Source organism: Falco peregrinus, chromosome 5, assembly GCF_023634155.1.
Source record: "Falco peregrinus isolate bFalPer1 chromosome 5, bFalPer1.pri, whole genome shotgun sequence".
Classification (NCBI taxonomy): Eukaryota; Metazoa; Chordata; class Aves; order Falconiformes; family Falconidae; genus Falco; species Falco peregrinus.
In genome coordinates this window covers 86,543,922-87,492,585 of record NC_073725.1, presented here as the reverse complement: position 1 = coordinate 87,492,585, position 948,664 = coordinate 86,543,922, and the positions used below count along the sequence as shown (strand labels likewise).

General features: G+C 51.6%; 36 protein-coding genes and 4 long non-coding RNA genes across 99 annotated transcripts; 19 read left to right on the top strand and 21 right to left on the bottom strand.

Annotated features, from left to right (window-relative positions):
* Positions 1 to 8,318: 8,318 nt before the first annotated feature.
* On the top strand, positions 8,319 to 12,774 carry B9D1 (B9 domain containing 1). The gene is made up of 7 exons (XM_055803626.1): positions 8,319 to 8,447; positions 8,825 to 8,893; positions 9,011 to 9,122; positions 9,192 to 9,288; positions 9,760 to 9,822; positions 11,069 to 11,136; positions 11,325 to 12,774. The coding sequence occupies exons 1-7, from the start codon at positions 8,382 to 8,384 to the stop codon at positions 11,468 to 11,470; spliced, it is 621 nt and encodes a 206-aa protein (XP_055659601.1). The 5' UTR covers positions 8,319 to 8,381; the 3' UTR covers positions 11,471 to 12,774.
* A 7,112-nt stretch (positions 12,775 to 19,886) lies between these two features.
* Positions 19,887 to 84,393, bottom strand: EPN2 (epsin 2). Of its 4 annotated transcripts, XM_055803623.1 has the most exons (10): positions 67,590 to 67,745; positions 56,412 to 56,521; positions 45,260 to 46,033; positions 34,948 to 35,060; positions 33,346 to 33,438; positions 32,925 to 33,081; positions 29,678 to 29,851; positions 27,981 to 28,073; positions 26,834 to 27,049; positions 19,887 to 24,430 (listed from the first exon to the last, which is right to left on the bottom strand). In XM_055803623.1, exons 3-10 carry the CDS (start codon positions 45,852 to 45,854, stop codon positions 24,093 to 24,095), a joined length of 1,779 nt encoding a protein of 592 aa, XP_055659598.1. In that variant the 5' UTR covers positions 45,855 to 46,033; positions 56,412 to 56,521; positions 67,590 to 67,745; the 3' UTR covers positions 19,887 to 24,092. The 4 variants fall into 4 exon arrangements, with proteins under 4 accessions (XP_055659598.1, XP_055659599.1, XP_055659597.1 ...); XM_055803624.1 differs by lacking the exons at positions 56,412 to 56,521; positions 67,590 to 67,745 and adding an exon at positions 84,256 to 84,393; XM_055803622.1 differs by lacking the exon at positions 56,412 to 56,521.
* An 85-nt stretch (positions 84,394 to 84,478) lies between these two features.
* On the top strand, positions 84,479 to 91,429 carry GRAP (GRB2 related adaptor protein). The gene is made up of 5 exons (XM_013295538.3): positions 84,479 to 84,700; positions 85,899 to 85,996; positions 87,263 to 87,385; positions 88,690 to 88,858; positions 90,584 to 91,429. The coding sequence occupies exons 1-5, from the start codon at positions 84,623 to 84,625 to the stop codon at positions 90,767 to 90,769; spliced, it is 654 nt and encodes a 217-aa protein (XP_013150992.1). The 5' UTR covers positions 84,479 to 84,622; the 3' UTR covers positions 90,770 to 91,429.
* Positions 91,046 to 132,402, bottom strand: SLC5A10 (solute carrier family 5 member 10). Of its 3 annotated transcripts, XM_005229017.3 has the most exons (15): positions 132,292 to 132,402; positions 131,512 to 131,583; positions 130,559 to 130,663; positions 129,873 to 129,932; positions 129,578 to 129,682; positions 123,305 to 123,410; positions 121,810 to 121,890; positions 118,008 to 118,213; positions 115,531 to 115,666; positions 96,044 to 96,151; positions 95,440 to 95,590; positions 92,957 to 93,125; positions 92,381 to 92,596; positions 92,114 to 92,203; positions 91,046 to 91,851 (listed from the first exon to the last, which is right to left on the bottom strand). In XM_005229017.3, the coding sequence occupies exons 1-15, from the start codon at positions 132,400 to 132,402 to the stop codon at positions 91,768 to 91,770; spliced, it is 1,800 nt and encodes a 599-aa protein (XP_005229074.1). In that variant the 3' UTR covers positions 91,046 to 91,767. The 3 variants fall into 3 exon arrangements, with proteins under 3 accessions (XP_005229074.1, XP_005229076.1, XP_005229075.1); XM_005229019.3 differs by lacking the exon at positions 96,044 to 96,151; XM_005229018.3 differs by lacking the exon at positions 121,810 to 121,890.
* Positions 100,393 to 118,012, top strand: FAM83G (family with sequence similarity 83 member G). Its single transcript, XM_055803621.1, is given in 6 exon segments — positions 100,393 to 101,045; positions 107,626 to 107,793; positions 111,409 to 111,533; positions 112,365 to 113,811; positions 117,483 to 117,503; positions 117,505 to 118,012. Coding segments are annotated over 6 exon segments (2,655 nt in total). The 5' UTR covers positions 100,393 to 100,550; the 3' UTR covers positions 117,904 to 118,012.
* Positions 132,403 to 134,937: 2,535 nt separating the features above from the next.
* PRPSAP2 (phosphoribosyl pyrophosphate synthetase associated protein 2) lies at positions 134,938 to 156,304 on the bottom strand. Of its 9 annotated transcripts, XM_055804622.1 has the most exons (16): positions 154,252 to 155,385; positions 154,006 to 154,115; positions 151,979 to 152,029; positions 150,859 to 151,429; positions 148,520 to 150,749; positions 148,320 to 148,439; positions 147,577 to 147,727; positions 146,389 to 146,441; positions 146,202 to 146,268; positions 145,053 to 145,225; positions 143,976 to 144,091; positions 140,358 to 140,413; positions 137,839 to 137,987; positions 137,002 to 137,072; positions 136,147 to 136,293; positions 134,938 to 135,625 (listed from the first exon to the last, which is right to left on the bottom strand). In XM_055804622.1, exons 7-16 carry the CDS (start codon positions 147,693 to 147,695, stop codon positions 135,467 to 135,469), a joined length of 1,110 nt encoding a protein of 369 aa, XP_055660597.1. In that variant the 5' UTR covers positions 147,696 to 147,727; positions 148,320 to 148,439; positions 148,520 to 150,749; positions 150,859 to 151,429; positions 151,979 to 152,029; positions 154,006 to 154,115; positions 154,252 to 155,385; the 3' UTR covers positions 134,938 to 135,466. The 9 variants fall into 9 exon arrangements, with proteins under 9 accessions (XP_055660597.1, XP_055660595.1, XP_055660594.1 ...); XM_055804620.1 differs by lacking the exon at positions 154,252 to 155,385 and adding an exon at positions 155,400 to 156,304 and having other exon boundaries at positions 148,520 to 151,429; XM_055804619.1 differs by having other exon boundaries at positions 148,520 to 151,429; positions 154,226 to 155,385.
* Positions 156,305 to 158,533: 2,229 nt separating this feature from the next.
* On the bottom strand, positions 158,534 to 162,698 carry LOC101921941 (chemerin-like receptor 1). Its single transcript, XM_005229120.3, has 2 exons — positions 161,447 to 162,698; positions 158,534 to 160,882 (listed from the first exon to the last, which is right to left on the bottom strand). Exons 1-2 carry the CDS (start codon positions 161,492 to 161,494, stop codon positions 159,779 to 159,781), a joined length of 1,152 nt encoding a protein of 383 aa, XP_005229177.2. The 5' UTR covers positions 161,495 to 162,698; the 3' UTR covers positions 158,534 to 159,778.
* Positions 162,699 to 162,785: 87 nt separating this feature from the next.
* On the top strand, positions 162,786 to 169,513 carry SHMT1 (serine hydroxymethyltransferase 1). 6 transcript variants are annotated; one of them, XM_027780144.2, is made up of 12 exons: positions 162,786 to 162,855; positions 164,390 to 164,514; positions 165,031 to 165,176; positions 165,499 to 165,614; positions 165,704 to 165,864; positions 166,027 to 166,108; positions 166,299 to 166,511; positions 166,785 to 166,901; positions 167,263 to 167,385; positions 167,680 to 167,796; positions 167,981 to 168,091; positions 168,596 to 169,513. In XM_027780144.2, the coding sequence occupies exons 1-12, from the start codon at positions 162,801 to 162,803 to the stop codon at positions 168,763 to 168,765; spliced, it is 1,536 nt and encodes a 511-aa protein (XP_027635945.1). In that variant the 5' UTR covers positions 162,786 to 162,800; the 3' UTR covers positions 168,766 to 169,513. The 6 variants fall into 6 exon arrangements, with proteins under 6 accessions (XP_027635945.1, XP_027635939.1, XP_055659566.1 ...); XM_027780138.2 differs by having other exon boundaries at positions 162,786 to 162,870; XM_055803591.1 differs by having other exon boundaries at positions 162,786 to 162,885.
* Positions 169,361 to 179,277, bottom strand: SMCR8 (SMCR8-C9orf72 complex subunit). 3 transcript variants are annotated; one of them, XR_008747165.1, is made up of 3 exons: positions 176,597 to 179,277; positions 171,599 to 174,393; positions 169,361 to 171,419 (listed from the first exon to the last, which is right to left on the bottom strand). XR_008747165.1 is itself a non-coding variant. In XM_005229119.4 (2 exons), the coding sequence occupies exons 1-2, from the start codon at positions 178,936 to 178,938 to the stop codon at positions 173,940 to 173,942; spliced, it is 2,796 nt and encodes a 931-aa protein (XP_005229176.2). In that variant the 5' UTR covers positions 178,939 to 179,277; the 3' UTR covers positions 169,361 to 173,939. The 3 variants fall into 3 exon arrangements, 1 of the variants encoding a protein (XP_005229176.2); XR_008747164.1 differs by having other exon boundaries at positions 171,603 to 174,393; XM_005229119.4 differs by having other exon boundaries at positions 169,361 to 174,393.
* A 44-nt stretch (positions 179,278 to 179,321) lies between these two features.
* Positions 179,322 to 191,161, top strand: TOP3A (DNA topoisomerase III alpha). 2 transcript variants are annotated; one of them, XM_055803590.1, is made up of 20 exons: positions 179,322 to 179,503; positions 179,916 to 180,156; positions 181,314 to 181,373; positions 181,790 to 181,863; positions 182,470 to 182,545; positions 183,105 to 183,213; positions 183,517 to 183,660; positions 184,200 to 184,370; positions 184,598 to 184,698; positions 184,835 to 184,909; positions 185,027 to 185,109; positions 185,228 to 185,435; positions 185,607 to 185,792; positions 186,224 to 186,353; positions 186,770 to 186,883; positions 186,964 to 187,129; positions 187,565 to 187,708; positions 187,999 to 188,121; positions 188,414 to 189,132; positions 190,180 to 191,161. In XM_055803590.1, exons 2-20 carry the CDS (start codon positions 179,971 to 179,973, stop codon positions 190,356 to 190,358), a joined length of 3,048 nt encoding a protein of 1,015 aa, XP_055659565.1. In that variant the 5' UTR covers positions 179,322 to 179,503; positions 179,916 to 179,970; the 3' UTR covers positions 190,359 to 191,161. The 2 variants fall into 2 exon arrangements, with proteins under 2 accessions (XP_055659565.1, XP_005229069.1); XM_005229012.4 differs by lacking the exon at positions 179,322 to 179,503 and having other exon boundaries at positions 179,741 to 180,156.
* A 1,143-nt stretch (positions 191,162 to 192,304) lies between these two features.
* Positions 192,305 to 196,800, bottom strand: MIEF2 (mitochondrial elongation factor 2). 3 transcript variants are annotated; one of them, XM_055803594.1, is made up of 4 exons: positions 196,782 to 196,800; positions 196,246 to 196,398; positions 195,584 to 195,761; positions 192,305 to 194,723 (listed from the first exon to the last, which is right to left on the bottom strand). In XM_055803594.1, the coding sequence occupies exons 2-4, from the start codon at positions 196,390 to 196,392 to the stop codon at positions 193,705 to 193,707; spliced, it is 1,344 nt and encodes a 447-aa protein (XP_055659569.1). In that variant the 5' UTR covers positions 196,393 to 196,398; positions 196,782 to 196,800; the 3' UTR covers positions 192,305 to 193,704. The 3 variants fall into 3 exon arrangements, with proteins under 3 accessions (XP_055659569.1, XP_055659568.1, XP_055659570.1); XM_055803593.1 differs by lacking the exon at positions 196,782 to 196,800 and adding an exon at positions 196,541 to 196,775; XM_055803595.1 differs by lacking the exon at positions 196,782 to 196,800 and having other exon boundaries at positions 195,584 to 195,780; positions 196,246 to 196,375.
* Positions 196,801 to 196,919: 119 nt separating this feature from the next.
* On the top strand, positions 196,920 to 207,168 carry FLII (FLII actin remodeling protein). Its single transcript, XM_055805676.1, has 30 exons — positions 196,920 to 197,048; positions 197,832 to 197,942; positions 199,122 to 199,193; positions 199,369 to 199,449; positions 199,950 to 200,035; positions 200,194 to 200,355; positions 200,460 to 200,563; positions 200,669 to 200,844; positions 200,927 to 201,084; positions 201,197 to 201,281; positions 201,580 to 201,727; positions 201,836 to 201,969; positions 202,088 to 202,300; positions 202,382 to 202,561; positions 202,634 to 202,716; positions 202,795 to 202,869; positions 203,109 to 203,192; positions 203,261 to 203,432; positions 203,516 to 203,620; positions 203,849 to 204,040; positions 204,182 to 204,370; positions 204,471 to 204,610; positions 204,696 to 204,921; positions 205,103 to 205,257; positions 205,372 to 205,432; positions 205,531 to 205,659; positions 205,757 to 205,863; positions 206,108 to 206,213; positions 206,320 to 206,385; positions 206,545 to 207,168. The coding sequence occupies exons 1-30, from the start codon at positions 196,986 to 196,988 to the stop codon at positions 206,677 to 206,679; spliced, it is 3,798 nt and encodes a 1,265-aa protein (XP_055661651.1). The 5' UTR covers positions 196,920 to 196,985; the 3' UTR covers positions 206,680 to 207,168.
* Positions 207,169 to 207,298: 130 nt separating this feature from the next.
* LLGL1 (LLGL scribble cell polarity complex component 1) lies at positions 207,299 to 220,007 on the bottom strand. Of its 2 annotated transcripts, none has more exons than XM_055805678.1 (23): positions 219,680 to 220,007; positions 216,829 to 216,926; positions 214,607 to 214,688; positions 214,390 to 214,520; positions 213,834 to 213,992; positions 213,593 to 213,755; positions 213,368 to 213,503; positions 213,225 to 213,279; positions 212,912 to 213,069; positions 212,613 to 212,830; positions 212,468 to 212,535; positions 211,994 to 212,147; positions 211,465 to 211,569; positions 210,955 to 211,247; positions 210,729 to 210,882; positions 210,496 to 210,649; positions 210,116 to 210,399; positions 209,590 to 209,854; positions 209,363 to 209,477; positions 209,162 to 209,256; positions 208,926 to 209,049; positions 208,751 to 208,830; positions 207,299 to 208,514 (listed from the first exon to the last, which is right to left on the bottom strand). In XM_055805678.1, exons 1-22 carry the CDS (start codon positions 219,758 to 219,760, stop codon positions 208,752 to 208,754), a joined length of 3,171 nt encoding a protein of 1,056 aa, XP_055661653.1. In that variant the 5' UTR covers positions 219,761 to 220,007; the 3' UTR covers positions 207,299 to 208,514; position 208,751. The 2 variants fall into 2 exon arrangements, with proteins under 2 accessions (XP_055661653.1, XP_055661652.1); XM_055805677.1 differs by having other exon boundaries at positions 214,405 to 214,520; positions 219,680 to 219,864.
* Positions 220,008 to 221,286: 1,279 nt separating this feature from the next.
* Positions 221,287 to 240,179, bottom strand: ALKBH5 (alkB homolog 5, RNA demethylase). Of its 5 annotated transcripts, none has more exons than XM_055805293.1 (5): positions 239,865 to 240,175; positions 238,821 to 239,643; positions 232,224 to 232,304; positions 227,738 to 227,893; positions 221,287 to 226,032 (listed from the first exon to the last, which is right to left on the bottom strand). In XM_055805293.1, the coding sequence occupies exons 2-5, from the start codon at positions 239,540 to 239,542 to the stop codon at positions 225,849 to 225,851; spliced, it is 1,143 nt and encodes a 380-aa protein (XP_055661268.1). In that variant the 5' UTR covers positions 239,543 to 239,643; positions 239,865 to 240,175; the 3' UTR covers positions 221,287 to 225,848. The 5 variants fall into 5 exon arrangements, with proteins under 5 accessions (XP_055661268.1, XP_055661267.1, XP_055661270.1 ...); XM_055805292.1 differs by having other exon boundaries at positions 238,821 to 239,640; XM_055805295.1 differs by having other exon boundaries at positions 238,821 to 239,640; positions 240,104 to 240,126.
* Positions 240,180 to 240,308: 129 nt separating this feature from the next.
* MYO15A (myosin XVA) lies at positions 240,309 to 264,511 on the bottom strand. The gene is given in 65 exon segments (XM_055805291.1): positions 240,309 to 241,231; positions 241,312 to 241,452; positions 241,789 to 241,922; positions 242,404 to 242,537; positions 242,622 to 242,755; positions 242,857 to 243,017; positions 243,102 to 243,198; positions 243,474 to 243,551; positions 243,950 to 244,044; positions 244,186 to 244,316; positions 244,532 to 244,614; positions 244,698 to 244,771; positions 245,004 to 245,076; positions 245,236 to 245,302; positions 245,381 to 245,514; positions 245,586 to 245,791; positions 246,184 to 246,258; positions 246,408 to 246,519; positions 246,785 to 246,926; positions 247,031 to 247,149; positions 247,233 to 247,348; positions 247,719 to 247,794; positions 248,048 to 248,107; positions 248,228 to 248,349; positions 248,606 to 248,702; positions 248,787 to 248,877; positions 249,245 to 249,383; positions 249,487 to 249,550; positions 249,671 to 249,732; positions 249,891 to 250,017; positions 250,112 to 250,200; positions 250,297 to 250,391; positions 250,546 to 250,737; positions 250,913 to 250,985; positions 251,109 to 251,287; positions 251,731 to 251,966; positions 252,059 to 252,154; positions 252,893 to 253,023; positions 253,113 to 253,194; positions 253,378 to 253,431; positions 253,721 to 253,805; positions 253,875 to 254,050; positions 254,140 to 254,257; positions 254,509 to 254,633; positions 254,749 to 254,794; positions 254,955 to 255,109; positions 255,504 to 255,581; positions 255,755 to 255,880; positions 256,327 to 256,458; positions 256,550 to 256,645; positions 256,734 to 256,857; positions 257,123 to 257,181; positions 257,293 to 257,406; positions 257,502 to 257,663; positions 257,874 to 257,987; positions 258,074 to 258,137; positions 258,671 to 258,774; positions 259,109 to 259,114; positions 259,241 to 259,331; positions 259,536 to 259,610; positions 259,847 to 259,956; positions 260,063 to 260,126; positions 260,350 to 260,432; positions 261,403 to 262,218; positions 262,220 to 264,511. Coding segments are annotated over 65 exon segments (9,870 nt in total). The 5' UTR covers positions 264,494 to 264,511; the 3' UTR covers positions 240,309 to 241,129.
* A 7,287-nt stretch (positions 264,512 to 271,798) lies between these two features.
* On the bottom strand, positions 271,799 to 281,730 carry DRG2 (developmentally regulated GTP binding protein 2). Its single transcript, XM_055806191.1, has 13 exons — positions 281,575 to 281,730; positions 279,782 to 279,942; positions 279,236 to 279,325; positions 278,022 to 278,082; positions 276,945 to 277,035; positions 276,463 to 276,535; positions 276,246 to 276,336; positions 275,956 to 276,053; positions 275,275 to 275,351; positions 274,764 to 274,852; positions 273,760 to 273,818; positions 273,284 to 273,337; positions 271,799 to 273,199 (listed from the first exon to the last, which is right to left on the bottom strand). The coding sequence occupies exons 1-13, from the start codon at positions 281,636 to 281,638 to the stop codon at positions 273,113 to 273,115; spliced, it is 1,095 nt and encodes a 364-aa protein (XP_055662166.1). The 5' UTR covers positions 281,639 to 281,730; the 3' UTR covers positions 271,799 to 273,112.
* A 373-nt stretch (positions 281,731 to 282,103) lies between these two features.
* Positions 282,104 to 292,133, bottom strand: GID4 (GID complex subunit 4 homolog). The gene is made up of 6 exons (XM_055806185.1): positions 291,780 to 292,133; positions 289,160 to 289,219; positions 288,103 to 288,210; positions 287,373 to 287,474; positions 286,179 to 286,309; positions 282,104 to 284,937 (listed from the first exon to the last, which is right to left on the bottom strand). The coding sequence occupies exons 1-6, from the start codon at positions 291,990 to 291,992 to the stop codon at positions 284,874 to 284,876; spliced, it is 678 nt and encodes a 225-aa protein (XP_055662160.1). The 5' UTR covers positions 291,993 to 292,133; the 3' UTR covers positions 282,104 to 284,873.
* A 209-nt stretch (positions 292,134 to 292,342) lies between these two features.
* ATPAF2 (ATP synthase mitochondrial F1 complex assembly factor 2) lies at positions 292,343 to 299,463 on the top strand. Its single transcript, XM_055806171.1, has 8 exons — positions 292,343 to 292,529; positions 294,324 to 294,368; positions 294,708 to 294,853; positions 295,675 to 295,772; positions 296,325 to 296,405; positions 296,539 to 296,651; positions 298,100 to 298,215; positions 298,837 to 299,463. Exons 1-8 carry the CDS (start codon positions 292,409 to 292,411, stop codon positions 298,972 to 298,974), a joined length of 858 nt encoding a protein of 285 aa, XP_055662146.1. The 5' UTR covers positions 292,343 to 292,408; the 3' UTR covers positions 298,975 to 299,463.
* Positions 299,464 to 299,597: 134 nt separating this feature from the next.
* DRC3 (dynein regulatory complex subunit 3) lies at positions 299,598 to 316,820 on the bottom strand. 2 transcript variants are annotated; one of them, XM_055806170.1, is made up of 13 exons: positions 316,709 to 316,820; positions 315,184 to 315,357; positions 313,687 to 313,803; positions 312,053 to 312,219; positions 311,308 to 311,454; positions 309,998 to 310,117; positions 308,993 to 309,105; positions 307,533 to 307,707; positions 304,657 to 304,788; positions 303,320 to 303,390; positions 302,398 to 302,521; positions 300,796 to 300,927; positions 299,598 to 300,634 (listed from the first exon to the last, which is right to left on the bottom strand). In XM_055806170.1, the coding sequence occupies exons 2-13, from the start codon at positions 315,338 to 315,340 to the stop codon at positions 300,425 to 300,427; spliced, it is 1,665 nt and encodes a 554-aa protein (XP_055662145.1). In that variant the 5' UTR covers positions 315,341 to 315,357; positions 316,709 to 316,820; the 3' UTR covers positions 299,598 to 300,424. The 2 variants fall into 2 exon arrangements, with proteins under 2 accessions (XP_055662145.1, XP_055662144.1); XM_055806169.1 differs by lacking the exons at positions 307,533 to 307,707; positions 308,993 to 309,105.
* A 408-nt stretch (positions 316,821 to 317,228) lies between these two features.
* Positions 317,229 to 376,120, top strand: TOM1L2 (target of myb1 like 2 membrane trafficking protein). Of its 4 annotated transcripts, XM_027780072.2 has the most exons (16): positions 317,229 to 317,323; positions 337,402 to 337,486; positions 338,178 to 338,256; positions 339,937 to 340,086; positions 344,526 to 344,660; positions 345,637 to 345,795; positions 346,574 to 346,690; positions 349,374 to 349,507; positions 352,072 to 352,120; positions 353,232 to 353,355; positions 354,458 to 354,575; positions 356,498 to 356,573; positions 359,781 to 359,846; positions 367,131 to 367,190; positions 369,876 to 369,912; positions 370,439 to 376,120. In XM_027780072.2, the coding sequence occupies exons 1-16, from the start codon at positions 317,272 to 317,274 to the stop codon at positions 370,585 to 370,587; spliced, it is 1,590 nt and encodes a 529-aa protein (XP_027635873.1). In that variant the 5' UTR covers positions 317,229 to 317,271; the 3' UTR covers positions 370,588 to 376,120. The 4 variants fall into 4 exon arrangements, with proteins under 4 accessions (XP_027635873.1, XP_005229065.1, XP_013151396.1 ...); XM_005229008.4 differs by lacking the exon at positions 359,781 to 359,846 and having other exon boundaries at positions 317,237 to 317,323; XM_013295942.3 differs by lacking the exons at positions 359,781 to 359,846; positions 367,131 to 367,190 and having other exon boundaries at positions 317,237 to 317,323.
* Positions 376,121 to 380,244: 4,124 nt separating this feature from the next.
* On the top strand, positions 380,245 to 391,075 carry SREBF1 (sterol regulatory element binding transcription factor 1). Of its 5 annotated transcripts, none has more exons than XM_055805236.1 (19): positions 380,245 to 380,504; positions 384,364 to 384,747; positions 384,892 to 385,061; positions 385,130 to 385,264; positions 385,350 to 385,568; positions 385,655 to 385,769; positions 385,864 to 386,075; positions 386,381 to 386,585; positions 387,195 to 387,379; positions 387,474 to 387,735; positions 387,823 to 387,989; positions 388,091 to 388,259; positions 388,334 to 388,442; positions 388,531 to 388,640; positions 388,735 to 388,867; positions 389,057 to 389,219; positions 389,473 to 389,658; positions 389,743 to 389,854; positions 390,064 to 391,075. In XM_055805236.1, exons 1-19 carry the CDS (start codon positions 380,399 to 380,401, stop codon positions 390,285 to 390,287), a joined length of 3,366 nt encoding a protein of 1,121 aa, XP_055661211.1. In that variant the 5' UTR covers positions 380,245 to 380,398; the 3' UTR covers positions 390,288 to 391,075. The 5 variants fall into 5 exon arrangements, with proteins under 5 accessions (XP_055661211.1, XP_055661209.1, XP_055661208.1 ...); XM_055805234.1 differs by having other exon boundaries at positions 388,528 to 388,640; XM_055805233.1 differs by having other exon boundaries at positions 385,130 to 385,270.
* Positions 391,076 to 391,502: 427 nt separating this feature from the next.
* RAI1 (retinoic acid induced 1) lies at positions 391,503 to 468,629 on the bottom strand. 4 transcript variants are annotated; one of them, XM_055805229.1, is made up of 7 exons: positions 468,451 to 468,629; positions 434,288 to 434,455; positions 432,819 to 432,899; positions 395,477 to 401,114; positions 394,206 to 394,299; positions 393,854 to 393,903; positions 391,503 to 393,454 (listed from the first exon to the last, which is right to left on the bottom strand). In XM_055805229.1, the coding sequence occupies exons 4-7, from the start codon at positions 401,096 to 401,098 to the stop codon at positions 393,440 to 393,442; spliced, it is 5,781 nt and encodes a 1,926-aa protein (XP_055661204.1). In that variant the 5' UTR covers positions 401,099 to 401,114; positions 432,819 to 432,899; positions 434,288 to 434,455; positions 468,451 to 468,629; the 3' UTR covers positions 391,503 to 393,439. The 4 variants fall into 4 exon arrangements, with proteins under 4 accessions (XP_055661204.1, XP_055661203.1, XP_055661205.1 ...); XM_055805228.1 differs by lacking the exon at positions 434,288 to 434,455; XM_055805230.1 differs by lacking the exons at positions 434,288 to 434,455; positions 468,451 to 468,629 and adding an exon at positions 455,634 to 455,764.
* A 23,537-nt stretch (positions 468,630 to 492,166) lies between these two features.
* On the top strand, positions 492,167 to 535,719 carry PEMT (phosphatidylethanolamine N-methyltransferase). Of its 3 annotated transcripts, none has more exons than XM_055805539.1 (8): positions 492,167 to 492,324; positions 495,178 to 495,285; positions 515,616 to 515,731; positions 523,928 to 524,073; positions 528,381 to 528,492; positions 532,639 to 532,713; positions 533,466 to 533,526; positions 534,285 to 535,719. In XM_055805539.1, exons 2-7 carry the CDS (start codon positions 495,193 to 495,195, stop codon positions 533,518 to 533,520), a joined length of 597 nt encoding a protein of 198 aa, XP_055661514.1. In that variant the 5' UTR covers positions 492,167 to 492,324; positions 495,178 to 495,192; the 3' UTR covers positions 533,521 to 533,526; positions 534,285 to 535,719. The 3 variants fall into 3 exon arrangements, with proteins under 3 accessions (XP_055661514.1, XP_055661515.1, XP_055661517.1); XM_055805540.1 differs by having other exon boundaries at positions 534,282 to 535,719; XM_055805542.1 differs by lacking the exon at positions 492,167 to 492,324 and adding an exon at positions 492,471 to 492,624.
* LOC129784541 (uncharacterized) lies at positions 527,316 to 532,632 on the bottom strand. Its single transcript, XR_008747396.1, has 2 exons — positions 530,892 to 532,632; positions 527,316 to 528,172 (listed from the first exon to the last, which is right to left on the bottom strand). It is a non-coding gene; the product is annotated as an uncharacterized LOC129784541 (long non-coding RNA).
* Positions 535,720 to 535,937: 218 nt separating the features above from the next.
* LOC114010835 (uncharacterized) lies at positions 535,938 to 542,275 on the bottom strand. Its single transcript, XR_008747397.1, has 2 exons — positions 537,525 to 542,275; positions 535,938 to 536,666 (listed from the first exon to the last, which is right to left on the bottom strand). It is a non-coding gene; the product is annotated as an uncharacterized LOC114010835 (long non-coding RNA).
* Positions 542,276 to 543,835: 1,560 nt separating this feature from the next.
* Positions 543,836 to 545,862, top strand: RASD1 (ras related dexamethasone induced 1). Its single transcript, XM_005229006.3, is given in 4 exon segments — positions 543,836 to 544,239; positions 544,517 to 544,644; positions 544,646 to 544,735; positions 544,737 to 545,862. Coding segments are annotated over 4 exon segments (837 nt in total). The 5' UTR covers positions 543,836 to 543,953; the 3' UTR covers positions 545,070 to 545,862.
* An 899-nt stretch (positions 545,863 to 546,761) lies between these two features.
* MED9 (mediator complex subunit 9) lies at positions 546,762 to 552,427 on the bottom strand. Its single transcript, XM_055805886.1, has 2 exons — positions 552,243 to 552,427; positions 546,762 to 548,518 (listed from the first exon to the last, which is right to left on the bottom strand). The coding sequence occupies exons 1-2, from the start codon at positions 552,380 to 552,382 to the stop codon at positions 548,302 to 548,304; spliced, it is 357 nt and encodes a 118-aa protein (XP_055661861.1). The 5' UTR covers positions 552,383 to 552,427; the 3' UTR covers positions 546,762 to 548,301.
* A 15-nt stretch (positions 552,428 to 552,442) lies between these two features.
* On the top strand, positions 552,443 to 555,417 carry LOC129784574 (uncharacterized). Its single transcript, XR_008747457.1, has 2 exons — positions 552,443 to 552,525; positions 553,535 to 555,417. It is a non-coding gene; the product is annotated as an uncharacterized LOC129784574 (long non-coding RNA).
* Positions 555,418 to 578,822: 23,405 nt separating this feature from the next.
* On the bottom strand, positions 578,823 to 587,960 carry NT5M (5',3'-nucleotidase, mitochondrial). The gene is made up of 5 exons (XM_005229004.4): positions 587,335 to 587,960; positions 583,802 to 583,902; positions 583,270 to 583,330; positions 582,747 to 582,861; positions 578,823 to 582,551 (listed from the first exon to the last, which is right to left on the bottom strand). The coding sequence occupies exons 1-5, from the start codon at positions 587,596 to 587,598 to the stop codon at positions 582,394 to 582,396; spliced, it is 699 nt and encodes a 232-aa protein (XP_005229061.1). The 5' UTR covers positions 587,599 to 587,960; the 3' UTR covers positions 578,823 to 582,393.
* A 1,619-nt stretch (positions 587,961 to 589,579) lies between these two features.
* Positions 589,580 to 601,512, top strand: COPS3 (COP9 signalosome subunit 3). 2 transcript variants are annotated; one of them, XM_055804689.1, is made up of 12 exons: positions 589,580 to 589,739; positions 592,229 to 592,358; positions 593,992 to 594,104; positions 594,207 to 594,256; positions 595,124 to 595,216; positions 595,936 to 596,115; positions 597,350 to 597,490; positions 598,638 to 598,811; positions 599,697 to 599,783; positions 600,133 to 600,246; positions 600,827 to 600,907; positions 601,161 to 601,512. In XM_055804689.1, the coding sequence occupies exons 1-12, from the start codon at positions 589,685 to 589,687 to the stop codon at positions 601,212 to 601,214; spliced, it is 1,272 nt and encodes a 423-aa protein (XP_055660664.1). In that variant the 5' UTR covers positions 589,580 to 589,684; the 3' UTR covers positions 601,215 to 601,512. The 2 variants fall into 2 exon arrangements, with proteins under 2 accessions (XP_055660664.1, XP_027635797.1); XM_027779996.2 differs by lacking the exons at positions 589,580 to 589,739; positions 592,229 to 592,358 and having other exon boundaries at positions 594,017 to 594,104; positions 595,056 to 595,216.
* Positions 601,513 to 605,542: 4,030 nt separating this feature from the next.
* On the top strand, positions 605,543 to 617,804 carry FLCN (folliculin). 4 transcript variants are annotated; one of them, XM_055806780.1, is made up of 12 exons: positions 605,543 to 605,700; positions 606,544 to 606,822; positions 607,633 to 607,779; positions 608,440 to 608,661; positions 609,155 to 609,315; positions 610,921 to 611,012; positions 611,751 to 611,941; positions 613,099 to 613,212; positions 613,551 to 613,674; positions 614,023 to 614,154; positions 615,464 to 615,569; positions 616,377 to 617,804. In XM_055806780.1, exons 2-12 carry the CDS (start codon positions 606,574 to 606,576, stop codon positions 616,576 to 616,578), a joined length of 1,740 nt encoding a protein of 579 aa, XP_055662755.1. In that variant the 5' UTR covers positions 605,543 to 605,700; positions 606,544 to 606,573; the 3' UTR covers positions 616,579 to 617,804. The 4 variants fall into 4 exon arrangements, with proteins under 4 accessions (XP_055662755.1, XP_055662756.1, XP_055662753.1 ...); XM_055806781.1 differs by lacking the exon at positions 605,543 to 605,700 and adding an exon at positions 605,727 to 605,825; XM_055806778.1 differs by lacking the exon at positions 605,543 to 605,700 and adding an exon at positions 605,885 to 606,023.
* Positions 617,805 to 619,254: 1,450 nt separating this feature from the next.
* Positions 619,255 to 621,051, top strand: PLD6 (phospholipase D family member 6). Its single transcript, XM_055806783.1, has 2 exons — positions 619,255 to 619,693; positions 619,762 to 621,051. Exons 1-2 carry the CDS (start codon positions 619,270 to 619,272, stop codon positions 620,001 to 620,003), a joined length of 666 nt encoding a protein of 221 aa, XP_055662758.1. The 5' UTR covers positions 619,255 to 619,269; the 3' UTR covers positions 620,004 to 621,051.
* A 7,380-nt stretch (positions 621,052 to 628,431) lies between these two features.
* On the bottom strand, positions 628,432 to 710,404 carry MPRIP (myosin phosphatase Rho interacting protein). 8 transcript variants are annotated; one of them, XM_055806771.1, is made up of 25 exons: positions 709,857 to 710,404; positions 698,582 to 698,659; positions 696,356 to 696,421; positions 673,898 to 674,049; positions 670,792 to 670,876; positions 666,085 to 666,295; positions 664,555 to 665,071; positions 658,657 to 658,798; positions 657,978 to 658,094; positions 655,433 to 655,489; positions 654,057 to 654,125; positions 653,743 to 653,832; positions 653,208 to 653,317; positions 648,181 to 648,766; positions 647,142 to 647,258; positions 640,275 to 644,156; positions 637,220 to 637,367; positions 636,517 to 636,634; positions 635,637 to 635,796; positions 635,396 to 635,515; positions 634,837 to 634,923; positions 634,004 to 634,166; positions 633,501 to 633,586; positions 632,284 to 632,349; positions 628,432 to 629,585 (listed from the first exon to the last, which is right to left on the bottom strand). In XM_055806771.1, exons 1-24 carry the CDS (start codon positions 709,974 to 709,976, stop codon positions 632,317 to 632,319), a joined length of 7,314 nt encoding a protein of 2,437 aa, XP_055662746.1. In that variant the 5' UTR covers positions 709,977 to 710,404; the 3' UTR covers positions 628,432 to 629,585; positions 632,284 to 632,316. The 8 variants fall into 8 exon arrangements, with proteins under 8 accessions (XP_055662746.1, XP_055662747.1, XP_055662748.1 ...); XM_055806772.1 differs by having other exon boundaries at positions 632,288 to 632,349; XM_055806773.1 differs by lacking the exon at positions 632,284 to 632,349 and having other exon boundaries at positions 664,555 to 664,824; positions 664,912 to 665,071.
* Positions 710,405 to 719,851: 9,447 nt separating this feature from the next.
* Positions 719,852 to 727,678, top strand: TNFRSF13B (TNF receptor superfamily member 13B). The gene is made up of 5 exons (XM_005229001.3): positions 719,852 to 719,982; positions 722,012 to 722,152; positions 723,411 to 723,527; positions 724,152 to 724,403; positions 725,807 to 727,678. Exons 1-5 carry the CDS (start codon positions 719,856 to 719,858, stop codon positions 726,079 to 726,081), a joined length of 912 nt encoding a protein of 303 aa, XP_005229058.2. The 5' UTR covers positions 719,852 to 719,855; the 3' UTR covers positions 726,082 to 727,678.
* Positions 727,679 to 733,131: 5,453 nt separating this feature from the next.
* USP22 (ubiquitin specific peptidase 22) lies at positions 733,132 to 844,069 on the bottom strand. Of its 3 annotated transcripts, XM_055804915.1 has the most exons (15): positions 843,818 to 843,955; positions 823,672 to 823,748; positions 802,973 to 803,105; positions 789,462 to 789,575; positions 788,882 to 788,926; positions 783,917 to 784,018; positions 760,515 to 760,684; positions 753,563 to 753,710; positions 746,218 to 746,323; positions 744,367 to 744,525; positions 742,060 to 742,186; positions 739,187 to 739,278; positions 737,627 to 737,689; positions 735,621 to 735,770; positions 733,132 to 733,750 (listed from the first exon to the last, which is right to left on the bottom strand). In XM_055804915.1, the coding sequence occupies exons 3-15, from the start codon at positions 803,082 to 803,084 to the stop codon at positions 733,708 to 733,710; spliced, it is 1,431 nt and encodes a 476-aa protein (XP_055660890.1). In that variant the 5' UTR covers positions 803,085 to 803,105; positions 823,672 to 823,748; positions 843,818 to 843,955; the 3' UTR covers positions 733,132 to 733,707. The 3 variants fall into 3 exon arrangements, with proteins under 3 accessions (XP_055660890.1, XP_055660891.1, XP_055660892.1); XM_055804916.1 differs by lacking the exon at positions 823,672 to 823,748 and having other exon boundaries at positions 843,818 to 844,068; XM_055804917.1 differs by lacking the exons at positions 788,882 to 788,926; positions 823,672 to 823,748 and having other exon boundaries at positions 843,818 to 844,069.
* A 19,170-nt stretch (positions 844,070 to 863,239) lies between these two features.
* On the top strand, positions 863,240 to 876,683 carry DHRS7B (dehydrogenase/reductase 7B). 3 transcript variants are annotated; one of them, XM_013296123.3, is made up of 7 exons: positions 863,240 to 863,296; positions 869,664 to 869,839; positions 871,436 to 871,551; positions 872,212 to 872,422; positions 873,110 to 873,202; positions 874,685 to 874,837; positions 875,189 to 876,683. In XM_013296123.3, the coding sequence occupies exons 1-7, from the start codon at positions 863,277 to 863,279 to the stop codon at positions 875,392 to 875,394; spliced, it is 975 nt and encodes a 324-aa protein (XP_013151577.1). In that variant the 5' UTR covers positions 863,240 to 863,276; the 3' UTR covers positions 875,395 to 876,683. The 3 variants fall into 3 exon arrangements, with proteins under 3 accessions (XP_013151577.1, XP_005229055.1, XP_055660886.1); XM_005228998.4 differs by having other exon boundaries at positions 863,281 to 863,407; XM_055804911.1 differs by lacking the exons at positions 863,240 to 863,296; positions 875,189 to 876,683 and adding an exon at positions 875,005 to 875,182.
* Positions 876,684 to 879,766: 3,083 nt separating this feature from the next.
* TMEM11 (transmembrane protein 11) lies at positions 879,767 to 888,799 on the bottom strand. Its single transcript, XM_055804912.1, has 2 exons — positions 888,648 to 888,799; positions 879,767 to 880,684 (listed from the first exon to the last, which is right to left on the bottom strand). The coding sequence occupies exons 1-2, from the start codon at positions 888,710 to 888,712 to the stop codon at positions 880,168 to 880,170; spliced, it is 582 nt and encodes a 193-aa protein (XP_055660887.1). The 5' UTR covers positions 888,713 to 888,799; the 3' UTR covers positions 879,767 to 880,167.
* Positions 888,800 to 888,909: 110 nt separating this feature from the next.
* On the top strand, positions 888,910 to 890,821 carry LOC129784514 (uncharacterized). Its single transcript, XR_008747346.1, has 2 exons — positions 888,910 to 888,956; positions 889,282 to 890,821. It is a non-coding gene; the product is annotated as an uncharacterized LOC129784514 (long non-coding RNA).
* A 676-nt stretch (positions 890,822 to 891,497) lies between these two features.
* On the bottom strand, positions 891,498 to 904,073 carry NATD1 (N-acetyltransferase domain containing 1). Of its 2 annotated transcripts, none has more exons than XM_055804914.1 (3): positions 903,853 to 904,073; positions 895,769 to 895,887; positions 891,498 to 894,964 (listed from the first exon to the last, which is right to left on the bottom strand). In XM_055804914.1, exons 1-3 carry the CDS (start codon positions 903,947 to 903,949, stop codon positions 894,848 to 894,850), a joined length of 333 nt encoding a protein of 110 aa, XP_055660889.1. In that variant the 5' UTR covers positions 903,950 to 904,073; the 3' UTR covers positions 891,498 to 894,847. The 2 variants fall into 2 exon arrangements, with proteins under 2 accessions (XP_055660889.1, XP_055660888.1); XM_055804913.1 differs by lacking the exon at positions 903,853 to 904,073 and adding an exon at positions 897,902 to 902,536.
* A 4,388-nt stretch (positions 904,074 to 908,461) lies between these two features.
* Positions 908,462 to 941,074, top strand: MAP2K3 (mitogen-activated protein kinase kinase 3). 3 transcript variants are annotated; one of them, XM_055805900.1, is made up of 13 exons: positions 908,462 to 908,580; positions 927,693 to 927,725; positions 928,143 to 928,212; positions 930,047 to 930,095; positions 932,869 to 932,982; positions 933,476 to 933,595; positions 934,076 to 934,192; positions 934,349 to 934,400; positions 935,215 to 935,342; positions 935,987 to 936,064; positions 938,177 to 938,316; positions 939,053 to 939,098; positions 939,548 to 941,074. In XM_055805900.1, exons 1-13 carry the CDS (start codon positions 908,565 to 908,567, stop codon positions 939,629 to 939,631), a joined length of 1,047 nt encoding a protein of 348 aa, XP_055661875.1. In that variant the 5' UTR covers positions 908,462 to 908,564; the 3' UTR covers positions 939,632 to 941,074. The 3 variants fall into 3 exon arrangements, with proteins under 3 accessions (XP_055661875.1, XP_055661876.1, XP_055661874.1); XM_055805901.1 differs by lacking the exon at positions 908,462 to 908,580 and adding an exon at positions 909,643 to 909,670; XM_055805899.1 differs by lacking the exon at positions 908,462 to 908,580 and adding an exon at positions 922,312 to 922,673.
* The last annotated feature ends 7,590 nt before the right edge of the window (positions 941,075 to 948,664 follow it).

Below are 948,664 nucleotides of genomic sequence, written 5' to 3'. Positions count from 1 at the left end.
TGTCTCAGTGGGATAGCAAGGAATTCCAGAAAAGCACCATAAAAGTAATTATTAATCGCGCTTTGGAGATGATGGCAAACTCCTTTTGTTGCAGTCTAAGCAGCAGACTGGAAAGGAGGAGAATCCTCCGGGCTGAATCCTGCCTGGAGGCACGTGGGATGCCCTGGCGCATCCCTCGGCTGCACTGCGCAGCTGCTGGTGGTGTTACTGCTGGAATTCTTTGGCTTTGCTGGGAAAGGCAGCGTCCCCCATGCCCAAATCCCCCCTCAGAGCTGAAGGAAAAGCCGCTTGCTGCAGGGCGGGTGGCCACCGATAGTGACTCCCTGCGCAGGGATGGAGAGCTGGTTTGCAGGACACGTCAGAAGGGCTTGAGGCCACGGCAGGGTGTCAGGGATAGTTCAGAGGTTTTGCTCCAGTAGCCCCTGGTCCTGGCTCTGCGCCAGCCCCAGGCCATGGGCCAGCACCATGTGTGAGGTGGCCAAATACTGGGGGCAGCGGGATCCAGGTACCAAAGCCTTGATTTTGCAGCAGGAACCGCAGCTTGGGAGTGCACTAAATGAGGCTCCAGCAGACTAAAAAGTAGCCAAGGTTTTTTTTTATTTTATGCTAGCAGAAATGTAAAGGGAGGAAAAGAAGAGGCTCCCTCTGCCTGTCACCTGGCCAGGATCAGGATGGGACAGGACACACAGCACCTGCACCACTGTGGCAGGAGCCCAGCACAGCTGCAGCCGGAGACATAGGAGAAACCCGTGGAGACCACCCAAAATACACAGTGAGTGCTGGGGGTGGGGGTTATGTTATGAACCGTCTCCTTTGTAAAGAGGTTATTTGTCAAAAGCAACATGTTCCATGGAGTAGGAGCTTTGGAAAAAAACTGCCACCAGGAAGGGGGTTTATTACGTTGGGAATAAACCGTGGCCAAGTCCCGGCCAGAGGAGTGCTGGCCCAGCACAGCCCCGGGATGCCGTGGGCAACCATAGGAAAGTCAGGCAGCAATTCCAGGGGAGCTGCCCCACTACCAGGGGGAGCAGAGGAGGGAAAGCCTCTTATTTTTCTTAAATTTCAATTATAAAACGTTTTTGTATATATAAAAAAAGGAACAACTTTAGAAGGCATTTGTACCTGTCTGCTTTGGAGCAGGGACAAAAGGGAAAGAGCCTTTTCCCATCTTCCCAAATTCCCTGGGGTCTGAGGCACCGCCGAAGGGTGGGAGCTGCATCCACAATCCAGCTTCAGCAGACGGCTGAGCCGTGGGAATGGCAGTGCTGTCCCACATCATGGGAGCAGTGTCACTCCAAATCGAGTCTCTCTGCCACTTGTCACCTTCCCAACTAGGGGTTTCCAGCCAAGGAAGGAAAAATCCAATCTGAGGCAGGAACCTCTGCTGTTAGAAGCTTTTTTGGCAAAGCTGTGCTTTATTAGGCTAAAAATAAGCCTAAATCAGACCATTTAATTACAAGCAGGAGCATGAAGCACGGGGGACTGGAAAAAGGCTTTCCTTGCCCATGGTTACAGCTTGCGGTAGCTTCAGGAGCACTGGGGTTGGGCTGCTCTGGGAATCATCCCTTTCCCGGGACACCTCCTGGGATCCCACAGGTAAAAACCCAGGAATGAAACACGTCAGACCCATGACATGGTTGGCCCAGGCTGACAGCATGGAGAGGCCACACCATGGGTCTTTACTGGCCCAATCCACACCACGACGACAGCGCCGCTCTTGGGTACCAAATGCATCGGCTAAGGGGCATCAGCAGAGCAAAATAGCCTTTTCCTTTCCTTATTTGTGACCTCGGTCAAAGCACAGGCAGCTTGCCAAGACTGGAATATGGCCTCCATCCCACAACGACGCTCCTGCAAGGTGTGGGGCATCCAGACACCACCCATACGCCAGGCACAAGTGTCAGCTGGGAATTGCAGGTTCAGAGCTGCTTCAAGCCACAAGGAGAAGGAATTGAATGGGCTCTGCTGCCTCTGCCCAACTGGAGAGGCTCACCGCCTCCCGGGGACCTGGCCTCCCACCGCAGCTGCCTGCGGGACACAGCCATCCCCCGAGATGACACTGCAGCTGTGACATCTGGATCAGGTACCCACCAAGACATCCCCAGGGTCTGGGGACATGGATCAGGCTCTTGGAAAAGCGGAAGGACAAGGCAGGAGCCTGGTACTGAGAGCAATTAGTGAAGACAAGGTGGGTTTTGTAGTTTGCTGGGTGCAAAACCCTGCTGGTAAAGAAGATGCTGACGGGGATGCAGCTGCGCCTCTGGCGTGAGGGCACGGGTCCTTACCGTGTGTCAGACCCCGGGGAACTCGTTCACCTGCAGCAGATCGAATGTTCCCAGCCAAGAGCATCTGAACGTGCCCTGTGGCTTCAGGACCCTCCTCTCCCTCCCGGCAGGCGCTGGTCCCAGGGCTGCAATGTCATCACAGCTCTGTGATGCCTCCCGGGACATGTGGGGGTCCTGCCGCAGGCCCACCAGGCTCCTGCTCCCTCCTTCCCTGCCGGCCTCCATCCCCAGGGTGCAGGGAAGCCCTTGTCACCTCGGAGGTGGCCACAAGCCTTTGCATTGTGGCTGCAGGGCAGGGGACTCACCTGTCCCCTCGGACAAAGCCACATGTTCCCAAATCCAAATGGAGCTCAGCAGGACCCATAACAACTCCTTCCAGGAGCCTGCAGGAACATCCTGGCCGGGTGGGGAGAGTCAAGCTCCGACTGAATTTCCTAAGGCCAGACAGTGACTGGGAATTGCTCCCTGACATCTCTTTTGGGGACGGTCACCTGGCTGAACAGGTGCAAAGCCCCTGGAGCTGGGTCCTCAGCCCAAACCTGGCTGTGCCCAACTGCACAGAGAAACAGTTTAACATCGCCCGGCATTAATTTCCCAGCTGATCGAATCTCTGCAACGTTAAGCAATTTCCACCGGGCTGTCTGCAAGGGTTGCATTGCTCAAGACCAGAAGTGAAAAGCACCGGGTAAATGTGAGTCATTATTATTTAATTAGATCGATTTCTATTTTGCATTTTTAATGATAATTCAGTCGTGTCCATTTGTCAGCCAGCCTCTGCCCCACTGCTCTCCATTTCAGCAAAACCACAGCCCGCAGGGACAGCAGCGCCGCGTCGGCCTGGGCTTGCCCAGAGCTGCTCTGGCAGCCTTTGAGGAGCGGGGATCAAACAAGGATTAAAACCCACCATGTTGAGGAAGGGGCAGAGGAAACTATCACAAAGCAACCTGAAGAGCCTCCAGATGGTCTCTGTTTCAAGGTTACATCTCGGATGGCATCGATCTGAAACCCTCTTTGTCAGGCTGGGGAGAAAAAAAAACATTAAAAAAAAACCCCAACAACCAATTCTGAATCCATCCCCAGAGTAATTAGATAAAACCTTTAATCTGTCAGTGTTGCGAGATCATACAGGTTGCATGAATACTAATAAGCATTTGATATTTGTACAAGCTTTCTTAGGATGAATAATTAAATTGACTTTATCCATTAAACCTTCCCTATTAAGCTTTAAACACACGGCTGTGTTTTAACGGCTGGGGCCATCTCTTCTTCCATACAAGGGGGCTTAATTAGAAATTTTAGCATAGCCTGCTGGAGCCACAGCACCAGCAGTGCGGGCTGAGGGGCTGAAATCTCCATTTCTGTTTTTTTGGCTTCTTTAAGCAGCTCAACACGTCTATATCTGCTGCAATCCCGCCGGGGCTGTGGAGTAACTCACGCTCACACCAGGTGAGTGCTTGATCCTTTTCCAGCAAAATGGTGTTAACGTAGGCAGCCCCATTTCTCCCATGGCAGGATTTAGCCCTTTTAGCCAGGCCAGTCCCAGCACCAGCTCCCTGTGGAGGCTGGGAGGTGCAGAGGGGTTGCTCTGGGCTGAGGGACATGCAGCAGCACAGACGTACTCCCTGGTTCAACACTGATCCAGGCGGCAATGTCACCCGGAGGGTTTCACACCCAGGCTGGGGCTGTGACCAGGCTGGGCTGCTCCTGGTGCGGGGACCCTTCACTTGTAGGTCAGGATTGGGGTTTTTCCCAGCTGTGGCCATTGGACTATTCAGTGGAAAAAAAAAATATCTGTTCATGAGGAAAGAGAGAAAATGCCAGCAATCCTCATCATGTCACACCACGGGAAAGAAACCAGATTAATTATTTGACTATTTGATTGAAATCCCCTGGAGCAGCTTTTTTTTGATTCTGCTTTGCCCCACTCAGAGGCACAAGCTGCGGAAGGCCAGTGGCAATGTCTCCAGGGTTTGCCACAGACACACGAGCAGAGACCAGCTCTCCCACCCGAGTCACCCCCCAAAAACACGGCCACCCCCGGGGCAGGGGGCTGAGAGCAGCAGGGCTTTGTGTCCAGTGAAGGAAGGAGCTCGCTTCCCTTCCCCTCTTCTCCCCAGAGCCTGATGTCCTTATCAAATCTGATGGCCCCGCTGGGAACCAGCTTCTCCAGTTCTCCTCACCCTCTCCCCCCTCCTGCCTGCACATTAATTTATTCTGACTGGCTTAGACCAAGGCACTAATTAATTTTCCTCATTAACAACAAAAAACAAACACAAAAAAAATCTCACCAATGGTAACAAGTTCCAATACAAATTAATTCTTCATAGAAGACCAGGCATTTCACAGCTCGTTGGCAGCAACACCTGCCCTCCCCAGCCGTGCTCTGCCTGGCACAGGGCTGGCAGCCACATGGCCAGGGGGGTGTCAGAGCTGGACCCCAACCTGCTAAATTACCCAGTGTAACGAGGGGGAGCAGAACACCGAATAGCGAAATGCCTGCTTTGGCTTTTTGCCCTGCTTTTCTGCTCAGGGGGTATATTTGCAAAACGTGTTTGGGCTGAGGATGGAGCGAGTCTCCCCAGGTTCGCGCCTGGCCTGGTTTACACACAGTGTGTGTGTCCCTCCCAGCAAAGCCCCCTCCCCGCTGAGCCCAGGGTGACGAGGACCCTCTTGGTGTAGTCGCGACCCCTTGGGCCTCATTCCTGGCTGGCTCACAACATTCAGACACATAACGCAGAAGTTTACCCCACCTGTAACCCCAGTTACCTTCCTACCACAATAAACCTTTGGGTAGATAAATTCAGCAAGAATGACAACAGGAATGTGCTCCCCCTGATATGACGTTTGATGTTATGAGACTATCCTCCTTCCGTGCTGTTTGATTTGAGCAGCAGGTGGGAAGAGCTCTGAGAACAGAAGTAAAAGGCTGTTAAGACAAAGGGCAGGGAACCTCTCTGCAGCCTCCTCACAGAGATAAAACGCAGGCAGGGATGAGTCAGGCTGGCAACGTTGTGCAAACACTCTAAAAATAAAACTGGTTTATTGCAGATTAATGACACCATAAAACGTATTTCACTGGCCATTTAGCAGGTGTTGATCATAAATATTTGGGATTAAAAATAAACTTTTCTGCCGAGCCACTGTGCTGTCATTTCTGTCTCACCCACCTTCCCCGAGCACCTGTTGGAAGCAATGATTCAACCCCAGGGTTGGTTTAATCAAACTTGAAAATGTAACGGTGACAAAGTACCTGCTCTCTGGGTATCTCCCTGCAGCACAGGGCTTTTAAGCGCTTGCTCTCCGAGGCAGCAGTGAGCAGCAGTGCCCAGACCTGCCATTCACATCCAGGGCTCTACTATTGCTATTGCAATTACCCTGAAGGAGCCCAGAGATGGGGCCATCGATGGGCACCAGGTATGGCACGAGATACACACCACAGGCTGTGTCACCTCCGTCACAGGGCCACTGCCTGACAGCTTCTCCCAGGACGAGATGAGCCTCCACTTGCTCCCCCTCTCCCAGCAGCTAGCTCAGCCCTCACCCATGCGAGTGCGGAGTCAGTCCCTGCGGAAACAGACAGTGACGGCACACGAACCCCTCTGAGAGCACCACCACACTCCGGCCTCCCTGGGAGCCCCTCGCCCCGGGAGCCAGGGAAGCAGCCTGTTCGGCTCTGGGCATCAGGTCAAGGTACGCCAGCTTGGTTCAGAAGCTCTTAGCGACAGAGTTCCAAGCAATTTGGATTTTTCCAACCCCTGGCTCTTTCTGGGAATGAAGAAAACGTAACTCCCTTAGTCGTTTAACATGCCTCGTGCACAGAGGTCGGTGCTGAATGCACACTGGTGAGCTCACTAGGCCAGGAGTCAATCTTCTGGAGCCAGGACTCGACATGGGCACAGCATCTGCAAGAGAAGACAAGTCAGCGAGCAGCAGGCAAGTGCCCTTCCTCCCCACGACAATGGCTGCGGCCCCAGACTCCCCAGGGAGGCTTCCCATTAGTCCCTTCACATATCACAGGATCAGGGCAAGTCCAAGGGAAGAGGTGAATGTTTTACGTGGCCAAGAGAAACAACAACATCGTTAAGTAACACCCATGGAGTTGGTGTGACCCCTGAGTTTTCATTATGCTTGGAAATCAAACTCTCTGATGGATCATTAATTAAGTTTTCCAGCAGGGTAAAAATGCTTCCTTGCTTGGGATTTCAGTCTACTCACAAAGATCAAAAATGCAGCTAATTAGAACAAGACTGGCATGCAAGAGAGGAAAGAAAAAATGGTCTCTTATGACTGGGAGGGGATAGAGTCCTTCCACAAGCAGGTACAGACGACTCATAGCTGCTGAAAAACCCTGCTGCCTTCTCTCTGTCATGGGGAAGGTCTCCTGGGGCTGATAATAACTCCTCCAGCAGCTGTATATCACTTGCCAGGCAAGAAAAAAATCCTTAAATTGGCTCTTAGCTGGCTCTGAGGTAGCTGGTAGCCAAGTGAAGCATTGGACAGCTGGTCTAGAACTATTTTATTTCCCCCCCCCCCGATAATTTTCAGTTCAAATAAATTATTTTCTCTCAGGCATTCTTGAGGGGGAGGAGATAAAGGATAACATTTCAGCCATTCCCTCCCACCCCTCTTGCTTTCCTCTCATTCTTCTCTTGGCCAAATTTGTTCGCTGAATGTTAAAAAAAAAAACAAAAATACAAAAACAAAACCAAAAAAAACCTCAAAACCTAAAAAATGGAGTTGAGGTAAGATACTGACAGAGACAATGTCTGTTGGAACATGGAAGATATTTTTTGGTGTGAAGTGCAATGGTAGTTTACTTTCAGTCCAGTATAAAACACACCACCTCTTTCAACAGGTGGTATCTTGGGGTGTCCCTTGAGGAAAGACACCGGCCACGAAGTTCACCGTGTGGCACCGCAGCGAGCCAAAGCAGCAAAGCCATCTCCACCAGGTCTGCCAGAGGGGAGATAAATGGAGCTAGTGGATGAGGACAAGGACTGAGGCATTGTCCCAACCATGCTCATCTGCATCTCTGCTCAGCCCATGTGTGAAAGGTCTCTGCCTTGAAACCACAGCACGGGAAACCCACACAGGCGCCGAGCCAGGTCTTCCTTCATCCCTCCACCCTTCCCCAGAGTGTCTGGTGGCAATTAAATGCCCCCGGATCGCTCTCAAAAAGAGGAGCATGGTCTAGGATGCAGAAACGAGGCAAGGGGATGCACCGCAGCAGATGGTGACTGAGGCACCAAGCCTCGGTGGCACCGGCATGCGCGTGTGTGACAAAGGTTCCTGGCGTGACGGCGGCATCAGTGGGCCCAGCGCCGGTATGGTGCAGCCTCCGTGGGGGAAAATTAAGTCCCAGTCAGCAGATTTCAGTGGTTTCAGCTCTGCAGGGCCCCAGCACATTCATTTGCCTCATTTACACACAAAATTTACCCTCTCCTTTTAATTAGCACAGGCTAATTAAAGCAGCACCATCCCACTTCCCCTCCCGCGGGATGCAGGGCCACATCCGGATGGGGTACGGCACGGCGAGGGGATGACCCCGGCCTCCCGCAGCAGCGCGGCTCGGGAGGGCGACCCTCCGCAGGCCACAAAGCCCATTTTCCCACCGATCCCAAAGGCTTTTCCTCCCTGGAAAACACGTGGCGGCTCCGGCCCGGCCAGGGGCAGACGGAGCCGAGTTGTCCCAGCCGGCAGCAACATCTAGTGGCCACGGAGCAGTCGCCGTCCCCGGGCTGTGCTTCGCAGCGAGCTCGCGGGGGCTGAGCTCATGTGAAAATAATAACGATAAAAATAAATCCGGACAGTTCAGGCTACGAGGTGGCGTGCGAGGGGCCCCCCGGGCCGGGCCGGGCCGGGCCGAGCCGTGGGGAGCGGCGGGGGGCGCCGGGCGGGTCCCTGGCGGGGGCTGCCCCCGGGGCGGGGTCTTCCCGCGTTTCGGGGCCGCCCGCCCCGGGTTGGGGAGCGGGGCCGGCCTCCGAGCGGCAGCTCCGCGAAGCGCCGCCCGCCGAGGAAGGCTGTCCCCGCCGCCGCGCCGTCCGTGGCCATGGCAACGGCGGGAGCGCGGCCCCTGGCCCCGGGGCGGGCCGCGTCATGGCGGCCGCCGGCAGCCCCAGCGTGTTCCTGCTGGCGGTCACCGGGCAGATCGAGAGCGGGCAGGTGAGCGCACCGCGGCCGCAGGGCGGGGAGGGGGAGCGCGGGGCCCCGCCACACAGCCCGGCCGCGGCCTCAGCAGTGCGGCCCGGTGAGGCGGCCGGGCCTCGGGCGCCAGGCAGCGCTGCCTCCGCCCGGGTGGCCGCCGGGCCCGGCCTCTGCGCCCTCAGCCCCCTGAGCCGGGGCCCCGCCACACAGCCCCCGGCCTCAGCCCCCTGACCCGGGGGTCCCCCCATCAGCCCCCGGCCTCAGCCCCCTGACTCGCCCACCCCCCCTCAGCCCTGACCCGCAGTCGTGGCGGTGCAGGCCACCCTCAGCCCCCCGACTGGGGCTGGCCCTCAGCCCCAGCATCCCCCCACCAGCACAGCCTCTCTCTCCGGCAGTTCCCCGGATTTGACGACCTGTACTGCAAGTTCTGCTTCGTCTATGGCCAGGACTGGGTTCCCACTGCGGTAAGGCGCCACTGTGCGGCCCTGAAACCCAGCCCGCCTGCCAGGCCCGCTGGCAGCGTGGCATGTGTGTAACGGACTTTGTGCCAGCCCCCCGCTTATGCCACATTCTCCCCGCAGGGCCTGGAGGAGGGTATCTCCCAGATCACCTCCAAAAGCGACGTCGCGCCCACCACACTTGTCTGGAACTTCCCCATCGACATTACCTTCAAGAGCACCAACCCGTCCGGCTGTGAGTGCTGGGGGTGGTGGGATGCAGCTCGCAGACCAGGCACACCTCTCACAGACGCTTTGTTTGCAGGGCCACAGATCATAGTGAGCGTCTATGGACCTGACTTTTTTGGAAACGATGTGGTCAGAGGTTATGGAGCTGTTCATGTTCCCATCACACCTGGAAGGTAAGGTGACAACCTGTCTTTCAGGACAGAAACAGAGGGGGGGTTTTCTAGTCACTATGTTGTTTCAGAAACAGAAATGTTCCCCTATCTCCTTATCGTGTATTCTCCATCTGGTACAAAGAGCATGGATTTTCTAGCAGCTGCCCCTGGTTATCAAATAATTTTTGGTAATCCTGTAGACAACTGTAAAGTCAAAACTGGCATGTAGAAAGCTCAAGTATGAAGCGCAGTATGTTACCTCTCCTCATCTGTCTCAGCACATGCTAAGCTTTCATTCCTACCACTGGAAATGAAGGAAGATACTCTTTTCCTATGCAAACAAACCCTTTCTTTGTGGAAGGGAAGGTGCTATAATGAAGAACTTCAGTGGTCTGATGTGTCTGAAATTCTGGTACCTTTATAAACACGGGAAATCTTGCCAGTGCTGTTTGGTTAGTTTCTTAAGTTATGCACATCTTGTGTTTGTTTTAGGCATACAAGAACCATTGCTATGTTTGTTCCAGAGTCCACCTCTAGGCTGCAGAAGTTTACAAGGTAATAATTAAAAGACTTTTTCTTTTCTTTTTTTTTTTTTTAAGTCCTTTTGCTCTTAGTCACAAAGGTATATGCAGCTACTCACTGGTGCATACATGTGAATACTTTGTATCATAACCAGATAGTTTTGAGTTTTGTAAGTAAAATCACATTTTTAGGTGTCTAGATCTTCTGAGGAGCTTTCTTAAAACATGCTAACTACCTGCTTGCAGTAATGCTGACTCATCTTTTCTTCATCCTCACATTTGAACACTGATTTCAGCAGAGCAGACTGGTACATGAGTTCCTGTACTGAGTGGTAGCTCTATGTTCCACAGGTCAATTCACGTCAGTGGTGTGACTTGCAGAGGCACTACTTAAAGCTCATTTTACTGAGCATTTTAGTTGCCACTGGACTCTAAGGAGGCATGCTGCAGTCCATCCCTAAATCTTACTGTAGCTGGGGGCTTTTCTTGAAAGACAGCCACATTAAGAGCAACCTGGAAAGCAGAGGCAACATGGAAAAACAATTCCCAGTTCTACCTTTTCTTCCATCTGGAATCCATTTTCTGCAGCCTTTGTCTTGTTTACACACACACCTTCCAAAGTAGCAGTCTATACACAGCAACTGAGTGTATTAAGTTTTTTTCCTTCCATTGTATTGAGTACAGTCTGAATGACCTGTGAGCTGATTGTTCGGTGGTGGATTGCCAGTACCAGCAGAGCCTGCCCTTGCAGAGTTGGTCCTGTGGTACTTGAGCACTTCGGGTCAGAGGCAGCATGGGAGTCTGTGCCTGATGGTCAGGATTCCACTGATTTACTTCTCTTTACGATGTCCTTTTTGTAGATCTACACTCTGATCTGTATTGTATACAGATATATATTGTAATACTCACTTTTGTATTACGTGCGCCTCTGATGTATCGAGAGTATCCAAGCCCCTCCATCACTCTGGGTAATCAGGAGCTGAATTAGTTTCAGACTTCTTTGCCATAAAAAGATTCTGTCTAGCCCAGAAATAACTTGAATTTAACATAATGTGTGTGAAATTGGTTTAATATTTTTCTCCTTAGAGAGACAAACTTATCTTTGATCAAAGTAGATCGGCAATAAAGTGAGTCAGTCTTCAAAACCCTCTACTGCAAACAAAAGCTGGGAGTTTCATTAAACCTTCCCTTTGCTTTTTTAATATGCATATCATGAACTGTATCAAATCCAAACACTAGCGAATGTATCCAATTAATTATTTTCTATTTTCTTCTCCAAGCTGGTTCACAGGGAGACGTCCAGAATTTACTGACCCCAAAGTGGTAGCACAGGGAGAAGGAAGAGAAGGTAAGTCCCTGGGAGCTCCTGACTGCAACCCTTGCATGACAGCAGGCCACAGCTTGGCCACCCATCTTCTGCTGATAAAAAAGACAAGTTGTTCCTGCTGAGAAAAGTCCTACCTGGATGTATAAGGAGTTCAACAACTACTCAAAAACATCTCTTAACCGGTTTTATTCACGTCTTCCTTCTTCTAGTAACGAGGGTGCGATCTCAAGGCTTTGTGACCATTTCCTTCAATGTAGTGACCAAAGACATGAAGAAGTTGGGCTATGATGTGAGCCCGAGCGACATGCAGAACTCTGCTCTGGTGCCTGTTACAGAAGGGATTCATAAGTACTGAACTTGGGTGTGAGATACTCAGAGGCTCACAGAGAAGTTAAGCACATTGGGGCTTTTTGTGGCAATGGGAAATGAGTATCTGACTAAACTGAGAAAATGTCAGTGGGGACCATTATTCCAAAAGAAACACAACGCCTTGATGCTTTGGAATAACTACCCAAGTGTAATCCTTTCAGTAAGCAAACAGGTTGAAGTATTGTGTAAATTAATGTCATTGGATAATATTTAGCATTTTTTGAGTAATATCAGAGTATCTCAAAGTAAGACCTGTAAAAAATTTTTTGTAACAGCCTTTTGTACACTCTTTATATACTTCAGAACAGGTAAGTTTATAGTTGTAGCAGTTTTCCTGTGTTTAAAACATCATTGCAAACTCAGTTCTTTTTACTAATGTTTTTTGTGGTAGAAACGGGAAATTGAAATTATTGCACCTTCTTAAAAGGAAGGGAATATGGAAATGTTCCAGTAAAATGTACATGTGTTTCTCTGTGCCATGTGCTTCCCTCCGCAAAAGCAACAGCAGTTTTCTTTATAATCCCACATAGTCCTTTAGAGTTCATGCAACTAATTAAAATAGCTTATGCACTGTAGAAACAAACCTTTCCACAGTTTTCAGTGAAGCAACCTGGGTTTTTGCATTTAGAACAAGATGACAACTCTTCCACTTCCAGATTTTATTTCTGCATCAAGCTTCAGTAAGGGCCAGAGGGGAAGAGGACAGCATACTTTAGAGGAGTTAGAGAGACCGTGGTGTTAAACAAATCTTTGCTGCATGGTTTTAACTTCTGCTAGAACAAATTACGTTTTAAATGCAGATATTAATTAAAAAATAAGCTTTAGAGAAGGCTCTGCAAAGAAAGTAGAGTCTTACTAAGCCAGCTCTGTGTGCAGTCACAAGCAGCACCGAGTTCTGTGCAGGAGCGTGGGGAGGAGCAGAAAGTACCATCTCCCTTCAGTGAGTCCCTCCAGCCATCACAACACCATGGCTTCCCTTCACTGTTTTTTTGGGTTTTTTGTTTTTAATCAAAAGAAAGGCAGTAAAACAGCAGCATAGTGATGATCTAGTCTGCTAGACTCGGGTTTTCTTTCCCGCTGCACAATCTCAGCTAAGGACCGAAGCGCTGCTGGTTGTTAGCAGTGTGCGACAGGAGCCCCAGCGCCAGTGTGTGCTCTCGGATAGCTGCAGCGTGAGGCAGGCCGAGCTGGCCACCATCTGAAGAGCTTCTGATGTCTTATCGTGGCCTCAGTGAGTGCCCCTCTGAGCGAGTGTCTTCTAGGCTGAATAAACCCAGTTGCCTAAATATATCTGTTTGTCTTTCTGCTGCTAGGGTTTTTATTTGTTTGTGCCAGAAGGGATGCTTCCAAGGCCTAGATCATCCCAGATCTGCTATTCTTACAGGTACAAAAGAGAGAGAGGTGTATGCTACAGTGAAATGACTAACTGCTTAGTCATTTTCATATTTAAATTTGGGCATGTAATCTCTTGTGTTGACTGCGAACACCAAGAGATGACTGTAAGAATGACTTAACACGATACCAAGACCTTGAAACTGTCGAGATACAAGTAGTAACACACAGAACTGCAGAGCCTCCAGGACACCTATCAAGTAGAGCATCCGGTTAGGGGCAGTCGTTATGTCACGCTGAGCAGTATGATTGAATAAATATAATTTCAGGAAAGATAATGCGATCACTGTGAGCATTAGCAGCTTTTATACTATTTATAAATACCTTTCCAAACGTGGTTACAGATGACTTTTCATCTCTTTCTTTTTTTCTGATCTTGTTTTTGTTGATTCTATGCTTCCAGTAAGCTCCTCCACCAGTTGTTTTGGCAAGTGTTGTAATCTCTGAACTGAGTCATGTTGGAATCCAAATTAGTAAGTATTTCCTGTTGGCTCAGAGGAGACACAAGGAATTTTGTTTCCTTTTCAAAAGCATTTGGGAAGCTGTTACCTACAGTAGCAGGATAAATATCTGTGTTTGAAATACTTGAAAGGCAAACATTAAACCTGCTACCATTTAAATATCTTTTTTCCCTTGAGCACAGTTACCTGCCCCCATTCCAATTGCAGCCCAACTGCACAGCAGAGTTTCTAGCCATGAGAAACCTGTTAAACCCAGATAAAGCCCAGACTTTGTGCCCACAGGGGTGCAGTGAATTTATTCATGTGCAGCTTTGCAGTGTGGTGCTACAACTGATCTCCTGAATTGCACCGATTTCGAATGAGCAGTTGGATGCTTAACACACTGAGACTGAGCAAAACCAACACGTGTGTTTGCTCAGCTTCGCTGTTCACAGCTGAGCTGCAGGGACCCTCAGAAGAAAGGTTAAAAGAAAACTGAAAAGCAAGGGTTTAAAAAAAAATTTAAAACCCCAAAGTCCATAGAACAGTATTGAAGATATGCAAGTCTATAGATCCCCGCCGCTGCTACCTGCATTAAGAGGGCTTTTTGCCTGTTTTCTCTGGTTTGGTTGGTTGTTTTTGGTGGGTTTGTTTGGGGGTTTTTTTGACTCCTCAGTGTCCCGATCATGTTTATGAAGAACCTCACATACCTTCTTCAAGGCCTTAATGTGTTTAGCTTGTGAGCATTTCACTGCAGGAGCTTTTCAGTCTGATAGTTTGCTCCTTACACAAGGGCACGTGTGGGGGTGATGTTTTCAGTGTGTTTCCTGAGTTCAATGCCATTCCTTTGTTCCAAGGCAACTGTTGATATCTCTCACAAACACACTCTTCTCCCAGAGACAGGCTTGCTGCTGCCTTTATAATTTTCTGGAAAGCTGTCTCTGGTACTTGGGCATGGCAGAGCATTGGCAGCTGTTTCACCCTGCAGAGAATCTCTACTCATGGCAGAGGAGTACGGATAGACATGACACTGTGCTGCTGAGACCAGGTGACATTCATAAGGAAGGGATTTATGACACGTAAATGGTGGTTGCAGTTAGTGTTAAAGGTTAAAAGAACCCCAGGCTTTAAGAACAGCCAAAACCCAGAAAAAAACAGCCCTGTTACAGTGGAGGCTCAAAGTAATTTCCTTTCACCCACTCTTCAGGCAGCTGTAACCACCCTGCTCGTTTACTAGTTAATCATTCTCCCTTTTATTCAAAACTGAAGTTCCCAAGCCCTTGTAGCACAGATGGCAGCATGAGGCTGTCAGCTGGCACTGTAGCTTCTGTTTTGTTACGCTTAAGTTTCTCCCAGACAGTGAAATTGGCCATTAACCTCCTAATTCAAGATGGGCAGAGGAAAGAAAATAAAATATCTTCATTCAGAACATGTGTCCTGACACAAGATGAGGGTTCAAGGCCATCAAAACAAGAGAGACCTGTTAGAGGAAAATGTGAGATAGTTGGGGGCTTTGCAGAAGCCCTCCTCTGCTCCCCGGCTCTGGAGGAGCTTTGGAGCGAGCTGCCCAGCAGGACCGTGCTCGCTTCATGGCAGAGTTTTCCTGCCATCACTGTGGAAGCCACCCTGGGAGGGAGACGGCCAAGGACACGGACTGAGCAGCAGCTTGTGAATCACACCCTCCAGAAAAAGGAAAATCGTTTGGATAGTCTTTAGGAACCGGTATTTGCAGCCCTTTCTACCAACACTAGAAATAGCAGCATCAGCTCCTGCCCTCTCGTGGCAGTTTGCAACCTTTAGGAAGACGTTGGAGGTTACTAGTAACAGCGGGCGAACAAGGTTGCATGAAGGACACCCAAGTTTTTCCTGTTCCCACATGGAAATCGCTCAGTGCAATGGTACCAGCGTCCCTGCCACTGCCCCTTGTCCCGAGCATGGGGCAAGCGCCTCCCAGTGCTACAAGCCACCGAGCTGCCTCACAGGGAGTGGGACCGAGCCAGAAACTGGCAGCAGCGAGCACTCCAGAAACTGCCCTGGGGCCCACCAGGCTGTTTACAGCAGCAGTATTGCAGCAGCTAGAAGGTGTCTCCATCTGAAAGTGAGTCTTGCAAATGGATTAAAGCTGACAGCAGCTGCTCGCCGGCAGCAGTGTCGGTTTAGGAGCAGGAGCCTCCTGTGAAATACTCCAAAGGAAAACAAAAGAGGAAAAAAAAAGTAAACACAAAATCACAGAACAGCCAGATTTGAAGAAAAAGCAGAGCTTTGGCTCCAGCATTACCGAGGCTCATCACCAGCAGCGTATCAGCCCATTGCAGACCAGCCCCAGGATGACCCGTCTGTGCCAAGGTCACCGGAGCATCATGCCAGGACCTGATGCCAGGAGATAAGGGGGGCTGAACGCCCCAGACCCGCAGTCCCGGACATGGGGCTGTGAAGTAGCAGGATGGGGCAGCTGGGTGGGAGATGGGGGTCACACAGAACAAACAGCATCAGCGGTGACAGAGCCGGGCTGGCACCTAAGGCTGCAGTGCAGAGCCCGTGTCTGGCCAGGCACCGCCAGCTCCCCAGTGTTGGGGGGACACGGGGCCTTGCAGCACCAACAGGAGCCACCGACCCCTGGGGCTCTTCCATTTTGGCAGGGAGCAGCAGCTGGGCAAGCGGGTGGCTGCGGCAGAGCCCACGCAGGACGTCTCCAGGGTGCCCCTAAAACGTGCTCCAGGAGGCGAACCCCCACGAGAACATGATGACTCCCCCCTCCTGCACCCACCACCCAGCCCAGCTGGGACCCAGGGTCCAGCCGCACAAACCTGTGCCGGTCTGGAGCAGCCACCAGCAATTCCCAGTGTCTCCCAGGCCCCACAAACCCCTGAGCAGGAACCAGCAAGGAGCAGACCAGAGGCTGCCTGCCCCGCAGGGGACGTTCAGTCCTATTCATCCACGGGGCACACGCTGCAGAGGGGACCCACGAGGATTTGTCCATCAGGTGGGGAGTCCTCTGGGAGGCAAATGTGGCTGAGCTCAAAGCCCAAGAGCCGAGGCACTCATGGGTGTTTGCAAACCCAGAAACAACGTCCGCAGCACCCTCCGCAGTGAACCCAGTACCCTCCGCAGCACACCAGAGCGCACCCAGCACCCTCCACAGTGCACCAGAGCACACCCAGCACCCTCTGCAGCACACCCAGCACCCTCCACAGCGCACCAGAGCCTGCCCTGCACAAGGACAGCAGGTTACAAGGGCTGGGCTCGAGACAACAAATTTCCAGTACGTGGCCATCTTTAGGGCACAAATCCTGTTAGAAACCGGTCCTTCGGCCACCAAACCAGGCCCGAGCCCCCAGGAGGGAGGCTGCAGAGAAGCGAGAGTGCAACAGAACCTGCTCTCATGGCGGGGTGCAAGGGATTCAGTCTCGTCCTTCAGAGGGATGATCAGCAGAAGCATGTAACTGCTGCAGGTTTCTATTTTTATACCTCTATTCAGGCCAAGATATTTAAGTACCTAAATTCACCTCAGTATCACCACATTTAGTGCCAGACTTGCTAACGAAGGCATTTAAAAAAGCAAAGAAACCCCCACCGCCATCAGCCAGCACAACCCCAGCCAGCCCACGGTCTCCTAGGCCGTGTGTGCTGTTACACCGAGGCAGAACTGGCTCCCTTCAGGCTTGGTTAAACCACCCAATTTTCATTCCTTGGCCAAAAAGCCCTTCAAGGGGAACAGGGAGCACATTGCCTGATTTTCACGGGTTCCACATTCCCACCCCGGTGGGACACAAGCAAAGCATCTCACGATTTTCCATCTTAGAAATTACTAGAGGTGGCTCGGCCACAGCGCTGCGGGGAATCCCATGTGGGGCAGCAACGGCACAGCCAGTGGGGCAGCTCCACGCAGAGTCGGTGTCCCGCAGGGGCTGTTCGGCCCTCACCTCTGCCCGTGCATGGCGTTCTCCAGCCCTGCCCGACGCAGCCGTGTGCCACGCTGCTCCCACAGCCCACACACGGCGGTTTCACAAAGGGCCCGTCCGACAGCTGTACTGGTGGCTACTGGCCACAACGCCTTTGCTCTACGAAGGGCTCTACGCCAGAAGCAGGACCCTGAGCTGGATCGAGCCCCGATCGGATCTACAGCAGCTCCAGATGTTTAAACAGGGCTTAAAACCATGATACTGGCTTGTGAGGATCTCCTAGAGCATATTTAAGCAATCAAACTGCAAAGCTGGGAGTGCTGATGTCCCAGTGAGGCTTCACGTCAGGCAGCAGCAGGCAGGGAGCTGAGAAGACAGACTCTACCTTATACTACAGCTTTATTCTGTCTATTTGAAATGTCATTTATTTTCTTTCATCTGAGAACAGGAACACATTTGCTCAACACGTTGAGAACGGATCAAGCAGAGAAGCAGCCTGGACGTGCTAAGTGCTGCTCAACAGCCACAGTGGCTGACAGACACCCGCTCCCTCCAGCCCAGCATCTCATCCACCTCCAGCAGCACACGCTGCCTGCGGCCCTCAGCACGGCACGGCAGGATCCGCGCTCTGCTGGCCATGCAGACGTTCACATGCTTTAAGCAGCCTTTTTGAGCCGAGTTTCAATGCACATCACACCAAACAATCCTGCTGGTCACCAGTTTACTTGTGGATAAAGTCTGCACCGCCTCCTTGTCCCACCCATTAAACAGCTGTTGGGGGAAGGACAGATTATCTCCTTTACCACGGATCTGAGGGTCCCATTGCTCACTCCAGGTTTGGTACAGCTCTGGGCTCCCCCTAGCAAAGCCAAAGGCCACGCTATCTCCCCGCAAAGGCATCACCATGCTCCCCCATTCATCAATTACTACTTCAACCGCTGCAAATCACTAGGTTGTGTTACACGGGTAGGATGCCGATCCCCTATCGATCGCCAGACTGCTGCCAATTAACCGCCCTAATGGGTAATTGACAGGGATGTCTGAAGCACCAGAGGGAACCTTGACTCATCAAAACCCCAATTCTTCACCCATTACAGGGTACAATCGACTGACAGCAAAGACAGGATCATTACTGCAGCGTACAACCCCGGCTCCTCACCATTTATAATCCTGAGCTCCCAAACGTTTGCCTTTATGAAATCCGCGTTCGTCCATGTCCCAGCTCCCAGGACAGGGACTACCCGGGAGGTGGATGACAGCTAACTTCAACAAGGCAGAAGTTTTAAACACAAAGGGCTCCATAAATCACACTGGTTCTCTGCAATGTAGATGGCAGGCAGTTGCAAAAGTCTTGCCAAAGCCACGGCACAAGCCGACTCAAACCATTTTCTCACAGTTCGACGAAAAGGAGCGGAAGAGCCAAGTTACGTCACTCGGGCCAGCACAAACAAGAGGTAACGGCAACGTACGCATTCAGCAGAAACACTCTGGCAACACTGGTGCGGATGAGGGCAAGGCTCTAGATAATGCTTCATCCAGCCAGCCTCTTCCTCCGCAGTGGGCAAACACCGCCCCACTTCACAGAAGAGGAAGAGGAGAGCCGGGTCGGGGCAGCGCAGCTTGCCCAAGGCCAGAGGAAGGCTCGGCCGCAGCCAGAGCTCCCAACAGGCCCTGTCAGCTCCGGCTCCCTCCAGCAGCCCCTCGGCCAGCCCAGCCTGCGGCATTCAGCTCCTTTTGAGGAGCATCACAGAGTCATCACCCACGTTTCCACTTTGAGTCCTTCCTAAACCTTTCCTGTAACCAGCAGCTTTATTTAACGTGCGATGTCAAGAGGCCAGAGTAAACCAGAGCAGAAGTGCTGATCACACAGGAAGAGCGAGCAGCCAGAGCAACACACACGCACAGGAGCCCCCCACCCCACCCCCCAGCAGCGGAAAGCATCCTTCTGTAAAAATGAGAGGTACAAAAAGCCACAGGTATCTGGGCTGCCACCCTGGCAAAGGACGTTTTTCCTCTTTTTATTAGTGGCCCAAACACAGAAGCAAAACGAATCAAAGACCTGACCAGAGCCAGCCTCGTTCTCCAGGGAAACTGGCATGCTACTGGGGCGGCCGGTTTGCACAACACCCCCAGCCAGCTCCGTACCACGGATCGGAAACCAAAACAGATGTTTTTTTCCCTGTGGCCACCTTTCTGACAGTCGGGTCTTTAGCACCACTGCAGTGTCAGCATTAAGAAATTAACTTTTCAATTAGTGATCAGCCTGATTGGCAGCAAACTACAGAAAACCTGGAAGGGCTCTGGAGAGGTAGCTCTTGAAATAGCCTGCTAATTAAGCACCCTTCAACTTAAACCGTCCAGAATTAGAAGCTGAAATCACTTCCCTGCTGGAGCCAGGCTCCCTGTTACCCATCTGCCGGGCCACTTGACCGAGGGGACGGAGCCAAGCCTGCAGGAAGGGCAAGACTGAACTACTGCAAACTTGGGAAGCGAAGACGTTTTGTCACAGTTCCCCAGCCCTTACTCCACAAGTGCTGGCTTTAAGTCACACCTTCCCCAGACTTCTGTCTTCACATAAACACAGAAGCCTCCATGAGACAGTCCTTGCTTACCCCTCCAAAAGTGCTGTTTAAAGGGTTATGTGGTTTAAAGAAGCAATTCAGTCACCTGCAACACAAGTCTTCATTTTTATTGAGTTAGTAAGGTCTCAACTGATTCCGATTTAAGTGACCTATAAGAAACCCTCCTTTCTCATAGTAAGAGCAGGCCTGCCCCAGGAAAGTGATGAAAGCATCGAAGAAATCACATTGACAATGTACAAGAAGCATTACTCTCCGTAACGGTTAGATTTCTCCTAGCACCTAGGACTTTTAGCACAAACCTTAAATTATCTCAACCAAGCCATCAACTTGCTCGAAAACCAAACCAAGCATGGCAGTAACAGTTTTTTTGAATGGGATTATAAACACTACGCAGAGTCTTGAAGAAGCAACACGGCTGGAATATAAGCAATACAATTTTAATTCTGACCAGTCACCTACAAACCCCTTGTCTTTCCACTGTTCTGATGGCATTATTAAATATCACATCTGTGACTTCGCTTGGGAAAAATGACACAAAGATACAGACATTATGATACAATAGTACAAATGATAAATTATTTATACAGTAAATAATGTCAATAGTCAGCACAAATTCATAAAAAGCAGCCGGCTCCCAGTATTATGAAAACAGTTTGGTAAATATTTAAATTGTAACAGTTGTAAAGGAAGCAAGTCTTGTGAGATTCTGCTGTGAAAAATAAACCATATATTTCTCCACAATTTGTGCAATATTAATACATACAGTACACATTAGAAACCGTAACAGCAAAAGGGAAGATGGATAAGAATAGTTGTCTTAGCTATGGGACTTCAAAAAGACTGTAAACACCACAACCCACCATGGTTTTCCTTCCCTGTCCCCTCAATGTAGTTTAGTTTCTATATAGTATAAAACTGAATAAATAACTGAGCTTATTTTGGGTTTAAAATTATGCCAAGATTTTTTTTTTTTTTTTTTTACAAAATATTTAACACTTTATCTTTGGTCAATTTGACCAGTAAGGCTATTTTGGGATACTAACATTTTAAAAATCAAAAGCACTTTTAGTATTTGCAAGTGAGAGAAGAAGGGGGAGAGGGAAATGCATTTGGAGAAATATGCCAGAGCAGATGTGATCGGATACGCACGTGTCCTCCATGCAAAAAGAAGTGGGAGGGCGAGGAGGGAGGAAGAGTTATTCTGGAAAGCAGTTAAATCATCGCGAAAAGAGATTGACCGTTCTGGACACAACTGAAGGTTCACCTGGCTAGGACAGCAGCCACCGTTCAGCGTCACTGCTACAGCGCCCCACACCTGCACAAGCTGCGACACGGGCGCACCTCCAGCCCAGGAACCAAGCACATTCACCAAACCAGCTCGTATCGTCTTCGACTCGTCTCCTGCCACAACCCCCACGCCAGGCTGGGAATCTCGGCACAGTCAGTCCTTAGCCTAAAGCTTTACAGCACCACAGTCTGGGCCGATCGCTCTTCAGAGTGCCCTGTCCTGGTTTATTGTGCGATATATATCTATACATAGATAGGTATAAAGTAATACAGCTCTTACAGAAGTGGCTTGGTGAAAGCAACAATTTGCCATTCAGCAGTTTCATTAAGCTAGGGCTCCCTACCAGACCAACAGCACAGTTTTATCATTCACGGTGACAAATCGTGACTCTGAACCGTAGATAACTTTATCATTTTGAATACTTACTATCAAACTCCACCTCGCCTCCAAAATGTTACCTAGTGTTTAACGACAGGATGCGGTTACACATTTTTGGCTGAACAGACCATGCCCCATCTAACTGTTGCAAATGCATTCAGGTGACAGACCAAGGGAAAAACATCAAGTGACCTCAATTCCACTGTTGATAAAATTAAATTGGAAAAATAATGATGGATAAATCTTGCCACAGATCAAGTGGAAATCACTTCCCCACCCCCCACCCCCCCTCCATCTGCAAGAATCACACCCTTCCTGGTCTACACTTTTCAATAACTTCAACAACAACAAAAAAGTAAAGTATTTTTCCTTATTCTGAAAGGCAACATGAATGGTTTTTTGTTTTGTTTTGTTTTTTTTTTAAAGACATACTGGGTGTGGACAGCAATTCTCTTTCCTCCTATATAAAAACAAGAGCAGATGAATATTCTGAATCCTACTTGCAAATTCAATAGTATTCAAGAGGATAGAACAATCTGCATAGAAACATCCACACACTTAGCATTCCGTACACTAATAGAGCTACACTGACCTACACAGCTAAAATCTGTGATTGTACCCTAGATTTGATAGTCTTTCAGCCTCCCCTACCCACCAAAAGATATAACCCAGTCCCTTCCACGTCAGCCAGCCCCTCTCTCCTGTGGCACACAACCCTAGACTGGCACAGTCCCACACAGCATCACTACACCAGAACACACAACTCTGACAACTTCTTTCATCTTCTTTGTTTTGTTTTGTTTTCCCCTCCTTGTCATTAGGGAAAGGCCACCAAGATGCATCAGTTCATTCACAGAGACGCCCTCAAGGCAGTAGCAAGCACGGGAACATCCCTTTCCACATGCTCTGCGGGTGTTTGCGTTGCTTGTGAAAGCAGAGCTCGGACACGTTGCCATCTGTGAGAAGGCCAGGTTTCCACCAGAAACACTGGCTGGAACCTGAGCGTGGTTTAGTGCCGATGAGTCCAGGCATGCAAGTTAAAATGTAATAGTTCAGCTTACAATTAATAGTTGTAAATGGAACCGGTTATCAATATGGAGCGCACCTTTCATTAAGAAAAATTAGTCAATAAAATTAATGAGTCGTGTTTGTACATTAGAATTTTTAACATCTCAAGTATTACAAGAAAAAACAGCCTCTCTTCCGACAGTCATAAAGGCTAAACGTCTGTCCATTTTGGTAACTGGAAAACGGGAACAAATCAAGGGAAAGGCGACTTTAGTGTTTTTTCTTTTTAATGCAGTCTTAAATCATGTTATGCTCAAATTTAATTCATCTAAAAATAATTAGTCACGAGAATTTGTTTTGATTTGCATTATGAATACTTCATTTAAAAGTAAATATTTTAGTGTTAATCTTCCCTTTTAAACTCTCTTTACAGAAACAAAGAGCTAAAACCATAAATAAGAGGGCATTAAAACCATAAAAATGACATTTGCCAATATCTTAATTTTTCAGCCAGACTTGATAAATCTATCAAAACCAGACAGTTAAATAAGAACCACATTATAAAAATTAGCAAAAAAAGGACTATTAGGTAACTCTGCAAACTCAAATATGAAACTGTACTAAACAAAATATGTGCAAAAGTATACAAGAGTAACTGCATATAGCAAGGTTAAGCCTGAATTAGTTTTAAAGCTTGCCCCGGTGAAATTGAATTCAGAGTTGTCCCACTGTATTTCTTTTTTCTTTCAACTCACATTGTAAGTCAAATAAAAACAAAATACACGTTAACTTCCAAACGAAGCTGGTACTGGACAAGCACAGAGCAGGACACTCACTCAGCACGAGTGCAGCATGCCACTCACAGAGAGTTCCTCAGGAGTCCTTAAAGAGTAGTGTACAAATTCAACACTGCATACAACAGCACACGTTATACTTGACAACTTGAGAATGTTCTGGGGGTTTTTTGTCTGGGTTTTTTGGGGAAGTTTGGTTTTTTTGTTTTTTTGCTTTTGAGACAAGCTTGCTTTCTCGGTCAAACCTCTTATACGAAAGCAGTGTGATTTTGCGTTGCAACGTTTAATGCATAAAAACCAGCCACCTGGGCCCTCCGAATCATTCTCTTCTAGAGTAAGGACTATGGGTGAACCAACAGTCTAGAACTGTGTATAGTTATGTGCAAAACATTCACTAGCACTCTGAATCTCAGGTCTATCATATGGGCATAAGAAGTGACATATGCAGGTAAATAGTAATTTCAGGATCCAGCACATCATCTGACATCTACAAAATAGCCCACGGAGTTTAAAATGGCAGGTTCTCCCTAGAAAGTGTATTGAAATGATTAACAAAGTAACAAAATGGGCAGAATCTAACTTTGGTGAAAAGTCTGAACATTTCACATAATGCTCAACAAGCCAAAGTAAGGTACCATCTGTAGCAAAGACTAGATTTAGATTAACTGGTAAGTAGAGACAACTCTTCAAAGATCATAACTGTAAACTGCAAATCTACTTCCAAGTCTCTTACACACCGTTCAGTCCACACAGGCCACGTTCATTTTGCTGTAAAGACTTCAGCCTGGAAACACTATGAAAAGAAAGTTCCTTTAATTGGGTCTTTATAGGAGAAAAGGGTTAGTTGTATTTGTAGACTGGGATGCTGACGGCGGGATTCCTGTACTGTGAAGAGGCTGGGTCATTGATCCTGCAATGCTCACGTTCAGCCCCTGGCCCATCCTTGTTATAGAGGCCACAGTGCCCATAGCTGGTATCGGTGCCATTCCCACAGGCACTGGGGCCATGGAAGACAGAGGTATTGGCTCCATGCTTATCGGTGGCACAGCACTGAAGGAAGGGCTGGTTCCCATCACAGGACTCGCTCTCATCTGATTTAGAGTGAGTGGCTGAGGCTGATTCACTTGGAAGGGGTTGATTGGAGTTGGTGCTGTAGCGGCGCCTAGTTTTGAGAGAAGAAGCGGGAAGAGGGAAAGAGATCGCACACCATAAACACAAGATTTTGGAGATCATCTTTTCTGGCAAATCCCCTCCTGGCCATCTCCACGTGCTCCCAACCCCAAAACACCCTGCAGAGAAACCTGCGTGGACGCATTCAGCAAACTGGGGCTGCACTGGTGCACAAGTACAGTCTGTTTCCTTGAACCTATCAATCAGAGAATCATTGAATCATTTAGGCTGGAAAAGACCTTTCAGATCAGAGTCCAACCGCTAACTCAGCAGTGCCAAGCCCACCCCTGAACCACAGCCCTAAGCACCACATCTACACACATTTTTATTACCTCCAGGGACAACGACTCCACCACCTCCCTGGGCAGCCTGTCCCAGTGCTTGACAAACCTTTCAGTGAAGAGATCTTTTCCTGGTATCCAACCTAACTCCCCCAGTGCAACTTGAGGCTGTTTCCTCTTGTCCTATCACTCATTACTTGGGAGAAGAGACCGACCCCCACCTCACTACAGCCCCTGTCAGGCAGCTGTAGAGAGTGATAAGGTTCTCCAGGCTAAACCAGCCCTGGTTCCCTCAGCTGCTCCTCCTAAGACTTGTACTCCAGCCCCTTCCCCAGCCCCCTGCCCATCTCTGGACATGCTCCAGTCCCTCAAGGTCTTTCTTCCAGTGAGGGGCCCCACACTTGAACCCAGGGTTCAAGGGGCAGCCGCACCAGTGCCCCCAGTACAGGGGGACGGGCACTGCCCTGGTCCTGCTGGCCACGCTGTTTCTGACACAAGCCAGGATGCTGCTGGCCACCTTGGCTACCTGGGCACACTGCTGGCTCCTGTTCAGCCGGCTGTTGACCAGCACCCCAAGGTCCTTTCCCACCAGGCAGCTCATCAGCCCCTCTGCCCCCAGCCTGTCACGCTGCCTGGGGCTGGTGTGACCCAAACGCAGAACCCGGCACTGAGCCCTGTTGAACCTCATACAAATCAGCCTCAGCCCATCAGTCCAGCCTGTCCAATGCCACAAAACATCCCTTTGCTGACCAACAGTTTCCACTTCTGATAGTGGTCACTGGAGAGCCAGGTTCTAAATTTGGTTACATCCAGATCACCAATTTATATTTTTTAAAATGCTACTTAAAATTTGCATTGCAGAAGAGAACTGCAGGCTCTCTGTACTCCTTTACTGCAATCTGACTACTGCAGATTTGTGCGTTTGCTTCAAGATCTCATCCAGTCAACTCCATTTAGAAGTTGTACATGTTTCTGGCACTGAGTTTTGACAAGAATTCGTAAAGTAAACAAGTTGTTTCCGAATTACAGCGGTGCTAGAGAAATCAGAGAATAACTTTCCCAGCGTTTGAGGTTCTCTGGACTGCTGCCAACACTACAAATTCCTTTTACCATATATGTATAGTGTTATTTGGATGGCCCAGTGACCCCTTATAAACTTCTTGTAGTAACCGGTAATGGCAGATACACAGACTTCCTCTTGCTAAACACTGCCAAGGTTGTCCAGAATTACTGGTTTTTTCCTACCCAAGGAGTTTAATAAACCGTCTTTTTTTTTTTTTCATTGGAAGAGTGAAGAAAATAAATACTGAAATAGCACTTTATCTGCCCATGCTAGTATCACATAGACATGTCAGTGCATACAAACAGCTTTTAGAAAATACATACATCTTCCATGTGCTCAGTGTCACTATCTATGGCTGCTCTAAGTACAAGCTCACTTTATCACACAGGCCAACTTACAGAACTGTAACAACCTACTTTTTTTCTTTTTTTTCTTCCCCCCCCCCCCCCCCCCCCCCAAATACATTGAGAGTGGGTTTTGATCAAAACTAGTTTATCAAGCTAGCCTAAAGACAGCCTAACTAACAACCCACTAAATTACACTGCAGTTTGCTATCTGGAACCTCAGGCTGCAGTCAGAGGTGCTACTGCGCCTGCTGCAGCACAAGCAAAAGCACAATTCCTACCTGGTTCCACAGGAACCTACCACCTATTACCTTCCCAAGGGATTCTCTGGTGGCCCAACTTCACATCTTACCTGTTTTGCAATGTCAGCTTTAGCTCAGTCATTTTTAATAACCCAAAGTCTTCTAACACAAATAATTTTGAGAGAGCAAGGGTAAAAGTGGAAGAGAAACTGCTTGAACAGAGCTCAGCCAGCAGATCAGCTGCAGAGGCAAGAGCAGAAACTCTGTGCTTTCAAGGTCCCGCAGTATGCCTTGAAACCACGATGCCTTGCCCTCCTGCTCACAGTCATGATCTATTGGCTGAAGTAATCAAGAAAAACATGCCAAACTAACTTACATTAAATCAAATAGGACTGAGTTATGCAGAGTTTTCCTATAGGAAGGGAAAGCTACAACAGAAAACTGAAGGAATGTGCAGGAACAGACCTGGTGCCAAGAATGGATTCAGTGAAGTAACAGGTTGCGGTGGCTTAGACACCAGTGAATCCAGGTTTACCAAAGCAGCATTGGGGCCCAAAAAAGACTCAGGGGTTTTCCGAGCTGCACTTTGTTTGCTTGATGTCATGCTTGAGTGCTGGGAATCAAAGAGATCAGGACTTGTGGTACCGCTATGCTGAGATGGCAAAGTGGAACCTGATTCAGCTGAAACAACACAAAGAGAAAAACAAAATTTACCTCATTAATCTACATAGTCAAGCAAAGAAACCCTGAAGCCTCTGACAAGAGAAACGTTTTAAAACCTATTGTTTGTATTAGTCAGATTTATACATTTCAGTACACATTACACCCTTATAGCATGCAAGCAGATAAATGTTCTTTAGAAGAGTATGAAGAAGCTACAGTTAAGAGTTGCAGTGCTCTACTGAAGGTGCTACCTGATTTGCCCTGACAAATGTTCTCACAGCTATGCTGCAACAGATGGGACTAAGAGTCTCCAAGGAAAAGATATTCAAACACCTTTGCTTCTGCCCTTGCACTACACCACTGCTGCACCCTTCCTAGCTAAATTCCACCCAGTTCTCTCTTTTGTGTTAAAGAAGCCTAGCCCAGCTTTGAATTAGTCACCATTCTTTCAGGCAGAACCATCCTGAAAGAACACAGCACTTATATGTTAAGGGCTGGCAATTTTTATTGTAGTGCCTAACAACCAAATAAAAGATAAATTAAAGCATTCATAGAAGTGTATTTTCTCATCTTCCTGCTATTGTTACACACTAGAATTTACACATTTGACAAATTCAGTCAACATTGTTCTGTGTGACACTCTGAGCATGAGCCATGCTACAATCACACTGGATACTGTAAATTTAGAAGTCAAACAGATTTCTGGGTCAATGCAGCAAAAGGTTACAGAGTGAAATTCTATGGCCTACAATGCAAAAGGCCTATTCCCTGTAAGTTCATGCACAGGCCAAAATGCTAACAAGCTTTTACTGCTGCATCATCACCAGTTTTAGTCTCTTCCTTTGTGAAAGTCAATTTTTATTTTTTTAAAAATAAAATTTAAGAGTAGAGACATTTGTTGCTGAGACTATCACCCAAACTGTCCGCATGCTAAGAATTTGATTCATACCTGGCTTTTTGGAAGTTCGAAGTGTGTCAAATTCAGAAAAATCATCTTTAACTGTACCATTCAAATTACTGAAGAGGTCAAAAGATGTACTTCCTGTTCAAAACAACAAGACAGCCCTGTCATTAACAGATCTTCAGTTGCATCACACACCTGATCCTACTGAAAGGAATTGCTAATCCATTCACGTTACCAAGAAGCCGCTCTGTCAGGATCCAGGGCAGCAGTTCAGATCAGCTCCTACTCTTACCCAGGACCAGGGAGAAGGATAACATCAGAGAACTGTCCTTTCTTACAGTATTAGCCAACTAATTCAGAGCAATGTGCTTTTAAATCACAATGCGAGGCACACCTTAGCATGCTGGGTTTTTACTGAGTGTCTGCACTAGAGAGACTTATAGGCAGGCAGATATTGCTGCAGAGAAAGACAACAGCAATGAATTTACAGCCTAAACTATAAAGTGTTAAACAGCCCTCAAGTAAAACACACTCCTGAATACGGTTCCAAGGACAAATCTAGCATTGCTACAACTTAAGCAATGATTTGACTTACGCTTCCCAAGTTAAAAGGAGGAGTAATGCAACAGAAAAGGTTATCTATGCCATGTAGAGACAGTAAGGCCCTGTTAGCTAAAGCACCAGAACTTGCCCATAGCTTGCAACCAATGAAAAAGTTAACACTTTCAAAACGTGGACACACTCACCTCAAAATGGAGGAAGAAAAACCACACCTAAATGAACAGCAATCACCATCCTGAACAGCTTTAAAGTTTGCTGGGTTTTTTTAATTAGTTGAAATGTTTTTCTAATTTAGTTTTAACCTCCACCACATTTCAAGCAAATGGAAGTACCGCTTAGCTCCATAAAAAGGGCAAAAAGACAAAACCCCAAGAGAATGAGTGAAGATTGTGCATCACTAATACTTCTTATCAAGAACAAAGACCCACCATAGTTCAAGAATCATTCTCATAATGATCTAGTTATTGCCCTTTGCCCAGTGAAAAGCTGATGAGAGAACCTTTTGCAGTACTCAGATTCCTTTGTTTATTATGCACTGAAATGAATGACTAGCAGAAAATGCATTTAGGATGCATTTAGCCACGGTGCCAACATGAAAATACCAGGTATTAAGATTCATCAAGGTTGCATTAGTTACAGAGCATGAATAGACAATTACATCAGCACCTTCTGCATCTTGCTACACAAGGACTTAGGGATAGCTTTCACACCCTCAGTCTGAATTAACATTTGCACCTCTAAAAGTCTCCTCAGAGCGTGAAGCTGTTCAACCTGTCAATCTATGTGTGCAGAGACATCCATCTGCATAGCTATTTATCATGATGAAAGGTAAAATTATAGTATCATTCATTTCCAGAAATTAAGTCCTTGTCTAATTAAAGATAAAACCCATTTAAAAACCAACAGCAGCAGCAGCCGTAAGTGCTCAGCATGCATCCACACATACCAATGAAAGAACATACAAGGGACAGAGCCTGAAGAAGTAACAAGGATTCAGAGCTCCAAGTCAGAATAATTACATCTTAAGTTCTTTTTGCTGCTAGCCATTACAACTCCCATTTATTATTTTACCAACCAGTTCTGCAAATTGTTCAGCACACAGCTTCTTTTAACCAAGCAATGCAAGAAATTTCACTTTCATTACTCAAATAATATGGATATGGGATGAGACCATTTCTCACCAGAAGTAGACAGAGGTTTGTTTGCAGGTGCTGGTCCCCAAGGATCCACAGATGATTTTGCTGCAGTAGAAGATGGCTGAGCAGGGGCCCAAGGGTCAACATTTTTGGACAGAGACTGAGCTGTGGATCCTGCTGGTGCTGCCCAAGGGTCAACAGAAGCAGCTGGTTTGGCACCTGCAAATAAAGCCAACAGGAATACAAGTCAGCACAGTTTCATTTTGGAAACCTTTCCTTGGAGATTAATCTCTCTTATGAGCCATTACTGCCAATTAATACTAAACATAAATAGGCGAAGCAGTTCAATATTAGGAATACTGATGTCTCAGCATTTCTGTCCTACATACTAAACAACAAGCACAAGTAAATTCTGTGCAAGAAATTAATAAAATCTCCCATTTGAAGCTGAATAAAAAAATCTGCAGTTCCAACAAGAAAACTTGCTTTTTTTACGCTGCCACCACAATAGACAACATCTGACTGAAGATGACCTAAATCACAGGGTGAATTTATGAACTCATGGGAAAGGAGGTTTCTAAAAAGTCTATATGTAAAAGGTATGAAATACACAACATTAAGGCTTGGACAAAGAACAGAAATATGTAAGATTCAAAGGGAATATTTTTCAAACTCTTTTAACCATACTGTCATTTTATAAAAATATAATCAGCTTCCCTGAGCTAGTTGTGCTTTTTATTCCCATTTGTAAGACTCCTCCTGGCACAGATCTAAGCTGTCCACTAATACCTCTTCCTGTATTTTTCTTTTAAACCTCATGCCTTTATGTTCAGGATTCCCATTTTTATTGGAAGATGCTGAAAACTCTTCATTCCTACAAATTCAGGCTACCAAACTGCTCCAGGTTCTGCACAAGATTAGGTCTTCCTAGTGGGAAGTAGAAAATTAAGGCAGTAAAGGGAGAAGGAAAGAGAAAGAAACTTGCCTCACTACATAACAATTTCCTGCCAGTTTTTTCTTCTTCCTCCTTAGCCTACTAATTTGTTGCTTTTCAGCTTAGGTGATGACTTCTTCCTTCCACCATTAAATAACACTGTTTTGGCTTAACAAATTACATTTCAGATTTGCAGTGGGCCAGGCCTCTGTCAGAAGGTATCAGTCTTGCTTTGCTCCCATGTCATTCATCCCCGCTGCCCCCCACCCACCACAGTGCAGGAATGGGAACCCAGTACTTGAAACGCACAGCCTGAAAACTCTGCGGTGATCAATTACCTTCAAGTCAGATAGCACATGCAAACACATTCCCCCATCCCAATGAAACTTCCCAACTAGTCATGGCTTAGTTACTAAAGGAGTGCTGTATAATCCATGAGTAGGACAGAATTACCCATGTAGTACATAGCTATTATCTTTAACCACCATGTGGGTTTCAAGTTACAAATGAGTACTGTTTTATTTTTTAAAAATACATACAAACCCCCCAGCATCACAATTTTCTTGAAAAATAATTCAATGCTATACACAGTGGCACAAATTCCAGTTTGCAATGTGGTCTTTGTTTCATCAACAGGCAGCATGGTCTTGCTACAGCTTCAGACGAGGCAACGCTAAAATTCTCCAAGCAAGAATTCTCGTAGGAAGTCCAACTATTTGTAGCAATTGCTATTCATAGCAATTCTCATAGCAAGTCCAACTATTCCCACACCAGTACTTACATTTCCTTTATCTACCCTTAGTGCTGAGTTACGAGCAATGTCACACAAGAAATGCTAATGACAGCATTCCCATAAACGGAAGCTTTCAAAAAAAAAAAAAAGAAAAGTCTTTTCTTTCATAAAAAAAGAGTGCACAGAATTAGAGCACTTGGGAAGATACCTTCCCGTAGCTTCCATTATCTCTACTGAAATGCCAAAACACATGCAGGATTTGAGAAATACAGTTTAATGAGCCACTCTTTTATTAGCAGTCCAATTCATAAATCTTACATCTTCAAGCTCCCTCAAGTTACTTGGGAGCCAAGTAACCAGCAAGCTGGAACAAGGGGTTGTTCTATGGCGTTAATAAAGCTGGGAGCCATGAGAGGAAATGCTACAGCTGCAACTGATACAAGAAAAATCTTGTCAGAGGATGATAGATCGAGCACGGTATTTGAAGAAGGTGGGTTTTGTTTGTTTTTTAACCACAGAAAAAAACTTGGGCTTTTCTGATTTCACTTAGAACAATGAACTGTAGTTGGCCCAGTAACTATGTAGGTGCCTTTAATGCCACCAGGGGGGAAGAAGCAGCATTTCATTACTAAACTTCAAAATTTTCATCAGGAATCTCTATAGTGGCGTGCTGAATGCTAATGCAAATGACTTCAAAGCACTTTATAGCAGAGCTTGTAGAATCACCAGCATGAAACAAGACTTGCAGAACTAAGCTGTTAGTCCTCATGAAATAGCTTCCATTGCACAGAAACCCCCTGTCCCTCCAAAAAGAAAAAAATCCAAAGCCAACAAAAATTAGATCCAGCTCCAATTCCACAGATATAGCAAGTTTAACAAGTACTGTGAGGAATCATCAACTTTCTTATGCAAAGGAATTAACTCCTTGGACAGACCTTGGCTAACCTATAAAACAGCACACTACACAGGCAGCAAAACACACACAAACACGCAAAAAACTGGGTTTAATTGCTCTCTAATGTGTGAAGGACTGGATCTTTCACTTCAGAAATAGATTCCATTAATTTAGCATCAGAAGCTTATGGAACACAGTAAGTATTTAAAATAGGAACCTCAATTTTGTTCAGTATAAAAATCTCCATTTAAAGAATAATCCAGTTGGTACTGACAGTATACACATCATATTTCACCAGGAGCAATTAAAGACACGGTAATTCAGATCTATGGCCTTCTTAACTACAGCACCTTGTGCCTAAGTACTCTTACGTACTGACAAGAGTCTAAATCCATGACACTGGACACAACTAGCAGTCAAAGCATGAGTATGCTCCCGCTGAGACAAATTTTTTTGCTGTATAAAGATGACAGAAGCTTCGCTCTTTTCCTCTTTAAGATTCAAAATGCACATACAAAAACCCAGCTGCTTAAAAAGAGTGCAATTTCCATTTGTTTCTGCTTGGAAATGCGTTAGAGGAACGTTAGTTCTAGAGTATGGGAAACAAACAAAATGGACTAACACACCATCGTTATCAAGCATGACATTGTACCTTGAGAAACTTCGAAAAGCTCAACATTAAAAAGCAAAAACTTTTAAAGAAGCATTCCTTCTGGCAGTTTATACTTACCAAATGATTGCCATGGGTCAGAGGCAGTAGCTGCAACTGTGGATCCTCCCCAGGGATCAGTTTGGTTTGCAACAGCAGGAGGTCCCCAAGGCTCCGTTTTCTGCGGGGCCGGTGCCGACGAGGGCAGGGCATCCATTAGGTCCAACAAAGTGGTATGCTGAGGGCAGGAATAATCTGAGCTTTAATCAAGAGCATTACCAGTCTGAAGTAAAAACCCATGAGAGTGAAGAAGCAATTATTTTTTTCCTTTTATACACCTGCATTGACTAGTATTTTGAAATTTAACCCACATGGAAGAAGCTTTAAGCTATACAACAAAGCAAACCCAAAAGCATAAAAGAGCTCATTATTAAGCTATTTTGTGTTACTGTATTTCAGCTTTTGGCAGCATAACCAGGAATTTCTTAGTCGAAGGCACTACCTCCTTCTTTTTGGGAATTTTAATTGTGTCTCTGCGACTCTCCTCCAGAGCCATCTGTAATCTCAGATCATCTCCGCGTCTGAGGCGCTCCTCCTGCAAAGGAAATCAACACTGTTGATATAGACCATTAGCCTAGACTGTGCTGCTTGCTCCCTCCAGGTCCTAGCCCCCTTGGCAGGACACTGCCAGGGAAGGCCTGGGCAGTAATCCCTGCCACCCTAGGAGCGATGTGCACCACAGGCACGCGCAGTGGGATTACCAGGGTTATTTGCTGTAACTTGTACATAGCACAAGTGTGGGGGGGGAAATTTTCTTGTGATTCTTGCCTCAAACAGAGGTCAGGAGCACGCTGACCCTGTAACACCGTAACATCTATTTTGCTGATTGAAATTTACCCTCGTGTTTTTACTTCTAATGGGAAAGCTATAAATGAAATGTTCTTTCCAAAATTCAGTTACAATGCTAGAAACACCACTGAACTTAAAGACAAAGTAAATATCCCACCTCTAAATTACTGTAACGTTTTTAAGCATTCACATCACCACTGAAGTATGTAGTGATTTAAACTTTAATTTTCCTGGCTTTTCTCAGCTTCCCTCCACACTCGATGCAACTGTTGTAAAGAATGCTAAGTGAATTAATCTAGCCAACTCCACGTATATTATGTAGGTTTTAAACATCTGTAAACTACCATGTTTGTGGTACATTCAACTACTTTAAATATCTTTGTTTGCATCATCTTTCAGAGGTTGACTAATCCCCCAGCTGGTATTTCCCTTGTGATTTTTTTTTAAGCCATTTCAATCAATAAGATTCTGATTTTTATTTTCTTTAACTTTATTGCTCAACAATGACAAAGTTTACTGGGTGACAGTCTCCCCTTCCAAGCATAGGGATACTAATGCTTAATATACAGCAGTTAGCTAAAGTTGTCACAGGAAGCCTCTAAAATATTACATATACTCAACACTGCTGACTTGAATTTTCACTCATAGCTGAGATTCAACAACTTTGTTCCATATTAACATGCAGTAAATCTTATCGACCACTACAGCATTCACTCCAGATTCAGAACGAACCTCCTAAGAATTATCACAGTAACATAACCCATGTGATAGATTAGGAGCCAAGTTACTTAAACCAGGTTCTTTACATATTCCAGTACTTTGCATCAGGTCACCCTTCTGTTCCAGACAGTCTTACCAAATGAACACATCATTCCATTTCACTGCAATCAGAATTCACTGACATTTCTTATGCTGTCCCCATTAATGAAGGTTTTAAGGACTAGTAATGTTTTCAGTTCTTCCTAACTGAAAACATCTTCAGTAATGTGATGATTAACATCCTCCCACACAAAGTCTTCTTGCAAAGTGATTGTCATCTTCCACTAGCCTCAACAGCTCGGAGGCTGAAGTTACTTTAAAAAGAGATTTAAACAAAAAAAATAAAACAAGTATCTTCCAAAATGGCTTTTCTCTCCCCCTGTTCCACCTGGAACAAAGCCAAGCTGCCATTGGAAAAGAAAAAAAACAACCAAACAGGATTGTAGTCTCAACTATCAAAGCATGGAGACTTTGGAAAACCTACACAGGAACTAACCTGCTCTGCTACTTCCCGGCTCATAGCCAGCGCAAGCTGCAGTTGGAGTTCCTCTTCCCCACTTGTCTGAGGCCGGGCCTGCTCGAGCTCCGAGGAAACTCGAGGGGACGTAGCTGTTGGAGAAAAAAAGATCAGCAAATTTAACACACCAGAACCCCAGAAGATATAGGTTTCATTATTTCTCTGACCAGACCACCCCACTTTCAGACAGCCATTCTCAAAGGTCCCCAAGCCCAGCAACGGGCTACCTGGGAGCCAGAGGTCAACAACTTGCTGACCACCATCAGCTCCCTCAACTGTCAAGGATAAAGCCTGTACCAAGGCTGAGGTTAACAAGCCAGAACAATTAAGCAGGAAGAACTCTGCAAGACAGTTCAATTCTTTAAAGGAAAAACATTCCTGGAAAACAAAGGCTTTCTGTGTCAGTGTGGCTGTAATATCAAGAAGTATTACCAATAAATGCTGGGTACCATGTCTCAGCATATCAGAGTTTTGAGGGGCAGGACACTGATTTAAAAAACTACAGAATTAATCATTCAAGAAAATATTTGTTGATATTTCTTACATCTTCCAATGTTGGCAAGGATTTGCTGGGAGTTGGCCAATACCAGGGTAAAATTGGATACCACCCACTTTTCTGTAAAATAATACCATCTTAATGGGACAGATAAAGAACTATTCTTAACTGCTAAACAGGCTCAGAGACAAACAAGACAGCTATTCATACTCCAAATTTACAAAAAATACTCTACCATTCTCCGTTTAAAAGAAGTTTGGTATATAGGTTGAAAGGGTTGTTTGGGTTTTGTGGTTGGTTGGTCTTCCTTTGGATGAAGGCCTCTATTAGCTGAGAACTAGCTGGTAATCTGCCCTACTCCTCCTCGAGTAACAGTCCAGCTTAACAGCTAGAATACACAGTTTCCTAATACACAAATGTTCTTTTACTGATGTTTTCACTACGGTAGCAGGCAGAAATTCCCATCTCAATGGGACAACACCAGCAGGTGTGTAACTACACAGTATTTAAACAACTTTTGTGCTCACTTGCTCTCTCAGATAATTCTCTACCATCCACATCATTTACACAGAAATTTTGTCTTCCTTTGGCAAGGAAGTTTGTATTTAATGGTTGGAATGAAAATCAGTTTGGCAAAATATATATTGACATATTAATAAAGAGGAACCATATGTCTGAACTAGCATGTCAAGCTCAAAGAAATCAAGTTCCTTCTTGATAGGTCAGCTGGGCATGTAAAAACTAGAGTGCCAAACTGTAATTTTAAAAACCTCTATTTCAGTCACTACGTTCATCCTCCAAATATTTCCCAGACTTGTTCTTGTTCTTCCTCAGTTTTAGGCCAAAATGATATTACAAAATAAAAAGTGCAACCTTCTCTCTCACCTGGCAGGCCAGAAGAAAGGTGACACTCCGTAAATGAGGAATGACCTTCCTTTCTACCATACACCCAGTGTGACATCCCATCCCACTCCATTTCTAAAGGGACAAATTAATTGCCCAGAACAATTCTTCCAGGTTGTGCTGATCCTGTAGTTTTCAAGCCAACCAGACAAGCTCCTTACTTCACATAAAGATGTTACTTGTACTTCAACTCTATTACTTTTTCAAACTTTCACATATAAGTTATCTAAATTAAGCCTGCTTCATGAGTACTTTTTGCTCCAACAGTCTCAGACAGGCCCTCCAATACATTATATGGACTATCAGAGACTTATGAGTAGGAATAAACAGGGCATCAGATAACAGGATGTCTGACAGCACAGAAAATACAACCTTAAAATGCTTGTAAAATTTGAATATTCTTAAATATGAACATAAAGAAAATTTTAAACAGGATAAAACTCAACACAAAGTTACCAAAAGGTAGCCCATGACAGAAAAATGGAGATCCTTCTCCAATTTGACAGTTAAAAGGAAAAGCAGTAAAGTTCATTTATGTGGACTCAGCACAGCATTTTTTGATGCTCAATAGCATGTTACTGTTAAACAGAGGGTAGTATAAGAACTGAAATGTACAAAACCAGCTGAAGGGATTACATCATGCTGCCTACCACCAAGGAAGTTTAGTAACAGTTTCTCAAGAACTGGCTTCAAGACCAATCTTAAGAAAAAGTATGTAATAAACAAATGCAGGATGTTATGGGAAGGTGCAAAGATAATGCTAAGAAGCATTGTTGAACTAGCGGGAGAAACAGGAATATAAACAAACAACCAAACAAAAAACATGAAAAGGCAAATGGAATGATACAGAGAAAGAAAAATATCTCCTTTGACGACCACCTTCTACTAACTGGGAGCATCAATTGCAAGTGACAGAGATGTAGAGAACATTCTTTAGTACATGGTAACTCCCAGCCACCAACCTAAACCAGCTATTGCTAACATCAGCACTACTGCATCAAAGCATTAGATGGAATTCAGACGTACCAAATCCAATTCTAGTCATTCAAATCCGCAACAGACTATTTCAAAACAGAATGTACGTAGAAACACTTCCCTTCTGAGCACAGAGAATATTTTACGTGTTTATCTTCACCAAAGGAAGATTGAGCAGTTTATGGTTGCTAAATACATCAGGCTTGCAAATACTATGGAGTGAGAAAAGCTATTTAAGATAAAGGGGCAAGAACGAATGACGGTAGAAATTGACCATGAGTAAAGCTGAGTGACAAATAGAAGCAGCTTTCCAGCAGGAATTATAGAAGGAAAGAGTCGTAACTGGTTTAAAAACCAAGCTGGATAAGCGTACATATGGGACACCAGCACAGTCACCTGAGAACAGATGGCAACTGGGCTATGATCAAGCAGGTACCCTCCAGTCTTCTGTTTCTTGAACTGCAATTGTGAGAAAGAATGTGATTTCCTGTACTTTCTGCATACGAGTTTTTCCATCTCTGTTGACAGAACTACATTCCATAACAACTTAGAAGCTGATAGTAGAATGACTTTAAGATGATGTGAAATGGGTTAACTCAATGTTGATTTTCCTCCCATTTCCACAAGAAGAACTGCTTACTCAAAGTGCTCATCAGTTTCATCTTTTAACAGCGTGCAGCTTTTTTGCACTCAAAAGCTGCAAGAAGCAGGGACCGCATCCTGCTCCAAGCATCTCACTCGCCCTCCCACGGTGGGTCCTCGCCTCCCAGCCGCGCAGGGGAATCGCAGGCTTGCTTTGGCAGAGAGCTACATTACCTCACAGCTCCCAACAGAGACCAGCATTCAGTGGCTCCAGGATCTGAACACAGATAATAAGGGGTCTCACAGATATAGCTTATTGATTTTCACTTTTAGGCTTTTCAGCAATTCATTCTACTTGGTTTTATTAACTCTAAAGGCACTTCAGAGCTCCTTTTACCAAAAAAAAAAAATTTTTAAAAAAATGGCCAATTTTACATTCTTCCTTGGGCCTCACACTACAAAGAAAAAATGATAAAAAATTTTCCTATTTTACATTTAAACTTCCACAGTGGTTATAAAACCATCTACATTAAATAGCTGCCAGCATATCTTTTGAAAAAGAATTAAGGGAAATTCTAAACACTGTCCTTGGTAGTAATCTGACATGTTTTATCCAGCACCTTCACTCCTAAATTCCTGCAGTATTATAACTACCCTTCTGTATTGGCCCCATCCTGCACTAATGTTTAGTTGCGAGGATCTAGCATAAAGGTTATTGCCTTAGTAACAGTATCGCCGCCACACAAAGAATCTCTTATCCCACAGCACATGACAGTTAACTCAGATGTTTATGTAAGATGGGACTCAATAGATCAATTCTGACCTGCTAAGCCCTGCTTTGTTGCTGCTTTGAGAATTTGGAGATCCCAGCCTGCCTAGGCTGCTCAGAAGCAACTGCGTGGGTATCTGCTTCTGCAGGGAGACAAGCCACCGGGCTGTCTTCTCACCAAGACTCTAGCTGCAGTGCAAGGAAATGATTTCCAAACTCAGTTAATCACTAAAGCAGGATTCTGCTCCACCATCTGTCTCTAGTACCAGCTATGACGTCTTTGATACATATCTATGGGTAATCTACTATATTTCAACTATATTAAAAGCCCTCTGTAGATGTCTATAGGTTTGGTTAAGTTAGTGAGTTGATGTGTATATACAGTGCACAGCTAGAAAGCAGAGTCCTTGCCTACATTAATGATAAAAATCAGTCCCAGTATAAAAATCAGACTGGGTATTTTCATTCAGAAGCATCTGTTTGGGTTTTTGAGTTGGTTTTGGGTGGGTCTTTTTTGTTGCTGGTGGTGTTTTTTAGGGTTGTTGTTTGTTGGTTTGGGGATTTTTTTAAAATGTCACTCTAGACCATGTGATGGCACAGAGCACCATGGAAAATAAGCCCCAGCAGGTGGCATTCTTAAGAATTAAATTCAGTTCTTAGTCACATTTGTTCAGAAAGAAAAGTTGCCTCCTCACTCAACTGGTACACCTACAAAAGATAAGCAAAACCAAGGCTGACTTAAATTAGAATGATACAAACCGACAGCAATTCACTTGGGAACCAAGTGGAGATCCCATTTGTTAGTCTTCAAATGAAAGACTATTCAAATAAAGATAGGGTACTTCAAAAAGCCAAACTAACCTCTCATATTATGAAAGAGCATGTGCAAACTGCTTAATCTTGGAATTGTGTAATCCACCTTTCCACTGGGAATTAAAGAGATCTTTCAAATACAAGAAGAGAATTAATTGCACCTATTAAAGTGACACAGTGGAGCTGATCAGCTTTACTGCATGATTTTCTAACTGCACTGAAGCAGACACCACTTTTGAAATTCATTTAATACTGAAGAAATCCTTAAGGCTCATTTTGGTTAAAGAGCATTTTTTCTCTCAGGTGATCCCTATGCTCATCTTAATAGACTTGGGTAATTTATTGCAACTATAGGAGCCGGGTTACATGAATGGCATCTCCCACCTTTACTTAGAACACCAGAAAAAAGTATGATGAGAGGATTAACTCAAGTTGTCAAGTGACATCTGACAGCTAACACAGGAGTCTACCACGTTCTTCAGCACCTCAAACTACAGAAATTATCCATACAGCTCATCTAGATTCATTACTGGATGATATGCCGAAGGCCAGAAATATATTCCAACCTCCAAAGATGCAGAGCAGATTATAAAAAAAAAAAAATAATGTTAAAGACAGTAGTGTTATGAATCTCCTATAGCGTCAAACCCACATCAGTATTTCCTCTGAATTATTTTCTACTCCAAGCAAAAGGGGAGACAAAGCTGAAAGAGATGAGTGAACACAAACTTGCTGACGCTTCACAGAACTGCTTCTAAATGAGTCAACTTAATGTGAATAATGACTGGAAATATAAAACCTCATTATTTCAGCTAAAGAAAATTGCTCCCAAAAATCTTTATAGGTAAGGTTAACAGACTGCATTTCACAAGATCCATAAAAACCCTTTTCAGTCCATCTTTCACCAATCTTTTATGAAATAGGCTGTATGTATAATAAATATGATTTCTCAGCCAACCAGCCTACCTCCAGGCAAAGTGCCCCTCTAAAATCAGGTCACACTGTGCACGTTGCGTTGTTCCGTACTCTGCTGCATTTGTGTAAATGAAATCAGGACATTAAAACGCACACCAGTCTTGCTCTGCCAACATTTCTAAGTGCAATCCAAACCCAAGGCAGCAGATGGCTAAAGCAAACGACATGTGTACAATGCCAAATAATAAGGTAGGTCCTCATTTAGGCATAAGAGGACTGGACCTATCTAAAAAGTGGGGCTTTAGTGAACTTGGTTTTAAAAGATGAAGGCAGTCCAGGGAGAGGACCAAGCACTTTCCAGGGATCCTTCAAAGCTGAAACTAATTCAAACGCACTATCTTCTGGGGGGCAGGGGTGCCAAGGAATTGGCTTTGTCAGTCACTTCCCTCTAGGTAGAGTATTTTTCCATAATTTTTCCAACTTCTGCAACCATCCCAGCCACAAGCAGCTGCAGCAGACTACACTGCTCACTTCACGAGCGGCCATAGCTCAGGTCTGCTAAAGACCACACCACTAACCTGCTCCCAAGACAGTGAGAAAGAACAAAGTAATCCGAGTCCCTACACTCTTGCCCCCTCTCCCAAGTGCTTCTGCAGGCCCAAGGTGCCCAACCACAGCATCTTGCAGGTACTCTGAACTGTCTGCCACACAGCAGGGACTGTGGGTTACAGTTCTGCCACGCTGACCCCTCCAGTGTAGCGACAGAGTAATACTCCTGTGTAAGCCTCTGCTGAAAGAATACTTAAAAGAGAGTACATGAACGGCTTTATCAAGACCAATAAACTGCAACAAATGCACTCCAAGGCTTGAAACAGTATAATAGTTCAGACTTAAGAGGTCTATATTAAGAACACCCTACTTCTCCCCATGCAGCCACAAATCCAGAATCCTATTGGAAGTGGTCATTGGCAGCTGCAGATGAAACAAGGCTAGGAACAAGTTTTCAAAATTGGGTGACTGATCTAGCATAAAGACAGTATTTCAACAAAAAGACAGATTGGGGTAGGGAACTACTGTTTCAAAATACTTCAAATATTGACCTTGCATTCCTTCCTCTCCTCAGTAGGTTTAGTTTCAGCACCACATAAGAACATTCCCTTAACGCAAAATAAAACAATTTACATATTTTCCAAAATAAATAAAAATTTCTATGTATTTTGACATTAAATACTTAATAGCTCATAATCTGAACATTAATTGCCCCTGGCTTAAAGCTGGAAGACAGCCAATTGTCCCCAGTATCAGATATTGTTGACAAGATGGAGGTTGGGAGGAGCTTTATTTTTGCTTTAGCTTTACAGTACCTCTCTTGGCTTCCATTTACAGATCATGAGTCTAGATAGCAAAACCATACTAATACTTTTATAAATGTTTGCATCAATACTCAGTAATATTCACATGCTTAATGTATTCCCTAGAATTATACAAGCTTTACAGCACAGAGATCTTCAGGGCCAACAAAGCCATTAAGGCAAAGCTTTGGGGGAAAGGATTTTATTAAAAACTATTATGCTTCACCATTTCACTTTCCACAGTTTCTAAAGGACTGTTAGAGATGAAAATATCTGCAAGGGAACAGGGAAGAATGTCCTTATTTGCCAGTGTGTCTTGCCTGTATCAGAGGGATAGTGGTACATCAGTCAAGAGATCCTTTTTCCATCTTGAATGCTCTCATGCTACACAGGCTATCAATACTGCTTTTATTTTTTTGTAAAGGATAAATCTGGAACACAAAGACCTGTAGCTCTACAAGAAAAAAATTCTGGCTCAACATCAAAAGCAAAACCCAATTCTTACATGCACTGTCAGATACAAACCTACACCCATGCTTAAGAAGCTAGGTTAGAGTATTGCAGTGTTTACAGTCGATGCTGTAGAGCACAGCTAATTCAACATTCTGAAGAAACTGAACAAAAAAGGGTCCACTGAGTTATCCAATATGGCACTTTCACTAACTGACAGAAGGGGGAAGAGATCCCTCATGCATAATCCAGACACATTATCTACTGGAAGTCACTTTTCCCCCTAGTGATCTGTCCTGGAGTAACTATTAAGCTCTCTCAGCCATCTCAGACCTCTTTTCTTCTGCCAGAAAGTATCAAAAAATGAGGAGATTTTATAGCCAAACACAATTTTTTCAAGTAAGTGGAATGCATTCTCAAAATCTGCAATCCCTACCCATTGCATCTAGCAAGGAACAAAAGTAAAACGCATTAATACCAAAACACTGGGAGATTAAACACTTCATTTAGGTATGTTGATAAAAAGGCTGTTATGCTCTCCCAAACTTTATTTATATTTGAATGTTAATAAGACATGTTAAATATTTAGCAAAGAGGGTGGATGTACATTTTTAATAGGCAAATCTCATGCTATAGTTTGCAAATCTAAATGCCTCTGATCTCCTCTTCAAAGGCTCAGAGGAATAAAAGACAATTCTACCAGAATACACAGCACAGCAACTGCATCTTAAAACTGTTAAGGAGAGTATTTCCCAGGAGTTAAGCATAACTTAATTCCTTTTACATATTTTACCAAGTCTGTATTTTCAGAACAAAAGGGTATCGTTATAGAATAAAAGAAAATATGATGGATACAATCTCTTTCACTTTAAATAATGAAAATCATATTTTCCATTAAATTTAGAAGGCACAAGAATAACCCTACATTTATGTAACAGATTAAATGTCTGGATTTTGATGAAACTCCTTCCTCATTTCCTAGGATAAAGGACAAAGCTCTCCACAAAGTTTTCCATTATCAGAAGCACTTAGCACAGCTGCTTCGTAAGGTGGTGTTGCTTCGCTATTACTCAATTAAATCATACAAGATAAAGCTTCAAAAGATACAGATCATAAAAACTAACAACCATCTGTATTTTTGCTGATGATAATTAAGTCCACAAAAGTCTACAACAGAAGAAGATCCTAAAGAGAAAAAAAAAAGAAAAAGCAGCCTGAAATTTCTGCAGCCTGAGATTTCTAAAGCTTCTTAGGTACATGCTTATGGGGGAGGAGAAAAAAAAGATTAAGAAATCATTACCTCAAAAGCAATCCTGCAAATAGAGATATACAGCAAAGTCATATGCAGGCAAATAAGAGCATCCAGTAAATCAACACTTTGTACTGAAAAAATAACCAAAATTGCTTCTTGATATCTAGTCCCCCACGAAAATTCTTGAAGTGTCCAAGGAACTACAATTCAGAAACACAGCCTGCATTGCTCAATCCTTGCTGTGAGGAATAGTTGGAAACTTCTGGTAGCATTTAACATGACAAACAACAGTGACATGCGCTAATTAAAGTTAAGAGCTGGTGAAGAAATAAATAACCCTGTGGAACAAACCAAAGATGTCACTAAGGTATGCTGAGCATTATTATTTCAGTCCATCAGCCTAAATTCAAAACAACAACATTTCAAGCTATCTCATAAATTAAGAATTTTTGTTGTAAAGGAAGAATGGCTGTTGTGATAACAACATATATCTTGTTGATCGAAAATTCACACTGAATCAATGCTCAAGTACAGTTACTACAGAAAAATTAAGATATCTGTTATTCCACTGCTAATTAAGAGACAAGATAAAATTTCTCATACCTGGAAAACTTCATGCACTTTTTTTGAACCCTGAATCCTAAAAATATTTCCTTTTGAAAAAAAAAAAAAATTCCTGCTCTTCTCCATAGCTTTAAATGGACAGAGATTTTCTTCATCCTAGCTTGATTTGTCCTGCTACCTCCTACTGCCTTCCACAGAAAATGTCTTTACACAATAGGGGTACTGACACCATTCTCGTATTTATAATTTGAGAAGCTCTTTAGGACACAGGACATGACAAACTTACGAATCTTAAAACTGGTGCTCAATCAATTCACCACACTGGCTCAGTTACAGTCCTCCACACACTATAAGCATTCATTTAAAGAAAAGATTTTCCTTCAGAATTAAACCACAAACACTGACATTCCAGCCAAAGCAGCTTTCATCAGATCGTTACTTATATTAAGAAGGATTTAGTGCCAAATCAGACCTCTTCCTAACATGACAGGGAGTTCCCCCAAGCTGTGGTATAAAGAATCCATTCTTTCCACATCACTGTATTATTTTTTTAAGAATGAAATACAGTATTTAGTACTGATACTTGCATACCATATGCTGATAGTATAAATATTTAGGCACAGGCATATTCAAAGCATTACTACTCTAAGAACTACTGAGCAAGCAATAAACAAAATTAAATACTAATATTCTTCCCAAAGTGAAATAGCAGCAACATAAAGTAGCAAAATGATCCAGGAAATACTCTGGTGTTTTTTTTTAATACCCTGTATTATTTTTTTTTACTTCTATGTAACAAAAAGCTCAACACAACAAATTTTCAAGCACTTCTTTTAAAACTAGAAACAAACAAAAAAATCCATTCACAACCTCCCTACTGAGACTGGGGGCTTATCACGTCAAACATTGGAACATGTTCACAAAAGCAGCTTAACAATGCTACCTTTGGGAATCAACAGTAAACAACTGCTTTTTAAATTGATTTACGTAAATACTCACATCCTCTCCAAAACAAACATTTAAGCAGTCATTCAAAGAGACATTAGTGCCACAGAGCAGACCTACAAAGACTGGGCCATTGCAAAAAAGCTCCTTGCAGTCAGCGTATTATGCAGCGTATATGCAAGCAGGTACCACTTACTCTCACATCTAACAGCAAATCAGAATACAAAATCTCTCAAAAGAAAAGGAACTTTTTATGTGTGTTTGCTTGTACTTACAGCCATGGTAAGATGCTGGGGATCCTCCAGACTTTCCATATTCTTGCTCTGAGTAGCTGGTGGATAGGTTTGGCTGACTGGAGCCTCGGCCAAAGGTGATCTGATTGCTACCCACTCCTGTGGCCACCTGAGCCATGCGTTCTTTGGTCTTCAGGGCTTGGGCCCTCTCTGTCTTGAGTCGCTCATCATCCTTCAGAAGAGACACTAGTTGCTTGGATTTCTCCCTCACATTAATGCCCTGGTCTTTACCATCTCGATCAATATACTGAAAATCTTTCAACGTCTGGATAGCAAAAATATTCTCTTTACACTGCTGCGCCACTCTCTCGGAACCAGTTTTGATCAGGTAATCTAACAGAGTAAGGGCCTTGTATACATGTCGCCAGTTCTTGCCGTGGTCATTCAGTCGTTTCCAGATCATGCTCATAATTTCAGAAAAGGCCACAACATTGTAAGTCAGATCTGCTATTTCAGTCATTAATGAACTGGAGGGACCCCAAGGGTCATTAGAGGTTGCTTCCCGAACTTTTATTTCAGCCTCTGAATAATTGTTCACAATGTTCTTCATCTGCCGTCTAATAGATGAAGTCGTCATTTTTATTTCCCTTTTTAACAAGACAGATTCCAGAACACAAACAAAAAAGGGCTATATTTGCTCTTCTGTGAACGTTTCTGAACTGCAAAGGCTCCGTATCTGTGGCTTATTTGTAACACGTTCCACTACAATCATTTCCCCTCTTCGAGAGAATGACACGAGAAAATGAAAATCATGACCTGAGAAAGGGAAGAAAACAAAGCATGTTAGCTGTCTTTAATTATTCCTACATGGAAAGCATCTACATACACTTTTGAGAAATTCTTCTAAAGTTATCTGATGAATTTTCTCCCTGAATTTCCTCAAGACATCTGATTTTGAAAGTAACTTGGTCTTCTCACAAGTAATATTAAACACTACATATCAAAAACCTAAACTGCTGAACTAGACAAAAGCAAGAACATATTCCCACTGATGCAAACGCAAAATTTTAACAGCAAAACAGAAACAAAGTCCAAGAAATAACTTACGGGTTTAGTTTCCAACAAGGTAAAACCTACCTAGAATTTTAAATAACAGAAATTACAATGCTAGCTTGCAGAGCTGAGGTGAAACTAGAAATTCCATGCTTAGCAGCCATTAGCTTCCCTCTAACAGCTGACCACTGCAGATTGCTACCATTGCTGTGGGAATCTGCATACTAAGAGAATAAGCAAACTTCCTTAAAATTTAATCAAGCTACTTCTGAAACCTCAGGTATATTTAAAGTACACTTAATTGTAGGCAGGGACCTTAAACAGTGTTCTGCATTCAGTCAAGGCCTAGGGAAGAGAAATGAGCACCAGAACAACACAATCCAACTCAGGGTGACCTTTAATGTTAAGCAGATTAGATGGAAATATTTTTTTTCCAAATGCATTTACTTTGTACGTTTGACAACACTCATCAGATCCACAGTTTCTGCTCTGTGTGTCTTTCACACAGCACAGAAAAATTTTTAATTATATGAAAATGGAATTGTAAAATCAGAATGACTGGCAAGAAAACCCAAGGACAAGCTCTGGAGCTGGAAAGCTGTTTCAGTTATTTATTTAAGGTCATTGTCTCAAGTAAACAGAGAGCTATTAAGCTCAGAATACATTCCTAAATGGCAGATTTTGCTATTACATTAACACAGTTGGAATAGTCTTTGATATTCACCAGTTGCATGAACACTAAGCACTGATTCCATAATGGAACTTGACATGTTAATAGAGATTGCATATTCAAGATGTCCTCTAATAATGTTTCTCCGAACGCTCCAAGGAAGCAACAGTTATCACAAAAGACACTAGAGAGAAGTAAAGCACAGATTTCAAGCCTAAAATTGTTATAATTCTTCAAATTATTGTGGTGCAATTTAGAATGAAAGCAGAACTAAGAGTCAACTTGGACAACGAGCAGCTCTATCACAATTTTCCCAGCATCAAGGCATATACCCTTCCTAGAAAACCATCCTGGGCAAGTTAAAACTACCACAGAGCAGGTCCAATGCATTACTGTATTTTATCTTGCTCCACTAAAGCTTAAGTTTTGACAGGATAAAAAACTCCTACGACATCACGGAAAATTAACTTTAAGTGAGATCAACACTGAACTTCAGGTAAACTGTACCATCCTGCTGTTCTTCCCAATATTTAAAGCCAGCTGTAGAAGAATGTTGATCTGTTGTCAGATGGTTAGTAGCCAAAGGAATAAAAAAGGGGCATCCTCAGGGTTGTGCATTATAAATCCAGAATTTGGAAAGGCTGATCCTATATAAACGTTTCCAGGTATCCGTGATCGCTGCTTCACTCCCGAAGCTAACACTGTCCAAATCTGTGGTTCACCTGCTCTTGCAATCACTCTGATGCATTACTCAAAAGGTAAGGCACCAATTAAAAAAAAAAAAAAAAAATTACCACGACCACCCTCAAATACATGCATCTTGTTTAATCTAAACCATTTCTTTTTGTCAATAACAGATTAAAGTAAGTTCACAGACAAAGCTGAAACAAATTACCGAAGGATGTGGCAGCATCTGGTAGAAAGATGGTGACAAAAAACTAAGAGCAGGCTGCAGGCAGTAACTTCTTTAGCTGGTAAAGCCAGAGCCAGCAGCAGTACAAATACCAGCCTAATCATGACACAACTACACTGATGATACGGATCCCAGATCAGAAGAATACAACACCCCCATAAGGACTGAGTGTGTCACCCAACCAGAAGAGCAGTAAGTAACATGAAAAATCAAAACCATGAGAACTACAAAACCTCCTAAAGCACTCTGATAAAAAGTCCACCAAGCCCAACATCCTCAGCCACAAATCCTCATGTAAAGTGTATGAGAAAAGAATATATACATTCCCTTGCCTTATATTATCATCAGCTTAGGCATCTTAGGTGCAACCTGTGGTGGAGGCTCTACAGCCAACAATGTCTCTACCAACCCCTTTTTTGAAGCCACTTCTATTTCCTTTTTCAGCCTCAGCATCTATGCAGCAGCGGTTGCAGCGACCACACAACACAAACAAGTACTTCAGCTTATTTTAACCTTGAACATTTGTTCCCCAAGCTGTAGACAGGAGGCATGCTTTTGAAGAAAGAACAAGTCACCTTCAGCTTCTTTATGTCACTCATGATTTTATAGAAATTGGCCATCTCCTTCTGAACCAAGGATCTCCTGAAATTGAATCCCTCTATTTAGAAGCTGCTGCTGCAAAACTCCAATCAACCCTGATGTCTTCCCATGCATGCATTACATTTCCATTTCTTGAGAGATACATAGTTCCAAGCACTCTACATTTCAGATTTGGCAGTAACAAAAGTTTGTATAAAAACATGGTCATTTACTGCTTAGGATTTCCCATTCTTTATCAAATACTTTCTAAAAATATTTGCCCTTTGCTAGTTGTGCCTCTACCCCTGCACATGAAACCAGGGTCATTTCTTCTCCCTATGTCAGTCGTTGAAGCTATTTCATCTGCTATTTTATCACTTAGGTGGTCTCAATCTTGCACCCCTCCTTTCAGTTTAAGATTCGTTTCAAATTTGACCGATTTGGTTCAACTTGGCCACCTTATTTAGAAACGATCTAGGAAATGGAGCATTTTGCAAGAGCACTGATCTTTGACAGGACACTTCACTGTGAGAACCAGCCATTTAACCCTAACCCAGTTTCCTGTCTTTTAACCTGCTGTAAATTATGAAAAACATTCTTGTCTTGTAAGAGTTTTGTTTCTCTAAAGGCCAGGGATGAAAGGCCTTATCAAAATATTTTTAGAAGTACACTATACAAGCAAATGCCTCACCTACATGTACCTCCCCAACCAAAGAAAAAACAAAGTTAGTTTTATTACTTCTTACAACTTCACGAGATTTTGAAAAAATTTTAATACCAAACAATATATTGGGAAAGGTAAATTTTACAGTACATGGGAACACCTAGTAGTCCTAAACATCACCAATTTTTGCCAAAGAAATAAATATCTAAAGAACTAATCATAATCACAATATAAGCAGGCACACAGACAATCAGGGTGCAATTTCTCATGCCTTGCCAAGCTAATTGTAAGCCAGCACCAAACCCAGTGGCCTCGCAACCTTTCAACCACTTCCCCTTTCCCTCTCTTGCATCAAATCTAGCAATTACACAACAGCACAGTAGAACTAATCAACCTAAAACTCTCACAGAAAATTAACTTTTTAGCACTGGATTGTTTTCTGTCACATCAGTGAGGTGACCAGGCTGCACAGCCACACGGTCACAAGCTTTGCTCTAAGTCAGACTTGCGAGAAGAGTAAAAATGACCCAACCCCAACCTCACATTTGAAGCAGCCTATTAAACACAACCTAAAGCTGTCAAGCTCCAAAAAAACAGCACCAGAAAGTGAAGAGTCCTCATTCCCGTCCAATGACACCACACACACTAGGAACCCGCGTGCCTGGTTTCAGAGAAGAAACCAAAAGAACAAAGGCAGAACCCAAGGCCCTGCTGTGCTCTCCAAACAGGCTGTAGCTAAATGAAGGAAAAATATTCATGGTTTTGCTGTAAAGCATAAGCAAGAAGCAGAATAAGAAGTATAGCCTCACCAAATGCAGAAATGGTTTGGTGAGAACCCTGTATTTGGGAAATGCTTAGGTTTACATTTAGGACTTAGTTGAATTACCAACAAAGGTGCACCCCAAAAGCAAGTGAACTTGGAGTACCTACATGTGCAGGAGGCCCCGGTTATGGCAGCACCATTCCCCAAACTGGAAGCTTTGCTAGAGTGAAGCTTTCAAAGAAGGCTACTAGCAGAGACTGTCTCGAGTAGTGTTTTGGAAAAACAAACATAGAGCAAGCATTTCAAGAAGAGAACGCACTGGATTAAGTGAAATGAGCATTTTTTTTTTACTCTTCCAGAAAATTAAAGACTTCACTTGTCATTCTGTAACAGACTTGAAGACCATCAATACATCAATGCTGCCATGATTCTTTAACTTTGTATCTTTGATTCATGAAAACAAAAGCATTTAATGAGAATCATACTAATGTCTGTTCTTTCCTTTTTTTGATATAAAGATATGTTTTCTAAATCTATTCTACTTTTAACCCGCTGAAGGCAATCTGTTCTAAACTTCATATTACACTATTTACTCCATTAAAAACACAAAGCATGACTGGAGTGAAAAATGATGGCATTTTTATCCCCACCCCCCAGTTGTACCAATATTCGAGATAACTATTTTGGCAGTGGCAGTAACTTCCACTAAGAACTCTGTATGCTTTTCTGTATCTGCTTTACAAACTCTCTGCTTCCACACCACAGAAAAGAAGCATTTTACTTGATTATTGCAAGTCTTGGAGCACCATAACAGCCTACATTATGATCAAAAAGACGAATATCCCTACTGCATAAAAGTGAGAAACCATTTCTAACACATGAACCTGCATAGAAAGTTTAAGAGGTTGGTTTTTTTTTTTCCAGAGACCTCACTGAATTAACTTCTCACAACAAACCACATGAAGTAAAATGCACTTGCAACTTCAGCAAAAATCCAAGTTTGCATTTTTAACACAAGTTGCAAAGAACACAGAAAAGACTTAGTTGATTAAAGCTGCTATTCCTTGCTAACAACAGGAAAAAGCCTATCAGCTTGAACAGATTTCTTTAAAAGGTTAAACAAAGAGGGGAAGAGGGAGTTGTTAAGTCTTGTTCAGTTTAGGTGAGCCTTCCTCATTTTGTCTTCCTTGGTCCCTACAAGCCATTGTCCCTGTTTTATAAGTAGTTTGTCATCTTTAAATAGATACAAAAGGAAACATACAATTCTGTAGACAAGATGGTGAAGCTTACCTGTGCTAACAAAGGTAACCTGGGGGGAAATGTCCCATTTCCTTTTTCCTATTCCAATAGTTTCATTATACAAATAGCCCTGATGAATTCTCATGGTGCTTTTCTAGATACAGTGTACAGACAGAACGAATTCTTGTCTGAACTTCTCAACAGCTCTCTCTCACAAGAGATTAAATTCAGTAAAAGAAATCTACATGAGGAAACCATCTTTAATTTGCTAAGACTAACCCAGAAATGAGGCCAAGCCACAAAGTCCTTAATAAACTTAGTTCAAAGAAACAACCATACAAATCCACCTATATACAGGCTTTCAGCAGAATTCATTCAGATCTCTGGAATGTAGAACTCAAACCAGGGTTTGTCTGCACTGATAAAATGCCCTTTATATCAAGCCTGAAGGTAAATATATACATAGTCCAGCTTAGTATGGACCAAAAATACATGAAAAGCCTTTAAAACCTAGTGGGCAATAAAAAGTGTGAAAATTAACATTAAACATAAGTAGTTCACCAGATATTTGCATAAAATAATGAACAGTGTTACAGACAAAATATAGACGTTAGATTAGACAAGTAACTGTAAGTAACATGCATAAAAAGTGAATTTTGGAAAACTTCTTAATTTATTCTGTGATTTCAAGGCAGTCTCTACAGACATCTTAATCTACATAAAATTATCCCTCCCTTTCACAAAATACTGAGAAAGATAACTACAAGTTTACATCCTGAGATTTATATTGCAATTACACAAAGAGATTTTTCTGGTCATCACTAGGAAATATAATCAAAAGCTCAGGCAGGTTCCCTTACTCAGATCCTAGGACAGTCCTCAACAGCTATGCTGGCAACCGAGACCCCAAAATGCTGCAATACTGGGGGCACAGGCAGGCTATCTCAGGCCAGCCATGCAACTAGGCAGCCCTGTATTATGAAAGCACATCCTCAGTATCAAGGATTCGAACAGCACTATCCAGGATATTTGCACCCCATTATAATTTCAAAGGAACGCAAGTGAAATATAAAGCCTTAAAGAGACACCAAGAGCCTCTCCTACCCAAGAAGTGCTGAAGCAGCTGCTATGAGACCTTCCAACATGTTACAAAGCCAAAGCATGTGCCTTACCTCTAAGACATGAATACATAAAATAGCTAGAAACTGCTCTCCTTGCTCTCAGGGTGGAATGAGAGAGGCAGATAATCCTCAGGGACCTGTACTCCAGGATAAATCAGGAGAACCCAGCGCCTGGAAAGCGCTTCTTGCCAGTCTGCAAAGAACCAGGCTAACGGAAAAGCACTGCCAGATTCTGACTAAGGAAGAAGTTCCCCCAGACAGACACCGACACCGCACCTGCACAGAGCAAAAAGCACACGCTCAAACATAACCCCAATCTTAAGAGTAAGTCAGCTTCTATTTATGGCAAAGAAAAAGGATTCCTATTGCCTGACACTGTAAATTCACATCCTAGTTTTCTTGTGATAGCTCGTTACATGTACAAACCCAAACCCGCTGTGCTTTTAGAAAGTCTCATTTTCCACAAAAAGGAAGCAGAAATCTTTGACAAAAAAAACTGAGCACAAGCCTTTATTTAAAATTCCGGAATATAGTAATCCAGAAAAAATTACAGCAGAGACATTTTTCTGATGCTGGATCCCACACTGCTAGAGACATTTTCAAACTTAATTAATTCTCTTTCACATCCCTCTCCCCCTCCCCATTCACAAATAATTCTTACAGAACTGGACCACCAGAGGATATCATTATACTGCCTACAGTATAATATCCTACTGCAATACAAACTTTGTTCCCAAAACGAAACAGGAAGAGGCAACTGTACATTGTGGTCACTTGGAGAAGAGTACTAAGAGAAATGAAGCAGCTTGGCACTATACATAAAAGCCAACAAACAGCATACTTATTAGCTCTCTCTTGCTATTATATGGCAGAAAAAAAAACAGCAGTTCATGTGAATAAAACCGTAAAATGAAGACACTGAAATTACCATCAATGTCCTTCCTCAACCTTCAGAATTATTTAGGAAATGAGTTACAAATACAGACTGGCAAATGGTTTGAAGAACAGGGTTAACTCCAGAAGAAAGGTTTAATTTCCATTTTTCACAGCTTAAATGCTTGTCTTCTTCAGTGTAATCTCTGAGAAGAGGAAATGGTTCAAAATTAAAAGTTTTGGAAGGTTTCCACTCCCTTTTACAAATGAGAGAACAAGGTCAGCTTTCACAGACAGCAGGTGGCCAAATTATTTCTTTATTTAAAGAGTTAATGCTGAAAGATAACTCTCCTTCAAATTTATGCACATTCATGAATCCCAAGGTTAGATTCTACACTGATTTTACAGTCGTGCCTCAGACTCACAGAGAAAAACTAACTCCAGCTTGTATGGCCATTTAGCCATGTAACAGATTTACAGACACAAATTTGCTCAAGTTCTCTCTGTAACACCTCTTCTTACTACATGTATACTTAAATTACCAGGGCAGTATTTGAGCTCAGTGGAGAGCTTACCTCTTTACTCTCAGAGTCTACAGGAAGGGGGAAGGGGGGCGGGTAAGAAGCAGAAATCTAACTTTCAGCTTGCAGCCAAGAACATGGCAGCATTACCTGGCCACTTTATCTTAGGACCCGCCAAGCCAAAGTTGCTGGTGCTTTGACATTTGCAGTTACATTTGACTCTACGGCCCATAACACAGCTGGAATTATTGACAGCGTGGGAAGCAGCTGCAAATATGCTTCTGAAGTGCTGCGAAAGGGGACAGCCTCTGTAAGAGCCATACAGATCACCACAAACAATCCAAATCCGACCTACACTGGAGATCTAATTTTAGGATTACAAGCTTTGTCAACATCTCTTTAAAAATAACACATTCCTCCTTCTACAGCTAGGTCAAATGTCATTGACAGTACCACCTGCATTTTACGCAGCAGATCTCAGTTTATTTTTCACTAGTAATACAGCAAGTGTTATTCATTACACACCCAATACAATATTGCAGAATTACAAAACAGCATAAGGTCAAGCCATTATGCACTGAACCAGAAATTTTAAATGCAAATTAATCCAACACGGCAGTGAAAATACCTACCCAAACTCTCAAAAGGAATTTGTTCGCTGGGGTTTACCTACTTGAATGAAAGCACTTAAGTCTTATTCTCACAAACAGAGTAGAAAAAAAAATTATCACCCAATGTGTGCCTTACAAAAAGGTAACAATCTGGAATAAATTCAGTTTATCAGGTATATTTGAGTAGCGTTTTCAACTGAATTAAAAACAGCAGGAGACACTACTCTCCTTCCACATTTTCATTTTGGAAGGGAGGAAGACATCTGATATTCTTGCCAGAAGGTGTGTCAATTAGAAAAGTCCAGCCTTGTCACTTAGGCTGCTTACTTGGTGACAGACAACTACCAAAGGGAAGCCATTATATCCTCTCTCATAACAGATCAGAGCCCTGATTGATCAGCTTGAAGACAGGAGGAACTGTAAAGAATACAATGTAAAAGCTTGCAAGACCACAAAATGTTAGCTATATTCTTTATGCCACAGTGCTTTCCTATACAAATGCAATTTTTAAAATTCAAAGCTGACAAGAACTACTATATTCATATATATCTGTGTTCACGTATCAGACAATGTTTTGAGAAGGTACCTGCTACTTACAATTACCCAATGATTTTATTAACTAAATTCAGTTTGCATTTTATTATTATGAAGCAGACATCACCATGTGCAGTTTCTCCTATCCGCCTACACACTACAGACACGAAACCACATTAATAAACTCAGTAGGCCAAAGGCAAATGCTCATCATTACAAAGATTAGGGGTACAAAACAACAGTTTAACTCTCCATGTTACTACTGGTAGAAGCAGAGAGACTAATTAATACTTTTTCACCAAAAATTCATGTTGTAAAATAAAGGACTGTTTAAGGAACAGTGCAAGATCTGCAAAGCCGTATCTGTCCTACATCCAAAACATTACTATTTTCTTCAGTTTAAATTGTTAAGCATACTGGTTGCTAGCACAAACTATAAGCCTGTAAGGAAAATGAAGATTGATTTAATATCCTACCTATATTCATCAACGCCCATTCATGGTATAAAACTTCAAGTGCCATCCTGCATTCATCTTGAAAAGTCAACACATGGTCTTAACTATCACAACTGGTAACAGTTAACATAAGGTTACTTTAACACTCAGAAATTAAGCAACATGCAGTTGTATGTTCATGACTAATTAAGTTGCCTTAAAACTATACAGTGGGAAACATATATCCTAAAATCCTCTATGCAACCCACCGGAGGAACGTTTTGGCCAAAACCCAGGATTTTACACTAGGCTTTACTATTCAGCAGTCGGGCCGCAGAGGAACAGAGGATGTGGCTTCACGTTACACTTCATTCTCAGATGGCTGAGGGCTGCTTCTGAAGGCAGCAACCTGCTCCTACCTGCTCTGCTGTCACATGCCACCTCCCTGCCCCTCATGCCAGATCTCAAGATAGAATCGGTTCAGAGAGCTGATCTGACAAACCGGGGGAGGTGAGGGGAAGATGGATAGCTGGCATTTCTGACCGATCAGGTCACCAAAGCAATTAATCCCAAGGTCACTCTAATTACCTTAAAGTACACCACAAATAAGGGAAGTAACATCCATTTCAACAGCAATCTACAGTTACATTTCACCAGGCAAAATGTAAAGCTGCACCTTGAAAGCTCAAATTGATGGTAAAGTTAAATACGATGGTTTAGATTTTGGGCTTCCTTTCAGCAGGTGACAGCACAAGAACTGTAAACAGCAGGTTTTCTGGGAAATCACCTTTTACTACCTAGGTGCCAGTAACACCAATACAATCATTTTGTTTCATGTTGAAGAGCCATATAAATTTGGTCCTCTACTCTTTCAAAATTGGCTAACAATTCAAAATCTTGGCCCTGTCCACTTTACACACTGATTTTAGCTATCTGTCCTGCAACACTTGCTGTTCAGCTTACCTTCTTATTCCTCCATATCTTCTACCTTTTTTTTACATTGCACACACCACACAGTTTACAAATTTTTTTCCAAACAGTCCTACTTCTTTTCCCTCTTCCTAAAAGAGCTGTCTAATGTACTTCTAGCATTACCACCTTGGAAGGAAAAGCATTTCCATCCAAAGGAGCTCTGCTGGGCAGAAAGTACGTGCAGCCAGAGGAGAGGGCACGACAACCCTGCCATCAGCAGCCTGGATTTAGACTGGGTTATGCTTACCATGAAACAGCACTCAAAAATACTGCCAGCCACTTTGGTCTACTTCCGTGCTGCCCCAGTTCCTGATTTTGAGCTATATTCCTAAGCTCATCTTTGATGGAAATGAATCACTGGAAGACAAAAAAATAAAAATAAAAATAAAATAATTTGCTATAAGGACTTTTTTCCACATTATGCTACTCAGAACTTTTCAATTCCTTCATTCAGGCATTAATAAGAATCATCCCTATTCACAAATGCAAAGATTTGTTATTATTTTGCTTTATTATTTTGTTGATTTTTGTGCAATTAGGGGGAAAAAAATGGCTTGAAGATGCCAGTGAATCCCACATTCTCCCGTGCAGATATACACAAATTTTCAGCTGTCATTGGAACAATTCCTCAAGTTTCTGAATCCACCCTTCAGCAGTAATATTCTACCTACTCTCTCATCTATTCTGGATATTTAGACGGAAAATCATTTGAGTGGGAGTTAGCTTGCTCTTCTCGAAGAGGATGACAAAGACTTGTTACTCAAAAGCATCTGTGCCTGATCCATTATTAAAGGTCATTTTCTTCCACTCAGCTCTTGCAGAGAACATATATAAAGAACAAAGCGCTTTTAGCTTCGATACTCTACAACCAGCAACTCCATGTACGTCCTCAGAACTCCGTATGTCCTGTAAGGAGTCCACATGCAGGAGACAATACCTATGGTATGTAATCCAAAACTCAAGCCTCTGAAGCAGCTGATTACAGCTTGGGGACACGTAAAAAAAATGGAAATAAATTCCCTGCGTAGTACTACTACTATCTGTACTCCCATAGCTGCCTGGTATCCCTGCACTGCTGATGATTCTTTTAACCACTATTAATGCAAGTCATTAAAAACATTCTCTCTGTTTAGATTTATAAACAGAGCAAGAAAGTGACTTAAAAACTCACCCACTCCATTTTCTAATCTTTTTTCAAAAGCATTCCATCTAGCCCAAATGCACAGAAGAAATTCTAGCCCATTAACATCCATTAGCTAACAGAAGGGTAATGAATTCATCAATACTGCTAAAATGCGTGGGTACAGTATCATGCTGAATCATTTAGTAACTACATTTGCAGCAAGAAGAGCTCAAACAACCTGCCTTACACTGTCAGCAACCATCTTCCTGAAGGAGGAAAAATGAATGTATTAAGATCACCCTCAATTTCGTTATCCCTCTTGACAAGGTTGGTAGTGTCTCTACACACCAGTATTTCCACACCAATCAAATCCTGTCTGATATTGCTCCCCTCTGGACATCAGCTTCCTTTGTCAAGCCACCTGCACATTTGTGCAAGAAGCCTTCATTGCTCATTTTTCTGCAAATGACTTAAGGACCTGCCTTTTCCCTGCCTATTAACGTTCAGGTCAAATATGTTAAGTATTGCAGTGAGTTTTCGTTTTGCAAAGAGCAAAAATACAAAAGACCCACACAGACTGTTTCCTCAACACCAGGCTACTGCAACTGTTACAGTGCTAAGGACTTGACTGATTTTTTCTCTGTTATCTATTTACAAAGCTATGGAGGAACTGACCACATTCTTCCACCAGCAAGAAGTTTTCATAACAGTGACAAGTTCTAAACGTAAGAAAAGAGAAAAGCTACCAAAATCAGCCACTCTTAAGAGAAAATACATTATGAACTAACATGAGAGCATAGCTACCAAAAAAACCCCACACCTACAGGCAGAGTATCATGGAGTAAAAGGGAAGGGAAGAAACCTTATTATGGAGTACACCGGTATTAAGTTACCACTCTCATAACAGTGAAAGGAAAAGGTATTTATTCATATATATATATATATCTCAATCAGACTTAATAATATAAAGAAACAAAGATATCCTTAAAGTGTAGATTAGAAACTACTTTGCTTGCTTTGCCTTGTTCAGGTATGCCAAGTCCAGTCTTCTCTGCTCCACTGCAGTTTTTAAAATGATAGTAAGTACACTGCACTTTTGTTTACACTTTGAGTTATAATGGCATCTACTCTAATTAAGTCCGAGAATAAAAAGGTTTTTGTTAAGGTAACCTTTATAAACCAAGTACAATTAATTCAACTCTCAATACCTTAGCTTCCTTAATATAGATAATGTCTTAGAATACATAACACTTACACATGTGTCTACATATCCTTAACTCCCACGGCTTAATTCAATTAATACTATTAAATCTTTAATGCTTAGCTTCAAAGGCTTTTTTTAATTTTTAGTAGCTCTTATAGGTTAGCACAAATGTTTTAAGTCTTTCTACCATATTTTAAATAAACTCTTTTCTTTCCACTTTGATGTTTGCCTTTCTGACAACCCTATACTCTGTGAAGCTGCTGGAACTTTGTTTTCTGTGAAATGATGACATTACAAGCTCCAAAAGATATGTTAATCACTGAGCTGTAATCAGGGATTTTTTTCCTCTCACCTGCCCTCTGGGCTGGGAGTTGGCAATAGAACTGCTTTAATCAAAACAATGTAGAAACCCATGAGGAGAAAGGATTCAACTTGGAGGGAGGGGGCTCTTATTTGCATCTGTTTAGCATGTAAGCAGCAGGCGGGGCTTAATTCTTTTTTACTCTTGTTTCCCATGAAAGGAGAAAATGCAGAAGTCACCATATTTTTAATAAAATAGTTAAAATTGTTTTGACAAAAGATGAGTTGAGCTTGATGGAAGCATAAGCCTTGTAGCATCTAGAGACACATCCATTTCACACGTTGATAGGCACTGAACGTGGTTTTACCTGTGAAGTTTTGCCTGTACCAACGGCATTACCATCATAAATTCAGTCAGCTAAAGCTCCAGTTTATATACACATGCATCCACACAGACACAGACGTACATGTAATTTACTAGTTCTGCTACCCAGTAGAAGTTCTACTGTGAGCATGTTGTGCTACTACCAAGGCAACTTACACCAGCGTGTTTCTCCCCTTTTCTTTTCCAACTACTTCAACACCAACCACTACTCACCTTCCCCTGCTCAATCTCTAAACTTTGAATTTCTGAGACAAAAGAGACAAAGTTTTGACAGCATATTTCAGACCTTCCCATAAAGTGTAAGAGAAAAAAGAAAAAACAGAAAAAAAAAAAAAAAAAGAAAAAACCCGAAGCACACTTTCGCTTTCTTAAAGTTTATTTTTCTTTGGAATAAGAAAGAGAAATCCCTTCTCAAAATGAAACTAAAAATCAGCATTTCCAGGGACAGGAAAAGGCACTATAGTATTCTATACACTATGCAAGCTGACCAGAAAAAAAGAAAGGGGGGGGAGATTAAAAACCTAGCTCTGTCCCAAGGCATCCAGACACGATTTTGTGTAGACACATACATAACAAAAATATTTCTGCATTCAGGATGTCCAAGCATGTTTCTTGCATTTACACCTGGAAAGCTAACAGTACTAAACAATGACTCGCCATGCTCGGCACTGACTGCAAGTCAATGACCAGTTCCAGATCAACAGATCCCTCACACATTCAAGGCGAAGTACTCGCTGACATACTTCGCTTGATCCAGACCATGAAGTGCAGAACAGAAACCCCTCAGAACGCATATTAGAAACAGTATTATGTAGACAGCCTACAAAATTATCTTGCTGTTCTTCACCTCTCCAACATTTCAGCAGCCTGCCACATAAGCAGAGTTCCTGCCATGCACTCCCCAGTATTACACATCTTCAGTTGTATAACATGCTCTGTCTTTTAAAGCCCATGTAAATACTCTCTTGGAGGCATCATATATTCATATTATTGTGAAATTAAATGTACGTAGACATTATTAGTTGGCAGACAGACACCAAAATGTTAGTTATACTATTCAGTGTGCTTAAACCAGCAGGCCAGGCAAAAGAAGATTATTCACTAGGTAGTCAAACGTTAAAAAAAAAAAAAAAAAAAAAAGAGCCAGACATTTCAGTCTGTCCTAATGTTTCACAAAGGAGTCAGCGACTTGTAAATTTTAAATGCAACACTTAAGCAGTTTTGCAGACTAAAAAACCCTCGCATCCTTTGATGACATACTTCAGTGCTCCTCTGCAATAAACCAGTTTAAAAGTGAATTTGCCATCACACGAGCTTTTAAACTTCAGTTTCTCTAAAATTTAAGAATTCTGAAAGCCAAGTAAAAGCAATTACAGACTAAAAATTACAGTACTTCCTTATTAAATCTTCCCAAAAGAATCAGTAAACATATAAACACAAATATCTTTCAGAGGAGTCACCCATGTACCAATCTTTTTAAAATCTTCAGAAAGCAGTTGCTTTGCTGAAAAAGTATAAAAAAATATGGGCTACATAACTGCAGTCCTGTGCAATGACAGTCTTCCTGTTCTTCTGAAGTAGCATGCAGACATTTCTGCTTTAAAAATACACAGAAGCAGGTTGTATAGATTCTAAAAAGTTACAGTTACAATATTAAATATTGATTTCTGATCTGCATTTACATACTTCTAAGGAAAGTACATGGTGCCACCTATGCTATTTATCTAAAAACATTCCAACAGAGGCATTATCTTACTTTCTGAGAAACACTCTCCTAAATTGGTAGACAAAGTTTAACTAAACGAACTCTGCTCAACAACAGCAGCAAAAAAATAGTAACACTTCTCATCAGTAATAAGCAATCCAAACCCTTAAAAAAAAATAATGATTAAAAAATCACTGCAAGGAGCATAGTATTACAAGAAGTAATCATAAAACCGTGCAATAAGCCAATATGGGCTCAGAAGGCAAATATTTCATTAGATAACAGAGTAGATGTGAGTCCTATGCTTTCAAATGGTCATTACAGAAAGAGGTTTTTAATCAAATTATGAAGTATCTGGACAGGGTCATTTTAAAGATTGACCAGATCTTCCCTGAATATTGCTGGTAATGCACAATTCAGACCTCTCTAAACAAACATTAGTAGTCACATTCCAGCAATGTCACAAAATGGTAGGGTGTTTCACTGATTAATTAGCTAACTGAATAATTAAAAACATTAAAGTTCTGTTTTTCAAATAATAATTGAAGCGCTTTCCTTTACATATAGTACATGGCAGAGTCATTCTGCTTGACCATCCATCAGAGAACAGGCAGGCGTGTTAAAATAGTTCTATTTAGAACCAAAGGATAGGAATTAATTAATGATCTTAAATTTTGGCTGATTTCATAGGGTTAGATCAAACATCTGTGCTTTACTGCTGTTGTCGCAAGCCTCATCCCTGTCCAAACAGAGCTGAAAGTTAGCAGAAAGGCAGCTGCGGCAGCAATTGGGTCAACAGATTTAGTTGAAGAAATCCTCACTACTAAAAGGGGGAAAAAAAAAAAAAAAGGCAGGAGAACAACAAAACTAAAATGCTGTTTGTGGCCTGTTCACCCAGCAAGCAACACACAACTAGTCACTTGCGAACAGATTTCCTACCTACAAGGAAACATGTTTGAGGGAGTCTTTCGTGCCCACGTCTCAGGGGAGGAAGTTACCTTTAAAAATACTTTGTTTTGCCTTTCCCTAAGGAATACTAGAACTTTACGTATCAGTTATTTTAGCGTTTTTGTCCATGAGGTCCTACAAAGGTCTTATCTGTGAACTATACAACCCTTACACCAGTGAGCAACTACTCATGCAATTAGTCCCAATGAAGTCAGAAGAACTGTTTGAGAAAGAAATTTCTTGCCAACCTAAGAGTTGCACAATCAGAAAAAAAAAATGTAACAAAAACACAGAGGGGGGTAAATTGCATCTGACAAAAACTACAATCAAGAAATAGCTGGTGACAGATTGTTATTTAAGTACAAGGAAGTGATTTAAACAGTCAGGAGCAGTTGTAATAAGATTATACGATTCTCTATTAAGATTCTTAAAATGTCTTTGTTCTAGCAAAGCTATGAAAAGACCGTTGCCCTTGTAAAGGTTCAGAAACTACCAAATTGATGTTAAGTCTAGAAATTAATATGATTTCAAAGCAAGTAAAGAAATAAATGTAAAAGAACATCCCTGACATCATTAGTGTCTTTGTCGCCCATGCTGACATTTTCAACTAGCATGAGTACAACGTGTATTACAGCATTTCTCAGTGGCAAAACTCAACCAAAGAGAACAGCCCCAACAAAGTACTGAGCTCGGTCTGCTTGGGTTTCTGCTTTTAAACAATGAAAACTACCAGTTTGATTTTAGAAGACATTACATTATGCAAGTGACATCTTCAGAATGGCAGGAAAGTCTCCATAAGGTTATACTGCAGAGAGATTAAATCAATGTCTGGCTGTTGAATTTCTTTGGAGAAACAGATGTGGCATTTTAGCCATGAGCCCCAGACTGCACCATCTCTAAGTAGTCCCTTCTAGAACAACAGGCCCAAAAACTGGCCATGAGTGTAATAACTATGGCTACACTGAACAACAAACGAGGCAAGCAAGTCTTCTGATTTCTATCTTGAAGGATGGACCTAAAACATCTCTAGGTAAGGTGTCTGGTATGTTTCTAAACTAATAAGCAGCTTCGAACTTTGAAAAAAAAAATTACTTAATTTGTAAAAGTATCATTCATTGAGTGCTGCACTGTAAGCATGAAAAAGCAAATGATTCACAGATTAATGTTTTACCGTAAGCGATAACAGAAATTTCCACTGAAACAGAACATCCACCAAAGCATTTGGTCTAAAGGTGATCAAACCTGTGCCATAGGAAACACGTATATGACCCGACCAGAGAGAGGAACCAGGACTGTTATTCAAATCAACACTAAACCAGATTATACATGTGCGAAGTACAAGGTAATTATGAAGGCAAGAAAGTAGGAGGAGACAGAAGTCTAAAAGACAAAAGACAGGTTTGTAGCATGCAAGTGTTCTCCTGCGTGGGTCACCCTCCAAAACCATTTTACTTCTCACGCTTTGTATATTTAGTCTTTATTACACAGCTACATGACAGAAGACTCAGCAACTGCAGACAACATTAATAAAACAGCACTTGGAGGAAAGACAGGAGCAGCCAACAATGTTGAAGAAAACTGCAGAGGCCTCATGCAAAAATTTCAGCTAATTACTTTAGGCAGCTCTGGGAGCTCTCCTCCTGACTGTGGAAGGAGAATTATTGCTCGAAAATAAATTGCATGCATCAGGACAACAAAACATACTGCATTTGAGATTCTTTAAAACTTTACCCAGCTACCTCCACCGTAAAATGTAGATAAGGGGAGCCTCCAACACAGATACCTATCTAGTTCTGGGCTGGGCCTGGTTTTACCCAGTCATACTGCTAGAACCAGCCGCACTCACACTGCCAGTGGGGACCTGTTCATGCCTGAGCTCTCCCCTGCTCTGCACTCGTGTTTCCCCACCTGGGAAGAGCTGGCTTTTTGAAGTCAGCATGCAAGCCAAGGCACAGGCAGTGCGAACAGACCAAGCCTGACCTTGAACACAAGCTCAAGGCACTAGTTAGAGGTATTTATGTTAACAGCCCTGGATGACATGTAAACAGATAGACACACTATTAACAATTAACACAGTACAGGGCATTGGTTCTGAGATCAATTTTTAAATTCAATTTTTGTAATACTACCCAAAATATTGATCAAAAAGTTACCCATACAGACAAAAAGCATTTCGCCAAGTATAGTGATTCAAAGCAGTATTTCCATATAAAAATGCACGACAGACCAAATTCTGGTAAACATCCCCAGCTGCCAGTGACACTGCAGCTAGAAAACACAAAATACTTTTTTATAATAGTTTTCTAAACAGTATAATCATATCATACTAGATATTTACACACATTTAATTTCTTGTGATACACACTACAGTTTGAAGGAACTCAGTCATTTAGTCTACTCTCCTTAAAAACTGCCTACAACCTTCTAGTTACCTACAAAACACATCTTAGAACTGTCTGATCCAACTATTTTGCCTTTTATCAATCATTTGGAGCACTGTCATAGAATCAACCAAATCCCAAATTTGAAAACGAAAGACAGAACTGTGATTTGCAAAATGATAAATAAGCAGTACCAGCTTTTCTGTAGCTTTCTACCTCCTGCACTACTCACCGAGAGGCTCAGTTGCAACAACCTAGTTCTAGATTCATCCTGAAGCTTATGGTCTCTGAATTCACTTATTATGACATACAAGCATTCTAAATTCCACACACACGCGCGTCCCTCCCGCCCCGAACAGAAAAGCAACCCTGTAACAGCCACCTAAACCGATTAATTCTGGGACTTTTTATGGTCTACTATGCAGCACGTACCAGTATGTAACCAAACTGAAGTATATCAATGCTAGCAGACCTACAATTAGACCTAGCAGGTTTTATTCTGGAGGACAGCATACATGTTGCTCTCCTCCACAGCATCTCATGCCTTCATAATGAGCAGCCAGGCTACTGAAATACACAAAAAAACCCCGCTGTTCTTTGAAGCACTTAAGACAGCAGGATACTAGTACGTTTCGATACTTTCTCTGCATAGATCAGAGTAAGGCAAAGTGGAAAAAGAACATTACAGACCTTCACACAAACCAGGCACCTTTCATTTTCTATTAGCAAGATCCCAAGAGACAATTTAGCGCTCTGCAAATGTGGCACTGGAAGACTGGAAAGTTGCTTCCTGAGTACCAGTCATTAAATAAAGATTTTACAGTAACTTATATTCTTCTAGACCAGGCAAAACCAATAGCCATTTCCCCATCCTACGTACACGACCTAAAAAAAGCAAGATCATGAATATCGTAACTACTCTGTAATGTATTTCTCCTAAAACAGATTATTATTTAATGATTTCTCTCACAAAAAAAATAAAAACACAAACCAAAAAACAAACCCACAAAAACAAAACACCGATTTCTGTATCAAGAAAGAAAGACTATCAGCATTTTTATGAAGTAGCAAATTAGGCCTTTGGCATTTCACAGCAGTGATCCAAGATTTGAGGCTTCTTAAAAGCTCCAAGTTTTAAAGCAATCAAATGGCTGACAGCTGGAACAAAATTAGCATGATTAACCAGTTATGTAAATAATGATGCGGTCAGTACAAGCTGAATTCATTTATGCTCATTGCATTATACAGCACTGCTTGTACTGGACATCAGATGTTTGTCAACTATTCATTAAAAATGACTGTAGGAATAATGGACGTGAAAAACAACGCGAACATTACCATCCAGGCTACCCGACAGCCAGGTCTCGGGTATCTCTTCTCCTATTAGGACGGGACCATGAGGCAACTTGCAGATTGGACTTTTCTTGCCCAAATATTATCCAATTCTACTTAGCTCCTACCTAAGCAACAGGTCAGTTATCTTTTCTAAAGACAAGAGTTCCATCATGTAAGTACCTCATTTTATTTCATTTCTTAAAGGCAGATACTAATTTTCATTTGTCAGTCCATGTAAAAGTCGAGCTACCATTTAGGAGAACCCTCATCACAGCAGGATGATGTCGCATAGTTACTTTATGGCATCAAGGAAGTTACAATCAGCACCCATAAGTCAAACTTCCTGAAGTATAACTTGCAGTCAGTCCAGCCTTATCAGAATTCACATTCAGGAATGCATACTCATGGTTAATTTGCTCTTGATAATTTCTGATAACATAGTTAAATATTTAATATACGGAAGATTATCTTCAAAATTCTATCTAGCTAGTTTACCATTACTTTGAGTTTATAATAGAAAATTTATCAGAAGTTCTGACTCTTCACAATATAACATTAAATATGTTTGTTCAAAAATAATGTGTCTGAGAATCAGCCAAGACAAACATATTTAGAAGTACTTCCTAAATTTTGCAGTATTTTGGTACAGATATCATTACAATATCTTTATATTCTTAATCAAAAATCATTCTAACATCCCTTATTTTACATCCTAACAATCCATTCTTCTATGACCTTGTCTCACACAAAGCACAGCAATACACTGGAATTATCCAAGAGTTCCATATTACCATAAAACATGTGTTCCAGTGAAGAGAATAAGAAAACTTAATCTTGTGGCCTGATTTGCATGGTGAACCCCCAAAATCAGCCTCGACAGCCAGTAACATCCGCAACACAACTTAATAATCCAAAGAAGTATTTTAGGCCTCCTGTTGAAAATGTGTATGTATGTATATCATTCAGGGTATTTTCTTAGTAGATGAAGAAACACATCCAATCCGTGTAAGTTTTAAACAGACCTTGCCTTTCAGATCACTGATGACACGGTACTTACGAAGGGGGAGGGGGGAAGCATTACATACCCCTTGGCCAGATAAAGCTGAGACCAAACGTTATCAATAGACTTTATGGCTTTAAAATTGGGAACTTCCTCTGTGGGTAGCCTATGATAATTCTTGTTTCAATATGCTTCACAACAATAATGCTTAATATAATGCAGCACACTGACTTCCCAAGACCAATCTGTAGCATCAAAGGTACTGCAGGTGAAGATTTAAATAAATAAATAAATAAATAAATAAAAAGCCCTTTAAAAAATAATTAAAAGCACTACTACACATCTTCCAAACCGACTACGTCGCTGAAAAAAAAAACAAACCCACCCCGCAGCACTCCACCTCTGGTCAGTAAGGCAGAGGGGAGGCGGCGGGCAGGGCCCCGCGGCCGGGGACCCCCCCCCGCCGGAGCAGGCCGCCATCCCCCGCAGCCCCGGCCCAGGTGGCTGGCGGGGACGCGGCCGGCCGGGAAGCCAGGCCCAAACTTTCGGCCGGAGGCTGGCGGCCAAAAGCCTTCCGGCGGCCGCCGGCCCCCAGCAGGACGGAGCCCACGGCCCAGGAGCCGAGGCGATCGCCCCCCACCCCCGGCAACACCGGCCCGGCGGAGCCCCGGAGGCGCGCCCCCTGCCCCCGCGGCCGGGCTGCCACGACGGGCAGGAACTGTTGCTGCCCCCCCAACGGAGACAACAAAGGCCACCCCGGCCCCCCGCCGGGGCTGCCCCGCCGGCCCCCAGCCTCCCCTCACCGCCGCACCGGCGCCCCCCGCCCCGCCTGCCCCGGGCCCGTGGCCCACCAGCCGCCGCCCCACAGCCGGCCGGCGGGCCCGCTCCCTCCCCGCGGGGAGGCCCGGAGCCCCGGGGGGCCCTGCCCGCGCCCACCCCGCACCCCGCTGCTGAGGGGAGAGGCGGGGGGAGGCTCTTCCGCCGCCGCCGTCAGCCCGTCCTCCCCCCCGCGCCTTGCCCGCACCCGGCGGCTCCCGGACTGACCTGGCGCTGCAGTGCAGGCGGTGCGAGAAGCGCGGAGAAGGGGCCGCGGGAGGCGCGGAGGGGGGTGTCCCGCTGCCCGGCCGCCGCCGCCTCTGCCTGGGTTTGACACCCACACGCACCATCCAACATGGCGGCGGCCGGGGGGAGGTGGCGGAGGAGGCGGAACCGGCTGCCGCGCGCGCCCCTCAGGCGCGTCCCCGGCCCGGGCGCGGCGCGGGCGGGAGCGGCGCGAGAGGATGCGGGGAGGGGAGGGCGGAACGGCGGCCTCCGCGGGGGCTGCGCGCCCTCCCCGCCCGCCTGACGGCCTTCGCCATGGCAGGCCGCTGCCGGGGCTCCTCGCAGCCCGGCCCGCCGCCCCCCTGCGCCGAGGGCTGACGCCAGTGGGGAGCACGGCAGGATCGGGCCCAGGAGAGGGCCCCTCTCCTGCTCCGGCCCGCGGCCACGCCTCGGGGGAAGGAAAATGCCTGGGAAGCCGAGGGGAGCCCCCTCCTCCTCACACCTCAGGGGAAACCCCATATTCCAGGCGGGAGAGGGGACCCCTCCCCAAAAAAATAGAGCCCCCAAAATACAGAGCCTGGGGTCACCAGGCACTCCCATCGCCTCACACAGCACCATTGCTGCGCCTTTGCCGCCCGCCAACACAGAACAACAGTGTTTGCAGGTGGCGGGAAGCTGGGGATGGCGACGGCGATCTGAGGGGAGCTGGGCCATCTGGGTGGGATGGCAGCCATGTCCTTCCCTCCAGGGATGACTAACCTGCGTCCACAGGGGTGGCAGGTTGAAGAACTTCAGTGGCCTCATAGTTCATCCTGAATATCTCTGTTCCCCTCGTAAAATGGTGAGACAATTCAAGGAAATGGGACATGCCTGATGGGGAGACGGCCAGGGCGGGTGAGGGAGAAGCTGGCTAGCAGAGCTCTACTCCTGTAACAGCTGGCTCTGGGTAGTGCTACTGGTCATTTAAAACCCAAATTCCTGAGGAATGTTGCCTTACTCAAGCATAACAAAACAAAGGAGACTCAGAGCAAAATCCACTTCGTAAGGTGTTGCTTTTCAAGCAAAAGGAAGGTCAGACCAAGTGCTGCAAACTTAGGACCCAGCCCTTTCTCCTGTGGAGCCGGTAGGAAAACTGCCACGGAATCATGGTTTAAATACAGGAGAACAGGGACTGCAGTGAAATACTGAATAAGCTGCGTTAAAAGCGACTTGTTTAGAAACGCTGCAAGTTCAAATGCTTTGAATACCATCTGCTAGCTGGGAAACCAACTCTTCTGCAGCTAGTTATGATGCTGGCCTAGCTGTTAACCTTGAGCTCAGAGAGCTAGGCAGAATTAAATTATAGGTGAAAAACATACAGAATTGGCATGCATCTGATTCTATCAGTAGGAGCTGAAAGAATACCTCCCTCTCTTCTGCTTTAGAAGAAAATGGCTATGATGGAAGCCTAATGTTTCTGTGCATGTTCATTAATCCTAATGATTAGGTGCTGACAGCTCTAAAGAACGAGAAGAAAGCTTTTGGTTAAAATAAAATGGGAAGAACAAGATTGTTCCTGGTGTCTTCCTTCCAGGTCTGGACAGACAACTCTCCAAAGCAGGAAGCAGCTTCCTCTTCATTCCCACTTCCATCTCAGGTGTCTGCATCTACAGCAATAAGTGTACAAACCAATAACCCAGCAAAGAGCTCCTATAGCTAGCACACCTCTATCAATAAAACTGTATTTTCCATCAACCTGATCAAGCCACTTAGTGCAAACAAAACAAGCTAGCCTGGTAAAATTACAAATATTTTTTTTTTTTTTTTTTACTACATTCACATTAATGCCTTAAATCACAGTGTTCCTGTTACACTGGTCAGGTACCTGATTGATACAGCCACACCAGCAGAGATCTGCTCAGGCTGCAAAGGGGCCATCCCTTCTGGTGGTCCCATGACGACACCCACAGTGAGGGGGGACTTGTGGCAGTGAATCTATAGCCCTTGTTTCATATTAGCAACAGAAGGCCACTGCTATTTGTTCTGTGATTTTAAACCCAGCAGTTAGTGTAGGAAACCTGTCCACATCCTGCTCCATCCCTTTTTTGAGCAGGCTGTACCACGCCTTGGATGTTGACCTGAGCCACCCTATCAAATCATTCCCAGCCCACAACATTTCAGCTGCGTTGGCAGAGCCACAGTTCAAGGCCATTATTTGCAGTATGAGTTTGGCATCAGAAGCAGATAGCCATAGCACGTCCCCAGTAGCCACACTGGCAACAGAGCAGTCCATACAGAGAAAGCAGATGGCAGCAGCAAATTCAGCAGGTGGGAGTAGAGGGATTGTTGCATGGCAAGGAGCAGTAGTGCAGTGCAACGTCTGGTATGCAGGAGACACTGCCTGCAAAAATAAGACAGGCATAACCTCCTCCAGCTCTGCCCAGCCACAGCTGCCCTCCCAACTAACCTAGTGAAGAGCAGCTGCCAGGAAGCCACAGGAGGGCCTGTTCCGCAGCCATAATGTGAATATCGCCCACACTGTGACTACTGCCACGTGGGGCCGAGCACACCACTAATTAGCTAATGAGTTTGTTCCAAATGTCTGGCCACAGTGTGAGTGACAACAGGAACAGCACTTGAAAAGCACTGAAAAATGACAAGTACATTCATCTCTTCTTGCTGACCCCAGCCTTGCATTAACAAATAGGTCACAAACAACAGTGCTTTACAGTGATCTAATCCTCCAGCCATATGTTGGCTGACCAAAAAAGATACAGAAAAAAAAAAGCTGCACAGAGAACACCAGAGAGCTCTGCAAAAATTCGAAGGAAAACTTGATAAATATATCCTTGCAGTTTGAAATTTGATTTCCTTGCTCTATTGTTTCTCATTTCCTGAGAGCTGGCTTGGTGGATCACGTTTTCTGCTTCTGCCTCCAGTGCTTGTAACCAAACAAGACTGAATCTTATTATCCTGATGCATGGCTCTAGCTGGATGCAATCCGATCTCTAAATCGCAGTCATTTTTGCTCCATTACCGATTTTCCTTCCCACTCCTAGCCTATAGGTCTTCAGAGGAATCAATTCAAAAACAGAGACCAGCATCATCTAACGAAGGTGTGTTAAATGTTCAGCACTTCGGTCTGTATTCAGTAGCTAAGTGAGAACCTTCCTCATGTCTCAGGAGGCTGGGCACCCTCCACTCGCACTGACTCCGGTGGGAGCCAGCATTTCTCAGCCTCCCTGGGAAGCCACATGCTTCCACATGGGGTAAGTGGGGACTTAAGGACTTAAGTGCCCAATTTTGGAAATCTGCTAATTAAATGAGAATCTGGGCAAATGCAATCATTATTGTCCTTAAAGCCAAAGGAGTGAGACATTTCTCAGCAAGCTCAGGCCCTCTTCTGAATTTTCTGAGCCATCTGCGCATTGCCAATGGTGATACAGAATATATTCAGATTTGTACAAAGTGATGTGTCCGATTTCTTCTAACACCTTTAAGTGTAGTTACAAGGAACAAAATCAGAAAGATGGTGAATAGGGAAGAGTACAGCCCAGTAAGCCTGTGCCTGAGTTCAGCTGGAATTGACCCAAGTTTCATCAGAATAGAGCATGCTTGTGGCCAGCATGAGGGTTTTAGTTTTGTTTGTGATGCAGACAAACTTGTAGAACCATTTCCAATGCAAGTGTTCATTTTGTCAAGTTCAAAATTAATACACCTCTAACATGGGCTTTCAAAACAGACCTTTTCTGAACACGTTAGCAGATTCATGAAAAGAGAGAGACTGCAACCCCAGCACATTGTTTTTCTCAAAATGAATATGCACTGACAGTGCAAGAGGCAGGGACGTTTGAAACACACTTAGTTCTAGTAATTACCAAGTGTTGTGCTTCTTTAGAAGTTAGAGCCATTCTCATCTGTGGGCACCTTCCCTCATTCCTTTCTCCTTACTGCTCTGTAGGTGCAGTTTCTCCCCATGCCACATGGAGAAGCCAAGGCTACTGCATTGCTTACATTAAATCCCACTAAAGCCTCAGGGTGAAATTCCACAACAGCTTTAATTGACCTCCACCATCCATTCCCATTCCCTCCCTACCATCAACACCAGCTTATACCATCTGTGATGAAGACTAATCACTTTTTTTGGGGGGGAGGGTTACTTCTCAGCCAGTTTAGCTCTCTGAACCAGCTCACCAGGAGGTCAGATGAGCACACACACCAGCAGAAAGGAGGGGACGGGACCACTGCAATGCCTCACTGGCTGGTGAGGAGGTATTTTTCTTGTCTAATAAGACAAACAGCACATTTGGCATAAAGAGCCTGGATTTGCTGCTTGTTCCCAGGCTGGGAGCACTCACCCATTGGGACGGTTTCGAGCAGCAGGCTCCCAGGGCATTTGTAGTGAAGATGGGCTTGTTCAGCATTGCCATCTGGTTCCCCAAAGCAAATCACCAAGTCAGAGCCCATAAGCCTATGCTGGAGGACAAGAATTCGCTTGCGGTCAGTACAGTTTGTACTATCCCTCTTGACTTCCTCCTTGCCATGACAAGAGGACTTCCTGCCAGGAAGGAGCTCATGGACAACATCACCCATCAGAGTTCCTCTTCATCATTCCTGCAGCCACCCAAAGAATGTCTCCCAAATAATCAGGCCCTCCCTTTCGCCCCAGGCCCATCATCAGACTGATCAAGGCTTCGTAATAACAGCCAAACCTCAGGATGACTTGTGTTGTTGCACAAGGATCTCACATGGCCAGGGATTATCCTCACTCCTCCCAGCTGTTTCTCACCTTGGAGGGAAACCGCCCTGTGGGGCTCCCAATGAGGAAAGTATCAGGAGAGCAAGAGGACTTGTGCTTCTAGCTCTGTAGCATCCTCTGGAAATTGGGTCTGCTTTCCTCCTGGGGGCTGGGGCAGCAGTTTAGTCTGGTCCTATCTGGCTGGAGAGGGAGGCAAAAGACTTTGTAGATTAACAGGAGGAGGGAACAGGGGAAATGAAGCATACCTACAACCAAGCAGCCATCCAGTGGTCACCGCTACCACAGGACATGGTGCGTTCAAATACAAAGAGTTTCACATTTAAGCACAAAAATTCAGGACCCAGGAGAAAAACACCACCTGGCCCACAGGAGGTGGGTGCAGTCATTCATCTACCACTTAGCTGGGGTGAATCGGGTACCAAGACTGAAATCAGCGTTATCACACCACACAGAGACATGGGGCATCATCTGGTCAACAGGAGCTTCCTTCATGTGCATGCTGCTCCCAGAGCACCTGACAGCAAGCTATGCCTGAAAAGCCACCTCAGTTTATAACCCTGGGAACTAAACTGTATAGCTACAGCCTTTTTTAGCTCAAGTTTCACAACACTGTTCTCAGTCATAGTAGCAAAGACAGGACATCCCTGAAGCAGACCAAGTGCTGGAAGCTGCAGGCATTTTGAGCTCTGTCTCTTTTAAACCAAGGGACTGGTAACACAGTGCTGCCATGTCCCTGGATTACAGCTGGATGCCCACCACTGATTATCACAGCTGAAAAGCTAGTTGTTTTTCCCCTTGACAGATGAAAACTGAGGGCTGTCTATTTGGTTTGTGTTTTCACAGCACCCAGCCAGTCGCTTAATTACTTGGCCCGGTTTCTAAGTTTCCGATTCCCACTTCTGCAAGTGACTTCCTCCATTCCCAGGCTCACAAATCCTGTTGCAACTTTCATATCTGCATTCATGGTCGTGACTCTGAGCTTGTCGCTGCTGCCCCATCACAAAGAGCACCTCATCCTCAACAGGGCTTTCCAGGTGTTTTCATAATGCAAAAAAAAAAACCCTAAACAGCACAAAGCTGTAAATACATGGTCCCTGTGTGATCAACAAGCAGATTAAAAAATTCACCAGCTGGACTAGAAGAGATTCACAACAAGCCATCAGGACTCCACAAAGCAAACAAACTGCACAGCACTGCAGGCAAGAATTTCTCAGGAACGTGTTCCATTCTAACACTATTTAACCAAGCTGCTCCACAGATCAGTCCTGCTGGACTGCTCTGCGAGCTCCTCAAAACCAGAAGGCTTCCTTGGTTGAAGAAAAACATCCATCTTCAATGACAGCAGGTTTCAGTAGCCATTTGAGCATCTTGGCTAGTCGAGCAGGTTTTAATTGGCTGTAATTAATACTCCTACAAGCTTCCACATTCTTATGGACTGAATGAGATTGAGAAATACAAGATTGCTCCCTGACCTTGTGAACATTAGAACAAATCAAAGGAACTCATTCCCTTCTGATCTTTAGAAATGAAACATCTCTGCAATCAGAGAGGTAAAAGGCAAACACCAGCACTGCTGGGCACTGACAGTGCACAGCCCAGTTTCTTCTGGGGCACAAACCACAACGGCCTCAACCTCAATCAAAAATAACTGCACAGCAAGTTGCTACAGACAGTAGGTTTCCTCTGTCCCTCAAGAATCCACTTTTTATGCTTGCACGTCACTCAGAGCATGTTGAGGTGTATGTGTGCAAACCATGGTGCACCCACAATAGATTTTTAGCAATACTGAAAGTGGCCTTCGGTGAGATGCGTAAACTGAATAACCCCATCAGTGATGGTGAAAGCCAAATAAGCCTGAACTGTCTGATGTATTGAAAACACTCCATCTGTCACCAGTGGGCCGGAAAAACAGTTCGTGACACCTGCACAGCTAGGCTTACAAGTGCTTTACACTCAGCAGGATCTTAACCACTTGGAAAGGAAGGGCTGTGCAGATGATTTCCTCCACTGAAGCCACCAGTCTGACCCTCAAAAGAAAATTGACAGATGCTTCCACACAAACACCTTGCGCATCTTGCTCTCTATTATTCTGCTTGCAATCCTTCATTACAGGCATGTTACAGAAGTGGGTCTGCATCAGCCTTTCCAGCTTGCACTTGGTTGTCATGAAACAGAAACTCCAGTATTTTCCCTCCAGGCAGGGCAAGACCTCCCATTTTGCTCCGAGATCAGAACCTGGCAGGGAAGTCAGGAAACTGCAGATGCTATCGTTCATGGCCACCTCTTTCAATATGCATCTACAGACATAGCTGTGGTTCAGGAGGTGTCCAGGCCCTACGCTGCCAGGTCCTAGGAGAACATAACAAGGAAATCTGTTTGCTCTCCCACTTCCAGAAGTTGTCCTCCAGCGTTCACTGTCAACCACTACTGGTGTTGGGATTCTGGACTGCACACCCTTGGTTTTAAGCAGGATGGATGCTCTTATCTTCCCACATGCTGGCTCCCAGTTCCATGCTTCAAGCCTGCATGTATATCATCTTTGAGAGCAGAGGCCAAGTGCAGCACTCACATGCTGTTTCTCAGCTCTTCTGAACAGGCTGTCATGGTTTTCTCCCAAAAGCTCCATCCTTGTGTGCCTTTCCCTGGAATGCTCCATTAACTGGCATGTTTTACACACTTGAGGCCAAAGCCTCTACTAAGCCTTTAGGCAGGTAGCATACTTTTTAAGCCTTCAGCACCCACGGGTGCTCAGAGCCTGTCCTACACCAGTAGATTTAAACATACACTAAAATGATTTACTGAACCAGTAAATACCTCTGCCCCAGGGAGCCAAGGACAGTACGGCTGCAGACCACTGGAGGTGGCATTGCTGATCCCAGCTAAGGAAGCAGCAAGCAGATACCAGCTTGGGCTGCAGATCTTGACTTCATCCCCTGGTCTCCAGAGGAGCAAGACACAGGTGCCCAAGCTGGAGAGGGGCTGTACCCCTTTCCTGAGCTGTCTTTGAGGATCTCCCAGAAGCAACTCCAGTCCTTTGTGCCCAGCACTCTCAATCCTGGCAGTTCCTGCTGTTCCACAGGTTCTCCAATCTCCTTCAGCCACCTCGCTATGCTGCCTCTTCCTCCACATTGCTACCAGGGAAGGACAGCGGCCAGCCCTGCTCTCCTGCACACTGCTCTGCCTGATCCACTTAGGGCTGGAGCTTGCCCAGGATCACACTTTTGCCCTAAGTGCTCATCTAAGCCCTTGCAAGGAATCCAGCGCCCTGCAGTGCCTCCAACACCCTGCTCCCAGGCAATACCAGAGAAGCTGAAATCCCAGTCCCTGCAGCAGGGAGGACTGACAGGACCATTCAGTGTGATTCACTCAGGATCCCCCTCCCAAACCAGTCTCCAGTGCAGCAGGACATTGTCACGTAACATTAATATGACAAGACAACAAGAGGACATAACACACCATTACATCCTGCTGCAGCTTAACAGTTAGCTTCACGAGGTGGCAAGGTACTCAGACCTGCAAAAGCCTGTAGTGACCAAGATTGGCAACCAGCCACAGCAACTCAGCAAAGCCCCAAAGCCAGCAAAACCCAAACCCAGTTCCTCTTTCAGCCTGAGAGAAGGAGGGAAGGAAGACAGCAAATCTGCCTTTCAGATGCTTGCTGAAAAAAAAACCACTACATAACAGTATTTTGCTAGGTATGGCAAGAACACCTATATGCATGCACCATACATACACCTACATGGGAAAAGGTTTTTATTACCTGTGTTAATGTTAGTACCTTACATCACTCAACCCATGAGCCCTGCCGGAGCCACACTGTTTCTTTGCCATCACCTTCACAGGGAGGTGGCCCAGGTCCCCAGTTTCCTGGGGATCTCAAACTCTTTCATTGAAAGAAATACTGTCATTTCCAGCACTGCATGAATGTTTCCAAAGCAAGCAGTGCCTTGACTTTCCATTTAAATATGAAGAATTGCCTTGTAGGAGTGCTGCACGCAGCATTTGCCGAAAGGCAGAAAGCAAGAGCATGCATCTTTGAGCTAACCCACAGGCAGTGCTTCTTTAAAAGAGTAAGGCCAGATCCTGATCTCATTTACGCAGGAGGATATCTGGAGAGGCCTCAGTGAAATTACCCTGCATTTCCACAGCTGATGTGTCAGAAATCACAGTCCAACACAGCCCCAGGGCAGTTTTATTGCAGCCTCCCCAAAAAAAGTCTTTGCTCACTCCTTCCTCTTGCCTTGTACAGGCAAAAGCACCACTCAGGAAGATGGCAAGAGAGCATTATGCCGCCAAAGCAGTGACAGCAGCTCTATTTAGCCTGGTTTTCTAGAGAAGGGAAGCAGATGCAGTAGCACTGTGTGGGTAGGGACGGGCGAGGCCATGCATGTGGGTTCCCCCTTGTAACCTTTGAAGCTGTTTGCTCATTTCAGAACAAGCTGATGGCAGGCTGGGCAGAGTTTTTACAGCTACGTAATTTCTAAATATTTCCTGAGGATGGGCAGCTGGGGAGGGAAGAGGGGTCATAGTAATGAGGAACAGCTCAACCCTGTATCAGACTTCAGAGAATCCACACAGGCCTGCCACTTCAGGGCCTAGCTCTATAGGAAAAAAGGCCGTACTGGACACTGCAGTAACAGGAATAAATCAGAGTGCAAGCTGAACTGGGGGCTCTGGGAGCCTGGGGGGGACTCCTGAGCACATCTCCTCCTTCCCTGCAGGAAAGGGCGGTGCAGAGCAGCCAGAGCATCCGGGGAATCTGCAGCTGCACCTGCATCCGTCCTCAGCCAGACACAGAGGGCTTCAGTGCTCCATCTTCCCTCCGCTTCCTCCCTCTTTTCTTCCCCATCTTTCCCCTGAATAGGCGGTTTCAGGAGGAGCACAGTGCCCAGATTCTCTCGGGTTTTACAGCACATCCGGCGCTCCATGCATTATCCCGGCGGGCCTTGCTCCAGCAGCCTCCCTGCCTCCTCCCCGCTGCCCGGCGCATCGCCAGCCTGCCCAGGGATGCAGCAACACGCACATCCTCAGCCCGAGGAAGCAGCAAGCGAGCGAGCCTCCTCCCAGCCACTGGCCCTCCGCCCTGGGCTGTCCGCACGGCTGACTCACACCATCTGCCCTGGCACTGACCAAAACCCTGCCACACAGGGCTCCTCTTCCACACACCCGCTCCCCTCAGTGCCACGAGCTCAGCCAAAGGGAGCCAAACACACTACAGCCAAGTCCCAAGTCACCTCTGCACTCGTGGCCCCCCCCACATCCCTGCCTGGGAAGTGTCACTTGGGCACATGCCGCGCAAGCAGCCCTGTGGTGACAAGACACCTGCCCGAAGAAGGCCCCCGCACGCCTCCAGCCCAAGCAGCAGGGTAGGTACAGTGCCAAAGGAGGAACCGCGGACACTTGCCACAATTCCAGAGGAAAGCATGACGTGAGTTCTGGCTTAATTGGTTATTAATAACTTCTTTGTTAACAAGCCAGCCCTAAGGAGGAACTGAAATTTGACTACTTCTCTGGTAGAGAGCTCAGCCACCCCTCCGCAAGCAATCATTCACAATTTCTCCCTACATCATTTTTGTTCTCGGAAATTGCAGACCTCCCCAGTGAGTCACAACGGTGACAGCATGGTCCCCTCACCTACACACAGCGTTGCAAGGCTGCTTGGTTGGCTTCTTCTTTTTAAATCCTAGAAAAATAACAGATGCTGTAGTTGAGGGGGAGCTTCTCGGAATCTGTTCAAGCACCAGGCTGTGTCTGGATATGACCAAACAGTTCCCTAGAACAAGCCCTTTGGGAGCTGCAGAGCTCCCTTGCCCATGGGTGGTTACTCATGCCACCCCATGCTGCCTGCTCAGGGTGAGGAGCCTTCCTCCACAGCAAACACTGCCAGCAAATAGCCTCCACACCCAAACCCCACGCCTCCCTGCCTGATTTCTTTGGAGCTTTCAGTTAAAGGGACGCTTCTGATTTCTCTCCTGCGCAAATCAAAGCAGTGATGTGACCCTCTTCACCTTCATGCTGTGCTCACGGCATGCAGCACAGTGGGTTTCCAGCCCCAAATATCTGGGGATGGCTCCAGAGGACCCAGAAGAGATAGCAGGGAAGTCCCTACTCCCGTACATGCCACAGCATCATTCTACCCAAATAATGATGTTATGGAGACCTTGCCTTCCCCATAACCCATGTAGACAGCCCAACACCAAAGAGGAAGATTGGAGACCGTATGCCAGAGCAGTTTCTCACTACAGAAGCCTCCATCAGATGTTTCCAGAGCAGCACTCGGCAGGTTCAGCAGAAAACATTGCTCACACAGCCTAAAGCAGAGCCTGGGTTAACTTGCATCAGAGCACCCAGGAGGTCTCAGAATTCCCCCCAGATACGTCAGTGGCCACAGTAAAACCCCAGGACCAGCATACCGCAACCATGGAGCACAAAAGAACTGCTTCCAGCTAAGCACCCAGTGCCTGATCCAGGTCAGCCTGAGCAGCTCAGTCCTCTCCAGGTCACACACAAGGAAGCCACAGGCAGCAGGAGGGAGGACACCTTACAGAGGGACAGCCCACCTTCTGCTCTTGGGGTGTCCCAGGCTGCCATGGTTGAACAGTCCCAGAGAACAACAGGACCTCACCAACATCTCCAAAACACAGCCACAAACAGAGCACTCCTCAAACCTAGCCTTGCTAGCGGCCTTCATGTCCTTTTGTAGGGCCCAGGGAGCTGAGTAGCCTTCAGCTGTTGCTGGCCCTGATGATTAACACATTAATGGTTAACATCTCTGTAAATGATCCTCACCTGAGTCTCCAGGACAGCCATGTCCCTGAACCAAAACAGGGGCAGTGCCTGCCCCCAGAGCCAGGCACCGGCACCGCTTGCATCCATCAGCCCAAAAGGGAGTCCTGGGAGCCTTGTGGGAAGCACTCTATGTCAGTTCTCCTCAGGCTGCTGCTCGTGTGTCTGGGCTTTCCCTCCTCATGAAAATGCTGTTTGGCCCTTTCCCAGGAGGTTGGTCCCAAGCCACCGTCCAAGGCTGCACACCCCTTGAGGAGGCTGTTTGGGATGACCTGCCTCCTCAAGTGACCCTTTCCTGCAGGTTTGGGGGTTGAATTGCACACCTGAGACTTCAGGATTTCCAATCCTTTTTCCAGAGCCATCAACAGCCCCGCGTGTTGACAGTGAGGTCCCACCACCAGCCTCCTGCCCTCAGGCTTCCCCCACAGGAGCTGGGGTGCACATCCCACCTACACCATGGGCAAACAAGACCCGCTCTGATTTATTCACCTAGAAAACCTAATACCAGCCTCAGCCACCCATGTTGACCCCAAGGAGATGTGGCTCCATGGCTGGATGCCACCAGCGCTTCATGGGACCTCTCACAGCCACGTTGGGCCGAGCATGGCCACCTGGCTCTGGGTCTCCTAGCCGCCCCTCCTGTTTTTCTATGGGTCCTGCAGGATAATGAGAGGTTCAGAGGGGTCTGACCCTCCCAGTGCCAACCATGCTCTGCTCTCAGTTACACCAGGGTGTAAACAGTGATGCAAGCTCCTCATTGTGGGCTGGGATTTGTAGAGAAGTAGGGTTACGCACAAGGACAAGTCTGATGCTCAGGAGTCACTGATGTGGCCTCTGCTCCAGAGGGGAAGTGCTGACTCTGAAATCCTGTTTACAGGCACTGACGTGGCATTTTCTAGCCCAGGATGTTGCTTCCTCTCCATGTGGGGCCTCAGCGGGGCACCCGCTTCCTTGAGAGGCAGAGGATCCCCATCACATCCCGTGCCCCAGGCGTGGGTCGAGGCTGGTCCCCAGGCACACAGGCAGCTACCGGTGACGTGACAGCCCTGCACAGCGCACGTGTCAGCGGCGCCGGCTGCTGACCTGTGTGCCTGGCTTTATCTACATGCAGCATCTCAGGTGTGAGCTTAAAGTCGGGCTGAATCACCACAGCCACCCCCAGGCCAGCCCTGCTGCCGGGGTGCACTGCCCTGTTGCCTCACTCTCCATGCCCCAGCACTGCTGGCAGCCCCGGGGAGTAGCTGGTTGCCAACAAGCAGCCCAAGGCCAGTATTCCTACTCTGTCCCCACTCTCTGTGCCAGTGCAGGGCATTTATTCTGGTCTCCAGGCACTTGCTGGGGGGCAGCTGGTGGTCAGTGCAGTGGATCAGCCGTTCTCCTCCCTTCTTCACCTCATCTTCCCTGACCCTTCCTCCCCATCACATCATCTCGCCAGCTCCATCCCCAGCCAAATGCAGACCCAGCAGCGCTGACTCAGCAGGGCCGGAGCTGCCTTCCCAATGTGGCAAGAGGAGCTGCCCCACGCCTGGTGCACAGACTGTGTGCGTGGGTGTGTGGAGAGCGTGGCAGCCACCGCAGCCAGCCTGCCGTACGCTTTGCACAGCCCCTCGGCTCGGCAGGCAGTGCTTTGCTGCCAGGGACGGGCAGAGCTGGAGGCAAACGGGCTGCAGGGTTTCTTCTCAGGAAAACTACCCGTAGCGTCACAGCAGCCCCTTTCTCTGCAGCTCACTCAGGGTGGTGTCATGCTGTGGGTTTCCTTGTGCAGCGGTGAGAGAGGAAGCAGGGTGCGTGCTGGGCTGTGCTGCATTGCCGACCTGCGGGCACAGCACTGTGCGAAGGGACAGGACCCGTCCCTTTGCCTGTTGACTGCCAGGAGCGAAGCCCCTGGACACACTGGGGTCTGCGGTATGAGCCAGCTCGCATTGTCCAGCCCTGCCACCACCCAGGCCCAGCTTACAGCCCCTCTATGGGAGCCAAAGCCAGGCTTGAGACACACACCCCCCTCCTGTCCACCCCAAACAGCACGGTGGGCCATGGCGCAGCGAGGAGCTGCAGGGGGCACCGGCCGGAGAGGAGCTGGGGAGCCCCTGGTCACCTCCTTAACAAAGCTCCTCAGGTCTGCAGTGGAAGGGGAAGAGGCTCCCCTCCTTCCTCTTCCTCCCTCCTTCGCCGGGATTTTGCAGCCAGGTAAACACAGGATGTTGATGAAACGAGCTCCGCAGACTGGGCAACCCTGGAGTCAGCAGGACTCCCAGCGCCCACCAAGCAGCCCAGCGGCGGCTGTACAGAGGGGAATGGGTGATACCAGAGCTGGCTGCACCCCCTTCTGCCATCCCCAGGGTCACAAAACTACCCTGCGTGGAGGGAGAGGCAGCATGGGCTGGGGTCAAACCCAGGGCAGGGTGAGCTCCCTGGTTGTGCGCCCCTGGCTGAGCCCCTGCACCTCCATGGCCCTTGGGATCTCCTGGCAAGCTGGGCTGATGCTCACAGCACAGCACCAAGCACCTTACTCCAGGCTGCAGGCTTTGACACCCAACCAGCAGCAACCGTGTGGTACCTCCTGGGCCTCTCAGAACACTGGCGACACAGAGGAGGCAGGGGTGGGGGTACAGACCCCCTGGGATCACACCCTGCCAGGCATCAGCTCAGTACCTGCCACTCATGGCTGGCACTGCAGGAACAGGCTCCGGTACAGCGTGTGCTGTACAAAACATGGCTACTTGACAAGGCACAAGAGGAAAGATGGGGAGGGGGGGGGGGGAAACTTGTTTTTGTGTTTCTTGGATGTCTCAGGCCAGTGGTTAGTCAGCCGTTGGCTCCCAGACCGAGCCTTGCAGGGCTCTGCAGCACAGCCTCATGGCTGGCAGCCGGGTATCAGGGCAGTCCCAGGCTTCTTCTGAGGGCTCTGGAGAGCATGAGATGGGGTGGATTTGGGGCTGCTCATGAATAAGCAGAAAGGTTTTCCCAGGGAATTAAGCAGCTGGAGGACAGGATCTGATGGGCATCTCTGGTTTTGCAGTACCAGGATGCTTGTGGTCCCTTCGAGGGTTACCTGGAGGCAGCATGACGCTGCACGGGTACCAACCACCATGCTGGGCTCTGTTTCCCTCCTGGTATCGGGGCATCCCATCCCGCTCCATGGCAGTGAGTTGGGATGGGGCATCCAGAAACCAGCTGAATGCAGGAGTCTTTGGCTCACAACCCTGAAATGGGGCTACAGACTGCTCCGCCATCCCGCCCAGCTCACTTCTCAGGTGCTGGGTGCTGCTGTCACCCCCGCAGTGACCACATGTGCTCAGCCAATAGCCAGAGACAGCAAGCCATAAGCAGACCACAAGGAGCCACGAGCACGAGCAAGCAGAAGGGACCTGGCCCCTTGGCAGGGACGTCAGCCAGGGCAGCGGGAAGGATGGAGGTGAGGGAAGAGGGGACAGGGAAGGGGATGTGATGTAGGAGGTGGCAGGAGAGAGATGCCAAAGGAGCTGCCTGCTTTGGTAGAGCATGACTAGATGGGGCATGTGGCACTGTCCCCAGTGTCCCCAGTGTCCCTGTGCTGCCATCTGCTGGCAGGTCCCAATCCTGCTCTGGTCCTGAGTCCAGGCACTGTGCCAAGGCCTGGGGACCCCCTGTCACCCCACTGTCCTGTGGCCTGCTCCCGGGCACACAGGGCAACATGGCACCATGCATGGCTCTTGGCCAGACCCCCCAGGGTGCCCTTCAAGCTTCCCTGCAGCGAGCCCAAGGAAGCCGAGCCCCAAAACTGCTCCCGGCGTCCACCCAAAGCACAGCAGGTCCTCATCCCACTCTAACCTGCTCACTGGGCTGCTGGTTTCCCCCACACCACCCCTCTTCCAGTGCTCAGGCACCTCTGTGCCCAGCTCACTCCCCACCTTATCATACACCCTTCACAAGCAGCCTGCCTGAGCACGGGCTGAGTATCATCTCAGTTGTGCTGGCAGACGCAGGGACAGGATCAGACCCTTGGCTGGCAGCAGGTTTGAGCAGCAGCGCTGCTGGGGCTGGTTTCTCCAGGGATCATCCAGCTCCGCTTCTCACCCAGGCTGCCCAGCAGCGGAGGAAGCTCGCCCCGAGACAGCCCAGGGTCTCGCTGGGCCACAGAGATTTGCTGAGTCCCGTCCTCCTCGTGACAGGCATGCACATACTGAGCCTCTTCCCACGGCCCCCCCTGCCCTCCCCAGCCTTCCCAGCATCTCCATTTCCCCTGGGACCAGCAGGTCTTGGGGCCATGCTGGGGATAATGGTTGGGGACCAGAGCCTTGCCAGGTCTGGGGACACCTAGGCCCACCCTACACATTCCTCTCTGCTTCCTATGGGCACTGGGACCCTGAAAATAACCTTGGTGGGGTGTTAAATGGCATTTGCTTTTCAGATACATTTGGGAAGCGAGGTTAGGGAGGAGGCAAATGACAGAGATGGTGTCCCCACAGAGGCCCTGCAAGTACCACAGCTCATCCCTCCCCAGGCAGATGGCAGCGTCCTGCTCCTTGCTGGAAAATGCCCAAATCCATGGGCAGGGATTGAGCTGCAGCTGTCCCCAGTTTAATTCCTCACAGCCAGGCAAAGTCAGTGTCCAGCGGATTTTCTGTGCGCTTCATGCCCCGGCCCACACGCATGACGGGAAGGCTGCACAGCATAGCAGACCTTGCTGTTGGGAATGATGCCCTGCGTGCGAGCCCTGCAGACTCAGTGCCTGACTTCCACGAGAGCTGCAGGAAGTCGTTTTAGACTAAAAGGGTGGTTTTTTTGCCACAGCCCTGCAAAAGAGAGCTGGAAAAAATCAACCCTCTGAGGGCCACAACCCAAAAAGCCATTAACAATTTTGCTGAAACCTCGCTGTTCAGAGCTGGGACCTGGCATGTAGGTTTTGGTCAGATTTCCAAACAAACCAGGTGTGTGCACCCACCCTGCCTCCCTGCACCTCTGCCCATGCCACCCTCTGTGAGGTTTTTTTTTTCCCAAAACAGCCATTCCCACCAGGCCACCTTTCAAAGGCTGTGCTGGCTGCTCAGCCCTTACAAGACATCAGAGACTCCCCCATCAGCACTACCACCCTGCTAGCCATGCTCTCCAGTCATGCTTCACCCACATCCTCAACCTGTGTGTCCAACCCCATCTCCACCTTACCCTGTGGATGCCCATGCTGCTGCCCACGGCAGAGGTGATGCCAAACTGTGCTGCCAGCCGACGTGCCTGGGTCCTTTTCCAGATGGGGGGCCCTGGCATCCAGGCAGGCTGGCAAGGCTCCCCCCTCCTCCCAGCACATCTGGGCAGCTGTGCCCGCCAGCAGCATCCCTGCGTGGTGCTCACCGTTTCGCCCCAGTAGCTTGCTGACATCAGCGCGGTTTCCTGCCTGCCGGCACCTCTGCACCGTGTGCTCGCCCTGTTACCCCCACAGCCGCACGCCGTGGGGCGGCGAGCCCCAGGCAGCCCCACACCTCTGGCACAGTGAGCCCCCAGGACCTCTTGAAACCACCCTGTGACAGCCAGGACCATGGAGTCAGTGGCTCTGTACAGCTTCCAGGCAACGGAGAAGGATGAGCTCCCCTTTCAGAAAGGGGACACCCTGAAGGTAAGAGGGCAGGGGGGTCACCAGCCATGGAGGGGGTCAGATGCTGCTGCTTTGGGGGACAGAGTGGTCACACAGCATGGGGGTGACACCGGCCCTTTCATTGCACCTTTGTTGCCTCTTTGGGACTTTCTGTGCCGTGTAAGGAGCCATCCTTGAGGTTTTCAGGGTGTGGGGCAGCATCCCCAGCAGCAGTAGGTACCGCTTGTCTTTGCCACCAGTCACATCTCCAGAGAGGACCCAGCTGGGACATGGCATGTGGCCTCCCTGGCCATCAGTGCCACCAGCTGTGCTCTGCAGCAGCCCCGCCAGGGCTGGAACATATTTTCCCCACCCCACAGAGGCACTGGGGGCCGTCAGGAACCAGCGGCAGGGAGCATGTGCCCAAATGCCCACCCATGTGCTGGCATCGGGACAGGCTCTTGGATGCCACCTGGGAATCCCAAAAAGTTGCATTGGGGCTCTGAACATCCCCAGGGGACTGCAGCCCTGCGATGGGAGTGAGGGCCACCTGGCCCACGCTGCCCAGCCGCTCACCCTTCTCCATGGAGCTGATGCTGCAAAGCCAGCAGCTCTTCCTGGACCCCCAGCACCCTCCAGCCCCCCAGGGGTACAGCCAGCCCTGGGGAGGGGGAGGGCATGACCCAGCTGTAACCCAGGGCCCCAGACCCGCCATGCCCGTCCCTGCGTGTTTTCCCCACGGCCCTGGCGCTGTGCCCCGGGGTTTCGGATCCTGTTTGCACAGCTGTGCCGGCCCGCGGGCCCCTGCGTGGGAGGCTGGAAAATGGTGTCGCACAGAAACGGGTGTCAGTGCCCCTGCTCGCACCAGGGAGCTTCCTCCCACGGAGCACCCAGCTGCCACCACCCCAGGGGGACACAGGGGCCTGGCTGCCACCCCAGTTCCTCCAAGGACAGAATTTACCCTCTTCCCTGGCCAGGAGTTTGGGGTAACACTGGGCACCCCCCAGCTGCCAGCACCCATGTTGAGCCAGACTGTGAGCCGAGGAAGGCTGGAGGGAGAAGCCAGCTTGGTACAGGTGCCCCAACCACCCCCAAAACATGTTACCTTTGTCAGAGTCCCCTTTTCCCCAGGTTTCAGTGGGGGGTGTGAGGTCTGGGGCAGCAGTGGGGGTCCCACTTGGCCTCTCTCCCAGGGAGACAGCAGCTGGGCTGACCCCTCCCTGATCCTCTCTTGCCTTAGATCCTCAACATGGAAGATGACCAGAACTGGTACAAGGCTGAGCTGTACGGCTGTGAGGGCTTCGTCCCCAAAAACTACATCAAGGTCAAGCCGCATCCGTAAGTAGCATCCCACTGTGGGGAAGGGTGGCTCAAAGCCCTGCTCTGCTAGCACCCACCAGCTCCAGGACATCCTCTCCCACCACCCAGGCAGCGATCCCAATGGTGCATCCCGATGCCCAAAGGTTTGCCACAAGCCAGGGTAGTCCCACACATGGGGAAACTGAGTCACAGGGCAATGCAGCAGCAATGGGGTCTGCCTGCCGGGTCATTCTGCCATTGCCACCACAGCCAGAGGGGATGGGAGACAGCAGCATGCCCATGTACCCCCAACACACAGAAATTCAACCCTTACGCTGGGCTGCCCGCTAAACAAATGATAATTGGGGAACAACAAAGCATTATGGGATTACGACTGCATTAGACACAATCCTATTACTGTGTTATTAAAGCCCAGCATAATCCACCCCTGTTTTAACCTGTGTTTTATGTATCATTATCCCTGGTAAATCACATTTAAATGCCATAGCAAAACCTGCTCGGGGCTGCGGCTGGGGAGCAGGAATGCTGGGCTCGGGGCAGCCTGGGGCAGATCCCATTGCCTCTCCCAGATCCCATTGCCTCTCCCAGATCCCATTGCCTCTCCGGCTTCAGTTAACAAGCCGGGATGGGCAAGACGCGACCTCTTCCTGTGCAGCACCTGGAGGGCTGGCACTGGGAGCTGCTCTGTGCTGGAGGCCATGCCTGATCATTCACGAGGCTATTTTAAAAGAGTCTCCATGGCCTGGGGCTCCCAAATACACCAGCTCAGCCTTGGCAGGGACAGGAGGTGGGGACTCTGCTCCTCCACTTCATTTTGGCAGCTGCCAGCAATGCAGGCAGGAAGGGTTTCATCCTGGCACAGAGGGATTCCTGCTCTGTGAACCCCCCTGTAGCACCTGCAGGGCTGTTCTCACAGTCCCCGTGGGACATGTGGGAGGAGTAGGGGGAAAGGCAGCCAAGTGGGGGATGAGGCATGTGGTGCGGCAAGGTGGGTGACAGGATGCGGTTGCAACTGTTGGTGATGCTGCACTCGCCCAGGCAGCGCATGAGGACACATCTGCACCCACAGCACCCTGTGATCCACCCCTGCAAAAGTGCTGTGGTAAATCGGGGAGGAGGGGAAGGGAGAAACCGCTGCCAGGGGGTCCCAGCCCCATGGGGAACCCGACAGGGACCCCGCTCCCACCGGCACCGGGGCTGTTGGTGCCTCCATCCCGCGGGGTGGGGATGCAGCACTGGGATGTCGAGGGGTGGCTGCATGGCTGAGCCCGGTGCCCCTGGCAGGTGGTACGCAGGCAGGATCTCCCGGCACCTGGCAGAGGAGCGGCTCCTCGAGCGCAAGTACCTGGGAGCCTTCCTGATCCGCGACAGCGAGAGTGCCCCAGGGGAGTTCTCCATCTCCGTCAAGTAAGTGGCCACGGGATGCAGATGGGCACGTGGCAGGATGGGCAAGGGACCCCTGCAGCCCCTGCTTTGGGGACCAAGGGAATCAGGCCACCCTTGTGTGTGCTCCCTGCTGCGGTGCCGAGGAAGGGATGAACGCCCTGCCCTGCTCCGGCTGCTTTGAAGGGGTTGGGGGCTGCAGAGCCGTGTCCCCCAACACGTCCAGGCACAGTCTTGCACAGGGCCGCCTTCTTCCCTCTGCAGCCTCATGCTCTGCCTCCACCCCCACTGCTTCCTGCTCCCTTCCTACACCAGTGGGCTGCATCGCTGCTTTGCCCAGTGTCCCTCGCTGGGGCGCCCCTAAATACAGCCACACGGGTAACGGTGGGGCTGGGGCCAAGCCGCCAGCACAGCCCAGGGGGCGTGGCCTGGAGGAGCAAGTTACCCAGAGCATCCCCAGGGACCAAGGGCTTCGGCATCCCAGTGCAGTGGGGCAGATGGTTTCGGCATCGACGGCCAGGGCTGTACGAAGGCAGCGTGCCCCCCGGGCAGAGCGTGCCCTCTGGGCTTCTCACCCCACCGCTGCCCCTTCCCTGCCCGGGGCCAGGGTAGCAGGAGCCAGCCCCAGGCCAACCAGGCACTTTCTCACGCTGCTAATCTCTAATTAAGTGTTTAAGGAGGTTCTTGCCCATAATGAAAGGGAGAGTGTTCTGCAGTGCGTCACCAGCATGGCCAGGTCCCTGCCCCTGCCCGGGGGCCTGGCAGCAGCCAGTCGCTGCAGCAGCCCCATGCCAGTGCGGGCACCCCAACCTGCCACCCCCAGGCACACACCGAGGGGTGCCAGCATGCGGGGCTGACGAGGGAAATCCCCACCTACCACGTCCTCCCGTGGCTTGGGGGTCCCCAGGGGTGCAGCGGATTTAGGAGCCTAAGCCCAGCCTTTGCAGTCCCCTCCTGGTACGTGCTGAGCTGAGACCTGCAGCTCTCACCACACTTTCCTCAGATATGGCCCCTGTTTGCTCCCTGGACAAAGCCACCTGCCCTACACGGGACCGATGCTGCCAGCCCCAAGCCCACAAGCATCCTGCTGTGCCGGGGCTGGGTGCTGAGCTTCAGCTGCATCTGGGATGAGCTGTGGCAGGTCTCAGCTGTGGGCTGTTGTATGTGCTGAGGACCCCCTCGGGCTGACTGTCACCCCTGGCTATGGCAGGATGGGTGTAGTGGGACCGGTGGGCGCAGATGGACCCCGCACAGCCTGACCAGCTGGAATGGGGTCTCGATGCTGCCAGCATCCCAAGGCTGGAATAACATCTGTCCTCTTTCCACAGTTATGGGCAGCATGTCCAGCACTTCAAGGTGCTCAGGGAGAGGAACGGCAAGTATTTCCTCTGGGAGGAAAAGTTCAACTCCCTCAATGAGCTGGTGGATTTCTACAGGACGACCACCATTGCCAAAAAGCAGCAGATCTTCCTCCGGGATGAGGACCAGACCCAGGAGGTACCATCAGGGGATGGGGCCGTGGGGACACACGGAGCTGGGGTGTGGGGTGATGGCATGGCTGGCAGCAGGGCCCAGCTAGGAGCTCATTTCTGATCCCCTTTGGAATCCCACATTGCTCCCCTGGTACCAGGGTTGCCACCACCCTGCTATGGTCCATGGGGAAACTGAGGCACGGGACAGGCCGGTGGGTCAGCAGCACTGCCATGGTCTCGCTTTGCCCCGGACTGTGCTCGCAGGGAGGCGTCACGGGGCTGCAGCTCCTGGGGGACAGGGGTTTCCTCCTGCCTGAACCTTTCCTGCTCCTCCCGCCTGAACCTTTCCTGCTCCTCCCTGCCAGCCACGGGACACTGGTGACAGCTAAGAAACAGAGAGGGACAACAACATAGAATCACAGAATCATTTAGGTTGGACAAGACCTCTAAGATTACCAAGTCCAACTGTTAACCCAGCACTGCCCAGCCCACCACTAAGCCCTGTCCCCAAGCACCGCATCTACGCGTTTTTTGAACACTTCCATGGATGGTGACTCCACCACCTCCCTGGGCAGCCTGTCCCAGTGCCTGACCACCCTTTCCGTGAAGATATTTCCCCTAATATCCCATCTAAACCTCCCTGGTGCAACTTGAGGCTGTTTCCTCTTGTCCTGTCGCTTGCTCCCTGGGAGAAGAGACCGACCCCACCTGGCTACAGCCCCTGTCTGGGGAATGTGGAATGGAAGCAAATGGCCCAGCTCTGGGACTGGTTCCAGCCCCTGGGTGCAGGCTTCCCCTCACACGAAGCATCCTGGGGTTCCGGACCCAAACCCCTCCGTGAGCCCCCTCAAGGCTCAGCTCCCCCTGGCTGCAGTGTCCCCACCCAGGGGGACAGGGACATCCCAGGTGCCTGGCTGGCACTTGTCCCTGTGCTCAGGCTTGTTTCAAGGTGGTGTCAAACAGGAGAGGGTGCGACAGCAGGTGACAGGCAGTGCTGCAGGGAAGCCATCAGGGTGGAGAAAAGCCACCCGGTGCAGCTCAGCAGCACAGGGCAGGGCAGCTCACCTCGGGCTCATACCACTGTCCCTCGGGCCAGGGGTGATGCCCAGGGCGGGTGACAGAGCCCGACCAGCTTGGGACAGGGCGCAGGCAGCTTCAGGCAAGCTCCAACAAAGCCAAGCCCTGGGGCAGTGGTGGTGGAGCTGGTGAAACTGGGCCCTGGGAGCTGGGCTGGGGGCAGCTCCAGCACCCAGGGGGGCCCAGGAAGGACCTGGGAAGAAGAGGGGTGCCAGCTGCCTCCGCGGGGCAGGGCTCCCCCGGGCACCCATCTTGGCTTTCCTGGGAAGCAGGAACAGGGAGTCTTGTGCCCTGGGATGCTCCTCTGCACCCCAGGCTCTGCCCTGTACCCCAGGGTGCTCCCTGCACCCCAGGCTCTTCCCTGCACCTCAGGGTGTTCCCCCACACCCCAGGGTGTTTCCTGCACCCCAGGCTCTGCCCTGCACTCAGGGCTGTCCCTAGCACTGTGGCTTTTCCCATGGCAGGATTTCCCTAGCTCCAAACCCTCATCCTCAAAGCGGGCACCTCAGGCCCCCCCACACCTACGTTCTGGCTGCCCAAGGCTGGTCCTTGCCACGCAGTGGCATGACATCCCTGTCACACTGGGGACACCAGCAGTGCAAGGCATTGCAGAGGGGCTGGTGGATGGGGAGACCTCTCCCCCCACCAACCCCTGCCCTCCACTTCCCACCAGGTGAGGAGACCCAAATTCGTGCAAGCCCAGTTTGACTTCTCAGCCCATGACGGCTCCCAGCTGCCCTTCCTCCGTGGGGACATCATTGAGGTCTTGGACTGCCCCGACCCAAACTGGTGGCAGGGGAAGATCTATGGGCGCGTCGGCCTCTTCCCCCGCAACTACGTCCACCCCATCCGCAAGTGAGCTGCCGCCAGCGCTGTGGGTCCCCCCACTGCCCCCCACTCACCGGAGCTGCTTTGTGCCTGCCCGCGGACTGCACTGCATCCCCACGAACGGTGCCTGTCCCCACGCTGGGCTGCCAGCGCACCAGCTCCTGGTGCCGTGTGGGCTGTACTGGAGGTAGAGGCCAGGCTGGTGGTGATCCCCATCCAGGGCTGCCCAGCTCTGGTGCTCTGAAGCATCAGCGACGGCTGAACCTGCTCCCCGACCCAGGAGACCCCCACCGCTTCCAGCCCAGGCATTGCCTCTTGCTGCAGGCTGGCAGCGGCGCTCCCCTGGGAAGGAGCACAGAGCATCAAACCAGGGCCATAAAAACTTTTCCAGAGCCACAACCCAACAGGTGGCAGCAACGGAGGTGAAGAGCATGTACCCCAAACCTTTGCTCCTCGCCAGACCCGGTAAGTGAAGCCCGGGCTCCAGGGAGGGCTGCAGGCAGCCAGGGTACAGCCGGGCTTGGTACCTCCTCAGAGGGGTGCTGGGGCTCAGGGCACCAGGGGGAGGCTGATCCGGGGGGATTCAGTCCTGTGGGTGCTGTTCATAGCTGCAAATTGTGGCTCTTCTTAAATATATATATATATATATATTTTATTTAGAGCTAGTAAAACATGTTTGGGTGACACCCTCGAGTGTGGCTGCTCCTTTTCCACCACCAGCTCGGGGATCCTGTGGTCGCACTCACACACCTGCTGCTTTGCTGTGGTTTTGCTTCCCCTGCAGCCCTTATTCACCCACCCCAATACTTCTCCCCAGACCCCCCGCGGGACTCAGTGCCCCCGCAGGTGCCCCCCACATCTCACAGCCCCATGGGATGTATTCAGGGTCCACACTGCTGAGAACACCCAGCTCACTGCACCAGTGGATTTAAACATCCTGTATCCCAAATGTGAGATAAAAACTATCACCCAAATTCCCATCTCTCTCCCCTTCCCAGCACCTTTCCACCCCTGGGGGCTGGCAGGCCGCTAGGCAAAATAGGCATAGCAGAAAATATTGATGCACATGAGGATAACGGCATTGATGCTGCAGATGCGGGCCCAGAAGGGGGGCTCCGTCGCATCCTTGAGGATCATGGCCGAGGATCCCTCTGCCTTTGACGGCTGCTGGCTGCCCGGGGTGGCTGAGCAGGAACCTGTCACAGAAGGACGGGGAGTGTGGGGAACGGAAGGCCACGGGGACCAGCCACCTCCTTGGGGGTGGCACAGTCCCGGAGAAACTGAGGCACAGGGCATCCATGGTGTCCTGCTGCCCATCGCAGGCAGGGAGCTGGGGGCACTGAAGATGTCTCCCCTGTTAGACACCCCCAGGGACACACTCACCATCAGGGGGTCCCTGGGATATGCCATCCACAGAGGGCTGGGGGGGCTTCCGCGAGAGGGTCCACCAGGTGAGATCCTTCAGCTAGAAACCAGGATGAAATTTGGTGAGAAAACACCCACAGGCCAGACCCCTCCACGGGGACCCCTCTGGCCGAGCTTGGGGTGCACGTGGGTGACACCAGTGTCTCTGGCCAAGGAGGTCCAGTGGGTGGATGCAGCTGTGGGGGCCAGGGTGAGGGGTCTTGGGTGCCCTACTGACCTGGGCCAGAGGTGGTGGGGAGGTCAGCAAGCTGCCCCCCACCACGATGGTGCCCGTGGCGGCGCACAACAGCATGGCAAAGTGCAGGTAGTGGATGTCAGCAAGCAGCCAGGGCCGCCTGTCAGGGACTCCGCAACGGGGTGGGGGGTGCACCAGCTCCAGCCCCATCCTGGCCAGTCCCAGCACCAGCCCTGCCATCAGGCCCCAGAAAGCTCCCTGCAAAGCAAAGGTCTATGGGGGGATGTCTGGAGCAGGAACAGTCACTCTGCACCCCAGCTGGCTGAGCCATGGCCTAATCCTGCATCCCCTCCGCAGGGGATGTCTCCATCAGCTGTGCTACACTTGGTGGCCATGCATGGTGGCACCTGCCTCCTCCTCCTCCTCCTCTTCGTCACCCACCAGCTCCCTGGGGAAACACCAGCCAGTCTCAGTTCCTCTTTGCAGTGCTTCCAGCATCACCTCTCTCCTTCCAGCAACCCCCCGAACCCCGCTGAGTCCCTGGGAGCAGGGTGGGCAGGGAGGTGTTGGCACCACCCCATGTACACAAGCATCCCCAGGGCCACCCCGACCACATACCTGCTCGTTAGCTCGGGGCCAGAAGACAGCCAGGATGAAGACAGCAGTGACAGGGGGAGCCAGGTAGCTGGTGACAGCCTGGATGTAGACGTAGAGCTGACCACCACTGGAGCTCTGCAGGATGGGGATCCAGACCACGCTGAGAGCCACCAGCACCACCGTGACCACCCTGTGAGCAGCAGCAATGCTCTGCAGGGTGATGAACCTGTCCCACCTACACCTCCTTGCACCCGCGGCATCACCGTGGTGGTGGGGGTTCCCCAGGGTCAGGGGTTGGGTCCCAGCACCGGTGAAGAAAAGCTGGCCAGGGGATGCAGGTGGGTCAGCAGGAGGATGCTCACTGCCAGGTGACATCCCCAGGGCTGTGGAGGATGCTAATTATGCCAGTGCAGGCTCCATCCCAGGCAGGTGAGTGTTCCCCAGGCCCCCATCCACCCCCAGAGGCTGCAAAGTTGGACCCCCATAGGGAGACACCGGGCAATGGGTGCTTTTGCTATGAAAAGTCCCCAGCTGTGGAGGCTGGGTGCTCTGGCCAGATTTGGGTGATGCCCTCAGCACCCCCGCATCCAGCCAAAGCACCCAGCTGAGAGCCAGGGACGTGGGCTGAGCTGCCTCGTGCTCAGCTCCCCCCAGCCTGGCTGCAACGGAGGGGTGCGTTTGTCCCCCAACACCATCCTGTCCCCATCCTCACCCAAAGCCCAGCCGCATCTTGCGGCATCACCCTCCTCCGAAGCGGGAGGCGCTGGCCAGACCCCAGCTTTTTGGGCCCAATCTGAGCAGGCTGGGCAGGACATGTCCTGCAAGCTGCTGTATTTATAGCTCTGCCTGGCTTGTTTACAGCTTTGCAGAATTACCTATATCTCCATCTGCTCACCTCGAAAAGCAGAAGTAGAAAAAATAACATAAAATAAAATAAAAAAAAAAGCAATGAAAGCATCTCTAGTCAGAACCCCCGCTGCCTGCCTGGTGCTTTGGAAAGAGGAAGCAGCCTGAGCACAGAATGCGTGTCCTGACCCAAGGGCAGGAGGAAACCCCTGTGCTTGGTATGTCTTTAAGCCACAGAAGATGCTAAAAGGTCATGGGAAAAATACCGGAATGTCTGAGCATGGCGGTGAGCTGGGGGTGCTGCGTGGCCGTATCCCGCTCTGCACACAGCCTGAGGTGGGGATCCGGGCAGGGATGGGGGCAGAGCCTGGCACAGCCTGGGGGGGATTCGGGCAGGATCGGGTGTTCTCATCACTGTGCCATCACCTGAGCACAGAGCATGCATCAAACACCAGCAGGGTTTTCCAGCTGATGGCACAGCCATGGCAGGAGCTCAGGCCCCCAGGTCCAGGAACTGGGACCTCTCTCCAGGTCCATGATCAAACCCCTTCCCTCCCTGTGCTGAGCCCCAGGGCACCCCCACCCTGGCAGGTCCAGGGGATGGTTGGGACCCCCCGGACAGCTACCCAGAAATAACCCCACGCCACCTATCCCTGTGCTGGCAGGTGGAAAAACCTTAAACAACTTAAGCAGCTTTTTTTTTTTTTCTTTTTTTCCTTTCCAAAACATTTATGGTTGGCTGCGTCCCTGCAGGGCCGTCTGGCAGCGATGCGCAGCGCCCTGCTTGCACAAATCACCCGATGCACTAATGCATCACCCGGGATCGGCCGCAGCAGCGGCTCCCGCCCAGGGCAGGCAAAGCCCTTTGCAAATACTCATTAGCCATCCCCGGGAAAGCTCTCCAGCGTTATTACACCCCTTGTCACAGCACCAAAGCCAGTGTCAGGGAGGGGCGAGGTAGGCCCCGAGACACGCACCCCACCGGTTCCCACGGGGGAGCCGTGCAGGACTGCAGTTCCCCGGGATCGCTGCCCATCCCCTTCCCACCCTGCGGAGACGGAGGATGCCAAGGAACGGCTGCTCCTGGAGCCGCCAGCCCAGCCAGCCCTCCCCGCAGCCCCAGCAGAGCCCAGCCAAAGCCCTGACCCAGATTCCCTCCTTGTTATTGTCTGCCCTGCGCCGAGGACACTCCCGCGCACCCCGGCACCACGCCGGGCATTCCCCAGCGCTGACTCCACCGCCCCGAGCGTGGCACTGCGGGCAGGGTCCCGGGCTCCCCGCTGGCACCCACCAGCCCCCGGAGCAGCTGGGCATGTGCAGGCAGCGCTGCGCTTTGTGGCTCGGCCGAGGTCTCCCATGTGCTTCGCTTGCAACCCCGGCGGGGAGCAGCCCCTGGCTTCCCCTGGAGAACGGGGTGGAGGTGGCGAGGGAGAGACTTCACGCCGGGCACAGCTCAGCCCCCCCAAGCGCCCCGAGCACCCCGTCTGCCCTTCCAGCGCTTCCAGACGTGCGTTAATCCCAGGGCTGGCTTTCCTTTCATAAGCCAGGCTGAGCACAGGCACTTTGCAGGCTCCCAGGCGCAAAGGCACGTCAGAGGGCCAGCCCAGCCCCACCAGTCTCCCTGAAACCCAGGGGCTCTCCCAAACCCCGCTCCCTACCTGCCCACCAAGAGCAGCTCTCGCTCACCAGCCCCTGGCCTAAGCTTCCTCCAGATGTCCATGGTGAAGAGGGTGCTGCTGCTGTTGAATATGGAGGTCAGGGATGACATGAGCGCGGCCATCATCACCGCAATCATCAGACCCCGCAGTCCTGGGGAAGAGAGGGACTGTCAGGGAGCAGCTGAACTGGGGGAGGGGAGGGGATGGGATGGGATGCGACCGCCCCACTGCTTCACCCAGGGGTAATGCCTCCCCCTCCGCATGCACACACTGGGATTCTCCCTGGGGTAAACACAGGGTTTGGGGACACCCAGCAGCACCTCGGGATGCTGGGACCCTGCGCTGCCCCGGGGTCACCCACATCCCCTGACCTCACTTCAAGAGTCACCCTTGGAGAGGCTGCATGGGCCACCCCAGGCACAAACCCACCCAGACCGTCCACGGGGTCATCCCATCCCTCCCCCGCCCTCCCCGACATCCAAGCTGCGACGAGCTGCACGTCATGTATTTATAATATAAACTTAGCACATGACATTTCATAGGTTACACAAACATTTGCAGCAAAGCCTGGTGGAGGCAGAGCCGCCCCTTCCCACCCACCTACCGCTGGGCATCAGCTCCACCACCAGCTTGGGGTAGGCGATGTTGGAGCAGCCCACGGCCGTCCCGCACACGCGGGTGCACTCCTCAGGGTCCACGCAGGCCACGGTGTCTAAGGGACAAAGGCAGGTGAAGTGTCAGGACCCCTCCTGGGGCAGGGGCCAGCCCAGCACCCCCTCCCTCCCCTGGCAGCCCCTTCCACTGGGGCAGATATTGCCCCTTTGCTATGGTCACAACGTCCAGACCTCGGCAGAGGACTGGGTGGAGGAACAGGGAGCACATCCCACATGGAGATCCACTTCTGCCTCCCCCCCAGCCTGGTTCCCCTCCATCATCCTCAACACAGCCAGGATCCAGCCCAGCAGCACCACCCTCTTGCACCCAGCCCAGCTCCAGTCCCACCTACCCCCACCGAGCCCTCTCCACATTAAAGCCAGCGACAGCCACCCCGGGGGGGGGACCTCCAGAGCTGAGATGGGCCCCACCAGGACCTGGGGCTCCGGCCGGAGGTGGCAGAGCCCGGCGGGCAGGCGCTGCCCTCCCCACGCACGGGGCCAGGCGGGTTCATGCACCGTTGCAGCAATTACCCCAGCATGGGCAGCACCCAGCAGCTTCGCAGGACGCGCGTGGCAGCTGGCCAGGATCGTCAACGCCCAATTACTTCTATGTCTCAACGAGTGCTGAACCCTTTTTTTTTATTGTTATGCTCATCAAATATTGAAATGGATGGAAATTAATGTCAGGCATAAATATGGATGGGCTGCCTGGCTCTCCGGTCGGCAAGCTCCTGGCGAGGAGCACAGGGAGCAGCACAGGTGATCTCTGCACGCAGCTGGGACCGTCACCCCAGCCCCCCTGCATGGTGGCTGCTGCCAAAGTGGGGTGCAGCCCTCAGCCCCCCAGCAGCAGCGTCTGGGGAAGGCAAACACTAGCTGGGAACACATTGGGGCTTTCAGTAAAAAAGCGCGGGTTGCGATGGGGATGCGATGGGAATGCAGCACAGGGTGCAGGCAGCAAACCACAGGCAATGCTCAGCACGTCCCAAGGACGCTAAAAAAGCCCAGCTTGGGCTGTCTTTCCCCAGGGTTAGAGTCAGCACTGGGGCTCCAGCGACTCTGCCCTCCAGCAGCTGAGTAAAGCTGCCATCACCGCTCTGTGCCTCAGTTTCCCTCTCTCTAAAACACCACGTTGCGTGCGGCTGCATGCAAATGGCTGGCGGCAGGCAGGTGGAAGATGCTTCAGAGGACAAAGCAGTGTCTGGGCGTTATAGCCCAGCTGAAACACCCACTCCAGGGCTCAGCTCTGTCACTGAACCCCTCAGTGGGACCGGGAGCATGCAGGAAGCAGGAGCCAAGCCCAGCAGGGCAGCCGGAGCCCCTGAGCCAGGAGCAGGACCCAGCGTCCTACCCCGCTGCTTTGCTTTGTCATTAGGCCCTCTGCTAGAGATGGGAAATTAATTAGGAGCTTGTAATTAATGCTTCCATCTGCAGCCGGGAGGAGCCGGCCCTGGTGCTGGCTGTGGGAGCAGGGCTGTGTCTGCGCCAGGTGCTGCCTGTCCGGCTGGGTCAGCTGGTGGCGGTCGACTGGGGACACCTGTGATGGCAGGGACCAACCTGCTCAGCCACAGCAACCTGTCCCTGCAGATAGGCAGGGGATCACAAAGGACCTGCCGGCTTTTCCCCTGCACCGGGCTTCATGCAAGCCAGGGGCTGAATTCCCCACGTGGGGTGAAGACTTCTGGGTTCTCCATCCTAGGGGACTGGGGACAGGTGACCCCGGCATCTTCACCCCACCCAGGGTCAGGCGATGCTCCAGGCGTGGGCTCTGTGGTCCCAATCCCCGCCCAGCAGCGCAGCTGTAGGAGCCAGCACATCGCACGATGGATGGGATGCCACATTTATGCCGCTGTGTAATAAATCATGAGCACACACCCCCCACTAAAGAGACCATAAATCTCCTTGCACAATGAAAATGGAGCCAGGGCAGTCAGTGGTGGCTGAGGTGGGTACAACCGCAGCACGCTCCAGCCACGCCATGCACACCCACGCTGGAGGCGCCTGCCCTGATCCAGGGCATCTCCCAACCTACCGGGGCTGGGCCACCCAAGGGGGACAACAACAGGGGATGAGGTGCCGGAGCTCCCCTGTGGGTGGTGGCTGGGCGCTCGGCTCTGTCACATTTGCTGTCCCAGGTGCAACCCCATCAGCCAGGGGGGAAGGGGCCCTGCCAGCTCAGCAGGGCTGGGACCTCACCCCAAATACCCAGGTTTGGCTCTAGCACCCTCGGTCTCTGCTGCACCCCTCGCTGCCCAGGCCACCATGTGGAGGTGACATCCCACCACGGGGGCAGCGCAGCCTTTACATAAAGTCATCAGCTCCATCTCAAACACCTCCTGAACTGATAGGCAGCAGGAGCCGAATGCTTCGCTCCTCTTCATGTTCTGATCCCAACACACAGCTGTCGCATCCCCATATCCCGGTGTGCGTCCCCGCCTCACTGCCACCTCCCGCACACAACAGACCGGGGCTAAGCACAGCCCAGTGCACAATTCCACACCGGGGGGTGGGCAGGGGGTGATTTTGCCAGCCTTTGCCGTGCACTCACATAAACCCCTTTAATCCAATGCAAGGGGAGAAAAGCCAACGGCTCCCCAAAGCAGCCCATTACTGCAACTTAAAGCTGAGCGGGTGTCAGCCCCTCCTCATCACAGCCTAGCCTGGAGAAAGACTCCCTGGAGTTTCTCCCCTTTCTGCATGTTTCTGACTCGGCTTTTCTTCTAAACCCACCCTGGGCTCGGCACTTCTCCACTCTGCGAGCCCCAGCTGGGGACGGGGTGGCCAGGACACTGCATGGCCACCGTGTCTACCGAGAGCAGCGCTTTGATGGCCAAGCACCCAGGCCAACGGGTGGCTTCGCCTCAGGAGCCTGACTCAGGCGGGGCTCTCATTTACACAGCTGCAAATCCAGATGAGCTGCACCAACGCCAGGGAGCGAGACGCAGCCCCTGGCACTTACCTTTTTTGCATCGGTGCAAGAATCTGACCCCGATTCTTGAAACTCATTTTTATCTGAGCTTTCAAGCAAAAAGCTCCATGTTTCTGGCTTGTGAGCACCAACTGAGGAATGCAGGGTGGGTTTTTTGCCCACCTCCCAGTTATTAACAGTCTGCCATAGCAAGATCTAGCGACGTGACCATGTCCATGCTGCAAATCTCATGCCAAAGGAGAGGGGTGTTTAGAACAGAATATAATATTTTCAGTTGGAAGGGCCCTACAAGGATCATCTAGTCCAACTACCTGACCACATCAAGGCTGATCAGAAGTTAAAGCATGCTATTAAGCACATTGTCCAGATGCTTCTTAAACACTGACAGGCTTGGGGCACCAACCGCCTCTCCAGGAAGCCTGTCCCAGGGTTTGACCACCCTCTCAGTAAAGAAATGCTTCCTCATGTCCAGCCTGAAGCTCCCCTGGTGCAGCTCTGAACCATTCCCACGGCAGTTCTGACCCAGTGCTGCCCCCGGGACTCACCTGGGCTCCGAGCTCGGCACCAGCACGGGGTCCTTGCACTCGGCATAGGAGGGGTTAACCACAAGGCAGAGCTGCTTTCCTGGAAAATAGTGACTTACCAGCTGCCATAGCAGGAGGGGGGAGATTTCAGGGCGGAGCCACTTTTGGGTGTTTTTTTAGACAAACACCCAACCCCTCCCCAGCCCCCCACTGACCTCCCACATGGTCCCAGGGGGATGCTGGGGCCAGGGAGAGGTGTGAGGATGGCATCAGCCGAAAGAGTTAATGTGCAGGCAGGGCTGGGAATGTGTGAAGGCAGCATGTGACTGCAGGTGGGGCAGGGCGGAGTGATGAATCACTCTTTTGCTTTTCCTCTTTTCACTTCTTGCTGTTACCTGTCCGGCCCCAGCACTGCGCTGGCAGGAGCCCACGATAACCCGCCTGCCAGCCAGGGCAATGCACCGGAGGCTGACGGAGACATTCGCCGCCACGAAACCCACCGGCTGACCCAGTTCTCCAGGAACGATAACCAGGGACGGCGTTTGGGCCGAGAAATCCTGCTTTTCTCTGCCCTTTATTAAGCTGGGGTTTTGTTCGTTTGTCTTCCACTTCTTATTTTATCCAGTATTGTTGTTACGTTGAAAGAGCGGAGGATGAGCAGAGTGTGGACCCGGAGGTAGAGGACCCTCCCAGCGGTGCACATTTGCCCCGGCGGTGGGAAGCTCCAGGTTTCCCTTGCCTGGAGCCCTCTTGCCACGCAGAGCTGGGAGCGAGCAAGAAACGGAATCCTCCTCCCTGGCAAAGAGCTCCGGCGTGTCGGGAGCAGGCGGAGAAGGGAGCGGCGTGTTTCCCCAGCTGTGCATCGAGCCAGGGAGGGCAAAGTAAAGCAAAACGCGTATTTAAAGGCTGGGGAATAATTAAGTCCTTCTTTACTGTCGACATCCAGCGCTCGCTGGGGGTACACAGCTCCCTTCGGAGAGAGGACTGGCACGTGCGGTCACCATGGCTTTCTCCCAGGTGCAGTGCCTGGATGACAGTCACGTCAACTGGAGGTCCAGTGAGTCCAAACCAGAGTTCTTCTACAGCGAGGAGCAACGCCTGGCCCTGGAGGCACTGGCTTCCCGTGGCCCCGATGCCTTCTATGAGGTCCTGAAGAAGGAGAACATCAGGGACTTCCTTTCAGAGCTGGAGCTAAAGAAGATCCTGGACACGCTGGAGACGTATGACCCCGGCTCCGAGTACATCCCGCACCACGGCAGCAACACGGGGGAGAGCGAAGGTGAGCGCAACAGCCAAGGGGACGAGCAGGACGTGGCTCCCTCCCTGGAGTACTGGCCCCAGAGGTCCGACCGCTCCATCCCCCAGCTGGACCTCGGCTGGCCCGAGACCATTGCCTACCGCGGCGTCACCCGCGCCACCGTCTACATGCAGCCGCCCATCGAGGGGCAAGCACACATCAAGGAGGTGGTGCGGAAGATGATCTGCCAGGCTCAGAAGGTGAGGTGCGCTGCGGGACAGGGCAGGATTAGCCCCGCTCTGTCCTGCCGAGGACAGATCCTAAGGTCCTGCTCAGCCAGGCGATCCCTCTTCTGTGGGGAGCTCTGCCCCTGCAAAGGCATCGGGGTCGAGCGCTCAGTTTTTTCCATGTTCATTCAGTGTTTGGGGATCAGGTTTTGCTGAATATGCCGTCAACTTGGTACGACACGCTGGGAGCAGCGCGACCCTTCCCATGATCATGGCAGCATCGTTAATCCCAGGGTCCCTATGGGGCTGTGGGGAAAATCACAGGGAGAGAAATGAGTTGAGCTGCTTCCCAGCTGCGAGCCCATGGTCCCAGGCAGCCCACGATCGTTATTCCCAGAGCCCTGTGTGACTGCATGTGGCAACACGCAGGAACCGGAGCCGCCAAACTCAGCCCTGGGGCGAAGCAGCCAAAGCCACCGGCTGGTGCTGACGTATACGAGGGTCAAGTTTGGCCTGAGATTGCTGTGGTGCTCCGAGCTGGCCTCATCCTGCCTTTAAGAGGAAAACCATGAGATGATGGGCAGGACAAGGCTGCGGAAGTGCCAAGGGGATTTGGGCTGAGACTTGCTCTCCTTGTGGCATCAAACCAAGAAGCAAGGGAGTTGGGCTGTGTGAGCGATGGGGTCAGGCTGGTGTCATGGGCAGGAGGGCCAGGGAAGGAGGAGAAGGATGACATGCATTGAAGGCCAGCAGTTGCTGGTATTTTGCAGTGACCCAGTCCCAGCTGGGAAGGACGGGAAGGGTTGGTACATGTCAGTCTCGCAGTGATTTGAAGCCCTTTGAGCTCTGTGTGTCCACTCCCTTGAGAAATCCAGATCCAATGGAGAAACGACCCAACCCTGGGGATGCTCCATCAGGAAAATGAGGAGATCCTTACCAGGGTGGCTATGGAGCAGAGGGAGACAGGCTAGGATGCGGTGGGTCCATGTGGCTCCAGAGACCACTGTGCTGGGGTTCGCAGATCCTGGCAGGAGCGAGGGAAGCCTGGGGCATGCAGCCATCAGAGCCTCTCCAGGACCAAAGGGACGGGGGTCTGAGCACAAAGAGCCCCAGCTTAGGCAGCAGAACTGATGTCCCGATGCATCCGAGGCAGCCAGCTCACGTGGACGGCTGATGCGGGGTGCTGGGGCTGCAGGCAGGAGCCATCTCTGGCCACTGTCACCTTGCAAAAGTTGAGGTGACCTGTCCTTACCTGTCACATTTTCCGACCAAAGGGCTTTGCAGTGAGGGCAAAGGGAAGAGAAGGCTGAAATCCCATGGGATGGAGGATGGGAGAACTCCCCCACGACAAATAATGTCTCATCTTCGGGTTTTTCCCAGCTGCCTCTGACCCAGGCTTGCAGCTCCTGCCTGGCTTTGCCTACTCACCGCTTCCCACCTGCCCCCACGCAAATGGTATCTCCTGAGTCATCCTGCCTCCCTCCTCCTGCTCAGCAGAGCCAGGGGCTGAGTCAGGCAGCTGCCCGGCCCTACTGCCTGCACCATCTCCACCTCGCCTTGGAGCATCTCCAAGCTGCAGGGATACAGCCACAGCTGATGCTGCCGTGCTTGTCACTGGTACCTTGATGTCCCATGAGGAGGGCTGGGCTCTGCCTCCTAGTCCAGGTGGTCCCTGTCAGTGGGATGAGACGTGGTGACACCACTGGTGACATGCAGGAGCCTGCTTGGAGCTTGGGACACCCCAGGAAATGTAAAGATGGGTGTGTGCTTCAAACCTGCAGTCTGCAGGGGCTGGGGGTGGCAGGAGTTAGGGGGTCTGACAAGTGGGGCTCTTCCAGAGGTCTCCCACCCCGTATATGAGGACCATAGCTATTGCAGCTGAATCTGCTGTCACACAGCTGAGCCCAGGTGACTGGCTGGTGTGGGTGCCACTAAGTGGGGACACTGGGCTAAAGCACCCTCCTCTGCACCCAGAGAGTTCAGCCAAGGCTTAAGGTCTTCAGGGCAGCTCGGAGGTGAAGGGGTTTGGCTGAGGAAGCCAAGAGTGGACAGAGGAGCAGTCCAGCTGCCACCCCCTCAGATGTTATGTAGGCTGGCCATGTGCCCTGTCCTTCTGCAGTATCCCTTGGGTCATCCTGTGGAGATCCCTGTCCCATCCCACCAGGCAATGGCCATGCTCTTCATCTGCCTGCGAAGGAGCGTGGGCTTGGGAGAGCTTCAGCGTGGCACCCCAGAGGATGACCCTTGCTCCAGCCACTATCAAAGGCACTTGGTCCAAAATGTTCTCAAGATGACAAACACCAAACAGCGCCGTGCAGGTTGCTGTCTCGTGGCCAGAAGAGCAAAGTTCACCTGAAAGGCAGCCTGGCCGAGGAGAGTTCAGAGCCCACGTGAACGCTGCTGACGCTGGGCAGGCTCACGGCAGCTCAGAGCTGGGGCGAGGAAGCTGGGAGCTGAGATGTGAGGCCCCTTTGATGGTGCAGATGAACCTACTTGCTTGCAGGAACGAGGCCAAACGCTGCTGAGTTTGAAGCCTCTGCTTTGCTCTGCAGAGAGGCAGCCCCAGGCGAGCCAGAGCAGGGGATGCAAATGATCCCCTCCTCTTTCTGGGAATAAAAGGGAGAGAAGAGAGGCAGGATCCTGCAGCCACGTCCCTGCTCTCCCACCAAATCCCCATCTTTGTGGCCAACGAACGGAGGTGGTCAGGGATGTGGTGCACCACCGGGCTTCACCCTGGAGACCTTCACCAGGTCCAGCCATTGCACGGCTGTCTCTCCCTTGACACGGATCCCCTCGGGCTGCAAAGCTCACAGGATGGGTAGGGAGGAAGATCTCCGTCCTCTCCTCTTCTCTAGATTTTGGCTCTATCTGACCAGAAACCAGAGCAGGCTGAAAACACCGACCTTGGCCAAAGCCACCAGAGACAGCAGTGAGTCTGACCTCTTCTCTGCACTTGAGGTTCCAGGTTGGGATTGTGGTGATATAATTACCTTGAGCAACTTCCAGCAAAGGTTGGGAGGCCCTATTAATTACTGTTTACAAAACCTTCTGCCGTTCCTGGATGAAAGGGTCGTCAGGGGAGAGCAATTATTAATGTTACTTGTCCCACCTCTCCCTCATCCCAACACGCTTCCTCTAATTGTGCCTTGGTGCCTGACTAATTTATTAGATGCCCACGTGGTGCGCCCCAAAAGTCATTATCTGATGATTCAGACTGAGCTAATAAAGAGCTGTAATTTCCTCTATAAAACATGATCCTGCAGTTTGTCTGCTCATCAAAGCTGTTCAGAGGGATCCCAATACCATTTGCCCAGGGTCCAAGGGGCTGCAATGCTCATTGCTCCTCGAGGTGTTGGGACCCGGCACCTGCACATCCACTGCGTCCAGCAGAACTTGGCAGCTCCTGGGATCCTGGGAAGGAAAGCATCACCTGCTTGGCCTCTGGGAGCATCTGGCTGTAGATTTGGGGCTGGTTTTCTCCACACCCTCCAGATGAATGGCAAAAGGACAGCAAAGCTGGGATGATGCAGTGGCAGAGGGGCTTTGGGAAGAGATGCATCTCTTCTTCTGCCAAGGACCTCCCCGGCACCGAGCACATGGGGCACTGAGTGCTGCCCTGGTAGAGGTGATGGGGACAAGGACGCCAGATTCACTCCCTGCAGCACGGTTTGCTCCAGGCACTCCCATTCTCCAGGCTGGGAAACAAGTAGCACACAGGATTTCACTTCTCCGGAGCAGATCGACCTCCATCCTTTGCAGATTAAACCCTCTACCTGGGTTTGGCACAGACGCAGCCGGTCCCAGCCGAGGTTGAAGCACAGGCAGCAGCAGATTTCACCCCTGCGGTCCCTGGACAGTCACCGCACTGGGAGCGCTGCCAGCACTGTCCTTGCTTTCACCGGTCCATTCTGTGCCAGTGCAGCGCGTTGGCACACTGGCATGAGATCCAGGTGACAAACCAAGGCCAAGCCTGTCCCGCAGGCAAGACGCGGCGGGGAGAGAAGCAGAAGCGCTGAGTGGCAACAGGATGCACCAGCCCAGCAGGAGGAATCGGGTTGAAAACGTGGGTAAGCGGGTGAAAGCCGGGCTGCCTCCCCAGTGCCCGAGCCAGCCACCCTGGGCAACTGCCCGCAGCGTGCTGCCTGCTCGCCAGCCCCACCTGAGCGGTGCTTGGGATGGGGGACATCACCGTGCCCTGCCCTCGTCCCCGCAAAGCACCTTCCTGTCTGCACAGCCATAGCAGCAAGCCAAGGTCTAGGGAATGCCAGGACCGCAGTGGGAAAATGCTCTTTTCCTCCCCAAATGAAGGCCAGTACTATTCTCATCCCCATTTGAAAAGCCCTCAGCTTCTCCTGGAGAAAACGTGGTGCACAGGCACAGTGACACCACCAGAGCCACGAGGAGCCAACCTGCCACCAAACCCACCTCCTTGAGCTGCGGAGACGCCATCCCAGCTCAGGTGCCCCTCACCCGGGACTTGCAGCAGCACAGCTCCAAACCAGCTACTTGCTGTAAATGGAAAAGCCAAGCCCTGAGCTTCCAGAGTAGCTTTGAACCTGTCCCGCTTCACATCACTGGTGAGGCAAGCAGCCCATGCAAAGCTGGCACCTGGTTTTCTGCCTCAGTTTCCCCACCAGAACAACAAGAATGGGCAAAACACAGGAGCAGGTGCACAAGGGAGTGAGGATTTATCCTTTCATGGCAAAGCCTGCTGAGAGGCCCTCAGGTGAGGATAAATGGGAATTCAGTTAAAATCGAGTGGCAGAGACGTATTGTCCCCTCTCAAATGGCTCACTGGCACCTTCCAAAATGCTCCCCTGGCGTTGGGAAGGTCAGGGCAGCATCAGAGACAGGCTAGGGCTCCCCACGCAGCCTTGCTCCTCACCCCATCGCCTGCAGAAAAGGAAGAGCCAGCAGTGTCATAATGCACGATCCTCTTCTTAATTAGAGCTCTCCACCTCCTGTGGCACAAAACTAATTAAAAGGCAGCTTGGCGCTTTGAGAACCCCAGACTGGACGTGCCTGAGTGTGCAAGTGCCCGGCCCCATCCCAATCTCTTCCCTCCTGAGGGAGGAGCACCCCAGGGTCTCCCTGTGTCATCCCATGGCATGCACACTCCCATGCTGGTGTCCTCGGGGCTTGGCCACATGCTGTGGCCAGCAGAGCCCCCCTGGAAAGGTGATGGGCCAAGAGCACCCACCTCCCCCTGACCCAGGGCACCTTCCAGGGACAGCCACAGAGATGGGGGCACCGATGGGTTTCCAAGCATGGGATGATGGATGACATACCAGTGCCCTGATGACAAGCCACTTTCCTGCATGGCTGTTGCCACCCCGTGTGGGATGAGGGGAGGCAGACATGCTGTGGGGCTGCGCTGCCCTATTGCTACCCCAGGGGCTGCAGCGAGATGCTCAGCTGGGCTACGAGCAGCTGCCTCCAGCCCCTTCGCCTGCACCTGTCCCGTGCTGCACCGCTGCTGCTCACTGTCATGGGCAATGCCATCCCCAGGAAGGCAAAATCCATGGGCATGGAGTGAATTTTGATGCTGGGACAGCCATCCCAGCAAAACCCCAGGGCAGCTGGATGCAGCACAGATGCATCTTCCTATTGCATGTGGGACTCGCCCCAGCAACAAACACCCTGGGTACAAGGCAGCTCTGCCTTGCAAAGAATGGTGACACTGCCACGTGCCAAACCCTACCGGCGCTGCACAGAGCACTGGCACTGTCAGCCCAGCTCTGCCCTGCTTTCACCAGCCCGGCAGGAAGAAGCAGAACCCCAGGCACCCACCAGGCTCCCAGCCATGCAAGGGCTAAGCAGCGAGACAGAGAGAGATGTCAGCAGCCCCGATGACAGAAACATTGCCTGCCCCCGGTGCTCTGCTTCGGCCTCACGGTGGAGAGCTGACTTTGAACGCAGCCACATCGCTGCTAGCAGCAGCCTGGACTTGGAACAGCAGGCAGTCGCAGGTGCTGGGAGCTGCAAACTGCCGGCTGCTTTTAAGCAACCTTGTCAGCTCCCACCCAGACCTGTTTTTTAAAAGTCGTTTTAGCTCCTGAATGCACCTCAGAGGTATCCGGGTACTTTCTACCAAGTTTAGCATCGCTTTCAGCTATTTTTTATACCACTTCTCTCATCACAGCATGCACGGTAACCCCAGAGACAGCAGCCACCCCATGCAACGTGCCCTCGGACAGACAGACACATCATTGCACTGCAGGTTTCCCCTCCTGGTGCTCCCTGCCATGGGGCCAGGGGCAGCACCAATAGCAAAGGGACACCAAACTTCTCAGCCCAAAATGGGACTCTAAAATTTGTGGAGCTTGTTAAAGGCATGAAAGTTAGATTCACCCTCATAAATCAATTTTTCACATGTATATGTTACAGGCCACTAGCAGAAACCAAACCTCCCATAGTGACAGCACAGGGATGGGTCTGGGGGCTCCTGCTTTCCACCCTCAGGCTGGCCAGAGCCAAGGGGGGAGCCCAGGCTCCCCCACACCAAATCCTGACCTTCTAGAGAAAGAAGCTCCTGCAAAACAAATGCTGGCTATATCTTGGGGTTGTCACTGGGCCATGCTACCAAGACTCATGTCTCTCCTCCCCTCTCCAGGTCATTGCGGTGGTCATGGACATGTTCACCGATGTAGACATCTTCAAGGACCTCCTGGACGCAGGCTTCAAGAGGAAAGTGGGAGTCTACATCATTTTGGATGAAACCAACGTGAAGCACTTCCTTCAGATGTGCGAGCGAGCCCAGATGCACGCTGGACACCTGAAGGTAAGGCTGGCCCGAAGGGCCGGGGCTGGGTAACCCCCTCCACACAGGGAGATGACCAGATCTACCAGCCCTTCTCCCTGAGAAACAGGGCTACCAAGTCCTGCCTTGGGGGGATCGCAGCCCCCAAACTTTGGGCAGTGCTAGATGAGTTTAGTCCATTTTCCTATAGCCAAAGCTGAAAGTGATGCCCAAAGCCAGAAGCAGCAGGATGGAGGGGAACGGATGAGAGACTCAGACGTGGATTTCCACCCAGCAAAGCTGGCTGCGGAGAGCCCAGGGGGCTACTGGTACCCAGCCAGAGCTTTGGGGCAGGGGGCATTCAGGGAGCTGCAGCCCCACGGGGTGAGGCAGGAGTCAAGCAGGGCACTGCAAAGCCCAGGGCAGAGCTACGTGCTCAGCTCCTTCTGGTGAACAAGCCAGGAAGAGGGAAGGCACGAGGCAGATGCTCTGCCAGGGTTGGATCCACGTTGTCACCAGCCCCACGCTGGCTCCCGCCCCAGGGGCAGGACTGGCAGGAGCAATCGCTGGCCAGTTCTCTTCCTTTCGGGCTTTCCTGCAAGTCAGAGGCAGGAATTAAAAAACTTGATTTTCCCCTTTTCTGGAGCCTCCGCCCCAGCACAGGGCTCGGAGCAGAGCAGGGAGGCACCCACGCTGCCCGCGGCCCCGGCAGCTGCCAAGGATGCCCACACCGGGCAGCGCAGTCGTGGGACTGATTTGCCCGCACATGCCGCATTCACCTGGCCCCGGGGGTGCTGGCAGCTGCACGTGACATTGCTCCTGTGCACGAATCCTGCTTGAAACAAGGGAAGATAGAACAGCACGGAGGATGCCTGGCAGCACAGGGGCTCCATCGCCAGCCCAAAGTGCCCCAAAGCCCTTACATGTCCCTGTGCATGATGGGGTGCAGAGAAAATCACCTGGCACGGTGCTTGTGCAAAGGCAGAAGACGACAAAGGGGCAGAGGAGAGGGTGGGGGGGTGTATCAGCCACAGGAGCAACAACAGGAGCAAGGACCCTCGCTCCAGCTGCAGGACAGAGTCCCAGGCTCTCCGCTGGGCGAGATGCTCCCATCAGCGGCATCGGATGCAAACACACCGGAGCAGCCCAGCAGTTTCACTCTGGGGCTTGCAGACACCCCTCTCGCAGCTGTACTTCCCCCGCCGGCTGTGAGTCGCTCAGCCTCGCCTGTTGCTTGGCAGAACAGTGATGGTTCCACGCCTGACGTCACCCAGCTGTGTGCTGGCTGCCAAATGGCCGGCAGGGAGGCCCGTGCCTGGGCAAGCTCGCCAAATGTGCTTACAGTGAGGGCAAACCCCCAGCTGAGCAGGAACACGCAGGAGCCACGACACCCTCACACCAGCCTGCGGCAGGGCTGGGACAGAGTGGGGCGCGGGGACCCCCACCCCAGGGAGCCGAAAGCACCAGCCACCCGAGCCGCATGCCTTGCCCAGCCACCAAGCCCGCCAGCCCAGCTTAATTGGTGCTCACAACAAATTAAAGCAGACTCAGCTGAGTCCAAACTCCCCGGAGAGTCTGGTATGCTGCAGACTGCTGTGGCTCCGAGACCAGAAAAGCCAGAGCTGACGCACACCGGTGTTTTAATGCATGAGCAGCCCAGCGGCAGGACTGGAAAAGCAGGAGAACATCTGCAAAGCTCGGCAAATGCCTAGAAGTTAGGATTTGCCGCATATTGCAGCCAATTTGCTGGCATGGGATGCAGCAGGGCAGGAGGCTGTGAGGAAACTAGGGCAGTGTCTGGGAGCTGCTTTGTAAGCCAGGAGATGCTAACAAAACCTACGTCGTTATCTCAGCGCCTTCTGCACTTCGCAATTAGCAAGCTGGCTCGGGCAAGGCAGTCGCTTCGTTGAGCAATGGCAAGTGCTTGGGGAGTGATTCACCCTGTCCCGGGCTCGGCAGCCCGCTGGGTGCTTGCTTGCTGCGCGTTCGTCTTGGGAGAGATTAAATAAACAGATCTTACTTAACAGCAGCGATACGCCAGGAGCAAGGAGGAAGGGAAAGGTAACTGGCATCTTGCTTCTAGGGAGCTTTGTTCCCCTGGGTGTTACCTGAGAAAAACCCATGGCTGCTGCGTGCCTTTGTGCGAAGGTTCAGCTCCAAGTGGGGGAGATTAGAGCCCTGGCAGAGCTGCTGGGGGTGCCCAGGCTGGCGACGGGCAGGGGGCTCAGCCTTGGGTGCAAGCGGTACTCGACAGCAGGCCGGTGTGCACCCCACCACCGCCCTTGGCAGCCTCATGTGTAGGGACAACAGGACAGGGATGGGAATTGGCACCCCAACCTGCTTGCCAGCACCTCCCAGCACCCCCAGTGCTGCCCACTGTGGTGCTCAGCACCAGTTTCCCCCCAGCCACACCAGGCAAAAAGGCAAATGCTAGAAAAAAAGTAAAATGAAATGCACAAAAAGAAACCCCACCCAAACTTCCCCATTCAGTGTGTAAAACTTCCCTGGAAACCCGATCAGGAATGCTTTTGCATCGCGCTAAAACCAGTGCTGAATCACCGTCCCTCCTGCCAGGCACGCAGGAGTGGGGACCAGCCTTAGGGCTGCACCAGGGCATGGCCTGCAGGGAGAGGGGAGACCCCAGGGAAGCAAATGAGGAAAGCTGGAGGCCAGGGAGACAAATACTTTTCGTGCTTTTTTTTAAAAAAAAAAACAAAACCAAAAAATAACCAAAAAACCAAACAAACACAAAACAACCAGCCATGGAGGGCATGACCCAGTGACGACACAGTGCCTTTAGCAACAGCATTACCAACATCCCAGCAGGAACAGGAGGAATGCAGGTACTTTCACAAGAAAATATTTTCTCCCCACCCAGGGGAGACCATTTGCGGTCAAAGATGCTATCTCCACTGAAAAATGTGCCCGTGCCCTCCACAGAGATGCACGGAGGCATGAGCCAGACTGAAGACAAAACCCATTTTCTCAGAGCTGGAGCCTCTCCTCCTTGCCTGGTCTCCCTGGGGGGAGGACACGCCGCTCCCCAGCCACCTCCGCAGGGACCTGCTGCCTTTTGGCCCACATCCTCCAGTTTTGTTTCCCAGGGGTGAAAAGATGTTGCCCCACTGTCTTTTTTTCCCCAGCCACCCCTACAACCAGGGCTGGATGCTCAGGTTTAGGAGCACAGCAAGGAGGGAGCCCGGTGGAGGACAAGCCCACTGCCATTGGGTCCCCGTGCGCTGTCCTGGGGTCACCACCTCCCCCTAAAGCCCCTTGTACGTCTCCTGCCAGGGAGGAGGTGAAGCATCACCTCTCCCACGGTGGCATTTGCATAGATTGCAGGAGGTGGAAAGCATTTGGCAGCGCTATCACACACTGCTTGCCCATGGATGCAGGCAGCGCTGAGTGCAGGACGTAGGAAACACTGCCCAACACCTGGGCAGAGCAGGAAATCCCTGAAGTCCATGGCTTGCTGGGTGACCTCGGGCAAGTTATCTTCCCATCGCTGTGGCCAGCTCTGAGCTGGCCATGAAGAGTGTTCCCCAGTCCTCTGAGGGGCTGTGGAGCATCCACGGGGGCACCGATGCTGGTGAATGATGCTCTGAAGACCAGCCCTTCGCTCCTGTGCCTGCTCACCCTTGTGCTTTTGCTTTGCAGAACCTGCGAGTCCGGAGCACAGGGGGGACAGAGTTTTTCACGCGCTCGGCCACCAAGTTCAAAGGGGCTTTGGCCCAGAAGTTCATGTTTGTGGACGGGGACCGGGCCATGTGTGGATCCTACAGGTAATCAGTGGTGTCTCCTCTTACCCACCCCATGGAGGTGTTGGTCAAAGGGCCGAAATGGACCCACATGGTCCAGCTCCTGGTCCTGCCCAGCATGGCCCCAGGACCCTGTCCCAGGCATGCTCCCCTCCTCCTAAACCAGGAGATGATTTTGCAAGGCTCCACCTGAGATCTGGAGTAGGACCCAAGGGGTCTCCACCACCCCACAGCCAGGTCGAGGACACCCCTTCCCTTCTTCTCGGAGGTGGTGGGACACACCAAGTGCTTCTGCCAATGGATGTGATGAGCACAAGGAAGGACAAAAGCACCCAGTTGCAGCCAGTCCTAGCTCTTACATTGACCTCAGCTTTTCCAGTTAAACATTCCCAGTACAAAGTATTTTCCAATTTGTCCAAATGAAAATTTACTTTGGTAGAGATAGTCAGTCTTGGTAAGCTTTTCAACTCTAAAGAACAAGTTTCACAAACATGGAACTGAAACATTTCCTGCTTTCTGGCCACAACAAAAACTACGTCCGTTTATGAGTCGCTTTTCTTAACGAGCCCAAACTGAGAAAGGAAAAGTGGCCAACAGTAAAGCAAAAAACTACCTGGCCAACAGCAAACACCTTCTACTTTTACTTCAAGTTCCAGGGTGCTCAAGACTTCAACCCTTCATTCTAATTTGGAATGAGAGCTATTTCTTCGATCTCATTATTATTAATGTTTACAGTGAGATCATGTCCCTGCTAGCACGATCAATCCCTCGGGGAAAGCCGAAAGCCAGGGCTGGGGAGAGGCGTGTTATTTACCAGTGAGCACTCAGAGAGTTCCCAATGTGTTTCTGTTCCAGTTTCACCTGGTCTGCGGCGAGGACAGACCGAAATGTCATCACAGTCCTCTCAGGCCAAGTGGTGGAGGCATTTGACAAGCAGTTCCAGGAGCTCTACCTCATGTCCAAGGGGGTGAGCCTCAAGTCCATCTCCATGGGTGAAGAGCCTGAGCCTGAGCCCGTAACGCTGCCCTCCGTCGTGCCAGTGACCCCTGCCAACGCTGTGGTGAAGAAGCTGATAAACCCTAAATACGCCCTGGTGAAGGCCAAGAGCGCCGACCAGATCAGCAAGACTTCATCCGAGAACCAGGACAAGAACCAGAAGACAGACAACAAAGGCAAAGCCCTGCCTGAGGGCCAGGGAGGCGACAGGCACGGCGACATGGCAGACCTCTCCCTGCTCATCCACCCCGGCCTCCTGAATCTGGAGAAAGCCAACATGTTTGACTATCTGCCCACCTGGGTTGAGCCCGACCCTGAGCCCGGGAGCGAAGTCTTGGGTTACATCAACATTATTGACCCCAAGATAAAGAACGTGAAGCTCTCGCAGATGAACCGCATCAAAGTCTGTGATGTCTCCCAGGCCAGCGCCCAGCACCGGCAGATGCTGAAGAACAGGGAGATGGAGACCAAGAAAAACTCAGACCAAGAGCCACCTCTGGTGTCCCCCTGCCAAAGACAGACCCTACAGACCACCATGGAAGCTCCTGCAGCCCCTGCTACCAGCCCCGTCGAAGGCACCAGCTGGACAATGAGGCAAGCAGGAACATTTACTGCTTCACCATTGGGCCACCGCTTGAAGCCACCAGAGGAAACAACAGAAGACATCAAGCCACCAGTTCCAAAGCCAAGGACTGTCCCTGTTGGCATCCTTATGACCAAAGTCATTACGCCCTGTGACAGTGGCGTTGCCTTGGAGGGTGACACACAACCACCACCAGCTGACCAGACAGCTGCGAAGCAGGAACCGGAGGAGAACCCCAACAGAACTTCAATTGACACCTGCTATCTGCAGCCAGACCAGCCAGTGGCAGGGCCACAGGAAGACAAAGGGCCTCCCTGTGCCCACAATGGGCTGGGAGAAGAGGAGGAGGAGGAGGAAGAGGAGTACATCACTCTCAGTGACCAGGAGAGCTACTCCAGCAGCTCTGCTGACCACAGCTACCGACGCTCCAATGCCTCCTCCATCTCAGATGAGTACTTTGAGGTGAGGGATCGCTATGGGCCACTCCGACGAACCAACTCAGATGTCACCCACAATGGGGAGATCCTGCCCATGCAGAGGAAGCTCAGCGACCCTCACATCAGCCGGGGCACCTTCCTCAGCCCCCTGGGGAGCCTCCCGTCCCTGAAGCATGTCCGCATGGAGGACGTGACGAAGAGGAGGAGCAACGCTGTGGAGATAAGGTGTGTGCTGCCCCGCACCATTCTGGATGGCAACAGCTCCTACCCCAGCAGTACCACGCAGGTAGGACTTTTTGCTATAACCTTCCCTGTTTCTCCACCCTACAAAGGTTGCAAACCTGGAGGTGACCCAGCCAGCTCAGCCAAGGTGTGGCATCATCCCTAGCTTTGGTGTCACGTCCTAGATGCTGAGATCAGGCTTCCTATGCGGGAGAATAACGCCCTACGCGTGGCGATGGCAGGAGTCACCCAAGAGGTGCTCTTGGTCAGGAAGGTGGTGTCCGTATTGGTGTCTGGGAGTGCAATGGGAATGGCTAGTAAAGGGGAGATTTTGAGAAATTAAAGATTATCCCATGGCATCAGGCTATGGGATGGAGCCCAGCAGCTCCAGGCACAGCTGTACAGCTGAGCCTGGAGCTGCTGTGCTCTGTCCCACAGCCCGTCAGCGGTGGCATCATGCCCAGCCAGGGAAAGACTGTGCGTGCAGGCGTGTCCTTCTCAGGCTTGTTTTCTAGCTCCTTGCAAAAGCGATTAGTATCAAAGTAAAAGCACTCGGACACACAATTAGGCAGAGCAAGACAGCAGAGGAACAGGGACAGCAGCCTCTGTGGGCGAGCGCTGCAGTCAGCAGCTTTGTGGCTGATCCACGAGTGACGCCAGACCTTGTCACCCCCACGGGAGCATGCCAGCACCACACTGACAGACCACAGGGTGCATGCCACCGTCCCCACTGCTAGAGCAGGGGGTGAGTGCCACCGTCCCCTGCCATAGCAGGGGCATCACCCTGTCCAGGCAGGGGGATTGCAGGGTCAGTCCCCTGTTTCCACCCAAGCGCTGCAGACTGTTGCACCACGACGAAGCATTCTCAAGGCTCCCCCAGCCGCTGTTTTGGGGGCATTCAAACCCCCAGCACTAAATCAGCAGCTGAAATCACTGAAGCCACCTGAGGTTACCCCAGCTGAGCGTCTAATCTGTATTACAGGGAATTAAATTTACTAGCCCAGAGTCCACTTGCTTCTCCCTTCCCAGCCAGTGACACAGATCTCAAAGCAGGGTTTTAATCCTTTGCACATCAAATGTCCCCTCATGCCCTGCAGAGCTGCGCAGGGTGAGAAGCACCGAGCCCTTTGATGCTCTGTCACCCAGGTCCTGGGTGCCACCTTGCTCAGGGTGGCCAGGTATGTTGGTGTTCCTGCAATAACTTGTTCTGGCCCTTTCATGAAAGGCAGATAATTAACACGCCGTCAGGGTTAGGAAAAACCAGCACTCAGCTGATGCAAATGCACAGAGAATAGTTTCTCCCATGTGTAAACCCAACAAATATAAGCAACCTTTGATTAACTCTCTAGAAACCTTGAATCCAACAGGAACCACCATCAACCCCCACCAAACACTTTTATTCTGGGTCCACGGTTCCCACACGCTGGCCCGTAGCCCAGCGCAGCCCAAGCCACAGGCGGAGGCTCACGCAGGGCAAACATCACATTTTCCATCACACTGAGAACACAGCACCCAAGTTACCCCTGGAGCATCGCCTTGCCTAAACACACGCAACCCTGCCCACACCTGGCTGTGTGGTTAATAGTGTACAGTAGCGTTGGCTGACGCACACCAGGCACAAGGAGCACGCCCGGGGACACTTGGGTCCTCTCCTGTCCCTCTCCCTCCTGCAGAGCCCCCAGGTCTGTGCAGAGCAGAAGTTTCCAGACAAGTCCCCCTCCCATTCAGAGACAGGCAAAATACCCACGCTGCCAGCTCCACATCCACATAGAGGGGCTCTCACCTGGGTACAGGACCCTGCTGATCATCCCCGGCATGATGATAACGAACAAGGGCAGCATCTTCAGGTAGCTGGCCAAGATGGAGCCAGCCTTGGCGTGACCCAGGCTCTTTGCAGAGAGCGACCGCTGGACGATGACCTGTGGGAGAGTCAGACAGGACAGCTGAGCAGCCACCAACATTTTGTATTCCACATCAGCTTTCTCCTTACCAAACTGCATCCCAAGCATCTCCAGATGCTGGAGCCACTGGGCATAGGGCCCGAACACATCTCCCAAATGCGGTGTAGATGTGTACCCAACTCACGGGCTGGGTTTTCTCTCCAGACCAGCAACCGCTTGGTGTGATGCCATAGCACCACAAAAGCCCAGCGCACCCACAGCAGGGTGTCCTCCCGCCAGTGTCAACCATTCCCCACCAAAACCCTCTCCCCCTCTTGCCCCTTCTATTCCATCTCCTCCCCAAAAGAGTGACCACAATGAAATGGACACCGAGCCCAGCCTGCTCCTACCACAGCTCCCACCACTCACACTGCTCAAACCATCCCACCTCAAAGCTCTGGCCAAGCGGTTCATCCACCGCGCAGCCAGCCTTTGGGCTTTAAGGGCAATTTCCCTTAAATAGGCAACATCCGTAGGAAACGCTGACTTTAAAAGAGCTTAGACCTCTCCCCAAAGACTTGCAAAGAACTGCTCAGCACCTGGCAGGATTCAGCCACTCCTGAGCCCCCTGGCTTATGCCGCTGGTGGGCAGGAAGGACAAGGTGCCAGTTCCTAGGGGTGGGATGTTCAAGGAAGCTGTGGTTTAACTTCTGCCTGAGAGTTAGAAACATGTCAGGAGCCACAGGACCCACCACCCAGCTCAGGCACCATGTGCACCACATCAGACACATGATGACCTCGAAGAGAAAGGAGCTGAATCACCCCTACCCCTTCCCACCTGAAGACATCTCAGACTTTAGCACTGATTTTAAGGAACCTAGCATTACCTAAGCTAAACTGCTTTAATGCAGCCCTCCCGGTCAAAGCAGGTGTCTGCTCGAGGACCAGAGAGGTCATCAGGACATCGGGATTAAATGACTAAACGCCAAGACGATGCCCACAGCATGGTGGAGATGTGGTGCTGGCAGCACGCGGCAGAGGCAGGGCAGGTCGGTGCAGCCAGCCCCGCAGCCTCCCAGCCCCAGCTCATCCTGCCCTCAGCACCTGCGCTCGCCAGATCCAATCTCACCCGGGTACATCTGCACAGGGTGCAATCACACCTCCAGACTGCGGTGCAGACACACCCAAGGGAGGCAGATAAATATCTGGTGACCACAGCCGTGCATTAAGGCCTTACCCCAGTCCAAAATTAAGATTAATGGTGCTCAGACCTGACCCAAACGTGTGTCTCAACCCAGCTAATCAGAGCCACTCCCCGCAGCAGTGTTGCAGCTCACTGTTGTTTCCTGATTCCCACCTCGTCTCCCAACCCTCCCTCCTTTCATCTGATCTCAGCGGCCACCTAATCCCGCAGGTTGGGTCTGGATGACTGAATGATCTTTGGGCCTGAAATGAGCACTTAGATGATTTAGACAGGTGTTCAGGCTGCTGCTGGAGAGAAGGTGTTGAGATGCCGCTCGTGTCCTTGGTCCTGGATCTCCAGGCGGCAGTGACCTGGCTCAGGACACTGAGCTGTTGGGCTGCCTGGGCAGCAGCCGCTGAGATGCTGCGATGTGCGGGACAGTGCCTTGCCAGAGCAAGAAATGGGAGGAGCAGTGACGGTTAAGACTTGAGGCAGTTTTGAGCTGTCACCCAGTGTCAGAAGGATTTGGGCAAGGGCGTACCCCAAGTGGCAGAGGGATTTGTCCATGAGGAACAAGTCTGTGGCACAGCCATGCGAAGGGGTGTCCTTGCAGGGCAGCAGCACCTTTACGACAGCAATGGCTCATGTCTTTCTCTGCTCTCTAACAAACAGGGGACACACATCTACCGCTACCCGACCCCGGAACCCCGTAGGCAGAGAACAAGTCAAGGAGGTTTCCTGCTCCCCAACGCATGAGAAACCCCCCGGGGCCACCAAATACAGAGGGGATGGAGCCGAACCCAAAAAGACCATTGCAGGCAGCCAGCCCTACTGGCAGAGCAAAGCATTCAGCCCCAGCAAGCCCACACAGCCCGGCCACCTCTCACCAAACAACCCCAGAGCAACCAGCAAACGCTTGACCTCCCTGCCGGAAAGCCAGAAGACAACTGAGGAGATGAGGACACCCCTCGGCATCCCGCTCTCTAAACTGTCCCAGTCCAAGCACCTCAAGAACAGGGTTGCGGGAACCCCAGGTGCTTCTACTGACTCCAAAAAGAAGCCTCCCGAGACCACCAGCCAGAAGGAGCACTAGGCACCGATGAAGGTGGACTTCCAGGGCAAGAGCAGTAGTAGAGCGTGCCTGGACCCCAGGCAGCGCTGTGTTACATGGGGCAGGGGATTCTTGTTTACATTTACCTGGTCGGTGCACCAGTACCACGTGGCCATGATAGACAGCCCAAAAGTCATCCCAGTCCAGGGCAGATCTCCAGAGACTGGGTCTCGGAAGAGGTGCATTGCATCCGCTCTGGGCAGGTGGCACGTAGTGTTGGGAACAATCTTGGATGGTATGGCTTTTAAATAGGCCTCTTCCAGGTTGGGGTAACCTCCGATCTCATTAAAAGCTGGAAAGCATCATTGGGAGACGCTGGTTAGAGTCGAGCAAAACCCGGTGGCCTGTGAGATCAGCTGGCAAAACACTTGCCAACTTGTTAACTCAGAAGTGCTGCCCAGAGAGGGAGGGCTTGTTCGTGAACGTGTTGTCTTCTAGTTATTTAAGAGACTCTTCTATTAACATTTTGCACAGCAGGTCCCACTGCAGTCCGCCCTCCCTTCAGAGGGTGACCTGTGTCCTGGGACAAAAGCTCAAGGGACCCTCCTCTTTTGACCTCGTACTGTAAAAGCAACCTGTTCATTAAAGCTCCCCAGTCCCAGAACAGGGGAAACTCACCTAGGACTATTAAAATGCAAGATTAGGTAGCCTTTGACTTGATATACAACAGCTCAAGGTGCCTTGGCACAAGTGTCCGGCCAAACGTTTTCTACCCCTTTCAGTGCTTCCGCAGCACCCCCCACGCAGCTCCATCCCCCAACCTCCAGCAAGCAGTAAAAACAAAAACAATACACAAAAAGAGACCCTCTTCACGGCATTTTTCCTAGGAAATGGGATCCAAGGTCTGGGTTTTAGCCTGAGGAGTACGTGCCATGAACAAGCCCTAGCAAGCGAGCCTCTGAGCCCTTGGCAGCTGCCTTGGTGCTCCTCCTGCCTGCGCCGCAGCTGCCAGCAGCTGCCAACCAGCCCCAGGCTCTGCCCTGACCCACCATCGCCTCCCTGCTCCTGGGGGGCACTGGCTCAACGCTCCTTGCAGCTCCCCCGCTAACTCCAGCAGGAGAATTTTGGAGCCAGAGGCATTGCTTTTTGGAGGAGGGAGGGATGGGAGGCACCCACCCCGCTGCCCCCACGTGCTGCGGCCACCCATGCAGTGGCTGTGGAGGAGATAAGCAGGGAGGTGCATTGGCACCCCCATACCCACAGCAGCTGCAGGTGCTTGGGAGAAGAGAGGAGGCTCTGGGGCCTCTATGGGTCTCGTGGAGGGGAGAATCAAACCAAGACCCATAAGCATCCCTCAGTGGCATTCCCCATCTGGTCCAGCTGTTGCATCCTGCATCCCTTCCACCACTGCCCATGGGCCACAGTCCGGACCCTCAGCTCGGCCCCCTCCAACACAGCAGCGTGAGGTGGGAACACGCTCCTGAGAAATTGCCCTCCCGCAGGACGGCACTCCTGCGCCCTGCTGTCTGAGACCAAGAGCAAATCCCTCAGGCATCAGATGCTGGATGCTGGGATCACCATCAAGCGCCAGCTTGAGCAAATCCCAGTTTCCAAGACAGCCACCCCGCTTTGTTGTCCCCTCCTGCCTGAGGACAGCTGTTTTCCCTGCAGCCCTTCCGTTTCCATCGCTGACCTGCAGCCCTTTCCCCACCACAGGGCACCCCTGAGCTGAGCGTTTTGGGGAGCTTGCAAAGGGGCATCACGCACTGTGCCCCCCCTTGGCAAACCGGCCCCTCGTATGCCACGAGGAGCCAGCATTTGTCAGCTCCTCCCGCTCTTGTGCAAGCAGCCCTGGCCTCCCTCCAGCACCCGCTTTGTCCGGGCACCAGCTACTCCCAAGCTTTGCATGGGCGTTGGGCACCAACAAAGGCTCTCCAGAGGCAGAGGGCGAGCACCGAGAGCGGAGATTTGTGCCCAGGGGTGTGGGCCTGCTCCCTTCCCAAAGGTGTTCGCCGGCAAGTCACGACACCTACGCCTACCGAGATGGAAGAGCGGGGAAAAAGCTTCAGGGCAACGGGAGCTGAGCCTGCGGATGCCAGGCTGCAGCCCGCAGGCTCCGCCGGGATTAACAGCCCCATGGTGGATGCCAGGTGGGGCGTAGGGTGGCACAGTCTGTTATCTGTGATGCCGGAGCCAGCAGAGCCACCGCCGGCACTGCCACCCGCCAAAACAGCCACCGAGCTCTCTGTTAAGCAAAGTCATTTGTCTACAGCTCCTTGGTTGGCACCCGCTTGTTGTCAGACTCAAGGCTGCTCTGCCCAGCGTTGCATCCGACAGGATTTGCACGAGCCTCCTGCTCTCCCTCAGGAGAGGCGAGTCCGGAGCCCAGCGATGCGCTTCCTCATCCCTTCAGCAGCAGCAGAGAGGCGATGGCACAGGCAGAGGGGGTCCGCAGCAGCTGCAGTGCAGCAGGTGAGTGTTAGCATCGCTGCTGCAGCTGTCACGGTCTGAAGATATGAACGAGGTAAAACATGGCGAGTATCCTTTATTACCTGAGCTTGGCAAGAGCTGGAGAAAACCGAGCATCCTCAAGCCATACCAGCCTCCAGGTGCTGAGGTCTCCAGACACCCGAGTTAAAAAAAGCCTGTGTGACCAGCACCTCGTCTTTTGGCTCGCCTGGATCAGCCCCTCTCCTGGGCGCCCTCACCTCCCTGCACACACCTTGCCACGCTTGCAGGTTGGCAAAGCCAAGAAAAACTGGGCTCTGCTGCTGCTGGCGGGGATCTTCCAGACCTTGCCTCCCTACCCTCCTACTCCGGCCCAGCCAAGCTCACCAGACACAAACCTCAGCGAGCCCCATGGGCAACTGCAGCGTCAGACAACCCTCAGCACCGCCCCAGCACCTCGCCCAGCACAAAGGCTGCAGCCACCACTCAGATCTGCTTGCACAGGCAACGTGCTCCTCTGCCTGCCGCAGCTCCTGGCTTTTGCTGGGGGAGCTGGTGTTATTGTCCCTTCTCTAGGAAGTAGCTGTCCTTTCATTTGGGTTTTGTAAATATATCTTGCTGCACACCGGCCTCGCCCAGGAGCCAGCTCTGCGTTCACACAGGGGAGCAGCCGCAGGACCGGGCTGGCTGCAGGTCTGGAGCTGCTCCATCCCCATAGCAGAGCTCCCGTGCAGCACCGGGTCAAAGTCTCTCCCACCCACCTGCTAAGCAGCCTTCTCCAGGAGATGGTGGAAATCATTTCAGGAGTGCCTCTGGAAATCCTCCTCTGTAGTTAAACACCTGCCTTTGAACTGGGACCTGACTTTTTGCCTCCTGCTCCTCAGGGCCAAAGCCCCGATGGCAGAACAAGGCTGATGAAAGCTCCCAGCCTCACCAGGGTGCTCTGCGGCGAAACGCACCAAGACACAACAGCACCAAGCGCTTAAAAAGGGCTGGTGATGAACCGTGCTCACCCCAACCAAGAGGAAAGCACAGCACCAGGCTCTGGATTCCCAGGCCACCCCCTCACACCACGCACATCCCCGTGCAGAGGGATCCCATCTGAAGAGCCCGACACAACGCTGCTGCAAGTTTCCCGGAGCAAAACTGGAAATGCTGCTTTGGTGTCAAATGCTTCATCAGTCTCTTGGAGTTCATGGACTAGAGGCAAACATGCAGAGCAGTGATGACCGCAGGAAGGTCACCAGTGCTGGGGACAGCCCCACATGGAGGACCAGAGGGATGCTTCATGGCATCTTCACCCAGAGGAACAGCACAGAGGGGAAGCACAGCAGCAGATGGGACACAGGGGGACCACAGACATTCTTCAGGTGATTGCTATAGGCCAAAGTCCTGCTGGACATCTTGGCCACTGAATTCCTTTTTATTTATTTCCCAGACCACTCAAGTGGGGAGAGAAGGTCCCCCTGGAAGAAGGATCTGTGCAGTCCCAGCTTTTACCTTTCACCGCCAGCATGATGGCTCCAAGGACCATGATGAGCGTCTGCAGCGCATCGGTGTAGATGACGGCTGCCAGCCCCCCTGCACAAGAACAAGGCACAGCATCAGGAGCACCACTGGCTTCGGGCTCGCTCGGTTGTTGTCATGGTTCAGCCCCCGCTGACAAACCCAGCAAGTTCCAATAAAGCTGCCTGCGCTCGCAGGGATGTGCCTGCCACCAGCCTCGTCCTGCCAACACTGCGGCGATGGGGGGGCTGCAGCGGGAGCGTGCAGGGGGAACAACCTCTCGGTGGGTCTGGTGTCAAGGGGTGACAGCACCCCCACAGATAAGGTCAGGGGAGCAGCCGATAGCCACAGCAGCTGCAGTCTCACCCGGGGCAGGGAAGGGGAGCTGAGGGATGGCAGGGCGGGAGGGATGCAGCCCCACATCCCCACGTAGGCAGGACCTGCTTACCTAGCCAGAAAGCAATTACTCAGCACATAAACAAAAGCATTAAAAAGTAGCGGAGCTAAAGCAAATGGGTCAAAACCTGAACCGGTTTCAACTCCAGTCACCGACTCACATCCCAGGAATTCAGGGCTGCACACTCCCTGGCCATGCCTGGGATTTGGAGGGATGTTCTCAGGATCAGGGTGACGCAATGCTCACACCCTCTGCCTGAGCTCACTCCAAAATGCCTTACGTCACAACAAGCCTTGTGGGCAGGAAAAAAACCCGAGATGGGATTTGCTTAAAACCAAAGTCTTGCAAAATCCACCATGTTTCCGATATACTTAAACTGTTTCCCATTTGGATGGCTGGGAGGAGATAGTGAGGGAGAATTTGCTGCTGAGTGTCTCCACTGGCACTACCAGGGAGGGAATGTCCCAGCCCAAATAAAAACTGAAGGGTCTGGCAGGGATACACAGTCCCACGGTCTCAGAGTGGGAACCCGCAATTTCCAACTCCAGCTCCAGCATCAAAACCTCATCATCTCCAGATCACAAAAGAGCCGTACAGATTGACCCTGTGCAAGAATAGCTGATCCCACAATGGGGAAGCATGGGCAAGAAATATTCCTGAGAGCAGGAAGGATGGCAGCAAGCTGAATTGCAGGCAGGGCAAGTGGGAGGGAAACGAGTTGGGTAAAGGACACTCAGACTGTAGATTCCATAGTAATAGTCCCGTAATAGGAGAAGCCCTGATTATTGCTCTGACAAATAGGTACACACACAAGAAAGCATTTAACTATATGATGGAGGAGGAGTTATTACAAATGAAAAGCTGTAATGACACGAGAGAGGTCATGCACTGAGTCATTGCCTGAGCTGACACTCAAGAAGGATGCTCAGATACTGGCTGGACAGGCATCGAGAGAATATAAATGCCATTAGTATAAATCCCCAAAGACCTTCCAGGAGAAAAAACAAACCAAACAAAACAAATCAGGAGCGTAAGTGGTGTGGTTCAACCAAAGAAGAAAGATTTGAGGCCAGCAGATGCCGAACAACCTACCTGCGATGGTGTAGAGGCCCGTGACCACCAGCATCAGGACGGTGGAGAGGTAGAGGTCCCAGCCCAGGCAGACTTGCACGAAGAGGGCCCCCGAGTACAGGTCCGTCTGTGCGGGGAAGAAGAAACACAGGGGCTGGGACAGGTGACATCCACTTGGCCAGGCAGCACCCAAGGGCTCCTGCAAGAGGGCACGGCAGGGAAAGGGGCAGCACTGTGGGTGCAGCGAGGACATTGTACTGCACATGCCAGGAGGACACCTCCCGAAGCCAGCACTGCAGTCCAGGGCCCCATGTGAGTGGCCGTGTCCCCACTGCAGGTGGGTGCCACAGGCCACCTTCCCCCAGCCCCCAAAGAGCAGAGCAAGCAGCTCCAGCAGTCACTTGGAGCTGGGCTCAGCTGGATGCAGACAGTGGGATGTAAGGGTCAGAAACGGGATGTCCCAGGGCATCAGTGCTGCCACAGCCTTCAGGAGCAGAGCAGGGAGCCAGAGATACCCAGCCCTGTGCAGGATCAGACCCTGACCTGAGCTACCTCCTTGCTGCCCCAAGCGTGCCCAGTTCCCTCCCCCACTGGCACTGCCCTGCTCTCCAGGTGGCATCTCACCATGCTTTCTGCAGAGCCCTGAAGGTGGGGCACCTGGTACACACAGAGGGGCTGTGCTGCCCCCGAACACCAGCACCCTTGGGTGCTCCCCAGAGGCAGCCCAAGCCCACCCCCACCCCAGGCAGCGTACCCATGCTGTTGCTGCACCCCAACAGCCCCGGCTGGGCCGATGCACGGGGGTGGCTGTAGCTGGTATTTCACGTTCTGCTTGGCAGGACTCTCCCTCCTGGCAGCCATGCTGCCGGCAAGGAGCCTGCCAGGGACCAGCTCCCCCTCCCCAGCTGCAGCTCAACAGCCTGGCCCGTCCGACCAGTCAGGAGGGTGGCAGCAAGCCTAAAAATGCTGCTGGGGGTAGGAGGAGACCTCCTCCAGGGTGAAGGGACTTTTCAAGGTACTCGCTGATACCTGACATGCCTTTAGCGATGGATGGGGCTGCTCTGTGCCATGTCACTTGAGCCATTCCGCGGTGCTCGGGTGGGTGCTGGTGGGGCAGAGCAGGGTGCTGTCCTGCTCGCTGGGGGCTGCAGCAGCATTGCAGCCTCTGCAGCCCCTCCGCAATGAGGAGCACATGTGGGCAGCCCCAGGGTGGAGCACAAGACGCCAAGGATGCCGTTCCTGAGCCTTGCTCCAACAAGCAGCCACCTCTTTGCTGAGCACCCCTGGAAAAATATCTCCTCCTGGTTTTGCAGAGATGGGGAAACCAAGGCATGAGCAAGCGGCAGAAGCTTCTTTTGGCCCCGAGAAAGCAGCAGCAGCCCAGGAGTCCTACACCCCACCACGGACCAGCACAAATGCATCCTCCAACGTGTCCCCTGACCTTTGCAGCCCCCCTTGCAAAGGCCCTGAAAGAGGCTTGGGGTTTCTGCTTGGCCACAGAAGGACAGACTCGCTCTGTGGTCAACACGCTGCCTCCAGCATCTCCTGTCCCCGCACCATGTCCCACAGGGACGCTGGGAGCACGCCTCTGCCCGGAGGAGCGTGCGCAGGCCTGCAGTTCGCTCAGCTGCCAAACTCCCTCAAGATGACCGACACCCCAAAGTTACCAACTTTTCCCACCCGTGGGAGGGCCGGACCCACAGAGGGAGGCCCGGCCACGGTCTTGTGGGAATGAAATGTAAAGCAGAGACTCCAAGTGAGCTGGGGCAGCTCCTCCAAGAGCAGCGATGCCGCAGGAGGAAAGGACATGGTGCAGCAGGCAGTGCCCATGCCACCACCGTGTCTCCACCCACAGCTCAGATCCAGCCATCCCCAGCGCTCGGCTGGGCCATCTTCACAAAAACCCTGTTTGGAGAAGGAAACGAGGCCAGAAGGGGCAGGAAAAGGCAAGATGAGCTGGCTCCGCACCCTCGCCCGGAGCCGTGACAGCTTCCCACAGCCAAGACATCAGCTCAGATTTGACATCTTTCTTCACACACCTCCCAGAAACCATCCCCTAGACAGCAGGGCTTTCTTGCCCAGTCATGTGGGAGCAGTCGCTTGGGATTAGTAACGTGGAGGACTGGTGCCATTTCCCATATCACACTTCCTTCTCCCAACTCTTCCCTTCCTCCTCCCAGCGCTGCTCCAGCAAGCTCGCCCTGAGGAGCTGGGGATTGTCATCAGGTGATGGAGAGGGGCCATGCAGGATCACACAGTGGCAGAGCCAAGGTGTATGTTCCCTAGCAGGGCTCCATCAGCACAACCCCAGTAGGTGAGCACACAGCCAGCTTCAGCACAAGGCGAAAGCCCGTTCCCTAGCAGATGAGTCCACACCGTTAGGCATAAGGTTGATTAAATCACAAATCAAACCAACCAGAGGAGCACTTACACCATGATCTCGAGTATCCTACTTCAGAGACTGTTCCACAATATCTGGACCAGGCTTTACACCACAGTCATGCCTGGCATTCCCAAGGGAGTCACTACCTGTCCTCAGCTGCACCTGGGCTTGGCCATGTCTCTAGGAGAGCCCTTGCCAGCACCGAGAATTCAGTCCTGGAATGTCCTGCTGAAGAGGAACCAGCTCACGGGCAACCACACCAAAACCTCTATCAGTGGCTCCTCTGATGCAATCCAGCCACAGCCTGATACCACTGAGACCACCAAGCAGCCCCACAGGAGGACAACTAAGCCATTTGCACAGTGCAAGCTTTGGCTACAAGGCACCAAAGCCCCAACCAGGGGCCCTCAGCCATCTCCTCCCAATGCAACCTGAAGCAGGAACCCAAATACTTTGAGCCCCCCTAGCACAGTGCCAGCCAAGCATGTGACATCTTCTGGAGCTCCCAGTGTCCCTTGGAGGGATCCATCACTTGTCATCTCAGCGCCAGCCAGAAAGCAGTGCCCCCTGTGACTGCCTGCTCCTCCGACAACTCTTGCACAGAGGCCAGCTGCGAAGATTCAGCCCTGGACAAGATATTTCATAATGTGCTTCTCCTGACTTTCTCAATGCTTAATCATTTTTGCAGTCGTCTGCAAATGAGTCTAAGCCTTTGCTATGAGGAAGCAGAGGTATCTCCACCTCCCTTCCTGGTAATTTTGCTAGGGTGGGAAAAAATAAAAGTGCATGTGACCAAGTCGTTAATAAGACATCCCAAATACAAAAACAAGCTAATTAAAACCAGGCATGACCTATTCATAAAATAAGTCCTTTCAACTGTAAAAGGAGAGAAGAAGCCTTTGAAGTCAGGCCTCATAATCCAGTGAGATCCCTGCCTCCACCAGTGACCTCACTTGGAAACTCGTTCTTACGCAACATCATTGATGCTTTCCCAATGAAAGCTGACTTTAGAGACAGCTTAGATTTAAAAATCGGTGAAGCCAAAGCCTCAGTAGAACAAGTTGCCCAGGGTATAGAGGAGTCTCCAGGGGCTCTTCGCCAAGGCTAGGATGCCTGTGTAACCCCTCAGGTGTTCCTAGCCAGGAGGAACACCATGTCTCAGCGGGACTTTGGGCTGCCCTGCTGCACCCTGCCATGAAACATGGAAGGTTGGGGTCCACCAAAGGGGAAATTCCAGGAGAGGAGGGACTGACATCCCCCCTGCCCCAAAAGAAGGGCCAAGAGAGCAACACTGATGCCACGTCTCAGCTGGGGAGAACATGAAGTAGAGATCCATCCATAAACACAGTGTCTGCAGGGAGAGGGGGGGCAGGAAAAGCCCAGCTAGTCCCAGGGTTTGAGGCAGCCCCCAGTGAGGACCAAAGAAAACCCCCACGGGGAGGACAGCCCTGCTTAACTGCTCTGAGACTCTCCTCCCAGGCTCCCGGCTGCAGTCACCACCAGGGACGGGACATTGGGCCAGTTTGGCGACACCCTTCGTGTCCGCAGACATTCACCCCAACCCGCTGCTGGAAACAACCATTGTTTGTGCGATTCACCCTGAATGGAGCCAGATGCCAAGATAATCCCCTTATTAGGCTGATTCCTCTTCTGTTGCATCCTGCGTGACTCAGAGATCAGAGAAAACTCAGCAGACCAAAGAAACTCCAGCAGTGGCTGAGAAAAGGCACAGGAAGAGGCATTTGGGAGTGTCCACCAGGCTCCAAACACAAGGTTGCGCTGAGAAGGGTCAGGAGAGCTGCAGAGGTCATCTACAGGTTGATCTGGTGCTAGGCAAGGGGTGATATCACAACGGTCTCCCAAGCTAAGAATGAATTTGTAGGACACCCGTCCCTTCTGGGCAAAGCCACGGAGACTGGAAACCCAAGGGAGCAAGCACATCCATCCCCATGGCATGCCAGGGCACTGTTTTGTAGGAGAAGTGACATCTGTGACAGTCTGGAAGGAGACTCAAAGAAAACCAGCCCTCAGTAATTTCTTTCTTCAAATTCAGACCAGGAAGAACAAGCTACCCCACCAGAAATCCTAGTCCAGCTTCCAACCTTTCCTTTTAAATGCCAGCAGGGATTCACACAGATCCCGGGGACCAACACCACAGACACAGATGCTCCAGCATCTCTCTCAAGCTCCTCCTGGGTCTTCATCAGGAGCAAGGGAGAGATGGCCTTCCTGAGCGGCACAGAGGAGCGGAGTAAGTGACAATGGTTTGCTGGACATTAAAACAATCAGGGAACAATCCAAGTGTCACAGCCCAAACTTGCAAACTGAACTGGCGCTCCAGGAGCCACCAGGCTAACTTCAGAAGAAATGCCATAGGATATTCAACACCATAAATGACAAAGGTATAAAGAATATCAGTTTTGTAAGAAGAATGCCCTCCAGCATGACAGGCTACGGTTTTGTGGGGGGAAATAGGGGCGGCAGCTGCACTAACGGAGTCACCAGCATCACCTCCACCACACTGAAAGCTCTGCACCGGCAGGAACACGGGAAGGGCTGTCATCTCCCCTGCAACCTGCTTTTACAACCCGAAGCATAGTGTCTTGCCCAAGGTCAAAGAGCAGCTCCCAGGAATGAGACAGGGATCTCCTGGAGCCGGGGACACCACACCACGCAGCGCTAGGGTCTGTCTGAGGCGTGTGCAGCCTCTCCTTTTGCATTAAGCGCTGACGGATGGGCACAGCAAGCACTGTTTGCAGGCTGCTCCATCCCCTGCATCCCTTGGAGGGAGATCCAGAAGATCCCCCCCCCCCCCCCGCCGCGCCCCCCGCAGCTCAGCCCAGGGCACGGGGCTGTGAAGCCACCATGGAGGAGGCAGAAACCCCGTGCAGGGAGCGATGCTGCATCCAGCCAAGCTGGTGTTTGTGGAGCTGGCAAGCGCAGAGGCAGGTGCTGAGCGCCTCGCCGTGGGGAACGGGCTCCAGCACCGGCCCTCCTGCTCTGCAGCCAGCCACTTCTTGCAGCCAGCCACATGCAAAAGCACATTCCTTGCAGCCAGCCACCTACAAAAGCATATTTCTTTGAGCCAGTGAAATGCAGAAGCCCCAGCAGACCCCAGGTCAGATCCACCTGCTCCATCAGAGGCGATGGTGCAGGATTGCTCCCCCCGGCAGGTTTTCTTCTCCAGATTGTTTCTGAATTGTTCGCTCTTGATCTCTGCCTCCAGCTCCCCAGGGCTGTCTGTGCCCAGCTCTCCTGCTCGCCCTAGGCTTGGTGTCACAGGCTTTTTAGCTGTGTTACCTCAGATAAACTCTCCAACAGTTACCAAGTGGGCAGCAGGAGCAGAGGCTGCACACAGGGAACTGCGAATGAGGCCAAAATGGGCGGAAATTGTGGAAAAGTCCCTAAAAACCAGGCACTTTTCTGTACAGGCTTGGGCATCTTACAGCTGCAGCAAGGCTTCCTTTCCTCAGAAAACTCGTGGGCCCTAAAGCAATGAATGCATTCCCAGTTCAGTCCCCAGCTCTGCCAGCTCCCTCAGGGATGCCGGAAAGCATCGCTGCTGGAGCACAGAGAAAAACCCAGACAATGCAACCCAGCCTCTGAGCACGTTTCAGTTTCACCCACAACTGCTGCTACAAGGCAAGTGCACCATGAGTTTGGGAATCCTGACACGCAGCCCCACATCTGTTGGGGCCCCCTGGATATAAGCATCGCTGCTGGATCTACCCACCTGCTGTCGCAGGCAGCATCTGCCCACAAATCCCTACCTCTCATCTTGCTCCCTCCTGCAGCATCCTGCAGCAGCTGCTCTCCCCTGACTTGGCTACACAAGGCTTGAGCCCCAAAATAACCTTTGAATTGCTGGAAATCGGTTGTGGATTTGTCAGAGTTGTGTGGGAGCTACTCACAGAGATTTTGGTGAAGACTGAGAGCAGGAGCGACAGGCTGGAGAGGTACATCCGGATCCTCTCTCCTCCAAACCTCCGCTGGAGATACTCTGGCATTGTGACGATCTGCCAGGGGAAAAGAGAGCGATGGCTGCCCTATCCAGGCCTCCTCCCCCAGGGAAGGCAAGGGGACAGCTGTATTCCCAGAGCAGGGCTTAGGAGTCTCAAAGGAATCTCAAAGGACAGTGGTGACTCCCTCCAGGGAGCAGGGGACCTGGCTGGGGCCACACAGCAGGCTCAGGGCAGCTGTACGTACCCCAGAGGCGATGTAGACCGGCACAAACACCCAGGCTAGTGCCAGAAGAGCGTAAGTCGCCTGTTGGGAAGAAGGAACATGGCACAGCCAGAAAAAACACTCATCCTGCTGCGGCCCAACACTGACTGCAGTGCTGGACCCCGTCCACCAGCCCTGACCCAGCCCTGGCTCACCCTCGAGTGCACATTTACATCCCCAAATGGCTTCAGACAGCAGGCACGGGTGCACGAGGCCATGGTGGAGACCCCCCCGACAACCCTGCCAGCAGAAACCCACTCCCCTCAGCCCTTCAGCTCCTAACCAGACATTTCCCACTAACTCCCTGAGCACCAAACCAGTCAAATGCCGTATTTTTGCTGCAGAACCCAAGGACTTTGGATACAAGGTGTGGGGAAGTGGGGAATGGGTGACTTATTCAGCCGTCTTACTGGTGGGGTCTGGACTAGGAAGCTGTGCTCTGAAATGTCCGTTTCCCTGTGCACGTGGACTTGTGTTGACTCTAAACTCACCATATGTGCACTAGACACGAGCTGGAGAAGCTGAGTTAGCAGGGTTGTGTTAATTACCCCCTGCACAGCTCCTCCCAAGCCTTTTCTAGACGTTGCACGACGCTGCTGCGAAATGGGCCATCTGCTATGACACAGCTCGAGAAACTAATTTCCTTAATAACACGACACATTTCTTACGTTCCACTCGAAGCCGGTGACAGCAATTCCCCCAGCAGCACCAGTCCCAGCCAGCCCAATGAAGAGCCCCGAGCCTTCGCTGCTGGCAAAGAGAGAGGCGCCGATCTGCGGAGGGAAGGAGGCGCTGCAGGTGCCGGCAGGTGGGGTGCCTGGCCGCCGGCCCCCCCTGCACGGCACAGCAGTTGTGCCAGCTGGACCAGCTTTGGTACTACCCCAGCAGCTCAGCCCCAAGGGGGCAACTCGGTAAAGAGGAGGCAGCAAAACCAATGTCTGAACGGGAGCAGCAGAGCGCAGACCTCCTGCCACTGCTAAAAGCAAAGTGGGACCAAAGACACACCACGTGTGGTGAGGGACGTGCATGTATTTTGCAAGAAAAACCCTTGACAGGCTCTGAGCCAGGCAGCCATGCGCCCCACAACCAGTGCTCCCACGTGTTCTGCTCATCCGGGCAGCCCTGGTGGGTTTGGATGGACTTTGTCTTCAGGGAGTATGAGGAGGAGCCACACGATGCTGCATCTGCCACAGTGACCACGCACCCTGCCCAGAGGTGACCCTGTGGCAAGGAGCCAGGGCCAGACACAGGAAGGACCTACAACCAGTTTGTCAAGATCATACCAAAATAAGAGGAGGGAAAAAAGGAACCTTGGGACACCCATGTCTTGTTGAAGCCACCAGGAATACACAGGGCCGGTGAAGATAGACATTTGACCCCAATGACCCCTCCCCAAGTTCAGAGCAGCCTACGAGGAGACCCAACAGCCAGGTGGGCTCTAGCATCCACCGTGCAGTAAGAAGGGAAACAGCTCTGAGGACACAAATCCTGGCAGGAGGGGGTATACAGCATGGGCGTGGTGGAGAAAGCAGGGGTGTGGAAGAGGGAATTGGGTGGGACAGTGGTGCCACGTGTCCCTGCTGACCAGGGTGTCACAAGAGGGACAGAGGTCTCTACTTACTGGCCACCACGCCATGTCTCTGCCAGCAAGGAAATAGCCACTGATCGTGTTCCTGTTCACCCTGCACGAAGACTGGGAGGAGAAAAGATCAGCACAGAGCACCCTTTCCCTACAAACCCAGACAAGACACCCCAAGAAACCAAGACCCAAGTCTCCCAGACAAGAAGCCAAGAGACAGGAGACTCTGGATAATTAATGGGAGCTCTGCAACACAAGCTTAATTACACGGAACAGCGGCTGCCACCCCAAGTACCTGGAGCCATGAATAGCAAAGGAGGCACCCCGAGAGGGGGAAGCATGGAGGATGCGCCCAGCCTACCGCCATCCTGAGCAGACAGGATGGCTAATAGGGCCTGGCTTTGGCTACGATTTTTCTGCAAGGCAGAATAAATGGCTTTGGAGAGCCTTTGTCTGGAACCGTGGGTAGCCCAGGGCTCTCTCTGTTACACAGGGCATTTGTCTCAGCACCCTTTAATAGACAAGCAGCAGATCTGCTGACACCCAGCAGACTGGCGGCCGGGGGAGAGGTTTGTGCCGTGGTCGATTCCAGCTCGTTCTCAGGCTACAGGAGTCCCTCTATAGGGGGTGAGAGGCAGAGGGTTTGTACAACAGCACAGAGCAAATGCAGCACAACACACAAAATACCCAAACAAGCGCAAACTACAACAAGAAAATAAAAGAGGCTTTCAAAGTATTTCACACAGAAAAGCCAGCCCTGAAAAGAAAAAAATAACTATTAAAAAAAGGAAAGCAGAAAGGAACAAGAGGAAATACTCTTACCCATATTCCCACTGCAACATTTAAGGAAAAATAAACCACTATGACGACAAGGTCAGCAACACTGAACTGCTGCGAAGGCGTAAAGGATCCAGCAGTGGAATTGCCCTCCATCATCCCTCTGCCTCCCTCTTCATCCTCAGCCTCACAGTCACTGAATCAGTAACTCGTCAGTGGCTCAGGGGCATTTATCATTAAACAAGTCGGCAGCAGCTTTCCTTCCAGAGGCGCTTGGGTGGGCAGCCAGGCTGTCCGCTGCCTCCCTCCCCTTGTAGCCTCCCCACCGCCCTTCCCGCCAGCACCCCAGGCGCACACAGTTCAGGCGAGCATCTCTTGATTTTAGTGTCTCACAAACAAGCAGCTACTTAATCCCCATTTCCTTGGGGGTTTCTGTTCCTTCTGCACTGACCCCAAAGAGCAGCGGCTGCAGCCCAAGCCACCAACGCGTTTCTGCAATGCAGGCTCTCGGGACACGGGCTCCCAGCAGCCTCTTGCAGAGGAGCCTTAAATCCAGCTATTGCTGGACAAGAAACTGCTAAGGTTTGCCTTCTATGAACTGCAAACCAAACCCCAATATTTTCCTTGCAGATGCTAAATCTGGAAAGAATTTGCACGATCCTCTGACTTGTGAATTACTGTAGAAATTGCTGAATAAAGCAGAGGTTTTAAAGGGTTCTCTACATTTGAAGGCTCTCAGAGAAATACCTCTAAGAATAGCTAGCATTTCTGGTGATCTGATTTTGCTTCTGAAAAAAGCATGTAGAGATCAGGTAGCTCTGCAGTTGTATGCTGCAATGAAAGGGGTGTGAAAAACCGTCCAAGTGAAGATGCACATGCTTTGCTCTTCAACCACTCCCAACACCATGAAAAGCCAAAGGACCAACAACCCCGTCTCAGGAGTGCAACTTGTTCCCAAATTCTTGAGTTCTAAACAACACAGTAATCACACTGCACAAAACCAGGCAAACCTGGGGGGGTTCTACGTGCTAAAGCAACGATCGAACACAGGAGTTACACGGCGGAGCCTCAGCATGCCAGTGAGGGCTGGCCAGCAGAAATGCTTACAGAAGAGATGAAGCTGTTCCTCCAACAGCCAACACAAACCAAGCAGCCGGAAACTACCTTTCAATGTCATGGTTTGGGGTATTTAGTAATGATACTATTGGCTGCACTGGATGCTTGGCTGGCGCATTTTCAAGTGGCAGCACGCTTTCCAACCATGTATCACAAGGTCTCACTAACAAATAAAGACACTGCAACTAATATGCCCATCACCGAGACAGCTCAGCATATTTCTCTCTGAAACAGCCGCCGACGCACCAAGGAGCAGGTCTGTACACTTGGGAGAGGAACTGAAGGTCTCCCTCACTGCTCAGCTGGAATTTAACCTGCATTAACACTTTCAAAGTACATACAAGTGTTAATACATCAGCTTGGTATATCTATTAACATCGCTGAATGGTTTAGTAACTGACTGTCATTGAAGTACAACCAGGTACAGCCTTGCATTTGGTCATTTCAGAGAGGCAGAACATACCCCTCTGGACAGGACTCTGCAAAAATCAAAAAATAACCTTATGAAAAATAAGTTCACGGAATGAAGAACAGCATTATCTGAACAGAAGCGTGCAGCTGCTTAAACAAAATCACCATCTCACTTGCTGAATGCACCAAGATCAAGTATTATAGATCTACTAGCAATATCTAGCTCTTCAGACACACGCCTCCACTGGGCCCGGCGCTGTACCAAGACAGACAAGGGAAGGAAGAAAACCCCAGGTTTTACCTTCAAAAGCAAATGAACCTTCTGAAGCCCTTGGAAGTTTGTCTCAAACAGAGAGAAATCGTGTCAAAGGTTAATTTTCACTTCTGGCTTTGAACATGGCAAAAGTTTTATACTAATTTCTAGGCCATTCTGATGGAGAGATTAGACCAAGCCACCCCTAAACGCCCGTTAATTCCACCATTGGTTTCTCCACAACAGGTCAGGAACTTCAAGTCTCTGAGGCTGGAAGCTCAGTCTGGCAGCTAGCCGGCCACTCCACTTGCACGTACGTAAGGACGGTTGGAAAAACAAACGTGAACAAGTTCAGCACTGCACTATGGCCATATTTTTTAGCTCATTCATGCATTAAGGCCAGGCCAGAAACCTCTGAAAAAACAGGTTTACCTGTGATGAGCCGATTCGGATTTTACCAGCTGGGACCTCTGCCCCACCAGTATTCCCAAGTCCCCATTGCTCCCTGACATCCAGCCACAGATTTCACTCCCTCCCACATTCCCCAAAGCAAAGCAGTGCCGTAACTGCCAAATTACAACTAACCTAAAACACTTCGACAGCACCTGCAACTGGATGGTGAAAGGTTGCATTTTGCATTTTACAAGACTGTTCAGCAGAAGACAGGTTGAAAAATGGCCACGAGTATCAGTTTTAGGGAAAAGCAGCCTCTACACCTCCTCTGCAGGCATTTCACTGTAACAACAAGCAAAACACACATTACTCTCCTTACTGCCAAGAAGCCTGAAACCTGTTCGTACTCCAAAGTAACACATTAGCATAAAAGAATCAATTCACCTCAAATTCTTTCATACCTGCAAATCATTTTTAAGGGGACACACTTTATAAGACAAGTGACCAGTACATGAAGATTTTTAGAAAGCTCACACAAAACAAGTCTTTATTCTTTGTCGCAGAAAATAAATACAGGTGCATATTTCATATGCTTTTCTATAAAAGCACTCCTACAAAATCACTGAACTGCATACAACAGTACAACCTTTTTGGCTTTTAAAATGCAAATATTATACAGTCACTTCATTTTATTATCTTTTAAAGCACTTGTAGCAAGCAGCTTTGGAAAAGGAATGCTTAATTTAGAAGCCAAATTCTTGCCTCAAGTGTTTTGTGGATTTTTTCCATCATGTATATAGTGCAACTAACCTAAAAGCAACTAGAACAGTTTTTGTAAAATGTTTATTCCCCACCCACCCACCCCAAAAAAATAACCACCTGCAAAGAAAAAAAAAAAGCTCTTAAAAACTGTTCTACCTTGATACTTAAACCAAGAGAAAATAAAAAGTGGCTCAATAGAAATATTAAGGTAAGCATGATGCTTCACAGCTCATTATCTGTTCGCTTCCAGTTTGGCCCGGGATGTTTCTTTAGACTAAAGAGGCATTAATCATCCAGTCCTATATTTCTGAAAAGGTACGACATGGACTCCCCATTATGGATCCTGCGAATGGCTTCTGAGAGGATCATGCTGATATCCACCGTCTTGATTTTAGGGCACTGGAGTTTTTGTATTTCGTGTGGAATTGTGTTTGTAACAACCACCTACAGAAAGAAAAAATGATTGGAAAGTTCTGTTATGTTTTCCTCCTCCCCATATTAGAACTGCAAAAGGGCATGTACACGCACCAGATCCTGTGAAGCCACCCTTGCTGGTAAAAGAACAAGATTTTACATTACTGTCAGGGTCAAAATCTTAGGAAGAACCATGTGTTGCTATAGGATAGCACATATCCATGGATACTAATGGCACTGTCCCTTCCTTCCATTCATTCTGCCGCGCAGGCCCAAAGGAAGGTATGAAAAATATCCCCTGCACTGAAGAGAAAAGTCTGCTAATCCTGGCATCTGTCAGCTCACTACTTCCCTGGTTTCCCATCGCTATAGTTTAAGGACACGGAGATGCTAATACTCTTAACATGCAATTCCTTGGTAAAAAAGCCTGAACCCAGGAATCTCCCAGCTAAATTCTTAATACCAGTACATTTTAATAATCAAGTCAGGAGAAAACTGCTTGCTTAAAAAACACTGAATCATTGGACCAGAAACTCAGAATCCGTGCTTACTTCATCAATTGCAGATTCCTCTATCAGCCTGGGAGCATCTGAAGATAACAGGCCATGCGTGGCCATTACAAAGATCTTGTAAGCCCCCCTCTCCTTGAGGGTCTCAGCTGCAGCAAGAAAGCTGTCAACGTCGTCTATAATGTCATCCTGTCAAAGTAAGATTGAGTCAGTGAAGATTCACCACGTCTTCAGACAGATCAGCACAGCACACCCAGACCGATATCACATCTTCTTCAAGTGTAATGGTTTACAGCCGATGCAAAACAGACATTTTTATTCATGCTGTTCTTGAGACCTGAGCTAGATGGTGAGGGCGAAAAAGCACAAGCGTGTCCTAAACTACTGCAACATCAAGGGGCCAAAGGATTGCTCCATGAGGGGAAGAGGGAAAAGCCAAAATAACCAACACTCATTCAAAAACCAGACTCACAGAAAATTGCCCTTTTCTGTGACAAGCCCAGAGATTACACTCTGCTTTGGAGAAACAGTATAACTGCATCATCTCTACTTCACTGGCATTTCTAAATTCACAGAATAGAAACATGGTAATTTCCCCCTAATCTGATGTGTAAGCACCACCTGAAACTTCTCACCTTCAGGCAAGAACTTGAACAGAATTTCATCTGGTCTATTCATAGCAACAAGGCCCAAATGCTGGTTTTCAGCACGGATCACTTCATAGTTCACACAGTCAGCTTCAGTGACTGCAGAATACTGCCTCACGGTACAAAAAGCGCAGTATCAAAAGTCCACCATCAACAAAAGTTTAGCTGCTGATACAGCAGAGTACCTACTTGATTCCTGCAACTTTAACATTTTAATATAATTTATCAGAAGTGACAGCATCTTACTTACCACAATGATAGCTATTCTTCCTCCTACATCTCCCACAACTGTGATGGGTGGTTTTTCCTTGGGAATCAGCACTGATTCATGGCAAATTTTTTTAGAGGGGTAAAAAAGAGAAATAAAGAGAGAGTTTATACAATTTACTTCAAGCATGGAAACATACACTTTGTGTTGGTCATCACTGTTACAGACAGAAAAGAAGCAACAACTATTTCAATCATCACAGCATTACTGGGAAAAATCAGCAGGATTTTAATACATAAATGATTTAGGCTTAGCCAAAGTATTAACTACATTCATTTATACCCACATTCTTCAACCAATTCAATTAATTTTTAATTTTAGTTCAGAGAATATAGCAGCTTGCAGATACAACCAGTCTGCAGACCCTACTGAGATCCATGCTAAGGTTTATGCAATGAAGTTTTACATGCACAGCTATAGATCCACGTTCAGCAAAGTTACTCTGTCAAGGTCCACGACACTATACAGCTACAGCCACACGCAAAAACAGTTTCAGTTCAGCTTATTAGCTCTGTGTCCCAGAAAAATTCCAACAGGAAAAGTAAATGGCAAAAAAGTGGGACCCTCTGCCAAGGGCTTTTCTGACTGCCTGTAATGACACAGCGCCTCCTGCCCAGGGCACAGAACTCACATACAGCCTAGCACTAAAACCAAGGATAAAGCATCAAAAAGGAATCTTTTTTTCTCCCTATTAAGAAAAAAATAATCTTCTTTTCCCCCTAAAGAACCACTCATTTTTGATGGTCCATCACTGCCAGTCCCATTCCCCAAACCCACAAAATACAACAGGTGAAAACTTTCACACACAAACTTACTTACTGGGTATCTCCAAACTGGGATGAATAGCAGCTACATTTTTGGCCGTAGGTGGTGAGTGCCGACCATCCACCATGTCAGACTCTGCATCTTGAGCTTCCCCATGAATCACAGCAATTCCCAACCGTAAGCGCTCAGCAAATGACTGTGCCCTGTAGGGAAAGGGTTAAAAAAGAAAACCACAAAACCAGAAATACGTTACATTTAAAATAATTCACATACATGCAGTCCTAACCTATTTCCATTTTATTTCTCATGTTTCAGAGGAAAAATGGAATGATCCTAAAATTTTAGGAACACACACAGAAGAACCCACCTGCCCCTTAGTATCTTGTTTTCACCAGGCTTGTGAGAGTCAGAATAACCTTGAAAGGACCCATACTGGCCTTGAAGCAAAAGGATAAATGCTGCAAGTCACATAATTCTGATTACTCCCTTCTGTTTTGCCCAGTCAGAAAAACATTTCCTAGCCTTCAGCATTCTTGAGATTTCACCCACACTTTAGCAGGTCTCATCTAACAGTAGCCAAGAATAGCCTAGATGCCTGGATTGTCTACATTTAATAGGAAAAAAATATTCACATGAAAACAGAAACAAGTGTCCACCTATTTATTTTTAAGCAAGACGGGCACTAAGGACAGTATCCCTGAACTTCTGAGACATAACCTTAGAAATCCTACAGAAAAGAGAATCCAGACGATCATTTTGCCACACTTGACAAACCACACTTCAAAGTTAAACAGCCTGGATTTTTACAAGCTTACAAGAAGTTCCTTCACCATGTTGTATTTCTTCAACTAAAATTAGAAATCTATGTAAAAAAGTGTAAGGTTATCTGGGGAAGTAGGGAAAGTAGAGTCAGGAAAATAGGAATTGCACAGATAGAGCTTGTATCCCAAATACTGGAAGCAGCAAGTAAAAATTAGCAGATTCATCCTACCTTACCTTGCACACCAAAGATTTTGGTATCCAGCCTAAGCCAGCCAGCCAGCCAGCCTCTATTATGTCTACAGTGAGTCACTCCATTCTAATATCAGCATTTAAGACCTGTGGCCTAAATCACCTCCTTTACACTTAAGCCCTGTTTCACTATCCAAACAACTCGAAGTCCAGAGAATAATTTGCCCATCATGATGCTCAGTTAATTAAACATGAAGAATCTTCTGCCCTGTGGTTATCATACAGTTAGGATATTTTTTCCAAGTAGTTAATTACAGATAAACTATGATTCAAAACAGTAAGTTATAACTTAGAAGTCATAATCCTATCAACGAAACTATAATAATTACTTTAAAATGCAGCATTAAACTGAGTAAAGTTCAAATGTTGTAAAATGATTTATTCATTTTCCAGTAAGCTCAGAAACTACAGAAACATTCTGAACTTCAGCAAGCATAGGTTCTCTTTCACAAGTAGGCATTCATCTGAAAAGTGTTTTCCTTGATTAGGCTGAAACATTCAATCACCCTTTTCCAAATACAAAATACCTCCTCAAATACTGCTCTTAAATGCTCACATGTACACATGAAGAAGCTAACAATACAGCTCTGGGATCCTCTCCTACACAAATCAGTTACGTGTGCAACCTATCTGTCTGATCAAAGGTTATGTGTAGACTATTTGCTGGCATGCACAATTACTTGACGAGTATGAAAATGCCTCAACAAATGCCAGCCTACACCCAAGAGGCAATACGGACACCAAGTAAAAGAAACCATCAAAGACAAGCAAATGTAAAATAACTGGTCAAAAGAAAAGAAATCACATTAAAAGTACTGCTGGAAAACAAAGATGACAAAGACTGTTCCCCTCACTATACTTCTACAAATTAAAGTATCTCTGATTTGTTATATAAAATCAACAAAAACCTTTCTTACAAAGAGTACCCTGATTCCTTGGCAGGAAAGTCTAGATAACTTTTCAACAAACTATTGGTTTGTCACCACAGCAAATACAGTATCTCTTAAACCATCATCCAACTCTTACACCACCTGCTGAGAGCAGTGTAATCCCAAAGAGTTTAGGAACAATCAACCAAAAAGCTTCATGGATTAATAACAGTCGTTCAGCCAACAAGGACTTCACAGTCAAAATAATCTCCAACATCAAATCCTGTTTCACCACGCGAAATGGTAAGCCATCTGTATTTAGGGTCTGATCAACCATGTTCCAAGTTACGACCATGTTAAGCAAATACTTTGGATTAATGGCATTATACTTCCAGCAATTTTTCTTCATTTACAGGAGGAAATTTATAATGTAAAAGCACAGAAATATAATATGACTAAATACCTCCTTTATCCTAAGAGCCAAATTGATCTACCTCATCCTTTCACTTGTTTGGTTTTTACTCTCCTTAGATTTATTATAACAATGATGTAAGAACTACACATCTAACAGTATTGGGAGGGATTTGAAGGCTGCATCTTCTAATTACCAGGTATCTGTCCTTCACTTGATCCTAAGAACAAAATCATGATAGAGATTTCCTGCTCTAACACAAGAGAGCAGATCTTACCCACCTCTTTGCAGACGCAGGTGATTTGGCCACAATTACAGCATTCCTGTAGTCTGGTATCTGTAGTAAATAACAGATAGCAATGTCTACTTCATATCTTTAGACAAATTTAAACTCAGTAAGAATCAGAGAACTTTATTTTGCCAGAAGAATTTTAAGCATCGAACATTCCACCTAACATAAGAAAGCAACCTCAAGAATCCATGGTACATGATCAGAGTTCACAGCTCAGTAAAAACAGGTATTTAGGAAATTCAGGTATTAACTTAAAAACTGTACCTTTCACAAACACCATGTTATATTGTAGATCACACGAAAGTAACTGCTTTAAAAGAACATCAGGGCTACACTGACAAGTGTTAAAAGAAACAGGAAACCATCAAAGAAAGAAGTTTCCAGTTCAACTTAAATTGTCTTGTGTGCACCCATGGCAGTCTTTAATCACTTGAAAACACAGCATTTCATCTATTTCCTATTGATTTTCAGAGTACACCAAAAAAAGTAATGCCTATCCATCACATCATAGTGACTCTTCATATCGACTATCAAAAGGGATAAAAATCCCCTATTTGCTGCACTGATCCTGCCATCACAGTCTAACACTGCTGCAAAGCGGCTTCCGCACCAGCCAGCACTAGAGGATGCTGCTGCAAACGCCAACAGCAGCAAAGTGGTAAGGCCAAGAAGTCAAGAGTTTCATTTCAAGGTCTGATGGGTCCTTCAGTCAGTCTTCACAAGCACAATCCATTCCAAAGTTTGCTGCTCCTGTCCTGCCCCATTCTCACACTGGCTTTTCACTCCAGACTCCTCATCTCCATTTAGCCACCATTTTAGTCTCCTTCTCTCAAAAGTTCATCTCCATTTTCCCTGCAAACACTGATTCCACATCTTCCACATCAGACTCATGTTTCCTTGTTCCCTAAACTCTCAAGTATTCCACCATTTGCCCTGTCAGTCCTCCTTTCCAGCAGCAATCTATGCTCCCTCTAATCTCTCGTCTTACCAATATCTCCTCTTACCCCCCTTCCTTGCAAACTCAGTGTTGTTCTTCACTGTGCTGCCCTGAGACAACCTGTCTGCCACAGAGCGTACAGAGAACCTCTCTGTCCTTTTATCAGTCACTGTAACGATAGTTCACAGCCACTCTCAGCTGCAATAGCAAGCAAAGTCCTACAGAGCAGATCCAATCCTCAGAATCCCAGTGTTAAGGGACAGAAGACTCTTTATTAAATACCTGCAGATTATCTGTTACAAATGTAATTTCACAGATTTTTGAAGATGATACCCTGACATGCAGTTCGTTGCCTTGCTGTCAGATGTCAAATACCAGATCCAGAGCATAGAAATACTTGGGTTTTGTTCAAACACAAGCAAGGTAAATTCTTCCACAATCTTATCGTCAAACATACAAACCACACTGGCTGAGTATTTCCAAAAGTACTCTACCTGAAATACATTGTGGGAAAAGTTCTGAACTTGGGCATGGGCCTAACCAACTGAAAACAAGAGCTTTTCTGAGGACATGTCAGGCAACATTAATAATCCCGACTGTTACTAACTCCACCTATAATACTGGGAATTCAGCATGCTCTGTCCTTTACAAACACTTAGTTATACAACAGGCTATAAAGATTAACATGATGGAAGGTATGGACAAGGCAGGGCCTGTCACTTGACATAATAAGCGCTTTGATCTTGTTCAGACAGTTGCCTCATTTTTCCCCTGCCAAATTATCAAATTTGTTCTCAGCTCTTCAAAAATGAAGTCAGAACGCTAGAAGTGTCATCCAAAGACAGTAAGACATCAACAACTCCTTGTAACAAAGAGCTACATCACTCTAAGATTAACATGTACACATAGAAGAGAGAAGTCACTAAGTATCAAACATTAGCTAAGCATACAAAGGAGAATCACCAAATTATTTTTACACCACATTAATTTCACTGATTGGCCTGTCTTCATCCCAGAACACCAAGGAATTCTCTTTACACCTATGCATAAATTTCCAACAGGGAACAACTACAAGCCCTCATCCTCTTACCTTTCAGTTAAATCCCTTTTAAGTGACCTTCATTCTTATCAAGCTGGACTCTATTTCATGCTACTCAATATACCCCATCACAACTCCTATTAGAAACATTTTTCATGCTTTGGCATCCACAGTGCAGGACATACAGCAAGCTGCTGCCACTGTGAACTTAAGATAAACACTACATTCTTCCTGAGCAGCGCTGGATGAAACTTTTAACAAAAGATATGACCTGTCTGGTGAAGGTACGTACTTGCCAATATAGATCCCAGGTGATCGATACATTCAGTCAACTCTAGTTTTAGCAAGTCGTCTCACGGACAAGCAGAGGAACAAAGAAATTAAAATGTGAAAGGATCTTTTAAGACCTCTCTACACATACCTCAGCAGATCTCTACAAATGTTAATTTGTTAGACTGCACAGCAGTGCCAGACTCAAAGCTGCAACAATTCTTTGGAAACCATTAAGAGTTCATGTATCAAAATGTGCTTCCAGACTAAACCAGGACCATGATGTTGTGAACAACCATACTCCATACATTCAAGCAACATATAAAGGCACAACTTGCTTGTGTCTGCATACTTGGTTTTCCACTATTCTTTTTTTAACTTCTGAAGTGCTTACAGTGTGCAATACTCCTCTCTCCTGGTATACATGATGAATGACTGTGGCAAAGGCAGAGCCTGGAGTTTTTTTCTATCATCCTCTTTGACTCTTATTACCAAAAGAAATTGTAACAATGGATTCAAATGGTAACTGATTCCCCAAACAGATGTTAACACTGTCATAATAAAATCATGTTGCTTTGGGTTTGGGTTTGGTTCTGTTTGTTTGTTTTTAAATTGAGACATTAATATCTCTATAGAAATAAATAACCTGGATTCAAGTGTGAGCTAAATGTTTTCTCTCACCAGGAAAAAAGCATTTGCTTTATTCCAAGTTTTCATTAGTCAGAAGTGTAATACGCATCTTATACCTACAATTATCACTTGCACAATTTGTATATATGAATCTACCGGTGGCACTTCTCAAAGTACTTATAAAAATAAAATGGAGAAATGGACGTATGGAACATCAGAAGTTAAGCTCCTCAAGTCAAGGCATGCTGAACAAACAGCACGTGTAGATTTCCACACAAGAAGTCATCTGTTCTTTCTTTCAGAGCATGACCGATAGGCCCTCTCATAGTTTACAGCTTTACTTTCAAAGTGTTTTCATAATGCAGTATAAATTACACCTACACAAGCAGTCCATCCTATAAATGTCAAGGAAACTGGAAACAGGAAAGGAAGGGGACATCAAGAGCAAGAAAATCCCTTTTTTTTTTTTTTTTTTTTTTTTAATACTGGTTAGGGGAATATATGTAAGAAGACAGAACAGCATCACTGCATGGATAAGAAAATGCCAGTTCTTCACAAAAGCAAAACTTAAACCTGTGGGGAAGAAAAGAACCAGTTACCCCAACATGACCATTCCCCCTTTAAAATTCTGTTTGAAGAGTTAGTCTTTTCAGAGGACTTTGTTTCAGAAGCCTTGAGACATGACAAAAAAATGATTTAGAAAAGCAACTGTAACAGCAGGCCCTCCTCACCTCTTCTTGGATGTACTGTAGTAAAAATGGAGATGCTCTCAAGTTATCAACTGGAATATTGAAGAAGCCCTGTATTTCCTTCTGATGTAAATCCATGGTAATAAGATGAGTCAGTCCTTTTAAAAAAGAAATTAAAAGACATATGGAGAAGCTCGTCAAGAAAAGTAAGAGAGAACAATAGATACACTCTGTTTCTCTATAAAGTTTCACTGAAGTTTGCCCAGAACAAAATCTCTAAACTGCATTAGAACAAGAATACTATACTTAGTGAATGCATGTACCATATTAACTGTGTGCCTCAAGTACAGCAGCATTATCACATTTCAAGATTTCTACAGTGCTGCTTTTAAAAGAACCTCAGAACACTACGTAACTGACTCAGTAGTGCCACACTGAGGCAGGTAAGATCTTTCTCCATTCAACATATGACAAAATGGAAGCACTAGTAAGATAAATTGTCCTATGCCACATAGCAAGACCCCAGCACAGCTAGCATTAGAGTTCTGAACTCCTGAAAAATGGGCCCAAATCATAATCATCAAAACACTTCTCTCCAAATAAGAAACCAGATCCCAGTGTCCATTGTAGCTGCCCATTTTTCCCAGGGACAGGAGCAAAAGGAAAGGAGCAGAAAACGTGCTAGAAGGCTGTGAAAATGAATCATCCCATTCTCCCATGTTATCTCAAATGTAAAGGATGGAAACAAAGTGCATTCACCCAATAGTTTAAAAAAAGAATAGATATGACAAGGCACAACTGTTTGAGAGTGTCACAAAGGCAGACAACAGTATTATGAGAGATGGATACCATGGCCCAAAGCAGCAGAGTCCAGCAGACTGATCTTGCCAGCTTAGTGGGACACAATGGAAGATGGCTGTTACAAGTTTGGTTTTTTTTACAAACTTGTAATTTGGAAACATTTCTAATTACATTCTCCTTTCTTATGTGGGTTTTAAATGCACAAAAAACTTGGCAGTTATTTTTAAACAACCTCTCTGCAGAGACCTCTCAAAACCTGCAAGGTGACAGCGGAAGCCCCCATTGCCCTGATTATTTCGTAACAGCCTGCATTCTTACCAGCTTTGCACATCATTGAAGCCAGTAATTTAGAGACAATGGAGCCCCTTTTCCTCATCTTGCATTGTTTGCTGTACGGGAAGTAAGGAATCACTCCAATAATGCTTTTGGCACAGGAGGTTTTACAAGCGTACACCATGATGAGGAGTTCCATGATCGTAGTATTCACATCCCTGGAACGAGAAGCATCTAGTTCTGTATCTCGTGCATAAAAATCCTGTATTCAACACAGTACTTATACCCACTCCAGGAATTTCACTCCTGGGTAGTGGAGCCTACAGTAACTGAGCAATCTTCACTAAGAATCCAGCTGTGCACCTCAGGATGGTAATTGCCCTGGGCCCAGCATTTTAATTCTTCACTAGAATTACACTTCATTCACTTTTTCATTTGGCTACTTTGGGCAATTCAGCAGTTTTTGTTATACTGTGTTGCTGTAACAAAGTAGTCTGTAATTTATCTCCAACATCTCCTTGTACCGTGCACAAACCAGTATGTATGTATTTTTGATATAGATAAGCTTTTTTTAAAAAAAAAAATTTTCACATTTTACAACACATTCCTCTTATTCAAGCCAACAGCAGGCTAAATAGTTACTATCCATTTTCTGCCCTAAATGGAAAGATTGAGAGGGTATCTTTTCAGATAAGAACTAGTCATCAACTAAGAGACCTGCTACTTCTGTTGCCATTTAAAAAAAGACTTAGAATTTGTAAAGTTCTTTTCACATTAAAAAAAAAGTTTTTTTCTGAATCACAGGACACATTGCCTAGGAAATGCTCCTCCTATATTTAGAGTTTTGTAATGGTGCTGGAGACGGGTAGCTGAAAAGGAAAGGATTTAAAGAGAGTAAGATAAGCAAAAGCATGCACTTAACAAATGAATGCAGAGACCCAGGAAAAAGTTTCATTGACACAGTCACTGAAAACTAAAACAAGAGCAGTTAGCTTATGCTGAAGTCTTCATTCTGAACATATAAAAAACCCCAAAACACCAAAACAACAAAAAAAACAGAGAAGCCTCTATCTAGGTAATCTAAGCTTATTATACTGCATCATATACATAAAATGCGAAGAAAATCTAAACCAGAAGCATTCCTATGTACAGTCCATGTCAAAATGCTAGCACAGTGTCTAAACAGTTACTCACTTTGAAACCGTTTGGATGATAAATACATCCTTTCCTCTCACAGACTCCTGAATCTGCACTCTTGTTTCTGCCAAGAAGAGAAATATGTAATATCTGCAATAGCAAAACTCAAACTCTTAAGAAAAGGGTAGCCAATACATGCACATCACAGTTAGGCAAGTTCCAGGTTTGCCAGTTAAATGCTCACCTCTGTTTGGCTCTTGATAAACCTGAACCTTCCCCATCTCCACTCCTAAGCGCCTGCAGGAGCACAAAAAAGAAAAGTAGAAGTCAATATGGGAATATGAAGAGCAAAACAAATGCAAAGCCCGTACAACAAAACAATTACTGAAAAGGCTGTATTTCATACAAGAAAACCAAGGGAAGAAAATCCCACACCATAAAACCAGTAATTATAGTGAAAACCTCTTAATAAAGCAGCTACAATTTCCAGAAGCTCCACTGCAGGCTAAGCTAAACTCGTTATCAAGTCAAGCTCAGAAGAACAGGCAGCAGAAAAAAAATAATGAATACTAAATCATGTAACAATTTCTATTTTTTAATACATATTTCTATATATGTTGCCATAGATATGTACATATGCATGGCAACATACACAATGCTTAAAAGACCATTTCTACATCGCTCTTCTCTATAGAAAAAACATCAACATAGAGAATAGGAAATACTTTTGAGCTCTACTAGATGAATAATGGAAGACTAATGTCTGCTGTATTTATTCCACTTTAGTACTAGAACAGACCCCCATCACTAAACAAAGGAGACAGCCAAGTATGCTGTGCACTTATGCCCAAATCCTTGCCATGCGTAACCTGAGTTCCTTGGCACTCTCCTTTCTCCTCCTATCTACACCTAGCCATGGGTACATAAGCCTCAGGAAGAAACTATCACGTGCAAGACTCCTGGTTATGTTATGCATCCTAATACCATTACAGTAGCATGGTAAAAATTTACTTACATCATAAAAGTTTTGCTGAAGCTATTCATGCATTTAAAGCTCAACAAATGTTCCCACCTAAAATACACAGTGAGCAGGATGCAGTTTTGCCATCTAAGAAAATTCCGCTATATAGAATAAGTAAACGATAAAAACTTCTGCCATGACTATTTAACGCTATCCAAACATTAGCCTTCCCATGTGTCTAAAATACTGCAGCCAATCACAACCTGCCATCAAACAATTTAAACACAAGTTATTTCCTTTGTTATTGACCTGTTGAAACACACTGTGCAATACAGCACACTAGATGTTCTTGCAAACCATGGCAGTTTCCCCATGGAACTGTCCTTAAACAGATAAATCAGTCTTTAGTAAAATTAGTCCCATCATAACAACACCAAGATCCTAAGCTGCCCTGCAGGAGATTTTACTTACTCAGCAATCCTCTTCGATAGTTCCATGCATGACGAATTGGAATTAGCTGAAAACAGCACCAGTCCACCCTTGGTTATATTCATGATGGCCCCAATTTCAGTCGATGACACACAAAACATCAAACCTAAGTTGTTTTTCCGCTTCTAAAAGACTGCAAGAGATCAAAGGTCTGTTAGAGCCACATTGTTAAAAACAAAAAACAAATCTGCTCTGTTTAGAAAGTGATGAGTTTCTCATAAGCCTGTATTTTCCAGCACCTTTAATATCTATCACCACTTTAACAGTACCATGAATATATCCAGACAGAATGTTGTGACCTACAAGCCATACTGTTTACTGACCCAGCTCAGCGTACCCAACAATAAGGCACAAAGAAAGGGACTCCAGCCTGCCTTGCCTTCCTTCTCCTGCCCCCAAGCTTTACATGCCCTCCACCAGAATGCCTCCCTCAAGGTCTCCAAACCCCACCCTAGACAACCTCTGAATTTCAACATTTTTTCCTTTTTTAAAATGTTTTCCTCAGCCTACCATCTAGTAATACTGTTTCTCTTTTCCATCAACTTGTCCAGTTCATTTTCCAAAACACAGCAACATTTATTGACTTTTTCAAGATCACAAAGCCAGTCAGAGGTAGAATTGAGCTGAACAGAGCTCCTGGGTCCTGGCTCTGCTAAACTGGCTACAAGAGTCTATTTCCATAGCTGCATATCTTTCCATCACTTTGCAATAAATTATAAACTTACAAATAAGGATGAAATGTAAAGAAGAGTTCAATAAAGCTGGTAGCTGTAAATAATGACCTCTTGCACAATGCATCCACTTGGTGAAGCAGTAGCTGTCATTCTTTGATACTAATATTTCTCCTGTGAAAACAGGAGAAAAATATCAAGAGGAAATATATACAATTTTTTTTCCAAATAAAGGCACAAACCACTAATCTCACCAAGGATTTGATGGGATTCCATCTTGACACCTTTTATCCTTTGTAACATCACATTTTCATGACTTCTTCTACTATAACATTTTATTCAAATAAAAGAAAAAAACCAACACATTGACCAGCAGCCACTGATAGATCAAAGTAACACTCCACTCAAAAATTCCTAGGCTACTGCACTTCACTTCTGCTGTATAAATAGCCCACTCCTTCATCATCCATTTCAGCATTACGTGTGAAACCGAAAATATCAAATACAAGTGGCATAATTCAAAACAAAGTGAAGTTAGATAAACCAATAGCTTCTTTCCTGGTAAACATCCCCCTGCTGAGAAATATAATTATCCAATAGTCACAGGTTATCTGTTATAAAAAACTGATGGTACTATTACGTACTCCAAAACAGCATCTAAATGGAAAACAAGTTTTCATACTTACAGGAACAGCTGGCTAGCTCTATATAAGAAACTCATTCAGCCCACCTTTGCAACTACACACACTCTTGCTCAGTTTGACCTTGCCACAGAAACTGCACCCGATTCACTCTCAATTAAGAGCCAAAGCGAAGTCAGGAACGTCCTAACAACAAATCTCTTCATGAAGAGGCTGAGCTACACTCAACTGCTGTGTACGAAAACCTGCTTGTCATCAAAACTTCCAAAACGCGCACAAAGAGAGCATTAGTAACAGAATTTGAACACCTAGATGTTTCAGCTCTACTAGAACCTGGTGGCACCCCCTATACCACTTAAAGCAAGACTCTACCCCTTTCACCCCTTTCTTTCAGACAAGACAATTTAAAAAAAAAAATCCCAGAAAGCAGTTATGGTTACAGGCATCCAGTCTAAAGCTCAACTATATCACTATATCCCCCCCAAACTAAGTACCCAACAATTTAAGGAGAAACCCATCCCTTGGCTAGTGTTTCTTCCTTTGTTCTGCTGCACACTTACTCTCCATAACTCCCAGCTGTTAACTAATGGCCATCACTCATCAAATATTCATAATGGTGTTAAAGACACATCTTAAATCCAACGAAGTGAGTATGCACTAAAAATGCATTTAGGTCTCAAAACACCACCTGAAAGCACCCTGCTTGTGTGGTTACATGGGAGCAGCATAGAGACAACTTCCAATGTTACTAAAAACATTCATATGGTGTTTTGGAGACAGTTTTTTCCAACTGTGTTACTGTCTTTGCTCCATGGATTAGGGAAATGAGGAGAATTAAGAGATCTGCTGAAAGACAAGAGTTGTCAGTTCCTGATTATTGTTCAGGGTGCATTTTACACCACAATAAGATACTGACATATTCACAAGCAACACTGAACATAGCTCTTCAGATAACCACAGGCCAATGACCACCTCGTGGATGTACTTCAGCAGCAACAAGCGGGCTACAGATGGGGGCGGGGGAAGAAGTGGCATTTGTAGAGTAATATTGATGTATCAGCCTTGAAACAGGTGTTGGGATGATGGCAAGCTCAAAAAACTTTATTAGATGTGTAAAGACATGACTCCACAAGGGTACATGGGACCATAATCCTCTGGTTTGAGGTGGATAAATCTTCCAAGCCTGCATCAAATCTGGGAGAACACATGCACCAGAGCAGGCTGCAGCCCACGAACTCCTATGCTTTCTTTTGAGCTGCAGTTACACAGACACATCATGATAAACATGACAATTACTGGACTGGGTACGCATGATGCCCTACTCCTACTGGCTTTTACACCTCCATGAACGGAGCACATTCACACAGAAAGCAACAGAGGCAGGAATAACTACAGGATAACCCTGGTACTAAAGAATTGATGCCCACGGGCTGGAGGGAAGCTCAACCCTCTCACCCATCTTTCCACAGGGAACTTCCCTGGCCTTGAAGGGCCCTCCACACTAACCTGTCCCCCTGGGCTAAACGGAGAGGGCAGACCCTTCCACCCCACACCTCCCTACAAGTCCTTCAGCTGCTCCAGGTGGGATACACAGCCCTGGGAGGGGAAGCCGGCCCTGGCTCCCCGAGGTACCTGACAATCCGCTCCCTCCTGCGAAGGGAGAGGCCTGGGCACGCCGCAGCCCCCGGCGTGGCTCCGCGCACGCCGCTCCCCTTCACCTGTAGGGCTGGCGGCCGGCGGGGAGCCCGGAGCAGCCCGGGAAAGGGGCCGCCAAGGAGAGTGCCCCCTCCCACAAGGGCCCTGAGGGGAGGGCGACGAAGCCCGTTCCTCAGGCGGCGGAAACCTGTGCGGGGAAGGGGAGAGAGGCGCTGAGGAAGGGGGATGGTCCTGCCCTCACACAGCCGGCTGAAGTGGGCTGTGCGGGCGGGCGTGCCCCTTTCTGAAGGCCTTACCTGCCGGCTCCGGCCCCCCGGCCCCGGGAGAAGGCAGCCCGGCCGGAGGGGAGGGGGAGAGGCAGAGGCAGCGGCGGAGCTCAGCCCCTCCGGTTGTCTGCTTGCAAGATGGCGGCGAGGGCGGGAGGGAGGGCGGGCACGCGAGGGGCGGGGGCGACGCGACGCTCTCCTTCCCCCCCCCCCCCTCCCCCCCGCCCCGCTTCCCGCCCCGGCCCCGAGGGGGCTGAGGGGAGCCGCCGCCATCTTCCCCCGGCCTCCGACCTGCTGGGGGGACCCAGTACCAGAGCCGCAGTTCAGCTTTCCCACCTCCCCCCCCCAAAAATAAGAAAAGAGCACGATGGGTGGGTAAGGCCCCCCAGCAGGGTTGGGAGAGCTCCGATGCAAAGTCTATACGGAGTAAACCAGTCTGCGGGGTGCCGGGGAGCGGAGGTCCCACATCACGTCCCTGTCAGGGACAGCCGAGCGCCGCGCTGCTCCGGGCACCGCCACCACAGCGGTGGGTCCTCACCAGCCCCGCCGAGCACCGCCTTTGCCATCGGGCCCAGCGGTGTTTGTGGAGAAGGAAGCTTTTCTGGAAAGAAAGAAGAGAAACAAGCAGTGGTCTCAGTTGTCAAGAGCATACGTAATTTGGCCCTGATACATATCAGGGCCCTCCTTGCAATATACATAGGCTAAACTGGATGAAGATGCATTTGACATCTGCAGCAAGACACTTATTTTAGTTGCCCTGTTTAAAAGCCCAGCTATACGCAGGACAGCACCCACGATAAAAGTTGGGTCCTTTCACTGCTTTGACGAAGTTACAGTCACCCTGCACAGACACAGGAGGACAAAGCTCTTGCCAGGGCCCACCACCTTCTAAATAAAAAACCAAGCACCATGTTTTCCCACTACCTGGGTAGCTAGAAGCTGTTTTAAATTACACTTTTCAGTATGCCCAAGATGAACAGCATGTTATGGATCAGAATTTTAACATTTAGCGTAAAGGTACAAATTGGGTACTTTCTGTTGCAGTTTTTCTGACAAAAAGCATTTAAGCTTAGTTATTGCCGGACTGCAAGGTGCATTGGAGCAAGGCCTTGAGCACCCCCGTAGAGAGCCCTGTTTGTGCTGGTCATACCGTGAAAGAGGAAGAAATGCCACAGCTGCCGGGACTGCTCTCCAATCTTGCCTGCAAAAGGACCACGTTTATATTCATATTTTGAAACTGCGGTTTCTGCCATTATGAGCTGCATTTTCCATTTGAGATATTCACAGGCCAGTGTTTCCCCGTATTTCACAATATTTGCTTATTGCTTCATGCCTTCCAAGACTGCATGAATTGTCTCCTGTTTTGCTTTTTCAACAGACTCAGAGATGGGGAAGGAGAGCACTTTAACCTGGAGCTGCGGGGCAGCTGCCAGATGTAGAGCACTCCACTTGCAGCACTCATACAAAGCAAAGACATCTGTTTGAAATATGTGAGCAGAGAGGCCATAAGCCTCTTTGTACCCTCACAGAGATGCAACAACGATCCTCTGCCTTGCCTAGAGTCTCTTCTGAACTACGCTTAGGTGTAAGAGAGCAGACCTCTCTTAACACCTCACCACCCCTACCCTTCTCAGTCTGTATTTTTCTGTTTATGGCTGGTGCTTCCACAGTTGATTTGGGGTCATTGACCCTAGTAAGTTCTTTTTTGTTTTGTTTTGGGGGTTTTAGGACAAAGGGAAAGGGTGTTTTGAACTTTTTGTTAGCAGAGATTTCTCTCTTAGCATCAGTCTTCATCACAGGATTTCACTACAGGCTGGTATGGCAGAGCAGTTTAAGGCAGAACAGCTAGAAACAACACATGGTGAAGCACTGACCCATAATGCAATTAGCAGCCTTCCCCAGAAGCATTTTTCAATACCCTAGGGCACCCAAAATTTGCTGACTATTTGATTTGTGCTGCCCCAAATTCCTGACATTGCTTAAGCAAACCACAGAACTAGGAACTAAAAGATTCTATCCTCTGATCCTTTTTATAAGGCTACTGCCTTTGTTTTCTCAGAGCAAATCAATTTCTTTCCCACCTCTGTCTTCCTGGTCAGAGGAATGTGAATTTAAATCTCCACTCCCAAGGGAGAGGGATTTGTTAATTTTACAATATGCTATCCAAATGCTAGGAGTTTAAGAAATAGTTGCTTCGAGTGAACACCCAGATTTTACTTTATTTACAATGAATCAATTGGTCATCTAAGGAATTCTGAAAATTTGCTGGGTGTGAATATACTGGCTCTTGTTCTTAATCCAGATGCAACCCTGGCAAGCAGACTTGTACAAAACAAGCCCCTGCACCTAGTCCAGCCAAGGTGAAGGGCACTGCTCATCCAGTGCTTGGCTGGACGACAGCCTGCATCTGTCACCTGAGAGAAGACAAATGTTACTGTCTTCCAGTTTCCTGAGCTCCATCCATCACACTGCTCAGCCAGATTGGCTTTTTTGTTTGTTTCGGGCTGGGAAGCGGGGGTTAAAAAAAAAAAAAAGTGGATTTATTTTTTTTTTTTTTTTACCAAACCACCTGATGGTGAGAATTATCAGACAAAGTACACTAAAGAAATGTTTTTATTTAGTCCAACAGAGCTGTGTGAATAGGTCTGGTCTCTCTCAACGGTTGATCCTACGAGGTATCCTAAAAGTGTCCTCTACCCTACACAGCCCCTCTGAGCCTGCTGGGGGATTCTGGAGCATACTGGCACCTCCACGATGAGCACAGCCTAACAGCCACCACCTCCCTTCTTCCCTGCATTGAGCTTTACTGTCTTGGGAACAACTGGGTCTAATTTCTAGATGACGGCTTGGATATTATCCAGCTAGGGAGGCAGAACTCAAAGCAGCTATAAATGCATTTCTGAATCAAGGGAAGGAAAAGTAGCTTTATCATTTCTTAAGAGTCAGCTGGAAAATAGCATTCCCCATGTCTGGGAATCTAAGTGCCTTAAAAAAAGGCCCTGGAGCAGAGAACATGTCTTACCCTTGTGAAGGGCTCGGTAAGCAGACAGCACTCTCTTATTGTTTTATCAAATATTACTGCCTAGCCATGGCTTGGCTGTCTGCAGTAAATAGGCACAGACTTACTCTGTTACAGTCTGTTCCTCCTGAGTCATAAGGCTTTGACCAAATACTCACCAAGTTCAGTTTATTTTCCTGTTTCTAACCACGCTCTCAGTTCTGGGTCAGTCTGCAGTGACTAACAGATCTGCCGCATCAGCTTCAACACGGGGTTATCTCCAACCAGCCTTCAAACAAAGAGACAAGAGGCTTGTTAGAATACCCAGCATTTAACAGGTCACTGCACAGACAAACCTCTCAGGCTGGGTGAGAGGGCAAGGGTTTGAACAAACACTACCCTGAAACAAGAACCAGCAGTAGCACCTCTTGCTTTGTTCAGATTCTCTGCTTTGCTGCATCTGTGTGCCGTTCTGTCCTGCAAAGTCTGTATAACATCCAGTTAACATCCATCACCTTCCGTTCACGGATATGGTTTGCCATTAGTCAAAAGCAGTTGAACTGGATGGCGAAGTCATGTCGTTTTAGGGAATTTGAACAGCTACACAGCTAGAGCCAAACACTAGGTTAGTGCCCTGTTCCTCTCTGCTCTACCTACTGGGTCCCAGCATTGACTTTCCATTTACTGCACTAAGCGACAGTTCCTTTATGAACAGAGAGCACACATGCATCATGCCCTGTACGGGCATTTAGCAAACACACAGGAAGGGCCTGAGTTCATCACTGGTCACTGTACAGCAAGCTTGCAAATTAAACCAGAGTTCAGGAGCACGGGAGAAAAGATCCAGTGCTTTACATGCACACAGACAGACTAGGGAGCATAAAGAAAGATTTGGTACCAACTCTGCCCTGTACAGCTCAACAGAAGCTGAGTGAGGTGCAGGGAAGAAGCAAAGTGCAACCAGCAAAGAGCAGCCTGTTCCCTTCCCGGTTTGGTGCCATCAGGACCGATCCTGGATGAGTGATAGCAGGTTAACTCCCATGCTGGGTGGGACCCTCACCCAGCTGCTACACCAAGAAATGCTGTAGAGACCTGGGTAACACTTGGCCTGCACCACTTACTAACACTATTATCAACATCTCTCCTTCATAGAGAAGCTCTTTACTAATATCAGTCCTCTAATTTGCCATATTGTTACCTGACTGATTTCGGCAAGATCTGGAAGAGGTTCTGCTGTCAGACCTTCATGCACTATCTTTTGCTTGACCTTACCTAGCAAGTTGATTCCCCAAGCTCAAGAGTAGGACACTTAAAAGTTTTACCTACTAGGAGAGCTTCACCAGAGGAAAGGCAGGGGAACTACTAGGTTTCACAAAGGCTTTTATTGTCTCATTAAGTTCTCCTTAATGAGAACTTCCTCATCTGCTGCAGTCTCCCTCCCATTCGTTAGCACCCACCATCATGCTGCTGGTACTTTCAAGGCTGTCTCAGCTCCCACTCCTTCCTCCCTCTTTAATGTTCTAAGCCCAGTTTCTATTTCCGTGCTTTCATCCAGGTTCCAAGGAGAAAATACCTTCTCCTCTTGAGCTACTGCTTGCCACGTCCTTCTTGGCTGGTTTCCTCCCTGATACCTCTGCTGCTTCTCCCAGCTCCAGAGTCACCTGCTGCGCTCTCTCCTCCAAAGCGAGGCAGCAACAGCTCCTGTTGAGATCCCTGACTTATGTGCTTGCTAAAACAGCATAGAACTGCCAGACGTAGCAATAATCCACAGAGGCTGAGGACCCACTATGTGCTGCGATTCACCCAAGGACTTTAACTCCTTGAGATTCTTCATACATCATCATCTAAGATCCTGTCTTTGTTACAGAAGCAGCTCTGTTGCAAGATCCACTTACACCATGGTTGTCCCTCAGCATGATTAAAAAACACAGTTACTTTCACTTGCTTAAAAGTATAAGAATATCTTACCATCTGCTAGACCCTAGTCTGACCAAAAGTGTAACGCTGATCCAGTGCCACTTAGGTCTGTGATTGAATCAGTACAGGACACAACCAGTCTGTAATTGGATTCTGCAAATTCTCTTTTCAGCATACAAAGTTCTGTCATCCATCACCCGAACTGGCCCCATGACGTGATTCTTCTCATCTGTGCCAGCTAGTGAAGTGTCACTGTCCCTTGCCACCTTTCTTGGAAGGTAGGTCTGGACCACAGCTCCAGCCAGCGCAGTTTCTGCACTCAGAAGACACATCCTGTGACAAAACCTCTAGCCAAAAATCACCTGCCAAGTCTTTCTGAGCTCTTCCCCAAGATGTTTTGGTGATTCCATATCTACCTTGCTCAATACCAAAGTATTAAAGCCTGCTAATTCATACCAAATGCTCTGACTATCAAAACTTGCTTATTCTGTCAGCTGAGGCTCTGCCGTGCACAGCCTGAACCCCGCATGCCCCAACAGCTCTGCACATCCCTGCCCGCAGTTTGTATGAGCGGGGCAGTTGGATCGGCCCCTCAGCGGGACCAATGAGGGCCTCACGCCAGCGGGGCAGCAGGTTCAGCACCTTTCCCAATGACTGCAAATACTGGGGGGTTCAGGCTGTTCCACCCCTCCGATCGCATCTGAAAGAGCCTTGAGAGCAAAGCTGCGTCAGAGGGGGGCACAGCTGCCAAAAGAGTCATTCAACCTCTTTGGATTGTTTGCATGCCTTTGGAAAATATTTTCCTCCTCTTTTTTTTTTTTTCTTTTTTCATTCAAGCTTTTCTAGATAAGCGGATGACATGCACAAGTATCAGAGAGAATGAACAGCCTGCCTCCTGGTTGGGAATAAGGGACTATCACAATTATTGCTGTGATAATGAGATAGTCAGAATATGAGGGAATTCAGTACAATGGGGGATTTATCTTGGAACGACTCCCTTGGCAGCCTGACCCTGCATTGATGTCAGCACGGTTTCTCACTGCACAAAGGCTAGAGATCAGACCCGGCATGGCAGACCCATATCTCAAGTGCATCCTGTAATACAGCAACGGCCATTACCATCGATAAAAGATTTACTTCCCTCTTTTTTTCTCCCAAAAGTATTTTGGCAAGCGTTCTCAGGAATGGCTGTTTAAAAGCTTTCTCAGCCCCTTCCCCATCAGGCAGAGAGACATTCAGCTTTGTACAGAATTGCTGTTTCGCTCAGCCATAATAACATGCCACTTAGAGTGGAAGTAACTTCTGGGAGGGTTATTGAGGGAGAGAGAAAGAGCAGCTTGGTCTCAGGTCTGGAGCTGAATGGGGTGAGCTGATGAAACAGAGCTGCGGTGCAGGAGGCATGCTGCGCTTGGCTAGGATACCAGGGAGGAGATGGTGTTCTGTAGTTAATTACCTACTGGTATTCCAGTGGTAGTCCCTTAGATCACCCAGACGCTCTGCTGCATTCAAGTCATGTTGTCTCATGGAAATCCTGTACCCACCTTGGATGTCCATATGACCCAGAAAATTATTTGCTTTCCTACCACAAACCATGTCAATACTTCAAGTCCTGACCTTCAAGGGTGCTGGGGTGAGGAGAGAGGCATGGCAGGAGTCCAAGGCCTTGGCGCAACACTCTCAAAGGCTCTTGTCACAAGGAATTACGTGGGCTCTGCAAACAGACAAGGAAAAACAGAAAGAGCAAACGTTGGTCTGCACAACCTTGACATGGTAATCGATATTGTAGTTTACCACCAGGAGCAAGTAAATAGCCCTAGAATTGCATGCTGCATAGCAAACATTGCAGTTTTATCTGATGACAGGCAGTAATTTGTGGCAAAAGGTAAATCTCTCTCCTCACTCATGCTTGACATATGGATGGTCTTGTTACATTCCCTGTTCTCAGCAGGCTTATGCATGAATTTAAGGTTAAGTGCATGCATGCCTGTAGGATCATGACCTTCATTTAATATTGCATGGCCCAACAGACCCATAATTAATCCCTAACACATTCAAATGATAGCTTTCACTCAGTAATGTCATCCATGCAGAACCGTGAAGTACTTGTAAATTTGTACATTCCGGCTGGGAGTCAGAGATTTTCCAGCTATCGGAGCAGTAAGGCTCTGGGGCAGATTTCTGGCAGGATGAATGGACAGACGGTAGCTTGGGCCATTTTACAGGCGGATTGGGCAGGCCAGGAGAGGGAGGTGTGATACAGTTACTGGCTTGTTCAGCTGCCTGGGATGGGCTGGGAATGGCAGCACCTCAACACTGCCATTCCCTTTTATGTGACCAACGTTTTCTGCTTAATAAAATCCAAGAGTTTCAGAGGCTGGCAAAGCCTGGAAAGAAAACCCCCACCATCTTCATCCTGAGCAGTCTGCAAATGTGAAGCTTGACCAGGCCCAGCTCAGCCACACTTGCTCTTCTTTCTTCTCTGAACCACTGGATTTCAAATGTACCAGAAGGTCTGAAACCCAACGATAAGCCAAAACTGCAGTCTGGCAATCAGGCTCACGTGGACAGAGTGCCCCAGGCAAGTCCTCACATCCAGGTCGAGTCGTGTCTGCTTCAGTCATTAGAGTTGCTCCTAATGCCAGTGGTTTGTTTCCAAATTCTGGGTATTTTATCTTTTTATCTAATTGTTCTGTTACCAAGGATGAGCATGCTCAGTCAGGTTAGATCAACAAGTGTTTTATCAGACAGGCAACACAACAGGCTGGGTATGTTTTACATAAGTTTATTGGGATTTAATATTCATTCACCAGCAGTACAAAATGTCAGATCTCCACTGTTTGAGGGCCGGAAACATTGTCAAACACGAACACAAAGCATTGCTCAGAAATAGTTATGCTGTACATCAAACCTGAGTAACTGGAGCACAACGAATAATTTGTCCTACCACACATCTGGGGAGAGAAAAGGTGAGGTAGCTATTCCAGACTCTACAAAAATATGTATAGCCATTTCCTTTAACCCTATATCTTTAAAAGATACTAGTGTAACAGTGCCTCTGGATGGATCCCACTGCACGTTCAAGCTGCTTTTTTTTTTTTATTATTATTTTCTCCCTAAGCATTAGCAGCCCAACATGGAATGATAGATGGGATACTATTGTATTTTCTTTACTCATTTAACTACAAGGGATTTATGGAATATCATTCCCCTCCCTCCTTTTCCCCTCTGGACAGCCAAAATGCTGGTGCAGCTGTATTCCTCCAGCACAGCCATATGCCTCCAGTGCAGCCGTACACCTCTGCCACAGCTCTACTCCACCTGTGCAGCTGCACCTGATTTTGTCCCCAGTGGAACCCCAGGAAAGATGAGCTGCCAGGAAGTCTGGTAAGGGCAGGGAACAGGTCTCCCCACGGCTCGCCATGTGCAAAAGCGCTGCAGGCAGGTGAACCCAACAGACATGCAAAAAGAATTTCTCCCCAGATGCCTCCCCCTGGAGTGTACAAAGTGACCCTGGGCTGGGGGGCAGTGTGGAGAGCACCTAAGGGCTCCCTCCTTGGGAGCCAGGAGGATAGGAAAGCAAAGGGAGCTCTGCCAGTGGAGTCACAAACCCAGCAAATTTTATAAAGGATCCCCTGTTAAAAACTGGAAGTTGGAACAGATCAGCAGCACTGAGGCAGCCAAGTCTGATGACGCAGCCACCCCCCAGGCTGTGGTTGCCCTCTCAGCACGGCCAGCCGGGGAGACATTTTTCCAGGTGTGACGGATCATAGAGGATGGAAATGGTACAGGGAAACAAGGCAGCCAAGGAAGTGGCACAAGGAGTAAAATGCTGCTACTTCAACCCACCCTGCTGCAGCTCCAGCAAGTTGTTTCATTTCCATAGTGTATTAAGTCATAGTATATCTGAGATACCTCTAAACCATCAAATCTTCATTAGCATGCACAACCCTTTGCTGCCCAAAGTCCTGCGATTATAGCTCTGGAATGAGGGGAAATTGCAGAGAAAAGAACTGCCCCCTGCACACCAGTGCCCACTCAGACCCTCGGGACCTCCGCTTCCGAAGCAGACCTGGACTTTCGCCTGCTGGTCAGGCTGCCCAGGACCGACTCCTCGCTGAAGGCCCCTTCAAAGGTCGACAGGATGGACTGGCGAAACTTCTCCTTGAAATCCGGCCCCACAAATACGTACAGGATGGGGTTGATGCAGCTGTTGAAGAAAGCAAGGCTGGAAACCAAGGGGATCCCTATGTAAAGGGCCATTTTCATCTCATGACTGGAAGAGTTTTTGGATATTTCCAACAAGGAGAAGACATGATAGGGGAAATAACAGAGGAAAAATGAGACTGTGACAGCAATGATAATTCTGTATGGCTTCGCAGAGCTGGCTAACTGCCTCTTTTTCAGCTTGACAGCCACAATGCTGTAGCAGATGAGAATCACCATGAAAGGGATGAGGAACCCAAATAAGAATCGTGTTACAATCATCACTTTATGCCGCATCCTCCACAGCCTCCGTGTTGCCTCGGATGTGTAGTCATCCGACAGTGCAAAATTATTATAGCAGCTGGTGACGTTCCTGGAACTGACCACAGTGTCCCGAAAAACAAGGTATGGGGAACTGAGAAGGAGAGCCAGGACCCATGTCCCCAGCGCGATCCTGGCTGCCAGCTCTGGACTCCTGCGGTTGTGAGACCAGACGGGAAAGGTCACAGAAACACAGCGGTCCATGCTGATGACCATCAGAAGGAAGACACTGGCAAACATGTTGAGGAAAGCGATGGTGCTGTTCAGCTTGCACAGGAGCTTCCCAAACGGCCAGTGGAAGCCCAGGGCGGTGTAGGTGATGCTGAGGGGCAGGAAAAAGGTGAAGATGAAGTCAGCAATGGCCAGGTTGAGGAACCAGACAGAGTTCACTGTCTTCTTCATCTTAAAGCCTGCAATCCAGATGACGAGGCCGTTCCCTGTCACCCCCAGCAAACAGGCAATGCTGTACACCACCATGGAGAGGATGTGCATGCTCTTCTGGAGGCCAGAGTAGTAGTCCTCGGCAGTAGCATTCTCAAACTGTGTGGTGGGGGAGCTGGCAGAGAAGGGTGAAGGGGAAGAAGAGACACTGTCCATCGCTTGCAAGCCAGAGTCCTGAAACCATAACAGTACACACCGCTGTTACCTGCAGCTCCTACAGCTCAAAAGAGGTGAAAATCTTTGCTAGCAACTGCACACAAAATGTATACACAAAGTCAGATATATAACAATATATAATTAATATTAAGTCCTTCTCTATAGGATCTGCAAGTTAAGAGAAACCAGCACTGCCAGAGAAATGACCCAGGTGTTGCTGCTGGTGTGGGTGCAGTCAGAGCATCTCCATAAAGGGCCTACAGCTGCAGTCTGATGTGAGCCAGCAGGACAACCATGGAAACACAAATGCCACAGCTGTGACCAGTCCTCATCAGATGACCAATGACAAATTAAGATAGCAAAAACCATCTAGACTGATAAAGATTAAGTTTAAAGACTACTCCTTCAACAAGTTCCTTCCTGGGTGGTGCGCTCTACCAGCAGGACCATACCCGAGGTGTGTTCTGGTGTAACCCTCAGCCCTTTACCCACAAACCACCCTCCTGGCCAGCCCACGGTTCTCCTCTCCTCACCTGCTGCATGCCCCAGCACCCTGCCTTAGCAGGTCCTGGCAGCACTCACCGCGGCACCGTGCTCCTTTGCTGCTCTGCCCGCAGTAGGTGGTCTCATCTCCTGGCTGATTCCCCTTTGAGACGCTGCTCCTCCCTGGAGTGATTCATGCTGCCTCGTCCCATTTTCCCATGGCTTGGGATCACGAGGAATTTAGTAGGATCACTTTATTCCCTAATCTTGTTCCTCAATTTGTGGTGCATTGATTTAACCCCTGATGCCCCAGCGCTCGCAGGCTCCCTCAGGCCGGTTGGCCAAGCCCACCCACTAACCCAGATTCAAAGTAGGAAGCAGACATGGCCCCTCTCTTGCCTGCACCACTCAGCCCCCCGAGGCAGCTTCCTTCCTCCCCAGCACCGGGACACCCCACTGGGTGCAGGGGCTGCCCTGCTGCAGCTGGGGGACGGGGCAGGCTCTGCTCCCCACGGCAGTGGTGCCATGCCGGTGCCACCAACCTGTGCCGAGGCCCAGCACACCTGCTCGCCTGGAGACATGGCTTCAGCCAGCAGCCCGGCCAGGGGGGCCTTGGGGTGGCTGGAAGTGCTCCCTGCCTGGCACAGGGCAGGGGGTGCTCCTGGTCTCGGCCCGGTGGGAGAGCGAGAGGCACCCCAGGGCTGGGAGTGCAGGGAGCATCCCGGGGCTGGGGAAGAGGTCCCCTGGGGTGCACAGCAGGCAGTGGCAGGCAGGGCCGGAGAGCTGCAGGGAGATGGCAGCAGGGTGATGGCAGAGGGGTGATGGCAGAAGGGTGATGGCAGAGGAGGGGTAATGGCAGAGCAGTGACGGCAGAGGAGGGGTGACAGTGGAGGAGCAGCAGAGGGATGACGGCAGAGGAGTGACAGCAGAGGAGGGGTGATGGCAGAGGAGTGACTGCAGAGGAGGGGTGACAGCAGAGGGGTCACAGAGGGGTAACAGCAGAAGGGCGATGGCAGAGAGGTGATGGCAGAGGGGCAGCAGAGGGGTGACAGCAGAGGGGTGATGGCAGAGGAGGAGTGACAGCAGAGCGGCCACAGAGGGGTAACAGCAGAGGGACGACGGCAGAGAGGTGATGGCAGAGGGGCAGTACAGGGGTGACAGCAGAGGGGTGATGGCAAAGGAGGGGTGATGGTGGAGGGTCGATGGCAGAGCGGTGACAGCAGCCCAGCCCCTGCCGGCCGCCCGCCCCGGCCAAGGTCACCAGCGCCCCGACAGACACGTGCGGGCAGCGCCGCAGCCCCGCCTCAGTGCGGACCAATAGGATGCGGGGAGGGGGGAAAGCACGACGCTGATTGGTCCAGGCACTTCCGGAGCGTGTTCCCGCCGCCGGCCTACAGGGGCGGAGGGAGGCGCTGATTGGCCGAGGCGCGGAGGGGGCGTGTCTGAGCGGTCTATGCTAGGCGCGCGGACTCCCGCGCGGTGTGCAGCGGGATTGGGATCCGGGTGCGGTGCGGTGCGGTGCGGTGCGGTGCGGTGCGGTGCGGTGCGGTGCGGTGCGGTGCGGTGCGGTGCGGTGCGGTGCGGTGCGGTGCGGTGCGGTGCGGTGCGGTGCGGTGCGGTGCGGTGCGGTGCGGTGCGGTGCGGTGCGTGGAAGGGCAGGGTAGGAGCCAGGCACGCTGCTGCAGGGTGGGAGCCGGGCAGACAGCGCTGCTCTCCACCACCGGTGTCAGGGCAGGGGGAGTGCGTCAGTGGGACCCTCTCAGGGATGGAGAGGGTGATGGAGCCGGGATGGAGGGGAGTGATGGAGCCGGGGTGTTGGGGGTGCAGAGATGGGTAGGGTTGGAGCTTCTGGGGTGGTCTTCACCCCTGCAGCGGGGAAACTTGCAGGGCTGGAGTGGTGTCCCACCATGAGGATGAAAATGGATGTTTCATCTTGGCTGGGGAACAGGGAGCTCTGTCCCCCCGCAGCCTTCTGCAGGTTTGCCAGAAGTGCTGGGTGCAAGTACAGCTGCGACCTGCAGTGAAGGGACAGACTGGACCCAGGCGTCCTGCTCCAAGCCAGAGCACTGTGCTGTGCCCTGTCCATTGCAGCGCTTTCCCCATTCTAACCCAGCTTTTCTGGCAATGGGAATTCCCACCCTGCCAGTGAGGCCCTGGGCTTGGGCAGGAGGGCGGCCAAGCATCCCTGTCCAGCAAGGGCAGCACACAACAGGCCCATGCTGAACGGACTTCAGCAGCTTGGCGCAAGCAAACAAAGTGCAATTGCTTAACAACCTGCTCACGGCCCATTGCTGGCCTTGCAGGGTTAATGAGTAAAAAGGTCCATTGTTTTCAGCCAAGGCAGTAGCTGCGCTGTTCCGGCTGCCTGGGAGCAGCAGTCCTACTGATGGAGCTGGAGGGCTGCTGCCAGGCCTGAGCATCATGCTGAAGCAGAGCTGCTGCTCCACAAGGCGTGCTTGCTTCAGTTAGGGTTTGGGGCAGGACCTGCTGGGGTTTGCCCTTGTAGCTACACACAAGGAAAAGGAGCTGAGAGGTTTAAGTGTGCTGGGGAATGCAAGGTGCATTAAAACTGAGGTCTATGGGTATGAGTGCTTCATTGCCCTTGAAAGGAAACAGCACTTTTAATGAGACACCTTTCTGTCTGTGAGGACATTTGCTAGAATTTCCTAGAAGCCCTAAGACTCACAGATATATGGGAGAGAGAAGGAAAGGCATTGCTCATGTTGCTGACACAGTCTGGTCCGTGCACAGGTTCACCACGTCCCCAGGTGTCTGGCCAGGCACTGCAGAACTAGGCAGGGCAGGGCGGTGATGAGAGAGTATCAGAAATAATCAAAGCACTATCATTAATGAACTGGTCTTAGATCAGTGGGGGAAGCCTGACAATTATCTGTGTTTTCCTCACGCAAGGGGCCCCAGCCTATGGCTGGCCCCTCTGTGTTTCCAGGGAAGACACAGGATGGGAGCAGGCAGCACTGAGGGATGCAGTGCAATGGCATCCAGCCCTGCTGCCATCCCAAAAACTCCCCTCTCCACTGGCAGGTGATCTTGGACCCACCAGAAGGATGGCAAACTCAACATTGGGTGACAGGGGCCTCCCCAGTGCAGAACTCTGGTGCTCCCATAACAGGATGGTACTGGAGCCACTTGACACCAATGACCCAGAGGTGAGAGCCCCTTCTGGCCCCTGCCCAGCAGCTGCTTCATCCATCTCCCGGACAGCTGTGGGGATGCTGACTTCCTTGAGCCAGGGATGTGGCAGGCAGACAGTCCTGCAGCAAGAGGTGGAGAGGGAGGGCATCCTCCAACCATCTGCAGATAACATAGTCATAACTTTGCATCTATTGCTCATACCCCTCTGCCTGAAGCTCTAATGTCTACACCAGAGCAGCCAGCCCACCAGGCCATACAGCAGTTGCCCTTGACTCTCAAGCACAAATGACAGCTGAATTATCTGGCAGCTTCCTTCCTGGCAGGTAGAAACCCAAAACATGGCCTGTGACTGGACATATGAACTGTTTGGAATCACCTGTACCAAGAAGGGATCTCGTCTCCCTTCTCCAGCACCTTTCCAGGCCCCTCTCCACACTCTGTGCCCTCTGAGGGTGCATCCCCTGTGGTGGAACATCCACATCACTGTGCAGAGCCGGCATGGATGAAGCTGCTTTTCTCCCCTCCCAAAGGTGCACAGCATCATCAAGAAGGAGAAGCAGCGGCAGAAGATGGGGTTGGAGTTAATCGCGTCAGAGAACTTTGCAAGCCGAGCAGTCCTGGAGGCCCTGGGGTCCTGCCTGAACAACAAATACTCCGAGGGTTACCCAGGACAGAGGTATGGGGCTGGGGCTGAGTCCCACTCAACCCAAACCCTCACAGGGAGGGAGAGGAACCATCCATGCTGCCAGACCTGGACCTCTGCGAAGGAAGCAAAGTGCTTGTGCTGGGAGCCAAGCTCCTCCAGGGCAGGATCTGATCATCTCTGCTTCTGCCCTTGGCCACACATGGGATAAGCTCAGAGGTTCATGTCTGCCGCAGCTTCTCTCCCAGTGGCTGCCACAAACATGGCACCACCCTGGTTTCTCCCCAGCTTGGTCACCTGGACCGTTCTGAGTAACGAGTTTGGTTTTAACCCCTGCCCCATCCTTTATTGGCAGGTACTACGGTGGGACAGAGTTTGTAGATGAGCTGGAAAGGCTGTGCCAGAAGCGAGCCCTGCAGGCGTACCGGCTTGACCCCCAGAAGTGGGGCGTCAATGTCCAGCCTTACTCAGGTAATGGGGCGCTAAGGAGAGCCAGGCCAGTTTCACTGGCCTCCGCACATCCCAGCACTCATAACTGTCCCCGTGTGCTCTCGCTGCAGGGTCACCCGCAAACTTTGCGGTGTACACGGCCCTGGTGGAACCCCACGGCAGGATCATGGGGCTGGACCTGCCCGATGGGGGCCACCTCACCCACGGGTTCATGACAGACAAGAAGAAGATCTCTGCCACCTCTGTCTTCTTTGAGTCCATGCCCTACAAGGTACAGAGAGCTGCTCCAGCTGGAGCCAGCAGGCGGTTGTCATAAGTGTTGGTGCCTCTTAAAGTACTGGCATCGGGCTCCTGGCACCCGCTTCTGCACGATGGTGCTGCAGCTCATCTTCACCCATACCAAGGTGGCTGAACCCTCCTCTTCCTCTCCCAGGTCAACCCCAAGACTGGTTACATTGACTATGACCAGCTGGAGGAGAATGCCCGCCTCTTCCACCCCAAGCTGATCATAGCAGGTAAGGATCAAACCTTTCCTGACCGCTCTGGTGACACACCCTGGTAAGCCCGTGGATGCTGCAGGAGACCTCTAACACATCCACGCCGGCAGGAGCTCCTGTGTGTCCCCGTTGTAGGGCTGGACCCGGGGCTGTCTGAGGGTCCTTGCGCATCTGCTCCTGCCCCGTCCCCCCCCCCATCTCCCTGCAGGTGTCAGCTGCTACTCACGCAACCTGGACTATGCCCGCATGCGGAAGATTGCCGACGCCAATGGTGCATATCTCATGGCTGACATGGCCCACATCAGTGGGCTGGTGGCCGCCGGCGTGGTGCCCTCCCCCTTCGACCACTGTGACATTGTCTCCACCACCACACACAAGACCTTGCGGGGCTGCAGAGCTGGCATGATCTTCTACCGCAAAGGTGCCTGACCTGGCCACGGAGCTAGGAGAAATGTTCACCCCAGGCCGGGGGGCTGTGAGTGAAAAGCTCCTTCCTGCTTTAGCTGGGAAGGAGGGAGGGCTGGAAGGTCTGAGGCCTCCTGGGAGGATCTGGGGAGCTTCCCAGAGCCAACTGTGGCCCAGATTTGAAGAGGAACAGCCACCATCCCTGCTGTGTGGCCAGGGGGTGAAAGCAGCTCACGGGAGAAGGGCAGCCATGCTGCCTCACGACCGACCCCACCCTCCCCTCCTGCAGGCACCCGCAGCGTGGACCCCAAGACAGGCAAAGAAACGCTCTACAACCTGGAGAGCCTCATCAACCAGGCAGTCTTCCCTGGGCTGCAGGGAGGCCCGCACAACCATGCCATCGCAGGTACGCATCCAGGCTGGCCAGCAGCTCCAGGATGGCAAAAGGAGCTGGCAAAGGTGTCCTGGCTGGGCTCTGAGCCCCAGCAGCAGTGCAGGGGGCTCCCGCTGCCCTGAGGGGCCTGCAGCCTGGAGATGCCATGGCAAAGAGCAGCCATCTTGGTCTAGCATTGCCCAGGGAGTGACCAGGCTGGTCCCATCCTGCCTCCTGGCTCACAGTGCCACTGCCAGCCTGGTTAGGGGAAGGGACTGTCTGTCAGTTTGCTCAGCTTCCAGGATGACTTCTGCTGGCGGTGCCACACATCTCTGCCAGCTCTGCTGCTGGTGGGAGCCCCCCAGAAGCTCACGCTGTCTGCCTTCCCCCCCAGGGATTGCTGTGGCGCTGCGGCAGGCCATGACGCCCGAGTTCAAGGCTTACCAGCAACAGGTGGTCGCCAACTGCAAGACACTCTCGGCAACACTGATGGAGCTAGGCTATGACATCGTCACGGGTGAGGACAGGTCTCGGTGGCAGGACGGGGCTGACCCCTGTGTGTGGCCCAGGCTCCGACCCAGGCTGTGAGGGCAGCACATGCAGGGAGGTGACAGGCAGGGCTCTGCCATCAGTTCCTCAGGGCATCCACACGACTATTTTGAAGCAGCCCTTCTTCCCAAGGGCAGGCACCCTTCTGCCCCCAAAGCCAGGGGGCAGGCCCCAGCGCAGTCCCAAGCCTTCTGCGCTGGTTTCCCATGGGAGCAGCATTTACCCCCATCCCACGTCCCCCACCAAACCCCTCTCTTTGCAGGGGGCTCCGACAACCACCTGATTCTCTTGGACCTGCGCAGCAGAGGCACAGATGGAGGCCGGGCTGAGCGGGTGCTGGAGATCTGCTCCATCGCCTGCAACAAAAACACGTGCCCTGGTGAGGGATCCCACAAGCTCTGTTGTGTCCTGCCCCGCACGCTGGGCATCTCCCGCGGCCTGTGCAGAGCTTCCCGTGGGGCTCCCAGCTCTCGGTCCACTCCAGATGCTGGGAACCAGGTTGAAATCCCATGCATAGCAGTTTTGGTACTGGGTTTGGTCACACGTGACTTGTTCTGGTGTAGGTGATGTCAGCGCCCTGCGCCCCAGTGGCTTACGGTTTGGGACACCGGCTCTCACCTCCCGCGGTTTCCGACAGGATGATTTCCGCATGGTGGCTCAGTACATCCACAGAGGTGAGGCCAGGGCCAGGCTCGGGCTGGGGCACGCAGGGCCAAGTCAGCTCCAGCAGCACCCCAGGGCCAGGAGGCACCAGTTGAGCCAGGCTGGGTGGCTTCCCCAGCAGCTGCCAAGGGAGCGCACACGCACAAATGAGGAGTAACTGTCCCACTTGCACATCTGGATGTGGGAGAGAACATCTGGCCACAGCTGGATCTGGCCAAACCCTCCCCACTGCACAGGCAGCGGGCTGAAAGCCTGCACCTTTTGCAATCTTGTTCCAGTTGTCCTCAGGAGTCCCATACTGGTTTCCCGGGGCAGCAGGTCCCTCTCAGCCCTGCTCCTTCCCTCCCACATGCCTCGGGGCCAGCCTCAGCCCTGTTGCGGCATGTGCAGGGCTAAGCCCGCAGCCCAGGCTCCCTGCAGCAGGGCTGGGAGAGCCGTGGGATGCGGCAGCTGCAGTGTGGGATGCAGGCAGAGGTGCTGCCGCTGCGAGGGCTGACCATCTCCCATCCTGGCAGGGATCGAGCTGACGCTGCGCGTGCAGAAGGACATGAGCCCCAAGGCCACACTGAAGGAATTCAAGGAGAAACTGGAGGAGGAGAAATACCGGAGGGAGCTGAAGTCACTGAAGGAAGAGGTTGAGGCCTTTGCAGCGACCTTCCCACTCCCGGGGCTGCCTGTCCTGTAAGGGGAGGTACCCCTGGCTGTGCCAGGAGCCGAGGAAGTACCCAGGATCACGGCACACTCGCACCCCGGTGCTTCCTCTCCCTGCTGACACTGGCTGCAGTGCAGCAGCAGCTCCTGGTTTGGCTCTTACTGACCTCTCCCCTCCCGTTCGGGGCACAGCCCCTCCCCGCAGGGAAACCAGCCCTTTCACCACTCAGTGTTACAGTTGGAACCAAGCACCAGGCAACCCTCAGCCCCACAGCCGGCTCCGACGCGGCGCTGGCTGGGGAAGCAGCAGACAAGGTTTAGGCAGGCCTGCCCACGGTCACCCGGACACCCCTGCCCGCAGCACCGGGATGGTCGTGGGGGCCCACCTCCTTGGGCGTCCTTGGCTTGCAGTCCCACACACTGTGCTCAGCTGCACAAGAGCTGCTGAAAGCCTCCCCGGTTTCAGCCTTGAGGATTGCCTTCATGCGCACAAGCCTGCTCTCCTTTTGTCCCTTCCAGCCTCCACAGGCTTTGACAGGGACAAGGTCTGGCCTTAACAGCCCTCCTGGGATCACCATCCCATCCTAGCCAGCAGCTCTGGTATTTCCTCACACCTCTGAGCACAAAGCTTAGGTAGAACCATTTTTTAATAAGCACGGTAAAATTAAGAATTTAACCACAATGTATGACAAGAATTATAAGCTTTAAAAAATACAACCAATTTTTTTTTTTGTATTTCAAAAATATCTGAACCCAAATAAATAATTTTTTTTTAAAAAGTACATTTCTCAGACTAGTCATTTGGTGTTAACATCTGTTAAACTCTTGTGCAGTAACACTTACAGCACGACACTAAGACATGCTTCTTTGATTTCTCCCGGTCACACTCGCACTAACTACTGACGCAAGCATTCGGCACGCACAGGCACACACACGTAACTCCACATGCAGTAATAGGATACAGTGCTTTAAAATAAGATGAGAATTCATCACAGCCTCCTCGCACCCCTTGGAGGCAGCGCTTTGCCCAGCCCCATCCCCGTGCCGGCAGCGAGGCGGCCAGCGGGACCAGGTACCCTGTGTTTCTGCCTTCCAGTTAAAACACATCTCGGGGACCAGTGTGCAGTGGGTCTGTGACCCTTCCAATACTGGGGTACAGTCTGTTGCTCTGACGTTGTGCTACCAGGGCACCGTGCGGAGCAGGCACTCCTTCAGCCTGGGCCGCTCCCTGCATTTCCCATTGCACCTTCTCACAGGAGCTTTTTCAAAGTGCTGCTACAAGCCCCAGCTCCCCGAGACGCTGAATCCGCAGCATGGGCTGTCACCAACACCAGACCGGGGGCTCAGGGCCTCCTAGCTCGATGAAAATGAAAGAACTGGCCTGGGGTTACGGAGCTGTCAGCTCGCACCCCTCAAGCGCCTCTCCCACCCCTTACAAAATGGTGAATATTGCTAGAGTATAGGCAGTACTTCCCTAGTCAAGGCAAGGCAGCTTCGGAGCTGCTTAGAAACGATTGCTACTGGATGAAAGTAAATCCGAGCACTATTCTCTGAGAAATGAAACCTGTGTAGGGTTAATATTGCCTACTCCTATGGCTGACCCTCCTCAGGGTGGGATCGGAAAGCAGCACTAGCTAGAGCACAGCAGCACAGGAAAGCGGAGGAGTAAGAAAAGGGAGCCCTGCCCTCCTGGCCAGGCAGCAGACAGCTGGGGGAGACTTTTGCTCTGATGAATTCTTGGTCAGGCTTGAAGCCTCCTCTCCTTGGCAGCCAGCAGGGAGAGGAGGGAGCCAGAGCCAGCCATGCGGGAGGCGGGAGCATGCTGGTAGCACTCACAGAAGCAGGCGACAGCCATGCACAGCACCGCTGGCTCTGGCAGCTTGGTGCAGGAGGGCTGGTGAGTATTGCACCGCCGCTGCGAGGAACCCGCCCTGCTTGTGGTGGAAGGACGGTTGGACAGCAGCGCTCGGGCGGTGCAAGCCGACAAACACACATGCCAAGATTCATTGCGGGAGCTGTTAGTGCGAAGATCGTAACTTGTTGTAAGTCTGCTAATATCAGAAACTAGTGAGGTAACACAGTGAAGATGAGGAAAAAGTCTTAAAGTGCCAATACAGGGATCTTTACTGTACAGGAGCAGAAGATCAGACCGAGAAATTACTGAGCAAAGAGGAATTCAGCTCCCAAACCACCAGCTGTGCTCAGACTCCCCCCGATTTCTGCTGCCATCATGGGCAGCACAAGCAGCAAGGGCAGGCCGGGCTCCGGCTGCACCGAGGTGCCACAGCCTGATGTAACTCCCTCCTCCCAGAGTCTGAGCTCAGAGGTTACCCTGCCTGAGCCAGCTTTAGGAGGATGAGCGCTCCAGGGCATGTTTCCCCACAGCTCCTGCTTAAGAGCTGAGCTGCAGATAACACGGTTTTGAAATGGGTGATGTCCCAGCAAAGCCCCCAGGGCACCCTCCCAAATCAGAGCTGCTTTGTGGTGAAGAAATGAAGCAGGTCAGACAGGTGATATAGTGCAAGTATTGCTCAACACAGCCTCGAATATCAGATACTACAGGTTTGATAGAAGGAGCAACAAGAATTGAGTTACTTATCAATTTCTGAATGCAGCTGAACACCACAGGTTGAGACCACGTGTGTCTAAGAGACCATCCATCCCGCTCCACCGCCCTGCGCTGTCAGCCTGGAGGAAGACATCAGTGAGGCAGCAGAAAAAGGTTCGCCCCTCCCTCCTCAAACCCCCAAACAGCATCAGGTTGTTTTGCAGCAGGAAACAAGCTCCCATGCTGAGCACTTCTCCAGAGCTGTGTCAGGCAGGACGCAGGGAGCTTTCATCTGCCCGGTGTCACCTGCATTACTCACTTACTGGGATGCCTCTTCCCCCAGGGAATCTCTCCTCAGCTTTAGTGTGGAAGCCATCTGGGTGCACTTGAATCGATAAGGAGACACCTCAAGTCACCTCAGAAAGCAGGTGTTTTGGATGGACACTGAAGTCTTTCACCAGCATACCTAGTTTGCATGCGACAGGAGGGCACAGTTATGAAAGGAAAAGGCCTTAAAAACACGCTTTAAAAGTGCGCAGCCCCACGCACAGGCACACTGCTCACCTTCTGTGAGGGTGATGCCACACTGCTTCCCAACTGCAACCTAAAACCACCATCACAAACAACCCCTGACCTTGGAAATCCCGCTGGACCGTACCACGAGCTCAACTTGCCCAGCTGAGCTGGCCTCACCGTACGCCACCAGAAACAACAGTAACATTTAAAACAGCCTTTCTGCCCAGTTGGTTTGTACCTCCTGCGCTACCCCAGAGGGCCCTTTCCAGGGAAGAGAAAGGGGCAGCAGCAGCAAGGAAGCGCAGATGCTGGTGCCAGACAACAATGTCCCCACAGAGCCTCCTTGCCTTCAGGACACAGGTTTCAGAGCAGCGTGGCTCTCACAGCAAGTTTCAGTGGGGTCTCAGCCACGCTGATGCACCTGTCTGTACACAGGAACTTCCCTGGGCACAGAAGGAACATCATATTCATCTCCAGCACTGCCTCACATCATCAGAATAAACAGAAGTTTAAAAAAAAAAACAACCACAACCCAACCCAAACAACACATTGGCTCATCTTGTACAATCTCAGCTGTTCTCACTCCATAATCAGAAGAGTGCTAAAAACAAATAAAAACAAGGCTATCTTTCCTAGCAAGGCTTTTCTTGCTTAGAAGTACCATGGGGACTGCTGCTGCCACCTGGCACCGGGCAGAGCAGCCCGCAGCCCAGGACGGGTGGCCAAGGAGCAGCATCTCCTATGAGACTCCAGAGGGAAGCACTGTGCCTGGGCACAAAGCTTTCAGCACTGCCAGGAACAATCTGGGAGTGTCACCATGCCGGTAGCACAACCTTTATGGCACAGGCAGCAGCATAGAAGCTTTGAAAGGAAACTTCTTGGCATCCAGGCTCAGAGTGTCAGTTCTGCCCCATCCAGAGCTACCCAGGAGTGCCCTGGGAGAGGTAGTTGAGACACGACGAAGGCTTGGCCAGAAGCAGCATGCAGCGATGCTGACCCTGCTTTACCACAAAGCACAAAAGTCAACTCTCTGACCAAAAAAAAACCCAAAAACAAAAACAAACAAAAAAAAAAAACTAAAAAGAGAAGAAACTTTACGGCTACAACGCGGAATCCACTACATTCACCCCCGATCTCTCCTGAGTGCTAGTATCTCACCAGGCAGGCAGCCTGCTCTAACAGCCTGCTGTCTCACCACGTAGCTTCAGCTGAATTGCACTGTTTGTTTCCCCATCACAAAAAGCACCTCCAAATGAGGGGTCAGTTCCTCTCTCTCCTTAAAAGGCCACCCTCGACCTCACACGCTTTGAGGATTCCCAGTCTCCCACCCCCCCTTCTCGGAGGTGGCCCAGCAAATAGGACATGACAAATTAACAAGGCACAGTGCTCTACATTCACAGCAATGGGTGCCTCGGTGTTCGCTAGCATTAAGGAGTCCTTCCACGTTCCAGATTTTAACAAAACTGAGAGAAACTGGCAAACACCTCCTGGAGAGAAGCACGTGTGCCTCCACTGCACTCCCACCCACCCAGGGACAACCTTTTCCTGGGAAGCACCAGGAAACTCAGAAAAATGCAGGAAGGGACACCATCCGCTACCACTGTGCACAGACAGGTAACTGCAAGCTGCCACCCTGCCAGGGAGCTTCCAAGAGCTACACTCATGTGAGACACCAGTGGATTAAAAAACTGCACGTGGCCTTTACATCTCCCCTGTAGTCTCCACCCTGGTTCCACAGAAGGGACCATCAGTTCAGGGTTCTGGCAGAAGCATGCAGAGCACTGTGTTATTTCAGGGGCTGCACACTAGTATTGATCCCCAAGACAGCCCACCTCTCTCTCCATGCCATAATCCCCCTGGGATGCTGCCATGATACTCTTCAAATGTTATTAGCGCCCCTTCTAACATTTAAAAAAAAGAGTGCCCAGTGTTTTATGTGATGGAACATCTACATTCTTGGCTACAGGGAACCACACAGAATTGGTGTCCCTCAGACACCGATTTCTGTGGAGCAGAGACTCTTGCGAATGCATTAGCTTCTTCACCCCTTCCCGACATATGAGAGCTACTGCGGACAGCGTCAATGTCAAGCATGGATGAGCTTTGTCAGACTCCAGGTACGCAGGCACACAGCCTGCGCAAGGCTAGATTTTGTACAAAAAGCTGGGAACATAGTCAAATCTGAGCATAGGGTTCACCCCCTGGCTGGGTTCCTGAATGTACTGCAGCTTCAGCAGCTCAGCTAAATACTGTACAATTTTGATATCTTCATTGGCAAGGCCCAGCTGAAGCTTCAGGAAGTTCATCCTGCGATTCACAATGGATTCTTCCGATTCCCTTTCGCTAATGGGAAGGTGCAAATGATGGCAGAAGGTGAAGAGGAAGGCTTTTGAACACAGCTGGGTGAGAATACTTTGGACGTGCATATAGTAGGTGCTTCCTCGTTTGATCTGTGTGCGGTGGTCTGCCAGCCGGGACACCAAGGTACCTTTGTAAAGCGGGCAGCGGAGAGTCTTACTGTCAGCGTCCAGAATGCTGACATACCGGCTGTATCGGCTCAGGGTGTGCAGCACATTCACCCCAGCAGGCGACACCATCCTGAAACAGCAAAGAGAGAGGTCACAGCTGGAGGCAACCCGACAGTTAAGCAGCAGACTGTGTCCATGCCCCTGTATTGCACTTATTTTCCCTTTAGCTCATGAGATGATGCGAGAGCCTCTGCAGGCAAATAAAGCCTAGCATGGAAGAGAATGGCCAAATAGTCTCTCCAGCCTGCCAGATCCAGGGGATCAAGGTTTCTTTGGGATCCCCACATGCACTGATCCACACCATGTGTGCACTACTGCATAAACCACCCCGCTTCGGGGCAGCTTCCTCCCTCAGTGACACGGAGAGGGAGTGACAGGACATCTCTGGTGAACAGAAGCAAATCTTGCAGCAGCTGGTAGCTCCTGGATGTGACAAACAGGCCTCAGAAACCCAAACCAGCTCCCCCTTGCCAAGAGCTCCACTTTCCCCCCATATCGCTGTTTCGGGAGGGAGCTGCTCCGAGGTGGTCGAAGTCCCGAGTAAAGCAAAACCTTCTGCCCTTCCTTTAACAAAGCCATCCTTAAACCAGAACATTCCCTGGCTGAGCCTGGGCATTTTTCACTCAGGTGCAAACCCACAGCATGTTCACAACATACGATTATCCAACAAGTCTAAATTAATGTTATTTAAATGCAAATTACAAGCCTACGCAAACTCTACCTTCTGCTCCTTGATTCTGCGTGGTTAAGGTCGCTCAGATGAGACACAGCTCCCAGCCTCAAACCAGGAGCCCAGCTGCTGGTGTAAGGGCTGTCCCCATGCCCAGGCAGCGTCTGGCCTTAGGAAATGCAGCACCCTTACCAGAATAATTAATTCAGCCTGGAAATTCCTTTCCAAAGCCCTTGTATAAATGGTTTGCTGCGAGCACCCACATTAAACTCAACACTTAACATTCCATAGAGGAGTCTGAATGACTGACACATCTCACAAGCAGTTCTTAAAAAAAAATACCCAACAAAACTTTTGTTTATAAAAATTGCATCTAACCACAAACACTGAGCAATGACTAAACACTCTGGGCTTTTAAAAACCTCACCGACAGACAGAGAAGTTTAGGAGCAGCTGCTGGCAGAGCTGTCATCCTGCCTCACGAGCACAGGAATGAGGGTAAACTCACAGCTTTGGATAATTTCATCATCCACAACCTCCAACAACACAATACCCAGCAGCCCAGAAAGCAGATGTCTGTATTTTGATTTTCATGCCACTCAGAAACACTCTTTCAGGAGCTATTCCAGCTTGGCTCTGAGCAATGGGCTGCCACTCTGACTCATGTTCTCCACACTGGTGACAGCAATGGCCATTCCCTGTCATACCTGCACCCAAAGTGCCAAACACATCCTGGTAACACACAGAGAAAAACCTTTTCATAACAGCAACAAAGGCAGGGCCAAAATCTTGAGAGCTGAGCAACTGCTATTTGCAAACTATGAAGCCATGTTTCAGGATTGGGTGCTTGCTTTTGTGATGGTCCTCACCCTGAGCAGAAGTTTCCTTTGCATCTGAACTGCAATCCCAAGACTGCAGCCTGCACAGCTCCATGGACCTTTTTTTCTGCACTAAGGCTTGTTATAAATAAGTGTCTGTCCATCCACACCTCCTTGAAGAGATCCCAGCAGCTCCACAGGCTCTGCGCCTCTGCCCTTCCCCACAACACCCAGCCAGCACACCAACACAGCCCAAGGTGCTGGCACTCCAATTTTGGAGCTACCAATCTCATCAACAGTGCATCATCACTTCCTCAAGGTCCAGAAGGAAAAATACTCCCTATATCAAAGCATCCATTTAAAAAACGAAATTCTAGCTAGAAATCCAGAAGAGTTTCAGCAGGAGATGGGGGGAAAGCAGAGCACACAAGGGACTCCAGGAGCACTCTTTATCAAATCATCCATGAAACCAGCAGGACTCCTGCTTGCCAGGCTAAGGCTTAAACCAGAAGGAAACCTCCTGGCCAAATAACTAGCATGAGCCAGGCAGCAACCTCCTAGCAGATGTTTGAAGTATTCTCTCTCAAGTGAGGCTAGATATAAAGAGACAGACAAATCTATCCCCTTTCAAAATATATCCCGTAAGCAGAAATTCACAGCAGCTGTGTAGGTAATTAGACAGAGACCCCCGCTGCACACCCATGCCCCTCTGAAATTCCCGCTTAGGAGATGAGGTTTTTATCATACATCTTGACACCAATAAAGCACAAAGATCCTTGATTTACCTCTGGAGTCCGATCAGCTTCCACTTCTGGAAATCCACAACGTGCAGAGGGGAAGTGACCCAGTGCTTCACAGGCTTGGCGTAAATGCCGCAGTTCGGCACAAAAATGGAGAGCGCCGTCACAAGCTTCTTGACTATCGCTTCCTCTTCCCCCAGCACGATCAGGGTCCTCCCACTGAGCAGGGAGTAGATGGCGGGGTGAGCGAAGGGGTACTGCCTGATGAACCGCAGTGCGTTCTGGCCAGCCTTTTTTTTGTGCCTTTCACTCGCCTGGCAGGCAAAGTGAGCAGGAGAAGGGGTCCTGTCGGAGCACGTGGAGGCGGCGCTGCTGATATAGCTTGTGGAGTCCGAGCACTCGTCCAAGCTGCTCCTACTGACCTCCCTGCTGCCCGTCAGGTAGCGAGGGTCAAGCTCGTAGGGAAGAAGCCCCCCGGAGATGCCATCGTGGGAGGGGAAGCCCCCAAAGCTCCCACGCAGCCCCTGCTCAGCCTGCCGGTATGGCTGTGGGGGGATCCTGACCACCCCGTCGTCATCGCAGGGCTTCTGTCCCAGGTCAGGCAAAGGCTCAAGGAAGTTGGGACTCTCCTTCCCGATACAACAGGCAGAATCCACCTGCACTAAGTTTTCCTGTTTTGAAATGTCTTCCTGCTCATCAGCATTGTCAGGGTTTAGTTTGGGGGTGAAATGAAGGCCTCCCTCTTCATCATCCACATAAGGTTCCTCATTAATGGCACTTGGGTAGCTCGCTTTGAAATCTTCCGGGATGAGTGACTCTGAGGGACATGTACTGAGAACCTCGATGCTGTCCTCGCTGACGGTCCGCCGGCTGCCCACCTTGCTCCTGCCTGCCTGGGGACTGGGGCTGACAGGCAGGCTGGCCTGGCTCTCCGATTTTGTCAAGCCAGGTGCAGACTTCTCCGTTCCGAGAACCTCAATGCTCTCACCGCTACTGATGCTGCCTTTAATATCTGCATCGAGATAGTCCAGGTTCTCCTGGTGTTCGAATGTCACAGACTCAGTCATTTTTGGTTCTTGGGAGTCCTCGATTTCCTGCTCCATCTTGATGGGCACGCACTCCACACTGGACTTGTAGGATCCCAGGCTGATGACCACTTTAGGAGCGGGGGACTCTTCTGAACACTTCCTATCCATGGCATCTTGACTGAGGCCCTGGCAGCCTCTGTACTGTTTTTCATCCAGAAAAGATACATCCTCAAAGAGGAAGTTAGTTACGCTTTGTTGCTTTAAAAGTGCCCTGCTGATCTGCTCTGTCAGGAGGTAGCACACATCCCCTCTGAAAGTCCTCTCGATCTGATGCAACTGGTCAAGGGTTTGGGTGAAAAAATAAATATCGCAGAGTTCTTCCAGTGTCTTCAGCTTCTTGTCAAAGCATTTGGCAGATTTTGCTTTGATGAGCTTGGGGGTATAGGATGGCATGTGGGTGTAAAGGTGGGTTTCGCCAGGCTCAGCAAGGTCGGAGGTAGTCAGGTCCTGATCGCAGCCCACGTTGGCGTGATCCAGCGCACTCTCCGGCTCGTAGGGGTGAAAGTCAGACTCCTTCAGCTTCCTGTAGGGATATGACCTGATTTGTTTTAGCAGATCTTGGTGCTCAATGATAGACTTTTCCACACTGGCCAGCTCATTGGCCTTCTCGATGGCTTGGGTCGTGTAATACCCTTTGTCATTGGCTTTCTTCTGTATCTCAGTTTCGTTGTGCAGGACAGTCCTGGTGTAGTCAAGATCTTTCAGTTTCTTTTCCAGTTCATTAGCAAAAGCTTTCCTGTTCCCCGTCTTTAGGCATTCAGAGGCTTTGGAGAACTCAGCGGAGAGCTCCTGAAACTGCTGCATGATTTTGTGCTCATCAGCAGAAATATAGGCCATGCAGAAGGGCCTCACAAAACCCCTGGCTTCGAGGTCATACAGAGTCAAGTGGTGCACATACGCAAAGGCTCCTTCCTTTGAATCCCCCAGTACCACTTTGGAATCCTCCACAAAATTCAGCTTCGGGTAGGCAGAGCCGGGAGGGTGACCCACAAAGGAAGCCTGGTAATCCACAGACATGATTCGAAGGGAAAAATAATTGAGATCAAAAGTGCCTGACACTTTGGCGTCATCAGGGATGGTCAGGAGGGGCTGAGGCCCCACTTGCTCCGAGAACTCGGAGATGAGGATGAAGTCTCGGGTGAACTTGGAGCTGGCGACCTTGGCCCAGGGGTTGGCGCCGTGGCCGGCAAAGGGGAAGAGCGGCACCGAGTACTCCTCGGGCAGGGGCGGCTCACTGTACAGCTCATCCTCCAGCTCCTCCTCTCTGGTGAAGGCCACCACGTCAGGGGCGCTGATCATATTTCCCGCAGGAGGGGACCGACATGGAGCAGCGAGGCCCCCCCAGCCCCCCCCGCCACCGCCGGGCCCTGCGGGAGGCCCCGCCGCAGCCCCGGCCCCGGCCCGCCCGCCGCCGGGCCCCCGCCGTCGTCCCTTCTCCCGCTGCCGCCGCCGCCTCACGCCGCCGCCTCACGCCGCCGCCATGGCCCCGCTGCCCACCGGGCCCCGCTCAGCCGCCTCCCTCACGGACGCCGCAGCCCCGCAGCCATCTTGGGGTCACATGACGCCACGACCTCTCACCCCGACACCCGGAAGCGAAGCCGTCACCTCCTCTCAGCCCTCTGAGGTTGTTTTGGGTTTATTTTTAAACATCCCCATCCCCTGACGTTACCTAACCCGGGGCGAGCCCGGCGGCGGGGGCCAATGGCAAATGGTGGCGGGCCGGCGGGGGGGGCGCTGCCGAGCGGCGCCTTGGGAGCGGTAGTTCTCTCCCGCCACGGTGGCGCTTTATGGCAGGACGTAACAGTGAGGGAAAGCGCGCCGCGTCCCGCCGCTTTGCGACAGAGCGAGCGTAGGAGTGAGGGCGGTGGGTGAGGAGAGCCCTGCCGGGGGTCGGGGGGGAACGGGGCGAGGGAGAGCCCTGCCGGGGGGGACGGGGCGGGGCAAGGGAAAGCCCTGCTGGGGGGTACGGGGCGAGGGAGAGCCCTGCCGGGGGGGGTGGGGCTGCCCCGGGCGAGGGGGAGCACGGCAGCGGCCGGCGGGAGGCTGCCCTGCGGCCTGAGGGAAGGGCCCAGCGGGGCGGTCGGGCAGCACCCGCCGGGTGGGGGTTTCTGGCGGGGGGAGAAGCCGCCTCTAGCTCCTGCCGCTCTGAGGGGGCTGCACTGCGAATGGCGCCGGGGCAGCCGGGCAGAGGGTGCCCAGGGGCCTCCCGCGGTCAACGGTTAAACTCAGATCAGGGTCCTGCGGGACATTCAGCGATCGCTTTGCACCCCCGGCAGGATCCGGCCCCAGCAGCATGCCCTGGCTCCGCGGGAGCTGTCACCATCCCTTGTAATGAACTTTCAAGCCAGGTTCTTCGCTAGCTGCAGGGTCAGGATGCTGCTGCAGCCCTGGCGTCTCTACTCCCGGGCTGCAGATGATATGGCTTTGCAGAGGATCCGGAAGGTCCTGTGCGTGGCTGAGAAGAATGATGCTGCCCGAGGGATTGCAGATCTGCTCTCCAACAGCAGAATGCGACGGGTAGGAATGCACCGCATCTCCTTACAGGTTCCTGATAGGCATACGGGTCCGGCTCAGCTGGCTGCAGAGGGTCACCAGGGTCACTGTGCAGCACAGTCCAGGTCTTGGGTGTAGTCTGTGTCTTGTATGGCCACACCAGCACACTCGGCAGTGCTTGGCACGGGCATCTCACATCGGCATGTGCAACATCTCACGCTGTTTTTGTCTCTGGCCACTTCTGTCTGCTTAAGGGTACAAGAATGGCTTTTTTTCGTGGACAAACACCACTTGCCCAAATGTATTTGAGAATCTTGGACCCCTTTTTCCTTGTGACTTAATTCCTGTTGGAATTCAGCTCCCCGGCTGCACTTCTGCTGGACTCCACCGTGAGGGCTCCCAGTGTCATTCCTAGATTTGCAGTGTATGCAGAAGGCTTTGGGAACTGAAACCATCTGTTGGCGTGTATCTCCCAGTCAAAAAGCACTGCTTCTGCAGCATCAGCAAGTGTCAGAGGTTTGCTGAAGTTCACATAATAAAGCCAAGATGGTCTGTGGTTTGGAGAAGAGGAGTTCGAAGATCTCTTGCTTTTTTGGGTGACCTTTAACAGTTTGCATAATTACTTGGTATTTCCAAGCTAAGGAGCTCGAAGATGCTTCTAGACCAGAATTGTATTTGAATGGAAGGTGTTACTGAGAACCTGACTGCTGACAGTCCCAGTCAAGGAAGATATCATCCTGCTTCTGCAGTAAAAGCAGCAAATACACAATCTAGAAATTTCCACAAATCTCAGTTATGTGGAACGTAGTCTTGGGGACCTGGAGCGGGCACACTAATTGTCATTTGGAGCAGGACATTTGTTTATTGGGACTGTAACTGGCCAACCCCATGAAAACAAATCTGTTCTTCAATGTTGTTGCTATCCATGGGGAGTTAACCCTGGCATCCCCTTCAGACAAGTTTAAAATACTCTTACGTTGTAAAGTGCCACTTCAATGTCTCCATAAACAATACAGGCAATTTCCATTCATCCTGCTGTAATTTCCATTAGCTACAGTACCTGGTTTTCACTTGCCCCACACTTCTCTGTGCTCTGTCATAAGAGCGTGTATAAAGTGAGGCGAAATGCATTTGGTTTCTGTTAGAAGCCAGAAACTCAGCAGTTGTTCTTTTCCTTCTAGCGAGAAGGGTTTTCCAAGTTCAACAAGATCTACGAATATGACTACCAGATGTTTGGCCAGGTAGAGTTTTCTTTCATTCTACTGCTGGATTAGAGACATGCAAAATACTAATTATTAAAAGCCATTTGTCAGAAGTTACGAAACACATATCCAGTGACGGGGAAGTCAGATGTTCTTTTCTTGGGTCAACCACTGACCTGTTTTGTTGCTTTAAGTCTTTGAATATTCTGGGTTCAAATGTCAAAATTTGTCAAATTCGTCAAAAATATGTTGCTATTTAGAACAGGGTACCTCCTACAAAAATTGAGGATAAGGCCATAGATTTAGCTGTCAGTAGAGAGAAGAGCTTGTTACGATGCATTAGCAGGAGGAAGGTGTCACTGGTGGTGTAAATTGAGAACTGCATGAAGATCTTGGGGCTGTGGGCAGTTTTTAGCAAATGATAGGCACTAATTACCTTGCTCTGTCTCTTGTAGAACGTTACTATGGTGATGACATCTGTGTCGGGACACTTACTGGCTCATGATTTTAAGATGCCATTTCGCAAATGGTTAGTACTTACTAGCCCCTCACAGGAAGGAGGGCTGTCATCTTCCGCTTTCAGCCCTAAGATGAGGGGGGCACCGCGAGTTCGAAGCGTTGGGTCTCTGACATCACTTGCAGAGCAGCGTGATGAGTACCAAATTTTACACTGAATAGCTATAATACTGTTTCAAATTACTGTCTTCAGAGCACTAAAAAACCCCAAGGTCATAATACTGGTTAAAATACATTAAGGCAGATGCAAGGAATTAAACTGATTCCAAAACTTGATTGATGTTCTTGTGTTCTTTGTTCAACCAGGAGTTGTCCTGGGATATGAGGTGCTTTCTCTAGCTTCCCTCCCATTTGTTCTCTATGCTTGGAATAAGAGAAGTTGCTTGTTCAGGGTGGCCTTGCAGATCTGCTGTTTTCTCTGGTTGCGTTTTGGTTCTGTTGCTTTTAAGTGTAACTTGGCATTTGATCTGAATCCTGAGTTGACTAAGACGAGACCTGTAATAAAACATTATGAATTCCAGTACTTGAACAGCACTTCCTCACAAGACAGCACCAGTTAGTGTCTCACAACGTATGTTTTCGCTTTTGTTATTCACACTGTTCATCCTCTGTTTACCAGGTATGGCTGCAACCCTCTAGCTCTTTTTGATGCTGAAATCGAGAAGTATTGCCCTGAAAATTACATGGCTATCAAGGTATGTTGTTTTTGAAGAGTTTTCCTGAAACACTTGAGTTCACAGGTTAGTTCTACAAATATTGTCTCAGACAGAAGGACAACTGTACCTTTGTCCTTAACGTCTGAGTTTCTAGAGTTTAGCAAATTCCTCCTGCGTTTCCTAGGTCTACATATGCTGTTCATTTGTGACATTGGAAGTCTCCTGCTCATGTAAAATTAGCACGGTAAAGGAACAACTACTTTGCTAAAAGTAGAAATGTTTTTTTTTCAACAAGGTGGAATTGCTAATTGCATCTCAATTTTACAAAAACCCGACACTTTCAGAAAACAGATTGTGGTGCAATCCAATCCAAGCCATGCTTTTTTGCAGAGTTAGATGTACTCATATGTACACAAATAAATGACTCAATTCTTCTGAAAGCTGCCTAATCTCATGAGACACACAATTACAAAATGTTATTGCAACAATCTATCTCTATGGATACACGTTGCATTTCATGTTCAATTAGTGAGTCATTCTAAAATAAAATGACAGAGTGGCCTGGTGCGTCTCACTCTGCATTGTTTTCTCATCTCAGAGAACCCTTGAACGAGAAATCCAGCAGTGCCAAGCTCTGGTGATCTGGACTGACTGCGATCGAGAAGGAGAGAACATCGGCTTTGAGATAATTCATGTTTGCAAAGCTGGTGCGTAGACATCATATTCATCACCCTGAGTTCCATTAAAGTACTGATTTAACAGGTATCACTGCTCAGAGGTCTCTTAAGAGAGGCATACTCTCAATCTTACTGTGTCCAGGTTAAATATATTTAATATAGTTCTGATAAATACGTGGCTCTGATAGACCAGAAGTATATTCAGCTATTGGAAAGCTACAGAATAGGTTGACAGCATGCTCTTTTGAAGATAGCTATTTATTAATTATTCCTTTCCATTGGTGTTTGAGTTGCTCTTTGATTTTTTGTGGGGTTTTTGTGTGCATCTGACAGTAAAGCCAAACCTCCAGGTTTTCCGAGCCCGTTTTTCAGAGATTACACTGCATGCCGTCAGAACAGCCTGCGAGAACCTCACCCAACCAGATCAAAAAACAAGTGATGCTGTTGACGTCAGGCAGGAGCTGGACCTCAGGATAGGTATGTAAACACGTGCTGGGGGTAACAGCAGGCTGCCAAGCCTGAGCTGCTGCATACTCCTCTCCTAAAAGGAAGTGAGGAAGAGTGTGGTAGGCAGGGGACAGCTTTGTTCTCAGTGTATAGCTTACTGTCTATAAATACTCCCTTAGACTGCTGTACAAATGAGATGGCCATCCATCAGGCTCTTCCTCGCTTCTCGCCTAACCACAATGAATGCACATTGTTAAAGCTCAGCGAGGGGTGTTTAGAAATCATCTGTTTCTGTATCCTCCACACAAGACAGGAATGTCCTCTGTAGTGTCATAAATCGGATTTTTAGATCAGATGCAACTAAATCACATCTCGTGTTTTACTGGAAATGTGCTATTTGAAGCAAATATTGGGTTTATATCTCATGCAGCACTGACAAGTTTCTGCAACCGAGTATTAAACTTAAGAGTAAAATCAACACTCAGAATGCTAAAAAGAACCATCTGAAGCGTTGTGTTTATTGTTCAGTGTTGTTGTATTCAGTTCTAGTGCCCATTTTGTTTTCTTAGGCGCTGCCTTCACCAGATTCCAAACACTGAGGCTCCGGAAGATCTTTCCCAATATTTTAGCAGATCAGCTGATCAGCTATGGTAGCTGCCAGTTCCCAACACTGGGGTTTGTAGTTGAACGCTTTAAAGCCATCCAGGCCTTTGTTCCTGAAGCCTTCTATAAAATAAAAGGTATGCTTGGGGAAAACGAGTCCTGCGCTCCATCTTAAAGGGCTTGATGTGCATAGAAAGGGAAAACATCGGGGCAACAAACAAATAATGCTGCAGAGGTGTTTTCGTCTTCCTTTGCTTTGACCACTAAGCAGGAATTAAAGGTTTCCCAACAGTGTGGCCCCACTGACTCTGCTATATTTCCACTGTATTACTGCTTTATCACTGAGATCTGTTGTTCAACACAGTGACACATGATCATGAAGACGGCAACGTGGTCTTCAACTGGAAGAGGAACCGGCTCTTCAATCACACAGCATGCCTGGTCCTTTACCACATGTGTATGGAGGTAGGAAAGCTTGTGAATAGTTATATAATCCAGTATCAGCCAAACATCTCCTGCATCTGTCTTGCTCAAGATGTTTCAAGAACAGTTTACATAAACTCTTAAAGGAGATTTTGCATTTTCCTTACTCTGCATTTAGGATCCAGTAGCAACTGTTGTTGAGGTTGGGAGCAAGCCAAAAAGCAAATGGAGGCCCCTGCCCCTGGACACTGTGGTACGTTTGAACTATGCTAAAAGGACTTATCTGAAAGAAACTTTGAACAGATATTTTACTCACCACTCTGAATTATGCACAAATACTTTCTTTTTTCCCTGGCTTCTCTCAACACAGGAACTTGAGAAGTTGGCTTCCCGCAAACTGAAAATAAATGCAAAGGAAACCATGAGAATAGCAGAAGTACTCTATACTCAAGGGTAAGAAAGCAAGACTTGGCTTGGTAAACTCAATTCTTTCAAGAGTAAAGTGCCTTTAGTTCAAAATGGGAAGCATCTTGGAGCGCACCTCTTAAAGTGCTCTTCTGTCTTTCTTAAGATTCATTAGCTACCCCCGAACTGAGACCAACATTTTCCCCAAGGAGCTGAACCTCTCTGCTTTAGTACAAGAGCAGATACAGGACCCAAACTGGGGAGCATTTGCACAGAGGATTTTGGATCAGGGTGGGCCAACCCCTCGGAGTGGAAACAAATCGGATCAGGCTCACCCTCCCATCCACCCTACAAAATACACTGCTAACCTGCAGGTGAGTTTAATGAAGGCAGAGGTAACTGGATGGTTTGTATTGCTTGATAAATAAAAATAGAAGTCTTAATAGTATGGTCATTACACAGTATACTCATCTGAGATCTCACTAATATTTCTTGATATCATTAACACAGGAGGACACTGACTCTTTTTTACTGTTTGATATTAGGGCAATGAGCAGAGACTATATGAATTTATTGTGCGCCATTTTTTGGCTTGTTGCTCTGAAGATGCCAAAGGACAGGAAACAACTGTGGAGATCGACATTGCTAATGAGCGATTCATTGCTCAAGGACTAATGATCCTGGCCCGAAATTATCTGGAAGTCTATCCTTATGAGAAGTGGAGCGATAAGGTAATACACGTGAATAACATAGATAGGAGAGGCTAAAATACCTGGAGTTTGAGACAGCACTTCACTGCCAGCTTCAGACCCCTGTACAGAAGGTCCTTTGACAATTTCTGGCCCACTGGCTGTTTCATTCAGAGCCTTCTCTGCTAAAAACCTGTGCAGCTTTATTGTGCCAGCCTTGGATAGATTCTTCCCCTTCTGATACCAAAGCAGAGACCATACAGGGCTGTGGGGTTGGCTTTACTCACTAGGAGCTGAAATTTCTGTTCCGTGGTCTGGGAGCTCATTACTAGCTAATCCCAAGGATCCTGGGACTGGATCTCCTCCAGAACAGGGTGCTGCTCTGTTACTGCACGGGCCTGTCGTTAGTGTGACACTTTGTCTTCAGTGAATGAACTAGAAGGCAGTTTCAAAGAGATTCTCCTTCCCTTCAGGTTATCCCACTGTATCAGAAAGGGTCTCGCTTTCAGCCTACTACAGTGGAGATGGTGGATGGGGAAACCAGCCCTCCATTGCTCCTTACAGAAGCGGATCTCATTGCTCTCATGGAGAAACATGGCATTGGTCAGTATTGGCAGTGTGGCCTCTTGCTTTTGGGAGAGCTTTGTTCATAAGCTTCTCAGCTTCTTTTACACCAGTTCTGTCCCACACTCAAGAGCAGGGAATGCTCTAAATGTCACTTCAGGTAAAAAAAATCACTTAAATGCACAGAACAAAGGGTTAGTAGAGGCCTGTAGGCAAGGTCCGGAGATCCTGAGGAGTCTGCAGTGTCTCCAGTATCTAGGGAGACATGCAGTTTAGGATCTGTGGTGTGCCTGCCAGCACCTTGTTGGCCTCAGTGCCAGTGGGAGACATGAGGGCAGTGCTGCCTCTCACCGTAAGTTGGCTCCTTGTCCCTTTACCACCTTGCACTCTTCCCTAGGCACAGGGGAAATCACTTCTTGGCACCTAATTCGACTAAATAACCTGTCTGCTTTCAGGGACGGATGCCACTCATGCCGAGCACATTGAGACAATTAAGACGCGGATGTATGTGGGCCTTACAGCAGATCAGCGATTCCTCCCAGGCCACCTGGGCATGGGGCTGGTTGAAGGTAAGGGCAGTGCCCACAAGGAAGATGGCAAGGTCCTTACCTGCTCCTTCGTTTCGCTTACCATGCACTATGTTCCTCAGGCTATGATTCCATGGGCTACGAGATGTCCAAGCCTGACCTTCGAGCTGAGCTGGAGGCTGATCTGAAACTGATCTGTGAGGGGAAGAAAGACAAATATGCAGTGTTGCAGCAGCAGCTCCAAAAGTACAAGCAAGTCTTCATCGAAGCTGTGGCTAGAGCCAACAAGTGAGCCCTGCCTTTGCCCTCTTCTATTTGCTTTGCTGCTCTGGGAGGTACTAGCTTCTCATCTGAGGCTCAGCCTGGAGTGGGATCCTGTCACACTTTCCCTGGAGCTCTGCCCAGCGTGTGTAGGCACTTCATGGGAAGGGATGACTCGCAGCCTGGCACATAACACAACAAGTTAGGGTTGGTGCCAACTAACTGCTCATCTTGGTTTAAATCCTTAAGATTAAATCCAGAGCTGACTGAAGGAGATGGCAGCATGCACTGCCTCCTTTCACGTTGAACCCGCACCTAGCCTGTTCCAGAGACATGGTACTGAATCAACATACTCATGCAGAAGCTCAGAGGGGCTGTGTAGAGAGCAGCAGGCACTAATTCACTGCCCTACCTGATCACTGCAGATGAGACACACAGGATGCTCTGCTTGTTTCTTCATAGGTTGGACCAGGCCCTGGCTCAGTATTTTGGAGAAGCCACAGAAATTGCAGAGCAAGAGGAGGTCTACCCAGCAACGCCCTTTTCTGTTCGGAAGTGTCCACAGTGCAACAATGACATGGTCCTGAAGACCAGGAAGAATGGCGGGTTGGTGATCTTCCCTGTTGTAAAAAATAGCCTTCTCTGCTGGTTTGTGTGTTTCTAGGCATTTTTAGTTTACCTCCCCTCTGCAGCAAGCATGAAAACTTGGGCTGCAGTTAGCTGACTCCACCGGCTACATAAGGTGTGTGGACTCAGCTGAACCTCTCTCTCAAGTACATATTTGCCCTTAAAAATTGTTGTTTTGACAATTTCTGATGGCTGAGAAGACGGCAGAACAGATCACTGACTGTCTTGACTTTGCCTCTTCCTCATCCGGTGCTTTTGCCCCATGGCAGGTTCTATCTGAGCTGTATGGGTTACCCAGCTTGTAAAACTGCCGTCTGGTTTCCTGATTTCGTGCTGGACGTGGCCAGGGACGAGAGCATCTGTGCTGTGTGTAATCCACATCCAGTTCACAAGTAGGTCCTACCAGTTGTCCTTTGGGGAAATGCAGCTCTTCAGACACTGTGTGTTAGCCTTCAGGGTTGGAAATGTCCATGGGTTAGGCTGGGCAACCATTTTCCATTCCAGTCTTGGAAAGCTGGAGCAGCACTCATGGCTTGGGGATAGAAAGAAGAGGGGTTGGGGAAACCGGTGTAAGTATAGCAGAATTTAAAAAAACAACCAAACATAAAAATGCAACTCCAAATCAAGGTCTGATGATGAGAAGTTATATAAACTGGGATACTTTTATTCTTCCTTTCCTTTTAGACTGAAGTTTAAATTCAAGAGAGGCAGTGTTCCACCCACTATGCCCCTGGAGTTTGTTGGTTGCATTGGAGGCTGTGACGACATGCTAAAAGAGCTCTTGGACCTGAAGTATTTACACAGGTCATCCCAATCCACATCATCAGCCAGCCAGCAAGCTAATCACGTGCAGGTCAACAACTCCTTTCACAGAGGTAGCGGTGAAACCAGGCATGTGCGGGGGACCACAAACCCGGCACCGGGACATCTATTCTCCTTGAGCTCAACGAGAACACCCAGGCCTGCTCCAGATGATGGGAACAACGCAGTGGTGTGCAACTGTGGGAACGAAGCCCTGCTGTTAACTGTGCGCAAAGAAGGGCCCAATCAAGGCAGGCAGTTTTACAAATGCAATGCCGGTACCTGCAACTTTTTTCTCTGGGCTGATCAGCAGTCAGAGGACAGAAGTAACATGGCTCCACAGGGCTCTGCACTGCCCCAGCCCTTTGCAGGAAGGGACCCAGCAGGATTTCAGCGCCCAGGAGGAAGGAGAGGCCCAGAACTCTTTGGAAGCAACAGCTCCAATTCAGGAGGCGGCGCAGTCTGCAAGTGCAACCAGCCAGCCGTCACACGCACGGTCCAAAAGGATGGGCCCAACAAAGGACGGCAGTTCCACACCTGCTCTAAACCCCGAGAGCAGCAGTGTGGCTTCTTCCAGTGGGCAGATGAAAATGTGGCACCGGGTAAGACTGGGCTTGGGGTGAGACACAAGGGTTGGAGGCTATTCTTGAAGCTAAACTGAACACACTTTTCACACATGTGGAATGCTTCCACGGTGTGAGAGCTCTTGTAACAACTCATATATTTAACAGACTTCGTTTGTCTTAGAACATCTGTCAGCAGCATTATAGCATTTCAAATGTTGCTTGTAACAACTGAGTCTGGCTTACCTTTCCAAGTGTTAGCAGGATATGTCCTCATAGCACACATCTGCTGAGCTCCGAGTAGGATGCTTTGCTTCCATGTGCAGTAAAGCTCAAGTGTCTGTCCATGACTACTTGGGTGAAGCCCAGCACTCTTTCCAACAGTCTCTTTGGGAGTTTGTCCTCCCAAATTAGAGTAACAGCTCTCACAAAGCCAAGCACTGACTTGGTATAGAGTTGAAGTGGTAGCACCACTTCTGGAGATCTTAAACCCCATTCTGTCATGCCAAGGAAACGGTGCTACTCCCTCTGCCCTAGGTTCAGGAATGCAGTGAAAGGCCAAGCCTTTCTGATTAGAGCTGAGAAACTGAGTGTGGCTGCTGTGGAAAAATGCTGAAAAAAAGTACCCATTAAAAAATAAATAATCACAAAATAAGGATGTGAAAGAAAGAGCTCTGACACAAAGGGACAGTAAGCAAAGCACAGAGGTGGAGATGTGGTCTGAGAGAGATTTTCAACACTGCCTCCCCCTCAGACATTTGAGCCTGAAAGGGTAGAATCAAGTTTTCAAAACTACATAAAACCCAAGTTTTCCTCTGGCATATTTTGTTGTTTCTGCTTCAGCTGTAGACCAGAGCATGCAACCAGGCAGATCAGTTTCCCCTGTTCCGTTCCCACTTTTCTCTAATGCTGCAAGACAGATGGGTGAGATTTAACTGTTCAGACAAATCTGAAGCTGTTGTAACTTCAGGAATAATCTTAGAGGGTGGGATAGTAAAATCCTTGATCTGCCATTTTGAATTTATCTTCCATTTGTCACCCACTTATATTTTCAAAGGTACTTACACACAAGTTGTTTCTCTCTAGGCCCTTTTGGAGATGCCTCTTTGAACCACTTTGGCAACAGTGAATACTCAAGAGAGCTGGGAAGTAAAGCCAAGAGACCAAACAGTTTCTCCTCAGGAGCCACTGCCAAGAAACCACGGACCTGTAGCATTTGCCACCAGCCTGGCCACACTAGAAAAACCTGCCCTCAAAACCACTGAGCCTGGATGGACATCTCTTGAGAGCCTGAAAGGTCCAGGGCTGTGAGCTGCTACAGGAGCAACTCCTGCTGACAGGAACTGGGGTCTAGAAACAAGTCTGTCCAGTGCTTTCTGGAAGGGCTGGTTGCAGGCTGCTCCTGCCAAGGGGTACCACCCTCACACACGATTACGTGCCAGGGCAGCAAGCGTTCAACCAGCTTTGAAAGGTGGCCCCACTACCCGTTAGCCTTTGTTTTCAGTTGCTCTTCTGCTGAGCAAGTTGGGATAGTCTGAACATTGCAAGGAAGCATTTGGAAACTGAACCTACAGAGAAAACAGCACTGGATCTAGTCCACCTGCAGCTCCCGCCACAGCGGTGGCTGTACGCAGCCTTTCTACGCGAGGCAGAAGTGGATTGTCGCCACAAGGACAGACACCAGCACTGCTGAGCACTTCTCAGTCCCTGGCTTTCCACAGTGTGGAATTTCATTTTAAGTTCTTTTCTAAGTTAACATTACCTGAGCAACATTCCCCTTTCTTTTTGGTCACAGCGTCTACCCCTTGCCTTGGTTGTCCCTGCCTGTGGAAGAGGGCCAGTGCAGAGCAGCTGGGTCTGGTGCTTGCCCTGACAAGGAAGCTCAGCTGCAGTGCTGAGGAAGAGCATTCACTTCAGACAGTTCCTGAATTTGAAACCAAGCAATTCCTCAAACCTTGAGACATGCCTCTGTGATGCTGCTAGCTAATGCAAGTTACTTTTGTGAAACTATTAAGTTTCTTATTAAAAGATTATTTTAATAATAATTAAACATCTTAACCTTGCCGTATTATTTCTTCTTACTTAAAATAGTTAGGCTATTACTGTAAAAGCATTCACCTAAATCTTGCTCTTTCCACTCACTCATTCAAACAATATGGAAGCTTTCTTGGCAGAAACTCCCTGCAGTTATTTAGAAGCGAGCTGCAGAGGAGTAGGGAAAGTGGTTTTATCTCCTCAGCTGCATCTGCTGTAGCACTGCTGCCCAGAGACAGCCAGCCAGCTGGCTGAACTGAACAGAGGTTCTGTTTTCCTGCGCTTCGTTTAGACAACTCCCTGGGAAGCCAGGCTACCTCCTCCCTCTCTGTTGGAGCTTCCTCTGTACATCAAAGAAAGTAGACCCACAAGATTCCTGTGTCCTCTGCTGCCAGGGGACAGCATTCAGTTTTTCCCTGGGGCCTCTGATGCTTGGGACCCTACTTCTGGGCACAGAGCAGTTCCCTGGGTCAGTACTGAGGTGACATGCAGCAGATGGAGCCAGGGTGGGCAGGAGCCTGAAGCACATTCTATAGAGGCTAGCTTGAAGCAAAGGAGACCACAGAAGCACCAGTTCGCTTTAAGGTCTGCATGAGAGAGCCTTTAATTCTGCAGCAGACAGTTGCCATCAGGCCTAAATCTATGGAGTGAGGTCAGGAGAGCTCGGATTGCATTTCCCTGTACCCCTCACTCCCACGATTAACAGCTGTGGCCTAAAAATACAGCCCTACAGGCTAAAATAACAGGATTATGAGGCTTTGTAATGCAATCACTGAGCTGGCAAAAGCCCGGGCAGCAGCCTCTGAACGGCAACAGCAGGAGAATGCAGTTGTGTAGCATACAGGCAGCACGTTAAGCATTGCTGATGGCATCAGCTGTTACCAGCTTTACTGGTCTAACCCTGGTCAGCATTCAGGCAGCTGGTTACAGCCACTGGGTCAGCGGCACAAGCTCAGTGTCCCAACAGCTCACGTACTGCAGCCAGGCACTCTGCAGCCGTAGGGGTCTGGAAGAGGAGGAAGACCTTGCGGGATGGGGTCTGACTGCCACCAAGCTCTCCACGCAGAGCGGGGGATGCCCTGGGCAGTGCTGGGTGGTTCTCAGGCATGCCAGCACAGCTGGGGGATCGCTTCAGCCTGATCACAGGAAAGCAAACAAAACAGAGGTGACACAAGAGAACCAATATACACAGGGAAGGTTTATTCTCATCACTAACACCTCGGAAGTGGTTTGGAGGAACAAAGTAAGCAATCCTCAGACTGGGAAGAAAAGCAGTGCGTTTTTTCCTCCCATAAACAAGATGATAGCTGTAAAGAAAAGTAAACCGCAACAGCTGCTCACATTGAAGTCCACAGGACTTCTCCACCTCCACCACTGTGCAAACCTAGCTCTTCCCATTAAATACATGAATACATTTCATCTCCCTGGGGCTACGGCCAGAACCAAAGCTTACTAGCAGCCACTCAAAGGAAAAAAAACAAAACAAAATACCCAAACAAAACATACCTTCTTAATAAAAAGCATGAACAGTTTCAGTTCTTGCAAGTGCTCTGCTCAGAGCATCGTTTCTGTCCTACTTTCCTGCCCCATACCCTGGAGCTCCAGGACAGGACCTCAAGACAGCAGCGATACATGTGTGAAAAGGTCACTGGACAGACTGGAAGGGGACACTGCAGAGCAGCGAGTACCCCCAGATGGGCGCTGGCAGCAACCTACCTACCGGGGAGGGGACACACAGCACTGCTGCAGCCTCCACTAAGGGACCAATTCCAGGAGCCTCCCAGGAGTCAGCAGCTCTCTTCCTGCCTCCGTCTTTTTCAGGACATCTTCCAGCAAAACACCGTGTGGGACAAGGGCCACGAAGCCCCAGGTCCGTGCTGGAAGCACGCCCCTTCCTCGGGACAGAGCCAATACTGGCAGAATGAAGAGGTAGGGCTCAGCTCGCCCCTTTTGGCAGCTGAAAGGGTTTCCAAAGAATAAACCCCCAGCCCCGCTTGCTATGGCTGTACCTTCAAGTGCCCAGACAACCACCCAGGTCATCGCTGGGGCTTTATTTCAGATTGGCAACATGCTACAGAAGGATAAGGCTCCCACCCTGTCCCAAAGGCTGGCTTGAGGGGATGGCACAGTAAGACCGGTTGGGTGCTGGTGCAAGGACCCACCCAGCATGCTGCAGAACACAGCAGCAGCAAGGAACTGCTCTTCTCCAGTTCCAGCTGGTCTCAGAGCACAGGGGAACCTGACGGCTGGGACAGGCAGGGGACACTGGGAACCAGAGACCAAACATGCTTTGTGTTGGCTCGCAATGCCCAGTGGATGGGACTCACCTGAAGGTGCTCGAGGTATGGGCTGCACCCACCCCGGGTTTGGCGGAGCCTCCCAGCCAGAGGCTCCATACGCCAACGCTCACCTCCACTCAGACACATTTTATTCAAACATTAAATATATTTTTTTTCTCTTAAAGTGCAAGAACTTTGCCTCTTACTGACTACTCAACTAGAACCATCACAATCCTCGCAGCGAGGAGCAGCAGATGGGCGAGGAACACCCCATGTTCGGGAGCTCTCAACACCCCAGTCATTTCTCCCTCAGCAGGAGCTCTGGCTCCGATATGGCCCTGTAAAGCAGGAAGCCCATCTCATCGATTTCCTCTTCCAACAGCTCACAGAAGAGGTTGATTTTGCAGTTGAAATAGGAAGGCAGGACCCCTTTCTCCAGGTAGCCTACCAGCTCCTCAAGCACCTGCTGGAACCTGTCAGCAAGGCTTTCTTCTGCCCAGTCTGAACTGGTGGCACTGAGGTGAAGAATGACATGGGTCAAGGGGCTGCCGCTCAGTTTGTGCAGGGCAGGATGGCTCTTGCAGATGCCGTTCAGGATGCGGAGGCAGTGCTGTCGAGCCCCAGCATCAGCTGCATCCAGCTCCTTCACCTTTGAGACCTCTGCCTTGTAAAAGCTCTCAAGCCAGAGGTTTTCCACCAGTCCTTCAGGAGGAACAGCTAGAAGAACCTTGCCCTCCATTTCCACCACTGGGAAGAGGGTTATGCTCAGCTCGACCTGATCATGTTTGACTTCCAGCCTCAGCTCCTGGGAGGCCACGACCGGGTAGATGACGCTCCCCAGCAGGTTACCTATGGCAGGCCAGTTGATGGAGGCCACCAGCATCTTGTGGAGGGTCTCATTAAGCACATTGGAGGAGAGGTACTGGCCCACGATGAACCTGTCCCAGGGGCTGCACCCACGAGGGAAATACTCCAGATCAGTCCTCTTGATCAGCCAGTACTGGGGGTTCCTCACCACGGTGTCCTCTCCCGGGATAAGGCTCCACAGCGCGGTGTCGAGGACCACCGGCAGCATGAGGTGGATATGGTCAGCTGCCAGAGCTCCGAGGCCATCGAGCAGAGGACCGCTGAGGAAGAGTCTGCCAAAGGGCATCTCTGGGCACTTGCTCCACAAGAAGTTCTGCAGTTGGGTGCCGATGCTCCTGGCCAGCTGTGGGGCGATGGACACCTGCACCTCAGGCACGGCCAGCCAGCTGCTGTAGTGCGAGAGGAGCTTCTCCTGCAGTGTGAGGCAGATGGATTTGACCTGAGGAGTCTCTGGAGAGGTAGAGCAGACGATGGGGCAGAGGGAAGAGAGAAGTCACAGCTCTGAGCAGATCGTCTACAACCTACAGCAGCAGCTTCTCCTGCCACGGCTGAGGCAGAGGTGTGAGCTGGGCGCCCAGCTCTCAGCCCGCCTCTGGACACAAGACTGACCTTGCCAGGTGGTCCTCTGATGTTAACAGTGATTCTCAGCCAAGGCAGAGCCCAAACTAACCCCAAAACCCAACAGTGCCCGGCCTTACCTCCCAGCCAGATGGGTAAATCAGGCTAAGCACCAGCAGCTGGGCAAGGGACTCAACTCACTGCCAGGGTCCCTACGAGCCTCAGCCCCACAGACTGCTCAGGCTGATCCAGCCCACCCCAATGCCTGCCTCATCGCTCAAGTCCTGCAAACAATCCTGCTCCTGGCCCAGAATCTCAGGACCTGCACTGCACTGAGTTGGGCTGCTTTCCCACTTGGAAAAATGCCGCCTTCGTAGGCAGCCGGACAAGGCAGCCTTTGTCTGCAGCAGCTCCTGAGCACACCTTCCTCCAGGCAGAGCTGACCCAGAAAACGAACAGAGCAGACACCGCTTCAGAGGAAACAAAGCCCCGACAGCCTCCACCACACCACGGTGGCCGAGACGCCTTGGACATTATCAGAAGTGCTGTTACCACAGGCATTGCCTAAAAAGGGGCCGTGGCTTATTGAGCCTGCCCTCCTGGGAGGCTCACCAGGTCGGCTTTCGGGGCACTCAGCTAAAAATAACGCAGAGCTCCAAGACCGCCACAAGCAGCGGTGCAGCCAACCCAGAGCACATCAAGGTGATCTTCCCGACCGCGGTGGGAGCTGGCACATACACCATGAGCCTTACCTGGTGCCGGTGGCTGAACCGGAGGGAGTAGAGGCTGGCTGAGGTCTTCCCTTCTCTGCTTCTTGGGGGGTTTTGGTGTTGCCTTGATCAAGGCCAAGTCCTGCCAGCTCTCCTCCAGCATCTTCTGCTCAGCCTTAGGGTCGCCTTCATCGCGAGGGCTGGTGGCTCGGTCTATCAGCTGGAGGAAAGAAAAACCCCTGTGGACAACTTACTGCCTTTGTGGCATTTCTCCAGTCATACCCTGAACTAAGGGGGACAACAGCCCCTCTGGTACACACATGGGGTAATACAGCCCCATGCGGTGCCTCTGCTTGCAAAAACATGTATTTTATGGGACCACAAAGGTGCATATTTTCTTCCTGTAGGCTTTTAAGCCGAAACCAGGCGTCCAAATGTAAATTAAGCCCAAAATGCCTTTCTAGGTGGGTTACTGTACCCCAAGCACGTGCTGCTTTGGGCTAACGGGGCGTGGGGCTGTTTGTGCCCCTGCAGGGTGGGAGTGGGCAGCTCCATGCCCCCAGCACCAGCCTTCCTGATTCACAGCACCAGCTCTGCCGCACGGTGAGGCCTTGGGTGCATCTTCCCCTGCTGCAGCCGTGACCAAAGCAGCTCCCCTCCGTGGGATGGCCGGCTGCCCCCCGCCGCCGAGCCCCCAGCCTTACCCGCTTGACGGCCAGCGTGGCGATGGCGAGCACAGCCCCACCGCTGACACCCAGCACCAGCCTGGCGTTGGCCAACAGCACGTCGAGGATGCTGCCCAGCCCGTTGCCCGCCTGCCGCTCGCCCCGCGGTCGCCCGAGCCCGGCCATGGTGCCCTGCGGAGAGGAGAGCAGCAGAAGGTGGCACCGGCGCCGGGACCAGCCGCCCCGGGGGGCGCGGAGCCCGCCGGCTGGGAGCTTTTTGGGGAACTGGGGTTTCTCCCGACCCTACGGAGCCCGCCCCGCCGCTGCCCTTCACCTCCAGGGCAAAGGGTCCCGCCGGGACGCGGCGGGGGAGCGAGGGTCACCCCGGGCAAGAATCACCGGCTCCTCGCCCGGCCCTGCCGCAGCCGTCTGGGGGGCAAGCGGCGGCGCGGGGGGGGACAGTACCGCGGCCCGTGCCCCCGGGAAGGGCTGGGGCGGAGAGCCCCGCGCTGTCGAGGCCACGGGCGGCCCCCGAGCCGCTCAAGGGCAGGGCCGACTCCCGGCCCCGCACTCACCCGCTGCCCGGCCACTCCGCCCCGCCCCGCTCCGCCGCCCCAGACAATTGGAGCGCGGCGCGGCCCCGCCCACCGGCACAAGGAAACAGAACCTGGCTCCACCCTCCCCCGCAGGGCATCACCGCCGGGGCGGGGCCAGGCGCGGGCGTGGTCAGGCGGGGGCGTGGCCGGGCGGCCGCCGGGTCCCCCCGCCCTTCCGCCGCCATGGCGGCCACCGGCGTCTTGCCCTTCGTCCGCGGCGTCGACCTCAGCGGCAACGACTTCAAGGTGCGGGGCGGGGGGAGTGGGGGGAACGGGGGCCGCGGGAGCCGGGGGCAGCCCGGCCGCAGGCCCCGAGCGAGCCCGGGCACGGAGGCCGCAGGGCTTGGTTAGGCCCGGCCCCGGCGCCGCGGGGCGGGGTGATCTCGGCCCCCGGGCGGGGGTGTCTGCCCAGGGCAGCCCCGGAATCTGACCGCACCCCACAGCGCTGTGGGGCCTGGCGGGCCCTGGCCCTCGGCCTCTACGGCTGGGCAGCCCCTGGCTCCCAGCCCGCGGGGCCCCGAGAGCCCGCACAGCTCCCGGTCCCACAGCCCCGGGCGATCCCGGCCGCCAGGTCCCAGTCCCTTAGGACCAGGTGGTCCCAGACCCCCAGGTCCCAGTCCCATAGGACTAAGCAATTCCAGCCCACCAGGTCCCAGTCCCACAGGGCCAGGTGATCCCAGACCCCCAGGTCCCAGTCCCATAGGACTAAGCAATCCCAGCTCACCAGGTCCTGGTCCCATAGGGCCAGGTGATCCTGGACCCCCAGGTCCCAGTCCCATAGGACTAAGCAATCCCGGCTTACTAGGTCCCAGTCCCATACGATCAGGTGATCCAGGACCCCCAGGTCAATCCCAGGCTCCCCCAGGTCTCAATCTCATGCGACTGGGCAATCCCAGCCCCCAGCCCCCAATCCCATAGGGCCAGGCGATCCCAAACCACCCCCTGACCATGCAGGGTCAGTCAGACTCAGGTCCCCAGACCCCTCACCCTGTGGGCCAGGTGTTTTCCTCACCTTCCTCCTCCTCACAGGGCGGCTACTTCCCAGAGCACGTGAAGGCGATGACCAGCCTGCGCTGGCTGAAGCTGAACCACACGGGGCTCTGCTACCTGCCCGAGGAGCTCGCTGCCCTCCAGAAGCTGGTGAGTGGCACGTTTTGGGCAGGGGATGGGTCGCAACGGCTCACAGTGGGGCTGCGGGCTCGGATGGGGCCCTGCACGCCAGTGCCGAGAGCCTGGTGCCTGCCAGCCTCGTGGCTCATCAGCGGATGCTCTGGTGTCTAATAATAGGGCTGAGCTACGTGTGGTTGAAATTGGATGCAGGAGCTGTTGGGAGTAGGGCTGAGACAGGCTTGTACTCGGTTTCACCTTGTTTTCCTAGAAAACCAGACTAAAAACCATGCTTAGATCCTCTGCCCTTTAATAGAAGGGGAAGGTGAAGGTTTAGTAAGGGGAGGATTAAGGTTTTGGGGCTTTTTTTTCTCTCCTCCTTTGCTAAAGATACAAAGAGCAGTAGCTGGCAGTTGCCTGGCTTTGTTTTTTGGGTGGCTCGAATTTTGTCCACGACCAGGCCCTTGGTGGAGTCCGTGGCTAAGCTTTGCTTTGGCAGTGTCCTGCAGCACGTTACGGACGTTGTTCAATTGGTGTAGACAAACGCAATGCTTTAAATGCTGCCAAAAGTCCTCATCACCGTGCCTGGTGCGCCCTGCTTAGTGGGAGCAAGCGGGGAAGCCCTCCGTGCTGCTCGAAGCCACGCTCCTGCCAGCCCTGCCAGATGCTCAGGGGCCACGGCTAGACTTAAAGCCTGGCATCTTGCCCACAGCCTGACAGTTCCTCCTTTTCCAGAGCAGGTAACAGCTGGGCTGGTGATGTCCAGAGGAAAAAATTTCCCCTGGGCCCTCCTCCCACCCTGCTGGTCCCCACACATTTGCCCATTTGCAGATCACCCAGTGAGAAGTGTTCCCAAGAACTGGGGTCTGTTTGCTCGGGGACTATACGGGAGTGCTGCGAGCTGGCTCGGCAGCGGCTCAGAGCACCCCAAACCCTGCAGCAGGGCTGGGGTGTCTCAGCCAGCTCTGCCCCAAGTTACGAGGGGTGTGGAGGCAGCGTGGGCATACTGGGGCCAACCAACCAGTTTGAGATGGAGAGTGTCCCAGCAGCCACATTGTGTGGGTCAGGGCTGAGCTCACCCCATGCCTCTACAAGGCCCTTACTCTCCTGGGATCGAGGAGCCCCCATGTTGGTGTGGGGGCCCAACCGCTGCCTTGGGCAGCCCCGGCTGCTCTTTCTGCTCACTGGAGCTTGTCTGGGGCTTCCCTGCAGGAACACCTCTCCGTGAGTCACAACAGCCTCACCACACTCCATGGGGAACTCTCCGGCCTGCCCTGCCTCCGGGTAAGTGTCCCCCTTATGTGTCCCAACTGCATCGGGGCTGGTGTCCCTAGGCACCTCCTGGCCAGCCCCTGGTTCTGGGGACACGTGAGGATCGTGCCTGGCCACCCCCAGGGGCTCAGCAGGCATCGAGCTGGCACCAGCTGCAGTCGTGCCTCTTTCTCCCTCCCCTTTCCAGGCGATCGTGGCTCGTGCAAACAGCCTGAAGAACTCGGGAGTCCCCGATGATATCTTCCAGCTGGATGACCTCTCAGTGCTGGTAGGTGCAGAGCCTCCTCGGCTAGCGCAGGAGCCAGCTCAGGCTCTGGGGTCCCATTCCCACACCTTGGTGGCCCCTCACGCTTCTTGGGGAACTCAGTGGGGCTGAGGAGCGTCTGGGGGAAAGGTGCAGCGAGTAAATCAGGGCTCAGTGCTGCCTGGTCCGCTTTGACTTTCAGGTGCCCAGGCCATACCTAACTTCCCTGCAGCAAGAGCTCCTGTGCCCCTTCAGCGCCAGTCCCGGCCCCGTGCCCAAGCACTGGGGAAGCTGGCTGCGGGCAGGATAACCCTGTGGCAATGTCTCCTCTAGAGGCTGATGCCACGGCTGGGTTTCCCGCACACTCGTCCTGCTCCTGCTGCTGGGCACTGGTCCGCAGGGCAGGGCGCAGTGTGGCTGCAGGCAACCTCGTCCCTGGCGGTGCCCCTGTCCTCAGGTGTGGGTGCCGGTTGCTGCAGGCAGGTCAGAGGGGGATCCTTCCTTTGCTTTCTCATTTGTCCCAGGACCTGAGCTACAACCAGCTCACAGAATGTCCCCGGGAACTGGAGAATGCCAAGAACATGCTGGTCCTCAACCTTGGCCACAACAGGTAGGTCCAGGCCAGAGCAGCCATCCCTCCCCAGCCATGGCCACTTCCATTCCGCCACCTTCCTCTTCACTCCGGATCCTGCCGTCTGCCCTTCTTCAAGGGAGACCTGGGGCTGGTACAGGTCCCAGGCAGCCCTGACGATCCCCATATCCCCACAGCATTGAGACCATCCCCAACCAGCTCTTCATCAACCTGACAGACCTGCTCTACCTCGACCTGAGCGACAACAAGCTGGAGAGCCTCCCACCGCAGATGAGACGCCTGGTCCACCTCCAGACTCTCATCCTCAACAACAACCCTCTCCTGCACGCGCAGCTCCGGTAAGGCCCCTTTTTCCAGGCTGGATCCCATGATGCCGGGGCTGGGCCAGGTGCCTGCTCCAGGCCTGATGTGTCTCTGCCCCGTGGTTCTCCATGGCCCACAGGCAGCTCCCAGCGATGACGGCCCTGCAGACCCTCCACCTCAGGAACACCCAGCGAACACAGAGCAATCTGCCCACCAGCCTTGAGGGTCTGGTGAACCTGGCAGGTAGGGCTGGGGTGCCCAGCCCCACGGTGCGTGGGGCCCTCCACAGGCTCTCTTAAGCCCTGGCGTGGGTCCGGCCGGCGGTGTCACTCTGTTGTCCTCCCCCAGACGTGGACCTGTCCTGCAACGACCTCATCCGCATCCCTGAGTGCCTCTACACCCTGGGCAGCCTGCGGCGCCTCAACCTCAGCAGTAACCAGATCATGGAGCTGTCCCTCTGCATCGACCAGTGGACCCAGCTGGAGACCCTCAACCTGTCCCGCAACCAGCTCACCTCCTTGCCTGTATGTCCCTGCCCGTACATGGTGTCCCTGCCCATGCTTCCATGCCACTGGGTGTCCCTCACCCCGCTATCTCCTTCCCCAGTCAGCCATCTGTAAGCTGACCAAGCTGAAGAAGATGTACCTGAACTCCAACAAGCTCGACTTTGACGGGATCCCCTCAGGCATTGGCAAGCTCGCTAACCTGGAGGAGTTCATGGCGGCCAACAACAACCTGGAGCTCATCCCCGAGAGCCTGTGCAGGTAGAGGACAGCCCTCAGCTAGATCTGCTCTGTCCCCAAGAGGGGACGCGGAGGCTCTGTGGTAACAGGGTGTCACCCAGCCTGGCCCTTCACCAGTGTCTCTGTCCCACAGGTGCTCCAAGCTGAGGAAGCTGGTGCTGAACAAGAACCGCCTGGTGACGCTGCCAGAAGCCATCCACTTCCTGACAGACATGGAGGTGAGAGCCCAGTGCCTGCTCCACCCTGGCTGGGTCCACCAGAGCCCCAGCATGTCCCTGGGATCCCAGGGCTGTAGGGTGGGATGGGTGAGGTAAGGACAAGGGGGTCTTGGGGCCAACACATGCAGTCTGGCCCCCGGTGTGGCCTGGGCAGGCGGTGGATTTGGGGCTCCCTCTGCATCCCCTCAGCAAAGCCCGGGGTGCTCCAGAGGTCTCCTGTCCAACCCCACATCTTCAGTGTCCCCACGAGCCCATGCTGCAGAGCAGTGAGAGGTCTCCTGTCCCCTCTCCTTGGCAGATCCTGGATGTGCGGGAGAACCCCAACCTGGTGATGCCCCCGAAACCGGTGGATCGGACGTCGGAGTGGTACAACATCGACTTCTCCCTGCAGAACCAGCTCCGCCTGGCCGGAGCCTCCCCGGCCACTGTTGCGGCTGCTGCAGCAGGTGAGCGTGCAGGGATGTGGGGGGCAGCACCTTGGGAGCAGCTGGGAAATGAGCTGTGCCCCACGCAAGGTGTCCTGGCTGCTTCTCACCCTGTCCCTGTGTCCCCAGGGAGCGGCACCAAGGACCCGCTGGCCCGCAAGATGCGGCTCCGGCGGCGCAAGGACTCTGCCCAGGACGACCAGGCCAAGCAGGTGCTGAAAGGGATGTCAGACGTGGCCCAGGAGAAGAACAAGAAGATAGAGGTGAGTTCTGGGGTGGGAGAGGGGCCCCGAGCAGCATCACAGCAGTGCCCCCAGCCCACCCAGGTGCTGGCAGGGACCTAGTTGCCCCCAGCTTGGTGACCTGTCCCCATCCCCACAGGAGAGCGGGGAGGCGAAGGCACCAGACCTGAAGACGCGCCGCTGGGACCAGGGCCTGGAGAAGCCACAGCTGGACTACTCTGAGTTCTTCAGCGAGGATGTGGGGCAGCTGCCTGGCCTCTGCGTCTGGCAGATCGAGAACTTTGTGCCCACGCTGGTGGACGAGGCTTTCCACGGCAAGTTCTACGAGGCCGACTGCTACATCGTGCTCAAGGTATGTGGGGAGGACCCAGGGTCCCTCACATCCCCAACCCAGGGCTGCAGCCATCCCATCTCACACCCTGTACCTCCCCAGACCTTCCTGGATGAGAACGGTTCCCTCAACTGGGAGATCTACTACTGGATCGGACAGGAGGCCACTCTGGACAAGAAGGCCTGCTCCGCCATCCATGCCGTCAACCTCCGCAACTACCTGGGGGCTGAGTGCCGCAGCATCCGCGAAGAGATGGGGGATGAGAGCGATGAGTTCCTCCAGGTGAGGCTGACCCCTGGCCCCACATAGCCCCCAGCCCTCCCTGTCCCACCTTCACACTGTCCCTGTCCCTAGGTCTTTGACAATGACATCTCCTACATCGAGGGTGGCACGGCCAGCGGCTTCTTCACTGTCGAGGACACGCAGTACATCACCAGGTACCGCTGGGACATGGGGCTGGGGGATGTGTGGGGCAGGGGGTGCCCCGTGTCCTACCGTGGCTGTCTCTCCCCCAGGCTGTATCGTGTCTACGGGAAGAAGAATGTCAAGCTGGAGCCGGTGGCACTGAAAGGGACATCGCTGGATCCCCGGTGAGCAGGGGGAGCAGCCAGGGAGCACAGGGTCCCTGCGGGGGGACGGGGTGCTGGCAGGGTCCACCTGAGACTTCATAGCTGCAGCTCCATGGTGAAAATTGGCCATGCCAGCACCTTCCTACAAGGATGTGGGTCCAAACCCCACTTGGCAGCCCCAGCAGCTAAGGACCCCCTGGGTGGGGAGCACACTCGGTGCACCCCGTTCCTGACTGTCCTCTCACCTCCGTATCCACCAGGTTCGTCTTCCTCCTGGACCATGGCCTCAACCTCTTTGTGTGGCGCGGGAGCCAGGCCACGCTGAGCAGCACCACCAAGGCCAGGTAGGGCCGGTCAGGGGGCTGGGGGTGTGGGGAGCCCCCACCTGCCATCTCACACGCTGCTGCCGCAGGCTGTTTGCTGAGAAGATCAACAAGAATGAGCGGAAGGGCAAGGCAGAGATCACGCTGCTCACCCAGGGCCAGGAGACCCCCGACTTCTGGGAGGCGCTGGGGGGGCAGCCCGAGGAGATCCGGCCCTGCGTCCCCGATGACTTCCAGCCCCACAAGCCCAAGCTCTACAAGGTGGGGAGCTGCCACCTGTGGGGCTGGTGGAGCTGCCAGCGCCCCGCAGGCCCCCCTCACCCGTGTCTCCATCCCCTCCGCAGGTCGGCCTGGGCCTGGGCTACCTGGAGCTGCCCCAGATCAACTACAGGCTCTCGGTGGAGCACAAGAAGAGGCTGAAGGCTGATCTGATGCCGGAGATGCGCCTGGTAGGATGGGGTGGGGAGGTTCTCCCAGTCTGACGAGTGAGACTGGTTTCATGCCCCCTCTGCCTCCAGCTGAGCCCTGGGAGAGGCAGGTTTGGCCAGCGGGGCCCAGCTGGGGGATGCTCTGCTCTTCCTGGCTGTTCTTTGGGAGCAGGCAGGGCGTTTTCCAGGCAGGAAAGCCTGCAGGTGCCTGACCGCCCCTTCCCCCCCTTTTCCCTGCGGTGCCCGCAGCTGCAGAGCCTGCTGGACACCAAGAGCGTGTACATCCTGGACTGCTGGTCTGACGTCTTCATCTGGATCGGGAGGAAGTCGCCGCGGCTGGTGCGGGCGGCAGCGCTGAAGCTGAGCCAGGAGCTGTGCGGCATGCTGCACCGGCCCAAGCACGCCATGGTCACCCGGAACCTGGAGGGCACAGAGTGCCAGGTAGGGCAGCCCCCGTACCTGTGAAGGGGCACGGACCCCTGGGCAGCAGTGCCAGGGAGGCAGATGACGGCACAGACCCCTCGGATAGGGTGCTGGGGAGGGTGCTGTGGCCCCAGCGGTGTTACCTGCTCTCCGATTTAGGTGTTCAAGTCCAAGTTCAAGAACTGGGACGACGTCCTGCGTGTGGATTACACCCGCAACGCTGAGACGGTGCTGCAGGAGGGCGGCCTCGCCGGGAAGGTCCGCAAGGATGCTGAGAAGAAGGACCAGATGAAGGCCGACCTCACGGCGCTCTTCCTGCCCCGCCAGCCCCCCATGGCCCTGAGCGAGGTAGGGCTGGGGACCATCCCGTGCGTCCCCCGCGGTGCTGGGCCGGATGCTGACAGAGGGGCTGGGTGGCCGCTGGCTGATGCAGCACGTGGGGCCACAGGCAGAGCAGCTGATGGAGGAGTGGAACGAGGACCTAGACGGCATGGAGGGCTTCGTGCTGGAGGGCAAGAAATTCGCTCGCCTGCCCGAGGAGGAATTTGGCCACTTCCACACCCATGACTGCTACGTCTTCCTCTGCAGGTGACAGCCACCTCGTCCCCTCGACTTCCTCCCCAGACCCCCAACCTCCCCCATCACTCACATCATCCCCTGTTCCTGCCCTCAGGTACTGGGTGCCAGTGGAGTATGAGGAAGAGGAGGAGAAGAAGAAGAAGGGTGAAGGCAAAGCAGGGGAGGAATGTGAGGAAGAGGAGGAGGAGAAGCAGCCTGAGGAAGATTTCCAGTGCATAGTCTACTTCTGGCAAGGCCGGGAGGCCTCCAACATGGGCTGGCTCACCTTCACCTTCAGCCTCCAGAAGAAGTTTGAGAGTCTCTTCCCCGGCAAGCTGGAGGTGACGCCACTGCACGCTCCTGGGGGGTGACACAGGGGTCCCCCAGCTTTGCCTCACTGCTCCCCCATCCCCTCTCTGCCCCCCAGGCTAAGGGCAGGGGGTACTGGCAGAGGGGTGCAGCTGGGCTTGGGGTTGTGTTTGGGCCCCCCCCCCGGCCCTGCTGACACCCACCCCTGGCCAGGTCGTGCGCATGACCCAGCAGCAGGAGAACCCCAAGTTCCTCTCGCACTTCAAGAGGAGGTTTGTCATCCACCGTGGCAAGCGGAAGGAGAGGACCAGCCCGCCTCAGCCCAGCCTCTACCACATCCGCACCAACGGGGGGGCCCTCTGCACCAGGTCAGCCCCCGGGGGCCACGCCGGGCCGGGCAGCACCCATGGGTGCCAGGCTGCTGGTGGGGTACAGCGTGCAGCTGCCTGGTCTCTGGCTGACTCTGCCTCGTGTTTCTCTAGGTGCATCCAGATCAACACAGATGCTGGTCTGCTCAACTCGGAGTTTTGCTTCATCCTCAAGGTAGTGTTTGTGGCTGAGCCCCCTCGGGGATGCTCAGCCATTTGCCCCCCCCCCCTCCCCCCCAACCTGGGCCACCCTGCCTCTCTGTGTTCCCCCAGGTGCCCTTTGAGAGCACGGACAACCAGGGCATCGTCTACACCTGGGTGGGCCGGGCAGCCGACCCCGATGAGGCCAAGCTGGCTGAGGACATCATGAACCACATGTTTGATGACTCCTACAGCAAGCAGGTTGGGAGCACAGCGGGGCTGGGCCCTGGCTTACCTGGGTGGCTGTGACCCCTGCAGCAGGGGACAGCCGCGCTCAGCCCTGTCCCTGCTCTTGCAGGTGATCAATGAGGGAGAAGAGCCTGAAAACTTCTTCTGGGTGGGCATTGGGAGCCAGAAGCCCTACGATGAAGACGCCGAGTATATGAAGCACTCCCGGCTCTTCAGGTGGGTCCTGGCCCAGGAGGGGCTGCTCCGATCCGTGCTGTTCCCTATCCTCCTGCAGTGTCCCAGGCCATGCTGGCCTTTGCCAGGGGCTCGGTTCTCCCAAGCTAGCCAGGGCAGTTTCCCACATCTCCCAGGCATCATCCAGCCGAAACAGAACTGCTCCATCATCTCCCTTCCTTCTGTACAAGCTGAGTCCTAACAAACTCCTGTTATCGATGCCACCACCTTCCACCTCTCCCCACAGGTGCTCCAATGAGAAGGGTTATTTCTCCGTGTCAGAGAAGTGCTCTGATTTCTGCCAGGACGATCTAGCTGATGACGACATCATGCTGCTCGACAACGGGCGGGAGGTGAGCAGAGGGTGGCAGGCTGTCAGGGGACCAGGGACAACGCAGCGGGGGGCCAGGTCTGCCGGTGGCTCCATCAGCTGAGCGTGGCTGCACATCCTTCCCACAGGTCTACATGTGGGTGGGCACGCAGACCAGCCAGGTGGAGATCAAGCTGAGCCTCAAGGCGTGCCAGGTAGGGCCTCCCTCCTGCCTGCTGCTGCGGGGTGAGGATTTGGGCATCTCCATTGTTCCTCGGGGCCCTCATCCTGCCCCCGTGGACGGCGGTGCATGGGAGCACCAGCCCTGGAGGTGCGCAAGCGCTGGGGACCGCCACAGCTGTGCTCTGCCCTAGGTCTACATCCAGCACATGCGCTCCAAGGACCCCACGCGTCCCCGCAAGCTCCGGCTGGTGCGGAAAGGCAACGAGCCTTGGCCCTTCACCCGCTGCTTCCACGCCTGGAGCGTCTTCCGCAAGCCGCCTGCCTAAGGGCTGGGGGCACCCCGTGCTCCGGCCACGGCCCCCCTGGCATGGCCGGACCCCCCAGCACCCTGCACACACGCCTGCTCCCAGCCAAGCACCACTTGGAGCCACTTCTCCCCCGAGCTGGGGCCAGCAGGCAGCACTGGGGCTAAGCCTTTGTCCCCCCCTTCTCTCAGCCCAGGGTCCAGTTCAGCCCCTTCCCTTCCTGGGGGCGCATACATGGTGGTGTGGGCCCCTGTTACACCTTGCTGGGATGATGCTGCCCCAGGCTAGTGCTGAGCTCCCCCTACAACTGGGGGACAGGAGTGTTTCCCAGTTTGGGTGGGAGGACGCTTTGCTAAAGAGCACTGGGGGGGGCGAAGGGGGCTCAGCCCTGGGCCTTACAGCTGGCCCTGCTGTCCTGCGGGGGCACAGACCCCCAAGGAGGGGCCCAGCCTGTCAGTATCATATCAATAAAGGCTGCACTTCTCACGCTGAGGCCGTGCCAAGCTCTGACTGCGCCTGTCTCGCTCCGAAGTGGGGGTTCCCCCACCTCAATCCTGCCCCTCCACAGCTCAGGGGGCACTGGCGCCCACCCCGCTCCTGGCCCACGGCCCAGGCTCCCCGAACAGCTGCAGCCCGGGCAGTTGATATTAAATGCTTTATTTTCAATATTAAAAACCAGTATTTTTAATATCTAAACAATGCTAAATTCATCTTACCAAAAAAAATGGATGGGGGGGGGGGGGTTCTACCAGGGACACTACAGCCCCGGCCTCAGCAGGCAGCGCCTGCACCCAGGGCAGCACTGCCTTGCCTGGCCCCCACCCCCCGCCACACACGTACCGCAAGAGAGCCTGGGGGGTCCAGAATGACCACAGGTCCCCAAAAAGGAGAGGGGCAGGTGCCAGGCTGAGCCCCAGAGCCACATAGGGACAGCCGCCATGGGTTGGGGGACAGCTGGCATCACCACAGCCCCCTGTGAGGGGAGCCCAGGGGGGATTTGGCACAGTGACACCCTGGGGTAAGGGGGGGGGGGGGGGGCGGGCAGCCCGGCCTGGGGCAGCCCCATGCCCCATCCACACACCCCCCAGCACCAGCACGGTCCAGGGGCAGGAGCTGGCACGTCCCCCGCAGCACCGTCCCATCCCAAACCCACCCGTGGCAGGAATTAGTGTCAGAAAGGAGCAGCAGGCACGGAGCCCAACCTGGAGAATAGCCCTTGGAGAAGCCACTGAGAAAAAGGCCACCTGTGACCCCCCACCGTGCCCCTCCCCGGGCTGCTCAAGCCCTCCAGTGCCCACCTGGGAGCCAGGGGGACCACGCTGGGCTCCCCTGGGAAGGGGACAGTCCCTGTGCAGCAGCCAGAGCCTCCCGGCGGGCAGGGACGGGGCTGTAAACTGCAGGGAGCCGGGCATGTAAACACAGACCAGGGTAGTGGGGGCCGTGCCTGGGGGCTCCCAGCCCCCCACCTCCCCGAGGGACCAGAATCAGGGGACAAGGAGGGTCCTCGAGCCCCAGCCCTCCTCACGGAGCCAGGGAAGCAGCAGCATCCCGCGGGAAGGGGGTTCTGGAGCAGGGGACAGTGACACTCGACCACGTATAAAAAAGAAAATTATCTTCCCCGGGAAGAGTTTGTGCATCACGACCCTCGGCTCGGGGCCAGCAGGGGGGCCGGGGCCGGCGGCCGGGCAGGGGGGCGCAGGGGGAGTGAGCCAGAGCCGGGGCGAGCCGGCAGCCAGCGTGGATGTTAGACAAGAGGCGCGTCTACGTTACATGGGGAGGGGGCGTGGGGGGGGTCCAGTCGAGTCGCGCGTCCCGGGAATCCGAGCACTGAGATGGGTCGGGGAGGCCAGCAATGCCTGCGGGTGACACAGCCCTTAAGAAGGGGCTGGGGGGCCCCAGGGTATAATCCCCCCCCGCTCCCCCTTCCTCTACGAGTCCCAGGGACCACCGCCCCATCCTCCCTGTGATGGACGGGGATGCCGGGGCGCTGCATTGGGGTCCCAGCTCCGAACCCCAACGTGCCCCAGGGTTTGCAGCCAGAGCCATGTCCCCGCCCTGTGCCCACCCTGGGGACCACCGGCCCCTCACACACCTCACTTGATGAGAATCCCCGTGAGCCGGGCTTCATCCTCGCTGGCGTTCCTCAGGTTCCTCTCCGCTTCCTCTGAGGACCTGGGGCAGAGCAGGGTGAGAGGCAGCCGGGGACACCGCTGCAGCCCCTTGCCGCTGGCCGTGGGCACTGGTCCCACCATTCCACCCCCACTCACGCCAGGAAATCCTTCACTTCCTCCACAGTGATGTCCCCGGTGGTGTCCAGCGGGTTCTCCATGCTGCTGTTGGGAGAGTCGATGGGGCCGGGCGAGAAGGTGTCTGGGTGCTCCTCGGGGGACCCTGGGGAGCCACAGGGACAGAAGTGTTGCGGGGCAGCCACGACATGGGGCAACCCCTGGAGCAGGGCCCACGGGGATGCAGCGTGCATGGCTGGGACAGGGTGGTCACTCACGGTCACTGTCGGTGGGGGAGTGCTGGCCCTCAGGGCTGCGTGGGACGTGGGTGCCATTCGCCTGCGGCAGCTTCGGTGTGACGGTCAAGCTGTTGCTGGAAGGAAAGACAGGGAGAAGTTACTGCTGGAGCCGGTGCTGCAGGGCGGGTGCACAGGGGTGCTGCCACAGCAAAGCCCCCATGCCACCACGGCACGTCCCACCTGAAGCAGGAGGTGTCCTGGAGCCGGGCGATCTCCAGCCGGCACAGCGGCTCCGTCACGTTCCTGGCACTCAGCGAGAAGCGCTCAAACTCAGACGGTGAAATTAAGTAGAAACCTAAGGAACAGGGACAACAAAGAGCCTCAGGGACCCCCTCGTGGGGCTGCAGCTGGAGACAACGTCCCATCTACAAGGGATATCACCCCCAGCGCCGGGCTGGTGCCCTCACCCTGGCCATGCTTGGTGAAGACGCAGGAGGCAATGCCGCTGATGTCCTCCTTGCGGATGCAGCCGTAGTGGACCTGGGGCCGCAGGCTGGGCACGGTGAAGATGTGGATGTCACCCAGGTTGGTGAGACAGGCCAGGCAGTTCTCCAGCCGCTCCTCGGAGCCGGCGCTGGCCAGGCTCACCAGGGCCACCTTCCGCACCCGGCAGCCCTCGTGCGCCGTCAGCTTGAACTTGGTCTTGGCACTCACTTTGGGCAGCGTGAAGACCTGGGGGGGCAGGAGGAGCCAGGTGCTGGGGTGAACAGGAACCTGCAGAGTTCTGGTTCTGGGGGACACCCGAGCAGCCTCCCGCAGTGGAAACCCTTGGCAAAGGGCAGCACCCTGGGGACAGGCACAGGGGTGCCCGGGACCTGGCCAGTCACCTCCAGCCCCATTGCTGCACCCAGAGGACACCCAGAGAGGACATGGGACACGTGTGCGTGGTGGGCCCTATCCCTGCCATGGCACGGCACTGAGCCCCACGCTCACCTTGAACTGCTCCTCAGAGGAGATGAGCATGGAGTGGCTGCCCTGCATGTCGGGGGCCTTGGCCAGGTCCCGTGAGACCTCGTAGGGCTCGGGCAGGGGGTTCCCTCGCCCATCCAGCACCGCGATGGCCACCACCGGTGCCCGGTGCATCAGCTGGATCTCCTTCCCTAGCACCGCCTCCACTGCCCGCTCCGAAAACTTCTCCTGCGACGGCACCTCCAGGGCGTAGGCGAACACTGAGCCGGAGTTGGTGCCTGCCCACATCGTGGGGCCGTGGTGCGCGGCTGCAGCGACGGGAGCGGCGTCAGAGCCCCCTCCCCACAGCGTGGCACCGGCCAGACACAGCCTGGGGGCTTTTCCCGGGGAGGGGGGAGCCTCACCGTCTCGGAGGAAGGTGTCGGCGAAGTAGAGGCACCGCACCACCCCTGAGAGCGAGTCGTCAGCTGAGCGAGGCTCAATCCGCCGCTGCACAGGTGTCATCTCCACCTCAGGGGGTCCTGCCTGCTCTGCCAGCTGCGCGTTGGCCTCCTGCACCTGGGGAGGGGGACACGGGGGTCAGCCCCTGCCCAGCGGGGATGGGGGTCAGCCGTGGCGGCCCCCACTGACTGCCCACCTTGCTGGAGGGGCTGCTGGCGTTGAGCCTCTTCTTGCCCGACACCCGGCTCTTGCGGATGCGGCGGAAGGACTGGCGCAGGGACTTCTTGAGGGACTTCACGCGGGACAGGGGCCCCTCCATGGCCAGCGAGTCATTGGGGTGCAGAGTACACCTGCAGGCACCGACACCGCTCAGCACCCGGACCCCCACCACGTCGCCCCCCGGCACCGAGATCCCCCCTTACCTGGCCAGCACGGGGTTGCGCCGGTAATAGTCGAAGAGTCCAAAGCCGTGGCTGGTGCCAAAGGCCACGAGGTTCCACTCGGAGTGGAGGGTGACGGCGGTGACAGCGGCGGGGGGCACGCACTGCACCAGCACGCTGGGCTGGAAGCCGGGGGCAAAGGGCAGGGGGCCGTTCCTGGGGGCCAGCCGGTCATGGCCCTTCCAGGTGAAGCCCTCGCGGTCCTGCAGCAGGTCCACCGTGGCCACGCTGACCGCATGCTCTGACTTCTCGTCACTCAGCTCCATCACCAGCACCTGCAGGGGACAAGCACGGATAGCGGGGGACACATGCCAGACCCACCCAGGACAGCCACTCCACTGCAAGCCAGGGGCTAAACCCAGCAGGGAGGAGCCCTTCGTGGACCGGCGTGGGGTTCTGCAGGGTCTGTAGCCCCCCGTTGTCCTGTGGGTCCCAAGGTGGGGAGCCAGGAGGTGCCCAGCAGCCCCCCTGCTCTGCGTCCCAGCACCCTACCTGCCCTGCCGTGCCGGCCACCACCATCTTGGCTGTGTACTTGCAGAGCGCGATCTTCTGCACGCCCAGGCGTGGGTCGTCACTGTAGGGATCAAAGCAGCCCACCTGCGGAAGGGATGGGGGGGGGGGGGGGGGGGGCGTTGGCACCTTCACAGAGCTGTGGGGCAACCCCCCGGTGCACCCCCACATCCCCCATCCCCCCACCAGCTGGCAAGTACCGGCTGTGGCGCACGGGCTGCTCCGGGCATCACACCCAGGAAAGGTCTGTCCCCACGTGTCCCCCAGCTCTCCCCCCGTGCCGGGGCAGACCCGGCAGGACAGGGCATGTGGAACAAGTGTCCCTTGTGTCCCCACGGGGCATCACACAGCAGCTGTGCCCCGAGCCCCAGGACACGTCCCCGGGGCCCAGCCGGGATGGCTCCGGCAGGTGCATCCTCTGTGCCCGCCTCCGGGCTTGTGCCCCCCTCCCGGTGACGGCAGAGGCAGGGGGATGCTGGGGTCCACAGCAGTGTCCCCCCAGGGACCTCACCTTGCGGAAAGGCGGCCACTCCTCCTCGCCCGCTTGGTTGAGGCTGTCATTGTGCTCACAGTCCATCTGGAAGATGCTGGCGGTGCCCAGCTTGTAGAGGGGCTTCAGGGAGACCCCCGAGGCGTCCCAGAACCGCACCGTGCCATCCTCGTGCCTGGGGCGGGGGGGAGGCCCTGTGAGCGCAGGGCCCTGACATCTGCCCAGCTAACAAGAGCCGCCTGTGTGCTGGCGGCCACCGTGCCAGAAGGGAGGGGGACAAGGGGGATAACGCAGTGGATGACACACTCCTGCCCAGCCATCAAGCTGAACAAGAGCGGGTCAGCCCACCCAGCACGAGTGGCTGGACACACACACACACCCCCCCCAACCCCATCCCACTCCCCACCGCAGGAAGGGGCTGAGGATGTGCATCCCCCCACCTCCCCGGCACATTTTGGGCTTCCCAGGCCCCTTCCCCACTGCCAGGTCACTCACCCAGTGAGGAGAAGCCCCCTCTGTGTGGGCTCCTGGGCCAGGTTCTTCCCCCCATCGATAGGCCAAGCCTGGAGGGAGGGATTCACCAGTCAGCCTGTCCTGGGGGGCTTGGGGATCCCCCCTCCCCGCCATGCCCATCACTCACGGCAGAGGAGAGCCGGGGGCTCTGCTGCTCGCCAGCACTGATGATCCTCTCCCAGAGCTTGAGGGGCACGTTGGAGACGTGGCAGGAGCAGGTGATGGCAGAGGAGTGGAGCGGCGCCAGGTACGGGGCAGGGATGGTGGGCCAGCCCGGTGTCTGGAGGTCGATGGCCACCAGCTCTTCCTCCACCAGCACCACGAGGGCACGGGGGTTCTCAAAGCCTGGTCAAGGGGGAGACAGCTGCTGCTAGCAGAGACCCCCCCGCACCGCTCGCTCCCCAGGGCCGCCCCAGCGGGACGTACCTCCCTCGGGCACCTCGGCACTCTGCACGGTGAAGAAGTCGATGACACGGGAGGTGAAGTCAAGCGTGGCCAGGGTCTGGCCCTGCAGCACGCTGACACAGTGCCGGTCGCCGTAGCTGGCCCGCGGCATCCCCCCGCTGAAGATGATGAAGGGGTTCCTGGGTGGGATGAAGCAGCTTCCATCAGACTCCAGACCTCACACGGCACTTTCTCTGCAGCCCACGTGCCCCCCGTCCCCATGTCCATCACCAGCCCACCCTGGCTGCTGGGGAGGTGCCCACCAGAGCATCCCCCCCATGCTTCAGGGACATACCCCGACTCGCAGGTCCGCCAGAGGATTTTGCTGATGGCTTTGCAAGGGAACGGACCTGAAACGAAAACATCCACCCTGTGTTACAGCACCAGGACAGGGCAACCGGCCCCCAACCCCACGACTCCCCTAGCTGACCCCCATACCATAGGGGATGGTGGACATGACGGGCTGCTGGGTCCTCTGGCCGGCACCGCTCACCGCCCAGACCATGTACCCACCGTCGCTGTGGGAGCTGACGATGCTCTTCCCGCTCTGCTCCCAGGCCAGGCTCTCCAGCTGCTGCGGGGGCAGACAGGGGGCTCGATACCCAGGATGGGGGACACAGACACGAGGCCGTGTCCCCGCCAGCCCCCTGCCAGCCCCGGTACCTGGTTCCCCAGGAAGACGTGCTGGACGGCGCGCGTGCTCTGCTCCCAGAGGACCACCAGCCCCCGGCTGTACCCGATGAGGAGCCGACTACAGTCGCGTGGGTGCTCCTGGATGGACTCCACCGGCCCCAGCGCCTTCCCGCAGCGGTAGTCATCAGGAACACTGAAGGGGGGGGCAACGCAAGGAGGTGAGGGGGCGCTGGGGGTGGTGAGGAGGGGGTGTGGGGCTGGCAGGGCTCACCTCTGCAGGATCTCATCTGGGAAGAGGGTTTTGTCCTCCAGCAGCGTCAGGGCAGGCAGGGCGAGGAAGTACACTGCACCGCCTTCGGTGCCCAGGCAGGCCACTGCGCCCGTGGACATCGGCAGGACCACCGTCACACGAGTGATGCCGGGGGAGCAGCTGGAAGGGGGAGCGGGGGGCTGCGTCAGCCCCAAGTTGGGTCTGGGGCAGGGCAGAGAGACCCCAAACCTCCCCTGCCCCGATGCTGCATCCCCAACCCCCCTGCCCCAGGAGGACAGGGACAGCCTCAGCGCTAATAGCAATTAGAGCCATTAATCACCCTCAGGCCCTGCCAGCACCTATAACAGTCCCGGGGCTGTGTTCCCCCGCCCCCCGCAGCATCCCAGTCAGGATCAGAGGAGCGTCCCGGTGAGGAAACTACCGCCACCAAAGGGACCTTGGCCACCATCCCGTCCAAGCAGGGACAGCTGCTCCCACGCGCCATTCCCAGCCGGCATCAGTATCGCTCCCAGCCGCAGCCCCGCGGGGGAGCGGTGGGGAACCCCCAGGCAAGTACTCAGCGCTGTCGGACCCTGGGCGTCCCGGGAGGCCGAAGCTGCGGGTCTCTTGCAGGTGGGAGCAGCCCTCCTTCTGGCAGACCTCCCAGAGGTGCAACGTGTTGTCGTCCAGCAGCGAGAGGAGCCAGCCCTGGGGGTGTGGGGGGGGACACAACAGTGGGGTGGGTGGGGGAGTTGGGGGGCTGCTGCTAGGCCCCCCCAGGGACACCCACCTACCTGGCCATGGAGGAAATGCAGCTGGGTGACAGTGGCCGTCTCCTTGTGCAAACCCGTCAGCTCCACGCCCGGCGCACCGTATCTGGGGGGACCGTCAAAGAAATAACGAAGGTAGAGCCCACCCCACCCCCCAACCCTCAGCAAACCCCCAGACCCCCCCAAAATTCCCCCAGGACACAGCTCTGCCAGCAGGCACCAGTTCAGCCCCATGGCCCTCGGGAGAGGCAGGGCTAGAGCATCCCTGGCGGCATGCCACGCCGGAGCCGGCTTTGGTACCACCATCCCAAGCTGGGATCCACCCAGCACCTCCGAGCGCGATGCCCCGGGTCAGGATGCGGCCGACACGTGGCCGGGGTGGGTGTGCAAGGCCAAGCTGGCTCCTGCCCTCTGCCAACTCCTTCTTCCCGGCCGCGGGGCCATGGCTGTGCAAAGGCGCCAGCAGCCCCGGCCAGCCCGGCACACGGGCAGCAGGGTGGGGTTCGGCATGCACCGGCACAGCCTCACTCACCCGACTGGTCCCAGCTCCTCCGCCGGCAACGCTGCTCAGCAGGAACTGGGGCAGGACCCGTGCAGCAGCTCCAGCACCCCACTGTGCACCCCAACCTGTCACCCCCCCGACACCCCCAGGTCTAGCCAGCTATTTCACCCAGCCCGGCATCACCGGTGCACTGCACAGCTATGGCTCGGCACACAGTGTGCCGGGGGCTTCTGCCAGCCATGCCAGCCAGCCCCTGTGGTCCTCGCCACCAAGAGCCACCCCGGTGCCCTCGGCGCAGGGAACCAGCCCGGCAGCTCTGCCCAGACCAACAAGCAGGAGCTGGCTGGCCGTGCCGGGCCAGAGCCACAGAGGCTTTGGGAAGGCCAGATACAGAGCACCCGAGGGGGAGTGCACAGGGGGCTCTGGGCACTATGGGGGCAGGGGATGCCACCCAGCCTCGCTCGCCCTGGGGTCCTTCCCCACCCAAAACGGTGCCACAGGCCAAAAGGCAGGCAGCCCTCAGGGCAAGTGGCCAGGGAATGCTGGTGGCACCAGCTCACTGCAATGTGGGTCCAAGCCCAGGGACCCCCAGATGCTGCAGGAGATGCCTCAGGCGCTGGCAGCCCTGTGATGCCAGGTTGTCTGCAGCCAGATCCACCCAGCCCGGCTAGGGAGCACCCATGGGTGCCCCCACTAACCAGTAGCACCAGTCAAGCCAGCTCCAGCTGCTGCCTCGTCTGGCCCCGGCACCATGAGCCTCCAGAAGCATCTTCTTAGTAGCAGCCGGCATGGGGCCAGGTGGGCACCAGCTGCAGTGCCACGGGCAGGACAGTGCCACCCCACTGCCAGCCCCGAGCCGGGTACCACCCCAAAAAGCATCCCCGCAGAGGATGCTCAGGGCACGTAGCTCCCCAAAACAGCGGCTCCGCAACCCCCGAGGGGGTTTAACGGGGGGGGGCGGTGGCTGGAGCCAGCGTCCCACGGCGAGGCGGCCAAGCGGAGCAGCCGGCGACATCGCGGCCGGACTGGCACTGGGGCGGCCCAGGCAGGGGGAAGAAAAAAAAAAAAATCGCCATCTTTGTGCTCAGAAGGCGGCGAGCTGCTGGCCTGGGGGAGGGGGAGCGCAGCGGGCCCCCCCCTACCCTGACCCCAACCCGGGCACAGCCGCCCCCGCGCCCCCCCGCACGCCCACCCCGCATTCCTGCGGCGCGGGGCCCCCGAGCGCGGCCGCATCCAGCCCTGGCCGCCCGCCAGCAGCCCTCTGAAGTCTCCCTGCACGCCGCCGGCAACAAAGCCCAGCCGGGCCCTGTGTCGTCGTCGTCCAGCCCCCCCGAACCCCCCACCCGGGACCAGGCTCTGCGCCCACCACAGCCCCCCACCCCGGCGCCAGGCTGGCCAGAGGCCCCGCTGCTCCCCCCGCCCCGCTCCCCAAAGGCTGCACGGAGGAGGCCAGGATGGACACGAGTCTGGTGGGAAAAGGGGGGTGACAGTGGGAAGCACCCCCCACCTAGGATGCCCCCCGGGGTGGCCGAGCCCCTTTGCTCCCCCGGCGTTTTGGGGTTTCCACTGGCCACCCCCTCCCCAGCTGCAGCCCAGCTGGACGGAGGGACAGCAGCCAGCAGAGTTGGGGGACGGCGCTGCTGGATGGGCCGGCAGGAGCATGGCCACATCTCCCGGCATCCCCCAGGATGGGGGGATCTGGGGGGGGTCCTTACCTCCTGCCCTGGCAGGGGGAAAAGGATACAGCTTCACGGCTCCCGCCTTGGTGCCAATGGCCATCACACGCAGGACAGGGTCGTAGGCCAGGGCGCTGGGCTGGCTGGGGAAGCCGTGCTCCACCGTCTGCCACGGGGACAGGCACGTCAGAGCCGGGACCCCCAACCCCTGACCCCCCCCCAAGCCCCCCCGGCCCCAATCCTGCACCAGCCTGAGCTTCACCCCTGCGGTGGATAACCCTGAGGATGCTGCCTCGTGCCCCACTGCCACCAAGGGGGTCCACGGGGAGGGGGGGACATCACTCCTCCCCCACTTTCCACCTGACACCCCAAACCAGACCAAACCCAACAGCCACACCGCGAGCACATGCTGCCACTTTGTGGAAGGGACCCCCTACTCCAAACCCCCTGCCCCAGGCACGGGTGCCCCAGGACGCGGTTAGCAGGGTCCAGCTGCCCCCCACAAGCAGGCAGGACCCCACTGCACACATCCCCAGGGGTCCGCAGTGCAGGGTGGCAGAACCAGGCAAGCGGGACCCACCAGCGCCAGGGACATCCCCGCCGGAGCCGCATGCGGCCCGCAGGCACCTTCCCAAGGAAGTCCCGGCCGGTGACGGCGTGCCCGGGCTTGCCGGCTGGGGAAGGGCTGCCCGCCTGGCAGCAGGGGGACGCGGGGGGCACCCACCGCCCTGGCCCGCGGCGAGGGGACCGCGGGGCTCCCGGGGGCAGCTACGCTGAGCAGCCGCGGCGCGATCAGACGATACGGAGGCCGCTGGAGCCAGACTGGCCGGATCCTGACCCGCTCCCTTTGTCTGGGGCGGCTGAGAGGCGCAGCGGGGTGGCTTTTCACACCCGCCGGCACAGCCACCATCACCCTTGTGGCTCCCCGGTCCCCTCCGAAGGGCCACCTTCAGGAGCGTGCCAACATCCCCAGCCCATCCAGGGGATCCCAGCCAGGCTGGGGGGCAAGTCAGTGGATGCTTGTGGGTGCCGATCCCTGTGGCAGCCCCACACAGGGTCACCCCGAATCCCCCCGGGGATGCACGCTGCGCCACAGGATGGCGGCAGGAGCTGGGACAGCAGCAGCAGCATGGGGACGCCCTGGTGATGCTTTAGGCTGGGGACCAACACGCCGATGATGGCGAAGACCCAGCAGCACTCCCCTAAAAGCATCTTCCCCACTGCCCTGCACCCCCAGCCCGGAGCGGGGAGCCGGCTGGCAGCCCCCCACACGCAGCCCTTCCTCCGCCCGGCAGCGGGGCCGCATCCGGCAGGCTGTGCCGGCCCAGCCAAGGCGCGCTGCCGGCCAAATTACAGCAAATCCCAGGCAGATCTGGAGCTCGGGAGGAAAAACAACTGTTAATGGGAGGCAGGTGGGCAGCCAGCGGCCCCAGCGCTGGGCCGGCCGGAGCTGGGCTGCTTCCCGGCCCCCCCGGGATGCCCCCCAGGGTGCAGACCCCCCAGAGCGCCCGCTCAGGCAGGATCCAACCGTGGGACCCCGGTCCCCAAAAGCAAGGGGGGGCTCCGGCTGGGCTGAGCATCGCACCGCAGCTGGACCCTTGCCCACAGCGGTGAGTGTGGGGGGACAGGGCTGTGCTGAGGCAGTGGGTGCCGGCTCTGACCCCCCACCCACCCCCGGCACACCCGAACATCTCCCGGCCCGGCTGCGCTGCAGGGGATCCGGGGGTCCCTCCGGTGCATGCCACAGTTCCCACCGTGAGTTTGGGCAAGCGCCCGACGCCGGTGCCAGGATGCTGCCGAAGGATGGACGGACACGGGCTGGGCTCAGCCGGGGCCGCGGCCAGTTCCTCTGCCCCGGGGCCAGGGCAGGAGGGTGGTCCCAACACCGCGGGGCTCCCGGGACGGGGCGCACCCAGCCCCAGGGGGGCACCCACCGCTGTGCCAAGGCGCCGAGGGAAGGGTCCGGCACCCGAGGGCTCACAGGGTCCCTCCCTGGTTGTTTGACAATCCCGGGGGGGTCCCCAAAACACATCATGGGACTTGAGCAGGAAACGTCCCCAGTGCCAGCGGCAAGGGGGGGCCAAGCTCTGGGCTCTCAATGCCTCCAGCCCCCCAGAGACACATCTTTGGGGTGCAAGGGGATGCCCCAGCCCCAGACCCCATCACCACAGCCCCTCCTCTGGCACCAAGGGTCCAGCCCCACCATATCCCACCCCTGGAAGGGCTGTGGTGAGGGGCTGAGCCCCCCTCCCATAGGGGTTGCAGCCCGGGGTGTTCCGGGGCCAGACAGGGCGGGGGGCCGTGGGGCACCCCAAAACACTGCTGCCGGCGAACGATGCCTGGGGAAGCCCCGGGGCAGGGGCAGTGCGGGCACTGGGGTGCTCAGGGGAGCCCCCGCCCCGGGGGGGCTGGAGAAGGGGGGTGCTGTGCCAGTGAAGGGGTCACATCCTGCCCCTGGGAGCCCCCCGGGTACAGGAGGGGCTGCACCCTGCAGCGGGGGTGCCCACTGCGCCCCAGAGGAGGAGGGCAGCCCCCCAGCGCGCCCCCCCGGGGGTCCCGGTACACCTCCGGGGGGGTGCATCCCCCGCGGGGCGCCCCTCCAGCCTGCAGCCGGGGGTCCCCCGCAGCCGGGGCGCTGCCCCTCCAGGGGGTGGCCGCTGCCCGGCCTCAGAGCTGCTCCCGGGGGAGCTGGGGGCCCGGTGCGCCGCGCCCCCCTCCCGGCGCTGCACCCCGGTACCGGGGGGGGCGGTGCCCCGTGCGCTGCTCCCCTCCCCGGGTACCGGAGCCTGCGCCACCAGGGAGCTGCCCGCACCCCGCTCCCGGGACCCTGCCCGACCCCCCCGGTGGCTCTCGGTGGGGGGGGGCGTGTGTGTCCCGCAGCCCGGGCTCCGGCACCGTGCCCCCCCGCCCCGGACGCACCTTGCTGAAGGCGAAGAGGTCGTGGCGGAGGCGGTCGCGGTGCGGGTCGGCACCCTGCCGCCGGAACCGAAACTTCATCATGGTGGGGCCGGTGGCGGCGCGATACCGGGCGGGGCGGGCGGGGCCGGCGATCCCGGGGCCGGTGCCGGGGCGGTGCAGTGGCGGGGCCGCTCCCGGGACGGGCGGGGCCGCTCCCGGGACGGGCGGGGCCGGGGCGGGGGGCGGGGCCGGGCGGTCCCGGTGCGGGTCCCGCTCCCGCTGCGGGGTCCCGGTGCGCGCGCCGAGCGCCGAGCGCCGCGCGCCGAGCCCGGGCAGGCACCGCCGCGGCGGGGCGGGGCACGAACTTGATTGACAGATCGAACCACCAATCAGCGTAGGACTACGCACACCGCGCGGCGTAGCCCCTCCCTCCCGCGCTGCGCATGCCCCGCCGCGGGGGACGATGGGATATGTAGTTCCCACCCTGAGGCGCCCTCTGTGGGCGCATTTTTTTTTTTGTTTTTGGGTTTTTTTTGTTTTTTTTTTTTTGTTGTTGTTGTTGTTAGCTCTTTTTTCCGCTTTTTTTTCTCTCCGGGATGGTGTTGACGTACGGGGTGGGGCGGGCCAGAACAGCGAGGGCACCCCCAGGCCATCGCTCCCAGCCACAGGGCCTGCACAGCCATGAGGTGTCGGGGATTCAGGGCCTCATCCTGCCCCACGGGCCCCAACGCCATGGGGCGCCTCAGTGACATGGCGGCACCCTGGCTACGGGGCCCTGTGCCAGCAGACGTGCTGAGCGGGGCCATGCTCAGCACCCTGCTGGCTCCCACCATTAGTATTCGGGCCCTGTCCCCTGGCTGGCACCTGCTTGTTCCCACCACAGCGGCTGGCACCGCCATGCCCTGCTCTCCCACAGCAGTGGCCCAGGGTTGGGGAGCACCCTGCCCTGCGCCCGGGTTTGGGGTGAGTCACCCCAGGCAGGGCAGGGCTTCCCCTCCCTGCTGACTAACCCCAGCCCCAGGGAAGATGCCACACTGGGGTGACGCAGCCTTTGGGGTGGGAAAAGAGCCTGGGGGGAGCAGGGGATGCCCTAGCAATGGGCTTCCAGATGGATGGAGGGTAGGGGGCTAACCCCACATGCAGCACTAGGGCTCCAGGACAGGAGCTCATTGCTGGCAAACAGAAGGCCACCATGCCAGGTCAGCAGATGCCATCCAGCCATGGCATCCCCTCTCTGGCACCCATCCACTGCCATCTCCCTCTTGCAGGAGGAAGGTGCAGGGCAGGGAGGGCAAGGAGCTCCACATGGGATCAAAGCATGGGGTGCAGTCCCCCCTCAGCGAACTGGGGCCGTTTGGGCACTTAGGCACCAGCTACGGCAAATATCCACATTTGCTCCCCAGCCCCTGGGGAGGGAGAGAAAAGGAGAAGAGCCAGCAGCGAGCCCCGTCCCCGCTTTCTAGGGCAGTGCAGGAGGAACAGACATTGCATTTGGCCACCCTGTCCCCTGGGAGTCAGAGACTCCCTTTATTTAGAAGCTGTTCCCCACTCCCCGCAACCTCATTTCTGCCAGCAGTGAAGCGAGGCACACATCCCAGCCACCAGCACCACCACACAGGCAGGCAGAGTGATGCTTTCTGCTTTTATTCAATTAATGCAGCAATCTATACAAGAAAAAAAATAATAATAATGAAACCATGAAATTCCAAACCCTGACAGTGAAGAACCAAATTCTTCCTAAGAATCAACCAGAATTAAAAGATTCCCCCCATGTCAGACTGTACATAAAATAATCTCTGCCCCATTTACAGCGTTTCACACAGTACTTCTCGTATCTCAAACTTCAGAACTGTACAACTTTGTTACAAACCACGCTTTTTCCTAGGAAAAGCTTACAGAAAAAAATATTGCCACTTTCTTATTTTTTTATTTTTATTCGTAACAAAAAAAAAATTAGAATTTTTAAAAAACAAAATTGAAGTCAGCCGGAACTTGTAAGTGTGGGCAGGGGCACGGGAAGGAGCAGAGACACACTTCTAGGCTGAACATTTCTCCTGACTGGGAAAGGGAACGCTTTCGGCAGATAAAAGACTATTTGCCACTGGCAGGGGTTCAGACCCCGGCCCCCCTCAAAGCATGGCAGCCATTTCCACCCATGGGCCTCGGACCAGGTAGTGGCGAGCGCTAGGTACTAACAGCACTGAAAGCCAAAGGCCTGAGCTCTCACCCCGGCAGAAGCCGGCTCATGCTGATGCCGGCTCACCCGGAGAGCAGGTTGGCAGCGCCGCGCCCCAGCAAACCCCCCGACCTCTGCGATGAGCCAAGCCTCAGTATCGGGATCACAGCTCCCAGGCACCACGGCTCCTGCCTGACTAAACAGCAAGATGAGAGCTGCGTGGAACCAGATGTGGCAACCCATGCTCCCCTGCTGCGGGCAGCTGGCCTGCCAAGCCCAGCCGGGCACCGACCTGCTCGCAGACCAGCAGCCCCTCCCTAGGCCAGCTCACCTCTCACCGCCAGCAATCAGCCTTTCCTTCTCTTCCTACGGATTTATTGAGCCCACAGGACTGATGCAAGAGCTTTAGTTCAATCACTGAGCCTTCCTGAGATACGGGCAACAGTAACAAACCCAAACTCCTCCTGCTCTTGGCAGAAAAGCAGGGACAAATCCCACCAAAGCAGGGCTGACCCTTCCTCCTGCTTCCTTAGGAAAGATAGTTCTCATGGTCTGGGCTGTGGGTCTGGATGCATGGGATCGTCACGTCGGACATAGCCTTATTCCCAGTTTTGGGCTGAGCAGGTTACACGAACAAAGCCGGTGGGGTGGATGGAGAGGAGGTCGGACCGCACCACTGGACCAGACACGACAAAGCCAACAGGGTCAGGTTTGTGCATGAGCCCATCCCATGGAGCGGATGGGGAGTTCTGCCTCCGAACCAGAGCTCACCACTCTCCATCCTCTGCACCAGGCCCATGCCACCAGCCTGACCCGAAGCCTGCAGGCAGCCCAGTGCGGCCGGTGACAGAGAACAGGTACAGGCATTGCCAGTATTTTTGTGCCACAGTTTCACCAGACAGGTTACAGTAAGGGATCTAGACATCTGGATCCACATGTAAAATGTGTCTTCTGGTTTCAAATCAAGGTTTCACTCCGATGTTGTTCAGTGCAAAAGAGTTAAAAAACCATGTTATCTACACATATACATCCGTGTCTATAGAAAATGTCTGTACAAGTGGGGGAGATGGCCTGCCTACATGCTGGGGACTCCTCACCCAAGAGATGCCATGGGTCAGACCGGTTGCGTCCCACTCACTCTCTAAAGTGTCAAGCCCCAACCAGTCAGGTTAAAAACCAACTGCACGCAAGAACAGACAGTGACTGGAGAGCGGCTCTGGTGAGGAGCTCCTCCTGCCTCTCCAGCCATGGCTGCCAGCTCAGACACACTGCACCGATGCAGGGCAGGCAGGAAGGCAGGAGGGGAGAGCTCCCAACCATGGCATGCAAGAATACCAAAATAAACTAGGAGAGGAAGGATACTGGCACACATACAGACCGCACAAGGACCAGAATGAGATGATGGTTGGTACCAGGCTAGAGATAAGACCTCATGATGCTTTTGTTCAGCCTTCAGTGGAGATAGGGCCAACACCTTGTCCCATGGGAGTCCTGCTCTGGGAAGCAGCCCCGGAGCCTGCCTCCAGCTTCATTTTGAGTTGATAGCAGGGTACGGTATCCGTATTGCAGAGGTAGGCGTAACATTGGGAGCTGGCAGGGGAGAGGGGGAGAGCAGGCTGCGCAGAGCTGAGACCTCTGGCAGTGACCACTGCCACCATCAGCAGCATCCACAGCAGAGCCCGACACCATGGAGGGCACGGGGCATGTCCAGGGTGAATCCAGAAAGACAATTAGAAACAGCCATTGCTAGGCATCCTGCTAGCAGGTCTCTAGCTTGCTGGAGATGTCTGCACCAGCCTTAAGGAGGAGGAAGAGGGATCGCTGCTCCCTGCACCAGGTTTTGCTATTAGGGGAATGCCAAGCCTTCCCAAACAGGGGGTTTGAGGCTAAGAGCTGGCCCGGAATCTGCAAAACGCTGGGAGAGTGAGGAACAGCACTTCAAATGCTAAGTGTGATCTGAAAATGGCTTTTTAAAGGTTTCAGAAGCAACAGAAGCATGAACTTTCAGATTTCTGGGCAGACAAGAGGTTCCTTTGAAGCCTGGCCGGGAGGCTGTGCCTGTACTTCCGCACAGAGCCAACGAGCAGCTCTCACCAGGAAAGCAACTGGATAATCACAGACAGGTACTGGGGGACCTCACCTACGACCCCCCACAGCCAACACTGTTCTGAAGGTGACTGTCATTTCCTTTGTACTGATGCGACTGCTAGATCCAGCCTGAGCAGTAACCCCAACAACAGATGAGTGGTGGGAGCTGCATAAGTTGGTGGTGAAGGAAAAGTACATTGAGACCCAGATGTCAACAAACGTGCTCAGTCACCAAGGAATGGCGCTCCAGGGAACAATGCCTGGGGTTGGGGGGTTTTTTTGTTGTTTTGTTGGGGTTTTTTTGACCAGGAGCCCCCCAAGACAGCAGCAAATGGGTTTCAAAATATATTACATCTTTTTATTGCCAAGCGTGCAGACTATGAAGTGTGTGGGGGACACAACACTAAGAAAAACTACACTTTGAGGGAGGGCAAAGCAGTAAAAATTTTAAAATAAGAACTACTCCTTACAACTGCCAACACTTGGGTTCAAAGTATCAATTGGAGGAACTTTCCTAAAAGTATGGTTCTAAATATGCTGTTGGGCCCCAAACTTTGAAAATGCCGAGGCTTTGGTCTGGGCTAATGCAAACCGGGTGGGAGAAGAGGAGGAAGAAGGCAGGCTTTCTAACACTAGCTCCACAAGGCCGAACGCCCAATTCTTCTCAGCATTTTCTGTAGCAACCAGAAAACTCCTTACCCCAGGAACGTGGGCAGGAAAAAGCCAGGAGGAGGCGGCAACCACTGCAGCACTAGCTGCTGAATGCACTGCACTGGGGCCACACTAGACCCTTGCAGTGTCCCCACTCCCAGAGCCAGCCTCGGAGGGGACTGGCTGCCCGGCTCCCCCAAGGCCACGGCAGCATCCGTTCCTGCTCTGGCGGAGTGCAGCCAAGTCCCTCGGATGGCATGCTGTGCCGGGATGCTGCGCAGTCTCAAATCTCTATACCTAGAAAGGGCAGCGGCCAAAAGCCAGTCCCCCCGGCTCTTCTCAGGGGGTCCCAAGGCAAGCATCCTCACAAGAACAGCATCACTCCTACTCCCCTTTGCTACCTCCAGCTCTGGGAAGCAGCACGTACTCAATGCGATCGCTCACTCGGCAGCCCTGAAGCTCCAGTATGGACCTCGGGTGGATGCTGGGCCAGCCTCTGAAGCCAGTCACATTTCCTCCCTCCTCAACCAAAACACGTGCCTGGCCAGATCAGCACTGAGAAACCAGAGCTCAGCTCAAGTACATTCTTTTCGGAGAGGGCAGCACAGGGACACAAGCCTGCGAGCCCACGCTGGGTTGGGAAAAGGGACTGGAAAGGAAACCTACGGCATTTAAAACTGGTACTAAAGTGCAACAAAAACGTCCTAAATCATTTGAAATCAATCGCAGTAAGAGGGGTCTGCAAAGCTTTAGACTTCCAGTTACTGCAGGGCACCCTTAAAACAAACCCAACAACAACTAGGTAAGAACAGACCAAGGAGCCCTTTGGTGAAACAAGGAATATGAGGCCACCACAAAGTTTCAGCTCCTGGGGTCAAACATCATATTTAGAACATTTGGAAAGGAAGAAAGTTAAAGCAAAAAAAACAAAAATACAATTCTTGAACCTTGCGCAATGAAACAGTTAAACTTTTTGGTGTTCTTAAAAGAAATCCCAACAGACAGCCTGGCATAACTTTATCTGCTTCCTAAGGGAGAGATGCCCGTTTGACCCATGACTCAGGACACCATGTGCACTGGACATGTTCCATCCTTACATATGTCTCAGCATTCCTCCATTCATAAAAACAAATCGCTAGATCCTTCCTGTTTACTCTTCAGCCTGAAAGGAAAAACCAAAACTGAAGCTAGATGGAAGATAGCCAGAGGGAGGAGAAAGTCTTCACAGACTGGAGGCCAATCTCATCAGCTCCACGATCCTGGAAAGTGCAATCCTCAGTGTCGCCTCATTTTAACTTTCCTGGCTGGGCTGCCATCCTCCTCTTCCTCGTCACAGTCCTCTGTGTACTCATAAGACCTTCGCCAATAGTTCTCGGAGCTGAAGTTGCTCCGTCTCCTATGTTTTGGTAAGAGGACTGAGCGCCTGTTCTCCTCTTTATCCATTTCCAGAATCCGTGGCCTAAGGAGAGGGAGAAAGAGGGAGTGAGAGTACATTCACAGCAGGATTTAGACCTTCCTTGTATGGACAATATCTGTAGTTTTGCCTACTTTGAGCGATATGACCAACTGCTTCCACATTGCTTTCCCAGTGCTGGGCACTCAGCAGAGCAGGAACAGATCACCAAGCTGCACCTCCCGTGAGGAGGCTGAGAACTTTGCTTTCCATGGCGCAAGTCCTTCCCCTTTCCAGTGCAAGCTTTGGTCTTTACCTCCACCAGGAACACTTCCTAACAGCCCAGTCACCTATTTCTAAGTGCAGCTGGTGGCCCCAAGAAACATCCCTTGGGCAGAGAGGTCTGTCTCTCCTACAGCAGAATTTGCAGCACAGAGCTGAGCTCCTCTTGAAGCTGCTGAGGTGCTTGCGGTGCAGGATCAAACCACAGCTCCCAACTCCTTTGTCCTCTCGCTAGTTCTCTCAAACATGAGCACACTGCAATTGTTACTTCTGCAAAGCTGCCTCTGCCCACACCTGTGATCCCTTCGCAGGACTGGGCTGGTGGGCTGCACAGACCACTTATTTTATCCTAGGTGGCAACTGCCAAGTTCCTCTAAAGCTGTTTGCCTATGTTATACTGGAGTCTTTGAGGCCAAAGGAAGAAAAAACCGTGGTTTTGATACCTATCTGCTGCAGGAGTCTATGCGATTTCCCCCACCCCGTAAGGTCACATCAAGCTGAAAAACAGCTCTCTCAGATCTGCAAATTTGTCCTGCATGATCGCTTCTCTACTCAGACACCAGCCCACTGCGTGCTCAGAGGTCAGCTTCCATTTGCAGGCTACCTTCCCTTCTCGATCTATCCTCCCAGCCAGCCCGAGTCCAGGTGAATGAACACTGCTCATAAACAAGCCATCCCCACCCTCCTCCCTCCAGGACAGGTTGAAACACGGGCTGGGACCGCACTGCAGCCAAGCCCCAGGACCAAGCCAACTTCTGGTTTTTACATGATGTGCAGAGAACAGTCTTGATCCTTGGGAAGCTTTGGAATTGGAGAATACCAGCAACGCTGCATGACAGCTGGCAGGCTGGCTATCGCTGACAGCTATCAGTACGTTCACACAGAGCAAGGTGGTGTTTAAGGGAAGCCTTGCTGCAGAGCTCAAGCTGTCCGAAACCCCAGCAAGGAGCAACCCTGAAGGTCACGCTTACACATTCACATGGTCTGGTTACACACACAAAAATATACACAGGCAGCTCTGGAACCAAAACAGGTCTAAGAAGCTTCCCAAGGCGGCCTTCACCTTTCCCAGATAGCAAAACCTCACGTTCCTTCCCAAGACTGTTTTCATAATATAGTTTAACGCAGCTGCACAGGTTGCTTGGCAATAGAGGTCAAAAATAATTAGCTGCAGGGAAACTATTGTTCTGAATGACTGCATTATCAAAAGCCAGCCAAATCTATTGCTTCTTCATTATGCCACTCACAGGATAAACAATGTAAGCTGCTTACAGCCAGAGATTAGCCTCCACAAGCCTAGGAGGAATATATAAGGAACCTCATTCTGATAAAACAGATCTGTACCCCACAGAAAGCACCTCAGAGGTGCAAGCTAATGTGTTTTTAAGTGTGCTGTGCAGCCTCTTGTCAGAGGCCAGGAACCTCAGATACACACTGACCTAGAAATACCATCCAAAACATGGCTCTTTGGAGAGATCATCTATCCTACCTGTGAGCAGCATCAGGGTCTGCTTTGCGATGGGACCGCTTTGGTTTCAGGATCTGGTCCCGGTTGCTTCCTGATAGACGGTCAGAGTTATAACCTGGTGGCAACACAGAGCTACTCAGGGATTTTGTTTCCAATCGAGGTGCATCTAGTCTTGTTCTGCAAATATTTAAAGAGAAAAGAATTTGCAAGGAGTTTCGACAGAACTATTAGCATGCTGCAGCAGACGTCTGTCCTAGATGTGCTGAAGCAGAACCCTCAATCCCAGCCACACAGCTCAGGAAGCAGGTCAGGACTATTACACTCAACAGCAGAACAAACTGCAGCTTTTCTGGTACCTGAAGCTTCAGCTTTAACCTTTGCTGCCTCAGTTAGAGGGAAGAGGAAGGTTTAGGGACATAGGTAGTCATGAGGCAACCGCAAACGGCGCTAGGCTCACTGCAATGCCAGTTATGGGATACAGAGTAGAGGCACTGAGCACCTGTGAAATCCTATGAAATCACAGTGACTCGTCAGTAACTCGTAGCTCCAGTTAAGCCACCTGGGAGATGCCCTGCAAAATCCATCATCACCTACAACAGTAACAACCGCTTCTATCTGGAAACTCCCTACTGCCTAGAGATCTCATGGGGTCAGGCATTTCTCAACTTGACTAAGAGGTTTAAAGAGTTGAAGTACGAGTCAGAAGGTCTGGCAAACCGAAGCTGTACCACATCCCTTCCAGCAGTGCAGCACACACTCAAGGTACACCAGAGAGCAAGCACAGCATGTCCCAGAGCAGAACTGTCACTGGCCCAGGCACAACTGTAGCCATGCACACGTGGAGGGAGGCAGCAGGCTGAGCAGCAGCAACGAAAACTCAACAGCACAGCATCTTATCGCAGTGCTATCACCATCTCCAAGCACAGCACAGTTACCAGTCTCAACTTACAAGCTCTGCTAAATGTCTATTTTAAAACACAGACTGAAGCCTAAGAATGGGCAAAACATGCTAAAAGGTGGTGCCGGTGCTCCAGAGCTGCTGATCTCAGGAGGATTCAAGCCACTTCCCAGAAGGAAAGGCACCCTGACATTGTTGCTGCAGCCTGTCTCCGTCCTTGGGATCATGGGTGAATATGAAAGCGGTCTGGGTGAAAGAATCACTGCTTGCTCTCTAGCACTGAACTCCTGAGGGAGGTTTCCACAGGAGAATCCCAACCTAAACTCCCATTAGGAAGCAGACCCAGCTGCCAGGCTTCCTCTCCACCACCACCTCTTCAGTTAATCAGGACAATGCCAGGCTGGCACACGCGAAGCTGGGCAGGGCAGCCAAAGTCTGCCCAGCGTGCCAGAAATAAGGAACTTCCACAGGCAGATACCAGGCTGGAGGCTGCACAAGTCCACAGTGCTGTTGTCCTGAGCTGTTCTCAGCTCCAGGACTGGACCCAGTCCAGCTACAACACCGAAGGCATTGTGGATCCTGCCCTGGACAAGTTAGGTGGTTTAAACACCTCTCAAATACAACAGCAACTACAGGCCTGCAATTAGAACAAACAAACCACCAAATATACTGCAAGGGCAAGGGAACACAAGCCACACTCACTCTGTCCACAGAGCAATGCAGGTATGAGCTGCAGGAGCAGGTACGAGGAGAGGCTCTACTAAAATGGAAAGCCGATTACCTATCAAAGTTCAAGTTCAATAGAGTAACTCCCTGATGTAACTGCTTACAAAGACGTGCTTACAAATGGCAGCACAAGCCCTCTAAAATGACTTTCAAGACCCGCTTCAATAGGTCTCATTTCTGTCCCCACCTCCCACCTCTTTCAGCATCTCATGAAATCGAGAGCACCATTCTTCCCCCCTCCCAGGCTCTTGCTCCAAGCGCTTCCAAACCTTGCTGGCTCCCCGCAGTCCTGCACTCCGATACGCAGGAAACACTGTAAATATCGCCACGCTACAACACTGAAGTGTTTATGACCTACTTGGTAACCACGCCGCTCTCAAGCATCCTGCGAAACCCAGCCACTTCTCCAGCTCGCCCAGCTTTGTTCTCCTGCCGCTGCCAGCAAAAACTGTCTCTAGAATCACACAGAGTAGAGGCAAGAGCAGATTCAAACGTCTGGGACTCAGCAGGCTCTGGCAGCCTGTTCAGAGCTGAATATCTCAGCTCCAAGCTGCAGCAAAGTTTAGGCTGCTCTATGACCCAGCTGATCTGATCCTGCTGGAAAGCTCAGGGCTGAGCCTTACCACGAAGATGAGGAAGCGGGGTTTTACACGGCCGCTGGCTGCTCCCAAGCCTCTCGTGCTAGCAGGCTACCAGCGGAAGGAGCTGTTTTCCTGGTTGCATAACACACTATTTCAGACTACACAAAGTCGCATGATACAGGGCTAGGGAATGGCATTGGCTGCAGCAATACATGCCGCGGGGATGCAAGCACAGACAAAGGTCACCGCAGCCCTGCTGTGCATGCATGCATGCACATGGGACTCGGCAAGGAGATGGCTGCCGTCACAAGGGATAAGCAGCAATTAATAAGCTCTATTTGGCAGCAGAGTGCACCCTTTGGCAAACGGGCAATTGCCATGTATTCACCAGGGCTGCTAAGCTCTACGGAGATTACACAAAAATAATTACCAGGGGGTTTCCACTTTGCTCAAGAGAAAAAAATCCTGTTGTGGTTTCATTCAGCCTGCCAGTCAAGTCAGCCCATTGCTGTCTGCATATGACTGGGCAGAGACACTTCGGCTCAAACACTAAGCAAATCCGGCCCCTAAAATCAGGGGAAGACAGAAGGACACGCTGCCACAAAAGGATGGCTAAGCAAACAGCCAATGCAACTCTGCTAGGAGCTAACAGGCTTTGTCTCTTCAGCAGTGATGCACCAGGTCAGCCAGGTGCATCTGAGCCAGAGCTAGGTGCTTGCCCAGTTGCATTTTGAGGGCAGATGGGCTAGGCTGAAATAACTCAACAGCCTCAGCTTACAGAGGCTGGCAAAAGCAAGAGATATAGCCAGTTTAAAGGAGTATGTTAGACATCTGCACCAGTCTGGGCAACTTTGGCTTATTTAGCCAAGTCTGTCTTTCCTAGGAAACTCCTCCACAGCCTAGGACAGGCAGCTTCTCTACCCCAAAGCCCAACTAAAGCAGCTACAGGACTTGGAAATGCCTTCCACTCATGCTCGTCAGTGCCCACGCTGCTTTTTGTTGGCTGCAGTAAACAACAATGTGAATGTAACCGCCTTTTAGTTCTTATCACAACTCTCACCTTAAGCCTCACGTGGCAATAACCAGTGACTGGGTGGTTTGGTTATAATCTTTCTTTCATCCCACTCTATCACCTGCCACATCTCATCCTGGCTCCCTGGGTCTGAGCTGATTTTGCCTGGCTAACGCCTCAGGGCTGCTGGTTTTGCTACCTTCATTTCATGGGTCTCTCTAACCAGATGTCCAACTCCACTCCACTGGCTTTGTGCCATATCTTCGTAACGTTGCCAGACTTGTTTTGAAACGAACTAAGCCACCTGAAAGCTCAGCAAATCTGAATTTAGACCGCTTGCCTGCTAGCCTTATGCCAGCCTGGGCCACACCTTCAGCCCTACCACCAATGCCCATGCTTTCGGCTGGGTTTACAGGACTCAAGTTGTGTGATTTCACTTGCAAAAAGGTTTCTTGACAGCAGAATTACTGTGCCTCAGAAAGTGTTAGCAATCGACATGGGTCAACGTGTGGTAGTCACAGTTTTTGGTAGCCTAGTAGAAGGAACTGATGAGAGAGGCTGTCTCTCAGCAAACAAAAGGTTACACTGAGGGAGTTTGGGATGGGGTTAGTTTATCTTTTTCTCCATTTTCTTAAGAGCTTTAGGAACAAGCACTAGCTGGTAAGATGCCATCAAGACAGCGTAATCTTTTAAAACAGCTCACAGAGCTTGACATCCCAACACCAACTTGAAGGACACGCTCTGTAAAGTGATCGCTAAATTCACTGCATTCGCTTCCCTTCGAAGCCAGCATCTTCCTCTCCCTCCCCAGGAGACAAAAGCCATGCTACAAAGAAAACTATCTGCTTTATAGGAGATTCTTCATCATAAGCATCAGCTTCAAAGGACTGTCCAGGTAACTCACGCAGCATGTGGGTATCATATGATCATATGATCATGACACCTGAATACACAGCCCAAAACAAGACAGTTTGAAACCCTAGACGTTTGGAGTTCGGCAGGCAGTGAAAGCCAGGTGTTTGGACATGAACAGGGCTTGCAAACCCAGACATTACAATGAAATGCTGCTGCACAGAGCCAAGAAGTGATTAACTCTGCAGTAACAAGTTCCTTCTATTTCCACGGCAAGACACAAGTAAGCATCAGAATGACACCTAAATCAAGATAGAAGATTGAGCCAGCAAATTAACAAGCAAGGCAGTTTTGAAGTGTTTCTTCAGAAGCACATTGGGAAACACCACAATGCCACATCCAAGGTTATCTTACTGTCTGGAGGGCTTCAACACTTACTTTCGAAGGATGATGACAGCTCTTCTCTCCTTTATGTCCTGTGGTCGAATACAGTGTGTAATTTCATCGGCTGCATATCCACTGACAACAAAAACAAAAAGCCACTGTGAGAAAGATGACAGGCAGAAGTAGAAAGTGGTTGCCATCCTCAACAACTCAGTTTGGCCAGTCACCTCCTAACTTCCACCAGGAATTCCTCCTCCAAACACTGTTCCCCAGGCACATGGGAGCTAGACTTATAGGAAAGAAGAAGCTTCACAAAGAATGAGGACAATCAGGACTTTTTTTTTTTTTTTTTTTTACTCAATTTTTTAACATACACCAGAGGAAACTGCCACCTGCCACAACACCGTGAAATAAGACCTCTAGGAAATAAGTTTATGAAGTGTAAATTCAGCCGGTTCACTTATCAAGAAATTAGAGAGCAACAGGGGAAAAAAAATCAGCACATTGCACCAAAGCATCTTTTCATGCGTGTTCTTGACAAAAACCATCTCTCATGGCTGAGATACCCAGATACAAACATGTACCAGGATCGATGAAACTTGTTAGTTGAGGAGGGGGCTAGCGGAGGTAAGAGTTGAGTGTGTCGCCCCCCTCACCTGGGCACAGATGCTGCCATCTCAGCATGCTCACCCTCCCTGCCACCCCCCACGTGGCACGTCCTCAGCCACCACACAAACATCACCCCCCGGCACAGCCCAACCCCAACACAATGCATGCGGGGTAACCTTCACATTCAGACCTGCAAACCAAGCTGCACCCCTAAAACCTCCCTGCCACAGGGCTCACAAGGCGAGACAGCCACCTGGGCCAAGGAAAACCACACCAGGCTTGAGCAGCTACACAGCCACACAGCAGCTGTTCTCGGCAGGAGTGTTTCATTCTATGAGATGACTTCACCCACCCCAAGTTCCCAGCAGAAAAGCCACACCAATGAGGGCCCCAGCTGCCCACAAAACACAGGAGTGGTTTTCTTGTGGCTGCTTCTGTTGTTCAGCACAACTCCTGGGGTCCAGTGCAGCACATGAGGTCACGGCGGGTCCGTGGAGAGCTGCTATCACAGCTGCTCCAACACAGAAACCACCCTGCCAGGAGCACATCTGAGCAGGTCCGAGAGGTGGTCCTGCCCTCTACCTGCTGTTTGGAGAGTGTCTGTTCACAAAAGAGCCTTCTAGAGTCCAGTATGGGGAAAAGAGAAGTTAAACACCTTCAGAGCCTCCTGAAACAGCTGACAAAGACAGGAATACCTTTGAAGGGACTCGGGGGAAGGCTGGTCAAGCCACACAAAGCTAGCACACCCCCACGCTGGTTTAACCTGAAGTGGAGATCACTGAGCCCACTCTCCCCACGAGGCTTTACCGTGAAGCTACCACCATGCCAGCTGCCAGCCAGCCCTCCCGGGGCACAGCCCGGGTCACCGGCTTGCTGGTTATTCAGGACACTCAGAGCAGAGAACAGATCGCTCACATGCAAGTCTTCTCTGGGGAGGGGACCGGGTTTCCTTTATCTGGTTAGATAACCCACCCACTCGCTGAGAAATGCACACCTCTCAAAGACAGATTTACTGCTTTGAGAAGAGGTAAGAGTCTAAGACCTGATCAGTTAAAACAGGGGCTGATGTCCACCACCACCCCCCCGGGGCACTGCAGAACAAGACAGTGTTATGCTAAGGGGTTTATAATGATGCTCTATTATGTTGCAGGAATCTCCGTGTCAAGCTCCAGCAAATTCATTAGTATCACCCACTTGTTAACATTCAACTCAGCACATCCTCAGCAACACCCTGAACATCAGGACGAGGTCTGCTTCCAGACCTGCGCTCTCCATCACGAGATGTCAGCCTGGCCACTCATTCCCATTCCCCAGGCAAGAACCTGCCTTCTGGCTCACCTGCAGAGCGGCAAGAGGCAGAGCACACGGGCAGCACCACAGCAACAGCCCCAGTACTCCAGTCTGGGGCCCTAATGGGGACCCACTGGTCTGCACCAGTGCCATGCTGGTGTGGAAAAATTTAGCATGCACCACATCAGATATAGTTATGCAGGGCCCTCCAGCAAAAGGGTGTGCACAGACACCAGGCAGAGAAATGGAAGAAAAAGATAATTTGGTTGTGTCACGCTTGTTCCACTTCATGCCAGCATGAACTTCTTGCCCACTGCCTGGCCTTGCCGCATCCTGATGATGGGTGATGGGGCAGAGGCTGGAACAAAACACCCGTAATGGTACCAAGGGTCTACCCCAGAGATTTCTTGCCCAGAGAACAAACCCAAAACAGGAGGCGACAGCTAACTTGGTAAACAAAATCCTAAATTCCTGCCTGAGAGAACACCTGAGCATGTCTCCACCTTAGAGTATTTTCCAGAAGAACACAGGGAGGTGCAGATGCTACCCACACACTCCTCAAACTAACACCCCAACTCCTAACTAACCTGTGGGATCTTACACCCCCATCTCCTCCCCAAGTCTCTTCCTCAGTCCAGAAGAGCTGCTGCTGAGCCATAACATAACCGATGCACGTGAAGATGAAAGTAGATGTTTTTGTACAAACATCACCAGAAAGGAGGCCCTGAAGTTCTGCAGAGTCTCTGATGAGAAATATTTCTAGGGGTTGACGACAGCCAGGGCAGCTCAGAGGCAGAGAGCCCATCTCTCAAACAGGGTTTGAGCAGCTCGAGGCTTTACTTGTTCAGGAAAGCTGCTGCCACAAACCACGGATGTGACACCGACCAGTTCAAGCAGAGCTTGAAAAAATCCATTTGCCTCATCACCACTGGCACGCACATGCAGAACTTCCTCTGCACCAACGGCCTGTTCTGAAGGACCAGGCTCTTCTGGAAAAGCATCTAATTCAGGCAGCTGCAGAGAGATTCCTCCAGCTGGGAAGAAAGCAGGTTCACCCTCCAGAGACTCCAGCCAGCTCAGATTATGCTACCATCGGGCATGCCTCGAGACAACAGGAGAGACAAACATCACGATGTTTCCACTGCTGTTACAAACAATGGGGGGACAACCTGGAGCACTCACCAGCTGCAGAAGGGATGCCCGTAGAGCATGCAAGCTCTCAGAACCTGGGAAACGTTCCCTTTGGTCATTCGCTCCTCTGGCTACCTGCAGCTGCACTATTTCCAAATTTCCAACGATGGTGCTGAGACGTAGCACCTGGCAGTTATACAAAGCTGGCTCGGTGCTGAGATTTGCTACCTACGACAGCGCCTGTGGGGCACAGTAAGCTGCAGGGGTCTGCCCTGGCTAGCTCTGCACCCCCCCTCAGCTCCCTCCCTTTTTTCCAGCCTAAGCATTTGTCACAGCACGTATTCCCCAGCTGAATGGGCAAATTCCTCCCTCTCCTCCCTGCTGCTTCTATCGATTGATGCTTATCAAATTACTGTTAAAAAAAGAAACCCCATGAGCACGGTCCAGCCAGCAGCCCCCAACAGAGAGCTGCTGGCCCACAGGACTGAAATCCAGCTTAACGCCAAGTGCCTGAGAGGAGCAGCACAGACTGAGGTGCTGCGGCTGCTTTCTCCTGGCCGGGCTGGCAAGCAGGACAAACCTGCAGGAGCACCCACCTGCCGGGGCTGCAGCAGAAGAGGGGACCAGAGGAGGTCAAAACCTCCAAGGCCAGATCTTCACCGCAGATGCATAAGGAGAGGAGTAAGTGCCTGGCTTGAAAACCGAAGGGCTCATCATCAGGCCACAGGGTGGCTCAGCCTCTGTCCTGCTGGCAGAGGCGCACAGCCCAGCCAGGAGAATCTCCATTCCACCTTTTAAACACTAACCTGTGTCCTTTGAGGTCTGAGTATTTTCCAGTGAATTCGAGGTGGGTTCAGTGTTTGCAAACACCACAGCCTGCTTCACGGTAGGCAATGAAATCAAGCGGAGGACATGGGGAAAGCCCCTCTGCAAACTCCCTGCTGGGTAGGTGGTTACAAAACCGGGAGGACAATGTGGAACAGGCTGCTGAGAGCAGGAACAGGACACGTGTGATCTGGGGACAACCCAAGAACAACGTGGGGGCAAAGAGGGAGATCCAACAGCTTTCTTCAGGTCCTCACGATTTCCACAAGGTAACCAAACACACGCAGCTCCCCTGACTTCCCCAGAAAGGCAGCACGCCAGCAGCAGCCACTGACCCAGCAATATTTGAATCACAGACGTTGCAAGCATGCTGGTTCTATCTGCGCCGTTTCCCTATCTCCAGGGCAACTGCCTTCAGCAACTGTTTACTGAGAGGAGAAAAAGGCAAGTTTGGGGAGTTAACTTAAACATGACCAAGGGCTGGATTTTGGAGGTACATCCCTGAGGGCCTACCAAAGTCTGCACCTCTCCCTGCTCCTCCCAGAAGATCTGCAAAGTGGAGTCGAGGAACTAGAATCCAGCCAGCATCCTATCATCACAGAACAATCGCTTCGGCAGAATCTCTCTTAAGCAAGTGCTAAGTATCTGCTAACTGCTGTACCAAAACTGAAATAATCCCCGTTTTAAAGTCCATTATCTGCTAGAAAGCAGAACATCTAACCGTGGATTAAGCTAGAAAATGCCTGGGGCAGGTCAGTCAGAATGCAACCCTTCTATTTGGAGGGGAAAGGTATCTTCGTTTGATTTGTAGGATTACTTCGTATGATTGCTTCAGCCACATTAATAAACCGACTACTGCACCCAGGTGATGCCGGCCAACAACCCAAATGCACAGGCCCAAGAGACACCCCACTGCGATTCCCGGAGCCCTGAGCCACCCACGTCTTCCCGGCAGTTTTGAGGGAAGAGTGAGTGTCTGAGACAAGAGAACATCATTCTCACCTCTCCCTCTCTCCCTCCTCCCACCATCCTCCACTGCAAAGTCCCAATCCTCCTTCAGACATAAGGCCACAAGTTCTCCTACTGGCTTTGACTACAAGACTTCAGGCTGACCCTGCATTAAGGGCTCTGCCACCATGCTTCTGAACAAGCAAAAACTCTCAGTCCTGAAAGAAAAAAAAAAAAAAAAGAAAAAAAGAAAAAAAGAAAAAGACCTCTGGCTGTGAAAGGAAGCACAACTATTTACTCCAGGCCTGCCACGGAAAGGCAGCACAGGGGTTCACATCACCAGCAGGAAAATTAGGGTAGAAAGTTTCTCTCCTGGCGATTAAGGAAAGTCAGCGAGCGGCTCCCTCCCAGCAGTCTTCATCCCTGGGGACGGAGCTTGCTCTGCAGTAAAAGGACACAGGGCAGGACAGGTCCCACCCGGTCCCATTTCACAAAATCACCCTGACCCCGACACCCCGACACACTCCCTGCCCCAGCCAAGCCATCAGAGAACAAGAAAACGTCCTCAGTGCCGCTGCCGCTTCCCTCCGCAGCCTCCCTCACCCCTCGCTAATCCACAGAAGTTACCTAACGCCGGGGGTACGGCAAGGATTAGTTAATGTTTGTGCAGCTTTTCCAAGATAAAAGCTACGCGAGATCTCAGCATTTATTATTGATGCACTAGTCAACGGTGTGAGGCTGTGTGTATGTGGGGGGAAAAAATTCCTTCCCGAACCCTGCGGCGATCACTTTACAAGCCAAAGCAGGGGATTGTGTTACGGCCTGGGAGCCCTGAAAACCAGCCTGGAACTTCACCGATCCAAAAAATAAAACCCCAAATGAGGATACAGTTGGTAGTGCAGAGCACTGCTGGCAGAGTCCAGCCGATCCCCATGCCTGGCAGGCAGCACTCTGACCTTCAGGGACACGAGGGACTGGTGCTCACCGAACCGGGCAGCGCCAGCGCTGGGCTTCGAGCTGCCTCCCCAAGAGCCTGACGCCAGTGGGTCCGTGCGTACCGGGCTGCGCGCACCCTGCCTGCCCCCTTACCTGCCTGCTCTGCCTGCCCAGTGCATATCGGGAGGCAGCCGGGATTAGGAAGCAGGCGTTTCCCAGTGCCAATCCTAGCTTTGCCACCGACCAGCTGCATGACCTTGGGCAGGTCATTTCACCTCCACAGCTCTTTCCCCGCTTGCGAGAATACATGTCAAGTCCTTTCTCGTGCCTGTGACCCGCCATGCTTCCAAGTGACAGTCCCGCAGGGCTCTGCACTCTGGTCTCCCTATCAGCGTCGGGCAGGGGAAGGTTTAGTATTCCCAGTTTACAGACTGGGAAGACGAGGCCATTCACACCTCCTCTCCATGCTTAAGGTCAGGTCGTGGAGGCACCGGCCGGCCGAGCTAAGAATAGACCCAGGAGCCCCGTCCCAACCAGCTGCTCCGCTCTGACCACTCCTGGGCAGAGGATCCATTTTGTGTCTCAATGCGTTATTTTAACTGTTTATAGGAACTATGGCAAAGCCCGGCTCCGCAAGTGGCCACGCTCCCGCCAGACTCGCCTTGAGCCACATGGAGCGGGCACCCCCCCAGAATCAATCATCCACCCAAATCGCCATCCACCGCAGCGGCACGACTCCCCCTGCCAATCCCTCCTTCACCCCTTCTGCTGCAGCAAGACCCTGCACGCCTACAGGCGGGTGAGATCAAGCCCGAGCCACCGTCGGGGTGTGCAGCCGCGTGCCTCACAACCAGCGTTACACAACCGAGCCCCGGCACGTTGGCCGAGGCCTTGGCGATGCGGGTGAGTTACCTGAGCACCGTGACGCTTCCCCTCTTCACCGGCAAGAAGAGAACGGGCTCCGAGACCCTTATGGGTTTGAACTGGAATTTACACCCGAAGCAGAGCGCCGAGTCGCTGAAGAAGGAGACGGAGACGATGGGCCTCTCAAAGATATGGATGGGGTCCACGTGGGAGACAATGCAGCCTCCCGGCTGGTAGTCGTTGATGACGGCACTGTTCACAAAGCCCTCGGGAATCACCCGGTGCTCCACCAGCTTCCTGATCACCAGGTCGTGCACCCACTCGGGGATGGCGTCCACCTCTCCCCGTGGGTACAGGCGCTCCTGGCCGGGGCCTCGTCTCTGCAGCTGGGACCCGTAGGTGTAGCCCTCCCCGAAAAAATACTTGTTCCGCAGAGGTGCCCGGTCCACCGTGTGCTCCTTGTAGAGCCCCTTCTCCGCCCGGGACACCACGTCCTCGATCCGAGCTTCGATCTTGGCGCACTCCTCGGCACTGAAGAGGCGAAGCTGGCGGATGCCGCTTTTGACTTTCCGAGCTTCCTCCTCCTCCTTCTGCTCCTCGTAGTCGCTGGGCTCGGAACCGGAGTCCTCCTGGTGCCGGCGCTTGCGATCGTAGGGGGGCTCGGGGGGCTCCCGCGGGAGGCTGCCGCCGCCGCCGCCTTTGTGGCCGTCCCGGTAGGGCATCATGGACTTGAGCTTCTCCCGCAGGTCCGTGTAGCCGCTGCCGGCCATAGTGCGTCCGCAGCCCCCGCCTCTATCGATCCCGGCGCTGCAGGCGGCGGCGGGCGGCGGCGGGGGACGCGCAGCTGCTATTCATGGCACCCGCCGCCCTGCTGGGAGAACCCCGGAGGAGCGGGGAGGTGAGGACCGGACCCCCCCCCCCCACCGGCACCGCGACCCGGCCCGCGGGAGCTCCGCTCGCCTACCCCCCCCCACCCCCGCGGAAACGGGACCCCCCCTCCCGGCCGGCGGCACGGCTCCCGCCCGCCCCCTCCCTCCCGCCGCGACGCCTCTCCCGTGGGGCTGGGGGCGGCCCGGCGGACGCCACACTCACGGCTTCGCCCGGGGCGGGCGCGGACAATGCTGCCGGTGCCGGCGGTGGCGCTCACGCGGCGGCCGGGCCTGGCACATGCCCAGCGGCGGCCCCGGCGCTGCGCGGCACCCTGCCCGCTCCCGCCGCCGCGGCGCTGCCCATGGCGGGGGCGAGGGAGGGTACGGAGAGGGGGAGGGGGCCGGCCCGGGCGGCGGCTGCCGGGGGTCTCGCGCGGCCCTTCCCGCGGCGCGCTACGTCACCAGGAGCCAGCCCGACATCCCGGATCGCCGCGGGGCCGCCCACCGCGACCGCCCCGCCCCGCCGCGCACGCGCCCCGCCGCCGCCGCCGCTGCCCCCCTCGGTCCCGCCCCCCGGACGTAGCGTACGTCCCCGCCCCGCCCCACCCGGCTGCCGCCACCTCCGCCCTCGCCTCACGCCGTTAACGGGTACCGGCAGCGCCGCCCCGCCCCGCCTCCCGGCGCGGCGCTCATTGGCCGAAGGGGCGAGCGCGAGCGGCACGAGACGGCGGCTGATTGGTCGGCGCGGGGGCCTAACGGGAGGGGCGGGGGGCGGCGAGGGGTCGGGGTGGCCGCTGAGGTGCCGGCGGGAGCGCGGAGGCGGGGCGCCAGCGCCCCCTGGCGGGCGGGAGGTGCAGCACAACTGGTTGGGAATCGCCGCCGGTACCGAGACCCCGGGCGGGGAGACGGGGCACTGCAGGGGCTGGGGCACGGGGACACTGAGGCACGGGGACACAGGGACTTAGGGACACTGAGGCAGGGAGAAACTGAGGCGCAGGAACATGGGGACACTGAGGCATGGGGACACGGGGACACTGAGGTATGGTGACATAGGAACATTGAGGCATAGGGACATGGGGACACTGAGTCATGGTGACATAGGGACACAGTCATGGGGACACTGAGGCGCAGGGACACAGACACTGAGGTCTGGGGACACAGGGACACTGAGGCATGGGGACACTGAGGTATGGTGACATAGGGACACAGTCATGGGGACCCTGAGGTGCAGGGACAGAGATACACCGAGGTCTGGGGACACAGGGACACTGAGGCACGGGGACACTGAGGCACAGCGGACAGCAGCCCCCCCCCAGCAGCAAGCACAGCACAGAACCACCAAGGCCGCCCCGGGCTGGGCTGATGGGTGTATAAAAGCCAAGAACAACAGCGCGGGGGTGAGCAGCGCCGAGGGGACGGGGGACGGCAGCCACCGGCCCAGCTGGGGCCACCCCAGGATGGCCGCCATCGCCGTGCCCCGCGGCAGGCTCAGAGCAGGGTGATCTCGCTGGGCGGCAGCGTCAGCCTCTTCTCCCGGGCACCCAGCAGCATCTCCATGTGCGCGGCCACTACGCGGCACAGCTCCAGGCCCTGCCGAGGGGACACACTGTTGGTGGCCGGGCAACCGCTGTGGGCTTCCCGGCAGGGGGTCCCCCATGGGTCCCCCCCACCTGCTCCAGCTGCAGCTGGGTGATGCCCTGGGCCAGCAGGTCACCCAGCGTGATCTCCACGTAGGGGTAGCTGGATCCGGCTGTCGGCCGCTGCGTCCGCGTCGACTGGATCTCCTTCAGCGAGAACTTGGCGATGGGCTCCTGGGGATGGGGGGACAGGAGGGGTGGCCCGAGTGCCCCAGGGACCCCAGCGAGGGAACTGAAGATGGGAGCGGGTGCGGATGGAGGCAGGATGGAGGGTGCTGGTGCTGCAGCCCCGTGCACAGGGTGGGCGCGGGCAGGCAAAGCTGGCCAGCTGGGGCCAGACCTGGGACCCCTGCCCGCTTTGGCGAGGGACAGCACTCCCCCACCTGCTGTCACACCCCATGGAGTGCCTGGCTCTGTCCCCGCAGTGAGATCGGGGTGGGGGCAGGAGCGGGGGGTGCCCTGGCCAGGTGGTGCCCACGGGACCCCATCCCCGACACAGCCCCCACCTACATGGGTCTCCTTGCTGAGGAAGTGGAGGCCGTTCTGGTTGACGGCCAGGATGCAGGGTGAGACGATGGCGTTGTTGCTGCAGCTCTGGATGTAGAAGAAGGACGAGCCAAACATGGGGTAGGCGCTCAGCAGCCCTGCGAGGTGGAGGATGGGGGCTCAGCGCCTGCTGCCACCCCCTCCTGCCCGGGCCCCGTCATGGGGGCTCTGCCAAGGGTCCTTGCCATCCCTATGCCTGGCAGCAGCTGGGTCAGCCCCCAGAGCCTTGCACCACTTCAGGCTCTGGATCAGGGACAGGATTGGACCCAGGAGCAGTCGAGGGGTCCTGGGAGCTGCCTGCCCTGTCCTGCCCCTGCAGTCCTGTCCTCCGTGTGCAGCATTCCCCTGGCCATGCAGCGACCCAGGCTCCACATGGGGCCAAGGTCTGCCTGTCCCAGGCTCCCCACGGAGGAGCCACCCAGCAGCATCACACCCCAGGCAGCATCTCGTCTTCGTTAGCATTGCCTCCTGGGCAGCACCACATCCCCAGCAGCCTTGCATCCCTGGCAGGACTGCATCCTCAGCAGCATCGCTTCGCCGGCAGCATCACCTCCCTGTCCCCGTCCCATCCCCACTCACCCAGGAACTGTGCCCTGGCCTGATGGGTGCTGAGCGCCTGGGCTTGCTGCATGTGCTGGGTCACCATTTGGAGCCAGGATTGGGCCTTCAGCAGGCGGAAGAGCTGCGGGGGGACGTAGTCCTGCACCTCCCGCCTGCAGGGAGCCAGGGGTCAGGGCCGGCGCCGGCCAGTGGGTCCCACACCCCATGGGATATGCCCCCCCAGACCCTAGCCATACGCAGTGGGGAGCTGGTGGTGGTCCTTGGCGCGGTGCTGGAGGGCAGCCAGCTTGGCCACGTGCGGGAAGTGCTGCTCTCCCGGCCTCGCAGGCGGCAGGACAGTGAACAGCCCCTTGAGGTAGTCGGGGAGCACCTGAGGGAGGCAGAGCACAGCGACACGGCTTGGGGATGGGGCACGCTCTGGGGGGGGACCCAGGGAGGTGGCTCCGGGGGAGTCTGGAGGGGTGGCCCGACCTGGTTGTAGTGGACGGTGACGTAGAGCTCATTGTCAAACTTGAGGGGTTGGCTCCAGACCACCCGGCGGCACCAGAAGGTGTAGGTGGCATCCCGGCGCTCCGTCTCGGCGGCCACATCCAGGACGTACTCCCGGCGGGTCAGTGGCCGCACGCTCTGCCCTGCGCCACCCGGGAGCCTGAGCACGGCTGCCATACATGGAACCCAACAGTGGCATGGCCATCCCGTCCCCACCAGCCCCTCACCTCTGTCGGTCACCACAAAGAGGATGTACTCATCAAAAGCCTCGGGGTGCTGCAGCCCCATCTCATAGCACAGCTCCTCGATCACGTCCAGAGCCACCTGGGCACGGGGACAGGCAGCTGGGACGTGGCCACATCCCCCTGCCACGCTCTGGGACGTGGCCACATCCCCCTGCCACGCTCAGGGCCACCAACGGGTCCTGCATTGCAGCTCATGCCATGCAGGTCCCCAGGGAGGGATCTCCCATTCCCAGAGAACAAAGTCCCCCAGCTCAGGGACAGCCAAGGGGTGCAGCCCCCCAGCATCCACACCCTCGGGGCGCCCACAGCCAGGGGTCACCAGGTGCATCGAGCCTCTTGCTCCCTCTGACTCACCGAGCACGTCTTGATCTTGAGGTGCCTCTCGATGCCACCGGGCAGGAGGAAGAGCTGGCGCTTGGCACTGCGTCCAGCCTGCGTGGGGAGGACACGCTGGGGTGCAGGGGGGCCCTTCACACAGCGAGACCCCAGAGGACACCCCGAGCCCCTAAGCTATCCCATGGGGACCATCCCATGGGGATCATCCTGTATCTTGCCCACCCTGCTCGAGTGAGCCATCATACCCCACACCCCATGTGCCTAGAGCTGCATCCCCACTGGGGACCCCAGAAAGCTCAGGGCACCCCCAAAGCGGTGTTCCTGGAAAGCAGACCCCAAAAAGGACTGTGCTCCCCGTGCCAGCAAGCTCAGCTCCAGGGCGCTGTCCCAGGGGGATCCTGAGCCCATGGGGGGATCCAGAACCTCCGAGGGGATCCGAAGCTGGCATCAGCCCTGCCCCACGCCCATGGGCACCCATGAGCACCCAGCCTCACCACCATGGCCCTGAGCTCCATGCTGCTGGGGAAGATGCTGCGGCCACCGAACTGCAGGGTTTTCCGCAGGTTTTGCTCACAGGCTTTGGCGATGCCTGGCAGGGACAGGGACCAGGGTGAAGGACGGGGAAGAGCTGTGATGCTGGCTCTGCTAAAGCACGTCCTGAGCCCCATGACAGCCCTGGGTGTCCTCCTCCATCATGCACCCAGCACCCTGGGGCATGCACAGCCCCTACCATGGAAAGGCAGCTCTGGGTGCTTGCTGGCATCCTGCAGGAAGGCCAAGAGGAAGGGCCTGAACACCTCGGAGCACTTGTAGTAGGCAGCGAGGATGTAGAGCAGCCTCCAGCCCTTCTGGCAGCTGTCCCTGCCGGGAAGAGCTGAGGCTGAGCCCCCAGGGAGGGCAAGGGTGCCTGCGGTGGGCTGCAACAGCACCCATCGCCCCAGGGAGCAGCACAGCCTGCTGCCAGGATGGGGGTCTCTGGTCTCCCCCCACGCTGGGGCAGCTCAGCCTGGGCAGGGACACAAGTGCCAGCCTCTGCTGTCCCAGCTGGGGTGGATGGCACGGGTGCAGGGACTCACGGCTTGGAGCTGGTGTTGTTGGTGATCTGCTTGATGATCTGGCAGTACGCCTCATCCCGCAGGACCTCGTGCTCTGCACACAACTGGGGGACAGGCATGGCTGCCACATGGCTGCCATCCCCTGCCCAAGCCACCCCCAGGCGCACCGCCCCAGTGGCGGATTTACCTTGAGGATGGTGCAGACAGCATCCAGCTCCGTCTGTCCCCGCAGAGGGTGGTCACCCATAAACTTCATCACGGCTGGGGACAACAAAGCCACACGGTGACACAGCTCACCCTGTTACTTCCCCAGGGACATGGTCCTCTGAGTGGGGGCAACAACTCGGCCACATAGGGCGTGGGATCAGAGGAGCTAAACCCCCCCCCAGGCCACCCCATCTGCCCACCCTGGTCCTGTCCCCACCCTTCTCCAAGGATGGGGCTGGGGGTGGCTTGTGGGACAGGGGGTCGGGGCACTCGTGCCCCCGCCTACCTTGGAAAGCCTCGGTGGCCAGTTTGTTGATGCCACCATCCACAAATTCAATGAGCGACTCCTGGATGGGGATCTGGGGATGGGGCAAGAGGGTCAGCTCCTGGGAGCAGCCAGAGGGATGGGCTGGCTGTTGGGGTGGCGTTCGGGGAGCTCTCGAGCACGCTGGGACCTCAGGGGGACTTGCAGGTGACAGCAGGGCAGGGGCACCCCGAGGTCCCCTGCTTCCCCATACCTTGGTGAATGTCAGCATCTCCAGCACACCTGGCACGTCTCTCCTGGCCTTCATCTCGCCCAAGTCCCTAGGAGAGGGACAAGGGAGCAGCTGGGCACAGGTGTCCCCACCTCGGGGTGTCCCCATCCCACTACTGGGCACTCACGTGGTCCCGTGCTGTGCCACGCGGAAATACTGCCGGGCAAAAGCCAGCATGGGCCGGGTCCCTGCGGCATCCCTGAGCTGCTCGCCCCCATCTCCCCCTGGACCCTCCACGAAGGCGGTGCTGGCCTGGGATGCCTGTGAAGCGGGGCCGTGGGCGCCAGGCACAGCCGGTACCGTGTTGGCAACCGCCCCAGGCCAGCACCCACCTCGGTTTTCCGGTCCAGCTCCTGGGCCACGGCGGTGGAAGCCACAGCCACGGCCACGGCCGCCGAAGCTGCCACTTTGCCCTGCTTGTCCCTGGGCTCCTCTTTCCTCTCCACCGGCAAATGGACGAAGTCAGGGGCCGCGACGGGCTGGACATACTCAGTAGGGAAGAGCCCTGACCTGCCATGGATGGCTCCGAACTTCCACCCTGTTCCAGGCAGGTGGTGAGGATGGCCCCAGGCTGGCAGCCCCGTGGGTCACCCCCTAAAAAGCCTCTGCTCCCCGAGCCCTTTCCAGGGGTCTGGCTGCAGGTTTTGGCTGCAGACGGCTGCGGTTGAGCATTGCTCGAGGTAAAGGTGCAGACCAGGGGCCACAAAGCCCTTTGCCTGCCCGCACGTGGGGCAGCACCCGGTGCCACCCAGGGTGGGGATGGCAGGGGAACATCCCTCTGCATTGGATTGGTACCAAAAGGAGCCCAAATCATCCTGCTGAGGGGTGACAGAAACAGGATACTGCCACATGCCCCAGCCCCAGGAAGGGACATGCCTGCGGGCAGTGTAGATGGACCAGGGACACACGCAGGGACAGCGTGACACCCACCAAAATCCTGGGTGCCTGTCTTCAGCTCCTCCAGGTACATCACCTTCTTGCGGACCACACAGCCATAGTAGTGGTCTGTTGGGACATCATGGGGACACAGGGTGTCCCAGGATGCGAGGCCAGGGCACAGCCACCTTGGGGGCTGGTGAAGCCACCAGTCCTGCTGCCCCTGTGCCCCTCATCAAGGGTGTTTTGGCACAGGGGGCTGTGGCAGGGCTGCTCACCTCTCTCTGGGTGCTCCAGTGGCTGCAGGTGGATGATGTCCCCTTTGTGGAAGCTGAGCTGGCGCCCGTCCTCCGGGCTGTAGTTCCTCACGGCCACCACGTACTGGGAGTCCTGGGCACAGCAGGGGCTGGCACAGCCCGTGCACGCGGGCACATGCATGCACACCCACGCACGCCTGCATCCCACCAGCACTGGGGTTTCAAGCACCCATGGCTGCAGGACCACCCCAGGGTGCCCATGCCCACCCCAGACAGTCCCACTGGCAGGGTGCCTTTACTGCTCACCGCAGCCCCCCAAATGTGGGCACACAGGCAGGGTACAGCCCCCAGGACGTGCCCCCCGCCAGCCCCCTGGCCCCGGGGCAGCCCCTCCCCACCTTCCTGAGCTCCGTGATGAAGTGGTCAACCATGGCCTTGACCTGGGGGGCTTTGGGGGAGAAGAGGATGAGCTTCTCGCTGCGCAGGTTCAGCTCCAGCATGTTCCTGGACGGGGTGGTCACGAACAGCACGTCGGCATAGCTGGGGCAGGGTGAGGGGAGGCTGTAACACCTGGCACCCACAGCACCCATCCCAGCACCCACAGCACCCATCCTACCCTGACCACCCAGGCTCCTCATCCCTACCTGTACACCCGCAGCACCCGCAGCTGCTCCCCAGGGACATTGGTGCCCTTCACCAGCCGCAGCAGCTTGATGCCAGCGTGGGACACAGCCAGGATCTGCACGCCTGTCCCCACGCTGCCCTGCGGGCCGGCACGCTGCCTCAGCTGCGGGCTCGGGGCTGCGGTGCCCCCCACCCTGCCCTGCTCTGTAGCTGGACCCTCACCGTGGCGGGGAAGAGGCGTGAGAAATACACCTCACAGCTGTCCCGGGCTGCAGCGATGATCTCCCTCTTGACGCTCTCAGTGGCCACGGGGCTGAAGGAGTCCAGTTTGTTTTCCGCTGTGGGGAGAAATACCCACTTCGTGAGCATCCCCCCTCCCCAGGAGGGATGCAGACACAGGGTTCACAGTGAGAGCAGGGATGCTCATCCCCTTCCCAAGCCTGGCAGGACCATGATGGAGAGCCAGGTGTCCCCCTCGGTGCAGCAAGCCTGGCTGAGACCTGACACAACTCATGCTGTTGTGGAGCACTAAACCACAGAGGGCTCGTTGTATTTGGAGGCAAAACTACCCCAAAACAGCAGAGCCAGCTGTGGCTTGGAGATACGCAGGAGGTGAGGATGGGCAGGCGGGGGAGCTGGGTGTGAGTCCCCCAGGTTTGGGGTCCCCAGGTGTGAGCCCCCAGCCCAGGAGCAGCAGGCGAGGGTTACCAAAGAGGGCTTTCAAGCGGAGCCGTTCCTCCTGGCTGATGCGGATGCAGGTGCCGGAGAGTGTGTCATTGAAGATCTAGGGAAGGGGGTGAGGAGCAGTGGGGCAGTGTGGGGGGAGCAGTGTGCCCTCCAGCCCCTCTGCCCTGCCTGGCCTCCCCCCCACCCCCAGCTTGGGACAGCCGACAGGGACACCCTCTGCTCCTCCACCGCAGCTCAGCAGGGGAAGACAGGACAGCCATAGTGGGATGAGTAAACCATCACCCTGGTGGGGGGACCCCCCAGCTCCCGGGGGACCCCAGGGGGGCTTTGGGGCCAGCTCGGTGCCTCACCTGCCGGAAGATGAGGTCGAGCAGCAATGGGTTGTTAAAGTTGTCCTTGGGGTAGAAAACCTGCCAGGAGCGAGACCAGTGCAGCATTACTGGCGTTACCCACTCTGCAGGGGCTCAGGCTTGGCGAAAAGCCTCTTTTATCCCCCTTGGACACCAGCCTGTCCTCCCCGCACCCCGCACCTCCTTGCGGATGTATATTTTCCAGGGCACATTGTGGTAGGTGTAGAAGTCCTCGCTGCAGCTGCGGTGCAGCTGGGTCTGGACCTGCTGTGCCTCAGATGGGAGCTCCCGCGAGACAGAGACTGTGAAGGGACAGAAAACCCTGCACATCCCTGGGGGGGACCATGAACAGCCCCCCTCCACCAGGGTAAACAGACACAGGGTCCAGCTGTGGGGCAGGGAGGGTTTAGCTGGACACAGCAGTTATCCCATAAGGATGCTGTAGAGCCAGACCCACATCTGGCTGCATCAGGCATCGCCCGGTGCTGTTGGGGAGGATGAGGGGCATCAGTTTGCCCTGCCCGCCCCGCCCAGTGCTGCAGCTCTGCCCTGCAATACCTGGGGGCCGAGTGGCTGCCAGACGCCCTGTTGGTGCTCGCAGCTGGTACCTGCCGCTGGTGACCGGCTTCACCGCAGCCACCGGCTCCTTGGGCCCCTGCGAGGCAGAGAGCTGGCTGCCACCAGGGCCGGTGACTCCCCCAGCCCAGCACAGGGGACACGAGGGTGGTCACATCCCTACCACAGCTGCCGGGACCCGGGCTGCAGAGAGCTGCTCCTTCAGGATCTGCATGGCTTCCTCATGGGGGTCCAGCTTCTTCCCAAAGAGCTTGCTGCAAAGACAGCACCCCACATTGCCTGCATCCTGGCACCACCTGCACCCCCAGCATCACCTGCACCCTGGCATTGCGCGCACCCCACTATTGCCTGCATCCTGGCATCACTTGAACTCCATCATCACCTGCACCCTGACATTGCCTGTACCTGGCAACCCCTGCAACCCCACCATCGCTTGCACCTCCAGCATCACCTGCATCCTGATGTTGCCTGCACCCTGGCATCACTTGCACCCTGGCATCACCTGTGCCTGGCATCACCTGCATCCCCAGCATCACCTGTGACCTGGCATCACCTGTACCCCAGCACACGCACCCACAGGCAGGAGAGGCCGGTGGCTCAGCTGGGGGCTGGGGTGGGTACCTGGGGGGCTGGGATCCACGCGGGGCTGGCTGGCACTGCCGGATGATGTTGCGGATGTCATGCGTGGGCCGTGGGAAGTGCTCAGAGTTGAGCCGGGAATGCTGCACCAACTCACCCGGCCACTGTCGGCCCACCGGCACTGTGGGGCCAAGCACACATCTTGGGCAGGGGCCAGGCATGCCTGGGGCCTGGCTCAGTGCCACAAGTCCCCATTGCCACCCTGTTGAGCTGGGACCCCTTACCAGCTTTCTGCAAGTAGGGCCGGGGCTGGGGGGCACGGGCTGGCGTCCCCTCCGCTGCTCTTCCCTGCAAGGGACACTGCGCTGTCAGCATCTGGCACCCCCCAGATGCCCCCATCCCTAGGGAGCTGCCCTGCAGTGGAGACTGCAAGACTTGACACACACACACCCTGCCTGCCCCACTGACCGAGGGCCCAGGCAGCTGGTTGGCATCTACCCGGCGCTGCGGGGATGGGGCTGGCTCCGGGGCTGCGACAGCAAAGGAGGAGAGCTCAGCCGGGGCGTCCTGCAGCCCCATATCACAGCTGTGGGGTGCTGGGTGCAGGGCTGTGCCTCACACCAGGGACCAGGTGGGGAAACTGAGGCAGGGAGCTGCGTCGGGATGCAGAAGTGATCAAGGTGCTGACCCCTCGGCTGACGCATCTCCACAGGCACAGGGGGTCCGCTCCGCTTGGCATCACCACTGCTGTCCCCACCTCCCACGCCACCTCTTCCCTTCATCCTCTGTGAGAGGGCAGCCGGCTTCTCCAGCTCCTGGGGGGCAGGTGTCAGGGGATGGAGGCCAAGCCCCCTGCACCCCCAAAACGCTGGGCTCCCTCTGCCTTAGGCAGGGGGATGTCCCCCTCACCCCATTGCCGCAGGAGAGCACGGGGTCGAAGAGGCTGTCCAGATACCGGTCCAGACCCTTCTGGCTGCGTGGCTCCCCAAATTCCCCGTCTGCTGGGGGACGAGGAGTGATGAGCTGCCGGCAGCAGGGCTTCACCGGCAGAGCCCTGCCAGCAGCTCCGAGGGGCCGGCAGGGTGATCCCTTACCATGGGGCTGGTATGCTTCCGTGGATGGCAGCGTGGGGGCTTTCACAGCTGGGGGAGGAGGCACATCATCCAAGTCCAGGCTGTGTCCCAGCACCCTGCAGAGAGGGAGGATGCGCTCATTGCGCACCCACTGGGTGCCAGACCCCCCTGGACCCTGCCCCACACCTCTGCCAGCACCCATCCAGCCTGGTGCTGGTGTTTCCCTCAACAGCCCCGCAGCAGAGGACCAGTCCCTTCCCGGGTACCTACGCCCAGCTGTCCCCGCCGTGGCTCTCGGCCCCCTCCCATGCGATGAGAAAGCAGGACTTCTGTTTGGGGAAGCCCCGGAGCAGCTCAAGGTCAGAGATGAGGTCCAGGACATAGTCGTGGCCGGCCAGCTCGGCCCACTGGGCACCCGCCTTCATGGCCACGGACCAGCCACGCCAGCCTTCTGTCAGCCCCCTGCCAACAGCGGGACGCTGGGGACAGGCACGGGCTGCCAGCGGTGCCCTGGCTCTGGGGGGACACCCTGCCCATGAGCTGGGCATCCCGGCTCCCAGGTCCTGAAAGAGCCCCAGGGTGATGCTGTGCCCGGTGCTCACTGTGCTGGCTGGGTGGGTGCTGATCCAGCGCTTACCTGTGCTTCAGGACATGCCCTGCCAGGTCTTCGCCCGTGCTCCAGGAGTGGATGGGGCAGGAGAACTGGTCACCTGTGGAGGGACAGGTGACGAGCCAGTCCCACCAGTCCCCTTCTGCCCATGACAGCGGCAGGGTGGTCAAGCTGGGACCGACCCTTGCTGCCACCGTGCCCTCAGCCCCGTGCCACCCCGCACCGTTGAAGCAGTGGAGGTCGAGTGCCATGCTGGCTTGCTGCCGGTTCGCCGTCCACTCCAGCAGTGAGGGGGGGAAGGCACGGGCAGCCGCAGCACCCAGCTGCGACTGTGCCATGGCGTGCATCAGCTTGCGCTGGCACACTGGCTTGTAGCCAGCAAAGGCGTAGTCGGAGACGAACCTGTGGGGAAGGAAGAATGCTGCAGGAGGGACATGGGTGGCACTCACAGGCACGTGTGCCAGGCCAGGTCAGGGGACCACAGAGAGACTAAGAGCATCCTTGGAGGGACCTCAGCAGCATCCTGGGCACTTGTGCCAGGCTGGCCAGAGGAATCGTGGAGGGACCTGAGCATAATCCCTGGCCGCATGTGCCAGGCTGGCCCTGGGGCCCACGGAGGAGCTCAGAGCATCCCCAGCAGGACCTGGGTAGCATCCCTGGGTACGTGTGCCACGCTGACCCAAGGGAACCTGGAGGGACCTGGGCAGCATCCTCAGGCACATGTGCCAGGCTGGCCCGGGGAGCCCCTGGAGAGCCCCCACAGCATCCCCAGGCAAGAGTGCCAGGCGGTCCCTGAGAGTCCCAGCCAGCCCCGGTCCCCGTCCCTGTCCCCAGCCCCAGCTCACTTGAGGAGGTACTTCTCGAAGGTGGCGGACGGGGGGAAGGCGCTGAGGCAGGCGGCCAGCAGCAGCCAGCCCCGCTCCTCATTGTTGACGTTGGTGTTCCGCCAGACCTGGTTGGCGGCTTGTGCCAGGAGCTCGTCCCGCAGCCCCGGCACCGACAGCCCCTTCTGCACGATGTAGTTGCCGAAGAGGGTCTCCTGTGGGCCGCCCAGCCCCGGGTCCCCCATGAACCGCAGGATCTGCCGCGGGGACAGCGAGGTCCTCCCTCCAGTCCCGGCCAGGGAGCGGGCAGGGGACCACAGCCCCGGATCCTGCGCTGGACCCTACCTACCAGTTGGAAAAGGCTAAGCGCCTCGTGGCGCAGCTCCTCGTCCAGCCGGGTGAGGGGGGCTGCCAGTGGGGCCGTCAGCATCCCGAACGCCGGTTCCTGCGGTGACACCCGCACCCGTGGCTACCCAGGCCCCGGGGACAGCCCCAGGAAACGAGGGGCCGGCCCCATGGCGCTGAGCATGGCGTTGGTGCCGAATGGGGACTATGGGGCTGCAAAAGGGCTGGGGTGCAGGATGGGGCCGGCAGCCTCCTGGCAGCAGGACGGGGACGGGCTCTAGCTGTGCTGCCAGCACCACAGGTGCCAGCACCTCGGCGAGGCTGAGAGCAGGATCCGGCCCCAGTGCTGGCATTGGGGATGCCAGGGACTGGGAAACACACGGCAAAAATAGGGGGCAAGGAGGAGGAAGGGGGTAAAGCGATCGTTGATGGGGCCGGGGTCCCAGGAGCAAAGCGACCTGGTCTCCCGCCCCAGCGTTTCAGGATCTGCCCCGCGTCGGGCGTCCAGGAGGGCTCGGCGGGTCTCTCTCCGATAACCTCAGCGGGGTCCCCCCGGCCTCTGGAGACGACAGGAACCCACGGGGAGGGAGGGAGGCGGCGGCCGGCTCCCTGCAGCACCACAGCCGCCCCGGATCCGGCCCCTCTCACACCCCGCGGCATCCCTGGGGCCGCAGCCGGGGCAGAGAACAGTGGGATGGTGCGGGGAGCCGCCGGGCAGAGCCACTGCGGGGACCTTGAACCTAACCGCTCAGCCACGACCGAGGCATCGAGGACCCCCCGAAAGCTGGCTGCCCCTTGGGGCAGGCTCCCCGCCGCCAGCCCGCGGCGCCCACCTTACCTGGAAGTGGCCCCGCACGTACTTGGCCATGGGGTAGTCGTTGATGTCGAGTGGCAGGGTGAGCTGGGAGTCGGGCTGCAGCGCCGGTGGTGGCACCAGGACCACACAGCCGGCATTCACCTCCCGGGCAGCTACGGCACAGCGGGCAGCTATGGCACGGCCGCAGGGATGGGGACAAGGGGCTGGGAGCGGTGCCGGCGGCGGTGCAGGACACACTCACCTGCAGCGGCTTCCAGCAGCCCCATCAGCTCGGCTGGGATCTCCAGGTGGGTGACATCCACCACCTCCCTCCTCGTCAGCTCCTGGTGGCACAGCGCAGGGATGTACCCACTGCCACGCTGCTCCCTGCCCCAGCACCCATAGGTGCCTCAGCTGGCAGCATAGGGATGGGCGAGCACATGGCAGGGACCAGAGCACAGCAACACGTGTTGCAATGTACATCACACGTGTGCTCACCCCCATGCTGCCCGCCTGCACCCCATTACCTGCTTCATCCTCTCCTTCTCCTCCTCTGCCCGCCGGCGGGCATCCTCCTTCCTCTGCAAGCAGAACAGCCACACTGAGCCCCAGATGGGAGCAAAGGAGGGAGACCCAGAGGCAGCAGGACCCCCCTGGGTGCCATTGCCCCCTCCAGCATTGCCAGGCTTTCACCCCAAAGAGGCACTGCCCATGCCCCATGGGGCATGGAGGAGGTGGTGGGGATGGTGTCTGGGGGGCCTCAGGGTCTGGGGGTGCCACTGTGCCCTCTCCAGACACACCACCACACATGCAGCAGGGTGGGACTGGGTGCCCGGGACCCCCCTGGGATGTGCCAGCTCCCCACCTCACCTTGAGGTACCGCCGGCGGTTGACATAGATGTGCACCAGCGACCTGAACTTGATGAGCGTGCGCCGCATGCGCCGGTACCGCCGCCTGTGGAAGGGCACTCATCACCCTCTGCCACCCACCAGTGCCCACCCACTGCCCCCCCAGGACCCCCACCTGGCCAGGTAGCCTCGTGCCCGGCTCTGCAGGAGGATGATCTTTCGGCGGAGGGAGCGAAAGCGTCTCTTGATGAAGAAGGTGCGAGCGTAGCGCTGGAGTGTGAGTGCGGCCAGGTGATGGGCACGGGCTCGCTTGCTCTCCAGCGCCTGGTACAGCTGCTCCTTCAGGAAGAGCTGGGAAGGTGAGGGGGGGTGATGCTGTGAGCCCTCCACTTCAGCCGCCCTCCCCTTGGGCATCACCAGAGCCAAGCGTGGGACAGTACCTTGGTGACACCAACATAGTACATGCTAGGGCTGACGGGGCAAAGGTTCCTCAGCATCTCCACGCAGTTGGCCCCATTGGGAATAACGCTGGACCACATATCAACGAGGCAGCGGTACCTGGGCGAGCCCATGACACTGTCACCATCACCACAGGGGATCTCCCCCGGGACACCGGCATGGACCCTCCCTGCAGTGATGAGCACCACGCCTGGGAAAGCACCTTCTCCCAGTGCTGTGCACCAAAACAGGCGGCTCCCAGTTCCCACCATGGGGGAACCCTGGGCCAAACACCGCCCCATAAAACATCCACAAGCTCTGTGGTGTCCCCATGCCAGGATGGTGGTACCCGACCCACATCCCCCAGGCACCTGTCGATGAAGACGAGGAAAGGGATGCGTATGGGGAAGCCCTCTTTGCGGATGCGGATGGTCTCCAGGATACCCGAGTACCGCAGCTGGCTGCTGACCACGTCTGCCTCAAAGAGCCCTGGCTCCTGGGGAGAAGATGGGGAGAAGCATCGGCAGCCGTGCAGGCAGATCCCTGCCCACCACACACCCCCAGTGCCAGCAAGGGCAGGCAGCACTGGCATTGCCACTGGCAGCTCTCACCTTCTTGTTGTTGGGTTTGAGACAGCGCACGAAGAAGGGGTTACACCTGTGTCAAAGGTACCCACCCCATCAGCCATCAGGGACAGGGGACAAAGCCAGCCTGGCCACCTCGGGCTTGGGTTTGGCTGTCCACCCTGCTCCTGCCAGCTCCAGTGCATGGCCTGGCTGCCCAGCCTGCCCGCACTGCCCACCCTGCCTGCCCTGACCTCTCCATCTTTTCTACCAGGTCCAGGAGTGACTGCTGGAACCGAGCAGCCACGGTGGGGGCCTTGTACCGCCGCGTCCTGGTGCTGCTCCTCCTGACCAGGCTCCTCTGCCGGGCTAACACCTGGGCATGGCCGAAGAAGAGGTTGGCCACCACCTTGGGGAGATGGCGAGGGTTAGGGAGGAGGAAGGTGACCAGGATGGTGCAGCTCTCCTGGCTTCCCAGACCAGCTGCTGCCTTTTTGCCCAGCCCTGAGCGAGTTGTATCCCCTATTTGTGGCTGGATTCCCCGAACAGGGATGGGGATAGGGATGGGGGAGCACAAGGGCAGCCCATGTGCCCATTTGGTGCCAATGCTTGAGGGGTCAAGCCTAGAAGACCCTGTGGGAAAAGGGCACAGGGTGAAGCTGGAGGCATCCCCTGCTTCTGGTCCCCCTGGGCTTCACTGGCCATGGGGCACATGCCTGGGGACATAAAAAGGGATGTGTACGGCAGGGGGCTATCAGTGCCTGGTGTCCCATCAGCAGAGCCACCACCAGGCAGGGCCCTACCTTGGTCCTGCTGCTGATGAACAGGTCCAGCACGTCCTGACGGACCTGGTCATAGTTTTTATCCAAAAACTTGTGAACCTGGCAAAGAGCAAAACCTCATGGTGAGGAGCCTGGTGGCGTGGTGGGGGGAGGCAAGGAGCTCCAGGCCAGGATAAGGGGCCCCAGCTGGACCCCCTGCCCCAGGGATCAACCCCATAAAGCTCTTTTTAAGCCTCCTTAAAACCCCAGCTGGGTACCCCACTGCCACATACCTGGTAGGTCACCTTCCCTGCGTAGTGCTTGATGGTGAACTCAGGCAGTGGCATCTTCGGCTTGGTGTACAGCGGGTTCATCCCATGGTGGTAGTGACACTTCTGGAGGAATGTGTGGTCGGTGGCCTGGGGACGGGCACAGGGGTGAGACATGGCTCAAGCAGTTCAGCAGCCTTGGGAATGTAAGCACCGGGATGGGGATGCCTGGACAACTGTCCAGACCCTGCTGTCAGCTCTGCCACCCAGAAGCTGCACAGTCACGGGTATCTGCTGCTCTGTGCCTCAGTTTCCCCATTGTCAGAGAGGGTGCAACCACCCTTCCCTCTTTTACAGGGCAGCTGAGAGGGCTTTTTTCATTAATTCCTGCAAAAGCAAGTCCTCTGGGGGATGCTGCTCCTGTGGCACCAACCTGGGACCTCTCAGGGCTTGTCCAGCCTAGAGAAACCCAGAGCGTCTCCCAGGTTGTCCAGGACAGCACAGGAGCGGAGCAGCCCTTGTCCATAGCGATTCCCCAATCACAGTGACTGCCTAGTGCTGCCATCCTCACCACCTCACCACCAGCAGCCCCTCACCTGGGGGAAGCAGCTCTGGTCATCGAGGATCCGGAGGATGCCGTAGGGCTTCTGGGAGATGAGGTCGATGCAGGGCTGGTTGTCGCTGAAAGGGATCTCCTTCCACTCGATCTGCTCCCGGATATATTCCTCCTGCGGGGCCAGCACCCAGTCAGCCCCATGCCCCTGGCCCCGTGGAGATGCTCAGCGTGGGGGCAGAGCCCAGCACTGCTTGCTGGCTCACCTGCTCCTCCTGGAAGACGATCTTGTTGAAGAAGAACTGCAGGTACTCATTGGCATAATTGATGCACAGTTGCTCAAAGCTGTTGAAGTTGAGGTCCTGCGAGAAGGAAGGTCCGTGGAGCCCAAGAGCCCACAGTCCTGGGGCTGGCAGCCGGGGGGATGGAGCAGGGATGGATCCTGCTCACCTCGAAGCCGTAGATGTCCAGGATGGCGATGGAGAGGGCCTCCTGACGTGGGTACACCAGCTTGTTGATGCGGTCTGTGAGCCAGCCGAAGAGCAGGGCATAGAGGGTCTTGGCAATGGCATCCCTGGGAAGAGGCGGGATGAGCAGAGTGCCGGAGCTCCGGCGTGGCACAGCATGGCACGGCACCACATACACCCCCACCCTCCGTGGCCAGCACTCATCACAGCCCCATGTAGTGCATGGGGCAGCCCTTAGAGCTGCAGTTTTAATCACTAGAGAGCCTAATCTGCACTGGGGGACCTGACCATCCCTTTTCCCAGCCTGGCATTGCCCCTCCCAACCATTTCCCAGGGGCGCCCCACCCCCAGCACAGCCCCCTTCCCCTCTACCTGGCATCCACGGCACTTTCCACAGTCAGAGGGGTAAAAATCTTCTCCCGCAGCGTTTCCTGTTTGGAGCACACAAAACCAACGGCACGATGGAGTTTTGGCAACACCAGCCATGGTCCCTAGGGGCCAGGGACCCCCACCACCACCACCTGTGCCCCCCCTGCACTCACCGTCACCTTGAAAGTGATAGCTTTCTGCAGGCCCTCAGGGGAGACCTGCAGCAGCTCAGCTACTGTCCCAATCTCTGTGGCGCTCACCACTGTGGCGATCTCCTGGCAGTCGGTCTGCAGGAGATGGTGAGGCGGTGGGATGCAGTGACCCCCCTCCACCACATCCCAAATCAGGCCCGAGGAACGTGGCTTGGCTCCCCATAGGGTACCTCGTATTTTTCAAAGTAGACATTGCCCAGGTGAAGGACAGATGAGAGGATGCAGAAGATGCTGTTCTGCTCCTCCACGCTGAAGCTCAGCACCTCCATGGTGTTGAGCAGCCGACGGAAATCTTCCGCGTCGTCCTTGCCGGGGATCTCACAGTTCCCACCCTGGCATGGCCCCCTCGGAGCATCAGTGGGTCCCGGGGAGCAGCACCCAGGGGCAGCACCCAGAGGTGGTGGGGGGACACCCCACCCTGAGCACCCTCCCCATCCGCACACCGAATCCAGGAGAACTCAGGAACCCACTGGCACCCTGAGCTTGGCCAGCCCCTCCGAAGAGGAGGCAGCAGGGGGGGGATTGGGCAGGGGGCTTGCTACCTGGTTAAGGTAGTAGTAGGTCTCGGCGCCCTGCAGGCAGTACCGCTGCCGCTGCTGGGCGGGCAGCCCTGCCAGCATCTCGTAGAAGATGTGGTAGTTGCGCTCGCTCTTGGCCTGGGGAGCAGAGGACCAAGCTGGGGCGGGGGCAGCAGAGGGGGCAGTGGTGGGGGGCAAAGCCTGGGACCCCTCTCTCCACCCACCTGGAAGACCACACGGGACTTCTCCAGCAGGTACTGCGAGGTTATGGCACCGCATATCAAGCCACTGCGGGAGCAAGAGCAGGCACCCAGCTGGCAACCTTGGCACGGGCAGGGTCTGTGCCCGCTGTCATGGTGCCCACCCCTGCCCCGATGCTCCCCCTGGAACTCTGGGGTCAGTGCTGGTCCCCAGGTGCCCCGCACTAGGGATGGCAGGACAGGGAGAGGTGCCTGCACCCAGGTCCCAAGCAAGGGCTGGAGCTGCTGCACCCCAGCGTGAAATTGGGCACCCCCCTAAACTGGGATCAGTGGGGCTGAGTGAGGGTGGGACAGGCCATGGGGACAGGGACTGGGAGTGGTCAGGCTGTCAGCCCAGGGCACAGCACCCCTGCCCCAGGGACAGCAAACGCTGCCCATCTTCAGGTGATGTCGCTTTTCAACCACAAAGGTTTGTCCCCAAGTGTCCCCACGTGTGTCCCACCCCAGAGCCGAGGGGCAGCCTGGCAGCAGGGCTGGGGCTGGGTTGGGCACCCCTGGGGCAGGGGACACACACAGGGGGTGGGGGCCGGCTGCACGCGGGTGTCGTTCAGCATTACTTACTCCTCCAGAAAGATTTCCACAAATTTCCCAAACCTGCTGGAATTGTTGTTCCTCACGGTTTTGGCATTGCCGAAGGATTCCAGCAAGGGGGTCGCCTCCAGGATCTGCCGCAGTGATGGGGAGAGCCAGGAGGTCAGCCCGGCCACCCCAACGCACCACGGGCTGTCCCCATGGCAGATGAGCCCCCCTTGTGACCCTGCCACCCTCCCTGCCACCCCCTGCCCCATGCAGACACCCATGGCTGCCAAAATTCGAGGTGTGCACTGCAGCCAGGATGCACAAGGATGTGGGAGAGCGCAAGGACCCCATGCACGTGCATGCACCGAGCTCCTGCTGTCCATCCCTGCCATCCCCCCGCAGCTGGGGTGACGTGACAGAGATGCCATCATGATGCTCAGTCCCCTTGAACCGTCCCAGCCCACGTGTCCCCCCCGGTACCTCTATCTGCCATGGTCCGGGTGGAAGCGTGGGGACAAAGAGAGAGCAAGACCATGAGCAGGGGGTGAAGGAGAGTGCAGGGAGGTGGGACAAGGGGATGGGGACAGTGACATCCCCAGGACAGCACCCTACCTGTGGGGCTGTGCTGCGTTTCTGGCTGACAGCCGCCAGGTAACGCAGGATCAGCTTGGTGGCTTCAGTCTTCCCTGAGCCGCTCTCCCCACTGAAATGCAGAGCAGGAGCATGGCCGGGGCCACCACCAGCTGAGCAGGGTGCACCCACCCCAAACCCACCCAGCGCCCCATCCCAGGGCCACCCGTCGGCCCCAGGGTGGCAGCAGCATCCTGCAACCGGCCATTAGGGCAGCTCTGGTTGGGGCCACCCCAGGGAGAGCTGAGCGCTGTGTGTGGGGACAGCCCTGTCCCACCTGATGACGATACACTGGTTGTGTTTGGCATCCATCACTTTGGAGTAGGCGACGTTCGCGATGGCAAAGAGGTGCCTGGGGGGGGGGGGAAGCAGAGGTGGGGGGGGTGGTGCCACGTCACCCCAGCACAGGGACCACTACTGCGCCCCGAGCATCCCTATGCATGGACACAGATGATCCAGCACCCTGCAGCCCAGGGTCCTCGAGGGCCTGGGACCACCCGGGGGGCTGCTGTAGGACCCAGGGGTGGGTGATGGCGGGTAGGGGTGCCCTTGTCCCCACAGAGCATTTGGGGACAGCCTGGTACTCACGGCGGGTTCTCGCCCAGGGCTCTGCCTTCGTACTGCAGCACCTGCTCCGTCCCGTAGATGTTGTAGAGACGGTACGGGTTCACTGACACCAGGATGCTGCCGATGTAGGTCTGTGGGACAGCGGGGGTTGGGGCTGTGAGCTCCTGGAGTGCGATGACCCCCCCAAAGTCCCTACGCCCAGGGTCTTCAGGGGATGCTGTGCACCCCTAAGCTTACATAGATGAGCTGGCGCTCGAACCGCGTCCGGATGTTGCTCAGCACCGCGGCCTCCTGGAGGTCCCTGGCATGGAGCAGAGGCTGCCTTAGGGGGTGGCAGGGGGACAGGAGGTGTCTTCTGTCCCCAGGAATGTCCCCAGCCCCACAAGGCCAGAGCAGACTCTGTGTTGGGACCAGATAGGGTGGGAGCAGTGGGGGCTGTAGGGTGCCTGGGCAAAGGGCACAGCCCTGCTGGTCCCCGTGGCACTGGGTCACGGTGGGTGGGCAAAGGGGATGGGGACACTCACTCCAGCTGGGTCATGTCCTCCAGCCCATCCTCCTCCTGTGCCTCCTGGTACCGCACGATGGGCAGGCTGCACAGCGACTGCATCTGCACAGAGCAACCCAGCCCAGCTTCGTCACGGCAGGGCTGTGCCAACACCCTCTGGCATCCCACCCCGTCACCGTCACCACCCCAAAACCACCATCTGTGACAAAGCCAGGGATCCCACAGCCAGTGACGGCAGGGACCCTGAGCAAGTATCACACGGCCCCTAAACAGGTTCCCCACCGAGAGTATTGTGTGTTAGGGGAGAGCAGCAGTGCTGAAAGGGGGGACGTGGGGCCACCAAGGCATCTGTGGGGACTGTCCTGGGAAAGGCTGGTCCCAGAGACCCCCAGTCCCACTCACCATGGGCAGGTGGGAACAGGCAGAGGCGGCTGTGCCACCCCCCACCGCAACACGCCACAGTTCACCCCTACCCCCACAGGGTGCTGCGAGAGGTGGGTGGTGGAGACCCCTGGGCAGGGTGGCACCTCTAGGGGAGATGACAGAAGGAGGCTGAGCTGTAGGGCTGGGAGCTGCTCCTCACGACCGTGCCCCACAGCCATGTGCAGGGGGGACACCGGGTGGGTGGCGTGCAGGGGGGGATGCCGGGTGGGTGGCATGCAGGAGCCCATGCTGGCAGGTGGCCAGGCAGCCGGCAGGAAAGCGGACACCCGTCGGGTCAGCGTGCCACCCGCACCCGCCCCAGCCAGGGATCGGGTCTCAGCATTTCCATATGTGAGAGTCAAGTGTCCCCAAGGGGGCCGTGCATGGGGGGGACACACAATGGGCGATGACTGTCCCCCCCCAGCCTACCTCCTGCGGCAGGACCCCCAACAGCACCCAGTGCACCCATACCCACTTACCCCCCACCGCGGGTGCTGCCAACCCCCCAGCACTGGTGGTCTTGTGCCGCAGCGAGCCAGCAGCCACATCAACATGCCACCCACCCTGGGTCCCACCAGCTGCTGGCTCGCCCCCTGTCCCCGTCCCACCGCCGGCCCCCACAGTGGGCTCCCCTCCCCGCCAGCATTACCTTGCTGTGCCAGGGCTGCTTGGTGCCCAGGTACCCGTCTGCCCAGGGGTGCCTGTCCCGCCAGCCGCCCGCCGCCTGGCTCAGGTACCGGGTGATGCCGGCTCCCCGCTGGCTCGCCCACCGCCGGCTGCGCTGGGAGGGCTGCCGGGGGGAACCCTGCTCAGCCGTCCAGGCGTCCGGCATCTCCCGCACCCGCACGACGTGCTGCGTGGACCAGTGCTGCTTGTACATGCGGGACGCCCGGCGGAAGGAGCCCAACCTCTGCACCTGCGGCGTCACCACCGCGTAGCGCCCCGCGCCCTCCTCCCTGGCTGCCCCATCGCCCTCGATGGCCTCCGCTGGCCCCAGGCCGCGGGCACCGTGGCGGTGGGTGGCCGGCGAGCCAGGGGCTTGGCCACGGGGTGCTAGGAAAGTGGGGCGACGCTGGGGTGAGGGGCTCCGGTCACTGCACGGGATGGAGGGGAGGGTGGAACGCCCAGTGTCAGCCCAGCCCTGGCGCCCCAGCGGTGGGCTTGGTGATCTGCCAGAGCTGCCATTCCTCTGGGACGGGTGCCGGGGCAGGGAGGGCGAGTGGGAGGAAGGTCGGCGGGCAGGTGGGGGGGACGCAGGGCTTTCAGCAGGGGCCATGCTCTCCACCAGCAGTGATGCCAAGGACTGCCCCACGGGGCGGCTGTGGCCCCCCGCTTCAGCAGCAGATGGCCTCACCGGGGGGGAGCGGGGGGCCATCCCAGCAAGGGGCTGCCCAATGCGCTGGATGAAGCTTTTAGGGGTGCTAGGAGCGGGGCTGGGGGGGGGGCGGCACCCTGGCACGACCCCGTGCAGCACCCTGCCAGGGGGGCAGGTCCTGGTCCCAGGAGAGGCCTGGGGGGCTGAGGCGGCGGCTGCCGGGCCGGGGGCTGGGTGCCAGGAAGGGACTCCTCTGCAGCGGCTTCACAGCCTTGGTGGGGGGCTCAGGGAGCCGGGGCCAGGCCTGGGGGAGCGGCAGCCCGGGGGGACTGCTCCGCCGCGATGACAGAGGCCTCCCCGACCCCGCCGCCGGCACCCCCAAACGCCTCCCCACGGGTCCCGGGGAGCGGGGGGAGGCTGGCGGCGGGGTAGGGGGCTCGGGGCCAAGCTGCCTGAGGCTGGTACCGAGGGAGGGGGATCGCCGCAGCCCCTCGCCCCGCACACTGCTGGGGCGCTGCCGGGCTGGCGGCAGCGATGGGGAGCGCCCAGGGTTGGCAAAGGGGTTACGGAGCGACAGCCGCTGCGCGGCCATGCCACCAGCTAGAGATGCTCGTGGCAGGGGATCCCGGCCCCCCAAGCCAGCGCTCTCCATTCCCGCCAGCCTGCGGGCAGAGCGCTTGTAGGAGGGCTGGGGGGCGCGGGGGTCCCGGAGTGCCCCCGCACCCCGTGGCAGGCGGCTGGGCGACTGCGAGAGGGAGCGCTGGAGGAACTGCCCCAGAGGGCTCCCGCACGCCCGCGCTGCTGAAACCCAGCGGCCTGAGGGTGCCGTGGGGCTGGGGGCTGCTGGCGGTGGCTCGTACTCATCGTAGTCATCCTCATCGTGGGCGGCAGGCAGGTGGGGAGATGGAAGGAGGGGGACATCCAGGCGGTCCTTGCCAAAGATCTTGACCTGGGGCCTGGGGAAGAGCCTGAATTTCCTATTGAGGGAGAGCTTGGAGGAGAGCGTCTCCCGCATGCCCCGGAGGGAGGAGGCACTGAGGATGGAGAGGGGATACTCCTTGTCTTCCTCCTCCTCTTCTTCCCACTCCTCGGGCTCCTCGGCCTCAGCGATCTCCTCCAGGGCCAGAGCGTAGGGGTTGCAGGAGGACTGGGCATGCGGTGCCCACTCCCCCTCGCTGTACTGGATGCGATGCTCGGGGTATTCACCCCCAGGGTACCCCCCAGTGAGGGGCTCCCCAAAGTCCTCATAGGGGTCCTCCCTGTAGCCGAAGGGCCCCGCCACCTCCTCGCCATACTCTGGGTCACTGCTGTAAGGGTCGTAAAGGGTGACGGGGTACCCACTGCCAAACGGTCCCTCATCCTCGAGCTCCGCATAGCTGTAGGGGTGCCCCAGGGGGTCATCCTCCTCCCAAACCCCCCTGTAGAAGCCGTACTCCTCATCTGCCTCGTAGCCGGGGTAGTCAGCGTAGGGGGTCAGCACTGCATCCTCAAAGCCGTACCCTGGTGGATAGGCTGGGGTTTGGATGTAGCCTTCCTCCTCCTCGGTGTAGCCATGCTGGGGGCCGTAGGCTCCATCCTCCTCCTCAGTGTAGCCACGCCAGGGGCTGTAGGCTCCATCCTCCTCAGCGTAGCCATGCTGGGGGCCATAGGCTCTGCTCTCCTCCTTGGCATAGCCACGCCGGGGGCCATAGTCTCCATCTTCCTTCTTGCAATAGCTGCGGCGGGAGCTGTAGTCTCCATCCTCCTCCTTGGCACAGCCTCGCCGGCGGCTGTAGGCTCCATCCTCCTCCTCAGCCCACCCGTAGCGCGGCACCGGTGGCTCCGCAGGCGCGTGCCGGGAACGCCGCCGGGATGGACGCTGCACTGTGCTGCTGCGTCTCTCCTGGACGTGCCGCGCAGCACCAGGGGCTGACAGCCCGCTGCCGCTGGGGATCCGCTTCATGTTGGCCCGGTGCCTAAGGATCTCGTCTTCTGCAGGGAACGGCAGCTTTCTGGCACCGATACGGGAAAGCCAGGCTGCATCGGCTGCCCGGCCACCCCCCACCAGCCGTCCGCGCCGGGACAGCACCTTCCTGGCCAGCCAGCCCGTGGTGGCAGCCGCCTTGCTCAGCACCTGCGCCCGCGGCTTGAATTTCCTTTCCGGGCGCCGGCGGAAGAGGGACACGCCGTCCTCGGCCGCCTGCCCGCCCCGCCGCAGCAGCAGGAAGGATGGCTTCGCCAGTGGGGCATCGCTGGCTGCCTCCTTCCTCTTCTTGCCCACGCGCTTGAAGCGAACCATCAGGTTGGATGTGGACTTGAGCACCGCCTTGTTCTTCTTCTTCCGCCGCCCCTTGGTGCTGTGCTTCTGCAGCCCCCAGAAGAAGCGGGACGTGTTCTTGAACTGCCCTTTCTTGGGCCCACGCAGCCCCAGCTTCTTGAAGCCCATGAAGAGCTTCGAGGTGCTGCGGAGACCCGGGTGAATCGGAGCCTTCGGTGCTGCCGCCACCGCCTCCTCCTTGACCACGTCGGGCTCTACAGATTCTTTGGGCTGGCCCTTGGCCCCTTTCTTCTTGTTGGGCGCCAGCCCCATCAGCAGCTTGGAGGTGCCCTTCAGGTTCTTCTTGGCTGGTGCGGCATCGCTCTCGCTTTCCTCCGCCTCTGGCTCCAGCTGCACCTTCTTACCCCGGCCTGGCTTCTTTGCCATGCCCTTGAGCACCCCTTTCTTCTCCTTCTCCTTCTCCTTCTCCTTCTCCTTCTCCTTCTCCTTCTCCTTCTCCTTCTCCTTCCCCTTCTCCTTCTCCTTCCCCTTGCCCTTGCCCTTCTTGGGCTCCTCTGCAGCTGCCTCCTCTGCAGCTACCACCTCCTCCACAGCCGCCACCTCCTCATCCTCCTTCTCCTCCACCGCTTCTGTCTCCCCGTTCTCCTCCACCTTCAGCAGCTCCGCATCCGAGGTCTCCTCCGACTCGCTGGGTGCCTCCTTCTTGCCCTTCCTCCCTTTCCCTTTGCCCCCCGCATCCTTTTTGGGTTCCCCCTTCTTGCCAGCCATCCCGGTGGTGGTGGGTGCTCATGCTCCAGCCCCGGCGGGGCCCTGGGAGATGATGCCCCGCGCCGGCACGAGGCAGCTCCCGGCACACCGGCTGGCTCCCGACCCCGCAGCCTGCCCCAGGAGGGTATTTACCTGCACTGGGTTGTGGCGAGGCACATGCCCGTGCGTGGCTCCTTCGGCCACTGGCGGCCCCCAGCTTGGCATGGCGCTGGGGCGGCAGGACGGCAGCCCTGGTGCAGCCCGGCGGGAGCTGCCTCCTGCTCCCGCGGCACCCCGCGAGTTGGGCAGCGCAGTGCTGGCAGCTGGGCTCTGTCTGTAACCCAACCGCCGGGGCTCGCGGCGGCATGAATAATGTAAGGGATGCGCCACACCGGCCGGAGACTTTTCCGAAGCAGCAGAAAGGGGCCTCTGCTGCTGGGAGCATCCCCCAGGGGGACAGCACACGGTACCATCACACCCCAAAACCAGACCCTGCCACCTCCCTGCACCATGGTGCTCCCTGTGCTCTCCTCTGGAGAATCAGCCTCTTCCTCTGGTCAGCGCAGAGGAGGATGAAGCCAAGGACACACCAAGCATCAAGGGAGAGGAGACAATTTTGCAGAGCCCAAGGCATGCGCTGCCCCAGCACCGGGAGCATGGCCAAGGGGAGCACCACTGGGGAGGAGCCCAACACCACAGCAAATCCCACAGCCGCACTGGGAAGCGGAGAGGAGCTGGGAGCCCACAGGGGTCCCCCCCATGCCAAGCCACACACGTTGCGTATGCGTGCAGGATGCCACACATGCCCACATGCAGCCGGCAAGGGGAGTCGCATGTGCCACACGTGTCCCCCATGGCAGTGCCAGCAGCGTGTTTGCACACACACGTGCCCAGGCGTGGGGTGACCGCATCAAATGTTAATGCCAGGGCTGGATTCCTGCTGCTGCAGGTTCATAAAAGTTTAAGCAGAAGCGGTGGGAACTGCTGCCCTGCACGCACCACCTGTGGGCAGCAGCAGGACGGCTGCGGGCAGGGGCTGCCAGCAGGCAGGGGCAGCACCCGCTTCACTCCCTTGCAGGGGGTATTTGGGGAGACACAGGGGAGGAGCAGCAGCAGCATCCAGCTGTGCAGCAGCTGGGGAACCCAAGAATCAGCAGCAGTTGTTGGACTGAACCCACTGGCCCTCTCCAGGACCAGGAGAGCCCCCCGGCTGGCACCCTGTGGCAATGTCTCCTCTGAGCCTGGTCCCTCCCTGCCACATTTGCAGTGGGGGTGGGGTATCACCATGATCTGATGGTTTCGGCCCCCTCCCTGCATTAATTTCTGGGCTGGAAACACCCCAGCACGGTCTGCACGGAGGAGGGCTGCCCTGGAGCTGCAAGGAGAGCAGACGGACGGAGCAGGAGGAGAGGCACCCAGCAGGTCCCAGGAGAGGGTCTATGAGGTGACGCAAACATGGGATCAGTGGGACAGAGCATCAGCAGAGCCTGAGCCGTGTGGGGAGCGTTGCCTCGCAGAAGCCCCACCACAGCACCAGCATGGGCCACGCACAGGTCTGCCATCACCACTGTGCCTTGCGGGGCTGATGCCACCTGCTCTGCCCACGCCACCACACCATCCCTCCTCCCAGCATGGATGCCCAGAGCAACACCTGGGCACCACGATGTGGCAAGGAACCACCTCGGACACGGACACAGTCCCTCCCTTGGAGCACAGGGGTACCCAGCTGATGAGAAGCTGCTGCAAGTCCCCACCTCTGTCCCACCACCCGTACCATCCCCATCTCCATCCTACTGACCTCAGTGGTCCCTACCTTGGTCCCCGCCCTCTTCAGCCAAGCTGGGCAGGGCAAAGGAGGGTCTGGCAGTGCTCTCCATGCCCTGCGCCACTGGCATGGCTCTCTGTGCCGTTGCCATGGCTGTGCCTGCCTGTGATCAGGGCTCTCCAGGGAGAGCAAGAGCGAGGGGGCAGCCTGGTGTCTGCCCAGCGCTTCACCCACGCAGGGGCTGCCTGCCATGGTCCCAGTCCCCATACTGGACCCCCACACACACCTCCCCGGGTTCTTCATCCATGGGCACAGCGATCACCTGTTTTTGCCTTGGCAGAGCTGGGGAAGGGGCATTCGTGCCCAGGCACAGTGGCATGGTGGCAGATGCTGGGGGTTGGTGGGGGAACCCACGACCATGAACCGCAGACCGTGGGGTACCCACACTTGGCAGCTGTTTGCAGGGTGTCTGGGCACAGCTGCATCCAGCAGCGGGACAGGGGAGGGACCCTGGGTGCAAAACCTGGCAGTAAGGGCACTTCCCTGGGGTGGTGATGGGGACCAAGACTCTGGGAGAAGGTGCCTAGAACATCCTCTGATCCAGTCACCCCTGAACAGCTCCAGCCACATGGATGAGCCAGGAAAGCCCCTCGTCCCAGGGATGTGGTCCAGGGCAGCCCCTGTCCCACCATCGCAGCTCAGGGCTGTGCCACAGCTGGGTGCAGAAAGGGGAGGGACACTGGCCACCAGCGTTCTGCTTCGCTTGCCCCAGCCTGGCACAGCTGCCTGGGACTGTACCTTTGGAACACCGGCATCGGCAGGCAGAGCTCCCAGGGTGGCAGCTCTGCCGTCTCCAGGCAGGTCTGCGGTCACCAGCCAGCCCTGGGTCCGCTTACATCCTGTTTCCAGTTACAGCTAGAGCAGGGCTCTGTGCCACCACATCGTGCCATGCCAGCCACATCACACCATGCCACCTCACCACTGCTGTGTCTCACGAGAACTCTGCATCCCAGCCCCAAGGAGCCAGCCCAGTTGGCCAGGCACCTCCCAGCTGCGGCACCTCTCATCACATCCCCTTCCCGTCACCAGTTCTGCATTGCTGTGCACCCACCAGTTCTGCATTGCTGTGCACCCACCTCCAAGCACCCACGTGCCCAGCGGGCAGCCCCACCACAGCTCTCGCTGCTCCAGCCATGAGCCGCTGGGACGCTGGGAGCACGTGGACAGGCTGGACACCTCCAGCAATGGGCAGTATGACAGCAGTGTGGCCCTCCAAGCCCCCGAGGCACTGCAGGGTGTCTCCCCTTGCCCCTCCCCGAGCACCCATCACCCCCCTGAACTGGCCAATTTCCACCCTCCACACCAAGGACAGGGACCCAGCACCTCCCAGTGATGCACACCACGTCCCTGCCTGCCAGCTGCTGCCCGACACCGAGAGCTGCCCGCAAGGGAGGTGTTGTGGAAAGGAGAGAGGATGGAGCAGATGCTGGAAGCAGAGACCAGCTGGGCATGACGCGTCCTGGGCTCAGTGCTGGCGTGCACCCAGGAACGCTGGCTGACAGCCCCGGAGCCAGGTCACAGCCCCATGCCACCACCTTGGCCCCGGAGCCAAGCCCAGGGGTCCTGCAGAAGCTCAGCTGCGGGGCCAGGCAGCTGTCCTGGGGTAAAAGAGCCCCAAGGTAAAAGGAATTTGGGGACAGGGTGGTAGAACACGTGGGGCAGAGGCTCCTGGGGAAAAAGGGGTGTTTAGGGCGGGAAGCTTTGCTCTGGAGGGCAGTGGGAATGCGGGGACTGTCAGGAAGGTGCAAGTCAGAAGGTGAGATAAGGGACCTAAAGGCAGCGAGCAGACAGGCAGGGAGAAGCAGAGATGAGGACACCATACACTCGCACCCAGAGGACCAAGCCCCACGCCAGTGTCTCCGTAAGGACCAACCCTGCACACCAAGGTCCCTCCCTGGTCCTTCCCATCACAGCCTCCACGAGCCCAAGAGACAACGTGCTGCCCAGCTGGGGGGCTCACAGCCACTCACCTGGGGTACCCTAGCTCACCCGCATGGCACCGGCTCAGCTCGGCGCTGCCCAAAGCCCCCCCGCTCTGCCAGCGCCGTGCTCTCGGCCTCGCTCTCCACCGGGGACCGTCACTCCCCCGGCAGCCACGGGACCATATTTGCTGCGTGGCAGCTGCAGGCTGCTGCCATCCAATGCATATTTGATGACTGCTATTATTCTCATCTCCACTCATGAGCGGAGGGATGAGAGCTAATCTTCCCTCTGCAGAGCCAGGAAGCATCAGGGAGGGAGCGGCTGGAGGGGCAGCCAGCTCTGGTGCCCCCCAGCCTGGTCCTCATCCCTTGGTGATGTGGCTGGACAGCCCTGCAGCCCCTTTCCTCCCAGGAGGTAGAGCTGTGCCACCTCGCAGCGTCACGAGCCCTCGATGTGAGCAGCTGGTGAATGGCCCTGACCCATTCCTGCCCTCAAACGGGTGCAAGTTTAGGAGAAGAACTCACAGGGACATGGGGGTGGACACACAGACACCCCCCCTCCAAAGTAGGGCTGGGACCAAGTGGTCCTGAGGCCAGGCACAGAGAAGGGATCTAGACACCCTCCATCCCGACACCACCGGACTGCCCTCTCCTCCTCGGATGTGCAGGGCATCCCCGCCTCCCTTCACAAAGCATCCGAGTGCCTCGAAGCTTCCTCCTCCCCAGCATGGGGTTCCCACCCCACCCCAACCCGGGGACCGTTTTCCAGCAGCGATGGAGCCCACGGCTCTCCCAAAGCCAGGGGCAGTGAGAGCATCCTGCCGCAGGCGCTGCGCCACCCGACCCGGGAAAACCTCCGCTTCCTTCTCCTCCGTGCAGACACGTCCCTGCTGTAATGCGGTGGGTATTTATTATGCTGATTCCTCAGAAAGCAAGGGCTTAACTGCAAATTACAATCAATACCCCCCATCCCCAAGGGGCAGGTTCATCATTTAGCAGGCGCAACCAGAGGAATTCAAAACTATTTGCCAGCCATAAATCCTCCTCGCCGCAGCCTCCCCAGCCAGCCCCGCACAACACGCGATGGCTGGTTGGGGTGACCCTTGTCAGCATTTGAAACAATTAAGCTGTCACTGCGGATCGTGACTCTTATATACAGCCCTGAGCAGCACTTTGAGATGTCAGCGTGATGGGGTGAGGGAAGCTGGCTGAGGCAAGCCCGCCGCAGTAACTGTCTCTCATTGAATTAAATGAATGTATTTGGAGTCAGAGTCTCTTTTTATTACCTTGCAAACGATTCCTGACTAAATTAAATTATAAAAGGAGTGTTCAGCCAATCAAACCTGCTTGATTGCCTGGAACAGGCATTTTAAACAGAGCACGCCTCGGGCCATCACCGTTTCCAGGGCTAGATGGAGGGTGGCTGATGGGCTGCATCGCAGCCGATCCACCCCGCTTCACACCTGGAGTGCCGCCCAGGAGCGACGCACGGCCGCACTCCGCCAGCAAAGTGGGACAGGGCAGGATCCGTGCAGCCCTCTGGGAGCGGGGTACGGCGCTAATGGAACCCGAGTCAGCTGAAAGAGCAGAGGAATGGCAGGGGGCTGCAGAGCAGAAGAGCAGACCGCCAGCCAGGCTGCCGAGAGCAGCTTTCTCCGAGCATCACCCAGCCAAGCCTTCCCTCGTACAGCGGAGAAAATGCAGCGTGCTGCTCTTTGCGGGGCAAACCCACAGCTCCTGCCTGCAAACCAGAGGCAACACCTGCCTTTCTCCAAATGTGCTCAGCAAGGAGGCTCTGAGCCCATCTCCCTTCGGGAGCTCCTCCACGGAGCTAACAAGGGGTCTGACCAATTCTATAGACCACAGGAGGCTCCGGCACAATCCTAATGCTGCAGTAGATTTCCCCCCTGCCCTTATGATCTTGCTTTCTCAGGATTCAGAGAGATCTTCAGGCAAACCTGCTCCAAACTGCAATGTTTGCAGCTTTTAACGTCAGTGCAGAACAATTAGGGAAGCCGTCTGGAAGAATGAATACTGCAATTAAATGCATGCATTTTCAAATACAGCTATAAACTCGCTTGCAAAAAAGCTGCTCTCACTAAAAAAAGAAGTTAGCTTCTTCTGGCTTAACTATTTTTACTTCATCCCTATTCCAAATTTAATCATGTATCAGTTCATTTTAAACAGGATAAAATGTCCAGTTTCCTAAATGAAGAGTAAGGCTAATTAGGCAGAGGGTTTTTTGAACGATGGCAGACTAGACTAGACAATTTGCAACCTGAACGCATTGAGAGGTAGGCACTCACTGACCGAGGACATGCTTTAGCAGGCAATACTGTGCACTTCGGCCTCACACAGCACCAGCCACTTCCCCGGCCCCACACACTACCTGGCCCAAGGACCAAGCCCAGTCAGCAGTTCTGGCTGCCCGTCCATGTGCCACGGCTTGGCAGGCCTCTGGGTTTGAAGTGAAAAGTCAGAAACTCAGGGACAAAATGAAACTAAAAGACCTCTTTGTGCGGGCAACCCTGCCTGTGCAACCTTCACAGGAAATCTAAAGGGCAAGTTAATGTGCTGGAACGGCATCCCACCCAATTCACACAGAGAAGTGCCTGCTTTCCGCAGCCAGCTCAGGCATAATGCGGCTAATTTGGAGCTCATTCTCCGCTAGCTGCCTCCGTGGTCGAGATTTGCTCTGCACTCCAGCTGTGAACAAAGCCAGGAACAGGGAAGGGAACTTACAGAGTTCAAAGTCACCTTCTTAGCTTGGGTACTGTGTATAGCATCTATTTATCTCCCATCGCACCTCATCAAGTCCCCTCCAGCCACAGAGCCCTGCTTTGCAGCCATTCCCTTCACAATCTATTCCCCGCTACAACCTCCTGCAACAGCATCCAGCCCTCCTCCGGCAGCCAAAGGTAAAAAAGAGAGTTCGAAAACACACCAAACCATTTACCCACTGCAGGCAGACAGCTACAGTTCACATGAAATAGCAACTTTTATTTTCTCAAATAAAATAATCCTTCCATTTCTGCTCGATCAGTTTGTGAGGGGTGGGGAGGAACACAAAGGAGAGGGAAGGAGCCCTGCTCAGACAAGTTTGCCATCAGACCTGTCCTCACAGTTAAGAATCCACATCAGATCGAACCCTTTTTCAATGAAAGAAAATAAAAGCTATTGGCAACTCTTGATCCCAGAAGGAAAGAGCTGTTCTCTATCAGGCACTCTGAATTTTTTTAGCATCAGTATTCAATGAAAAAGCATGATTAGAAAAATCCCAGATTTCTGATGAAAAATATCCAGACAAGCAACAATGTTTAACAGGGCTGGGCTAAAACCCACGGCATGGGATGGTACCTGGAGCTCAAAGAGCTGTTACTGGAATTTAGGGGCATGATTGAGAAAGGAGATCCCAAGCGATACTCTTGGGGACTAATGGGAAGGATGAGAGCAAAGGAGAAAACTCCCACGGTAGCTCCTCGACGAGTGATATGCCAGAAGGAAATCTTCACTGCAGACTATGGCTCGTTCATCGTAACCTGCTGCAGTTCAGCCAGGTTAATCACTCACTAAAAATTTCATTTCTCATCTCTCTCAGTACCAGTTGGACCAGGATGTCCCACAAACCCTACTGCAGAGCTAAGGAGAGGCACAGAGTGCCACATTTTAGCGTTAATTGAGGTGGGACCATTATAAATTCACCAGGGGTTGTCTCAGATGCAGAGACCAACATCTCCAATGGTGAAAGCTGCAAAGACGTGTCCAGTGAGCAGGGGAGGGAGAACCTGTTTCAGATCAATACTTAAATTAAGTGAATGGATCAGCAGCAAAGCATCAGCAATGTTCTCTCAGCCCTGGCTTCCCTGTCCTCAAGCACAGGGCCATATTTGTTCACACAAACCCATAAACGGCCCACTGGTTAAGCAAGCCACTGGTAGGTTAACACATGGATCTGTATGCAAACCCTACGAGGCAGGATTTTGCTGGCTGTGGGAACTGTGTCCTAGAAAAACTGGCTCCTCTATTTTTAAGAAACATTACTTTGCCTGAAATGCTGCAAGATGGAAACTCATCTTCCCCATCCCCACCTGCAAGTACAGTAGCCTCATTTTCTGCCTTTCTCCAAGAGAAGGAACTTCATGGAAGCTTTCTTGCTTTCTTGGCTGTAGAACACATCTCCCTTTTTCTTTTTCATTTTCTTTTTTTACTCTTTTTTTTTTGTTTTGTTTTGCTTTTATGTGGTCAGTTCCAATTCTAGTGATTAAAGACAAGGCCAGGCACCAGCAAAGAGGGTTACTTCTTTACGATCTGAATGACATCTTCATGCTCCATCATATGAGTTAAGCCCACTCTTTGAGGGCTGTATTTTGTGCTTGTCCCCTTTAAAGCAAAAGGGGGAGAAAGGTTAGGAGAAGATCACTCAGAGACACCTGAGGACAGATTTCATTTGCTTTAAACACTTACCCACACCAAGGCATATTTGAACTGGCTGGCTAACGATCTGTGAATCCGATGGCACTGCAAGACAGACAGACAGCGTGTGAGGCAGTTCAGTGGTGCTGCTTTGCAAACAACTGGCTCAATATTCAGGAACTAGGAAAAACTCAGGCCTATGTTAGAAATTACAAAAGTGACTTTAGGAGCCAGTTAACAGCACTTGAAAGAATACAGAACAGACACAGGAATCACCAGTCCACATAAAGCCCCATTCCACTGCTTCCATGCGCTTTTTCACTGGACTGCATTAAGTAATTTTTTTTTAACCTTTTATAGCAGCTAAGAAAGCAACCTAAAGCAGACAGAATCAGTAAAGGTAACAAAAGGAGAAGCCCAAGTAAACACTGACATGTCCCAAGCTTTATGAAGCACAAATCATAGCAGGCTCCAAGAGGAACTTGCCTTCTACAGACAAGGAAACATAAAAGATGCAGAGAAATTACCACATGCTCCACAGAGGCCCCTTTCCGTAGAATAATGGCATCTGTAAAGTCTGGTCTCTCTGTGGAGAAGCAGGAGGGGGGGGAAAAGCATTGGATTTCCATCAAGTGTGTTCTAATATGCTGACACCATCTCACATTGCCTTGTGCTTACTAGTCCCAAATTCCTCCTCCCGTTACACTTGCCAGCTCCCAGACAGAACAGGTATCCATGTACTTGAGAACACCAAATCAGTTCTGTAGACACTCCAGTACCCACAAGCACAGTTACCCACGCCACACAGTCAACAGCTTCCTCACAATCCACCTCCTCCAATGCCATTCCAAATACTCGACTTATGACAAACAAAACCACCCAAGTCAAAACACACCTGCTCAAGTAAAACCAAGCCACTCTGCATTTTTCTGTAAAATCCCCATGATTTCACAGCTTAACAAGCTCATAGAAAGCTCCTTAACCTCCTCACATCCACCCAAGTTCAGTCACAGCTGTGCACAACCAAACAGGCACAAGTTATAGACATGCCTTCATCACTGAGAGAAGCTGCAAGTGAATTATAAAGCAAAAGGAGGATCAAAGGCACTCCTGAGCCTTCAGGAGCCTGGCATGGGAATCACCAAACCTCTTGCAGTAGGAACCAGAGACCTATTCTGGGTAGTGATGGGCTGAACAGTTCATCAGAGAGCATGCATAATAAGGAAAAATGTTGCGAACGTGCACACTTTATTTCCTTATATCATCCTGAAAAGTCTTATGAAAATTCAGCTCTTCTAGTGCCAAGAGAATGGGAGGGTTGTGGCGGGATACATGCATGGCTGGATCAGATGGAACAGAAAGCATTTCCCAAGAGCAGAAAGCTGGTTAGGGAGAGCACAACTGCAGCGTTCCAGGACACAAGAGACCGCTGACAGCCAGGCATCCAAGCCCTGCTGGCAGCCTGTCTGCCTTCGATGAGCAGCAGCCCTTTGTGCCTTTCAAACCTTCTGTTCAGCTAACGGTCACTTACGTCCTCGTTTTTTGGTGTAGATGCAGGTAAGTGCCAGGTATTCCCAGAGCTTCTCCAACAAGTAGTCCAGGTTCAGTTTCATGCCACAGCTGCAAAACACCAGGAACATCTCCATGGTTACTGCTGTTGTGATTTAGAGATCCAGAAGAACAAGGTTAAACCTCTTATTAAAGTACCAGGGAACAAGGAGAAAAGTCTTTTAACAAGGCTGGCAAAGGAAAAACACAAGCAGCTTTGAAGCAGCAAAGCCCCAGTCAGATATATCAGCACTTCCAAGGAAACAAGCTAGACTGGCTTACTCTGGCCTGCAGACAGCGTGGAAAAGCCAAACAGCCTGCTGTGTCAGGGGAAGGAAGCCTGGAAAAAGCCGCACAGCGGCTCCGCTTCTCACCCCAGCAGCTGCAGACAGCACTGTGAGAAGCCCCTTCTTGGGAGAAGCTGGTAAAAGGGGTATGAAATAAACCACCACACCATCTGGCCCAGCACATCAGGCAGCGTGAGAGGCTCCTACCTGATTACAACGCTGTGAGGTCTCCGAGCGAGACGATCCACTTCCTCCATAGATATCTGGTCAATCTTGTTATAAACCTAAGTCAAAGGAAAAACAACATACCCTTTAGGAAGTCAGTTCAGCAGCACCACAAGAAAAACAGACAGGTCATGTAGGTATAACAAGGTAGTTCCAGCTTCTGAAACAGAAACTCAGATCCTGTCAGCCAGAGGACCAACCAAGGCTCTTAGTAAAACAAAGTTAAAATTCAGAAGCCCAAAGGTAAGTTTGGGCCTTTTAAAGTTCTCCCTTTGGGATGACTTGCAACACATTCTCCAGGACCTTTGATTTCACACCCAGTCACTATCAAACACAAATCTTAAGTGACCTTTGGCACAAGGGACCAGTGATGAAAACCCAAGTGCAGAGCTGGCAGCGCAGGACCCGAAGGCTCCAGGCCGGGGGAGCAAACCCCATGCCACCAGGACAGCAGCGCACGCAGGCAGCCACAAGATGGCACAGGGAACACGCACACAGTACTGCCGCACCGAAAAGCTTATAAAAATCTCCCTGTCGAGTTGTGCTTTCCAGCTCTTAAACCCCAAAGCATTACTGCCCGAGGAACCAGGAGCCCAGTTCTCCTTCAGCAAAGGACGGAGATGCTCGGCGCGGCAGAAGGCAGGCTGTTTCCGAAATACTCACGTAGAGGCACGGCATGTAGACCCTGTTGCCTACAATCACATCAATGAACTCATCAGGGGAACAATCCTCTCTGAAGAGGACCTCAGCGTTGAAGATTTCTGAGGTGAGCACTGTCAAGGCCCAAACCCCAACACACCTACACACCACGGTGAGCCAACGGGCTGAGCTTGCTTGTGAATGCCTGCTGTCAACCCAGCGAGCGCCCAAGACACCAGGCTGTCCCACAGCAGGTACCACTCAACTCCTGAACTGCTGCTGGCTTAAGGGTCTCCCGTTTTAGGAAAGGATACTGTATTCGTGGAGGATGAGCTGCACCAACTTCTCGGAGCACTGAGTCAACGTGACAGTTGAGTTGAAGGAGATACCTCCACCCTTCTTCGGCTGCAGGGAGGCAACAAAGCAACTTAAGAACAGCCTGCAAAATCTACAGACTCCCCTTCAGTGACCTTCATCTTTGAGCACACAGGGGGACACAAGCTGTGCTTGCAGCAGTCCAGGAAGCCTCACCTTGAAGTAGATATTTGGTTTACTTTTGTTCAGCCGGATTCCTACAGATTCCAGTTCTTTCTCCAGCAAGGCCCTGCAGGGACACTGCACATTAGCACCTGTGAGACTGAGCGCAGTTAGGTGACACCCATGCCCTTTCCTTTCTGACTATCATATCGATAGAGCCTCGCCGTAAGCTTTCACTGCAACCTGAACACCACAGCTAACGCAGGACAGTCTGCAGTGGAAATCTAGGTTGAAATCCCCATCTCTGAACAGCCATCCTGTGGGAATGATCCTTCAGCTGAGAAGCCCAAGCCAGTTAGCTAGCATGCTTCTAACGGAGTACAACCTCCATCTTATGCTCAACAGCTTAAGTACTGGTACCCCAATGTGTACAGGACATAACACTTCAGGGAGCTGGCATGTTTTCTGGGCACGAGGGACCCCCTGAACCTGGCCCACCACACCACAGTTCCACATGCCCACAAGCACACGCTCACCTCTGTACTTCACCCTTTGTGGCATCCAGCATCATAATAACAACGTCTGCCGTCCTGGCCACAGCTATCACCTGCCGACCTCTGCCCTTCCCTGAGAAGAGAGGAGACGGCCATACATCAGCAAGAGAAACCAGCTACGAGTTCTGCGACAGACAGGGACTCCTGCACTGCTCAGCTGCTTGGAAGCAAGGAAAAAGATCCCGCAGTGCTGTACTGGCTGTAGTCAGCTGCTCAACGGCCCTGAGCAAGCACATCTGGTCCACCCATATTGTCTTATGTCCAGCACAAATACTCTTTGCTGCTGCTCCTCCACCACAGGTTACACGAACTCTTGTGTGTAAAGCTGAGTACGGCTGCATGGGTGGAAATGACATCTCTGCCATCAGGACAGACATCCCCAGACATGTGCAACAGCAGCAGCTCTAGGCAGCAGAGACAGCTTACCCAGACCAGTGATGTGGGTCTAGGGCCGCTGTGCAGAGGCGTTCCATAAACTTTCTGGCCAAAAAGGAGAGAGATGCCAGGCCATGTTCCTCCAAGAATAGACCATTAGGAGATTTTCCTAAGTTTCCCAAGGATTATGGAATCTGACATGATTTTCCTAAGCTTCATAAGGCATCTTCTGACATGACCAGCCAATCAGGACAAGGATGAAGCAGAAGGACAAAGCCAACACCTCTTCCCAGAATCAGAAGTCATGGGAGGACTGGCAGGAACCCAGGAAATTAGTCAAAAGAGGTTACTGTTTAGCTGTAATTTCCCCCTCCGCCTCTCCAGCATCTTTCTTTAGATTTCCTCAGTACCAGAAAACAGATGAGCAAGATAACACTCACGCAAGAAGGTGAGAAGTGACTGGCTTGCTTTGGCTCCCACCTCCAGAAAAGCATCTTTCTGCTACATATAGAACCTTATGTGGGCTCAGGGATAAGAATCGTGCCTCACATAAGATCAAGGACTCTAAAATTTGGAAAACCAATGTGGGAACTATTGGCCCAGGAAACCTGCTAATGTTTGAGACACCCAGGTACACTATTGAGGGCAAATGCCTACTTTACATGAACACAGAGATCAGTCAACCTTGTGCCGCTCCTTCGATGATTCCAGGCAGATCCAGCAGCTGAATATTGGCTCCTTTGTACTGAAAAGGAAACAGAAGGATGGGAAGTTGAAAGCCTTGTGCAGGGCATCTGAGCTGCCTCAAAAGCCCCAAGCATGCGCTGGGGTCCAAAGCCTGCAGAGAGTGGAACTGAATGAACCTGACAGAGCAGGACAATTTTGCACAAAGCTGGTGGCTGTTTTGTCAAGGCAACCTCCAGTGTGTTTCCTATGAAGCTGCATTAAACACCACATACTGCAGTACGTTAGGTCCTGACCTCCTAAAGCATCACATGATTGCAGTGTGAGAAAGCACCAGGAAAACAGCACGTTATCCTGGGTGGGTGAAATGGAAAGAAAAAAAACACCTTACTTTCTTGGTCTAACAAGAAAGCACAGTAACAGGCAAGCGCCACCATCTCTTACTGAGATGGATCAGAACTATTCAGACGTGTTGCGGGTCTTACCAGGAAATAACAGGGGACTTTCATCCAGCACATCTGCAGGGGCATTAGTTTTCAAGCTATTGTTGCAGCAAAGTCCTCAGTGACAGCTTTAGTGACTGACTGCAGCTCACAGCTGCATTTGGATGCATTACAATATTTGTGTTCTTTCTAACACCAACACAGTTACTGCCATTATTTAACTCCGCTTTCAATTCTGACCCAGATTTTCTCATTACTCTTGGACACTTTTCAGTTTGATGCCCTTTATCATTTGCTTTACTGATGGATGCTTAGGCCACCACTAATAAAACTCCTCAAGGACAGGAGTAGTTGTATTTTCTTTCAAAACTGATCACAGTACAGATTGCCTCTTTTAAAGCTTCATTAAAAACAAATCTGTCAAGGTTTCCAGCCATCTGGTCAATGGCGCCAATAGCGGTTATAAAAAATTCAGCTGAGAATTGTCGTATTGCTCTGGTCAGTCGAACGGCAACATACGAAACCCTGTTCAGGATTGACTGCCTGATGAGTTATGCAGCCCAGGGAAGTGCTAAATCAGCACTGCAGGCTGCAAAAGACCTGATACCACAAGCACTCAAGACTTCCCAAAGTTTAAAGCAGAAGTCAGCAGAGACCTTTGGGTAACAGTGCTTCTTAACAGCAGCACAAGTGTATCTGGTGCAAACAGACACATTTATATGTCTGGCTTTCTTACCACTGCTATGCCAAAGGGAGGAGAATCCTACTTACTTCTATGACTCCTGGGATACAGGTCAGGGTTGTGAACTCGTAAGATGCAGCTTCGCTGGCAGTTGAGGTCATTAAACTCAAAAACGTGGACTGAAATGCAAGAGATCAGCATCACTAAATGAACTGCACTAAATGAAATTACACTAATGAAAGCACCAGTGAATGTTCAGCAACACAAGTAACACCAGTGTGTTCCTCAGCTTTTAAAAGTCGTGTTGTGGCTGTTCCAGGCACAGAGACTGAAGCAGTGATGGGACAGCCAGCAACTCCACCAAACAAAGGTAAATCTCATCCTCCCACCTATTTCCTCAGCACTGCCATGGCTGAGCAAGCCCAGGTTTCAGACTGTTACCACAGCACACCGCACACAAGATGAAGGAGTGTCTTCCCCAGCTCTAACTTTCACCCCTCAGCATACAATAACCTTCTGCTAACTCATGGCAAGAAGATGAAAGATGAGGAGAGGGTGGATATCCACTTTACAGCCACTGCTAACCACAAACTGGAAACACACATGCCACGCAGTTAACATAGACACTCACTGACCTTACCCACAGAAGGAAAACCGATCAGTGCCACCCGGGCATCTCCAGATTTCATCACATCAAAGCCTTCTCCTTTAGCAGCTGAGGACTTGGAGGGTTCTAGCAACTGAGCTCTGTATTTTGCAAGCTTCGCCTTCAGCAGGCCGAGGTGGTACTCAGTGGCTGGAATAAGACAAACACAACAACTGGTTGACAGAATATTGCCGATAACTCACTTCTAGAAATAAGAACTTTTCGGTCAACGTCTTAACCACTGTCACATGCACGAGCTACCCCCCTGCTGTTCCGTAACCTTTTAAAATACTGGCCATGGAAAGCAAAGCTTCTAGGGACCTGCACAGAAAGTCAGACTCAAAAGAAGTAAGCAGCCAAAAACCTCCCAAGTAAAAGGAGCGAGCCAGAGGGAGAGCAGGTGAAGGAATGAACAGGTGAAGGGAGCCAGCTGAGAAGGGAGAAAACACAGGGGGAGCGGCCACTCCTCAGCAAAGGTCCCTCCTTACACCCGGTCGCATCCAGCACTCTGAAACCACAAGGTTTTTTCCCTCTGCTCATGTCAAGTTTTAAAGACATGTTCAACTGGGACCTCACATGCGTGAAAGTACTTTATTGACTTATTCTTAACAAAACACCTGAATTTACACGATAGAGGGGAAAAAAAAAAAAGGTACTTATTTCTGTAGAAGCTCTCTTTGTAACAGAGAAGGGCAAGAAACCCAAGCATTTATGGCATTTACTGTTTTTACACTTTCCATTATTTACCACGCCTAAAGCCTCCAGAAGGAGTGAGGTGCTGGGCACCACCAGCAGAACTTGTGGGGAGCTCTGCTCCCCAGTCCCCCCTTTAGGTTAAGGCATTCAAACACCAGCTTGGGGACCCTGCAGCAGACAGCGCCGGGCCCTTTGCACCAGTAGCACTTGGGGTCCTCAGCCCAGCTCTGAGGAGTCAGGGGTGCCACCAGGGCTGCAGCCCGCCCCTTCTCCAGGCGTGTGGCCCGAGGCTTCCCACCCACACAGGCCAGGGCATCAACAGCATGGAAAGGGGGCGGCTGGCAAGAGGGGCAGCCCTCCACACCCCCTCCCAGGCACCCTTCTCCCCCATACACCCCTCTGCCATGTACTCTTCTGCCCCATACAGCCCCCCCCCCCAAGCACTCTTCTGCCCCATACACAGACACCCACACACAGACACCCTTCTCCCCCATACAATCCCCTCCAAGTACCTTTCTCCCCCACAGCCCCCCCCACCCCAGACACCCTTCTCCCCCATACAGCCCCCCGCCCCCTTCTCCCCCATAAACATGCCCCATCCCAGGTACCCTTCTTCCCCATACCCACCTCTGCGCAGACACCCTTCTCCCCCATACTGCCCCCCCCTCCCCAGCCTCTCGGCCCACCCTGCTCCCCAGCCTGCCCCAGCCTCCCCCCCAAGCCGCTCAAGCCCCCCGATCCAGCCCCTTGTACCCCCTCACGTCCCCCAGCTTCACAAACCTCCCCACAGCCCAGGCCATCCTCTCTTCCCCCGGTTTCCTCCCAGCGCCCCCATAACCTGGCAGCCATACCCCCGCTGCCCCTCACACCCCCGACCACCTCTTCCCCCGCCAGGGGCTCTGCCCCGGCCGGCATCCCCAGGTGCCTCAGCCCCCCCAGCCGCCCCTCAGCCCCCCGGCCGGCATCCCCAGGTACCCCGGCCCCCCCTCAGCCCCCCCCGGCCGGCATCCCCAGGTACCTCAGCCCCCCCCGGCCGCCCCTCAGCCCCCCGGCCGGCATCCCCGGGTACCCCGGCCCCCCCCGGACCTTTGTTCTTCTGCGTGCGTGCGATCTCCTTCTCGATCTCGGAGATCTTCTCCAGGATACCCATGGCGGGGCCGGCCGGGCCCGCTCCCCAGGCCCCGCACGCCGCACGCCGGAAGCGCCGCCGGCCCCTCCGTCCGTCCCCCTCAGGCGCCCGGCGCTGCGCTCCCGCCGCGCCGTCCGGCGGCCTCCCGCGCCCGCCTTCCGGGTTCCGCCCGCCGCCAGCCCCGGGCACGGCCCGGCGTCTCGGAACGGGGTCGCGGGGGGGCGGCTGGTAACGCCAGCTGCCGGGGAAGGGGCTAACGGGAGCTGCTGATAGGGAAAGCTATAAGGAACCAGGCAGGCTTCAGAGGGAGCCCCCCCCCACAGGCCTTGCCCCCCCTCCTGCTCCTCTAATTAAGGCCGGATCCTGCAGTGAAGGCAATCAGCAGCTTAATGGATTCCTGGAGAAGTCCTTGAGGGAGATGAAGCACAGCTCTCCCCCCCAGAATCAAGACGCGCTTTGCTCGACAAACACAGGCAGACACAGATCTCTTAAATACATTTCATGTTTAATTTGGACATCGATCGCTCCACAAAACGCCTCCTCAGCCCCTGCTCTGCCTGCCCACGGTACCCCCCTTCTGCAGCCAGCGCGGGTCAAAAGAGACATCGCAGCCTATTCCAAGGCCAAACACCCCATCTCTTACCTCTGCACCCCAGATCCTCCCCCGGTCGGCTCTCTCTCACCACACCACGACATACGTAACATCTCTCCTTAGCTCAAACAACAGGTCAAAAGAAAACAAAAACCAAAACAAAAGCCTTAGAGGAGGAAAGCTCTGAACACCAGCCCCGGCAAACCTCTCTGCTCCACGACCTGCTCTGCACCCACCAGACACGTCCCACGGGGCAGCATCACCCCGGCAGTTTTGGATTTCAGCCAAAATTGGCTTTGGAATGGTGGGAAGGAGACAGGCAGAGAGCAGGATGCTCCTTCCCCACCCTTCTCGCAACATATCAAGTCTCAAAAGAAAAACGTCAGAGGGTTTGGAGTAGTTATACACATTAAACAACCCCAGGACCCTTCCTAACCCAGCTTCTGCCAACAACCACAGTGTTAATTCAACTAAATCACGTCAGAAACCCAAGTGTCACACTGGCATTGACAGCCCTGGGGAGCCAAGGAGACCAGTGCCCGCCACCAATATTGCACACAGACGGCTCCGGAGGGCTGTGAAGAGCCGCTGGGAGCTGGGTCCCTGCGCCCACACAGCACCTGGGAGGAGGCTTTGCCCCCACACTTGGTCACAGCAGAGCAGCACCACCGGCTTTCACCACTAAAACCAGGATGTCTCCCAGCACCCCCGCAAGGAAGCTCCTCTCCCCACTGCCAAAGGGAGAGTTTCTCCAAGAAGAGCTGAATAAAACGGGAATCTGCTTCCCAACTGCTGTGCTCGTAGCTGCTCTCCCTCCACACCTCGAATCGCAACCCCACTTGCCTTCACACTACTCTACAAATCTACCTGCCACGGCCAGGGCAATGACACATGCTTCCCTCATTGCAGGGGGCCACCAAGGGCCAGGTGTCCCCCCATCTGCTGTAGCAGGTGTCTCTCCGTTTGTGCTGGGGAAAAGGATTCATCTGCAGCAAACAGCACACAAGGCAGGTGACTTCCACATCACCTCCTGAGACCAGCCCTGCCGCTTCTCCGATCGTGCAAGATCCTTACTTACTCGGAATAGAAGAAATGGGCTCACCGAGACCTGAATACTTTCTTGTTAAGGCTTAAACTAGCAATTCAGCTGCTGCAATAAACCAGACAGACACTATGCAGATAGGAAGAAAAGTTAGTTAAAAAGAAGAAAACCCAAACCACCTTGGCGCTAGGCAGGCAGAGGCTTCGCTTTCCTCTCCCAGGCAGCAAACCCGCCCTCAACACCCACCAGGTTAGCGCATGACACAAGCCAGCTTCAATGGGGTTCTTTTTAAAACAGCCAGGAAAATGCAAACTAAACTCTTCACAAAAGCCCTGCAGGTGGGACTGTCACATTAAATATACAACCAAGGCCAATTTTTAAAATGTCTTAAAAAAAAAAAACCACACGGCCATACACACGCACTTTGGCACACAAGCCTTAAGTTATATCCATTGAAACGTTTCAAAGTCAGAGGAGAGCTACTGGGGGGGGGGGGGGGGAGGGGGAGGGCGGGGGTTGTCGGTTGTTGGGTTTTTTCCGGTTTTTTTTTTTTTCTGCCTTGTAAAAAGGTATCAAGCAGTGGTGTTGGTGAAGTATGAAGAGCAAGTACAAATGCTGAACATTCCCAGAGCTTGTCCCTGCAATGCTGCTCAACACTTGCACTCCCATTACTTTCCCAAAGCGGCTAGCTGATTACATACATGTATATAAAAACTAACACAGACATTCCTGGTTTTCAATGTGAAAAACGGTAAAATGTAGTCGAGTACTTGTGCACTTGCCATAGGGTCCTTTGGAAAAGGAACCATAAAAATATATATTTTTTTTAATAAAAGTCTTTTTTTTTTCCTTTTTTTTTTTTTCTTTTTTACCCTTAACTTAAGTAAAGAGCAAATATACACCTATAAGCAGAGTTCAGATCCACTTTACTGAGAGCCTGGAAGTCCATACGTCAAATTAATTCCCAGTGGCGTATCCAGACACCGGAACAGCTCCCAGCTCCAAAGGGCCGGCGTTCCTGAAAGATCTGCAGCTCCGGCTAACCTCATTAGCCAGCGCAAAGCAAAGACTCATTCAAGCCTTATCTGTCTCAGCCAACACTCCCCCAACAGACTCTGCAGCCGAGCAGCTCTCTGCCAAGCAGAGCCTCACACATGGGTCCCGGCTCTGGGAGCATCAGAGCTGGCAATCTGGGCCACAAACCTGAGTCCTGGCGATTTCAACCCATTATCAGGCCGTAACAATGAAAATATAAGCACCGAGCTTATATTTTCTTATTACTTGGAGGACAGACCACTGATTCCAGCTACTGAGAAACAGCTTCCAGAGGAGAGCCGGGAGAAACTTCAGTGATAGAGAAACTAGCTGTGCAATAAGAAAGTGCATTTAAAGGTAGCTTAAAACCAGATTAAAGATCAAATCGCCACTCGACAGGAGGGAGAATCAAGCTCCAGCAGCCACACTCCTCGGGCTGAGTGAGTTAACATTCAGGCTCTCTCTCGTGAGTCCGAGGGGCAGGAGAGAAGCGTGCATTCCCGTGCTCCAACAGGGACACAGTTCTCCTGGCAGGCCATGCTCTCCTGCCCGGTTTTCTTCTGTGCAGTATCAGTTCTGGACAGCTGTCATCGGAATTCGTAGATAGGAGCACTGTGCTCAGGAACGTGAGTTAAATTCAATGACTGATACCTGGGACGGAAGGAAAATATGGATAAGAGGATTACATAGAGCAAGAGAACTCCCCTAGCACTAATGGCTCCTGTTTGGCAGGCCACAGTGCAGACATCCTGGTGGCTGGCTCTTCTCTCCCCCTATACAGTCCTCAAGAGTCAAACCTCGGACGTGTTCATCGCACCCAACACCCACTTACCCACAGTGCCAAAACCCTGTGAGGACTCGGCATCGCTCCTCATTTCCATTCCCGTGCCTCTGAGCTACTTGCAGCCAGGCTGTGTTTGAGGTGGGCTGACTGTGGTTTTTGGACACCTTTTGAAGTTCAATGACTTTCATGTTCAAACAGTGTTTGCTACAACTGCAAATTGCACTCAGGTCTTTCAAAGCTTAGCTTGAGGGGATGCGTCTGAAAGCCTCCCAGGTAGCTTCCCTCCCCGCCCCCCCCCCCCCCCCCCCCCCCCCCCCCCCCCGAGAGCTTCTAGCCACCCCACAGATTCACTTGCTGTGTAAGACAAATATCCAAGGCTGTCAGAGGGAAAAGAGCTTTCCACAGCTACTTGTCAGATGGCTGGTTCTAACAAGAAATCAACCAATTAACTTGGACCATTCCCTTGTCTTACAGCAACACCCCAAGGACCTTGGACTACAAAGCACTGGCCTAACAAGATTTCTGCCTGAAGGGAACAACAGCCAAGCTGTTACATGTGAGGGCCAAGTCATGGAGAAGCTTGAAGCTTGAATCACTGAGCAGAGCATAAGCTGAGGGAGTGCAACCCTGCTCACTATATCAAGCTGCCCTACACTTGCCTATCCTCACAGGAGGGCAGAAGCAGGCAAGCCCTGCGAGTGTTTGCACTGGAGACAAGGCTTCTGGAGGGATGCTTCTAGTGAACCACAGCTGGTGTCTGCCTCCCAACGTACCTCACTGCTGCACCAGACCATTGCTTCGCTGGGCCACAACGCACCTCCAGACCTTGCATCTCTCCTGCTCCACCTTGCCAGCCCAATTATTCCCCGCCATGTAAAAAGGGCAGCACTTCAGAGCACACAAATGGACTGCACTAGACTGCTCTGGCCAAGCGTGGCACAAAAGCCCTCCCTTCTGCCCCGAGGTCCAGCCACCAGACTGAATCTCCTTCCCAGCCCAGAGAAGCACTGCCTGGACACTCCCAAGGCTGCAGACAAACAGAAGAGGAGTCACGGCTTGGTTTGAGGAGCCACCCTTCAGTCCGCAGGAGGAAGGAAAGCTTCCTTACCATTCTGAACTCCTATGGTAGTAATAGCCCTCTATAGATGCTGCTGACTTCTGGAAGCAGATGTAATAGAAACCAGCAAAGGAAGCACCGCTGATGTCTTTGATAGTGTGATCTGGGACTAGGAACTGTTCCTGTACACAAAACAGACTGCATTTTAAAATGTTGGTCAAATACAACCCCCCTGCCCTGCCCTCCCAAACTGACTACTGGCACCCGTTAACACGAAGGCATTCCTGCCCCAGCACTCCCTGCACTCGCAGCAGCCCAAACCACAGACCAGCATGTTCTTTCACCACCTGCCACTGTAGGCATCTTACAGGGAAACAGACAACTGAGAACAGAACCAGTTTTAAGAGTGCACAGGATCAATTTCAGTTCAATACCTTCCCCCTGCAAATCAGAAGCCAATTGCAAAATCAGGAATTGGAGCTGCCCGATGACGAAGAGAAGGCTCCAGGGAGACCTTATTGCAGCCTTTCAGTACTTACTTATAGGGGGCTTATGAGAAGGGTGCAGAGAGACTTTTTACCAGAGCCTGTAGCAACAGGACAAGGGGTAACAGTTTTAAACTAAAAGAGGGCAGATTTAGATTAGATGTAAGGAAGAAATTCTTTACTGTGAGAGTGGTGAGGCACTGGCACACATTGCCCAGAGAGGTGGCAGATGCCCTGCCCCTGAAAATATTCAAGGCCAGGTTGGACAGGGCTCTGAACAACCTGGTCTAGTGAAAGATGTCCCTGCTCATGGTGGAGCAGCTGTACTAGACAATCTTCAGCCATTTCTTCCAACACAAACCATTCTGTGACCCTACAACTTCCTCCCCTGGCAGCTGCACAAGGCTCACATAAAGAGGGAGGAACCAATCCAGCTACAGTACAGAAATGTGCAGACTGTCCAGTTTGCATCAAACACCCAGGCCCTGCACAGGGACTGGAGACACCAATTCTCTCATCCTCTGGATCACCACCGAGCCAGATTTTCCTGTTGTGTTTTTAGCCACGACTGCAGCCCTTAAGGATGCAATTAGCTGGCTAGACAGGAGTCACATTGGAATTTGCAACTATGGTGGGTTACGAGGTTGGTAGGGTGAGATGTGTCATTAAACCATCATTGCTGAAAAAGCTTTCAGGCACCACAAGCCTCTGTCAGTCGTTTGTAAGCAGCACATCAGAGAAGGAGTCATGTGGAGTTTACCTTCCATCTCATGAAGACATAGTCCCCATTTTTCAGATCCTCATAATCAAAGTCATCAGAGTTAAATGTTTTTGCATACTGGTAAAAAGCCTGGAACTTCCCCTGAAACAAAAAAGAAAAGAAAAAACCAGGATGCTTATACCAGTAGAGCTCACTAGTGCCAGCTGCTATTTAGGAGGGAAAAACTGCTACAGAAAAGGACCATCCTCACCAAAGGGGTTGCTCTTCCCTCAGAGCAGTGCTAAACGCACACCCAGGACTAGCACAGGGCAGCTCAAAGGACTGCCAGTCACCCACAGCCATATCCAGCCCAGCTAGAGAAGTTCCTACACTTCCAGAGGAAGATATTTTGACGGAAACATAATAAACATCAAAGTCTGGCAAAAAACAGTAAAGGTCAAGGCAGCCAGGCAACCAGCTGGCTGCTGCAGCCCTGATCCTGAGCACATTCTCCTAAGGGGGTCAAGAGATGGGGATTGCTCCTGCTCCCTTCCAGCCCCAGGGCCAGCAAGTGGAAAACAAGATGCCCCCTCCCTCATCACGGATCACAGCCAACAGCCTCCTGAAGGGTGCTGCAAAGATCCCAGCGGTGGAAGGAGGGAGACACCCAAAAAGGAGAGGTTTCCAGGCCCTTCTGGCAGCTCTTGCATGGGCACACGCTGCACCTCACCTCCAAACCAGCTGCTCAGCCAGAACTGCAGACACCTATCTGCCCCCCAGATTTATTTACCCAGTGTTTACGATCCACATCTTCATCAGCATCCCACTTGCGCGTTAAGAAAGGATGCTTTTTACTGATTATTTCGCCTTCAAAGAAAGTGGTGAGGGTTGGGTACTCCTAGGAGAGAAGAGACACACAAATGAGAGGTCAGAAGGTTTGTCATCTAGAGACAGAAACTCAAATGCAGATGAGGTGCATGCGCTCAGCAAAAAGCAGCATCTCAGAGCGAGAGCTTCAGGCAATCCCAGGCCAGTGCTCCCATGCCTCCAAGCAGCACACTGACTCGTCCTGCCCCACACCTTTTAAAAGTCTGACTCGCATGCACAGCCTCCACCCTCTTATTCCAGCCTCTCTATTCACGTTCATGAAACCAGCAGGAGCCGCACCAGAGCTGGACTGCAGGGAAGCTCCCAGCTGGACAATCACAAGTGACCATTTACAGCCAGCACTGCCCCTCAGCCATTGCTGCACAAGTGCTACAAAGCTCAAGAGCTGGATTAAGCCACCCCACCACAGGAAAAGGTGCTTCACATTGGCACCGAATTAGGAGAACACAGGCAGGGAGCAGCAGACTCAGCTGGAGAGAGCAAACCTCTCCAAGCACTCCCATGTAACGACAGACATGTGGTGCGCTACAGCTGAAAGCATCATCACCCCTGGGAGACAGTTCTCACTGACTGTCTGACATTACCAGCAATCTTAGAGGATGGATAGCGAAGGAAGTATGCAAAGATCTGACTGTTCAGGTCCTGGTTTATTTACTTTCAGCAACACACCACCACTGGTAGAGTGCCTAAAGCTCACTGCAGGGTCAGATTTGGTTCTGCTCAGACCTTAAGGTATGCCAGATAAGCCTTCCTTGTTCAGGACTCCCATCAAGGCCCACCGTACTTGCTTGACATGCCAAGAACAACAGACTGAAGCTATTAAACAATTTAGTGGTTAAATCTACTGTACGCTCAATCCCTCCACTTCCTATTTCTGGTGGCAGCTTCTCCCACCCCACCAGGAAAAAGAAAAGCCTTTACACAGCACCTTTTCTTGTTGTTTTGCAGTTAACACTCACCTCTGTAAGGCCTTTAATCTTCAAGTATCCACAGAGATAGGAATTTTCCATATCCACATGCTAGAAAAGAGCGCAAAGTCCAACCATGAGCATAAAGGCACCCCACTGATCCAAAACAGTTTCTAACCCCTCCAAGGCTGATTTCAGCTTCAGCCAGTACAGACAGTGCAGCTTACTGCCCAATGCTCACAGGGGCAGCCCTTCCCCACACCTGGGAACCACTCAGAAAGATCATTTACAGGTCAGCTCACCTCTGAAAGCCCCCACATCCCAGGCCTGACAACACCCTGCCTGCTTCCAGCTCCAGCACACCGAGGCAGCACCCTCTGCCCAGAAGTCCCCAACAGTAACAACCCCCGGCTCCCCACTCACAAGGAAGCAGACTCAGCTTTCTCCAAATGAAAGCACCACTGGCAGAATCACACATAAGCCCAGCCCTCACACTTACCAGTCAACTGCCACCAGCAAACTGGTGTTCAGGTGAGAAAAAGAGTAAAAAGCATCTATTTACTGGAGATAATTCAGGCTAAAGGAAGCAAGGCCCTAAGCTTTGCCATCTGCTTATTTAACAGGCCTGACCCATGCCTCTCTAACATGCTACCTGTACGCTCTGCCTAGAACCCAGTCTGGCGGCACAGCACATGCCAAAGCCTGCTCAGAAGCCAGACGATGTCTCATACATTCTGAAGGAAGCCCAGATCGAACGCTTTTATGACACCCTTGAAAGAGTTACAGGGCTGCATCTCGCTGCTTCTGTTGTGCAGAAACTAAACAGGGGGCTGTGTCTGTTCCAAGCAGGGAATTTAAAACCAGGGGATTTTCCAAGCTTTTCCCCGACATCTCCAGATCCATTATCAAAACAAGAAGTGACTTATTTGGGGAAGCACAAACATCAACTATGAAAAGATGGATCTTCCCCACCTGTGATCAAAGAAAAGCAACATTTCTCTGCGCTCAGCACAGGGAGAGAGGGCAGCCACCTCTTCTCAGCTGACACCCATGAAACAGCAGCATTTTTAGCACAAAGCACAAAGCCACCGCCAGCCCCTGTGAGAAGGCAGCGTGCAGTGAAACTGATCAGCCATAGGATGTCCCCACCACAGCAAACCAGGTATGCTTGTGCTGTTGACAAGCGCAGGACTGGACATGAAAACACAGTCCGGTTCAAATGCTGCCCCATCTGCTGACCCTGGGGCTCTGACACTACTCCACAACAGCAGCACATGTGTCAAGCTTCATCACTGCACTCGCTACATGCTCAACCACGGTTCCCCAGATCCCATGCCACCAAACTGGGAACAAAGCTGTGACTCGCAGGGTGCTCTATAGGAAAGCATGTATCAGATGTCTGGCTTGCCCGCATACTAATGACTCCACACCTCGCCAGCTCTGCCCAAAGTTATTGTGCCAATGCCTAGGACTAAAAATAAAGCACACAGTGTGACAATGACTACAGGGAGGAATGGAAAAGCCACACAAGCCAGCATCCCGACTCCCCACCACAGCTGGGCACAACAGCTGTCTGGCTGCATTCCTGCCACAGACAAACCACTGCACTTTGTCCCAGGTTCCCTGCTCAGCCTAGGGCAGCCTCCAGCACCCCAGGGATAGGGAACCCTGGGTCCCTGGGCCAGCTGAGCCATGCTCTGCCAGCCAGCCAGGGACTGGGATCCCTGCTGATTTCCAGCCAGGACTGAAATGCAGGCTGTCCCGCTGGTAGAGACATCCCCGGACACCACCCACTCTTAAGCTGGGCTCTTACCCTTCCACCCTGTGGCATGGAGGTGCACGGCCACCCCATAGCCCGAAGGGAATGAGGGAGGAATCCCAGGTTACAAACCTTGCCAGGCCCAGTGGGAACAGGGAAAAAAGATGAGGGGGAACAGCTTGAGTGCAGTGGGCCCTTCGCAGGGTTTGAGGGGAAGGGAGCAAGGGGGTGGCCTTGGACTTCACTGGGTCTGAGAGCAAGGAGTCTCTCCTGGGGTCTGAAGGGAAAAAGACAGGGTCTTCTCCCCAGTGATGAAAGGAAGGCAGAGTGCACGGGGGGCAGAGATATCGCCAGAGCCTGAGGACCCGCAGTCATTACTGGGCTTGATGGAACCAGAGGTATTGCAGGGAGGCACTGCCAGGTCAGAGGCGAGCGGGGCAGGTACTACAGGCCATTCCAAGCCTGGGGGAAGCCTCCTGCTGAGGCCTCCGCCACCCCGGTCCCACCTTGCTGGGGCTGAGGGGAAGTGGGATGCTGGGACTAAAGGAAAGGGGTCTCCCCACCTCCTCCACAGGCCTCGCTAGGACGCTGGGGATGGGACACACACCAGGCGCTGGTCCTGAGGGAACCGGCGGAGGGCTGGCAGCGACCCGCGCCGGGGGAAGGGGGGCACAACTGGGGCCTGAAGGGAAGGAACGCAGGGAGGCCGGCGGCAGCCGAGGGAAGAGAACCAGCGTCCGGACCTGAGGGGCCGGGAAACCGGGCGGCGGCGGTTTTAGGGCCTGGGAGGGAACCGGCGAGGCGACCGCGGCCTGAGGGGCCCGGCGGGACGGACCCGGCGACCGCGGCCTGAGGAGAGCGGGGCCCCGTCGGGCCCCGGGGGGTGTGGGCGGCCGCCGGCCGGCCCCTCACCTGCATGACGACCTCCACCTCGTAGGCATTGCCCTTGCTGCGCTGCTGCCCGCGGAACTTGGCGCCGCTGTAGAGCAACGAGGTGGCCACGCCGGGCTGCGCCGTGTTGATGGGGGGCGGCGGCACCAGACTGCTGGCGGCCGCCCCGGAGGACGCCGAGGAGGCCGAGCCCGCCGCACCGCCCGCACGGCACCGCTCGCTCCGCACCGGCATCTCGGGAGGGTCCCCGGGCGCCAGCGTGGCCGGGGCCGAGCGCGGCCGGGGGCGCCGCCCGCTCGGCTCCGCTCGGCTCCGCGCACGCCGAGGCCGCCGCCGCCGCCGCCTGGCTCAGGGCCTCCCGGCAGCGCCTCCGCGCGCTCCCATTGGCCCTCGCGGGCGCCGCGGAGGGGCGGTACCGAGCGCCGATTGGCCGTCGGCGCAGGGCACGCGCTTCCTCCCGGCAGGCGCGGCCGCGGGCGCTGCTGGGAAGCGCAGTTTTGTGGCCCGCCCCGCCGAGGATGGGACGGGGCGGGCGAAGGGGCAAAACGCGTTCGCGGCGCGGATTGGCTGCTGCCGCGGTAACATGGCGGCGCCCGCCGAGCCGCGCTGAGGCGGGCAGGGAGGGTGGCGGTTCCTCGTTCCTCGGTGCGATGTGGCGCGGCTGCTGCCGGCTGCTGCGGGGCCGCTCCCCGCTCCCCCGCCCGCTTCCTACCCCTGTCGGGAGCGGCCCGCTGGGGCCGGGTGGGGGCCGGGCCTACGCCCCGCTGGGAGGTGAGGGAGCGTCGGGGCGACTCCAGCCCCCTTCGGGGGGCCCTGCCCCTGTCCCGTTGGGGACCCCTCCGCGGCGGTGACACCTCCCAAGGTCACCCCGGGCCGGGGAGGGGCTGGGCTGAGCGCCCTGGGGGCGGGTGGGAGCGCGGGAGGCGGGCGGGCAGCCGTTCCAGCGCAGCCCCGCGGGGCCCGGCGCCCCCAGGCCCGTCAGCGCTTTGGGTGGCTGGGTCCGCCCCCCCCCGCGCCCCCTTCTCCCGGCCTTGGCGGGTGCTCAGCGTCGGGGCTCGCTGGCGGCGCGGCCCAGCCCGCAGCGTGGCGGTTGGCTGCACTTGCTTTTGTGTTTTGCTGCTTTTCAGGGATTGGGGGGGGATGGGACCCAGCCAGGGCGGTTCAGGCACGTTCTGGGCCACGTATCCCTTCCACAGATATTGCTGGAAACGTGTGGGTTTGAGGACAGTAAAATTAGGCTGGTTCTCTCTGAGGTGAGGCTGCAGAGTCGCAGTGACTCATCACGGGGTATTGGGAGCCCACCAATGTGACTCAGGACTCCTCTGGGGTATGCATACATTAATCTTTTTTTAGAGCTGTTCCTTAACAGCGTGGTGTTTTCTGAGGCCCTGAAGCTTGCAGGTCTTTGAGCCTGAGCAAATCCTCTTCCATTTCTCCAGGGGGAATGTGCTTTTTTTAGCCTAGAATAACAGACCTGCAGCCTGGCCTGCTTGCCTCACCCTTCGCGAGGCAGATTTATGGGTTCAGGATTTATGATCTGGTGGCTGTTGTCAGGGGAATGGCTTGTAGATTCTTCCTGCCTTGTGTGAGGGATATGAGCCTTCGCATCACATGTAGTCTGGCTCTCAGGTGTTGGGAGTGCACGCAACAGTGCTGGTAGGAAAGGAGGCTGCTCTTAAAACAGAGACCTGCGGTTCCCTCAGGCTCACCTTGCTGGTGGAGCAGGCATACTCCCCAGCTGGAGCTGGGATGTGTGGGCTGGAGGCAGCTGCAGGAGGTGATTCCTGCCCTGGTGACTCAGTGGCATGCTGCAGTGTGTGCACCATGTCCCCAACACCATCCAGCTGTTACTGTGTGTGCCGGCAATGAACTTGCCTCTGTGGGCAGTCACGGTGGAGGGAATGGCATCCTGGTCCTGCCCCTGCACACACCGAGCTGGCAGCTGTGATTCTTTCAGTGGGTGCATTAGCTGCAGGTCAAAGCAGAGAATGAGTGAGATGCACTGAGGGAGAGTGTGTGGGCTGGCACAGGGTGGGTTTGTCATCATCGGGGGTGGAAAGAGGTTGCTGTGCCCTGCCCTGCCTCTAACTTGGCTCTGCTGGATTTCTTACTGCTCTGAAATGGAACAAGCAGAGAGAGAGTTAGCCAAGGCAGTACAAAGATTAATTTGTCAAACGTGAGTACAGTGGGAGAATCTTGAAAGACTGACTGCAAAGCAAAACTCCAGGAGTGCTAGGGCAGGTCCGCTCTGGAAACCGCTCCTGCCAGGCTGTAGAAACTTGGTGCAGCCCAGTTCACAGGAAGCTGAGACCCCAGCCTGGCAGAAGGCAAACTGGTCCCGTTCACTTGCTGATTGTGCACAGCAGCACTGTGGTTTTCACCAGTTTCATGACGCTTCCCCTGTACGGTCGGAGCTCACTGAAGTGGTGGTGTGCTTGGACTGGGCTGGATTTTTGCACCTCAACAGCACCAAGGGCTCCATGTGCTCTGGGCTGTGATGGGGAGCAGGGGAAGGGACCAAACCTCCTCTGACTGCCCTCTGACTGGCTCTGTTTTTGTCCCCAGAGAGGAAACGGTTTTACCAGAATGTGAGCATCTCGCAAGGAGAAGGTGAGTATGGCTGCCAGGAGAGGATGGAGGGGCTGGTCCCCCAGATGGGCGTTACCACCCCACACTGCTTCAGCAGGAGCAACACCTGTAACCCAGGCTGTGCGAGTTGGGTATTTGTCACCAGACTGCTGTGCTCTTTCCTCATCTGTAGCAAAGCTGTGTGGTGGGAAACAGCTTCCAAGACCAAGTATGTCCAAATCATGGTGGAAAACTTGAGTATCTCTGGTCCCTGGCTCCCATCAGCTCCAGCTCTGAATCTGCTCCCACTGTGGGGTTGTCTGTTGTTCCTTAGTGCCTGCTCCTCTTTGATCCCCCAGGATTTCTACTCTGATTCCCCAGGAGGCTTTGAAATAAACCTGGACCACCGAAAGCTGAAAACACCCCAGGCCAAGCTCTTCACTGTCCCCAGTGAGGCCTTGGCCATTGCAGTGGCAACAGAGTGGGACTCCCAGAAAGACACCATCAAGTTCTACACTATGCACCTGGTGAGCATGGCAGGTTGGGACACCAAGGCCTTGGCAGGGCAGAATGCAGTGTGCTGGGAGCAGTCAGGTCAAGGAAATCAGGATTAAAGACTGGGAATAGAAATACTGGGGGCTAAAGGTGGGTTTGCAGGCCACTGCCACCTGGTGAGGGCTTTTCCAGCTGGCAGAATGGATTCCAGAGCAAGGGTTGAGAACAGCTTTGGGGTGTAAGCCTTGCACTGGGATGCATGAGATGAGATTCTCCTGAGAATGCTTCCTTCTGCATCGTGCCCCCAACCCAGCTCTCCTGAGTACTTGCAGTAGAGTTGGCATGGCTTACTCTAAAATAAGCGTGACTGTGTAGGTGTGAGAACAGTCTCCAAACGGAGAACATGGTGAGAGCATGGTTGTCCTAATGCCCAGGGAAACAGGCCCAAGAGGTCGGGACTTCTGCTGGCCACTGGGGAGAACCTTGCAGTTGTGAGGGCAGTTAGATACTGGCTGGGTGACTGTCTAGGGGGAATCTGTGTCACTGGGAGGACTTTAGAAGAGGCTGGACAGTGTTATTTGGGATAGCAAGGGGCAAGAGGAAACTATGAGCTCTGGAGCAGTCTGTGAGCCCTCTTTCCTGGCGCTTGATACGCCAGCTCTTGAGGCTTCTGAAACCAGTGAGAAGATTCCTGTTACACAAGCCATGTTCTGGTCCTGCACCTTGCTTTAGTTGCACCCCTCGGTTCTTTGTCTGCCACAAATTCCTCTGCTTCTTCCTGGCATTGTGCAATGGGAGCTACTGCTTCCCCAAACCTTGAGTAACAGCGGTTTAAACTGCCTTTATCCTGCAGACCACACTGTGCAACACAGCGCTGGACAATCCCACGCAGCGAAACAAAATGCAGCTGATCCGTGCAGCTGTGAAGTTCCTGGAGACTGACACTGTCTGGTACGAGATGGGGGCCCCACTGGCACAAAGGCGAGGTTGTCTTGTTGCAGTGTTGTTTTCAGAAAGGTGGTTGGGGGAAGTGAAGGAAAATGTCTACTGTAACCCAGCTATGGCAGGAGCCTGATCTGTTCTCATTTTGGCCTGAGGATTTGAATTACTTTAGGACAGTCCTACATTTGCAAACCTAGTAGAAGTCCATGCACCCACGAGGGAGAATGGGGTTCTGTTGAACTATTTTGGATGCCTCCATGCTGGGCAAGGGCAGGAGCAGCAGGAAATGAAGATCTCCTTGGGGAAAAGAAAGTATCTTTGAAAGGGCTCAGGGGATCTGTCAGCCCAGTCCCCAATGCTCCTTTGCCTGAGTTCAGGCAGCTCAGATTACTTAATCTGGGGAAGAGTGAGGGGATTGTTCCCAGTCACTGCTGCCACTGCCTTTGTTCCTCTTGCTGTGGTCTGGTGGCAGGCAGCTTCCATCCCAGAGGTGTCCCCCAGCCTGATAGGGAGCAGCCTGGGAGCGAATATCCAGAGTGGTTTTGTCCTGCAATGTCCTAGCTATCGTGTGGAGGAGCCAGCCGCCTTGGCAGAGCTGCAGAAGAATGAATGGGATCCCATTGTCACCTGGGCTGAGAAAAGGTAAGAAGTCAGAGATGTTTCTGTCTGCTTGTACCCTGCCCTGCTGAGGCCAGGAGCTATAGTGCTTGTGCCTGTCAGAGCCGCAAGGTCCATGAGCCCTGTGCTTTTCTGAGGGGCTGGGTGATCGTTCCAGGTACAATGTGTCAATTGGCTCCTCAACCAGCATCCTGGGGCCCAACATCCCAGCCAGCACCAAGGAGACCTTTGTCAGCCATCTGGCATCCTACAACATGTGGGCCCTGCAAGGTGAGAGGGGCTGGGCTGGGGAGCCATCTGCTTGGGCTGTGCCAGTGGAAGAAGCGGTTCCTCTCCACCGGGCCAAAGAGTGACTACTGGTTTTCCTCTCCAGATGATGTGCTGAGATAATCAGAGTGTTGAGGTTTACGTTTTAAATCTGCAGGCCAGTCCCTCGGCTGTATTTGTCATGGGTAGGGGTTCTCCTTTTAGTGCCACTAAGTTCACAGTCAGTTCAGGATCTGACTGCGCTGGCTCGCAAGCTGTTTGCTCTGCCCTAGCACAAATAAATTCCTTAATGCCAAACCTTCTAGTGACTTCATCCCCAGCTTTCTTACCAGGAAAAGAAATGGGCTTTAGTACTCCAGGTGCTCATGGTTCTGTGCAGTGTCCTCACTCTTTCACCCTTGTAGCCCACTTGATCTTATCTGATACTGGTGAATGACACTGAAAGAAATGAAGTAATGCTTGCTTTGCTCAAGTCCTTAAATGCAAGGCTTGAATGAGCAGCAGACAGTGAAACTCATAAACCCCCCTGGCTCTGCAGCTATGGGAAATTAAGTGTTGATTCCTGGGACAGGGCTTGCAAAACCCCATTTTTTTTTTCCTCATGATTTATAATGCTCAGGCAGGCTGGAAGGGAAAGGCATATGCCTCCCTGGGGAAGGGGAGCCTCTGGGCAGCTCGTTGACTTTAAACCTGAAATCCAGGGTCTGGCCTAGACCGGTAGTGTCAAGCAAGTCTGATTTCAGTTCGTTCCTTCCTTAGACCCTGTCCATGTGCGGGCATCTCCATTTCATGTCAGCTTGAGCTGAACCATGAGTACTCAGCAGCTCAGAGTTTTGAGCCCTTTCCTCCTCCTGGCTGTGTGTGCCTGTGGGATTTGCTCAGGTCTCTCAGCCATCAGGCACTTGCTTTTCTTCCCTGAAGACGGGTGTCTTGCAAGCCAGTAGCTGGTGGTATGGCAGAAAAGAGCTCTGTTTTATCAGCTGAGCCCAGCAGCTGTGTCCTTTGCTGGCACAGTTCTCCCAGGGCACGGCACACCACACACACTTGCACAGTGTTTTTCTAGGAGTGGTTGTAGATGTGGACAGCTCTTTTAGCACCAAGTGTATACAAGTCCCTCTCACCCTGGACTTTGAGCTGAGCTCCAGAATATTCGGGCCTGGATGTGTATCTCTTCCCTTTGCACAAGGAAGGTTTGTGGAATAAAAGGAGGCGGTTTCCAAGGCGTAACCTTTGTCACTGCAGTGACGGTGGCCAGAACAGTGCTTTGTGTTTGCTGTTAACTGCAGATCTGACGTGTAAGTGCCCAGATGCAAGTGTGAGGATCACTGGCCCCGTGACCTCCCTAAGGAGGCACCACACCCTGACTGGCTCTTCAGAGCATGTGAAGATGCTGCTGTAATGCTGCAGAAAACAACCATGAATCTTGTTTGTTTTGGGTTATTCCCTTCCAGGTATAGAATATGTAATCACCCAGCTGAAATCTCTGATTCTGTCCATGGGTCTGATTGACAGGCACATTACAGTAGAGAAAGCTGTGCTTCTGTCTCGCCTGGAGGAAGAATACCAGGTAAATTTTATTACAAAACAGCCCTATAATTCAAATAGCAATAATCTCAGCATGACAAATGCATCTCCCACCACAAGTAACTGGCAAGGGAAGTGTATTGCAGGAGAGGTTCCACTCTGCCAGTCTCCCCATTTGAGAGAGTTTGGAGTGTGCCGCTGTAGAGTAATGTCACGGGTGCAGCAGCCCAGTGTGCTCCTGGGGCTGCCAGTTTCTTTCTGCAGAACCCAAATGGCTACTTTTCTTCCTCTCTGATCTGAACTGCAAAGTCGTGGCTGGCCTCTCTTGCTGTGGGTTATCCAGCCTGGAGGCCTTAGTAGACACCAAGCTAATAACTTGCTTGCTGGAAATTGGCCTGGCGTGAAGCTCTCCCTGACCTCAAAGTGGCTGAAGTTGATGAGAATCTTTTCATCCTCCCTTTAAGGGACGCTGCCTCAGACCCCAGTACAGATGAAGCATGTCATTCCACTGAACTCGTCTGGAGATCCCCCTGCCCCAGTAATCAGTGATCAGCACAGCTCCTGGGGGGCTACCCATGTTTCATAAACATGAAAAGGCAGGCTGAGAGTTGCTGAGCAGCTCTATGTATAATCCAGTTCTGAACCGACTGTTCCTCCTTTCCAGATTCAGCGGTGGGGCAGCGTGGAGTGGGCCCATGACTACGATCTGTGTGAGCTGCGTGCTCGCGCAGCAGCTGGGACTCTCTTTGTTCACCTCTGTTCAGAGAGCTCGACTGTAAAGCACAAGCTGTTGCAGGACTGAGACGGCTGGGCACAGGAGGAAAGTGCCCAGCTGTGAATTGCTGGCATGACCCAGCAGATGGTAACCACCCTCCTTCCACTGTGTCTTTCCTGGCATCAGCCTCGCGCTGAGAAGCTGCGACTTTGTGGGCAACTCCTCGCTTGGACTGACTGCCACAGCGCAGCACCAGCAGTTTTGAGCCCACAAGGAGGAAGGGTCAAGGTGAGCTTCCTCTGCATCCCCAAGACAGCAGCTCTGTCCATTACTGGTGTCTGTAACTCATCAGAGGAGCTCTCACGAAAGAAACAGCTTCCTGGGCAGGGCGCGGCACAGACATACCCAGCATATGCCACATGTCTTCATAGCTGCCAGCTCCTGACACACACTTGTTATGGAAATCTGAAAACAGACTCCATTGCATCTGTTCTTCATCCCTCAGTGTGCCTGTATGTAACACCAGGGTCTCTCTGTCTGATTAAAGGCACATCCCTGCTAGATTCTGAAAGCCAATGCTGCTGAGTATTTCTTTGTTTTAATCATCAAGCTGTGGTCTAGGTCCTGAGCTGCCAGGCTCTAGGCAGGTGCTGGGTTGGCTACAGGCAGAAAAATATGATGGAGCAGAGCAGACAATAACTACCAAACAGATCTGCTCCCTCCGCATCTCTGTGTGAGCCTCGCCGTGCCAGGTGCTCTGTCCTTGTAGCCAGGGAGTAGCAGGGAGACAACAGTGCGGTCCTGGAGCAAGAATGGGGGAACCTGGGCTCCAGCCATCTTCAAAAGCACAGAGCACTATGAGCTAAATCTGTGTATGATGGGCAGCACCAGCCACAGGGCTTTCTGAGAGACCCGGTCTCCCCAGAGCGCGTATGCAGCCACCCTCTCGTTTAACCTTCCCACCTTTCTACTCTCTGCTTGCCTCCAGCAGTACCGCCCCGGCCAGCATTATTCCTCAGAAGCTGCCCACAAGTGAGCGTAGCAGCTGCTGTCACTGAGCAAGGAAGGGAATTAATGACTCCTCATCTGGCTGTTGCGAGCGGCAGTGTGTGAGCTCCTGTGGAACCATTGATTTCCCTTCCTGCTAGCTGGGGGCTGCTCTGTTCACGCTGCAGAAAGCTGCTTTTGCGAGAGGCGGTGAGCAGACAAGGCTCCTGGGCACGCAGAGCCCCCACCAGCCCTGTGCTTGCTGAGCTGGAAACCTGCTGTTATCTTGGGGGTGTTTTGATGGAGAGCACTCCTCTCCCAGGCTGCTGCCACGTGCCCTCGGCTCACAGGTTCCTGCCACTGTGCTTGCAGGTACCAAAGCTCTCAGGCATGATCTGCTACGATGATTTGGTTCAATCAGTTCACAGCTGATCCATAACCCCTTGTGACCAGGTCTGAGCTCTGTCTGCAGGGGCTTCATGCCAACATGATGGAAGAGGCAGAGCTTTGTACGCTTTTCCAGAGTCAAGTAGTATCTTTTATTTGCAGTTCATGGTGGGATGGAAGAAGTAATGCCTTCGACCTGAAGTATCCCAGGCAGCTCAGGCATAAAGAGGCAGCCATCCCTGTCGGGGGCTGTCTTGCATGCCTGCATCGGCTCCAGGATCTCTACGTTATCCAGCTCCTCCTGGAGACGGTCAATGTATTGAATGATCTCTTTGACACGGTTGCGGTTTCTGTCAATCTCGTTTTGGAAAGCCTGAACAGATTGAAGCCAAGCAGTGAACCTGCAGGTTTGTCAGGGTCCCTGGCGCACAGAGGGCTCCAGCAAAGGCTACAGAGCATCCTTCCTAGCAGTGTCCCCACCACCTGGGCCAGATCCATCTGTGCCCCATCCCCCTGAGCATGAGGGTCTCTTACCTTCTCTGTCACAGAGGCCTGCCAGCGGTAGGTATTGCTGAGGATGTTGCTCTCTCGCTTATCAATCTTCAGCAGGCGGATGCCATGGGACGCGTTGACTGCATCGACAATGGTGGTTTTGTCCACAAGAAGCTAGGAGGTAACGTGACAGGATGAGAGGAGGGGGTGGGCGTGCAGCGAAAGCAGCAGAGCTCAGAACTAGCAGCACAGTAACGGCAGTGCTCAGGGGGAGAAAATCAGCCCTCTGTTTGACTGACAAAGCCCCAGTCATCGGGATGAATCCAGTGCTTTACCTTTCACAAGGATGTGTCTGGGCCTCCCTAGGGAGTAATGGAGTATTATCCCTAGTACAGGTGGGGGAAACTGAGGCAGCACCCTCGGCCTCACCTGCTAGAACTGGGAGCAAATGCCTGCTGCTGAGTGCTCCGCTGCAGGCAGTGCTGCCTTGCAGCACATGTCAGGGTCCTGTGGGCAGCTGGTGCTGAAGCAAGGCTGCATATGCTCCAGCACGCCTGGGCCAGCATGTGTGGGAAGTGGAAAATTGCACTTGGAAAGGTCTCTTGCACTGGTGGTGCTGGCTGTAAATCTTCATTTTTGGAAAGTCCCAGCTCCTAATCGAAGCAGTAACTTCCCCCTGCGGCTCTCAATAGAGGGTGGCTTCGCTAAACCATAATGACTCTCCTCCTGCAGCCAAGTGCTGCTGCTGAACAAATGAAGATTGCTTCTCCCTGGAAATGGATGGCAGTGAGGCAAAATGGGTGCACAGCAACGGTGCGTAACTGCAGCCATCTGCACAGGCCATAAAGCAGGGAGGTCCCCCAGGGAGGGGGCTGAGGGGTCTGTTTTGTGTCTGTCAGCTCTTGATTACCTGGAGTAACGGGGGGCTGGGATAATCTGGACAAGAGTAAAACCACTGTGAATGCAAAACTCGAGTCATTTAGTCACTAAATGAAGGAATAACAGAGGCGAAAAGGTCAGCAGTGTTGCTGACTGGAGCACTGCAACAATCTTTTGTGCTTTCTGAAAGGCTCCTGGGATCTTTGCTATCACAGCAAGACTGAGGGCTCAGCGGAAGGCTCCGTATAAAATGTCATGTCCTGCCTTCAGATCAGCTCATGGGCTGGGGAGCTCTAGGAAGGGCTTTTGAAATCACAGAGGCAAACAGAGCCCCAATGCAAGAAAGTCAGAGTGGTGCTTGGATTCTCCTGGGGGAGCAGGGACAATCGGAAGAAAACCAGCTGTGAGTGTAGCAAAGATGCTGCTTAAGTGCCGACTGGGTTGGGGCTGTCTGGAAATCAGCCAGGGAAGTGAGTTGTGCTGGAGGCAGGAGAGAGACTTGCTCAGCACCTCTTCTGGGCTGCTGCCACCAGCTCTGGCAGCACCCAGGGAAACCTGCAGTGCAGCTATCCTCTGTTCTAGTCAGCAGAGATGTCCGGTGGCACTGCAATTCAGCCAAGTGGCTGGAGCCTCTTGGGAGGAGGTTATGCTCTGGTTTAGGCATGGCTCTACCAGTACTAAGCCTCCTGGAAATCATGTCCCTTCAGAGAGAGACTGTGGCCTTGCTGACTGTCTAGCAGAGATGGACTTTTTTGGTGCCCTCACCATTTGAACATCAGCTGGCAAATCCTTATCAAGCTCATTCTTGACTGATTTCTCCAGTGTCATGATGCAGATCTCCAGCAGCTTTTCATGGTGACGGTTTTCCAGGTCCCGGCACTGGGTCATCGTACAGAAGATGGTTAAGGCAAAAAGCTGACCACACCACTCACTTAAATTGATTAAATGATCTCCTGTAACTAGAGACCGAGTGTGCACCCAGTGGGCCCCCGCAGGAAAAAGCCTGGCTGCTGCCAGAAGCTGCTGTGATGTCAGGATATGCACTTTCTGCTCTTAATCACACACCGGGTCTCATCCTTACTGCCATATATTATACAGAACTGAGAGGGGGCCAAGGTTTGCAAAGGAAATTGAAGGCGGCTTCCCAGGATATAAGCTAAGCTCTGAATACGGTGCAATTATTTGCACCAGGCTAACAGATTTCTGTATTTAGTGTAGCCTGTCACTGAAGCACTTTGGTATTCTCATCTCACTATGTTTGAGAAAACTTCAACAACACAAAAATGAAGGCCATTTACAGAAACTTTAATAAGAATTGTAGGTATTCCATTGGCTGCTGCGGCAATATATATAGGAGACAGACTAACCAGATCTTCCCAGGGTTTTGTCATGGCTGTATGGAGAAGAAAGGGAGATTCAAGATTCCCAAGTGGGAGAAAGCTGGTAAAGTCCTACAGACTTCTAGCACAGAAGAACTTAGATCCTTTTGTGCTCTCCAGAGTATCCACAGAAAGAAGCTGGGCACCTTAAATGACCATTCCGAGAAAGCTGGGAGAAGACATTTTCCGTTGATTAAAAAAACCCAACAAACCACCATCAAATTCTAAACTGATGGCTCATTTCTGGATTTAGAAGCAAGGTATACGTACGTCACTGGGAAGTCCAGGCCAACGTATCAAAAGGATATATCCCTTTAACATTTTCAATCAATGTTGATGCTGTGACAGCAATGTTTCCTTTAAAATCCTTTATTTGTTCCTTAAGAGAGGGAAAAGGAGGAAATATTACAATGAAAACTTGCATAAACATAAAAGGGACTCAGGGAGTCTAGGAGGGGTCTACAATTGATTATAATTTGGGCTCACTGCTGTTATTAGCACATTCAGAAACAACTGTCTCAAACATTTGAAGCGTTTTGAAAGTGCTGCAAGATTTTCTTTCCTCCTTCAGGGAGAGAAAATCAGAATCAATTTATTGGAGGGAAGCTGACTGAATTATACCTTTAACTGGTGTCCGGAGCAAGCCAGCTGACCCTTTTGTACCCTCACCTAAGCAATGCATGGAGAGGGCTTACTCCCGTGTACTGCCATGCTGCAGTCTCCTTGTGTGCATGAAGAGCCTCTTGTCAGAAGCATAACCAATGCCTGGGCTCACTGCTGCTTTTCTTTTAGTCCTCAGAAATTAAAATTGCTGCTGCCTATTACCTCTCTCAAAGATGGCTGATGGAGAATCTGTGAAGTGTTGCCCTTAGATGTCTCGATAACAACAGTTCAAATACAGCCACCCGAATCCTGCAAATCCAGAAAGGCACGCAGGGAGAAATGCTTCTGCTCAGTCCATCAGTGACTGCAGATATGTGAGGACCAATTCAGAAAAGGCAAGATCCTAATGCTGTGAGGAATCCATTTTAAGCTGCTGCTTTCTGTCATGCACATTCACAAAAGTAAACTGCTGCATCTGCTTGCACACAGGCCACAGCTCCTGCCTGCTAATTTTTAATTTTTATTTTATTTTTTTAATGAAGATGCACATTAGCAGCCCTGCCCTAGTTTTTGAGGAAAAGTCTGGGGAGAAAAAAGGCAGCTATTATGCAAGCAAATGCAGTAAGCTGAGCAGGAATGTGTGTAATCTTATTCATAGCAAAGATCAGCTTCAAAGAGTTACACCTTTAGAATCCCAAATGCATATTCCATGTTATGCAGCGACTTCTGTATGCAGACCTATAAAACAACTGAATGACTTCAAGTCCCTTTCTCTAAAGTCGAAGCAGTCAGCTTGGATAGATGTGAGGGACATACCCTGCTCTGCTCTGAGAAACAGAAATCTGTTGCAATGTATCAATGGGGCTTGATCTCACCCAAGATCAACTTTGAACAGAGAAAGAATAAGATGGAGACAAAACATCAGCCTGACAGGAGCCCCCTCTTTGTGCAATGAGCTACGAAACAGAGGGCTGCAGCAGCAGAAGAGTGACCCCCTCACATTCTGGATGTGAGGTCTCACAGGTATGTGCTTGACCCTTACCTCCAGATGGTCAGCTATCAGCATTTCCAAGGTCATGAGTGCTTCTGACAGCTGAAGTATGTCCTCCTTGTACTTGGCTCGTTTAGACTCAGCAATATCATAACTACTGGCATTATGAATCTCATCCAGCCTCTAAACACAGAGATACATAAATTACTTATAGTTTGTGTTCAGCATTCCATTGCAATTTAATTAACTTGTTACATATTTGAGAAAAGTTCCTGCTGATGATTAGCTGAAATGAAATGTGATGATTCAGGAAGTCTCCAGATTTACATACTGGGTAGTCAACAGTGCTGAGGTGTGCTACTGCACTAACGATCCAGAGGCAATGCAGTGGAATTGGTGAAAACGTTTCCTCATCCTCCAGTCAGCAGAAGACTGTGCCCCTTCTATGCTTCCAACTTTGGTTCCCCTTCTAACACATTTCAAGTAAAAAAAATAAATAAATATTTGATTCTTGACATCGCTGGCCGTGAAGAAGAGATTAACTATTACTTCATAGAAAGAAATGCAGGGCTAAATCCTGATCCCCTTCATGTCAAGGAGAATCTTGATTGACTTCCATAGGGTTGGGAGTTAGTATTCTGAATATGGAATACCTATCATTGCCTGCCTTCCTCTTACAGCAAGGATTTATTGCCCTTCAGAATTAAATATTGACGTCAGGTTTGTATCAGGCAAGATTTATGATTTCTTGGATAAAAAAATCCTCTTGTGCTGAGCAATATATTATTTTCAAGTCTGTTCAAAATAAGTTAACAGTCAAGTGTTAAAAGGAGGGGAAAAAATATGCATTTAAAGATGTCTAATCCACTTCTGAGAGTGAATGGAATGAGCTAGAACTGAGAATTCTGATGAAAACCATTGCCAAGACTTGTGTCTGAAAATGGACTAGATTACCCAAACTTTGCAGAGTTAACAGGAGGGAAGGGGAAAGCAAGGCATCTTCTTTTCTAATCTAAACGAGCTAGAAGGCTCAAAAAGCTCCACAGCCGTTCAAGCCATGCTGCTGGGAGCAGTAACTTCAGACTTCAAGGCCTTTAATGCTTCTTCGTTCCTTAACCAACTTCAGAGAGCAGAGTTATTTTACAGGTTACCCAAGCTTACGTGAAAGGATTACAGTGACACAAGCAGCCCCTAAGGATGGCTTACAGTCAGCCTGCTGGGACCTCTGCACCTCTAGAACTCCTCCGGTAATTTTAAATGAATGGGGAAATGCTGTTAAAATACACTGTTCAGTTTTGACACCAATTTCTCCAGTATTTATATGAAAACTGTTAAGGTGACCGCTGTGTCCTGTTCTTGCAGCTCAATCCATAGCTGAGCCTGCAGGTCCTCAAAGACAAAAGGCCAAAATCTGGCCTCAGCCATGTTTCTTTGGGTTTGATTTTTGGGGGGTTTTGTTGGGGTTTTTTGTTTGTTTTAGTGGGGTTTTGGGGGGTTGTTTTGTTTGTTTGATTGTTTTGGTTTTTTAATGTGAGATGTATTGGGAATTCAAGTGCAAGTTAACCGAATGTGCATCACCATCTTTCTAAGTTGCCTTCTGGTAAGGCTGCAAATTCGTGTCCGACTGGAGTTGATGGAGTTAATTTGCCAACATGAGTCAGCAAGGTTCAAGGACCTGGGAGCAGAGTGACTCAGCAGGCTGCCAGCATGTGACAAGGCACCTAAATAAAAGTGACCTGGTTTTCAAAGGGAGCCAGCGCTCGTGACTGCCTGGTGTCAGTTGTCAGGGACTTGCTCTGCTCAGCTGAAAGTGTTACCAGGCTTTAGCCCCCTTCCCCCACTCCCCCCTCCCCCTTATTTTTTCTGTGAAAACAAAATAATGATCCAGCTATTATACATGGTTAGAAAGGGATCCAGCTAGAAGCTACGCCCTTAGCAGCCACAATGGGTGGCTGTAGTTGAGCGGAATGAAAAAAGATAGTTTCTACTTTAAAAAGACTAGAAATACATTACAATAACTTTATCTAATTTTTTTGTTAAAGTTCTTTGAGCTGTTGATGACAAAATGAACTGAAGCAGAAAATTACTTGGGAACAAACTGAATACCCTGCAATCTCCTTCCTTTCTTCCCCATTTTTCAATGAAGGAAGAGCTATTGGAGGCCTCAAAAAGAAGGAGAGTGGCATTAAATCTAATAAATCTATTTATGTATTTTAAATCGACTTCAGCAGAAATATTTAAACTAAAAGAAAGGTTGAGCATTTCCATTTTCTTAAAGATTGGTAATTTTTCTGGATGGCAAAAAAAAAAGTACAAAACCCCCACCACATTTAACCACTTTTTTCCTACCTTTGTGGACAGTAAGATAACACTATGACATGTTAGTTTTGTCCTGCACTGAATTTCCAGTATAGAAAAGGGCTGTCAGTGTTAGCTGGTTATGGTTTACCCAAAGGCTTGAGATGTCAATCCCCAAATTCTTTTCCTACATAAAGTACTAAAACTCTTTCAACATTATGTTAGTTAATGACATTATATTAGCTAACACAACAGTTTTTCTTCGTATAGGTTTATATTCTAAGAAACATGCAAAGAAAGTGAATGAGCACTGGAAGAGGCTGCCCAGAGGGGTTGTGGAGTCTCCAACCTTGGAGGTATTCCGTAGCTGGCTGAATGTGGTCCTGGGCAGCCTGCTGTGGGTGGCCCTGCTTGAGCAGGGGGGTTGGACCAGGTGACTGTCTAGTCCCTTCCAACCTCAGCCTCTCTGATTCTGCCATTAGGGACCAAGTACTGATTCCTATTACAGCAGTGTAAATCCAGAATCGTTTTCCTAATTTTACTTGAGTTACCATTACTTTCAGTGAAATTAAAAGCTGGGATATGATGTAGAGAAATCATGTCTCAAACAAACAAAAGTATAACATTACCCTTTTCTTCCGATTTTCAAAGTCTAGGATTATTTTCCTGCCTTCTTGCTGGTTGGCTGTTAATGCTTCATGAAGGCTTTTGTAGAAATCAGAGACTTCAGCTTCTCGGTTTTCATACTCTTTCAGACCGTAGTTGAAAAGGTTCTCACAAACTGAGACAAACTCCTTCCTGTACGTGACACCAGAGTCAAGGTATTTTGCTTGTTCAGTGGAGCAACATGCTATGTTCCTTCTACCTCTGCAAATCTGAGCAACAAGAGTTACAAGCTACTGTTTGGTAACCTCTGTGGTTTCTCACCAGGAGCAGCCTGCCAAGTGTTCTGTCTGTGGCAGGCCTGGGTCACCCATTCACATTTTAGGCGTAGGATTTTGCTACCTTAAGGGTATGGAGAAAGCTATAGCAACTTGAGGGAGAAAAGGCCTTGAGGAAGAAAAGGAAATACATATCCTTCTCTGACTTTTCTGACATAACAGAGGAATAAAGCATACAACCCTATCTGTCTTCACAAGTGTGAATACAATGCCTGCATAGTTAATAAATACAGCTCTGGAGCCTACAGCCAGAGCACAGAATAAACTACTGACTTGGTAGCATCACAAAAATAACATCAATTTTTCTTCTGCTATTATCTTGGCAATGGAATTGTTTCTAGAGTCTATTGTAGTTAAGCTGTGATGCATTTTTCCCCAACAGTGTAATGCAATTTTAAGGAAGGTCAAGTTACTGGCCTTGACAATGCTCTATTAATCTGAATGAGAAAAGAAAAAAGAAAAAAAAGTGTCTGCTTTCTGATCTCCCGTGTAGGAGCAATGATCACAAAGAAGTGCTGGCCTGAAAACTTCAAGTTGCCAGCTTTGGCAGGTTATGAGATATGCGGCTCATATCATTCTGATTAGTCTGTTCCTATCTCCTACCACTTCAATTTCAACACGAGTTTAGCAACTGCGCTCTCACAATCTAACTGACAGAGATTTATCTTATAGCTCATTTTAAACTTTAAGTGGATTGCAGACTTAAGGAAAGTACAAAGCCTTGATTCTTGAAGGGTCAGGAAAGGCAGCTACCGAAATTGTGTTTGATTCAAGCGAAGGAAAAAGAATATGGTAATTACAATGGTGAGAATTTAAAACACTGGAATCTCATGACCTATTGGTGACAGAAACGAGTGGTTTTACAAATGGGATATTTCAAGCTGGGCTGGCCAGCTTGCCAGTAATATAAACCATTTGTTTGTAACCCTCATATTTCATGAGATATCAAGCATTACAGCTGTCAGTGGTCTCACGGTCTTGCAGTGGTTTTTTTGGTACCGTTCCAAAATTGAACACAGACCATCTCAGATCTTAGATCAATGTGCCCTGGACAAAAGCAACGGATGAAGAGTCCCTCTGGATGCACCTCCTTCTTTTCTCAAGGCATTACGTTTTAGCTGTAGGTATTCTAAACCCAGGAAGGATATGCTTGCAGCAGTTCACCCACTCCAGGGAGGCAAGTCAGTTTGGCAGCTTCTGTATCCTCTGCATACATACTGTCAAACAGGAATGATCCATTCAGGTACTCAACAAAGGCTGTCTTTGAAGAGAATCAGAGCAAAATAAGTAAAATAAAGACTCCCAACAGGCTGCCAGTCCTCAGGATGTGTCTCTCTTCTAAGCACTTTACCAGTGGAGGGACACTGCTGCAGGTACAGTTACACCAACATGAGTCACAAGAGGACCCTGAAACTGGATTGAAAAGCATCCTGGTGGCTTTGCTTCTAGAACTCTCTAGCCTAAGGATAGAAACCACTGTTTAATCTTACATACAACTGCATATTGCAAGGCTATTAGGCCTTTCAGATAAGGAGTCAGTGGACTGTGCGGAGGGATGGAGGTAAGAGCTGCAGGTGTCCTCCCTGTCACTGAACCTCCTCCTGCTCTTCAGTCGGTCTGATCTTCTGGAGGTCTGGAATAGACAGCCAGACCATAACTGCAAGCATCATTCTGCCTGGTCTTGTTTTCAGTCTGTTCACAGGGCTACAGTGGTCTCAGAAAGCCCTGAACAGTTTAACCATAAAAATAATGGAAAGCATTAACTTTGTGTGAAGGAGAAAATAAAAAGTCACTGCCCATGAAAATGCTAACAGTTCCCTCAGACCTCTAATTTTCTTAATTCTCATGTCTAAATCTCATGTCAGGCTGATAAAATCCTCGGCTATGATTTACTATTTGGCTTCACAGGATCTGTATCTGTAGTTTCATTGTTCAGCCAGAACTACGTTCCCCCATGTCGTAGGTATTCCACAGAAGTTGCTGTTTTCATTCAAGAGATGAGATTCAGAGATCACAGAGATTAATCCTAGCCTTAGTTTTAGCACAGTTTATGTTAATCTCTCATTAAATCTTCAAGCAGGTAAAAAGAGAAGTCAATATGTGTTGCGCTGCTTTCTCCTGAGACAATATACAACCAGCCAAAGAAAACATACCTTGTGGTACTCCAGCTCTTTCTGCTTTGCCTGTTTTTCCTTCAGCTGAGCCAGGGCCTGAGCCTCCTCACTTTCCAACAGCTCAGTAAGATCTTGATACTTTAAAACTGCGACTTCTCGCTGAGAAATGCAAACAGAGAAAATATTTTTATTAGATTATCAAGCATCGCTTTACAAATCTGGGCATAAGCATTTGATCTTTTCAGAACATGCACTTGAGTGACATCTGCATCTCCATTTCTTTGTGGGCTTTTTATTAAACTACTTAGAAAGTTTCTGATCCATTCCTCATCCCATTTTTTGTTGGCATATTACTCTGCATTCAATAGATCTGAACTGATACAGTCCCAGGAAAATTTTCTCTCCCCATTTCCTCATCTTTAGGGTTGTTTTTATTTTTTTAGCAGAAGGCCATGTTTAACTTCTAAAATTTGAACTTTGATATGATCAGCTAGCGTGTTTAACACACTTACTAGGGAGAAGACAGCTCTTTGGAGGAGTGGATGGCAAGATAGTAGCAGGGACATGAACCTAATTAGCTTGAAACTGAAGCCTGACAAATTTAAGTATGCAATTCTATGATGTACTGTCTGTATGAGCAGGGACTGGCCTCAATGACCTGGACAGCCCTATCAGCCCTATGGTAGGAGTAATGTGTATTCCAGGTACAGCTCTTCTCCGTGCCAAGCAAATTTACAATCAATCATGTTCTTTGGTTACTAAAAAAAACCAAACCCAAACAAAAAAACCCTTCTTTGTTCCTTTGAGCCCTGGGATCAAAAAGCAGTCCCATGTGTCACCAGTGCAGATGCACTGTCCTGTTCTCAGGAATCAAGAGCGGGAAGTGCATTTGATGACACCTGCTTGCCTGGAGAGCCTGTCAGCCTGCTACTGAAACAGATTGCTCAGCAAGCAGCAGGACCACCAAGCTTCCTTTCCCCTGGATCTATATCTCAAGACTGATCTCCTCTGAGATTTTCTGATCTCTAAGAAGGCTTGCACTTACACTGCAGCCTCTCTGTGGCAACATTAACCAGGCCCCTCTCCCACACACAGCTGCTGATTTTCACAAAATCTGTGAAGACATCATGCCTCTGACACCTCTACCCTGCTGTCAGATTTGATAGAATTTGGCCTACAGGTTCACAGCTGTTAGGTGGAGGCAGAATAAACACTGTGTGTTTCTGTAAGCCTAATTTCTGCAGAGAACCTGCCCCAAATGCTAGAACATTGCTGGCATACCAACAAAGCAAACGCTCTGTAAGATGCTGTTGCCCATTTTCACAAGCAGGGAATGCAGAAATGCTTACCATGGTGTCACACACGAGCCTGAAGTCCAAGTATACTAGGTCTGGAAGGTGTGCAACAACAAATAGCGTATACTGCTCATCATCACAAAGAGGGTTCCCAATGAGATTCAGTGTCCGTAAGTTTTTAAACCTCCTGAGATAGATCACCTATGCCATAGGGAAAGAGACACTGTACTTCCTAGAGCTGGGGAAACCACAGCCTTAAAATTCATTGCTCTTACTACAATTATGTTACAATATATATCCTGCCCTGCTGCGAAACAGCAGGCATCATTAAATCAGTTTCTAATGCTTTCTGGAAAGGAAATGCTTAAATTTACATTGTGAATATATAAATGAAAAGTGTAGAGAGAAGGCAGATAGGGTGGACAAATCATGGGTCTTAGATTGGGAAATGGCCCTCAAAAGAACCCCAAATAAATCCTACTCTTCACTCCCTCCTTTTCTCAGATGTTGCTACTTACTCCTTTTCTAGCTTTCATGGGAACCAATAGGAGTTTTGCCACAGCTGATGGCAGTAACAGAACCAGGCCCCCATGAGTCAATAATCTAACAAGAGAATTAGCTGTAGTATGTACTTTAACACCAGGACAGCTTACCAAAACAATAACTTTTACTACAGAGGCAGTGAAATCCTAAGCAGAATTTTCTACTCTAAGGAGGGGCTCGGACACAGTGGCAAATATCAGTTTTAGAATATTTGATCCCTTGACAGGGAACATTTGCAAAGACAGGGAGCACTCACATCTTGCAGAGTGATCAGGTTATTCTTTCCTATGGAGAAAATCTGTAGCTCTTGCAACATGTCCATGTGCTCTATTTTAGATATTCTGTTATTGTAGAGACTGAGGTCTTGCAGTTTGACAAGGGTATCCAGGCCCTCAATTACTTCAATATTGTTGAAGGACAGGTCTAGGGAAGAGTCCAGAGATCCAAAGTTTAACTATTTCTAGCAGAACACCCCGATTCAGATTTAGCCTGGCTCTCAATTTAGAAGTTTACGTAATACGTATTTTCCTCAGGTGCATTCAGTGTCCCACAGGAAAGGCTTGACATTAAATCATCATTCATTCACATCTCCTCCTTGCAACTGTCCATGCAACTTTTAAATGAGAGGAACAGTTGGTATTCCATGCAGAGTCCACATACGCAACCTGAAAGTGATTTCTACCTTTATGGGGAAACCCAAAATACCAGAAAGGAGGTGGAGAACTGCCCTAAAAGGGCGATAATTCTGTGACAAATTTGACACTCTTTGCCTTGTTTCTTGCAGACTCTTGCCTGCCACACCAATGCCCACTGTCATGGTCATTCCCACAGGACTAACATATGCCAGTTCCACACTTGCAACCACCCTGTTGTCAATGGAGGCATGCAAAGGCATATACTCACTTTAGTGATTTCACACACTGAAATTTCCTCTTATCCTGCCAGAACATCTATCCTAAGACCTACATTCATTGCCCTCAGGCCAGTACTGAGTAATTCAGGAGTCCAAAGACAGTTGATGAAGTTACCAGCTGTCTGCACCACCCCAGCCCCTGGATGGCCAAGACATTCATGCAGCAGCTGCTGAACCCCACAGCCTTTGGGCAAACGAAACCCATGAGTGTGCTTCAAAACACTCTGCTTACATTGTGGTGATCAGCTGTTGATTCACAAGTGCATGTCATCCGTGCAGCAGAACAGTGCAGACAACTGGGCGGAAGAACCCTTTAGACATTTCAAGATGTGCTTATGAACTGAAGCCCTGCATGCCATTTTCAAAGACGGCTGGATATATTTATACTGCCAGCCAGCAACGTGGCTGCAGTTCCCACATCCATAGCAGCAAGCTCACCAATCTGCCTAGCATCAAAACCTGCACCACTGTGGGATGTTGCTATCAGCATTCTGAGTTTTTAGTTGAAAGTACTCACCTAAGACTACAAGGATGGTCACTTCTTGGGACAACAATGATGACGAGCCCTTAAGCATATAGGGATAGAGGCAGTGGATTCTAGGCTCTGAAATGCCTGTGTTAACTTTGAAAACAGAATACCAGCTTCTAAATCACAGATGTGTTTCTGTAAATATTTCTGGAAGTCACCTCCAAATACAAGTACAAACCCTGGAAACAACCTTGAAATCTCAACTTCCTGTTCCTGCCACACCAAATGGATTAAAACCAGCTTGTAAACATTTGAAGGATTGTTTTGCAGCTCTGATATTCAAGCATTTTGATAGCTGACAGTCAAATGAGGAAACACACAGGCAGCCGACAGCCTTCCATGGGAAAGCTCCTATAAGTTGTGTTTGAGGAGGAATGCAACACCCTGGCTTTATTGCAGATTACTTTATACCTGCGAAGGCATCCAGCCTCATATGCCTGTATCTTACCGAGCCATACAAGGTGAACCAGACTGTCCAGAGCTTCTATCTTCTCAATGACATTGTTGTCCAGCTGCAGTTTAGTCAGATTCTCAAAGTGCCACAGATTATCAATCTGTAGGATATCTAAAGCCACAGAAAAAAAGTAAAAGAAAACTGTTTTTCATGTGCTTTCAGTTTAGCAGACACACTATCTTGCACAAGGAAAACACGTCCAGTTTTACCTCAGAAATGATTTCCAGCAGATTATGATAGCATGTGATGACTGCCCTAGAGAGCTGAGAGGTCCACTGGCTGGACAAGATTTCAATGAAACAGCCTAGTTAACCTCAGTGTCCTGCTCCAGCACACACTGCTCATCAGCAATGCCAATGAGTCACTGAGGGGATGCTGACTACGGCCCAGCAGTCAAGAGTGGCTTTATGAATCCACTACTAGGAGGTCTTGACCTTCATTTTCCTTTCCAGCTCCAAGAGGGAGGTTTGGGATGAGTGCTTTTCTCCGCATTTGCAGGCTAGTGTTGGCCAGCTACTGCTTTTGTAAATTACTCCCCTGCTCCTGGGATTTTCATCACAGGAGAGTAAGTTGGGGTCTACTCTTTCTGTGAAGGCTGCAGTTTAGAACTAATCAATATCCCCGCATTTAGCTTTCTCCAAAAACAGAATCACAAGGGCAGGCAGTTTGGCACAACAGCAAAACATTAGCACCAAGGTGACAGAAAATACAGAACATTCTCTTTACCCCCTCAATGGCTTCCCAGAAGACTTCATTAGCTGCTCTGCTGCTATCGTTGTTTAGTGAGTTCAGAGTAAAGCAAGGAATTGCACATCCAAAACACTCACAGAGTTCTGTATTTTCTATTTGCAAACACACACATGCAGGATCAGGTAACAGGGAGTCTCTCCTAAGGAATTGAACTAATACACTTACTATTTTACTGGAGTACACAATGAATAATCAAAAGCAGATTTTTGCCCATGAAATTACATATCCTCAAAATATTCAAATATTGACCCAAATGTTCTTCCTTTTCATTTTCTGAATGCAAGTTTACGACTGGTTTGACAGCAAGAGGCAAGCTGCGATAATGCTACAGATGACCAGAGGAAGCCACTGAATTGGACTGTAATCACCACAATCTACCAAATAGCTCTCACATAATCGCTGGCTATGACGGAGCCTGCCCAGGGTTTGATTTGTCCACGTAGAGAAGGGCCCAATAGGCCTGTGGCCTGTAGGTGTCACCACAATATAAATGTTAAATAAGAATAGCAGTGAGTAATAGCGCAAAGTTAAGCAGCTCTAAGTTACCCATCAGCAAAAGCACCCAGCTCTCTGTAATGAAACTACTTCATACAGGTATGACTAAAAATGTAAGTTCAGACGTCACTTTTCATGTAATAAATCCAAGCTAATCATGATTGTTTAATTGCCAGTTAGCCACTTCATGCTTAATTCTATTACCCTCTAACAAAAGAAGAGGTAAGTATATATTCTGCTACTCACTTCTAAAACTAAGCTGTAGCTCCGTCACATTCTTAAAGTTAATATCTTCCCTTTTGGCAAGCTTTCTTTTGTCCTCTGGGTACTGTTCTTCAATGGCTTTCTGAACCATTTCATCATCAATAACGTTTGGCTCAATGCTATTGTATAAGTGACTCATTTTCAGATGGTAACAGCCTTAAAGGACAGAAAAGAAAAATAAATAAAATGACTGCCTGGCTACTATTTCCAACATCCATTGAACAGGCATGACAATTCCAAGGAATTAAGAGCGCAGCTGAGCATCAGGAAGATTAATACCTCACAGCTGCTATCAAAGCCTTGACTTTTATCATGACATCATTGATTCAACTTTAAGCACAGCTTTACACCCGCAGCACTGTAAAATGGCCAGGCATGCTCCACACCACATTTGAGTGTTTGCCATGAAAAATGCCAGAATTTGGCCAGAGAAATAGACCAGGAAACGAGGCCCTGTGCAGCACCTATGAACAGCACTGGTCCATCGCATGGCAATCACCTGCTGCTGAAACCCACCTTCATGAAGAGGGCATGTTCAAGGCCCTGTGCACCATGTAATCTAGTTTTAAAATGTAAATTTGTCATTATAAGCAAGTTTGATTTATAGAGTAAGAGGCATGTATTTTTAGCGCAGTAACAGCATATATACATATATATATATAACACAAGAGCAGGTCACTAAATTTTAAACACCAACATCATAATAAAAGTGAAAACAAATTTGAGGAAGGAGGAAAATTTATAAACAATAACAGCAATTTTCTGATGAAGGCACTTAAGGCAGATCCATAGCAAAGGCTGTCTAGTTCAGTCAATACACAGCACTGCACACAAACACATTCGTTTTGAGAAACATACAATTCTGTCAGTCAAAACTTTCTGTCCTGGCTTTGTCATTTAAATATCCCTTAAGGTTGCCCAGGAGGCAATGAGACTACTCATCTTTCTGAAATTGTGCACAGATAATGAATCAGTATGAAGGACAGGAATTGTCAAACTTTTGGTTGCATGAGATGGCTGTAATGGAAGTTCTGCTGACTTTTTTGCACAGGAGGACAGTAAGGATAAACATCTGGGTTTAGAGCGTTCTTTCTTTGTCATGGCTTTTAATTTACAAACGTAACCTCTCTCTGCCTGCGTGCAGGACAGACCGAGGAGTAGCAGGTTCTGGGTTTATTCATCCGTGATCTGCCGGATTTTCTGCTTTCCTTGTATTTGTCCATCCTTTCCTGAGCCAGTGCCGGTTGCACAGAGCAAATCACAGGGCGAGGTCAGCACCCCGCGGTGGCCACAGCGCGGCCCTCGGTGCGACAGCGGCTCGGCCACCGGGACCAGAAGTCGCCGCTGAGAGCGAGCCGCGGCCCAGGCCCGGGCAGCAGCGCCACGTCCCCGACACCCCTGGGCGCTGCCGGGCCAGGGGCGGGGACCCTGACTCTGACCTGGGTGGGCTGCCGCCCTCCCCCCGGGACCCATCCAGGCCCAGATCCCGGCCCCTCAGGCCTCTCACCCCCGGGTCCCCGAGGCTCCAGGCCCGCTCCGCTCCTCCGGCCCTGCCTCCACTCGCGGCTCGGCGCCGGCTGCTAAGGAAGCCCAGGCACGTTGCTAAGGGAGACCACGTGACAGGTTCAACCGCCAATGGTCAGGGAGTGGGTGGGAAGGCTGGCGACTAATCAGAGCGCGAGAAATCCGTGTCAGCCAATCAGCTCCGGCACAGTGCCCTCGGGGCGGGAGGAGGCTCGTATGATCGACGTTTCTTTTGCCCAATAATATTAGCGAATGGTTTGGCTGTTGCCCAATGGAGAATGGCACTAGTGGTGTCTCTGCTATCCATCAACCGGAGGGCGTGGAAAGGGCCGGGATTACCGCGGAGGCGGGCCCCTCACTTGACAGTGATGGGCACGCTCTTTAACCTATAACTCCTTGGGGCGTCCCGCTGCCGCCCAATCGAATGCAAGGAGGCGGGTCACGCTTGGCAAAACAAGTTGCGGTTGGTGCGTGTGGCTGCCCGTCAGGGCGGCGTGGGGGAGGGGGGGGGGCGGCCGCCGGGCCGCTGTTTGTTGTCATCCCAAGATGGAGTTTCTGCTGGGGAACCCGTTCAGCACCCCGGTGGGGCAGAGCCTCGGTAAGGAGGCCCAGCGGGTGTAGGGGGCTCCGGGTGGGCTGGAGAGCTAGCGGGGCTTCTGGAGGGAGCGGGGGCCTCCAGGCACGGGGGGCTTGGGAGACAGGGGAGTGCTCTGGGGGTCGGTGAGATACAGCGGGGGCTCTGTGAGGGCCCGCGGGGGGCTCTGGAGCCGGTGGGAGGGGGCATAGTGGAGGCCCTTGGGGGCTGTGAGGATCTCTGGAGGTTCGTGGGGGGCTCTGGAGGTGGTGAGGCATCTGTGGGGGGCTCTGGAGGTGAAGGAGGGCCTCTGGAGGTAGCAGGGATTTCAGGGTTGGTGGGGGGTCTGGGGTGGTGGTGGTATTTCAGAGTTTGGGGGTGCTGTAGCCTTAGTGGGGTCTCGGGGGGTTAGCGTGGGTCGTGGTGGTCTCTGTGGGGACAGTGGTGGCTTTGGGCAAACTGTTTGCCATGAGGAGGGGGCAACTCCAAGATGGTTGACAGATGAAGGAAAGTTGTTGTATCTCCCAGCTCCTTTTCCCACGTGTGAGCGGCCTGTTAACAGGGCAACCCTGTCGTCCAGCCACCTTTTTCCCAAAGTGCTGAACCCCCCAGGGCCTGTGCGTATGCAGGGAGGGTGACGTGGTGTAAAGATACACATATGTGCTCAGTCTTTAGCCCAGAGCTTGAATTGTGGTTTTGCTAATGTTTTGGTGACATTAGGCAGGTTATTTTGAGCGCACTTTCATTGCGTGGCTAGCCAAGGCCTTCCTGGGTTGCTGTGTCTACTCCCTCATTCCTGCAGGTGTGTTCTCTCTTAATTGTGGCAAGTGTGATTTCAGCCTGGGTTGCCGTGGCCAGGGTCATGGGAGAAAGCCCGAGTGCCATTTCTGCAGAGTTTGGTAACTTGCCCACAGTTGGGTGGGCTGGTATTGCCTCCTGCTTGCTTCTCTTAAGCCCTGAAGGAGATACAAGATCTCCCCCATTGCGGTGGGGAAGAACAGAGTGGCTCAGGCTCCTGCAGTTTGGGGGCTGTGGCCTGTGGTCCCAGAAGCCAAGTCGATGTTCAGTTGAATGCACTTAGGCTAGCATCCCTTTCCAGTGAAACCGTGCTCTTAGTTTTGTTGACTTGTTTCATAAATGGCAGTAATTCTAATGCTATTTTTAGGGTTTATGTATAGTATAACGTATAGCTATGTATAGTCTCGTCTATAGCTATTCTACATTAATTTATGGAATGACAAAAGACTTGTGTCTTCGGAAATTAAAGTGGAAAAAATTTTGCAGAGTACCTGGTCATGGCCTCAAACTGCAGAATTTCTTTTATAGTTGTATCCTCACCCACACGTGCAGAGGTAAAAGGCCCTTAAATGGGTAAGTCTCATACTGTGCTTTGAAGATGGCTGGACTCTTGCTTTGTCAGACTATATGGAGCATATGTATAGCTTGCTGTTTTTCTTTAGCCATCTGGGGTGTTTATTTCTTCTGCTCAGGGAGAGAAGTGTCGAGAGTTGGAGGATAATAACGAGAACAGTGAAAGCTAAACATGATTTTAAAGTGAATTTGCTTTGTTGTGTTTGGCCATCTGACCACATCTGCCAGGACAGCTGGCTGCTTTGCTGCTTGGACAAGCCTTCTACAAATGAGCACTGTTAAGGGAAGGCAATAATTTCTCATCTATTTACTGTCACTTTCTGTTAGCATCAGTACATGGTTTAAAGGGGCTTCCTTAAGAACGTAAGAATTGTTGCAGGGGTTAGCAGTAAAATCTGCTTTTCTACCCTTCTGCCTTTCTAGCTCAGGAGTGCAAAGATTTTCACAGCTTTACATCCCCTTGCTCTCTTTGAATGAGCAGTTGCTGCCAACTTAGAGGCTTTGAACACAAAGCTCTGAAGGAGCTGCTTTCATCAGATAAGGTTAGGTGTATGTGAGGGGCTTATAATGCAACTTCCCTTCATGCACAGTTCAGCTGCAGTTTAAGAATGTTTTTTTATTCCCAGGGCAAAGAGATAGCTGCAGATTTTATTTTGGAAGAATTTTTTTTTTCTGCTTCTCATATCACTGCCAGTTACCTCTTTCTAACAGTAAAACAAAAGCATGCCTTGTTCTCAGACGGTGTTATTTGCCCAGTGTTTCCACAGTTGGTTTTTTTTTCCATGAGCTTGTAGAATAAAATTCTCACTTATGTTTCTCTTCATTCTTTAAAAGGAACTGAATAATTTTGTATTTCTGCGTAAACATATTGTGTTGAACACAGTTGTGATGTTTTCAAGCAAGGCCTAACACTCACCATAAGGGAGAAGTGCAGAAAATTATGTAGGTCCATCAGCACACCAAGAATGCATGTTCACTGCCAGGAAGTAGCAGTGGTTCACATGAAGATTTAATTAGGGCTAGACAATGTCTTCAGATAAATGCCAGGTCTGAAAGAACAAAGATATCAGAGAAGGTTTGGGGAGAGCTCAGAGAGGTAATACAAGGGATTTTCTCTTTTCTCCTCTTTATCTGGATAATGTCTGAAGCTAGACAGGCTTTTTATGTTAACTCTTTTGCTTAACGTGGGAAAGTAATGCTAGGATGAGCTCAGAGGATTTGTAATGGAGATGGATAGAGTCTCCTGCATCTAAAATGCCAGTTTAAATGGCAGCCAGGTTCCTCACTGTTGAAAGCTACCTGTTTTTTGGACTGGCTTACACGGTAGCCTATAGTTAGTTTCCAGTGGTGGCATAAGAGAAACTGTATAAGCCATCACCATGACTACTAATTACATACCTCACTTAATTTTTCTTTAATGCTTTGATTGACCTGTGGACGGTGAACTGTCCTTGTGTCTCTAGCAAGTCCCTCTCCTGAGCAGAGCGGGTAGTTTTTGACAAGGCTGTTGTGTGGAAGGCAGTCAGCTGCTGCAGTGTGCCTATGACTCCTGAACTTTTTATTCATTCCGTATTGCTTTTTACCTGGAGGTTGCAGTGAAGGGAGGTAATAGCACCATTTTACATATAAACTAAATAAAATCTCACCCAGGATTTTGTGGCAGAATCCAATACTTCCCAAAGGCTTTGTGAGCAAATGGTGCTTTTCAGCATCCCATGGGACTTGGAAGAAGCCTTCACAGTGCCTTCAGCCCTTCACAATGTCGCTTTTGTTGGTGGTCAGCGCTTCCTAGCAGGCGTCCTTGGGAAGATCCCTAGGCAAAGGTTTGTGTGTTGCGGCTGGTGTGCTTCTGGTGTTTTTAACTGGTGCTGCCTGCTCAGCACCCTGCAAATTCAGCAGCTGTCAGCAGCACTGGATGAGGAGCCCAGTGAGGCCACTGGAGCTTTCAGTGCTGGCTTGTGCTGCGTGGCTCTGGCCAGCTGAGGGTCATGCCACCAGCCCTGGAGAAGGTCTTTGTGAAAGCTGGCAAGAGTCTAGAGGGTGGAACTGGGTGCCACAGGTTTCAGAGGCTGCCAAGTATGTCGGGGCTGGCAGGAGCCTTTGTGGCATTGGGTGTTGGTCTGGTTCTTACAATTGAACTGTCTAGTTTTTCCAGTTAATTCTGTATATATGATAGAATGGATCCTTAGGGGACTGTTTTGAAGAATACTCCTGACCAGTGAGGAGGAAAAATACAGGAAGATGTGTAGTAAAATGGTGGAGGCAGACTGGTTGCTGTCTGGAGAGGGGCTGGCCTGCGGAAAAAGCCGCAATTCACAGTAGTGGGAATTTGCCTTGAGATTCAACATCCTGCCATAAATTGCATTTTTATCTTTCTTTGTTCAAGGGAGCCATCTTTAAAGTGTCACCACTCTAGTCAAGGTTATTAGAACAAATACCCTTACTGTAGGTTAGTGAAAACATCTTGGATGATTAAAGCTGATTGAATTACAAGAATGTGGAGTACTGGTGACTTTTTTTGCTCTTTCTGCTTATTTGATATAGGCCATATGGCTTACACAGGAAAACCAGTTACATTTTGTAGTGGTTTTGTTTGGGATTTTTGTTACTCTGGAGATTTTGCAAAGGCTTTCAGGAGAGTGTGTGTGTGTTTGAATCCAATGCTGCTGACACCACCCCCACCCCCAAGCTCCCTCAGGTGTGAAAGGCTGGGTCAGGGCAGTGATGTGTGAAATGGGCTCCTCCTGGGGTGGTGATGGGAGCATCGAGGTCCATTTTGGTAAGGGCTATGGTCAGAGCCTAAGTGTGTTGAGGTCATCCTTTCTTGCTGCAGCCTGAAGTTTGCTTGGCTTGGAGTCAAAGACCTTGGGGGAGTGAGGTCCAGAACGCACAGAGACCTGCAAGTTAATTTTTAACAATATAGTAGAAATCAAGGTGTCCTGCATAACTGGAGGTGGGGGTGTTGATCAGGTGATGCTGGTTTATGTCCCTGGTCCCTGTTGATGAAGGAAGGTTTGAATGAGGGGTGCCGGTCTGGGCACTGGCTGCGAAGTCTGGTTTTGGAGGAGGAACAGTAGGATGATTTAATACAGAGTATTCTTTAAGGAGACTACAAAAACAAGGTTTCAGCAAAAGATACGGAGGCACTTTATTGAAGCAACAGTGAGGCAGACAGCTTTTCAATTGATTTTATCAAAGCACTCGCAGTTTCTATTCAAGGCTGTTAAATTGATAATAAATATGGTGGACAGAGTCTGTTTCCAGAGCTGCTGTTTGTTCCTCCCTCTTCCCCCCCCACCCCCTTTCTTTTTCTTTTTTTTTTTTTTTAAGTAACAAAGTGCCTCAGCTTTGGGGTGTATAAACACCTCTTTATTTTCTTTCCACAAGAAGCACTTAATAACATTCTTCAGGTTTCTTATATCTTAAGATTTTTGAGTCTCTGAATAAAAATGGTTCCTAAATAGATGAGTTGATGGCCCTACACAGGAATAGAAGTACATTACAGTGAGCAGTCCATGGTAATCCTGCAGGATGAATTAACCCAGGCTTTCTTGTTCACATACACAATTTGCCTAAGTTCCCTTCAGAATAAACTTACTACTTTGCTGTGCTCTAATTCAAACATTTTTTTAACGACAAACCTTTTCCCAAAACCAGAAGTCAGTGTTCAAAGCGCACACTGTAATCTTAGGATCTGCTACCAATAAAATTACATGTTTGCAGCATGCTGTTGTGGTCTGAATCATCTCTCTTTTCATTCATTGCATTCTAATGAAATAAAAAGTCCTTTGCATTTACCCATAACCACTGAAGTATTGTACCCTGTTCTAAGGGAAGTTTTTCCCAGTACAAGGTAACAGTAACTTTTCTTGCTATATCAGAAAGATTAATTTTGTATTTGCCTGCAGTGAAGAGGGCACAAGAAGTGCTTTCCTCAGAGTTTAAGTACTTTTATAGGTACTCCTGTAGCTGGTCAGTTAAAAATCCACCCTCCACTGTTCATATAGAATTGTGCTAGTCATGCAAAAGAGAGTCTGATGAAGTGCTTCTAGTTTTATAAGATTATTTGGATCTGCTTTCACTTCATGACAATGGATTATGTTGTAAGGAAAATCTCCATGAAGTATGGAAATGGGTATCTTTGCTTTTAAAGGAGCAAATAAATACTGAGTCGTGAATCTGGCAACTTGGAGAAACTACATATATGTGTGAAGCTGGATAATTAGTATAATACCGTTTAATACTAGGTTTCTAAGACTGGATTTATTTTACAGGCACAAAAGCAGATTGTAGTTCATGAAGGTATTATAGCATGTATTTTTGAGTAAGGCAGTTTTATCTCTTCCAACACAGTACGCTTAAATGTATACTCCATATGCTTCTAATATAAAACTATATGTGAGAGGTTGCAGTGTGAGGACAGCTCGTTCCCAGTTTGAAACTGCTCTGTTCATGTACTCAGCAGATTTTTTTTTTAAACTGAGTGTTTAAAATTTGCTTGACTAAAAACAGTTAGAAAATCCTCACAGACCCTTCCAACTGATTTTGTTTCATCCAAAACCATTTTCACCAAAAAAAAGTATTGTGTGTTTTCCTTAGTTGAATTAAGAACAGTTTTAAATTAGACTTCCCTTTGATTTTGTAAACTATGTTGCGTTTTTAATTAAGTATTCTTTGAAGGTGATCAAGGCGTTGGGTAGTATCCTTGGTGATAATGGTCGGTGGAGGAACAACCAGCCATTTTTGCAGAAGTTTTGGTGAGATGATCCTTCATGGGGAAGGATGCTGCATAGTACTGCAGGGCTGGTGCTTTTCTCTGGGTAAATAATTTGTGTTTTGGTTTCAAAATCTGTGCAAAGTATAGGCAATGGAAAACACAAGTGTTTGGAGAACACAGGGAAGAAAGAAGTCGTGTAGGAGCCCTGAGAAGTTAGGAAGTGACCTAGAAGGCCAGCCTGTCCATGAGTCTCCACAGATCATCCAGAACTAGGGGAATTACTAGTTTTCTATGTAAAAACACTCGTTGCAGATATAAAAATCCTATCTAGGATAGGTAGGCCTCATTTTCTCTATTTGCTTAGTCATTCTGCTGATGGTTCTCCACAATTGTTTTGCTCATTTGTTTCAGTTATTGTCAATGGGAAAAGGCTCTTCTAAAATTGATGATTCTTGAGCACAAACGACACTGATCTAAAGGCTTTGCTAAAAACTGGTCTCTCTTCCCTTAGGAGGAGGTCCATCGCTACAGGTAAACATGTCTTCACATAACTCGTTAAGCCAGGTCTGCCAATATGTGGGTACTCTTCCTGTTGCTCAAGAAGGGGAAAAACAAATAAATTCAGCCTGGCTGTTATTGGCAGCAGTGTCTTTAGATTTAAATATACACTCTATGATTGTTCTGTACCTGCCAGAATTAGAAGGTAGGTCCCACAATGTAGTAGTAATTTCAAAATCAAGGATTAAGGAAGGAAAAAAGTCCCATGTATGTATATACCCTGTCAGTGTTTGGGCAATTCCTGGCATGGCTATATTTAGCTGTTTACCTGTGCTTCTGTATCTCTCAGTTCACCTAAACCCTTTGGCAGCTCAGTGTTTGCACTGTAGTCTCAGAGAGCATCAGGAGACTCAGAAATGAGAAGATATTCAGAAGAAACCTGTTGAATAATTTGATTAGTTCATAAGCCTGCTTATTCTTTGAGAGTAAGCCAGTCTGTTCCCCAGCTGGTCCTCAAAAGCTGCCTGGGTTAGATTACTTTGGGAAGAAATTCTTTGTTCAAATTCAGATCAAAGGAAATGTACATAAAGTGAAGGCACAGATTGGTGTTATAAACTGTGTTTGAACCCCAAGAACTTTGCAGAACATTGGTTTCTTAAGGCAAGACTTTGTTGCATCCCAAATGCAGTCAGGAATGTTGAGGATATTGTGAACTTGGACATGTTGCATCCTCTGTACTTCTTGGCTACATCTATTGCAAGAAGTGTGACCAGCTTTGTATTTGACCCAGGTAACAAAACCCTCACATTTCTTGCATAGCTGAGTAAAACCAGAAAGTCTCATATTTCCTGATTATTATTATTTTCTTTAATAGTTTTGTCTCAATTATTGCTTTCCTCATGCATTTTCCTTGCGGAAGGAAAAGGGCATCCTTCCTTGCCTATACACACAAAAAGCTACCTTGAGCAGATTAAACAAATTGCAAGCTTCAGCAGCTTTGCCAGCAAATTTTAGGTCTCTGTGCTGTACTAGGCCCATAGACTAGCAGTATTTCATAGGTTCCAATCACTTTGTCTTTTGAGACCAGCAAATTCGTCTGTATGTTTTAATAGAGGCATTTTGCTTAAGCTGTGATGACCAAATACTGAAATACAGATTATTTTTTTTCTAGACATCTGCAAGGCTTTAATAAATAATTCTGTTCAAAAAGTCAAGCCTGAAGTAAGTTTTTGACTGAGGTGATCCAGAGACGAGATACTACATTATGGCACTTACTTCTAAAACGTCTTTCATTGCAGTTGGTGCAATGGACATCTGTTGGGCTCAGTACAAACGGTTTTCCTTTTTTTATGTTAAACTGTCAAGGATCAAGGGTGTTCACCAAAAACCGCTCTGATCGATTAACAGTGTTAAGGAATATAACTAGTTAGTTAGTCCCTAATTTAAGATTAGGAGGGAGAATATGCAAACTTTATTGGAATATTTCATCTGGAGCGAGTCTTGAAATTGGTCTCTGCATTGTCACCAGTTATTACCCAAATGTTGTCCAGTGTTTTTCTGAGCAGTTGTTGTGGTGTATAGGTATGATAATGAGATGATTGACAGTGAAAGGTAGGGGTTAAACAGGGTACAGCATATATTTGGGTTTGGGGTACCCTTATCTCATGTTTAAGCTGTTGTAGTAAATAGCTTGTTTTTTCATTATCTTTGAGCTGCCCTTTCTCTACTGAGTTTTGGTTCTTCTAATTAGAAGGGTATTTTAGTGAAAAGAGCGATCTCAGACCTTTGTGAAATTTTCTGCTAGTGCAAATAATGGTAAATCTGAAATCACTTATTAGACCAGAAGTTGTTATGGCAACTATAAGATGGCTGGCTAATCAGAGAGTGAGATCAGTTTTTATTTACAAGTGTAATGAGCAATTAAGTTTGAGCAGCTGTCAGACTTGGAAAGTGATTAAAGTTCAGCAAACAACCCAAATGGGTCAGTGTTCAGTTCTGGTGGGTTTCTGACACCGCAGCTTGATCATGTGTGAGTTTTACCTACTATAATTAAAAATGCCTTTAAAATCCCCATCTATGCCAATAACTTGGCATAGTCAGTCAGTAATGAAAAATCCCTCTTCCTATCAGGTTCCTTAAAGGGTATTGGGCTTGAGTCTTGCTGCAGATAATGAGGTATTTCATGTGTAGCATCCCCTAACACAAACCTTACTTTGCATGCCGACTTACAGAATCATCTCCAGGCTGTTGACGATCACCAGGAGAGAGCTGAAATAGTGCAGCCCTGCTCAGGCAAGCTTTACACCTCTAAAGGGCACTCTTTCATAAAAGGCATCATTATACTCCTGTTGGCTGCTTAGGAAGCTGCTGCTGGGCTCAGAGGAAGGACGTGCACAGTGTACATGAACATTAAATGCAATAGAAGTTGAAAAAGTCTAGATTCACCCAGAAATAGAAGGGAACGCCCAGGAGAGGCTAACCTCAGCTGGAGCTGGTGAAGTCAAGTCATTGAGCTGGCCACCAGTGAATGGGGCCAGGCTAGTGCTATTGCTGATTCTGCTTTCCCAAGCAGAAGCAGTGACGCTACCATATATTAGTGTCATGTTGCCAAAAAGGCTTCAGTACGTTTTGTGTTTGTTGTTTGTTATTTGGTATCCTGTGACGTCTCCTGTGTTGTTGATTAACAAGCTGTAAGCAGCAAAGACTGGAGAGCTGGTTCTCTGTAGATTCCATAAGATTGTATAAGCTCACACTAGGAAAATTACCTTCCCATCCATACTCTGCAGTTCTTGGAATGCACTAGATCGGCCCCTTTCATTTGCTGGGATTTGCCTCCCTTCTACCTATGGTAAATAAGCCAAACTGTAAGCCATGCTCAGAATCTGTGTTCTAGTTGGAATTTTAACTGTCCAAGGACCAATATAGTTATTTTCCAAAAGTACGCTGCAATCCCCTGATACATTTATATTGTTTTTAATTTTACCACAGTAATAGTATCATGTAATGTAGGTGATTGCAGTGGAATGTGAAATTTATTGGTGCAGTTGCTGACCTGAAGAATGTACAAAGTCAGATGACCAGGTAACGCAAGTTGGTGAATGAGGAGGGTTTATGGGAAAATTAAAATGCCAGTCTCAGAAATAAACATTTGCATACTTGATCTAAGCTTCTAGTATTTACATTTTCTATTTATCAGTCTTTTTTGGGCTTATCTATGGCAGTGGCACGTGAGAAACAGGGCTGAAGAAATCAAGCAGAATTTTTAGTAGGGTTATGGGACACCAGGAAATCTGCACTTCTTAGCCCATACAAGACAGAATTGCACATGTGTCTTGTTATTATTGTTGCCTAATTTGCCCTCAGGTTTCCTGAGAAGATTGTTTGGAAGTGTTTAGCCACTAAGCTTTTGAAGGCATAGTAAGCTTGGCTTGTTGGAACGGGCAGCTGGCAGTAGAGTCCTTCAATGACAGCAGCGTTGGCAAAAGTAATTGCTGTTACCTAGTGGAACAGGAGCCAGCTCTCTCCTCTTCCCGTGGTGAAAACGCTTAGTGTTTTCCAGACACTGATCTTCAAGCCGTGGAGGTACTGGAGAACTTGAATGGGATCAGAGCTAGCTGCCTCTTGCGCAGGCCTGCTGTCATCTTGTAGAGCGGTGTGAGGGAAGGCTGCAAAATTGAAAAGCAAACTGAAGCATTTCACACTAGAAAACGTGAGCTGTCAGCCCTCAAAAGCTGCAGACTCCTCGCTGTCTAGTTCGCTGCTGCGTGTAGGATAATCGTGGTTTTCCAGAGGACACAGCTCTCGTCTTTGTAGTTGCAGATACATAGGAGAGCTGGGTGTGGGAACACGCGCAGGAAATAGCCTACTGCAAGTGTTGTTTCATTTCGTTCGTAACACGTTTTAATTATCATGTATGAACATTTACTTAAAAATCTGTTGTAGCCTGTTGCAGCTAAGGAGTAAACTTGTTCTTGTAACTGTAGGAATTAAAGATTTTTGCCTTCCCTGTGCCCCCCCCCCCCCCCCCCCAATGCAATTAGTCTTTTCAGTTTATTTTAAGCATGTGTGAATGTGGGCAATTGACTTTAGGAGTAACCTTTAAAAAAAAAAAATAAAGCCCCACCAAACACCAAAACAAACAAAAACAACAAAAAAGCCTAAACTAATGTAGGAGCCTGATAGATCATCATTGCCTTATAGTTTGTTTGCAGCAAACACAGTGGTACAAGTGAGTGGATGGGAGGGGGAGTCTTAAATACATGGGGATGGATTTTTAGAGTTTGCAGCTGACTTGGATTAAAGATTCTTAGACCATTTCATCCATGAAAGGCAATTAGTTTTGTTTTATGAATATGAAAAGCACGTAGCTTGTAAGTACTGGAGTGAAGTCCCAAGTGAGTTATTAGAACTTGCTTTACTCATGTAGTACAAAATTAGCCATCAAGAGCTGATAGATTTCAAATATAGCTCACTGACACACTGATCATCCATAACTTTTCATAAAGGCAATTTTTCTGTCTCACCTGTAATTACTGGATGCCTTTGAAGTCCTGAATGGGGCAGCTAGATTGGGATGCCTTCTTGCTCTTGATGGTGCTTGCAACATCCTGTGCAGCTGGGATACCAAATTGTAATACCATTCTGCCTGTAGTTCTGGGTGGTAAAACTGCATCTGGATGCATAGAATATTCCTCTCTCTCTCTCTCCCCTACCTCCTAGTAGTATCTTACTGGTTATATACATTCTTCTGCTTTGTACGGTGATATTTTTTTTCTGCATTTTGGAGGGAATGTTTTAAAAAGCAATTTGCAACAATTTATTTAAGGAACTGTCATACTGGTTCTGTGTGACTTATAAATATCAAATCCACTGTAATAGAGGTTTTAGGCATACTTGTTAATGAAGAAGTTGAGAAATAAATCACTACTTCCAGCTGCCTCTTCTCTCAGATTTGTAAGTTAAGGCTGATAAAATTAATGGAGTGTGCTTTTTTTCTCAGGTTTTTTTTTGGCATTAGGACAAATTCATGTGTTTGTATTAGTTTAAGAGCTTTTTTTGGCATATTGGGGTTGTCTGTTGTGAAATCTTTCTGGTGATAAAAGCTTCTTGGCTGCTAAGGGGTGTTCAGATTATTTCTCCAGCTTCTTTGGCTAGTTTCTTTGTCTGGGGTGCTTTTTTTGGGTGAAGGAGAGCCAAAGACTCAGCTATTAAGAAATTTTGTATTTCTAGTGTGGGTGAACAAGCATTATTCATCCAGTATGCCAGTGTTTTAGTACCTGAGTTTCTCAGTTAAGGAACAAGGTAGCACTCCCCAAATTATCCAAGTTCCTTGGAGAAATTAAAACAATATAAAACCTCTTTGGCAAGTAGGAGACTACAAGTCAAGTTCTGCCTATGGAAATGACTAAATGTCAGTGTGATTCGGTATACAGCACTAGCTGCCTTACTGTGGTCAAAGGAGGAGGAGATTTGGGTAACGATCCCAATGCACTGACCTTGCAAAGTGATGCTGTGCTGATAAATTCTCCCATGCAGAGTCTTATGGGCAAGTCATAGCAGTCACAGTCAAATTCAGAAAAGGCAGATCTGAGGGAGAACGTTTTGTCACCCAGAAGGTTTTAATTTATGCTTTTGTGCCTCTCATCTAGAGAAGAAAGATGGACACTCAGAGTGTGATAATATTAGACTACTGAAAGTGTTGCCTAATAGATCACAGATGTTTGCGAAGCGGTGAGCCATTGTCTCCGCCAATACAACTGTACAAGGGACAGTGTCATGAAGATGTGATGTGTCATAAAGGAACATTGATTTGTTGCTCCCCTACAGTAAATCACACTGTAAACATCTCCATTCAAATCCATTAATACAGGATGTATATTTAAAAACTGCCTTGACATTTCTGATTGCAGGCTTTAGCATACTGATTTCTGATGTGAGCAGGTTTTTGTCTGTCAATTGTAAAGTAGCACCATACTTGGAATATTGTGGGTTTGCAGTGAGATGGGAATCGAGCCAAAGTCACCACTGAAAGAGGTGAAGAAATGTGCGGTGCAGGCCGAGTTTTAGGGATGATAAGTGCCTCAGAATCGTGCAAATGGGTTGGTGAGCTGGGAGCTGCTGCTGTATGACCTAGCTCTGAAGGACAGCTATTTACAGAACATGGGTCAACACGTTAGCTTTAATGAGTGTACAGCGCATAGGAGGAAGGAGATTTTTTGCGTTTTGTTTTTAAAGCTGTGTAGAATGAAGAAGTCAGAGGGATATCACTTTGTTTTAAAGAAGCAGTAGTCTTTCTGCCATCTGTTTTGAAAGGGAGTAACTTATATACACCTGTCATTCAGTGGAGCATGCTGTCCGCAGCAACAATTTCTGCTGACGGGGGAACTTCAGTGAGAAGATTCATGAATAAAGTCTTTATGGTATAGAAACACACCGTTCTGCTTGGGATCCAGATTTCAAATGCTTTTAAGGACAATGACTAAACCATCGTTTGTGCCTGAGATGAATGACATCTGAGTACAGAAACTGCCTGGACTAGGTTATCCTGTCAGGCCATTTCTGTACAATACAATAGCATAGTACTGGAAGGTCCATCTGGTTTTACAACCTGCAAATGCATCCAGAGCTATGAGATGTGATTAAACTGAGTCAGGCTGATATGCTCTCTTGCCTACTCTGGTATTATTATAAGGATTTCTGTTTTGTTCTTCTTTTTGTTTAGGAGAAGCAAGAAAAATCTTTGTTGTACAGCTGTTAATTCTTGTTTAATATGTATTAATCCATTCACCTTGCTCTGCTTCGGAAACTGCTGCACAGCTATGCTCAGTTAATCAGCTGTCGTTTCCGGCTCCTGAGATGCTGAATTTGTGGGAGATGTTGGGTGATGTCTTTTCTTTGGCATGTCTAAATCACAGGAACATTGTAGCATAATTCTGAATACCATGTGGTCCTTAAAAAGACACGATAATTGCATATGACATATTCATGATTGCAGGTAAGTATGATCTGGAAGGCAGCTTTGCAGAAGTTTGGCACTTGGGTAGCACCTTCAAAAAGACCTGGAAGTTAGGTGGAAAAAAAGGCAGTTCCCAGTTCAACCACTGTGCCTTCAAGCAGCATTTGAGCTAAATACTAGTTATGATTGCACCTGTGTGTGTCCACAGCTTCTCTTGTTATTTTAATGTAGACTCCATGGTCAGTACAAACTATGATTACTGATTTATTCAGCACCAGAAACTTTAGCAAAACAATGAGTGGAGGATAAATTACTTCATCCCAAAGAGTTTCAGTGTAAGCATAGCTAAAATCAGTTGAGAAATTACAACGGTCAAAATGGATGACCAGTGCTGCAGCAGTGCAACCCAAATCACGTTTTTCTGTGATGCCTTGCAGTTCAGATTGAGCCCGTTTGTTCTAGCTGACTGCCTTTTTCTTTGGAAGTGTGAAGCTCAGCATTTTCAGAGCAGTGTGAAATAAGGAATGTAGAAAAAGGACTTGGAGCAGTGAGGTGGCTAATTGAAAAATGCTATTGGAGCTGTGCTTTCTAACAAAGAAACTGGCAGGTTTTTATGAGGAAGTCACTTCAGAGTTGAGTTTTGATCTTGAATTTTGAATGAGTCCCATTTCCTTTTTATCAAAATGCTGCTATTAAAAAATAAAAAGCCTCCTGTTGGTTACCATAATGTCTAAGTGTCTGTGACTGTCTTTTTAAAAGATAATCTAAAGAAAGCAAGAATAGACTATTAGGTCCAGACATATCCAAGTGTGTTATTCTGGTGTATCTCCGTCTTGCAAGTGAGATGTCTTGAACTCAGCAGCTACGTGAATGCTGAGGATCTTTAGTCTTATATTCATTTTGCTTGGACAGCTGAAATATGTTTCCGTGGCCTCTGTATGGTCTTTCCCCAGATCTTATTGATGGTCCCATGCAGGTCACTGATTTGTTGAATCCAAGAGAGACAGTCACAAAACATGATGCTTTAAAGCTAAACAATTCTATAAGCAGCAGCTTGGAGGAGAGATGTTATAGTCTCATTCAGTGGCTTATCTTCCCTTGTGAACTATCTTGTCTGTTTTGCATTACCTTGCAGAACTCTTTCTTTTATTTTCCTGAAAGACCTTTGTCCATTCTGTAAAAGCATTTTGCATTTGACCTCAGCTGATAGCCCTTGCTTCTGAGAAGGCTTCACTGTGCAGAAGGGAGGAGGACCAGTAGGATGGAAGTAAAAGCTTGCTAATACTGTGGCTTTTGTTCCCTGTCACAATTTATGCAGAGTGAAATATAACACATCTGACTGTTTGATTTGCTAATTTCGGTCTTGGAGCACAGCTGGTAGGCAGGTGGACTGTTAAGAGGCAAGACAAAGATCTAAGATCCACAATCCTCTGAACTTCCAAGGGGGGGAGGGGGGGGGGGGGGAGTTTTATGCTGTTGGAACACCAAACATTATTGGAGGGAAGGGGAGAAATTTGCAATTGGACCTTTCTTGCTTTTGTGTCTAATACGGTACACTGATGTGTATGCTTCTTGCATAAACAGAAGGTGATTATTTTTTTTCCTGCATAATTCTTCCCAAATGTATGAATCAAGAGTCTCTGAAGCAACATGTGGAGAAGTCCCAAGAGAGAAAAACTGATTTCTCTGAACACAAAGATCTGTTCATTCACAAGATTTTGGTATTCAGACAGAAAACAGTGCAGCTCTCCTCCCATTTTTACTTCATGTGATTTCTAGCTAGTGCAAGATTTAACTTTCCCTTTTCCCGTGTCTTCCAAGAACATTATGCAGCATGACAATCACTTATTGGTACTTAGATAGACCTTTCAGGGAGATTTTTACCCTGTCATGCCTGCTGTCATCATTCAGCTAGAGTAGCTGTTCTCTGTGCCTCTAGCAGTCAGTTTTTCAGTCTCGGCTGCATAAACACGCACACTGCATGTGAGTTCAGTAGCATTATAGCCTTGAACTTGTGCAGTCACAATCCTAACGCAAGTCTCCAGGCTTGCGGTTCAGTATAATGGGCAGAGTCCCCATCAGCAGGTTCAGTATAATGGGCAGAGATGCACGTTGGAAGGAGGTTGTTGTCATATCTGTATGTGAACAAAGTCGAATTTTAAGAGCGTCATCAACGTTGAACTGTAACTTTGAAGCAAAAGTAGTATGGACTGAAAAGGGCTGTGGAAGTGGTTTCTTGAGGACAACCAGTGTTAGCATTTCTTTGTTAGGTAACTTTTGAGCTGGGTTCAGGATGGCTTGTAAAGGTTGTTCCGTTTTTTTCCTTCATTTAAAATGGCATTCCTGTCCTGCCTGGCAGAGCCTGTTTATTATGTGGCAGTTTACATGGGCATTTCTGACTTGATTTCCTTGTGGTGACATCTCTCTGGTCAGAGCAGCTTGCTTGGGAAGAGGCTTGGCTGGGTGTGTGTATGCACTGAGGCTTTTTAGACTGAAAACTTTATGCTACTGAACAGTGCCTTATGAATGCCATAAAACATACACAAATTCAATGTGAACAGGGAAATACTGATATTGCCATTTGGCAGAGTGTGGAAATGTGGCCAGAAGAGTTAGGTCTCAGAGAGAAGGTGTGAATGAAAAAATAGCACAATTTTTTCTCCTTTTCTTTGCAGACCAGAGATAAGCTAATGCTTGTGTGTGCATATGCAGTGTCCAAGGTCTGCAGCATGTCAAGTGTGGAGTGCCAGATTGTCTTCCTTTCTACCAGAACACTGATGCTTTAAATTAGGAAACGTGGTGGGAACTGATAGCATCTTGTTTCTGAGAGAGACTTTCTGATAATCTTACTGGTGGTACTGTGTCTCTGTGTGAGACACTAACTCCTGGCCCTGCTGCAGTGACAAACTCGGCAATAACACAGCACTGGGAGTTGCTTTCAGGTCAGAATTCGTGCAAGGCACCCTCAGCACCCAGGCTGGGAGTTGCCAGTCCTTGTTACGCGATTAAACTATAGCATAAACCCTTCAGTTCAGTGAGGGGAGGGGCAGGAGGGACTTCTACTCATTGCCTTTTTCCTTGTCTGATGTAACATTTCTTATGTCACCCTGGAATCCTTTGGTCGTGTTCCAGAGTCCTTGTGTGGACTAGTGCCATTTAAATGCCTTCTAATGAGCTTGAAAGGGACTGAGGAACTGGTGACACTTTTTAAAAGGTATTTACATGCCATTCCTTTGCAATTCTGTGGTAGTTTGCAAAATCTGTTTAATTTTGTCAAGCATATCTATTTGTTTGAAGAGGTGCCTCAGAGAGATGCATGGCTTCCAAAATGTCCAATAAATACTGGACAGGTTATTGAGCGTTTTTAATTTACTACATTTTTGATGTGTTGGGCAGGGATTCCCTTAAGGAAGAGTGCAGGCAGAAGTGTTTCACCAGAAATCCAGAACTACATCCTGCTGTGTTTTGGTTCTAGAGGAGCTCTACAGGCTTTCAATTTATTGTGGTGTGATACTGTTTTTTAAACAAATCCACACAAACTCATGTGCCTTCTCTGCAGTCAGTCTACTCTTTTGTCACAGTTGAAAGAGCACTGCAGCAGCAAATCTGGGTCACACACCCTACAAAGGACAAACGACTACAGATTACAAGTCTTGTGTGCTCTCTTTTGCTGAAGAAGAGACTAAAATTAGCTTCCAACTCTTTATTTGAATTAAAAATTACCCAAGGGGAAAAGAACTAATTCTCAAAAAGACAACTGTTACGTCTTAAACCTACACATTCTCAACCACATATTACTCCAACGTAAGAACAGAAATGCAAAACTGAAAAGGCAGGAACCAAACTTTGTGGAATAAAGGGGATTTTGTTTTCCCTAGTGTATCTCAGAAGGAAAATACAGGTGAGGTTATTGGGGACTCCAGACGAATATTCCTGTGCTACCCTCCATACAGTGCAGCAGCAGCAGCATCTCTTCACCGTAATCTCCAAAATACCACTTTTTAACTGTGGAGTACTGCCATACACTCATTTTGTCAAAATCAACCTTAACTAAATGGATTTTACAAGACCAATGAATGAATTGGCTGGTAGCACAACTTTTGTGCAGGGTCAGCATTTTCCACAATCATTTATAAGAAGTGATTATAGCAGACCAAAGTGTATGAGCGCTGCTAAGGTGCTGCCTGATGCCAAATGCTGTCCAGAACACACAAATTGGTTAATATAGTTTTAGATTAAGAAACCAAATCATATGCCCAGCTTAAGGAATACCCTGTACTTAAGGTGTAATCCCTCATTTTTCAATACTGTGCTTATAAATCCTTTGCAGCTTTGGGTATCACCTTATCCAGCAGAGCAGATGTAGTGATTTTCTTTTTTTTAATAGCTCTGAATATTAAGGGTTTTTTTCTAATGTTAAATAAAATGTTTTCCTAAGCAACAAGGACTATGTGGAGGTGAAGGCATTCTATACATTCTATATATCACATTCTATAGTAATAAGGCCTTATGTACAGTATAAGAACAAAATGCAACTAATAAAAGTGATTGTTGCAAGTCGCTGTGCACAAAGATGAGTTCCTGTATCCCAGAAAACATCAAACAGCTCTGCCTGCACTCTTCCTTGAGAAAATCCCTGTCTAATATAGCCTAAATGCAATAAATTAAAAATGTTCCATAACCTGTCCAGTATTGATTGGACATTCTGGAAGCCATGCATCTCTCTGAGGCTCCTTCTCAAATGGAAGGAGTTTTTATTGCCAAAGTGAACTCTACTGTGATGCGGTGATGGCTGAGAAAGACCCCGCAGTGAAGGTGGCACATCGGGGAGTTCTGCAGCCTCCATGTCCTCCTCGGTGGGTGAGACCCTGCGCAGTGGTCTGCGTGCTTTGCAGCACCGCCTCTCTGAATGGGAAACAAGGCCTGCAAAGAATGATCTCCTGTTCCGTAATCTCCTTTTCCATGGCGTCCTCTCCATTCTGGAGAGACATGGCTTCTTGTCAGCACTTTCTGCTTGGGTTTTGCCTAGCTGTTTGGTTTGTCGTAGACTTCTGTAGTTACTGTCCTTGGTGGAGCTGCATTAGCCATGATTCTGGTGTAGACAGATCACTGAAACTTGAATTACCCAGGCACATAGTCTTTTTCCAAATAATGTCCGATAATTATGGCCTGTGGGAATCTGTGTCCTTAGTCACAGCGATAGAAATGTTAATGGGAAAGACATTGTTGGTAAACAGAGATGTGTGAAGTCCTTGGAGCCTAGTGTTCTCAAACAAAAACTGCCTTGTTCTGGGGGCCAGATTGATGTCTGATGTAAAGACGGAAGAATGATTGGTGAAAATGGTACCTGTGTCTTTGTTTCTGCTTTAAAATGTTTAAAAGTTGGCTTTTTTCTTGGTTTATTTTATGTTTTTAAAATGCTTTGTTTACCCTGTTTGCCTTCCAACATTGGATGCCAGGGATCTGTAGGAAGAACCAGGACTAATTTAGAGGAGAAGGTCGTGGTTGGGCTCCAGGTTGCCCTTTTTAGGTCTTTCTGGTGGTAGACGATAGCATTTCTGACTGTGGGTAGTGTAACGCAGCTAGGGTTTGAATGCTGCAAGTGAGAAGTGTGAAAAATTCAGGGGATGTTCTAGGCACCGCTAGACAGAACTATATTGATTTAGGAGGAAATCCCAAGGAGGAAATAGTTCTTGTCAACTGATTACTTGAAGTTATGGTTATGCTACTCTTGCAGATGTCTGTAAATTAAACTGCCAGCAGTTGGCATCTACCGCTGTCATAGTGCTATAGGTCATCCATGCTGTAGGATTTAGTCTGATGCTGGCGTGACTTACCTGCCACGCAAATAGTGAGGGAGTATTTAGGAGTCAGGAGGAAGGCAGATGGTGCTTGGGAAGATGTGTACATAGCCCCCGTGTGGAGAGGAGATGGGGGACATGGTGTGGGACAGAGGGAAGCAGTGCCCAGCCCCTGGCAAGCAGATACTGAGGGACTGTGGTATAGGAGTATGAGTCCTGGGCAAAAAGGGGTGCCTGTAGATGATACTGTGACCTGAACTGTCACGTGCTAAATGCTTTCACGTGCTGGTGGTTCTTTTCAAGCTGAAATTCTGGACTTCCTTGAATTCCACCTCCAAGTTGCTCTCTTTCCTCCCTCAATTCATGTGGAGGTATTATCTCCTAAAACAAGGAGGTCATGTTCATTTTGGGGAGATTTTCCTACCTCATAGCTTGCCAACAGTGCAGCAGCTGAGAAGTTTAAATTGGAATTAGCTGACATTTTCCTACTCTCCCAGGAATTCAGGAATCTTTGAAGAATGGCCCATCTATGTGGGCTGAAGATAGTGAGCTTGAGTGATAATTGATTCTGTCTGGAAACCTCTGTGCTGATCCCTAAAACCAGGAGGGAATGTTTGACATTGCTTACAATCAGTGGGGACTTTCTTTGTGTGTGTCTTTCTTTTACTGGATAGTTTCAGCTCAGAGTAACTGAAGATGGATTGAAGTGTAGCACCTAATCAGGAAGATGTGAAAAGATTTATTTTTCTTTACTTTACAGAAAAGGCCACAGATGGCTCTCTGCAGAGTGAAGACTGGACACTTAACATGGAGATCTGTGACATTATCAACGAGACAGAAGAAGGGTATGTGCTATTTCAGCAGACTTTGAAAGGTTCTTGAACACAATAATCACCCAGTTGTACTCAGCATGTGAGGAGGGGCAGTGAGTCTAGGGGCAGATGCTCATACTTCGAATGCAGTTTGCATATGGGTTGCTTTGTTTTCCTGCTCCTTAGACATTTCAGAAAATACTATATGATACAGCACTTTCTGTGGTCAGTCTCTGCTTGGAGGGCTGGCCTGAAAAACATATTTTTGGAGAGGGTACCGAATTTGTATTTCTGGGGTTCTTGTTTTCAGCAGGTGTATCTCTTTGCAGTGCTGCAATACTATTAATTTCAGCCATTTGAATAGAGAGCTTCTCTGATACATTTCCTTCAGCATCAGAAAAGCTGTGCTGCTTGCAGTTTGCTGGAGAGCTGATCACTGGTCTTACACCCTGGGCTTTTTTCTGAGTGGCTGTCAATCTCTCCTGCTTGATCAACATCCTGCCTTTTTGAAAGGCCTCGGGCGTTGCTCTGGTCTTGACTTCTGTGATACCTTGTCTCCTCACATAATTCTACGTGACCCTAGTTTGGTTGTAGTCAAGTGCTCTGAACTTAACATGCATACTTATGTCCAGCTGGAAATTGTAAAGGTTTCCTTTTCCCACAGTATATGGCATGTGAAAAGCATGTCTGGGCATCTTTTAAAAATGATCTGTTTCTCCTTCAGTCCAAAGGATGCCATTCGAGCACTGAAGAAGAGGCTGAATGGAAACAAAAATTACAGAGAGGTCATGCTGGCACTGACGGTGAGTGGGGGCAGGCTGGAATTCCTCAAAAGGGCAGAACCCTTTTCTTTTGTCATTTTCCTTTTCCTGGCACTCTCCTGAATGTACATGCTACTTGTTTTAACAGCCACTGTTCTGCCCTTTTCTTCTCTCCAGTTGCCTCTTTGCTTCCTTGGAGAGAGTTGCTGGAAGCTTTGCATAGATTTTTTTTCCTGACTCAATTGATTCCTGCTTATTCTGGGACTCTTATTCATCCCAGCTACTGACTGAGGAAAGTTAAAGTAGCCCAAATGAGGCTGTGTACCCTTTGGGACTTTCCCTTCTGTTCTCATTGCCATGTGTCCAGCCATTTCTCGCCCCCAGGACAACAGTTGTGGGCATATCTGCAAGCGAGGATGATGAACTTGCCATATTTTCAGCTTCATAAGTAACTGATGCACAAATTCCCATGTGAATAGATCTCTGTAGGAGAGTCACATTAATTTATGCTGATCTATTTTAATTCAATAAAGTATAAATTATATTCTGTGCATTTAGGCAGCACTGCTAAGGTGTGAGATAATTTGCCAGTGACCTTTCCTCCTGATGACTTTAGCTAGGGGTTTCCTGGGTAATGCAGCACTCCTGAAGACGTGGTGCTGGGCAGGCTCTGCACCACAGCAGTCTGAGGAATGAGCAGTAGCAGCTAGATCGAGTTATACTGCTGTGGGTAGGTGATCTGTAGGTTTCTTTCCCAGAGCTCTTGTTGCATCTCCCTGACGAAGCATAACTGTACTTTCTGTCTTCTTGCCGTTTCCTATCCTGGATTGTCATTTTGACAGATTACCAAAGACCAAACCATGAGATTATCCATTGTGCAGGAAAGAGTGAAATTCATCAGGAATGTGTCTGTGTCATCATGGCTGATGAAGGTAGCTGGAGTAGAAGAGTAATTACAGGCTCCTCAGATACAGAGTCACAGTGGTTATTAGGCATGGCTGTAAGGAGAAGTGACGCATTGGATTTATCTCCATGCTAATCATGTTCTTCAGAGAAAAATCAACAGCTGTTCTTCCATGGCAGTTGAATGGCAAGTGGAAGGTGCCTCTAGCTAGGTTGCAGGGGGAAAATGTGTCAAAGTATAACCTGTCAGGGCATTCACAAGGGAGTGTTTTGAATGAGTGAAGATCATTCACCTGAATTCCCAGCTCTAAAACATGGCATACAGCTCAGAGCAACTGGCTCCAGCTGTGTTCCAGGTACATAGAAAGTAGAGTGCCACAGCATGATAATATCTCACTGTGACAGGATGTCCTCTGTCTTACCTGCTCTTGATGTGATGCTGTGTACTTAGCTGTTCAGCTGTGCAGGTTGGAAAGCTCTGCATTGAAGAGGAAGAAACTTTGTATTTCTTTACCTTGAAAACAGGCAAAGGTAGATGACAAAAGTGCCCAGTATGTTAATGTGGTGGGTGAGGTACATCTAAATGTATGTGCAGAAGGGAAGCTTTTTGCTAAAACTGGGGAAGAAAAGAAGAATTGAAATACAAATGTAACATCTTTATCTCCTCTCCCTCCCATCAAAAGTTTTAAAATTAAAAAAACCAAACCAAAACAAAAAAACCCCACAAAACCCCCCACAAAATTGGAAATCAACCACATTGGTGTTCTGTGTGTGATCAAGCTTTGCTCCAACAATGAACGGTTTTTTTTGTGTGTGTAGGTGTTGGAGACCTGTGTGAAGAACTGTGGCCATCGCTTTCATGTCTTAGTGGCAAACCGTGACTTCATAGATGGTGTTCTGGTGAAAATCATCTCGCCCAAGAATAATCCCCCCACTATTGTACAGGATAAAGTACTAGCACTGATTCAGGTACACAGCTTGTCTCTGCTTCCATATGTTGCTGCCTGAAATAAGGACTGTCTGCTTCAGTGCTACGCATCGCTAAACATGCTGTCATCATTACAAATGTGGCAAGTTTTTTATATGTAAAAACAAACAATATATCCAGATTGGCAGGGAAGAGCAGACATGCACACGCATAGATATTTCATCCAGGGATAAATGTCTGGATTCTAGTTAGAGAGGTACCACTCTACTGTAAAGCAAGAGGACTTAAATGAATGGCTTTGCAATTTAACAGTCACATCTAGAAGCTGGAGACCTGCTTCTGTGATGGGCTTGTCAGCTGAGGCCAGGAAATTTTAGAGGATTGTGCTTTTGCTGTCAGTTGCAGAACGCTTAACTTTCTGTGCCTGTTTCTCTGACCATAAAATGGAGCTGTTTCCCTCCATTAGAAAGCATTCTGATTCCTTTTAAAGATGGCTATGGAAAGTAAATGACCCTATTGGATTAAAATGTTTTTGGTGCCTCTTTTTTCTGGTTACTGTGCAGTAAAAGTACACTGTCAGATCCTCGTCTGCAGTGAGGAAGTTCAGACATAGGCCTGACAGCCACTTCTCCTTCTGTGCAGCATAACAATAAACAGCCATGTTAATTCCACAAACCATTAGCAACACATGAGGAAACATTGGTGCCTGCCTGGAGGAAATCTGACAATTATAGGAAGCTTTATCACGAAGCTCCTACAGGCTATTGCATACACCAGAGACTAAAAGACACTGTGTATTTAAAATGATATAAACCTGCTCTAGTGTTTCTTGTGGGAAAGTATTTACAAATGCGCAGTATAGTTTTCACAATATACTTCTGATTTTTGTGGCAAAGCATGCATTTGAATTTCTGCCAGTTTGTTTGTTATTTGGATACACAGATAGGACATTGTTAGAATGTGACAAAGTAAGTGATTTCCAAACAGGAGATAGGCTGGGTGGGGGAATTAGGTGGGCATTGCACTGGGGTCTGTGGGGTCCCTTTATTTCTGGTCTCAAGGCCTTTTTAATTTTATTTTTTTTTTAATCAGTGAAATTATTAAAAGCAATTCTTGTGCATCTGACTGAGCCCTCAGGTGTCTGTTTTGGTGGGAGAGCTGATGCATGCAGTGACCAGCAGATGAGGTTAAATACTGTCCCATAAAGAGAAACTATGTGTGTTTCCATACTGTTTGCCCTGCTGCAGTGTTTTAGAGAACATTGGTTACGCTGGGTCCTCAATTTAAGTGGATTCCCAGTCATCAGTGTAACCAAGATGGAAGTGTTTGTAACATAACCAAAAAGTGTAGTCATTGCCTCAGTGTATTAAACAGATTTATCTGAGTAGACTTAATGCAGTAGAACTAAAAGCCTTACTCTGGGTACTAACTGCCTTTTGGTATAAAAAGCCTGAGAATTATGAAAGTTGCCTGTGGGTGGGTTCTGTTAGTGTCTCTTTAGCTGGAGGTGGTAGGAGACTTTGTTTTCCAGATTGCCTAACGAGTTTGGAAAACTGATTGCAGCCACTCATTTCAGGTGCCCTATGGACAGGCTCACCCAAAATACCCCGTACGTCATGACCACTTTGCTCAGCTTAGACTTTGCTCTTTAGAGCTCCCTGCAGTTGGCATTAACCCTGTTCCAGGGGGCTGATGTCTTCTCAGCTCTGCTCCACTAACATTGCGTTTATCCCCTTCTGTAGGCTTTTTACAATTTGATTTTGGGGAACTAATAAGAACAGGAATGAGAGGATTAATAGTGCAGACTTGGAAGAATGGGAAGAGAGCTGTACAAACAGCATGTGTCTTCAGCCCTACAGATCTTGTACTCCTGTGCCTTTCCGTAGCAAGGGGAGATAAAGCTGCCATCCAATGCCTTGTCTAGAGACTTGACTGTTTTGAGATGTTGAGCATCTTGTGTCTCGCTTTCTCAGCCTATTTCCCAGCGTATGTGAATTAGCACGTATTACATATTGCTTCCTTCTTCACCTTGCTAAAAGGCCTTGGAAATACTCCTTACTGCTGCACCTCTGGTAAGAACTGTATTGCATCAGAGTTTGTACCACCTTGCTGCCCAATAGCTGAGCACTGTCATCAAAGATGAAGCATGGGGAGGCTTTTAGTGGCATGGCAGATTCTTTTGAGGTGAAGGGTACATCTGTTAGAAAGTGTCTGACACTGGAAAAGTTGTCTTGGGATGAGCACTGATTTAGGGGCCAGATTTGCAATGGTATTTCATTAACCTGTTTGGGCACACTGAGGTGCCCAGTGGGATTTATACAGCAGCACCCTTCAGTATCTACCTTTGATAGTCTGGCCCGAAGTCTTACAAGATTTGAATTCCATCTCCCCTCTGTGTGCGCTCATTTGCGCAGCGGGCAAGTCTCTTTAAGCTCTGTGTGTAGCTCCTTATCCATAAAGTCGAGCTAATGTTACTGTTGCCTAGTTGAATTGTAAGCTGTCTAGGACAGGGATTGTCTTACAATGTGTGTAGACAGCACTTAGGACAAGAGCACTTTGTCCTGCTTGTGACCTCTGAGACGCACAGTAACACAGATAGAACCATAGAATGGTTTGGGTCAGAAGGGACCTTAAAGATCACCTGGTTCAAATCCCCCTGCCATGGGCAGGGACAATGCTTCCAGCTCAGGCAAAGAAATCTCTAAATGAGTGTCTCCTTTTTTCCAGGGAAGAGAATTGCAGAAGAGAGAATATATTAAAAAGGTGGAGTGCTAATGAAGTGAGTTCACTGTCATTAGTGCCTACAACAAAATCTATAGGAATCCAGTAAAAGAGAAGATGCATTAGTACATCTCCCTGGACAAACAAGGCTCCTTGGAAGTTGGGGGCATACTTTTGCCTCTAAAGTTTCTTTTGAGTGATTATTAAAACATCCTTTGCCTAACACTTTACGCTCTTACTGGCAAATAGAATTGAAGTGGGGAGCACCCATTATGTAGAAGCATCATTCAGATGACTACTTACGTAAATTGAAAACGCAGAGAAAGCGCAAGGGTAGAGTTACTTGTAAAGTCAATATCCATCAGAGTTGGGGGTGGTTTGGAAGGTCAGTTTCAGGGAAACAGAATGGCTGTTTGCAGTTGGAGCTGTTTTCTCTCGCTCAGATAGGGCTGTTTGGACTTGTACTACATCAGAACCGTTTTTTACTGTTAATTTACATTTAACAAAGCTGAGTAGCAAACCCAGAATTGCTACTTTGCAGCTGATAATGGATGGTCTCCTGGGCATGTAGGGTAGGAAATGCTTTTTCTTAGGATTGAACAGAACAGGAATGTAAGTTAAATATTAATATTATTTCTTATCTTGCTTTTCTATCTTTGATGTCTCTCCTCTCAAATATAAAAAGTGGTTAAAAACAGCTTTTAAAGTAAAAATAGTCAAAGAACGAGTGTAAAGATGGTGACTAAATGAATTAAGTTCAGAGCCCACACATGCGTCTCACAGTACTTATGAATCCAGCACACTGATACTCTACCTCACATATGTGGGGGTTTGTGGAATGCTTCATTTTTAATTGAGTCATAATATTTCAATTTTTCCTTCCTCTAAATTTTTATTGGCTAATTTTACTTGGCTAATTGCCAGTAAAAGTTAAAGTGGGTAGAGGCTTTGAAGATACTCGGCTCCCTAGCAGCTTCATGAGTACGGGAGGCTGGCTAGCAAAGAGAAATACTTAGTACTCCCACTGAAGGGAAAGCTCAAATGTGAACTGAAGTCTCCTCAGACACCAGAGAAGTCATGCAGGAGAGATATGAGTGTTCTACCTGTGGGAAATTCTCCCTCTAAACTTGTTCTTTCTGACACACCAGGGTGTCTTAAGTGTTGGATACGCTCTGTAAGCACCCAGGCTTCGTTAGTTTTGCTGCTCGTGGGACTGCATGTTTCACTACGTAAGAACCTTAGAAACTACCTTTTTTATTTAAGTTTGGTCCAAATGAAATACTGAAGAAAACTTGACAGCTGTGTTTTTTTCTTTGGCAGCAAATGAGGATATTTCACAAATTAAATTGAGATTATTTAAGATTATTGTATGACTTTATGAATTTTGCTTAGATCAATTTAATTTCACACAGACTATTTCTGGTGGGTCACTGCCATGCAATGTGGAAGAAAAGATCAGCATGTGATCACCGCTAAGTAGAGGAGATTGGAAGTGGCTTTCATTTGCATTTACAGATTTTGATGATGTCAGGGACTAGACATAGCTACTGTGCACTGAGCTCCTGTCTACTTTATATTTCATTAAAATGTGTGTGTGACTGTCTTAATAATACTTGCAAGATATTTTAGACCAGGTCTAATGATTATAGCTTCTCTTTGAAGCTGAAATATATGAAAGCTTTTGTAGTCAGTATCTGAAGTCAGGATGGATCTGGAACTTCATTTGGAAGGTTCATGGATAATCCCTTATGTTTTCCAGGCTTGGGCTGATGCCTTCCGAAGTAGCCCTGATTTAACTGGAGTAGTGCATATTTATGAAGAACTCAAGAGGAAAGGTATAGAGTTTCCCATGGCAGATCTTGATGCTCTGTCTCCAATACACACACCGCAGAGGGTAAGCTGCAGCATTTGCAGTTCCAGGGGTATTTTCCCAAGATGTCCAAGTAGTTGGATAACTGCTCTTCTTTCTCCTCCTGTTTCTCTGAATTTGGCTCATTGTCTCACTCCTGGAAGGACATTTTTAATAGTGAAAGGGCATGTAGGAGAAGAATAATACAGCTGCATTTGACAGGCTGATAAGCTAATGGTCTCTCCTTCCTTGAGCTAAACATCAGTGAGCAGAGAAAAAAGTTTGGAGGAGATTTGTATGCTTGTCTAGTACCACAAAAATACCAGGCAAATGCAGCTAACTTGTTCAAAGAGAGTCCATCAGGATATATGGTTGAGACTTAATTCTTTTGCTCAAAAGTATGGTTGGTTGAGTTGGTGATAACCCTAAACCAAGGCCTGCCCATCTTTTTAAAGGTGTAGAGTCTAAACCTCCCACTGATCCCATAGTAATGTGAGGTTTTTACACCTCTGAACAGTTAGATCTAGAAGGTTGACAGAACTGCTGCTAGGAAGTAACTTAATGATTGCAGGTGTTCTGATTATTTACTCTGAGAACTGAAGTTAATGAATCTTTGAAGTGGTAAATGCAAGTGATGAAGGTCTGAAAGTTTACAATTCTTGTGTCAAGATTAATTAAATTTGGTAACTGCGTAACATCATTTTTTGTAAGCGTGCAACTTAATTCCTGGTTTAAAATAATTTATAATTATTTATCTTTGGATCTTGTTTTTATTTTTCTTCTTGCTTTTCTTGTAAATTGACTAAAATGCACGTGGGTTGGGTCGAAAGACATGGGCATGCATTTTCTGTTGCAGCTGTCCGTTTATGGGCTGGCCTGCCAGTCTGTTCTCGTAACGACACTGACCTTTTCCACAAGGTGCAATTATGTTCTATATTTGAGCACATTTGGCTTGAGGTTGCTTACAAAGCAAGTGTTGTCACAGTTCAGCTTTTGAATTCCTGTCTTTCTGATGTGGCAGAGTGTTCCTGAAGTTGATCCTGCAGCAAATATGCACAATTCACAGTCTCAGCAAAGGATGAGCACCAGTTCCTATTCTTCAACTTCTCCGACGACGTATTCTGCTCCTCAGGCTCCAGCTTTGAATGTGACTGGTCCCATCACTGCTAATTCTGAACAGGTATTGGGGTGATGGTGTTTTTGGTTTGGTTTTTTGTTGGTTTTTTTTTTTGAGTTAGACTCCTTCAGCAGATGAAATTAGAAAACAAATTGCAGAGGAAATTTCGCTTTAACTCTTTTGACTTTGATTGCCTCCTCGGTCTGGTTTTGCTTGGTAATCTTTCCTTTTATTATACGCTGAAATCTAGGCCTTCAACAATTTCCTGGCCATCCCTATCTGATATACCAGTCCACTCGGTGGTTATGCAGTAGGTTGACAGTTATTCTTGTTAGCCTCCCTCCTTTAAAGGCACAGAATGTCCAGCAGATGCAGGAAGTCGTAACAGGGAGTTAAGTCTGCATTTCTAAGACCTTTGCAATTGCTCTAATATAGGATCTTCTTTTCCCTCTGCAAAAATAATAACTTCAGAGCCGAAGATCCTACTCAAAACTTATACATATTTCTCCACGCTTGAGTGAGACACACAAGGTATACTGGAACTGAGGTCTGTTTTTAGCTGCTGTTAAATTGCTTCGCTTCCATACAAGCACAGCACATCTGGGTTTGCAGTGACAGTGAATGGTTCTACAAAGTTCTTTTCTTTTTGCTGTTGCTTTTCTAAAATTCTCTCCTGGGTAAACTTTTTTATCTTTGCTTCCCACCCCCACCCGCCCTGAATGTCTGGAGCCTCAAATATCAAGTCAGACAGAACCAGAAGTATCACAACATCAGCTCTTGAAAATGATCTGCAAAACCAAAAGATTATGCAGTATTTTGCTTTCTTTTTATCTGAATCTAGATTGCCCGGCTGCGCAGTGAATTGGACATTGTTCGTGGGAATACAAAAGTGATGTCTGAAATGCTGACAGAAATGGTACCCGGACAAGAGGATTCCTCAGACCTTGAGTTACTCCAGGTAACAGCTTCCTAGCCAGTATGATTCTGATCCTTTCTGTGCTTGAGTTTGTCAGCGGGGGGCAGGGGGTGGTGTTTGTTCTGGTTAACTGCTTTGGTTTGCTCGGTTTATGTAATGAATGTGGGCTGTGCTTGATCCTGGTTAGTCTCATCACTTGATTTTCTTCATTTGTTAAAGCTTCCAGTAACAAGGGTTTCCTAACACTCCTTGAAACTTGTTCTAGTGCTTTCTTCTCAGTGTAGCTAGAAATTTTTCCCAACGTCGAATGTAAGGTCTCCTTTACCACAAAGCAGCTTAGAATTGCTATAGGCTCTGTAAGCCCTGAGCATTTCTGCTTCTTTTACATCCTCCATCATCACTCGTACAGTGTCAAAACATTCCCAGTCACCATGCTGGAAAAAAACAGTCCATGTCTCCAGCTGGACTAAATATTGCCAAGGGTCTGTGGATTCTCTGCCACTTGAAATGTTAATTATATATGAACTGGCTTTCCAGAAGATGTGCTGTAGCTTCTCCTGAAGGCTGTGTTTTAAGGCAGATGCTCAGACTAAGTTTTGTGCAGTCTGGAGGGTTAGACTGGGTAATCAGAAGGGATTTCTTTGCTAGAAAGTCTCAGTCCTGTGCAGCATTTTCTATCTCCAGAGGGAAAATGATGTAAGTTGAGCTCATGTCTCAGGCTTCATAGCTGGTTCTCTAAGCTAGCGATAGCAGGGTGGCCTTTTGGCTGAGGAAGGTAATACAGTACCACATGCAACACAGATGAGGAATAGTGTGATCTAGCATTCCAGCTGCTGCCCTTAACATGGTATTTGCCTTTCCACAGCTTCAGAAAAAGGCTTCTGTTTTGATCCTCCAGCAGGGAGGATGGGCTCCCACAGCAGTACATTTGGAGGAAGACAGGGAATTGCTCTCTGATACATCAGAGTTTGAAATCCATCCAAAAACTGGTCTCTCCCATGCAGCGGTATTGTGTTTGTCTCAGAGCCATCATGGCAGCTGATGAGAGGCTTTGCAATAAAGAGCCTTTCAGTTACTGCCCATTTGGGTCAGACTGCTGAAAACAAAAGAAGCTTCCAGGAAACCATGACAGACTAGAATAGCGTAGAACAGTTTGCTTACATTCAGAAACAAATACTAACATCTTGACAGCGTAACCTTACAGCATAAGCTTTAAGGTGAAAGAACTTGATCATAAAATGGAGTGACAGCAATGATTCTTTGTTCCAACTGGTTCCCTTCTTTGACTGATGCATCTTAAATCTGAATTACAAGAGCTGGGGAGAACCCGTTTTTTGATCACAAAGGATGGTTAGTCTTTTGAAAGCTGAGAGCTGAGTGCTGCATGCAAGAACTCCTTGCTTTGAGGTTTATATAGGCCTTCTCCTTAAATAATTCCTGACATTTTCTCCAACAGTCAAATGTAAACAGCTTGCTAGAGAGCCAGCTCTGAGCAGAATAGATAGGTACTGTCAGCCCTCTCGGAAAGGCAGCAAACAAACCTCTGAAATGTCACAATCTGCTTCTAAAGTGATGGGATCAAAACTGACATTGGAGAACACATTCCTCAAGCTGTTAAGGCAGCTGGATTGCACTAGGTGAAATTTATCCAGAGCTTAGGTTGTCAGACCAAGCAAGGAAAACAAACACATTTTTGCTTTCATCCCCAAGGTTGTGTACCAACAAGTCATCCTTGTTTAGCGCTGAATTTTTGCTCTGAAGTGGAGCTGGGGGAAGGGGGGCTGTAGAAGATGACAGAGGGACATGCTTTAGTTGGAATGTCAGTGCTTATTGAAGTAAAACCGTGGGCCTAATCAGTGGCACCATGCCATATGTCACATTTCTTGTAGTTCCTCCTCAGCAGACTAGTTTTGACCTTTGGTCTTGAGGCCTTTCAGGAGTAAAGAATTCTGCTAAGTAATTTGGTGTAAGAGATGTCCTGGAATCATGAGAACTCCTGGTTTAGGCAAACTCAAATCTAGATTTCTCAGCATGAGAGATTTCTAAAACAAAAGTCCTTACCCTATGTTGTTTACAATTTTCTTCTGAAACTTCCCACTGCCTTTTTGCAGTCTGTTGTCTGTGGACTTGATCAGTTGAAGAGAATGTTTGTGTGTGTAGTTCAGTACTGAAGTGTGTGTGGAGTCCCCATCTTTTCATGCTCCTGCTCAGTCTTTTGTGTTCACCCTCATGCTCTCAGTAGTTAGTAAGTTCTGTGTCCCCAACATTTCTCTTCCTAGCACACGCTCAGCTACTTGTGGTAGCCCTGATGAACTATGGGCCCCCCCCCGCCCCAACTTGTTCTGCTTTTAGTTTTCAAGGATGATACTGCCAAAAAGAGCAGATTGAATTTTCCTTGAAAGCTCTCTTCTGGAAAGCTGTTGTATTAACATGTTTTATTCTTAAAACAGATCACTAAAATACAGGTATTTATTTTTTGAAGTACTCGGAGTTAAAGAAGAATCAGGATGTTGAATTGTAAATAGGCTCTCAAGGTTTTATGCCGTCGTCTCTTGAAGGGTGTTTGATTAGATGTGCTTTTGGGTGACATTTAATCATGCAAAGATAAACTTGTCTTAGTATTTCTCAGCTGGGGGACGGTGTTTGACTGTGAACAGGGCTCAACTAAGATCTACTTATTGCTAGCTGCTTATCAGAATGTGTGTGCACAATGCATTCCCCCTAGGAACTGAACCGAACCTGTAGAGCTATGCAGCAGAGAATTGTGGAGCTTATCTCACGAGTGTCCAATGAAGAAGTCACAGAGGAACTGCTGCATGTGAACGATGATTTAAACAATGTCTTCCTCCGATATGAAAGGTGGGGCACCTTTTCCATTAACTATTTACGTTCGTTCTGGGTTTTCACTTAAGTGTAAAACAGGTCAGTTGACAAGAGTTGGTCATCTGGGCCAGTGGTCCTGTGTAACAAAGTGCAGAGAACCAAACCACAGAAAGCATTTACAAAGTCTTTCTATGGTTTTTATGGTAACATTCCTGTTTCAGTGGTTTCCTTTAATACTGTGATTTTAATATTTTTTTTGTGTGTGTGTCCTAGCCATTGATTTTTTTTGTGGGGCTTATCCCTAAAATGCAGGGCAACCTTGTGCAAAACCCTCTGAACTAGCAGAGGCTTGAGTCTGCAAGTCCCTGGTATGTGGTGCTGTACAGATGTAGGGACTTGGGACCAAAAATAGCACAGCCACGGTCACTAGTTCTGCTTGGTAGCTTGGGCTCTGCACACGTGCTTGTGCTGCTTCCTGCCTTACTTAAGCAGGCTCCCATGAGCTCTCTCTGTCTTCTGGTATCTGAGCTTTCTAGTTCCAGTACTGGTGCGAGGGAAGCTGTCTGAGGTGGGCGTGACCTTTGTGCACCTAAGGGTTTTGTTTGTAAGCAACACATAAAATCTTGAAAAAAGCCTGTCTTGCACCGAGCTGAGGTTTTGAAGAGCTGGTCTGCGGGAATCATCCCCAGGGGTGGGACTTGGGTCATAGGACTTTCGACATGTTAGACAAAGGCGCTGTCAGCCACATCTGCTGCAGTAGGTGACACGTGATACAGAGTCTTGGGAAAGTTTAATCTTCCCCTTAATGACAGGCCTGGGGAGTGAGGCACTAAGAGTACCCTTTGTTCCTTGCTCTTAGCACAGGGCTTTGTTTCTCAAGCTTTTAAAAATAAATTAGACTCTAGATCTGTGAATCTGTGCTGTCATGGCACAGGCTGGAAAGAAGGCTCAGTGGCCTCGATTTTGCCTTTGATTTAGTTCTTCAGAGAAGATTGGGGCAAACTTTGAAACAAATGCTGGCTTTTTATGTGAAATGTTTCATGCACGAGCATGATTCTACAAGTAGCAGAGTGTAACTGTCACTAGGGCTTAGTCTGGCCACCCTTAATATTTTTTCTGTTTTCCTCCATCTGCAACTTTGCTGACTCGAGCTAATGTATTTGTAGTCGTTATACCCTGAAAGGTGAGCCGAGTGATGTTAGCAAGCAATTTGTGGTAGAATAACTGCACTGGTCTGAGCATTTCCATAAATTCCATTCCTCCTCTGCTATTCTAAAAGCTCCACATTCATCACGCCTGTCTCTCGTATGGGTGCCGAGCTCTGTCAGTGACTCAAGCAGGAGCTCTGGCCTTCACTGTGAAGCTTTGGATGGAAATGAACGTGTGGTTCATAAGCCTTTTGGTGAGAAATATGAGGTGGGAGGTGTCTTAGGTTTCCAGCTAAAGGAGCTGGATTTCCAATAATAGTAGACACCCACAGTTTCCTAAAATTGAAATTTGGGCCTGAATTTGGTTTTGCTGCCTTTTAAGTCTGCATTTTTCTCTGTTACATTAAGAAAACATTTTAGTTCGCTTGAGATTCCCTGTTGTATTTTGTCCATATGGGAGAAAACCCACAGGGTCATATGAATATTACGGGCTTTTTACTGAAAAGAGAGGTTACACGTGAAACTACTTTTAAATGAGGAGAAATTCTAACCTCAGAGAAATGACGGTGATTTTCTTCATGAGGGAGGAGGTTGGACTGACCTCAGACAGGCATTGGGAGGAGGTGGTTCCCCCTGCCCTTTTGAGTTCCTGAAAGCTGGGTGTAGGTTTGCAGTCCCAGATGCACATGCGTTCGGGGAAGGAGTAGAGACAGCATCTCAACTAACCAGGCTTCTTCCCCTAAGAAGTATGAGAATTTTGATCCACTGTCATTACTTTTCATTCTTGGAAAGTACCAACCTATTTGAACATAGGTTCTGGCGATCTTTGGGTTGACCCAGAATGTTTTAAGAAATGAATCTGCTAATCGTTGTTTCCCTTGCCATGTGCTGCCTGGGTAGGGCTGTGCTAGCGTGCATATGGCTTCTAATTTACGTGTATTGCAGCAAGAGGGAGCTGTTAAGTGGGAGTAAGAGTTGCTGCGGTGCTCAGCTTATTTAGCTGGGACCATCAATCTTGCCACAGTTCCTCCTGTCCCTTGGCTAACAGAATAGTCTTATCACAAAGCACTTAATAAAAAAAAAACAAAACAAAACAAAAACAAACAAACAAAAAAAAAAACCCAAACAAAAAAACAACAAAAAACACCAAACCCAAACCCGAAACCCAACCACAAAACAACCCAAAGACAAAACCTACAGTGTTTTTCAGGCATGTGTGTGCTGCAGGATCAGATTAGTCAACTTGATATCTACATTTGCCAAGAATGCAACTTCTGCAACTATCCTTTCTTTGTCCTGGCTTGGAATTAAAGCTTTCAGGGTTCCCCCTTGAGCCAACAAAATCTTCAGTGGCAAGCATGTCGTGGCTTTGTTGTAAACTTGTGGTTTTCATTGGTTTTTGGTGGCTTTGATAGCCCATGTTGGGTGGTTTTTTTGTTTTTGTTTAAACAGATTTGAACGATACAGATCGGGACGTTCAACACAAAATGCCAGCAATGGAGTAAGTACCAAATTCCATTTATTATATCAGCAGGTACACTGTACTAGCTGGACTAATATCACTAGTATCAGACCTTCTACCTGTTTAGCCCTGTGTCCTGCCTGTAGCAGCTAATAGTGCATACCAGGAAAAGAGTGTAAGAATGTGGCAAACAGCAAATGACAACTTTAGCTCAGAAGACGCTACACTGAAACATCTATCTGTGTTTACAATCCATGATGGATTTTCTTTCCTTTAACTTTTTTGATTGATTTTGAGTCCATGTGAGCTTTAGGAATTCACAGTGTCCTTGAGCAGTGAGTTCCACAGTTTCACTATGTGTGCACACACTTATGTGAGTATTTATATGTAATAAATATTTTGTTCGTATTTGAGCAAGTCACTTAATGACTTTTATTTGCTCCACCTTCTTCACCGTGTCTTACCTAACCACTGTTCAGGTTAATTTTCTTCATGCCACTCATAATTTTAGGAAGCCCTTTCATCTCCTTTTTCAGCAACCCCTTTCCAAGCTGAAAAGTCACAGTTTTAATTACTCTTACAGTGAAAACTATTTTATAGTCGTTTCATAATGTTCAAGATCTGAGTTCATAATGAATTCATATGTAGGACTATTACATTTTCTGTTCTGCATTCTTCTAACCATTTCCTCTCTACTTTGCCTGTTTGATTACCACTTCTACTGCCAGTGTGATGCAAACCTCAGCACTGGCTCTGCATTGTAACTTTAGTCAAAACAAAGAAGTTTTGTTTCTGAAAACAGTTTATGCCTAATGTGGAAGATGGTAGCAAATTCAGTTTGACTTGGATCTGATGGTCTGTTGGTCCAGTGTTAAAAGGTGGAGAACACAGACACATTAGCTAAATCTGGAGAGATATCAGTGACCTCCAGGAGAGCTTCCTGTGGTGCTGAGCAGTCGAACTTGATGGTTTTTTGGTGCCTGACCCTTTTTGTCCTGTGCTTATCACAGTAGTATCTGAGAGACTGGTCCATTTGGCAATATGCAAGAGATATCTTTTTAGGAAGTACCCATTATTTTTTGGCTAATGTTGCACTGCAACAGGAATTGTCTGGCATGTGTAACTTGCTGTGTTTCTTGTGTCCCAACAGGTACTGAATGAGGTGACAGAAGATAATTTAATAGATTTGGGTCCTGGCTCTCCAGCTGTAGTGAGCCCAATGGTTGGAAACTCAGCACCCCCATCTTCACTTTCTTCACAGCTTGCAGGGCTTGGTGAGTACCTGATCAAACAGTGCTGATGAACGTGAGGCTGCGATGCATGGACTTTTTCAAGCCTAACCAGCATGTGGATCTTGAACAGCATACAGGGGCTGCTAGGCAATCCAGGTGTGTGGTTGTGGGAGCAAGTCTGCGCGGTTGCTGAGGTCCCTGTGACCAATCTGAGTGCCCAGTACAAGCCCTTATCACAGTGGGCTGTGGGGATTTACAAGGAGCCATTTTTCACTTGTGGGTCAGGGAGTTCTGGCTCCCTTTTGGCTCTCCACTGCCTGGTTAATGCAGTCGTGTCGGTAGCCTTTGGAAGGTTTGGGTGTGTGACTTACAGGATTAGGAAGGCTTTCCCACTCCTCCGCACTGGAATGATCTGTAACTGGGAACTAGGCTGGCACAGAGGGAGGGATTTATTAACCAAAGGGGAAACGGAAGGAAAGGGTGCAAGTTCTTGTTCATGGTAAAATTTGTACTACTACTTTTATTTCTTCTGAGGTATAGCTCTCCATGAAATCAGTCTGGTGAACATTCTTGATTCCCCTTCTACAGATAATATTTCAAATCTTTGGATGAAAAGTATTATGAAATTGTTAGCTGTTCTACATTAAATCAAACCAAAGCAGTTTGATAGGATCACTTGATTTGACTGAAGGTTCTTCACCTCTTTTAGCATGGTGCCAATATCATACCGCTTGATTTGAAACTGTTGGTTTCACAGTCAGTAGCTGAGAGACAACGTTGTGGGGAGGACTGGTATCCCTGCCCAAAATTTTAGACCATGTTAGTGAATAGTAAATATCTCAGAATGAGATGGCAGCGGGTGCTCACCAATTACCAAATGCTGGTTTCTTGATGAGGAGTACTTATGGTGTGGTGCTTCCAGGAGGAGTAAGACAATCTCTACGCTTGTCTTTTAAGAAATGCACGATTAGCAGCCTCCAGCCTCTTCTGGCCAGAACTGTGCTCAGTGCTGCAACTGTTGACTAGATATCTATAGCTGTCCTGTGGTTGTTAATGACTTTCTCTGTAACCTACATAGTCATGGCAGCGGTGCTTGCATGTGATTTGCTATTTCATTGGTTTGCTTTTTTGCCTCTGGTTGCAGACTTGGGTACGAACAGCGTCAGTGGTACGCTCAGCTCTCTACAACACTGTAATCCTCGTGATGACTTCGACATGTTTGCACAGACAAGAGGCAGTTCCTTGGCTGAGCAGCGAAAGAAGTATGTTGGAGTTTGTCTTTAGTGCTGGTTGAGTCACGATATTGCTGTTTTCTAAAAGCATAAATCTGAAACTTCTTGACTTCATTCCAGACTAAAAAAGTAGTTTTGATGTATGTTTTTGTGCTTTTAATGCAATCCCTATCCTCTTGGTCATTATCAGTATGAGCCAGTGGAGAAGTGCTGGCCAGAGCAGGCTTACTGAGTAATGGTATTTGACTGTCTCGGATAACGAGCTCACTGGAAACTTGAAAATGCACTTGCCTTTACTTCTGTAGATGCTTCCTTTCTTAGAGGTTTGTCATCCTATCCACCTGGCCCGTGCTTGAGATACCGGAGCATAAGGTTCCTTCACCTGAAGGTCATGGATATGCTTTGGTGACTGAATTACTGTCATCAAGGGCTAGGAAACAGAGTTACCATCCAGTTAAACTCTCCCTTTGGCCCAGCAGTCAGGCTCTCGCAGGCTGTCAAGGCAGTGCAGCTCATCCAGCTGCCATGCTATCCCTAACTTGTTTATATGCATAGGGCTTGCATCTCTAGAGCTGCAAATCTGAAACTTTCAAGGGCATTTAAAAGACCAAATTATTTTAATGTAAAATAAATTACGCACTTATTAAGAAATCCTTTGATACCTGTCAAGTGAGATTCACTGAAAGATACACTTAGGTATTTTTCTTTCATATATTATTTCTTGCCTCTTCCTGGTTTCAGATGCAGTGGCTACCAGCAGTTGGCACATCATCAGTGTCTTGTTTCAGACTAAGAAATTTTGTTAAATAGTTTTTGATAATTTGCTAAGGTCCAAGCTAAACTTACCAGTCCTGGAAAACTCAAGCCAGCTCATTTATTTAGGATCTTTTGTTTGCCATTATCAATATAGCTATTGGTACTGCCTCAGCAGTGTTCAGGAGACATGCTCTACTGTTGAGGCATACGTTACCACTGGAGATTTCAGGCTGAAAGCCCTAACGTATAGTCAGAAAGGAGAATCATTGCAGAGAGATCTAATAGAGGTCCCTCTGTCTCTTGTGCTAAATGAAGCATGAAACTAGTCTTCCCACACTGCACCTCTATCTCATTCTGTGAGCTAATGGAGCAAGGAGCACATATCAGTCCATGATTTCACAAGAGAGGATTGCTATATCTTCCTTGGATTGTACGCTGTATAAATGGAGCAGCAGCAAGGCAGTAAAGATGTGAGTGTGACTTACCGTGGTGCGTAGGTGAGAGTCTCTGGGAGCTGTGCTCAGAGCCTGGGAGAAGCCAGCACCCTGGAAGAGAAGGTGCTGCTCCTGCTCAGACATACAGCTCCTCCCAGGGGTTGATTTATGGGCAAGTGTTGGCATCTGCTTCAGCTCATGGTTCACCACAGTGCTCTGAGAAATGATGCTGTTGCCTCTGTCACCTGACTGCTGCATGTCCCTCTTGCATAGCAAGTGAAGAAGCTTTTAAAAAATTCAACCTCTGTAAATAATGCGTTTCTTTGTATGCTTCGCTGTAGTTGCTTAGTTATGTTTCATCTGTCTTTGAGTCTCCCTCTGCCTTCCCCCATGCATGCATCAAGGTCAGGCTTCCAAATGTCATCTTCAGAGCTTTGCAAAACGTAATCTGTGCTCAGGCCTCTTTTCATAGTCCCCTGCTAGCTCTTGGACATGCTTATGGTGTCTCGTAACCTATTTGCCTACCTTTCATAATGCTGATGTTGCTCTTCTTGCTTCAACATGTTTACTGAAACTGATGGATGGTCTTTATATAATAGAGCACGCTCCTCCTCTTGGAATACATTAGTACACTTGAAGTCTGGTTAAGAAAAAAAAATGTGCTTTCTGATTTCCAGGGGAGTAAATCAGAGTAGCAAGTGTGTTCTGCATGGGTGACTGCTGGACTTCCTTCTAGTTCTGTGGTTTGTTCCTTTCTTTCAGCGTAACGTATGAGGATCCACAGGCTGTCAAAGGACTAGCATCTGCCCTGGATGTTCGAAAACAGAACACAGGAGGGGTAGGTCGTTGCTCTGTGTTTTGTTATCTGAAGCCATGCGTGGGATCCAAGCTGTAGGCAGCTGCTTTGACCAAGACTTCTCATTCTGTATTCCAGCAACACGCTAGTACTGGCGATTTTCAAATTGATATCTAGGAGCAAGTACTTGCTCAGTAATGATCTCTAAAGAGCTGCTACTTAGCACATCAGCCTAAAAGACTTTAGAATCATAGTGGGTAGATTCTCCTGTGTTCTTGCAGCTTGCCTGGGGGGTCCAGCTCTTTGACTGGAATCACTGCTGAAAAGAATGTGGGGAACATCTTGTGAACACTAGTATGCATTTGTTTGGTTTGGTTTTGCTTATGAAAGTTGATGCAGTCTTAATCTACTAGACTTTGCTCTAAGTGCATGGATACACAAGCAAGTTACAGGGGGAAAAAAATTACGTAGACTTTTAATGCTTCACAGGCTTTGCCATAACTCGCCTTGCACGTAGTCTGTTCTGTCTGTCCCAGGGCAGGCTCCTGCTATCTTGTGTGGGCAGAAGATGCCCATGTGCTGTCACCTCACAGCAGCTGATGCTAGAAATATGTTTGAGAGTGTGAGCTTGGCCAGCTTTGTCTGCATATCTTGATGAAGGCAGAAGTGAAAAGAGCTTTCAGATCATCCGTCAACCCCTTTCTACCCACACTGCTGTTTAAAACTGTCCTGCTTTTTTTTGTACTCAGCTGTGTCTTAAGTTTTTAGATGACAGAGCAAGTTTAGAGCCTTTTCCCAGCCTGACTTCGGTCTGTGCTGACCACTAGAGAGCATGGCAGAGCCAGCCGAGCATGTACATGCCTCCCTCCTCCATGGAGAATTAGCTCCCCATGCCTTGGCTGATCCCGCCCTGGTTCTTTCATAAGTTGAAATGGGAGTGCTCAGGGCAGCTGGCATGCCTGGCAGCTTGTGCTCTGAGCCAGGGAGAATTTGCATTCAGAGCCAGCTGGGGTCAGATCACAGCTGCCTGCCTGCCTGGGCCATAGTTCAGTGGTAGCAGGGCTTCAGCAATGATTTTTTTTTATTATTTTTTTTTTTAATGGAGCATCCCTCTGACCCACAAATCTATCTGCTTATTCCTGTCCCTGTCCTCTTGCAAAAAGGGCATTTTGTAACCCAGGTCAGCCCCGTGACCAGTTTCAAGCTTAACCCCACAGCAGCTCATGGCAGCAGTACTGAGGGAAAAGGGGGAAGCGTGGGGAGGCAGGGGCAGAAATATGTTAAGGGGGGTGCAAGAGTAATTCCTGAGGCCAGTGTGACAACCCAAGCCCCCAGTACCACTGAGCTGTGTTATTGGCAGGACCTGGGAAAGGATTTGAGATTCCGCTTTTTGTTCGTGGCTAATCAAACGCAAGAGGCGTGCATTTAGCTCCTGGTCAAGGGGGCTGTATTCCCTGGTGGCCACGGGGTCATGTCCTTATTTATTAACACTTTTGTTCTCAGCCAATTCTGCTTGAGGCGCCAGTGCGACGTGTCATTCACACCCGCGTAGCTGCTGCTCTGCCCGAAGTGTTGTCAGTTCAAAGGGCTGTGTCTAAGCTAATCTGACGGTCAAAGTTTTTTTGGGGCAAATGCTTTATGGGTTGTGGAACTTTGGGCTCGGAGATGTTGGAGAGACTTTCATCTTCTTTTCAAAGGTCCTGATGACTATATCATGTAATCAGAATAGCTTGTTTTGCAACACAGTCTTTCAGTAGTCAACTGAATGCTATTTTGTCAAGTGTTGTGAGGCTTCTGGGTGTCTCTTCTTAAAGGAAATAAAAATTAAACTCTCCTAAAGTTACCAGCCGCAGCATGTGTAGCAAAAAAACTGGCAGTGCTCAGTAAATGAAACACACGTGTTAATTTGGGTAGAGAGCTAATTTAAGAACAGCTCTAGGGAGGAGCCAAAAGCTTTGCAGCACATTCTTCACACACATCTTGTTCCAGCACAGTTGTCCAGTGGTAAAATTCAGCACATCCGACATTTCTAATGTAGTCATTCTCAGAATGGTCTGTAGAGAGATGGCTGATCACGTGGCATTAGCTGTCTTAATATGATTTAGCAGCTGGAAACAAGATGAGCTAAAAATACACTGTTTTCTTGATATTGCTTTTCCATGTTGGGAATTGCTTTTGTTGCCACAGAGCTGTAGCATGATCACAACTGGGAGGAGAGGTGTCCAAGAAACAATTCTCTAGTGTTACACAGATAGTAGATGAAGTTGGAGTGATTTCCCCCTCTTTTTTTTTTTTTGTGTGTGTGTGTCCTCAGCACAAGTACTGAAATGAGACTTAACAGGGATATCAGCTGTAATCCTTTACCTGTGGTAATGGGGACAGAAGTATCCCACGTATATGGGTATCTTGATGGACAGACGTAAACACAGCGGTGGCTCTCTGCTGAGCCAGCCCAGTTCTGGCAGGGCTGGTGGGCTGGAACTGCTGCGGTCTGCTGCGGCTGAGCAACCCCTCCAGAGCTAGAGGTGACTCTGCATCCGGGCCCTGGCTCAGGCGTGGGATGCTGAAGGACAAGGAGCCATCTTGAGAGCTGTTTTGTTGCTGTGCCATGCAGTCTGCAACCTGCTCCGAGGAACTGGATGCATGAGTGTTCCTTTTAACCTCTGCCGCTCATCGAGAGGGGCAGTTTGAAAGACTGCCAGAACACTGCAGCAAATGCCATTACTTACCCTGCTGCTCAAGACCATTATTAGAGCTGTTGTAGAGGCAGGGGCAGAGTCTGTCTTCTGAGATCGGGGAGGTAACTGGGGTGTGCTGCAACTCGCAGCTTCATAAACACGGGGAAACTCCACAGTGTGTAATAGTGTTTCCAGTAAAGCCTGACTGATTTTAGTAGGTTGTATAACCTACGCTACTTCTTCTTCTAAGATGACAAACATCAGCCTCACTACTAGTTAGTGATTTTATTTGTGGGTTTTTTCTTTTTTAATATCAGCATGGGGGAAGCACTAAAATTCTGTGAACTGTCTGTAGGAAGTGCAGAGGTCGGTGTAGGGTCTGTTCCTCCACGGGCAGAGCTGACAGGCAGCAGAGGAGAATGCAGCTGCTGCCAGAAGCTACCATAGGCAACGGGGGGTGTGTGTGTGTATGTATGTACATGTGAATTTTTTAAACTTGCTATTGTTACATTACTTTATCATGGGTTGTTGCTGTGGCTTCTCTTTATGGACCTTTCTGTTCTCAACACAGAGGAGAGGTAAAGGTGGGAACTCAGACATGGAGCCCATAGACAAGTGGCTAATTACACAAGGAATGGTGAGGACTTCACCAGTGAAGCGATTCCTACTGCCCACCCCAGTCCCTTTACCTAGAATAACCATCCTACATTCACCTCTTGTCCTGCCCTACTGAACTGCTTGAAATCGGACAGTACAAGGAGTTTATTTCCCACCTACATCATTACCTGGGGCAAAGGGAAAGATTTGCACCAATTTCTGGTTTATACAGGACAAAGGCCTGTAACCAACTGAATCATACGTAGGATCCCACATCACCTTCAGAAGTGGTCTGGAGGTCCAATTGGTTCCTTATACTGTCTTGATTTATTTCTGCAGTATCCACTTTTCGAGGGATAAACACAAGTCTCATGGATCTTGTTCTTAAAGAGGATGCTTTCTGTGTGTCTTTAAAGCAGCCTTTTTCTGGTAGTGCTTAATTTCATGGTCTGGAATAAACATATGGAAGTTTTAGGTTCATACCTAATTGAATTGGGTAATGTAGGGATAGTCCTTTATGAAAGCAAGGGAATGGGGAACTGCTACCCAGCCTGACATCTTCCACCCCACTGGCGTTAGGATTCAGATTCCAAAAGGTATGATAGTGTTTCTGGCTTTAAGGATTTAATTCCCATGTCTAGTGATGCCAGTCCTCTGATAAAACCAAGCTTCTGAAGATCACTGAATCTCTGCACGTTTTGACCTTGTTTGAAGTTGTCCTTCATCAACAAGCTTGCAGAGAGAAGTTCAAAAGCCTGCTTTAAGTGCAGAAGTCAGAGGCAGGTAAAAAATAGCCTCAGCTATGCCTTAAAGCCAAGTTCTAAGACCAACTTTGTATTTTTGGAGAACGTAATCTATCACTCTAAGTATTTGAGATTAGTACCAGTAATGTGACCTAACTGTACAAAGTCCTTCTGAGACAGTCCTGACTGCAGCATTGTTCAGAAAGGTGCAGGGCAGAATTCCCTTTGGGCTGGGGTGTGCCTGCAGTGCAGCATGTGGGGCTGGGCATCAGGAAGCCCATGGAGCAGGAATACCTCGCTCCAGGGAGAGCCTTGCATGTCCCAGACTGAAAAAAGGGAAACATCCCAGAGAGTTAAGGTTGAGAAATACCAGTGTGTGCAATATCCAAGTGCACCAACTCTGGGAAACACTTTGTGTTTATTCTTCTAGACCTAGGGCTAATCCAGATTATTTCTGAGGGCCATCTTGCAAATTTGTCAGAAGTTTGCATGGCTGGCGAATGCACAGTGATTGGACTCGTGCATATATATGGTTTTATCTGCCTGCCCATGCAAGCACCCAAAAGCAGTTCTTTGCCTGCTAGCACGCGTGGGTAAGCCCAACTGTAGGTACCTACCCCTGGGAGCCAGAGCTGCCTTTTGGTGCTTGTCAGAGACACACAGCTTGTAACATGAGAGTGAAAAGCTGTAAAGTGAGCAGTGCTTGCTTTGCCCCTGATACTGTGGTTCACAGAGGCTCTTGCTGTTTGGTGGCTCTGTTGCAGCCAGAGATGTATTATGTCACTGATAGATGTTCATCCATAATGAGTAATCCAGTGATTGAGTTAGTTCCTCTTCTTTGCCTTTCCACTGTTTACAAGAGCAGGGAAGCATGAAATCGGCACCCCTGCTATTCACACCACTCGCACCACTGCTTTATTAAAAAACCAAACACAATATTCATTCATTGGCTTGTGGTTATTCAGTCTGGAAAAAGGATACTGCAGCATTCATGGAGGCATATGGATTTGGGGAGGGAAGGGGGTCTGGCTGGCTCTTACAAGCCTGTCACCTTGTTTGTATGCTAAATATGAGAGAAATACCTAAAATAAAACTAAACTAATCTTTAACTCAGTTTCTCTCTTAACTGGCTGTAGTTCTTTAACCGTATTTATTAATACGACTTTGTAGCATTTGCAGTACCAGTGGAATAACTAGTATCCCAGGTATGAACTTGATTTCTGTAATTTGTTTTTTGGTAACTTTTAGTACTTCTGAGATGAAGGGGGAAAGAAAAGGGGTGAGTCGACATGGCCGTTACCTGTGCCTGTACAACACTGAGACCACTGAAAGGGTGTTCTCCACCTGCCAGAGTGCCACTCACATCCCTTGTGATCTGACGTTCTGTCCAAACTGTGATACAGTTAAGCTTAGGGTTGAGTTCTTCCCACTCTATTTCTGTGCATCCCAGTTCACCAAAACACCTTTGCAGAGGGAGGCTCCTTTGGGACTCCATGTGTACTCTCCCAGTGAACTCTCCCAGTTTCCATTTCAGCTTAATCTACCGCTCAGTTCTGGTGGTAAGGTGATGCCAGGGCCATGGAATCACAAAACTTTATCCATTCCAGTTATGCCTACAAAACTAACGTAGACAAAATGGTATCTGCAGAAAATGTTCCTGGTTCAGATGTGACTTAGGCGTGCTAGCTGAGCTGTTCAGTACCAGATCTGTTCGCAGTGTAAGGTCTGGGCTCTTGCAAGTTCGGCCATGCAGGTGTCATACAGGGTCTGCATCAGCAGCTCGTAGGCACAGACTTTAGCATAAGGCTGCCAGGTAATTCCAGTTCCCCTCTCATGAGTTTGGCCAGCTCTTGAGATCTGCGTGAATATATCCATTTGTTAGAATAATCTGTCATCCCACTCACGTGCCAAATGGATATTTGTTACAAAAGTGAGAAGCAGGTGTTGGCTTAAGCTGCCATGTCAGGACAGACATTATTTGGGACAGTAGCAGAAGAATGAACTAGAATTCACAGAAAGTGATACAAATGCTTTCAGCATTGCATCTTGGCCACCAGCAGCATGCCTTGCTAGAGTGGCAATTCCTCTCTGTAGTGAAGGTACGTGAGCAAAGATTAAATGAAATCTTTGCTGAGATGTTGTTAATTAGTAACAAATTGGGATGCTGCTGTGTATGCCTTCAATAGAGAGATAGGATCGAAGATGTGGAAATTACTTGGGTAACATGAGACAGTCTCCAAAAAGATGCTGTATTTCAACAAACGTGCTTGAATTGTGGCCAAACTGTGAGAAATAAAGGTACGAAGCTCTCATTTCTTTTGTGTGGTAGGACCCCTCCCCCTTTTGAAGGCAAGCGTGCATGCTCCCTTGTTCGGGAGAGCATGTGGGTTTCATTACCTGGCCAGCCATGGCCTTTTATGGAGCACTCTACAGGGACAGTCTGATTCCCCGTGTGAACAAACGCTTTTGCTGTCTGGACATGCCTATCAGATCCAGATTGCCTGGTGGTTGTAGGGGCACAACAGGCTGTGGTGGGGAACATGCTGTACCTGAGCTCTTGCCTTCCCCCTTATGTGATGTCAACGCAGTTACAAGTAATCAAGTAGCTTATTCAATCCTTATATGCAAGTCAAATGTGTTCTAATATTGAGGCCAGGCAGCTATTTCAAGATCACAACAGCTTTCAATAGATGGTAAAACTGTAGTAGTAAGCTGGAGTAGACTGCTAGCGTGCACCTTAGTGCTGTCATTCTGCTGCTGTAGGAATGACAGAGCTTTCTTTACTATTGCTAACCAACACAGGGGAGTGAACAGCAGCTAACCAGGTATTGGTGTCAGCTTTGTTAAACATCTAGAAAGAAGTGGAATTAACTAAGCTACTACAAGACAGTAGTCTAGCAACAATTAGTATGAACCTTGTTAAACATTTTAAGAGCATTAATGAGCTCACCCAGAGACCTGAATTGTCATTTCATACCTGCTTCTTTTCCAGCGGGATCATTTTTAATAGAAATAAAATGTGATAATAATAACCTTAAACTGTCTTTTTAAGGGTAGAATATTGGATTTTGTGACTTCTGAGGAAATACATTGGCAATACTCTTTGGCTTTTGATTGCTAGTGAGAACAGCAACAATATCTAGCTTAGATAAGTATGAACTTGAATTCCAGGTTCCTGTGGGTTTTGTGGGATTGAACGCTTGCTTTTGTTCTCCCAGCCCTCCTTTTCCATTTCCCTTTCAGGACTGTTGAGATGATCCCATTTGTAGGATTTTCCAAAGACTAAATAAAAAAGGAATTTGAAAAATGAGCCCAACTTTTAATTAAAGCCAGTTACTTAAAGTACCCCAAAATATTGTGTGACTTAATTTCTGTTTACTTGGATTATAGACTTTTAAAAAAGAAATCACAGTATCGTTATAAAAACAGCTCTTGCAGCCAATTCTGACTATCTGGGGAGCTCTCTTGCCAAGACTGAGAGCTTCACTAGACCGTGTATGTTTGCATAATCAAAGTATTAACAAGACGGTATCCCATTCTGGAGCCATTTCCGTGTAGTCTGTGGCTGCCACTGCTGTTTGTTCCCAGAAACTGTTGTCTTTTTTAATGTGTAAACTAGCTAATTTATTTTTGCATTGCTTCTGTTGTGTTTTAGGGGATTAGTTTTAACAAAACTCCCCTCTGGATTTTTCAGTTTAGGGCTTCTGGAAGGGGGAGACTTGCCAAATTCACAACTGACTAGCAAAAAATGAACTTCTGTGTGTGGTCAGTCTCAAATGAAATATAAATTGGTACTATGTTAAAATACTTTAAAACTTCCAGTTACTCTTGAGAGTTTCCCCCCCTCTTTATTCTTGAACAAAGTAAACCTGATACATTTAGCCCGTGTTTTATGGGGAAAATGGGGCTCAGAGTCTGAGGAAAGGAAATGGGAAGTTCGAGCATGGAAGGAGGGATAGATACAAACCCCTGACTCTTTTGTGAATGTGCTGGAGGATGGGGGAAGCTTTTTAAAAGGTCAGTGCTGAACAGCAAACAGCTGACAGCTCAAATGTTTATCTTACAGCTCTCTCTGCTTCTTATGTATGACCTGTGAGAAGTGTTCTTGCGCTTCTGAGGGTTTTTGTTTTGTTATGTGAAGTAGGTCTATCTGAAAGTAGAATTCCTTTTTTGTTGTTTGTTTTTTAATCTTACAAAGCACAACAGCACAGACTCTTCTATACTGCTGAGCTGTTCTTTGAGGAGGACTGCAAACGCAAGAGTCCTGCAATTCTCAGGAATCCATTACTTGCTCAGTCATCTGTCATGTTTTCAGGATAACCAGGATTTGAACTGCTGTTCTTTCTAATACAGGAACTGCGGTACCACCACGCTTTTCAGAACAGCTGCTCCTATTTTATTTACAGAAAAGAACAAACAAACAAAAAACCAAAAAACCACCCCACCCTGCTATTTTCCTCCTTCCCTCCATACACGCTTTCTTATCCTTAAACATAAGTACCTTTCTGAGCTGCAAACTAGCCAACAGCTCTGAAGGCTACATCTTCCAAAGTGTTACTTACTGTGTGTGGTGTTAAGCAATACAGGAGAGAGACAGCAGTGAAACTTCTGCAGTAGGTTTTAGGTTGCTGTAGGCTGAATAAATTCATTGTTTTGTATCTCGGAAGCTAGTATTTTCCAAAGCTGTTAAACTAATGAGCCAGTTCTACAAGCTGCAACTTGTCCTTGGGAAGGAACATGTTGGAAGATGTTCCAGAGCCCTCCTCTTATTAATGGCCATCTGGGCCAGCTCAAAGCAGCTTCAGCACACGGTTTTAGCGTTGTAAGTGCATGATTCAGCTCTGTATTGCAAATTAAAAAGGGGCAATTACTCTAAATGTGGCCCGTTCCAAAAGGAAACTGCAGGAACGTCTTTTCTGTTTGGGATCTTCATGTATTTGCTGAAAGCACAATGGCCACTTGCACCTCCGACCCTTCTTGGATCTGGTATGTGCAACCTGCAGAGTCGGAGCCAAGCCATCTTCCTGGTGCCTCTCTTGGTGGGAGATGCTTTGGATTGAGCCCTGGATTTCCAGTCCTTTGGCACAGCTAACCCACCTTAGCAGATCTTGCCTCAGGCAAGGGCTTAACCGACCTCAGTGCAAAGGGCCACTTGATTATATGGAACAGTTTTTGAGGAGCTCTGCTAAACAGCGTCAGCCTGTGCTGCTGCCTCTAGTTCAGCGCCTGACTCTGCTAGAAGTCCCTGAGAAAACTACATCTCCCAGCAAATTCATCTGCAGAGCCTCTTTCAGCTCTTCTTCCTGCAAGAGGCTTCAGGCAAAGCTGTGGACAGCCCCTGGCACCTTTTCTTTAAGGAGAGCCTCTCCAGCACCGTGAGGTCTCTCGCCTGTCAGTCCCGCTGCTCAGCTGCCGTGCTCTGGCCTGGAACCTGTGTGTCTGACATTGCTTTCCAAGTGTTTTTCAAGCTGCCCTTACAAGATCTATTGTGGCATTTTCCTGTTTACTTCTGCAGCCCTCTGTTGTATTTAAGCAGTGTAGTTAAGTCAGGAAATTCTACACCTAATACGCAGTAATTTCCCTTCGCTGACCCAGTTGCCTGTAGTGCTTTGTGAAATAGCTGCACTTCAGTGCTCGGCACGCTGCATCTGCACCGCCTGTTGCAATTGCAGAGCATAATGTGAGCGGTTTTATTGCAGGAGGAGAGGCAAACCTTCCATGCTTTTTTGTTAAACCATCTGTGGAGGCCTGATGGGCGAGCCTCCGCGAGCCTCGCTGCAGCAGTGCAAGGTGGTGCTGGAGCAGGAGCTGGGAGGTGTGTGTGCCGTGCTCTCCTCCTCTGCTCGCTCTTGGAGCTGCTGCCCCATCCTCCTCCCCACCTTTGCCTTTGAGACTTCACACTGGCACACCTTGGGTTCTGCTGCCTGCGCTGCAACAGGGTCACCTTTGACAGAGGAGTGGCAACAGGGAGCTGGGACAGTTTTCCTTCAGATTGGTGTGCCAAGGTTTGTCAAGGCTCGGTGGTGTGGTGGGAGGAGGATCTGGAAGGAAACATGACAGTGTACCCTGGGCTCTGACTGCTTCCACCGGTGGAGAAAATCAAACTTTTCACAGGAGTGTTGCCTGAAGACTTTGAGCTCCTCTTTTTGCTAACCCTTCACTGTGGCTAATACCCATTTTAAAAAATACAAGGTGTAAATTTAACATTTCAAAACCTAACTGATATCCAGTATTCTACCCTTAAAAGCTTTTCACGATCAAGATTAGAATCATCAGTCCATCTTGATGGTTTTAATATGTGGTCGAGAAGTTACCCATCTTACACTGGCATGAAGTCACGTCATTCCCCATAACCTTTCTCTTGGTTTTTTTAGCCTTCTTGTTCATAATTTCCTTTCCAAGTGTTTCTTTATTTGAAATGCCATTTATATTTTGTTGCCTTTTTTTTCCAGCACATCTTACATCTTTGTTTTTGTTTTGTTTTTAATCTTATTTCTGGTGTTTTCCATCGCTCTGTGGCCATGATTGTGGATGTGTTTTGGTTTTTGCCTGCCTTGCTGTTCTCTCGCTGCACTCCCTAGATCCCTGTTGCACAGTCCTCTGTCATGGATGACATTGAGGAGTGGCTCAGTACCGACTTGGTGAGACTCTTTATATTTTCATTTTTCACAGGGGCAATAGCACTTGTATGGATAATTTTCAATGCATTGCTGAGTTACTGATACTTCTCACAACAGGAGGCAGAGAAACTTCCGAATTGTATAGCTTATTTCCCTTTTGAAGGGAGTATCTAAGCAGGAGATAGGGTCATGTTCAGCGATTCAATCAAAATGTTTTTTTCTGAGTTGTTTTATTTTCACTTCTCCATGTTAACAGCACAGAATAGCATGTGTTCCAGAAATCCTACGTTTCTGGTCTCTGTGTAGGAAAGCATTTAAACATGTGCTGAAGTTTACCAGTGTTCTCCACTGGACTTAAAGCACATGCTTAAGGCAGTGTTAGCTTTGACGGGGTCCAAGTGCATGCATACGTTGAGGCATGCTTTTAAGAGATGCTGGATCAGGGCTTAGTTCCTTTCAAATCGAGATGTCTTTGTTAAATTGGCAAGCAATCTTGACATGTTTCATAATAGCGATAATAAAACTTTATAACAGTCTCTCTCCAATGTTTATAACTTCCAGTTTCTCCTAAATGATTATTGTCTGGTAATTATTAAACAAAGAGAAGATGGAACTAAAAGTAGCTTTTCCTTCATTCTGGAGTTTGTGTTGCTGTACCAATACACATCTGGTTTAAGCAGTGGTACAGCTAGTACGCATTTATTCCAGTCTTTTTTTTTTTTTTTTTTTTTTTTTTTTTTTTAGTGTAACCATCTGACTCAAATTAACCAAGTGCAGTTTGAGGACAGGTGGTGGGTTGTGTTTCAGACTGTTCTTTTAAACGTGGTTTTAGTGAACTGAACAGTTTCCTTGTGGTCACCATATCCCTAAGGATCGTCTCCTTCCATTCTTCCAACTTCAGATATTGTTCCTAGGTAACTTTCTGCTCCTTAAGGTCTCCCCCAGCCCCTTGCTATTGCCTGCTTGGCTCCTAGCTGGGAGCTGCGGGGTTCGGGCTCTGCTCCCTGGCTCCGGCAGCAGCGCTGCAGGCATGCTCCAGCACGTCAGCCCTCCGCTCCAGCACCAGAGGAGCTGACTGTACTGAAAGGAAGAAAACGCTCGTGCTCTCCAAAGCCGCCTGAAGTGCTTAAACAGATTCTGGGTTTCAGTGTTCGAGTTTGGCAGACTGACTGGCTGTCTTTGAAATGTCACTGCTTTTCAGCTGCAGGTAGTTTTTTCAGGCCTCAGTACAGGCAGTCATTTTCAAATTTAATTACAAACTGGTCTCATTTTGTTAAAGAAAGACAGTAAGTGTAGCATGTCTACTCTGCTTAAACAATAAACTTTTGTCTTTGCCATTTAAATTAACTTATGAGGAGATAAGATCTTACGGAGAAATATCGAGGTAGCTCTGCACATCTGTTATCCTCTAGATAGTCTTGCTCAAAAAGAGGAAAGCAGGGAAGTGCCATGTAAATGCCTGAACAAGCCTGTGGATCACATATGCTGCAGCCACGACTGTACTGGCTTCCCTTCTCCTGGGTACCTAGGTCCCCATCCTGACCCTGTGTGGGTGCAGCGTAGAGATGCCCTCTGAGAAAGTTTGGACTGGATTTTTGGTTTTCACTCCAGGTTCCCCCTCTCCTTTGTTTTGTTAATGGTTCATTTCAGTTCTCTGCTTCCCAGCTGAGCAAATTACAGATTAGGGTAACTAATTGTTATTTATTTCCCTACCCTTTTTGGGGGTACAGTGGAACAAACAGTACCTCTGCATGTGAAACAGGGGCTGCTGTGTGTACCTTTGGAAACCTCTGTGCAGTAGAAAGCTAATAGGTGCTAGGTGTCTTTATCAGGCATTAAAATTTCATGAGGCTGATCCCTATGTTCCCACTCTCCTGGCAGAGGAGGGTATGGACAAATACTTGTCTTTTTCAAAGCAGGTTCAACATGAGGTTTTCAAGTAGTATTTTTGTCCATCTTCAACATCTTGATAGATTGCCGAGGATGCCACATCCTTGGACTTTTAACTTCCTTATTGAAGCACAGTTGGAAATTCACATGTTAAAATGCACACATCTGGTAGAAATGCACTGACCCCCTGGCATCCCAGCCTTCATATGTCATGGACAGATGCTAACTGCCCATCAGTATCCTTCATCCAGCCCACTCTTGTCTTTGTATGGCGTGGATGCCAGGAAAGCTGCTATATTTTCATATGAAATCTAAAATGAACTCCTGCAGGAGGAGCGTTGGCCCCAAACTATTTTTGCAGCATGTGTCCTTTGTCAGCTAAAAGTGCATTTTATTTCAAGATGCAATGCAAACCGCAGCCCTGACTTTTTAAAGGACCGTGTGACAGAAAAGATGGCATCTTGTACAGTGTTTGTGTGACTCACTCAGCTCAGTTTTTGCCCAGGCCTGCTGTCTGAAGTTGGAAACAGCGCTGGACTACCATTCAGGTCCAATGGGGAAAGTTTAACCATCCACCAGCAATCTTCAGAAGCATCTCTAGTGTTCATCCTCTTGCTCTGCAGCACACTGAAATGTCAGTCACCGTTGGCCTCCTGATGTGGGAGCCATGCAATTTCCCCAGGTTACCCTACTCAAATAGTTAGCGTGTGGAAACAAGTGGTGGAAGTTGTCCAGTTGCATTAAACATGTGTAGAGGATAGTAGTGAAGGTGAAGCACTGCCTGTGTGTTCACGCGCCTTTTTGTTCCAATTGCAGAAAGGAAACGAACTGGAAGAGGGAGTGACCAGCGAAGGTAAGCAGAGATGCCTATGGCTATGAGCCATTCTCAGGTTCGTGCGCAAACTGAATTATCTGCTTTGATCCCTGCTGAGATGCTGACTTATCCCAGCCTGATGTTCCCCAGCAAATGCTTCTGCACTTGGAAAGGCAGGAGGCGAGCGTTTCGGAGCAAAAACTATATATTTATGGTGTGAGGAGCCCTCCCGGCTGTAAGTGCTTTCCTGCCATCTTCCTTGGCTGTGCACTTTGTTTGTGCCAGCAGGAATGTGTCCCCAAGCTGCTCAGCCCTTTGGAATGATGTTTCCCTGCTTCTGTCGCAGCCGATGGCATAGCGTGGGCTTGATTGCCTGAGCTCGGGTGTCTCAGAGGACATCTGTACCCTTTCCTGAGGAAGTCGGGCTGTGCAAGTATGTGTGCCTGCAAATGCAGCCCGACAGGACTCCAGGCACTGGAATTTCAGACCCTGCTAACCTCTGTCCCCAGGGCTAAATGTGTAGCCCCAGTTCTTACTTGTCCTCCTTCTTTTTTTTGCATTGCAGAGTTTGACAAATTTTTAGAAGAGCGAGCCAAAGCAGCGGAGATGGTTCCCAATCTGCCATCCCCTCCTCTGGAAGCCCCCACCCCTCCGACAAATCCTTCCAGCAGGAAAAAGCAAGAGCGCTCTGAGGATGCCCTCTTTGCACTGTGAAGATCGCTCTTAGCCGCCCTCCCACCCCCGTGCTCTGCAGGCAAATGTCGCTGTACAGCCACTTTGTCCTCCCACAGTACTCTGCTAATGACGACCCCCTTCCCCCCGATTTCATAGATTGCTTCTCCTTCCCCCCCTCCCCAAACAATCCACCTGACAAGCTGACTCTTTCTATTTAAGTCTGACACTATTCCTGCCAGACCACAGTTCTCCAGCACTTGCTTAATCCCATCCTTCCTATCCCAGCTGCAGAAAACTGGCTCTCGATGCTGAAAACCCCTTTAGAATGCATGAGTACGTCACACTGTGTTGAAACAAAAGCCCAGAGGGGAGAGAGCAGCCTTGCCCTTCAATTTATGTAGGGATCATCCTCTTCTGTAGGCAGGTCCTGCCAAGTAGACTGCTCTGTCGATCAGCATGTAATTGACTGAGCTGGAATGTTCAGGAGGAGTGTGTCTTTATTTTTAGATAAAATGTTAATGTATTGGCTTTCGTGTCGGATTCGACAGCAAGGAACAACTGTTCCCCTTTCAACATGTGCTTCACAAGTTAAAATCCTTTACTCTCCCACTCACGCATCTCCTGGTACCATATGGTGGTCGCTTTTCCCCACTTTGTGTGGCGCTTCATATTCTAAATCTCACAGGGTATTTTTTTCCCTTGTGTTTTATCTGGGCTTACTCTAATTTGAAAGCAGTCTGTTGGCCATGTCCAGTAGCTCTGGCAGTTGCCGAGAAAGAAAAATGCTGAGCTAAATGGATGCTGTAACATTAGCGCACGAAGCATTTTGCTCTTTGGGAGAGCATTCTCACTTGAGGATTTTTTCTAGTGTATTTGCCTTTTAAAATAGCTAGGTTATTTTTTCCTTACCTTAGATTCCTTCCTCAGTGACCGTAGAGCTCTGTGTTTGTCTCAGCTGTTGTAAATAATGTCCATGCAGATGGATGGGACTTGCTTATGGACTGGGTGTGAACTGAGGTTCTTGGATTCCCTGCCGTGCCTGGTAGGATAGACATGCTGGTTCTTGGTGGTAGGTATGAGAAAAAGAGGCAAAACTCAGAGGCTTGCATGAAAATGCTGAGGGAGACTGTTACCATGGAGGGATTAGCCATGCCTGCCTGTGCTGGAGGTGAAACTCGTTTCCTTCTAGGTTTGGGCCTGAGGAAGTGTTGAATGATTGTGGCCACGCTACTTGTAATTTTTGGCGTGTCCTTTGATACCTCTGCCCCTTTATTAACTCCCAGCTCCTACAGGGCTGCAGTCTCCCTCCTGTCTGTGTAAACAAGCATATTCCCTTGCTTGCCAGGGGCATGGCTGAGAGAGCTGCTCTTCCTGGAGCTGCCAGGAGGGATTCCAGCCTGTGTGCCTGCCTTGCTGGGCTGACGAGCAGAGCTGGAGTGGGCAGCTCCAGCCATCACCGCGTCCCCCAGCATGTTCCTTGGTAGGAAGCCAGTGGCACAAGATGGCAGGATCAAAGAGAGAGCCGAACGCTGCATGGCAGGAGAATCTCCTGTCCTGACAGAGAGGCACTTTATCAGATGAACGCCCGTGCAGGCAGCAGTGCCTCAGCCCCTCTTCCTCAGGGCACCCGTCGTCTTAGGCAACCAGCCACTTTGCTCTGACTTGGCATGTCTGAGCTTCCCTGGATGCTGATGTGTGTCGAGCTCTCACAGAAGTTGTTCTAGACCAAGAAGCTGTGCTACAGACAGCTGATGTGAAAGTGATAGAAGCTTTTATCTGAGCACAGTTGTTGCGGTTCATGACATGCTCTCTAGGGTATGCTGTGCTTTGATAGGTTGTGACACACAAAACCTTTTGCCAAATGGCCTGATTGCAGCACTGATGGGCTTTGGGAGCGGTCACACTAATTTTTGGAGGGAAGCATTGTTTCATGCAAGGTTTCCAGGCGTCCCAGGTCCGATGGCACTCTGCGCTGTCCCTGCTCATCTCCTCTGTCCTGCCCTGCCTGCATCTTCTTCCAAGATACCTCCATATGTAGCTGGGCCCAGGCAAGGCTGCCCTGCCACCCCCCAACCTGACTTTGCACCTCGTCACTGCTCTGTAGCTCACTGCTCCCTGTCAGCTCTGCGCTGTGCAGAAAGTAGTGTGGCTTGCAAGTGGATGGGGGAAATCAGGGTAAGGATGGAGATAGCCTGGGCATCAAGCTGCCTCTTCTTGCTACTTGCTGGCCCGCTCCCCAGCTGAATCCCTCCTACGTGGGTCTGCAGAGGGTTTCTCTCCATTTCATCTTCTCTGTGGCTAATGGAAAGTGCCAGGACAGTCTGCCTTGGCTGCATGTATATACGCACTGCTGCTCTCGCCCACTGCCCTTGCTGTTTCACACAAGGTGAGCCCAATGCTTAGATACTGGCTGCCAGACATCCCGCTGCCAGCTCCTGCCAGACCCTGCCTTGCTGCAGTACGTCAGATGTGGCCACCAGCTCCTAGAAACCTGAGGGAACTTGTGTTGTGACGCTGATTTGATTTCAGACAGTGTCTGGTGATTGCCTGAGCAGTCTTGCCAGCACAGAATGAATTGTTGGTATTCCTGTCAATGCAAAAAGCTCCGTGGGCGTTTTAAGTGTGTATTTTCTCTTCTAAATCCTTGAAACACATTGACCCTGTAAATGGCCACATCAGGTGATTCTAAGCATGTTAATCCAGCTTCCCTGCCAAGCCAGAGGAGATAATCGCATTGCTGAAGCATGGGGACATTGTCAAATGATGCTGAGTGGCAGGGATATCACCAGTGCTGTCACCAAGCCCCCCTGCAGAGTCCCACTGCTGCGGATTTGCTGGGCTTTCTTCCCCCACCCCTAAGGAAAACGCAGGTGGGGGGGCTGTTAACACTGCTTCTTTCTGTCATACTAAACCTGTCCTGGGACTTCCAAGTTGTTGCTTTAGAGAGAATCTGGTCCCTTTCTGGAAGATTTTACAGAGCTGTCAGTGGTTGCTCACTCTGGCTGGGGAGGAAAACTGATGAAACAAGAAGGCTGGGGCTGAGGGGAGATCAGGAGCATGTGTTGGCACAACTCAAGGGACTCTCTTCTGTGCTTGCAACCTCAGGCACTCCGTGGTCCCCGCTGACGCCCCACGTTATTCGCTGGAAAGCAAGGGCACTGTTTGCAGGGGGTGGCAGGTGCTGTCAGCACAAGCAGTGGCTTTGCTGGAAGTAGGGCAGTCCCCAGGAGATGCCTTCCTTGGGAGGCAGGTGCTCAGCCTGGGGCAGCAGCTAAACATCCTTTTGGTGGGACCCTCGATGGGTCTGATAAAAGCTCAGCCCTGCTGCGAGTTAAATTTGGAGCCTGAATCCACCAGACCTGGCTCTTGAGGGCTGAGCACGCTGGGGCTGGAAGCACCAAAGGGGACAGAGCGTGCGGCAGAGCGGGTGGTTTAGCCCAGGTAAGAGCTACGCTAGAGCTTCCCTAATGTCCTGTATCAGGATCTCTCATCTCACCCGTCCTCTTGTGGTCTGCAGAAAACCTGAGCGGTGGAAACTGTTTGAGGGAAAGGGAAGGGGGTTTTCACTTCAGAAGACTGACCTCTCCATTTATTCTCCCTTCGCTTTCACTCTAAGTGCTTCCTCTGTGCAAGTGGGCAGAGGACTTGCATGGCTCCGCCACTTGCAAGAAGAGGGATGGAGCTGCAGCCTGACCCACTTTCCGTAAGAAATAACATCCCAACACTTTCTAGGCATATTAGGAGCCACAGCTTGAGACTCAATGACACTAAATTATTATTGGGGTCCTTTGTAAGTTCTAATCATACCCTATTCTAGGTTAAAATATTTATTTTGTCAATGTATTTTCTTTCCAGTGTGTTTTTTAACCTCTTCTGTTAACCCTTCATGTGCTGAGATGTAAGAAATGAATGGTTTCTATTTAAATATATCCTTTTGGGGTTTTTAATTGTTTCGTGTAGATTTCAGCTGCATCTTTGGCAGGTGTAATAGATAACAATGTGCTGTACAGACATTTAGGGTGTTTAGTATGTAGGTAAGGCTCATAGGAGAATTGCTCATAAAAACGTAGCACGGTGTCTCTTAAAGGGAACAGCGTAAATGCAGAGACTGGTCCTTACTGGGACCGTCACGTAGCCTCCAACATACCTTTCCCCTTCCGATGATCACAGCCTCTGTCCCTGAAATGTGCTGATCAAGTCAGTTCTGCCATTTCCAGGGCTGGTTTTGCACCACCAAGCTGAAGAAGGATTTTCCTGGGGGTTTCCGTTTGTTTGACTTGGTTTGGCTTGTTTTTTTTTAAATGGGGTACGTTGGCCGTTTCCACTTTCAAATGGAGGACTGGGCAGAGCTGGCTGTGGTGGCGAGATGTTTCCCTCCAGTGGTGGAAGAACAGATCCGGGTGGTGGTTGCAGACCCAGGGCAGGGGTGATGGGCCCCCTTCGCAAGCTGCTGCAGGAGGTGGGCCCACGCTCCCCCGTACCCCGGACAAGGCAGCCTGTTCCTGTTCCTCTCTATTTGATGCCCTCCTGCTTTCACCCATGAGGACAGGACATGCAGACCAGGAGAGCAAACACCGCAGCGTTTTCAACAGTCTTTTTCATCCAATGAGTTGTCAACTCTCCTGCGGCTGCTGGGAGTCCTGTGGAGTGGGAACTGCTTGTGCTATCTCCATCCCCAGGCCAGCCTCATCCAGCTCAGTCATTGTTTACCTCCTGAATGTTAACCACAAGGCTCGTGGAGCCTACCCTGGAAAAAACCAGCTCAGGAGAGTTATTTTTATGGAAATAATGAAGCAGGCAGTGAGTGGATTTCTAGCCTTCTGGGAGGTAACCCTTCAGCTGCTGGGAGCACCCACTTGCCCACCAGCAGAGGAGAGGAGGCAGGAGTCCCCTTGCCAGGTTGCCAGAGGTGTTGCTGGTGCCCACTCCACCTTCCACTAATCCCTCCCAACGCGCAGCCTCTGGAGCAGGCTGTGCCTGCCTGCTCTGTCCCCAGGCTGCCAGCCCCAGCCCCCCGCACCGTGGCACCAGGTTGCTCCTCCATCCAGGAGAGAGGCCAGGCTGTGTTTCACCGAGGTCCCGCTGGCTTTTGAGTGGCGCTGAGCTCTGGTGCTGGTTCTCTTTAGCCCGTGGCAAACCTATGCCAAACTTCCCACCCTGCTCTGTGTTTTTATGAGTACAAGCTCCTCATTCTGTACATGTTACTATGAGCTGTCGTTAACCCTACACATGTAACCTGTGTAATAGCTTCTCTGTATATTACAGCTGTAGGCTTTCCAGATAAAAGTGGATAATATTTATTTACTGAAAATATTGGATATTTTTTTGTTTGGGAATGGGGTAGGGGGAGAAGGGGGACATAACTGTTTAAAGAGGTTGACTATGTAAAGAGAAACAAAATACTCAAAGAAACCCAACACTAAAATGTCATTGTATTCATGTAGGAAGTGTTTACGTTAAGGACAATACAACCGTATTAATCTGCCATTGTTTAACTTGCTCCAGAAATCATCTCTACTTTGGTTCCTGCATGTGAGATACTCCAATAAATACACTACTAGTGTGACCAGGAGGACGTGTCCGTCTGTCTCTCAGGGGATGTCTCGCTCTGCTTCACTGCCCAGCCTGAACACACGGTACGAGTGTGGGGGAAACACACACGGTCTGTGGCTGCCATTGGGTGCCCATCAGATGTCAAAACGTGACACAGGCTTTGGGGAATCCTCGGTTTCCTCTACATGACAGAGGTCTGGGGATTCTCACCGGGAAAAGGATTGTCCCCAGCAGAAGATGCTCTTTGTGTCTTTACATGGGTCTCGCTGTGCACAGTGGTGTGTTGCCACTGCTGATAAATTCATTCCCCGCTAAATCTTTGGCTCATCTTTTGAGGCTAACATCAGACAGGCGCGCAGGTGACAACCTTGGTGCTTGGTGGGACACCTGCCCACCTTGCAGGGCTTGCCAGATGGTCCTTGAGGGTAACTTGGGATCACCTGCCTTAGTGACCTAGAAAGTGGCGGGTAAGGAGTTGTTGTGCACTGCAATACAGGTGATGTTCTCAGCCCATGGGTGACTTCCTGACTCACGGGCCAAGAATTTGTTCCAACATCCTCATTTATGATGGGGGTTTTGATGGGCAGAGAAAGAAGAGCAGCCATCTAGGAACCCTGGAGAAGTGACGTGTTACCCTGGCCAAATATGAACCGATCTGTCAGAATAGTGCCCTCCATCTTGCACATAGAGTTCAAAACTAATGGCCTGTGGTTTAAAAGCTGCTCTGGGGAAGGGCTGTGCGTGGAACAGCTTGAAAGATGGGTTTCCCCTCCTTGGAGCTGCAGATTAGCATGCATTAAATCCAGCTCTGCCCCAGCTTGTTTACCGTCACGCTGATTATGTGCCTGACTCTGTGGGATATATTCGGGTAGGTTCATGGCCCAGCTCTGCTGAGAAAGGTGCGGAGCTACCACTGCTCTGACAGAGCAGAAATCACACAGAAAGCGCTGGGTCATAAAGTTCCAGCACTGTGCAGGAGGAGGGCTGCCGGAGCGGGGGGCTGCTGCTTTCCAGGGGGCTGCACCACACTGTCTTCTGCAGTGCCACGCTTAAACATGAGAAGCAAAGATCCCTCTAATCCCAAATTCCGTCTCCAACAGGGGCCAAAGTGGGTGCAAAGGGAAAAGTGTAAGAGCAGGACGAGCTTGCAGGGACATTTTGCGTGTGTGTCCCTCCAGCTGCTGGTGATACCTGCCTCCCCAAACCGAGCACAGGTTTGTGAACCCTGATGGGCCTCTCATCTCCAAACCTGCCTGGGCTCCCGCAGAGGCCATGCAAGTTCCCAGGACGGGCTGGGGTCTTGCACAAATCACTGCCCTCCACCACAGGCTGCTGAGCCCCGGCATGGGTCACGCCACGGAAGCCAGCATGGGCTGAGCCTCACATAGTGTGCCTGTCGCTGCTTTTCACTATTGGGCACCGAGTTTGCATCCTGGCATAAATGGGAAGCGACCACACGTTCATTTGCCTTTTCCTATTTCACTTTGGGGTAAACAAACCCCGAGCTGGGGCTGCAGAGTGTGCTGGAGGGCTGCCAGGCGCGGCTGCATGTTTACCCAAGCCATGGCTCAGGAAGGGAGAGTTGTCAAAGCAGGGTCACAGGTAGTGAAGGAGAGAAGAGGCTTTGAATCTGTTTGCGACATGAATTAATGATTAACGCCACGCTCTGCCACAGCAAAACCCCCAGCGTGTGAGGGCCGGGAGTGAGGCATGACAGCGGGGCCCAGGGCGGGCAGTGCTGCTTTCAGCGCAGGGTTAAGGTGTGCTGGCATGCAGCAGACATCCAGGGCTGGCACCTGGCAGGGCACAGCGTTTTGGGAGAGCCCGTCCGGCTGAGCGAGGGGGGCAGCAGGATGGGGGATGTTTCATGCAGGGTCCCCGGGGCTGCTGCGTTTGGACTTTGCAGCACAGCGCATCCCAGAGCCCATCACTGCTGCCAGTGTGGCTCGGAGCGATGCTCCATGCCGCCGGCAAACCCTACGCGGCTGTCCGAGCCCACTGTGGCCACGCCAGCCTGCCCGGCCAGCTCTGCGGCCAGAGCCCAACCATCTCGGGGCTGGTTTCTTTTCTGTCTCATCCCTGTGGTTTCCTCCCAGCCTGCGCTCAGGAAAACGTCTCAGCGACTCCGGAGCAACCACGTGGCCCCACCACCATCCCCGCAGGACCGACATGATGTAATCGCAGGCCCTGAGCCGTGATGCAGAATCACTCCACTCCGGGCCGCTGCGCTTATTGGCTGCGTGGCCCTGGTCCTACAGGCGGGGTTTTCCCTACCCCGCATCCACGCTTACCCCGGGGAGCCCCACCCCGTGTGGCATCCATCACCCTCAAAACCCACCCATCCCACCGAGCCGCCGGTGCTTCCTCCTCCTCCGCTGCACAGAAGATGCTGCTTGTTTGCTTTGGTCCTCCAGAGCAGGGGAGAGCATCGTGTGTGTGTCCACGGGGGCACAGATGCTCCAGCTCCAGGGGGGGGTGGAGTCGGGGAAGGGTCCCAGTAAAATCCGTCTTTTCTTCCAGCTTATGCAAAAATAAAGCCGTGTTTACACGTGTGATCTCCCTTCTCCACGCCTCACAGGGAAGGCTGTGTCCCGGGTCTCGCTTGGGTTGTTAAAGGTGTTGCCCCTCGTGTTTGCACAAGGCTGCCCTAGATCCTCGTGGGACCACGGTGCATCCATCCCCCCAGCGCTGGAAACCTGCCCTCCCTCCTGCTGCGCGCCGGCTGCTGCCAGGGCTTTCCTGAAACCCAAGGGAAACCTCCCGCTGCCACAGAGCCCGGCTTCTCCCCGGTGATCCACATAAAAACGGGGGGCTGGGGGGAGAACCCGGTCCCCCTGCATGCCCCATGGCGGGCGGTGGGTCCCCGGACGGAGACGAGCGAGCGGCTGCAGTGGCCTGTGTGCAGGTGACACTGCCCCAGCCGCCAGCGTGGAGCTGAGCCAGGGCTTGTCCCCAGCTGGGGCAAGGGCTGGTGTCCCCAGCCGGAGGGGGGGAGGGGGGGGAGGGTGCAGAGGGGTTCAGCAGGGCTGCGCACCCACAGCTCTGCCATCACCATGTGCACGCCCAGGGTGCTCTGCCTGGTCCCCGTGTTGCACCACGCTGTGCAGGGGCTCCCTGTGTTGTACAGGGGCGCCCAGCGTGCCGCCACATGGCAGCCAGTGGGGCTGGGGGTGGGGTGGGGGGGTGGGTTCAGGGTGCTGCCATGTTTAATTAATCACAGGTAGCCCCAGACTGCGCTCGGTGGCGCAGAAGCGAGGGCCGACGTTCAGGGGGCCGATGCAGCGTTTTCTTTTCCTAAATTACCCCCCAGCAGCAGGACACGCAGGGCGCAGCACACAGCCCTGCCCCACTGAGACCCCCCACTGAGACCCCCCACCCGTGGGCAGCCACGGTGCTGACCCCAGTGGCACCAGTGGTTTTCCCAGTTCCCACAGCTCGTGGCGGTGGGGTCACACCCGCCGGGGTCACAGGACAGCGTCGGTCCTTCCGCGGCCCCTGACCGGGATCACCGGCGCTTCTCCCAGCCTGGGCCATGCCGGGGTCGGGCAGCGGTGCCGGGACCTGCTCCGGGCCCCGGGGCTGGGGGGAGGGTGGCAGATGTCACCGCCAGCCTCTGTGCCGGCAACCTCAGGAGCCTCGAGGGGTGACATGGTGGCCCAAGCGCACCCCGGCACGTGGCCTCCACGGGGTGCTGCCACCGCCACCACCCCCACCCCCGCCAGCCCCCCTGGCTGCTCCCCCAGGGCCGGGGCTGGGCGGCACCGAATGCCCAGCCCAGGTATTCGGTGCCTGTCCCCAGGGCTGGGTGCCTGTCCCCGTGTCTGGGTGCCTGTCGCCAGAGCAGTGTGCCTGTCACCAGGGCTGGGTGCCTGTCCCCATGTCTGGGTGCCTGTCCCCATGTCTGGGTGCCTATCACCACAGCAGTGTGCCTGTCCCCAGGGCTGGGTGCCTGTCCCCAGGGCAGTGAGCCTGTCCCCAGGTCCGGGTGCCTGTGCCCAGGGGGCTGCTGCCTGCCTTGCTGCCCGCCCCAGCCCTGCCGCACCAGCTGCCCGCCCGGTGCCGCGGGGTCCCGGTGCCGGTGCCGCGGGGCGGGCAGTGGCGGGGCGGGCAGTGGCGGGGCGGGGCGCGGCGGCGGCCCCGCCCCCTCCCCCCGGTAGCAGGTCTGGGCACGGTTCGCGGGAGCAACTTGGCGGCTCGTCGCCTTCCTCCGTCTCCCCGGGCCAGCGCGGCCATGGCGAGCGGGCGGCCCCGCCGCTCCTAGAGCCGCCGCTGCCCGGGAGCCGCCGCCGCCGCCGCGATGAGCGCCCTCGCCTTCGACGACACGGCCCTGGAGGGGCTGGCGCCGACCCTCGGCCTCTCCGGGGGCAGCGACATCGACACGGCCCTGCTGAGCGACATCGACGGTGCGTCCCGAGCCGGGCAGCGGCGAGCGGGGCCGGGCTCGGTGCATGGCCGGGACCGGGCTGGGCTGTAACCAGGGCTCGGTGCGTGGCCGGGACCGGGCTGGGCTGTAACCGGGGCTCGGTGCGTGGCCGGGACCGGGCTGGGGTACAACCGGTGCTCGGTGCATGGCCGAGGGGTTGGGCTCGGTGCGATACCGGGGCTCGGTGCGGGACCGGGACCGGGCTAGGTGCATGGCCGGGGCTGGGGAGAGCAGGCTCGGTCGCGGTCAGAGAACCGGCACATGACGGCGTGAGCGGGGTCGGTGCATCACCGGGACTCGGTGCGTGGCCGAAGGATCGGGCTTGGTGCACGACCGGGACACAGCCGGGAGACCGGGGTCGGTACCGGGCCCGGCGTGGGGGACACGCCGAGCTGCCGGAGCAGGGCCGGCCGCGCTGGCTCCGTTACCGGGCCACGGCGGGGGGGCTCGAAGAGGAGCATGGTCCTCAGGGCTGGGAGGGGGGGGCACGACACCGGGACCCCCAGGCTGGAGGTGCCGGTGCCGGGACAGCCGCGACGGGCGCTCCCCCACCGACCGCAGCATCGTGTCGCCTCTAGCCCCGCCCCCCCCCCCGTGACGTCACCGGCGGGGTTACTCCCGGTCATTCCCTCTAGGACGCCTGGGTTCCCTGAGCCACCCCACGGGGACGGGATGGGGGGGGCTGAACGGAGCATCCCTGGGGCTGGGAGCCAGCAGCACCCACCTCCCCGCCCAGCCGGGGCTCTGTGGGATGGGGATGCTGCCCAGGGGTCCCATTCCCCGAGGGGACCCGGTGCCAAGGGGACCTGCTGTCCACCACCGTGGCACCCAGGACTTTCCACTGCTGGGTGTAACATTCTGGCTTTAGTAAAAAAAAAAACGGGGTTTCCCGGCTTTTGGCCAGCCCTGCGCTCACCTCGCCGCACGCTCCACCGGCTCTGCCAGTCCGTGGACTGGCAGAGCCGGTGGAGCATGCGGCGAGCTCTGCGACGCCTGCCCCACTGCAGGGTCCAGGGGGAGTCTCTCCTCCGGGACCCAGGTTGGAAGTGACATCCCCAGGGCTGAAGGCACATCCCAACGGCAATTGGGGCAGATCCAGGTGCCACATGCCTCCCCTGATGAGGTTTTGGCTTTGGGAAGGATGGTAGCTGCAGGCAAGCAGGCAGGAGCCATCCTGGTGTCCCCTTGGGTCCCCTGGGACCCATTCAGGGCTGAGCGGTGCCCAGCACTAGAGGGTGAGGGTGTCATACTGTGGGGTTTTGCCACACTTCTTTAGCCATCTGGACCACCCTGTGCCCCATGTGACCGTGTCCCTCCATGAGCTGCAGGTTTGCCACTGGTCCTCAGGTGGCCACAGGCTGTCCCCATGCCCATCCTGGGGTGACCATGGGATGTGCACTCAGGGATGTGGGTACCCTGCACCTGCTGGGACTTGCCAGGACCCACAGCCATGTGGCTCTGCCCCACGGGCTCCTGAATCAGCGGTGGAGGTACCCGTGGCACCGCTGGGTGCCCATGTGATGGCGTGGGTGGCAGCGGGTGCAATGTATGGGACAGAAATATCTGGTAGGTGTTGGGCGGCTGGGAGAACCGTGCCCACCCCTAGGGCTGAGTGGTAGGAAAGGGGGTGCCGGGAGGGAGCACCCCCTCTCTGCAACCCCAGACATTGCTCTCTTGCCACTGGAGCATGGGGAGCCTTGGGGGGTCTTTTGAGGAGGGGAGGGCGGGAGCCCCTCTGGATGGAAGCCCACCTGCGCAGAGATGGGTGCTGAGAGCTGGATGTCTTTGTGGGGGAAATGGGGCTGCGCAGAGACCCCTGTCCTTGGGGTGTCCCCTCCAGGCGCTGGGTATCAAGCAAGGAGCATCGCGTTGGGCTGGCCGGCAGTGGGGAGTGATGGATGGGACACGGGGCGAAGGGGTTAACGGTGGCTGACCCCGAGTAACCGCGGGCGGGTGGTGGCAGGGTGCCCGGTAGTAACCCGCCACCGGGCTCACCTTGGCACGGCGGGGCTGTCTGGGGGTGGCGGGCGGCCGGCGGGCGCGCGGGCGGCGATTGGCGGAGTCACATCACCCCATCGCCGGCCTCGCTCCAGGCCTGGCGCGGGCAGCGGCAGGGAGGAGGGAGAACATGGGAGAAAATATCCTGGTGCCTCGTGGTGCCCCAGCACGGGGCTGAGCAGGGGCTGCAGCCTGCTCCTGGGGACCCCCGGACCCCCGTGTGCCCACTGGCATGGAGTATGCCTTCGAAGGTACCCCCCCCTCCGTGCCACCCTCCTCCTCCCTGCCTGGCGCGGTCACTGCTGTGGTCCCTCTTGGGGTGCTGCACCCCATGGGGGGGCGTCCGGGGGCTGTGCATGTTGGTGGGGCATTGCAGGGGGGCTGCGACTGGGCGTGCGGCTGCGGGGGCATCCCGGGGTGTGTGTGCCTGGGGTACTGTGGTGGGGACGTCCCAGGGGGTGTGTGCCTGGGGTACTGCCGCGGGGGCATCCCAGGTGGGATGTGCCTGGGGTACTGCTGTGAGGGCATCCCGTGGGGGGGTCTGTGCCTGGGGGTACCACCGCAGGGGCATCCTGGGGTGTGTGTGCCTGGGGTACCGTGGTGGGGGCATCCCGGGGGGGTCTGGCCCCTGCGGTGGTACCCCAGGCTATCCCGGCGGGGTGTGCCTGGGGTACCACCGTGGGGGCGTCCCGGGGTCTGTGTGCCTGGGGTACCGCCAGGGGGGCATCCCGGGGGGGTCTGTCTGGGGGTACCACCACAGGGGCATCCTGGGGTGTGTGTGCCTGGGGTAACACGGCGGGGGCATCTTGGGGGGTTTGTATCTGGGGGTACTGTGGTGGGGGCATCCCAGGGTGTGTGTGCCTGGGGTACCGCTGCGAGGGCATCCTGGGGGGGGGTCTGTGCCTGGGGGTACCACCGCAGAGGCATCTCGGTGTGTGTGCCTGGGGTACCACTGAGGGGGCATCCTGGGGTGTGTGTGCATGGGGGTACTGCTGTGGGGGCATCCCAGGGGGTGCATGCCTGGGGGTACCACCGCGGAGGCATTCCGGGGGCTGTGCCTGGGGTACCACCGTGGGGACATCCCGGGGTGTGTGTGTGTGCCTGGGGTACCACTGTGGGGGCATCCCAGGGGGTGTGTACCTGGGGGTACTGTGCTGGGGGCATCCCAGGGGGTGTCTGCCTGGGGGTACCGCTGCGGGGGCATCCCAGGGTGCTTCGGTGGGAGCACCCCAGGACATCTCAGCGGGGGCATCTCTGGACAGCCTGATGTGTGGCTGTCGGGGTGTGTCAGTGGTGCCACCCTGGGGCACCTAGTTCCCACTGAGCTGGGCAGACCCCTGAGGGTATTTACCCCTGTGCTTGCCCAGCTCCCTCCTGGGGGGTGTCGTGGGCAGGCACGCCTGGCGCAGGGGTCTGGCACATCCCAGGTGTGCCACCCCTCTGTCCCAGCCTGAGCACTCCCTCCCCTTGATGCAGGGGCTTCTTGTGGGGTTGTTGGGGTTTCCAGTGCACAAGCCTGTCTCTGCCCCGCTCGACCTCACAAACAGGCTGAGATTTTCCCTGCCACCCCAGACCGGGATGGAACCTTCTGACTGCTGGTGGCCAGGGCCCAGCACCCCCATTGCAAGCACCGTGCCTCAGTTTCCCCATTGGCAGGGTGGCCAGCAGGCTGTGAGGAGCAGGGCGCAGCAGATTCCTGGGCTCTCGGGGAATTTTGCCCCTGAGTTACGAGGATCTGTCCCCAAAGTGCTGAGCTGTGGGGTGGGCAGCATGGGGTCAACCCGGGAGATGTGGGGCCATGGCAGCCACTGACGGTACTGGGGGGGGGGGCTGTTTTGCAGACATGCTCCAGCTGATCGGCACGCCGGACAATGACTTCTCGGGGCTGTTTGACTCACCGTTCAGTGCCCCTGACAGTGCCGTGCCCCCGGGGCTTCCCCCTACCCCAGGCACCCTCAGCACCTACCTGGGTCCCAGCAATCCTCCCCCCGCCACCCCCACCGGCAGCGTCTACCCGGGGCCCACCGGCATGGCAACCTTCACCCCCCAGCCCCCAGCCCCGCTCCTGCCAGCGCCAGCCCCGGGTGTCAAGGAGGAGCCGGCGGCCGTGCCCAGCAGCCAGCCCCAGCCCAGTGTGATGCTGGCCCCCAGCTTCGTCCCTGCGTCCCCTGGCCAGTTCAGCCCCCAGCCCCTGGTGGGCTACCAGAACCAGCACAGCTTCTCCGGTGAGGATCTGGGGTCCAGGGGAGGTCGGGGCCCCCTGCGTGGGGGCTGGTTGCGAGGGTCTCTTGCTGGAGGGGGGATGCATCCCTGTGGGATGGGGCTGCCCTGGGGGGGTCCAGTAATACTGTGCTCTGCTCCGTGCCCAGCCCTGCAGCCGGGGGGTGCAGGCCAGGCTCTGCCCAGCCCCCTGCCCGCCCCACAGCCAAGCCAGCCTGTGGCACTGTCCGGCCCCGTGCAGAGCGTGGCACCCCAGCAGCTCCTTGCCACCACTGCCCCGGCTGCCCAGCCCGTCACACCGCAGATCCAGCCAGTGCCGGTAAGCCCAGAGCCAGGGGTGGGGGGTCCCAGTGGCCTTCCCAGCCCCACTGACCCCCCGCCCCTCAGGTCCTGCTGCAGTCCCATTTCATCAAGGCTGACTCCCTGCTGCTGACAGCCGTCAAGACAGATGCTGGCAGCGCCAAGACCTCCAGCATCACCTCCCTGACCACCAGTGCCAGCAGCTCTGCCACCCCGCTGCAGGTGCCGGTAGGTCCCACCGCCGTGCCGCTCCGGGGCCGGTGGGATGCACTGAGACCCCCACCAATGCCTCCCCACATCCCCACAGGCACTGGTGAGCGGAGGGACCATCCTGGCCACGGTGCCGCTGGTGGTGGACACCGAGAAGCTGCCCATCAACAGGCTGGCGCCCAGCGGGAAGCCGGCACTGGTGCAGAGCAGGGGGGAGAAGCGCACGGCGCACAATGCCATTGAGAAACGCTACCGCTCCTCCATCAACGACAAGATCGTGGAGCTCAAGGACCTGGTGGTGGGCACCGAAGCCAAGGTAGGAGCCTGGGGGTGGTGGGGCAGTGGTGGGTAAGGGGGGGCTGTGCCCAATGTCTGGGCTGAGCCGTCCCTGCCCGCCGGTAGCTCAACAAGTCAGCGATCCTGAGGAAGGCGATCGAGTACATCCGCTTCCTGCAGCAGAGCAACCAGAAGCTGAAGCAGGAGAACCTCTCCCTGAAGATGGCCATGCAGAAGAACCGTGAGTGGAAAGACAGCTCTCGGGGGCAGGGGGGGGGCTCAGCCCCAGGGCTGCCGTACCCCCAGCACCTCTCAACCCACCCTGCTCCCCACAGAGTCCCTGAAGGACCTGGTGGCCTCCTGCAGTGGGGGGGCCAAGGCAGAGGCCCCCATGGAGGTTGTGAAGGCAGAGGTGATGGAGATGCTGACGCCGCCACACTCGGACGTGGGCTCGCCGTCCCACAGCAGCCCACTCTCGCTCAGCGGGGGCAGCAGCAACAGCAGCAGCGACTCGGAGCCCGACAGCCCCCTCTGCGACCATGGCAAGGTGTGTGTGGGGGCTGTGAGGGGGATCCCCCTGCCCCAGTCCTCTACATCACACTGGGGGTGCCAGGAGCAAAGCATGCCAGATGTCGGCATGGGGAAAGGAGCTGTGAGCCCTGGTCTTGCTCTCTGAGGCTGCTCCTCACCCCATCTGGGGCTGGAGGGAGGGGTGTGGGGGCATTCTGGGGTGCAGTGGGATGCTGCACCTGTGCTCTGTACCCCAAAATGTGCCCTGTGCCCCGTGCCTGTGCCCCGTCCGCACACCCCATGCCTGTGCCCCCGGGGCTCACAGCAGCTCTGCCCGCGCAGGTGAAGCAGGAGCACCTGCCGCCCTCACCCAGCAGCCAGGGCATGCTGGACCGCTCCCGCATGGCCCTCTGCGCCTTCGTCTTCCTCTGCCTCTCCTTCAACCCCCTGGCCTCCCTCCTCCGTGGCTCTGGTGCTCCCACTCCTGTGGGGAGCCCGGGTACCGCTGGCCCCGGCAGGAGCATCATGGCTGAGGCTGGCACTGTGGGTAAGCTCTGGCACGGGGTGGAAGCCACTGGGATGGAGGCTTTCAGGGGGGGTGGTTGAGGTGGGCACAGGTGGAGGCCACTGGGATGGAGGCTCTGGGGGGGGTGTGATTGGGGTGGGCACAGGTGGAGGCCACTGGGATGGAGGTTCTTGGGGTGTCTGGGGTAGGGGCTGCCAGGGTGGTGGGCCTGGGGCAGAGGTGGTTGGGATGGAGGCTGCTGGGGTGGGAGAGGGCTAGAGGCTGTCGAGGTGAAGACCATCAGGGTGCAGGGTGTTGGGGGGGTGCATGGTAGGGGCTACCTGGGTCGAGGCTGTTGGGGTAGAGCTGATCAGGGTGGAGGCTGTTGGGGTGGGCATGGGGTGAAGGCTGTCAGGATGGAGGCCGTCAGAGTGGAGGCAGTCATGGTGGAGGGGGGTGAAGGCTGTCAGGACGGGGGGGGTCTTAGGGTAGGTCCGAGGTAGGAGATGGTTGGCTTGGAGGCTCCTGGGGTAGGTGCTGCTGGAGTGGAGGCTCTCAGGGTGGGCACGGGGTGCAGGCCACTGGGATGGAGACTCTGGGGTGGGCACAGGGCAGAGGCGGTGGGGCGGCTCTGACCCCTTCCCCATGCAGAGGAGCCGTGGGGGTGGGCGCAGTGGCTGTGGCCCACACTGGCCTTCTGGGCACTGAACACGGCGCTGGTGCTGGGGGCGGTGGTGCGGCTCTTCGTCTGCGGGGAGCCCGTCACCCGCCCCCACTCCGAGCCCTCCATCCTCTTCTGGCGGCACCGCCGGCAGGCCGACCTTGACCTTGACCGGGTAAGCCCCAGCCTTTGCCCACCCTGCCTGATGGCACCTGCCCCACCTGCCCTGTCCCCACCCCTTGCTGACCTGCCCTGCTCTGGGGGTGCAGGGGGACTTTGCCCAGGGGGCCCAGCACCTGCGGACGGCACTGGGGGCACTGGGGCGGCCCCTGCCCGCCTCCCACGGGGACCTGGCGTGCAGCCTGCTCTGGAGCCTGCTGCGCCACCTGCTCCAGCGCCTCTGGGTGGGCCGCTGGCTGGCCGCCCGCGCTGGGGGGCTGCGCCCCGACCCCCCGCCCCCCGCCCACGTCCGACAGAGCGCCCGTGATGCCGCCATGGCTTACCACCGCCTGCACCAGCTCCACCTTGCCGGTATGGCCCCACGCCATGGGGGGAGCTGAGGGATGGGACCCCTGTGCCCCGCATCCCCCCTGAGTCCCCCTGTCCCCATCCTTGAAGGGAAGCAGGCTGGCGGGCACCTGCTGGCCATCAACCTGGCGCTGAGTGCCGTCAACCTGGCCGAGTGTGCTGGCGATGCCGTCTCCGTGGCTGCCCTGGCTGAGATCTACGTGGCGGCCGCCCTGCGGGTCAAGGCCAGCCTGCACCGCTGCTTCCACTTCTTGGCTGTGAGTGCGGGGCAGCCCCCTCTACCGTGGGTGGGGGGTCCCCCTGTGTCCCCTGGGACCCAGTCTTGGGTCCCCTCCCTGATCCCCCGCTCTCCCCGCAGCGCCCCTTCCTCTGCAGCGCCCGGCGTGTGGCCCTGTCCCATGGCGGGGCTGTGCCCCCTGCCATGCAGTGGCTCTGTCACCCTTTGGGTCACCGGTTCTTCGTTGATGGGGACTGGGCTGTCAAGGGTGTCCCGAGGGAGACCATCTACAGCTCTGCTGGCAACCCAGGTAACCCACCACCCCCAAGCCCCCTGTTTCGGGGAGCAGGCACCGTGGCCACTCACTGCTCCTCTGTGCCGCAGTGGACCCGCTGGCGCAGGTGACCCAGCTGTTCCGCGAGCACCTCCTGGAGAAGGCACTGTCCTGCGTGGCCATGCCTGAGCCCAGCCGCCCTGCTGCCCAGGGAGAGGGGTATGTGCCAGGGTGGGTCCCCCCCCGGGTCATCCTTTCCCTCCGCCCGGTGCGGGGATGGCCCCGCTCACGGCCCCTCTCCCAGCAGGCGGTTCTCCGATGCCCTCGAGTACCTCCAGCTGCTCAATGGCTGCTCTGATGCCAGCAGCACGCCCGGCCCCGCACCTTCCATCAGCTCCGGCTTGGCGGCCGTCACAGGTGAGGCCAGTGTCCCCCCCCAGCAAGGGATACTTCACGTGGGGGGCCACCGGAGTGGCGAACGCCCTGCTCCTATGTCCCTCCCACCCCACAGGCACCGACCCCGTGTCCAAGTGGTGGGCGTCCATCATTGGCACAGTTATTCACTGGCTGCAGGGAGATGAGGAGGGGGCCGAGCGCCTCTACCCACTGGTGGAGACCATGCCCCGGGTGCTACAGAGCTCAGAGTGAGTGCTGGGGGACATTGGGAACAGCGGGGGCGGCAGCTCATCCCGCACCTCCTCACCTTTTTGTGTTGGCACAGCCCCTGCTAACACGCTCGGAGCACCGTGGCTGTGCTGCCCGGTGTCTGCTGGAGGGGGGCACAGCTTTGCCCAGCGAGGGGCCTGCAGTGACTGTGTCCCCCCCACTTGCAGGAAGCCCCTGCCCCGCGCCGCCCTGCACTCCTTCAGAGCCGTCCGGGCCATGCTGAGCAAGCAGGATGGGAGCCAAGCCAGCCTGAGCCACTGCGAGAAGGCCAGCAGCTGCCTGCGGGAGAGCCTGGAGCTCAGCAGCCCCCCCAAGGGCACCATTGACAAGGTGAGCTGGGCTGGAGGGGGGTAAGGTGGCCACCCACCCTGGGGGGAGCCCCCGGCCCTCGCGGGAGGTGCCCCCGGTCCTCGCAGGGGTGCATTGTAGTTGCATTGCATGTGTCAGACTGGGAGTGCAATGCCCCTGCCATGCAGCCCGGCGGGGGCCCCGCACAGCAACGCCTGCCCGCAGGGTCCTCCTCGGCCCCCCCTCTGCTGTCCACCCCTCCCCCTCACTCACCCAGCTCCCTTCGCCCCCCCAGGCGGTCCAGCTCCTGCTGTGTGACCTGCTCCTGGTCACCCGCACCAACCTGTGGCAGCAGCAGATGAGTGCCAGCCAACAGCGCAGCTGCCTCTACCAGGCGTCCGCCCTGGAGCTCCGCGGCTTCCAGCAGGACCTCAGCAGCCTGCGACGCCTGGCCCAGACCCTCCGCCCTGCCATGCGCCGGGTGAGCCCCTCGCCCCTCATCCTGCCCACTCCCCTTGTCCCCTGCACCCGGCTGTCCTCACCGTGTCCCCCCTGCCTTGTCCAGGTGTTCCTGCACGAAGCCACTGCCAGGCTGATGGCCCGCGCCAGCCCCACCCGTACCCACCAGCTGCTGGACCGCAGCCTGCGCAGGAGAGGGGTGCAGGGCAGCAAGACAGGTGGGACACGGGGTGGGACACCCCCTCCCCACCCGCAGCACCCCATGTGATGGGGCTCGGGGGGGGGCTTCTTGCCGATGCTTTGGTTGGTGGTACCTGCCCTGGGGTGGGCAGATGGCTCCATCATCCTGCCAGAGCACCCAAGGGAGGGTGGGTGGCTTCCATCAGCACCCCTGGGGCTGACACTTATTCTCCCCCTCCCCTCGCAGCCGGTGAACCCGAGAGCCACCCTACGCCGCGGGAGCACGCCGAGGCCCTGCTGCTGGCCTGCTGCTACCTGCCCCCCAGCTTCCTCTCGGGGCCCGGGCAGCGGGTGGGCATGCTGGCCGAGGCCGCCCGCACGCTGGAGAAGCTGGGGGACAGACGGACGCTGCACGACTGCCAGCAGATGATCATCAAGCTGGGCAGCGGTACCACCGTCACATCGGGCTAGCTGGCTGGGGGGGGGAGGGGGGCATGCTACTAGCCCCCCCTGCTAGCCCCCCCGCTAGCCCCTCTGGGTCTGGGACAGGGGGAAGGGGGTGGCGTGTACCCGTTTCCCCCCGGGATGGGAGCCCCTTCTGCGGGACGGTGTTGGGGAGCAGTTTTTAAGGTGGGGGGTGGGGAGGGTGGGGAGGGCAGGGTGATGCCCCCTGCCACCGGCGGTGGGTGCGGGGGGTCCCGCTGTGGCACCCCCACCACCCCCTGGCTCTGTCGCTGTCCCCAGCCTGCGTGGGTGCTGGGACGTGGGGACCTCTAGTGGCACTGTCCCAGCATTGCAGGGCACTGGGCTGCGCGGCCAGCCTGGCCCCCCCGTGCCCTGGCGCGCAGCGGGGGGGCGTCCTCGCCCTCCTCTCCTGGGGTCCCGCTGCACGGGGGGCTTGGGGACCTCGGCTTTGGCCCCGGGGGGGGCGGGGAAGGGAGGTTTGCCCTGTGGGGATGGCTCAGGGCCCTCCCCTCAGCCATGCCCATGACAGGCAGGAGGGGCCCCCCAGCCCCTCGCCCCCCAGCACTGAACAGCCCCCCCTGTTAGCAGCTGCCCCCCCGCCCGAGCACGGCCGGGCCCCAGCGCTGTCGCAGAAGGGGCAGCAGGGGGGCACGGGGCTCCCGGGTGGCTGGTGGGTGCCCCCCTCCCCCTGCTGCACCCCTCTTGTACATAGCCCCCTGCCCCGCCTTGCCTTTTTAAACGGTATTTTCATAGTTTGAGAGTTTTGTACAGACAATTAAAGCTGATTATTTATACCGGTGTGTGCTGGACTCGGGGGGAGGAGGGGATGGGGACAGACAGACACCGAACTTGGGGGACACACAGCACCTGGCTGGGGAAAGGGACCCCCCCCCACCCCCACTGGGCATCCTTGGCTGCGGGTCCTGCCGTGTCCCAGCAGGGGAGGGCTGCCTAGGATGGCAGGGAGACAAAGGTGACAGGGATGGGGACACTGGGTGCTAAGGGACCCCAACCACACCCTCCTTACCCCAAGATGTGCTAGGGGTGCTGCCCCCCGCCCACACCCCAGCCCCACTGCAGCGTCCCCTCCAGCCCAGCCCTCCAGTGAGACCCTTGGTGCAGGTGGCACCTGGGGACAAAGGGCCAGCCAGGAGCTGGCACAGCCCAGGGGACCCCCGGCAGCCCCCCGGCAGAAGGAGAGGCCACAAGCTGGGCGCCACGTACTTCCAAAACAATCGTTGTATCTTTATTGACGCTCTGAATGCAATGACCTGTTTTTTACTCTTAAGGAAAATAAACATCTTTTAGAAACAGCTTGTTACACACAATCTTCAGTGTGAAGCAATATACTAATAAGAACACTAGTCTTAACATTTACAGTCTTCATATATATTATATATATGTATATGTATACATATATATACACTATATAATGAGGCAATATATAATACACACGGTTTACCATTTTACAGTCATATGTACAAGATGTCACTAAAAATAGCCAGATTTCAGGCAACACTGCCAGGGACACTGGGATTTTTATTTTTTTAAATTAATTATTTTTATTATTATCTTTCCCCCCACCCTCCCTCCCCTCCTTTTTTGTGTTTTTCGCTCCTGTGTCCGAGGCAAGCTGCTGAAATGACAGACATTTTGTGGCCAGCAAACCTTGAGGGTGAGGGCTGGGTGGGACGGAGGGGACGCGACAGCCGGTGGGGACATGGGGCGCTGGCTCTGCAGGGCTGGGGGGGACACAGATGGGGCCAGCACCGTGCCCCTCCTCTGCAGGATGCTTTGCAGGTGCGGGGGCGGCTGGCGGCTCTGTAGGCTGGGATCTGGGGTGGTCACCCTGGGGTGGTTATTTGCTACCTGCAGGGGGGTGCAAGGCTGGGGGGTGCAGAGACGGGGGCGTCATGCGGGGCACCCCGCTGGGACACGGGCAGGGGCCGTCCCAGCGCTGGGCAGCCCCCAGCTCCACCACAGCGGCCGGGAAGGGAAGCAAAAGCTGAGGGAGCTGAGCAAACCCAGCACCCAGGGACCAGCCAGGGCCATGCAGTGGGAGGAAGCAAATGCCTCCTCCTCCTCCTCAAGCAAGGACCCTGCTGCCCGCTGGAAGCCGTTTCTGGGCTGCTTCCACCTTCTTGCCCCAGGCTAAAACCCCAGGGTTCAGCATCCAGAGTTTTGGGGTTCAGCACGCAAAGCACTAGGGTTCAGCACCCAGAGCCTTGGCGTTTGCACCCAGAGCCCGGAGTTCAGCACCCAGAGCCCTGGGGTTTGCAGAAGCACAGGGAGCAAAGCCCGTCCCCAGCAACAGGAGCCGCAGAAGTGCTGGTGGGGCCAAGCAGAGGGACCAGGGTGGGTTTAGGGGGTCCCGGGGCACAGGACTAGGTGTCCCAGCCCAGCAGTGCCAGCACCCCATGGAGCGGGAGGGGGACGGGTGCAACGGGCCAGGGTTGGGAGGGAGGGAGCGGGGCTGGGGCACCCCAGTGGGCACCCACCGGCCCAGCCCAGCACCCTTCGCCCTGGTGGGGACCCGGCCACCCGGCGCAGGGGCTGGCACCCCGGGACAGGCAGGATGGGAGCAGACAGGAGATGGAAGAACAAAACCGAAAAAGCAGAGTGGTGTTTCAAACAGCAGGCCGTTGTTTGTCTTTTTTTTTTTTTCCTCCTTTTTTTCCTCTTTTTTTTTTTTTGCTTTTTTTTGTCTTTTTTTTTTTTCCTTTTCTCCGCCACACGTATATACAGACAGACACCGTGAGGTTTGCTGAAGGCAACATCTCAGATCAGATCAGTGTGAGATATGGAGAGCCGGGACCCGCGGGGGGGTCCGGCGGCCCCACAGTAAGACAACATCGCCGGGACCCCCCTCGTACAGGGCCCCCCCCCCCTCCCCCCTGTGCAGCGACGGCGGCCGGGGGGGCCCCGTTCCGCCTCCCGCCCGGGCCAGGCCGGGTTTTGCCGGGGCCCGGTGCGGGGTAAAGCCCGACGCTGGCTCTGCCCGGAGCGGGCTCGGGGTGGGGGGCACGGCCAGGGCGGCGGCGCCGCGACCCCCGCAGCGGGGCGGCTCCCGGTACGGCCCGGTACGGCCCCGCTCCGCTCCCGGGGCGCTGCCTCCTCCGCCGGTCCCTCGCTGGCGGCGGGGCGGGTGCCGCGGGGCGCTACAGCGGCTGCCTCTGCGGGGAGAAGGGGGGGTCAGCCCGGGGGTCCCGCCGCGGGGCTGGCCCCGGGGTCTGCTCCCCGAAGGGGGGGGCATGCCCGCACCAGCAGCCACCCTGCCCACCCGCGAGTCATCGCCCCCCCCCGTGCAGCGCTTTTAGCACGGGCTCAACCCCCCACCAGCTCATCAGTGCCGAGGGAAGGGGGGGACGACCCGCCCGGGGGTCCCGGACCCGGTGCCCGCTGGCGCATGGGTGACCTGTACCCCAGGGCCCCCATGCCCCACGGGGTGCCCTGAGCAGCGTGTCCCTGGGGGGTGCAGTCCGAAGGCAGGCCCCCCCTATCCCCGGGGCTGCAGAGCTTTGTGGGGCACGGGGGCGGGGGGGGGGGGGGGGGGGGGGGGGCTCGGGGCTTACCTTATGTTTGGGGCATTTCAGGGTGAAGCTCTCTTCGGTTAATAAGCAACCTGCGAGGAGAGGGAGGGCTGTGTAAGGGGAGTCCCTGTCCCCAAGCACCAGGGACTCGGCGTCCCCCTGCCACCGTCCTGACCAGCCGCAGCGTTGGCATGAAGGGTTCAGCTGAGGCCGGCCAAACTGGGGACACCGGCTGGCACTGGTGCAGGGGGCACCACCACCCCGGCAGGCAGGGAGCCAGGAGCCCACCCTGACCTTGGGTGGGCTTGAGCATCACCGAGCAGCCAGCCCCTCGGCCAGCCGGGTCGGAGAGTGCCAGGGGACCCTGTGCCCCCATCCCCGCAGCCGGGCTCACCTGTGTCAACTGCACACGCGTAGTGGTAGGTGTGGGGACACCCCTTCTGGCAGCAGCCCACGGTGGCTCCCGCTTGCTGGCAGCTCGAGCACTTCTTTAAACGCACCCGGGAATTCGGAGCAAGGAAGGAGAGATGTGGAGAGACAGAGAGACGCCGTCAGAGCCCAGCGCAGGAGCAAAGCACCCCGATGGCCACGGCTGCGAGGGGAATGCACCAGCATCCCCGCACCTCTCCAGCCCCACGCTACCTCCACCCAGGCAGCATCCCTCCTCCTGTGCCGGCACATCACAGGCGACACCGTGCCCCTCACTCAGCCATCTGCAGCCATGCATGACATTTCTACCCGCCGTACCGCTGCCCTGGACAGCACCGAGCCTGCTGCCACCCTTCCTGGGGCAGGAGGAGCGCGGCGGTGAAGGGACATGGCCTGGGCCGTGCCACGGCTTGGTGGCAGAGGACTGTGGTATTCCCCATCTCCTGCCCCATCCCCAGGGGGTGCTGCCGGGATGGGAGCACCCGGCCCCACGGCGTGGGCAGGGAGGGGGCAGCAGCCTCCAGCCAGCCATGCTGCAAGCATGCAGGCCTGGGAATGTGGCCAGCCCCAAACCTGGCACTGGGGGGCTTGCTGGAGACCACCTGCCTGGGCTCTGCCAGGTGGCTGTCCCCTCCCTCTCCCCAGCACACAAACCCCATGTTCCCTTGGCAGTCTCCCAGCACCATCCTCCTTATTTTGCTCGCTCGATGTTCCCATGCTCCTCTCGCTGTGGGAGAGCAGCAGGGCAGGGCCATCCCATCCAGCTCCCCTTCCCCTCCTGCCCATCACTGTGGCATCAGGCCAAGTCATGCCCATCTGTGTCTCCCATCCTGTCTTCACCAGCCTGTATCTGTCCCACTCCGAGCTGCCCCACGTGATGCACGGCTGGGCCGTGGGATGCGACCCACCAGGCTCAGCACCCTCATGGTCCCGGGGGGGCTCTGCTGCCCCCCCAAAACATAACAACAGAAATACACTTCTGCGCCTAAAAGGGGGAGGGGGATGAGGTGCTATCAGAGATGCGGCAGCACAAATCTTGTGGGAAGCCAGTGGGGTTCACAGTGCTTGAACCCCCTGCCCCACTCTCCCAGGGCGACTCATCAGGGCCAACCCTGTTAATTTCCATCCCGGCCGGAGGCACAACCGCGGGAATCGCTTCAGCTGAAGGAGGCCGGCAGGAGATGCCGCCTCGGGATGCGGTGCCGTGCCGTGCTGGGCGGGCAGCTGAGCTCTTACCAGGTCGGCAGCCGCCTTGACAGCCTCCTGCAGCCCGTAGAGCTTCCCTGCCACCAGGAAAACCCCAGCGGTCCATACGGCACAGGCCTCATGCAGCCAGTGCTCTTGCGTGTCACCCGCCGGTTCCTGCGGCGGGGACTCGGCCTTGTGACATTCGTGCCGCCGGGGCTTTTCGGCCGCCTCCTCGCCCTCTGTCCTCTCGTCACAGCAGTAGCAGCTCTGCAGCCTACGAAACATGCCCCGTGGGCTGGAGCGCAGCGTGCTCTGCTTGGCCGCCTCGGCGGCACCCTCCGGCCGCGCTGCCTTGCCACTAGCACCACAGCCGCCCTCCGTCCCTCGGGGTGCCCGCTCGGCCACGGCGGGCGGGATGGCATCCTCGCCCGGCCCCTCTGCCCGTGCCTTCTCCTTCAGCCGCGACTTCTTCTTGGGCAGGCAGTCCTCGGGGTAGTAGGGCCCGCAGAGGTCCCCCAGGTCCTTGTAGTTGGCAGGGTTGCGGCACAGGCAGCAGACCAGGCAGGCAGCGCTCAGAGCCTTTGACACCACCGGCCCCATGTGCATGGTGGAGGAGGCGGGCAGGGCTGCCCGCGGCCGTGGCGCTGGCCCAGCTGGTCCCCGTTGCAGCCGGGCCTCCTCACCGGGCGAGTTGATGACGGTGCAGGCAGTGGTGAACTCGCCATGCCGTTCCACACGGACGTAGGGGGCAAAGGGGGGGGCCCGGCTGTCCGTCCGCAGCCGCTTGCAGGAGATGTACTTCAGCCGGATCTCGGGCTCAGCGGGGTGCAGCAGCGGGGCCTGCTGGGCCTGCCGCCGCCGCTTGCCGCGGCTCTTGCACCGCGCCGGTACCGCCTTGGCCTTGCCGTGGGCCAGGCGCTTCCGCTGCCGCTTGGAGTAGCCATTGTAGTTGGAGTGGTTGGCCCGTGGCTTTGGCCCTCGCGCTGGCCCGGCAGTGGGGCGTCCCTCAGGAGGGCCCTCGCTGCCCCCCACCTCCTTCTCCTCGCTCTTTGGTTTCTTGCCGTCCCTTGGTGCCTCCTCCCCGCCACCACCCGGGCCAGACACCCGCTCCCGCGGCAGTGGCAGTGGTGCAGGGCCCAGGGGCTCCTTGGCCATGCCCAGCGCCGCTGCTTTGCCCTTGCGGTTCCTCTTCTTGGGCAGGAGCCCCAGGCTCTTGGCTGCCATGTTGGAGCTGGGCTGGGGCCCCAGGGCTGGCGCGCAGGCCTCGCCCGGGCAGCCATCAGCAGAGAGCTTCTTCCCGCCACCCAGCTTCCCCTTCGGTGCTCGGCTGTTGGGGTTTCGGCAGAGCTGCTCAGCTGCTGGCATGGTGGGCACCTTCTGTGCCGCTGCTGGCTTGGGCAGCCGCATATCGCCCGCCACCAGGGCTGCCCCGCTGTGCTTCACTGCCCGCTCCCTCTCCGCCGCTGCCGGGCTCAGGGAGGTGCCGTAGGCAGCTGCTGTGGCTGCCACCGCCGCCGCCGTGGCCGATGGTTTGCAGGCGAACTTCTTCAGGTTGGGTGAGGTGATCTTCTGGACGATGGCCTCAAGCTTGAGGCCGCGGCCCTTGCGGGGAGGCAGCACTTTGGTCTTGGTGGCCTCCTGGAAGGCCGCCCGGGAGGTGATCTTAATGCAGACATCGGGGGCCTCCTTTGGCGGGGGGGGCTTTGGGACAGCTTCGCCGGAGCTCTTGGGAGGCAGCTTGGCTTTCACCTTCTTGGCCACAGGCATCTTCTTGAAGAGGCTGGGGGGAGCCTCCGGCTTCTCCTCCTTCACGCTGCCACTGTTGCTCCGCAGGACCAGATTCCTCTTCTTGGCGGGGATGGGGGAGATGAAGGTGGACTTCCTCTTCAGCGAGTGCAGGGGCCGCTCGGACATCTTGCCCCCCATGCCTGGCCCTGCTTTGGGCAGCTTCATCCGGGGACCCACCTTGCCCTCCTTGTGGGGGCTGCCTGGGGCCACCAGCTTGAAGGCGGGCGAGAGGTGGTTGTTGGAGATGAGCTTCTTGGGCGCCTTGCAGTTCTTCAGCCGGACGTCAGCCGCCCGCTTGCCCCGCTGCCGCTTGGTGTAGAAAACCTCCTGCGTCTTCGTCCGGGAGCGCAGGATCATCGACCGCTGGTCCCTGTCCCCCGCCTCCACCACGTCCCCCTCTGGCGGCGTCGGCCCTGCCATCTCCTCTGCCACCACCAAGCCGGGCACCAGGAGGGCTGCGTCGCTGGCGTTTTGGACCACCCTGGGGGCTGGCCGGCTGCTGCGCTTCCTGGCTTTGAAAGCCACCCGCTGCTTGATGCCACAGGCGGGCTTCTTCCCCAGCTTCTCCTGGTGCGGGGGGGCCTTCAGCCCCTCCAGTGGGGCCGGGGCGCGGGGCTCAGCGAGGGCGGTGAAGGAGCGGGTGCACATGCGTGCCGGCAGACCCTCAGCAGGGAACCGGGGTGTTTGGCTGTGGGCGTTCTTGCTCAGTACCTCCGCCTGGCCGTCTGGCCCGAGGCAGGCGCTGGCCATGCCACCAGCTGCTGGCAGGTCATCGAAGGGGCTCAGCACGGCGCTGCCGGGGCCGTCCCCCTCTGGCAGCCGGCAGTGGACCTTCTTGTTGCGGAGGCTCTTGCCTCTCGAGACAGGCTCCGTCTTCCCCAGCACATTTTCAGGGCCAACCTGCTGCTTCACTGCGATCGATGGGGCGGATTCGGCATCGGCTGCCTCCGGGTGGGACACCTCCCCTCCACCGCTCTCCTCCTCAGGCTGGATGTGGGGCAGGGAGGACTTGAACCAGCTCTTCACCTTAGTTTCCGTGCCCACAGCAGGGCCCAGCAGGATGACGGACTGGCCAGAGAGGCGTGTGGCAGGACCCGAGCTCTCCTTCTCCATTGTGCTGACGGTCTCCTCAGCGGACACAGGCACCTCGCTGGAGGACAGCACAGGGGGCATCTCCGGGGGCTTGGGTGATGAGGTGTCATATGTCACCGACTTCTGCTCCGAGCCAGCCAGCTCGCAGAGCGAGGAGTACTCCTCCGCCTCCAGGTCCGACTCCTTCAGCTCTGGCGAGGAGATGATGGGGATCTCGCTGAAGTCCCCAGCTGAGCAGCAGTGCCGGGTGTCCTGCAGCCACCTCTCGCTGTCTGCCTTTGCCGCTTCATCGTAGGTCAGCGTCTCCTCCTCCTCCTCCTCCATCGCCTGCTGGCCAAAGTCCTGGGCCGGCTCGCCCTTGGCCGACTGCTCACCATCACACAGATCCAAGCTGCAGGCATTTTTTTTCTCCTTGCAGGAGCCCACCAATTTGCTGGGGAACAAGCCCTTGGGGAGGTCGGTGGCTTGCAGCTCCTTCCACCGCAGGCACACCTCTCCCAGGCTCTCCTCCGGCCACTCGAAGTGCTCCATGGTGTTCTCGGACCCCACCGAGTTGGCGGTGGTGTTTGAGTAGCAGCTGTAGCCAGCGGCTCCTGCGCTTGATGTCGCTGCTGGGATGCTGGGCTTGGAGTTGAAGGCCAGCGGGGCAGCATCCTTCAGTGCATCCTTGGTTTCAGCAGCTGTGAACTCCACCTGGGGACCCTCGTACACCTCCTCACTGAAGTCCTTCCCCGCGCTGGCCCCCGAAGCCTTATCCAGCTTGAGGGGCTCAGTGAGCGTGCTGGAGTCACCCTGGCTGGGCCAGGTGCCCTTCACCATGGAGTCCAGGCAGGGCCGGTGGTTCTCCAGCTGGAAAGGGGACTTGGTGGCCTCCTTGCTCAGCATGGGCAAGTTGGCCCAGGCTTTGTCCGCCTTCTCACTGATGGCGTCCTGCAGGACGATGATCTCGGAAGCCAGCTCCTCCTGGGACAGGGCACTGAGGAGCAGCCGGGGACAGTCCCGTTCGTTGGTCACATATTTGGTGAAGGTCTCCAGGGGAAGGCTGGCGTGGATGCTCTGGAAGGAGTCATCCGATTTGGTGGACATGTCATCCGGGGAGGTCACGGAGCAGGTGGACACCGACTCCGGCTTTGCCTTAGAGTTGCTATTGACGCGGGCAGGGCTGCGGTTCTGGTTGCAGTACAGGAAGCTCCTCTCCAGCTGGTCCTCCGACCCGCTGAGATAGTCGGTGTCCTGCGTCTCGGCATGGACGGACTGGGGGGTGCTCAGTGGGTCGGACAGGGGGGTCCCCACCTGCTCCGCCGAGTAAGTGCTGCTCTCGGGGCTGCAGTGCTGCCCCTTGAGCTGCTCGGGGGTCCTCGCTGGGGTCTTGATGCCCTTTTTCTGGGGCACGGCTGCTTTGGAGAGCAGCAGCTGCTGGACGGTGTTGGAGATGTTCTCCACCTGGGAGGTGAGCGCCGTCAGGCTCTGCAGGCTCAGGTCCGACAGCAAGTTTTCAGGCAGCTTCTCCTTCTGCAAGTTTTTGCAGTTCCCAGATTGAGTGTCGGGGCTCGTCCCGTCAGTGGGAGAAGGGTTCAGCAGCGGCATGAAATGGCTGTGGTCGGAAATGCCGGCTGGGAAGGCGCCAGCACTCAGCGGCTGCTGGCTGTACTGGAAGTTCTCCAGGTTGGGCATCAGCGGGGAGGGAGTGGAGCTGTAGGATGGGGACCTGCCGACAGAGCGAGCTGGCGAGTGGCTGGCGCTGGGGCTGAAGGTCTGGTAGTACTGCTCTGGCGTCCGGACGGGCGGCGCATCGCCCTGGCAATAGGTCTGGCCTGGCTGGTTGTAATGTTGGTACTTGGCCAAGTTTTGGTAGTGGAGGGTCTCCGGGGCATGATGCCGCCCCTGCAAGGGCTGCGGTGGCTGCGGCGGCTGCGGTGGCTGTGGGGGCTGCGGTGGTGGCGGTTGCGGGGGCTGCGGTGGGGGCTGTGGGGGCTGCTCGTAGCCAATGCGGTTGGGCTGGTAGCCGTGCAGGTTGGGCACGCGGGGGCCAGGGGCCAGGCTGGCGGCGCTGCCCAGGGGCCGCTCCAGCGGTGGCTGCCCCGAGGGTGCTGTGCAGCTCTTGTAGGAGTGTGCTGGCTGGCTGCTGCCCGGCACTGAGGAGTAGGTGGAGGAGGCAGGGAAGGACTGTGAGTGCTGCCCGAAGTGGGGGCTCTGTGAGAAGGGCATGGGTGAGGAGACGTCATTCGGCAGCTTCTGCCGCTGCAGTTTGGGGTAGGGGAGTGCGGGAGGCTGCTGCTGCTGCTGCTGCTGCTGTTGCTGCTGCTGCTGCTGCTGCTGCTGAAAGTGAGTCCGGAAGGGCAGTGAGGCAGCCGCTGGCTCGTGGTATGGCCGGCCACCCGCCAGCGCAGCCGTCTTCTTCATCAGGCTGTCCTCATACTTGGCCACGCCGCCGGGCAGCGCCTGCGGCTGCCCGCCCCACGCCTGCAGGCTCTCGTCCCCTGAATAACGGGCCGGATAGGGGCTGTTCTCCTGCACTGCGTAATTGGAAAAGGCCGGCCTGCCTTGCAGCTGCTGCCCCGCTAATTGCTTGTTTCCCCGGTGGTATTTCTCCACGGCGCTGTTCTCGTAGCCTGAGTACGGCAGTTGCTGCTGACTGTAGTACTCCTTCGCCACCAGCCTCTGCCGCTCGCAGTTCGGCCCTGCCTGACTTTGATGCCTGTAATTCTCCAGGCGTGATGTATCTTGTGAAGTCGGCTGGTAGCTCTGCTGGTTGCCATGGAAACCACACCTTTCTCGAAAGGACTGCATGGCGCGGGCTCGTTATCTGCGAAGAGAGAGAGGCGAGAATTCAAATGAAGCATCGCCACCACCACCGTGGCGGGCCGGGAAGCACGGCCGCGCGCAGAGAAGGGCAGCGTTGCGTGCGCTGCAGGGGCATCACCTCGCCTGCCGTGGCATCGCCCCACTGGCGCTGCATCGCCTCGCTGCCACCCTGGAGCACAGCACCTAGCCCTGCATCACCTCGCATCGCCCTGCATTGCCTTGCATCGCCCTGCAGTGCATCGCTTCACATCGCCTCACCCTGCATCACCTTAAATTGCCCGGCATCACATCGCCTTGCACTTCATTTCCCTGCATCACGCTGCCTTGCATTGCATTGCCCTGCATGACCTCACATTGCCCTGCATCACATCACCTTGCATTTCATCTCCCTGCATTGTATTGCCTTGCATCGTATCACCCTGCATTGTATCACCCTGCCTTGCATCGCCCTGCATCACATTGTCCTGCCTTGCATCACATCACATCACATCACCTTGCATTGCACCGCCCTGTATTGCCCTAGATCGCAGCAGCTGGCTTTGCATCACCTCACAACGCTCTGCATCGCATCGTGTCGCCCCACATCACATCGCTTGGCATTGCATCACCTCACCTTGCATCGCCCTGCATCAGCCTCTATCACATCTCTCATCGCTCCACACTGCATCGCCCCGCTTCGCAGCACGGTGCCCCTGAGCAGGGGGTGTGGCTGGGGTCCGGCTGCCTCCCCCATGCCTGCAGCATGCTCAGCCAGCCCTCCTGACCCTGCTGCTGGGAGCCTTCCCCATCTCTGCTGCCCACCCCAGCTTTGCAGGGCAAACAACCCCTCTCCGTGCCTGCCCCGCACGGTGCAGTGACACCCCTGCACCGTGTTGGGGTCCCCCAATGCACCCACTGCCCCTCACCACTGCAAATCACTTACCCCCCTCCTTGCACATCCTCCCCAGGGATGCCGGGATCCTGCGAGCCCCTCCGAACACCCCGCTTATCACCACTCTTTTTAATTATTGGGCTAATTACTGGAAGCAGCAGCACGGAGGGCCAGAACCGCAGGCTCTGCTGCAAAAAAAGTCATTTCAACTTGCTGGCTCTGCCTGTCTCTGCCTGCTGCTGCCTCCTGCAGCCCCCCCCCGGCCCCAGCCGATCCCCCTGCCCCGGCGCGATACCATCTGGAAGCTGTCTGCTCCTGCCAGCAGACGTCTATTAGCCGAGCGCCTTGCCACCGTCATCACTGAACCTCCCCATTTCCTAGTCCCGCTTGCGTTAGGTGCAGGGAAGCACCTGGGTCACCGGTTTGATCTCAGAGGCAGCTGAGTGGCTTACGGAGGGTAATGAAGGGCTTGGTGGTGGCAGGGACATGTCCTGCCCGTCCCCAGCACCAGTGGGTTGGAGGCGCTGGGGTGAGCGGGAGCCTGTTCGGCAGTGGCTTGAGATTTGGGAGTCCCCATTTAGGGGCAGCCCCAAGGGTCTGCAGCTCCCCAGGGCCTGCCCCGGTGCTGCTCCCTCGGCACCAGGCTGTGGCAGTGACCCCAGTGCTGTCCCTTCTGCCATGATTAAGGCAATGAGTGTAACGAGGGACAGGGTGCTAGCAGTTTGTGGCACCCAACACCGGCTGGCAGAGCCCAGCCCAGCCCAGCCCCACAGTGTACCTGTGCCCTGAGCCCAGGCAGGGATGTGTGTGTGTCCATGTGTCCCCCCTGCCACCCTCGTGCCACCACCACATGCCAAACAGCGTGTGGCTCCAGATGGTCCCTTTGTTGGTGGCTTTGCTGTAGCCGCAAAAACTGCACCGCTGGTTTGATCAGTCCCAGCTCAGCCTCTTTCCTTGCAGTGCCCTGTGGACACCGGCTATGTCTCAGCACCTTTTTGGGGTCCACGTACACATGTGGGCCTTTATTTAGTGATATTTCCGTAACCGCTGGCAGCTCAGGGATGCATGGATCACACAGTGCCCTCCGGCACTACAGGAGCCAGGCTCGGTGCCACCCGTGCCCACCCAGCACCCCGTCCCCCCATTCCCTTTTTGAATGCTTGCCGTTTCGCTGCCCTGTATGGCAGCTGCATATCGCAGGCTGGGTGGGCAACTGGATGCGGTTAAAGCCTAGATCCCGGGGAAAAGATGGGTCAATTGAAAATCTGGTAAGGCCAGTGCAAAATCCCCTACCACAGTGCGGGCACGGTGCTGCTCTGTCCTGTGCTGGGGCTGCCGGAACAAAGGCAGCAAAATCAAAGCCAGGCCTTTGGGGCAGCCCTGGGCGGCAGCAAGAAAATTAAAGGAAGAAAAGGGCCCCTCACGCTCCACGTGGAAGCAGGTTTGAAAAATTAGATCGGCTTGAGAAGACCCTGGGCTGGTGCTTTAAGGGGAGCTTTTTCCTCCTCTTTCTCTTTTATTATTAATTATTGTTATTAATTAATTATTGTTAATCTTTCAAACAGCTGCGACAATGCCAGGCTGAGCAAAAGCACCCGGTGCAAGGGGACAGGTCACTCGCTGGCATGCAGAGGTGGGGATACGCAGAGGGGGCACATGTGCAGGATGTGCACGTGTGCAGGGTGAGCATGCATACAGGGTGTGCACGTGTGCAGGGTGAGCATGTACACAAGAGTTTGCACGCATGCAGGGTCTGCATGCATGAAGGGTGTGCAGGGTGTGCATGCATACAGGGTTTGCCCGCTTGCAGGGTCTGCATGCTCTCAGGACGTACATGCGTGCAGAGTATGCAAACCCACAGGTTTGCTGTGCACTCGAGCAGTGTGTGCATGTGTGTGGGTGGGAGGAAGCCCTCGGGCAGGATCAGGCCATGGCTGTGCCTGTAGGACAGCCAGCCTCAGCCATGAGATGCCTGGCAAGGGCTGGCGCTCATCCTGCACCCCTGGGTGTCTTCTTGCATGGTATGAGGGGCTGGATGAGGCCCGCCAGGCAGGAGATGCAGGGGCTGCCCGTTGCTTCCCCACCTGAGACGAGCCGAAATCCCATGCCGAGTGAGGTGCCTTGCCCGCAGCCACAGTCCCATCTCCCTGCAGACCACCCAGGCACCGGGCTCTGCTGGTGGTCAGATGCTGCCATTCAGGGCCAGGAGGTGACACACGCATCGCCCACAGCACCCAGAGCTGTCGGCAGAGCCGGAGGCGAGCTCTGCCCTCAGCTCTGCCGCAGCTTTGCCGGAGAAGGGCTGTAACAGATGTTGCTGCCTGATGTAGGCTGTTTCCGAGCAAACGCTTTAATGGCATCAAATCAAGCTGTTGACAGCAGCGAGGTTATGGCCCTTCCCGGGAGGGGGAGATGGCTGCGGCCATGGCCCGGGGGGCCCTGCACACTCCCTCCCCCCACCATGTGCTCTCCTGCCCCAAAGAAGTTTCCAGCCCGGCTCCTGCTGCCCCTGCAATGGGGATCAATAGGGGGCTGCTGGTGCTCAGCTGCAGCTGGTCACCTGCCCTCAGTGGCCTGTCAAAGCCACTGCGGCTGCAGCCACAGTGTGGGTCTGCACGATGGGGTCCCCAGGGCATCTGTTGGAGGAGGCAGGGCCCTGGGGGCCATCACAGTGCCCAGAGCCACCATGACCCTGTGCCCGCAACACAAGAAGCCAAGCTCACCTCTGGCACCCCTGAGCACCCTGTCCCCTCCATCCTCAGGGATGCATGGACAGCCCAGCCAGCCCCAAAGCTCCCAGCACAGCCCCAGCATCACCCTTCAGGGACACGCAAGGACCCACTGCACCTCCCAGCACCAGTGCATGACTTGGGGTCATGCTGTGGTGCATGAGCCCATGCTGCAGCTGACACAGTGCACAGGGCTGACGCGGCGCATGGGGCTGACGCGGTGCATGGGGCTGACGTGGTGCACGGGGCTGATGCTGTGCACGGGGCTGGTGTGGTACACGGGGCTGACACTGTGCATGGGGCTGATGCGGCACCAGGGACTGATGCGGTGCATGGGGCTGACGCGGTGCACGGGGCTGATACCGTGCCAGGGGCTGATGCGGTGCATGGGGCTGATGCCGGGAGCTGAGCCAGGGCACCGTGCTGTACCGTCAGGCCAGCACAGCCCCGCCGCTGCAGACGCCTGCTCACGCGGTGGCTCACAGCCTGCCTGCTGCTCAGGAGGATTTGTGCTGCGTGGCTGGGTTTGGTGTTATTTTCCTCTCCCCTACATCCCTTCTTCCTTCCCTGCCTTCTCCCCTTTCCTCCCCCTTCCCCTTGGCTGGCAGGGACATGGCAGGGCCGGATCCGGAGCCCTCTGAAGGCAGCCCAGGACCTTCCGTGGCAGGGGACCCTCGGTAAGCACCCAAGACCCCCAACATCTCAGCCCCGGGGGGCAGCGGGCATCCCCCAGCCCCCTGCATCCCAGCCTCGCTTCCCAGCTGCTGCTCATCCCGCGGGGCCTGATCCAGCGTCCCCCAGCCCTGCTGCTCCTCCGGCTGCTCCCTCGCCTTTGCTGCTGCGCCATCAACAAGGACTCAATGACTAAAAATAGCTGCGCGCTCTCGCGGGGGGATGCTTCGCCATCGCAGCAGAGCTGGCATCGCGGACTCCCCTGCTCCCCACCCCAAACCCGTCCCAGCCCTCATCCCTCCCCACAGGGGTGCAGCCCCACATGCTGAGGCAGCATTGGAGTGGGGAGGGAAGGGATAGGAACCCTCCCTGGCCCCCCTCGGTGGCTCTCGGGGGGGGGGGGGGGGGGGAGCTGGGGGGGGATAAGCGCCTATCAAGGAGCGTCAGCCCCGGATTTGTTTAATTGTGAGCTGGTGGAGTTAAAGAAACCCTTTCTGGCCGGCTGCCACACCGCAAACTGCTCCGGAGAATTTGATTATTAAGGGAGGAGAGAAATGGGGAGGTGGGGGGGGGAGCCAGGGGGGTCGGGGTATGTGGGACAGCCCAGGATAGGGCATCCTGGCCCAGGAGCTGGGAATGAGAGGAACTGGGGGGACACAGACAGATCAACCCCCCCGGCAGTTCGGAGGAACCTGCCTGGGCAGGCAGTTGTGGAGCTGCCACCCGTCCGTCTGTCCCCACACCCCACGGGTGCCCTGGCGGTGCCTGCCACCTAGCTCAGGGGGGTCAGCACCCCCTCTGGGTGCACCCGCTGTCAGTGCACCCCCCCTGCAACGCACCCTCTCATGCTCCATGTTAATGCACCTTCTCTCCAGTGCACCCTGCTTAGGCACCCTCCCCCCAGTGAACCCAATACACCCCCCCGCAGTGAATCCCCTCGCCCCAAGGCACACCTCGAACACACCCTCTCACCAACAGCACCCCATTAACGTACCATCTCCCCAGTTCCCCCCCATCAGCACCACCATCTCCCGCAATACCAGCCCTCCATCCCAGTGCAGTGACTGGGGGGGGGGGGATGGTACCCACAGGACAGCCCCCAGCCCCCTGCTTTCCCCCCATCACCGCGCCCCCCCCCCCCCCCCCCCCCCCCCCCGATTTCGGCGCTCAGCCGACCGGAGCAGCTGTTCCCTGCACACTTCACTTGCCCGCAGATGATGATAAATGGAGCTGGGGCTGCGCCGCCCATTGCGCGGGGGTGGGCGGATGCGGGTAGCGAGGAGGAGGAGGAGGGATTGGGGTCCCCATCTCCTGCAGCCCCCCCAGATCACGCTGCTCCTCCCATCCAGCTGCTGGGGAATTCCCTGGGCAGGTCCCGTTCCCCCTGCAACCCCTCCTCTGGGATGGGGGGCTCCTGCCCAGGGAATTCCCATTGCAGTGGGGTGCATCTCCATCGACAGAGCAGCACTTCGTTTGGGGGCACAGTCCTTCATCCCTGCCTGCCCCCCCCCCCCCCCCAGCCCTGCTCCTCCCCAGCGGGGAATTTTACTTGGGAAAAAAACATCGCCTGCGAACCGCACTCATGACTCAACGTTTCTGCTGGCCTCGGTTTCTCCGTCGCTTGCCAGGGGAAGCCCGTGGCCTCCCCAACCTCATCCCCTCGCATGGAAATCTGGCTCATCCACCAGCTCCATCCTCTCCCCTTGGATCTTCCTCCTTTATTTTGGAGGGGGGGAGGGGTTGGGTCCTTGATGTCAGGGCTGGGAGGTTTGAGGGTTGGGCTGGGGAGGATGCAGGGAGGCTCAGAGAGTCACAGCAAGTTGCTGTCTTTTTTTCTTGCTACTGGAAAATGCAAGCTGGCAAGAAAGGATTTGAAAAGGAAGGGAGGAATAGAAAAAAGGGGGGAAAAGGGAGAAAAAATAAGAAAAAGAAGAAAAAGAAGAAAAAGAAAGGGGGAAAAAGGGAGAAGAAAAAAGGAAAAAAGAAAAAAAGGGGAAAAAATGAAAAAAGAAAAAACAAGGAAAAAAGAAAAAGAAAAAAGGGAAAAAGGAGAAAAAAGGAAAAAAGAAGGAAAAGGAAAAAAGCAAAAAGGGGAAAAAAGAAAAAAAGAAAAAAAAGGAAAAAAAATAGGCTGGAAGGCTCACAGCAAAGCAGATGCTCAGTCTGAGCCTTCCTGGGCAAATTCCCTCTCTGGCAGGGAAGTGCGCTCCGGATCAAAATTCATCGCGGACGTAACATGGAGGGAGGGCGTCGCGTGTTCTCGCTCCCCAGCAAGGGGATTGACATCAACCTTGAGGCGCTGGCAGGGAGAGGAAAACAAGCCTGTCATGAGGCTGGAAATACGGCCGGGGTTAAGGAGGGACCTGGCTCTCCCAGCCTCCGCACCTAAATCCTGCTGCAGACCTGCCTGCAGCTGCTGGCGCGGCAAGGACGGGCGACACGAGCCTGTGCCAGGGCACGGACAGGCACCACCACGGCCGTGGGGCAGCTGTGGGGCAGCCACTCACCATGGTGGTGACCTTCAGCCAACCCACCAGCCTCAAAACAAGCACCAACGCGGTGCTGGCACAGCGTCGGTGCAAAGCGACAGCCTGGCCGGCTCTCCGCACGCTCCCGTTTTTCTTCTTTACTCATTTTCTGCCTGACAGGTCGAGATCCTTCTTCCTTCCTCCCTCACTTCCTCCCTCCCCTCCTGCTCTCAGCCTGGCTCACTTCAATTACAATAATAATTAACCATTCCAATCAATATTGAGACAGCTAATACTAACCTCCCTCCCTCTCCCCCACCCTGTTTTGCCCCCTGCCTCAGTTTCCCCTTGAAGCAGGACAGAAACGGCCTCCCTGCAAGGAAAGGAGGAGAAGCAGAGCAACCGGAGCAATGCTGGTGATCGCTGCCGGTGACGAAGCGCTGCTCTGCGGTCTCCGGATGCGGCCCGTCAGCTGTGCCGCCCAGGGCTGACGCCAGCTGATCGCTCGCAATATTTCGTGCGTGGCTGATATGCAAATCACCGGCGAGACCCTCCCTGCGGAGCAGCCTCCCCACCGCTTGCTCATCGGCACGGCTGCTGGACAAGCTGTTTTGCTGAACTACAGACAGAAGATGCTGGTTCATTACTGGGAGGGAAGCAGGTGCCAGACCCTCGAGGCGCTGCTGGACCCCCCTTGCTGGGCAAGGAAAGCAGAATGTCCCATGGCATCCTCCTTGGTGGTGCTGAGGCCCCATGGGGTTCATGCTGCTTGCAACAAAAATAAAAGCAAAAAAAAAAATGGGAGAGCGAGTGGATCCTCATCCTGGTCCCAGATCCACTCTGCACACACCTGTCTCATGAGCTGGTTGCTCACGGATGCTGCAAGCGGATGCAGTCGAACGCGTGAGGCTGCACTCCCTGGGAATGCCATGGAGGTAGCTCATGGGCCCCAGGCTGTGCTGGCCCACAGGCACCCGCTGAGCCCTCTGGCCCCGCAAAACCACACCAAACCCCGCGGCAGGACCTGGCACCCGCCCAGCACCGCAGCTCAGAGCCAGCGTGCAACCCGAGTGGGACCACTCTCCAGCCCTGCCTCAGTTTTCCCACTTCTGGAGTGATCCAGGTTTGTGCACAGTGTTGGTGCTCCCATTCCCAGCCAACACTGCCAGCCTGGGAAATGCCGGCCCAGGAGCACGGGGATGGAGCAGAATTGTGTCCCAGCCCTGTGCCAGGGCCCTGGACCTTCTCCCCAGCAGGTGTCTCCATCCCCAGCAGGACTGGAGACCCCAGAGGACAATGGGGTGGCTGTCACCCCCAGGACATTTCCAACTCTCCTGCACGTGCCACTGGGTCCATCCCCTCCAGCTTCAGTGGGTTGGTCTCTGCCCCGGCCACAGCCAGTTTATCTACCGGGAAAACGTTCAGCAAATTCACCCTGTGGTGTCCAAAACCAGGAGGTACTTGGCTGCTGCCAGATGGCCGCTGACAGGCAAAGGACAGACCTTGGCACCGAGCTGTGTCCTGCCCCCCTTCCACACTCGCCTTCCTCTCCAGGAGGTGACGGGGCTTTGCCACCCATGCCCCCATGTCCCCACCACGTCCTGGTAATTCCTCGGGGGGACACGTATACCCACTGGCTGGCACACAGGAACATTCATGCCCATGTTGTAGATCAGGGGTCCTCAAACTTCTTAACCAGGGGGCCGGTGTGCGGATGCAGTGGCAGGCAGTCATCTGTGGCTGCTTGGTTCCCCCCCGCAACCCCCAGCTGGGGGGGCCGGGGGGTTCTGTAAATACCAGGGATCGGATTGAGGACCCTGGGGGGCTGTATCTGGCCCGCGGGCTGTAGTTTGAGGACCCCTGTTGTAGATGAACACTGTTAAATATTAGCAGTGGTCCCAGTGCCATTGAGACCCCCTCACTGGGACCCTCACTGGGACATGGTTCCGAGGGGCATCACCCCATCCCTTCTTTGCCTTCCCATGGCACTGCCTGCCTTCGGGGCAGCCACCCCGCCATGCCGAATCGCATCGCCCAAGCTGGAGACCCAGCGACCGCCAGCTCCCCACCGCCAGCACAGCAAACCCCCTTGGCCACAGGCACCCTGCGGGTGCTGCGCTTTGGCATCTGCCTGCAGACCGGTCTGTCCGCTGGAGACGAATTCGGCTGTGCCGCTGCCAGGCTCTGCCCTCTAAGTCATCTCCCGCCAGCAGCAGACAGCTCGGTAATGAAGCGTAATGCTCCGGCACTCCCCTGAGTGACAGTGGCCAGCACCGGCTGCGTCCCAGCAGCTCAGCACGGCCTCCCCTGCTTGCCAGGAGGGGAAAGAGGGGGAAAAATGAGCATCCCAGGGAAGAGGGGGAAAAATGAGCATCTCCTTGCCATGAGCAGGGCTGCGGGTGGCAGAGCAGCGTGTCTCCCCAGCCCGCACAGTGGGAGCTGCTACCCCGGCTGGCTCTCTGCTTGGGGATGCTGAGCAGGAATCCTCTGGGGAAAAGGAAAAATAAGAATAAAAAGGGGCTGGAAAAAAAAATAAATCGAGGTTAAAAAAACAGAATATAAAAGGGGGTTGAAAATAATCAATTGACGTTCAGTGTTGTGTGATAAATTATTTCAGCATTATACATTCCCTGTCTCTAAATCCCAAAGACAAATACTGGGGCAGGTGAAGTAGGGAAGCAGATTTCCAAAGGCCTTCTCCTGGTTCCCGGTTATTGACTCTGTCAATCACCGTGGGCACCGTCCCAACCTTTCGCACCGCAAAATCTGCTCCTTTTGTTCCTGCTGAAAACCCGGTGGGGGGAAAAGAGGAGAGGAGAAGAATTTGGGGCAGGGAACTTCCAAAAGGGATGATTAAGGAGTTAATCTGCCTGAAATAGATAAGGAGCTTAGAGCTGCCGGTATTTGACTGTCCAAGTTTGGATTCAGCGTGTCTTAAACACTGGCTGGAATGTACTTAGATATGACCAAAGTACATGTCCCCCCGAGGAATTACCAGGTTGCCAATTAGATTTGCTTCCCAGATTCACTCAAACCTTCACAAGCTTCTTCAGAGCAGGAAAATTGCTGCCTGTCCCTGGGGAGGTGGCAGAGCAGCCGCTGCTGCCTGGCCCCACAGCCAGCACGGCACGGCAGAGATCCTGGGATCTGAGGGATGGCGGCACAGCCGGGGTGATGGCAAGGTGGGGATGCCTGTGCCAGGGTGTGGGGCACCAGGCATAGCCTGGTGGATGCTGCTGGTGGGGTTTGGGCAGTTTTGGGAGCTTGGGGATGCATGTGTGAACCTTGCCATGGTCATGGCTCAGCACCGGGGATGCTGGTGTGGTGGCCAGGCTCTCACTGGACCAGGCTCAGCATTCCACAGGGCTGCAGAGCCGGGGCTCTCCCCACCTCCAACCAGGCTCCTGGTGCTGTCACACAGCCAAATCCGACCCAAACCACCCCAACCTGGCTCCACCTGAGCTGGCGGCAGCCAGAGCTGTCCCAGCCTCCAGGCAAGGGGGCACAACACAGAGCGGAGCCATGATGTCACGTGGGGAAGGCGAACAAGCACCAGTGGTGAACACCCAACTCCCAGTTTCCACGGGCACCCGGCAGACCACGAGCATGATGCTCAGAGCAGTGAGACTCACTGCCCATGACGGGGAGGGGGTCACCACCACAACCAGCACCAAGGCAAAGCACCAGTAGAAAAGCAACCACCATCCCCTGCAAAAACAGCTCTCTATCCATTTAACTACCCCATTCCCATCCCCATTATTTACGATTCATAATGTAACGGTGAAAGTAATGAGGTTTGGGGGTTACGTGACTGTCACAGAGGTAGGACCATAACGGAGGGGACCCCCCGCTGGCTCCCACACCAACACGCAGGTGCCAAGCTCCTTTCCTATCCTGGCAGTGTGGCCAGGCTGCGCTCACTAGATCAGAGCTGGGTTTCTCTGCTGGCATCCCAATCCCATGGAAAGGTGTCGGGAGCGGCAGCATGTCTCACCAGGCTGGTCTCAGCATCGCCAGAATGGCAGTGGCGTGATGGAAAGTTGCTGGAACATCAGCTTCGGATGCTGAGTCCTGGTAACAGTTGCTATGTGAAACATTCAGAGGTGGAATTTACTGTCACAGTTAATAATAGATGAAGGTTTTAGAATTTTTGATGCTTTACATTTTAAGCTGTTTGATTTATAATGTTTCAGAAAAGGAGGGGGGGAAAGGCAGGAGCCGAACAGCAGCTCGTGGTAAACACGTTGAGCGGGGAGGTGGGCAGGGGCTCCATTCATCCCCCCTGCCCATGCCAGGGATGCAGGTGAGACCCCCCACCACAGCCACTGGGATGAGATCTCCCCACCAAGCACCGGGACCAGGGAGCATCCCTGAGGAAAACCGGGGCGTGACTGGAATTGAGCCCCTCAATTGCCAGATTGCACTTAAATTTCTTTTTTTCCTGAAATCGCTGCACCTCTTCTCATTCTGCCTGCCCGCCCCTGCCGGTGTTTTTATTCCGGCGGGTTGCTGGGTTATTTACTTGCTGGCTCTCCTCTCCCCCTCTTGCAGGTGTATTTCAAGTAGGCTCCTTAAATAGCAGCGAGCTGTGCGCCCGCGGCGGTGCGCGCTAGGTCGTGCTGATTAGCAACACGCTGCCAAAAAAAAGAAGGGTCTTATTTCCCCGCCGAGCTGCCGCTGTGCTTGCACAAAAAGGTGCCGATGCCCTGGCACATGAGGATGCTGCAGCCGGATCCGAGGGCGCTGGTCTTGTTGTGTCCACTCCCGGCCTGAGCTCTCCTTCCTGGAAAGCGGCAGAGAGCACAGGTGCCAGTGCCGTGTGAAGGACCTTGGTGTCCCTCGATGTCCTTCAGCATCCCTTGCTGTCCCTCAGTGGACCTTGACAGGCTCCAAAGCTGCCCAGCGCGCAGGATGGCTTCAGCTCCAGCACCTTGTTCCGGCTTCTCCGAAACCCTGGAGCATCCCAGCATGCTGAATGTGTGTGTGGAGCATCCCAGTACCCCAGATGTGTCTGATCAGGCAGCTCTAATCCCAGCTCAGCAGGGCTTCGGGGCAGGCACGAGGCAGGGACCAGAGGGGGACCCCAGACCTCTGCTACCAGCACGGGGCACACAGCGACATATTGGTAAAATTGAGGGGGGAGGATGGATGAGAGGGGGGTCCCCTTCTGCTCCCCCAGACCAAGAGAGGTGCTGCAGTGCAGAGGGCAGGAGCCACATCGCGGTGCTGTCGGGAGGACCTGAAGCAGAGAGGATGTGGGGGCTGGAGCTGGGATGCTGGAGCCTCCAACCTCCGGCAACATCCCAGCCCTAAACAGCTCCATGGCTCCTGCTAAGGCCCCAGGCGGACACAGGGGCTGCCAGTCCCTGGGAGGTGGCTGAGGTGTGTCCCCCACCACTGGCACCCTCCAGAGCCCCCAGCCCCCCGCCAGGATTGGGGATTCCCGGGGGTCCTGGGCTGAGCTGCCCCATGATGTCTCAATCAGGGCTTGTGCATCGCCCCATTTACATATGCACAGCCTGGCTGGAGCCGAGTATAATTTCTTTATAAAGCGGCTTTGACACACAGGGTAGCTTGCCTTAATGAGGAGGGTTATTCCACAAAGATCCGTTACTAATGGGCTTGGGGGTAGGCAGTGCCCGTGCACAGACGCCTGCTGCCAAAACCAGCGCCACAATGCGCTCGGCTCTTCCCCGGCTACAGGGTCCCCACTGGCTTTGCACCCACGGCTGGGCTGGTGGTGGTAACCTCCAGCTTGGTGGGCTCCCACCCTGGTCCTGGCAAGACCCCGATGTCCCTACACCTCTGCCACTGCCTCCCTGCCTTACAGCAAGAACCGCTTGGAGTCCAAAAACAACTGTGATGTGCTTCTTGGCGTGGAAACCATTCAACCCTTCCCAAAAAGCAGCTCCAGGAAGAAAGATTGAGGCCAGCGCGGCTCCGGTGTCCCCCAGTAGCCACTAAGTCCCCGCTCGACACACCAAACCCTTGATGTCCCTCCCTGCCACAGCCCCAACTGAAGTCACCGCTCCCGCCAGGCACCACCGTGCCAGCTGCCAGTGATCAGCCCATCATTACCAGCACCACCTTATTAAAAAACACCAAAGGGCTTTAAAACCCGGGACTCCCCCAAGAGCAAGTCCCACCCTGCCGAGCCCCGACACATTCGGTGCAGGGGTTCAGCCCCGCCGCCCCCCCAGGGACCCCCGTTAGCGGCGGGTGCCTCGTTAGCCAGCGCGATGCTGGCGATTGGCTGTGACTTGTTTGCGGCGTCAAGCGGCTCTGCCCCAGACACCTTCTCATACGACCAGAGGCGCAGTACGTCCCAGGGCACTGTCACAATATATTAAGACACGGCGCTAAAAATAAGCCACGGCAAAAATAAGCAAGGAAATCGCAGTCCCTGCCTGCCCCTGCTGGCCTGGCGCAGGCAGAGCCCCCGCTGCTGCGCGCGAGCTGGGGAAGCGCGTCAGGAAAGAGCGGATTTTGCTGGGTTTTATTAAAACGACACGTTTCCCCCCTTCCCTCCACCCCCCTGTCCAGCCTCACTGAGCAGCGAGGCCCACAGTGACACACGGGGCTCGGTGACAAATCATCCCAGTTTCCCTGCGTGCCACTGGTTCAGGGCATGGCCATGGCTGGTGCGTGGTGCTGTGCCCTCCCCGGGGCTGCAGTGGATCCCTGACCCCCCTCCCCCCCCCCCCCCCCCCCCCCCCCCCCCCCCCGCCCCCAGCTCAGGATGTGGCTCTGCTGAGCTGGAGCCACGGGCGCAGCACCACGTGCCCAGCCACGCTTTGCTGTTGAAGGATGGCTGGGGTTTGGCCAGCCCTGTGTTAGATGCAATGCCCAGGCTGGTGCCCCACGGCTGTCCCCATCCCGGCAGCTCCCCAGAGGGGTACCCATCTGCAAACACCCCATTTTCCCTGCTCGCTGCTCCCCAGGCGTGTGAGCACCTGCACGGCACAGCCCATGGGATGGAGGCCAGGAGCATCCTCCCCTCCAGGGATGCATTTTGCCCTGGAGAACCTGGAGAGGGGGCAGACAGGGGCAAGAGGCTGCCTGCACTCATCCTGCTGCTGGCACCCATCCTGCTGCCCCCACCTCGTGGGGTACCATCCTCCATGCCAGGTCCTGTGGGGACGTCAAGAGGGACCAGCGGGGACACAGCCCCTGCTGTCTCCGGAAGATGAAAGAGCTGCTCCAAGCTCGGGGACGGCTCCGTGCCTCCAGCTGAAGGCGTGCAGCCGCCCTGCTGCCTCAGCTGCGGCTGGAACGAATGCATGCACATACCTCTGCCCCGGCACGGGTGTTTGCTCTTCTCTTCCGCGGCTGTGATTGATTAAAGGATCAGGGACATCTGAGAATGGAGGCAGCAGCGGCAGCAGCAGAAGCAGCTCCCTTTGGACTTGGAGAGCTTCCTTGCCTGCTGCTTGCTGCTGCCGTTGCCTGTCAGGCAGCTTTTAATCAAGGTTTGCTTATATCTGCAAAGGCCTTTCCCAGAGGGATGAAGGGAGGAAAAGAGGGGGGGAGAGTATATTAACATGCCAGCCACCCTCCCTCTCCCTCTCCTTTGTTTATGGAGAGGGTCAGTGCTTGGAAACGGCTGGTGGGGATGGGGGAAGGCGCTTTGGGGGTGCTGGGGGTGTTGGTGGCGCTGGTGCAGCTCTCAGCACGTCTCGGTATCATGGCGTAGCCATGGGTAGGGAGGGTTATTGGCACCTGGCTGGGATGTGCTTGGTAATGGCAGCAGGACCTGGTGGCCCGGGCTCAGTGGCTTCCTCTGGATGGCCCTGGACACGTGGTGCATCCCCAGGGTGCTGCGGTGGGCAGGGCGGGGAGACAGAGACCAACCTGCCCCCCCAGATCAGGGTCTCAGCCCAGAGGGACCAACACCGTCCGTGCACCGAGACCGGCATCATCCACACACCAAGACCAGCCAGGTGGAGGAGCCTGGGTCCCCTCCATCCCTGCCCCAGCCCCGCAGAAGATCCGTGTCTCCTGTCCTACAGCAGCACCGGGGCTGCAGCCGTGAGCCCCGGGGTGGCCATGTCACGACATCCCATCTCCCTTCCGCAGTGCGGGCTTGGGCAGCGACGCTGGGGCTGCAGAGGGAATGATGCCAGCCCCAAACCTGCCCCACAGCAGCCCAGGGATGGGTTTGCCCCACAACGCCGGGATTTGGCACAGCACAGGTGGGCTGGCAGCAGCCCTGGCAGCACCTGCCACACCGCCATCGCCCGCTGCAGCCACCACCAGGGTCCGTGCACACCCGTGCAAGTGGCATGGGAGGACGGGTGACCCCCAGCCCTGCATCCCCCCACCGAGCAATGTGTCTGCCTCTGCTGCCATTCGCACGCATCACTTAGGCTCTTGTGTTATCTTATTGCTCAGCTAATGACCTGCTAAAAGTATTATGTGAAAAACCGCGCTCTTAGCCAGCCATTAAACTGGTTAGGACCAGCGGGTCATGCTTTATTGCTTTAATAACTGAGTTTATGAAAGGTCGTCTCATAACTGATAACATGCATAATTTTTGTAACTTAATTAATGCTGCTAATATACTGGAGTCTCCATCAGCTGCTGTTGCAACTGATGTGCAGTTTACATCCAAAGCGGGGCTGGGTAGGGTGTCCTGGGCCAGGCTCTGCCCCAATGTCCTTACCAGGTGGCACCTGCAGTGGGAGCGGGGTTCATATCCATGCCAAAACCCTGCCGTGCCACTTTGCCGCATTGGAGCATCCCATTCGGAAATGCTCTACCTGGGAGGGGGATCGCTGTGAGCAGGCAGAGGGGAACGGGACCAGAGCCCGGCTCCCAACCCAACAACGCCATAGGGATGCGATGTCCTTGCTTCCCCTGGTCCCAGTCCACACAGCAGCCGAGGGCAGCCGCGGGACCTGCAGTCAGGGAGAGTTTTGTTTGGGGAAGGACCAAAAGCATGTGCGGGATGGGAGTTGCTCCAGCAATCCCATACATCCCTGCCTGGAGTTAAAACTGAGCAAAGGAGCTTTGCCCCGAGTGGGGATTGGGGGTTGTGCCTCAGGAGGGTTTCCCCCAGGAACCCCGAGACTGACCCTGCTCCTCCCGGCGATGCTGCGGGCGGCCGGGCTGGCACAGGACAGGCTCCCAGGTGCTGCACATCAATCGCAGCCCCACAGAGGTAAATGTCACAGAGCCAGCTGCCTTTCTTCCCAGCGCTGGATTTTTTAAGGACAACCTCCTCGAAAAGAACACGTTTTTCTCATTAAAGGGGGGGGGGGAATAAAGAAGCAAACAACTTCTCCCCACCAGCCCTAGCGCACACCTGGGGGGCTGAGTGTCTGCAGGGGGAGCTGGCAACCAAAGGCATTTTCCAGGCAGCAAAACCAGACCCTTCCCTTGCAAAAAAAAAACCCCAAAAAACCCCCAAACACGTAAATAGGAGCCCAGGTGCGTGCGGTGTGCAAGTCCCTGATATGCTGCCACCAGCAAATCTGGTGAGCTGCGAATCCCCGGCACCGCGCATCCAGCACTGCAAATCTGAGCTGCTCCAGTCGCCTGCTTAGTTTTGCAAATTCCTTCCTGCTGGCTGAGAAAAGCCAATATGTCTGCTGCTCCCGCTCCAGCGCAATAATTGTTCAGCGCTGGTTATCATCCTGCCAGAAAGGCACGAGCTACCGCTGGGGCACTCTGCTTGCTGTAAATGCAGCTAGATGATTTCCTAGCAAATGCAAGTTTTCCAAGGAAGTGGGTGGAATCTGCTTGTCTCTGATTAGACAGCTTGGGTTTTTGTTTTCCTGGTGCTTTAGAGAGAGGAAAAAAAAAAAAAAAAAGGCATAAAATATGTGGCTTTCCATCCCCTCTGCCCTGAAACACAGGCTTGCACACATCCCGGCGATGGTCCCCCTGGGACGCGCAGCTTTGCCCACACTCTGAGCAATGATCCTGTGGAATGAGGCTATGATCTTTCATCAATCATTGCCGAGCGCTTATCCCTCTCGCGCCCACTCCCCGGGCTGTGCCCAGTGAGTGTACAGCCCCACCGTTCAGCTTGCCCTCCTCACCTCCAAAAATCAAAGGGTGTAGCGTTGGTCCCCTCCCCGTGCCTGTGAGGTCAGGACCCTGCCCAGGGCCGGAGGGCACAGGGCAGCCCCTCTGCCACCCTCCCAGCCCAGCACCACAGAAGGATGCTTGGGAGCAGGTGCTGGGGAGCCCTTCTGCAAGGAGAGCCTTGCAGGAACCGCTGCTCACGGGCAGGGTGAATCCCGAATCCCAGGGCAGCATCCAGGCTAAGCAGGATGCTGCGAGGGAGGTGGGATCAGGACAAGCCCTGAGGCTGCAGAGAGGCAGGTCTGCCTCTCCGCCCTTGCCAGGGGAGGAAAAATGACTTGAAATTAAGATTTCCTGATGTTTGGGGGCTTGGAGACCTCGACACCCCCTGCGTCCATCTGGCTCATCCCCTCTTGTGGCAGCTCGCTCCTGCGTCCCCGTCTATCGGTGAATACCAATTATGGTTTAGGAGAATGTATATCTGAGATGTGCAAATACAAAAGGCAGGAAATAAAAGTCATCTCTTACTGAAGAGGAGAGGTAACCATGACTACCTGGGACCTCATTTAAAACTGTGCCGGCCGCAGGCTAAAAGGCAACGCTTCCTATTGTTACACACGTTTACGGAAAGCTTTGAAAACCCGTTTCCCCCCCAAAACCAGCTGGGAAGTAAGAATGAAAATGAGAATTGGAGGGGGGGAGGAGGTAGAAGATATTTACTGGTGTTTGCGGGCTGGTTTTGCGTCCTCCCTGCATGAAAACAGCCAGCAAGCTGAAACTTCAAATGAGCAACTCGGAGGGAGACGGAGCGCCGGCGGCTGCGGCATCGTGGCTCTGGCGCCACGTGGCAGCCAGCCGGGAGCCTGCACGGCCAAGGCAGAGCTGCAGCTCGAGCGCTTGGAGGGAGATGCACACCCAGAGGAAAGTGGGTAGCAAGGGAGCCCTTCTCCGGAGGCAGCAAGTGCTGTCAGGATGCGCCGGGGGCCTGGTGGCTCTTGGTACTGGACCCAGCCACCCCGCTGCTGCTCGCCATGCCACAATTGGCACCCAGGCATACTTCGCCTGCTGGCACTGCCCGTGGTCAGTGGGATCTCAGAGGCGCCCTGGGAAGCTGGGTCCTGCCGAGCTCTGACATGCCATGGCTGCTGTTTGCAGGCTGGATCCTGCACCCCGCAGGAGGGATGCTCCGGGCAGGCAGGGCATGACTGGGAAGCACCGGCTGCCCACCAAGCCTCTTCACCTGCCAGGTCCACGCTGCCAGCACAGAGCCGGGAGACGTGGCTCGCTGTCCTCAGCCACCTGTAGACCCAGTCACTCTGACACACGTGTAACCACGACCTGCCCCATCCACATCGAACACCAGGAAAGCTGTCCTCCAGCCACCAGCCTAGCCGGGCCCTCACACCACTCTTGAGCTCGTGGTTACAAGGCCAGGGACCAGGCCATTAAATTCACTGGGTTTTGGTTAAAGAGCCGTCCCACCTGCCATGCTCTCAGCCACGTGCAGCCAGCGGGAACCACCTCAGTGCGCCTTGAGACCAGACACTGCTTTCGCAGGGAGCCACATTCAGTGTACGGCACCAAAAGGCATCGCCGCAGTTGCAGCCAAATGCGATGCTTGCCTTCACTCCCTTCATCCCCGGGTGCTTGCCACAAACTCTTGCCGGCAACACTTTCCCCTGCCCACTGCTGGCATGGCCGTGGCCCCCCGCACCCCCTTGCCAGCACCCCAGACCCACACCTAGGACCACACCACAGGGCTGCAGGCAGGAGCCCAAGCCAGGAATTATGGTCTGTACAAAAGACAATGACAGTGAATCTTGTTACTGGCTTTTCAGCAAACGTAATTCCTTTTTATTAGAAAATTAAAGGGTATGAAAAGCTTTCTGAGGCTGAAGAGCTGAAATGTGCTTTCATAAAATATGCGACGTCTGATAAAACGGATTTGCTTGTCTGCCTGCCCTGGCCCCCTCCCCCTCCTGGTTACTATTCCTACCAGCAAGGTGATGCCTTTTGCCAAAACACCAAAACTTGGCTGGCTCTCACCTGCAAAGACCCCTGGGGACCCCCGGCACCCTGGCCATCCGGCCGTGAGGCACCATGCAGCTTGTGCCTGCTTGAGGGTTGGTTTGGGGTTTGGGTTTTTTTAGCTAAATAAAACGCTGAGGGGCAGCTTTTCCACTTCAGGGTTGCAGGTAAAGGCTGATGACGATCCAAACCATCATCCCAAACCCAGCCATGAGGATGCAGCAGGTGCAGGCAGAAGGAGAGGTGAAGCCAGGCAATGGCAGACAGAAAGCGATGGATTCCCCCCAGCCACTGCACAAACAGCAGCTATTAAAAACCTCCCAGGGAGCCCCCTCCTGAAGATGAAGCCACGCCACCCGTGTGCCAGCACCGAGCTGCATGCGAGAGGTGCCAAGGGCCTGCAAGTTGCTGGCATCAGGCAACTAAGGTAATGTGAGGAATCTTGTTTTCTTCCCTTGAATTGTTCCCTCTCTCTGGCTTTTTCATCTTTCCAATGGTCTGAGCCAACCTTCCAGGTCTGCAGGGTTAAAGGTTTCTCATCCTCGCCTGCTTGGGCTGGAGGGGCTGGCACAGGGGACCAGGGCACCATGGAGCGATGCTCACAGGCAGTGCTGCCTCTTCCACCTCCTGTGGGCAGAACGCCCCTCACCAGCCCTCCACAGACAAGGACAATGCCAGGGCCTGGCACAACCCTCTGGGTTTGGTATCTCCATTCCGTTTCCAGGGTCAGTTTTGACTCTGCAAGCCCCTGGGGACAAGCAGCTGGGGATGAGCGGCAGTGGGACACATCTGTCCCCACACAGAGATCACGAAAGCCTGGGATGGTGCACAGGGACCCTGCCATGACCACCGCACTGGCAGGCACGGGGATGGCACCCTCCGACAGATTGCCACCCTTGGCATGGCAGAGACTGGGGAGGTGAAACAACGTCCCCTGGGTGCCATCAGGGAGCTGGTGCCTCAGCTGGGGGAGGACCCGGCAGCCTTGGCCGCTGTCCCCAGGTGACTCCATTCCTGGTGATGTGACACAGGGGCAGGCAGTGAGGGGCTGGCAGCACCGCTGGCATGCACCCGCTGCAGTGTGTGGGACAAGCCACCAGACACGGGGCCACGGAACCGGTGGGGACAGGGACAGGCAGCATCCAGCCATCTCCCTGCCACTGCACCGCTTCCATGGGGAGAAGCAACCCCGGTGGCAACCTCACTTGTGCCACCGAAGCGTGCATCCCTGCATGCCCCCTCCTTCCCCTGGCGAGCACGTGTGCCACGACCCAGAGACGGCAGCTTCCCCTTGCCACCCCGGCAGCCCCGGCGGCTGTGGCCTCGCCGTGCCGCTGGCAGTGCCGCGCGTGCGACGCCTCGCCGGCTATTACCACAGGAAGAGCTGTAACGCTACAGCAAACCTCCCCGCTCAGCCCTGCTACAAATCAGGGTCAGGCGGCAGTGCTGTTAGACAGAGCCTGCTGCTACGTGCTCCTGCTCCTAATGTCCTCCCCGGCACGCTTAATGGGGACGCGGAGGAGAGACGAGACGGTGGCTCAGCCCCACTGCCCATCCGGGGGCTGCTGCCCTCCGGTTTGGCTCCTCCGTAGCCGTGCCAGCTCCAAGCCATGGCTGGCGGTGCTGAGGGTTAACGCCGGGGAGGCACGGCCGGGGATGTTTTCTCCCCTGGGGCTGCTCTGGCTTTACCTTTAACATCTGCAAATGTGGTTAAAAGTTTGCTGAGCCTATTTTTAGAGCCTCTCACCACATGCGATTTCTTCATCGTGAGACAGGAAACGCTGATGAGGTTGCTCGCCACGGAGCTGCTTTATCCTCCCCGGACGGCCTCCAAACTCCTCCGATCGGTGTGGTGCTGCCATGCCAGCAGCTTCCCACCCCCCACCTCCCAGTGAGGGGACCGCATCCTGCGGTGGCAGCTATGGCAAGCCTGAGAGGTTTTGTCACCACAGGTGACAAACCGTTGGAGGGTGCTGGCCCCGCACCTGCCAGCACGGCGGTCACAGCGAGGTCCCTGTCCACGGTCCCTGGGCAGTGCCGATCTCCATGCAGGACGGATGCGTCCCGCTGCCATTCCATCCCGGGGACTTGCAGAAGCAAAGCTGACCTCAGCAACGGAAACACAAAACCCAGAGGGCCAAGCCAGGCCCTGGTGTTGTGGCCCCTCTCCACCGGCTTGCCCCGTGCCTCAGTTTCCCCAAAGCAACAGCAGTTTCCTTTGCTGACCACCCTGGAGCAGTGCTAAGGGCTTGGTGGCTGCTGCATCTCCTTGACCATGGGATGCGTTGATGCTTTGGCACCGGGCAGAGGGGCTGTCAGCAAACAGACCCTGGCAGGGATGCCCACCACCCACCTTCGCCCCCACCAACCCCAGCACGGGCTGCTCGGCATGTCCCCGCCACCACATTTCATGCACCACGGCTGTGGAGCCAAAGCAGAGCGTGGCTGCCCCATCGGGCACCAGCCCTTTTGCTGCCTGTCACAGCCCCGTGCCTGAATCCGTGGTGCGGGCTCGACAGCCCGCGAGCGCGGCTGCGGCTGGGCGGCGCGAGTACCTGCTGTTTGAATGTCAACACCTCATTTATACATCTTGATTGGCTCTCATCAGCCATGCTGCGTTACACCTGATTGCTCCGAGCCGACGCGGGGTGCCAGACTGCAGCGCGTAATTTCATTTAATTGGCCCTCCATCCGAAGCAAAACAGAAATAGAGGAATAAAGAAACAATAAAGCATCCTCCCCCTTAAAAAAATTAAAAGCTCTGCATTTTGGGGGTTGGTTTTATTTTGCAGCCATTAGCAGGCCATGCCGCAGGCTGTGGGAATCCCTTCCCGGTGGTGCCGGACCCTGTGCGAGCTGTGAGACGCTTTGCCAACCCATGGGCTCAGCACGCTCGTCCTCCCCTTGTCCCACGATGAGCCCCGTGTTCGTGTCACGCTCGCCTGTGCTCCTTCTCCCGCCCGCTCTCGCAAACCACTGAGGCTGAAATTTCAATTAAGAAAGAGAAATAATTACCCGCCGCTCCACATTTCCTCTAAAATGGTAGCCAATGCCAGCAAGCCGAGTCACCGCCTCCCGCCGCGTCCTGGCGCTTCACCGACGGGCTGGCGTTCAGCTGACATTTCCAGGATAATGCCAGCCCAGCCGCCACTCACCGGTGGCCACTACCGCAGTCATGCCGGGAGGCCAACGCCAAGCAGATGCTTGGAAGAGACGCTTGCTTCCTCGGCAGGAGCGGGGCTGCCACAAGCCCCCACCACCCGGCTTGACCTGGCACTGGGTCCGATCCCTCTGCCCAGCACTGCCCGCATCCAGCCATGCCACGGGCTGGGGTGCCGGTTCCCTACTCTCTGCCTAGCAGAGGTGACCCATGGTAACAATTTGGCTCACCCACTCTGGGCCCCAAGCCGCACACCGCGGGGAACCGCCACGCTGCCACCCCCAACAGCTCCTGTGCGTGGGGACGAGGCACACGGGAGGCCAGGAGTGAAAGGATGGGCAGCACCAGGGTGGGCAGCAGCCTTGGCCGCACCGGCGGCACTGCTGGCATGTGGAGCAGCAGCGGGAAAGGGCAGATGGACCCACCTTTGGGACATGTCCCCAGCTTGGGCACACCGGCAGTGTGGCTGTGTCAGCCTCCCCACAGCACTGCTCCGGGCACACCTCCGACCTGCCCACAGCCCCTGGGAATGGCTCTGCTTGTGTTCACCCTGATGATGTTCCAGAAACCACATTTCTTGCATCGTTTTATTTTAGCACAGCTAGAAATAAAAGAGAAACAAACCCCATTGGGGCTGGAAAGGGCGCAAACCCTGATCAGAGGATGTTGTGGCATCCCACAACTGCCCCTGCAGCTTCACCTCACCAGCCAGCCTGTTCTGGCTCTAGCTCATGTCCTGCTGGGGTGGCACAACTCTGTCACCGATCCCCACCGACCATCCCTGGCCAGTGCAGCCAGAGGTGTGAGATGCAAACCCCAGGAGAAGGCAGAGACAGATGCCCACCTGAGCACAGGAGGCCTTGCCATCCTGAAGATGAGGATGAGGATGGAGGTAAGGAAAGGAGAAGCATGACGCACAGGGCTGGCCATGTGTTTCACGCACCTTGCAGAACTGCCCCAGGCTTGAGCCCCTCCTGCTTCTGCCAAAACCTCCACTGGGCACCAAACCAGCAAGAAGCACCTATCGGCTCACACCGGGCTTGGCTGGGGAGATGCTGTGCAGGTGGTGAGGGCTGAGACAGAGCTCCAGGAGCTGGGGGTGGTGGTGGAATGGGCGCTCCCTGCCCAGCGCCACCGCTGTAATCAGCTTGTGGCACCGTGTGCTACGGGAGCTGTACCTTGAGTGAATAGTAATTACGCTCCTACAGCCCCGGCCGTCCAGGGAGCTCCACAGGTGCAGCAAGGATCCACGCTGCTGCAGAACAAGCTGCTGTGGGCGATGTGGTGCGTTCCCCAAACCGGACCCTTGGCAATCAACAGGGACAGTGTCTTATTTTCTCTGGATGTTTTCCCATTCCTCTTCCCGTAAGCCAGAGGGCCGGGTCGGGGGGGCCACAGCAAAGGCTGTGAGTCCTGTGACTCCAGCGGCAGGAAGATGCGGGAGCCCTGGGAAGCGATCACAAGAACGGCGAAAGCAGCAACCTCAGGTTGCAGATTAGCTTCATTTTATAGGCAGGGAGGCAGAAACCTCCCATGGTTCAACATCTCGTCGGAGACCACACAGGGAGCCTGGGGAAAGCCAGGGAGAGGTCGCAGGTCTTTGTGGGGTGAGAGCATCCTCTCCTCAGGGAGGGAGGCAGCTTGCAGCCAGCGGGACCCCGCGGATCCCCTGACCCATCACCGCACCCCAAACTTCACATGGGGCCACACGCTGCACCCCCTGCCCCTATGACTCCAGACACCCACCCCTGCAATACCGGCAGGGGCTGCAGAAACCAGTTTGGCGAAGAGAGGATCTTTAACCAAGTTTAAATGCACTTCCCTTGACTCGGTTCCCAGTTCAGCGTAGAGGAGACCCAACTTGGCCGGCAGCCACGGTGCTCAGCTATGCACGTCCCTACTGAGAGACACATTCCTCAGCACTGCAGCTAAGTGCAGCACAGCCTTTGAGGCCTTCACCCCTCCTTCAATGATAATTTATGCCCTCTGACCCAACTCCCCCTTTTAAATCAGGCTGATCAATAGAGAAATCAGACAATCCTTTTAAGAAACTATCTCATCTGATCCTTCCAGCTAATGATCTCTGCTCTTCTTACAGCTGTTTGCAGATATGTAGCCCAGGCTGCTGGGGAAACGGGAGGAAGAAAAGCCACTGGGCCAAATTTCTCCTCCCCCAGTACAAGCAGGAGCAGCAGCTTCGCTGCCAATTTGCACAGGAGCGAAATGGGAGACGCAAACCCCTGTCTTTCGGAAAACCAGAGTGCAGGCTCCCATCGCCAGGCTAACGGCTCCTCTGGCAATGCCGCACACTGGTGCTTGCTGCTAAGCATCGTGCTGCAGGGAAGCGCTGGCTCCAAAAATCTGCCCCCTTGCCTGAATCATCACCGAATGTGCCCTTCTCCCAGCCCAGGAGCCCTCCGAGGATATTCTCCTTCATCCTCGCTCTTCCCACAAGCTCCAGCCTGCTGGCACGGCTTTGCATTGCCTCCCCTGCAAAGAAAACCCAGCAACACAAAGCAACAGCCCCAAATCCGGTTCCTGGCTGAGCCGCGGTCGCCCACACCCTGCGCCGTGCACAGCCGCGGCACCGCAGCTCCTGGCTCTTCCGTGCACCGAGGGAAAGTGGTGAGCAGTGGGGATCTCCATTGCCTGACCAGCAAACCGTCGCCCCTCATGGGGACCCTCGCTTTATCACAGCAGCAAAAGCTCATGGGTACAGTCACCTCCTGCCCAGAGGAGCCAAACTGGATTGGTGGAAGAGGGTGTGATACCTGGCACAGCACCTCCGTGGGGAAGAGAACGACATGGCAAATGTCCACGGCGGAGCCTCCAGAAGGGCTTTATTGACAGCAACTGCATTTCTATTTAACTGGCAAAGGAACAGGGTTAACCAGCGAAGAGGGAAGCATCGGAGAACCCTCTAAGTCTTCAAAGTAAATCAGCTCATGGAACAAACGTGCTCAGTAGCCAAATGTCCCCTTCTCCTTTGTGTGCACCGGGCTTTTGACATTTATTACACTGCCCGAGAACCACCCAGAGGAATGATGCCTCTCTTACATCTAAGGGCCATTTCTCACCCTGGCACACTCAGACAGGGATTTCTCCCCTGCCCAGGCAGGGTCTGGCCCCCAGCACCTGCTCTCCATGGGGACCTCACCCTGCACACCACCCAGAAGGCAGCATGGGACCGTGTCCCAGGGATGCTCAGCACCTTCCCTGCACCCACCGGGAGCTGGACAGCAGGCTGTCAGCCCAGGGCACCTTCAAGGTCCCCCCACTACGTGTCCCCTCCCACCCAGCCCTTGCTCCGAAGCCAGAGAGCAGATGCAAAAGCCAAAGGGTCTGAAGGGCTGCCGCAGCGCAGCACGGTGCAGGTCCTGCCACAGCAGTCACAGTGAATTACAAGGTATTAGAGCCCCGTGCTGCCGTGTCTCTCGCGCAGCAGCAGTCACGGTGAAGGACATGCTATGATAGGACTAGAGTCTCCTCCAGAGAATCCAGTCGCCGGCCTGGTGAAAGGCAGTGGTATGAACAGGCCAGCGCTGTCCTATAGATCATATAGCGACAGGCATGGTGAAGGACACGCTATTACAGGACAAGGCGGTGCGGGGGTTTAGTCAGCAACAGCCAAGCTGAAAGACGTGGTGTCTGGGGGGGGGAACGGCTGTGCCTCGCTGGATCAGTGAGAGTCCGCGCCTTTGCGAGCCAGCAGCCGTGAATGTTTTTAATTATTCTTTCCTACTTTATCGAGCATCTCATTTTCATTTACGTGCTGGCCACCTCCACCTGAGAGCATGGCCAGTGCTGCTCCTTTTCAGCACTGCTCCCATATCACCTCCCAACATGAGCCGGATGGGACCCAGCGGAGCCAGAGGTCCATCCCTGGCACAGGGGACCCACCCAGTGACTGGTCTGCCCTGCAGCTCCTCTGCATGCCCCACACCACACTGAGGACCATAGCAGAGCTGGGCAGAGCCTCCCTGATGCTCAGTGTCTCTCCCCGTCGGAGCACAAGCACCGAGCGCCAATTTTAGTGGCTGCCATAAATGCAGCAGGAGCGGTGTCCCCTGGTGAGGCATTGAGCGGTGACTAAGAGCGGAGATGACAATAAAGCGGAGGAAGCAAGGTCTGACTGCAAAGCAGCAAACCAACCCCCCAAATCCAGCTTGGAGGCACTGACTGACAATGCTTCCACAAACCAGAACGGAGCCCAAGCCCTGCACGGGCACAAGCCCAGCCAGCGATGAGGAGCTGGGCTCTTCTAAGCTCAGGCTGAGCTCGGCCCTGGCGCAGGCTCGGTTTGGGTGGAAATCCCATGAACAGGAGGGGAGAAAGGCTTCCCCACATCAGGATGCTGGGACGGAGTTCAAGCCTCTTAGCAAAGCACACAGGGAGACTTCTGTACAGCCTCTACATATAAATCTTTCCCCTTAAAATGTTCCGGGTGGTAAACGCGGTAGAGATCATGCACGACTTGACATATCAAGGTGTATTTATGGTGCTTTGGCACAAGGGATACAACCAGTTGGGATTTTTGCTCGCCTCTACCACTTGGGCATAGTGCAGCCACAACAAACCCATTTGAATACCTCTTGTTTCAACCAAGGCAGAGATCCAGCCTATTCCCCGCGGAGCAAGCACCAGACCTTGGGCCAAATTAATCTCCAATGGATCTCCATCAACTTCATGGAATTACAACCACAATTTGGCCCACGTGTGACATGTAAATCTGTTCATTTTTCTTCTGAATCGTCCAAATACCGCAGCATTTGTTAGCATAGGAGAGGGATGCATCCTCCGGGAGAGATCTCTTTGGATACCATGCCAGCCCTTCCTTTTTTATTTCCTTTACTGTCTGGGATAAAAGGCAAGCGAGACGGTCTGTAGTACATGTCTGAGATGTTTGGGAAAGAAATAGGAATTTCCTCCTGCCATTCCCAGTCTTTTGATAGGCAGGTGGGATGCGAGCAGGAATAACTCAATCAAGACAGAGCAATTTTTAATTAATTTGTGGATCCCTTCGCCGGCTGATTGCCTTGGAGACAAAAGGGAAGCCTCTCCTTTAACACTTGTGTGTGCCTGGTACTCTGAGCCTCCCCTTTTCACCGGCGCATCTTTGGTCTTGAAAGCTGCACAAAAGGAAGAATTCCTTGATCTTTTGCCTCAGCTTTTGCTAAGACGGAGACACACACGAGGGGGAGCTGGCTTGGGGTTTTGGGGGTTTCTTTTCTATTTTTTGGAGAATATTAGAGCCCAAAGCGCACACAGAGTGGGGTGGGGAAGGAAAAAAAAGAAGGAAAGGGGAAAAGAAAAAACCCTCAAACCTAAGAAAGCAGAGTGTTTTCTGTCGACACCTTCTGCCCAGCCCGCTCCATCCCCAAGGGGAGGGAGTTGAAAGGTTCAAGCTACATCAAGTGGTGAGTAATGCAGCGGGAGGCTCCTGCTCGGGGCCGGGCTCTCGCCCTCAGCGATTGCTTTGCTGCCCCATGCCCGATGCTGTGTGGGGCAGAGCTGAGCTCTCTCCCTCCCCTTCGACCCCCCTCCGACAGCGACAGTGGGGATGCGGGAACTTCCTAGGCAGTGACTGACACTACAATTATCGATTGCCGGCTGCAAAGGCTTGCTCTCGCCTCCCCCCCTCTTCTCACTTGTTTTCTTCTGTGCAGCAGAGTGCCAGCCTTCAGAGACTGCTGCTGTAAAAGGCTCAGATTGACGGGGTGTCAAGATATCAGCTGCCCCTGGCTTTTAATGTTCCCTTGCAGGGGGGAGCGGGAAGAGCCCCTGCACTGGCGAGGGGAGCTCGGCTAGCTCCGAAAGAAAGGGAGGAATGAAAAGCCTTCCTCTCTCCTCCGTCGAGGAGATGCTCTTGAACCACAAGCAGCTTTTTCAGCCTCAGCTTGGCTGTGCGCGTCTCGGAAATCTCAAGATGCTGGGAAGGAGGAGAGGCGGCGTGCCAGCCGGCCCCCGCCAGCGGCTTCATCCTGCCCAAAATCAAGGCACCCAAGAAAAACATCCCCTCCCCACCAGGTCTCCGTGGGGTGGCACACACACGTGATCACATGCCCATCAGATTTGGCAGTGGCCATTTCAGAGGCAGGGAGGGCAAGTGGCATCCTGGCTAGATGAGGTCACCCGGCAAAGGCTGCAGAAGGACCAGGACTCTCCCAGACCAGGCACATCCTCTGCTGCTTGGCACCGATGACATGGGGGACCCAGACCAGAGGGTTTTCCTCGCAAAGACCAGCAAAGCAGGAGCTCCAGGTGCCCCGCTGGGTCCTCCACCCAGGGCTGTGATGCCGCCTTGGGAGGTCACCCTGCCCAATGGCTCTGGGAGTCAGGGTTCCTGGCTCCTCCACAAGCCCCATCCCAGGCTCAGCTGGTCACCCCTGGCAAGTGCCATCCCTGCCACAAAATGGGGACAGCAATCTGCCCGCAGAGGTGTTTGTTTGCAAAGCCTGGCAGCACCTTAGGACTGCAGCTAAGCGTTACACGCTGGAGCCAGAGGCCTGAAATTAAAGCCAGCTCCATGACCGTTGGTGTCAACACCTGGTGATGGGAGGAGAGGGATCGATGATGGAGAGTCTGCCGCTCCTGATGCATCACTGTCAGGGTCAATACACAATTCTTGGGGAGATGAGATGGCTGGGTTAACTGCTTTGCCTCTGCACTAAGCCAATGGGCTGGTGGAGCCCTGTCCTGCTCATGCCCCTGCCCTGGCCAGAGACTCAGCCCTGTAGCCACCAAACGCCCCTGAGAGCATCCCTGGGGCTTGTGGCTCTTGTTTTCATCCACGAAGAGATCAAGTGTTGCCGCAAAAGGTGTCCAGGGCTGGAAGAGGGACACGGGGGCAATAAGAACTTGCACCCCAAGAGCTTTTGGCTGCACCGAGCCAGTCCGCTGCCACACACAGCATTGCTGTGGGGACATGGGGCTTGGGGACAACCACCACCTCCCCGTAGTCACAGAGACACTGGCCACCCAAGGGGGCCTGGGAGGGGAAGTGGGGGTGACAAGAGCCTTGTAGGGAGGAGCTCCATCTGCCAGACCCCTGCCCATCCCCATCCCAAAGTACTGAGCAATGGAAAAGGCAGGAGAGGGGGGAACCTCACCTCTCCTGCCCAGCACAGGTCCTGCTGGCTCAGTCACTGCAACCTACTCTACATCCTGGGTGGGCTGAGGATCTATGTGGCTTTGGCACGATGCCTGTCCCCTGCAGGTGACACTGGCTGCAGAGAGCCACCCCAGTCACTGCAACCTACTCTACATCCTGGGTGGGCTGAGGATCTATGTGGCTTCCACATGATGCCTGTCCCCTGTAGGTGACACTGGCTGCAGAGCCACCCCAAACCCCTGTGGGCCAGGAGAGCCATGACAGCAGGGCTGTATTGTGCCCGCTGCACCAAGTGGACCTGTGGCACCCCACGGCACCCCACGGCACCCCAAAGCCACATGGGGTTCCCCGCTACTGCAGTAAGACCAGGCAGGAGGCACAAGCCCGGCTTTGCCCCCACACTGCTGGCCGTTCCCATGTGCCATGCCAGGCAGGATCCATCCCGCGGCCCAGGGGGTCCTGCGAGGACGAGAGCCACCCGCAGCCAGACTGCAGCGTCTCGCCCCGCCAGCTGCCGGGGGGGCTTTAGCCACGCATCTCCTCCTTGAGCACGGCACAGCCAGCAGCAGCTGCCCAGCCTACCTGGGGGAGCCCAGCATGGCCCCCCCGGGGCAGACCAGGGGGGTCTTACCTGCTGGCAACCCATGGAACCAGCTTGGGGGGGACACAGCATCTCACCCTGACCCCGGCACAGCCAGATTTGCGCCAGCCCCCCCAAAAAACCCCAAGGAAGCAGAGCACAGCATGAATAACAAAAGCAGCGATCAGTAAAGACTCTCCCAAGAGGCTGCAAGTTCTTCAATTAGAGCTCGCATTATAGGAACGAGAAACTCCATGCTGTCTTCTGTACGGATAACACTTTTTTCCCCCTCTCTTTTAAAGAATAAAGGGAGGGAGGGAGGGAGAGGAAGGCTGCATCTCTAATGCAACAGACAGGTCTGCTGAGATTCACTTTGGCTCTTATTTTGACTTTCATCTAAAAGAGCTGCCCTGGGAATCCATTAAGTCCAATTTAAATCGGCTCTCCGCCCTCACGGCTTCTCCCCGCCTTCGCGCCCCCCCCCCCCCCCCCCCCCAGCTCCCTTCTCCCCCCTCCTTGGAAGCAAACAAACACAAAAGCAAGGCCAGGCAGGGCGGGCAGCGAAGGGCAGGCAGCGAAGGGCAGCACCGGTGGTTTCGGAGCCCTTCCCGGGGGACTACAGCCCTCCCCAGGGCAGTTGCTCGATCTTTATTTCCACCCAAATAAACACAATCCGGCCACGTTTCCATACCACCTCAATATCACCCACCTCGGCGGCGCTTTTGGGGGGCCGACAGGATTTCGGGACCTGCTTCTGCTCCCTGCACATCTCCCCCCTCCATGCACAGGCATATTTTCTCCTGATTTTATTATTTTTGAGTACAATTAGCTCCATTAATGCTGCAGTCGGCAAAGTTGGATGGGATATAATCACATACTTCACTCCAGGTTGTGGGTTGGTTTTTTTTTTCCCCCCAGCGATTTTCTCCACCCCAAGATTGTTCCTCTGCCTTTGGGAATTGCCCCCCCCGCAGCCCCACAGCCGGGTGAGGGACAGACCCCTCGCCTTTCATCTCACCACACTCATTCAAGCTCCGCTTCTGTCGTATAAGCAGTTTTCCAGCTCTTACCCCCCCGTAACACACCCGCTCTGCATTGCATCCTATTCATATGTTTTCAATCATCGCCGTTTCGTTATTTAAAACAAAAGCACACGCCCCCCTGCCACCCCCCCACCCCCCCCACCCCCCGCAGCAGGCTCCAAGCCCCCTTGCTGGGCTCCTTGGTTATTCCCTGGTTTGTTTGTTTATTAATGTCAACGGAGGATTTTGGGGCAAAATTTGCCGTGGGAGAAAGGGAGCAGGAGGTGAAAGTCCCACCAAGGGGCTTTCCAAAGGCGCAGCCAGATGTGCAAACCCCGCGATTCCTTGGGTTATCTGCTAGATCCATTTTTTCCTGCCCCGCCAGCCACCGAATAAAAGAAAGAAAATCCATCAAGTCAGCGTTCTCACGTGCAGACAACGGCAAGGATAGCCAGGCGCCCGACCGCGGCACCGCCGCAACTTTTTTAAGTATAAAACCACGCACATCGATAACTCCTAAATTAAATAAGCCTCCCCTGGAAGATTTCCCTCTGCAGAGGCTTTCGCAGCCCCGTGCCCGTTATTATTTTAACTTTGGAAAAGTAGGAGTCAGGACAAGCAAAATGAATCCATCCCTTACACACACAAATATTCCAAGTCTCAGCTGTATCTTTGTTCAGATACCCATCAATCGGCAAGTCAGGAGGATTTTTGGACCGGTTGCAAATTTCTTTATTACTTCCAGAAAAGCAAAACAACCCCCCCTCCTCCTCTGCCGCTGCTGGAAATAGGACACACGGACACACACACACACACGTACGTACACCACCCCCCCCCCAAACTCCGCGATGCCGGTGCCGTGCATCCATTCAATTGCAGCGGCACACGAGTTGCACAGGAGAAAAATAAATCCAGAAAAAGCTCTGTCCGCACACAACCGCCCCCCCCTCCAATTCTGCTGCAGCTTCAATTAAAAAAAAAAAGACGGAAAAAAAGGAAAAAAAAAAAGCACAAAGATGTAGCTTGCAACAATACCTGCGATGGTCCTCGCTCTCTCCTCTCTCTCCTGCTGGCTCGCTCTCCTCCTCTTCCAGAGCACAGTAGCCAGATTAGATCCTTAGAAAAAAAAATGTGAGAAATAGCACAATTCTCCCTTTTTTTTTTTTTTTTTTTTTTTTTTTCTTCCCTTCTCAGCAGCCCTTCTGAGCTCCTTCACTAACCATTATTCATAGACCACTAGGGGATATAAGGTAATTAGAAACGGCCCTATAGCATCCAGCCTGAAAATGTAATGCCAGCGGTAGGAGTGGTGGAGGGCTCTGGCTGCGGGCGGCTCCGGCAGAAAGTGCTCGGTGGAGCTGGGGACGAGGTGAGAAGTGGGGTGGAGGAGAGGGCGAGCAGCACCCAGTGCTGGTGGCCCTCCCTGCAGAGACCAGGGTGGCCAGGGATGCCGAGGGGCAGCGGCACTGGTTTGGTTTGGGTTTGGGGATGGCTGGGGTTTTGGGGTTTGTTGGTTGGGGATTTTTTTTGGATTTTTTTTTTGTTTTGGAGCGGGCTCGCCGTGCCCGTGTGAGCCGTGCTGGGGCTATGTGTGTGTGTGTGTGCGTGTGTGTGTGTGTGTTTGTGCCAGGAATAGCAATCAGCAGAGGCAGCACACAGAGCGCAAAAATGCCATCATGCAGGGTCAACAGAAAGCTGCAGACATTTTTTTTTCTTTTTTTTTTTTTTTTTAGGCTTAATCCTCTGGAGTGGGGGAGAGGGAAAAGGAGGAGGCTGCTGCCTTCTTTATAGTTTTGATTTTTTTCCTCTTTCAGCCTCGTAGGATCAGATTAACCCCCCCCTCCCCTCCGCGTGCACGCACACACACACACACACACACACAGAGACACACAGACACAGACACACACACGCCAGCCCCAGAGATCCCAGTGCACCGGAGAGATGCTGGAGTCGACGTGGGGTGGGATGCGGGTCTCACTGCCGTGATGAGCTGGGTGGGATGAGCTAGCTGGGTTCGGTGGGATGAGCTAGGTGGGCTCTGGCGGCAGCGGGGAAGGAAAGCAAGAGGGAGGCAGTGCAGGGAGGTGGAGGCAAATGAACAAATCACACCTGCAGCTTTCTGCGCGCTGTAGCCAGCTGCAGCCCAGGCAGGGACCGGCAGGAAAAATACAGGCGCGCGGGCTCCCAGCACCGTGCATCTGCGGGGATTTAGGTGCCTGACGGTAGCTGCCAGCGATTGCTTTGGGGGGGCGGTTCATTTAGGAGGGGGGGGAAAGGAAACAGTAACAAAGAGGAATCCTTCCCCACACACAGCTTTTTCCAAGGGGTAAATAAAATCCAGCGCAGAGAGCTTTGGTGGCCCCGGTGCCCGTGTGGGCTGGCCAGGGTCACTGCCGTGCAACTCTGTGCGTGCTGGCTCCTGCCCGAAGGGTGCAAACGCCCAGCCCTGCCTCCTCACACGGCTCCGCTCTGAGCTTCTCTTTAATTGAACTAAAGCTGTTCACCTTGATAACGCAGCACGGCAGCAAGTTTCCAAGCCATACGCGGGGGGCTGGAGAGCTATTTGATCCACTTCCAAGGCGCTGCCTTTCAATTCAACCCCTTGCTCTTGAAGGATGGATAACCAGGCCCTCTCTTTTCCCTGTTAATTACTTGAGATAGGAGGCATCAAGCTGCAAAACAGACCAAACCTCCTAAGAGGACGCAGCATCTGCCAAAGCAGACCGCTCGCTCTCATCTCCCCTGTCCCCTTTCTCCCCATCCTCATCCCCAGCCCCATTCCAGCCCCAGACTGGCTGTTTATAGCTAATACACCACAGCACGCTCCCAGCCACCTCCAATTTCACATGTGCCTCTTTGCAGGACAGTAAACCGAGCTGGGACCTCGCGGCTCTCTGGGGACTCGGTATTTATCCCCCACAACCACCGACTCCCCCCTGCCCTTCGCATGGAAGAGCTCCTCCACCGTTTGGCACCACGGGCTGCAACTGCTGCCCTAGTAAAGCCAAGGTGGGACATACCCAAAGGACATCGCCCCCAGCTCCTCCTCAGGGATTGAGAAGCCTAAAGGATTTGTTATCTTTATACTACAATCCCACAAATTCAGCAACCTAGTCCATCTGGGCTGTTTCCTGGCTCTGCTGTGTTTGAAAACCCCAGCTCCAGGAGTCCTGTGATTTCACAGGAACCTCAGCCCTGTTCTCCTTAAACTCTGACCTCACTGTGGTGAGCAGAAAGGTTGAAACCACACGCCCCTGAGAGCTCCATATGCAAATGAAACCACCACCAAACGCTTTGTTTATTAAACGCTGTGATTTTTCCAGCAGCTCTATAGTTCTGCCACTGCGATTTACGGGTTCACAAAGGCCGATTTCATGACTTCTCGACAATTTGGAGGTGCCAGCACCCACATCACCTCCATTTGTGTGACATGGCCATGTCTGTCTCAGCCCAACTGCTGGCTGGGTGGGAGACCATCGTCTATCGCAATTAACTCTACTTGTTAATGCCTCCAAGCTCATAGAGGATACTGCTGCGCAGTTGTGTGGATGGGGAAGTTTCCATCCTCTTGATGGAACCTGGCTGCAAAGCATCCCCGTGGATGGCACACAGCCCCCTGCCATGGCTGCAGCCATGCCCCCGTGCCCCTTGCATTCACCGGCTGCCTGCATGGAGCAGATCTCACCCCGAGCTACCGCAAACCCAGCATGACCAGCACCAAAAAGCCTCTTCCCATCTTCCCCACTGTGGGAGCAGGGCTCACTTTGCTGATCAAAGTCGGAGGCTTCCCTGGAAGTAACCCCCCCACCTCCTGCCCCGGGGGGCTGAAAAATAATGACTCATTGCAATGTCATTTCTAAAGCTGCTAAAACAAAGGCACTCCAGCTCCCTCAGTGTCTCGCCACTGCGACCTACAAAGATAAGGCATCCTCCTCAGTGCTGAGAAAAATGAGCTTTTCCCCACCACCTTCCACGCAGCCCCGCTGGGTTCCCTGGCACCTCTGTGGGATGCTCTAAGCTGGCTCTTCCTCATTCTTCCTCCTCTTCATCACTCCTCCTGGCTGAACTGCCCCCAGCCCAGCTCCTCATGATCCCAATGGATTGCTCTCATCCCCTGGCCCGGGTGACACCTCACACCCAGCTGCACACCCCACGCTTGCACCTCCTTGCCGGCAGGGAGCAGGCAGCCCTGCCTCAGCTCTCATCAAGCTCCATGCACCAGCTCCGAGCGGATCCGATGGATTTTCATTTCCTAACTTTGCCCTTCGGGCTATTTCTAACGAGCTTCCTTACGCTTAAAAAAAAATAATAAATCCTTCATCTTGCAGCGTGGTGTCGGAGCAGCAACACTTGGGACGATTGTGCCTGCAAGGAGGCTCAAAATTAATTATATCGCAGCCACTTTAGGTAGGGGGGCCATCGCACTGACCTCCTCAGACCAGCTGCTGCCTGGCACCCAGAGAACAGCCAGAAACCCCCTCCCAGAGCAAAAAAGCTTTTTTTGGCCTGGAAAAATGTCTTTGCCTGGTGTGATGTTCAGCCGGTGCAGCATGGCCCTGGGCACAGAGCCACTGACGTCCTCCCATGACCCCATCCCTCACCGCACCCCACACCTCCAGCCCCAAGCCCCCCGTGCAGCCTCTGCCCACAGCGCCGGGTCCATCAACCCTCCTGGACTCATTCCTTTCCACTGGGAGAGAGGAATTGGTCCTGGGTGCCTTCGTTTCCACTAATCAGATGTTTTAATGAGTTTCTCAGTGCCCGGCACATCACCACTTCATGCTACCACCCCCACCGAGCCGGCCCTGCTCCCGTGGCGTACCGAGGCCCCCATCGTCTCGAAGGCTTTCCTTGGTGGGAGAGCAGCGATTATTTCTCTCAAAAGGTCTCTTATAATGGAAACCATCTCTCCATCCCTCCTTGGTCTCCTCCTGCCGTGACCCAGGCTCCGTCGAGAGGAGCTCTGCTCCGAGGCAGCGCCGTGTTTCCATGGAAAGAGTGAATAGCAGAGTCTTCCCAGCGGTTTATTAGAATTCCTTTTACTTCGATGGAGAGTTTTAGAGCAAAGTAAAAAGGCTTTAATGTGGGGCTAATGGAGCCCCTGGGAAGTCCAGGAAGGAAATCTCCCCTGGAGAAGAGGAGGCGTGAGGAGAGGGAGGGCAACTTTCAAGACAAATTCCTGGACAGGTTGAAATTTTTTGCAGAAGCCATCTCAGGCAGCGAGAAATGGAAATGAATGTTTGTTTTATTTTTAACAGATGTTACAAAAGACCTGCCAGTAATTCAGCGAACGATGCAAAACCTAGATCCCACTCACTTTTCCCGGCATGTCTTCCATCCCCTCCCTCTCCTGCTCAGTAAGAATGCTTATTTGCATTTAGCATATCATATTTTTTTAAAAAAATTAAGCAATAAAATAACAATCGTAAGCCACTTCATTTCCTCCCTCCCTAAGGCTTTGGTTTCAGTTTAAATCCTTGGTTGTAGCAGCTATTAATTGTTTTTAATAAATTTTTCTGTCTCTTCACATTTCCCAAGCCCACCTTCTATTCACCCACTTTGGGGGCTCCCCTCTTTCCCGGTCCCCCACCCCACTCTTGCCCTGCAGTTCCCCCAAGGGACACGACGGCTCTTGAATCTGCAAAGTGTTTGGAGCCTGGTGACTGCTGCTCCCTGCCCAGGGGTGACCCGGTGTGAAATACAGCCTGTAGCTTCCTCTGGGGGGGAACATACAGGGATTTGGCTCGAGTTAGAGATGGGGAGACGGAAAGGGGAAGAGGTACGATGAGGGGGTCCTAAAACCATTCAGCCAGTGGCTGGAACATGAGTAAGAATCCAGCCCTCTGAAAAACAAGGTGCAGAAGCCCACGCACGCACACACGTTGTAGTGCTTGGCCAGCCGGCAGGCAACTTCAAAGTCAATCTATAAATGACCATGATGCCAGAGCGGCGTTGGGGGTGACATACAGCACTTGTGAGTGTCACACATGAAAACCAGACCTGGGAGGCCAGTGACACTGCAGGGCAGAGGTGCTCTGAGTCCCACAGATGCCAGATCTCCTGAAAAACAGCCGTTTGGCAGCTCCTCGTTTAACCCTTGAGGGCAATACACAAACCGCAATGGCTCCCCCTTTTCATGCCTAACCATGGGTACCCACTTTTCTCCTCCCAGCTTTTCAAAGAGCAAGGTCCCACGGAAACCTGGACCGGGCAAATCTGCATGCACAACCATGTGTGCAGGTCATGGCTCCTGCACGCATCCCATGCAGGAATGCCTGGGAGAGGCCATGGCTTTTTCTGCCCAAAGGAAAGTGCTTTTCCAGCTCATGCACAGCCCCGAGTGGGACACGCTGCGCAGCCCATCATCCTGTACACCAGCATGCCTTGCACTCGATTCACACTGCATCAATGCCTTCTTTGCAGGATCCTAAACCAGAAAGGAGGAGATGGGCTCCAGAGAGCAGCTACAGGGCAGCGCTGATACAAACAGGGTGTCCCTGCGCCTTTTATAAATCCTAAACTCTGCCTAATCTCCACACAGAAAATGGCATCCGTGTGCATTTCCAGGTGACAGAGGAAAACTGGCTGTTTCACTGAGCTTTCTCCTCTTCCTGTTACAATTCTGCACCTGGTTAGCAACTGTCGGAAAGAGGTTAATCACAGTCCTTAAATCAGGAATCTCGTTGCAGTATGCTCGGGATGCACATCTGTGCTCTCCACATCTCATCCCCAGTGGCATTTCAGAGAAGGCAATATGCCAAAAAAAACCAACCCCAAATAAGCCAAATCCCCCCCCAAACGAGCTACAAGCATCCCAGTGTGCAGGACCCCACTAACTCCTCAAGCTGGTCCTGCGGCACGTGTGGAACACTTGCTGTGCCCCCAGCCCCGCCACAGCTGCGGTTAAAGGCATCTCGGTTAATGCGGTGTTGGCACAGCCATTATGTCACAGAAGAGGCTTTTTACGGGTTAGGTTTATGCTCGCTGGCCAGCCTTGTGATGGAGGATAGAGGGGAGAAGGTGTCAGCTCAAAATGCCTGGGCAGTAGGGAGCAATCCGTGGGGGCCACGAGCACTCTCGGCCCCAGACCTGGAGCTCAGCCCCACATCAGGTCAGCCCTTGGCAGAGGAGAGGCTGGAGCTCCGGCAACCGCCAACCACCCAGCTTTGCTCCTGGTTTTCAAGCACAGCAAAGCCTGGCTTGGCCTTGCTATTTCTAAAGCTGTCCCAGGGGATCCCCCTGCTCTCCCTGTTTTGGGAAAAAGAAACATTTCATAGCACTGGAGCCCTTCAGAGAAGGGCCTGGCTGGTGCTTGGCTGGGCCTTGGGCTGCTCGTGCTGCAGAGCCAGCAGCGCTAACCACCGGAGACGGAGCCTGTTAGGCGCGTGCACGCACAGGCACGTGCACAGCCCGGAAAATGGAGAGGAATTGATCCTGGAGGCAAATCTCTTTTGTTCTAACCCCTTTGCTGTAACTGGATCTCCCCAGGTTCTCAGCTCAGGAGCCGCAGCGGATCACATCGCTTTCATGCCTTCTCCCGGTGCCAGCTTGTCACATTTCCCTGTTGCCGACGTCGGGGAGGGGACGAGCAAGAGGGGAGGCATTGCCCACAGCGCTTGTTTACCTCACTGCCGCGCACGAGGGGTGTACAGTGGTAATGAGCAAAAACCTAGAGGGAGCAGATTGCAGATCTGTGGCATGAGACCACCCCCAACCCACAGGCTGCCCCTTTTTAACGAGGTCCCCCCAGTCTCCTCCCTGCCAGGCTCCCTGCGCCCCGACAGCCTCCCGCCTTTCCCCGCTGTCTCGTTTCGACTGCAGAAATGCTGATTCACAGAGCCCGGCGCAGGAGGCATTTGGGAGGCAGAGAGAGGAGCGACCTGGCTGCTGCTGCCTGCGCAGGCAGTGCTGCCTCTGCACAACACCACCCGAAAGCACCCAACCTCCCCGGGTGCTTTTTACACCGGTGATTAGCAACAACGAAGTCGCTGCAGATTAATCCGCTCTGCGCTCATTCCAGCACCTCTTACCCAGTGACTCCCTCACCTCTCAGCAAGGTGAATCCATCTCCCCTGGCTCCCCAGGAAAGTTTGCACGCTGATTTTTTCCCCCTTTCTGCACAGGGGGAAACAAGGCAAAAGATTTCATGCCATGTGCCCAGCACCACGCAGCAAAATGCTGGGATAGCTGGGATGGGGACAGCGACGATGGAGCAGTGCAGGAGGTGGGGTAGGTGGCACATGGGTTCCCAGGGGAGTATTTTGCTTTCCAAGTGGTAGACCAAAGCAAATAGCACCCTGACCTACTGCCATGCATGTGTCAGAGTCCTTGTTGGTGGATGCTTTGCTGCAATCCGGGTCCCATCTCCTCCTTCCACGGCAGCCAGCACCTGGCAGTGGAGCCTGCACCCCAGCTGCCCTCCTGGCATCAAAAGCCATGTCAAGGGCGCTGCGCTGTGACAGCAGTCAGCATGAGCCGAACCTGCCCGCCCTGCCTCACCTCCTCATTCCTGCCAGCGCAGTGCATCTGGTGCGATCCCTGCCCACAGCAGGCCTGAAATCGGAGAACAGCAAAACGATGCTTTTTCAGGGCAAGCTGTGCAGACGGTTTTCCCAGCAGCCCGGGGCCGGCAAATGGCTGCAAAAGCAGGGGCCAGCTGTCCAAGCATCTTGCTTCTCTGAAGTCCAGCTCCTTTCCCTCTGGGACATCCACAACACCCTGCAGAAGAGCTCAGGTAAACAGATCCAACCTGTTTTACTCCATCCTGCATGTTCAGTCACATTCAGCGACCCCCTTCACTTCTCCTCCCTAAGGCCATGCTTCATCCCAAAGGCACCTGCGGTGTAGTGAGGGATGCAAGCACTTTGGGACCTCATGCACTGAACAGCACTATGTGACACAGACCTTCCTGTCACCTTCACACTCCACCCCATGCTGTGTTCCTCTGGGCCAGTCAGCACTGCTCGGACCAGGCAGGGTCCAACCCAGAGCAGGTGATGCAGGAGGTAAACCTGGCGAGACAGGCAGGGAAGCCAATATTGCATCCAACTCTGCAAGCTCATGGGCACCCACCAGATGGGTCTGGGGACACCAGGGCTTCAGCAGGACACCCCTTGCCATCATCCTGCTGCTGCATCTGCAGCCCCAAGGCTCAAAAACCAAACCCACCTTTTACTTTATTACCTACTTTTTTTTTTCAGGGCTGTATCTAAGCTGTGCTGGTCCCCTGATCCCCTCTGCATGGGCAACCACCTGCCCCTAACCGAGTGGGGTGAGCTGGCCTGCTCATCTCGGCTCAGTGAAAAGCCATGGTGTATCTGAATAGATTTCCACCGTGCAACTGTAAAGGCCCCAGTGGGTTTGAATAGGAACCCTGGAGGTATTATCTCAGCAGTGCCTCAAGGCAACCACCTGAATCCTTCTGTGACTGCTGCATAAACCCGAAATGTCTCTAGTGGCTGAGGATTACGGACAGACTTTGCAGGGGAGCCCCCAGTCCACCGCAGCCTCCACCATCAGCTCTCAGATGCCCCAATGTGCACCCAACCCTCAAAAAACAAGGCATGGTGATGCTACGACGACCAAGGCCCAGAGGCCAAGGCAGGAAACCAAGCTAAGTTTTCACATTAATCATATCGAGCTCTATTCTTTTTCATCTATTTCAAGGCAAGTCAAAAAGAGGTTCACACTCTCCCCTGGCAAACCACAGAGGATGACGTGAGCCTGTCTCTTGCATTGCAAGTAGAGTGTGTCAAGCAATTAGCAAGTAATCAGGAATTCAGATAGGGTGGGCAGGATATGATCCCTCAAAGCTCTGGCAGGAGCGAAACCCACCCTGGAGTTTCCCATCAGGCATGGAAGGCAGCAGAGGGAACAGGGGCTGTTGGTGAGCTCTCGGCGAGCAGAGCAGACACTGTGCCAGCAGTGCCTGCTGCCATAAACCATCTCACGTTGTGTGTGCTGTAGCTAAGAGGCCCCAGGCATTCAAGCATAGATTTTTCCTCACTCATTCCCAACCTCAGCAAGGTGGCCACGGCAATTCAAACTGCTGGTCCTCAGGTGTCCCACAGGCCTGCTGGGTCGCCTGAGCACCCCAGTGCATATCCTGTGCCTGGGCGTTTCAGTGTTGCGTTAACTCTTGCTGCTGTCACCAGTTTTACACCCTGCAGCTCTGACCATGCTGGTTTCCACACAGCATCCTTCCAGCAGCCCAAATCCTGCTCTCCTGGAAGTTAGTGGCAAAACCGATGTGAGAGCAGGAGCAAGCCTTCTGTGCTCGCTTCAGGAAGCTGCTTCCACTTTGGTCCTGCAGTGCTGCTAAAACCACATCACACAAAGCTCTGGCACAGCATACAAGTGGTACGGTACCATCTCACCGCGCCGGACTCCGGCGGTGTGGCATGCACTAAAAGCACCTTGGACAGGGGATGCACCTGCTCATAGCCTCCCCAGACACCTCACCGGTCCCCACCAGCACCCAACCAGCCCTGCAAGAAGAGAGGCAGGATTATCTCAGGGTGTGAGCTGCCAACTAGGCGCACACCTCTCTCTGAGCACAGGGTCCAGGGCGCAGAAGGAGCCGGCGTGATGGGCGGGTTGCAAAGGGGACGCCTAATCTGCCACCCGCCCTTTCTCCTCTCCATTGCCAAGGTAGCAGCAGACAATGCTATCTGCTGGGTTGTCAGCCGTCCCTCCTCCCGCCGTCTCTTTAGCCAGAAAACTCTCCATCTGTCTCCAGATGGGGTGTTTCTACCACTCCAGTCAAACCGATTCAGAGTGGAACAATGATGCTTTGTTAACAAAACAATTTTTGTGTGTCAAGCCCTCCTTCTTGCGGTTTTTTTTCCCCCCAGTCCCCAGTGGGTCAGCTTTGTGTGGCGTCCTACATTTTGTTGTTTCTTTCACATTTTAAAGGCTCCGTATTTTAGTACAAAAGGTGCCTGCGGAGCAGCTTTTATCTGCGAGGCAAGATTTGACACATACGCAGATCACAATTGCGACAGGAGGTTCGTGATGTGGTGGTTAAGGGTGGTGTCAGGACCTTCAGAGTGATGAAGCATTATTTCCAGTGATTTCTGCCTCCAGGATAAAAATTAGAGCTGGTCCTACACTGCATATAAGGCTTCTGTGAGCTGGAATCCCCCAAGGGCTCATGGAGGGGCTAGCAAGAGAAAGTTTGAGCTTGCTTTGGTGCAGGGCAGGTGGCTGCCGCATCCACCCATCCTTCTCGTGCCCTTCTGTGCAGGACAGGGCACCTCCCTCAGCTTGGGCGGGGAAGGGATGGGTAAGCCCAAACCCAGCCCAAACCCCATGGTGGTCAGAAAGGCGAAACCTCCAGCACCGCTGTGGCCAGAGCCTCCGAATGAAGATCTTGGGGTGCTCTTGAGTTCTCCCCAGCTAGCTGGGGTTGGATTACCCGCCTCGACCGGCAGCGGGAAGGAGATCTCTCTTTTCTCTTCCAAAGACACCTCCACCACACAGGCCTCCAAGAAAACGAGCTCTTCCTTTTTTTTTTCCCCCTTCTCCCTTTTTTTGCCCTGGAGCAACAAGCACACAAACCACCTTCTGCTCTGCACATAACCAGCAACTCACAGCAAATAACCAACCCGGTGGCTCCAAAGCAAACAGCTTTGTGTTCCTAAGCGGGCTGGCGATTTCTACACAAGTGGGACTTTTTCTTCCAGCTCCCCCCATGTTTGCAAGGAAGTTCCCTCCTCCTTCCTGTCCTCAGGTAACAGCATCTTCATGGAAACACCAATATTTTTATGAGTCACTCCCCTTCTTCCCCCCTCCTGCTCTGTGGCCAACACCCCTCTGCTTTCTAGATCAAAGCTGAAGGGGACCAGCTGTGTCGCGTCCTTTCCTCTCCAGCCCCTTCCATCTCCATTTGCAGCCGTCGCCAGCACGAGCCCCTGCTGTTCTGACAGCGCTTTGTGCCGCCCGTTCAGCACCGCAGTTCCATGCCCACCGTCTGCTCCTCCTCCATCCTGCTCCTGCCATCCCCGCTCCTGCTCCAGCCACACCGGGAACACAGGGAACCCTCCAGAGCTCTGGGCTTGGTCCCCTCCAGCACGCACAGGACCTGCCCTGCCAGCCACCTTGGCTGCCTTGCCTGTCATGTGCTGCTTCGCAGGAAGAAATGTGCTCAGAGGAGAGAGAAATGGGATAATCCGCTTCCAATGAAATCCCATCCTAATTCCCCATGTTTGGAAACTCCTCCACAGACCACAGCACAAGACAGCATCCCCCTTCCAAAACAGTGACTCCACAGGGACTTTCACTTTGGGCTCATTTTGGCATGGATATAACCTCAGCTGGGGAAGACCAGGTACTTCTGAGAAAGCAGCCGAGGGAACAGAAATTCAAAAGGCCAAACATCTCATGCAGCCCCCTGTGCTGCAGCAGGGATTTGCAGCTCGATGGGATAATTAGCATCAGGGATGCACTTCTTGCTGCATCCACCAAAACCTGTGCACTTTGGGCCTCCAAGTTTGTGCATGCTCTATGGGGGCTACTTCCATTTGCAGCAATTCACAGGTCTGAAGGGTACATCTTTGGGGAGTACACCCCATCCTTTGTGGCATCTCATCTTAACCGCACCATGTGCACCTCCCGAGTGCTGCAATTTTATGTTAAGCAGCATTACAAACCCTGCTTCCCCACACCCTGCTGTAACTCTTAGCCAAAATCCAGCTTGGAGTTTTCTCTTCTATAAGGACTTTGAAGAAAGCATCACATAGAATTAAGTCTCAGTGCTTTTTATATGTAAAACACTGAATTTAGCTGCTAATGGCAATTCCCAGCAGAAAATGATGGTTAGTAGTGGTGGGTATATTTATGAATACATTTTAAGCAAATGCTGTGAGGCGGGAAATCAATCGGTCCTCGTGGAAAGCTCCTTGGTTTGCTGCTGCAGGCATCTAAATGCAAAGTTTCAACATGGCTTTTGCATTTTGTGCTCTGCTACACATATCCCTCTTGAATCTCTTCTCTCAGGAATGGTTTCTTGGCCTCTCTCCTGCGATCACACGTGTGTCACCGTGACCTGCCCAGCTCAGGGAGGGAGGCTTCACCAGACACTCCAGACTTGTCAGTAAATAAAAGTCAGGGGATCTAGTTGACTGGTCTCCTTAGCTGCTCTCTCCGCAGTGGTAAAGGGCTGACATATAAAATACCCATGTCCTGGATTTCTGGGAGGTTTTCACTGAGAGTGCATTGTTTTTCCCCAGCAAAGCCAGGAAAGAATTTACAGTCGGTCAGCACAGCAAGATTGCTCTGCTTTCTCTTTCCTGGGACAGAAACCCAGTTTGAAACAGATTGCTAGCAGCTAAATGCAAGTTTCTTAGCACCTTCCAGGGTGAAAATATTCCCTCTCCAGATCTCCTTTTATGTCCACAACACATTATTCCGGTGGAGGGCTCTCTTGCTAAGAAAAGCTGTGATAACTCCCAGCCTTGTCTCCAAAGTCGTTCAGGTATGGGAGCCAGCTTCCCTGCAAGCATCCCTTGGTTCTACTGCCCAGCTGAGATGTCCTTAATTCCTCCATCTGTCCCCTCCAGGCTCTGGCTGGCTTGGCTCTCAGATGGTGGATACATACAGCAGGCTGCAAGGCTGCTTCTCCTAAATGTATGCTTCTCCCACAGCTTCAGAAGAAATGATGTCTTCTAAGTCCCCCAGCCCACTCCTGGGTGCTTCTGGGGCTCTCCATGCTAAGCTGCCTTTGTCCCGCACACTGCATGCAGACAGACAGGAGGTTCACACCAAAATCCACCTCTCCTCTCTGCCTTTAACTGAACCAAAACAAAAAACAGATGGAAAAATCAAATGCTGGCAGTGTGAAGCATGTGGGCTGCACTTGCATCAGCCCTCCTGAAGCTGCAGAGTATATTTCCTCCTGCTCCAGGGTCCCAGGGCAAAGCCAGCCTTCCCTGTAAGTGTTATTGCTGGGGAGGGTCTTGCTACTCCCCCTTGCTAACCACCGAGCAGCATGGAGGTGGAAGGGACAGAGGGAAGGAAGGGAAAACAAGAGGTGAGAGCAGACTTAGTGTTTTAGGATAGTCCAGGAGGAACAATTTTGTTCTCCAAGCAGGATGTGTGTGACGCACAGCAAGCGAGGCACTGGGGCTGCAGACCAAATAGTGGGGGGACAGCCACATACTGGACACTGAGCTGCTGTTAACCGAGCTACATCCCTCCCACACACTCCCTGAGGCAGTCTCTGCAGAAGAAATAGCTTGTGACCACAGAATTAAGACTGCACCCTAATGAATGCATGCCACTCTGCCGGACATAAGCTGCTCAGGTGTTTTTAATACTGGGATTTCTTACACGCTCAGTGCCTGACTTTGTAACCTTAATCATGTATTTTTCAGTGTTGTTTTTGTGTGCACATGAGCTTATCTTCTTTTACCGTGGTCTCTTTTTTTCAATGGCTTTCTGGGGTAAACAATGCCGGGACTCTTCCATGTTCCTCCTTGGGAGTGCATCAGCGTCCCTAAACTTCCCTGAACGCTGCTCAGTTTTGCAATTGGCCCTCTGAACCAGGGTGAGCCGATGGGGCTGTTGCAGACTCAACTTCAGTTCCTGCTGGAGCTTTCCTCCACCGCCGACGCTTGGAGGTTGCTCCCGTGTGTGGATGAGTACCCGACAGATATCCCCTGCACCACACCAATGCTAGCCACGCAGCATGGCAGCAGGAAGAGAAGGAGCAGAGGGAGCCTGCGGTGGGGGCAGGGGCTGACAGCGTGTTTGTAGAGTAACGGCTCAAACTGCTATAACGGATTGTCTTGTTTACACTGGGCCCAGAGAGAATCACTCTGGGGATGGAGACGGAGAAGTGTCCAGAAGCCTCTGAGAGCAGAAGCAGCTTTGCATCCTCCTGACTCTTACTTTTGCTTTCAAAACCACCCCCACACACATCAATGTCCAGGCATAGAAGCTTTAAAATCACAGTAGTAAGAACCGGAGGATGAGGAAAAGGAAGGAAGAGTCATTTGATGGGAATGCGGCTCTTGGCACTTCTGTGAGAGTGGGCTCCCCCTCACCAAGAGGAGCCCTTGGTACCCACGGATGCACTAAGAAGGGTCACTGGGCCAGGGGCTGCTGCAAGGAGTTGCTATAAAACACTGGGAGAGGGAAAGAAATAGGAACCACCTTAAGGGAGGGGAGACGCCAGCAGAACAGTTAAAATGACTAAATACTTTCCCAATATCACTCCTCCACGTAAGCATTGCTGTAATTGCCCTTGGGATGTTGCACAACGGCGAGAGGGAGGGGCAGGTGCTGGCAGGGTGGGCAGGGAGGGAGGCGTCCCCGGCTGCTGCACCAAAAGGCTTGCAAACCTCAGTCCCAGGCACTGCTGCCATCGAGGAGACGCTCAGTGTTGCCGCACAGATGTCTCTGCCACCTCGGCCCGCTGCTGGATTTAGCCCCTGAGGGGCCATTCCTCACACAAGCTGGAGGACTCCTGGGAGGACTCACTCCTCATGCCTCTGAGACATAGTGGGCTGCCCCAGGGTGCAAGAGCAAAAGGCGAAGAGGAACAGAGCCCACGTTGCACTGTGTGGCAAAAAAAAAAAAAAAAAAAAAAAAAAAAAAAAGGCAAAAGGAAAAGAGATATAAGGGCTTCATTCAAGCGCTCTTGCTCTCTGGAAGTCTCACGCAGAGCAGCTGGTCTTTAAGACAGTTGCAAGCACGACATGCAAGCACAGAGCCGTTACATTTCTGGGTGCTTTTATTAGTGACACTCAGACAGGGGCATCCACTCGACCCCCGCGCAAAGGAAAACGGCTGACTCATTCTTCCAGTGATGCTCGAGAACAGGACACAACGCTCTGTAGCAGCAGCACGGGTCCTCTCCTGCTTCGCAAGCCAGATCACCGGATCTGGGCTTGGACACTACACACGTACACATACACACAAGCTAATCTGTGGATGCGCTGGGCCCCTGGGTAGAGCACCCGTAGCCTTTGCTTCCAAAAGCAGCCTGCTGATGCTCAAGTCGAAAGGGCAACCTGAGATGCAGTCTCGAGGTTTAAAACATCTGTGGGCCACCAGCCATTAAATAGGATGCTATGCTGGTTTGCTGCTATCGGGTCTTACGCCAGGTTCATCACTGTGCCGGCTGGGTACCGTCCAGCAATGCATTAAGTGATGTGACTATTTCTGTTCTCATCACATGTCTGCTCTCATCCTCTCCAGGGTGTGTGTAGGGGGGAAAAAAACACACATTCATTATGGAGTGTCTTATTTTGGTAAGGCTTTTCCTTTCTCTGCGTAACGTGCACTGTTGGGCTGTTGGCAGAGGAAAGGGGGATTTTATTTTCCTAATATCCATGCGCTCAGGTATTTCTGTTAGAGGAGGCAAAGTCAAAGAAATGCTAATCAAATATCCAGGAGTGCACAGTGCTGACATCTGCACCTCGCTACTATATGGCCTTTCATTAGCATTACCTAAATGTACGACCATACAAAGAGCAGATTTCCTTAGCAACAGGGCTGCCTTCATATTTCCTCCCCACTACCCCCTGCCCTTAGAAGAAAAATGACTTCAGCTCTTTTGCAGAGCAGTGCTTGCAGCCACTCCGCGATGCAGCAGTGCTATACAATGCTGCCAGGCTTACTATATGCTGCATCTGGGACGCCTTCCTCTCTACGCTGGGATCCACGAGCCATAAAGCAACCTCTTGACTTAGCTCTTCTGTACAGCCACAATAAAACTCTTCTCTCTTCCTAACGGAGCATATGCAAAACAGCCCTGTAATGGCAGAGGGGGGATCCCCTCCTCCAGATGACTTACAGCTCCCCTCGCCAAGGGAGGGAGGATGTCCAGCACGCATGGCAGTGCTGGCATCACCGGCTGCCGACTCCTCTGCTCCCTGCCACCTGGTCGTGGGGTGCCGACTGCCCTCCTCCCCAGACCGTGCTTTAAGCCACCTTCGCCTTGGGCTGGGAGCTGCCAGCCCCCACTCTTCCCGGATCTGGGCCAGAAAGACTGAACGCTTCATCCTCTGCGCTCTCCCCCGGTGCCACAGCCTGGTGCGCTGGGCTATTTTAAGAGCTTGTCTGGGAGACTGGCACACACACCGCGCTGCCGGGAACTCCCTGCTTCTGTTTCAAAAAAGCTGGAGGCTGGGAGCCTGCTGGGACTCACCCCTGTGATTCCCAAGGTCTGACCCTCCTCTCACTGGGACTGGCGCAACACTGCTGAGTCAAACGGAATTAGTCCCAATTAGAACCCGTGAAACGGGAGGAGAATTGTGCCCTCCCCGGCATTTCAACCCCTCTGGCCACAGGCTGTGACCACTAAGCCTCCCCCTCCAGCTATGCCCCCGCCTTTCATCTCCCTGCTCTCAAACCCACTCGCTCTGCGTCGCCATTCCCTGCCTTTTTCACACGGATACTCTCTCCCTTTCCCATTATGATAGGGTCTTTGATTGCACGATCGCATAACTATAATGAGACAAATATTTATTTTGCAGATATGGGTTAATCAGACCGAAGGTATAGAAATATTTCATGCGCTAATCAGAGTACCTTCAGCAATCAGTATAGTAAATAACTCAGGTAAATTAACATAGGAGAGTTCCCTTATCAGGTTTTAGTCTAAGATATATGTGCATTAAGGACTAATTTGCTCCCCCCCCCTCAGATTTGGGCTGGAGCCCAAGATGTGGTTCAGACCAATGTTCCCTCCCATCAGCTTTCACAGGAGCTGTGCAGGCTTTGCTCCTGGCAGGATCAGGCACCAAGATGAATATTCAGCAGCGCGAGATCGCCTCGCCTTTGTTTTCTGTGCTCTGCACCTTTAAATTTCCAAGGGCTCCGCTGTTTGCAGCTCAGACAGCCTTTTTGCATTCAGTTCGTTGCAAGCTGACACAGAAGACACGATGGAGCAGGTTGTGTCTCCTGCTCTGAGCCCTTCACGCCACTCTGGCAGCGTTCAGGGGCCATATTAAGAGCCGCGAGTAATTAGTGAATTCCTCCCGCCCCAGTGCGGCGCGAAGCAGCCGTACGCAGCACCTCGTGGCAGGCTGGCGGTGGCTGGCCGGCCCTCCGCGGTGCCAAGAGTGGAGGTGCAGCAGTGGCTGTGGGGATGCTGGGCTCCCGTGCAGGTCTGGAGGGACTGGGAATGGGACGAGCCATGTAAGAGCCCAAGAAGGGCTCTTTGCTGCAGTGGGCCTTCCAGGGTGCTCGCCCAAGCTCCTGCAAATTAGCAGTCCCAGGAGGTACCTTATGTGTGAGTGCAGGAACTGCCCAGATCCCCCGGCCTCAGTGTTCCTTGGTCCAGTGTCCCCAAAGCAGAAGTGGCTGCGCTCCTGCTCCAAAGCATTTTCCTGGGTTTGCTCAGAAAAAGCTCCCGCAGAGGAAACACAGAGAACCTGGAGATTCTGCCCTTGCCTCTGTCATGTTTTGGGATCCCTAAGAACAAAAAGCACCAGAGGAATGGCAGGCATTATAGTAACGATGGTGACAAATTTAATTAGAGCAGGAAGCTCTGGAGTGGATTTCAAATGGCAACACGGCATTTTGTGTGAAAGCATCGCCTTGCTCCCCCCCTTCCCTCCCCGCCTTCACAACGCAGCTCCATCCAAACCCACCCCACCCCACAGGATGCATCCCTCTAATTTTCCCACATGTCGTCCCCTTCATTCCTCACCCCCCTCTCCAGACCAACACATTCCCGCGGTCTGGAAAATACAACCATAGAGCAATTCAATAATACAGCAGCCAGATGTGCAACAGTATATCCAACATGTCATTCAAAGGACCCCTTCAGTGGAGCCGAGACATGCTATCCCGCAATCTTAACTAATACATCCTGGGGCCCTGGAGGAGTTGATGGATGTATACAATTCCCTTTCCTACAGCTGTGGTCCCTTTTAGAGGGGGCATCCAGACTCAACAATAGCCCCGCTGTTGCTTTCAAGACAGAACCTCTTCAGACAAACCGGGCTTAATCCTGACCCCGCTTACGCCCGCCCGGGCTCTGCCGAGGTCGGTGGGGTTTCGGAGCCAAGGGCTGGGGCCAGGATCCAGCCTTGCGGAGACACTGTCTGCCGTTTCACCTTGTGCTACAGCCTCTCAGAAACCTTGGTAACTGGTTGGAATATAACCACCTTGGGGAAAAGGCGAGCGGAGAGGAGCAGGTAATAAGATTTCTAACTGGTACTGGTAGAAAGAAGGAAGTAATATAACAGTTTAATTAATCTATGCCTATTAGCGTTATTAAAGAAAACAGGGAGCTATTGGAGATTTACCTCGGAGAATATCATCAAACGGGGACCTTCTGCAGGGAATTTTATGTCTCTGTGCCCAATTTATAACCAGCACGGAGGTGTGGTGTTAGTGACAGCCAGTGCTGAAATGTCACAGTGCTTAGAAGTCATTAGCTGGGGACACAGGGAGAGAGAAAGAGAGGATGGAGGAGGGGACAAGGGAGAAATGGGGAAGGAAGGAAAAGGAATTAATTTAATTAAAAATATCTTTAGAGCCTGTCTCTTGATTTGTGTGGTTTTGGGGCTTGGCAGAGCTGCTGAGAACGGTGTGGAAGGAAAATCAAGGTTGCTGGGGCCTTTTGAAGCTGATAAAAAAAAATAAGCACACTTTTCATGTTCAGGAAGATAAATCCCCATTTTCTCAGTCTCAAGACAATCCAGTTATTTACTGACAGTTTTACTGTGAAATAAAAAGGGCTTTAAGCTTCTTTCTACTTGATGTCTCCATAGCCTGAATATTATTAGATCCCAGCCTGGTGCAGCTGGAGTTTTGGTTAATAAATTTAACGTCATTAGACAGAAAAGCCTTCTACTGAATGTTGCAATTCTTTTTTTTTTTCTTTTTTTTTTTCTTTTTTGCCGTTGCAGTCAGACTGTATGTAGGTGGTAAGAATCAAAAGAAAGGAAGTACGCTTGGCAAATAGGGGAGTGCTAAAAAAAGGTTTCGCTCGGGCTTGGGTTCGGCGCGAGGGTGTTTCGCCCGCAGATGAGGCAGGGCTGAGCCCCCCCCCAGGCAGACGCACCCCGCCGCCGCCGCACTGGTTTCACAGCATCTCTCTGCAAAACACTCCTGTCTTCTCAGTGATGGAGTGTCCCAAGGTGCTCAGCCCCCTCGAGAGGACAGCACTGCGGGTGGCCATGCCCGCTGGGGCGGCGAGGTCTCATCTGGAGGCGTTATGCTGGGGCAGGGCCCCTGGGAGCGGCAATGGCATGAGGCTCAGCGGCTGCCATGGTGCCACCGCCACCATGGGGCTGTGCTTAGGGTGGCTTTTCTGAGAGGAAAAGTCTTCTTTTCCACTCAAAGTCTGCCTTGGGGCCACTTTAAGGCCAAGGGCTGGTGCAGCAAAATATGCCTTGGTGGAACCAGGCTGGGAAAAGCCTTGATGGGGTGGGCAAGGAGAAGACAGATGGTGGTGGGGCCTCCGTCTTCCCCCATGGAGAGCCAGGCAGCTGCGTCCCGCTGGAGTGGGGCTCACTCCCATGGAGGGAGAGCTCCCACCCGAAACCAGACAGGGCCCTGCTCTCCCCTCAGGGTAGCCGCCATCTTGTGTCTCCCCCTGCTGCCTCCTCTCCTCAGCTGCTGCCCTCCCTCTGCTGCCCCTGCCATGGCTGCACGCCTTCTCCTGCCTGGAAATACGCTGACTGGGAGGAAGATGCCGAGGAAGATGCTGCAGCACTCTCATCGCACCACCACACACCTAGCCTGCCTCTTCCGCAGCTCCTGCCCTGCTGCCTTCCCGCCACAAGCAGGCGGCTGCCATGGCCGGGCCCTCCTGCCCTGCCAGCAAGCCTGAAGCATGGCACGGTTGAGGGAATGCTTAATTCCGGGGAGCTGGTCCCTGTGGATTGGCTAAAACATGTCCCACATGGTGGGTTTCTAACCCCAAAACCCCAAGGGTGTTGCGGACAGCGGGAGCGAGCTTTGATGTCAGGAGCAGGGCCCTGAGTCGCCTCCCACCCAGCAGCCCTGCGGCCGGGGGTTTCACCTCAAGCAGAAAGAGCCTCTGTGTCTGAGATAAGCCCTTTTACAAAATAAATAGCGGTGGCTGGAGTGGAGAAGCTGAAGAGGGGTCTTGGGGAGATAGCAAGGGGCCAGGGCTGGCCGGGGCCAGGCAGGGACGGTTGCGGAGCCAGGGGCTGCCGGGACGGGAAGGAAGTGGTTGTTGTGGGAGTAACGTCAGGAAGAGCCGCCGCTGGGGCCCGGGCGGGCAGGGAGAGGGGAGATCTGAGAGTTCATGGGACGGGGACGGCGAGGAAGCACTGGAGGGAGAGGAGGCCGAGGGAAGGGTCCGCTGCGGGGATGGGGAAGGGGGCTCACCCCTGGCAGCAGTGTGCTGGGAGGTGCCTGTCCTGGGAGATGCAGGTCCTGGGTGCTCAACCAACCCCAGGATACTGCTGGATTCCGTTTATTCCCCTGCCCAAAGCGATTTCTAAAAAAGGTTGCTTTTTTTGTGTTTTTGTTTTTTGTTTTTTGTTTTTTTAAATCCCCCCTCTGGTGAATAAAAGCAAAACAAATAATCACAAGAAGCGAGGCCGGGTAATTAGCAGCAGATGGCTCACGATAACAGGTACCTTCATACCTGTGCACCCCTACTTAACAGCCTTCGCACTTGGAGGTGCTCCCAGACCCGCTGCTCGCGCCAGCTGAACAATCGCAGCCCGGCTTGAGGCACTGAAACGGGAGCGCAGACAGCAGCACCGTGAGCTGCTTTAGGGAAATCCAGTTTAGAGCCAAGGCAATGCATGCAGAGTCATTAATCTAGGTCTAGTGCCAATAGGGATGGCTTTGCATTAGCGCCGGGCCCCTTTGTAGTTCAGACAATCAGTCGTATTCAAACAGCGCGAGATAACACTGCAGAAAGCTGAGACCATCGCAGCTCATTCCTCCTGTAAGGGGCGGGGGGAGAGGATTTACAGGCAAAATAGCATTGCATTAATGGGACTGCTCAGTATTCTGCACAGACGCTCGCGGATAATGTCTTTGCAAACTAACTGCAATAAATTAATTAAATTAATCTACTATGCTGTGCTTGTCCCCACCCAACATCAAATTCAAGGATGATCAGGGCTTGCCTTATCCTCCATAGCCTACGAAAGAATCTGATCTCACTTGCTCTAGAGTTTCTGAGGCACTGAATTGCAAAGTACCACCTGCCTCACTAAACTAATCACCAGCCTGGTGGTTTAGATCACATCAGTTTTACATGTAATTAAGACTGTCCAGGAGGGCATGCAGCTGCTTACATGGTCGTTCCCTCTTATACAGCAACGTGCCTCCTGCTCAGATAGGTGCAATTAAACAAGCCTGTTCACAGTCATTAAGCATTAATGCACCTCATTAGCATAAGAACTGGAAGAAGCTTTGATGCAGGGAACCCCGCAGGAGAAGGAGATAGAGAGAAATGTACATACAGACAGGAAGGCGAAGGGCTGGGCCACCACCTCCTCGTGGCCCCGACCAACCATTCCAGCTCCATTTCTCCAAAGCAATGAGCCATGGCGTGCCCTCCTCCCCAGAAATGGGACTGGGTTATCTTTCTCTCCCCCTCCCCCCCTTTCTAAATTATGCTGGTGGGGGAAAGAAAAAAAAAAAAACCACACCACACCAAACTGTTGGGATATTAACCTAGCGAATCCATTAATAAGCTGAACTCTCTGTTGGCTTTGACACAGCACACTAAAGCTTTAAAGAGACAGGGCCCCAGACACTGGAGATAGGGGCAGAGACAACAGCGCTAACAAAGAGCCACTGTTGCCACGGCCGTGGCCATCTCGGGTAGGTCCAGCTGTCTTTGGTGTTCTGTTTTCCAGACACAAAGAGCAGACTGAACCGTTTTGGTCTGAATGGCTTTCATTTGATGGTAGAGAAAATGAGAGGGAAGAAAGAACCTAAGTAAAGTGTCCAGGAGAGGAAAAAAAAAAAAAAAATAGATCATGGTGTGCTGCAGGTCTTCAGTGAGAAAGGCTGCAGCTCCCCAGAGCACAAAATGGGGCTGTGTCAGGGTGCAAAGGCAAGGCGACTTCGTGATTTCGGAGCAGTGCACGCCACTGCAAGCAAGGAACTGTGGGTAAGCAAGGAGGACTCTCCAGCGGAGCCGGGATGGAACCTGCCTTGTCTCTCTCTCCCTCACACACTTGCCCAGTGCTTTGCACAGCAATGCACAGGTCTCTCGGCACTGCCTGACCACAGACAACAAACAGCTTGTCTAACTTGGTTTTAATCTCAAGAGAACAACCTGTGTTTGTACAGCTCCTGGCACCACCGGGCTCAGAGCCCGCTAAGAGACCATAGTCTGGACCACGGCGTGTTAGTATGCAGAGCCTCAGAGAGCTTTACTGTCACCACAGCAAGAAACCCGCTTGCACCGGGAACATGAATCAGCTGGAAAAGATGAATCTCCAAATGAAATTGCTTCAAGAAACCACCACGCTCACGTGCTACCATGAGGCTGTTCCAAATCCACACCTCAGCTCAAACCATATCCCAAGGCTCCATCCCTGGATGGGACAAGGGATGTACCCACCCTGAACTACCCTCCTGCTGCAGCTGCAGCCTCAAGATGCCCATCATGCCCTTGCATCTCTATCAGAGGCCAAACCCAGATCCCATAAGCTTGAAAACCAGGTCTGAAACATCCAGTCCAGCTCCCTCTGTTCCAAAGCACAGCTCCAGAAGATAGAAATGGAAGCTGAGACCTGTTAAATCCACAGACCCACCCACTGGAGAGACACGCAGGCTTGTCCCTACAGTACACGCTCTGGCCCTCTGTCTAGTCCACTTTGTAAGTGATAAAAGCGTCATGAATGCAGCTCTCATCTGGGAAGAAGAACAAACAACCCAAGCAGATCTTACCACTGGGAAATGGTTTTTAAGGGTCTCCAGAGATATCCTCTTTCCTATGCTCATTCCATTAGTGCTGTGCATGCTCCATTGTCCCAGTCTCTCCCTCCTTAGTGGTTACATCCTACAAATACAAACAGATTTCGAATCCCCTGTAGCTATTTGGCCCACAATGATAATAATTTTCCCTCCTTGAGCACCTTTTATCTAGAGATCTGGAAGCATCTCCCTGGCATTAATAGTTATTAGCTTCTCCACCATCACACAACGTAGGGTTAGCACCGTTACATTTTACAGCTGAGGGGAATTCGGGCACAGCACGATTAGGGATTCAGTCCTGCCAAGTGGTGCATCCTCTCGTGCCCTATCGAATGGCACAGGGATGGCAGCGTTCAACCCCTTGCTGAATCGGCCCTAAACGATTTGCCAACAGCGTCAGAGACAAGAAGAGATCCCAGGTCTGTGCCTGAGTCACCAAGCCCACTGTTTTCCCCTTCTGTGCCTAGAGAAGTCAATGGAAAGTCTCTCATGGATGGCAATGGGAAGTTCATGCTTTTTGAGTCAGTTGAAACAGCTTTTTTTGGGGTGTTTTTTTGGGCGAAGAGGCTTTTACTGCACAGTCATTTAGATAAAACAAGGAGCCAGGCTTTTACCCAGCAACAGGCTGGAAGAATGACTGATGGAGACCATGACCCCAGTGAACCACAGCCTTGCTCTCCCAGTCCCTTCCCACTTGCCTTTTGTGATTACAATTAGTAGTGGGGGCTGGCAGGTGGGGGAAAAATAAAATAAAATAAAAGCCCCCCCCCGCCCCGCTCCAACCCCCTCATTGTCTGCATGAGGCTGGCTGAGCCTCTGCACACTGCAGTCCTCTGCCCATTGTACTGCTGAGAACATGCGAACAGACGCTCTCGGGCGATGGGTTTTATTGAACGCAACTTCAATGGCAAATGGAGGAGGGGGGGGTAGGAAAAAAAAAAAAAGCCTTGAAAATCCATGCCAAAAAAAAGAGGTGGGGAGGGTGTTTTTTAATGCAATCAATGGCTCCTTCCTATAACTCTGCCTGTTGTGAGGAAATTTCTTTCCAGTAGCAGCCAGCAGCAGTCCCAAGGCTGTGACATTGCTGTAACGCTTGGAGCTCAGCTCTCTATCTCTGGCAGCAGCCCCGTCTTTTTGTCATTATTGGCTGTGATTGCAGGGGGTGCACGCCAGCTTGCCGAGTGCTGAGATATTGCTGTCTTCCCCTCCCTCTGGACAACCTGCCCTCGGAGAGGAGTTTGGGAGGGCGGTGGAGAGGAGATGGGGGTGAAATAGGGAGCTGAATTCTTTCTGCATCCCCTGAGTAAGCTCCTATCCAAGCCCACATGGATAGGTAGAGGTCCCCAAGGCCCTTTCGGAAAGCTCATTAGGAAAGTAGTGACAGATGCATTAGCTATTAAAAAAAAGGGGGGGGAGAAGCTATCATAGAACTTTAAAAAAAAGCAGCAGCAGCCGCCCGACAGTTTTATTGCTGTCAGATTCTTATTTTTGGTGGGCACGTTGCAAAGCAGGAGAGGTTTGGGTAAATATCTGACGCATGCACACTCTTCCCGTGCTCTGGGCTGTCAATAATCCAGCCAGGGTATTTCTCATAGCCCCAGGAGGGAGCTGCCAACTCTGTCCATTGCCACAGCAGCCACTCATCCTCCCTACCCACCCCAGCAGCTCCCGGAGAGGAGTTTTTGGAAGGGGCATGTCTAGCTGCATGCAAAGCTGTGAGAAGAACCTGCCGGGATGCCACAGGGGGCCAAAAAAACCGGGAGTCAGCTGCTGCCATCTCCGACTCCAAGCTGCAGCCTGGGGAGGACAGGTCTTGGCATGAGATGTTCCCTCCTGATCTAAACAGAGGCCGCTGAGATGGTGATAGAGTCCTGCGTGCTGGGACCTGCTGGCCCTGCAAGCCCCGGCAACGCGCTCAATGGAAGGACGGGTGCTGGTCACGTTGTGCAACTGCATCGGACGCGCAGTCAGGCTCCCGGCCCCATCACAATACCCCCATCGCTCCAGCACCAGGTTGCGACCCACAGCCCTCAGAGATGGGGGAACAGGAGTACACATGCTCACAGGGTGCACTTTGGCAGGAGAAATCACCTCCCCGCACTGAGAGTGGGCAACACATCTGGCAGCAGCTGGCACGCCACGGAGCTCCATGTAGGGACTGGGGGCCAGGCATGGGGCAGGGGGGGAAATGGTGGGTACTGGATGAAGACTGTATGCTCTGGGTGGTGGGCTGGGCTGGTGAGCCGCGCTGGGCAGGGGGGTAGGGTAGACGATGGGAAGGATGGGAGGCAGGATCAAGGTGATGGCTTGGGTTTGGTCCTCCCTGCATGCTATGAACCAAAAAGGCCACCACTGCTCTTACACCTGCGTGAAGAGCAGAGCCCAGGTAATAACAGGAGAACAACAGATGTTGCACCTGCATGACGGCTCCCAAACAGCGCCAGACGAGCTGGAATTCACATCTGAGCTGCGACAGCAAAGCTCTTCCCACAGACAGCGGCAGGAAGCAGGGATCAAAATGCCACTTCCACAACCACGCTCCCAGCACCAGGTCCTGCCTGCACGTGCCACGTTTTCCACAGCACATCTTCATCACTACAGGACACTCATGCCAGGCACAAGCAGGGCCCCCCTCCGAGACCTCAGCATCCCTCAAAAAGCAGCACAGCTATTTCAAAAGCAACCGGGGGGTTATTGGAGGCAGCCGTTCATCCCACAACCCCCAGCCTCTCCTCCTGCTGCCTTCCAACCACAGTCAGGAGGCAGAAACCTCACCGGAGGAAAACAGCAGCAGCAGAAACCGTCCCCCTCGGTCGAGTTTTAAATGGTTCTCGGATCCCTTCAAACAAATCTAAATGCACCGATCCTATTGTGTGCATAAATCTTTGCACCGGGGCCTGCACGCCTCCACACTATTGATAAAGAGAAACGAGTCTTAAATATTTAATGAGCGAATAAACCCGTTAAGAGGATATGATTAACTGCACGCCACAGCTCTGCATTTAAGGTGTCCCTGCTGTACCTTTAGAGGGGTTTTATTTTTAAGGGAAATCGGCAGCAGCAGCTGGTGGAAGCGAGCAGCCGGGATGTGCGGGTGCTGCACGAACACGAATGCTGGCGCAACGCTCCACTTCAGAGGCATAAATATGCCACAGGAGCCCGTGCTATTAAGGGGGGACGGGTGGGGTCATATTGACTCAGCCCAATGGTGGGGGGCAGAAAACAGAGCCAAGGAGGTTTTACGAGAGGTGGCGGGAGCCAGGCTGTCGTTTAGAGAAAACTCTGAACTCTGCGCCTTTCCATCTCACCTCCTGGCAGGAGGGGGCTACTGGGAGGCGGTGGGCGGGAATCAGACCTTGGAGCTATTTCCAGCTGAACCAGGGAGCTGGAGTGTGACCTTGGGCAAGTCACTTACGGTCACCCTCTGCCTGGAGTCCAGCTCTGCGCGAGACAACCGGAGTCTTGTCTGCTGCGGGTGCAGATCAAGGCAGTATGGGGAGCCAGGCTGGTTGCACGTTCCTTCCCTCCGCCTCCACCGAGCCAGCAGCAACCTCAGCCCAGGGCCGGAGTGCTGAGCAAGGCCAGGGTATCAACTCACCGCTGCACACCAGCCAGCCCACAGGATGTTTCTCAGGCACGCAGAGAGCCATCGATGGAAGATTTTATGAAACCTAGTGCTATAAATGTCCCCTCGCTATGTGACTTTTTATGTTTCTAAATTATTTTGATCATTATTTTTACCAGAGCGAGGCGAATAATACAAAACAAACCACCGTGAATCATCACTCCAGTTTTTAGATATGTTAAATTTAGCTGTTTTGGTGGCACCTTTTTGTTTATATTCTCCAAGTGTTTCTTGCCAACAAGTTACCGGCAGGGATTTTTGCCCAGGAAGGGGGGGGGGAAAAAAAAAAAACCAAAAAAAAAGAGAAGACAGACTGTTATTTTAAGTGGCAACTGAATATATTGGAAGAAAGTGAATTTCAAATTCTTAATTGCAACAGTTCCCTCCCCAAACCTTAAGTCTAAAAATTAAGTCTGCCCAATCGGGAAGCTGAAATCCATCATGTGATGCAAGTTCCCAATTAAAACAACTCTCATTCTTGAGACTGAGTATTCACAAAAGATCGAAGACTGCGAATTATTTGCAGAAATTATCTGGAGAACAATTTTGAGTAATGAATACGATGGGGGAAATCACAGTCACTTTGAATACTTAATGCAACTACAAAAAATCACAAACAATTTGTGAATAGAAAAGAGGTGAAATGCATGGAATAGATCATTTATCGCAGTTCTACCACCATCAGCAATTATTACATACAAACGATGCCCCTGTATGGCTGTAAACGCTGCAGAAATTAGCTATAGCGACTGATGGACAGATGGAAGTCATGCTTGGAAATACACCTAATCGAAGAGGCTGTGCTACCACAGCCAAGTAAGGGACCCACATGTCCGTGACCTAGTATAAATCAGGGCAAAATAACTCGGGAAACGGGATGTACAAAGCAACCTGAGGCAGGAGGAAGGGATGCTCTGGGTGACACAGCTGAGCGGAGAGCAGCTGTAGAGGAAGAGGCGCAGAGCCCTGACACACACTGGCCAAATCCCAAGAGGCGCTAGCACAGAGTAACATTGAGGACGAGCTTCTGCTGTGTGATTGCGGCTGGTAGAAGGGGTGAGCGATGCCTGCTCCCCTCCTGCGCGTGGCCAGCGAGCAAGGTGTCAGCAGGGAAAGAAGAGGCTCCAGGTAGTCCTGGATAGAACAAGAGTGGATGCTGCTCAACAAATGCTGGGTCTGCGATGGGAAATACCAGCCCACCGGCCAGAGACTGTGAGCACCCAGACATCTGCAGGCCTGAAGCCGAGAGCCAGGGCTTCACCAGATCCCACTCAGTCTCGGCCACCTCTCCCCAAGCCGTGGGCTAAGCCAAACTCTGGCTTCACCCCAAGAGCTACTCCCATGGCCACCTTTGATGCTCAGAGCGCGCAGGACCAGATGCCAGCAGGCATCTGCTAAAACCTTGAACGGTCTTTCTTGCCTGGGAACCAAACTCCACGTCTTTGTTAGATTTACTTTATCACAGCATCAGCTTTGCATTGCATCTACTGGCACTGAGCATGGAGGATAAACCCTCACCAGGCTAGCTTTTCTCCCGGCAGGGTTCAGGGAGGGAGGAGCTGAAGTGAGAAGGCAGGGAGAATTTGGGGGGCAGTACTAAGTAAAGAAGCAGAGAGGATGCTGGAGGACCTTGGGGGGCCACAGCAGGGCATGCAGGAGTTGGGAGAAGGTACCAACACAGGGGAGCTGGGCAGGTGCCTGTAGAGGACGCAGCATGATTGTGACATGGCTGAGATGGAAGGGAACAAGTGCCCCCGAGCAGCACTGACAGGGTCCAGCCACGCCACTTCAATAAAACCATGTTTTTCTTCTCTGGTGCACAGACCCCCACAGACCACCCGTTCCGTCGAAGGTGCCTTCATCCCAGACTGGATCACTGCATGCTGAGAACCACAGTCCCTGAAGGGTGCTGCCACCCACTTCGACACAGGCAAAACCTGCTCTTGTAGTCGCTGCCTGTGCTTCCCTGTAGAGCATGCAACTGCCCCTGCGCCAGGCAAAAGCTGCAAGCACGGCTCAGGCGGGGAGACGCTGGGCCTCTTCCTGCCCAAATACTGTGTGCAAGGCAGCGCAGCAACGGTCTGGTAGAGATGGAGCTTTTTACATCCCAGCCTGGTCAGCTGACATTTATCAGGGTAACAAAAGGATACAGCCCGATCACAAGACAGGCTGACAATGCATCTTCCCCTTCTGGGGAGGAAAGTCAAGTGCCAAAGTTGTAAAAGGAGTCCAGTCATCTTTTGTATTTTCTTTTGCCTGCAGTTTGATGTGTGGAGAGATGGTTCCTCTCATCTTCTATTGAAATGATTGAAATGAAAGAGGAAAGGAAAATGCAGAAAATTCTTGCATTTTAGGTGCAGGAATTAAAAAAATGATAAATCAAATTCTTCTAATGCTTCAGGCCAAATATTCCCCAAAGCTTCTGTTGCGGTACTCTAAGAAAGCAGAGACTCTTGAATTCACTTGAATTCAGGGTATTTCTATCAATTCATACCAGCATTTCAACAAGCCTGGCTGAGGATGCACAGGCAAGCCTGGCTGTTACACGCCTGGACTGAGGCATCAAGAGAACCACGCAGGAACTGAGAGTCATTATATGTTATTAGCCCACCTGGAATCTGTGATTTCTTACATGTTATTTTGCTACGTGGCTGCAGAGTGAAACAGCTCCTTAAAAAAAAAAGAAAACGTGAACCATGCACCAATGCGGGATCATCTTTCCAGTGAGCTCTAGCAGGTCACCAGCAACTGGATCAACAGCAACTAAGACTGTCCTAGTAGCTTCAAGGTTTTCTTCTTGTGCCCCTTTATTTACCGTAGACTCCCTCTGTGGTAGCACTAACACGCCCCTGCAGCGATTGCCCTGCTCCAGCCTCCTGCTTTTCCAGGTTTGGGCAGGCACCGGCTATTGCATGTGCCTGTTTTTGGAGTGTGGCTGTTTGCTTCACGTGTCCCCACGGAGCAGAGTCCCCTCGGTGGGCCATTCCAGGCAGGAAACTGCCACTGCTCCTAGTCAGGGAATCGTGTGGGGAAAATGAGTTTCTCTTGCTTTTATAAAAGCCTCCAAATGAGGAGTTTGTTCTGGAGAGGCGAAGAACTGCTGAGATCCCACAAGCTCTTCTCCTGCCTAGCTGACAGATTCCCCCCAGCACCAATTTGGCCAGTATGGTGGTTGCCATACAGATTTCTTAGGGATAACTATTTGTTGGGATAACAACTTGCCAGGATAATGACTCAAGGCACACAGGGCCCTTCTCTGCCCCAGCTCTCTTTACAGCATTTGCATCTTATCTTGTTGACTTTGCAGACAGGGAAACCAAGGCACAGAGCTGACTCTGAAGATGGCCGAGGCTCCAGCAGTATCTCAAACGGCAGCACTTTGGTGCTCCAACGATGCTGCCCATGTGCTGCAATATCAGCGTATCATCCACAACCTGGCTGAACTTCCCGAAGGTCCCCCAATGAGGGACCTCCTGCATCCCCTCTGTCCCCAGCTCAGCCCTGTGAGCCGCTGACCTTGGTCCCTGTCTCCTGAGCATCAGTTTCTGTCGCTGGCACCTGGTGTTGCCTCTCCCGGGAGCTGGGCTCTGCCCCACTGATGCTCAGGGTACCACCTTTCCCCACCATCCCCAGGAGCGCATCACAGAGGGTCTTGCGCATCTCCGCTGTGGCTGGTGACAGCAGGGCAGACAATGACATTTGCTGCAGGAGCCTGACATTGAACCCAGCCAGTCAGAACGGCGGGTGTTTTGCTGGCAAGGGTAGCGGCTCTGCTCTGACACCATCAGCGAGGGGACAGGAGAGGGAGGGGAAAGGAAAAAAGCCGAAGCAGCAGCCAGACAGCTGCCTCTTCCTCCTCCTCCTTTTGTGCAGAAATGTGTTTTTGTTTGTCAGTCAAACAGATTGTTTTCTCCTTCTTTGCAGGCCAATTGTTTCTGCTCCTGCAAGATAAGGGATTGAAAAGGGCTATATTTTTATGGCACTGAATCTAGGCCCTCCAAATTGGAGGGGAGACATCAAGTGGGAGGAGATTCCTGTTCAAACCAACACTCCTCTCCCCAGCTCCACTCTCCAATCCTATTTCCACCCCCATTTTCCTTTCTTCTCCTTCCTTCTCCCGCCTGGAACTGCCTCTCAGCCCTCTCGCTATTTAATCTCTGTCTCTCTGGTGGACTCAGGAGGTTTACACAGCTTCGCCTTCTTCACACCATCTGCTGAAAAGAATCATCTTTCCCCTTGCTGGTCTGTCCGGTGGCTTCTCCTGCCATCCTTCCCCCCAAAAAAGGGGAAAGCGGAGCTGGTGCCACTGCACGTGTACGTCCAGACAAACAAAACCCAGGACCCAGGAGTGGGGGGGTGTCTCCTGTGATGGTTTTGCCCAGAAAGTGTCTTGAGGAGCCAGACCCCAGCGTGGGCAGGAGCAGGAAGCAGAGATGAGGGAGGAAAATGGTTAATTAAAGCAAGCCGAGGCCAGGATAAGACAGGTTCCTCTCCTGGTTTCCACAATGGATTCAAGGAGCCTGTGTCCAGTCTTCTTCCTTTCTCTTGTTGGACTCCCCCAAATCCACAGTCCAGGTGGGATGCCATGACTCATGGTGATGGAAATGCTGGCGTGATGACCACTGCGTGATAGTCAGCATCCCATTCATGCCATCGGAGCAGGTCCCCAAGCCAATGGACCTGGAGAAGGTAATTGCTCCAAGAACCATCAGGGCTGCAGACAACCCCAGCCTCGCAGCGGTGGGGATGCCTGTATCCCAAGCATGAGTCCTTTCCTCCTGTGTGATCACATCGTGCTTCGTTGTTCAGTGCTGATGACTGCAGGGAGGTTCTGCCTCCCCTCCTCGGGGGATGAGAGCCTGGAAGGGGGCAGCATGGTTCATATCCAACTCATAAGCCTCTCGGAGCTCAGGCTTGAGGACTGAGATTCACTCAATTAATTTTGCTTTGGCAAAAAGTCCATTTTTATTGCTATTTCATGCCTTCAGTATAGATTTTCCCTGCTCGTCTCAAAGGGATAATAAAACCCGACTCATTCTTTTTATAAAAGTCTCACACTCCCTCTCTCACCAGGCTGTGTTCCCCAGCTAGAGATGTAAATTTAAAGGGGAAATGCTGTCACTTAAAACAAAACAAAACCCAAAAAAGCAACTCAGAAAGCCCATCTTGGAGCATATTCCAGCTCTCAAAACTAGGCCGTGCAACCGAAGCAAAACCCAAGCGGCTGTCTTCCCGCAGCAAAGCGGCCTCCCCGCAGTGACACCCACCCTCCCGCCGGGACCGGGGGTGACCGCCAGCCCTAGGAAGCTGCTCTCCATCTTGCACCGCTGTTGGTGGCCCTTGGCTTGCTGGGACGTGTAGTTTTTTTGCCGGCTGGGCGCAGGTGGTGACCGCTGCTTGGAACTGGCTCTTTGCGCTCGGCTGTGACGCCAGCTCCCCAGTGCCTGCACCTGCCTCCCTCCTCCTCCTCTGCACCAGGCCCAGGGTGAAAGCCTTCCTTCTGCCTGCCCCGAGCAGCTGTACGAGCCCTCCTCGGGGAAATCCCAAATCCATGCAATGCTGAGCAGGTGGATTTTGAGCGTGTTTCTGAGCAGGCAGTGGGACAGGATGTCGGCAGGACGATGCACGGGTCTGCCTGCTCCACCTCAGCTGGGATGCATCCTACCCGGTCTTTGGAAGAGCTGTAGCTGCAACGCATCCCTCTGAGAGGTGAAGAAGAGAAAGGGAAACTGCCTTTCTTCTGCCTCGTGCCCTGCTGTGGGGGATAGGATGTGAGCAGAAGCCAAGTCGCATTGCTGGAAGTCATTAGTGAGTGGCAGCAGTCACCTGGGGACAGGGTGGGGTTCCCAGCACCAGCAGTTTTTAAAGAGCAGGTTAGACCCACGTATCTGCCTGGCACAGCTGATCCAGCCTGCTAGGATGGACTCAAGACAGCTCCCTCCTGCCCTGGCCGTGTGTCTGATTCAGTGACATGCATAAATCCACCGTCACTGGGACTCTCCCTGCCTCGGCAGAAACCAGGAGCGAATCCAAAGCAGAGCGAAGCCACACAAGGCAAGAGGAGACGTGCGTGTGCCTGCGTGGTGCCAGCCGGCGTGCTGCTGCCACACCAGCCCAGTGCTCAGCCCTGTGCTGCAGCACGGGACTGGATCAGCGGAGAACAGGCTGAAGGGTGACAGCCAAACCTTTCACATGCAAGTGATTCTCCTTCCCTCCATCCTTCTCCCTTTGCCTGCACCCAGCTGCAAAGCTGCTTGCACACCTTGGCTGCCGGGAACTCAAAGCCCTGCCTGCATCTGGCAGGGCAGGCAGCGCCCACAGTGAGAGGAAACCCACAGCTCACTCTGTTCCTGCAGGTGTGCCTCCAACCGACAAAAGTTTTGGGGCAACTCACGCCAGGATGGGCAGGAGAAGAAAGATGAGGGTGAGGAAACCCCCAGCGATCTTACACTCCCTGGCTAACTGATGGCCCACCACCTCCGGGCTCCGCTCACCATGCCCACAGCGAGGCTGCAGCGCGGCTCCATCAGTTAAACCAAAGTTGTGCCATTTCCTCTGATGGCAGAACAAACCGTTCTTTCTCGCCATGAGCTGCCAAGTCAGAGGGATGCCACAGAAAAGAATTCTGCAGCTCCCCCATTTCGGAGGAAATCAGTCTGGGTCCCGAGATTTTCCCACAGAGCCCTCATAAGAGTCGACCCTCCGGGCTGGAAAATCCTTAGTGAGCTGTGACAACCTCTGCAGCTCAGGCAGAGGCGAGAGATGATTAAGACTGGCTGAAATCTCACAGGACTCTGACATCTGAGGGGCCACATGCATGACAGAGAAACACTCCAGGCTGCTCCTTGCAACCTGCAACTCCTCTCACCTTAGCACGGGGCCGAAAGGAGAGCAGGGACCAAGCGAGGCCAGGAACCAGGTCACTGCTGCTGGTTTCCAGGCAGCAAAGGTTTGGAAGAGCAGAGGATCATTTAGCAGAGCGACAGTGAAGGTTCAGAGCAGAGCCTTCAAATTACACGCTACAGAGCACTTTTCCTGCCTAAAAGGTCTCTGAAATGACTGTGGTGGCTCTGAAACGAAGCACTCTGTATGCAATTGTTCCCTGGGGCTTGCAGAGGAGACAGAGCCGGGAGAGGAGAGGTGGGTCTGCGGTCCCTGGCACGGGCAGCTCCTCATCAGACAAGGATGCACGCTTCTTCTAGGCTCCACGGCACAGCCATGCCGCTTCCCTAAATCTGCCCGGTGGTTTCTACCCGTCGTGATATTTTTTTATTATTATTGTTTTTTTATTTCTCACTTCCTGCCTTGAACTTCACACAGCTCCCGGCCCTGGGCTGCAGAGCTCAGGGTGCAGATGCCCCCAGCCCAGGCTCTGAGCCCCATGAGCAGACCCACACTGAACCCCCCCCCCCCCATCACTCTTGCCATGCTTCGAGGCACACCTTGCTCCCATGAGGAACGGGGAGGGAAAAGCACTCGGGGGGAACATGTCCTTTTCTCCATCTCACTTGGCTTCTTCCCATCCTTCTCCACTCCATCCCCTAGCAGCTCAAGGTCCATTTTCATCAGCCAGTGACAGACACCAGAAGATGCGGTCTCAGCACCGGCTGTGCACCTGACCACTCAGCACCGGGGCGCCACACACAGCCAGCCTCCGCCTCGCCCCCATGGGTCCCCGCACCCTCTCCCACCGACGCAGGGGTGACAGCACCCACACCTGCAGAACCACCACAGTGCTGCTTGCCCACCTGGGGTACATGAGCTGCCACCCCAGGGAAGGTGGCCGTGGGGTAGAAGTGCTCTGCAAAGCCCCGGCACCCAGCAGAAAACCATTTCTGGACCCTCAAGGAGGCTCCAGTGATGCCCATAGGCTGGAGCAGCTGGCGCTGAGCTGGCAGAGCCCTCAGAAGGTGCTGGCACCTCCAGAGATGCCTCCACTCCGCTTGCACGGGGCCCTAGGCGCGCTCTCCCATGCAATACACCCACTGCTGATTTTGCTCCTCCAAAACATCGCTTTGGGAGGTCACCTGAGGGCAGCCAGCCCAGGCAGTGCTCGCAGCCATGGGGAGCACAAGCAGGAACCAGTGGCCACAAGAGCTTTTACCACGCCAAATTTGCTCACATCTAAGGGACGGCATTGCACTCCATCAAAGGTGGCGGGGAACAAACACACACCCCAGCAGCCCCCCGCTCTGACGTCAATGAAAACCTCTGGCAGGTCTGCAACGTCAGCCTCGAGGCTTCGGCACCGGCCAGAGAGCCCTCGGGATGTGGACCCCTGGGCGGGGGGACGAGGCTGGGCAGCATCTCCGCTGGGATCCCCGGGGGTGCCAGCACCACCGTGCTCAGGCTGCTGCTCCAGCTGCACATTTCCAGGGGGTGGGGGGGAAGGGGGGGCGCACACTGGAATTTAGCTGGAATTTAGCAGCTGCAGCAGAAGGGCTCGCCGGGGGGGAGGGGGGGAGCGCCTTCCTCCAGCGGGGGTTCAGATGCACCAGGTCCCCCCCTCCACATCTCGGCGCTGCCAGCCGGGAGCACCGCGGGCTGCGCTCACCCGGGGGACCGGGGGGGGCCGGGGAGCCCCTCGCTGCGCACCCCCCCCCCGTGACGTCACCGGGCTGGGGCCAGGCTCGGGCTCGGGGTGGGGGTCAAGGCCGGGGCGAGGCGGGGGGGGGAGGGGGGGGGAGGCCGGAACGGGCTGCGGTTACAAATGCGAGTGCGGTGCGATGGGAGCGCGGGCGGAATGCGGCGGGCAGCGGGAAGGGAAGGGAAGGGAAGGGAAGGGAAGGGAAGGGAAGGGAAGGGAAGGGAAGGGAAGGGAAGATGCCGGCAGCGCGGCGGGGACGCGGTGCCGCCGCCACTCCAGCGGCAGCCGGAACGCAGCGGGCCCGGCGGGAGCTGCCGCCGCCGTTGCCAAGCGAAGCGAACGGGCTGGGAACGCGGGGCGGCGGGCAGGGCCCCCCCACACCGGCAAGACACGGGCACCGCGGCCCCCGCCCCTCTCGGCCAGCCCCTCTCCCCCCCCGCCACACCACGGCTGTGTCCCCCCCTCCCCTCCGCCCTCCCCGGGCCGCCGGCCTCCCGCGGCCCGGCCTCAGCGGCGCAGCCCCGGGGCCCGCCCGGCCCCCCCCGCCCGCCCCGGAGCCGCCGCCGGAGCCTGCTTACCTGGCGGGCCGTGCCCCCTGCGTCTCAGCGGCGGCGCTGGGCGGGGGCGGCCCCGGCGGCCATCCCCGGGCGGCCGCGCCGCTCTCCGCCGCGCCGCGCCGCGCCGTGCGAGCCGCCTCAGCGGTGTCAGCGGGCGGGAGCCCCGCGCGGCGCCGGGAGGGAGGGGAGGAAAGTCGGGGGCATGACCGAGCGCCGTCGGAAGTGCACGCGCGCCCGCCGCCCTGCCCGCGACGGCGGCGACACCTGCCGGCCGCGCCGCGCGCCGCCGGGAACGGGCCCTCCGCGCGCGCCGCCGCCAGCACCGGGCACCGCCGCGGGGAGCTGGTGCCACGGGCGCCTGGCATCGCCGGCCCACGGACCGCGTTCACCGGGGACCCCGCGCCGGGCCTTGGGTCCGGCCGCACCGGGAGCCTGCGGCGGGCCGGCAGTAGGCATCGTGCGGCGGCTACCGGGCGGCACGTGCTGGGCAACCGGGTACCGGGCACGGGGCGGTGGGCAGCGGCGCTGGGCGCAGGGTGAGCTCCCAGCTGCCGTGCACCGGGGGCCATGCACCGGGGGCCACGCACCGGAGCCTGGGTCAGGGCGCAGATCCGGATTCGGAGCTGGGTCTGGGTCAGGGCGCAGATCCGGATTCGGAGCTGGGTCTGGGTCAGGGCTCAGATCTGGATTCAGAGCTGGGTCTGTCTCTGGGTTTGGATCCACATTTGGATGAGAATTGGACCACTGTGTGGGTCTGCACTTGGATCTAGGACTGGATGTAGATCAAGATTTGGATCCACATCTGGATTTGCATTTGGAGCTGGATTCAGATCCTCATCTGGATCTGCATTTGCATCTGAGTCTGGAATACGCATCCAAAGGATGGAGGTGCCATGCCTAACCCTTAGCCATCCCACCACCAGCTGTGCCAGGAGGTGCTCAGCCCCCATGGGTGCTGCCCCCTTACCCTGCCCCGGGGAGCCTGGGGAGCCCCGGGGGGGGGCAGCTGAGGTCTGCAGCAGCCGTGGCAGGAGCCCTGGCCTCTGAGCCGAGGGGAGGGACAAAATGGCAGCGGTCCCGCTGGCCTTGGCTGTTGCTCAGTGGTGCGTCTGGGGCTGAACGTGCTCCAAGGAGGAGCTGAGGTCAGGGAGGGGGATGAGTGCAGGAAACATATTAAGCGAGGAAAATTGGCTGCAGCCAGCACTGCTGCCTAATGCTCGCTTCGGATTTTCCTCTCCATCAGGTATTTGGTATAAGCTCTCACTGCTCAGCGGTTGCAGCTGGTTAACCGCTTGCATCTCAGATGTGCCACCAGCCACCGGCACCCGCTCTGCACCAAGAGGGGTGGCACCCAGGACCCCTCCTGGCTTGTGTCCCTGGTGCTGACACCCAGCCTTGGCCACAGCGACGCTTGCAGGTATTTTAACGGGAAGATTGGGCTGTCACAGCCCAGCTGCTAATTTAAAATCCTGGTTTTCTATGAAAATAAAAGCCTCTCTCTTATTCCTGAACATGAGAGCCAAAGCGAAACTATGAGGAAGTGCCCTGTTTGCAGAACACACTGTGAAACGCACAAAGGAAACGAAGCGAAAACAGCGTTTTGCACGTTTTTTAGCCTCATTTTATCCGGGACTTGGAACTGCAGAAGGGAAATCTTTTCCAGCAGGATGTGCACAGCAGGGGGGTGCGTCAAGCTGCTGGTGTCCCTTTGGAGCAGGGCCACCTGCCTGCCAAGGGACAGCAACATCAGCAGGTCCCTGCTTAGTCCCTGAGGGGTGCCAGGTCCCTTGGGGGTCCCAGGGATGCGGGCTGGAGCAGCATGTCCCCCCGTGGGGCTGGCCAGGCAGGGATGGCGGATGATGGCAGGAAATACCTGCTGCTCCGCCGCTTCCCTGGCCAAAGCGAACAAGAGGGAGAGTGTTTGGAGGGTGGCTGCGGCCGCGTGCGGCAGGAGGAGCCTCCAAGGGACACACGGGCCATTGTTCCTTGAGCGCGTGGGGCGGAAATTTGGATGGGCCCGTTGTGTGCTGCCCTCCCAGCCCTGCCAGGGACTGAGCCCGGGCTGTGAGTGGGACCCAGGAGCTGCCGAAGTGGATGGGGCTGGGAAATTGTTAAACCCTGTGTCTGGTGGTTGAGCCGCTGGCGGCGGCAGTGGGAAGGCCCTGGTGGGGGCAACCCGCTCGAGGGGGCTCTTGCTCCTCGCAGCTGGAGCATGGCACATGCCCAAGGACTTTTAGCTTTTCCAGAGCTCCGACTGATCTTTGTCGTGGCCCTGCAGTAGTGCTGCTGCCTGTGCGCCTGCACCCCCGCCAGCAGCTTTGCAGTAACCTGGAAAGACATTTAGTGTGGTCTGGTTTTGATCCGCACTTTGCCATTTCTTTAAGCACTCCCTGGTGTTTTCCATTCACTTGTACAGCGCCTTTTACCACCAGTGCTCCCCTGTTTCTCTAAAAAGGAAGAAGGCGGCTTGCTGAATATGCCCAGCCTTGCAAATCCCCAATTACCCTCTGCAGGTCCTAGCAAACAGGCCCCCTTTGAGCAGCGCTGCTGTCAGCAGGGACGGGTTGCAGGCTCTCCCCAAAGCAGCTGGTCCTCCCTGCTGCCCTCGCAGGGGGAGCAGAGGCGTTTGCCTCACTGCTCCCACCCGAGCTCCCAGCCAGCTCCACTCTCCTTCCCCGCAACAGCCGTCCCTGCACTGGCATCCTGATCTGAAAGTGTTTTCTTGGGCGGGAGGCTGCAAAAAGCAGGAGAGCAGAGGACATGCTGCTCTCCTTCCTGGCCTCTGCGCTTTGCCCTTTCTCAGGAACCAGCCAGATTGTTTCCATTAGGAGAAGCTGAGGATCCAAGTATTTGTCAATGGCCAGGAGAAGATTTGCTGATCATAACTGCCGTTCCCTAGAATAATGTTGAACGAGGTGCTTGGCGTGTAACCATCCTTTTATGGTAAAATTAGGGATAAACGCTTGGTGGATTTGCATTTGAAGTTGATTGATACATGGCATTAATGCACACGTAGATAATTTTGTATTTTGAGATTGCTGAGCAAGGAATAATTTTTATTTTGGGTCAAAGATAAGGGCATTGTGTTGAGATGAAATATGCAGGGTTTTTGATCAGTGTCACAGGCGGTGCATTTCTCTTTGCTGGGTAAGGTGATGGCAGGCCCGCATTAGCCATTCCTGCCCTTGCTTTTAAGTGCTTTGGGTCGGTGCCCGATGCAAGGAGTAATCCCCCACTGTCACTTAATGCCAGGATGCAGTTCCAACTTTCTGAGCATTGGAGTTTCCCATCATTAAAAAAAAAAAAAAAAAAAAAAAAAAAGAAGAAGAAACCTCTCTTTTATTTTATTTTTGTGCAGGCAGAAGGCTGTGCCACTAAGAAACATTAACTAAATAAAGCAGTGCGGCTCAATCATTACGGGAAAGGTGCGGGCAGAGTGTTGCCAAGCCAGCAATGCCTTTCAAACCCACCTCTGGCAGCCTCGACTGAAGCCGTCAGCAGCACCTTGGCCTTCCCATGCTCAGCACCGTCCCCTGCCCTTGCGCCAGCCCTCGCAGCACATCCTGGGTCGGGCGGCACAGCCAGTGTCACGCCGGGAGGTGACAGGGCTCTTGGCTCCCTTGCATTGCTCAACCTTTCCCGGTTGCTGCATGCTGAATGCAGCCAGGCTTTTGGGAAGCTGGAGCCTGGGGTATGTACACCTCAGCCGGGCATCTGTTCCCTTTGCAGTAAGGACATGGGCTCAATGCCCTTGGGGACTCAGCAGTAGAGAGGGGCTCCCCTTTGGGTCCCCAAGCCACAAGGGCCAAGGAGCTGGGGGCTACTTGCTAATGCATCAGCACAAGGCACCTCCAGACATGAGAGGTCAGCCAGCCAGCCAGCCAGCCAGCCAGCTCGCAGAGGAGGGTGACTTCCAGCTGGACCACGTGGGCTGTTTCAGCAGGGGCAGGCAGCAGGAGGCGATGCCATTTGTGGGGTAAAGGGAGCTCTAATGAGAGGGAATCATGCAGACGTTAATTAGGCAGTCAGTGAGATCCTCAGGTGCAGATAACTCAGCAAAAGCACTGGGCCATTTGCATGCAGGAGATGGCAAGCGATCATGTCCCAGAGACATGAAGTGAACACACCAGCATCCCTCCTTGCCCCTTTGGTCGGGTCCCAGGGCCACCGCAGCCGGCAGGGCAGGGGCTGGCGGTAGCGGGCTGCATGGCAAACCCCCTCCTCCTCCTCCACTAAAGCGGGTGGTGGGAAGAAAAAAGGAAGGAGAAGGAGGAGGGAGCAGAGCTGAGTAGCAAAATAAGCTGTGCTATAAAACGCCTCGAGCAGTAACTTGTGCTTGAGGCCATCCTTGCTGTGTGGCCGAGTGGCTTTTTCCAGACCTGGCAGGAGAAGCCCGGAGGGGTGGGAAGGGAGACGGGTGTGAGGGAAGGAGGGAGGTGGCCCCGGCCGAGCAGAGCAAACGTGCATTTGAGCCTCAATAGGTTTGAGAGGCTGCAGCGTGTTTCGGGGATGAAAGCTGCCCTGGGGCCCCTCCCAGCAAGCAGCAGCGCTGCAAGTAAGCTGCGGGCATCGCGTTTGTCTGGCTGGCGACTTCCTTGTTACGCTGAAAATGGTATTAAAAAAAAAAAGCAAAAAAATAAAAAAGCAAAACCTACAATAACAAAAAATATAGCACCAGCCCCCCTCCACCCCCCATCTCCACCCCCCAACAACAACCAAGAAAGGCAAGATCTTTCACAAGCCCGGAAGATGTCACCATAGAAACAGAAATCAGACCCACTCCAAGGATCCTGCCGCCTGGGAAGGCGATAAAATGTTTTCTATCGATTGCTGTCGGGAAAGTCACTGCTGATAAGCCATCCGAGGAGAAATGGAGCAGGGACGCAGGGATGTGGGAGCTCTTTAAATGAGCCTCCAGATGGTCCCTCTTCTGCCCCTGCACGACGGTCGGGGGCTGAGGGACCCCAGGCTCACTGGGGGCGGCGGCTCTGCCCCGAGCTGGTGCCAGTGTATGTGTGCAGAAGAGGAGGTGTGAGTGCTTCATGCCTTCGGTGTGGCGATGTGTGCGTGCCCTGGCTGTTACAAGCACGCAGTGGGAAGCCCGCTGTCCGCTCTCCCATTTGCTTTTGCTGCAGAGCAGCTGTTCCTGGCAAAAACATGCCTTGTCAGGGCGGCCAGCAGAGGCGGTTGAACTTTCCCTTGGCTCCTGGCATGGCATTGCTGGGGTTTGGCACCCTCCTGCCTCCCCTTGGTAGCGGCAGTGATACACCCTGTGGTGCCTGCCAGCCTTGTGCCCTCGCAGGACTCGGGTCCCCAGTCCCCATCTGCACGCAGGCGGCTGCTCTGCAGCTGGGAGCATCCCTGCGGCTGCAGCGTCGGCCGGGAGGTGTGGGATCTTCCTGGAGGCTCTTCCCAGGGTGCTGCACAGCGCTGGGGCCTGGCTTGCAAGCCCTTTGAAGAGATGGAAAATCCTATTATCTGCTCATTCTTCTCGCAGTGTGAAGCCTCAGAGCATTCAGCAGCAGCCGAGTGTGGTCTGATGCCTGCAGCCCTGTGCTGCCTCTGCTCCCGCCCGCGCTGGAAGGTACTGGGTCACCATGGATGGGCACCGCTTCACATCCCCTGATCCACACTGGAGCTCGGGGATACAGCTCTCCCCATGATCCCATTTGTAGCATCCAGCAGTGGGGTGCAGAGGATGGGTGTGCAGGGAAGCAGAGTGGGGGGCTGTGGGTGGATCCACCCTCTCTGTGGGGAGCTGAGGCTGCTGCTGCAGCCTGGAAAGCCTCATGTCATTAGGGCTGGGAAGGTGGTAACCCATCTTGCATGCTCCATCCCCACGGCATCTTTGCTGCCAGTAATTGGCAGCAATAAAAGAGGCAGTTAATCCAGGCCAGCGTGGGACGCAGGCACGTTGATGTCTGCGGTGAAAGGCACCCTGGCAAGGAGGACCTGGGGAAGAATACGCTCCTGGGCACAATCTGCAGCCCTGGAGAGCTGGTTGGGTGCCACGGGGAGCATTTGCTGGGGATTTTGTTAATGATGCAGGCACAGCCTTCCCAGCTTGGCCTGTGCTAAAGCCCTGGCTCGCACAAGCTCAGGCTGTTTGGCTTGAACTTAGACCAGCTGCTTTCCACTGGCTGGTGGATTTTTGTCTTGTTACTGGGTGGCTCTGTGTGGGAGATGAACAAAGGAGCAGTTAGTGGGTGATTTCACCCTGCGGGGTTGTTTTTGGAGGAGGAAGGAAGGGTTAAACTGGGTCTTGTTACTCAGTTATTTTAAGATGGTAGCTCTGAAGGTACCGCGAGAGGGTTTCTCTGCATATGGGAAGATGGAAATTAATGAATATTGACAAGAGCCATTCACCAAAACAGGCTCATTTGCTAATGAAAGCCAGACCTGGTGACTCCCCAGGGAGGGACGGCTTTGGGAAAGCTGGGAATGAGGCAATGGGAAAGCCAGGGCTCCCTCTCCCATACTCCTTGTTCTTATGAAACCAGGCTGCATTTGGGATTGATTTTCCCAGCACAGAATAAGCTTTGGCTTATTTGCCTTGTGAGTGCAGGATGCCCAGGACTGGCCCTCATGGCAGTGAAGCAACGGCCCCATCCCTGCCCAGGGACCTGGGTCCATGTCACCCGTCACCCCCCAGGCACCGACATCCCAGTGTCAGGCAGAGGCTGGGACAAGTGCGATGACAGCAAAGCCAGGCCCTGACTGATGGCAATGGGGTACAGCAGGGCAGGACAGAGGTGCAGGGCTTTGCCCTCCAGCTCAGACCACAGTCAGGGGTCCCCATGCAGTGAAGTCTCCTTTCATGAGTGGAGACGTTTCCTTCCAGCCCATGTAATCTGTTAGGTTTTCTAGCACCTATTTAACTCAAACACGCACGGAGGTGGTGAGAGAAGAATATTTTTGTCAGAGTTTTGTGTTTTCCCCTCTATGCTTGCAATTAGAAGCAGAAAAGAGCCAAGACACCTCTGAGACCAGACCCTTCGACAACATAGCACATGGAGAACAAACCTAATTTCTGTGGTTGGCAGCTGGTATTTCCCTCTCACTGCCGGCTCTGTGCCCTGGAGCCGAGCTGAGCTCACTGTCGCACAGTGCTGAGGGCTGCCCAAAACTCCGTGGGCACAGCCAGGGGCTTGGGCATCGCCCGGGGGCAGCTGGGGCTGCCAGACCAGGACCTGCCTGGCCATTTCCCTGGGCACACAGGAGGTCATCACTGGGCTGAGCCACTGCCAGTTGGCAAGTGTGACCTTGCAGGCATGCCGGTACCTGCAGCTGCCTCCCAGCCTCCAGAATCACTAGTCTGGACTTGCTGGGCTGTAAGCTTGACTCTGAGATTTAGAGTTTGACAAAAAGTCCAGCTGTTTCCCCCTGTGTGTCCCCAGCTTCCTGGAAAGCCATGAAAGATGACAAGCCCAGTCGTCATCCTGCTCCATCGCAGCGTCGGTGCAGTGCAGTGACTGGTCCCTGCTGTGGGGAGGGGTCGGCTTAATTTGTTGGACAGGTTTTTTTCCTTCTAAAAGGCGGCATCACATCCCCCAGCCTTCTGGTGCGGCCGCAGGGCTGCTCCCGGAGCAGGGGGGCTGAGCGGGATGCAATTGGAAAAAAGGAAGATTTTGATCCCCCGCCAAGACCACACAATCCCGTCCAAGTTCACACTGGCAGATAATGAGCTTTAATGAGCAGGCCACACTAATTGGTAAGTGATCCCAGAACCGTCTGTGGCAGAGGTGAGGGAAGAGCAGCGGCAGCTTCGGGCGAGGAGGGGGCCAGGGCTGTGCTGCCCGCAGCGCTCTGGAGGGCAGGGGCTGCCAGAGCTGGGGCTGCCCGGAGCAAGGGCTGGGGCTGCCTGCAGCAGGGGCTCTGCCTGCCCGGCGTGGGGGCTGCCCGCTGGGCTGCCGGCGGGGATTGCAGGCAGGACCGTGAGCTGGGTTTGCAAGCAAGAGCATGAGCAGGGTGTGCAAGATCTCCCTTCCCTGGTGCCCAGCCAGCTCTGCAGACACCGCCAGGGTGAGATGCATGGGCAAGAAGAGCCATGGGAACAGCTGTGCCTCCTGCTCCCAGCTCTTTAGTGGGTAGGAAATGGGGTGCAGGGAGCTGGAGGCTTTCGCACCATAGGGTGATGAGTGGCCAGAGGCCAGTTGGCACCCATGGCCCTTGAACCCAGAGCAGGGCAGGGTGAGCCCAGGTGGCTGGCCCAAGTGGGCAGACGTATGGCAATGCCAAGGCTGTCCTAACTGAACGTCATCGTAAATTCCCCTCTCAAATGGAGTGGAAAAATGCTATTAAGCTAATATAACACCACAGGGGAAGGATGTCCTGCCACCACGGCCTCCAGGGATTTGGGCTGTAATGAAGGGAAGGAGCAGGAGATGAGAGCAGCCGGTGTGCTTGGGGTGGTGGGACAACAGACCAGCTCAGGCTCACCCAGTCCCGCTTTGCTGTGCCCTGCCTCGGTTTCCCCATGTGACCAAGGGGCAGCAAAATCAAGGACAGCAGCAGGATCCTGCACCCCCTGGGTTGCTTGGTGCCATGTGAGGTGTATGAGGCACCTTGCTTAAATAGAAACATGTCGAGGAGGGCAGCTGGAACTGGGGGTCACCCAGACTGCGGGATTTGGGGTGCCTGTGCCAGCTGGCTAGCAGGAGCTGGGGAGCAACACAGGCTGGGGGCTGCCGGTGTTGCTGCGGGGGGCTGCCTTGATTGATGCTGGAAAACACGATGCCGGCTGATGTGGGCAGTGCCTGGCAAGGGACGAGGATGTTTGTCAGTTGCCTCGGGGGTGCAGGGCTGGCAGAGGATTACGCAGCGGCGAAGGCAGCTGGGTGAGGTCTGCCAGCACCCCAAGGGACAGGGCAGCGGAGTGGAGGAGCACGAACCCCACAAGCCCCATTAGTAGGAACCAGCCCGACCATGGTTAGGTGGGACCACCCGCACCCAGGGCAGGCAGGGCTCTGCCCAGGGGAGCTCAGGCACCCCGGGGTGTGAGCAGGAGCCTGGGGAGCAGAGGGGTGGTCTCTCCCCAGCTGCAGGTGCTCTACCAGGTCCCTGCAGCAGTCTTGCTGCCTTCCCAACACTAAGTGGCAGCCTCTGCCCGGCTTTGGGGCAGCCCCCGGGCAGGGGCAGCCTCGGGGAGGGGGCGGCTGCAGCATCGCCTGGGTGCCTGGGCTCCCAACCTGGCTGAGACCTGCCTGGGTGCAGATCATGCTGGGGGCCCTGCCTGGGGATGTCCTCACCCACACAGCCATGGGTGTTCAGGCTGAGCCCTGCTTGGGGTCAGATCGGGTCAATGCTGCCTGCTAGGAGGGAGATAAGAAGCAGGGTTGGCAGCTGTTGGTACCATCTGCTGAATTAGAATCACAATGCACTAAACAAATAGTGTCTTGGGATAAAAACGTGCTGCTTAAGGCAAGGAGGTATTTCTGCTGCAGGTATTGCTATGACCTGGTAACCCACCGTGGAGATTTGCAATGCTGTAAAGAAGCGCAGGGATACAAATGAATCCTGGGAGATGTATCCTGCCCATATGCGTGTCCGTGTGTCCATGCCTATGGAAGCACCTTGGGTCTTGTGCTGTATAAAGTGCTGATGCTTTGGGGAAATTCTGCTCTGGATTCTCTGCATCACAGAATGGGGACAGGGGGGAGAGGAATAAAAATCACTGGGGGTGGTGGAAGCCACCAGTTCAGCCCAGTGTGAGAGATCAGAGAGACAAGGCAGCGTGACACAGGGCAGCCCCTGCTCCCTCCCAGGTGTTGCCCTTGGCACAATACCAGAATTTATCGTGGGGAATTGCACCCAGTTTATCAAGATAGTGATGTGCAGAGCAGAAACTCGTGCTCCCACACCAAGCTGCTGCTGGTTCCACAGCCTTTCCTGTGCCATTGGGGCACAAAATTCTGCGTGGGAAGTCAGGATCTCCCCAGCCGTGGTCTACTCCAGCAGGTGCAGGTAATAAAATCCTGCACAGACCTTCTAGAACAGCCAGAGCAGGCTGTATGATATATGCACATCAGCTCTGTAGTCATCTAGAGGGGTAAGTGCAACCTGCAGGGCTGGGGACAGTTTTTCCGCTGGGCTGGGGACAGGTAGAGCTGATGGTCACCTGAGGACGTGCTGGCTTTGGAAGGTCCCCAGCCAGCCCTGCTCCCAGGAGCCGGTGCCACCGCTCCACAGCTGTGAATGCCGATAAAGCATGGCCTGGCTGCCAGCTCACACACGTGTAAGCCCCTCAATGCTGATGCTTTGTCACAGCTAAGCACTCACGCCGGGTTTAACACAGCCGAATTGGCTGGCATGAATTCCATTCCACATTTATCCCTTCCAGTTTTGGAGCAACCAGCCGCTCATAACCATTCACCCTACTGCAAACAGCCCGGGGCTGAGCTCAGTGCCTGCTCGCTCTGTCCTGCGCCACCCACACTTGGGAAGGCTGCATCTCCTGCAAGCTAAATGAGATACATGCTAAACCCACCAAAATCCTGGAGAAACCCAGCCTGCAGCAGGCCCGGGAGGTCTCTGGGGAGATCCCTTCTTCCTGGTATCCAGTGATAGCACTCGTGGGAATGGTTCAGAGCTGCACCAGGGGAGCTTCAGGCTGGACATGAGGAAGCATTTCTTTACTGAGAGGGTGGTCAAACCCTGGGACAGGCTTCCTGGAGAGGCGGTCGGTGCCCCAAGCCTGTCAGTGTTTAAGAGGCATCTGGACAATGCCCTTAATAACATGCTTTACCTTTTGGTCAGCTGTGAAGTAGTCAGGCAGTGGGAATAGGTGATCCTTGTAGGGCCCTTCCAACTGAAAATATTCTATTCTGTATTTTGAAACTCATTCCCACAGCCACCTCAAAACCCCTTTAACTTTACATATCTCCCTCATCCCCATGCCCGAGCTCAGGCTGCTGAGTTATTTCCATTGCCGATGGACAATTTGTGGCTGCCTGCCACCGCTCAGAGGACAGGGATGCTCAGATGAACCATCCAGCTTCTCCCCTGCCTCCCTGGTGTAAATCAACACAACGCAGGCAATTTCAGCAGGGCTGATTTACACTGGCAGAAGGACGCTCCAAAGTACAGCCATGATTTAGCAATCCCATTAGGACGTTGCCACTTCTGCAGAAGAGGTGCAGCAGGTCGGTTTGTCTTCTTCTGAAGAGAAAGATGCAGCGATGAGCAGTGATGGCACTGGCAGCTGGCCATGCTGCTGCTCCCTGGCTGACTCCGGCAGGATCAGTGCTCTGAGAACACAGCTTCATCCCGGGAAGGTAAAACCTCTTCTGTGATTTATAGCAGGCAGGAGAAGCCAGTTCCATCTGCTACCCCAGGCACCTACTTTTTTTTTTTTTTTTTATTAAAGCATGAAACCTAACTGCGAGAAACAACAGAGCTGCAGGAAAAGTGTCTTTCATGGGCATGGTTCTTGGGGAGGAAAAAGCTGCAAAGCGGTGGGAGCTGAATTTACCTCCGCGGGAGCCCTGGAGAAGATGAGCATTATTTTGCGTAAGGGAGAGTGGGGCAGACAAGCCAAAAATGTCACCCAGAAAAAAGAAAATCTCCTCTCAAAGCTCTCTTATCCTCCTTTCCGAATTCTTCCTCTGGTCCCCATCCACACTGAGTGCATTTTACTCTACATGATGCTCTGCAGATGGTGCTTGTGCACACAAGCAGAGCACAGCCACACAAATCACCCTTCGGCCAGGCTAACAAATGACTAAACAACTGCAAAGGCACTTTGCAGCATCATTTTTTCAACAGATTTAGCAGCAGAGTGGCTTTTACAGTGCCGCTCTCCCTTCCATCGCTTTACCCAGCCTCCATAACATACCACCCCCTCAAGAAAAAAAGAGGAAAGCAGTTTAAAAAACAGGCCATTTCAGAGAAACAGCACCCACATACGAAATGGTTCCTGAAGGGCTGCTGCAGCCTGCCATACTCGGATTTAAAGGCCAGGCAATTAGCGCAACAAGCTGGGAGAGCACTTAAAGCAGTGCTCAGGTAGGAGGTTTGCCACTATTTTGGGGCGCTGAGGCTGGGAGCAGGCACTGAGATCAGTGTGGGGGTCAGGGGGAGGTTTGCAGGTCCCACTGCTGGGAAGGGGTTTCTGAAGATGAGGAAGACCTCTTGAGGATGCACCTGGGGGCAACGAACATCAGCTGCAGCTCCTGGGCTGGGTGCCGAGTGGTCTACTTGAAGGAGCACCTGGAAAACATCTGGGTGGCTTGGGCTGACACAGATAGCAGCAGCCCAGCAAGCAGAAGGATGTTAAACTTTCCACAGGCAAAACCTGTCTCTGCCCTGGCTTGGCCAGCTTTCCGCCTCTGCCTTGTTCATCTCAGCAGTGGCTTCAATGTTGTGAGCTTCTCCATGCATTTTCTGGGGGAAGGTTCCTGCTGCAGCACCCCAGCGAACAGCCCGGCTCCATCAAGCACAGCCTCTCCTGCCTTGCTTGGGCACCCCCAAAGGCTGGTTTACAACCTCATGGCACCATTGTTGCCAGGAGCAGCACATCTTGCACATCTTCCCTTACTTCTTGGCAGCAACATCACCAGGATGCCCTGTCCTCACGCCTGAGGTGGGCGACCCACGGGGCCACCCCTTCCCCACCACTGCTCACCTTGTGCCTGAAGAAGAGCTGCTCAGGGACAGCTGATGGGGGAAAAGGGGGTTTTAACCCAAGGTTGACCACAGGGAAAAAGGCTTTCCTGTGGAAGTGTTACTTGAGATTAATTGAGCCACAGGGAAATTATTTGTATTTGCCAAATCAATCCCCTGCTGCTCATCAATACTTGACCTGGGCACGTGGCTAGCATTGAGCTTTCCTGGTGGTGTACCCCAAAACCTGCTCCTATTTCCCTTTCCCGTGGCTTTCACCCATTTCCCCTGTCCCAAAGACTCCCAAGACTGTTGCCAGGTAGACGTGTCTTCTGGGCAGAGTAGTTTGCTTCCCCAGCCCTCCCCTCGGCTTCTGCCTGCTGCGTCTCATGGCTTTGGGGTCCCCCATCTCCCTTCCCCAGGCTGCCCTGGCTCAGATCTGCGGTGCTGCCAGAGCCCTGCCCGGTGCCGGGGTGGCTGTGGGTCCCTGCCCCATGGCAGTGCCCTCTCAGCGCTCTCTTCTTGGGGCAGTTTAGCAACATTTCTATTCCTTTTTGCAGCTTGTTGTAACAAATGTCCTCAGGTTCTGTTTTTTAGTGCTTAAATATTTCATATGTGTGATGGTGTGCCTGCATGGCAGCCAGCGGTGGGGTTCTGTGAGTTATCCATCCCCCCTTTCTCCTCACCTCTGCTGTCGGCAGGATTAGGCTGAGCTGCCAGCTCCTCTCCTGGGTGTCCCCAAGCTCAGCCCTGTCATCAGCTGCATTTTGGGGGGGCAAGAGGGAAGCTGGGGGGAAGAGGGGCTGTGAGCTCTGGAGAGGATGCAGGGTATCCCAGGACGTGCAGCCCCCAGGGTAGGGTTTGACCTCCATGATCCAAATCCTTCTCCTTTCTCCACCTCCCTGATCTTTCCCTTCCTCCTCCAGGAAAGCAAAATTTTGGTGGCTCATCTCCCACAGAGCTTGGGCTGGCGTGATGCCGTGCCAGCAACCACAGCCTTGGAGAGCCAAGGACATGCCGTCCCTCCAGGGAAACTCCCTGAAAAGCCAAAGCCAGGCTGGCACCATGTCCAGTGTGCTCAGAAGAGGCTGGATTTACTGCTGACCATAATAATCATGTAATACCACAGCCTTGCCGTGCGCCCTTGGTCACATCTCTTGTTTCCAGCACTCCCCAGCGATGACGATGTTGGAGACCATTGGTGAAAATATAAGCATGATGGAGAGATGGAGCATGAGACTGCTGGCCACACACTGTGCTCCTGGCAAGGCTGGGAGCTGCAGACATGTAACACTGCTTCTCCCTCGCGGTCTCTAGGATTAGCTTAATAGCACGGGGAAATAACAGGATGAAAAATTCGCTCCCCTCCAAGCACTAAAAGCCAAGTTTCAAGGTTAATTGTCTGCCCTGTAGGAATAGCTTTTGCACGCTGCAAGGGGCTTAATTAGTGTCATTTTAGCCAAGCAGAGAGAGCACGCCCTGAACCCATACCGCATGCCCTCAAGCCTATTTTCCTCTCCGTGTGCTGGGTGGAGAGGTGATAGCTTGCAGGCAGCTTCCCTCCACCAGGACCTGGCAGGTCTGGATCTGGGGCTGATCATAAAATCCCAAGACGCTTCTCGCAGCTGGAGTGCTGCTGTGACCTCATGCCCCATCCCTGCACCCACTGCATCCCCGGGTCCAGCACCCAGTGCTTTGTGAGCCTGCTTGGGTTGCTCCATCATGCTGTAAGCTGATGGAGCAGAGGAAAAGCATCTGGATGCGACTGCATGGGGAATATCCAATGTGTTGTGGGGTGAAAGGCAATGTTTAAAGAATGCTGGAGTAGGCTTGCAGTGGGTGCAGAGGCCTCAGAGTCCTGCCCAACGCCACAGAGGCAATGCCTATGTGCCATGCATTGATGTGCTGCAAAGTGGCTGGATCCTGCCTCCTTCCCCACATGCACCCATGTCCCCTGGCCAAGGGGGCACCCATCCCCACTGAGCACCTGCCTGGGAGAAAAAGCACAGGCTGCCAGGCCTGGCTTTAATGAGAGGCACAAGGAGATGGAGGTAATTTCTTTTCCCAGTCAGTGTTGCCCTGCATGCCCCTACCAGCTGTGGGACATGCCCACTCTCCGTACAGCTGAGACAAGCTTGCAGCCCAGTGCCAATCCCCAGCAGCTGGTGCAGGGTCAGACACCCGAGGGAGGAGGAGACACGACTGCTCTGAGCTCTGCCCTGGAAATCAGGGCTGGTGCCAGCAGCAGGGTCTCTGGTAGCACAGGGGCAGCCTGTCCACAAGGGTGACCCAGCATTTTCCCAGCCCAGGGCAGCTGCTTCCCATCACAGCATCCTTGGCAGTGAGGGGAGCAGGTCCCTGGGTGCCCCCACAGGGGGTCCCCATGCCCTGGCACGGAGCTGTCCCCGAGCATGGTTTTCCATCAGCTGGCATCCATCCTCACTGGGCTCCAGTTGCAGAGCCCGCAGGGACAGCCATGACCTCCTGCACAATCCAGGCCAGGAGACCTCCCTGGACGCCTGCCCGTCTGGGCTGGAGCAGACCTTGGAGAGCCTGTTGGGATTTAAAGTTTTCCCCATACTGAAGAATTCATGGCAGCCCCCACTAAACCCATCTGCTGGCAAAGCCTCCTTACTCCTGCTCCAGCCACGCTTCCAGCTGGGCTGTCCTCCTCCCGCTGCTGCCGTGCCCATGTCCTGTGCCCTGCCACGGGGATGCGGCGGCTGGGGGATGCCGCGGCCGGGGGATGCTGGGTCCGCTCTGTGCTCCCAGCCCCTCTCCAGCCTCTCCTCCTTCCCCCTCTGCCCTTTGGATTCAATTTCTCCCCCCAGCAGCCGATGTCCAAATGGGGTCCCAGGGGCAACAAACCACAGAAGAAAACATCCATCCCGATGGTGGGGGCTGGCACGGAGCCGCTGCACCCCTGCCCGGGCGGCAAGCAGCAGCCCAGCCAGTTGCCCTTTTAACGGGGAGCTGCAAAAAAACCCAGTTCTTGGCAAGTGGGTGATGCTGCAGGCAGAGACTCTGGCAAAGGGGCCATCTGGGTTTTGGTGATTCCAGGTGGTTTCTGGCTTCTCCTGGTGTGGGAAGAAGGAAGGATGTGTGGAGGAGGGAGCAGGGACAGCATCTTGTCTTTAGCAATAAGGGGATTCAATGCCTTAAACTTTAAACAAGGTAAACAGTCTGCTTTTGGTTTAGGTGGGGAAAGCCCCAGACCTTTTGTTTCAGACCCTGTTTTCTACAATGCAAAGATCAGTTTGTGCTTGGTGCTCTTCGTCTTGCTGGAAGAGTGAAGGAAGAGAACAAAAAAGTTGGTTCCAGCAGCTTCCTTTTGCTGAAGTGCCTTGCATCGGCAGCCAGCAATGCCCCCCAGCTCCCAGTCTGCCTGTGGGGAGGGTCATGGCAGCAAAACCTGGTTGCTGGATTTGGGGGTTCCGAGGGCTGAGGCAGGAGCACCCCCTGCCCCATGGCTGGGTGAGGAGGGGTCAGTGGGGCAGCTGGTGCTCACAGCTCGCCCTCCCCTCCTGCCGCTGCAATTCAGGGCTTCAGGCTCATGGTGGTGAGGAGCGATGTATTTTTAATTCATTTAAGGGAATTAAGCTCGTCTGTGTCTGACTGCTCACATCGCCTCCACTTTCATTAATTTCTGAGCTGCTCGCCTGGTTTCCTTTGGCTCTGGCAGGGGTTTGGCAACGCAGGGAGACCAATTTCCTGCAAATTCAACATGCCTGTGGCTGGAGAGCAGCAGGAGACCTCTTTAGTAGCGTCCTTGTAGTGGGGGGTACTTTTGGTCACCCTCCACGTCAGTCCTACAGGGACCTTCTGCCTCGTGACCAGCCACTGATTCAGGGCTGGCACAGGGACCTGGCCTTGCTGGGAGCTGGCAGCACTGGTACGGGGCAGCAGCTGAGCAGGACCAGTTCATCCTGGCAGAAAAAAGCGTCTGGCCAAAGGCTGGGTGGAAGTGGGACAGAAAGCCCCTGGGATGCACTGGGGAGAAGGTGGGAAAGGCTCTGCTGGGCTTCTACATCCCTTCTGCTCTTAGTATCTGTCCAGCCCTGGGTGAGCGCAATGCCCTGGCCAGTGCCGTGCCCCTTGCCAGTGGGACACGAGGGCAGAGCTATCGCCCACTGCGCGCTACCGGGAGGGCACTGCTGGGAGCCAGGGAGCTTGCTGGCCACAGGGCTTCTGCCCTGCCGTGGTCCCCAACCTTCCTCCCAGGATCCCCGACCTTCTTTCCGCCTTCCTTTTGAGATGCTTCTGTGATGCAGCCCATAAACAGCCGCAAAAGCGGAGGGGAAAGAAGAGAAGATAAAAATAACAGCAGCAGGAGTGGGTTTGAAGTAAATAAAAGCAAAACATCAAAGAGGAGGGGGAGTGACACTCTGAGGAGGTATTTATAGCCAGCTCTGCTCTTCCTCAGGATAAACCTGCCTGCCCCATGGAAGCCTCTTCCCTGGCCCCTGCGAGCGCATGTCTGTGTCCGAGACCTGCAGGTTACCCCTTCCGAAGGAGCTCCCCGGCGGCGTAAGTCTGGAGGCACAGCACATCTCTGCAGCTTTTAGAGGCCACTCGGGGAAGGGCTGGTGCCCCAAATAGGTTCTGAGCCCAGCTCCCCGCGGCGCTGAGCACCAGGGCTGGGCGCCTGCTGCGGGGGCTGTCACGTGCAGCACGAAGCAGCCCCCACTGGCAGGCTTTGCCCCCCACCCCCCCCCCGCCAAGTCCTCGAAGAGAGGATTTTTCTCTCCACAGCCCTCCTGGGTGTCACATCAGATAGCAAGGCTGATTGCTGGGGAAAAGCTGGCCGCCAGCGGAGCGAGGGATGAGAGATGGCCGTGGAGGTTGATGCTGGGCACTGTGACTCAGCTTCCTCCATCACCCCCTCCATCATCTCTGCTGCCTGCTGCGACAAGCATTAGGTGAGCATCTGGATGGCTTGGCATCCGACACCTGGCTGCTTGGCTAACAAGGACACCGTAATTCTATGTATCTGGAGCAATGCCCCATATCTTTGGGCTGATGATATGTAGGGAATTGTTTTGGGGGCAGGTTCAGCCCTCTGCAGCTTGCACCATATGGGCAAACATGCTAGGGCTGCACAGGGTGGTTTGTAGGTGCAGAGAGGACTGGGAGGCGCAGGTAGCGTTAGGGAAAGCTGCCTGGCCTCTTTGGATGGACCCAGGGGGCAATGGGGTTTGTTTCCCACCTCTGGCATGGGACATGCTTGTGGCCCAGGGATGTGGTAACAGTGACCTTTTCAGCTGCCCTCTGCTTTGGGAAGCCTCAGCTTCTTTTAAAGCATCTGTCCTCATGAAAGGTACTTTGGAGGGATTTCAATGGTTTGGGGGATTTAGGGCTTTGGGGGAGAGCAGATTGGCAATAAACACTCCAGCCAGCTGGGAAGAGTCAGGACCTTCTGGAGAAGAGAAAGCCAGGAGGATTTCCACCCTCCTGGAGCCCCGAAACCTCCTCCCTCCTTGCAGCCACCTCCCAGGCTGGGTGAGCAGCCGCTGCTCTGTGGGCTACGCTAGCAAGTGCTTCTGCACACCCTCGCTGCTACTCTCTAATCAGACACGGGGTTTGCAATTAAGTGACATGGAGTACCCTGGGGACAGAGTTGCTGTTTGAGCCAAGCTCAGATGAGTTCAGGGAGGGAGAGACCTGATTTCCTACTTAGCAAACAGGTCACGATCGGTGGATTCATTGATCCCAGAAAGTAAAGCCTCCGCTTCATTAGAGACATGCTGGTGATGAACGTGGCCTCAGGGAGTGGAGAAGCTGTTGTGAATCCTTCCCTAAATGTTGTCTCCACCAGGCTCAGCACAGATGCCAGGAAGCTTCTCCGACAGCATGGCTTCCTTCTGAGGGAGCCTGCCCCTTCCCTCAGCACTCATTGCACGCGTGGCTCCCTGGGCACCGAGCTCCCTGGGAATAGGCTGAGGCTGGAAAGATGCAGCTCAGTGCCTCTGGGTCTGCCCCCTCCCTCCGCGGTTCTCCCCACCGATGCGTGGTGAGGGCACAATGCCCTGGGTTAAAGCAATGCAAGCTGTGGCCAGGGCAGAGCACAGAGGCGAGACCTGCAGGGGAGGTCCCCAGCCCCACGCTGCTGACATAAGGTGTACCTGGAGTCAGCTGGGGGGTTCCCAGCGCCTGGGCTATTTGTGAGGGATGTTCCCCTAGAAGCATGGACACAGCACTGGAGAGCTGGTTCAGGTGCAGGCAGCATGGGCAGGGCAGAGAAGAGGCAGCCCCAGGTGATCAGGACACACTGATGCTTGGCAAGATCCTTGTGCAAGGTCCTGCCCGCTCTGCTCCCGAACCAGGACCTCGTGTACGCAAAATGTTTTGACTGTAAAGGCAAGGGGACTGTTGTTATTCCCCTTTGCCTGCAGGAAGGACAGATCCTGCTCTGTCCTCTGTTACATTTCTGATTTGCCCTCCGCAGATCAGCTCTCCCCGGAGGGAGTTTTCCTCGCTGGCTCCTGCCAAGAGTTACTGGCAATAACTTCTCGGTGCCCTTCAGTGCAGCTGCTCAAGACAGCAGATGGGGACGTGGGCTATAGCTGTGCCAGACTGGTTGCTCTGCTGGGCTTATGCAAGTAGCTCCATCTACACCCAAAGTTCCCATTCCCTCCTGTAAATATGCATTGAGAGCCTGGTGTAGTTACTGGGAGCACAGCGGGAACGGTTTCACCAGGGGTGAGCGTTGCCCACGAGCTGGAGCAGGGCCCCGTACCGTCCCCTTCCCTGCATCACGACTCTGCACATAACTAGCACGGTAACAACACCCACAAGTGAAAAAGCAAGGCAAGGACTGCGAGCCTTCGACATGGAAATTTTGGAGGTTTTCCTGGTTCTCTGCATGAGGGGAGCACAGGATACACGACGGCTTTTAAGAAGGTTTCTGCTCCAGAGAATCAAGCTATGCTGCCGGTTCGGGGCAGGGATGTGTCATCCTGCTCCTGCGGGTGTTAGGACTTCTTGTTGCTAATTCTTTCAAGAAAGAAAACATCTCCCGTGGGCAAACCTGCCTGGCAGGACGCCCTGACGCCAACACAGGCATCCTCAGCTTGCAACAGCAACAAGCCTCCCACGCCGTGGCACGTCCCCTTCGCAGGGGCTGTTCCGCAACTGCGCCAGGGGCAGATCTCGAGCTCCCAAGTGTTTGGCTCTGGTTTCTGGCTCATGCTGATACACAGAGGAATGAAAGCAAAGCAACCTCTTTCCGGCCTGGCTTTCAGTTTAGGAGCATCTCAGTCTTTTGGAGAATTTAGGAACATGGAGTTGATCTTGGTTGCTGCCTGCGTCCAAGGGAACGCAAGAAGCAGTCAGGGCACGAAGAGAGGGAAAGGAGCAGCTGTCTCTCCGGATTTACAGGGATCAGCAGCCGAGTGAGTCCCCAGCATTAACCAGGGTGTAACAGGGAGCAGAGTCTGACTCACATACCATATGTTCCCAATCCACTGCGTTCAATCAAGCCTAATAAAATTGATAGGGGAGCATTGAAAATCTCGTGATTAATTCTTTATGATCTGTAATAGGGGAGCTGTGTGCCAATTACTCATAAACTGTAAATCATTCATCAGAATATAAATAGAGCTAACCTCCAGCACAAACACTACAGGATTTCCAATAGGATTGCAGGTCTGGATTGCAGCATTGCACCGCTGGTGACAACGTGTTATCTGATGGAAGACAGAAGAGTACCTGCAATTTTGCAGCTTCTGCCCAAGGTTTCAGCTCTGTGCTCCCGTGTTATTTGCTTCCCTCTAGGCTGGCAATGCTGTCCTTTACCATGTGTTTTGATGCTCTGTCCTTGATCTCCGCGACCCATCAGTACAAGCTCTTGCAGGCTTGCAAGGGTTAAACCCACAGGGATCAGCTTTATTTCAGGTCGGGCCTGAACACCAGGACCATGACACAGCCCTCAGGAAAGGGGACACAAAGGATTGGGAAAAAGGTCCCAGCCCCACACTGTGCCCATGGGACCTCTGTATCAGCAAGGGATGAAGCTGGGGTGGAACCAGCTGGATTGCAAGCTCAGATATGAGAAACCAAGACTGCCAGCAGAAAGTAGCCCTTCCCAGGGACCCCAACGGCTTGCTGGGGACCATGATAAAGTCTGGTCTGCCTGGCTGGAGCAATAGGCAAGAGAGCAGTTATGGGAGCTGCCAGCAAGCAGGAGGGGTCATGAGCTTGTCCCGCTTTGTGGAGGATGACAGCAAGAGCCACCATTGGCGAGTGGAAGCTGCGGGTGCTTTATATCCCCTTTCTTCCTTTTTCTCAGCAAGGAAACCAATCCTTTGGCCTGGAAGCTTTCTCCTGGGCTTGTAAGGGGAGACGTCTCTCTGTGCTTAAGTTGACCTGGCTGCAGCTTCCCAGCCAGTGCCCCATTTCTAAGGGAAATCCACCCGATGGCACTCCTTGCCCTGGATTTCCACATGCTGGGAGTCCCCCGGGTCTCCTTGTGTTTGAAATGCTCCTGAACAAACTGCAGCTTGCTGAGCCACAGTGACCTGCTAACGTGCAGGCAGCGAGCATCCTTCACCAGCCTGACGCACACATGCATTGCTGAGCTGCGCGCAATGAACATGTCAAACACATGGAAACCCTCCAGTGCTGCTGCAGCAGATGCCAGCAGAAGCAACGGCGGCTGCACCATCCCTGTGTGCTGTTAACAGCTGTCAACCAGCGAGCCGGCTCCAACCCTCCCTCCGACAGGGCAGCTCATCCCCGCTGTTACGAACGGCCTCGTTTAAGTGCTTTCTGCCCACGGAGGCATTTGCAACTCCATATTCATCGGTGACCTCTTGGGGTTGTGGTGGGATTTCAAAGGGCGCTGGAGGGGTTCAAGCTGACAAGGGACTTGGGAAAGCCGAGGGCAATGCCCTCTTCCTTAGCTCAGTGCTCAGAAACAGAGAGCTGGATAAAAGGCACGCCATGGGGAGAAGCGGAGGGATGGGGACACAAAGAAAAATCCAACCCTGCAGAAAGCCCTCTTTGTCTCCTTCACAGCTGCTGGGATGTTTCTGAAGTGGGATGGAGGCTGGTGCGGAGGGGCCCCACCACTGCAAACACCCCCTGTTCCTCTTATGTGGAAAATGTTCCCTGGACAGGAGACTTGGCAGTGGGAACAGCGTGGGGGTTCCAGTGTGATTCCCCACTCAAAACGCAGCCAAGCTGGTGGTAAGGCATTCGGGTCCTGCAGCACATGCCCTCACTGGGTGCTCCCCAACATGGGGTAACAGGACAGACATGTCCACGACAGCCCAGCTCTGCTGGCCTCGAGCGAGGAGCCAGCGAGACAGCTCACCCCACTGCACCTCCTCACCATCCATCCCTCACTCCATTCCCTGGCCCCTGCCACCACATCCTTGTCCTTTCCCAGCTGGCAGCATTGGCAGCACCGGAATGTTCTCCCCTTGCAGCAGGGAGGATGGTTTGGAGAAGGTTCCTCTGTGTTAATTCCCTCCCTGGGGGAATGTTTCCTCCTCTCTGAACGCAGCCATCGTGCTTTTCCCACTCCGTCCCTTTCGCCTTTCCCGCTGCCCCAAGCACCCAGCTGGTGGGACTCACAAAATAAACATCCTCCCATCTGCTCCCGCGCCCCAGCCTGGGAGATGACAGAGGTGATAATTACACACTCGGCACAGCAAAATTATCCAGCGTGAGGGAGAAGAGGCCGGAAGCAGCTGGAAATCATCCACCATGGGGAACGTTGCTCCCACCCACGGCGCCGTCATGCGCGTCTCACCCTAAACGGGCCCGGTGCTGCAATTTATACCGTGAATGTGCTCCTCGGGCCCTGGTGGGGTGGGGTCCAGCCCTGTGCAAGCACCCCCGAGTGCAGGAGCTGACCCTGCTGGCGGGAGGTGGGGATGTGCTGGTGCAGCGAGGGGTAGCGAGGGGTTTGGAGCGGCAGAACTAAGGAAAGCCGGTTTCCTGTGGAGCTGAGAGCTGTAGCTGGGCCCCCCTGGGTCTGCTGAAGTGCATCCTCCAAGGATGGCATTTTACTGGGGAGGGCTTTGCGTGAGCCATCACTCACGCACATTTTTGGTGCCTGCCAGGGCAGGAGCACTCAGACACTCCCGTGAGACCTCTGGGAGGGACACTTGCAGCTTATTCATGAGGCTTCCCTCACATCAAACTCCTTTCTGAAGAAAATTTATTTCCCCTCAAAGGAGGGTCTGCAAAAGCAGATGGTCCATGCAGGGACCCTCAGAGGTCTGCAGCAATGGTGCTACCTGATTTCCTATGCACAGGCAGGGCGAGGACTGCCGCCCACGATGTGCATCAACCAGAAACATCTTTGAAAGGAGTGAAGAAGAGAAATATTAGTAGTAATAATAACAGCAATAAAAATAAATACTACACCTGCTGAAGGGAGTAGGCTGCAATGAATTGTCCTTAAAATACATCCAGACTTGATGGCTTTACATTTTTCCCTGGAGTGAGTAATACTGGGCAAGCAACATTTAATTTCCACAGCCTTTCCAGCACCAGAAAGCCACTGGTGCCGTTTCCCTCCCTCTGGCCCTGGTGCGAGCACTGAACACGGGCAGCACAGGCAGAGAGACAGGGACTGGCAGGGGGACAGGTAGGGGGGACAGGGACAGGCAGGGGGACAGAGAAAATTAGGAGGGCCGGGGCCAGGCAGGGGGCCAGGCAGGAGGATGGGAACAGGCAGAGGGGCTGGGGCCAGGCAGGGAGATGGGGCCAGGTAGGAGGACAGGCAGGGGGGACAGGCAGGGGGACAGGGCCCAGCAGGGGGACAGAGACAATGAGGGGGACCAGGGCCAGGCAGGGGGCCAGGGCCAGGCAGGGGAGGCAGGCAGGAGGACAGGCAGGGGAGGCAGGCAGGGGGCCAGGGCCAGGCAGCGGGGGCAGGCAGGGGAGGCAGGCAGGAGGACAGGCAGGAGGACTGGCAGGGGGACAGAGACAAGTAGGGGGGGCTGGGCCAGGCAGGCAGGAGGACAGGCAGGGGTCCGGGGCCACGCAGGGGCACAGGCAGGGCCGGGTCTCTGCCCTGCAGCCCCCTGTTTCGCGCCCACTGCCCCCTCCGGGCTGTCCGCCGCCAGCCCCGCTCGGCCCCGCCAGCCGCCCGGTGGGGCGCATCCCCGGCCCGGGGGCCCGTCCCGCCCGCCGCGGGGAGGGGGGGCCGCCCCGCGCCGCGGCCCGGTTGCTTCACCGGGCAGGGCCGAAGTCCAGGCGCCGGCAGCACGGGCCGCCCCCCCCGCCGCCGCGGCCGGACACACTCGCGCAGCCCGCGACGGAGCCGGCCGGGCCCGCGGCGAGGTCAGTGCTTCCCGGGGGCGCGCTAGGCCCGGCCGCCAGGCCCCGCTCCCCCCGCGCCGCGCCGCGGCCCTGCCGGCGGAGGCGGGCCCAGGCTTCCCGGCAGCGCCACCGCGGGGCTCCGCGCTCGGCCGGCCTCGGGCGGGGGGAGGCGGCGGCGGCGGGGCGACCCCGGGCCCCCGGCCCCAACCCATGGCGGGGCGGCCCGGGCCGGGCGCGGGGCGGCGGGCGGCGGAGGCGGGCGGGGGCCGGCCCTTCCCGCGGGAGTGCTGCGAAGGGCTGGGCGGCCTGGAGTACGGCCAGGTACCGGCGGGGCCGGGGGGCGGGCGGGGAGCGCCGGGCTCGGGGCGGCCCCGGGGAAGGGCCCGGCCCGGGGCGCTGCCGCTCGGCAGCGGGGGGCGGCCCGGGGCCGGATCCCCCCAGCCCCGGCCTCTCCCGGTGCCTTGGCGGGGCTGCGCAGCGCTGGTGGCCGCACCCCCGGCTGTGCCTGCAGGTGCCCGCTCGGGGCCCGAGGGACCCGCTGCCCTCCCCGGCACATTTTCCACCCGAGCCACGATGGCTGGCTCTGGGACACGGCAGGGCGCCGCCGGCACCGCACGGAGGCCCATGGGTGCTGCCACCAGCTTGCCTGGGTGCCCCTTGCAGCTCCCACCTGGCTGTCCGTGTAGCCCCTGCAGCTTCCACCCCGGGTGCCCCTGCAGCTCCTGCTCAGGTGCCCCTGCAGCTCCCACCCGGGTGCCCATGCAGCTCTACCCAGGATGCCCGGGCAGCTCCTACCAAGCTGTCTGTGCAGCTCCCACCTGGGTGCCCATGCAGCTCTCCCCGGGGTGCCCATGCAGCTCCCACCCAGGTGCCCCTGCAGCTCTCCCCTGGATGCCCCTGCAGCTCTCCCCGGGGTGCCCATGCAGCTCCCACCTGGCTGTCCGTGCAGCTCCCACCTGGCTGTCCTTGCAGCTCCCACCCGGGTGCCCCTGCAACTCTCCTCGGGGTGCCCATCCAGCTCCCACCCACCTGTCTGTGCAGCCCCTCAGCTCTCCCCTGGGCCCGTGCAGCTCTCGCCTTCCCTGATGTTGGGGCTGCAGGCAAGCAGGTGGTGTTTGCCACCATTATTGCTCACCCGCCAGGGAGGACGGGGCAAAGTTGAATGTTCTGTGCCTGTTACGTGGCTGTCCCAGCAGCTTGCCAAGACAGCTCATCCTAATGGGCCCCCCTTTATCCCTAAAAGCATATAGTAGGCACAGGCCAATCTGCCTCCCGCTGGCAGCAGCGAATTTGGTTGTTGAGGAGAAGAAAAGGAGTGCAATGTTAAGGTTGTTGCCAGCCAGGAGTTAGTAGGTCAAGAAGCTTTTGTTCAGCCTGTGCTGGCAGTGTGCTCAGCACCGTACAAAATGAGAGGAAAGAAGCTGTCCTGGTCCCACGGGATTGCAATTGAAGCGAGACCAGACAGTTCGGCCCCGGCGCCAGAGGCTGTCTGGGTGCCCGGGTTGTGTCTTGACTGTGCTGGGTCTGAAGAGGCGAGGTCTGATGGCGAAGGGCTGCTCGGGTATGAAGGGAGGGGAGGAGAGACTGGGGAGGGTGGCAGTAGGGGAAGGTGGGTCAGGATCAGGCCCGAGGGGCTGTTCCCATCATTCCTTACCAGCACCCGTGTCCCAAGGGCTTGGATGGAGGAGCCCGTGGGAGCTGGGGCGGTAGCAGTTTGAAGGCAGCCGTGACCCCTGTGAGGATCCCCCCGTGTCCCTGGGGCAGCACGGCCTTTGCTCTTGTGCTTTGCACCGCGGGCAGTGGCAGCTGTGCAGGAGGCACCTGGAGCGGCTGGACATGCCCCGGGACAGTGCGGGAGCCGTTCCCAGGGCCTTTGCTTTTGGCTACGAGAAGTGCTGCGTTTAGCAGCCCCTCTCCATGAATCCCACTGAGGCTCTGGTTGCTTTGAAGAACTTGTGAAGAGCCGGTGGGAATTTCTGTCCCGGACAGGCAAGGTGGAGCTGATGCCTGTTTGAGCCTTTCCTGTCCCCTGGCATCCAAAGGACTTGCAAACACAGCTGTGTTTAGGAAGCAAAAGGCCTCTACGTCTGAGTGTTGTCTTGATTCTGATTCAAGAGAGGGAAGGGCTTGGGCTGGGCTATTTTGTCTTTTGTTTTTCAAAGTTTTTTGGGAAAAAAAAAAAGGCACTGGCTGTGTTTCATCCAAATACCACTGCAGGGAGAGGGGGCGGGGAGGGAGAAGCAGCATGGTTTATTGCACGTAAAAACGCTGACAATGTCAGGGAGCCATCCTGGGAAAAATACCTCTTTCTTAAAAGGAGAAAGGGGAGAAAACTGAGCTTTAAGGCTATTTGTTGTCATTAAGTACGACAGGAAACCCTTGCAGCCCTCACTGTGGAGGGGGTTTGCATCACTTACTCTATGGAAGGCAAACTTGAGGCTGACACAGTTTCTTGCTTGGAGTTTTCATGCAGACCAGCATCCCTGGGACGTCCTCGTTCCCCAGGGATGCCGAAGCGCTGTGAAACGATGCTCCCTTGCCTGCAGCTTGGAAACGCTGCTTGGGTTGGCAGCTGCCCTGTAGGACTGGTGCTTGTCCTCACAGCAGCAGTGTCCTTGCAGTGCCTCTGTCCTTCTGGGCACTGCTGCAAACGTGGGGCTCCCCGAGAGCCTGGTGCCCCTCAGGTGTGGGGGGTGATGGCTTGGAGGAGCCCTCATCCTTCCTTTTGGCTTTGCACCCTGACATCGCGCTTTGCTTGGGGCCATTAAAAGATGTGTCTGCTCTTGGGGGGCAGCTGAAGTGTTCGGTTTGAGATGAATTGCCCAGTGCCCCTGCAGGAACCTGCACCCCCAGTAACTGGCTCTCCCTCCCCAGGTGGATGTGACAGCCATGGCGCGGCTCTTCGGCTATGTGGATGTGACCGACTCTGGCTTCATTGTGGCCGTCCTCTCCATCACCTTCAACCCGCTCTTCTGGAACATGGTAAGAGCTGCCTGCACGCCGGCTGCCCTGTTGTTTTTAGCCTTCCTTTCCCAGCTACAGGGGCATCTCCCTTGGGCCATGCTGGAGGAAAAACCCCTTTTTGGAAAAATCTGCTGGGCTGGGTGGGGCGAGCGGTGCCGAGTTATTAGGCATTAGAAGTGGGTGAGCAGGGAGCTGTGCTGCAGAGAGAACTGGCGCTGGGGGTGGCTGTGATGGGTGTCACAGGGGAGGTGAAGGCAGGAGCCAGCATGGGATGCAGAAGGAATTAGAAACTGGGCGTGGGAGAGGGGGCACAGCAATGAAACCCATCGTTCAGCCACCTCCTGCAGCACCTCCCACCCCAGCAGCCAGGCACTTGTCACCACTGGGACTGAGCATAAATGGCATTAAGCCCCGGCAAGGGGCTGCACTGGATGCGTTGCTTGCTGCTTCCCCTTGAAATATGTTGGCAGCCGGTTGTGTGGATGACAAGAAGCAAAAACAGTCAGCCAAAAGTTAACCTGAAGAAATTCCCCCTCCATCATGCTGCAAAGCCTGGCAAAGAGCTGCAGAGCTGGCAGCAAGCCCTCCCTAAGCAGGAGCAAGGATACCTGTGCGTGGATGATGCTCGCTGTCTCTGTGGGTGCCGTAGCACTCTGGGAGCCGAGACTGGAAGAGTCTCTGCTGCCCTTCACCGCTGCGGTTTGCTACCTCCCTGCAAGAGCAGTGAGAGTCGTTGCTGGCCCTGGTTTGGAGCACTGCAGGGCCAATGTGCCAAGCAGGGAGCCTAGGTGGGCTGCAGCACCAGGTGACTCCCACCCTGCAAGCACCCTCAGCAGCATGGCTGAGGTATGGGGTGAAACCTTCTCCTTGCGAGCACTCGTGGAAATGGGATGTTGTCTCAGCTAAGATTCCCAAAACCACCTGCCAAACCTCCCTGCAGGGATTCTCACCCTGGGGAAGTCTCCTTATAGAGGCCTTATTTTTCCAGAGGGGGAGGGCTCGGCGCTCTCTGAGTGCGGGGGCTCTTGAGATTGTCTCACGCTGGGCTTTGGAAAAGCGAGGCTCTCCTGGCTGTGAGTCACTTTGGAAACCTCTGTTGGAGCTCTTTGTTGCAGCCTCCCTAATTTTTCATGCAACTTGTTATTAAAAAATCTCACGGTGTCTGAAATGCGAACTAGAATGTGCCACATTATTTCAATAGTGGAGTCATCATTTAGCATAAAGAATCAATGAACAAGAAGATTCAGGATGTGGTCTCTCAGGGGAGAGACTGGCTCCAGCGAGAAACTGCATAAAAGGGAAAGTAAAAAGTACTTTATTAGCGTCTGCTGCTACGCCTGCGACTCGTGGGATGCCTGCAGCTTGGGAAATAGCGTTGTTTTTGGATCAAGAGTTTGGCTGCTGTTAAAGGACAGGGAAAGCTGATGTAACAGCAGGAAGTTCATTGCTCTGCGTTGCTGTTGTCCCCTTCCAGTGTCTGAAGAGCTTTGCCGTTGGCGGCAGGTGGCACTGCAAGCAAGACGTGCAGGGCCTGCGCCTGGGAGCAGAAGGCATCGCTGCATGGGTTTGCAGTGAGCAACCTGAGCTGGTGTGTTGGTGGGAAGCTCTGGGGAGGTGAGCGTGGCACTAGACGTTTCCCCGGCTCTAACGGCCCGGGTGGCTCTCACAGTCCATGTGCCTCTGGCCATCGCTTGCTCTGTCCAGGCTCCCGAGCACATGACTGGCGTTTTCAGGCTCTGCCAGTCCCGGTGTGTGGCTCACACCAGGCATTGCTGGAAGGCTCTAGCAGGGGGGGCTGTCGCATGTAAGCAAGCCCCCGCTGTCAGGTGCATTTTAGCAGGAGTGGCCCCAGCCATCCCTGAGTTTTTCCTGACCTGTTTCCTTTACCTCCTCCCCATCCTTTCTTCCATGTGATCTGCGTCCCCTGCCTGCACCCAGACAGCAGTTCTTTCCTCCTCTGCATCCCTGCACAGGCTCCCTTTGTCTTTTGCTATTTGAGTTCCTTCCTGGCAGCTGAGATTGCTTCTGCATCTGAATTACTTTGGGCTTGCAAAAGCTTTAGTGCAAACACTGGATTTCTGTGCAGTGCCAAGCACTCTCTGCTCTCTGTGCTTAATAAGTAATGTGGGACCCTGATCAAAAACCCTCCTGTGCGTGAAATTCCTGATTTGGGTAGAAATTGGGTGGGGATGCATTGATTTGGTTCAGTGTCTTAATTCCCCGTTTCTGCTGAACTCTGGCCAGGTCTGCCTCTTGCAAAGTTTGGCGCCGGGCTGTCCTTGCTGTGCAGTGCCGCTGAATAAATATGTGGTGGGGAAACCCTGGCTCCGTGTGGTGCTTGGCCTTGAGCATAGCAAGGCATTTGCCCTGGTAAGCCCTGGGCATGTTTCACTGGGGCAGAACCTGCAGGGTTTGGGGACAAAGCATGAAATCTGGAGGCTGTGGGGGAGTGTGGCTCTGGAGAAAGCCCTGATCCTCATCGGGTCGATTTATGCAGTTCGGTTAGGAGAGCAATTTAGAGGACCAGAGCCTAAGTGGGGCAATTTGCAGGACTCCAGCCAGGCTGTGCTGGTGCTCTCTCCTGTTCTCCGCAGGGGAGAAAAGCCCTCCAAAAAAGGCCTCGGGACTCCCAGTTCCCACCCTCCTCCCTGCAGGCATGTGCCAGAGGATACCATGAACATCGCCTGCTGCGTTTCCCCATCAAACCCAGGGCTCGCACCCCATCTGCTTCCATCCCTCCATGCCAATTAAAATCCTGCCTGTCCCCAGGTTGCTCCCAGGTTATGTTGTCCATGGCACAGCTTGTGTGTGTTCCTGCACTATTCTTGGATGTTTTCCTTTTTTCTTTTTTGTCTCTCCTCCTCATGCTGTCTCTGCTTTCCCACCCGCTGTGGCTGTTATGAAAGGAGCTGCTGGGAGCCGTGGTCCCGCATGAGGCTGGGTGCAGGTGAGGCTCCGAAAGGCAGCAGCGGAGCTGGTTTGGGGGATGAAGTCACTTAAAACTCCCCAAAGATGCTCAATGCAGCTGGGAGACCTGAGCCGCTGTGGGGCTGTAGAGGGGCATCCAGCGAGGAGTAGGTGCGTCACCGGAGCCGTGCCATAAAACATTAACAAGGTCAGAGTGGCAGAAACTTCAATAAATCCCATCTGTGTTTGGAAAGCCTCAGAACGATGGGAGAAACTTCCCATCCCTTGGTAACTAAGGAAAGTATTAAATAACAGCTCCTCAGGGACAAACATTTTCAAGTGAGGAGGGGCAGATAACCTGCGTGCTGGAGCCTTTAAAGAGCTCGCTGAGCCTTGGCACACAGGGAGTTTCTAGAAAGTTGGAAGGTTTCTGACACTCAATAGCGAACGGGCAAGTGGCACAGCTGTGAGCCAGGTGGTCTGACGTCCATCACCACGCAAGTAAGCTTCAAGTGGGGAGCGCATCTATCAGCAATCTTTTTCTTGATTTGAGCCTCTTAAAAATTTATGCCTGGTGTCGTGGACCGATTTAGAAATGGCACATCTTCAGCTGCTGCCCAGGAGCTTGCTCCTCCCGTCACCTCGAGTGGCCCCCTCGAGACACCCATGCATCTCGCCGGAATCTGCGAGGTGAAACCTCAGATGTCACGGTTAGGAATGGGCTTAGTGTAATTTAGCATGATTTTAAAGAAAATAGACCCCGTCAGACAAATGTGATTTTATTTTTCAAGGTTGCAGCTTTTCCTGTTCAGGGTAACAAGATCTCTGTTCTAGACTTCTGTCAAGTGTTTAAACTGCATGAGGTTTTGATTAAAGAAGTAGTTGCACAGGGACCTGGGCTGACAACGCCTGGCTCCTGATGGATGTATATCTCTTGGTTCATTTATTTTTAATTTCCCATCCTTTTCTCCTTCTTTGGAGACTGGAGGAATCTGCCAAGTGGATCAGAAATGCTTGTGCTGCTGAGGAGGGGGAACTTTGCAGGTGCCGGCAGCCCAATTTCACCTACCTTTTACCACTTCTTGCTAAACTCAGAGGAAGGTGCCTAGCCCAGAACCTCCCCAGGCTGCTGGGAACTGGCCGGGAGCTCGGGAGCTGTCAGGATCCAGTGAGCCAAACTCCAAGAAGCCTTTTGGGGACAAGACAAAAATGCCTGATGCTGGGGGATTTCAGCAGCTCTCGCTGTCTTACAGAAGGGCAGGATTGAGCAGTGGCTTAACGGCAGTGTGTTAGCACCTGACTGGGGAAAGGGTATGATAATTGCAGGGTATGAGATGGCTGTGCAAGGGCTGGGGCTGGAGCAGCAGGCAGAGCCTTGTGGCGAGCACACCTCGGTTAGCTCAAGTTTACAGGGTCGGGAGATGAATGAGTCCCAGTGATTTAAGCATCTTTTCTGACCTTCAGAATTTGCCAACCTGCGAGAGTTTCATGGGCTTTCCCACAAACCTCTGCCTGCCTGCAGCCGCGGGTGAGAGCAGAAAAACAGCCTCAACCATCTTCTGGAAAGTGCTTTTAGATCCCGTTGTAGAAGCCATGGCACAGCGACGATGATTATCTGCTTATAACAGATGCTAGATCAATAGCAGGGCTTCAAGCTACGCTGCAAGGCAATTGACTGCACAAAGTGTTTCTTTATTGGGGTAAGGCTGGGCTTGCAATGAGGCTCGGATTCGCTCTTACATCTCCGGTCTTAAAATGTCACCACCAGCTCTGATGCCTTTCATCCTTTGTGCAGGGAGAGAACGCACATAATTCGTAATTGGACTCTCTACCAGGCAGCAATAGCCGTTTTCATTTCCTACAATGCCTGAGAAAGAGTGAGAATTTGCTTCCCCCCCTCCCCAAACAGCATTTAGTGGCAATTTTATTCCAAGTGACTTGGTAATGCTTCCCACTCAGGCGGTGAGGGCTTTGCAGCGATGCTGTAACACGCGTGGTGAGCGGACAGCGTCGATTCTCTGGCCATCTCATAACAGAGCGAGTCCTGGCTGGGTGTGTAACACTGCGCCTGTTTGGCTCCTAATTTTAGCTTTTCCAGTGTGTCAGCACCGCTGCAAGCCACATAACAGGCACCAAAACTGGGTCGCATCCTCCAGCTTGCTGGCTGGAGCGACACAATTAGGAGTGCTGTCACCTTGAGGGAAAGCCACATCGGTCATCCCAGCGCTGCTTCCCTGCAGCCTCCCAGCGAGGGGTGGTGGTGGTTTCATCTCCATCTGCTTTAAGAAGCTATGCAATGTCTTTTTATGATGTTCTTGCAGGCTGTGCTGCCCGCGGCGGGGGGGAAACGCAGAGCCCCAGCCTGGCTGAGCAGCTGTGAGCTGAGATGCTTCATCTGTGTGTCAAGCCAGGCAAGTTCTCAGCCCTCAGGGCTCCAGGCAAGGCAGTGGCAATCATTTGAGCACAGGTACCTGCCAAAGCAGGGTGTGCTTGGGTGGCTGAGCTGTTTCCGTGCCTGTTCTTAGCATGAATTTGGGATCCAGCTAGTGTGCAATATGCCTGCTCAGCATTTCTCTAAACTGAGGTCAGAATCTGTCTCTCACCTCACAGTCCTTATAGATCATGGCCAAGCTGACCCAGAAAACAACCTCCTGTTTTTTAGCTTCTGTGCAGAATGCGTCTCTGGAAACCCAGGGTGTTTGTTATATGTACTGAACTTCTCTGGTTTAGTGTTTTAAAAATAAACTAGGCTGCTGGGAGCCCTGCTAGAGTAAGTCAGCATACACATTAAAAGATGAAAAAATATGTTTAAGCCAAGAGTCTTGTTTCCATTTGCATCAGAGGCTTAGCTTGTAGACCCTTGACGTAGGGAGAGGCTCTTTCCTGTACCACTCCTTCCCTACCGTGCCATGCTGCTGCTGAACACTCTCCTGCGGATGAGGTGCTGCTCAAAGATGTTAGTCTGTGAAAAGGCGAGTCTGTAACCACCTGCATCCTGTGGGACAAGGCAAAAAATGCAGCTGAAGGCAAAAAAGAAGGTAGTATGATCTACCCAGACCGGGAAGTGTGGAAGACAGTGGGTCCCATCCCCCCCTCCCCGTGGCGCTGGGCTTTGGCAGTGTTTGTGTGTAGCCCTGGGGCTGGGAGCTGCTGGAGCCCCGAGCAGGGAAACCCATTGCTTCCCCCGGGACACGGGCTGTCCAGGCACCGGGCGGGAGCTTCCTGGGTTGTGTGCCTGCCGCAATCACGATGTGAGCTGGGTGTGCTCCAGCTGTGCCATGGCACAGACCATTTAGCAGAAGCCTGCCCAGTTCCCAGAAGGATGGGATCTCCCAAAATAGGCTGCTTTGACGAAGAAATGCAGAAACACGCAGTGTGCTGGCTGCTCTTGGGAGGTTATTTCCGTAAGAACCATTGCCTGGCTTCCATCATGATGCAATTGCATCTTCTGCATGCCTGGAGACTCATGATGGAGAGGCAGGCGTTGGGGTTTCATGGTGGGGATGCTGGATCAGGCTTGCAGCAGGCTGGTGGCACACAGGGTTGTCACGCCAAAGAAAACGCTTCCTCCATTCCTCTATTTTCATCCCCTTTCATGAACTCTGAGGGGACACTTATCTCCAGTTGCTCATGTGACAGTAGCAAATGAGTAGTAAAGCAGATTAGTAAATCAGTAAAGCAAAACCCTCCTTCTCTTTTCCACTTATATTGTGTTCCCAATGATACGAGTCACTGGAAGTGGGACTTGGCAGGAGCATCCCACATCCTTGCCCTCTTGAGTGTGAAACCAGATAGTTCAGCAGCCCAATCACAGCAGCACTTGGCAGACACCAGTTCCTGGTAAATATTAGGAGCCTTGTCTCAGTTAAAGCAAACAAGCATCTGCACTCCCCCCCAGGGCTGCCTGCCTGTGTTGGCTCCCTTACATTCCCCTTTCTAAGGTATCCTGACAAAGCTTTAAAACTCCTGAACCCCAACCCAGGAAGAAATAGTCGATTTTTGGAAGCTGGTGCTGATGCATTACAGTGCCGGAGCTGTGGACAATAGAGCATGCTTGGGCAGCGGCTTTGGTTGATACGTTGCAGAGGGCTGCGAGCAGCGGTGCACTGGCTGTTCAGAGCAAAGGGTTTTGATTTTGGAAGGTGGCCCCAACCCAGGGGAAGGTCTGTGGACTGGGATGAAATAGCCCTATCCAGAAAGCCGCTGCCTGATTTTCCTTTTCCCTGCCAAGCTATCCGAGCCTCCACGCTTGCTCATGTGCAGGGAAGAGGGGCAACTCTCTTAGAAAATTATGAATTTGGTTGCCAGAAAAGCTGGAAGCCGCAGGCTTCTGCACCTGCATGTGGCTTCATCAAACTCCCCTGATCTCCCAGCGAATGTTGGGGTCGGGGAGAGGAAGGCTGGCAGGAGCTCTTGATTTTCCTGTGTGTCACTGAAATCACGAATCTCCACAGTACATTACCAAGTCGTCTGTATTTGGCAATACTTGCTTGGGTTTTTTCCTTGCAAAACCTTTTTTATTCCCTCTTTTTCCTCCAGACCAGGGATGATGCAGCCATGCGCTTGTTCTGCAGGCTGGGACGTGCAAGCTGCTGCTTTGTCTGGCTGAAGGGTTTTCACACACTGTCTGTGTAGGCGCAATCATTTTTGGTGTGATCCTTTTTGCTCTTTTGGAAAGAAAAAGCGGGCTGCGAGCAGCTCACACCCCTGAAGTGGGTGAAATGGAGATGGGTTTTAGCAATTTTCTCTGCCTTTGGCTGTTGCAGGGAAGCCTGACCATCAGGGCTCACAGAACGCCTTCGTCGCCTCCTTTGTGTGGTGGGAGGTTTGCTCATTATCTGGTTTGTGCTTCAGTTATAAAAGAAGCTGTAATTGTAGCAGCTCCTTGCCATAAAAGCACAAAGACATTTTCAGGGAAGGAAAATGTACATGCGGCTTTTATGATCCTTTACAGTACTCCTTCTGCCTACTTTTTTCGCCTGCTGCCCTTCCTGCAGCATCAGCTCTGTGCCTGCCTGGTGCTCAGCGTGATCTCCTCTGGCTCAAGCCTCTCCTTTGCTATCGAAATGCCCCTTTTAGAAAGAAGTTGAGCATCTTCCTCATCAGTCTTGTTGGGTGAAGAGAGGAGGGACCCCAAATCCCCTCATGTAGTCAGGTGTTCCTATTCCTGTCTCTTCCTTCAGCGCTGTGTTTTCTGCGGTGAGTCCAACAGCAGATGCTCAATCTACAGAATCCCAGGAACGATTTTGAACTGGGATAAAAAAAAAAATCCCTCCGTCTGTGACTACAGCATGCACCCTTAACAGGACTGGAGTAGTACCAGATCAGATCACCTTGGGGCATACATGGCTGTTCCTATTAAAAACTGAATGACCTTAGACGAGATACAGTATTTTTAACTCTGAAGCATTCCTATTAAGTGCCCTTTCCTGTTTATTTTTACCAGGACATTGTGTTAATCACTGCAGAGTTACTCATTTGATTCCCAAGGCTGGAGAGCAGCAATGAAATAGTTTCATTTTGAGGCTTTGTCATGCAATTGTTTTCCAGAGACTGATGTACTTGGAAGCCAAAGCGAGTGCATTGCCCAATGGAGGAACCTTACTTTCCTGCCTGTACCAGTTAGGCTTTGGTCCCTGGTGGGGATGTGTGGGGATTCTTAGCTGGAAGGGTTTGATCAGCCTTCCCCATCCACTTTCACACAGGGCTCTGGTAGAAATGCATGGTGCAGAAGACCATAAGAAGGTTTGAGCACTGCATGCCAGGCTCGTACGTGTGTCTTGGCGTTGGGCTTTGAGGCTGCAAAAGGAGAAGGGATCTCCTCTGGGGTTCAGATCACCGGGTCTGGGGTTGAGTGCTCGTTCGGCTTTTGGGTTACGCTTCTTGCATTGAACAAGACCCGCGGGGCGTGTGGGTACACCCATCGACACCCCAGTGGTAACACCAGCGAGCCTGAGGAGTTTAGTGATTGTGTTTAACCCTTCAGGTCGTTATTACTTGTTGTGCCGCGCGGTTTGAACATCTTATCCCCGAGGAGAGGGGAACAGCGTGCGCGGCTGCCCGCCTTACATAAAGATCAAATTGTCCCTCTCTATTGTTGGCCACTGGGACAGCAGCAGCATTGCAAACACGTGTGTCCTCGGTGCCGTGGGAAATGTTCCCAGGGGAGGCTTAACACGGAGCGTGGAACGTGATATGTCAAGCGGCGAGAGGACGGGAGGCCCTCCAGCCGAAATCAGCACTCCACCGAGCGCGGCCAGTGCAACCAGTACCTCTTTTCCAGCGAACTCTCACTACTCTGTGAAGGGGTATTAGATTTCTCTTGCATGTTGTGCTCTGCGAGGCGGATTTATTATTTCTTTTCTCCCCCCTTCCCCGTCCCCCCTCCCATCACAGCCCCTGGGGGAGCGATGAGCGAGTACACGCTGTCCAGAGGATGGGTGTATTGGGAGTCCTTATTAGCAGACTTATTCCAGAGAATTAAACCCTGATTTCACAAAAGGGCAGCAAGAGAGCGACTGCAGCTCTGGGAGAAGCCAAGCTGGCTTTGTGTGTTGTTTGCAAATGGCACAAGAAGTCCTGATCCAAGACTGCCGGTCCTGGTCATTGGGGTATTACAACCAAAAGAACAATTGTTGAGTTTCTTTACTATTTAAAACAGAATTTACAAAGCAGTGTACAAGGAAACCAGCCATGTCTCCTCTACCATGCTGTCACTTGTGCATCCACTTGTTTTGTTTTCGGTTTTAGGCTTGAAAATGTTCCTAGTCATCTTGCACTTCACCTTTTGACAACCCCACTGCAAAATATGCCTCTGTGACACCCGTCATTGTTTCTCCCCGAATTAATTGTTGTGTGTAATTGCGACCTGCCACAGGACGCTGTCTTGCTCTATTAAAAAGAGAGATGCTAATGAAGAACATTGGGTACCATATTACGGGAGAGTAAGGCTCGACTCGCTGGGACTTGTACTTGGTGTACTGTTACTGCCAGCCCGGGCAGAAATGGTGTTTCTGTCTCTCATCAGTCACTGGCTAATGACTGTAATTTTTACTTGCTGAGAAACTCTGGATATAATGGACTTCATTAACGGATACATGAGATGCTACCAGACCTGCATTAGGGGGAGAGAGGAAGAAAACAACCCCTGCGTGGAGGCAATTTTATTATTTATTTGTAGCATTAGAAGTGATGCAGAATTAGTGTCGGATTTGGTGGTGTGGCTAATGAGCTGGGCTGAGCTGGAATCCAAGCAAACCTATTAATGAGAGCAAACTGCAAGGATGATGCCTGGGTCTGGAAAGCCTCACATCAAACACAAGATCCCAGGCAGTGCTGGGATGGCTCGGCTGCTTTTTCTTCCTCCGCGTGGGGCTGTGTGGCTGTGTGCTGATGTGTTTGCATCTCGAGAGGCTTCTGCCTGCTGATCACCCTCAGCTTTCCTCCGTCCCCTTCTCTCCTGTCAGCTCCTTCTTACTCATACACTGGGTGAACTGGAGCTTATTTAATCTTCAAGACAACAGAGCCAAAGTATTTCCACTCCCATGGGCCACATCTGCTTGAAGAATTGCCCAACTTGAAATACTGCAGTATCCAGCCCTGGTTTTCGGTCGCAGGCAGTGACACATCTGTAAGTCCAGCTGGTTAGGGACACAGTGACAGAGCTCACACTGGTACCCAAACGCATATCTGCAACTAAATACAGGTCGTATAGGAGAGCAAAAAGGCACTTGAGTTAGCTGATATCTCTGGCATAGCTCTATATGGTCTCTTTGCAGTGAATCAGAGGCTGCCAGAAATGCCAGAGTCTTTAGGTGACCTCAGTTTCCTTTTACCTGAAGCAAGTGCAGGCTTGTCGCAGCTCGGTGAGAGGACGTGTCTTACACAGGATGCGCTTGCTGAAGACTGTCCGTTTTTATTCCAGCCAGAATGACTGTTTTTTAATCAGGCTGACCTTATTTGCAACAGCAATAGCGGTTTCAGCTAGAGGTTTGCAGCAATCGTTGGGAAGCTTTGAAGAGCAGGATAGATGCTTTGTGACAAATGTAGAAAGCTTTGTCCCCACATTTAAAACAAAACCCAAGGCACTGAAGTCTGCAGCAAATTTGGAGGGGCCTGACCTCAGCCCTGTGGATCCACTGAGATCCAGAGCCTGATTTAGAAATAACGCAATGGAGTGGAGGCACAAAAATAGAAGGGAAGTCTTAAAAAAAATAAAATAGAGGTGTTTGTCTTGTAACGTGGCATTTGTACTGAGCACTTGCTGACAGCGTGGTGCAGCAAAGAGCTTGTCTTTCTAAATCGATGCCAGTTCAAACATTGTCAGTGCTATTGTTGGATCGCTTTGTTTGAAAATGGGTCTTTTGGGTAGACGGCCTGTTTGGGTAAAGCAGCTGTGTGTATAACACTTCAGGCACTTTCCCCGGTTTTGCTTTTTTTAGTGTTGCATGAGTATGATCAACAGGGGGAAAAAAAGGCAAATACAGGATGTGAGGTGGGCAGAATATTCTCAGTCACTTGAGAGACAACCCACACCTTTACTTATGGTTGGTTTGGGAAGGTGCCTGCTGTGGACTGCCTGGGCAAAATCAGACCTGTTTTTGCTCAGAGAAAATGCTCTGAGCATCAGGAAAAAAGTATGAAAATACGAGGTTTGGGGTTTTCTGGATGGGAACTGTGTGCAATGGGAAGGTGTGGGCCAAGTCATCTGGGCATGGAAGATGAAAAAAAATCCAACAAAACATTGGGCAAAATGCTTCACTGTCCTGCACACTAGATGCTCGTCTGGCAGCACTTGCCTTGCGTCTGGGCTCTAGCAGAGCCCCAAATACTTGTGTAAGGGCAGCCTCTGCCTTTCTCTAATCTTGGGAGGTTGTTTTATTTGGTTGTATTAGTGGTTTAGAGGAGCTGGGTGGATCCCGACTGCTCACCGTTCCCCCATGCAGCCTGTGTCTCTCCCGGTGCTTGGCCATCCCCATCATGTCCCAGACAGGGACTGGAAAGGCCCTTCCCCATCCCATGCTGCGCTCTGGAGAAATCATTATTTCACAGATACTTTTTCCATGGGTTTTGTTGGCCGGGAGAGTGGGTTTGCACCGTGCAGCCTGATTCCCTGTGGCTGGAGCGCATCGCCCTTCCCCTTCACTCTTGGGGAGCTGCTAGTAAGGGTTCCCTACGCTCACTCTCAAAATTAATTAACACAGCTCATTCTGGGTTACTTGAAATCACCTGCCTTCAGCTTCCAGCTCGTCGGACATAAATCATGAGCTCCTAGCCTTGAGGAGAAACTGTTCAGATTTTGTGTTGGAAATTGCTAGCAAATACAGCCCATATTCCGTGTCATTTTTGTTTTTATTGAAGAGGTGAGGATGTGGCTCATGGAACATTGACAGACCCGGCTGCCTTGGCGTATGTTAAGCAGGGGCTTGTTTTCATTGCAGCCAGCTAATGAGATCGTACTTTGACAAATCACATAAGCACTATTAGAGAAATGAAATTTATTATCAAGCTGTTTATCATGAGTAGATTCAAGGTAAAGGCTCGTGTGGAGGTAATCTCAAGGGATGGCTTTGAGGTAAAGCGTACCTAGTCCTTATGAAACCCTTATCTGTTTACCTGCTGGCTTATTTTGTTTCCCCAACTCACGACTGTTAGCTGAGGTGATCTGTGCCATTTCAGTCCAATTACTTTGACTGAGGATGGATCCAGCAGGGTTTATCTTTTAGGCTAAGCTCGTAAATGATAGAGGCAGGCTGGGTTTTTTTAATAGGCATCTTTCTGATTCTGAAGAAGTTGAGTCACTTTACTCTTCTCCCTGTGTCAAAGTGCTCAGACTGGACCCTATTGACCCCCTCAACGCAGCATTTGTTGGGAAAGAGTCACTAGAAGAGGCACTCCAGCTTGTGTTTTGTCCTCTTAACTCGCTTGTTTGGGTGATGGGCATTGCGAGCAGCGAGGGCTTGTCACACTGGCTCATCTCAGTGCTGCAGCTCCACAGCCAGCCCCTTGGTTTTCGAGAGGAGCTCGCCCTGCTTTCTGCTTGTAGATAGTTCTCTTCTTCAACCCCTTGGATATTCTCGTTTTTTTTGCAGCCCTTTGTGCTTTCCAAGCCTCCGATTCCACTGTGAGAGCCTGCAAATGTGTTTTTTCCCTCTGTGAAACCGTCACCTGGGTGTGCAGCCCCATCATTCCAGCTGGCTGTTCCACACCGCACTGTCGTTGCATAGCCAGTCTACACACTGCCTTGTCTCTCCAAAACCCCGCTGCTGTTGCTTTTGGCTGGAATAAACAACAGCCCCCCCATCCAGAGCTTGTCAGAGGCAATGGAAAAGTCTTCCTTGCGTCACATTGATGCCTTACTTTCCAAACTGAAAGCCCTTGGCAGACACGGATGAGCTAAGCTATCCTGCTTGGCTGTGGCTTGCTGACAGCTGTTATTGCCATCGTACCAGTGGGGGAATGGGAAAGGGGAAAAACTAACTGGTGTAGCCTCCTGGGGGGGAGACCTTTTGTGGCTGAGCTGGCCTGTCCCCATCTCTTGGGGCACATGTCAGGTCTGTGCCCGTCACACTGGGTTGCCCAGAGCCTCCAGGCTCTGACAGGAGTCCCTGCCTTGCTCTGCTTCCATGTGCATGGGCACAGAATGTCACCCGTTGTCCCCAGTGCCCATTGCTCATCAGCAGTCCATCTCTGGGTGCATCTTTTCTTGGTGCATTACCATAAAAAGACCTTTACAAGACTTTTTGTGGGCAAAGCCTCCAGCCTGCGTTGCCTTAGAGCTCGCATGAAGCCATTAAGATGGTGCCTGTCTCTTCTAATATCGCTTCAGTGATTTAATTGCACGAACTGGAAGCTGCTGCTCCAGTACTTAGTGGGGGAACTTCACAGGGCTTTAATCATTTGCTAAAAAGCTTTCGGGCTCCATTACCATCTCGTGGCTCTCTCTAATTGAGTGCCTGTGAGTCAAGAAGCCTTCAGAGAAATAACTCGGGCTCTGGATTGGGTAGTCCGGAGCCACCGTGGCTTTTCCCAGTGCAGGCGGGAAGCAATTAAACAAAGTGGAGCCCATTAGGGTGCTGGCAGGAGCTGGCAGCCTGCCGCTGGGTCCCCCAGGGAGCTGTGCTGGCAGGAGGGACAGAAGGCAATCTCATGGTCACCCCGAGTGCCGGCTTCTCCTCCTGCCTCTGGCAAGTGTCCAATTGGGGATGGGTCAGCCTGCTTTCCTCAGGCAGCTCGGCAACACCAGCTTTCCATGCTTGCCCTGTGGCACCTGCTGCCAGCCAGGTCTGGAGCTGGTGCCCACCTCAGCTGCGCCCTTCAGATGGATTCTGTGCTGGGAAGAACAGGGATGAGCAGCAGGGGACCCTGAGCAGCGCTGCGGCAGAACGGAGGGGCTGCGGCAAGCAGGGCTGGGTGGGATGGGGACTTCAGGGAGGCTGGGTGATAGCTGGGATGGGCAGAGGGGAGGGCAATGCTCCTGCCCTGCCAAAGGGAGGGCAAATGACGGCACATGGGATTAAGGCTGCTGGATGCTCAGCTGGCCCCGGTGGTGGAGCGCAGCTGAGAACTGGTGGCTCATAGCATATAAGGGATGGTGGATGGAGGATGCACAAGGGACTGGCTCGCCAAGGGCTGGAGGAGGAAAGACACCCGTTGTCTGCTTCATGCAGGGAGCCACAGCCGATGCACGTGTACTGACCGCCAACGGGCTTCACAGTGGGTGCAGGGGAGTCACAGCAGCCCAACGCCCGTCTGCCAAGGCCTGGCCATGGGCTACGCCTGGGGGGTTTAGGGTACCTTCCCAGGGCCCTGCGCCCACTTGGGGCTGGCCCGGAGCTCAGCAGCGGCACGGGGAAGGCAGTTCTGCTGGTGGGCGCTTGGTATCGCCACCACTGCTGCACCGGGAACGTGACTGCGGGGAGGTGACGGCTAATTGCTGCAGCGAGTCAAGGACTGTTTAAGCAGCTAATTAATTCCTCCTAATCAGCCCTTGATCTGTTGAAAACTGCATGGCATTATCTCCTCTGCTGCAACACCTTGATAATTCCTGTCTGAATGGCCTTCACGGAGAACATATTTAAATAAACTCAATAGAGATTTCAGACAGATAGCAACTATAATTACCAGCTTGTACAAATTAAACCGTGGTTTGTTCTGTTCTTTTTCTCCTGCCTTCGCTGCCCAGAGCTCCTGCTAATCATGTTCTTGCTGCCAGTGGCACGCTGGTCCCCCGGGTGTTTTCTGCACATGCCTTCGGAAAGCCCGTGCCGGTGTCCCATGCCAGAGCAGGTGCTCAGCAGGCTGGTATTTTGGATGAGGCTGCACATGGGCACATGCCAGCCTCGGCTGGTGGTGTTCCTGTGCCGGCAAACTGCCCGAGCTGCCCCCCAATACCCCTCGGGGCTGCCAGGCACAATCCTCCCCAGGACCAGCCCTGCGGTTTCCCCTCCTCTCTCTCCTGAGGTTTGCAGTCTCCTAGAGAAGGAGAATTCTTCTCACCTAGGAGCGGCACAAGCACTCGGGACATTTGCCTTGAGTGGCTGCAAGAGCCCAGGCTGGAGCTTTCAGCCTGGCCACGGTGTTCAACCAGCACCATCAGCGCTTCCCTACCGGCACATGGGCAATAAACCATCTGCACTAAGCGCTGCCAACTGCAGAGGGGCTCGAGCGGGGTTTGTTAGGAGGGATAAGGTCAGGCCACACTCATTTCCTCTGCGGTCACTTGGGACAGCCAGAAAGGCTGGCTCCTCTGGCATTCAGCAAAGGTCAGCCAGCCCCAGTGCTCGCAGGCGGGCGGTGGATGTGCATTTATATTGCAGCCTGCTCTGCTGTTGCGCGCTGTGTTGGCTCTGCTTCCCTGCTCGCTCCTGGCAGCACCGCAGTCAGACTTTGGGTGCTCAGGTGTAACTTCTTCCTGCCTGTCTTTTAGACAAATGTAACAGCTGCAAGCAGGGTCACTTTCCAGCATCCAAGAAGTGACAGAGGGCAGAGAATGTTGTTATGCTTTAATGAAGGATTCCAGGGAAACAGAAAGGAAAAATGTATTTTTCATAATGGGAACAGGTTGGTGCCTCTGGTCTCCATACGTGCAATAATGGTAACGTCAGGTTTCCCACCCTTTCCTTGGGTTACAAGCTAGCCAGGGCACGTCTGCCCCAACGGGAGATGCTCCCATCCAGAGTCAGGGTTCCTCCTGCCCCAGCACCCACAGGAGGACGTGTCCCCACGGCTCGTCTAGGAGAGGTCAGACAGAAGGAGAAAGTTAAAAAATTTGCTCAGGTTGGTTTTGTCTGAAGGGTTTTTTTGAGTCAGGGCTGAACCGTCCGTGTATCCAGGGCTCACCCTATGGACATGTATCCCCTTGGGACCGGGGTTCAGATGTGCCCTGGGGAGCTGTTTATTCTTCCTCTGAGATTTTTGTGGAATTTCTGACTTTTGGATCCCTTGGCAGGCTGCTTCCTAGACGCCACGTGATGGGGCAAAATCCTTCATGCTGGCAAATACTGCAAGGCAGGTACAGTGAAGGTAGCGTATCCTATTCACTGTCATCTTTTCTCCAGCCCAGACTTGGGCACCGAATATTTTTATGCCAACAGTTTGGCCAGGGCAAGAAGCATCCCTAAAAGTGGGCAGAGCATCTCCCCGGGGGGGGGGGGGGGGCGGGCAAAGGGTCCAGGAATTCCTGGAATGCAGGAGCACAGCCCCTCCACCCTGCTCCCTGGAGAGCTGGGAGCAGCCACTGGCCTCAGCCCTCGAGTGCCTCAGTTGCTCTTGGGTTGAAGGGAGCTGCTGATCCATCCCAGCTCCCAGGCATGCCGCAAGGATAAATTCACCAGTGGCCACACCGCCATCAGATGCTGTGGCGATGGGGCAGCGAGGGCATAGAGCGGCTGGATAGCACTGAGCTGCAAAATGTCGCTTAGACCTGAGCCTTTGGGCTGTGTGAGTTTGTTCCCCATCTCTGGGTGAGCCAGATGTAGACCTGGACTCGGGCGAAACAGCACAAAGTCCCTGCTTCAGAGCTGGGGTCGAGCAAGTTAAAACGTAGCGTGTTCAACAGCCAGCTTCCCTGGATGGCAGACAAAAATAATCAATTTCCTTGAAACAAATACTAAATATTAATGAGAGGCGATGGTCTGCCATACACACAGAGCTGTAAAGAGTGTTTCCTGTTGATCAGCTGCAGAGACAGGTTCGTGAGATGAAATTGCTTTTCAGATGGTTATTTGTGGCCCTTCTCGAGGTGGCTCGGGAAGGTTTGCCTGCCCGAAAAAAGAAAAGAAAACTCAGAGCGTTTCCATTTTGCATCAGGGCAGCCACTGGGGATGCGTGTTGGTGCTTTCATTTTTGTTTACGCACTTGCCTGAGCGGTTGGGGAGATGGCTGGGTTCAGTTACGTAGAAATCAGCCCTGAATTTACGTCGGGAAGAGGATATTCCCTGGGAATATCAGCCAGCTGCGCCTGCCCCCGACGAGTGCCGAACGGCCTGCCAAAGGCAGAACATGGGACCCAGGAGCACTCCCCGGCTTTGCAGCCACATCCGCTCGTTGATTTATTTCAATAACGAGCATTGGGGGAAACATTAAAAAAATTACTTACAGCCCTCACCAAGTATCCTAAAGTGAAAGCAGAGGGCTGGGAGCTTTAGAAAAGGAGCCTTGAATTTTTCTATTGCTTTGACCCTTGGGTAAGTCAGGAAACTTTGTATTAACTCGGTTTCCAAACCTGGAGGTCGGAAGAAAGAGAAAAATGCTCCTTTCCGTCCTTCACCGGGGTGCACAGCCATGGTGGGGGGCTTTTCCCTCCCCTATGTTGTGCTCTCCTGCAGGCAGCACAGTGCGGAAGGCTGGGAGAGCGGACGGCACACCGGGATGGAGGCAGCCCTCCTGGGAGGCTGCCAGTCACAGCCCTGCTGTGCCCCACACACGGCCACGGAGGATGCTGAAAGCATTTTGCATCCATCATGCAGTAAATAATAACACGTCGAATCATGATTTTGTAAAACCCTGAAGCCAGCTGCGTAGCCATGGGTCAGACAAGAGCTAATATTAGTTAGAAATGACTAAAATTAGAAAATTAGAACCGAGCCAGAACTAATTAGTCATTCAAGGAATAGAACCAGAACCGGAACAAATTGTTACTGAAATATTGCTGCAAGGCTTGGCAGGCACTGGTGCTTCCAGCCCCGTGCCGGCTCCCGCTCTGCTTTGCTCGGGATGGCTCTCGCAGGGGCTCGGAAAGGAGCCGGGGGTCCCATTGGAAGGCTGTGACAGCTAAATAAAAGTTGGTGTCTGAGTCCCAGCTGGGGAGTTAGCAGCAGCACAATGCCGCAGGAGCTGGGCTGTGCTGGGGGCGATCCAGCTGCTGCCCCGAAGGGCTTAGGGAGGGCTTAGGGACGGCCCCTCGCTGCTCAGATGTGCCTTTCCAAAGGCGAGGGCAGCGACGAGGCTGCCGGCAGCACATGGGCTCTCCCTCTGATCCCGGCAGTGCTGCCTTCTCTTTCAGCTTCAGCTCTGCTGCCGGCTGAGATGCTTTGAAAGCTCTCTTAAGTGAGCCAGGAGCTGCCATCCATGCAAACCCCGCCAGAATAATTTCCAGGGAATTAGGAAGTTGGTACAGATAACTGGCATGTGGCTGCATTTTTCCCTCTGTGACTCAGTCACCTGTATGGTCACTTCTTTTTACTTTCCAAAGGTGGTAACTCACCCCATATTTCTTTTTCCACTCTCTCAGCACTCAAACAGCAGCTCCCATTTTAGCAGTAGTGTGACGCACAGTGTTTTAAATTCAATTTAGAATACAAACTATTTATACCAGCCAGAAAAAGGCAGTGAAGCAGCTCTCTCTGTCATGAGTGGATTTGTAATTTCAGAGCAATCATTGCATAACTAATTGAATCAGCTCTCAGCATGTGAAATCAGTGCCCTGCTTATTGGAGGTTTTCATCGTTCTCCCCTCCTGAAGCCAACAGTCCCCTGCCACCAGCAGTACTTTGTGCTTCTGCATCAGCCTGGGAAGAAAGCGGGACCTGCAAAGCTGCCTTTTCCGCTCAAATAGAGCCAATAAATTACCAAATACATTCAGAGTGGATGAATAGCTGGGTTGCAGGTGCCCCCTAAAAGCTGCCCAGGCTCCATGTGAGGGAGTGAAGTGCATTTGAAGCTAATGAAGTGCCAGCCGTGTCTGAGAAGCAAATTGGTGCCGAGATGTTCTGCTGACTCCCACCTCCCGCTTCGTTGCCCAGGTGTGCTCGGCTTGGCTGGAATTCAGGGTCTGATCCCAACCCCAGGCTTGGTGCCTGAAAGTGGAGCCTAAAAGAGGCAATAAGTACAGCGACAGCTTTCCGAGAGGTACAGGAAAGGTAGAAGACAGAGCAGCTGTAAGGATTTTCACCAGCTTGGGAGTGAGGGCCCTGGATTTGGTGACTTGGGTGGATCCATTCCTGCAGATTTTGGGAGCAGCTCCAGCCACCTGCGTGCAGCAGCCTCCCAGGGTGAGAGGGCACCTCCTCAGCTGTGAGGCATTTTGGGCAGGGGCCCATCAGCTTCTGCAGAACATGAAGCTTCACGTTGCAACCAGAAAAGAAATAAATGTGCTGCAAAGGATGCTAATGCCTCCCCAGAGATGCTGCCTGCGTACGTGTGAGTCCTGGGCTGTCACTGATGTGCTGTATGGGTTGCACTGAGACGGCCGTGCAGGGATGGGCGAGGAGTGCAGATGAGCCCTTAATGGCCACAATTCTGAGTGCTAATGAAGGCCAGCTGGTTCAGCCTGTACAAGTGGAAGCAGTTCTCCAGGCAAAGCTGGCAGCTCTTGTTTAGGGGGAGTGCTTGTAGACTTTTCTGGATGTGTACAGGGAGGAGTTGTTCCTGCCAGGTGTGATCCTTAAGTCTGGCTGTAGGAGATGATAGAGCCCAGGGATGAGAGCTGGGTGTTTCTGTTGTCCATCCCCTACTCAGGGATCTGGTTTCTTTGGAGAGCAACACTTGGCTCCATGGCAGGGGCCTCTTGGCTTTGGTGGCCTGGGGACAGCCTTAGCAACGCTCTCAGCCTTGTTAGACACATGTTGTCCAAGCCACATGTTCCCCAAAACCTGATGGGTAGGATGTTTTGGGGTTTTGTGGGGTTTTTGTTTTTTGTTTGGTTTGGATTTTGTGTGGTTTTTTTTATCGTGGTCCTGTGCCTCAGTGCCGCCAGCTGGCCTGGTGCACTAGGGCATATGCAATGCAAGCATCAGCAGGGGATGGGTAGGAGAAGGAGGTTTCATCCCCAGGCTTGGTTTAAGCCATGTCCCGCCAGTGGCCTTTGCTTGCTTTTTGCACAAAGCCACAGAGACGGTGTCTGCCCTTGCATCGGGCTGAGGCTGTGGGATTCCCGCTGCTGGGGCAGGCAGTGCCCAGGCTCCTCCAACCACCCACTTTGTTTTCTGTTGTCTCTTCAGGTTGCCAGATGGGAGCACAAAACGCGAGCGCTCAGCCGAGTCTTCGGCTCTCCACACGCTGCCTGCTACTGCCTGGGCGCTGTTATCCTGATGCTTAATTGTGTGCGGAGCCATTGGTAAGGCGCTAACTCTACTGCTATGTATCGAGGCATAGAAATGCCCCGACGGGGGGGGGGATGGGGGTGGGGACGGGGGATATTTGCTCTGCAGTGCTGGATCCAGCCCCAGCATATTGCTTTTACATGGTGGGATACCTTCAGCCAGCAGCAGATTGATTGCAGTGTTTGTGATAAAGATGAGGGATGCAGCAGTATGGCAAAACCCATCAGTATCAACCGCTGTTGAGTGTCGCAGGTTTCCTTGCTCCACTCTCTGGGGGTGGTTTCCCATGCCCTGTGAGCAGCCCAGGTGACGGGAGGGCTGTTTGCACAGGATGGATCATATGTAACAGCAGAATTTTTTTAATTTTCTTATAAAAACCATAAACAAAGTTAAACCTGTTTGTAAGAAGGTGCAGTTTCCCACATAGAAGAGTGGGATTATCTGTGCACTTAGCAAGCAGTCTCTTTAAACTCTTATCTGCAATCTCTTTAAATACTACCTGTGCTAGCTAATAGTATTGTATGACTGATACACCATACACCATGGGGATACGTCCTTTGACGTTCTGAGTGCAGCAGAGAGGTTTACTGCAGAAGACTTCCTCAATGCCAGCAATTTATCTGCGATCTGGTAGGCTTTATCTTCAATGCTGTTAGGAGAGACAGACTCGCTTACTAAATTCCCAAATTCAATTATGCCAGGGTCAGAGCTAATGGGTTGTTTAGTACTCTGGGTAATTTCCCAGGTGCAGAGATCTCAGGTTGGAATTTGCACATGTATTTAAGAGCTTTGCCTTCCTGGAAGTGACACCAAGACCTGCCCTTGCCCTTCTGCGTTTGTCCCAGCTACTGCTTATTGCAGAAACCATAAGAAGACTTGCAATGAATGGGGCCGTAATTGAATGCAGGCAGTACAGAGGTTGTGTGTGTGTGTTCTGCTGATGTCTTAGCGACATAGCAGGCTTGGATTTCACTGGGGAATGTCTCGGCAGTCTCTTGCACAAATGACACAGTCACTTGTTGTCTGGGAAGCAGTGCAAAGCTTTGTGCCTGCCTTTAATTAAAACCACAGCTGATGGAGGGGCAGTCTCTGTTCCCAGTGGTCCTGCTGCTTGCTGGGTCAGTGAGGCTTGCTGGGTCAGAGCAAGGCACTGGTGGGGAACTGCTGGGAGAGCCAAAGGGGCTTCATCTTTCCCAGCACCACATCACGCCTTCCACCTGCAGACCTCCCGGTGCCCTGCCAGGGCTAGCATCGCTGGCTCTGCTGGCTCTGCTCTGTGTCATGAGTTTGTGGGTGCTGTGAGGCTCATTGGGGGTGGCTCTGCCTGCGCAGCCCATGAACTGCGCCTTGAAGGAAACAGCAGGATCAACCCAGGAGGCTGGAAAAGCCCCATTTGGACCTTGGTTTTGGAGGAGAGGCTCTAGCAGATGGGGCAGCTCACCACCAACCGAAGACAGATGAGATACTAGCCCACCCTGGTGGGCCAAGGCCGTTTCAGATGATTGCAGTGTGCTGTTTATTTTACCCAGGTGTTTCAACATGGTTTGGTTATTCCCTTGCTCTCCTGGGCACTGACGTTGGCCCGAGTGACAGCTAGCAGGCTTTGGGCTGTTCAGGCAAGGCAAGCCCTTAACTGTGGGAGTGACGGGATGGTTTCGGGGCGGTCATCAGAGCAGCAACTGCTGGAGTTGCCCTGAAACACAACTGGGAGACTCACTGCCTCCATCCCCACCCCAGTGAGCCCTCCAGGGCTGTCCAAAGCTTCTTGCTCAAGCCTGGAGAGGTTGGGCTGTTTGGGAGGGATTCATCCTGCCCCTTGCCCTTGCATGAAGGTACCAGCCAGGTCCAGCCGAGGGTTTAGCTGCCCAGAGAGGGTTCATGGTTTGTACGACACGGGCACTGTCTTCTCAGTGGCCAGTGATGCCAGGAGGGATGTCTCACCTGCTCTTGCTATTTTACTTTTCCCTTTATTTTCTGACTCACTGGTACTCGAGTGCGCTGATGAAAGCTGGTTTTCTGCTCCTCAGCCCTGCAGAGGCAACCTACCTGGCAAAACATAAGCTGTGCCTCATGCTTCGGCTGTGCGCGGCGGTCAGGATCGCTTGCACAGAGCGTGCAGGCTGCTGATAGCAAGCAAGAAGAGGCAGCCCCGGGGGGTCCCTCCACCCCTAGTGCTGTAATCCAGCCTTTAAAAATCCTCTCTTTGTGCTTTGGGGACTTTTTATGTGACTGGGGGATGCCAGGGAGTGATTGAGGAGCCTACAGGATGACTCTTTTTGTTTTTAAAACTGCTTCCTTTTTGCAGCTGAATTTTTGAAAGGCTTCATGCTGGGGGCAGAGGAGGGGAGGGCAGAGCGGACAGAAACTTTGCGAGTGGGTTGGCATCGCGGCTGAAAGCACCCGGGAGCTGGGCTGTATGGCTGCTTCATCACCCACCCCACACAAGGTGACATGGTGTGGGACACTGTGCCGTCGTCCTGTCCCCAGTTCAGTGCTGTGATGCTCTCGTGCAAGGTTTGCTCCAAAGGGATACGTTGGGTGTAAGGAGAATCTTGTGCTCAATTAAGCAATTAGGTGCTTCCCAGCTCTGCGCTTCATTATCAGTTTTGGCTTGCTTCTGAGAAGCAATCCAGAATGACCTGTGACCAGGGGGGACCTGCTTAGTCAACTGCACAAGACAAGCATCGTTAATTGCTTTGGTGCAATGATTATTTTCATTATAGCCGTGTGCATCCTGCAAGAAGAAGGGAACTTCCATCACTGAGGCTCTTATCTGTGAAAACAATGCCTGAACTTTTGAACTACCCACACTGTGTGCACTACCCCAGTGGTTTATGACTGTTATCGGTGTGATGTGGGACGTGACAACCTTTGCTGTCCTCCAGACATAGAGCCAGTGCCTCTCTTTCCTGCCTTACGGTGTTGTTGATATTTTTCCCTGCATTAGCTCTGTGCAGGAAACTGCCACGGGCACTGCCTGCACACCCTCCCGTGCTCCCTTTGCACACCCTGGCAAACTCCCCATCTCGGGGCAGGTGTGTGCAGGTGTCTTTGTGTGCAGGGAGCTGATGAACTTCCCACCTTAAGGGTCCTTGGGGTGTTTGCCTGAGCTGTAAAGGCAACACCCATGTGCACACCCTGAAGGGGGGGGCTTGCAGATGTGAGGGTCCTGGGGTGCCCAGGGCTATGGTGCCTCCTGTGGGAATGACCCCCTGAGCGAGGGCAGCGCCTTTGGCAATGTGCTCGGTGGGTACCACGCTGCTGGCTGGCATGGAGTCCTTCGTCGATGCCACCCGCTGGGTGTTGCCTCCTGCATGGATGGGCTTCTTGCTTGGCACTGGGATTTCAAGAAAATGCATCCACCCTGGGTTGGGATTTTGCACAGGGAACGGGTTGTTTGTCATTGCCTGGTAGAGCCTCTCGGCTTTATGCTCATTTAATTTTATAAGTTAGTACCATGAACGAGCATGGTGTAAACAGTATTGATCAGAGAACTGCGTGGCCTCTTGTGCAGAAGTGACCAAGTTTGATGCTGGGAATCGAGTGTGGCCCGAAGGAGCTGATGTCCCCTCTGAGCTGCGCTGCCAGCAATCTCCGATGGCTGTGTGCGGAAAGCCCCAGGCAGCTAGTAGCACCTCCTGCTCCTGTCGGCCTGGCTGCTGGGCATCTGGATGAGGAAACAGGGCAGCTGAGAAGCGAGGCAGGGGGAGAAGCTGCCATAGCCCCCAGCTGACCTAAATAACACGCACACTGGCACTGGCAGAAAAGCAGAGTCATTATTGGCAAAAGAAGCTGTGAAGATGATGACCAGGGTAACAATTGCCGCTGGTATCGGCAGGACAATTTTAGTGTTGTTGGAGTTGCTTTTTTCAAATGAACGAGATCTTTTGTTGCAGTGTGTACTGCCTGGGCACCACTGGATGGTTTTACCCCCGTTGCCTCCTTTTGCTGAGAGGAACAAAACCTCAGGTGTGGGGGATGGACCGACGTCCTGTGTGGCGAGTGCGGCACCTTGCAGCGGTGGCTGCTGCCTCGGAAGCCCTGGATGCAGGCATCGCTGCTGCTTCCTCACTGCCTGCCGGCCCCTGGCCCAGTTCTGCCCCAATTGCATTTGCCAGCCCCAGTTTCCAGGCTGGTTTTTGGGATCAGGCAAAGGGAGCGCTGCTGGGAGCAGCCCAGCAGCGACCCAGTTTGCTGGATGAGGTCTCCACACTCCTCTGCAGAAAAGGGCTGACAAAATATGCTCGCTGTGGGCCACCGAGAGGCCCAGAAACCTAAAAGCTCAGCTTGTCTCTTAGCACGGTGTTCTCAGGTTTGCTTTGTGCAACATGCAGCCATTGGGATGTATTTGGGGCTGTGGGTTTGATTAAGTTTTCCGGTGTTTCAGTTGCCATAGTCTGGGGGGATAAATTGGTGTTTGTTGGTGCAAACCTGCCTGCGTGTCCTCTGTGTCCCAGCGGGAGGACCTGCAGCCAGGTTCCCTTGCTCCTACGTTCTTCCTGCAAGCCCACCGGCATGACATCTCTGTCCCTGTGCTTCGGTACCATTTTGAGTGGTTTTCCAGTTTTTGTGGTTTATTATGCGGTAATCTAAAAGAGGGGAGGTTCAGACTAGATGTAAGGATGAATTTTTTATGATGAGCATGGTAAAACACTGGAACAGCTTGCCAGGAGCGGTGGTAGATGCCCCATCCCTGGAAATATTAGAGTCCAGCTTGGATGGGGCTCTGAGCAACCTGAGCTGGTAGAAGGTGTCCCTGCCCATGGCAGGGGGGTTGCACTAGGTGACCTGTGAAGGTCCCAACCATCCCAAACCAGTCTGTGATTCCCACAAAGGAGCGATGTGCACGTAGAAGTGGCTGAGTGAGCCAGTGTGCCCTGTTTTGGGAAGGGTGGGCAGAACAGTGCCTGCCGCCTTGGCTTCCCCCCTGCAGAACCCTGCGGCACGCCGTGGCCATTGTGCAGCCCAACTGCAGCCGCCACAGCTGCTCCCACTCTGCCAGGAATTGGCCAAATCTGCCAGTTTGGCCAGAGTGGAGCTGATGGATTTGGTCTTTTCCCTGGTGGGGTGGAGAATGGGTACCTCCGGTGTCGTGCTTCGTGCTGACAAGCATGGGGAGATGTCAGGGGAAGCCCCATTTCCCCAGTTGCTGTTTGCCAAAGCTGGGGGCACCTTCCAGACCCCCCTCCTGCCCCCCCAGTGCCAGACATCCTCGTGCCAGCAGCCAGGTATGTGATTAAAGTAGGTCACAGCCCACCCACCCCTCCCCTGTGTTGGTAAGAGGGATGCTCCTCACCATGGCAATCGCTCCACTCGGCACATAAAGCATTTCCAGGTACTGGGAAAAAGCGTGGTTTTAATTGGTGTCCTCTCGGGTGCCGAGCTGGGCCGCTGCCTTGTCATGCAGCCAGAAATAAATGCTGTAACAAACGTGACTCAGAGGCACATGGTGAAAGGGACTGGTTTCATGACAGATTGGCTGCATGACTAGCTCCCCTAGCAAGGGAGATGGCCAACACCTTGTCCTCCCCCTGCCAGGGAGGGTGAAATGCAGTGCGGTGAGGCTCCCTCGCCACCAAGGAGCAGTCGTGGATGCCAGAATAATTGACGACTCCGTGCTGCTTGTCATGGCCCAGCATCATAAATGCTTAAAAGGTTTATTTACCAATTCTGAAAACTCCTGCACGCATCATGTTTAATGCAAATAGAGAGTGTGTTTAGGAAGATATAAAACATTACTAGAGGGAAAGGCAGTCCATTATCTCCATGCAAACACCTCCCTCTCTAGCTGTAAGCCAAACAGCAGGGGACCGAGCAAGACATGCTGATGAGGATAACTAATGCAGGTCTATCCAACCATGAAAAGGAAGGATGGGATCATCTGGAGCAGGGGAGACTGCTTTGCCAAAACAAACCGCATCACGTGCTGACTGCAAAACCTTCAAGGCTGGTCTGCAGTCAACCAGTTCATGCTTTTGAAGCCACCTTTGTCCTTCTTATGCTCTGAGGCCAAGTCGGGTCACTAGCATAGGATGGAGGAGCCTCAAGGATGTAAGATAGCCTGAATGCAGTTCATCTAGAGCAAGAAGCAGCCTCTGAGTGCTTTGCTATAGCTGTACCTCTCTCTGCTTGGCTGTCTCTTTACTGGGGGCTGGAATCCAGGCAGCTGGGGCCAGCTTAGTGCTGCTCTCCCAGACCTGCCTCCCCAGGGATCAGCAGCAGCGTTTTTTGATCACTGTGAGATCCCTTCCCAGTGCTGGTGCCCTGTAGAGAAGTCCTGGCCGGACACACAGTCAAACCCCCAGTGCTGTGAAAAGGCATTAGCATCTTCCTCTGTGGGAGAAGAGAGCTCCAGAGCATCCCCAGGGACCTCACGTTGTGCTTTGAGAGCACGGCCAGGCCAGGGTGGCTCAGGGGGACAGGCACATCCCCGCAGGGGGACTGCTTTCCTCCCAAACCCAGGCAGTGCTGGTAGCAGGGGTGTGTATTTGGGCTTTCTCATAGGGGAGACTTGTGTAATTTAAAAATAAATACCAGGGAAATGATGCAAAGGGTTGTGCAGCTGCTGCTGCTTCACATTGCATCCAGATATGTGTGTTCCCATCAGTAAGGATTTGAAGCTAAACCAGTGTGAGCCTGGTGAGCTCGAGGAGGTGTGCTGGGTGCTGGAGGAGGGCCAGCCCTGGGGACGTGTGCATTTACATCACCTGGGGCCACGCTGTCATTCCTCTGCCTGTGCTCAGCTCCCTGGAAAAGAGAATTTCCCTGTGATTTCCAGCGTGGGGAGTGTAAATCACCAAGATGCTGTGTTCTTGCTCGCTCCCAAGCACATCACATTTGTTCTCTGTTTTGTTTCCTTGCTCCAGTCCAAAGTGAAGATTAAATGGCTTGCTCCGGGGTCCTAAAAACTTCTGACAATAGAAAACCTAGTGGGAACGAGCTCAAAAAAAAAAAAAAAAAATTATCCAGGTCCCTAAACTATGGGGTTTAAATATCATCCTGGACTTTGCTTGGTGCATGTAACTTCCTGTCTGGTCTTTGAGACTTCGAAAGGAGCATCTCCAGCCGCTTGTCTGTCAGCCAGGCAGGCAGGGCTGTCCCTCTCAGCTTTCATTTGGGCAACAGAGAAAATCCAGGGATTTCCAGGGCTTGGGGAGGCTGGACATCATGGGGAAAAAAAACTATCCCGAGCCTTGCAAGTAACGTCACGGCAGCCCTTTCCAGCTGAGGCGCCTGGGAGTGCGGGCAGGAGCAGCTCTCCTGGCCCAGCCCTGGCAGGCATCGGTGGCCGGAGGCGTGGGAGAGCTGCGATTCCACTTGAATTTCAGCCTCCAGGGTGCTCATTAAAAAAAGGCTCAAAGTTTCCTGCCTCATGTGTCAGCAGCATGTGGAGAAACACTGTGCACAGCTCTGCGGGTCTGTTATCTCCTCTCATTATTATTAATGGGCATTTTTTTAATCACGGTGTTGTCTTCTTTGTAGTCATCCATTTGTGTCGGAGCTATGTGAGGTGCTGGGCCTGTCAAGCCCTGCTCTGGGCAAAGTTCAGGGGGCTGAAGGGAAGGGTCACAATTATTCCACTCACAAACGAGTTATTTGGAAGGTCAGACCTGCAATGCCTGAACAAGCTGGGAGCTGAGAAGCTGTGTTCACACTTGAAAATGCGCGTCTCTAGTATTTTCCTTTCGCCGTCCCAGTCCTCCCCCTCACTGTCAGGCTTCAGCCGTGAATCACTCCTGGGCACGTGGCTAACACATGAACACTGCAAAATATTTTGATGGAGAGGAACGGGGGTGGGAGCACGAGATAACCCAGCCGATCGATCGTTCCCAACCCTTCAAGCCCTGTGCTGAGGCATGGCAGCCTCCAGTGTTTGCAAGGGTGGCTTTCCCAGAGCTCCCAGTCACGATGAAATCTGGGGTTAGTGAGCAAGGCAAAGCTTTTGATATTGCTCGGTGAGGCTGGTATTTCCAGAAGTGAGCAAGGCTTGCAAGTAGAAAGAGCTGCCCCAGCAAGCCCTGGCTGCTCATGGGGCTGCGGCTCCTTGCTTCTCTCCTTGGGAGGCTGAGTAGGTCTAGAGGAAAAAAGGGACCTGGGGAAGGGTCCTTCTCAGTAGCATCCTCTCCCAAAGCTCCGTATCTCCCAGGGAGAGGTAGGTGATGTTAGTAATGAGTCGCCGCTTTTAACAGCCCTTGTTGTCTCTCTGACAGCTTTACAGAAGCCATGAAGAGCCAGCCGAAGCTGGAGGGCTTGGACTGCCGCTGGGGCTATTACTCAGGCTTGGCCATCTTGGCTGTAGGGACCCTGTTCGTCATCTCCAGCTTCTTAGCACTGGGATTCACTGGGACGTTCCTAGGTAAGCACCAAAAATTCAACAGCTTAAGCAGAATGTGCATTTAATTCTTGCAAGGGTCTTTTGCTAGGGCAGAGTCCTGTAAGAATTTCCTTGTCCCTGTCCTTGGGGCTGTTAGATTTTCTCTTGGCTTTATGATACCAAAGCACGATCTCACCATGTCCTTACCTGGCAGTGGTTTTATACAATGAGTCCCATCACCTTCCATGTCAAGTCTGAAATTTTGGAAAGCACCTGATAATCTGACAGTCCAAATGCCCTCCAGAAAAGGGACCCCAAGTGCAGACCCCACGACCAGGTCGGCACAGCGCAGCGGGTGCGAGCTGTCCGGCAGCTGTGCTCTATGCCCCCACCCGCTCGACACACAGGCAGATGCAAGATCTCGTTTGCTTTTCCCTCTGCAATAAACCTGATGTTCGTTGACAGATTCTTTTATCTGCCGCTTTATGGGAGAAGGCATTTTCCACCGCGCCTGCTTTCACATTTAGAGAGTAATTCTATTAGCATTGTTGACTTTAAAAACATGCCAGTATGTGTGGAATTCATAAAAATAAAATAGAGACAGGAACAATAAATATCTAAGGAAAGGGGCAGCTCCCGCTGGCTGAAATAATCACAGCCCCAGCTTTGACACTGCATTTAGGCTGTGCTTTTGCAAGTGCTTTACAAACCAAATTCAATTAGCTCCTGCAGCGTCGCCAGGAAGAAGAGAGGGAGGTAATAAGCCTTCCAGGTTTCAAGTGAAGTTGCAAAGAAATGTGTTGAGTTGGCCAAGATCCTGCCACCAGAAATAGAGCTCAGCACTCCCGAATACATGCCCTCACCCTTCATCTGTGCAGCCCCACTCCTGGCCCCATGTTACACCCCTGTCCCCCAGCTACCGCGCACCCCTGTCCTCCAAAATCAGCCACAGCCTGTAGGAGTGACACTGTGCCTACATGTCCAGGGAGGCTGGGCACAGGAGTACCCGCCAGCAAGAGCTGCTTGAATGCTCCTGAAGTTCAGCCAGGTCTAGGGTTGTTTATGTAAGCCTGATTCATCCGACCAGGAGGATCCACAGGACTTGAACTGCTGGGGGAAGGCAAACAAGTGAGTCAGGCTCAGCATAAGCAGTGAGAGTGGCCCTGTCCCCCTCTGCTCTGCATGGCCAGTGGCTCCCGTATCCCCCGGGGCACAGAGGAGGCAGGGGTCAGTGGCCGTATCGGGCACTTCTGCTCCATCCTCTCGGCCGGCGGAGGTCTCTGTGCTACCAGTGTACCGGGCTGCGGCTGCACAGCTCCGAGCCTTGCATGATGCAAGCAGGGCGTGAGGCCAGCACTCTCTGCTAGCCGGGGCATGACGGGCACTGGGGCAGAGCTGAGCTGGGATGGGGAGAGGCCAAGACCATGGGCTAGTGCAGCTGGGCTGGCTCGGGACCTCTGTGCCACAGAGGCATGGTGCAGCTGGAGCCCCATGTAGCATCCGTCCTTGGACCGATAACGGCTTCTCAGATCCGTGCAAGCCCCCATGACTCCAAGTCAGCAGACTCTTAATGGAGAATGTTGTTCAGCCTTGGGGAAGACAAGGGGTCTGCAGGTCTTTGGGGATCCCTTTGGACTAGTACTTCCAACGTCCTCCTGCATGCAGGGTTTTAGTGATGTGCTGGTGCTGCAGGAGGAGCAGGGTCCTCCTTGGTGATAGCACTTCTGACTGCAGGTAGCAAAGGGCCGCACTGCTTTGGCAAGAAGGGGGTGTCCAGCTGCTTCTTCCAGTTGATATCTGAGCTCAAGAGAAGTTTTGAGAGAGCCTCTGACACCCAAGCACTTCAAAAACTTACTGGAATAACATTTGACCCTTTCCTTCGGGGTTTTCCTACAGCAGTGAGGGCTGAACCAGGCAGGGCAGAAGAGACCACGTTGGGGCTGCCCGGCAGATTCCTCTTTAACAGCACATTTAAGCTTTGGAGTGGCTGCAGAGCACTTTGTCTCTTGCAGGTGGGCTAAACAGTGCAGCGAGAGAGCAGTGCAGAGAGTCACCCCTCTACAACAAGCCTTTCTGTGCCACCCCATCTCCCGCACAGCAGCACCGACCCCAGCCTCTGCGGCGGCTGGATGCGGCCCCTTGCCCCGGCAGCTTTCTCCCCAGCACAGCCATCCTCCTGGGCCCCTGTCTCCGCACCGTGCCCTGGCAGGGATTCAGGCATCAGTTCAGCACCGTCTGCCTCACCGTTTGCCCTATTTCCCGACAAACGTAGGAACAAGGGTTTGGCTTCCTGGAAGCCAATGGCACCAAGAGGCGGCTCTGCCTGTCTGAGCCTATCTGTCTCGCACCCGAGCGCAGTTCCTTCCAGCACTGACTAAGATTTCAAGTAAATCTGACTTGACCAAAGTCTGTTACTGGGCTATGGTGAAGCCAGAGGCTCTGTGGAGAGAAGTGGAGGTGGTGCTTCAGCCCAGGTCAGGCTCCAGGGACGGGGGGGACCTTGTGGAGTGCATTAGATGGCTTTTTGCTGCTGTGATCCAAAGTGTCTACCCTGTGCCACGAGAGTTAGGCTGACCTCCAGCAAAAAATAATTCAAACTAGGTACCAAAGTCCCTCAGCCTGACAAGGAGCTGGTTCCTGATTTGAGAGCTTAACGGGGGCACCGGAGATGTGCCAGGCTGATGCTGTGCCACGCGACGCGCAGTCCTTTCCCTTCGCACCTGCCTGAGCAGAAAAACCGCAGGTCCTCTCTGGTGGTCATGTCCGTTTAACTGTGTGGGTCTTAGAGGCAGGGTTTAAACTGGAAAAGCTCGTGTCCTGGGGGAGCTGCCCGCTCTTCCCAGCTGCTGTGTGCTCTGCTGGCAGGGAGTCTGCCAGAGGGTCCCAGGCCCCCCCCCCCCGGTGCCAGGCACGGATAAGCCACTGCCACTGCACGGACCCAGGGCTTTGTGCAAACGCTGTTTGGAGAGCGAGGTGTTCAACCCAAAGGCGAGGGCGGGCAGGGTATAATGAAGCATTTTGACACATAAGAACACACGGAAATGGGCTGTGGCAGGGGGTGATGTGTTCTTTCTACTAGAACAATCTCAGAAATGCATTGCCAAGTAACTGTGAGAACATATAGTATGAATACCAGGCAATTATCTCACTTAGTGGCCTGTAGTTAAAGCCCAAAAGTATTGTCTAATTGGGCAGGTGCTGTTTATCCTTAGAAATAAATGTTTTTGCACTGTGTGAGGTCAAAGAAATTACACTACGATCCAGGTAATAATAATAACCTTGAATAGTTTGCACTCCTGTAATGCCTTTTATCTGGATATCCAAGCACTTTCTCACCATACATTAATCCTCACCACCCTCGGTGCTATAAGAAAGACTGTTATTATGATCGGTGCACAATAGCACCGGGAGGGATGGAGGAGACTTGCCCAAGGTCAGGGAACAGGCTGGCAGCAAAGCTGAGAACGCGACCCAGGGCGGTGGCAGCTCCCTGGGCTGATGGACCTGCACTGCTTCTTGCTGATGGATGCTGTGTCTTGTACAGTGGACTTGGAGCAAAGTCCTTGCTGGGCTTTGTGGCCTCGCTTGTAAGACCAACAGAAGTCAGCGATCTGCATCCTGGCCCTTTCTCCCCCTGAAATGCTGCTCACAAGCTGCATAACATCTACTTGCTTGTCATTTCTTTTCCAAGATCCTTTCAGGAGGCTGGAAGGATGACTCCGAGGTAGATAGGAGGCTGGTTGGGTGCTGACAGTTCTGAAAGCTTTCCTCATTACAGATGACAATCACCTATTATCACCATCATGCTGATAATTGAGTGTTTTGTAGGTAGAGGTGCTATTTTCTGAAATTCTGAGAAATTCTCTGAACTATGAGATAAGGGTGACATTGAATGAGGGCATTTGGTGGTGGCAGTCGTGATTATAACATCTCAAAACACCATTACAGTGCGCTGGGCTTCTTTCCCCATTAAATGGATTTGGTCCTGTGGTTCCACGTGCTTCCTCATCAAGTGGCATCAGATGGGCAGTGTTCAAATGAGAATGCCAGAATCAGCTGGGACCTCAAGAGCTGCTCCCCGATGAGGGACGTGGCTGCCGTAGCCTCGTTGCAATGCACAGACCTTCCTCATGGGCCATTCCTGGAAAAGCCGATAGACACAGAGTAAACAGCCAACCTATCTGTTGCTGTTTTCTCAGCCTGGAAGTCAGTAGCTAAACCCCTTTTTGCCTTCGCTCCGTATCCCTGGCAGGGATGCCCCATGGCACAGGGCATCAGCGTGCCAAAGCCCCCCCCCATGACTCCCAGCTTCACGGAGCCTAACCAGAAACCCTTTGTTTGCTCCGTAGGGGATTACTTCGGCATCCTGATGGAGGCAAAAGTGACCAGCTTCCCCTTCAGCATCCTGGATAACCCCATGTACTGGGGCAGCACAGCTGTCTACCTGGGCTGGGCCCTCATGTGAGTACGCACCCCGCAAACGCCACCGGTTGCAGGGCGCCCGTGGGGTCTGTGCGTGGCAGGGCGCGCGGGGCCAGGCTGCGCCAGGGCCCACAGGGACCCTCGGTGATGGCAGTCAGCAATAAAATGGCAGGGAAAGCGCAACACGCCCTGACTTGTGCTTCCTCACTATTTTTGTGCGTGCAAAGTCTTCTGCTGTCATAAAAGATTTGCAGCATTAATTGTAGAAAAATAAATAACGGCCAAGTGCTGGGGAGAGAGAGGAAGCATCAGCAAATGCTCTGCAGCTGAACGAGGTCCTTGGCAGGCTCTGCATGTGGAAAAATCAACAGTCAGGGCCGAATTCATGCCGGGTGTCACTCAGCAGGGGCAGGGTACTGATATGGGGGATCAGCGTGACCCTGTAATTACCTCCGAAAAAAGCAAAACAAGCCCACACACCCTTTCCCCCACTGCACGGTGATAACACTTCCGAAACACTCCTCATGTGATACAACACAGCTTAATAGCCTGCTTAGGAGGAAATGAATAGGCTGTAATTTAGCAGCAAATGAGCAATATACTCTATTCAGTGTAACAAGTTTTATGTGGTTTTCATTTAATATCACATTTTATTTATTTGCCCAGGAGAAAAAAACCCTGGCTGCATTACACCAGGAGCCTGTAGAGCGTTGCGGGCCGTTATCACTAGATATTTTGCACTGGTGCTCCTCAGTGTGAGCACCTCTTTTCTACTTCGGTGGAAAAAATGAAGTGCTTTGTCACTTTCTGGTCACTTTTTCAGCCACGTGTGCAGTACTTTCAGGCCCCTGGTAATAAGTAAAGCTGATGGTTTCTCTCTTCTCTCCACTGAACGCTGCTGCTGTTCGTTCTGCACTTGAAATCCCTGCCCCCCCCTGCCCCGAGTGCCATCGGGGCTGGCTGCATGAGGCTGTTTGCTGCCTGGCAGACCCACAGTGCTGGACGGGGTCTGAACCCTGGGGAACGGTGCACGAGAGCCAGAGCGGGCTCGCTGCTGGGGCTGCAGCAGTGCCGGGCAGGAGGGCCAGCCGTGGGGTCAGCAGTGGCACAACGGCAGACAGATATTGCTGGGGGGAGTGGGGCAGAGCTGGGGCAGGATGAGCCCCCCCATACCACACCGCAAGCAGAAATGACCAGCACCACCACCCCTGCAACAGCACGGAAGGAGGAATAATGAGATTTTTATTTGTTCTAAGATGAGCATCGAACTGTTTCCTAGAACCTTTGCAGAATCAGCTGAACCCTCCTGAGCCGTTTCTGTCACAGAAATCCCTTCTTCGCCCCTGCGAGAGAGCAGCTTCACACCAGGTGCATGTTGCCTGGTCTTCCACCACAATCCTGGGCAAAGGCAGCTCCAAGTGGCTCGGGATAACAGCGTGATTGCCTCCTTTTTCTCATTAAAAAGCTGCCACTGTAAAGGGCAGCGAAGCATGACAAATAATTGCTCTTAACAAATTGCTGGAGCTGTGCAAAGTGGCACCAGGAGCCCGCCCGCCTGCCCTGGGGAGGCTCTGCACAGCCCTCAGTGCGGTGATTTGGGCTGTTTCTCTTCCTTGGGATCTCAGCTCATAGAATCGTTTAGGTTGGAAAAGACTTTTAAGGTCATAGACTCCAACTGTTAACCTAGCACTGCCAAATATGCCACTAAACCATGTCCCCAGGTGCCACATCTACATGTTCTTTGAACACTTCCATGGATGGTGACTCCACCACCTCCCTGGGCAGCCTGTCCCAGTGCCTGACCACCCTTTCGGTGAAGACATTTCCCCTAATATCCCATCTAAACCTCCCTGGTGCAACTTGAGGCTGTTTCCTCTTGTCCTGTCGCTTGTTACCTGGGAGAATAGACCGACCCCACCTGGCTACAGCCCCTGTCAGGCAGTTGAGAGAGCGATAAGGTCCCCCCAGAGCCTCCTTTTCTCCAGGCTGAACCCCTCCAGCTCCCCCAGGAGGAGCTCCTCACAGGACTCGTGCTCTAGACTCTTTTGCCAGCTTTGTTGGCCTTTGGACATGCTCCAGCTCAGGCTGCTGAGTTTTTTTTGGGGAGTCCCAGCACTCTTCTGGGCTTTCAGAAGATGAGTCCCAGGGCTTTCAGAAGATGAAGAGCACCAGGAGGAAAGGGCAAAGCAGGTGTTCCACATCCAGTACCCAGGACCAGCGCGCCAGCACAGAAGGATTCGAGCCCCCACTATTGCTCTTGCAGACCACCCGCAGCCATGGGGAGCTGCGGCACGGGCTGGGGACAAACGGATTTCTTGCAAAAAAAAACCCTCCTACCAGGACCATGAAACCTTCCTGGCTGACTTATCATCAATGCTGCTACAACACAAGCCGTTGCCCAATAAGTAGGTCGAGCTCCTAAGAGAGAAACAACTCACCCAACTGCTTCCCATCGCCCGTGCGCACGGAGCAGCCTCCCTTCTCCCGAAAGACAAATGGAGCATTAGCTGTTTGGGGACAGCTTTGTGTATCTCTGGTAGGGAAGTGTTTTAACTCATGGCAACAGGCTGTGTAAATCAGAGCTGGAGCTGCAGCCAAATGATGCAATTAGAGGTCTTGCTGTCAACAAACAATCATGCAAATTTGTTCTCTCTGATAGGAATCAAGGAGGAGACATGACTAAGCATGTAATAGCAGGGGGTTGGGAGAGGAAGAAGTTGCCCAATGCTTCCTAGGCAGGGAAAAACTTATTGCAAAATGGAAACAGTGAAAAGGTGAAAATCTGTGTGCGTCTCTCCAGGAACTGATGAGGCCAGGCGGGTACCTGAAAGCGGGTTCAGTGGGAGGTTTGGGTACTTCGGTCTCTCCTCTGAAGGGATGTTTTCCCAGCAGCACCAGTCGCCTTGCACAAGGCTCGCAGGATGTTTATCCTCGTCAAGGACCAGCTGAGTCCTTTTTTTTGCTGACAGCCAGCTCTCATCCTGCTCAGTGCTGAGCTACAGCCGGCAATTAAAGGCAATCAGCAGTGTGCTAATTAAGGGTAACACTTGCAGCCATTAGCTGGAGGTGCAGGAAGGGTGTTTTGTAGGGGCTGGTGCCTGTGGTGAGCTGGACACAGCCGTGCTCCTTGCTGGGGAGAGGTGGGGCTTGGACCTCAAAGGTGCTGGGTTAGTAAGTGGGGAACGGCTCCTGGGGTGGCTGCTCTCACCTCGGGGAATTCACACACTGCAGGATGGTGTTGGCACCTGGTTTGGGGACTGTAACCCACCAGCTGAAATCCTGGTGCCTTAGCAAAGCCCCCACTGCCTTCACCGGCATCTGCATCAGACACTTTTGGGCCAAGCATCAAAGAAGTGTCCTCAGGTGGGTGATGCAGGATTACAGCCTACATTGACATCTCTCTTTAGAGCACGGGATGCAGATCTTTTGGTCCTGATTCTTTGGCCTTGGTGCTAAAAGGAACGGCCATCCACATTGCATCCACAGCCCTCAAGCGCCTCTGCCCATAACCAGACAGTGCGGTGCCATGGGTGACGTCAGTCCCCAGTGCTGTGCCTGGTGACCTCCTGCTGAAGGACACCATTCAGCTGGACCTTGGGGGTGATATGGTGTGTTCTTAAAACATCTTGAACTGGGTTTAAATGTGAACTGAGCCCCCAGCACCCCTGCACCCAGCCCCACCGTGGCACCTGTCACAGGGCAGGCAGGGACCTTTCCATCCCCAGCCCTACAATGCCTCAGTCACCGTTTTGATGTATAGGTACCATATGCTGCTCTGTCTGCCAGGTGTCTCCTGCACCCTGGGTGGCCCATCTTTCCATGCACATCAGGCATTTCCCTTATAGCGTGCTGGCTGGGAGCCACAGCCATACGTAAGCAGCTGCTCAGCTATTAAACAGCTTTACAATCTCAGGACTTAGCATCAAAGCAGAAGCTCTCTTAGCAGAGACGTGCAGGGATCAGACTTAAAAGAAGTCGCCGAAGTAGGCTGGGGAAGAGTCTTTGCCAAGTAACATCTGTCTAAGACCGTTAACATTAAGTAGAAAAAAACTTACCCTTTTGTTCACTTCTGTTTAATGAGCAAGAGAGCGCTCTCATGGAGCCCAGCGTCTCATTTCACTTTCTAAACCAGGTCTTGCATAAGCCCATGTACTTACCTGATCTTTTCCTTCTCTTTCAAAACAGGCACGCAAGCCCAGCTGGCCTTTTGCTGACAGCTGTAGTGGCAATTTCCTACACAATCGCAATGCTGTATGAGGGGTGAGTAGCTCTGCAAAACTGGAGAGCTTCTAATTATTTCTACCAGTTTTAACTCCTGAGGTTTTGGGGAACTGCAGAAGTAGAGATGTTTTTTCCAATTAATTCAGCGAGGAAGAAGGAAAACAGAGGATTGTTTTTCGGTTGTTTTGATAATGGGCAGATTCCTCTCTGAAACTATTTGCTGAGTTCTAGGAACATTTTTGCGTTTGTTTATTTTTATCAAAATGAGAGCTTTTTTTCTTTCGGGTGCCTGATTCCGTCTGTACAAGAACAATAAGGCAGGCAGGGAGAGGACTCATTGTGTCATCTGAAGAGACCCTGCAAGAAGAGCTTGCTTTTTATAGTTCCTTGGATGGGCTTCTCTGAGGTTTTGCACCACAATAGCTGGCAGCCCAGGACAGAGCAGCCCAGAATTGTTCCCAGAAGCAGTGGTTGTACTTCAGCAGTGAAAAGTCTTTAGTATTTGCAAGAGAGCGGAGATGCGGAGAGCTGAGGCTGCTCTGCATGCAGGGGGAGTCTGAGCGTGTTCGGAGCCTCATCCCACCTGACACGGGGATGGGAGCAGCTTGGAGCTGCTTCACAGTCAGAGAGACCGAGCCGAGGATTGCCATGGCACAGGAATAGTCAGGCTGTGCCAGCCTGCGAAGGGCAGAGTTTCTGGGTGCAAAGGAGAGCACGCAGTAGTCCTGATTTTAATTCTTCACCCCTTCTTTTGCCCCTCTCTCCCCAAATTCCTATCCTCCCGACTACAGGCCTTTCACAGAGGAAATATATCGGCAGAAACAGAAGGGAGTGAAGAACAAGTAGCAACAGGTATGTTTGCTGATCAGTGTTTCAGCAAGAGGGGCTGCTTTGCCGGGCTCCCCCGCCTACGAGCGTGTTAGATGGGGACGGGAGCAGCATCCACTCTCCCAGTGCCCCCCTGCCCAGCCCTGCCTCCCCTGGCTCCTCCAGAGCCCTTCCTGCACTTCTCAAGGGATTTGAGCTTCAAACCTCCGCAAAAACTCAGGTGGGAAGGCTTTGCACAGCAGCGGTTGTGTCCGCCTCTTGGCACCCAGCCAGCAGCCCCCAAATTGTTTTGATTATAGACTTGAGAGTCGGTATGAGGGAAAATTGCTGGGGAGCTTCAAGGCTCTAGGCTTAGTCTAAATCAGGCAGAAAAAAGCAGCTATTGGCCATGGCAGGTGCTCCAGCGGTGGTGCAAGAGGGCAAGCGTGCCCCCCCACCCCACACGGAAATCGAGCATCCCTGCCCCAGGCTTCTCCTTGCCTGAGCCAGGAGTGTTTCTGCACGGGGGCTTGCACCAGCTCACCCCAGTAACCCAGCAGGGGCTTGCTTCTGGAGCCAAAGGCTTCTGCAAAAGCGCAAGTCCCTGCCCAGGCTCCTTTGCCGGGGGTTAAATGCCACCCTGGAAGCTCCCAGTGCCTCTGCCTGCTGGTGGCTGGAGAGGCTGGGCAAGCACACAGCGCTGCCGAGGTTTTGGCAGCCCCGTAGCCTCTACCCCGGCACAGACGGTGTAGCACCGGTGAGGTCCCTAACATGCTCTTGTCTCTTTGTCTTTTGCAAAGCAGTGTCTCGGATACCTTGGTGCAGCGTGCCTCTGGTCCCCACGCTGTCCGATTTGCCCGTTTTCCTACTGAGATGTATCCTACTAATTAGCCCAGCAACCCTTAATGAGCCAACTGAGCACCCTGCGGTATTGGAAGCAATCAGAGGAGCAGCCCGAGCGTGGCGGCACCTCCTCGCTGCAGCCCACAGGAGCTGGAGGTCCCTGTCCCCAGGTCTCTGTCCCCATTGCTGGGTCACCGCAGCTCCCGCCGTGAAGGCGATGCTCTCCCAGGAACCACACAGCTCAGGACCTCCTGGCCTCTTCTCCCACACTGATTAGCAAAGATTGCAGGGGAAAAAGCAGTTCAGTGCCAGCCCTGGACTGGAGGGCAAGCAGAGTAATGATGGAGACACTGGGGACCTTTGGCAAGTGAGCTCTGAGCGCAGGGAAGCACCAGCTCTGGCTGATCTTGAAGATCATCTGAAGGTGCTGCTGAAGAGCCACGGGAAGCAAACAAAAGCTCGGGCGAAGCAACAGCGAGGGCTCAGGAGCCCCTGAGGCATTCAAACATGGCTGGAAGAGGGGAAACTGCTGCCAACCCAGCAACAAACCCCCTCTTTTCTGGGAGAGGGAAACCTCCCCGTCTAGAGCGTTTCCCACCTGTGCGGAGCCTTGTAGCATCGCCGCACTATTTGCGAAGTCTCCGAGAAAAGTGACTGAAAAACGTGTAGAAGTAAATGTATGATTTAAATCGCCACACAAGGGGGATGGAGGGATGGCAGCCATCCCACGGGAAAACCCCAGCCTGGAGAAGACCAAGAGGAAGAGTCAGTCGCTGTCCGTGCCCTGCAGATATCCCATCCCTGGCCGTGTCGGTGCCCTGACCCGCTCCACACCCACCCAGCCCCTTTCTTTTCCCTGGGAGCCAGGTGGGGGTCCTGCCTGCCTTCCCCACCATGCAGTGCCTTCCAGCTATTGTTCACTGCCTTGCAGGGGCGGTGGGTGGGAGGGAGGGATAGGGCTGCTTCTGCCTTCTGCGCTGTGCAGCAGCCGGGTACGGATCTGCCCCTCCAGCCCTGCCACCAGCCTCAGCCAGTCCCAAAGAGCCCGGTGCTGGATCCTGCCCTGAATGGGAACATCCCAGGGGTGATGCTCCAGACCCAGGCTCAGTGTTTACAAATTCCCAGAACAGTTTGAGAAATAAGCTGTAAATGACCAAAAAAAAAAGCAGCGTAAAGCCCCCGGCAGTGGTGCTGAGAAGGGAGCTGTGCTGCTGCCGAATCCTGCGCAGGCACCAGGACGCGGTGCCACATCTCAATGTCATGTCCCCTCCGCAGAGGGTCCTCCCTTTTGTCAGTGTCATCTCCGCGAAACGGTTCGATTTCCTTTTGCTTTGCATGTTGTAATTCACCCTTCGGGCATCACTCAGCAGGAATTAAAAGTGCTGGTTTCTTTTCGGTTCAGCCTGTTTCCTTCGGCCAGGCACACGGACGCTGTGTGGCACCGCTTCAGAACGACTTTTTTTGTTTTTCACCAACTTAATGACCTTCCTTTTAAAGACTTGGGCATAGTAGTGTATTTTTAGATAAGTTTCCACATCCCCTTCACAGTTAATGTTTTTAGATGGAGGCTAAAACAGCCCAGTACCCATAGCAACCAGCAAGGAGAGGACACGTTGCATTATTCAGACAATTTATGTCAGAGTTGCCAGTCCTGGCTCAAAGTCTCTGATGTAAATAAATTCAGATTTGTTGAGAGGTGAAATCAGTATTTACCGAAGAGACACGTGCTGCTGCGGGAAGGATTGCTCTTAACAAGAAGTCAGCGAGGGCTGTATTTTTGCTGTCTTGTTCCCAGTCTGGGGACTGTGTACACTTTTCCCTGTCCCCTCTGCAAGGTCAGGGGGACACCAGTGGTACCATTCCCATCCCCAGCCAGCATCAGCCCCACCAAAATGGGTGTCTGTCACCATAAACCCCGGTGACGGAGCTGCTTTCCTTCCTGTGCTCACAGCATCCCAAAGGCGCAGGAGTTTGGTGCTGCGCCGGGGCTGGCTTCACGGACTCCATCCCCCTTGACCTGCTCTTTCCAACCCAACCCTTCCCACTTCCCAGCCGCTCCGTGTTGGCTTTGCATTGTACAGGGTTTGTTGTGGGACTATGCCAGATCCCCGTTTTTAGTAGCTCTTGCCACAGCAGCCAGCACGGATTAACAAGCCTTCGCAGAGCTGCTTCTGGCTGCTGTGGAGCTGGAGTTCGACGTTTCAGAGGCATCTGCTCTCTTCCTGAAGGGAAGGTGAAGTTCAAGCCCATCTCACAGGGTCCAAGCCTACCTTTGTCCCTCGGGCAGGGGGTTGGGCTCTGGCCAGGGCCAGTCCCCAGTGGTGCTGTGCTGCTCGCCTGGGCTGCGGGGAGGAGAACACAGATCATTAGTTATATTGTTTAACAGTATTGGGGGGCTGTCCTTGCTTACAAGGGAAAATATTTGATTCCTCTCCAATCACCTAATATTTCTAAGAATTGGAGTTTACAGAGGGTGGGGATGAAACCTTCAGGTTGAGCATGAAGCATTGGGGTTGTCGCAGCTATTTCCCTCCTTCCCATCCTCAGGGCCAGCACCTGGCTGCAGCTGGGCCACATCCTGCATGGATGCAGGGGTGGACCTCATGGCCTCCAGGTCAGGATGAGATTGCTTCTGCTTCCAAAGGAGAGACCTGCGCTGTCAGACCCCCAGGACCATCCGCTTGCAGCCTTGGTGCCATGCTGGCATGGGTAGGTGCATCCCTCCAGCTCTTGGGGAGGCATCGAGCACCAGTCAGAGTCCCTGGAAATGTGGTCATGGGTCTGGTTTTGTGATTTCACAGCTTCAAAATCCAGTGTGGGGCTTGCTGGGCCCATCTGAGCTTGGCAAGGAGGTTTGTTTGTAGCCTTGGGAAATGCTGCACAGGAGGCTGTGTGCAGATACTGCAGATAACGCCTCCCTTGATGTTCGGGACATTTCTCCAGAGCAAACACCAGGAAAGGGGAAACTAGTTAAATCACAACTCCTGCCTGGCAGGGACGGCTGGATCACCACGTCCATCACGCCGCACTGCCTCGGCTCACCCCATCCTGGTGCACAGCCCCCGACAGTGGCTGTGCCCACCCTCGTGCTCCACACGGGTTTTCTCCACGTGGCCACTTGCATGGCTCCCCAGGACGTGTCTCCCCTTCCCAAAATGGCGTGTGGGTTTTTTTGGGGAGGGGGGATCACCCATACGAACCCAAACAGCCCCAGTGACGGGCACGTGATGTGGGCCCAGCTCCACATTCGTGGGATGCTTCATCCAGGGACACCTTGGGAGATGGAGGCTGTGTCCTGTGGTCTTTTCCCTGAAGGCAACGTGATGGTGGGGACCTCCAGAACAGGGGACACTTCCCCAAAGGCCCTGCTCTCCGTTGTGACCACCCATAACCCACACCCCTGTTTGCTTTCACCCAGCGCTGCTGCACTGCCTTCACAGAACGGCCACTGGCCCTTCGGTGGCAAACAAACATGCTTAGCCGGGAACGGAGAGTAAACACATGGTGCAATTGATGCAGCGTGTGTCGCATTGGTGGAGCGATGGAGAAGTCACCATGTCCCTGGGCTCCTGCCAGGCTTGGATTGCTGGTCACGCTTGGCTAGGGAAGGAAACGGGGGCTCAGGACCCTGGCAGTGGCTCCCGCACCCATCCTGACGCTGGGGCTGAGTCCCTGCACAGCCGCTCGTGGGCAGGGGGGACTGCCTGGTCTGCCAGCGGTTGGGATTTGATGCAAAAGCAAAGATGAGCTTTGAGTGCAGGTGGTATGGGGGCTTTCGGGGTAGTGTGGGCACTGAGTGCTTTATCAGGGACCCCTTAATCCAGGGAAGGCAGACACAGCAGGACTTACCTTTACGGGGGAATAAATCAGTCCCCTCTGTCCCTGCTGTGCAGGGAAGGCAGTCTGGGTTTTAAATGGTCACAGAGAAATGCAATGGGAGAGCGCCCTGGTGGGAAGCTATTTCCCGGTGGGAAACCACCAGTGTTGGAGCCTAAACAAATGCCTGTGGCAGGACCAGGATCCGTCCTGCCTCAGTAGAGCGAGGGTTGAGCCTCACAGTCACTGCTGGCAGGCTCCTGCTCTGGGGTCTGTGGATGCAGGCAGCCCCCGCCTCACCAGTGCCCAGGGGATGCTTCAATATGACCCCCAGCCCAGGGAGGGCAGCGCCCCATACCCACCATTCCCCCTGCCCTTCTCATCACCCCTGAGGGACGGTGTGGAGACACCATCCACCCCACCCCGGCCCACCTCCGCCCTCCACCCCAGGGGTCTTTACGCATGGAGCTCCCGCCATGTGCCAGAGGACAAGTTACAAGGCTGTTTTCTTTAATTTCCACACTAAAAAGCCACCCCGGGACAGCCAGTGAGCTGGCCACGCTGTGCTGCATCCTCCTTGGATCTTATTTCAAAAAAAAAAAAAAAAAATCCTAGGAATGTGCTGCTTTTCCCATGTTGCGTTTTCTTCAGAGGGGAACTGTTTACCGAGCGGTTCCTTTCTGAATCAGGGTTGCAGGGGGGAGGCAGAGCAGCCAGAGCCCCCCAGGAAGGCAATGTCGGGGCCAAGCTCTGCCTGTGTCCTGCTTTGGGCTGCACCAAGGCTGAGAGAAGCCTCGAGGGTCCTCGTGTTGGGCTCAGCCCTCACCCAGCTCAAGCCCCCCCGCCCCACACCTCCACCCCCAGCCTCAAGCCCTGCGCTGCCCTCAGCCCCCTCCGGACCCCGCCGCCGGAGGAGTGGGGGCACATGCAGGACCGAGACGCAAAGCACCTCCAGGCTCCAAGCCCTCGGCACTGGCTGCGCATCCCTCTGCTGGTTCCATCCGTTGCTGCCCAGCTGGCTCCGCACCTCCTCTTGGGCTTTGAGTTTTGTCCTACCCTGGCAGCCGGAGGGAACCCACCTGAAATCTGTAGCAATGCGACCGCTGGGGTCACAGAGCCTCCCTCTCCGCCGTGCCTCATATTCGGGGCCCTGTCGCTGCCCATCTCCAGTTACAGGTGACATTTCTCTCTAATCCCAGGGAGGCTGCTGCTCTCTGGAAGGGAGCAGAAGGCACTCGAGTTTGGGGACACATCCAGGACATGCAAACGCCTTTTGTCCATGCTGGATGCCGGCAGCATGCTGCTGCCTTGGAGCAAACTGTGGGCAAAAGGCTGGCATGAGGTGGGATGGAAACTGGGAGCAGAGGATTCCCAGGCTGCCCCTGGCTTGGGGAACCCCAGTTCTGCTCTGTATGGAGCTCTTGGCCCAGCTGTGCCTCATGGTTATTGACAATGGGTTCATGTCACCTGGGTGCACTCAGCGTGGAGATGGTTCCACAGCCTCTGCTGGAGAGCAGAGCACTGTCCCTGGGGTGTGAGGCAGTGGAACCAAGCCCCCTGCGGTGTGGTGCCAGCAGAAATCCAGCGCTCACCACATGCTTGGTCATCCAGCACGTGTTTGTGCTGCCGGTAAGGAAAGCAGTGGCACCGAGTGAGCCCCTGGATAACACCACTTCCCTGGCTTTGCACTGCGATACCGGCATTGCAGCCCCATCCCTGGGACTCTGGCGAGTTTATTGCAGCAAACACACACCAAAGATGGGAGAAGGGGAGCTGATGCAGAAAGTCCGGAGACCACGGCACAGCACAAGGCTGCTCCGGGAGCTGCATTGTGCTGGGCACAGGGATGGTGTCTCCAAGGGAGCTCTCACCACCCCTTGCCTGGATGACTCAAGGAACTGGGGATTTAAGGCATGTCTCAGGCTTTCAGGTTCTCTTTTAATCAAATCCCAAATGCTAAAAGGAATCAAGAGACATGAAAGTGTTGCTAAAGAAGTAGGGGGTGGGGGAAGGAAACAAATAAACCCACCCCCCTGGTCCCCAGCGACAAAGCAGCCCACTTCTGCATCATATCTCATCTGGGAAAAATTATATGTTGTGAATTACGTGCTTCTTCTGAAAAGCCTTAAAGGAGATTTAATAAAATGAGACAAGCTAATAATATAGGGAATGAATAGCAACCCTGGATGTTGCATCTTGATTTAATCAGATGCTTTTTCCCAGGGGGACAAGCAAGAGCTATAGCTAAAGCCTCCTTTCCCTTCCATACCCAGCTGCTCCACTCTTCCTCCAGCCCCTTGCTCCTTCTCTCGTCCCAGGAGAGCAGCCAAGGCAGGATTTGGGGTCCCACAAGACCCCACTGTTCCCCAGTAGCCGCTGGGAAACGCACAGCCCATGTTGGTTATTTGTGAGCGGGCTAACAAGCAGCACGCCGGGGTGCTGTACACAAACTGGGAGGGGGGGCCTGTCTGAAGACCAGGTCCCTGTCTGGGAGTGGAAAAACAGGAATTGGGGGGCAGGCTTGGCTCTGTGTGCGTGCTCCCAAAGCCCTGGTCCAGAGCCCAGGGATGCTGTGTGCTGCTGTGCAGGGGACAAACCCCTGGTAGGATGCAAAGCAACCTAAGAGCAACGGTAAGGAGCTCGAGTCGGATGTGCTCCTCTCCATAGCTTGGGAGAGGCTGCGGGGTCTGCGTGTGCCGGGGCGGGAGAGGCAGGAACAGCCCTTCCAGCCTGGGTTTTTTCACCGCTTGCACCCGTAGGACCCAGCTGTGAGCCGAGGCCAGCTCGACCCCGGGGTGACGATACTTCCCAGCTCCGCAGCACACTCGGAAATCAAAGCCATGTTCTGATGTCATTGTTCTTTTCCAAGTATCCCCCCGCTCGCCTGTCCCTGGGCCAGGCGGCGTGGTGCACACTCCTGCCTCCTGGTACATCTTGCTTCCTACATTTTTGCGAGGCTGATGCTGCTGTGAGCTCTATTTTGCCTCTTGCACAGTTCGTCCAAGCCAGACCCTGAGGAGTCGCATGTTCTGTCACTGGGATGTTTGTGTGACTTTCATGGAATCTCCCTCCCTCAGCCACTTGCTCGTGGTCACTGGGTGGGTTTTGTCCCTCAGCAGGTGGCTGGTAAACCCCAGGAGGGTGCAGGTAGGGAGAGGAACAGCAAGAAAAGGGGGGCTGATGTGTGCTGAAGGTGTTTGATTCCATTAAAGGTGTCTGCAGCCACTGGGTTTTGCGCACAGCAGTCTGCCTGCAGCTCTTGCTGTACCGAGCACCTTTGTGAAAGATCCTGTATCCTCCAAAACTGGGTGAGGAGCAAAACACCCCGCAAAGGGCAGGGTCAGACTGTGCAGGCGGTATGGCAGCCGTGGGGAAAATGCTATTTTGCCTGCCCCTGCTTAAGACTCAGGCTGTTTGCAGCCAGGTCAGAAATAGGTGGTGATTTTTAGCAGAGTCATAACCGTGGGAAGGCTTTGCCTCACAGCGAGGTGGGTCCTGCATCATCAGTCACTGGCAGCCAGCTCCCGGCAAATGTGCTCTGCTTCCACCATGAGACACGTTTCTAGATGATCTTGGGGGGACTCAGCCTAACGCCTTGTAATGCTCCTCTCCTTAAGCTCTGTGTGACTGCAAGGAGCTGGGCTCTGGAATAGCACAGGCAGTGCCCATATTCCCTCCCCCGGAGCTCCCGCAGCCATCAGCTCTCCTCCGTCTGCCCAGGGTCCCTGCCATTGCTTTTGGGGTGTCCCCATCAGGATGGCACCCCTGAGCCGAGCCCACAGGATCCTGGCGGCACATTTGCCTTGTGGTGTGCTCTGCCTTTGCTGTCGCCAATGAGCCTTTTGGAGGCAGCAAATGGATTTTCCGTGGCTGAAGTCTGTTAACCAAGGAGCAGACTTCAAGCTGGCTATTTTTACCTGTTCTGGCACTATTAATAGTTGTACGGTTAGCAATAAACGCCAGTCGAGATATTTGATTTGTCTGTCCCCCCAGAGGTTGGCGCTTCCTATTCCCCCTGTTGTTTTCCATCAACTGCTTCAATTAAATGATCTTGTCGTTATTTTGGGGTGATACATTTGTGCTTTGCAATCGGCTGTTAAACTCCTTCGCTGTCTCACACACAGATCAATAAACATAGGAAGCTGTCCCACTTTCTCTCCCCAAAGTGTCCTTGTGCCTTTGCTGCCAGGCTGGATGCTTCCCTGCAGGCAGGGATGGGGCCGTGAGGGGCTGTTTGAACCACCCCTCCCTTCCCCCCCCCCCCCCCCCCCCAACAACTCCAACTCCTCTGTAAACCTTTGGACAGTGTTTAAATTAATATCCAAGTGTAAGACCACACCTGGGGGAGATGGAAAGCTCAGCACCATCCGTTTCCCAAGCAGTGCTGATGAAATACACCATGCTGCACAAATTTGTGTGTTCTACCTGTCCCTGACATCTGTCTTGGTGTGTAGGTAAGGCTTCTGCTATCCTGAACCTTATTTAAGTGTCACCTTTTGGGGTTTTGGGGGTTTGGGGTTTTTGGGTTTTTTTTCCTAATAGATCCTCACAGGTGTTTTTAATTGACTTTCACATCAGCTTGATGTGAAAGAAGAGCTTGGCTTTCCTTGGGCTCTGTCTCTCACTCATCGATGGTGCAGAGATCCCTCAGAGCAGCAACATTCCCACTTTCCCAGGACTATCGCCTGCATCTTGCTGGTCAGGGAGGTGCTGGTTCAGCTCAGCACCTCTGCAAGCATCCCGCAGCCCTGGGCGGCTGCCGGGGCTGGCCCTTGCATCCCGCTCCAGTGCAACCAAGAACTCAGCACCCAAGATCAAGCGGCGCAGCTGCAGCCATGCACCCTGCCTGCCCCGGGAGCAGCGCGGCTGCAGCCATGCACCCTGCCTGCCCCGGCAGCAGCGCGGCTGCCTGCACTGCGCCTGCATCCCTTCCAGCAACCTTCCTCCTCTTTCTGCCTCCCCACGGCCCCCGCTGGGCCCTGTGCCGTGGCTCATGCCCCCAGGCCAAGCATCCCCAGCCCTGCTCGGAGCGGTACTGCAGGTGCGCTGCCCGCCCTGCCCGCGCTGCCCCGCCCTGCCCGCGCTGCCCGCCCTGCCCGCGCTGCCCGCCCTGCCCGCGCTGCCCGCCCTGCCCGCGCCCTCGCCTGCCCCCTAGCGGCGGAGCGGGCGCTGCAGCGACACTGCGCTGGGCACCCGGGGCTGGGGTCGGGGCCAGCAGCCCCCTTCAGGGGACACCGAGGCCGCTCTCGGCCCCCGCCCCGGCCCCGCCCCGACCAGGGTCTTTTCTCTGGTCTTTCTGCGGGGCAGGTGCCTGCACTCCCGCCCCGGCACGGGCAGCGTTCACCGGAGCGGGGGGCGGGCTGGGACCCCCCCGGGAGCCCCCCGCCCCGGGTCCCTGCGGCCGGGGGTCCCACTGCAGGGGTGCGGAGCCCCTCGCCGGGCTGCCCGCGGGGCCGCTGCAACGCACCGGGGCCCCGGGCTGAGCTGCGAAGGGGTCGGCTGGCAAACGGGACCGGGAGCGCGAACGGGGCTGCGAACGGGCCCGGGCTGGGCAGCGCCGGGAGCGGGGGGCGGGGGGCGGCGGGCCGCGCGCGGGGCCGTGCACTGACTCAGCCGCCGCCGCCCCGGGCCGTGACGCGCCGAGGGGCGGTCGCTGCTGCCTCCATATAACGCGGCGGCGGCGGCCGTGCAGAGCTCACACCGGCCTTTCCTGCGAGGGGAGAGGGGCTGAGCAGCCGTCGCCTTCCTCCCGCTCCTCCTCCTCCTCCTCCTCCTCCTTCCTCTCCGCGCAAGCTGCACTTTCACCGGCTTCAATGAAACTGGCAGCGATGATCAAGAAGATGTGTCCCAGCGAGGCCGAGCTGAGCATCCCTGCCAAGAACTGCTACCGCATGGTCATCCTGGGCTCCTCCAAGGTGGGCAAGACGGCCATCGTCTCGCGCTTCCTCACCGGCCGCTTCGAGGAGCAATACACGCCCACCATCGAGGACTTCCACCGCAAGTTCTACAGCATCCGCGGGGAGGTCTACCAGCTCGACATCCTGGACACATCAGGCAACCACCCCTTCCCAGCCATGCGCCGCCTCTCCATCCTCACAGGTACTTGGCTGGGGAGTGCCAGGAGAAAGGGGGGGGTGTCCCTTGCCAGCTTTCAGGGGTTCTTGGCCAGTTTGGGGATGTTTCTCCAGTCCCGGGAGGTGGGATTTTGTGTGTGCAGGGAGTGGGCAACTTTGCACCCTGCACGGGGTGGACAGGAGGATGCAGGACCCGGGTGCTGCCTGGTCCTTCCCTCCCCAAGTCGCCGTGTGGCTTAGGCAGTGGGGTCTCTGTGTGTCCCCACCCCTGGAACCATCTCACGTTCCCTCTTTGTCCCCAGGAGACGTGTTCATCCTTGTGTTCAGCCTGGACAACCGGGACTCCTTTGAGGAGGTGCAGCGCCTGAAGCAGCAAATCCTGGAGACCAAGTCGTGCCTGAAGAACAAAACCAAGGAGAACATAGAGGTGCCCCCTGGTCATCTGCGGCAACAAGGGCGACCGGGACTTTTACCGGGAGGTGCAACCCAGGGAGATTGAGCAGCTGGTGGGAGGGGACCCCAAAAAAATGCGCCTACTTCGAGATCTCGGCCAAGAAGAACAGCAGCCTGGACCAGATGTTCCAGGCGCTCTTCGCCATGGCCAAGTTGCCCAGCGAGATGAGCCCTGACCTACACCGCAAGGTCTCGGTCCAGTACTGCGACATCCTGCATAAGAAGGCACTGAAAGGCAAAAAGCTGCTGAAGGAGGGGGGCCGGGGCAGCACAGAGGAGGCGTACGGCATCGTGGCCCCCTTCGCCCGGCGGCCCAGCGTCCACAGCGACCTCATGTACATCAGAGAGAAGGCCATCGGTGGTGGGCACAGCAAGGAGAAGGACCGCTGCGTGATCAGCTAGGAGCCTCCGCTCACCCTGTGACGGGAAGGAAAGAAGGAAAGAAAGGAGGGGGGAAAGATGCTCGTTTCTGAACTGACTCAGGGTGGGCAGGTGCCCCCCCAGGCAAAGAAGGGGTCGCCTCTTCCCCAGCCTCCCTCCTCCCCAGGGATCACTTTCATCGGCTCCCTCCCCCAGGGGGGCATTTTGGGAGCGAGGGATGCAAAGGGGGAGGCTTTGGGGGGCAGGAGGGGGGTGTCGCTGGGACCAGCCTCCTGGGCAGAGAGACAGGGAAGAGTGAGCTGCTGGGCAGCCAGCTGGGGGGCTGAGCGTGGAGGGCACGGACCTTGGTGTTTCTTTCCCTCCCAAACCACCCAGCCTCGGGCACTGCCTTCAGGTGGGAGGGCAGGGGTCTGCCAGCACCTGCCTGGGGCTCTGGGATTGGTTTTTTGTTGTTTGTTTGTTGTTGTTTTTTAACTTGAGAAGCTGTGCACGGCCTCTGGCTCTGTGTCGTGTGTTCGTCTGTGTCTGCAAAACACGTGCAGAAGACACTCCTAAGCTGTTGCAAAGACATTGCAGAGTTACAGCCCTGATGGACCAAAAAACTGATTCTTGTTTACATTTGTCTTGTCTGATTTGCAAGATTTGGGGAAGGTGGGGGGAGGAGGAAGGGTTTTTTAAAATAAGAAAATAATAGGCACTTTATGTAGGTATTGCTTGTCATTGACATGAACAAAAAAATCTTCAAGTGTTTCTACTGTGGGTGAAACTTGATGTTTTATTTTTTCTACAAATTAATAAAATCTTTTTAAAATGACACCTGTGGGTTTGCCTTTGCTTCCTCACCCTGCCCCCTAGCAAAACCCGATCCTGCTGAACAAAGACCTAAGCCCCACTCCAAGCTGCTAAAAACAGCCCCTCAGCTCAATCCCTTTATTACCCCATTTTCTTCGACTCCCAGTGCAAAGGTTTCCGCCTCTGCAAGCAGCAGATTTCTTGCCACACAGGGTAACGAGGGGCCACGCACAGTTAGTTACTCAAACGGGTCACCGAGCCAGGACTCTTTCCTCACTTCACTAACGCTGAGTGACGATCCTGCCAGCCCCATGACACGCCGGGCATTGGCACGCCATTCACTGCAGAGACCAAGCTAACTGACATCACTTCGTTATAAAGAGCTGATTGTGTTTCATGCTTTTTCCCGATCAACTAAGCACACTTTAATGATGTCAACAGAGAGTGATTCATTTGCACCCAGTCTGGGATATTGTTTTTATTTTGCAACATGAGTAAAGGAAGTACTTTGCTCAGAAGGTCACCTTTGCATCTGATGGTTTCTAATCTCTTCCCAATAACAAGTCACAGTAATCATTGCTAGAAGTGAAAGGGAAAGGGGGAAGAGCTCTTTCTGGCTCCAGCTTGTCTTTCAGTTCATTTTCAGTCCCTGCTCTCCCCTCAATTGGCAGATCAGATCTACATTTAATACACATTAATGGCAAAAAAAAAATCTATTGAAGCCACAAAAACTAAGGTGGGTGAGTGAGACTGCAAACCAAACCACTTCAGTTTTGTTTGAAACTTGGATTCAAGTTGACAGACTTAACTTGTTCCTGTGCTAAGTGCCAGACATTTCTTTGGAAACATGTTGTTTCTTCCAGCTCTGCATATGCCCCGATTTCACAGGAACAGCAACTGGCAAAAAAAGGGAAACCACCATCCAGGCATGAGACACAAGAATTTATTGAGCTGGGACAGGCAATGCCTGGCAGAAAGGTAATTTCAGTAATAAAAAGAGTGTACATTGTGCTTTGTTTATCTTGGTGTTCTGCTTTTCTCAGTGTTTACACACTGGCACCTTCCCAAAGAAAGTACTAGTAAAGTATTCCAGCGGGACAGAGCAATCCTTAGGCTACAGGTGAGTCACAACCATCCCCGCTATCAACAAGCAGAATTACTTGCCTTTTGGTTTAGGAAAGGAAAACCCAACCCAGACCTCACTTCTCTTCTTTTGAAGGCACCCTCTGGTGCTGGTTCTCAACAGACACTCTATTTCACTAGCTGGTTTTTCACCTCTTCTGCTACCGACCTGCACCCTCTTTCAAGATAATTGAGAGAACCATGAGACTCAAGGTCCTGTCACACCTTCGTTAGTCAGTGAGATGCAGCGCTGCTTACCAGGTTGTCATCTGTCACCGTAAGAGCTATCAGCAGAAGGACAGCAGGCAGGGAGCCCCGGGATCCATCTGAGTGTGATACAACATTCAAGAGCTTTCCATCAGCCACTGGCAAACGTTCAAGCCACGCAAATGCTTGTGCTTGTGGGAAGCCCCTGGGGCACTCTGGATGTGCAACTGACCCATCGTGTTGAGCTCGACTGCTTTCTCATATGGAATAACTGAAAGCTCTTATCATTTAAGCCCTTTGTTTTGATTCTGCTTGCCCTCCTGTGTTTTAACAAGATACACAACGTATTGCCTACAAGACACACTCACCCAAGGAGACTTACACACCCAAAGCCTACCAAAATCCACTTCCTTGGCAGTCCCTGCTTCCAAAAAAGTGATGTAAAGACACAGGAGCTGTGCCCAGGCTATGCACATCCTCTGTGCTGCCAAAATCCTGCCCCTGCTCAGCCCACATCCACTCAGTGAATACACAAGAGGGGCAGTCTGGGATTTCTAAATCTTTACTTGGCTCATCCCAGACACAATCATCACTTGTTTAAAAAAACAGGGAGAGAAATACAGAAGTAATTGAAAGCAATCATTCCTCTTTCAACACACAGAGACTGGAAAGTGTCCCAGAGACCCTTTCCAGGAGCAGGGCCAAAGAGCTCACGCTTCTGTCTTATGCTCTCTTTATATTTGTCCACTTTTAAGGGGAAAAAATGCAGAAAATGCCCCCTTTTTTCTTGTTGAAGTTAACCACCAGGTACTTTGACCCTTAGCAAGGAGAAAACATAATGTCTCCTGCTTGCATGTACAAAAAATAACCCCACCCCGAGAGGAAACAGATGCATATATAAATGCACAGTCCTGCAGCAGATCAAAGTGAACATACTGCTGTAATCACCATATGTGAAGCACACAGTGTTCTGGTTCAGCGTGACGTGCCTGTGATCCACTCAGACACAACTTCAGAGCAACATGACCGAAAAAGCATACAAGAAAGAAAAGCAAACTTCTTCCACCTCTTTCTCTCCTGTTCAGCCAAGATAGGAGGTATCTCAGACCCGGAGAGCAGAGCTGTGCCCTTCCTATTCTTTGGGAATTTCAAACATGCAAAGGCTCTTGTACTTCTGCAGCAGTTCATTTTTGGTCCGGACCTGCTCCCGCAGGTTCTGCAGCTGCTGCTGCTGCTGCTCTGGGCTCACACCGATGCCAGGCATGGAGCTGATCAGCTTCCTCATCTCCTGGAACTTGTTCTTGAGCTCATTCAGCACCTGGTGAACATCCTGGCTGTCCTTGTCCATGCTGCAGAGAGGAAATTGAGATATTGTTAAATTCTCCTATTGGAAACACCCCTTTAGCCCACGGGGGTGACTGTAATTTCCAGTACAACCAGGGCTTAAACTGGAATTTACTGGGAAACTTTTGCCCTTGGTAATTCACCTATCCCAATAAAATGGACACAGACAGATATACAGCCTGGGTAGCCTCTGGGGCAAACTGGTTTCCTGCTGATCTCCAGCACAGAATCCGGTTACTTCGGGACCCATCAATCGTGTTAGGAGCTGGCCTGCAGTTCTAAAACATTACCACGGAGCAGGCTAAATTCTTCCTCTTGTTTGAACTCCCATATCTCTTTTTGGGGAAGTTAAGATTACATATGTGTGTTGTGTGTAGGCACCTGGAAAAAAAGATCTCAGTCTCACCCATGACCCGTTGCTGCTGTAATACAAAAATAAAAAAAATAAATTAATGCAGTCAAACAGCTTGACAGCAGAAAATAGAAACTGTTCCCCAAAGTATCAGAGAGTATCCAATGGCAGAGAAAATGGTACTTTGGAGCTTTAAAACGACTCTCTGGGGATGTATACCTAATAAAAGAGAAGCGACAGCTTTTTTTTTTTTAAGAGCAGCACAATTGGTTCAGCAGCCAGCTCTGTGCTTTTCAAGGCTCAGTGTTGTCTGAGGCAATGTCTGCCCTCAAACCCTCATTAGTATCTGCCTCAGCTTTGTTAGCACCAGCAAGACGTTTTACCGATTCCAGGCAAATACGAGCCCCTGCTTCCAGGACACCTATTAATAACAAGAGCGGGATTCTAATGGTCTTTGAAAACTGGGAGCCTGTTCAATAGCCAGACCTAAAAATAAATCTGCTTGGCATGACCAGGGCAGAGAGGTGCTCGATCATAACTTTGGGGAATCATGACACGGCTGAGAACGAAACTTTTAACCAGATGGTCGCCGTTTGTTTCAAAAGCCTGTTGGAACAAAATATTCATTACTCTCTTCTAAATAAAAATGCAGCTGGTACTATAATGTATCCCCATTATGCAGGCATTCACGGTCAGGTCAGCAGTGGAAAAATACAGGCGCACACACAACCCCATGGCACGTCTGGGGAGGCATGGGCTGACACCGTCTTTAATCCCCCGTAGCTGCAGGCTGGCTTTGAGAGGGATGTCCTCCCTGCTCCACGTCTCCCCAAGTCTTGTTCCTTTCACCACACATAGAGAATTGACAGCTGACTGTCCGGCTGGTTGATCCAAAGGAATAATTATTTCATTTTTCGTTGGCTTGTTTTTTTCTCTGATGGGTGGTTTTCCTGCTGGATCAAGCCACTGAAGCAACTCCCTCTTTGAGGGCACGGACAGGCAGGGGTAAGGAGATGTGGGAAGAGACTGCAGCTGCCTGCAATAAAGCAGGATTCAACGCAACGTCCAGCCACAGGCAGTGCTGACCGACTGTGTGTAAGACCTGCCTTAAGGGACAGTGTTCATCGTTCTACCAGCACAACCAGCTGCCAGCGGAGCCACGCACTGGGACCTCAGCGGCAATGCTGTTTGACTGTACAAGGTTGAAAATATCAGCAAGCCCTGCTTAGGAAAACTTTCCCCAGACCCAAACAACAGGAAAGAGCACATGTCCTTGAATGTAAGCAAATTTACGCGGCTCCTGAGCACAGAGTCACCTTGGAGATGTGTCTTCATGGCTGAGTCAGTGTCAAAACAGCAGGGCTGGGCTCTGTGACTAGTGGCAGTGTTAAAGGATAATACATTTGCCATCTGTCAGGGACATGAGGCAACACATCCCACCACTTGCCTCTGTGGTCCTACACGTCTGCAGCACTGCTCAGCGTACCTACATCTGCTCAAGCTGCCCAGAAAATGCCGTGTATGAAGCCAAGGGAGGTAGCACGGTAGCAGGAGTGGGTGGCTCAGTGGGACAGGGCACAAGATATCCCAGGGACTGTCATCTGTGGGTCACCGTGACCTGCTCAGTGACGTATAGGAATCTGGGAGGTCTCAGCCCATGGCTACTGCCCACTTTGCTTATGTACATGTGCGTACCTGGCAATGGGCTTAACCTCACTTCTGTGGTCTGCACAGATCAGGCAGAAGCAAGGTCGGGGACAAGTTCCCCCAGCACAATGGGGCAACAGAGGGAAATCAGACAGTTTGCATTCTCATGCCCTCATGTTTTGCCTCTGGACCAGTCTGTCTGGGGATATTCAGTCTTTCCTTGCCATGGCTCACGCTGCAGAGCTGTTAAGGGTGAAATTCTCTGACCTTTCACACATCCTTGATACGAGCGAAACATCAGCGGGACACAAACCAGCCTCAGCTCCTAAATAAGCACACAGGGAAAGGGCAGCCAGGCCCACAACCAGTAACAAGGGAATTCATGCTTCCCATGCCCTCCACCTCACCCTGCAGGCTGCCCAGGTGAGAGCACAGAGCTGGCCTGGATGGCGTTTCATGGCACAGCCATGACCCTAATAGGACCTCACACAAGCATCTCTAAAGGCGTTATCCTGAGCCAGAAATGTCACAGTTCTCAGGATCTGTTACCCCTACAGTACTTATCTTGAACTGGGAAGAGACCAATTTAACTTGTACTACTGCAGAAGCCATCCTCCCTTTTGCAGGTCCCCAGAAACCGGCTGCATTCCTGCTCCAGCAATGCCTGTACCTTTTGAGGCTGTTATCAGCCAAACAGTACAGTTATCTGGAGTGATAACCCAGCACAAGTACAACACTCCTGCTTCCTGGCTGTTACCGGTGGGGCATTGTCCCTGGGACGTGGGAGCACCTGCACCGCCCAGGTGACCCAAACACCAACCGAGGTACTGGTGTGACTCAGAGGGAGATGCACTTGGGGCTGCGCCAGCTCCCTCTAACACTATTCCCAGGAATTCCAGCTGGGAGAAAAAGGGCCAAGGAGATGCTGGGAGGTTGGAGAGCATTACTAGAGGGGGGACCTCATTGCCCTGCTACCCACCTGGGGCACCCTGAGGATGCTGGCAGTTGGAAAGCGTGATCAGAAGGAGGAACCCACTGTCCAGCTCCCCATCCAGAGCATCCCAGGGATGCTGGGGGCTGGAGAACATTACTAGAGGGGGATTCCATTGCCCCACTCCCTGTCCAGGGCACCCTGAGGATGCTGAGGGTGGGAAAGCATCATTAAAGGGAGGACCACACTGCCCTGCTCCCCACTCAGGGCATGCCTGAGGATGCTGGGGGTGGGAGAGCATCATTTGAGGGGGGGACCCCACAGCCCTGCTCCCCACCCAGGGCACCCTGTGGATGTTGGGGGCTGGAGAACATCCCCAGAGGGGGATCCCATTGCCCCACTGGGAGCCAGGGTACCCTGAGGACGCTGAGGGTGGGGCAGCATCATTAAAGGAAGCCCCATAACCCCACTCCCCACTCAGGGGATGCCTGAGGATGCTTAGGGTGGGACAGCATCATTTTTTTTTTTGGGGGGGGTGTAGCCCTGCTCCCCATCCAGGGCACCCTGAAGATGCTGGGGGTTGGAGGACACCCCCAGAGGAGGATCCCATTGCCCCCCCGGGACCCAGGGCACCCTGAGGATGCCGAGGGTGGCACAGCATCATTCGAGGGGGGACCGCACGGCGCTGCTCCCCGTCCAGGGCACTCCGAGGGTGTCATCAGCGGGCCCGGGGCAGGGCAACCCCGCACCGCGGTGCCCGGCTCGGGGCGGGGGGCCCGGTGGCCGCGGCCGCCGTTACCATTTGATGATGTCGTGGACGAGCGGCAGGAAGGAGAACTCCTCCTGCGCGGGCGGCGGCGGCGGCGGCTTCTGCTCGGCGGGCGGCTCGGGCGGCGGCGGCTCCTCGGCGGCGCGGGCGGCGGCGCCCCCCGAGGCCATGGCGGACCCCGGCCGGGCCGCGGCGCCGCGCAGTGACGGAGCGGGGCGGAGCTCGGCCGCGCCGCCCTTCCCGCCCCGCCGGACGCCTGCGCTGCGCCTTCCCCGGGCTGCGGCCTGCGCCGGGCCCGGGCCTGCGCCGGGAGGTGGGCCGAGCCTGGGCCTGGGCCTGGGCCTGGCCCGGGCCCGGGGTTTGGGCTGGGCGTTCTCCTGAGCTTGGCCTGCGCCTGGGCTGGGGTTCGGCTGGGCCAGCACTGCGGTCTGGGCAGGCCTCCCTCCCCCTGAACCTGGGCTGGGGTCTGGGCAGGCCTCCCCTGAGCTTGGGCCGGGGTCTGGCAGGCCTCCCTCCCCCTGAACCTGGGCTGGGGTCTGGGCAGGCCTCCCCTGAGCTTGGGCCGGGGTCTGGCAGGCCTCCTTCCCCCTGAACCTGGGCTGGGGTCTGGGCAGGCCTCCCCTGAGCTTGGGCTGGGGTCTGGCAGGCCTCCCTCCCCCTGAACCTGGGCTGGGGTCTGGGCAGGCCTCCCCTGAGCTTGGGCCGGGGTCTGGCAGGCCTCCCTCCCGCTGAACCTGGGCCGGGGTCTGGGCAGGCCTCCCCTGAGCTTGGGCCGGGGTGTGGGCAGGGCCTTCCCCTGAACTTGAGCTTGAGCTTGGGCCTGGGCCTGTGCCGGGATCTGGGCCTGGGCCAGGGACAGCTGGGGCTGGGGCTGAGCCTGGGCCGTGCCCCTGTGGCCCCCAGCAGTCCCCGCTCCCAGCCAGGCCCCTCGCACCCCGCTGGCACGTTGCTCCGCACAGGACTGAGCTTTGCGCGGAGGTGGGAGGCTGGAGAAAGGGCAGAGCGCAGGGTCCTGCACCCCGAGGGCAGGGCAAGGAGAAGGGCTCCCAGCCCCTCATTGCACGCAGATCAGTGAGCTGAGCCTGTGTGCATCCCTCCTTTTTGAGCCAAATCTTAGGGGAAAAATCACATATTCTGTGTTAAATCAGTAACACTGCAGGGTTTTGCTGTTGCTTTTAGATCCCAGCTTTCTGCTGTGGTTTTTCATTAGTTGGTGTCCTTAGTTTGACTTTAATGCAACTGGGGACAATATGTCGAGGGGGCTGAGTGACAGGGACGTGGTCTTTGTAATGCCTTAAAGATGGATACTTATGTGTGACCAGGCTTTCTGCCCAAGAGAGGAGGCACAGCTGACATCAGTCGGAGGGGAAGCAAGCTGGAGCGTTGGCTGAGAGCCTGAGCTGGAAGCTGGAGGAATCTGGAGGGAGAGAGACACAAATCTGGTGTCAGGGCTGGGGCTGCTGTGAAGCTGGGAGACGGGGAAGAAATGGGGCTCTGGCGTGACTGACCTGTGGGTGGAAGAGGCGGCTTGAGATGGCGTGTGGTCAAGGTTGGGAGATGGAGGGTGATGCCTCTCTGCACCAAACGGCCTCAAGAGTTCGCTTCAGCAAATGGCTGTGGCTGTCTTTAAACCCCTCTGTCAACACAAAGGATTGCAGCACTAATAATACCAGCCACAGTCATGAGTTTTTCTTCCTGAGTTGGCCTAGAGAAAATGCATAATTTAATTTTTCATTTGAAATAGGCCCCTCTGCTCAGTTGTGAGCCGAGGATGACTGGGAAGGCAATTTTCTTGTTTAAACCAATTTCTTTTGAAAAAGCAAACAGAAGCTATTTATATATCAAATGAAAATGCTGGTAACCATTTAAACATGTGGAGTATTGACTGTTTGTTCTAAATATAGCAGATGTAATCGCTCACTTTGTTCCTACTGTCAGGAATAGAGCCTGGCTCAGGCGCTGATGCTGGAATGTGCGAAGGAGGAAGGAGCCCGGGGGAGCCCAGGTCCTGCTGGGCAGATCCCTGCGGGGAGGCTGGTGGTATTTATGCTCCTTGACTGAGCCAAGCAGGAGGTACAGGATGCCGTGTCCTTTGTACGGAGCTGAGCTGAGAGGTTCATTTCTGTCACTTTTTATGGGCTGTTTCTAAAGCAAGGCTTCGTTCAGGCTCTGTGGGGGACGCTTTTCTCTGTACTGTGCCATCTTAAATTCTCCCCTTGGCTTGATGGAGGAGGGCAGATAATTGCTAGGCTGCTGGGCGCCTGCCTCTTGTGGGTGAGTGAGGCAGTCGTCAGAGCAGGTGACAACATGCAGATACCATTCAGCCATACCTAAAGCCCTGTCAATCAGCATTTCTTTGTGTCATTCAGTTCCCATTTTGGGTCATGTGTTTCCACAGCAACTGAAACACACAGCTTTATCTAGTTAGTGTGCCTCCTTGTCCCTGCCTCTCACCTTCCCTGTCTTGTGGGAACAGCTCCTCCAGCTCCCTCAGGTGACCCATCTCCCTCCTTTGGGGCTTGTCACATCTTGTGGCAAGCCCAGGGGAGAGTGAAGATGTTTTGTGGTAGGGTTGTGGTTTGACAGGCTCCTCCATCACTGAAGATGCTGGTGAATTGGCTGGGTGAGACTGTGTGGTCACCATTTGAGTGTCAGCTTGTATGAGGGGCACAGTAGAGCTGTTGTTTGTACCATGATGGTGTATCCCGATCCCTGGTGAGGACTGCAGGGGGGTGTGAGACCCAGCTGACACGCTGACAAGTGTTGACCTCAGGCGAGGAGCAGTGCTGGTGTGCCCTAATCTTCACCTGCCCTTGTGGAGCTCCAAGTTGTGAGACCCTTGTCCTCACAGGGTGACTGATGGCCTGGGTTATTTCCTTGCAATGCAGTTCCTATTAGATATTGCCCACAGTGTGGTCTTCTTCATCCATGTCACTTTGCAGGCCTGTCGGGTCTCCATCTCGAACGGAAGGGCTGTGTGACCATCTGCTGTTCTGTGGAGCCTGGTGTTGGTCTGCAGTTCTACCTCATTTTCAGTCTGTATTATTTTTACCCTCTGTCAGTTCCTCAGCAGAAGGGTTTGAATGAGCAACCTATGAAAACTAGTGAGGCAGCTAAAACATGAACAAAATTGCTTAGTGTTGAATGAAAAGAGTAATTTCCCCCTGGATTTGGTAATAAACCTGAAGTGCAAATGATCAACCCATTCCTCGCATTTGATTGTGGCTTTTTGTGTAATTCACTTGCTGGACAGCCAGTTTCTGAAATGTGCAAATGTCTCCAAACCATCTGATCTCGGCATCTTAAAACCATCATGCATACTTGCTGCTCACCCAGACATTTGGTTAACCCATTATCCTGAAAACCAGCTGATCAAATATTCTATATCCAGACCCTCTTTTGTTATTGCCTGTTTCCTTTACGATACCAGTGTTACTCTTTCTTTTTTCTTTTTTTTTTTTTTTTGTCGTTTCTGTACAAATTGCACCTCTTGTCTGCTTCCAGAGGTAACTTTTGAGGGATTTACCACCAGTTACTTAATCCAGCACCAGGTGACTGTGCCTTTCACTGTTTCCTTACAATGACTTCACATTTTTATATTGATGGTCTGGCATTTCACTGGGCTCCACTTCTTGCTGCCGGACCATCTGGAGCTTGTTGTGCTGTTGCCACCAGCTCTGTTAAAATTTTTTACTGTGTGGCTATCACCAGGTTGAACTTTATCTCTTCCTCCTGCTGCTGCACTGCATCGTCAGCCTGATTTTCTATTTAAGTCTTGCTGTGCTGCCGTGCTGGGATAAGTCTGTATTGCTAAGTCGGGAAGGTGTTGTCAGGGTTGTGGCCACCTGGGATGGGGTGATAAGAATGAGAAGTTCCAGCTCCAGTCCTTGGCTGTGGTCAGCAGCACAGAAACGCTGAACCTTTTCTTTAGGTCGTGGCTGTGATCCTGCAACTGCTCAGGTTCCTGGCCAAGATCCCCCTAATTTTGACCAGATGGGAATTTGGTCTTGGGCTCTGTTCTGAGTCCTGATGTCGTTCAGGACCCTGGTGTCCCAGACTTCTTGGGGGGTGCTGATGGGAACTGGGGAGGTCGTAAGTCAAGCTTCATCTGTTGAAGTAATGTTTTAGCCAAAGAGATTTAGGCCCTGGAGGTCTGGCTGCCCCAGGACATGCAGCCCTGCATCACCACGCGCTCCCAGAGCTGCTGGTGCCCCAGGTGCTGTTGGTGTTTAAGATCCAGCTGGTATCAACAAGCAGCACCAAACGTGTCCCAAGCACCTTGGTGCCTCCGGGAGCTCACCGTGCTTTGGCACAGCCGCTTGCTGCTGGGAAAACCGCAGTGCCCCGTCCCAGGGCTGCCGTGGGGAGGAGGGCTGTCATCCCATGGCCCAGGAGATGCTGTCCTTGAGGAGAGTGGCTGCTTCTCCCAGGCAGCCCAGTACAGAGGACAGAGCCTGGGACAAGAGGTGGCACAGGAGGTTTGGCCAAGCTGCTTGTAGCTCGGGGTTGGGTGTCGGAGCTGCAGCGCATTGGCCTGGCCGGGAAGGCCAACGCTTCGGTGCACCGAGCCTCGGAGGGAGCATGGGGATGGTTCAAGGGCACAGGGAGTGCCCGGCGATCTTGTGACGTTCGTTCACTGGTGCCACCCCATCGCTGAGCAAACAGGGAGGCTGGCCCAGGCTGTGTGCCACCATGGGGAGGCACCCATGCCAGTGCGTGGGCAAGGCTGGCACCAAGGGCTGCTTGCGCAACGCCAGCTACGCAGAAACGTGGATCCGGGAAAACACGCTGGATCAGCCGCAGCCCCCAGCCTGGCCCATCTCTGGGTGCAAGCGTTTCTGAAGCTCACTGTCTCCGTTGGGCAGCGCTGGGGTATCCCGGGGTGGGGGGTCCTGGGAGCCACCAGTCCTGGCAGGGTCCCACCAGGTCATCCCAGAGTCGGGCTTGAGACTCCCAGCCTCAGCTTCCACCCAGTGCAAAGGGGTGAAAGTCACCTCGCAGAAGCAAGGCAGGAGCTTGGATTGTGAATTTGGGGTGTCCCTGAGGAAACCTACCCCTGTGGGGGGGATGTGCCCTTGTTACCACCGGGCAAAACTAGCTCCGTCTCCCAGCTGGCTCTCTCCTGCGGCGCAGTGACTCAGCCATGTCCCTGCCTTTATTTACAAATAATGAGTTTGCCACACAACACGTGCTGCAAAACACGAGGCAGTGGTGTTTGCGCTCTTGATATGTACTCGTGGCCTTGAAGCAATGCTGCAAGAGCCTGCACCAGTGCCCAGTGCCCAGCCTAGGGCATCTCTGACCTGCTGGATGCACACCCTGCATGTTGGGCAGGTGATGAAGCGGGACAGCACCTACCTGTGTGTCCCTGGACACAGACATCCCTGTGTGCATCCCTGCGAGTGAGTGTCACCCCTGTGTGTGCATGCATCCCTGTGTGTGCGTGCATCCCTGCAAGTGAGCGTGCATCCCTGTGTGTGTGTGCATCCCTGCAAGTGAGCATGCATCCCTGTGTGTGTGTGCATCCCTGCAAGTGAGCGTGCATCCCTGTGTGTGTGTGCATCCCTGCAAGTGAGCGTGCATCCCTGCAAGTGAGCGTGCATCCCTGTGTGTGTGTGCATCCCTGCAAGTGAGCGTGCATCCCTGCAAGTGAGCGTGCATCCCTGCGTGTGCGTGCATCCCTGCATGTGCGTGCATCCCTGCAAGTGAGCGTGTATCCATATGTGTGCGTGTATCCATATGTGTGCGTGCATCCATATGTGTGCGTGCATCCCTGTGTGTGTGTGCATCCCCTGTGCTCGTGCATCCCTGGGTCCCAGAGCAGCACTGCCCTGCGCGTGGGCACAGGGTGGGTTTCACAGCTCCCTCTGTTCAGAGGACACATTTGTCAAGATAAATTTATCTGGATGCTTGTAGCAAAGACTTGCTAATAGGGCTGCTTTAAGGACATTAGTGAAATCCCTGCTCCATTTCTTGGTGCAGTTCTTATTCTGCTAAAGTGGGTCAGGCTTTGTTTGTGTGTTTGTCAGGTTCCCTTCAAGTGTGGCAGCAAAAGCCATTACCTTATGTTTGAGCACTTAAAAGTGTTGCTCTTTGGTTATTTAATGCAGGGGGAGAGGAAAGAAGCGTTGTTCAGACTTTTTTTTGGCACCACTGAAAAGGCATCAGGTTCAGATTTTAGCCTGTCCTTTGCTCTAATTGCAAATACAGTTTCACGATAATTGGCCTAATTACTGAAAACAGACAAATTTTACGTGGGCTTTGGAAGATTAATCAGGTGTCCTTGAGGAATTGCAGTTTTATATGCCAGAGCAGTGAGTGGGTTTCTGGGGCAGCGCTTGGCATCGTGGGAGACACATCTCCCTTGCAAATCCAGGCACTGGGAAACGGCAAAGTCTCCATCCACCTCCACTGAGAAACCATTTAATCCTTCTCCCGATCTGGGGAAAGGTGCATTTCTGCAGGACCAAGGCCATGGCCTTCTTCCCCGGCCCTGGGCTCCCTTTCACAACCACAGCCAAGCCCGGACCCCCGGGTGCTCCTGTCACCCTGCCTGGGGCAGCCTGTCCCCCTCCTCAGCAGTGCTGGCAGCTCTCGCCTGTTTTTGGGGCTGGCAGCCCATGGGGCTTGTCACGGTCACATGGCTGCGGCCCCAAGGAGCCCTGTTTGCCAAGGGGTTAATGTTTAGCTGCTAATAAACAAAGCATATCAGAGAGGTTTTGCTGACCAGGTAGTGAAGCTTTCCCGGGAATTCTGCTGGCTCTTCCAGCACAAGCAAGGCCAGGATGTGACGGCATGTTTGCCTCAGATAAAGTTTTCAATGGAAAATGGCCTGGATTTTCCTAGAGCAGGCTCCTTGCTTCCCTCCAGCTCCCACTCGCTCACTCCTGGCCACCCCCTGGGCATCAGGGCATCTTTTGCTCAGCCACATCCCATCCGGCCCAAAAGCTTTCTCGCCATCCTGGCCATGCTCTGATTTATCTGAGGAGGAGTTGTTTATCAGGCTGGGATCGGTCTGCGGTTTTGGCTCCGAGCAGCTGTCGGGGAGCAGGGCTTGCTTCATGCTAGCAATGTCAAAATAAGGTTTTCAAACAATGTCAAGGGGGAAAAGAAAAACCCTCCTTGTTGTTCTGACTTGAGAAATGAGTGAAGTTGTCTGTTGTGCCTTTACCCCATGGGCATTTCTCAGCTAGAAGACTGACTTTTCCCCCTAAAGGCACGTGCCCTAAAGCCCAGCTCAGCAGCTGCTGCCCAGCCTGGTGACCATCGGATGCCTATGGCTCGATCCAGCCTGGAGCCAGCTTTTGCCCTTTTCTACCTTACGGATAATGCTGAGCCCAGCCTGGCTTCTCCCGCAACGGCAGCTGGCAGGGAGGGAGGCCGGAGCATCATGTGAAGCAATTCAGTCCGTAACACCATCCTCTAAACCCAGCGTGGCTCAGCCCATTTCATCAGTTCCTCGTGCCCACTTCATCATGCAAACAAATGTCATTAGAGAGGGGCATTTGGCTGTCAGATAAACTCTTGCCTGTCCTTGCTCTCACTCCTGCCCCAAACCAGTGCTCCCAGCACCGCAGGAGGCCCTTCGGCTGCTGCTGCTGCTGCTGCGTTTTGCTCTTCCTCCCATGGCGATGGCAGCTCCTGGCAAGGCTGGCCCCTGTGTCTCTCCCACCCGGGGATTACACCGGGAGCTGGCTGCCGGCCGGCCCGTTCCAGCGTCTCTCAGTACTGCGGAGATAATTGCCATAAGTCTTAATTGTTCCTGCTGGATAACGAGCATTTTGCATCATCATCTCCAGCTGCTGTGAACATCATCTGAGTTGCTATTTCAGGGGTGGAAAGCGGCTCCTCTGAGCCAGGAAAGGCTGAGCCAGGCTGGATCTGGCCACCCGAAGCAAAGCCCCTGTGCCGAGTCCCCGTGACAGCAGTGCCAGTTTGCAGGCATGCTTTGGGACAAGGTGCAGGCCAGGGGCTATTCCCAAGAGGCAGCCTGGACACGAGGGTATGCAAATGTGTGATTTTCATTGTGCTGATGAAACACAGCCAAATCCCCAGGGATTAGTGTCTCCAGCCAGGCTTCTCCCACCTAGACACAACATTGTCCCTGTGGGATGCAGAGGGCTGGAAATGCATGTGCATATGCACGTATATGGATGCACACAAGCATACACACATGCAGGCATGCACATCCACATGAACACGCGTGTGCATGTGCACAGAGCTACTCCCACGGTGGGAACCTGCGGGCACATTTCCTTGCCAGCCTGGTGGGTTCCTGCTCCAGCCTTCACCCTGTTTGAACCTCTCCACACAGGTGCTGGTGTCCATATGCTCCAGAGGGAGACCCCTCTTTTATTCCCTGTGCTAAATTTTATGGTGTTTTAAACTAGCTAACAGGCTCATGAACTGGGCAATTGCAGGGGGAACCCAGCAGATGAGCAAACAGAAACCTCCACCCCTTAAAACACAAGGAATTGTCTTTACAGTGCAGTCACTGCTCAGTGTAAAGAGCTGTGTGTGTTCTCAAACACATCACATTGCTCTTGTCTAGTGGTGCCCCTTTTTTCAGGCAATGCTGTTGCAGACAGCAGGGCTGGCCACAGCCTCACCATGCTGTTAGACCAGGCAGACCTGCTCTGTAGAGGAATTATAGAGGAATGAAGCTGGGTTAATTAACATTGATAATATACAGCTGTGGGCTGGCTTCAGGGGCGGTGGGTTGGCTGACGTGGATAATGTGCAGCTGTGGCTGGTTCCTGCTAAGCAGTTAAATAGCTGAAGGAGTGGGTAAAGAGAGGTCTAGAAGAAGCAGGAGGAGGAGGGGGAGTGTGCCCTGGGTGTAGGAGAGATAAGAAGAGGTCCTGGGAGAAGCAGGGGGCCTGGAGGTGGATGCAGCAGAGGCAAGAAGCAGGGTGGACTGGCCTGAAGAGGTTGAAGAAGCAGCCTAGATGGTAGATGTACTTTTGCAACCTTGTGGGGACTTTGTGGCTGTGCTACGGCAAGGTGAGGGAACTGCTTGTTGAAATTAACTTGGTATGTGATGGTTAAAGCCTTGTTGTAGTTGGCTGGTTTTGCTAGTGCTGTGACACTGCTCCACGCTGGCAAGACATGTGGCCTAGGCTGTGACCACAGCAAACATCACCCCTTTCCTCTGAGTGACTGGGTGGAGGAACCAGCCACGTGGTGGAAACACCTGATGAGGTACTAATTTCTTCTCCACCAAGTACTCTGCAAGATGCAGGAACCTGCCACCTCCCAGGCAGGGCTGACCACAACTGGGGCAGCTCTAGTGCATGAGCCTTGCTTGGCAGCAGGGCAAGCATTTGAGCAAGGTAAGACTGTGGTGCTTGGCTCCCTGCGCCCTGTCCAGCACCTGGCATGGCTGCTGGTCATTGCTCAGTGCTGCAGGATGTATTGAGCAGCCAGCTGTGGGATTGCTGCTCCACTCATGCTCACAAATGTGGTTTTAGGGCAGCATCAGCAGAGGCTGTCCATCCCGTCCTTCCTGTCCCATCCCATTCCATCCCACAGCTCCCAGCCCTGCGCTCTGCACCTCGCTTGCTTTTTATTCTCTACAAAACCTAAGGCTGCAGCTGACTCGAGTGTGAACCTTGTCCTCGGAGCAGCATGCCTTGAATTAACCCTCTGGGCTCCTCGGGCTTGCAGAAGCTTTCAAACACAGTTTTCCCCTCTGCTCCAGAGATTTCATGGCCACAGCCGAGCAGTGAGGAGGCAATGCTGGGCATTGGGGTCCACGCTTGGCTGCCTGTGCCCTGTGATGGACCAAGCTGCTTTTGCCAGCTACTTTCGGCTGCTGGAAGGGGTTTGAGGACATCAATGTGGCATTAAAGATGTAAGGCAAAAGGGTTTTGCTGCCAGCTTGTCACTTGTGCCCCTAATGTTGTGCGCAAGCCCCTGGAAATGGGTTTGCAAAGGATGCTGCTGAGTGTCTTGGGAAAGGGTGATTCAGGGCTTGAGATAAGAGTCCTATGAGCCAGCTGGGAATGGAGAGAGAGGAAAAAATGTGTCGGGGCAAGAGAGGGGAGAGATAAGTGGTGCATCTGGGCCGGGAGCATGAAGCTGTCGGCCTCCCTGGCGCCGTGGGGCTGCAGGGCAGCCAGATCTGGGCTGCGACAGCCTTGGATGGAGCCGGCCATGCGGCAGAGCCTGGCTGTGGGCAGGGCTTGGGGAGACCGTGTGGGAGCCCCCTGCCAAAACCCTCTGGCTGCAGAGGGGAGGCAGCCCCATCCAGGAACCTGCTCCAGCTCCCGAGGGCTGTGAGAGGAAAGGGTGATGGGGATGGCTTCCCCCAGCCCCATGCAACCTGCACCCCACTCTCTGTCCCGCTTCCTGCCAGGGCTGCCGTTGCAGGGCACGGGGTCTGGTACGTGCCAGGGCATGGGCCACGCTCACAGCAGGGAAATGCTGATTTAGTGCCATGAGCTCGTTCTGTCGGTGACTGTATGTTACACCTTTGAGAACTGCAGCGTGCTGCCTTTTGTATCAGCTTGAGCTTTTGGGGTTGGGGGAGGTTTTGTACCGAAACAGCCTCTGCCACTGCCCAGGTGGGGGTTTTGGGTGGCCAAGAGGGAAGGCAGCATCCTCGGGAGCCAGCTGGGCCCTCATGGCTGATTTTGCATGTTGTCTTCTAGTTGCAGTTCTTCAAGTTCTCTCAAAGCAAAAAGCATAATTAGCTAGAGGACAGGAAAGGCAGGGAGCTGGGAGCAGCCTCCGGAGCTGGCGGCACAGGGGTGGCTGCCGGAGGGCTGGGCTGCCGCTCAGCTTCTGCAGGATCCCTTCTCCCCACCAGCAAACCAGCCGCTGGCATTTCTCCTGCCACCATCACAGTCCTTCTCCCTTGGTGTGCTGCATCCGCTTGGCCGTCCTGGGAGGAAATCCAGGTGCTGGCAGCAGTTCCTCGATCTCGTCCCACCACCACCGCACCCCTGCAAGCACACAAACACATTTCTTTTCTGCCAACTCCATATTTGCAGCCACTGTATATACAGTATAATCCACCCACAGGGTATCCAGGCTGTACTTGGCTCGGAAGGACAGAACATCCTTGTGATTCAAAAGGTCAAAACGAATGTCAATACCCTGTTGGCTTGAGTCAGCAAGAATGCCAAAGCTGCCCTGGGGACACAGGGTGCTCAGAGGGTCAGTGGTGGCTGCTGGGTGTGCTGCTCTGCGCGCAACAGGCATGGGGTCCCTGAAAGAGTTCTGCTTGCTGCAGGGTCGGGCAGGGTGGCTATCCCTAATAATAACAATATAATGCTGTGCAAACAGCTTTGCCTGCTCCTGGAGGTCCCCTGTACACCTTTTCCACCCCTGGATAGTGAGGGGGGAAGCAGGATGTGATGCTGCTCCACAACATCCTCCCAGCCCACGCTGGGAGCAGCCGCCCGGGGCTCAAGGCTGGAGCAGGACCAGCATCCACCCCGGCCAGACCTCCACCTCCTCCTCCCTAATGGAGAGAAACTGCTGTCGCTTTGAGCTGGGCTGGAGGAAACTCGGCTTAGGCGGATGCCTGGGATTGATTTCCAAGTGACAGAGGCGCTCGTGTGTCCCTTGAGCTCTTGGCCCTGTGCTTAACGATTTTCTCTGCTAATAATCTCTGCTGAGCAGGCAGCAGCACATGCAGGCACCGAGCACAGGGACGAGGGGGATTGTTTGGAGCTTGACGTGGTGATGGCAGGGCCACGCTGCTGTTCCTGACATACAGATTCTTTGCATTTCTCCCCCAGCCATCCCAGCAGGATGGCTGCCTGTGAAGCCCTTGATGCTGGCAGCACCAGCCCCTCTGATGGCCCCCTTCTAATGAGAACGAAGCCTTGTTTGGGCTTAGGGGATTTGCAGGTGAATTAGGAAATCCCTTTGTGGTGGCAGGGCAGATGCTGGGAGCTGATGGTGTTTTGCAGCAGGGTTTGGAGGCTTCGAGGCTGTGCTAGGCACAGGGGGTCCTTGGTGTGGTCCTCCTGGGTGCAGCATTCCCTCCCACGCATCTCCCCTTCCCTCTCTCCATGCAGCACAGGGAGCAGGAACAGGAGTGTGAACTCAGGTGCAAGATTCTCCAAACACAGGCTTTTGGGGCAGCCTGTGGTTCTCGCCAGCCAGGCACAGCCTGCGAGGAGCCGTGTAGCCGGGCAGGAGCGGCAGCACGCACCAGTCCCCTCATGTGCCGAGGTCGGAGCAGGCAATGGCAGCTGGCAGTGCTGCCCAGCCTGGCAGGGCTTTCGCAGCCCTGACCTTTCTGGCTTTGAAAACAGGACGGGAACAAGACGGACTTTTGTTTTCATTTTGGGAGCTGGAAGGGGACCTTCGGGCTGTTCCTGGGATGTTACGGCATCCCAACTGCCGTGGGGGCGGGGACTGTGCTCTGACACCCTAGGCAGCCTTGCCTGCACCCTTGTGTTGTTCCCATGGTGTCCTTCAGTGACAGAGCCCAAAGCTCTCCCTGTCCTCTCCTGCAGCCAGGCTCCCTGGGGGTGCTCCCCCAAGGGCCACCGGCGGGGACAAGCAGCTCTCCAAAGGACCAGCCTTCAGCTGGAAACCCCCACTGGCTCTCGCTGCAGCTCCTGTGCCCAGTGAGCCCCAAGGAGGTCAGGGAGTTTGTGCCGCTGCTCAATGCAAAACGTGACTGTTGCCCTCAGTGGCGCAGGGCACTGAACTAGAAAACCAGCGTACGAGGAATGTGGGTGCCCCTAGCTTGTATGACCCTTAAAACCCAGCTCATGGCCACCAAGCAGCCGCTGGCCAGTGACCTCAGACCGTGCTGTGGGGATGCAGCCAGGGACAGGAGGGCAGGGAGTGGCTGTGGCTTGCAGCAGGGCCATGCTTATGCCCATCACATGAGCCCAGCATCCAGCCACGAGCAAGGTCAGTGGTCCTTATCCAAGACCTGGAGACCTTCAAGTCACAGAAATTGGGGACAGCGTGACGCGGCACCACCATAATTAGGAAGATGCTCCTTGGCAGCCTCTCCCTGCACGGAGCTGGCACCAATTTGCTGTTTGATACATCGGCCATGAGACAGGCAGTAGATGACAAGAGTGTTTTATCTCTAGTGTGACAAGGGCTCTATCTAGAAGAACAGGCAAATCACCACATCCCTCTGATCACCAGTGAGGATCTGGCACTTCGCTGTCACCCACTGCCTGCCATGGCGCAGCCCCAAGGACAAAAAGCTTAGTGGCTCTCTGCTTCCTGGCCCTGCTCCTTATCAACCTCCCCCACCCACAAACAGAGAAATAACCTGCCGGCTCCCTGTGCAGGAGATTCCGGAGCTGGCCTGTGATGGGGAATAACATGGGCCCTGTCACGTCGGTGCATGTGGCAGTCACCGGCAGCATGGAGGCTTCCTGGCAGATCCCTGGGATGTGCCCGATAACCCCCCATGGAGGCTTCCTGGCAGATCCCTGGAATGTGCCTGATAACCCCCATGGAGGCCTCCTGGCAGATCCCTGGGATGTGCCCGATAACTCCCTGGGAGCCATTCGTGCTCACCCACGGGGTTGCCTGCCACTTGTGTGCCAAGAGCCCCTTTAATCTTGTTGAGTGACAAATTCATGCCAACCTTCGCAGGCTCAGGCTTTCTGCTGCAGCCGCCACAGCAGGGAAACACGTCATTTTCAAAGAAAATCAAGATTCCCAAGTCACCTGAGTAGCAGGGACTTGAAGAGTTCACTAGAAAAAATCAAGCCCGTTCTCAGCTGCCGATGCCATGGAAAGCTGGTGTGGGGCTGTTGGTGCGTCCTGTGGTGGTTGGTCCAACGTCTCCCCAAATATTCCAAATCCTTCTGCTGGCAGAGCTCAGCCAGGGCTGGTGGGGACAGGTCCCCATGGGCCAGAAGGCACTGGAGAAACAGGAGGGTTTGTAGAGTGTGGGGCTGGGGAAGGAGTGGGGACCTGCCGGGGCAGCCCCATCCCTGTCCCCTTTGGCCACAGCCCCTCCGCAGTGCAGTAACACCTGGCACCTCCTTGAACCCCCCAACACTGAGTATTCCTGCCCTGCACCCCCATTGCACTGGCCAGTCCCTTTTCCTTGTGCTGGCATAAGAATTTACACAGGAGCTGTGTCAGGAGCTGAGTCCGGCTGGAAGCATCTGCCCTGCCAGAGGTTTGTGCCCCAAGTCATCCCTGCACCAGTCTGGCAGGATTGGTGCCACCCTGAGGTGCTGTGGTGCCAGCACCCCCCTGCTCCCAGCTCTTGTTTGTGCCTGTGGGTGATATCGTCCCTGTGAAAAACATGATCTTTGGTTTTGCTGCCTCAGGGCTGAACTGTTGCCCTCCCTGGGGATGAGTCCCTGAGGGCTGGCAGGGATTTATAGCTTGCTGTGATTTGTGCTGGAGGTGGAGCAGGATGGAGCCATCGCAGCTGGCGCTGAAGAAACCTTGGCATCAGGATTGTCCCGGCATGACCTTACCTGGTGATGCAGGGCAAAGCCCTGGGGATGGACAAGCATCCCCTGACAACTGCAGTGGCATCCACAGGATGGGTGACAGGGTGCATGTTTAGAGTCACCCATCCCCCTCCTGGAAAAAAACAGATGGGAGATTTTAAAATGTACATTTTTGCCTGTGGTTCAGGGGTTTAATCCTCTGCCCCAGTCCAGGAGGGACACAGTGGGACCTGGCACTGCTAGGAGGGACAGCAGGTGACCCGAAGGCAGTGCAGGCTGGGGCAGGCGGCAGGGCAATCAGCTGAGCAACAAAGCAAAGCAGAGGGGCTGTGGAAATAAGGGGCTGCCAGGTAACCAGGCCCTGGGGGCACCCCCAGGCACCTCTTCTCCTTGTACCATCACCCTCCTCTGTGCAGGAGTGGGGAGGGGAGAGGGCAAAGCAAGCCCTGAGAGCCGACCCCACATCCCAGCCTCTTCCCTGGGCCCCCACCACCCCCTTCCCACCCAGCTCCCCCCACCAGCGCGGGGCTCTGCGGCCACACCAAGCACCGTCACACACGAGGCAGCACAGGGAGAGCTGGGACTCAGACGATTAAATAACAGCATCTTGTCTTCTGCAGGGTGTTGAAATCCAACCCTGGGTGCCCTCGAGCAGCTCCACTTTCCCTGCCCTCCTCTCCTGGGTGAGAGGTCTGCAGTTGCTCGGCTCTGTTTACTAACCGTGGATTTTTCCCTCCAGCTGTTCCTTTATTTCACTGCAAAGCGATGCAGAACCACCTTGGCAGGGAGCAGGTGAAAGCCCAACACTGATGCCTGCACCAGTTCAGACCAGCAAGGAGCCGGCATCCTGCCGGCAGGTGGGATAGAACACGAGGGGACATGGGGAGGCAGGGTCGGGTGTGCAGGGTTGGGGGACACCTGGGGTGGTGGGGCACGTGGGGTCACAGCAAAGCCAGTGCTGGTGGGGGGACTGCTGGGGACCACCAACCTCAGGAGGGCCCTGGGGCCGTCAGGATGGTGCTGTCCCCCTTCTGAACCCGGGGCTGGAGTGTTCCTCACCTCCCATGTCACCAGCATCCCTCCTGGGACAGTTGGGGACAGTGGCTGGCTTTCCAAAGAGCTTTTGGTGACGAAATGCCTCTTGAGCAGCTCTGTACCAGTGCAGCCAGACACACAACCAGCCCACACCGAGGTCACGCTCTTCCCACTGGGCTTCTACCAGCCAGTGAGTTATTGCAGGAGGAAAGAGATGATTTAGCCTTAATTTATCCTTGCTGGAAAGATCCAGGCATCTCTCCCCAGCAGCCTGCATGGATCCAGGGCGGTGGGACCCACACCCCCCGCGCCCCTCATGCACGCCTCGCTGCCTTGCTCCTGCGAGGTCCCCGCTGCCAGCCCGGTGTGCAGAGGACCGTGGGGACCCCCTGCATGATGCAAACTTCTTCCAACACACGTCCCGCTCACCGGAGCCTTTCAGGGACTTGGGCAGCCCCTGGATCAGCACCGTTTTGGGTCCTCCCTGGGTGCCCAGGCTGCCCGGGCAGAGGGAAGGCAAAGGGCTCTGGCACACACGGGCTGTGCCAGCACCATCCCAGTCACTGGCACTGGGAAACACCTGGGTGAGCCCGCAGGAGTATTACCCGATCGCTGTTGCTGATAACAGTCTTTTACCGCTCTTACCCAGGCTGGCTGGGAAAGGTGGATTGGTTCAGCCTCCCACAGCCCTAAGGAGAGGGAACAGAGGTGCAAAGAGCTAAAAATGAGTTTGGGGAGAGCCAGGGCCAGGCTGTGCCAAACTCTTTTGCCTTCCCAGCGGGTACCGAGGCAGGCATCGCACCCTCGGAGAGCCCATTTACCTGCCACTTACCCCCTGCTAATACTTTCTGACTCCAGTGCTCATTTTCACCTAAATTGCACACAGAGGTAGAAGTCAAAAGGCTATTTCTATGCGTGCCAGGAGAATTGCTGATGGAGAGACAGCTCCTGCTGAGAAAAATGCTGCAGCGTGAGCCCAGCCCTTTACTAGACACCAGAGCAGCCACCAAGCAGCAAAACTTCACAGGGAATCTGGCATCCTTGGGCTGGCCACTCATGGTGTTGCTGGGTTTGTTTTGTTCTGGACTTGAGATACTGGTTGGGCAAAAAGAATGCTTTGTAAGTATTGAATTAAAAGGATGATGCAAAAGCCGCAGGGTGCTGTGGCTAGAAAACGTGAGCGGTTTGCAGTCGGCCCCGGCGGGGCGCAGGCTGTTTGGAGAACATGGGGTTCCCGCAAATAGCCTGTTCATATGACTCAATATATAACCACCAGTTACACACTAGATTTAATCTTGGGTCAAAAGTCATGGATAATTCAAACCACGTAGAAAATGTTGTTCGCACGCTTGCTGGAGCTGTGTTTTTCTGCTACTCTTTTGTTTGGGCCAAACAACCTCGGCAGAACAAATGCACCCCCGGCCCAGGGCAGTGGGGTTGGCGTTACCTGTGCCAGCTCCTGCCCTGGCCAGAGCGAGCTCTGCTCCCACTCCAGGAGCTGCCTGCTCTGCCTGCATCCCACATCCAGCTTTCTGAGTCTCATTTCATCTCACGCATTTGCTATGGGGGGGAAAAAAAAGGATGCTTCATGCCGTAAACCTCCTGTCAGCAGCACAGCATCAGTCCTCAGCCCAGTTGTTTTGCTGTTTGTGCAGATGCCTTCCCCACCCTGAATTAGCAGGGCTGTGGATGCTGCCTGCTGGGTCCCTGTAGCAGACTGGGAACCTGGCTCGGTGCATTCTGTATTTCAGTTGCTCCCGCTCAGGTGCTGCCCCAGTTTCTTATCTTGGGCAACATCTTTTCCAACCGAGTCATGAAAGCCACTCTGGTATCAAAAAGATGCCAGCAGGGATGTTCAGGACTGTTCTGTCTGGTTAGGTTAATTGAGCAAAGGAGTTCAAAGCAGGGTCTCAGGGACGTTGATCAGGGTAAAGATCTTGTGCTCTGGTGTGTTGGCACGGGCTGTGGGGAGCATCGGCTGCTCCATGTAGCGGTTCCCATGGGTGGATCGTTGCGCTCTCACTGCTTTCCAGAGGCAGCACCGGCGATTTCTTGTCAGGTGCTTCTCTGATGAAGGCTTCACCGAGCAGGGAAGGGAGAAGCCATCCTGCAGTTTTGCAGAATCCTATTTGTAGGGAATGTGTCGTCCCATCTGACGGTGGCAGCAGACGTCACTGCCTGGCTGTTGCACGGGGAAAAGGGCCTCTTAACGGAGCACGGCTGAGCTCATCCATCACTGAACCTTCTTCGTGCCTCGCTCTTCCTCTTAGGTCATTAGGAAGGATGAGTGATCCTTTCCTTCTCTTGCAAAACCTTTTGCCATGCAGTGACAGAGAGAGGGATGCAAAGAGCGCCTTAAGCACAAGAAAGCTTTTCCCTGCAGGAGTATGAAGGAGGCAAAGAAGCAGCATCATGTCCCTTTTGCAGTCAGGAGAGGCAGTGAGACAACCATCTTGCCCATGGTTGGGCATGATGATGCTAAACCCCATCTCTGGGCAGACCCTCTGGGTCTCTGGCTGCTCCTGCCCTCACACGGTGGAGCCGGTGGCTCCAGCCCAGTGGTGCTGGCATAGCCGGAGGGTTTTGCCAGCAAACTGGGGATCTGAGCCTGGGCTAGAGACAGCCAGAGCCTGGGAGGGCTGATTCCTCTTTCTAGCCCCAGTACATCTGCACAGGGAAGAGGGAAAGCCCTTTGGGACAAGGAAGAGAAAGCACTGGAACAGGCATAAATAGCTTAGTAATAATACTAATGATAGCACTTAGCACGTAGGCAGCAGTTTGCAGAGCAGAGCGCTTTACAAACATTAATTAGTGCTGGTAGACAATTCAGCGATATGGTTCCCATTTTGCCAACTATGAAGAGCAGAGAACCGACCATCTGCTTAAATCCTCTTTAATTTAATCCTGGGGCATTCGTAGGAAAATCCTGAGCCTGTTTCAGCATCGGATGAAGCTGCCCGAGCGTGGACGGACCCTTCAGACCCTCTCAGAGTGCGGCAGACACCAAGCATCTCGGGAGAGGGATGTTTGGAAGGGTGTTGGTGGCTGTGGGCTGTGCCTGGGGAACAGAGCTGGAGAACACAGGGCGGTTGTTTTCCGTGTCAATAAACACACGTGGCACAGCCAGAGTGCGGGTGGTTTCCCTGAAGACACGTTGTGTTGCTGGAGCCTTTTGCCAGCTGGGGGTGGAGGGTTTGTTTGGGCTGCTCTCGCCCTTTGTTGGTCTCTGTTTGACCTGTGGCAGTTTTTAGGACCTCTCGGGACACTCAGTTCATTAGCAAGAATTAAAGTAGCTGGCAAGAATGATCAGGTGAGTTAAAGCTGTACCTGGGGTTCTGCCTCAGGGGGTGGCTGTCCCAACCCTGGGAACATGCGTGGCTGGCACTGTAGGCACCAGACACAGCAGCCGAGGGTGCCTGGTAGCAGGATAAGCAAAAGCTGCATAATTTAGGGTGTTTGTTTCTTTAAAGATACCTGCATTGCATTGCACAGCAAGCAACATCCCTGCAACATGCGCTGCAGCGGGTTTTTGCTAAGGATGGGGGTCAGGGCTGGGGGCTCGGCCAAGGGGCTGGAAACAAGTTTACCACCAGCATGAGCCGGACGCAGGGCAGCACCCCAAAAATTCTGGGCGGAACCGCAGATATTGCAGGGGATCGCGCCAGGAGAGCGAGCAGCTGCGGGCACAGCCGGCCGGCGCTGGCATGGCTCGGTTGGAAGCAAAGCTGCTATCGCACCTTGAGACGGCAGCACAAACGGTGTGCAGCTGTGCATGGTGGTTTTCTGCAGATTTCACTCTCTCCATGGATAATTTCCAGGCAGGAAAAGGGGTAGATGAAAACACAGGGGATGGGAAAGGCCAGCCCTCCTGCAAGGAGATCCTCTTCCATTTCAGCAGCAGAAAAACATGTTTGTCTGGTCTTAAGCTAATTGAAACCCGCGGCCCTTTCCTAAACACTATGTTTAAATTTCCCACTACATACAAACTCATCAATCCTACAGATGGAAAAGCCTGCTCAGCTACAGTGCTGGCTAGTTTTCTCAGGTTGATTTATTAGGATTAGTGGCTTTTTTTTTTATTAGGTATAGATTTAAAAGTCTGTAATGAGGGAATTTTTCCTCCTCTCTGGGCAGATGGGTCCTAACACAGAGCATGAAGGAAAAGGTCAGGTAGGGTTTACAATGAATTTTATTTCTTCTGCAGACAAAAGAGCTCCTGAATCACTTTGTCCCTGACTGAGCACACCACATATCTCGCTTAAAACCCTCGCTGAGCTGAGCCAGACTTGCAGCTACATTGCAATTATGCAGATGCTTAAGTGTTTGGCTAAGTCAGGGCCCCCCACCTGCTCACCGTCTCCAGAGCCTTTCCAAATTATCCCCCATCCCGGCCACATTTTGGGTCCGGGATGGTGCAATGGTCCAGATAACGCTGATTTCAGCAACATCCTCTGAGCTCAGGCTCCAGCTCTCCCTGCACAGCTTGGGCTCTCACTCGGGTTTGCCTCAAGGATGGCTTCCCCAGGCAGCTCCTGTGTCCCGTCTCCACACCAGGTTGCCTTGTTAAGTGTCTGATTTTAATTTCACTCAATCAGGAGCTGGGCCCAACCAATTACATAATAACGAGCTATTTATCCAGAGGGAGAGCGCGGATCTAGGTTAATTGGTTTGACAATTGAACCCAATCCTTTCCGGTTTTGCCCAGTTTTCCTTATTTTTCTCTCCTTCTGCACAGTATCAGCAAAGCTCTCAGCCTTGTTAATTAAGAAGGTAACTTCACCCCGAGGGCTGTTTTGTTCTCCCCTCCTTCCTTCAAAAGCTAGAATACAAAAAGCAGCAAGAATTAGCTAGTTTGGGATGAAGCAACCACCTCGGAGCAGGATGGAGCCGGTTGGGTCTGACGGGGGTCAGACTGCGTCGAGCTGCTGCTGTTCTCTGGGCTCTGAGGGAACAATGCTGCGTGGTGAGAGCAGGTGCTGTACCAGAAACCCTCCTGCCAGCATGTTCAGCGTGTTTGACAGGCATGTCACAAAGCTGGGTGGCTCAGAAAGCAGCGGTCTTGAGGGCTGGATGGGTGCTGGGCTATTGCTGGGGCTGCAGTGCTGCAGATCCGGGGGGAGAGATGCAGAAGGGTTTCTGTTTTCTTGGGAATAGGCAGCCCTAAATGTTTGGGAATTTCTGAAACCCTTTTAGCCAACAAGCGCTGCTGAAAAAGCCCCGTGCATGGGGGTCTGATGAAAGGGGGATACTACGGTCCCTGTGCATGGGGGTCCAATGAAAGGAGGATGCTACAGTCCTCGTGCACGGGGGTCTGATGAAAGGGGGATGCTACAATCGGGCATCATGCCCCAAGGCCACACCAGGCAGAGCAGATATAAAGCTTTGCCCTTTTTTGTGGACTCTCTGGTCTCTATTTATGTGCACTCAAAAGCAGGGACCCCCTCACAGAGCCGGTCTCTGACCCATGCCAATGGGGGTGGGACACTAACCTCCCTATTTTCCTGCCACCCATAGGTGTGGGCAGCCCCAACCCCGCTACATGTGAAGGAACTATAACATATTTTGTGCCACCATTTTCATAATCTGAAAATTTGTGGGCAGCCCAGAGATTGATTTTGGACCAGCTGTTGCCAGATCAGCACGGTTTATAGCCAGATGTGCTTCCTTGCAGACTGGTATGTCTTGCAGAGAATCAAGCGGCATCTGCAAAGAGGAGCCCATTGCACGGGCGAAGCAGCCCCAGCACGGCAGCGCTTGTGTCCCTGCTGCAGCGAGGGGCTGTGCCCGGGCAGGCTGTGGCTGCCACTTTGCCCCAGTGCTTGTCCCCAGGAGCCCAGCCGGGAGCACTCGCCCTGCCATAAACAATGTACAAGATGTATGAGCAGGCAGCACAGCGGTGAGACCATGCTGCTGGACTAGAAAGGGAAAATCTGTTATAAAACAGGCATCCAAGGCACCAGTTCGTTTTTCCAGAGGCTGCAGGGGGTTAGAAGGGGTCTGGGACTGAAAGCAAAGGCAGTGCCTGCAAGAGGAGGGGGTGGTAACACCTGAAAAGCTGCGGGGACCTGCTCCCTGCAATGCTGCCTCAGGGCTGATGGAATCATCAGCTGGCGCAGCTGTAACTGGGATGGGAAGGAAGCAGGGTCCTCCGGCAGGACGGGGCACGGCTTGCCCCAGCAGCCCCCCGGGCTGGGGTGATGAGCCAGGTGGTTCCCAGCTGGTGCCTGGCCAAAAGCCTCGTGCAGGTGAGCACAGTGCCGCAAAAGGTAACATGGGCACCAGCAATCCCAGTCCCACTGAGACGGAGAGCTGGCTGAGGACAGGCACCGGCTGCTGCCCGCTCCTGGCCAGCGCCTTCCGCAGTGACACAACGGTGATGGCACTGAGCCTCGTGTGGGTGGCACCAGCACTGTGCACAGGTGGCTTTGCAGCACCAAGTGTAGCAGGTCCCTGCCTTTCCCATCCCTCCACCTTGGAAGGACTCGCTCCGTGCAGCACAAGCTGCGCCTTGTCCTAGGACATCCCCTGGCACATGCGATGGGGCCCCCTTGCCTCCCCTTTACTGAGTAGATGCTGGTTCCTGGCATCCACAGCTGCCCCCGCTGCATCTCCCAGCACCTTTGGGAGTTTCCCCGAGTCTGCCGGCATTTTGGAGCTGTCCCCACATCCCCAGGAGATGTTGGATGAATCACCACCATCGCTGGCGGACGTGCAAGCATTGAAAGCAGTGCAGGTGCTGCCCGGCTGGGGCTCCCACTGGGTTGGCATGATGGAAACAAGCCACAGGCACCAAGCAGGTCACAGGGGACTTGCAGGGCTTGGGGACAGTCCCTGTATTTCCATAGACCCTCAAGTGCTTTCACCCGCTAACAGCCTTTCAGTTGTTGCTCTTAATCTCCATTCCCTGGATCTCAAGAGACCAGATGCAGTTTCAGTTCCAGCTACTTGGGGATGCTGAACACACACTCTGGGACATGGGGGATTGGACCTAGACACAGCCAAGGCAAGTTTCCCTGAAAAGCTGGCAAGTTGAAGTTCAAAACAGTTGTATATTCAGGGCAAGTCTGTTCTGGGAAGGGAGCAGCACCATTTCCCCAAGGCACCCTCTCCACCTGGGGAACAGTTTGGCACCCGCCAGCCAAGGAGAAGCATGTGGGCGAGGGAGCTGGGGATGGGGACAAGCTCAGACCCATCGAGGGTGGTCGTGGGAGCAGGATGTGCAAGCCCAGCTCCATGGGTGTCTGCCCACAGGGTGGCCCGAGGCCAGAGCCCTCCCCTGTGACGGGTATTTATGGAGCTGGATGGAACCCTGGAGCCCTCGTGTCCACATGCCAGCGGCTGCACACCAGGGCTGTACAAGCTCTTGGTCAGACCCTTCCCCCAGCTGTATCCCTGCTCCAGGAGCGTGGGGTGGGAACCTCCAGGAAAGAGCCACTGGTGGGATGTCGCCAGCAGGTTTGGTGGTTGGTGGGAACAGGAGGCGAGGTGGCCTCGTGCTCGGGGTTGCCGGTCCCGGCGGTGCTCATGAGTGCAGCGTCAGCAGCATCAGCAGCCGGTTTCCAGCTGCTGTGAGCTCTGGCCCCACGCTGCCCACAAGCCTGGCCCTGGGGAGGCAGGGAGAAGGTGGCATGCTCACGTCTAAACACAACATGTTCCACAAGCATGTTTGTTAACACAGTCGCAAATAAACATTTCACAGGATCTTTGCCAGGATGTCGGGCATAACGTGTGTGGAGCCTTGAAGGACATGAGAAAGCTGATGCAGCCCATCACCGTGGGTTCTGATCTGGCCTCCCCAGCACTTCTGGGGTAAGGGAAGTTTTATTCCTCTCCAGGGAGTGCGTTACTTAAGCCCTCGTGCACAAATAGAGAAGCAAAGCTCATTAATCCTACCAGGATGGAAATGATCGTGATGCTGGGGGAGAAGGGGAAGGAGAGAGGAAACCACCAGAAACCATCCCGGTTCCGCTTGCCCTTGCCACCCATGGCACTGCCCTCCTCTGCCCCCCACAACGGGCTCTGGCTTCAGGGTGAGCGGGAAGAAAAAGCAAAGTAATGGCCCTGGGTCCTTGGGGGATTTCAGGTTTGCAGGGGCAGGTTGAACAGTCTCAGCTCTGGGAGTGTTGGGGGGTCCCGGGGGGGCGCAGGGACGGAGCTAAGCAGGGAGGCATGGAGAAGGGGGGTATTTTTTCCAGGATATTTTCTATCTGGACCCTATAGACCCCTAGCTCCTCTCCTAACCCACACGTTTCCCATGCTTTTGCTCACCTCATTCCCTGCCCCATGCCACGCGGCAGCAGGTGAGCGAGGGGGGGGCTTGGCTGCTGTCAGGGGCCAGCCCAGCACCTTTCCCCAGCGCCTGCAGCTGCTTCCTCGGAACCCCACGGTGCTCCGGATGGCCCCGGCACACTGTGCTGCTGTGCCCACCCGGAGGGATGTGGAGGGCGTTGGGAGCCCGGGCTGGGATAACCAGGAGGGCTGGGGGCCGGAGGGAGGACTGACCCTGCTGCTGGAGGAGCCCAATCCTGCTCCGCAGCCCAGCTGGCAGCTGCGCTCCCACACACGATCGTACAGTCCCCTCTAGTGGATATTTCTCCTTCATCTCCATGTTCATCCTGCCTACGGTGCGCGGGCACCGCCGGGCTCCAGACCCTGGCCCTGAGCAGTGACCCCGGGGCACCATCCTGCTCCCCTCCCAACACCGGTCCCGGTGGCCGAGCAAAACTCTGTCCAGTGGTTGCCGTGGGCTGAGCCATCAGTGCTCCTTCCCCTCCTGGGCATGGGGGTGACTCATCCCCCCGCTGCCCCCTGCCCTGGCTGCGTCCCACGACACCCACCGCCCTTGCGTCAGGGCTGGCCCCAGCTGGCCCCGCAGCCCTCGCTCTCCCGCTTCGCCGGGTGTTGCACCAGGTCAGAGTTAGTTGGGCACTGGCCAACATGAGAAAGAGCTAACGAACACCCGCATGGCACCAGCGTCCGAGGGATCCAGGTGTGAGCGTCGCTTGCTCCCACGCTGCTGGGTACTGCAGGCTCGGGCCAGCTCGGACCGGGGTGAAGCGGGTGGCTCTTGGGGCGAATTCCCTCGGCACCGCACTCCCGGCAGGTAAGGGGCTTCACACCATGGCTGTGAACTTTTCCACCTAGGACTTTTCCAGTGCAATGCCCAAATTCAGCATCCAGCCGAGGGCAGCGCTTACACGTTAGGGATGGCATATTTGCTATTGACAGCCTTTTCCCCATGGCAGTGCTGCTCCACTGCAACCCCTGGCCATGGGAAGGGTGCGAAGGCTCCTGTTGGCACCATCCCAGAATGCTCCCCTGTGCTGAGGGTGACCAGGGCCAGGTCACCACCACCTCCAATCTGTAGAGGAATGAAGGTAGTGTGTTAATGAACATTGATAATATACAGCTGTAGCCTTGCTTCAGGGGCGGTGGGTTGGCTGATGTACAGCTGTGGCTTGTTCCCACAAAATAGTTAAATAGCTCTGAGGAGGGTGAGAGAGGGGAGTTGGGGATGAAAGAGGTTTGGATGAAGCAGAGAGTAGGAAGGGTGTGGTGTGACCTCTGGAAGCCTGGAGAAGCAATGTGGACAGCGAGGAATAACCTGTAGTAGCAGCTGGATTTATGGACAGTAGAATCTCACCCATGGTAAAGCCTTGCTGCAGCTTGCTAGTTTGCCTGTGTGGTGACAATTGGTGCCCTGTGTGAGGTGGTGATGGCAGTCCCCGATGTACCTGAGACAGGTGGGGAAAGCCTGCGATTCACTGGGAAAGGTGAGCAGTTGGGGACAAAGAGAAGGGAGCCTGACCGCCGTAACTTGAACTGCAACACCTTCCTGCTCCTCTCTGCTTGCCTTGGAAACTGTGCTTGTCACCGGAAGATATGTGATAACTACAACCTGAGGCTTTTCAAGGAGAAAAAAGGTATGCAGGAGAGTGTGGAGGAGCAGATGTAGCCGCGGACCTGTGGGTCAACTGTACACCAGCAGTTTGTGATGACTGGTAGGGATGCGGTTCCTCCACCTTGCTCCATCTTTTACTGGGAAACATGTGGCCCTGGTGCCAGCCTGGCTGGTGGCTCCTAGCAGAGCTGGTGTCAAACCCGCTGCCTCTGTCCCTGCGCCAGGGAAAGGACCGTGTCTCCTCTGGGGAGCTGGGACCTCCAGCATGGTGCAGGGGTAGTGGGGGACGAGAAGCAGCTGGGGCCCGGTGCTTGCTGCCAGGCTTCGGAGGCAGCCCCAGGAAGCAGCTGCAAGGGCAGAGAGGTGCTTGCTGCCCAAACCAGCCCCAGGGCAGCTTTGTGTTGCCCCACAGCAGGATCCTGGGGGGATGCACACCCAGTCCAGGCTGTGCTGCCTGAGCTGGCAGCCAAACCACCCTGTCCCCATGCTGGCCAGGAGCCCTCGGGGTGTCCCAGCTCCAGCACCTCCAGCTCACGGATGCAATCCTGCTCACACCTCGCGTCGTGTCCTGGAGTCTCACCAGTGTGAGGACAGTGTACCCCAGCCCCAGTGCAAATGCCCAGTCCTCCCTGCTGTCTCATGGTACAGCAGGGCAGGTCACTGCCTCCTGCGGGACACTCCTGACCTCAGCATCGGGGCAGCAGAGTCAGTCCTTGCGCTGTCCTGTCTCCGCCAAGCACGGCTCAGGCCCAGAAACGCACATCTCTGGCATGGGCTATGGCACAGACCACGTTTTTCCTTGCTGTAGCATCTAGGCAGGGGCTGAGCTATGGCAGGATTGGACTCACCAGTAAACAGGCAAATTGAACCTCCAAGGACTTGTAACTTATCTAATGCAGTGCTCTGAGCTGGAAGAGGCAAACCAAACTGTTCTTAAAGCTGCACGTGGTAGTGAGTTAGTGCTGCATTGAATACCTGGGGGGGAAAAAAAACAGTTCCTACGCTTTGTCCCAGCATCAGCACTCACCTCCTCCATGCTGTGCTGATCCCAGCTACTGTGCTCAGGGCAAGAAGAGTCCAGGGCAGGCCACTGGAGCATCACTACCCGCAGCCTGATCCAGAAATGGGGATTTTCCCAGCCCTGCAGCCCTCCCTCCCTGCTCACAGCATACAGGCACTGGTCAAGTGCAGGGGTCCTTGTGGCATGGCCCCACAGTGGCAGGAGAAACCTGTGGATGCCCTGCGGCCTTGCGTGGAGCAGCCTGCAGTGATGGACAAGGTAGGAAACCCTGGGGAGAGCCAGCCCATGACGGTTCCAGTCCCTTTTATAGCATCTGCTCTGTAGCCCAACAGGAGACACACCTCACAGCTTTGTTTATTACAAAAGATCTTTAGGAAGCTGATTGCTACCAAAACCATCCCTCAGCTTTACTTCTGCCCACAGAGCATCTAACAGGGGACCGGCACTGCCAGGGCAGCAGGGCTGGGTCCAGGCTTTTTGAGCAAGGGGAGTTTCCCAAGCGTGGAGGTGAACCCCTCCATCCCCATGCTGAGGGCAGAGCCACAGGTGGGAAACTGCAAGACCCAAATTTCATTTCTAAGAAGCTGGATGCCAATAAAATCCAGTGTTTATTGCAATCTCCTCATCAGCCTCAGTTTTTAGATGTGCATTTAAAAATAAAAGCTCTGCACATCTTAGCTGGCCACAGAAGGGCTTGAACACTGAAAGGGCTGATCCTTTGGGCGATGGAGAGCCATCTCCCAGTCCTGAGCTTGGTGGGAGCAAACAGGCCAGCTACCTGCTCGGGATTTCTGTGCATCGAGTCAGAGCCTCACGCATGAGAAACTCCAGCTCTGCTTTCAAGTACATTTGGCATGAACTCACATGGTCTCTCTGGTATCACATGTTCCACCAAGGGGGAAATACCTGCTGGCCCCCAAAGACCCGCATCCCTCAGCTCTGCCCCAGCCTTGGGGGAAGAAGCAGCTGCTGTAGCAATGTACCAGCTCCAGTTTTGGCTTGAGGATGGGCAGCAAGAAGGCTCTGGAGAGCTTTGGCAAGTTGTTTTTACATGGTGCTGCTGGGAAAAGAAACAGCTTGGACCCCATGAGGCCATCCTAGCTGCATGAAGGGGCTGGTAGCTGGTGGGGCTCCAGCAGAGCCCAGGGGTATGTGATGCTCAGCAGCCATAGTGGTTGCCCATGGTCCTCGCGTAGCATCTCAGCTCCCTGCTTGCAAACCCTCCAGCCAAGGTGGCTCTTGGCCAGGGGGCTGCATATTGCAAACATCCCTCCCAAATACACCCCCAAACCAAGCCCACCACTCAGCAACGTACACAGTGCTTTAAACAGGGGTGGTGGTGTAAAAAAAAAAAAAAAAAAAAAAAAAAAATGCTTGTGGTATGTCACTCCCAGCACCATGGGCCAACCATGCTGTCTTTACAGACACGTCCCATCCCAAGAGACAGGATGGTTTTCAGAAAGATGGGAGATGATGCAGGCTCCATCCCTGGTGCTGCAGCAGCTGGGGAAGGCACAGGTTCAAAAGCACCACCTTCAGTAGCCCCTCTGTGTCCTGGACATGGTGGGAGGCCGCTGCCACTGCTGAAATAGGCTATTTGTTGGCTATGTAGCTTTAAGCTCACACAGTTGTTTTGCTGTGCTGATGGGGGCCCATAGGAGAGAGAGGCAAACCAAAGGCAGGAGCAAGCAGCATGGGGTGGCTAACCCTGGCTGAGCCCTGGCTACCGCCGCTGCCCATGGGGCTACATGTCTCAGTGGGGAATTCTTCTCCTGCAGCCAGCAAGTCCTTGGGCCAGAAGAGCAGAGACATGCAGTGGGATCCCAGACAGCATGGCAGGAGCAGGGGCCACAGAGCCTCTGTGGTGCCAGCAGTGCTGCATGCCAGCTCTGATGCACCCAGCACATCCCTGGGGCTTTGCTGGCAGCCCAGCACTGGCTCCTGCTTGGAACAGCCAGGCTATACCTGCCTTACGGCAGTGCCACGGGCAGCGGGGGGACACCGGCTCTCCCCAGCAGCTGGGATGTCTCTTCTCTGGGGCCAGGCAGAGCTGCAGTTCAGGGCAGGACTGGTGTGGGCTCAGGGAGGCAGGAACAGGCCAGGCAGGGCAGGAAGAGGCTGTGGGCACAGCTATGCAAAAAGCATTCCTCTTGGAGCTGTCTCTTGGTCCAAACGCTCCCTTTTCAGTGTCCAGCTGCAGCTCCCCAGCAGTGCTGGCTGCTCCCAGAGCTCAGCAGCCCCAGCAGAGCCATCTGGCAGTGGTGGCTGGCTCTGACAGCCACATGCTGCAGCCCCTTCACACCAGCCAGGTGGCCAAACACCTCGGCCACAGGGGTCCCAGCAGAAGGCAAGCAGGGCCAGCAGCACGCTCCGTCCCCAGACATCCAGAGCTGGGACAGTGACAGTGGCAGGCATCTGCAGAACAAACCCAATGCTACAGCCTCATAGGCCCCTCTGCTGGGCTTCCCCAGCCTTCAAGAGCAACATCCCCTCTGCTTCTTCCCTTACAGTACGTGAGGACTGAAACCAGCATCCACGGCTGCAGCCGTGACAGTCCTCCACCAGCACAACCCTCAGCCTGCCCTCTGGACACCCACGGTATGTCTGCTTTACCCACTTCTCAGCAACTCTGTAGCTCCTCCACCAGCCCCACATCCCCACACAGCAGCATCTTCTCAGGCAGCTCTGTGACACTGACCATCTCTGTGCCAGACCCTGGTGGCATGCAGCACCCAGGACCTTCTGTGTGGAAGCAGGGTGCCTGGCAGATGCACACCCAGAGCTTTCCCGGCAGGCTGATGTCAGATGCTACCAGGAGGAGGGAGATGAGGTGATGTGACCATGCAGCCTGTCTGTGCAGACCTTCCTGCTTTTCAAATCCAAGGAGCAACTGTCCGATCGCTGGCTGGCAGGGTGAGCCATAAGCACCCCCAGGGACTACCTGGCTCCTAGGAAAGGCTGGTGCCGCCACTGCCTGCTTGCTGCCCCAGAGATGCCCTGGGCAAGCAGCCCAGGAGTAATGAGCACGGGAGAAGAGCCCCTCTCTTCATAAAGTCTCAGCTCTAAAGCTGCGGCAGCTCCTCAGGGATGAGGGCAAGTGGGGATTCCTCCTGCCAATTGGAAGATGGCTATATCTTGGGTGTGACATTGCCTCAGGGCTTGCTCTCCACAGCCAGATCCACGGGAGGAGTGGTACTGTCCCTGTATCCTGCTGCAGGGACTTCCTGCGGGGAAGCATGTAGCTGTCGGGTTTCATCAGCTGCAAGGAACAGTGCAGCTGAGTCCGTGCAGAGAGTCTGGGCAGTGTCCACCTGCTCCCCCTGCCCTTCCAGCTGCCCCTCTCCCCAGACCCAGCACAGGCCGGGGGGATGTCTCCTCTGTATGAAGCCCTGCGAGGGCAAAACAAACCATGCACATGATCCCCAACATAATGCGGAGAGGAGGATGGAGAGCTGGTCTGTGCCATGCAGTGCACTGACAAGGGCAGTGACATGCTGGGGGTGACCTTGTCCATCAGAAATGCCAGGGTGGCCTTGCAGGGGGTGCAGATGCAGCACTGAGACCCCAGGAGCCAGTGGAAAATGCCCCCCAGCTGAGCTGCCAGGTCCACAGGGGCAATCCTGCTGCTGGTCCCTTGTGGCATGGCCAGGCTGGGGTCTGCTCTCTGGGTCTGGGTGGCTGTGGCTCTTCAGCTCACCCTCCTCTTCCTCTCTGTAGTAGGCACAGTGTCTGTCTGTCTGTCCGTGGTTTCAGCCTTCAGCAGGACTCCACATGGACACGAACGGCTGGCTGCAGCCTGGGCTGGCTGTGGGAGGCTGGTGTTTAGGTGGCCTGGCCAGGTGGCAGGCGTTTGCTGTCCAGAATGGCCTTCCAGTCGTCGGTCCAGGACTGCAGCCGGCGGCTGGGAGGCTTCAGCTGCAGGTGCTTGTTGTGGCAGGCCGTGAAGAGCACATGCTCCCAGCTGGGGTTCAGCTCAGCCCCTGCAAAGCAAGTGGAGAGGTCAGTTCTCTAGACAACTCCATGAGACGCAGAGGTTGTCCCTACTCCAAAATGAGGAGCCTGCGGATACAACCCCCTGATGAGAGCCTGATTAAACAGGGAGAAATCAGCACCCATCACCCCCAGGTGCCATCTGCCCTCAGGGCTGCCTCTGGCCACTCCTGCCACCCTCTTACCTGTTATATCAGGTCTATCGTCTATAAGCAGGTCAGCAGAAACCACCGTCTTGTCTCGCGTCAAAACGATCTGCTCAAGAAACTCGGGGCCGAAGTGCTTCTCCACCCAGGCGTACTGGAAGGCAGGAGGCGAGCGGTGAGCTTGGGGAAGGCTGATGGATGGGGCAGGGGCTGCTCAGTGGAGCAGCAGGAGGGCACGGCACGAGCTACAGCCCCCATACAGGCGCACATCTCTCTTAATTAAGTTCATTAGTGGGAAGGATTTGGATGCTGCTGGAGCACAAGTGCTTTTAAAGCCAAGCAGCTTTTGACGTGATGAAATACTCAGCTCAAGCGTCTCAGTACATGCCAGTGGCAGGGGTCAGCTGATGGCAGAGCCGCTGCTCTGCCAAGATGCTTAGGAACAAAACTTGTGGGGCAGGGCAATATCACTGCTGCTTTACAGCCGGAGGCACGAGGGGTCAGCTGGCATGCGCTGAGCAGCGCAGTAGGGGACAGGGAGCTGGGATTCACAGCTGCTCACCTTCTCGTAAGGGCAGTAGCGGTACTTCTTGATCGGGCTTGTGCAGATGAACACGTCGGTGCTGCCACGAGGAGAAAAACAGGGGCAGAGTGTCACTCGGTGGCCAAACATGCTGATCAGACCCTGCTCCCCCTTGAGATACACCTGGCTGCTTCTGCAGGACCCCACTGTGTGCCTGGGCAGGCAGGCGCCCAAAGCAGACCCCCCACAACACACAGATCAAACCAGGGTGATTTAAAGTGTTAGTCCTCCATCTCGCAGGATCCTAACCCCAGGATGTGCACCCACACCTGCAGGACAAGCATGTTCCCCCTTTGACTACCCTTACGGGAGCAGAGATGAAGGCAAGGGGCTGATTTTCTTGGCGACTGCCCCCAGAGTCAAAGCCCTTGCTTTCCTTCCACGTTCGGCAGGCCGGGAGGTATTTTTAATGCTGATGTATTCAGTGCTTCTGCCAGGAGGTGGATGAGCCTGCAAAGCCACGGCTGCTCCCCCATCCATCCCTAAATCCCGTGGGCATGTTCCTACTCACTCTGCCAAATTTGCCATTTGCTTTACAGCTTCCACAGCTCCGGGGAGTGGGTCCAGCTCGATGAAGAAGTTCTTGGATTCCCAGATGCTGATGGCTTTCTCCTGTGAGGGGAAAGAGAGCAATTAGCGCACGGGGCTTCTTGCTACTTTTCTTCTTGCATGTGCATCTTCCCCACCCTTTGCTAGGACAGAGAGGATGGTGATGGTGAGAAAGGCAGGAGTGCTGGCTCTGGTCCCCTCCTGCTAACCTGCCCTGCCTCTGTGGGTGCCTCTGCTCCCCATCTTCCAGCCTGCACCCGTCCCATGCAATTTAGATGAGAGATGCCCTGGAGCCGGCTTGGTTTTGCCTGTGCAGCCCCAGACACAGAGGGCATGGCACGGTCCTTCAAGGCAAAACACAAGAGATTGTCCAAAATCAAACCAAACCCTGGGTCTGCATCTGGAGGGGCACCTCCACGTGGTCCAGCGACGAGCCCTGGTAGCCCTGCTGTAACGTGATGCTGTTCAGCCACGGATGCTGTCTGGCCTATTTGTCTCCGTCAGATCACTGAAATTCACAGCCAGACCACTCTCATAGGAGAAAGTGTATTATGGGATGAATTAATGTCAGGATGAATGCAGATGCTCCTCTTCAGAGATGCCTGGGCAAGGTCTACCAGGCAAATAGAGCATCTCCAGGCAGGGTTTGAAACGCTTAACACCCAGGTCGGCATCCCAAGTGCACCAGTATGGCACAGAGGGAGAGCGGAGCAGAGAGACCACAGGGAGCAAAACCTCGGGACAAGGGCAGAGTCCAAGGGCTGCCTGTGATGGGTCCGACACAGCTCTAAGGAACAGCATTCCCTGCACTCCCTCAAACAGGTAACAGCTTGTCAGCTGCCAAGCAAAGCAATTATTTTGCACAGACGCTGTGTCCTCGGGGAGGAGAGCCTGGGAGTGCTGCAACGTGGCTGCGGGCAGTGGAAGCAACCTCATGCCAGTGTTGCAATGCTGCCAAGTAGCTGCAGCTGGGAGCAGTTTTGAAGGAAGCCCTGCCCTGAAGGATTGACCTTCATTTTGAGCACCCCTGTTTCTGTATTTGAGGTAGGGGAATTGGGACAAAAGGAACTCTAAGCCCATTCCAGCTTTCTTGTATTGCAAGGGTAGGGAGGAGCCGGCAGAGTGTCAGGGCAGGAGAGAGCAGCCTCGGTGGCACTTAGATGCTGGTTCTTACAGCTCACGGCAACAAACAGGCTGGCTGGACATGCCAGCTAGACTTGCAACTCCCTCCTGCCTGATGAGTAGGAATCTAGTGGGTAACCACCAGGTTTTGCCTTTACTACACTGGTACTGGGGGAAGAAAGCAGGCAGCCATGAGCAACGGGGTCTTCGCTGGAAACTCCAGGCTCGGGGCAGCAATGCCCCAGAGTAAACGCAGGGCTCACTCAGGGAGTCACAGTCTTCATCCTGCTGGCTGCCCATGCCGGGATGCTGGCTGCACACCTTGCCTGCTCTCAGGAAGATGAATGCATGAAGCCATTACGTTATTTGGGCACCAAGCATTTAACATGACGAGCCAGGATCAAACCCTGTATTTCTCAAAAGATCCCAGATAACATGTGAAGAGCAGACACGCAACTTAAAAGGAGAGACTACTCAGATCAGCTGTTGCATTCTTTCCTTTTGCCTGAGCAGCAGCAAACATTGGTCATTCAGAGGAGGGAAGAAAAGCTTTCTTCACACATGGTCGTAATGGAACACACTGATTCGGTGCAAGAGAGCCAGCAGAAATGCCTCCTGGCACCATGACAAGAGCAGCTACCTTAACAGTTTGCCATGGGGCAAGGCAAGCATTCAAACTCCTGTTGCTCTGCTTTAGACCGGTGAGAAAAGATGGTTTATTTTTAAGATACTGACTGTAGTTGCACAAGAGACATCTGAGAAACGTGGCCTGATGCAGCAAAGCACTTCAAACCGTGCTGAAGTGTTCTCCTGCAGCAAGGACTTCCATAGCTATTCTGCTTCTACTTATGTCAAAAAGCATTTTGCAATCAAGCTTGATGAGGGAAGAACTAAGCTCGTCTTGAAGAAAAGACCCGCTTGGCTCCCAGAGCCAGAATAACTCCCTGAGGCACTGCACCCGGCAAGCTGCCTGGCAGATGGAAAAATCCCCCAGGCTGGGAATCCCACCATGTGCCAGGCAGGACAGACCCTCGATTTCCTTCTTCTTATCTCTATCAATGAGCAACTTCCTTGCCCGTCCAGGGCTCCCCATCCTTCCAGGTCTGTGTGCTCAGTGTATTGCTGAGCTGTTGTTGTCCCTCTCAGAGCTGGGACCTACAGCTCGTTGGACTCCTTGGCTCCTACTTTCTGGTGTCCTACAGCTGGTTGATAGTGCTCTCTGATGAGAGGAGACTGGAACAGCCCACGTGCCTGTAGCCACAGAGTGCCTCCTAACTCTCATTATCCCTGGTCTGAAACCACAGGTGAAATCAGGGCTGACCCGAGGTCAGCCTGTGGAAGTTTTGCTACTTGTTTAAGCCCAAGGTTTTGGTGGTTTTACGTGATCACAGCAGACACATGACAAGCTCCCTTCATTTAACACATCCAAAGTAGTTAAGATCAAGGGAAAAAAAAAAACCCAACCACGTAGTTATCATGCATTCCTCTGCCAAACTTTCAGCATCTGCCTCACTGCATGAATGATGTCCTCCATTTCCCCTTCAGCAATCCCAACTAGAAAGGACTCAGTACTCCTTCAGCTCATCAAGCTATTTAGGACTTGGCCAGTGGGAGAGCCGCAGACCTTATTCACGTTCCCTTCCTTGGAGCCATCATACCAGTAACAACAAGAATACTTGCATTTGCTGTAACACTTTTCAACTAGCGCAACTGCAATCCACAGATGAGACTGCAGACATCCCATCGAGATGGGAACTTGTAGAGGCAGAAACTGACTTTCTACAGCACTCAGCCCTTCGCTGGATGATAAAGCACAACATAAAGAAAACTGCTTCTAGGCTTTAATTATTAAAATGAATACAATAATTTTCAGGCATGGGAGGGCTTGGAGTTGTTTTAAGTAAGCCCTCACATGAAGCATCAATTGCATGGCTTGCTCTCAACTTCTCTGCTGCAACCCACCCCTCACACTGCTGTTGAGGAACGAAATAATCCATCTAGGAGCAGTACCAATCCATGCAGCTTGGCCAAATCCGAGCTAGAAAACCCCAGCTATGCAACTTGGGGTATTTAAAAACAGATGTTTGGAAAGATCTCCTTTCTTTACATCTATCTGTATCCATGCATGCAAAGGAGGGGGGGGGGAAGACTGATGTGCATGAAAAATGCGGGATTTCTGGGAAAAAAGGCACTACTGGAAGCCCTCCTGTGTGCCGACCTGTACTTGTGTTTGGGTGGGAGCTCTGGCCAGAACCCACAGCCCTCCCCAGCACAGCACCCACAAGTGGGGAGCCAGTGGGTCCCGTGAGGCCGGAGCTCCAGCCGCAGGGTGCGGAGCCAACACGCGCAGAGCCAGGGGATGCACAGACTCACACTCAGCTCAGGTCCCAGGCGCCCGTATTGCTCCGACACCCAGAAGCCCCTCCGGTCCTCCAGGGCAATGTAGGGCTTGTCGGGGTACCTGGCCCTGAACTTCTTGAGGAAGCCTCCCTCGAAGTCGGCCAGCACCCCGTCCATGTCCACCAGCACCCGCAGAGCCCTGCGGGACCCCGCTGTGGGGCCGAGCCCCCTGCCCAGCCCTGCCCAGGGGCCGCAGCGCCGAGGCCGCAGGTGCAAGAAGCTGCTCAGCAAAATCATGGTGGAGGGGGGGGGCTCGGGGCAGGGGATGGGGGGCTCTGCGGGCAGGGAGGGGGGCCTTTATTTCAAGCACGCACCCCGCAAACACCCCGCAAGCAGGCAGCCCTGGCAAGCACGTCCCCTTGCAGCAGCAGGAAGGAGCGGGGGGGATGCGGGGGGGGACGCAGCGGGGAGCAGAGGGGCCGCAAGAGGGGTGCGGGGGGGATGCAAAGGCCCGTCCTCGCCCCCAGCGCCTCTCCCCCGCCCCATCCCTCCCGGCGGGGGGCCCGGTGCCGCCCGGTGCCCGGCGCTGTGCTGCCCCGACCCGGCAGTGCAAAGCCCAGTTCCTCTTCCCGGTGCCTGGCCGAGCCCAGCGCGGCGGCACCGCCTTAAAGCGGCACCGGCGCCCTGCGACGGCGTGGTGCCCCCGCCCGCTCCCCCCGCCCCTGCCTCGCTTCCCCGGCTCCCAGCCTCGGGGGCACCCCGCGCCCCCGCCCCACCTCCCCCTGCGGACCCTCTGCCCCCCGGTCCCCTGCCGACACCCCCCTCTGCCCGCAGCGGGATGTGGGTATGGCTTCGGGGGCACTTGCACGGTGTGGGAGCTTGTGTAAGGTGGTGAGTGTGCAGCTAAGCCTTGACGTAAAATACCCCCGTTTCTCCCAGTTCATGGGGAGGGGGCACGCTCTGCCCAGGGTCTCACTGGATGTAGTGCAGGTCTGTCCCCACGGGTGACAGGAACCCTTAAGAGATACTGCTGGGACCCCAAAGAAGTGCTGAGAGCACACCATGAAGGTCTGGGGCCCCAAAAGAAGTGATGAGAGCACACCATGAAAGTCTGCGACCCAAAAGAAGTGAGAGCACACCGCGAAAGTCTGTATGTTTCTGATATGTTCTGACACGGGACCAAAGATCACTCTGGTCGAAAAACACTGTGGGGATTAAAGCTGCTGAAGAAGGGGGAGGCTTCCGAGGGTGACTAACAGGATTAGGCAACCGCTGAGCTGGGAAAGAAAAGATTTTGGTTGACGGCAATAATACGGCTTTAGCGGTTCCAAACTATTTCATCTTTCAATTCCAGAGTGTTTTCCAGTGGAATATATTGTCCTTGTTTCACAGAAAGGGCAAACAGGCTGTAGAGATCAGGTGATTTGGGGAAGGTCACAGCACGAAGGAAGGAGAACTGCCAGCCAGGCTGTATGCGATGGTAAATGCCACAGCGAGGTTAGGCGGGAGAATGTGTGGTGTGTCCATCTGTATCCCGCTTTCACTCACACAGGGAGCACGTTGTTTATTACAAGGGGATTTCAGCACAACTTGATGTTTCTGACTAAGCGGCGAAACAATACGCACACATTGCGCAGCAGGGGGAAGGCCTCCTGCTTCGTGAGGGGAGGGCATGGGACCGACACGCTCCCTGGCCGCGTTACCTCAGGGCCGCGTCACCTCAACATCCATGCTCCTGCAGGTACGGAAAACACGCGGCCATAAACCGAATTAACCCGCATCAAGAACTCGGACCATGTCCCCGGTGATCAGAGCGAGTGTTACACGGGACATGACGGTCCCCGGTGATCAGGGCGAGCGTTACGGGACGTGACGGCAGCCACCTCCCGCACCAACCACGCTCCCCCGCCAAGGGGGATCCACATGGAATCCAGCCTCCCAGCGCCCGCTGCCCCGGGATCAGGCCCCGGGAGCACGCCCCAACGGCGGGGCCCGCGTCGCGCAGGGGTGACGCCACGATGGCGTCACGATGCCCGCCTCCCCCCGCCCCCCCGGCTCTGCTGAGTCACGGCTTCTCGCGCCCAAGGGGCCTCCCTTGCGCATGACGCGGAGCCGCCGCTTCCGGGCGGGTGGAGGGAAGGCGGTGGTTGCCATAACGACCGCGGTTCTCGCGAGAGGTGGCGAAGCGGCGGAAGTGACGCGCGGCGGCGGGCGTCGCGCGGCCCCCGCATCGGCGGCTGATTGGCTGGCGGCGGCGGCGCCCGTAGCGGTGGCTCCTTCCCGCTTCCCCCCGCCGCTCCCGGCCCGCGCCGCCCCCTCCTCCCCCCGCCCCGCCCCGCCCGGCCCGCCCGCAGCGCGCGCGGCCGCGCCGCCAGCCGCCAAGATGGCGTCGGCCCTGGAGCAGTTCGTCAACAGCGTCCGGCAGCTCTCGGCCCAAGGTGACCGTGAGGGGGGAGGGAAGCCGCGTGTGGGCCCGGCTGGTGGCGGCGGGAAGAGGGGGCCCGAGGAGGGGGCGGCGGCCGGTGGAGCCTGCTGGGCCCCGAGAGGGCGGCGGGCCGGGGCCTGCCCGCTCTCTTGTCTCTCCCTCGGCGCGGGGCCGCTCCCGGGGGCCGCTGGCTGCGGCGGGGCCCGTGCCGGGCTGTGATTCGGGGCTCCCTGGCCGCATGCAGCGGGGAGAGCCCGGCGCCGTTTAGCCGCCGGGGCCTGCGGGGGGGTGGCCGTGCGCTCCGCGGCGCTCCCCGCGCCTCTCCCGGGCAGCGGCACGGTACCACTTTTGGGTGGCTGGAGGGCCTGGGTGAGCGGCGTGAACCGGCACCGGCGGTGGAAAATCAGGGGGGAGCAGCGGGCAGCGCAGGGATGTAACTGGGATTGTACAGCCCGGCCTGTCCCCTAACTGGGGAGCGTGCGGGTGCTGGCATGGGTGTCAGAACACATCTCAGGAGCGTTGGCTCCTGGGGACAAGGTAGAGCAGGACGGGAGAATCCCGCCTGGCCACAGAGGTGTGTGACAGGCGGCCCGTCAGGGTTGCCATGAGCAAGTGTTCAGAAAATGCTTCAATAACCCTGGCTGGAATTCTGGGGTTTCATTGCCACGCTCCTCATTTTCCAGTGTGTGGGCACAGCGTTTCCTAGTTCTTGAACTTTTTGTCTGACCCTTGCTCTGTGTGTGGGATGTTTGCTCCCTGGAACTGATCAAAAATTGATGCTTTCCGCTGTGGCCCCAGGCTTTACTTTTGGGTGGAGCTTCATCTTTCTCATACTTTGGTTTAACTTATTAAATACAGAGCGTTTTTACAGGGGATATCGGATACAAGCGGCACATTATACCCGCAAGGTGCAGGTACAAACCAGATGAAAGGCGATTTCTTTGTACACGTGTAATTTAGCTGGAGAACTTTTTATTACGAGGTTTTATGGATGCAGAAGGTTCAAGGGGGGCTGGTTCACCTTATGGGCGCTCGCTGGGTAGACATTCTCTGTGAGAAAGTAAATCCAGGCACCAGACGGGCAGCTGGAGGTTCTGAGAGCACGCAGAGGTCTGTGTGCATGTGTTGGTTTGTGGTTATCAATGGACATTTAGTTGGGCCTGGTATGGGTATTTCTACTTACTCTGTAAGTTCTTCAAAGTGTGTTTGTGGGTAGAAGGTTGTTGGGGTGGGTTTTTGCTTTGTTGTTTAGTGGAATGATAGATGATAACTGTAGAATGGGTGGATTTCTCTACTAGGGAGGACAGCAGAACTCAAGTTTTGCAATGCCTGAATACCGTTATCAAACCACAGAGCCTTTTAGAAGCCCTATTCCTTTCCTTTCCATGCTTATGCCTGGAGTGTTAATTATGTATGGAGAGCGTGGTCTTGGGGATGCGTTTCTGGAGTTCCTGGACTCTGGTCCCCCATTTGGAACTTCTGATCCCTCTTACTTCAAAGATAACATTTCATTGCTAGGGCTTCCCAGGTTTTCTTTTTCAAAGGAAAAGGCCAGAGCACCGAGGATAGCATAAATCTCTGTAAATAGAGGCACTATTCTTCATTTCACAAAGATTTTTGTGAGGGTGAGAGAACCTATTTTCTCTCCCTAATCTGCATGGATTGAACGTTGAAACAATACTCCGCTTCAGAAAGGCCTGGTTTTGATTCAAGTAATTGTGGGGGGAGGAAGAGTTTGAAATCAGTTCGTCGTAATTGATCTGCTTCCTTTGTAAGGTTTTTCAGGCGTGCTGTACCTTCCTAATACAAAATAGTTGCCTTTCATGCTGTGCTCGTAGCTCACAGCAAATAAAATGACATTGTAGATTTTAGTATGCAAAGTAAATTTAAGAACAGATATTTAAGTTCTTTTGTTGTAGGTGCTCTAGTTGTAACTTTAATGTCTACTTCCAAAAAAAAATGCTTATGAGCAGACGTGAAAAGTGGATAGGGCACTTGAGAAGCAGCAAGGAACAAGCTCTGGTACTGGATGGTTTAGAAAGAGGAGGACACTATTTTTTGTACTGTTTTGGTTTTGTTTCTTCCCATAATGCCTAGAAGGCACAAGTGCAGATAGATTTACCCACATGAGGCAGAATTTGGCATCACGGTACACTGGTCAAAGTTTTGTAGACTTGGCATAGAGAGAGCCTGGCGTTAATACAAGACCCTGAAGCCCCATCTCTAACGAGGTGAGCTGATGCCACTTTTCATGTTGTGTTTGTGTTCTGGGGCCTTCCTTTGCAATCCCAAAGGCCAGAAGCTTAGCTGTCACCTGGTAAAAAAACATGTGGTGGGTACCTCATGTTGAAAATGAATGCTTGTTGTATTAAAGAAAAGTAAATTCTCTGGGTGGTGCTACTTTTTCCTCAGGTTATATAGGGAAGGATGGTGTAAGCCAGAAGTATGGGAATGCATGAGTGCTCTCTAATTAGAGTTTGACAATGATGTTTTGTATTTCAGGGCAAATGACCCAGCTTTGTGAACTGATCAATAAAAGCGGAGAACTGCTAGCAAAAAATCTTTCCCATCTGGATACGGTGCTTGGTGCCCTGGATGTGCAGGAACACTCATTAGGTGTTCTTGCTGTCTTGTAAGTGTGCCTTGCATTTCTTAGAATGGTGCTTAGTTTCCTTCAATGATGCATGTTTTGTTAGTAAAAATACCAAGGCAAATTTGTATTTCCAAAAGGAAAAAAAACCCCTCTGGAGCTTGTAAATGCCATTACTGTCAAATGGTAATATTGAGGGGTTGTTTTCCTTAAGGCTGTATCTATTTCTCTTATTTATGTCTTTAAGTATTTTTTTATATGTGTTCTGCAAAAAGGTATAAAACTAACTTTTGAAACTTGATTGGCAGGGCATAAATGTGCTGAACTGTAAGCATGAAGCAACCCTGTTTGTTTTTTCTGGTGGGTTTTTTTTTCTTCTCCAGCGAAGCCTAGGTTCTTATCATAGTTCTTGGGTATTTGTCTGTAGACAGCATTGAGGGTCTTGTTGCTGTCTGTAATTTAAGATAATACTTGAATTGTCTTGGTGATGCTGAGGTAAGGGGTAAAGATATTTGGCCCTGAAGCTCAAACTATTGTTTCTAGCTATACCTAACCACAAGTGAAGCATCTACAGGTTCTACTATTATTTTAAAGTTCTCTTCTAAAGACATTCATTCTATTATCCTTTTGAAACAAAATGACTGTAATACATAGAGATAATGCACTTAATACGACAATTCGCTAGCATCTCAGGAAAATGCATTATGGAATTTGCAAAAAGCAGGGCGTTAGTACTGTGTTAGCAGAATAATTGTATTGTAGAGTATATGAAAGCAGTCGTTAAAACAGGTGGAGGAAGAACATAACTGTTCATAAGAAATAATATTTAAAATATATTATTTGAAGGGATGGTATCAGTGGAGCATATAGGAAAGCTCTGCTGGCAGGAAGTGTGGCATGGCAAACTCCTGTGCTGGTAGAATAAGGCTTGGAAGGGAGACAGAGACAGCGGGTAACCTGGACAGTCATAATAAACCTTGTGGGGAAGGATAGGTCGTGATCTAGGTAGGTTTGAATTGCATATTACAGTGTATAGCAACGGCAGTATGGGCAGGGTACCTTCCAACAGCATTAAACAGAGTTTTTTCTGTATGTTTTTATGATGTTTCTGGGAGGCATAGCTAGAGTTTTCATTGTCCTCAGATGAGTGTAATCATAGTTCACCTTACAGAAGAAGCAACGTGCAAGGTGGCAGGGTGCTACGCAACCACTGGAGATGGAGAGGAACTGGAAGTGAAGAGAAAGAGCTCCTAACAAGAGATACACATCTAATAATTTAATAGTTGAGAATAGTTGAGCACATTCAAGGAAGAGGTGGATGTAGGATAGGCAGAAGTGTCCAGAGAAGTTGTGTGGCCAAGTATTACAATTCACCATCCTTAGCCAGTGTTTCTATTATGATTGTAACTATTGTGCCAGATAAAGTGATCTTTGTTCACCATAGTTTGTTCTAAATTGTGACTTGCACGAGACTGAGAATGGGGGTGTGTGTGGAAAGTGTATTTTCAAATGTTGCGCAGCTCCCGAGGAAATGGTATGCCATCTGTCATACACACTTCAGATCTGTTTGCAAGCATCTACATGTATCTTACAGAGACTTGACATTTGGAGGTTAATAAAAAAGCTTCATCTTCATTGTTAAGTGCTAAACTTCTTGTTTGTTTGCTTGTTTTAGGTTTGTCAAGTTTTCTATGCCCAGCATCCCTGACTTCGAAACGTTATTCTCACAGGTGCAGCTTTTTATCAGCACTTGCAACGGGGAACACATTAGATATGCAACAGACACTTGTAAGTTAAGCTTACTTTTGGACTTTGTGTGTTTTTGGATAGTTTGGTGTTACTGTTTTTTCACTGTGTTCGTTTTTTTTGTTTGCTTTTTACTGTATTTAGTTGCTGGCCTGTGCCACCAGTTAACAAATGCCCTTGTGGAGAGAAAACAGGTAAGCAAGTGTCATCTAGTACAAATAAACTACTTACACATCCAGGCTCTTAAAGGGAATGTTAGCAGTCTCTTATTCAATTCATAAAGATTTGCCACTAACTTCACATTAAATATTTTTGTGCAGTTCCTTACTTGTTAAGTTTACTGAGAGGTAATGAACCTTAACCAAGATTTTAACATTACTTTAAGAAAAGCGTAAGGAAGATAAATCTTGGGGGGAAGAGTCACCTGAAAACACGTGCTGTCATGCAAACTAGGAGGTGTGTAGTACCAAGAATGTTCTTCAGACAGTGTGTGCGTGAGTAGGAGAGAGTTGTAAAAATTATTAGCGTTGGTGAGTCAGTGATGCTAGTTTCAGTGTTATTCTCACCAGTGTTATATAATGCTCTTAATGAAATGCTTTAAAATGTAAAGGAAACTTGGGTTTTGACCAGTGTTTTTGTTGCTAAGATACTGACGTTTTCAGGCCACTTCAGTGAAATCTAGCCTGAAATAGAAGTAGAGATCAAGTCTGGTCTAAGTGGAGTAAGGCGAGAGCCTTGCCTTTGTTACTTGGTGGGAGTTTAGATGGTGCCATGGAGTCAAGAAAGGTTTTCTTATTGTTACGAATTACTGTACTTCTGATGAGGCTGGCTTTGTGGATCAGAATTGATCACTTTATTTAGTTTATCAGGAGAAGCTGTATAGCCAAGGTTAATTTTATTTTCTGGGAGACTGCAGTATCCTACAAAAAGGGAACCTCAAGTTAAGTATTACTTAATGGAACCTGTCAATTAGTGTTATTTTTCATTTGTAAGTGTCAACATAAGATCCAATGTGCTGCCATCTATGAGAAATTATCTGAAAGAGATGTAATTTCTGACAGCCCCTGCGAGGAATTAGCATTCTCAGACAAGCCATAGACAAGATGCAGATGAACACAAACCAGCTGACCTCAATACATGCAGATCTCTGCCAGGTAAGGGATGCGTAAGGGCTTTTTATGAAAGTAAATGCTTAAAAAATACCTATAACCCTTTGAGGAAATGCATGTTCACATATTGCAATGTAAAAATGGCTTTTAACTGTTTTTTTCCCCCAAGTAATAAATAATATAATATACTGAAAAAAAAATCCCTTCTGTTTTAAATGTTCAGCGCATGTCCCCAGATCCTTTGGTTTTGTTTGTAACTTCTGAAAGTTCTTTGGCATCCCTTCTCTCTGAGCTGAAAGTCACACACAGCTTGTCTCAGGCAGTATAAGTGTAACATCCAGTTACTGTTTGCTCAAGTTTGACAGAAGGCATGTTTGTCTCTGTGTCTTTGGCCTGAATTTGCACTTGTGTCTCATTCTTGGCTCCTGGGATTTAGGGTTGGACAGGAATGTTTAGTGCAATATTTAGTGTTGCCAACACGGTAGTCTGGAAGGCCTGGAGTTACAAGCAACTTTGTCAAAGTCTAATTTCTTAAGGATTCATATAATTTATAACAGTTCACAATCAGTGTTAAGGGTATCATGAATAATTTGTGCAACAGCACTACTGACGTGCACTGTTTTTCCACTCTTGGAGGAGTGAGCTTTATTAAATAGTACAACCTCTACCATTCTGTGATTCTATGAACTTGGTTTCAACTTCTTCCTTATGGAAATTTGAATGGAAATGGCTAATTTACGAAAACTTGATTTATTTTCTTGTAGCTCTGTTTGTTAGCAAAATGCTTTAAACCTGCCCTCCCGTATCTAGATGTGGACATGATGGATATTTGTAAAGAGAATGGGGCATATGATGCGAAGCACTTTTTATGTTACTACTACTATGGTGGGATGATATACACTGGGCTAAAGAACTTTGAAAGAGCACTCTACTTTTATGAACAGGTAACTTTAAATAAAATGGTAAGTCTAAAGTGTGATCAATTGAAAGGCAAAAGTAGCATGTGTAATAGTGCTGAGAGAACGTATCATCTTTGAACTGCCACCGAGGATAGTAATAAAAGCTGTAAACCTGACAATGTACAAGCAGCCTCCACTTATTTTCATATTTAACCTTAAGGATATAATTCTGCTAACAGATCTATACCGTTGTTCATCATTCACATAGGTTTTGGTTTAGCATGTGTTCGTCATAGCGATACGTAAAAACTGATTTGGGTTAGTATTCACTATTAGCTCTTCTGTACTCTTCAGCATATGAAGTGAAGTAACAAACTAAGTCTTTAGGGGTGTTTTCCTTTAAGAAGGTCTCTTACAGCCAAGTAACCATTCCACCATAGAACTATGCAACTCAAAGGTTGATGTTAAATTTATCTCCCTATAAATATTTGTCAGATGCCTGCTTATTACTGCTAGCATAGAAACAGTTCACAGGCTAACAGTCAGAATTGTGTGTTCTTAAAGAAAAAATAGCCTAGTGGTTTTGCTAAGACCTTGCTAATTTTATGAGGGGAGTTACACTTCTTCAAGGCTATTACAGTATTTTATGTTTTTACTTTTTCTGTGAAAGAGGAGAAAATCACAAAATTGGGAAAACTTTCTGTGTGTACAAGAGGGAAATGTTGTCAAATGTGCAAAATAAACTGGTGTGGCATTTTTCTTTTCTGTAAACAAGGGTCAGCTCTTGAGTAGCTAGCAGTATCACAGTAAACTAAAATTCCTTTTCCCTATTCTGCAGACCTCTTTCAGCATACTTAAATAGGAGCTCTGATGGTTTAATAGGTTTATAAAACCTTGTTAAGGATCTTTGTAAATCCAGGTTCTACAGGAACCGTATAATCACTCCTGGTAACAAGTAGCTACAGGTGGTTTCTAGTACAATTTAAGATCAAATCCAAGCTTCTTTCCTTGGTCTATATCTAAACAGGGTTATTTTAAGGTAGGCATCACTGTAATGTGCTATGTTTTGAGTAGTTTGTATAGAATTTACTTTTTTAGGGCATTTTTTGATAATTTTGACAGAAGTTTCTTAAGCTTTAGTGCTCAAAGGTGAATTTCATATGTCACTGTATCCTTTCTGCATGCAGCTTTAAACTGAGATTTTTGTTAATGTGGTAGCTACCAGGATTTACCAGTAAGTATCCTAAATTTCTGTTCCATTTCTTTCTTTCTTGCTTAGGCAATAACTACTCCAGCCATGGCAGTCAGTCATATTATGTTGGAATCGTATAAAAAGTATATTCTAGTTTCTTTGATACTACTTGGCAAAGTTCAGCAGCTACCAAAATATACTTCCCAGATAGTTGGTAGATTCATTAAGGTAAGTCTTGTGAATACAGCTAAATAATAGAATAAAAAAATCTGAATTTGTAAATTACTTTTTTTCCTACCCTCACTTGATGGTACTACTTTAACACCGCAGATCACGGGAAATAATGCACAATGTGCTGGAGTACAACCTCTTGCTGCCTTTCTAGCGTATGGTAGCTGAAGATTGTCTGGCAACTTCAACATCTGTTACAAACTGTATTTTTCATATTGGCGATACAGGTTTTTAAACTTAACTTTAAAAAAAACTTCAGGGTTGAGCAGTACTTACCAATGTTCTCTTCACTGATACTGCACATCCCTTGATAGTGTTTTGTGTTAGAACTCAAGCAAGACTCAAATTTCACTTGGCTTTCAATATGCAGTGTCCCTGTAAAAACATTCAACCTGTAACTTCATCCAGCTAAAGTATGAAATGCTAAATGGTTTGTTCCAAAACTCCAGCTTTATAAAGAGTAAAAGCTTCTGAAAAACCTGCAAGTTTGGAGTCCATAAGCATTCTGATTAGGAGGTGTAGGGTGGAGGACAAAACTGCTAGCAAGAGAGTTCTGATCCTAGGTAAATAACACACTTTAAAAAGTTAGGTTTTATTTAATACTTTGTTGATTTGTGACCAAACTTTTAGAGTTCCAAAGATCATCTTCTAACTTCAGATACTAATAAGCAAGCTCAAACAATTGCCATTTTAAAGTAATTCAGGTGAACTAGTCTTCGCCGTCTAAGTTTGTGTTGTCTATGCTGTGATGTGTTGTGGTCAAGGATGACTGTGTATTAGGGGATAGAACAAATATAATGGGCTGTGACTAGTCAATATGCTACTTGCCTTGAATTCAGCTTACTTCGTATGCTGGTCAGCTCACGGACTCTTCCTTGCAGTGCCGTAACTAGTACTGTTACACAGAGTTCCTTGAGTGATGTTTACTACATCTTATATTGCAGTAGTACAGATTTAGTGTATGAGGATCTATCACTGCCATGAAGCCATGTATGGGCATTGTGTATTTTTACGAGATTCTTGACCTACTTAAATTTAGTTCTATGACTGCATGGCTGCTAATGTTGAAGCAGCGAATAGATTTTGTGAAGCTGGTTGAACATGCTGTTCTTTAAGGAGGGTTCTCTCACTTTTCTAATTGCAGCCCCTTAGCAATGCTTACCATGAATTAGCGCAAGTTTATTCAACCAATAAACCCTCGGAGCTTCGAAATCTCGTGAACAAACACAGTGAAACATTCACAAGGGATAACAATATGGGGCTGGTTAAGCAATGCTTGTCATCTCTCTACAAAAAGAATATTCAGAGGCTAACCAAGGTAAGATGTAGGGGCTTTGTTTTGCTGAGAAATTGTGAATAGTTTTTCTCAGAGTGTATTTCTGAAATGTATTAAATTCACAGCAAAATGATAATGTTGTAATGTCACAGAAATGACTAAAAATAAGATTTGTGTCTCTGAAAAAAATGAGACTAAAATGTTCTGTATAGAAAAACCAATTAATTTGGCTACTTACATACTATTTAAAAGGTGATTCAGTATGTCTGTCAGAGGTGTTTGCCCATGAGATTTTCATACATAATCAAAAAAGTTTTAAGCACTGCTACCCAATGACCTGCATCTCTATTTGAAAAATAGGAAAACTGAACTTCACAGGCTACTTCATTAGAGAAGAGTGAGTGAATAGGACAGATTTTGGAAGTGTCTGAAGTAAAAGAAAAAACAGAAGCAGTGGAGTGATATGCTCCTTCAGCTGAGAGATCAGATTAATCCTTAAAGATGATCAGGGGAAAGCTCTCTTTTGGCAAGCTCAAATGATGCCTGTTGCAGTAGAACTAACCTCGGAAGGAATGCAATGCGCGCATCTCTTGAAGGAAATTCAAGGGATGGAAGGTCACCTTATTCATGTAAAAAGGTGAGGGAAGAGGTTGGACATGTCAGGACTGTGTCTGGGGTAAGAAGGAATTGCTGAGATGGAGTCGTGACTCCCATTACACTGTGCATGTGTACAGACTAAACTAACAAATTAATGTCTTTGGAGGAAGAGCTGACTCCGCTCTCATGGTGCTTTTATAAGTAATAACTAGGTGTTCCACTTGTTGGTTCCCATTGGACTTCAAAAATAAGATTGCATAGGCCGTGGAGGATGGATAGGGAAAGTTCTTAACATCTTGTTTTAATGGTTTGATACTTTCTGAATTTCAGACTTTTTTAACATTGTCATTACAAGACATGGCAAGTCGAGTGCAGTTGTCAGGGCCCCAAGAAGCAGAAAAATATGTCCTCCACATGGTAAGTCTTGTGACTTGGCTAAACTATCCTAATTTAAAAATTGATCCAACGTAAGAAGTCTTTAAGTGTTTAGATTGGCTGTGTGTGTGCTGAATGGCTGAAGAACCGTTATTTTTCAGAGTGAAGGAAATACTGTCAGTCTGCTGTGGCATTTAGAGTGTTCTTTTAAGACTTAAGTCTTAAAAGATGCATGCCCTATCTTAGGCAGAAAGTATCATTTGTCTTCAGGAAGCTGTTAGGAAATAAAAACTAAACAAGTTAAAGATGATTCCACAAGGAGTCTGTGTGTTGTAGTTACCTGAAATTCTGTTCTTAGTGATACCTTACATTAAACCCTCTCTCATTTCAGATAGAAGATGGTGAAATCTTTGCAAGTATTAATCAGAAAGATGGTATGGTCTGTTTCCATGATAATCCTGAAAAATATAACAATCCTGCTATGCTTCATAACATTGATCAGGAGGTAAATCTTTAAAATAGTAACTGCTTTTGCAATTCCTACTGAAGAATCTTAGTCTGTAATCAGAGAACTGCTGGGAGAAGCCAGTGTAGGTAATTTACACGCAGAGATTGAGGACCTCCAAAGTACTGGCATTTAAAGGTTTTAGATTGGTAAGTCAGTTACTGTCAGTGTGTTCCCTGTTGTATTTTTTGTACAGTTTGAGAAGTTTCAGAAGACTGACAGCTTAATGTTGGTGATGTGAAATTCCTTGAATTGAATAGATTATAAAGATTGTTTCTAGAGCTTTAGATTTCAAGCCACTTCCTCTGGCTGTCAATAGCCTGCCTATAGGTTGAGATGGTTGACCCTCATGGGACTATCTATCAGTGGCCTTGAAAGGGTTTGTTAGGAAGACATGGATTAAAATAAAGAGAATAAAAAATGGTCTGCGCCTTTTGTTTGGGAGATGACGGATGAGAACATTTTGACATGGAACTTTTGTGATGGGAAAAGTTGTTGATTCTGCATAGCACAGCCATAAAATATCTTGAAGATCGTGTACAAGCTGGACAAAATAATCAACTTATATATTTATTTTAAGATGCTGAAATGTATAGAGCTTGATGAACGACTGAAAGCCATGGATCAAGAGATCACTGTGAACCCTCAGTTTGTGCAGAAGGTAATTGATTTAGTATTATGTAAGAGTATGTAAGAGATTCAGTGCGGTGAGTATGTTGCACTGAATGTCAGTATTTACAGTGTTAATTACATACTATTAATACATGCATAAACATCGTGCTTAAAAACAAAAAGGAAGTGCACGTTATTTCATATGCACTTTATTTTCATACCTGTTAGCTTCAAAGAACTGTCTGTCTCAAAGATAAGCCTTCAGACCTGTTTTTGAAAAGAAATAATTCTCTCCTTTCCAGAGTATGGGCTCTCAAGAAGATGACTCAGGGACCAAACCATCCAGTTATTCTTGAAATGAATGTTGCTCACCACTCCGCTTTCAAGTAAAAGCTTATGAAAGAATCACGCCTGGAATAGGGCATTGAGGAGTTCCACGAAGAGAGCAGAGAGAACTGAGCTTTGCTTTTCACCTGGACATTAAGAAAATAAAAGAACACCCTCTCAGTACTGTATAATATCAGAAATATTCTCTGCAAAGAAAAAGGAAATCTCAAAAGAAACTTAAAAGTCTGTTGTGGATTTATTTATCTTCAGATTAACATCGTTAATGCATTAAATAATCTACCTTTTGTTTTAAAGGGTTTGAATGTTGCTGTGTTTCTGTAGCAGTCCTTTTTATTTTCCTTCTGCAAAAAAGTGTTATTCAGGGAAGAATACAAACTAGTGTTGGTTCACTTACAAGATAATTGTTGGTTCGTTATTCTGTATTTAAAGTTGGCTCAGAGTGCAGATTGATCATATGTGTGGTGGGGGGAGAGGGGTGGAGTTTAAGTAAATTCTCTACATTATGACGTGCATATGTCCAGTGTAGCAGGCTGCTGTCTGTTAAATGGTGAAATAAGAGCTGTGTTCTTCCCAAAAGGATAGGCGTCTTAACGAGCCCTTGTAAGGCGGTTTTGCTGAAAAGCAGAAATCACTGTAGGGAATCCATATGTGACAGCTATTCATGATTTTAAGTTTCTGGTACAAAATACCTCCTAATAACATCTGCTCTTAGATCAAACTTATTAGACTTAAAAGGATAATCGGAGAAACCCTAGGTGTTCTGGAGGATTCTAGATATGAAGGTGTTAACGCTGCGAGAAATGAAAAGTTTTGTTCCTATAGAACTGGCGTGAAGGTGTTCAACAGGCTAATACTTTTCTGTGGTGGAAATCAGTGTAAGTGAAGGTGATGCTATAGATCTTTGTTTCCAAAGAAAATAATTTCTATGTGGAACATAAACAGAATTCTATACAGCTCTCAAAACGCAGGATTTTATTTGGCGATAACATGCTGGAATGCTATCTGGTTTTTAATTCACTATTTTAAATGTAAAAACTTTGTCGTTGGATTCTTCTAAGTGCTTCACCCCTTAAATGAATGGGCTCTTTAATTTTCTGTAGTTGTCATGTATCTGGAGATTCTCACTGTTAAAACACCTTTGGAACACTTCATGTCAGTGCAAATCTACTACTACCAGGCATAAATAAACCTGTCATCAAGTCAGAATGTGAGGAGCTCAGCATCCAGTGCTTCCTACTTAAATGCCTGACTAGGAGCTGCTTGCTACTGCTAACCTGCCAGCTTTTTTTCAGGAGCCTAAGTGGGAGCTAAGCATTTCTGGCTCTTGCCATGTGAAGCTTGAATGTATTGAGGTCACCCATGGCTGAAAATACTCCATTTATGTTTCCAGTGCTGATACAGAACTGTTGGGGTTTTCATGTAAAATTGGTGTCTTAATTCTAGCAGAGCCTCTGTGACAGCGGTATGCTTTCTAGGAGAAGAGATGTCCCCAGGCTGATGTCTAGGTGGTGAACGATATTTTTAAAAGTATAAAATAGCAGTTTAGTATTGAACACAGCATAGGTCCATAGTGTTAGTAGCTCACCACTGAGTACTTGTGCTTCCTATCATAGAGACTTCCATATTTGAAGGCAACTTTTACATCTGATCTTAAAGCCAAATCTTGGGTTTTTTCATAACTTGCCTTACCAGTCATGTAGCTAAAGATACTTAAGATTTTTTGAAGGGTTTGGTTTTTTTTCCTAGTTAATTCTGCAGTGATTTCAATGCTGAACATACTTATGCAATTTTCCTCTCTGGTACTGTGGAAGTGTTAAATTAGTAGATTAGTAATGCTGTGGGCTCAAGCACAAAGCTGGGTTGTCCAAGTGTTTACAACCATGTGCGGTACTCAGAGAAAGGACTGCACATGACTAACCCCAAACTGCCACCTATACAAAAATGTGGATGGCTCGCCTTTCGTTGCCAAGGGCTCACTTGCCGAGGGAGAATGTATGCAGGATGCTTTTGTGAAGTTGGAGAAGAACCAGAAATGCCCACTTTGTAGTGGCTGAGCTTTTATGCTACTAGTTCCTATTAGTAAGCGTGGATGTAGCTGCTGAGAGCTGCAGGATGGCTTTCTATCAGTAGAATTAGAAGCAAAGTAATACGTGCAGCTGGCAAATAGCAGCTACATCTTCTCTTGTTTTTTTTATCTAAAGTAGATAAAACAAATCCATGCTCACATCAAAAGGATGGTAGAAATAGCTATGTAATAGTTTCAAATGATATATTACACTATTTTTCTTAATTTGATTTTTAAGAGGGCAAATGCTTTTAAAGTTAGAGAACTGCTAAGGTTCCTTTTTCTGACGTGGGTAGTTGTGCTGTTAAACTCTGATTGCTGTTGAATTTTCAAAGTCAGGTCCCACCTGTAGAATCAGTAGATAAAGCATTCACCGAAAGTGCTTCAGGGAAGGGCTTTTAAGTACTAGTTTGATAAACACACACGGTCTGGCATCTGCATGTCTTGAGATACTGTTGAAATTAAGTCAGATTTTTAATGAAGTAGCTCCTCCAAGTCTTTGAACTAATTGCATGGGCTGTGGTCAGCTGAGACGCTTTGAGAACACTTGAGCTTTCTGGTTTTAATTTGTATTTATTGCAGGGAAAGACTTTTGATCAAATATAAGAATACAGCATGCTGTGCTCTTCCAACCTTAGTCTCTCAGAGGTCCTGTGGCTAGTTTTTCTCATCGTGCATGGCCACAAGATGTGTTCACGAAATACTGAGTGCATGCTTTGATATCTAACTCCTATTTTCAGGCACCTTAATTAGCAAAGATACAAAACGCAGCTCTGAAGGTAGATGAGACGTGCAACTACACTTCTTAGCCACAGGAGGGGTCTCTAGCTCAGCTACTATTCGCTGCTATTAAATGTTGCCAAGAGGGAATGAATGGTCAGAAGCTGTGTACAACCACCCCCTCCTGTTCCTGTGCCACCCAGGAGCCCCAGTCAGCCACCTCTGCTAACACACCTGTAGCGCTGCCACTGTGCCACATGCTTTTGCGTAACTCCGGCTGCCTCCTCCTATACAACTTCCCTTCGCTATTCTACAGTACAGCCGCGACCCGTTGTATGTGTTGTCATAGGTGATCTGTATAACGTAGGAAATGTTTTCTGCATGGCCAGACTGGCTGAGGAGGTTAGTCCTGAGAAGTTGTTTAAATGTACTATTGAAAAATAAAGATAACAAACGAGTTTTTCTTAGTTTTGTCTTAAATGAGATAGCAGGTCTTTTGTGTTTGGCTTTTCCTTAAGTTTTTTTTTTAGGGGGGGGAGGATCTCTTGTTGCTTCTCAGAACATGTGATGCTGGCAGGAGGCTGCTAGTTGTCTGCTGTGTGTGGCGGTGCCCTCGGCTCAAGAGTTTTTCAGGCTCTGCAGGTGCTTCTCGGCATGCTCCTGAACAACCTCCGGTAGGAATAGCAGTTACTTTTTTGCAAACAGTGAGTCTTCCTTGGGAAGTGCTACCACAGGTCCTTGTCCGAGGTGGACTCTGGGATTAGATGGACTTTGGATTAAATGTTTCTATTAATTTCTCTGTGTTACAATAATCATCCATCTCACTGACCCTCTGAGTAATTGTTGTCTTCGGAGGTGTAATTACTAGTCTGTGCGTGGCTGCTTGAATCCAGAGGCACGTATTGTAGGGTATTAGCCGTAGCTGCCCTTTCTTGGGATTCCAGTACGAGTTGTACTCAGCTTAATGATCTGTGTGGTTACCTTGTGAAAGGCTTTTGTTTGGTAGTAAGGCCTGGAGGGATGCAGAGCAGGACTTGTGTTTTCAGAAAGCTGTAGGGATCAACTCCTATGTAAAAATGTGTGTGGGATGCAGTGATTTCACGATTTTGAGGCTGGAAAGGATTACGAGTTCACATGCAACTTGGTTTATTTTTCCATCGTGGTTTTCTATAGGTAAACAGGCATTTAATAAAACCCGATACCCTAAACAGAAACTGGAGGGGTTTAACGGAGAGGATCTCCATCAGAGCGCCCGTCCCTGCAAGGCCCAGCCTGAGCTCGCCTGCCTGAGCGGCTGCATGGAACCGCTTTATGAACGGAGCAGGAAAAGACGGTCCCTCACGGACGCCTCCATCTTCATCCCCGGTGCTTTAAGGAATTAAAGCACCCGCTGCGTCCTGCCAGGGCTGCCCCTAGTGTCCTGCAGGGACCCGGGGTGCCCGGCCGCGCTGAGCGCCCCGCCACCCTGCGGGGGGACCCGGCGGACCCGGCCCCGCCCGCCGTCACATGACCCGCCATGCGGCCCGCACCACCCCGCCGCGGGGGAGCGCGGCCCTCTCCGCCTGCGGCGCCGAAGGGTCGCAGGCGGCGGCTTGTCCTGCCCCCGAGGTCGGGCACTGCTGTCGGCTCCCTGCGGCGGGGCAGCGGACAGCGAGGGAAGGGAGGAGGCGGCTTCCGAACCTCCTCATCTGCCCCCCTCTCGCGTTGAGGTAATGGTTCTGCCCAGCCCCGGTGGACAGGGCGGTCGTGGGCCGAGGCACCGCCGCGCCCGGGCGGGGGGGGGGTGCGTGGGGCTCCTCGGGAGAGCGGCGGGAAGGACCGGCTCGGTACCGCGGTACGAACGGCCTCCTGCTCCCTCTGTCCCGCTTTTTCCTCCCTCTCGCCGCTCGGCGGCGGCGGGTGGGCAGCAGGGAAGTTGTGTGCCCGTCTTCCCCCCCCAGCTACCGCTAGGGATGGTACGGGCCGGCGGGTCAGGCTGTGTCAGGCGCCCGCTGACACGGGACGGGCCGGGGCGGGGGAGCCCGGAGCCGCGGTGAGCGGGCCGGGGCCGGGCCGCAGCCGTCCGAGCGCGGGGGGCCGGGGCGGGCCGGTCCGGGAGCGAGGAGCCCGGGGCCCGGAGGGGGAGGCCGGGCCGGGGCCGGTTGGGCCTGAGGCGTTGGACTCCGGGCGCGCTGAGCGGGGCCGGTCCCGGCGCGTTGCGGCCTGAGGACCCCGGGCAGGGGCCCGGGGTGTCCGGGTACGGAGCTCTGGTCGTTCAGACCCCGGCCTGTCCCTGTAAAACTGGCCGTATCCGGGCGTGGGGGGCCGGCCCAGTCCCTGTTCCACCCCGGCGGGGCCTGAGGGGTAGCGGGGCGCGGGGGTCCGGGCCCCATCCCGCCAGGGCACGGAGGGTCGTTGGTCAGGTCGCCCCTGGTGGAGCGGTGCTGGTCCCTGAGGCTGAGCTTAAGGCCAGCTGCTCCTGGAGGGATATACAGCAGGACTCACACCAATGCTGCCGGAGAGATGCTTTAATATCTGGTTACTGATACTGTGTGTGTCTCCCTTGCCTGCAGGAGGCCTGGCGTATGTGCTGAGCTCTCACTATGAACGCTATTGTTGCCCTCTGCCATTTTTGTGAGCTCCACGGTCCTCGCACCCTCTTTTGTACTGAGGTTCTGCATTCACCGCTTCCCCAAGGCGCGAGCAGCGGGGACATCTCGGGGCAGAATGAGCAGGCAGAAGAGGAGGAGGGTGGCATTCAGATGAGCAGTCGGATCCGCTCGCACAGCCCAGCAGAAGGTGCCAGTGCCGACTCCAGCAGCCCAGGGCCAAAGAAGTCAGACATGTGTGAGGTAGGTGTGTGGGTCTGTGTGCAGGCAGCAGAGGCCTTTGGCTTAACTAAAAGGCTCTTGGGTTCTGGAATGCAAATTTAATCATTTAAGAGAGGAAAAAAACATGTGAACGGCAGTTGTTTCGTATGTGACTGCTAGTACAAGAAGATCTCCAGGTCCTCATGCACCATAATGATCCATGACAAGAGGATGAAGGAACTGTTGTTGAGTATATAGACCTTGATAAGATGTTGTCTTGAGGTCTCTTTAAACCCTGTGATCTGTGATTCTCTTCTGTCTGAGAAATGCTTTCCTCGTCCTTGAAGAGCATTTACTTTATCAGATTAGGTCTGGTTATCTTTTAATAGTAATTTTAAGAGCAGTATTGATTAGGAAATGGAGAAAAAATGCAAAAGCAATTAAAACAATAGAGCAAATGTATGTTCTCGGTTGTTCTCATGGTTGTCTACTGTTAATATTGTGTTCTGAGATATTTGTTATTTGTTTTCCTTTAGATTATGGCCAGGTTTGTTAGGCTAGTTGGTTTCACAGCTGCTGTTAACTGAATTTTACCAGCACCATGTTCACAGCCAAATTAGATAGTGGAAAATGAACATAAGAACAGAGGAAGTATATTGCAGGGAGTTCTATGTGAGGAGCTGGGTTCACATCCTGACCTTGACTTATATTTCTTGTCTTCTAACTATTTGTGTTCTTACCTATATGTGTAGGTGACGTTTCCCTACATTTTTAAGGGAATATGCAGAGGCATTTGGAAACCTTAAATAACTGCATGCTTATTTATGGCTGGATTTGCTTTTCTGTCTTCAGGGTTGCCGCTCTCTTGCAGGAGGACATCCTGGATATGTCAGCCACGATAAAGAAACATCTATCAAGTACGTCAGTCACCAGCACCCAAACCACCCCCAGTTGTTCAGCATCGTGCGCCAGGCCTGTGTTCGTAGTCTGAGCTGTGAGGTAACTGTCCTGGGAGTACAGGGAGAAAACCTGCTTATGGACTTACGTGTAATTTCAAATCCAGGATAGTGCTTTGCTCATCTTGGCTCTCTGTGCAGCCTGAAACAAAGGGGGACGGAGGTGGAAAGTCAGACACACAAGTCTGTTCCATCCAGGATTGGTGGTAATTTTTAAGGTTGATCTTTGATAAGCTTGCGGTTTCCTTCCTGTCACCTTGTGACACCAAAAAATTTCCCTTTCTTGTTTTTGCTCCTAGGTGTTTATTGGGTTTTTTTGGTAAAGATGTTGGAATCTTTGTTTAGTACAAAGAAATACTTGATTTTTGTAGACCATTAACATTCAGCATCTCATAGAAGTGAAGGGAGAACCTTACAGATTGGTGAACATTTGTGTGTCGGGATCAGCAACATCCCTTGTGGATTCTCAACAGTTTCGTAGTTGAATAGAGCTGAATTCTTAAAATACGGTTAAATTGAATGTTTTGTAGTGTTTGTAGAATACCTCTGAAGTTCTGTTTGACCAAACCTTTTGTACAGTAGCCTAAAAAGGCTTGTTTTATTCATCAAGTGTGTTAAAGAGCAGGAAGCTTTATTCAGTTTATTACCATTTCAGCTGTGTGATGTGCTTAACTGTTTTTGTGTATGTGTCCCTGCCCTTCAGGTCTGCCCAGGACGTGAAGGCCCTATTTTTTTTGGAGATGAACAGCACGGTTTTGTGTTCAGCCACACTTTCTTTATCAAAGACAGCCTGGCTCGAGGTTTCCAGCGCTGGTACAGCATCATCACTATCATGATGGACCGGATTTACCTCATCAACTCCTGGCCTTTCTTGTTGGGAAAAATCAGAGGCATCATTGATGAGCTTCAGGGCAAAGCACTTAAGGTAGGTCAATGCACAGAGTCCATTTGACTCAACGCTAATAAAACATTATGACAGCTGATTTACAGCTGAGTCAAAAAGCTGATGCTGCTCATTGCAGTTAGGTGGTCATTAAGGTTGAGACAAGGGACAAGAGGATGGTGCATATCTGGGGGTGCAGGGGAGAAGGAACAGGATGCCTTTGTCATTTTCAGGCAGTCATAACACTTCACAGACGTAACTGCTAGACTGTAGCTCTGTTAGAAATGTAAGTAACTGAAGTTGTTAAGGACAGTGGTTTTGGAGCACAGGCATTGCCTAATGATAACTTTAGTCAAGCTAAGAATAAGATGTCCCTTCCCTCTCTGTTCCCATAATTTACAATATATTTTGGATGCCTGTGTGTGATGCACCCTTTTCATTTTGTGTTTTTGCTGGTTGTTTTTTTTTTGGCTCAGCTTTATGTAAGCATTCTGTCTTCTTCGGTCTCTTTCACTGCTCTTATTCTGTGGTGCAGGTGTTTGAAGCAGAGCAGTATGGGTGCCCTCAGCGTGCCCAGCGGATGAACACAGCCTTCACTCCCTTCCTGCACCAGCGGAACGGCAATGCAGCCCGCTCCTTAACCTCACTGACCAATGATGAAAACCTGTGGGCATGTTTGCATACTTCCTTTGCTTGGTAATGCCATTTGTGTTTCTAGCTTCTACTGCTCCTTCATGAAGAGGATATTGCCATATTCTGAAAGGGTGGAAATGTGATTTGAGTGTTTGGGGTATTTTTACTTGAGGTAGTAAGTTGGACTTTGCTAAGTAGTCTCAAAATCGTAAAACAAGCAGGGTTGGAAGGGACCTCTGGAGACCATCTAGTCCAACCCCCTGCTAAAGCAGGTTCTCCTAGAGCAGGTTGCACAGAATCATGTCCAGGCAGGTTTTGAATGTCTCAAGAAGGAGACTCCACAGCCTCCCTCTGGGCAGCCTGCTCCAGTGCTCAGTCACCCTTAAAGTAAGGAAGTTTTTCCTCATATTCAGATGGAACTTCCTGTGTTGTGGTTTGTGCCCATTGCCCTTTGTCCTGGGCACCACGAAAAACGGCCTGGCCTCATCCTCCTGTCTCTGGCTCTTAAGATATTTGTAGACCTTGATAAGATCCCCTCTCAGTCTTCCCTTCACCAGGCTAGAAAGGTGCAGCTCCCTCAGCCTTTCCTCCTGAGAGATCCTCTTCATAGCTTCTGCTGGCCCCTCTCCAGTAGCTCCCTGTCTCTCTTGAACTGGGGAGCCCAGAACTGGACACATCCCTCCAGGCACAGCCTCACCAGAGCAGAGTAGAGGCGGAAGGATCAACTCCCTTGACCTGCTGGCCTTGCTCCTCCTAATGCACCCCAGGACACCACTGGCCGGCTTGGCCACCAGGGCATACTGCTGGCCCATGGGCAACTTGCTGTCCACCAGCACTCCTGGGTCCTTCTCTGCAGAGCTGCCTCCCAGCAGCTCAGCCCCAGCCTGTGCTGGTGCAGGGGGCTGTTCCTCCCCAGGGGCAGGACCCGACACTTGCTTTTGCTGAACTTCTTTGGGTTCCTCCCTGCCCAGCTCCCCAGCCTGCCCAGGTCTTGCTGAATAGCAGCGCAGCCCCTGGTCTATCAGAAGTAATCTCTGAATTGGAAGGAGCTAAGCACAGGAAGACAGCAGCCTGCTGATGCCTTTAGGACAAAAAAAAGTCTTGTTGCTGTGAAGTAAACCTACTAACGTGGCTGCTAATGGAAGCCATTTCTATCTGGACGGAAAGGCCATGCTGTATAAAAGTAAGCATGGAAGAAAGAAAAGATACTGTACCCCCAGTGTGTTGTACCTCGGGTTCACGCTTGGAGTGCAGTGGTTGTTCACCTGGAAGTGCCTGTGTGTTGCGATAGGCAGCGTGGGAGGCGCAGCCGTTTGGCACAGCGGTATGTTTGTGGGAGTTCGGTTGCTCCAGTGCCTGATTTGCTCCTCAGGCTTCCCTGGAAAGATGCCACAGAGAGGGTTGCAACACTGGCATGTGACTTGGATGGGGGATAAGTATGTTTCACCAAGTGGTTGCAAAATGGTAGGTGACTTTGAGTGGCGGCGGTTGTAAGATGCGTTGATAGTTATCACACCGAGGAAGGCACATTGATGTGTTGAAAGGAAGCACAAATTGGTGTGTGGCTGGATTCTTTGTTGAGCTCATCGCACCGAGTTTCTTACTGGATTTTTGCACCTAGCAAGCAGGCCTAATGAGTGCTACTTCTGTTTCTTTCAATGTCTCCAGGCTTTTGAAAGCTTGTGGTAGCCGACTTACAGAGAAACTTTTGGAAGGAGCACCAACAGAAGACACCCTTGTTCAGATGGAAAAACTTGCAGGTGAGCTAGAAATTTCCAGAGCTGGAAGATCCTCTTGAGAATGCTTTAGATGGTAAAACACCAAGTCCTTTCATCAGCAGCATAAGCACAGCCATCACTCATCAACTTTACCTTAGTGGCAGTTTCCACAGTAGCTGATGCGCTCTCCCGTGTGGAGATGACTGGGACAGGAATGTGAAATCAAGGCCCTTGGCCTCCTAGGCTCTCTGCATGCGCATGTGGTGTTTGTTACTTGAGTTAGGAGTGTTGCATCATTGTGATTATTGTTCTGGCTGGCTGGGTTGGCCCTCCTGATGAATCTCTACAGCCAAAAGAATTTGCAGTCACATCATATGGACTTTTTTTTTTTTTTACAAAATTTCTAAAATTAAAGGATGACAATTTTTTCTTGCATTGAATTAATCTGTTTAGACTAAAGTCTACAAAACCCTCCTCAAAGCTTTGGCCATGACCTTTAAAAAGAGTAGAGAACGGATAATTGGTCAAAAGATGTGACTTTCTGTTCTGTAGGTGAAAATTCATTCTTGACCCTTTAGTGGTTGTCTTCTATGTGAGTTAATAAACTTCGATAACACTTAGGTGTGTCTGTGCTGCTAGTACTTTCAGTTACTGTGTTCTGAACTCTTGCCTTCCCACATGCAGCCAAAATCAGTCGGCTGCAGCATGCGTAGGCGCTTTTGAGGCAGTTCCCTCTCTTAGAGAGCAGCAATTTTTATGACCGCTGCCTTTTTTTCCTAGATCTGAAAGAAGAGTCAGAAGGTTGGGATGGTTCTGAGGAAGAAGAGAAGCCTTCTTCCCAGCCAGATGTTGTGGAAGGGCAGGAGCTGTCTAAATGCTCACCTGAAACATCTCTGATGCCAGATTGCAATAGCTGGAATGTGGCTCACAGAAGGTTGTCTGTCTTTCGGTCTCTCCGGCACATGAGACAGGTAGGAGAGAAGCACAGTTACTCTGACGTTGAATTCACAAGATAATAACTTCTTTTCTCCTGATAATGTTTTTTTCAAAGATACATGTATTTCCTGCAGTCTAGGCTTCTTTCCTGGTTCTGTGTTCAGCACAGAGCCTGCACAGCTTGGGGCATGGTGTGAACTGCACCTCTTAAGGACGCTCGCTTCCTCAGAGATCATGTGTGCCTCTAGTGATCATTGATCATGTGGGATGGGATCATATGATTTCTCTCAAACTCTGCGCTTTTCTTCTTCCCAAAGCAGTGACAACAGTAATTTAATACAGAGGTCGTGTGACATCTTCAAAGCTAAGTACTGTTTGCTTAAAACAAAAACGTTTCAGAGGGGAAAAAATCATTTAGAAACAAAACAAATGATTCTGTACAGATCTAGCCTTTCACCAGTGCTTCCAGTTCTCCCTGGCTGAGGGGGAAGGTTCAGTGCATTTGACCCAAAGTCTTTTTCATACCAGCTTGTTTTCCTGGACACTCCTGACAAATACCTGCTTTATGTCTTTAGCCTCCTTTAGTTGTACTGTCTCCCAGTATGCTTGAATGCTTGAAGCAAGTGAACTACAGCGGTGTATTGCACGTGTGTGCTTTTGGAGGCTTGTCTAAGAACATTGTTTCACCTTCTATGCCTGAATCGCTGTTGTGTACATAACCCAGATCAGAGAATGCCTGAAAGTTCTTGTTTAACGGAAGTTGTTCAGTTCCATTCCAGACGGGCCTGTGTCCCTCTTACCAAACCTGCTAATTTGGCCAAGTGGGCTGGTTGATGCAGTCCAGCCAGAGCACTGAAGAATTTGGAGCAACTGAGAAATGAAACTGTTGTTCTCTTCATGTGCTTGATACTGAATTGGGTCATTGAGCGGGCATATTGGCAAAGTGGTACTTTGCTGCTCTTTGTTCTTGAAACCACAGATGGGGGCGAATATTGCTTTGCATGACAGTCTGATGCCCTTCGCACCTGTCAAAGAAATTCTGATCTTGGCACTGGTGGTTTAGAGCTATTACTCTGGGCACAAGACCTGCTAAATTTTCATGTTCGTTTCTGCTGTTCAGCTCAACAGGGCGAAGCAGGCATTTCACTACTTTTCCTAGCTAATGCAGAAATTTTTTAATTTTTTTTTTCAGGTTCTTGGGGCATCAGCATTCCGCATGCTGGCTTGGCATGTTCTGATGGGGAATCAGGTCATCTGGAAAGCTCGAGATACAGATCTTGTCCAGTCTGCTTTTGATGTGCTACGGGTAGAAACTTTTTCCTTTATTTCCTGGCTGCATATTTTTACATGTATTTTTCTAGTAGTCCAGCCTCATAATGACCTGTCTTTGACATGTCATCTCCTGGAGAATGTGTTCTAAATTACATGGGTTTGAAAAAGCAACAACAAAAATGGAAAAACACCCACCAAACAAAGAACTTTCAACCTCTGGATGTCTTGGTTGTCCTCAGCAACTGCATAGTCTATAAGGCTGAGTAGGGTACTTCTGATCCCCCTAAATCAGGAGCGTGAATTCAGGGAGAAAATTATACTTTACTTGTTTAACTCCAGTGTCTCTGTTGATACGTTTCTTTCCCTCTCTAGACTATGCTGCCTGTTGGCTGTGTGCGGATCATCCCCTATAGCGACCAGTATGAAGAGGCATATCGGTGTAATTTCCTAGGGCTTAGCCCACATGTCCAAATCCCACCCCACATACTGTCATCTGGTAAGAGCCTGTTGCAGAACCCTCTCCTTTCCCTATCATCTTTTGTTGAAGAACATGAGATTTTGGGGGTTTTTTTATTAAGCATGGGCGGATGGTCTAACAATGCTGTGTGAACTAAAACCTGTAGCACTTTTTGTTTTCCCCGTGACCTTTCAGTAGTTGAAAGGTGTGACTCCTGCTGTAAGCACTGATCATAGCTGACATTCCTGGTTCCTGTTGGGGAGAAGTTAATGGTGGGCCAGATACTTCAAGCTGATGGAGGTGTGCTTTCTCAGAGCAGTGTGCATAGCTGTATTTTAGAATCAAGGCTAGTACAGTTAATATTTTTCTGGGCTCTTGTTGCTCTAGAGTTTGCAGTGCTTGTGGAGGTTCGTGCTGCTACCCGGTCCAGCCTCTACCCAGCTGTGTTTGATGATGAGCAGTCCCTCAACAAGTACGAGTTTGTTGTGACCAGTGGTAGCCCTGTTGCAGCAGATCGAGGTAGGTGATTTGAAAGCAGAAAGAGCCTGTATCACTGAGATTAAAAGAGCATCTTAAGCTGTAACTGGTTTTTAAGCTGCTCGTGTACTGGCGCTTAACGAAGTCTGAGTAGAAGCCAGGTCAGTATACAATGCTATTATATAATACAGCTATTAGAGGTGAGTCTTTAATCATAAAGCGTTTGCCTTACCAGATCAGTATTTTGCTTATGAATTTTCAGAAATGAGATACGAAATCTGTAGCATGGATACAGTAGCAATTGCAGGGTAATTCTTCTGTAACCCACAGCGAACGGTGTCTATTCTGGAATACTTGTGCATTTATTTTGAGTAAGTCTGGTTTGTAAGGACTGTGACATTATTCATCTCCCATGTTCCAATTGGCAGACAAGTATGACTGATACAGAAATACCCAGACCTTTTTTATTTGTCTCTCCTACTTTGTTGAAGGACCTGAACACTTGCAGTTGGGTATGATTCGAGTCAGGTCCATCAGTCTCATGTTTTTCTGGGAAGTCTTAATTTAGATGAATTGGCTTCACTGACTCTCAAAAGACACGGCAGATGGCTAATCCTTCTGCTCTGTCCTCTGAAGATACTACAGGTGCAATGCAAAGCAGAGACTACTCTTTCTGTAGTGTTCTTCCTGTTGTAAATCCTACATGAATAATTACATTAGTTTACTTTCCATCCAACGAGTGCATGTTCAGAAGCTTCTGGACAAAAACAGTGACTGAAAAGTCTTTTCACCACCACAGCATCTTACTTACTAGGCCATGGACTGCTGGGGGAAAAAAGCCTCCTGGGGAATTCCAAATAGTGGTCCAGGAGAGGAATGCCTTGGGTTGGTTCTTGGTTTATTTTTTTATTAAGTATCTTGGAACTGCCCTTGATAAGAGGAACATTAAATCAAGAGTAAGTGGAGACTTCAAACGTGGTTTAGTGGTGGACTTGGCAGTGCTGGGTTATTGGTTGGACTCGATCATCCCAACGGTCGTTTCCAACCTAAACGATTCTATGATTCTGTGATACGATTCTGTGGTAATGTAGCTTTCTGCATATAGAGGAGGCTGCATTAATGCACCAGACCAAAATACTGGTGACAAATGAGTGCAGACTAGTGCTCTTAAACAGAATAACAGGTAGAACAAATATGTATCCTTGTCTGTAATTCCAGCAGGTATTAAGGCCCAGGCCGTAGAGTAAATGGACTAGTCCTTGCTAACAATTAACTAGTAAAGGGGTAAGGGGTAAGTTATAGCTTGTGTGTCCTCTTTCTCACCCTTTCCCCCCTCTTTCTCACGCTGTAGTTGGCCCTACAATCTTGAACAAGATTGAAGCTGCCCTGACCAACCAGAACCTTTCTGTGGATGTTGTGGATCAGTGCCTTGTTTGCTTGAAGGAGGAGTGGATGAAGTAAGTACGACTACGCTGGTTTCAGAGAAACGGCTTTAGCACTAATCCTGGCACAGTTCCAGCTGAGTACAGGACAAACTGGTAGTCAGGTAACTGCTGCTGTAGTACTGACAGTAGTTGGCTTTACTGTTGGGAGCTAAGGATACTGGAGTCCTTCTGCTCTAGTCCTAACTCTCTCTTTGGCTTTCAGCAGTTCTTAACCTTTATGCTTCAGTTCACACATCTGGAGGTTAACCTACATGACAATACTTGTCTGCCTTGCGTACATTGTGAGGATTAAGCATGCAAATACATACATGCCTGTCAATGCGCGCTATATTCCAGTGCAGATAACATGCCAAACAGATGTCATGATTGCACCTTCAGGCACTACATTTCAAAGCAAGCTGCAAGCAGTTATAAAGGGAGACCAGACAGTCATGCGAAATAATTCATGGAACATTACAATTTTGTGAATTTTATCTGAAGGCCAGATGGGCACTGGATTTGTCTCCCAGGGAGATTCCCAGTTGTCACGATTAATTGTTTTACTTTCTGCTAGAATGGAAAAATGAACTAGAAATATGCATATTACTACTGAAAACGAGTAATCCCCCTAACTAATCCCCGCTTTTCTCGTACTCTTCCCCACCACCACCACCACCTTCTTCATTCAGAGCATGAGAATAGTTTCCACAGAATATTGTTTGAAACTTTTATTAACATTTAGTTGCAGTAGGCACTGAGAGAAGCTACAGTTACTGCTCTTTCCCTGTTTGATGCCTGCAAGTCCATTGTAATAGTGACAGGAGTTTCTTGTTTCTGTAGTAAAGTGAAGGTCCTCTTTAAATTCACTAAAGTGGACAGCAGACCCAAGGAGGATACCCAAAAACTGCTGAGCATCCTGGGAGCTGCGGAGGAAGACAACGTCAAGCTTCTCAAGTTCTGGATGACTGGCCTGAGCAAGACATACAAGTCCCACCTGATGTCAACAGTTCGCAGCCCAACGTCCTCAGAGTCCCGGAACTAAAGAGTGCCCAACCTCACTTGCTGCCTTCAGATACTGGCAGGGAACTCCGAGTTACCACTGCTGAGCCTGCAGCATGTGCGTTAGGCGGATAGTGAAACTTCATCGCTGTTCTCCTGGTCCTCCAACTAACTTGAAGAGCAACTTGAGTCTTTCCTGATTGCTGTGAGACTGGACTAATAAGTGCTAATAAGTAGTGCTGCTGTCTGTCCTGAAACTCAACTCTAAATCTAGACCTGCACACTCAAGACTAAAATACACCAACACTCAAAGAATCGGTGTGAATTAATTAAAATCCTGTACTGTCCTCGTTAAGCATTATGGTGTGGCAGTAGACCTCAGTTTTAAATATAATTGGCAAGACTCTGATACCTGTGACAACATCCAGAACTCTTGGGAGTGGATATAGTTAATCTCTCCGAATCCCACATAGATCTCCTAAATGCCTGAGAGAACGAGAACCAAAAATAAGTGACGTGTCACAGGGTATGGATCACATAAATTATTTCAAACCACTTTATGCTCGGATTTAAGAAGAGACTATTTTCTGCTGTAGCATAAGTCAGGATATCCTATTGGAGTCCTGTAACTCCACTTTATTTATTTATATCTTAACTTGAGACGGTTTTCAGCATTTGCTTTGGAAATCTTGTCTGGGAGGGAGAATTTTAATGTAAGAACTCTCAAAATGCAGCTTGCTCGCCTGTCCAGATGGTAAAATACTTGCCTTGTTTTGCCTGTGGTTGCGAAACTTCCAGGTAGTGAAGATAACCTCACCAGGATAAGGTTGCTGGTGTTCTTCTGTCTTCAGAAATAGTTTTCTAGCTTCCTTAATTAAGTTAAGCAGAGGAGATCCAACCTGTAGGTGCTCCCTTCTTATATAACTCTATAGTAGCCATTTTTGCTTAATAGTTCATGGAAACATTGGTGCATTTTTTAATTACCTAAACAGATATTCCTTATCTGTATTGTAAGGAATTACTGTTTTTGTTGTGAAGTCTTTTTTCTGGATCATTTTTGGGAAAACTTGACATTACCGTAGATGTTTTTAACAAGCTAGAGGCAGGTTTTACCCAGGTGACCTTCTACACTCATCCAAACAAGACTCGAGCTCAGAGGGGATGTTCCAACTTGTCACAAGTTCTGTTCTTATATATAAAATATGCAGGTTGATTTTTGTCTGGAACATCTGTAAAATGGAGACAGGCATTAAATCTCATTAAGAGCTATTTTTGTAAGACGGACAAAGCCTAGTTTTGTGTTGATTTTCAGTGTGTGTATGTGTGTTGTGGTGGGGGAAACAACAGCCGATCCACGGTAACTCCTGCATCTTAGCAGAGATCTAATTTACAGAACTTAATAGACCTTTTCCTCTTAACTTTATATGTTAGTTTCTTGTACATATGGAGCAGGAGATGCTCAGATTCATTATTAATTGATATTAATTGAAAATGCTTGACTGGACATAAAACAACTGCAGGATGTTATGCTTGGAAAAAGGCATTACTCTGTTCAGGGTTTGCAAAAAGGCTTGCATTTCCCAATGGTCAGTAAGGAAACGGGAAACAAAAGAGGTGCTCAGGCTCTAAAGGAAGCTTCAGATCAGGTATGTGTCTTGCTTCCTCCGTGAGGGAAAAACGGAGCCCACTAGCAGTGGGATAAAAGCGACAGAAGTAATTACAAAAGCAGGGGTGAGGAAATCAGCATTGCCGGTGCTGGGTTGCTGCTCGCTCCTGTGCCTGCCTTTTAGGTGAGCTACTACTCTGGTTTTGTACCTGAAAGCTGTTCTGGCCCTCTTCAGAGCTGTGCACCGCAACAGGCAAAATGTTGTTTGGCATTTAGACCTTCTCCATCGCTGAAGTGTTTTTATCCTTTAAAGAACAGCTCTCCCACGAGACCCAGCCTGAACATCTGGTCTCTAACCTGTGGTTGTGTGTAAGCGCCCGTTAGCAACGCCGGCGTTTCTGTGTGGTTTCCTCCGAAACAGACAAAAAGTGGTCCCGAGGTCAAGCCTGAGGCTTCACCATCTCCCTTGTGCTCGTGGCAGCGGTGAGTTGTGCACGGGGCTGGCTGGTCCCTGGCCTGGTCTGGAACGGGGCTGTGGCACAGGCAGCCCGGTGTGGGGTGACCACCGCGGGAAACCATGGCCTTACCGCTTACCGGCTGCCCCCGGGACGGCAACTGCCCCCGGGAAAGCCAGCAGGGGGGAGCTGCTGAGGCTGCGCCCCCCGGGCTCCTGCGTGGCCTCCGACCCGTGTGCCGCCCGTCGGGGCAGGGGGCCCGGGGGCTACCGGAGGGTGGGCCGGGCCAGGCCCCGCAGCTGGCGCCGATGCCGCGGGCGCTCCTGCCGCCATCGACAGCTGGCATGTGCGCAAGTTAATTAACGAATTAACGAACCGGCCGGTCCGTGGGCACCGTTCCCCACCCTTTGCACGATGCTCCTCGGGGACCGGCTGATGGGGCCGGGGCTCTCCGTGTGCCGGGGCCCGGCCGTGCCGCGGGGGGCCGGGAGGGGGCGGGGGCGAGGGGTCGGTAGGGGCAGGTGGGCCGGGGAGGGCCGGGAGAGGCCGCCCGCCGCCACAGCCGGGCCCTTCCGCCGCCCCCGGCCCGCCCCGCCGCGGCGCGCCCCGGCCCCGTGGGCGGGCCCGGCCCCCCGAGGGCGCGTCCCGGCGGCGGCCCCGCGCAGGCGCCGGCATGTGGGCGGCGGGCGGGCGGGCGGCGCTGGCGCTGGGCCTGGCGCTGGCGGCGGGGGCGGCGGCGCTGGCGCTGGGGCTGGGGCGGGCGCTGGCGGCGCGGCGGCGGGCGCGGCGGGAGGTGCTGTTCTTCCCCTCGCCGCCGCGCTGCACCGAGGCCCTGCTGGCCCAGGCGGAGGCGCCCGGCGCGGCGCCCCGGCCGTGCCCCTGCCCGCTGCCGCACGGCGAGAGCTCGCTGGGCCGCCTGCTGCGGCACCTGCTCTCGGCCCGCCGCTCGCTCGACCTCTGCCTCTTCGCCTTCTCCAGCCCGCAGCTGGGCCGCGCCGTGCGGCTGCTGCACCGCCGCGGCGTGCGGGTCCGTGTCCTCACCGACGCGCAGTACATGGCGCTGCGGGGCTCGCAGATCGGGCCGCTGCGCCTCGCCGGTGAGGCGGCACCCGGGGCTGGGCCGGCGCCGGGCACGGCCGGTGCTGAGCACCCTGTCTCCTTGCAGGGATCCCGGTGCGCCACGACCAGGAGAGCGGCTACATGCACCACAAGTTCGCCGTGGTGGACGGGCGGCTGCTCATCACGGGCTCCCTCAACTGGACCACCCAGGCTATCCAGAACAACCGGGAGAACGTGCTGGTCACCGACGACGCCGAGTACGTGACGGCTTTTCTGGATGAGTTTGAGAGGATTTGGGAAGAGTACAACCCCGCCAACTACGCCTTTTTTCCCCAAGGTCATAAGTGATGGAGCCGCCTCAGGGGGCTGGCGGCAGCCCTGCCTCAGCCGTCAGTGTTCACGGTGTTCTGTGTGTCGGTGCTGTTGTATCAGCCCCAGTTTCGGCGAGCTCCCCCCAGGAGGGGTGTCCCGTGCCCTGCAGTGCCCCAGGGGCCTTCCTGTGGGTTATTCCCATGCTAGAGGAATGACCCAGCTGCCTGGCGACCTGTTTTGTGAGGATAGTTGCGATACAACTGCGTTCGTAGGGCTTGAAACCCTGGGCAGGCTCCCCGCTGCGCCCCGGCACAGGTGTGTACGTCCATATCAGTGCTGGGCACGTTTCAGCGGTGAAATGGATGTTTCCCACTTTGGGATCCTGCAGGCCCAGTGGCTCTTCCACCTCCACAGCCAAAGGAAGAGTCAGGAGGGCTACAGCAAAGCCAGAGTCTGTACAGGGAGGTTAAGCGCCTTATGTTTCTTATGTTGGCATTAATTGTTGATTTTAAAAGTTTGTAAAAGGAAATTTCTGGAAATTTCTGGAAAGTAGGAAGGCAGAAAACAAGTACGTTTTGACTGTGTACACATTTCCTTTGGCTTGAGATTAGCAGAGCTCCAGTGTAAAAGCATGAGAACAGATCCTGACAGCTCGTGTTCCAGCAAGCAGGCATAGGGAGTCTGGAAAGGAACAAAACTGTTCTGGGGATCAGTCGGGCTTGTCTTCAGAGCAGACGCAGCAGCAGTTGGGTCCCCAGCGTCACAGCCGAGTGGTAGAAGGAAACCCCGGTGTATTCAGGTGGTGGGACACCGTGTCCTCTGGTTTGGTGACTTTGCCCGCCTGTGCTGGGCAGCAGGTTGGGGACAGCAAGTGAATGTGTCTACAGGTCAGGGTGGAACAAAGATGGGTGTAAGCTTAAGCATTTCAAAACTAAATAGCATCTGTGTAAGAATTACTTTATCCTGAATATACAGTGTCTCAAAAGCTCGCAAAATGAAAAAAGGTCTTGATGTTTTTGTTACCAGGTTTGCTCGATACAGTAGTGCTGCGATTGGCACTACTAAATAAACCATTTCCACAGAAGAGCTCAGCGTCATCCCGGTTTTGCACTCCAGGCAGTCCTTGGGGGTTGGTTGTTCCAAATTGTTAAAAATTACTTAAAGCCTTAGGTGTTACTTAGGATACACAGAGTAACATCCACAGACTGCTGGGCTGTTCTGCCCTGGGTCTGGGGGAAAAGCATTACTGTTACCTGCGGTGGAGCAACTATGGAAGAAGCCGAGAAAGGTCAGTCTTTAGTAAATGCTGTTCAGAAGCATTAGATTTACACTACTGTAAACGTGTTACTGCTATTAAAATGCTACCTGTTGCATTTTCCTTGTGGAGTGCGACTACAAAAGCAAACAGCTCACTCATTTCCAGGCTCTGGCCTCTGCTGCATCCTTTCTGTAGTGTCTTTTTTTCAAAGAAACACCTCACTACACAGCATGCAAAGGGTGGTGCAAAAATAGTTTATTACGATATAGTTAATGTAAAGTTAGGTAATTATATTTACAAGATAAAAATGATCAGCTACATCCATGGGAACCTAGCATGTCACACAAGATTTTGTAAGGAATAAATACTGTGAGAAAAAGTGACATTTCTATTACCGTGAGCAGGTGATTGGGAAGAGTGGCTTTTAAAAAAGCACTGAAATAAACAAGTGGGAGGGAGAAGGGAAGGAGGGAGGAACTCGCACAAACTGAGAAACAGGAGCCTCCAACACCCATTCCCCTTTGCAGAGGGGAAAAATCTTGTGTGAGACTTAATTTCCTGGACTAATTTCTATGGAAAATGGCAATTAAAAGAGGCCATTCCGCCCTACGGATGGACAGGGCTTGAGGACAACGGTGCTTCCTCCTCTCCCCGCCCCCCACCCCGCTGGGATTGCTCCTGGGGCTGAGCCGCAGGGATTTCAGCATCCCAGTGCTGCCCGGGTACCTCTGACCCTGCTCCTCCGCCACTTTGTCACTTGGCCACGTCACCGGTCGCAGGCGGGGGGCTGGCCACTGCGTTGCATCGTCGCAGGAACTGGGAAGTGACTCTTGCATCCTCGTTGCTCACAATTCCTTTGGGTCACTTCCAGAGGACAAGTGGTAGGGAGCGGTGTGTGCGTGGTTTGCATCCCGAACGAGCCCCCTTCGGCTACAGGTCAGTTGTCGGTTAAAGCTAAGGCCAAGCCTTCTGTTCTCATTAGGATGGTGGAGGAAAACTGACTGTTATTACCTGTACGGCCACTTCGGACACCACCCACGGCCTTGCAGAACTTCCCTCTCTCTCCCCGAACCTTCATCCTTTCCAATCAATGGTTCTTTAAAACCTCAGGTCATCCAGAACTCCAGGTTCCAGGAGGGTGGACACGGGTCAAAGGCTGCGTGTTCACATCTGCTTTCTACTTACCATACTCTTTAGTGTTTTGCAACATCCTCTGCTGTCTCTAGGAGTGAGTGCTCTTGTCAGTCCTGCACACAGGCGGTGTGTGACGAAAGCATGAAGAAAGAATAGTCATTGCACCCATGATTCATGAGTTCGTGGCCAGCTGGCTTAGTTCAGTTAGTACCAACTTGTCTGACTCATCAGGTTTCTGCTAGTAAATCCCACACCCTCGGTTTCTTTTAGTAGTCTCAGGCTGAGGCAGGGCGAACCGCTGGGGCTGACTCCTGCGTTGGTTCCAGCCTGGAGCTCCCTGCTCCTGCAGCAGTACGTCGGCTCCTCTTGCAAGGAGGGGTTTGTACTGCAGGATCACCTACGTTCAACTCAGTAGTAACTACGTTGTGCTGAAAGTTATGGTTGAAGTTACATCCTGTACGTTACAGTGCGCTTCCATGCTGCTGGAGGATGCGTGGCTGTACCACGGGGGCCGTCAGTCCCTGGTAAAGTCCGAGAGCATCTCGGATGGGCTGGGCTGCACAAGTGAGTTCCAGCGTTACACCGGTGCCTCCCAGACCCCAGCCCTAAGCTACTCTGCAGAGGGCTGTGTGCACTCTCACCGAGTAGTTACTGCTGCCCCGTATAACAGGTAACAGCTTGCATGTGCGCGGTGTTAATGTCACTATCAAATACAAGATTACCGAGTTCTCTGCATGAAAAAAAACAACCAACCCCAAGTTTATAGTGCAGTAAGGTTACAATTCTCAAACAGACTGTACACAATCTTTGGACAGATATCTTCAAAACTAAAGGTGTAGGTCAGCAGAAAAGGTTTGAAAAGATATTTATAACAGTCATCAAAACCAAACAAAACAGTTTATCGGGGTAGGTGGGCTGGGCTGGGCAGGGTGGGCACTCCTCTCCCAGCCCACGGACATCTGTGTTAGAGCAAGATTTAAAAATCAAAACCACAACTTAGTCACAAAAGAGAACCCTCCACTAATTGTTGAGTAATAAATATTTACATTGCGTGCGTTGAATACTATACAGGTTTTAAATTATTTTAAAAGAGAAGAATAACAAAGCTTTTTTTCTAAAAAAAAAAATGGAAAAAAATTACAGAGCAAAGGCAAGCTACGCTGAGCGTGCGCGTGCTTAAGTGTTCACAACCAAGTACTGTATCCGAGCTGTGGAAAAAATGCAAAGGTCTAGTGGAAGTGCAATCAGGTACAGAGCTGGTACCAGGGTGCCACATGTCACAGTGCTGGGGGCAGTGCTACGAAGGCAGCCCAGCCCGCCTCTGTTACAGGGGGAAAAACAAAACAGACTTTCTGGTTTGCAAATCAGCACACAGTTCTAGTTCTGAAGCAAATGAACACAATTTGCTGCTTTTTTTTTTTTAATATGTGGGCAAAGAAAAGGTCACGTTTAAAGAAGGATGCAGTTTGTCTCAGGGGAGACAGCGCACGCAGATGGTTGGAAAATTTAACGGGGGGGGGGGGGGGGGGGGGGGGGGGGGGGGGGAGGTGGAAAGTCCTTGGAGCCCATCGGAAGGCGTCTGTGTCTGCACCTTCGTTGCACTTGACTCTTCCCAGACCTCCCGTCTCAGTGCTACTGACAGTTTCACACGTTTCACGCATTCCGCCAGGCGCACGCGGTGCCCTGAGAGCATCTGGAGCAGGATGTGGCCGCTGCCTCGCCGCACACAGCTGGCACCGGCCCACGCCGCGAGGCCACCCCACCATGGCCAGTACCGTGCCGCACTGGCCCCCATGCTGCCCGATTCCAAGAGCCTCCAGTGCAAGCGGGGAGCTCGCCCTCTCCTCCCTGAACTTTCCCCCCCCTTCTCCAGACACTTTCTAATTTAAATAGCCACTGATTTATCCTGGAAGCTGGGTGAAGCCTGGAGCGGGAAGAAGCAATAGGATAACTAAGGACCGCTGCTGTCAGTAAGCTCTCTAGCTGGCCCCCACCCCCTGGTTATTTTAAAGCACTGCTCTCTGCAGAAATATTTACGCTTTTGTCTGTTTGTTGATGCTGCAGCTTCTCTCTCTTTAATGTAAAGGCAGGTCATGGATGCCTCTTGCTTTGGAGGGATGCTCAGCTAGTTGCCAGGCTGCAAGCGGAGCGAGCCCGCAGCCCGGAGCAGAGCCTGCAGCGGTCCTTGGGAACAGCTGTCCGCAGCCACAGCATCCCCCCTCCTCCTTTGCCTCGTGACCTCCCCAAACTCATAGCTATCACTGTAAGACACCATATACAGAGCTCCCACCTGGTGAAGTGCTGCCCGGAGCGTGGCTGATCCTGACGACGCCAAGCGGCCGGTGCTCAGCCCCAGTGCACCCTCGGGCCAGCAGAGCCAGGGTCTCTGGTTTAATTTTCCAAGGAGCCTAACTCCGCAGTGGGCGATGGCTGCTCCTACAAGCTACAGCATATGAGACCACCACCACCACTATGCTCATGAAAGCCCCCTTTGCTTAGCCATAAGTATTTTAAACCCATGAAGTTCAGCAATAAGATTAATTATTTGGCTTATTAAACATTGCCAAAGCCATGACAACGGTGGCCATGACAACGGTGGCCAGTCCCCCCCCAGTCCCTCCATACCGTGTTCCTCTGTCCTGCCATCCAACACCTTTTATTCCTGCTACACCTCCTGTTAGTGCCAGGGTTATTTCCCAGCAAACCTGCCTGTTTTGCTTTTCTCAGCTATCTGAAGGTCCAGAGAAGCTGGCCAACACGTATTAAATAAAAGCTCCCCCACAGCAAACCTCTGAGCAGCTGATCCCCTGGCGCTGATCCTGCTCATACGCAACTCCTAGCAAACCTCCTTTCAAATCCTTTCACAGATGTTTCAGGGAACCCCGAAAAAGGGGCTGATGCAAAGACCGACACGTTCTGTGCAGTAAGGTACAAACAGACTGGAGGAAAGAGAGGAGAAGAAAATCCAGCTGTGCTCCTGCTGGCGCCGGACCCCCCGGCAGTGCCTCACCGGGGAGACGCAGGACAGCGCGTTTGTTGCCCTGGGTGAAGAACTGACACGAGTGGCCCAGAAGTGATGCACGATCCCTCGCTCAGTGTACGGGCACCTCTACGGGAAAGGAGCAGTACACAGGTGTTCCTGGGTGACCTTTCCCCCCTCTAAGCATCAGTGTGTGTTTTCATATGTGTCTAAAGAAGAGCACTCCCCACAGCCTCTCTTCACAGGGAGATTTGGGGCCAGCACAAGCAGAGATCTCCAGATCCCCCTCGCTGCCAGCACCCTGTGCTCTGCACAGCTCCCTGTGCCACTGCATTTCTATCACACCTTCTTCTGCCTTCCTGCACTATCCACCACCGAAGTGCAGCGACCTTGCACCCATCCTCACGCCTTCTAGAAAAACCAAAAAAACCCACATAAATGTATTTACAAATGCCGAGTCAGAAGCTGCGGACAATCCCCACTGACTGCTCCGCGTGTGTCCCCCACTCCCCCCACCTCTTCTCTACACGGAGCAGTGAGGCTCGGAGCAGGAGCACTGGCGAAGAAACCAAGCAGCTCTTACTCACTAGGCTCAACACCGTAGTGCCAGGCAGGACACCAAGCTGCACGAGAGGACTTCCTGGTATAAGCACGCGTAGAGCAGAGAAAACCCCTCTGTGGGGAGCCCCAGGATGCTCAGTGCTGTATCCGAAAGGGTCCATCCTGCGTCCTCCGCACCACCGATGTGGTATTGGAAGTAGCAAGGTACAGAACTGCTAGTCCTCATGCTTGAAAGGAGTTCTGGGCAAATGAAGTATGCAAAGATAAAGCAGGATTTGCTAGGGGGTGTAAGAAAGGTCAGGGTCCACAAGGCAAGGAGACCAGCGCAAGTTCTGCTTGGTTGGCTAGAAAGGATGAAGGCCCACCATATATCTTGAGAGAAGAGGAGGAGGAGGAGGGTGTCCTTCTGGAGCCAGTGACATCTTGTAAGGGAAGAGCAATGACAATGACCAGGCTGACACACCATCCTAGCGCTGTGGCTCAGGGCCTCTGCCAGGTCACAGCTGCCAGGGCACAGAGCCCACCATGGAGCCGGAGCGGCCAGGGATGAAGTGTGAACTTTATCCCTGCCGAGAGCTGAGCAGATGACTTGGGATGTGACCAAGCCAGGTACCTGGCCAGGTGACATCTCCTGACACAGCCAGAAGGTGCACACACTACCCAAACCACAGTGGGTGGCATCACCTTCCCACCCCAGCAACAGCCCGAATGTGGATGAACCTGGGCCACAGCACTGCCATCTCCACGGGTCCTGCAATCGGCTCTGCTTGGTGGGCACTGGTGTCCCTGCTTTAACTTAAACACTGTCCTTAACTGCTCGTAGGTGCCTCTGAAGTGGTGCTGTGGGCATGGGGACCTGAACGTGCACGCCTCACCCAACTGTGAGGTTACACCAGAGACCCAGACATCCCAGTTCAAAGATGCTGCCAGGGAGAGAGAAACCCCACACACCACTAGTGACAAAGGACCTTCTTCTTCCAGAAGTGGACTTCTAAGCACAACACATGTGCACTTGACCTGGAAAAGGCTGAATCTGGGAAGGGCATCAACCAGGGAGAGCTGCATCTGGATCTCCTTGGCTGGAAGTGAAGCAGGACGCCACATCACAGCTATAAAGAGCAAGTGCTAACCATGCCCAACGTACCTGGGGTTTATCGCCACCACTCTCCGCTTCTGCTGGCCATCAGCTCGCTCAGCGTGGGGAGAGCTGTTATTTCCACAGTCCCAGGCCAGCACTAAGGTGACCATTTCCACATGGGGGCTCCCCAGTCTGGACTCCCATCAGGCAGGGGAGAGGCTGACGGCAAGCAGCTCTGGGCACACAAGCCAGGTTCTTCCACAGTGGGATGGGAAGCAGGACTAAGGCGGTTGCCGGCTGATGGGTCGAAGCAAACACAACGCAAGCAGCAGCACGGAGACTCCTGGGAGCTGCTGATGGCTGATCAGAGAGGCGGTCCAGGTGGGTCGCGGCTGGGAAGGCTCCCGGGTGCTCCAGCGCTGAGATCACAGAAAGCGCTATGGTAGGCTCGGACTAGGACAAGTGGCTGCACGTCAAAACGTCTTAGAGGGCACGTGTCTGCTGATCAGGGAGAAGTCTTTGTATCCAAGCGGCTGAGCATCTTTCCTACCCTGCTCCTATCTCCAGGACTTCCAAGTACACCCAGGCACAGATGACAGAGGATCGCAGTGGCAGAGCATCCCCGCACGGGCTCTGCCTCCTGCATGGCACAGGCGTCTCGGCTGGGGACAAGCAGGGCTCCTACGGGTGGGACCGGAGTGCGGCCACACGTGCCCCAGGATGTGTCAAGCCGATCCCTTGGCCGTGGCCAGGCCACACAAGCTGGATGAGAGCCTGATCCACGCTGCGCTTAGATGACGCCATCTCCGGCTGAGGGTCTGGTGGCTGAAACACAAACTGGCTGCTCAGAGGGGCAGGATGAGGGTGACCTCTCCGGCACTGCCACGGGCCAACCTGGCAGGATTGGAGGTGGCTGTCACCAGCCCTGTGGCTGCAGCAGGGTTTGCTCTGAGGGCTGCGCTTGTACCGCCCGCCTAACAGACCCGACACCAGCCATGAAAGCAGACAGAGCTGCCTGCTCCAACCTCGTGTTACGCACCCAAAAGACAAGAGGAATTGCTCCACGTGAAGGCTGGGGCGCATCTCGAGGAGCCCAGCCCGATGCGATGCAGGTTGATCGGCAGCTGAACGGGGCTGGGACGCCAACGTGCCAGATGCTGCTTCAGCCCTGCTCCTGGCCAGGGCGATCGGGGAGGCAGGACTGGGGGTCTTTACAGGTGGCATCTTGAAACTGAGCCTGGGACGAAGCCACCATGCCTGGGCTGTCCTGCTGCAAGGCAGCGTAGGCTGCTTCTAGAAAGACAGCCTCTGCTCGGCTGGCCGCGTGCTGCACCTAGTGCTACCAGCTCCCTCAACTCACTTCTAGTTTGCATCTGTTCATTGGTCTCACGGTGCTAAACTGTGTGCTTTAAATACAAAAGCTGTTAGGACTGAGAAGGTCTGAAGCACATACTGGTTTTGAGATTTTTATTTCAGGAAAAGATCAAAGAATTAAAATAGGAGCTGCCCTGCTGACAAGAAGAGTTGAATTCAAGAAGCTGATAAAAAAGGAGCATTATATGCATTGAGCACTGTGCATTTTCAGTCAATATTGGCTCTACTTTCTACTCTACTTTCCTTTGACTAGGAAAAGGGAGTTTCACATGCGCACAGACCCTGGGATACACGGGACTCAATGAGAGGAAGGGAGTAACAGCAAAAAAAGAGGGTGCTGGGCTTGATCTAACAGAGGCAAGAAAGTGATCTTACATCTCGGCCCCCGAAGCACCAACTGACCACCAGCGAGACGGGAGGCAAAGACACGCCGATGGGGCGGACTCGACGGTGCACGCGAGTATCTGCAGCTCCCTATCCATAACCACCTGGGCAGCCACCAAAGCTCACCGGGCTTCGGTATCGCCTACATTCAGGAGACGGCACAGTCACGGGGCAGGAGAATCATTTCTTGCATCCTTCTCCAGCGAGACGACAGTGTTGTACCTCCAGGCTGCGTATGCCGGCACAGACTTGCGCTCCCCAACAGCTTCCCCCAGGCTTTCCCCCCTCTTAGGTGCAAGTAATGCAATCGAGATCAACGGTTAGATTAGGCTCCCGGTGTGCTCTGAGCACTGGGTCTCTTGACAGCAGTAAGAGCTAGGTATGGCCGATACCACCCAGGCCCTGCTTGCATACCAAAACAGTTGGTACGACAGAGCTAGCTTATTAACAGGCTACTGAGCCTTAATACTGACACTTAGTGTAATGGTTTACAGTAAAAGAAGGATTCTCCTACAAAGCGCTGAAGAGAGGGGGGAAAAAACCCCCACCCTGATCCCTTCCTCTCCCTCTCAGAGTCTCTGGAGCATCTCACAAGCAGGGAAAGGAGCTGGGGAGGCGAGGGGGTGGCAGGGGGCACCGCCACCAGGGTGCCAGGTCCCGTCGGGGGTGTCAAGACGAACGACAGCAAGGACAGTCGTAAGGAACGAGAGACAAACGGTGCTGGTGCTGTGCTGCCTCAAGCTGGGAGGTGCGCGTGGTCAAGCAGAGCGGGGAGAACTAGTCTTTCTTCAAGTCCCTGGATTCAAAAAGCTTCAGGCGTTCTTGCACAGTCAGGCCTTCCTTCAGACTCTGGGAGAGACAAAAGACAGAGAGCGTCGGACACGGGAGGCAGCGGGCACCTGGCACGCAGGAAGGCAAAGGAGATGCGGGCAGCAGGAGAATGGCCTCCTTGGCGGAGAGGTTAGTGGGACATGCTAAGAGAAACCACGTGGTTATGGAGAGCGGTTACTGGTGAATGGCACCTAGAGAGAGGGTGAGATTGCAAATGAACCAGCTGACACAGCAGGAGTGGATGAGAGGCACGCCATGCCGCAAGCAGGGTTAGCTCGACTCGGACAATGACCCCCAGAGCCTGCGGTGCCGTGGGCAATTTCAGCGGAGCTCTGGCACTGCAGGAGCCCCGGGGAGGTCAGCTGGGATGGGCGATGCTAAGGCATCACGCCGCTGAACAGGACCTGCCCGCCGGTCCCCCACACCTGCCCGCAGCACCGACTGAACGTGCATCCATCCGGGACAGCCCTGGCTCCGGTCAACGTGCAAGCTTTGCTCAAGCAGCCCTGGAGACCGTGTTTTTGTTGCCAGTGACAATCCCACCCTTTCTCTAACCCCAGTGGGGTGTCCCAAGCCAAAGCTGCCTCTACTGCACAGGGTTAGACAGCGGACTGGCTACACGCTTGCTTCAGGTCTGGCAGGATCTGGTGGCTGATCCAAGTCAAATGCAGCAGCCAGACTGCAAGGCACCACGCTCAGCTAGCCAAAGGAAAAGCCTGCCCCGCTAGCTCTCGGCATCTGGAGTTGTGAAATCTCTCGCCTACACATGGGGAGCCCAGAGAACAGCCGTGTGAGGGGTACAAACCCAGAAGCAAAGCGCTGGACCCCTGTACGACAGCTTTACCGCAAACCCAGCTGCACAAGGCTAAAGCCAGCCTCCCCTCCTTCCTGCAGCCCCGAAGCTGTGGCTTTTGCTCCAGGGGAGCAGAGCAGCAGTGAGTTGTCCCTGCTCGCTGCTGCTGAGGGGGCACAGACCTCTGCCCCCCCTGCTGCCAGGCCCACAGAGCGAGGGCTCTGCTGCTGTGTGCTGGAAAAGCTTTCATGGCCAGCACGGGCAGCTGTCCACCTGCGCCCTGCAGGCAACCGCTGCCTGCAAGCCAACTCCTTGCAACCTGCAAGGGATTCGCTCTGCAGCTGGACCATTACTTGCTTTACAGACCAAGACGTGGCAGCTTCAAAAGGCACAGACCTGAGCACAAAGCCCCTTCTCCTAACACGCAGCCATCTCCCCTCACGCTTTTACTTCCCTGACTGTGGTGTTAGGACTGTACGGTCCTAACAGCAGGTTAGATTTTTGGGCTGGGTTTTCTTCCACGTGTGTTTATCAAGGCAGGACTCCATGATAAACTTGCCCCCAGGCTGCGCACATTCCCATGGTTACTGGATTTCTTTCAATGTTTCTGCTCCCACAGGCCCACAAATACAGAACGGCTTTGTGAAGCAACACGGAGATGAAAACACTGGAATGGGTTGGTCTGGGTTTACAAATGCTGTATGCTTTCTTTTCAACGGGCAGCAGAGTCTCTTGGGATGCGAGCCTCTGAGCACAGATTTCCTAAAGGAAGTTTACTTTGGGCCTCTTTAAATGGGCAGCAACCCCTGCATTCCAGCTTGCACATCTGATTTCTCACCAGGCAGAAGGAGACAACAGAAAACTATGAGACTACCCTGTCTGACAGCACAAATTCCAGTAAATTCACCCCTTAGGCGGTCTCACAACCCATCCGAGCTGCTGATGAGGGGAGCCTGATGAAGGGAGACTAATGTAGGATGAAATCCGTGATAAAGAGATCCTCCATCAGACCTCCCGGGGCTCTCCAGCCACCCCTCTGCCACTGTGCTGGGGGCCTCCCCTCTTTTCTCTAACCTCCCTCTGCAGGTGCTCTAATCTCACTCCTTACCACGGGCCAGTAAATTAACTATTGCTCCAGTTACTTGAGATAACTGGGTCATTACGATCAGCCTCATTTCTCATCAGCTCCCTCCTTTTGCTGGATGAGCTCGGAAGCCTCAGGCCAGCGTGGAGGCGCAGTGCACAGGGATGGAGAGCAGCAGGGTGGACACCGGGGAGCTGGAGGAAGCCTGGAGAGCAGGAGGAGGAGGTTACTGGGCAAGGAAGACTCTTTTGCTCAGGCACAGATCAACCTAAAGAAGCAGCAATTACGGGCAAAGGAAATTCAGGGTGGCCCTGGAGACCCCCTCTGCAGCTGGGACGGGGGCCACCATTTTACATGCCACTGGCTTTCGTGGGAAACGCATTTACAGGCATCACTGACCCACGCCTCCACCTGGCTAACAGCAAAACGGCTATTTTTTCTACCAGACCTGGCTGTTGAAGTTTAGTCTGAGGCATGCAGTCATTCAAGCATGCACACTCAGTGTCCCGCGCTCCCCACACAGCAAACAGGAAAACGTGCCCCACTGTGTCCAAATCCTCACCACGATGGTTAGCTGTGTTGGTGAGGGTGGGAGGAGCAGGAAAGCAAGAAAGCCGTATTCCCCAGGGAAGAGCCAGAGAGACTGTTTCATACGGATCTTGGGCACGCTGACTTGTCCCCTCGCCTTCCCCCTCCCCCCGTAAAATAATTAGCCGTAAATAAACCAGTCAGTCATTAAGAGAGGGGCTCTCATTTGCCATGGAGGTGTGAGCAGTGCATGCAAAAGTGGGCTGCTCCCGTGGGCAGCTGCGGCGCTTGGTGGGTGCTGGTTTGTTTACCTACGTGGCAGGGAACCTGGACTCGGATTCATTTCAGTTATCCCATGAGACCTGCTCAATAACGGACTGTTGAAGGAAAAAGCAAAATAAAGAAAACAAAACAAGAAGCTCATAAATCCTAAATGCATTGGCGTTTGCGCAGCCCCAGCCCCCCCGCCTCAGTGGCGATGCGAGCAGGCACAGCCCATGCTTGCTCTCCTCTCTTTCCCCCACTGAGCAACACACACAACCACAAGGTCAGTGGTCTGAGTTGAAGTGGTGAAGGGAAACCCGCCAGCAGACCTGGAGCAGCAGGTCTGGGCTGCCCTGGAATGCGCAGAGCTGCTCTCTGCTTTTCCTCGGTGCAGCGCGGACACCCCAAGCTGGCCACCCGCCGCTCGCAGAGCCGGGGTGGTGGCTGTTTCCCCAGCACGGGCACCGAGCTAGAAGCTTTTTGCCTGCCCAGCTTCTTGCTTTGCCCAAGGTCCCAACCACTTCAAACATCAGCCTGAGACACCAGGTAGCGAGTGGCGAGAGGCAAAGCAGGTTTTGCCCAAGCTGATCTTCTTGCCAACTGACCAACGTTTAACGATGACTCCCGAGCGGCTTTCTCAGCCCTTTTAATCCCTGTGGTCCCACAGCAACAGCCAGCGTGGACCACCACATAACTCTGGCTGTCAGCAGGCCAAGCAGGGCAGCTGGGCACTGCATCACTGGGCTTGGGGACCCACAGCCAAGTACGCAGAGAAACACACCTGCGCCACGTTAACACACAAGCAAAGCGTGTATTACATACACCCAGGACCAAGGCATTGTCGTTCCACATAAAGACCAAAAATCTTGCGGTGATGAACGCTAACACCTAGAAGGATGTGCATGTTCCCACCTACTGACACCACCTAAATTTCAGCTGCAAACAGGGAGCAAATACTGGGAGAGTCCTCCTGTGAAAGACCAAAGAGCAGGGTGAACTTTGTTCTTTTTTCCAAACCAGGAGCAGCGTCACGCCTCCATCTCGGCAGGGTCAGGAGCGCGTGTGCCCTGCTGGGTGCTGCCCTGGCTGCACGGCCAGCCCTTCACAGCTGAGAGCTCGCTTTTCTTCCCAGTGCCACCCAGGCTAGCACTAGTGATTGGGAAATTCTCAGTTTTCTTCCCCTACCAATTTCTTCCCTCCTGGGACCCCCATCAGAGTGTAACGCCGGGCATTCCCATCACACGGGCAGGAGATCCACGCTCACCTTTGACCTGATATTCCTTAGTTGCCGGCTAACACTGGATCTGTCTTTCTTCAAGAAATCAGGGTTGCTTTTTGATTTCATAATATCTGGGAAGAAGCAAAAGAAACTGCGTTAGCATGGTGCCCTCCACCTTCCTGCAAGGAGCAGGGCTGCGGCTCTGCTGCCCTCCCAGCCAGTGCCCTGATGAGCCCCACTCAAGCAGCAATGCCCTAAGGGCAGAGGAGACTCGGGGGTCTCCGCTCCCCTGCACCGCGTGCAGCATGAGGTTTTCCCAGTGCAAAATGCCTGAAGGCTTTCAAAGCCCATCAGCTCCCCGTCTGTGGGCTGGAGGGAAGCGCTGCCACTCTGGCAAGGCTGCGTGCAGGGAGTGGAGGTGGGAAGCAGCACAGAACCGGAAAAAAGCACCGTGCCAAGTCCTACACTTGGACGCGTTACTGCACAAGTGCTTGTATGCTTAGCTTGGGAAACCCAGAATTGCTTAGAGCTGCTGGAGGAGGACTGACCATATCCTGATACAGTGGTGTTCACAGGGGATTTCTCTCCCTGAGCTTCTGTGGCTGCTTTCAGCTGCTCTTTCAACCTGCTGATATCACAGTCTGCCTTGGCCTTCACGATGCTCAGCTCCGTGTAGATGTCCTTGTACTTGTCACTGGCGTATTTCTTATCCTGGCAAAGGAGCAAGAACAACCCAGTGGAGTCAGACAGACAGCTGGAGCCGAGGGGTTTGTAAATGCACTGAAAGACGAGCCTGGCAAACACCGACGGAAGAAGAGCCGGCAGTGGGGAGAAATGTTTGGCTGGGGCAATGCACGCATTTCACACAAGGCTCCTAAGAGCGGGACGGGGCCGGAGACAGGCAGAAGGCTGCGAGCCCCGCGGTGAGCGTACAGCGCTGCCTGTGCCTGCAGCCCCTTCGTCACAGGATTACTTGTTCATGGCTTTTCATTTTAGCAAAGACGCAGAATACAAGCAGAATTCCCAGAAATGGCCTTGGCAAAGGGACCATCCAGAGCACACCAGATCCGATGCTGGGAGGCTGGGCAGTTCTCTAACACTGACTATTTTTGCCAGCCTGATCTGAAGTGACAGGAAATGGGGAAAAAACACCAAAGGGGATGTTTTCCCACATGGTCTCCCTTGCGGGGTAAATCCTAAGCTGATACAGTCCCAGCGTGCTTTACTGACAACACCAAGATGGGTATTCGATTTCATTCATGGGAAAAATTAAGTATTTTGTTTCATGTGTGGGTGTGAGTGAGCCAAAATCTAAGCACACACACGCAGGGGAGCAGAGCACAGCCCGTAAGAAGATTTGCAGAAACCTCCCTGGCATTACCCTCAGTGCCGTCTGCAGCTCGTCTTTGAGGGAGCTGATCTCCTGCTTCAGGTACTGGATTTCGGATTCTTTGACCCGCAGCAGGACCTGTGGGAACAAAAGCAGCGTGTGTTCATACCCAAGAAGGCACAGGATGATCCCCAGAGGCTCGCCTGCTGTGCCTGGTGGCAACCAAGCCACAGCTGGAGGCTCAGCCCTGTGATGGCTCCACGCCAGCACCACAAAGCTGCTGGTTCACCCATCTTCTGGTTCATGCAAGGAAATTACTGCTGGGTCTCTCGGGAACTTGCTCAAGTTTGCACCACTGATGTGCTCCCTGCACGCCCTTTGGTTTCTCTCCCCACTACTCTGCATGGGCTGGATCCCAGGGGACAAGCAGGGCTGGAGGAGGAGAGGCGGGTGTATGGCTTCGCACGTCGAGAAGGGAAGGACCCCAAAAGCTCCCGGCCCCATTGCACCCCATGATGCACGGTGCTGCCCAGCCACGCAGAGCCAGTGTGTGGAGCGATGGATGGCTCTGGCACGTTCCCCGGGCTCCACAGGCAGCGGCAGAGCTCACCTCCAGCTCGTAGGCGTCCTTGCCCTGCGTGAGAGGCGATCCAGCAGCCTCTCCCCCGCCCTCCCCGGTCAGCAGGGTCCGCAATCGCGTGATCTCCGCAGCCAGGCGGTTATTCAGCTCCTGGGAAGAGGAGGAGGAGAGCTGTTGCGGGAAGGAGGAGCATGGCCACGGTGCGTTGCAGAGCCCGCCGTGCTGCCCGTCACCCCCCGCCAGCCGCCCAGGGTACGGTGGGGACCCTCACCTGGTTGTGGGCGTTGAGCTCCTGGTTCTCCCGCTGGCACTGGCGGAGGGCCTGCCTCTCAGCCTCCAGCGCCTGCGCCAGGTGGGCGTTCTCCAGACACTTCTGCGAATACTGCTCCGAAAGCACCTCCAGCTCCCGCTGCACCGACTGCAGCTCCTCCCTGGCAAAACACGCGCTGAGTAGTGCCCCCGCCGCACACACCCACCCGTGCCCACTCTTCCTCCAGCACCCTGGCACAACCCAGCAGGGATCTCAGCATGGAAGAGAATGACTTGCATACTCCCTTTGGGAAAAACCTCAACCCAGAGCGAGCCAACCCTTCCCGCTCCCGGCACAGCGGTGCTTGGACACCAAAGGGATGGGAGGTCCTGCTCTACGGGGTTAAATGGCAGGACTTCCTCAGGTTTCCAAAAACTGGGCTGAGATCTATCAAGCTGGCTCTGGGCACTCAAGACCGAGCGTGTCTGCACTCTTACGCAGACGCATCAAGGTTAACAAAGCGGCTTGGCTGCCTTGCTCAGCCCCCACGTGAGGACAGCCTTGCCACAAACAAAGGTATGGGCTTTCTCCTCACCTAGTTAGACTTGTTTGAGCAACCCTGCTGCTACAGCTGCATGAAAAGCAGCACTGTGTCCTCACATCTGCTACTCCTGGTGACCACGAAGCAGCAGAATTTAGGAAGTATGGAGACTCTGACCTGGAGCCCGAAAGATTAGGGGCAACCAGGAGACTCTTGATAGTTGCAGCTGAGTCAGGACCAAGGGAAGAGGACCCTGTGATGACAGGTCTGCCCCTAACCCATCGCTGAAATCAGAGGGGAGGAAGGGGTCCTCCACACACATCAGACACAGTGACAGACAGAGGACGACAACGGTCTTACAGGTATTGCCTTCGGAGGGCCTCGATGTCGGCGTTGACGCTGCTGATCTGGGAGCGCTGAGACTTCTCCAGCTCTCGCTCCAGCTCCTCCCGGTGTGCGTTCTTCATGGCTTCGATGGCTGCATGGGACAGCAGTGTTAGCACCCAGCTCCACTCCACCCAAAGGCGGGTTTTTTTTTGAGGTTTTGTTTGTTTTTTAAAGGAACAAAAACTGAATCAACCCAGCAAATTTCCTACTGCTTCAGCCTGTGCCCCTGGCTGTGAAGTGGCTTCTGCAAATCCCACTTTTTAATAAAGTCCAAACAATTGTCTAATTCACATATTGTTTCCTGGATTGTAGGACCTCTAATGCAGAAGCCCTGGGCTCCAGCACTTTATAACTCCCCAGGGACACCGAAGAATGAATTCAGTGTGGAACTGGCAATAAATTAACCACAAAAATGACTAATGCCTTTCTGAGAGAGAATGGAAAATGGATCGGGCTATGTTACAGCCAAGGAGATGGGTACCGAGCCTGAAGGACCAGGAGATGGGCCTTCATCCAAAACATCCCTCCTACCAGCCCTTTCCCATGTCCCTGGGATCCCCACCCAGCCCTCATCCCACCCATGCTCTGCTCCTCTATACTGGAGCCACCACCACCCCGTGTCCCCATCAACACGGAGCTGCCCCACCGCAGGGGACCCTCTGGCATGTCCCTGTACCTGAAATAGTGGCAGCCGTTTCTTCTGCCAACAGACGGTCTTTCTCCTCCCGCAGCTTCTCCAGCTCCCGCTGGTGCTGCCGCTGCAGGTCCTCAATCTTCTTCTGGTGTGTCTCCTCCATGGCTGCAAAGCCCCTTTCACATGTTGCCTGCAGAAGGGACAAGGGGAAGGGGTTGGCCCAGGAGCGTGGGGCCGGTGTCACAGCGGTGGCCAGCCTGCTGGGAGCCACATGCCAGCACGTCAGTCGGCACCCAAGTTCTGTGTCATGGGGATCTTCTTCCTGCCCAGTCACGGAGGAGCCAGCTGAGGATGGACCTCGCAAGGTCAGGACTTGTCCTGCAGCCCCTTGACCCCTGACAGCTCCAGTGAAAGGGAAGGACAGGGCAGGCCTGGGGTCAGACCCAATCAGGGAATGCAAATATACGTTAAAGACACAAACCCAAAGCCTGCTGTGCCCCTTGGCTCTTTTGCAACGCCTGATTTTATGCGGCCACCTCTGGGGTGGAAAGCAGGTGACTCGTGACGGCAACAGGACCTTAATTCCCAACCAAGCATCGCTTCAAATGCTGCATGAGCAATTATTCGCTAATCAAATCACTGGGAATGAACTTAGGCCAGGACCAGGGTCACCAGGGGTGAGGTCCCCAAGGGCAGCCCATTCCTGCCCCAGGCACAGCCCCCGCTCCTGCCTTCGCAGGACAATGCAAAAACCTGTCTGCGGTTCAGCGCCAGCCCTGCCGCCCCGCCGAGCGCACGGGGATCCCGGCCGGACACACGGCTGCAGGACAGAGGCAGGACAGCAAAGCCACAGGCAGGCCGGAGCCAGGAGCCGGGAGCGGGCACGCACTGGGGACGTGGTGCACAAACCACCTCCAGGCATCTGGGGGCAACCACGATGCCAAGCGCTGCACCGGGCTTCTCTCCCGCTGGATGTTAAGGGCTGGCATTATTTCCTGATTTCAACGGATTTCTTCTTGATTCGCACTCCTGTTTTCCAGAGGAAGTGAGAACTGTCACTCAGGGTCCACTGGGACCCCGTGGGAGATTTAAGGGGAACAAATTCACTCCCTCAGTGACAGAAGTGCTCACAACAGCCTAACGCCACTGCCCTACACTAACAACATCCTCAGCATCACTTTGCTGTGTAATGCTCTGTACCCTATGCCACCCTCATGCCCAATTTTCAGCTCTGGTGCTTTTTTCCCTCCTCTTTAAGTTTTAATCCTGAGGCATTCTTCGCTTTCTCAGCCTTGGTGGTTTGTTTTTTTTTGAAACTCCCAACTCAGTGCCAGAACCTGTCTGGACTTGGCTGACTACGGAGTGGCACGAAGCAGCTTTGCAGGATTCTTCATTTCGCCTCTAATGCTGGAGGAGAATGGTGACGGCTCCTCTACAAGGCTGGCTGTAGATCTGGTATTTAACATTTTGTCAATGCATTGCTATAAATCCAGGACATCTGAACATGTACAAACCAGCACCTCGTGTTACCGATGTTATGTTCTCCATCAGGTTCAGAAGAGAAGAATCGAGCACCTTTAAACCTGTAAATTGGGCAGGGTTGCAGCCGCCGCGTTAGCTTTCTAACCGAGGGGAGTTTCTACCCTGCTGGCTGTCCCTCTGCTTCCTACAAAGGCGCACAGACAGGTCGGTCCCCCCTGCTCTCCTCCTGGACCCCTCTGCCCAGAAGATGCTGCCTGCCCTCCTGCCAGGAAAACTGCACACTTTGGCAGACCAAAGCTGAAAACACAGCCGGGAGGTCAGGTTCACCGCTTCCTCGTATTTTTCAGCCTCCAGTTTGGTTCTGGACTTTTTGCCTCTTCCAAGGAACACGCCTTGGTACAAGCAACCCTGCTTGGTGCCTGGCTGGCAGGCCAAGGCGTTACCCGTGTGTCCCACTGACCTGAGCAGGGGGTTCAAAAGGGCTTTTCCTTCCTAGGGGTTCCAATGGAGGAGACGGCATTCAGGGCACACCACCGCTCCGCTCCCATCTCCCCGGCAGCTCCCCCTCCCCCGCCACCCAACTCGCCCCTGATGGGATGCAGCAGAACTCCTGCTCTCCCCAGGCTAAAACCAGCTTTTGGCTGGAGCTGAGCCACGCTTCGCCCTCAGCCCAAACGTGCGCCGAGGGTCTCGTGGCTGGAAGCGAGCTCTCCCACATTTTTGCCGGCTCTGAAGAACTGCTCCATGAAAGCCTGGCCAGCACGGTCTCCGTGCACAGCCGGCACCGTTGCCCTGTCGGCTGCCCAAGCAACCTGCGAGCGCCTCCCTTGGTGCTGCCCAGAGTCCTCCACTGCCCTCAGCCACTTCCTAACTGGAAACGCTCCCCCATCAAAAGCCAAACACCAAACCCAAGGCTTTTTTTTTAAGTCGCTGTACCACCTCAGGCTAGTTTGAGAGCCAGCCTGAGCAGCGGAGCAGTCGGAAGGATGGCATTTCTCTGCACCCAGCCTGGGTTCCCCTAACCATGTGCCGTTTGCGATGTAAGGAACCGCCGGTGTGCACCACCAGGGTGGTTCTCCTTGAAGCCTCGTGCAGAGGAGCTTTGCTACAGACCATGGCATCCCTTCGCAGCTACTTTCCCCAGGAACATACGTTTTGAGATTGTTAAGTTTCCATTTCATCCTGCGTTTTTGACAGCGGCAGAGACAGACTGGAGATCTGATCAGACTGGGAAAGACAGAGTTGAGGAATGCTTTTAAAGGGAAGTCACAAACAAAATGTACACCTCAGGTAAACGCTACGGTCTTCGGATTGAAGGAGAACGTGACGTTATCAAGCTACTTTGAAACTCTCCCTCCCTCCACATGCAGAGACCACCTCCAACAACCAGCCCTCCCGCTGAGACCAAGCCCTCAGCAATGCATTTAGAATAGCCCAGCATGGAGGGAAGGGCAGCACCATGCTTTACAGAGGCTTTCTAACACCTTGGGGCTTCCTTCGGCACGCTGGCCCTTTTGGGGGACGCCCCTCGGTTCAGCAAGTGAACCCCAGGACCGAATGCACCCTCCTGCACACTCAGCAGCAAGAAAGCATAAAGCATCAAACATATCAAGACCTTTAAGTTTTCAAAGTCCTTCTGGTACTTTTCCCTCAAGGTGGAAGCGTTCCCCTCCAGATGTTTGTTCTCCAGCTCATCCCTCATGACATTCATCTGGGCCTCCAGCTCCTGGATGCGTTCCCTCAGGCCGTGCATGGAGTCCAGCTCACTGTCGGGGCCCTGCCCAGTGCCCCCCGCCTCACCGGCCACCCAGGGGTCCCCACCACCTGGGCCCGCCGTGGGCGATGCCTCCGGGTGCTGCCTCTGGTACTCATCCAGGGTCTCCTGCAGGCGCTGCAGGTTCTGGCTGTAGTGCTCCTGCAGCGCCTGCAGCTCCTCGCCGTGGATGACCTGCAGCTCCTTGATCTTGGCCTGGAACTTGTCCTCCAGCATCTGCATCTGCTCCAGGTGATACTGCTCCATGTTCTGCTTGTCACGGACAATGGCATCCAGCTGGTTGAGGCTCTCCGTCCTCTCGGCCTTCAGAGCATCCTCTGTCCTGTTTAGTTGCTCTATCACATTTCGAATCTCCTCCTCATACCGTCCTTGTAACTCGCTCAAGCTCTTGCTGTGTTTGTGCTCCTCTTCCTCCAAGAGCCTTCGCTGGCTGTCAAGCTGGGACACCTTTGCTTTGAGATCGGCGTTCTCCCTTTCCAGCATGGCGATCACCTCGCCGTACTCACCCTGCTGCTTTCGGAGCAAGTCCTCATACTCATCCCGAAGGAGAGAGACTGTTTTCACACGCTCCTGGCAGAGCGCATCCATGCTCTGTAAGGACTCCTTGTAGGACTTCATCTCTCTCTCGTACTCCAGCCGCACTTTGCAAGCGGCGTAACAAACCTGAGCCTGAACAACTGCATCATGGACTAACAAAGAGGAATACCGTTCAAGGTCTCCCATGCACGAATGATAGGAAAGACTCTCGGATATCTTCAGGAGCTTCTGACAGTCTCTCATTGCCTCCTCGGGAGGCAGAGAGAGTAAGGCAACAGAGATCTCCTTCAGAACATTCGCTTTGTCCTTTAGTTGTTGGGCGAGATCTTCCTGAATGGAAACAAGAGCTTTGCTACTGCACTCTGGCAGGCTGCCGATCTCCTCCACCTTGGCTAGTTCCTGACACGGCACCATTTGGAGACAGCTCCCGTCCCAGGAGATTTGGGCTCTTTCTGAAGCATCTTTTTGAATTTCAAGTGCTTCAGAAATCTGGTGCATAACTCCGTCAAAATCAGGAGTCCTGTACGCTTTGATGATCTCCTCCAACATGCACTTATGCTGCTGGAGAGCCGTTTTGGTATTATGGAGGTCTTCTTCGATTGTTTTTAATCTCTGATGAAAAGATTCTCTCATTTTCTGTGCAACAAACCCGAGTTCTGCCTTGACCAATGTGGCATCTGCTACAGCACTGAGAAAACACGGAGAAGGGCCCAAACCTGTTGTTTCTGTTTTGCCCTCAGTTTCTCCTTCTCTGGTGCTCAAGTGGGCTCTCAGCTCCTCCACCTGGCTCCAGAACTCCCCTTCCAGCAGCAGCTTCTTAGATAGGACGCTGGCCAAATCAACGGCTGTATGAGAAACATTTGCTGGCTCCAACAGAACCACCTCAGCCGTTCCCTGCATCTCTCTCAGAAGCTGAGATATCTCAGAGCTTGCATTTTTCAAAGACTCCGCTATTTGGTTGATGAGAGAGGCCTCAAATGCCACTCTCTCGGAAAGCCATCTCAGCTGGCTGGCGTCAAACATCTCCGCTCGCTGCTCCTTGGGGACATGCTCCTTGGAGACACGCTCCTCTTCTCCCAAAAAAACTCCTTCTGGAGTGGAGCCTTCCGTGATAAGGCTATCGCTCTGCTGATACTCCGATGGGACTGGCGCCCCTCTCAAGGCGTAGATTGCGTTTGATAAGGTTGTTTCCATGCTGGACAGAGTAACGAGGAACAAATCGCCCTCTTTTTCCTTGTCTGATTCGGGCAAAGATCTTAGTTGCTCCCTACACTTCTCTAAGCAAGTCAGCGCTTGATCATTTTTCATTTGGAAACTTCCCAGCTCGCTGACATGATTTTCTATGAGCTTGAACTTTTCCTGCCTCTCACTCTCCAGCTGTGAGATCAAAGAACTGACTTGGGATAAGCTGGTCTGAAGTTGTTCCCGCAGCTGAGACTCTGTGCTGGCCCACTGATGGTGAAGGGCGATGAGTGTCTCCTGATTATGGCCGTGCTGGCTTTCCAGCTTCATCGTTACATCTTTGAGTTTTTCCTCTGTAATATAAAGTTTGGTTTCCAGGGAATGGATGATGGAGAGATAGGTCTCAGAGTCGCTCGTTCCTGATGATGGGTAACCAAGAGCTGGCTCTGATGACATGCTTTCTTCAGACAGCGATCTGTCTTGGCTTGTGTCCGAAGAGGTACTGCTCGTCCAGTTTTTCTCCGATCCGTCTGGGTGGATGTACTTTTGGCACTGGATGCTTGAGAAACGGATTCTTTGCCTCTTGGCCCCCATGATTCCTACATCAGGCTTTGCTAAGGCTTTCTGAACGAACTCTTGGTCCTGGAGCTCTACAGCTTTGGACGGCGAGCCAAACTCCTCCGCTTGCCTCTGGCTGGTCTGGAGAACCTCATCGTCCTCCTCCTTCAGTGCGTAACTCAGAGCTGGGAGGACATCCTGAGTTTGCAGGGTCTGCCCTGGTTGGGATGGATGACTTTCGTCAGCCTCAAGACTGGGGCCAAGGTCTTCCACCTCCTCAGCACACAGACCTGTGCCTACACCAGCTAATTTCTTTAAAGCCTCCTCCTTGGCCTTTAGCTTTACTTTAGTCTCCTCTAAACTGCTATCTAAAGCAACCATTTTAACCAAAGCCTCACTGAGATCTTGATCTTTCTTCTCCACAATTCTCAAGTGCATTTCCTTAACGTGTCTCAGCTCTTCTTCTTTTTCTTTCAGCACCTCCTGCACACCCTGGAACTGATCCGACACCTCCTCGAACGATTGCTCCAGATTGTGGTAGTTGGTCTCTTCCATCTTCAACTTGGCTTGCAGCTTCGCAACTTCATTATCTGACTCGGCAACCTGATTCATGAGCTCATGGAACCGACATTTGATCTGATCTCTCTCTCTTTCAAGCTCCTTGATGTGCTCTGCGAGTTTCTGGATGCTGGCCTCCTTCATCACCAGCTGCTCCTCCAGCTGGTGGACGAGCTCACTGCCTTCAAATTTTGCACTCAGTTTCTCCTTCTGCAGAATCTCCATTTGCTGCTCGCTGTTTTGCAGCTGGTTCTCGTACTCGTTGGCCTTATCCTCCACCTCCTTCAGACTCCGTATTAAAACCTGCTTTTCCCTCTCACAGCTCTCCAGCAGAGCCTCGTAATTCTTCTGCAGCTTCTCCTCCATGAGGATCCGCGCTTGCTCACTAGCATTCAGCTGCCTGCTCAGGTCCGCGATCCTGTCTTGGAGCCGCTGGACCTCCTTCTGGTGGTCCCTTTGCAAAGCCTGCTGCATCTCCAGGTCCCGCAGCTCCTGGGTCTTCTCCAGGAGGAGAGCCTCTGCGCTCTTCAGCTTCTGCTCGCTGGCCTTCAGCTGGGAGCTAAGCGTGGCCTCGCTGTGCTGCCACTCCTCCAGCTGCTCTTTGGCTTTCTCCTTCTCGCTCCTCAAGTCGCTCTTGAGCTTGGCCAGGGTCTGCTCCTTGATGGAGAGCTCGGCCGCCGCATTACTGAGCCTCGCCTGCAGGCTCTGAATCTCGGCTTCGTGGTGCCGGATCACGTCCTTGGCCTCGGCATAGCTGCGCTTCAGCGACTGAATCTGCTGATTGATCAGCTCTTGACGCTGGCATTGGGCTTCCAGCTCGCTTTGGAGGTCTTGGTTGACTTTATGGAGCCTCTGCCAGGCACCTGATGGCGAGGCGGCCACCTCGGTCTTAAAAAAATTGATTAAATACTAGATTAGTAACACTCTTGGCTCTCCCTTCTGAGTGTCACACCTCTGGCCAGGCAGGCCATGGAAAACCTCCTTGCAGCGATTTGGCTGCTACCCACATGCTCCAATTGGGATGATTTGTTCTTGGCACAATTTTTTTTTGTTTGTTTTAACCAACGTTTTTGGTTGGTTTTTTTTTGAATGAGCGACAACTGCTCTCCAGTAACAGAAAACACGGACCACAACATCAAAACAGCTGTACAGTAACAGGCTAAAAGGGAAATAAAAAACCCAAAATCAAATAGAACCAAAAAACAATGAAAAAGAAACACCAGCAGTAAAACAGAGACGACAGACGAGAGAAAACCAGGAGGGGTGAGAAGGAGGAGGGGATGGGAACAGGGCGAGAAGAAAGGAACTGCTTTTTTAGCATGTTTGTTTTGTTGTGAAACAAAAAGTGCACAGTTCAGGTAACACAGTCCTACCGACCAAAAGCAACAACAGAAAGTGAGGTGACAGCAAATGACATCACATCCCACCCAGATGCAGGGAGACAGGACAGCCGGCGTGGCGATGTCATTTCTGTGATTGCCAAACAGGACTTAGTGGCTGCTCATCGTGTTAAAGAGATGTTGTTATGCTAAAGTTTAAGACTAGGGAGGATCTAATTTCTCTACCTGCAAAAAAAAATATCCAACAAAGGACAAAATAAAAAGCCTGGCAAGTGAAGGGAGGGAAAAAGTGTGATGAGAACGTAAAATAAAAGAAACCAACCTTTGTGAGATGCAAACCAAAGCAATGTAGCATGCAAAGAGAAAACTCACAGACAGTCATGCAAAAGGCAACAGAAATTATCTATCTTTAAAAAAAAATACACAGACAGGAAGAGGCGAGAGAAGCACAGCGTGAAGCCTAAGAATTTGGCCTGCCTTGCTGTACTCTGGTTGCTGATAAGGAAAGCCCACAGATGTGACACTCAGTTATGTTAAGTTAAATTTCATGCTTTACACCAACATCATGCAAGAACATCCACCCGGGACAGGTTAGTACGTGACCCCTCCCGCCCGCTGTGCCCAGAGCTGCGGCACATCTCCGTTTGTGGGGAGCAGGAGCCCCTGTCACTTCTCCCAGTAGGGTTCCAAGTCGGGGTGCCCCGTCCCGAGGAAGCTCAGAGTGAGAGAGGGGTTACACGAGGCCAGAGAGGCTTCGGTGCACAGCACATGCATCAGGGTGGGTATCTCAGCGGCTGCCTTACGAAATGTGCGGCATCTTTTGTGTCGGGGCACTGCTTGGGGGTCCATATGGGGCTGGTCATGCTGCCAAGGGGGGGTTGCTGCCCCCTGGACAGCTCAGGAGAGATGGGCTGGCAGCAGTCAGGCTCCTCCATTGCCCCTCCCCACAGACAACATAGGAACCTCTCCGAAATTAGGCATGATGGAGATACGGAGCAAATGAAATTCAGAGGGTCCGCCCAAAAAAATGCTGTGATGTTTGCCCACAGTCTGGGGTTGCAGATCCCCGCCCCCCATGATTCCAATCCCTCCACCTCAGCAGGGTTTGGTGGGGTTACTCCCTTCTGCAACAGGACTTTAATCCCTCCACTCCCAGAAAAACGTAAGGGAAATCCCCAGAACAATTAGACCAGAGCAAGCAAAAGCCTCCAACCCTTCCAAAAACCCTCTCCAACTTCTAGGTCAAAGTTTGGGTCACTTCTCACTGCAGCAATGATTTGCTCGGCCCTTCTGTAGACTTGCTCCCCCTCCTCCTATTGAGGCGCTATGGCCAACTTCAACACAGCCAATCTGACAGTGGATTCAGCATCCAGCTTTTAGCCCCAATCCCTGATTTTTCTGGGCTCCAGGCAAAGGGAGGTTGGATGTCTTTGCCCCAGGGAAGTGGGAGTTAGTTACTCTTCCAACACTGCCAAGTGAAAATGGAAATCCTCCAAGCAAGTGCTGTCAGCTCGGGGACTCCAGAAATAAATGCGCTGTTAATAACTCCTCCAAGGAGATCTCCGGCGAGGAAGGCAAGATGCCCCCCTGCCTGGGCTGGCTCCACTGCCTGTGCAACTTCTTCAGGGGTTGTTTTTCCCATGAGAAATAAGGACAGAAGGTTCAGCGTCAACACCAGGTTTGCTACCACAGGCGTGCAGCATGCAGCCACGCGTGGCCACTTTGATCCAGAGCCAGTTTGGCCAAGTAGATTTGAGCAGGTCAAAATTCTGTCCCTGCACAAAACAGAACTACGGACTCAGGAGAGCAGCCAGAAGCTGCCCTTTATGTGTCATGGCTCCTCTGGGCACGGACACTCCCAGAGGAAAGGCGAGAAAAAGTGCATTTTGTTTGGAGGAGGGGAGGAAAGGCTTCCCAAAAGACTCCCGTCTCTTTTTCCCTGAGCCTCCAAAACACCCTTCTCAGCTCTGCTGAGGAAAGGCATCTTATAACAGAAGAAACACCAAAGTGATCCAAGACACCAGGTCGTCCCGGTGCAAAGCCCACCCGGGCTGTGGGGAAGGTGCTGTGCTGTGTTTGCCCATGTAACCGCCACACAAACCACCCATCCAGGAGCAACTGCTGGGCTCCACGATGCTTAGAAAGGCTCACGTGCACCCTGCTGCCCGAGGGGAACATCTGGGGCACAGAAACGGGGCAATAGCTGTTGCATAGACAAACACAGTACAGGAGGGATCAGAGGTGGACTTTGCTGAGGTCCCATCCATCTGCCATGGCTGTGTTTTGTTTTCCCTCGAGGACACCAGTAGGTAATGCTACCTTCTGTCTACTGCATCCCAGATCAGAGGTTTTGTTAAGCATGACTCCAGTAAGGCTACAGAATCAGTAGTATTTGCAAAAAGGTCAAATCTGTTGGAGCCACTCTGTGGTGCACATCTCTGCACCCTCTCTGATGTCCCCTAGACTGAAGCCCACCAGGGTCCCCCTCGGGCACAGAGGAAAATGGGTTTCTCTCTCCTTCCCACGTTCCTACCTGCAACACGTAGCCCTCCCGGGCGCTCTGCTCCCGTCCCAGTGCCACTTTCAGCTGGTCCTGCAGGTGCCGGTTCTGCTCCAGGAGCTCCAGGGCCTCCTTCTGCTTCTGCTCCAGCTGGAGGGACACAAACAGGGACAGTATCCAGGGAGTGGGCAGGGGGTTGGCCATATGGAGCAAGCAGCTCGGAGGGGATGTGGAGCAGAATGAACGGGACTTCGGATGGCACCGCTACTTTGCTCTGCTCTGGGATCTGGATTTCATTTTGCCAGGCAAAATCCCTCCCCCCCTGAAAGAACTACGTTATGAGTTAGTTTACTTTCTAAAGGCTCACTGCAGCAAAGGATGAACGGCACCAGCTCGTGCCAGGCGGGACCCTGGCAAATCCCAGCCTGCTTCAGATCAGCGATACTCCTGATTATTGCACGCCTGCACCCCTTTCATTCCTGCTAATATACCTTAATCCCAACTAACAACAACCTTTGTTACCCCAGCCATGGACCTCTTCCAAGTGAGCTGAGTCTCCTCCTTCCTTTTCCCAAAATCCTAAGATTGTTTGATGTAGGCTCCACAAAAAGGGAACCTTTGTGGTGCGTGCTACAACTCTGCTACAGCCAGTTTACAGCTTTGTAGACATAACTGCAGACGCAAATCTCTGCAGCTGCAGAGCCATGCAGAATTACGAGCCTGAATTCAGAGCCTGGTCCATGCCCGTCAGTTGTACCCATCCCATCAGAGCAGGCTGGCTAACAGCCAGCAGGGGTGGGGGCTGGGAGGGGGTAATGAAGTACCACTCTTGCAAGAACAGCCCTGTTTGCAACCGTGGGAACATGAAAGCTGCTGGCAGGGCTGAACGGGAACGGATGCGGATCTGTGCCCTGCCAGCTCCCCAGGGGACTCCACAGCATCCCTACTCGTTGCTATTACAAAGCAGGAATAAATGCAGCTTTTTGAAGCCTTGCTCAGGCTTCCTACAGTTACTGCAGTGGCCTGAAGGCCATTTCAGCAGGCAGCCTGCACCCCACACATGCCGCTTTACCTCCTTCTCCAACAGTGTGGTCAAGTGCTGCTTTGTCAGCCCCTCGTCCCGGTCTTCAGCGTGGGCGAGGTGCAGGGGTGTGATGGGGATCTGCTTCTCCTCCCGCAGCGGGGTGGTCTCCACCTGGTGCCAGCGCTGCTCAATCTCTACGTGGACATTCTGCAGTTTGATGTCTGCTGGGACGGGCAGGATCCGGTCCACCTCCATCCTTAGTGCCTCTTCTGACCCTGCCCCGTCCACAGTATCGATCATCTCAAAGCGCTTGCGCCTCTCCTCACGCCGCCGGGCCCGCTCCCGCTCCAGCTCTCCCGGGTCGGCGTCGGTGGCACCAGTGTCCCTGGGGAAGGCGGCAGAGCCGCTACTGGAGGAGTCTGCAGCGTTTGCACGCTCCTGCACCAGGGCTTGCTGGATGGGGCGAAACTCAGCCCAGTCAAAGGTCTTGGACCGTCCTTCTCGCCGGCGCTCGCGGGCACGGCTCCGCTTCTGCTCCGGGTCCAGCTCAGCTTGCTCTGCGTCTGGCTTCTCGCTCGGCTTTGGACCAGTCTCGAAGGAAGAGCTTGTTTTACTTTTCTCTTCCGGCAGGGAGCTGCGAGGACAGAGAGAGGGTGAAGGAAGGCGTCAGTGGGTGCTCAAGTTGGCCAGGCGCTCCCACGCATGCCTCAAAGAGCTGGGTGGAAAGGGGCTGCTGGAAGCCCAAGCCAATACCAGGTGGGTGCCCCCCTACCCCTCCGTCCCCTCGCCCCTCAGGCGCAGGAGCCACCGCTGCCCTTCCCCGGGGTCACGCTGGTGCGCAAAGCCTTGGTGCAAGCAGCCCCGGCTGCTCCCCAGCACACCCCGGCCCCCGGCGAGCGGCCGATCCCGACCTCGCTCCTCCTTGGCAGCCACCCCGGGGCTAGGGACCACGACCCAGCAGCCCCCCACGGCTGAGGCACAACCCTGAGCTGTCCTGCCAGGTGGGGAAGAGGCTTCCAAAGCTCCTGCGGCACCAGCCGGCTGGCCAGCCGCCCGCCTCCCCGGCTGCGGGGCTCCATGCACACACGCCGGTCACCGCGGCCATAGTCACGTGCTGGCAGGGAGGATGCCACCAGTCCCACCAAAGTCGGTCTGGCTTCGGAGCTGCGGGGTGGAGAAGCACAGAGCAGCTCCCACAGGTCTTGGGTAACAGGGGGAAGGTGCTCCTTGAGCTTGCCAAAGTCGGGGTATTAACGGGTCGAAAACTTCTCTGTGCCGCTATCTGCACTGAAGGCACAGACCTCCCCCGGGGAAACCTGCCTGTGGGCAGCACGGGCAGCACGGGCAGCCACCCCGGCACAGGCGTTGCACGCCGTACGCACAGTTGTTGGTGCAGCAAGGAGAGCAAGAGTTACTCAACACACCGTGGAAGTCACTGAAAATGTCGATTTCTCAAGCAAGGAATGATTTTTAGTGCTGAGTTAGAGGGTGGTGGGTTGAGAGGGGAGACATACTTGTCAAGCAAGGGAAGTTAACAGGGGAAGGCAATACCGTTTCCAAACCTACAGATAATCCATAATGCAGTATTAGCTTATTAAACGTAGACATGCCAGCCTTGTAACATGCAGATCAAAATTAAAAAAGAAAACAGCAGTATGCTAAGTTGGCAGAAGCCCGTTCTGAGGGAGCGGCAGGCATTTGCTGAACCCTCTTTGCTATCAGAAGCCCCCGAGATGCCTCCCGAGGTGCAGCCTTGCCGCTCAGGCTGACTTCTGGCTCTCCCTGCTGCCAGCACCACCACGGCATCCCTCCGGGCTTCAGCCTCCAGTGCAGCCTTGACAAGCTTTCTAGAAGGGTGCAGTGGGAAGAGCTGGAAAGCAGCTCCCCGGGCCCTTTGCTGCAGGCACATCACCGCTAACGGGGCTCTGACCCACGGGACCGCATGCACCGAGACTGCCGCGACCGGGAGGGAGCAGCAGCAGCATAGCTTCTCCTCCTGCCTCCGTAACACACCCCAGCTCCTGCAGCCAACAACCTCAGGTATGTGCATACGCCCAAAACAAAGAATGGAGCAGAAGAGATGACTCTGCATGGGTCCAGGGCTAGTATCTTCCGATGCACCACAGGCTCAGTAGAGCTGGGTTTCAAGAAACTCTGGCAGTTACAGGCTAAAACCAGCTCAGAGAGAATTCCTTCTTCAGCTCTGTCACTTGCAGCTAATAAAATAAACCCAAAAGGCACCACGATGGAAACCACCTTGCTCCTCAGCCATTAGAAGATATTGCACGACTCCAAAGCCAGGCACTCAATCTGGAGTCAGTTAGCGATTAGAGCTGCATTTTAAATAAGTAAAGCGGGGAAGAGGTTGAGTCTTAAAATGGAGCAGAGCACTAGGAAATACAGGGTGTCCTGGGGCCCCTCGGATGTTGTTGAGAGACAGAAATTACACTGTTCTAAAATACCCGTGGAAGAATCTCAGCATTTCTGGAGGCAGCATCTCTCGCGAGCTCCTTTCTCCTCTACTGCTTCCCAAAGGGCACGGGATGTGTGTCAGGGAGCGGAGGGGCAGCCACTGGGAACTGAGTGAAGAGACTCAGAAGGCTGACCCGAAGTGTCTCGCTTCATCTCCCGCAAGTGCCCCATGGCAATTAATTCTGCTTAAGCATTTCACGTCTCCGCCATCCCAGACAAAATGAAGCCACATCACAGGGGAGGAGGGGGTCTTGGCCTCATAATGGTATTTATAGGTCAAAACAAAAAGGTTTTATCTTTTAATACAGGTGGCTGCGGGAGTGGTGCGAGCTGAGCACGCCGTGGCAGTGTGCAAGAAGCACACGAAGGCTGCAGGGAACTGGGGGAGCGCTGGGGAACTCGCACCGCAGCTGCGAGCTGAACAAGGACCCAGCGCTGAAGCAGCCACCTTCTTTCTTGTGGCTATTTTATACCTGCGCGGTCATCGTCAGCAGAGTGTAATTAAGTGTCTCTGCAGACTGCAGGGCACTGCTGAGGACAGGGAACAGCACAGCATCTGCCCCCACCCCAGGTGCTGACGCACACAGCAATATAAACAGTAATTAGGACTCGAGCAACCGAGAAAACGTGTGTTTGGCTCGGTGGAGACATGGCAGTGGGTTAATGAGAGCCACAGGAGAGGGCGGCAGGAGTGTGCAGAGTCAGACTGGCCCCAGGGATGGGGTGAACACCGCTGCCCTCCCGGCACAGCCCAGCATCCACACTGACTTCCCTCTTGCACCCTGGCTGCGCTCTGCAGACATTCACCACCTCTCCATCACGAGCCTTTGGCAGTCTGTCCTTTGGCTTCCCAGCAGCCCTGTTCCCAAGCCGCTCCCCAGGTGTGGGTGTTAATGACGTGCCCCAAGCCAGGCGGGACGGGCTGGGATCCCCCGGCACACGGCAAAGGGCTTGTGAGCAGGCAGCAGGTGAACACAGCCCTGCTTCACACACGGCACAGCCCTGCAGCTCACAGCAACAACTCAGCAACGTGACTAACCCACGCCAGACCCTACCCCATCTACAACCAGCTCAGTGGAAAACACCAGAAGCGCACCCTCTTCTTCCCCAGCTGGGGGACTGAGAGTCACCTTCTACTTATGCAGCGTAACAAGTTACTGCCCAACTGGTACCCACGCTTGGACCCTCCCACGAGGGTGAGCCAAGTCAAACCACTTCATGTGGGCTTGGGGCAGATGCAAAGACAGTGAGCACAGGACCACCGTGCTGCAGTAACCTGTTAGGCTATAAATACAGCTGGTTCTTTACAGGCAGAGAGGTCCCCTCAAATCTCCTTGGTCTTCATCTTCATATCTAGTCACATCGGAAGATACCAGTGTGGGAAAATCAAGTGTCAAGACCAGGTTGCTTCTTCCCTTCTCTCTGGCTTTTATTTAAAGACAAAAAAAAAAAAAAAAAGGGGGTGGGGTGGGGAGGAGGGGGACGGCGAAAAAAGAAAGAAAAATAAATGGAAACTGCAGGCCTTCCCATCCGAGGTGCAGAAAGGAGGAGCATGCAGTGAATCACGAGATATACAAACCACAAAACGTTAATACAGGAGAGAACACAGTTTTCCAACCTGGGCTTCAGCACGGATAGTTTCAAAGAGAAGTTTTTCCTGGGATTGCATGGAAATCAAACATACACAGGAGTGAGGAGAGAGGTGGCTTCCCCGAGACCCCCACGAGATCCACCAGAGCTCGGGCAGGGCTGGGAAAGAGTGGCTGAGTGCCAAGCGGGATGGGGAAGGAGAGGCTGGAGCATCTCCAGGTCAACAGCACCAGGTGAGAAGAGCCATTCCATCAACGCTGGGACAAACCTGGCAAAAACCTGCTCGTTGCAGCTACGGTAAGGACAGGAGATGGAGTTAACGGTGCGGCCGTGTCCACGAAGCCTGTAAGAGGTGGCCCGTACGAATGTGGCTGGCACGGTTAGCTGTGAGGTCAAACACCCTTCACCCGCAGCCACAAGCGCTCACAGAAGGTACTCTGTGAAGCAGGGGGTCCCTTCCTCTGGCACTGACAGCAGGAGGAGACGCGAGCATTACTAAGGCACAAGGGGAAACAAGCTGCGGCAGCTATCTGGAAGATCAAAAGAGGAGGGAAGACGATCTGCTGGCTGGAGTTTAAAATATATCAGAGCCAAACAGCTTCTAAATTGAACCCTGGGCTCGTGCTGCCGTGACCCGTGGAGGGGATGGGCAGCTCATGCTGAACAGTAGCCAGAGGAAAGGGGGAACCCAGCACAACTGAATCCAAGTGGTTTCACAATACCTGGTGGGAATCCAGAGGAGCCTTGATATAGGAACAGTATTTCATATTCCTATGCACAAATTAAAGCCACATTTTCAACCCTCTTTGAAATCTGCACGCGTAAGAGTAACTCAGCATATCAGCATCCCCACAAAGCGTATCCAAATTAAGCCCAGAGAGAGGGATGTGAGAACGCGCTGCAGCTTCCAGGAACAGACAGGCTCGGAAAGAGGGAAGAAAAGGGATAAGGGAAAAATTACTCCTGCATAGCAAACCAGACAAATGCAGGGGCTGCTAAACTCCCCCCTTTACCTTGTTACATCAGGAGCAGTGGTGGGGCGGACGTGCTTCATGATGGTCTGGATCCAGTTGCGACGAATGCCCGATGTCATGGCGGAGAGGGTGAACTCCCCTTCCTTCGTCTGTGGAGAGCAGGATCAGCTCAGAGCAGCCGATTGCAGACACCAGCACCTTCCCACCCCCCGCCATACCACCCTGCACCCAGCCCTGAGCACCCAGTGTGGGGCACTGCTTGCTGGCTGCATGGAGACCGCAGCCAGCCCCTCCATCCCGCAGCACACAGTGGGAATTAGCATTTCTCAGCAACCAGGCCAGTTTTGGCATAGCTGAGATCCTAAGGTAGACACAAAACCTTCCCATTCCCTCTTGCTCTTCCCCCAGCCAAAAAACTGGCTCTCCAACCCAAGGCTGCAGCTCTCTGGAGCACTGTGGGTGATGCCGAGTGGCCTCTCTTAGGTGCCACGGACGAGCATCTCCAAGTGGCAGCACAGCATGAGCCACCAGATCAACTGTCCTGCAGCCAGACTCTTCCTCAAGTTTTCCTTACGTGGATCTGGAAGCCGTAGTTTCGCTGAACCGGGTACTCGGTAACATCGTAGCATGTGGATAAATCAATTTCTCCATCCAGGTCAGCTGCCTGCAGAGGGAAGAGGTAAAATAAGCCATAATGCTTTGCAAGCCCAAAGCACGGTGGGCTCACAGGGAGGGAAGCAGCAGGTCCTCAAGAAGCACAAAGCCCTGAAGGGCGATGCTCCAGGACCTTGACATCTGGGAAGACAACCCATCAGGATCAGTTTGGGAGCACCTGTGGCTCCCCTGGATGCAGAGCGATGGGTAAACACCGATGGGGAAGACAATTACCTCCTCTGCCACGGAATCCCGGTAGTATCTCAGGCTCTGGTCAGTCAGCACAAACCAGTGCTTCTTCCACTAGGGAACAACCAAGACAGAGCAATGACAGTCCTGCACCTTCCCAAGCAGCGGGGCCTGAGCAGCCTGTCACAGGCCACCCAGCAGAGACATCCCGCAGGGAGGCAGCTCACAGCCTCTCCCCTCCCAGCTCCACACCCGGCTTCACCAACAGGCCCCCCAGGGGCGAAGGGGAGACCCGGACAGGCAGCAATGCAAGGGACACCATGATGGTTTGCACCTCCAGGACCCTGATTTCCTCAGCACCGCTGCACCGGCAAAGTGCCAGACCCCCGGCAGCACCAACCCTGCGTGTGGCAGTGAAACACGGTGAGAGCCACGGGGGCAGCCGGAGCCTTCCTATTAGCTCTGCTGGCAAGGATGACGCTTTTAGTGATTGCACTTAACACCCTGGAGGGACTTTTTTTAAAAAAACCCCAAAACTCAAGAGTAAAACATTCATGCTGCAGATGAAGCAGTAGAATGAACGAAGAACCTAGGAACTGGGCTGGAGCCTGTTCTTGGCCCTTGCTCTACAGGAATATGCCTTCTGCACACTCCCGGTGAGGCACAGGCTTACCCAAGGCAGTTTCAGCTAACAAAGCGCTCGCTCCAGCAGCTGATTCTCCCTCTGGCTGCCTACAGCCCCAGGGCACAGCACACCAGTGGGGACACTCAGCAGAGCCCTGGCCACGGTGCTCACAGCCACGGGCAAGGTGCCCTCTCTCTTCCTCCATGGGCTGAGCAGGAGGGAAGCAAATCCAGGGAAGGGGCAGTTTGCAACCAGCCAGGGCACCCACGCTGCCTCGGCACACTGCCTGTCTCTGAGCCTTCGATAGGGCGGCACATCCCACATTCCTCCGGGAATGGACAGGAGGAAAGCGGCAGTGGCTGCTTCCCAGTGCCAACTCAGAGACATTTATTTATTTCTTGGCCTTGTCTTTTCTCCAGCACTCCAGAGACCTGATCTGAGCCTCATTACTGACGCCAAAGAGGTTGCTGGGTCGCAAGGGAGATGAGCCTAATAGAGAACAGGAACTTGAAACCAGTGCTGCTATTCAAGCTGCCCTGGCTCCCTAGAAACCCACGACACAATATCCAGCTGTGGGGCTTTGAAATCTCCCCGGGACAGAGAACCAGCTATTCCTGCTCCGAGACAAACACCGTTTGCACAGGGCTTGCACGCAGCCACTGCTGCCTGGCTCCAGAGAGTTGTACAAATTCCCTGTCAGTGTTCTGCCCAAGCACCTACAACTGGTTTCTCCCACTTGGAGCATCATTTTGAGATGTCAGAGAGAGCATCAGCCGCCAGAAACCAGGACTCTCACCTGTCCGTCCTCGTACTGCTTTGTCAACCAGCCCTTCTTGAAGTTCAGCAGGTCGGGCTGCAAGAAAGGAGAGAGGCGATCAGAGGGGTGGGAAGCATTTGTGCCCAAAAGACAACAGCAGCGGCTCGATAAAACACAGCGCAGCAATAAAAGAGGCTAGCAACAGTTTCATTAATAGAACTGTAGAATAGTTTGGGTTAGAAGGGACCTTTAAAGGTCATCCAGTCCAAACTGTATCATTGCACTGCGTGGTGGCTAACCGTTTGCTCCCAGAACAAGAGAGACCTGCTGTATGGTTTATTCAGGCTGTTTCCTTCCTAGCGTTTCTCTTGCAATTTCCTACTGCTACACCAGCATTACAGATGAAGGGAAACAAGGAATTGGCAAGACCGCAGGCAGTTTTGTCCCTCTATTATATATTATGAACGAAAAACTATGTGCTATCGAGGGAGCGGACAGACGCCAGCCTGAGCAGCCTCGGCTGTGATGCGGCTGCAGGCAATAAACCCACCAAGCCCCACCAGGACCTGCGGACGAGGCAGTGATAAGCCACGAACAAACTATAGAGAAAATTGCATTTGCAATGAGTACGTCCATCTCTGAAGGTGGCTGTGAGAGCTGGGAATCCTGATCTTAGCCCCAACCTATCCTGCGAGTGCAATACCACCACCCACCTGCTTCTTCCCTGCCAAAGTGCAGGTGGGTTCGTGCTCTTGGGGTCTGGGTCCTGTTAAAGCCCTTTCCTGTACTGCAGGAGAGCGTCAAGCAAATAATCTACATTTTGGATCAAAAATAACTGGCTCCCAACCATGCACTTTGCAGAGAAGGAAAACAGAAGGATTGCAAGAGTTACAGTTTTTCACAGGCTTGTTATTTATCAACTAGGAAGAAGCACAGGGCAAGAATCTTCCACAAAAGCAGATAAATCCCTCTTTAGCAGCATTCATACTACTTTACTACACCTCTTGGTTTTCTCCAAAATGTAAGCAAACCTGTAGGAGCATCCATGGAGGAACGGTGCTGCTAAGCAGTATATGCATGTGTTTCAGACTGGGCTGCAGCGACATGCTACAGAAGCACTGGAGGGGGAAGGTTTCTCCTGCAGGTCCTGCTCCTCCACAGAAACCCAGCTGCTTTCCCCGAGTGCTCGGGCAGGCAGGAGAGCATGGGCTTTGCCTGAAGCTGCAAAGCTGCTGAAGCATGAGAAGTTTGGGACCAGCTGCCACTGCAGGGTGTAGACATTAGAAACCCAAAACAGATGAAGCACTTGATGGAAGAGATACCCACGCAACACAAGCCACAGCTACGGAGCCTAACAAGGGATGAACTCTCCCTCAGCTTTTATCCTGATGGAAAACTGATCTGATCTGACACAGAGAACCCAATGGGTAGGGGAGAGTCTTGCAATCACCGCTGCAAGCCAGCAGGCGTGCACATTTTTCATATGTTGCCACTTTTATAACAGGAGTGGCACAATAAAGGTGTACTTAATGCCAAGGAAAAGGTTTTCTTCCCACTGACTGCATAATTTTCTTGTCTTCACTAGATGATGTGCTTTGCCATTTAACGTGCACTTACTGCACCTCTTTATTACCACCAAGAATTTAAAAATCACTCTTGTGGCTGTACAAGTCTACATGAAAAGCTACAGAAATGCCAAGCTACTGCATTTTTCTGAGAAGTCCTTGAACAGAAGCTGTCCATCCACAAAAAATGCAGCTTGTATTTACAATAGGTCTGTAATCTTTTTGAGAGATTAGCACGTGTATTTATTTTGTTCCTACAGAAGGGCGGTGAGAGGATAGCAATTTTGTGTTTGCTCTGTACTGTTTGCCTCCAGGTCTGGTGAGCATTTGAAATATGCAAAGGGAGGAAAGCTCAGGAGGGCAGGTTCAGCCCTTCCTCACAGCCTTCGTCCCACTCACACCCACTTGCAACTGCACAAACATCAAGGAAGAGGCATTAGAAAGCTGGGCCACGTTAGCTCTCTGAAAATGCATCAGTCATGACCCAGCACCTGGTCTGAGTCCAGAAAATTGCACTGACCCTCTGCTGAGCTGGAAATGCTGTGCTGCAGTCTCTGCCAGTTCAGGGGGACAGCACAGGGCAAAGAGGGGCTCTGGCCAGGCGAGGTGACCCAACATCTCCAGGGTGACCTACAGAATTAGGGTCTGACATACCAAGCAAAGCACTGAGGAAACGGAGCAATCCAGAGGAAAACAATTAGCAAAACGGGGATCTGCTTTCCAAGCTGCTGCTGTACTTTAAGGAAAAGGACTCCTCGCCAGACTCTGCATTTTAATTTCTGCAACAGTAGAAGGGAACAGGCGAAAAACACAGCTCTCCCCCCGCTGAGCCCCTGTGACTGTCAGGGTCAGTCACACCTGATTCAGGTCACTGAAACCTGCTCCAAATCTGAGTCCATCCCATGTCCTACGTGCTGGCTTTGGTGAAAGCAGCAGACAATCCAGTTTTCTCTGGACCTGCCTGGGAAAGGCCCCTCACAGCCTCCCCCACCGCAGAGGACATGGCCCTGGTAGCTCACCGTCATAGAGGACTCTGTGGACCTTCTGTCCAGTGACTTTGCCCGGCGATGCGGGGACAGAGGAGATGCAGACACATCCAGGATGGCGCCCACAGCTGCACCTTCGCAAGCGAAGTCCTGTGTAAACAGCATTAGCCCAGAACAGTGCAGGAACTAGGACAGCAAGTCCCACTCTCTTGGCTCATGGCACAAAAATCCACATTATTTAAGGGGCATCTCAGGCTCAGAACAAGTGTCATTTCATTGGCAATACTTATTTTTTTGTCCTTTCAGGCATTAATTTGTTCCCAATATACCTAACCGTATCTGGGACTCTGAAGATTGCCTGTTTCTTTTGTTACTTCACCCCATCCTGATGTGTCCTGCCACGCCAGATCTGAAGTTTCCCTCTTTCTATTTTGGAGGAAGGAAAAAAAAAAAAAAAAAAAAGACAACCTGATTTCCCACTCTGATCTGCAGCTGGGCCAAGGAAGCGGAGCAGCAAGCAGCAAACCAGCGCAGACTGAGCACCCACAGCGGTTTGGCTCCTGCATGTGCCTGCCTGCGACTCCAGATCCCCTGCTCCACACAGGGACAAACCCTATAGCTAAACCCTATAGCTAAACCCTCTGTGCTGGGCTGCCGGGTCCCAGGTGCCATCCTCCAAACCCCACGGTGAGACCTTGGCTGAGCAGCTTACCCGTTTCCGTGGGAAAACCCTCTTCTCGCTCCTGCCCTGCCGCGTCTCGCTGGAAAGGCCAGCCCCGGCCGACACATTCGTTTCCATGTGCTCCGCGTTCTCAATATCTAATGCCTCAAATTTTTCAATTACCTGGGATCGCCTGGAAAACAGAGAGAAAGGGGAAACCAAAGGCGGTTTAAAGACCAGAACAGCAACTGTGTTGAGCTGTACAATCCCACAAATGTAAGGCTGCAGAATTACTCGACCCAGTGTTCGCTCACACTTGGCTTTGGGTCCCTGTTCCTCTGCAAGCTCCAGCATGCACAAATCCAGGGCAAAACACCCCGATCTGACATGTATCATTCTACCCATGGCCAAAGTGGGGAAAAACCTCATGCTACTCAGCTCAGAATAGTATTTCCTTAAATATTTAGAAAACCCTTGCAAAACCAGCAGTAACTTTTTACTTGTATATTTTACAGCCCTTTGAGAAGCAAGGATTATTGAACAGCTTTGACTTAAGCTTTGTCTTTACTCCCTAGCACTGCAGCTGGTGACGGCCCCCCAGGCCACAGAGCAGAGACACATCAGACCAAGCTGGGGTGCAGAGGTAACGGGTGGCTACGGGTTCACTGCAACAGCACCCTGCAAAACCTCAGCCCCACGCAGGTAACCTCCCCAGTGCTGCACTGAGTAGATGCCTCCAGACAACGGGTCTGGCTTGCAGGCTGTGCCAGCTGAAGAGGCATGAAGAGATGAGGAGCAATCTGTGCAGGCACAACAGGGCACCCCCTGCAAAACCCCAGGGCTCTACCCTCCTCCTCAAACTGGTCTGCAAAGCCAGTATGAACAGCAGGGAGCACAATGTGGGCTCTCAAACAGCACACCTTGGTGGCCCATCGCACCACGGCACTTATGTCTCCAAGGATGGAGGAGAACTATGAAAAAATGTGGATGGAGCTGGAGCCAACCCCGGACCAAGCCTACATGGGATGCTCCTAAGAAGGAGCAAACAACAAACCTTTGCAGGTGGAATTAAAAGCACCGTTTCAGCATGAAAAATTGCTCACTGACCCACAGGTGAGGAAATACTGGATTTTTCAAAGGACCTGCTGGTGTCTATGCTTGTGTGTCCAGCGGTTCGGGGGCAGGTATCAACCTCAGGGCTTTAATCACAACCTGGGAACGTGCAGCAATAGCCCACCACCAACATACCCCCCCAGCTGAGCTCCAAGCTGTGAGGTTTAAAGCTCAAAACCTCCCTAAAAAGCTCAGTCCGAGTGTGTTCCTGAGGCACAATTTGGACCCACGTGTGCCGCACCTAAACTCAGGGCTGCTTGCTCCGTGTGAACCTCTAACGTGCATGAAAATCACAATGGCAACCACATGAGGGGAAACAGGTTATTGAAAAAATCGGTTTTAACATTTCCCACAAAAAGGAACACCAGGTTAAGGGCTCAAAAATCACGAGATGTTCAGTTTTCAACCAACATTTGCACCAAATTCTGTAAGTGAGACAAAAGTCTGAGCCTATCACATCCCCCAGCGAGCTGGGGGCCCCCACTGCTGCTCAGAGAGAGGCTGCCAGGACCACGCACCGAAGCCCATAACCAAAGAGAAGGGACAACATTGGTGGGGAAGACTTTGCTTTGTAAATTCCAATCTCTCTGATGTTTTTATGAGACATCTATTCAGCCCCTGCTGCCTCCCAGTTTGCAGACTGGGAGTGGGCAGATCCCGGGCTCATGCAGAGCTCTCAATCCCCTTGGGATGTTCTGCTCAGGAGATGTCCATTCGTGTAAGCCAGCCGACGGAGAACTGTTTTGGAGTCACGATTTTTTAACGCTTTTTACACTGGCCCAGCCTTCTCTGAGTCTCAGTTTAGAAGGGAGTAAGAGGTCCATGAATTAACATTGTCTGTGCCCTATTAGGTGTGTGCCTGAAGAAAAACAAATCAGGAGAAAAAAAATAAAAAACAACCCAACCAAAAACCATAAAACAAAATTAAAAGCAGGTTGATTTCTCATGAAAGGGGCTGCACCACCAGGTTGTTCTACGGCTTGAGATTGAGATGAGATGGTAGCGAAGCAGGCGAAGTAAAGGTGGACACGTCACACAGCAACACAGCAGGAGAAGGTGGAGAGCAACAAGACCTGGAAGAAAACAAGGCTGGAAAATGAATGAACAGAAGAGGAAATTATATATCTGCATCTACATACAAAACAAAATCAAAATCATTCCAGTAATTTGTCATTGAAAAAGGGAGGAGAAAAATAAATCACTGCAACCAAATCACAGCCCCAAGGGTTAATATTATCCAGATTACAGGAAAGAATCATATATTTTTTTTTCCTTTAGCTCAATGTTTCAGAGAGGCTACTGCTAGAGATCCTGGGGGGATGGGGAGGGGAAGGGCTCTCCTCTCCTCCCCACCATGCCAAGGAGAGAGCTGCTCCCTCTGAAGAGCAGCTCTGTGTGGACCAAACAAGGCTGCGGACAGGTACGGAGACACATTTTAAAAGCTGCGGTGCCATTTAGTGCTTCCTCAACTAACAAAGCTCGTCCCAAGGAATTCCTCGGCCATGCAGGCTGTTAATCTTTTCCAGGCCACTAAACCCAAGCTGCAGATCTCAGCTGTTAGGTGGAGGGCTGCGTGCACTGGGAAGGAAAGCTATAAAGACCAGCACGAGCTATCATTACAGTGATTTTCTTTGATTGGAAGAAAGGGCTTGTTTTTATTGGATTCATTCATTATTTAAGAGCAAGAAAGACAGTGAGTGTCAGGAAAAGGAAGAGGAATTTCCCCAAAGGTCCACAAAAACCAAGAGGATAGTTTTACAAGAAAAAACAAACTATACTTGGGAGAGCAGGCACTCCTCTCTACGGGTAGAAGCAGCATTCAGAGCAGAGCCATACATTTCAAGAATTCAGAGAAGGAATTTGAGAAAGAAAAGTCTTTTAAGCTATTTCAGGCAGCTTTGCTATTTATGGAAGCTAGAGATACGCCTCAGCCCCCTGACCACGCTCCTACAGCAGATCCGGCAGATGCCAGAGCAGACTCTTGCCAGCATGCGCAGAACATGGGGTCAACCAGGAAAGCCACGGTTTTAGAGGCTGCATCCCTGGAAGTGTGCAAGGAAAGCCAAGCCTGCCACCCAGAAATTCCAGTGCTCCTGGGAGCTGCAGGAGGTGGACGAGCCTGCAGCCGCACACCCAGAGGAAGGGGCTCCGGGTCTCTGCACCCAAAGGACTCCCCACCCCGCTGGTGGTCTCCTTCCCAAAGCCGCTGGGATGTGCCAGGATTAATCCCTGCAGCTGCAGAGCCCTGCTGGGATAAATGGGGACGGATGCCTGAGGTGTGGGCAGCGGTGCTGGCAGCCCCGTCCTGCCGTGTGCCAGCAGAGGGAACTCGCACTCTGTCGCTCCGCCAAAATCCCAGCGATTATCTCCTGGTTTCTGATTCATGTTTGAGCGGCTGTGAGCTCAGGCGGCTGCATGGGGCGTGGAGCCAGCATCAGGTATAAATGGTCAACAGGGAAAATTTCCAGCACAGTCCTGCACTTAAGTCACGTAATACCTCTTACTGTAAGGGAACAGGACGAGAAGCCTTGAACAACGGCTTCATCTGGAGCTAAGCCTACAGGTGTGTCACTCAGGATGCAGCACCGGGTACCTAAAATTATTTTTTTTTCCATCCACAGCTCTGACACTCGCACTGATCATGGTAGGTAAACAAAACAAAAAAAAAGGGGGGGGGGGGGGCGGAGAACGAGCCAAAAATACCAACAGAATCAGAGCAAGCTTGTTTGGCTGCACCGAGGGATGAAAGGCAGATCTGAACGATGCCCGGCTGGCGCCTATGGGATTGGCATTCGGGCAAGTGATTTCAGGCAAGCGTTCCTGGACATGTTAGTGGGTTACTGAGAAGGATTATTAGAAATGGTGTTAGACCCAGGGGAAAAAGCTGACCCCACAGCATGGAAGTCAGTTATTGTATTTGCTCAACCTCAAACAGCACAGACTGAGCTCAGGGGAGAAAAATGACAGGGATATGTGGACTAAGTAAACTCAAATTTAAAAAGCAGCCAAGCCAAGCTGAGCAGGGTGCTGGTGAATGTTAATTCTCTGGTGGCACACTGGACTGCCTTGTTGTGCCCTGCCGAGCCCACCCACACACTCCAACACCCCAGCTCCAGGACACACGGCCTCTCCACCTGCCTGGACCAATTCCCAGGTTACCGGAGGAAAAAGCAAACGTGCCAGTCCCCATACACCGCCCGCCGAGCCATCCCTGCGCAGGGCACACTCCTCCAGGGCCACGGGCTGCAACCTCCAGCCAAACCCAGCCAAACCCTCCAGCGGGCAGGGAACCCTCGCCCTGCTCTGCCATCACCACCCTCGCAAATGAACACTGGACGGGCTCAGCGCCACGGGCAAGCACCCACGTGCAAACCTGGTGCAGCACCTGCTCCTCCCCCCACACCCGTCCTGCTCTGATAAAGGCCCTGGGCTGACGTAAGGGAATTTTTGCCAATATTGATAAAGCAAAAACACCTGGTAACAGCTCCAAGAGCCCAGCTGGGCTGGTAAAAAAGAGACTTTCCTTGGAAAAGGCACCCACCAGCAGGCAATGAGTGGGGCTGACAAAAGGACAGTCTCTGGCATCAGCTTCCTCTCCTGGGCCCTGTTATCTGCCTGTAAATCTGCTCCTCCCTGTCCTCAGCTGGCATATCCCAGCTCTGTTCTGGATCCCAGTGCTGCAAGATCCCCCCAGGGCTTGAGCAAGGGACCTCGGAGGAATGCAGGTGCTGGCCAGGGCATCCTGTGCAAGCAAACCCAGCAGGGACACAACCTCACCCACACCTGAGCCAACAGGCTGCACCAGTTCAGCCTACAAACCAGCACTCACCAGCCTCTTCCCAGCCCCAGCCCGGGTGACCAAGGGACCCATGTGGCATCCCTCTCCTTAATCCTGGGGAAGCCCCAATTCCTGAGGCAGAGAAAGTCAAACCCGTGCTCCTCTCTTTTATTTCCCATCCAGCACTCCCTGTGCAGGCTGTTGGGGCTGGGCTCAGTTTGGGATCCTCCTGCCGACCAGCAACACCAGTACAAAGTTACACCATGCTTCCCAGACCTGCTCCCAGCTCTCGGAAGCCAGGCTGGAAAACAATCCTTTAGGGGCTGGGAAGAAATGGAAGAGAAGCGCCTGCTGAAACCGTGCGAGAGAGAACATGCCCGGAGGAAAACCAGGGCAAGAAAATCAGACTGGCAGGCAGCCCTCTCGCCTGGGGCCTGTCTCCCGGTTTGCTCTGCTGCCTTCACTGCACAAATGCATCTTTCCCAGGGCAAGTCGAGCCTGTCCTTTGCCTCGCCTGGAAAGCGCCAAGCACGCCGGTGCGCAGTACAGGCGTGCGTGTGGACGCCCTCCCCATCCTCCTCCGCACTAAGCTGTTTTGCAGCCCGCTGCGCCCTGCCTTGGCACTGCACCCGCCTCTCCTCTCCCAGATTAATGCCATGACATTTTGAAACCTCTTTCAGCTCATTAGGCAGTTGCGTAACGCACCCGGCACTAACACCATTTAGAGAGCTAACCTAATTAATGGTACCAGCTGCCAGCGTGTGCCATGCCAGGGAGGGGACGGAGAGGGTGGGCTTGCTTGCAAATACAGCCACCAAACATCAACCATCTCAGCCAGCTGTCCCCGGAGCAGCCAGGCAGGGTGACACCCGCCTGCCGGCACTACTAAGGACATCCCAGCTCCTGGTCGGGGTGGATGGGCATCCTTAAACCCAGGAGCACTGTAATAAAAAGGGGCTTCACCCGGCAAATGCCACCTTCTCTGTCCAGGGCGGTGGTGGGGACACAGCTTTGCTGCCGTTGCAAGCATGCAAGGGGACCAGCCACTCATCCCTTACCTTCTCTCACTGCCAAAGAGCCGGGCCACTTCTTCTCTCCCAGGGCTACGGGCCCGGGTTCTCCGCTCTAGCCGCTTCCTCTCCACCTGGAAGGCCTCACGATTACTGATCCTAATGGCCTTGGGAACGTCGGCCAGGGTGGTGTACTGCCGGCTGGCTTTAAAAGAAAGGGGACGCCCCGATTTTTCAGCTCCCCTTCCTACATCTCTGCTGCTGGAGTCCTTGTGCATGAGACAACTGCTCTTCGAGTCCAAGGAGTTCAGAGAGAAGCTGTGAATCATTCGGTCGCCTGATCGGGTACCTGGGGAAGGAAAGGGCTGGGCATGCTCCTGCGAGGGTGATTTGGGATAACTGTACCTGTTGTTTGGGGTGCTGGGGCTGGGTGGGCTTGGTGGGGGCGGCAGCTGCTGCTCTTCCAGCTTCGAGTCTTGCTTGGTCTTCTCCAAGGAAAAGTACCCGCTCTCAACACGCGTCTTCCGCCCACAGTCTATCCGCTCTCCATTCATGGAGCTCTCGTCTAAGGGACAGAGAAGTCACTGCACTTGGTTTCAAGTCCAAGTTCCACTTTAACAAAGAACACCCCGATTCCACCCAGGACAGGGGCAGAAAAAAAGCAAAGACGGTTTGGGCCCCAGCCCTGTGCTGTGCCACCTCTTGCACCCTTGGCTTTTCGAACCTGGCCACCCCTCATGCCCATGGAGGTGGTGGGATGGTCTGCAGAGAACTGGGGATGCTGGTCCAACCCTTGGGTCAGACTTGCAAGGATGAAAGACCTAAACCTTCAAACCAAGAAAGGGACAGCTGCAGTCACCACTCTGCACCCACTGCCATCCCCATCCTTCCCAACCTGGCACTGGCCATGTCTCCGTGGGCACAAGGCGATGGACACCTTGCTCCTGGCAGCCACGAGTGGGTGGAAAGCATCCCCCCCTCCGAGTGGGCAGATAAAGGGAACGGCCGCAGCACCTGGGGTCTGCCCATGGCCCCAGCAGGAAGAGTCCCCAGCCCTATTGTTCCAAGCAGAACAATGCCACAGTCACAGCCTCTTCCAGGGACTCATCGGGGAGACCAAACACAAACAGGGCCCTGACGCGGGGCCCAGAGAAGGAAGCAGCACTCAGGGCTTGGCAGCCCCCCCAAACCCCAGGCTGAGCACAGAATGGCCCCGCACCCTCTGGGTGCCCCAGGCAGGGATTCAGATGGGTGAGAAAAGGCTTTCCCCACCCCAGCACAAGCACAGTGTTGCCTGCAAGGGCAGGCAGCCCCATCTCCCTGCTGGGGCAGAAATGGGTCCCACGCTGTGATTTTCCAGCATGTGAAGCAATTTTTTTCCTTTCTGAACTCCAGCCTCCAGGACCTTGCTCTGGTCCCTGCACAGCAGGGGGGTGGTCTGCCTCCCCCTCCTTGCTGGGATGCTCCAGGAACCAAATCCACAGAAAATTTCTCCGTCTACAGTGGTTTTCTGCCAGCTCAGCTACCCGAACCAGGTCATTGCAGCATCACACCAGTACTGGCACCCTGGTCCCTCACCTTCCTTGCTGTCCAGCACGGGATCCTTCAGGGAGCTGGCAGCCCCAGCCTGGCCTTGCACAGGGCTCTGCGCTGGGCTGATGCTGCTGCTCCCGTCCGCTTGGTCTTTGCCCCTCATTTCTTCCTGCCAAAGCGTGGACTTGGTGGCAGGGACCTTCTCTGCACTGGGGATGTTGCTGCTGGTCACGGCCATCTTAGCAGGACCAGGTTCCTAAAGAGAACAGGGGAGACAGCAGGGTTAGAGGGGTTTGTCCCAGCTCCGCACCCAGGGTCCCCATGGGGCTGTCCCTGGAGCCATGGGTGCCACACAGCTTGGGTGTTGCTCACAATGCATGCCACAACAGGACAGGGACAGGGACGGGGCTGCTCAGCCATGTGCCACTGCAAGGGGACAAGCTTGCAGGTGGAAACCCTGCCCCAGGGCAGCGCGTCAGGGGGACAGGACCTCTCTGGCCAAAGGGACCATCACCGCTCTTACAGTGAGAGAGGAGATGTCCCTCACTGTCCCTCCCTGGGGAGGGCTCCTCAAACCAGCTGCACCTCCCCACGCATCCAACTGGGAAAAGATCCAGAGTAAAGGCAAGCTGGTAAGTGAAGGAGACCTTCAGCCAGCGCTGAGCAGCGGAGGGGCTTGCTGGCTTTGTTTGGAATATGAACCATCCCTCCCAGCACGGTGTGCAGGACGCTGTGGCCACCTCCACGTAACCCCTTGGGAAAAGCCCACCTTGTGGTCACGCAGCCCAGCCCCGAGAGGAGCCCTGACTCTTCCCAGTGGGCAGGGTCCCACATGGCTCCAATTACGCTCCAGCTCAGCAGCTCTTCCCAACGCTCACCCGGTGCATGTGTGGGGCTTTGCACCAAAATTCATGTGCAACACCGCAGACCCACGGAGAAACGGGTCTGTCAGTCCTCACTCACAGGGAACCTGGAAATGCTCCCCTCACCTCCACCAGAACCCAGTTTGGGGTGACAGTGCACCCTCTGTAATTGATGCAAATAAATACAGCATGCTCCATTTTCCCCTGCATGTCCCTGGTCCTTCTGCACATCCCTGGTCCCTCCGCGGGCTGTCTCTGCCTTTCACACACACAGACCAATACCAGGCTTCTCTCCTGGGTCCCATTTGCCAGGACCGCATTTTCTCAGTGTTATAACTAACATCAAAAAACCAAAGGACACAGGACAGAGGAGAAAATTAATTCCCAGTCACCAGCAGCTGCGCTGTTCATCTGTCACAGCTGGTTTGCTACAGGCCACTGATAAAAAGAATAAAACCCAACCGGTGCTGTACTCCTCCCAGCCACTTCGGTTACCCAAGAGGCTGCTTGTTTTAGAATGGAAACACAATGTTGCATTGAGCTTTATGCTATTTTAAAACAATACCCCTCATCTTAAATGCTTCTCTGGCTAACAAGGGGGTCTGGAGTCCCTCAGATGATGCAGTTTTGGTGGCCACAGCCCGGACAGCCCAGATTTGGTGCACACACCAGGGGAGGCAGCAGCTTTCACAACTCGTTTAGGGTTTGGCTTTATTCATTGGCAGATGTTTTGCTGTTGCTGTATTAAGCTTCTGCATTAGCAGATTATTTTCCTTAAAGCCACCAATAAATCAATGACAACGAACCCCCCCTCCAAAGTCTTCAGACTGTGGAGATTTTCCCAGCTACTTGTTCCCTTTCCACGGAGCAGGGGGAATCCAGGAGCACCCAAGCTGGCAGCCATGGGCTGGGGACACAGGCTGCGAAGAACATCCCCTCTGTCCCCCCTCCCACGTCAGCAAACCACCGGGGGTTTTAGCCCTGCACCTCCAAACTGGCATTTGCAAGGCTGTGCTGGAGCCACTGGGGATCTCCCAGGGAGTGGGTCCTGGCTCCATGCACAGCCACAACAAGAAGCAAATGACCTCAATTTTTAAAAGAAATCCCCTGGGAAATTTCACTTTAAGGGAATGCAGTGCTGGAGGTAAACAATCCAGAGTTCACGGGCATGCCACTCAAGGGGACCCTGCTTGAGCAAGGGGTCAGACCAGACAATCTCCCAGGTCCCCTCCACCCTCAACAACTCTCATTCATTGAACTGAAAGCCCAAAGCTCATCACCCGCTCAGGATATATATTTTTATATATCCCTTACTCACACCCCCGTACAATTATTTGTAGATATGTATTTAATTAGACAGAGATATGAGGGCCAAAAAGCAGTCTATAAGCAAGCAGAGAAATTAACTCTTTGCTGCTCAGTGCTATGAACAGCTCCAAAAAGGAGTGTGCACCAAAATCAACCAAACCAGCCTTCAGTTACCTGAAGCGTGTCTGGGCATGCTCTGCTTAGCTGAGCCTGCCACACCCCTGTGCAAACAGAGGGCAGTGCCTCAAATCCCACATTTCAGCCTGAAATCCTGCCTCAATTTCCCAGGTACAGCAGGCAAAGGCAGCCCAGTCTCTCCTGCTGCCCGCACCACTCTGCCAGAGGATGGCAAAAGCTGCAAGAGAAACCTGCCCTCTTTCCCCACCAAGACTGCAACCTGCTTGCAAAGCAAAGATTAAAACATTTCTAGGCTTGCACCTAACAACATGTCCAAAAACCTGCAGCTGCAGCAATATGGCCAGCTTCACCTGCATTGCTCCCACCCCAGTGATTTTGCAGGGGGAAGATGCAAAATGACGGAGGAAGCTGAAAATGGCCCTGATGCCCCAGGAGTGCTCAGCTGCAGCCAAGCTCTGCTGTAACATGGACAAGGAGAAACTACGTGTAGGATTGAGAAAAAGCAGAAATATCTATTGTTTTAAAATTTTTCTGTCGAACCATAGAGGTGTCCATCCCTGCCTGAGTGGCTCTCAGACACGATCTGCTGCCAGATTAGTGTGCAGCCGTCTTTAGAAAGAAATTAGGCTTTCTCCGCCGGCACACAGAAAGCAAGCTGAACAGCAGCCAAATTCAGGAGAAGCCATTTCACAGAGGGGGATTCTCTCCCCAGTATCCTCTCTCCTTCCCCAGACCAGCCACCTGCATCAACATGATTCAGGAGACAAAGGAAAGATGATTCTTCTGCCTTTACAGGTTGCTCATGAGCACCCGACGCAACACAGCATCCGTCTGGTAGCAGGTCCCACCCACATGGAGGTTGTTTTCAGAAAAGTGAATTAGAATCTTCTTTTGGTGCCATGGGGCTGGGAGCGATGGGATGGATTGGGTGGAAGGAGAGCAGCGAGCAGGATGGGGACGGGGTGGACCACCCCACTCCCTCCCGCACAAGCCTGAAGGTGGGGAAAATGTCCCCAGGCTCCCCCAAGTACCTGGGGAGCCTGTCTGGCCGTGGGGAGCCAGCATCCTTCCCGCAGCTGCTTCCCTTATTTGGTGCTCAGGAGCTCGGATCCTGTATGGTTTCCAAGAAGTTGCCATGGTGATGAAACGTAACCCAGAATGATGTTTTTCTGGCTCTGCGCCCCTTCTCTCTGCCCCGTCCCCCTCCTGAACCCAGCCTGTATTTAGTGTTGAGCCAGGGATGGGGTGAGCATCCCTGCGCTGCTGCATCAGCTCACTGGGGTACCCAGAATGCGGCAGCCCCCACCCCGCGGCTTGACAATTCGCAACTCACAACATGTCAACTCTTGGCCATGGAGGGAGAAGAGGCGTTCCCTAAGGCATCACCAGAGCCACCACTCAAGGGGCTGTGACAGTCCCAGCCCTTGGCAGAGGGTGGCTCAGACTTCAAGCTTGCTGTGCAAAAAAGCATCATCTTCTCCCCCGTTTTTTCTTCCTGTTGCCCAGAACCTCTTAATCTGATGGACTGGTGGAAATCCGATTCAAATGAACGTCGTACAAAACCCATGCATGACCCAGTTTGCACCAGGAGCACCCTGGAGACTTCATCGAACGGGACCTGAAAACTGGGGCTCAGGGGAGCCCTGGTGCTGGTTTCAGTCCCCCAGTGCTGCAGCCCAGCTCGGCCGGAGGAGCCCTCCCAGCCGGTCCCCCACAGCAGCGGGACACGTGCCCAGAGGTCAGGCAGTCTCGGGGACGCGGCTGTTCTCATCCCCGGCGAGGGACGAGGGTGGCCCTGGGGTCACGTTCCCCATCTGTGGGATTCTCCCCCACTCTGGCCACGTGGGAGCCCGGCAGGAACCAGTGAGTCACGGACAGCCCCACTTTTTACCATTTATAGTCAAAGTGAGCACGAAGCCACCGCTGGGTCCCTGGAGAGCCCGGCTCCAGCCCCCGGAGCTCCCAGCCTGGCCCTGGCCTTTAGTATTTTCCTTTCATTCCCATTATCTCTAGGGTCATCTCGAAGGGGGTAACCGGAGCCCGATGGAATTTCATCCTGTTTCTGCCAAAATGGCCCGTGAACAGCCAGCACCTCTCACTGGTCCCCCAAGGGGACCACGCAGCTTCGCAGCCGCTCCTGGGACAGCATGTGTAGGGGCCAGTGCCACAAGACAGCGCCTGGGGGGAGTTAAATGTGGCCCCAAGGCAGCCAGGAAAGCAGCATGTGACCCTGGGAAGTGATGAGCAGGAATTAATTCACGCCGACCTGCTGCCCTGGCTCACCCTGGCTCTCACCCTCCATGCCAGCAGCATTGCCAGGCTGGCAGCCTGCTGGTCTGGCTGGTTTGGGAGGGGGGGGCATCTCCCCCAGGAGCTGGGCAATGCCATGGCCCCGAGAGGGGGGCAAGGGACGGGGTGACAGTGTGTCCCCCCGTGGGGTTACCTGGGGAGTTGGGGGCTCTACCTTCCTCTTCTTCTTCTGGTTCTGCTTGTTTGTCCTCGGATAGACTATCAGCATCTCCAGCCATCTGCAGGCAGAGAAAGCAGAGGGTGAGGTCTGTGCCCAAGGGCAGTGCACAGGGACGGGAGCGATGCTCGCACGCCATCATGGGGTGCAAGACAGCCTCCCACAGGCTGCGGACCCCAAAGCTGTTCCCCTCCGCAGGTGACTCTGACCACACTGCCTGGGGAGATGCTGCCCCATCCCTCCTCCAGCTGCCTGCAAAGCTCCAGAGACGGAGCATCCACATTTCACCCCCAACCTCAGCCTCCCGGGGTTTGTAACTTGGCCATAAGCACACCCCTGAGCTGGGGCTGGGCACGCAGAGGAGCTCAGCTTCTCCAACCTCGTCAGGCTCAACATGGTAAACAGTACCCAGAAATCACCCCAGCCCGCTCCTGGGGGAAAAGCAAGGCAGGACAGGAGGGGAGGACAGATGACCCCAGAGTGCTTTGGCTCAAACCCCACTCGCTGCAAGAGCAAGGCCGTGGCCAAGGCTGACGTGGGGCAGGGATTCAAGGATTCTGAAAGACAGCCGAGAAGGACAGAGCCTCTGGGGGGACCTTCCCCTTCAGCGATGCCAATGGCCGCACACTGCACACAAGGCGCTTTTGTCCAAGAAAAAGCAGCGTGAACTTGGCATGGAGAAGTCCATCCCCTGCACAAACTGCTTCTTTGGGGGACCTTCCTGTGCCCTCCCACTGCGGCCTGATGACCTGCCCCTGCATCTCTTGTGAACTCCACAGGGATCTGTGGACCCCTGGGAAACATTCCTGCTTCAGATGTCCCTGCTTCCCTCTCCTGTTCCCCCCACTTTGCACGCTGCTGCTGTAAAGCGTTTTCAGATGACCACATCAAGTGGGTTTTGGTTAAGCAATAAATGCCAGAAGCATGCAACAAACGTAAAACAAATTCTCCCCCGGCCAGGGAAATCTTCCTGTCGTGCTGCAACTGCAAATGAAACCCGCCTGGCTTGGACCCGGAGCGGGACTGTTTCGGGATGATTAATGCTTGCAGTCAGGAGCAAACGTGCTGCTTCAAAATCCAGTGCCGGGCCAATGAACAATAAATCAGCCCCACCTTGCTCTACAATGCCTCTCCCTCCCGTGTGGTGGGCAGGACTGGCAACAAAAGGCTGAGCTGCAAACTGGAGTTTGGGGAGAAGGAGAAGAGAGCAAGGCGTGTGGGTTGGCCATGTTTTGGGGAGTAGCCATTGCTCCTGCCTTGGCTGCAGGAGAGCTGGCTCCTCCGTGCCGTGATTCCCCTGTGCCTCTGTAAGCTGGCTCCGCAGCCGCTGCAACCCCACTGCTGCAAACGGGGCCACGGAGCAGGGATCGCCTACGCTCACGTCTCAGTAGAGCAGGGAAGTTTCAATGTTCATCTGATTAAAATCCCAAGCTCTTGGTAGAAAAATGCCTATTTCGGCCAGTATTTACCAAAACGGAGGGAGTCACAACCAAAGGAAATGCTTGGAAATAGAAATCATCTCAACAGAAAGCACCGACTCTGCTGCTGCCAGGGCTCGGGCAAGCAGGTGACATCACGCCTTGGGAAGAGTGGGAAAGAGCAAGCGCTTCATCCCTTCAGCTTCCTGCTCTAGTTTCAAATGTCAGCGAATTCTGGGAGGGAGGCACTGAGCCCCAGACATCCCACAAGGGAAATGCTCACAGGTGAGCAGCAGCACCATCCCAGCCCATTGCTGCGCGCTGGCAGCTCGGCTCTCCCGCAGCTCTGCACCCTCACCAGCACCGGCTTCGACCCAAGCTGGCACGTGAGATGGACGAGGATGTTCCTAGGTCACCATCCAGCACCTGGAGTCAGGGAATCTACCGCAATTTGCTCATTTTAGTGGCTTAATCTTCAGTGTTGCTGAGCAACTGCACCCCAGCAGCAGGCACTCCTATGAGCAATGATATTTTAATCATCCTCAGAGGTCAGATGCTCCACTGGGACCAGGAGGATGGGCTGCATCCCATGCAGGGAGCGAGCAAAGCGGGGCAAGGTGGGCACTGTGAAGGCAAGTCCGAACAGGGACGGGGCAAATGCAGAGCAGACAGCCCCAAGAGGCCACATCTGCCCAGGGATGGACCAGAACCATGGCGTACGGCTCTCAGGGTCTGACACGCCAGTTCCAGGACTATGGGACCTACCGCTGGTGTGTGGACAGGACCTGTGCCAGCGGGCTGGGTACCTGATCAGATGGTCCTAAAAGCACCGTTGGGCTCACCCCCAGCACCCATCAGCTCCAAGCCTGTCCTGATGTTCACCCTGTGGACAAGCTTCTTCCCTAGCAAGTAAACAGCTACCTTCTGCTGGGGCTGAAGCTGCCACGGCCAGCCGAGGAGCACCTTGGGCACCTGATGTATCCTCTGAGCATCCCACAAATGCTCCAGCATAGCTCAGCTCATCCTCTGGGGTAAAAGCCACTGGGAGTGTTGTTCTGCAGCCGGGAGCAGGATGCTGCCCATCGGCAGACAACAAAACTGTGAAACAGTGGCCTTTGTAAGAAACAAGTGATTCAGGAGGATCTCAGCTCCAGGGTCTGGCTCTCAGGCTCCTGGCAGAGGCTGAGCTTCCTTAAGCACTGGCTCTGAAAGGTGGCCGGCGTGTTGGGGAGCCTCACTCCAGCCCGGCATGACCAAGCACACGCACTAGGCATGGAGCAAAGACAAATAAAGGATGGCTACACAGGTCTCTGCTGAAATCAGTCCTGCTCACACCATAAATCTGGTGGCTCAGTGGGTGCTTAGGCCCCTGCTCAGCTGCAAAGCACCAGGCAATGGCAGGGGTCTGCCAGGCAGGGGAGTGGGGAAGGGGAAGGAAACCCTGTCCTTGCCAAAAAGTTGGAGAAGACTGGAGCTGACCCCAAGGCAGCAGCTACACCCGACCCCCAGGACTGTCCCTGCAGCAGGCTGTGATGGGCACTCAGAGATCAGCCTGGGTACGCACTCCCACCACACCTGGCCTGGGGCAAGGTCCTACCTGCCCTCCTCTTCCTCCCAGCTAAGGGAAGATCCCTGTGGTGGCTCATCCCCAGATCTGCACTCACCCGCTGATGATCTCCTTGTTCTCAGCCCGGATGAAGTGCTCTTTCTCCGGTGTCAGGATGCACAAGGAGAATTTCTGCCCTGTCCGGCTCTCCCCATCCACCACATCCGTGCACTGGTTCATGTTGATGGTGCCCTGTGGGAGGGTGGTTGGCTGCAAGGGGAAAGAGAAAGGAGTAACATTTAAGAAGAGGAGAGCAGATGAGTGCGGAGTTGAGTCCTAAAACCTCTCCTGGTGGACATGGGGATCCTACACACCAAGATGCTTTGCCCACGAGTACCCATACCCACCTGTGCACCATGCCAGCACACAGCAAAGCCCTGTGTCACACACTTGGGGACACAGCCCAGCAGGCACAACTCCTGCCAGCCCAGCCCACTGCTGCCAGTGAAACACTCCTACGCCAAACACCCAGGGAAGGATGGCTGCCCTGCTGCAGCATGGGGACACCCAGGCAAGGCACTGAGTGGCCAGCTTTTGGGTTTCCAACCCGTCTGGGGTGGTGGGGTAGCACGTGGGGCAAAGGGGTGGCAAAGCAGCAAGGCCCCACCGCCCTCAGCACTGAAAGGCTCAGGCAGTACAGACACACACGTGCCAGGTTTTCCCCATTAAAGCTAACAAAACATGGACATTGCCAGGGAGGGACAGCAGCACAGAAGAGACCTTATCTGTCTGATGGGCTTTGCAAAGAGTCTCACCTCCTGACCCTCTTGCTCCAAGCAGACACAGCAGAGTGGGACAGGCAGTGGCCCCCCCCAGCCTAAGGGGATGCGGAGGGACCCAGAAGGGTGTCAGCGCAGACGAGAGCTGACAGGCCCATCTGGAGCAGCGCCGGTTCATCCGATTACAGCACAGCCACCCGCAGCCTTCCCTCCCTGAGCAGCGATGCCCTGTCTCCCCCCTGCCCACCCTACTTCTGCCCCCCCAAGCTTAGTGACACTGGGGTTCCCCCGGCACCCTGGCACAAACCTGTACCTGGGGCATAAATGACCAGGCAGAGGGACCCCTCCAAACTGATGACAGCATCACAGGAGCACCCAAAGCAGCCCATGGCCACCTCCTTGCCCTGCCAAAGCCTCCTGGTGCCCTCTAGATGGCCGGGCCAACGGGGAGATGGATTTTCAGCAGATGCTGTTAAGGTTTTTACCACGGAAACCAGCTCCCCTGCTAGTAAAACCCCTCCAAAAGCAGCCTGCGCCATGCAAAGAAGGGGCAGCTGGGGACAGCTCGATGGCCCCAGCCCATGACCCTAGGAAATTCAGATCAGCCCCGCAGGCTCCCTGGTTTACCCATCTGTGGGCTGTGGGAATGAGTCCCCTTCCCCAGGAAAAGGGCTTTCCCTGCAGCTGTGTCCCCAGGTGGGAACATCCTACAACAGCCCAGGGGTGGCATAGAGCCCTCATGGGTGCTGCAGCATCAGTGTCCAGTGTAGGCACACGATCGGGACTGGTTGTACACCAGGGACACCAAAACCTCCTCTTTTCATTCATGCAAACCAGCATCAGCATCCACAGACCCCACAGGATAGAGGGAGGGAGAGAAAGGGAAGCTGAGCCCAGACCCCTGGCACAGCACACGCACAGCCGCCCGCCCTGCACTGCCGCAGGTTGTCGGCTTCTAAGAGGATTTTTTGTCTTAGACAACAAAAATAAAACCCCGCTTTCCGGGAGCGATAAAAACCCAACGGAAAAACTTTCTCCTGCTCCAAGTACAGTCTTAGGAACATTTTTGTCTTGTTGGCCTTCGTCGCAGCCAGTGCTCTCAGGACTGTGAGGTCTGGGTCCAATCCCCTTCCCCACCCACAGTTTTGCACCAGGGAACACAACCCGGACCGGGTAGAAAGGGGATGAGGGCAGCTGCAGGAGGGAGCCCCAGTCTCTCATGGGTACCCTGGGCCACTCGGTCCCACGTGCCACAGGCCCCCCTCTGCTCCCTGGGAGGCCCCACAGGGATTTGGCAGGGAGCTGGCCTAGGAGGAGACAGCTCTCCTCCCTCTTTGACCCCACGGCAGCATTCAGGGCAGCTTCCCCTGCTGATCACACCCAGCCCTGACCCAAGCGTGCCCGGAGCGGAGGAGCAGGTCTGCCCCCCCATCGGGCCAGCCCCACGAAGTGGTTTTGCTGCACACCCCTCCTTGCGAGGGTGAACAGCGGCATCTTGCACAGCCCGACACATGGATCCCTGTCCACCACCGCGCCTCTGAGCCAGGACACCAGGAGAGGGGCTGCAAGAAAAGCTGGGATTGCCCCCCTTGCACCTGCAGCCAGGGACAGGATGGGCACCGGGGATGAACCCCCCACCCCACAGCAGCCCCCCTGCACCTCTCAGCAGCAGATAAAACCTGACGGACCAGCAGCCTCGCTCGCTCAGGATGTAAATTCCTTTACACCATTTACTTCCTTCCTTGGAGGCAGCGCAGCCACTTTGAAGCAAAGCGAAATGCAAATGGTGCCAGGTGGAAACGCGTGTGTACACACACAAACTCCAGTGAAGAAAAGGACAGGGCTCAGGCAGCACTGCACCCCAGGAGTGCCTCGAAATCAGCCGGGGATCCCGGCGAAGGAGCTGGCAATGGTGCATGGCTGCTGTCCCCAAGGAAGCAGAAGAGGGACAGCCTTCGCATGCCGAAGCTGTGGGTCGGTGGCGTGGGAGCAGGGGAGATGGGAGAGGCTCTGCAGCAGGGGATGAGGACACACAGACCCCTTCCCTGCCTCTGAGCACCTGTGTTTCTCAGGGGTTTCTCAGGGCTGGGGATCCCTGGGGAAGGATGAGCAGAGCTGGTCCCCAGGCTGGTCCCAGGCCAGGTGAGGACTGCATGGCTCCAGCAACTGGAGGGGAATAAATAAATGCAAGAGCTGGGAGGTGTTACACGGCAGAGACGCCAGAGCAGTAACAAGGCTGGGACTCCAACCAGCCCTTTGAAGAGCAGGTGCTTTGATACATGGTGGAACCCAGCGTCAGACCCCGGAGCTACGGGGAGGCTTCGCGTCTGGGCAAGGCAGGAGTGGACGCTCAGGCTCAGCTCGGGCTCCAGCTGCTGGCTTCTGCTGGTCACCTCCTTGGGGACAGCCCCGTCCCCAGGCACTGACCCTGCCTTTACCATTTCCCATGCTGCTGTCCACGGGACAGAACACACAGCTACCCTGCCACTGGATCTGGTGCCTGGGTGTGCCAGGCAGCACGGCAGGGCGCACCAGTAGAGAACACTATTACGGGCACCACCACAAGCAGCATCTCTCCTCGGTGCTACCGGCCACCCCCAGCCTGGCAAGTGGAGCAGCCCCCCGCCGCTCACCACGTGCCGGCACAGGGAAGGCAGCACCTGCACCATATGAGCAGCTACAGCTCTCCACGCTGCCAGTACCAGCAAAGGAACCGCAGCCAAGAAACAATTGTGTTGCTGTTTCCCTCTGGTGTAATAGATCCATATTTACACACACACGTGTGCTTGCAGCATCCCTCTCTGTACTACACAAAGCCTGTAGTATGTTCTCCTCCTCTCCCTTCTGGGCACCCAGGGTGTGAGTCACACTGTGCCCTCCGCATCCACAAACCCAGCAGCCTCCAGATGAGATGCAGGGACCTTTGGATGGATGCTCTTAGGTTGCACAACCAGCCACTGCAGCAAAACAGTGGAAAGGAGGGAAAGAAAGAACGGGGACCTCTTACAAGCCCGAATGAAGACATTCCAAGCAGGACATTACCAAGAGACCCAGGCACTGTGGCAGGAGGATGCACAGCGCTGGATGCTCTGTGGGTGATGAACTGCCAGAAGCAGCGGGTGATGCTTTAAGTCAACAGGGTTTATCTGCAAGACTCCCTCATTTCCATACGGTTTTGCAGGGCTAAGGCAGAAATACAGGGTTATTGAGATAGAAAAATTGGCAATTTTTTTCCAAGTACCTTCCCCATCATTTCTAACACATGTGCATCATAGAAGCTCGATCTAAAACACAACAGAACTGGGCTCAGCAACTGTACACAAGATGTTTCCCGAGTAGGTAAACCTGTGGTCAAGCTCTCGAGGAGCAGCACTGCCATGGCCTCAGTGGGACACAGCCAATGCCCATGCTGTTCTCCAGCACTATTACACAACGTGGGTTGACAAAATCTGGAACACAACCTTTAAAGAAAGGCGATGGGGCAGGGGGAGGAGGAAACCAAACAAAAGGGACATTTTACTTTCTGCCAAGAACCAGGAGGGGAAGAAAAAAAACCCCCTACAACCATTTGTCTATCTTGCATGGCGGGCTGGTTGCCTTGGCACCAGAGCCCGCCTGTCCCAGGGGGGAGATTGCAGCTCTGCCATCCCACCCCTGCAACGCTGCATGGGAAGGGCTTCGGCTCCAGCTGGCTCTGCCCTGGCTCCCAGTGCTGCTGCCGAGCAGCAGCGAGCCCGGAGAATAGACATCCATGCTTCCTCCACGAATGCTTCTTGACAAATGTTAATTCTCCGAGCTAAAATATTCATGAGGGTGGCTGCCAACAAGCGCGCTGCCCATTCGCAGCACTTTTGAGTACCATGCAGAGGCAGCTGCCATGTTTGCTAAAAGCTTCGCCCATCCCCAGTGCCTGGGCACAGCCGACAGCGGTGCTCGAGGTGGGATGCAAGCAGGATCTTGGTTTTGCTGCAGCGTGGGAGGGAGCAAGGCTCCGCTGCCCCATCACCACCAGCGCATCAGAGCAACATGGAGACAACCATACCTTGGGCGAGGGCAGCAATGCAGCTTGGGCAGGCAGCTCCTGGCACCGGCACGGCACAGGAGGCTCACACCAGAGCCGCGTCCACCGCTCCCACCCAGAGGGCATCAACAAGAAAGCACCAACCCCTTGAAAAGTCACGAGGAGCTCACTTCAGCCGTAGGAGGCTATGCATGGCCTCCCTAAACCACAGCTGGGGATGCACCGTGCACACACCGGGGCTGGCCCTGCCAGCAGGCTCGGCCGGGGGGTGCTGCTGGGGTGCTCAGCCTGCTGGTGCCAGCGGGGTGGCCACGGTGTGACCCGAGCTGCCCGGGCGAGCGTGGCTGGCACAGCAGCAGACCTTTAATGAGCATTTTAGACTTCCTGCCACTAGGCACAAAGCTATCGATACGGTCACAACGCGCCCGGAGCTCTGCGGCAGGCAGATTTTATTACACTTATAGATCACCTAACAGGCTGAGCACCCTGGATTTATTCAATTAGACAAAGGCTCTTGAAAACAACCTCTGTGAGCTCTGCAAAAGGATGGACTAGAGCAGTCACCCACCGAAGGGGAGCAGAAGGTTGTGCTCCTCCATCCCACACCTCCCTACAAGCAGGAGCGCTCCCCCATCCCTGCCATCCCTGTGGCAGCTCTCTGCTCTCCCTGTGCCACACAAGCAGGAGGCAGGTATCTTTTCTTGGCCACCTGAGCACACCTTCCCCACCTGCAGCCTTCCCAAATCAGCAGCTACTGCTCAGTGAAGCCACTGAGAAACCTCCAGCTCACTCAGGCTGTGCACCAGGCAACAGAAAAGCAAGACATGTCCCCCTGCACCTCTGCAGGCACGCTTCATGCCTCTGTGCAAGAAACAGGGGGAAGATGCCCCCAAATCTCGCTGCTACCTGGACTCACTAGCCAGCTAGAAGCCATCACCCCCTTTCACCCACAGAGGCAGAAGCGGTGCTCTGCAGACGTGGCCTTGGCACGTGCCTGTGTGGCTCTGCACCAGCAGCAAACGTGGCTCGTGGTGCCGCCAGCAGCCACCCAGTGCCAGCACGAGGAGAGGACAGGACACCTGCCCCGGTGTGCGGCCAGTGACACAGAAACACCCTCCTGGTTGGATAAATGCCGTAACACTTTCCCCAGCCCCATCACGCATTTCCCCACTGTTGGCCCCTGCTTGTTCATCACGGGCACCAACAGCTGGCTCCTGAAATTCATTTTGCTGGAGGAGCTCCCCACAGCCACAGGTCACCTACTCCAAGGAACGGGCTCAGAGAGGTGGGCTTGGAGGATGGGTTAGCAAACCCTATGCATGCCCGTCCCTCCATGCCGAGCCCCTGTAGAGCCCTCCCGAGCCTCTACCAGGAGATGAAACATCATCAGCTCCATTTTTGCCAGGGGGAAGGAATTTTCTTCCCTGGGAGCAGTTTGGGGAGGGGGTGAAGCATAGGGGCTGGCCAGGAGAGTTCAGCCAGGGGCCACTTTAAGCAGAGTTGGTGTTTACATCCACAGACAGCGAGTCTAAACACTGAGGGAGGCCACGAGCTGCCTGCAAGCTGGCTGCGAGCACCCTCAGGCTCCTCTCCCACCCAACGCCACCTCGGCGAGGCATGGGCAGCACCCACCCCAGGGGTTGCCCAGGCAGCAAGTTTGGGGCAACGCATCCTCATCCACAGCCCCGTCCCCCATGGGCGCCCATCCGGGGAGCGCGTGCTGGAGCGGAGCAAGCCTGGCTGGGGCTGTGCCGGAGGCTGGAGCTGGCTCCTCTTGGCCTTATATGGCGATTTTCGATTTTCACACCGTTCCTGCAGCTCCCAGCTGCTCCCACCCCAAAGCGGGTCGGGAGCTGGCAGCCAGCGCCTAGCCTGCCTCCTTCCTGTTAACCTCTTTCCTGCTGAACCGCCTTCAAGGGGTCTGTGCGTGACGGGGACAGCCGGATCCTGTCTTGACACAACCGCCCGCAGCAGGCAGGGAGGGTCAGCAAACCCAGCGGTGGTCACCAAGTGGGTGCGACCTCCCTCGGCGCAGGGGTCCGACCCTTGGGTCCTTGGCAGCATCCCCAAATCCAGGGAGCCCTTCAGGGGAGCTTGCACCCATCCACATGCACACTCCACATCCAACACTGCTGGACAGAAAGAGGGACAGAAGACGCAGAGAACATTAGCACCATGATGGGAACAAGAACAAGGTCCCACCGGGAATGGGATCTAGAGGTCGCTCTGCGCGGCCATCCCGGCTCTTTGGGGACCAAAACAAAAGCCCAGTATTACACAAAGAACCTGGCACAGACACTCATATGCTGGCTCTCTGAGGACCAAAGCAAAAGCCCAGCATTGCACGGGCACTTGGCAGCCCCACCACGCTGAAGGCATCATCTCACAGCCCTGCAAACCCAAGAGTTACTCTCCCCTCTTGTTCTCTGGGATTTAATTGCATTTCAAATGCAAAATGTCCTCCTCCCTTCCTAAGAGGGCGGTGGGAGGAATACATGATAACAGATCCGACCCCATCTGCTTGCAGCTGCCAGCATGGCATCTTCCCCGCTCCCCAACGCGCAGGCACAATAGCTCCCCAGCCAAAGGGGAAGCAAGTATCTGCAGCGTTCAAGCAAGTTGTCATGGTAATCAGCCCAATGGCACAAGCCCAGTGAGACCATGCACTGGGACGGTACATGCAGAGAGGGACTGGAGCTTGGTGCAGGGACCACGGCAGGTGAGTTGCCTGGAGAGGGAAACACAGTCATTTGGGGGTGGGAAGGAAAGGCGGGCTACATTTGCATCTTGATATTTGAATTTCAAGTTGCACTGCTCCAAATTGGCCTCGTCAACTTTCTTCTCCACCCCCTCGGTGTAGGAGACAAGTCCCAGGTGGTCCCTGCACCACACACATGTACAGGCACTCACCAGCACCTTCGTGCATGCCGGCTCGCATGTCCCTCCCCAGGAGCAAAGGGCTTCACCAAAACATCAGAAACCACGTCCCCACAGCAGGACTCCTAAGGTCACCCACACAGAGATGGTCATAGCCACGGTGATGACAATTTTGGAGACAGCTCAGGAGGTGGAGAGCTCAGATCCACCCATGTTGACCAGCCACTCAAGCCTTGTTCAACCACATCTGGACCTGAATTTCTGCTTCATGGGGGTAAGGGAAACAGCCTGAACATCTGCCTGGGCATCGGCTGTGCTGGAGAGCAGGGGCTGAACCGGGGCAGGTTCTGCCCAACAGCCCAGGCTGGCTCTGCTAACCAGTCACACCAGGGCTGAGGCTGCTGCGCTGACTCTCCAGAGATCTTTCACTTTCAAGCCTATAGCTGGGTAGGAAAACCGGTGAGACAGGCAATGCCCTTGCTCAGGATCTTTACAGCAGCTACAAAAAAGTGTGAAAGACATTTAAGTGAAAAAGGCTTTGCACCTTGGAAAAAACCTTACGAAATGAACCCAGGGCAAAGCTCCCTCTCTGCTCAATTTTGGAGCCAGTCTTCTTGCAAAGTGGGAAAAGAACCGCAGTTGACGTGGGCTCCATTATTTACAGCACCAAGCGCTGCTGGAATGACTCCCAAGGTCTTCTGTTCAGCACTGCTCCGACCTAAGGGCAACTCCCACCGCGGCCAAGGGCCACCCGAGGTGCCACCACCCTGGCAGCATGGAGGTGTGCTGCGGAGTGCACTGAAACCGGGCACGGGCTAAGATGTACAAGGCCACCCCACAGCATGTGGCACCCAGAAATCAGACTTGTGTGGAAGGACTCAGGAAGATCCAGACTAGAAATATGGGAGGAGAGAAGGAGCTGCAGAGCGAGCTGCTGCTTCTGTCTTCTCGGAATCATCGAGGATGGGCACGGCCAAGGTAAGAGCTATACAAGGAAAATGGCAAATTAAATCAATCAAAGCCCCATACCTCCCTAAATGAATCCATCTCCCCTTCAACTTAGGGGGAAGGAGGGACGGGTTTCCTGGTCTCCAGCCATCCCACAACCCCTCCTGTAAACGCACTCAAGCAGAGGAATCAGAGCAAACACACAGCAACAGACCGAGCCATCACCACCGTCACAGCCAAGCGAAGCCACATCTGACAGCCATCATCTTGAGCTCTGGCTAATTTAAGGCCCTGCATTACATCAGCTCCGGGAGCACAGTGAACTGCACACAGAGCAAGGTGAAAAATGGCAAGTACTTCCCACAATGAAAGAGCGTATAACATGGCAAAACATTTCCTGGTGTCTCAGTAAAGGAAAAAACTTTCTATTCTGTATGAACCAGAAATTTTCATTTCTTCACTAAAACACAAACATAAATGAAAGAAAGCACCACCTTGCAATGAACAAAACCAGCAGAAGCATCTCAGCAAAGCTCTGCTGAACATTCTTGCAAGACATAGGGTTAGACCCACTCAAGCCAACTCTGTTCCACCAGTGGAGCCGGTGCTGTACTGCAGGGCCACAGCTGCGGGTTCTCCCTGGTTTGGCTTATTTTGGGCTTAGCTGAACTGAAAATTTGCTTGGTAGGTTTTGCTTTACAGTGGGTAAAGGCAGTTTATTTGCGGTCAACACTCTTCCCACCCCACTGGGCGCACACAGGTCACCCAATGCCTGTCTGCTCGCCCTTCTGTGGGGAAAGAGCGGGCTCCAGTCCGGCCGCAGCAAAGCAGATGCCAGTTACATCCCACGCTGCGTTATCTCCCGTGGGAGCCATGCACTACAGCGCTGCTGCCGTGGTGGGGTTTCCCCCAAACCCCCATCTTCACCCCCAAGGAACTGTCAATACAGCATCTTGCACCAGCACTTGACAACTGCAAACGAGGTGAGGACAACCCTGGGGATCAGCAGCACCAGATCTGCCAGAAGTTCGGGCAGCTCCCACGGGCGCAGATGCTTCAGTGGAAGTTCTTGAATCTGGCCAAATTAGTCTGGAAATCTCATTATTCCCCAGTGCTGCTCTTATGAGCTTTGCAGAGCTTCCTGCTGGGCTGGGAATACCACACGGCTGGGGTCCCAGGGCGCTCGGGGGTCTGCAGCTGGAGGTGCAAAGGCCAAGCCAAGCAGAAGGGGTTGGGATGGGATGGGATGGCCAACCAAGCAGCAGCCACAACCTGTACCCCACACCTTACCCCATAGACAACCCCACACCTGCCCTGCTCCCAGCAGCTTCCAGACAAGCTTGGACTCTGCAGACCTTCCCAAAAGCCAAGGGGGTAGCTGGAGAGCATTTTCTGACCTTTGACTGCTGGCCATCCCACTGAATGGCACAAAATAGGAGGCTTTTTAGCCAAGAAAGGCAGTTTTCCAAGGAGAAAAGCTCCCAACAGGCACACACAGCTGTTGCAGAGCAAGGAGACCTCCTGGCAACACAGCTCAAGCTGGGCTTTGCTGCCACACGCAGGGTGCAGTGGAAGCACCGATGCGGCCAGCAGGCCGGGCAGGCACTGCTGGGTTCAAAGGCAAGCAGCACCCAGGGGGAAAAGTGTTCTGAGCACCTGCCATGGCCAGGGACAAAGGCTGGGAGTAAGACACCAAGCTGCCGGAACCATCCCTGTGTCTCAGGGGAGCAGCATGTTCTCCTGAAACCTGCTGCTCACATCTGGCTCCTGCACTTGCAGAGGAGTTCAGGGCGAGGAGCGAGTTCACAGCCATGAGCAGCTCCCGGGAACACTCCCCACAACCTCTCCTCTTGGTTTGGCTCCAGCAGAGAGGAGCAATCTGGGGCTGGTGCACCCAAGTGGGATGAATCCAAGGAGGTTTCTCCATCCCATTCCTGGGATGACAGACTTCACCCCCCAGCATCAGCCTGTGTATGGCATTAACCACCCGTGCAAGCCAAACATCCCCTTCCTCCACACATCTGCTCCGTCCATAATCCCCGCTGTCCCTCCCCTAATGGGAAAGCAGCCAGAAAAGTGAACCAAAACCCTAATTATATCCCAGTAGCTCCCCAGTGCCCCAGTGATCTGCTGTGACTTTATCGATGCGGTTACAACAGGGCTGACGAAACAAGGAGGAAAGGGCCAAGGTTGGGTGGGCTCCAAAAACACCCCCCTTCTCCCCCGGCCGCAGCATCACAACGGGTGGAAATCCTGTGCGAGCGCAGGGTGCTGCCAGGACACTCCTAAACCCAACCTGGGTGTCCGTCCCCGCCACCTCCACCCCCCAGGGACCCCGTCGCCCACAGCAAAGGAAACACTGCAAGAAGCACTGGACTGGGAGGAGCGTGGTGACAGCCACAGTGGGAGAGCAGCCCACGGCCTCACTGCAGGTCCCCAGGGCAATTATTTGGCCATAAAATCACGGAGAGTCACAGCTACGGCACCTAGAACCACGGCGCACAGGGCATGCAAGAGCGAGGACCCCCAGGGCCACGTCCCCACAGCCCCACGGCTAGGGATGCAACAGCAGCGGAGACGGGGCACAGCCCTGGGGTGCATGCAAAGGAAAACACGGGGGAAAAACCCTCCCTGGTAGGTGGGAGCCTTCCCGGCTCTCCCCAGCCCCCCGAGCAGCACCTCTGCCCCAGGGCCCTGCTCTCCCTTAAAAGCAAAAGAGGTTGCAGAGGAGCCCACGCTGCCTGCGGCGGGTAGCAGGGTGCAAGCCGTGTTAATGCACACACTCAGAGAAATCAGCTCCTGGATCCTGCGGGAAGGAGGTGAAGGGTAACGTGAAGTTGCCGTGCACGTGATTTACCTATGGTAATTTTAACTTTCAGCAAGACTGGCTGGCTGTTTGATCTTGTTGCCTGCTTGCAGTCAGACTTCAGTGACTGCAGGGAAGAGCCTCTTCCGCAGCTTTGAAGGAACAGGGCAAAACAAAAAGATCTTACAAAATATATATAACCAAAAGCACAATCACATGCTGTTACCAGCAGTATTTTGCTGGCTTTTTTTTTTTTTTCCACCTTACGTGTCTTGCAGCCCATGATAGCTCAATAACCAAGACCAGTAATAAAACCTGCCTGGGAATTCTCATTTTTCACCAGAAATGCCTCAAAACAACGCAGACAAAAGGTGGAAGACTTCAGCAAAACCCCCTGCATTCGGTAACCCTGAGAAAAGCAGTTTACAAAACCTCACTGAAGACCTCGGCTTGCCTCCGCACAAGTTTTAACCTGACGATATCCCTTTTACAGACTCCAAACCTGATGAATAATGCATGCCCAGGATAAAGCAGAAATATAATATTCACTAATGCTTACCGTAACAGAGAAACAAGGACTGCAAATAAGTAATTTATTAGCCCCAAACAGTGTTGCTGCTTGAACAGAACGCACACCTTGGCTTTCGGCCCCAAAAACACCAGGGGAAAGTTTGCTCTCGAGCCGTGGCAAGAGCATGCCGAGGGCTGGCTGAGACCCCCCGCTCTCATCACACCGCCAGCACAAAAATGCCTTGTCTCGTATTCTGAAAGATGCCAGCGGAGTGGAATACACACACACACACACCCCCATGAGCAAGGCTGGGAGCTGCCACCCTCCTTCCTCTTCCTCGGGGGCTGCAGCCGCCCCTTCTCCGCTGGGAGGAGAGCGGCGGTGGGAAGCCCACAACCCTGCGCTCGCCCACAGGCTCCAGCCGCTTTCTCAGGCATTCCAAAATTTGGCCGGAGACACTTTTTGCAACACACCCCCCTCCATGGCTGGACGCCTGCCTAATTGCGTATTTATTTATTTCTGCATTTTCCCAGCGCCCTGTACACACTGGGGTGGGGTGGGGGAAGCCAAGCCTGCCTCCCGAAGTGGACCCAAAAAAACCAGGGGGGGTGTGCAGCTCCCCCCATTCCCCAGAGGCCAGGAGGAAGCCGGGAAGCGCAGGGCTGGCTGGGAAAGGGGTGGGAGCCGGGAGCAGGAAGGGGGGATGCCGGCAGCATCGCCCACCCCCCTTTGCTTTGTGCGCGCACTTGGGGAAATTAAAAATAGCTGCGTCCAAAGAGTGGCTGCAAGCACCACAAAGAGCGTGTTGAGCGGAGGCAGCTGCAAGCTATTTGCTGCCCCTAGTAATCAGCATCTCAGCTTGCAGAGACCCTGCACACACCCCCATCCCCTTCCTCCCCTGCCAGAAGCTGCCACTGCCTTTCTCCAACCCACATATGTCATGTCAACAATCAATGAATACAGGATCTCTGCTGGGAAAAACGGGGGAACATACTTTGATTTTTTGGAGCAGCTCCGTTGCCTTGTTTGATTCGTGTCCTTGTCCTCCTCTCTGAGCTGTCACTGAGGGTTTTGCAAGACCAAATCCCACCCAGCGCAGCCAGGATACCCACGCCACCCAGCAGAGAAGGGACCCTTGGCAAGGAACAGGGATGTGCCAGCCACCGGGATGGCACTTCTAGGGATTCCTTTATGCAATGGGAAAAGGGAGAACTATTGCCCAGCGTCACCCTACCCGTAGCCCACAGCCCACCGGTGGTCCTCACCAACCTCAGCCAGTGGCCTGTGACAGGGCTGGAAAGAATTAAAACCGACCCTGTCCCCACCACCATGCGGTGCAGCTGGCAGGTATGGGGCCATGCTGCAGGCAGCTCATTTCACACCACCTCCCCAGCACCAAGCAACAGTGGGGCAAGAAAACTGAGTTTGCTGGTTCTTTGGGTGGGCTGGTCATGCATGTCTGCAGACAGGCACGGCCACCCATGGACCGGGGATGCTCAAGAGCCCAGCGCTGCCCTGGCTTGTGGAGAGCTGGGATCAGGCACTGAAGGCACCCACCACTGCACCTCTTCCTCAGCTGCCTTGAGGGACTCCAGCAGAGCTCTCACCAGCTTCACTTCAACCGTTCCACCAAAAAGGGGAAGGAGAAAAGGGGGGAAAAAAAAAAAAAAAAAAAAAAAGAGAAAAAAGGGAATAAGCAACTGGAGCAACTGCCTGCAGTAAACAGCAGTGCCACCATCTGTCACCCACCGCTGCGGTATTCAGGGCTGTTGCTGGAGTGCTCTGTTTTGTTATGGCATTTGCAGCATGGTGGGATGCAGATGAAAGACAGGTCTGCGGCCAGCACGCGAGGCAGAGGATGGAACACCAGCCAGGGCCCAAAGGGCTCGTGTGAGGGTAATCGTGCGCTCAGCAATTAGCTATGTCATTTTGCTACCAGCTCTGACATCTTCACTGCTAAATACCATTAGAGGCGGGTTGATTCCTGGATCAACATTTCACACCATGATTTTTTCATTCACTGTGAGCGTGCAGCCAGGCTGGAGGCCACGGGTACAGAGCCCAAGTTTCCAGAAGTCATGAAGACTCCAGCTGCTGCAAGCGCCCGTGTCACTCTGCCTCCCATAAACTAGATAAATGCAATTTCAAATCCAGCTCATTTTCCTCCCTGCTCTTGCAAACGTCTTCTACACAAATGTCTTTGCTAGGTCTCAAGAAATGGAGGAGCAGGGAAAAAGCAGAAAGGACAGAGCCACTTGAACCTGTCTTCACTGCTCAGCATAAGAGCAATTCCAGCTTTGCAGCTCACCCTGCAGAAGACAATAGGGGCTGTGTTGTTTCCAGGAAGGAAGCACCTGGGCCAGGTCATCAAAGCTGCTTGTTCATTAGGAGGTCGCTGGCTGTACTGAGCTCTCCCAACTCAGCTTTCATTCTCTTGCCTTCTGTTAACTCCCAAACCTCCCACCACAGACTGCTTCACGCCAGGGCCTCTCCTGAGTGGGTCCTGCAGGCACCTAACGCCCTGCTCAGGGGGCTTGGATGTGGACATCACCATCCTCCATCCATGCTCAAGAAGATGTGAACAGAAAGAGCCAGCTCAATCACAGTAAAGCCAGGCACTTTTGGGGCCCCAGAGCCAGGTGCCAGGACTGCTGGTGGAGCCATCCCTGGAGGAGCCTTCCCCTGTTCTCCCAGCCCCCACAAACTGCCCCTCTACAGCTAGAGCAGTATTACTTCCCCAAACACCACATTAAACCAAACTAAAAGTAGTAAAACAGAAGAGGGTAGGGTAGGGTAGGAAACCATTCATGGAGGTGCCCACAGGTGTCTTGACAGCAGGACCCACCTCCAGCAGCAACTAGGGCCAGATACTTTGAGCGGACAGAAAAGGGAAGACACTAATCGCCCTGACGCCACCGTTATGGGATCCCCACACCCAATCCCCACAAACAAAATGACACCGGATCAGCATCAAGCATGACGTTACTGCTAGAAAGACCACGAATAAAGATCTGTCTATTCTCCCAACCCTTTCAAGGCTGCTCAGTCCCAGCTTCAGTGATGTCCCGGGGAACAAGTTCCCAGGGCTCCCTGGAGGTTCATGGATTTTTTTCCCCCCAAAAGGAGTATCGAAAATTAAACTCAACTCCATCAAAGATCTCCAAGCCCTGTCAGGAACCACCAGCACCTGTGCAGTCTCTACATCTCCTGTAGAGCAATCAGAAGGTTGTGCTTCGTCTCTTCTCCCTTGCACTCTGACTTCAGTGTCCCTTTCCTGCCCAGCTCCCCTGAAGGGGAAAGAACTGTTGCTCCCCAATTATTCCCAATGTCTCCTTATTTCTACTGCATCATCTTTGAGATATGCACTAAACATCCCAAGTGAAACCTCCCCACAGATCATCTTCTACCCTGCTCCCCAACGTAGTTCTTTCCCCAGCTCTGCTGCCCACCGCTGCCCATCACTCCCATCCCAGCCAGCTCATGTCCTGTGTGATTTCCCATCCACACCACTACCATGAAGCCAGGAGCTCCTGGATGGACCCATTTCCACCACCACCGCATAAACTGGTGGGACTGGCAGGGCACTATCACCATCAATCACCACGGAGACACATCACCTCTGGACTGCTGCAGGATGTGGCCATGCAAGGGGTCACCTTCCCTCTCCATTGGGCTTGAACTGAAAACCAGAGGAGCCAGGCAGAAAGTCCTCCAGCTACAAGACCAAGCCAGACCCACGCCCTGGAAAAAATCTGGAACAGGGGACCCTGCCACCATCCTGCCTCCCACACCCGCTCCCCTCCAGCCTTTCTGTTTCAGCCTGTTTTAAATTTGAAACATCCTTTCATTCAAACCAAAAGCTTTTTATGCTAAACAGAAACTGAAAGTCTTGAAGATCTGGCAAACAGAGGCACTGGCAAAATTGTGTCCGTGCGGTGAAATGCTGAGGACGCGAGGAACTGGGATTTGTAAAGCCTGGTGCTCCCACGGAGGAGGGGGCAGGGAGAGCTTGGAAACACTTAAATGGTGAAACGTGTGGAAAAAGTAAGGATGTAGAGGCCAGGATGTTTAAGGTTCGTTTTTAATCCCTGCCAATGAATTTCTATTCCGTGCCAAGACTGAAGTAAACTGCTTTGATCTGAAAAGGAGGAGAAAAACACATGCACATATTCTTGGCTTCTTAACAATATAGATGACAAAGGAGGGAACTATGATGAAAATTAACATGGTGCAGCAATGCTGACAGTGACGTTTTAAAATGCCCCTTTCTTCCAAATAAAGAACATTTTGGAGGGGGGTCAATTAGGAAACAATAATTACATGCATCCATGCATCACAGCATCATCGGGCATGCATCCCTCCCTCCCTCTGATCCCCCATCAGCAGCCACCGACATTTACACCAGTCTCCTTTTTTACCCTTTATCAATTCCTTAGGTTTCCATGGCCAGGAGCAGGGCCTGGGGCCACACGGGGCTCCAGATGTGACCCGGCAGCCCCCTGCGCAGTGCCAGACCTCCCACCTCCGAGATGGCCTCTCTTCTCCTATTTATACACCCAGCCCAGGGGTCCCGGTGCTGCCCTAACCATTGCCAGATGCTGGGCTGGCCTTGCTCTTCATCCTGACCCAGTCCCATCAGCTCCCAGCTCCCTCCTGACCTCCCTCCCAGCCACTGCGGGCTGGAGCAGGGATGCCTGCTCCCTCGTACCGGGGTTAATGCTATTACGATCCACCCGAGTTCCTGACTTCGGAGCAGGACTACTGTGCTGTGAGCCTGGGAAGGGTCTGCAACGCCACCGTGGAGGATGCAACCATCCAACCCCTACACATGAGTAAACTCTGGCACAGAGGTAGCTGATATTTCCTTATTTCTACTGCATCATCTTTGAGATATGCACTAAACATCCCAAGTGAAACCTCCCCACAGATCATCTTCTACCCTGCTCCCCAACGTAGTTCTTTCCCCAGCTCTGCTGCCCACCGCTGCCCATCACTCCCATCCCAGCCAGCTCATGTCCTGCGTGATTTCCCCATCCACACCACCACCATGAAGCCAGGAGCTCCTGGATGGACCCATTTCCACCACCACTGCATAAACTGGTGGGACTGGCAGGGCTTAAACACCTTCTTATACCCACCCCAGCCCCCTAAACAGCTCTTAATGACCCCTCCCTAATTTTAGAAAGCAACTTGACTCCAGCAAATAAGGGGCAGGACAGAGGCAGAGCTCACAGCCCATCTTCACACTTCACCCCACCACGCTGGAAAGTGCCGGACATGGAGCAGGGCCAGTTTGTTGGGAGAAGGACATGTCATGCCGAGGGATGCTCCCCCTGATCCCCCATGGGGGAGCTGGGAAAGCCCATCCAGAAGATGCTCTCACCTTGGCATTAGTTATCCACAACACCAGCAAGTCTGAGATACTCCCAGGTGAATGTGAATTTTGTCCTCCTTTCAAACCAGCACATCCACAAAGGAAAAAAGCCAGAATTTATTCTGTCTCAGGCAGCCACTGGCAAGAGGCCTGGTGTGATGGGATAACACCTCCAGGGAGAATGCAGCTCTTGCTGGGGGCAAAGCACTGGCACAAATGCCAACCTAGTAAAAATCCCAGCCCGAGGGAAGTGGCAGAGGGGTAAACTGAGGCACAGAGACCAGCCCTGGCCCACAAACACATAATGAGCCATTTAGAAGCTGGGTAGGAAATCCAGACCCTCTTCTCTGACCTGCTCTAGCCACAGGGCTGGATCTGTTCTCAGGCAGCGCTGAGGCCATCACCCACCTGCAGGTCCAGCGAGGGAGGGGACAGTGCTCTCCATCCCTGCAAAACCCCTCCTGCACACCCACTGCCTCTCCGCTACGTTCCCACGCAGCAGGGCTCTATTTATAGAGATATTTATAGAGACCTCGGCTGCTAATTATAGATCGCAGCAATCAAAACAAAAGGAGGCAAATGCTCTGCACTGCCAGTCTCTGGCTCCATCCCCTTAGCCCAGCGCTATTTTTGTGGCAGCTCTCATACCTCAACCAAAACCCCTCAAACCACCGAAGCACCACAGTGCCGGGCTGCTCTCCCACTGCAGCCGTAGCAGCGGTTTCCCCGGGGACTGCAGGGTGTTTTCCCAGGAGGACTGAGATCTTGCACAGCACGAGGACATGTCAGGAGGTGCAGCCAGCAGCACCTGTTTGGGCATCTCCCCCTGGACAGAGCGTGCTGGGATGCAGCTGCCAGGCAGGCAGCAGCCAGGGGGGTTTCGCTCCCCATCCTGGCACAGGTGCCTCCATGTCCCCTCCAGTAACGGAGCACGATCCCTCCCAGCTCAGGCAAGGCTGTTTCCCCACAGGCTGAGAGCTTTATCCTCTCTAGTTTCAAATATCCTGGAGTACCAAACGTCTAAGCAATTTGAGTGACTCTTCCACCTCCAAAACAAGTCTGTGGACACAACTGGCTCGGCTTCAGGTTTTTGGCAGGCTTTAGCCTCGCACTCCATGTAATGGGGAACTTGGGAACGCACCTCTCGGGAAGAACAAGGAAGTGCCACCAGACTGGCGAGCACATGGGGGAAATGTCCTCAGACACTCGCAATGCAGCATCTCATCCCCAAGTCCCTGCCACCCTCTTTCCCGTTTCCTTCAACTCAGTGTAAGAGTGGTTTTGCCACGCTCCAGCTGCTGCGGAGAAACATCAACCCCCCGTACATCACCTGGCCCAGCACAGAGGTTTGTCAAACAGCAGGAGCAAGCCAGTACCGAGGGGTAATCACGGTGGTTCAGCATGGAAAGGCATCCTCGAGCGATCGCACACCCTCCACATCCACCCACAGCTGGGAGGGAGGAATTTCTGCACGTCTGAGCAGGCTCGGCTTAGCCGGGAACGGCTGCTAGCACACTCCCACAAAGGGAAGGGGATGTGCTGCGCTTGGCGTTCCCAGAGGCCAGGCATGCTCCGGGTGGTGGCACCAGGCTGGGGCTGCCGGCAGGAACGGCACCCAGCATGGAACAGGGAGACCCTGGGGAGCGAGTCTGGCAGCTCAGCCTGGGTCCAAGAGGACAGAGGTCCACAGCCTGTGCACGACCTTCCCATCACAGCTGTTATGCAGAACTGGGTTCAGTTTTCAGAAATATGGCAGACGGATGGAAGGATGGACATACAGAAAGAAGGTGGCTAAGCAGGCACATAGGCTTGGGATCAGCTCAGGAACACCCACGGGCAGGTCTCAGGAGGGAGCTGAATGCCAGCGGGGCAGTTTGTTCCCACTTGCCCCACCTTCTGCTAAGGGATTTCTCTGCCCAAACTGTACCAATCCAACACCAAGCTTGCCCACCCCACAGCAAAAGGCTCCCATCCCCAAGGCTGCTCCATCCCATGGCCTCTGCGTACCACAGCACACATCTCTGGGGACCCCCTGAGGTTTCCCCAGCCTGTGGCTGGGCTTTGAGCCACCCCTTCACCCCACTGCTCCCCAGCTGGCTGGGAGCAAGGAGCAGCATCTCCCTGGCTGGGCACGGGAGCATCTCCACCACCATCGCCAGCCCAGGGCTCCCCTCCCAAGCCCGCCCACCCCTCCCTCCTCTCCCACTTTTAATAAGAGCAGAAATTGCCAAACCCACAAAATTAATGCCTAAAAGGTTCAAGACAGAGCAATACAATCCCTGCTTGCAGCTGCCTGGGAGGTCTCCGGCCAGCTGTTGCCCAGTTCCCAGCATGCTGTGGAGGCTGCCCCCACACCGAGCCCCCCACGGGACCCCCACTCAGCTCCCAGAGAGGGGAACTGGGGCACGCAGTGGGTAAGTCACCCCTGTATGGGCTGCAAAGTGGATCCCCCATGCAAAAAACAATGTCCTTGCCGTGTGTGGGACAGACACCTCCTGGTCGAGACCCCATCCCTGTTACCCCCCCTGCCCCACAGACGTAGTGGGGACAGGGACAGGAGCCGGCACAGCCTGGGAGTGGAGAGCTGCAGGCTGCGAGCAGGCGAGAACCTCGGGGGAGAAACCAGTGTCCCCCAGCAACGCCAGCCAGCAATGCCCAAGGTGTGGTGGGCACAGGGCTGAGTCCTCACCACCTGCCCCCTGCAGCAACATGCTTGCTGACAGCCTGAGAGCCACCAGTCCCCTCCAGTGACCCACAGCACTCAGCCATCACAGCCTGATCCTATGGGATGGTGGCTGTGGGTCCCAAACCCACTGGAGCTGTGGCACCCTCCAAGCCATGCTTTCCTGGGACGGAAAGCTGCACCACAGCTGAGCCCCAACACTCGACACGCTGCACCCAGCTACTCCCCACACAGGTCCCCCCTTCTTGTGCACACCAGCCGAGGGCTGAGCGCTAACATCTGCGCAGACACTTGGTTCTGGTGTAAGCTCTGAGCTGGGGGGTACTGGGATCAGGGTCCTGCCAGAGCGCACTGTGATGGCCACAGGTTACCCACAGGGACTGCAGCAAAAGCTGTGGGAGGTACCTGACCCGCTGTAAACACAGCCTCCCGGTACGCAGGGAGTCAGCCTGGCCCTGCCATCAGGGATGGAGCGAGGGCAGGGCTGTGCAGGGGCATCAGGAGCTACCAGAAGGGGTGCCCCGCTCCCGCCAGCCGAGCCCTGCTGGCACCCGATGCAGAGGGGTCATGGGCTGGCAGTTTGGAAAAACAACCTTCCCCAAGGTCAAGCGGAGGATACACCACAGGACACATTCCCACGTAAGGAAGAAGACAGTGACAGTCTGTCCTTCCTCAGGCCCCCAGCCCTGGTCTTGCATGGGCTGAGCAGCAACAAAAATCCCCATTTCCTCCTGCTGGGGGGCTTTTCTGCCTGCCCCAGCTCAGCCAGCACAGCAGCGGTTGCTCTGGTGCCATGAGCTGGAAGGGGCTGAGGGAGGCTGTGCCCAAGCAACACCTTTAGCAGAGCTGGGGCTAACAGCAGCGTGGATCCCATGCAGTGCTGTGCTCCGCAGAAAGGTCAGAAGGGTATTTTTACACCATGTGTCAGATCCCAATGAGTAGGAAGGAGCCACGACCATCTTCTCCCTCTATGGCTGCAGCGAGGCCAGACTGAGCCCTCCTGCCCTCCTCCAGTGCGACCCATCATGCCACAAAGGGCTGTGGGGGCAGCGAGTCCCAGTGCCCCTTCCCAGCTGGGTCAGAGCCCTCCCATGGCGCACAGGGCTGGAGGGGTGCAGGGACCCAGCAGTGGCCGAGGAGGGGGCCCAGACTGGAGAGGTGCCAGCATGGCGGTATGTCACACTGCCTGGGACACCGACCCATGCTCCACATGCGCGTACTCCCTTTTTGTTTGGGTTTTTCCACTTTTTCCCTTCTCAAGGGGAAGAAGCACAAGGGGAGCCTGGAGAAATGTGGGATGCCCCTAGCTCCCCGTGTGCTCTCTGGCATGGTCCCCTGTGGTGCCCAGGAGGCATGGGGCTGGGGCATGGCCCACCTGCTCCTCCCCAGGCGCAGCAGCAACCGGGGCAGGTAAACCTCCTCGGGATAACCAAGCAGCAAAACAAACAAACAAACAAACAAACAAAAAAATCAAAACCTTTGTTTCCCAATATCCTCGCACCTCTGCCTCAGACTGGGGCACCTCCCCACTCCAGCCAGCCACACACTGCTCTCCTGTCAGCACAGGACATGAAACACCAGCCCACTGTGAAACCAGGTTGCTGAGACACTAAAAACGTATTAAAAGCCTCCACTGCTCTTACCAGAGACCTTTAAATTATTTAGGGCACTTGGATCAACCCCAAGAAAAAATACAAACAAACAAGGCATGAAACTCGAGCAACGCCCGCTGTGCTGCTGTGCCTCCCCAGCCCACAGTGCCCTCGCTGCAGGCATCGCACGAGGACCAAGACGTGCCGCCCTCACAGGGAGCCTCCCTGCCACAGGTCCCCACACGTCCCTGCCCCACGCGTGCGCACGCACTGCCCTGCATCCCGGCACGCCTGGCTTTGTGAGCCGCCCACCGGGGCAGATCCCGGCACATGGGTGCCTGCTGCACCGTGCTAGCAGCCTCAGCCTTCAGCTTGCAGTAGCCAGGAGGATAAATCAGCAGCCCTGTGCGGTCACGGCTGGGCTGACCCTGCTGGGCTCACCAGTCCTGCTCTGCGGCTCGCAGTGGACAGGTTTCCCTTCCTTTCATCTCCCCACAGTGCCGGCAATGTGCCGCGGCTCCGAGGCGGGCAAGCAGCAGGAAGGCGTTCCAGCTGACCTACTTTCCATGGACATCGCCAGACAGGGCCTCCTTCCCAGGCACTGCCAAGGCGATTCACTGCCACCAAACCCCAGCTGGCACCAAGGAAACGGACAGAAAGGAGAGGGGATGACTTTGGGGACCCCTCAGCACTCCCTGTCAGAGCAGGATCTGTTGGCAACTGATTGATCTCATGCCAGGTAGGACTCACACACCTCCAAAACACCCACCATCCTCCGCAGGCTGTCCGCCAAGCTCCCACGCAAACCCAGCCTGGCATTAAGTCAAACCCAGCAAGCACAACTCTTCACCAGTATAGCAGAGACCGCCTCATGTCTCGTACCAGGAGCATCACCCCAGGCTCCTCCAAGGGCAGCAGAGGTGGCCCTGGCTGATCCCCACAGCCTGAACACAGTGGCCACATGCCTTGGCCGAGCAGCACTTACCATCTCGTCGAGGGCGTAGCGCAGCAGCCCGTGCTCGTAGAGGATGAAGAACCGACGCTGCCATTTCTGCAAGAGAAGAGAGCAAGGTGGGTCACGGCAGCGCCCACCAGTCCCCAGGCCTCATCGGGGGCACCAGGGCTGCACACCGCAAAGCTGGGGCAGAGAAAAGACACTGAAATCCCTTCGTGGCAGGGGACTTGTGACAACAGGACATGTGCTCAGGTCTCACTGAGCACTGGCCCACAGCTGCCAAAAAAGTAGGGCGGACCTCCCCCCAGCACTGTGGAGACCGTTCCTAAAGAATGATGAATGTCGCAGAAGTATTCCTGCTCAGCCCCTCACGCCCCAAACCCAGCGGTTCTGGGTGCTGTGGGCTTTGCAAAGCAAAGCTCAGCTCTGCCGGAGGTCTGCTCGTAGCAGCCCGCATTGCCCCGTGCCGATTTACTGCCTGGCTTTGCGGGCACCCAAGAGGCGGCTGTTTCGGGGTTGCTTCCCCATCCCATTCCTCTCTGCGTCCAGACAGACCCCAAGCTGGCCTGGTTTAACCACACAGGGGACAAAAATAACCAGTGACAAAAGCCTCCAGCTCCTAGGCTGGAACGAGGACTTTCCTCCTCTCCCAAAGGAAGCCCACAAGTCCCATCACTGCTCTCCAAGAGACTCAAGATATGCAGGTCACCAGAAGGATCCCTCACCTAAGTGCTCCCAGCCCTCAGCTTCATCCTGTGTCATCTATTCCAGCCCTGGCCCTGCAGGGTGACAGGGTGTCATGTTAGATGTCCCCTAGCAGTGCCTGAGCTCGATTTGGCTGGTGGCTGCACCTCCAGGGGAGGTACTGCCCTGGTGGTCCTGCTTCCCCTGGCACTGTGCTGGCACTGCTGCTTCTGTAGCCACGCAGCAAAACAGATTGGAGAACTGATCTGGCTGGAAAATGGCCTTTTTTTTTTTTGCTGTGTGCCAGGTTGTTTTCAGCCAAGAGCAAAAACTGGTTGAGCAGGCTGAAATAAAAAAGGTCCTAGATTCATAGCCCCAGTGCAGCAACTCTTATCTTGCTTTTCTCAGCCCTCCAGGCAAAGTCCAAGGTCCTCAGGGACAAGCAAAACTGTGGAGGACCCTGTGGACCTCTGCATGCCGCAGCTTAGCGGGCAGCCTCTGCTCTGGGGGGGACCAGAGTCCCATGTCCCCTTAATGCTGGGCCAGCCTACGACTAGATGTGACTCCAAATAATGACCCATATACCCCAGGCTGAACTCAGAACTCAATTCTTGTTCACTCGGGAGAATTTTTATTTTTTTTTTTATTACTAGCAGCTCCAAGAGCATTTTGGCTGCGTGACAGAAGGTTCACGGACCATTGCCATCCCTCCCACGCAGAAAACAGCCCTGTCCTGGCGGCCTCAGCAGCAAGTTCCCGGGAAAAGCAGCTTGGGGACAGGCTGGGAGTCTTCGTCACAAGCCAGTGGTGAAAGGACGTCAGCCTGGCCATGCCCTTATGGGCCTCACACCTCCCAGGGCAGGAAAGCAGCGCATGCTCCAACCCCCCACGATGCTGTTGTTTCTCCAAGGCACAAGCAAACCCCTTTAGGCAGGAGCCGAGTGTGCCCCACTCTGTCTGCGGGTCTCTGCTGCCAGGCTTCAGAGCTCTGCAGGGTTATAGCGCATGGGAACCACCTCTCACCCCCTTCCTTGCTGCAGGATCTGCCTGGCACAGGGGTAGGTATCTGCATCAGTGGATGGGATGCAGCCTCCCTCCAGGGCTCTGGGCATGCCCGTGATGAGCTGCAGAAAATAAAGCAGCTGTTTCCAAGCTCCAAAGGGAAAGTGGTTGCCTTACTGATGGTCCCAGCACAGCCCAAATCCTGCCAGCTTGAGCACCTTCCCAACAGTGTGGCACATGTCAGGCCAACCAGATGCCAACCAGAGCAGCATCAAGGCATCTAGAAGCAACAGCAGCATGCAATAAAACTGCATGGACTGAGCCTGCCCAGCACGTGCAGTGCCCCAGCCTGCTGCCCAGCACAGACACTTCACATCCCAGAGAAGGCATTCAAGCCCTGCTGCAGGAAACATCTCCTGGTTTCCTGGTTTGCACAAGGGGCTGGGTGCATGGAGATGCCTGCGGCAATCCCAGGGCTGCAGCCGTCTATGCGGGCACAGACAGGCCCTCACTGCTGCTCCTGCCACCCCCACCCACAGCATGAGGAGAGGACATCTCTGCTTCCCTTACCCGCGAGCGATGGACAGGGTTGTCAAAGTCCGTTCCTTCTGGGGCCAGCAGCAGCCAGCCGCCGTAAATGGGTTTGGCCTGCAAAGAAACAGCAGAGAAATACATCAGGCACAGAGGAAACTGGCTCACAGTGACCAGCACCGTGGGGCATCGATGGTCAGGGACCACAGGAAACCACACCAGTGCCCGGTATGAAGGCAGCAGCATGAGTTCAGGCTCCTGCACACAGGCAAACTCAGCCCTGCCAGTGCAGGGAACACGATGCCTGATGGCAGCCCGTGGTGTTATGTACGCTACGTGCAAACGGGACTGAAATGAGGACTCTGAATGGGGTAAAATCCCAGCCACAAACACTAAACTGCCGTTTCTGCATGGCACTGCACCGAGAGCATCAACCTCCCAGGTACTGCCAAGCTGCAGAGCCCGTCCTCACAGACATCTCTTCCCCTCGCCATCGGCAGCGTGCCTCTACTCCAAAGCAAAAACATACTCCAAAGGAGAGCTCGATGTTTTCCTTTTGTTAATTAAGAGAGGAAAAACTACCCAGTGCTGGCAGTTCTCCAGCTCACAGCCGCTTCCCGTGCCGTGCACATCCAACACCCGTTTCCCCGCAGGGGTGGCCCCTGCCAGCCTGCTCCTCCCCACCAGCGGCTTCCAGCAGCCCACGGCCGAGCACGCAGGAAGGTCAGAGCCAGGCAGAGGGAAAACAGCTCATTCGGCCAGGCGGGAAGAGAAAGGGAAAGAATACCCGGAAAGAAATGTCTTGCAGCACTGCCGTTTATCAGTGGAAAAAAAATATCCAGGCTCTCTCCACCAGTGGTTTGGGCACAGAAGTGGCAGGCGCGAAGCAGACCCAGGTGATGGCGAGCAGTGGGATGGGGATGGGCACCAGGCATGTCCTCCTCCGCAAAGTCCTATGGGCACCGTTCCTGCTGCCTGTCATGCTGCAAGCTATTAGCCAACTCCATTCCTGGCAAGGGTTGGGGCCAAACGCTGGTGTGCAAGAGTGGCACGGCATTGCCACACCAGTGAGGCGGCTCCGCAGAGGTACTGGGATGGGCCGGGAGGGAGGAAACCCAGGGCAGATCCAGCTTCGGGAGCCCCTGGGTCCAGGGACGCTGCTTTCCACCATGAAACATCCGTGCACGCCCAGCCCAGCCGCACAGTGACAAGGACACATGTTCCCAGCTCCTCTCAAAATTATTTGGTTAATCTCATTGCTTTCGTTCTTTTTTTCTCTTTTTTTAACTCTCTCCCCTTAAAGCTTAAAACCGTTTCCAATTCAGTACCTCCCCTAGATTCCTCCTGCCAGTTTCTGTGGTTTTGTAATGTTAAAAAAAAAAGTTTCCCCTCTGGAAAAATCCCTGCAAACAATAGAAGAAACTGCCTATGCACCAAAAACTGTCAAATGCATGAAGCACTGAGTAAGCAAACTGGAAACAAGCCGGAGGAGCCCTTTTACTGTTTGTAAAGTGAAAAAGAAATAACAAAAATCTCTTATCCCCCCCTGAGAACATGACATATCAGCTCTAGGTGTTGCTCTCCCGGCAGCCGGGAAAACATGATTTGAGAAGACCTTCCTTCCTTCCCCCTCTCTGTAAAGGGGATTAAAAACAATAAAAATGAGTGCTGGGAGTGGGATCCAGTTGGGGGGGAGTTGCTTCCCTCCCTCCCTCCCCGGGGCCCGGGGCATCCCTGCGCCCGCCTGTTCCCACGATCAGCACGAGCCTCACCCACACCGGGGGCCACGCTGGCACAGGAGGGCACCCTGCTGGCCCGGCAGCCCCCAGCCCTCCCCGGGTTTGGCGAGGAGCCCCCCACCAGCCCTGTCCTGCTCACCTGGGTGCTGGCGCCCTGCTCGCCCATGGCCCCCACGCTGCCCCCCAGCCGGCGCGGCACCCGCTCAGCACCCGCTCTGCGCCCGGCCCCGCGCCGCCCACGCTGCCAGCGCCCAGCGGGTGAGCCGTGCTCCGCCACTCCCCCGGTGCGTCCCGCTGGCAGCCCGCCCCATGCCCCCACCCAAAGGCACCCGTGACGCATCCATGCCCACGCCAGGGGAGGACTTTGGAGTGGGGGGCTCCTGCCGCTCCCTACCATGCCAGGACGGGGCCGCGGTCTCCCGTGTGGCTTGGGCAGAGCCACCTACAACGCCTTTCCCAAATTTCTCTTCTGTTTTACAGGGGGGAAAAGCAAAATTGCAAATAAATGGCTAAGGATGACCCACCAGAGAGCCAGGAAGCACCTTCAACGAGCCACTGCAGCAGGGAAGAGGGTCCCCAAACTCCCATGAGAGGCAACGCGGTGAGCCCTGAGCAACCGGCTCTGGTGCTGGAGAAGTCATTGCAGGTAGCCTCCACCACCCAGGAACAAGGAAGCAGATGACAGCACAGGCAGGACGCAGCATCCCCAGCACTCAGCACCGCCATGCCAAGGTGGAGTCCCAAGGATCCCCCAGCGGTGACACTACGGGCAGCAGAGCTGTTCCCAAGGCTCAGCCTTCCTCCACCCCCTGATCTTCCCCTCCGTGCCCCAGCAGAGACCCTAGGCATGGCCAAGAGCTCACCCCAGCAAAGCCCCACGAGCAAAACCTCTCTCTGACCCAAGCCCCAGCACTGCAGCTCCCCCCACCCCCACCCAAGAGGACTATCCCACGCCACCCTGCGCACCCCAGCAGCATCCAGCCACACACAGCACCGCGTGTGACAGGTAGTACGCAATTCTGAGTGCCACACCAGGGAGGAAGTAACCGTGAAACCCAAACGGAGGACACCACCACCAGGGCCAGCACCGAGCAGCCTTAACCCACTATTACAGGCACGAAACCCTGCCTGGCTCACAACCTTCAGCAGACATCATTTTGCCCTCAAACACCCCAATTCTGGCTCAACTGACCACATATAAAGCACCAAGCACCTGAAATACATGCCCTTAACATGGAGCACAGTCATTTCTTCACGGGTGTCACAAAAACGCACCAGTGGGCTATACTTATTTCAGCAGAAGCATCCAATTTCAGATATTGAAACCAAAATAGCTGAAAGGTATGAATTAGAGCCAGCCGGCGTGGGCAGCCTGGTTCCACCCACCAACAGATGAACACGCAGCAGCGCTTTTTAAAGGCAAACTAAAACAAGCTACTGCTAAAACCAAGCAAATGCCCAGAGAGGTAAGCATAAATAAAAGGGATATGAATCAGCGCATAAAGTGTCTGAAATAAACCCACCACACCTGCATTGGAATGGCCCTGCTGAAGCAAGGTTTAAAATAAACCTTCTTGAAGCCGCTGTGGGAGGCTGGTCCAGGGGAGTGTTACCACACCAGGATGGAGCCAGAGCCGCACGTCGCTTCGCACCAGCTCAGCTTTCTCCGGAGAGCTCAGCAAGAGGAGGAAAATGGAACACCCAGCACTGAGCAAGAGCTCAGAGCAAAAACTTCCCTTGCCCAAGCAGATCCGTCCAACCTCACATTAAGGGATGGCATTAGAGCAGTCCCGGGGCTCCCAGGATGCCTTTGGCCACGCAGAGCCCTGTCCACCTCCCGCAAGGTCTGACGACGTTCGAAGGGCAGCTCCAGGCGGTTTCTCCGCAGGAAGCAGCCACGCAGGATGCTTGGGTACTGGGCAGCTTTGCTTTTATTCAGACGATACGTGGCCGAAGGGGTGAGCCACAAAATGATGTGGAAAGCAGAGTGGAAGGCAGCTACTGTCAGCGCGATGCATCCATGTATAGGGTGGGGCAACACTCGCAGGGCAGGCAGGAAGAGGAGAGCCGGTTCCTCTGGCACGGCTTGCGGTGATGGAGCCAACCACCCGCCATGACCTTGGCCAGGAGGTGCCTAAGCCAGTGCCTCACCACTCTGGGAGATCTGCCGGCACCTCAGCACCCAAAAAACCCGTGATATAGCCTCAGCACCTTCCAGGGGCACCACTGCATGGGACATGCGGCTGGGCTGGAGCCCCACAGTGGCCAGTTCCATCACGGCCTGTGGGACCAGCAGAGGCTGACTCATGCAGAAACGCCCCAGCGTCACCGCTCCGCTTCCTGTCGCACCTCTGGGAACTCCCAGGTATCATATCCCATCCCACCTCTGATCCTGCCCGGCCCTGCTTAGCTTCAGGGCCCACCACTGGAGCTGTGCTGCGGGTGCTCACAGCCCCTCACCTGCCTCTCAGGTCGCTGCCCCAGCCACTGCATCGGTGCCCTGGGCCTGCAGCTCTGTGCTGCATCACGGGGAGGGGGACACACGCCGCCTCCAGCCGAGCACCCAGGCCAGCACTGGCAGCACACGGGTGGGAGGAAGTGGAGAACGAAGCGGCCCCAGCTCCGTTTACACAAAGCTGTCAGGCTGCTGCGCTGATGCTGCCCAGGCCCGGACACAAGTCACCCCACCCCAACCAGCTTCACCAGCACTGGGAATGCAATTCCCAGCAGCCAAGGGACTGGGATCCACAGATATGCAGAACCACTCAGCACTTCCAAAGTCCATGGTGATCAAGGAACCTCTGCACATCCCCAGGGCAGAGAAGGCACCATCACCCGCTTCCAGCAGGCAGAACAGGTCACAGGAGCATAACAACCCACAGAGCGCCAGGTCACAGGGCTGGAGGTGGGCTGCGACACCAAGCAGCACGCCTGTTGGATGGAATTTCACGTCTGCTGTGTTTGTCCGTGGTACCTTCACCTCCTCCCTCCCCAACGCAAACCAGCCAGCCAAGCAGGGTGCTTGGCAGCACTGAGCAGTCGCACAGCACCGGCCACGCAGTGCCCCACAGGAGCTCACAGCACAAGGTGGAACAGGAGAGCTTTGCTGACATCCACATCTCCTCTTAGGGCCCAAATTCAGCTCCCTGGCAGAGCACCCACATCCCCATCGGGGTGCCGGGACAGCCAGGTGGGCTGGGGATGCCCCCACAGCCAGTCCCCACCCACCCCAACGTGCTCCGAGGGAAGTCTGAATCCATCGCCAGGAGAGCCCTGGCTCCGAGCGCGTGGCGGGAGGGATAATCTGTTTAGGCTGCCGGCAGACGTAATCAGCCTGTCTCGGGTGGAGGCAGGGCTTGTTTTGTTCAGGCTTGGCAACAGAGCGGGAAGGGGAAAAAAAAATGGACCATTGCAGCGGAGCTTTAGCCTCTGCCTCCACCACTGAATACAGAGAGCCCTGTGCACGAGGGAAGCAGTGCCAGGGCTTCCAGCAACCCCACGAGAAAGCGATGTCCGATGTCCCCAGCCTGGCCAAGGCTGTGGGTAAACCCATGGTAACTCCTGTCTCACCACCTCTATGTGTTCAGTCCAAATATTCACCAAAAGGAGCTTCTTTGAAAGCAGCAGCAGCGCCTGCTGTTCCCTGCACTCAGGGCAGGGCAACAGGGTCACAGCTCTCAGCCAGACCCGCAGGAGAGCATGGCCCCCAGAGTGGAGACAGTAAGGTCCCCTGCCCACCGCCTCCTGAACCACTCAGGGTTCCCCAGAGGCAGGGACCCATTTCTAGCACAGCTCAAGGGGAAAGTCACCACAAATGCTGTTGTTGCAACCTTGAAAGAGGAAATCTGGGTGGTTTCAGCTCTGCTCAGTTATGCACACCTTGGAGCCAGAGAGAACATCGCTGATGGGCGAGTCAGAGCAGCCATCACCTGGCAGGAATGAGGAAGGTGACATGGTGTTTGGGAGGGGAATGGGATGCAATACCCAAGCAGGCTTTCCTGCCCACAGCACAGCTTTTAGGAACTGAGAGACAGGCATCACTTAACATTTTGCACGCTCGCAGCGGGCTGCTGCATGGACCGCTGGAGACCTGCGACCCCGGCCGGCGGGAGGCTCTGCAAACACCGCTGTGCAAACCCATGCTCCGGCGGCAATCCCAAGGGCCGGGGACATTGCCCAGCCTCGGTGGTTAAGCCGCTTACATCTCTGTTTCCCTGCCTGTACAGTATTTCCCCTCCACTGTATGTCACTTGGCGATGCACGACGGAGCAGGGCCAAACCCCAGCGCAGGAGGCTGCTGTGCTGCCAGTGGGTGTCCACAGCCGCTCCTGGAGCAAAAGCACTCTCTATCCCCCAGCTCCACATCCAGCTGCTCGCTGTCCCTGGGCTCAGCCCAAATTGTGCTTTTTCTAGGCCAAGACCTGGGCATCTCCCGGGGACCACCCTGGACACGTGGTGACAGCCATCTCTCCATCCACCTCCTGCAAAAATATACTTGTGCAGCACAGGTGTGGGCATGACCTGGCTGCTGCCGAAGCTCCAAATCACCCAGGCCAGGTTTTCTCCACCAACACATCTCACTGTGCAGGAAGAGGCCAAACCAGACCAGACTGGACCTGGGGCACGAGAAGCACAAGGTGCCACTGCCGTGGGGTGGCCGGCAGTCACCGTGCACGGCACACCGGCAACCGTGACCCAGCTGTCGGCAAACCCCAAGGAACAAAGTTACCAGGGCAGGTTGCTGCGTGGGCAGCGGGAGTGACCGACCGACCAGAGGAACAGGAAGGGGAAAGGTTGAATTCACCCTCCGTGCAAACGGCCCGTCTCTCTGCAAATACCCTGGCCCTGGCACCAGGGCTGCACTTGGGTCCAAGCACTGCCATCGGCTTGGGCGGCTGGAGCAAGAGCTGGAAGGGGTCGGCTGCGGTCAGCACCATTTGTCCAGCAGCAGCAAAATGGAAGTGGGAAGGGACGGGCTTTGTAATCCCAGCACGCCCTCCTCGAGCAGCCCCAAAGCCCGCAGGCGTATCTAAACACCTCTCACGATGGGGCTTCCTCAGCACCTGGGAGAAGCCACAACATCTCTCCAGAGTGCTGGAGTGTGCCAGAGCAGATAAGGTGCAGCGCCATGTAAAAAAAACAGCAGCAAATAAGTGTGCAAAGCAGACGGCTCTCCAGCACCCAAAGGCACCACCATGTCCCTTCCCCTGGGCCACACAGAGGGTTTAGTGCACCCAAAGCTGACCACAGCACCCAACTTGACACTCCCCCCCGAGAACCCACTGCCTTCACCGCCTGCATGCCACTCTCCAAGGGTGGGATGCTGCCCGTGGGGGACAGCCACCATGACCCTGCCCACCCCAGCTCCTCTGGCTGTGCCCCCCACGGCCCTGCCCGCTGCAGCCACCGATGGAGGCGGGTTTGACATTTGCAGAGAATCTTCCCCTGTTCAGTCCTAATCATTAGTCAAGTACAGGCGGATTTTTGCAGCATGATACAAGCAGCTGGGAGCAGGGAATGCAAGTGTGGGGGCTGCTTTCCAGGAAAGAGGGGCTTCTCCTCCCCCAAGGAGTACAGGGTGGAGGCAAAAGCAGGCCCAGGACACAATACCTCACCTTTTTGCCCTTTGGACAATGCACAGAGCCAGGATAAGACCCTGGCCCAGGGCATCACAGCCCCATCAATGCAATGCCCCAGAGCAAAGCCAAGTCTGCGAGCCCAGTCGACACTCTCCAGTCCCAGGGCTGCTGGTGGCCAGCTGTTTAGAGGCCAGAACAGTAGGAAAGTGATAAAGTCCAACAGAGGAGAGGTGGAAATAACCACACACACACACCCCTCCACTGCTGGGCAGGGGTGTCACAGGCCGGGGCAAGAGGAGGCAGTGGGAAAAGTCTGTGAGCTCCATTTTCTAACTGGGTGGTCCTCTGGGCATCCATGCCCAGATCTCAAAAAAAAAAAAAAAAAAAAAAAAAAAGAAAAAAACCGAAAAAACCCCCCCACTGGTAGCTGGAAAGACGTCTTGAAATTCCTCTATCTGTGCCAGTCCCCATGCCCCGAGAGAGCACACGCATGGAGAACATTAAAAGCAACTGCTTTACACTCTGCTTTTCCAATTCAGGCCAAGCGTAATTTTGAGGTTAATTCCCAGCCTGTTCCTGTTGTGGGGGGCTTCATCTTCCCTAGGAACCAAAGGCATGTGTGCACCAGCACAGCTCGGCCTGGGCCAGCCAGCATGGAGAGCAGGGACCCCATGGGGACACCCCTATGGTCCAGCAGGGCCCTGGGTGGCTTCCTTGGGAAGAGGGTCCCGCTGGCCAGGCCAGCTTTCTTCCTGGAGATGGAAGAGGGTCCCATCCATCTTCCCAGGGCAGGGTCTGGAAAGCTGACCTCCACACAAGGTCTGCAGGAGGTTAAAGGGGACCGTGCGGTGCCAGCGCAGGCACGCCTTGCCAGGAAAAGAGGGAATTCCCATGAAAAGGGAATTTCTCCCTTGCCAGGAAAGGGGCAGCACAAGGAGAGCTGGTGACAGGTGGGTGGAGCAGCCAGGACAGAGCCATCAACAGCATCGTGTCTGCCAGGGACCACGGGCTAGATCCTGCCACAGCACAGGATCGCAGGGCTCCGAGCACCCACACCAGCGCCCAGGGTCATCAGGACAGACCCACAGCAACAGACCTTCCCAGGGGGGGAAGCAGACATGGCGACTGACCCAGTTTTCCCCATGCCATGTGGGCACCCCAGAAGGTCAAACGTAGGTTGGGGTGGGGGGGTGGAGGGCGGAATGTCAAGGGCATGTCACCTCCCTTCAGCAGCCCCGGGGGGGGGGGGACAGCCAGGGCTCCAACAGGTGGTGGGACCACACATAGCCACCCCAAGTCACACTGACCCCCGTCCAGCAGCACAGCCACGCACAAAAACAACTCGTGAACACAGCGCTCCCGGGATTAGAGACTTAGCATCTGCGCAGCCCTTTGAAGTTGGAAACGCTAAGTCTGATTATTATTAGAGAGCTCCAGCTCATTAATCCTGATGTTTGGGGCTGGATTTCCCCCTCCCAGCCCCACTCCTAACTCCGTTCCCGAGTACGATGGGAATCCACTACCAACGCTAAATATTTGTGACTCTTCGCAAACACGCACCAGTCTCTGCCCCGAGTGGCTCCAGCACCCTGGAGCACCCCGGGAAGCAGGAGGGGCAGCTCCTAACACCCACGCAGGTATTCTGATATAAAAGTCCAAAAAAGACACGAGTGCGTAAGTGTGAAGTACCTTCACCTTTCCTGCAAGCCAAGTAGAAAGGTCAGATGACTCAAAAGAGCTTTTCTAGCCTGACTCTAGGCAATCACCAACACGATCCCTGTCCAGGGGGAAGAGTGGGACGCGCTGAGCATGGAGCCCCCACACTGCAACATGGGATCCCCCCTACCCAACCAAGCTTATAAAAAAACCCAAAAGTTAAAGCAGCAAAACCATTTAGAGCTGTTAAATGAACCGTTATTCCTGGGTGTGCTTTGGAGCGAGCACACCCCCACACATCCAGCCAGGCTCACCGCCGGAGCACAGAGCCTCCTCCTCCGACAAGGGGCATGAATTCGGAGGGGAGGTGGGCAGGGTAGGGGGCAAGCACCGGGCTGGCCACTGCCGGGGGCTCCTCAGCACTGGGGGCTGCACAGCAGGGCGGGAGGGTGCGTGCGTGCATCACGCTACCAGAGCCACCATCTTATCTGGGAAGCGGGATTACTTCACCCCAGCTGCAAGGGAGAAGCCGAGCAGGATTGCGCTGTTTTCCCAACCGGAGCCCCCACTCAGGGCCTGGATCCAGGCACGGGGCTGACCCCATCCCTACAGGAGCCCGGTGGTGGTGGCAGCCACCAGGGCCACCCGCCACCCCATACGGGAACAAAGCAAACGAGGGGCTGCCCAAAACACGGCTCTGGGTCCCCAGGGAGGGCAGCAGGCCCCCCACAGCAGGGCCAGGCAGGCACTATGGGGGCAGCGTGCAACGCTTTGAGCCCCCCCAGTAAAAACACAAACGCACTGCACCCAGCAGGCAGCAGAACCCAGGTGGGGCAGCAGGAAGCGGCCAGCCAGGAGCGGGGGGCTCTTCCCGAACCCCCTCCGGGATAGCTCCTTTGTCTGGGCACAGCCACGACGCTCCCCACCGCCCGCCCCTTCCCGCACACACCACGGCATTTTTTCCAGTTACATTTTTTCCATATTAGCCCTCAGATTTCATTATACACCCACCCCCCCCAGGCCCCCCCAGCGAGCACAGCAATATGTCTGATCTCATTGCCATAATAGGATCGGGAGCAGGGATGTCAGCCCCGGCCCGGGAAGGTGCGGGAGGAGGGAGCGCAGCCCCCTACCCCACACCACGCACGGGCCCCCGCACCCCAAACACCCCCCGCTACGGCCGCGCCAGCCTGGGGCCTGCGTCAGGCCTGGGAGGAAGAGGAGGAAGGCCCAGCCCTGGCCGCCCCCCGGCCTGGCCGCGCTGAGCCTCGCCGGGAAGGGGCAGGGGTCTTCTCCCGACCCCCTGGGAAAGCCGGGGGCTGTAGGGTGGGAGAGGCCACGTCCAGCGCCTCCAGGAGGGGATGTTTTGTTGGCAGCCGAGTTTTTCCCAGGACTTTCGGGATCTTTGGATGGAGCCCACAGGATACCCCCACCTGCTGCTGGGCACCCCGAGACGAGCTGGGATCACCCCCAGTGCAGGCGCTGCCGGCCTCAGGAACGGGGCGAGGGTCCAGGGGAGTGGGCAGTGGGGGGCCATGGCTATCTGTGGGGTCAGCAGGCACCCCATGGGACCCCACGCCACCCCTGGGGTCAGCAGGAACCCCAGGGGACACCACACGGTCACCATAAACCCCACAGGACCCCTAAACACCCCACATGACCAGACAACACCCACGGGCCTCCTGAATGCCCTGTGGGGTTCATGGATACCTGTGGGCCCCTGTGCTCTCCGCGGGGTCAGTAGGCACTCCATGGGATCCCACACCACCCCTGGGGTCAGCAGGCACCTCATGGGACCCCTAGACACCCTACGGGACCAGACAGCACCCACAGGGCTCCCAAACACCCTGTGGGGTTCATGGATACCTGTGGGTCCCTGCACTATCCATGGGGTGAGCGGGCACCCCACGGGACCCCACACCGCTCCAACAGCCCACGCTGCTCACAGGAGCACAAGGCACTCACGGGGCCCCACAGTATCTAGGTGGCCAGCAGGCACCCCACAGGACCCCTGGAGACCCCACAGGCACCCACGGTAGCTCCGGGGCCAGCAGGCACCCATGGGACCCCCGCGCTGCCCCAGGGACCCCCAGCCATCCCTGGGACCCTGCGCTGTCTATAGGGTCCTGGGCCATCCAAGGGGCCACCCACGGGACCCTAAGCTACCCAGCGGAATCTGAGGTACCCGGGGGGCCACCAGGTACCCACGAGACCCCGGGCTACCCACGAGGCCAGCTGACACCCCCGGGGACCCAGGCCCCGCGTGGGGGCGGGCAGGGGGCGGGGCGGCTTTTGGGGGGGGGAAACCAGCGGGGTTGTTGGGGGGGGGGCAGGTCGCACCTGGTTAAGGTCCTCGTCGTTGAGCAGGTGGGACTCGCGGGGCTTGAAGCAGTTCTGGCACTTGCTCTTGTTGAAAATGTTGGCCTGGAACTTCCTGCAGGGGTTGTCCTTGGCGGCCATGGCGCGCCCCGCGCCCACTGCGCGCCCGCTCAGCGCCCCGCGGAGCGCCCGCCCGCCGCGCCCATCGCCGCCCCGCGGCCGCCGCCGAGCGCGGGGGGGTGGGGGTAGGGGGGCGTCACAAAAAAAATACAAACACCACAAAAACAAAAAACCCACCGCAAAACAATCACACAAAAAGCCCAAACCCTGATAAATAAGAGATCAAATTAAAACCGGGGACGGCAGCAAACTGCCCGGCGGCCGCCTCCGCTGCGGCTCAGCGGGCGCGCATGGCCGGGGGCCGCGGGGGGCCGCGGGGGGCAGCGGGGGGCCGCGGGGGGCAGCGGGGGGCGGTGCGGTGCGGTGCGGGCCCCGGCGGTGCTCGGCGCTGCGGCCGCCGCTGCCGACTGCGCTGCCCGCAAAGTTTCCAGCGTCGCGGAGCCAGGCGGAAAGGGGGGCGGCACCGCAGCGCGGACGGGCGCTCCCGCGGGCCAATGGAGAGCAGCATCCGCCGCTAACAAAGGGCCTCCCTGGCCAATGGGATGCAAGGAGAGGGGAGGGCGCGGCGGGGCCGCCTCGGCCCCCTCTGCCGTGGGGGAGGGGCGGTGCGCTGACAGCTGGAGGCGGGCTCGGCTCGGCTCGGCTCGGCTCGGCTCGGCTCGGCTCGGGCACGAGCGGGCTCGGCGCGGCTCGGTTCGCCACGACTCGACACAGCTCGGGACGGCTCGGCTCAGCGCGCCCCCCCCCCCCGCCCCGTGTGCTGCCCCCCCGCACCGTGCATGCCCTCCCCCCCAACCCGCCCCCCCATGCCCCCCCTCCCCGCTGTGCACCAGCCCCCATGCCTCGCACAGCCCCCCATGCACCAGCCCCCCGCCCCCCAGTGCCCAGCCCCTTGCAGCACGCACGGCCCCCGCTGTGCACAGCCCCCCCCCCCAAGCGCACTGAGACACCCCCGCACCCTGCACGACCCTCACACTGCCCAGGCCCCTCCTGGCCACCCAGCAGGGGGGGGGACACGGTGCAACGGGTGGGATGTGCACCCCCACAGCCACCCCCTGAGCAGGGGGGTACCCAGGGGTGCAGCCCCCCCGGGGGCCAGCCCACACTGCTGCTGCCACCCCGGTGCTGTGGCCCCATGGGTGGTACAGAGCCAGGGTGCCAAAGCCCCACGGTGGCACTGCCCGCGTCCCCAGGGTGGGCACAGCACCAGTCCTGGCATGGGTGGGCACGTGGGGGGTCCATCACCCGCATGGACACCCCAGTTCGGTGGGGGCCACGCAGCCTTGTGCCCCCACTGCAGCTCCGTGCCATGGGGTGCTGGGGACCCACGAGCAGGGACAGGGGTGTGTTCCCATCCCAGCCATGTCCCCAGTGTGCCACCGCCCGAGGCTGGCGGGCAGCTCCTGTTTGCCCAGTGCCTTTTGATCCAGTGGAAACCGGCAACACCAGCCGGTAAATACACCTGACGCGGCGATAAGGACCCGGCACAGGGTGCGGGTTTGGCCTCCTGGCTCTGCCCTCGGCCACCGACCCGCCGGCACGCACCAGCTCTGGATGGAGCCTCCCAGCCCCAGTCCTGCACATCGGCAAGCCAAGGGCCAGCACAGGGACCCCGGTGCCCGTGGGGACCTCGACACCCATGGAGCATCACCGGGGCGGGAGAGAGGTGTGAACAACAGCCCTGGAGCAGGGGGACGGGGCAAACGTGGCAAACGTGGCAAACGGCACCTCCAAAATGCACCCCAGCCTGGCACAGCCCACCACACTTGGATGCTGCAGTGGCACACGGCGTCTCCCGCTCACCCCAATGTCCCCCCGCCAGCATGGGATGGGGCCCGGCTATAAGGAGTAGCCACAGACCTTCCCAGGTTTCTTCGGACCAGGAAAAACCCGTCAGAGAAGAGGCGGCGGTGCTGTCCCCTTGCATCCGGCGCTGCCCCACTGTTTGATGTGGGGCCCGGCCACGGCGGCCTCGCCGTGCCGGCTCCACGCTGCCAGCCTGGAGAAAATAAAGGCCAGCTCAATTGCCTGCTCATTTATTAATTTTCGTTTCATCAAAGGCTACTTTAATCATCTCCCTCCTGCCATGGCCACTCGCAGCACGCACCGGGTCGCTGTTCCATGGGTTCAGGACGGGATGGTGGGGCTGACCCACTCCTGCACTGGTGGCACCGAGCCCAGGAGATGCTCCCAGGAGGGACGTGCAAGCTGCGGGGTGGCCACCCCCCCACCCCCTGCATCACTGCTTTGGGGGGATTTGCTCGCCCTTCCCTTGAACCCAAGGTTGGAAAAGCAGCATGGCCCTTCCCCAGGGAAGGAGGATTTTCCTGCGGGGATCTACAGACCCTGACGCCCTCGCTGTGGGTCCAGGGTTCACCCAGCACATGACTGCAGAGCTCCTGCTCTGACGACTTCCCTGACCAGCTCTTCTCCTACCTTCATCCCCCTCTCCTCCCTCCCTGCTGTTGTTGGATTATTGCCCACCACATCCATGCCCTGCATCCCACAGGTCCCAGAGACACCCAGATATTTTATTCCTATCCAAAAGCCCCTCTGCAGGTTGCCAGCCACCTCTCCGTGCTGTCCTCATGGTCCCCAGCTCTTCACCACCTCCTTAGGACCCCGCTGCAAACTGGCACAGCACCCGCACCAGCACCTTCCCATGCTCCCCAAGCAAGGGCAGGATGAGCAGGGTGCTGCACCCCTGGGAGAGCTTTGGGTGGGGAGCTGGGGGAGATGGGGATGGGGGCAACCAGTGCGTGTCCCCCGCTCATGTTCATGGAGATGGGGCAGGGACCCCCAATCCAGCCTGGGGGGTCCCTCCAGGAGGGAAGGGGCTGCTTGTTCCCCAGCACCATGGGGCAGCGCTCCCCCCAAAAAAGGCACAGCGTGGGCATGGAGTGAGGCGCAGGGGCCAGGACTGGCATCTCCCATGCCACAGGCTGTGCCTGCCCTGAGACGCGGCCGAGGTGCACTGTGGCTTGGGGCCACGACCTGGCGCCACGCATAGCTTCGCCGGAGCCAGCAGCACCTCACGGAAAGTGGCTGGTGCCGGGGCTGGCTCCAGTCTCTCCAAAAATCCAGCTGAACGGGACCGGCCTCTCTGCAAACCTGTTGGGCTGCATTCAGCCGCGCTGGAGCCACTGGCTGCCCATGTGCCGCAGCGTGTGCAGCCGGCGGGGCCACCAAAAACTTGCTGCCCATGACTCCCCCCTTGCACGCCCCAAGCCCCAGCATCGCCATGGCACAGAGGTCCCCCATGTGTGCCACCGAGGTGGGTGTCCCACCCCACCACCCTGCCATGGCCCGCGCCACAGAGACACCCTGTTGGGGCAGCCGTGCGTAGCAGGTCTCTTCAGCTCAGAGCCAGTCCGGAGCAGTTTTCTCAAATGAGGGCAATTAAAGTAATGGGAAAATGGAAAGTATTCATCAGGGAGCTGCCACAGCAGAGGAGGAAGGCGCTGTGGTGAGTCAGGGATCCAAACCGGAGCCCCAGCGCCAGGTAAACAAGCTGCAAACCAGGAGGTGTTAGTCACGGCCCCGGCTGTGCCGGCCCCAGCCTGGGAAGGGCATCAGCAAAACCCTCCAGCTCCAGGACAGGGTTTGGCAGCACCAAACCCCCTGGCGAGAGGACAGCAGCACCCACTCCTGGTCCTGGCGTGGAGGTTCCACCAGGACCATCCACTGCCTCCACCGGAGAGGATGTCAGTGGGATGGGGATGCGGTACCCATGGCCATGCTATCGTTTTCCTGGCAAAGGGGTGATGCAGCACTTTTTCCATCGAGGCAGGAGGAAGACAGCCCGGTGCTCCTCCCAGGTGGCCATCGCTCCCCGCAGGACCTTGGGCAAGTCATTTAATCTCTCTGTGCCGCCACCTCGCCGTCATTACTGTGGAGCCAGACAGATGGATGCCCGGGGAGAGGGCAGGATTCATGGTTTAAAGCTGGCGAGCCCTGGGATCCCCACTGGATCCAGGCTGGGACCAAGTGGCGCCAGTGAGGACTCCCCTCCTCCTGCCCTGCACCGAGTGGAGCCGCAGCCACAGCAGGGCTGGATGTGGCCCCTCCAGCCAGCCAGGCTGCCTGTGTGGGGGTCCAGAGCCCCCAGCACAGCCCTGCCTGGGGAGTATCTGGCAGGGGACCCACTGGCCAGGGAAGGCTTGGACGCCACTCAAGCCACGCTGCGTATAATAGAGGTGAAACTCACAGATTAGAAATCTGTATGGAGGTGGAAAATGCACCCATGGATGGAGGGAAAGTCCCCTGGGCCGCCCCGGGTACTGTCTCTGTGCCCTGCCCTACCTGTGCCCAACTTTCCCATTGGGAAAAATGAAAGGACCCAAATTATCCACTGCAGAAAAGCCACAGTGCTTGACTGCAGCTGATGTAGCTGAGAGAGGAGGATGCAGCTTCCATGGCGTTGGGAAAGACCACGAGGGTAGTTTGCTGGATGCACACGCGCACACACACACAGAGGCTTGAGCTTGTCCCAGAAGCCACATTAAATCATGTCCCACCAAGCAGAGATTTCCTCTTGTCCAGAGATGCCAAAATGCCTGTGAGTTCATACCCTTCTCCTAAAATTGGGCCAATGGTTAATTACACTCCCAGTCGGGTTATCGGTGGCCGGGTCCCATGGCTGCTTCCTGCCTTGGACCTCGCTGTGCTGTAACAGGGAAAATCCGGCTCTTTTGTTCCCACATGTGCCCCCCTCTTTTGGCTGGGCTCTGCCTGTTGGGCCGGACAGAGCGGATTGCCGTGCGAGGGGAATGGCTGCCTGTCCCACCGGCTACCGGCTCTCACCACCCGCCTCAGCATCCCTGCTAAAGACATCATTCCCGGGCAAAATCGGGTCTCTCCGGCCTCCTCCATCACTAGCCCCCTTGGGCACTGCCCCTGCGCTGCCAGCTGCAGCCGTCGGATGTCTGCTCTGCTGACTCCATATAATACAAGTTTTACAAATGAAAATGTCACATGGCCGTAAATTAAATACTTTGAGAAAGCCATTATAATGCAGCAACACAATTAGCTTTATCAGCCAGCCCAGAGTCATGCCAAAAACCAAAGCCGACTCACTTGACAGGAGCTGCCATCCATGAAACCAAGCTAACGACCTTAATTATATTTTTAGCTTCTAATTTTTGGCTGACAGTATCCCCAATTACCCAGCCCATAATTTGCTCAGGGACTGAGATGAGCCTACCTGGTCTGTAATTCTCAGGGTCAGCCCTTTTATCCCTTTTCAATATTAGACTCTCACTGGCTACCTTCCAGCCCTCTGGAATTTCCCCGGGCTTTTTAGTGTTAAAAATTAACAGCAGAGGTCCTCGGCAGCCTGCAAGTCCCTTCCTGCGAGGGTCCTGCCAGAAAGGCATCTTGTTCTGAGAAAATCCAGTGTAAGTTGGGACCGGAGACTTGTTCCTGCCAGGTTAAAACCTCCACGTTATCTGATTAGCTGCTCCTGCCAAAGATTGTCCTTTGACTCAGCTCCTTATCTGCTGCCCACGCTTTACACCTCAGCACACAGCCCTGGCACCCAAGCCTCTTGTCCCTGCCCCTTCACGATGCATTTATAGGGTTTTGTCCCCTTTTCTGTGCCAGCCTCCAGCCAAGTCAGGTCTTTTCCCACCCAGCTGTCCTTGCTCTCCGAGCTGCCTGCCAGGTTTGAGGAGCTGGCCCTGAGCACAGCCTGGTTTTCAGTAATGCTTCCCTCTCCTGATTTGCACCAGGTTTCAGCAATTTGGTTCTTGCAGCATCATCCCTGCTGATGCACGAGGGCACCTCTGGAGCCTTGCTCACCCCTGGGATCGCCCGCAGCCCCCTGGCACAGCCGCTGCAAGCGGGCAGACCCCATGGCACAGGGGGTGCTGCAGCGCCCAGACACTGTTGGGTGCTGAGCATCCTTGGGATGATGCCCCGCTGCAGCCCTGTGGGTGGTGGCAGGATGGGACCACGGTACAGAGGGAGGAAGGGAGAAGTGTGGGGTGTCTGGGGGCACCCGAACCCCACCTTGCACCAGGGGCTGGTGGAAATGGAGGCGCTGGGGCCTGGCTGGCCCCGGGGAGCGGCCAGGGCTGCTGTGGCTCAGCACCCTCCCTGGCACAGGAGCCCTGGCCTGGCGGGGGGGCGGCCGGAGGGTCCCTCGGAGGATGCGGGCTGCAAAGGCAGCCGGAGCACCCAGCACCCCGCGGGGAGCCGGGCTGGGCTAGCCAAGGGTGCCATCTCCTGGGGAGACACCAAACAGCCGGGAGCACAGCCAGGCCTGGCGTCACACCTAGGTGCAGGGTGGGCACCCCTGGGCTGCACGAGTGGGCAGCTGGAGCTGCCCCCCAGGGCTCTCCGGCCCCCCAGGCTGCTCCATCGCTGCCCTCGGCTCCCGCCTGGGCTGCGGCATTGCGGGCGTTGCGGGCAGCCAGGGCTGCTCGAGATGTGGCCACAAGCACCACAAGCGCTCCGTGGTGGCTCTTTGCCAACGGGATGGCCGTGGCACTGCCATGGTTCTGCAGCTGCACGTGGGTGCAGGCAGCCGGTGTGCCACCACGGCCCTGGCCGTGCACCTGCCCATGCCAAAAAGCCAGGCAGTGGCGCTGGCTGCTGTGCACCGGCAAGCCCGTGGCATTGGTCACGTAGCAGCTCCGAGCTTTGCCACGAGGCATGGGCAGCAGTGGCACGACACAGAGGTCAGTGCAGGGGATGGGCACATCCTGACCCCGGCACATTCAAGAGTACGTGTCTGCAGGGAATTAGGGTGAAAGAAATGAGTCCTCAGCAGCCGTGCTCGGAGCCATCTGTGCTCAGCCCAGTCTCACTGTTACTGGTTTCGACCCAAAATGACTCCTCTTCCCCTTCCCCCCGCCACGGCCCCTTTTCTCAGGTCCCAAAGGGAGCATGTGTGTGAGCAAATGGCTGGGCCAGGCCCAGCCCTGCCCAAGCAGAGGGACTGCAAAAGGCAAGTGGGCTGGGGAAAATATCCCAACAAACCTGCTCAAAGGGAAGGCGAGGCATCCCCCAAAAATTTCCGGAGTCAAACATTATCCACCCTGTCTGCCTGTTACCTGCAGCTCTCCTTGCAGCAGTGCCACTGGGGCAAGAGCCCAGAAGGAAAAAAGACTTTATTGTCAGGACAAAACTGAGCCCTGTCACCCCAAATAGACTGTGGCACCTCTGGAGCCGTGTGCAGGTGGGTGCTGAAGGATGCAAACCCATCTGCGTTGGGAGGGTGGAGAGGGGATGCTGTGGTATGCAAAGCTATGCAGAGGGATGCACTATGCTGGGAGGATGCATGGGGAACAGAGCCATGGATGCTCTCCCACCAGTGGCACACAGCAAAGGAAGGGTTTAACCCAGGAACCCAGAACAGGGTGCTGGCAGCTGCTGCCCAATGCTGCCTGTGTCCTGGAGCAGGCAGGGCAGGGAGCAGCCACGGCCTTGCTGCAGGATGGCAGCTCATGGGGACCATGTCTGGAGGCGTTTAAGAGCCACGTACTGTTCTCAGTGGCTGCGAGAAGGCACGGCTTCTCAGGGCACGGAGGGACGGACTGCTGGGGTGCATGGCTGAGGAGATGGGCTCCGGTCACAGCGTACACCGAGAATGTTAAAGCTGAAATCACGCTGCCTGATCTCTGCTCAGTGAGGAGGGACAAACCACCCCCAAGTGCTTCTCACTTCCCCCTTGAAGGCACACTAGGGTGGAAATTGCAAGTCTCCCACTGCTATTTTCAGAGGCAGGTTTCCCCTGCAAAACCCCGAGAGCCGGAGGGCAGGGCTGGGGCCATCGCTCCAGGGCCACGTTCCGCCACGCTCAAGCAGTGCAGGCAATGCCAAATCATTATTTCCTTTGCTGTCAGCTTTAGCTTTGCAGGTGAATGGGCCACGGGCTCCACCGTCTCCCTGGGGCACAGCACCAGCGGGATGAGGCTGTGCGTGGACAGCCACCCTTTGCTACGTGCAAAGACTGGTGCATTTTTCCCCCAAGCCCTTGCACCATGCAGCCCCCGCTCCCAGCCATGCCTCTGCCTTCCTACTCCTTCCCAGGACCTCCACAGGTTTTCCCAGCGGGAGACTTAAGCCCAGCAGTGATCCCATCCTTCACATCAGATGCACGTGTAGAGCCACGACACGTGGCACAGCACCGGTGCTGCAGTGTCACTGTGGCCATGGTGTGCCTCTGCTCCCAGCCCTCGCTCCAAGGCCTGTGGTCCGTTGGATGGTGCCGATGCTGATGCTGGCTCCCTCCCTCCCGCAGGATCTGGGATGTGATGGGCCACATCCAGCCACTGCGGGGCTGAGCAGCCGCGAGGTGCTGAGTTCCTCTGCTTTGGACTTTGTTCCCTGTGAGCAGGTTCAGCCCCCAACGCCCCTGCAGTGGACACAGGGCATCACACCCTGCAAGCGGCCTTTTGGTCTCTCTCGGTTGCAGATCACCATGGTAAGCACAAAGTTGGAGGTTTTGAACGAAACGGAAAAAACCTTGATGCTGCCCCACTGATGTTTATAGAAAGTAGCAGGTATTACTTCTTCCTTCCCTCTTCAGCTGCTTCTGCAGAAAGGTCCCGACAGACCGAGCTGAGTCACTGTCCTGATGTGCTCTCAGTGCCCCTCGCCCCTTCCTGGTGGCACAGCCACGGCCACGGCGCAGCCCTGCCTAGCCCCTCTGCGGGAAAGGGGGAGAAACCTCCAGAAACAAATGCGCTGCCAGTTGGGAAGGGAGAAACCAGTAACGGCCCAGTCTGGCTTGGCTTTCTCTACATGTTCCCTCTGCAGCATCGTGCCACTGGCCAGAGGCAGCCGGGGTATTTTGCTGGCCAGAGGCAGCAGGGCAGCCGTGGTGGTGATGGCAGCTCGCTCCCTCCGTGCTGGCTACACCGGGGCAGGCGTGCTCAGCACCATGGTGCGATCTGGATCCCACCTCCAAGTGGTGCCGCCCGGCTACTCCTCCACAGCTTTGCTGATCAAGCCCATTCCACTCGCAGGGTGAGGCAAGATCTAAAAATAAATATACAGCTATACTCTTGGAGACTGCCAGCAGCACAGAGGTGGCTCTTTCTCTCTGTGAAAACCAAGCTGTGTTATTAATGCTTCACACACCTCCACTGCCAGCAGCGAGGGCAGTGCCAGGCTCCAAGCCTGGCTGGGACCCCCATCGCCCATGCAGGACAGGGCAGCACAGCCCTCCTGCCTCCAGGACATGGATGCACTAGAGAAAAGCAGGTTTAAAGCATCTTACTGGGGCCCATGGGATGCTCTACGTGTCGTGAGCAGCAGACAGGCCAGGGGCACGGGCTGACTGTCCTGGGGACAGGGAAAGGATGGGTGCACAGTGCCATGCTTGCTCCCAGCTGGAGGCAGGGTAAGCTGCAGCTGCTCTGGCAGGCGGGGGTGTCTGGCCCTCGGTGCCCTGCGATGCTGGTGGGATGCTGCCCCTGGGGCCACAGAGCCCTGGCGAGGGGGTCTTGCTGCTCTCCACCTGCAGGCCCGTGCACTGGCATCCCCTGTGGCTGCGTGGCCTCTTGCTCTGACACAGCTGCTCCTTCTTGGCAAAGCCCAGGAAAGCAGTAACTCACAGGGCTGCCCAATAGCTCTCCTGGCTCAGGGCAGCTGCCTCCTCTACAGAGCAAGAAGTCATTCTCTGCAGGAGAAAACATCCCGCTGGAGCCAGGCAATGCAAGGACAGGTGCTACAGAGCTCCCACCCCTGCTAAGTGGTGCAGAGCTCCCACCTCTGCAAGGTGCCTGGTCCAGGACCCCCATCCCGGCACCCGGTGACACTGAGCCGGGCAGGGTGCCTCCCTCCCTGGCCCCCGCACCCCTGGCAGCCCAGGGATGCCCAGCGAGCCAATGCAATGCGCTGTGCGTACGGCAGATTTGCATCGAAGGGATAAGGGGAAACCCCAGGAAACACATGGCCCAGGCACTAATCAAATCTATCTCTAATAATAAACCTCCCGAGCAATGTGTGGGCTCGGGGCTGGAGCTCGCAGTGCAATGGCAGCAGCCGAGAGGGACTAGACGCCGCAGGAAAGTCAAATGTGAGTCACCCCATGGAGGGGTTGCATGGGGAGGTGGGGGTAAGGGGCTTGTCTGTGCCAGGGCTCGGGGCCACGGTGACATTTCCAGAGAGCTGGCAGGGAGCGGAGGCTCTCCCCAGGCTCTTGCTGGAGGAGCAGAGCCACCACAAAGGGCTTTCACCAGAAGTGATTAGTGCCATGGAGCTGGAGGTGAAATGGTCGCTTAATGCCTTGGACAAGGGGTCCATAGGGAAGTTTGGGGTGCTGGTCCCTGGCGGGTGCAAAGACAGAAGGGGAGATACACCCGCCCCTGCTGGAAAACGCACAGCTGCAAAGCCCAGCTACACCATGCTGGGAGCACCCTGAGGCTGCCCTCCACCACCAGGCAGGATTTTTCCTAGATGGGGCCAAACACCACCTTGGACCTGCCCTCGCAGCAGAGCAGCAGTGGGGAAGGAGCTGCCCACCCTGCAGCCCCCCGGCTCAGCCCCAGATCGCTGTTTCCCATGCAGTTATCCCACCTGGAACCGCCTGTAGCTCAAGCGTGGCCAGGCTGACCGCCATCCCCAGGGCTCACCACCACCCCTGGGGGTGTTCTCATCCTTCTTTGGGTACAAAATATCTTCAAAGAGCATCTGAGGAGAGCGTCAGCCTGAGCCTCGCTCTGCCCTGGGAAACGTCTTCAGTCAGCTTGATAGAAAGTAATTATTTAATTTTATAGCAATGTTAATTGAACAACTGGGACTGTAAGGGCAGCATCCCTGCGCAGAGTGGATTTATCCCTTAGAGTGGAAGGGTTTTACAGGTGCTGCCCCAGGTAGGAGCCAGTTCACAGCTGGAGCTGCAAGGGAGGGTGCTGCACAGGCAACGGCAGGACAGATGGACACGCAAAGTGCCCAGCTGCCACATGGTCCCAAGCCCTAGAGTGAGAGGAGAGATCCCCATCAGAGGGCAGGGGCTTGGCTATACAAAAATCAAAGTCCGGCTTTGTGAAGGCAATGGCTCAGCCTTTGGGCACGCCAAGGCCAGCGCCATGCTGCAGCATCGAGGAGCTTTAAACCTTTTGGGCCCCATCAGCATCAGCGTCGTCCACTCGTGCAGGAAACAGCTGCGGCTCCCCAGCACGGCTCCGCAGAGGGATGTGGTTGCCCACGAGCCCTTTCAGTCAGCAAATGGCACATTTCCACCACGGCCACCCTGGTGCTGGGTTAGTGCTTCCTGCAGTTGCTCAAGCTTGCTTGCTGCAGACCCCATGCACGGCATGGCACGGCATGGCACGGCACGGGATGCCGGCAGGCACTGCTGAGCAGTGGGGCATTAGCAGGGACCGACAGTGGCACTCAGGTTGTCTCCAAGGCCAAACCCTGCAGTGGCACAGGTGAGGCTGCAGGCAGAGACATGTGACAAATAGCTCTTTGCAGGGACAAGAGCACGTCCCTCTCCAGGCATCCCAGCTGGCGCGGGTGAAACCAGCGCTTAAAGCTCCCCCAGAGAGATGTCCCTCCTGCTGCTCAGGGGAGATTTACACATCAAAATCGGGTTTCATTATGATGCCAGGACACCAGAGAAAGATGTCAGAAATTACACACAGGAGGGCACGCACTGCCCTGATGTCACAGAGGAATTCAGAAGTTTCCAGAATTCAAAATTGTTTCAGAAGATGTTGCCAGTAGTCATTCTGGTCGTGTTTCTGTTATTTTCAGAAAAGCATGTAAAGACAGGAACGGTTCCCACTGCTCTTACCCCTGCGGGCAGATGCGTGTGTCCCCAGACCCACAGGGCACAGCACAGGACCACCTGTAAGCCAGGGTGTCTTCCCTGCACGTTCCCTGGGACTGGCACAGAACACGCTCCTGGAGGCTTATAATTTGAAAAGCTTGCCAAGCCCGAAGCAGGTTTGGCCATACGCTCCTGCCCATGGCTAGGACCAGAGAGGTGGGGCACAGGCGGGTGTCCCCCTGCCAGGGGTCCCAGCCCTAGCGAAGGGACGGGGTGCCACAGGGCAGCCCGGTGGTGGCCACCCCGTATCCACTGGCTTCTCATTCTGCAGCCATGGATGGGACGCACGTCGGGCGGGATGCCATGAACAACTGCACAGACCAGCAGTACTGGGACACCCTCGTTTGCCAGTGCATCCCCTGCAGCCTTGTATGCAGCCGGCCCACAGTGAGGAGGTGTGCTGCGCTGTGCGGTGAGTGCTGGGCACCTGGCTGCGGGGCTGCCCTTGGGCTGCGTGCCAAGTGATGGGGCCAAGCTGGGAAGGGGGATCAGGCGCTGGGATGAACTACAAGGCAGGCTCCGAGCCAGCTCAGCTTAACAGAGCTCTGAGCCAAAAACGCTGGAGAACGTGAGAGCTTCCCAGCGGTGTCTGGCAACAGCTCAGCACGGACCAGGATCCAGTTACCCACACAGAATCATAGAAGCATTTAGGCTGGAAAAGACCTTTGAGATCACCAAGTCCAACCATTAACCCAACACTGCCAAGTCCATCACCAAACTGTGTCCCTAAGCACCGCATTATGCATTTTTTAAACACCTCCAGGGATGGTGACTCCACCCCCCCCCCCCCCCCCGGGCAGCCTGTGCCAGTGCTTGATGCACATCTCTGCACTGCTCCTTTTGGGGGTCACTGGGAGCCTTCCCAGAGCTGCACCAACACTCATATCCCCCCAGCAGCGACACCCCACCCTCCAAAGGCCATGCCTTGAGATACAGCAGGTTCAGTCAATGTGGATAATGACAAACTCAAGCTGTAGCTTTGCACGGCTGTACCTGCGAGCCCTGTGTGGGGCAGGCATCAAGGTGTAGTGGTAACAGGTCGGGAGGAGAAGAGACACGATGTACTTTGCACCCAAAGCCTGTACACAGCCCTGTGCATGGCCCCTTCCCTCCCCATCGAGCCGCTGTCTGGGACTGTTGCACCCTGTCCCAGGGCACAGGGGACCCAGCCCTGCACTGCGGCTGCATGCAGTGACAAGTCACGCCTCCCTGTTGAGGAGAGGAGATGCCATCCCCGGAGTGCTGAGCCAGTGCTCGGGCAGGTTTTGGTGTGTCCCAAGAACCCGTGCAAGCTGCAGGGCAGCGGCAGCATTAAGAGCAGCAACCCGGAGCTCCGTGCCACAGGTGGGTACAGCTGCATATGTCTGGCTGCGCATCGTCCCCTCCTCGCCTTTCCCCGGCATTCCTCACAGAGCCAAACACCACCTCAAAACCTGCGGATCTGTCACCCTGCCAGCGCTGGGGCCGCTGTCAGCACTCACAGCAGCGTGCAGGTCTCACCCGGCGCCCGTTGGAGCTGCGACCTTGTTCGGAGCAGCCGCGGGCTCGTCCTCGCACAAACCCAGGTGCCCGGGGTGGTGGGAGGGCCGTGGTGTGGGAGCCTTGTGCTCAACTGACAGGGGAGGAGGACGTGCTCAGGGCACCGTGTTCACCTCGCTCCCCTCCCGCAGAGTCCATGGACTGCAACAGGAAAGCCGGCTTCTACTATGACAAGCTCCTGAACAACTGCATCAACTGCACCATGGTCTGTGGGCAGCACCCAAAGCAGTGTGCCCAGTCCTGTGAAGGTAAGGCTGCGCCTGGGGGCAGGTGGAGCGGGGATGTGGGGCAGGACCCCCGGGGCTGGGCTGGAGGAGGGGCCAGGTTATGGGACCGAAGCGAGGGAAGGGGCAGCAAATCCTCTCTGCTTTGTCCTGGGGGGTTGCGATCTCGTGCTGCCGTTTCACTGGGACCAGGGAAGAGGAAACCAGGGCCCCCGTCCCTCTCACGTTTTCTCCATCACGGGGCATGTTTCCCCTTCTGCGTGTCAGTGACTTGCACACCCGTCCCTCGGCCCCACCAGCCGGGGCAGGGTCGGCCGTTGCGTTTCCCACTTTGCTGAGTCGCCTCCAGCCCTCAGGGCAGGGGAGTGGGAGCAGGAGGGTTCTCCCTGCCATCCACAAGTCCCACACTGGGGTTGAGATGCGATCACTGGAGAAGGGAGGAGGGTGGGAATGGGGTGTGGGGAGGGTTCTCGTCAACCTCGGCACAGGAAAGAAACGCAAGCAAGCAGAGGCGATGCATAGCTGCTTGCAAATTCTTTCCAAGCGGAGCGCACAAGTGCTATTAGCACTTCCCTTATCACAAATTCAGTAGCGTGAAGCACGTGCCTGAAGGGTTTCTAAGCACACCCCTCTCTGCCTGCCCCACAGCGGGTGCCCTGGGGGCCACCCCTGCTCCGCCAGCCACCCTGGTCACGGCCTCGCCACCAGCGGCTGTGCTGGAGCCGAAGTCGTGCATGGAGCAGGAGCCGTGGCTGGTGGTGTACCTGCTGCTGGGCCTCTGCCTCTGTGCCCTCGTCTGCTTCCTGCTCCTGGGCTGGACCCACCTGCGCAGGAAGGGAGAGGTGGTCTCCTGCCAAGCCAGCGCGGGGACCTGCCACCGCAGGGAGGACTCCTCCAAAGGTGAGCGCTGGGGGGACTGGGGGAGGATGGGGAGCTTGTGGTGGACAGGCTCCCAGGTACGGCTGGGACGGACACAAAGCAGGGCCAGCTCACAAGGGGAGGGAGGAAAAGTAAAGCTGGTGACATGCTGTGTGGTTCAGTCTGAGCCTGGAAGAGGGGCAGGACTGGGCTCCTGTGCCCCGGTTCTCCACCGTAACCCCCGCCTCAGTCACTCTGCAAAGCCACAGGCACAGCTTCCCCCTGCCATGCAGGGGCTGGAGCAGCAGCATCAACCACCAGCTCTCCAGTCTCCATCCCCAGGCTGAGGGGCAGCCCAGCCACAGGCAGGGGAGTTGCAAGAAGCCGATCCTCTTCCAAAATGCACCACAGGCCCCAGGGCTTCCACAGCAACTGCAGCAACTGGGGCTGCGCTGGGGCAAGCTGCTGCCTGGCGAGAAGCCCGGTACCACTAGCTACTTGCTCCTTCAAATGGGCAAAGGATGCGGCTGAATTCCCTTGCAGGATCAAACACCAGAGTTTTAGCTCAGGAGCCAGAGGGGCTTTGCAAGACTTTGCGCTAAGGAGGAAAGACAGGGAAAGGATAACATGGAGTAAGCCAACATAGAGAAGATGTTTGTATTCTCCCTCCTCCTCTCCTCCCCTGCCTTTACAAAAACAATTGTCTACTTACCTATTTATGCATACACGTAGATGTTCACATATGTGCACCTCAGAGCCAGTCACACTGGATGTCAAAAATCACAGAGAGAAAGCCCACGAGCTGGTGTGTCACTTGGAGCCACTCTCCAGCAGAACGGTAATTCAAGCCATTCCTGTCTGCTGTGGCCAAAGGACACGGTGGCATTGAATGCTTGCTTTTAAGAGAAGCTGCCAGGTTCAAAGAGATTTACTGTGTCCTCTTTAATACTCCTAGTCTAACCTTGCTTCTCGGGCCTCAGATGACACAGCTGAGCCCTTCACAGCCAGCGTCCAGCCTGCGGAGTGCTGTGGGTCCTGCGGGCAGCCAGCCTGCCACGCTGTGCTGGCTGCAGCTCTGGAACCTCACACCACGCTGCGCCATCACATTTGCGTGTGCTACAAAAGTAGTGTTTAATTAGAAGATAATTTACATATAAGGTTATAAATATTGTAATTTCTTTAGTGCTAAACCTCCAGCATCCCTGTTCCAGGCACTTCCCAGTTTCCCCCTCAGCTCTCTCCTGGCAGGACTGGGTGCAAGCGTGTAGGCGATGCATTACATACAACACACGGTGCCGGGGGCTTTATCAAAGAGGTGGGAGGGGGGTGTCCTCTCCCATTCCAGGAGCAGCTCTTTATAGGCTCTTGTGTAGCAGTACAGAGCATTTCTTTTGTAAAAGGTACTCCTAAAACCCCTTAAGCTAATACACATAGTTTACTTGCAGATCATCTGGTGGAAGCGGGCAGCGTTGGTGATGGATCCACTGGCAGCAGGGTCCCAGAGCCAATGGAAACCTGTAGTTTCTGCTTCCCTGGACATGGCTCCGCTGTACAAGAGACCAAACCATGCCACGGCACCTCCTATCACATAGGGGAAAGAGCTGCTCCCTCTCACACCGGGATATGCAGCATGGGAAGTGCTGGGGCCATTCCCAGCCCTGACGATGGTCACTTCAAAATCATATGTTCTCCTTCACAAGAAAAGACGCCCATGGCATGACTGTAGCGAATGTTCCTGCACAGGATCAGAAAGGAGGGATGCTCCCTCTGCCCCCAAAACACAGCTGCTTTACCCTCTGTTCCCAGTGACTGTAACAGCTTCTACCAGGACCAGTGGACCTGGCCCAGCCTTTGCCCAGGGCTGTAGGCTACAGACAGTGCTGCCGGTTACAGACAGTGCTGTTTAATTTGAATCAGGAAAAGAAATTCTCATTATTCTTGTGCACTCCCAGTGATAGAAGTCGCTTCCCATTTAGCAGTATCTTCATCCTCCGCCTTGACCTCTGCAGACCCCTCTGTGCATCCCCGTCATTGGGAGCGATGTCTTGCAGGGGCTTTTCATCCTGGTTCCACCATCAGCATCACTTTGTCTCTGCAAAGGGTGTCGATGCAGAGCCAGGACCAGACTGTGGTGTCCACCAGTCCCCATGGAAAGCACACCTTTCCCTGCTTGAAAACTCTACCATGTAACAGAAGCCATTTACAAGCAGAGCTATAAGAATCTCAGACATGGACTCAGACCCAAGGACTTACTCATGGAGGTTATAATGACCACCGAATGCCACTGAGGTATTCTCAAGTGTGGCGTGTTTTCTGACTTTAACAGAAATTTCTTCACAGGACAGATTATTTGGGAAGATACTATGTGGAAAGCTCCACTGCCAGCTTTCAACACAGCTTGGGAAGGCAGGAGATGTTACGTGTGATGGCGAGGCTTGGCCTTGTGGCAGGACATGATGCTGCATGGGAAGCGCTGGGACAGGCACCAAAATCCCCAGTGGAAGCGGGTTTAATGCAAAGACTCACCCAAGGCTGAGAACTTTCTAAAAGACTGAATTTATGTATGTCTGGTCTAGGTTACCCAAAAAAGCCGGTAAAAGTGATGAACCAGCTAGAGACAGAGCTGCTTTAAGGGAAGATTTTTATCAGCCCTGGCTTTGAAAGCTAGTATGGAAAAATATGGGTTTCAACATGTAACCTGAAGTTCTCATTTCCACTAAAGGAGAGTGTAGGGATTTTTTGCTTGGTGAGAAACCACTCCTGGTAGGAGCTCATCTCATCCCCTCCAATTTCTCAAACTAGAGCTTCAAACTTTGAAGAATAAACATGAGTCAAAATATGCAGAAATTGGTGCTGGGAGACAGCAGGAGAAAGCATGAGCAGATAGTTACAACAGACTGTCCCCTTCATATTATGTATTTCTTTAAATGTCAACGTATTCTTACCACTACAGAAGGCACCACTTGAGGGGGACCGCAACAATGGTGCCATGAGTGATGTCCGGCCACCAAGCAGAAAGGTCTGAACGTCCCCGTTAGAATAAGAAAGTGCAAGAGGTGGTTTAAGGTGAGGACTAAGAGCTCATGCATTGGTCCAATAGCTGGCACATGGGCCAAAGCTTTGCCATCTTGAGTTGCTCCAGGAGCCAACCTGACAGTTCTCCAGCCCGTTATCCGTGTGCGTTGCCTCTCATCTCCTCCCTCTGTTTAGCAAAGTCCCGCTCCGACAGCAGCCCAGGGGGTGGGTTTGCATTGTGCTGCATTTGCATCCGAGGGGAGAAAATGGGCGCATGCAAAATGCAAATCTTGTTTTACTCAGGTGGGCGTCCTGAACACAACGGGTGGCCCTGAAGGCCACCGGCTCACAGTGCGATGGGGAGAGCAAGGGCCTACCCGTGTGCATGGAGAGCAACCGGCAGGACCCCGGCCACGAGCTGGGCCTGCTCCCGCGGGACCCCCCCCCCCCCCGCCGCCTCCACCCCCTCAGTCCTTGGGCCCCACGGCCTCCTGCACTCACCCTCCCTGCCTCCCGCTCCCTCAGCCTGAAGACCCTTTTGGCGTCTCCCCTCGCGCAGCCTCCCCCTCCCCAGCACCATCTCCCGTGGCCTTAGCTCCTGCCCTTCCCTCCTGGGGACTCTGCTCCCCGGCCGCCTGCCCCACCGCCTCAGTGCCCATGGCCCCCCCACACCACAGCCCCAGGCCCTGGGGCATCCCCGCTCGCCAAAGCTCCGAAGCCTTTCAGCCCCACACGCCGCCTCGGCCTACGCTCACACGGAGCCCCCAGCTCTCCCTCAGCCTCTGCCCCCGCTCAGCCCCGGCTGGGCACCTTCACACAGGCTAATCTTCAGCTTCTCCCAGCCTCTTGCCTTCCCTTCTAGCTCAGCCTTACTTACTCCTCCTTGCCCTCCCACCACCTTTTGGCATCTCGTCTTGCTCTGCCTTTCATCTCCCACACCCTTCGGTCTCCCCAAGAGCCCTCGCTTGTGTTCTTGCTCACCCTCTGCTCCTGCTCATCCTTGCGCTCCCCCTCTGCCTCCCCCAGCCCTGGCCCTGCCCCTGCGCTCCCTCAGGCTCCTCTTGGCACTGACCCTTGCCAAGCCTCTTGGTCTGTCCTTCAGCTCCGCTCCTGCCCGCTGCCCTGCTCCCCCTCTGCCTCCTGCACCCTGATGTCCTCCACTCCCACCACACCTCTCCATCGTGACCCCCCGCTCAGGCTGGGCCCCCCCACCCCTGGAAGAGCTGGCTTTGCCCCTTCTGCTTCCCCTCCCCACAGCCTTCCCAGGCAAATCACAGAAGGGTTTGGGTTGGAAGGGACCTTAAAGAACACCTAGTTCCACCCCCCCACAGTGGGCAGGGCCCCCTCCCACCAGCCCAGGGTGCCCCCAGCCCCGTCCAGCCTGGCCCTGAGCCCTGCCAGGGATGGGGCACCCACAGCTGCTCTGGGCAGCCTGGGCCAGCGCCTCGCCGCCCTCACAGGGAAGGATTTCTTCCCGATAGCGGATCTAAATCTGCCCTCTTTCAGCTTAAAGCCATCACCCCTTGTCCTGTCACCCCCATCCCCTGTCAAAAGCCCCTCCCCAGCTTTCCTGTGGGCCCCTTCAGGCCCTGGAAGCTGCTGTGAGGTCCCCCCGGAGCCTGCTCTTCTCCAGGCTGAACAGCCCCGACTCTCTCAGCCTGTGTCCATAGGAGAGGTGCCCCAGCCCTCTGAGCATCTCCGTGGCCTCCTCTGGGCTCGCTCCAGCAGGTCCGTGTCCTCCTTACGTTGGTGCCCTGGAGCCGGACGCAGTGCTAGGGTGAAGGGGTTCTGCACTTACCCTGAGGCAGCACCAGCAGGTCCCCCAGGCACCAGGGCTGGGAAAGCCCCCAGCCCCTCTGCCCCAGCCCTTCCCAGCAAGGACAGGGCTCCAGGAGAAGGAAAACCCTCACGAGCAGCCACGGTGCCTCGTCACGCTGCCCCTTCCCAGCACAGAGCTCCTGCGGGCAGCACTGGGGACACACAGCTTCAGCCCAGCTCCAGCACCCTGTGAACATTCATGTGTCACCTCTGGGGACAGGCGCTTGTCACCCACGGGAGCCCCTGGCCACGCTATGAGGCCCAGTGCAAGGAGATTCAGAACCTTATTTAAAAATAGGATAGAAATAACTGAACACATGCCACCAGCTTTGCACTCAGGGCATCTCCTGAGGACCAAGGGGCATCAACTATTCAAACGAGAAAGCTTTTAGGAATGCTCCAGTTGGGCTGGGGCTATCTCTCTCACCACCCTGTGGGCTGGTGCCCCAGAAACTGGGCAAAACACTCATCAGAAGCCAAGTTCTTCTCTCCAGCCTCCATACGGCAGAGGGGAGCATTCCTCACCCTCACAGATACTCCCTGGAGGAGGGGAGGGCACATGACCACTGTTAGTAGCATATAAAAGGTAACATGGAGCAACTCAAACAAATCAGCAGTGAGAATAATATATAGGGTCCCAGCTGCAACCCGTAGGTGCTGGAGAACCAAGAGGAATCGATGGTTTTGGTATGGCATTTGCAGCCACTGGCCAACAGCTCTGCAGAAGGGTAGCTGGGAACATCACTGAGTGTTAAGAGGGACATTGTGACTCTGGGGCACAAGCACTCACAGCTGGCCCGAGTTTAACTACAGGGCATTAAGGGCACAGATTTTGAGCAAAAGCATCCACCTGGGGGTTTTACCCATTCTCCCATTTCTGCTTTTGCTCAGGTTTTCATTAGGCACCAGCATCAAAGTAAAGCTTCATCTCTAGTCTAGTGGCTGAGGGACAAGAAAATATTACACCTAAACCCACTGTCTAGCTATTTTTGTGCCCCAGGTAGAGCTGGGCTCATTGCTGGTAGATAGCAGAACACACACTCCAACGCGAGCCGGCGTCGCACCACTCTCATTTCAGCCATTCCTGCAGATGCTTCCTCACAGCAGACGAAGCTGTGCCAACAGAAACCTGAACCTCAGAATAAACAAGTCACCCCCAAACCGCTCCCCAAAATGAAGAGGGTCAGCAGCTGAGGCAGCAGTCACTGCTGGCGGAGGAGGCAGCCTCTCGCTGTCTGCCAGCACGAGGGAGGCACAACTTCACCACCAGCCATTCGTTAGCACCTCGCTGCGCAGCCAGGCGTTTTGCAGTCGGCGCTTTCCTAAAGGCAACATTAAGACAGTTCTGCGCAGGAGAAACCTCCCGGTTCTGCAGGGAATAAACCCTGCGGACAAGCTGCATGGCTGCTTCTGAAGAGATGAGGGCTGAGAGAAGGCTGTTTGAGAAGCAGCAGCATGAGGGGTAGTGCTGCTTGTGTGACAGCAGCTGCTCTCCCGTCTTTAGAGGAAGAAGGAAAATGCTCTCTCCTCCTCTAGCAACCTGTGCTGATTTACTGTGGCTGGAAATAGCAACACGCCTGGTATGATTCAGGGAGGCACACGGGGTGGGATGGCAGGGGGAAGAACAGAGTAAGACCTTTTAATACACCAGGAATTCCGCTTTTGAAACCAGAAACAGAGCACTGAAATCTCCCACCGAAAGCCACCTGCACCAGTGCAGTTGCACAGAGCACAGCCCTCTTCACCAGCTTCAGATGGGGGGGGGGGGGGGGACACACACGACATATCCCCTCCTCCTCCACTCTACTGCTTTCAGACCCACATGCATAAAAAAATGGGCTTGGATTTTTAATTTTTAACTGTTACATGATTGGTCGTTGGAGCTGAAGCACCAAATGGAGAAGATGCTTTTTGGAGATGAGGGTATAATCCCTTGCCTTCCCACACACGTTTTGGAGGAACATAGGAGATGTACCAGCGCCCGGACTCCTCTGCTCCCATTTCCCCCACCCAGATGGCTGGCCTCAGCCCTAAACGATTTGTTTCTAAAGGATTAACAAAGCAGACTGCATTAGCTTCGGTGCTAGTGGAAAACAGACTTCATTTGTTCAGGCTCCGGCATCCAAAAGCAGCAGCCCAAGGCTCAGCCCTCAGCACCACAAAGCGAAGGCATCGTGCCACCACCAAAGCCATCTGCCGCGCGGTGGCAGTCCTCCTCCGGCAGCAGGACACGGTGGGGACGCCAACTGCAGCAGCCCTGGGAATAATAAACGCCTGATTCTTGTCTTCCTCTGCAAGCTCGCTGCATTATTAAAAGGTAGCAGAAAGCGTTGTCAAGCATCTGCACCATACCGTGCCGGTTCGGGGAGGGAGGGGGCCCCTTCCCGCGCGTGCACCGTGCATCTGCAGTTCGCCAGCCATTTTTCACTGGTGACAAGAACGCTCAGGTTAAATCTTGCAGCACCCAATTACAACTGAAAATTATTTCAAGCATGACAATGGGGAAAGACAGGTTACAAAACCTGAGTACGCCATCACCTCTGCAGAGCTCGGGCTGCCTAGGTAACTCCCACACGCATTTTCTATGTCTGATTTGATATTCAAGGTGCTTCAGTTAGCTGTCCCTTCTTCCTTCCCTATTGCAAGCTGTCATAGAAACCTCCTGATGTACAGAACTGCCTTTTAATCTTCCAGTTTGTGTACAAAGCAAAGGCAATTCCACTGCCTTTTTGTTCAGCTGCTCTTGTAAGATGCTTATTTAAAAAGCAAACAAACTCCCTTCCCTTATGTTCCTCCTATTGCTTCTGTTTCAGACCATTTTCCACCTCTGTCTCGGGCAGGCTAGACAGCTGTAACTCGTTACTAGCACAGCATCTAAAAGGTTAAACCCATCCACGTTTTTAACCACACTGGTAAAGTCAAAGAATGGCTGTCTGGATGCATACACTGAGCTTAATGACCTTTTTGGTGTGGCTCTTGCACCAATTTACACTGTGCCCAACTCTTACGCATAGCTCTCTGCAGGTTCCTGTAAGGAGGGGAAAACAAAGCTGGTTTTGCTCTTTTCAGCTCTCTGTTCTGAATGGTTTCTCTCACAGGCTGCAATTCAATCCACAGCCCAGCCTCCCGAGAGCAAGACACCGCACACAAGCGGTTGCTGCTGGTGTCTGGACAAGCCACCGAAGCCACAGAGGGGGAGAAAAGGAGCAAAACTGCGTTTGTGACAAAGCAAGAATAAGCTGGTGCACTAAGTGCTGCAAGCTAAGGACACCGATATGGAGGCTGTTGATTCTGCAAGGAGGAGGAGAGCGTGTGAGGAGTTAATCCATGTGGGAGGATACAAGGAACCAATACCAGCCTAGCACATACCAGGAAAATGTGTTGTTTACTTAAAACCCGAGTGCACTGCAGAAGTGCTCAATAGCAGCAGATCCACCGCTCAATGCTGCCCCCAGCAGCAACCGTTTCTAACAGATGGTACATTTATCAATGCCGAGGTTCTCTCAAGTGTCATACACACGCCTTCGGAAGGCTGCAGGGGGGAAAAAAACCAACCAAACCAAAAGCAGCAACAAGAAAACAAGCAGTTTTGAGAAAATTCAAACTTATTCACAAGGTTTAAAAAAAGAACCAAGACCACTCTTACAGTATAAACACGCCAATTCATTAATTTTTACTGATGGTTGCATTTATGAATTTCATTCTCGTGAAAAAAGGGAATAAAAGGAAAAAAATTAAGAAAATAGCTATTTATAGAAAACAAAACAAAAAAGGGCTCAAACAGAAAAGAATCTGTGCCGATGCTTTTGATGAGCAGTCCGATGGCATTAAACATTACCTGTGCAAGCAGGCATGCTTGAAAACCTTTCTTAGTACTGTAGCTTCAGTTCCGCAATCCAGGATTTCTTTTACGGTTGTTGGAAAAAAAAGAGCCTAATAGTTTCATACTGTATTTATTTAATAACTAAAATTCACAAATAAAAAGATACTTGCAAAGTCCTTTAGTTGTGTCATCCCCTCCTCCTCCTCCACTCTACTGCTTTCAGACCCATATGCATAAAAAATGGGCTTGGATTTTTAATTTTTAACTGTTATATGATTGGTCGTTGGAGCTGAAGCACCAAATGGAGAAGATGCTTTATGGAGATGAGGGTATAACCCCTTGCCTTCCCACACACATTTTGGAGGAACATAGGAGATGTACCAGTGCCCGGACTCCTCTGCTCCCATTTCCCCCACCCAGAGCATTCCTTTCATTTTATATTTCCTCTGTTAAGTGACTGACTGTAGCCTCTTTTTTTCCCCCCTTTCTGTCCTTGCGGGACTGCATACACGTCGAACATTGTTCATTTCTTACTCCGCCAGGCTTTGAGTCAGTGTCAAGTAGGTCCTGTTTCAGCTCAGTGCTAGTTGTTTTTTAATGGGTCTTTTCATTTCAGGTAGGTTTGTGTGTCGATTCAGAAGGCTTGCTTATTTTCTTCCTTGTTTATATCTGACAAGCTGCTGGATAAGGCTATTCATACTCCAGGAACTGTTTGTGATAGAACAGCAAATATCTGCAAGAAAGAGGTACAGCTTCAGTGTTCTGCTACATGTCGGAGCAAATTAGTATTTCTATTGATGCGATCATAAAAAATGAGAACTATTAATTTCTGTTTTCTTTTAAATTGGAAGGAATTCCAGGGACATGCCAGTTCCCAACAGTAACCGTGGATGAGGTGGAGGGAAGCCAGATCACATCGTTTTAACAGCAACTCAGGAAACAGAACAAGTGTACATCAAGAGGCCAAACCCTCTTGTGGTACAATCCACTTCGAACCTGAAAGCTCCACAAGACTGGGCCATGTTGGTGCCCAGACAGGCAGTATTCATTTAACACTATCCTGACACAAAATACAAGAGGTGCTTTGAAGATGCAACTGTTGCTTTAGAGTGACATTACCAAAGCATCAGACACTTGGGATTATCGCACACTGCCTGCCATTTCCTGTTAACAGGAGCAAAACAAAGAATCAGGCATGTGGGTGAAGGCCCATGTGTCCCAATCAAATATCTAATGTCTCAATCTGTACTCAAATCTGGTGTTTTAATAGGATGAAATTCTTCCTGTCCTTAATTACCTTATGTGTGCTGCTACATAACAGAGCCCAGCCCTCAAGCAGCTATATGTCAGGGGAAGCAGACTCATGCCTGCGGACTCTTGCCATGCCACACACCCCGACACACTCACTGCGTGACTCTCCTTAGAGCGCTTCAAAGCACTTTTGAGACTTTCCAATTACTATCTTTCCATCTCACGCCCTATGGAGCTTCCCCTACACAATGCAGATCTACTTAGTGTCAGCTTTTATCTGAACCAGGGAAAGTGGATCGGAGCTCAGACCAGCCTTTAATGACAGGGATGGGCACCAGTTGCAAAGTGTATCCTCTCCTCCTTGCCCGTGGCAGTTTCTTCCACAGACATACCCTGTCCCAGGGCCAGAGCTAGCCACTTGTCACTGAAGAAACACAAATTCATTTTTCTGTTGACCTCAAAGCAGAAGTCACCTTGTCGTATCATTTAACACTAAAATTCGGCTATTACAGGACAGATTTTTTTTTACTTCCTGGTTGAAGTTCAAGAAATGAAAAAAGGGGAAAAATCTGTTACAAAAATTACAAATTGAGCATCTGTGCCTACAGCAATCCATGGAAATGTCAGGAAAATTTGAAACAACAACAATAAAGGCTTATCTTTCCAGTACCAAGCCCACAGTTGAAAATGCAAAACATGAAGACTTCAGATTACCAGTGACCTTACTCTCAAAACACGTATCAGTGCCCAATGCATCCCTCAGATGAGAATACAGAGATGCTTCCCTTGCAAGCTACTGCTCTGCACACCCAGTACTTGTCTATGCAAATACCTGAAGCTGTAACGTCACTCTGAAATCAGTTTAAAGCCAGGAGCTAAAAACCAGCTCCTGTTCTACTCTTGCCTCCCATAAAACCTTACCACTCTGGTTCACAGTATTTTCTTAATGGCTTTTCTTCAAATCTTTTACTCTCACGGTAATCCAAAGGTTTTGCAGACAGCCTGGATTGCGTCACGGAGGTAAATACTGCTCCTCCACTGGATGATCATATCCCTTTGGTTTTCAGAATCCCTTCCATTAGCAAGCAAGAATTTGGAAATGAGCACCAGCTACAGACACGGCAGAGTCAAGTGATGTCCCTTGTCCTTCCCCTCTCCCTCTTCTTCCTTCAACAAATCCCGGATAGTAACACAACATTCTGAAGCACTGATATATACACAGAGGCATTAGATAGTCAAAGAGAGAAATATTAAGCCTTCTCTATGATGAAAGGGTCTTTTAACTGAAAGGTAGGAAAACCCAATAAAGGTCAAAGTTTCCCTTCCTTTCCCCTTTCCAGTTCACAACTTACCCTTCACTGTCTAGCACATCCTTAATGCTAGCCTTGGTGATAATGGCATCATCACACTTGAACCACTGGTCCTTGTGCTGCCGGATGAAGCTGGTATAGTGCCCACTCTCCAAGGTTCCCTGGTGATTAACTACTGCAAACAAGGAATACCTGGTACAGAGAAGAGTTAATAAGTGGATCAAAAGCAGAAAAACAACGGACATTTTAGACAGAAGCCTGTGTTCATAAACACGTATAGCAATAAACCACCAGCTCTCAACATTAACCGGGAAGAGGGCATCCTTGCCCAGGGAAAAGAACCACATTTTCCTTTTTCTGTTTTGCTATTACTGCAGCACTGCAGTCTGATGACACCCATCAGCTTTACCAATACTGGCTAGCAAAGATTTTTCTTCTAAAATAGATCAATATTGCTGCATTCCTGAAGAGGACCACTGACTATCTAGTCTGACATTCTATTTCCCTGAATAAGTTACTCCAGTGAAACAGAAAAAGGCATTTGAGGGATGGGGAAGGAGGTAGTCTTAATTATAGCTAATCTTCACTCTTTCTAGTGATAAATTGCTGTACTGTTTAGTTGTCCTTAATCTGGAAAATCTGTACCTATTTTGAAATACTGAACATATTCAGCCTCGACTTCCAGCTTTCAGATGCTGGTGCACATTTGCCTGCTAGCCTGAAGACTAGCAGACACATCTCTGTCCCAAAGAAAGGTGTACCGATAAGCTAATCAAGTTGCTCTTAACTTTTTTCCCCTTTTCTTTTCTTAAAAAGAAGACTGAAGTCCTTGGCTCTTTTGTTCTAACCTAAGATTTTGTTTCCAGTCTTAAATATACTTGTGGCTCTTTTTCAAATGTTCTCCACTAACTCTTTCTTAAAATGCTATCCCCAAACTGGGATACAAACACAGCTGCACAATGGTAAAATAATCTCTCTAATCTCACTTGATATGTCCTACTTACATTCAAAATCCATGGAGCTCTTTTGACACAGTAGTGCCACAACAAGGCGCCTATTCAGCCGACTGTTTACAGAGCCACTGATTTATAAAGTCACCCTCTTGCTAGTGGAGTCCTGCAATCCAACCAGGACGGACACCACTCCTTGGTCCTCATGGAGGACTCTAGGATTGCCCCAGCTGCTTACCGGCATCCAGCTACTAAGCAGCTCAGGTGCCTCTGCTCTCATTAATCCTCTTCATTGTTAACAACTTCTCCAACTTAAGTCATTGCAAACCTCAACACTGATCAGCTGTTTGCTTTGCTAACACTTTAAACACCATAAATCTCATCAATAAATTGCTATGGGCCACACGTAACACCTGCCTGGTATCTGCTCCTACGACAACTGCACTGAGACCTGGTTAGCTAGTTTTAAAATCTGTTTATTGTGTGATTCCAGTTTCTTAATGAAACTTTTAGTGCCAAATGAAGTGCCCTGAAGAATTTAAATACACATCAGCACATGAACAAGGTTTTTTTAACTTGTAAACTCATTTTAAAAAAAAAGTAAGGTTTGTGTGACCACCTGTATTCCCACAAAGCTATGGATGTTGGTTTCATTTACACTCCCTTTACACCCTTGAGCAAGTCCCATATCAGCCCATCATTTATGCCGACTGGAATGAACACCTGCCCAAGAGAATCCAGAATTGCTGGGGACATCTACTTGGGACTTTTGAGTGTCAGTGTTCTATAAACTTTTTCCGTCCTCTGGAACTCCCTTCGCTACTGCAATAGAATTAGGATTATTTAAAAGGAAATACCCATCGCTTTTAATTTTCCTCATGGACCAATTGCTGGGGTTATCACCTTCAGATCTGACAGTCAGCTGCCACAAAGCCACAAAAGGGTAGGCAACTGCAGTGAACGAAGCTTTCTTTTGCAACAGACTCGCTGTGCTGTCAGATTGGGTAATGCCCTTTGCACCGCAGCATACACAGCGGAGCATCTCCTCCTAGAAGCCAACTACCTTTCACAATAGGAGTCACAGAATGTACCACTTACTTATTATCATTGTTTAGACTATCCGTCGGCTGCTGGTACTGCCCGTTCATTCTGCTCTCTTTACTGCAACACACATACACACAAAAATCCAGTCACTTAAAGCAGTGGCTTCCCAAACCGAGGAAATAGGTTTTAACTGACACAGCCTGTTTGCCAAATCCAGATCCTTATTCAAAAGCACAATGCTGCTTAGCAGCAGAGAAGCGCTGCTGATTAGGATGCTAAAGATGCTTTATTTGTTCTTGCAGCAATGCTACATAAGAGACACCGTTTTTCCTCCTGGTCAAGGCTTCAGTGCTGCAAATACAGATTTGTTTACGTCAAATGTCCTATCCAAAAAGCCTAAAAACAGGTTAAGGAAAGATTTGTATTTTAAAACTGGAAAAATATCTAATTACATCAATCCTTTATCCTGTGATGGGTCAATCATCCTGGCTCTGACTTGTAAATTCATTTTGTGTTTTGACAGTAGCAACAGGATTATGCTGTTGATTTCATAGCCGATGAAATTCAGATTACTGAGTTATGCCTGCTGATTATCCCGTCTATATTCCATTATGCTTGATATCTTTCATCAGCAGAGCCTGCTCTATCCAGGGAGAATTCAGCACAGAGGAACACAGAAGTCTCAAAATCTCCAGAATATACTGGAATAAGCCATATATTCTTGATACATCACTATTTGACAGAGCTTCGGGGCCCTGCTTCCTCTCCTAGCAGAAGCATCTACTTTTCTTCAGGGCAGGGGGGTGGCAAGCTTGAAATTGGTAGTAAAATTTCAGCATCAAATAGAGCCCCCTGTGTGAAGAGATGCCATGTTTTGAGAGATGCCATGTTTTGGGGCTTTCTGCATTGCTTCAGGTATAAATTAAATCTGAATATCCTTTTTTATATTTGAATGGAATACCTGACAAATACTTGTTACGTGAGCTGATCAAATTCCTTTCGTAAAGGTATAGTTATACAAATGTCACACCTCTTACAAACCTGGGATGTGGGAGAAGTCTTACTGTTTAAATATAAATTAGAAATACCTATTTTAATCTGGACTATGCTTTTTCTTCTTGCAGCATTCTCTAAATAGAAGTTGAACCTATAAAAACAAAAGCCCCCGGGCTTTGCGTGTGTGCAGGAATGAAGAGGAAGGAGTTTTATAACTTCAGAACGACTAGGTTAGGCATTAGGTTATGTCTAGTCTGCCTAATCACACAAGATACTGGTAGGTGAGCACTCAGGGGATGGGACCAAAGCGGAGATCTGAAGGCAAGATGGATCCGAGTCTATACATTTAACATGCAACCAGAAACATAACACATTAATAAAAAAAAATAAATAGAAATGTTGAAATATAAAGCTTTTTCTGGCACACAAAACTTAAAAATTTATCTAAAAATTAGGTTTTGAAAAGATGTACGTTTCAAGGAGAAGCTCACAGCAGAAATATCATTATACATACTGTTCTATAACCTTGATTCAAGGATGTTCCATGTTTCATGATGCACATGTATGAACCGGTAAACAGTTCTGGCCAGGTCTTTGGGGGATTTTGTTGGTACACACCTGGAAGCCATGAATGGTGTCATGTCCAGCTCCAGCGGAAACGAGACATACGTAGTGATCTTTCGCCTCAGTTTGGCTGAGTGTTCAAACCGCTGGAGACAAAATGGAAGAATTGTTTTTTCTTTAGAGAAAGGCTAACTTTTCTGTCTTGTATAAATGTCCTACGCTTAGGAACAGTAACATTAAAGCATATTAGCAGTCAGTATCGAGGGACATCCGCAGATTTTTTTCTACCAACTATTTAGGCTGGGAACCCCCATCGAAGTGGTAACTCACTTCTACCAACGGGGGCTGGGGGCAGAATACAGTATTAATTAGTCTTTAATATCTATACATAGAAACTTATTCCCATCTGACATTAAGAAAAAAATATATTAAACAGAGAGAGCACGCACAGCCTTTACCCAAACCAGTGTTTGTGCGACGCACTATTCAAATGTACGGCTGCTGCCTACACCAGCCACAGAACTGGTGACAATGGAAACTTGGCATCAGATTCACACGCTTAATCCACCCATCCAATCATCTCAAGTGACAGGAGTCAAGCCTACACAGGAATACCAATTCAAATTAAGGCAAAAATGGAATATGATAATAAAAAAGCCTTGTCCCTTCGCCAAAAGGAGCCTGCAGTACCCACCATCCTCTCCTCATCTTCTCAATCGAACATTAAATGGAAACAGGAACAAATACCAGAAAGAGATGAATGAGTTTCTATTTAAAGGCAGCTTCTCTCCCCATTTCTCAGAAATTCTGCTCTATTTACACTTCAAGTTAATTATTTTCCAATTGTGGTGCCATAACAATTCCCTAGCAACAGATCCAGACATGAAAAGCTAAGACTTCTGCAATTCTTATCTTTTGTGTTTCTTTCTTGCGTTAACACATGAAATGAAATTTGCATTTTGCATGGACAGGACAACACAATCACTTAGGGAAAGTAATTTATTTTCAAAAAAATCTTCGATCATTCTGGGTAACACAAATACTGAACTGAGTGAAGGGAAGGGACTGAGCACATTCACATCGCCTTCCTCAAAGAGCAGAATCACCTAGGTATTGTCTTGCCAACAAAAAAAACCAAGCACCCAGCACCCCCAAAACTCCCCGCAAAGGCCAAGCAGCCATCCAAGCACTCCTGAAACCTCAGGTCAGTCATGCAAGAATACTCTTCAGGAGGACCGCAAACAGCCAAAGCAGAACAAAGGAACCATGCTACTATCTATTCCAGCCAGGCTACTTTCTTTGGCATGTAACACTGCATATCATCTTGGTTAATACTCCAGATGCAACTGAAGAATTGCTGGTGTATATGGGGGTGAGCATCTGAAGGTATGATTGTCCCAAACAGTCTGAAAAGACCTATGATTACAAGAGATGGAATTCTTTCCACCTGTAGCACCTTTTCCAGTAGAAAACAGAATCAATCTTTTCTCATGAATACAGACCTTCCTGTGGCATTCTGTTTTCGTGTCAAGATCTCTGCATTTCATTAACAAGCTTCTGTACAAGCCAGAATTTGAAAACTTAAATTGCTGCTATGCTAGATATGGAGTTGCTATGTAATTTAACAATTCCAAGCTACAATCATTGCTAGAAAACAGTCCGTGACTTGCTCAGTGAGACCATGACACTATAGTTACATGGATTAATAGATTTTCCACTATGAATGTACTGGCCTAAGTTAGAAGACTACTGGAAAATAAGCCAAAAAACCTGCTTACATGCTACAGCAACGTTCGGCACGCACTTTGCCATGACAGCTACAAGATAAAGGTCTAATTCCAACACTATTGAAGTCACCCAGGTGTTTTACTGAAGTTCAAAGCCTAGAAACGGTCCACCAGAATTGAACAACTGAACAAAGTCTCTGGAGCAAAAGGCTGGAGCATGTGTTCTTTCAGTTCACCATTCCAGAAGTGGAAAGAGAAGCACCACAAGCCTTAATTTGTACACTGCACATAGGCTGCAGGTTTAAAATCTGTTTCCAGTCATCATGGCCATAGGTAATATGCCATTTTCCTTCATTTAGCTTATGTGACACTAGTATCATCGTCAGATAAGCAGTTTCTTGAAACACTGGTCATAGTAAAAGCTGAGGCCAGTGACCATCAGTTGCTGCCTAGAAATGACAGGACTATCATTCTGTCCCAGGAGACACTCAAGACCTTAGAGGTCTGCATCTGAAAAGCTCAAGCAGATCAAAGATGCAGTTAAATTACTACGGTGGCTGCTTCTATAGAGGCCTGTGGCATCACTTTTCGAGGACCCTTTTGCCTCTTGACACAGAATGACCTTCACCTTCTGCGATAGCTGCCTACTTCGCACCAGTCACACACTATGTTTAAGCTATAAATTGTACAGGACTAAATATCTGAGGGCACCAACTATGACATCACCTCATCATTGCACCTGACATAATCTGGATTGGAAAGGCTGGAAATTACATTACCATTGGGAAGACAGAAGAAGCCGTCTCCACTGCAACTAGTAACTTTTTAATGCTTTTCCTTCAACGCAGAGCTCCTCTGTGGCACTCTTCCAGTAGAAGTGTCGGGTAAAAATTTTTACCATGGATGATAAGTGTTATTGGAGATTGGTTTCTATGCTCGTTCAGGTATTGTACTAGCCTTCCACTACGTTTCTAGATTCTGGGTTTTTAGGTTTCCACAGACATACTGCAAAGCTGCATTATAGATAACATAATACTATCTTAATAGAAAATCTAGCTGGGCATGCAAGCTGTTCTTTATATTAATTTCATATCATAAAAGATTAGTTCAGCGAAAGCCAGAAGATATGTCCAGGAATTTAGCTCATCCTCTCAGAGAGGAATGCACTTCCTCTGCTCTGACTGCCCCCTGTGAACTTACTTTGAGATGAAAACAGGCCACAATGGGTAACTTCTTCATAGTGAGTTGTTTGGTGGATTCCTGGTAGCTATGGCAACCACTACATTTGATTTTGGCACTGCTTCCTAGATGTTCTGGCCTTGTAAACCTGAAAGAAACATTAAAAAGCAAAAGGGATGCACAAAACAATCAGATGCTTTTCCACACATGCTGAAAACATTTCATTTACTTCTGGGTCACTGGACCCACAAGAGACAGAGCTCATGGCTTTTAAGTGTCATTTTGAAAAAACCCAACGCCTGCAATAACATAAAGTGCTACGGGTCAGATATCCAAATCTGACATTTATCATCACTCTTCTTGGGAACATTGCGCTGAAACGCATCAGTGTCTGAGAAAGGAGCTAAATGTTTGTTCATCCCCTACAACAGGACAGCTACTTTTCATGCAGAAAGCAAAGATCTTTTGTTTTCAAAACCAAAAACATTGATGTGGAAGTTCTGAAGCAAGATGACACAACTTCTGTGCTCAGCTGCATGCTGTCTGCAGGACACTCTTCCACCTTGTAGCCCTCCAGGGCTAGGATCAAAGCTCTGAGATGGAAAGGGCTGTAAACACAAAGTTCTTTTCAAAACACAGTATCTTCCAAGAAAACCCAAGTGTTGACAACTAGGAAATCTCTTTTAAAATTTTCAGACTGAACTACTCAAGGGAGCTATAGGGAGAGGCTATTACAGAATAGGGAACTGCTTAAGAGAAAATATACTGCCTCTGCGTTCTCTCAACAGATTAAAGCAAAACGTGGCTCTCTTTCAGAGACCGTCGGCACCAAGAAGGCTAGGGGGGTGGACTGCTAAGTCTTCTCCAAGCTTAGCCTTCCACAGGACAAATGATCATCTCTCCAGAAGCTGCTCTACAACTAGGATTTTTGAGATGAAATACTCTGAAATATAATTGAACATTTTACATTAACACACACACTCAGCATGGGAGGGCAACATGGTATCAGCTTGCCACCAACCTTACCCTTCTGTTTATGTGGCCTCTAGCGTTAAGTGATCATCACAGCCTCTTGGTCTCCCCTCCTGTTTAACACGATTTCCTTTTCCTAGCCTATGTACTGTTTTCTGCTTTTTGATTTTTTTTCTTAAGTCTGTAAAAAATTCACTTCTATCTTTGTTGTTCCTGTTGTTTAGGAGTGCCTACACCTTTCTGGGTTTTGTCATATTCCTGCTCAATCCCTCCTTTTCCAAGCCAGCTTCAAGCTGCATGGCCACACTGGTTGACATGAAACCACATACTCTCCTTGTCTGAATCTAATATCCAACCTGTTTGCTAACTTTTGGGTAAAAACCTAGACCCATACTCTTTATCCATTAGTGTTCAACTTCTTTCCAAAATCCATATTCTTTCAGAGTATCTTTGAACCTGGATGTTTTTTCTTCCCCATCATCATCATCTCTCTCTGATTCTACTAATCCCCATGTCGAAGAAAATTGCCAGAATTCGATCAGTTTTGCCTCTTGATGCATTCTTGCATCAGCAATTTCTCATTTGTACCAATTCCCTTGTTTTCTTAAAAATACTGATCTTAAAAGTATCAAGAGGGTTAGAAAACAGATGTCAGAGGCTATGGATTTTTTATTTCAGAAGGATTAGCTTTGCTCCAGGCTACAAGTAACTTCTTCCTCAGACAAATATCTTTGACAAGTATCTGCATTTACCACAAGAGAATGACTTTCAGGTCTGCTAAAAAATCCAAGTTAACTGTATATGAAGCCATAACGTTCCCTCATTACCTGTTTCCGAGATGCCCAAGTTTCCTGCTCAGAATTATTTTTTCTTTTTGAAAGCTCCACTCCTTTAATTCTTAATGCCATCCCCACAACAGAGCTGGCAGTAGCTGACCCTCAGTTCTGCTTAGAGCAAAATCAGATTCATGCTTGGTGTTATAAATTAGATAAATATTAAATGCATTGTGAGGTCTTTATGTGCTTGCTTAGCTGACATAACCAAGAACACAGAAATGGACGCTAGTGGTTTGGATCATTTAGAACCACACTGCCGGGCAGCAGCCAATGTAAAATTTGTTTTCTTTTTGCATTGCATGGCAACTGGTTTTGATTGCTTATGGTTAGGCTTACTGTTGCTCTGAGCCTTCTTTGCCTTCTCACTTTCTCTTACACAAAAAAAAAAGTATAAAAATGCTGTTTCGGGATCATGCCATGACAAAGCATCACTTACTCCCACTGTTCAGTGTCACCTGGAGAACAGAACGAAGCCAAAATCTTTTTACCCCACCAAAATTGTATTTGTCTCATTTCATACCTTCGCAAGCAGTCTGTGAGAGTGGTGGTGCCTGATACATGGCTTTCCCCATTTACGACACTGCCATCACTCCCCGGACTCAGTGGCCAGAACGGGGTGGAAGAACCTGGCAAATCCAAACTGATGTCCCAAAACGGGTCTATCGTTGTGGAAACGCCACTACGAAAAAGAAAAAGAGTTTAATACACGTTTAAAGGAAGTAAAATTAACAGTCTCTCTCCCTTTAGGGTGCACACCAAACACTTTGAAGAACCGTGGGATCTACATCACCCCTAGAGGGCACTCAAAGACGACAGAAAAAACAGTTGCTCCAGAGGGTTCTCCCAAAACTGACTCTTTTTCGGAATATTTAAAAGCCGTATGTTTTAGGAAACATATGTGATGTACTTAATGCAAAATATATGCATTTAGTATGTTCTCCCACTCACTGTAGTTTGTTCACTGAACAAGCAGGGTTACTCAGAGATAGAGGTACTGGTCGGACTACTGACCAGCACAAACCAGTACATAACACCTATGATAGCTACATGCAATCCAACTAGTTTAGAAGCATGGCTCGCTGGTCAAGACAGGGAAGATGGTGCTTATGGCTACTTCAGTAGAGTGCCAGATACTTTTGCTATACAGTAGTGCACTGAATGAAGCTTTGCAGTTCATATTAGCATCTCCTACGGCATTTGGAATTTGAGAAGCCAAAGAATAATTGCATCAAGAAGCAGCGTATGTTCCTGATCAGATTTCTCTACAAGACAGCTGAAGACAAGCCAACAGCTAGACTACGGAAAAAGCAACTAAAAATTTTAACTTGTATTGACTCAAATCTTTCCTTCCAACATTTAAATTTTTAAGAGAACTCCAGAACTTCGGGGTCTAAGGTCCTAATTTGGAAGCATTCTCTGTTTGTACTCATTATGCTGATTTTTTTGAGTTCTCTCTTCCTCTACAACTAGTGTCTTTCACTGTGCAAGCTCATTAAGCCTACAACGTTCTGCCTTTTTTCCAGCTTCCTTTATGCAAAAGTTGTCAATTTTCAAAAGAAAACTCCTTTTGTTGAAGTTTCATCAATGCTAATATTGTGTCATAACATATCAAGCTTTTCATTATATCATGTAAGGATTCTCTGGCTCTACCAGGCAAAGAACAAAGTTTCATATGTTTTCCTTACAGTAAATCTCCCGCAAATCTCTCCAGGAAGCTGAGAATAAAAGCAGATTCAAACAAGCACAGCACAACAGTCCATCTGCAGGACGGCGTGCGTAATTATAAAGAATGCATGATGGAACAAAAACCAAGAACCCTGACTTCAGCACTATGGCAACACCAAACATCTTGAAATAGAAGTCAACTTGCTCCAGTACACAGAGTAGAAGAACAAATGCATTTTTCCTTGCTCTTGTAAAACATTCTTTTGCTGGTACCCCGAAATTACATTAGATATCAGCCGCTTTGAAGCCTCTCCTGGTGGTATGTGAGGCTCCTAACTGTGGGAAAATACGGTTGCGTATCAGAATTTTCTTCAACTGTAGTGGCAACTACATACTTTCAAACCCAAAGGGATCTTGGAAGTCTTTTCCCCATGAACCTGGGGAAGAACAACCTTTCACAGACGAGTAAAACCTTTATGTCCCTAAGCCTGTGGTACTTTCCAGGTAGCTTTTTTGGTATGTCTTAATATGTGATAGTTCACTGGCTACAGATTGCATTTAGCTGATACTGTTATTTCAACAGTTCTTGTCTCACTGGAATTTTGCTGGTATTTTACTGGTATTCAAGAAAGAAAAGATTCAGCACATCGTTGCACTGGAGGGTGTGCAGATACAAATCAAGAGTTCAGAACCAGAAAAAACTTACTGGCAGACTTGACAGGTAACATCAGACTGCAGTCCGCCTGTGAAGATTTGGTCTATGATGCAGTTACAGTGGTTGGGGTTGTTGGCCTTCTTCCCATTATCATCACCTGGAGGGATGCAAACACAGACTCAGAAGTCAAAAATCCTCTGAGGGCACAGTGGTTTCTCTCGGACTGTGTCTCCAGTAACTCTTTGTAACACAAACTTATAAACACACTGCAAGTTCACATAGACAATATAGAACCCTGAAAATGTTATGCATTGAAGAAGACCCAAGGACACAAGAAGAGAACTTCTAGAAAAATATAAAACGTAATCAGAGGGTGACTAGAGGCAGTTAACTCCCATAGAGGTGAAGCTTTAAGCAGTTAGCCAAACCCCTACCTCCCTTTACAGAGGTTTGCTTTGTGCTATCTGGTATCAGTTCCTAAGAGGAAGGAGTTGCCAACGTGGTTCATAAAAATGAATATTTAAACTTCACTTAGCACCATGCAACATTTGTATCTAAACAAACCGTCAGCCCTTTACCACAGAAGCACTGGGTTCTGCTTCGGCAGAGCATTCAACAGCACATTATTTTCCCACATCAACAAAGGAGAAATGTCAACAAATGCAACTTTTTTAATTCTATCCCAGGCAACTTCTGAGAGTACAGTGAGGGCAGGAGGTTTGTGCAGACCCATTAATCTCCAGCCTGCTGTCCTTCCAACATAAATGGGTGTACCTTCTGTTTGCACCAGTGAGAAAATAAGAGATGTCCTTATCTGAAGCAGGAAGCGCCGTGTCTTCCTCCAGCTTCTTCAGAGACACGGCAATCCTCTCAATTCCCAAGTCAGACAATGAACACATTCCCATCTTTTAGGGATTATAAACTGTCACTGCAGGTCTCAGGAGCACAGCAATTAATTTTTATTGAGTGCTAAGATTAGGCCAATTCAGCTTTCTTAGACTAACCAGAGCATTAAATAACCAAAAATTCCTTGGCACAGTTCTTGCCTTTGAAGCCTACTCCTTCCATTCCTCGTAGGTGAACTAGGAGTGACACACTTTTTCTTTGATTTCCAAGACTTTTCTCCTTATTTTCCTTGGGCAGGACAGATGCAATTGGTTTTCCTTTGTACAGAGATGCACACACAAACAACTTCACAGCACCAGCTCATTATTTTATAAAGTACCTGTTAAGATACCTTCCAATCTCCTACAGCAGAAATGGCTAGGGCAGAGTTAAGTTTTGCCAGGTTTCCTAGCATCTGTAACTTCCTAGGAAGTATTTAATTTCTGAAACTGGAATACTAAGATGTTGACTCCTCAAATCCCAGCTATTCTTCAAAACCAATTAATTTCTGGTCAAGTAGATTAAAAAAAAACAAAAAAAAAACACCTGAAGAAACTAAAAGCACAGGGTGAAAACCTGCAACTTTTCTTGTGTCTAAGGTGCTCTACCTAGAGTCTTCTTGCAGCAGGAAGGAATAATTGTATTTTTTTTCCAATGAAGCTTTAGAAGTTTGTTGAAAAATATTATATAAACTGACAAAGGTTCCACCTGACACTGGAAAAGCGCACAGAGGCGACACCTACACTAAGCTGCAATGGGCCACTTCAGTTAATTAGATCCTAAATGCTGCAGAAAAGCTCTCATTCAGCTGCCTCTTCAGAAACTTTTGTTTGAATTGTCAAGAAAAGCATATTGGTTCCTTAAAATGGCTCTTGAACAAAATGCTCTAAAATTAGATTTCAAATGTGTGAGGTTCAAGTTGGGGGTTATCAGACCCAGTCTCAGGCATTCCTTGACGGGAATTTCAGCTAAATCTTGCTGAATTTATTATAAGGTCTTGATTATGCTAAGCTAATGAATGGAGCATACAGTATGGAGATGGTACAAGACATTCTTCACCTTTAGAGAAAGATCACTTATAAGCTCTAAAGACTACGTGCGGATTTTCAAAGACTAATTTAATGTTTTTTATCTTTTTTAAAAACACTCAGTTTTCAAGAAGCAACATGCAACTGCCACATCCCTGTAATCTCACCATTTGAAACATTATCTCCCTCTGTTTTGTTTCGAGGGGGCAGAAGCAGAGAAACAGCATCTAGAGGTTTTCCCTGGACCATGGGTACCATCCCTGCTGGACACCTTTAACAGGCAGCCATTTCTGCCGGCAGGAGAGAGCCAATACTCCCTTTTCAATTATACAAGTCAATTAGGATCAGTGACGAGAGGGTCTCAAAAGAATATCCTGCAAGCTTGTTTCCAGCAAAAACAGAAGGGCATTACCCACTCAACATTATTTCCCATGACATTTGGTTGGAGAGGAGGAAAAAAAAAAAAAAAAAAAGAAAAAAAGATTACCACCTACTCACACTTGTCAATATGTAACAGATGCTGAGAGGAGGTATATTATGCAGCTGAGAACTAGAAGCTGCTAGATTGTTGTACTCAAGTTAAGGTTCCCTTCAACATTTCTGTCTTACAAAGTAGGTTTTAGTTTCATACATTTTTTGTTTATAAAGCTGGTCATAATTCCTACTAGGAAAATCAGCAGCTTCTTTGTAAGACATTGGACAGCACAAGACTAAACCCAAACCTGAAATACATCAATGTATACACCACTGTAATTACGAGAATGGCAGAAAACTGAGTTTAAAAGTTTGGATTCAAATTAAATGCAACTCTTCTTTTAAAAAACCCGGAAGTCACTACTGTGCCTGTGCAATAATTAACTAAGCTTGTTAGAACTTTTGTTCAAATATATAGGTATTTAATATACTACTAAAGGTAAATCATACATAGCAACTGTAAGAACAGCTATAGATTAATTTTTTAACATTGCTTTTGGTTTTGAAATAAATATAAGTAAGTTTTGCCTTCCATTGTGTATTTTAAATTAGAAAAAACAGATTTTAAAAATGCCAGATTTTTAAAAGGGCATTTATCAAAACAAGACATTAATGTTAACTTTTCTGCTCTACTGTGTCCCCCAGTGTCCTGAGCATGTGGCTTGTTATTCTTTATGGCAGAGTAGTGTACACATAAATTTCTATGGATCATAGCAGATGACATGTTTCAAAAGCATATGCTTTAACGGTTCCTAAGAACATCATGCAGAATTCATAGAGCGGGGTAGTGTTTTACTCCCAAATCTCAGCACAGCATTCTTTCTCTGTCACGATACCTAGCACCAGACTTCACGTTTGCTTTGTAGCAGTCCTCCTTAAAGATGAACACAAAGTGCTTCACGAAAACCAGATAAATGAGGAATAATCAGCTTTAAAGTACTACTGGTTTTTTTGATAGACAACTGAATAACATTGGCTGAATAAAGTTTGTGATAAAAATACAGGATTACTTCAATTTTTTTTTTAATCTTGTTTTTTTGAACCTTTGTGTACAAATGCCCATCTCTGCCACACTCTGTTGCCTGACAGTTGTTGCTATTGCAATAAATAACACCCCCCCCCCCCGCCCATGGCCAGTGATTTCCCTGGTCTGAACACTAACTTTGGAACTGCGGTCTTGGTCCATACAAGAAAGTAACAATTCTGGTCTAAGTTTCTCCACGTTTGAATGTGTCGGAGACAAAGTTAGTAAACTACAAAGTGTTCGGATAATTGGAACCTGACTGTCAGGGCAGTTTGCAGAATTAGAACCCGGAATTTCTTTCAGAGCACTGATAATTAAGATGTATCCGACATGTCGACTAAAAGCTGACCCAATGCTTTACAGACTGAGCAGAAATACCCATTATTTACATTCCTCTAACAAATGAAGGGCCCTGAAACTCCTGAAGGATCCCACATGCAGAGTGGAGTATACTTGGTACTTGTTCTCCACAGAGAGTCTAAGAAAACATGCAAGAAGCAACAGATCAATGTCTGATCATTTTCAGCATCTTCTATAAACCAAACATAGTCGAGAGACTGAAAATCAAAGTTGTTGTGCATTTTAAAGATCAAAGGCAATACATGCCAAAGTCCAGGTGAAGTGGTCAGACTTCGGTACAAAGGTGGCCACTACCTGCACAGCAAGGCTGCTAACAGTGTTACTCTCATAAAGAAGCTACTATCCAATGTAGAGTAAGTTCTGAATCTCATTTGGAAGCTTTTGTGGTGAGAAGGACCACAAATACCAATGTAGGATGACATTGCAGAACTCCTGAGTGCTGCCATACCAGCAACAGAGAGTGGAACAGCACAAAATGCAGGTACAACCTCAAATGTCATTTATAGCAGCAACGTTGGAAAAAATTCAGATTCAAGAAAGCTCTTGCTTTTCCAGTTGGAGTATGCATCTAAGGAGAGACCTTGTGCACACTTTGGGTGACTGGTAGAGAAAGAGGAGTAAAGAATAGCATAGCTTTTTTTTTTTTCCCCTCCACCGGAATACTGCTTTCCAGTTAGACCATCTTTCTCCAGCTGTTGGAATGGAAACCAGTGATGCACAGGCATGACAAGACCTGATCCCTTTTATTCAGAAACATTTTGTATTCCTCCAGAGCACAGAGGAGCCCTGGTAAGTGTTCAGAACATGCCCTGCACAGATGCTACAGCGCAGCACAACGCTGCCAACACAAGGAGAGCCATCACCCACCAAGACGGGATTTACATGGGTGGTCACACAGGGATCCCGGGCTTCCAAAACTTTACAGTTGCCACTAAAACGAAGTATATATTCAACCAGCATTAAAAAACCCCACCAAACAAACCAAAACGAACAACTACCTGTGCCAGCCAGCCTATACTATCATCTCAGAGCAGTTAATTTTATACTTTGTAGGATGCAGTTTTATAAAACTTATCTTTAAATGCACATCAAAATCATGTATTTTTCCTAATTTACACAGTGGCAGACATCAACAACAAGCATTCACAGCTCTCTCTGACTTGCATTAGGACACCTCTTAAGAAGTTGAATAAATGGAATGGAAAAGGAGTAAGTGATCAACGTCAGCCAAACAAGTATCACTGGATATTTATACAGTTCTTAGCATGAGGAACACTTTGATTTACTTTTGTGTCTGAAGCCTTTGTGATCACAAGTAATGTCCAAAAGCTGGGGCTTTGGGACAAAATTTTCCCCATGACTTTATTTTACTTCACTATGTGTTAATCTTAGAACTTGATTAATACTGACTGGAAACTTTAAAAGTTTTTTTGATTCGGTAAATTATTTAGTATTGGCAGGGGAGTCATTATTTATTGTAGCTTTAGGACTTAATTCTCACTATTAGTAGTAATATTTTTACATATGTATACTTCACATTTGTGTGTGTGCCTGTGTGCATATACAAGTGGGAAAATGTTCTCATTACGTAGCAAACTAGTTCATTCCAGAAGTGGTTTATCATGACCATACTTGAAATTCTGGTTTAGATTAACTTGTTTGGTTCCCACACAACTGCTCAACCACTTCTTTTAAACTACCTTGATGTGGTATAGATTATTTACCATCATTAAATAAAAGTCTTTCAATTTCTTCAGAAACAGAAATTTAAGAACCTGAGTACACAGATGTCAAGGATCTAGTGCTAATGCCCTCCCACTAGCAGCACTAACAGCTTAGTTACGCCCATGCAAGTAGGCTCTAACTTCAGGATATCCATCAAATAACTGAATTGTCCTTGTACTGAATGCAAATGGTACCTTTCCCACAATCCAAAAAACCTCAGTGTTAAAAGGTGCAAAACTCCCTAATTCAATTCAAGCTGGCTAAAACCCTTATGAAACTCAGTAACAATTCAGAAGTCAAGTGTTTTTAACACATTTGTGACATCCAAGAAGTAGTAAAAGAATACGTCCGCATGCATACACTCTTTCCAACAAAGAATGTCTGACATATCATTTTTTCAGTTTTAGGACAGATCACAGTTTCATTTTCATTCGGGATGGAGAGGCCAAACAGAACCAAAAGTAAAGAAACTGCTGAGAAAGCTTGATTGTGCTGGTAATTTCAGGAGATACATCAGATAGATTCTTCATTTAACGCCAAATCACACTTTAAAAATGTCTTTTCAGATCCTTTATCAGTTTGGAAAGAGCACAGGGACCTTTATTGTTGCAAGTTTTTCCTTTACAATTCTGAGAACACTACTACTTCATGAACTAATCAGGAAGTATATAAGAATTACAAACATCATTTTATATCAAAGATGACGAAAAAGCTTCCAGATTTGTTGGATCAATGGCCAGAAACTTTAACAGAACCAAGAAGTATTTCTGTTTGCAGCTGACTGTATTTGGTGTTAGGTGAGAAGTCAGTATTTGGGTCAGCTGTTCCTTACAGTACTTCAACACTAGTTTAATTAGGCTTACTGAATTTCAGTTGGTGATTGTCAAACAACAGATACTAATAATTACAGAAGAAGTTCTATGTACTCCTGTCCTTAGAAGTACTCTTTTTGGAGAAGACTCTTTTGGAGGACACCTATGATGAATCTGAACAAGCCCATCTGCTGCCACGTAAGACTATCTCAAAGATAAAAGCAAGACTTCGAAATGTTTCAAAGAAGCAGTAGCAGCTTTCCCTTTGATAGCCCTCTAATAAGCCAAAACACTAACCTCTAAGTGCTGCTTCTAAGAGCAACAGAGGAAAGTTCAGTGCTTTAAAGCTTATTTTCAGTCACTAAGGATTTTTGTTTGTTTGTTTTGCTATTAACCCTACTGTTTTTCCCTTACAAGAATAATAAAAATTTCTGTGCTTAAGTAAGTGAATCAAGCTAGGTCAAATGTTGGCAGATTGGGAAATTTTCAGTTCAAATTTTGTTCAGCTAACTAACGTGAAATACGTAATTTCATATATTACCACCAAATCAGTTCAAGACTTAAGACACTTCATCTCTAAGCACATGCCACTGAATATTTTTACTGTATTGTACAATTATGTATTTTTATAGAGAGATTAACAAAACAAGATACCAAAAACAAATACTAATTTTTTTATTCACATTTCTGTAAGTAATTTGGCATCATAAATACAGTAGGATAATATTTTAGAACAGCCATAGCCTCCCCTATGTTATATTCATTGGTCCCATGACACACTGAGTAAGAGTTCTAACTACCTCAAGTATAAATAGAATTAAAACAGCAATTTAAAAGAAAAGACAGTGACTCATAACCAATACAAGAAGAAGGTGATTCAAACCAAGGTACAGGCTTGTCTGCTTCTAACTCCAGGTAATTTTTGACAGTTGGAATTGTTTATTTATTTATAAATCTTTTCCTTTAAGTCTACCAAACATGTTAAAAGGAATTTGCTAAGACTGTTTATTGAAAGACACTACAGGGATTGTTCTACCTCCTTTTGATCCAATATTCCTTGTTGGCTGAAGACTCGGTACAAGCCTTACCTTTGCAGTGTCTGTGTAGCACATCTAATGCAGCAATGAGGAACTCGTGTGCATCTTGTTGCTCGTACCCTGCTAAATGCCGTGCATGAGTCCATACCAGGTGCAATAACCTATATGGAATGTGAGGAGATCGGTGCCCAGAGTAAAACTGCTCAAAGCAAAGAGAAGGACATGACTGTTAACAAGTTACACAGCCTCAGTGCATTTAATTATTAAAAACTTAAATGAGTGCAATTAGTCAAATAAATTAAAACCATTTAATTCTGATGGCCTAATAATAAAACACAGAGACATAATTTTATCACAGGCTACTGAAGAAGTGGTCTCAGAACTGAGCACCTCAGTTTTCTCCCTTGAAATTCCATCATTTTGTGATGGATTAGCCAAAGAAAGGCAGGGGAAGGAGGCTGAGGAAGGTGGACACAAACAACACTCAAAAATGCCTTGCTGATACCACTGGGTTTTATTGAAATAGCCAGGGGTGGGGGGAAGTAGGGAAGAATCCTACATTTGCAAGAAATCAGCAATTTTTCATAATTGTTCACAAATTATACGCCCCCCAAAACCAGGACAAAGACTGAAGATGAGAATACTAGAGGCCAGCTGTTGGCCAGCCACTGAGCCAAGCCATGGTAATGCGCCGCATCCAACGGCTGCACGCACTCCTACCTTAAGGAAAAATTTACAAGCAGGATAGCAGCCTCATGCCAGTATCGGCCTTACACAGTATCGCTATTACAGCACAAGGCTTTAGAAACAACTTTATCCAGCACAGCTGCTTGCAGAACTGAAGGTACCACTCCATCCGCCTATCCCCAATGCCAGCTGCCCATCAGTGCTCCTGCAGGGTGTCGCTGCCCAGAGATCTGGTCCTGGACCAGCTCCTGCAGCTGCTTCTTAATCTGCTTCAGTCAAAATCTGATGAGCTGGCTACAGGAGCGACTGCAATTGCCCCCCCCAGGTGATTTTGCCAGAAGCGTATCAGAGAGCACACAGACAAATTATTCAGTCAGCAAAACCATGATGTGAAACACCACTGCTGAGCAGTGACACACAGCTGGGGAGGTAAATCCGCACAGAAGAGGACAGAACTGCCTACAGAAATCCATGCTCTTTTTTTTTTTTTTTAATAAATATAAACCAGCCAGGTCCCACTTTAAAAAAAACAAACAACCCCATCCTCCCAAAAAAACCCTATTACTAAGGGTCTGTGTTTTCCCAGGTTAAGGTGCAGCTCCTTCCTTCACTCTCTCCATTTCTATCCAGGTGCTGCTGCTACAGCTCTTGTACTTTCATCTTCCTGGGTTCCCACTGCTGCTGCTGCCGATTCCAGCATCCAGGGTCAGATCCTAAAGCTGAGTCCCTTCCCGAGCAGGCTGACCTCTCTACCTGCTCGGCCCCTGCACTGTGATACCAGCTCCAAAAGCAAAGCAGAGATCCCAGAAGAGTTTACTCCCTCGGCCTTCAGGTTGTATTTAACATTTTTAAGAAGGGAAAATTTTCAAGTCATCCTGCCTTCCCTACCTAACCTTTGGAAAAGGTATTTACCAGTAAAGTGTGCCTGCAACACCACAATTTCATATTGTGTGTTCATAAGGCAAACTTTTATTTTCCCAAACAGAAGACAGTAAGCAGGAAAGACACAGAACAAAAATAAGAGTTAAAACCCCAGCAGTAAATAATTTATCACTCTCATTGGAAAAGCGAGGCTTCCTTCCCCAGCCCTAAGCCTCTCCCTGCCCAGTCTCTGAGCATTTTATACCAGTGCAAGTATAGGCATCGGGGCTACAAACCTACCCAGATAAAACACACTGTATTTTCAGGGACACATAAGGAAAAGGCAGTACAATCGTCTCATCTAGTCCTCATATATGTAGGGTTTTCTAAATGGCTTTAGTATTATTTCCTGGCAAAGAAATTTCTTTATTGCAAGCTCTGTTTTTTCCAAACAGGAAGATACACCTCTGCAGCCAAATAACACAAAATGCTTCTATAAATAAATAATAATAATAAAAAAAATCAATAGTTAACTCCGATGCCAGCAAGAATGACACCAAGGGACTGGAGCAGTAGTATGGTAATTGAAATCTGCTGACGCAGCTGCTGCTCAACATAATTCAGGGAACTGCAGCAATAAAACTTCTCTGTTCTGTCACTCCTTACAATTAGTCCCAGAGCTCTCCGGTCATTTTAACCAACAGCACTCTCCGTAATTACTCCATTGCAGACACTAGACCTGCCAGCAGATTTTACATTCTCTAGTGCTTCGTTAGTATTAGAAGAATCTAACAAGAAGCTTTATCAAATTATTAGCCATTAGCACACGGAAACTAGAAACACACCTAGTAAGAATGCTGTTGAATACATGTGGGGGTGGGGGGAAGCTTCACTGTTCTAATAAAAATGAAACAAAAGGATCTAAGCACATTCAATGGTAATATTTTAACTAGAATGTATAAAACTTCCACCCCATCTCTCGTTTCCTTGTTGCTGGGAAGAGCAGCCTACTGGAGCTGTTCCAACCCACAGGAAGGAAAAAAAGTCCATGTAAAGTCTTGCTCAATCACTCTTACACAAACCTTCTCATTAAAGTGTGCAAATATAAATAACGATGTATTTACATGTTACCTTTAAAAGGCTTCAATAGCACAGTTCTTACCAATATAATTTAAAACAATTTTTCTTTAAATTTGTTTTCAATTCAGCAGTATCAGTTGTTTATATCAAAGAGAACTAGTTCGAGCAATTTGAAAATGCTTGGTAATACACTGTTAGATCTCTGTTCCAGAATAAAAAGAAGAAAAAAAACCCCAAACCACCAAGCCAGGATTCAAAGCCTCCATTCTTACACATAACCCAAGTAACAGTATTTTCTTTTTTTGGACTTAAAACACTTGTTCTCTGATTTAGAGGACTCTAAGCTTTGTATTTTGCATGATTGTTACCAACAATATACAGATACCAGTCAGGTTTAAAAAAATAAAACAAAACAAAAAATCCACCACCACACACATCTGTTCTTTCTCCTTTTGCCAGTAACTCATGCACAGAAGTTTCCTAATTACATGACCAAACAGATACATATATACGATAGATCAAATGTATCAACTGAACAGTCTCTGAGCTTTGTAATCAAGAATTTATAGGCATAAATCCTGTACAATTTGAGAAGCTAAAACCTCCTCTTGGAAACTGGTTCTTAATTAAGACTTTCAGCGTTCTGAAAATTTACAATGGATAAATGGAGTGGCCAAGATGCGTGCCTTTCAGAATAAACACACACCTGGCTGCAGGTTTCCCAAAGAGCAATGGTTCAAGGAGTCAGAAAAACCATTCTGCTCGCACACGCCCTGTGCGTTCTATACTTATCTCAGAGAAAAGATTTTACTAGGTCAGCACAAACGCTGCACTTCCCGTGACAAAACACAAAGCCTCTGCCTCTGTAAAAAGCCGTAACTACTTTTTCTCCCTTCTACCTTTGCTGTAACTTATTTTATACACAAGCCATTTCAACAGCGTACCATCTTAAGACATCAAAGCCATAAATCATCTCGTTCTTTTTCCTTTTTGTCCTCACTTCTCACCTCTCCACGTAGTTGTGCTGTGCACTTTGATAGGCTCATGAGGATGAGTAATGATGGGAATAAAGAAGGCTTTGTTCTTTACATCTCTGGTAGATGTGCTGCATTCTGCTATATTCCCAGGTATTCTCACTATTCAGAGTACACAGAGATACAGATCTGTTAATCCTACCATCCCGAATGGCCGTTCTGTAAAGGATTTAGATAAACCTTAGGGTGTGGACCATCCCAAAATTAATTTTCATTGGTGAAGCAAAACTAAAACACAAATGCCAGTAGGTAAAAAGTAGTGCACAAACCCTTTCTGCCAAAAGGCTCAATGAATGGATTATGTGTGCTCTATCTTCCCTCCATCCAGTTTCACCACTATCTGTTATTCCCAAATCCTTTCCATTCCTTTTCTTATGCAGTGTAATTCATGTCATGATTCTATTGAGAAATAGGTTTCAAGTAGCACAAATGAGAATGTTAATTGATGCAGTCAAATATTTTTAAAACAAACAGAGGTCAATGCTTGGCATATTTGCAGGAAAAGCTACCAGGGAAAAAGACCCTCGATTCTGAGAACCATCCGATACTCATTAGCCACCAGCAACCTACTTCAAGGTGGAAGAACTTTGTAGCTTCCTATTTTCACAGAAAAATCACACAAACTATGTAACTAAAAGATCTTAAACAAAAGAAGGAACAAGACAAATAGCAAAAACTTGCCTATTTAAGTATAGGAAGTTTTATTTAACATTCCAAACAATGTCTCTTGCTCCTGGAGAGTTCTTACTGGCATGCATTCACCAGATCCCCTGGCATTCCATCTGCCTAAGATCACACCTTCAGAAAAGAGGGGCGGAGCGGAGATGAAGTTAACCCTTGCCCTGATCGTTTGTCACTGGGTAAAATGCCTTGGGATAACTACATCAGTTAATCCCAGTGGGAAAGCTACCTAAAAACAAGACAGAACCTGAACCAAAGTTTCCACAGTAATTCAATTACAAAGGAATTCTTAACCAGAGCACTGACATCTCCACTGGTTAGCCTTCCTTCGCTCAGAGCACATCTCTGCAAAGACAGCACAGGATCTTCATCATAATCACTGCATATAGCAGGGACATGAAACTATAACCAGTCTGCTCCAAAAATGCAACATTTTGGTTTTAATTCTGACTGCAGAGAAATTAAAACTCACTGGGAAACAGAATTTTACAACGAGTGCTGACAGAGCTATAAACATAACATGGTATTTACTGCTTGCAAGTTAAAATAGACCGAGCTGGTTACAGACACTACAGTTTGGCTTGCGGAGGGCTAAGCTCTAGTTTTACTTCAAGGTGGTTGAGCCACTTTTTGCTGTCCTCCCACAGCACACAGCTGCAGTATTTCAATGTGAAATAAGGACAGAGACCCCTGCACTGCTATCTTCACAGTCTGGTGTCACAGATATGGCTCTTCCCTCATTCACATACCCCCGTGTCACAGAACGTTAATTATTAGAACTAATGCAAGCGTAGGCGTGAGTTTTCACTGGGGAAAATGAAGGCTGAGATTCCCAAAGTTGTGTGTGAAATTAAATTTTGTTACACCCGTAACGCAAATACTGCATTTAAGCCCTGTTTTGGGTAACAGCCTATTCTTTGCTACGTGCTTGTACATAGTCTAGCAAAAGACATCCTAGGCCATCAACAGGGCTCCACATGCAAAAATGGAAATAAAAATCATTACCCAGACAGTCCTGATCTTTCCTCCAGCCCCTCAATCTGTAACATAACACTCATTTCCCCTTTCCCAAGGGATTTTAAAAAAAATGTACGTGCATAAACAGAATGCGGTGATATTCACTGAAATGAGACTTTATACCACAATTTGATGAGAGGATATCAAGTTTAAAATAGTACCTTTTTAAAAAATAAGTAAATAGGTTTCTATATTAACAGCATACAGAAACTGTATATTTCTATACCATGACTGAACTTTTTTATCTAGGCAGAGTGATTTTTCCCCGTTTAGCTGCATGCCTGGTTTCAATAAACCTCCAGCTTCCACCTATTGGTATGCTTGTCTCTTGTTTTTACCTCCTTTCCTGACAGACTCAGGGATAACTGAAAAATAAATCAAAAAATAGGAAGTATAACATACAACTAACGACTGATAAGCAGCATGAAAGGTAGCAAATTAATGAGTGCCAAATATAAGCAGAAAACAACTTTGTCCTGGAATGTCTGAGGGGGACTTTACCTTCCGTATATGCTTAACTCACCTGCAATGAGCAAAAAGAATCACCTCTGGTGAAAAAGGCACAGAAGTAAAATCAAATTGAAAATCACAAGATAAAGCTATTTTCAGGCTTTCTCAGTTTGAACAAACTTCCCTGACAGCATACACACAAAAGACATGCTCTGCATACAAACATCTCCAGCTATCTTAAATACCTTAAACGCTCTGTGACAGCATGCACTATAGCTTGCCTTTTTTTTTTCTCCTGGGTTTTTTTTCGGTTGTTGGGGGTGGGGTGGTTTGTTTTTTTACTTACCAATAAAGCAGATCCACCACTGAGGGAAACGCACAGAACTGGATTGATTTGTTTTTAAAGACTCAGCTTAAAACTAGAAGCCCAAGTCTAGCCACAGTCCTTACATTACTGATACAGAACTAAGGCAGTTAATAAAGCTCTTTGACTATTTATATTAAGGAAAAGCCTGTGCCTGTCTCCTGCAGCACAGGCTAGACCTACAGAGAAAGGCACACTGCAAAGCCAGACACCTGATCCAGAATGGGAAAGAAGAGTTGCTCAATACACAGAAGGTACAAACTGTACCAACGCATTCACTTTTCTACACCCTCCTGGCCATTAACGGGTTTCACGTAAGAGTTGATAGCAAAGATGTTTCTCCCTGTTAGAAACCACTGAATCAAGATCTTTAAAATATTTATACAGACCTACATAATCCAGCGCCTTAAACCACAACGCTATATACTACTGCTTTAGTCTCATACCCATTATCACCCAAAGAGCCTGTGACATATTTTCCAGCTACAACTTGCACCTTTAATTAAAGCGCACATTCAGCTTTAAGACTATAGACTCGCAGATCAGTCTCAGAAGAGCAGGCAGCACTGTAATTATTTCCAATACCAGCTTTGCCTAAACAAGAGTGACTTAAGAATAGGAATTAAGAGGTCAATAGCTTCTTTTTCAGTAATTGGGTATTTTTGACAGTAAGGTCTCATTCAACCTTTACTGCTCTGTTTTGCCACACCTTGAGGGAAAACATAATTTACATTCCCTTTATATTTGCAAATAGAACACAAGCCCGTTTGGGCTAAGAACCAGCCAGCATCTGTAGAAAGGCGATGCTACTGCTGCAAACAGCACTCACCTCCTGAAAAAGCGTAGACATTTCACAGACCAGACAAGAGCTGGGGCTTTGCATTTCACATTTGTGCCTGTCGGAGAGGAAGAAATCTCGCAGCAGTGGAGTGTGGGTAAGTGCCTGGACAATACAGTTCATAAAACATGTGTTCCCAAGATTGATTAGCCCTCGTAGACCTATAAAGACAGAAGGGGGAGGGGATGCATAAGCATTATCAAGTTAACAAAATGGTGTATTTGCATTTTCATGTAGTTTTCACAATATTGTCACAGATATACTATATATGCATAGCTCCAAGTACAGTCTTATATTGTTTTAGGTAGGCTATTGGTTTTGATGTACTCAAGTCACAAGTTGCCACCAACAAGCTTTCTGACCTACGCTAGGATTTGTTTTTTAAATGCTCAGAAAAAAAGGGTACACTGAAGTACAGCAACACCAATAGCGTTATTTTACAGTGGCTGTTTTGCCATACATCACCAAAACATGCCCCCTCCCCAAGCTGATACCGAAGTGCAATGACAACAACTGTTAAGTCGCTACAGTAAGAAACCAATATGTTAAAATAAATCAATAAGTAAGTTTTCAGATAGTTTAAAAGGCTTTCCCTCATGCAGGTCACGAAGCCAGAATAAAGTTTTTGCACTGTTACAATGCAACAATCATCTTCCTAAGACAGGCAGCAAAGGAAACAGCCTTGATGAAACAGTCAGGCTGTGACATCCAATGCAGACTTAGCTTTTTTTTTTTTTTTGTACAAAACCCAAGAGCCGAACAAAACAGCCTGAAAAGAGAAACTCTGAACAATACTGGTTCCACACTTGTTTTAGCTAAGTTAAACATTAATCTACAGTATACATCAAAAAATTCAACTTGGCATAAGAGGATTCATCACACCTTAAGTCAAACGTTCAGTAATGCCCAGAGACGATTTCTTGTGCTTGGAAACCAAGATGCTTAAAGGAAAGCTCTTTTGTTGCACAACAGAAGAGAGGTTAGGAGTGGGGAAAGCTTTTCAGTCATTTGCAAAGTCTAAGCGAGAAGAAAAACATGCTCAAATCCTTGAGTATTCTTCCAAAATGTTAACATAATACCACCACACAGGAGTGCTAAATGAGACGAGCATCAGGTGGACAAGAATGCTTATTTTTAATCAAAAACTTACTTCAAAACAAAATAAAATGCACCGATAGATACACTTCTGGTATTAATTTAAAATTAACATAGTCCTCTTCTGCAATATAAATAGGATTACTACACAAACAGTGAATGAAAAAACAGGATTACTTGACAGAGAATGAAGAATTTCCTTGCTATTCCGGAGGGGGGGGGGGGGCAGGCAGGGGGAGTATCAGCTGGCAATACTGTGGTAATTAAAAGTGGTGCAGTTCCCTTGCAGTACACCAGATAGTGCTCAAAGGGCTCTTTAGCATCTTATAGCAGGAGGTGTGGTCCAGTTGCTATGTTACCAGAGAGAAATGGCACTCCATCAGCTTGAACTGCATACTGAGCTGTAGGCGATGGACACAGAGCCCTCTCAATTTAATTTCCCCCCCACCCCCCGTACCTAATATGCAACACTGTCCTCCTTTTGACAGCTTCCCATTGCTTCCGTTTACTCAAAGTGCAGGACAAAGTTTCTCATTCTATTACAGTAACTTCTATTGGGCAGAAAGCTTATTGCAATTATTTGTTTTATTTTCATGCTGGGAGACAACAAGTGTATGCACAACATTAGCAAAGTGTTAATTAAATAGTTAATTTGTTGTAGCAGCTTGAAATACGGTGTGATGCTTCGACTTTGTACACAATCCTGTTTCAATCCCCAGCCTACACGTCTCTGCAAACAACATCACAACAGAACGGTGTTTATGCTGTGCAATGGAGAAATGTTTGGTTGGTGCCTCTTACCTACCTCTCCCCTGTATTTTCTGTTTTAAAATTACCGGTTTTATTTAAATCCCAGCCTGTAAGGCTCCCTGGACATGCCTGAGATGCAGCAGGGTATTCTGAGAAGCTGAAGACTCTCTCCCTATTTCTCCCTGGAAAACTCTGTCCCTCTTGTTAGCGCTGGAATTGCAAGTCAGCCTGCACACTGCAGAGGACTAGTGGAAAACCAACAATCCATCTAGAGACTCACCCTAGCACTTATTCGAACCTAATTGAGCAATCACAAGTAAAAGCAAACACATAAAGGCAGCTTTTTGGAATCATTTATTAAGCATCATTTATTACATGCCTGTGGCTGGACCTTCTTTCCCTGTGACCACAAGAATCAAATCTTCCTCAAAGTTGCCACCAGAAGACTAGTTACAGGCGTCAGAAGGCTCCCTTGGTTTACTCTGCTTGCTTGGTCTTTTGGTGTCAGTTTTTCATGGGTCTAAACGGAGTGCTTCATAGACTATGACTTCACTTGAATGAAGAGAGACAAAGTAACCTGCAAAACAGACAAGGCTGAAATGTGAATACTCCAAACTCTAATAAAAATCAGGAACTGGTGAATGTAGCAAAACATGAGCACTTACTTGGCTGAAAAGGGAAAAACATAAAGGAGCATACATCAGTCTTATCCTTGAGGGAGCAATGACTGCAGCTGCTATACTGTCTCTTAAACTGACATTTGAAATGAAACAGGTATGATGTGCTGCACTACAGCTAAGATACCGCATAACTAATTGCAGCATATTGGAAAACATCAAAGTTTCATGTACATAAAACTAAAGAGCTGACAGAACTCAGAACAACGTATCCTCTTGTGCTTGACTTTTATGGGAAAAAATGAGTTTGTTGGAAAGAAAAACAGCTAAAAAATTAAAGCCTGTACAGCATTCTGGTCAATAAAATATTAAGAATGTTAAAGACCCGTCTGCCACACCTACTCCCTCCCCATGAATAAAGCCTGGCAATATTTAATGGGAATAGTCAAGCATTGCAACATGTGGGTCATAAATTAACAGAAAAATGATGTGCCAAAGCCTCAAATGCAGCAGTCCACTTTGGCTAGCATCTTTGTCTCCACTAGCATCTCATCAGTGGACTGCATCTGTACAGAGGAGTGGGCTAACTGTCTAAGGACTGCCAGCAGCATCCAACCTCCAGGAATAAAGCTGTGGTACTCTGCAAACTTCTGCTGTGCTTTATAGTGTTATCTTTATTTCTGTTTCTTATTAGCTGTTTCTGAAATAAGCAAGAGCAACCAATGACATACTTGACATCTTCTATACACAGATGTGTGCTCGTGGCAAGCGTAGTTAGCAGAAAAGCACTTTTTACTTCTGAACCTTGCTGATGTAAATGTAAGTATTGGAACGAATTATTTCTGTCAAGGCAAAGTTGTCACCTATGATATAATCATAAAAACCCAAATACCCTTTTATCATCATACACGGTGTATGACCCCTGCTCCCTTTCTGTCACGTGCTGGACAGGCAGGGCGTAAGCAAAGCAGCAAAAAAAACCCAAAACCCAAAACAAAAAACTACTTCTGCAATGCCTTGAGCACAGGTAAACCCATCTGAGAAATCCTTTTTACATTCTGTCTCAGAACTAGGTTCTAAGCAGCTGGCTTACCTTTGTCAGCTTCAGTTCTTCAATCTTCTTCCAGTAACGGGTTTTGCTTTTTCATACATTCAAACAGATCTGCAACACTGGGCAACAACACTTGTTGTGATGAAGGGAGATCTAGAACACTGGTTCTGCAAGTCCACCCACGCAGGTGAGATGAAAAAGCCAAAACAAGATAAGGAAATTCCACTTCTCTGTGAAATGCAACTGTACAGCTATTAAAGGTGGGAAGCAGGGAAATGAGAGGACCACACATGAATACAAAATACAGAAAAACCAATCAGGTGCCTATCTTGCTCTCCTGGAAGAGGTTCTGTTTGTCTCTAAACCTCGGCTTCATGCTGGGGTATGAAAGACAGCAGGCAAACCAGTCTGAACAAATATTACCACACAGAAACCCGTGATTTATTTGAATGAAGGTTCTGGAAGCAATAACATAGGTCACTATATAACACAGTTTTGAGACAATCAGGAATCATTCAGATGCACTAAAACATAGCCAGCTTGAGATCCCTTTTACACTGAACACAGGCTAGCAACACCTTAGAGCAGTTTTTTGTCCCCTACCCCCAGCCCTCCCAGTTCCCCGGCTGGTGTTGACATTTCCCTGAAGCACCATCAGACAGTATCAGAAGTCAGTGCAAGGTGAGGAGCTGCTTGCTTGAACTATTTAAAGAGAGCTCAGCATAACCCTTGGAAATAAACAGTGTAGCATGGCAATGAAGATTTCTAGAACAATTCTGGAGTTTCATCCTACGTTCATACAACAGGAACTGCAACACCATTTAAGAGCAGCTTTCTGAAAACGGATTTCAGGGGAGAGCTGCCCTACTTCTTAGCACCTGAAACAAAAAACAGATTCTCTCTCAGGTTTCAGGTGCAGGCCATACCACACAACACTGGCCCCACCTGCATGCCAGAAGCAGCACTGCTTTGCTAATGGGGTTAGTGACAGCAATTATTCTAAAAAGATAATACCTTTGGAAATAGTAATTAAAGAAATACTCATTTCAGAAAGCAGCAGTATGCAGATAAGTGAAATTACAAGTCCGCACAGGAAAATACATGGCGTTCTGTGACATAGTGATCATGTGAGTTGTCAAAAAAATAACTGTGTGGTTTAGTGAACCCAAAGGTACCTGCAGAAGCAGGAATACTGAGTCGCATGTATTAGAAAAAGCTTTTTTCAGAGGTTTTCACAAAGAATAGTTTTTTTACAAATACACTTACCAATGACACGCTCTGGTACCTCACTGTTTAAGAAAAACCTACATAAACTTTTGCCACAGCCAAGTTAAATGAAAAAAAATTCAGCCACGTGATCTTAAAAACTAACTCAATAATTCAATGTCTCTACCTCCAGCAAACAGACAGCATGCAATCTACCATAAATAAAAAAATAATCACACAGGGGGGGATGGAAAGAAAAAAAGGTGTTCGAGCACAACCTGAGCTTCCAAAAAGGTACTGACTGTATTCTTTAAATTCAAAAACAGTTCTATAGCTTTGCTGTATAATTTGTAAAGAATGAATTGATTTTCCTTTGTTTATTCCTAAAGGGAACAAGCAGTTTGACCACATTAAGTTCTTATCTTAAAAGGAAAATTTTGACATGCATTCTCAGAAGTTATCTTACAATTCACCTGAGTTCTGGCAACCACGTCTTATACTTTTTCCACCACTTCTCAGATACAAGGCAAAAGCATGAATTTATTCCTGCAGTAGTAAGCCACTGAACTTAGGTATTATGATTTCCTTATATCACAGAAAGCTATCAAGACAGAAAAAGTGGGGTTGGGTTGGCTGGTTTTTAAACACTGCAAAAATAATATACAGAAATATTAAAGAATAACACAGACCCCAAAGGGGTTTGATGAACACAGGAGGGAAAACATTTATGTGACCTGGGACACAGCTGAACTGAAACACATGCTGGGACTACAGTGTAATGCTTTGCCGGGAGGAAGCTTGCAGCAGCCAGGAGGGCTTTGGTTCCAGTGCCTGTTAAGAGGAGCACATACAGAAGTATATGAAATGTTTAGGGATTTCCCCACCCCCTTTCACATAAATTTCAAGAGTTAATAAAAATGCCCACACAAAATTCAGTTGGTTTTTAGGCCACATCAACAGTACTACTCCAGGAACATTGCTTATATTCAAGAAAAAGCCTGCACAATGGCAAAACTACTCTGTCAATCCCAAAGGATTATTTCCAAAAAGGGGTAAAAATCTAGAAGATACAAAACAGAAGAAACTTGATAAAGAAAATGCATAATGCTAAAATAATATGAACCACTCAAGATGCTGAGCAGTTATAAACTGCTGAGTTCAAGTAAGACAATGCACATTTGCAGAGGCGAAACCTGAAAACCGTGCATTGCCTACACTGAACACTCCTCTGTTTTACATAACCACCAAGCTACAGAAAAAACCCTCACTAAACAGAAAAGCTACCAGGAAGAGAAAATGGGTATGTGGCTTTGGAAGACTAGACTGAAACAATTCAGTAGAATGAAAAAAAGATGTGGCAAGATCCCGAAACATCAAAAAAATGAGCAAACCACAGAAATGTTCTAGGAGCTCCTGTAACTAGTGCGAGCCCAGTAACATGAAAGAACACCACCAGGATGATGAGACCACCCGCTTTGAGCAGTGCTGAGCAGCAAGATCAGGGACACTTAAGGCTGCACCTCCAGGCTTCTTGTCATTGCACCTCCTCGCTGCGCTGACCCTCTCCCACCTAGCAGGCTCACTGCCTCAACTTCCCACTGAAACCACCTTCCCAAGTCGCCATGGGCTCTTCTTCACCAGACGCACCCTGCTCGGTCCTGCAGCTGATCAGCATAAGCAGGTTACAAATGAGACTGCTTATTACTATCCTTTTGCTTGGTACTTAAGGATCCCCAGCAGGTATGTTAAGATGAACACTCAGGGCAACAATCTTTCCTCTTTGAGTTACTGCTGAACCAGGTGAAAATGTGCTGAAATTCCCTTGTCTTTATTTTTCTCACTTGGCACCTTTTCTCCAGTTATTCAAGGTTGCCAGGTTAGTTATTGCTCATTTTGAATCATCGTAAATCCCTTCTGAAACAAACTACCTTCCTCGAGCTGTACCACTACCACCACCCACTCCCCAAGCCCCCTCAAGCTATTCAATCACCAAGAGGAACAACCTGGAAACTTCACTCACTCTTCTGCTCTACCTGACTTTTAAGCAAAGCCTTCTAAATCACAAGCCAAAAGAGTTCTAGAGCAGTTATTTCTTAACTTATAAAAAGACATTTGTAATACATGTTATCAAATTTTCTATGTATCTTATATTTTATATATTAATGTAAGTATTTTCCTATATTACATTATTCCATTTTCCCTATTAAATATTATGTATATATGTGTGTGCACCAAGATTCATAAGCCACGTTGAATCCTGCAGTTTTGGGAGGTTGGGAGGATGACTGAGTGCATCTTAAATAAGTTCTAAATAGATCATATCGTTACACAAATCTGGATTTCTTTTTCCTCTTTTAATCACAAACATTTCTTTCTATCACATATATCATAAACAAATATTTTCATTTGGCATGGACAGGAGTCAAATAAAAAGCCAGCCCCTACCATCCAGAAGCCCTAACAGACACACGCATGCACCCTGGTGCAGTTGGAGAACACTTGTTCTAGTTTAAATATCTGACCTGTGCAGACACCATTTGGGAGCGCTGTAAGTCAAATCCATTCTGTAGAGTACTGGAATTAAAAGATAAATTAAATTTATCTGTATTTATTGCCACTGCTTACCCTATTTGAACGCACAAGAAGAACGAGGTGGACTTTTTTTCCTTACATTTACTGACCTAATGCTGGCATATCTCTCTCCACCACCATCACCCCTTCTGGGAAACTCTAACCTAAGAATCCAAGTACATAAGAAAACTAATTTAAAACATGGAAGAATCTGAAAACAGAACCAGTCAGTTTAAGACCATGAAGCACAACTCCTGTTAAGAGAGAAAATAAATTACAGCACTATTTTAAATTTACTGCATTATGCACTGCACCATAAACTACAAGTTTACCCACCCCTGCACAGACAGAAAGGCAATTACATCAGAAAAGGCTTTCTGGAAGGAAAAAGAAATTTAACTTAGGAAAAAGAAATATTTGCATTCTAAATGAAAACCCATCTTTAAAACCTTCCAGTTTCTGGCAAAAGGATTCTGGATCACTGTGTTTTTTTCCATTACTATCGAAATAACAGATTGCTCAATAGAAAAAAGTTTGCTTATGTGTACAAACAGGAAAGTGTCCTTGAGCTTGTTTCCAGTTGAAAATCTTGGAGTCCAGCTATAAAAGATGGTACACCGGAGCACAGGAGTATATCCTATGAATGGCCCGTGCATACTAAAATCCCTATGTTGAAAGAAACAGAATATAGTAAATACTGCTCCTTGTATGTATCGCCAGCACCAGCAGAGAAAAACTATTTAGATAGATGAATCACCCAAACCCCAAAAGTTCTCAGTTTCGCCATGTTACTGCTGTACAGAGCAAGTGAAATTCGTCCTCGTTACTGATCTGTTTGTTTATTACCACAGCTTTACCCAGAGGCAAAGATGGGTTGGTCGGTCCATTTAAGGAATTAAGAGGCACAACTTGCTTTATAGCTGAGTAACTGGCAACTCAAAAAACCCTGGGAAATATACCCCATGCACTGAATGTAAACTGTGACCTCAACTAGATGCTCTGCCAGTTGTTTTTCTTAAGGTACTCTTACTGGCCAAGGGTGTTTGTTTTTTCAAAAAGCAAGTAAATTCCCCAACTTTCAGATTACCAAATAGTTCAAAAAAAATCAAAACAACATGTCAGTTTACATTTCCCAGTTTTGCTGTCTGTAAGAAAAATCTCATGTCAAGTGTTATGGCTTAAATGCAACATTTAAATGCACGCTCAAGTACTTCATGCAGGTTCACATGGCAACATTAAGTCTTTATTTCAGTGATTCCTGGCACAGGTGCGTGCAACCGGGCAGTTCTAGAGTGACCTCAGCATTCACAGGAGATTGTTCAGATGTATTCTTTTTTATGCTGTGTTAGGATTGCCATCCAAAAGTCATTTGTTTTTACTCTTTCTCCCTTAAAACATCCCCAAAGCCACAAAAAGTTACCAATAGGTAACAATCCACCTACATTAAATTGTCAGGATACATGCACGGCGATATTTGCAGCTTCTGTTCAGCAGCAGAGATGAACGTATTTTCTAGCTTCTCTATAAGGATGACCTAGTTCACCCACCCCACAACGTAAAAACAGCAGCACTGGTTCTGTACAGGCAAGACTAAGCAGTGCACGCCAAGTAAATGTGGTTACATTCTTCATGCAACCAGCTTCAGTGCCTCTGCGCCGCATTCCCCAGCGCTCCTTGGAAGGCTCATTACTTCGGGCACGGCGCCACGTGAACATGTTCATACTGTTTACAGACCCATGCTGACACTGCGCACATTCATGCTGCTCTGAGCCTAAGCTGAATTTGCATCGACTTAGTGTAGATCGAGACACCAATAATGTTTTCCCCAGCATTTAATTTGTCCCAACCCCTCTTAGTTAACGGGGAATTGATTACATTCACTATTTTCATTCAATAGCTTCAGTGACATCACATAATATATACTTAGAGAAGGGACAAACTACATCAACATAGCGCAAACTTAATTGGAAGACAGGACAGTAATTCAAGAGCAACTTGTTAAATGGATGAAACTATCTGAAATCAATTAAATTCAATAAAAACAATTGTGGAGTAGGAAACACGAAAAATTAAGTGGACAAACACAAAATAAGTAGCAATGACTACAGCAACTCAACCTGAATGACTTCACACGGTGCTGTAGTTCTGAGGCAAACAGCATTTTGAAACTTCACAGGAATACGAGAAGGTCTGCGAGGTGATTATCCTGCCCAGGTGGCAGGAAAACCTCTGCTGCGTGGTGTTCGGAACCGAGCACCCATTTTAAAAACAAATCTAGGCAAACTGCGGGGAAGTCAGGAAGATGAGCGAAAATTTGCATGAAATTAGTATTTGAGACTGGAGAAACAACCAAAGAACCCACTGGTTGAGTTAATTAATTACAAAAGATAGTGCTGATGGAGTAACAGCCAGGCTGACAATTTTCAAGTACGTTACAGGCCACTGCAAAGAGGACTGTAATTAACTCTTGGGGCCTACCAAAGCTATAAGAAAAAAAATAGACTGAGCGCACAAGAAGTGAAATTTAATTAGATATTAAAAATAATTGTCTCACAGTTAGAAAACATCGCAATAAGGGAGTCTGAGACTCCCAGTTGCTGGAGTGGTTCCAAAAACAGCTCCATCTGCCATCCGGAATGGCCTAGTACGTTGACCCTGACTCAGAAGAGGTGTGTAACGTCCCCTCACTTTTTCATCCTGACTGTTCACACATCCAGATTGGTATTACAGTATGACACAGAACACACAAACTGGCTTTGACAGGGAGGAGGGAAGGTGAGGGCATTTTCAGACAACAGCTAAGCCCACCTAGCAGCTCGCCGATGCCAAAAGGGATGCTCCCCTTGCACCGAGCTGGCGTGACTCCGCAGTGAAACGGTTCACCTTGCTTGTCTGACAGCAAACATAGCCTCACCTCAAGGGGATGAGCTCACCACCTGCAAACAGCGATGAGGCTCTGACCCACCTGAGCAGGTTCACACAGCTCACGGCAGGTCAGGACAAAAGACCAGTGCCAGAACGAGGGAGGGATGCAGGAACTGTCGGGATGTCTGAGAGAGACACCTCGCATTCCCCCGCTGTAACAGACTTCCAGTGCAGGCAGCTGTCTAAAAGCCACAGGCTGTGTAGCAAAAATAGCCCTAATGGCTGTGTCCCTACTCCTACCACATGGCTCCAGAAAACAAAATTAACTGCCCTGCTGCCACTCAGGACGGGATAGAGAACAGGTAACATCTGCTGCTAGAATCAGGGCTGCTAACTACGCTCAATGTCATTTTTAGACTACATAGGTATTCTGCATATGAGGTTTTGCATTTGTGGCTCAATGCATCACCCGTTCACTTTAGTAATGCAAAAAAGTCACAGGACAATGCAAAGAGATCGCCTGGATCCGGTATTTCAGTTAACTGCCTTTGTGTCATACCTGCTAGTGTGTGTCAAGAAACATTTAAATTTGCAGCAGCAGTGCTATAAATCAGTTCTGGAAGAGCTCTGCAGCATCCCTGTATCACGCTGTACATTCAATTAAAAGCAAATGCATAACATTTAAACAACACTGGACTAAAGGCTCTGCATAGGAGATACATGTTTGTAGCTTATTTAAACAAAGATTTTCTAGTAATGATATAGAAATAGTCAGCAATAAATAGGAGATGAGATTCAAGAAAGGTCACCCTTAACTTTGCCAGATTTGGGAGAAAAAATGCACATCTCTAAGCAATGACTGCCAGTGAAGGCTTTACCACAGATTCTTCCTCAGAGCAACAGATTGTCCTGTCCACACAGGCTACTCAGACATGTCATGTTGGAAGAACCTAAGGGCAAGTGACATCCTTGGAGCAAACAGATCGAACAAGTTACCAGGAGCATGATCAAACACAAAAGTGTAGCATTTTATATTATTATTGCACAGATGAAACAAAACGCCCAAGCCAGCCAGTGATTCCTGAGCGTTCACAGCCTGCCAGACACAGGAAAGCACTCTCTATACTATACTTACAATATGTACATCTTTGAACCAATTCGCAAACTAACAATGCCAAGACATGAAACATTTCACAGCCTAGAGGAGTTTCCGTTCTTTGCCTTAGGGAACACTCCCTATCATTTCATTTACCTGTAGATACTTTTGTAAGTTCAGTGGTGTGCAAGCACTGTGTGCCCCTGATTCTCCAGAAGAATATCAACCAGTTACACTTATTTTTATTTCTTTTTCTCTGGACTAAAAGCACTTTGAATGAGGCAGGCGATCTCTCTCAGCAGCATGGCATGGCAAGCCAGGCTGTGAGGTTACAGCCTGTCATTTACTTTTCAGTAACTGTACTCTTGGGTTAAGACCAAGCACAGACGAGGCAAGAGCACTTGATGTCCTTTAAGTTCTCATTCTTCTGATCTGATGGTAATTGGCTCATATGTACACACCCTTGGCATGGTAAAATGAGTCAGCACTCCTAAAATATCTGGCAATACAAACAAACAAACCTCTTAAGTTTAATTTTTTGTACAGCCCGTGTAAACAGAGAAGCTGTTTCAAGCGAGACAAGGGACTACAAATATTTCTTCCCTGTGGATTTAAATTAAGAAACATGCTTCCAAAACAAAACAGAACAGAGTGTTTTTAACCAAACCACTGAAAAATGCATTGAATCTTCCACTAAAATCTCAGGAAACATAGCTACAGAAGACCTTAGGAAGTCACCTGGGTCTATTTCTCTACCTCAAAGCAGAATTAACACTACCTGTATTAGTCCTGACAAATGTTTCCCTGATTTGTTGTTACAACTCTTCAGTGATGAGATCCTGCAGTATCCCCTGATGTACTTTTATTCTGAAGTGTTTCAGTGTCATCTCAGTAAATAAATCAATGCAGAGTTTAAGAAATGCAACAACATTAATACAGAAGATACACATACACTATGAAATCTACAGATAAGCTCCCCTACTTGCAATATTAGAGCTTCTGCATTGCAATAATTGTTTTTTAATATTTCAAATAGCAATACCTTTACAAAAACTCCTGAAATGAGGGAGGAGACAACTTGTTCAAGATACTGTGGTATCACTGGTTTTCTCCACTAGAAATCCCTGTGCACACGAGCGGGTATGGCATGAGCCATTTTTCCCCCCATATGCTTCCCCACAAGAAGGAAAAGATGACAGCCAGACAGAAGCCTTCTGTGGGCCAAATCTAGTCAATGCATCCCCAAATTTATCACAAATATAGAAAAAAGGAACAGATCAGAACACAAGCAAAAATACTTCCCTTCAGAGTAAATATTTTGCTGTCTTGTAGCTGCAGAGCATGACAACAACCCTGATACACAAAGTTTCACGTGATGAGTCCACGAGGGTTGGGTTTTCATCTAAGTAGGATTGAAAAAATAAAAACCAAAAAAATTCAGGTGCAATTTCTCCTGGCCAGGATGTGAAATTGAATTGTTCTTCCTGTAGCTGTGGCTCGTATTGTAAGTGTAAAGAATAATGTGAGTTTACAAAGAAAAAATAAAAAAGAAAAATATTGCCAGGGAAAGGCCTTTTCATAAACTAAGGTGACATAGTTAAATCCACACCTAAAACTGATTTTAAAATATTTATATATGGAATAGACATCTATATGAATTTATTGTTTCCTGTAGCAAGTTTAAGTTTAAAATAAATGTGGGGTGGGAGGGGAAAGGGGAGCTAAAGTCAATGATCTCTGCAGTATGCAAGATGAGTTTTTGAACCCTTTGGTACGTTACCTAGCAGGAAAAGGACACGTCAGCACTCTGCAAATAAAGGCTCCCCCCTTTATTTTTCCTTCAAGAGTACGGAAAACATTGGGTTTATATCTGTAATTTCTTACCTTCAACATTTTTACTGACCGTTTGCATCACAAAATTGTTTTTCTCTCTCAGGTGTCTCAGAAGAAACCAACGCACCCTGTTCTCAAAAACAAAGCTATACAACATGTAATCATCCATGGCAAACATTTCTATTTGATTCTCTCAGCTGAAGAGTAAGACCAAAAAAGACATTTAAGTTCTGCAGCAGAACTTGTACCAAACTTCTCCGAATTCCTATATGGGCATACCAAGACCCACTGATTTTGTCTGTTACGCTTCAACCTGATCCAATCTCTGTCATGATCTAGCAGTGAGCAAACAAACGGGAGAACACACACATACAATCTGGATCTCCAATTTTCAGAACACGCAATAGAAGAAAACACCTTTCATATACGAAACCAGAAATAATCATATAATGATTTGATACTTAGTAATAGATTTGATTATCTGATCCCTGAAACACATGAAGATGGAAAAGAAAGATGAGACACGAAGGACTTGAAGCACATTATCACATCAAGAGCAAGAGAAACAAAAAGGTGCCTATTCCTGCACAGCAGAAAACATGACATGAAATGACACATACAGGTACATGCACTGCACAAAATGCCTTCATTTAACAATGAAGCCAGACCTCTTACAGCTGTGGTGCTCGTTGTACCCTCAGATACACAGAGCGGAATTAAAGAAGTTCAATAAAGGTATGGAGGAGCTCCTAAAGCAGCCACATAACCAAAACAGGAGCTGCCCTGTCTCTCACAGCCTACAGAGCAAAGTTCAAGCCATTAAAGTCCTATGAAGCAGAGCAGGAATATAATGATTAATCTGGTAACTGCAGGATGGTTGGGGAGAACAGACAGAAGACATCCAACATCAAAAAAGAACAGCAGTAGGCAAAGAACAGGAACCGTGTTTGTCAAAACAACTGAATGATCAGTATGGAGCATTATGACCACTACCTTTTAAAAGCTAGGTAAGTTGTAGACCCTTCCAGGTGGTTTTATATGGCAACTTGATGGCAAAGAAAAAAAGCCTTTCTACAAAATAAAATACTTCACAAGGTGACACAAAATATTCTCTTTGCCCTCCCCCAAAAGCAGCCAAACTGAAAAGCTCAGTGAGATCTTACATGATCTGCACAGAAGCATAAGACTTGCAGTGAGAATCCTGTGCAGATGGCATTTTTAAAGAACAAGAGGTACTCCCACTAAACTGACAAAATAAAATTCACACCCGCAGACGTCCTTTCCCCCCAATATCACACCATATGCTGCCTACAAGTTTTTACCCTTCCTCAAAACAGATTTCAGAAATTAATAACTTGAGGAGTAGGCTAACTGCCAATGAAATTAAATGCATCCAAATGTATTAATATGCACAAATTATTGTTGATGAATTGGCACAGAGCTGTTCCAACAATCCACAACACACAAACCATGCCACATGCTGTTTATGCATATTCCTAGTTTCAGTATATACTGTATCTACCTTCTGTCCACACAAAGCCCAACTCTAGATGCAGACACGAAAGAGCAGAATGGAAGGTCACAGTAAATATAATCCAAAAGCAATCCACAAAAGAACAAAACTGAGATGGAGATTACTGGCCTTGTTGAAAATGTCATGCTCTCTGTAATGACACAGAGTTGATCAGGTTAAAATACAGAGGTAAACCAAAGTTTGTTTCTTTGGGTTTGTTTTTTTTTTTTTTTTTTTAAGAGTAAGAAGAAAAACCTTCTCATGCTAAGGGTGCATCTCTGCCCATGACAAGATGATAGGCACATGTTAAGGCTGTTACCAGCGTAGCTACACGAGCTAATTCTGAACTTCTTTATCTGGTCTTGATTTAGAGATTATGAAAGTAACTTTGCATTGACTGCATCACTGTCAGTGAAAATATACCCTCCATTTCAAGAAAGGCTTTGGTTTTTAGAGAATCACCGCATGATACTGCCAAAAAAAAAATAAAGCTATAGCCTGCAGCTTGGCATCCTGTGGCCAAGAAAACAGGGGACATACCTGCTAACCTCAGGGGTTGCTGTTGCAGAAGGGTGAGGTCTGCTGCTTGTTCTGACAGACACAGAAAGCCAAGCACTCTTAGTACGTCTAGTTTTCTGTAAGCATCCACTGTTCTGATGATTTTTTTTAAGCTGGTAAAACTTAAAAAACACTAAAGAAATGCCCTGATAAATTTGTTTTAATTTTAAACAAACAAAAAGTACTTCATCTAAATAAAGGTATCTTGCTCAGAGGGCCAGAATCAAACGCTGGCTATATATTGCTGTTGGGTTTTTCTTGATAAGAAAACTCCCATTCCCATAAAAACCTGTTCAAGCAGATAATGACAAGTGACTAACATTTACTGCATTTTTCATGTTAAAAGCCTACTGTTTTGACTGCATGTTGAAGTTATAAAATTACTTGGGGAAGAAAGCACAGGAAAAAAATTAACTACTTCTCTCTCTCTAATGGTAAGACAAATACTTGAGTCAGCAAATATTGTACACTTGAAAATTGAATCAGCATCTAGGAGGGGGGGAAAAAAGGCACTTCTTTGTGCTGCTACCTAGCTGGATCCAAATGATAAAATTTCACCTGAAGAAGTGCAGAACACAATTTTAGAAAGTCAAATTGAAACACTGTCTGTAAACTAAAAATTATGTGTATTGATCAGGAACAAACATGGATCCCCTTCAAAAAAAAACAAGCCCAGAGGAGGAATATCAGGTTTGAGTTAGAAGTCTGGAACACTATCCAAGTCCTGGATTAAGAACCCTGTCTTCTAAGGAATTTCACATTGTGAACACACACAGTGTATCTTCCTTTGTCTCAAATCCCCAAGAGCCACCTAGAGTTAAAAAATTAAAGTATTTTCTATGCAAGTAATATCATTGGCAATTTTCCTAGACAGGATAACAGAAAAATTCAACCCTGACTGCAATCTGCTTATTTCACATACAAGTAGTTTTAACTTCGTACAGTCTGCAGGGGTTGTATTTGCGGTAAATATCCCTGGAGATTAGAATTCTAGCTTTAGATACTTTGATGCTTATGTCAACATTTCTTCGTCTGCAATATTTTTTATTATTGCAGCTACACACATGCCGGTACATTGGTGTCTCTCTGCTCTTATTTCCCTGCTAATAAAACATGCAAAACAAACTTTACAGGGAAGCAAAAAAAAAGTCAAACCATTTCACAAACTTTTTTTATGTTCTATGTATGAAAACCCACTACTCCTCAGACAGCAAGTACACCCAAAGGTTCTACTCAGCTTGCTGTTCTGTTTTAAACTACACTGCTCCCACATAAAGCCATGCAAATTAAAACCTTCAAGCAGACCCCTGAACCAAAGAATCTCCTCCAAAACATGTTTAGCACATCACTGCAAAAGCTGTTTCCAAAGCCAACCTACCATCAAGCTCAAGCTTCAAGGTAGCTTCTCCACAAAATTGTGTTTCACATTTTGTTAATTTTTACTGGAAACAAAGCAAAGGCATGGGATTTATTCTATACACAGATACTGCCGAAAGAACAATTTCAAAGTATCATTTCTAGGAGCTGCTAAGAATATTCCTGATATACAAAAGTTAGGTCTGGTGGTTTCTTCAACAATCCATACACACTCCAAGAAGATCAACTGAAAAATACTGGGAGGGCCAACAAGGGCCAACACTAACCATGATTTCATTGAATACATAATTTTATTTTCCCAGCTATCCTACTACTATTGCCTGACACTCCCTGGAGAAAAGATGTTAACTGGTTTAGACTTCAACTTGTTAGAGCATTTTAACTTAAAAGCAGGACTAAACCCTTGGGGGAAAAAGAGTTCTTTGTAAAGGGAATCAGTATCCTCCTTTCATTAATCTTGACGAGCTGAAAAACATGCCCTGCAAGTTTCAACTATTCTTCAATCATCAAGCAAAAAGATAAGCAAACATTAGGTACTTGGAAAGAGCTTTTTTTTCTCTTGGGGAGGAGTGTCTATAAAGGCTGCAAAAGGAAGAGCCATAAACTTTGAGGTTATCCATATACACTACTGCAGGAACCGTTAATGGGCATAAGCCAAAAAGGTAATTTAGATTTCAGCCATGCTACTGATTGTTTTTAAAAAAGTAAATTGATAAATACAATATAACTGATTTTAGAATCTTGGAAAAAAAAATTCACGTAATTATGTAATATTTACTGTAAAAATATTAAACTAAATATGCAGCAATATAGGCTACATGATCCCTGATGCTAACTTCTCAAAGAATTTCTTCTTCACACAGGATCCTAAAAAGCCTGAAAAGTTTGTTTTCTGTTTAAAACCAACTTCCCAGCTTTACCCTAATTTCAAGCCTTACTAAGGTGACAGCCCAAGACTAGTTCATCTTTGCTGGCTTTGCTATAGCCAAATGGAACTACAGCTCAGATGGTGTGTGACTTGCTGTCAGCAACAGGAGGTTGCCCCTTGCTCCCAGCCACACATCCCATTCCCATGCCATCCCCTCCTCACGGCAGCTTTGTGCGTGTCAGAACCTTTGTCAGGCTGTTGAGTGCACACAAAAGAACGTTGCTCTTGCAAAACCTCCACCACCAAGCAGTACAATGTTTTCTGCCAGGTTAATGAACTGAACAGACTCTGCCACCAGCTTGCAGCACCAGAGTGAATGCCCAGGAGAGGGTGGGACCATGTGGTTGGAATAAAGGGGAAGCATACACAAGGGTGAAGGGAAAAAAAGGATCGTCCCTGACAGAGGAAAGCTGTCTACCTCAGCTGTAGCATGTCTTCACCCTTAGCAGGTATTAAGAGAAAATTATACTGCTAGTTCTTTTGCTTAAAGCACAGCACCAACATGGAAGGAGGGGAGAGGGAAAGATAATAACGTCTTCTTGCTTTCATCACAAATGCTTTTTAGAGTTTGGTTCTCTTAATGTTCAGTAAAGAGTAAGCCCCTACAAAACCGTGACATGAAATGAAAGCAAACAGGACAACTCATATACTGGAAGTCATCATTCCTTTCTGACAGAGGGCCTAAAATTCAAACAAATATTGAGATAGTAAGAGCAGAACCCCCCCTTCCCCTCATTCCTCATCTGGGATGGAATAAGCATTCTGAAGAAGTACTATATCAAATCTGGAATTTCTTTTTGAAAAGTCTTTTGCAGAGAAAAGCTTTATATTTTATACTGCGGAAGAGGTAAACTTCAAAAGTCTAGTAAGACTTTCCAAAAGCAGATCTTTACAAACCTCAGCAAGTAAATCACAGGTTATGTTTTAGAACTCTTAAAAGATTCACACCTCATTTTGCTTAAGATTCCCTGGAAGCTTCAAGAGGAGGGTTTTTTTATTTATTTTTATTATCAGGTTTATCAATTTTAGACCCAGGAAAAAAATACAATTCAGTGCAATGGTCAGAGCTCACGACAAGGTAAAACAGGAACATGGGATCTTCCTGATAGAAGGGTAGCGGGTTTTTATTTTACTAATCTAACCTTTTATGAAACAGTTAATTTCTATGAAGTTAGGTGAAAAAATTTGTCACAGAGGAAACAAGTCACCTGAGCAGTCTCAAAGGTGGTTTTCCTTTCCTTCATCACACAGCAGTCTGAAAAAAATTTAAGAATCAAAGAGACTTCTATTCAAGGTGCATTTTGTGTGGTCATGATTTCAAATACAGAAGTATTACTGCTTACAAATCAGGAACTTTGAAATTTAAGTTACAGCTAAAAATTCGGTGCTGTACTAAACCATATTTTTCATTCTGCTTTACCATCTGAGCTACCTGGAGTAGCGTTCAACCAGAAGCAGTACGCCAGAAAGCTGGTGCCCACACAAATAACCTGCAAATATTAATGTAGCCCTCAACACCTTCAAGTCAGCACTGCTCCTACAGAAGTGGAATGCTCCTGCGAGCTCATCCAGAGAACAAGAAATATTTTCCAGGCCACTGTTCCTCTTCCCTTGCTACCTTTACAGGGGAGGCTCTGCTGCAATATTTATTCCACTCATGCTGCTCTTTGTCACATCGCACTGCTTAGCATTGCACAGCTGCAAAAACCACCTGCTACTCCCATGTAGCTATTGTTTTTGCCACCTCCCCCACACCTCATATCATTCTTTCTGAAAGGGATTTGCTCAGCCTCCTATAAAGGCTATCCCCTCTGCCTTTTTGCAACACTGCAAATGGGAATCCCAGGTGGCTCCTGCTAATTACCCATGTGCCTTGGGAGTCTAATTCTTCCTATTGTTAATACACCAATCTTTAGCCACAAAGTCACTTCATATGCTAATCAGAGACCAGCTGATCCCACACTAATACTTCATGTACTCAGCAGAACTGATCTGCTGGGGCTATTAATGATAACAGAGCAAGACAAGCTTTGGAAAATAGTTCCCAAAAGATACTGTATCACTTTCACTTCTAGTCCAGTCCTGTAATAAAAAGATCTGCTTGTGAACTTGGGAGCTTGGTCACTACCCTCACTTGCCATGGGCAGCCCCTTCATAGACAAGAGGAGACTGGAAAAATAAGATTTTCCTTTCACACTGCTAGAATCTAATAATTGTTAAGTCTTACCTAATTTTCCATATAAAAGTTCTGGTGTTTATAGGATGTGTGAACCACCAGCTTCAACCCAAAATCAAGATGAGCATTTCTATGAATAGAAACATTTTTATGAATTGAGTAGTCTAGGCTATGATTCAGTACTGCTGCTGAGAGCAACACACAGTAACTCATGGAATTTCTACTCTCCACTCACCTCCTGCATTCCCCCACAATATGCCATCCCTTCAGCCTGACCTAGTTCACCTGAACCCCACTGCGCCAGCACAATGACAAAGGCAGCATGCTGTAGCACCTGGGGCACAACAAGGTCTGAGAATGCCTTGAGCTGATACCAAAGAACGTATGTTTATGGTTTGAGTAGACTGTACGCTCTTCTTGAATGTCTTGAAATACAGAAATTCCATCAACATTTCAAGTCTGCCAGGACACCAGAATATGAAATGCCCCCCAGAAAATCTACACTATGCAAGGATCTGTCACCATGGCTTCTTGCATGCAGATAGCTCAGCGTTTCCACTTGGTTAACTGTGTTCCAAGTCACTTTGGAGATGCTTATGGGCAACATGGGAACAGCCCTTTGTTTATAATATCCCAAAAGGCAGGAATCAGCACAGTTTCTATAGCCTGTAGCACGCCTGACGTAAGTTTTCATTTGAAGAGCAATTTGCTCAATGGCAAAACAGCAGTTCAAGCAAAGTTACCTACTATCTTCTTACTAGCAGGAAAAATATCCATGAGATGAAAACACACACCCTTTTAAAAGAGAACCAAGCAAAATTTATGCATTTTTATAGAGTTTCTGGGTTTGGGGATTTTTGTTTTGGTTTGAGTTTTTTGAGGATATGAACAAGAAGTTCCTTCTTCAATTGCTTTCAAATTGTCACTCAAGTGGAAACATCATTTCATTTTGCTAAATCAAAAGCTAGGAGTTTTGCACAGTATCTCCTCTAATGAACTACCAGTTCAATCCTCCATTATAACATATTCATTTCATGACTGAGTACTCTTCAGATTTAATTTATAGTGCCAATGAAAGACAAAAGATTCTGCAGCTGTATAAAAGTTCAACAGCTCAAAAAGTAGCAGACACATCCAGCTTTTTGAGAAGCATCATGAGATTGCTACAAATCTGGAATAAAAAAACCCACACTTTATGTACAAAGAAGGTTCTGCCATAGAGTAAAACATTCACGTAAATGAGTGTCATGTAAATAGTATAGATGTAATGGGAAACTACAACAAAACATATTTTACCACCTAAGTGTGTTCTACATATAAATAACATCAGGTTTAACGTATTTTGTTATTAGGGCTCAAAATCATATGCAAGCCTTTCACATACAAGTATACCCTTTCAAGGCCGTGCCTGTCCAGGCTTCAGAGTATGCATTGTCCCACCGAGTTCAGTTGTAATACTAATGCACTTGTCTTACACAAATGCTGAAACAGGCATCGGCACAATAACCACTTCAGAAGGTCATCGCAGAGCAGTTAAACATGGCACCTCCAACCAACAGCCGTGTATCTCTGGAGGCAGGCCAGAGAGCCACAAACCCCCCTGGCCTTCCTCTTAAAACAGCTTTGCAGAGCGCATTTTATACGTAAAAGGCAGCTGGGTATGCTTTAACAGACTCTTTTCTAAACAGAACTCATCAACAGATGTGCAATGCTTATTATAGATGGTTACCAACATCATCTTCATTTTCAGAACCAATAAAACTGGACATTACGCCTATTCTCCGAGCCATTTACCTACCTCAAAAGATAAACTGGATTCACTAATATCTGCTATGGGATTGATAAAAAATTGAAGTCAAAAGAAGTGAGTATTAGAAAAAGAGAGAAATGGAAATGTCCAGATAATTGCAGCGTTTCAGCCTACATATAGGCTCTTCACTGATCTGAAACTGCAAACAGACAAGTCAACGTGAGGAAAGTGAAGGGAAAAAGACTCTGAAACAGATATATATTTAGCAGCAGGTTAGATAGAGAGAAAAGGCTCAAGGACAATGGCAGGTCTTTTCTTCCTTCAGCTAAAACCCCCAATGTATTTTTGTGAAAGCAAGCTAGTCTTTTGCTTTTAACTGTAGCCCAAAACTGCATTATGTCTCATGGGTGCTTTGATTTTTTTCTCTTTCTAAATCTCAGCACATAGACAGCTCCAGGGCTCAGTAGGAGAAATTCTTAAAAGCATGCCTGCAGAAGTAAAGAGATCAGTCATTCCCTTGTCCCCTGTGTTCCACCAGTGCTCCCCCACCCGTGCAGCGTTGTATGAGATTTCACGCAACCAGACATGTCCTTTTTAAACGGACTGAAAAATTTTAAATCCTTTAAGAGTAGGCATAGCATTCCTTCAAATTGGAAAGGGAAACAGAGAAATGTGCTTCCATTCTTCAGAAAGAATTTTGAAGGTGAATGTGACCTATCAAACTTCTGTTTTGGCCCTGCGCAGTTACATTAAGTCATTTCTAACAGCCTTTACAAAACACACTGCAGTTTCATACAACACAAAATCCCGGTGTGAACATGATGCAAGCAATCTTTGCCTAGTTATTTTTTCCTAGGCTGCCTGAAGTTTCTAAAGACCAGATGTTTTTCCAACTGTCTTTCCTGTTCCACTATTGCAAATGCATAGGCCCCTTCTTTAGAATTACCATTCTATACACATTTCAACTTACTACAACTTACTCTGTGCTTCTCAGTCCATTTTTCCAAATAAATATACACAGATTTTGGATTAAATATGACTTAATGTATTAGAAACATTACAATTTTTTAGCAACGATGTTCAGTGTCTTTTGACAAGAGTGAATGTGCTGAAAGCATGACGCATTCTCATAAAACAGCAAGTAGCTTAAAAATAGGAAAAAACTTTTTAAACAGTTTCCTGCTTCCAGTGTCTATAGCTATATCTTCAACCTTATACTGTCACCATTAAAACATTAGTGTGCATTTAACAGTATAGGAAAATGCCCAATAATCTTGATCAGAGCGTGTCAGGAAGCTAGTTTTAACTCCCTACTCCCCCAACCTAAAGACAGCAGAAAAAAAATTGGAAAATGATGTTCATTTCCATTACCCTTATGCAAATACTCTCCAGCCATCAGTAGATATGCCTGCATTTCAGAGAGTTCTTTGCTCCAGACTACTGAACTCTAAACAATAAACATTTGATATGCATTTCAAAACTGCTATTTGATACACGCTGGTGAACGTATTACATCTTTTCAGAGTCAATATGAAATTGAACAGACCCCATCTAGACTTTAGAATATGAAGCAGAAAAACATCAATGTACTCATTCTGTCAGCTAAGAACAGATTAACCAACAGACTGCTACAGTTAGGGATACATCCCAACTACAGGATACATGCATACACCTGCATGGGATCTCTCATGACAACTTGAGTAGAGCCAACGTGATCAATTTCTGTTAAAAGTCTTTCAAGGCATATTGTAAAAAAAAAAAAAAAAAAAAAAAAAAAAATGTTTTGTAGCTGTTACACAAATAAATCTTCATCAGTACCTGAACCAACAGAGCAGATACCCTTCTACAGTGAGAAAAAGGCAGTGTAAAATAAACTTATTTTGTTTTCCTAATGGTTAAGGCAATCCACTACAATTACCTCAGCGTAAAAATATTTATGGAAAAACAACATAATTTTGAACATACAAGTGGCTGAGAATCAACTTCGGAAGGATTTCTAGAACTTACCTATGGTGCAGTTTGTGGTTATTTTTCTCCGCTTGGGGTTGTGTCGTAGCAACTCTAACTCTCGTTTGGTTGGCTCCCATGTTGAATACTTCTCTCCAATGCCTAAGCAGACGAAAAGAAAGTTTCAGGAAGTTGTTTAGTAAAAGGATTAAAAACTCTGTCCAAATAAATATTTTCAACATGCTGTCCATTAGGTTAGATTCAATCTATGTACAACTACAAGAGACTGATTTCCTTCTACCTCTCCCAAAAAAAATATTGTTCAGAAAGAAATCAACCCATCTTCCAACAAGTAAGAACTAAAGGAAGAAAAGCGCTACTTACAAAAAATACCGAGCCCAAATAGATTTTTCCATTACTGGATTATACTCCTCCTTTCAGTTAAAAGAAATTCCAGCACAGGAATAAATCCACTATTACTCAAAACTGCATTTCTTTGTGCTCAGAGGAGGTCAAATGACAGAACCACCATATGATTTTAGAAGAAGATACAGGATAACCAAGAAACGTCATTACCAAACTTTGACAAGTTATGAAATAAACCAAAACTGACCCAACATAATGGACAGATACATGCTTGGTCTTTACAGGTAAACAGCAGAATACAGTAATTCAAAATACTAAACAGTTACTACGTGTCTTAGGATATACCATTACAGAGCATGACCTCTCCTTATACCCACTGATGTAGGATTGGGCAGTAGCAAGTTCTAATACTTCAAATTCACTTTACTGCCAGTATCTAACATTACCTAAAAATGCAATTAGTAGTAGGTTTAAACACAACCCTCCCCGCACCAACCAACCGGCCAACTCTCCAGATACTTAACTACCCTTTCTCATGAGCTGCAGCTAAAATCTGCCATTACTCTCTTTAAACATCAACACTGTATTTCCAATACACTTCTGTTCAAAGGAAAGCGCAGTAGAAATAAGTCAGGTAAGCAGTACAGAGAATAGGTCTGAAGTAAGCACGGAGTTGCGTTCAGCGTAAATCTGATACAAGAAAAACACAGCAGCGGAGACCCATGTGCTGACCAGCAAAGTACTGCTGCAGCATTCTATGTAGCACAGAGAAATTACTATGCAAGGTCAATTACAGTGAGTCACAAAAGCATCTTGGCATTAAAAATAAAGAATAACAAGATGACAAGCAATCTATTCTAAAACTGAGGATTAAAGTCAATTAAGAGTTATTTTTCACGGAACGCATGGAGCAGAAACAGTGCTGTGCTACAGAAAATAAATTATAAATCATACATATGAAAAGAAGGAGAGTAGAAAATACAGCTAGAGGCTTACACATTCTGCATAATATACATTAAATTTTAATAGCTCTTTGATCTTCATTTTCAGAAATTGCTATGCTTGTCAGAAGCTACCCACCCAAAAATGTTCAATTCATAGTTACTACTGACCCTCCAAGGTTCTAGTAATAAAAGGTCTCATCTTCAGATTCTTGAGGACTAGAAAATCCTTATTTACACGGATGCACCCATCTCTCACTTTGACCCAACAACAGATTTATGCAAGTGTAAGAAAGAATACCAGAATCATATAGTCCCTTTCCTTTATCCAAGGTTCAGCATCAAGCTACACACCCAGGAAAACAGAAAAGGAAACTAATTACTGTGTAACAGATTGATGAGATAAAACAGCTGCAATGCTTTGAATACACTATACAGTATGCATAGGCAAACGAATGAAGCAACTTCAGAGACGCACATATGGACAGTTCACATATGACAGAACATTGGCTTGCAACAAGTTTCATATTAGATGTTGTCTTCAGCAACCCTTTCCATATTTGTAATACTCCCTCAGGAATTTATATAAATCGGTTTGAAAAAAGCTCAAAATAATTTTGAGCACTGTGTTAGTACCAGCTATTGCACTGGCCAGCTGTAAACTTGAACTCGTGCATTTGGTTCACTGTAGTTTCAACACAGCCAAACAGAGTCAGTATAATCTGGTAACAGGATTAAATCTCATAATAAATAAAAACTTGGATATGTTGACGTCCTGGTTTAAATCAAATGTAAGAAAATTCACACCTGGAAACACATGTGCGCTCAACTTTAGGCATGCAATAGTTCCATATATGTTAGCAGGACTGTTCATATATATATATCTATATATAATTATATAGCTTAAATGCTTATAGAGGATGGGGACCAAAGCATTTCACAAGAGCAACTCTTCAAGTGAAGTTAAAGATGACAGACAGGATTACTTTGCAGGATTCTGGGTGGATCAAATATTCTTCAATTAAAAAGAAATGAAACCAAACAGAAAACTATGTACAGCTAATGCCACAACAAACACAGAGCAAAACAGACAGAAAACTTCCTTACACAAGTCTTTCATTAGAAAGAGCACGTGTTAAGTGAGAAACAGAAATTAAAAAGTGTTCTGTTCCAGCTATATAATTTAACAAGAATATTGAGGTTTTATTACTCTTGAAATTATGGGAAAAAGCAAGAACCGTTCATTAGGAATGGTTCAGTGTTTAGAAGGTTTTTTTTTTAAAAAAAAAAAAAAAACCAAAACACACAAAGAAGGAAAAAGGTTTAATAAAGATTTAATAACATCCACAAACATGCCAAAAACTCCAATATAAACTACCTTAAACAAATATTTGCAAAACATGCACAGGTTACCATTTACAATTAAAGGAAAGTAGCGTTATAGGGTGAAAATTTATCATTTTAAAAATGACGATATAGAAGAGCCAGAGATTCAAGTCAGCATGTGAAATCTCCATCCAAGAATTAATTTTATTAGTTAGAATATACAAACTGTCATTTTTAAGAGACTTTATCAGGGACATATGGACGAGTGAAGGAAAAGGCAATGGAAGGCTCTAGTTTATAAACATCACAATTTTGCAAGTAATCATTAATATAGCTCGTTTACTTAGCTATACTTCATCCCCTCCCCCAAAATCCAAACTTTAATTAGAATGAAGGGCTCTGTATTCTCACCTCCCTCGTTATTAAAGAATATTCAATACCAAGGGGGGGGGGGGGGGGGGGGGGGGGGGGAGGCAGAGTTGCAACTTGTTCAGAGTTACATCATATAACCCTGAACTACAGCTGGACATGGGAACTCATTACACTAAGAGTTAATATTGCAAGAGTATGAAATGAATCTCATGATATTTGGGGTTTTTCTTAAAGTTCTTTCTCCAGGCATCATGTTGTTATGTGAGCATCTATTAAAGTATATACGAATATCCTTCAAGCACTGTGGACAGACGTTGTGTAACATTCACACTTCAATTTTTAAGCCAATCTCAGTTTTTGTGGACTGGATTCAGTTCTTAAGTTCTTTCAGTTGGCAACATTATCTGAGGTAAACTCACTCTGTCATAGAAATATAATACCAAGACACTGAGAGTTTGGGGTTTGTACTAATCCTGACATTCAGTTTGGAAGAAGAAGGGTTCAACCCCTCTTTACACTTTATGTTCTTTCAGATAACCTGAGTCACTATGGGAAGGAGGCGACGGATTTAAACAATGGAGAAAGACTGAAAACAACCCAACATAATTCTCCATTATTTCTCCCACGATTCTCCCTTTCTCATTCCTTAGATTAATTTGTGGAGAAACACACAAGGTTTCATGATAAGCCATAAAACAAAAGATCCTATGCCGTGACTTTAAAAGACAAGTTGTCTATACTGTGTACTCCAGTAATTTGAAGTGTATTGTTGTCTATTCCTTCATTTTATATCTTCAGTGGTCATTACAGATTTGTTCTCCAGGGTCAGAAGATGCAATGTGCATTCATGCAAATGCATTCATATATTTAATATGCCATTCATTAGTCAGTTAACCAGTACAGAGGTGGTTTTCTGCCTGGCAGTTCCTCTCACTGATTCTTCCCTTCACCACCCAAGTCTGGTCCAAGATGACAAGATGTACAATCTTGTGGCTGTAATTATCTTCTAATATTACCTATAGCAGCCTGATGTCCACTGGAGAACAAACTGGCTGCATCTCAGTCTAAAAGGCACAAATACATCATTTGCTAAGGACAACATTAAAACATTGCTCTTTGAACATACATATTCAGAAATAAGGAACTGTGGGGCTGCCTTCTTCCGTAGCGTCACAAAGAAGCGTTGTCTGTTGATTGGTTTAGTGCCCAAAACAACACAGTTTAAGAAGGCTTTGAAGGAGTTTTCAGAAAAGGTGCATAGCCTAAGTGGAAGGTTTAAAAACATGTTCCCATTTTGTCTTGCTTTGAAAACTAGTGTTTTGTGCTAAAGCATTTTAAGCTGTATTTTCTTTTTCTAGGACTCACTGGCATCTCACTATCCTCCTGTCCTGTGACACAACTCCCTCAAAATGGGGAACAAGCAGAAAGTAGAATGGAATCTGTAGTAGGAATGCAGTAAAAGCAGCTATACTTTTGATATGCCATCAGAAAAGCTCTAGTTAATATGATGTTAGCTGCTATTTTTTAAATTGGAAATTAGGTTAAGAATGGTTTGAAGTCGTATCAGCCCTGACTATGGCTGTCACATTGAAACAGGATGCCATGGATTCAGTAAGAGACATTACTAGACAGAAGTTATCTGTTTTCAAATACAGACTTTCCCACTTTAAGAAAACATACCCCCTCCTAGAGGCCACTGGAAATGGAGGATGACAAGCCTTTTTTAAGTGATACTTTAAAACTACTCAGTTTAAGATAACTGCTACTTCCTTTCCTTTAAAAAAAAAAAAAAATAAAAAAAAAAGGAGAAAAGGTTTATTTTGGAGTAGTTCTATCAAGGAAAGGGCATATGAAATCAAGTCTGCTGTCATTATTCAATCATTGGAACATATCCAAACAAGAGGAAAACAATTTGCATGATAAAACTGGCATTCTTAACTGTGATTCATGTCTAAAATGGCAGGATAATCAGCAAAGGGACGCTTGTTAGTGAAGTGCGTCGCCAGCCCACGCCTCTTACCTGTCATTGTACACTGGTAGTGAGAAACCACTGTTGGGGTGAAGGCTAAAAAAGAAAAAATTAGGGAAAGCAAACTGAATAAAACAAATGTGTGTACATATATTTGTGTGTAAATATTTCTACATAGATACTGTGCGTGACCATGAAAGCACAGGTGTGTAAGCAAGCTGGCACGTTCTATTAAAAAAAAAAAATCATCACACACAAGGGTGGCATTTCATGTGAGGGGAACAGATTTATTGCCTATATCACGTAAATAAGCCTAAAGGAGCAGACTGCTACATTGTCTACCTAATACAGATCTGACTCTCATATTATGCCAGTATTGCAGGATTACTGTTAGATTTTTTTAATACTTTTTGCAATTAAAAATAAAGTATTTTTGCTACATTTAGGTGTGGCGCACATGTTAAACTAAAAGTCTAACTCCTGGAAAATAATAGCTAGAGATCTCTCTCCCATGGCCTGCACTACTATCTCTAAAGAGCTTTCCTCCCCTTACCGGTTTTTGCCGTTGACAAATGGGAGGGACAGGTATGATTAAAAACAGAAACAAGAAATTCAGGCAGGAAAACCAAACCTTGTAATTTCCAAGCTTTTCGTTGTTCTTCTTTGGCAATTTGTTCCATGTCTTTGTCGTATATGTAATCTTGACACATAAAGCAGTATATACCCCCATACAAAAGGTCTATGGCTGCAAAACAGAAGGGAAGTTGGGGAGGAGGAAAAAAAGATGTGAGTTCATAAACTAGAAGACATTTTAAAGCAGGCTTCCAAGTCAGGCACTCTTTCTTCTCAGGTTCCACAAAACGTAAAATTTGTACCTTAGAATCTGGAGAGTGATGGGGTGAGGTGGGTGGGGAAAAGAGAAAAAAAAAAATAAACCCAGAAATCTTTCCAGTTACAGTAAGAGTTACTCAATTGCTTCTGGCACAGCAAGAAAAGTGTGCAAGGCAACAAAGCATTAGCTGCCTTCAAGTTGTTTGTAATTCACAATATACCTTTCAAAGACGTAAGTAACCAAAAGGCGTAATTACAGTGACTGACTACAACACATGCAGAACTAGTACTGTACGCTTTGATACGTATTCAAAGTCATTAAAATAATTAGAAAGCACCTATTTAAAATCCAAACTAAAGCTCAAACAGAAGACAGCAGCAAAAACTCAAAAGAATCTTGTCCAGGGGAATGGTTTTCCAGAGTAGTTAATTCCACAGGTTGTATGTGTCTCAATTTCTTGTTTCACATGCCCTTTTAGAATGGAGGTATGAACACTGACCAATGTTAAAATTATTTTTCTTACACAATCTAAACAAAAGAAAGCCAAGAAATGAAATAAATTAGCTAACTGGAAAACGACATTTTGTTTCAACACATACTGAGGAAGAAGTAAGTGCAAACTAATCATAGCAAAATGCTGATTTTCAGTACAGAGATATGGAAAAAAGCCACAATCAAAGGAAAGTGTAAAAAGAAAAAAAAAAAAAAAAAAAAAAAAAAAAAGACACATTCAGTGGGCACTAACAAATTCTTAGCCAGCTACTGAAATACAATCCGCACCTAGCAGACAGCTGAGGAAACACATCAACATTCTCCCTCAGGAGTATATCCTCCATTTCTTTTATTTCCAAATTCCTCTTATTTCCAGATAAATAGCATTATTTTAATAATCTCACTACAGTGGAAACTTGTTATAAACAAAGGAAACTATTACCACATTAGGTGGCCTGCAAGAAACAGCACTGAATTTCTCTGACGTCACAAGCCACATGCCACGCAGCAGGAATTCTGCTGTCGGTCCCGTCAGTGGGCCAGGGCTTGCGGTTAAAGTGTCTTGGTAAGCTTGGTAAAGTTTCTTTCTAACCATGTTTCATCCCACCCTTCACAGCCTCTACCCATCTCACAACCTGCTACACCTCTCCTTTAGTCCTGGGCACCCTTTTTTTTTCCTCCTCTTTCAAAAATCACTTTTTCAATGATTACATCAAATTGTTTGTTACTTCTAATACATAATAAAGGGAACAATTAATTTAAACCAGTTTGCCTAATGTCTATTGGCTGTCATCTTGCTGATGTGCCTCATCCTTTTGTTTTGTCTATTGGGACCACCAACAGTTTGTGGAAGAGGACACTGATCGCTTGCGTTACCTGGTATAATGTCCCAACAGCAGAATTTTCAGCCTGGTGCCTGCAAGACTTAATACAACTCCTCTAGCAGAATATCATGAAAGCGGATAAGAAGCTTAGCTGTGGTGGAGATCAGTAACACAACGCTGTGCAACTGGGGTGTGTATGTGTAGTATCACAAAAATTAGAATATTTCTCCGTTATCTATTGTACTACCAGTTATTCCCAGGTTTCAACAAAGAACTGCTGAACAGCCGAAGTATTGGTCTCAAAATGTGAAAAACCAAATATTGTTCTCCATATACATTTTTTAATAGATCCCACAAACAGCCTCCCTCCCCTCCAAGTAACAGGACAGGGCTGGCAGCATATTCAACAAACAGGACTCTGTGAGCACTAACACTTTCAATCCACCATCAGAACCAGCTGGCACACGTTGTGCTCAGAGGATTCCTTACTTTTCTCAGCTTTCCGGATTTACACACGAGTGATGAAATAGAGGTGTCAAGATCAAAACCAACAAGAGACCGCCTTACACAAACCACCTGTTCAGAGCAGAATGAATTTCTGGTCTAAAGAATCAGAAAGCTGAAACAGAAACACTGGCAGAGCGAAACCCGCAATTGTCCAGCGCCTGATTAAGGGCTCTTGAGGAAACCTCCTCTCTCCAGCATACTTAGGTGAACAATGCAGCTGTACATATGCCAACACTTTCAATGTCGTTAAAAAGATTGCAATAGGTTTTGGACAAATTACCTCAAGCAGCAGTGACACGGCAGCCGTACCGGCCAGTCATGGCAGGAGGATGGGCAGGGGGTGTTTCTCTGCATAGCCAGAACATGGACGCTCTGTTGCAGGATCCTCAGAAGAGAGCCTACCAGGGTCATTCCTAAGTTAAATCTTTCAAATTGGTATGGTTTGAATTTTTCCCTTGTAATAATATACTTCAGCTTTCTTATTCTGGTCATCTTGAGGTGAAAAGGAGTGTTTTCTCTAGGGCGAAATACAAAATATCTGCTACTATGTCTCCCTGGTGAGCCACGGCGCCCGCAGGGCTGGTGTGCAGGCCCTGATGGAAGAACCGCTGAAGGGACCTTCTCACTGACAGAAGTTCTTCTAAAGCAAGCAATTCTTTAGCCCTAACTGAAGTTACACCATACGAAAGGAACAAAGTCCATATAAAACTTCCTCCCTCAGAAGATTTTATTTTTTTTTTTTGGCGGGGGGCAGGGACAGGATGCATTCACCTCCTCATTAGCCACAGGCTAAAATATCTCTTTATTATTATTAAACTGGCCGTGAAGTTCTACCCCAAACTGAAACACCTGACCAGAAAATTCAGTAAGAAACACTATGACAGCCAAGTACGAGAATACACGTGTAACAGATCTCACCTTTTATATTAGTATTTTGGATCACAAAACAGGAACAGGCCTCAAATTCATGAAAGTTTTGGGAACTACTACCCTAGAAACAATGCCTTGATGTTTCAGATTAATCCGCTGCCAACCCTGCCGTGAGGGCCCATGTTCCTCATGACTAACATCTCTTTCAGGATGCTCCTCCAGACGGGCTGATGCTGATACTCCCACCTCCCAGTACCTGCTCTTCCTAACACTACCTCTGCCCCTCTCGGAGGGGATGGGGGGTAAAATCAGTGTACTTTTGAGTTTTATCGTAATACACACAGATAATTGATTACACTGGAAAAATAAAAGATACATTGAGTGGAAACATACTTTTTTTCTTTCATAGGGAAGAATCAGAAGAAATTTAAGAGAACCATAATGTCATCTTGTTAAATGTGAACAATCTAGTTTCTCATTCCAGGAGTTCAAAATACCTACTTGTGGATCATAGGCAGAGTAATTTAAAAATGAAAAGGCATCTTGGAATGTAATTGCTTTGCTTTTATATCTTCTATGCTAATAACAGGCTACCTTATTCTGAAGTCATATCTCCTCGTACCCCTTCCTATACAAAATTCTAAGCAGCTGCAATGCAAAAAAGTCAAAAGAGATCTCATGTTTCATTTAAAAATAAAGCTATCAGCCTGGAGAAACAACGAGGCATCACAGAAGATCATGCGGGAATGACAGCGACTTTATCTACTGGTGCAAGTGACAGTAAGTTTCGGAAAACAACAGCTCAAGGGTGAAAGTTTAAACTCGGGCAGCAAAAGGTCTTCAAACTCTCCATCTGGGAACCAAGTGAAGTGTTTTGTTTAAGCCCCAGTGCTTTACTTTGCCAAATATATCCACTGACGTCCTTGTGAAAATGTTAAGAGACCACAGATGATGGGAACATATCAAAAATATGTAAGAAAGCAGGGAAATGTGCCACATCCAGAGTGTGAACATGCATGTCTCATCCAGCGAAGGAACTCGTATATTCAGTTTTTGGAGGATCCAGGTGAAGAGAACTAACATTGCTTAGCTGAAAATGGGATACTTCACCCTCATAAGCGACAGCCTTCCATCAGATATGACATATTTGTGAATCACGTTTTGGTGATTCACCATCTTCCTTGGAACACTGGTTGTGTTCAAGTAGAACAAAACACATGCAGCAACTCCGAATTCAGGTCAATTTTACCTGTATTGAACTTAATTCCACTCTGAATTGCTTCAACTCAATCTTGGCATGTTATCAACCTGAAATCAACACACACTCATATTCTATGCAAGTCACCTACATTTTGCTCAACTTCTGGAACAAAGGAGACTAAATCGGTAATTTTTTTAGATAGTATTCTAAGTCACAAGTCCTAAGTAAGTACATACTTCCTAATTTCTCACCTCAAGTGTTAATCATTAAACCAGTTTTGAATAATAGTATCAAATTCACAAGAAGTGATCTGCTAAACTTCAGCCAGCTCTCCACTTGTTCTTGTATCTGACATATTAGAACAAAACAAACCTGATTGCTTTCCTCCTGTTTTCCTAGCACCTGCATCACAGGTCAGAATTCCTAAACTAGTAAGATATTAAGGTCTACTAATACGAGTAAGAAAATCTTACTAATCCCAATAAGAAACAAAAAAACGCCAAAGAGCAACATCACCCCCCCAAAAAACCCACCCAAAATCCCAAAACATAAACCACACCCAAAACATACAAAAAAACCAACCCCAAAACCAAAAGAGAAGCCAAAACACACTAGCAGACTCATCCGATGCATCAATCAACTTACATATTTGAGTTTTTGCCAGGAACTAGTGAGCAGACACATTAAAGGCTATTCACTCTTTTTCCTGATCCTCTCAATCTGTATAAAAATGATCATAGCCTTAACTCTTTTAGTCACAGATATACTTTAAAAAAAAAGAGAGAAAAAGGCTAGTTTTGCTAAATGGTGCTTCAACCTAGCTTCCACTCCATTGAGAATTGCAGGCACTTACTTTTAGGGGAAAAAAAACCCAAAACCCAAGTTCCTTTTGTATAGAGGAATAAAGCTGGGTTAATGAACTGACAATATACAACTGTGGTTGGCTTCAGGGGCGGTGGGTTGGCCAACGTAGGTAAGGTGCAGCTGTGGCTGGTTCTGTTACTTGGTTGGGCAAATTGAAGGTGTCTCCACTTGTAGAACAAATGGGCAACTACAAGGATCTTAAGAAGTTTTTCAGGACACAATGATGTAAAGACCTTGTTGCAGCTGGCTAGTTTGGATAGTGCTGTGACACTTTTGTTGCCAAAAATGTAGCATCAGATACCCCATCTTTTAATACACATTTAAAATTATAGCCACAGTTAAGCATTATGCTTTCCTCTCACAATCAGTATTTAAGAGAAAGGGTATTTTCTTCTCCTAATACTTGAGCTAAAACCCTTCTATTCTTTAAATACTTCTTGTTCTTTATTTAAACCAGCAGCTAACAGGTCAATGTTTTTGTGGGTTGTGCTCTAAAATCTCCAAGATGCTTCTTGGTCCCATACAAATCCATAATTTTAATGTTTAAAGGGACTGATTTACCTGCTACTGCAACATAGCAAGTACCCAATACCACCCCACAAACCACTTAAAACTAGGAGCCAAACGGCCAGCCTCTACGCTGTACACTTGCCTCTGATGGTCTAAGTGTCACCCTGCATGTGCATGTGATTTCAAGCCAGGAAAGATAAGACGAAGGAAAAAGTGTCCTAGTAACCCTAAGGAATCTAGATACCAAAAACATTTTTAGCTGTTAATTGAGAGGAACGACGGGCTGTCAAAGCGTTTTATGTTAATTTATTATGAGCAGAGTATTAACTCCAGCTCCTTGACCTCATTCAGATATCATATCATACACACACCCCTCATGCATGCACACACACAGTATACTACAGAGGAGTCTGCAGCATGCCTATACTTAAGTTGCCCTGCACTTCCTATTATGTGTTTTACCTTTTGTCAGTCTTCTCCCTGCCCTTCTCCGACCCTACAACCTTCAACACGTCCCGTTTGCAGTAAAACTTTGAAAACCAAAAAGAATTAAATCCTCCTGCCTAAAGCACCTTTTCTTGATCCCACAGAATATTATTCAGGTTTAAAGGAGAGAAATTGTTAAACACTCCCTACTTAATCATGCTGGGTTTTTTTTCAGAAATCTGGGGGCAGAATCCCCAAATCACAGCCACCACGTTTTGTGCTGCTCCATGTAAGATATGATACAAACTGCTTATGCTCATCTGCATATTTTCATCTGATCAACAATAGAAACTTACTTTTTTTAATTAAAGCAGTAGTAAGATTCAGAACTGCAAAGAAGTTAGTAGTTGGGTCTGAGGCAAGCAGATGCACACAGAGCTGGCAATATGCACGTTAATATTCAGGAGGTTGGCTTTCTGAGGGCTAAGAACATTCCACGTGTACAGAGAACTCTTCAGGAGTCATTTCTCTCCTAAGAGGAGCTTTTGAGAGTGAGCTTGCAGGAGCTTATCACCACCTGAACTTACCAGAGTGGCTCCTAGCAGAAGACAACTGCGATGAACAAATGCCTGCTGACTTCTTATGAGTTCAGTCTAGCTCAAAGTTTGAGCTAAGCTACAACAATACCATGCTGGAATGTGCATCGCATAAGCGAGAATTTGCCTGCAATACTTTGCACATTGCATTCTAGAACAGCAGGTATCTGTAACAGCTATAAGGAATACTGGAGATTCAAAGCCATACCCTATGGCTGACCTGTATATCCAAAGTGCTTTCTTCCTTCTCCTCCACTTCCAATCAATGATTCTCTGGTTGACATCACAAGGACATCATGTTGAAGTACAAATAGTTTGTACTTTCTACTATTAAATTTCATCTCACTTCTATGACTGTAGTCAATGAGGTTATTTAATTCTTATCACAGGACTACCTAGCCCTCCTCAGCATAAGCAACGCCTCTGAACTTTGTAACCATCATGAATTTCAAACACAGACATAATTTCTTCTCTTCGATTACTAGAAAACAGCAGTAAACCAGGACTGGTTCTGCTAGGGAAGGCCATGCATCCTGCACACTCTGCTTTCAGTTTATTCATCATCAGTCTCCCTTTATACTGTTTCACACAGACTACAATGCTTACATTAATCCCCGTCACTTCTACCTCAAGTAATAATTTCCAAGGGGGCAAAATGTCAAATTCTTCACTTGATCTAGACAGATTATATCCACCGTATTTCCTTCTTCTAAGAAAATCAGTTATATTATCAAAAAGATGTATCAGTCTGACCTGATCCATCTCTGACAGAACTATAAACCACTGTATGCTGTTTTCCATTTGCCTTCACCTCCTTAACAGGATTTTTTAACCATCACCAAGCAAAACATCAGAATTCATCAAATCAAGAGGCTGGTAAAATGCCCAGATAACCTTTTCTACACCTTTCTGAGCCTAGATGCAAAAGAAAAAACCAAACTGCTACTCCAGTGCTGCAACAGACCGTGCTGGGAACTGTTTTAATTGCCCCTTTCACACAGAGTATAAGAAAAGTCTCAGCTGGTTACAGAAGAACTCGAGTCTACTGTCATCATGCAGAATTAATGCTACAGTTGACACCTTCCAACTCAAATCAAAATTAAACAACTTTCAATGTCGCTCCTTTAGGTAAGTGTTGTATTTCTACATATTAAATTTCAACAGAAAGGTATGCATTAACAGCAGTAACCAGATTTTTTCCTTTGACCAACTTCAAGTATAGAAACCAGCTTTTTGTCATGTTTCCTCTGAATCAGATGAAAAAAATTAGTTATTTGTTTTCTAGGGGAAGTAGAAGCTTTTTGAATTCTTCCAAAAATCCTCAACTTAATCTATGAGCATTATATTATGGTCACCCACCCAGTTCCTCTCACGACAAATGTATTTATTGGACTGAACCTTACGTCAGCATATACTTAGAAAAAAACATTCCTCAACAAACAGCTTGTTCTCTAATAAATAATGAATGTACTCTAACAGGACTAATTCTGAAATGAACCATTGCCAGTCTCCTTAGAAACTGAATGATAGTTCAGCTTTCCAGCTGCTTCTTGTTTAGCCTTTCAACCACTGAACCTCAGTCCTGCTACTTCACCTACCTCTATTCTTAACTCCAGAACGGGGCCTTAGAGCAGACCAAGACTTCAACCAAAAACTGCACTATGTGCTGTTTCAGCGATACTACTCATGTGCTGAGTGCATCTCTAACGATAGACGCGTAGCATGGAAATGCATGAGTTGGCTCCTTACCACGGAGTTTAAATAGGTCTACACAGACCTTTGATATCATAATTGAACTAATCAACTCAGAATGCAACACTTTCCTAAGCTTCATACCAATGATTTTTCTGGCAGCTAAGTGTCTGCATGTGTGTATTTATGTATGTGTGTGTACATACATAAATATATATTAAAAAAAAAGCACATGGGGAAAACTCCCAAGCAAGGTTACACAAATACTCCACTCTCACAACCATTAATTCTGCTTTCTCATATAACCCCCCTAAAAATGTTTTAATCATTATCTAATAGAAACAGAAAATACTCACTCAGAGAGAACATTAAGACTTCACTTGGTGTCTGCCTAGCATTTTTCAGTCCCAACCAGGAAACTGATAAAAAGAATCACTGTTATGGCTGAGATGAATTCTCTCTGCAGCACTAACCTCTCTTCTAGAGCTACTGTTCTGTTGTCTTCCAGTTCCTACCACCCTGGGACTAAGTTACTATGTCTTTTCCTTCATTGAGCAACTGCAGAAGAGATAAGGAAGGGACCGACAGTTTTTACAAGGACAGAAACTACCAGCAAATTCCCCAGGTGCTGAAACCCAATTTAGAAAGATTACATAGGAAGATGGCAAAGTATGCTGATGGCACTCATGCATTTAGAATAATCAAATCTGAAGCTTGCAGAAAGCTCCAGAAGGATTTCAAGATACTTAGCAAACAGGTAATACCACCAAGAGTGAAACTTTTATCACTACCAGTCAAGGTAGCAGATGAGTAACAATTACTACTCAGGAAAGAAGTCCTGGGGTCACTGAGTATAACTCCCAAATAGCGTCAGCTCAGTGTTAAACAGCATGTTAAGAAATAAAATAGAAGGGCATGCAAGTATTAACTAAGAATACAAGTCATTAGTAAACTCTTTTAATCCAAAGAGTTGTCACTACAGATAAGACAAATTAGAAGTAATAAAAGAAGTATGAGGAGGATCTTGAGAATCATACAACAGTTTCAGTAAGAAAAGCTAGAAATAGTTCAGGATCCTACAGGCTAGAAAAAGAAAACATCTGATAATATCAAAAAGATCAAGAATCCCAGAAGAGATCAACAAGGATTTTTTACTCACCATTTCTCAATTCCTCACAAAAGTATACAGAACAAAGTTACAAGATCCATAATAAATTAAACCAGAAGAAACACATGCATTTTTCATATGGCTCAGAAAAAAACCGTGGAACTCGCTGCCTTTTCATGTTGTGGGTACCAAAAAGGAACGAGGCTTTAACACTGGACAGGCTACTGGGACACAAGCACCTAGAAGCAGTCTCCTGTTCAGAAAGTTTTGGAAGAGCAGAGTAGTAAAAAGGAAAAAATGTTTAATAACTATACTGCTGCCTATTCTCTAAGCTACCTCTGTTGACTGCTACCAGGTGGAAGGCTAGGTATTTGTGACATAGATTCAGCCAGTACAACCACTTTAAAGCAGCAAAACATGTTTTATTAATTTGGGAGAAGAGGAAAAAAGGAAAAATTAAGGATTCTCTATTAGTTGCTGCTATTGCAATTTTAGAATCTCCTGAAGTAACAACATCCACAGACTGAGACACTATTTTGCTTCGGCTGCTGGATTTCAGATCTGTAGCATCTATAATCAATGTCTATTACAGTGAATTTTTAAGTACCTTACAGTGCTCGAGGAGGGTACAGCCAGCCAGCCCTGCCTTATCTGCTCCTGACAACTCCTTTGCATACTACACATTTTGACACAGACGTCTCTGAGCAGCCCTAGGACAAACCCATGGGTGTTTATAACCGATAACATTTTCATGTATTTGTGGGTGGATGAGGGATGCCTACACAGTAAGAAAACAGCAGTGAAACAGAACAGGAAAAGGCTAGTTTGAATAGTCCCAAGCCTTCAAAGTCCTGGAAAGATCAGTCTTATCTACCCTCTTTCTAAAGGTTTTCACACCTGTATAGAAATTTTACATTGCATTAACAATTCCCCACCCAGTGGAAATATCAGCCTATCACAGTGATCAACTAACAGAGACTGCAATGCAGGGATTAAAAAAAGCAGCTCGTATAGCTGGATCTTACTTCACCTACCTGTCACCCACATCCACAACTCAAGGAACATACTAAAATAAGTACAGCATTTATTAAATATACACTGAACAGGCAAGCAGATGCAAGAACATGGATATCGCTATAAGGTCTGAGTGTCAGTGTCTAATTTCTGTTGCTCAGGGAAGCACGGATAAGGAGTAAATTTTAAAAACACTCTGGACTATGATCCTAAAGCTTCCTGAAACATATAGCAGTTAGCTGCAAAAACATCGCTTCCAGTGCTCAGACAGCTGTTACAGCTGAAATCTATGACATTTCTTAGAACTGTGATTAAGTGTGCAGTTCCTGCTAGTCTCCATGGAGACTGATGTTGGCTCAGCAAAAAGTCACCAAGTATTTTAAAACAATTCCTGTTCGTTTTGAAATTTCAAAACACTTAACTTGGTTTTGCCTATCAGAATTGCAGCAGTAAAAGCAACCAAGAGCACTAGCAAAACTAGAAGAATATTTTTACAGCTCATTTCATATGCAGCTGGAAATTAAACACCAAAACATAAATTTAAAAAAGAGAAAAGGAATCTCCAGAACTAGAAAACAAGCAGTTGTACAACCTTCCTATTATGTATATTTGTGCACCAAGTACATTACATTTAGCTGCAAAATAATCTTTTTGGCATGATACAATACTGTATTCTGTACTTTGGCTTGTATAATTAACTCTTGCCCTTTTTATCTAAAGGCTATTCCTTTTGGGAAGTACCTTATCTCACATGTTCTTAATTGTGTAGTACCATGACAATAATTACAACAGTCTTTAAGCAGGAGAGCATCTTCAAAGAACCTTCCTCCTCTGTCCAGTTTTGGTTTTCCTTTAAGGAAACAGAAGATATTTCACTACAGCAGACAACAGCAAATTCTACCTTGCACAAAAATTGACTTGAAGAATTTAGGCTTCCCAAATACAGAGATAAAAGAGCAGCTCACAACATGTGCAATTATAAAGCTCTTTCAAAAGGTTCTCCATAAATACGTAGGTGTAGTGGTAAAAATATTACAGTGTTTACACAGTATCCACAGATAAACAGGCAAATACTGTCTATGGTCTCAATTTAGCACTGTATTTTTTTTAAACCTGGCCATAAACTTACACTGGCACAAAAGGGTTTTTTATACGTGTATACACTTTAGGTAAACTAAGGATTTCTGGTCGAGTAATTTGTATTTCTGCATTGGTAAAGATTCCCAAGTAATTTTACCTAATGATTTGACTTCAAAAGCTCTTTGAGATTACACCCTGCAAAAGCAATAAGGAAACTGTCATACAGGGTTGGTTTCTTTTTTTTCAGTTTTCCAAGAATGGTTGAGGTTGGCTGGGAGCCCTGGGCATCACCTTGTCCAACTCTCCTGCTCAAGCACGGCCACCCAGAGCAGGTTGTCCAGGACCATATCCAGACTGCTTTTGAATATATCCAAGGACAGACACTTCACAACCTCTTGGGGCAACCTGTTCCAGTCCCCAGTCACCCTCACAGTAAAAATGTGTTCCCTGATGCTCAGCAGAACCTCCTTTGTTTCTTTTTGTGCTCAGTGCCTCTTGTACAGTCACTGACACCACTGAAAAGTGCCTGGTCCCACCTATTTTAACCATTCTTTCTTACACTTGAACAGACTGATGGGATCCCTCTGAGCCATCTCTCCTGTAAGCTGTACAGCTGCAGTGCTCTCAGCCTTTTCTCCAAAGAGGTGCTCCAGTACCTCCACCACCATTGTGGCCCTTCGCCAGACTCTCCAGTAGCTCCAATCTCTCTCTTACTGGGTAGCTCAGAACTGGACATAGGATTCCAGACCTGGCCTTAAAAGTGCTTACCAATTTCAGATGTCTTCTCATACTAGTACAATTCATTTTTTTTTTCTCCTGAACTTACAATTTAAACTACAGCTATCTGTGCTTCGGTTTATTCTGAATATTGCTGCCTACCTTGACATCAAGAATTATGACCACATCACTCTCAAAGGCTAGCAACTTCATAAACATTATGAATATTCCATATTATTTTCCAGTACTCTATTTTTCAAGGCATGTACAAACTTAAGCTTTACCACTAGGAAGCCCAATTTTTTTCTTTCTTGACACATATGGAGGAAGAAAGTATAATGATTTATTGTTTTAAATAATCTTTTCCATGAACTTACACGTCAGTTTCTTACATGCACAGGACTACACAGCACTGTTGGTCTTCTGGAGCATCTTTGTCTTCATGGACAACAAAGACGGTTTGTTCCATAAGCATTTAGGATAAATTAAATGAGAATGGCAGTCACACTGGTCAAGAGAGTTTCTTCCATAAAATAGTACCTTTTTTCCTGTTTCTTACAGGATATTCCACCAGGAATCTATTTTCATTTGAAGAAAAATTGCGTTGTATGCCAAGCAAAATTGTATACATACGTTTTGACACAACCAGAATTTTACAATAAAATTATCAGTATTTTGCATTATAACTCTAAAATGTTCTAAACTCTAAGTATTAAGTAATTTAGAACAAAACTGAATGCTTTGGGGTTTGAATATTATGTAGCAAAGATGACAGAAGAGAGGAACTTGTTGGCATTTTACCAACTTTGAGGCTGTTGAGGGGAAGGTACTCCATTTCAGTTAAACTATTTTCTCATTACTTATGTTATTGACCCCACTGGAAACAAGAAGCCAAGACAGAAAAAAAAATCACCACCCACCCAAACTTTAAAAGTTTAAATGATTCTTATTGTTACTTGATTAGTCTTTTTGTGATAGGAATGATGGATTTTTCCTCAGCAAGAACAAAAAAGTGAACATGACCTCCTGAAAAAAAAGTTCACTAAAATGAAACAAATGCTCTAGTTGAAGGCACTAAAGCAACCATGTTTCACACTTAGGGGAAAAAAAAATCACTGTCCACACACATTTTTATTATTTTTCCCTATATATGGCATTAATTCATTAATACCAAGATACTGAACTTTAATTCGAATTTTAAGTTATGAACAAAACCTTGTCTGTGATACAGTGGAAGCTTAAGCACCAACTTTAAAATAATGCCACTAAACTAACCTAAAACACAAATAAAATTGATCTCCCTGTTTAATGAGGTAGCTAGAAGAAAGTATCACTTACTGGCCTGGAATTGACAGGGATAATACAGCGAGTTAAAAAGCACCAGTGAGTATATCAGGGTGACAGCTTACCTAAATTGTGTCGCTTTGTCTTTGCGTGCTCGTGAATATGTTTCTTTGTAAAACAGCCAAAGAAGACACAGTAGAGGCAAGAGTGGAGTCTGTTCAGGTGGGCACCACACATATGACAAATGCACGACTTTGCCTGAAATAGCAAAACAGACACAGAATGTGAGTGACAGAAGCATACCTCTAAGACCAGCTAAACTGACATCAATGCAACTGCTAGCTGTCCCTTTGACTTGGTGACTTTTGAATGCTGCAGATCAGCAGGGGAAACTGTTCTGCCCCCATGGGACAAAACCACCAATCAGCCATTAACAGAGAAAATTCTTCTATTCGTCCAATGCATCTCCTAGTCTTGGTAGGGAGCAGGTCTCACCTAAGGGCACATGACAATCAACCCACATACAGCTCTCGGCCTGGTTTAGTGAACACGCCAAGCAGGGGTAAAGCAGGCAGTGCTGCTAGAATACCCACACAATCCTACCGTTCCCTCACTCCACCTAGGCACTCCTGCTCCCATACCAACCACGAACAAGAAGAATGACCCGCACAGCCATGTGCAAAGCAGGAGAAAGTGTGGGAAATGGCCCTGCCGCTCCCCCTGCGATCAGCCTGTGTCAGCTCCTCCATCCAGCTCACCATGAGCCATACAAACATCCACTGCTGCTGCAAAACCCCTGGGTGTTACAGCACGGGCTCAACTTCACAGCAGCACAGACGCCGAGTACCAGGGGAGGGGGGTCTCGATGCATCTTGCTGTGTTCTTCAGAATCGCCCCCAGCCACAGCCCCTACCTGGAAGCAATGGCCTTTGCTGCCCAAAAGCCCCTTTGCTGAGCTGGTCCGGCTTGCTAACCTGGGAGCTGAAGCTACACTAAAACTCATCTTCTGTCCGGTTAATCAGCTGGGGAGGATGGGGGGAGATGGAGCAGTCTCAGATGAACTCCAGAGCTGGGGGAAAGCAGATGTCCAGCAGGGAGGTGAAAGGGGTGAAGAGGCAGGAGTTTTGGGTGGTGGGAACGCAGCAAGAATTCTGCTTTTTCATGGCACTGAGCTCCTCTGTTCACTCAAAAGCTGTAATGTAACCCAAACATTAAAATGTTGATGGGTATATGGCATTTTGTTTCTCTGCTGGGAGATTTTGCCAGATTCATTAACTAGATTTCTCTGTATCAGACCATAAAACAGTGCTGCAACATCAAATCCATACCAGTCAGAGAGTCACACTTTTGCCTCTTTCAGACTGGCTCTGAACCAAGTGTGGAAGCCGGTGTCCTGACTACTCCCCAGAGCAACCCAGAATGGCCAGGGATGCAATGAAAGTTACCATTTCTAATTTTTACCATTCCAGTGAAAGTTTCCAGGAAATTAATAAACATGTAAGCCTGACGTGATGGTCTGCATTCCTATGATAATCATACGCTTTAACAAATGTGGGAAAAAAAGGCAATTACAAAACCAGACTTTTTTACTATCCATCATATTTGAAGCACTCATTAAACCAACACCACCCAAACCCTTCTCTTAGCATTAAACCCAGGTACTTCAATAAATATTACTCCACACAGTAAGAGCCTTGAAGAGAGTTTCAGGGATGAGTCTTTTGCTCAACAACACTGAAAATAATTCAGGTCCAGTGCCACCTCATTGGAAGACACAGACAGGATAAATTCCACACAGCCAATTCATTTTTTATCTCAGACAACAGCAACTGCATTCAGACATATGTTTAAGAGTAACTGAAGCTCTGTAACAGCTCAGAGCTACAGAGATCACTTACAGAGGCAAACCTCATTTTACAGACTAATCTGAAAATACTATTCCTTTGCTTGCCAATACAGAAGCACCTTTTTTTCTTCATATTAAAAAAATAAGAATTGATATTACTAAAATACTAAGCTATCCTTTAATCCAGGAAGTGCGCTTCATAAAAAATAAGCCCCCAAAGTTCTTCAGTAATACTTGCCCAGTCTGCCACAACTTAAATTTAGTGCTGAATAAATGATGCACGATCCTGTTCTCTAGTCTAGCATTTTTCTTTCAGAATACTTATGGCTGTTAAAGAAATAATCAACAAAGCAGCTTGCAATATGCTGCACTGTGTAATTTTATTTTCAAGCTTCTACAAATTGACTTAAATCCCGAATCTCACATGCTGTGTATTCAAAGTTCTCCTAAGTTCTGCTAGATGAAAATAGAACGGTTGAATCAAACTCCACACACCTACAGAAAGAAATATTTTAAAGTAGGGCCAAAAAAAATTCACCACCACCAGCACAATTTCCATCTTTAGAAAAATACTGCAGAACTGTCAAACTGTTGCCTAACGGTCGCTCTTTGGCTGCAAAAGCTAAATAGGATCAGGCTATCTGTTAAGATTGCTGCTATGACAACAACTCTAGCAACTAGCTATTTTACTTAGCCAGCTAAAAATAAATCTTTTAGCATTAAATGTATTGTAAACAGATGACATAGCCTAAAATGTTTGGTTTTTACATGCTTCCTAACAGGCAGAAAATTCACTCCATCAAAGTTTTTATTGCAATGAAAATTAAGAGAAATCAAAGAATGCAAGAAAAAAATTCTTAGTGCTAAGTTAAAAGAGAAGTTCAATCACTTATTTAAAGGAAGTTATTTTATCCATATCCTCTATTTGTTCGTATGGCTCAGGATGGTTTTTCTAAAATTGTAAGAAAACAAGGTTAAAAGACAAGAGTAAGGGAAAGAAATCAATATCAAAAATCACAGTGGCTATTCTTAGACTAGATTATCTGTCTCCTTTTCATCTGTCTTGCTTTTAAACAATTTGCTAAGTTAAAACAAAGCTGCCACCCTCCCACCCCACCCCAAATAATCAAATTACTTAATTTCATAATACTCCCACCCCTGCTCACATTTCTAAAGGCTACAGTCTAAGAGGAAACCCAATACTGCACACGAGTAATCAAAATCAGTCTGATCCATAAAGTCAAAAGCTTGCTTTAAAACACAACTTTTTTACAAAGTAAGTTAGGTCTTGCTTATGGTCTAGAGGCTTTAGGGAAGTCAACCAGCATTTTGGCTGCAGAATCAACCTGTCACTTCTCCTTTTCTCTGGTATGTTCTGCTAGATACAAGAACACCCCTTCCTTATCCTAAGACATAAATGAAAACAATTCAGGTCTTCCCCTTCCTCCATACCCTCTTTCATTATTCTGCTCCCTACTTGCTTCTCCTCCTTTAGTCTCCTCATCCTCTAGTACTCCACTCTCCATCTTTAACCCTATTCTCTCTCCCCACACACTCAGTCCCACATCTTATGTCTCCAGCCAGTCTTCCTTCAGTCCAGACTGAACCTCTGTGTGTCCATCTCCTTTAATTTGGTTTGATATTCTAACAAACTGCACACAGAAACCAAAAGAGGTCTCGAGTGTTTTCTTTCTGGAAGACTGTGATCAGTTTTTTCAATGACAGAAAACTGGAAAGAATGGTCCTGCACAATATAAACTGTGTACACACACAGACACACACAGAGAACAGCTGACAACATTTCTGACAAAGCTGAAGAAGTGAGCAACATTAGATAGCCCAATTCCCTCTCCACTGTTTTTTCCCTTACTGATCTTCTTTTATGGCTACTAAAAGAGTGGTAACTCACACACCCAAACCCCCAGCAATGGTTCTGTAACTTCTTTAAAGGAGGTTTTAACAGCCTAGCAAATGAGGATGTAAAATCTAGTGCACAACACACAAAAGGGAACTGGTTGTCATCACCTGTAACACAGGTCAACAGAGTCCATCTCTAAAAGGCTACATGCTCTTACTATTGTTACTAGCTATGATATCGAACAGAGTTAAAAAGAAAGCAGCAGGCATCAGGAGGCCAAAAACTAGACTGCTGACACTTCAAGCCTCCCCAGACTGTCAGAACAGTTTATTATTAGTTTACCATCCTACCATTAAAACAGCAGTGGAGAAAACTAATGTACCCATCTGACACTGTTTTGCCCTAGCAGTTCTTTGTCCAACAGTTCCCGTTCCTCCTCTCCTTTCTTGGGCCAGCTCAGGCTCCACGTAAAGCAAGAACGTCATGCTGGGTACACAGTGCCAGTTGCTCCAAAAACCTAAAAACCTGTTTCAACTTCGTAATATTGGCTCCTCAAATCAGCGAATGGCAGTTTCGAGTGGCAATATACTATCACTGCAAAGCAGAAAAAGCAAGAGGCATAAAACAGACCTTAGCTACTGCAAACTATCCTTCCATATTCCCACCTATTTCAGAAGTAGCTTTAGAAGCTCAATTTTTATTTAATTGTAAATGAGAGGAAAACATCTTTTTAAAGAAGTTTTCCATTAGGGCACTTAAGAAGTCTTGCTCCTATGCTCACAAAGAATGTTAACACAGGACTTTCAGAATAGAGCTGTTTTCAGTTACAAGCTTGTAAGCTGAAGACCACCTACCTTCCACAGTCTGCAAACCACACTCACCACAAAGGTTCGGGGGAAAAAATGAGCAAGGTGACGGTAACAAGACAGTGGGAGGCTTGGGAAGTTAAAAGATGGTAAGGAAGGTATGGCCACACCATATGTGGTCACAAATAACCCAAAGCATCAGATTCTTAAGGTACTCTTAAAGCAAATACACTAGCTATGGATCCCTGCAAGGGTTTCATCACGTACAAATTCTTAGGATTAGGAAAGTAACAGTTTCTCAGTACAAATCTACTTCTATTTCCCCACCTTTAAGTTTCTGCCTAAGGCAGGCAGAACATTTAGACACATCAGAAACAAGAGGAGGAAGTATTTAAATTTCTAGTAAGTTATCAACATTATTGACAGTCTTTGGAGGGGTACACCTCTCTTTTCAGCCCAAAACCAAATCTAATTCTTCAGAAGGAACTTTAATCTCAGTCTATGCAATGAAGGTGTTTGTTGTGCAACTTCAAATATGCCTATCTACAGAATACATGTGGGAAATTCTCCCTCCACGCATAAGTTTGTCACCATAATCTGCTTTGTTCCCAAGCAGCATCATTTGTGCTCCAGAAGCGTTACTTCTGCTCAGACAAACTATTCCTTACAAGAGGTGGACTTGAAAGAAGGGGAACTCCAGGCACAAGGAGACACTAAGGAGTCCCACTCAGGGCTGCTGAATTTTGAAGCAGGATTTCTGTGAGAAATAGAGAAGCCTATTCCAAAGTTAACATTGGTACAACTATGGCAGCAGTTACTTCGGCAGGAGAAGCTGCTAGCCCTGAAGTCAAGAGGCAAAATTTAGCAATGCTATGAGATGCCTAGCAGCAGAGTATCTGTCATTCTCAATACCTTCCCCTCCTGTTACAGCTTTATAGTTCTATGTTTAAACTTGCTTTGAGTTAAAACTAGGTATTACGAGAAACAAACACATGAAGTCCCATCCTCTTTTCCCCAGTGATGCTTCCACACACTGGTGGGAGAGGCAAGGAGGCTAAAACAACCCAGGAGGGTCCACTTGCTCAGAGCCTTAGGAACCTGTGACAGCTCCTGCAATAAAAAAAAAAAAAATATCCTCTGCTTTCTTGAATTCTTGATCCCTTACAGACACAGGAACAAAAGTCAAGAGGCCAATTTCAAGCCTGCAGTGTTCATTAGTTTAAGAGCACAACAGGGAAAAGAAAAAACAAAACAAACCCAGAAAAGTCAGGCTTTCAACTGAAACTTTTCAAATATGAAGTGCAAATGCCATCACTGTGCCACAGATCAAGACATTTAAGGGAAATTTAAACATTTACACATATTCAGAGTTCCTGGTCTTAATATTTTAGATACAGTCAATCCTCTTGGTCACTCTTTGCCTCTCCTATTCAACTTGCCATGTCTAGACTACAGCCTAGGCACAACTTATTTCTATTCTTACCCACCCATGTTGCAACCAGTTCTTGTCCAAATGTAACACAGACACAGCAGCACATGTTGAGTGACAAAGAGCATGCTTCCCTTAGCCTATTTTTTTTTTTTTAAATAAAAGGACAGATAATCACGAAAGGACATATAACCGACCACTGCTGCTTTCTTTGCTGAAGATGGAGATACCATGGCTATTCCAACAGCAGCATTTCCTTCTGCCTTGTGGGAGGAGAAAGGCAATATTAAACCGCAGCTGACAAGATTTATTACTCTTGAGTACTCTTTGCACCTCAAGAGCAACAAAATTAGGTCAGATCTGCCTTACGACATTTCTATCACTTCTTAGTCTACATTTACGTCAAGATTCACTGTCCTGCTTTCCTAAGGCAGGCATGCCACACACCCGTCACCCGTTAGTATAGTGGCTAGCATATTTCATAACTTTAAATACTTAAAACTTCAAAGCCACGTTATTTGGTTTCAAGAAACAAAAAGAAGGAATTGATCCTACAGTTCTCCATGGTATGGCATATTAATCACTCCTCCATATGCTGATAGGATGATTCAGAGTAACTCTGAGTCAGCACACATTACTGACACATCAGCTCTTAAGAAAAAAAAAAAATCAACTTAAGTATTGTTCACTCATTTCCTGCAACCAAGTCTTAATTATGATACTGTCTGATTAGAAATGCCAATTATTTTTTTAAAAGAATACACCATCAACATTGTAAATTTTGTTTCCAGCTCCTTAAGGTCAAGGGTAGTAGTAAAGGCTTTTTATTAGTACTAGCAACACTGTGTACTAGTTAAAGAATTTTGTGGTTCAGTAAGCGTTCAGAAAGTCATCTTAAAAAAAAGCGCCAAGTACATGTAACTTCTTAAACTGAGTTGTTCTAAGTGTTTGTTTAGATAGCGGCAGAAAAACAATTCAGTATTTCAGCTCTGTTCAATAGCAAACATGAAATCTAAGGTGCTTGCTCTGCACCAGTGTATTTGCTGGCTCCCATACTGGTGCAGCAGAAAGACGTCTGCATAGCACTAGTCTGCTAACAGGGCAATTCTAGGAAGCAACTCGAGGAAACTTTTTTTTTTTCCCCTCCAAACTGATAAAACTGTTCCCTTACACCTTACTCAAGATGCTAATCCCAGCAAGGGCATGAACTACCTGTTTTTTTGATAAGGCAAAGTAACATGTACATTAAACTTACCTGTTTAAACCTCAATCATTTTATCTTAATTTAACCCTGATTTTGAAAAAAATATTAGTTGCATAGTACCTAGCACCAGAGAAATAATGATTAAATATTTTCTGCAATTCAAATCTTTAAGGCAATTCTTTTTCCCCTCCTATCTTTGCTAGACAACTAGCAACCACACAAGAGAAAGAAGACTTGAAGTGTTTGAGGCCAAGATCAGAATATTTTGAATGATCTGCTTAATTAGTGCTTTTTGGTCTAGAAGTTTTAAAAGCACACCAATTCTATTCCTTTCTCAGTTATATTTTTTAGTTTTGACAAATTCTCTCAATTTCCTCATCTGGCAGTGACAAGCCTCTGCTAAGTGTTCTGTGGTGCTCTGATGCCAGGCTGACAAATTCTCTGGAGGCTGGAGAAAATGAGAGTTTATCCCAATTAATAAAGCAGCCTGAGCTACCTTTTGCAGGAATGACAGCTTGCCACAACAGCAGTGTGGCTAACCCACCAGGAACCAAAGCACGGTTGGCCAAACATTTTGATTGGGCCAGGATCTCCATCCACAGAAATAATAATGGTAGAACTGAGTTTTAAAAAAGAAAAAAAAGAAAAAAGAAAAAAAAGACCAATTAGGTTGTTTCCAGTTTCTGAACGGGTCTTCTCAAGTGTAAAATTAAAGACAAAAATGACTGTGGAAGCCTGACAATATTTTGTCTTGTGCCTTTGGACACAGTAAACAACTGTTTTTATTCTCTGCTCAAAGGGCAGGAAGATGACAAGAGAGGTACCATGCCCTCAAGAGAGTTAGCTGGTCACCAGAAAAATGCTCTAGAGAAAAGCAAATTGTTAGTAACAAAAAATAGGCACTGACCCAAAGACAAGACACAAGAGGAACACGCAGGTAAAGCCTTCACGTTCATGGGGCACAAGCAATACGCGGGGCTGCTTCGTAACACCTGAGCAAAGAGGCCACCTATGAAAGCATCTTCTAGACAACGCCAGCTGGAAGCAACAACACTCAGAATAAGCTTGAAAGGACCACAAACATCTTTTGAAATAACACTCTCCATTCTGCTGAAGGATGAAAAATGTGGATTATGTTATCCCAGAAACTTCGACAAAGCAGGTAATATCCCAGCATCCACTGACTTCTGAATCAATAGCCAGAGGATCCACTTTGCTTCTCTAAACTGTACCACAAAATAGGTATATTACCAAATAGGTAATTAAATTAAAAAAAATAGGATATTACCAAGCAGTTCTAGAGCACAGGGAGTAGTTACATTAGTAGTTCCAGCCCTGAACTGCCAGGGGCTCATTCCTATCACTATTAAGGAAAACAAGGTAACTTTTCACCAAGCAGCAGTAGGAAAAAAGGTGCTGTATAAAATAAGGAGACTCACTGATATGAACTGAAAGCATCAAGTTTGAAATAGCTTTGAGTCCATTAAAAAAAATAAATACTGCAAACAGGTTCCACATAAAAAGCTTTAAAAATGCTTCCATACATATTGAGTGTCAGGTTATATAGTAGTTTTTTTTATGACTCCACATGCTTTTCTGAATTCTTGAGTGCATTCAATTTAGAGGAATAGCATTAAAGACCATTTACCACTGTGTCCAAATGTACTACAGCTGCAGAGACCAGTAAAGGGGGAAGAGAGCGGGGGGGGGGGGGGGGGGGGGGGGGCGGGGGGGCAAGAAGGCGACAGATCAGGAAAATCACTGAGTTTATTTCAGGAGAGACAACCTCCTCTCCCTCACTTCCCTATCCAGAAATACTAGGCTGATACATACAAAGACTGATCTATGGGGCCAGAAAAGCCTTTCCAGAGCCCGGAACCAGACCTCTTGAGGGCAGGTAGTTCAGTTCTCATCTACTGAACTTCATCTAGCAGTTGCTGACATTATATGCCGTTATACACTAGGCTCACCCTATCCTAAAGTGACCTTCCCATTCCCAAGTGAACTACTTCAAGTCATTTTGCCCCCCCGCCCCCCCCCCCCCCCCCAAGAATAACGCATTGGTTTTAACATGGTCTTTCATTCAGTAAGATCAAAACTCCAATGAGGCTCTGCACTAAACAAAGATGGAAAACATCAGTACGCTAGTCTTCTTCATCCCCTTCTTACTGGAAGGGTCTGGTTTAAACTGTTCTGCATTTTTCTGAACTAAGGTGACTTAACGTGAATAGTCCTCATCAGCATGATTTGTTCCACTGGCTGTTAGGTGGAAACACCTCCAAATGAGGGGCAGTGACACACATTTAGAGCAACTGCAATCCCACCTTCCCACTCTAAAACAATTAGCCGGCTATGCTGCTGGAGAGTTACTTCCCTTGACAATCTGTACTATCTTAAGCTTGAGTACCCTGAAGGGAACTGCAGTTAAAACTCCAACACACTCGAGGTAAGGGATCATATGGATGGGCAATAGTTGGAAGAGACACAACACCACACAACACGTTTTTCTGAATCAACTCTGCAACAAAGGCATCTTCTTAAATAAGAACAATGCTGGAGATAAAGTCTATCCAAGCTCCAAAACCCACAGCTTTGGTTCAAGGGCTCTTCTCAAGAGCAGCGCAAGCCAATTAAAACTGGAGAACTTTGATGAAATTAACAATTTTATTTGGAGGTGAAACAGATCTGACTAGGTAGCATTTAACCTCTACATACAGATTTTTTTTCCTGCTTTCCATACTCTGGATCATACATCACACCAAGAGCTAGACATTATTCAGATTTTTAAAATTTTTATTTATTTTTAAAACCAACTTTTTTCCGATTTTTGTTTAGTATGAAATTCCACAGGAGGTACAAGGCTGTAATGAAACTTGGGAGGGAAAAAAAAAAAAAAGTTGCACAAGTTGAAAGCCAGACAGCACAAGCTAGAGGAGAAAACAGGAGGATGCTCTGAAGCTGTAATTTTGGTTTTCCCATATACAGTCACAGTAGTAAAAAGCTGCCTTTCAACAAGAACAAAGCAATTCCCTGGAATTCAAATAACTATGCAGAAATTGCTTATTTGCTTCTCCTTTGGTAGGTGTGCATCCCCACCACTAGCATTTACAAATCTAAATGATTTCTCGAGTACTCTATAAAAGATGCATTTAAGAGCCTTTTGTGTTTTTAAACCATTTAAATAATGGATCTTGTTCAAATTAAATCCCATGTCCTTCTATAGGAAGATTATTTTAAAAGTGGAAACTGTATTTGCCTTGTGAAAACACGTAAGCTGCTGAAGGTTCAAAAGCACGTCTCTTTCCCCGAATAGGTAAGATGCGTGGCTATGTTCTGTGTGTTGATTTTTATCTATTTCCTGCAATGCACCACTGCAGTAGCAAATTTCACATGTGAACAACAGGCTTGCCAATACCGCAGTAGTGTATTCTAAGATCCAGTGCAAAATCTATTACTTTACCTCGCCATTCCCCCATGTCAGCAAATCGTGGAAATGTTTTCAAACGTCCTGTTAGGTAATGTATTGATCTAATCTGTGAGCATGTGACTTGGGAAGCAATTCAAGGAGCGAGCAAAACAGAAAAACCTGTCTGATGCTGTGCAGAGTCTTATTAAACCCTGCCCATGCTGCAGAGACTGTATTTTGCCCTGCATAAAACTAAGAAATCAGATTCTTCATATGAAAACAAGTATGTTCTTGGGAAGTCTGCCATACTGCTTTGATGGAAATACTCTAGACGGCATCCTTTCAGAAAGGAAAGAAAAAAGGAACTTCAGGATATGTAGGATCAAAGTCCTAACTGGTCCTCCAGCCTCATTTAGAAAAGCACAGATATTTCAGCTGTCCTTTAACTACTCTAGGATGTCCATAAAAATATGTGAACTTAATTAGCCCACATCAAAGTCAAAGCAATTCTGCTAGTAGGAAAGATGGATGGGATGATGCTACAGCACAGATTCTCTGTGGCACGACTTATTTATGGCCATGACTTATTTACGGGACAAATACTCTCAGCAAAAAACGAGACTAGTAGAAAATGAGCAGCAATAGTGTGACAGTGTACATCTATTAGCAACTATTTGTTTTATTTAAAAAGAAAAACAAACCCACAAACAACGCTGCACTAAACAGGGTAGATCCATTGTTGAGCCTAACCAAAAAGCATTCGTCTGGTAAAAAACATCTCTGCTTTTAAGAGCTTCCTACAAGTTATGCACCATTCTGTCAAAGACTTTAAGGGTTATTATACATGACATTTCTGTATTTACTGTAGCAGAGCAAGCCAACTGGTAGTACAGAAACTAACCCCATTGCTTACAACTTCTCTGACAATGTAGGTTTCAATGATGATACATATGACAAGCAAATAGGGAACACAAGCCAAACTCTCTTCTTGCCATAAGAGTAAAACCTCTTCTTTGTCTAACAGGAGCTGAAGACAAGTTCTAGTCCCCTCACAGTGCCTACAAGAAAAAAACTTTACAAAACAGTAAAATAAACTTCCCTTTTGGTTTTACAAGAGCCATACAGAACATTGCTGATTCCCCTTCCAAAGACAGATTTGGCCAAAACACCACAAACCATTCCCAAGAACTACATTCTTCCCTTAAAAACATGCCAGAAAAACATGCTGACGCAGAAAAGACGATTAACCCATACAGACTGAATAGTCACCACCAGAGAACAGGTGCATTCCCTAAAATTACATGGCAAGTCTTCTGGAGAAAGTAAGACAGAACATTCACAGGGTCTCAAACCACAGTGCTTGTACTGGTAGGAAGCACGAAGTCGAACTATAATGAACAACCTACAGATTTTGCTTGTCTAGTTCCACTTACGACATTGGCATCTGAGGACAAATTTATGTTCACCCAGCTATGTGTGTACAGGAATACTCTAAGCCCACTAGCACATTACTACCTAGGAACATCCACAGAATGAAAGCAACTCTCAATATGCTTAGAACACGCTTTGATATCTAGTAAGCTGAAGCTTACTATTTCCTCATAGCTCAGTACAAAACAAATTAATAATCATTTTACTAGAGCAAATTAAAAGGCCTTTCACTCACTATAAAGCTTCCATGCAGATTTGCAAACCTGAAGTTACAGAGACAAGACAGACTGTCAGAACTGCAGTTCCCTCTTCAGAACATTTAAGATTTAGAGAGATATTCTGAACTCTACAGACATGAAGTCATCTTAGAAAAACTTATTAAAGCAATATGAACACAAAACACCTTTTGGAAGAGAAAAGGAGTTTGGATTTCTCACACTAAAAACTGTTAACATGAATGACTCTTCAGAAAAAACCTAACAAACTGGGAAATAAGCATTCCCATGACAATTTTATTCCTTCGACCATTCAAAGAGTTAGCAAACTGCTGTGGTCCCACAGAATAATCATTAATCACAATATATGTAGGAAGGTGGGTGACAGTTTCTTAGCAAAGAGCTGCTCTGTCTTTTTATGTACAACTTACAGCAAAATACTATGTTTTAACGCTTCACACTGCATTCAGAACATTAACTTGTTTTGCAAAGTAAGTTCATTTTACCTGCCTCTCAAAGGAATGAGCTGGGAAGAGGGGTGCAGTTACATTACTACTGCTCGTCAAGATCAGGGAACATGAAATGCTAACTCCTGTTGTTCAGGGGGGATTGGGGGATGGGGTGGTTTCCAAGTAGAGAAATTTTGATTCCTCTAGGTGATTGCAGAAGCAATCAAAAAATCCTCCCCTCCACCCCACAAAGTAACAACACCCACCCCACCCCCCCAAAACCCAACATAAAACAAAACCACATCACAACACATTCAATTTGGTACTTCACTAGTAAGACGTGGTTTTTGGACCTGAGTTTTGAGCATCTTGTCCACTTTAAGAAAAAAAAAATGCTGCTGTAACAAATACTTGCCTTTTTTGTTGAAATACTACACCACAGTTTCAGCTGTCTGCTCCTTTCCACGTGCCCCCAAGATACTACCAATTAATTACCTCAAAACCAACCTACCATTATGACAGAAAAGCACCTACGTTTGTTACATTTGAAGTATCTCTAACCTTACCTAGCTGTATTTAAACTGAACCTGTAGTATAATATACAATCTTTGTATTTTGTGTTGAAATTTCTGTTGCTCCCATACTATAGAACTTCAAACATACACTGGCAGTAAACTCAAAAACCCAAGGACACTAGCTCTCGATGGTTTCCAAGTGCTACTGAGAAGCTGGGATAACTATCCTTGGACAGATTTAATACTGTAAAGGTCATAGTGGCTGTGAAGCGCTTTCTGAATTTCCATCACTTATCAGGACTGTTAAAAATACTTTTTTTTTTTTCCTCTCCCAACAAAGTTTCAGTTATAATGCTGAAACCTTCACCTGAGAAACGTAGGATGACAACCTTGCAGGAAAAATCCTTGCTTCTCTTCTCTTTTCAGTTTGTTGACTACAGCTGAAGAGATCTTCTCACATGTTGATTTTTTTCCAGCAACATCCAGCCACTCAACAATATTTCGTTGGGTTTTTATATGTACCGAATAATAGCATTAAATAAAAATCCATATATTCCCTTCTCAGAGATGCCTGTAAACCATTAACACATTACATTTCCTGTATTAGTGACATTGCTTAGTTCAGAAGAACTAAGGAGACAAATTTCTGAATTGAAATTTTTCAATCAAGTGTAGAGAAACCCATCCTGATATTTTTAATAATCAGTTCTCCATGTTACTAAAAGGAGTACTATTAGAAAAAAAAAAAAAAGGTGGTTGGTTGGGGTTTTTTTTAAGTCAGTCACATGCAAAGGTTTGCCCTTTTTTAATAGTGTAATTACTTTATTTGTATTTTTTTGATGCATCATCATCAGTAGTTTTGACTTCAGGAAATTTACTTTGAATCTCATCAGTCACAGTTTAATAAACATACGGGAAACCTGTAAGTGAAGGGAGCTGACATCCAGGCCCTAAATCTGTTCACTGACATTTGTGTAAAAAAAAAAAAAAGTCTATAGAGCCTCACTGCGATGCAATTTTTTGAGGAGCAACATGGAGAACCATCAAAGGGATTCAAATCTTCATCTCAACCCAGCTCAGACTCTTGCCTGCACTGAACATGAGAACAGGAGAGCACATGTGTGCAGGTCAGGCGCCGCACGCTCACAGCAAAGGGACAAGGTTCTACTCGTAGCGCCTTTAAACTACAGGAGTTCACTAAAGTCTGTGCTTACTGCTGTAGAGATCCAAACAGTTACAGACAGGTATTTTTGTTGGTTTTTATTATTGTTGTTGTGGGGTTGGGTGTTGTTTGTTTTTTATTTAACTTCCAAGCAACTGCTGCATCTTATTAAAGAAAAAACTCCTCTGGCACCTGACAGCAGAGCGGAAAGTGGCCAGAGCTTTGTATATTTGACTGGTACTACCCACAACATTTTCACATTCAGCCATAAAACCACAGAAGAAGCAACTGCAGCTGCAAACCAGAGCCAGGCATTGTGGGTCTGGAGGAGAGAAAAAGGAACAAGGGCACACAGCCCAACCGGCAGCAGAAGAGCCCAGGGAGGCAAGGGGAACTGTACCAGAACCCAGCTGCTGCTGTCACCCCCAGGGCCACAGGCAGAAGCAGAGGAGCAGCACTACCTAGCAGAGCACTGAAGGTGACGCAGCACTAGCCTTGTAACTAAGGCTCCATAGATCTCAAGACTGAAGCCCACTTTACAGTAATGCATCTACTACAGGTAAGTCTGTCTTTGTCTACAGCTAAGGACATAAAATCCAGCAGTCTCAAAATCCGTGAGTGATCACAGAAGATATAAAGAAGTATCCCTTTTCCCACTGGCAAGTGTTTTCCTAAAAAGAAAACATCTCCCATCACTCACAGCTACAAGAACTGAGAGACAAGAAGAAGAAGGGGCACAAGAACAAAAACATTTAATTTCCACAAATACATGAAGAATAATCTTGCTGCAGCAATTCCAGTGTCACTGTTGTGGACTTGCAAATAGTGATTCATGACTATTTTGAAATAGAATTTCTATGCCATACTTCATCTTCTAACATTTATCCTATTCATTCATAATTTGGACCAAACTGGAAAGACACGTGGCTGAATTTCAGAGTCTGAGTACTCGGAAGTTTTACCAGCTTGAGACCTGGCTGCAAGACTGCAGCAAACCTGAGAATTAACCCATCCTTAGACTCCAACTAAGTGCTACACATTGATGGTGTGCATAATCTCCTACAGCAAAAGATAGGAAAATTTGACAAGAACATTTTGTGCTGACCTGCCAGACCGTGTTCTCTTCGCTTAACTTTTGTATTTACAAAAGGAAATGCTAAGCCCTTAACTCAGTTACCAACATTCCCTCCAACAAAGGCTGATGACTTGAGTTAACACTGGCAGCATGTAAATGGTGCCGATTTCCACATCTTCCTTTTTAGTAGGCTGTTTGACTAAATAATGCTGCACACTGAAAACAAAAATTAGATTACAGCATTCAGTTTCATGTATGAACACTGTGCTTGTTTTGTCATTTAATGCAAAAATTTAAAGCATGGACATAAAAATTAGTTAAAACACATACAGACTGCAGCAGCCAGCTGGGCTCAATGGACAGGAAGGCTTATTAGGCAAAGCACATGCTTTTAGCTAGAACACACCTCTGCATTCCAAAAAGAAATCCCATCAGGACAGCAAGCTTTCGCAATACAGGGATAAGAAAAGCAAGCAAAAAAATTCCCAGGCTGTTGGCTACAGCGAAGGCCTATTTCATAGTATCAGTAACAGATTCTTCCTCCTATTTTCCTTTGCACTTTCAAGGACAAAATAAAACAAAACCCAGGTACTTCCACCTCTGCCATTTTACTAGCTGTGTTTTAAAGAAAAGCCTGTCTCTAGAAGAGCTTCACCTACCCTCTGCTCTTCCAGAGGAAGATGTTGGAAGGGCTGTAGGAGAAAGGGTGAAAATACAATTAAGTGCAGATAACATTGCTTTCAGGACCTAAAACATCCCCCCTCCTTCCATGATACGAAGCATGAAAGCACACCCACAGCTGTAAGCATTACATAATCTGCCTGTGTAAACACCAGTTTCCTTCTGAATTAAGTTTCATAAAATTCTAATGCTTCTATTAAAATATGAAGGATGGAAAGGGAAGATGACATTGCAGCCAAAGTGCTATCCAATCCTGGTGAGATAAAAACCCATCCACCTTCACACTACCAAATACAGTAAATACTGAGCACCCTTCTAAGTATCTTCAGAAGAGTGTGGAAAGTTCAAAAACCAAAAACACACAAACCAACCAAAAACTGTAACAATTCAACACTATCTTACAAAGCAATTGGGGAGTTCTGAGAACCATTTCTTGTAGCTAGCTCCAAACTGTTGTTAGTGACCTTTTGAAAACAGCACAGCTTTTACTTAAATAATTGAAGGGCTGAGGTAGACAAAATCCTAAAACTATTCCAGTTCTTGAAATCATTCAGAGTTCTGCAGAGCAGAGCCATCAAGACAGAACGCTTTTGACACAATGCCATTGTTTCATTCCACAACGCATCTTTTTGACAGTACTTCAGAACTCATAATATGCAGGTTGCTTCACAGTCTCACAACAGAACACTCTTTACATACTATAAAACAAGTTACAAGACAAAGAAAAACGGTCAAAGGTGCCAAAGAACATCTTGAAACTATATCCAAAACAAAAAACACGTATAAGTCTCAGCGACAAAGACCTGATTTTGAAAAGAAATGCAAGTGGATTCACCTTCAGCAGTTTCAACTACTACCATTATACACATCAGATCAGTGGAAGTACCCACACACAACACCCTCACCTTTCAGATGCTCTACTAGCCGTTACCTCTGTGCCCTGAAAGCAAGAAAAAGTAACATGCTACATAATACATACTATTTTCCACTTCTTTTTTTGGTGAAGACTAAGATTTCTATTAAAGATTTAATTTTGCCCACTGCCAGAGCTAGAAGAACAGTACCTTGATGTAGAAGACAATTTGACTGTCAAAGTTAATAAATTACTCCAATTATTCTTTGATTAATCACACAGAAATTAAGAACGCAGAGAAAAGGTTCTCTAAGAGGGGGAAATTTTCTGAAGGTTTGCAGGCAAGTTCAAGTGTTTTTCATCAGTACTGTGAATCTCCGTGCCCAGGCATTTCTTTCTCAGTAATAAAATAATTTTTGGAATTAAAGTGCCAAAAGACTTAATCAGAGCAGGATTTCCTGACTGATTTCCCATTTCTGATAATCAAGTGATGGCAGTGGTAACTGATGAGCGAAACGGGGGAACAGTACTACCTACATGTGTTTAGCCCAAGATCTGCATTAGGACTCCCCAGTTCACCAATCCCAGGTAAAACTTATCTCCTAAGAAAAATGAAGAAAAGATTTATCAAATATATTCATACTCCACATGACCCTTTGAACAAGTGCTTTTGCACAGCAAACTCTTCACTATAGTTTTGCTAGAGAAAAGCCAAAGGAAGACACTAAAAAAAGACAGGAGAAAAAAATTCACATAGTGGATGGGTTGGGAATGCTGGGAAGAAAGGAGGAAAACAGAACTGTAGTGAACGTGACAACTTCTTAGGTATCACTATTGCAGGTGACTCCTTCAGCACTTGGTACAAGAAACATGAATTATATATAAATGCTATTCTGTGCAGCATGCAACTATTAGAACATTTAAACACACAGACATTTAATGCAGCTAAAAGTTAATTTCACCACTCTTGTAAAGACTCATCTTCAGTTTTACTTAAGACGTACAGTTTTTCCTCCAAACTTTAAACTATTATTTCATGAAAACAAAGACAGTAACCCTCCAAACATCATCCGTGATAACTAGCAAGCAGGAATAACTATTTGTACATATCTCTTCAAATTCTGTAAACTAGCTCAGTTTTTGTTTCAAGAAAAAAAATACATACATCGATTTCCTCTCCGTATCTTGCAAAACAGGAATATTACAAATAAGACCAAAACTTTCAGCCAGCTTCATTCACATCTCCCTTTTCTTTCACTGACTCTTGGGATACTTTGCATTTTGAGAAGAACTATCCCATATATATGAATCCTCCCTGTTAAATGAAAATATATTTTATGTACATAGATACACACGCACTAAAAAAGTCTAACCACTTTACCTGGACAAAAGAAAAGGGAATCTGAATCTCAATTTCCTGTAAAGATGGCTTCAGAATGGACTTTATGTACTCGTAACACTGAGGACAGAGGTCCAGGAAGCCATTGCAAATTTTCCGTTCAAAAATAGTATCTGAACACAGGTATAGTTTGTATGATGGGAAAATACATGTTTTTGTAGAGGCCTTGCTCTATTTATGTCTACTTATATTAATGCCACAGACATTCAGTAGTTAGCATCACACTCTCGGACAGAAACACACCAGTTTCTGTTAAGAGCAGAGAGACCTTTAAAAAGAGATGAATGCACAAGGAGAAACTACAAGACGTTCATCAGTTAGAGCGTGCTCTGGAGCACACGCACCTGACAAATTAGTAGCATGTGGCATTTTAGTAATAACAGTGCCTGCAGAAGATGCTTGAAAGAAGAGAAGACAGCCTGCTTTGGCATTAGAGGTGCTTGCCAGCAACTACTCACGCACATGCCATTGATCCATTCAGACAAGATAGTCAGAATTACGGTTACTGTCACATTTGTCAAGCATAAAAAGACGTAACTTACATTCTACCTGACATTAGCAAATAATGGGCCCACAGCACGCCATTAACACTAATAATTAAGATAAGTAGTGTTTCATTTACTGAAAGAGCATCTGTACAGTAAAGCTGCAGGCTGCTTTCAGATAAAATTACTCAGATATAGTTTACAGTTTATCTTATCGTAAGAGTTTAAGGGTACTTGGGTACACACACATTTTCGTGTAAAGCAGAACACAGAAAAGAACTTCAGTTGTACAGCTATAATAACGGCGTATTTAAATACCCTATTTAGAAAGCAAAAATCAGTGATCTGAGGACTCCCAGTTGAAAAAAAGACACAACTGAATATTGGAACATGGACTGGTGGAACAAATTGCTTTTTAACTCCTATGGCAAACATGACTGAGCTATTTGCAAACAGCAGTTGTGACAAAATCAAATCATCTTCTCTGATCATCCAAACAGAGGTTGGATGTTGCTGGCATCTACAACACCAGACCAGGCCACAGCCAGTGATCTCTTAATTCTGTTCAGTGGAATCTCACTTTAACGCAGTTGCCACGATTTAAATGAGCAACAAGAACAGGCAGCCTCCTGTTCACCAGCTGAACTCCCATAGCCTGTCTAATGGTGAAGTGGAGCCTGATGTTCCTCAGGACACTTGCTCAAGGACAGCAGAGCTTACTCAGAGCTGAGAAGGAAATACCTGCTAGAGTCTGAAAACAGGACAGGAAAGCAATATCCAAGCGTCCTTCAAGTACAGCTTCAGATTTGAAATAATGTTCCAGAACAGATGGAAAAAGAAGGCTCCAACATTCATGTACTTGGAAAAAGATTACTGCCATCTTGATGATAATTCTAAAATATGGGGCTTGTGCATGTGTGGAGTTAGTTACACCAACACTGGTGTAACTATCCTGTGTTCCAATGTAGAACTGCCTGCAGTATGAGATTTTAGTAAGATTGAATTGAAAACTAGAGACAAAGCTGTATCAGCAGATCTTATAAATTCACTAAAAAAACCCACAACAACAAACAGAAAACCCCAAAACAAACAAAAAACCCCAAACCCAAAAAAGCATTATCGGAAAAAAGGTAGTAGCTGTAAAGTCTCACAAACCACTGTGCAAACAAGTTGTTCTGTTACTTGGTTTAGAATGTAAGGTGGTCATCTGAAACAGAAGGGCTTTTACAGTTCATAGAAAAATCATTCCTGGACTAGCTCAACACTTCTCCCTAAGGTGTAGCTCTTCGAACATCAGAAGTCCAAACTGGTAGGTCAATATGTAAACAAAAGACGTAAGTGAAATCCTGGGTTTTTTGCAGAGGGGTTGGGTGGGGGCATGCTAGGTAAAGAGGAGGAAAAGAAAGCAGTCCTATACAGATGAATTCCAGCTACCCAAGACTGCTGGACAAGCAGATAATGGGTTGAAATACCCAGAAGTCCATTTAGAGATAAGAAACCATTCTGCAGTTCTTCAGAGAAGAGATTACTACCACTCAGGATTTGCAAGCATTACAACACTGTCAGCTGCAACATCTTAAAAAAACAGATTTACTATGTTTGATAAATATTCAAAATAAAGTCCATCCCCACAGCCATTGCGCTGCACATACAGTATAAAACATGGGGTTGGAGAATTTACAACAAGTGCTATACCATTTTACTCACAAGTTAACTAAAAAAGTGGCTCCTTTCGTATTTTACATATTGGCCAGACTTTCCCTGTAACAGTCAACGTAATAATGAACATTTAGCAAAGTTGAGTAAGATATTACAAAAACAAGATTGCCCACCTCTTTTGGTTGGTTTTTTTCCCTAGCATGTTTTTGAAATAGACTGTAGAGCAGTGCTCTACAGTAGTGACAGTCTTTCAACAGTGGCCACTATTCCCATCATTCTCCGACAAGACTCTTGGGGAGGGAGCAGAGGAATTGCATATGCATTTACAAGAAGACTACTGTCTCCATTCACCTGTTCTTTGTAGCAGTTTCATCTTTCCATCTTGACAGCAAAAGAAGATTCTCTCCTTGGGCAGCTAGATTCTGGTTCTACTGAGGAAAAAAAAAAAGCAACAGCAGCTCTTTCAAGAGATAGAAGTTCTTTATTCGAAAGGTTTTATGCAGCTCTTTTGTTGCCAAGCATTCTCTTAGAAAACGGGGAAGAAATTCAGAGTAACCATTACTATTGTACATGATTGAAAAAACTACTAACTGCCTCTTTTAATCAAACCAAATGTGATAGAAACACCAATAGCCATACACATCCAAAGAAATTGCCAAAAAAAGGTAAGGAGGGGGGCGGGGGAATGTTCTGCCTGCGATCTAGCTGTGAAAAAACACAGCGGACCTTGAACCCTCTTTAATCGATCACTAAATTAGTGAACCTGAGCCTTAAAAAGGGAGAGAAGAAACAGATTCTGTACTATATTGGATACCACACACCTTGACGTATCTCATATTACCATTCTCTGCTTTTCCTTCCCAAGGTTAAGCAAATTAACATTGACTATGTGTGTGCAGTTTTTTTAATATATATACAAAAAAAACCCCTAACCCTAATTAAAGTAAAAAATCCATGGCCAGACATGGAATAGTAAAACCTCAAAATTCAGACCGAGACATTAAAAATTTAGGACTTGGAAACACATTTATATTGGCCAAAAAAAACCCCAAACAAACAACAACCCTGAGCTCTACCAAACAGCAACATCACGAAAAAAGAAGTAAGTGTTCTTACAGGCTTCTAAATAACAGAACACATTTTCTTATCACACAGCTCTGGCCTCTTATGATATGAGATAAAGTTCAATAGAAGTCTTCCACAAGACACTGGGATTAAAATGAGAAATAAATTTCATAACTGTTTACAAAAATTATTTTCATTTTTAGTAGAACAATATAGATGAAGTCACTGTATGTCTAACACTAACACAACTGAACAGCAACTGTTCAGTGTACCAGTACTTAATAACTGAACGTAGGCTGACTGGAACAACCTAAGTGACATTTTTCTTCTTTTATGGTTAAGACAATACCACGGAGAAGGGGAAAGCTTTACCAAAAGCAACTACTAAGGCCAGCCTTTACATACATTTTTTAACTTCTTTTTTTAAAAAAAATAATTACCTACAGATACACGTACATCTAAATACAAAACATCAATTCAGTGCAAGACACTGCCTGACAGATGAGATAGAATGGTGAAAAAAAGTTTAACGAAGCACAAGCTTAAGAAAGAACCAACCACATACTTCAAACAGAGACTGCTAGCAAAACTAATAAAATTAATGCTTTGTTTGTTGATCATACATAAATTACAATTAGAATTTTATTGCTCTGCATTTTGTTTAAATATACCTCAGTGTACCTTGGCACAAATCTACGCTTCAAAAATCAACAGAGTAATTAGAAACACTGTAAAAAATTAGTGCATTAAGTAGTATTTCCATAATTTCTCGTAAGAAATTATTAACAGACATTAGATACCATAAGCAGTGCTTTTGAGGGACTTAAAAGAGTATACTCATTTGGTTTTCCAATTAAAAAAGTTATCATTACCAACTGGCTTTCCATCAGCCAACATAACATTGCTTCAAGATTCTCTCTAAAAACCAAGGCATGGTGGTAGAATCAAGAAAGCTTATGCACTACTACAGCAAAGTGACAGGTTCTTGGTTTTCAGACTGATAGAAAAATTATCTCTTAAGTGGTTTTAAATTTGAATTTCAACACATACATGCACCAACAGAGAAAGTCATCAGTTATGTTTAACATGTAACTACACTGACTTTGCATGGAATTTAAGCATTTAAAGGCAACAAAAGAAAAAAAAAAAGCAAGAAGGTCCATCCAAATGAAGAAGCTGTGTTCACGTAAACGAGGAGGTTAAGTCCACACAGTAATTTCTGCTGACATTGTAACGTCCCTCAGGGAAATGAAACTTGGCCAACAGCAGTCAAATCCACCAAATCATACCACCAAAACCCACTCAGAAAAAAACAAAAAATCTAAGCCAGAATTGTATTTCACCTTTGAGATACAGAGAGATAGTTACACCCGAACAGCAGGCTTGCTTGTTCTACGCTGCTGGAGTAGCTAGTCGCTGGAGTTACTTCCCCGGTGTGTCCTCACTGCTTACACCAATGGGGTTCCAAGCTGTCCATATCATGACACTCTCTTCCATCATCATCTCACCACCCAAAACAAGAGACTTTGCTTCCAACTCTTCTACCTTCCCTCACTTTGTATTAGATGTTGTATGGGCTTCCATCTCTTCTTATTTTCAGTTTACTTATTCCCATACTGAAATGGAATGTTTTCGTTGTGCTATAAGGTGGGAATGTATAACAAGTGGATATAAGCAGAAGACTGAACAGCAGAGAAGCCCGAACAAGCCAGAGGACAGATGGCAGGGGTTTGTGTCCTGCCTTCCCTTCAGGATTTTCAGTTCTCTCCCCAAGTCAACATGGATAGTCTGCTAGTATCCACAGCTACCCCATAAGTGGGGAATCTACCTGATGCAATCTCAAAAGTTACTGGATTGCATTCCAACGGGGAAACATCATCAAAAGGTAGGACTCCACAGGCGCTGCCCCAAAGCTGCGAGCCGAGGTCTGAAATCAACCAGTTCAAGCAAACAGATAAGTGTAATGCTGCTCCTCTCCCAGCTAACAATGGAATTTGGGAGCGGGGGGTGGGGGGCAGGGGGGGGGGGGGGCGGGGGAACAACAGCTGCTTTGGACTTGGAAGATCTGAAACTGCTGTCTCACTGGGAAAGAGAGAACTAGGGTATTTATCATTATTTCCTTGTTCTTACCCACACTACAGCAACACGAGCAGTTTTCAGAAACTCTTAATTATTTATTGCTCCCAACATACTAACAAATATTCTTTGACAGATGAGGCATATTTTTCAGTATTCTCTTTCATTGATCTAGCTCGTCCCTGTTCCCACAACTAAGACAGACTTAGCAACACCTCCTGCTGGGTAGGGTATTAGCTGGTATACTAACGGCTCAATAAAGCTCCAGACCCTTTACCAAAGTTAGTGTAGTAACAGGAGTTTGCACATGCTTGGCATCACGCGCAAAAAAAGAAAAAATTGTATTTGTGATTAAAAATAACCACAGTGCAATCTGAATTTCTCATAAGAACGGAGAACTCATCTAGCCATTTGTTGTCAACAAACGCCTGTTCCTGCACTCACAGAAATGGTACCAGTAATAAATTCAACATCCATAACACACATGGTCAGACAGATGCAGCCTCCATCTATCATTCACTCAAGACATGTCAGTGGGGGCTACAAATACAACAGAGGACTCAACCTTTCTCTCATCAGCTCTGAAGAGCTGTGTAGGCCACCCCAGCAGTAGGATAAAGCTGTCCTGGCTCTTAAAGCCCCTGTAAACAGAAAAAATGAAAGCCTAACACATATGCACAAGCCATAGCACCAGTATGGGGGAGACAAGGGAAAACATAGGAGTGAGGGAGAAGTGAATTAATAAGTCTTTTACCTGAGCAAAAACCATAACTGCCTTGGCATGCTTCACTTGAAAAACCAGTTAAGAGCTTGAAGCAAAACCAGGGGATTCTTGAGGAAAGTATTACAATAGTGTATCACCAGTAATCTCACGTAGAGTAGAGCGTAAGTATTACATGAGATCCCATGAAGATTTCCAGTTCTGATCTCTTGCTTTGTTTCTATGGTTATAAACATGCACAATGTTGTGGGGTTGGGTGTTTTTTTGTGGACAAATAAATGGTCTTTATGCTTTGCAGCAGGATTAAAGAAGAATTCGAGTACTGCCTCAGGCCTTCTTGAGAGTACATCCAGTTGCTTAAAAGCTATCCCTGCCAAATAAAGAGGTGGTTTGGTTTACCCAGGTCTAAAGTCCTCCCTAACTCTGATCTTCAAGATAGTGTTTCTTACAATCTGGTAGTGCAAATAATTGAGGCACAAAGAATAAAAAGTAGGAAAGGCTGCATGTCACAATTTGTGTGACAGTAGAGCCAAACTCTCCAATGCCACGTTTTTGCCTGGATCTTTATCTGTGAGAACACATTTGTAGTAATGTAACATCCACGGCAACTTCTCTTAAAATATGAGAGGATAAAGTTATTGGTGACACAACACCCAGCCACTGGATGTTTTGAGAATTATGCTGGAAATAAACTTGCTAATGTGCTTTTTCCAGTGTATTTCAGACTAAACAATTGGTAAATCTCACTTCCCTGGTAAGCAAACACCACCATGCACAAAACGTAGTTTTTTCCAGATGCTATCCACTACATAACTCGCATATTTCTACAGCACGTACATGAGGGCAAATGTTAAGCTGTTCTGAGGGACCTCTGATCCTACAGCCAAAAGGCACCAATTTTTCTCTTCAGAGCTCTGCAACATCTCAGAGACAGAACAGCTAATGTAACGCCTTGTAGAAGCCTTGCGAGGGACAGATGTGACCAAGTAACAATGGTGACCAGTATTCTGTGATCAGGCTTACGGTATCTTCTTCTAGCAAGCCCAAATGACAAGGAGTTTCTAGGTTACAGCCATAAATTCCAGGAACAGGATATGTATCCTTGGGCATTTAGAGCAGCATAGAATAAAAATTCTGAGTGAAATAAAACTATAATCACCTAACCTCACTAAAGTAGCTGTAACTAAACCAAACAGCATCTTACAGGCCAGTGCCTAGATATGCTGGCCATTACCAAACAAGAACTTACGAAGTTTCTCCTTTTGAAGGATTGTAAGGACACAGATGGCAGAAGTTAAAATTGTTTGGAATGAAGCCAATGTAGTCATTAGCACATGTTCTTAAAGAAAACATAAAACTTCCCGAGCACCCAACTATTGCCGAGAACACAACTAAAACAGCAAGGGGGACACTGCTCAATTCCTTTTTAAATTCCCCTTACCCAGCCTTAAAAGCCTTCCTTCCTTTTTAACCTGAACACAAAACAGAACCTCCCTACAAGCAAAACCAGAAAAATTAGCCATGATCAGAAGTTCATCTACCTCTTCACTAGCGCTCCACAGGAATGTGTTTTACTATATAATAGTTTTTCCTCCCTGAAGTCAGAGCAGTCATAAAAAAGGGGGAGGGGAGGTTGATTGCACTAGTTCTACAGCATCTGGCTATGCAATAAGACTCTTGAAATAATTTTCTCTACTGTAGCATATAGCCAACAAATCTGGCAAGAAGCAACTTTAAGCATGTGTTGCTGTGACAGCAATGAATTATCACCCCAGTCTGCAGCAAGATTAACACTTACAACCTTGGCATGAAGAGCAGTCTGCTCAGACAGTGTGTCAGGAGTAGTGCTCCACAATCAGACTTGAAAGGGTGGGCTCACGTTAAGAAATTAAGAGCACAGAAACGCAGACATTTGCCTAAACTGTAAACAAACAGATAATTTCTAGGGAAAAAGACAGTGTACAGCCAAAGAAGTAGAAACACCAAAGGAAACTCAAGGTATGGAAGAAAGAAAAAAAAAAAGAAGCAGCCATTGAAAACAAGGTACTGCCTGTGACAGAGGACATGCTGTAAAGAACAGTTACAGAACAAAAAAATAGAAAACAGCTCACCAGATTTATCCTGCTTAACACAAAAATATTAAAGTATCCGGTCAAGACAACCTGACATGAAATAAGACACTCTGAAAGCTACGTGCAAATTGTAGAAAAAAAAGCGATCACCAAGTCCAACATAGGACATTACTCGTGCCAAGTTGGAGTTTGTCACATCTTTTGTGTTCTACAACAGTACGTGCCATTACCTGTAAGTTAAGAGCAGATTCAAAACCAGCTTTGGCCTCACTGGAAGGTCAGAGGTGACATTACATCAAACCCAACTCTACTAAGGAGTTCTGTTTGGCAGATTCATGGTCATCCATTCCACTTTTCCAACTAACTGACCACAAAGAGAAGAAACCTGAAAACAAAGCTCCTTACCATAAGCTTCTTAAAACAAAAACCTGCAGAGGGAAGTGAAGAAAGCCACGAAGCTCAAAAAAACATGGTGGAATCTCCTTCCTGCTTGAACACTCACCACACAGACCTGCTTCAGCTTTGCAGAGTTGATAGGACTATAAAGCCTGCCTTCTCTGCTCTTTGATCTGGTTGCTAGACATTTTTCTATAAAAGCAGTTAGGAGATTCCACCAATCGTCATCTTCACCTCTAATGCAACTTTACTTTGTGAACCAGAAAAAAGACGTATAATATTATGCTGATATTTCACAGATTATGTGTTCTACTTTCAAGATCTTAACTTGAAGGAAACACTTTAAGAAGTTAAGCAGTGTGAGTTGAAACATATGAAGAGGTGAGGTTAAAGGATTCAGCACTGAGGGAAACCAAGACAAAAGGATTCTGTCGCTTAAAAAAATAAAATAATAAAATCTAATTCACTAACTATTAGCAACAGCTGCATAAAAAGTATGTTAAAGTGACAGGAACAGTCTAGTGGGCATCACAATCTGCATGGTTCTTTACACAGAACACAGCTTTCTGCATGACAAAAGGAAAATTTTACATTTCCTTGAAAAGCTTTATTTCAAACACATAGCTGTAAGTAGATATAACATAGCACCAAATTCAAATATGACAGCATGAGAGAGAATTAAAAGCATAATACGTGTTGAGAATTTTGTAAGCAAGTGATTACAATTTATCTACTATCTTACTAGGAAATTGGTTCCAATTCCCTGAGATTAGAAAGTTCTCCAAGTAAAAAGGTAGCAAACATGTTGTCTAGCAAAGAGGAGTAAACACTGAGTTGAGGCAGATCCTGTAACTGAAGTCAGTTTGGAAATATCTACTTTGTAAAGAAATCAGAGAAGTGCACCTAAAGCTTTTTAATACTGGCTTGTAATGATGAAATTAATGTTGTATAGGCTGGGAAGACCAACCTCCATCCAAGGGGCATAGTTCAGTGTTAAATGTCCACACACCTGACTCCAGTCTTCTGGGGCAGAGAGCACTTAAGGTCCACGGGACTGCTCTGAAATACTCACTAATTCATACAGATCACACTTACTGCTGCTATCTATGGTTGACCACTCAGGCAAACAAAAACCAAACCAAATCAACCCTAACAGAAACACATTACCCCCCAACTTACACGAAACTACAAGGGAGCTAAAGTACAAAGTTTTGTTTTTAAATCCCCCAGAGTAGCTTGTAAATTATTTCTCACCATGCTTTCCCAGTACTTTATTACTTCAGGCAAGCACATCTTTCATGGTAGACATAGCCTTATAACACTGCTCTTTGCTAACAAAACCAAAATGATGACTGAAATCTACGTAGCGTCCTACAGGATCACAAAACTACCAGCATTCTGTCTTCAAGAGCAGAGAGAGGTATTATTTAGGTTGGAATATGATAACCACTGCTTTCTGCAGTCCGTTCTCCTCCTAGTTCACTCCTCCAGCACAGATAACCTTTGGAGCAAGGAAGCTACAAGGCACATCCTTCCTTGCCTGCTCCCACTAGTATCCATAGAGTTCTGGAGGTTGACAAGGGTGTCAAAGTAATTTTTTCCTCTGAGGAGATGGTATTATTATTATTATATTACCGTGTTGAGTTTATTAGCTTATTTAAATCAAGATACTTGAAATATCTGACCAAAATAGGCTTATGGCCTCAGCTGGTGGGTTTTTCTCTTCCAGCTACAGTTCAGCATGTTGGTTTGTAATAACTATCTGTGCAGCAAATGCCACCAGAGTAAAATCCAGGCTTGACAGCTATTTTGGGCTCCTGGATTAGAAGTGTTAGCTGCATTAATGGGGCAATGAGAACAAAGTCTTCTGCAGCGAGAGCACGATGAAACACCAGGTGAACTGGTGTATTAGCTCCTCTAGAAAACTCCTGTTCAAGCAGCCCTCAGGTAATACAATTCTTCAAGAAGTTTCACTCATTTACTCTACTCCTCTCCACAAGATAGAAATTTTCAATGTATGGTTTTTATGAGGTGCATCATCTGCAGATGAGGCTATTCTGCTGCTGCTTGAAGGTAACTCCTAAGTTTGCTCTTGAACACAAAGAAGGCCAAAGGGGGGAGGTGGGCCAGCAGGTCTACCTGAACATAATGCAGTAATACCAACAGATTGCACTGCATTCTAAGAAGTAAATGTCTTTCAGTAAAACTATAAAGTCAGATCACCAAATGAAGGTATTAAAGCTTCTGGTATCTTTCATTCTGAGCATGTTTACAGTTGTCATTCTAAAGCAGCAAAATGAAAGAGTTTGGGATTTTGTTTCATTTTGATAAAAAAAAGACAAGCTGCTTCTTGTCTGGCTATCTTACAGATAACAGCATTTTTCAATAGTCAGGAAAAAAAAAAAGCCAGGACAACACACCAGGAAACACCACACTTGCTCAACGTTAAGATTATTATTTTTTTTCAATTTGATTATCCATACAAGCTACAATTTACAGTACAAAACAGATACAGTACGGAAGCAGAAAACTAGGAAAAAGGAGATGCTAACACATTCAAAATGTTTCAAAAGCCGAACTCTGTACTAGGCATCTCAAAAAAGGACCCCCAGCCCAGTCCTTCCCATAGCTGCACCAGTGCCAGAGGAACAGGGAACCAGCACCACCACCTGCCCGAGGACACCCTGATGGGGCTGCAGAGCTAGCACCTCTGCACCCCAGGAAGCACGTCAGGGTTTCACGGGAGTGCTGCTCTTCTCCGGCTGTCTCCATCTGGCACACCAGTCCCACAGGGCTACAGCCAGCTGGCACAGCTCAGAACAGCCTTGGGGCTGCTCTAGACTACACAAGGGAGTAGGCCAGAGGAAAACCAGCACCATAAAGAGCTAATTTACAATCCCATTATCCCATCATCCTCAACTATATGCAGCATGAGCATGACCTAGGCACATGCCCTGTGACGAGGTGCTTTAAACGACCAAACAAAAAAGTTACATCATCTTAACAATGAGTTTGATTATAAAAGACAGAAATCTTTACTTAGAGACAGGCCTTTTTAAGGAGGGAAACAAGTGGCTCGTAACTTGATTATCTAGAAAAACACTATTAATTGCATTAAATTAAATGTAATATGAAAGTGGATTTTCTGTAATAGCTGATCACAGATTACGGGCATTCTACACTCCCTGGTTCATTTATTTTTCACAAGGAAACTGGAGTAGAAGCAAATTATTTGCATACAGGAATAAGTCCTAATGACTGCAAACGTAAGACAAGTTTCACCTATCAGGCTCAGCACAGACCAGGACATCTGTGAAAGCCTGGCATGCTCATAACAGCAGGCACAATCACGCTGTTTTATAATATAATAATAAAAGAGGTTACTTCATGGAACCCTATTAGCCACACTTTACAGAAGAAACCATTAGTATGTGGAGAACATTCAAACACAGTCAATCCATCAGTGGCAAAGTCCAGAGGAAGGCAGCGGTTGTTACTCAAACTCCCTGTGCAGCCTCCATGCATCACTACTCAGGTCCTCTCCCACCACCCCAGCACTCCTCCCCTCAAGCTACCAATGCTACAGCTGTTGGTTCAACCCTATTCAGGCGAAATATTATTAAGAGGAGAAAAAAACCCCAACTTTTTCATCTTTATCTGTTCTTTTTGGTTAACAGTACAATCGCATCAACACAATGCAGCAAACAGTATGGCAGGAAGAGTGTGCAGCCAAGAGCTGGCAATTCCTTGGACTGTTAGGGAAAGACACACATACACCCAACAGCTAAAGAGCTGGATTTCAGGTTCCCCACTCACCAGTCTTCGGTGATACGGCACAGAAAGGCCCAAATTTCACATCTCTTGCTTTTCTCTAGTAAATCAAATGTTGCCCTGTCCTGTACCTGAATAGCATTTTTCTCATTCAAATCATCTGCCAATTCCATCACATACTTGTGTCTCACCAATACCCACATATATAACTAGTTTCTAAATTTTAATTCAAGCTTTTAAAATCTGTCAGATTTGCTAGCTCATCACTTTCTCCTTGATGTCATTTTCTTGCACTCTTTTACCACTGCTTAAAACAACTTGTCTGCAAAACAGTTTCAACCTACAGGCACAATATGCTTACAGAATTAGATTGCTTGCTTTATATAGAACTGCTATAATAAAGTAATTCTTAAGGCTACCACTAGACTTCCGTTTTTCTGCAGTCAAGACTTTTGCAATATACAGCCCAAGACAGACAACCTGTCCCCCCCCCTCCTACTGCCTGAAATCTTTCAGTAAGAGCCTGACTACTTGCATTCCAGTGATGAGATGTCCCTGTGATCTCAGACATACTAGGATCTTTCCCCTCGTCTCCTTTTCATAGAATACTTAACTGCATGGATGAACGAAAGATTTACTTAGCGTCATAAAGCAATTTCTCTAATGCTCCATGTATATTTTTCACACTTGGCACTATTTCACAAATATACAGTGATATACTTCATATAATTATGAATGTTGGCACCACACCGTTGCACTTTGTTTTAGGCCCCTTCAATTACTAAACAAGTGGTTGAGAACAACTCAGGATACACAAGTATGAATCAATTCCAGTACCTGAATCAATGCAGAAAAATTACAAAGAGATGCAGAAAAGAAATCAGACTTATCATAGCAACTCTAGAACTTACACATCAAGTTACAAACAGCAGAATTACTATGTGACAAGGAAACACATCACTAAGAGTAGCAAGATAAAATTATGCTGGACAAAGCGTAAGATCAGTTTCCTTAAGGAACAGCCTCATAATGACAGAAGAGAGCCTTGTTCCTCTTTATGCATGTAACTAAAGTAACTCTTGAAACCATTTTCACTGCTTGCCTCATCCTGTTCTCTACATCACTGTTAGAAGCATCCCACAACCAAACCCACAAAATGTACTCACGAATGACCAAAGAACTGAGCGTTCATCATTCAAATAAACATGTCCAGTAACAAGTTTTTTGAGGGGAATGCTTGCTAAGACAGCATGACAGAAGTCAGCAGTGTCCAGAAAACAAGATTATATGAGAATTTTACCCTGGTCACTAGCTGACAAGCAGGACAGTGATCAAGTTTAAGAACAATACTGGGCAGTAATATGAAGATAACAAAGCACAGCGAAGAAAAACATGAAACCTCAAGACAAATTTTGCATTTGTCACTGGAGGGCACAGGGTCACAAAACCTCACCCAACCTAAATGAGGTACTGAAATCAGTCAGCTATCGCAGCTGTCTTCACTTATGAAGTTGTCGCACATCTGCTGCACAATAAATCTTACCTTTATTTACCAAGTATATTCTAAAGAAGGTCCCTTAATCTGACTTGCATGCAGTAACAAGTCTGAATGCACAGACAGAAGCACAAATTATAACGGGGCAATCTTTTTGAAATAACATCAGGTGATTCAAAGACAAGGAGAGAAAGATTAATCTTTTTTTAAAAAAGAACATAAATTGGGGGAGGACGGCACAGACAGACACAAAAATAAATGTTATAAGCTGCTGTTTCCTCTCCTTGTGCTAACACACACTGAAGTAATAGAATTCAAGTCTGTACTTCACGCAAAACAAAAGTCCTTTAAAAACAGAAGCAAAACATGTATCTAAAAGCCTGGGCAGTCAATTCAGTAACATGAATCCATCCTATTTTAAAAAAAAGGCTACTTGGATGCATGAACTTCTGAGTGACAAGCGAGGCAATCACCACAAATGCAACTGTGCGCCACATCAGTGTCTGATACTCTGTCATCCCCATCACTTAACTATATTCAAATACTGCAGGGTCTTCCATGTGTTTAGGCAAAAATAAAGTTACTACTAATTTGGTAACTTTTACTCTTTCGTTTTATACGCACTACTTCTTAAATTGTTAACACACACACACATATATATATATGGATGAAAACTTGGTTTAATATACTAGGGCAAAAGCTGCAACACAACTCCAGATTAAGATGCTAATGAAAATGAAAAGAAATTCTAATAATCTCTTAACTGAAATGTAGATTAATCATCTCTTCAATTAAATTCTACATAAATATAACTTCATAAGTTCAGTGAGTTGTATTTTTACATCTTACATATATGTGCAGAAGAGCTCAGCTGCGTGTGCAAACCACACGTCACAATGCAAAACCAGTACGGTATAGGAACAAGACCATGTAAGTATAGTTAAACCAAGTTTTCTTTTCAGACTTAGTACTAAGGCAGTGTCATATTTAGTGAGCTCCTTCTCACTACTACTTTTAATATGAGGATATTTAATATGTTTGACATGTTTAGTGTCAGAATTTGTTACAGGACATGAGAACTCGCACTAACCCCAACATTTATGCTAAAAAGACACTACTTTTTCTTTCAAGTGTGTTGAAAACAACTTTTGTTACCATGGTCTTTATTTTTTTTTCCTTGAGTTTCACCTTATCTAATGCCCAGATTATTTTTTTTTCAATGACAAATTTAGTATACTGTAGACCTTCACAGAAATATCCCAGGGATATGCTGACATCACCACTTATACTATGCAAAAGGTAGACAAGAGCAGCCATGCTCATTTCAAGCTCCATTAAGCACAGGAAAAGAAGAAGCAGAAGGGAGGAAAAAAAGTTCTGTTTACCAACTTGGAAAAGCAGAGAGAAACAAAAACATAAAAGAGTTTTAAAGTACTATTACATATAACTGAGAGGGTTTCCTTATTTAAAAAAAACACACCTTCAGTAACCTACTTAAGTAGAGAACTGAAAGAGAGTAGAGTATTTGCTGTATTGAGCACACAAAAGAACTTGACAAGATAGAGTGCTTGCTGCTAATCAGTTACTGACAGGTAAAGTGAAGCTCAGGTTACTTTGAGTCAACTGGTGTCTGGTAACAGTTCACTTTAGTGATCATCAAATAGGTCTTGAAACAGATAGAATTATTCTTTTTCTTAAATGAGAGAGATCAACACGGCGGAAGCTGTCCTAGCACCAAAGTAAACCACAGATCCTACTGGAGCTGCTGTGCCAGTTGCATCACTGTGGTACCTCTGCTTGGAGAAAACGTGCTTTGAACCAAACAGAACGCAGGTTAATTTTGCAATGAGTAACTCTTTACAACATTGATTATATTACTAGCTAATGCAGCAAAGTTCTTACCTTGAATTAAGCAGAGTGTACATAAAAGACTGCCAAATCAATATGTAAAAGAATACAACTACAAAGACAGAGCTTCCATCCAGTCAGAACAGATCTATCAGCTTCTAGAACTGCTTCTGCTAAGAAAAGGTTCCCAATTCAGGCCTCTCAGATAACATATGGCTCTCCCTACGCTCCAGCACTGCTTGCTGACAACACAGTCCCAGATAACATAATAAACTGTAATGTCATTATAGCATTTCACTCACTTAGTTCCATTGTCCATAGGTAACAAGAGATTGGAGATAGCTGCTCTGGGCAGCTCTTTCTGTCCAAGTCTAGAAAGGCTTTAACAGTGATGGCTCTTTACATGACCACAGAAAAAAAAAAATTACTCTTTAAAAATAGTTCTAGTAAATCCAGCAAAATGCATATGGGTCACCCTCAGATAGCCTTTCTTGTGATGCCACTATAATCGATACATAAGCAAGAGTACATACGTGTCCCCTCACTTTAGATGCTGCCATGTACTACAGACTTTATAAATACTTGGAGAAACATGGGAACACAAGTATTAAAAAACCCAAACCCAACATTTTCAAGTAGCTATCAGTCAAATGAAATGGAAAGGTATGGCTAATAAAAAAACCCACCCTACATCTTCCGGGAAGAAGACATCAGGAAACCATAGTCCCACGTCAAAATAAACATGGACAGGAAAAACTACGAGTGCTAGGTTTAACATGAGAAACACAAGCTTTTGAACAGTTAATCTTTCTTTGGTTTAAAAGAAATCAGCCACCATGGCCACCATTGGGAATCAAACCAAGAGTTGCAATGGCACTTGCTACGAAGCAGGATCCCCAGAGCATGTCCCAAGGGAAAAGATATTTTTTTCCGCTCAGACTCAACTAGCAGTAAGTTGGGAGAAGGGGAGTCAGCAATTCACAAGCAGGCAACTTACACTATCAGTCAGCAGCATTCACCTGTTAATTTGTTACTCCAGTTACTAAGACAGAAAATCCTCAAATGAAAGAAGGAGAGTAGAAGGTTTGAAACTGATTTGCAGCTCCGGTTTCATGTTAACGCTACAGATTAAGGCCTGAAACAAAAATGCGGCTATCAGCTAACCTTTGTTTGTGGTTTAAAGCTTCGATGGCTTAAAGTAAAGCTCAACAGATAGTCCAACAAATCAAACAAAGCCATTCCACTCTGCTCACCTTCACACTACTAGCTGTCATCCCAGTTCAAAAGCTTTCGCCATTTTCAGTATCGAGCATGTAAGATCACTGATTGCAGACAAAATTAAAAAAAGATGCTATAACTGCTCCCAACAAACAGCCTGGCTATGAGCAAACCTTGACTGCTGATAAGACTACAGAAAGGGAAAAAAAAAAAAAAAAAAGATGCCTTCTTGTCCAGTGTAACTCTATTTTTTTTCCTTCGCCAGCTTGCGCAGCTCCATCTTCCTTCTCCGCAACATGGAACAAATAAAAGCATGGGGAAAACTGCATTTATTGTGCAGTTATTAAAAAAAACAGGGAAGAAAATGCTTCCAACACAACTACTATTCATCAGTTAGCTTCAGTTACAGGAATCTGTGTAACCTTTAAATCAATACTGCAAGTGTTGACCTGAGACAGAGAGAGAAGCGCTAGGCAAGTCCTGATGGTTCAGATCCCACAACTCAAGAATTGCTATTCACCACCTCAGAGTTCACGGTGCAGAACTAATTCCTAACATTTGGCCCAGAAACCAACCATTTATTTAAAAAAGCACGGTAGAGGATACAAAACAGGGATTAACACCACTAGAAAGAGTAAGTTCTTGTATTACATTCTTCTTCAGCACCAGAGACATAAGCTCAGCGGAGCACTGTCAGTCTGGCTTGTCCCACATATGCACGGCTCTGCTGCGGGAGCTAAAATCTCCTGTCTGGGTATCTCTCACCCCAAAGATCGTGTCTTCAGACCAAAAGGAAAGAGAACATTACCTTCAGCAGGTCTAAGGACCTTTTTACTCCTTAGAGGTTAAGAACTAAGGAAGATTGTTCAGGTATGAAACTGAACAATGAAGCTTGCAGTCCATTTTGACACTTCTTACAAGCTCTCAGGGAGAAGGTAGTCCCCACAACACATGGCAAAGAACATCCTTCCTGAGTGAATCGGCCAGTTCACACAGGCAGCCAAAGCAAAGTATGCAGCTGAAAAGACAGACAGGCTTCTTGAATCCTGGACTCCCCTTCCAAACTCTCTACAGGATTTCTAATCCAGAAGTTTTGTGCATACGCTAAAAACGGTAAAGAAAAACAAGCCAAGATTTCCTATTAATTTAAGCAATCAAAACACTGAGCCTGAGAAGGCGGCACAGCCTGGTAAGGTTCCTTGTCCATCTGTTATGGTACAAAGCAAATCGCCTAAGCAACACTTCCCTGTTCCTGGACAGGTATATGGGGCAAGGCTGTAAAGGAGAAAGCAAGTGAGCAAGCATGCCTCAACAGGCAGGAGATGAAAAGTTCCACCATTAGCTTACCCTGTGACTGCAAGGTCATTCTAGCAAGAACTTAAAATGTTGATTTAGACTGTGAACCACAATACTTGCTACCGAAAACATAACATGGCATTTATTTGCCAAGACATTATTAAGCTTTTTCTACTTTGAAAGTTAGGAAATGAACCAAAGAAATTTCTGTTTTGAGTACCTATGAATCAGTTATCTGTTAAGTATCGTAAGGAACAAAGGACTGAAGTCACAAATACATGGGGAGACGGATACCTGAAGAAAGGTCATCACCTATAAAATAAAATGTTTCTTCATATCTGAAAGCATCATGAAGGGTCCATGTAAAGAGAAAATAATGGAGAAACAACAGAAGCTCTCAAACAGGAAGAAATATGCTAGAATGCACCCGCTGTCAAATAGAGTGTATAACCCCGGACAGGCAATTATTCTTCGATCTATTGGCAGAAGCACAGAACAAACATTCTGAAATTCCAGATAGGACCTTGTACATATCATGACTCTAGTCACAATAGCAGTTTACTTTTATCATTCAGAGCCTTTTCAGAGCAATGACAGTAAGAACCATCCAGAACAAGACAGACAGTTTTTCTCCAAGGTGTGTAGTCTAGCAAGACAGAATTTAATTGTAAATTTAGCTTCCCTTCAAGCACTGAAACCATTACTTACCAACGCCTGGACACAATGATGCATCTACATGTCTAATTACTCACTGACAGGGACCAAAACCTACATTCAGCACTGCAAAACAGATGTTTCTCATCTGTAATTCTAAAGGAATAAGCAAATCATTTGAGGTGTGAACCTACAGAAAAATGGAAAAAGCTAACATGAAGGGATGGCTTAAGTCTTCTTAGCATCCTTTGTCTGTTCCATAATTCCTGGAGGGGTGGGGGGGTGGGGTGGGGTATTGGTGTCAAATGTAAGGACCTCTCATACAGTGTTACTTAGTTGAAGTGTGAGGTAATTTCCACATCAAAATATTCAACGTAAAGTCCATGACCTACAGAAACACAGGCTTTACCATCAGCCCATGACCTACAGAAACACAAGCTTTACCATCAGCTTATTAAACAGATTCTATCACAAATTAAAAATCAAGAGTTACAGGTCAAACCCCTAAAGCCAAGACAGTCAATCCTAATTTTGTGCCACTTTACATACAACTTGAGCCCTGAAATCTTGTTCCAACTTTTAATCACAACTACTACAATTTCAAGAGTCATTCTTTGGATTTCTTCCTCGTCCCCTTTTCCCATTCCACTCCCCAGCATGACAAGACAGGTTTTGCCTTTGCTTAGGCTTCACCATCAGCAACACATTTACACCATGGCAAAGCCTCTGCCTAGAACAGCACGTATTTTGACTGCTGCACCTTACTACTCCGGCCAAGATGCAGTGAGCAGAGGCAAGCTACAGCCTCACTCCTCCATGTAGATACAACGATGCAGCATGACGACACCTCAAATTCCAGCACAGACAACGCTTCAGAAGTGAACACACTCCTAAAACCTTCACCAGAGTACCAGTATCTACAAAGATGTACACATAATTACCTCTCGCTTCTGACTAAGAATTCAAATGCACATTCAGGAGGTAGCCTTCCAACGATAAACTGTGCTTTACAGCTATGCTATTCGCAACACTGGCTGTAAAGCATACTGAGCTGAGCACTGAAGCTCATAAAAGCTTATTCGCAGAAAAGGTAGGTATTAAAAATGAATAGCAAACAGCGTTAAAATGGTCTTCCAAAGCATAACGCAGTAGGCAGTGGAAGTGAAGTGGGAGGAACGGACACTTTCTGCCCCCTGCAGTTGCCATTGCTAGCTGGATTTTTAAGACAGCCTTAGCAGGGATAGTATGCTACCATTCTAGAAACCTAACGATTTACATCTGCCTATCACCAGACAGCCAAGACATCTTTTACAGCTAGGTTAATCTAACAGTTACATTGACCAAGGCTTCCCATTAACGATCAACTACACACGTCAAATGTTTTTCACGATAAACAAATTATGTGCATGTCCTTGATTTTGCAACAAAAAGGACTATCACCTTTTACCAAACCTCTAATTTGACCTCATTGTTTTGATTAGGATTAAGAACAAGAATCCTCACCACCAAATCGGTACTCTAAAGCAGTCAGAACTATGCTCCTAAAATATATATATACACACATACATAATATATGTATATATAAAATATTAAAGGACAAAAGACTGTTTTCTAGTTATTAGACTATAAACATGCCTCCAAACAGAAAATACCATTTATCAAATTTTACATGTAAATGAGTAAGGCATACATACAGACAGCATTTCAGTAAAGAAAAATTCCATGGAAGATCTCATGCCCATATGCAGGAGAGGTAAGTACCATAACTGTTGCTTATATACTTTCTTCAATCTTTGTGAATATAGACTGGGATTTGAACCCCAAATTCAGCTAGCCAAAATGTTTCCCTATACATGATCATGTACTCCCACATATTTCAGGTTGGCTGAATTCAGGAATCCAACTATTTTCAGACTGGTAACCTGCTTGAAAAGAAAAAAGGGGGGTGGGGGGTAGAAAGCATTTTTAGGATGTATTTGAGAAACTGGTGTTTTCCATGAGATGATAGATAATTTTGAAACAATGCTGTTCTGCTTTAAGAGCCTGCCCGTGCAGAGAGGAAGTGAGAACACATTGATTACAATGGGATATTATTTATTTCCAGCTGTTTTTTCAAGCAATGATGAACACATCACTACCATTAGATTCCAGAAGAAAAAACCCTAACTGTTGCAGCATACAAATGGTATGCAGGTTACAAAGGATGTTCCAGATTAAAAAAAGTAGAAATTGTGCTAATGAAATCTTATTTTCCTTCTTCCACATAACATTTGATTTATATTTGTCTGAGACATCTTCTCACTTGTCATTTCTTTTCTTCCACAGCACACGTATAATTTTTTTCCTCCATTTAAGCTACAAGTACCGTGTATCATGTATCAATTTGTATCTTGACACACTAAAGGCTAAATAAACACAGTTTGACTAATATACTTCACAATGTTGGTTTGTAGGGGATTATAAATACTAAAACCAAGTTTGACTGTATTTTGCAGGGCTATCAGGTTAACTAAATACATTTGAAACTCTTTTCTTCTCAGATCCCAATTTTTTCCTCCAAGAAAAAACTGGATTATCCTGAGAACACAAATGAAATATGGAAAAACAGTCAGCCACCTCATCCCTGAAGTACATCTCTCACACTCTAGGTCTAATTATGACTGAGCAGCTTAATGCAAAGCAACTGGGCTGAGAAAGTTTTCAATGGGCTGCTTCAACACAAACACAAACCGTGCTGTCCCAAAAACCAAGTTTTGCTGTTGCACTCCCCTCCTCAGTCATGAAGCGATGACTGATAGAAATCTGCCAAGTCACTTTGAAGCGAAAACGAGTAATTAGTTGTACAGTTGAGAGAGAAACACGCATGTGGACAGGGATGTCATTTGAGAAGATAGGGGGGGGAAAAGTGCTCTGCCCCTCGCATTATGCCTCAGGAACAGGGATTTCTGCCTCAGGAACAGGCATTTCTCCTGGGTTCGCCTGCACAGGGCATGCCCCCAGCACCAGCGCACCCCTTCCCTGTGCTCCAGGCTGAGTCAGTTCCTCCCCCGCCCCCCCCATGCAGCAGGAATTCCCTTTTCCAAGTGGATTATCACGATGAGCGGTTTGTTTGTTGTTTGGTTTTTTTTAAGGGGGGGGGGGGGGACACAACAACATTTAAAAACAAAAAAAAGAAAGAAAAATTAAGCAAACCATCCCCCTCACTTGCCTCAGCCACCGTGCCCCCCCCCCCCCCCCCGCCCCGGGCCGCCCCGCCGCAGCCCCCCGGCTCGGGCGCGCCCCCCGCCGCGCCCCGGCGGCACAAAGCTCCGCCGCAGGCCGGACGTGCCCGTTGCCCCGGGCCTCCCCTCCCCTCCCCTCCCCCCCCCCCCCAGTATTCCGGGAAGCTCTCGCTGCCTCCCGCACCTCCGGGAGGAGGCGGCGGCGCTGCGGAACAGCCCCGCTGCGGAAAGCCGGCCCCGCCGCCGGGGCAGGTGGCACAGAGGGAGGCCCCGGAGCGGGGGGGGTGGGCTGGCTGTCCCACTCCATCCCGGCGCCGTACCGCCCCCCCGCACACCCACACACCCCGCCACCCCCCCGGAGGCTGGAGACACCGAGCGCTTCCTCCTCCCTCCCTGCCCCCACAGCCGCGTGCCGGAGCCCGGGCCCAGCCGCTGCCGGCGGGGCGGGGACGGCGCTGGGGCCGGGGGGGTCGGGCCCACCTGCCCCGCGGGGAGGTGGGCAGGGCGGGCGGGGGGCCCGTCCCCTCCCCGCAGCCGCGGGCAGGCCGAGGCGGTGGAGTGCGTGTGAGCGGCGGAGGGAGGGCGGAGGGAGGGGAAGGGACGGGAGCGCGTGTGGGGAAGGGACGGGAGGGGAAGGGGGGTGGATGCGGGCCGCCCCCGGTACCTTGCGCTTCCTGGTCTCGGCCGAGCCGCTCCACACGAAGCACTGGTAAATCGCCCGCAGGTTCTGCTTCCAGTTCTCCACCTTGAAGCCGGTCACATGGCAGCACCCGGCCGCCGGCGGACTCATGTCAGACCCCCCCACATCAATCCGCCCGCAGACGGGCCGGGCCGGCGGGCAGCGAGCCGGCCCCTTCCCCCCCCTCCGCAGCAACCGCACGGACACGGCCGCGGGCACGGGCCGGGGCGGCCGCGCGCCCGCCCGCGCGCCCCCCCCCGCCCCCCCCGCCGCGCGCCCGCCCTCCGGGGCTCCGGCCCCTCACGCCGCCGCCTGCCGCGCGGCCTCCGCCGCCCCCGCGGGCTGCTGTGGGGGCGCGGGCAGCGGCTGGCACATAGAGCCGGGGCTCCGCGCCGCCACGGCCCCCCGGCTCCGAACAAAGCGCGGCGGCGGCGGGCGGGCAGCGCGCACTCCCTCTCGCCCGCCCTCTCCCTCACACACAAAGATGGGGCTCTCTGAGGCGAGGAGGAGGAGGAGGCGGCGGCTGTAGCGGCCGCTGCCGCCCCCGGAGTGGCCGCCGCTCCCTTCTACCTCATAGAGGCCGCTGTGGAAGCGGCGGGCGGAGGGGAAGGGGAGGGGGGCGCTGGCGGCGGCGACCCTGGCCGCGGTGTGAGCGAGCGTGTGTGGGGAAGGGGGCGAGTCTCCGCCCGCCGCCGCTCCTGCTCCCCCAGCCGGCCGCCCGCTCGGCTCTTGTCTCTTTAAACCACCCCCCCCCCCCACTCCTTCGCTGTCTCCTTCCTCCTCCTCCTCGTCGTCCGCACCCCCCTCCGCCCGCCGTGAGCAATGGTCCGAGCCGCTAACTCAACCTAGCCCGCCAGGCCCGGAGTGGGACAGACCAACGGAGAAGGGGCGGTAGGTGCTCCCTCTCTACCCCGCCACCCCTGAGGGAGGGAGCCGGAGCGGGAAGGAGCGTGGCAATTGGTGTCCCCGCCCGTCAGTCCGCCACCGGGCCCGCCTCCTCTAGCGTCTCATTGGTTTCCTTCCTTTTCTTCTCCCCCCTCCACCCTTCCTACCTAGCATTTCCCTCTGCCGGAAAGGGGCGGGAAGAGCTCGGCCTGAATGACAGAACGCGCGGCCAACGGATAGGAGGGGCGGGACCTGGTAGCGAGCGTTGTGACTGGACCGGTCGGAACGGTCGTCAGTCACGTCCCAAGGCGAGAAGGGACTGGCGGCGACCGGCGAGGGGGCGGGTTCTCCCAGCGGCAGCCTGCCCTGTGGGGGCAGCGCTGTTGTCACATCCGCTGGTCCCGGCTGTTTCGCTGCTCCCTCAGTGATTTCCTGAGGGGAGAGGGGCGGCGGCGGCGGCGGCCGGGCCGCTCCCCGGGGCAGGGCGCCCTCCCCGCCTGCGCCCGTGTGCTTAGCAGAGGCCCTGCCTGGCAGCCTCGGCCTCCGCGCCCCTCAGCCTCCGCCCCACCCCCCCCGCCCGGGGCTGGCTCCGGTAGCGCCACAGCGGGCCCCGGTTAGAGCAGCCGGTATTGCGGGACAAACCCAACACGAGAGACAGGCCCTCCCCCATCCTTATCGTTCGCAGGTTCAAACAGCCGAGCGTGGCTCCGCGGGGCAGGCGTGGGTGTAGCAGGCCCCACCGGGCCTGAGGGTCGGGGCCTGGGGGAGCTCGCTGCGAGCAGCCGTTTGCCCCGAGGGCCGTATATGGTGCCTCTCACCGCCATCCCGCTCTCCCGGTGCTTCCACAGGGAAGAGGCGGAAGTAGGGTATAACCAGAACTGGTATTATTTCAGCTTTTTGCTATAGAAGAAAATGAGAAGACAATGAAAAAGACTTGAATCTGTACATACTTCTTGGCTTGGGTGCTACGTGCGCTATGGGGTTACACAATGGTGGAGTGAGGCAAGAGGAAAAGGATGGGAATTTTGCTGTGATTTCTGAAAAGCAAGGCAGGAGGCTTTGCAGAGGCTAGGTTTTTAGACAAGCCCTGGAAGGCCTGTGCAACAAGGAAGGTAGTGGTTAAGTACCCCCGCGTTATTCTATCAAGACATTTTTTAGTACATGTCCAGCCTACTGCTGCAACTGGCAGAAATCAAAGACAATTGCAACTAGCACCTGAGGACTGAATCACTTTCAGTTTTCTTCAGGGGTGTTGCCATTTTAGAAAGAGAGCAGGGTTTCTGGTAGCAAGAGAGATTTTTTTCATGATTCATGTAGAACCATAAGGTTTGGTGGCAAAGCAAGTAGGGAATGTAGGGCTAGCAAAAGACCTGAGTTTATCCCCTCAGACTGTGAAGCAGCAGCAGGCCAGGCTGTCCTGCCAGCGTGCCATATGGGAGACCTCCTGTAATGGCAACGTGGATTTTTCAGTCTGCCTGGCTCATGCCGTTTGTTAGCCTCTCTCTGAAATCCTTCTTCCATGCAGTTTGGGGATTACGGCTCCAACAATAAAGCTAGAATTGCCCCACAGGAGAAGAGAGAGATGCCAAGAGACAGGAAAGGGCCAAATTATCCCACTGTGTACACAAGCTGGTAGAGGTTGCTAGTTGCACTGCTAGCATTGCTAGTAGCACTGCATATTTCAGAAGATTACGTGTGAAATCTAGAATGAATACATTCTCTTTGACCCTACATAATCTTTAGACCTATTAAGTCATCATAACGAGCGTGCAACCTATACCTCTTCTTGAAAAGGTAACAAGAACGGGTGCTGCACATACTTCCCACAGGTTGACCCATCACCCTCAGAAACATGTTTACTCGTGACTGTGGCAGAATGCTTCCACCCATGGTCACTGGAGTGTTGCAGCCCTGGCACCACCTACCCACCCCAACGCATCAGACCATGAGACATTACGCGACTGCTGAGCCCTCATCCTTTCTGTGTGAGAAGGCCTTTGCACCTTCCTGATGCTAATGAATAGAGTTTAATGACCCCTGTGTTGAGCATTTCCCACATCAAGGAACGGCTGGACGTCTCGCTAAAACAGCCATTCCCTGCAGTCTGAATGGCTCTTTTATAAACATAAGAAACAGTATGAACCAATTAAGCTATATTTTCTCGAATGCTTGGGACAAGCTCCCCAGTGATACCTACACAGCTTCCTCTTTCCTTCCTTTGAGCCCCTTATTAGAGCCCTTTGCTTGCAGTGGGCGCAAAGCAGCTGAGGCTCACTAAACTACTCACATACCAATATCAACACTTACATGATGGTTAGTAGGTTGTTTCCCTGAACTCTACTGCTCTCAAAATCTCCATCTTACCTTGTCCTAGCTCCTAAACGGTTTGGAGCAGGGACTTTTTTTTTTCTTTTTTGCATTTATCCGGTGAGGATGGTGAGGGTTATGAAGTATTATAATAAGTGATAATAACTGAGCTAAAGTGAAACCTTTTTAGAGGTGAGAAGGCTCTCCCAGTGTTAAAAACAGCCTCATGGGTTTGGTGATGATCCTTTTCTACTTCCACTAAGTCAATGTTAATATTCCTTATTGACTTCAGCTGCACCAGAACTGTACTCTAAATGCTGCACGCTTGTCATCGCTTCACAAAGACAATAGCAAAGAAAATTCTCACGTGCTATGATCAGGCATACTCTTTAATATCACTCTGATTTTAACACCTAATCTACAGGAAGCATATTCAAAAGAGTGTCTCACCTAAGAAACGTCATAAACTGTTTTTAATAACCTCGATCTTAACATCTACCAGATTATTAGCAATGAAAAACCGGCAGGAAAATACAGATCTCTCACATTTACTAATCAAACAACTCTTTTACCGTCTTGAAAGAAATGTACACAAGTCATGATGGCATTCTGACATCATCTGCTAAACTAAGAAGTAACGCAAATGAGGTCTCTTGGATCTTTCTCATCCAGATACAAAAGGGCCATCAAAGGAAGCTATTGATTAGTTTTATTTCAGAAGTCAGCTTCAAGCAGACCCTGATGTCTCTAACCATCTGCCTTTTCTCTGTAGCCTTAAAATTAGCTGGTCTTCCACGCCCAGTTTCCATCATGATGAATCAAGCCAGGACATCAGCTGTGATCACTTGGTAACAAGAGAGATGTTGTAAAAGCACATTGACTGCTAGAACTTAATATGTGATGTTATCTCTGTGTGTCACTATGTGTCTCTGTCATCATATGTCATCCCAGCAAAAGCAGTGTAAATTCCTTTCTTCCTATATATGCTGCAAGAGCTCTGGTTTGTATGTTGCTATAAAATGTACAATCGTTTATCTAAAGAAAAATTGCAAAACGTGCATGAGGCTACGTGCTGAGATGCTGAGGAGAGGCAAATCAAGGAATATACCAGACAGTATAGATATCAGCTGTATCAGGGGAACTCAAACTTTATGGTCAAACATTCACTAATCCCACCCATAGCCTGCTTTGCCAATAGCAAACAAGAGCAAGGTGTGGTGTCTTTGTTCCGACCGTCCTGGTCCTGCTTTCTTAGCCCATGTCACCGCCAAAGGCATTCAGTCTCCTCCTAGGTTCTCTGAGAAAAGATTCACCACCTCCTTCCTTTCTCTGAAGTTTCTCACTACAGGCTTCCAGAAGGAATCTGGAAACTCAGTGCTAGACACTGCTGTTAAAATAGTATTTTCGAATTTGGCTTTCTTGTGGAGCCTAAGGCAAATCAGCCTCAGAATATGGCCCATTTCATTCATTATTAGCCAAACTGAGTCAAGTTCCAAGGGTCCAGGTGCCCTGATGTCAGTAGCAGGGCAAAAGTATAAATACATCAACTTTCAGGAGAACTGACCACTGCTTTCAAAAGCAGCAGTCAGAGTGAGCCAACTCCTACCCTCGACATCCCTCAAAAAGATTACCAGCATCTAGTTCAGAGTGGATAGAAGTGAATGGGATGGGTGATTAATGTCCTAACAGCATCTAGTATTTATTCTATGCGATCTCAATATTTCCAGTTAAACAAAACCCCCGACATTAATACAGTCTAAATCCAAGACGAGAGTTATTCTTACGCTGCAACAACCTACTGTTACTAATCTTGGGCTTTTCTCCATGGCTACCACATCAAAACAGGAGATAAAGATAAAAGAGAGAATTTCTGCCAATGGAATATAAGTCTATCTCTCTGAAAAATATAAGATTCCAAAAGGACAATACATGTTCAGTGCCCCACAGATTCTGAAATTTTCATGGAGATTGCAGAGTGTCTGTGTTTGCTCAATGTAGGGTGTGGTTCCCTATGCAGAAATAACAAGAATTGTGAGTTTATAGACACAATCGTTTTCTTTTGAGAAACACCTGCATTTGTTAGTGTTTCCCTCTCAAAGAAGTATTTCCTTTGGAAAAATACTAATTTTTCTCTCTGGCCATTTCAAGAACAAGTACAGCATTTAACTGTTCCTGCTCCTTGAGGTTTCACAGCCCACCCACTTGAAGACCTGCTGAGGATGTGAGAAGTATTCTCTGAGACACAGTAAACCCCTATGCAGGACCATCCGTGACCTCACCTGCTACCACTGGGAGCTGAGGCCCACTGCCACCTCCCAAAGGCAGAAGTGTAGAAATTTAAAGACTGACTCTTAGGGAACATTTCCAAGGTATGGACATTACCTTTCAAACTTAAAAAGTTCCCCCAAGGTTTTCCAAGCACCTTATTCTCCATAAAGAGGGGTCTCTAAGACCGAGGTGCTTATTGTCAATGAACCATTTTGGAACCAGGGTAACAATCCACTCTAAAATAAGTGTAGTAAAGAACAGGTCTTGAGATTTTTTGAGGCCAGCTCCTGACTCGGTGAGCTTGAGGCAAGCTCTGGAAGAGGGTAGTGCCATTAAACCCTTTGCTTTCTATCTTATCAAGACACCTGAATCTTTCCTGTGAGGTATAAAAACTTCAGACTTTACAAACACTTCTTGATTGTTCCAGCCCACACAGCAAAGGTGACACAACAGCACAGAGCAGCAGTCAAAACAAAATAGGAGTGGAAAATAGTGACAACATTTTGTCAGGTAGTAATTGTTAACTCAGGGCCTGCTTGCTACACACAGACACGCACACACAAGAGTTTACCAGTTTGCTGTAGTTTTAATTTACTCTTGGGCATAGCTTGGGAATGTCTCTAGAATAAAACCTTTTGGTGCAGCAGATAGCTTGGGAAAGGATTTGCCTCTGGGGGAAGGAAACGGTTTCAATCCCTCCTGTGTCTCTTGGAGGAATTTTTAATTTTTAAGCATTGATGATTATGCTAATTAGTGCTTACCCTCAAATGCCAATGGAATATAAATGTTGATAGTAGCTAAAACATACTGCAAATGTGCAGCAAACTCTTTCTCCAGAGAGTCATCCATGTTACATGATAGCTCAGCTGGGAAGAAGCAGCATTCTTCACATGGAAAAGCAAAGTAACTGTATCTTCGATCCATGTCATCCCAAGGTGGCACTTCTAAACTCTGCTGGATAGCCATGAATCAATTGTTACTTTATCCCTTGGGCACGCTTTTCCACATAATATGTGTTAAAATGTCCAATGTAGTTCTCAGGTAGACTTTTCCTTTGATCAGATGTATAAGCAACATGAAGGATTTAGCTACAATCCCTCACATAAACTTGGATTACAAGTGAAGCTCTCTGAAGTTTGAAGTTGAAGAGACTGAAGACCCTGGCTCCAAAAATGGATTTGAAGGGGGCTATTCAGGAGCTTGAATTGCTTGCTGGTTTGAAATTCAAGGACTGAATAGCTTGCAAAGTTCCTAATTCTGCACATGCTTGGTAGAACTGAGAAAGGAACTCGGGAATACATTGCTCCTTAAGTGTCATCCTGCTTCTGGTAGAGCAATCAAAGCAGACTCTAAGTAGGAATTCCTCCATATAAAAAGAAGAGGAGCCTGGTTTGGGTATTCTGAGGTAGACTGATGCTGGACTTTAGCACTCACTCCTTTTTGGCTTCCCCTGACCCAGGTCTCCAGATATGAACCCATTTCTTCTTTTATTAACAGACACAGAGAAGTTAGCTTGTGTGCATAGGGCTAAAATGCTAGATCCAGTTATGGCATCTTGTTCTTGTCACAAAGAGTCTATTTGCTCCTGCAGGCACAAGGACCCTCCATGCTAATAACCAATCCATAATACAGGAAGATTCCTCGGTACCTCTCTCCTGCATTTTTTCAGACACTCTAAAAAAGACAAATTCTCCCACAATCTAATAGGAAGGAACTTACAGAACAAGTCTGCTTACCAAAACCTACACAGAAAAAAATTTGAAACCCTAACCAAAACATTTTTAACATTGAAATACATTTTTAAATCTTTAGTGATTTTTTTTTTCATCCTAGCTCAAGCCTTTTCTCATCTAAGCATTAGGAACTTCCATCCAAGTAGTACTACCATTACTTAATCCAAAACATTTAAAGCACATCAGGTTGTATGTCTGACTGCAGGGCTTAAACCTCTGGAGATATCATAGGTAAAATCTGTTGCATGGTTCTGCCTGAAGCTGATTGCCTTCACTTCTCAATGAAGTTCATCTGAGGTACTTCAGACACCTCACAGTCCGTACGGAGAACACTGTGTACCTGCTCATTGATCTCAGGGACAAAGTACTGACCTTGCTACAAAACCGAATTGGTTGTATAGTCCCTGCTACACCAGCTTCTCGGAAAAAAAAAAGGTTTTGTTTTCAGCCCGATCTACTAGTAACGTCACCATGTATCAACAGTAACAGCACCTGATAGGTGCCAAGTTAGAGATTTCCACATGGCTCAGTCCTAGTACAGAGGACGGAGAGGCTGCCTGAATCCACAATATTCAGTGACAAAGGGTTAGTTCAGCTGCACAGGTCCTGCCAGAAGGATGCTTGTCAGTCCAGGGAGTACGAAGACAAGCTGACTCCAAACTTTGTAATCGACTCCTGAAGTTTTCCCTTGGAGTCATGGACCCCTGTATAGCTAATTCAAATCTACTGAAAATAAGCTTGTCTTTGTGATCTTTTGCAGACCTCTTCAAAGTAGTTCACAGACTTCCAAGGATCTGTGGGCCATAGGTTGAAAAGACTACTAGAAAAACAGAATGCCTGCACTCATTTTTCTGAAGATCATTTGTTAGATTTCCCATCAGCAGTGTCACAGGATGGAACCTTGGCCCCAGTTGAACTTAACAGGAATTTTGCCACTGACTTAAACGGAGCTAAAATGTCACTCCTGCTATTTGTCAAGTCAATTGCATCCAGACAATACTTTAACATCTGGCTTCAGCTGAACACACAGAAAAGTTCACTCCCTTAGTCTCTGAAGACAACACAGAACATTGGCTATCTCAACAAAAATGAAAAATTAGTTCTTGGCAAGCTGCTTAGAATAGAGTGGATCTGTCCAGTGACACTATCGGAACCAAATACCCTTTCTTTAGCATATAGTTATTGGCAACAGCATCAACAGATCCTCATTTTCTGGGAAGAATGTCAAAAGCAATCTACTGTTGAAAGTCACGTCATTGTAAAAACTTTGTTTAGACAACAGATCTGTCCTCATCTGTGGTTTCCCACAGACAAGGGGAGATTTCACCCAATTCATCTGTTTCCCAAGCCATTGGAAGGTCCCTAGTTAGGTTAGATAGAGCTGCTCTACCTAAACCCATCTCCAAGTATGATGATCATAGCTGAAGGACAGCTGATGTGAGCTCATGTCCCTCCCTAAAAACCCCACTGAGACAAGGCATTATCATTTTTTCGTAAAATACTCAAGCTAGATCAACCACAAGTGGGGTACATCTTTTCATAGCAGAAAAAAAAATAAAGCTATAGAGTTATTTGACCAGTGGTGGCTTTAAAAAAAAAAACTATTTGAATGGGAAGAATCATCAGATGATGTCTGGAAGAAAAGGAATGTGCAAGGAGGGGGGCTTTTATGCTTCAGGTAGACAAGGATGCGCACACTGTTGTTCCCTGCTCCATGTACTGGTGAGTTACCATTCTGCACACCTGTGCAAAACCAGCTTCCCTCCATCTCATTGCATCCCCTGGGAAGCAAAACCAAAATCAGTCTCCAGTATCTGATGAGCCTTAATTCCCAGCACTTAAATAATTAGCTTCTCAAATGTACGAAAACAACTCTCATTTTCTGGATTAATGAAGGAAGCTGGGTTCCACTGAGCAAAGCTATTATGGAGCTGCTAATGCACGGTTTGATTTCATCGCCTGCCACTAAACACAGAGCGATGTGGGCTCCTGGGAGAGGAAGAATACAAGGAGATCAAGGCTGGAGGGTTGAACTTGGAGGCAGTGGGGGAAACCCTAGCAATACTTTGTGGTTTTATGCAGAGGGAGGGCTAGTTTTATTTGTGTGTCTGCTGAGTTTCATCTGGGTTTATGAAGATGCCATGTAACCCAGAAGGCGGCAAAAGCTCTGGGAGATCCTAAGGGGTGGGTAGTTTGCTTCAATGACAGACCAGGCAAAGGCAATTTCTGAAGCAGGGTAACAGAAATGTAACGCACACAGATGCCTAAACCTTAGGTAGCCGTGCAGCAGCTTCTGCCCAGGTTCTGTAGCTAGAGCAGTCCAGGATGGCAGAAGTGTGATGCAGCAGCTGTAATGCGATGTCTTTAGTGGTACTGGAGCCTGCTTGTCCTCCCTGTTCATCTGGCTTATGAGTTAATAGGAAACTGGTTGCAAAAAGTAAGTCAGTCTTTTTCTTGCCTCCTCTTGGCAGGTAACAGGCATATAAACTCTTCAAAACAAACTTCTGTTCTTTCTTTTATATCCAGGCACAGGACGGGTGATTTCATTTTTCCTAACTGGATGGAGAAGGGACTGAGACAATGTCAAAAAAGATGCAAAGGTTGCTTTGCTCTGCACCCTGGGAGATTTAAACCTAGGCCATATTATGTGAACAACCCAACACTGTTAGGACTGTTCCCTTCCCCTCTCTGCATCACTGTTTTGCTGCCTTGCCCCAGACTCTAGTGTTTCACACAGGTGAACCAAAAACACCCACTGAACCTGTTTGTGGTACATCAAATGGGGAACAGAGAATAACTAGGGAATCAGGGCTTCTGAGATGTAACTACAGCTATTCAACAAATGCGAAGTCATGCAACTTCTCAGACAAGGGGAGCTGGAAAGACCTAGAGTGTTGATTTCCTTAAATTCTTCAACCATCAAAAAGCCCTTCAGTATGTGTCATTCTCACTCACCCATTAGAACATCCAAATTAGTAGACATGCAGTTCTGGGTGTGGATTTGGAGCTAAATAGCTTCCTACACTGAAGTTCTTCTAACTGCAGTACAGGGTCAATATGCTCCTAAGCACCTAACATCTGTCACACCCTGCACAACAAAACAGAACAAAGCAAAACAAAAACTTTTGACCTCTGTAAGAAAAGCCTGAAATCGTAATGGAAGCCCCGAGTTAAGAAACCTTGGTGCAGACATGCAGCAGGAGTTGAGAGATTAATGGGGAAATCAATGGAACTGTGATGGCTTATGCAGCAAAGTTTGTGCTTCACAGCCCAACCTTCAAAGACAGGGACCAAGGACACTATGGTCCTCCAGACACCTGAGAACCTCAGCACCTTCCCAAATCAGGAGCAGTGCTCTAGAGGTGGCCATTCAAAATTAAGCATCTTTGAAAATGCAGTCATGTCACTTCTTACGTCAAGGCTTGTTGGACCACTGAATTCAGAGAAGTTACACCCCATGTAATTTAGCTGAAGCAATCAGGAAATAATTACGTACAGTGGAGAGTTAAAAGACAGTCATTAAACTGTACAAATAAATAACTGAAGTGACTAAAAAAGCCTACTTTTGGAGCACTATTTAATGTAAATGAATCACTTGGTGGACAATGCAACAATCATCTGTTCAGCTTCTATTCATTATCAAAAACAATACAAAAGGATTGGCAGGGAATAGCTGTATGCCAGAGGGAGCCCTTTAGGAAATACCACAGAATCTGGACTGGCTTTTGTCTGTTCTTCTATTGTGTTCTGACAATGCTTCACGAATTATGTCCAACGTCACTTTGGTTATCCTCCCACCACCACCACCCACCCCCCCAAGAAAAAAACACAACAACAAAAAAACCCCAAAAAAAACAAAACCCCCCAACAAATCAGCCCAACAAATCAGTAGTAATCTTGGCCTTTCAGAATGCACTGAAATGCTTGTTCATGTTAGGAAGACTTCCACACATTATGTATCAGTTTTGCCAAGGCTAAAAGACTGAGGATGTGTGGTCTCAGGCATCCTGGGAAATCCCACTGCAGGTGATGAGGCAAAATCCTTTGTTTTGGGCAAAAATCCATTAAGTTTCAAAGAAATCATCCCTTATCTTTGAAACTTCAAATGCTTACTGGATTCAGTACTTCAGTGAGTTATATACTCAGTAAATGAATCTTTTGTTACTCAATTTGAAATGGCACTAACCTCACTAAGAAGCTACTTTTCAATAGGTTGTATTTGTACTGATCATCCCCAGCGTTATCTGGGGAGTTATCTGCAGGAAACTGCAAGCGAAAGGGAACCTCCATTAGGGATCTGGGGAGGTAAACATACCAGGCAGACACCTATGCTAGAAGAAACAGAGGCTAAGAAGACAATATCAAGCACTAAAATACTGTCATTATGCTTCAGAACTGATGATCCACTGACATTCACATCTGTTAAGAGCTACTGGTTTGGAATATCTGAAAGTTCAAACTCGGTGGCATAGCAGGTACCCATAGGGGTATCCTATCTTACCTGGTTCCTTGGCTCACTCCTACGTTGCTGCCGCAACTTACAGCTCCTGCAGTGTTGCTGGTTCAACTCTTTGTAGACGTGCAGTGTAAGCCAAATCACTGAAACAGTCTGCGTTAAGAAAAAAAGACAACAATGATACACAAAAGAGAAAAGAGAGGGGCAGATAAGTAGGCTTTGCTGCTGAGAAAAAGGCATGCAGAACCGCACCCAGATTTGACTTCTCAAGGTTGTCTTCAAGGTTATTTTATTTTGTATTAGACAAAATCTTCGGCTTTTCAGCAAATTCCTGCAGCCAGAGATTATTTTTGTCAAACTCAGTGATGACAGAGTATGTGGGTTTCTAGTTAACACTATCTAAAACTTGAGATAGAAATGCACACTTCATAAAATCTTGCTACTAGCTCAGTCTTCCAAATAAATTAGACAGAGATGGCATCAAACCCCCTAGGGCTTATGCTTGCAAAATCCCCACCAAGTTAGCTGCATAGCTTGGCTTGCAACTTGGGAGTTTTCCTCACAGCATGTATTCAGAGTGCCACTGAAGGTGGGACTCGAGGGGAGGGCTGCCAGCCCATACTGGGACTATTTATGATATTACTATTCCCAGCTTCTTCCTATCCTTCAGCTGAAGATCATTACTGATGAAGCAGAGGCAAAATGGGTGGCATATCTTCTCTGTGGCCACCCCAGTTCAGTGCCTGGAACCGTAATGCAACCTGAAATAACTGGCAGTTTAGATTTATATGCTGTGAATGGTGATGCACTGTCCTGCCTGCCACCTTGAGTACTGGACAGAGACCTTTGACAGAGGCTGGGGCAGCAACACAGAAAATCACTCTGCCTGGAACTGCCAGAGCTCTTTTGGAGACACCATTAGTATCACAGTTACTGTGGGACTTTAGTTCAAGATGCACAATTCTTGGTACATACCAGGCCGAGCTGCCATGTAGAGTTGTGAAAATGGATGGTTGTAACACCCTAGAGCAGGAATCCTGAATGCTGCCCCTTCACTAAAAATTTTTACCACTGGGCAGGGGTTGGAAAGGGAAGGGACAACTACTCAGCTTCTGATAACAGTTCATTTTGCAAGACCGTTGCCACCATTTGCACTGACACTTTTTTATAGCTATCTCTGTTAAAGGACAAAAGATGTCCAGTATCCTTTTGGAAGGAAAAAAACCCAACCCAATTATGTTAACACCCAGTACGTTAAAGGCATCATCCTACTAGGATACACTGAGAAGAAATCAGAATAATTAACCCCCTTTGTTTAATAAACTTCCCCTAAAATATCCCCGAAAACGTATTCAGTAAAATTCTATTCCTCCCTGCTCTGGTGAAGAATTTTTTATTTTTTTTTTAGTCCCTCGGGTGGACGCTTATGTCAGGTCTCACTGTAATTACATATACCTCACAGCAGTGCAGGGAGACTTAATTAAGAGAGTCACTGTAGGTGTGTTGTCAGACAGATATAACCTAGTCCTGTTGGAGGAGGTACTAGGATCCAGCTGCAGTGGGCACATTAAGGAAGACAATTAAAGTTTGCAGAGGGTTTGAGATCCTCCTGCAAAAAGCAGCTAGGACACACCCAGCAGTCTTTATTCAAAGCCCCTCAACTCCATCATCAGGGAGTCTGTGGGTTTAAAAATCTCTCTGTACTCACCAGGAGACGCTCTGCTACACCACAAGATTTCATATTCCCTGCCCCCCCCCCCTCCCCCCAAAAAACTGTGACTCACCAGTTTCAAACGGTGACATTTCATTCCCAAACTATTCTGGGAGCAGCTGGCTCCATAACACATGGGGATATGGGGAAAAGGGAGGAGGCAGGGAAGAGCCAGATTGCAAAGTGAAAACCACTCATTCTCTCCCCCACACAGGTATGTTACTTTTAAATTTCAGAACCACATAATTTGGGACACGCTGGCAAATTCCATTGGAGCAAAACAATAAAACAAGCACATTTCAGGGAAAAAAAATTAATCTGCACACGCCAGTGATGCAATTCTCTCTCAGCCAGGAGGGACTGGGAGAGTGCTTTGCTCTCCAGATCTAACAGATGTGAGGAAACGCACTGTCCCCAGTTCTTAATTTCCTTCTGAGTTTGAACCCTGCAGTTCTGGGCTGCTCTGTCGAATGGTTTCTCTGTGATGCAGACCCAGGGTTTAGTCATCAGCAATATCTTCTTAATGATGAACAAATGTATGTGCAGTGGGAAGATGACAACAGGGGAATGACAAAGAAATCACTGTCAGCTTACAGTCCCGAGAGGAGTTTTGTGTCACACTGCAGTTTAGCACAGCTTGTGTCCCTGCTGCAGGGACGTCACTGCCATAAGCATAACATCCGGCACGTGAGGACAGGGCTGCTGCGGGTGCTGGCCTTGTGGGCTTGTCAGCACACACATGAATTTGCTGTCACTGGTGCAGTGCCAGAGGCAGAAGCATAATCTCTCCTGGCCTCAGACTATAAATCCGTGCATGGTTGATTGGCGTCATAGCAGCAATCCAGCCCCATTCATTAATGTTTGTAAAATTCCACGGGGAGGGAGCTGTAAGTGATGTAACCTCGCAGGCTCCCCGAAGGGAGGGTCCGGAGGCACGTCTGCAGCGGGCAAGGCAGCCTGGCACGAAGGCAGGGGCGCAGCGGGCTGCAGGTGGCCCCGCAAGCACACAAATGCCAACAAATGCCATCGCTGCAGGCAAGTGCCAGAGGGGCGAGAGCCTCAGGGCAGGCTTGGCAGGGCCACACACCCACAGGGTGGTTATCCCCCCTCTGTGCTGGATCCTGGATCGGGTGCTGGGGGTGGGCAGACCCATTTGCCCTGCACACACTGTCATGGATGATGACAGCGCACCACCACACACCCTGCTGTGTCTTGCACTGTACAAGCTCATAACCGATCCCCGTGCATGTCCACACAGGAAATGTTTGATTACAATTTCATTCATCTCCTCAGCTGCCTTTATAAAAGGGAAGGCTGCTCTTGCGGCGTTCTCTACCCAGCAGCGGCTCGGGACCTTGCGCTGGCAGATTCAAGCCTACTACCATCCTTTACTTGGGGAAGCCTTCCTGAAACCGGTGCTCATTCAGGGAAGAGGAGGTTGGCTCGCTGCTTGATACTGGCATGCAGCAGCAATGACCTTGGCTAGGTAACCATCTCCTGAATACAAAGATGGATATAAAAGCAGCAATTCCCTTTTCAAAAAACAACCAATCTTCTGCTAAGGTAGGGAAAGGCAGTGGTTTGTTAAATGCATGCGTCTGTCAGAGCTGAATTTTTTTTTCCCAGCTTCCCTAAATGCCCTTCACCAGCAGAGAGGGGGAGGGGACCTGCTCTTTGAAGCCTTTTCCTTATGGGAATGGAAAACACGGAAAGAATTCAATTCTCTGCCATAGCTCAGCAGCACTGATACACGCTTCAGAAACCAAAGCCCAGAAGACAAGCTGGCTGGTGGGCGCGGGTGGCTCGGAGCCTGTATTACTACCCGATTAGCCTTGCTCAATATCCAGCATCATTAAGTGTCCCCCGTAGTGTTAAAGCACAGAAAGAAGAGGGGAAGGAATGGAGGCTGGGGAAGAAAAATTAGGAAATTCTGTGCAAAAAAGAACTGCAGTTACTCCAATCTTTGATCACAAGCACCATCTAGTGAGGGGAAGGATCACTGCAGCAGGCATGGCTCGGGCAGCTGCAGCAACCACAAATGGAATTTGACTTTCACCACAGGTTTGCTTACTAAAAAAACCCAAATATCACCATATGCACAGACCACGCGGTATCTGAATGAACAAGAACATGTCCAAAAATTGCTGCCCTCTGCGTAAATATTTCTCCAGTGGAAACGTGTTCTCCTCCTCCCATCATCTCCCACCAGAGAATCTCAGCCACCCCAAAACCCGCAGGGAAGGAGGCACACAGGAAGAGAACGATTTCCATGTTATAATTTGGGAGCTAAGGAAAAGAAAAGGTAAGTGGCCGGTCCAAGGTCATGCAGGAAGCCAGAGGCAGATCCGGGAATAGAGATCAGCCACCCTGAACCCAGGGATGCCTGAACAATAGCACAGACTCTCCCTCTGTTGTCATTTAACTCCTTCCTAACCCACCAAAACCCAGAAGAGGGGTAGGCTAGCCACTTCTCTGCAAACGTGCCTGCTGCTTCACAGCTCTCAGGGGCCCAGCCCTCAGACCCTACCAGCTTTCACTCCTCCAAACCAAAGAGGGAAGACAGCAGGGAGGGAAAGGGTTGGATATCCTGAGATCTGTGAAGCTGCAGGTAGCAGTTATTTTTATACACTGGGCCTGAGCTGTCCCCTCAGCAATTAAAGCAACACAATTAGTATCTTTTTATGGAAATGGTACCTCAGCTTTGCCACGTCTTCATTTCTGTGAGTGATAAAACATCCCTATCTCCCCTGAAGCCGTTCAACTCTGTTAGAACCGTTGTGGTGTGTGAGGATCTTTAGCTGCAGGAGGAGAGGATATTGCTCCCTCTTCCCTGGCTTTTGGGTTAACTGCAAGCATTGGGGATTTGCAGCAGGATCACACATCAGAAATGCGGTTTCACTAAGTCTACACTGTTCTCATACTGAGCTTGGAAATGCTGCAGTGCAGGGTCTAATGAAGACAGTAATTATAAACAACTGGTACCAAATCCTATAGAGACCAACTTAAAAAAGAAAGACTTGTGTCATGCAAAAAAACTGAGTGCAGTGAACTGAACCTACAGTGAAATTCTCTGAGAAAAGAACTGAGGGCAGTAGTGACCAGGTGTCCAGCACCAATTCTGCGAAAGGACTCTGATGCCCTTGACTCAGACCCCAGTTCCAAACCAGAACTATAACTAGCGCAAAAATCAAGACCGCTTTCTTGGGTCTGCTGCCTGAAAGGGCCACAGACAACTACCTACAAAGAGCTGCAGGGGCAAAGAATGGAAAAAGCCCCAAGAGCCCTTCTTTCTCCGTTTCCCACTGTAGATCTGTTTCTTCCCCTAATGCCCTAGTCTGTTCTCATCCACTCCTATAAACCAAATCTATGCAAGCAGGGAGGGGAGGAGGAGAGTCTGCACTCTTGCATCAGAGGCTGAGACAAGAAAATCTTTAATCATGCCACAGCCCTTTGAACATTTATGTTTTCTAGCCAAAGGCACTGTCAAATTGGGAGCTTTCAGTTCAGACTAGTTCAAGGATGTTTTCCCTGGGGAAGGTTTTTGTTACCCTGTGGGGATTTCTGCACAGATCTCTGCTCTTAGGGTAAAGCAACCAAAGCTTTTCTTAAGAAAGAAGCTACATCTTATACTCCTAAAAAAAAAAAAAAAGGTGACAAATAAAAGCCCAGAAGAACTAGAGCACAAAATTGTTGCCCTAGAGAATAGGGTTAAAAGGCTGTAGATCTGCACTCAGTGATGCTTGCAGTAAAGCAGATGTCACCAAAGACAAGTGCAAACAGTTCCTTGAGTTTGGAGATACTTTTTCCCCTCACAAAAGAGCTCCCACACTTCAGGAGAGCACCACAGAACAGCAGGATGTTTGTCAAGGAAGCGTTAAAATGCTAAAAGGATTCCAGCCCTTTGCAGTTGTAGCCCAACACACAGGGAAATAGAACGGGAGACACTGAGTGCTAATAAAACCAACAGGCGTAGTTTCCGAAGACTATACCAATGTCTACCAGTCGGGCCTGTACGGTCTCCAAAACAAAAGTCCTAGATTCAGGACAGATTCCCCTCTAATGTTTTGGAGAACAAAGGCACGTCAACCTAAGTCAGTCACCTAACTGCCATCCAATGTGCAACATCTCCATCAGCAGGTTTAAATCAAACGTGAATTTGTCTCTAATGACACTATGTTAACTTAAGAAAATGGAATCCAAATCAAAGCAACAAAGCCAAGCCTTAGTTCAGTGGATTTCCTTCTCAGATTGCAACTCCCATCCAACCCTTTGCTATACAACTCGCTACTTGTACAATCACTGCAGGGCACCTGGTTTCAATCAGCTTTGCCAGCACCTGCCAGTCTGGTCACAGACTACTCCTTATTAAAATAAATGGGCTGACAGATACCAGGTAAATGACCAAAGGAGCTTGGACAGAGCTCTCAAGCAAGTGCTGCCCTGTAAGAAGGGGAATACATTAGGCTACAGCTCACCCTGCCCCACTCTGGTGGGAAAGATGCTCTGAAATGTTTTTTTCTAGCTCCAATTTTCAGAAGACTGAACTGATGACAGCTTTCAGTAAGGCTGTCATGACTACCTTCTTCTGAGTTTTATTTTTCAATTTATTTTGTGTAAATAAAATTATTGATTCTTTCCTTTCATTTTGCGTTGGTCCTAAAGCCAAAAAAGTGCATTACCATCATACGTTTCAGAATGCAATTTTTAAGGAAGATCTTGAATTCTTTTCTCCTTTTTCCTGAAATATTGACCCCTTACTAATGACAAACTCACACTGAAGCTGTGAATTTATTTCAGTATTTTCCTTATTAGAAGAGAGGAGCAGAACAGTTATCATAAAAAACTTATGATAAAACTGTCTTTCAAACAGCTGTCATAAAAAGCTAACCTTTATCTCTCTGCTGTTCACAGGGAAAGACATCTGGGATTAACTGCCTCTGGATAATGCTGAAGTATTTCCGACTGCCCTCTGTAAATTTATCTTCTTCTCACACACACCATAACAAAAAGGCGGAAAAGCTCCTGGTGCTGGGATGAGGCCACGCACCCCTTCCTTCCTAAGGTTAAAAGCTCCTTACCCCACTGAGTCCACTTGGACTTTGGGATCACTGGGGCCTCGGGTTTCCAAGGGCCTGCTCAGATGTGAACCGCAGCAGAGCTGTCACCTCAACCTGAAAGCAACAGGACCTGCAGTGCATTCAGGCCCTATTTCATCGCAGACAGACTGAAACGCATCCGTACCACTGCTGCAGCCCGTGAGCATCACCGCACACAGCTCACTTAAAAACGGAGACAGCAGATCTGCCCTGATGGTGGCCTGGAAAGGGACTCTGCCGAAATGCCTCTTTTTCTCCTTCCACAGGAATTCCCCCATTGCTGCTCCCAGTCCCACCGCATCCAGCTTGTCCATCTTCAGCCTTCAGGCGGAGACAGCAAGGAAGAGCTCAGGTCAGTCTAACCAGCAGGTAAAGGCCTTTGCGAAGGGGCGGCCTCCACGGATCCGGCCTGGAGGCCGCACGGGTGACCACCGAGCCCCCCCCCAGCCCGGCAGCCGCAGCCCGCCCTGCTCAGCCCTCCCGACAGCCCAACGCCTGGGGCTCAAAGCTGACAATAAAAACGGTAGAACCCACCCGCAGCTGCCGGCGCCCGGCGAGGCCCAGCCGCGCCCACCCACCGAGCATGCCCCTTCCACCCAGCCCTGCGCCCCCCGCCCCGCGCCCCCCGCTGAGCAGCCCGACCGCGGGCCGCCCGCGGAGGCCCGGGGTCAGCAGTACCCATGGGGCGGGCTGGAGCCCCGCGCTCCCGGTGCAGCCGGTGCAGCCGTAGCGCTGCGGCGGGACGACCACCGCCTCCCCCGGCGGGGCGGGAGGCCGGGCCCGCGGCGGGGGAACCCAGGACCAGGAGCGCCGCGCCCCGCCCGGGCGGCCCCTGCGGCGGACCAGGGCGTGGGAGACAGGCCGCCCTCCGGCACCTACTTCCGGCTAGCGGCGCGGAAGCGTGGCCCGTCATTGGGCGTCCTGGCGGAAACCCCGCCCCTCCCCGGCGGCGGCGCAGGCGCGGGCTGCGGCACTTCCGGCGGTGGCCATGGTGATGGCAGTAGCCAGGTAGGGCCCGGCGGCTCCTCTTAGCCCCTCTCCGGCGAGGAAGCCCCCTGGGGCCGCTCCGCTGTGACATTGCGGTGCCCGCCGCCGCTGGCCTCCGCAAGGGACCCAGGGGTAGGCGCCGAGAGGGCTGCGGGTGCGGGCTTCGGGGGGGCGGCAGGCTGGTAAACGCGGGAGCAGCGGGCGGCGAGGCCCTGGGCTCTCAAATGCACAGTTCTTCCCCGTTACGACCATCAGATAAAGATTTTTATATAAATCAGGGCAGGGACAGGCGTTAAGCCAACTCTTACTTTCTCACTATGTTTTAGGCGATTCTTGATTTGGTAAACGTCTGCAAAATACTTTCTCTGGCACAGCAAATGCTTTAATTTTCTAATCATGCCATTTTAATTTACCATTGTTTGTGTTCCAAACGCCAACAGAGGATTTTCGACTGGGAGGGTTGGAAATGAAGTTTTTAACTGAATAAAAGTGGCAGGAAGATTTTTGAGAAGATTATTTCTCAAGTCCAGTCTGATTTTTGGGTGCTGGAAACATATTCTTTCCCTGTTCCTGTACCATGGGGCGAGGTGGTGGTTTTGCGTAACAATTATGTAAAAACATAATTAAGATGCCACTGAATGACTACTGAAATACAACAGATAGTTTTGCTAGGCGTTGCTTCAAGTAATGCTTGTGAGGTGGTAGCTGGTTCAAATCACACTAGAAAAAGTGACTGCAAAATCCTGCAGCTGGCACTTACCCACCCCTCAGCAAACAAACACTTGCTCGATGTTGCCAGCTACTTAAAATGAGACCCACCAGCCACCAGTGCATAGCGCTTCTGTAGCACTCTTGATAACACCAGCTGCTGACAGTTTTTTGGAGAATTCCTGTTGGGTTGTTGTATTCCTTCTCCTGAACCCCTTCTGTTTTCTGTTTGAAATGGCTGTATTGTGGCAAGGAGCTCTGTCCAGTTCCTGCATTCTTTCTTAGGAGTTTTACTGGTTTCTGATGACCTCAGTGTATATTTGACATTATTTTCCGCTTATGAAGTTTGGAATGAAAGCTGATTACATAAGCATGTAAATGCACTCTCACATTTCAGTAATTCAGTTGTTTGAATTAATGTAATCACTTTCTTCACATTGGGTTTTGAATGAGATTTTTTTTTAAACTTAACTTGCCATTTATGGAGATCTTGTGCATCAGAGAAACTGTCAGCAAATTTCCCCTTGGCTTATATTAAATCACTGAGTTAACGGACAATGCTATATGACTTTTTTTTTCTTAGATGTCTGTAAGTTTGATTTCAGTTTCTTTCCAAAGCGGTTGCATCAGTAAAACTGTTTAGCGGATATAAAATGGAAGTAATGCTCACTTTACTCCCTCTCAGACACGGCTTATGAGGGGTTTAGTGAATTTGGCCTGCTGAAGGGAATGCCCATTTCCTCAGTAAATAGCGGGTTTTGATGAAGTGTGATGAGAAACTCATCTGTCCATTCAGTTGTGCTCACAGTTCTCAAAAATCCTAAGGGAAGAAATTAAAAGTCTCTTTTCTTTCAATGAGCATGACACCCATTTTAGAGTGTGCACCGTAACATCAGCATACTCCCAAAAAACAATTACAGTAATCGAGAATTGCAGCTGGTTCACAAGTTGCCTTTCCCCCTGCTCCCACCTAGAGCACGGAAAGACTAGTATTTGTCTTGATGGATGCTCTGGATTCAAGACTATAAATTATTTGATTAGTATCAGAAATAATCTGAGAGTCATTGTAAGTTTCATATAATTTTGAATTCACTTCTATCTTTTCAGTCGGGGGGTTAAATTACCCCCACATTTGAAAGGTCACAGACCATATTCCTGAGGTTTGTTTTTAGAGGCAGTTCTTGGCTGTGCTAGCATTGGACAGCGTGCATTTGCTTGGACTGCTGCCATTTCCAAATTTAAGTCGGGTCTGTCCTGTTAAAAGACCAGAGGGAGACACCATCTCACAGAGTCACTGGCAAGTGAGTTCTTTTCAAAGGTAGGATATTGTGCTTTCTTCAGACTAAAGTCGGTAGCTAGTAAAGCTTGGAGCTGCTGTGCTTCTGGACAAGGGCTTCCTTAGACAAAAATTATTTTTTTTCTTCCTTTTATCCCCCCACCTTTTAAAGGACACCTTTTGATTTCTGAAAATAGCCTCCCAGTTGCTCACATTTGTCATGTAAAGGACAATGTGATTCTAGGTGGCCGAAGGTAAAGGAGAATAGGAGTTGTTTAGGAAAACTACCATGGTTTTAGTTCCTTGTAGGACTTGATCTCATCTCTGCTGCCTTTAGTGCACTCTTGACCTTATTAACTAAGATCCTTGTTCCTTCAGAAATCATTGTCTTGGCTTTTACAGGATAACATCCAGTTTTCATTTTAAGGGGAAAGTTGTGGGGTTTTTTTCTGGATATATGTGATTCCAATCACCTGTATTTGCTTACATTATCAGTGCTGTTATTTTTGCTCTCTAATAACCTGCATGTTCCAATCCTGCCTTTTGGGATGGAGAACAGAGAATTACAGGACTTTATCTGAACCAATTATGAGCAGTGGCTTCTCTCCTGCAGATAACCTGGTGTCATACATTATCTGTTAACAACGAATAACAGTTTTTCTCAGCATGAACACCCAAATTTTTGAACAAAGGTGACAGTGGGGTCTCAGACCTTTGAGCAAGAGGTGTGAGGATAGCCAGTTCATTTCAAATTAGGTGTGGAAAACCATGTGTTCCCACCCTCCCCTACATCTTTAATGTGATGTAGCTTTATCTGCCCTCGGATGTCTTTAGCTACTTCAAAGCGTTATCTATCATAAGTTGGGTTTCATGCTTTTTATCTTCTTCTCCCAGCCTTTTTCTTGCAACTTAGCATTTTTGTTGATGTGAATCAAGTGGGGTTTTTATCTATGATTATCTCGTTCTCCTTCAGATTGCAGCACTCTTTTCCTCTGGCCTTTGCAGCAAATAACCCAATACTGAACAGAATATAACTTCTCCTTCAGGTTGCAGCAATTCTTTCCTTTGCTCTTTCCACCAAATAACCCTGAAAACTGAACAGAATGTAACTGCTACCCTGTTGTGTCAGTAGCCTGGCACCGGCCTCCGTACAATGGATATTGTTGAACATACTGCAGTGTGGCACTGTGGCTTGAGCCTGTTTCCATGTTCTCTTGTTCCACTGATATTTATTTTACAAATTACTTTTTTCAGCATGTTCAATATGACAAGCTAAAATAAGGACTCCTGGGTTTGTCATATAAGCTGAACTATGAAATCAAAGCCAAACTTGTTGCTGTAGGTCTAAGTGCCGCAGAATCTTTCCAAAATAATTTAGTTGCACTAGGTTGTCCTCTTTCTGAAGTCTGACTGAACTGAGATTTCCTTTGTTCTATGTCACTTTTTAAGGGACCATTTGAGTACCTTCCTTGGAAGAAGGTATTACAACTGTATGCCCTAATAAAAAAGGATATACATCTCTGATCAGCGAGTCCTTCTTTCTTTTCCTTAATCCAGTTTTTCTCTTCCCCATCCCGTATTCCCCTCCCCATGTGTCAGAGGTGGTTACCTGTTGATTCAGACTCTAGCGTGGAAGCTGCAAAAGTGGGTTGCTGCTGCTGACTGGGTTCTTGGCTTGCTGCAGCCTTCAGGCAGAAGTTGGGTAATTTGCTCAGTTCCTGTGTATAATATGGAGAAGGAAGGGTAAAAAAAGAAGAAGAGAGAGAGAGAAAAACAAAGACTTGGAAAGATTTTTCAACTGAAAAATGATTAAAGGCAGACCTTCTTTGTTTAGAAAGTAAATGAGTAATATTTGACGTGATTAAGGAATAAGTTAACCAGGCATAGCATAACTGGTTCATACTGAGCAGCAATAGATGCTGCCTGACCAAAACACAGTTAGCTTTTAGTTGGTAGGCTTGGGGGCTCTTTTCCACCAACTCCTGTGGCAAAAGGTTCAGTCCTTGCAAAGTCAGCCTTTATTTTTGTTACAGAATGTGAAAAAACGATGCTGTGATCAAACATGGGACTCCTTCCTGTCCCCTACTATGGTTTTGTTAGAAAAGGTGTTAGAAAAAAACCCTCTTCCCAGTGACTCTTGCGTCTGCTTTACACTGTCATCTGCATTTTACTGAGATCAGAAGCAAAGCTGGTTAGGGCCAGATTTTTAAAATGCCTCAGATTCAACCTGGGCTCATAAAAGAAGTGCCACTCCACCTGTCAGTTCCCACCTTGGAAATAATGAAAGGTCCTAAATGGGAGCATTTTTGATCCCAAAATGTCTTGTAAGCCACACTGCTCAATGTCAGCGCAGCACCTGCTGTCCCTGCCCACATCTTGTCTTCTGAATCTCAAGAGACCTTTGAGAGAAAAAAAATAAAAAGGGATAACAAAGAGGGCAGCTGCATGAAATAACTGGCTGAACATGAACCAGTAAGGAGAACCTTCTTCTAATCCAGCCTAAAGAAGGGTAGTGGCCTTGGGTATAAAAGGCTCTTTCCCAGGAATTATTTTAGGGGCAATACGCACTCTTACATTAACTCAACTCTACCAGTCCTCTGCTATAATTCAGTACAAAATACACTCCTGTCAGTGCACTCAGTACAAAAAGGTGGAGGAATAAGATGCTGGTCTGAGTAGCTGGGTGCTGTGCTCACGCACTGCTTTGCAATGGAATGAGTTTAATCCTCCTTTTGGATGTCTGATTTCCCACTTTGGGCATATTCCCCATGCCTGGGAGAGCCTGTGGCCTGGATGTCTGTCTAGCCGCATTATACACAGCGTATTACACAATGATTACACATGTATCCATCTACACTTTGTAGTTACATGACTTAGCTCAGGAATGGGAAACTCCATAGTACCTTGGGAAGAGTTGTATACTAACTTGGTGGTTTTATTTTTAGACCTTGTGAAGCTTATTTCAAGCTAGCTCAGCTATCTTTATGTCTTATTTTATTGTGTTTTGGCTATACCTTCAGAAGTACTTATTTTATACAGTTCACTACTGTTTCAGCAAGCGAGTCTGTTTACTAACCAGTTACTTAAGGAATTCTGTCCAAGCCCCCAGTGGAAATCTGGAAGAGCCTGACATTTTCCACATAGAGTATGTAGAGCCTCTGCCATCCCCTCAGCTCCATACAAGCTCAGTCCTACTTAACGACCCTGAATTCTGGCTTAGCATTATTAGCTGCCTCTTGTTTTCTGCTTTTCATGCTGTCCTTTTGTTTGAAGTGGTGTCTGAGATGTGTGCTCAGACCTTTCCAGTATCAACCTATCTTGCAGTTCCAAGTGCAAGAGTTCACACTCTTATCTGTACAACAGGGGAGATGTACCGATAGTTGGGTTTGACTTTGTCTGTGACCCAAAAGTTGTGTAGATTCCAGGAAGGGCTTGTAACTGACTTTACTGTGACACCAAGCATGAAAGCTTGGGGAAATTTACAGTGGGAAAATTAGTGGCCTTTTTTATAGCAGAAGTATCACTTACTCTTTGGCCACGTAGTAAGCTGTAACTTAAACTACTCCCTTGAGGGCAATGGCTTAACGAAGAGATTAGGGCTGTGCACTGGTATCAGAATCCAATTCCAGCATGAGCTAGGTCTCATAAATACCTTTAGCGTGAGTTTCATTAGCAAGTTTAATTTCAGTGTATTAGAACACAGGTTCATGCTGTTAAACTGCACAATTAATGTTGGCACGAAAGTAAAGAGCATAAATGTAGGCTTTAGCCTATTAGATTGAACATGTGGTTCATTTAAATTAGAAAACTTGTCGCCACTAATGGGTGGTGAAAGACACTGGAGATGGAAGCGCAGCTTTCAGCACATTAAGCAGATGATGTGCTCAGAGAGAAAACTTACTCTAAGCCTCTAGAAGATAGACTGGCTTATATCCATGTGGGATAACACACAGTAACTGGTCTCTGGCATGTAGATACTGTGGTACTGGTTGTTCTAGAGAACTCTACGAGATTTTATTACAATAAGAAGAACGCAGAGATATATCCCACCCTGAGGAGCTTTCACTCTAAATACGTTTTGCACAAGAGAGTGAATCTCGAGTGAAATGTGGGAACAGCACCTCTGAACCCAAGTTTGTTACATGACAGCTGACAAGATCCAATGCCAAGTGTCCTCCTGGGATGTTCAGATTAGCATTTAAATGCCTAAAATTGGATACTGATGTGAACTTTTGAAAGTCTAAATGAAGGGGTGAGGAAATCTTTTGAAGGTACCTATGTATGGGATTCGGTTTATAGGTGGTCTAAGGTAGGATTAAGAAAAAAAGAATTCCCTAGTTTTCAAGCCTTGGCTAATTTTCTTGATGGTGAAATAGTCTGTTTCCTTTCATCTTGTGGCTCTAGGAAGACGGTTCAGAAAGGAAAACTCATGGATCTCACAAGCACAGTCATCATCCCGCTGCTTTTTGGCAGCTTGGGGATCTTTGCCCTTTTTCGGCTGCTGCAGTGGATGCGGATGCGAGCTTACCTCCAGGAAGCAGTGGTCGTGATCACAGGGGCTACCTCTGGCCTGGGAAAAGGTAGGTATGGAAAGAAGGGCACCAAAGGCTGGACAAGCAGAGGTTAGTGGAAGGGGTACCTGTTGGAATAAAGCAGCAATGAGCAGAAAGTTCCTACTGCTCTGAATTTTGAGAGACATAGTTTGCACAGCCGTATCAGTCGTAACTATAGCCAGTGCAAATTTTGATGCAAGAAAGTCTCAAAATTTGTTAAGGGAAATTTTAATCATCCTGTTTATCAAAGCAAGGAGCAAGTTACACTGTTGTGCTGTCAGGGGTCTTTTAACCACATCCTGAAAAAGCCAGGAAGTCAAATCGCTTCTCTAAAACTTCCCAGAACTGGTGTTCTGCGTTCATGTTTATTGTATTTCCAGACACCCTGCCATACTTTCCACTCCCTCTCCTTGGCCCTCACCCTCAATTTCAGGTACTTTTTCTCTTGTAGTATAAATCTATCCATTCTAAAGTCAAACTCTTAGCAATATTAATGCCAGTGAGTGTTTTTTTCTAAACAAAACAGCAGTATTTTTTTCCAAATAAAGCTTATTCTCTGTTTGAGTGGATACATTCCCTAATTCTGCTTTCTATAATTGCTTTAAAAGCTTCTTGAAGAGAAGACAAAGTGCTCCCTGCTGTCAAGGCTTTTCATTAGGATAAGTACATTTATGGAACAAACAGAGCTTAAATTGATGCTGTCTCTGCATGTGAGTTTGTTGGTAAGGACAGGGATGTTCAGTAACTGAATGGCCAAAGGAGATGAAATGGTCCTCTCTGCCTGTCACAACCAGAGAGCTGGGAACGGTAAAAGAATTTGTATTTCACATCAAGAAGAGAGAGAACCAGTATCTCAGGAGACCTTCCAGCTGTGGTAGACTGGGCAGGTGAAGTGCTGTGTGTTGCTGGGTGTACAGATTTCCACCACCGTACAGTGAAGTCTCCTCCCTTTCTGACACTCACTGGCAAGATCTTACACCATTCCCTTCACTCCCAGTTAGTAACATACTGGGCCACCTCTAATTACTGTGCGTTCCTAAACACCCTTTGCTGTCATGCACAAATAGGGAGTTTGTCTCATGATCACAGAGGGGTAGGGTAGAAGGACATGCCATTGCCTCAGCAGCTGGTAGCACAGAGGACAGTAGCATGGCATGCCTTCCTCAGCCTTTCCTTGGTGAAGAGGATCACCCTGCTGAAGCCATTAGCGCCGAGGCTTCCAAACCTCTGGAGGTGTTCACTAAAACTGCAGCGCCTAAGACCAGGCTCCGCTGCGTTAGATGACATATACAAGGTAACTGCAGTCCCCGTTAACAAGAGCGTATAGTCAAAAATTAAGAGGCACAGGAAAATTGGATCAGCTGATGGGGGAGGATGTGTAAATAGCACAATAACTGCATAACCAGCACAGTAACTGAGCACACAAGCTGCCACGTGTCTGCAAAGTCACAGGAAAATGGCATCTTGCTGTGACTTCACCAACCAGCCTGTCACTCAGGAGTAATAAAGCCACCTTGGATCCTTGACAACTAGAAGAAGCTTTAGCCTGTCACCAGGTATGATGTGGGTCTGCTGTGTGTCATTCAAATATCTACTTTTCTCTCTTCCTTGCTTCCTCCAAAGAATGTGCAAAAGCCTTCCACGCAGCTGGCTCCAAGCTGGTGCTCTGTGGCAGAGACAGCGAGAAACTCAAGGATCTTGTGCAGGAGCTTTCTACTGTGACCAATCACCGGAAGAACGTAAGTGTGGGAGGAAAGGCTGCTTGTCCCGTGTGGCTGGGATTTCTGTTCACGTTATTACAGAACTCACAGTACTGCTTGTGGGTTGTTTGTTGAGCAATAGGAAAAATGCAACTCTGTGGTTAGGGATAGATACTGCTGTAGGAGTACATTGAGCTGGCGTGTCGTATCTTGTGAAAACCCTACAAAAATAAGCCATCTAAAAGACTCCTTGCCATGCAATGGAAGGGAAAGCACGTGAGTGGCAGAGTGCCCAGACCCCTTGCATCATATGTTATATCCTGAATCTGGAAAAGTGACTTTCCTTCTGTTGGCTTTTATTTTTCATGACTAGTTCTGTGGACAGTGGCTAAGAGAGGTATTGTGGGCTTCTGCAGAGAACACAGGGGTTAAGGTTTTTACTTTTTCAGATACATTTTCTTTAATAAGACAGTCTTGAGGACGATCTCACTTGCCCCTTTCCTAGGCTCTGGTATAACAAACAGGCTACAGGAGCAGAGAAAAACAGGAGCACAATCTGCTTCTGTCAGGTAGTCCTACCAGGTTCGGACAGCCCTGCTTCTGTGCTTCCAGAGCTGGGAAATCCCATCGCGAGCGTGAACATACAGCGCATTCAGCACAGCCTGACCTGATCTTTTGCTAACTTCTGTTTATTCACAGACGCACAAACCTCACACTGTGATATTTGACCTCTCAGACACTAAAACTGTCCTAAATGCTGCTGAAGAGATCCTGAAGTACTTGGGTCATGTGGACATACTGATCAACAATGCAGGCATCAGTTTCCGAGGCACAATTGTGGACACAGGACTGGATGTGGATAAGAAAGTCATGGAAACAAATTATTTTGGTCCTGTAGCCCTCACCAAAGGTACTCGTGGTCTGGTTTACAGGGGGACAGTGGATTTGGCTGATACCTTCTGCAGGCCAACACAACTAAGCACAGCTTTACTTCTGTTCGTAATTGTATTTGGTACAGTACAGTGTAAGAGGGGAGGAAAGTTTTGCTTTATGAGCAGGCCTAATGCTTGAGCCTGACTGCATGGGAACTACTTGATTAGAGATACCATCTTGTTTAAAACACCTCCTGACTCTAGTCTGGCAGGAACTTAGGGAGAGAGAGAGGGTTAGCCTGTCCGCCCTGGTAGAACACCAGAGAACACAGCATGGGTTCTAGGTGAAGCTGTAGCTTTCCTAGGAAGCTGCTTTGGCTACACAGAAAGTTCAGCCTGAAGTGCGACAGGTGCAGGGAATGGAAAGATGTACTGGTGGCAAAAAAGAGCAAGTCCTGCTGACCCTGCCTGTGGGAAATCATAGCAACTGTAACAGCCTTTGTGCAGCTGCGCTGGCACAAGGAGACTCCTCAAAGGTGAATGTCCCAGCCAGACTGCAGCTTCAGTCAGAGGCACCCTAAGCACTGTCCCCTGCCCAAGCCCTACACTGAACAAGGATCTTGTAATTCATTTAGGCATCTCTTGAGTGCTCTGAAAGCATTGATTCTTGACAGCAGCAATGGCAGGACTTTTATTCTGAACAGGTCTTTTCTGTCTTTTGCTAGCACTTCTCCCTTCCATGATCAAGAGGAGACAAGGGCACATTGTGGCCATCAGCAGTGTTCAAGGCAAAATAAGCATTCCTTTCAGATCCGCATGTGAGTACCTCCCCAGATGATGGGGAAGACATATTTGGGGCACCAGACTGAATGAATACTTGGCTACTGCTTCCGTAGAGAAGCTGTAGCTGTCCATAGAGCTGGCTGCATGCAGGGAAGGCAGAACCGTGCATCATTCTCAGTGCGGTCACAAGTCACTGGCAGCTGTTGAGGAAGGCACTCGCAAATACAAAATCTTAGCACTGTCCTAAAGTTGTTAAGGAATGGGGAAGAAGAGCATGTTTTCAGTGTCTTGAAAACAGCTTGATATTCCTATCTTAACACTTTAAAGTCCCTGTAAACTTTCTGATTAATTCCGTAATTTTACTGCATTTTATGCTTTTTTGTTTACTTGGTTCATCTCCTTTAAGAAAGTAGGAAGTTTTTGTTTTAAGAAGTTATAAAGTGCCATGGCACAACCAATGCCAAAATAAAAGCCTAAACAGTTACCTTGATCCAGAAAACTCTACATGCTGTGTCAGTTGTGACAAGAAATGATATCGGTGAGATTACTGGAAAAAGCCTTATAAAAGATGGAGGAACTAAAAGGAGAGTGTTTGGCATACAAACATCTGTAAATCCCTGAAAAGAAACATAGAAATAGAACAGTGGTGATGGCATAAGAACGGTGGGCGTGATGCTGAGTGAAGGAGAGCCTGGAATGTCTGGGCCATCTGGTCTTGCAGGTGATGTGGGTCTGACTGCACCAAGAGTGTTCTGAAGAGCTTCCAGAGTGTTGCACAGCAACCCGGGCTGTGTGGGCCTGGCACATGGAGCTCAGCTCCTGCTCAGGTCCTCACACAGGGCACGTGGCCTGCACCGAGCGCTATGCTGCTGGCGTCAGCCCTGCAGCCATGTTGAGATGATGGCAGTTATGGTAGCAACCAAGTATACGTGGGAAGGGAGTGAGCGAAAGGAGTCACTCAGCCATTTAACAGGGGGAAGTCCTGCCCTAGGCCACGCTTCTCCGCTCCTGTCTGCTTGTGTGATCAGGTTTTGACTTGTGTGCAGCCAAGCCCTGAGCCCGCTCTGCAAGCCCGTAATGCTGAGCGTGCGCAGGGCAGCTTGGCAGCGGGCGGCAGCTCTGCCCTCCTGTGCTGGCAGCGTTCCCCCAGCTCACCTCATCAAATGCTTCCCAAGCCAGGCTTTGCGTCTCCTTTATCGCAAGTGGGAGGCAGCCTGGGTTCACTCCAGAGTGCTTTGGCACGGCTGTGATATTAAGCTCAGGATCCTCGCCAGTCTCCTACTTGAGCATTTACATTTTGCCCTCCTAAATTGCCTCTCCCCCACTACCTGTTGCTGCTGCCATTCACTAAAAGAAAAAAAACAACTCCAAACCACCAAGCCCAGAAGTTGGAAAACAGCTGCTGGGTTCTTGCTGAGAAGTGGCTGCATTGCAGTGAAAAACCCGTTCGGGGGAATGAATCTGCTTCATATCCCTGCTCCTTCTCCTTAGTGTATAGTCCTTTTCCTGTTTTTCAGATGCTGCTTCTAAGCATGCTACCCAGGCCTTCTTTGACTGTCTACGAGCAGAGGTAGAGCAGTATGACATTGATGTGACAGTTATAAGCCCCGGATACATTCAGACGAACCTCTCTCTCAATGCTGTAACAGCAGATGGATCTCGCTATGGAGGTGAGATAGGATTTTGTGCCCTGTATCTAAAGCATCTCCACCTCACCAAGTTACTCCAGTGTGCTTGCAACATACGGCCTCTGGTGGGGGCACAGATTAGCTCTGAAGTATCAGAAGACTTTGGATGCAGGGTAGGAACACTAACTTCCAAAATTTACCTTTCTTAGACAGCAACTACAGACTATTAGCCCAACCATCAATTACACCTGCCTGTTCTCCCATACACAACTGATGTAAAACCCCAAACCGTAGAAGCAGCCATGTGCAGTGAGAACAGAGCATTCCTAGGAATAGTACTTCAGCATGGGCTTACCCGCTGGCGTTGGTGCTTACTGGGCTTTCCTTTGGCAGTTACGGACAAGAACACCGCCGAAGGACAGACCGCTGCGGAGGTCGCGCAGGTGGTTCTCAATGCAGTGGGGCAGAAGAGGAAGGAGGTACTGGTAGCCGGCCTAACACCTTCCCTGGCTGTCTACCTGCGAAACCTCTTCCCCCGGCTCTTCTTCACCTTAATGGCAGCGAGAGCAAAAAAGGAGAGAAAAGCAAAGGACTCTTAGAGCTCAGCTCGTTCGAGCAGTAACTGTAGGGAGAGGCTAACCCCCTGCAGTTTGGCTGGGCCATCAGTGGAGGTGCTCCTGCAGGAAAAACCTTTCTCAAAATGCTGCAATTTACCATTGCATGGAGAGTGGGAAGTGGTTTCCCCCCCATCGGGGCAGGCCCGCTTGCTGGAAGACAGCACCTAACCGTCACCTGAAGAAGGGTGCTTGGACAGAGGGAGGCTGCAGGGGGGGGTCACTCCAGGGAACATACTTTGCAGCAGGGGAGGCCCATGTGCTGGAAGATAGCATCTTATCTCGCCTCACTCCAGGCACGCTCAGCTTGGCTGGCCTGCTACAAATAAAACCCACCTGTTTTGCCTTCACACAAGCAGATCTTAGTATTCCCCACCCCATGGCCCCTGTGAAATACACTCCTCAGCTGGGAGCTCTTGTGTCTCCTTCCCACTCCTTCCAACCTGACCTAGAACACGTTGCTTGAAGTGGGAAACTTCACAGAACCTCTGCTTGTTAACATGCCAAATCATCTCGTATGTTAAGCTAAAGTCAAGTCCAATACCACTTTTAAAGAAGTAACTGATGTAAAATTTAAGTTTTACTTGGCAATTATTTTATCTGTCTGAATCATGCCTTACTGATGTACAGGGACATTTAACTGCGCTACCCGACAGCACAGTATAAACCCCAGCACAAGTTAACGCAGGGGAAGCACCGAACAGACAAACTGGCGCAGCCAGGTAAGCCGTTGTGTGCGAATGCTGCGCTGCTGACAGCAGCACACCTGGTCGCCCCCGACCTAGAGCACAGAGTGGCCGTGATTCTGTAGCTGCCAGGCACACTGCCTCATGGCAAGCAGAGGAGAATCTGTGTGTGCATAGGGGTAACAGTATAGGAGACAGACCCTTAGTTCTCATTTGTTTTAAAGCAATCACAGATACTAATTAGGATCACATCCCGTGGGGAAGCGATACCCACTTGTTCACACATCACAGGCTGCAGGGAGTCTGACAGCCTGAGGGAGTGCCCTATTCCATTCTTCACCCCTTCTCCTCATGTGAGGGATGCCAGCACCACTAGGAAAAAGGCGCGGCTGCACAGATAAGTTCAATAAGGACAGAAATAATCTTTTTAAACTTACAATTGAAATAAAGCCTACTAGTCGGAATGAAGGTCCAGACCCCTGCTGCCACCTCCATGCACTTACCAGCATTTTCCACGTGTACTGCGTTGTGTGTCCTGCCTGTGAGTGCACATCTGATGACAAATAAATTACATTGCTATGAAATAAATCCTTTGTTCTACTTCAGCTCCTCACAGCAGGTAACGTTAGAGGAATGGAATGCAGGAGATTTTTACTTTTCTTAAATTCCTGCAAGGTGCTATCGTACCAGTAGTATTTGCAGAGCAATATATTTCACCCCAGCCCTCTTTACATCATCTGCTAGCTTACAGTAGGCAGAGTGTGAATCCACACAGGGCGTTAGTCATACTAAGCCTCTGATACAGGTGTGCAGGATCAGCAGGACCTTCTCTTTCAAAAAGCCTTTTCTTTACTACTACAGGTTTATAAATGATAGCTCTGAGAATCCATCCCAAATGATGACCAGGATGTGTTTAATGCTGCTGCTGCTCATTTAGGATATTCCCTACCTTTTATCACTGGGTCTGAAGTTGCAGATTTGTTACGTAAAGGCCTAGGGTTGAAATTACAAATTGAAGCTCTCAATTCTCTTTCTCTGAAAGAAAAAGAGGTTCATATCTCTTTTTCTGTTAAGACAGGAAACCAAGGTGTTATCTTCTCTCCCTCTAACGGAAAGTCTAGGTGGAGTTTCTGTGAGCATTAGTTGTGCTTTTCCTTTCCTGATTTGCATGTTCAGGTCCTCCATTTCTTGGCAAAGTACAGTACTCCTGCCAGTTTTGTCCAGCTGCTCCGTCTTCTGGCATTTCAGGTCATGGCTACCCAGGAAGGACTGAGGGGCTGCTTTGCATTTCTGTGTTACCGTCCAGGGGGCTGAGGGGTATAACACATCAGGCCTGAGGGAAAAAAATTCCGTGTGGGGAGTTACTATAGTTACTGTTTGAACTACAGCTCCAAGTCAGAGGTTACTGAGAGCATGCACATTACCCTTTGAAACTGAATTCCCTCGGTGTGACGAGAGGAATGCAGCACACTCCAGTTCACAGCACCTCCGCAACGGTCTGGATGGGCAGCAAAGCGTGTGGGGCTCCTGAAAGGGAGGCTCGTCCTCAGCCACCGTAACCCACAGCTACTGGCACCGGGAAGGCAGATGCAGCAACCATCTCACACAGCGCACCAAAACACACAACCCTCAAGACCCCTCTCGCCCTCCCAGGTCACCTCGCATAGTTACAGCACCGCCTTACTAATAGCCAGGATGTCACCAAGCATTGTAGCTAGGTTATCACTAATATTTCTTGGAAAACAAGCCCACCTACGCCCCATCCACATCCTTTCCACCTTGGAAGGAGTGAAGGATGCATTTTCAAAAAAGATCTACCTGTTGTGACAGCTAAGCTGACTTTTCAGCTTTCCTCCTGCAATAAGAGACTGCAGGAAACTTGCTCATTTTTAATTCCAGAGCCTTCGATGTAAGCCGTGCATTTAGGCAGCCTACCGAGGGTTAGTCCATCTGCCACAGCCATCACTCCAGGCAAGGGAAAGCTTAACAAAAAAGTGCCAGGACCACAGAGGTTTCGTGGAGAGAAGGAACTAAGAGCCCTGACAATTATTCTGCATTGATTGAAAAAGAGCAGGAACGTCTTGTGTGTGGCTAGCACAGGGATAGCTGAGGGCCTGCTGCAGCACTAACGTACATACTAGCTATGGCAGATCTGCCATTAGTTTAAAATTAATCCAGTAGATGGGACCTTAGAAACAAACCCCAGGACTCACAGGGCAGCCTGCCCAGCAGTCTTGGCCTAACCGCAGAAAGATGAAGTAGCTGCATTTCTTCCCCTCCTCTCTGCCAAGGCAACTGTACATTGTTGCTATAAATAGAGCTGTACTGGATCCCAGCTTATTTTAACCTTGGAGGGAGACAACGCAGCCACTGTACCGGCAAAAGGGGCAAAGGGCTGTTGCCACCTAGAGATGTCTCGATGCCACCAGAAGCTTCCTCGGGGCCACGGGCCTGCTGGGAGACAGCTGCCTTCACCAGTGATTAAAGTACTTGCTCAGAATTCCCAGCAAACCCCATTTGCCCAGCACATACACAGCTGGGATGTGTGCCCTGCCAACACAAAAGCTGCATCAGCAGAAAAGCACCAGTTGGAACCGTGGCCAGAAAAAGCCTGCTGCAGTCTGGAGGCAAGCACTTCTCGGTGCCTGCTCTTGCAATTTGGAAAGATAAAGATAGAACTACCAAAATTGGTTTCCAACCTCATGAGATGCCCTCCCAAGGTCAGCGCTTCAGCTGCAGAGGTCAGGCTGTAACTACCCCTGGAGCAGGCAGTACACCTGCGTGCAGGCAGGTTTTATTACAGGGCTTTGCTCTTGTGTTCAGCTCGTAACGCTTGAAGCCGTGCCAAGGTGGCCTTGTGAATGCAAGCCACACCTGTCTGCCCTCTGGTCGGAGGGCACTGTAGAAAGGCAGCTCCTGTATTTTAAAAGGAACTGGCAGATCTTGCAAAATATTACATACTTCCCATTCTAAGAGTAAGATGTTGATAGTTTTGAGCTAAAAGAGGACTTACTGCACAAGACTGAACTCTAAAACTTCAGATAACCCAGTTACAAGATAGGTGGATGCCTGGCCGTGGCAGCACACAGCTCCAGGAGCACACGTTCCAAACAAGAGCATAGTCAGGGCGCAGCCATCCAAGTTGCAGCAGCAGCAACAAAGCGCAGAGGTAAGACAGCCAGGTTCCACCTCAGCAGCCCTCAGCTGTGGTATGACACATCTCAGCAGAGATGTATCCGCCCTAGAAAGAACTTGTACCAGAACTGAGCAGAATGTGTTTGTAGCTGGAAACTCAGTGTTATCTCCATTGTGCAGAGCAGTAATGGCTGGAGGTGGCAGGGCAGCAGAGGATTTGGACACCCTTAGCCCCAACCATGAACACTGAAGCAATTACCAAAAAAAAGATATAAACACTGAGGGAACAGGGAAGCCTCTTCCAAGAAACACGACTAGGCAAGCAAAAGGGAAAGCAACACTCTACAGCTATTCCTTCAGCAGATGGCTGCTGTGAAGTAACATGGATGCTGCTGCCACGTGCAGTGGACAAGAGGAATATTGGGTCTGTGTGTGAGCATGCGTAAATATCACCACCAGAGTTCTCACAGCAAAGCCTTCATCCCCTGGAAGCACACTATGAAAGGGAACCATGCTAACAGTAACAAGAGAGCAAAAGCATTTCAAATTCTCATCCTTTAATGGTCAATGATAACTTCTGGCTGGTTCTGTGTAATACAATTAAACAATATACTTAAATGTTTCCAAAAAAAAAAAAAAAAAAAAAAAAGCAGCTCTCACACCCCTCTTTCTCTAGCTTTCTTTCATCGACGTTCCGCTGCTGGATTGGACTCCCATGGCCTAACATACAGCTCTCAAGTCACCACACATCCACATCTTAAGTGTCATGAAGAACTGAAAAACCTTGGTGCACCAGTGATGTGTTATTTTAAAAATAACAGCTCTATTAAACCAAATCCTTCCCAGTCTCCACTGCTTCTCAAAGAGGAAAAACAAAACGTTACTGTGGGAGTCTCAATACGCTTGTCTTTGTGGGTTTCTCTCTTCCCTGCCGAAGTCATACAGCATAGAGTTCGTAGATCTTCTTTACACAGTACACCAGGGCAGCGAGTGCTATCGTGTTGTGCAGTCTCTTTCTGTGCAGGTCGTCCTTCCTCACCAGCACCACTGGAGTGGAGGAGGTGAGCGTATGCAGGGGCAGGCGGGAAAGTTTATAGGCATCGTACTCTACTTGGTACTTGCAACAGGGATCAAATTGCCAAGAGATACCATAAAGGGTGCAGCAAGCCACGCTCAGCACACCAGCGGGCAGGGAGATGTAGTGAGAATAATCTACTGGAAGTGCCAGAGGGGTGAAGAGACAGGTGGTGCCCGCTAACACGGCGGTCTTGTGCAGGCAGTTCCCGACAGTGATCCAGCGGGCCGTCTCGTCCCCAATGCGAGTGGGCTCTATCACTATGTATTTGTACTGCGCTTCCAGGGCCTGCTCCAGCTCATACTCAAACTGGTCCTGTGCATTCTCCCCATTGTAGATTTCATGCACGATGTAACAGTCCGTGGAGGACAAGGTGACCCTGTTAACAGGAAACACAGAATTAAAACTACAGAGCTTAAAGACAGGCTTCTCACCCACCCAGCTGTGAGAACAGAGGAGTGCCCCAAGTGAGGGCAGCCCCTCAAGGACAGTCACCGCCTCTGTTCAACAACAAGCAGCTTTTTCAACTCTATTTGTTTCACATCAGCTACGTATGCCCGCTGTAGACAAAGTCATCTGAAAATAAGGCGATGTGTTTTTTCTTACCTTTTCCTAACTTGGAGGAGCTAGAACGTTTTGAGAAAATAGGATCTTGTTAACAATGCTGAAATGGTTCCTCACACTGACACCCAAGCAGTTTCTTAGAGATATGGGAAGTGTCTAACCTTAGCAACCACACCGCATCAGTGCGTGAACGAACCAGCCAGACTTAAGCAGTTTTCACAGAAAATAAGACTAGCAGCTCATCCATCAAGAGGGCAAGTTGCACTGGAAGGTTTTGAGAGAAAAAGCATCTTCAGATGAGTATGTTTGCTTTCTCCTCACAGTAACTACCTCCTTGCCACCGACGCAGCTTGCTATTTAATGCTTCATAGTGAATCAGCCTAGTAAATCCATAGAAATTCAACAAGGATGGCCAAGAAACATTGCTGGAAGTGAAGGTGAAAAAGGTAGCAGAGCACTCTATACAGAACGGTTTGCTCCCTCTCCCGAAACAGGACGCAGCAAAGCAAGGAAGGAACATTTCTTTAATGCAGGCAGGCTTTCACAGGGAAGAAAGAGCTGTTTGCTTTACATGGAGCACGCTCTCCGCTGACAGGGGAGTTGCAAGGCTCGTACACATCCCTCATTTCAGTAGCACCTTTTAGCTACCTGAAGTCCCACCAACCACCCTCTTCACACACACCACTTTAGCTACAGCTACATGTGAGCAATAGGATTTTGACTATATACCTGTGCTGAGGAAGGCTAAAACCTTATCTGTTAGAATGAGGTAAAATCCTCCCTTCTAAGCAGAAGAAATAACTATTTCTGACACGCCTGTGCTTAACCAGAGCAAAACTGAGCACGTGGCCTCTAAAGGATAAAAATATCTATCGGATCCCTTTAGCAGAAGGAGAACAAATCAGACATATTTGACCTAAGCACAGCGGACAAGCTACCTCATCCCAACATTTAGACCCTCCCAATACTGGGAGGCAAGACACTGCTGAGGTGGAGAATGAAAAGAGTACTTTTTGCTGCATTAGTACAACGGCACTTACATGCATCCACTGGAAAATAAGGGAGAAAAATACACATTGGTAAGCTGACGTGTTACCAGACGTTACCCTTAATGTGCAGCTCCGTTCATGCTGCAAAGGGTATCGTGCGGTGGCCATGTGTAATCAGGAATGAATACTGTTAAATTACAAGCTGTTGCCAGAAGTAGCTGCTTTTGTGAACAGTCGCAAACGTATCAAACAGCAGGACCCAAGATGCACCAGCCTCTCTCAAAGCAGAGTAATAAGCAGTTTCATTAAAAATCTGGCTGGAATTTATATAAACTACAAGCAAAACTCAAATTATAAGCTCATTATTGAGTTCTGCAGTGCATTTTCCCCTTGGCCTGTTCACAGGTAGAAAGAAAAATAAAAATCCACCTGAATACTGTGTATGCCAGAGGCTTCTTTAAGGCCGTCAACTTGTCAGACATTGTTTGGAAAAATTATGATCAGCTCCTTCAGCACAGGATGTGGTGGACTCTGATAATCTGTAGTGAACTGGCAAGTATTTAAACAAAAAATTTGAAGGACAGCACCTGTATAAAAATTTTACAGAATACTACACCTCCAGTATAACTAAGTTTATCAGCTAACATTAAAGAGTTTCTAACAAAGAACTCGTTAACCAGATGTTACGCTGATACATTAGGGACACAGCTGGCAATGGTTTCTGCTAACAATCTTGCTTCTTGATGACAACTGTTTCAAGTGCACTTTCTTCCAAATCAGAAATTCCACTTTTATTACAGAAGACGTGTTGAGACTTCGGGTGACTCTGTAAAACAGCACCAATGACTCTGTGAAACCACTTGCTAAGGCATAATGACTTCAGGGAGAAGCTATTGCCGAGAGGCATTTTCAAGCTGGAAGCTGACCCTGTGCTAATATAACCCTCCAGATAAAATTAGTATTTCCTACCAAGGAGCATTTTCTACGTTTTGTAACACCTAGGAACATGCAGTGTGGGCCTGCAAAACAGGGAAACAGAGAAGCAGAATCAAAATTCAACTAAGAACTCTGCAGAAGCTTAGTAACAGCACAGTAGCCCAGTCACCCTAGAATCTCCCTGCCATCACTGGGAAACAAGAATGAAGCAATGCCATTTCTCCTCCAACTCTACAAGAGCCATGGGGACCTGGGCATCTAACTCCAGGAATTTAAGTCAAGTAACTACATTACATGGGATTTCTCCAGGCTCAGCATCAGAACAGGTGGCACTAACCTTTTGGTCTCATTTTTCCTTGCTCAGGTCTTGCCTGCTCTTCCCTCTGAATGCCCCTTTTTCCCTTTCACCGTAACGTACACAAGCAGAGCCATGCCACAAGTGACAGCCACCTGTTAAAGAGAGCAGGAATCCAACAGACTTTGGCCAGAGGCAGTACTGTCTACCTCTTCTGGAATCTTTTGGCTTACCAGGCTCTGGGGCTTTATAACAATTAAGAAAAGCACAATCCTCCTAAGTCAAAACAAGCAGAATTTAAAATATCATCTGTGAAAAAAAAAATCACTGGGAACTAAACTGCACAAAGGCTTCATCCCTGATAGAGTCTGGCCCCCTAACTATGTTGTTTCTCCAAATTAGACCTCTAATATTGGAATAAATCTATCACAGTGCTGAAGGTGCAAATGGCAGAACAGGCAATCCAAAAACAAAGAATGGGAAATTAGCTCTCAAATAGGACACATGAAAAGCCAGCAAAGCAAGCAGAAAAATCTCCATTTCTTTAACAGAGGAAGTGAGGTTTATCACATACTATTTCCACACAAAGACTGGCTGTCCCTGGAGGATGGAAAGCTGAAGACTGGTTTGTTTTCAGACGATATAGAAAGAGATGCAGATGAGGTACATGGGCTTGAGGTTTTAGACCTTGTTGGCATGCAGAGTAGACAGAGGACCTCGATCCACAGAGGAAATCTCTCCTGACACAGCCTTTCAATTGAACACAGCAGCTGCACATGAACAAATCCAGTCAAAGCAACTGGATTTGCTCAAACACCGGAGGCAATGGAATTTGCCTTTTAGAGCTTGTCCCCCACACCCCAGTGATGACAAACAAAAATGCAGAGCTATGCAATCAACTCCAAGCTGGCATCCACTGATTATGAAGTGTGTGACTTTATATAAATTCCATTTTACTTAAAAGAATAGTAAATAACCAGTGTCAGAGAGGACATCGTTACAGAAGTCATAAAATGATGCCACATATTCAGAAGCACAGCATGCTGTTTACTAGGCAGACCAGAACCAAAAAGCAGTTATTAATACTATTCAATCAAATTCTTTCCCAGGACCTGTCTCCTCAACCCCAAAAAGAGGGCCAAGTTAAAAAGTTGTACAGCTTCTCTGCAAGAATAGCTCCAGACCTTATATCCAACTACTTTATCCTATTGCAGCTTCATGCATTCTATACTTGAGAACTTTTAAGTGTCTCATTCCTGGAACCAAATGAATGCACTGATGAGGGAATGTGACAATACTCTCAACCATTTGGCATAGCAAGATGAAAATAATTTAAAAATCACCGATATATAATTCTGGTGTTACCAAAGTTATAAGGAATCAGTTGTTAACAGAGCTACCACCAGCAGGAGAGGCAGAAGTCCGTCTTCGCTATAGGGCAAGCTTCAAATTACATTTGGATTATCTTCCTAACATGGGAATATCAGAGAGCACCAGGAGAGGGGTGCTGCAGCTGGCTGAACAATAGCAACTCCAGCGGTTTCCCAGTTACAGCCCTCACAGCAGCTCCATTGCTCTGCCTCCAGCTTGGAAGAACTCTCCTAGCTGCCTCTTGAAAACAGCAACCTGTCCGTTAAATGTAAGTTTCGGCTGATAGTCTCTATGGATGAAGAAATAAATATCCTTCTAAGGAGGAGGCACAATACCACTCAGTGTGAGAGGACCTTAAGTTTTGCCAGGTGCCAGCTGGCAAAACAAAAACATACAAACAGTGCTGAAAACAGGGCAGATGGTAACATCCTGGAAGAAACCTCAGCATCCTTCCACCACTGTCTATTTGCAGAGGAGAAGGACTGAGCCTCCCGGGTTTGTTACCCTCAGCCTAATGGTGCTCCTCTCGATCTGCCAGGCAGTGTTCTGGCAAGCATTTCAAGTCATCCAACTATTGCAAAATGTTCAGAATCCCAATTAGAAACAACCTCAATCTGCAAGAAGCATTGGTACAGTTCTGTTATTTTTAAACCCCTCTCAGAACACGTAGGTCAAGTTTTGTTAGGGTTTGGGGTGTTTTTTTTTGGAAAAAAAAGAATGTTCCTGGACAGCAGCATTGCTCAGAGCACCAAACATACATTCAAATTAACTGCAAACAAAGACCAGTCTGATTAGTAGTTAAAAAAATAAGAAAGGAGAGGCTTGCAGGAGTGTGATAACACCCATCACAAGCAGCACACACATCCAATATCTAGTTTAGTGACACAACAGAGAGCCTGCATGCTGGCCATGCAAGTGAACTGCAGAAAAAGGACATTACAGATGGCCAAGGCACAGTGTCTGGGGTCACTATGAGCATCTCAGCTAAGGTTAAGTCAATATAGTCACAGCATGACAAATTCAAACACTAAACTTCCCTCCCCCCACATTAAACCCTTTTTGAAATTTAATTTCAAGTTTAAGGAGCCGAGCTGTGGTCTGGCTTCAATTCTCAGTGAAAATAGTCCACCTCAAACTTATATTCAACAGTGCGTTTTTGTACTCAGCAGAGCTTCAGGATATGGTGTACAGAAAGTACCAACACATCTGAGCTTAAACACCTGAGGAATTGTTTCTTTGCTGAAGGTCTGCATGATCTACCAGTCTCTGGCCACCAGCTGTGGCTGTCAGGCCTATGGCTTTAAGGACATTCTCAGCAGGCTGTCACTGCATGCATTAAAGTGGAGGAAGAACAGGAAAAGTGTAGCAATAGAGCAAGACTTTTGTTCAAAATGTACCTTAAATGTACTCAAAATGTACCTTAAATACAAGCAGGAAAGAGAACAGGAAAACATAGGTGAGATCTTCAAGCAGCCTTGGCAAGGGGCAACACCACTACGGAAAACACCACCAGACCATAACAAAAAAACCCTCCCAGCCACCAGACAAAAAGGAGGTGTCAATTTTAAGTCAACTAATGATTAGCCAGACTAATGGAAATAGGTCAATCATTGCTGTAAGCAAACAAGAGTACCAGAAATCTGAGCAGTGCAGGTAGCGAAAGGAAAGACCTCTTTAAGGGCGCAGAGAAACCAGTGCAAGCAGTGATGACATTAAAGCTGTTCTTTCTAGAGTTTGTTAGAACATCTCCCTGGGGAACAAATGGCATTCTGTCTTGTGTTCTGGCGGTCATCATGCTGAATTTTATACAAAAACAGTAAAGTACAATTCAGCGTCTGTTCTATATAAAAAAGTTGGTTTTGTCTACAGATTAACAATTCCCTTCAGACAAGTCTCCATTAAAGAGTCTATCCAGAATGAAGAAAACCAAATATTTATTTGGTTCTCTTTGATGTTTTGGGTTATTTTGTTTAACCTTATTATTTTACCACCAAAGTGCCAGCTGGAATTCACAGCCAACGTCCTTTGAAATTAATGTCCTTACATTTAGTCCTATTGAGGAAAGCACTTTTTTGACCAACTACAGACTTCTCTGTATGAATAAAGTTGTTTATGGAGGGATACAGTCTCCATAGATAGAATTGCTGGACTTTCTTTATTTTTAAATGAAAGCTGGTCTAGTCTAATAGCAGACAGTATTTTATTCACTGCTGAGTCTCCTCACACCACCTCCCAACACACAGATGCCTTTTAGACTAGCTGGCTGACAACTACAGAAACTCCTTCAAGCAGCCCATTTATGAGGAAAACTGGATTAACATATTCAGTTTAAAGGAATGTGTCTTTGGACAAGAATCCTGCCCGGTGTAAGAAAACTGTATTCATCATATAAAAAGCATATGTCATCATTTGATGACATCAGGCCTGCCAGCACTGCCTTTTACACAGCTTGCCTTGCCAGCAGTCAAACAAGATCGGTAGGTGTGATTTTGGATTAGCCACTGATGGAGGGAGGCAGAGGCCCAGTCATGCTTATCTCCAGCTCTGCAATTGCAAGGAAGAAGTAGTACCCAGGTGACATCACCTGACACCTATTAGAAGGATGATCTTCCACCACATTCGTGCAGGATGACTGACACCTAGAAGAACCACCATCTTTTGGTAGGGATCGCGGAGCGCTGGTCAGTGGTGTATCTGTTGGTCTATGTCAAATCTGTTGTTCTGTCACTTCCGTGCTTTCTTTATACTCAGCTATACACTTCTCATTGGCAAAGGAAAAATAATACATATAGCAGGTGCACAAAGTAACTCACGTTTACGAGTATTTTTGATCATAAGATGAAGAGTAATCACAGCTTTAAAAAAATCACCTCAAACTACAATTACATTATGGTATACTTCACAGATTAAGTTACAAGGTAACAATCACTTTTAAGTCTGCATCAATGTATTGATTTTCACACTGATAAAATAATTTTCATTGAAGTGCTCTTCTCAGGTGTTTTTTTTCTCCTTCACTTCTGCTGGGAGGACAGGTCTACCACATGAAGACTCAACACCTCCTGTGCTTAGTGGTGTGGCAGGTGCCAGGCACGGGGTGCAGCCAGCTTTACCGCTCTGCCACTGAGCTCCGTGGTATTCTTAGTTGTTTATATAAACCACACTGATGCAGTAATTCCATTGGCTCTTCCAGTTCAATTACTTTTAAATTCCCTGAACACAGACAGCATTCCTGCAATTCACATTGGCACCAGAATTCTAAGGGCTACTTGCGGCTCTCATGGGCTGTAGAGATTTAACACTATCGAAAATAATTACAGCAAGGGAAGAAAAAAAAGCAAAAGCCACAGCAAAAATTGAGATATCAGAGTCTCTGGGTAAAACGGCAGGACAAAAGAAAACTCCTCGCAATAAAAACGCAGCAGCTTTCTGCGGCTGCTGGTTACATCAGTCTGCCCTGGGGCAAAACAGGGAAAACGCCAACGTAAGGAAGCACAGGGCTTAAGCAGACATTTTAAGTAGGTAAAGAACTGTGCGTACTGATTTTAAAGTAACTCAAGAAGATTTTCCCCTGCCTCTTTCTCCAGCTTTAAAGTTACGCTTCCTAAACTTCCACAGCTGCTCTGCGGGTGGCTCCAGCACGTCCAGCCGCTCCCCCGCCCCGCCGGAGACAGAGCGCGGTACCGAGCCCCGCCAGCGCCGGCCCCGCAACGAGGGAGCGCGGCGGCTCCGCGCCGACCCCCCGGCGGCCGGGACCGCCCGCGGAGGGAGGTCACCCTGGCGGACTCGCCGCTGCCCTCACCGCCTTTAAAAATAGCCCTGGAAGGAGCCTCCCCAGGGCCGGCCCTCCTCCCCCCGGCCCCCGGCGCCGCATCCCCGCGGCGGGAAGGGCTGCCACCGCCACCCCGCGGGCCCGCTGACCTTCCCCGGCCCTCCTCGCGGCGCCATCGCCGCGCCCGCCCACCGCAGGGCACCACCGGCCCTGGCGAGCCCCTCCGGCCCGGCCCCACCTCGGCGGGGCCGCGGCCCGCACCCACCCTGCCCGGCCACGCTCCCCTCGGCGCGGCCCCCGCCCTTGCCCCCGGGGTCGAGGGGAGCCTCGGGAGGCTGCAGCCCACCTCCTCCCGCTCCCCACCTGCCCGAGGCGCCCCAGCAGCCCCGCACCCCGCACCCCGGCCGCGGCTCACCTCTCCCGGCCGCCACCGCTGTTGGTGCTGCCGGGGCCAGCGCGCCTCCTTCCCCACGCCGCCATCTTGGAGACACTCGGCTCGCAAATGTCTCCGCCAGCAGGCCGCGGGCCCGCCGCGCTGCCCGACGGGAAATGTAGTGCGCGGGGCCCGCCGGGACCACGCCGCGGGCAGGGGCACCCCGCGAGCGGACTACAAGTCCCAGAGTGCCCCGCGCTGCCGCCCGGCCGCGGAGCCTCATGGGACGCGTAGTCCCCTCAGAGGGTACGAGGATGGCGGCGCTGGACGGGGCCCAGGCCGGGAGCGCGGGTAGGGCCCTCTGCCAGCGGCAGATGGAGCAGCCCCGCGGCCCCGGCCCCGGCCCTGGCTCCAGCTCCCGGTCCCTTCTGCCGGCGGCCCCAGCGGGAGCGGTCTGGCTATGGGAGGAGCGCCGCCGCCGGTCCCGGCCTGCCCCGCGGCCCCGCCATGAGGGGGATGAGGCCTCCGCCGCGGGCGAGGCAGCCTGGGCCGGGCAGGACTGCGGGGGTGGCCTCCAGCAGGAGCGGGGCCAGCTGTCGCTGAGGTTTGGTAGCCCCGCAGAGTCTGAACGCTGCCTTTTCCCCCTCGAAAAGAAACATACGATTTATGTTCGCAGGTGGAGGAGGAGCGGAGGACCTCCTCAGAGCAGCACCGCCCTAGGGAAGAGAGACTGGCCTGTGTTGGTGCCAATTTGGCCCCTTCAATCAATCCTGAAAGAGTGGGGAGTCTCGACCACTGCTGCGTCTCTGAGGAGGAATAAGAGTTTATAGCCAAACACTTCACTAGGAAACAAAATGCAAGTTTGCCATTCCTACAAGTTTCCCAGCTCCTGTCGATCCAGCAGCAGTTGATGCGGAAGGTTTTGTGGGGGAGTCCCAGGACCCACTCTGTCCTCAGCTTCCAGCCTTGGGGCCACTCCCCAGCACAGCAGAGTCACCCAAGGGGGCCTGTGCCAGGGTGCTTGAATGGTGTATCTCCAGGATCCTTGTGCTTCTCTGGGGCCTGCTGTAGCTCCTCCCAGTTCTGAGTCGTCCCAGGAGAGGTTTCTCAGGAATTAGTTCTCCCTTAACAAACAGCAGCTTCCTGCTCTGCAGCCTCCCCTCTCTTGGACATACACTGAGCACCCTTTGGAGAGCACAACTAGCCCTCCTCCAGCCTGACAGTGCATGTCAGAAGAGCAGCACTGTTTTTGCATCTCCTGTTCCTAGAAAACCTCTTTTTGACAACGTTATTTCCAAGTGATGTAATGTAACTAAAGAGGACAAGCTCATGGCTGCCTTCACCTTCCCAGACATCGCAAGACTGCTCTACCAAACTGCAGGACCCTCCTGCACCCCTGCTTTCTCAGCGGTAATTTGGGGGTCAGCTGCTTTGGTGGAGGTAAAAGGTGCCTTTGGTGTTTGGGAAGTGTGCCTAGCCTGGCAGAGCATGCGGCCAACCGGCAGCATTGCTGGGACAGGCTGGAGCATCGGACTGTCAGGAATGTGGAATGTAAACAGAGCGTGTTACCAGCAACAGCCTGGCTTTGTGCTGTCTCTTGGGAGCAGCAAAACCCACACTCCTGCCTGCTCAAATTGCAGCCCAGGGGCCACTTGTCACTTGTCATGTTGGATCCAACCGTAACTGTAAATAAGCTGTGCCCCTTCTCCCCCCACCTCCCCAGCCCTGCCATTTTCATCTATTGAAACTCCAGCCTCAGCCTCTGTAGCTTGCACCCAGCTTTAGGAAGCAACATTAACATGCTGTGCTGGGATCCCAAGTGCTCGGGCTGTGCCCCCAGGGCTGAGGAACAATGGCTCCATCCAGGAGGGAAGCGCCTTGTGTTTCTCTGAGTCACCTGCCTGCCTGCCTTGCTCTGGACCAGCACAGCAAGGAACAACTCCACCGGCTGGCTATTTAAATTATTTCCTGCCTTTATGTTTTCAAACACCTTAAATCCAGAAGACAAGCGTTGAGTGCTCAGGAGAGGCTGCATTTGCAGGATAACTCCCAAAGACTCCTTGGCCTGCAATCTCAAAGCTGGACTGATGAGTGTGAGCAGGGGTGGATCATCCGGCAAAGGAGAGGAACCAGTTGTGATCCCACTCACCCAAGCTCTATGCAGTCATCACGAGGTCAGCCAGCTCTATGACCTGAAATAAAATTCAGTAGCTTCAGCCCGTGCCTCCCCGTTCATTTGCAATGGGAGCATGCCAGGATCTGGCTCTAAGGTGCTCCATGATGGGAAAAGGGTGATGCAGGTAGCACCCAGTTAGGTGACCAAAAGACATGAGTGGCTGACTGCAGGTCACAGGGAGCTGCGGCCAACACCAGACCAAGACTCATCCTGATCCTAGCAAGGGTCTCAGGGACCCTCCAACATCCTCACCTCCTAGATGGGGCTTTTGTTGCACAAAATCCTCTTCCTCATAAGTGAGTAGTTTTCTCCGGTTTTTTTTTGGAGTGGAAGGTTAGGCAGTAGGAAAGTGGACACCAAGTACACAAACATGCAGACCCGGTAACTTCTGCCTTTTCTCTCGCCTTCTCCAAGACACTGACAGATGTGCAGTAGTTACTGTCTAAGAGATTTGGGTTTAGATTTGTTAGAGGATGTGAAAAAAAGAGAATGTTTATACATTTATGTAGAAAATGAATATGCAGCAACAAGGTAGCAAAAATCATACCCTGGACATGGACTGGAGATCAGAGTTGTTTGACAGGACCTGTGAAACAGGCTCCCTGCCAAAGTGACCCAGCCCAGCGGTGACAGTGCCAGGGATGCCCAAGGTCTCCTGGTTCTGCAGGCACCTCCTCCTGCCTCCCATCAAGCGCAGCACAGTGAACCACTGTGGGTCAGTTAAGCCACACTTTTTATTGTATTGTATTCCATGCATTATGTTCATGTTTTATAGTACGACAGAGGGAGGGAATAAAGATAAATGTTAGACATAAACAAAAGCAGAAAGGTCATTTGTAACAGGTCCTGAGAAGGAAAGGCACATCGTAACCACCAAATTCAACAGAATGGAAACCTTGGACAGAGGAAGACAATGCTGGAAAGTGGACAAGGGATGGGATGTTTCAAGTTGGGTGCTGTGGAAGCAGGTTTGACAGCAATCTGCATTTCCCCACCCACCAAAGTCTGTAGTTCAAATGGGTTTGGGGATCTCAGTATTCAACGGAACCACTTCCATACTCCTGTTGCCAGGGAGAGTCCAGGACCCTCAAGTCCTCCAGGCTTAGTCAGCACCAAGGGGAAGCACAGGACTCAAAGCTCCTTCCTGAAAAGACCAGCTGGAAAGGGCGGCTGCTGGAGAGGCAGAGGGAGGGCTGCCCAACACCAAGGGACCCCAAGCCATCTCCAGCCTGGCAGTGCCAAATCACAGAAGCACCACAGACCGTGGCATCGCTGGTGACCTGTGGGTATTGCTATTCGCTGACTTCAAAGACCAGGGGAAGGGGAGGCCGGGGCAGAGGATGGGTACAGCAGTGAAACGGTTGGCACAGACACTGGCACACATCTCCATCAGAAGGATTGTAGCACCTCGAAGGGAAGCAGCAGCAAAACAGTGTGCTGTGCCTGATTTAAGGCAGTGATTGCCATTTGTGATCCAGCACCAAGGTTCCTGCCAGGGCAGCACAAAAGGCTCCAGAGCCAGGCTTGGACACTGGGTCACTCCAACACTGCTGGTGCAGCAACTGCAGCACACCCTCCAGTGAGCCGCTCTCATGCAGTGGACACAGTGGGGTACTTCTGGGAACTGTCACGCAGTGGAAAAAGCACAAAACCAGCAGAGGCTTTGCAGTACTGGGTTCATGCTATTGCTCCCACGAGGCAACCAGATACACGTCTCTTCCAAGCACCCAGCCCCACTGTGACAAAGATATGACAGCGTTATATCTTGGCTTACAAGAGAGGAAATGGTTCAGCTTCACCTTGGGATCAAGAGCAGGGACAGTTCTGTCATCACTTGGCTGTAACAGGGCCAGCCTTGCTCCTGTAACTAGATGTTGAAGTGTTTTGCATTTTAAAGACTGAACATGTAGCAGCCCAGATTTCTTCTTGAGCCCCTTTTCTTTAGTTTGTTACGTGCAACCCCTTCCTAGTCCCTCTAAACCACACTGAAGGTCACAGCCTGGCTGAAATAAGCAGCAAGAGGGCAGCAGAAATGTGATGTAGCGGCAGGGCTCGATGCCTTTCCTAAGCAGCACAGACTAGAGATGGGTCTGCCACCAGGCACAGGTCCCTCCCCAGGCAGGTGGCAGACACAAGCAGGGGTCTCACCCTGTGGTGTAGCAGGGCAGGGATGGAGTTTGGGAGCTTTTACTCAAGCCTGCAGGCAGAGGGCTGTGTTACAGTGGTAGCAGGCAGCCCAAAAGCACAGGCTTCACCTCCAGCCAGTGGCCAGAGGAACAGCTCAGGGCCTCCCTGACCAAGACCAGGCACAGGGTCTCCATCTCTGACCAACCCAACCAGGAGAGAAGGTTGTAGGAGCTCTTGCCTTTGCCACCACAGACTTTGTGCTGGGCTTGGGGAGAGGGCTGAGCTGCCTCTTGGCTGGGGCTTCAGTCGGTCTGTGGCACAGGTTGTAAACTTAAGTTCCTGCTGAGATATAGGCTAGGTCTGGATTTGGCCTCCAGGTGAAAGGTTTTTTTATCTTGTTCTGCCTGGCTGCAGCCCCCAGTGGCTGCTCAGGGCTGGCTTACCAGCAGCACTGTCCCCCCACCCACAGCACAGCCCTTGGACACCGCAAAATCCTAAGAGCTTCGAGGAGATGCTCTGGGGTCTAGCTCAGGCCCTGGGAAGCCTGGGCAAGGCAGGACAAGCCAGAAGCAGGCAGTGCCCTACAGTGTTACCTCTACATCCGACTGTGACAGCGCTGAGCTGTGCTACAGAATCATCATCCTCAGAGGTAACAGCACGACGCGAGGGTCTTCCTGCTGCTGGTTGAGGACCCCGCAATGCTGCCAGTGCCCTGGGCTTGGAGCTGTGAGGAGGCCAGTGAGCAGAGGGGTAATGCCCTAAGCCAGGACTTCTTTCCAAAGGCTGTAAGAAGGAATCAACATCCCCACGGAGGCAAGTGGCTCTAGCATCAAGCCCTGGGGATGGCCCAGGAGCAGGTCCTGGAGGCTTTGCCCCCATTGCTTTCAGGATGCGATGACAGCTCAGACTTTACAATCTGGGGTGCAGACAGAGGTGCAGGGCTGGAGTTGAGGGAGATGGGGGAGTCTTCCTCTTCAGCTGTAGGAAACCACCCTGGTGCCTGCAAAAGCATGGGATGTCCCCTCATTGCTTAGGCCAGGGCTGGCTGTGGAGGCTGGTGCTCTTCTGAGCAGGCTGTGTCCACACCAGCATGGTCAACACCAACAGCAGGGAGCAGAGACAGCAACGACAGCCCACGACCCCGTGGGCATGTCATGCTGGGGCTACGTACAGAAGGCTGGGCAGGAGCTGGCATCCCCAGGAAGCAGTGTCTGCAACTCAGCCACCTTTCTTCCTCTGCACACTCATGCTGCATATGCTCTGCCACAACCCCTGCAGTCAAAGCCCACTCCTCGCATGGCTCCTGTCTCTAGGCTTGAAAGTGTCATGATCCCCGTGTCTCCACGGCCAGTACAGCAAAGCCTCTGAGGTGCCACCATGGCCCACATGTTCTTATCTGTACTCCATGTGGGCTTGTGCAAGGCTCGGTGCCCAGCAGATGCTGCAGGGGATGAACCTGCCACAGGGCTGGGCTCCTCCAGCACCTTCCTCTGTCCCACAAGGCTTAATCCACAGCATGTGCCCCAGCTGCCGGGTGGAAAGGGGGGGGCTGGTACCTTGTGACCACCCCTAAGCAACATCCCTCAGTAAGTTCACAGCTGTCACCAAGCAGAGGGAAGAGGATGAGGTGCAGATCAAGTCATCCCCTGGTTTTGTGATGGAGTTTGGTGAAAAAAGTCAACCTCTTCCACCCCTCTGGCTTGGTAAGAGCACTGGGGAGCACCACATGTGCCCAGAGCCAGCCTGGCCCAGGGGCTGTAGCCATGCTCACACGTGGGCAGAGAGGAGGAGGTCGTGCCCACACTCGTGCACCACATGGATGTGCTTGAAAAAATGGGAATTGCGAGTGTGGGAGGGGGGGGTTTCCTGAGACCGCAGAGAAGCAAAGGCCGCGTTGAACAGTCAGAGACGGGTGCGCTGGTGTCAGAGCAGTCCTGCCTTAAGGCTGCAAGTGTTCCAGGTACTGCGGCAGCGGGTTCTCCTTGACGTATTTCTGAATGTACCAGCACGTCAGGTGAGCTTTCAGGTCCTCCTCCACCACAAAGTCCAGGGCTGCCTGCAACCAACCGGAGAGGACAGACGGGTTACAACCAGCACCCCCAGCCACACTCCTCTGGAGCCTCAGGGGGGTCCTGACTCCCACACCCCGCACGCAGCTGGGGGAGGCAGCAGGTCACCCTTACATACCCACTGTGCGATGCAGGTGGAGGGAGAGGGCTGGGGAGAGAGCTGGGGAGAGAGCACAGCCATCCTGCCACAGCCTCCACAGGGTCCCCAGTTTAGCCAGAGGTGTGCAGGGACCCCCCAGGTAACCCTCAATGCATCCAGCCTGGTGGTTACTGCACTGCAGGTGACGAAAGGCCACCTTTGTCACCCATTTGCCCTGGCGTATGGGGCCAGGGTGCAGCTGTGACACCAAAGCATCATCCTGCAGCCCCCCCATCACCGTGCTCACAGCTCCCCAGCTCTCCCTGCATGGCTGTGGGCCTCAAAAGCAGAGCCCAAGGCAGGAAAGGGACTTAGGAGGGCCTTGAACCTTTGAGAGGAGGGGGTCCAGCCCCCAGGAGAGGCTCTGCGTCAGCCCCTGCACAGCAGGCATGAGGGCTGCTCGCTGCGAGGAGGAAAGGGCCAAGCCTGGGTGAGCGCCTGGATGTGCTGGCACCCACCAGCCCCTCTCGCCACCAGAAATAGGAATGTCTGATCACAGATTGCCAGCTGCCCCTATCTCCCATCAGAGCAGGGACGGTTCCCAAGGGACACACATGCAATTCCAACGTGACAGGGCCCGGCTTCAGCCAGGGTCTCTAGCCATGGCCGGGATGGCAACAGCTTCTGCCCTTCTGTGTGTGCAGGGCTGTACCTTTGCGAGGTGCTTGGCTATTCCTCTCCCTCGATAGGCGTCTGGTACTTCTGTGTGCTGCAAGTCCACGATCCGCTTCCCCACGTATTCGTAGAGCAGCACTGCCTTGTCATGGCAACCTGGGGGGTGCAAGAGAGGGGTGAGGCTTGGGACAGCCCCAGGCCCCAGCCCACCATCTGATGGAGCCATTCACTGGGGAGCCCACAGGGCAACGGGCAGCTTTGGGGTGGCTACAATAACCCTCACGCCTGTGGGAACGGCTGTGGCGCTGGGTGGGAGACTGCTTTCGGTGACACTGGGATGTCCTTGTTGTCCCCCCAAGGTGTGAGCAGAGGCAGGTCTGCCCGGCCTTTCCAAGCCCCTGGACAAGGGGCAATTTTTCTCCCCAAATCGCCGATGTGCCAACACAACACGTTTAGGGTACTAAAGCAGCTGGCAGGAGGGCTGAGATGTGTGGATGGAGGGAGAGACAGTGCAAAAAGAGGAGGGGGAAGATCAGGACAAAACTGACGCAGGTAACAGCCAATTCCTTTCTCTCCACAGCACAGCATTCTTTGTCATGGTATATAAAACAAGACAAGACTTCTTGGCCTGGTTTTGCAGCATTTGGATAGACGCATTTTGGGGAAGATGCTGGGAGAAATGAATCCCACAAACACACAGGAAATCGCACACAGGTGTGCAAAGGGGTTTGTGTACACACATTTACATGCGTGCACACACACAGGCTTCCTGTTGCAACACCCTGACCTTTCTCACAGCAGCTCAGTTACAGGAAAAAAGAAGTTTCAGCACACATGTAAATGAGAGGAAAGCTAATAACACCCCCTGCCAGCTTCAGCTGCAGGACCTGAGCTTCTCTCTTCAACGCAAAAGCAAACGTTTCATTTCTAAAGGGTTTCTGTATTTAAAAGTGAGTTTCAGAAATGCAAGCTTCCAATCAAAGAGACAAGCTCAATTGAAATAACGGAAACTCTTCTTCTCCCTCCAATGGTTACTGGGGGGCAAGGGGCCGCAAGGTTCACCTGCATTTACCATCTGCCATTGCTGAGCTCAACACGCTTTATTTTATTGCATTTCAGCTGACAACTCCAGCCTCATTCTCCTGACCCCTGTATTTGAGAGGCACTAGAAATGAGCCCATCTGAATTTTGTGTTTCAAGAAAAACAGCTCAAGTTTTTGTTCCTGCTCCTTTTAGGCAGAGACTCAATCCTCCTACAAAGCATGGAAACCTTTGCATTTCCAGGCTGAGTTTATTCCTGCTGGTTTCTACCCGCTCGTTCTTGTGCCAACATTGTTCTTGGGTGGACATAAATAATTTCCCTCCCTGCCATTCCCCTGAGTATTCACAGGCATCAGTCCTGCCCCTCTCAGCCTCTAGTACACCAAAAAGCCAAGCTCCCTTACTCTCCCTACAGATCCTCGATCCTCCGCCCTGTCTCAGGATGGAGGGTTTGGGGTGAACTGCTGGGATGGGCAGAGGTAATGGGGTGGGGAAGGGGCTGACAGGGTGCTCACCTGTTCCCACTTACCAAGACCAGCACAGGTGGGATCCTATTGCCCCATTTTACAGCTGCAGGTCTTTGCAGGAGGGAAAAAAAAGGAGAACCACAGCATTTCTCCATGTGGATCCAGGCTGTGAAATGCTCTTAAAACAGCAGCTTTCACATGCTCCAGCCTTTCCACTCTGCTCTCCTCCCAGGCTAAAAATTTCCATAGCCTCTGTCTAAGGCTTTGATAAGTTTAAACTCTTCTCCAAGTGATGACAGAGAAAAAGGCCTCATTTTTTAAAAACATAACTTTTATATATAGCTACTATCTATTTAGAAGCATCACACACACAAATGCATTTTAAAGCAGAAGACTATGCAGTGTTTGGAGCACCTCAGCTCTGTCCTGGACAGACTTTCCCTCGATATTTGCTGTATCACAGTAACACCACAAAACCCCAGACAGGACGGGAGCTGCAGGGTGCCACCAGTGCACAGATGAACACACACAGAGCCCAAAGGATTTTACAACCAGCTCTGCAGAGAAAAGCAGTGTTGCTAATGCTGTGGGGAAACCGGTCCCAGCTCGGAAAACCACTGCAGCTCAACCAAAGTACATAAAAGCATCTGTAACATGCTCACCTTGGTGATAGAAGCTGGAGCCACCCAGCAAGGACATCAGGGACACTGGTGCCATAGGGTTTGGTGCAGGCCCTGCAGGTGACACAGCTTGGGAGGAGATGGCTGCTTCGTCCCCACTCCTGCACAGCCCCAGGGCTAGGCTGGGCTGCACCAAGCTCTCCTTGTCCCTCATCTCCAGCTCCCTGCTGCAGGACGGTGATGGCAGGTGATGCAGAGCCACGAACTGAGCACCCAGATTGCAGCAGGAGCTGATGGATGTGGGACACAGCCAGAGGTGAGCGGTTACGCTTAAGGGTCACCACAAACACCTCCTGCAACCCTGCTGGGCAAGAACATGCCAAGTCAAACCCATAGGCAGGGCACAGCTGGACACGTGGGACTGCAACACCACAAAGGCTGGAAGTGGGAAAAAGCCATGGTCAAAGGAAAAACAAGCCAGGATCTGAAAGGACAGCATCCCACCCAGATTCTCTGCTGCCTGCTGTTGGGCTGGGCACTTGGGGCAGCCCTGCCTCCAAAGTGACACCGGCCCTCAGCACGGGTCCTGCAGGAACAGCCTCTCCTAAAGGCTGAGGTTCCTCTTCCTCTCCTGAAGAAGGCTGAAGGTGGCCAAAGGCTCACAAAGCAAGGGGAAGAAGCAGCCAAGGGAAAGCCCGTTTCCTTCAAAACCAGCTGCTCTGCACATCCTCTCCACGCTGTCCTCACCAGGGACCAGAGCCTCTGGGAAAAGCTGGGTGAAGCAGGCTGTACCCCCAAACCAGGACTGTTCCTAGGCTCTCCATAAGCAGCTCCATACATAACCCTCATTTCCCCACCAGAAGACCTCCCTGGGGCCGGAGGGAGGACACGGGGCAGCAGAAGCACCTTGCTGCAACACGATGCTGGAAGAAGCCAGCCTTGCTGCTCCGTGGTACCTTGGACACGGGGGCCTGCTCCCAGCAAAGGGAATGTCACAAAGCTGGGGGAGCTGGAGGCAGGATTGACCCCTCACAGGAGCAGCCCAGCCCCAGCTTGTTGCAGGTCCCCTGCCAAGAGAAGGACACAAGCAGAAGCCGCACCAAAACGTGACATAAGAGAGATGCCACCAGCTGGCATCCTTCCTGTCTGCCTCTCCCCTTACGCTTCAGGGCAGGATCAGGGCAGGGATCCTCCCAGCCTGCACAGACCGAGCTAGAGCTCGGCAAAACCAGCTCGGGCTTCGGCCAGCCCCAGCAGTGCCCAGCGAGCCCGAGCATGATGTTTGACTTGCAGATGCTCCCCGGCACAGTGCCTCAGCTTCAAGGCCACCACCAGCGAGGAAGTCTGAGTCAATGCAAATCAGCACAGCAAGAAAGAGGAGCAAAAGGCTGCAGGATGAAAATGGCAGCCATGGCAGCACAGCTGGTCCCCAGCCCGCCCTCCCTCAAAGCACAGGGGGCACAGGGAAGGGGAAGCTTTCCTGGGAGGTGGGCAAGGGACCAGCTCTAAACTTGCTCTCCATGGAGGGTCTCTACTGGGACCAGTAGCACAGAGTTTCCACCCAAGCAGGGTGGATGGTTTTGAGCAGCAGATGAGGCCCCTGCACCGCAGGCTCAGTTGTGCCGCCCCCACAAGTCCCCAGGCCAGGTGGCTCACGAGCCTTGGGGGATCAAACAGCCAGCCTGGCCCCAGCCCTGAGCCGAGGAAGGGACATGGCACATGTCTTCCCAGCCACCCCACTCCAGCCCATCCTTCTCTGATCCCCTCTCCCAGGGCATGCACAGTACCTGCCTGGCAATGGGGATGCTGCAGCACAGCAGGATGTGTCCCTCCAGCCCCAGGCCCTGTCCCTCTGTGCTGGTCCCAGCCCATGACACACCATTGTGTGCCCCACACCGGAGCAGGGCAGAGGCCTGGCAAGGGCGGGCTGCTGCCTGCAGGCCGATTTCTGTGCTCTGTTGCCAGCTTTTGGAGACAGCCCCTGAGCTCCAGCCCCCTTAGGGCTCTGCTGCAAAGCCATTCTCCAAGAGCAAGCAGGGAAAGATCAGACACCAGCCCTGTTTCCCACTCTCAGACCCAGGAAAGCCCAGAGGCAGGCAGCAGCGCAGCTATTCTGGCTGCTGAGCCAAAAGGTGGCCACCAAAAGCTGCGTGTGGGGCGAGCTGAGAGGATGAGATGTCCTGAGGAACCAGCGCACCCCAGGCTGGAGCTGACTGCACACAGCGGGCTGGCCTTGCCCCCCAGGGAGCCACTGGCACGTTGCTACGGAAAGAAAACACAACAGAGCCCAACAGGAGCTGAGTGGAGATGGCACAGCCGTGATGGAGGGGCCATACTTGCAGGAGCAGCAGTGGGGGGGCACTCTGCTTTGAAGCAGTTTTCCGTTTAGGAGCTCTCTTGAGATGATGGCAGCATGGGAGAAGAGTGGGGACATCTTGATGCAGTGTCCAGCGACCAGATCCTTTTGTGCCCACTGCAGAATCGGTAGCTTCCTCCCGCCGGACAGCATCTGCCCAGCAGAGCTGAAAACACCAAGGCATGACCAGCTCTAGTTCTCCTAACAACCCTGAGCCTGGACTCCTGACAAGGAGCTCCCAAGACTCAGACCAGCAGCAGGCAAAGCAGGAGCTCCCAGCCACTGGATCCTGCCCAAACCCAGCTGGGGAGGAGCAGGCGGTTTGGGAAGCGTGGCTTGCTGCACCCACGTGTTGGATGAATGGGAGTGTGGGTGTGCCAGAAGTCCGCACATCCCTGAGGAACTGGAACTGCTCAGCACATGCAGTGAGCCCGTCTCCCAACTGGAGAACCTGATGTGTCTGATGGGCATCAAGAAATCAAAGAGGCTGCTGCTAGAAGTGCTGTTCCTCTGCCCCAAGCAGCTGTGCCAGCAGCTGGGCTGACCAGCTGACTACTTTGGGGTGAGGGTCTCTTTGGGTTTCTTGTTTTGACCAGAACTTTTATCTCAGATCCAAAAAAACCACCCCAACTATTCCTGCATGATATAGCCTGTATGATTCCCACAGAAGTTTTTAGCTTCAACAAATTGATGTTTTCCACCACAGTCACTGCATGGGGAGTTCTTTGGCTAGCTCATGCTGTTAGTCACATCTTAACCGATGACAAATCCAGTTGGGCTTCTTTCTACCCTCCTCTTGGAGGGACAGCGAAGCTCGGTGAGGTCTGGTTATAGTCAGCTTTACTTTCAGCTTCTCAATGCTTCTGCATTTGGGATGCAAGGAAAAAGGGAATGCATTAAGTGAAGCACCTGTTTCTATCAGAATTTTAAGAGGCACGTACAGCAACAAGGGGAGAGAGGGGAACAAAGAGCAGAGAAGGGAGAGACAGGGCAACCCAGAAAACACCTAAGGCAATTCATCTTTCTGGCATACAAGGAGGAAGTCCCGAGATGAGGTTACATGGGGGTGCAGAGACAAACACAGGACGATGCTGAAAAAGAACACTTTCACAACTAGTTCACAGCTTTCTCAGGCCTCTTGCTACAGGGACATCCATAAAAATATTACTGCAGAAAGTTTTCTACCCACCATCACACTACCGTAAACCACCAACCATCAGCCCAGAGACCAGCTATTACTGAAGACTAGCAAAGCCTGTCTCCTTGGCCCCTGAGCCCAAGGCTCCTGCGTTTTCCCAAAGCATCACCCATGCTTGACATCTAGCTGGAATTAGGACCAAGGCACCTGGGACAAGCCAACCCTGGAGTCCATCGCTGAGCTGCAGGTTTGCCCTGCAGCCTGCTGTTCGTCTCTGCCACAGTGCATGACATGGGACAGAAGCACTCTCAGAGGGACACGTGGGTCACATTGACGCCAAAATCTGTGCTTGACCTGTTTCTTGCCATTCCCCTGCACGCAGCAGGGAAAACCTGCCAGAGCATTCAGTACCGCTGACGCGCATCTTACCAGGAGCGGGAGCGATGAAGAGAGCAGTGCAGGAAATAAACACCCTGCCACGCACTCCCACAGAGATTGTTATCTTCTGACCACCTTCCAGGGCTTGGCTGTTATCTGCAAATGCCTCACAAGAAGGAGAGACAGATCACCTGCTCCGCGTGGATGTTAGTCAGGCCAGCAGCAGGAATACCATCATGCCAGGACAACGCTCAGCTCTGCTCCCTTAGGTGAGCAGCGCCGAACTCACAAAAAAAGGGTTCAGTCCACCTGAACTCCCAGAAACAAAACCACAGCCCTGATCACAGGGATCCACCTGCAACCTGGGGAAGGCTGTGGCTTCCCCGAGCTACCATGGTCCCCTCCTGAAGCGGCAAGTTTTGTGCTGATTCACACGTGACTCCCAATGTGGATCCCACCAGTGACACCCTCACAAAGTTCATCCTCTCCAGACCCGACTCATCACCACCCAGCTGCCAAACGCTGCTCTACCCATGGGGTGGCTGGCAGAGGTTTTATTCAGCAAACCATGATAAAAAGATTACATTTCCCTAATTACCACTGGTCCACAGCTCTCCCCTCTCTTTCGGGTGCACCTGAACTCTACCGACAGCGACAACAGCGTTACAGCTCTCGAGACGGCAGCGGGGACCCGTCACCCGGGACCTCGTTTGATCTCTCTCTGTTTGAAATAAGCAGTTGGTGAAATTGTTTTCTCCGCACCCAGCACACACGTCTCCTCCTTCCTTGCTCCACCACTGCCGAGCCTCCAGCCTGCACTTTGTAATTAGTGGTTGAAATGAAAATGGGGGGGGGGGGGGGGGGGGGGGGAAGGGAAGAGTCTAAAATAAAATGCAGACTATTCCTGTCGTTTTATTGAGAATGCCTCCTACAGTCTGCATCATTTCTAAGTATCATTTTTATTTATTGTTTTAAAAAAGGCAACTACCCTGTAATTTCTGTTGGGCACTGAGGTGGCCGTTTTACCCAGTAGTTCTCAGCATGACAAATGGACAGGGAAGAGATGCTGGGATCGTCAAATATTTGGGATTAACCATTAAGAGGATGGGTGGAAAAGAATCGGCATGACATAGAGAAATTTTAGTGGCACTCACTTTTTTTGTTCACTCAACACGTGGCAGAGCCACTGGCGGGGCCTCCACAGCCCCACAGCCACTCATGACAGCTTGGCTCTGTGCTGTGGGTCCCACCAAACCAGGTGCCAGGCACCCACAGCACCGGGACCCCACGGGCTGCTCACACCGGGGGGCTTCCCCGCAGGAATCCCCCCAGAAGAGCCACCCAGCAGCTTGTCACATCCCCAACACCAGGTTGGTGCAGCCCCTCCACATCGCCCCAGGGCACCTACCTGCTCCTGGGGGGGACAAGCTAGCGTGTCATCCCCCCCTGCAAACCCACCCATGCCAGCACAGGGCTCCACATGCCAACACCAGGCAAGAGACCCCCAGACCTCACAGGCCAGCTCCCAGGGGGCAGGAAGGATGGGGGGCACCAGCAGCAACCAGGGTCACTGCGGAAGTACGGGGCGGGGGGCTCAGAAGCGTATACGGGGGCTTGGGGCAGGGGGGCTCTGAAGCACATCGGGGGGACCAGGGTGGGCACAGGGGGACTCAGAAGAGTACTGAGGGGGCAGAGAGGCACGGAGAGAGGCCCAGGGGGGCTCAGAAGCGTACGGGGGGGGGGGGGGAACAGAAGCACACCGGGGGGAACAGGAGGGGCAGAGGGGGGCTCAGGAGAGTATTGGGGTGCACATGGGGGATCGGTGGGGGCACGGAAGCACACCGAGGGCACGGGAAGGGCACAGGGGGCTCAGAACTGTACGGGGGGGGCACGGAAGCACACCGGGGGACACGGGAGGGGCACAGGGGGGCTCAGGAGAGCACTGGGGCGCACACGGGGGGACAGGGAGGGGCACAGACACACGGCGTCGGGGGGAGCGCACAGGGGAAGGTGCGGTGGGACCCGGCGGCACGGGGGGAGGGGGACCGGGGAGAAACGGGGGGCTGAGACCACCCTCCCCCGAGGAGGCAGAACCGGGGAGCCGCGGCCCCCGCCCCTTACCGTTCAGCCGCACGGTGAACTGCCGCCGCTTGCGATCGTGCTCCACCTGGATGGGGCAGCCCTGCTCCAGGAGGCCGAGCGGCGCCGAGTGCGCCATGGCCGGGCCGGGGGAGCGGCGGGGCGCGGCGGGGCCCGGCGGGGCGGGGGGAGCGGCGGGGCCGGGCCGGGGCCGCGGGGCTGCCACCGGCGCGCGGCCGCAGGAAGCCAGCTGGGCGCCACGTGCCCGCCGCCCGGCCAATGGCCGCGCCGCCGTTTTGTTTTGGTACCGCCGCCCGGCTCTTAAAGGGGCAGCGCACCGGCCCCGCTCCGCCGGCCACGGCGCCCCCGCGCGGGCGGGCACGGCACGGGCTCCCGTGCGGCCCCAGTGCGGCCCCAGTGCCCTGTGCGGGGCCCGCACCCGGTACTCTGCGCTGGCTTGCTGGTGCTGCACTGGGTATTCTGTACCGGCTTACTGGCACTGATCCCGCACTGGGTGCTCTGTACTGGTTTACTGGTTCCACACCGGTCTTGCACTGGGTGTTGTGTACCAGTTTACTGGTCCTGTATTGGTCCCACACTGGCTACTCTGTACTGACTTACTGGTCCCACGCTGGTCCTGCACTGGGTATTGTCTACTGGCTTACTGGTCCCACACTGGATATTGTGTACTGGTTTACTCATCCCACACTGGGTACTCTATACTGACTTACTGGTCCCACATTGGTCCTGCACTGGCTTACTGGTCCCACACTGGTCCTGCACTGGGTATTGTCTACTGGCTTACTGGTCCTGCACTGGTCCCACACTGGATATTGTGTACTGGTTTACTCATCCCACACTGGGTACTCTATACTGGCTTACTGGTCCCACACTGGTCCTGCACTGGGTATTGTCTACTGGCTTATTGGTCCTGCACTGGTCCCACGCTGGATATTGTGTACCAGTTTACTGGCCCTGTGCTGGTCCCACACTGGGTACTCTGTACTGGTCCCACACTGGGCACTCTGTACTGACTTACTGGTCTCACACTGGTCCTGCACTGGGTATTGCGTACCAGGTTACTGGTCCTGTACTGGTCCCACACTGGGTACTCTGTACTGGTCGCACACTGGGTACTGTGTACTGACTTACTGGTCCCACATTGGTCCTGCACTGGGTATTCTGTACTGGCTTACTGGTTCTGTACTGGCTTACCAGTTCTGCACTGGGGCACTGGTGCTGCCCTGCTGTGCCATCTGCTGTACAGTAGTTACCGTACTGGGTCCCCTGCCCGGCTACTGGGTTCTCTGCGCTGCTGCACTGGTGCTGTGCTGGTGCCCTGCGCTGGCACTGGAAGCCCCAGGTCACGGCCCCCGTGCGATGCTCTGTCCCCCCAGGAGCAGGCCCTTCCCCAGGGAGGGGGCCCAGCAGTGCCCCGCTGTGGGGCGATGCCACGTCCTGTCACCCGGCAGCACTGCAACCCCCTGAAAGCAGCAGGAGGCTGGTCAGGGTGGCCGCAGACAGCCGGCTTCAGGATGCTCATCCCAGCGGTCCCAAAAGCGAGGGAAACCTCCTGCATCAGCTGTCACAGGACACGGTGGACACCGGGGGGGACACACACACAGATGCCGTAAGTGCTGGTTGGGGGACGGTTGCACTAAGCACCCTCAAAACCAGAAGCACTTGAGCTTCCACCCACCACACCGCGTCCATCAGGGTCTGCTCAATCACCCCAGCACGCCCAGCAGGTGCAAAGCTGGGGGAGAAAACGGGGGTGCTTGTGTCTGTGCTCATCGTGCTGTAGCCGTGACACTGCGGTGTGTTTGACCCCAAAGCTCTCGGGGGCAGGAGCTGAGCCCGTGCAAGCTGTCTGCACGCCGGCGGCTGCCTCTGCGCCAGGCAAACAGCAACACCCAGAATTAATCTGGAACTAGTTAACGGCTCACCGGCAGCTGCTCTGCACCTAAATACCACCTCGTGTAGCTTGGCCCTTGGTTACTCATCCCTTTGGCTCCTGCTCCCTGAGTTAAGAGCCCATCAGCTGAGCCATGGGGGCACTCGCTCTGCTGGGTCTGTGCCGCTCCATCGGCTGGTGCCGAGTGCTGGCGTTGTGCCCATCGGGCTCCCGCTCTCCCGCTCCCGTCAGGAATGGGTGCCCGTGGGAAGGGGTGCCTGCTAGGGGAGAGGGCTTCCTTACCCCCCTCCTCATTGAAAGGCTAAAAAATGTCGGTGGTGAGAGGTTCTCCCTCTCCTCATCCCCTCCCAGGCAGCTGTTGCTCCGCCATATAGTGGTGCAGGGGGATAAAAATGGCAAAACAGCCGGCACAGGGAGCAGGGGGGAGGCAAACGCGCTGCAAACAGCCGGGCCAGGTACAGTAGTGGTTTTGCAGGGAGGAAGGTGAGGGCAGGGGGGAGCCTGGGGCAGGGCCCAAATCCTGCACCGTGCTGGGAGCTGCGAGGGAGCTCTGGTGGCCTCTGGCGTGCGGGGTGCTCAGGAGTAAGCCAGTGGCTTCGCTGGGAAGCCTCAGGAGAGGGGAAAGGAGAAGCAGGTTTTGCACAAAGGTGAGGGGCTCCTTGCTGGCTTTCTGGGCCACCTCCCCAGCTCGCTGTGCAGGGGACACCTGGTCCTGCTGCAGGGGCATTCCCAGGCCAGGCCAGTGGTGGCCAGTGAGGTCTGGCCCTGGGATGCACCCATGCTCCCTCCCTCTGCCAGGCTTTCCTTCCAGAACCTGCAAACCCACCACAGCAGCACCTCAGCAATGCAGAGAGCCTTCCAGTGGTGCCAAAAATCCAGACCCCTCGACAAATTTTTGGGAAGCGCTTTGGATCCACCGGGATGCTTTGCTCTGCCCTTGCTTGTGAGGATTCTCTCTGCCTCGAGCCAGAGTTACAGCCACCTCTGATGTTTCAGATACACTTCTTCAGCAGAGTCCTCCTCCACCTGCCTGAGCCGCTGTCCTCGGAGCTGGCAGAAGGAGCCATGCTGGCAGACACTGTGAGGTTGCAGGAGAGGTGCTCCCAAGAGGTCCTCATGCTCTTCCACTGATGAGGAGGTGACCAGATGCAGCTTCTGGTCCCTTGCAACCCACGGGGGTCCACAGGCTCCCTCCCCAGCCCCACGCCTTCCCACCCTGTTGGATTTTGCTGCCAAGTGTACCCCAGTTTCCATTCGTGCTTTGGCAGCACTCCTGCACTGGAAGACCTTGGAGCAGGGGACTAACCCCCACTTGTGAAGTGCCTGGCAATTCAGGATGGGTGAATAAAAGCTGGGCAGCTGTTTCATCCACCCCTGTAATTGCAGCCGGGGCCAGCAGCGATCTCCAGCCATGCCTGAGGATGCAGGTGGAGGAGTGGTGCAGCACGCAATGCACTTGGGGACAGTAGGGTCGTGCCCTGCACTTGTAATGACACCCCCGGTGCTGCCAGCATCCAGGCCAGGTGTCGAAGCCGGTCCCACCGGTCCTCGTAGGTCCCTGTCCGGCTGCACGTTCCCAAAGGTGCTAACGATGCTCTGCCCTGCAACGGCACTCTGAGAATCGTGCACCCAGCTGCTGCCCCAGCCCAAAACCCTTCAGCTAGCCGGGTTGGAGTTCAAACCCCGTGGCTGATTCAGGGATTTGTAGATTGAAATGCCAGAAAGGGCCACTCTGCTCCCACCTCCGGCTCGCCCAGCTCGGGCAGTGACATCTGCAGCTCTTGCATCAGAGCTCACAACCCTGCGGTTGCGTTGGGGTGCAGGTTTTTTAGAAAGACTCCTCGCCTGTGTTGAAAGACTTGAAAGGTGGTGAAGGTAATTGTTCTCCCTATTGAAAACCTGTCATTTATTTCCCATTTGAACTTTTCTAGCTTCAATTTGCGGCTGCCAGACCTTACACCATCATTGCTGGATTAAAGGACCATTCGTGTCCTGGTGCAGAGGCAGCCCCTGGTCCACCCAGCTCCTTCCCTCCTGCAGTGACTCCCGGGTTTTGCAGCTGGTTTTCCAGCCTTTGAACTGATCCGAAATGTTCCATAAATGCGAAGCTGAGAATGGGCTGGGATGGACCAGCCAAGGCTGCCTGCAGCTGCCCCCGCGACCTCTCCGTTGTATCCGTATGGATGACACTAAGCATTTCGGCTGGAAAATGGCACTTGCAGCCACCTTTTTGCTTGTCCAACTGTATCACTTGTGTCCTGTGGAGCTGCAGCCCCGCTCAGTGTCTGGGGGAGCATCTTTGCCATGGCACATGCCCCAGCACATCGCTGGGCCAGGAGGGAGTGATTCCCCGGTGACACGGAGAGGGATAAATCCCCACCAGCTCTTCAGCCAGGGCCACCAGTGGGACCCGGGGTGTGCGGGAGCAGGGCCCCCACAGAACATGTGATGAGCTTGGCCGGTCTCAGCTGCACAGCAACCAACCTTCCAGTCCCGTGCCCCCGTGCCAGTGCGTAGGGCGAGGTGTGGGGCAGGATGGGGACCCCTGCGCCCCAAACGCCACCTCCGCCCTGCGGATGCCGTGGCGGGGACACCTCGGCTGCTCGCCCGCCCGCCCGCCCGCGTCACTTCACCTCCAACAACCGCCCCCGAGAACCGCGAAGCTTTTCCCGGCTGCGGCAGCTGACCACGCCTCCTCCCCGCCTCTGACCAATCCCGCCGCTCGGAGGGCGGAGCCTATCAGTCACAGCCCCGCCCCGCCGCTGTTCCCCGGCGGCCGCCGCACCGGGCCGCACTCCGCCGGGGCCGCGCTCTGCCCGGGCGCCGAGGGGCCGCTGCCATGTCCCTGCCCAGAGGTAGGGCCGCGGGCCGGGGGCTCCCTGCGTCGGGGCCGGGGGAGGAGGACGGGGGGCTGCGGCCGGCCGGCGTCTGGCGTTACCGGCGGTGGCGGGACTGTTGTTGCCCAACCGGCCGGGCGTGGGCTGCTGGCTGGGGCTTCCTCTGCGCCGGGCCTGCGGGCCGCGCTGCCGGGCCCGGGGCGGGTGCTGGCCCAGGGGGGCCGGGGGGGGGGCCGAAGCTGCCGGCCTGGGGAGCGATAAAGCCGGGCAGGTTTCACCCGCGGCTGCCGGACCCTGCCCCGCCAGGCCCACGCCCGTGGCAGCACCGTGGGCGCCGTGGCCGGCCGAGGGTGAGCGTGGCCTTCATCCCGGCCCGCTGCGGGGGGCAGGCCGGGGCCGGCCTCCTTGTCCCTGCGGAGCCCGGGGCCCGCGGCCTGGCAGTGATCTCAGTGCCCCGGTGCCGGCCTGTGGCGCTTCCCACCGCCGGTGGCTGGCGGAGGTTCCCATGTATCGCCGGTGTTGTGGGTAGACGTGGCCGTGACTGGGGTGACTTGGTGGCCATCCCCAGGTGACCGCCATTGGCCCGGGGTGGCACCGCCGCCGTGCCGGGATGCGGGGAGATGGGGAAATAGCTTCGCTGGTGGCTCGGTGCTCCAGGGAACCGGTTGCATCAGTGCCGTGAGCACAGGGAGTACGGTTGCTGCATCTCTTATCACCGGAATAAAATTTTCGGGGTTTTCCTTGTTCGGGAGTGATGCGCTGGAAACTTGAAGTCAGGAACCATGTGAGCAGATGAACGCACCCCGGCGTGACATTTATTTTCCCCCCCTTTTTGAAATGATCCCTGTCTTAACCGGAGGGAATGTGGACCTGAGTTTCCTGTTTGCTGTGTAAGCAGGGGGTGAATCAGCAGCGATGTACGGTGGTGCTGAGCGGAGCTGCTGACTCACAGGTAGGAGCACATGCCTCCCGCCGCCGTCCCGCGTTGGAAGGGATCAACCCGGCTTCTTAAAAAGGCTCCCACCGGGGCACCTGAGCCCAGAGCACGCGCTCGGTTCGCAGGGGGCTGCCTGCGCCTCACCGCTGGATGTGTGCATGGAGGCAAGAGGTGAGCTTGGCCGAGGGACCACTGGTGCCCCGCGGGAGACGGGGCCCGAGCTGGGCCCAGCAGGATTTTGGGGGAAGCGGTCTGCCTGACAGCTAAAGGCGATGCCTGCGGGAGCACCCGGGAGCACGGTGATTTCCTCGGAGGAAGTTGGGAACCCTTCTGTGGCTGCAGGTTTCTGGTTGCACGGGGCTGTTGGTTGTGGCAGACCGGTTCATTCATACATCACTGCTGATATCCTTTGCTGGAGGTGTTGCACGTGTGCCGAGTGCGCCTGGTCTCTGCTGGTCCCAGCAGCTCTGGGTCCCCACCTGACCTGAGCTCTTTTGCTTTTGTCAGGGCAGCATTCAGCACAGGGATCGATCCTGAGCATGTGTAATGGATCTGCATCTTCAAAACCCTCCTCTCTCCTCCTGCTAGCTGTCCACCGTGCTTCTGCTCTGTTTTGCAGCTGCCTCAGCAGTGCCAGCCCTCCAAGCAGGTTTGCTGGCTGCGTCGTGCTGCATAGGGATGCTTGCAGGTCCAAGTGTGTGCTCCCGCTGCTGGGACTGCAGGTGCTGCTGGCAGCACTCAAAACAGCTCCTTCTGCCTCACGTTTCAGGTGGACAGAATTTAAGCTAAATTTCCCTGATTTTCTTTAGGGAAATTCAGTAAGCGTTGCGGGTTTCCTTTTGCTGGTTGCGTTCTGTTCTTGGGCGTGAGTTGATCAGAGTTGTAAATGGAGGCCGCTGCGCTGAAGCTCTCGGGTTGGCGTTTTCCATGATAGATGCGTACCAAAACTCACCTGCTGTCATTTTGGCTTAGTCACGGGGTTGTCTCCTGCCTCGGGAGTTTTTGGGGATGCGCGTGGCCGGCCGTGACACTCGCGATAGGAATGGTGCTGGGTGAGAGCTTTGCCTGCTCTGTGCTAAACATAGCTTGTGAGATAAACACCTTCGGGGGATTACGTGAAGCTTAGGAGGGATTTTGGCTTTCTTCCTCTTCCCATTGCCTGTATCTGCTTGATCCAAATTATCTGGCAGGATCAGGTGTGTGGGGAAAACTTGCTTGGTTTCAGTGTTATCTAGTGCTGTCAAGTCTGATGTTTACCAAAATGTGCAGAAACTCCCTGTTGTCTCAGATCGCCAAAGCTCCCTTGAACTTGCCATTGAACTGGTGGCACTGAGGGAAGGAGTTGCATGCTCCTGAGTTGCTCCTGTGTCCTCCTTGCAGAGCTTTCCAAGGGACACAGCCTCTCGCTGCAGATTGCAACACAGGGCATGATTTTGCAGTGAAGTCTGCAGCTTTTTTGGCAAAGTGGATGCTGTGAAGGGAGGGGTCTTGTGTCTGAGAGGTTGAAGCAGGAGAGGATGATGTCCCGGGGAGTTTGCAGCCTTTGGGTGCATGCAGAAACATGGTGGAAGGTGCCAGGTCTGCGTTAGACTGTGCCCACAAATCCAGGCTGCTGCCTTTCTCCTGCAGCTGGAGGCAGATTTTCTGCCTGCGTGTGCAGCCCGTGTGAAGAGCTGTGGCTGTTGGCTGCAACTGGGGAAGCCCCTCGTGGAGGGACAGGCAGGAGGCATGTGTCTCCCAAAATGGGGGAGTTTGCTGGAGAAAGCAGCTGTGCAGCTGCAGGGAGGGAAGGGGCACAGACGGGGTCTGGAGGCAGCAGACCTCCTTGGCCTCCCCTGGGCTCACCCAGCGCTGATGCCCAAGTGATTCAAAAGCAAATTCTTGTCTTCAGGGAAGAGATCTTCCTCCAGGAAGATGGGTGCTGTTGGGAGAGCCAGGCTGTGTTTCTGGGGAGGCTCAGAAAAATCAGTGGTGAGACATGCCAGAACCTGGGGATGAACTGGTACTTGTTCTGGTGGTGTGTCTATTCTGGGTAGGTAAATAAGCGGTGGGGACGCGTCCCTCCTGTGCCCTGGCTGTGCCCTCCGCTGGAGCTCTCCACCGTTATGCAATTCAGTCGTCTGTGAATCCTGTACTGTCTCGGGTGCCATTCGCACATCTCCTGCCGCCACCCCCCTAAAAAAAAGGCAGTTCTGCTGAAAATACACTGGGGCTGTGACCTGCAGAAGCAGGGCTTTGGCTTCGGGCTGCTGTCTCATCCGGGCAGAGCAGCCACCAGCCTGGTGTCCCCTGGGTGTGCGTGAGCGGGGGGCTGGCAGGGGTAGGAGGTCTGATCCCCCAGAGCCAGGTTTTTATTTTAAGTTGAAGCATCACAGAGCTTGCATCCAATTAATTATAACAGTCAGAGAGAGCACAGCGCTTTGCCCTCCTCCCTGTGCTGCTATCTGCTAGCATAACAGTGGGCGCCTGGAAAATACCATGTTGGACATAATAATATTTAGCCGTGCTTCAGCAATCCGTTTCTCTCTGTGGAAGGATGCTCCCCTGCTTTGTTTCAGTGGATAATGCTTCTCCCTGAAGGCGGCTGCTTTTATTTTCCAGCTCTAGGCTGCAGTCCAGGGTTGAGCTGGAGTTTGCTTTGCCCCCGTTGTTTGCAAAGGTGGTCGATGCTGGGGGAAACTCCTATGGGCTTTGTAGAGCTTCCCTTTGGGGGCCTGGGAATGGGTGCGGGTTTCTGGTCCTGGTGATTTTGTGACCCAAGAAGCTGCTGCCGCGGATGTGGGGCTCTGTGGGTTTTTGGGTGGAAGATGGTTTTCACTGGTGTGAATAAGGCACTGCCTGGGCAGGCTGTGCGCTGCGGATGGAGCTGGGAGAGGAACTTGCGTTGGCTGGGGAGGTGATTTTACCAAAAAAAAGTTTGGGGTTTCACTGGCATGACTCAGGACTGCTTGTGGGTATGTATGGAGCTAGATCTACCCACCGCCTCTTTTGCTGACAGAACTCTGTAGCACAGGTCAAGTGTTAGCTAGGGATTTTAAGTCAGGGAGAGGGCAGAGAGGATTTTTTATGGTGGAAATGAAGTTTCCAGTTCTTTCTTTTAACCTGGGAGATACCCCATCTCCCCACAGCCCCTTATCTGTGTGGGGATGATGCTGCACTGATTTTGTGGCAGCGTTGTGAGTTTAAAAGTTCATTGCCCCAAGGAATACTGTAATTACCGTGCAGGACTGCAGCTGTCTCAGATACCACAGTGTAGTGTCTTGTGGCCCCAACTGGCCTCAGTTTGTGGTGGGTCCAGGTCTGTGCTCCCTGTTCTGGAGCTGGGACAGGGCTCCCTGCCTGGACCTTTCTCTTGCAGCTGCTTCTCTGACCAGTGAAAGGCTGGAGCAGAGCTGCTGCCTGTGCGGGATGCAGGGGGTTATGGTGTGGCTGAAGGGAAGGATTTGGGGGTCTCGTGGTCCCAGGGGGTAGGGAAAGGAGGGAATCGCTGCCTAATGCTGGGGGAGGTTCTGGACCTGCACTGGGATGAAGGCAGTGGGGAGGTGGACACTCTCCAGCATCCTTCCCCTCACTAATCCTGTGCTGCGTTGTCCATGTGACTTAATTAATCCACAGGCATAATATCACGGGGCTTCTTTGCACACTGTCTGCTCTGTTGGCCTGCTGGAAGAGAGGTTGGATAGCACTTTGGAAGAGCACATCCCTTTTGAGCCCTGGAGGCTGGTGGGCTCTTCTGTGTGGCATGGTTGCCCTTGTGTGCTGCTAGATCTAACGCAGGGGGAAAGGAGGAATGGCTTGAGCCTGGGGCTTTAAGGTTAGAAGGGACAGCTGTGAGCATCGTGCTCAGCTGGGGGTCAGAAGGTTGCTTCCAGGAATTACTACAGCCAGTCCAAAGGCTTTTGGGCAAATTAAGCCAGATTGTGTAAAAAGACACCCGATCTTGCTTTTAAACATCCAGTGCTGGAGTTTGGTTTCTTTGAAATGTGAGTGTTGTGACCTCGGGGAGCTGTGTGGTGCTGTGGGATGTCTGCCCTGGCCCTGGAAGCAACGTGGGGAGGGAAGGAGCAGCGTGAGGGTGATGGCCTGCCTGTTGCCTCTTTCTCTGGGTGCTGGCAGGGTGCAGGAAGGGCTGGGGAGGGTCCGACGCCCACCAGGCTGCCACAGCCTCCATCCTCCTGCCTGCGCCGTGCTCTGGGAGCATCACTGCTGAGCTAGGTCTGTCCCATGCTCTAAGCCTTAATTTCATTATTTCAAGTGAGATGCCTGTTTTTTTCCTTTTTTTTTATAAAAAAATTTCCGTTAAAAACATAACTTGAGTGGAAGAGGAGGCAGGATGAGGAGGAGACAAAACTTACCAGAAGTTGTTTGTAGAGCATCCACCCTTCCTCACCCCACACCACCACCAAAGAAAAATCTAGTTTTGGAAAGGAAGAAACCTCTAGAGTGCTCAATACAAGTAATTTCCCATCAGAGGCTGCTAACCTTAGCTGTGGTTTGGCACTGGCATCGGCCAAAGGGCTTGTATCGGATGAACCTCTCTGATGATGACAGTGGTGCTTGGACCCTCTCCTCCCTGGGAGCTGCCCTTTGGGCACCGAGTGCCGCTTGGCACAGAGTGTTTGTGCTCTGCTGCCTGGATAGCACCTGTCTTATCTTTTAGGAAAATTAAAAGCAGCTTTTAACGATTGGATTTTGATCCCATAAAGGTCTCGGAGATTTCTAACGAGGAATGTATAAAACCCCGCAGCAGGGATGGGGTCCTGCCGGCATCTCTTTGGCAGTGCCAAGAGCCACGTCCTTCCTTACCGTGTGCTGGTGGGACTGCGGTGCAGGGCAGAGGGACAGGAGGGGAGGAAGCTCGTCTGCAGGGCTTGGCAGGTGACAGTCATGTGTCTGACAGATCATAAACACACAGGGCTGGTTACGTGGACAGGCTGGGGGTGGTTTAGGGGAGGATGACGAGGTTATCTAGGGAGTGTCAGCTTGTCTGGGCTTGCAGGCCAGCGAGATACTGCGTTGTGGTGCGTGCGTGTAAATTCCCTCCTAGTCTGAATCTGGCAGGGTCGGCTGGTGAAGCAGCTTGTGTGTGCTGCAGGAGCTGGCTGCGGTGGGTCAGGTGCCATGGCCCTGGCTGTCTTTACTGGTGCAATTTAACAGCAGCCCTTGGAGCTGGCAGCATCCTGCTGCAGCTTGCTGGAGGGCATTTGCCATAGCTGGAGCAGAGGTCCTCTCCTGCTTCGTGCATCTCTCCCTGCAGGAGACTGTTTCCTATTAAAGGTAGCAAAGGGCCAATATGCTGCATGGTGGAGGTGTTTTTTGCTGTAGGATGGAGATCTTGGTTTACTTGGTGGCAGAGTGGAAAGTTGAGGCTTGCGAGGGAGGCGATGGAGCAGCAGAGCGTGCAGCTCCGAGGACAGTCCCTCTGAATCAGTCCGGAACGTGCGCCCTGCGGCTGGGCACGGCTGAAGGGGGTGTGTTGTCCTGAAGACGTGAGGATGCCTTCGCAACTCGTCACTAAAAATGACGTGGCTCTTTTTCTGAAAGCCAGATGTGCTCAGCATCATGGCTTTTTAAGAAAGCTGCTCTGCATAGTTAAAAATCCCCTGCCACTGCCGACCGCTTGGTTTCTCTGCTGACACGCTGCCAAGTTGCACCTCAGCCAAGGATGAAATGATCTCGTGCTAATATGTTGCTTCGGCTGCTCTTTGTCATCTTCCAAGCACTTTTAAAAGGTGCTTGGGGGTAGGTGACGGGCCCAGCCCCATGTGCCTGTTGTAAACCCCCGCGTCTGCACCCAGAAAACCCCTGCCAGCACAGGGCAGGGCAGTGCAAGACATCTTGGTGTGCGTGCACGTGTGCTCAGCTGGCTTTCGAGGTTTCCCTGGTCTCCCCACAGCTAGAATCATCCACCCTGTGCCGAATCTGAACCCGGCTCACCCACGATGCTCCTTGTCAGCTGCCATCCCCTTGGGCAAGAGCTCAGTGGTCAGAAAAAAAAGGATGCAACTGTGCAGAAAGGAGGATGTGAGTGCCGGGGGGGTGGGAGGCGGGCGATGATGCTGCTGGGGGACCAGCATGGACCTGTACCAGCCTCCGTGCTGTGCTCCGTCTGTCTCTCTTGGCAGCACCCATTTTCCTTAAGGCTGGAAGCACCTGCCTGTTGCCAAAAAAAGGAGGATGCGGTGGGTGTTTTAGATCTGCTGCTTGTACAACCCCCTGTGTTCACTCTTCGTTAGGATCTGCAGCCTGCTTCCCCCAGGTTTTTAGTTGATCCCTGCGATTGCTTGGCTCTGAGCATCGATGCCTCCATCAGCGGTGAGGACCAGGTGCTGGAGGATGGCTGGCACCGGCCGGGGCTGGGGTTGTCCTCTGAGCGCAGGGTCCCTGCAGGGCTGTGCTGTGGCTGTGCTGCCTCTTGTGCTCTGCAGGTGCTGCTCGCTTGCCCAAAAGAAGCTTTTTGCAGGTATTAATTACACCTGCCCCTGCCTGGTTTCTTGAAGGATGCCTGGGTGGTGAGAGTGAAGTGGAGGCTGGAGGAGGTGCCTCTAGAAACTACCAGGCAGAAATTGTGAGTGAATTTTAATTGAAACTCTTATCAGCTCTGTGTGTGCTTTGCTCAGGTGCTAGAAAACAACTTGGCTTTTCCTCCAGCATCTCTCCCGTTCGTGTGATTTCTTTGTGTACATTCCAGGTTGCTGCAGGAGTTTACCCTTAATTTTGGACCCACAAAGAATTTCATGTTCGGTAATTGCAGATTTCCCCATGGGGTTTTACAGTTGCAGCTCAGCGAGGGAAACTGCTTGTAACCATCTCGGGGAAGGGAGCCAGCGTGTGTTTCCCTTTATCTCAAACAGGTTTGACGTTTCACATGTCTCTTTCCGGCTCCTCTCCTTGTCGTTTCATGTGCTGCCCTGCAGAGCACTGCTCCTTTCCCCAAAATGCTGATGTGAGGCTCACTCTTCAGGGGTAGAGGGGGTTGTAAAAAATGCATTACTTCTTATTTAAATGGAAACGGTTCTTAGAAGCCCTGAGCGTGCCCTACGAGAAGCTGCAGGCTGAACTGCACTGAGTCACAGCCTGCAAGCTCTTGAACTGGGATGTGAGCCAGATGCATTGGGACTGGCCCGTCTGCAGACACCTCTGGCTTCCTGGGATGGAGTGACAGCTCTTTAATCCGGCTTTACCAGGAAAAGCCTGCAGTGCTCACTTCCCCTGAACATTGCAAAATTGCAGTGCAATAGGTGGACTTGAGAGAGGTAGGCGAGGAGTGAAGAAAGGGGGTGGGGAAAAAGCCCACCCAAAGGGACCAGTGGAGTGAGGCTGTGCTTTTCTTACTGGTGGCTGTGTGGGACCACGGTGGTGAGCTGCGGGCACGTTGCCTGTGGAGCCTCTGCCTTTCGCAGGCATGAATCAAAGCTGTCCTGTGGGTACTGGATAAATCTGCCACAAAATAGGTGTTTTCCCCATGCAGAGCTGGTGCAGCCTCAGATAAGAGCCCACAGGGAGGAGGGGGCAGTGCAGGGTGGTACTGGTCAGCGGGGCTTTCAGCGTGCTGGTGGTCCAGCCTATAATGGGAGGTGCAGATTTCTGAGCTTTGCAGCAGGGAGTTTGGAGGAACAAAGGAGAAATGTTTGCAGGTGATTTCTGCAAAACGTGGAGCTTAGCAAGTACGTTGTGCTCTTTTACTTATCTGTCTTTATAAGGTGTGTATATGTATATCTATGTATCTTTAACTTCCTAAACCAGTGAGCAGCAGGAGCTGATCTCATGGACCAGCTGGATGTGGGACTCGTTCTGGGAATGTGGATGTAGCCTGTCCTCTGGGGCAGAGGAGCAGCGGTGGGAGGGCAGGAGGGGTGCAGCGTTGCTCAGAGGGGTGGCGTGGCTAATGCCAGGAAAGGGGGCTGCGGGTCCGGCTTGCTGCCCTGAGCCCTCCTGGGGCTCTCAGGAGCCAGCTCTCCCCTGGCTACATCAGCCCTTACTCCCAGCCCTGTTGCAAGCAGGTTATGGGGACCAAACGGGTCACCTGCCACCTCTCTTGACTTGGGAGCATCATTAGTGGTTAAGGCTGATGCTTTTCAGCTGGGTGCTGAGGTTTGAGTGTGGTAACAGGCTTTTTGTGGAGACAGGGCTGAGTGCTGGCCTGAGGGGAATTGGACAGTCTCTGTATACCCTGGCTGCTCTCAGCCTGTGGTTTTTCTTTGCCTCATCCGAGCTTTGGGAAACATCCTGGTTCCCCCTTCACCTTGTGATGGGGGTGGATTTCTCTCTTGGAAAACCTCAGTGGACAAACCGTGGACTTGAACTGGCTGTGTCTGCTTTGCGCCAGCTCTCTGGCATGATAAGCCCTTTGCATTTGTGTCTTTTGTTGGTTCCCTGGAGTGGGGAGGGGAGAGGGTGAGAGGCAGGGAAGAGGGGTGGCACTGAAGATACACCAAAAAGAGCGAAGAATTGGTGTGGGACAGCAGGAGCCGTAGGACGGTGTACCACAGTGCTTGCCTGCTTCTTTCTTTGAGCTGCTGGAGGGGCACTGAGCTTTGGAAGAAATGATTGAAGGCTTACCCCACTCCTCCACCCTGGAGATGCAATGCCAGGTCACTGCCGGAGATCAGAGGTTTTCCTCTGAAGGTGCACAGGCTTTGGCTGCCCGAGCTGTGATGGCATCGCTGGGACATCCGAGGAGAGGGAAAGCACTCCAGGTCCTGGAGGGTAACGTCACTGCGAGCCATCTGAGCCAGCTGCCTGCCCTGTTCCCCAGCGTAGATGCTGGTTTCAGGAAAGTCCTGCCTGAAGCCTCTGGGCCAGGGAAGCACCTGGGTTGGTCTCTTGTTTCTGCGCCTCTCCCAGAGCAGGTGGCTGTGGACTTTGAGGCCTTCCTTGGATTTCCCCCCTACCCTGCTCCATAAATTTCATTTTCAGAGCAGGTGCCTGTGGTCTTACATCATTTGCAGAGATGAAATCATTCTATCCCTGCCCAAAATAAATTGGAGGGAGGGTGGTAGAAAGCTAATATTTTTTATTTAAGGCATTGCATTAGAAGCAGAGGGGGAATACTTTGCTCTCTTGCTGAGTTTACAGAGTTTTGGGGGCACCTGGAAGTACTTGAATTGTGCCAATTTGGATAGAAAAAGTGTGTTGACTCTGGAGTTGAGTTACAGCTGACAAAAAGTCAAATGACTCTTTTCCTATCCCACTACCTGACCTCGTGCCTCCTGTCAAGCTGATCTATTCCAAAAAGAGTTTGAGTTTTCTCTCCCATCAGGAAACTGTCAACAGCCGGTCACATCAATTCCAAACAGATGTTTTTTCATGGCTTCACCTATGGGATGAGAAATCAAAGGGAGGAGCATTGCTGTGGGGAGGGCTGGGTACCCCTGCCAGGGAGATAGGTACAAGTGACAGTGCCTCTGCCTCTTCCTTTTTCTCCGAGTTTGTTTTTTTTATGTTAGCATGCTCTCTGCTTTTCTCTAAGCACTGTCTCCTTTGCCTTCTGCTGACAAGTAAGGTGTTGGGGCTGGGATTGCTTCCAGATCTTTGTCTCATGGCTGCACGCCAGTGTCTCCAGCCCGTGCTAGTCCCACGAGATGGCTGGTGGCCAAAGGTTTCACACTGGCCGTGCACCCTGCAGGCTGGCCAGGCTCGTGTGCTGCCCAGCTTCGTGGTTCCTGATGAGCTGTGGGTTGTGTTAATTGCCCATCCCAAGCATTATCCCACCCCCTCACCCCAGCCTACCCTTGGTGGGTCCACGTTGGCATTGCGCAGATGAGCTTTGAGGAGGTACAGCCTCTCGCTGCTGCTTTTTGGGGGAGAAAATCCAGTTGGAGCAATGGATGCAAAGGAGGAGCGTGCAGCCCTGTGGCACCGCTCCCAGCGAGCGCTCTGCCTGCCCCGCGGCGCCTGCTCCGAAGAGGTGCCTCTCTGTCCATAACCACCTTTGCACCAGGGTTTTGCACAAGTTGTGGTGCAAAGCAGCACAACTCTTGGCATGTATGTAGCTTGTCCTATAACGGCATAGTGCAAATACCAGCTAGCTGGTGCTTTTCAGCTTCGTAAAGCAAGCCTGGTCTCTGCTTACATGTGGTTGCTCGGAGGGGAGCCTGTGTGCTCCATCGTCGCAGGGCTGGATAGCAACCTGCCACCTGGGAACAAAACACAAAATCAAACGTTTTTTCCAGCCCTCAGGGTTATGCAGGTAACCTAAAAATAAAACTGGAATGTAACTGGGCGGTGACATCCTCCTGGAGCTGCTGGCAGAGCCGGCCGTGTGGTGTTATCTGGCTGGTGCACAGAGGCCGGGTGTGGGTGGGAGCCCCGGAGGTGGCAGCGGGGACATCGGCCTCCCAGATCCCTTGCTGGGTACCAGGAGGTTGCACCCTTCTCTCTTGCATCAGTCTCCCTCCCGCCCAGCCCTGGTGGCACCGTTGGGGTGACATCCTGCACCACTGGAGATGAGCCCTGCGCAGTATTGGTGGTTGATCGTCCCCAAGCGCCATCCGAGGGGATGAGAAGGATGACCCTGTTCCCTTTCCGATTGGATTTGTTCAAAGGCTTTGTTTAAAAAACAGAGCTGCAGCAGAGTTTCCAGGCTGCATGTCCTCAGGCACGTGGGGCTCTCCCGTGGGATGTGCACCTCGTGGAAAGGCAAGTGCATCCCGGGCTTGGGGCAGCCTTGACCAGGGAAGCTGCTGCAATTCCCGGCCGGGTGCTGAGGTGCAGTGGGCATCAGGCAGCGTGGTGCTGGGACAGCATGGCCAGCTGGGGCACGGGCTTTTCTCTGCTCAGAGGGGAAGGGGTATCCCGTGAAAGTCACCCCCTCCCCTTGGTTAGGCAGCAGCTCTTCTTTCGGGGCAAGTGAAGCCATTAATTTTTTTCTAACTCTCTAACACACGCCTATAAAATAACTCCTGGCCGACCCTAAATGGGACGTTCCCCTTTTTCCACTCAGGGCAAAGCGGCTCTTCCCCAGTCCCCCCGGCTGCGCTGGGGACCCAGCCTTAACCAAAGCGGCCTCGGGAGATGCTGCCTGTTGGCAGGGGAAGGGTGGGGAGAGGGACCCCCGCATCGGTAGGGCACCGCTTGAGCTCACTGCTGTGCTCTTCCACGTATTCAAGCCAGCCCACCCCACCGGCAGGAGGCTGTGGGGAGAGGTGAGAGCCATCCTTGTCCCTGGCCCCCGGTGTACCTGCACCTGCAGCAAGTGCCTTGGCTTTGCCCCTGTTTCCCTCCCCTGTCGCAGGGTGACGTTCCGGCACTGAGGCGTGGGGAGGTTTTCTTAACTCCGGTGCAACACCCGATGCCTTTTGTTCCTTCGGGATTACCTGTAGCGTGTAAAAGCCTGATGATTAGTGGCAAACGGTGCGCGTCTTTCAAGGCCAGACAATTTCTACTGCATCAGCAAACTTTAGAAAGAGCTGCCAACAGTGAGACTTGAAAGGATGCTTGGGTTGGTTTGGTTTTTTCTTTTTTTGTTTGTTTGTTTGTTTTATTTTTTAAGATGCTTTTTGAGATGTTGGGAAGCTCTGCTTTATACCGCCCTTGGTCCCCAGGCACTGAAACCCAACAGGACTGATTCAAAGGAAATCGTGTTTCCCATCCCACCTGCTGGGTGCAGGACTTTCTGCTCCAAAGCAGCGCTGACTTTCTGGCTGTCTGTAAAGATCCTTGGAGCATCATATGTCTGGGTCAGGGAATTAGCCATCAAGCCAGAGAGTTAATGACAGGAGGACAATGCAGCATCGTTCTCTCTCCAGGAGTGCCGGGGACACGTGCTGGTCGCTCTTGGTGCCATCCGTGATAGCAGCTCCTGCGTCAGCATCCTTTATGTGCTGATGATCTGTGCCTGAAACTATACCCTGGGAATGGAAATGTGCCTGAGAAAATATCTTCCGCAGTCCTTCTGGGGCTTATATAAACACTATTTAAAATTAGTCACTCATTATGTTGGTATGTGCATTTACCTTGACCTCTGACTTTTCTGCCTGCAAATGTGTATGGCGCAGCACAGCCTTCAACTTGGGGAATAGCTCAGGAGCAAACTGGAGGCATATTTTCTATAATTAGTTTAAGGTAAAGAAGCTGGCACGGTATCTCCCCTCTAGGCTGACAGGGAAATCAAAAACAAAGCTGCAGCCTGTCAAAGCTGAGGCTGGCTTTGATCCGGAATGTCACGCTGGCTTCTGCCGGGCCGGTTTGGAGGGACAGGGGAAGAGCAGCAACACTTTGCCGTAGCTTTTCTTGCATGTGTTTGCAGAGAAATTAATGATAGGGTTTTTTCCACGCCTTCACCTCTCTCCCTTGCTATTTACCAGCCACATCCATGCAGCGATTTATATTTTGCCACCAGAGATGCCGTCTCGGTTGTCACCCTGGAATAGCTGCTAAGCTCCGTGCCAGTATTGTCATGGAACAATATTTCTACTATTTGTTGTGGTAATAGTTGTTAGTGGCAAAGCAATTAGCGTGTCACCTGCAGCACCAAGAAGCGTGTGACCTCTTTCTATCCTGGCACCCCCTCTGTGCCCGAGCCAGTGAGCGTGGGCTTGTCTCTGCACTGGCCAGCTGATGCTGGGTGCTGGCAGGACCCCGCGCCAGGCTCGCTCCGGTGGGGTGCCTGGGGAAGGGGGGTGGAGGAGGCAGGAGTGGGCTCAGCCTCTCTGCCTGCAGGCTGGCTTTGGATGGTTTAATTTGTCGGAAGAAAACGCGTCCCACCGGGATGCACTGTAGCAGCCCAGTGCCTCAATGGCTCCCGGCGCTGGAGCTGGCTCCCCCCCAGTTTCCTGTTGACGTCACCTGCTATTTCGCTGCTGCAGTTTTTACAACTGTTGAGCTTTCAAGGGTAATCAGAGCTGAGACCGGCCAACCTCGGCAGCTGCCGATGAGGGAACACGGCACTACCTTCCCTCTCTCCCCCCGCTCGCCTTCGTCGCTGCTCCCAGTCTCACGGACCCCCGGGAGCTGGGGCCCCTGGGCGAGCAGAGCTGCGTGAAGCTGGCGAGCGCTTTGGGCCATGCATTCCCACTGAAAATAATCACTGGGGTTTGCAAGAAGAGCTGTGTGCTGGATCCTGCAGGATTTTTTTTTTCCCCTCCCTCTTCCAGTCCGCCCCCATCCCTCTCTTCTGCCAGGCGTGCCGGCGCTGTTCTTCATTTCTGGGAAACCATGGACAAGAAGCAAGGTAGATGTTGCAATTTCCAAAACACGTGGTGGGGTGGGGGAGAGCGAAGGGCTGGTTTTGGTGCTAAAAGGGGCTGTGTAACTTTTTTGGGTCAATCCATGCGGTTTTACTTCTTCTTGCTTGTGCTGGGGGTCATATTTGCAGCTGGGGATCTATTTTTAAACCTGGAAACTGGCATGTTTTATGTGGGGTTGAGATACTGGCATCTTAATTGTAACAAAAAAACCCAAAACCTAGCGTGGCTAAAGGAAAATATTTGGTAAAGCTAGCTCCTGGCTCTGGTTTTGGTTGCATTCCTGGGATGCAGGGTTTTCCAGCAGCTCTTGCATGGTCGTCCCCTGCTAAAAAGCCTGTTGCATTAGGAAGGCGGGTGCCCACGGCAGGCAGGAGCTCTGATTCAGTGCAGACAGGTTGGTTTGGGGCTGCAAGGGGCTTTTTCTGAAGCGTGGTTTTTTCCTCCTTCTCGCTCGCTTTTTTTTTTGCAGAAGTGACGAGCACGGGGCGGCAGTGACCCGCAGGAGCCCCTCTCTGCAGCGGGACCTCAGCGGGCTGATGAGTGATGGCTTTCGGCAGGTTGAGAGCCCTTTTTCCACTTCCACAGATAGCTTTTTCCACTCTCAGCAGTGGAAAATAGCACAAAGTGTGCCTGTGAGGAGCTGGCTCTCATGACCAAAGCAATCAAATTCCCCTCTCTGCTTTGCACCCTGCCTCTAATTTATTTCCCCCCCCCCCCCCCCCCCCTTGATGCTTTTTTGTTCCAGCGCTGTTGCAGCAGGGCTGGGATCCACCCTCCAGCCTTCTGCCCCATCCATGGCATTAGACTCTCCTCACATCGAGGAGAAGTGGGATGCATCCGAAACATTTTCCCCAGCCCTAACGAAGCGGTGCGGCTCTCAGAGCAGCCTCCTGTGCCGCAGCTGCCCCCGGGACTTCACCTGGGGCTGGAACCAGAGCCCTGAGGAGGCAGCGGAGAGGTTTAATTTCAAAGGTCGGCTCAGGCAAATAGTTTTATTTACAGTTCTTTAGATTGTCCTGTTCGTTTCTCTCCACCCACACCAGCAGAGTGGGAAGGATACACCTCCCGGGGAGAGGTGCAGCTCTATAGGACTGAAGTTGGTGGCGGCAGGACAGGGCTTCGGTGTTGAATGAAGCAGTTCCAGGAAATGTCTGTGGCAGTTCTTAGCTGGTGGAGGTTATAGCATGAGAAAAAAAAATCTAGCTTTTTTTTTTTTCTTTAGGAGGAAATGGTTCCTTTCTTAGCATGAAGGATGCAGTTACGTGCCTGTGGCGTCATGTGGGTTACAATCTTGTCCTCACCAGGAACTTCTGTCAGCTAATTTTCCCCTGCCCGGGTGCAAGGCGCTGTGCCATGTGTACCCGCAGCTGGCAGCCCCTTCTGCTGCCCAGGGTGCCACAGTGGCAGTGCCCAGCCATCCTGCCCGCTCGGGGCTGGCAGGGGTAACCGGGATGTGTCCCCACATTGCCTTGTCCCGCTGCTGCCTTTTTGCCCCCCACGGAGGGATCTCCCGAGGGCAGCTGTGTTGCTCTGTGCTTGCAGGCACACCTCCCGCAAGAGCCCAGTGCCCTGGGACGCTGGAGCATTTCCAGGTGACATAAACTATGCTTCGTGTTCCAGCAGTTCCTCCTGCACTGGCCCTACTGGGATCCCAAATGTGGGAGAGATGGTGCTGAGTCCCAGGCGTGGAGCAGGGACAGTGCCCAGGCCTGCGCTGGGAAGGAGCTGAGAGCAGCTGCCTGCGGGGGCTATAGGCGAGCGCTGCCCCCCCAGAGTGCCCCCGGGCTTAAATTGCAAGGTCTTGTCATGCCCATCCCACTGCCTCTCTACCCCCCCCCCTTTTTTTTTTTTTTTTCTCCCCTGCCCCCAGTCCTTCCTCCAGCCTCATTCACCCTGAAACTGCCTGGGCTTTCCTGGGGGGGCTGTAGAGGCTTGGCAACAAGGTCACCCCCCCGGGGGGTGATGCATCTGGCTCTGGGGCTTGCAGCAGGCAGCCCCGCAGCCCCGGGGTGCTTGGGGGGCGATTGCTGGGCTGTGCAATAACGGGGGGCTCTGCTGGGCCCCCAGCTCCTGCATCGGGGCTCTGCCTGCCGTGAGCAGGCTGTGCAGAGCTTCAGGGCAGGGCTGCTCATCATCTTTTCTTTTTTCATTTTTCTTTATTTCTTTTTCCTTTATGTTTTTTCTTTATTTTCCTTTAAAATTTTTTTTCTTCCCCCCCCCCCGGCTGTGCTCAGGAGGCTGGGGTGCCCACCCGCTCCTCCCTGCAGCAAGCAGCAGGAGCTGGGGCCAGCCTGTGGGCTGCTGGAAAGCTCGTGGCAAATTTGGGGAGAGCTGGAACAGTGAATCTGATCTCTGCCTCAGCTCCCCCGGCTGCAGGGCAGCGTCGTGGGTGATTTTATTCCTGCAGGCATGGGCTGAGCTGAGTTTTCCACTGATGTAGGTGGCCCACCCGGAGCCTGGGAGTGGTGGCAGAATACTGCCGGTTTAATCAGTGCTTTTTCATGTTGGAGGTGGGAAATGCTTTTTGGGGCTCGGCAAGACGGGGTGGGAAGGGGCTGGTTGCTGACCCTGGTGGTACAATGTTGGGAAGTTCAAAGGCAGCAGTTTTGGGGGTACAGGGAGGTGGGCTGGCGTGTAGGACCCCTGCTGTAGCAGCGTTGGTGGGGGATGGCCAATGCGTAGAGGTGTTAAATGACTCCTGTACGGTGCAGGGGGCTTTCACTGGGACCCTCCCCGATGCTGCCCCGCTAACCCAAGCTTGCCAGCCCCCTCGCCTGCTCCTTGGGCTCCACTGAACAAGGTGCCCCATTGATTCCTGACCCCAGGCTGGGTGCTGCCGGCTCCCTGTGGCCTCGCTCTTGCAGCCAGGGCTGAGGAAGGGCAGCCGCCAGCCTGCGGGACGCCTGGCTCCAGCAGCCTGCGGACCCCGCTCCTGCTGCGTGAGTCACCCCGGCACAGAAGGCGCTTTGTGTCGGCTGTGCGGAGTTACTATGGCAATTGGGGAGAGGGAGAGCAAACAGATGAAGCAAAATACCAGCTGGAATGGGATGGGGGGCATTTCAGGGCTTGGTGTAGAGGTCTGGCTGATAGCTGCCTGTGGGGGCTGCGTGCAAACCACTGTGTTTCAGAGCAGGTCATGGGGGAAAAATGCTCGGTGCGAGGCTCCTGGTCAGCAGCGAGCTACATCCATCCCCTGGGATGGGATGGAATGGAATGTGTGCTCACAGTGAGCTCCCCAACCTGCCTGGATGCAGAAGGACTCTGGGGACCCCAGTTTTTAGGCTTTGTGGTCAGCCTCCCACACTGAGCAGCGAGACGCTGTGTGAGGGGAGGGGAGGCAGTTCTGAACCCATGGATGGCATCTTTTCTTTGGCTCCATTTGGCATTTGCTCTCGTTGTTGCCTAACCAGGTGTTTTGCAGTGCCATCTGTGGGCATGCTGGGCTATCGATAGTCCCCTTTGCAGCTCTGCTGGGTGGGTGATGGGGAGGGGAAACTTTGCAGTCTCATGAATTAAAGGCAGGATTGCCGTGACACGGTCAGGTCTCCAGCGGTGGTTTCCAGCCAAGTGGGATGGGTTTGGGGTGGTATTGCTCGCTGGCTGGTTTCATTGAGCTGGAATTTCACATTCCTGCTGTAGCTCATGGGAACTGCGCTGGTCTCAGACCTTTTGGGCTGGCTTTGGTGCAGGAAAGGTGGCAGATAAGATGGGGGTATGGACTGATCGGCGCTGATTCCCTCACCCTGGAGGGATGCTGCTGGTCCCGCAGTTAGGACGTTTGCAGTATTTTGCAGACCAGCTTTTACCTGCAGCCTCAGTGAGGTTTGCACTGGGGGAAGGACAGGAGTGGAAAAGTGGGATTCAGGCACACGTCTTAGCTGAGGCGTCTGGGGCTGGTAGGGGACAGGGATGGGGACAGGGGCTGTCTGTTCTGGGAACATGCTGGAGTTGTATCATCCTTTTGTCTCGCTGCTGCTGTGGGAGGTCTCGCATGGTGCTGCGTCTCTTGCTGCAAAATCCCAGCTCCTTTGCCTCTCCCCTCCCTTCCCCGGCAGCCTTTGGAATGCTGGACTTTGTCTGCACGCCTGTTCCTCCAGGTAGGAGCTGTTTTGAAGGGCTGTCCAAGGCCATGCCGAGCCATCCGCTTCCAGCCCGGTGCCTGCAGCACACCTTGCTCTTTGTGCTTTCCGATGCATCTCCCTGGTCTGTGCGGCCAGAAGCGCCTTTGGCTGCAAAGTGCAGCTGCCCCCTTGTCCCCCCTGGGAGAGATCAGGGCTCTGATGCTCTCAGCTGGGTCGCTTCAGCCCCCACCCCAGACCCTTGTGGTCTCTTTACCTTCCCAGGTGAGCAGCCTGGGGTCCACGGCACTGCAGATTGCTGACCCTCAGCCCTGCGCAGGTGTCCTCTGCCCATTGCTGCCCCCCGCCCCCGTGCTGGTTATCCCCCGCGTTTGACCTGCCTGGTTTCCCTCTGCAGCAGCGCGTTGTGTTATCTCAGTGCTTCTTGGAGTCGGAGAGGAGTGGGAAGAGAGCATCACCTTGCCAGGCGCTCCTGATGGGATTGCGCTGTGCCGGTGGGGTCTCAGTGGCCACAAGTCGGGCTCTGGCCAGCTCACCGCTGGCTCTGGTAGCCAGCTCTTGGCTGGGGTTGCCCTGCTTTCCCTTCACCGCCTGCGGGGTGTCCTCTCCTGCTGGGACGAACTCCCTGGTTTTGCTTGAGGTCTGATGGCCGTCGTCCTCCATGCCAGATCCCACCTGAGTCTGGCTCTTCCCGAGAGGTCCTGGCTGGGGGGTGGGGGCTGGGGGGCAAGGAGCAGCCAGGCTGGGAGCCCTGTGCATCACTAATGGCGTGGGGACCTCTTGTGGCTGGAGAAACGGGGACTAGGCCAGGCTTTGCTGGGCTGAGCTCCGGCAGCCCTTGCGTGGGACCGTGAGGGGTACCGGGCTGTACCCGGCTCCTCTGGAGCCTGAAGGCTGACCTGGGGTCTCCTGTCTCTCTTTCAGATTCCAAAGGATCCTTGGAGCCGCACAAACCGGGTAAGTGCCCAGCGGAATTCGCAGCTTTAACCCATCTCCTGAATGTCAGTAATGAAAATCCCCAAAGAGAGGGGACTGTTAATGGCCATGAAGGGTGAAGAGCACTTTTGGGGTGTCTGAGGAGCACTGCAGGGCAGTGCTTGGCTGTGAGACTTGGGAAATGGTCTCTGCTGGAGCACCCCTGCAAGTGCTTGACAGGCATTGAGGCCAACTTGTGCTTCTGGCTCTTGCCTGAAATTTTGGGCAAATGGTCGTGAGCACTGTAACCTTCTTGGCATCTTGCCATAGCTGCATAGTGTAGGGGATCCAGGCCCTGCCTCCCTTATGTGACGACTGCAGGCAAGAGGATGCTTGAAGGAAGAAAAGTAAAAATGCCAGTTGTAACCCTAACCCTAACATGTGCATCTTCTCTTCCAGTGAAAAGCAAGAAGAAACGGGACCTGAGGATAACATGTGTCCCCATCAAACAGCCCGTTGCCAACACAACGTAAGCATCTTTGCTGCTTAAAGCCAACCGGTACTTCTCCGGAGCTGGATTCAGCGCTGTCTCGAGGGGAGACTTCACAGAATCAGCATAGTTAATTTTTTTCTTAAGCTCTGGCTTGTCGGTGATGAGAAGTGTCTGCACGCACGTGTGTGCAATTCCATGCACAGTGCGTGGCTTTCTGGGAGATACCTTTTTTTATTTGTTTGATTTTTGGCTGAAAGGCAAAGGCTTAGAGACTGGTGGGAGACTTTGGTCTTTCTGCCATGGCTGTGCTGATGCCAAAGGGCAAAGACATGGTGGAGAGAGCAAATCTGCCCAAGGGAAGAGGAGTGGAAGGTTGTTTTTTTTTAGTGCGAGGGAAGAGAAGGGGTGGTGGCAGCTGGACCATGGTGGGAGCAGGGGAGCGAGGGTTGGGGGATGCTTTGCGTGACTGGGCATCCTCCCCCTGACCTGTGTGTCAGGGCCAGTTTGAGTTGTTTGCAGCTCCTGACCTTGGTGCGAGGAGGATGCAGGCATCTTAGGTTGTGTTGCTTGGTGCTGAGGGCCTGCACCCAGCAGGATCTCAGGGCACTGGAATTTCTCTCTGCCCTGTTTGCTTCATGTGGCTGCTGCAGGGCAGAGCCCAGGGTAGCGGCGCTTAGTTTGACAAAGAGCAGACGGCTAAAATTCCTCTTCCGTGGTGCTCCTCCAAAACACTTTGGGCTGCATCTCTACTGCTGAGCCTTGCTTGCTCCAGAAACCTGTTCCAGAGAGCAGTGAAATCTCTGAAGGGGAAGTACCACTACCAAAACTCCCAGGTAGAGAGGGCAGATCTGCCAGAGGAGGAGCTGGGGGAACTCCCCCGTTAATGCTGTGCAGCCAGCACGCACATGCAGAGCCCTGCATGCAACAGCCGTCTCCTCCTCCCACAGCTGCATCTGTGTCTCCCCTATCGGTGTTTGAATTTCCCCTAGAGAAGGCATCACGCCAGAGTTTGTGGGGTGTTTGCATGCCCAGAGTCCACAACTCTTTTTCTCTGTGCTTTTCAGGCTCCAGTGCAAATATTTGTGCAGTGCAAATACTTTTCTGTGAGCCTGAAGTACTTCCTTGAAGCTGGAGGTTGCTGTGTGGCTCTGATGGGAATTGAGAGGTTAAACCAGTTGGGCAGTCTCCGCTCTTAGATGGTCCTAGGGGATGGGGAGAACAGAGAAGTGAGGCATGAGGGACAAAACGCTCATGCCGGTTCTAAAAGTACCGTGCTGCCTGTAATGGGAAATGGGCAGCGAGGAAGAAAAAAAGCCATAAAGGAAGACTTGAGCCTGCACAGTGTTGTGCAAAGCGTGACACTGAAGTGCTGCCTGCTCTGCCTGCCACGCTGCCTGAAACAGGCCTGCGAGTGTACACAAATGACTCACGGGGGAGGAATTACCTGTAGTTCCCTTAGTGTGTGTGTTTCGGGCTACGTGGCTGTCCTGTTACAACACCTGCCTGTCAAAACATGACAGCTGAGCTGCTCTGCCACAGAAACATGTCATCCTGTCGGTCTCGGTTCCCTGGGCTCATCTCCTGAGCAGGGATGGTTTCGTAGCCTGTTGGATTGATGCATGTCTCACCTATCTGGCTGTTTGGGATTCTTGCTGCCTGCCTGCAGCGACTGCCTGGTGGGTGTGGGGTTGAGGTGTCACTGGCACGATGAAAGCATTTGTGGGTGTTTGGAGGGGGCTGGTTTGAACCCACGACAACAAGGCATGGTGGAAAGCAGCGGCTGAAAGTGCTTGAAGGAACATGAAACCTGGCTCTGGCCAAGGGGGTTAATGGAGCTGGGCTTTCTCCTGACTCTTCTCTTTTCTTGCAGGCCCCCGAGGAACTTGGACTCCAGAGCGTTCATTACCATTGGAGATAAAGTACGTGTCAATGTGTTTTCTTTTTTGCTTGCTTCCAATTTGGTTTGCCCCATGCATGGAGAGCTTTATGGATCATGCCTGACAACCTGTTAGGTCAGATCTTGGGATCTCGTAGCACCCTGTGAGAAGGGCAGTGTCCTCCTGTGCCGCCTCATGGGATGCATCTTTGCAGGGATGAAACATCCCACAGCAGGATGTTTTCCCTGTGAAGCAATGGAGCATCTGTGTGTATTTAGAGCAGTGACTGCTGGGGAGCTGAACATGTCACCCTGCCTGCAAGGTGTCTCTGAGCCCGTGCACTTGCAAGGCAGGTGGGTGGCATCAAAGGCTAGGTGTTTGGTTTTGTCCATAGTGGGAGGTCACAGTGGTCCCTTGACAGCCCCACCAGCCACCTCAGTCTGAAGGGATGGACCCAGCCCATCTGCCCTAAATCAGTGTGGCCTCACCACACTCTCTGGCTGCCCCAAAGTCCCCTTTGTCCTGACTCTGCAGGGCTCTGTTGCTGCCCATGGCCCAGGAGAAGCTGGGCACAAAGCTTCTCTCCAGCTCTCCAAAGCCTTTCCTAGTGACCTGATGAAAAACACTGCTAGAAATAGCCACTGTGTCTCTTTTATTTCATTCTCTTGTTACGGGCTCTCCTGGGGCTGCAGAAGGCTGTTTGCAAGCGAGCTAAAAATACCATGTGTTGGATCAGCCCTATATCTAGCTGCTTACCTTCCAGGCTGGGAGGTGGCTTGGCTGGTGGGATCTGGGCCCCTTGGTGCAAGGTTTTAGAGTTAGGGGAGAGGAGGGGAAGCTTTGACTGGGTCCAGGGAATAATCCTGCTGCCTGTGCCATTTTCTGGCCATCGTGTTGTGTGTTATTAATAGCCTGGGGAGAGATGCTCTCTGTAACAGCCTGGGCACGGTGTGTGCAAGGGTAGTGCTTGGGAAAAGCTCTGTAGACTCGCTTCCTTGCCTGCTCCGGTGTTTGCAGGAGGGGTCTGGTCCAGGTGTTTTGGAGTGGCATCATGGAGGAAGAGGGCTTGGGCATGAGGCCAGCTTTAAGCCACGGGGGTGGACAATGACCTCATGTCCATCGGATCCATGCAGGCGATGCCGTGCATCCCATCGCCAGGGGAGGGGAGCGCTGGCTTTGTCGGTGCATCGCCTCTTGTTGCTGGGCAGGGCACTGCTGGTTCTTGGCGTGTGCTGGGAACTGCCAGCTTCTGGGGAAGCCTTAGGGTAAATGCCAGGAAAAAAAAAACCCACCCAACAATAACCTGGAATGAGTGCAGAACACGTGTCCTGAAAAGCACCACCAGATCCTTCCTGGAGGCCCCCGCAGGAGCTGTGAGCCTGCACTGCTCCTCTGCCAGCTGCCCGGGGCGGCAGGGTGGGGGGTCAGACATGTCCCCCTTAGCCCTGCTGTCCTCATTTCTGGATCCAGTGTCCTGCCCAGGAAAGGGCCGGCACCTTCCTGTGCTGGGCAGCACATAGCTCAGCGCTGAGCTCAAGCGCAGACCTCCCTTGCTCCCCGCCTCGGCCGCCTGCCAGGCACATCTGGCTTGAATAAACGGAGCCGGGGCTGGCGGCAAGGTCCGGCGGAGCTGGTCGCTGCTCGCCATGCTGTGGCCAGCGCCGAGGGGAGCTTGCTGGCCAGGAGCCCAGCAGCCACATCGCCTAGCTTGGCTCCGTAATGCCAGAGGCTGTTTCCTCTCTGCTCTGGGCGTCGCTCGCAGGCACAGTATCCGGCACTGCGCCTTGCGCGTTTCCCACCCTCACTGCCTTTGTGGCTACTGGGGTAATTTGGCATCCTGGTATTATTTTAGTTCCCTGAGACCGGAGGAAAACTGGAGGTTGGATAAAGCCTGGCTAAAAGAAGGCCTGTGACTTATTAGGAGCGATGAACACAGCATCCAAAAATAGCCCGTGTCTCACTCACTCAGTTTGTGCCCGGCCCAGCAGAGCAGGCAATGACAGGGTAACGCGTCTTTAGGGAAACTTGTGTGTGGGTTGTGCTCCCTGCTGCATGGGGCACTCACTTGTCTGAGCACTGGCCATGGGTTTTTTCCAGTTTGAAGTGAGACTTGCATAGTTGCACTCACCTGAGCTCTTTCATTGGTGCTAACTCACATTTTACCTTGCTGGCTGCTTTCTGATGGTGGGAGAAAGTATCAAAAGTAGGCAAAATCCGTTTGAACTCCCTAATAATAGGGAACTGAGTTGCTGGGTTCACCTGGGAGGCTTTGCACAGGCAGAGGTGTTATTAGACACGTAGGTGTGTTTGTGACTGATGATTTCCTGGGTGCAGGGTGAGGTGGGGGATCCCTGGCTGTGCATGGGGATTTGGAGCTGTGGCAGAGGCTCCCCGTATTGGCACGGGAGCTGTTAAAATCCTGCAAGTAGCTCAGCAACAGCAGAAATACCCTGGTGTGGGTAATCCCGGGCCGGCAGAGGCATCAACCTTTGGTACCCTTTCCAGTGGCAGTGTGCCCTGGCTTAAAGGATGAAAGTCCTGATCTCTAGCTCTACAGGGGGAACTAAATGAGCCCTGGCGAGCAGGGATGAGAGGGTTTGGGCTTTGGTTCAACAGAGCAAGACTATACCCATCTCCTCCAAGCGTGGTGCCTCTGGTACATACAGGAGCTGGTGGAATCCTGTAGGTACCATTGTTTGGAAATGCTCTGCATGAGCGAGCTGCAAGCGTTGGACCTCTGCTGATGTCCTTGTTAAGCGTGCTTGTATTTTTTTTTTTTTTTTTTTTTTTTTTTTTTTTATCTCTCTCCCTAAAGAACTTTGAGGTGGAAGCTGATGACCTGGTGGCAATTTCAGAGCTGGGCCGTGGGGCCTACGGCGTGGTGGAGAAAGTCCGGCACGCGCAGAGTGGCACCATCATGGCTGTGAAGGTGAGGACAGCTGCTGGCTGAAGGGGATGGAGATCAGGATGTGCAGTTCCAGGGGGGTGGAGAAATTCTGCTGAGCTCCACTGGTTGCAGCAAAATGGGGACAGTCTTGTCTCCGTTCAGCAGCCTCCGGTATTCCTGCTGTGGTTTGGCTGTTGAAGGGTTTGTGCTGATGGTGGCTGGGCACTGTGGGGTTAATCAGCAGGCTTTGAAATCCAGGCTTGGTGCCTGCAGTTAGATAGTGCAAGGTTTGGATGTCAGAGTGCCTGTCCCGGCTGCTGGTCTGATCCTGCTTCCGCTGCAGGGCTTGCCAAGCGTTTGTCCTTCATTCAGGTGCTGCCTGGAAGAGGGCATCTGGGCATCTCCTGGTGCTACTGGCTGAAAAATAAGCATGAAGTGCTTGCCGTGGCCTCAGAACCACAGGTCTGGGTCAGGCTGAGGGATAATGGTGTTATCCCACCTACATCAAACCCCTCTTCTTTCCTGTTTGCCTCAGAGGATTCGAGCAACTGTGAACACTCAGGAGCAGAAGAGGCTACTGATGGACTTGGACATCTCCATGAGGACAGTTGACTGCTTCTACACAGTCACCTTCTACGGAGCCCTCTTCCGTGAGGTACTGAGCCAGTGGAAGGCTGGTGGGCTGCACAGCACCCAGGGCCTGTGCGATTGCACTGGAGGCACTAAACTGTCCCAAACCACCTCTGCTGCCTTCAGCTCAGCTGGGCGGTTTGAGGTGCTGCCGTGACTTAAGTCAAAGGCTTGCCTCTGTCAGGCAGTGTTGGCCAGGTCCTGTTCCGCACTTCTGTGGCAGATGCCCAAGCACATTGCCCGTGGCCTGGACTGACTTCGGGGTAGACCCTCGAAGGGAGGCCATCACAGGTAGTTCTGGTGGTACCTGGAGATCTGTGTGCATCGCTACCTAGTGCAGAGCCTGTGTGCTGGCGGTGTGGCCAACAGTGGCTGTGTGGCAAGGACTTTGGCTTGCCCTGTGTGGAAGGGGCAGTGTCCATTTGTCCATCCATCCCCACCGCTTCCTGCAGCTCCTGGGGATTTCCAGGGAATTTCCTTTCAACTGCTTTCTCTCCATCTGCAGGGCGATGTGTGGATCTGCATGGAGCTGATGGACACCTCCCTAGATAAATTCTACAAGAAAGTACTGGAGAAGAAGAAAACCATCCCTGAAGACATTTTGGGGAAAATGGCAGTGTCTGTGAGTGCCTCTTGGGTTCTTATGTGGTTTTGTGCATCCTCATAGCCTGTTGGAGGTCTCTGTTGAGGCCTGCAGCGTGTGGAAACGTGCGGTGTGTTTGCAGTGGAAGGCTGGTGCTGTGTGTGGCTGACGGGTACTCTTTTGCTCTGTCCCCAGATTGTACGAGCTCTGGAGCATCTGCACAGTAAACTTTCCGTAATCCATAGAGGTAGGTGCTGAATGGGGTTAGCATGATGTTGCTGGAGATCTAGCCTTGACATAAATTATGGGAGAACTCCTTTCCAGGAGTTGTATCCCTCTGGGATGCCTACAATGGGTCTAATGGTACTTGGGACCATGGTGGACAGATGTAGATGCCCAAGGCCTGTTCCTGAGATGTATCCCTAATGCGTCTGCTGGCATGACGTTGGTCTCTTCCTCCTTTCCAGATGAAGGGTTGGCTATAATAACTGGATTCCTCACTACCCGTATTTTTATGGGCATCTCTGTCTCTGAGTGCAGAGGTGCCTCGAAGGCAGCTCTTGGGGACAAAATCCCCAAGCCTTCCTGGCTGGGTAGTTCTGCCAAGATGAGGGCTGAAGGAGATCTTATCAAGTCACAGATGGGAATTTTAACACCCAGGTCTTGCTCTTCATTCTGGTATAGTTGCTTGTGTAGCTGTGGACAGATCATGCTGGACATGAGACAAGCTGTTCGGAGAACTGGGTAGAGGTGGGCTTTTAAGGCTGTATTGGGCGCATAAATCTCTCCTAAGGAGCTGGGTGTTAACTCCTCAATGTTTTATTTTAACCTTTCAACTTGCTTTGTTAGAGAGGAAGCCTGTTCTGCCCAGAGGGCATGGTTATAGTTTTATCTGTGAACAACTTCTATTGAAATAAGAGTGGTGGGGGCTTTGTCTCCCTACCCCTGTGTTAGGGCCTGCCTGGTCCCCTCCCAGGTCGGCAGGGAGTTGTCCCTCTTGTCTCGGGCTCTGTGATACCTCTGCAAAGGCTTGGTCTGCCCTCTCCTGTTCTCTCTCTTAGACGTGAAACCTTCCAATGTGCTGATCAACAAGGAGGGACATGTAAAAATGTGCGACTTTGGGATCAGCGGCTACTTGGTGGACTCTGTTGCGAAGACCATGGATGCTGGCTGCAAACCGTACATGGCTGTAAGTGCTTGTGTGGGACTGGAGCTGGCAGCCTCCAGCCTTGACTCGAAGAAGCTGCTGCTTAGAAATCGGTCTTGGTTCACGTCTTCCCTGAGATAGAGACCACTTCAGAGTGCTCTGGACTTTCTGACTCAACAGAGTCCTCCAAGGATGGGATTAGGCTCCCTGTAAGCCCTGCTGTGTGTGTTAATCCTGCAGCAGATTCTTCCTCCGCCACTTTCCATTTGTGGAGGGGTAAAAGACTGGCTGGTGCTGGTTGCGGTGGTTGGAAGGGCTGCTCCTTGTTGGCTCGAAAACGCTGAGGCTTTGCTTGGCAGGATCATTTCAATTCATCCTCAAGTCAGTATGAATTTCCCCTTGCCATCTGTGGCATCTGTGTGGGTAGCTTGTGCTCCCAGGGCAGGGATTGTGCTGCAGGCATAGTACAAGTTTCACTCAGGAGCTGGAGGGGAGAGTTTGTGTGAGTTGTGTGGAGCAAGACATGGCTTTCACCTGTGCTAGATTTAACCTCAGACCTTGCCTCTGTGGGGACATGAGCATGAGGAATACGCCCAACCTGGGGTTAGGAGCCTGAGATTTGCTCTGTGGGGTTTGCACTGGGAAAACGAACTAGCGTTGTAATATCTTCCATTTTGCTTTTACAGCCGGAAAGAATAAACCCTGAGCTGAACCAGAAAGGCTACAATGTGAAGTCGGATGTCTGGAGCCTGGGGATCACAATGGTAACACCAAGGGCTGTGACTGGCACCCTGCAGCCCTGGGGTTGGGATGGGGTCTGTGCTGGCAGTGAGCCGTGGCAGCTGGTGGCTTCATCCCTGGGTGGATGCTCACCAAATGGGGCTGAATTCTGAGTGTGATAGCTCAGGCCACGAGATGAATTACCCAGGGCGTGGGGTGGAGGCACTGCCCTGTGCACACAGGGGTCCTCGCCCTAGGGCAGGTAGCTGTGAGCCAGGGTGTGCAGCCAGCGTTGCCGCGGCTGCTGTGGCTCTTGCCAAGTTGGCTGGCGAGCTTGCCAGGGGATAATCCATCTTCTTCCCCTTCTTTACCTTCTTGTGTGTTCCTGATGGATCCTGGGGGGATACGTAAAGGCCTGTTATTCCCACGTGGTTCCTTTGTACCCCTCTGCTTGGTTTCACAGAGCTACTTGTGTACGATGCCAGCTCCAAATAGCTCCAGTCACCGATATCTGGATGATAGTGGCCTTAGCAGGGCATCCTAGAGTCTGGCTTTTAATTGCTCTCCAGTTCCCCATGAACTGGCTGGAGAGGTAGTCAGTGGAGCAGGGTTTGCTGCAGCTGGGTCACAGCCTTCCTACATGCACCCCCCCCTCCCCATTAGCAAAACCGTGCAGGAGTATTGGGGTGAGTTAACCTGCCCTGCTGCAGCGAGGGGTGCTGTGCACGGTTTGCAGCAAGTCCTGCCTGCAGAGTAGCTCAGAGCAGCCAACAGGAAGGGGAAATACTTTCAGTTCCAAAATCACAGCTGCTCAGGATGGTTTATCTACCTCCTGCAAGAAATGGATCTTGCAGAAAGCAGCTGCAATCTTCTGGCGCCAGAGGACAAAGGAAATCCCAGCTGTTGGCTCAAAGGGGGTGCCGCCTGGGAACATGTCTCTCGCTTTCCAGGAGACTGTCTCTCTCCGGGTAGATTATTTTCAGGAATTCTTCTTGCGCCCTGTTAGACGCGGCCTTTGTTTTGGGCGCCGCATCCCTGCGTTTGTGCGCACCACGCAGATCTCTTGGCAAATATTCCTTCTTCCCCAGCTGGTTTTGTCCGCAGTGCCAAACCCGAGCCCCTCTCCTTCGTGTCCCAGTGCTGGGCGGGCTGGCTGGAAATGTAATCAGCTCCGGCTTTCCTCCCGAGGTGCAGGAAGCTGTGGGATGGGAGACGGCGTGAATGGTGAAATGTCTGAACCTTTCCAAAGCTGGATGGGAGAGGGGACCTTGCTGAAAGCCTGCCAGCCTGCAGCTGAACAGAGCCCCGACCTGATTCCCTCTAATGTCTTTCTCCTGGGCTGGCTTCCTGTGTCGTAGTGTTGTTTTGATTGATTTTGGACCAGCCAGTTTTAGGGCCATGGAGCTGCAGGGCTGATCTGGCCTTTCTGGGCTGGTGGCTTCATTCAGTTTCCTGGCAGCAGGAGCTGAGCATCCCAGACCTGAGCCACAGGCAGGCAGGGGCATCTGGCTCTGTCCTTCCAGTTTTTTTATTCCTCCCATCCCATCCTGTCCCATCCCACCAGGCAGGTCCGGAGGTTCTGTTGCCCATTTCGAGGTGGGAGCTGACCCTTGGCATGAGGGGGCTGCCCGAGAGCTGTGACAGGCTTTTTCCTGTTGGAATGGGTGATGGAGCAGAGGTGACTTGTGGGAAGGACCCAGTAACTGAGGTGGTTTTAGCAAAGATCTTCATAAGTGATGTTCTAGCACTTGGTTTTTCTTGGGTTTGTGGATTTTTTTTGTGTGACTAGCTCACACAGTACTAGCCTGAGGCCCAGATTCTTCCTTATGGTGAGCAAAGCACTTTGGAAGCCAGTGCAGAAACGGTGTGCTGTTATTATCTTTTAAAATAATCCCATTTTACATATCTTTGGTGGCTTCCTGTAAATGCATTAATATGCTGAGCCAGCCTCAAAAGGAAGTATTTTTGGCCTATGGGTCTTTATATTTAAAAAAAAAAAAAAAAAAAAGGGAAAGAAAAAAAAGCGGTATGACCCAAATTGAAAATGGTTTGTAAGGAAAGAGGTTTTTCATTTTGAATCTGAGCTGGCTGAGGTAGCAGGCTGTGTAGGGTCGTTCTCGTCCCAGTGTCTCACGTCAGCGCGTCTCCATCCTCAGATCGAACTGGCCATTCTTCGCTTCCCGTACGAGTCCTGGGGGACCCCCTTCCAACAGCTCAAGCAAGTGGTGGAGGAGCCCTCACCCCAGCTGCCTGCCGATCGCTTCTCCAAGGAGTTTGTGGACTTCACAGCACAGTGGTGAGTCTCCAGCAAGGACTGGTGGCTTCTCCCAGCCTGACTAAAGGGGAGCCCTGATCCATGGGGGTCGGGGCAAAGCCTGGGGCTGCATTTGTCATCCTTCGGGAGCCTGTTTCTCCCCACCTCTCCGTACTGAGGCTAGTGCTTGGCCATGGCAGGAAGCGCTGCCCAAACTGGTTTTGCTCTTGGCCTGACTCACCCGGGCTGGCTGGAAGGCGCAGAGGTTTCTCTTCCCCTTTTGCTGTTGCCGCTGCTGAAATTTCGGTGGTTTCTGGCAAAGCGGCGATGAAACGAGAACAAACCCCTGGCAGCATCTGGGTGCCTCTGGGTGAAAGCTGATTTGTGGTTTTGTGGGTAGCTGCTCGCCTCGGAGGGTTCCTCTGCCCTCTGTGTGCTGCTTGGAGCTGCTGGGCAGAGGTGAGCCCACCGAGGCAAGGCTCCCGCTCCAGGTGGTGGGAAACCATCTCCTCTCCTCCCCATGTGTTCTGGTCGGCGCAGGATGGGCTGCAATGAGCTGCTTGGCTTTTGCTTTTTGTGGCAAAACACTGAGTTGTCCTTTCCCAGTTACCTGCCTTGGCACTTTGCTGGTGGTTCAAACCTGCTTGGCCAAGGATGGGTGCTGCCACGAGAGGGATGTCCTGTTGGTTGGGCAGGGGCTATCCTCTGTGACAGACCACATACAGCAAAAGAAAAGGAACCTACAGCCTTTCTCTCCCTGTTTTTTTTTTTCTTGCAGCTTAAGGAAGAACCCTGCTGAACGAATGAACTATTTAGAACTTATGGTAAGTGTGGAGCCATTTCTGCTGGGGTTTATCCTGCCACATTTTGAAAGTCAAATGAGTGGTCCAGCAGGTCTTTGGGAAATGGGACAACAGGGCATGTGGGTGATTTTTCAGGCACGTAGCGGGATGGGTGTAGTGTCTCTAAGGTGGAGGCGTGTGTGGATTTCATGGGTGTTAAGGTCAGGGTGTTTCCTCCCTTTGTCCTGCCTGCTGGTGGTGCGTTCAGAGCTCAGATGAGGGGGTACAGCTGCCAAGGGGGGCTGTCCCGCTGGGTTAAACCTGGAAACAGCAAACCTGAAAATGTTAGTTAAGCTGAAGGATGGTCTCCGTGGGAGCCTGGGGAGGAGGTTGGTGGCCACCTCGCCAGCTGTGTGACATCCCCCAGGGGCTGCTCTTGGGCTTATCTGTCCTTGTGTGTCAGCTAATGTTGTCTTCGGTCTTGTTGGCAGGAACACCCTTTCTTTACCTTGCACGACACCAAAGAGACTGACATGGCCTCCTTTGTGACAGAGATCCTCGGGGAAGACTCCTAACTCAAACCTCACGGCTTCACGCAGTCCCCTCCATCATGGCTTCCCCGCAGAAGAGTGAATGAGGACTCCAGTTAATGGTGGTTTGCACAAATCGCACTTCCCCAACCTGTGGGCACCTCCAGCCTCACAACCTCTTTTCTCTTTGCCCTGTAAGTGAAATCCCCCACGATGAGCCTTTTGAAGCCAACACCTTTCCAACTAAGCCACGGAGACCGAAGGCTCAGGAGTTCCCTGCTCACGCCAGCGTATCCCTCCCGGGGAGGGGACCGTGCCCAGGCACTGAGCTGGGCCAGGGCAGAGGGTGCCAGAGGGCATCTCCCCTCCCCAGCAGCCTGGTGCATGGCACAAGGGGGTTTGTGTTTCTTCGCTGCCTGGCGTAGGCAGAGAGAAAAAATGCTGCTGCACTTGCCCCACTCTCCTCCCCTGCCTGCCCCAAGCCCCTTTCCCAGGCTCTGGTCTCACTCACCTTCCCTTTGTGCCTGGCTCTCTGCCCCCAGGAGCCTGTGCAGCTTTTCAGGGGGCTGTGGGGCTCCCTGGGCGTGCTGCTCTTCACACCAGAGGCTGCTCTAATGCCTGGCTCGTCATCTTAATGATTTCTGAGGCAGCACCAGACTGGGTGTCCCCTTCCCTCAATCAATGCACCACTCCCCTGAAAAGGGGGGGGAAAAAAGGCATTTTTTTCAGTGAGCCCACCTTGACGCTTTCCCCATGGGATTTCATCCGGCACGTAGCGCTTCCTTCCCCACGCGGGTGCAAGGTGGCTGAGAGACAAGCAGGTCCCCGGCGCTGCCCCTCTCCCCTCCAGCCCTGGGCTGGGAGGTCGCATCCTCTCTCCTGGCATCTAATGCCTTTCGCAGCCCCTGCCCTCCGCCTTCCCTGGCTCCGGGAGAAGACGTTGCTCCATCTTCCTTCCAACCTGGAGCTCGTGTAAGACCTCGCACTGTGACACCCGTTCGTTTCGGAGGCCGTGCTTGCACCCTCGTGTCCCAAACCGCCTTCCAACCCTCCATCTGCCCGCCGAGGTGTCAGCCGAGATCGAAACCCCAGCGACTCGCACGGGGGCTGCTGACAGTTGTACATTTTATGTCTATATATAATGGACTTTGTAACATGTTTCCTAGTTTTAATCTAACTTGCTATAAATTAAAGCCCTTCTGTGTGGGAGGAGGGAGGAGCAGTTCCTTCTCCGCTAACAAATCCACTGTGAAAACCTGATGTGTTTCCTCACGCTCCCAGCCTGAGCACTTGTGCCAGGAGCTACGGGAGCAAAAGGGATTTCTGTCTTCTACTGTACATGATCACGGGATAAACGCACCGCTGTGGATTTTGTTGGGATTTTTTAATCAACTGAGTTTTCAGAGGGATTTTTTTTTCCTTTTCTAATATATATTTGTGTGTGTGTATGTGTGTGCGCAATACATATATATTATATATTTTTAAATCAATGAATGTGTGAATGTCTATGTGGCCAGCAGATTTGGTAAAAGGGCTAGCTTTTTTCTGGCTAAATTTAGGGTGGTGGGGAAGGGGTCACTAGAAGACACCCTGGCCTATGACCTTTTTTACAAAAAAAAAAAAAAGCATCTATTTTTTAAATTGAATCTTATAAAAATGTCTTTCCTGAAACTCATGCCCTGGAGGTCTGGGTTTCAGGGTGCGTTTCCAGCGTTCAGGGTCCCGCACCCAAGGAAGGATGATGTCCCTGAAATTCATTACCCCCTGCTTTTGCAGCCCGCGGTTTGGAGCGGTGCTGGGGACCCTCTGCCTGGGAGCGGGGCTGCTTGGCACCACCACCCCAGCGGGGAGCGGCGGGGGGGGACACCGAGGAGCCTCCCCAGGGCCCTTCCACCTTGAGATGTTCTGTGATTCTGTTCCTGCGAGCTGCTTCAGGGTAAATGATTTTCAGCCCTTGATGCCCCCCGTGCTGGGGCACCACGCAGCAGGACCTTTCCCTCCTCACTGCTCTGATCCCCTTCCCCGAGTCAACAAAATGCCGAGAGAACCGGCCAGGCGGAGCAGGACAATCCCTCTTCAGCTTTGCTTCAACTCCGCACCCACCTCTTTATGGAAAAAAAGCGATTGATGTTCTCCACGTCCCACTCATTCCCACCCTGCAAACCACCCGACCCTCTCTGGCAGCACCCGTGCCCCTCCCCGCTTGGTTTGACAGCTTTGCCGCCAAGATGTACAATTGTATTCCTATATTTTTTTCTTTATGGTTACTTTGGCTTGTTTTTTGTTTTGACGTTGAGCTTTTGGGTTTTTTCCCTTCTGTCCTTGTTTTGACCGCTTTCCCCTTTATCTCACCCTTTTTTTTTTTTTTTGGTGCTTTGGGGAATGGTGATTTTTTTTATTTTATTTTTTTCCCCTCTCCCTGCATTTTTCCTCCTGGAGAAAGTCCCAATTCCTGAATTTTGGGGAAAGGGAGCATCTGCCCTTTCAGACGCTGGGGAGATGCCACTGGGGTGGGCCTGGGCACCCGTGGATGAAGCAAGGCTTTGCTGACGAGGCCAACGCGCCACCTCCGCGTGCCATCTGCTCTGCTTTGTGCCATGCGTGTCTTACCTGTCCCTGTCTGCATCCCACGCTTGTCCCGCTGTGTCCCTCTGCACTGGTGGGGGTCCAGCAGCCCGGGGGGGGGTGGGGGGCAGCTTGGCTTTAAGGCGGACGTGGATTCTGACTCACCTCTGAAGCCCCCCTCGCCTTGTGCTTGTGCGAGGGGTCTGCGCCCGTGAAACCCCGGCGTTCCCAATAAAATTCACCTTCAAACCCGCTTCTTGTCACCCCTCTCGTCTCTGTGTTCAGGCCCCCGAGTGTGCCGGGGTGAGGGCTGGCAGCCCTGGGGGGTCCTGCCGCACCGCGGGGCAATGCTGGTCCCGAGCCGGACCCCCGGGGTGCTGGGGGGTGGGGGTGGGTACCCAGGGCCCTGCTTCCCCCGGCTGGGGGTTGGCTGCTTGGTGTCGGACGGCAGGGGGGCAGCGGGCGGGGGCAGGGGGCAGGGGTACCCCCCGGGGGCGGCGGGGGTGGGCAGTGGGGTGCTCACTGGGCCCAGGGGGCAGGGGGATGCCGGGGGGGGAGGGGCGGGGGCGGTATGGGGGGTCCCGGGGCCGTCAGAGGGGGTCCCGGGGCCGGCAGGGGCTCCCGCGGCCGCGAGGGGGAGGCAGCGCCCGGTGCCGGCCCCGGGGGAGGCGCCTCCGCCAGCGGCGGGTCCCGGCGGGGTTCGGCCCCTCCCCGCGCCCCCCAACCCCCTGTGCCCCCCCAGCTCCCTCCAGCCGCCCCTGGGGGCTGCGTGTCCCGGATTACAGTCGGGGGGGGAGGGAGGGGCGCCACCGCCGGGGCATCGTGTCCACGGGCGGCAGAGCCGCAGGTTTAGCGGGTGGTGGTGGTTTGGAGGGGGGGGGGACACGGCTGTCTCCCCCGCAGTGGGGCGGGGAGGGGGGTCACGGCTCCCTCCCCAGGTATTTCCCTCGTCCACCCGCCCGGCAGGGTCGGGGGACACCGGGTCCCGCAGGGGCCGGGCACTGGGTGGCGCCCCCCCGAGCCCGGCTGCAGCGCGCTCCGTTTCAATTAGCGGCTTAATAGCTGCACCGAGACCCATTAACAAGGCGTCCGTGCCTCCGAGGGAAGAACTTGGGAGAAGTGGAAAATCCATCACTTCCAGCTCCTTTCCTAGGACAAACCGTGGGTTACACAGACACACACACACACACACACACACACACGCCATTTGTCACATATTCAGGCAAAAAGAGGTTATCACGCCCGGTGGCTTCCCTGGCTCTGTCACCAGGTGCCAGCAGGCAGTGCCCGGCCGGGGGGGACACGACAGCGCTGCCTGCAGAGGACGGAACACTCAGCGCATCCGACAGGGCGAGGACCTGGGACCCCCGGGCCACCCCGCCCCGCCCTCCCCAGGGCCACCAGCTCCCCTGTCCTGTGCTGAGCGGCCTCGCCAAGAGGGCAGAGCCCCAAATGCACACACACACACACCCCAGTACAGCGTGGGTGTTTGTACTGGTCATACTGGGTTGGTGGGTCTCCCCGGGAGCTGTGGAGCTGGAGCTCACGCTGTTCCCGAAGAGCCATTTGCGGGGGAGGGCTGGCTTATGGCGTTAGCGGGGGGGTGTGTGTGTGTGATGCAGCCAGTTTTCTGGGGCTGCGGGTTATTTATTTTGCTTAATTTTTCTTCTTTTTCTGAAGGCAGCTGAGGCTGTATCTAGGGCAAGTTAGTTTGGGGCTTTTTTTTGGTTCAGGTAGCCTGTGGGCACCTTCTAGATCGATAGCATAAATTAGAGTTCACGCAGGCCGTTGGTTTGGAAGAGATGTGTTCAATCCTCCCCTAATAGCTGTCTCGCCCAGAAACTTCCAACACTCCCACTCTTGTAGCACCTCAGTGCTAACGAGCTGAAGCTGCAGAATACCGATGAGACCTCCAGTACTGATGAGACCTCTGGTACTGATGAGATCTCCGGTTCCGATGAGACCTCCGGTACCGATGAGACCTCTGTCACAGGGATCAGCCTCCCCAGGCCCAGGCAGAGGCTTTAAAATGGTTTCAGCTGGCACCTGGAGGGGCTAGCGCAGCCCACCAGGGAGGGGAGGACTTAAAGCTGGGGGGGTGGCTCTGTAGGGTCTTTGCTGCCCATGGCGAGCTGCTGCAGCTGCCTCCCAGCTCTCCTCCCCACGCAGAAGGGTAGGCGGCTTTTTGGGGGCGAGGAGAGCTCAGGCTCTGGTTGAACCATGGGTACGTGGGTGCTCCGGTGCCCTCCCTTTCTCCCCTGATAGCTGGTCACCCTGGATATGAGTTTCTAAGCTCCACTCTGCTTTCCCCACCAGCTTGGATAAAGCATCTCCAAGCCTTTCCTGGCTGTCCCAGCAGCCCGGTTTGCAACTCCAGCCCCGATGCGCCTGTTTCTGGAGCGAGCCATGGGACCAGTCCATGTGGAGCTGCTTTGCTGTTGCATCCCTCCCTGGGACCCACCTCACCCCGCCTGGGACCAGCATCGTCACACACCCCCCAGGACCCACACCCAGCCAGCAGCAGGTCCCCTTTGGGGGGGTGCTGGCAAACTGGGGTGATTTCTGCTGCCTTCAGCAGGAGCCCCAAAGCCGGGGGAAAACCCCCGGCTTGCTCAGCCAACGTGGACCTCGTGGCTTCCCTCTCAGCTTGACATTCCTGTGGATCTTTCAGAGGTGGGAACGCTGGTGGGGAAACGTGGGGGTGGGAGAAGGAAGCCTGAGTAGCACAAAGCCTGAAAATACCGAAGCTCGAAGCAAAAGCTTCGGGGGGCCGAGGAGGTCGCCTGCCCTGCGGGGAGCCCCGGGCCTCTGGCAGGTTTGCCTGGAGCCTCTCCAGCCCCCTGAGGGGTGGCTCTGGCCCCTCACATGCTGCGTTAACCTTTCCTGAAATACCAAGCGATGCTGGAACAGGCTGTTTATTCCCAGATGCCAAGAGCGGCGGGCGCTGCAGGCATGTGGGCAGAGGGCTGCAGAGAAGCCTGGCGAGCAATGGTGACTTCAGCACCCGATTTACTTCATGGAGGAGATGGGAACCTTGATGAACCAGAGCAGTTACCTTGATACCAGCTGTGTTTTCCTCGGTGTCATTCCCCACTCAGGGCCACTTGTATCTCTTCTAGAGTGACACGCTCTTGATTCTTCTTATGGAAGCTGAGATTTCGTAAAAAAAATTTTCAAGGTTTTAGACAAAAGCTCCAGCTTGGGTATAAAGCTGCCCCAAATGCCATGAAGCACGTATTGCGTGCGTGGCTCCTCTGAGCATCACCACTCCAGCACAGTGAGGCAATTAATTATTTCCTAGGTCGTCTCGACCCTCTGCAAAGGCCCTGCGGTATATCACCGCCTGCAACAGGTCCTGTTCGGTGCCGGCAATGAGAAGCTGTTGAATGAGCTGGAGGGTCCTGCAGGGCGATGGAAGCCGTGCCTGCGGGCCCTTGCTGGTGGCAGGAGGCATTTAGCTTGTGTGCGGCTGCCCCGCATACCCCCCCCCCCCCCTCCGCCCTGGGGAAGCGGAGCCCCAGGGATGGTCTTTGCCTCCTCCCTTTGCAGGGCTCAGAATTGCTGTGTAAATACACAGCAGCTGCCGTGTGAATCCAGCGCTGCCTCACCCACATCCATACGGCTGGCGCTGCACAGCTGTGGGGACAGGGGTGACCTGGCAAAGCTGGGCTGGTGCGGGGGCAAGGTTGCTGGGGGCAGTTTGGGGAGCCTGGGGTAAGCCAGGAGGACGCAGACGTGCTGGTGGCTCCCAGGGCTCTGCCAGTGCAAGATGTAGGGGTGGCAGCTGAGCTTCTTGGGGAGCGGTGCCTCCAGCTGGTCTTCCCACCCATTGGGGGTTTTTAGGGCTGTTGCATTTTATTTTTTGGAGGCTTATGCTGTGGCTATCACATGCCAGGGTCTGTTGCTTTGCCTTGTGCCTCACCTGGGGGCTCTCCCCCCTTACAGGGGACCGCTGCTGTGTCCTTCTCCTCACAACCTCCTTTCCTGGCCCCTAATGTACTGGGGGACCCCCAGTCCTGGGTACAGCCGCATCCACTCATGCATCTGAGGATGCATTCTGGGTCCTGGGGCTGGAGTCCCACCTGGCTTCTGTGGCCATCACCACTAACAAAGGGTTGGCTGTGGTCATCTGGAAACACGTTTTAGGGGCCTTCCCACTGTCAGAGTCTCACCCTGGCTCCTCTCCCTGCCCGCTGCCTTGTGCTGAGCCCCCACCTCTGTGGACAATCAGCATCTGGTGCTGGAGAAAGATGTTTTGTGGCAAGTACCTGCCTGCTGCTGGCTGGCCAGGCAGGTTGGCTGCATTCTTCTTCCCATTCCCATCTATTCAAGAAGCAAAGCAGAAGCTCTGGTTAAAAGGGACTAGAGCAAAAGGGGTTTTAAGGATACCACAAAGGAGCAGGCATGGGGTTGGAAAAGGGGCTGGTTTGGACAAAAGAGCCATGCAGGGATGTGCAGCATCAAGACTCATGAAGCCCTGTGGTATTTTTCCCCTCTCAGGTGGCCAGGAGGGACTGTCCCTGCAGTCCCATGTAGTGATGGGAGCAGGAAGAGCCCGGAGCAGGCTTGGGGCTGCCTGAGTTGTGAGAGCGACCTCCAAAGTCTGTCCCATGTGCAGCTCTGGGGCTCAAGACTGCTCCAAGGAACGGATGGGGCCAGGATGGATGCTGCTGCCCTGCTTGGGGCTGCTTTATGCCGCCTTGCTGAAGTCTGGAGGGTTTTTGAGTGTTGGAGGGGGCCACCCACCCTCTTCTTCCAGGATAAGGGGGGTTTGGGGAGCAGATGTTGCCTACGGGGTTGAGCTCCTCCTCCAGAGTGGATGAGATGCACCAAGACCTAAATAAAGTGCTCCCCTCGTGTTTGGGAAAATGGGCTGTTTGCAGCACCAGTGCAGAGCAGGTGGGGGGCATGGCTGTGCTGGCTTGGCAGCTGGTGGAGAGGCACCGGGAACCGGCTCTTGGAGTCTTCCCAGCCAGGCAACCCTATCCCACTGGAGGTGGGGCAGGAGGTCCGGTGCCCTTGGCCACCCGTTCTGGCTGGTGATACTGCTCTCAGCAGCACCACCCTGAAATGGTGTTTCTCCTGGAGCACCCACTGCGCTGCTTTTCAGGAACCTTTCAAAAAGCCCAGAAGTGCTCTGCGGGTCCTGACGGCAGTGGTGGCACCCACCTCCCAAAGGCCATGGTGGCCTCCTGGCTCTGGCTTGGCCCCTTGCCTCTCAGAGTGGGTAAACCAGGGCCAGCATTGCGTGCCGTGCGGTCCCTCTTGCCTCGTCTGCCTGGCAAACCTTTGCTGTGACTCGGATCTGGATGCTGGGTTTGGGTTTGGTGTGGGCTGCGGCGCCTGCTGGCTATGCCTTGGGTGGGTCCTGCTGGAGGTCTGGGGGACCTTGGCGAGGACTGAAAGGTGGGTGCAGATACCTCTCCTTGGGGAGGGGGCTGAGCCAGGGCTGTGGTGGCAGTCTCTGCTCCCCTTGTACTGCCCTTTGGAGCTGAGTCCCATCAGCAGCAGGATGCGTCCTTTCTTGTCGTCCCGCCTTACCCTGCCTTTCTTTAATTACAGCTCTGGGAGTGATCTTCCCCTTTATTCCCGAAAATCTTCTCCTTAATTAAAATCCTTGATCTGGGCCAGCGGGAGGCAGCTGTTGCCTCTTTGCTGCATGCTTGGGTGTGTTGCAAGCTCTAACCTGATTGCTGGCCATGCAGGGACAGGACGGAGGACAGCGTGGGGACTGGAACGGGGCTCACAGAGGTGGGGGGCGCTGGCATTGTCACTGTCCCACCTGGCTTCTCCAGGCATCTGGAGGTGATGCTGAGGGGAGCTGGCTGCTACAGCCACCCTTGCCTTGCCTGTGGGAGGGCTGAAATCATCTGAGGTGTCAGTGGGAGCTGAGGACCGGGTCCCTCCGCATCCCTCACACCATGAAGCCCCCTCCTGCAGGGATGCAAACAGCCGGAGTGCCAGCACCCCAGGGAGAGCACACCATACCCCAAACCGGTCATTCTGGGTTTGCCCAACTCCTGGTCTGGAGAAGGGCTGAAAGGTGCAGGGGGATGAAGGTGATCAGGGAAGCTGGGGCGGGGGGTGTCCCCTGAGCTCAGTTTGCCCCTGGGACCCGTGATGTGGCCAGCCAGCATCAGCTATTTCTCACTCTGCCTTTCATTCATGCACTTGCTCATTCAGAGGAAGCACGTTGGGAGCTGGTTCCAGCACTGCAGGATACGAATCCAGCATTGGCACCTCACAGGCCACCCCTGCCACCCCCATGTCCCCAGCCTTGCAGCAACTTGGGGCCATTCCCTGGCACTGGCTCTGCAGCTTCGTTGTTTTCTTCCAGAAATAGCCCGAAGAGGTGACTTTATGCCTCCCTGCCTGCCTGGGGCTGGTGTTTCTGCAGCAATCCATCATCAAAGCAACAGGGAAGTGTCAGGAACAATTAGTGAACGGGTGGTGTTAACTTTATCAGAGATGATATGCCTTTCTTTAATGAAACTCATGGAAGAAGGGAAAAAA

Bases quoted from the DNA above. Each gene is read 5' to 3' on its own strand.
- B9D1 (XM_055803626.1), top strand. From the start codon at position 8,382: ATGGCGGCCGCCGGCAGCCCCAGCGTGTTCCTGCTGGCGGTCACCGGG. The intron at 8,448-8,824 runs GTGAGCGCACCG...TCTCTCCGGCAG, and splicing joins GGCAGATCGAGAGCGGGCAG to TTCCCCGGATTTGACGACCT. The intron at 8,894-9,010 runs GTAAGGCGCCAC...TTCTCCCCGCAG, and splicing joins AGGACTGGGTTCCCACTGCG to GGCCTGGAGGAGGGTATCTC.
- EPN2 (XM_055803624.1), bottom strand. From the start codon at position 45,854: ATGACGACTTCATCTATTAGACGGCAGATGAAGAACATTGTGAACAAT. The intron at 33,439-34,947 runs GTTAGTTCCTGT...TTTCCTTTGCAG, and splicing joins GCCGGGAAGTAGCAGAGCAG to GAGGAGCGCCTCAGACGCGG. The intron at 28,074-29,677 runs GTGAGAAATGGT...TGTTTTGAACAG, and splicing joins CAAACCTCTGTCTACTTCTG to GAAGTACATCTTTTGACCTC.
- GRAP (XM_013295538.3), top strand. From the start codon at position 84,623: ATGGAGTCAGTGGCTCTGTACAGCTTCCAGGCAACGGAGAAGGATGAG. The intron at 84,701-85,898 runs GTAAGAGGGCAG...CTCTTGCCTTAG, and splicing joins AGAAAGGGGACACCCTGAAG to ATCCTCAACATGGAAGATGA. The intron at 87,386-88,689 runs GTAAGTGGCCAC...CTCTTTCCACAG, and splicing joins GAGTTCTCCATCTCCGTCAA to TTATGGGCAGCATGTCCAGC.
- SLC5A10 (XM_005229017.3), bottom strand. From the start codon at position 132,402: ATGGAGGGCAATTCCACTGCTGGATCCTTTACGCCTTCGCAGCAGTTC. The intron at 131,584-132,291 runs GTAAGAGTATTT...TTCTCCTCCCAG, and splicing joins ATGTTGCAGTGGGAATATGG to TCTTCGTGCAGGGTGAACAG. The intron at 130,664-131,511 runs GTAAGTAGAGAC...TTCCCTCCGCAG, and splicing joins GAGACATGGCGTGGTGGCCA to ATCGGCGCCTCTCTCTTTGC.
- PRPSAP2 (XM_055804620.1), bottom strand. From the start codon at position 147,695: ATGTTTTGTGTGTCATCGACTGAAATTGGGGCCATCATGAATATAACC. The intron at 145,226-146,201 runs GTGAGTAACTGT...TTCTCGTTCCAG, and splicing joins ATCATCCAAACGGTTTCAAA to GGATGTGAATACTACGATCA. The intron at 135,626-136,146 runs GTAAGCACGGAT...TTCTTTCTGTAG, and splicing joins AGGAATCTGCAATTGATGAA to GTGGTTGTTACAAACACAAT.
- LOC101921941 (XM_005229120.3), bottom strand. From the start codon at position 161,494: ATGAGACCACCTACTGCGGGCAGAGCAGCAAAGGAGCACGGTGCCGCG. The intron at 160,883-161,446 runs GTGAGTGCTGCC...TTATGGTTTCAG, and splicing joins CAAAGGAGCACGGTGCCGCG to GACTCTGGCTTGCAAGCGAT.
- SHMT1 (XM_055803591.1), top strand. From the start codon at position 162,801: ATGCTAGGCGCGCGGACTCCCGCGCGGTGTGCAGCGGGATTGGGATCC. The intron at 166,512-166,784 runs GTGCCTGACCTG...CCCCTCCTGCAG, and splicing joins CATGATCTTCTACCGCAAAG to GCACCCGCAGCGTGGACCCC. The intron at 167,386-167,679 runs GTGAGGACAGGT...CTCTCTTTGCAG, and splicing joins AGGCTATGACATCGTCACGG to GGGGCTCCGACAACCACCTG.
- SMCR8 (XM_005229119.4), bottom strand. From the start codon at position 178,938: ATGATCAGCGCCCCTGACGTGGTGGCCTTCACCAGAGAGGAGGAGCTG. The intron at 174,394-176,596 runs GTAAATCAAGGA...TTGCTGTTTCAG, and splicing joins AAGCTGATCGGACTCCAGAG to GATGGTGTCGCCTGCTGGGG.
- TOP3A (XM_055803590.1), top strand. From the start codon at position 179,971: ATGAACTTTCAAGCCAGGTTCTTCGCTAGCTGCAGGGTCAGGATGCTG. The intron at 181,374-181,789 runs GTAGAGTTTTCT...TGTCTCTTGTAG, and splicing joins ACTACCAGATGTTTGGCCAG to AACGTTACTATGGTGATGAC. The intron at 185,793-186,223 runs GTAATACACGTG...CCTTCCCTTCAG, and splicing joins ATGAGAAGTGGAGCGATAAG to GTTATCCCACTGTATCAGAA.
- MIEF2 (XM_055803594.1), bottom strand. From the start codon at position 196,392: ATGGCCGGGCTCGGGCGACCGCGGGGCGAGCGGCAGGCGGGCAACGGG. The intron at 195,762-196,245 runs GTAAGGCTGGGG...TCTTTCCTCCAG, and splicing joins CCACGCTGGCCGTCAAGCGG to CTGATAGACCGAGCCACCAG. The intron at 194,724-195,583 runs GTAAGGCTCATG...CTACCTCTCCAG, and splicing joins GGTTCAGCCACCGGCACCAG to AGACTCCTCAGGTCAAATCC.
- FLII (XM_055805676.1), top strand. From the start codon at position 196,986: ATGGCGGCCACCGGCGTCTTGCCCTTCGTCCGCGGCGTCGACCTCAGC. The intron at 197,943-199,121 runs GTGAGTGGCACG...GCTTCCCTGCAG, and splicing joins TCGCTGCCCTCCAGAAGCTG to GAACACCTCTCCGTGAGTCA. The intron at 201,282-201,579 runs GTGAGAGCCCAG...TCTCCTTGGCAG, and splicing joins ACTTCCTGACAGACATGGAG to ATCCTGGATGTGCGGGAGAA.
- LLGL1 (XM_055805678.1), bottom strand. From the start codon at position 219,760: ATGATGAAGTTTCGGTTCCGGCGGCAGGGTGCCGACCCGCACCGCGAC. The intron at 209,050-209,161 runs GTGAGTGACCAC...GTGGCTCCCCAG, and splicing joins CTCCCCCACCGACAGTGACC to GGTCCCCCGAGGAGCACCCA. The intron at 208,831-208,925 runs GTGAGTGGGGGT...GCTCTGCCCCAG, and splicing joins GAAGTGAAGGATTTCCTGGC to GTCCTCAGAGGAAGCGGAGA.
- ALKBH5 (XM_055805293.1), bottom strand. From the start codon at position 239,542: ATGGCCGGCAGCGGCTACACGGACCTGCGGGAGAAGCTCAAGTCCATG. The intron at 232,305-238,820 runs GTAACTCACCCG...TTTTGTTGTCAG, and splicing joins GGAAGCGTCACGGTGCTCAG to TGGATATGCAGCCGATGAAA. The intron at 226,033-227,737 runs GTAGGATAGATG...CCCTCTCCTTAG, and splicing joins GACCCTGATGCTGCTCACAG to GCCACGGATTCTGGAAATGG.
- DRG2 (XM_055806191.1), bottom strand. From the start codon at position 281,638: ATGGGTATCCTGGAGAAGATCTCCGAGATCGAGAAGGAGATCGCACGC. The intron at 276,536-276,944 runs GTGAGCGTGTGC...GTGTCCCTGCAG, and splicing joins ACAAAGGGTGAAGTACAGAG to GGCCTTGCTGGAGAAAGAAC. The intron at 276,337-276,462 runs GTGAGGCTTCCT...GCCTCCCTGCAG, and splicing joins AACCAAATATCTACTTCAAG to CCGAAGAAGGGTGGAGGTAT.
- GID4 (XM_055806185.1), bottom strand. From the start codon at position 291,992: ATGCCGGTGCGGAGCGAGCGGTGCCGTGCGGGCGGTGCGGCGGGCTCG. The intron at 287,475-288,102 runs GTAAATAAATCT...TTTTTGTTTCAG, and splicing joins ATGTGGATCGTAAACACTGG to GGGAAGTTCCAGGCTTTTTA. The intron at 284,938-286,178 runs GTAAGGAAGCTT...CTTCCGTCCCAG, and splicing joins TACCATAGGAGTTCAGAATG to GTATCAGTCATTGAATTTAA.
- ATPAF2 (XM_055806171.1), top strand. From the start codon at position 292,409: ATGTGGCGCGGCTGCTGCCGGCTGCTGCGGGGCCGCTCCCCGCTCCCC. The intron at 294,854-295,674 runs GTGAGCATGGCA...TTTATCCTGCAG, and splicing joins AGTTCTACACTATGCACCTG to ACCACACTGTGCAACACAGC. The intron at 296,652-298,099 runs GTGAGAGGGGCT...ATTCCCTTCCAG, and splicing joins CAACATGTGGGCCCTGCAAG to GTATAGAATATGTAATCACC.
- DRC3 (XM_055806170.1), bottom strand. From the start codon at position 315,340: ATGAGTCACTTATACAATAGCATTGAGCCAAACGTTATTGATGATGAA. The intron at 313,804-315,183 runs GTGAGTAGCAGA...CTGTGGCTTTAG, and splicing joins GCTACAGCTTAGTTTTAGAA to ATATCCTACAGATTGATAAT. The intron at 300,635-300,795 runs GTAAGAGACCCT...CAATCTGTTCAG, and splicing joins AGGCCTCTGTGACAGAGAAG to GCTTTCCAAAACGAGATTGA.
- TOM1L2 (XM_027780072.2), top strand. From the start codon at position 317,272: ATGGAGTTTCTGCTGGGGAACCCGTTCAGCACCCCGGTGGGGCAGAGC. The intron at 349,508-352,071 runs GTGGGGCACCTT...TTGTTTAAACAG, and splicing joins GTCTTCCTCCGATATGAAAG to ATTTGAACGATACAGATCGG. The intron at 369,913-370,438 runs GTAAGCAGAGAT...TTTGCATTGCAG, and splicing joins AGAGGGAGTGACCAGCGAAG to AGTTTGACAAATTTTTAGAA.
- SREBF1 (XM_055805232.1), top strand. From the start codon at position 380,399: ATGAGCGCCCTCGCCTTCGACGACACGGCCCTGGAGGGGCTGGCGCCG. The intron at 388,443-388,527 runs GTATGTGCCAGG...CCCCTCTCCCAG, and splicing joins CCTGCTGCCCAGGGAGAGGG to CAGGCGGTTCTCCGATGCCC. The intron at 389,855-390,063 runs GTGGGACACGGG...CTCCCCTCGCAG, and splicing joins GGTGCAGGGCAGCAAGACAG to CCGGTGAACCCGAGAGCCAC.
- RAI1 (XM_055805229.1), bottom strand. From the start codon at position 401,098: ATGCAGTCCTTTCGAGAAAGGTGTGGTTTCCATGGCAACCAGCAGAGC. The intron at 394,300-395,476 runs GTAAGAGCTCAG...GTGCGTTTAAAG, and splicing joins TCAAGGCGGCTGCCGACCTG to AAGTGCTCGAGCTGCCAGCA. The intron at 393,904-394,205 runs GTGAGCCCGGCT...CTCTCCTCGCAG, and splicing joins CGCGTGTGCAGTTGACACAG to GTTGCTTATTAACCGAAGAG.
- PEMT (XM_055805542.1), top strand. From the start codon at position 492,514: ATGGCGGGGCGGCCCGGGCCGGGCGCGGGGCGGCGGGCGGCGGAGGCG. The intron at 528,493-532,638 runs GTGAGTACGCAC...CTTTCAAAACAG, and splicing joins TACCTGGGCTGGGCCCTCAT to GCACGCAAGCCCAGCTGGCC. The intron at 532,714-533,465 runs GTGAGTAGCTCT...TCCCGACTACAG, and splicing joins ATCGCAATGCTGTATGAGGG to GCCTTTCACAGAGGAAATAT.
- MED9 (XM_055805886.1), bottom strand. From the start codon at position 552,382: ATGGCCTCGGGGGGCGCCGCCGCCCGCGCCGCCGAGGAGCCGCCGCCG. The intron at 548,519-552,242 runs GTAACGGCGGCC...TCCTCTCTGCAG, and splicing joins GTCCACGACATCATCAAATG to CATGGACAAGGACAGCCAGG.
- NT5M (XM_005229004.4), bottom strand. From the start codon at position 587,598: ATGATTTTGCTGAGCAGCTTCTTGCACCTGCGGCCTCGGCGCTGCGGC. The intron at 582,862-583,269 runs GTGAGCAGCTGT...CCTGCCTTCCAG, and splicing joins GCTACTGCCCTTACGAGAAG to TACGCCTGGGTGGAGAAGCA. The intron at 582,552-582,746 runs GTAAGAGGGTGG...CTTGCTTTGCAG, and splicing joins CGATAGACCTGATATAACAG to GGGCTGAGCTGAACCCCAGC.
- COPS3 (XM_055804689.1), top strand. From the start codon at position 589,685: ATGGCGTCGGCCCTGGAGCAGTTCGTCAACAGCGTCCGGCAGCTCTCG. The intron at 595,217-595,935 runs GTAAGGGATGCG...ATTTTCTTGTAG, and splicing joins TACATGCAGATCTCTGCCAG to CTCTGTTTGTTAGCAAAATG. The intron at 598,812-599,696 runs GTAAGATGTAGG...TCTGAATTTCAG, and splicing joins ATATTCAGAGGCTAACCAAG to ACTTTTTTAACATTGTCATT.
- FLCN (XM_055806780.1), top strand. From the start codon at position 606,574: ATGAACGCTATTGTTGCCCTCTGCCATTTTTGTGAGCTCCACGGTCCT. The intron at 607,780-608,439 runs GTAACTGTCCTG...CCTGCCCTTCAG, and splicing joins TTCGTAGTCTGAGCTGTGAG to GTCTGCCCAGGACGTGAAGG. The intron at 611,942-613,098 runs GTAGGAGAGAAG...TTTTTTTTTCAG, and splicing joins CTCTCCGGCACATGAGACAG to GTTCTTGGGGCATCAGCATT.
- PLD6 (XM_055806783.1), top strand. From the start codon at position 619,270: ATGTGGGCGGCGGGCGGGCGGGCGGCGCTGGCGCTGGGCCTGGCGCTG. The intron at 619,694-619,761 runs GTGAGGCGGCAC...GTCTCCTTGCAG, and splicing joins CGGGCCGCTGCGCCTCGCCG to GGATCCCGGTGCGCCACGAC.
- MPRIP (XM_055806770.1), bottom strand. From the start codon at position 709,976: ATGGCCGCCAAGGACAACCCCTGCAGGAAGTTCCAGGCCAACATTTTC. The intron at 654,126-655,432 runs GTGAGAGTCCTG...GTTGTTCCCTAG, and splicing joins AGCAGTACGAGGACGGACAG to TGGAAGAAGCACTGGTTTGT. The intron at 634,924-635,395 runs GTGAGCTCTGCC...TTGTTCCCACAG, and splicing joins AGGACGCCTACGAGCTGGAG to GTCCTGCTGCGGGTCAAAGA.
- TNFRSF13B (XM_005229001.3), top strand. From the start codon at position 719,856: ATGGCCCAGGCACTAATCAAATCTATCTCTAATAATAAACCTCCCGAG. The intron at 723,528-724,151 runs GTAAGGCTGCGC...CCTGCCCCACAG, and splicing joins GTGTGCCCAGTCCTGTGAAG to CGGGTGCCCTGGGGGCCACC. The intron at 724,404-725,806 runs GTGAGCGCTGGG...GTTTACTTGCAG, and splicing joins CAGGGAGGACTCCTCCAAAG to ATCATCTGGTGGAAGCGGGC.
- USP22 (XM_055804916.1), bottom strand. From the start codon at position 843,943: ATGAGTCCGCCGGCGGCCGGGTGCTGCCATGTGACCGGCTTCAAGGTG. The intron at 744,526-746,217 runs GTAAGTTTTTTC...TCTTTTTCGTAG, and splicing joins GTTACCTGTCAAGTCTGCCA to TGGCGTTTCCACAACGATAG. The intron at 737,690-739,186 runs GTGTGTACCAAC...TGTGTGTTGCAG, and splicing joins ACACCATTCATGGCTTCCAG to TAAAGAGAGCAGAATGAACG.
- DHRS7B (XM_013296123.3), top strand. From the start codon at position 863,277: ATGGTGATGGCAGTAGCCAG. The intron at 869,840-871,435 runs GTAGGTATGGAA...CTTCCTCCAAAG, and splicing joins TACCTCTGGCCTGGGAAAAG to AATGTGCAAAAGCCTTCCAC. The intron at 872,423-873,109 runs GTACTCGTGGTC...GTCTTTTGCTAG, and splicing joins TCCTGTAGCCCTCACCAAAG to CACTTCTCCCTTCCATGATC.
- TMEM11 (XM_055804912.1), bottom strand. From the start codon at position 888,712: ATGGCGGCGTGGGGAAGGAGGCGCGCTGGCCCCGGCAGCACCAACAGC. The intron at 880,685-888,647 runs GTGAGCCGCGGC...TCCTGTTAACAG, and splicing joins AGCGGTGGCGGCCGGGAGAG to GGTCACCTTGTCCTCCACGG.
- NATD1 (XM_055804913.1), bottom strand. From the start codon at position 898,073: ATGAGGGACAAGGAGAGCTTGGTGCAGCCCAGCCTAGCCCTGGGGCTG. The intron at 895,888-897,901 runs GTGAGCATGTTA...TGCACCCCCCAG, and splicing joins CTCCAGCTTCTATCACCAAG to GTTGCCATGACAAGGCAGTG. The intron at 894,965-895,768 runs GTACAGCCCTGC...GGTTGGTTGCAG, and splicing joins TAGCCAAGCACCTCGCAAAG to GCAGCCCTGGACTTTGTGGT.
- MAP2K3 (XM_055805900.1), top strand. The intron at 927,726-928,142 runs GTAAGTGCCCAG...CTTCTCTTCCAG, and splicing joins CTTGGAGCCGCACAAACCGG to TGAAAAGCAAGAAGAAACGG. The intron at 936,065-938,176 runs GTAACACCAAGG...CTCCATCCTCAG, and splicing joins GGAGCCTGGGGATCACAATG to ATCGAACTGGCCATTCTTCG.